This window comes from Sabethes cyaneus, chromosome 1, assembly GCF_943734655.1.
Source record: "Sabethes cyaneus chromosome 1, idSabCyanKW18_F2, whole genome shotgun sequence".
NCBI classification, from domain to species: domain Eukaryota; kingdom Metazoa; phylum Arthropoda; class Insecta; order Diptera; family Culicidae; genus Sabethes; species Sabethes cyaneus.
Window position 1 is genome coordinate 14,646,849 of NC_071353.1, and position 1,033,950 is coordinate 15,680,798.

Genomic DNA, 1,033,950 nt, shown 5'->3' on the forward strand with positions numbered 1-1,033,950 from the left:
TTAGATTTTTTGGACGCACATGCAGCGAAACGGATAAATATGCAACCGAGTAGTGTTTTTGTGCGCCAGATCGGTTTTCGTGTCATAGATTACCAGACGTAAACATAAAACTTTTAATTTTAATTTTTTTTTTGCTTTTTTTTAGCAAAGTGATACGCCGGACCCTCAGGGATGAACTTATGGCATTTAGACCAGAAGCCAAGCTATAATAGGCTAAAGATGTAGCACCTTACCTTACTTTACTCTCTGAAATGAGACGAAACACACCAACCAGCAAAAATATATAGTTTAAATAATATGCGAATAATACTTCAAAATAAAGTCATGTGGTTCAACGGTTTGCCTAAAGAACCAAAACCAGACGATCCCCCGCGTCGTAGCTAGGCTACTTAATTACAAATTTGAGTATTTTCAGATATAGCCACGTGGAGACGCTAGGTAGGAAATGGCCAGTGCAGAGCTATAGTGGGCGCTTCTTCCAAGTTGCCTTCCCCATTTCATAGCCCTGTTATAAAAAAATATATAAAAAAAAGCTACGAAAAACGGAAAAAAGCGCTGTAGAAAATTACCAATTGGATATTTTCTCTTGGAAATTTGGGTAGAAGTAGTTTAGAGTGTATTACTGTATTTTTATCGCTGACAGTTTTTCGAAAATTGGAAAAAATGGTGTTACCCGAAGAGCAACGTCGCGAATTGATTTTACGCAAGCACCTGGACTCTCATCGGGACATCGGAAAACAACTCGGAATCGTGCAGGCAATGGTGAGTCGTGTCATTTAACGTTACTACGAAACTTTGAGCATCGAACGGAAGGAGAAATGGGGTCAGAATGAATGTTCTATGTGAATGTGATCAGGATCAAAACGTTGAATCTGTCCAAGTCTTTCGTTCAGAGAGCCAAGGACTGGGATGTACAAAGTGCAGAAGGCTCCAAATCGTGACAAACGGCAAAATACGGTGGAAAAATTACGGGTCCGCAGATCCAGATGCTAACGAAGCCTCAAGTTTGATGTTCCTGAGGAAGTAAGCAAGCAGAAACTTTCAAAGTTTGCCAAGAAATACATGATTTGGCAAGCGATCTGCTCATGTGACAAACTGCGCACTGTTCGTGACTATCGGGACTGTAAAGGGGCAGATCTACCTCAAGGAGTGTCTACAGAAGCCTCTACTTCCTCTGATGAAGCAACATGAGGGCCCTTAAAGTCATGAAGCCGTGTTGATATTCTCAAATCATGGGTTTAGCCGCGAGTACTTTCTATCGTGAATCTGAAGTTTGAGCGTTTTTGCTAGACAACAGAGAATCGAAATCGGTCGGTAATTTTTAACATCTTGGGCGTTACTTGCTTTGAGAATAGGTGTAACAGCAGATAACTTCCATGCTTCTGGAAAGACACTCTCCGAGAGCGACAGGTTATATTTGCGACAGAGCGGTGTTCCAAACACATCTGTACAACGACTAATGAATCTAGGAGGTAGTCTATCCGGTCCAGGACCTTTTGGACGAGTCAATAGACTTCAACGCGCTCGTAACCTGTGCTACGGTGAAAGTTGGACAGGGCATGTGTACAACGTACAATGGCAAAGAGTTTAGAATCTCCGGAGATAGAATCAGAGAGTGAAAGCTGTAAACCGATTTAAAAAAAAAGTGGCGAAGAATTTGGCAGAACTTTCAGCTTCGTTGCTCGTTATGTCTAGCGAAATCGACTGATTACATTTTCTGCTGTTGAAAAATCGCTAGAAAGAGCCATTTGTTGCATAGCTAAGCACTCGTCTACAGCAATTTGATGATTTTGAACAAATGAAAGCTAATTTTATTGGCAAACCCGCTTACTATGCCGATAAACTAATATAAACTAATACTTCCTTACAGAATTTAGCGCAGGTGACAGTCGAATTCACAGCTCTCAATCTTTATTCGAGTGTGTTGTTTAACCAATTACACCACTAAGCTGTCTTGCAATATTGCCAAGTTGTTTTATTTGTGGACAATGTCACCTATCAGATACATACTTTAGGATTACTTTAGCATTCATTAAGACCTGCAAACCTCGCAACAAACGGTGAAAACGCGACAAATCGAAAACTACGGCTCCCACCGCTTGCGTTGATAAACAAAAAGCAACATCGCAGAGAAGTGAACTGTCAAATGGTCGTTGCAGAAAAACAGGGATTAGGGCAAGAAAAACAGGTGTGCAATAAAATTGGAAGGAGTGTCGTACGTTGTTCCAATTATTGAACTTACGAATTTATCGACAATTTGTGTTAGAAACACCCTATTTAACTCATTTATTGAGTATAGTAAGCATTTTTTTGTATGCCAGAAGGGCACTGGGTTCAAAAGTGCCACTGCGACAGTCACGAAGATTGTCTTTTGTAGCTGGCCCCGATTGTTGGACACAGTTTACGGATTGCTCATACCCATTGATGGAGTTGAGCTGGGTTGTAAGACTGTGCCCCAATTAGGTATTACATGGTTAATAAAACCAACTACTTTCTTGGGATGAAGTTTCCATTCTGAGTATGCAGTTAATAGGTAGCTTCCGAAGAAGCTGAACCTGGAAGACGCAAGAGCTCCACAGGAGCAGAGCAAGTGCGCTGAACTTTCTAGTTCTAAATTGCAAAAGCGGCAAATGTCGGTAAGACGTTGCCAATTCTAGTAGAGAGTGGGACAATGTCCGGTGAGGAGTTCCGTGATTGTGCACAGTTCCCTACGCGTTAAGGTACGTAGTTTGTTAACTACTGCAGGGTCTGGGTAGAAAAACTGTTTAGCTTGTCTACATCCCTGCGCTTTATACCAACTGGATGCTATTTCTAGCTTTCCCCAGGTCAGTAATTCACTTTTGACAGCGGATATGCAGGTGCCCCGAAAACGGTTCGGGGTCAATGAACTGACGAGCAGATCCTTGTCTCGCTAGGCTGTCGGCAAGCTCATTGCCCTCGATTCCGCAGTATCAAGACACCCAGAATAAGGAAACTTTGTTCTGGTGGGAGAGCTACCTCAAGGTTGTGCTGCACTTCCAAACTAATTTGGATGCACATTTCGTAAACTTGAGAGCCAGTAGTGCAGCCTGGATGTCCGTAAAGATTCCGATTTTAGCATGCCTATACTTTCGTTTTAGACCTATCTTGGCGCAGATGTATATTGCATATATTTCCGCTTGGAACACGGTGGACCATTTGCCCAGTGGAAGAGCTTCCTTTATTCCGGGTCCGGGTTATCTGCAAAGAAGCAGATGGCACCGGATGGAAGAACAGGCCCTCCATTGCTCCCTACAGCGCGATCAGTAACAATTACACTATACGGAACATCCATGTTAGACCGTGCCTCCATCTAGTCAGAGATTGTCGTTACTAGGGGTGATAGTTTGAACTCCCTTAGTACGCGAAGGTGACCAATTTGATCCTCCTCAAGTATGTTACGACACCTCTGCAACCTTAGTGCACCGAGTGCGGCTTTCTTCTTCACATGAAGATGTAAAGGTAGCAAGCATAACATTGCCTCCATGGCTGCAGTTGGTGTAGTGCGCATGGCGCTGGTCACTGACAAACATGCCAGGCGTTGAACTTTGTTTAGCTTGGCCTGCGCTGTCACCTCATTCACCATTGGCCACCATACAAGAGCGGTACAAGTTAGCCTAGGCCGTGCAATAGTAGTATATGCTAGAGCAAAGGGCTGGTTGGGGTTTTAGTCCCCAGGTTTTGCCAAACAGTGAACTGCATGCCCAGATGGCTGTAGCTGCTTTCTTGACAACATAGTCTGGGTGAGCGGTCCAATTCAGTTTATGATCCAAAATAATACCCAGATGTTTAACTGCATTGCTGAAGCTTAGTCTGATTCCATTCAGTGTAGGGGGAGTAAGAGTATGTTTCCTCCGCCTAGTAAATGGTATCATGACTGTTTTGGAGGGGTTTATATTAAGCCCCTTTCGTAGACACCATGAAGTAGTGGAGTTTAGAGCTCCTTGCATACGACTAGACAGCACTGCGTCAAATTTACCTCTGACAATAAGTACCACGTCGTCGGCGTACGCAATGACCTCATAGCCATGCTGTGACAGCTTGTGCAAGAGTGCGTCGACCACCAGTGACCAAATCAAAGGTGGAGAGAACTCCTCCTTGAGGACATTCTTTGATCGCTGAGATTGTGATTGACGTATCTCCCAATGAGGCTGTGATTTCCCTACTTGACAGCATTGCTTGAATCCAGCTCATTGTCGGCTGATCAGTTCCTTTATTAAGGAGAGCCGTGTTAATTGAGGCGAATGACGTGTTATCAAAAGCACCTTCAATGTCAAGAAAAGCACAAAGTGCCGTCTCTTGGTATTGAAGCGACTACTCAATCAGCATCACTAGGCAATAAAGTGCGGTTTCAGTAGATTTACCGCATTGGTAAGCATGTTGATTGCCATGTAAAGGAGATTTCTTTAGAAACTCGTTACGGATGTGATTATCCGTGATTTTTTCCATCAACTTGAGGAAGCGTTGATGTCAGACTAATTGGTCTGAAAGCTTTTGGCATAGTTTTACCTTTTTTGCCTGCCTTAGGTATCAGCACCACCCTGACCTTCCGCCAGCTTGCCGGGACATGTCCCAACGTAAAGCTGACACGAAAGAGGTTGATGAGCTCGGATATTATAATCTCGTCCGCTTTTTGTAAGAAGATGGGAAGTATGCCATCCGGACCCGGAGACTTCATTGGTTCAAAGGAGCTGAGTGCCCAATTGATTGAAGCCCCCGTAAACAGTCGGCGCGCAAGTAGAACCGAGTCGGTTGACACATTGCGCGACGACTCAACTTGCTGTTGCGCGCTGATGTCGCTTCCAGTGGACACTTTCGAACCAGGGAAATGCGTGTTCATAAGAATCTCCAACGTTTCCCTAGTAGTAACAATGAGCCTGCCATTTTCTTTTTTCAATTGCCCTAGGCCATTATTATGGTCCTAGGCTAACGCTTTTTGGAGTCGCGCCACCACAGGTAGAGTCTGGATGCTTTCGCAGTATGTTCCTAAAACAGCATCTATTTTCTGGAGTACTTTGAGGGATTTACAGCTATTCTGTTTAAGGTACACCAATTAGCGACATTCAGCTGGTGTTGAAGTGCGAGCAGGAATATGAGAGGTCCGAGATGACTGCCCTGCGGAATAGCTGAGATGGCACAGAATATACTGGATCTACAATCACCGATGGCAACCATCAACTGACGAACAGTTAAATAAGAACTGAACCGGCACGGAGTCTCCAAAATTGATGTTAAATGGTATTCATGCAACGCCATTCGGATAAGATCCGTGTGTATATATCGGTGATGACAACAAGAATACATAGTTCTGCAAATAATAAATTTAATCTCAAGAATTCGTCGAAAGTCTGACCAAACTTTTATGAACTTTTGTACTTGAACTACAGTTTCAATTACTGATTAGTGTATGTTCAAATGTTTTCCAAGTACCTACAAGAGAACGAGAATGTCGTTTTGTCTGTGCACCGACATCGTGTGTGATGGACCGATAATGACGTACGCAACCGACAAAGAATCAAAAAGAACGAACACTTGCGGACAACAAAAGCGAGAATATAAACTCGAAACTATAAACGATCGACATTAAATTTGAGAAGAACCTAAATGCAAACGAAATTCTGCTAAATGAAAAAAAATAAAAATAAAAAATAAAAAGCAAAACAGATTTCTCGAACGATACCAATCAGTAGCCCCCGCGAGAGAGAGAGAGTGTGTGCAAGAGCACAATCGGCAAGGTGAATAGCCCGATTTCTGGGCAGGTACAATGGATTGCATTTGGTTCACTGGTCGTATATATAGTTAGGCTGTGCGAACTTCGCAAATAAGTCATTATAAATTCTAAAATGCAGTTTCGATGTCCGGTGGAATTCGTGTCTCGTTTTGGTTGCGGTTTTACTTTTCCAGCGGAGAAGCAATTGGGCAATCTCTGGAAGAAATGAAGTTTGAAGAAGTGATAGATTTGTTGACGTTACGAAGTTGTGCAAATCTAAATTCATCATTCAGCATCCTAAAGTTTTCAGTGCTTAGTAATAACAATATGGGAAATAAAAACGGCTTATGACTGACGATAAGAAAACCCGATCCATGATAAATAGGTGACTTTTTTCTTTTATCAACAACCGACATTCGGCATTCGTTCATCTAATTTAAATAAAGATATCCGTTGGGACTTATATTTAATCCACAATCACAGAGAAAATTCGCGAATGAACTGCCAACGCTATCGTTCGGATGTCAATTTTCAGACAGTCGCCGATAGGTTATTATCACACTTTCGCCAAAGTCAGTGCAGTGGCTGCTAATGCCATGTGATAACCAACAGGATCATCAGTGATTAAGTGGCTTTCCGTCGGATTTGCGGGGGCACGCGTAAACTCGTAGCGGCCAACGGATTGTCGGTGCTCGTCTCCGTTGACGTTGACATGTTGCTAAACACGCGAAATAAGATGCCATCCGAGAAGAGATAGCAGAGCGTAGCCACTACATCGCAATCGGAATGCATGTGCGGCGTCGTCAGGTACCTACATCTCATGTAAAAGGAGATAATTCTGTACTTAACCCTCAAACGGGTAAGATTCGTCTTCATCCCGTGCCGGTGCATCATTTCCAAGTTTGCTACAGTAGATGACTGATCACTGGTTGTAGATCAAAATCGTTTTGTTGTTCTAAGCCTGACGCGGCGCGGGATTCTCTCACGATAGCCTTGATGACACACTGCACATTGGATTTTTGCAATTTCAGCTGCTTTCTAGCCGCCCGGAGTCAGAGTGCGAGTGGTCGAGTTCAAGGTTAGCTGGCTGGTTCATGCCAAAATTTTGGAGCAGCAGACGATACCGGTATAGAAATAAAATTCCTGCTAATCGGGGTTTATCCATTTTCCTACTTTGTGCTCGGACAACACCAGTTGGTAACAGGCCAAAACTTAGTATTTGATAGAAAATCTTAGTATTCAAGATATGAAACGAGAGTTCTGTACGACAGTAGAGTAGTACTGTCATGACATATTGGCTGACTTATTGCTTTTGCTTTTATGAAATTTTGTAATAAAATATCCGAAGGGTAAAACCGTCATCAAAGGAATGATCTTTCAAGGGTTTGCAATGCAACCCAACCGTTGCTTCGTTGTCACAATCAACTGCACCGCATCTCCAGCAACAGCACTGATTTAAATCATCGACGGGTGAACGAGACCCGTGTTAACGAGCATGATATTGACTCATTTATCAAATTATACCTAATAAATTTAAACCTTTTTCCGCACATTTTTTGCGGTCCCGATACCTCGCACGCTGTTGGCCGCGGCCAGGTTTATTAGGTTTCACCTACCTGGCTGCAGAAGCAGAGTGTGCAGCGAAGAAGCTAAAAGAAATAAAATGCATATGCTTGGGACGTCTTCGGCGGTTATTGTGCATTCGAGTAGGAACCAGTGCGACCGGTAACGGGAACTCTTTTGACACCTAAACCGCACTTGAAGAAGTGACCATATCAAAGTGACGTCCGACAAATATATATTTTTTTTGCGATGCCACAAAAAACCTCAAAGAACACTCGCGACAGCCGCCGAAAGGCTCACACCCGTTTTTCGGAGGTGTAGCTGCTGGTGACAGTAGGCGCCGCCACCGCAGGCTGGCAGCCGGTCAATGGACTCTAGTTGGATGCGAACGTGCGCCCTTCTAAACCGCAGATCTTCGGGGCACTCGAGTTACATCGGTTGCTCTGCAGAGAGAAAACCATTGTCAATCAAGTCAAATATGCAGTCCTAAATCGATGCAATTGGAGCTGGATCACACGACAATCCTTTCGAAATTAAATAAAAATTTGTGTCGATGCGTTATGTTAAAACTGCCCAAATTATAGGTATAGAAGTGGTTTAAGTTTTCTCATTTTTAGTTTTTGACTGTTTTCTTAGTAAGAGCATAAAAATGATACTTAACTAATTAATCTCTCTAGCAGTGATAGGTTAACGACACCAGAAATCGCCACTTTTCCAGACAGCAAACAAGAAGCCCGAGATTCAATGCCATATAGTTCCATATCAATGAGAATTGTTTAGCCTACATTTAGCACTAACATTTTTGCTACGTTTTCAACATAAAACTTAAGCCCAAATATTTGAAAAAGTCGTTGTAAATGCAAAGTTTGTGATGCATGTTGAGGCACCAGTTTTCGACCCAAGACCCAGTTTTCGCCATTTCTATGCTCCAGTTTTCGCCACCACCAGAAGCATCGTTTGTATTTCATTCTAGTCTGAAAACTTATTTATATTTATATTTTTTCCGAAAAATTAAATTAATTTTCAGTTGAATAGTGAATGGGTTTCCGTTGAGAAACAACCGCATCACTGCAACTGGTTCCCTTAAAGTGAAGGTCGTCAGAATCCAGTTGCATTTTGTTGTGATTTCAGTACTTTCACGACGAAAACAGAGTTGCAAGTAGTAGGTAGTAATCTATTATGAACAATTATGAAACGTAGAATCGCTTATCTATTTTTGCTGTTGAACGAGACCCGACAGTAATTCTATCAAATAAAATGCTGTTTACGGTGAATTTTATTATCAGTTAATTGTATAAGTGTATATTCGACACTCTACAACCGTTTATTTAATAGCAAAAATTATCGGTCAATTTCATGCTCAACGTAAATATGGCAGCACTCCACATATATATCCGTTTCCTTGGTAACGTACGACAACGACGGTCGCGGATTCGGAACTGCAATCGAAACGAAATAAAGTTTTTCATATCAATTCAAGTGAACAGTTTAGGCAAAATCATTACAATATCTTACCCAATAACTGTTCGGGTGGTAAATTAAAGTTTTCTGTATCTCAAGTTAAGTTTCGCGAGTAATGTGACGACTGGAACGGCCGAAAAAAATTATTGAAAAATTTGCATAGTGATGAATTTTAATTGGGCAGAAATTTCAGTATTTAGTGTAAGTTATGCCCCAAAAAGTAATAGAACCTATAGAATGCAATGTTTAGTGCTTCGAGTTGCAAGATCTTATTACGGCTAGCAGGTTAGTTGAACTGATTTTATTTTTTTGTGATGGCTTCCCGAGTCTATGGGAGCATGTTGGTACACTGAAGAAGGGAACGGAAGGGTGATATTCTGTGCCAGACTGACTGCCATAAATGTACTCTGACGACCTTGTCGTTAAGGTTACTCCAAAGTTGCTGAGTCTCAATAAGAGAGATCTCAGCACGCTTACCGGTCTTGTGACAGGACATTGTCCGAGTAAATACCATCTTCGGAATCTGGGATTTGGTGCAAGATAATATTTTTCGCCTGTGTAATTAATGTTTTTTGAAGTGGTGGTTCTACAACTGAGGGAGGGACGCTAGGAGAAAATAATGAAAATTTTTTTGAAATGGAAGGGAAAGAGCGGGAATGTGAAGGGGGGGAGGTAATTGGTAGCTACGCTTATCAGGTATCAGCATTTGTGGCTCGAGCGGCGCGTTTCTCACAATTGTCTGGAGAATTGTGTCGCTTAACAAGTAGTCGTGGCTGGTAAACGGCTGAATAATGCGTACCGTCGGTGCCTTGTGCACGTGTAGGCATAAAATAGACCCTACAGTGGTTCATAGCCTCTTATTCAGCAACTCCTATTCCTACCTCCTCGTGGTACTAGCCGGGGTACGAGCAACTTTGGTGGAGATCGGGTAACCAACCCCGGTGAAAGCCAAGGTCGTATGCTGACAGGAAAGGAGGGCTCTTTCGAGCTTCGTTGGGCCTCCTGCGAAACAGGGGGTTGGTGTAGCAGGTTTTGCAAGCCGTCACCACGAAAAATACTAAAGCACGGAACGAACAACAAATAAATTCTTACTGGAACAATCGGAATAGACCCACGCGACGAAAAAGGACTATGGATTGGAAACTCGGGACGTGGAACTGCCGATCTCTCAACTTCCAAGGGAGCACTCGAGTGCTCTACGACGTATTGAAGAGCTGCAAGTTCGACGTCGTAGCGCTGCAGGAGGTGTGCTAGAAGAGCTCGATGGTACGTACGTTCAGAGATGGACATACCATCTACCAGAGCTGCGGCAACACACACGAGCAGGGTACAGCTTTCATAGTGATGGGCGAGATGAGGAAACGGGTAATTGGGTGGTGGCCAATCAATCCTCGAATGTGCAGGTTGAGAATCAAGGGCCGATTCTTCAATATAAGCATAATCAACGTGCACAGTCCTCACCTCAGAAGTACCGATGACGACAAGGATGAATCCTACGCGCAGTTGGAGAGTGAATACGACCGCTGCCCAAAACATGATATCGAGATCATCATCGGGGATTTCAATGCTCAGGTCGGCCAGAAGGAGGAATACAAACCGGTGATTGAAAGGTTCAGTGCACACCAGCGGACCAATGAAATGGGCCTAAGACTTATCGACTTTGCCGCCTCCAAGAATATGGCCGTACGTAGTATCTTTTTCCAGCACAGAATTCATTACAAGTACACCTGGAGGTCACCAAATCAGACAGAATCACAGATCGACCACGTTCTGATCGACAGTCGGCACTTCTCAGACATTATCGACGTCAGATCCTATCGAAGCGCTAACGTTGCCCAAGATCCTCCGTTGTGAACAACATTCGGTACCGATGCCAGCCTCGGCTAGATCTCGCGCGGCTGAAGCAGCCAGACGTCGCCGCAAACCACGCGAATTCACTCGAAGCTGCGCTGCCGGAAGAGGACGAGCTGGACGAAACCCCTCTCGAGGACTGTTGGAACACTATCAAAACAGCCATCAGCAGTGTAGCGGAGAGCTCCATCGGGCATGTGGCCCGGAATCAGCGGAACGATGGGTTTGACGATGAATGTAGGAGCGTGATGGATGAGGAGAACGCTGCGTGGGCGGCCAAGATGCGCAGTGCCACACGTTAGAACGTGGAAAGACACAAACAGAAGAAGATGCAGCAATACCAAATTTTTCGAGAGAAAAAGCGCTACCTTGAAGAGCAGGAATAAACAGAATTGAAGTGGCTGCATCATTCTCAGGAAAAGCGAAAGTTCTAACAAAAACTGAACGGATCCCGCAAAGGGAATGACAGTATTCTGACGATCATCCGTCAGAATTTAAGATACGGATCAGCTACCGGAGAAGTAGAAGGAGGAACAAAACAACCAAGAGCGCTACGAGCAAGATGGTTAGACCAGGTGGAGCGACTAGCGGAGAGTACTCGCTGTCTGAGGGATTGGAGAGCGGTAGCGCACAACCGAGTTATATGGAGAAACCTTATACAGCAGGCTATGTCTTACGACGACAAGTCACTTAAGTGAGAAGTAAGTGAATAAGTAGGATATATGGCTGCAGATTTCTTCGCTTTCTTTTCTTCTTCATTTTACGTCTTGTTTCACACGCGGGTAAGAATGCGGGCCCTTGTGAGCGTTCAGTATCAACTGCGCAGGTTGCAGTGTTGAGCGAGAACGACGATCGTGGCTACTGGCTAAATACACACTCGCAAAAACTCGTCCCAGGGTATGAAAAAAGAAGGAAGGGATTCCGAGTGAGAGATACTCATGTCAGTGTGCGCGCTAGAACGAGAACGCATGTGTGAGAAAATTAGACCACACGAGTGCCGGCTTCGCAACACTGTTTGTTAGTTGTTTAACTGTAAATTTACGATCTATATAGGCCCTCCCAGTTGGCTTCGAGGTATGACGCTGGTCTAATAAGCCAGTCGACGTATGTTCGAATCTCGGCTGGGAGAGGCTGGTAGAGTCAATAGGATCGTAGCAACTGGCCCTGCAATTGTCCTGTATTTTAATAGCTGGCTGCGAAGTCTGTCGTATAAAAAGAGAAGGTCAAGTTTCGATAACGGAATGTAGCACCTAGGCTTTGCTTTGCTTTGCTATAGGTTAGGATGATGAAGTAGATCTGAAGATTAGGTTTCATTTTTAACTGTTGGGCCTCTTGGAGGGCGTCTACTGTTTCGAGGTATTGAAAATTGTGGGTTTATTTCTAATTCCCGTCGTAGTAAGGAAAGCCACTCTAATTTTCATCATTTCTTAAGTAGATTTAATGAATACTCCATAAGTTTTCGTGCTGATTTGACTCAAACATACTTACCTTCCGATTCGTGTACTTTGAATTCACTAAAAGCGATTATTAAAGCATTTTATTGAAATTACGCAACTGACTTTATTTCTTAAATTGGTCGTACCGTTTTAAAATCCGTCCATCAAAATTTTTCATCGTCCGAACTAAAAAGCACAACAATGTTTACGAAGTTAACGCGCATGCATAGGACGGCATGAAAAATGTTATTCTGCAACATTTCTGCAGGTCAGTCAAGTTTTCCTGGCAGTAGAATAACGACAATGCCTTGCGTGAGTTATTTTCATTTATGAATGACGGAAATTAAAACGATTAGTCGACATTGTCTTCTTCGTCGCACAAAAAACGTAGGAAATTTGGCTGGTAGGATTTCTTTAATGATAAAAAGCATTTAAATAGATCTCAACTCACTTTGATTGATCGCGTATGATAGACAACAAACTAAATTATTAGGGAATTAGTAGTTGTGCATTGTGTGTCATAAAAATGCTGATATTTTTAATAATTTGTGTTTGATAGGACGGGAATAGGCAATTACGACGATGTAGCAACATACCCTACCACTCCAAGTGGCCAGCTGCAAGCAGGGTTGCCACATGCACAGATTATTCTGTGTTTAACCCTCTAACGGGCAACACCGTAAAAACGATGCGATCAAGCTAATGACTATTTTATCATGAAAGTACACACAAAAAAACCTTATGTTCTGATTTTCAAGCAAAAATTATTATCTGGAGGAGCACCAGGTAAGAAAAAGTCCAATTTCTCCTTTTCTTTTTACATGTCTAACACTCTGCCCAGTTATTTTTTTAATTCAGATATATTACAAAATTAAAATAATGCATGAGATTCACTCATAGAAAAATTGTTTAGGTCAATCATTTTGTTCTAGATGTTCTTTGCCTTCAAAAGTAAAAAAGGGAATATTCGCGCATTAATTATTTTCGGAATTTTTCGGAATTTTTGTGTTTGAAAAATGATAACTTTTGAATGCATGGTCAGAATGTTATGATATTAGTATCAAAATGTCAAGAAATCTGTTCTGAACACATTTTGCATATTGCCAATTAAAAACAAATTTCGTATGCGGCTCTGGAGCACCAAAAGCGAAGGCCGTCTCTAGACGGTCTTACCCGTTAGAGGGACAGATATTTGAAAGAAATCGCCTGTACAGAATCTGTATGCATAGAATACAGATTTTCGCCAAATTTCACAGATTAAACAGATTTTTGAGCTTTTACATGAGAGTGAAATAGTCGAACACGAAAATAGTCAGCAAAATGACTCTCTATCTCTTTCACTCTCATTGTTTTATATTGGACAGATTTTTGCACAGATATTTTTCCTCGCCGTACAGATTGTCAGATTTTTCCAACAAAAACACAGAATTATATGTGGCATCCCTGGCTGCAAGTGACGTGGGATGATTCTGGTCGTTTTGTTGTCGCTAGCAGCATATTTCCTGCCAATTCCCGAACTTCAGCAGCCAGATATTCCATCACGGCAGCGAAACGAGTGCTCCAGCTCCAACACACGCTCGGCATACTTTCCTTTCCTCAGCAGCTGATGATCAAAACCGACCGGGAACTGCAAACGTGCACGACTGCGTCACCGACTCACCGCTCGTGTTGCCGTAGGTGGTACATCTCAATAAGGAATTTTCAAGCCAATTAGCTATCAACGAGAAAGGGTAGGATTCCATTTAATTCTCTTGTAACTATGTTATAGTAGAATTGCTTTCCTTAAAAGATGGAACTTTCCATCAACTTTCTCGGAGCATCCTGAATTGTACCAAGAATTATTCGATAATAATTGGAAATTATTCCAAGCAATTACAAAGCGACAATCTCTAGTACGACCGAGTTAGAGTTATTTTCTATTTTTCAATGACGCGTATTGAAAATCAATAGTTTTCTATATTTTCAATATTTTCCAAATCGATTTTCCGATCAATTGGTGTAAATATCTTGGAAATCTATTGAAAATTGACTAAATTATAAGTCGAAGCGTGAAAACGCGTTTCTACTTTGATTACGTCATTTCCAACAAACAATCACGAAGCGAGAATTCTGGTGAAACATAGGTTCATTATTTTCAATTTTTCAATAGTTCAACATCAAGAATCCATACTTTTCTTTATTTGGGTCGATTCTTAGAAGATTTTCCGATCGATTGGTGTAAGAATATTGGAAATCGATCGGAAAACCGCTGAGCTATTAGCGCTCAAAACCTTTAATTTTTCCTGACGCTCGCATTTTTCGATTTTTGTGAATGACACTAGTCCTACGTGGTCCTACGTCAAAAGCATTTAAATAGATCTCAGCTCACTTTGATTGATCGCGTATGATAGACAACAAACTAACATATTAGGGAATAACTAGTTTTGCATTGTGTGTCATAAAAATGCTGATATTTTTAATAATTTGTGTTGGATAGGACGGGAATAGGCAATTACGACGAAGCAGCAACATACCCTATTTCTCATTTTGGAACAATTTTCAGCCGCTCGAACACAAAAGTTTCAATGTTTGACAACCTCTGGTCAGTAGCGGTCTCCGTTTCGATGAGAATTACTCAATAGAAAATACTAAAAACGAATACTAAACGCTTCCAAGCATTTATAGTGCACTAGCTGACCCGACAAACTTCGTATTACCACAAATTAAACTGTGTTGTACATAAATCGTGAATCTCGGACGACCTTTCTCACAATCTTGAGTTTTGCAAGTTTCTGGGGAGTTCATGGGTGTTTTCTGTTTTAGTATACAAATTTTCCTCACAGTAAAGTAGAAAACAATTCCCCCCGTTGCTTAGCCTGATAAAATAAAGCGGATAGCATTTAAATATTCGCCATCATTACAAACCATTTTGCGGAACACCAATTCTCGGTTGACCATAACGCGGAATATAGAGTTTCGCAGAATACCATTTCGCGAAAAACCTTACGCGGGATGTACCATTTCACGGAAAATCTTTTCATAGAAAGTACCATTTCGCAGGGGTGACCCAACTGAAAGAAAGTAATAGAGGTCAGTAGATCTAGGAAAATAAATAAACCTAGATAGAGGTGATCTCTACGGGGAGCTGCCCCCGCAGTGACCGTCGCTTCCGACGGCAGGTCACCGGCAACACTCGCGGCCTGTGGCCGTCTCGCGCTGAATTATCTAATGTTACTATTGATAGTTTTTGGTGGTCTTGTTATTGATTAATGTTTTATGAAAGAGTCTAAAATTTCTCGAGTTCGATTAGTTTTTGAGTTACTCAAAAATTTCTGATTTATTTGTATGATAGTCCTTATTCCCCTACCACAGGGGTGAGGGGTTTCAAACAATCATTAAAAAAAATCCTGCTTCCAGGGATGCCACATATAATTCTGTGTTTTTTGTTGGAAAAATCTGACAATCGGTACGGCGAGGATAAATATCTGTGCAAAAATCTGTCCAATGCAAAACAATGAGAGTGAAAGAGATAGAGAGTCATGTTGCTGACTATTTCCGTCTCTTTCACTCTCATGTAAAAGCTCAAAAATCTGTTTAATCTGTGTAATTTGGCGAAAATCTGTATTCTATGCATACAGATTCTGTACAGGCGATTTCTTTCAAATATCTGTTAAACACAGAATAATCTGTGCATGTGGCAACCCTGCCTGCTTCCAAAACCCCCCACATGCCAAATTTTGTTCCATTTGCTTGATTACTTTTCGAGTTATGAGGAAATTTGTATTTCATTTGTATGGGAGCCCGGCCTCCTAAAGTGGAGAAAGGTTTCAATTCACCATAGAAAAAATTCTTGTCTCCAAAAACACCCACATGTCAAATTTTGTTCCATTTGCTTGATTCGTTCTCGAGTTATGAGGAAATTTGTATTTCATGTGTATGGAAGCCCCCCCTCTTAAAAGGGAGAGAGGTCATTATTCCCCTCCTAAAGAGGGGAGGGGTCTCAATTCACCATATAAAAAAATTGCCTACAAAAACACCCACATGCCAAGTTTGGTTTCATTTGCTTGATTAGTTCTGAAGTTATGAAGAAATTTGTATTTCATTTGTATGGGTGCCCCCCCCCCCTCCTAAAAAAGGGAGGGGTCCTAATTCATCATAGAACAAATTCTTGCCTCCTAAAACCGTCACATGCCAAATTTTGTTCCATTTGATTGATTAGTTCTCGAGTAAGGCAGAAATTTGTGTTTCATTTGTATGGGAGCCCCCCCTCTTAGTGGAAGGAGAGGTCTCTAACCATTAGAAGAACCTTCCCTGGCCCCAAAAACCCCTATATGCAAATTTTTCTCGCCGATCGGTTCAGTAGTTTTCAATTCTATAAGGAACATTCGGGCAGACAGACATAAATCCATTTTTATAGGCTTAGATTTGTATGGGAGCCCCCCTTCTTAGTGGGGGGAGGGATCTCTAACCATCCTAAGAACCTTCCCTGGCACCAAAAACCCCTATATGCAAATTTTCACGCCGATCGGTTTAGTAGTTTTCGATTCTATAAGTAACATACGGGCAGACAGACAGAAATCCATTTTTATAGGCATAGATTTGTATGGGAGCCCCCCTCTTAGTGCGGGGTGGGGACTTTTGCCATCGAGAGAACCTTCCGTAACCCCAAAAACCCTTACATGCAAATTTTCACGCCGATCGGTGCAGTAGTTTTCGATTCTAAAAGGAACATAGGGACAGACAGACAGAAATCCTATTTTATAGGTATAGATTTAATGTCATCTGTACGCATGATCGCTCAGAGATCCACTAGCCATTGATGAATGAATGTCGAATAATAGCATGGTAATATGGTAAACTGGCGGCCATAAGCGACATGTTGGTCAAATATATCTCTCTAGGTTGCCGGTAAATGTTAATTACAAAATTGAAGAGCCATGTTTTTAAAACGGGGGAATTGCCTTCTCTGACGATTAACTTTCCAAATACCTACATACATTGTTTTAGCTAGCTCTTGGTATTTTATTTTTGACACATGAGCAGATATTCTCAACAAGTTACTTGGAACATATTTTCAAATTTCTATAATTATAGTAATTACTGCGAATGTTTATTAATTCGAACAGATTTGAGTGGTGTAGCTATAATTGTAAATACCGTCGAGTGGAGTTTCTTTTGTTTAGCGGAGCTGCTTTGTGCAGCCTTCAGCTGCAAGTGGTTGGGCATAACCACACAACATATTTGTGATTTATCAGTTTGATACGAGCTTTGTTATCATTGACTTCTGTTCATGGTACAACACAATGGCGCAACGATCAAATTTCCTATACCACAGTAGCCTCACGCGACGGTAATATTTTTTTTCTTCATTTATAAACGGTCGTTTATAGAGTAAACCTGTAACAGAGTGACTATCATCATTACGTAGCGAAGCAGAGGGTCCACTAGACAACCAGTTTGCTGTATTCCTGATGGGGACATACTGGCTGGAGCGTGTGAAATCGGCGTTTAAGGAATGTTCCAACTAGGCAGCCCAGAAGGGCACCCGCGTATCTTCGATGAAGAGAAGAGCACGGTTAGCCAGTGCACTCTTTTAATCGATTGGACAGGTTTTCTGCGCTTGCATCTTATTGCCTGAACTGAATGCCTATGTAGGATCTTGTCGCACTCGTAATATTGCTAGTTGCTGCAATGGAAAATGTGTTTCGTGATATGATTATCAGCTACTGCAAAAGCGCTAAATTCCATATTAACACGTTTCCGATTGAGTTGAATGGAATCCTCCATATTTTATTCATTTGTTCAAAGGAGAAAACTCAGCCGATCCAAAGGCGGAAATCTGGACCATTACAAAATGTAACGTTGTCGATCAGTACCTACTGAACGAGTGTACAGAAAAACTATACAAAACTTTGTTTTGCAATGTTATAGCACTGGTTACAGTTCTATTTATTTATTTTTTAAATTACTCCCCGTCTATTTTTCGTTTCGAGACCAGAACTATCCTAATCACAGCTACTTTAGCATTTTCTCATTTAACGTAAGCAAAAGTTTAGCGGGTATTTCCGGCGAATCCGGTTTATTTGCTTGCCGCTGGGGTAGCTTTACGACGACCATGGTTGTACCTAGTTTCGGTGTTGATACTTTAACTGCACCGGTTGACCGTTTCTCGTTAGTATTACCTATGCTGACTTCTCCCATCAGACGGGTAATGAAATCCCATGCGATCTGCGAATGGTTAAAGTATTCATAAAAGCACTACTAAATGGTAGGATAAAATGTTTTCTCAATTTTCATCACCTTGAATACAAACTTCAGGTCAAACGTGGCTTCTGTGGGTATAATGAAAGCAATGAGGACAAAAGAAATGACTTTCATGATTAGACAATCCAGTCTTCGGAAAAATTTGTTCTGGTTTGCTTTATAAGCAATTGCATTTAATTGCAAAACCGAGAGAGAACAGCAGCTAGAACTTTACAGTGCAATTTGTTCGAAAGCTAACTATTTCCAACAATTCAGGTTAATATCTGCATAACGAACTTCGAGGTTAGCCACCAAATGGTCATTGAAAAAATGAATTTAAAACACTAGCCCCATTCTATGACATCTTTAGAGCCAGTAATGTATAAATCACATAATATTTCAAATTTTATTTCACGACGGAGTTCATGTGGCAGCTGGTAGTTCCCAATCAGTCACGACTACTGGTCTTTCGGTCATAAATTGTCGACTCAATGACGGAAGCTTACGACATATTACCGTCAACCGCAGAAGCAGTACAAAATGTTTAATAGCTCCAGTACTTACCCACCGCACAGATCGACGGACTACGCATTCGAGCACAAACCGTTGAATAGACCACCGTCACTTGAAATCAATATTTTATCGCTCGAAATAGACTCGGCTATCGTTTACCCACAACGACGACGACGTTCAGCGCTGTAGAACCGGTCTCGCGGTCCCGTGGGTCTCTATCCAGAGCAGTTGCACCGCATCGGAGAGGGTGGTAACCACAAGCTCTGAGGGCACGTATAAAAAGGCGCATAATTAAGTTATCATGTATTGAAATTAAAACTCATTAGTTTAATTTATTGAATCGGTGCAGTTTAGCCAACCGCCCTCGTTGACCAAGAATCGGACTACAGCGGCGGAGAGCAGCGCATGGGCTGAGCTTACGCAGCCGCCTGCCACTCGTAGTTGGTACTGCACTGACTGATGCAGTGAATGGCGTTGATGATGGACGAGTTTATGGGTAATTTACATAATGTACATTACAGCACATGGACGTATCACCTCGGAAAGGACTGGACCATAAACTTTTTAAGCGGTCTGAAGACATCTTTAGGTCTCTAACCATAAAACGTTTTTTATAAGAACGGAGCTACCAGGTTAATCAATACTTGCGTTTTATGTTTTTGCATTTTAAACGGCTGGTGCGCTAAATTTGCACCAGCTGTTGTACCCGAAAACGAATACAGTTCTTTTACTACCTTTCTAAGAATTAATCTCATATTTCAACAAACTTTCCGATCACACTGTAACTCCGCAATAGAATTACGAACGCATCAATCGCAAAAGTGAAATGATCTGGTTGGTGCCATTCAAAATACGTTCATCGAGCTCTCCAACCCCCGATTCAGCACCATGTTGCAGCTTTGGCGGATTTTGCTTCGGCGTTTTCTGCTTTTCAATGCTGTCTCATATTTCTTAGTCAAATCTCGGATAATGGAAGATCTGTTCTTATAAAAATAATTCACGACTTTCTGATCCAGTTTGTGATTGCTAGGGACAAGTTTTCGTTCATTTCTTGGTAAATAATTCCGGAAAAGAACCGGAATTTACCGATTTTTTTAATGGCGCTGTTCAAACTTGTCGAACAAACTTTAGCTACTTTTGCGATTCGACTGTTTGTTAAGCCTTTTTCTTTGCATCACAGAGGTGCTGGATTTTCTTTCTAGCATTCGTTTCGATTCGTGGCATTTCAAGAGCAATTTTGTGAATGCGAACGTGATCAAATAACTTGTGTTTGTAATTTTGACATCTTCGCCAGGAACCCATTTTTTAATCGCTTTATTCAATGGAGTAATATGTATGCATTAATTTCAAAGCGGGGAGCTCATAATAAGGTAACATAGAATTGCAATTGGAGATCAACCATGAATATGCCACGACAACCCCCAATAAGAAGAAAATACTACGCTTTTCGCGATCAATAATTGCCAACGTTCTCAACATCAATTCCAAAACTGAATTTGCATAGTTCGAAGATGGTGCTTCAAATCTGGTGGGACTAGATAGATGTTCTGGGTTATGAGCTGGTAAAACTCGGTAGTATTCCATTGCAGACGATTGATACAGGCTACAATTGAGTCGTTCGAATAGTGCATTCCGAGAAAACCGGCCGGAATACGCAAAAATCATAATAATATTATTTTGCTTCGTGACAATGCTCCGCCTCATGTCGCAAAAATAATAAAAATTGTATTTGGAAGCGCTCAAGTGCGACATTTTACATCACACACAGAGTATTTTCCGGGTATTGCTTCTTTTCGCGCCGTAGCGTGCGGTTGGGCAGACTGGCCCTGGCCAACGGCGCTAGCTCTTGGGGCGCCGAAAAGGGCTTGCGTTTCAGTAAAGCGTTAGAAATAACACATGCATTAAAAACTGGACTGATTTTAGCTGAATCTTTTGAAACGTCTTAGTAGAATAAGAAAACCTGAAATTAAATAAAAAAGAAAACTTTCCAATTAAATTCTACTATTTAAATTTATTCGTGACAGATACGTATTTCACCTACGACTTGCAGTCTCCATCAGTGTTCTATTCGAAAACAGACTTGATTTCAGATTTGATTTTAGCTGTTTTTCACGCCATGTTATCAGTTGATTCGCATGCAGCAGCCATGGCGAAAGCAGTCAAACAACTACGCTCGATGATTTGTTCGTACTACCAGCTCCGCCCCGGAGCGAACAAGTTGGACATGGTTAAATTCTTCGTATCCGCTTAATAGAGCCAATCGGGCATTTACAACATCCTCTCCCGCGAACAAGGCGAAAGTTTTGAACGAAAGGCTGGTTCCGGCCGTCCGACAGTGCTGCACGACCGTAACGTGCATCAGAAGCTGAAGTTGAAGTTCCGCGCCTTGGGCCGGGAGGTCGGAGCCACCGGCTAAACGGCGAAGAAGTACTATATGAATATGAATATATGGTACTACCACCTGCCTTAGCAGAACATCCGTTCATAGCAATGAGCCTATCATGTCAAAAAGAGTTGAACATATTCAACGATTGGTCATGCTTCCCAACTCTTGTATGAAGGGCCAAAAGGGAATTGGTCGATAAGCAACATCACTTACACGTACCAGGGATTTAGAGAATCTCCTTCCAAGGGCTAAGTCACCTGAGTCAATCGTTGAATAAACCGTCTTAATTCAGAATGACTCCAGCAGGTGGGGAGAAGAGCTCGCTCATTATCCACGATGTGTTGTTAATCGGGCCAAGATTAACCCTAGAAAGTTGACTGTTTCACTCTCCCTAGGCCCACCGCTTCAAACAAGTGCTCTGATGGTCCCTCTCTCTTCCCGATTCTAGTTTATTTATGAAATGTGGTATATATGCGTAAAAATAGAACAATCTCACCAGCAGTCCTTCGAATGGAATAGAGTTGCGTCCTTTTAGTTTCCATAAATGCTTCTAATAATTAATTTGATTTTTCTTCTGGTATCCAATATCCATGTGCAGTATTAACACTCGTATTGGCCAAAGTTTTCACTATAAAGCAGTAAATGCTTCATAAGCTAGAACGAAAAAAATAATTAAAATAACTTATATTATGCTTACTAGATCGTGTGGCTCCACCTTTTGCCCAAAACCTCGATTATGAGATCAGGCAGCCGGGAACCACACAGTATCGCACCTCCTAGCTTGGCTACTCAATAGAGCATTACCGGGTATGGCCACGTGGAGGCGCTAGGTAGGGGCTTGGGATAGCTAGAGCTATATTGGACGCTCCTCATTTGCCTTCCCCATTTCATCCCCGGCTAAACGGCGAAGAAGTACTTGGCCAAAATCGACGTCTATCTTTTGATCGGCCATAGCGATGGTTTCGGTGAACCGCTAAAAGCCAACTTGGCAGTGCGTCGAAGCATTTTTATAGCAGGTAAACGTTGGATTTAAAGAAAATTTGTTTCATTGAATTATCTTTTGTATTTTTTTTTCATCGCCATCAGAAATTAGACCACTTTTCCAATACAAACGTTAAAGGCAGTGAAGTATTGGATAAAGAGCGAATACGAAAAAACGATAAATCTGGTTGGAACACTGATAAACCTTTGCACGGTGCCTAACCTCAACTCTGGTTTGACGTTTTTGTGTGTTTTGTTTTGATTCCCTTTGTAACCTAATTTTATTACTAGTGGGTTTATTACTTGTAATTGGTACCACTTGTTTGCGGAAACCGGAAATACCCGACTTTTCCGAAGCAGGAAAATGATAACAGTTCTGTACAACATATATTTTTGCCCTTTTTGCAGTTTTTTGCTTCTGGGTCTTACGAATAAGTAATCAAAACAAACCCCACAACACTGTCAAACCTGGGAGGAAAAAAACGCACTGACATCTGCGTGCAATGCTTTATTTAGAGAACGAGGGGGCGGCAAATTGGGTTTCCGCCAAGGGTGCCACAATGTCACGCTACAGCTCTGACTCCTTTTAAATACTAATTTTTTCAACAGATGCAGCACGACTTAGCAAATCTCCGATTTATTTCCTTCAAATAGATTGAAAATTAGATTAAGGCTGGGATCATCACAACAGATGAAATATTTTTAGGCAGATTTCAGAATATTCTCAAGTAATAATTTCAGGCTGATCAAACGCTTTTAGAGCTGTTGCTTTGTTGACCCTTTGTCTGGAAGCAGGTTTTTACTAAAAACGATATCCTTTATTCAGCTATCAGCTCTTAAAGATCTAAATTTAATGATTTTGTCAAACTTTTTTATTCACTGCTTTCGAAGCCGCAACGAAACTTAACAGAGGTTTTTACGGGGTTTTAAATTGCCGGGTTTCGTAACGCTGACATTATTATTTTATTAATGTTAAATAGGTTTGCAATACTTTTCTAGCCGCTTAGTCAACATGTCTTTAACCTTTATGCAGCCAGTAAATATTCTTAATAAAAAGTTAAAAAAATTGGAACGTATCTTATTTACTTCTTACCTATCTTTAGCAGCAGAGAACCACTGTGCTCGGTGCTGGGCTACTCGTCGCCAATTCGTTGGGCGTCTCGACACACCCAAATCGGCTTTAACGCGGTCAAAGAATCTAGCACGTTGGGCCTCTCTATTTCTGGCGCCGGTGAAGTTCTTGAAGAAACCGAATTTTACTGCACAGTCGTCCGTAGAAAGTCCGTAGAAAGCCGGCTAAAGTCTGTTTAAAGTCCGTAGAAGACTACCGGTCTGATTAACGTTTTGTACATCGTCAGCTTTGTGCGACGGCGTATGCCTCTTGAACGAAGCGTCTTTCGGAGGGAAAAGAAGGTTCGACTTCCAGCTTGAGCCCGTCGGCATCTGCAGGTCAGATAGTGAGAATACCTTTACACCTAAAGCAGTCGATAATTGAAATACATTTTTGCTGCCAGCCGAATTGCGAAAAGTACAAAAAAGTAGTTTAACTTATAAAAGAAGTAAACCCACTTTAAGCAGCGAAAAACAGTAAAACAGTTTGGCGTTTATAGCTGTTTAGAAGCGGATTGTTTGGCTAGTTCCTCAGCTTTTGGGAGAGAGCAGATTTGTAGAACTTAAGGCGGCATAATACCTTTTACACCATATTTTTTGCCTTTTGCGCAGTTGGAGCGTGGAATCTTTTAAGGTATTCCAATTTTTAACGATCTTTTGTCCTGGCCAAAATAATTTATTGGATAATAACCTATGGCCTCGAATACATTGGTCGTATTCCTAATGGTATCTGTGAGCAACCCTGTAGGGGGGATCCCTCCGTCTAATGGACGTGGAGGGTTATCACACTTGCAGAGGAATCTTCCGATTGTATTAGAAAAGTCCTTCCCGAGAGAATTGCCCCTCCGTCCCAGACGTGAAACGCCAGACGTGGAGGGATATAACTCCTTCAGTCGATCGCATCACCATTTTTCTTGCAGATTATTGAGAAAGCTTTCCGCCGTGAGCGACCCGTCCGTCCCGGTCACGATGCGACAGATTTGGAGGGATATCGCTCACCTCGTTGACAACTTTCTTAAACCTGTCTATACCAGAGAGAGCTTTCCCAAGTGAGTGACCCGTCCGTCCATCGCAAAGCGACAGACTTGGAGGGATATACCCACTCAGTAGACAGCTTACTCATGATGTTTTAGATACGACCGAACAAGCTTTCCCGTGTGAGTGACCGCTCCACCCGAAGGTTTGGAGCGCTATCATTCAAACAGTCGACAGCTTGGGAAGGACTGGGAATTATGAGCAGATTGAAATAAAATTTTTAAATTGGCAGAGCTAATTTTCTATAAAATATGTAACCAAAGGTTACAGAACATGGCCATACGTAGTACCTTCTTCCAGCATAACCTCTGCCATCGGTACACCTGGAGATCACCCAACCAGACAGAATCACAAATCGACCACGTTCTGATAGATGGTCGGCAACTTTCAGACATTATCGACGTCAGAACCTCTGCGGGCGCTAACATCGATTCGGATCACTACCTAGTGATGGTAAGGATACGTCAAAAACTATCTGTTGTTCACAACATACGATACCGCCGCCCGCCACGGTATTATCTAGCGCGACTGAAGCAACCGGATGTCGCCGAAAGCTACGCGTTATCTCTTGAAACCGCGCTTCCGGAAGAGGGTGAGCTGGATGAACGTTGCGGAGAACGTTCTAGGCCGTGTGGTACCAAATCGACGTAACGAATGGTTTGACGAGGAATTCCAGCAGATATTGGCTGAGAAGAACGAAGCGCGGATACAAATGCACCCGTCAGAATGTGGAGCGATACAAACAGAAGCGGAAACAGCGAACCCGGCTCTTTAAGGAGAAGGAGCGCCACCAAGAGGAGAAGGAGTGCGAAGAACTCGTACAGCTGTATCACTTTCACGACATACGGAAGTTCTATCAGGGACTCAACGAATCCCGCAAAGGCTTTGTGCCACGGGCCGAAATGTGCAGAGATAAAGATGGAGGTATCTTGACTGACGAAGCAGCACTACGATGAACACCTGAATGGCGTGCAGGCGGAAGACCATCATAGTGGAGGAATTCACCACATTGGTGTAGCAAGCAAGGAGGATGTGCCACCCCCATCGATAAGGAAAGTTAAAGAAGCCATCCAGCGGCTGAAGAACAACAAAGCAGCGGGAAAGGATGGCATTGGAGCGAAACTTATCAAAATGAGCCCGGACAAATTGGCCGGCTGTCTGCATCAACTGATTGTCAAGATTTGGGATACGGACCGACTACCGGAGGAGTGAAAAGACGGGGTTATCTGCCCAATCTACAAGAAAAGGTATCAGCTGGATTGTGAGAACTACAGAGCAATCACTATCCTGAATGCCGCCTACAAAGTGCTGTCCCAAGTCATCTTTCATCGACTATCGCCAATAGCCAATAGATTTGTGGGAAGTTACCAGGCCAGCTTCATGGAGGGTCGGTCTTCAACGGACCAAATCTTCACCCTGCGGCAGATCCTCCAGAAGTGCCGCGAATTCCGTGTCCCCACGCACCACCTGTTCATCGATTTCAAAGCCACATATGATAGCGTAACGAAGAGCTATGGAAAATTTTGGACGAAAACGGTTTTCCGGACAAGCTTACTAGACTTATCATGGCTAGGATGGATGGGATTCAGTGCTGTGTTAGAATTTCGGGTGGATTGTCGGACCCATTCGAAGCTAGCAGGGGACTTCGACAAGGAGATGGTCTTTCTTACCTGGTAGTCAACATTGCGCTTGAAGGAGTGATAAGACGAGCGGCGATCGAAATGCGGGGCACGATTTTTTGAATAAATCCAGTCAATTTATCTGCTTTGCTGACGACGTGGATGCTGTCGGCAGAACATCTGAGGCGGTGGAAGATCAGTACACCAGACTAAAACGCGAAGCAGAGAAGATTGGATTGAAGATAAATACGTCTAAAACGAAGTATATGCTGGCAGGTGGGACTGAGTGCGACAGGGCCCGTTTAGGCAGTATCGTGGTAATCGACGGGAATGAGTTTGAGGTAGTCGACGAGTTCGTATACCTTGGCTCACTGGCAACAGAGGACAACAATACCAGCCGTGAGATTAAAAGACGTATTATCAGCGGAAGTCGGGCCTACTACGGACTCCACAAACACTTGCGGTCGAACAATTTGAGCCCCCGTACAAAGTGCACACTGTACATAACGCTAATTAGACTAATTAGAATAGGTTGTCCTCTACGGGCACGAAACGTGGACACTGCTCGAAGATGACCTATGAGCACTCGGAGTTTTCGAACGGCGGGTGCTAAGAACCATCTTTGGCGGAGTGCAAGAGAACGGTGTATGGAGGCGAAGAATGAACCACGAGCTCGCGCGTCTACGGCGAACCGAGTATTTAGAAAGTGGTTAAAGCTGGACGGATTCGTTGGGCAGGACATGTTGCTAGAATGCCGGACAACTATCCTGCAAAAATGGTTTTCGCATCAAATCCGGTAGGAACAAGACGAAGAGGGGCACAGCGGGCGAGGTGGCAAGACCAGGTGGAGCGAGATCTGGCGAGCATTGGGTGCCCGCGGAACTGGAGATCAGCTGCCATGTACCGAAATAAATGGAGAAATTATACTGCGCAGACCTTGTCGTAAGACGTTAGGCCAATTAAGTAAGTAAGTAAGACCAATACTAACATCCTGTGAAGAGAAATCTGAGGTGCATGAAAGTTAAATTATAAGTGCCTTCGGACATAGCGTGAGTCGTTGATTTTCCTTGCTTTGAGAATTGTTTCCGTGTAAAACAACAGTTCCGAACAAAGTCTTGCAGTACCTATATGGATACAATCTGGCAAAAGGAAAGGGTTACCCAAGGGTAAGTCGCTGAGAACATTCCGTTCACCTCATTCATAGAAATTTTGTTCAGTCTGTCCCTTACTGTGCCGCTAAGGTGCTGATCGTGTGAAACCTGCCAAACTCGCCTGCGCCCAGCCAGACTGTTTTGATCGTTTTGACAATAACAAACATTGGCAGGGCTGCCAATTTCTAACATTTCAAAATTTAAATGTCAAAAAGGTGGGCCACAGTGTGCCATGAACTATGAAATGAATGTTCCGCAATTGTAATCAATGAGGTAAGCTGTTCCTTAAGCGTCGATGACACTGGACGAGTTTGTAAGCTGCTAGTCAGCGATTTCACGAGTGGGCGAGTTAGCGAATGCGCGAGTCATGATGACACACAAATCGGCAAGTAAGCTAGTATGCGAGGGGTTTTGATAAATCTAAAACGTATTAGGCAACGATGCCGGTCATACAAACAAATCGTTGCTAGATAAACGATCAAGTTCAACATACACAATGTACAATTTACATAAGAGTTATCTTATATTATTTAATTCTAACTTCTTCATAGATGTTTAATTGATAAATATAAAGTATTACGAGAAATTACTTCAATTAATTCACATTGCATTTACAATTTCAAAATTTGTAAAAATATTTGGCATTTCTGGTGCTATAAAATTAATAATTTAAAAACCGCCTCGCTGCGTCGCTAGTTACTCGCATTTATGATGCCACACAGCTAGTGTGCTAGCCAACAAGCGCACACGCCATCGAGTAGCGAGTAAAGTTGAGCAGCATTCAACTTTACTCGCTACTAGCAAACAATCTGTTAGTCAGCTAGTGTGAATGATGACACAGGGCGAGTTCACGATCTACTCGCCAACTCGCTTACTAGCAACCTAAAAACTCGCTCAGTGTCATCGACGCTTTAAATTGAGCCTGTAACAATGTTCTAAGCGACTTACTCACTTTTTTATGACATTTCACTTCCAGGACATCAATTTGGGCTAGATTCAATGTTTAAAGATAAACTCGTTTGAAGAAAAAGGCTGGTTTTATAGTTTAATCAAATTGTCATCATGGACATCAAATTGGACTAGGTTAAAATTTAACACATTGTGTTCAAACGATAATATTGGTTGAAGAAGGCGGGTGGTTTCTCCCTCCGGCGTACTTCCCAAGCATAGATATCAAATTGGTATAGGTTTGAACGTCGTAAAGAATTGTCCCGACCTGTTCGGACGGGAAGTTTTTGTCACATTTTTGCAAAAAAAAATACGTTTAAACTTTGATGACGTCTTTTCCAACCAATCAGGATGCGTGGATATCTGGTTGGATAATGCTTCATTATTTTCAATTTTTCAATAGTGTACACTTACGAATTAATAGCATTCTTTATTTGAGCCAACGCGTAGAAGATGTTCCGAGCGATTGGTGCAAAAATATTGAAAATCGATCGGAAAACCGCTAAGCTATTACCGTTCAAAACTTGACCACTTTCCAAGAAAGATTTTTCGGAATGACACCCTATCCAACCAAACCTTGCCGTAAGACGTAGTCCTACGTCAAAAACATGGAACAAACACACCGTAGCTCTGCAAAATGATGTTTTGCTTAAAAGGTGCGTTCTGCACCACTTTACCCATAACTCAGGAACACTGGAACGGTTCTTCATCAAATTTGATATAATTATACCTGGTCCTTGAAATAACCCAAGTAACATTTTTGTTGTATAATTACTTATCAAGCACTTGTTCTACAAGAATTAGCTGTACAATAGTTGAATAAGTTTTTCTTAAACAAAAATGTTTGTTGGGAAAGGAATCGGCACACGGGAATTGACTAAAGAGAGCGTGTCCTAAACGAAATGGGGCGGAAAGGATAAGAATAAGGAAGAAAGGCTTAATTTTATTTTGCATTATGCGAATTTTCGTATCGATAACAGATGCACAAGTGGTTGTGGACAAAAAGAGGGTTTGAAAAGAATGGGGATGAAGTGGACATTCACGTGGAGGGACGCTCAATTAAAAAAAAACACTTTGTTTCTCTTTCAGAATTTTGTCACTTGGTTCGGGCCAACTTAACAATGACCAGTTAGCAGTCACAGAAATAAGATTCACAATGTTTGTACATAGATGACACGGGCTACAAAACTGAAAAATCGCGATGGTTCTATGGTTCTACCCCAACGACATGGCTGTCGTTGCTGGTGACGTTGTTGTCGTTGCCGGAGACATCATTGTCGTAATCGACGACGTCGTTGTTAGTCCCGGGGAGGTTGTCGTTGTCATTGTTGGTGCCGGTGACATTGTCGTTGTTGGTGCCTGTGACGTTGTCGTGGTTGGTGTCATTGTTCCTGTAGTCGTCGCTGCCATCGTTGTTGTCGATGTAGATGCTGGTGGCGGCACCGTTGTTGTCGTAACCGATGTGGGCATTCCCGTTGTAGTTGACATTGGTTCTCCGTTGAATTTAGTACAGTTGATGCACATTATTTCACATTTTTCGTCGCAGATTACCGTTATCGTGGTGTTTCCTTTGATATTGAAAACCTGTTCATCACTTTCGTATTCATAGCTTTCAAACAGTGCATTAAAGATATCGTAGATTATGTCCTAAAGAGCGAAACGAAAAACTATTTAGCGTTTCTCTTAAAGTAATATAATTGTAAAAAAATACAAAAGTTGCTTCTGTCGTGGGTGCTACATTTAGGATAGCAAATGCTATTAGAAGACCAACTGGAAATTTTTGAAACATCTAGATCGATGGTCCAGAAAACTGCAACTCTTGATAAAGAACCTTTCCAAAGAGTACTGCTCTTTACACAGAAACAACTTGTTTTTATAGTGATATTCTAGGCTCAATTTGAAGGACGAAATTTTATTCTACATTAATGTGTCAAAGCATTTCCAACAGCTTCTTAGAAATATGGGACTGCATATACTGGAGCATTTTTTGTATTTGTTTTATTTCAACAGTAGCCATAAAATAAACTGAAAAAGCTATTACCTTGCTAATCTTGCAAGTACTATGTAAAAGATGTAAAACAAAACAATGGTTTATGTGAACTAGAGCTTTTGCAAGGCCCATGCTATCGAAATGGCCTAACTGAGGCACTTGGATATATCATAATGGCCCACAAATGTGTAGTGATTCCTTGAAATGCCCAACGGAACGAAAGCAGAGTTATTGAAAAAAGCTTTCCATCAGATACCGCAACTTGAGTTCATAAAACTCTAATGAATATATACATACTCGCAACTATCGCTGGTTTATCAAGCGAATGGCCTTTTTAAAATATTAAATGCTTGTCACTTACTGCATAATTTTATGCACTTCGGATCGTAAAATGCAGTTGGCACAAGTGGTTTAACGAATGTGCAAACAACGAAATTCAAGCGTGCCCTCGGGCTGTAGGGCTAGGTATAGTAACTGACTGGTTGAAATGGTAACAAAACACTTAAAAATGCATCATTTCGCGAGCTAACTGGTTATGCGTAATTTTTAGCGAAACTTTTGCACCACATTTGCAGTGCGTTTCTCCGTATACTGTTGCTTGTCGCTATTATGATTAATTTGATGTGATTATAAACATTATAATTTACAACGAGGGTAATTAAATTAAAAGCCGATATATGCTTATTGAGTCACGCAGGAAAGTTGCGCTCGTTGTAAAAATTGCATCGAGTTCAAGAACCAAGAGCACAACGGCACTATTTGCGTAAGCCCGCTATGAACCTGCTTTCAGTTATAGGGTTTGCTGGTCAATGACCATTGACGATTAATAACGGTAATGGGCTTATTTTTGCAAACGGAAATATTGAACTCTTATTGTCGTTTTCATAATCGAATGTGGTCACTAAAACAATTGTTAATATGTGTAAATATGAACAGAAATACTGTACGGGAACCAACCTATTTTGGATCCCTACAGTAGTGTTTGACATCGGAACGAAAATTGAAGTCCGGGTTCCGGTCCGGTCCGGTTAAAAATCGGCACGAACATTGTTATTCTGACTTTAATCCGATCCAATTTGGCGCTGTTCCGGTTTCGGAACCTGAACAGAGCCAAATCGGACCGGATTATTAGTCTTTATAGTTGGGATAACAAAAGGACCGATGTCAACATCGGCTCAGAATACATCCAAATGTCAACTAAAGAGCTCGTGTTGAAAAATCCTGTCATTTGATACCCCATTTGCCATGTTTTCGAAAAGAATTCCAAATGACCATTTTAGAGTTCCGGTAGAACCGACAGCGGATGGTCCGTAGTGTGGGGCGTAAACCAGCGCTCTATAGGATAGTGTAAAAGTCATTATTAGTGACTACAAATAAAATGGATAACTTTTGCGCAGTTAATTAAGCAGATTTCTAGTCGTGTTTCTAGTTTTATTTCATCTCCTACTTATGACGTCAAAAAAACCCACCGCGAACTAGCATATCTCCGGGAAAATGGAACCATGATTTACCAGCATATTTTTTCATTAAAGGCCAATCTAATGTGGTTCGTGTGCTAATGTGCTGTGTCTAATGTGCTTAGTGACGTTCATTGAGAAATCGTTCAAATATCAAGAGACAGCACTTTGTGCTTTTCTTGATATTGAAGGCGATTTCGATAACACGTCCTTCGCGTCAATTAATACGGCTCTCTGTCAAAAGAGAATCGACCACACTACAATAAGCAGGATTCAAGCAATGCTCTCGAGCAGAGAAATTATAGCGTCATTGGGAGATACGTCTTTCACGATTTCGGTGATCAAAGGATGTCCACAGGGAGGAGTTCTCTCCCCCCTGCTCTGGTCACTGGTGGCCGACGCACTCCTTCACAAGCTATCACAGCTTGGTTATGACACCATTGCTTACGCCGACGACGTTGTACTTATCGTCAGAGGAAATTTTGACGCAGTATTGTCTAGTCGCTTGCACGGAGCTCTAAACACCACCATGTTATGGTGCTCACAAGAGGGAGTTAATATTAACCCCACCAAAACAGTCGTTATACCATTCACTAGGCGAAGGAAACATACCATTGCTCCCCCTATACAGAATGGTGTCAGACTGGGCTTCAGTAATGAAGTCAAACACCTCGGAATAATTCTCGATAAAAAACAGAACTGGGCTGCCCACCTAGATTATGCTGTTAAGAAAGCAACTTCGGCTATCTGGACATGCAGGTCAGTACAGGCGAAAGTACAGGCTTGCGAAAATCGGTATCTTCACGGACAGCCAAGCAGCACTACTGGCACTCCAGTCCGCCAAATGCGTGTCCAAATTAGTTTGGGAATGCAGCACAGCATTGAGGGAGCTCTCCCGCCAAAACAAAGTTTTATTACTGTGGGTGCCCGGTCACTGCGGAATCGAGGGCAATGAATTTGCTGACAACCTAGCAAGACAAGGATCAGCTCAGCAATTTATTGGTCCTGAACCGTTTCTGGGCACCTCCACATCCGCCGTGAAAGGCGAACTGATGACATGGAAAAAGCTAGAAATAGCATCCCGTTAGAATCAAACACAAGGTTGTAGTCAAGCCAAACAGTTTATCTACCCAAACCATGCAGTAGCTAAAAAACTACTCCATTTAACTCGTAGTGAACTACGCATAATCACGGGACTCCTAACAGGACACAGCCCCGCTCGTTATCATTTAATGAATATCGGCAAGGTATCATCCGATACCTGCCGCTTTTGTAACTCTGAACCTGAAAGTTCAGCGCATCTGCTCTGCTATTGCCAGCGGGGTGTTGTGGCTGTCAAACTACATACATTGTACATGTCCCACTCATTGGTTTTGGTACTTTTGGTTCAGGTGCCTACTTAAAGGTTGATTCATTTTAAAACAAATGAAACTAGTTAGAAAGCAGTTAAACACAGCCTCTTAGCTATAATTTAACTAATATTAGCTGTTATTTTCGGTAAGCTGGCTGGTTCCAAATTGTCCCCATCCATGGATGTTTGTCCGCAAAATTTTCATAATTTCACACCCCTGACTATTGCGGAGCTCTTGCATTATCAAGGCACAACTTCTTAGGAAGTTTCCTTCTTACTCCACATTAGGGTTGCCAAGTGGCCGCTTTTTGGTCGGCCCGACCGGGTTTTCACTTGCAAAACCGGTGACCGGTCAATCCGGCAAAAAGGCCGGTTTTCCGACATGTGAAGCCGGATTTGTACTTTTACCTGATTTGTTAAATTTTCTGATAAATTTATTAGCAATTCTGAGCAGTGGATCATTGAAGATAGTCAGTTTAGCAGTGACAATACCTTGCTTCTGGCTGTAATATACATTAAATTGTCCACTAGCGCCAGAAGCAGAGATGCCATATTTTCTAAAAAAATGTCTGCAACTGCTCGAAAACCGAAAAAATCGAGCAGTTTTCCGGCTACTCGAATTTTCTGGTTTAAAAATAATCTGCGAAAATCTGCACACTTTTTTAGGAAGTCTGTGAAAGTTTAAAGAGCTTCGAATAAAAATCTGCACCAAAACAATAAAAGTCAGAAAAACTGCAAATATCTGCAAATTTATAATGATCTGCAAGACCGTTCCAAAAATCTGGAATTTGCAGACAAATCTGCAAGTCTGGTATCCCTGGCCAGAAGCAAGTAGTTGTCACTATAAAATTAGCTATCTTCAATAATCCATTCATTGTTCGTTGTGGTTGCGACTGTGATGTCCTGCCGTTCGCTATCTCCACAACTGACTGCTCATCCCATTCGCTATGACGGCGCCGCAGTGGAGACACCTACATTAGTTTCGAGTATGCGAGAAGCGCAATAGCGATTTGTTAAAGAGTGCAAAAGACAGAAATATGTCGGAAATAATTTTCACGCATTCCGCTGCGGGCAGTTCTGTAAGTGGAAAAGAGGTCGTGCGGTGCCGTCATTGCGAATTACAACTGTCAATCGACTTGCACTTTCTCTCTGTGCTGGTTACTCCAGGCAAATCCTCTAATATGCTGCCGCAACCCCCCCGCATTTTTGAAGGCTGGACCCAAGGGGTTTCCAACAGCAATGATTACTACGCACCTTCGAAAAAAGTTACTTTTGATTACTTTACTGATTACCTCTGATTACCAGTAATCAATCTCTTGTGATTACTATAAATTAATCATGATTACCAATGATTACTTAAGATTATCATTGATTACTCTACTGATTACCATTGATTACCTAATTAATTCGTAAATGATTACAAAAGTAATCTCTGATTACTACGCACTTATACACCTTACTGGAAACCCCTAGGCTGGACCGACCGGCCGGTTTTTCCAATTTTCAGACTTGGCAACCCTACTCCACATCAGGTAATCATCAAGGGAATGCTCCATTAACGAGAGCAGCGAGTACAACATCGAACAAAGAAACTCGATGTTTTGCTTTTTTCTTTTTTTTCTCGCTATGTTACTGCATTGAAATTTGACACTTTTGGAAGCGTTGACAGTTTTGGAAGCGCGATGTTATCCTCTGACAAATGCATAGCGAGGGATAGCACAGCGCATCCCCTCGGTAATCATTGATATATATCATTGATTCCTCTACTGATTACTATTGATTACCTAATTAATTTGCAAATGATTACAAAAGTAATCTCTGATTACTACGCGCTTATACGCATTACTGGAAACCCCTTGCTTTTGGTTAATTACCTGGTTAATCTGTTCTCTGTGGCTTTACGACTTAATTACGTAACCGAGATAAATCGTTTCGGTATCTTCGGCTTAAAAGCCAAAATATCACCAGCCAGCAATAAAATAATCAAAAGTAATTTTTTTCAAAGGTGCGTTGTAATCACAGCAGTTGGATACCCTTTGACGATATCAGATTTTCTGGCAGCAAAGAAGAAAGACAAATATATTTCGCTTTTGAAGTCCGCGCACAGACAGTCGTTTACGGGTTTTCCTGTTAGTGTGAATAGAGTGCACTTCAACGTGCCGTGTGCGTCAAGCGGGCAATGCTGTCAGAAAAACAAGTCACAAAATCGAAAACAAAAATACTTTCTGGCGGGAAACAAGTAGAGTGTTTGTGTCGTTAACTAGAAGAAAATAATAATTTATTAGTTGCTAATAACTATTTTATTAGTTATTATTCTGCAAAATTTTGAAATTCTTGTTTAGCTCATTGAATGAAGTATTATCCTATAAAGTTTATACAGTGTGTCTAGTGATGGATGAAGATATAACTCATCGTACCGAGAACCACAGTCAGCAGGCTGAACTGAATCGAAACCCAGAAGACACATATGCAAATCCGGATTATAACTCAGATTCAGAACTAAATGCTCATGACACACTGCGAATGGAGGAATCAGAAGATGAGGACGAACATAGTGGCGTTAAAAAAGATGTGGGAGATTTACAAACTTTGCCAACAGAACCTGCATGTATTAATTCAGAAGCAGAGTCAAATGTTCCAGACAAAAGTACTAAAAAGTCTGGAGTCATCGACAGCGAATCGGAAGAAGAAGAAGAATTATCTACTAGACGGATTAAGAAATTGAAAACCACGAAGGTTATCGATAGTGATTCTAGTGATGAAGGTACAACTGAAAGAAATTTGTCTGGGCATGATTCAAAAGAAAATTCGGTTGCAAAACAAAATCAGGAAATTGATGAAATTGGTGCAAAAATTGATCAGTCGATGAACAGACTGAAATCGTTGATTGATTCCGACTCGTCCAGCCCGGACGACGTAAGGCCGCACGTCGTTTCGCCCGATGAAGGGAAAACACGAAAAAAGAAGTTAAAATCGAAGAAAGATCGTGATGCCAGTCGGAAAAAGAAGGACCCAAAAGATTTACTTGCAAGTGTAAGGACTAACAATATTTCAACTGAATCCAATAAAATGTAAAATATAATATTTTTATGTTTTAGCTTAACCTTAACTTCAGCGACGATGAAGACGCTTCCAAATCTGGATCCGGTACCAATGCCAGCAACCAGAGTGATTCCTACAGCAGCGAGGATGGAGAAGCCGTTCCACGACAAAGAAAGGCCAAATTTGATGAAGCTGAATCTCAAAATAAATCACAACGAGTAGATCAAAAGTAGTTATTTCTCCATACCTCAAAATACAGTTTTTTGTTTGTTTTTTTAGATGTCTGCTAAGGCAGCAATGGAGCAAATGAAAGTAATTCAAAGTGAGTCCCAGCGCATGGCCCGCGAAGCAGTGTTATCCATTCCTTACCATCGTCCCAAGCAGCACACTTTGCAAGAATTTTTGAGCAGACGCACTCTTCAGAGAGCTGGCAATAATCCTGCCACGATCCACAAAACAACGGCTGCCGCTATCAAAATGCCTCCCGAAGAGCTCGCAATTTATGCAAAACAGCTTGAGGAACGAGAAAAGGAAGCTATTGAGTTTTTCAAAAATGAAACTGCTGAACAGTCGGATGAAAATGACCAGCAGTCGACTTCCGCACCGGTTTCAGCGTCAGCTTCAGTTCCATCTCCAACAAATGAGACCATTACTGAGATTGAAAACGTAAACAATGATCAAGAAAAACATTCAACTGAGCCAGCATGCCAGAATTCTGGGGATACCGTTTTAAATCCTGGTACCAATATTGATACAGAGATGATTGACACTCTGCGAGTGAGCGACTCCGAAGACGACGCACTGGATGCGCTGGTCAACAAAACATGCGCGAATGCAGAGCAAATGCTGGCATCCAGACAGGCAAAACAAACACCGGAGGTGAACAAATCGAAACAGCCGATTGATTACGAAGTTTTCCCCGACCAAAATGCTTCCAGTTTGGCGCAGCGAAAAGCCAAACTGCTTGCAACCGACACTAGCATTCCACTGTTTCCCACACTGCACGGTAATATGGGTATGGAGATCGATCTAGATTCTGGCGATATTCATCCGAAAACTCCCACCGGCGTCAATATCCTGTTCGAGCGCTTTGCCAGGTGTTCCGGAGGCAAAAAAGAAGCTAAAACGACATCTACTGTTAATATACTAAACACCGATAACGGGATAGTAAAGATGGATACTATTTCGATGCCGCTTAATCTAGACGATCGGGACCCTTACGGAAAGGAACCCGTTCCAGGGGCAGCTTTTCTGAAACTGAAGCAAACTTTACGCGAGAAGATAGAACAAACACGAAGAGAAACGTGGCTCAAACGTGAGCAGGAAATGCAGCAGTGTAAGAAGTTGGATGAGGACAATGAAGAAGCAGAAGACGAAGAGGAGATTCTGGAAGATGTAGACGATGATGAGTTGGACGAAGAGGATGAGGAGGCGGAAACCGATACCGCTGAAAAGGAGGTTCCCTGTGAGCAAGGAAAGAATCCTCTCATTGACGAAGAAGCCGGTGAAGTGGATGGTGCTGATGATGACGCCGACGCTGGTAGCGGAGGGGAAGCGGTAAAAGAATATGACGAATCTAGCGACAGCAGCGAAGAGGAAACTGAAGCTGATTTAGCTGTTGGGCGTGAAAAAAAGAAGTCTAGAATTTTAGCTGCCTTCCAAGACTCGGACGATGAGACGGAAGTAAATGGTGCGGATCGACCAGGCGAGTCTGGAGAATTGAAAAAAACTGACACTGAGGAATTGTTCTCCACTTTGGAAGGTACCCGTAGCAGTGCGTAAAATACCTACATTTCACTTACATTTAAGTTATTTTGTTTTTTTAGATTCAGATAAATTTACTGCCTCTGACCGAAAAAACCAGGAATCGGGTTGCGCTATGGCGTTGTTGTGGAAGGATACTGACGAACCGGTGGTATCGGCTACACAAACCGACGACGATTTGGCGGCACTCTGTTCCGGTCGATTTAATGAAACGCAAGCCGCAACGGGTATAACTCAGAGTACAAAATCCTTTTCTAGCTCGCTGCCATTATGTGATGGACCGCAGTCCGAGGAGGGCAATCTTTCTTTTGCCAGCGAGAGCAATAAACCAGCTCGAGATGTGCTTTTTACGCAACGAAATGAACAAACAGTGGATGAGAGTGAACTGCTGGCTCTTTGTTCCGGAACTTTTGCCACGCAAAATCAGCCCGTTAGCACTGAAGAGCCTTTGCAGCCGGCGGAGCAGCAAAGTGAACCTACGTCGAATGGCATTTCCAGAAGAAAACTGGTTATTGCTTCATCAGATGAAGAACAAAAGGATGATGACTCTTCAAAAAGAAAGAAACGCAGACGAAAGCATCGAAATAATATCTCCGACGATGAGTCGGGTACTTCGGGAGACGATGTATTACAGGAAGATAACGAAGAAGTTGACGATGAAGAAAATGAGGAAGCTGGCGAAGAAGACAACGGAGATGTTAACGAGGAAGAACAGGCTGAACGTTTTGTGGACTATGATTCGGAGGAGAATGAAGTGGAGGTTGTTATGACAAAAAAAGATAAGCAAAAAGTGGCAAATGCTTTCCTAGAAAACGAAGCAGAACTGTCGGAGTCGGAGTGGGGCAGTGCCGATGAGGACGAGAAAGATCTCGATCGGTACGATATAGAACTGGCGGACGAGGAGAAATTTGACCAGGGCCAACTGCACGAAGAATTGGAACGCATTCACGCCCGACGAATGCTGGAACAGGACAAGAAAGAGGTTAAGACCCTACAGGATATGTTCTTTGAAGATGAGGAAAATGATGGGGTTGGCCGCGAGAGGCAGTTCCGGTGGCGTAATATAGAGACTGGCTTTAGTCTGGACTACGATAAGCAGCAGCCGGAGGAGGAGAATGCGGATGACGATGCAGCCGCCAATATTGAGGAGGAAATTCAGTGGCGAAAACTGCGCTATGAGCGTGAATTGCTACTGAAGGAAAAACAACCGAATTCGGAAGAGGTTGATCTCACAACGACTTTGCTGGACAAATCGATTGACGAGGAAGAGAACAACTCGACTCCAGTTAGCACAACCCTACTGCTATCGAAATCAAGAGTAACAATTGTACGAGCGAAAAAAAGCAGCGAACCGAACACCCCAAAGGATTCGCCTTTCCTAATCAGCAAAACGGATCCCGTACAAGTGAGTATTTTTTATGCGAGACAAACAAAAACTGCTGATCAAATTCTAACAGAAAAAAGAAGCTGATTCTAAAGATATGGGATAAATGCTTGCAATCTTCTGAGATTTTACACGTCCAATAATCTGTTACCTGCAATTTTGTTTCAGGGTAACAAAGCATCCTTTCTGCGTCGCGACAGTGCTACATTGAGTAAGCTGGCCAGCATAGTGAAGGTCCCGGAGATCGAGGGAGCTAACACGGTCAGTGCTGGAAAGGGACGAAATTTTGTGTTTGCGTCCGTTAGTCCAGCTGTAGATAAAACGGTACGGCAAATCGGCTTTTGTAGGTTAGGTTGATATAAAACATAATTTCGCTGATATTTCATTGCAGGGAGCGAAACGTTCTCTAGAAATAGAAAATGATGATGTACCTCTGGGTAACAAGAAAATCAAAACTGGCTGTGCTGGTGGTGTGCAGGAAAGCAGTACTACGAAGAAACGATTATTACTCGGTCATCTAATGTAGGCTCTCAGGTGAACAGTAAGTCAATGTACAGATTAATTGATATTTCATTTAACTACGGGCTTAATGGGAGAAAAAACTGCAGTTAATTTTTGCCGATAAAGTATTGAAAATGTAGAAAATTATCCATTTGATGACGCTAAAGCATTCCGATTTCTTTCGCCGTTTTATTAAACGCCATAATTTACGTTGACGGATAATATTTTGGGGGTTTCGAACCGAACTGATCGGAATTAGAACAGAACGGCAGACTCCCGTTCTTAGCTGTTATTGTGATAGTAAAATTTAGAAATTTTGAATTTGAAGTGTATAGGAAACTCACGAATACTAAAAGGGTGATGGTCCATCGAAAGGAATCACTGCCCCCAGTAGAAAAGCGAAACAGATTAAAATGGACTGTATTTTTGAAGTTGCTAGGTTAAATGGCTGTAATAGAAATATCATTCAAGCCATTGCATTGTTAACAAGTAACGAAAGATCCGATATAAGCTCACTCCGATAACAGAAGATCTGAACAGAGTAGCGGTGAAATACAATACGTTATTAGCACACCACCTTCGTCCAAAATTGGTTGAGATATTGTTTCCACCAGTAGAAATAACCAAATCAAAACTAGATTGCAGTTCACTAAAGAAAAATTGAATTGTTAAACAGAGCAGTGTTTTACAAAATTGCTTGTAGCCACTGTAAAGGAGTTTTCATCGGATTAACTAAAAGGAACTTGGGTATTCGTTTTAAAGAACACACACTTGAAGTTACCAAGGCACACAAAGAAGTAGTTAAACGGATATCTTACCATTTTAAGTTTAAAGTAGTGGAACATATATTTGATAAAATCCATCTATCATTTCCCGAAAACATCCGATTAATTTTGTGATCAACAGTTGAGTCATTTAGAAGTGTCTGTAACGAAATTAGATGTTTTTCTTCGCCTGCATTGGAGTCTTTTGGTGCTCTCCAAGTAGCAAGCCAGAAGAAGGCCCGTACGCAGTCCGCTGCAATCGCCGACGCAGCAACAGGCAGGCTCCTAGAGAGCAATCAACTATCGATCCTCCCGGAGCACACTGGTAATGGCGATCCTGTCGCCAAAAAGGTACGCGTGCCCCCACTCTTCACCCCTAATAGGGATCTCATCAAGCTCGAGGCCGAGCTGACTAAAGCGGGCCTGCGACCGCACTTCCAGTTGTGTAGTGTGGGTATAAAAATCAGGTGCTCCAGCCTGCAACAAGTCAAGCAGGTGAAAAAATTTCTTGTTGAAACCCAAACGCCACACTACACGCACGAAATTTCCTCGATGAAACCACTGAAGGTGGTCCTACGTGGTCTGCCGCCAATGGAGGTTACAATCGTACAAAATTAACTGGAGAGGATTGGACTGAAGCCACAATAGGTATAATGATTGGATTCTACGTCTTTAAACAGTCTTTCTTCTGGCAGCTAACGAATGCAGATCAATAAGCTTGCAACGTTTCTCGTAGGCTGGTAGATTTGCGGCATCGTTCCAGGGCAGAAGACGCAGAGCATATCTCAAAAAAATTTAGATGGCCTCTATCCTGTTGATATGCACAGCATAATATGATGCCCACACAACAACTACGTACTCCAGAATACTGCGAACAAGTGCGCGTAATATATCCTGGAATACGCAGGTGTTTTTTTTTTCACGAATCCAAGTATTGCAAAGGTCTTTTTTTTCATGTTGGGTATTTTTATCACAGCGACCATTTGTTTGATGTATTGTGATATATTCCCCGTTTTATTATAGCTATGCTGTCAAGATGACGCACCACTATCAGAAGTGATTATCATTATTTGACTAATAAATAGCATTTGTCCACCCCGGTGATGCATTTCGGATGAAGTGCACTACTGCGCTGGGAGTTGTTCTCCAAATACCAGGGGGTTCTAACAGCCCTCTTTCGAAGAACCTTAATCTTTTATTGAGAATTGCCGGAAATCGGCATAACAGGCGTTCCGAGTCTGGGCTTCAAATGGTGAGTTGACAACCTGGAAGGAGCGTCAAACACAGCTCTGGTCCTCACAAGCTCCCGCCTCACGCCTCCACGAGTCATATGATACCAAATGCGGCGTAGCCTGGATAATGTTGTCAATCTGACAATAGCGAAGTGAGGAGGTGCGACGCGAATACTGGCGCGGTAACCATAGCATGGCGGTAGAGGAAATGCTTCGTCAAACACGAGCGTCTGTTCACCAAGGAGGTACGGCTCAAACAGCGTCTGTTCTCCATGTTAGGGGCGGCTGATTATTATTAGTCGTCCTCGTGCCAGCAGGGACTCTAAACAGTGCTGTGCACGATGGTCCTCCGGCGAGACAGGAGGTTAGGGGCAGGCCCAACAAGCCGCCCTGGAAAACAAAAAGTTACCAACAACGAAGAAGAACATGGACATGGAATTGCAAATCGCTCGGCTTCCCGGGTTGCGATAGGATAATATATGATGAACTGGATCCCCGAAACTTCGAAGTCGTAGACCTGCAGGAACTTTGCTGGACAGGACAGAAGTTATGGAAAACGGGTATCGAGCGGCTACTTTCTACCAGAGCTGTGGCACCACCAACGGGCTGGGAACCGGCTTTATAGTACTGGGAAAGATGCGCCAGCGTGTGATTGGTTGGCAACCGATCAACGCAAGGATGTGCAAGTTGAGGATTAAGGGCCGTTTCTTCAATTACAGTATCATCAATGAGCATTGCCCACACGAAGGGAGACCCGATGACGAGAAGGAGGCGTTCTACACGCAGCTGGAGCAGGTGTATGATGGCTGTCCGCGACGGGACGTGAAAATCGTTAACGGTGACATGAATGCGCAGGTAGGACGGGAAGTTATATATAGACAGGTAATCGGGCCAAACAGCCTGCATGCCGCAACGAACGACAACGGCCAATGATGTGTAAATTTTGCAGCTTTCCGCGGTATGGTAGTCCGAAGTACCTTCTTCCCCCGCAAAGATATCCACTAGGCCACCTGGAGATCACCAGACCAACGAATAGAAAACCAAATTGACCATATTCTAACCGACGGTAAATTCTTCTCTGATGTTATAAACGTTCGCACCTACCGCGGTGCGAATATAGATTCGGATCGTTTCCTAGTTGCAGTCTGCATGCGCTCAAAACTCTCGACGGTGCATAACACGCGTCGAAGTCGTACGCCGTGACCCAACATCGAGCAGCTACAAGTCACCGGAGTTGCCCAGGAATACGCGCGGCAGCTGGAAGCAGCGCTACCAACGGAAGAGCAACTTGGCGCAGCAACTCTTGAAGATGGTTGGAAAAGCATTAAGACCGCTATCGGCAGCACTGCTCTAGCGGCACTAGGTACAATGAATCCGAACCGAAAAAACGATTGGTTCGACGGCGAATGCGAGCAATTAGTGCAGGAGAAGAATGCAGCACGTGCGAGAATGCTGCAACACCGTACGAGGGTGAATGTGGATCGATATAAACAAGCACGGAACAGGCAAAACTGGGTCTTCCGGAGGAAAAAGCGCCAACAGGAAGATCGAGATCGGAGGCGATGGAAGAACTGTACCGTGCTAACGATAAACGGAGGTTTTACGAGAAGTTAAACCGTTCGCGCAAAGGCTATGTGCCGCAGGCCGATATGTGTCGAGACTCAGACGGTAATCTTCTCACGAACGAACGTGAGGTGATCGAGAGGTGGAAGCAGTATTATGACGAGCATCTTAACAGCGATGTAGCTGAACATAGAGGTGACGATATGGCAATAGATCTTGGAGCACGTGCGGAAGACGACAGAATACCAGCCCCTGACCTCCAGAAGGTAGCAGAAGAAATCGGTCGGCTGAAGAACAATAAAGCGGCTGGGGCTGATCAGCTACCCGGCGAGCTGCTGGAATATGGTGGTGACGCACTGGCTAGAGCGCTGCACTGGGTCATTGTCAAGATTTGGGAGGATGAGCTACTACCGGAGGAGTGGACGGAAGGCATCGTCCGATCTACAAAAAGGGCGACTAGTTGGATTGTTGCAATTACCGCGCAATCACACTGTTGAACGCCGCCTACAAGGTACTCTACCAACTTTTATGTCGTCGACTATCACCATTTGCAAACGAGTTCGTGGGGCAATATCAAGCGGGATTCATGGGTGCCCGTGTCACCACGGACCAGATTTTCGCACTTCGGCAAGTGTTGCAGAAATGTCGCGAATACAACGTGCCCACGCATCATTTATTCGTCGACTTCAAATCGGCATACGACACGATCGAACGAGAGCAGCTATGGCAGATTATGCACTACTACGGATTTCCGGATAATCTAACGCGATTGGTCAAGGCGACGATGGATCGAGTAATGTGTGTTGTTCGAGTATCAGGGGCAGTCTCGAGTCCTTTTGGTTCTCGAAGAGGGTTACGGTAAGGTGAGGGGCTTTCATGTTTGCTATTTAACATCGCTTTGGAGGGTGTGATAAGAAGAGCGGGTATAGACACGAGTGGCACTATATTCACGAAGTCCGTCCAGCTTCTTGGTTTCGCTGACGACGTTGACATCATTACACGTACCTCTGAGAGGATGGTGGAAACGTACATCGGACTGAAAGCTGAAGCCAATCGGATTGGACTTGTCATTAATGTATCGAAAATAAAATACATGAAAGGATTCATTTAGACGGTGATGAAATCGAGGTGGTAGAAGAGTTCGTGTATCTGGGCTCACTGGTTACCGCAGACAACGACACCAGCAGAGAAATATAAAGACGCATTATGGCAGGAAATCATGCCTACTTTGGACTCCGTAGGACGCTGCGATCGAACAAAATTCGCAACCGCACGAAGTTAACAATCTACAAGACGCTGATTAGACCGGTAGTCCTTTACGGCCATGAGACATGGACTATGCTCGTGGAGGACCAACGCGCCCTTAGTGTTTTCGAACGGAAGGTGTTGCGCACCATCTACGGCGAAGTGCAGATGGAAGAAGGAACGTGGAGGAGGCGAATGAACCATGAATTGCATCAGCTGCTTAGGGAACCATGCATCGCTCAAACCGCAAAAATCGGTTGCCTGCGATGAGCTGGGCATGTCGTGAGGATGTCGGACGACAACCCGGTTAAAAAAATTCTCAATAACGATCCGACTGGAACGAGACGGCGGGGCGCGCAGCGAGCAAGATGGATCGATCAAGTGGAAGGCGACCTGCGGACCCTACGTAGACTACGTGGATGGCGAATTGCGGCCATGGACCGAGTGGAATGGAGACGACTTCTTCGTACAGCAGAGGAAACAACGGCCTGGAGCTGATTAATGATAATGATGAGGTGTTCTGAGTCTGAGCAGAATCAGAAAAGCAACAGAAGGGCTCAGGTCCTACAAATTGATAAGATGATTCGAGTCTTGCTAGCTCTTTCATTTCCATAAATTCCACAGTGACCTGGGACCCAGTACAAGTTGACTTGGTTACGACAAGACAATTTTCGGAGTGATTGAATACATTCCCAGACAAGTTCTTGCACATCAACATGTCGCCGACTTTAGAGCGTTTAGAGCTGCTTGGCTGTCGGACATGATGTCTATAGTTCCTGCGCAAGCACACAGTCGTACATTCTAGAATTGCTTGTATTTCAGCTTGGAATACAGTTGGCCTTCTGCCCATAGAAATAGACATTGACTTTCGAATCAATAGTAACACCCAAGTAACTCAACTCAATAGTAACTTCCATGGCATTTAGAGTACACCATCGTGAAAGAGAATCAATATCGCTTTGGAGAGTACAACAGTCAAGTCTAGTTTTGATTTCACGGAATATCTAAGTCGTCGGTGTACATCAACTTAGATGGGCTTTAAAGGCTGCCAAGCTCATTGACGAAAAGCACAAATTTCAAAGACCCTAGATGGCTACCTTGGGGTACGCCAGATAGTATCTCGAAACAAGAATTAATGCCCTTGATACTGACAAAAGCGGAGCCCTCGGTAAGATAAGATTGGATGCACATTGTCACCCAGTTTAGTAAGCCCAAACATCTCAGTTTACCAAATGCGAGTGCATGTGGAACTTTATCGAATGCCTTGCCGAAGTCAACGTATATTGCATCAACCTGCCTTCCCCGTTCTATACTCTTGATCGGCGGGTTGACGAGTACCATCAAATTCGTGGTTGTAGACCGTTTTTTAATAAAGCCGTGTTGGTGTTCGGAAATTATTGGGCGCACTGCAAGATCGAACTTTAGGGAGACAGCATAGAATTCAATGTGTATTGGGTAATCGATGCAACCTTCCATATCGTTGGGAAAATGCCACGATCTAGTGACCGATTAAAGATTATTGACACGGGCGAAGCGAGGGACGTAGCAAATTGTTTAATGAACGAGGGTGGCAAATTATCAGGGCCAGGACTTTTTGAGGAATCCACCGACGAAATTGCTTCTTCCGCATCCTCGACACGAAAACGATCAAGTGTGAAAGATACATGTTGCGATGCGCTATGCCGGTCAGCCATTCGCAATGTTCGTCCGACGTATGAGAAGGAGGCAAATTTATGAACACATTTTTAAAGAACTTTAAAGTAAAAAGTTTAGCAGCTGCTTCCGCGGAGTCCGCGCAAGTTTTATTGTAGAAAACGTCTTGCGGAATGGCATCGTTACGCTTTCTCACAAAGGTTCAGAAAGATGGATCTCGCTTTGCGTTCGCTTTGTTGCGCAATATGTACTCACGAAATACTGTGTTCAGCCGACTGGAGTATGGAGCTCTTCCATCTCGCGAAGTAAGGGCTGGCTATTCTCTGTCCGTAGTCTAATAAAGCGATTTCTAGATTTTTGTAATCTGTTTTTAAGATTACGTAGTTCAGGGGTCCACCAAGGTTAGCTAGATTGCGCTTGAAGTCGTCGCTGTCTAATTGGGATACAAACATGGATGATATCGAAGATCACATCACTAAACCTGAGAACGGTGGTTCTAGGCGTGCATGAACTACGGATTCATCACAGGAGTTGTAGTCATAATAGTAGTGAACTGGTACGACGTCCTTCAGTAGTTGGGATGTAGTCATCTTTAATAACAAAGGTCTATGATGAGCGTCAAGTTTTGAAATGCCACAGAACGATTCGAAAAGTTCGTTCTTGTCAGTGTCGCTATCGAAAGCCAGGTCAAGTAGTCTATCATTCACATTACGTACATCCTGTGTCTGCTGTAGCCACACGCAAGAATGGATTGTGCCAGCGTCAGGGAAATTTCTTGTTCAAACGAAGCGTTAATCGGAAAATAAGAATGCATGTCCCCGTCAAATACCCACTGAAGCCTAGGCAGATTGCAGTCACCCAATGCGATGACTGTATCCGTCACTTTAGCGATGTCACATAGTTGCATATAGGAAGTCTGGTCAGGGGTAAGCAAGGGTGTCCGGTTTTGGCCTAATGTAGACACAATATATGTAGACAGCCTCCACTGGCAACGATACGCATACCGCGACTTGTTCTAAACTGCCAGCGTTTACCAAGGAAACCAGCTTATATCGTAGATGCTTTTAAATGCCTATTAGCACGCCACCGTCGCGCAGTAGTTGAGATGTAGAGGGATTACGGTCCAGACGGTAGATTTCGTAGTCCGAGGAGAGCTCAAGGTTTAATACATCACTGCTAAGTCAGGTTTCAGTCAGCGCGATGTCGTCATAGTCGCAAGAGGGGAGTGTCAAACGAAGATCCTTGATTTTCGGTCTTAATCTACAGACCTTCTGGTAGAATATTGTTAAGGAAAGCTTGAGCAATCGGATATGAGAGTGCTTGAGAAGGCCTTGATGGGCTAGAACCTGGTTCACCAGATAGGTTAGTAAAATGGTTAGAAGCGGAGGAACGATTATCGCTTTGATCATTTAAGGTGTGAACATACTTGCCACTCATGGCAGCTTGGAGAACCCCTTCACCACTCCCACACACAGGGCCGGGACGACTGACGAACGCTGGCTGCAGTTGCGTGACTGTAGTGGGAGGTTCCAGGGTTTCCATAGGATCTACCACACCTTCTTGTCTTTGCGACAGAGTTCTTGCAGTGCACGATGCTGAACTTGCGGGGTTCTAACCCTGTTGCTACCTATGAAATTCAGCGATGTACAGTTCCAATCGTCCATTTCATGTCCTTATTTCATCGTCCTTGTACATGTTGAATTTTCTTGATTGTTCGTAGTGTTTTAGATTTAGGTAGGCTGGCTTACTAAGACCACGCTACCAAGTCTCATGATGGGGCTGCCGTCTTAGGTGAGAGCTGAGACTACACATTTCCTAATTTAGTCGCCCGCTTCGTATCAAACGTTGTCGTGAGCCGTTTGGTAAAGGAATTATCAAGCCGCCCCTGACATGGGGACAGACGCTCAAGACTAACAAACTATTCCTCATTGCCATACTCCTTCCCTGTCGGTATACGAACTTAATTTCCACCGGAGTTGGTTACAATGATCTCTGCTAAGGTTAGTCGTATTCGCTGGTACCACGAGAAAGTAGGGACAGTAGTTGCTGGATATAACTTACTGCCAAATTCGTTGCGGACCCTCCAATAATTTCTGCGAAACTTTAGGGGCTTGCCAACCCTCATTTGGAAACCGCTGAGTTAGAGTACGCTTTGCCATAGTAATTCTTACCCAGAGCTACTGAGTTAAAAACAGCAACCAACTAAGACACCGCCATTTTCATGAGATTTACCGGCATTCCTAAAAGTTGTCTCATCGAACAAGATTTTTCCAACGATGATAGTGTCACATATACCATAAAGTCAGAAAGTGATTCTAAGACCCCGTTATAGAGGGGCTCTGTAGCCGCAAGGTTACCGAGTCTGCTTTGACAAGCGAATGGTCATGGGTTCGAATCTTAGTAGAATCAGGCCATTCGATGTCAAAGTGACTTTAGCATGGGTTTATTCTCAGGCCCCTCATCGCCCTTCCTTCATGCTAAGTTCTATATTATCCCGATATGGCCTATTGACAGTGCAAAAATGAGACCCTTATAGTAAAAATGCACTGGTTTTGCTACGCCAGGGATGACTATAATTGGGGACTGTGCGCTGTCATGTGGAACGAGGTGGGTAAAGTAGAGTAAAGTATTGAAAGAAGGGTACCCAATTACACACAAGCACGCATAAAAAAAAAATTCAATAAGCATATCGCTCACTCAATAGCGACTATAGCCAAAATAAATGCAGTGCGGGTTATACAACAAACACCCGGGCGATATCACAATAGATCTAACCATAATGGTCGCAGTGATGAGTCCATATAGGAAAAAAAAAGACCCCGTTATTTATAACCTAAAGCTTGCTTCAGATAGTATTGGAACAAAAACAATTGCATGTATTTCAGTTATTTATTATTGAATTCAAGATCTTTTCTTACACAAATGCAGCATTTCCTTCATACTTTTAAGAAAAAATACGGATAAAATTATTCGTTCGGTTTCGAAGGAATTCTCGAACTTTTCCTGTAATATGGCTCATTAGGTGGCGCACGCTTTCTTCGTCCATCGTCCATCGTCTATCTTATTCCACCAGGTCTTCATCTGATTGATGTCTATAACAACTTTTCCCTTTGCCTTGAGTCTCCTCTCCATGACTGCCCAGTATTTCTCAATAGGGCAGAACTGGGGGCAATTGGCAGGGTTAAGGTTTTTCGGAACAAACTGGATCCCTTTCTCTGCATACCATTCTTGAACGACTTTGCTGTAATGACAGCTTGCCAAATCTAGCCAAAACATCACGGGATGGTGGTGGGATCGAATGAACGGCAAAATTCGTTTTTAGAGACACTCCTTTTGGTACAGTTCCGACATCATTGTCTTATTTGTAACGAAAACTTTCGTTTTTCTGCCACAGCTGCAAATGCCCTGCCAAATCATAAATTTTCATTCAAATTTGTCGGCAAAAACAAATTAAAATTGGAGCATCCCCCGAGCCGTTGCCAAGTAAAATTTGTGACCTGGCATTTGCCCGAAGTCAGCGTTGACATAGGTTTCATCGTCCATCAGAAGACACTCATCGAACTTGGTTAGCACCCGGTCGTATAGCTTTCGAGCACGGGTTTTTGCCACACTATTCTGGTTTATGGTTCGTTTTGGCTGTTTGCTAGCTCGATACGACTTGATTCCTTTCCAAATAACTGAGCACAATTTTTTCCTTCTTTCGGCTTCCATGTTGTTTGTTTACAAAATACAGTTGTTTTGCGGAATGTTGTTAGGTGAAGCTAACAAAATTTCCGACACGTGGATGCCAAGAACTTCCAAATCCGTCCAGCAAGAGCGCCATAATCTGAACAAAAGCTTGTTCCAATTCTAAATGAAGCAAGCTTTACGCTGTTTTCAGAGGTTAAAATTAAGCGCAGGACTGTCATTCATAACAACTTTTGTGATTTGAAGCCCCCACGTCAAGTAAGACAGTAGGTTACGTGTCCACATTTATCAAACTCGTAAAATATTCGTAGGTCTGTGCATTTTGTCCAAAGAAACTAAAACTATTAATGGTTGGCCTGACGACATCGAAATTTTCCTTCGAATTGAAGTTGTACTAAAATATTATACATTTTTGTGACATCGGTGAATTCTACAGTACTTTACCAATTCACTAGAAAATATAATTTGAAATTACCAAATACCTAACATATCTCATTATAGTCACATTCCAAAATCTGAACCAATCTAGTAATGGTTAAAAACATTTCTCTTTTTTACTCCAAATCAAACAAAAGGAGAAACCGGGGTCCGACAGGACGATTGCTCGTACCTGCCGATCCGTGCCGTACTGCACGTTTCTCCCCATTTTTTCGTTTTCCCGGGGAGAGTGAAACGGTGGAAAAGAGAGCCCACAATCTAATCCTGTGTGTAGAGTCAGACGGTTTATTCGTTACACAGCCACGGCGGCAATCGGACGGCTGTCTTTCGGAACACTATTATCAATTGAAGATAAAACCGTCGGAAGTGCCTACTTCGAAAATTTCCAGTTTGTTAAAAAAGAATTATGTTCAAGTGAACTGAAGAAGCAAAACCGGTAAAGTTTGACAAAAAAAGTATGAGTTTCTAACCTTCCGAAAAGGTATCATCACCTGAAAGCTACGCCTTTTCATGTTGGAAACTTCATAACTTGTCGAAGTTAATAAAAACCACTTCCAAGGTACACGCGAGAGACATTCTACCAAGTGAATACAGTTTGCGACGCGGAAAAGGTTTCTGTTTACTCTGAAAAGAAATTAAGTGGGATCAAGAATAAAGCAGGCTAACGAAAAGTGTTTTTCGCTCCTCACTTACCATCGTCTGTCTCGGTGTCGTTTCTTTCTATTAGATTTTTCTTTTACCGCCGTCGAACAACCTTCGGGAAGCAGTAGTAGGCAGTTGGCAGAAAAATGGGGCCACCAGTCGCTCCTTTCTTTCTCTCTTCTGTTCCCCCGCGGTAGTTGGGGTGGGGGTGGTTGTCGAGAGGGAATTCTATGCGCTGCACCTACTATCATTATGCTGCTGTCCCATCACACAGATGAGATTATTTATTTCCTGCAAAATGTGCAAAAAGAGAAAAAACCACCGACGGAGAGTAAAAATGTGTGAACATATTCACCACGGGCGGTGGGTGGCCGTGCAAAGCACTGGTTCACTGTGTGTGACAGTTGCGTGCATGCTGGAAAACCGTGGCCATCTTTGATAAAAGTTCGCTCCCGTTCTCTCACGAAAGCTCTCGCTCCGTCGTCGGTTGTCGTCGTGTGTATGCTTCCTGTTTCTATCTCTGGTGATGAGGTAACAGGAAAAGTCGGGATTCGTCTCTCTGTGCTCGTTGGGGGTGCAGCTCTGGAGTGCTTTTTTCTGTGGACATTCCAAATCAGATGAGCTGATATGCTTCGGGTGTATTGTTGTCAGCAGCAGGAACAGACATTTTCGGAGAAAAGAGCCCAACATCACAGCGAGATCCTGTAGGACAGCAGTCCTGTCCAGTGTGTGGCAGCAGTGTTGTGAGAGATGAACCGAAGATAGATCCCATTTTCAGTGGGTTAAACCGACTTTTGCAAATCAGTTGCTGAAATAGTTTTGGGAGATAATTGTACGATTGTGCTGCAGTAAGAAGATTAGTTCTGTTATATTCGAGATGTAGGCAATATTTCCTAGTGTGATGAGATGAAAAGTGAATAATAACGCCCTTTTTTCTGGAATTGAAGCTTAATATTGTGAACTAGCAGTTGTAGTTGAATTCGGAGAGTTTTCGAAGGAAAAAAATCGGGCTCTATTCTTCCTATGCTGTACTGTAATAAAATGAAAAAGTAGCCAACGAACTGTTTTGAAATGCTGATATTGTGTCGAAGTTATCCTTCACGAGAGGATAGGAAAATCGAACTTTTTTCCAATTTTCACTAACGGGCATAGGAATCGGAAAAGTGATTATCGATCGTTTTCTTCGTTCGTGGGACAGTATCGCAGTGAAAAGCCGAGGTGGGCTCACGAGCGTAGACGAAGTAGAAAAGACATGGCACCACAACAGTCGCAGCAAGAGGTCGATGACGGATGCCTACTACAGTACACATACAGGGCAGCAGTGTGTGACACATACGCATTGAAGAGCAAACCGTGAGGCCACCCCACGATTTGCCTTGAGTGGGAGTAAGCTCGTCCTCAGTGGTGAATTTTCAAAGCCACTTCTCTCACGGCGTCAAACGCACTGCTTCCCTGTGGACAATCTCGCTCTCTCGAACCCTTTCCCTTTTCCGTACTAGTGGATTTTGTAGCGGTGTATACGTGAACACCGGAATATACCAGGACTCTTGATCGCACGCAAATGCAGCGCGTAAAACTGTTCCGTCCCACACCGATACGAATGTCGAAGAGAAGCGATCGGTGTGAAAAGCCCTGATAAGGACCGTAGTCACGTGTATGCGAGCATTCCAGCTGCAATGGTGGCATGTGCAACGAGAGATGGCAGTAGAACCCATAGAGATGCACTAGGTGCTCTCCATCGAACAAAACGAAGCACATTCCTTTGCATCCTTTCGGATTTTGATTTGTACAATATGAAGATGGGCTCTGTCCTATTTCAGGTTTTCTAAAAAATCTTTTTATTTTCAGTATTGGCTTTCTATTTGCAAAATACTTCGATTAATTATTTATTTTTAAAATAATCTTTCCAATGTGAACATATTTTAAACAAACGCTTGAGGGAAATTTTACAGTTTTACTAAAACTGAATACAAATTTTGATCCATTATACCTTCAAAGACGGAACTAAATTGTTATTATGAGATCAATAAAACTCGTTTTAGATTTAAAATCAGCAGACAATCACTATGAAGAATAGACGAAACAAGTGAATCAGAGTAGGCCAATCGGAGCCGATCATAGCAGAAGAAAGTGGTGAATCAAAAAGAAAATGTCTCCAATTAACCCGAATGCGGGAAAGGACAACGGTGTCTTACTTCTGTTGAAAGCAGTTGCAAGAGCGACTGTCAATGAATCTCGTCTGTGCTAATGTGTTGGAGGAGGAGGAGCAGCAGCAGCAGCAGCAACAACAACAACGTCAGCAACCAAAAACACAGTGTTGCCGAACAATACTAGCAGCTGTATCGGGGAGGACGGCAACGAACTTTCTACGGCGGACGGCGGCTACTGGAGGTCACGGTGCGTCATAGCACGGCCGATTCTCTGCTAGCAACAGTCCGAAGCTAGTCGTTACCCGAGCCCGACGTAGACTAATGCAGTGGAGGAAGTTTGCACGGCTGAAAACGACTGCTACTGGACATTCGCGTACGCGGAGAATGCTTTGTTGTGGCCGAAGAAAGGTAAGTTTAACTTCTTTTTTGTGTGTTCCGGATATGCTATTTTTTGATGAACTACTGAATTCAAGGGTTGAGAGGAAGGGAAGAAAGGACGGAAGTAGGCCAAACCATCACGTGTGCTAGTATGCAAAACTTTTGTCAAGGGATCGAAGCAGGTGTGGTGACTGTCACGCGACACAGGCATGGCGTGCTGGGGCAAACAGCACGCATGTCACCCGATTCTACGTCATGTTATTGTTTTGCGCTTAACCCTTCCGGGAATCGATTAGTCAACCTGTTTTAAAATGACTTCTACGAACGGGAGGGGGTTGTTGATTTGAGTTATTAGCGAGACAGAAAAGAAAGCAACGGCTATCTTACTGGGTAATTGTATGGTTTTTGTACCAGTAGTAGTGAGAAAGTAATGTTGGTCTCACATTGGAAAATCGTTATTGTCGGTCAGTCTTCTCTGAGTAATGCAATTTGTCAAATCCAATCAACATTTGATTTTGTTTCTCAAATGTGCTGTTTCTATAGATTCTTTTACACTTGATAACAATGTCAAAATTAATACAATATCATCTATTTTGGCCTACTATGGTCTCGATCTTTATATTCTTTATAATTGGAAGTATTGTGTGGCAAGTTGTGTGAGAAACGTCTTGCACACCAATCGTAACATTTTATTGCCCGAAAAAAACTCCGTTCTGATCGGCAGTCGAGCTAGTTGATCGCAGAACGTCGGGGTCTAAACCGTCTAACAGTGGAATTTTAATTGTGATACGCATTGATTTTTGGTATGAACAAAAGGGTTCGTTTTAGGTAACACGAAATTGATCAAAGATACGATTAAATACCCATCAGGATACACCACACAATCAACCTTTATTCAGCATTTTTAAGTGCCTGGCAACCCTATCTCAGCTCACTACATGCTTGCCAGTAGCAAACATCCACTTCCAATACGGATATTAGTTGCTCTAATCAGACTAAGATTCGAAAATAATAGCCGTCTACCAGCATTTTGGGTAGGTATGTGAGTGAAACGTATAGCGGTGAATGTTGCTTCATCTGTGCCAATGCTTCGGTATATGTTGGCTTTGAAAACATGACTGCGTTGAAGTCCTGTAGATTCTTCATACCTATTGGGTGCAACTTCAACATACCTTATACTCAGACAAGTCCTGGCGCCGGTATCACTGGATTTTTACAGTTTGTTGGGCAAATCACGTCAAACTTGTAGGGGAATGTGGGGCAAGATGGCCACCCCAGTTTTTAGTGTCTATTTGGGTCATAATCACATTTTAGTTACAGGGAGTGAATAACAATAATGCATGAAGCTAAGCGACAAAAAATACATCTCGGAAAAATATGAAAATACCATAAAAATATATGTTGGAACTAAGTTTGCTACATTGCTGATTTTTCTTATAATATCATAGTGACCGAATTTAAGGTTTGGTGATGTAAATAATTTGTGTTACTCCAATATTTTATACATATTTATTGATGAAGTGCACCGATATACTTGCTGAGTTTGCAGCTAGTTTTTAAAAGTAAAACAAATTGAAAAAATTCTTTTAATCGGGGCATGACAGCCACCTGTGATAAGGGTAAGATCGCCACCTAGCATAGGAAAAATCTAACCTCAAAATTCATTTGTAAGTTGTATCAAAAACGTAAACAAAGTATGTGCCTAGTTCTTTCGGAGATGGTTCGCAGTTATAAACGAGTTTCTGGCCGGAAAAGCTGGACAAAAACTAGCTTGGTCGCAGCTATCGAAGCAGTTAACACTGGAACATCTGTAAAACGAACCGCTATTGAGCACGGAATACCTCGAAACACTTTGAAGCGGCATTTCAATTTACACAAAAGGCAAACGGAGCAGCAGGAGCACAGTTTGGGCCGTTACAGAAACATTTTTACGCAGCAGCAAGAGCGTGAACTGGTAAATTACATGCTCGAAATGGAAAAACTGTTCTACGGAGTTACACCGAAAGAGATTCGAAGTATGGCATTCCAACTAGCCAACTTCCAACTAATGGAATAAAGCATCCATTCGACAAAAAATCCGAGCTAGCTGGACACGACTGGCTCTATGGTTTCAGGAAACGCCATCCAGAGCTTTCCTTGCGATCTCCAGAAGCCCAAGGTTTTAATCGAGTAAATGTACGTGATTTTTTTGATACGATGCAGCATGTGCTGGAGGGTACCAAATTCCTGCCGACCCAAATTTACAACGTCGATGAGACTTGCGTTATGACGGTATAAAAACGTCAAGGTTAGGATTGGGTATTATTAATTTGTCTTTCCTTGTAGGTTCAAACAAAACGATCAAAAGTATTGGCTCTAAAAGGAAGGCAACGAGTTGGATGCATAACGTCCGCCGAGCGAGGTACTCTTTCTACGGCATGTATTTGTGTGTCTGCAGCAGGACAATTTTTGCCGCCGATGTTGATATTTCCTCGTGAAAGACTCACGGATAAGTTGAAGCAATATAGTGTTACAGTTGTGAGTCTCCCACCGCACTGCAGTTGCAAGCTACAGCCGTTGGATGTCTCCTTCATGGGGCCACTGAAAACAAACCTCTCCCAAGCGACCGAAAGGTTTCTCAAGAAAACCTCTGGGAAAGTTGCCTTCTGGGAGAGGCATTCATTAAAACTGCCACACCGTCCAATGCCATTAACGGGTTTATAAAAACAGGTATCTATCCTTTCAACAGATTCATTTTTAAGGAAGATGAATTTACTCCATCAGATGTGACCGATGTGTACGGTAGCAACCCGTTCATGAATAATTGTGATATTCAGACTTCTCTCCTTGGCGGCACTATGCTAGATGATGACCTTGACCTTGAACCTTCTTGTTTTGGCTTCAACGATATCGGGGAAGAAATTGTGCAAGACATGACCTCGATTGCAAAAACCCACTTTCAAGGCGCTGGGTCAGATGTTTCGAAGATGGAGACAGTTTGTGTTTCGGTCGATAATTCGACACGGGAAGATCCGGCTTGCTCAGAAAGGCAAAAAACCACGGAAAGCTTCAAAGTTACACCCGCCATGATCCAACCTCTACCGAAGATAACAGGTAGACTCATGTCGCAACGTCGGAGGGAAAAGGCTACGGAGTTGACTAGTGAAACATATCGCCGGGTACTGAAATTGGCAGAAGCAAGCAAGGACATCCCGCGGGTAAACCGAGGTCTTAAACGAGCTCATAAAATGCCTTCCAAGCTTCCCAAAACGAAATACTCGAAGCGACAAGATAAAGAAAATATAGAAGATTCACTATGTGATGTATGTGGTCTCCGCTTCAGTTCCTCTGAACGTGGGGAAGGCTGGTCGAAATGCCTCCGGTGCAATTCTTGATTTCATCAGTGCTCCGGGAAACGATGTCCATCATGCAATAACTGATTCTGTTTTAACATTTCGTAACTAAAAATTTCAATCCAAAGAATGGGTTTTTGTTAGAGGGGCTCTGTAGCCGCAATGTTACCGAGTCTGCTTTGGCAAGCGAATGGTCGTGGGTTCGAATCTTAGTAGAATCAAGCCATTCGATGTTCAAAGTGACTTTTAGCATGGGTTTATTCTCAGGCCCCTCATTTACCCTTCCTTAATGCTGCATTCTATGTTATCCCGATAAGGCCTATTGACAGTGCATAATGAGACCCTTATAGTTAAATGCACTGGTGTGCAGTGCCAGGGATGGCTATAATTGGGGACAGCACTATCATGTGGAACAAGGTGGGTAAAGTAGAGAAAGCATTGAAAGAAGGGTAAAACCCAATTACACACAAGCACGCATGAAATTCAATAAGCATATATCGCTCACTCAATAGCGATTATGGCAAATAAATGCAGTGCAGGTCATACAGCAAACACCCGGGCGATATCACAATAGATCTAACTATACTGGTCGCAGTGATGAGTCCATACAAAAAAAAAAAAAAAAAATGGGTTTTTGTTTTGTTATAGCATTAATGTTGTTTAAGTTAAATAAAAACATTCAAAATTTCTAGAAAAAATGAATTGTTTTAATGCATTTCTATTATGTTTACCCAGGGCCATCTTGCCCCAATGGGGTGTCCATCTTGCCCCACATATGAAAGCACTACCCAACATAGCTATCATTTTTAAAATACACTTTTTTGCTATTTAATGTTTAGATCTCAAGGGTTCTTCGTTATAACTTCATATAAAAGACTTGATATAATAGCAGGGCTTATTCGTTCACTTTGACTCAATTTTGATTCATTTGACACTACCGTCTCTGCCGAGCAAAATTTGACAAAGTTGTATATGGAACATTTGTAGAACTAGTTATCATCTTCAATTTTGCTGAACAGAGTTTTGCTGTATCTGTTGTAGTTACGATGCTACAATGCTAGTACGTCATTAGTAACTAAATGAGCATTCATTTAGTCACTAATAAGGTACTATCATTGTAGCATCGTAAATACAAAAGATACAATAAAACTTTATTCAGCAAAATTGTAGATAATAACTGGTTCTACAAATATTCCGTACATAACTTTGTCAAATTTTGCTCGACAGAGACGGTACTGTCAAATGAATCAACAATAAGTTAAAGTGAATGAACAAGCCCTGTATAATAGACTTACGGATAAATTAACGATATTCTGATGAATTTGGTTGTCCCACAAACCCTATCGCTTAAGGTGGCCATCTTGCCCCACATTCCCCTATTCGTTCGCTTCCGAGTTTTGACTGTAATCGACCAGTAGCTGTTTCGAAAAAAGATGTAACAGCACTAGATGATGATAAGCGACTGGTCTGGGCCGAATCTCCGTGGAATTCGGCAGGTTTTCTGAATCTCTGGACTTCCCGATAATGCGTCAGACGCTGATGCTTGTTGATTGAAAGGGTAAGGAGTGAACAGGGGCGACAGAAAATAAACAGGGAAAAACGGCGCTGAATTTTAACGTAACAGCCTTTTACCATACAGTATATGAACTTCTGTCCCGGCATTGCGCAATCATTTGTAAACGTAAGTTGACAAGCAATTATTCGCATTCGGGTTGACGGTGAAATAATTTCGCTACTCAAAAGCAGAAAAAACTGCATACTAAGTTCAGAAAAAGTAGGTTTCCGATGGTATATGACAAGTTCGAGACACTTTCAAATCCAGGAGCACAATATTGACTTTACATGGACAGGTTGCAAAGGAGCATACAGTTCAATCCGAAGACTTATTGCACTTCGAATTAACGAAGCGCCAGGACACAGGACTGCCGATAAATGTTACGTATAAAGACAAACAAAAAACGGAAATGCTTTCGAAGCAGCTGAGTTGTTCTCTGAGTCCGGCAGAACAAACGGATGAAATCAGAGCTCTTCACTGCTGGCTGTTGGCTACCCGCCATGGCTTTTACCTGTCGCCAGGACAGGTTCTCGTCTACAGCCCGGATGTCGTTGGCTAAACTCCGTCGCCATGAGCCTCTGGGTCTGCCTCTTATACGCTGTCCTTGTGGATTCCAGTCGAGTGCTGCTCTGCAAACCTCGTTCGCTCCTTTCCTCAAGGTGTGTCCGATCCACTTCCAACTACGTTCACGAATTTCTGTGGCTATCGGCCGTTGATGACACCGACGATGGAGTTCCTCATTGGATGACCAGTTGTCAGGCCACCAGGCTAGAATGATATATCGCAGGCACCGGTTAATAAATACCTGCAGTTTTTGCGTTGTCTCCGCTGAGACGCACTATGTTTCGCACGTTTTCGTACGTAGAGTGATCTGGCACCCCTGGCCTTCCTGATCCGTGTGGCTGTACCAAGACTGCTTGGTACCACCATCGAGCGTTGTTTGGCTACCAAGATATTGAAAGGCGTCTACCTGCTCAACTTGTTGTCCCGCTACTGTGAAGTTGGTGGAATTGTCAGTGTTCACTACCATAGACTTAGTTTTCGCTACATTGACTGTTAGACCTGCTGCCTGGGAGCTCTCGGAGAGGTAATCTAACTTGCTCTGCATATCGTTACGGCATTATGCGAGCAAGACAATGTCGTTGGCTAGGTCGAGGTCATTTAGCTGCTCCATCGTTAGAGTAGTTAGAGTTCGTTGATCTGCTCCAATATAATGCGAAGCGTTGAGACATGATCTACATATGATCGGCCAGTACGGAATCCAGCTTGCTGCTGTCGGAGAGTAGCGTCACTCTTCTCCTGGATCCGATTGAGGATTGCCTTACAAAGTACTTTGAGAGTAATATAGAGCAACGTGATCTGCTTTCTTAGGGACTTTGACCAATATGCCCTGCATCCAGTTTACCGGAAAAGTTGTAGTTTCTCATATATTGCTGAAAAGCTGATGCATCATCTGGGCTGACAAAGATGGGTTAGCTTTGAGCATTTCGGCTGAAATACAGTCTATCCCTGGTGCACTAATGGATTTCATACTCTTTATAGCTGCTACAATTTCATCCAGCAATACCGCCTCCGAGTTGACGCGATTAATTCGACGAACTGTACGCGTCAGCGTCATACGCTACTGGTTTTGATGGTCACTGACAATTGAAACTCGGAAGAGTTGTTCAAAATGTTCAGTCCATCGCTTAAGCTGTTCTATACGGTCAGTCAGTAGCAGACCAGCTCTGTCCTTTAGCGGCATCTTTGTATTCATCCTGGTACCACTAAGACGGCGAGATATATCGTACAACAAACGGAATCACCATTAGCGGCGGCGGTTTCTCCTTTGTTCGGCTATCCAAGCCAAGCAGTTTGGTCCAAGCTATCTTGTCCCGCCTACAAGCACGTTTAACAACCCTCTCCAGTTCGGCGTATCGTTGCCGGACAGCTGTCTTGGATGATCTAGTTCGCACTCGCTCAATGCAGGTTGTCGCCTCTCTCCGCTCGTCGATCTTCCTCCATGTTTCATCCGAGATCCACTCCCTACGCCCACTGCGCGCTTTGCCGAGGGTTTCATCACTGGTTGTGATGCCGGTCCATTGCTCTTCGACGAGACCCTTTTCACCTCAGGATTCTTCAATCGACGGACGTCGTTGCGGCATCCAACTGTCTCCTCTCGTTGTTGGACACGTGCGACGCGCATAACATAGCTGATGGTCGGATGGGATATCAACGCTGCGTTTGTTGCGCACATCAACAATGCTGCTTCGCCATTTTCGGTTGATGCAGATGTGGTCGATTTGGTTTTCTGTTCGGCCGTCGCGGGAAATCCACGTGATTTTATGTACTGGTCTATGGGGGAAGAGCGATTCCCCAATGACCATGTTGTTATTACCACAGAATTCTGTAAACAGCTTTCCGTTCTCGCTCATCTCTCCTAGGCCATGGCGTCCCATGACGCGTTCAAGGTCCGCGTTGTTTGAGCCAATCTTCGCGTTGAAGTCGTCCAAGTGGATTTTGATGTTCAGCTAGCTGTAAAAACTCTTTCTTCTGCAGGTCGGCAGCATCTGTGGGCCCATAGCACTGGATTGCTGCAAGGTTTTTAACCCGTGTTCTGAATCTGGCGACGATTATTCGCTCATTTATCGGTTCCCACTTCATCAGGGCCGCATGTGCCCCTGGGCTCAGTAGGAATCCAACTCCTCTTTCTCGAGTAGCATTTTCACCTCGTATGCCAGAGTAGAGCCAGTATCCCTGTGTTTGCCAGTATCGGGCCAGCGGACCTCGCTCAGCCCCAGGATTTCAAGCTTCAGGCGGCCTGCTTCCCTTGCAAGTTGAGCCAGTTTGCCCTGCTGTTCCGATTCGTGTCCGTGTTTTCATGCTAAAGGTCGTTGTCAATAATCCAGATAGATTTCTTCGTTCATTTTCATTAACTTTTTGTGTTCCGGTACAGTAGGCTGTTAGCCTAAGGTCCTTATTTCGCTGACGGGGCTGCCATCTTAATGTGGGCGGGAGCCACTGTGCCCCCTTTCCTGTTAGCGTACGACTACCGAGGCTGCGGCACCCAGCCGGCACCACGTGGAGTTAGGAATAGGAGTTAATGAACAGAGAATATGGAATGCACGAATTTGCCCTTTAACAGGCCATATTATACCAAGTCACAAACAAGGTTCTAAGCAATCGGTTGAGAACTACAGAGGAATTGCCATTCTTCATTGAACCAAAAATTGTAAGTTTTCAACATGTTTTCTTAAAAAAACGTTCAATGGTAACAAATTTGTCTCGAGAACTGCGCAATAGATGATGGATGGTTATCGCATGGATACAGTCTACACAGATATGTCGAAGGATTTTGATGTAATTAATATACATGCCATTATAGCTGTGCTATCAAAACATGGAATAGGCGGAATGAATCTGCGGTGGATAGACGATTATTTAAGAAACTGAGCGCAATATGTCAAGATCGGTAAGAGTAAAGGCCCAGACACAATGCATACGGATTTTACTACGTTGCGGAAATTTGACAGAAAACCCATGGAAAAACTGCCAAATTGCCGCAACGTAGTAAAATCCGTATGCATTGTGTTTGGGGCTTAAATCAGTTTCATTTCCGGTGTACCTTAAGGGAGCCATCTTGGACCTTTTCTTTTCATAACAATCAAGAACGAGCTTCGGAAATTTCTTCCCAACGCTTACATCTATTACTTACTAGATTTATGCCGATGATGTTAGGAATTTTCTTTTAGTAAAATGCATGAAAGATTGACGCATACTTCAAGATAGCGTCGACCAGTTCGTCGATTTTTGCGAAATGATTGGTCTCAAAATGAATACAACAAAGTGCAGCGTGGCTTCGTTCACCCGAAAACCAAACAAATTGTTGTTTGCATATCTAATAGAAGGTAAGTAATCGATTGGTGATAGCCCCATCTTGTGCAGACTTCAGGAAGAGGTCCATTTTACCCTATTATCTCTAAAAATCCCAATAAATGCTAAGTAATTAAACAGCTCAAGTAACACACTGCAGGCCTTTTTAGTTGAAGCAACCCGACTACGACTAAAATTAGTCATATATCAGTCACCACAACAACTTTGCTACAACTGTGTTAGTAGGGAGTATAGAAACTTTTTTGCCGCCTGTGAAATAAACTCAATCTAATAGATGAATTCACGGCCACCCTAATAGTTTAAAAAGATGCGCCATATTGAAAATCATCTCTAAGACACGATTGTTGAAAAATTACGCATTTTTACGCAATGATCGCGGTTTTGCGTATCTAGGAGAGAATCAGGCTAAATAGACCTGTTACGATACCGCATATATGGCAACACTGCCAACATCGCTTATGACGTTTATGTTGGTTAGAGGGTAAAAGAAGAGCGAAGATAAATAAAAACGCCATCGCAAAAGTGTTCTGAAAAACAAATAGAAAGTGTTTCAAAGCTAATTCTGAATAATACCGACTATTTACCATTTTCAACGTGCGAAATAGCACCGGGTTCGCGAAACAGCGCCTGATAAGTGGTAGAAGTTAGTGTTTTGAGTGGTAAGGAAGAAGTTATGCAGTGAAATTAATGTATACCAAAATGTAAACAATACCTGTTTATACTTACCTGCAGATACAGCAACCGTCGAAATACTAGTAGCCTGGGATACTTACCTGTAAAGAATAATCAACGTAACCAACCGTAAATCCGTTGTAAGTAGTCTAAAACAAATAAAACAAAAGTGTAAAAAAGTATACTTACCTGGTTCAATCCGTTCATAGTATCTACAACCGCGAAAGATAAAGTAGGGTAGCACACCCTAAGTTGACCTTAGGCAGAAACGTACTTACCAAACCGTAAGTTGTAATAAATTGTAACGTGAAATAAAATAAAGAAATTAGAATATTAATAGGTATACTGCGATCGGCGTTGTATAGGAAGAAGGTGTAAAGGATAGACAGTAAAACCACTTCTTGTAAGTCGAATGTATATTTTCCATAATTAATCTAACGCAAATATAATATTCTAGTTTGAGCATTACCGAAAAATAATCGGTTGCTACAGAAAATTGGTTCGTATCCGAACAAGACCTTTTGTGAATTCTTCACGATATGAGGCTTTGAGCTAATTTTAATTTTAATCAGGCAAAATGGACTGTTCTTGCGTTTCGCACAGTATGGAGTGGATGGGATTAGATTCTCATGATGGTTTGACAGCATTTGGAAGCTATTTGAGTTCAATGAAATGAACGACAATGGGCGACAAATAAGTTTCTATACTGTTTCAGCATCTTTGGCTCGAGCAGCACGTTCCTCACCATCGTAGCGGCCTCTAACTAATTGGGATTACGAGCTCATTTTTGCCCACTGTGTAACGGATGGTTCGTTGTGAGTAGATTTTATTCGACAGGCTTTGCAGCCAGCTATTAGAGTACAGAATAACTGCACGGGACCCCTGTAGGCCTGTCGAGACTCGAACATGCGACGACTAGCTTATTAGGCCAGTGACGTACCTAGAGGCCAGCTAGGAAGCTGAATAAAATTGAATAACAATTTGAATGTTCAATTTTGAATTTTGTATTTGAATTGAGTTCTGAATAACATACAAAATTTAACTTGGCATAAAATGCCAAATTTGTAAAAATAATGTAGAAAGCTATGAGTTTCACGACATTAAAAAATGTTCTAATTATCTTAATATCTAATTCGGCAATTCAAAGACCTAGACATTTACATTCTGCAACTTGCTTGCTCCAGTGATACGCAATACTACTTACACTAGTAACACAGTTGTTACAAACCAGTTGTGGTAACTGACATGTGACCAATTTTAGTCATAAATGAGTTGCTGTAACCAAAAGATTCCAAATGTGTGCTGCTTGGGTAGTATTTTTCAATTCGTCAAATCCAACCCAAACAATTTCTAACATTCAAACAAGTTTCCGGTAAAAGACTAAAAAGTATCAATAATCCACTATCGACACGAAATACTTCTAACAACATAGAACCTATTCGACAATTTGATTCCATCATCTGTGCTTCGCATGAGCATACGCATAGCCGGAAGAGGTGAAAGGAAACCGAACGGTCCGCTCAAAACTGCCACTCGGCAAAGTCCAGACGGATAAATCAAAAAAACGGTACCATGAATGTAAATACAGGAGGCGTTGCTACCCACGCAGGTACCAATTGACTGCGAATCCCACACGTCTATCGTAATCTAAGTCCGCTTTGAAACGCAAATAGATTCGATGCGATGCGAAAATATGCGTCAAAACTGATACACGCATATTGACACTAACCGACAGGAACTTATTATAGACTATATTACCACAAAAAATATATAATGAAATTCGTATTTTTTATCAAAGTTAACAGAACCTTTCAATACTTTTTCGGTAGTGTCCATCACCGTTCTGCGAGGAACTGACATTGACAGTGTAGCTCAATCCCGACTGATAAATTTAGGCGTAGAGAGAAGAGGGTGGTGCGAGGATTTGCTGTCTCGTCGATGGCTAAATTTTCCGCCCACAAGGAAAAACTGTCGTACCTATATGTTGTATATAGAGTCGTGAATGGCCCGCCGCGGTAGACGATTATGAAAAATGCTAAACCGAAGGATGCGGCACCCCTCAGCGGTAGACACACCGAAGCCATACATGACACGGCCGGGGGCGAGTGGCCTTTTCCGATGTCTCCGACGTCACGTGATTATGTGTTCATTTCCTGGCACTTTTTGCTGGCAGTGGTGTGTGGGAGAGCCGGCGGAGGCGCGCTATATCGCGTGGTAACAAGCGTGGAGATGCTATAAAGCCGTGTTTGAACGGTTTTATAATAACGCCCGTGCTTTGTATACTGCGCGGCATCGGATGTAATCACGTTCAAGTGCATATGGGCGGCTCGACGACGGATTACGATCGGCGAGACAGAGGGGACATTCGCGCCGTGGCCGACCGGAAAACGAGTCAAGTTCAACAGCGTTTGGCCTTTCCGGTGTGACAGAATGCGTGGAACGCAGTTTTGTTGCCGTCTACTACGGTACGATGCCCTTTGGAAATTATCGGAAATCCTCTGGGTGGGCGGTTGAATTTGACTAGATGATGGGGAGTTTTTATTTATATCTCAAATAGAAGTATTCTTTAGACGTTCAAGACATCTCAACGGAACACCAGAAGATATTGCAAATAATCCCTTTCTGATTAAGTGATTCTGTTTCATTAAAATAACAAACAGACTCCGTGTGAACCTTGTGATAACTGAATTCGGGACAGGAGGGAAAGAAATGTACATTAATCTTCTTGTACATATTATTTATGTACTGATTAACGTAATATTTCCAGTGCCTGCAGAAGATAAATAAAAGTCACGAATGCGTGTACTATTTATGTAAACAATTTGAGCCATTGGAGAGCTAGATAAGTCCAAAGTGGTTTCGTTGAAATTTTCGGCTGAAAGCGGATACATCACCGGAACGTGCCCTATCGTGGCTACCCGCTGGATGATGTCCTTCTACCAAAATCATTAACTATCACACCGAATGTACTAGCTTGAGAGCTGCTGAGCATGGCGGGCGGTGGTTTTTGCTTACCGCAACTGTGCTTGACTTAACGCTTGCCGCCGAACTCCGTCACTCGCCATGGCCTAGGTTCGCCTGTTGGTTGCAAATAGAGACGCTCATTGTGGAATCTTCTCGGGAGACTTTCAAAAACCGTGAAATGATACTGCTATGAGTGACACATCAAAGAACACTGCTTCTTTGTTACCCTTGCCTGGATTGTTCTCGCGGTTCAGGAGCGTAGACAGTTTTTGAATGATGCGAGGGAATTCTAGGTTTGTGCTGCCTGCTCTTATCCTCGCCACCGGTTCAGGCTGATAGAGTCGTCTTATCCTTCTCCGTTGATAGTGCTGATTACGATTCGGGATGATATTTTAGTCGACATGCAATCCGTTCAACATTCCGCCAACCATCGGATCTGCAAAGTTGCCACAGCGAAGGCTATCATTTACTATCTAGTGTGCTTTTATCAAACCCTGGTTAATGCAACTTGCTTCTCGAATATGGAGTGAGAATTGTTGCTTTTTGCATTTGCAGTTTGCAGTTGTCATTTGCAGATTATATTATGAGACAGTACTAAGGAAGATATTATATGCATTCCACAATTGCGGATTTGGCTCTCATGTGCCTAAAAAGTGTGTTGAAAATGTTTGTGATCATTAAAGTATTGAATAATCGTTTTACTGGTTTTTTCATAATCGGTTGTGAAACTTCACTGTTTCACAACCGGGGCGAACGACAAGTTTGTAAAAATTTATGTAAATTTTTTTGAGTAAATTTATTTCACTTAAAATTTGTCTGTGCAATGAAATAGAGGTTCAAAACTAAGGTTATATGCATTTTACTGCCTTTTTCTATTTTATTTGATAGACAAAAAAAATCAATCCCAAAATATTCCAAAAAACTTTTTGGGCAGGTTTTTCGAACACATTTCCTACAAAACATTCTAAAAGCAGTATTTTGATTGTTGTTTGCTGCGAGCCGTTGCTTTGGTAGTAATTTGGTAGTGCTAGTTTAATAAAAACGTCAAAAACGATGGGTGTTTCATAACCGGGGCCGTTTCACAACAGGGGACAATCCCCTACAAATATCGTGTGCAAAGCAAAAGTACGAAATAACACTTTCTGGTGCTTCTAAAGCAACTACTTTAAACACTACTTTAAACTATTCTCTTTTCGTGGTGATAATATTTTGAATACTTCCGGTATCCTCCGGGTATCATATAGCCGCTAAATCGGCCACACTTAAAGTTCATTATTCAATTTTTGAACGAATTCCGATTTCCACAACGAGGTTATGTTCGTGATAAATCGGCATTATCGGCAAGGCAGGCGAATAGTGCATGTCCATGAGGGGTGTTCATCTATTCAAATCTTCATTTTTTCGCGAATTATCCAACCACTGATGGTTAGACATACTCCAATTCATTTCAAGATATCACATTCCGCAGATTCTATAGTTCAGTCAAGCCAAATCATGAGCAGGCAGTTCAAGATTTGTATCGCAAGCATGTAGAGTACGGGAGGGTATTCCCAGCACGCTACTAACTTCGACATACATTACCTTTTTTTGCTGCGCTTTCCCAAATAAAAACTTTGCCGCTACATAACAATACAATAATACAATAATTTTCATAAAAATGTAAGTAATTTGCTAAATTTTGTTCAATAAACATCAAAACCACTGTGTTTTTCCACTGGCACGTAATCAGACTGAAAAAAAACTAGCAGCAATCGCTTACGCGTATCCGCTCCTGATGATGGTTTGGAAAACACACAATTATGAACACGTTTACTTATCTAAGCCATACCAACACGTTATCCATCGGTCTCTCTTTTGATCTGTTTTTGAAATGCATTTAATCCCTGTGCTGGCTATTTCGGCCGGTCGGATTTAAAAAACACAGACACCACTATAAAAAATGGGCTCAATTTAGCCGCAGCGACTTCATCATTTCTCGCGACTATAACTCAAATTCAGTACAACTACAAGGTATAAAGCCCTAAGGGTTGCACGAATGGGTGACGTAGGACTCAATTAGTCAATTAGATCAAAGACTAATTGACTAATTGAGACACCTTGGTTTTACTTGAATTTTATAAAGGTTTTATGGCGGTATTAATCATTACCTCTGGGTTTATTGTGGTCTTGCGCAATACCAAGAGGATACGAATCCAAACACACTTATAGCTAGCTAGAAAACCATGATAAAACTGCTAATAAAGTAAATTAATGGTGGTTGCTTATATTACCACGTTAAAACTTGTTGGCTGCACCACGTCTCTTATAAACTTACCATAAGTGTGGCGTGGCAACACAAAATGGCGTTGCTTGTCAAACCGCAATAAATCTGTTAGTTCTATAGAGCTACTAGCTGACCCGACAAACTTCGTATTACCACAAATTAAACTGTGTTGTACATAAATCCTGACTCTCGGAAGACCTTTATCACAATCTCGAGTTTTGCAAGTTCCCGAGGTGTTCATGGGTGTTTTAGTATACAAATTTTCCTCACAGTTTTCGAAAATTGCAAAATGTCAGTGGCGCGCTGATTATATCGACCTATCATACCAATATGCACGATAAAATTAAATGCGCACATGTAGCAAATCAAAGAAATTGCTTAAAATTTAATAAATATTCTATGGGATATATTATTCTGGACGCTATGAACCAAATCGTTCAGAATAATCTGTCAGTAAAATTTAAACTTTTCTGATCACGGATATATTTATAAGTTGACAACTTATTTAGCTTTTGCCAGAAAAGCGAAAAGCCTTTTTAAATTATGGCGATGGCTGTCAAGCAGTGAAAGTTTAACCGGTTTTATTGCTGCTTTCAGCAGAGCGTGATACGACTACTTGAGCTCATAACCTGATTCTTACATTCGGAGGAGTGGGCCACTTGGTCAGCAAGCAGTTTTATAGCGGTCATCAGAAAGTTATGGTGGAGCTCATAGTTTTATTAGCGGTTTTATGAAATTGGTCATGAAAACCACTATAGGAACGTAATAAAACTTGGAATTGTTACTTATGTATCCTCCTACCAGATGGGTGAGGGGTCTCAAACCATCATAAAATAAATTCATGCCTTCATAAACCCCCACATGCCAAATTGGGATCCATTTGCTTGATTAGTTCTCGAGTTATGAGGAAATTTGTATTTCATTTGTATGGGATCCCCTTTCTTAAAGGCAAAGGTCCTAATTCACCATAGAAAAAAGTCCTGCCTCCAAAATCTCCCACTTGCCAAATTTGGTTCCTTTTGATAATTCGAGTAATGAGGAAATTTGTATACTATTTTAATGGGAGCCCCCCCCTCCTAAAGAGAGGAGGGGTCTCAATTCACCATAGAAAAAATTCTTACCTTCTGAAACCCCCACATGCCAAATTTAGTTCCATTTGCTTGATTAGTTCTAGATTTATGAAGAAATTTGTATTTCATTTGTATGGAAGCCCCCCCCCCCCGTTTAGAAGGGGAAGGGGTCTCAGTACACCATCGAAAAGAATTCTACCTTCTAAAACCCCCACATGCCCAATTTGGTTCCATTTGCTCTCTCGGCCCCCCCCCCCCCCCATGAAATTGCTGATCATTTTATCTTCCGAACGACATATAAATTGTTCAGTTTCGTTCAGTAGTTTAGTAGTTATTAGCATTTGAAATCTTTCATTCCAACCTTACACTTCTATTTTCTTTTTCACAAAGTGCTACCCAGTCCCAGATAGTAAATCTTTGTTTACTACTGTTTACGTCTTTGCGTAGTCCTACATCAAAATAAGAATTACACTTTTGATACCTCGAAATAATGAAAACTTCGTGCGCCAAGGAGTCCAACAGGTTAAAAAAAGTTGAAAATCGCCGTTTTCACCCTGAGCCCCCCAACCGATTTTCATTTTAAGACCTCCTTCTTCTTCTTCTTAAGTTCTTCTTCTTTACAGAACCGGGTTGTTTGTTAGTCGTTTCATGGCAAATTTATGAAAAATCACATGATGGAGATCTATCCAGGTTTGCCCAAAATTGAACTTTTTTTTAACCTGATAGGCCCCTTGGCGAACGAGGAGTCCACTATTTCGAGGTATAAAAAGTGTGATTTTTATTTTTTAACCATTTTCAACCAATTAAGCGCAAAAGTTCCAACATTCGAAGACCTCGTGTCAGTAGTGGCCCCGTTCCAGCGAGAATTAGTCATATCGGAAGTTGTTTTTTATTGTTTTGCCACAATTCTTTAATTTACGCTTGACAATTTGGCTTGGCACAATCCGTGTCTAAAAATAACACAAGCCGCCACTTTCGGGGGAGTTGGAAACGCGTCGCACGCTTAATAAACGGGTTGTGGAATCTCCCTTTTGTTCAGTCCGCTGTGGTTCAAAGGTTCATCACTACCTGCGTTCCACAGAAACTGGAATGAGAAGGGGATTCGAATCCGGTTAAAAATTGCTCCAATTCTAGCTTGGTTCGATCTGCGGATCCTCCAGTTTTTATAAAAAGGAGCGTTCCTTCAATGAGCCTCCTTTACCTATTTTTCCGCTCTTTCCCCTTAACGCCTGGTCCCATTCTGTTTGGATCCTATCAACATCTTTGTTTCATTACTTTCTTCTACTTCTACGGTTCCCGTTTATCGTAAAAGCTCCCGTTATAAAAAAAATTGCCCAATATTTTTCGATGGGACGATAATCTGGACAATTGAGCGAATTCATACTTTTTTCAACAAAATTGTTGTTCTGCTCTACCATTCTACGACAACCCGACTGTGATAGCAGCGGGCTAAGTTGGGCCAGAACTTCACGAGACCTTAATGTGATCGAATGAAGGGCAACATTATCTTCTGAAGAGACTTCTTCTTGTAAACTTGCCCATTCAGAGTTGCTCCCACTTAATCCCAGGATTATTTCGGACTGCCTTGATGATCTTCGCTCGTCGCTTCCGGTCACATTATGTTGCTTTGGGCGATTCAATGTCAATGTTTTCCAGTAACGTTTGAGCGCAGTTATGGCCGAAATCTTCCAACCCCTGCACAGTTATCGCAGATCAGTCAGTCAAGTCAGACGTGCTTATCGATCGCTAACAAAAGTTTGTACAAACTCTGTTCATACTTACTGGGAGGGGTTTAAAGCTTGTGATAGTTATCAAGCCCCCTGCCACAGTATGAGCTCGTTGAGGAAACGCACTTTCTTCATCGACGTTCGCGGAATACGAAAATTAAAAGATGAAACCGTATACGCTTTCATTGCAAATCAATTAAAACTCACGCCACAAGATGTAACAACAATACAAATTGATCGAGTAGAAGGCAAAGTGTTTGTGGAGGTAAAGACGCAAGCAGCAGCAGCCGCTATTGTAGAGAAGTTTGATAATAATGTGTTGCTCACCAACGATGGCACCAATCATCGCATTAGATTGTACGTAGAGGACGGAGGTACTGATGTAAAGTTGCACCATTTACCGCCAAGAATGCCAGATTCATGGATAGCTGATTTCTTTGCCGAATATGGAGTAGTAGTTGCCATCAAGCAAGAAACATGCCGTTCTGAATACTTCGCCAATATACCAAGCGGAGTTCGTACCATGCGCATACGTATGCAGAAACCCATTCCATCTTTCACAAGCATCAAAGGTTACAGTACGCACGTTACATACAATAATCAAATCCAAACTTGCCGCCACTGTAACAATATAGTGCATTTTGGATACAGCTGCGCTGAGAACAGAGCATCTCTTACGGCTCAAGGCAAAGACTACTCTGGTGTAGTCGCCGGACGAGGTAGACAAAGACAGAGAAGTCTATCGTGTATGTCAAGTACATCTTCTCGAGACAATTCTAAGTCAACTGAGCAGAGCCAGAGCAGCGGAAGAGAATCCCGCGCCACCGACTCCGAAGACAGCAAAACTCAAGAACCAGCCACCACCAGCAACAATTCCAGCATCAACGGAACCTGAACTATTCTCATCGACAGAACACCAGCAGCAAGCCGAAGCGCTCCCTACAGAGAGTGAGCACGTCTTTTCAACACCCAATAGTGCCAGTAGTAGCAGATCAAATTCCCTTGTTAGAGGCGCAGGAAAAGGGACGATGGAGATCTCTGATGATGACGATCAAACCCAACAGAGACGAAATTTACGCTCCAACAACATCACAGCACAAGCGGCAAGTAAACAATTCATTGATAATGTCAGACACAAATAGAAACAATCTCTTATCGTACACACTCGCAACTATCAATTTAAATGGTATTAGCAATAAAACCAAAATAAACGCTTTTGTTGAACTTATACACACACTACAATTAGACATTATATGCATGCAAGAGGTACACTGTGAGGAAATGCAAATTCCAGGATACGAAATAATTTTCAATGTAAATGAAACGAGATGTGGTACTGCAATCGCTCTTAGAAATGGCATTGCATATTCTAGAGTGTTACGAAGTCTAGACTCGAGGGCGATATGCATCAACTTGGGGAATGAAGCTACAATCATCAATATATATGCACCGTCTGGATCGCAAAACAGAAGTGCACGAGAAGATTTCTTCAACCGCACTCTGTCTTATTATCTTCAAAACCGCTCAAAATATTGTTTAATTGTCGGAGATTTCAATTCGGTTCTCAATCAAAGGGATACCACGGGCGTATCAAATTTGAGTGCAACACTGAAACGTCTCGTCGATGGGTTGAAAAAAAAAAAAAGATAAAAAGATGTTTGGAGGGAATTTAATTCACAGGCTGATTACACATTTGTAAGAGGCCGATCAATGTCCAGAATTGACAGAATATATGCTAGTCCAGAATGTATTCCCAATGTTCGTTATTGCAAACTGCAGGTAAACAGTTTTAGCGATCATAAAGCTGTAGTTTTGAGAATAACGCTACCTGTTACAAACATTCGACAGGATAGACCGTTTTGGAAATTCAATAATAAATTGCTAACAGCAGAAAATCTCCAAGAATTTCACGCGAAGTGGGTATACTGGACAAGGCAGAAACAATATTACCGCACGTGGACCGATTGGTGGATTAGATTTACAAAAAATAAAATCGCTTCGTTTTTCCGATGGAAAAAAGCACTCAGAGTGCAAGCTTTTAATAATACAATGGGGTTTTACTATTCGAGTCTCCAAATTGCCTATGATCGACACAAAGATGAGGATTGCACTGCTGAAATCAATAGGATAAAAGCTGTAATGCTGCAGAAACAGAAAGCCTTCTCCGAATCTCTAAAAATCGCAAAGCCTAGCTACTTGAGTGGAGAAGATATCTCGATATTTCAACTAGAAAATCAATGCAACCAACGAGCCGGCAGAAATATTAAGACTCTGCGCTTTGGTGGTCAATTAATTGAAAACCAGTCCGAAATACATGAACTCGTTTTGCAACATTTCCAAGATCTCTTTTCTGCTGAAGATATCGAGTCAAATGATCGATTTGATCCCACGCAGACGCTGACACAGGACGACGAATCGAACAACCGACTAATGGACGATTTTACTGAAGAAGAGGTTTTCGCTGCAATAAAGGGATCCGCTACAAATAAATCCCCAGGGAAAGACGGACTCTCAAGGGAGTTCTATCTATCTACATGGCCTATCATTAAGAGAGAATTCACTGCAGTTTTAAACGAAATCAAAAATGGGCAAATATGTGAGGAGATACAAGACGGTGTTATTGTGCTAGTACGCAAACGCGGAGGACAGGGAGGAATTGAATCCTTTCGGCCTATAACCCTACTCAACGTGGACTATAAAATACTGAGCCGTATTTTGAAATGCACACTAGAAATAATTGCAACAAAATTGCTGTCAGAACATCAAAAATGCAGCAATGGTAAAAGAAATATTTTTGAGGCGGTATGCACAATTCGAGATCATATAGCATTTTCTAAGCAAGAACGAATAGGCGGAATTGTGACTGCATGTGATCTAAGTAATGCATTTGACAGGGTAAATCACGGCTTTCTTTTCTCAACTCTGAGGAAAATGGGAATTAATAACAGGTTTGTCGATTTCCTGGAGATACTGGCACCTCACGCCAGATCACAAATTATTATCAATGGCCGTACGTCTGAACCCTTTCACATAAAAAGATCAGTTCGTCAAGGTGATCCTCTCAGTATGCTACTGTTCGTGCTTTATCTACAACCACTATTGGACCAACTCGCGACAATATGCAACGGTCAAGAAGAATGTGTAGTTGCCTACGCGGATGACATAACTATAGTCATTCGAAGTATCGAAAAAGTTGAAAATGTACGAATATGCTTCCACGAATTTGGTAAAGTGTCTGGTTCTAAATTAAATTACACCAAAACTGAAGCACTAGAAATTGGACCGGAATTGCCCAACTGGGACGGATTTGCGAAAAAAAGCGCTATAAAGGTGCTTGGAGTAACCTTCAAAAATACTATCAAAGATACTGTGTCTACAAATTGGGATTTAGTATACCGATCTGTCAATGCTCTACTCTGGATAAACCGGCCTAGACTAGTGAATGTAAAGCAAAAAATCACGTTTATTTGCTCCAAGTTATGGTACATGGCATCCATACTTCCCCTATCAAACAAATATGCCGCAATGTTTACAAAGCAAATAGGGTTTTTCCTATGGGCTGGAGTTTCCGCCCAGCGGGTCAAATTTATTGACGTTATCCGACCAAAGCGTGAAGGAGGATTGGGACTACACTCACCGGAGCTCAAAGCAAAATCATTACTAGTGAATCGATACTTAAAAACCAGAAACATCTCATCTCTTGTAAACCGATACATACAGCAAGAACCTATTCCGAATGATCTAAGCTACCTTAGAATAATTAAAATAATGGTGGACAGTCTTCCACAACGACACCTGAACGAGCCCGAAGCCAAAGATATATACCAACTCCAAATACAATCTCTGCCACCAGTAAGCATAACAACACGGGTAGACAAAAACTGGAGGAGAGTTTGGAAGAATGCAAACCACAAATACCTCAACTCCGACGAAAAATCTGCTTTCTTTCTTTTGATCCATGGAAAATACAACCATAATGATCTTCTGTTCCACCAAGAACGTAGGGAAAATCCAGACTGCACCGAATGTGGTGAACGAGAAACCTTAGAGCATAAATTTACAAGCTGCCGAAGTAAGATAGAATTATGGCAAGAAGTTCAAAGATGTTTACTAACAATAACCCAGCAAAATCATGTACAGTTTAAATGTCTTCATTACCCAGAATTATACGGATTATCAAAAGAAATGACAGGAAGATTATTAAAAGTTTTTATAAGGTTTATAATGTATTCTTTAGAAATTCCTGACAATTTGAAAACCATTAGTAGTCTTAAGAGTTATATTGATATGTACACATAGAATCAAATAAATCAGTCTGTTTTAGTAATAAAAAAAAAAAACATCTTTGTTTCATTACTTTCTTCTACTTCTACGGTTCCCGTTTATCGTAAAAGCTCCCGTTATAAAAAAAATTGCCCAATATTTTTCGATGGGACGATAATCTGGACAATTGAGCGAATTCATACTTTTTTCAACAAAATTGTTGTTCTGCTCTACCATTCTACGACAACCCGACTGTGATAGCAGCGGGCTAAGTTGGGCCAGAACTTCACGAGACCTTAATGTGATCGAATGAAGGGCAACATTATCTTCTGAAGAGACTTCTTCTTGTAAACTTGCCCATTCAGAGTTGCTCCCACTTAATCCCAGGATTATTTCGGACTGCCTTGATGATCTTCGCTCGTCGCTTCCGGTCACATTATGTTGCTTTGGGCGATTCAATGTCAATGTTTTCCAGTAACGTTTGAGCGCAGTTATGGCCGAAATCTTCCAACCGATCAGGTGCTGTCGTTCGTTTTTCCGCCCCGTGACTATGAAACATAACAAACGCCTTTTTTCGCTGATTTTTAGTTATTATTTCATATACACTGCTCTGTTTAGAGTACGATATATTTAAAATTTCATAAAATTGACTATGTAAGTCGAACGCATGCTCTGACTATCAATCGACGGATCTGCCTCACCTGTTTTTTTAATGCCTGATTACGCCAACGTTTACTCCTAGCTATATGCCTAGTCATTTTTTCGTAATTTCATTTAATGAGCCCACGGTTTATTGCTAAATATTTTAGGTAGAATTGTTCATGCCAGCAGCGGTCTGTGCCTTCGGTCGCCTTTCCGACTCTCAATAGTTGAACGAATATGTCGTAATCGAATACGTACATACATCGCTCAACACATAATCCAGAGTTTTCTTTCCTTGGAAGAAAAACCTCGATAGAAAAGAAAGTGTAATTTATACGTGTAAACAACAACTTTAACGATGCCCTGGTTTCGCTCATATCTCCAATCATTATTATTCCATTGTACCACTGGAACCGGAGCGTCCAGGAGGAAATTGCAGGACATCGATTTTCCTTCGGTAGCCAGCAGCTGCTGCGCAGCACCTTCTATTATGAGCCTGCCATTGTGGAGCCGATTCGAGCACATGTACGCATTCGGGCTCAGTAGAGCGGAAGTTGTGCTTTTTCTCACCATTCACTGTCCGCAGATCTTTAGAGCATTTCCCATCCCCGGAACGGAGCCCGTGTATAGCGGAAACCATAAAGTATGACAGAAATTGAGGTTAGAATGTGAACGTTTAGCTTGTCTTGCTGCTTGTATGAGAGCGTATGCGTTGATTCAAAGTGAACATACCACTCTCGACTCGGCAGACTTGAGCAGGACTCGGCTGCTTTTGTGCTTTCATTGCAAGAGTAACGAAGGAATTTTTCTTCTTAACAATAACGACGCGAAAAAGTCTGTATTTGCATGCATGCGGCTGTAAAAATTTTTTCCGGTTGACAGTATCTGCTGTTAAGTTAGCTGTTCTAAAGTTCATCTACAGAAAGATGGATGGCAGTCGGAATCTGGGCTGAAGATGCTGCTTTTGAAAAGTTGTCCAACTAAAAAAACTAAAAAAAAATATCTGCTGCAGACTGCTCTTCCGAGGTGCACCGTTATGGAAACTCATAGAAGTAGAAATGTATATTACAAGATGACGACCTTATCCAGTAGGTAGCTTAAAATACGGAAAAGTTTTTTTTCTAGGGCATAGAGTAACACTATTCCATAAGCTTATAACCCGTTAGGAAACGTCCTTTTACTGTTACGGCATTAAAACGGCATGTAGTTTAAACTTCAATATTAAACTCAAACTCAACATGCTCGAATGCTGCTCCGACTATCTTCTGCTACCGGATAATGGTATGCCAAATGAAATCGACCGTAACGATGCCGGTAGAATAAATTAACACCGCACTTGTTCAGACCGAAGAAGAACGTTTCTGCTTCCAGTCGTACAGGAAACTATGCCACCGCACCAAACTGTGACTAATCGATCTGCAGTGAAGCGCTTCTTCATGATTTCCATTATCAAACAATCTCTCATAAACGCCTTGCCAATGGATAGCTGCATTAGAGCTGCAGCTAGTTCGTTCTTTTTTTCTTACCATATCAATTAGGACTGCAAAATCACACTAAAAGCTCGTACCCCCTTTCATCATAAACTGACAGCTGTTTGACTGCTTCTGCTAAGCTGGCAGCTCAGCAAACAGTGTCTCCCACATATCTGAGTAGTCATTAAATCAAGTTTCCCCTGCGCCATTAATAAAACGCGAACAAAACACAAATCATCTTCAATATACGGTGCCGTAAAATGGAATAAAAATGAGATGTACTAGCAGTAGCAAGCACACTCCAGCGGAAAAGGGCCACTTCCGGCGTGAAGTGCGTACGTATGCGCTGTGTACGGCGTCCGGAGTGCCGTTCGCTGCCAGTAAATATCTTATGACGTTTTGCAAACTGCTGCAAAATGCCACTCGTGGCGGACGGGAACCTGCAACATCCCGACAGGACGACTGACTATAAATTGCGCTATCCACAGCAATTTTGCGACCTCTTGATGGACCCCCAACTGGAGCGACCACTCCACCGACCCGGAACGGCGAATGCGTGGAATGCGATTATGAAGTGACGGTGCGACGACGGTCGTCCGGAAGTACTACATGCATATGTACATGTTTGCAAGAATGTAGATATTACCCGCCTCGGCGGCAGCATGGAGACATTCCGGCTACGGTTGCATCATAAAGAGTGGCCGGGGATGTAGGTCACCGGATGAATAATGGATGTTCTAATTGTGTGCCATAAACGGTTCCTTCTGCTTTTCACTTGTTTTTTAAACTAAAGCGAAAGTGTAAAATTGTTCCAAAATGCAAAAGATGGATTCAAAATCTAATAATCAAGCAGGAGAAAAGAGACACTTTGTAAAGATATATTTATGATATTAGTAAAATTGCGGATATTGAAATAATTTGACAAAATGGAAACAGTTTTTATCAAAGGAAGATTGCAAAACGTGTGACCAGATTGCCTGTACCTGAAGTGATCAGGCAAGTTTTCCAGAGTCCTATAATTGAGCCGTTAACTTCTTAAGCGTTGGTTCAATGACCCTCCATTGCTTAATTTTCTGATTTTTCCCCTTCATGCCTTGTCCCGCTCTATTTGGATACTATCAACATCCCTGTTTCATTACTTTTTTCTACCGTCCCACTGCCGATTGTAAAAAACTACCGTTATAAGAAATTAATTATATGCCTGACCTCATTAGAGGTCGAGAAAAAAACACGAGGTTGGTCTACTGGGCTTGAAATGGAACATGAAATTGAAGTTGAAATTGGATTTGAAATTGTGTTCGAAATTGAATTTAGAATTGGATTCAAATTAGACTTGAGATTAGATTATACCTGATACAGGAATTCAAATTGTACTAGAAATTGGACTTGAAATCAGAGTTTAATTGGAATTAAATTAGACTTGAAATTGAATTTGACAATGGTTAGGCCATTACAAATATTTTATAAAGTTTTTGTCCTTCCGGTGTTGGGCCCTTCAGTGGGAGGGATGGTCTGGAAAAAAACAAAGATTTTTTTAATGGAGCAAAAAAATTGGTTTTAGGCATTTTTACTTAAAGTTTAATCCAAATCTATTTTTGCTTTTAATACATACGTTATTATTTTCCATGTTAAAAACTACGAAAAAAAGACAAAAACGAAAGAAAATTTTTTCGGCCGATTTTCGGAAATTCCATTGTTCGAATTTCCATTTCTGTTTGTTTCGCTAGAAGCGTTAACTCAACTCGTACACGCATTTTTTGAGTGTTTCAGGCTGTAGAGCCTACAGACATTTGATTTTATAAAAAAAAATAACTGACATCCTTCAAATTATTTTTTTCACCTCCCCCCCCCCCCCGTTTTTTCAAGCCAATTTCCAAGGGAAGGGGAGGAGTGACAAAAACTTTAAAAATTATTTGCAATGGCCTTATTGACTTAGAAATTAGACACGAAATTAGACACGAAGTTTTACATGAAAATGGGATAGACATTCGCCTTGTTTTACACTCATTTTGTCGTTTTTCCTGTTTTTCGTTTTTTTTTTCGAACTCTCGTCCCTCTTGTTTTTCGTCTTCGTCTGTTCCGTTTTGTCGCTTTTACATGGCCCGGTTTTCCTCTTTTGTGTCACGTTTATTCTGTTTTTGGTTGCCTTTGCTTTTTACTTCCCGTTTTTCATCTTTTTCTCTCCAGTTTTATCTTCTTTTTTATCAGTTTATCTATTTTTCTCTTTTTGGTCCCATTTATCTATTCCATTCCCATTTCTCATTCCCACTTTTATCCCTTCTCTCTCCTTTTGTATCATCTTTGTCTTTTTTCCCCGTTTTCTCTTTTCCTTTATAGGGTTCTTTTTTCTTCCCTTTTTTCGTTAGCTTGAAATTTCGCTTTCCCGTTTGGTTTCTCTTCTCTTTCTTGTCAAGTTTTCCTTCTTTTTGTTTCGGGGTCTTCCACCTTTCCTGCTAAGTTTTTTCTGTCTCGTCTACTCTCTATTTACCGTAAACGCACCTAATTCTGTACATGGTTTCGAATTCTCGCACCGCACATTTTACTTAAAAATCATAGAATTATCAAATGACACTATGTACTTATTTTTTAACCATTTTCAATTAATTAAGCGCAAAAGTTCCAATATTTGAAGACCTCGTGTCAGTAGTGGCCTCGTTTCAGCGAGAATTACTCACATGTAAAAATGGTGGAAAAAATGGCGGCTACGGTTGACAATGTCACTGTGTAGAAAATGGAGAGGTATTCGCATGTCGAAATCTTTGAAAGTGTATCAGAAAAGACGAAAAATAATTTTTCTTGTATTTTTTCCTTAGACCTTCAAAAATATTTTGTACAAATTTTGCAGGTTATTTCCTCTTAGAATGAATTATGTGCGGTGAAACTCTAAATGAAACAGACTTTATTTTTATTAATTAGCTTATTGTTGGTCTGATTTTGAACCACATTCAAACTGTGAAAAGGCCACCAACAAAACATCGTTGAATATAGGTATAGCTCAGTGTCCAGTGGTCCATTTCGACTTACATTTTCCATATAATCAGGTACCCTAAACATTTTCTTTGTTACCGCTCAACCACAAAAAAGCATACGCTGATAGTTCAATTAGGCAGGATCGCCAATGTAATAAAGCTTCGTTTGTATACTTTCGTATACTTCAGAATTCCCTCTATTTTGTTTCGTTTTGAAGATAATTTCTGGACCTTGGTTAATTTAAGGGTCACCCCAAAATAGCTGATGCCAAAAAAGCGATATCATAAATTAATATTTTGTTTGTAATTTAACCAAAGAGGTTAAATTTGAACTCATTCGCCAGCCCAAGCTCCTACCTAGCGCCTTCACGCGACCATACCCGGTAATACTCTACTGACTAGCTAAGCTAGGAGATGCGATGCTGCGTGGTTCACGGCTGCCTGATCTCAAAACTGAGATTTTAGGCAGACGGTTGAGCCACACGGCCTTGTTATCGGGTAAGCTTAATAGGTTATTTTAATTCAATTATTTGTTTCGTTTTAGTTTAACAAGCACCTACCCAGCACACATTTTCATATGCATATCAGAGTACCAAATGAGGTTTATGTACCTATATATACCCTGAAAAATCGTATCTGATGCATAAAACTAGCATATGCGTACTAATTTGGAGGGTACTACAAAATATACGATAATAATTCAACTTCATAGGTCTTTGTATGTGATAAGATCCGACTCAAAGCGATTAGTTTTCTAATGCTATACAATTCTGTACTGGAAATCGCAAGTCAATTACTTGCTATCGTCAAATACGACAGAATAAAAACTTGTGAGTATTTTATTTGGCTATATTTACGATCCTGAATTTATTAAAAGTCAATAACGATAATTTTCGTACATTGATATACGAGTTGGTGTTTGCTGGGTATACAGTAAAAGTTTGGCAGTACTAAGTTTAAATAATGCACATGGAAAGGAAAAATTAATTATTTATTGGCTATTAGATGCACTGATGGAAACTCAAATGACGCAATAAGTAAGAAAATGTTATATTGACTCAGTCAGCAATTTGGTAAAATCCATATGATTCTAGTATTACCTTCTGGCAGGGCTTACTGACTAGAAAATGATTCCGGAATTCGCTGCAAGTACTGGCTATATATTGGATAGTCAGTAGAGCTAACACCATCTATTGCATGGACTAACCATCACTGCAGTTACCTTTTTTTTCATAATATCACTGCCGGACAGTGGGAGACACAGAGGTTAAATTTGAACTCATCTGCAAAAATAATATCTTACTGGGAAGAAATTTAACATCTTTGGCTTAGATGGTCGTCGTTTTGTATGGGAAAAGCCAAACGATGAACTAAATGTAAAAAATCTGAAAGCAACGGTTAAACACGGCGGGGGTGGAGTGATGGTAAGGGGGTAAATTACGGCTACAAGTGTTGGCAATTTAACCTAATTTATTCTAATTTTTTAGTCCAAATTGAATTCCAATTTCATAACTGATTTGAAGTCCAATTTTAAGTGAAACTTCAACTCACCCTACGATAAAACTGGACCTTGAAGGGGTGTAGGGCTCTATAACTAATCACAAAATTACAGCACTTACGCTACTTTTGAATGTGGGTATATGTCAAAATACATTCTCCGAAAAATGTCGGGTTGATTGGGTCGACCAGGGGTTTAGGGTTAGTAAGGGTATGTAAGCAGGATACCAGACCCGGTTTGGATGCCGAAGGAGCATTCAACAATGATTGCGGGTAATAATAGAGGTACTAAGGTAGCAGATGCCGAATTTAAGTCAATTCTTATACTATATTACATTTAATTCATAGTAATACTATTTTCAGTGGTCGGTTTTTAGGGTTTGATGACGGATTACTGTTATAAATACTACGTACTAGCTCTTTGGTCTCGAGGATTGGGATGCGAGTGCGACTCTCTGGTTTAAAGCTTCTGTTGACTACCGCGCATGCTCAGGTCGTGCTGCGCTCAATTTACGTTGTAGACCTATCTTAGTTCCAAGGGTTGAGCCCTGATAATTTGAAAACTACTGATGGCTTGAGATTTATCTTCCTATTAGTTCATTTTTCCTCTCTTCATCTTTAGCATCATCATCATCATCATTATATTTTAAATATGACATTCCGGCTTTTGGCAGAGAGATCTCAGAGCTAGTTCATGGAGTCCGCGCAGGGCCAGAACGCCTCCACCTGCAGACATAGGCGTGTCGGCTGTGCTTGGGGCCCGGCATATATTGGTACACTATGAAGCGACCAGCTTAATAACCCGAAACAAGAACAATTTTATGTCAAATTTCAAGTTTAATTTCAAATCAAATTTTATGTCCAATTTCTAGTCTACTTGGATTCCAATTCATGTCCGATTTAAAACCCAATTTAAGTGTTATTCAATTCCAATTTCAATTCAATTCTAATTTAGTTCGATGTCTAATTTTTCTCTTAATTTTGAGTTTAATTTTAAATAAAATGTCCAATAAGCCGAAGTTCAATACCGAGTTCAAATTAAAATACAAATTAGAATTTATTTCCAAGGCATAAGGCCTTTGATTTTGAAATGGGGCCAGACTGGAGCACATTTCCTGTCTTCTTCATAAAATTTAACGTAAAAAATCTTTACGACGGAACTCAAAAGTCCAGAGTTTTTAACCAAATCGGACAGTATTTTTGCGATGAGTAAGCTAATTCCGTAAAAAAGATTCACCATCCTACGGTTCCTTGATGATTTTTTTGCCAAAACATGGCTTTGAAAGGTCGGTCGACCCCCCATTCCCCTTCTGTTTATGTTTGGACACGCCAGTTGTGGCAACACATCGACGGCAATTCATTGTAAAACTATGCAATTTTATTAAAACTTGAGGATTTTTGCATTTTGCTTTTACATTCACCTATTTAGAAATAGTAAAAATCATACCGAGCAAGTACGTGTACCTTCCGACGACTCAGGAAAGCCCATTCTAAATTGATTTACGATGTCGCGTGGAGTGGCTCGTTTCTACTTCTACTACATGCTACGTAATCACACTTTTCTACAGTTTGGCAGTTGCCTACAGTGTTCAGTCGTCCCGTACCATTCTCTTACGGCCTTCCTGTAATCATTATCACTCGAAATCGGAAGCGACTTCCCACCGAACCGAAACGGCACGAAATCCAACTGGCGAGCTCGGATGTGTCCTTTGCTCTTCCGCCCACTAGCCGTGTCTGCACAGTAGGTATAGAGGTACTATACCTACATGTACCATAGACAGTGCGCCAACGTTAGTTGAGTGCCACATTGTTCTTCATTAGCGTTACATACATAGTCGGATCGGTTCAGCCGTACAACTGTAGCAGGCAGCAGAAATGTACTCTTCTCGGAAATGACAAATTTCCGGTTCCGTGACGCGGTCCCGGAGCGGCCGCTACTGCTTCTACACGTTCTGCTCTGTAGTAAGGCTCTATTTTTAGCATTCACAGTCCGCTTTTACACCCGCCAACGTTCATTGGGTGACTTGCTTGCAGCCAGCGGCCTCTGGTCGTGTTGATTGCAAAGACAAATAAAATCGATACCGGAATGCTGCCGAAAATGTACGACGAGGCAGGACATAAAACTGACCAAACTCAACGTATATGGATTGAATCGATTTGAGCAAGAGTTACTTTCCGCTTTTTTAGGCTAGCGGAAATGTGGAAGCAGCTTTAAGTGTCCCATGTAGTAATGTTAGTTTTATGGCACTCTTATTGTGGTTTGCATGACCTGAAGACTGAGATGTAATATTAGTGTTAAATTAAGAGTCAGTTGTTCCGGCACATTGCTGTGTGAATTGTTCCGAGGATGCACCTATGTAAAGTTGGTGAAATTCCTTTCGTATCCTTTGCAACATCCTCAATGGATTTTCGGTTTGTGGGTGGACAATTACTAACACAAATGTAGTCGAGTAACGACACACCATTCAAGGTGATCAGAAGCAAACTTTCAAGGATTCTATGGGAGTTTGCGAGTTTGTTGGAGTGCTCATTGCCATAAGGCGACGTTCACAGTTTCCCAGTTCAAAGAAACGCAGGACCGAATGGTTTGCGGGGATGATAGCGCTGGGACCATTGTTTCGTTGGTAGCCTTCGCTTTTATTACATTCCGACAAGGAGAAAAATAAAATGGATGATAGCGTGGGAAATGTTATGGAAACAACGACGATGTTTTCCTATACATCTCTAGTTTTTTTTTTTTTTTTTGTAATATTTCTGGTTTCAGTTTCAGATGGCGAAACAAGAGTGTTTCACAAAGAGAAATTTATCCTTATGTCTATTGCTAGACTTTGCCAAATGTAATGCTTAATAGCGAAATACCGATTAAGGTATAACTCTGGGTAGGAAGTCAAGGCAAATTTGAGGATAGATTTAATAGAATTATCCTGAAAAAAGTTATCTTAGCACGAAGATTAGAATTATTGTAACAGTAAGATACAAACAACAATAAAAACAGCAAAATGTATTGTCAGAAAAGATAGCCATACCATCAAACTTATTGTAGTCAATCATAACTTTCTACCATAACCATACGTGTCGTGTCGTGTGTCGAAAATCCAATATTTTCGGTCTGTGTAGTGTGAATCGAACGAATGGGATGAAACGTCAAAATTGTAAAAACCGAGCGCCGCCGTGCGGCCAATTCCGAAAAGTGTTTTTGTAATTCACTCCTCCGTCCATTTATTAAACATCGTATTCGTATCGTATATATTAAAGATCATTTAAATCAAATGAGGTTAACTGCTCCAACCAACATCCTGCAGGATGTTAAAATGAAACCACAAACTAACAACAAAGGTAACCACTTAACTTAACAAGCAAGTTCTAAATCGTACGGAGACGAGACAGGGCAAACAGCTTACAAGTGGTTATTAACAATACTGAACGAAAAAATTCAGCTCACAAACTCATCACTTGAACATCCACATTGGCAGTAAACCACAAATGTTCCATTGTCCTTCGGTACTTTTAAGTTCAGTCCTCGGTTGGGACCGGTTAATTTGTGGTTAGAAAATGATATTGCTCCTTTCTATCGATGGGGGAATCGGGTTGAAAATGTTTCAATCTTTTGCTTTGTCGTGACGAATTTAGCTGGGCTTAAGTGTTTTAAAACCTTACAGATTCGAAGTAAGCAGTGCGTCAATTTAGATAGCATTCACAATGCCGAAGATTGACGAAACATGACGTGGGAATGACATGCCGGAAGATGTACACTTAATCTTGCTTTTTATTTTATTCAACCGTCTATTTCAGTTACAGGACAGGACAGGTCAGTTGACAGGATCGGTGACAACCGGGAGTTTGCAAAACAGGTTTAAACAAGTTTAGGATAGTTAAATCAATTAACAGTTGAAAAGCCTTCAACACTTATTAATAATTATTGCGGAAAGCTGCTTTAAATCTATGAAATTGCATTCGAATAGCACCCCTCATTGTCAACTCTTCAATCAAGTTCGTTATATTTACCGTCGCATTCATGAAGCTCGTAATCAAACTCGATTCTGCCAGAGAGCGAAAGAGAAAGCAGCTCATTTTCAGTTAATAATTCCATCGACAAATTAAATATTTACCCAGCTCTTGGCCAAAGCCGAGGTACTGACTCTCGTTTTCCGAACGGCAAAAAGCGCATTTTTCGCTCGAAGTGCGCCACGCTGCTGACATATTTGCTGCTAGCATTCTTCAATGGTTGAAGCATTTGAAATCGGGGCAATATCGTTTAGTTCGATTTTTTCGTGGAACCGGAGAAAAGCGTACGACAATCAGCTTCCGTTAAAGAAAGGACAATTTTCACTATGATAAGACATTCCATGTCGTACACTTTCACCATTTTCCAACATCCATACGGAGCTTTCAATTGAGAGGGTGCTCCGCGTATTATTTGCTTTGTGCCTTAGCATTGATAAAATATCTTCTCTCATCCTGATTACCATACAATTTCAATCCGGACCATCCCGCATGGTTCTACTGTACGTAACACTCGAGGAGTTAAAAAGCACGAAAAAAAAGTTTTCCAAGCGCCGTGAACTTTTCTTCAAGGAGTGATTAGAACAATGTAATCATAATCAAGATAAGGATTAAAAATGTGTTAATTAGGTATGCTGTGCTTTATGTTAGAACCTTTGGCAATTTACATCCGGTAACGTTGTTGAATAGGGTAAGACAAAATGCTACAAAAGCGCTTGTCCTACAGGTCGGTCTCCTCTCTGATGTCCTATGATTCGCCATCTCTACGACTAACTCCCGACTCCCTTTACGCGAGAAGCTGTCAACCGACTTCCACACATTCTTACTCTGTATTTTACACGCTACCGGCAACTATACAAACTATGTGTAAACATGACACATTACATATTCCAGGCAAATCCCCTAATATGGTATAAATACCAGGTTACTACATCCTCCCCCTGTGTAAAATGAACGATACAATATACGGTATATATACTGATCAATTATAGATTATTTGCATGGTGGATGCTGTCGTCAAACTATTAATAGAAATCGCTCTTTGTTTTGCGATGTATCAAAATGGTACATGTCTGAAAATATTCAATAGAGACTCGGGCATTGTGGCATTGTGGTGCCCTTGACTAGATTTAGCGCTCTCTCGTTTCCTAAATCCGTGTTCTTTCCGATAAGATTTTGAACCACCAACCAGATTCTGAACCTACACGAAATCGTGGACCACATTTTTATCAGATTTTGTCACAAATTTTAGAACAGATATGGACTAGGTTCTGGACTACATTTTTGATAAGATTTTGAGTCAGATTGTGGACCTGAAGCAGATTTTGGACCAGTTTTTTAATCAGTTTTGACACCAGCAACCAGATTTTTGATCAAGTTTTGAGCCAAATTCTGGAACAGGACTAGATTGCGAACCGCATTTTTGATCAACTTTTGTTTCAGATTGTAGAACAGATTTGGACTAGATTCTAGACCAAATTTTGAACCACATTTTTGATCAGATGTTTGACCAGGTTTGGATTAGATTTTGGACCCAGATTATAGACCTGGTCTGGATCATATTCTGGACCTGCGTCAGATTCTGGACCAAATTTTGGGCAATATTTTTATCAGATTTGAGTCAGATTTTGGATGATATTTTGAACTACATTTTTTATAAAACTTTGGATTAGATTCTAGACCAAAAGTAGTTTGCAGACCTTACTTCGAGTATGGACCAGATTTTGCATCAAATTCGTGTCCAGGCTCTGAAACTGGACGGAATTATAAACCTGATTAACTACATTGTTGATCATCAGATTTTGATCCACCACCCAAATTTTGGTGCAAGTTCTGAACCTGGACCGTATTTTGTACCTGGACTAGATTGCAGACCACTTTTTTTTATTAAACTTTGTTCCAGATTTTGTAATAAATTTTGGAACTGGTTTGAACTAAAATCCGAACCAGATTATAGACTAAATTTTTAATTAGATTTTGGCCATATTTTGTATCAGACTCTGGACTTAAACCAGATGATGCACCTCCATCAGATTTTGGGCCAGATTTTGAACCACATTTTTATCAAATTTGGACCAGGTTTTGGATAATATTTTGGACCACATTTTGGATTTCGGATTAGATGTGGGACCCGATTTTGAACCACATACTAGACCAAGACCAGATTCTACAGCACATTTTTATCAGATTGTGGTTCAGATTTTTAATCAAATTTTGGACCAGATTCTCATACTGGGCCAGATTAAAAACTAAATTTTATATTATATGTTTAATCAGATTTTGAACCACATTTTTGATCAGATTTTAAACCTGCAACCAGATTTTGGAACAGATTGCAAACCGCATTTTTATCAACTTTTGTTTCAGATTTTAGAACAGATTTGGACTAGATTCTTGGCTAAATTTTGAACAACATTTTTGCGACCACATTTTTTATCATATTTCGGGCTAGATTCTAGGCCAGCACCAGTTTGTGGATCTTGCCCCGATTGTAGACCACTTTTTTATCGAGTTTGAACTAGTTTTTGCATCAAATTTGGGTCCAGACTCTGAAACTGGAATGGATTACAAACCAGATTTTAGGCCACATTTTTTATCAGATTTTAATCCACCAACCAGATTTTGGATCAGGATTCTGGACCTGGACTACCCAGCTAGCACCAACTCGTATATCAATGTACGAAAACTATCGTAAATATCTCCTAACAAACTCGAAATCTTAACTAAAGCTGGATAAAGTGGGATCAAGTTGATTTTCTGTCGTATATAATGATAATGACTGACATACATACGATTTTCAGCACAAAATCGTAGAGTAGTACGGAGCGACTCGCGCTTAATCGGATATTATCGTATATAAATACTTATATAGTCGTAACGCTCAAAATTATTCGTAATCACGTATATCACCTCCAAAATAGTACGGATAGGCTAGTTTTGCTCATGAAATACGATTTATTTAGCATGTATATCTGTACGTAATGCTGATTTTTACCTTTTTTATACATATAAAAATGCTAGCTGGGTAGATTGCCGGCCACATTTTTCATTAGATTTTGTAACAATTTCGGTACAGGTATGAACTAGCTTCTGGAAAAGATTTTGGGCAATATTTTTAATTAGATTTTGTACCAGATCCAACAGATTCTGGGCCAGATTTTTATCAAATTGAGACCAGGTCTTGGATAATATTTAGGACCACATTGTTAATCAGATTTTGAACCACATACTAGACCAAGACCAGATTTTGAGCCTGGACTAGATTCTGCAGCACATTTTTAATCAGATTTTGGTACAGATTTTGTATCAAATTTTGGACTAGGTTCTCAAACTGGGATATATTTTCTATTCTATAAACTAGATTTTGGACTACATGTTTGATTAGATTTTGGACCACATTTTTGATCAGATTTTAAACCAGGTTTTAGATCAGGTTTTGAACTAGATTCTGGACCCGGACCATATTTCAGCCCTGGACTATATCGTGGACCACATTTTTTTATCAAATTTTGTTTCAGAAACATTGGAACAGATTTGGACTAGAATGTGGACCATGTTTTGGTTTACAATTTTTATCAGGTTTTGGATTTGATTCTAGACCTGGTATCAGTGTATCGTAGCGTGACATTATGGTGGCCTTGGCGAAGATCCGGTTTGGCACACATCAGAGTTCGTTTGGAGTTTATTATTTTTTAGAATTAGATTGTTAAACATAATCCGTTCACCTCCCAGTATCCGGTACTTCGCTACACTCGAGAGTGCCTTACCGCGATTCAGGCCGTTTTTAGCGCCCCCTAGAGCTAGCGCCCTTGGCGGGGCCAGTCTGGCCAACTGCACGCTACGGCGCTGTGTGTGATCTTCTGTGTTTTTATTTGAGACTTTGCTACCAGCTGCTAGAGTACAGGACAATAGCGTGGTTAGTAAAGCTAGCATTCTATCGACTCTTACATCCTCAAGTGTCTGTTAGTGTTGCATGCTATTTATCTCATACTCTTTCGCGTGTGAGTAAGCATGGTTGACTTCTCGCTCGATTCGCAGCATTATTTTTAAACTAAGTCGATTAGACCGCTAACGGCAGTTTGGCGAATGTTCGTTATGCCTACCATACATTATTTCTTCCGTACGTTCATTGCCTATCGTCCATTATGCTTAACATTCATTATGCCTAACGTCCGTAAGCCTAACGCCTGTACGCCTATCGTCCGTATTCCTAATGGGGTACACTCATATTAGACTACCTAATATAATGGGCACTACTGCCATTAATAAAACATTTGGGTACCAACCGAAAGAGCGTGGATGCGAGCCCCACCTGCCATTTCACAACCCGATATATTTTTAGTCTTGTCCAGTTCATCAAATTAATCATTCTATGTATCAGCTACTTCCTCCCTCTCCAAAAAAAATTATTGTCTTCAGTTTTAGCGGTTCGCCCGTAGATATGCTTTATTCTAAGACTCCCCTCTATTCTGTATTTCGAACGAATCTTTGTTTCGCTTGACTTGTTTCGAACGAGTTGTTTTGGCCATTTAGTTTTGCTGACGGAATGAAGAATACCATCCACTTTCGTTCGAAAAACTAATCTGTTCGAAATACAGAATAAGGGTGTTAAAACGATGTATTGTGCCTTGCAGCAATTTTACGAGCCCTACGCAAATGCACATTTTAATAAAAATTATCCTGTATTTACCAAATACATTGAAAATATGCTTGTCAAGCAAGGAGTGGTGCAGTGGGGAGGCAGTAACAAAAAACTGATGGTTAAAATTGCTAAATTGCAAGCATGTGTGGGACACGCAGAAAATAAAAATTTTCGCGTGGGAGTCTAAAAAGGTGGAATCTCCGCAATATTTTAATTTCAAAAAATCATTTTCAAACGCTAGCTAAGAGCAAATGTCAATACTTGGCAGAACCACGATGACATTTCCCTGCTATCATCATTTGACCAACAGCCACAGACAAACAGACGCGATTCTTGCGTTAATTCCTTACGGTAATTTCCGCGTTTTGCCGATTTTACATGTCATCTCGTGTTTTCGACACTTCTACAGTTGGTTTTTTTGTTGTTGTTGGCTGATAGAATAATTGCGGGTGCGGGCCACAAGTACGAATTTTACACCTAAACATCTGAAAAACATTCAAAAGATTTTCTTCAGATTCACAGTGGTAAATTTTGCCGTTTGCCGTGCCGTTTTTGTGTTGGATTAGAGAAGTACATAGATGAACGATGAACACTGGCACTGCCAGTATTCTTTTCGTACATCTAAATCTTCTACAAATGACCCATCTAGTCAAAAACAAAGCTGGTCGCCGTGGTTGTTTGTATTGAATTAGAGATACTTTGATGATAAAATATTGTTTCGAAATGTGCATAAAACAGTGTGTTAATGTGCAACCACGTCTGACTATATTTTTTAAAAGGCCTAACTTATAGAAAGGTCTATTTGTCTGCGAAAATATAATGCTTTAAATACAGTTGCTACTGGAAAAGCCATTACTTTATCGCTTATTAATCGAAATAATCTAATTCGATTAATGTCATTACTGTTGCAACCTTTATGCGACATAAAAAGGTGGATCAGTACTATAGAATATATGGAGATCTGGCAATACATAGTCATAAATTAAACTTAACGAAATGGTAAAATCAAAAACCTGCCGATCCTGATCAACACAAGCAACACAACTTACTTCTAGTTGCGGCGACTTATTTATATCCAGAATTAGTCATATAATCAGTTGCCGTAACAACTTTCTAACAACTGTGCTAGTAGGGAAGAGTGACGCAAATCGGTAGGGATCAATAGAATTAAGAATTATAAAAACTTTAAGTTTTCGCCATTATTCATGATACTCCTACTGCTGTTCAATTAAATTATTATAGACCCTGACAATCCTACTAACACAGTTGTTACAAAGTAGTTATGGCAACCGATATATGACTAATTATGGTTATAAATAGGTTGACGTAACTAGATTTTTTCCGAAGTGCAAATGATATTGTGTTGTGGTAATCGCAAATCCACTGAATGAGAATCAATTGCATAGTAGGGACACCAAGGTTTTTTAGCTTTTATAATTTCAGTTGCATTTTCTGTTCAAATTCAATGGAATATAAATAATCTAAACAACAGGCTCGGCCAAAATAAAAATATAAAATTGAAACAGTTTCGGCAGGTTTTAATAAAATTGAGGCTTTCTAAACCAAAAAAAAAAATCACCAAAAAAACCATCCAAAAAACGTCAAAAAAATCGCTAAAAATAAACCGTGTAAAAAAACTTGAGTTTAACTGAAAATTTAAAAGCTTTTGCTTTTAAAGTATCCAATATTAAAATTTCTTATTTTCTACAATTTGCCACTTGAAGTAACCAGTAGGGGTGGAACCGAACAAACCAAACTACTCTAGAATAAGTTATCGAAATGAAAATCAATACCATTTTCACTGTATAATTTATTGAAATCGCCGTCACATGATTACGCCGTTACGACTGCGACTTCGTCGGATAAGTTTTTTTTTCGCACCCGAATGCATCCGCAGATTTTTCGCCGCTGGCCGTCCCTTCTATTCCCCAAAAGTAGGTATCACAACCTTCAAAGTGTGCAACATTACCTACCTTTTGCGAAAAGTGCTTTTTCGCACAAAAACCACTCTGGGCAGGGAAACTTGCAATCATTCGCTGGTGGTTGTGGTGGTGCTGATTCCACAATGGTAGCGCGGTGGTAGTAGTAGCAGTAGTAATAGTAGTAGTAGGAGTAGTAGTAGTAGCAGTAGTAGTAGTATTAGCGGCAAACAATAGTACTAGCGATAGTAGCAGCGAAAAGAATTCATGAACGAAACTGAACCGAAGATATGAAATGGACAGCAGCGTCCCGCCGGAGTTTGCGCCGTAGTTTGCCATCTCCGCCGGCCGTTCCGTTATCACTAATATTTATAGACCTGCTGAGTGAGGAAGCATCGCACACAAACACAGTCGCGCACGTGGGAAAATTGCTTTTCTCTTTCCAGCAGTGGGATGCCACTGGGAGAGATAGTAGCACGCAGTACTAGAATGCGATATCTCAGTTCTTGCTCACGTATAGTTGTTCTGAGGGGGTTGCAACTCTTTAGCGTGAGTGGGTCGGTAGCACGGTCCGTAGTGAGTCGTGAGTTGGCAGTACCAGAGCATGTACTCCACCACGTGAGAGAGCCATTTCGAATGTAGCTTCCTTCGATTCGTCTTGCAGAGCAGTTCGCTAGAACAGAACATTTTCTCGTCACTCTCGGTTCGTTTTCGGTCCTGCCACGGATTGTGGTTGAGGTGACAAAAAGGAGCGCCATATTTGTGTCCTCGTCCTGTCCCGCTATGGTTTAGTGTTTGGCATGACGAAGGTTTTATCGAAAGCTGGTCCCGTTTCTGCAACGGGGATACAAGTGGTTACACTCAGGAATATATTTTTTTAGTGCTAGATTTAGAGTGCCAAATTGAAGGCCAAACCGAGGGTAGTGAAAATTAGCACTTGCAATGGATAAGCTCGGTTTGCTGTCGTGGGTGAATAGTTGAAAAGAAATCCTTCATTGCAAGGCAAAATGTGTGATTTTCTCTACTGGCACAAGCGATATTAGTGGAACACATCAAGTTTCCAATTTCGTGATAGTTCGAAACATATCAAATGAGCACAATAGTAATTACTACTCAATTTGCAAAAGTTCAGCGTCAATCATTGCTCAAATGTGTGACAGCTCAAATACGGGGTGCTTTTTTCTCCGAAGTAGCAAGGTAAGCTCGAAAGACATTGTGCAGGAATTTTCCAAGTTTCTTCCATTCACATGGCGAAAAAGGAACGAAAATCATTAAAATGATTTTCCCACACACATTCGCCGTTTGCCCACGTTTCCACTGCTGCCAACTCTGCTGCTGCTGCTGCTGCTCTGCTAATATAGGATTCGAATCCGTTTAAGCATCCTAGGGCAGCAGTCTCTCCAGTGAGCCATAAATGAGTTTTTCTTGCTTACGTCCGGCTGTTCCAACATCGCCGCTCCCGATCGGGTCGCTTCCTGCGATGAAGAATACGTGCTCCATTAACCTTCCGCCATACTCCACCCAACAAACGGTGTCCGCTTCCAAAGCTTCGTAAGGAAAGAATCCGATACCCGTTGCCAGTGTTGCCAATGGTTCTGATTTATCTGCATATTGCAACGGGTATGGCGAAATTAGTTGAACAGAAGGTAAATGGGATGTACGAATGACTCATAGTTTACCGCTGACAATTTAGTTGTGGAGAGCAAGAACGGTTTTAGAATGACTCAGAAACTAGTGCGTATATTGTTAACCCTTAAATGCGCACACTGAAAAAAATCATTTACAAAAAAAACTTACTTATCTAAAGGCGGTAAACATAATTTACTTTGGGGATGATTTTCACTATGTTGTTTTAAAGCAACATTGCGCATTTAAAGGTTAAAGCGATGTTTGCTAACGAAAACCGCGACATTGATTCACTCACAACGTATCCTTCGCATAAAAATAAACATTGAACTGAACTCTACTTATACTTGTTCAACCGCAAAACCTTTGTTATAGTTACCTTCGTGCGCTTCTGAAAATTTAAACACATTATCAAGCGTACCTCAGGGCAGCATGCTTGACTTTCTCATCTTTATTAATTATATTAATGACTTGCTTGAGATGCAGTCATCATCGATACTTTCTTTTGCCGACAATCCGAAAAAAATTTGTCTGTCTGTCTGTCTGTCTGTCTGTCTGTCTGTCTGTCTGTCTGTCTGTCTATCTGTCTGTCTGTCTGTCTGTCTCTCTCAATCGCTATCTCTTTCAATCGCTATCTCTCTCAATCGCTATCTCTCTCAATCGCTATCTCTCTCAATCGCTATCTCTCTCAATCGCTATCTCTCTCAATCGCTATCTCTCTCAATCGCTATCTCTCTCAATCGCTATCTCTCTCAATCGCTATCTCTCTCAATCGCTATCTCTCTCAATTGCTATCTCTCTCAATCGCTATCTCTCTCACACGCTATCTCTCTCAATCGCTATCTCTCTTTCACAGTATCTCTTTCTCTATCTCTATTTCTCTCAATCGCTATCTCTCTTTCACAGTATCTCTTTCTCTATCTCTATTTCTCTCAATCGCAAACTCTCTCTCACAATTTCTCTCTCTCTCCCTATCTCGCATGCTATGTCTCTCTACCTTTTTCTTCTCATTCCTCTATCTCGGTCTATTTCCATCTCTATGTACCTAACTCCAGCATTCTCTCTATATTCCGGCACCTATCTGAATCTCTTTCTCTCTATGTCTATCTCTACATCTATCCCTTTTTCTGATCTCTCTATACTCCGCATAACGAAAATGATATGCCCCCAGCATACTAGAAATCATATCAGGATATTTTCTTCTTCTATATAGAGTAAGGAGGGGTAAAAGTGCGATGCAGGTAAAAGTGCGATTCAATTATTTATCGGTGCATATTCCGAGTAAATTGACTACATTGCCATGGATGGGTGACTACTTTGACAGCTTGAAATTAACGTAAACTTTGGTTGCTTACGAAGCATAGTTGCCGAGTTATGTGCAAATGTTATTTTAGGGCGGTTTTGATGTAATTTTTCGTTATACTGCAAACAACAACAGAAGAATATTACTTGTTGAAAATTTGTAGCAGCGTTTTACATCACTCACATATCTGTTTTGAAAATTCGGTGAAAAGAATTTACAAAATATACTTTGCTTTTCCGTAATTTAATCCAGGGATGGTTCGATCACTTTGACTCAATTTTGATTCATTTGACACTACCGTCTCAGCAGAGCAAAATTTGACAAATTGATGTATGGAACATTTGTAGATAATAACTAGATCTATAATTTTGCTAAATAAAGTGTTGCTGTAATTTTTGTAGTTACGGCGCTACAATGCTAGTACCTCTTTAGTAACTAAATGAACGTTCATTTAGTTACTAATGAGGTACTAGCATTGTAGCACCGTAACTATAAAAGATACAGCAACACTTTATTCAGCAAAATTGTAGATTTAGCTATTATCTAGAAATGTCCCATACATCAATTTGTTAAATTTTACTCGGTTAGGACGCTACTGTCAAATGAATCAAAATTGAGTCAAAGTGATCGAACCATCCCTGATTTAATCTAACCCCGTCAAACGCCTAGCGGGGTAAAAGTGCGATTCACGGACGGGGCAAAAGTGCAATTCATGGACGAGGCAAAAATGTATAGATAATTATATACAGCTTTAGGCACTATATTACAGATACTAGAAATGGAAGATCTGCAGAAAACTGTGTGCTCTACACATGTTGGCCGAAGGAAAACAATGTTTTCCGCTGATGGAACAAAAAACAAACTTCTGGAAAAGTTTCGATCTAACGGAAGCTGCAATACACCAGCGTAAAATAGGAATGATGCAAATTGAGAATATTCCTTGCCGAAACATAACGCAGATTGAAGATAATATGGTTTTGTTAGCTGCTGTTGTGCTAATTTCGTGGATTCGAGCTTTGCACTTTTGCCCCGCTTGTGGGGTAAAAGGGCGAATCGGCACTTGATCAGAAGAAAGAAGAATTTATTTTGCAAAACACTATTACCGTAGATGATTTATAGTTGAATGTGAAGACATTGAGTTACTGCATCACTATAAAATATATTATGTTGTTGTCCTTCTTTGTATCTCACGAAAATTGATGACAACTTCAAACATCCCACTTATGCCCCGCCCTACTCTATATAAAAGTGAGCGTGAGTTTGTATGTTCCACCATAACTCCAGAATGCCTTGACCAATCGCCACCAAACTTGGGACACATATTCCTTGAATCAGCACTGGGCGATTGATAAGAGGGGGGAGGCCATAGCTCCTAAATTCCTCGACGGTTCTTCATCAAACTTGCCACACATGTTCCTTGACAAAAGAGAAACACTGGGGGGTTAACAAAAAGGAAGGAGAGAGATTCCCTAATAAGAGTGTAGAGGGGTCCTAATGGTGGGGGGAAGCCATAACTCCGAAACGCCTTGACCGTTCTTTGTCAAACTTGTTCCTTGACATCAGGGAAACGGCACCAGGGGTTGACAAAGACGGAGGGGGGTAATAAGGGGGGAGCTAGTTAATTATAAATCAAATAAATTATCAGATTAAGTTACAGTTACATAATATATCAAATTGGTTGAAATTTTATAAGGTGCAAAACTATGATTCATTTGCAATCTTTTTCATGAAGTCATATATGAATTCATTCGATGTCAGTATACAATCATTTAACGTGTTAGATTTGAATAAACATTGGAAATCATATACGTGACCATGCTGATTCGTATGGTCATGACTGTCATGATAGCACACAAAAATTTTCCGAGTTTTTTAAACTATGCCAGAATGCAGAATATTGAACTTATGCGCCTTTAACAACTACAAATTAAATGGTTATGAGTTAATTGTTTTATATTTTTATATTAGAAAAAGCTATTTGCTCGAATCAATATTGAATTATCTTACTCTGGAAACTTTGTTTATTGAAAATAAAAAAAAATTAAAATAAAATAAAATTAATAAAAATAAAATTAATTTTTATTATAGCACAACTACTGCATCGTATATTACTCAAAGTGGAATTGCAGTGCAGATAAGAAAACTGAAATCTTACAATGTAGCAGATCGAGTTAGAATTAATCACATATTAATGTGCCGCAATGTGACTCGAAATTTGTTGCTCGTAACGCACGTGCTCTTTCCTTTTATGCACATGCTCAAACCTCAATCGTTACAGAGGTATTCAACATTTTTAGTTTTCGATTCTGTTTCTCTTAAATTGGCTCTAGTATGAAAAGTATGCTAGCTAGCTTAATTCTGTTGCCTCTATTCGAAGGCTGAGAAAATTTTACACTCAAAATTGTCGCTAAACTTCCTACTTCCATGAAATTTAGAAACTTTTCAGAAGCAACCGTGTTCGTCGCACGCCGTGTGATCTAGTGTGCTATGCGTGATGTGTAAATTTGTACAGTTTTCAGATACTAATTTAATACTCAACACGTTGCGTTTAAAATTAATTTGCATCGAAACTAAAAACTAAAAGCGTTTCACGTTAAAGAACGAATTGTACAACGGTATCAAAAACTCAAATTGGCAAGAAAAGCAATCAACTTTATCACGCCTTTTAAGGAGAATTTTGGTGACAACGTCTTGAGAAATACTTATTTTAAAGCTTTTTGCTCCTGAAAAGTTTCTAAATGTCATGAGCAGGGGGTTTTAGTGCAATTTTCAGTGTAAAAGCTTTCGAATGGAAGGAACAGAATTGAGCTAGCTAGCATTACTTTTTATACTAGAGCTAATTTAAAGGAAACCGAAAACTAAAAATGAAGTTTGAGCATGTGCGTAGAAGGATTTTTTTCGGCAAATGTGATCCTCTATCATTCCCTAAAATATTTGCACTAAGCTACCTAACACCCTGTATAATCTATTGTTACCGAATTCACATAACGCAGTTACAAGTGAGTTAAGTGAACAAAAAGATTGGCTGGGCCTATGTTTTAAAATGCTTATTTTTGTTTCTGAAAATCTCAGTGGTCCAAAATCAAAAAATTTTGGAAAAGTTTGGAAAAGTTTCTTGAAATTAAAAGTTCTACCGTCCGGTGGAATTCAAATTTTGATGAATTCGCCGAAAAGTGAAATAAAAAATTTATTTTTCTTCAGTTTCAATGAAACACATTGAGGTGTTCTGCAATGTTTTAGAGCATATAATTACAAGAAATTTTGCTGAAGACAGTAACCGTCTATCTCTTCATCGAAGATAGAAAAATCTTATTTCTTATACACGAATCGTCAAAATCAGTTTTTCTATTTTAACTTTTTTTGTAATTGTTGTGTAACTTTTTGATGTTTAACAAAGCTGTACAAATAGTAAAAATACACAATTTTGCTGAATATAGTATACCTCTATCTTTGCTTGTTTAGGAACTGTAGAACTTTTAATAAAAAACACCCTAATTTTGACCTCGAATTACTCGATCATGGGCAGACGGATGCAAATTAAATTACACGAATCAAAAACTAGATGATAAGACTACAAAATCCAGAAGGTTTTATTCGTTTCTCCCAGCTGCCCTGCTTTTTTTGGGCTAGAGTGTTTCTGAAATTCATCATTTTTTTATTCTAAAATGTAATGCAAAGGAGGCGCATGGTGTATTGCTATCAACTAATTCGCTCAAAATCAAAATTAGTCAAATTAGAAAATCACAGCCGGTGGCTGGCAACCATACCTTCAGTTCGCACATGCTCGGCACGCTCCATTCCAGCCAGCAGCCAGTGTGAACCCGTACCGATCGGCTTCGATACGCCGTTCCAGACTTGCTCGCGACAACTGGCACTGCTGACTGCTGACTCACTCGCAGTTTGGCAGCCCCACTGTCGTTCGTCCTTTTGCATTAATAATGTAGGCTTTTTTCCCAGTGACTTTCAACGGTACTGCTGCGATGTGAACTGTGCTGTGAGGACCGTCACTACTCGTAACCGACGTCGTATCGTAATCAACTGACTGGTTGACGGACGCTGTTCCGTTCCACTGAACTGTGTCAGTAGTGTTGCATGATACGGCACGCAAACAGGCGCAGAACATTGATAGCGTAACATGCGGGACGGGAAACATACATTATCGCTGCTGGTTCGAGCAGGCGGGTTGGTGGGGTACACACGCACACACCGACGAGGGGTAGTTTTTCATTCATATACAACGGGGTGGGTGGCACATTAAGGTGGTCTGTGTCAGTGTGCGAGAAATCGTGAAAGGATTTTTATTTGCCAACGAGCTGCGAAGAACTTCAGTTGGTCAAGCAAGTGAAGGGAAACGGGAAAGGGAGTGCAATAACGGGCGGGTCGTTCGGAACTCGGGCTGTCTGATGAGCTGTTCCTTACGTTCCTTCTTGTTCTAGAGTGCTGTCGGCACAGGTCATGGTTCGATGCGATTCGGAGCGAAAATTGACCTAAGCGACCGAAGACAGTAGTAGAAGGAACGGTTGCAAATCAGGAAGGATGTTGGTTGATTCGAACGGTGATTGTGAATTGTTCTGTTAATTTGCTCGAAAAGGATTGTGAGCTGTGACTAAATTTCCGTGCCGACGAACATTGGGATTTTTTTAGTTAATTTTAAACTAAAACGAACTAATTGAGAATGAGATTAAAGTTTTCAATAACCATGCGTCTACATTATATTGAAGAGTTTAATAGATGTGTCTAATAGAATTATATATTGCGACTAGATATCCAATACACATCCAATGCGAATAGAAGACAAAACATAAACGCTGCCGCTTAGCAGCCACTGCTTGATGGCAATTTAATATGATTTTTCTTTCCCTCACACCCGCCGGCAAATTTGAAATGCTAATTCGATCGTTTATGACCGATCCATTCCAAATGCGCTTTGTTGTACGTAATACATACTTCTATTATCCTGCGGCCTGCGGCAAAAGACTCGACTGAAACCGTAAGCGTTCTTTAAATCATTACAGATTTTATATTCCTGTGTCGTTATGCTAGCTTTTATCTAGAGTGTGGGGTAATACGTTGATAATCATGGAGCTTGTAGCTTGAATAATCGTTTACATGTTGTCCAAAGTGAGTCGAAACGTTTCTGCTAGTTTCATTTTTAATTTGTTCGTTTGTGACCTACAACCTTAGAAGTATTTGAATGTATCTGTAAATTCAGATTGAAAAGGGCTATACACGCCTTACACTAGACAATAACGTTGTCCTTAAAAATATAACGTAAGCCGACGTCTAATTATATTGAAACCCATTTCAAAGATTATTATTTCTTGAAGTGCATTAAAAGGGTTCGTGAAGCGGGAACTTGATTCTACCAATCGAGTGTTCCCGCCAGACCGTTAATTATAGTGGTCCCAAGTCACTGCCTTGTGGTGTACTTTTGAGTACGCAGTAAAAAAAACAACATTTGCTGCAACGAATTTTTATAACTTGTATTCTACGCCTAATATACGATTTCAGCCAGTTGTACTGCGGGTGCCAAGGTCTTCACCTAACTCGAAGGAACTATTAATACTAACGACTTCAAATGATGTCCCATGTACCCATGTCTGTGTTCAAGCCTAAAAAGACCTTTAGAAAACAAACTATTCCATCTAGAAGAAAATGAACCAATCCAGAAGTCGATGGAAACAGCATAATGGACGCGAGGTTGATTAAACGGATGGAGAAATGGACACGCGACCAAATGGTCATAAGACCGATAAGACATAATATGAGCAACTTCATCAAGAACCATCCTCTTCGTTAATAAAATGATTGAGATTTTCCGGCATTTAATCGAATATCATTGGAGTTACTCCAATCCAGTATTTTCCTCATGTCCATATTAACTTTATTCACGAGATTGTCAGTTTCTTTACTTTTTCCGGAAAGGTAAAATTGGAAACCGGTCGCATATAGGTGAAATTTACAGTACACGAGTTGCTCAGGAAGATCGTTAATAACCATCGAGAACAAAAGCGGTTCTAAAATTGACCCTTGTGGGACTCCACTTACAGATAATTTTATGCTTTTATGCCATTGAACTCAACATTTTGTGATCGGCCAGACAGATATGAATGAAGTGGATCAATAGCATATTTTTCAAGAATGAACGCTTTAGTTTTTTACAAAGTAAGGCGAATCAAAAGCATAGGAATACTGCATTCTCCAGAATAGGACGAACCAATGAGCAATGCAAAGCTTCAAGGCTGTTAAATTTCTGGCAGTTTTCATTATGAAGCCTAACTTCCGGTTGGCTTTAGCGATGATGGCTGATCGATGGTTCGCAAAGGAAAGTTTCTTATCCATCAGAACTCCTAGGTCACTGATTTCTTCGTATTCGTAACGTCATATAAATTGCCTCGGGCGGGTTTATGCCATTAAGTTAAATTAAGGAGTATCATCACAATACCAAGCTTTTGATCAAACGCACAACGAATATCATTTTTAATTTTTATTATCGCTGTGATTGTGCTGCACTGTTTCCGGTATCGTGACTGAAGAAGACACAATAATCTATTTTGCACTAAATAGTTTTCAATTAGACCCTTCAAACATTTTTCAAAGAGCTGAAAAAATACTGATTGGACGATAATCAACCTCAGTGGAATTTTTCAGTCATGCCGAAAGAACGACGTAGTTAATATACAAATAAATAAATCTGTAATAAAAGGCAGCGTAACACAAGATGCCCATTTTAGAACTTTCAAAAGAATTTGATTAGTTCCGGAAGAATTACATGTGGCCGAGGTTACTTAGGTTAATACTACTTCTTGAGATAAACATCTGGAGTAATAATTTTCTTGAGTTAAACCTCCAAATAAATACAGATACAATTTTTTTATATTAAAAGTACAGTTACCCGCTAATAAATCAATCCAAGATTCTGGGCACTTGGATCGATGGCATGTGGGCAGAGAGGGTTTTTAAAAAGTCGCCGTATCAAGCTGAAGCCTTGTCGCAGATAGTTCAGCAGATTTTAACAAATCAATACTCAAATCACATCAGCAGAGTTCAGCAATTATTTCGAAGTTTTCGTAAAACTCCTCCTCCACGAGTCTTGATACTGCTCAAGCGATCAAATCGTACAATTTTAAAATTGCTTATGGATATTGATCTGTTAGTGTTTCTTGGTTCAAGCCAAGTTTCTATTACTTCAAGAACCGATAACATTTTGAAGGGAATACGGGAACCCCTTTCGGTCTTACGAACTAGGAAATAAAACGCCAAAATTAATCATTCCGTCAGCCATAAGGGTTGACGGTCAAAACCCGAATCATATATTTTACTCTATACCATTAGTTCTTAATCTACCTATCGAAACGGGGATTTTTCCCCACCTGTGCTGTTTCTCTGAGCAAGTTCTCCATGCGAGCGCCACTTACTCCTACTTTGTTGCCAGTAAAATGGCAATCCGCGTGTGAGTGCCTTCCCTACTAAGACAGTTATTAAAAAGTTGTTATGGCAGCTGATTATATGACTAATTCTAGTTATCCCTATGTCGCAGTAACTAGAAGTACCATAATTGTGTAACTTGCGTCATCGCCCCATTCCGCTTGCGCCGTTTATTCTTAAGCTCAAACGCACGTGGTGGGTAAAAAAATATAAACAAAGTTAGTTAAACGGAGAGCGTCTCTCGCCTCTCTTCACTAAACTTACGCGCTCTCGCCGAAGTCGTTTAGAAACCCTTAAATACCTTTAATGCGCGGCTAGAGACAGCAACTGAATCGTTGTTCTTTTTTGTTGTTCTTTTTAACTTCGCCGCGCGAAACTGGGCCGCGTATTCCAAAAATGTTTTTATACTTTTATGCCGATGGCCGTTCTACTTCTTGCCCAACAGGAATACTTTGCCTTGATTTGACCAGGATTTAATCTCCCGGATCTAGGCAAAATTTTTAAATTGGTGTATATAGCGGGTTGGGTCGTTACATCCCCCCCCCCCCATCCCCAACCCCGCGGTTAGGTCGTTCCATCCAGTTGGGATATCACATCGTCTTTAAACTTCGTTGCGGGTTCCGTGGCATACCGCACAATAGGCCAGTGGTTTGTATTTCGTCCAAATGCTTGATTGGATAATCCATTACTTTGATTCGAATGATCTTATTTAGCGTGACTAGATTTGTTATAGACATCAATGACGTTACGTCTTCGATGCTTTTAAATTCTAGCCTCTTCTTTCTGGAATAAGTCAACCTTCGTAGATAAACAGGTAGTTAAGGTCATCCTTGCTTATTTATATATATTTATATTATATGTTGCGTTTCACTTTTGTTGTTTTTTGATCGCGTCTATCTACTGCCTCCTCAGCTATAGTCTGGTCAATCCTCAACACTCGCGACTGCTCACTCACACTTCCTCATCTTGGCTCTTCTAACATTGATCCCGTTAGTGTCTAGCGCGACATCGGCTCATCGCAGACTCGCCCATCGTTGACTCTCGTTGTCGTCATCGATTATCACTTTTATTTTATAAAAATAGCACGTGCTCAATTCTAACCGGCAGTAGCTCAACAAGACTTTTTCGAAATCTTAAGAAAACGCATTCATGTAATTACAGATCCGCCATCTTCTTTTCGAACGCTTTCGCCACCATTCGATCGAACGGCTCTTGCTTTTTCCGAAGCATCTCCTCCTGGAACACCATCTGCTGTTCTTCTTCTTCGGCGCGCATTTTCAACTCCATTTCCATCTTCTTCATTCCATCTCCTTCTTTTCATTCTCTTCATCGGCTCCTAAATATGTGTTATAAATGATTTTTTTTATTATTGATCAATCTCCCCTAAAGTCATAACATACCTTTTTTGCAATTTTTTTATTAATGATTACGATGATGATGATGATGATGATGATGATGATGATGATGATGATGATGATGATGATGATGATGATGATGATCATGGTGATGATGATGATTTTTAAGTAAAAAAATTGATTTTATTATCACAGGATTTGTTTTTGTTTTGTTCGCCGACAAAAGGGATATTAGAAAAGAATTTTGTAGCTTTAGGGAGGTGAATCAATAATTGTCAAGTAAGAATCATCATGTATCATGAAAACTATAACATTTAGGGTTAAAATAAATCGTCGAAAAAACATTTTTTTTTTCACCCGAATAATCGAGTCTAAAACCCCGGATAAGCGAATCTCCGGATAAGCGAATCCCCGGTTAATCGAGTCCCCGGATAATCGAGTCCGGCCTGTATAGCTCTAAGATGTTGTACATAAAAGAGTCATAGCCGGAAACTAAAACAAATAGTTTTTATGGTCGTATTGAATTTTATTTAACTGAATAAAAACTTTAGAGTAAAATGCTGCTAAGAAAATTCTTGATCGTTTGCTATCATTAACTCATTTTTTAAAATCTTGCGACTTGGTCCGGTCTGATTTAACACCGACCATATGATATCGCGACAAGCAATCGAGTTGAGCAGGCGAGTCGAGCAGGCGAGTCGAACAGTCGAGTCGAGTGTTCGGGTCGAGCAGTCAAGTCAAGCAGTCCAGTCGAGCAGTTTAATCGAACAGTTAAGTCGAATAGTCCAGTCGATTAGTTGAATCGAGTAGTCTAGTCAAGCATTTGAATCGAGCAGTCGAATCGAATGGTTTAGTCAAGCAGCCGGGTCAAGCAGCTAAGTCGAACAGTGGAGTCAAGCAGTTCATTCGAGCAGTCGAGTCGAGCAGTTGAGTCGAGTAGTCCAGTCGAATAGTTTATTCAAGCAGTTAAGTCGAGTAGTCCAGTTGAGCAGCTGAGTCGAGTAGTCCAGTCGAGCAGTTGAGTCGAGTAGTTAAAACAAGCTGTTCAGTCAAGCATTCTGCCGAGCAGTTGAGTCGAGTAGTCCAGTTGAGCAGTTCAGTCAAGCTGCCAAATCAAACAGTTGAATCGAGTAGTCTAGTCGAGCACTCGGGTCAAGTGGTTTAGTCGAGCAGGTAAGTCGAACAGTTGAGTCGAGCAGTTCAGTCGAGTAGCCCAGTTGAATCGAGCACTCGAATCAAACAGTTAAGTCAAGCAGTTGAGTCGAGCAGTCTAGTCGAGCTGTTGAATCAAGCTGTCAGTTGAGTCGAGCAATCAAATCGAATAGTCTAGCAATCCAGCGATCGGGTTAAACAGATGAGTCGAGCAGTCGATTCGAATAGTCCAATCGAGTAGTTGAATCAAGCAGTTCATTCGAGCAGTTGCGTCAAGCAGTCTAGTCGAGCAGATGAATCATGCAAGCAGTCCAGTCGAGCAGTCAAATCGAACAGTAAAGTCGAGCAGTTCAATCGTGCAATTAAGTCGAGCAGTCGGGTCGGTTAAGTCAAGTAGTCCACTCGAGCAGTTAAATCGACCTGTTCAATCAAGCAGTCAAGTCGATCTGTCCAATCAAGCAGCTGAGTCGAGCAGTCGAATCGAACAGTTCAGTCGAGCAATTCAGTTAAGCAGTCCAGTCAAGCAATCAAATCGAGCAGTCTAATCGACCAGTCCAGTCAAGCAGTCTAGTCAACTAATTGACCAGTTTTTAGTTACCGATAAGTCTCTTATGACGTCCTGTCAGAGACCTGGTTTTCGGTACAGACATAAGCCTCTTATATAAACAGAAAATATATATTCATATACCTAGTAGAAAGGCAAAACGTGAAAACTACAAAACTCGATTATCTCTAGAACCGCTTGACCAATTTCAATAATTTTATTATCAAATGAAAGGTCGTTTTACTGCCACACTGCAAATTTTCGATAGAAAAGAATAAGTAGTTATGCTTAAAAATATGTTTTGACTAGGTCTCAATTAGTTGAACGTTTCTCAGAAATGACTAAACCGATTAATGCGCTATTAGTCTCATTTTAACTCATTTAACTATAACTATTTAACTATCACTATTGATTTGTTCGTTGATTGGGTGTTTAACTTAAAAGCTATGAGCAATCGTGTACAACATAAAAAAAATTACAATTATTTAAAACGATTTCAACCAGATAATTCATCAGATTTCAATTATTTTAGTATCAAACGAGAGACCTTATGGCTCTGAATATATCTACTAAATTTGATTAGAATTCGCCTTACTGGTCAAAAGTTGTTTAATAAAACATTGATAAAATTTTACTGCTATGAATCAAAAACGCGATCATTTGCTCTAGCGTAAAAAGTGCGTAATTTTCCAGGTGGTTTGTCTTCGGAAAAGTTTATTAAAAAAATATAGTGCAAATTTTTACGCTATTAGAATGACCGAAAAGCCATCTATTGCGGTGATTCAAATTTTTGTTTCTTTAAATGCGTCCAGAAAAGTACAGTATCTTCATAAAAATGGTAGAACGCAGTAAAATAAGCAACTTTGCTATACATAGTAACTATCTATCTCTTACTGTTTGCGAACTGTAACGATTTGTTTAAAAAAGCAGCAAAAATTGAAAAACTGAGATATCGAAATACGGCTATTTACGTCACAATTTAGATAATTTATTTTTACATGTCGAAAAAAATTCAGCCAAATCGGTCCTGCACATACTGAAATACACGCACCGCCGCTGAAAAAACTTGGTTTAAGGAATGCGCATTTATTATTGTACTGCGATCCATATTCAGGCGATCCCACAGTTTTTATTGTAAATTTTCGGCGATACCACCTATTGGAAAATTCTTTGGGATCAACATTTCTGGAGGTAAAAATCTCCAGAAAACAAACGAGTTTCCAGAGTAGTGTCCCCCCTTGCCCTTAGATATCAGTTCTGCTCAAGAACTGTGCACACGATTTTTTAATTGCTTTCAAATATTCTACAAATTTATTCAGTATATTAAATATACATGCATATTGATGATAACCCTAGTCTTATCAAAAAGTCTGTTCTGAAGACGTGTCGAATTCTATCTCAAATGACAAATGAGATGCTATAACAAAGGTTCCTGTCACCAACATTGGATTAAATCGGGTTTTTTCTTTCTATTTTATCTGTAACTGATGGCTTTCTGCCAAATCAAAAATAGTAGTTTTATATTTTAGAAACTTTTCTATAGTAACAAGTTAAATCCCGCAATTAATCATAAAAAAAACAAATGTCGATCCTTCAGAATTAATTCTTATTGTTCCTAACTACCCAGCTGTAACAGTACGGGAAAAGTAAGACAATCCAGTCGATGCTGTTTTGTTTCCTTGTTTGACCGAACAGAGTCAGTCCCCTGGCCGCAAAAGTATTTTCTATTATCTTTTCATCATCATAACACTGTTTTTCTAACGCAGACGGGCTTTTTACTCTACTGCTGCTGTTCCTACTCACAACATAGCTGACAACAATATTTGTCCAAGCAGGACGGAATCTCAAAACTCAATCAAATTGAACAAAATCGAGAAAGCAGCGCACTTCTCGTATCATTCGTTCGGCAATGATAATATTATTGTAGTCAACCAACCAACCTGCATCCCAGAAGTAATCCTAGTTGAAATTGTATTGCTTTTCCGGTATCGTACATTTCTTTCGCCATAATGGTCAAATCGTTGCAAACACTGACAGCTTGTAACGAGCAGTTACATTATATTATTTCTCTCACGGCTTAGATACTGCATTGGAAGAAAACGAAGAAAACAAGTAATGTTCAACTCTTTTTGTCAGTCACGTGGGAAAATGCTCTTGCACGGACGAACTGTGAACTGTGGCAATAGGTTCTAAGCCAAAGTCACTATATTGGGCTATGCCCAATTCGAGCATGAAAAATGGTATGGAACAATTTCAAGTAATTAAGTGCCGATTTAAATTTCAGCGCAAAGTTGTGCTTTCATTACGAACAAATATTTTTAAACTGTTATTGAAACAAGCCTGGCTAAGTGAAGCCGACAAATAAGTTAAGGCAGTCAGCAGAGCGCCAAGCGGTGTCAACCCTGCCCGAATGGATGTGAATGTAGTGTACGTGTGTTTGGAAATGGTAACTGGCAGCATAGTGACAAGTCTGTGTATAGTGTACATTGTCAGCTGCAGCAGACTCGGCAGGAGACAGGAGTTTTTTTGCCGACTTTTCACACTGCAATAGACTACGATGGTTGGTGTCACTCGTGGAAGGTCCCATGAGTCGCACTACGGTGGTACGGGCTTCCGTCGTTTTTTTTCATGACTAGAATTTATTTAATGGATTTTTTATGCTGTGTATTACAAGTGGCTTTGTGGCCAATAATTAGTGTCTATACAATGTAATTACAGAGTTGGTGTAAAATCAGTTTGTAAGTACATACAGCATTGGGGAAAATAAACTATCGAAAAAATCGTTTATGGAATTATGTTTGACAACTGATTTATGAATAATGAAGATGTGGATTATGTGGCATTACAAATCATTATTTACACATTTTGTTAGTAACCATACTTCTACATATCAATCGTTTTTGGCGGAGGCGCATGGTTACTCACATTCTTTGTGCTTTCACCAAACAAAAAACTGTTTTGTTTAAAGACAGTTAATGTTAATGACATTATTGTATTTTGATTCGATCGATTTTGTTGCAAATTAATCTAACTACATGGTTCAAATTTGTCCTGATGCTGTTTGACTTTCATCACAAGTTCATCTTTTGAATTCGATCTTACTCTAATTTCAAGTTTATCCGAAATCTACAAAATATTTGAATGACGAAGGTAAACTGGCACAAATATACCTACATTATAAAGATTCGTTTGCCGACAACTTTCACGTTTGTCTTTAATCTTTTTCTATCTGTCACTCGAGCTCGTGCAGCAGAATGCGATGAGCCACATCAAGGGCAAGCAACATGAAAGAAGCCTAATCCCCTCCCCTCTCCTCCCCTCCCAGTGACAGAGCAACACGCAAATAAAAGTTTCATCCCGAAAGCTGGCACTGAATCCAAAACGTGAGGCTTTGCCAGTAGTGGCTCAAAGCAGTGGTAGTACTTGGTTTGTGATTTTCCAACCAATCCGATGAAAGCAGGCAGGAATGCCGCTGAGAGCAGGGTCAAGCAGCCGCTTGTGGTTGAGTAGGTCTAATCCTAAACCATTCGCAATACGATACTCGACACTTAGGCGGTAGGTATTATCCTCTGGAAACTTGCCTCAGTTGTCAGGCTGGTTCGATATCGATATTTGCTGTTGCCAACAGAAACGGCAATCGCGCGTTTGTCTTGCGGCACCGAAAATTGCGTGACGGTTTTGCCAATTTTTTAATCGAAGTCGGCTTTTTTATGCCGCTCCACTGTTTGCTAGTAAAAATGGTTACCATCATCACGTATTTTGACATCACATCTAGACAAATTATCAAACGAGAAGCACGCTAGCGGCGTCCTGTTCGGAATCAAACGCTGGTTGAAAATAGATTCTTCAAGACTTTATCATTTTAAATTACGTTCAGTTCATAAAACTAATTCGACCTTTTCTTTGTCTTTCCAGGAAAATGGAAGATCAGTGCCTGACCTCACCGCTAGTCCGGGTCGTGCGCCGCCCGGACCCATGCCCTCCCATCAGGGCCAGCAGGGCATGCAACAGCAGCAACAGCACCACCCCCAACAGCAGGGCGGCCATATGCAGCAGGGCCAGCGGGGCATGGGCGGCGGACCGAATAAGGAGCCAGTATTACTACAGGGTGACTTCCGGAAGGTGTCTGGCATTAGCTCGGAAATCTTCCGCCAGATCGAAGCGGTGGAGAATGACCACGATCCGAGCACGGCGGCCGCGCTGGAGGTACGAGAGATTTTTAAAGTTAAACATTTGTGTTTTCGGCCGAAAATACTGCACAATTTGCAGTTCGGAATCAACTTATTTGCTTCAATTCGCCTCTTTCCGAATATGATGGGAAGTGGTTCACCTCTGTCACCGCTCGCTAGCAGGATGCACAACATAAAAGGCAACCATGCAAATTACATATTCCACACTACACGCTCAAAAAGCTGATAAAATTAATTAAATTCTCAGCGATGATTAAAGCTTCTCGAATAAGCAAATTTCGAGTTGCTTTGTTCATGTTTTACTCTGTTGTTGCTGCGAAAATATGCCGGAAATGATTGCAAACTTGTTCGTTATTCTCATCGCATGCAGTCAACTTTCTGCCTACGATTATAATGCCTGTTGCCTGTTACTTTCTTATCTCGTTCTGCTGGGACACTTTGATGACGATGTTAATTTCACTTTAGAAAGCATAAATTGGAGATCGAATTACAATCTTGAGTGTTTAAACTGCTAAAAGGAAACTAGTTTTATTTAGAAACAAAAACTGCCATTCTGGACCGTTATAAAACTGCCTGCCGACCAAGTGGCTGAGACGGTTTTTATAACCTTTAAGAGTCAGGTCATAAGCTGAAGTTATCTTATTACGCTCTGCTGAAAGCATCAAGCCATAATTTAATCAAGATTTTCGCTTTGTTCGACAAAGCTATAAAGCGTAAAGTTTGTTGAGGTAAAAAGCTAACTTAGCCAGCCAGCTCTGTTAACTTGACAATATATAACCGTGAGAAGAAAGATTAAAATTTTACTGTCAGAACATCCTGATTGATTTGATTTATAGCGATCATAACAAAATATACGAAAGAATAATTAATAAATTTTCAGCAGTTTCCGTAATTGATACAGCATATGCGCATTAAATTCTATCATGCATATGAGTCATTCCATGCCAAATCACCGAGAAAAAGTTCAAACGTGTAATCGACCTTCACGGATTCGAACCAAATTTTGTCAGTTTGTTCGTTTTCGGTCAGAAAGTAAAAAGTGCCAAAATTTGGTACAGATCGAACATTCCCTCGATTAATGGGAGCACCTCCAGTTTGAAGGAAAATACCCGATTTTGTCAAATCCTCTTTTTTTTCTTTTACTTATATCTCCGGAAATATTAAGTTTAGAAAGACACTATTTTCACATTTTCAAAGGAAATCATTCAAGGAATTCGAAAAAGATATCATTTCTGAGCACAAGTGCTGCCAAACATTTATAAACTCAATTTGAAAAGTAAATTTACATTTTTCTCTCAATAAAGACAATTTTAGCTCAAAACTTTCAACTTCATCGTGTTGCGCAGATTTTTTTACATAACAATCACTCGTCGCCCCGAGGTATTCTTCACCAATCCCGAGAAACAGCGTTTTAAACCAAGAAATTCCCCATTTAGACAAGTGACCAGCTTTTCCGGTCCCATTTTATTAAGTCTTGCTTCGATACCATTCTTCCCAATCGATTTATTGTCCTTTAGCTGCTTGATAGCCTCCTTAGCTTCGCCTATAGTTGGAGGCACTAGGTGCGGCACCCGACCTTTAGAGAGTTTACATCATGACCGCGTATAGAATCATATGCAGGTAAATTAAAAGAAAAAAAAACTCCGCGATGGGAGACGAAGACTTGCCGGAACGACCGTAGCAACGCACTGCATGTTTCTATCGGACTGATCGAGTAGATAACATTCTATCTTCTCGGCGATCGAAACAAGACTAAATATTAGACTACCTAATATAACGAGCGCAAGTAGTTTAGTAAATAAAACATTCGGGTACCAACTGAAAGAGTGTGGGAGTGAACCCCACCTGCCATTGATACTCAACCCATTATATTTTAGGTCTATAACGAAATTCTTCAGTTCATCCAATTCCATCATTCTTCGCAGCAGGCACTTCCTGTCTTTCCAAAAAAAGGTGTATTAAATAAGACTTGAATTTGGACTAATCTGGGCATGAAGCTTTACTTCAATATGAACTGGAAATTGGAACTAAATTCAGAGCAATTTTACTTGGAATTGGATATGAAAGCAAAGCAAAGCCATGAATATAAACGTCCTTGAAAACTTTATCATTCTGTATCGACAGACTTCGCAGCCGGTTATTAGAGTACAGAACAATTACGGAGCTAGTGCAACAGGAGATTCGAACATACGACGATTGGCTTATTAGGCCAGCATCGTACCCCGAAGCTAATGAGGCGATTAATTAAACGTGAGATTGGACTTAAAACAGAATTTGAAATTTTTATTTGACATTGGACTTGAAATTCAGTGTTTCAATGTGACTTAAAATTAAATCTAAATTTGGAATTAAACCTGATTTGGAATTGGGCTGAAAATCAGACATGCAATTGAACTTGACATTCCACATTAAATTAGACATAAATGGACACAACATTTAACACGAAGTTTTTCTTGAAATTAGAATAGGTATTCTCCGTATAATTCTCACACGTTTTACCACTTTTCTGTCTTATAGTTTTCCGTTCCAGTCCCTTTTTCCTCTTTTTGTTCCATTTTTTTTAATTAAGAAAAGAAAACTTTTTCCAATTAAATTCCACTGTTACTTTTATTTACAACAAATACGCATTTCACCTACGACTTGCAGGCTTCAGCATTGTCTGTTTTCGAATGTTTCGTCTGAAGGAACCTGCAAGTCGTAGATCAAATACGTATCTATTGTTATGAATGAAATTAATAGTGGAAGTAGCTCGTAGAAAGTTTTCTTTAATTTTAGGTTTCGTTTTCCACTAAACGCTCCAAACACTTTCCTTCCGTTTTTCCTTTTTTCTTTTTTCTATGTGTTGTTTTCCGTGTTTCCTGTTTCATTGTTCTGTTTTTTTAGTTTTCTTGTCCCAGCATTTCTTACTTCAATCCTGTTGTATCTCATGTTTTAGTCTAGTTTCTCTACTTTTTTACGTTTCCAGTTTTTGTCTTTTTCCAACTTTTTTATCTCCTCTCATTCTCGTTTATCAAGTTCGTTTTTATGCCCTGTTTTTCCGTCTTTTCTGTCACATTTATTCTATTTTTGGCTCCTTTTTTACTGCATTTTTCTATTTTTCTTTTCCATTATTCCTTTTCTTCTTTTTCTATCCAATTTTCCCGTTTTTTGTTCCATCTTTTTCTTTTTATACCCTGTTTCCTCGTTTCTTTCATCGGTTTTTTTCTCTATTATTTTCTCTTTTGGCTATTGCTTATGTTTTCTGTTTTGTATTCCAATTCTTGTCTCGTTTTCCTTCTGTTCCCCCAGGTTTTCTTCTTTTCCATTTTTTTCTTTTTTTTCTCGTTTTCCTTCCCATTTAGTCACGTTTTTTCTTTCATTTTTATTTTTTTCTGTCCGCTATCTCCTCTTTCTCTGATTCTTTTCATTTCTTTTCCTGTTGCGCCTTTCGCCCTTTTATTGAGCCCAGTTTTTCTTTTGTTCTGTTTATCTTTTTTTCATTTTTTCTTGTTTTCAAACCCTGTCTCGTTTTTTGTCACTTTCTGTCTCGGTTTTCGTTTTTCACTTTTTAACTCCTTTTCTATCCCGTTTTTCGCTGTCGTTTGTTCCGTTCTTCCTCTTATTATGTCCTAATTGTATTCCTTTTCTCTCGCGTTCTATTTTTCTTCTCCGTTTTATCCTCTTTTTTTTCTTCTGTTTTTTTTCTCCATATTCCTACAGTCGTATTTTTTTCTTTCCTTTCTCCTCTTATTATCCCATTTTTTCTTATTATCCTGTCGTGTCTCATTTGCTATGTCCAGGTTATCCTTATCATCTTTACGGATTTTTCTTCTTTTCTCTCATTTTTCTTGTATTTTTCCTTCCAGTCTCTTCCGTTTTTAAGCCTCATTCTCTCTCTTTTTTCTCCCATTTTCTTCTTTTCAACTTATTTCTATTTTTATGTTCCGTTTTCCCTCCCATCCTCTTTCGTCTTTCTTTCATACCAGTTTTAATTCGTTTTCCTCTCGCGTTTTCCCCCGTACAATCTTACTGGTCTACCTAAGCTTTTTCCCTCTCGCGTGCTTCCCCTTTTTCTATCTCGTTTGGTCCAATTTTTGACATATTTTCTTTCACGCCCTTTCCATTTTTGCTTCTACTGTCCCATTTTTTCTTCTTTACTTTTTTTCGGAGAGCAGCAGAAGATGGCCTACCCTAGCTCTATCCGTGAATATGATAAGAAAATTTATTGGCATATTTATAAGAAACTGTTTGATCTGCGTTTTTTAGCCATAACTCAGTAATAGCAAATTGCCACGAAAATTTTAACAATAAAAGATTAGAAATTGATAAACAAGAAAAAAATATCTCAAAAAAATTCTGTGTGACTGAACATTATTTTTACGTTTTTTCTGTGGAGTTTTCCACCATATCTTAACTTATTTATTTATTTACTATTTGATGGGGCTTTCAACCGTTGGTTGGTTCGCCCCAATTCAATATCTTAACTTAAAATTGGACGTAAAAATGGAAATGAATTGACTTTACATTGGACTTGAAAATAGACTTGAAATTGGATTTGAGATCGGACTTGTTTGTAATTATGCTTGAAGTTGGTCTTACAATCAGAGTTGAAATTAGAGTTGGGAATGGACGTGAAATTAAATCTAAAGTAGTAATTGACATTGGATTTGTAACTAGACTCCAAAGTGGACTTGAAATGGGTGTTGAAATTGGGTATGAAATTAGAATTGAGTTTTAACTTGAATAGAGCATATCCGCGTAAATTCCGAAAATCGCGCCAAAAAATTACGTAGATTCTGATGCATGCTAATTTTTTTACCTTCCGTTGCTCGCGCCAACTTTTGTAACACGGATACAAGCCAAACTGGAACTTAGTCGTTGATTTCACATTAATTGCCTTTTAGAGTTGAACAACTTTGCTGAACATTGAACGTTTTCTGCTTTTCCACTTGTTTCTATTTACAAGTCTCATTTGCACCCCCATTACCACCCTCTCCCCCCCACTTGAAAATGGAAATGAATTAGATTTAAATTGGACCTAAAGTAGGAATTGAAATTGGATATAAATTGCACTTGATATTGTATTTGTTCAATATTGTAATGTATCAATAAATCAATCAGTAATTGACGGATTTCACGGCAACTTCACCATGGGATTGGCAGAATCCTCTCAGATTTCAAATAAACTTTTTGAGTGTAAAGAGTTTATGTAAATAAACAACTATGCAACTTAGTTTTACGAAAATTGGTCTGGACTAAATTTTGGAAAGGGCTTAATTTTTTTCTCTTTTTTATTATAAAAAATATAACTCGAAAATTATAACACCTACAAAAAACGATGTATGAGTGACTTATAGAAAATCTTCTGAATTTTCATAAAAAAACTGAAAAAAATAAATATTGATTTCTACACTGAGAAAAAAAGCATTTTAAAAACTAAAAATCGATTTTCCAAAAAAGGCCATCTCAAAAATTAAAGAATTTTTTTTGAAGATAAATTATACGGACTACATTTCTTCCATACTTCACAAAATGGGCATATTTAAGGGAAAAAAGTTTTTCTAACAAAAACTAACAAAAACGGAAAAAAGGTATCTCAGTATTTTCGAAAATTATAGCATCACCTACAAAAAAATGATGTATGAATGACTTTTACAATGTTGTTTGAATTTTCATAAAAAAATACTGAAAAACATTAAAATCATTTCTACACTGAGAAAAAAAAGCATGTTAAGAACTAAAATTCGACTTTCTTAAAAGCACATCTCGGAAATTGATGAAATTTGTTTTGAAGGTAGATATTTATATGGCCTACAAGTCTTTCATATATTGCAAAATGGACATATTTAAGGTATAAAAGTTTTTCTAACAAAAACTTGTTCTAGTCCTTCCTGGGTAAAAGGCATGTATAGGTACACTCGAGTCTTTTTTTACACGGTTTGTTTTTTTCGATTACTCAAAAACGGTGCAATTTAGGGACCATTTACAAAATACGTGACGAATCTCGGGCCTCTCCCAAACGTATTGAGAAATAAATGAATGGTCCCTAAATAACCCCGTTCTCACTATTCGAAAAAACAAACCGTGTAAAAAAAGTACTTGAGTGTATAAGTTTTCGTTAGAAAAACTTTTTTCCCTTAAATATGTCCATTTTGCAATATCTGAGAGATTTGTAGGCCATATGAATATCTACCTTCAAAACAAATTTCGTCAATTTCCGAGATGGGCATTTTTAGAAAATCGAATTTTAGTTTTTAAAATCATGTTTTAAAATGCCTTTTTGTCAGTGTGGAAATGATTTTTATTTTTTTCAGTATTTTTTTATGAAAACTCAGCAAATTTTGTAAAAGTCACGCATACAGCATTTTTTGTAGGTGCTATAATTTTCGAAAATACTGAAATACCTGTTTTCCGGAACAAGTTTTTGTTAGAAGTTAGAGTTTTTGTTTTTTACCTTAAATATGCCCATTTTGTGATGGCCGAGTTCCGAGATGGCCTTTTTGGAAATTCGATTTTTAGTTTTTAAAATGCTTTTTTCTGTGTAGAAATTAATTTTTATTTTTTTTAGTATTTTTTATGAAAATTCAGAAGATTTTCTGTAAGTCACTCATACATCATTTTTTATAGGTGCTATAATTTTCGAAAATACTTGAATACCTTTTTTCCTGAAAGGACTTATAAGAGTTTTTGTTAGAAAAACTTTTTTCCTTTAAATATGCCCATTTTGCGATGTATGGAAGAATTGTAGGCCATATAATTATCTATCTTCAGAAAAAATTTCATCAATATCTGAGATGGCATTTTTTGGAAATGCGCTTTTTAGTTTTTAGAATGCTTTTTTCTCAGTGTAGAAATTAATTTTTATTTTTTTCAGTATTTTTTTATGAAGATTCAGAAGATTTTCTAAAAGTCACCCATAGATAATTTTTTTGTAGGTCTTATAGTTTTAGAGTAATATTTTTTATGTACATGAACTCTTTACACACACAAGTTTTATGAAATTCTGAGAGGGTCATGCCAACCTCTGGTCGAGTTGGCGTGAAATCCGTCAATTGAAAATCAATAAGTTTTCCAATAAAATTTAAAATTATAAATTTTTTGGTCAAATATAACTTCTGTAATAAAAGATCTTCGATAGACACACCTAGTCGTGAAAGAAGTAGAATAATTCATTAAAAAATAAAAAAGTGGACTGTGGTCGAATTGATCTCATCGTACAGATAAAGGGTTTATGCTATTTTTGTGATTAGTATGTGTGTCACATGATATATATTCACTATTACGGTCATTTGAAAGGTGTTATTATCGTGTAGATCACTATTGAATTGTTTTGCGATCCAACTTTTCGTGTAAAAGTTATATGCAAATATATGAAAATTTCGTGACACAATTTTCTCCAGAACACTAAGCGTTCCCAACTTCATCCCAAACTGGAAAATTTTCGGGTCGAAACAAGCTATAATCGGAGCCAATTATAACCGGATTCGTACCTAACTACTTCTCCAGGCCCTGTGGATCGCAGCTATTGGTCCCCAGCTTAGATAAATAGGAACGTTATACAAACTTAATAAGCGTTACCTAAATGACCCTAACTTGCCTCATTTTTTGCTCTTTTCCCTTCAGGGTTTTTCTCAACTGAGATACAATAAACACCTTTGTTTCATGGCTTTCTTCTACCATTCTCTCCTTCGGTTGTAAAAAACTACCGTTATAAAAAATTTATCAAATGCCTGATCTCATTAAAAATGTCTAGACCGAAACATGAGGTTTGTTGAAGTTTATACATTGTCTTTTTAAAGAATCTGTTAATTTCTTCTTCAGAATGGAACGGCTGTTAGTAAATTATTGTTATATCCGGTTATTAACAAATGTAATTTACTGTTTCTCACTTTCTCTACATTCGTGTGCGACATTCATACAATAAACAATTACAGGTCACATAACATCTATGACCGTGTAAGTCGCATTTTAGGCCGATGGAACTGCCACCTATACTGAATTTCTCCATATCAAGTGTCATTACAGTTGGTTGTCGTAAAGAACAGACTTCATCAATCGTCCATGTTCCTTACTTCATTTCATTTTTATTCATTCCATTACAAAAACAATAATCTAATTCTTTTTTTATTGAAATTGTATTTACTAACCTTTTTGGTTTAATAGCCACCCTGACCGTCGCAACGAAGCTTTAGGGTTATTATTTCAGTGCAAACAGCTTCAACATTCTATTAAATTATGCACTCTAAGTAGGTCACTTTCTGCGACCTGCAGAGTGGGCTGCAATTCGAAGAGTGGGTGAAAAGGACCATTCAGAAAATAAACCACTATAAGAAACTACTTCTGGACAAGCATTTCAAAATAACGAGGCGATCTCTGCCAATGCAAGTTATTTTTTCGCGTGAATCCTAACTTCGGATGGAATTTCGTTTACGACCTTTCGAAACGACAGCAGTGAACACTGAAACGGTCCCACTTGTGGCATCCTTCGCAAGCGATTAAACATCATAAAGTACATGCCAAAATGGTGCGGTCTAAAGTATGGTTGCTCGCCTTTTCCGAGGAACACAGCGTCATGCATCTGCAGAAATGGGTAGCGCAAAAAAAACGAGAAGTAACAACATTCACAGTACAACAATCTCGTACATTAGAACGAGTTATATAGAAATATGTTGCATATAAAACGAGAAACAAGGTTGGCCAAAGCAGGATCAAGGCTCATTCACTGGAAGTCAAAGGAAAATATTGTACGGCTGTGCCAGACATGCACAAAGTTTTCGGTAGCAGACTGTACGGATCAGTAAACGAATTAATACAGTCGGGGTACCCACGAAAGGTCGTCGAGGCGGGGAGAATAGAAGTTAAGGTTGTTAAGGTGCACAACATTGTCTTGCAACTGGGTTCGGCTTCGCACGCTGCACGCTGAAGTGGTGCTTTTGTGCTACAATCGAGCTTTTCTCTTCTTGTGCCCGGATAAAGGTCATCACGGTCATGTTTCAAGTTTCAAGCTTAGATTTTAGATTTCAAAACCGTATAACTGTGTAGGAGTTGAATAAATAGCCATGCGTCCTCATATACTGACCTGGCGATTGCAATGCACACATTCATTCGATTCAGTAGAAACGTAAATAATATTTGACAGTTTTGAAACCGTCCAAAGCTACCGTTTATGCCTAATCCTTAAAATTAGAATTCATACAAAATAACTCTTTGAAGCATGATGGGTCATTTTTCGACCTTTTTTCCGCAAGAAAAAAAATCCTAACCAACCTCAAACAGTTAAATGAAAACTAATCGGCCAGCGTCCCACGGTCCGTTGACGTCGGATCACATTTCGATTCAATTGTATGGTTCTGTACTGAAGATTTGTATTTTTTTTCGCTCTCGACAAATAATCCTCTTTTCTTGTTTTCCTTCCATCAAACAGGCGGTGGAGAGGCGTGGTGAAATGATAGTGCGCATTCTGGAGCCCCGCTGCATGGGCAGCCGGCAGGCCGTCGAGGCGGGCCAGAAGTTTCTCAACAAGGCTGATGCCCGGCATACGGTTCAGGTGAGTGAAGTAAAGAGCGGCATCTGGCAGGCTTACTGCAGCAGTGTACTGTGATCCTAGCGCCGAGCAATTGCACTGATAAATTGTTCTTCTCTTCCTGTCGATTTCGCCTGGCAGCTGGTGGAGATCGTGAAACGACCCGGCCAAACACTCGGCTTGTACATCCGCGAGGGAAACGGTGCGGACCGGTCCGATGGGGTTTTCATTTCCCGAATAGCACTCGAGTCGGCCGTCTATAACAGCGGCTGTCTGAGGGTAAGTACAGCAGCGGAACAGAGACACCGGGGGGACGAGGGGGGGGGAAGTACTCACAGATGTCATTTTCTCATTAAAAACTATGCTGAAAAAGAAACGACACAACTCCCCGAGGCGTTAAATTGATTTGTTTTTATTGCGCGCGTCACTGCAATGAAATTTGATTCCAGTCGTCGTGTTTTTTTTTTGCGCACCGACTGACAGAGGCGTGGTTGAGTGGAGTGGACGTCCGACCTGGCCTCGGGGATCGCTATGAAATATCGTTCAGTCTGACGGGTAATTGGTTTTTTTCCAACCTGTTACGCTCGGAGTTGATTAAAACTTTTGCCACTGGAGTTACTGTCGCAAACGAACTAACGGATCATCAAAGGGTAGTTTTGGTTACGGATTCTGTACAGGATTGAGATGCTTCTAGCTGCTGCAGATATTTTCTTTCGAAATATAATTTTTCCTGGATTTCATTGTCCATTCTACGTAACCGCAACATAGTTTAAAATTCTTTTTCGACATTTTTAAAAATCGCTAGTTGGATGGATGTTACTTGCTGAATAAGGCTGAATACGGTGCAAAGTTGCAAAGAATCGTTCTGTTCAAAACAAATTTAAATAATATTTTATCAATTTTCGTGTACATTTTTGTTTGGGGTTGCTTCCATTACCGGGCTACAAACTATGACCAAGAATACCTACATTGTGATTCAGCATTATTGGCCGTGTTTTTTGGTAACAGAACCAAGATGGTGTTAACGGAAGATTCATATTTCATACAATGAAACGATAGAAGAAACCTGTAGGGAACGTACGAAGTTAGAGGAATTAACGTCTGGCAAACGCCTATTTGAGAAAAATTATAAGTCGTTTGTGCTGGTAAAAGTGTAAGGCTTAATGGGTTAATGGAAAAGCAGCTGACACTCGCGAGGACATCTTCAATCTGTTTGCTTACCGTTTTTCTAATGTACATATTTAAAGCTGATTCTGTCAGTGAGCAATTCATAAACTTGGCATTGATATCTGTGCCCAGCGACGCTATTGACGTCAGAGTTAATTAATAGCTTGCTGTTGAAGACAGTTTATTTGCCATTTGGAACCTAAAAAGATGCGCTGATCCTGTTGCAATTCCGTTGACCATAATTTTTAACGCGTCACTAACCCAGGCGAAATTTCCCGAGAAATGGAAACAATCTGTAATCTTTCCCGTACATAAAAAATGAGACAGACATGACAGTGATGTCATGTCATAACTACCATGGGATCATCTCGTTGTGTGCCGGATCGAAAACTTTTAGAAATTTTGGTAGAAGACTTTTTGCCGCAGTCTTATCATACATTTCGCCTGATTAGTATGATTTCTTCCACTTCAAAGAGAGATCAATAGATACAACATCAAAAGATACATGTTGAATTCTCGTCGCACTGCGTCAATACTGAAGATGCATTGAAGATGAATACCAAATAGATATAATTTACACCGACCTTAAAGCAGCTTTCGACCGTGTTGATTATCATTTATTGTTGGATAAAATCAATCGCTTAGGTGCTTCGACACATTTCGTGAGATGGTTGAAATACTGCTTAGTTAATCGCAATTTACTAACAGTTTTGGAGTACCACAAGGAAGTAACCTGGGCCCGTTACTATTCTCAATCTTTTTAAATATCTGCTTGCTGATACCAGATGTTTGTAAATTTGCGAATGCTGATCTCAAAATCTTTATCGTTGTACACATCGTTGTACTTATTGGAGAATGCAGGGAATTACAACGAACGGCTAGTAGAGGTCGGCTTGAGGATTGCTGCGGCTGGAAGTCACTGGGCATTAGTGTACAGAAATGTTGTTGTTATATCCTTCACGCGCAAAAAATCGATTATTGATCAGGCTTGATTTTGCTCATCTTAAGTATAAAAGGTGACAACTAAAATTTTGGAATTTTTTTTCTCAGGCTGTTAAAAAAAGACAAAGATACATAAAGAAGATCTGATTTACCGAAATTAAAGATACATAATCCATTGTTGAAAAAAAATTAGTGTACATTTAAAAACGGTCCGTAATCGGCTGTTCGGCGAAGCTTCCGTTTGATGTCTGAAAAGGAGCGTTGTACGGCCGTCATGTCAACTTGGCGAATGGATCTCTTGATTCTACCAATCAACTGTTTGCAATTCGTGGCTCTCCAGTTAGCCCCCCGGAGAAATCACCGATTGAGCACACTGAGACAAATCTGTCGGGTCATGGTTTTTGGGTACAAATGGGATCGAATAGTGGCGTAATACGATGATGCTCTATCCGGCCAAAACACGTATTTTCCACCTGCATGATGTTTTTGTAGAAACGGGATCGTAATTTACTTCAAATATTCGTCTGGTGCACATCTTAATTGATAGCCAAACTAGAGGGCTTGTTGTTGAAGGCACAACAAAGAGAACCATGTCCTTCTGCGTCCATAATTTTGGCTGGTTTTCCACTACCTTGCTTGCGAATAGTTGTTGGGCATCTTAGGATATGGTAAACAGTCGAAGCCGCAACATATTCGCTTTTTAAATGTTGTACCGTATACTTTTTGCTGAGATTTCTGTGGCAGTTCGTAGAAGTGTACAATGCGCTCCCGACGTGCTTCTTGTTTCGAGGTCATGTTAAACAGAACTGGATTAGCATAAACAAAACAAAAAATATTGACAAAAAGAGGAAAGAGAGAGAGAACTCACACATACATACTCTCATTTCTCTCTGAGCTTTGTTGTTGAGTATAGGCGCGATAAAATTCCAAAATTTCGGTTGCCACCCGTTACAATCACGGCGAATATTTCACATGTTATTCGCTCTATTTTATCTGGCTAAGCAATGAAGGGAGTTGCATTCTACTTTACTGTGAGGAATTGCAAATTTGTATATTAAACTACCCATGTTTTCATAGTTACGTAACTGCCAAAATGAATCATCTAAGGTTGAGCTCCTCAGAAACTTGCAAAACTCAAGATTGTGACAAAGGTTATTCGAGATTCACGATTTATGTACAACACTGGTTAATTTGCGCCAATACGAAGTTCAGCTAGTTAACATATAAAGCTGACTGGCGTATTGTTGGGGCTTATCAAAGGTTTATCACCTGCCAAAAACCGGCTATATCTATTTGAAGAAACCTGAGAAATAACGATGAGCAAACAGCACCACCCAAGGACCTATTCGATGGATTGCTGTACTTCAACAGCAGACCAAGTGCTGCCAACATGCCAGCAATATAATTAATTTTGTATGGATTTTTACTCAATTTGCTAAAAGCGTTCCAGACGCATCTGCCTCGCACAGTTGTACTAGTGTACAGTGTGACACATGTATATTCGAACAAAAATCATTTTATGCTTGCAGCGGCATATACAAATAATTCAATCAAACTAAGACCGTGTGTTTGGGGCATCATGCCTTCAGTCTTACTTGACGTAGTTTCATTTTCGTATTGTGTCTCGTTCGGTGTGAACATACCAGAGTTTGAGTTACGGTCGTTGATAATAAATAAATTGTTAAACGGTGCTACATGCGGTAGTATTTTTCGTGACCTCGAATATCACGGCATAATAAGAGGATTTGTATACCATACACCAGAAACTTTGTCGAGACGGGATCTGTTGAAAACCGTAAAAAACCGGAAGAAAACGCAGTTTTAGAACTGCAGAGGTCAAAAAGGTTGTTTCGAGACTGAATTCGTCGCAGTTGCGACCGATCTGCACAGAAACTGGCAGTTCAGCTAAACATCAAAAGGAAAACTTTCGTCAAATTTTGAAAATGGATCTGCATATGAAACCATTCAAAAAATATAAAATCCATGGATTAACGGAAGCAACAAAACAAAAATGGCAGGAAAGATGCAAACTGCTGCTCTGTCGGTACGGTGTTTCAGAAGTGATCTATTCTGACGAGAAGTTGTTTGTTCTTCAAACCCCGTAACATGCTCAAAATGATCGCTTGTGGGCGGTTTCGATCATCGACGTTCCAAAGCACAAACGGAATTTACCACGAGCACGACACCAAAATTCACCAGCGGTCATGGTATGGGGAGGCATTTCAAAGAAAGGAAAACTTCCTCTTGTATTTACTGACAAGGGTGTTGACTTTAGTCAACGGGAAGGATTTCCGAAATAATATTCGCAACAAATAAAACGCTTTTGTAATCTTCCCAAGTTGTAGGGAAAATGGCGCCAAATGCGTGAGCGAATATAATTTTCCTGTTCAATAAAGTTTACAATAATTAAGATTAAATCTAGCCTTATATTATAAGTTTTGAGTCACACTCACGTTTAGTTTCCTGAGTATTTGGTTTAGATCGTGTCGGCTGTATTTTAGCTTCTTTCTACCGCAAGGAATTTGCTAGTTTTCCTTTTGACAAGAATGTGCTGTAGACGTTATTTATAGGTTAGCTTGATTCAATATAATTAGATCGGTAAATTATTCACCTACCGTATTTTCAAATATATAAGTAACAAAATTTAGTGCAACTTTACTTGATTTTAACTTTAAATACTAATTGGTAGGTTTCGAGAAGCAGATTCTTTTATATGGTAAATGTATAATTGATAACTTGGCTTTTCGCATTAGGTTTATCTCTTTTCTCGTTACAATATGACAACTCAAGCCGTTACGTTGTTGTTACATATGATACAGCTCACACTGTGGGTTAATGTTGGACGAAGGTGTGCTTGCCGACAAATAGGGTCGGCTAACAAAGGGTGTGAAAGTTAATGCAAAATACTATCTGGAAATTGGTCTTAGAACAAAATTTGATGCTTTACGTTCGGGGAATGTATGGTGGAAAAGATTACGTCTTTCAACAGGATGGAACTGCAACCACACTGAAATTCTTGTGAAGGCGTGGTGCAAAGCCTATCCGACGGATTTCATGTCGAAAAAGGAATGGCCTCCAAGTTCTCCCGATTTGAACCCATTGGATTTTTGTAAGCGAGGTACATGCAGCAGAAGCTCAAGGATTATAAATATCGAAATTTTGGATGAATTTAAGTTAGTTATCAACAAGCTATAAGATGATATTCCGATGGAAGTAGTGCGTGCCGCATGTAACGACTTCAAACAGGTTTTGAAGCGTGTTATCCAGGCAAAAGGCGATTCAATCTATTTATATAAGAGGATTATGTCTGTACCGAAAAGCAGGTCTCTGACAGGACGTCATAAGAGGCGTATCGGTAACTAAAAACAGGTCCCTGACAGGACGTCATGCTTTCGTAGCATTGGGTTGTATTCTCAGTCACCTGACAGATCGACTGCTGGACTGCTCGATTGCTTAACTGGTTGACTAGACTGCTCGACTGCACTGGTCGATTAGACTGCTTGACTCAACTGCTTGATTGGACAGATCGACTTGACTGCTTGACTGAACGGCTGGATTCAACTGCTCGAGTGGACTACTCGACTTAACTACTCGATTCGATTGCTTGACACATTTACTTGACTTACTACTTGACCCGACTGCTCGACTTAACTGCTCGACTGGACTTTTTGATTCGACTACTCGAATGGACTGCTTGACTGGACAACATGATTTATCTGCTCAACTAAACTGCTCGACTCAACTGTTCGATTCGACGCTCGACTGAACTGCTCGATTCAACTGCTTGATTCTACTGCTCGACTGGACTACTCGACTCAACTGCTTGAATGAACTGCTTGACTCAACTACTCGATTGGACTATTCGAATCGGCTGCTCGACTCAAGTGCCCGATTGCTCGATTCAACTGCTCGACTAGACTACTCGATTTGATTGCTCGACTTAACTGACAGCTTGATTCGACAGCTCGACTAGACTGCTCAACTCAACTGCTTGACTTAACTGTTTGATTCGATAGCTCGACTTAACTGCTCGACTTAGCTGCTTAACTGAGTCTCGAACTCGAAAAATGAGTTTACGAGTTGAGTTAACGCTTCTAGCACGAAACAGACATGGAAATTCAAACAATGGAATTTCCGAAAATCGTCCAAAAAAATTTTTCTTCGTTTTTGTCTTATTTCGTAGATTTTTGCATAAAAAATAACGTATATATTATAAGCAACAATAGATTCGGTTTTTTTTTGCTCGAATAAAAAATGTTTTTTTCGATCACCCCCCCCCCCCCTTCAGTGGTCGAACACCGGAAGGACAGAAACTTTATAAAATATTTGTAATGGCCTAATTATTTGCTGCGTTCTGTATCTATGGGTAAACAACTTCTAAAAGTAAAATTCGAAATTCAGCCTTTATTTACAAAAATATATGACTTTGTTTTTGTTCGAATACATATGTGTCACACTGTAAATGAAGCACCTCATTTTGTTTAAGCTGAAATTAACAACAAGATGAATTTGCAGCTAGTGATTGAGAATTGATTTATATTTTCATATCAGAAGGGAAATTTTCTGTTCTTCAATCTTTTTTCTTAAACGGAATAGCCTTATAACCAGGGCTGAAAACAGTTGACAGAAAATAATGAGTTTGAAAAAAGGAAAATATCAGTTCATTATATTCCCTCTATTGTAACACCAACATCAAATCATAGCACTCGGATATATTTGATACCTACATATCCAAAGGTTGATTTCGAATTTGCGCGCGTTTTACTTTCCTTACGCGGTCTAGTGAGCTACTTTCAGTTATCAAAAAAATCAGCATTCAACAAATGAAATGATTTTTTCAGTAACGCCTCTAGACACACAGGCAGTTAACATGCATTGCGCCTATGTTCGCAAGAATTTAGTTTTAAGATTTTTTACTTAACACTTTAATTCTAATTACAATAATTGTACAACTAAACAAAAACTTTTGCTGCATATACCTAAAAAATGAAATTCTAATAGCGTCTGAACTAACCATTCATGATTGAACACACAATGTAAATTATTTATAAGCACTTTTATGAACACTCTTGATACGCATAGGCGCTCCCGGAAAAAAAATCATTTAGGGTAGATGATCCATTAGTTGCGCTACTAAGCACAATATAATTTCATTTTGCTTGTTTATTGAGGTATATGTTTCAATTAATGCTAGTGGGATATAAATTTATCAAATACAAGGTATTTGTCACATGGCAAGACAGTTGCTTTCATTGTACGAGAAGCTTTATAAAGAAAAAATGAATTTTCCGATTCAATTATATTGTACCAACAGTTGCGCTAATGTTTCGTTAGTTAAGTTTGGTGTTCCTTTAATTGTGGTATTCCATATACATTGCTAGGTTGCTAAGTGAAAAAACATCGTAGCAAAACTATAGATGAGCGCCTATAGTTGTTCGCTCCAACTGCGCGTTGGATTTTGGAAAATTGGCATTTTAGCAAATAATGCTTTAATTTTAAATGGTGTAGTCTAACTACCAATACTTCTACAAACCTGTTTTATATAATGAATGTAATTGTTTTCAATAAAATGCTACGGTGGCGAAAATATGCATTAATAATGAATAGTAGCGCAACTATTGGTACTACCACAACTATTGGATCAAGTACCCTAGTTGAAATGAAAATGATTTTCTTTAAAGTTCAGACTCAGTGATAGCATGTGTGAGTTGACTGCCGCAATCGCTAAAGGAAAAACAAAGTTCACATACTGGACGGCGGCGTTCACGATAGCGCCCTTAATTCATTTATCAGGTAGCACGAATCATAGGTTGCTGATTTCGTAGCTAACTCATTTTGGCGCATTTTAACAGTATGATTTTGAATTTTTTCAGCTCTGCTTATAACGCTGTGAAAATAAGCCAAAAAAGCAAAGGGTCATGTACCCCCTTCACGGCACATATAGCCCTATATATTTGCAGCTTCCAGACTGTTTCATGTTAAATTGGACATATTTCTGACATACGGAATGTAAATTTGAACTGCGACAATAAGTTTTAGTGCACCTTCACGGTTACAATCAGGGTTTCAGAATATGAAAAGATACGCCAAAAATTTTGGATGGTGACTTCGAAAATCCAAACCCGTTGTTCAAAGACGCTAAAAAGGCATCGTCCAATCAAGCATTTCCAACAATTGACCGATTCAAAGACTGGAATATATCCATCTTTTGTAAAGAATGAAGTTTCTCGTTTGAAACCACATCATTCGAACACACCACATACACACACATACACACACATACCGGAAACAACTAATAGAACATTCTCAATTTGCGGAAGGATAGCTCGACCTCATTCACTGCCATATCCGATGCTCCATTATTGCAAAAAAAACTGGCTCCTGTACGTGATGGCTGAAAAAGATTGTTAGAACGACGACGGTCTGCGGTTTTTCAGCTCTTCTCCACAAGCGTGTTCCTATTTCCGAAAAAAATAGAGCACCGAAAAGTATCGAAAGGAGATGGGAAAGATGCGACACAAGACTATAGGGGATTGCCGGTTATGTATATATGGAAATTTCTTCGACATTTTGCTACGTGAAGCCATTGTTTCCAGACGTTTTGCTATTTTTTCCCTTTATTCGTAGCCTGTTGTAACGACACAAAGGAAACAGTTATTTCTATGCTGTTTTGAAAGTCGTTCTTTAAATTGTAAATCACTATTGCCTTCGCGTTCTGTGCATAAAGTTGCAACAGAACAGGAAAAAAACACCCAACCTACACGGTCGCGACGTGTTCAACTAAATACTAGAAATCTGGACTTGTTTTAGTTTTTTGGTTTTATCTGAGTTTATTTGTTACTAAACAGAACAATAAGCATTGTGTATACTGCCAGCTTTAATCATTTTTTCCTCCAAATTTTATCTAGTAATAAAAATAACAGAGAGTAATGAGTTTAAGAATGCGCAGAGTGCATACAATAGCACGCAAACTTTGGTTTATCCTGACCTGATTGTATAGCATTAGTCGGAAATAATCAGCTTTACTGCTCTCGTATTTATTTATACTTCCTACGTGAAGTAAAACCTTCCAAGAATGCAGCCTCGCTAATGCCACATCATCTTGTTGACGGCCGACGATACTTAGTTACTCCTGTGAACGGCACACCGGAGAAAACTTTCCACATGTCGGTTCCATTTTCGTATCAAATTGGAAGCTCAAACCTGTCGTCAAGATTTAACAGTTGGCCCATTCTTTCCACGACAGCATTCTCTGTGTGTTCCAGCTTGTGTGTACCCCTAGTATCTATAGGTTACTGCATACTAAATAAGATTAATCATCCCCGTTTTGTTTTATTCTGTCGTTAGTCTCGTCCAACGACCTTTTTCACAGGGAGGATTCTTTTTGGTGCCTGGCTGTATGCCAAAATATAAAGCCCAGCAGCTCAAGTCATTGGTATTTTCCGGGGAAAAGTATCATCGGATGTGGTAGGCAAATAGTTGAATTTTGTTAGTGAATGGCTCGGTGATGGTCGTTGCCTTTACACAGTCCTAGCATTTATGAACAATTTGTTCAAAAGGTGAACCCTTTTCAACGTAGTGTAAACCAACCGTTTGGCCAGTCCGTAGGACATTAATAAAACACAGATTACAGCATACGGTAATAATGATCAAAATTACTGCTTCCTTTATGTACATGTGAACCAACCAAGAAGAGCAACTTTCTTTCTAATACCATTGTAAAGTACTTTCGGTAAGTTACTTTTGTTCCGGTTGAGGAGGAAAAGTTGTTGCACTTTTTTTTGTCCTAGCTCTTCGAGCGCTAGCAACGAACAACTACTGCAACTACAGCAACGCAGACGGAGGAAACTTGGCTCACACAGCCCGGAAAGCGACCGGAAACTAGCGCGCGCGAGAATGAGATAAAAGCTGAGCAACACATGCCGACGGAGACGAAGGATAATGCCGGGTTGGAACTGGGTCGAATTGTTAGAAGACGCTGATGATGACGTTGATGATGATAATGATGATGGTGATGATTATGGCCGTGGTTGGGCGTATGAGACGTCTCGACTTTGTGTCAGTGGAGAGAAATAATTCAATTAAAAGTTGCCTCAAGTAATGCTTGCACCATGGATGGTGCAGCTGCTCGGATATGCACTTCTCCCCATGTGCTTCAAAACTTTAACTTTTCAATACTGCGTTCTTTACGAGACTCCTGCCGCTGCTGCCTGGCAACACTGGAAGGCAATAGAAGTTCTGAACCTTTTCATACCTTGAAGTAGTTTCAGTTTGCTAATCCTATTTTATGATCGGTGAAGGATCATTTACGCTGCGTTCGTGAGAAAATAAAGTCCATTGCAGATGGAACATACTTTTATGTAAATTTTTGTCGTAGTGTTCTGGTACTTACAGGGTGACACTGACAGTTATTACTGTCAGTAAAGCAAATGATCTCAAAAATAAAAAGGCTTGCATAAATTTTAATGTTGAGTGTATTCTCTGTAAAGTATAGCCATAATATTTGTCTTTATCGAATTCCAATCTTTCTCCCTTTGCTTTAATCGCAATCGTTATTGAAAAGCGTAACAGCTAGCACGTTCAATTCCTGAGGCATTTCATCCCAAATCTTCTCTAAACGTTACTTGTAAATATCCTCAGTCAATCCTTTGGTGTTCCCCATGCTTAGACAAATCAGCCAAAGAGACAGGCCACTTTTTCGAAGAAATAAAATGCGGAAAATCGTCCTCACACCAAGCCTAATAGCTTTCGCCTGGTGAGACGGTACAGAATCTTGTTGGAAGCAGTATGGGGCATTCTTGTAGTATTGATTTTAACACCAGGTAACCTAGTCGTTTAAACAGCCAGTTTATCCCGAGGAATATTCCTTTTTTCGGGTTTTCCAGCTGGTCGCTAAATAGCGTGTAAAATTCTGTGCCGGGCCCTTTTATGATGTCATCAACAAAGTGTCAAAGAGGCGTCAAATATTAGTTCTACCTGACGGAACAGGCAATGTCGCCTACTAAAACACAGATAGAGCCCCAAGCATAGACAACACGCCTATGCCCGCAGGCGGAGGGCGTTCTGGCCCTGCGCGGACTCCACGAACTGGCTCTGAGATCTCTCTGCCAAAGGCTGGAATGTCTTATTTTATATATGATGATGCTGATGATGATGATGATGGGAAGCAAAATGATAGATCGAATTTGTAAATGTGATTTGCCCTGGACATTTTGTACTACTTGAGTTGTAAAATGTAGTACAATGAAGAAATGGAGGATTCGTCAGCCCCGCCTAGCATCGACCTCGCGCGCCAGGTCTACAAAGTAAATTGGGCACAGCACGACCTGGATGTTCGCGGTAGTCGACAGAAGCTTTAAAATATACAGTCGCCCGCCTCCCAACCCTCGAGACCAAAGAGCTAGTGCGCAGTATCTGTAACGGAAATCCGTCACTAAACCCCAAAAACCGCCCGCTAGAAATATTATTGTGCGTCCGCCCCTCCGCCTTCTCCCCGGCCCCGGGTCGACCCAATCAACCGGCATTTTTCGGAGATATGTGTGACAGCCATGGTAGATAGGGATGAGCCCCAGAAACATTCATCTATTAATTATCAGAGCTCCCCGCACAGGCTTTATTCGTAAACGGAATAAAGTACTTTCTGAACAACGCATCAATCATATTTGGTGAATTTTTACCCCGAGTCCCACTTGAAATCATAAAATCATTTTGACATATCCCCATATTCAGAAGTAAACGTGACCGCTGTTCGTTTACTGATTAGTTAAAAAGCCCTACACCACGTCATGGTTCTGTTGATCTTTTCATTCGTTTCCTATCCCTTTTCTTCTCGTTTTTCATCTGCTTCGTTTTTCTTGTTTGTGATGTCCCGTTTACTGTCTTTTCTGTCACATTTATTCTATGTTTAGTTCCTTTTTCCCAATCCTCTTCGATTTTTCTTTTGCATATTCCTTTTTTCTCCTCAGTTTTACTGTTTTGTTTAGTCGGCTTCCTTTTCTGTTCCATTTTTTCATGTTTTGGCGCATCTTTCTGCTTTAATATCCCATTGGATATTTTTTTAGCCGTTTTCCTAAAAAATAGTGAAAATTCTTTTTTTTTACTGACTATTCTTTTTTTTCTCTTTTGGTTTTTCCTTGCTTTCCGTTCCGTATTTCCTTTCTTGTCCGTTCTCTTTATTTTTCCTCCCGTTTTCTACGTTTCCATTTTTTCTTCTTTTCCTTTTCTTTATACGAGTTTTATTTCATTTTTGTCCGTTCCTTTTCTCTTCTTTTTCTGTCCCATTTTTTGCCCTTTTCTCGAATTCTGATTTTCAACTGTTCCATTCTTCGTCTTTTGTCTTACGTTTCGGTGGTTTTCAAGCTCGTTTTTCCTCTTTTTCTGTGTTATTGTTTGTCAATTTTTGTCTCGGTCTTTTATTCGGTTCCGATTTTCGTTGTCATATGTTCCGTTCTTCCTCTTGTTGTTTTATTATTTTCCTCCTTTTGTGTCGCGTTTTGTTTTTCTTTTATCTTGTTTTATCTATTTTATCTTTTTCTGTTCTCCATTGGAAAATGGAACCATTCATCCATTGGACAATGGAATGTATTTTCTCTTCTTGTCCTCCTTTTCAATCTCAGATTTTCTCCCTGTTTGCCCCGTTGTTTTTCCTTTCCAGTTCATCTTTATTTTCTCTCATTTTTATCGTTTTCTTAACGATATTCCTCCTTTTCTCTTATTTTCTTTGTCTTCCTAGTTTCTATGTTTGTGCCTCATTTTCCCTCTTTCTCTCCCGTTTTCTTTCTTTTGTTTTTCTCTTTTTATGCCCGTTTTTCCTCCCATTCTGTCTCCTGTGTTTACCTTTTTTGAAGCCATTTTTTATTCTTTTCCTCTCTCACGTTTTGCCTTTTTTATCCCGTTTGTCCAATTATTTGTAACGTTTTTCATCGTACTGCTTGTTGTTTTATTATTCCTTTTCTGCTTTTTTCTGAAGAGCTGCAGGCGACGGACTGCCTCTAAGTCCATCGGTAATCCATCTAAAATTTACTGGTATTTTCATGAAAAACTGCTCTACGTTATTTGGTTCACGGGATGTGAGTTTTTAATTGGGTAAACATTCAGAAAAATCGAGATTTTCAGTCATAACTCAGGAACAACAAAAACCAAGTCATGAAAATTTTGTCAATAAACGGCTAGAATTTGTCCATTTCCGGTCCATGTCCAAAAAAAATTTTTCGAAAAGTTTTCCTGTAACAGAACACAATTTTTCGTTTTTTCCGTATAAAATGCGACTTAAAAACGAAAATGAAAAGATTTTAAATTGAAATTTTTAATAGAAAAAAATGGAATTAGAATTGAATTGGGTGTTGAAATTGGGCATGAAATTAGAAATTGAGTTTGAACTTAAAATTGAGCGTAAATTAGGCTGGGAATTAAACTTAACAATCCAATTATAAATCATAAAACCTGCAGTAACTTTTTTTCGCGATCTTCTGGTACCTTTACGGAAATGGTCATAATTTCTTGATTTTTCTCAAATCAAATACAGTCAGCCCACAATCATGGGTCACGCACAATTACGGGTCATTTTAGCTTTATCTCTCTATTGTATACAGGCTTCCATTCTTTCAATATATTTTCTTTTCCTAGGTGCGTAAATGTCTCTAAGCATCAGTGAATTTACTTTATCAACGCCTTATTCATTTTTAAAGATATTACATAAATAATCCGACATACTTGACGAATCGTAGACTCTAAGTAAAACTAGACTCTATGGAATTCGGTAATTTTTGCAATAAATCTAAGGTTCCACAAGAAAGTAACTCAGGACCGTTATTTTTCCTCATATATAAATAACGACGTTTGTTTTGTAATCCCAACTGGATACAAACTATTAGGTATATGCAGATGATTTGACAAGATCCATAGAGGTCTGTAAGTAGCTACAAAATCTTGTTGTCCGAGTTTCTGATTGGTGTCGTATTAACAACTTCTCTCTCTGTATATATATAATTATACATCTAATAGAAAGTCAAACCTCAAAATTGATAACATGCTTCTCTAATCTTTTCAATGTTGTCGGTTGGATTTTTCCAGGTGACTGACCTATAATTTGTTTCAGATATAATTATTTTGGGTTACGTTCAGTCCTGAAAATCTTAGAGTGCAGCACGTTTCCACCAAAGTCATAACATTTCGTTAATATCATAACATCTCATGGACTGTTATGTAAAACCGTTCGTTTTTTTCTGTGTTTTTTTTTATCCCAACAGGTAGGAGATGAAATTCTCGCCGTCAATCTGGTGGACGTCACTCGGATGTCACTGGACGATGTGGTGATTATCATGTCGATTCCACGCCGACTGGTGCTAGCCATTCGACAGCGTCGCGGTGCCCGAGGAGCCAACTCACCCGGACCGCATCAGCTGTCCCGGCCCGAGCAGAAACCACCCCCGGTGGTGGTCATCAAGCGTGACCTGCGGGACGACGATCTAGACGACTCGGATCGTGCACCACGCTCGTCACGATCATCCCGCGAACGGCGGACGGGGGATGGCCGGGAAATGACCGAGTCCCGTTCACGGCTGGGGCTAGGCCTAAACAATTACAGCCCCCAGAGCGAGCAGCTCGACCTGTACTACAGCAGTCGCACAGGACAACCAGTAGAGACTCCCAGCTGGGGCTACAAACCACCGCCACCACCATCCGTAATCACTGAACAGCCAAAGGGTACCCACGGCTTCCAAACATCGCACTCCTACTATCAAAATGCCGGAACACTGGAAAGTCTAGCTGAGAAGGTCCACTCCTTCTATCCCAGCACCAATCGACGGTTGTCGGCCGGTACTGGCGTCAGCATGTCTCAATCCCACCAACGGTTCCCACGCAGTGGTTCGGATCAGCATCTGCCAAGAGTAGAATACGCCGATTATGCATCGCTAGGACGCCACGCTCTGTTACGGTCTAGCCTGAAATCTGACCTCGTACAGGCAGCTCCCATAGCCGGCGGCACTCTCGGCCGTTACGGACGTTACGAACCTCCACCGTCATCACGCACACCGAAATATGGTCCTTCGCCATTGGGCGCAACCGGATCCTTGCAGCGGCGTTCACGCCCAGCACTAGATTACTCAAGCGATACTGAAGCCACGATTGGTCCTAGGCCTAGCTATTACTATTACAACCACCCAGCGATGGCTGCCGCAATGGGTCGGGGCAGTACACAAGCACTCGGTGGTGGCCCCGAGTACGCCAAATTCAATTCTTTACCACGCGAACGGCCCGGCTCTCGAATGGGCCTTCGAAGTCGAATCGGTGAACGTCTGCAAGACGAAGCTGATGGAAATTTATCCGCTCCCGAGTACTCACTGCCCATTCGAAGGGATCCACGCGATTTACGTCAGAGAATAACCGCCAGCCCGTCGATATTCACTTCCGACGAATACCGAGCGTGGCTGCGACGTGCTCCCAGCAGTTCAGCCATATGCGAACAGATGCGGGCATCTCGCGATATTCTGAATCAACAACGGGCGCACCGCTTTTCTTGTTCAGCCGAAAATATACACGATGTTCTGAAGAACACCGAGCATATCTACAGTAGCCGCACCGGTCTGACCGGCGGTACACTGGATCGGCACAATCTAACAGTCGGTGGCCCACGAATGTCCTCACTGCCAGTACGATCCATGTCTTCACAGCACATCGGACCGTCCTCCATTCGATCGCCAAGTGTTCGTCGCATGCGACAGTTACTCGAATTGACTCAGGGCGGCCCAGGTGGAATACCTGGATCGGCAATGGCAGCACTTACCGGCCACCAAAGTCCGGCACCGACACCGAGCACAACACTGCCCAGAACTCATCGACAAATCGACATCAATCCGGCCGAGTACACCAAGTATAAGCTAGATAAGCCCGGTAAGCAGCGTATTTATTTTTTTCTGTGTGCATTTTTCTAGACTTGAAATTCTTTTCTTTACAGTTGTTGACGCCATCGGAATGTCCGGAATGTTGTGGATCCATTTGCTGGCTGGCCGTGGATTGCGGTCAATGTCCGATAACACGCCACAAGTTCAGCAACCACTCATTCGTGATTTGTACTGTGTGCTGGAGTGCGACAGGATTCACAAGGCTCGAACAGTGGTCCGGTCCGGTGATCTCCAGTTCGATTGGGATGAATCGTTCGAGCTGGATTTGGTTTGCAATAAGCAGTTGGATGTGCTGGTTTACTCGTGGGATCCCCAGCACAGACACAAACTGTGCTATCGTGGAGCACTGTCACTTACCACCTTGCTCCGACAATCACCGATTCATCAGTTGGCGTTGAAAGTAGGTTCCAAAGTTGTTGTTTTTTTGTGCTCTGAATTAACGTTGGTTGTTTCGGTGATAGGTGGAACCACGGGGTACGATCTATCTGCGACTGCGACACACCGACCCGTTTCAGCTGTACCGTCGCCGTGGATTGCCCAGTCTACGAGGCAGCGTTCCGGCGCTTTTCGGTGCAGACCTCGAAACCGTAGTGACACGTGAATCAAAGGGCGCCCCCGGAAGCGCTCCAGTTCCTATCATTTTACGCCGCTGCGTAGAAGAAGTTGAACGACGTGGATTGGATATCATCGGCCTGTACCGGCTTTGCGGCTCAGCTACCAAGAAACGATTGCTCAGGTAAGTTCTGGCAGTTGGATTATTCGTTGGATTAGCGTTACGGTATGCATATCTTTTCACAGGGAAGCTTTCGAGCGCAACAGTCGAGCGGTGGAATTAACGCCAGATCATGTACCAGACATTAACGTCATTACCGGTGTCCTAAAAGACTACTTGCGGGAACTGCCCGAGCCGCTGTTCACCAAGTGTTTGTTCCAGATGACGGTTGATGCGCTAGGTAGTTCTGTCTCTTAGAGTAGGAACTGAATAACTAATCACTCGACTTCTTCCTTCGACAGGTGTTTGCTTACCGGATGATCCAGAAGGTAATGCTAAATTAATGCTTAGCATTCTGGACTGTTTGCCCAGAGCAAATCGGGTAAGTTAGAGAGCAACAGAACCATGGTTTGACAGTTGCTCCTGCAATATATCATATACTTTGCAGGCAACACTCGTTTTCCTGTTGGATCATCTATCGCTGGTAGTTTCGGCCTCGGAACGAAACAAAATGTCTGCCCAGGCTCTGGCTACTGTGATGGGACCTCCGCTAATGCTACACTCATCCAGTGCCGGTCCGAACGAGGAGATCGATCACGCACAACCGATCGCAGTGCTCAAATATTTACTGCAAATTTGGCCACAACCGCAGCACACCACCACTAGCCACGTTGGTACTTCAGGTAACGTAATCTCTGACTTCCTGCTAGCAAGCGTCCAACTGCAAGTCTAGTTGTTGTGTGTTGTTTTCTTTTATCGTTTCCCATCTTTCCATCGATTACCATTATATGTTCTGTTTTCTAGCGAACGCAGCTCATTTCGCCAGCCAAACTAGTCTGTCACGCACGCCATTGCGACATTTGTTTGTCATTCCTTCAGTGTCAGCGAAAGAGTCGAGTTCGAACTCAAACCGTTTCGATAACGTTAATACTGATTGAACGTTACTGCCTGCTCTTGTGTTTTTATGTTTTTAAGTTGTTATTTTTATCGTTTTCCATGTTCGCAGGAATCGCCACTCCTCAAACCACCACTTTGCTGTCTTAATTAGTTCTTTTAGTTTGTTGTTTAGCCGACGCCCCACCTTCTCAGATATTGCCGTTCATTTTCAAACTCATTCATCCATCCACACATGAACACACACACACACACGCGTGCAACTAATCCGCCATAGAGCATACCCAACACTGTCTCAGTTCGTTTTAACTTCATGTGCATTTTGCTGAAACTTTTTTACGATATACTCGATATTCTTGAAATTTTCTATTCAGTAGACTATCCAATTGGCGAAGACACCCACCCGAAATTACGTAAAAGTTTTTATCTGCGTGTAAATATTCCTACAATTTGAATTGCTTGAACACTATTACCAAAAGCTAACCAGAATCATTAAACACTATTCAGCTTAACACTAACTCCAAGAAATCCAAAACAAAAATACTACAATCGGTTGGCCCAACTCACTTGTGTTGCGAACTGTTGAACAATCACAGGCAGAGCGAAGCATCCAATGCTACACAGTCAGTCAGTCGGGTTTGTGTACATTACTTAGTTGATATGCGTGTGTGCTTGTGTGGCGCACGCACTACCACTAACGCAATCCAAACCGAACAACCAATAGGAGTGAGCGATTCCTGTTTCTTCCTTCGTCTCGAATCGATCGAAATGACAAAACCCCCCAACAAACAAACACATCCACGAAAGCTTAGCGTCGTACGTTTTCCCAGCCCCCAGCCTACTGCGTGATCACCATCTGTTTCATCCAGTATGACAGTAATAGCTGTATGTGTTTCTATCCATAGTAGATAGATACGTGCGAGAAATTTCTGCGATCGAGTATTTTGTAGCTTAACCTATGTAAGATTAACAACTGTTCTGTGTGAAACAATCGTTGGAAAGTAGTATTTGACGAGTCGCTGTGTAGCTGCAGTTCAGCTTGGCTTGTTAGTTAAAACCTTGTACAGTATACAGAGCTGTGATATACGTGTAGTAATAGAATGAATAACAAAACAGCCTCAGATTGTTTCTACGTTCCACCATGACCGGTGCCTATTTACGTTTCATTCAGCATAATCTGGGTTAAAATTGGTTCGCGTGACGTGGAACAGTACAAATGATGATGCAAATTTGTGTTGATTTTATAAAAAGAGCAGACTTTTACAGAAAATTCAAAGATCTATCCTGATCAATAGTGATATTTGAGATTGGTGAAAATTTAAGAAAGTAATTGAAAAAAAACCAATCGCAAGTCTGAAAAAATCCGCGACTTTACAACGGACTATTTTTCAAATTATTGTCACAGTGGATCTTTCTTTCAATGGATAATTTCTTCTTTTGATTTACACTTTTTGAAGAAATTGGTGAATGCATATCTGGTTCAGTTATTATTTTGCTTCTGTTCAATCAATTCAAACTACAAACCATATTTAGAAGAATTACATAATATGCGTGCCTTCAAACATACTGATTTGCAACTGATGCAACTTTTTAATTACTTTGCTTAAACGAAACTAACACTGAATATTATGTCCTACGTCACCATTTCTTACGTCCTATGTGGATGTGTAGCTAGAAGTTTTTTTCGGAAGACTCTCCGGAAAAACTGTCTGTCGAATGTCGCAAGCGATTTTGACGAAATTTGACAGGTAAATGGTGCCTGCGCAGAGTTGGTATGTTTGTGTTGCGTTGAAAAGATTTGACAGTTTTTCCAGTTACAACCTGATAGATTAAAGGGTGTCCCATATCAAATTGCACCACAGCAGAAACGTTGTAGAAAATTACCTAATTGAACGATCCTTTTTAAACTTTCAGACAACAGAATATAACCGATTAGTAAGCTTTTGGCGTATTTGTCTCATTTAACTTCAATACCATAACCGTATGCTCGCGCCTTAAGCTTAACTCCACTCAAAAAGTTTTGTACAACCTGGCTTCAGCTTCATCTATACGAAAACCCACTTTTTCTTCACGTCTTCCTCAGGTTTGACCTCCTTGGGATGTTTTCGTAATGTCTGCTTGATAATAGCCTAGTATTTTTCGATGGGCCTTAGTTCCGGTGCGTTGGGGAGGAGGGTCATGTCCTTGGGTACGAAAGTGACCCAGTTGGCTTCGTACCAATCCAGAACATCTTTTGAACAGTGGCACGAAGCTAGATCCGGCCAGAAGATCATAGGGCCTTCGTTTTGCATCAACAGAGGAAGAAGACGCTTCTGTAGACACTCCTTGAGGTAGATCTGCCCGTTTACAGTCCCGGCCACATGAGCAGATCGCTTGCCAAATCATGTATTTCTTGGCAAACCTTGAAAGATTCTGCAGTCCCGGTTCCCGGAAGCTGCCGGCAGTCCGCCTTCACGTAAATCTCATCATTCGTGATGAGAGAGTTGAGGATTTTCCGTGTGCTTGCACAAAATAAATTCGCAACGTTGCCTTTCGGGTGACGCCATTTTTCCAATTTTCGAAAAACCGACCACAATAAAAATAGAGTGTAAACAAAACACTTTAAGCTATTTCTACTCAAATTTTCAATAGAAAATACCCAATGGATGATTTTCTACAGCGTTTCTTCCGTGGGGCAATTTGATATGGGACACCCTTTAATCTATCAGGTTGTAACTGGAAAAACTATCAAATCTTTTCAACGCAACACAAACATACCAACTCTGCGCAGGCCGTTACTGCTTTGAAGATTGAAAAGTCAATTAATGCATTTATATAAGAGGCTTATGTCTGTACCAGAGGTTGGAGCATTCGCGAAAAAGTGATCATCTGAATCGATGAACATCCCTCATGAACATACACTATTCGCCTGCCTCGCCGATAATGCACGCATCAGCTATGAATTTTATCACGAACAGAACCTCAATGTGAACATCAGAATTCGTTCAAAAATTGAATATTGAACATTGAGTGTGTTCGATTTATCGGGTATAGAATGCCCGGGGACGCCGGAAAGTATTCAAAATAATATTACCACGAAAAGGAAATAGTTTAAAGTAGTGTTAGTGGCTTTACAAGCAGCAGAAGGCGGTAATTCGCACTTTTGCGATGCTCACGATATTCGTATATTCAGCGAAGCTATGAAGCGTGAGTAAATGTTGCTCATTGTTATAGGCGAAATGAACCACTCGCGTAGCTGTTTTATCATGATAAAAACCGTTTGCCGATGCTGGGCGTATCTATTCATTTTGCGAGTTTTCCAACCTCTGGTCTGTACCAAAAGCCAGGTCTCTGACAGGACGTCATAAGAGGCTTATCGGTAACTAAAAACAGGTCCCTGACAGGACGTCATGCTTTCGTAGCAATGGGTTGTATTCTCAGTCACCTCACTGGTCGACTGCTAGACTGCTCGATTGCTCAACTGGTTGACTAGACTGCTCGACTGGACTGGTCGATTAGACTGCTCGATTTGATTGCTCGACTGGATTGCTTAACTGAACTGTTCGACTGAACTGTTCGATTCGTCTGCTCGACTCAACTACTTGATTGGATAGATCGGCTTGACTACTTGACTGAACAGCTCGATTTAACTGCTCGAGTGGACTACACGACTTAACTACTCGATTCGACTGCTTGGCACATTTGCTTGACTTACTACTCGACTCGACTGCTCGACCCAACTGCTCGATTCAACTGCTTGATTCCACCGCTCGACTGGACTACTCGACTCAACTGTTCGACTCGACTGCCCGAATGAGCTGCTTGACTCAACTACTCGATTGGACTGTTCGAATCGACTGCTCGACACAACTGCTCAACCCGATTGCTCGATTCAACTGCTCGACTAGACTACTCGATTTGATTGCTCGACTCAACTGACAGCTTGATTCAACAGCTCGACTAGACTGCTCGACTTAACCACTCAACCCGACTGCTCGACTCAACTGCTTGACTTAACTGTTTGATTCGACAGCTCAACTTAACTGCTCGACTGAACCGCTTGTCCCGACTGCTCGACTAGACTACTCGATTCAACTGCTCGACTGGACTGCTCGTTTAAACTGCTTAACTCGACTGCTTAGCTGGACTGCTTGACTGAACAGTTTGATTTAACTGCTCGACTTAACTGGTAGACTTCTGGTTCTCGATTCAACTGCTCGACTAGATTACTCGACTTAACTGCTCAATTAAACTGCTCGACTGTACTGCTCGGTTTAACTGCTCGACTAGACTGCTCGATTTGACTGTTCAACTCGACTGCTCGACCCAACTGCTTGACTCGATTGGTTGATTCGACTGCTCGACTCGCCTGCTCAACCCGATTGCTTGTCGCGATTTCATATGTTCGGTGTTAAATCAGACCGGACCAAATCGCAAGATTTTAAAAAATGAGTTAATATTAGTAAACGATCAAGGATTTTCTAAGCAACATTTTACTCTAATCAGACTACATAAATGTTGCAAACAGCCAGGAGTGTTCATTCAGTTAAATAAAATCTAATATGACCATAAAAACTATTTGTTTCAGTTTCCGGCTGACTCTTTTATGTACAACATCTTAAAGCTATATTATGCAATATAAGAACTCAAAGAACTAATACAAAGATTAAACATCTTCGCAAACTTTGGCCAATGCAATGTATCCGCAGTTTTCTGAATGCTGAACAGACAGTTATACTTTCCGGATCGTAAGATTCGGGCTCAACTAGTTAGGTATATTCACTTTGCTTGTGGGATTCAGGCTCAAGACCAATTTGTGGCAAAGTCGATGTTCCATCCGAAGAAATCGGCTTTCTCATATGACGAATACGAAGCGTCTCAGAGTACGAACAGTCGACACAGTCGAGTCACTCGGCAGAATTGTGTCGAGCTCGATTTTCTTAGTATAAAATAGATCTGGGACTGCATAATAGGACCCATAGTGTACTAGAATCACAAAACTTAAGAACAGGCGTCTAGCCTAGAGCAAACGAATCCCAATTTACTGTATAAATTCTCAAATGAAAACCATTGAAATCCCAGTAATCATCTAGGCGGCGCTGTTCGCCAAACTAAAATGTAATGCACGTATGCAAGTGTGCTCTTGATTTCGTTAGCAAATTCCCGTTGAGCTTCTTTGAGCGTTTCTTCACCTCCAGATCTTGCTTCGCGTTACCGTCTAGTACAACTTGTATTACAACTTTTTATCATTTTTGATATTGACTTATACTGGTCAAGTTAATTTGTACTTCTTACTAGGGAGTGAATGTGCTTTTGTGAAGAACGAACATTGGAAGAACTGGGAAAAATGATTGACCGTTAATTATTTTTCACAGTTTGCATATCATTTTTCCTAGTTCTTCCAATGTTCGTTCTTCACAAAAACACATTTACTCGCTAATCCTTTCAACTTCAACTTCCAGTCCGATTTCAAATCCAGTTTCAGGTTCAAAACCAATTTATGTTAATTTTATAATCATTAAGTTAAGGGAGTTAGGGGAAAACTTCAAAGAAAAATCGGAAAATTATGTTCTGTCACATGGAAATTTTTCAAAATTTTCATAATCACGTTTTTGATTCATGGCCGAAAATTCATATTTCATGAACCAAACATCGTAGAGCAGACAGTTTTTTTATGAAAATGTAAACAAATTTCCATAGGCAGTATATTCAGGACTTAAAAAAGAAAAACAGAACAGAGAAAAGGAAAAAAATAGACTAGGAGTTACCGGGACAGAAAATGAAAAACATTACAGGAAAAAAGAGCCTGAAAAGAGCGAGAAACGGGACAGAAAAAGGAGTGAAAGAGGAAACAGGTTGCAGAAAAACGGGAAAGTAAAGCAGAGAAAACGAGACAAATACAGTGACAGAAAAGATGAGAAAACGGGAAAGAAAAATAGATAAACAAAAAACCACAAGTATAGTAAAGCAAAGTATGGTAAAATAAACCAAAAGTAAAGAAAAATAGGGAGAGAAAGAAGAAAACCGATAGAGAAAACGATGAAAATGGGAAAGAGGTCAAACGAGATATAAAAAGAGAAAGATGAGACGAAAACGGAAACGAGAAATGGTAAAACGGGACAGTAATAGACCAAAAAAGTAAAACGGGAGATAAAAAAAGAAAACCGGTGAGCAAAGGGAGCCAAAATTAGAATAAACATGACAGAAAAGATGTTAAACGGGGCATCGAAAAGAGGAAAAACGGATGACGCAAAACAAGAAGGAAAGAAAATCAAAATAAAAGAAAGGAAAAGTTAGAAAAAGACGAACACTGGAAGAAGGGAAGATATAGGGCGAAAAATTAATTATAAAAGTATCAAAAATGTGTGACAAACACGAGAAAAAACAAGAAAATAAGAAAACATGGGACAGTAAACGAAGACTATCCTACGATTACTTCGTTTTTCCAGGCATAAAAAATTCTGAAAGGTCTGGTGCCCCAAAATCGGGTGTGACTGTGGCTTAATTGACAAACTCTGCCAACCACCAAAAATGACATTTAATTTGTAAATGTTACTCGGGTCTTTCCGGGATGAAACGGTATTATCAAAGTAAGCATTTCTGTACTGTTACACTCGAGTCTTTTTTACACGGTTTGTTTTTTGGGCCTCTCCCAAACGTATTGAGAAATAAATGAATCGTCCCGAAATAGCCCCATTCTCAATATTCGAAAAAACAAACCGTGTAAATAAGTACTTGAGTGTATGTCACTAATCAAGCGATTGTTTTTCTCTTAGAAATGGGAATAATTATTTGTCAGTTAACTCTTCAAGAATGGCCCCACACAATTGTGTCTTAGCATTTGTAGTTTGAGTAACACCTTCCCCAAAGTTGTGTGGAAAGAGCCAAACAGAACACTGCGTCAGCTGTCAGAATAACGCTGACGGACGCATCGACGCAGTATTCTGTATTTTGCCCCTAAAGATTTGTGCACAATTGTGTGGGTTAACGATTTTGTTAAAAGAATGAAAATCGGTCACCTGCAAGGCACAAAAGTTGACAGTCAAAAATGGGCTAAACTGGCTAAAGGATTAAGGGCATTATAAAAACTTGCGTTATTTTTGTTCATTCAGTTTACGCCAGTATAAAAAAGATCCTTAAAAAAGGCGGCAATATTCAACTACCTTCCAAAACATGTAATCCTATTTGGTGTCCTATTGTACTCTGATATTTGTAAAAATCGCTTACCAACTTACTTCTAATCCTGTAAAGACATTCTAAACTGTACTGCATCATCCGTTCCTGTCTCTACTCTGGACATGTCCCTGTGCGTAATCTATCAATGTACTAACCGTGCTCAATTATATGCAAATACAAAGCGAACAGTTTCACAATTCACTCTCATTAAGCGTACGCAATATCTCGTGGTTAATTCAGAGTCCTATGTAGACAGGTCGGCGCGGCGAGCCAGTAGAGCCGCGTGGAAACAAAGCCAGTGCGTTGCAAGTGGGCAAACCACCGGCGCCTCTCCCGTCCCTCCCGTCGGCCAGCAACCTGCTGCATCAGCATCATCAGCAACAGCAACATCAGTCACATCTGGGCCCGCCGGTATCAACCTCGCTGGTGGCGGGGACAGTGGGCCCTATATCGCGTTCTGCAACCAGCAGTCCATCAACAGCCTCCTTCCAGCTCGGTCCGCGTCCGCTCTCAGCCACTCCCAGCAATCTACAGTATCAATCAGTAGTGGCTCAGTTAGCTCAATCCCATCGAGTCTTGCAACAAGTGGGCCAACAGGTAATTACACACCAACACCTACACACAAACCACCCCAATCATACACACAACTAACAAACAGATAGTGCTACAACGGTTCAGACGCATGACACCGACACCAACAACACGCGAGCTAAAAACTAGTATCGACCACTTGTACACACACCCGAGCACCATCTGCACCGGCATTAGGATTTCCTTAGACCATTCACAAGCCGATTTCGATATCGTTCTCATTGCTGCTTAATTTCTCTCAAACAGCACCATCTATCGGAGGGCTCAGCGGCCTCGGCGGAGCCCGGCCAATCGCCACATCACGCCACACCCTCCCCAAGCTCTAGTTCTACTTCGTCGGCGTCCGGATCTGGATCCGGTAAGTATTTCATGATACACACAGTTAATCGAAAAGATCACAATCAATAATCCGATCATCCGCAGGCACGGACACCATTAAACGTGGAGCTTCACCCGCCTCGGTTAAATTTAAGGAATCCAGCAGCAGCTACTCGCTTAAATCCGACACCAGTCGCATCCTGAACGGTAGCAACAATCTAGTAAAAAAGTACGCCAGCAGCAATAATAACAACGGATCCGAACCCGTTGCCAATGGAGGCGCCGGGGCGCACTCTTACGATCATCATCCGATAACGTCTTCATCGCTGCTTGGCAACGGAGGCGGCAACGGCATTTTGCGTAAACGGGACGGCAACGGCGTTGGATCCACAATCCCTAGCAGCAGCAACAATAATGGACCAAATATCTCCTCATCATCCGAACTACAGTTTCCATCCAGAAGTGTTCTTTTCACATCGGACAGCCTGTCATCAACGACAACGACATCGCCGCAATCACCCGCTGTGGCCAGCACATCGTACGGCAAGGTTTCCAGCTCAACATCCGCAGTACCGGCGGGCCCAACGTCCTCGCTGGACGTCGTAACGTTCAGTCTGGACGAAAAGAACAACCTCGTCGTGTCCCCGTCGCCCTCGTCTGCGTCGGAATCCTCACATCACTCGTCGAACTCATCGCTACGGGAGCGGTCACCGCAGCCATCACCCTCACCGCTGAAACGGCAGGAACCGATCGAACGAGCCGACAGCACAGGCTCAACCAGTGGCGGTTTCATGTCATCACTGCGAAGCCAAACACTGGGCAGTTATCAGTTTCCATCGAGCAGCCTGAAACTACCGAGCCAACTCAGCACCGATTCAGCAACCGGGGACGACGGAAGCACTTCGTCGTTACTACGCAAACTCACCTCGTCACTGTCAAGAACGATCACGAGTAATACGGGCACTTTACCATTATCATTAGGTAGGCAAGGCGCGAGCAGTTCGCTATATCAGCAAGACTATTCCGGCAGTAGCAGCAGCGGCAGCAGTAGTGGTAAGCCAACGAGTGCTTCTCTCAATTATACAAGCTCAGGTGGTACTGATGCGATCACCACAGCCGCAGCAGTCAGTAGTATGAGTATCTATGGTACACTTCCGAAGAACTCTTCGATTTATTCGTACGGTGGAACGTCCACAAGTCTGCTTACGGGAACTTCCAGCTCGTACGGTATCAGTGATAGGTTACGGGCCCTAACTTCTGCCAGTGGGCAAACTGAACCATCATCTAGTGGGTTGGGATCCAGTATTACGGGAACTTCGACCGGTTCTTCTGGGGTTGATAGTGGAGGCGGCTCCAGTTCGGCCGATCTGGCCAGCACCAGTGGTTACGACTACGAATCATCCGCGTTTTCGACGTCTGGATTAACTTCGTCATACGGTACGACAGCTTCGTCCGTTTCCATGACCACTTCGGCGACTTCTGGGCTTTCTTCGTCTTATTTCAGTACCGGCAGCGGAACTAGTCCGTTCGCCGGCATGGTGGGAAATGGGTCCACTGAGAGTAGTGCTCCTCCGACGTACCGAGTGCAGTATTCGTCGACGAATCCATTCCTACCGAGCTATAATCCTCCGAGCGACAATGGTGGGTCCGTTCACGGTACGGTCACCGGCCGCAATGGTGGACTTAAATCATCCGACGAAGATGATTCATACGACATCAAGTAATTACGGCAATCTTTTGCTATTGAACAGTATTATTAGTAGAAGCTAGTAGTTTTCTTAACCGGTCAGGGTAATCGTAACGAGCGAACAACAACGGACACAATGATCTACACAATCAGTTATTCGTATCCGGCAGCGAATACAAAACAATCAAAAACACGGTATTTCAGCTCTTGTTGTTTTCAAGCCGACAGTTTTTGAGAATGTTTATTGTTTTGACAACTTACCGGACGCGTGTTTTCACGCACAAACCAACTTAACTACCACGGATCATGCTCTTAGTCCATGTACACTTTGCACACGGTTGCACTAATGCATACTCATAGACAAGTATTGATCGATCACAGGCTTAGCAGTGGTTAGACTTGTAAGCATTCCAATCAACATTTGCAGACACAGTTGTTATTTAAAGGCATATTACTCATCGCGCATTTAATACGCTTTACTTGTAATTTGAATAAAAAAAAGTAAAAAATTTTCGACTAGCTTGAATGAAATCATAACCATTTGTGAAAAATTGAAAACAAAAAAAAACAGCATTTTAGCGGATTTAGGAAATAAATCCTGCAGCCAATTCCGCAAATAACATTTTCATAACTCAGCTCACAGTATATACAACCTCAGAAAATCTAGAAAACAACAATTAACTCAGCCGAAAACAGCGGGGCTTAAATCTAGGAAGCAAATTCAAATACAACAAAATACAACCGAATACAATAAGACGAAAGAAACAAGACTTACTTATACAACACTCACACACATGCACACCTCTACAGGGTGTTTAAACCAAAAGTAAAAATAAAACAAAAAAACAGTAAGAATAGGAACAAGTAATGCAGTTACATTTACGCAGATAAACAAGTTTTTTCCAACCAATATCATACTTTTAAGCATTCGAACGATTTGGGTTCAACGATTCGTTCTGAAATCTTCACTGCATCCGATCCTAGCGGAAACGTGTACAGTAGCACCAGTACTAACTCACTAACCACTCACTTAAACCAGACTTTCCCACAACTAAACTGAATTAATGTAACGCAAAGTCTCCTTACTATAGGGGAGGAAAGCTTTAAAAGCTGTTGAGTTTTTTTTCCTTTCGGTAATAATCTCTAGTAAGCAGTACTTCATCTCAGTATCATCTTCATCGTCGTCAATACTCTGAACCGTTCATAATCCGTATTATTCGAAACCACCAAAAACTTAACAGTCAGTCGCCATTTTTTGTATTTCTCTGTCTGGTAGCAACCGAAAAGCGCAGCGTGAAACCCGGGGTGGGGGGTTTCGAGGTTAACTGAATAGTGCGGTATTTATTCTACTCTGTCTCTTTTTCTTATTCGATGATCATCAGTCAGTAGGAGCCAGTTCCAACATTTCGGTGACAATAGGCCGTAAAACAGGTTGCTTTACTTTTCCCGTGTAAATCTTACGGGAGCATTTGCTCTAACTCTTTTATTCATACGGCTTAATATCAGCAGCTTGGCCGGAATTCCTTCCCATCCAGGTCTATTACCAGAACGTTGGTGGTATGAATACGAGTGTTTCTAACTACCTACTTGCTAGTGTGCGCCGACAGTCCGTATGAGATTTTGTGCTGACCGAAATCCGGCTGTGCTGCGAAGCCCACGCTCGTGTGGTTTAATTTTCTCACTATAAGGCTGTGCGTTCGCGAGTGTGTAGGTAGCAGAATGTCTGCACACCGCAACGGCGGCTGTTTGTCTTACATTTGTGACGCGTGAGTAGCGTAAGCGTTGAATGCTATGCTTCTCATAGTCTCGCTCGATTTGCAACATTGGCCACAAATCCACGGGAAGCGGAGTTTTGATTGCAGTCCACCGCCAATTACCAGTTGAAATGTCTACGACTCTCGTTTGCTGACGATCTTGGGCTGTATGCAAAAGTAGACTCTACAAGCGCACCTATCGATTTTTGTGAAAATCCCATGAAGCTGAACTCCGACAAATTCAAATCCTCTCGTTTTCGAATACACGCTAGCAGACGTGCCTTTACGCAGCGTAAACTGCGTCAAGGACTTGGGAGTACTGCTTGACTGCGAGGCTCGATTTTAAACAACGCCTTACATTTATTGTCGACAAGGCCTGCAGGAACCTTGGATTTATTATGCGCATCGCCAAAAACTTCTACGGCATCTATTGTGTCGAAGCTCTCTACTGTGCTACTACTAGCCCATTCCTATCAATCAAAATGGACCAACTCGAATCAATGCCGCACATATTCATTCGATTCCCTATTTGGAGATTGCCTTGGAACGATCCCTTCCGGCTGTCTTCCTATGAACAACGCTGCAGACTCATCGATCCTGACCCCTTGAGTACCCATCATGATGTGACCAGCAGAGCCGGTATTTAGGCCGGCAAACCCGTGCGGTCGCATTGAGAAAAATGTTAAAAAAATTCTAGTGGACAATGCTCGCCTGTATACAACACAATTGGCTTCTCAGAAATGTTTGCATGATTTCCATTTCTCTTTTCTCTAAATGCAGAGTATAAAGTGTTAAGAAAAAATCGGTGAAATTAGGCATCGCTGCTTTGAAATGGGTCGTTACATAGTGTGCCAAACGACTCGGCTCAGCTTGCACGCCGATTGTTTACGGATGAACCAATTAAAAATCCAATTCCGGAGGATATTACCTATTTTTCAATAGAAAGTGGACGACGTTATAATATCCGAGCTCGTCAACCTGTTTCGAGCCAGTTTTGCTTTGGGACATATCCCGGAAAATTGGCGGCAAGTAGAGGTCATGTTCAAACCTAAGGAATATAAAAAAGAGAAAACCATGCATAAGGCTTTCAGATCAATAAGTCTGACATCACCGTTTCTTAAGTTAAAATCACAGATATCAGCAACAAGTTTTTAAAGAGCTCTCTGTTGCATGAAAATCAACATACATACCAAACCGGTCAACCTTCGGAAACCGCGCTGCAATGTGTTGTGACGTTAATTGAGAAATCACTCAAATATCTCGAAACGCGACTATGTGCGTTGGTTGATATTGAAGGAGCTTTCGATTACACGTCCTTGGTTTCAAATATTACGACTATCTTTCAAAACGGAATCGACCTCACTACAATAAGTCAGATTCAAGCGACGATTCAAGCAATGCTTTCGAGCACAGAAATCACAGCATCATTGGGAGAAATGCCGGTCCCGATTTCGGTGATCAAAGGATATTCACAAGGAGTTCTCTCCCCTTGCTTTGGACACTGGTGGACGACGCACTCCTTCACAAGATACCGCAGCAGGTTGATTATGAGACTATTGCTTAGTCAGTCGACGTGGAACTTATCGTCAGAAGAAAGTTTGACGCAGTATTGTCAAGTTGTTTGTTAGGAGCTCTAAACACCACCAAATGATACCAGATGATACCGAAACCTGCCGCTTTTGTAACTCTGAAGAACTTGAAAATTCAGCGCATCTGCTCTGCAATTACGTGACTTATGCTTTATCTGGTCATAACTTCTTCGGAAGTTTCCTTCCTAGGGCCCAAATACCAAAAGGTAATTGATTTTATTAACCACTTACTTTACTTTAGCAGCCGAGAGCTGGAGTGGCTCTTGCCGTATCATAAATTCCTCTCCATTGTACTCGGTCCTAGGCTACTCGTCGCCAATTCGTTGCGCGTCTCGACACACGTAAGTCGGCTTCAATCTGGTCGAGCCATCTAGCAGGCTGGGCCCGTCTATTCCTGGTGCCGGTAGGGTTCTTGACGAGAACGGATTTCACTGCACAGTCGTCCGGCATCCCAGCAGTGCCTGTAGCTCGTGATTCATTCGTCTCCGCCACTCTCCGCTTTCCGTTTGTACTCCGCCAAAAATAGTCCGCAACACCTTTCGTTCAAATACGGCTAGTACATGTACGTTTTCCGTAAGCAAGTTACTGTCTCAAGTCCGTAGAGGTCTACCGGTCTGATTAGCGTTTTGTACATCGTCAGCTTTGTGCGGCGGTGCATGCTCTTAGATCGAAGCATCTTACGGAGAGCAAAGTAGCCTCGATTTTCAGCTTCAATGCTTACTCATATTATTGCCGGCGGTCACCAGAGATCCCAAATATACGAACTCATCAACCACGTACCGTTTATCACCATTCTGTTGGTATGCTTCCAATGCAGAAACTTCCTAAGAAATAAAAATAACATTCAACGAATCTTCTCGAGAAGTTAAAATTTTCCGCCTGCATATTCTACGACCGCCGGTTACCACGCGGATATCTTTTTTTGTATGCCAGAAGAGCACTGGGTTTTGCACGCCACTGCGCGGATTCTTATATTGCAAATTGCATCAAAAACGTGAAATACAAGGAACTTGCAAACAGAATGCAAGTAAAATCCCAGCAGCGAGCTGTCATTGATTCATGTCAAATTTTTGCGAGCCGTCAAATCACTCAAATTACCAAACAGCACTTGCAGAAAAAAAGTAAGAAAACAGATGCGTTTTGGAGTCCTTTGAAGGTTATTTCGGAAAATACAGCTATTTCATGCGGCAGGGCGATTTTCGTACTCTTTCTTTTACCTCTCGCTCGTAGTAAGCCAGTGGTGCCATACCAAATACTAAGATTGTTGCTTTTTCGTCATGTAACGAAGAAATCTAACGGAAGATATGGCAACATTACGTTGGGTAAAGAATACCAGCGAACTTTGTGTTAAGCTTTCGCGTGACTTTAGCTGAAATGTTCATCATATGTTATACAATACTCCCGTTTTCTAATAAGATTGCTCGTCCAACTTCTTGTACACACACAATGCGTATGGTTATTTGTCGCTCACAGTTTCTAAACAATACGAATATAAAATGATGATATCTTAATGATCACTAATTTCACCTTAAATAGATAGAATTTAATTCTTCTGGAGTTTTGCAAGCATTTGGAAGCATTTGTGTTCTGTTCATTTTACGGGCGGCAAAGAAGTTTCTATATTATTTAATTATCTTTTATCATGATTGTTGGTGATAAAAGGGCAAAATGGACCACTTCCCGAAGTCTGTGCAGGATGAAACCACCGCCAATCGATTTCCTGCATTTTTTTACATAGGAATAGGTATCTTGTAAGATTCCAAACCAGCGGCTTCTAATTCTTGGAATTACGAGCTCGTTTTTGCCCCATTGTGCACTGGTGGATCGAAACTCGCGCAAAATGATTTCGCCAGGACTCACCATCGAATTCAAGCGCAATCAACTGTTTCTTAGATACAAACGGATTGCTGCGGTGGAGAGTATCCCAAAAATGTGCTCTGAATACCGCCAATCTTGGACGGACTCCAACTGCGAATGATGATTTCGGGATTTCAGACGGGATTTGCACATTCGACGCGTCTTGTTCCTCTCCTTTTTTGTTCCACCGCTTTCCGGGCTTTTACCTCAACAGTATCGTCCGGGTTTTTCCTTCTTGCAAATCGAGGTTATCTACCGTAATACGACTCGACGCACTCCACAAGCTCGTGCTCTTCCAGTGGGATCGGCACCCGAAAACGCCACGCTGTGAAATTCGAACCGTCGAACACCGACAGGAACCGCAAATCACTAATTAGGTGCTTTTGCCGAAAACTACGAAAACGTTGCTGGGCCTCACAACCTAATATGGGGTTTGGATGACCACAGAAAAACTGGGAAAAACAGATTTTACTAATCGAGAGAAAAACGTTTCAATTAACGCACTTGAAAAAATACATTTGACAGTTAAAGTTGTACATAGTATGAAGGTCACGATATACGTATAGACAGAGTTGCCAGACAGTTGCTATCTCCAACAAAAATCAGATTGTTGTCTTTTGTAAAGAAATACGGATTGATAAGTTTCCATATTCAAAGAAAATAACACAAAACAAACCGCACATTTGGCGTACCTTCAAAACCCCCCGGTCGGTAGTGTAGCGCCGGTTGCGCCGAATAATCCAACTCGCATCTATCCTTGTAAATATTTTAGCAATCCTCACCGCAAAATTGCATTTGATTGGTACTTACCTTACGGGGCTGGGCTGGCAGGTTGCTTTCATAAGAGAACGGCATTTTAATCTATCTTCAATCTAGTCTAGCCAGCCGGTGGCAGGACCAGGATCTAATGACGAAAACAAACCGACCCGACCCGACCCGCTTCCGTTTGTTGTTGATTTGTGTCGGTGTGGGCGCGCCAAGGCAGCAGAAAAAACTGCCTTCCAGAATCAGTCAAGTCAATTTTTCTAGGTCAAGCGCTGCAAATTCTGCAAATGAAAAAGCAAATAAAATTAATTAAAATAAATACCGATTCGTTCATATGCATATTCGGTTGTTTGTTGTAGCGATTTTATCGAGCATATAGTTAAGTTGTTTGGATTATCCGCCTCCCATCGATTTAACTTAATCGAAGCGGACAAACTGTCTAGTAATATCTTATGCCATCCTTTGAAGGAAATTTCAAACTTAAAGTTGAATCAGGGGAAGCATTTTAAAAGCTAGTGCGCGGACATACATTTTTGTAAATAGCTCTCGTTCGTTATTCGTTGATAGTGAAAAGGTTTGTAATGATAAAAAAGAAGAAAAAAACAAACAAGTATTCGTGTTGAATTGAATGCTTTACATTAATTTAGAGAGAATTACTAGGAATAGGCGAAAACAATTAGGAGAAACATGTAGGCTGAACTGATTGCTGTCATATTGTTTGTAATATTTCGCTTATTCTTAAGCTGGAAAATGGATTTGTTGTCACTAGAAGCAGGATAGCTCTAAGCTGTATTCGATACTCAAGTTAGTCATTTTTTGTTCTGATTTACTACGAAACAACCTCGGTTGCACTTTTGTGTGAAACCAGCGTACAGTACGTATGTATGTATATAGATAAAAGTTTCTGTTTTGTGTTGATAACGTCCACCATTAGGCCGTTTGTAACCGTTACCGTCAATCCTTTTTAAAAAGCAAAAACACATATATTCGCATTCTCCTTATATCGATTTCTATCTATCAGAATAGACCTAATTTAAGCCACAAGAGCTTAAACCGCTCTTTTTAGTTAGTGAAAATGGCTTTTCCTCGTCGTCGAATATTACACTCGCACAATATAGTCGAACTCACAGTCACGTAGTCAAAGCAAATATGGATTGAAAGAAAAGTAAAAACGAACTATTAAGCCTCGTCATAAAGCAAAACAAAAACAGGAAACCAAATACATCGACTTTTAAACTGGATCCCGGAAGCCGTCGTCGCAGTGTCTCTCTCGAATTAGATTAAAATTACGGTAAAATGTGGGTTGTTTTCCCTTTCATCGGAGCGAACCTTCTCGTGTGGTTGGGCATTTGGTATTTATTGGTCATCGTCTAACCAAGGTACTCATACTACTGAACATCATCGACCTTTCTCTGGGCTTGTCGTTATATCACTGTTTCATATCGTAGTCATACATGCAACATAGCAAACATACACACATAAAGATTTATAAACTATATTGAAAATGTGAATCAGAAGAAAAAAAAGCAACAAAAATAACTAACTCGGTTCCATAATTTACGGTTTATTTTGTCTATCGAAATCTCACTACTATTCAAGCGTAAATTCGATCGAAGGTAAACGTCTTTTTTGAGAATACCAGAAAATCTGCATATATTTATATCAAAATTTATATTGAACAAGAGAAAGAAAATGATATTAGGAAAAAAAAGAAAATCTGCTATACACATACATATTTAGAGTAATCATCAATATTTGAAAATATTTACACAAACCAAACAATCTATCGAAAACCCACGAAAACCATTCTAAGCAGCCCAGGCCACAATGTTCTGAAAGTTTTGGCAGCCATTTCTATATAGTGACCCGTTTCTCTCCGCCTACTAGAAAACGAAAGCCTACTAGTGTGTAGATTACTAGTGCGAACATTTTCTATGGCTGGCTAGTAGCCGCAGCACCACCAATTACTACTATTTGTGAAGAATAATGGACTGCGTCGGCTCTCTTTCCAAACATACATTACATAGTATCATAGACGAAATTGATGTTAAGCATGACCCACACTGTCCACCGAATTGCACACGCTTCCTTATAAATCTGCGCACTACCGACAGCGTCAATCTCATCAAATAAATTGTAGTTAGGAGAGGAAGGACCATCTCTTCCTAGCATGTACAGCGAGTGTATGTTTTAGGAGATAGGACTGCCATACTCTCAGTACGTAAACAGTAACGATAAACATTTTCCCGGCTAGGAAACAAGAACATGTTTGTGTGTAGTTATCAATAATCTTTGAAACAATCACTAGTTGAGTCGATAGGAATATGATCTAGTTAGTTCGGCGATGTGTCATTGGGAAATACGATAAATTTGCAATTTGGCTACCGACTCCAGCAGAAGGACTAATTTGGTCCTAGATTGGAATCCAATGCACGATACTCGAGTGCAATGTATGTGCCCCCATAGTCAGCTGACAGTCAAAATACTGTTACGTTACCCTGATGTTGAATGGTTGCCATCTACTTTAACTGTCTCAGCGATTGCGACTTGGCGGTCTGATCTGATTAGCATTTTTCTGCTGCCTGAACGCACTGCACAAATCGTAAAAGTATAAATTTTCAAACTACAATTCTTCATCGTTTGATGGTTTTAACATAATTTTGAAAAACAAAGATTATAAATCAATAGGAAGAGCATTTTCTCACTATTTGAACACCGCCAAGTTGTCACCTGCTGGGTAAAGTTGCACTTTAAATATTTCTTCATGATTCGATTTATGTCTGTCCCGTTCCAAGCATCGCTTCATCTAAACTGTAGATTTTTTTATTTAGAATGGAAACGAATAAAGCTTAGACAAGAAAATCATTATCCCAATAATGCTACCAGTATTCCTAAGTACTGTCGAAGAGAGAATGGTAAACTAAAATCGCGATAAAAACATAAGGCATATCATATGATGGACATCACAAATACCAGAGTGATACTAAAGCGCAACTAAACACGAGAGAAAATCGGGGCGGAATAAAAAGGAATCAGAAAACGCCCACACATGCTCACATATACACACAAAACGGTACACGTAGCATACATTCAGACGCCAGCGCCAGTTTTATTGTAAGGGAAACAGAAACAAACTACAATTTACCAAATGAAAAAGAAAAAGTTACAGCAATGTTTTTTGATATGAATTTACAATCTTTAAACCGCTTTAAACCGCAAAAGCGCAGCAACGCGGCCAACCACACTTTCTCCTTACCTTTTATCGACTTTTTAAACAAAGTAGGCACCAGTCGCAGCATTTCCCTCGTTTGTTACGATAGCTTTTTTTTCAAAGCCCCCCGGAAAACGGGGGGCCAACAATGTTTACATTTTTTTCCCTCTATCTCTTTAGGCTGTGAACCATTTCGCGAAATTTTTAACTTTTTAGTTTAAATTTGACAGTTCGATGATTATTTCTCCTCGAGTGGTTAAAATCAGTTCAGAATGCGATGCGAACCATTTCATATTTGACAAATTGATAGTTGTTTTACTCAATGAGAGCATATATAAGGTGAGGATGAAGATATGTTTCCATAACAGCGAATTTATTTATTCAGTCCAGGTTGGAATTGGATGAATTTTTGGTGGTCATTTGCTCCAATTTGATAGATAAAATTTATCTCATATCATTTCGGGTTGAATAACCAAATTTGTTATATGTTAAACATCCATACATTGGTGAAAAAAAATTCAAGGAAAAATCAGTGAAACACATCGAAGCTTTCCTCACCTGTGGCATATCTCATTGGCTCCCAGAAGGGAACCATCGAACTGTCAAAACTAACCATGCTCCCGAGCAGGGTTATTTTCGAAAAACCATCGAACTATCAAATTTTAACTAAAAAGTTAAAAATTTCGCGAAATGGTTCACAGCCTTTATATATACTTTTTCACGCGATCCTAAACCGAAACCAACCGAATCGTTGTTGTTGCAAGCAAAAAAGTCCCATCAGAAAACAATCAAACCAAAGCGTCAGACTTACTCTTTTAAGCTACATAGGTTATTTGAAGCTTTCTGCACCGAATCGCAAGCTTTACACGCGTTTTACAGCTGACTGACTGACTGACCGGCCAGCCGTCACACAACTTGTACAACAACAACACAACTCGTATAAATATTTCTCTGAGAACAAACCAATACCGCCGCAGCAGCAGAGTTTTCTTTTTTATTTTTCGACATTTAATTTTTCGACCGTGTTTAAATTTAAATATCTACAATTAATTAAGTAGCCGAATATTTGACTGATCGAGCAAAACTGGATCAGAAAATTACGATTACGAATGAGAGGCACTGCGTTCGAAATGGTAGTAGCGACAGACGAAACAGTAAAAGCAAACGAGAGATACACATACAAAAGTAAAAAAAGTAAAAAGAAAAACACATAAAACAAGTATTAATTCTAATGATTGAATGGAAAAATTATCCGAGTAGCCGCGTATTTAGGGAAAGTAAGTGGTGAATGAATGAATTTTATATATACCTTGCAGAAAAAAGCAACCGTTCAAGTTGAGATTAGTTAATTTCAGGAAACGAGAAGAAGGTTGAGTTTTTATTCCGACACGAACAAACACACGTTTTAGTGTTACAGGGCCACAAACAACCACGGCTTCCTTTTCCCGAAGTGTATGCAGCAGGACACCGCGGAAAAGTTCTTAGACACAATTAAATCGCAGACTATAGACGAGACATCTCACACGATGCGAAGAAAAACATTAAAAAAGAAGATAATTTACCCGGATGGTTTTGCCCCTAATGCCCCTGATGTCTTGAAGTTGTTGCTATGGTGTTTTTCGTGAGAAACAATAAACATTCGCCCTGTGTCTGTGTAGTCTGCGATTGCAAGTTTTCAATTTTAGTTCAAAGCTAATGATTTCTGTGGTATCATATAGGAGATTCGCTGTCAAAGAATCAAAAGAAAAAAAACTCAAAAAATTAGCGCGAAAATGAAATAATCTTACCAAACCAATTCCCCAGTGTTAATACTTAATACACCAGAAAACAATGGAAAAAACAATAGCTTTTGATAATGTAGCATAAATACGCAACAAAAAAAAGATAAAACAAAAACAAACGTGGGGTAGTTCATGAACTTTTACGCTACAATGGGGAAAGCCCGACGAAGTACCTAAGTTCACTTAACATTTTCTGGCTTGCCGTCAAGTATTGAAAAATCTTCGAGAACTCTACGATTGATTCCGATGATATATCCGTAATCCGCAAAACTAAGAAGCCTGTGAGATTTCGTGATGATAATCCCTATTCCTTGCCAAGTGTGCTGTTCGTATTGCACCTTCCAAAGTAACGTTGGATAGTAGGTTAGAGAGTGTATTCCCTTGCTTCAGTCCATCCAAGGGCTATTGAGAGGCATGATTTTGAACCATCCAGCGTCACACGAATCAGCGTTACTATAGTTTCATCGGAAAACCATGTTCTAGCATTACCTGCTACAGCTCATTTCGTTGGACTGAATCGTACGCATTGGCGGAACTAGGGGGGGCTAAGCCCTCCCTAGAAAAGATTTAGCCCCCCCTAGAAATGTTGACTAAGTTTTTTAATTTTTGAAAAACCAATAGTTAGATAACTATAGGTACGAAAAACTTCAGAGTAAAGTTTATTTGCATGACTGTTATAAGATTCCAGGCATCAATGTGCATTAAATTTTAATATGCTAACGAAATAAAACGGTTGAAAAAAATTCCGGGGGCTATAGCCCCCCCTAGAAATGAGCGCTAGTTCCGCCAATGATCGTACGCCGCCTTAAAGTGCTCCAACAGATGATGCAACAGCGGTAATAACTTTACAAAATCTCGATTGAATAAATTTAAGAACGTGTTGTCACCCTAAGATCGATCCCGATAATAATTGGGGTCATTTCTTACACTGCATAAGCATACACTGACTTTGTTGGAAGTATGTATTATGTTAAGTACTCACCCCTGTTATTTACATCCAAGCGAATCGTGTGGTTGGATGTTTTATTGGCGTCACAACCGGTCAAGAACAACTTCTATCGATAGCCCTACAATACTGGAGAAGTGCAGCAACCTCGAGTAATGACACAGTCTTTTCCGTCAGGCAGTAACAGGCAGTAGTCGTTAGGAAGTTCACTTTGACGACGACGACATCGCGGTGTATAAACTCTGTAATGAGAGAAAAATAATTCTAAATAATATTTATCTGTTTATTTAGGGAAATGTCGGTGGGGAATGTTGGTGAACCCCCTTTCGGCATTTACCCAAAACTCCCCTCCCCTCCCTGAGCATCGTTACGGCTTCAAGTTTAGAAACTACTGGCCTAATAAGGGTTTTGTACGTTGTCAGCTTCGTACGGCGGCGTATGCTTCTTGACCGTAGTGTTTCGTGAAGGGCAAATTAGCCCAATTCCCCGCTTGAACACACCGCTGGAGCTCCTTACTAGTGTTGCTGTCAGCGGTCACCGGGCAATCCCAACTACACGAACTCATCTACCAATTCTAGTTCGTCGCCGTCAACAGTTACCGTGCGTTGGAGGCTCGTGTTTTATTTCCTTGAACCTCTCCCTGTCATGTTTTTGATCTTCTACGCATTTATTTTTTGCCCACTCCTCCTGGACTCCGCTTTCAGTCCGATGTAGTTTGCCTCCGCCGTTGTCGCAAAATCCAGCTCGGGAGTTGGTTACCCTTGGTGAAAAACGTGCCTCTCGTTTCGATGCCCGCTTGTCGGATCACCCCCTCAGGAGCGATGTTGAACAGCATGCAAGATACGCCGTCACCTTGTATCAACCCTCACCGCGTCTCGAAGAGATTCGAGAGTATCCCCAAAGTGCGCACGAAACATATCACTCTATCCGCTGTAGCTCTCTCTGGTCAGCCGCGTCAATTTGTCCGGAAAACCGTGTTCGTGAATTATTTGACATAGCTGGTCTCAATCAACTGTATCGTACACTGCTTTAGAGTCAATAAAGATATGATGCGTGGGCACGTTGTACTCCCGACATTTCTGAAATTTCTCACACCCGACGTAACGGGATCTGGGAGAGTACCTCTTATACGCGACGTTTACCAGCGTTATGACGCGATTGTTGCAACAGTCGCGCCGATCAACCTTTTTGTAGATGGGACAAACCTTCCATCCATTCCTCCGGGAACTTTAGCTTCTCTTAAATCTTGGAAATAACCCAGTGTAGAGCCGTTGCCAGCGTTTCTCGGCCATTTTTTTAAAGCTCTGCCGGTAGACGGTTCTTACCAGTACAGCGGCTTCGCTGGTTTCCAGCAATCCGATTTCTCGTTTAACTTCTTGGAGATCAGCCGCTGGGACATTACTATTTTCCATAGGCACTCCTAGATTAACTTCCGCTCCGCTTCCTTCCAATTTTTCCATTGAGGTATTCATCGAAGAACTGTTTCACGAACAGGGTGGCATGACAAGCTCCAAAACAAACAGACCAATCCGTGATTTTAAAATTGAGGGAAAAAATTATTGAACTTCATATCATACTTGAACAAAAGACCTTTGAACAAATTCCAGTTTACCTACCAAACTAAAAAATCAACTGAAACAGCACTTCATATGTTAGTTTCCAAAATAGAGAAGTCTTTTGACAATAAGTAAATTTCACTTGCAGCTCTTCTTGATATTGAAGGAGCATTTGACAACGCCTTCCACAATTCAATAAAACGAAGCCACGGGAAAACAAGGTTTTGACAGGTGCATTTCCAACTGAATGCTTGATATATGCTAACCAACTAATCGTATAATATCAGAAAAACTGGGAGGAAATATGTTAACGACAAAGCCAACTTGAGGTTGCCCTCAAGGGGAAGTTTTATCTCCTGTGCTGTGGTGTCTTATAGTTACAGAGACTATAGATTGCAGAGGCGACAAGGCACTCAAAAACTGCTAAATTTTGAATCAAAAGACAGCCTTTACTTACCTTTATTTGTGATGGTACTCTCCGCTATGATATAAAATTTAACGGATTTTGAGTGCTTTGTCGCCTCTGTAATCTATAGTCTCTGTACTCTTCTTCTAAATAATTTTTGCTGATAAAGCTTATGAAGTCATAGGATTCATAGAATGATTCAATAGAATGCAATCTGCCCTGAACTACGCACTGTAACTTGGAGGCAGGCTTCATGTTGCTCATCTTCAGCATACAGACACAGAGCAATCTGCTTTTCACAACGACCAATAGCGTTCGTTTTCTGTTCTACCGTTTGCTCTCCCTCCGAATGATGCCTGAATATCGTTTTCTCTTATAATCACTCATCTTGCGCAGAGGGAGCACAACTACAAGCAGAGTTAATCTTTTCTTCGCACACTGGAGACAAAAATTATTTGCCCCGTATCCCAAAGAGAATATCGACATGCAATTATATGGACTGAAACGATATGCTCCGTGACCTTGCGAGCAGGCATTCGGTAGTGCTCCGGCAGAAAAAGAAAGATGAAACAAAACTGACACTCACTCGGGGACAGAGCGAGGCAGAAAAGCATTGCAAAAGCAAAATCTCGTCGCTTATCGGAGAAGGTAACATCCGATAGCGAGAGAGCAATTCGATTTGCCTTCTGCGCTTTGCCAGTAAAACACCGAGTATTGAGAAAAATTTCAGAGCACGGCAGAAGCCTGCTTGGAGGGAGGAAACAATCATAATACCATAAAAGGAAGTAGAGTATCGCAGCTCTACAGCTGAGGGGTCCAACCGGAGCTATCCAAGCATATTAAATAGTTGGCCGTTATGCTTGACGATAAGCTAAATTGGAACGTTCATCAAGATTATGCAACTTTAATAGTAAACAATGCTCTTTGGGCCTGCAGCAATGCTGATGGTAAAAAGTGGGGACTTAAGCCGAGGATAATTGTGAGGTGGCCTAAAACCATACAAATGTCCGCTCAAAAAAGGCTTGGTAAACTACAACGAATTGTATATTTCTCAATAACTGTAGCAATGACCAGCATATATCCTTCAACACCCTAGATGCTCCTGTAGGTCTTTTATCGTTGCACCATTTCATTCAAGCAGAAAAAGGTGCTCTTAGGCTCCGGCGTTCTAAACATTTGCAAGATGGAAATCTCAATGGTCACCTACGATTCCTCTGAGATATTCAGCTGAATGAAGACTGGATATAAATCGAAACCGATCGCAACACATGAGAAGCAAGGTCACTCTTGTTTTACACCGAGAGTTGACAGTTGAGATCGAGACCTCGGAGCACATATTGTGTCAATGCAGCGCATTAATTCAGCGGAAACTGCAGATTCTCGGAAAGACCATCCTTACGCCTAACGAGATATGGTCGTCGATATTTGGTCAAATTCTCCCTAGTGGCAATGCTCAGATAAATTTTTCAAACAATTTCTTTTCTCTCCACCGTCTGTTGGCATTCCCCATTAAACTCCGGGGTTCTTCACCTAGTAGTGGATCTGAGATGGCTGAGCGTTTTCTGCCTTAAGCAACTCCTAGGAAGAAGGCAATGCCTCATCCACTATTTGCGCGTAGTTCTCGCGTTCTAGGTTGCTAGTTATATAACTGCCTGATGTTCAACCATGCTGTTCGGGAGAGATACAGTGTGAGTAATCTTGGATTAACTTTTCCACAGCCATTAGCTCAAATAGTTTAGAGACCCTTTTTAGCACCCCTTTTTATGCAAAAGAATCCTTCCTCCCGTCGTCAATGATATATTGAAAACCTTAGCTAATTTTTGTGCTTAGCTAATTTTAATATTATCTAAAACATGACATGATAACTATTATCACACACACATATAAGCGCCTACCAGCATCATCCTATAGTAACAGGGAACTGTCACTGGAGAGCCCAGCGTCGTACGGAGCGCCCATACAGGTGGTACTCCGACAGAATAGAGTCGTCTCCAACATCTCCCCTCTTAATAGAGGTGGTACGGGTCGAACCACTTCGGCGACCTTCGATTTCTGGAAGATCGCCGAGGAACTCTTTCCACCAGATCTGCCTCAACTGCTGACTCAAATTCGTTTGAAGCTGATGGTGTTGATGGCGACTGGATAGACGACAACGGACTCAACACCGGATTTTGCGGCTGGTCAAGCCACGGACTAGACACTGCTTACTGTGGTGTAGAAGTTTGCAATGTTCTAGATCAGCGTTTCCCAAATGGGGGTTCGCGAACCCCCGGGGGTACGCCAAAAACTTAGTTCGCTGCAGAATAGTATAGAGAATTCCGCCAGGGGGTTCGCGAACCAAAATAGGTTGGGAACCGCTGTTATAGATGATTGTGTAGGAGCTGGCTCGGATACTGGTGCAGCTGGACCAGAAAGTGAAGCTAGCGAGGCCACACCAGGTTTTGACAAATTCCAGGCTTCAAGTAGAACATCCAATGGTAGCTTCTGTTTGCAACTGCTGACTGGGTTCACTGACTGACTGGGTACTGAATCAGTCACGGTTCGGTTTCGTAACTGATTGATGTGTGAACGTAGCATTCGGTGATTCTTAATCCACACATTGTACATGACGTCTTCCAGGCGTTGACATATGGCACCTGGTGCCCATTTTCAACTATTTTCAACTAACTACCTTGGCGTAGATTAGATCGTTTTCACTGAAGTACCTTGACTGTTTGTCCGGAATGGCTTTTAGTTCCAGCTTGCGAACTGGTGGCGGACGAAGCAACTCGAGGCACGTTCGGATTTGGCGCCCAAACATGACTTTAGCTGGCGATTTGCTTTCCGGTAAGGAGCGGTTTGGCGTGCTCCGGTAGGTCAGCAGGAATATGTCCAAAGCTTCTTCGATGTCTCCTCTCCCCTTTTGAATTTTCTTGACGGTGCGTTTGAACGTGTCCACGAAACGTTAGCTTGTACGTTCGACTGTGAATGGAACGGGGCTGTGCGTACGTGTTCGATTCAATTCATCATACAGAAATCGGCGAAATGGGCACTGATGAACTGCGTTCCGTTGCCCGATACTAAAATTTCGGGCATCTCAAGACGAGCAAATAATCCACGCAGGATTCTGATAGTAGCGTGAGCAGTGATACGTCGAGTTTGTACCCCTTCAGGCCACTTGGAGAAGCTATCGACGGCGATGAGATAATATTCGCCTTCGACTGGACCGGCCAAATCGACATGCACTCGTTGCCACGGACCAGATGGCCCTTGAGACAGGATCCATGTGAGGAGAAGATCGCGCGACGGACGCACAATGCGAGCAAGTCTTGACGTAGGCCTGCACTTCTTCGTCGAGCGAGGGCCAGTACACATAGCTTCTGAAGAGTGCGTTCATCCTGTGGATGCCGGGATGTCCGAGGTGTAGTTGTTTCAGGCACTGCATGCGATACTGGCATGGGATAACGAGTCGTTCCCCGAACAGGATGCATTGGAATCGCATGAGTTCCGGCTCGATGAGTTGCGATTGTGGCCAACCATTACGGACGTATCGAAAAACTGCGAAAGAGTGGTTCGGACTGCGTACCCTGTACGACGACGAAGAGTGTTAGCTGAACATGAGGCCACAGACCTGATGTCGTCTTCGAGGCGGATACTGGCGATGACGTAGTCTTCCTCTGTTGGCAGTGTAAACGGGAAGCATCGGAGAGATCAATCTGGCTGAATACCTCACAGTTAGCCAACTTAGCGAAAATATCCTCCAGAAGGGGAAGCGGATATTGATGAGGCTGCAAGGCGGCATTTAGTCCCGTCGAATAGTCTCCGCAGGTCCTAATCGAACCGTTTGCCTTGCGTACTAACACTATCGGAGCGGCCCACTCCGAATAATCCACCGGCAAAATGATATTCAACTGCTCGAGACGGTCGAGCTCTTGATTCACAGCGTCAAGTATTGCATACGCAACAAGACGTTTCGGGCAGAAAACTGGTTTGCACTGTTCTTTCAGTTCCAGGTTTATTTTATTCTTTTGGCACATGCCAAGTTTTTCACTGAACAGCTTCCGGAATGATTTCTTCAGGGAATTAATAGACACTAGGGAACTGGATACTGGACGACAAAATGTATCCATCGGCACTGACCATAGTCCGAAACTGTCCACTAAATGAGATCCGAGAAGTTGCAATTGGTTATCTGTCACACGTATCACTGTCTTGCGGGATTTATTTCCAATAGTAATGTCACAACAAAATTCACCCGCACGAGGCAAAACACTTCCCGAAGCTGTTTTAGCTTTCACTGTTGCTGGAACTGTCATTGGCGGGCAGCCCAGCGTCGTACGGAGCGCACATACAGGTGGTACTCCGACAAAATAGAGTCGTCTCCAGCACTAATGATATTTAGACTGTGATTCAGGACTATGGAAGGGTTACTTGTGGCGGCTACCAGTGTCTTGGTCTTGAGAATTGGCGACCTCATCGGAGAAAACGGCTTTTGAATGGCGTGCGAAACGAGTCGACAATATCTGCGACTGAGTCCTCTACTTTAACGTCATCGGCCAAACTGGAAGACAATCCAGATTCTTTCCGTTGTGCGTTTATAAAGCGCCAGAACTTCTTCGGATTCGCTCTAAGACGGTTCTGCCGATGTGAATTATGGGCAAAGAACCAACTTTTCTACCAACCTGGGCGTTCATATTCGCGATGACGATCTTGCTGTCTCGTGGCGAGCAGTTGTCGCATATTGCCTCCAGCCTCGCGTACAATGCTTTCTTCTCCTCATCGTTGGATCTGCCTTCATGTGGACGACAGTGTACCTTGATGCCAGAAATGGTTTCTTGTTCTCAGGGATTCTTCAGCCAACGCCACCGTTTCTTACACCCGAGCGTATCCGTCTTAGATTGTCTAGTTCGGCGGGAGATGATAGAGTCATTTCCAACGTAGGTGCACGTAGTTCTCGGCAGCAGGCAGGTTGTTCGATTGCCGAATGTTTGGCCGAGAAGAAGGCTATCATTGAGAAAGTAGTTGATTTGGTAATTGTTTATTGGTGAAACAATATCCAGATTGTGGATATCTCTGCGGGGAAAAAGTACTTCATTAGGCCTCGAAAAGCCACAAATTAGGCCAACGTACAGCTGCGTGCCTGTTGAATGCTTCTTTCTACCCAATGATTGGGTCTAGCATTGCGGGAGCAGTGGCAAGATGATGGTGCTGCAGTTGAAGAGACAATTTTTTATCCTCAACTTGATACCTTCTAGGCAAACGGATCCGTTCGAGTTTTTGTCACTGTTCAATAATAATGCGTTCCCGACAGTCGAAACAAATAGTTCTTTTTTTTGTTTTGGAACTAATTTATTCATCGACATGCAAGATAATGCTACTTCATGTTCTGTGGCGGCGCGAAAGTTCATGAATTACGTATGGAATAACCTATAGGTAACCCAATATTGTAACGGCAATATGAAACCAATTAAATAGAAAAATTCTCTGTATCCGAAGCGAGAACCCAAAATCACTAGTATAAAAAATTACAAATACCACACTGAACACGTAAACTCAATAAATTGCCCCGCTAGGAACAGCTATTCGGCACCGTAAATAATGGGAATAATCGAAGCATTTTTATTCGACTGTGTAAAATAGAAACATTCGTGTAGTTGTACTTAACGAATCATAAACACGCAAAAACACACATACATTACATTTACACGCAAACACATACATGGACACACCAAAGAAAAAAACACTGACAAAACAGTAAAACTAATTGTTGATCCTCTCTAATCCTTTAATCAATATTAAAGTAAAAAAAATAAATTCTCTGATTGTTTTTGTTTATTTTTTCTATAAGAAAATGTCAAACTATTTACTACATGAAACGTCATTAATTGTTGATTATTTATTCAAACCAAAAAAACTAACGAAAATCAAACAACCTTCCCGACTTTTATTCCTAGTCCAAGCGTTAAAAAATGCGATCGAAAAAAAATAGTCTATTGTAATCAAGAGAATTAACGGTAATAGAAAAAAACGAAGTTTTTCATCGTATTTATAAATAAATGAAACAGATAGCAAAACTTCACTAGCCCTGTGGGAAATAAAAAAAAACATAAAATCCTTCTAGCATGCTCTTCAAATTGCCTCTTTGTACAATACACTCGTTCAGGACAGATTAGGTCCGGCTAGCCTTCTCGTACGAACTCTGTGTGTAACTTCTTACCTTTCACCGATAAACATCCGCAGAAATACCCACATTCAGCCACACATACACACATGCAAACAACAAAACATTCACACACCAACGATAAAGGATCACACCAAACTCACATTCTAATCATCCAGGTTCATCCGGGAGACAAAATCACCAGGAAGCTAAGTGTTAAAAAAATTGAATACTACCCAAACAGTAAACTCATAATCTAATACAAAACATAGCATACCACAGGCAGTAAACAAACAAACAAAAAAAAAGAACACTCGCAAAACGAACAAAGCAGCTTAGCAGAAACTGTTCCGGGAGTGTGTAAATGTAAAACTATCGCATAAGTTAGAAACAAACAAAAATCGCAGAGAGAGAGAGGAATGACGGGAAAGTAAAGTAAACGCAGAGACGGACAAGCAAGAAAATACTCTGATTGCCACCACTGCCACAATTAAAAGTTAAAAACCAAAAAAAAAAACAAAAGAACAAACGTGTCACGGATATGAGATGGTAGGAAGCACCGGAAGAAAGAGAATGACAAGTTATCACCAAGAGAAAAAAACCATTAATCCCACTCGCGAATACACACAAACGCACTGACATAAGACACACACACACACATACACACACCATTCTCTTATGAGCGAACGCGTGCACACGAATGAATCGATTGAGTGTGTAAAAATTAGTGAATAAATTTGTCATACACAAACAGGGGATTAGAAAAAAGAAAATGCATTTTAGAATTGCACGAAAGCAAAACCAGCACATACACGTGAAAAACTAAGCAAAAAGAAGAAAAACACTCAGACAAACAAATAAGTACACCCATACACACACACAGTCACATCTACCACCACCTTCCGGAGGAAAAGAACGCATAAAAAACACACACAGTTTCCGCGGGATGAAAGAAACCATTTACCTTACAGCAAAAGCGACGTGGGAAAACAGTGCAAATAAAGTACATCAACACACATCAAAACAGACATACACACACACACAAAACACTCAATTTACACGCAAAATCCTACTATAGGATAAAAAAAAACAAAACAAACCGGAACCGGAAGCAAAACAAGAACAACGCTAATAAGATAAATTAACAGAAAAACCAGTCAACCGCGACGACGGAATAAAGGAAATAAAAGAAAGAAGAAAAAAAACAATGGAAGAAAAAAAAAATCTACTAATAATTATTACAAAGAATAATGGATAAAAATATTAAAAGTATGAATAATGATATGTTATGAATATATATATAAATATATACATGATAAATATTAGCCGCGTTTCGGTTGATCTAGGCGAGCAAGATATCACCTCCCAACCCAAAAAAAAAACATTGTAGAGATAAGTAATTAGATCACATACACATCACATACACAGACTGAATATCTGATGACAAATTGACATGTTTCGCTGTATCGAAGCAACCAATATTGTGCAATCTTTGAGTAGGGGGACTAGGGGCAAAAAGACCACCCGGGGCAAAAGTGCCACTCTACAGTTTTCTATGAAAAGAGCGAAGCATTTTCATGTGGTTAATTTTTATGGTTTATACAGTGTCTTACAATATACCATAAAAAAAACTTCATTGATAAAAAAATCTAAACTCAGGCATAAAAATGATTTTCAAATCTGACTTTTTGAAACTACAAAAAGTGATAAGAATGGCCGTGCAGAAAATAAGGATACTGCAATCTTATACGTCTTTATATGTATTATTTTCGATCTGCAGGGTTGGTTTGGCTCAATTCCTATAGAAAGAAGCGTAAAATTCAACTTTTCATCTGATTAGCAATAATAATTCGTGGTTTTAATCGCTGCGTATATGATTGGGGCAAAAAGGACACAGCTTATAAGGGGCAAAACCGCCACCTGTTTTGGTTAACATAACCTCAAAATTTGACTTGTCAAAAATCGTAGTTGTGATTTGAATCAAACATGGTGCGTAAATACAAGCGAGTTTCAACGTGAAAACAATGGTCAACAGCAAATATGACAGCGACATTGCAGGCGGTTACAGATTCCGGAATACCAGTGAAGCGAGCAGCCATCAAATATGGTGTGCCCCGCAGGACATTGCTGAATTACGTGAAGCAACCGAACATTAACGTTTCCTCTCGCCGCTTGGGACATTACGCCACAGTTTTTACGGCACAGCAGGAGGATGAGCTACTGCAGCACATTCTAAATATGGAACAAAGATACTACGGACTAACCATCCGGGATGTAAGAAGCTTGGCTTTCCAGTTGGCGGTTAAAAATGGAATTAAACATCCTTTTAACGTTCAAACGAAACTTGCGGGTGTAGACTGGGTGGAAGGATTTCGCCGTCGTCATCCAGAACTTTCCCTTCGGACTCCTGAAGCAACGTCAGCTGCTCGTGCTGCTGGATTCAATCGTGTGGCAGTTTCACGGTTCTACGATATACTTGAGTCTTGCTATACGTCGGGTCAATTTCCCGCCAGTCGTGTCTATAACGTTGATGAAACCTCCATACTTACAGTAAGTAGGACATGCAAATAATTATTTACATTAATTAACTGCAGCCTTTCTTACATAATACGTTACCAGGTGCAAACGAAGAAATCAAAAATTCTTTCGCTGAAGGGCAGGCGTCAAATTGGTTGTCTGACCTCCGCCGAGAGAGGAGTATTGACGACTGCTTGCTTGTGTGTGTCAGCCACTGGACACTACGTCCCCCCACTGTTGATTTTCCCGCGAGTACGTATGACGGAGAATCTTAAATTGGGAGCACCGCCGGAAAGCTTGTTTAGCTGCAATGGTACTGGGTGGATGACCACCTCAGATTTCAGCCTGTGGTTTGAACATTTTCTCAAACATACTAGGCCATCTGAGACGAACCCGATAATGCTTATTCTTGACGGACATTCGACCCATACCAAAAATATAACATTTTTGGGACAAGCCAAGAAAAATCATACTACTGTTGTTAGCTTGCCACCGCATTGTAGCCGCCGTTAGCAAACCCTTGGATGTAAGCTTCATGGCACCTCTTAAAGCTAATTTCTCCTAAAGTTATAGATGTATATCTGAGAAATAATCCTGGCAAAGTGGTTACTATTAACGATATTGCAGGCCTTTTCGGGAAAGCATACATGGAGACATCAGTCGTCTCCATTGCCATCAATGGTTTCAGGAAAACAGGCATCGCACCCTTCAATAGATTTATATTTACTGAAGCTGATTTCACACCGTCTAACGTGACAGATGTCCCTGTATCAACTCAAATCAGATCGGATGATACCAATGCTTCCTGCAGTCTATCTGATGACGAGGACGTTTTTTATGGCTTTGACGATGCAACGTTACGATTGAAACCAAATCTCCCTGACCTTGATGCTATTCTTAGCACGTTTATGCCGAGTTGCAGTAAGCAGCCAGCTAATCTCTCGCCAGCCGGAAGTGCCTTTGACATTATTCCAGAAGCTATTTTACCTCTTCCACAGGCGAAATGCAAGCGAATCTCTAAGCGCACAAAACGCGAAAAAGCAGCGGAAATTAGTTCGAGTACATACATCGCATCTCTCCATCAAATTCAGGCTTCGACAGAAATCAATCAGATCAGAAAGCAGAAACGGAAGTCCAAAATGATCCCGAAATATTCAAAAAAGCAAAAAAACAATCATTCAGGTACCATGTTGCAGGATGTTTTGTGTGCTTGTTGCGGTGCAATTTTTAGCGAATCGGAAGACGGTACAGGTTGGCGCAAGTGTAACCAATGCGATTTGTGGTTCCACAATTGTGCAAAACATGATTTTGATCATGCCAGGCAATAATCTTTTTGTAAGCCTTGTTATCACTAAACACATTTCTTGTTTATTATAATTCAAAACTTAAAATAAATAGTCAATCCAAATGATAAATATAACTTCTCTACATGCGGTCGTTTTGCCCCGTCATAGTGACACTTTTGCCCCGTACCTATTAATATCAAACGAAAAAACATCTAAAATGAAAATGTTATTTTTTTCTTTCTTAATATTTTTTTGATATTGAACTCACTTAAACTATTTAGATTATACCCTTATACAAGTTTTAGGCTTTTTTAAGCTTAATTTAAACGGTTTTTTTTACCAGTAATTGTTTGAAAACTGTTAAGGTGTCCTTTATGCCCCGGGTCCCCCTACTTGTTTTTTACGATTTTTGAATTAACCCAGTTTTTTTGACGCAGTGCGGTTGTGAATGAAGATATCGAGAAGAAAGATTGGAGTTGTTCTGCGAGTGCGTGGCCTATCGGTCAACTGTCAAATCCCATCGGTAATCGTCACAAATCCTGCACGGGATGGAACGAATTGTTGAACCAAATTGAAAGGCAAACAGGAGCAAGCAAAACAATTCAGCGAATTCCAGAGGAAGGTGGACCCGAAGCAGACAAGGTTGGAAGAACAGGCGTAGCGGGCGTGCCAGATGCTGCTTGAAGCCAAAGATCGTGAGCTACTTTTCGTGATTAAGCGGCAAACGAAGACTGTGTGTAACATTTTCTTTATCTAACCTAATACCTTCATACTTTGCCACTCACCTTGATTGTAGCGTGTCCCCGGTTAACAGAAGTTCATCATCAGCGGTATATCGCACTATCCGACATGACCGGATGACTCTCCGCGTGTTGTACCCAGCCTACTGTATACTGTCGGCTGTTCTTCTTCGGCACTATGGTTGATCACTCTGTGGCAGGTCCTTAGCAATCCTGCTGTGGGGTTATTTCTGTCACGTGACTGCACAAATCTAGATGACTCCGGTATGAACCGAAACGTCACGTCTAGGTACTCTACAGAGACCATAGATTACAGAGGCGACTTGAATTCCTTCAAAAACCGTTAAATTTTGAATCAAAACGGAGAGTACCTTTGTAATGGAATCAAAACGGAGAGTACCTTTGGAAGGTAACTCTCCGTTTCAATTAAAAATTTAGCGGTTTTTGTGTGCCTTGTCGCCTCTATAATCTACAGTCTCCTTAACTGCTGCAGTGACGGCCATGAAAGTCCGTTTGCTTCCGGGCGCAACTAAAGTAAGATCACACGTGCTTGAACCACGCGGAAGCTCTCTTTTACTTTGACGAGCCATACCGATTTTCTGCTACACCTCGCGATTTTTAACCACTCCCGGAAACGGTTTGCGTGTAAATTTTAAAGAATTTGGTTGTGTACCGATGTAAAACCAAAAAAAATCGGATTGTTTAACGATGTCACTTCGAATTCCTAGTTACGAATAATCAACGGATGTTAATGTCAAAAATTTTCCACATTAGTGTGCCTAATATCAGAGTGCAGGGACAGTGTGCCCAGAACAACGGAATATATGGGAAACGTAACAGACCCCGTAACGTAAGGGCATCCGCAACACAATGTTTGTTTAATTCTAAATTTTATAACAGTTTTAAATTTTGAAACATGCCAAAAAGCTTGCCAAAAAGAAACAAAATGCAGGCAACCGCAATCCAGTTTCAATGGCAGTTCTATTTGATATTGCCCCTGCTTTTCTCCCTATTTAGAGATACGAGCTGTGCGGTGATCGAAAGGTGGAAGTAGCACTGCGATGAACACCTGAATGGCGTGCAGGCGACCATGATAGCGGAGGAAGTGACCACTTTGGTGTAGCAAGCAATGAAGATGTGCCAACCCCATCGATAAGGGAAGTTAAAGAAGCCATCCAGCGGCTGAAGAATAACAAAGCAGCGGGAAAGAATGACATTGGAGCGGAACTATATTAAAATTGGCCCGGACAAGTTGACCGGCTGTCTGCATCAACTGATTGTCAAGATTTGGGATACGGAACGACTACCGGAGGAAAGACATGGTTATCTGCCCTATCTACAAGAAAGGCGATAAGCTGGATTGTGAGAACTACCGAGCGATCACTATTCTGAATGCCGCCTGCAAAGTGCTGTCGCAAGTCATCTTTCATCGACTATCGCCAATAGCCAATAGATTTGTGAGAAGTTATCAGGCCGGCTTCATGGAAGGTTCACGCTCTACAACGGACCAAATCTTCACCGTGCGGAAAGATTCTCCAGAAGTGCCGCGTATGACTTGCTCATCGATTTCAAAGCCGCATATGATAGTGTAAACCGACAAGAGCTATGGAAAATTTTGGACTAAAATGGTTTTCCAGGTAAGCTTACTACACTTATCTTGGCTACGATAGATGGGATCAAGTGCTGTGTGAGAATCACGGGTAGAGTGTGGAAGCCATTCACATCTCGCAGGGGACTTCGACAAGGAGATGGTCTTTCCTGCCTGCTATTCAACATTGCGCTCGAAATCATTCTACAATTGCTAACTCGTTTCCACTCACTTTTGCGCTATCGCGAGCATGTCCAATCGCTGGCACGGTAATTGCGAAGAAAAAAGCACGATCGAATCGACTAACGGTAACGCTATTTTCCCGTGATTTTCAACGCGTCCGAATACGTTCCAAGTTCAACTTCGAGAGAGCAAAAAAAAACGTTTTGCATATTGACCTTTTTATCGTGTCATCGCAAGAGCAGTTTTTTTATGTGCAATTAACCGGAGTCCTCTGATGAGAGCGATGGAGATCAAACGAAGCCGGTCCAATCTTTCCGATGCTGACTCCAATGAACTCAACCGAAGTCAGCCTGCAGGGCACGGGGTGCCGAAGGAGCTGCCCTCGTTTACGGGACGTGCCGACGTACGGGAACAGTACACGAATGTCTGTCTTCAGCGATGAGGAAAATCTGCTTCGACTTCAGCATAGTTTGAGGTGGGAGAACTCTCGAGACAGTTCGAAGCCGGTTGTTGCATCCAGTCTAGCGAGACGTAAAGATGCCATCCAGACGTTGCGAACGTTATATGGCTGACCTGAAGTTATTGCTCAATCGCTAGTCTGCAAGATTTGGGAAACTAGGAACTATGATCGACTTCGGTGTTGCAGTCGAGATCACGTTTGTAACGATCATAGCCTGTACGTTGAACGAGCATCTGTGCAACTTGTCGAGAGGCTGCCACCAACTGTGAAGCTCGACTGGGCCAAACATCGTCAGACATTAAAGACGGTTGTACTAGAACACTTCTGCAAATAGTTAGCTGATACACGATGAATTGAGATACCAGTGGACAGAGAACTCCCCAGTGTCGGACTCCGAGTCGCGCTGCAGACCAGGCAAATCCGTCCGAACAACTCTACATCTTGCAGCGACTGAAGGATGAATAACTCTGCCTTCTTAAATTCCTCTTGACTTGCAGGTCAGGTGACGTTTTTCGATCCCCACAGGAAGTCAGGGTCACGGGACAACCGCCTGTCAAATTGGTTATATTTCCGGTGATCGATAGTTAGCCAACAAAGGACGTTGAATGAACCCGTCCAGAAATACCGTCTCCAAAACGTCGTTCGCTAAGTGGGCTCCGATGGGCTACTTGTAGAGGAAACAACCTATTTTGAACCCCTTCTGCAGCTGTACATAATTTGGACAATTTGATTTTGCTGTAAGCACCCAAATTATGTACAGCTGCTGAGAGGGTTCAAAATACGTTAGTTACCCTAGTTCTTGTCTGGGAATGGACACGAATCGCAGCGAAACTACTCTGCTTGGCTTCACGCGGATGAGCATACAGTCCACTTCACCGTCTTCTTCGAACCGCAGATAGGCGACTGCATCAAAACCATTCTCCGACGCATCGATGAACACCTGCAAGTGGATCACATTCCGCTCTCTTATGCTCGTTTTCATCCGGTAACACCTTGGCACACTGACCGATTGCTCTGACGGAAGGACGTGTAACCATGCCATTTCCCGAATTCCTGCCATTTCTCGAATTGTTCGTTTTTGATAGGATCGTCCTAGCTCTGCCAAATTTCCTGCTGCAATATCTTCAGAAACATTAAGGAGTACGCCAGTAGTCCCAGTGGATCGTAGATTGTCATCAGCATGCTTAGAATCAGTCTTTTCGTTGGATTGATGCCACTTTGCTACTTTGTTGATTCTCGAAGATCTTGAAAGTAAAAGTATTTTTTTTTTATTTGTTTAATTAAAATTCAACTAACAAAAATGCCTTATTGAATATTCTAAGTCATGTTCATAAAAATCTTATACTATTTAATTTTTGTACAAACTTATACGACGGTTCGTTGAACTCAAGAAGGCTTTCAACGGCGGAGAAAGTTCGAATGCAGGCCGTTATTGGTTCGTAAGATCCAAAGGTTGTCCGGTGGAATCGCGGCTGCAGTAATCCGGTCGATCGGAGTGAGCGTTGCGACGCACGAAAGTTTAAGACAGACAGGATTGTCGGGAATCGATCTCGCCATTTAATATCTTCGCCACACACACTACTTGCTGAACTTTCCTGCGATGCTCGAGTGTCTGTAGACTCAGGAGACGACATCTATCGGGATACGGCGGTAGATTTGCTGGATCACACTAAGGTACTCTCTCAACGCAAGCCTCACAAAACGTTTTTGAACTCGTTCGATGCGTAGATTCCATGCCAACTGGTAAGGGCACCATACCAAGCAAGCATTTTCAATTAGTGGACGTACTAATGAACAATATAGTGCATTCAGACAGTGAGGATCATTGAAATCACGAGCGACTTTAGCGATGAAACCTAGTTGTCGAGAAGCTCTTGATATTGCAGTGGTACCTGGTACGATGCAAGTTGAAGGTGAGTTTGGCGTCAAGCAGTACCCCCAGGTCGGTAACTTCATCAACTCTAGTGAGAACATGCTCATTTATTTGATAGTTGTAGACGATTGGACTGGCAATGCGGTGGAAAGTCATTACTTGACATTTCGAGATGCTGATCACAAGCCAGTTTTTCCTGCTCCAATCTAGAAACAAATCTAAAATCCTCTGCAGCCGGACACAGTCATCTATAGAACGAAACACCGAATATAATTTCAGATCATCTGCATATATCAGTTTACATCCCACTCCAAGCTGCGTCGCAATATCGTTGAAAAACAACACAAACAGGAGAGGTCCCATGTTGCTGCCTTGAGGGACACCCGAGCAATTGGTGAACTGGAAAGAGAAACAGAAGTCGAGCTGCACACGTAGAATTCTGACGCACAAATAGGAACTGAGCCATTTCGTAAAATTCCGAGATGCACCAAGCCGTGAAATTTTCTGCAGCAGTATTTTATGATCAATACGATCGAACGCGGCTTTCAGATCAGTATAAATCACGTCAAAGGTGGACGTGAAATTCATTAGGTTCGTGCTTACAGATCGACCAGGCATAAATCCGTGTTGGTCGGTAGAGATATAGCATTTTGTTCTAGCGAAGATGGAATTACTCACTACTATTTCAAACAGCTTAGATGCAGCAGACAGGCTAGTAATACCACGATTGTTCCGTACATTCCGACGATCGTCACTTTTGAACACAGGAAACATGAATGACTCCTTCCAGATATCCGGAAATTTTCCATGCTCGAAGGATTTATTGAAGACTAGCTGACCCTACAAACTTCGTATTGCCACAAATTAACCTGTGTTGTACATAAATCATGAATCTCGGATGATCTTTGTCACAATCTCGAGTTTTGCAAGCCCCCCAGTGGGCGGTGCTTCCGACGGCGGGTCACCGGCAACACTTGCGACCGTCTCGTCCTGAATGATCTAGTGTTACTATAGATAGTTTTTGTGGTCTTGTATTGACTAATGTTTTATGGAAGAGTCTCGAATTTCTCGAGTTCGATTAGTTTTTGAGTTTCGCAAAAATTTCTGTTTTATTTGTATGAGAGTCCATATCCCCCTACCACAGGGGTGAGAGGTCTCTAACTATCGTAAAGTAAATTCAAGACTCCAAAATCTCCCACATACCAAATTTGGTTCCATTTACTTGATTAGTTCTCAAGTTATAAGGAAATTTGAATTTCATTTGTATGGGAGCTCCCCTCTTAAAAGGGGAAGGGGTCGTAATTCACCATAGAAAAAATTTCTGCCATCTAAAACTCCCACATGCCAAATTTGGTTCCACTTGATTGATTAGTTCTCGAGATAAGAGGAAATTTGCATTTCATTTGTATGGAAGCTCACCCTCTTAAAGGGGAGATGGGCCATAACTCGCTTTCTAAAGAAGAGAGGGGTCTCAATTCACCATAGAAAAAAATCTTGCGTCCAAAACCACTTACATGTCAAATTTGGTTCCATTTGCTTGATTAGTTCTCGAGTTATGAGGAAATTTGTTTTTCATTTGTATAGGAGCCCCCCCCCCCTCTTAAAGTGGAGAAATCCATAGAAAATATTCTTGCCTACAAAACCACCCACATGATAAATTTGGTTCCATTTGCTTGATTAGTTCTAGAGTTATGAGGAAATTTGTATTTCGTTTGTGTGAGAGCCCCCCCCCCTTCTTAAAAAGGTAAGGGGTCCTAATTCATCATAGAAAAAATGGTTGCCTCCAAAACACCCACATGCCAAATATGGTTCCATTTGCTTGATTAGTTCTCGAATTATGAGGAAATTTGTATTTCATTTGTGTAGAAGCACCCCCTCTTAAAGTTGGGAGGGGTCCTAATTCACCATAGAAAATATTTTTGCCTCCAGAAACCTCCACATGCCAAATTTGGTTCTATTTGCTTGATTAGTTCTCGAGTTATGAGGAAATTTGAATTTCATTTGTATAGGAGCCCCCCCTCCTAAAGTGGGGAGGGGTCCCAATTCATCATAAAAGAATTTTTGTCTCCAAAAACACCCACATGCCAAATTTGGTTCCATTTGCTTGATTAGTTCTCGAATTATGAGGAAATTTGTATTTCGTTTGTATAGGAGCCCCCCTCTTAAAGTTGGGAGGGGTCCTAATTCACCATAGAAAATATTCTTGCCCTCGAAAACTTTCACATGCCAAATTTGGTTTCATTTGCTTGATTAGCTCTCGAGTTATGAGAAAATTTGTATGTCATTTGTATAGGAGCCCCCCCTCTTAAAGTGAGGAGGGGTCCCAGTTCATCATAGAAAAAAATTTTGTCCCCAAAAACACCCACGTGTCAAATTTGGTTCCATTTGCTTGATTATTTCTCGAGTTATGAGGAAATTTGTATGGAAGCCCCCCCTTTTAAAGAGGAGAGGAGTTATAATTCCCCTTATAAAGAGGGGAGGGGTCTCAATTTACCATAGAATAAATTCTTGTCACCGAAAACACCCACATGCCAAATTTTGTTCTATTTGCTTGATTAGTTGTCGAGTTATGCAGAAATTTGTGTTTCATTTGTATGGGAGCCCCCCCTCTTAGTGGGGGGAGGGGTTTCTATCACCGAAACCTTTCCTGGCCCCAAAAAACCTCTACATGCATATTTTCATGCCGATCGGTTCAGTAGTTTTCGATTCTATAAGGAACATACGGACAGACAGACAGAAATCCTTCTTTATAGGTATAGATAAGGCACAAAGGCTCCACTAATGCCACTGCACAACGGACGAAAACTACAGCTGGAATACCATCTGGTCCAGGACAGCACACCAGCAGAAGCGATGACAGCGATTAGATGCGGATTTGTCAGCAAAAACGGAAACGAAAAACTTCGCAAACAGCTCGCATGAATCCATAGTGGTTTTAGCTTCGGTTTCATCAAGATAAACATCAGGTTTAGAAAATGCATACCGTCAATAAGTGCTGCGCTGGCATTACAGAGATTGGTACTGCTGGCTGGTATTGACCACAAAACAATACCATAAGCCGAAAAGTAGCATGCAATTCGAATCCGACAGTTAGTTTCGTATCTCGAGCCACGCTGCCACGTGAACGTGCCAGTTATATCACCTCTTCTTCCGTTTCTACGTTGGAGAGCATTTCGTCGACGTAGTGCTCGTTCACTATTGCTTCAACTGTCTTCGGGAACTATTCCTGGAACTGCTGCGTATTGCGATTCTTTACATACCGTGCACAGCTTGGTGAACACGTGAACAGCTGCAACAGTCGTTACTTTCGTAACATATACATCCGAACTGTGATCTTGCTCTCCGTTCCGCCATTAAAATCTCAAACCCTGTTATCGAGCCGGTTCATCAAGATCTGGAGAAACATTTCTCGAACGTCAACTGTGAATGCAATGCGGAACTCTCGAAAGCGCTGTAGTACGGATACTAAAGAGGTGAGCTGATCCGGTCCCATTAGCAAGAACGAATTCAGCGAATCTCCCAATTTTCCGTGAGCTTCTCGATGTACCCGGATTGTTCATATTCCCGAATCTTCTCCTTTACCGATTCAGTCAGCTCAGGGTACCACTGCATACGCTTCTCCAAGCAGATCAGCAGACGTTTTATACGCTTTCACGATACAGTGAAGATCTGCGTCTCCCCGCTCGCAGCACGGACACACGTCGCTGGTTTACAAGCTTAAGAGCATTCTTCGAACGCTATCGATTCTAAGTGGGTTCTAGTGGCGATCGGTTCGACTGTCCTGCCTTACATACTTACCAACGCATGAACCAAGTGACAGTTGTCCATTCCGACGAGTATCCGCAGTTGGACGTTGCGAATTACGATAGGACTCCGCTGGCACGCCATCCACGTGCTTACAGTCTGATACTATGTTTTCTGTGGTAGAGCAAGACTTTTCACCGTGTGCACTTTCGTGTGTACAGCGATGAAATCTTTATCGCTAGCATCACGGACTTCATCTCCTGTCGCTGATAATCTCCCGTCCAACCTAGACAAGGGATGCGATTCGCCGTCAAGACCCACTTCACTCTACAAACTATACTTTATAGGCGTCGCTGGTGAGCCTTCGTCCAGGAAAGTGAAGCTACCAACGGTAACGGATACTCCGGACGCCCTGCTACAAAAGCCGAAGCCGTTGCCATGGAACGATGTGTTGCCAAAGAGTAGCTCGCTGTAAAAACTTAGTCTATTCATCGATGGAGATGGACAAAAACAAGCAAAGCAAAGTCTGGGTGCTAATTCCGTTATCGAAATTTGACCTTCTGTTTTTTATACGACAGACTTCGCAACCAGCTGTTAGAATACAGGATAGTGCGGGGTCAGTGCTACGATCCTATTGACTCTAACAGCCTTTCCCAACCGGGATTCGAACACACGACGGCTGGCTTATTAGACCAGCGTCTTACCTCGAGGCCAACTGGGAGGCGTATGGAGATGGATAAGTGAACAGCAAATGAACCAGGACAAATGACTGGAATATTTCGTACTCGCCCGCATCACCACGCTTCGGTGGAGTCTGGGAACGCCTCGTTTAATCGGTGAAAAAAGCCCTAAAGCACCTCCAAGTCACCCGCACACCCACTGACAAAATACTGACCAACACACTCACTGAACTTAAACGGTTCTATGTTCCAAGGCCCCGATCGAGGTACGACGGCAGCGCGTAGGTGCTGTGAAGCACACCTGGAAGATGGTTTATGCCCACCGATTTTTGGTGTTGCTGGATAGCTAAGTTTCTGTCCACACTTACACAGTAGTTCAACCGAACCAACCCGATCACCGAAGGAGAGATCGTTGTCATCGTAGACGATACGCTGCCAAAGAACTGTTTGCCCGAAAGGTCGTGTAGTTCGTCAGGCATATAATTAAATGTTTTTTAACGTTATTTTTTACAACTAACGGAGGAAACGGTAGAAGAAAGTAATGAAGCACAGAGTCGATAGGATCTTACAGATTTTCCTTGATTTGTCAGATCAGGTGGGAAGGGGAAAGAGCGAAAGATGGGGAGGTAAGGAAGGGTCATATGAAGCAACGCTTAAGAAGTTGTGTACCGCAATCTTTTATCCAAGCTGGGGGGTTTCATGGATCGAACCATGCTGTAAACAGAGCATTACAACCGGATTTGAACCCACTACTCCTCCCAGTCCCAGGTCTCGTGGTTCGCCGGTAGTGATGATCCTTTGAACAACAGAGAGACTGGACAAAAGAGAGACTCCACAACCCGCTTATTAAGCGTGCGACGTATTGTAAACTATACCAACACTTTGCAGGTTGAGTTATGCTCGGGGGAAGGCTCCGTTCCTATGGAATAGTAATAGATCAACCTCGTGTTTTTTGTCTTGACCTGGAAACGTTGATGTACAGTGCGCTATGGGCCAGAAATTAAAATTTCGGGACAAAAATATTTGCGGTTAAGTAGCATGTCTCAGCTCAATGTGGTCTTCGGCAACTTTTTGAATAAAAAATTGATGCATATTTTGAAGGGGTCGTCCAATATTTAAGCGTTACTTAAACAACAATTCAAGTAATAACTTTTTGAGTAAACTTTTTTTACCTTTTTGGTATCAAAATATTAAAGATAAACCAATTTTCAAGTAATTTTTGTGAAGATATCAAACTTCTACCTTTTACCCAATTTCAGCAATAGACCTTTGTTTATAAACGACCCCTCAAATCACATTTCTTCTTGTAACATGTTTATTTCAACAGACAGCTCAATGTGATGTTCTAGACAACATTTTGTACATTAAAGAGGAATATTTTTGCTGGAGACTGTTTCGCTTTTACTGCATTAATGAATAAGATATAACTGTTTTAGGTTAAAAACCGTCTGATGAAAAATCCCAATATCTTAGCCATCTGCAAGTATCTGCAATTAGTTTGCATACCAATTTGTAGGGAATTATTAAATCTATCTGCCCAAATGTGTATTTCAGAGAATACCTGGGAATACCATGGCTGGGAATGCCTGGGAATCGGGCGGATTTTTTTTCTCATACATTTTATAACTTAATAAATATGCGTCCTTGCGTCAAACATTCTTCACAGAAAATATGTATTTCAACATACTAAATAATTTTGTAGAACATTTGTAAGCAATAAAATAATCGTGTGCAAAGTTATTGAGTGTAGTTGATTTTTAAATGCTCTTTTTTAACACATCATTATATTTCGTAACCGGTAAGAGATAGATAGTTACTTTATTCAGCAAAGTTGCTTATTTTAGTATTTTCTGCAACTTTTGGAGAAAAAGACTTTTTTTTAAATTACTAGCTGACCCGACAAACTTCGTATTGCCACAAATTAACCTGTGTTGTACATAAATCATGAATCTCGGATGATCTTTGTCACAATCTCGAGTTTTGCAAGCCCCCCAGTGGGCGGCGCTTCCGACGGCGGGTCACAGTCAACACTCGCGACCGTCTCGTCCTGAATGATCTAGTGTTACTATAGATAATTTTTGTGGTCTTGTATTGACTAATGTTTTATGGAAGAGTCTCGAATTTCTCGAGTTCGATTAGTTTTTGAGTTTCGCAAAAATTTCTGTTTTATTTGTATGAGAGTTCATATCCCCCTACCACAGGGGTGAGAGGTCTCTAACTATCGTAAAATAAATTCAAGACTCCAAAATCTCCCACCTGCCAAATTTGGTTCCATTTGCTTGATTAGTTCTCAAGTTATAAGGAAATTTGAATTTCATTTGTATGGGAGCTCCCCTCTTAAAAGGGGAAGGGGTCGTAATTCACCATAGAAAAAATTTCTGCCATCTAAAACTCCCACATGCCAAATTTGGTTCCATTTGATTGATTAGTTCTCGATATAAGAGGAAATTTGCATTTCATTTGTATGGAAGCCCACCCTCTTAACGGGGAGATGGGTCATAACTCGCTTTCTAAAGAAGAGAGGGGTCTCAATTCACCATAGAAAAAAATCTTGCGTCCAAAACCACTTACATGTCAAATTTGGTTCCATTTGCTTGATTAGTTCTAGAGTTATGAGGAAATTTGTATTTCGTTTGTATGAGAGCCCCCCCTCTTAAAAAGGTAAGGGGTCCTAATTCATCATAGAAAAAATGGTTGCCTCCAAAAACACCCACATGCCAAATATGGTTCCATTTGCTTGATTAGTTCTCGAGTTATGAGGAAATTTGTATTTCATTTGTATAGGAGCCCCCCCTACTAAAGTGAGGAGAGGTCCTAATTCATCATAGAAAAAATTCTTGCCTCCAAAAACACCTACATGCCAAAGTTTGTTCCATTTGCTTGATTAGTTCTCGAGTTATGAGGAAATTTATATTTCCCTTGTATAGGAGCTTCCCCCTCCTAAAGTAGGGAGGGGTCCCAATTCATCATAAAAAAATTTTGGTCTCCAAAAACACACACATGCCAAATTTGGTTCCATTTGCTTGATTAGTTCTCGAGTTATGAGGAAATTTGTATTTCGCTTGTATAGGAACCCCCCCTCCTAAAGTAGGGAGGGGTCCCAATTCGTCATAGAAAAAATTTTGGTCTCCAAAAACACACACATGCCAAATTTGGTTCCATTTGCTTGATTAGTTCTCGAGTTATGAGAAAATTTGTATTTCATTTGTACAGGAGCCCCCCTCTTAAAGTGGGGAGGGGTCCTAATTCATCATAAAAAATATTCTTGCCTTCGAAAACCTTCACATGCCAAATTTGGTTCCAGTTGCTTGATTAGTTCTCGAGTTATGAGGAAATTTGTATTTCGCTTGTATATGAGCCCCCCCTCCTAAAGTGGGGAGGGGTCCTAATTCATCATAGAAAATATTCTTGCTTCCGAAAACCTTCACATGCCAAATTTGGTTCCATTTGCTTGATTAGTTCTCGAGTTATGAGGAAATTTGTATTTCGCTTGTATATGAGCCCCCCTCTCCTAAAGTGGGGAGGGGTCCCAATTCATCATAGAAAATATTCTTGCCTTCGAAAACCTTCACATGCCAAATTTGGTTCCATTTGCTTGATTAGTTCTCGAGTTATGAGGAAATTTGTATTTCGCTTGTATAGGAGCCCCCCTCCTAAAGTGGGGAGGGGTCCCAATTCATCATAGAAAAAATTTTGGTCTCCAAAAACACACACATACCAAATTTGGTTCCATTTGCTTGATTAGTTCTCGAGTTATGAGGAAATTTGTATGGAAGCCCCCCTCTTAAGGGGAGAGGAGTTATAATTCCCCTTATAAAGAGGGGAGGGGTCTCAAATTACCCTAGAATAAATTCTTGTTACCGAAAACACCCACATGCCAAATTTGATTCTATTTACTTGATTAGTTCTCGAGTTTTGCAGAAATTTGTGTTTCATTTGTATGGGAGCCCCCCCTCTTAGTGGGGGGAGGGGTCTCTAACCATCACTAAAACCTTTCCTGGCCCCAAAAACCTCTACATGCAAATTTTCATGCCGATTGGTTCAGTAGTTTTCGATTCTATAAGGAACATGGGACAGACAGACAGACAGACAGACAGACAGACAGACAGACAGACAGACAGACAGACAGACAGACAGACAGACAGACAGACAGACAGAAATCCTTCTTTATAGGTATAGATTTAAGAAAACAAAAGTTTGTATCACCCTAATAGGTGAATTCATGGTCACCCTAATAGTGCAGGAAGATGCGCTATATTTTATTATTCCTCTTTAATGTGCAAAATGTTGTGTAGAACATCACATTGAGCTGTCTGTTGAAATAAACATGTTACAAGAAGAAATGTGATTTGAGGGGTCGTTTATAAACAAAGGTCTATTGCTGAAAATGGGTAAAATGTAGAAGTTTGATATCTTCAGAAAAAATACTTGAAATTGGTTTATCTTTGATATTCTGAAACCAAAAAGGTGAAAAAAGATTTACTCAAAAAGTTATTACTTAAATTGTTGTTAAAATAACACGTAAATATTGAACGACCCCTTCAAAAGATGTATCATTTTTTTATTCAAAAAGTTGCCGAAGACTATATTGAGCTGAGACACGCCGTTTAACCGCAAATATATTTGTCCCGAAATCTCAATTTCTGGCCCATAGTGCAGTGTACCTTGACGAGTTGTACTATCGTGTACAGACTGAACATGGAGTTTTCGAAAGACCGGTGGTGAGAGCTGCTTGTATCTCCTGGAATGCCAGCCAGTGGATCTGATTCGTTCTCCACGGAATCCATCTGTCTCGTTAGATCGTCCAGCAGCAGTTCTCCTGAATCAAAATCTTCATTCCTAGGCTTCGAAGTAGTACTGACCGCAAGGCTCGCTGTCGTGTCCAATTTCGTGTATTTCTTTCATCTGCGGTATGGGGAATATTTCGGCATTTTTCACATTGTTCTTGCACGTTCTTTTTAAGTTACCCTTTCGGAATGACCAACTCGCGCCGAGGTTTATTTTTTACGATTTTTATTCCTTTTTATGTGTATAATGTACTTGTTTTTTAAATTTTATTTAATGTTTTTTTTATTATAAAACGACAAAATCGTAGCCATACTTTTTTTACTTTTAATCATTAATATATAATATATATTCTCCTTACAATCCATTTTTAATTTTACTTTACTTTCAGTTTCCAGTTTTTTTTTCTTCTGCTTCTGTTTTTAACACCGTTCACTGTCAGTTTTTGATGATTTTCTTTTTTGTTTGTTTTTACTTTCTTCTTTGTCTCTTTACGTTCATTACGCTTCTACCTTGGTTGGTTGCTTGGTTGATTGGTTGTTCCTGTTTTGTTTCGCTTTCTGCACGATGTTGTAGCAATGTGTGTGTTATTGAGTTGTTTGTTTTTTTTTTTTTTTTGTTTGTATGTGTGAGTGTTGGTTGGTCGAATGTCCGTCTAGTAAGTATAAGTACCTCTGTTTGGTTGTGTATGTGTGAGTTCACGTTCGAGTCGATAACATTTTCTTCCATTCTTTGCTCGTCTTTTTTTTTTGCCCCATAAATAAAAACTACAGCATTACTTTTGCCTGTGGCTGTGGTTCTTCGCACCACTCTTCTACTACAATTACAACTATAACAGCTTGTGCTCAATATCTCATCAATACTATTCATCAATCGGGGGGTTTCCCACATTCGCCGGTTGCGTCCTCAGTTTTTCAATGAGTTGGTTGCCTCGTTGTAGAAATAAACGTCCGTAAAAATAAGTGTTTTTTTTTTGTTTAGTGCCTGGTTGCAACTCTTCTTTTGCCCGTATATGTTTTTTTTATTTTTTGTTTTGTTTTTTTTCACACTATGTTTTTGCTTCTCTTCCTGCTCTCGCTGTCGACTACTAATAATTTGGCTAAACATGCATCATTCGCTATTAGGTTTGTTTGCTGTCACATTCAATTTACTATAACGGCTGCTTTTAGTAGACGTGTGTACGTGTGTGTGTATGTATTGTATGTTTTTTTTATCTGCGGTGACGTGTGTTGTTTTGTAACTATAATCCGCCTGCTTTTTTTTGTTTTGTTTTGTTACTCTCTTAATAATAAAAATCTCTCAATTTACCTACTAGCGGGTTTGAATATTTCGCCGTTCTTCTTCGAAGATTCGACGACACTGTCTGTCGGTCGCGGAACTAAACTAGCACTTTCCTTTTATTTTGTCTATTTGTTAGCTCAGTAAACTACTTCCATTTTAACGATATCCTTTTGTCGCTTTTTGCTTTGTTTGAGTTAATGTCTTTTTGTTCATTTCCTTCTTTTCTTCCATTGTTTTTTTTGGTTGCCTTTAAAGCTCTCATGTTTGACTGTTTTTAATTAGTAAACAATTCTTATATCTTCTTTGTTCTTTGTTGATTGGTTGGTTCACCTTTTTTTACTTTTTCAAGCAGCTTCAAGAATAGGCTCAAATTGAAGAGGATGGTTGTTTAGCGAGAAGGAGTCGGCACTGCTCTTGTTGGTTGATGTTGATTCGAAATATCCGTGTATCCACTCTTGGGGATAGAAACATGGATGGCTGTGTGCGTGTATTCTTCGATTAACGAATGATTACTGCTGTTTGTTGTTGGAGTAGCAGCGAGATAGTAGATAGTAGTGATAATTGTTGATAGAATAAGTAGGAAAATTCTGTGTCCCACAAAGCAATCGTTTTTCTTGTTTTGTTTCACAAACGTTGTATACATATTCATAACAAACGTTGTAGGTTTCAATTGGTGGTTTGTTCCACAAATGCTCCGGCTTAGCATGTTTCTATTTTTTCCTAACCTTTATAGTAAAAATCTGCATAAGAAAAACTTTCAATTATGTATAATTTTCGAATGTGCGCAGCTGTGATCCGCTCGCAAACATTCCTTCTTTTTTCTACATGTAAACATTTATCTATGATCTAGCACGAAATTATCCGAAAGAAAGTTCTAGTGTCTCTGTGTATTCCAGTTCAGTGTGAAGCTATGTATAATTGTTTTTCTAATCATATACATGCTGTCAATTGTGTACGGAAGGGTCTTCTAGAATGTCAGCATTTAGCATTTGGCTGAGTAGGCCTTGATAATTCGTTTCACGTGACAAGAGGAGAGAATAAAAAACAAATCCCTCGGTTAAGAAAAGTTTGTTGGTAGGTATGACAACGAAGAAACTGATACGGCCGTTTATTTTTTCAACTTGGACACACGACCATTTAGACATCCAGTGGGTAATTTGTGTTTCTGTGCGAAAATTGTCCAATTATTGATAACTATTATCACTCAGCATCTGCTGAGACTTCCCTCGTAAAAGCTGAACCGAGTTAAAAAGATATTTTTTTAATATTTAAACTAAATTTTCAACAAAGTCCCGCATAATTGACGGTCAACACACACTGTAGGTTTCAAAATATTGCACTAAACCAAAAAAAAGGGTCAAAATCTAACCGAATGGAAGAGTTTTCGTCGACAGCAGATTCGGACACGATGAAATTTTCCGGCAATGCCGGGAAAATCTTCAATCTTTATAATAAAAATCACAAATAACAACAATTCTCCTGTGCCTTGGTTTTGTCCCGCTTTCAATTAAAGTATAGTACCGAAATGTCCAGCCGTTCGTCCCATCCCATAAGCATTGCCGTGCTTTTATGCTTTTTTAGTTCTCTTCAAATTGACTTAAGTGTTGTTTATATGTTTGAAATTTTCGCTTATGAATTTCTATTGTTCTATTTTCTAAACCGTGTGTCTCCACCCGCATAGTAAAAGAAGGTCAGTAGGAGGTTAGGTTGGCTTAAAATCCAAGCCCAGTGTTTTTAAAAAGGTCCAAATGGTTTCAGAACTTCATCCGTAGGTACAGAAATCTGTATTTTGCAAATTAATTCACCGACTACCAAAGAATTTGGTGCGGAAAATTCGGCACGAGATTCAAGCAGTGCGCAAGAACGGGCATGACTCGTTCCCGTGAGATCCGAGCACCAAAAAACAAGTTTTTGTGGGAAGTTTTTGTGCAGCTCAACCGCCTGTGGAAACACACACTCGCGGACTTTGGGTCTCGAACCGAAACAAATCAATAACCATCATGATGGGGCGGGAAGGATACGGCTGTTCGGGGTTCCTCCTAATGTGGAAGTAAGATTGAGCACCGAAAGAAAAAACCGGGTAGCTACTAGAATTTATGGGGTGTCAGATTTTCAGTCTGTGCTGTAAAAGTTGCAGTGTTAGTAATGGTAGTAACAGTAGTAGTGGTAGTAGTAGTAGTAGTAGCAGTAGCAAATAGTAGCAATAACAGTTTAAGAGGTTTAAGGTCAAAAGTACAAAAGTGTGTTTGTGTGTGTGTAAGTGTGTGTACTAGTGTGTAATTGTTTCGTTCAAATCTGTTGGTACGTGTGTCTTCTGTACACATAATAGCGTATTCTAGTTTTACTTGTTTTTATTAAACCGTCTCTGTCTCGTTTCGCTAAAAGGAATAAATTTGACACATATTTCACCACGCTTCCGGGGTACGTTTGATTATCAACTTGTCCTCCCTACAACACCTGTGTTTGTTTGTTTGTTTCTTGGTTTGATCCAATCGTTCGATCGATATCTATTCTCTAGTAGAGTTTTTTCTTCTAACTTTCATCTCTTTCTGCTCTAAATAGTATGTGAATAGTAATAAGCCATAGCAGTAACAAATACGAGAGACAAATGTTCAATACTGTGTGCGAGATTCGCTTCCCCCGTTTCTCTGCCAGGGAACGAAAACTGATTAGACGTTAAATGTATACAAAAAAAAGTAAACAAGCGTAAAGTAAAAAAAAATGCTTACACGATAATAATAGTATAGGGTAAGAATATTGCAATCATAATACACCAATTTCTACGCTTCTTTCTTAGCTAGTTAGTTGCCCCCTTTTTTCTTCAAATATGTTTTGTTTAAAGTTAAAAATTTCTACTAAATTTGATTTTTAAACAATTGTTTTTTTTTGTTACTTGTTTGTTTGTTTTGTTTGTTTGTTTCACAAATGCACAAAAAAGAGCTTTGATTTGATTGTATCGCATTCAAACTCTCTAGATCTCACTTGTTTCGTGCGTGCGTGCGTGCGTGCGTACGTTCTTTCCATCTCTCGCCTCGCGCCGCTTCACCATCGCGCGCGCGCTCTGCCTAGCGTAGATTTGTTTGCTTATGTTTTTTTTTTCTTTTTATAAACGTAGTACGAACAGTTGCTTCCTTATTTGATTAAACTTCAAATACATTGATATATTTTTTTGATATTTAATTACTTTTTCACGTGGTTTGCTTTGTTATACAATAGATAGATTCTAACGTGTGGTTTTTCTTTTGTTGTGTTTGTTTCACTTGCTTATAAGGAAAAGGGATAGAATATTGATATTTTGCATTTGTTTGCACAGCTTAAAGTTAAAATAATATTTTTTTTTTCAAATTATAATAAATATAAAGTAGAGATTTTTGCTCGCAATAGGGTGCTTGGTACAATGCAATAAGAGATTTGTTCTGTGGTTTCGTCTTTTGTGATCTGTCCTATTTCGTTGGGTGTGTGTGTTAGTGTCATTCGTATTCTGTGTGTGTGTATTTGTAAGAATTATCGTTCAAACTACTGTACAATTTTCAATACCATTAGTTCCTTGCACTTAGTTAACACTTATTTGTTTAACGGAAAGAATATAAGCAAAAAAACAGTACAGCTTTCCCACTTGTTTATTTTTCTCTTGTTTCTACTCTCTTTCTATCTTTTTTTTTTTACTTCTCTCAGTAACTAAAATTTCTAACGACTTTTGGCTAGCAGCAATAACGAGCAATAATGTTTGTTGTCTATATGTGTATAAGTCTGTATGCGTGTGTGTGTATGTATGTTATGTATGTATGTGTGTGTGCACATGTGTTGTACACGTGAAAATGTCTGAATGAAATCTCTTTTCCTCTTCTATCCCTTCATCCCTTTCATTCTAATAACTAAGTAGAATTGAATGTGCTTAATTCAGTAGGATTAGTGATAGTGATAGAAATAGTAATAGTTTAGTAGTAGTAGTAATAGTAATAGTATTGGTAGCAGTGGTAGCAGTAGCAACAGTAATAATAATAGTAGTAGTAGTAAGAGCGGTAGTAGTAGTAGTTAGAATAGTAGTAGCAGAAAGGTTAACAGCGATAGTAGAACTGGTGCATTGGTCGGTCGGCCAACCGACCGGGAGATAGAGGTTGCAGCAATCCTAGAGAAAGGTTAAATCTCGAAACAAAAACTAATCGTCTACAAATAACATTAGTAGATACGTTTTTCTCCATCTAAGGAATTAATTACGAGTAAGTGGTTTGTTTGATTTTACTTTAAGAGCTAAGATATAGTTAGTGATATCCATTTACTTTGTTTGCGGTTTTTAGTAGTCGTGTACGGGGCTTCGAAACAACTGCTTGTTCGTCAGCTTATGAGCGTAAGTGTGTGTGTGTGTGTGTGTTTGGATGTAGGTGTGTGTATACATCTATGAGTGTGTATATTGTTCAGTGTGTGTCGATTCATGAATGATGATAAGAAGTTTTGCTTTTGTGGTATCGATTTTCGTTTACAAGTATATAATAAGAGTTTGAAGATTAGAGATTTATCGCTAAAATATAACATCATCTGATTGTCGAGATTTCTCATATTTATATTCGAATATTTCCGGAAGCGACCAGAGCGGTCAGCCTTCCATCCTATTCCGGTCCATGTTCGTTCGCCCATCAGTCACCGATCGTTTTTTTTTCTTCTTCTGAAAATGGCGATATTTCTGCTATGATGCTGGCTTTTTTTCTGGTCTGCTGTGTGTCACACGCTGTGCCTATGTCTTTGTGTAAATATTTTTTTTAATTTTCCTAATTTTGTTTACCCATTGTTTATGATTTCATTTTTTTCACTATCGCCTTTTTCACCCTTTTCATCCTTTTTTATGTAGATTAATATTCTAAATATATAGTTTTAATATACCTTTTTATCATAATAATCATAAAAAACTGTTTAATGATTTAATCACCACTTTTTATAGTTACTTTTCTATGATTTCTCCATTTTTTTTAATATATAATTACTATAGTAAGTGTTCTCTTTCACTTCTGTTGGTTTTCTTCGATAAGCTCAAAAAATGCAACGCCTATTTTTCTCTTATTTTTCCTAGCGTGTCTGTGTGTGTGTTTGTGTGTGGGTGGATGTGTGAATGTTTGTGTCGGTGTTACTGTCGTTACGCGTATTTTGCGCCCAGCGTGGATATTTTTCTTTTTCTTTTTTTTTCAATGAACGTGTGGGAGTTGGATAGTTCTGCAATTTACACATTGATGAATTGTCACGCGTCATGTATATCTCTCTCTCGTGAATGATTGTTTTTAGCAGTATTTCCATTACAAAATGATTGAAGTTTATATTTTTTTCTGAGTTGTTGCCCTCTACTGTACACCTGGTTGATTTGACACATTTTCTTTTCTATCTCAATTGCGGTAGTTACTATTTGTCTGAACAATACGGCGACAGTCACACGCGCTTAAACATATTTTAGCGAAATTAGGTAGGGGAATTGTAGAGAAGAGAAGTGTCAGCGTTTTGAAGAAGTCAACCAATTTACTGGTGGTAGTTTACGGTTTAACCTATTCATACTCATTCCCTTATTTGGCAAATGATCACAAAACAAATCACATTTCCCGGCACGGTGTATCTTCTTGTTTTTTTTTTTTTTTGTTTTTATTCGCTCTCTCGCTCGCTTGTTTACACACTCGACGTTCTACTATTGGTTTTCGCGTCGAAACGACTCGCACGTGGTACCAATTGAAATTGAAACATCACTGAAAGCCATCCTAGCAACCGTTTTTCTTTAACCACAGCAAGTGTACGGGGTGAACAATTCTATACCTGAGATTTCAACCCCACGCGATGCGTGTGATGGCTTCCAGCGGCAGACCGGCAAGCGAGCAGCACTTTCGACGCGAAAGCTATTGCAACTAAGACGAAAAAATCTCCTTTAAATCTTAACGTAAATGTCTCATAAATAACTACAACTTAAACAATTAACAGTGAATATAAGCAAAACGTGTAGTTTCTATTGATTGCATTCGGCACGCTTTCCAGCGCTTTGAGGTTCAGTCCGCTAATCAGCAACCCACCCAGCAGGAAAAAGCCAACTGGAAAGCGTGCCCGAATCCTAACCTAACTTTTTACACCGAAGTAAGTTATCGGTAACCGACCGCCACACTATAAGTGAGCGGAACCGGATGTAAACTTCTCCCCCTTTCTCTTTTTCTGTTTTCTCTCTCTTTCTCTCCCCCACTTGTGTCTGTATTAACAATTAAACATTAAACAATACTGGAAATAATTCGTTTTCTCATTGTTTTCGTTTTCTGGTTTGCCTGCCCATGATCAGCTCGGTATTTATTAGCAAAAATGTAAAAAATAATCCTTAACCTAAGAGCTAACTATCAGTTAATAATACATAAGGTTGTTTTCCTTCGAATTTCCTCGAACTGCCTTGGTCTCCCTTTGTTTACCTTCGCGTATGACTAACACACAATGATGGTTGCCATGGATTTTCTTTTAAAGAAGTTTAGTGTTGTGTAATAAGAGATAATAATTATAATGGTTTAAAAAAACAAACAAAAGGATCGATTGTGTTTCATTAAGTTTTTTTTCGAGGAGGGCGAGAAGGGGAAAAAAGTAATCTAAGTAAGTTCCCATTTAATCCGGCCACCGTTTTTTTTTTCTTCCTTACAATCTAAAAACCGAGTACCGATTTGCGATACGTCAAAAGAGAAAAAAAAAAGCTAAATAAACCGTAGTTGGTTTGAAATATGTAAAAAAACAAAACGAAGCGCAAGAAAAATCGTGTGATTCTGATTCTGATTTTTTTTTTGCTTTAGTTCAGATCTTCTGGTTGATCGCTCGCTCTAGTGAGCAAAAATTCTACTGCTGTCCCCCTTTTTGCTGCCTTCGGCTCCCACGATTCCCACCACTAGTACTGCCGATTGGTTGCTGATCCTAGTTAATAATCTTCTGTTTTTTTTTTAATACATTTAAATACGATTTTCTACAGCTCTCTTAAATAGTATCTGTTTTATCCCATATGTGTTGATTTCTGCTCCTGTTTTTTCGGGGTTTTCTTGCTAGCATTCGCTAAGGGTAATTTTCTCTTGTGATTAGTCTTTTGCTACATGCTTTCATGCCACACAAGCCTGTTTTTTTGCGGTAGTAGTAGTAGTTTTTTTTACTAGATTGTGTAAGACTTTTTTTCTGGTTTTAAAGGTATAGTTTGTTCCCATTTAACGCTTTTTGTTATCTTTCTCTAGTAAAAAGATTCTAATTCAATTTACACATTTGTCTGCGAAATTTGATTATGTGTGTGAGGGGTGTTGTTTGATTTAAAAGGTCGGCTTTGAACGGCATTTTTGGCCAAGCCCCATTTTTCCTATACAGTAGAACCGTTTGTGGTTGATGCAATGGCGCAGCGACGCAGTAGGCGTGGTCAGTTTACCTTCCATCCTGTTTCGTTCTTGTTTCTTTTTTTTTCGTTTGCATTCGTTTGCGGGCAGCCACTAACGAAGATTGAAACTGTTGAGTTCGGATCTCGAGTAATGTAGATTCAAATGGTTACACGAGACGCTTAGTTGAAAGATTAATATTCTAGCTTGCCACTACGGGGACCATTTCAGACCCGTAACGTTGGGGTTTATTCTCGGAGTTCTAGTTCAGCTAGGTGGTTGACTACTTGAGAAGAAGAACAGCTGATTCACACCGTCAATTTCCTTGTGTCGTGGCAGAATAGTGTGTTCCATAAGCAAGTGTAATCCGATTAGCTGCTGGCTTGCTTGCTTAAAATAATAGGCGACAATAATAATAGTACTAACAGCAGTAGTAGTTTTAGTAGTAGCAGTCGAAATAGTGGCGGTTGGTTGGGTTGCTGTAGGTTAATAGATTTTTAGATGTTTGATTTGGAAAAGCTGACACGTAGATGGTTCGATTCCGACAGCTGGTAGTTGTGCATCTTGATCAGTGCACAGACAGCATCCTCAATTGAACTGAGCTGTATCAGAGCCATCTTATGGTCTTTTCTGTAAGCGATTAAAACGAAGGAAAAACATAATTAGTGACTATTTTACAGACTTTGGAAATAGGGTGCTAAGAATTACAATTTTTGTCAAGAATCCTAGAAAAAGTATGATTCGACATTTACGTCAATCAAGCGGTTCGATTGGTAGAAAAATTATATAAAGGCTACTCTCAATCCTCAGAAAAGATACTTACGGGAAAAATTTGAATGCTTTGACCTCGAAACCATTTTTAGTGAAGGCTTCCTTAATCTCTTCCTCGGTGACGGTAGCTCTGAAATTAGGCAAACAAACAAAACAAACCGGTATTATAATACTGAGCGACCGAAAAAAGGATTACCCCTTCGGTGACAAAAAAAAGCACAAAACAATTATAACAACCGAAACGTACACACCGTTTTCCCCCAGGGAGCGATCGTTTTGAGTCCAGCACCGTCCAGCGGCGGACCGGGTACTTAAATTTACGGCCCTAAAATCCCAACACGGTCCCACCAGCGGAAACCACGCGGTCCTCCTCCATATCAAGCTGGTGGTGCTGGTCCGGTCCCCAGGTGGATGCGGTAAAATTTCATCACCAACGTGGTTGCCGTCTACCACCACCGACCGAACGGACACCACCATACCGAAGCGTCGGTTATCAGAAGCAACTTTTGCACCGCGGTGCGCCACCCGGAGCTTTACTCCTTTAATTACATTTACATAATAATTCTACCCAATGAAATAGATCGTTGTGAGAAGGTATCTGGTAACAATTTGATACCTATCATAAAAGCAAGCAGTGCATGCGAACTGAAATTGAAAAATATTGATTGCATCTAACTTGCTTAGTCATATTTAAAGCAATCAAAATTGCAACCATTTTGTAGTTTATAGATTAGTTTTTAACTATACTAGATAGGATCACATCATAATCATCGGCATCATTTGTATAATTTGCCGAGCGGACAATTGTTTTAAAGAACGGAAAACCTGGAGGAACAAACCACATTTTTCATGATGCTTTAAATCCGAACAAATTTAATTATTGTTGAACGTCTTAGTGAAATCTCAAATATGAGTAAAAGAGAAAAGGCTACAAGTTTTTTTAACCTCTTCGTTGAAGCTTAACCAATCTTAACCTAGTTACAAAACATAAACATGAAACATATTTTTTAAAATAATGTGTAATAATGTTACGTGTTAAATAATAAAGACAGTAGTTCTAAAAAGTATAATCTAAGCTTGTTGTCTGATTGTATCTGGGCTCATATCAATGGTGATAATTTCCTGAAGTGCATTGGGAATTTGGTTCATTCATTTTTTGGTCCGCAACGGTGGCCCGAAAGGTTCTCCTTCGCCGTAGCGAGACTGCACTATTGTTCAGTATTAATCGGCTGGCAAGAGTTGATTGACAGTTCGTCCTGCAAGAATAATGGTGAAGAACACGGTGTCTGCTATCTTAAGCCCCGAGTGGACCGTGTCAAGGTTTACCAGACAACGCAGGTCCTGATAAGGTGGTAGCTGTTCTCCGATCCATCCGAGATTTTTGAGAGCAAACCTAACGAATCTCGTCTGGATTCCTTCTACTTGCTGAATGTGAAGTATGTACTGCGGGCGCCATATTGCACTAGCGAAGTCCAGTTTGCTTCTAACAAGAGCTTTGTATATTGCCAATATAGCATGAGGATCACTAAAGTGACGGCCAATCTATCTTTGACTAGGTTATCAATGTGTCTATCGAAAGAGATACCCAGGACACCAAAATATTCTGCATGCGGCACTACTCTACTGCGGTAAACGTAATCGAAGATCACGGGACTAACTTTTCTGGTGAATGTCGTTACTGAGCACTTGTCTGTATTTACTTTTTCCGCGGTTTTCGCAGTACCTTTCAACACAGCCTACGCCGCAATTTGCGAGCTGCAATTTGTGGTAATCATCTGTGGACTTAATAATCAAAAAATATGTTTACATCATCTGTGTAAATTAGAATTCTTGCGTTGGTGATATAATCAGGCAATTTGTTCATTACAGTCACGAACAACAACGGTCCCAAGTAACTACCTTGTGGTACTGCAGAATGTATGGTAAATGAGTAAGATTAGTTGCCACGAATTTTAAAAAATTGTACTCTATACTTCAGATACGATATCAATATCAACCAGGTGTACAATGGACCTCGAATGCCAAACTCTTCAACTGCCTTCAAGATGCTAATAATGCTTGCGGTACTTGTCTTGTACTTCAACAGTCGGCTGCGAAGTCTGTCTAACCACACTTTTTTACATTAAATTAGTTAGTGCAGGCCGGAATTACGTCCATCTAACTCAGTCCAAGGCAACTGACCTCGCTCGCTGTGCCCCTCGTCGTCTTGTTCCGTTGTTCCGAACTCAATGCAAAAACAATCTTTGCCGGATAGTTGTCCGGCATTCTAGCAACATGTCCTGCCCAACGTATCTGTCCAGCTTCATGCACTTTCTGTATATGTACTGGGTTCGCTGTAGAGACTCGCAAGTTAATGGTTCATCCTTTGCCTCCATGCGCCGTTCTCTGGCGCGCCGCCAAAGATGCTTCTTAGCGCCAGCCGTTTGAAATCTGCGAGTGCCGTTAAGTCCTCTTCCAGTCGAGTCTCCACATGCCCGTAGAGGACAACAAGTCTAATTAGAATTTTGTCACTTTGTGCGGAGGTTCAGATTGTTCGTTCGCGAGAATTTATAGTCGGTTACGTCCAGAATTTTCCATAGCTTTTGTCGATTTACACTATCATATGCGGCCTTGAAATCAATGAACACGTAATGCGTGGGAACTCGAAATTCACGGCACTTTAGGGGGATCAGTCGTAGGGTGAAAATTTGGTCCGTTGTAGATCGACCCTCCATGAAGCCGAATCTATTAGCCATTGGCCCCAAACGATGGAAGACAACTTGGGAAAGCACGTTATAAGCGGATTCATTCCAGCGTTACGGGACACAATTGGCACCCATTGTTACCCTGTGAATCGCCTCCGGTTTCACGAAGTTTTTGGCAAATACCTTGTAAAATCGTTGTTTAAAGAGTATTTTATTTTCCACTAGAATGCTAGGGATTTGATGAAACAGGAACCGATCTGCATAGTAGGGATAGTGTCCCGTAACGCTGGAACGTGTCAGCGGCGTTCAGGAAAGTGATTTGCTCGGGAGTTCTCCCTATCCAGCTAATCGTCTTTCTTATAGATAGGGCAAATAACCTCGCACTTCCACGCCTCCGACAGTCCTTCCGTATTCCAAATCTTAATATCAGCCGGTGGATATATTTCTTCGTTGCACTAATGAATTCACCTTCTCCACCCACTCCGCTCCTATTTATTGCGGTCATCCGCCTACACGCCGTTCAGGTGTTCATGGTAGTGTTGCTTCAAACTTCCGATCACCGCACGGTCGTCAATCAAGATTCCTCCATCCCATGTTCCTTACTTCCAATCGTTAGTCCGTTTTCGTCGCCTGGGTCTTTGCCGATAGTTCCGATTAGAGTTATTATTACTTACGTCGTTCATTGCTCAAAGTCATTCCTAGAGAGCATGATTTTTGCAGAAAATCATTCCCCCGAATGTACCATTACCCAGAACGAACCATTCCCTAGAAAATAATGCCCTAGAAAGAACCATTTCATAGAAAATTATGAAGAAAAATATGCTGGCTTACAACTGAAAGCAAAATTAGAAAAAGAAGTATATATTCCACCATGTCCCCAATAGCTCGATCTCCACCTACCCCAATGTAACGCTAGCGATTTAAAGTTTCTGTAACTGTGGCTTCGCGCCGATTATTAATTTTGAATTGTAAATCATTTCGTGAATTTTGCTTCGACGTTCTAATGTATCTAGAGCAGACCAAGCAAACGACAGTTCCAAGTTGTGCCAAGACAAACCGCGCAGGGCCAATCGTATGAACCTTCGCTGCAATCGTTCAATTCAAAGTTTCCAAACAAGTTTAAACTGAGTGAGCAGGTTCAATTAGACAAAGCTTGATATTTTGTAAATGTTTGTCACGCAAATTGTAATCAACGTTCTGAGGGAAACATGCAATCTATTGTATTGTAATGGATTCTTAGAAAAATTTCCAATCAATTGATACCAATATCTCTAGAATCCATTGAGGAATGACTGATTTATAAGTGTGCAAACTATAACCACTTTTCGTAAGGTACATGTTCGCTTTTCGTTTTTCTTAAGTGCACCCCAATATAGAAATCAAAGACGTAGTCCTAAGTCAAAAACTGGCAAGAGAAAAGTACTGGCATGAAAAAGAATGAACGTGACAGAATGAATGGGGCATTAAAAGAGAAAAAAAATGATAAAAGAATAGGAGAGAAAAAGAAGCTGAAATGAAAAAGAGGCACAGCGGGGCCAAAAATGGAAAAACGGGATAGAAATGAAGAAAAACAGGAGACAATATGAGAGCAGAAAAATGGAGAAACGCAAACAGAAAAAGAAAAACAAAAGGTGCGGCAAAGGGACAGAAAAAGAAGAAAATGAAGAGCAAAAAAAAAGAAAACAGAAGACAAAAGGGATAAATAAAATGAACAGGATGTGATAGAAAAGGAGGAACAGAACAGGCCCAAATGAAAAATGGGATAGAGAAGAAAAAGGTAGAGTTAAAAGGAAAAAGACGTAAACCGGGATCGAAAAAAAGAATAAACACAGGACAGAAAGTGACAAAAAATTAGACAGGAAGAGAGAAAAAATACAAACAAAGGTGCAGAAAAGGAAAAACAAGTGAAAATCCAGAGGAGAGAGCAAAAAAAAGCCGTAAAAAATGGGACCGGAATAACGGAACAGTCAAAGAGGAAGCAGTGGCCAGAGAAAACGAGAGCAGAAAAAACGAGAGAGAAAAGGATAGGACACTAGACTGGACCGGACAGGAAAAGAAGAAAAACTGTAAGTGAAAAGGTGGAAAACGTGCCAAGAAAGGGAAGACGGAATGGGTAGTAAGAGAAACCAAAAGGGAAAAGAAAAATAACGACGGAGTAAAAAACCCACAGAGGAAATGAGCAAAATGGGAAAAAAGGTCCAACTAGAAGATCGTGTTTTAGGAAACAGGAAAGAAACAGGAAAATGAGATGGACAAAGTAGAAAAGAAAAATAGGAAAAATGGACCAAAGAAAAAGGTAAAACGGAAAAGAAAAAGACAAAAGCACGCGATAAAAATGGAAAATCGGAAGAAAGAGAAAAGAAGGAGCATCAAAATAAGGGCAACGGTACGCGCCGACGACAAAAAGAGTTAGAAAAATGCAAAAATTGGAAATGAAAAAAAAGGCAAAAGAGAGCAGAAGAAACGAAAGGAAAAGAGAGGAAGGCAAATTAGACACTAGACTAGACCAGATAGAAAACGAAAAACCGTGACAGAGAAGGTGGAAAAACGGTAGAGAATAAGAAAGAAAACGAGCCAAGAAAGGAAAGAAGGAACAGGCAAAACAGAAAAACCAAACGAGAAAAGAAAAATAGCGACAGAGTAAAAAACCAACAGAGGAAATCAGCAAAACGGGAAAAAGCCAAACTAGATATAAAAGCAGAAAGATGGAACACGATTCCTCTTAGAAATGGAGGAAATCAGCGTGGAGAAACATATGAGAACAAGAAGAAAAGAAAAACAGGAAATATAGACCAAAAAAACTGGAGAAAAAAACAAAAACGTGAGATAAAAAAAGGAAAACCAGAGCAAAAAGAGAAAAAAGGGAGCCAAAACAGAATAAAACAACACGAAAGATGGGAATACGGAGCATCAAAATGAGAGCAACGGAACAGATGAAGACGTAAAACGAGAAGGAAAGGAGATAAAAAGAGCTAGAAAAATACGAAAACTGGAACTGGAAATGAAAGAAAAGAGAAGAGAAAAGAATGAAAATGAGAAACAACGTAAAACGAGTGAAAAGCATGAGAAAGGAGAGAACTGACAATAAGAAAATTTGAATAAATACAAAAACATGAATAAAACAGGAAACACGAGACAGAAAAAAAGGAAAACGAGAGAAAAGGTGGAAAAACGGATGGAAAGTGAGACCGAAAACCAAAAATAAGCTACAGAAAAGAAAAAAAACGGAACGAAAAGTGGAAAAACAAGACTGGAAAAGAGAATAGACAGAACAGAAAAGAGGTAAAACGTGTGAGAGAATAAGACGAAAAATGTTTTCATCTATACCTGTAAAAACGGATTTCTGTCTGTCCGTATGTTCCTTATAGACTCGGAAACTACTGAACCGATCGGTGTGAAAATTTTCATGCAGGGGTTTTTGGGGCCTGGGAAGGTTCTAATGATAGTTAGAGTCCCCGCCTCCATACAAATGAAACACAAATTTCTGCATAACTCCAGAACTAATCAATCATATGGAACCAAATTTGGCATGTGGGGGTTTTAGGAGGCAAGAATTTATGATCAATTAGGACCCCTCCCCCTTTTGGGAGGGGAGGCTCCCATACATATGAAATACAAATTTCCTCATAACTCTAGAAATAATCAAGCAACTGGAACCAAATTTGGTAGGTGAGGGTTTTCGTAGGCAAGAATTTTTTCTATGGTGTATTGGGACCCCTCCCCTCTTTAGAAGGGGGCTCCAATACAAATAAAATACACTGAAGTCGCTTTTTACGCGATTATTTTTACGCGAATTTCGGAAATCGGTTTTTTACGCGATTTTCGGAATTTACGCGATTTTCGAAATTGACGCGGTTTTTTTACCTTGTATCTCGAGAACCAATCAAGCAAATGGAACCGAATTTGGTATGGGTGGCAGCCCCCTGCCAAAATCATCTCTGCCTAGGTTTATTCGTTTTCCTAGGTCTACTGACCTCTACCAAGTAAGGAGAGGATTACCCCTGCGAAATGGATTCTTTCCACGAACAGGTTTTCCATGAAATGGTACATTCCGCGGAAGGTTTTTCGAGAAATGGTATTTCGCGTTATGGTCAACCGAGAATTGGTTTTCCGCAAAATGGTATTCGACGAAATGTTATACAATCACGGCGAATATTTAAATGCTATCCGTTTTATTTTATCTGGCTAAGCAATGGGGGGAGTTGTTTTCTACTTTATTGTGAAGAAAAATTACAAATTTGTATATTAAACTACACATGCGTTATCATAGTTACGTAACTGCCAAGATGCATCTAAAGTTGAACTCCTCAGAAACGTACAAATACTCGAGATTCTGACAAAGTTCACCCAAGATTCACAATTTATGTACAACACAGATTAATTTGTGGCAACACGAAGTTTGTCGGGTCAGCTAGTTTCAAATAAAAACTCCAAAATCCTGTTTTCAAATCCAATTTCAAGTCCAATTATTTCCAGTTCAATTTGGGAAATCATCCAAAGTTCAAATTCAAGTCTAATTTTATGTTCTAGGGCAAGTTCCAAATCTAATTCCTAGTCCAATTTTACCTTTGATTATAAATCTAGTTGCAATTTAAAATCCGCAGTTCTAATCGACTGGTAATTTTATGATGAGTAATAGATGGGTTCGCCATCATACTCCGTTTCTCCAGGCCAAAACAGTCTTCTGAAAGGTTGGGTACCCTACGTTTTGCTTATGTCTAGACACGCTAATGTTTAGGTTTACTGACTCCTAGTTACAAACCCTACAAACGACGGCGTAACGATTTACGATTGTAAAGCTAAGAGCCTTTAAACGGCTAGAGTTTCAGTCGAGCTAGCGTTATTAGAACTACTAATATTCTACTGAATAATCTATAACTTTCTAAAAAGTGGCTACTTCTGAGACCAAATTTTCTATGGAATGGTAGGTTCTGGAAATGGTGCTTCCGGCGTAATGACTTTCCGGGGAATGATGCATTCTAAGAAATAGTTTTTTGGGAAATGTATCATTCTGAGGTATGGAATACTGGGGAATGGATTTCGTACAATACGGTTAAATCAGAATACTATAATCCGAATGGCAAATAAATAGAAATACAAGTAAAAAAACTGAAATGATTGGAATTCACTTTAAATACAGAAATACTTTTCATGCATACAAAAACATTGTCGTCAGATATTAGATTGGATGTCACGACGAATTAACCATTTAGAAGATCCAGAAACTCCGGTTTAGGTGAACAGTTCATAAAACCTAAAGTTTCGCAACCTGTATTATTTTTACTCGGATTAGCGTTTTTAGTGTAGATATTCTGCCAGTTTGATTTTCTCCGAACGCAAATAAATGCTAAAAATCTTTTCATCAAACAATTTAAAGTTGATCTTTCCTCTCACTGTCACTGCTGGCTAATCAATAAACAGTTTTAAATAAACTACTGTCTAATTTTCGCATGCTTAAATTACGCTAAAATACAAAGCCACCCTATTTGAATAGACTTGTCTCAGATTTGCAAACTAATCCTCAACATTAGTCCGCTCGGTCTACGGCCGCCGGCCGGGTGGTTTTCCATCGAACACAAATTCTATCTTAAACGTCATCTTCGGTTTACCATAAAAAGCCACGTTTTATCACTATACTAACGTTCCACTTTGGGGTCTACCCGAGCGCAACATTGCTGGCACTAAATCCACTTATTTAATTACAATTATCTTTTATTAGTTCCCAACATACGAGCATCCCTCCTCCATGGCTTTGGCTGTGGCGCAACAAGCGCTTCATCCCCGTAACCAAACTATTAATTTTTACCAACCATCCTCTCTGCCTAGCTCCAGCACTACTCTACTCACTACATTCCCACCCGCAAAAAGTTCCCCAAGCTAGGTTTAACAACGACGGCAGACAAAGACAAAGGATTTAAAAAAAGAGACTGTCGTCCTCCTATGCCTGGCCGGCCGGTAGCATTGAGGATGAAATGAGCCGTACTTTCCCCATCGGAGACACCAGTAGTGAGTACCGACCCGTACCGACCGGCCCCAAAGGACGACCAGACCCAGGGCCCAGGGTGATGATGGAAGATAATTAAAAGTTTACCCTTTCGCCCTCGTCGGTTTCAAACCGGATGGCTGGCTGGCTGGCTGGACGGAACGACCACCGTGGAGTGCATTATGTCGCTACGAGCCGTGGGACCGCAGGCGCTAGCAAAAATTCAAATTGGAAGCACTATATTGAAGAATAATACGCCCGGACTTTGGAATGAGGCAAAAAAACTAAAGCAAGAGAAGACTCGAGAGGTGAGGAGGGGCGTTAGATACTTACGGAATGTTGCTTAAATGCAGTGTGGCAGACGGTGGATAGATGTTCTGGTAGTTTTTGCTGCCCGGTTTCTTGAACCGATGCAGGGGATTCTGTGCGTAGTCCCGGGTCAGACCGGCATCGGGTTGACCCTCCTTCGGCAACTGTACCGTCTGATGCTTGCTGGCCATTACACGGATCGTCTTGTTCCAGATGCGGAGCTTGTCCAAATGGGTCATTGCTGCGTGCGTGGGGCGAAAAAAAATGGTTAGAAAGAATTAGCGAGCGTTGATTACAATTTAGCAATTTTAATAACTAGAGAGATTGCAGGGTTATTTATCTGAACGGAACAACTAAACGGGTTACCAAAATGTATTTTCGATGCATTTTTCATAGGATTTGCTAAAATCCCTGAGATGACCTAGAAAAGTGATTAAATGCTTGATTGTCTGACGTTTCGACCCTTTTTTATTATCACTTCCTCGAAGTAAATGTTGTTGGGGGTATTTCGATCTGCTCTGCTTTTTCCCAATAAAAAATAACAATTTGGTAATTAAAAATTGCACAATACTCGCTAGAAAGCTTGCGAAATAATTCCCGTACAATCATATCCATCGAAGTGTTATTTGCAAAATTTGGTCAATCAGAATCAATAATCCCATTCCTTTCCCTTCGCTTGTCACTGTCCCCCAATCGGACACCGCCGAGCTCGCCAGGCCGATTATTCCGGTGGAACGACGTAATTGATTTGCTTCCAGCAGCGATCGGCGAGTGTAAACAGCCGACATTAAGCTGACGCGCACGACATTTCCGAATTTTCATTTACTACACACACCGTCGCACTACTCGGTACTTCCAGTGCCGAATTCACAGACAGGCGGGTTTTGTTTTTCCTCCGAATTCATTCCAAATGCAGACCGAAATGCCCACGGAGCGGCAGTAGAGGAAAAACGTACCTTCGAATAAAATAAAATAACCGACAGGAAATTGACTGCGTTACAAAATATTTATCATCACACGGATTTCATCATCCCCGCCCTCTGCATGCATCATCCCCGTCCCCTGCCCGAAGGATGGCCCACAAAATCCGCATTGAACTACCAACCGGCACACTCCGAGATTTACGCCCACCGGGCATTGCTGCGGCTGCTGCTGCTGCTGCTGCTGTGACCGTTCGAAAAATGAAAAAGGCGCTTTCATTCATTCACAATTTTCCTCTGTTTATTTATCGGTGTCTCACTCGAAACGTTTCACCGAAGCGGATCAACTGATGGAGGTTGGGCAGGGCAGGGTAGGGCAGGAGGGATGATGTTCACACAAGGTTTCGGTTCAAATGGATTAAATATATTCAGTTTTTTTAATCCCGCTCGAATGACTGTGTTTTCCAGTTTTGTATTCCATTGCCGCCAACCGCGGGCGTTGCTTTCTGGAGCTAGAATTGAATTAAAATATCGCTGTCAGAATGTGCATTTTTTGCTGCTTTCCTGTCAGCTGACGAGAGGGAGAAAAGCCGCGTCTAGCCATTGTACCGGTGAAGCTACTGAAACACTCAACTTTTCCTGTTCAAATTGCATGTTTCGCCATCAACCGCGCGAATCGAGAGCGAATCCAAAAGCCGCACGCCAACTGTAAACATTTTTGCCAATTATTATTTGGTATGTAAGCGAAAGCCTGTTTTCTCCCTCCGCCCGGAGTCGTTGTTGAATTGAACATTTTCCCCAAAACACCAGGAGAAAAATTACAACCAATGATGAAACCCTTCAGGGTGAAGTAAAATTTTTTGAAACCTGCACGGTACCATCTGTATTCTCAGGATATCTATCCGTCGTTCTAAATATGAGTACACCAAACTAGGTTAAATATTCGCAGGTACAAAATAACAAACTATCAAACTACCCCACTTTTGCCAACCGAATCGCACAGCCTTCAGGCGAGTAGAAAAACAGTAACCAATTCCTACCGTGCAGTGGCAAAAAAAATATCCGCTGTATTCACAACCAAGTGATTACTTATTTATTACCAGATTTATTGTGTGTACAAAATGAAATAACAACCCCCGGCGGGAGAGAAGCAGAAAGCGGTGAACAAACAAGTTGGGGCTGGGTTTTTTTTCGACGGTGGTTTCTTCTTTCAGCCAAGGTGGCATCGCACACCCATCCTCGCCAAATTTGCATCGGACGGACGGGAGAATCCTCTGGCGGTAAAACGGTACGGTCTGTATATTGAGACCGGCTCTTCACATTACATTCCCACCATAGTTTTCTTTCTTATCCAATGTGCCGAAAGCAGAGAAAACGTGGCTATTGAATGAATAAAGCCTTTTTTGTGCGCGCTCCTTTCTGGCCCGGTGGCTGCCAGCAGCAGTTTCGTATTGCAAATCTCACCTGGCCCTAGACTTTTCCAGACTGGTTGAGGCGGTCCACCAGTAGATTCGTCTAGCACGCGCACGGGAGACTTCAAACAGCAAAAAAAAACCTTCGAAAAATATCCTTTGTTGGACTTCTGCGGTTTTCAGCACCTCCTTCGAGAGTAGGTTTCATTATACGATTGCAGTTGAGCATAATTTTTGCATGCATCGCAGCAGTAGCGCCCGGAACGGGAAACGGAACTTGCACTAGCAATGTTCAACAACGCATCCGGCGCGGCCACTGGTTAAGGCATGTAACTGCTCTAATATTATGGAACAAAAAGTTCTTACTGCCGATGTTTGTCGAATCGAAACTTTGATAGGTTAGTATTGAAGGTGGTTGTTTTTTTATGTTCTGTCAACCCGTACACGATTTTAAACATATTTTTCAATCTGGATTCTGTTAAACCTTAGCTTGTGTCAGAATCAGAATATCGCAGAGAAAAAACCAATGGATTATTCAGGATGGGAAAAAATATCACGAATTGAAACTTTTACGAGTTAAAGAACTGAAGTGAGAAATATGGTTTGAATTGAATGAACACCTTCGTTGGTATATTACCATGCGCCTCCACCAAAACACAATCAATCTCCAAAAATTTCTTATTTTTCTAACATAAATTGTTGCTTCTTCTTTCCTAAGTAGCAAAACTAAAATAAACGATAGTTGCAGGTGTGAAAAATGACATAATAAGAAATTGTTGGATAAATTTTCCACATTGTCCGATATTCTCTTTGTGAGAATGCAATGGGCACGCATGGTGTATTATTTCTATTTGCAACGAAACGGATATTGCTGACAAAGAAAGGCATATTTCCGGTTCGTTTTAATCCACAATAACCATTTCTACTTTATTTTACTGCTATTGGTGACGGTCCGTTGTCGAACCAGCGCCGAACGATTTACAGTAGGACACAAAATACAGTAAAAATAATAAAATTTATCATCAAAAAAGATAACCAAACTGTCATACTTATTGTTGTCGACCATAACTTTCATGGTTTTCAGAGATTCTGCCATAAAAATGACGGGTTGGTAAGTATCTTAACCATACGAAAATCTAATTTTTCGCGAACAAAAAATTTCGTGTACAGTAAAAGTTATCGTCCTTTTATGGTATTTTTTTAGGCGAAAAAACAAAATATAATTAAAAAAGGCAGTAAATTTATGATGAAATATGGCCAAATCTGTAGCGTAAAATGAGAAACAAAAATATTAATAAAATTTGAATGAGGCACAATGTTCACAATAAAAACTGCTGTAGATGCATTGTTTCTACTACAAAATTTAATGTAAATTTTTTTTCGGGTACATCATCCGTAGAAATCCCGATTCGCGGCAATTTGTCGTTTCACTTCGTGGCTTGTCACAACTTCACAAGTCACGAGCGTACCAAGGTATATGAATCCTTCTAGTACTTCATATCGTTCTCCATCCAGCTTTACCTCGGCACCAACACCAGTTCTGTCAGCAACCATGTACTTCGTTTTGGCGGTGTTAATGGTAACTCCCAATCTCGCTGCTTCCGGTTTAAAAGGCCTAAGGGCCACTTCTATTGCTTTGCGGTTGACTCCTATGATAGAGACGTTATTTGAAATAACAAGCAGCATGGTAGATTTCGTGAGTTTAATCTCGTGCCTTTCCACGTCTGCTCTTCGTGCTGCACCTTCCAATCTAAGACAGTGTTGATTAGCAAGTTGGAAAATGCATTTCCTTGCTTCAGTCCATCCAACTTCACGAAAGCGGGCTATTCGTTATTCTGCATCTCATCCAGCGTCGCACGAATCAGCATAATTAGTTTCGTCGGAAAACCACATTCTAGCATTATCTACCGCAGCTCATTTCGATTGACAGAATCGTACCCAGCCTGAAAGTTCATAAACAGATGATTAGTCTGCGAGTTGTACTTCTGCAACTTGTCTAGTAACTGACGCAGGGTAAACTGGTACACAAATAGTCGTGAAGTGACCCTCATGGAAACCAGCTTAGTACTCGCTAGAGGTCTCAGTCTACAGAACATGATACGGGAAAGCACCTAATAAGCAGTATTGAGCAATGTAATACCTCGATAATTTTTACATTCGAGTCGATGTTTTTTTGACAATAGGTCAAATGAGGCCATCAAACCACTCCTCCGATAATTGTGCTTCCTTCCAGATTCTGACAATGATCCGATGGATTGCCTTGACCTCCTCCTGTGTTGGTGGCTCCACTACTTGGCCATCGCTCACAATTTTTATTCGGTTTCTACTGATCACCGTGTTTACCTCTTCATTCAACAACATACGGAATTGCTCCTTCACCGGGTTGCTACCGCCGTTTTGTCAGTAAGCAATCATTGCACATCACAGACATGGCAAAATTCCTGCACCTCACCCTTTTCTAGAAACTCCGGGTGCCGTTGGTGCCGAATTTCTCCTCTGTGCTGGCGACTATGTGCTCCTCGTAATCGGTTTTTTTAGACAGTGGGTTCTTTTGTCCGCAGCTCTATTCTTCTCATTTGTCACTCTCCGGCATTCGGCATCAAACCAGCTGTTACGCTGAAGGTTCCACTATATATTGCAAATCAAGAGAGTAGTCATTACCGTCTGCTTTGGGTCAACTTCGGCTCGGCGCACGACTGTGGGCAACTCTAATGAGCTACTACATGTTGAATTCGCGCGCAACGTAAAACTCTCACAGTAAGCATAAGTCTCGCTCTACGCTCTCTTTTCTCAACAGTAGGAAGTAGGTAGGAATTCGCAAAGTAGGAATGTTCTAGTACTTCCTACTAATAACAATTAATGATTGTCTAAAAACCAGCGGCTACACCGCGGACAGGAGGTTCATGTTAAGTAAGATAAAGGAGATAGTGCTTTAAGCATAAAGAGTGAGTTCACGTTAAGTATAGGATAAGGGAGTTCAGTTCTTTAATAAAAGTGAGTACGTTAAGTTAGTTGGTGAGTTAATGTAGTTGGAACTACACACGTAGGCGTATAAGAAACAGCCGTTGCTGTGTGCAGACATTTTGCTACTCACATACTCGCGCACGCACATTTTTACATCGTCTTCCTGCATAGCTTATTCGCGCGTCAAAAAATTCATGAGGAATCAACTTCCCGTGAGGCAGGTGGCTGGGATACAAATTTTGCATCCCTTTTTCTTTTCTTCTTCATCGTCGCCCTCGACTCTACTCTCGGGCGGGAGTGCGAGCCATGGCGAGTAATCGGTATCAGCAGCTCGGGCTGCAATGGTGAACGAGAGCGACGTAGCTGTAGCTGTTAGCTAAACACACACTAGCAAAAACTCGTTGCAGTGCATGAATAAACAAGAGCGAGAGTCAGAAAGGCATGCTTACGCGGGTGTGTTCGTTAGAATGAGTACGCGTTTGTGAGAAAATTAGACCACACGAGTGTAGACTTTGCAACACTGGTTCCATTTATATCTTCCTTTTCTTCTTCTTGCTCTGCGATTCATTGATCAACGTTTCTGGCGTATTCCGCTGCCAGGCCATCTGCCGTCAACCGCTGGATGTTAAAACGAGGTGTCCTCTCAGTGCGAGTGCGAATTTTACACGCGACGAGATAGTGACCAGAGTCGATATTTGGTCCTCGGAAAGACCGTACATGACCCAAGTAACAGTTTGGGTTTTATTATACTTTTATGATGGCATTTAAAACCAAAACTGGTCATGAAAACCGCCGCAAGAGTACAATAAAACTTACATTGTTGCTTTTACATTGTTACATTGTCATTGAATGACATCAGAAGAGTGTCGACGGTCAATCAAGATACGATTGAGCTGAGAGCCAGAGTCTCCATTTGGAGGACTCCAGGTGTATTGCCGAATATTCAGACATGGAAAGTAGGTGCTACAGATGACCAATAATCTGGCCGCGGAAAAATTTACGACCCTCAGACCTTTCTCATTAGTCGACAGATCACAGATGAAGGCTATGGAATGGAGGGTCTTCCAATGACAAGACGGAAGAATTCATCCCTCTCGATCTGCGCATTTCCATCTCCGATGATGAATTTCACGTTATGTTTTGGGCACTCTTCATAGGTTCTCTCGAGTCTATCCAAGATCGCGTCCTTAGCATCATCGGATTTATCATTTTTCGGTACGGTTGAAAAAATTTCCCTTAATTCTCAACACACATATACGGTCATCCACGGGCCTTCACCAGATAACTCGTTGCTTTTGCTTTCCTAACACTGCGAAACCAATTTCAAGTTCTGCTTTTCTACCGCCACTGTAGTAGATGTGGTTTGTGCTCGAAAAAATGGACAGCCCTGGTGAATATTAAACGCATTCAGCGCATACAATTTTACCCTTCCAGTAATCTTTTATCTGTCAGTCTATGGACATGACTGCTGAGCTGCTGACAGTGTGTGTTTCTCAGTTTTCCAGCCTTCAAAACAATTCATTCAGCAATTACCGTGCTAAGTGATTACTCGACTAGCCTGTCAGTCTTGCTCTTGAGTGATATTTTAAATCTCAAAGTTTAGTTTTTTAAACTGCCTACTTTTTAAAAACAACCAAAGCCTGGCTGAAGGAAATTAACTAAAACTTCGAAACAATATTTACGTTTATTGTAATTTCGTCGGCAGTTCAAAATGAATGAATGATTCACATTTGATATCATTCGTAAGTGATTCACTCGAATCATTGTTTTCAGGTTGGCAAAGCTGAGTTCATTTCATCTGTAGCAGTATGTTGAGAATGAGGCGTACGTTGCATCAATTTAGGCGTATTGCATAAATTGTATATGAGATTTCTAAGCACTGTATGTGGTACTTAAAAGAAGTGCCTGCAATAGAGTCTACTGCGTGAAGCTCCTTTTCTCCGGAATTTGGCCATCGAGCTTTCTGAATAGTAGCGATGTCCACTCCGAGTCGATGCAGCTCTCGAGCAAGCAAGCAGTTCTAACATTCCCGGTACCAAGTTTCCACTCGTTATCTATTAATCGTTTTCTTGTTCTTTGCCGTATCCTTTACCTATTGATCTGTTCCACATTTCTATTTTCCGTTTTCGTGATAAACAAGAGTTTCGGCAGACTACCTTACCGGAGTCGCGATACCAACATCCCGCTAATGGGTCTACCATCTTAGGTATAGGTTGCGGGATACAGTATTTCATTTTCAGCCGCTCGCTCCGAAACAGACGCTGATTGAGCCGCCCCTGTATTGGGAAACAGGCAGTCAAGCTCGCACCTTCTAACTTAGCTGCTCCAGTTTGTACATGCAGCATTTCCAGGTGAGGCCATTTCCTGAAGTGCAATATTTACATTCCTCCCGACAAAAGCCGATCAGTTGATTTAATAGAAGAGCACACGAGCACCGTCCATGAAATCTACAACAGGGCCTCTCTCAAGGTGACACTGTCCTTGTGTGCGGCGATTAAAAATCAACCCCGCCTTGCATAGCGCAAAGACGAGAGCGGTACTCTTCCTCCTAATAACTTGTCGTATTTAACTTCAGCGAATATAGCATTGGTCCATGGCATGGACTTCTTGACCATGGATCAAGTAAATCTACAACTGAATAACAACGGCCGCTCTCTAGACTTAGTTTTTGTGACTGAGGCCAGCCGTACTGTGGTAACACCTTCCGAAGATCCCCTGCTACCTGTAGATCTTCATCATCCTCCACTAGATATTCGCTTTAAAGTTTGCGACGAATTTTCGGGGTCGCTACCAACGACTGATAACCGCAGGAGAGAAATCAATTTCCGGAAAATCGATTTCGACAGACTTTCTGCTTACCTATCAGCTGCTGCAGATTGGAACTGTATCCACAATTGCGTGGATGTTCATGGTATGGGCTCCCTGTTCCTGAACCGGATGGAAGCCCGGCTGTTGTTTTTTGTCGCTGTGCTAGTTCTTTTGCTGGGCCGTTAGCCGCCATTTTCAAAGCCGATCATTCAAAGGGGGAGAATTTCCTGTGAGCTGGAAGCTGTCATACATGTTTCCCGTGTATAAAAGTGGTGAGCGTCGTGACGTCCGGAAAATTATCGAGGGATTACTAGCCTTTCCGCCGATGTTCGAAGCTGTTCGAGTTTATTGTCAGCGACCGAATTCTACAAGCCACGAAGTCTTATATGTCCTCTGTCCAACATGGTTGCATTCCCGGCAGATCCGTAACTACAAACTTGTTAGACTTCGTTACCACTTGTTCGACGGCTATGCTGTCAGCGCAAGTAGATGTCATCTATGCGGATCTGAAAGCGGCTTTCGACAAAATTGTCCACAAAGTGTTATTCCGTAAATTGTTGCGAATGGGAGCCTCGAGCAGGTTGGTGTCGTGGCAATCATCCCATCTGACTGAAAGAACGGCTCATGTCAAACACGGCCAAAGCATCTCTTCACCGTTTGTTAACAAATGTGGAGTTCCGCAAGGTGGTAATTTAGGATCACTTTTGTTCGTCATTTTCTTCAACGATGTTGCATTCTCGCTTGGTTATGGATGCAAACTGATGTAGGATGTAGTGTTGCGCTCTATCTAGGACTGTCTCCATTTGCAAATGTTGCTGAACGTGTTTGTCAGTTGGTGTTCGAGTTCCAGTACAAAAATGACGACGACAGAAGTCATGAGATATATAATAGGTAACAAACAAATAGAAGCAACATTGTAAATATGATGAAAGTTATCTGAGACTATTCGTTCCGCTCAGAAAAACGGCCCGCAATGCCTATTTTGATTGCCTAAAAGTATATGGTTAACATCTAATTACTTACCCAAATACGCTTGGTGAGGTTCAGCCATCTGGATGAGTGCTGAATCTTTCTTGTTGTAGAGAATCTTTACACGTTGTACATCACCATACACCCCTGTTTGCCATCGTAACCAACATCAGCGGTCGCCATTAATGTTACAGGCGAAAACAAGAGAAGAAGAAAAAGAAATTATTGGTATTATTACTCAGTACATAAGGGTAATGTAAAATGTAGAAAATTCACACAAAACTAAAAAAAAAACAAAATAATGATAAAATTAACCAAAAAAGGATAGATCTCAAGGACCGATAGTGCGATTAATATTGCCTTTTAATTACGGCTATAATTGTGCTACTTCTTATCCACACTTTCACCAAAAAAAAACAAAACAAAAATACATCCACCAATCGTTAAAAATTTTACCTCCCCCCTCAATTCGGTGCACGAAGCAAATTCCTGCAAAGTTATGAACTATCACAGCAGCAGCTCTGTAGTGGTTGCTATTTCGCGGGCGTCCTATAAAAATGGATGACGACACACGGCAACCGTCTTGTTCTTCATGGTCTGCAGCAATATAAGGTACATATTAACAGCCTGCAACTGTAATTTTCTATCTTTTTTCTTTGCGCTTCGAAAATTTTTAAGCTGTGTCACCTAGCCAACCGCCGGCCACCGACCGTGTAACCGCAGTATTGTGCACCCAGCCAGCGTGGAAAACCACTTTTAAAGGATTTTGTTACTTTACTACTGCTGGGGACACATTGGAACTGCAAATAAAGCGCTCGCAACAGTTGGTCGGACAGGTGGTTGGAATGAAAGTGGTTAAAAGGATGAGTAGAGGGTAAAGTAACGGCAAGGGAGGAACAATGAAAATGTGCCTTTCCCCGTGCCACATCAACCAACCAGCATGCAGCAGCCTCTGTAGTTCACCCGGTGTGAGGATGATACGGCGAGATGATAGACCGCAAGGCAACGTCATAACAGTGAAGCACAACAGCAACGGCAGTAACATTTTCGACAGCACCAGAAGAGCTCACATTGTGTGTGCTGCGGTTTGCCTACCTTTTAGGCGTAAATGTGCTGTCTCACGGTTCCGCGAATTTTTCCGGCCCGCTAGCCATGGTACCACCAACCACCAACCACCACCCACCATAGTGTAAATCGCTGTGGTTCTGCATATCCTTCACACGCCTCTAGACCACTCCCTAACCTCAATGTACATTACACACACTAAGGCTACCCCCCACTTACTGCTATTTAAATAAAGTAAATTCTTGCAAACGCTATCGTTGAATAAAAGATACTTGTTAAGAAATGAACAGTTATTGCTTACAAAATGTTTTCTTCTCTCAATAGGAAGAAAACTACTTCCCAACAGTTCACCGTGAAGTAAAACTTACATTCTACGTAAATCATATTCATGCTGCATCTCATCAAAAAGTTTTTCCCAAAGGCGATATCATTTACTCGATAACGAAACATTTCTAAGCAGATTTAAACTTCTGAAACATTGAAAACATTTTAGAATACTACGTCGCCGAATCTAGTTTACTCTAATTAAGAAATTTCCCTTTTTAGATTTCTGCTTTGGAGCAGTTCGAAGCGAAACACTAGAACTAGGATACTGAATGGAACGAACGGTCAGAGACGAACAAAACATAAAACGAAAATATCAAATCTGTTCACCCGAAAGCAAATATGTCGAAGCGGAAATGGTTTGAAAAATTCCTTCCGAATCGTAAATAACTCCCTCATCCCTGGGTGCCGGCACCCATCCGATATGGCATGACGGGGCGGAGTGACTAAATATTGACTCGCAGAGATTGTACCCAACCATCATCATGCGCCCCCGAAAGGATAAGAGCGGAATACTCAACAAAAGACGAACAAAAAAAATATCGCAAAAATGCCCGGATCACAAGGGCCAGGGACTGACTGGCTTGACCACTGCTTTACCTTTCCCGTCGACCCGTTACCGACCATCGTTTTGTGTCAATATTTTCCTGCTACCATCGTTGCCAGGATCTGAAGTAAGCAAGGAAACCAAAACCGACAAGCGGTAAGCGTTGAACGTGAGGTAGGTACCTATCTTCACCGTAAATAAAGGCACCCATAAATCTACTGCCATATTTGTCATCGCGTGTTTCCATCCCGCGTCGCAGCACAGCACCTGGCGGCTTCCTGTCGCGTTTCGAAATCTGTGGATCACTTTCAAGATTGAACCGGCACCACCATCGTCATCGTCGTCGTCGTAATGGCCCACTGTGCAGGAGTATGTGTCGAATCATCATCGTAAATGATGGGCAAGTTAGTGAGGTGCTACCCCAGCGGGACTTTACATCCGCAGCAAACAAGTACCGACCGGGAGTGGCATGACAGTAACCTAATTTCATATTTTGAAAAGCAGAAAAGTGTCAAAGTTTTGCCAGGAAAGTTTCTACGGCGACAGCACAAGCTTTTTCTCCTAGTGACCATAATATTTTTTTAAATTTTTCTTCAATCAGTAATGTGATAGCGGATATTACACATATTACAGGACCATTGAAAGTTTGTTTAGTCACTGATATGGATCATTTAAATTGCATGAGTAAAATAAATGAAGAATTTGCAGCATCAAAATATTTTAAATTTTCCCGAGATCATCAACCGATAAATGTTTTTAGTAGCAAATGGACGCCTATGACTGTCCACAACCCATTGTTTCATGAATATCGAGCTTGAGGTTTCAATAATGTTAATAAAAGTGAATTTAAATGGAGACGCGTGATACACAATCAAACTTGACCCAGCGTTTCCCATTTCGTTTATTGCGCTAGATATGATCTGGGTTTTATTACACACTTACGGTGGTTTTAATGACCGAAATTAGTAATCTAAACCGCAATAAGTGCACAACCTAGCTCAAACTACTAATTAGAACAGAAGCAATAGCTTTAACCAACGCAAATGTTCCTGTGCTATTGCGTTTACAAATTAAAACGGTCGTTTTCAGGACTACCATTTTGAAACAATTTGGTCAAGGTTTATATTCATAAACGGTTATCCTGACAAACGATAAGTACGTCCCATTAATCAATGCTCAATCTGGGTGTTTTTTATTGCAGCTCCCGAAACCCACATTCCTAACCCTACGTCAAGTCTGCATTCGTTCATCTAGGCGAATGCTGTTTTGCAGCAACTCAATTTCAAAAGATATTAGATTATTCCGCTGTCTCGTAAACGCAATACCTGAAATGCGCCCTGAGAGCACCCCGATTTTGTTCGAACATTGTGTTCGGTTATGAAACGGTACCGCGATTGTGAAACACCCGTCGCTCTTGTTCAATTAAACTAGCTCCGTCAATATCTCTGTCGCATTGTTATTAGGGGAAGCGCCAGACAAAGTGACAAATCACTCTCGTCCCAACAGGATTAATATTCTTTACGACGATTAAACCTACACCAAATTGATGTCTCTGCTTGGGAAGTTCACCAGAAAAAGTGACATAAACCCCTCGTCCCAAAAGGTCGAAGATTATTTACGTACGACGGTTAATACCAGACCAATTTGATATCTGTGTTGGGAACGTGCGCTATACACATGCGCACGTTGCCATTTCATTGGAAAAGAAGTGTTGTGACAACGATCCCAAGTTACACCATGTAAGGCCATAATAAAATATCCCATAATGAAATTTTCAGCAATCTTAGCTCGTTCGCACCATATGCGCATTAAATTTTATCGTACATATTAATGCGATAGGTGGTAAAACCAACGCGCCATTGAAATTTTGCAATTTCCGAAAACTGGTTATTTTAACAAAATAAGTATATTCAGCTAGTCAATCTAAATTTCTAGTAAAATCATTTTGGTTGCTACCTGTGAGAGAAAAACCGATTGATAGTTACTTTCTTTCTGCAAAACACTTTACTTTGATGAATTTTTGTTTGCGAGCTAAAACAAAATACTAGAATAAGGCAATATGGCGTCGCATAAAAAATGGTTTTGGTGTTGAACTTTCGTATTCTTCATAATAGCAGCAAAAAAACTGTTTAATCAGAGTGTAACCGCTCTACAAAATTAACAGATTTCTTGCGGTTTGACAAGCAACCGCGATAAGATCAATTTTGATTGGTGCGCCATTTTGTATTGCTACACCACACTTATGGTAAGTTTATAAGAGACGTGGTGCAGCCAACTGGTTTTAACGTGGTAATATAAGCAACCACAATGAATTTACATTAGGGGTCAGTCCCGGCGTAGTGGTTGGCATTCACGCCGAGGACCCAGGTTCAAATCCTAACCCCGCAGAAGTCATGAATGATCCAAAACTGGTTAAAGTTACTATAATCTATACAAAAAAATGAATTTGCTTGATTAACACTTTTATTTTGGTTTTCTAACTAGCTATAAGTGTGTTTTGACTCGTATCTTCTGGGTATTGCGCAATACCACAATTAAACCAGAGATAATGATAAATACCACAATAAAACCTTCATAAAATTCAAGTAAAACCAAGTGGCTTTAGAATTGTTACTTGGGATGCGCTACTAATAAAATAGGATCGAATTGGAAAAATATCTTTAATGTGGGGCACAGAACAGCATTAGTTTTGTTCTTGGTTTTGTTCAATTCTTTTCAAATGCACACTTTGACCAAGGCAACTATGATGTCTTTTTGTGGTTTGGTTTAAATATCTTTGTGCATTAAGAAGCGTGCGATTTAAATTTGCAAATCCAACGCATGCTATTATCTTAATGAGCAATGATTCGAAAATATTAACTGAAGACTGTTTCCTTGATACTACTGGGCTGTAAACAGCGAGTTTGGAAGACTGTGACTGTCAGTGATTGATATCTTTTCTCCTTCGTTGGGTTTCAGATAAAAAGTTTATTTTTTGCTTTGTTGAAAAGCAGAAGAAGAAGTTAGTTCGTTTATGTGTGAATTTTTCATATTTCTTCTAGGTTATAGAATCACAACAATTCGTTGCGTTTTTTTTTTGTGTTAACTTTTCCAACTAGCAACGCGAATATTTTTCGTCAATTAACATCAGTACTGTGTTATTTATTGAATGTTGACTATGCAAAACGTTGGAAGCTTTACAGATTATATCGCTATTTCAAGACTATTCACTGAAACTGCCTGGCGGTTGATTTAAATTTGACGGACAATATATCAAACAAAACAGAGCTTGCAAATCAAAGTTCTATCAAAGTTAGGTAATAATTGGAAAACCACAAGTCTACTAAGACGGTCTACTTTGGCCACGAACCCAGATTTGCCGGAGGGCGATTTGTTTTCCATCATCTATAGATAAAAGAGGCTTATCTGTAGCCAAAACCAGGTCCCTGACAGGACGTCATGAGAGGCTTATCGGTAACTAAAAACAGGCCCCTGACAGAACGTCATGCTTTCGCAGCAATGGGTTCTATTTTCAGTCACCTCACTGGTCGACTGCTGGACTGGCGATTGCTCAACTGGTCGACTATACTGCTCGATTTGATTGCTCGACTGGACTGCTCAACTGAACTGCTCACTCGACTGGACTGTTCGATTCGACTACTCGATTGAACGATTGACTTGACTGCTTGATTTAACTGCTCGATTGGTTTACTCACCTCATTTGCTCGAATCGACTGCTCGACACATTTGATCGACTTACTGCTCGACCCAACTGACAGACTTAACTACTCGATTGAACTGCTTAATTAAACTATTCGATTCAACTGCTCGACTGAACTACTCGACTCAACTTCTCGATTCGACTATTCGAATCGGCTGCTCGACTCAACGAATCGACCCGTCTGCTCGACTAGGTTACTCGATTTAACTGCTCGACTGGACTGGTTGACTGAACAGCTTGATTCAAATGCGCGATTCGACTGCTCGACCCACCTGCAGTTGAGTTATGCTTGATTCGACTGCTCGATTCGATTGCTCGTCGCGATATCGCGATTGTAATCGTAAGATCTTCGCATGCCGTGATGCAAATAAATTTAATCTAAAACTCAAAGAACTAATACAAAGATTAAACATCTTCGCAAACACTGGCAGATTGAATGTATCCGCAGTTTTCGTGACAGACATTTATATTTCCCAGATCGTAAGATTCGGGTTCAACTAGTTTAAAACATTAAAAGAGTGGAAATAATAGATTATTGTAGATATATCGAACTGCAGGTAGCATACACTTCGAACTAATAATGTTTAAATTTGAAATTTAAAAGATCGAAAGTTATACAAGTCTTTTCCTAACGAAACAAAACAAAATTGTGTTCCAGTATGTTGATTAATTTACAAGAAAAAGGTAGGGTATGTTCCTGCTTCGTCGTAATTGCCTATTCCCGTCGTATCCAACACAAATTATTAAAAATATCAGCTATTTTTATAACACACAATGCAAAATTAGTTATTCCCCAATATTTTAGTTTGTTGACTATCATACGCGATCAATCAAAGCGATCTGAGATCTATTTAAATGCTTTTTTCATTAAGGAATTTCTAGTAGCCATATTCCCTACGTTTTTTCGTGCGACGAAGAAGAAAATGTCGACTAATCGTTTCAATTTCCGTCATTCATAAAATAAAAATAACTCACGCAACGCGTTGTCGTTATTCTGCAGAATATTTTTGCAGAATAACATTTGCCATGCCGTCCTAAACAAATACACGCGCGCTAGCTTCGTAACCATTATTGGGATTTGTAGTTCGGACGATGAAAAATTTTGATGGACGTATTTTAAAACGGTACGACGAATTTAAGAAATAAAGTCAGTTGCGTAATTTCAATAAAATACTTCACTAATCTCGTTTTAGTGAATTCAATGTGCACGGATCGAGAGGGTAAGTATGTTTGAGTCAAATCAGCACAAGAACTTTTGGAGTATTCATCAAATCCACCGAAGAAACGATGAAAATTCGAGTGGCTTTCCTTACTACGACGGGAATTAGAAATAAACCCTACATGAAGTTTGAAAATCGTGCTTTTGCAAGAACGGCGTTTTATTCTGTAGTTAGTTCCAGGAGGCACTGGCATAGTTATGTTTATTATTGGTTTTTACCAATCTACTTCCCATGGTCGGATCATTACAAAATTAGTATCAAAATAAGCGGAAAAATTTGTAGAATTAAAATCGAAAAAATTGTAATTTTTCAAAATTTTTTGTCTTTTATATCCCCTTAAACATTTTTATTTCACTTTATCTACGTGCAGTCGAAGCGTACTGCAAGGCGGCCGTCTGTGTCCAATGTTGTTTCCTGTGACAAAATGGACTTCCTGTGACGGGCAAAATGGATCTTTTGTGAATTCGTCACGGTATAAAATCGATGGCATTTAACTCTCCTGATATTTCTCCCAAAAACTGGTGCTGTTTGAATTCATTTATTACATGGCAATTAAATTTTGACTGATTAAATAAGTTCAGTCACATATGTGGGAGAGAATCTGGCAAAATCGACCTTTTGTGAATTCTTCACGGTATGCAATCGATAACGTGCAACTTTCCTGCGAAGCAGCTGCCTTGTCAAAGTCTTATAGTATAACCGTCTTTTAAGACATTATCCTTCTTTATCGGTAAACTTCGTAGCTGGTTATTGGGCCGACCGACCGAAGATTTGTTAGACCAGCATCCTACTCGAAGCTAACTGGGCGTAATACAACTCTCCTGATGTTTTTTCAAATGAATTGGTCCTATTTACGTGCATTCTTCGGACTTTCGGGTTGTTTTAATTGATTTAATTAGGTTTTGCTATACATTTAGGGGTGAATTAGATAAAATGAATTGCCGTAAGATGATTTTTAGCGATAACAGGGCAAATTTAAGATTAAGTATCTTGAAAAACGCCAAGCGTCACTAGGTCCATATAACTGCGATTACAAGCTTATTTTTGTCATTGTGCAGTTGCCGGAAAATTCATTTTCATTTGATTTCATTATGAACGAAGCTGCCATCAAGAATTGAATGTAGAATATATTTTAAGTTTAAATAAGTGTGAGTTGGTTTTGAAGACAAATCACAAATTTAGACGTTTCCGAAATGTAATATACGTATTATTCAGCGATGATATGAAGGGTGAATATATGCGTCACATTCATTTGTAAAGCAGAATTGGACGGTTTTTTCGCCCCAACGATTATGAATGCAACGCTCACTGATGTTCGGTTCAAGTAATCAAATGGCGAATTTTCTAACCACTAATGATAACTCTACCAAGCTTTGTTTGTATAGATCAAAACGATTGGTGTTAATTGGTGCTTAATCTAAATCTAACGGGCCGACAGTAGTTTGGCGAGTAAAACATTCGGGTACCAACCGAAAGAGCGTGCATGTGCAGCCAAACTACTGTCGAGCTCCTCACGAACACTCTCTTATCCGGAACCAGGGTTTGTTGTGGGCCACAATGAGAAGAGGTTCAAAATTGATGCTACAAACATAACAATATTCATAATACAATGATGTGCAGATGTCAGTACCCTGAATAAAACCCCTGCGCCATAGTTGACAGTGGTAAATTAGTATAAAAATGTAAGCAAACTCTCAAACAAATTATGCCAGATTGCAATTAAGACAAGCATCAGTAAGTATAGCTGCATGTCATCGGGTTGCATAGCGTCAGAGGTACATTTATGCGTTTTGGTCATATATAACGGTTATCTCCGTTAGTGAACCTGGATTATCACATCAAAAAAGAGTGTTTTCGATAGACTTATGGGATGGTTGCTTAATTCCCCACAGAAAATGTTCCTTTATTGACCATGCAATGGAGGCACTCTGCACTTATTCTTATTACGTAGTGACAATAATATAGCATCTAAAAAACTCAGATTGCATGACACTTTTCTGGGACATTTTTGTAGTGACTTGAGGAACGGATGAGATGTGCCAACTAGTGTTTTGTACTTCATTTTAAGTAATAGTTTTAGCTATTTTTTCCCTGAATAAACAAGTTTCCCCACACGGGCAACAAAGTTTGCAGCCGGTCGTCCGTTCAAAATCCCCGCAAAGCAAAAACGACCGTTTCCTCAATTATTTACCTACAATATTTTTGAGCTGCTAGGAAGGAAACCTTTCAAAAGGGAATTTTCGGTCCAGAGAAAATCCCCACATTCAGCAGGCGGGGCGCACACAGTCAGCGAGAAAAACAAACTTTTAATCCTATTAAAATAAACCTCGTCGGTTTGCAACACGAAGACAAATTTCTCCGAAGCCGCCTTCCGGTAGGCAGCGGCGCGGACGCTCTGCCGAAGTAAACGACGAAAAAAATATGGAGTTGAGCAGAAAAAACACCGATTCCAACTCTTTTGTGAATTATTGATTCCCAATCCTTTTATCATCGCTTCCTAGCGTTTACGAACAGTAAAGTTCAGCCCGGCAGCGGAAGCACTTTCCCGCGCGCACACTGACACACACACATTCTTTCTCTGATTCATAGAGCACCTCGAATAAAAGGATTTTCCTTCGCTTTCTCCTTTTTCATTCTTCTGGCGAATTGTTGGTATCCCCCGCCAGAACGGTCGATGGAAGGCGGCGAAGGGTCAAAAATAATAAATGTAATATGGCAATATAGCAATAATAATAAAAATCTACGTTCCTCCCGGGTGTGTCTGCTCGGTCGGGATGCTTTCAACCGAAGCACCAGAAGCGCGGAACGACCGGCGAAGGTGGTTCTGTGATTGAGGTTAGGATGCCGCCGCGTGGCGCGGTGCATCGACTACACCGGAGCTCGTACTTGTGCTCGTACATATACCTACTACGTATGCGAAAAGTGCAAACATCACATATGAAGAATGCCCGGGCAAATATCTGGGGTGAATGAAAACGGGCAGGGGCAGCTCGGGTTTCTGAAGTAACGACACAGCACGGCGGAAGAGAATTACCTTGCTCTTACCTTGCGCCAGGATTTACTCCGCTGAACGGTGGTGCTTCAAACGAAGGTGATTTTCCTTTTGTTGAAAAGCCGAGCGAATAGTCAGTACGGACACGTGGGGGCGGGCAGAGGATGATGTAAGAGGGGGGGACAGGTTCGTTACAGGAGGAAACCGGAAGGATTTAAAGTGCTAACAGGTAGCTTCCGGTTTTCGGGTGCGGGGTTGTTGTATGCGGGCTAGAAAGAAAATACACACAGAAATTCCTGCTGTGGATTTGCGCTGCCAGCAGCGGGCGGATGGCGAAAAGCAGAATGCCGAAATGCTCTATTTCGAGTGCGCGACTGGCTGTGCCGCTGCTGCCTGGGTTAGGTTGTTTTCTTCGGTGAGACAGTTTTAATGACAGGATATGTGATTTTGTGGAAGAAAAACGAACGAACGAGCGAACGGCCGGAGTTCAATGGAAATTGCACGCTCACGGGAAAAGGACTTCAGCTTTCACACGTGTATAATTGAAGCAATGAGTAGTGAAATTTTGAGAGCAATAATGAAGCTTTAGGAGACAAACGATTTCCTTTGGGGAGAAAATACGTTTGACGCAAGTGCAGTTAAATATATTAGAACCAGTGCTGGAAAAACCACTTTATCAAAGCATGTTTCAAAAATGTCACAACTGAATGTCATTTTCTCTTCTGTGACAGTGACTGTCTTGAACTGAATTTCTTTTAAAACGGTAGTGTTTACAATTGCCGGAGGGGACAGTACAAGAAAGTAATGAAACAAAGGTGTTGATGGTGTCTAAACAGAATGGTACAAGGCGTGAAGTGGACAGAACGGAAATTAAGGTAAGGGAGGATCATTGAAGCAACGCTTAAGAAGTTGTGTACCGTTGACTCACTCTGACCCTTTCCCTCTGTCCTGTTACAAGCTACCGGCAAATCCTCTAATATGGCGTAAATAGCTGGATACCACATCCTCCCCATACGTAAAATGAACAATTCTGGTCAATTATAGATACTTGACATTGCTGCTGCAGTCGTTGAATTATTCTTATTTATTATTTTGAAACTCGTTAACTGTCATACATAGCCTGTAAAGAAAATCGCTATCCGTTCTGTTATGTGACGACGTAAAATAGAAAATAATTGTCTGAAAGTCTTTGTTAGGACACGCACAACAGTCTCAGTATCCACCATATTTTGTCTTTGATATTGTAGGTCTATCAACCTTATCTTCCTGAAGTCAATGGTCATGATATTCCCCTATCCAGTGTTTTGACAGTTCCAAAATATTGGCTTTAGACTCATCTCGACTCAATCTTCATAGATGTTGGCCATAGCCCTCTCGCCAGCTCAATCTAAATATATATTGGTCATGGCCCTTAGGTCGGCTCAATTTTAATACGAATTGCCCAATTCCATTCCATGAAAACAGAAGAAAAATATGAATAAAATTAAAATTGATGACATTCTTGCAATAAGCAAACCATAAATTTTAATGCCCGTAATAAAAAACTATTGAAGAGGCATTATTTCTACTACAAACTATGTAAATGTAAATTTTTTTCGGGTTGGCCATGGCCCTTCATCAACTGCTCACAAACCTGAATACTACCTGCCGATAATCTATACCTATAAAAATGGATTTCTGTCTGTCTGTCTGTCTATTGGTATGTTCCTAATAGACTCGGAAACTACTGAACCGATCGGCGTGAAAATTTGCCTGCAGGGATTTTTGGGACCAGGAAAGATTCTTATGATAGTTAAGAGGGGGGGCTCCAATACAAATGAAACACAAATTTCTGCATAATTAGAGAACTAATCAAGCAAATTGAACCAAATTTGGCATGTGCGTGTTTTTGGAGGTAAGAATTTTTTCAACGGTGAATTGAGACCCCTCCCCTCCTTAGGAGGGGAATTAAGGCCCCTCCTCCCTTTAAAAGGGAAGGACTTACTTTTCACGAAAAATTTGTCCGTGAAGTGGTACATTCCGCGTAAGGTGTTGCGCGAAATGGTATTCGGCGAAGTGTTTTACAATCACGGCGAATATTTAAGTGCTATCCGCTTTATTTTATCTGGCTAAGGAAATCTGGTAAGGAAAAATTCCAAATTTGTATATTAAAATATCCTTGCTTTCATAGTTACGTAACTGCCAAAATGAATCGTCTAAGGTAGAGCTCCTTAGAAACTTGGAAAACTCGAGATTGTGACAAAAGTCATACGAGATTCATGACTTATGCACAACACAGTTTAATTTGTAGCAATACGAAGATTGTCGGGTCAGCTAGTAAAAGATAAAAATTACTTCTATAGTAAATCAATTTTTAGAAGATGAATTTTATTACTACTTCAGTTGAGTTTCCGGTTGATTTAATCAATCCGTGTTCGAAATTCCTCTTAAATTGTATTTGAAAGTGAAATTGGTATCCAACTCTTGTGCTAACCTGACTTGTGCTGTATTGTACCTTGTATTTCGTTTATACTTTGGAAACAATTTCAATATAATCTGGCGTATTATATCTTTTCTCTTGTGCAATTTTACGCTACAAAACATATTCTATTTTTTAATCCTCATATTTTACCACGAAATTCATCCCGAAAACTCGATTTGGCAATAGATCGCCAATGTGATATTCTGCTTATGCACTATCTCACGACTGATTAACTGACGCCCACATTTAACGCGGAAAGCAGTTAATTCACTCTGACCCTTTCCCTTTGTCCCGTTACACGCTATCAACGACTACCTAAGTAATGTGTAAGCAACACCCATTACAGTACATTACATTACATTCTCTAATATGGTATAAATACCAGGATGCCACAATTGAGTAGCTAAAAAAGCGCTGGTATAGCGTGTTATCAACGAATCCAAATTATTCACTTAGATCTAGATGTATTTATTTAAAATCACAGTCATGTTTAGAACCTGTTTGGCACCGACTGCATTCTAGGTGAACCTAGCTCATGGAATTGTGGGGTTACCCATCACGAGGTTCCCCGACAGCGGGCGCGAAATGCAAACACATTTTCATTATGGCCGAAAATAAGCCCAGAAATGGCAGATGGGTTTCCTCTGTTTGGCGTCTTTCACGAACGAGCAACTTTGTCCTTCGCAGCTAACTCGTCCCTGTAGTGAAACGGGAAGCTCTTGCAAATATAGTTCGAAGGATAAAGCAGAAGCCATAGAGAGGGGTTAAACTGCTCAAAGTTTCGTCCCAACGACCGCACTTAGTAGTGGTAAGTGGCTGCCAACAGCGTTGAACCTTAGACCTTACAATGCACAGTCGATGGCCGGACGGACAGGAAGCAAGCAGGTCTAAAAGCTAATGGCCCAAGGATAATTGGTAGCACATTCTGCATCATTCTCATCGCTATTTTGGAGAAAGATGAACAATAAATCAGTGACATCTAACGTCCAAACAAAAAAACAGTTCGATTTCAAGACAAAATACAACCCAATCTGGACCATTCAGTTAAGTTCCGGTTATTTTAGTCAACATATCCATATCATTTCAGGATAAATCAAATTACTTTATGACGTCCTCCTGTCGGGTCCGTCTTCGACACAGTGAAAGTCGATTGGCTTCCCTTGCCGAGTGAATCCCCACATCGTGGTGGGGGAGAAAATCTACCTTCAATCAATCATACACAGGGATCTGGATCCTTTCGCCGCTCGAACAAGGACAAAGCTTAAGAATTAATCCCAGCTTCCATTAGTTTTTGATTCTCCTTAGCTACAGGTAGTACAGGCACAACCCAACCCAACGCAACACACAACGGGATTGAGCGAAACGGAAATGGCTCAATCAATTAGAGCAGCTGCTAGGCAAGGCCGACCTTCAGCTAAACAACGAGCACAACGAGAAGCGGAAGGAGTAAGTAAATCCTGCCTTTGTTTCAGCTAGTCTTTTAACGTAAACGAAAATAGGGAATCCAAACCTAGAGCCGTCGAACGGTGCTGCCGAAGCTTTCGGCCGGGAAAACTTTTCCGAAGTAAGTAAGACACGGAACGTGTACTTCTGAGAAGATTATTATGAGATGGCTTCTATTCCGGACTAGGGAGCTAATTTTAGCAGAATGATGGGAGCCTTTAAGTAATCCTGCTTTTGTTTCCCATTTACGCGTAATGATTTTTTTTTGTTTTCACTAGAACAGCCTTACGGTAATGGCTGCCGGTGGTTAGTTACACTCACTACAGAGTAGACGGGCTTCAAAGGCCTAGCTAGGCAGGATTTTGGTGCAACAAAAAGAGTCACCGTTAGTATACCTTTTAAAGCTTCGAGAATCACAAATGGCTCTCATAATCCTAATGGTTTTCCCTTGTGGAGCATACAAACCCTTTCATACGACGCGGGAAACTGCTTGTGATCGCCATGTATGAATATAGGTCTGATGTTCAGAAGGATGTCTCGACGAGAAAAGATTTCTTCAGCACTCACCATTACCCCCTCCGACCGAAGCTTCACCCTTTCGAAGCTTCTTCTTCTTCTTGTACACTAAGCTACAGTTACCGCAGCACAGGAAGGAAATGGGCTTATCCATTCAGGTGTGCTTATATGTTTCGCTTTTGTGGGTTGAACTCAACTTAAGTTTATAGCAGGTGCAATTTTTCTTACATGTAGTGAAGCTTTCGTCTTCTTTCCCGTTCGGGCTGCAATGGAGAAAAAAAGATCCTGCATGCAACAGCAATGCCTTCCAGGCAGGATTGTAGCTTCCAAATTGAATTTCCATTGAGTAATCTTTCTTGGAGTAATAGATTGAAAAAGAGTGAGATTATATGTAACCTCCGGCTGCAGGTTCACCATACCTGTTAGGCTAAATCCGTTTGAATAGAATTCGGAACAAAGTTTGAACTGTATTTGCTCCGTAAATCCTCTTCTTTGACAAAGTGTTTCAAATTTTAACCTTTCGTTAGCTTGTAAATAGCTGACAGAATAAAGATCGTTTTGATGAAAACCGATTCATATTTGTACACAATACATAAGTAGACGACTTTGGTTCGATAACCGAAACTACAATATATGATAGATTCCAAACACAGAACAAATAGACCAGACGACATGTTTTTTAGTCTACTGATATCATTGCAGCATATGTTTCATCTCATGTCGATGATGAATCAAAATCCATTTAACAGATGCAAGCTGTTTTTCCTAATTTCATTTAACCCATTCCGACAGTTTGAAGATTTCCCAACCGCTTCTCCATAGAATGAAAAATTTGATCTAATTTCACCGTAAATTATTCATAATCCCGAACTACCGCCGTTTATATGAATACATGGGTGGTAGAAAAAAAAGTGGGCTGTAAAGGTGAACACACCAGAGCAGAGCGAGGAAAAATCCGTTTCACTATGAAATTCAAATTTGTTCTATCGATTCACCACCGAACGAACCCCATTCTGCTGGAAGCACCTCTCATAGTGACATACATAACCGGGATGCTGGATACTACTACAAATTCATACATACATACGTACATAGGATGAGAAAAACGAGCACGCTTCGCTTACTTAAATCCCCACTATTCATTCACATTCAATGAAGCTCCGGTTCCTTGATACCCCGGTTCTCGTGAAATGAAACACTGGATTACGGACTGGTAGGTATGGATGTCTAGGTAGGTGTATGTATGCAGAAGTGAGTGTATGTCAGTTTCAATCCGAACTGGAAAACCGAGATCGGCTATAGTTACAGTACAGTTTAAATTCAAAATATTTAAAGTCTCCCATTTATCAGCTACGGTAAAAAAGCTTTCGTTTGTGGTTGTTTTTATTTACAAACTCTTCAAACACTACATAACGGAGCTCTTTTTTCTTTTCTGAATAGTTTTAAGCAACGATTTTTTCCGTCAGCCACCACCACGAAAAGGGTACTTTCATGATGATGTGTAATCGATGTGCAGCAAAAACGAAATTCTAGGTTGAAAAGTAGGAATATTTTTACTGCGCCGTGCGCCGCGCCGGCCGCCGTGTTCACACAATGTACTCGGTGGTAAGATGCCCACTTTTCCAGGGTAGGTAAAATATTCTACCACACCGTGATAGGGACAACGAATCCCCACCAATCCCCATGTGCTGCGGTAAGATTGTGAAATTTATTGGTTCAATTTACGCTGTGCACCGCACCCGCTCGGGATCGTATCAGCCACTAAAGATATTGTCGACGGCTTGATGTTTCTTTCGCGTGCTTACCAACTTGGAAAATGCATTTTCAGTTTGAAATTGTTTGAAGCGCGTTGAAAGGTAGTTAAAATCCGTGTCTAATTAATATTGTAAAATACGTTTTAGACATCTGATTTTGATCGTCGTAATAACACAGAAATTATTTTTTTCAACCTACACTGAATCACCGAATAACTTGAAAAGTTGTCAGACTATACCTTTTCCTCAAGGGAGACATTTGAGATCGCTTCTATTGTTACCCATCTTCTGTTGCATCGAACCGATTCCGTCTACATATATGTACTGTAATTCCATGAAAAAGTGCTATGTAAAAGTCCCGTTTTGCTCATACTGTACCTTTTCCTTTTCTGAAAATGTCAGATTCTTATTGTTTTTTTTTATTTTTGAAGTTGAGGGTTCCCATTCCCACTCCTGAGTTAAGGTGATCCCAAACAATCAACAATTTTGCCTTCAGTCCATTTTTTAAATTCATAACTTTAGAATTACAGAATCAATGTAGATGACTAGCAGTAGCCAACGTGCATTGCCTCGCGTCTAATTGAGAACGAATCGATGGTACTTAACCTTATTTTCTATAACTTTTACGAAAAAACACATTTTATGGTGTAATAATCGAGATTCATTATAACGGAGATGACCGGAATATATGACCAAAATACCTAAATGTACCTCTAACGCTAGAAACGACTGCGTTACTGATGCTTGTCTTGACTACAATATGGCTTAATTGGCTAGAGCCTTCGCGTACTCCGCGCTGGGGTACTGTAATGTTAATAACACCAACTATTTTTTCGGGCCCACAACAAATCCTGTCCCGGATGACAGAGTACTCATCAGGTACTCGCAACAGCTGTAGTTTAGGTGGTACACGTATTATTTTCAGCTTTGTATTAATCGTGTAGCTGTGATTATAACCACGAAAAAATGGGTTTTGCCAGGGGCCTGGTTTTATTTACAGACGAAATAAGACGCCTATAGCATTAAATGCTGATAACAAATGATAGGCATTTTAATAAGCGTTTCTGGAAACATATTGGATTAAAACTGAAGTTTGTTAATACAGTTTGTTGCTAAAGCATCTTAGCGTCTTACGGCAAGGTTTGGCTAGATAGGGTGTCAATCAAAAAATCGGTCTGTAATCAACATCAAGTCCTTAACATAACGGCATGCTTTCGTGACTAAAATCGGTCGCTCGCTCGCTCGTTACATGCTTTACTCAGAGCTGTTGAATTAAGGGACATAAACGACTAAAAATTTTGAAAAATCATAATTTTTTATTTCAGATTTTGATTCTCCAGTTGTTTTGATACTAATTTCGTAATAATCCGACCACAGCAAGATGCCGAAAAACGATGCTACACACATGCGGGGTAGAACGACCTCGACGGAATAAAACGCCGCTCCTGTAAAAGCACGATTCCAAACTCTATGTACCTTTTTCTCAGAAACTGCACAATGTATTGGAACAAACTTTTTTTTTTTTGTTGGTAGTAGCCTGTCAAAGACTTTTATAACTTTTGAGCTAATTAAACGAAACATTGCCAGAGAAAAAAGGAAATGAAGACAAAATTTTATTTTTTCAGCCATCTTTTCTTCTTCTTTTCCATTTTTTGTTTCAAAATTCAAAATTATTAGTCGTTTATGCCCCCTTAAACTACTAAAACATTCTCTCATCCGAGACCGGATATTTCGTAGGCCCGGAAGAAAAGGTATCTAAAATGTGTACTACAGACAAACATATTGCCAGTACTCTGGCCAAATCTCACCACCGCAATAGCAAATTAATCTATAAATCAACAAACAGATCTGGAGTTCCTCAAGGCAGCAATTTGGGTCCTTTGTTTTTCTTATTATTCTTGCGATTCTGCTAGAACCCAGCAAAAACTGCTTACTATAATAGGTATTAAAGACGACCGTCGTCGCTTGCAAGATTTGCTCAATCTAATTGCTAAATGCTGCACAGAGTTGGCGTATTATAAGCAGTGTTGCAAAATGCACACTCGTGAGGTGTAATTTTCTCACACACGCGTACTTATTCTAACGAACACGCCGGCCGACGTAAGCATCCCTTTAGGACTTTCGCTCATGCACTGCGACGAGTTTTTGCGAGTGTGTGTTTAGCTAACAGTTGCAGTCGTCGCTCTCGTTCGTCGTTGCATTCCGAGCGGCTGAAACCGATTACTCGCGAGGGTTTGCACTTCCGCCCGTGAGTAGAACCGAGTGCGAAGATGCAGAAGAAAAGAAAAAGTAATGCAGATCAGCTGATTGCTCACGAGTTATTTGACTCCCGAATAAGCTATGCAGGAGGAGGGCTCCGTAGCCGCAAGGTTACCGAGTCTGCTTTGACAAGCGAGTGGTCGTGGGTTCGAATCTTAGTAGAATCAAGCCATTTCGATGTCTAGTGACTTTAGCATGGGTTTATTCTCAGGCCCCTCCACTTACCCTTCCTTCATGCTGAATTCTATATTTACCCTCTGAAGCCTCTTGACAGTGCAAATGTCCCTCCTATAGTTTAAGCGTACTGGTCAGAGGTACGAATAAGTCCTCGCCAGAGACGGCTATAATATGGGATAGTACTAGCAGCGAGGAATAAATGGGTAAAGTAGATCAAGCTTTGAAGGAAGGGTAAACCTCAATACACACAAGTACGCATAAAATTTAATAAGCATATCGCTCATTCAATAGCGATTATAGCAAAAAGAAATGCAGTGCAGGTCATACAGCAAACACCCGGGCCATATTACAATAGATCAACTATACTGGTCGCAGTAATGAGTCCACACATGAAAAAAAAGCTATGCAAGAAGACGATGTAATGATGTGCGTGCGCGAGTGTGTAGGTGACAGAATATGTGCACACGGCAACGGCGGCTGTTTCTTTTCCGCCTGCGTGAGCGAAATGCTTTGCTTCTCATACTCTCTCGCGTGAGAGCAGGCAACGTGTAAGGTTATGAGATTTCAACGGGTTAAAACCCCCATTTGCCTCAATTATACTATCGATGGCGTTGAAGCGGATCAATTGAACGTGTGCAGTGAAGATTTATTCGACATCTACCATATGGCGGCATTCTGATAACCTGCCACCTTACCCGAATAAACGTCGTCCACTTGATCTCGGCACACTGGAACACAGGCGCAAAATGCATCAGGCCATATTCGTGAAATCGTGGCAAAAGCGCATCAACGGCGAAATAGATTTTCCAAAATTGCTATCTATGCTTAACTTCGTTAGGTATCGTTGTGTACATTACGCTCAACTAGTTTGCTGCAAATACCGTTTTACCGGACAGCGTTTGGAGCTAACAAAACGGTCACAGAATGTTCTCAAAAGTCGAAGAACAATTTGACTTCTGTGTGTCTTCGCATTTAATCGCGCTAAAGAGAAGAAGATGTAATTTTCTAAAGTCTGTAATCAAATTTTATTCATGTAGACAATTTAAGCCAGAAGAAGTACCCAAATATATAACAAATAGCGTAAGAGGTATATTCAGGCATTATAATCCCGTTTACACACAACATTTAAAGAAAATCGGAAATCCGAAAGAACTTTTTCTTGAAATTGCTGTACTTATAGCACTTAGACGCAATCGATTCACTGTAGCAAAAGATGGAATAGAACAAAAACAGAAGCGCTCCAAAATGGCTACCTTGAGCAAAGCGTACGGTTTGATGGCTTTTCAAACCACTCGATAAAATTCAATATAAAAACTATTCTACAATTGTTGCGAAAATGAATGCTAACTAGAGTTTGGTCGTCCTTTTTTCCGCGGTGAACTTCACTATGTACTTTCAAGTTCATGCTTACAGGTGCATTCAGATTTCCATCGCCATTACAGCGTTATCTTGTGACCAACAAGACGACGTTCAACTACCATTTCACGAATTTCACAACATACTGCAGAACGGAAATCAAAACGATACTGACTTGAAAGCGGCCTTTGATCGTGTGAATCAAACTTTGTGAACTGGCTGTTTAACCGGCGTCTTTCTGTGAGACTAGGCAATGAACAATCGAGAAATTGTTGTAGCTAATCTAGTGTTCCACAAGGGAACAATCTTGAACCATTGCTTTTCTCACTCTTACTGTTCAATGTTCACTCGAGGATGCACATTTCTGCACGCGGACGATTTGATTCACATTCTGATTGTTAAGTCCATCGAGAACTGCCGTGCGCTCCGAAAAAGTTGAAGGTTGCATGTGAGACATTACCGCCGTGTTATTGTGGGATCACGCAAAGTTGTTTTATTTTATAGTTAGGAGCTTGCTTACGCAAATTATACAAGAAAATAAAAAATATGGCAATTTTACTCACGAAAATTATTAAATTTATCTGCATTTCAAGTATGCAAAGCGTTTACATACGTTTCAGTTTTCAATAGTGAGCAACGAGAAAATATTATTAATTTAATAAATTGTTGAAATTTAGTATTTAGCATGTCCTGTTGTCTTACGGAAACCAAAAATTGTTTTTTTCAATCCTTCCTCTACGTTGAAGATATTTTACCAATTCGATTCTTTTTTCTCAATAGCACATCCTTGCCACAACGCAATATGTACATTCTCTCTTACTACTCTTTTACTTTTACTCCAACGAAATGGCAAATATGCATATATATACGAACATAAAGAATCAATATTAACCGAACAGTCCAGCTGTAGCCACAAATATCAAATTGGCCTAGTTTTAAGCGTTGCAACGAATCTTCAAGGATATTTTTTCACTTTTTCTGGCACACTTCTCCAACACAGACATCAAATTGGTGTTGGTTTGCGTAAAATACCTTCGACCTGTTAGGATGAGGAGCTTTTTTCATTTTCCTGGCGTACTTCCGAAGCACAGACAATAAATTGGTCTAGGTTTAATCGTCATCTTTTTCTCAAAGGAGTATAAAGTGTATAAGTGTTTGGTTATTTGCTTTAACCGCAGAAAACCCGTTCATATCTACTACAACATCACTGACGAATCGTTGGGTAGAGTTTGTGTCATCAAAGATCTTGGCGTACATCTTGATTGGTTGCTCTTTTTTCGTGAATATTAAAACAGTTTAAAGCTAATACATTACGGTTCCCAACTGGTATAAACATATTAAATTGGGTTTCCCCAATAGACTGGATAAAACAAAACTTTCCCTCTACTGAGAGTTCAATTCTGTTCAAGTATAAGTTTGTGTAGTTCAACATTCAAAATGTCCCCCCATATTTTAAAGAACAGTATACAACGTCTTCTCTCCTGTAATTAGGAAAAGAAATATTCAAATCATTTTCACTTATTACCCACGCTGCAGAAAGTGCAAATGTCAGGGAAATTACACAAAACCACACCAGTGGAAACCATAACACCGACACAGGTCAATCTCCCCTATTGAATCAGCTGTCCATAAACTGTCAAGGAAGCTGTCACTTCGGCTAGAGCAAGTCAAACGAGCGCAGTTCTTTTACAGCACTTTTTTTCCTGGAAGAAGAAAAAAAGCACCTTCCACTAGGTAACAACACACACCGGAAAAGGCAAGCGTTCCAATTCCCGCAAGAATAACACGCAGAATTCATCGTCGTCAGCATTATCATCATTCAAATGAGGCATATACCGTTCGTTCGGGCGGAACCCGGTGACGGTGTGTCATCTTGATCCCCGTCATCTCCGACCGACCGACCGACATTGCGGCCACAACTGCTCCCCGAAGAAAGCGAAACTTTTCAATTCCATTTTTTTCGACTCTTCTTTTTCTGTTGTAATATGGCACCACGTGCTACCACCGCCAGCCAAATGATGCAGAATCAAAATTTGACATTTGACTGACAGGTCGGCAGCTGGGTGCTGCTGTGTTTTTCGCTTCTCTTCCTACTTTTTTACTTTGTTTGGACAATTTACACATTTACACAATACACGCATCACAATGACCGAGCGCTGCTTTTCCCCCGCTTCCCGACTGCGGTCGGTTATTGCTTGCGGTTTCATTTCGTCGACCATGTCGGCAATGTCAACCTCCTTAGTGGCACACCGATGGTGCCCTCCTTTAAAACACTACCAACTGGTTGCTGTAAAAGTTCATACCCTGCTAGGAGCTATTGCTTAACATTAACATACGATGATGGTAAGAAAAACACTTTTTTCCTATAAACGGATGCACGGTGTTCCACTGACCTGACCGTTATTATAAGAAATTAAGCCGATAAAACGGTAAATGTCAGTTGGTTTGTGTTACCTCTGAGTCAAATTAAACAAAAATCGTTGGACAAATTTTTTGAGTTACGGCCATTTGAAGTTCTAAAGGGCAGTTTACTGACCTACTGACTACCTCGGGCCACGTTGGTCATATTTGGACATATTCCGGGGACCCATGGGGAACCCCAGGTAAGTGACCAGTTTCGCGAATATGAACAAAAATCAATCGTGACCTTAAATCACAATAAAATTCAAAAACTAGACCGAAATTGGTAAATTCATTTATAGTTTTCTCAAATGTTCCACCGTGATCCACCATGACATACATATGAAATGAAACTCACTATATTGTAGTACGTAAAGTGGCTTAGATTGGTTGCGTATATCTGCGCCCTTTTGTAATAAAGCCCCTTAAAAATTGATTAAAAATTAGACAAAGCTGGAATAGCTCGAAAACCAAGAAAGGTAGAGCAGCACTTCTTTCAGCAAAAAGGTGTATTTTCATAGTATGCTAAACTTCGTGGAACATCAAAACTGCGTAGAAGTCGAAATAACCAGAAAAATTAGAAAAATTGGTATTAAGGGGATCCGTTAGTTTGTAGCACTATAACTTCTTTCCCTTAAGAGATAGAAGTTCTTTTTCTTCGATAAAAACTCCTCAAATAACATTTTGTACAACTTTTTCTTGGGATTTGTTTATTTCTGGCTTTAATAAAAAAGTTAAATTGATTATTTATTGACCCACCCCCTTAATGCAAATTTTTTCGATATAACAAAAAAGTACTTCAAAAATCAAGAAACTTTTGTGCAGACATAAACGCAGAAAACTTAGTAGTTTCTACGCAAAAGCTGATGTCCGCCTTTTTTTAAAACCGTCCCACTGTGCGACTGACTGAGTAGAAAACAGTCTATCTTCTCGGCAGTAGAGTCAAACAAATATTGTAATTATCTTTTTTGTTGGGGAAGAATAAATGCTTAATGCGAAAAATATAGATTTAGGCAAACTGAAAAATTCTTAATTAGCCCAAAAATATAGACTTAGCGAAGGTGACAGTCGAACTCGCAGCTCTCAATCTCTAGTCGAGTGTGTTGTTCAATCAATTACACCACTAAGCCGTCTATTGACGGCACACTCAACTAGAGATCGAGAGCTGTGATTTCGACTCTCACCTTCGCTAAGTGCGCTCATTTTTAGCCTAATATTAAGAATTTTTCAGTTTGCCTGAATCTACATTTTTCGCATTAGGCATTTCTCGCGTAACTTTTCAAAGGACATATGTAACATTGAGAGACTCTCTTTGACGCACCTCTCTTCCGACTATTACGGAGACATAGAAGCATTTCAGCGAAAATTTTCTTAACGTTTAGCTAAATAGTAACGCTAGCAACCGATTCAAGCAAAGCTGATGTTTGAAAAGGCATTTGCAACTCCGTGATAAGGGAAAGAGAATGGGTACAAATAGAATCTTTCACTGTTACTTAGGTTCCTTCGAAAGGTTACGCGAAATTTATTCTTCCCCAACAAAAAAGTTAAGCCGACTGCTATCGTGGCCGACGCGATTGTGTGGAATGATATAATTGAAAGGAACAAAACTATGTAGTTATAAGATCCCCTGCTATATGGATGCGGCAGTAGTTTAGTGGGTAAAACATTCGGGTACCAACATTCGTCGAACCATACACTTCCTCGTTCCCCAAAAAAGAAGCAAATTTTTATTTACTTTGTATGGGCTCTAACCTCTAAAACTTCAAATGGGACTGACTCAAAAATTTGTCCAACGATTTTTGTAAAATTTGGCTCAGCGTTGGTGTATAGGATGACAATACAAACTAATTGACATGTACCTTTTTTAATGGCTTATTTTTTTACGTAGCGGTCCGAGAACCACCGTGGGATAAGTTTCGAATGGTTTCTTGAGATTCGGAAACGGAAAATCTTAACAGCTAAATAGAGATTATGAAAAATAATAACGATTACATCAACAACAACAATAAAGTAACAATAAATCATAAGTGAAACGTTGGTTATTTGATTTTTTAGAATAATAATAAATCGAAAATAGGAAAAGCGGCGGCGCTATAGGTAAATTTGCTTGATCGAAGTTTCAACTTGGAAATTGGAAAATAAGAAGAAAAACACAAAACAGAAGCGATCGTTGTTCGAATTTCTCGGTTTTGGTTTTCGCATGGTTGATTGCTTGGATTGGAAGGAAATAAACGAAAGTGATGAACGAACACTCACACAGACGTAAATGATGGTTGTTACTGTAGGGGGGAGGGGGGGGGGTATGTAGAGAAAATAACAACAGATCCGAAGAAATATGGAAAATGAAAAAAACGGAGATCAAACAAAGATGGCACCAGTTTGCTGGTGCAATCATACCGTAACTGGTAGCAGAAGGAAGGAAAATATCAGACTTTGGAAACTAAAAAATCAAACAACACAGTCGATTGTATCGATAAAATAAATTAACAAAAAAATAAATAAACAGGAAAATTATCTATCGAGTTAAATTAGAACTTTAAATACTATTCGAGAAAAATCTCAAACTAAAATATGGAAAATTATAATAACATATGTGTGTGCGGACATACCAAAGAGGGTAAATAGAGCATCAGGCGTGACCATCTACAGAAGAGAAGAAAAATAGAGAAAAATCAGTTAGCAGATGAGAAAATTTTGGTTTCTTTTTTTTTGTTTATTTTTTGATTTTTTTTTGGTTTTCGTTGGGAAGGGATGGTTTCATGTTAGAGATTCTACACGCCTCTGATTTATTACGGTTTCGACTAATTCGCGGTGAACAGCCACAGAGAACATAAACAGTGCGACTAGGTTTTCGATAAATACTAGAGTAAGAGAATGGCAGGATTGTAAAGAGAACAGAAAATAAAAGTGTATATATAGAGAGAGAGAGAGTAAGAAAACAAGTACAGATCAGTGCTGTTCTTCAAAACTTTAGTCGTCCTGATGGATTGCTTGCTGCTTTGTTCTAAGGACAAAAATGAAGTGGTATAATCACATAATCGGCGGACAATCATACATCAACTGGTCGCCGCCCTTCTTTTCTCATTTTTAATACCACTCAAATTAATTATCATCTCCCGCAGTCTTTCCGAAAGACAAACTGCCACTTTTAATTAAGTTTCAGTGTCCGCTTTTTTGTTCACTTTACCATTGCCAGAATTAACAAGCCCGGAGCTCGCGTACGGATAATTAAACGGTGAAGTCATTGCGGAGAGAAGAATTTTCCGCAAGTAGACCCCCGTGCAGCTCCGATCGGAAACGATAGATAGAGTAGTGGGAAAGTGCACAGTGCTTCAGTTTTCAAACGTTTTCTCGTGCTTCAATCCACCAGCCAAGGGAAGAACCAAAGCTGGAACATTTATCACTAATCGTATCACAATAGGGCACAAGCGGGCACGAGGAGTTGCCATAGATAGTCAGCAGCAGTACAGCAAGTAGAACCGATTGCATAGTAGTCCAAAAAGGTGAAAAGTAGAACTTTTTTCCTAATGTCTTTTGTTTACATTTTATCATTTATGATTTTCAGTACTTTTGTTCGTATGAATATCCCCCTTAATCTAAAACTGTCAAAACTTAGTCATCGCTTACTATAATGAAAATAAAACTTTAAAAATAACTTTTTTGTGTTAGGAAATATAGACAAAGTTTCTTTCGCAAAATTGTTTATTTTTCTTAGCTTCACGAGCCAAAAACAATAACTTTGTTAGGAAAGGTCCTAGAGATTTGCATTCTTCTGCAAAAACGTGTATTTTGAGTCCTTCAATAATCGCCTAGAATCATATATTCTTGTAAAATGCAACCAACGTAAATTAGGTATGAAAAACAAATTTTTAAAGAATTTCTAAGGAAAATGCTCTATATCTCTGCACTCCGTAGAGATAGAAAGGTCTTCTCTTTAGCAAAGTTGTTTGCATTTATAATTTCCATAACATTGCCGAAAAAACCATGTGTCTATGCTTGAATATGCGATAACTTAGCAAGTAAAGATCCAAGAGACTTGCGGTCTTCTGCAAAAACATGTATTTTGAGTGCTTCGATAATTGCCTAGAACATTGTATTCTTGTAAAATGCAACTAAGAAAAGCTAAGTATGAAACCAATTTTCAAAGAAGTTTTAAAGAATATGCCCTAGAGTTCAGCACTCGACAGAGATAGAAATTTTATTTCTTCAGCAAAGTTGCTTGTTTTTATATTGTTTACAACTTTGCCAAAGAAACTATGTCTATAATTCCTAACACAAAAAAGTATTTTTTTTGATTTTCATTTTATAGTAAGCGATGACTAACTTTTGACAGTTTTAGATTAAGGGGATATTCATACGAACAAAACTGCTGAAGACCATAAATGATGAAATGAAAGCAAAAGATACTAGGAAAAAAATTCCGCGTTTCGCCCTTTTGGACTACTTAGTGGATTGGAAGTAACGAGTTACGAGTCTTACGAGGAGAAACAAAATAAATCCTTCCTAGGTGTTCATCGCAATTATTCCAACGCACAGGGAGTAGGAAAAGATTTCGAAATAAAATAAATATGTGTATGGTATAAAAAGATTAGTCGCGTGAATTTGGTTCTGGTTGCTTGTTTGCGAGTGTGGGTGCCAGATCGATGATTGACAGGACGTGAATCAAGCTCTTTCAAGGTTTTTCCCAGCATTATTATCCTGTGCATGTCAACACGTTCTGAAGCTTTACGGATGTGTGTCGGATTATACTGAGAGAAAGTTAGCATCAGGTTTATCATCAAAAATGAACGCACAGAGGTGAAACAACGCCCTAACCGAGTTATGCTCAAAAACAGGAAAAAAGCCAACTGGTATAAACTGGTATAACTGGTAGAAACGCTCGGAACGTTACCCCCGAAGTTCGAAAACAATAATTACAATTACCGGAAAATCGCTTCCTCACTAGATCACTCTCGCCAATCAATTCTAATTCAGTTTAGGGTTCGCAGTTCATATCGTTACCAAATTTGGGTAATGAAAATTATCATCCCAGCGCGTGCCGAAAACCGCCTGCGGAGAACCATTAACAAGCAAATAAATGCGCCCGCTCTCTCGCGGGAAAATAATAGCAAAATATGAAAACCTCCCAGGAAGCCAGCCTGCCAGCTGAATAGGAAAACGCAAACCTGGTACAATCAAGATATTTTTCCTCCTTTGATGTCATTTAAATTACTTTTCCTCGGAGCTACTCCATTTGATTCAGTCGTTATCGTCTTTTTTCCTCCTATCGCAAGACACCCCCACGAGAAAATCGCAAGCAGCTACGATAGACGAAATTAGGTGAAAATTTTTCGATCATCGAACACGAGAGCACGAGAGTCTCACTGCTACGGCTGGAGTGTCACGCGTCAACCAGGAATCAATCCAATCAATTTCACGCCATTTTACTTTCCCATTCTAATGTCGTCTCCTAGGCGAGTCTCGCGTTTACCAGGCACGAAAGCTGTTGTTCTCGAACGTCACGCGGAACCGCCCGAAACCGAATTTAAATCACTTTACAAACAAGTTTATCCTTGGCTTCCCACTCCAGCCCAGGAAGCGAAGATGTTCCTAGTGAATGGAGGAGCCAAGGCGAACGAGCCAGACACGCTTCGAAGCTCGATAACGAAGAGCAAATAACGAGTTGTTGCAATCTTCTCGCCCCGTCGACGTTCTTCTTTCTGGCTACAGCAACTACTATTACTACCTACTATCTATCTAGTGGCGGCAGCAGTGGCAGCTTCCTAGCTTTTATTTTCTTCGACGGAATTTCCAGCCAACGGTGCCGAACGAGAATCCGAGAGTAAACTTTCCCTCTGATTGCCACAACTTGTGCCCTACGCGAGCCCGACGACCGAAAATGGTGGGATAAATCACTCGACAAGTGTGTGAATTTTAAACAAGAAGTGCGCCCGACCAGCTCGGCGGAAGGCAAGATGGAAAGGTGGTGTTTTTTACTGAAACTGAATGGATAAGTCGAAAGCAACAGTTTTTTTTGAAGAGGGGTTGCTCGAAGTTGAGGAATTTGGCTTCCCATCGCTCTTAGGGTGATTGATGACAATATCAAAGTAAGTTTTTTCGAGGTAATATTCAGGCAACACTTTCGTGAAATTATTCCAACAGAAGACACACTCCAGCTGGTACATCCGATGAATTTAACAGACCACCCCCTCGCCCAGTTGCACAACATAAAAAGCAACGAACACATCCGAGTACAAAAAAAAAAGAAATCTCAAAGCAAATCCCATCATGCACCAGCAGCCAGTACGACCCACTAAGCGATTATCTCGCCAGTCTGCTGGACCTCTGCGGTGGGCATCATTCCTTCCATTTTTACCAACCTCAGCATCAGCTAGTAGCTGGCAGTTGTCTTACAACTTACTCCGTACGCGGTCTGTTATTGCAGTATAAATTATCTTTTCATATTTTTCCTCCACCCGTGCGCTGCGCTGTTGCCTAGCATATCCCAGAGCAGCGCGAATCGTTCGAGTCGAGTGCTAGAATCGTACGATTTGCATAAACGATTCGCCTTGGTCGGTCGCGGAAACGAAAGTTTTATCCCCTCGGCTGGCTGGCTGGCTGGCTGCTGGTGGCAAGACGTCGGACGGACGAGAAAAATTGTCCACGCAGTAAAGCTGCGGGGCTCGCCAGGATACTGATATTACAAAACTTTCAAGTAAATCAGCGACAAGGAACGGGGCAGAAAATATTAAGAAATAATAAAACGAAAATGGTGAATTGCAACAGTGTCTACCACCAGACCTACTAGACCGGCGAGAACTCTGTGACCGACTAAATGTGGGTTAAACGTGCTGCAGCAGCCCCGTGAAGAAGAGGGGGAACGGGAACGCAATCATTTTGATTATTACTGTGCACAAAGGAATGGCTCGCAATTTTCACTCCGGAGGCGATTTGTTTTTGAAGACAAAAAAAAGTAAAGTTGGAAGGATGCCGCAAGTCGGTTGGCAGCTGGAGGGGAGCCCGTCTCAGCAGTTGTCGTAAAAACAGCGAAACGTTTCGTTCAGCGAGCGAGAAGATAAAGAGGATTGAATTTGTAAGCACTTTAAATAATAATAAAATCAATGACGTTTCTTTTTTTTTTTGGGAAGGGAAAAAACCAACAAACATTTCCATACTGGCCGGAGGCCGGGAAGCAACATCAAGCGTCCGAAGCCTGAACGGAAGACCGATGCGATGCTCAGCCAGTAATTACAGAAAACTGAGCCACGCAGCAGAAAAAACTGCACTCCCAGCTGGAAAATTAAGGGGTAGCAAAGAAAATTGCTAGCTATCATCTGTCCTTGCAAGTTTACGGGACACACAGGTGAAATGGGACACCGAGACCGGAGTGCCAGAGTGACAGAGGCAGTACAAAAAAGAGTATGTAGGACAGATAGAGACAGAGAGTCAGAATAAAAGTCGGATGCAGAGATATAGAGACGGTGTAGAAGGCAAAAAAAGGACGACGGCCCTTTCCAGCCCTGATGCAATGCCCGAATAGCGAGAGGGGGAAGGTGTTACATCAGATCAGAGAGCGAGAGAAAAATGTGGAGTGGAGTATCAACGCAAGCACAAAAAATAAACTGAATAGTGGGTATAGAGACAGAGAGAGAGGAACAAAGCGAAATTCCACTTCAACACACAAGTACGAACAGAAAAAAGGGGGGAGGGCAAGATAATGTAACGAGTCGACGAGGCAGCGGTAGAAAACAAAAGGGATTAATCTAGAATGTGTTATGCTGGACAGAGATAGAGTGACAGAGGCGGCGAGAGAATGTCAACAAGTCAAAAAAACTGAAGATAAACATTTTATGTATGTAAAAAAAATGAAACTGAACGAGCAAGAGTCGAACTGCAGCAAGACTGTACTGCCGCTACTCGCATAGCAGGTCCATTTTCTGTAGAGCTTCCCATAAAAATGACACTGTTATACTAGTAGCGGCAGTGTAGTAGGAGACATAGAGAAAGAGATAGCCGATCAGACGGACAGCTAGAGAGAAAGACACAGTAGATTAGGATTAAAAGGAACATTGTATATTTACCTCCTCGTTGAGATTCGAGACGAGCAGCACGTTGGAAAGTCCGCGCAGAACTGCCGGATTAGGTGTTCCGAGGGCACCGTTAGATGCCAAAGCAAAGGCGCCCAGATTCGGCAGAGCGCCACCATAGGCGCTAGCTAAGGCTGGAGTTCCAAGCCCTAGACCAAACGGTGGAATCACACCAGGAGTTGCTAAGCCGTTCACTAGAAAATAGGGAGATTTGTCTAATTTGACTATTACACGGTAATTGTTCCGGGTTTCGACAACAACGAAACAACATCGAGCCAGCCTGGGTCAGCCTCGCAGACTTACCTAGTCGATCCCTTGCTAACTGCGGCCGCTGGCCGGCGGCCAGCAGTAACAAATCACCGGCAGAAACCAGCCCACCGGCGCTGGCGATTACGTCGCTGCCCGGTTCGCCCGATGGTAGCGTGGGATTCGTATAATCCCGCGACTTGTCATTGTTGTACTTGACATTTAGCGAGGTTAGTTTGCTGTTGTCGATGCGTAGCGTGCAGCACCCGTTGTAGATGTTTTGTCCGTCCAGGGTCTGCTTGGCGTGCTGAGCTGTAGCAGCGTCCGGGTACTGAATTAGAGCCTGCGAAAATATGACACAAATTAAACACAGTCAACAGAAAGTTCATTTTTTTTTTCAACTCACCTGGAACGAGTTGTTCTTGGTGAAGGTGACAATCTTGAGCACCTTGCCAAATCGCTGGAAAATCTGGTACAGAATGTCCAACGAAACTGGATACAGCAACGACTCGACGATCACCCGCAGCACCGTGTTCGGTCCACCCTGGGTGGTTCCCGTCGTTCCGGTGGTGCCGGTTGTCGAGTTAGTGTTGGCATGGTCCAATGCCAACGGCAGTGGCGATCCCGTCGGCGACTGGGTGAGGTCCTGTGTTTGCAGCGTAATGTTCTGAAGTAGAAAGAAATAAGATTCTATGGAACAAGTTCGAGCAGTGACACTTACAGTGGCCGTATGGTTCTGATCGGTTTTTAGCTCCCGATGGTTGCTGAACTGTACGTATACGGTCCGACCTCGGACGACCGGCGGCTGGGCGGTGAACATGGTGACCATACTGGTAGCTGCACTTTCATCGGCCATCTCCAGGAAGGCTTGATTTTTGCCCTTGAGCACCAGCACGTTGGTCACGCGGCCAAATGGAACACCCAGGTGCATTACGTCCACCTCGCTGGACTCGGTTGGGATGTTCCGAATGTGGACCACACGGGACGGTTTTGCTGTAACGGGAAAAGATACAGTGGAGGATATTGATTAAAATGTGTAAATTATTCAAATGGCAAAATTTTTCGTTTCACCGAGATCAACGGAGCGGAAAAATTGCCGAAAAGCCTACTCGAGTGGGAATTGCATCGGTTTTCATGGAGGATGTAATCCAATGATGGACTGAATTCGTGATACACTCGGAGAGACAAAAATCAAACAGCATAATAAATGTGCCTTGCACGGCTGGGAAAAATGCCATCCTCGATTATTCGAATCTGCCACGGTGCGCGATCGGGTTGGCTTCTGCTGGGTTCGGGGCTTGCATTGTGGGAGAAAGAAAAACCCTACCGCCCCCCCCCCCCCCCCCCCCCCCCTCTGCTCTGTTTTCCACTCGAACTGACCCAGCCAGCCCCGCTCCGGCAGCAGCAAAAGCCAGCCAAGCCAAGCCTGCCAGGCCAGAGTGGGTGGATTTATTTTTGTTTTTTCCAGCTCAAATTATAAATGTATACATTTAATTTAATGACCGATCGTAAAAAGTTGCACGAAGGAGATATTATGAATGATCAATTTTTAATAGCCTTTAATTGTAATAATTGGCTGGTTGGGTTTTGCGCCGCTACTGAAAGCCTGCCGCTCGGAATTTCTTTTTTTTTTGCAAATGCAGCATTAAAGCGGTGTGGTTAATGACGGCTCACCAAAACTAATTAGAACGGTGGACAGTTCCGGGTTTATTAGCTATCGTGATATCCTGAATTAAATCAGAGAACTTCGCTGAAGAGTAATTTAGTTAATTTTAAACGTATTTCCACTGAATCTAATCAGAAATTTAAAATAAAATTTTGAGTATTGCAAGAAAACTTGATGTCAAAACATCGCAAACAGTTGTATGATGCACATCTATGAATTAAGCCGGTTTTTACAAAATAATGAAGTTAATTCTTCAATCAATTTCAGTTTAACATTTGAGCCTTTGTTCGTGATGTGCGTTCGATATCTATACCTATAAAAAAGGAATAGTGTCTGTCTGTCCTGTGTTCCTTATAGAATCAAAAACTACTGAACCAATCGGCGTGAAAATTTGCATGTAGAGGTTTTTGGGGCCAGGAAAGGTTTTAGTGATGGTTAGAGACCCCTCCCCCCACTAAGAGGGGGGGCTCCCATACAAATGAAACACAAATTTCTGCATAGCTCGAGAACTAATCAAGCAAATAGAACCAAATTTGGCATGTGGGTGTTTTCGGTGACAAGAATTTATTCTAGGGTAATTTGAGACCCCTCCCCTCTTTATAAGAGGAATTATAACTCCTCTCCCCTTGAAGAGGGGGGTTTCCATACAAATTTCCTCATAACTCGAGAACTAATCAAGCAAATGGAACCAAATTTGGCATGCGAAGGTTTACGAGGGCAAGAAAATTTTCTATGTTGAATTAGGACCCCTCCTCACTTTAAGAGGGGGGGCTCCTGTACAAATGAAATACCAATTTCCTCATAACTCGAGAACTAATCAAGCAAATGGAACCAAATTTGGCATGTGTGTGTTTTTGGAGACAAAATTTTTTTCTATGATGAATTGGGACCCCTCCCCACTTTAAAAGGGGGGGGGGGGCTCCTATACAAACGAAATACAAATTTCCTTATAACTCGAGAGCTAATCCAGCAAATGGAACCAAATTTGGCATGTAGGTGTTTTTGGAGGCAAGAATTTTTTCTACGATGAATAAGAACCTCTCCCCACTTTAGGAGGGGGGGCTCCTATACAAATGAAATACATATTTCCTCATAACTCGAGAAATAATCAAGCAAATAGAACCAAATTTGGCATGTGGGTGTTTTCGGTGACAAGAATTTATTCTATGGTAAATTGAGACCCGTCCCTCTTTATAAGGGGAATTGTAACTCCTCTCCCCTTTAAGAGGGGGGGCTTCCATACAAATTTCCTCATAACTCGAGAACTAATCAAGCAAATGGAACCAAATTTGGCATGTGAAGGTTTTCGAGGGCAAGAAAATTTTCTACGGTGAATTAGGACCCCTCTCCACTCTAAGAGGGGGGGCTCCTGTACAAATGAAATACAAATTTCCTCATAACTCGAGAACTAATCAAGCGAATTGAACCAAATTTGGCATGTATGTGTTTTTGGAGACAATTTTTTTTTCAATGATGAATTGGGACCCCTCCCCACTTTAGGAGGGGGGGTCCTATACAAACGAAATACAAATTTCCTCATAACTCGAGAACTAATCCAGCAAATGGAACCAAATTTGGCGTGTAGGTGTTTTTGGAGGCAAGAATTTTTTCTGTGATGAATTAGGACCTCTTCCCACATTAGGAGGGGGGGCTCCAATACAAATGAAATACAAATTTCCCCATAACTCGGGAACTAATCAAGCAAATAGAACCAAATTCGGCATGTGGAGGTTTTTGGAGGCAAAAATATTTTCTACGGTGAATTAGGATCCTTCCACACTTCAAGAGGGGGGGGGGGCTTCTACACAAATGAAATACAAATTTCCTCATAATTCGAGAACTAATCAAGCAAATGGAACCATATTTGGCATGTGGGTGTTTTTGGAGGCAACCATTTTTCCCATGATGAATTAGGACTTCTTACCTTTTTAGGAGGGGGGGGGGGCTCCCATTCAAACGAAATACAAATTTGCTCATAACTTTAGAACTAATCAAGCAAATGGAACCAAATTTGGCATGTGAGAGTTTTAGATGGTAGAATTTTTTTTTCTGTGGTGTATTACGACCCCTTTCCATTTTAAGAGGGTGGGCTCCCATACAAATGAAATACAAATTTCCTTATAATTTGAGTACTAATCTAGCAAATGGAACCAAATTTAGCATGTAGGAGATTTTTGAGTCTTGAATTTATTTTATGATAGTTAGAGACCTCTCACCCCTGTGGTAGGGGGATATGGACTCTCATACAAATAAAACAGAAATTTTTGCGAAACTCAAAAACTAATCCAACTCGAGAAATTCGAGACTCTTCCATAAAACATTAATCAATAACAAGACCACAAAAACTATCTATAGTAACACTAGATCATTCAGGACGAGCCGGTCGCGAGTGTTGCCGGTGACCCGCCGTCGGAGGCGCCGCCCACTGGGGGGCTTGCAAAACTCGAGATAGTGACAAAGATCATCCGAGATTCATGATTTATGTACAACACAGGTTAATTTGTGGCAATACGAAGTTTGTCGGGTCAGCTAGTTTCCAATAAACAAAACTAATAATTATAGGGTAGTTGATCCAGTAGTTGTGGTAGTACCAATAGTTGCGCTACTATTCATTATTAATGCATATTTTCGTCACCGTAGCATTTTAGATAAAACAATTACATTCATTATATAAAACAGGTTTTTAGAAGTATTGGTAATTAGACTACACCATTTAAAATTAAAGCATTATTTGCTAAAATGCCAATTTTCCAAAATCTAACGCGCAGTTGGAGCGCACAACTATAGGCGCTCATCTATAGTTTTGCTACGATGTTTTTTCACTTAGCAACCTAGCAATGTATATGGAATAACACAATTAAAGGAATATCAAACTTAATTAAGGAAACATTAGCGCAACTGTTGGTACAATATAATAGAATCGGAAAATTCATTTTTTCTTTATAAAGCTTCTCGTACAATGAAAGCAATTGTCTTGCCTTGTGACAAATACCTTGTAATTGATAACTTTATATCCCACAAGCATTAATTTAAGCATATACCTCAATAAACAAGCAAAATGAAGGTATATTGTGCTTAGTGGCGCAACTAATGGATCATCTACCCTAATACTTCTTCTGAGAATGGTAATACTGAAATTCCTCGACCGACTTTGAATGAAAATTTTGAAAAATGTAACATTGTCTATCATTGCTAAGTTACTGCGTTGTCTTCTCTGGATGGGACAGAAAAAATTATTCGAATTTGGTTTTGATAAAATCTCGAACTTTTCTTTGAATACCACTCAACATATTTTGGACACTCTGTTGGGTAATCTGAGCGGCTATTTTGTTCCACCATCTCTTCATCTCTGTGGTGTCCCGAGTTACCTTTCCACTCTTCTTCAACTTCTGCTGTTTGAGAATTGGCTAATATTTCTCAATTGGGAGAAATTGAGAGCAGTTAGTTGAATTTGATGTCCTTTTTGAAGAAATCCATCCACGGAAGAATACGTTTTTTCAGGCATTGCTTCTTGTACATTTTTGAATCCAAGTCTTGTTTGTCACTAAAAGCTGAGTTTTTTGTTCGCAGTTGAAAATACCTCGTCAGGTCATAAACATTCTTGCGAATTAATCGGCAAAGAGGAATTTAAAATTGCTAGAGCCATCACCTCGACCAGTGGCTTTATAGAATTTTTGTGCGCTTCATCGTCTATGAGGATGAATCCTTCGTGCTTCGAAAGAATTTCTTGGGTTTGCCCTAACACCTTCAAATTCAGCTTCCGATCCTTGGTTCCACTACGAAGCTTGCTATAATCCTGACGACCCCGATAGTATGCCGCTCACGGAAATGTTTGAGAACGCCACACACGATCGATTTAGCCAATTTCGACATAGATTCCAGATCCGACCATCAGGAGCGCTGCAGGCTGCAGTAAAATAAACAATGCGTCCAGATAATTAATGACTCAAGCTTTACATCTATGTAAATGGTCTCCGTAGCTATGTGACTGATTCTCACGGCAGTGGCGTCGAGTTCGATTCCCGACCAGGTCGAGAATTCTTTCAGACGAGAAATTTTCTTGGTTGCCAAAGGGGCTATTTTACAATTCGCTTCCTCTTTGCAACTCTTTTTTTACTATTGCGTCCTGACTGGTATGTATTTTCTGATGAGACTTCAGTTTCAAGTGACCTACTGGCATAAATGATTGGGTATACGATTATCAAGCTTACCGAGTATAGGAAACATGACCAGAAAATGATAGTACCAGTTTCGCTCTAGTGCTAGCACAAGTTTTTTTTTGTAATATTAAGCAAAGCCTTGGGTATAAACATCTTTAACACTTGACCCTTCTTTATCGACAGACTACGCAGTCGGTTATTAGGGTACAGGACAATTATTGGGCAAGTGAAACGATCCCACTAACAGTAGCACCGGCCAGACGAGATTCGAACACGCGACGACTGGCTTGAGTGACAAGCATCGTACTTCGAAGATAACTGGGCAATATTGGAGGCACGTAATATTGGAGGTTCTTTTGAACAGAACGGCGCAAGTGGATCATTTCAATATGGAGCCATTTTCTTCCGACTTTCATCTTTTCGCCATCAGATTTTCACTGAAGAAAACGCAAAACAGTTAACAAAATAGAAACACGAAACTAATACATCCCAGATAACACAAGATCGTAATAGAAAGAGCATATAAATCGTTTTCATGTCTATTTTACATTGGAATTGTATATGTCAAAACAAAGTGAACAATAAGTTGTTTTGCAGTCGTGCTTGTCTTCATATACAAATCATGACTGTGAATTATAAAGCAGTACAGATGATTGCAATATTAAGTTATATCTTAATAATATATTCAGGAGTATTTGGTTGCGTGTTATAAAAATCGCTGTATAAAGTGCAAGATAGAATTAAAAATAATCGTTAACATTTTCGCACGTATATTACCTCCACTTTGGTACATAAATGCTCTTATCTGGCGTGAAATATAATTTTTTTCAATCAGATATGATGCCGTATTTTTCAGTTTCAATCGAGATTACAAACCAAATGGTTTACTGGGATATTCTTTGGACCCCACAAGGTAGTGTTTTAGGTTCGCTTCTCCTTTTCTAATGATACGTGGTTGTATAAAGAAATTTGATATATATAGGGGCTAGGTACCCTGATGCTTTAAAATTTCCTTTATTGCTTTTATTGTATCCATTTGAATGTTCCTTGAACCATTTAAATTTCCATGGGTTACTTTGGGCCAGAGACTCAAGGGTTTATCAAGCAAGGTTAGCTTAAACGCCTTGCAGTTCAAATATATTTTTACTAGCTGATTGTCCGATCTTAGTCGGGCCCCTTTATCTCTCATCCCCCAGCCACTTGTAAAACTGTCTACTTCTTGGTAATCCCTAGAAATCGACAAACCCTTTTTTACGTTTTTAAACCTCCCCCCTTTCTATGGTCACCCTATTCCTCCAAATTGTAAATAAAATTATTTAAGTGTTATCGTATTGGTTTCGACTATGGATGGTATTTGGGTTGGGTATTCGGCTTTTGCAGTCTAAAACTACAACACCACCACAGCAAATTCCCAAATTTTCGACCATAGTAGATCAGCCACTTCACACCAGATTGAAAGCTCTGATAACTCAAAGCTCAAATAAAGCCGAACAGTACAGCGAATACTACAGAGCCAAAGTTAGCGGTAAAGTTCGAAGTGAAAAACCACCCAAATTCAAATGCATAATCTATCACAACTTGCAAAACAAATGGTATGAAAACATTATAAATTTAGCACTATTTCTCCCCAAATCTTATATACGCTATTTCAAAAATTAGCTTAAAAGCAAGATACCAAAAAGTCCCTAACGATAGATCGCTAAGCTAGAGCGCATAACGAAAAACGATATTTATGTGAGTAGATTTTATATGTTACATGTTGTCAATAAACCAAATTTTCCGTAGATTTCCTTTAAAAAAAATCAACGACTGAAACGTCGGATTTACACCAAACCATCGTTTTGATATTATTGTGAGACTGCAAAAGCCGAATACCCAACCCAAATTATTTAAGAGTTTATATCAAAAATTTTGAGAGAATTTTCTGTATCAACAAACCAAGGTAATTTGGTGAGTCTCAAATGCAAAAATTATGAAGACTTAGAGGCAAAAATTATGAATGCAACTCAAGTTTTGTTACGTTCCTCTAGTAGTTTTTATGAAGAATTTAATAAAACTGCGAGCTTTACTAGAACCTTCTGATGACCGCTGTAATAAGCCCTTCCGACCATAAGGCCCACTCTTCGTAAGACACTGAAGACACTCTTGAAAAATCCGGCCATAAGCATAAGTAGGTTTACTACGAGCGCTGAAATCAGCAATAAAACCATTTATGCTTTTCGCTGCTTGACGGCAACCGCCATAATCTAACAAAACTTTTTGCTTTGTCCGACAAAGGTTGCTGCGTGAAAAGCTAAATCATCCAGACAGCTTTAATATTAACTTGAAAATATATAGCAGAAAAGGTAACGTTTTACTGTCGAATCATTCAGATCGAATTGATTGACAGTGACCATAATAGAATAGCCGGCCAAATGGAATTAAATAAAATAATTCTATTTATTTTATATATCCGAAAGAATATATAATAAATTTTCAACAGTCTCCGTAGTTGTGCAGCGTATGCGCATTAAATTTTATCGTTCTTATTGGAATAGTAAGTAGCAAAAGTTCACGCGCCATCAAAATTTAGCTTGAAAATCAATAAACAAAATACTAAAAAAAGTGTCTCCCTAAAATAATTAAAGGGTGTCCCACATCAAATTGCATCACGGTTTCTTTCGTGTAGAAAATTACCCATTGAGTAGTTTATCTTGAAAATTTGGGTAGAAGTAGTTTAGAGTGTATTGTTTACACTGTATTTTTATCGCGGTGTTTTTCGAAAATTGGAAAAAATGGCGTCACCCGAAAAGCAATCTGCAGAATTCTTAACTCTCTCATCATGGATGATGAGACTAACGTCAAGACGGGCTTCCGGGGCTACTGTACTTCCCCGCCCAGAACAAGTTTGATGGTTCGGACGAAGTAAGGATGCAGAAACTTTCAAAGTTTGCCAAAAAATACATGCGATTTGGCAAGCGATCAATCTGCTCATGTGGCAAACAGAGCGCACCGTTCGTGATTACCACGACTGTAAATGGGCAGATCTATACTAATAAGGAGTGTCTACAGAAGCAAACACGAGGGCCCTACGATCTTCTGGCCGGATCTAGCTTCGTATCACTATTCAGGATGTCCTGATCCTGGGGTGGTACTAAGCCAACGAGGTTACTTTCGTACCCAAGGACATGAACCCCCCCCCCAACGCGTCGGAATTAAAGCCCAATAAAAAAATACTGGCCTATTGTGAAGGAGGCACTACGGAAGCATCCTAAGGAGGTCAAATCTGAGGAAGACATGAAGAAAAAGTGGGTTTCCGTACAGAAGAAGCTGCAGCCAGATGTTGTACAAAACTTTTTGAGTGGAGTTAAGCGGTTATGGTATTGAAGTTGAATGAAATAAATATGCCATTTTATTGTCTGAATATTTGAAGAGGATCGGTTAATTAGGTAATTTTCTACAGCGTATCTTCCGTGATGCAATTTGATGTGTGACACCCTTTATATTCGATTAGACAGTTTTAATTTCTGGCAAAATCATTTAAGTTGCATTCTGACATGAAAACCGATTAACAATGACCTCCATTCCACAGTTTGCTTTGACGAATTGTTGTTTGGCGACCAAACAAAATGCTAGAAAACGGCAATATGGCGTCGCACAAAAATGATTTCGGTATTGAACTGTAATATTCTTCATAATAGCAACCATAAATCTGTTTGGTCAGGGTGATAACATATTAATAGACCCGTAAAACAGTTTTATCATGGTTTGACAAACAACCGCAATAAGAGCAAGTTTGATTGGTGCGCCATTTTGTATTGCTATGTCCAAGACCCAGTTATACTTTTTCTTTTATCTGAAATAAACTAACTATATCAACACTTTTACTGTTACTTTTACCTGAAGCGAACCAACTATCAATAGTGAAAATTTGCAGTTTGCGGAAGAGGTACTGGAAGATTATTGACATGTCGTATACTTTGAATAGTTTAGAACCTAACGTTGATCCTTGGGGTACCTTTAGGCAACAAAATAATTCTTAGGTCTAAACTTTTCGCGGATTAATGACGCAAAACAATACATTGGTGTAATATTTCGCTTTTAGAACTTTAGCTTCCATTTTTATGAGAAAGATTTTGCAGTCAGCTATTTGAGTACAGGAAAAACAATTACGAAGCTAGTGCTATGATCCTACAGCAGCTACTCCCAACTGAGATTCTAACGTACGACTGACTTGTTAAACCAGCCTCGTACCGTAGGTCGATCAACGTTCGTAAATTACATTTCAAACCCAACTTTTCTCTAATGATCTTATCAAAGTACGACAAGAAAACAGCAATTTCAATCGTCATAAATCCACTCAACGATTCAGATTTCCTAAACAGTTGTCGAGTCGATGACGGCCGCTTTGAATCCAAATCCAGAAAACCAACTGTAATTGATGTACAGGCGGGCAAAACTTTCAGTGCTAGTGAAGTACCATAAATCACGCGTGCGTCCCGGGTCAAACGAGCCAGAGAAATCTGCAATATGTGAAAGGTCGTCCTGTCCGCCGGACACGCAAAATGTGGTTGCCGTGATAATCTTTTTTTTTTCTTCTGCCCGCACGGCTTCAGTACCGGACGAAGCCAGCCGACATCCGATAAATAAATATTAAGACGCCAAACGGACACGGATGCCGATCTTTTCGGTTGCTTTTTCTATCCTCTTTTCACCTCCTGGTGCTAAGAAGCAAACACAAACAAATTCAAACGGTTGCTGGAAGCAGGACCAGCAACGTCCGGAATTAGATTTATAATAATCACAGCGCCCAATTCACCGCCCACCTCCGCCAGGCCTCCAAACAAACCCGTCCGTCGGTCGGTCGGTTGCTTCATTTTATCACCCGAGGGAAAAAAGGGTTTTCACCATTCGGCTTCACCATTCAGGGGAGGAAGCGGAGAAAAGTAACTCAGATTTATGTCTGTCCTATTATGGGATCATACTTAATATTTATGAATTTGAAGATCAAATTTAGGAGGCCTTTTCCACCACTGCCCGCCCGGCCGACGGTAGAGAGACATTTTATTTTTCTCGGTCGAACTGTGCTGGACCGAAACCGTTCCCTTCCCCGTCATCCGTCCGACGAACGACGGCGGGAGGCGATTTTAATGATCTCCCGTGGCTGTGATATACCGGATAGTAAAAGATGACGACCAACATATACCTCTGTGCACAGTTTACCGGCAGGGCAGGTGTGATGGATGCGTACGAGGTCGTATGCTTTTTTATCCTAACTTCATGAGCATGAGGAACAACGGTTTAGTATTTTTGCGTAGAAATGGCTTCCGCTGTGCCCCGGTAGGGTAGAAGGTACGAGAAATGGAGCGAGATTGATTTACACGTGTAAGCTCAGCTCGATTTAGGATAAGAAAGGCAAATGCTCGGTGATGACAACCGCTTTTGTCAGGCATCCGGATGTAAGCCGGGGGCGATGTGCGTATGGATTAATGGGGATTCGTTCGGAAATAGACAGATTTTTTCCTGTAAGGATGATAACGTTCTTTTTTATTCTTAGCGGAAAGACCACGAAGCCGCCTTGCGGCAAACTTAAACGACAGGTTTTTGGATAAGATTACCATGACGAAGGCAGATTGAAAAGGTATTCCGAACAGGAGATGATAGCCGGCTCATCGCGATTTGTTAGATTCCAATGAATTGCATGCATTAAAGCGGAGACTGAAAAGTTGGAAACTTGCCAACAACTTTTCGGTATTCGATTAACTAAACCTGATTTTTCGACAGCTTTCTTCTTGCTGCTAAAACTAGATCAAACCCAGTCTAACCGACCCGCAGGAGGAACAATTAAAAGCACCTGTCAACGCCGAACGAGCGAGCGGACACAAACCAACCTTCCGCAGGCCGGCCCGGCCCAATCCTGGCTTCATTTAACCGGTGGTGACTGAAAGGATGACGGCTTCAATTAACCGAAATCTGATGCCGTCAGAGAATAAACGATAATAATCAATTATTGCAAAAGGCTGTGGGGTGGGCGGGCGGCGATACAGTGGAAAAGCGGTTGAAAAGGCAACGCGGATGGGATAGGAGAGTGGTGTGAATTTTAAGTTGGTAAAATTTGTGAAAAATTGACGACCGCACGGCAGTCGACGGGGCGGTGGCTGACAGAGTTAATTAAAATTAACTCCCTATCGAAGCATGTTTGATAGCGATACGGTGGCGGAGTAATCCAGTGGATCGTCTGAATGGAGTTAACAGATGGCTCGTTAGTGAACATTTTAACTGGTGGAGTGAAAATTTGAACTTCATTCGTTAAACGGGGAAAGATTTTAGAAATCTTAGAACTTCGCACTCAACTTCGACAGAAAGGCAGTTGAACAACCAACTAGTAAATTACCACAAGAAACTTTCCATTCATAATAGTGATAATAGCTGCCCACTTCCAAAGTCATCAGCGTCGCATCGAAACCGATATCAATGACTGATTGATTGCTTTCCTGACTGGCTCACCCTTTAGCCTGCAATTAAAGATAAAGTCAAATTGATTTGTAATTGAATCGTTCACTGAACGTTTCAACACCTTAATCGAACGGAACAGCCATTGTATTTTTTTTCTTCTTTCAAACAACCCCCTCTTTGTCTACTTTTATATTGAGTAATTTAGGGTAACAGAAGTAGCCATGGAACTTACCCTAATGACAGGTTTAACGACAATAATGGTCACTGTTGTACGACCCATTAGATAAAGTGTGTAGCGTTATGCCTTCATTGCTTCACGAAGCATGAATTACCCAACGAGGTGGGTGGGAGGCACAGCAGGTGATGAGGACACTTTGTTTCGAATAGGAAAATGAAATATCATTGTGTGGAAATTGATTTATAAGCTCCCCACTGCCACTGATCGATTAAGTTAGGACTTGATAAGCAAGAATTTTATTACTCAATCTAAAGGCTTACTATTTTACATAATTTAATCGCTTTTTAACTAACCAAGATTATAACGATAAATTACAGCACATTTTACAAGCCCACCGTTAAAATCTTCCGGCAGTTCTGAGTCAACATCAATCGTCACAGCAACGTCGAGCTCCTGTTGAATTAAGTGTTAAATACTTTGTGTGCGATCTAAAATAGCACTCATAAAACAACAAGCGACCACATTTTATCCGGTTGTCAAATTAGCTCGCCGTAAAGTCAGTCAGCACACGCAACTCCACCATCACACCACCTCTCCCCATCCATCTCCAACCTAACCAATGAAAGTTTTTATGAAATTTCCATCGAACCCGAGATCGGTTTTCGTTTCGGGCTAAATCGCCCGCCGCAATCCCAGCCCAGCACCAGCACCAGCAGCAGCCGGACACAGCCGGCCGGAAAGGACAACGGAGAAGGGGGCGGGGCAGGAGAAAAAAAAACAATAAACAACTTTTCCTTTTCGTCTGGGTACGATGAATAAAACATCGATTCCTCCCGACCCGCTTCCACTTATTCTTCTGCTCTACTCTTCGATCTGATCTGATAATTCTTGAGATAGGGCGAAACCGAGCGGAAAGAAAAACTTCTTTAGTTGAGGTAAATCTGGTGACTAGCACATACACACACACAAACACAATCGGACAAAGTTGTTTCGAATTGGAAATTAAATGATAACAGCACTCGATGAGAGTTGACCTCGCCTGCCGGCCAACTTCCCCGCAGGCCCGGTAGCATGTTTTTCACAGGGGTAAGATATAATCTTCCCTGTATTCTGTTGTCAGCCACGTTGATGTCGACAACGACGACGGTGAGCTCCTCTGATTGTTTGCCTTTTTCAACTAAAACCATATTTTCCTCAGAATTTCATTGTTTGCTCTATATCGGAAAGATGAGAGGAAGTAACGGAAGAGGGGGGGGATCCCGACGATTGTTTGTCTTTCATCAGCAGGCAATTTTCCTCGGCAATCAGGCAGCCCAGGATCAAAGGCCAAAGACCTGTACTGAGCGAAGTTTGTCTTGAATGTTAACTCATTTTCCACTCGACTGCGGAAAACAGCTGCTAATCTGTTGCAACCGATCTATCTGATCTGCCAGCGTTGAATTGTGTTTGATCCCAAACAGACCCACGAGCGGTCTCTCACACACCCGCTGCTGTATGGTGTTTATTTTTCCCAGCAAACTCGCCACTCAGTGATTTATATCAACCGAAGAAATTTCGGAAGAAAGTTCTTTCGTAGAAAACCGACGCAAATAACAACCAGCTAAAGCAGGTGAGTTTCAAAACTCGTGCCTCTTTCACATCCTGTTTGTCCTGTTTTATCAAATAAAAAAGAGACTGATAATATTAATACTTACTGATGCCGCCCACACCAATCACGCTATTCGGTTCCAGTTTGGCCTTCTTGGTCGCCAGGTCCTGGTTGTTGTTGTCCGATGCCGGTGCCATAACTGCTGCCTGACTGAGGAGCTCGTCGCTACCGCGCTGGAAAGAAGGAAAACGAAATATTGTCGATTAGCACTGTGATTGTTTCAGAAAAACAACAGCAAAACAAAGTTATTGCAGTGAATTCCGTGGCAACAATTTATGTTATGTTACATTAATTTGATAAATGTAATTAATGAAAAAAAGTGGATATAGAAATTGACAAACTGAAGCAAAACTAAGCAAATTACTTTAAAAACTCCACAAAATTGTTGATAGCACCATTCATTTTGATAGATTGATTGTAAGTATAATTGTCTTACAACTAACATGTGGAGCCAGTTAAAATATCAATTATCTAACGTCCTCTGTATCTTACCAGTTCCTTTCGACACTCTACTTTATAGCTATTTGCATACTTGTCAAAAATAGAATTGAAACTATGTAAAGAATTGTAAGCAACTAACTGACGCAAAGCAGCAAATGAAACGCTCAAAAGCAATTCTCGGATAAAACAGACGCTAATTTTTCACCGTTTGAGAATTGCTGCGTCACGTCACATGCACAAATATCCTGTTCAGTTCTGTTTCCGTGCCAGACAACAGTTCCGAACAAATTCTTGCCGTAAATGGATGCAATCTGGCAAAAGGTAAAGATTACCGCTCACTTTTCTATGACGTCTTACTTTCAGAACATCAAATTGGACTGGGTTTAATGTTTAAATGATAAAATCGGTTGAAGCAAAGGGGTGGTTTTATGCTTTACCAAAATTGTTTTCTTTCAGGACATCAAATTGGACTAGGTTTAATGTTTAAATGATAAAATCGACTGAAGAAGAGGTGTGGTTTTGCACTCTAGTGTACTTTTCAAGCACAGATATCAACGATTAGACGTCGTAAAGAATCTTCGACCTGTTGGGACGGGGAGGTTTTGTTATCTTTTTTGTAAAAGGATTACATCGCATTACCCAAATGGTGTGTTTAACTGTCATCCCTGCCTGTGAAGCAAAGTAATCACAAAGAAAATGTATGGAGAAGTTTGACCTTGAAAGTTTTCGTTAATTTTCACTGTGCTAGTGATTGAAATTGTAGTGAAACAACACAATTGCTACATCTATAATGAATCGATTGGTATTCAATCCATCAAAATCCGTACATTTTTGGCAGAGCTATTAGCGTTCAAAATCTTTCATTTTTTCGTGACGCTCGCATTTTTTGATTTTTTGGAGCTTTACTAGCTAGCTTCCAGAGAGAAAAAAGTTGATACTTCGAAATAACAAAAAAAAACCCGATTTAATCCACTTAGTGGTGAAAGGAACCTTTGTTATACCATTTTATATGTCATTTGACATAGGCATTTTCAGTTAAAATATTATATTTGATTTGTATTTGAATTTGTAATTTTCATAAAACTGACAGAGTCAAATTATATACGCATCACTTTGAACTAAATTCTTATATAAACTGTTTCTTAGGCCCAGCCGTTCTCAAGTTATTCAGATGTGAAATCTCAAAATTATCTATTGGAGTCAACACATGCAAAGTATCCGATAACCGTGTAATCGACTTTCACGGATTTGAACCAAATTTTGTCAGATTGTTCATTTTAGGTCAGAAAGCAAAAATCTTAAATTTGGTGCCGATTGATACCTCCATTAGTGGTACGATTAGTGGTAGTACCTCCTTTTTAAAAAAAGACCCGTTTTGTCAAACCTTTTTATTTTGTTACTTACAAATAAATCTGGAAATCTCGACCAACATGTCAAAAGGTCCAATGTGCAAATGAGAGATTCTCTTATGCTTATTACGGCGGCATAAATACATTTCAACCCAATTATTCTAAAGGATAAGCTTTCCAATAACACCAGTAACCGTTTCATGCAAAATAGATGCATTCAAGTGCATTTATGCCGCCGTAATAACCGTAAGAGACGAGTCGCAAAGAGAATCTCTCATTTGCACATTGGACCTTTTGGAATGCTGCTCGTCAAATATTAGGTTTAGAAAGAAACTATTTTCACATTCAAATTCCAATTCCTATCGAAAATAGTCGAGTAAAAACTGGCTTTTTTTAGCGTTTTGAGCTGGAAATGACCATAAAGAAATCGACACGTCTTCGGAATTTAATTCAACTGTTTGTTAACGCTGTGCTAGTTATCATCCATATCCATCCTAGTGATAAACAATTTTCAGAGTGTATTTTAACCTACTAAATACTTTATAGAATATAGGAAAGCAATGAAAACATCGTGTACAGAATTTTCGAGCAGAACTGATTTTAAAGTGGCTGTTAGCTTCGGGGTACAATGCTAGCCTAACAAGCCAGTCATTGTATGTTCGAATCTCGACTGATCGGTGTCGCTACAGAGTTAATAGGATCTTTGCTCTAGCCCCGTAATTTTCCTGTACTCTAATAACCGGCTGCGAAGTCTGTCTATAAAGAAGGGTGGCTTTTCGAGATTGATTTGAAATGATGATTTGAAAGATGGTGGACCTATGAGAAAATTTTTTGATGACATAGGAATCCCTCAGTTTAGTCGTAATGCTTCGTGCATGTTGTGAATCTGAATGCTTTCCGGTTAAAGTTCTGAAGGACGTTTACACCCATGGCTTTGCTTTGCTTGATTTTAAAATGGTTTCTTCAAACAAATCATTAAATTTCGCAACCAGTAAGAGATAGATAGTTACTATATGCAGCAAAGTTGATTATTTTAGTGTTCTAGAATTTTTGTGAAGACGCTATTTTTTTGGACGCATGTAAAAAACAAAAATTTGTGTCACCCTATTAGGTGGATTCACGGTCACCCTAAAAGTGTCAGGAAATGTGCTATATTTTATTAATTAACTGCTGCAAAGAAACACCCGTTGAAAAATTACACATTTTTACTATATTATTCTGTTTTTGAGGTTTAGTTCCATTAAAGGATTGGTCATTAAGGTTTTCTTGAATAAATTTCATCAATCATTTTTAAATATCTTTTGACCAGTAGAACCAATCCTTATGAAATTTGGTAAATACATTTGCAGTGTTAAGACCTCTCGTTTAATACTAAAACAATTGAAACTAGATAAATTATCTTGGTTAAAATCGCTATAAAGTATTGTAAATTTTAACGTGTAACTTCAATTGCTCATAACTTTCAAACTAAAAGTCCAATCAAAAAACCATTCAATAGTGATCTATCCGGCTATATTACCTTTCAAATGAGACTAATAGCGCATAAATCGGCTTGGCCATCTCTGAGAAACAGGCGATAATTATTACCTTGTCAAAACACGTTTTTAAGCATAACTTTTCCATCCAATATTTTTTTATTCATTTACATCATCGGACAACAGGGTCTACATGATAATACTAAAACATTACATACGATCAGTCAAAATAATAAAATTATAGATACGATTTCTAAAACAGTTACACGTGATACAAAAATCAAACAAATGATACACATTATTGAATATAGCACACATTGCTCGAATTGGTTCATTTTGACCATAAGCCGTCCGATGAAAAGTCAGGCGTATAAAGTTACTGGATCGTAGAGGTCTCGCAGCTGCATTTATATCCACTTGCGCCAAAATGTTGGGTGCGTCTATTTCACCATAAAGCAATTTAGCGATAAATATAGCACGCGTGCAATTTCTTCTATTAGCCAAGGTTTCCATGCTTAATAATCTACAACGACTTTCGTATGGAGGGAGCTCAAACGGGTTAGTCCATGGAAGGAATCGCAATGCTAATCTTATGAACCTTCTTTGTACAGCCTCAATCCTTGTAGACCACGTTGTAGCATAAGGACTCCAAACTACTGCAGCTGTCTCGAGGGTAGACCGAACTAACGAGTAGTAAAGTGATCTCAAACAATAGGGGTCTCGGAAATCCTTCCCAATTCTCATGATGAATCCCAAGTTTTTGTTTGCTTTCGCGACAATGTAGCTATAGTGGCACTGGAAAGTCAATTCGGTATCCAACAACACCCCAAGGTCCTTCACCACTGTTTCACGCTGAATTGGCAGGCTATTAATAGTGTAGCAGTAGGCTAAAGGCGATTTTTTCCTCGTAAACGACTTATTTGTTTTCAATCAAACTTCCCGAAAATTTTTATAATTTAGGAAGAGCTTTCATTTGGTACTAAGATCATTGAAATCCGTTGTGTGGTTCCTGAGAAAACCGTGTCACGTAGTTTTCACATTTTTGCTTATAACTTTTAAACGAAACACCGGACCACGAAGCAATTCAATAGTGATATACTAGGCAATAATACCTTTCAAATGAGACTAATAACGCATAAATCGGTTCAGCCATATCCGAGAAACAGGCGATAGAAAATGAGCTGCACACACGCACATACACACACACACACACACACATACACACACACATACACACACACATACACACACACAGACATTGCTCAGTTCGTCGAGCTCTATCGATTGGTATATGTGATGCAGCCCTCCGGGCCTCGGATCAGTTTCGTGTTTTTCGACCAATTTCTAAACCTTTGTTATATACTATAACAAAGGTAAAAACTAGAATATTGAAAGAATATACATGGTGTTAGGTTGCTTAGTGCAGATATTTCAGGGGGTGATAGAGGATCATATTTGACGAAAAAAATCCTTCTACGCATATGCTCAAATTTCTATTGTAAAAGAGTTAATGAACATTTTTAGATTCCGGTTCTGTTTGTCTTAAATTAACTCTGGTACGAAAACTATGCTAGCTAGCTCAATTCTGTTACCTTCATTTAAAAGTAGAAAAAAAATTGTACTGAAAATTGTTCTTAAACCTCCTACTTCATGAGATTTAATAACTTTTCAGAAGCAAAAAGCTTTGAAATAAGTAAAGAGTTTCTCAAGGCATTTCTATCGCATTTCTCCTAAAAATATGCGATAAAACTGATTGCTGTTATTCACCAATTTAAAGCTCTAGTACCATTCTACAATTCGTTCTTTGACGTTAAACGTCTATCTTTTTTAGTTTCGTTACAAATTCATTTTAAACGCGTATGGTTTTGGGTGTTTAATAAGTATCTGAAAACTGCTCGAATTCATACATCACGCATAGCACCCTAGATTACCGCGTGCGATGAACACATTCTGACACGTATGAAAAACAACAACAATGTTTTTCATAAATTGAGGGTTCTCCGCCACTTACGCTTGCATAATGTTGCAAAACTTAAGCCGCTTAGGTTTATTCGCTGGCAGTAGCTCTTGAACCTGTAGTGTAGAAAGGATGCATTTTTACCCGGTTCAGCACGTTCCACGCCTCCTTGGTGACAAGAGACTGTGCCGCAATTTGCTTTATGCTTGTCTTGAAATCGTTTACCACAATCCGCAAAATTTTATGGTCAATCGCTGACGCCACTTGCTGATGAGGCTGAGGCTTCCCTCGAAGCCTCGTTGAAAAGAATGTTCCTTTTCGGAAGCGAAGCACGGTGCGTTGTCATAGACGTCCCTGAACTAAAATTATTGTGCAACAAAATGAACACTTCTGGATTTGTCTTCACTTACTTGCATTAGGTAGCCGACGATCAGAAAATCTAAAACCATACTCCAGAAAGTACAACGAAACTACAAGAGATTGTCATTTTACGACAAAAAACGAATTGTAGAAGGGTACTAGAGCTTTCAATTGGTAAATAGCTTTTATCAGTTTTCACACATATTTAGGAGAAATTCGATAAAAACGTCTTGAGAAACACTCAATGCCAATGCTTTTTGCTTCTAAAAACTTATTAAATATCATGAAGTAAGAGGTTTAAAAGCAATTTGTAGTACAAAAATTTCTCAGCTTTCGAATGAATGCGACAGAATTGAGCGAGCTAGCATAAATTAGGGGGGGGGGGGGGGCGGTGAGCAAAAAAAAATTGTTAGACATAAGAACATTTTTGTATAAAATTAATTGTCGGTGGTATCCTCTACAGGATGAGTAGTAATAACTTTCAGTCTTTTTCAGACGTGTTTAATTAAAAATAGGTTAATCACAGATATATCTGTATATTTTTCGTTTAGAGTGTACTAAAATGTCAACACAGCATGCAAGTTTGTTTTGAATTTTCCTTCGTTTAAGAGCCGTGGTAATCATGGACGCAAAAAGGGACCTTGTAATAAGTTGGTTTTTTCAAATTTTTCGGCCATGTTATATGTTAAACCAGCTGAAGCTACTCGAAATAAATGAAATGGTCATCTTTGGTACCATCAAGTGATACAAGGAAACTGGTTCATGGAAAATGCTCCCCAAAACCTGGTAGTAGTGCACTGTAAGGACACCGGAAGTAAGTCAAACAAGTAAGAGAGCGAATTCGACGGGAACCAGATCAGTCTGAACGTAAGGAAGGAACTGTCAAGGAATTGGGAATTTCGCAGTTAACCATGAAGAATATTTTGAAAGATGATCTTCGATTGATTAAATACGAAAAAATTACGGGTGTACGGTTTGACCGACAAGTAGAAGGTTGCAAGAGTCGAAAAACATCGGCAGCTACTTAAGCGACACGGTGATTGTGAAGTTCGGTTTTCGGACGAAAAAATGTTCCTGCTACAGGATCACCACAACCACAAGCAAAATCATCGGATATATGCAGCACATCTCTCTTATATTCCTCAGAATAAACTGGCTGTTCAAAAGTTCCAGAATGTTTCCAGGGTGATGTTTCTTCTAAAAATGAAGGTTCCATTGCTGTTCATTAAATCTGGTGTTAATATCAACACAAAATATTCCACCGATAATGTTTTGAAAAACCAATTGCTTCCCGTCGTCGAAAAACACTACAAGAATGCGTCATACTGCTTCCAACAACATTCTGCACCGTCTCACCAGGCGAAAGTTATACAGGTTTTATGATGAGGACAATGTTCCGGATTTTATTTCTTCGCCTGATTTGAATCCTTTCGACTTCTATGCATAGAGTTACATGCTAGGCAAACTAGGGACCATCAAAAGATGGACTGTGGATACTTTCCAGAAACGTTTGGAGTAGATATATCTGGGATGAAATTATTCAGGATATCGTGTGTGTCAACTGCACAGCTTTTCAGCAACGATAGTTATGTGAAGAAATCCGTTGCTAGTTTTTGGGTGCAATTCTCCAATCTGAAAATTTTTTAATTACGTCGCATGTTCGAATATTTCGTTTACCAAGTTTGCATACAAGACTTCAGTTTCGAATAATTATTTACAGTATAAGGAAAGGAAAGGTTGGTTGCGCTCTTTTCCTTGACGGTTTACTTTCAGGACATCGAGTTCGTGTAAGTTCAATGTTCCAAAGATAAAATCAATCGAAGAGAACAGAAGGTTTTACACTGTTACAAAATTGTTTACTTTCGGGACATCAACTTAGTCTAGGCTTTATTGAAATAAACAATTCCTAACCTGTTGGAACGCGAAACCCTTAATCGAAATAAACGAAATCGCATATGCATAAGATTGTCGTTCCGGGCCTAGCAATCAAAATTCTGCTTTCGTGTGATCGGCTGATTGGTTCCTTTTCGACAGTGCCTGATGTTTAAGCTTATTTTAATACTGACTCGATAAATTTTTATTACATTCTCTATATCAATCAATGCGTAGAAAATTTAGACCTTTGGCACCATAATCATTTGAAATGAATAATTACGCATCATTTGAAAAAAAAACACTATCAATTAACAAAGTAAAAAACAACCAGGCATATAATGCTGCGGTTTTTTTAAAATCCCATTTTTATCGAAACAAAATGCGAACGATGTTGAAACGTTTATTCACAAATTAATAATTCACACCCATCAGTCGCAAATCCACATTAAACAAGTTAATTTGTGACGGTTCGATGCAAAAAATACCGTTTTGTTTCGGATTAAAAAAGATTGAATGTCAATCGACACTCTTTGTTTCGATTGAAAATATACTATTATACACAATATAATAAAACAATGACCAAACATAAATATAAAGGACATTCGTATTGAACCGTTACATTTTTCAGTGGAAACGCATAGTGGTTTGTTTCGCTGATAAAGTTCCCTCCAGCCACACAGCTGAAATATTTTTATCAAAAATATCGTTCTCCCCCTGCCAACACCACACCACACAATCAAAAGCTTCCTGTTGTTTTTTTTTTTTCGCCGCGAGTTCGGATTCGACTCTTTTTGCTTTGGTACTGTTAAACGTTTTTCGGTTCTTCGTTTGTTCGAACTGTCGCATGATACAAACAAAACTACGGTCGGTGGAGGCGTCCCTTCTTTTGAAGCGCAACAGGCTTCCAAAATTCGTTCCCCTCTTTTTTGGTTTTCGTTTTTTTTCCGGGGGGTGGATTTCGAACGTTTACGTGTTGTTCAGTTGTTAGAAGAAAAAAAATTAAAGCAGCATGAAGGGAGAAAAAAAAAACAAAATTTCCGCCTTAACGATTATCCCAAAACCAAGACCGTCTTTACGCTTGTTTTAACGACCGAAGGAAATTGCGGTACCGGTTCGAGAGAGTGAGAGATGACGATATCCCTTGCCTTCGCATTGGCTGCCTTAAAGGTGTCACCGGTGGTGGCCGACCTTAATAAATGACTTTTGCACATTCCGCGCCGGATTGCCAAATGTTGTTCCGCTTGGTACTCATAATGACGAGGGTTAATTTGTGAATTTCTGCGTTTCCGCGGCAGCTTGTCATTTTCATGCTCATTGTTTGGCCTTTTTTTTCTTTCGTTTTTGCCCCTTCCTCCGTCGCCTCTCTGCACGTGCTGCATTTGTGGCTAGACCACCAGCACCATCGCCGTGTCCCGTGTCGTCCGGTTTCGTTTCGGTCTAATTCGAATGGTCTTTGTTCGTGGTTAAACGCTAATGGTGATTTAATGTGACTAAGTAACGATGTTTGTGTTTTTTGACATCTCACGGACTGCACGGTAGAGTTGGGTGGAAATATAGTTCTTTACGATGGGATAAGAGTGAGTTCATTATGGTTTTCGAAGAGAAAATTTTCACAAAAATGTTACGTTGAAATAGGCAAAATCAGAAACATTGCAAATGAACTTTAATCGCATACGATGGTGATTAAATTCCGAATGACTCGACCCTGTGAAACTGATTATGATCCCTCCCTTCCATTAGGAAATGTAACAAATGAACTTGGAAGTATATTGAACGCATAGAACATGTGCTGCGATCTTTATGCTAATGCGAACACACCTTCCATACCAGTTCAGTTCCAGTTCAGTCAGCATCAGCGACAAAAGGGGGGCACGTGTAGCAACACATGTTTCCATAATCCAACAGGATGGGATTCTATTTCTTCGACTACAGCGACGATTGTCTGTTTGAACTTATTCTTTTGCTTTTTCTGTTCTTCCCTCGCATCATCCGGGGGGTGGAAGCCGCGACAAGCGTTATCGCCGTGCACTTCCGAGTACTAGTACAATCGATAGTTATAGGTTTTGTGCCAGCTGCTGTCACCAGCCATGCTTTGTGTTTGAGTTATGGAAGAGTGGAATATATATAGATGGTGAAATCAATCGTTTCAATCTGTCAGCCAGTCAGTCAGTCAGTCAGTGAGTCAGTCAACCGATGTGTCGATGCATAAAGGGTTGTCAGGAGATCTGGACAGATAAAGTGTTGACATACGCCAACGTGCACTCCGGAATGATGGAAAATCGATAGACTCCTTCTGGAGAAGGGTGGAGTTCAGAAAAACTGTAACGTTTAGGACGCTTTGCTGGTGAATGCTTCTCAAACGCACCTGGTTTCTACCCTGGCTCCTTAAAAACCCAGTACAATTTCTATTTTTGCGTTTTGCACAATCCATGTTTTACTCGTGGCATGAAACAGCACACCAGAGGCTTCTCCATTGTCGTTGCCACAGCCTTATTGGATAGTTTCGCTGCTCCGTTAATGAATAGTATGAACAGATCTCTTTCGAAAGAGGGCTACAGGAGCAACAGAACTAGTAGAACATGCCACAATTGTGTGGCAGTAGCTGCGTAACAACGGCAGGAGGGCATTATTACGGGAAACCATCGCCACCCCATCAGGTTACATCGGGGAATTCCACCGTGCTGCCGCTACTGCTGCTCTGGCTCTGTCCTTTTCATGGTTTTCGCCATGACAGGGAGACCACATTCACGGCACGATGTCAAGAAGCTTTTTGCCGAGGTTCCGCACGGGGAGTTTACATTGTTTTACTTAAAGTAGATCTCTGACACCGCAACGTATTGTGCGCGTTACCTCGTAGTGGATAGTGCCAATTAACGGTAAAGTTAATGTCGTTTCCAGCTTTTTAATGCTATATAGGTATTTTTGGTTCTACTGTAATTAGACATTTCGCCGAAAGGGCCCCGATCGCTGATTGAAGTTGGTACGCTCTACAAAACATTGTACCAGCACAGACATCAGTTTTGATCATTGTGAGTGCAGCAGCAGACAAAAGATGCGCTTGATGAAGGGATTTTTTTATAGATTATAGTCACTTTAACCAGCTTTGGGTCATTCGTGACTTCTGCGGGGTTGAGATTTGAACCCGGGTTCTCGGCGTAAGGCGTGAATGCTAACCACTACGCCGGGACTGACCCCATGAAGGGAAAATTAGTTTTTTCACCCTTTTGAAGATTAAGTTAAAATTTTCTTTTGATTATTTTTTCTAAGGCTCCTCAACTTTCCAAGCACAGACGAGAAATTTGTAAACTGTCAGATTACTATGTATCAATTGACGGGTCAAGCTCAAAAAATAGGACAAAACACGTTCAGACGGAGCGGAACAACCTTGGAGATAATTGAAATGTTAATTGGAAACTTCGACCCAATTCGTGCGTAACTTTTGAAAAATTTAAATTTTGATGTGAAAAAAATCTCAAAATAGAAATCAAGCAAAACAAACGTGATAGAACATTAGTCGAAAAACGTTCCACTACATCGCAGTAAGGAGCATCAGGTTACGTCAACCCAACCAACCTTTCTAACCTACAGACGGACGACGACCGACGGCCACTGATACCGTATTGATGCTTTCCATGGAAAAGTGACACCGCAAAATCAGCCGTCCACCCACTTGACCTGGCCAAATTGAATTCTTCAATCAAATTAGATGGCACCCTCTCTCGTGTCCTTTTCAACCGGTTCCGGGACTACATTGCCCCTGTAGGCGGCAAAAGTGAACTCCGCTGAAAGCTAGAATCGAGTGAAATACGACGAAAAGTACTCCACCTGACGAGTTTCAGACTGTAGTGAAATTATTACTGTCGACAAGCAAGTAGTGATGTCCGATTACTTCTCGATTAATCTAACTAATCGATTACCTACCTAAATAATCGATTAATTTTTAATCGATTGCCTGGCGCCGCGATTATCGGATAATCGATTAATTGACCTCGATTATCGCCCGATTAGTTTAAATTTCATTAAATATTTCATGACCATAGCCAAATAAGTAATCTACAGAATTGTATTTGGCATCCCTGCTCATACTTGTGGCATACTCCCCGTACCCGTATACCTCACAAGAAATTCGCGACAACGAATCTAAGGGTACCGCCAGAGTGCAAGCGACATGCGACGCGACGCGACATTTCTTGCTGTAGTTATACGCGCAGCCCTTTTTCGCCCGAAGCAGGACTGTGCATTTAGCAACATGAGAGCGAAGTCGTGTCGCGTCGCTGTCGCGTTTACTCTGTACGGGGCCTAAAACAGATTCTTATGCCTGTTGCCTGTTCGCACCTACACAAAATCCCATGCCGAATTATCAAAACTCGCGCGAAAACAAAAGCAAAAATACTTCCTTCTCTTTTTTTTCTTACACAAACAAATGTCAGCAACTTCGTAGTCGCGAACTGATTTGGAACTGTATAATGTATCATTGGTTTAGAAGTGACAACAACTTTCTTTTGGCGCTAGTATATTAAGACGGTTTAATGTACACTAGCGCCAGAAGCAAGTAGTTGTCACTCCAAAACTAGCTACATTCATTGATCCATTGGCGATGCCAGCAGTGAAAGAGATTTCGTAGACTGCTCGCACTTACAGGAATCTCATGCCAAACTGTCAACGTGTGAGTGTTGACAAAAGCAAAAATACTGCCCTCTTCTTTTTCCTCACATAAAAACCAAACAAATATCAGCAACCTCGTAGTCACGAAGGTCGCGAATAGATTTAGCAGATTTAGAGCTTGGCGCTTTACACTTGAGTGATTCGCATTCGCATCGCATTGCTGTTGATGTTAGTGAGGTTGTGTAGTGTACGAAAAAGAGACAGGTTAGTATGTTTGCATTTATTTATGACTCAGGTTCCTCAGGTTTGGGAAAAAGAATTCTTCATCTCTTTCCTTCCATTAGTAACGCTAGAGAATCAAAGCGATGATGAGTTCCTTTGGTGTGTCGAACCGTCGAACCTGAACATAGACTGTGAATCAATTTTGAAAGTCTGTTATTACATATTTCTCTTTTCGTTTTTTCACAAACGCAGATTCTGCTCAATCAGAAATTTATTAATTTAGTTTGTGATTGTGATTACTTCTAAAAATGGCACATTCACAAAAGGTTAGAGTGAGCCCAGTTTGGGCGTATTTCACAAAAGGCGATAAAAATGTTAAATGTAATATCTGCGAAACTGTTATTACTTTTTGTGGTAATACCACTAATTTGCTAAACCATCTCAAATCAAAACATAAGAATATCTCGTTGAACACCCGTGAGAAAATAAGTGAGTCATCAACTGATAAAGAGGTAAGTAATTTTTAAATTGAAAATTATCTGTACCTAATATTTCAAATCTATTTTTTGTCGGAATCACAAAAAGGAAGCAACCGAGCCTGAACCAAAAAAACCGAAACAACAGTCGCTTGCAGATGCCTTCTCAAGACCCACAACGTTTGCAGGTAAGAATAAATCGGAGTAAGACCATAAACAAACCTTTAACAAGTAAATGCATTTAGTAAGTTTTATGTCCAAACTTACCAGCTTTTATTTAAAAGACTAAGCACTGTGGCACACTTCAAACATGAATAGATAAATCGATTTTTCAAGAGAGAAAATAGGAAAACAAATTTGAAAGGGATATTATGAATTTAAAATAGAAATATCGAAAGCTATGTTATAACAAAAGAATAATTTTTTAAAATATTTGTCTCGTCCCAGCACAAGGTGAAAAAGGAAAGGCAATAACCAACGCTATAATGTTCATGGTGACAAAAGATAATTTACCGTTGAATACCGTTGAAAAAACAGGATTCAAACATCTAATGAAAACAGTTTGCCCGTTATACAAGATACCTGCTGAAACACAGTTTACGGACTTAATCAAAGAGAAATTCACTGCAATGAAGCAGATTGTAAAAAATAAGTTGAACTGTGTTTCGTCAGTTTGCCTTACGACAGATGTGTGGACAGAAATGATGCACGTTAAAAGTTATCTTGGAGTAACGTGTCATTTCATATCTGGTAAGTGAATAATATGAATGTTCTATAATACTCCGAAAACACAATTTTTTGTAATATTTTCTTTGAATTTGTGTGTACTTCCTGGGTTGTAGCGTTTGATGTTTGATCTATACTGAATTATTCAAAATACAAATATTTGTGTAGAAATGATAAACATTGTTGTGATGATAAATGATAAACATGTGAGTTTTTTTCACGACCGGATACTTTTTAAATATTGATCATTATTGAAATTTTTCTATTCTTTTATATAACCTAATTTAAAACTAAATAAGTTTGGTCCTATTGAGTAAATGTATAAAATTTATCCCGTTTAAAACCAGTCTGATGTAACAAATTCGCTATTAGTGTCGATGATACAAATTTCTTAAATTTTTTCAAGATTTTAAGCTACAAACTTGTTTTTCATAAACCCAGTTTCATATAATTCATAGAGTTTTCGGTCAAACTAGTTCAGTATTTATAAAAATCTTTGTATTTCTTGTTAGTTAGTTTTAGTGTTTTTAATGTTTGCGTAATAGTTTGGGTGAGAAAGCACCAACGATATTGAAATCTTTATAACAACAAAATAGGCCTACAGTTTGTCAATATAATGCAAATGCAACGATAACCACATAATTATTTAAATGTTCGGCATTTTAGATAATCATTTAATGAAATCAAAAAAGTACAAAATGGCAAATATATGTGAAAACTGAAATGTGAAATATATGTGTATTGAAACTAGTGTATGTAATTTATTAGTTAAATGCAAATTATTGTGTATGTAAATTATTAACGAAGAGTACATATCTCAAGACTAGGCATACTGTTAAATGTCAAAAGATAGGGTGCCATACCACACTTACATCATTATGATACTGTTCACCTTAGGATAACAGAGGGTGTAGTGTCGTTTTTTGCTGCATTGCTGTATGTATTTAACCCTTATGCTCAATCTTGAGTTCTGTAAACTGCGTTATTAGTCAAATGCATTTTATTTCTTTTTATGTTACAATTAGTTGTATGTAACAAAATGAACTATCAAACTTCTTTAATTAGATTCACGTATGGCGACCGCTCTGCTTGGTGTTGTGCCGATTGACGAATCTAAAACAGCAGTCAATCTTGCGAAACATTTGCGATCTGTTTGCATAGACTGGGGCTTAACTGATGAACAAATTAGTTGCGTTATTACGGATCATGGAGCAAACATTGTTGCGGCAGTGAAGTCAGAATTTGGGGACGAAAAGAATTTACCCTGTTTTGCTCACACCATGAACTTAGTGGCTAGTAAAGCTGTTCCGCTTTATAGTGCAATATATACGGCGAGAGATGAACCGGTGATAGATGATGATGACGAAACCGAATCAATTCAGGATGGTGATGATCTTAATTGCGGAAGTCTTGTATCCTCAGAACACCGGATAATACTAATCATTAAAAAAATGAAAAAAATTATTGTATTTTTTAAATGCAGTGAAACGGGATCGAGAAAACTACGAGAAATGCCAATCAAAGATGGAATTAAAGAGGGTCAATGCCTTTCCCTAGTTTTAGACGTTCGTACAAGGTGGAACTCCATCATGTACATGATCGATCGCTTTTTAGTAATTGCGCAATACGTATCGGTCGTCTTACTAGGCATTCCCAAGAGTCCAGTAATGCTGTCTGGAGATGAATTGAATATTTTGAAGGAAGTCTGCCGGGTTTTGAAACCACTGGAGACGGTAACCGCTGAAATGTCAGGAGAAAAATATGTGACGTCAAGCAAAGTCATCCCTCTCGTACGCCTACTTAAATTAGTTAGTATAACATTATTCAATGTTTTTAAATTAGTAATAGATTATTATGTTTTACTCTTGCAATGTAATTTAGAATTACGCATCCATGGACGTGGAAACAGAAGTAGCTATTTCCTTAAAAAACACTGTGTTGGAGAATATTAACAAACGCTTTCAGAACGTGGAAAAGGTGAGCCTACTAGCGATTTCTACCATCCTCGATCCACGATTCAAAAAGCTCCACTTTGAGAGTGCTCTAAGCTGTTCGAGAGCGCTGTCGTGGATTGGTAAGTGTTAATAACTGATATCTAACAGTGCATTTCTCGTAATACATTTTTACCATATAGCCGACATGATGAAACATACAGCCCGACAATCTCGTGAAGACATAGTAGACACAGATAACATTGAGATAGCAAAAGATGATTTGTGGGCTGTTCATGACAGCTTAGTACGGAAAGCTTCGACAAGTAAGGACTTGGACTCCGTGGGTGGATTGCCTGGCGAATTGCGGCAATATCTGCATGCAGAATTGTCGTCAAGACTCGCTGACCCTGTTTTAATGTGGAAGCAGCTACAACCACAGTTTCCAACGCTAAGTAAAATAGCTGTAAAATATCTCCCGATACTAGCAACATCCGTTCCTTCAGAACGATTGTTTTCCAAGGCTGGACAAACTGTTACCAAACTACGCAATCGCCTCTCGGGTCCACACCTTAACATGTTACTATTTCTACAGTCAATTGACGAAATGGTATGGTTCAATTGAGTTTGTTTAGCTTTTAGTTTGTTTTATTGTTTAGCTACATGGCATTAAAGTGTAGTCTACTTTACAACTAACAAAAACTTATTAACCTTTTAGTTTTTTTTTTACGAACGAACCATCGAACTCCAAAATACGCTTGTTTCTCTCATTCAATTTGGTTGGGTTTGAAATCACCACAAGCCTGCTCTTAGAGCTAGTGTGACAATCCAATCTCTATCACCAAAATGAGTTGGGATTACAAAACGAGCTGCTAATTTAAGGGCACGGGAGGGTATTTTCAGCCCATTATGCGATTGCATATTGGCCTAGTTTCGACGATCTTTTAATAAAAAACAGTAGATTACTTACAGTATTGAGAAAATAGTTATAACACATTAAAATTGTATTTCGGCAAAGTATTTTTATTGGCGAAAGAAAAGGCAAATAGGCTGAATTTAGGAGCATGCTGAAAATACCCTCCCGTACCCTATTTTAGATTCAGGTAAACTCAGGGCTATAAACACGAATTCATTGTAAGTGGGATCTCTACTCGACCCAAAATGCTTACCTGCCGTTAAAAGCATAGAAAATAAGAGAATAGAAAATTGTTGAACGCATCGCTTTTCTTTCATCTCCGGCTGGTATTAAAACTAATCGATTATTTCGATTAATCGATTACCAAAGGCCGGATAATCGATGCCGATTATCGTTTGCGAAAAAAGTAATCGATTAGTAAATAATCGATTAGTTGAAAAAATCGGACATCACTACAAGCAAGTGTAGAACGGAAGGTAGAGCTCGCTTCGCCAATTGATCGTTTTACGTTTGTCTGGTGAGGAGAAAAATCTTTTCCCTGGTTTGCCTGCCAATTCAGCAGCAGCGTTGACTGATGGGATAGAAGCAGGAAGAAACACCATTGAAGATTAAAATTTTCGCTGCCGTATACAAATTGAGAAGAATCCTCGGCTTGAGCGGAAGGGCCGTTGCGGTAGCTGGAAAGGAGTAACGTGCGGATGCTTCTGCATGATAATGGTAATAATGTAAAGGTAAATAGATTGCGCACTAGTGCTGAAAGAGTGGAGCTCTACGAGGCAAAACTAACGGAGGGCTGATAGTGTGGGCTGTGTAAGAAAGCCACAGGCTTGAGGTGGCACGCGAGGGTGTGGTATTCAGCGCCGTCGGCAGGCTTAAAATAGAATGCTATCCTGTGATGCGACATGTAGGCAAAGCCGTCGGCATTCGAAACCGACACAACACCGGAGTGGCGGGAGCGCGCGGTGAAGCAATGATGAGGCTCAAACATACAAAGGACTTACATATACACAAAAGTGCCTGCAAGCGGAACAGTGAAGCGCCACACAAATGGAAGCAGGTTATCACTAAGTATAGCAAGTGAGGAAACAAAGGCAAGGGGAGATGATTTTAAAGACGAGTAGTTGGAGCTGTGGGCCTTCTATTGTGCTTATTTTTTGCAAAACTTTCCGTAGACTAGCTGGAAGCGGTGGTTGACAGTTGAAGAATTTCGTGTTTCATTCACTCGAATTAATGATATGAAACGTTGATGCTGAAGAAAGCATCGCGAGCAGTCTCTTCGAAATAATTTGACGGTTTCCTCTGCAACTGTTGTGGTGTCCTTTTTTGTCAAAAAAAAGTTGTGATATTTTCACTACGAAATATTTTATTTATACTTACCCAAAATCCTCGAGTTGTACATTCATAGAGCTTCACACAGTTCACATTGAAAAATAACTACTTTCAACCTAACGAACCCACAATGGTACTTAAAGTTTGATGTCTCTCAAGAGAAGTCATTTATCTCAGTAACGAGCAGCGCCGTTTTCGAGCGCATCTCATCAGTCACAGTTTCCGTCAAATTTAAATCGCCCTCTTATATGCGCCGGCTGGCATCACACGCAGCCCGATTTTACCGTGATGTTCTTTATTATCTGCACCTGAGGTGGGAATTCCTAGAAATTGAATCCCCCTTTCCGCGGTTTCTTCATACGAGCAACCCACAAGAAATGGTGTCTTTTACGGAGCCCATGCTGGGCTTCGGGGCACGTCCCAGTTTTGTGGGAAACACAGTCGACAAAAAATTACAGATAAAATCCTCGCCCTTCTCTCGCTTGCCTCTTTTGTTTATGGCACCACAAATTTTACGCTAAACTACCTCCCAAAGGTGAAAGTGAAAAACCACCACCCGATGCTTTCAACCGAATGCTGCCGTGTTGTCGGTCGGCCGGTTTTATCACGTAGGTACCTCGTTTCACCAGAACGAACCGGTTCCTCCCGGTAATAGCATACATTTAGGCGAGAAAAATTGAAAATCCTTATCTCCATCCGCAGTGCACCCTTTTGTTCTTAGTAATAGCCACTTTCTTCCGTTCCCACTCTTGTCTTCATGCGTTAGGATGCCGAAATGTGGCGCGTCAGACCGTATGCGATGCGTGTGTACCTACCAAACGTGAGTGTGAAAGATTGATGTTTGGTCAATTCCTATCGACAACATCATACATATTTGGCGGACCATCAAAAGAGAAAAGGTAAATGAGGGAAAAAAGGATTTGCTTACTTAAGCCGAAATTCATCAAAATGCTCTACCCAGCTACCCTCCGAAAAAAAAGAGGCAACGCATATCGGCAGGTGTCTGTCTAGTTTGGGACCTTTTCCGTGTCGGACTGGAACACGGGTAGCTGGCTGCCGTGTTGCTTCTGTCTCTATCTATATGGTTTATTTGAGCAGGCCCCTAGAGCTAGGCTAGATCGTTTACTCGAAATATTGGTTTGTGTGAATTTTGCTTCTGTTGGCAAAATGCAAAGCTTGTTTTCGGAAACATCCAATGATGTTTGCGAACGGACCGTTGATCAAAGTATGTAGATTGTGAATTTTGCATAGCATTGATTGGTCGAACGTTTGCGTTGTAGGTAAATGCTGAAATATTTAATTTTAAATTTTTGTCCGAATTATCAAGACAGCCTCAGATAGATGCTCAAGTGCATAAACATAGGTTTTTTATGCTTCCAGAGTTATTATTTTTGCAATAATGATATTGAATGAATAGTGCACTTGCCAATAACACGTGTGAACAAGTATCTATACCTATAAAAATGGATTTCTATCTGTCCGTCTGTCTGTCTATCCGAATGTTCCTTATAGACTCGGAAACTACTGAACCGATCGGCGAGAAAATTTTCCTGCAGGGGTTTTTGGGGCCAAAAAAGGTTCTTACGATAGTTAGAGACCCCTTCCCCCAAAGAGGGGGGGGGTTACATACCAATGAAACACAAATTTCTACATAACTAGAGAACTAATCAAGCAGATTGAACCAAATTTGGCATGTGGGTGTTTTTGGAGGCAATATTTTTTCTATGGAGAGTTAAGGAGGAGGGGGGCTCCCATACAAATGAAATACAAGTTTCTGCATAACTCGAGAACTAACCAAGCCAATGGAACAAAACATGGCATGTGGTTGTTTTAGGAGACAAGATTTTTTTCTTTGGTGAATTGAGAACCCTCCACTCTTTCTTTGGGAGGGCAATTATGACCCCTCCCCTTTTTAGGAGGGGGGGGGGGCTCCCATACAAATGAACTACAAGTTTCCTCTCATCTCGAGAACTAATCAAGCAAATGAAGCCAAATTTGGCATGTGGGAGTTTTTGGAGGAAAGAATTTTTTTTTGATGAATTAGGACTCCGCCCCTGTTTAGGAGGGGGGGGGGTTCCCATACAAATAAAATACAAATTTTCATATAACTTGAGAACTAATCGAGCAAATGAAACCAAATTTGGCATGTGGGGTTTTTAGGAGGTAGAATTTGTTCCTATGATGAATTATGACCCCTCCCCCTTTTAAAGGGGGGGCTCCCATACAAATGATATACAAATTTCCATATAACTCGAGAATTTATCAAGCAACTGGAACCAAATTTGGCATGTGGGGGTTTTAGGCGGCTAGAATTTTTTCTCTAATTAATTAGGACACCTCCCCTATTAAGGAGGGGGGTACCCTCACAAATGAAACATAAATCTCCTCATATCTTGAAAACTAATTAAGCAAATGGAGCCAAATTTGGCACGTGGGTGTTTTTGGAGGCAAGAATTTTTTCTACAGTGTACTGAGAATACCCCCCCCCCTCTATTACTTTCCTTCAGTTGGGTTCGAAAGAGCGACAACGATTAATGAGAGGATCACCCCTGCGAAATGATACTTTCTACGAAAAAGTTTTCCGTGAAATGGTACTTTCAGCTTAAGGTTTTTCGCGAAATGGTATTCGCCGAAATGTTATATAATCACGGCGAATTACGCATAGTTACATAACTGCCAAAATAAATCATCTAAGGTTAAACCCACAGAAACTTGCAAAACTCGAAATAGTGAAGATCATCCGATATTCATGATTTATGTACAACACAGTTTAATTTGTGGCAATACAAGGTTTGTCGGGTCACCTAGTAACAATATAAAACGAAAAAATATTAAAGATCCCAAATCACTTCCTTGAGGTACACTTCTAGTTGGTGACGGTGAAATAGTTGGTAAAGCTTGAAATAAAAATCGTTGCTCGTGACGAAAAAGGTGATTTTCAGATCAAATCTGAGGACGGCCGCGAAAAATATGAAACTATAATTTTTTTTTGTTTCAACCATTTTCAACCAATCCAAGTATAGAAGATACAATATTTGAAGACCTCGTGTCAGCAGTGGCCTCGTTTCAAGAAGATTTACTCAGTAGTATAAGTAAATGAATTTTCTCAAAATGTTTCTTGTTTAAGAATCTGAAACAATTACATTATTTTTCTAGTAATCGATGTGTATTCGAGGGTATTTTTCCAGTTCAAATTTTCCAACTGAACAACTTCGTTACACAGCAATCAAAACACTCACTTTACATAAATATTCATCATCGAAAACCCGCCCCTTGACAGGCGAAAGGGTACTCCCGATACTCGTACTAATAAATACCAACCAATTGTCGGAGTGACGTACTTCTGCTAAATCTTATTACCTCCTCAACGCATCACCGACGGACGACGAGTCGAGAAGACGAACGGACGGACGCTTCACCGGAAAGGATAATGTTTTCATTGGCACCCTCCTTTGGTTCGGAACGGAACGAAGACAGTAGCAGCAGCAGCAGCAGTAGTAGCAAACCGGACGATAGAAGGTGACTGCTGGCTGCTGGCATTGTTCCGCTAGCACGTGGATTCCGCCACAAATCACAGCCAACCGAGCCACCGAGACTTCATCTCTCATCAGCATAATTCCACATCATCATTCCCTATTCCCCCTTCTATTATGTTGACAACCGTGCAAACGCCGGCTTCCTACTGCGAGGCAGTGCCATGCCTTGGCAGAATATGAACTTACTGGGTGACGACGGAGGCAACAGGAGCCGTGCCACCGCGCGCAGGCAGGAAGAAGGGATTAAATAATATTTATTATTATTGTTCGTCATTCTATGCGTAACTTCGACTTCGGTAAAGAGGAACGGCGGACGCGTGCTGATCCTGTATTCAGAATTGTTGATCTGCTGTCGCGGCACGTGGAGAAGCCTCCCGAGGTCTGGCAGCTTCCTACACCGAAGACGGATGACAGCGCGTAACAATGTAGAGCAGGGGGGATGGACTATGATTGATGTGTCGAATTCCGGTGGAGCTTACTCCACCCTTTCATTCAGCCAGCCAACCAGAGGAACGGATGACAGCTTAGAAGTTCTCCGTCTCCGTAAGATATCACCGCCAATGGTAACGGATTGCTTTCGATTGAGTGCGGAAGTACTCGGAATTGGAGGCTATTAATTTCCATTTGTACTGTTTGTTCGATTGTCGGGATTCGTTGCGCGCTGTGAAGGTGTGCTCTTTAAGGCGCTGGAGCTTTCCGGTTGTTCACCCGGAACGAAGGAAGTCTTAGGTGAAAACGGCCCTGAATATTCTAACATTTTTCATAGGCTTCGGGGGGCGGCAGGTCAGAATCGTCTGTTCATTGTTTCATCGAATCGTGAAATTGCCATCATATTTCTACCAGACGAAGTCGATGCTAAGAATGCGCCGCCGTCGAAATCGGGCATCCTCGCTGTAGGGCAAATTTTTCGAAGGACCGAACCGAACTTCCCCATTTGCAGCGGATTCCGACCCCATTCCGTCCCAAACAAAAACGCCATAATGAAACAAGAAAATATTTTATCTGAATAATTGAAATATTTATGATTGTGTCTCACCCTAGCCTGACCTGTGAAGTCTCATATTTCAAATCCGATTGCTATTTGCGATTCGGCGGTAGTTTTGAACCGAATCTGAGCCGAAGTCGGGCGGGAGGGATGGAAAAGGCGTCGATACGTTCGGCTGTGTTTCGCATATGCAGAGCCGGGTATTGTGCCGAACGTTAACTTCCATGTATTGATTACATGCTACATTATTAATAACGTTATCTTATCTACATAGTTTCAGCAAGCGCCTCCCTTCTCTGCTCTGTCGGATAAATTTCCAGCGAACATGCTTTGTTTTCAGCTTAGGCATGCTACGCCTTCCCCCCCCCCCCCGCCACTTCTTACGAACGACATTGACCGGGTTGTCATCGAGCAGGCAAAATTTTCACTGAACAAGCACTTTTATTAGTCTCCTAGGGTTGTGTCGCCGGTTTTCATCGAAAACTGTTCACACCAGCTGCTCAGCAAACTGAGCACACCACAGTGAAACCGAATGTGTACCGTTCACCAAGCGTTCCCATCTGCCACCGGCGGAAGGGTGGAAAAGTACTTTCTCTTTAATGTGTCATTGGTGTGGTTGCAAGCTTCCGGACGGTGCATGTAGGTAGCACATATCGCATCTAAACCAGACCGAAAAAAGGAGTAGCAGGAGGAGGAGGACGAGAGGATGTTTTGTGGTCTTGCTTTTGGTGTATCTATACTTACTCAGAGTGTACACAGCGGCTAGTGTAAATATTGAATGAGTGATAAGAGGTTTTTGGGGCGAGCTTTCCATTGCTTTACGGATTTTATGGCATTTACCTTTACCACTGATCCAATTGCGTCCGTTCCCTCCCGTATGGTAGGTTCGGAAGCAGTGCTGACTTTGCTTGAAAACAAAATGGAGTTAAGCTCCGTGTTTTACTCGTAAAAAGTTTGCTGTTCTGATCCGGACTCCGGGAGTTTTATTAACACAGCAGCTCGTTTAGAAAGCGTTTTATTGCGGAATAAAACAGCTCCAGACTGTTTGCTGTTTATCAATCACGTACAAACAAACCGATATTGATAGTTTAAGTAGTAGAGCAAACCAAAACTCGCAGTGCAAGTTGACCCTGAGCAAAAGTACAAACCAAAATTTTTGTTATGGTGAAAAAACCCGGGAAAATGCACCGGCTCGATTCCATTTTTTTTAATGTAGCATTAAAACACACAATGATCTGCCATAAGGACAAACGAACGCGTACCCGCACGCATAGGCATACCAGGCTCGGATGGCTTTCTCCCCCAAGGGATGCATAGTTTCTAATTATGACTTGCCCCGTCGTTTCTCGCTATCGATATCCTCCCCTCCGCAACAGGACTCGAAAACAGGCCGGACAAGCTGTCCGACCGGTCCCGGTCCCGGTGGTCCAGGTGTATCACGTGTCCTATCGCACTAACTCACGGGAGCGTCTAGTTAGTTGGCACAGCAACTACACAGGGCAAGTGATTTATTGACGAACAGACGGATGAACGGGACACGGACGCCTGACGGACGAATCGTTTCGGCTTGTAGAGCCTAACCTGGCAGGCGAAGCGCTTCTGTGCCATTGTTTGGTTTCGGCTACCATTATGAGGGGTTTTTGTTTACAAAGCCAAAAACCGGCATTGTTTTGTCCGCCGGCCATTTTTTGCGCTTGTTCCTGTTAAGCCACCGACCGACCGACCGGACAATGTTTGTCGATTATTGCTGGTCGACGCCGCGCCGTCCTGTGGTATGCTTTTAATTGTGTGAATTCCTGTCCCTTGTAGAGTGGATGTAATTTCACACACCGAGCCACTGGCATAGCAGTTCGGATCAAACACAGGTGCCTACTACTGGTGAGAGGTTGGTTGATTCTCAATAAATTATTGATTCAATGGAGCCGGTGGTCCGCCGAACGTGATACTAGGACGAGGAATATTCTCAACAAAAAATTCTTTTTTTTTTGTGCACAATAAAATTCACGATGACGTAATGTGCGATTCCCACGAAACAAAAACGCAATCAATAGACCGAACGGAACGAAACGGGTAGGACAAAAAATATGCAAGCTGTCAAATGAAAAATTTAAAACGTATTAATATTAAACGAAAATGTCCTCCTCTGCTGCGCGTCGTTCCCGTTGTTGTGGTCGAGCGGAAAAAATCCCACCACGGGGTATTTTTGTTTCCCGTCCATTACCTGCCCATTGCGTGCGAGCTTGTGCCTATGTGCTTGTGCATGCGTGCGTGTGAGTGCTCGTGATAACCAATGTCGAACTAGATATACAAAAAAGGGGGGGGGGAGAGTGCGAGTGGCATACCGTGGCATACTGACGACGGGTGAGGAAATCCTCCGTTCTCCCTGATAGAATTAATAATCAATTTGTGTGTTGAAAACAATGTGGTTAGTGAAAAAAATATATAACAATAAAAATCGGACAAAGCTATTGAAGTTCAATCAATAGGTTAAAAGGGTTGCAACCCTTGTTGTCCTATGGAATTTTTTGATTCAAAAAAGGTAGGTGGGAAACGTGCGGGAAAGCGTGAATATCAGTCCAAACTTGATTGACTTAATTAAGATGAACGTTTAATATCGATAAAAAAACAATAATATCGGTTAATTAGGGTAGGCTCAAATAAACATGACACACGCAAGCACTGTTTTTTTTGTTAGGCACAATGGACTGAAAGGGCTTTTTTATGGGGCTTAACTACAAAAAGCAATCAGCAATTTCCGGTAATAAATACAGATATAAGCAGGGCTGTAAAGGTGGGCTACCTGTGGAATTATTCAGGCAATAACATACGCATTCCTGTAAAGCATAGGAATGTGCTCCAGGTATGATTAAGCAAATGATGGATGCATTCCATAAAACCGTGGTATGCCATCGAACGCGAAACAGGGTTGCCGGATGGTTAGTGGCATGCATCGCGCTAGAACAGCAATAGTTCTATTGATTGATTTCGAACTAAACCTCTCGAAAAAAAACAATCGATAAAGTTTTTGTTAGGATATTATTTGTTATATCTCAATTGGTTCTTACTGCTAAGAAAAGAAGCTTTCCAACTTGAGGACTTGCGAAGCACGTGATAGCTTTCATTAACGAGCCATTGATTCCGTGAAAATAACCAAATGTTCCAATTTATCTCACGGTTGAAGGTCGTGCAGAGATTCTGCACTTAAAATTATTACGGAAACAATCACCTTCCACAAAAATAAAGTGATAAATCTGTAATAATCTATGAATAAAATGATGAAACAGTAACCGTCGTGATTGCCATGCTTTTGGTACTTTTGGATCGAGATAGAATGGCCAAATAATGAAGTTTGTCTGAGGCATCCAAGCGCCCAGAGACATGGATTTAGCGACAGCAAGTTTTGGCAGTCAATTTCGTCATTTTAGCAGTTTTGCAACAAACAAAGCCTGTTGTACATTACGTCGATATTCTGAAATATCTAGGCCAAGTAGATCGTTCTAATACGTACTAAGGTACGTAGGTATATTTTTCTGTAGGTGTATTTTGCTGGATTTCGCACTTCGTTCTTTTTGCAGTAGCAGTCCATTGCGAGATTGAGCGAACTACTTATTATCCGTGGTTGAGTATCAGTGTTTTTTGCCCCTTTTACTCCTTCATGTTTACTACTACATGTTCAATACTACCTTTCAACCAATAGAGCATATTCGAGCAAGGAAGTGCGGAAACTAATTGCAATTTGCCTATGGACAAGAGGCTTCATTGCGCTCCTCGAGTCAGTACCATTCTTGTAACTAGCCCTGGCTTGAGGTTTTATCGTCGTCAGGCTTGAATGCTCTTTTCGCTTCGATTTTGCTCTTTTGATTACGGCACCTCAGGCAAGCAGAATTTGAAAAAGTGGTGTATTGGGCATTTGTAGAGCTAGTAATTATCTGTAAGCAATTACTGAAGAAAAGTTTTATTTTTAATATTAACTCCTCTGTAGGTCTGTAATGCCGTTGGTAACAACAGAAAGAGCGCCCTTTTTGCTACCAACGGGATACCAACGGGAACCTTATAGTGCTATAAATACAAAAGCCATAGCAATGCGTGGCTCGGAAATAATGTAGATAAAAACTAATTCTACAAATACTACATACATTCCCTTTTTCAAATTCTGCTTGGCTGAGTTTGCTCAGTTAAGACTTAGGCTTCAAGCCCGTTTGCCAATAAAAAAATGAGTGTTGCAGTAATCAAAAGAGAGTAAAATCGAAGCGAAAAGAGCTTGCCTAGCCTGGTCGTTGGTAAAGCTAAATTCAGTACAAAAGGAGGGAGAGTTTCTTTTGTTTACTACTTTGCATCACCAATCTCGTTCCTAGCATCAGGTAGCGGAACAAGTTGTAATTTGCTCATAGACAAGGGGCTTCAAGACGCACCTCGCGCCAGTACCACTCTTATAAACTTACGCTAGTAAGAGGGTTCAACAAAATACAGTCTGAAAGAAGGATGGGGGTGTGCTTAAAGCGGCTAATACGACTTTCCGGCACGTCGCCTTTTCTGTGACTGAATCTAAAACGTCAAAAACACGGGTCGGCTATTGTTGTTTCGGGGTCAGTATCGAAGAGTTCATCTTAATGGAGGTACTGTCAAACACAGTGGAGCAAGATAGTGATGTCGAGGAGATGGGCTCTAATAGTAACGCTAACAGTCAAGCAGTGCGATTTACGCAAACTTACAAATGAGTCCAAAGGTATCTGAACGACAACGACAATACTCGATGCAATGAACCGTCAAGTAAATTTTAAGATCGCTAGCATACTTAGCACCTGCAACCAGTTTCAAGAGCGAAAGCAGCGTCGTATCGTTAAGGTTGAAGAATAACATAAACAAAGGTGGTCCCGAGTGGCTACCTTGAAGTACAACGGATTTATTTGTGAACGTCGCCCGTGACTTAGACCCAAGTATATAAGAGCTCTGTCTACACTAATTTTTAATCGATTTTCAAGCAACTTAAAAGAATTATATTAGATGGACCTTAAATCAAAAATATGATGGTAAGTTATGGTTCCATTTTCCTGGAGATATTCCTAATCGCAGTGGGATTTTTTTGACGGCATAAGTATCAAATAAAATAAAACTAAAGAACTGCTTGTCGAACTGCGTAATAGTTATCCATTTTATTTGTCATCAATAAAAATGAATCTCACATTATGCTGTTCACTATGCTGTGTGTCGGTGTTTTTACCTTTGTTTTCTTTTATGCTGCTTTTATTACTTTTCTACAAATTCCGCTCTCTAAAGCCAGGAATCTCAGCCTATACCGTCGCTTCATATTGTTTCTGCAACGCCTATCTCAGCTCAGAGCCTATCTCTTGATGCGTTGAAACTAGCTCGAATACGTACACTCAAGTCTTTTTTTACACGGTTTGTTTTTTTCGATTACTCGAAAGCGGTGCAGCTAAGGAACTATTTACCATCTACGTGAGGAATGTCGAGCTACTCCCAAATGTATTGAGAAATAAATTAATGGTCTCTAAGTTACCCCGTTCTTAATACTCAAAAAACTAAACCGTGTAAAAAAAGTACTTGAGTGTAAATGATAATAAGCAAACATTCTTATTTGCACTGTGACCAGTCGCAGAAAATGTCACAGTATAGAAATGACAGGCATTCGCCGCTTTTTGCTTACAGTGCTAGCGAGAATAGTATGGACAAGCGATAGAGAATAAGGTGTATTTATTGGTGCGTTTTTCACCTGAACTTCATGTACAGAAAATTGTTGCATTATGGTACGGTTTTGTGGCTGATCACTACTTTAACGATCTTGTAAGAATAGATGCAGTAGAGTTCGTAGTTCGTTTCCAATTTTGGAAACGTTCTTCTTTGAATCCGAATTATTTGTACACCTTTTGTCATGCATGGTGCTAGAATATTGAAGCGTGTCTTTGCAGCTCCGAAGTGTGCACGACACGACGAGTAAGTGATGTTATCGTTATTCTGGTATTTCTTCTCAGTGCGTGTGTACTAGAAATCTGCCGAATGACTAGTCGCAAGTAATAATGGCAAATGTCTTCAAATTTTGATCACCAACCAGTGCATTTTTACGTCCCTGGTGCGGAGACTACTTATAATTTACCCTTGGACAGGAAGCTTAATTCGCCCCTTGAGTAAATATCATTCTTATAACTAGCCCCGGGTAGAGGCTTCATGGTCGGCAAAGGAAAGATCTGCACAAAGTTGGGGCGTGTATGTGCGTGTGTGCTTTCCTGATACTTTCTGATCTCGTTCCTAGACCCAGATAGTGAAACAAGTCATAATTTGCCCTTTGACAAGAGGTTTCAGATCCCCTGCTCTACGCACATTACAAAGATCACGCTGGCAAACCACCAAGCGGTAATCTAATCGTGCCTGTAGCAATCTACGAGCGCACATCCGTCCTCTGTATAAACAGTATACTTTACGAATGCAAGTATACCTTCGCAGAAATCCGAAAAAGTTGCCAACTCTAAAAACAATGAAGACGACCTGTCTGTAGATCTGTTTCTGAACGATTGTGAAGCCAACGTTGCTCGCGATAATCGCGATTGTTACACACTTCAAAGCAGGCTTTTAATCGTTTTCTGTTTTTTTTGGAACCAATTACCTCTGCTGTTAGAAACACATCTTACGAACTGATCAATCTAAACGTTTTTCGTCTAAACGGAGAAGATTGTCGAAACTGCAAAATTGTTCTGCTGTTCTCGTTAAACCTCTTTCACTATTGTTTAATACTTCAATCCAACAATGAAAGTTTCCTACTCTATGAAAAGAATCAGAAATGTTTCCTGTATATAAGAAGGGTTATAAACCCAACGTTCAAAACTATCAAAAGATTACATCACTGCGATCCAGCTCTAAAGTGGTCGAGATAATCGTGAACGACGCTTTGTTTACTATCTGTCAATACTCAACACTACATTTCTTCAGAACAGCATGGTATTTTTTCCAAAACGTTCAGTTCCTACATCAACGAGATTAGATTTTGTCTTATTCAACCTGCGCAACATGAATGAAGGACTTCAAATTCACGCAGTGTACACGGCCCTGAAGGCAGCGTTTGATCGGGTGAATCACGGCATCCTCCTTGCTAGGCTGGAGAAGCTGGAAGTTTCTGCACCGTTCTGCAAGTTGCTACACTCACATCTAACAAACCATAGGCTGAGTATGAAGATCGGGTCCGAGTTTTGTAGCTCGTTCTGCAGCATCTCTGGCGTACCACAGGGGAGCAACCTTGGACCACTGCTCTTTTCACTTTACATAAATAAAATGGCAGCTCTCCTGCCCCCTAGCTGTCGGTCTTTTTATGCTGACGATGCGAAAATCTTTGAGGTAATCAAAATGGATTCCGGCTTAATTGTAACAGCTTGTAGACAAATTTGAATGTTAGTGCTCGAGTGATATGCTTACCGTCAGCATCTCAAAGTATTTCGCTGTAAAAATAATCCAATAGTTTTTAGCTACAATATGGCAAACAATGTCTATCACATTGGTACTAACGCTCAAGCCACGTTACTGACTATATTGCTTTTAGGACATATTGACTGCCCCGCCCTTCTGAGTCAACTGAATTCACTGAGTCAACAACTCAGAACTAGATATTTCCTGCAGGGACGGACTGCAAACTATCGCACGGGCCGTACGACCCTATAGATTGGTTCGACTTCGACTTAAAGGCTAATAACTTTCAATAGCGACTCTCTTGTAGATGATGATAAATTTGTAATTGTACTATTGTATGTATTTACTGTCGTATGTGTTTATATCACTAAGACCACCAAGAGTTCAATGTTTTTTTACAAATAAACAAAATTACGGACCTCACTCAGCCAAGCAAGGATGATTCGATCACTTCAACTCAATTTTAATTCATTTGACAGTACTAAAGTGATATATTGGACATTTTTAGCACTAGTTATTCTACAATTTTTCTGAATAAAGTTTTGCTGTATTTTTTGTAGTTACGGTTCTACAATGTTAGTACCTCTTTAGTAACTAAATTCACTAAAGAGTCACTAGCATTCGAACTTTATTCAGCAAAATTGTAGATAATAACCAGTTTTATAAATGTCTTATATATCACTTTGTCAAATTTTGCTCGGCTGAAGCGGTACTGTCAAATGAATTAAAATTCAGGCAAAGTGATCGAACCATCCCTGCAGCCAAGTACTATTCTTATAGCTTGCCCTGGCAATAAGGCTGTGCGAAATTTTGTGTTTACTGAAATCATACGAAATTTACCTTAGATCTCATGGTAGATCACCATTAAACTACAGTTGAATCTAAGGTAAATTTCATATGATTTCGGTAAATTTCGGTAAACACGAAATTTCGTTGATCCTCACAGCCTTATCTGGCAAGAGACTTCATTGTTAGTAAATTAAGAATTCAGTGGGAAGGAAATATGGCGAGCGGCCTGAGAATAAACCCATGCTAAAGTCACTTAACATCGAATGGTCGGTTCTTTTAAGATTCAAACCCCATCATTCGCTTGTTAAGGCAGATTCGGTGACCTTATGGCTTCAAGGCCTTCCCTTATCTTTCGCTCCATAACTTTCTTCTACCAACGAATGGAATATCTGTTGGAAAGACTGCCATTACAAAAAAATTATAATGCCTAACTTCATTACAAGCCAGGACAAAAAGCGTGAGGTTGAATCTATAACAATTTGAGTTTTATAGCAGTCTTATTACGGCTATTTACTGCCAATTTTGACCATGAGTACTACTGCCCGACAAAGTTCTAATTGGTACTTGCTTTTCTGTTTCTTTCACCAAATTGTGCTTGTTTACTTTGAAAACAATGGTACCATTCGGTTCTGAAACGGAAGGAAAACCAGTATATCTGTGTTCAGCGGCGATGCTCATTTTCTCAAGATATCACTAGACCAAATAGAATTATAACAGCTCTAATTGGTTTATTTCGGCTGTACACGGTTCGTGGCAGAAATTCGTAGACTTTTAACTTTATTTCCGGCAGTCAGTTTTGCGACATGTTTATGCTTAAAAAAAATGTCACGACAGCGATGACATTTTATGTTTTTTGAGTCGTTCACACTTCGCGGTAAGGTACAGACCTTTTCTCTCTAGTCCAGTGACACGCATTGCAAAAAGAGTAGTATTCTTGGTTGACCACGATCAGTTTTGCTGTGTAATATCCACACATGCGTTTTTGATATTTTCTTTTATCCTTTGCCTACGTACGTTAAATGTCATGACAGGAAGAAGAATGTCATACATTTTATGTAACCGATCACCGACTTGGCTTGATCTTGATGCACGCAAAACATAGGCAGTCTCAATCCAAAAAAATGCGAAAGTGTTGACTGAAAAACTGACATGACGGCGTATGCAAAGCAAAACCTTGGGCTTAAACGATCCTTCTTTATCGACAGACTTCGCAGCCGGGTGTTAACGTATAGGAAAATTACGGTACCGGTACAGTGATCCTACTGATTCTATCTAGAAAGCACCGCTCAACCGAAATTCGAACATACGACGACTGGCTTGTTAGACTAGCATCATATCTCGAGGCTAACCCGGGCGGTTATGCATATGTATATAATGCATATATGCAATGTATGGAAAAAAATATCAAACTTTTCGGTTCCAGGTCGGAAGTCCGAGCTATGCTTCGCAAAATACGAGGAGCGACATCAATAATTCTTTGAGCGAGGATGTTTAGAGAAACTTTTCTGATAAACAGCATCCCTTCAATTGTGCTCCTTTTGTAGAGTTTCAATAATACTGTGAAAGTTGCGGCGGTCTTTATATGGCGGAAGCATAATGAATTTTACCAAGGAACATAGGAACATATCAATATTTCCGTAACGTTAATCAATGTTGCAAAGCCAGCGAGAAGCAAACCATACCTACTCTCACGCAAGCGAGTATGAGAAGCATAGCACCTAACTTTTTTTCTCCTTTATCTTACGCCCTCGATTCTATGCGCGGGTGTGTGTGCGAGTCCTCACGACTGATTGGTATCAGATGCTCGGGCTGCAATAACAAGTGAGAGCGACGACCGTCGTGGCTGTTAGCTCACAAAAACTCACAAAAACTTGTAGCAGTGGATGAAAAAATAAGAACGAGTGTCCGAAAGGGATGCTTGTGTCGGTATGTTCGTTAGAAGGAGTACGCGTATGTTAAAAATTCCCAACACTGTCGTTAATGAATAAGAAATAACATAGTGGTTCGAGATTGCTTCCTTGTAGAACGCCAGATTGGTGTCAAAAATCACAGTACCTCCAGAAAAAAGCACAGCGTGGATGACATATCCGTTTGAAAATTACGAATTTTGTACATTTGCATAAACATAAAAATAATCAATTTTTATGCTTTTACGATTTAAGGATCAAAGACCTTGTTTTCATTTTTTCCAAATAAAAATACAAGCATGCAATGGAGACGCACGGTGGTTTGTTTTATTTACAAGGAAATCAACGTTTTCGGCAAAACGGAACCAGAAATCTCCGTTTCTTTGCCAATAATACCGCATATAGCAATATTTTTTCAGCGGAAACCATCCCCCAGTTAAAATTATTTCCGGGTTGTTTCCCGCCACACCCTCCCCACTTTCAACGAACTTTGACAACTCTATATTCACATCTTGTATCTCGATCCACCTTCCCGCTGCCGACGCACCCTAGCGGTAGTGGTGTAGAACCTGACCCATTCGGCAAAATTCTATGCGAAATCCCAACAACTGTTGCAGTGCTGACACCCTCTCTCGAGAACGACCTACTTCCACCTTCAATTTTCCTAATTCCTACATCCCCCACTCGTCGTTGGGAAGCTAGCTTTGGCCCAAGACTTACACGCGGTGCCGTCCCATTATTTTCGGCAACATTTAATTCGACATCATTATCGCTGATCCAGATCGGCAACGGGGCGCGCCGGGACCCTTCCGTGCGCTCCGGTGTCACATCTCAGTTTCACTCGCGAAGGACGAAAAATAAGCTCAATGACATTGTCATTATTTAAAGACTGCCAGGCCCTGATTTGTGTGCCGTGCTTCGCGGGAGGGTGAGCAAGGGGGACTCGCCAGATTGGGAATCATCATTCATAGCTTGTCTCTTGTTCTTTCTCTCTCTCGCCCGATTCTTCTGGGTGGGTTAGCAGTGGTGTTGAAGGTGGCCAAAGGCGGGCTCCCTCACCGGATTCAATTACCTTAATGTCTGTTTAATTTCTGGGACCAGGTTTTTTGCTTTTGCGGAGATTCTTTGATAGATGAGCGCGATGGCGTTGGCGACGACGACGACGACGACAGCGAAGAAGGTAAAAGCGCGCCTTGAATTCATGCCGTTTTTTTGCTTGGACTTTTACGAACCTTGGATGGAGGATGTCTTCGTCAGATAATGGAGCCACCCTGGCGGTAAAGCTGCTGCCAGACACCGACTCAGCATTCAGGCGCAGTCACTCGCTGATATTTAATGATGAAAGTACGACTTTCGGCATATGTCGCATTCCCCGCAGTAACTAATGGGACGCAGGAGGACTTTGACAAATCGATGTTCCGCGAGAGGGGTGAGGGACGTTTTGCTTTAATCATGAATTGCCACCCGCACCTTCCTGGGCTGGAGAGAGCCAGGCGGGATTCGCCGCCGTCGCCGCCGCCGCGAGATCATTATGTCGGTTGATGAGCCTGCTTTTAATGATTACTGGAGATGCGTAAATTACGCGCGCGACATCAAATGAGGTTGGCTCGAGGTTGTAAAACCTCGGGATTGCGCTGTTTTCCTTCTGAGAAGCTGCTATAATCACAAATTGTACTGAGAATAGCTATACTTAAAGTGTAATCGTCTATTTTCTCCATCAATAGACTAGCAAAATAGCTGGTTCGAACTCAGGCTCAGTTTATGTAAAAAATAAAGTACTGTTTGTTGTTGAACAGGCTAACATTATTTTGCGTTATGATTCAAGGATGCTTTCCATTGCTAAATAAATATTCCAACAGAGTCAATATGAAGTGCAATCGAATCGAATGAAATGTAGCAGTAAAGTAGCTTAAAGCAACAAACCTGAACACCTAACTCGATATTAGAATATACATCGTCCATGCTTCGGTCCTCTTACCGAGAGAAGAAGAGTTTAGTTTATCTCCAGCTAAAACAGGAGAAAACACCTGACGAAACCGCAAATATTTGCCCCAACTTGGCCACAATCAAACAAAAACCCATCAAATTGAGTCTTCTGTCACTCCTTCTCCCCCTGTCAGTCGAGTCGCACGTTGCAGCGTAGTTGACTTGTTGCGACCGCACAACCGTCTTAATTAGTATCTCCCTTTTTCCCTGGACCAGCCAGAGCAGGCAGGACGCGAAACTTTTCGCCCCGGACGCCGGTGGAGGTGGTGAAGTTTAGTGCAAAACTTTCCAATCACACCGCGAAACTACGGTACAGGACATAGCAGGTAGGGCATCGTTGTTTGTGAACCTGAAGGGTGCCATGCAACAAGAAACAACAACCTTTCACGTTAATTTCATCGCCGCTGAGAACGGCGGCGGCGGGGGAACGGACGGTGGTCGTAGATGGGACCAAGCAGCGCTTGGTCCTGGCGAACTAAGTTACAGCTAAAGTAATCGGCTAGAGAAAAGTCATTCGAAGAAATGGGTTGGAGGCGATGGGATGATGGGAGGAAAAGTTTCGCATTCATCGTCATCGCCGCCGATGATGATGGAAATGACGCACCGTATCGCCGTTCTAGACGCTGTGAACTAAAATTGCGAATTTTTGTTATCTTTTTCTTTTGCGGACGAAGAAGAGAAGGGGGTGGCGTTGGAAGGACGGCAAAACTCGTTTAACTTTTTGCTGCGAAGATTCGCTATTTTGATTCTGTTTACCTGCCTCCTGCTTTCGGAACGGAAGTGAAATGCGGGGTTGACGCCGGTAAACGGCGACGATACTGGAGCAATAATTTTTACTTGCACTCTTACTTTTCCTTCCACTAACGTCGGTGGAAGGAAAACTTCGCCGATTGGGATTGCGGCGGAGAAGATGCTGGATTTCCCCTGCCACAAGGCGATGATGGAACCTCATTTAGCGAGTCCAATTTGGAGTTGTACGGTGCTCTCGAGCGATACTTTCGACGGCGATAATAGACTTCTGCTGCAGCTGTTTCGAATGTAAATATGGAGGAGTTCACGATTTTGAGAAGTTTTTCCCTGGTAGATAACATGGAATTTTGATATAAAATTTCTTTTTTCCTATAATTGTTAAGCATAACTTGATAATGCACTCTTAGCTGATACTGCGATTCGATAGTGAATGTGTCCTGCTCCTGTTCCGTACGCCGTACGTAAAGCCAGCATAGCCACCTCCCTGTATTGGTCGTTCTCGGTCTAAGTTTTCCCACTACCGCTGTCATCCTTTAACCGAGTACAGGTTCCATAAATTTCACTTGAATTTTAATTGCACTTAATCACTGCTGTTGGGAACAGTTTGCGCTGCAGTTTGCCGCCCAGTTTGCCACTAAAGCAGAACCTCATCGCATCGGGAAGAAGTTTGGAAAAGGTTATGATTTCATTTCACTTTCGCACGATTGCAGCGACTAGGACGACGACGACGACGATGATGACGACGACGACAACGGCAATTATGCGTCGTCCTGGTTTTCCCTTGGGGAGTATGTCTAGTTCTTCTCGACTCGGCACACCACAGTCTCGACAAACAAACAAGGCGAAATAAATCCATCAACAATCGTATTAATAATTAAAACCAATTATAAACTTTGTTCGTTATAGTGCCACTTGCTGTCCAGACAACCGTCGTCGGAGACCAGGACCTTCTAGCGCACGAAGCCGTTCTCGCACTCCCATTCGATTGTGACCTTTGCTATAGTGAAGAGTCCTCCGTCGGCGCACCGTAACAATATCCGATCATTATGCCAAACCAATTTATATCAAACGCGACAAAGCCTCTTTTCCCCTTCTTTACCTTCATCTCGTTTCTTTAGCAAGGCTAAAGTTTTGCGAATAGCTGTTAAAACATCGCGTAATGACACTCTGTTGCGCTCAATCGCGATAATGACAAGACAACACATCGAGAAAAGCCGTTTTACTGTTGCTGCATCATCCCGTGAGCACAGGCACAAGGGTGAAAGACATAAAATCTCAGTCTCAAGGATTTGCGTTCCGTACGGGCAGACCTGGGCCTGGCCCTGGCCCGGCCGTCGTGTACTTTCTGCTCTGATAGTGTCAATTTTTGTCGGCTTAGGCAGCGAGAAATGTTGGCTGGCTGATTGATCTCCAACGAAGCGACAGTAGTCTGGGCAAGAGGAGCAAGGGCGCGCTCATCGTCGACAGCTACCGGAGAAATTGGGCGATTTATTCAATGGATGCAAATTGGAAGTCGTTCGGAGGCTTGTTCTTGGATTTTCGTTATTTACCAGGATTACCCGATGCGTTGTTAGGAGAGAAGTGTGATTGACGATTGACTGTGGCAGTGCTTTTTATTCGCCCTATTAGCTTTGGATCAACGGCAGAAATATAATGTTGAGCTCATGGAATGAAAATCCGAAGATGGCTCTTCCTGAAGAAACTGGCACAGAGTTTGCAGCGAAAGGTTAATCCCTGTAGCTGCTCGCCCAAAAGGTACAATAGTTTGGCGAAATTACCAGCACTTACATTGTTCAAATCCTTAGCAATTTCGAAATTTGTTTTACATCGACACCATTAAGAACACAGTTCACTGGTAGGTGTCCCTGGCGAAAAATACTTGCATTTCATGCAATAATGATCGCACCGAATCATTTAACTAATAAATGGTCGTACCGAGCCATTTAATTCAACTATGGTTGCATCGAACCATATTCATCATTCAACAATGATCGTACCGAGTCATTTTACTTATTGATGGTCGTACAGAACCGTTTAAATAATCTATAGTTGTACTGAACCATATACTTAATTGAGCAATGGTCGTGCTAAACAATTTAATACATCTATGGTCGTACCGAACCATATATTTCATTAACTATTGCTCGCACCGAATCATTTTACTTATAAATGGCCGTATCAAACCATTTAATTCATCTATGGTAGTACCAAATCATATACACTGAAGTTGCTTTTTACGCGACTATTTTTACGCAAATTTCGGAACTTACGCGGATTTTTTACACGAATTTCGGAATTTAAGCGATTTTCGGAATTTACACGAATGTGCTCAATTAGTCTATTTTTTCGCCTTGTGTCGAAAACCACAAAGTTTTTTTTACGCGAATTTTGAAATTTACTCGTTATTTTCACGCGAATTTCGGAATTTAAGCCGCTTTTTACGCGAATTTCGCAATTTACGCGGTTTTTTACGCGAATTTCGTTTACACGGGATGTATCCTTCGCGTAAAAAGCGACTTGAGTGTACTTCATTTGACAATTATTCTACCGAATCATTTATTTCAGCCATGGTCGTACCGAACTATATACAAGATTCCAAAATCTATACAGTTGCCAAAACCAAACAGCTCGTAAACGGTGTTAAAATGAGCTTTCATTGACCTTATCGAACTAAACTAACCATAGTTAACCCTCCGAGCGTCGAGATGGAGGAAGTTCCTTGTTCGAAGAGCCCGTTCCGGAGCGTACAGATTTCGCTGATCAAGAGCATAGCAAGAAACACAACTTGAGCTGTCGTACACACCTCTTTTCGAGAGTTTCGAGTCCCAAATATTTGCGACGAGCATTTGGAGGTAAGTCCAACGAGTTGCTACATGGCAACATCCGAAGTGCACAACGTACGAATCTCAAACCATATCTTAACATCGTTCGCGTAAAACAGACGACATCCAACTGGTAGCAATAGACAGCATATTGATGAATAGAGTGAAAAGCTAGCCAGCCAAAGTGGCTGCCTTAAGGAGCTCCTAATAGCTTGCAAAACAGTTCCGCTTCTTCCAGACTGATCTTGACACGTAAACTGCAGCCAGTAAGGTACGACTTCATCCATCCGCATCTAGCGAAGGCGACAGAAGTTCTAAGTTTATCCATCCGATTTAACAATATTTCGTGGTCGACACGATCGAAGGTGCCTTTTAAGTATGTATATATCACGTCTAATTGTGAATTCTCCTCCATGTTATTTAAGTAGAACAAAACAAACTGCGTTAGATTGGTGACGACTGATCTTCTAGGGAAAAATCCATGCTAATCAATGGATAACTATTGCGAACCACACATAAAAAGTGCGTCTTGGATTATAATTTTCAACACCTTTGAGCAGGCACAAAGTGACGTGATACAAACAATAATTTTCAACGTTTCTCTTATCTCCTTTCTTGTGCACTCGAAACATGATGGGTTTTTCCATGATGTAAGAAATACGTTGTGCCGAAGAAAAGTTTCGAACAACATTGACAGCAGGCAGAACACATGAAGGAGTTCCGTCTGATAAAGCAGTGAGAAAATATTTGAACCTTTTGATTGTGGTCGTTTATGTGGGATACATTCAAGTATCTCGCATCAGATGGAGTATCTCTGATTGCAGAGGCAACCTGCGCTTCCGAAGCAACAAAAGTGTTAAAGGAATTCTTGAAATGCACGGCGAAAAGTACGCATTTTTCCTCTGCTGTATTCGCACTACGGGCACCCAGAAACACGCTTACGGGTAGTCCTAGAGTCCTAGAGAACGACTAGCGTAGTTTTGGATTTCAACGCAAACTGGTCGTACCGCACTGTATACTTCACTCATTAATGATCGCACCGAATCATTTTACTTATAAATGGTCGTACCAAACCATTTAATTCATCTATGATCCTACCGAACCATTTAACAATGATTGTACCGAATTATTTAATTCATCTATGGTCGTACCGAACCATGTATTTGATTCACCAATAAACGTACCGAATTTTCTTACTTATCAAAGGTCGTACCGAACTATTTAGTTCATATATGGTCTTACCGAACCACATGATTCATTGAACAATGAACGTATCGGATCATTTTACTTATAAATGGTCGTACCGAATCATATAATTCTTTTGCCACGGTCCTAAGGGTATTCCAGCTGTGGTCTAGAATCGCTGTGCCGACTCCGCTGTTAATTTTATCGCCACACAAAATGCCACACAAAATGACGAAGTTGACACATATGAAAATAAAAGAATTATCAAATGTTTGCGGGTAGAAATACTGAATGTTACAATTGATCGATTTAAATCGATCACTGCTTGTAAAACAACCATAACAACAAAAGAGGCAATAAGATTATTTTACAACATGACAGTTCTCTATCACACATGACAAAACCGGTTCGCGACCCGGTCGGCCTCTGACTCCGCAGTGTTTCCGATCCCGCTCATATCCAAGCAAGTGATCGTGAGTTGAAGTTTAAGTAGAGTTAAACCATTCGATGTCACGTGACTCGAATGTATCTCAATGTATCTGTTCTTTAGTTACTATACCTCTGCATATTTTTACTTCACGATTAAGATACATAAAATAGACTGAGTATATTCAACAGCACTCAAACTTTCTGTTTGAGTTTTGCCAATTTTCTTTTACGGTTTTACGAACCACAGAAAATCACATTTACGCTTAAATTTGCATTCTTGATCCTGTGCTGAAACAATAGTAAAAACCTTTCGGAAATTGTTTGGATAGACTGTGTATTTTCTCTCAACAAAGCATAATTTGGTCAAAAATATAATCAACAGTAGCTTAGAATCACGACTGGGAGAGGATTTAAGAGCCGATGGAATCTTAGCCGTACTAGCCACGCTATTGTCCTGTACTCTAGCAGCTGGCAGCGAAGGTTAAAAAACACAGAAGGTCACACATTCCGAAAGCGGAATGTAGTCGCGCTTTTTTGTGTCGAGGTACGATGCTGATCTAACAAACCAGTCGTCGTATGTTCGAATCTCTGCTGGGCTCGGTTTGGTGCTGCCAGAATCATTAGTATCGTTCCACTAGCCTGGTAATTGTCCTGTACTGTAATAACTGGCTATGAAATCTGTCGATGAAGAAGGTCAAATTTGCATATGAAAAAAGTAGTGGGCTTATATTACTTCCTTGCGGAACTCTCGAGTATTTTTAATAAATATGCGAATCACAGTCCAACATTTTAATTTATTTACGAACCTCGTGGGCTTCGGAACCAGCAAACAAATTCTGATTGATCAAAACCTAAGTTGCATTTTATTTCAAAAATATTTGATAACCAACATCTCCTTGTCAGAAGTTATTTTGTTCCAACATTTCACTGTCATGTAATTTTGTTTAAACAAACATGTATTTTCGTAAAATTTACATAGTAAAAGCCAGTTTCAGATTTCCAGGAAACAAAAATGAGGTGAAATGTATATTTGGAAAGGTTATTTAATCCAAATGCGTTCCATCGTGTCACAAACGGCTGAAGACGTCACTTTTAATATTCGGATTTCGCCATCCTCAAGTGTGCAGCACGTGTGCAAATCGATCGCCCAGCACAGCTCAGCTGAGTTCTGTCGCATTCTAGAACTCCAATAAGCTTCCAAAGCTCCCCGGATTGACATAGATCCATCTTTCGAAAAGTTCTGCTCCCATTCAGAGTTCGCCCTTCCACCGGATCACATTCCGCTGCGCGCAGTCAAAAGCCCGTACAATTGCCGGTGACTCTGTCGGCGGGTCCTCGATGGAGTAGTACAACACAGTTTCAACACCTCAAGTGGGGACTGACTGACTGCATACACGTATTCCGCCGATCCCTCACCGGAGTGGTTCCGCTGCCAGCGCAGCAGCAACGGAACTGCCATTATAAGCAGAAAAGAACGACAGAATCGGTGCGCGCTCATTAACCTCCTATGCGGGCGTCAGTCGCAGCAAAGTAGTCAACACTGTACGTATGACCCCGTTAATGCTCAAACACAAATGCTCAAGATTCCCCCCTTCTAGTGGTAACCCTCGCCATCGCAGTGGCTGTGCATAGGTTGTGCATGAGTGTGTGTGAGTAACGGGAACGAGTGTGAAAGGGTTCCTGCACTCATTTTCTTTGCATTCTCAACGGGGCTAAATGAGGCACTGTATAGCGAGAACGAGTGAATCAAATGGGGTCACAGTCCGACTGCCGAGATGATGGTTGCATTCATTCAGGCGACACAATGATCCGAGTTGTATGCAAGTTTCAAGTGGATCCAACCAAGAATGGACTACTTTGAAGTCTAACAACAAGAGGGTTTTTCAATAGGGGAAGATGCAGCAGCTTTGTTCTATCACAATATAGGATAACGAGTCGACATCCTTCGCAAGATGTTCAATTGCCTGATAAATGACCGAATTGAAAAAAGTCTAATCAAATTTTTTCCATGCGGTTCTAGGCTTTTCGTCACCGAAACGTCACTCGCGCTGGAGTACCGTAGTAAAATAAACGATTGTTCAAATTCACCAGAAAGTCATCAGCTTTACGTTATCACCACCTATCGGTTGAGTTGGGAAACTCAACCAGATGGCTAAATCAATTGCCCTTCAGTAGGTTCTCGACGCGAACTGTCCGAACGTCCTTTTATCTCTTCCGTCTCGACACATTGGCCGGCTCGGCTACCTACAGCGGTGTTCGGAAAAGTAAACATTTGTCCATCAGCAGCAACAGCAACAGCCACCAGCCGTCGACGTCGATTCGCCATCTTTTCAAAACGACCGATTCTCACCTACACGACGACGACGGGCTGTGCATCGGAGAGGGAGATTACATCACAGAGGTTACCTCCACTAGGTGCTGGTTGTTGAAACAGAAGAGGCGTCGGTTTCTAGTCGGTTCGGGGCTTACCTGTAACGATAGATGGAGAAAGAGAAAAAGGGGTGTGAGTAAAAACAGACCGTATGTAAATATTATGTTTGAATTTGAATTTAATTTCGAGCAGTAGCCGGAGACGACCGAAGTGTATCCCTACACGGAAGCTCTAAAAGCTAATTGAAATTGGTCACTATCGAGCCGAGGTCAACCGAGCGAGGGTTGGGTTTTGTGTTTACTTCCGTGGACAGGGGAGAAAAAAAAACATGGGAACGATTGATAAAAGAAGTATGAAAATTTAAAAAAAGAGATTATCTGGAAAGGATCAGGTTCTGGTGATAAATTAATCTTGAATGTCTTTAACATTAACATTAGCAATAGTTTTAGAGTGACGTAGAACTAAGTCTTACGGTAGGTAGAGTGAAAAGCTGTTAAGTTTTGAGCGCTGATTCCTCGGCAATTTCCTAAACGATTTTTAATGTTTTTGCAGTCGATCAGAAAATTCTCTGTGCTTCAACACTAACAAAGACTATAGAACTATAGTGCACACTGCTAAAAAATGTTTTACTAGCACAGACATCAGTTTGATCATTGTCAATGCAGCTGCAGACAAATATGCGCTTGATGAAGAGTTTAATTTTCATATCTCTTGTCTTTCTAAATTTAGTTAAGATATCGGAAATCATTTTGTCCACAATTTTTCAACTTCCTAAGCACAGTGCTTCTAAAGCGCAATATCAAGAGGATACGAGTCCAAACACACTTATAGCTAGCTATAAAACCTTAATAAAACTGTTGATAAAGCAAATTAATTGTTGTTGCTTATATTACCACGTTAAAACTTGTTGGCTGCACCACGTCTCTTATAAATATACCATAAGCGTGCGTAGCAATGCAAAATGACGCACCAATCAAAATTGATCTTATCGCGGTTGCTTGTCAAAGCCCAAGAAATCTGTTTATAGAGCTATTAAAACGGTAACACACTTACCAAACAGATTTATAGCTGGTATTATGAAGAATACTAAAATTCAACACCAAAACCATTTTTTATGCGAGGCCATATTGCCATATTCCCGGATTTTGTTTTAGCTCGCAAACGAAATTTAATCAAAGCAAAGTATTTTGCAGATAAATCGGTTTTTCTGTCACAGGAAGCTTTTAGTTGCTTGTTTGCTTGAGTTTGCTAGAAATTGAGATTGACTAACTGAATATATTTATTTTGTTAAGACAACCAGTTTTCGAAAATTGCAAAATATTAGTGGCGCGTTGATTTTATCTACCTATCATATAAATATGCACGATAAAATTTAATGCGCACATGCTGCAAACGAACTAAGATTGCTCAAAATTTAAAACTAGCTTTTCTGTTCATGGATGTATTAACAAGTTGACAAAGCTGGCAAACTGATTTAGATTTTACCAGAGCGAAAAGCTTTACTAAATCATGGCGGTGGCTGTCAAGCAGCGAAAGCTTAATCGGTTTTATTTCTGCTTTTAGCAGAGCGTGAAACGACTACTTGAGCTTATAACCTGATGCCTATAGAGGTTAGGAAAACATTCTGAGGAGTGGACCACTTGGTCAGAATGCAGTTTTATAGCGGTCATCAGAAAGTTCTGGTGGAGCACATAGTTTTATTAGCGGTTTTATGAAATTGATCATGAAAACCACTACACGAACGTATAAAAAACTTGGAATTGTTACTTGGGCGGTCTGACTACATTATTATTGCCATTAATTATATTTTATTTTGAATATTTAAATTTCCTAGAAATTTTGGAGGAGAGCTCATTGCACAAATTGCATAATTGCAGTCCACCGCATACATAATGGAATGGAACAACAGCCCTTCTGAATTGATCCTAAAAATGGTTTTGTACAAAACGTAACAAAATATTGAAATGTAAAGCCAGTTATTATTATAAGACTAAAACTTTACAAACAGAACTCCGCTTTTGGGCCTAAAACTGCTTCCGAAATTCGGCTCTCCAACAAAAAGTTAATGACTGCTAATTTCCCGTTAAAACTACTGAAAATCGCAATTCCGAATAGCAAAAAATTCGTTTATCGGATGATATGACACCAAGAGTTAGAGCTAGAGCTACTTTCATGTCTATAGATTTTCAAATTGAATAAATCAAATCAGACGCATCCGCTATTACCGGCTTTTGCAGCACAACAGGTTGTATGAATAAGCTTTATAATACAGGATCACAAGTATTATGGCTTTTAGTAATTTATGACTGCTGCTGTGCTCACTAATTGATGGTATTAATTGCTGCTTGCAGCAGAATGCGATTGATTTTGAGTACTGCGCATTGTTTCGACATATTTTTCAGGTAGCTATTCAAGACCTAAACTGTTAAAAATAATCAACAAATAAAATTATATATTTTAATGAAATGAAATGTGTTTCTTCTATAATACGAAGAAACAAGTAAGGTGTTCCGCAAGGAAGTAATATGGGAACGTTACCTTTTGCGCGGTTCTTTGGAAAAGTCGTGTTTTTCAGGTGTTGGTTATGGGCTTTTCATTGAGAAGTGCTAAAAATGGAATTAAAAAGTGCGTGCATGCCCCGTTACAGATTCATCGAAAGATCAGCATATAGTGAGCACTATAAAGAGTAAAATCATGACTTTTTACTGCACCAACATAAGTTTAGTTAAGATTATTGCATGGACTTTTAGTGCAGTTTTGCGAAAACTAGATTTCACTGCTGAATAAACATCATTTTACCGTGCGAACTTTACTTTTAGCAAGCATTCAAAATATGATGCTGTGTAATGTTGTAAAGTTTCATTTATGTAACCATAAAGTAAGGAGAATTATGTTAAAAAAATCAACAAAAAATAGGAAAAAAATCATTCATTCATAAGTTCTGAAAAAAACAAATAAAATTTTCAATCTTAGCTTTGTTACTTTTGTTAGAATCGAAGAATTTTGCGAGACATGAAAAAAAATTAAAATCTAGGCAAAATATATCTATACTTATAAAAATGGATTCCTGTCTGTCTGTCCCTATGTTCCTTATAGAATCGAAAACTACTGAACCGATCGGCGTGGAAATTTGCATGTAGGGGTTTTTGGGGCCAGGGAAGGTTCTCTCGATGGCAAAAGACCCCTCCTACCACTAGGAGGGGGGGCTCCCATACAAATCTATGCCTATTAAAATGGATTTCTGTCTGTCCCTATGTTCCTTATAGAATCGAAAACTACTGAACCGATCGGAGTGAAAATTTGCATGTAGGGGTTTTTGGGGCCAGGGAAGGTTCTCTCGATGGCAAAAGACCCCTCCTACCACTAGGAGGGGGGGCTCCCATACAAATCTATGCCTATTAAAATGGATTTCTGTCTGTCCGTATGTTCCTTATAGAATCGAAAACTACTGAACCGATCGGAGTGAAAATTGCATATGGGGGTTTTTGGGGCCAGGCAAAGTTCTTATGATGGTTAGAAACTCCTCTTCCTACTAAGAGGGGGGGCTCCCATACAAATGAAACACAAATTTCTGCATAACTCGAGAACTAATCAATCAAATGGAACCATATTTGTCATGTGGGTGTTTTTGGAGGTAAGAATTTTTTCTATGATGCACTAGGACCCCTTACCTTTTTTGGGGGGAGGCTTCCATACAAATGAAATACAAATTTCCTCATAACTCCAGAACTAATCAAGCAAATAGAACCAAATTTAGCATGTGGGTGGTTTTGTAGGCAATTTTTTATGGTGAATTGAGACCCCTCCGCTCTTTAGGAGGGGAATTATGACCCCTCTCCCCTTTAAGAGGGGGGGCTTCCATACAAATGAAATATAAATTTCCTCATAACTCGAGAGCTAATCAAACAAAAGGAACCAAATTAAGCATGTGAAGGTTTTTGGACGCAAGAATCTTTTCTATGGTGAATTGTGACCCTCCCCACTTCAGGAGGGGGGGGGGCTCCCATGCAAATGAAATACAAATTTCCTCATAACTCGAGAACTAATCAAGCAAATGGAACCAAATTCGGCATGTGGAGATTCTCGGATGCAAGAATTTTTTTCATGATGAATTATGACCCCTTCCCCCTTTAAGAGGAGGGGCTCCCATACAAATGAAATACAAATTTCATCATATCTCCAGAACTAATCAAGCAAATGAAACCAAATTTGGCATGTGGGGGTTTTAGGAGGCAGAAATTTTTCCTATGGTGTACTGAGATCCCTCCTCCTTCTAAAAGGGGGGGGGGGGTTCCCATAAAAATTTCAAATGAAATAAAAATTTCAAATGAAATACAAATTTCCTCATAACTCAAGAACTAATCAAGTAAATGGAACCAAATACAAAATAAAATAGGAATATTTTTCCTGAAACTACAACATTTAGCAAAGCCTAAGTCCAACTTTTCATTTTCAAACTTGACCTTTTATTTTTAGTTGATGGATTTCGCAGGCAGTTGTTAAAGTACAGCACAATTGCAGAACTAGTGGTACGGTCCTATTGAGACAAACAGCCTCTTCCAACTGAGGTTCGAACGGACATACGACGACCGACTTATTAGACCAACGTCGCACCTCGGAGCCATCTGGGAGGCTTCGAAACTGCGATATATTTATAATTAAAAGAAAAACTTCAGCATTAACATCCAACACTGTTCAATTTCGCACGGGTACTTTCCAAAAAGCTGGTCAGAACAATCGTATACGAAATAAACTAAATTGTTCTAAAAAGTAACTCGCAGTGGCATTTGCGAGGGAATTTCATGAGATTTTTTCTGATTGAATGTAAACAACAACCAGATGTCCTTCAAGGAAGTAATATCGGACCGTTACTCATTTAATATTTTCTCATAACCATCGATTTTTTGGGAAACTAATGCAAACTGATTCACCTGAATATCTTCAAATTGCACTGTGAGAAGGAATGTATTGTTAACACTATTTCGCTAAGCTGTTTTTCAATATAGTGCATCATTTTTAAAGCATGAGAGCTAAAAAATCTGGTCAGATATTTCAGATATACAGTTATGTTCCGATTTTGTCAGCCCCATGTTGAATTTTGGACTGACGAAATTGGGAAACTGACAAAATCGGGAATTTTTTTTCGAAAATTTTGTCAAAATTCAAGACTTAAGACCTTGCAATATCGAAGACTTCTACTAAAAATTAAATTTAACCCTCAATTGGTCAACCGAAAGCTCAATGAACCAGGCACAGCACACCTTTTTTGGTGCGCATTAGCTTTGAGCGGGTAAACTTGATTTTAGGTTTATGGAACCTTTGGAAGAGTTCCCTAAAATTAAAAGCTCTATCGTCCAGTGGTATTCAATTTTTAATCAATCCTTCTAAAAGTGAAATAAACAATTTATTTTTCTTCAGTTTCAATATAACACATTAGGCTTATACAAATTTGAAAAAAAGTTTATGTCCTGGTCTCAAAATAATGTTGAAGGGGGGGGGGGCAAGAAAAAAATAAGAACATTAAACCTTCAATAACCAAACAAAAGAGAAGAAACCAGCGTTTATTTTTCCATATTATTCAAATTTAAATACAGATATTTTGTACAGTACTTAAATTTTAGTTCAAGTCTTTCAAACTTCGAAATTTTTCGACCCAAGCACATAAAGTAAGCATCCTGGTAGAGATGAACCAGTTTGATAATAGTGGAGTGCCACAGGATTACCTTGGAGAGCCACAAACGTATAACTTGACCTTCATTTGAATTTTGTTTTGAACCTCCGTGCCACTCGGTTAGTTACCTTGCTTTTTTAATAATCGAAATCCGTGTCAATTACTAGTTCAGAACTCGGTAACCACGACATAGTATCGTAATCTAACAATAGTGTGAAAATAGCAGTTTAGGTCCCTGCCACTTTATTACTTGGAACGCTTATGCTGTGCTATCGACATGTTTTAAGAAAACAAATCTCTGAAGCTATTCACGTTTCTTGGTCAACCTTTTAGTCATGAATATCAGGCCTCTCCCTAGCTGATGCTTCTTCTCCAACAATAACGTGTTTACCTTTGTATATTGAGGATGCACACCGTTTCGAAAATTTCAAGTTTCGAACAGCTCAGTGACATCCTGCATGCTGCATGCATCCAATGAGTGGTAAAAACTGTATCGTTGAGTTTTACGTCCCCTACTTCCAAAATTAGGGTAGTTACTTGGACATTACGCAGTAAAACGATCAATTTTGAGCCCCGAAAAATTGTGTTTCTATTTTCATCTTATCTAGTACCTTTGACGGAAAAAAATAATCCCACTGCAATTCAAAAATCGGAATATCTCAGTCAAAAGCGGGACCAAATTTCACTAATATATTGCTTAATTGATTGTTGCCTCCATCTAATTCGGTTCTCTTAAAACAAGGTAAATTAAAATGGAATCAAGCCGAAAGTCTGATTGCAGGCACCCCAATTTTCGACGTCGGGAACTTAAAGATTAAGCACAATAGCTGCCTGTGACTTACAGCAGAATCAGAAAGCTTAGTTCGTGAAAGAAAGTTGATCGAGACTAACGAGATAACTATAACTTTGCACATATTGGATAATTTAGAGATGTAAACTCATTGAACTGTGAAAAAATCTGCTTGTCACTAAAAAATGCAACAGACTAATATGACACTTTATTTTTTGCCCCTTCACGTTTCGAAAATTTTCAAAGGGGGGGGTGACATAAACTTTTTTTCAAATTTGTATAAGCCTTAATGTGTTCTGCAAAGTTTTACAGCATATTATTACAAGAAATTTTGCTGAAGACAGTAACCCTCTATCTCTTCAGCAAAGATAGAAAAATCCTATTTCTCATAAATGAAAAATCGTTAAAATAAGTTTTTCTATTTTAGCTGTTTTTGTAGTTGTTGTATAACTTTTGCTTGTTTTACAAAGTTGTACAAATAGTAAAAATACACAACATTGTTGGATATAGTAAATCTCTATCTTTGCTAGTTTAGGAACTATAGAACTTTTACTATAAAAATACCCTAATTATGACCCCGAATAACTCGCAAGAAGGCATCATTTTATTCAAAAACTCTCCCCAGAGAATCAGAATAGTTTCAAGCAGGTTGAAAAGTATTATAATCAAATTTATAGGCTGCCAAAATTGGGATAAAAAGCTGATAAAATCGGGGATAGACAAAATCGGGAGCTGACAAAATCGGTACATTACTGTATTTAAATAATTTAAAAATAATTATGAAAAATTTCTCGAAACATTAAACACTGCATTTTAAATGGCAAGCAAATCAAAATTTTGGTTCAAAAATTTATAACCCGCATTCGAACAGTAAACCAAAATCCTTGTACGTACTATTCATCGATATACGAAATACCAACAACAACAACACTTTATTCGAAGTGCTACGAAATGGCCCAACAAGCATCCTCTCGTTATGCCCAAATGGGTTCACTCCATACCACTTCCTAATAACCTGAAATAAATTCCACTTACAATGCAGCTCTACATTCTCCATTCAGAAGCAGAATTATGCACCATATTGATTCCTGCTGACCAAATTGGTATTCATTCGGATTCAATAGCCTCTAAAGAGGTAAAAATTGTACCGGTCCTGACTTCACTACATGTTACTACTACCGGGGGAGAGACCAGTAGCAGTCGCTACATTTACAACCGCTCTCTAACACGACCGAGCATAAACCATCGGCATTTGCAAGGTAAGGAAATTGGAATTCCTGTCGGACCGAGTACGCAACTCTGCATCGTCGCCCCCAACACCGACCGACGGATCAAAACCGATAGATAACGGACGAAATCGAACACGGTTCGATTCGGTAAACGGAAGAGTATCGTACGAGGCGCAGCACACCTGGTTCGAGTCTATCATAAGCGATGAATTTTCTATTAGCATACTTCGAAAGAGACTTCCGAACACACTAATCCAGCATGCTTTGCAAGAACACAGCACAGCGGGGTTGAGAATGAAAGGTATTTTGCTGTGTGCAACAATGTTACATGAACCCGGTAGAGAATGCGAATCTATTTTACTATTGTTCTTCGAGCAATCGTTGCACCCGCTGCATCATTCTCGGAAGAGAAACGAACGCCTAATAAATATAATATCTAAGCGATGAAAATCCCCATCGTCCATCGTATTCAATTCATAAAAGTCACCCGCTTGGTCATTTGCAAAGCTTAATCGGAAGTCTATTAACGCTGCCAAGACAAATTCCAACCTTTGAACATGCTACACCTTCCCCCAATTGCATTGGCAGTTTGTATGTTCCACACAGCTAGAAGCGAGCAATGAAAAGAAATGAAAAATTACCCTCTAAAAACTCCCGCAACAAAACCCTGTGAAGCGGGAGCATTATGTAAACATTATAATCTCCATGACACAGACAGTGCTAGTAGTGACGATGGCACCGAACTTAAGCTGCCCTGACTGCAATCCTTCGCTTTGGTGGCTGGCTGTTGGCTGCTGGTTGGTCAGACTTGTTGAAAAACGATTACCCAACCAACCCTACCAGCAACCGCCACGTACCTGGTGCTTCCACCCACACTCACACAACTGAAACGCGTGTCACGTTTACCGTTTCGGGCGCAGCTTGAAAATGATTATGGCCTTTGAACAGCTGAACTGGAGAGTGAGCCCAGCGGGCACTACGAATGCTACCCGGATGACACCGAGCGAGCGGCCGAGCGAGCCGTGTGGAAAGATGTGAAATGTGAGAATATGTTTCAAAGTGAGATAAACATGTGCCCACCCGCCCCGGTAATGGGTTTTCCAAAGGGTTCCGAGAGCTGCGCGGCACGCGCGGGTGCTGTGCATAATTACTACAACGACAAAAAAAACCTTCGCCCGTTCAGTGTCCTTTGTTGACACTTTCACACGCGTCACACATACACAGACACAGACACAGGCGCGCACTGACTGTGAACTTCCGAGCAGTGAAGTGTTGATGACGGTTTGTCACACCGTACACCCACCCACACTCACGCCCAGTGTCACCGCCTGAATCGCTCCAGGCACTGCTAGCTAGCAGGGATTGCGATGAAAGGGAGTTTTATGAGGTTTTTTTTCAGCTAGCATAACTGATGGTGCTTCTTGATTCCGGTAGAAGGCAGACACTTCGATTTGTTTCATTTACTCGGGGATTAATTTAGTGGTTATCGCAATTGCGATTTATTTACTAATGCGTGATTACACTGATTGATAAACTTAGTTTCTTTCTGCCTCAATAGAATCAAATGTAGAGAAATGAAAGATTATACGTTTCTCGAAGTTTCGCACTTTCCTCTTTCGCAAATACTTGACAAAACATGGTATGTAGAAACCAAAACACCAGTTACAAGGACAAAATACGTGATTCGAAAGGACTCGAGAGTGTCCTTGCAACACGCACGTAGCACATCGCTTGCTCCAGGCGGAGTAGCTTTGATCAGCCGCGTCAGTTTGTTCGGAAAACTGTTCGGATGCATTGCCTGCCACAACAGCTCGTCGCATTTGACTGTATCGTATGCTGCGTTGAAATCCACGAAAATATGATGCGTCGGCGCGTTGGCTTCTCGACATTTTATTAGGAGAATTTGGCGGAGTGTGAAAATTTGATACACACTTGCAAGAGCCCATGACAAAAGTTGTCTTATTCTTTGAAGCGAAGTCTTGAGTATGAACTATCTTTAAGACACAAAACTGACAACTCTGCTTGTTTAGTGCTACTGAGTTACTATTTACTTAATTTTAATTTCTGAATATATTTGTGTTTTTGTATTTAATTTAGCCAGATTGTACATCAAGGAGTTTACCAAGTGAATTAAACCATCCTGAACGTTTAGTGCAATCGAAAACGACATTGTATTCAGTATAGTGAAGAGTGAATGCGTCGTTTTCAAAATGTTTACAAAAACGACCAAATTTATTTTGGCTATGCGACGAGTGCATTAAACTCATGGAAATGGTACGTTTCCAGGACACAATGTCATCGATAAGCTCAGCCATCTCATCGATTCATGATAAGCATGCTGAGAGGTTGAGTGAGCTGAAACAAGCGATTAAGGCGAATGGCGAACATGCGAATGGCGAATTGGTGAAGCTTTCCACCGTCGCTGCATCTACGCCAATAACCCCTCGAGCCGCTATCAGTGAACCCCGTTCGTAGTAACGATCCTTGCGACGATGGTCTACCGTGCACTCCACACCCGCAACCGAACAAAATACTCTTGTTCATCTCCGGGACGCGCATCAGATTGCATTTTGGAAGCTCCTGGTTCCTCTAGCCCAGTCCTGCCGTTTCCCACGAGTATTCAGCTAAGTCGTCCCGGAACTGTGGCTAGATGTGGATCAGAAATTTTCTAACTTGCTTCCTCTGGCAAGTATACTCGAGAATCAGTTCATTCGCTGTCTGATGTCGGTCCAATTCACAGCACTGCGGATAACGTTAATCTCAGCGTAGACAGCTCCGTCTCGGCCAGACCCTCTACTGACGCGAGGATAACGCAGCTTAACGACGACAGCGGGATAATTACGGACACATCCGTAGTTATTGAGGAAAAAGGTAGTCCGACCGCAAGTCGCAAGCAAGATGTCTTAGTCTTCTATCGAAACGTCGGTGGAATGAACTCCGATATTGATGACTACCGACTAGTCGCATCGGATGGTTGCTATGATATCATTGACATTTGCGAAACATAGCTTAACTCTCAGACGATTTCCAGGCAAGTCTTTGGATCCGATTACAAAGTTTTCCGTTGCGATCGGAACTCTAACAACGGCCGCAAATCTACAGGCGGTGGTGTTCTGATAGCTGTCCCTCGTGGATTGGAAGCGAGAGCCATTGAGAAGGACTCATAGAACCGCGTGGAACAAGTTTGGACGGCCATCAAACTGTGTGATAGCTTCCACTTTTTATGTGCCTTATACATCCCACCCGAACGTGTCCGCGACAACGATCTAATTGACGCTCACTGTCAGTCAGTTTACTCAGTTATGAGGGACGCTTCGCCGCTCGATGAGATAGTTATAATGGGCGATTTCAATTTGCCAGATATCTTGTGGAAATCCGCCCATAGCGGTTTCCTCTATCCTGATTCTGAAAACTATACGATCCATGCCGGTGCAATGAATCTTCTTGATAACTATAGTGCTGCAATGCTTCATCAAGTTAATCATGTCGTCAACGAGAACAACCCTTCCTTAGACCTCTGCTTCGTGAGCTCACCGGACAAGGCCCCATTCGTCTCAGCGACTCCATGTCTTTTAATCAAGAGAGTTCCACACTATCCTCCTCTGATCGTCTGCATAGAAGATAAACGCCTTCAGGACTGCGATGAATGTCCAGCTGCTATCTCATATAACTTCCATAAAGCTGATCAACAACGCATCAATGATTTGTTGTCCAGTCCACTGTTGTCCACTAGACAAACACACTAGACCTGACGACGTTGAAGCCGCTGCGCAGACCTTCACTCATGTCTTGATATATGCTATTGATCGACATGTACCGAACGGTAGTCTCCGCAGTACTTCTCATCCCTCTTGGCACACGAATAAGCTACGCAGGCTTAAGTCACACAAAAGAGCAGCGTTAAGACGATTCACGAAATTTCGTACGCTTTCACTAAAATTCCACTATACGAGGACAAAAAATTTATACAGGCAAGTCAGTCGTCAATGTTTTTCGCGGTATCAACGCCGTATTCAACGAAGATTGAAGCCACACCCGAAGTCTTCCAGGAATTACGTAAACGAGCAACGCAAAGAGTCCGGTCTCCCATCATCAATGGAATACCACGGAGAAGTTGCTGCCACTCTTCAATGTCCTCAATGGGAATGTCGTCGTGGTTGGGCCACGTTTTGGAATTCGCCCATAACTTTCGTTTCAAAAGGAATTTTTTAAACCTAAATAAGTCGTTGCAAAGGTCTAAGAATAAGGTATATTTCCGGAAAGTTTTGAAGTGATTGCTTGAAAAATAAAAAAGTTATAGGTATTTACGTGAAGACAAAAAATGTTGTCATAGTCGGGTCATGTTGTACAGGTTGGGCCACCGCAGAAAATCTAAGACATATGTATTAAAATTCTATGTAGACATGAAAAGAATGAATTCCGTGAACTACGGCTCATATATGTAGGTACAAATACCATATTTTTAATTGCATTTTTGCGAAATTTTGGCGATCTTGTAAAATATTGCTACAATCGCCTTTTCCGAAGTGTACAACTACAATGAAAAAAAAAAACAACAAACATCTAGGTTTTTGTTGTATTAATTTTGCTTTATTTCATCACATTTTACGTGACTGACATTCTCTAGCGATTATTGCGCTTCTGCGCTTAAAATTATGGTGGCCAAACCATAACTAATCAAGTGGCCCGACCTTTACAAATAGCGCTTTTCTAGTATTTCACCTTAGCCTTTCCAAACACCTTACTGGAGGGGATTTTTCTATAGTCTTCGTGTGCAGCACAACACACTTCATACAATTTCAAAATTTATCTCGATAATTGCATTTCATGAATCACTTCTTGAAGAAAACTTTATTGCGCCCGGGAAACTTTTTTGTAAGATTTAGTCACTGAATTCAGTACGGGTGTTTTGAATACACGATTGAAACTTACAATATTATGAAAAGTTAGCTATCGCAGTAAGAAGTTTTACAATGGTTGTATCATAGATATCATGAGTTACTGTAAAATCGTGATGGTCCGACCATAACAGTGGCCCCACGATAACGACAATAACCTATTCATCAGGTATACCTCAAGGAAGCCACCTAGGTCCTCTGATTTTTCTGCTTTATTTCAACGATCTTAATTTGATCATTAAGGGCCCCGGACTCTCGTATGCAGATGATCTTAAAATGTATTCCGAATCCGCTCAACTGACGACTGTCACTTTCTTCAAAATCAATTCAAGGCTTTTGCCACTTGGTGCGACGCGAACTGTATGATAGTGAACCCGGAGAAGTGTTCAGCAATCACATTTTCCCCTAAGAAAGATCCGATCCTGTTTCGTTAAGAGCTCAAGGCCACAGTAATTGAACCTGTTTCGCTAAAGCCTCCAGGTCCTTAGGCTTTATCTTTAGGACCGCTAAAAATTTCTCTGACATATACTGCCTCAAATCGCTATACTGTTCACTGGTGCGGTCAGTTCTGGAATACTGTTCGTCTGTTTGGAATCCTAACTACTACAACAGCGCTGAAAGAATCGAATCCGTTCAGCGCCGTTTTCTTAGATTCGCTTTGCGAAAACTGCCATAGAGAAACCCGTTTCGTCTTCCCAACTATGAAAGCCGCTGCTGGGGTTCCAGAGCACTCGTCGCACTAACTACAGCATGAACGGCGCTATGGGCGGTCGGTCTGCAGCGGGCCTTTAATCAAGTATCGTCGTTATTCGACTTTCATCTGCCACGACGGATACTACAGGGAAGTTTCGGTTGTTTTTTTCGGGAGAGGTAAACCTCGAAGAAGATATAGTTATTTTAAGATCTGTTTGTATACGTTTGATAGCATTTTACTCACTTAATTCGACTTGACTATTTATATGTTAACCTGACAATCATTGGGACCCGATCGAGTCCGTTGATTAATAATAATAAATACCCTTTTGTATAGGCATATTTCGTAGCCGGCTATGAGTGTACAGAACAATTACAGGGCTAGTGAAACGATCCTATTGCCCAAGGCTTTGCTTTTCTTAGGGCAAAAAGGCCACCAATTTTTGAGCCGCTTTAACTTGAAATAATAATTTTTATTATAATCACTTTAACAGCTTAGGTCATTCGTGACTTCTGCGGGTATGAAAAGAGGAAAGCAACTAGGAAAAAGCGCCCAACATAGCTCTAGCCATCCCAAGCCCCTACCTAGCGCCTCCACGTGGCCATATCTGGAAATACTTCAATTTGTATAATTGAGTAGCCAAGCTAGGAGGTGTGGGGTCGTGCGGTTTTCAGTTCCTAACCTTACAAATGTACTTTTAGGCAACCATTAAACCACACGACTTTCAAGTATTATTTAATTTAAACCAATATTTTTGGCAAACTAATCTATTTTCAGAGAGCGAAATAGGGCGCTATATCCTTGGCTCATTGTAGCCTGGCTTCTGGTCTAAATGCCATCATTTCATCCTCGAGGGTCCGGAATATCACTAAACCTTTATTAGCAAAGATACTTCCAACGTCTGTAAATAAATCATTATCTATGTATATGGGAAGCGTTTGATACGGGAGGTCCACGCTTTCTTCCTTCCCCTTGACTTCAAGGAGTTTAATGGAATTAGGTATTTTCTCTCGTTCCACTTGATTCCTTGGAATTCTCTCTGCGGAACTTGCGGCAGCGCAGTTGGCCTGGCCGTTGACAAGAAAAATGATGGATTCAAGTAATCATCATTTTCCAGGATGCCTTCAAGAATTGGCTGCGGTTGTGTGAGATTAGATTAGATTAGGTTATTCGTGACTTCTGCGGGTCCTCGGCGTCCTCCTTACTTGAAATATTTGAATTAAATTGAATAGTAGAAAAAATGAGACTAAAATTATGTAAGAAATTTGGTTTATTTTTAATTCTAAAAAAAAGTCTCTGAAAAGTATTGCATTACATGGCGCAATACATGTTTTGCAGTTTCGATAAATCTGATGTTCCTCAAGGAAGCAGCCTTGAACCTTTGCTTTCCTTCTTGTATTCCAAAGTGCAACTTCGAAAATTTTCCGTATTAAAATTGTACAAAAATTGTGGATTTCCGAAAAACTGATACATAATTTGGCTATTGCAAATATTTTTAAATATTTTGTCACGCCCTAAAACGGAAAAAGTGACTGGAATGTGATCGATAACTTGCTTCATCATATTTGAGTAAATCAAAAAATCAATGAAATAATGAAACCCAGTTAATAGAAATAGGATTGCCGCAGAATAAGTTGCGAGTTTTTTACTCTTAAGCTGGTGCGTTTTAGAACTATATTTATCTGTTGTTGCTTCATAAGTCGTTTGAATTGCTTTGCAAGTCGTTTGGCCCGACAAAGTAGGTTTATGACGTAACATAACGCGTAAAAGCGTTACATTACAAAGATCCCAAATTACACCCCTGCGGCACATATCTACTGTACCACTTGATAATAAGTTTTGTATGGAACACTTGACAATGACATAGATACTGTTGCAAAAGTAATCGCTCATTTAAAGGATAATGAACAATAATCTAGCCGTAAATCAGTAATGTTACAGATTATAATCGTCGACCCACTAAACACTTTTTGATTTTCCTTACTCAAAGTTGTACAATTTAATAATATGAATCAAATCGAAACAAGCTAGTCAAGATGGTTTCAACAAGCAGTTTCATGCAAAGTATGTTAGAAACGCAACGGCGATTGTTGATTTTCTCACAGAATTTGTGAGGTAAAACCAAAATAACGTAATTTCGTCATGCCCAAATTGAAATAGAATGGCTGTTACCTTCCCTGATGAATACAGTATTTGCCGAGACAAAGAAAAAACAAGCACTATTAATTTCCCGATTGTTATTTCGGAGAAAAAAAGTTCTTTCGCGTACGATACGTTTGACCTCCTGCAACATTTTCCTTGTGCGGTTCGGGAAAATCATAATACGTGCACATCGATAATCAAAGCAACCAAACCACACGCTTGATAGTAGCCTTCGAACGCAAATGGAAGGCGCCCCTCCCCTCCTCCTCTCCACACAGAAGTCGGTTTCTATCGGCTTTCCAACAATTTCGAATAGAAGATTATTTTTATCATATTCTTCCTATACGAGCACCGACCGGTCGGAGGTGGGGTTGGGGAGCGAACGCGTATCCGTTACGGCATCGGCAACTCAAGAATTCGGATTTGCGGGATAAAAGCAAAATGCTGGGAAACGAGCCGGATGAATCCATTGTCTGACTACACACGAGTGTTTCGTGGCAACATTCTCGTGGCAAGAGCAAAAAGGATGACGAACAGAGTGAGAATAAAAAAAATAAACCTGAACGGTAGGTAGTAGTAGGTGGCGTCGACGGGAAATGGAATCTTCACGGGGGTGGATCAATGAGCGCGGGTGTGGTTGGGCGGCGACGGCGAGCACGGTAAGTGGTGGTGACGAAGATGCGATTACCGGGATCGGCACCACATCCATGGATACCTTACCTTCGTGCGCGCTGGGTTACGATACGAGGGAAGCGGATTTGGAGCGCATCCAGTTAAGGAGGGATTTTCATGTGTCACCGGGGAGTGCTTCCAAAAGTGGCGAGCGCTTTAAGATCTCTAACGGTTAACTTTAACGGTTCCGAGTGTGGACACTCCATCAAAGAATATTTCCGTAGACAAAAACGGTTTGAGTACGTCCTTTGGGTTGACTGAATTGTCAATTTGTAGTTTATTTTCAGTTTATTTGAATTTTCGCTTATAACTTTTCCTTTCCGACGTTTCGGATTTGGGAGTGACACCATCTAAAGGATAAACTGTGATATTTTAAAATAGTTTTTATAAATAAATTTTATTTTGTAATTGATTCCCAGCTACAAAGTACAGTTAACAGTTTTGGAGGAATCAAGCGCTAGTATGAAACCGAACAAGATGGATTCCATTGTTTATCCTTCTGACTTCAAACGTACTGTGCGAAACATGAAATGCACACTGATACGATCTGTGCGATATTAGCAAACAACGTTTCCTTTGCCCGGATATATTTCATTTTCCCTCAATCGGTAACGGTGTGCAAGGAAAAGACAGACAGAGCGGCAAACAGAGCAAAATCAATTCAATTTTCCTAATGAACTAGATGCAATAAAATTCTCGCTCTCGTTTCGTTCTGTCTGCTGCGCTTTCCTTCCGTCGTCCTGAGTTGTGTAGCAAAGCGGAAGCCGGGGGCGGCGGGAGACGAGCAGCCACAATCATTTTCTAATAAATATCAATTTAACGTCTCTGTTCTCACTCGTTTGTCTATGAGGCAACGATATGGTTTCACTCTCTCCACAATGTCTTTCGAATCAGGATAAAGGAGAAAACCTATTTTACTCGTCAATAGACTTCGATGGATGCTCTGTTTTGGTTTTCGACGAGCAGACTTGAAGTTTCAACAATCCCCTTAGAAGATTGATGGCTATCTGATATATCCTTTTTGCGATAGTTCCCCACTTCTGTTTGGGTTGTTCTGCAGTTCGATAAATTGTCTAAATAACCCCGAAGGTTAGAAATCGATTACGGAATGGAAATACCATCAGTGCGGAAAAAGGCCTTCAGTGTTTTGAATAGGCCTTTTCAGAATGAAAGCATTTTTAAGAGCCAAGTATCAGGTAAGATGTCTCAACCGAAACGAGTACGTAAATATGTGATGAGTCTGTCAAAAATCGCATTTCCTGCAGTCACCGGAGAGAAGGCTAACTCTAGTTACTGAAAGTCAGTTTCTGCTCGACAGACAGACCTCGGCGAAGCCCACACATTACTTCACCCTCGATATGAGACGTACGAAATACCGTCAGTCGTACATCAATCCGGTGAAGCCAGAAAATATTTCCACACTCTTCAGCTCCAACCCATCGTTGTGATCATCATCATCATCGTATGTGGTTGAACCACTTCATCCTTAACCAGAACGTCAGTTTTACCTGATGTACATTTTAATAAAGCTGTTGCTTCTCGAGTCACAATCACCGGCACGCATCGCAGCCTCCGTACGATGAGCCTTCGGTGTATCTTTTTCATCAATCGATGTTCTGTGATCGCCTCCCAGGGCCTTCCACATTCGAATCCGGCTGGCAACGACATAGACACCGGAGCAACTGGAGGGAGAAACTTTGCGCAATATGTAGCAAATCGCTATAGATGCCACCGAGCAAAGGTAACATACCGACTCAACATGCCACCCCATCCCGGCACGTTTGCGGTGAAAAGTGATTCTTAGTCAACGGAGCCGTAGGACCGGGGTTCCGCCTGAAATGCAGTGTTTTCGGAAGCACGTCGAAGGGAGCGATGGATTTAATGTATCATCGCATGATTGGATGTGATCCGATTCAGAAATTATCGCAGCTATGTGGAAGAATTTCCAATACGGGAGCCATGAACATTTTCCATTTTCAAAAACACTCATCCAGCAAACTTCATCCGGCAACATTCTCACGCTTGCCACATCATGCGGTAAAATACGGCATAACCAAGTCGTGCTCCCGTAATTTTAATCAATTTCAACCTTAGCTTGCCTTCGGAAGCAACATAAAAACGCACCTGAACGCATTCACCCTCGGCTGGGTTTCCCATTATTCGTGACCCAAAACCATATCCCGTCCGTCCCCCGGCCCGGGTTCCCCGCGCGCATCTCATTATCTTACCGGAAAAACTCAAAACGCTCGCTCGCTCCCTTCCTCCACTGCCAGGCACGCCCGCACGTCCTGTGCCTGTTGCTCCTCCTGTTCACTTGCTCGCGTGGAAAGCAGAAAGCGAAAAGCGCAACAAGAAACCGGCCGCCTTTGTGTCCTTGGGTGAAAGCCGGAAAGCATTGCCCCCGCCGCCGCTAACCGTCGAACCGTTCCCCATCTGGAGGAAACCTTTCGTAAGCTTTCACTCCAACTTCTGGGTGACAAGCAGGTAGGCGACAGCTCAACAACCGTTTTCAGCGAGAAACATTTTAATGTATTTACTTAAAATTGTGTTATTCGATAATTGCGTTTTTGTTTCGGCTCCCGTGCCTTTTCGAGTGACGTCGTGCCACACAGCGCACAGAGGAAGTTAGCGGATTTGTTCCCGAATGGAGGAGTCGTTGTGGGCTGAACTGTGCAGAAGAAATTTAGGGAAAAGTTTAAAGTGACAATTTTAAACCGAGTACATTAGCAGTTGAATTGAGCTAATTATTGTTCATGACTTTAACGAAGCAAACAAAAATTTTACCCGACCAGTCTACTTGGCCATTGACTCGCAAAGCTGTTGAAGAACCAACCAAGAAATGGGAGTTGGAAGAAACAATGTTGCGCGCGTATCAACTCACAGCAGCGTGGAAAGTGGAAACGGGCGGCCACCAGTCAGTGGTACCAGCGGAAGTACCCACAGTCAAGGTGCATTCCGAGAAGGGATCTCAGTGTGCACAGAACGACAACCGGAACAAGTAACCAACCGTAGGTTCGCGAATGTCCGGGTGACACACCGTGACGGAAGAAGAATGCACGGGGACGGGGGGCGGTGCAATCAGCCGAGTCGAGAGTCATACACCCACACAACACAGGAGCAGCGGGCATAGGTGGGATCCGGTTGCAGTAAATAACTCTATTCACAAGCGACCGGAAAGCTGAGAAGCAGACTGAATGGAACAGATGCTGATGTGTTAAGGGTGGGCGGGCGTTTTTGTGTTTGTGTGTGTGTTCGCTAGAAATGCTTCTTGGTCGTCGTCGTTGTCGTTTCGCTGTCAACTATGCGGGGACGAAAAACCGAAGAATAGAATGAAGTTCTTTTCTAGCCTAGAATTCCACTTTCTCTGCGATGATGGCTTCGGGGCGAATGGGTGGTGCTGCTGCAGCAAACCTGGCTGGCACGGAATCACTTGTGCATGTGATTTGGCAGTCCTCGCGCGCGTGGTGATGGCGTCTGCTCTGACAAGGAAAAACAACAAAGAAGAGATGGGGAGAAGCGAACGGGGTTGCGAGAAAGCAAGAGAAATGTGAAAAATTGTTCGTGTGCACAAACCCGTCGGATCGGATCGGGTTGATGAATGCAACTACATTATTGATGATGGACGGAGACGTTCTGTGAGGAAGATGGATTCTGTGCCAGGTTTTGTTCTGCTGACGGGTGCTACCGGGCGGCGGGGTGCACCGGGTAGGAGGATCCATTACTTGCAGTTGAATGACGTAAATATGCTCTAGCGAATGGTGTACAAAGATTGGATCCCAAGAGGTAAAAAGGTATGGAGCAGATAAAAAGGTTATTTCCGAATGGCAAATAACCTCTGTTTTGCAATGCTCTTGACCGGCAGTGGTCAATAGGAACCAGCAGCTTTTTCTTCGATTTCGAAAACAAATATATTAGGAAAAATTGATACTAAATCTCATCAGACTGAATCATTTTTAAGAACACACCCCAAGGTACCGTCAAAAAAAGAAATGAAACCTACAACGGATGCTCAGGAAGAACGCAAAACAGAACGAAACGTTGATTGAAAATTTTTATATTTGCTGTGCCCGTAAATCTTAAGTTAGTAAAAACGAGAAATTGTTACGAAAAAATTTAGTACATTACGTAATTCTGTGGAGGAATAAACACCAAACGAACAGTCTCGCAGGGCTCGGCCGCCGTGAAATATTTCTACTTACAGCAAATTCCATGAACAAGTACTATCGAAATTTAAAAGAAAAAACTGTCTTTAACATTCTCCACAAAAAAATAACTTGCTTTCAAGTAAGCGTCAACGACTTACTATAATTTGCAAAAAATGCTAAAAATAGCACAAAGAGAATAAATCCTAAATCGATTCCATGCGGTACGTAGATTACTCCCGAACGGCACACCAAATGTCGGACCAACATGGAACTATTTTTTTCATCACTGCGACCAGTATCGTTGATCTATTGCGATATCGCCCGGGTGTTTGCAGTATAACCCGCACTGCATTTATTTTTGCTATAATCGCTATTGAGTGAGAGATATGCTTATTGAGTTTTTTATGCGTAAAAAAAAGCAAAGCCTGGGTGCTAATTCCGTTATCGAAATTTGACCTTCTGTTTTTATACGACAGACTTCGCAACCAGCTGTTAGAATACAGGACATTGCGGGGTCAGTGCTAAGATCCTATTGATTCTAACAGCCTCTCCCAGCCGAGATTCGAAGATACGACGTTTTTTATGCGTGCTTGTGTGTAATTGAGTACCCCTCCTTCAATGCTTTCTCTACTTTATCCACCTCGTGCCGCATGACAGTGCTGTCCCCAATTATAGCCATCCCTGGCGCAGTTAACCAGTGCATTTTACTATAAGGGTCATTTTTGCACTGTCTATAGGCCTTATCGGGATAATATAGAATTCAGCATGAAGGAAGGGTTATAAGGGGCCTGAGAATAAACTCATGCTAAAGTCACTTTGACATCGAATGGCCTGATTCTACTAAGATTTGAACCCATGACCATTCGTTTGTCAAAGCAGACTCGGCAACCTTGGGGCTACGGAGGCCCCTATGGAACTATTTCATTGAGCTCTATTTCACATACCGTTGACAACTTAGCGAAACAAAGCCAGACCTAGGTACCACTGGCGTGCCCAGACATAGGCAGAAGGTAAAGCGCTAACTTTGATTGGTTGGTTGTTAGGGGATGGTTTCATTTGCTCTATTTTTAAAAAAGGACATCGACTCGAGTGTAAAAACTATCGAGGCATTCGCATTACATTGCTTAATTCAGCCTATGAGACGTTCTCCCGTATCCTGTTCTATACTGATTGGGACCGTTAGCGGAGTCCTTCGTCGGTGAAGTACCAAGCTAATTTTTGAGAGTGTGGCTGCACGACGGGTCAGCAGTTTACCCTGCGTCAGTTACTAGACAAGTTTCGGGAGTATAACTTGCAGACTTATCATCATGTTTGTGAACTTTAAGGCGGTGTACGATTCAGTCAAATGAAATGAGCTATGGCAGTTACACTGATTCTTGTGAGTCTAGATCGGTCAAAATCATTCGTCAGGATAGTGGGTGAATCCTCAGCCGCTTTCGTAACTTTGGATGGACTGAAGCAAGGGCTTGCTCTCTCTAACCTGCTATTCAACTCTACATTAGATGGTGTAATACAAAGAGCAAACGAACATGGCCAGAATGCCCCATGAAAAAGTAGCCATAACCATTTTCAGCAGAACACCAGGAAGAGGCCGTAGACTTCGGGCAGACCCCGTACCCGAAGGATGTTCAGCTGGTGTTCGAGAGGATTGGAGAACGGTAGCTCAGCACCGACAGTGTTGGAGGACCATAATTCGTTCGGCACAGGATCTATAACGAACCGTCGCCACTAAAGTAATAGGCATTTGTCTTTTAAAAGCGTTTAAATTATCAAGTAATCGAAATATGTAGTTTAGTTTATTCAGCCGAGAGTCGGGGTGACTTCATCTCCATTGTATTCGGTCCTGGGCTATCTCGTCACCAATTCGTTGCGTGTCTCGACACATGCAAGTCGGCTTCAACCTGGTCGAGCCATCTAGCACGTAGGGCCCCTCTATTCCTGGTGCCGGTGGGGCTCTTGAAGAGAACGGATTTCACTGCACAGTCGTCCGGCATCCTTGTGACGAGCCCGGCCCACCGTAGTCTTCCAACATTCGCCAGCTGTACGATGGGAATCTCTTCATGTAGTGCCTGTAGCTCGTGATCGAAATATGATTGATTTTTTGGTTGGTTTACTTACTTAAAATGTATTCTATCTACTGGTGTCTTTTTGATGTTAATTTTCACTTTTTGTTCGGCTATTCAGTCATTTGTAGAAATCAGAACAGATTTTTCAACTCTTTCCGACGTTTCGGCTTTGTATTTGAGCTTATATACAAAGCCGAAACGTCGGAAAGAATTTAAAAACCTGTTCTGATTTATTTGCTTATCACAAAAATACCGGCAGAATAGGTGAAAAAAAGCGTCTTCCGAGTTTTACCAGAAAGACTCTTTTATAATATATTTTATAGAGAAGGCGGAAAAAGTAATGAGCTTAATTTGAAATTTGGATTTGACCGTAGAATGCAAGCTGAGAATTGTTATCTTATTTCCAATTAGACTTACAATTGCACCTTGAAATTGAACTTAATATTAGAACTTAAGGAATTAGAGTCAGTATCGGACACAAACTGGAATTAAATTGAACTTCAAATAAGACATGAAGCTGCCCAAGCAACAATGTGAGTTTTATTGTATTCTTATTGCGGGTTTGAAGACCAATTTCACTCTTAAATGCCATCATAAGAATGTAATAAAACCCAAATTGTTACTTGGGTGGAGTTCACATTGTCTTTCAAATTAGACTTGAAACTGGGCCTCAAATCAGACTCGAAATCGGAGATGAAAAAGAAATTGCATTTGGCTTGAAACTAGACTGAAAATTAAGCATGAAATTGGACTCTAATTTGAACCCAAAATTGAATTTGAAATTTTACTTAAAGTTCGACATGAAATTGGACTTCACATTACACATAGTTTAAATCTGAGTTTAAATTGAACTTAAACTTAACTTGAAATTGGATGTCACATCGGAGTTAAAATAGAAATCGGTGTTTGACTTGTATTTGTCCTTAAAATGGGACATCAAATTGGACTTGATGTTGGAGTAGAATGTGCCGCCTGAGCCACCCTTACTGATACCTGCTGTTGAGATTCGACTCAAAATGAGACATTTAATTGAACTTGGAATTGGACTTTAAAATCCAGTTCGGAGTAGTAGTTGGAATTAAATTTGGGACTTAAAATTGGACCACAAATTGAGCCCAAAATTTCATTGAAAAGCAGACTTGAAATTGGACTTCACATCGCAGTTAAAATAGAGAGTAAGTTAGACTTGTATTTGTCTTTAAAATGGGACATTAAATTGGACTTGCTGTTGCACTTGAGACATGAGATAGGAGGTGGTATTAGATTCGAAATTTGACTCAAAATAGGACACTTAATTGAACTCCCTAATCCAGTTGTTCGGAGTTGCAGTTAGAATTAAATTTGAATATGACCATAAAATGGGACATAAATTGGGCTTGAAATCGAAGGTGCAATTGGAATTAAACTAGATATGAAGTTGGACTTCACATCGGAGTTAAAACGGGAACTGTTAGATTTGAGTTTGTTCTTAAATTGGACATTACGTTGAACTTGACATTGGACCTCAATAAGACTCGCTATTGCGCTTGAAATTCAAAATTTCCTTGAAATTGTGTATGAGATTGCGTTTGAAATCAAACTTGAATTGAGCTTTGAGTCGGAGTATAATTTTGAAGCAAATTTGATTTAAATTCAAATGTGAAAAGGGATGTTAATTTGGACTTGAAATCGAAGGTGCAATGGAATTAAATTTGACTTGAAATTGGACTACCAATTGGGCTCGAAATCGTATTGAAAGTCAGAGTCGAAATTGAACTTCACATCGGAGTCAAAATAGAAATTAAGTTAGACTTGAATTTGTCTTTAAATTAGGCTTGCTGTTGAAATTGGAAGTGAGATCTGAGGTAAAATAAGAAATTTCACTCAAAATGGGACATTAAATTAGTTTTGAAATTTGAACATAAAATGGGACACTAAATTCAATTGGACTTGAAAATGAACTTGAAATAGAAGGTGCCGTTGGAATTAAACTAGACATGAAATTGGACTTCACATCGGAGTTAAAACAGGAACTGTCACACATGAATTTGTCCTTAAATGGGACGTTCTGTTGGACTTGACATTGGACCTCAATTAGATTCACTATTGCACTTGAAATTGAATTTGAAATTTTGTTTGAGATTGTGCTTGAAAACAGACTTGAATTGAACTTCAAATCGGAGTTTAATTTGGAACTTGGAAGCAAATTTGAATTGAATTTCCACGTAAAATAGGATGTTAAATTGGATTTAAAATCGAAGACACAGTTGGAATTAAATTAGACAAGAAATTAGGTTACAAATTACATTGGAAATCAGGCTTGGAATTGAACTTCACATCGAAGTTAAAATAGGAATTAAGTTAGGCTTGAATGTCCTTAAAATGGGACATTACTATGGGCTTGCCGTTGCATTTGAAATTGAACTAGAAACATTTGACTCAAAATGTGACATTAACCTAAACTTGAAATTGGACTTAAAAATCCAGCCCAGAGTAGCAATTGGAATTAATATTTTTTTTTTTGAAACGATGGTTCTACAATTGATGAAGGGACGGTAGGGGAAAGAAATGAAAATTTTTTGGTGAAGGAGGGGGAAGAGCAGAAAGGAAGGGGGGGGGGGTATTGGTAGCTATGCTTGACAAGTAGTCATTTTGACTCCTACCTTTTGTCCAATGCTGGAAGGTGCATGAGTCGGGTGTTGTGGGTTCTAATCCGGTTATAATCTCAGATTATAGCTTGGTTCGACTCATGCACCTTCCAGCATTGGACAAAAGGTAGGAGTCAAAATGACTACTTGTCAAGCATAGCTACCAATACCCCCCCCCCCCCTTCCTTTCCGCTCTTCCCCCTCCTTCACCAAAAAATTTTCATTTCTTTCCCCTACCGTCCCTTCATCAATTGTAGAACCATCGTTTCAAAAAAAAAAAAAATATTAATATATGTATGACCTCATTCCAAGGTCAAGACTAAAATCTTGAGATTAGTCAATTGGAATTAAATTAATTTTGAATTTGAACTTAAAATGGGACACTAAATTAGACTTAAAACTGAACTTGAAATCGAAGGCGCAAATGGAATTAAATTAGACATGCAATGGGACTTCACATCGGAGTTAAAACAAAAACAAGTTTAGACTTGAATTTGTTCTTAAATGGGACATTACGTTCGACTTGTCAATGGACCTTAATTAGACTGACACTTGAAAATAAAATTTTACTTGAAATTGTGTTTGAGATTGCGCTTGAAATCAAACTTGAATTGAGCTTAAAATGGGAGCGCAATTTTGAGGCAAATTTGATTTGAATTTGAACGTGAAAAGGGATATTTAATTGGACTTGAAATCGAAGGTGCAGTTGGAATTAAATTAGACATGAAATTGGACTTCAAATTGGGCCTGAAATTGCTTTTTTAGATCAGACTTGCTATTGAGCTTCACATTGGAGTTAAAACAGGATTTAAGTTAGACTTGAATTTGTCCTGAAAATGGGACATAAACCTGGGCTTGTTGTTTCACTTTAAATTGGACATGGAGGTTTGACTCAAAATGGGATATCAAATTAGGCTTGAAATTGTACTTCAAAATCTAGACCGAAGTTGCAATTGGAATTAAATTAACTTTGAATTCGAACATAAAATGGGACACTAACTTGGACTTGAAATTGAACTTAAAAGCGAAGATGCCATTGAAATTAAACTAGACATGGGACTTGACATCGGAGTTAAAACGAGAACTGTTAAATTTGAGTTTGCCCCTAAATGGGACATTACGTTGGACTTGACATTGGATCTCAATAACTCACTATTGCACTTGTAATTGAAATCAGATTGGAATTGAGCTTCAAATAGGAGTTTAATTTGGAAGTAAATTTGCTTTGAATGTAAAATGGCATATTTAATTGGACTTGAAATCATAAACGGGACATTACGTTGGACTTGACATTGGACCCCAATTAGACTTGGTATTTCACTTGAAATTGGAATTAAATTAGACTCGAAATTGGATTTGAAATTCAATTTATTGGACTTGAAAGCAGATTTAAAGTTTCATTTCAAATTGGACTAGAAATTGTACTTCAATTTGGACTTGAAAAGAAAGCAGAGCCTTGAGCTTAAACGTCTTCATAAGACTTCTTGGACTTGAAATCCGACTTGAAGACGGACTTAAATTGGACGAACCTAAAGTTAAAGTTGGACTTGAGACTAGATCTATTTTTACACAAATAATTTACTTGTCGCAAAATACCGAGTTCTTGAATAGACAACTCCGGAGTTCCCGCTTACACCTTGAGGCATTATTTCGTTATACTTTAAATTTTTTAGAGAAGATTGTGCACGTGTCCCAGTGTACTTCAGCATGGGAACGTCAGTGCTACATTCCGTTTTCGAAATAGGACCATTTATTTTTTAATCGATAGATTTCGCAGCCCCAACTGTTATAGTACAAGATAATTGCGGAACTCTTGTTACGATTCTTTTGGTTCTATCTGTCACTCTCAGCCGAAAATGGCTTCTTAGGCCAGTGGCATACCTCGAGCTCACCAGGGATACTTCTATAAAACAAATCCATCAATTGGTACTCGTACATTTAACCGTTAAAATGCCGTTGTAGTTGAATGCATCTGCCGTAAAACGTACAACAAGGTAAAGCTTGAGATCATTAGCATAGATAAGAAATTGACCTGTTGAAATTGTTGATAGCACAACAGATATCATTAAAATAGGAAAGACCCCAGGTTACTCCCTTGTGGTACTCCCGAGCAGTTTGTGACAGTCAGTGACTTTCTGTTTTTACGAACTGGGCTAGGCCAATATGGTATGATTTGAACCATTCTGCTATATTGAGCAAAGTGCCAGCCAAACCGAATAAAGTCATCAACGTGACCAAATGTTACATTTATATTTGTGTACACGATATGTATTACGGGACTTCCTTCCATTCACCTAATGCAGTGCGAAGCAAACTATTCTAAATTTGTTGTGATGCTGGAGACTGAATAAATTTACCATACTTATATAAAGTTTATAGAGATTGCTTTTTGCCAGTCTTCTGAGATTCGAGGGTTAGAAATTGGCTAGAATTACCATCATGAACTTGTTAAATAATAATCTAAATAATCAAGAGTGGAAACCTTGTAGTGATTTTTATGACTAGTTCTTTTTACTTGACACAAAAACCTCAACATAATACGACTAAAACGTGTAAATCTGACATTAACCTCTAATTGCATTTATTTCCATCCAGAGCCAGCAATATGCTAAATCTAACTTCCACCTGTCAAATCTGTCAAACCTTTTCCTTTCCTCGTCCCAACCGCAGCTTCCATGCCACAGCATAAAACTGACGTCTCTATCGAATTCCTCCCTCAAACGTCAGTAGCGACCTCTCGCGATGTGTTCGGAGGGCGCATCGTAGCAAAACCAGTTGGAAAATCATTTACATTCGATTGAAAAGCACCACTACTGCCTTCGCATATGGAAAGTTTTAGTGAACCGATGGAAACGTCTCACGGGGATCGCGACCGGGCGGTCTGGGCGGTCGGCCGGGTGCCGGCTTTGGCCGGTAACGATAGCGGAAGCCCCCGCGCACACATATTGTATCGGATTTGGCAGTGCTCTGGCACTGCTTCGTCGATACCTGCTGCTGCTCCGTAAGGCAACGCGGCGCCGCAACGTGTGTCCAATAAGCGGATATCGCCGTATAGACATCGTAATAAACGAATGTTGGCGTGTATTGTGCGGTCGTGCTGGGAATATGCGGGCGCTTTGGTTCTGATATTTTTCGATGAAACACGACGATGAGGGTAGTGGAAGACAGGAGATAAATCTCTTTTCCATTGGTTCGAGTTTTCGGTTCGTAACCACCATTTGTCTACCGGTAAGCTCTAGAACGTCGTACTGCGGCACGATGAACGAACGGAACGGATCGAAACGAGGTCTGTATGGACTCGAACCGAGCTCATGAATCATTACTGGCTGGGAAAAGTTTATTATCTGAGCTAGGTTCGACGGTATATACTGCGTTGAGCTTCCGGGAGTCCCCCGGCGACCATTTTGGCCGATTCCGGTTCCGGCATCTCGGACGGCAGCGCGAAATTGCCTATAATAATTAATGAATTATGTTCGTAAACAGTGCGTCTTGTCGATTCCAGCTGCACTGGAATTAATTCTTTTTAATTAATGTCATAACTTTCCCAGTGCCAAATTGGAAAATACCGGGAAATCTCACGCTGCCAACATCAAAGTCGTTCGAATCTGAAAAGCTTTTGCGGCTGTTTTGTCCCGAACCGGAACCAAGTTCCCATTGAAATTAAAGTAAACACAAATCAGCTCCACAAATTTATTCCGTTTTAGCAGTACTACTTGAAAGCGGACCTTTCCAAACGATAGCACTTTAATAAAATTTTGAATAATCATCAAAGTAATTAGAATCGTAATTATTTCTGCACCCGGAACCCCAGACCGGGTTCAGTTGATAAAAGGATTCCGAAAAACCGGCCTTTGAAAAGAGCTGCCATACCATTCAACGAATGCCAACGTATGTTGCAGGTACCACCCTTAGGCAAAAAGCTGTCTACACACACACACGCTCCGATTTACAGCAATTCAACCGTTCCGCAGCCCATCCCATCCATCAGCTTACTGTCGGTTTTTGCCAGTGTCGTATGTAAAACTTTTCGATATTATGAATTTTGATTTATATATTCATCGTCGTTCACTCGAACTCATCGTGCAGCAGTCCGTAACCGAAATGTGCTGGGGGTTGCGAACCAATCCGGTTCGTCTATTGCTGGCTTTTTTGGGATAACAGCCCCACTTATCCTGGGCTAATAGCTCCGTCTCTCGTGTGTAGAGACGGCGGTGGCGACGGCGGCGGGCGAGAGTGTTGCCGCACGATGGGAAAATCTCACCCACAAACGCCGCTTCGGAATCACATGTGGCGACGAATCGACATCATGGAAGACCCGGCGTGGATGTTCGAATCAGCCGAGGAAAACTTTTGCGCCTTGTCTGGGCAGGGTGGGATGCGGTAGTCCGGAGAGCAGCGGGTGAGAAACTAATTAGCATTAATGGTTGCAGTCATGGTTAGTCACACACGTGTTTGCATACACAGGCACACATACACACGCACACGCGCGTGCAGACATTTGCAGTCAAACGGAGTAGAGAGTCCTTTCGCGAAATGGTCAAATTTTATCACATTGATGGCTAGCTAAGTTAGCTAGCGCGGTAGGGTAGAGTGGAGCAGATTTGCCAACCAAATTTAAATAATTTGCAACTAATCCCGAGGACGAAAAAACGAGAGCTTTGTTTGAGGGTTTTATTTGATAGTTGAATTCATTACCGGGGTGGCATGTTGGTTTTTAATCCACTTATTTTAGCTAATTTGATCGGGTACTATTGGGTGAAAAGCTAACGTTTCATCCTACTTTAATCTGCATTTAGTGTTTGCTCTACAATGAAACCGACACCAATCAGGATGTTTTTGTCACTTTGTTGTAATCACGTGGAGAAGCTAAAATTATTTCCCTTGACACCTATCTTTTCATGCAGGACATCAAAATTTTATACTGTTACTAAGGACAACCTGTGTTGCGAAGCCCACACTCGTGTAGTCTGATTTTTTCACACACGCGTACACATTCTATCGATCATGCCGGCATATAAGCATACCTTTAAAACTCCCGTACTTACTTCTTCATGCACTGTAACGAATTTTTGCGAGCGTGTGTTTAGCTGGCAGCTACAGTCGTCGCTCGTCGTTCGTCGTTCGTCGTTGCCCGATCTGCTGATTGCGATTACTAGCGACGGCTCGTACTCCCGTCCGTGAGTAGAAACGAGGACGATGATGAAGAAGAAAAAGCAATGCAAACTTTGCATCCCAATGCGCCACCAGCCTCACGGGCAGCCACGTGTTCCCCATGTGGTTTTTGGCTCGGGAATAAGCAATGCAGGAAGACGATGTGAGGATGTGCGTGCGCGAGTGTGTGGGTGGCAGAATGTCTGCACACAGCCCCGACGGCTGTTTCTTTTACGGCTGCGTGTGAGACATAAGCGTTGAATGATATGTTTCTTTCGCATACTCTTTCGCGTGTGAGTAGGCAATTAACGTCGACTTTTCGCTCGATTCGCAACATTGAGGACAACCCTGTCCAACGACCTCGAGCCACACATCAATGGGATTCCATATTTCTCGTTTTCTTATGCTTACTGCTCTCTTGTTCTCTTTTCGTTTTTCTGTGTCGTTTTCTTTACCTCATTTTCAATTTCCTTTTTCCTCTCCCCGTCTCTATTTCTTGTTTTCTGATACGTTTTCTGTTGCTTTGTTTTATTCTGACGTTTATTTTCTGTTTTATCTTCTGATCCCAATTTCTTGCGCTATTTTGTTTTTCAGCCTTCAATTCTCAGGTTTAAGTTTCCAGTTTTCAATGTTCCATTAAGTTTTCGTTTGGGTTGTTCACAAATTTCAGCTTTGTGCCTGCCAGATTTGAAGCCTTCCAGTTGGCTTCGAGGTATGACGCGGGCCTAATAAGTCAGTCGTCATATGTTCGAATCTCGGCTGGGAGAGGCTGTTAGAGTCATTGGGATCGTAGCAACTGGCCCTGCAATTGTCCTGTAGTCTAACAGCTGGCTGCGAAGTCTGCTACCTAAGCTTTGCTTTGCTTTACCTGCCAGTCATGTGTTCTTTGATTTTCGTTATTCGTCTTCCTTCTGTCGTCTTGCGGTCTCCGTCCTTCGATCCCCGTCTTGTGTCTTTCGTTTTTCATCTCTCGTCCTCCGTATTCTGTTTTTTTGTTTTTTTTTGTGGTTTTCTGTTTGGTTCTTTCTTTCGATTTTGTGTTTTTAGTTTCCAGTTTTAAATTTCTTTTGTTTGCAGCTTTCAATTTCAAGTTTTTTTTTTGTTTTCAGTTTTCCGAGTCTGATTTTTCTTGTTTTCTACGGACCTGTTTTTTGTTTCGATTCCTTTTTTCTTGTTTCCAATTTTTTGTTTGTTTCTGAGTTGTTTGCTGTTTCATGCTTTTTCTATTTTTTTTTCTTTTTTTCGATTTTTCTTGTATTTTCAGTCCTCTGCCCTATATTCTCTGTCAACTGTCTTTTGTCTGGCTGTTTTCTGTCTTTCTGTTTGTCGTCACTGTTTATCTGCTGCCTATCGGTCGTCTGTTTGGCTCTTTTCTGTGCTGTGGGAATTAGAAAATTTACCGCCGTGGGCCGAACAGCTCTTGCCGGGCTTTTTAAATATAAAATAGCTGCGATAGTGGCGCTCGCTGCTTGCTGTGAATCAATCAATTTTTGTTACATTTATACAGTAATGTTCTGATTTTGTCAGATCCCAATTTTGTCTACCCCCGATTTTATCATTTTTATCCCGATTTTGTCAGCCTATAAATTTTGTTTAACTTTTGTGTTTTTAAACATAATTTATAAAACTTTTCAGCCTGCTTGAAACTATTTTGATTCTCTGGGGAGAGTTTTTGAATAAAATGATGCCTACTTGCGAGTAATTCGGGGTCAAAATTAGGGTATTTTTATAGTAAAAGTTCTATAGTTCCTAAACTAGCAAAGATAGAGATATACTATATCCAACAATGTTGTGTATTTTTACTATTTGTAAATCTTTGTAAAACAAGCAAAAGTTATACAACAACTACAAAAACAGCTAAAATAGAAAAACTGATTTTAACGATTTTTCATTTTTGAGAAATGGGATTTTTCTATCTTTGCTGAAGAGATAGAGGATTACTGTCTTCAGCAAAATTTCTTGTAATAATATGCTGTAAAACTTTGCAAAACACATCAATGTGTTATATTGAAACTGAAGAAAAATAAATTGTTTATTTCACTTTTAGGGAGATCAATCAAAATTTGAATTCCGCTGGGCGATAGAACTTTATATTTTAAGAAACTCTTCCTAAGGTTCCATCAACCTAAAACCACATTTTCCCGCTCAAAGCTAATGCGCACCAAAAAAGGTTCTGGACCAGTGTGCTGTGCCCGATTCATTGAGCTTTCGGTTGATCAATTGAGGGTTAAAATTTAATTTTTAGTAGAAGTCTTCGATATTGCAAGGTCTTAAGTCTTGAATTTTGAAAAATATTCCGAAAAAAAATTTTCCCAATTTTGTCAGTTTCCCCATTTTGTCAACCCAAAATTCAACATGGGGCTGACAAAATCGCAACATTACTGTAGTATATTTTCATATCAAAACAGAAACTTTATTTTGGCATGGATTCGTTTTGACAACAAAAGTGACAAGTATTTGTTGCCAAATTCGAAATCCTACTGTACAGGAGGAACGCTGATCTACTTAAGGTCACTTGTCTGGAAGCAAAGCAACATCGACCCCAATAGACTCCCTAGAGGAACACCAAATGCAGTTTTACGTCGTGTCAAATGTGTGTATCGTTTAGATTGACACCAAAAACATGGTAATACTATTCAAATATGATCGGAGATCGACGATTTTTAGTGAGCTTTTGATTTGCTTTTCTCCATCAGGAAGCAGTGTTTTATCAAAACACGAAATTGGTTTTTGTTTTATGGTAAAAAATAATAACGAACATAGTATCGCTCCTAGAACAATAAAACTCAATAACTAGTACATGAAATGCCATAAATGTTTGAGAATGTTCTACTAAAACCAGTGGAACTTTTTGTCGATCATATGGAATTTGAATTTCTGACGCCATCTATACACACACAGTGTTGTGAAACCCGCTCGCGTGTGGTTTAATTTTCTCACATGATCTCGATCTCGTTCTAACGAACAGACTGGAATGAGCGTCTCCATCTTTCTTATTTTTTCATGCACTGCCACGAGTTTTTATGAGTGTATATTTAGCTATCATCTACAACTGTCGCTGGCGATACCCCGCGTGCATAAGCGAGGGCGTGAGACGAAGAAGAAAAGAAGAAGTAAAACAAAATATATAGCCATACTAGGCGCTTGTGGGTTGTTGGCAACTCATGAGTTGTGGGCTTCATGAGCGGGTTGTGCAGAAAGACACTATGTAGAATGTATGCTCACAGCTCCAGCGGTTGTTTCTCGAACGCTTGCATCAGTGGAGTAAGCGTTCGATGCTATACTTCTCATACTCTCGCGTGTGAGAGTTCAGTTTTTTTATTTACGCTAAAAGTTGCAGGAAATTACCGACGACGAGTACAAGTTTAAGAGAAACCGTTTTATAATTCATGATTGTCAGGAAGCCACAATTGATTTACTTTACAATTTATGAGACTGATGTGTAGAACTACTAATGACTAAAGTAGAGAGCATAAACTCAGAGATTTTGTTCGTTATATAAATCATTGAAAGTAACTGCACTTCTGTAATTTTATCACTGGTTACAACGTTTGTGATGCATTCTTACGGCTTAAAAAAGATCGACGAATAAAACTGCGATTACCACGTTTTAGCAGACACTTGCAGCGCAACATTTTATGCTATCTGCCATCGCAGCAGCTTTAAAAGTGAAGTACTTCAGGTTGGGTTTGTTTGAACTTTGATACCGGCAGGGGTCACGGACTACAATCTATTTTCAGACTCGCTTCCCTTTGTTTTCCCTCGTTCCCTTGACAAACAGCAAACGTACCAACCTGTAACATCATCTTCTGAACCGACCACCGACCGCGGACCGACCGACCGGGCCAGGTCCAAGGAGCAAACAAAGTGAGAATCCTCTCCAAACGAGACCCGGAGATAGAGGAACATAATTTGAATAAACTTCCACCTAGTTCACCTTCGCAGTCTGCTTACCGCTGATCACCGTCGCTTCGCGGCAGGACAAACCTTCCCGTCGTCATCGTCATCGTCGTCGTCGTCGAAAACAGTTTCCACGATGTCATGGTGCAAAATGAAGAGGCATAGGCAAAACGGTGAAGCTCGACCGGAATCGTCATCATCTGATCTAACGCTGTGGACCATATCCAACTGCTGAACTGGGCCGGCAGTTATTCTTGCTACAATTTGCGCTCCAAAAAAAATCGTAAAACCCACACCACCAAGTCCTCACCAACATGCCTTCTTCGGTCGCTATTTGTTTATGCAAATGTTAAAATTCTCTCGGCGACAGAGGAGCAAATATGCTGGCCCGGGGGATGCCGGAACGGGTTGAAAAAGCATCCTTTTTCACACCGTGACCGACAACCGACCCGGTACAGACGGACGGAGCAACAACCAGGAGCTTCGAAGAGCATGGGAAGGGTAGAAAGTGGGTCATCATATTTCTGTCCAGTCATCCCCCGACCGTCGATGACCGGAAGGAAGCGATTCTCAGCATATTTCCGGCTGACGGTTGATAAACGTTCCCAGAGCACCCGCTCAGTAAAATGATGTCAACTGCCACGGCCCGGATCATTAAGATTTGCAGTTACGGTTTTCGTTGTTCTTGTCATCAGCTTAGCTAACCCACTGGAGGAGAGTGCTGCATCAGATACAGTGCCTGAGTGCCAAAAAACCTTCCGGTGGTAAAATCTCCACAGTTCAACGCGCCCAGAAGAAGAAACTAAATTGAATATAAATATTTACACAACACAGTCTCGGCACACAGCACGTAACACTATGTTGCTAGCTTTTGAAGGGGCCCGCCACCAACCGAGCACGTAGAACACACGCCGCTATAAGAGGACTCTTTTGTCTGCAACACCTTCCCCCGGTTCGGTTCAGCAACACAGCCAAGCTAAAAAACATACGATTATTATCTTGTACGGTACTCCATTCTGCCTCGACGAACAACCCCCAGCGGAGATATCTGCTATACTCTACCGCTACTCAAACCATGTCGTCGTGTCCTTGTGTGTACACTGGCAGAAAGGATATTAGTTTAATATCCTTTTTGCAAAGACTACGGTAGCGAGCGACGAACGAGAAAAAAAAAGTAGAAACGACACCTCTTCCTCCCGCCCAATATTTCGTATTTCGGTATGGCAAAAGTAGTCCTCCACGAGTGAAACGACGACTTCAATAAATTTGCAAAATGGCCCTTACTCCGAGATGTTCCGAAACGCACCAAAGGATCATCAGGATTTATAATCGAAATTGAGGCTTTCCATGGCGACCGACATGGCAAGCGTTGGCGGCGGCCATTAGGGTTAATATTTAAAGATTTGCTCGAGCCAGCTGGTAGAGAAAAAAGAACGAAAAAAAACTGAAGGATAGTATACATTTTAATACTCTTTCGGTGCTGCTGCTACTGCTGGTGGTGGTGGTGGTGAGGCAGCACTCCCGCAGCGCAGCAACCGACCTAGGCCGATTTACGGTGATTGCGATGGCAGTCACGCGCAGCTAATGGGTGGTACTACTACGGTGTGTTTGGATTACCATGGAGGACGGGGTGTGGTGGTGGTGGTGGTGGTGATGGGTGAGCGGAAGGAAGAAAGCCGGCGCTCAATTACTTCCGTCACTTATGGAGGCGCGGAACTTTACTTTTGAAGAGTTTCGCTGAACTGATGCGCGCTGCACTGTGCACAGTTTGACGACGGACGGGTGAACGAGTGAACTGGGTGAACTCCGGAGGAGGAGGAGGAGGAGGAGCGAGTGATGTAGGTCGCTCTTCCACTGCTGGGATGGTGACCGTGGTGAGCAGGAGGCTTTCCGTTGCCGCGCTGGCGTTGTACACAGTTTGGTTGAAAAATATCTGGTAGTTAAACTTCCGCCGTTAAGAACGTGCAATTTGTGCTGAATCATGAGAGTTTTAAGAGTCAATCATTGTATTACATTAAATTTCTAAACGATTTTCGTCATGAAAAGTTGTTATAAAACATTGATAAACGATAAGTATTTTAGTTCGGACCAACATCGCCCCCTGCAAAATTCATTAATTCAAATTTCATATGATAATCAACAAGATGACACTTTGATTACACTTTTCGACTACATTTACAACCAAAGCATCAACGCAAACAAATTTGGAGAGAAGTAAATATAGAAACTTTGCAAATGGGCTTAAAGTGGCGAAAAAGCAACACAATGTTGTCGGTAACTATTTGATTTTGATGTCTGTGCTCGGAGAATTGAGGGAATTTTTTGAACATTTTTGAAGTTTTGCTTTTGAAACCGATTCTACTGAATCCGGACTCAACTTTAAAAATTCTAATGTTTTTCAGTTTTCAAAAAATCAGAAAGCATTGCTGCTTTAACAATTTAAGAAATTCAGTATTTAGTATTTTGACGTGGGACTACGTTTTTCAGGAAGGTAGCTAGTATAGGGGGTCATTCCAAAAAATCGAAAAATGCGAGCGTCCGAACAATGGAAAAGATTTTGAGCACTAATAGCTTAGCGGTTTTCTGATCGAATTTAAATATTTTTGCACCAATCGATCGGAAAATCTTCGCACTATCGAAAAATTGGATATAATGGAGCATTGTCCACCTAGAAATCTTCGCTTCGTAATTGATTGTTGGCTATGACGTCGTCAAAGTGGCAACACGTTTTCACGCTTCGGCTTATAATTCAGTCAATTTTCAATAAATTTCCAACATATTTACACCATTCGATCGGAAAATCGAATTGGATAATATAGAAAACTATTAATTTTCAATGCACGTCATTGAAAAATAGAAAATAACTGTATAACTTGGTCAAAGTAGAAATTGTCGTTTCGTGATTGGTTGAAATAATTTCCAATTATTTTCGAACAAGCCTTGGTTCAATTCAGGAATCAACGAGAAAGTCGATGAAAAATTCCATTTAATTCTACTATAACAAAGTTACAAGAGAACTTAATGGAATTCTACCCTTTCTCGTTGATTGCCAATTGGCTTGATAATTCCTTATTTTGATGTACCACCAACGGCAACACGAGCGGTGCCGCAGCAGTTTTAATTTCAATAATCGTCACATTGAAAACTTGGATGCCGTGAACAAGTGATAGCAATTAACACTAAGTTAACGCCAAATTAAATACCATTGACCGTAACAAATGCGCTGCAAAACGCATAAAACTAAACCCAATGTTCTGTTTTAATATTTATTGCTGGCCCAAAAAACTTTATTGTGATTAGCGAAAAACAACAATCTTATATCTTCATATAAGCAGTATTAGTATTAGCAGTTTTAGTGACATCTTTTGCATCTTCATTTAAGAATTTGTTCATTCTTAAAAGAACGGTTATCGATAATTGATGAAACTTTGGAAACTTGGAACTTAGGGCTTTCCTCCCGATTTTCTTTAGCAACACAAATCTATCCATCACCAATGCTACAGTAATACGCAGCGTAATTTTTCTTTGGCAGCAAAAGGTGAACGGTTCACTGGCAGCTTTGCTCTTTTGTTCAGACTGAAATTGAAATGCTCCATTTTCTTCAACGTAGATGATGGAATGACGGACCATGAAAAATAGGCGAAACCGATTCTTGTGGCTTGCTCTGGTACATAACACGAGGTAAGCCAGCGAAGAGCATTATTCAAACGCTAGCTGAGCTACTGCCAACAGGTTACTGGCATGTCTGGACGCGACAAAGAAGAAAGCATCAAGGGCAAGCGAAAGTCACGCTCGAGTCGTGCACATCTGCAGTTCCCGCTTCCCGGTCGGTCGTATTCATCGGCTGCTGAGGAAAGGAAAGTATGCTGAGCGTCTGTTGGAGCTGGAGCACTCGTTTCGCTGCCGTGATGGAATATCTGGCTGCTGAAGTTCTGGAATTGACAGGAAATATGCTGCTCACGACAACAAAACGACCGGAATTATCGTCAGCAGCTGGCCATCCGCAACGACGAAGAGTTGAACAAATTGCTGTCCGGTGTCACCTCACCACTGCTCAGAGAAGTGTCTTTCCGAAGATTCAAGCTGTTTGTTGCTGCCCAAGAAGACGGAAAAGAAGGCTTAAATTTCCAACATATCACATCAAAAAATCGTTCTTTGAGGAACGAAACATATGTTCATGAAGATTTAAGGAATTTTTGCACACTGATATTCAATTTAACTCGATTGATTCTAATTGTTGCTTCATATTAAATCATTTTTAACCGATCATTTCTCGCGCTTTTGTTCGTTTATTGCTGCCGGTTGAGTTGGCCGTCTCCGAAAGTACCAAAGCAGTCAATAAATATACCAGCTGCAAGTGAATGTGTTCGGTCAAGCGTCAAAATGCATTGAAACCTATGGATTGAAATTGTTTTAGTGACATCTTTTGCATCTTCATATAAGAATTCGTTCGTTCTTAAAAGAACAGTTTTCAGTAATTGGTGAAAAGGAAACTTGGAACTTAGAACTTGCCTCTCGATTGTCTTTAGCAACACAAATCTATCCATCACTAATGCTACAGTAATACGCAGCGTAATTTTTCTTTGGCAGCAAAAGTTGAACGGCTCATTGATAACTTTGCTCTTTTGTTCAGACTGGAATTGAAATGCTCCATTTTCTTCAACGCAGATGATGGAATGACGGACCATGAAATATGGGCGGAACCGATTCTTGTCGCTAGCTCTGGCACATAATGCGAGGTAAGCCAGCGAAGAGCATTATTCAAACGCTGGCTGAGCTACTGCCTATTGAAACTATTGAAGCTGGAGCTGGCTGCCGTGATGAAATAATTAACTACGGAAGCGCTGCTCCCACGTCGCTTGCAGCTGTGACTCATGACTATACATGAACGGCTTCGTCGATCGCTTAGCTGCTGAGGCTTTCCGGCTGGTTCGTTGCAACAAGCCGTACCTGGTTTGAGGTTATCCAATTTATCGAAAAGAAAATTAGGTTAAGTGCGATAGTGCAAGTTTATTGCAAGCTGGAGTTATGATAATCAAATAATTGGTTCTTTTAAGGACCACACAACAATTGAAGAGTTTATTATATTTTCTTGTCCAGCTAATACGATAATAACACAGACAACGAGGGAAAAGTTGAATTTTTCGCCGTTGCGGACGACCAACAAAAATGGCGGAAATAAGTTTTCTGGTCACGGACAAAAGTGCTGAAGACCATAAATGATCAAATGAAAGCAAAAGACGCTAGGAAAAAAGTTCAGCTTTTCATCCTTTTGAACCACTGTGCGGTGCTACAATGCTAGTACCTCATTAGTAACTAAGTGAACGTCCACACACTCGTCAAATGAACAATATGAATGTCTTCAGATTTATCCAGAATTGATTTATGAAAATTCTCAGCCCTAGCTAGCTTCACGGTACCATGCTGGTCTAACAAGCAAGCCGTCGTATGTTCGAATCTTGGCTGGGTGGTGTTGTTAGAGTTAGAAGGATCGTAAATAGTGGGAAAGTTAGTTTTCTCCACACATTCTCTTCATGATCGCCGAGCTTTGTTATAGTAGAATTAAATGGGATTTTCCATCGACTTTCTCGTTGATTCCTGAATTGAACCAAGACTTGTTCGAAAATAATTGGAAATTATTTCAAACAATCACGAAGCGACAATGTCTACTTAGACCAAGTTAGAGTTATTTTCTATTTTTCAGTTACCTTCCTGAAAAACGTAGTCCTACGTCAAAATACTAAATACTGAATTTCTCAAATTGTTAAAGCAACAATGCTTTCTGATTGTTTGCAAACTGAGAAATCTCTTTGAATGTTTGAAATGTAGATAAATTTATTAATTTTTCTGAGTAAAATTGCCATATTTTTTATTTTCCTACAAATAATTTGAATAAGCAGGCTCCTAACATTTTCTGCCACTTCCAAAACGTCTGCAGCTTGTAAATCAGTGTTCTTATTTTGTAAGCCGCAGAAAAGTTTTGCGTAAAATTTTCAGCTTTTTGAAAACTAGCGCGTACCGTTTGCCAGAAGAAAAGCACTATTCAACGTAGAAACAGATTAATTTTCATGATTTTCCTAACACAGATATTAAATTGGCATAGGTTCAATCGTCGTAAAGAATCTTCAACCTGTCGAGACAAGAATATTTTGTCACTTTTTCTGGTATACTTCCCTAACAGAGACATCAAATTGGTCTAGATTTAATCGCCGTCCGGAAAAAAATCCAATTCGTTAGGACGAGAAGACTTTATCACTTTTTCTGGCGTACTTCCCAAGCACAGATATCAAATTGGTGTAGGTTTAATCGTCGTAAAGAATCTTCGACATGTTGGGATGAAGAGACTGTCACTTTTGTTCTCTAAAAGGAAAATAATCCGTAAATTACAAAAAACGATGGTGTATTTAACTATCGTCCCTGTCTGTAAAGCTCGACAATCATGAAGAGAATGTGTGGAGAAAACTAACTTTCCCACTATTTACGATCCTTCTAACTCTAACAACCCAGCCAAGATTCGAACATACGACGGCTTGCTTGTTAGACCAGCATGGTACCGTGAAGCTAGCCAGGGCTGAGAATTTTCATAAATCAATTCTGGATAAATCTGAACACATTCATATTGTTCATTTGAAGAGTGTGTGAACGTTCACGTAGTTACTAATGATGTATTAGCATTGTAGCACCGCACAGTGGTCCAAAAGGACGAAAAGCGGAACTTTTTTCCTAGCGTCTTTTGCTTTCATTTGATCATTTATAGTCTTCAGCACTTTTGTTCGTATGAATATCCCCTTTAATCTAAAAGTCTCAAAAGGTAGTCATCGTTTACTATAAAAAAAAACTTTTTTGTGTTAGGAAATATAGACATAATTTCTTCGCAAAAGTTGTAAATATTATAAAAACAAGAAACCTTGCTGAAGAAATAAAATTTCTATCTTTATCGAGTGTTGAACTATAAGGCATGTTCTCTAAACTTCTTCAAAAATTGGCCAGGAAAGGTCCTAGAGATTTGCAACCTTCTGCAAAAACATGTGTTCTGAGTCTTTCAATAATCACCTAGCACCATACACTCTTGTAAAATGCAACCAACATACGCTAAATATGAAAAACTTATTTTTAAAGAATTTCCAAAGAAAATGCTCTCCAATTCTGCACTCGATAGAGATAGAAATGTCATTTCTTTAGTAAAATTGTTTATCTTTATATTTTCTATAACTTTGCCGAAGAAATCATGCGTCTATCTACGAACACAAAAAAATGGACGTGTATCGAGCCTTTCGCGAACGCGAAACACATAAAACGTATGCTTGCCGTACTCTCATTCGGGTGGTTGGGGACAAGCGGAACCCGTACAAGTGTATAGTACTCGACTTAAGCTTTAAGATGAAGCGCTGATTTCATAAATCCGCTTGCCCCATTTTACCCCATGGGCTCGTGAAGCTTTGGAAATTTGAAGCTTGAATATGCGCTAACTCAGCAAGTAAAGGTCCAAGAGATTTGCGGTCTTCTGCAAAAACGTGTATTTTGAGAGCTTCGATAATTGCTTAGAACATTGTATTCTTGTAAAAGGCAACTAACAAAAACTAAGAAGTATGAAAAACCAGTTTTTAAAGAAGTTTTAAAGAATATGCCTTATAGTTCAGCACTCGATAAAGATAGAAATTTTATTTCTTCGGCAAAGTTGCTTGTTTTTACAATATTTACAACTTTGCCGAAGAAACTATGTCTATATTTCCTAACACAAAAAAGTTATTTTCTTTATTTTCATAAGGTAAGGTAAGCTAAGGTAAGCGATGACTAACCTTTGACAGTTTTAGATTAAGGGGGATATTCATACGAACAAAAGTGCTGAAGATCATAAATGATAAAATGAAAACAAGACACTAGGAAAAAAGTTCCACTTTTCGCCCTTTTGGACTACTGTGCACCGTAACTACAAGAGATACAGCAAAATTGTAGGTAATAACTAGTTCTACAAATGTGCCCTACAACATTTTGTCAAATTTTGCTCGGCTGAGACGGTACTGTCAAATGAATTAAAATTGAGTCAAAATGATCGAAGAACCATGCCTGGCATAGGATTATAGAGCATAGCAAAAGTGCAGATAACTGCTATCAACATATCGAGAGTTAAATCACATCAAAAATTCCAAACAAATGTTACCAAAATGAAACGCTTAAAAATCATCGGGACGGAACCATATGCCTATACCGATCATCAGAACTGGTATCAAATGCAAGTGCATTTAATGCCTTTTGGTTCTGCAACCCATCAAAGGGTTCCGCAAGGCAGTAATGTGGGAGTACCCCTATTCCTCAGTATCAACAATTTTGGAACAAATGTTTCGTTGACTTAATTAGTACGTACTTTATGTGACAAATCGGTTTCAAAATTGTGTATTCGAAAATTATAAATCCACTTTGCCATGTCAACTGCTAAGGATTGACCGACGAACGTGTTTCAATTGCAATAAGGCACATTTCGCAAAACTTCTGAAGTTTACCAGCAAACTGCCACCTGTATCGGTTTAAAATTCTACAACTGCATCGGTGCATAAACTGGAGAAGTTGCATTACATTAAACCTCGAAAGCAAACCCCCCGTGGAACGGGAAGCACCTCAAAGAACCTGTCAAACCGAGCTTCCATTACAACTCTAATCAGAGCACCCGTACTGCCTGCTTGCCTGCCATACGAATATCACACTTCCGGCAGAGGCAGGGAGCAAACTTTTCCTTGTTGTGTTGGCCAATAAAATCGGACTAATGGATACCTTTGGGCGCTTTACAGGCCAGGCCAGCCAGCCAGTGCCGGGTCCAAAATGCTTTAGCAGCTGGCGGCGCACTCGCTGGAAGAGGTTGCTTCGCAACATTATTTGCTACAACTTTCGGGATCGGGGAGAGCAGCTTCGAGCATTTATCAAAACAAAACACATTCGTTACGGAGCGGAAGGTAAGTGATAGCGCCGAGGATGGATGATGCCGGAGGAGGAAGAAGATCGGCCGCGCAGTGGCTTTCATTTTGGCTGTATGTAATGTATATTGAAATTAAAGTAAAATCCATTAACAGATTAGCATAAAATGTAAATGCACTTTGTTCCTTGTTGTTTGGATGCAAGGTGGTAGCGGGCGTTCTGTGGTTGGATATTCATTTGGCGGAAGGTAACAACAGCGGTGGGAGGGCTTCGTGGTTTGCAAATCAACTTCAGCAGCAGCAGTGTGAAGCAGTGATAATCATGCCTGAGAGAAAGTGTAACGAGAACAAAAGTAGACAAAGTCAGGGGATGAGGAGATGAGCAGAATCAAAAACGGTTAACTGACAAGGACCTGTCCGTCTGCTAGAAGTGGATGCTAGCGGGAATTCGAGGGAACGTGAGGAAGCGTGGTCATTGTGGCATTTGTAAGTGACAATAGCGCTCCGATTCAACGATCACAGAGGTCTTCGAAGTTTGCACAGTACGAAAACTCGACTGAGCAGTCGATGTGTAGGTAAAGTGGAAATTCTATCAAGTGTTTCATCTGTGTAACAACCGACCGAGTCGAAGCTCGCGTCTGACATAATCTGAATTTGAGTCCGGGTTGTGCCTTGCGGCGATAGGGATTTGTGGGTTTGTGGAAAGCTAACCCAGACACCCACACGTCCGTCTTCTTTCTTGTCCGACTAATGTAGCGGATGGAAGAACCATATTGCGTTCAGTAGCCGGAATGGAAGGAACGAAGTCAGAGATTAAGCCGATGACACTAATTAGATCGAAACCTAGAAATCGACGGACGACCGACCGAACAAACTGTCCGATAACATCGATGGGATAGATACGACGACACGAAACGGACCGAAGCAGTCAGACATCGTTCGAAATCAAACAATTCAATTGGTTTTACGGGATGCGTCAGGCGGGTAACGAGACTGCTAAAGTTGTTACAGAGTGTCAATCGAGGCGTCAAGCTAAAGCCTAAACGTTGACTTTCGATTTGTTTTCTGTCCTCCCCCTTAGGCCTCCCGGTATCCTTCATCGTTCGTTCGAATCAATTGCTCACATTGCTTGGACAGGGAAAGAAAACCAAACAAACCGCAGCTCGGCCGCAAAATGCTTGCCGAGCTTCGTTCGTTATTGCATTGTCTTTTGGGGACGTTTAGGGTTCCAAGTACGGTACGACCCAGGGCTACCTAGGGAGGTTCCACGGAGCAGCATTTATTGTCGTAATTTTTGAAAAACTTGGATTGTTCAATTATGTTGTTGCAAAACTAACTTCACAAGTTTTAATTATTTAATCAATCTAGACCAATATGAACTACCAACATTAGTTAAAAAATTTCAACGAACCACCCAAACCACTTCCCATCCATTGTCCTGTTCCTTTACAGTTGTTCCCCCACGCTTCGAACAAGCAAATCCACAGCGAATCAGTCTCTTCTCGGCAGATTGATACCGAGTTGAGGTTGATTTGCTCCCTCATCGCCTCACCCTCGTTCAGCCTGACGCCGCCTCGGCGGAATCAATCGGTCGAAGCGAAAGGTGTAAAATCGAAGATTTAGAGCCGCTCTTCGCTTCGTCCACGCCGTGGCCCGTGTTGCCCCATACCACGACCGGCGTCGTCTGCATGTGGCGGGGACGACAATGTTGTCGCAGATCCACAGACCGTCGTTCGTCGTGTGCCCGAACGAACCGAATGAACGCGGAAGGACGATTCAAGAGTGATTCAATTTTCCTACAGCAAGCGAGCAAGAAAGAATAAATACATTGCTGGTGGTGGGCGCAGCCAGCAATGACGGACGGACGGACGGACTGATGGAACTAATTTGACATTCGATTGAACCTAGCCCGGCCGAAGAGGGCGAATCATAAATTTGGAAATTCAAAAATTGGTACACGTCGTTCGTTTTGGCACTACTGGGCAGGAGGAGATGGTACTTTCGTAGATGTTCGTAGAGGGAAAAAGCGCAAATTATCCAGTGCATTGGATTTTAGCGACATTTGTGTCAGCATAGATCGCAACATATTTCTTTAGAAAAAATGATTTGAAGTGATTTTGAATCATTCTTGCGCTTTATTCTATTTTATTTTTATTTTTATTTTATTTACTGTCACGAACTGTTTTAGTCCGTAGCTTCTGGCTTACTTCCTCCTTAACAAGACAAGCTCTGAGACGATTTATGGAAAAAGGAAGCCGGTATTGATATTTTTCTGGAAAATAGTTTTAAAGAGTCATCACGATACCGTATTCAGTGCGCCTCATTTTGGGGGCCTTTGGGAGGCAGCAGTCCGTCCGGCTAAAAATCATGGTGGTGGTCGTGGTATGGGAAATTTTACTATCTCTAAAAAACTTCAAACCATTACTAGTACAGATAAGAGTCTACAGTCACCGACCACAATCGTGGATAGTAAAATCAGTTTCTCAATATTTCGGGGGAGAAAGGGAGGCGAGAGTATTTCTGCCAGTTGCAAACCTGAACAAAACGTTCCGAACGTTTGAAAATCACGAATTTTTGATCTGTCAAGGAAAAATCAATGTAGAGTTTAATTGGAAAACTCTCACAACCCAGCACTTACGAGACCTCCTAAAACAAGCCTCAGAGACGGCAAACGTTCGCAACTTATTGTTTCCTTTTTTTCCTTTTTTTTTTTTTTTTTTTTTTTTTTTTTTCGGGTTATCCAACTGGTCGCTTAATAGCGTATAAAACTCTGCGCTGGGCCCTTTTGTGTTGTCAACAAAGTGTCAGGGAGACCTCAAACATCAATTCTACCTGACGAGACAGGCACTGGCGCCCACTAAAACACAGGTAGAGCCCCAAGCATAGCTGTCACGCCTATACCCGCAGGCGGAGGCGTTTCGGCCCTGCGCGGACTCCACGAACTGACTCTAAGATCTCTCTGCCAAAGGCCGGAATGTCATATTTTAAATATAATGATGATGATGACGATGATGATGATAATGATGATGATGACGATGATGATGATAATGATAATGATGAGAAGAAAAATAATAGATCGAATTTGTAAATGTGCTTTGGACTTTTTGTACCACTCGAGTTGCAATATGTGGTATAGTGAAGAAGTGGAGAATTCGTCAGCCCCGCCTGACACTGGTCTTCAACCGCGCGCCCGCTTTTAGTTTTCCAACACAAACAACCACAAATGAACCAATAGATAAGACAAATTTCGGAGCAACTCGGATCAACTTATCAGGGCAAATTTAATCTTTCATCCCCTTAGCATTCACAATGCATTCCCACGATACAAAGTAAATTGAGCGCAGCACAAGCTGGACTCGACCCCTTCCCATAGACAGAGCCCGCGGGCAGCCATCAGAGCTCAGGACAGCCACGGGGCCAGTGCAAAAATCCTACTCTATCTAGCAGCACCGCCTAGCCGAAACTTGAACACGCGACACGAATTGACCTAATTTTCCCATCTGCTACCTAAGAAGTGCTATTACCCGTAATCATTACAGAGTGGTCCTTCGGCATCCAATCGGATCTGGTATCCCGCTTACATCCCCTTACTAACCCTAAGCCCCCGACCAACTCAATCAATCCGACATTTTTCGGAGATATTTGTGACAGTTGTTATAAACAGGGATGAATCCCAGAAAACTTCATCTATTGTCAGAGATCCCCATACTGGCCTTATTCTTGAACGGAATAAAAGCACTTTCTGAACAACGCAACAATCACATTTGGTAAATTTTTACCCCGAGTCCCACTTGAAATCACAAAAGTATTTTGATATATACCCACATTCAGAAGTAAACGTGACCGCTGTTCATTTACTGATTAGTTAAAAAGCCCTACACCACGACAAGGTTCAGTTTTATCGTAGGGGGCAAACGTTCGCAACTTATTGTCGAGAAAATACCTGTAAAAGTTCTGCTTAAACTATTCCCTTTATTCGCGAATTTCCCTCGGGTAACTCTCACCTTCCGGGGACCAAAAATCGACTCGGACTATTATCTCGTAGTAAGCAAGATCCGCGTCCGGTTGTCCAACGTTTTCCAATCGAAACCAACGAGGAAGATACGACTGAACAGTCGGCGGTTATCAACGGAAGGAGTTGCTGCAGAACACTCTCGGAAGACTGATGAGCGGATCGGTGAACATCTTGGAGAGAACCTGAACGAACAGTGAAGACACTGCCACGACTCGATCAGTACTACAGCGTGGGAAGTGTTGGATACTATTGGTGCAGCCACTTCCACTGAGTGCTTTGACGGAGAGTGCCAGTGCGTGACTGATGAGAAGAATCGAGCCAGAAGTCAAATATTGGCTGCAACTGTGACACGCCAGAGCAGAGAGAAAGAGATACCGAGACGCTAGAGTTGCCGAAAAGAGACTTCACCGTCGTAAGAAAAGTCAGCAGGCGTTCTTGCGGAGGCGAAGAATTGCTTCGAGGGGCACGGTACGAGAAGCTTCTTTAATACGATCAACGTAATCAGGAACTGGACCATGCCAGCTCCTGTTATGTGCAACGACAAGGAGGGGAACCTGAACACCAAAAGATCGGAGGTGGCTAGGCGTTGGAAACAACATTTCGATGCATTGCTGAATGGTGAACAATATGGAACGGTCAACAGAAACAGAATAACGATTGAGGATGATGGACAAGCTGTGGATCCACCAACTTTGGAGCTCCACGATGGACCAAATGTTCACCTTGCGACAGATCCTCCATAAATGCCGGGAATTCAACTTTCAGACTCACAATTTGTTTATAGACTTCAAGTCGTCGTACGATTCAGTTAAACGAATCGAGCTGTGACAGATTATGCTTGAACATGGTTTTCCATCAAAACTGATTAGGCTGATATGTGCTACCCTTGATGGTTCAAAAGCAAGCGTCAGAATAGTGGGTGAGACATCGGACACGTTTGTGACGTTAGATGGTTTGAAGCAAGGTAACGGACTATGGGATTTGCTGTTCAACATTGCATTGGAAGGTGCCAGGAGAAGCGGTACCATCATCACGAAATCTCATAAGCTCCTAGGGTTCACGGACGACATCGATATCATCGGTGTTAACCGTAGTGTTGTGGAAGAAGCGTACACGCATCTTAAGGACAAAGCTGCGAGGATGGGGCTTACCATAAATTCTACCAAAACGAAGTATTCGGTGGCTGGTAGAGAGCGTGGTATCTCTTCGGGTGTTGAAACTGCGGTGGTGATAGATGGAGATACTTTTGAAGTGGTCGACGATTTTTTTTTATCTTGATATGTTAGTGACAAGTGACAACGATGCGAGCCGTGGAGTAAAAAGGCGGATGGCGGCTGCCAACAAGACCTTCTACGGATTACGTAGCCAGCTGCGGTCCCGTAGCCTACTACTCCGTACAAAAATCGCGCGTACAAAAATGAAATATACCAAGGTGCGGATATTGTGAAGCGATTAAAATACGGCAGGCTACAATGGGCTGGCCACGTAGCAAGGATGCCGGGTGGGAGACCAGCGAAAACAATATTTAGCAGAGAACCAGGCAGAGACGACGACTTCGAAGCAGACCCCGTACCCGTTGGATGAGCGCTGCTGACGAGGTTGCTAGAACAGCGGGTGTTAGGACTGGATAACTGGAACTGGACTGGAGAGCAGCAGCCCAAGACCGAGTAATCTGGAGACGGCTCCTGAATTCGACATGGATTCGATAAGCGGATTGTAAAGTGCCGAAAAGGTAAAGCAAAGTAAGTAACTCCTACCTTATGATATCGGGGGTTCGTTGTGGTCAAGCCGGTGATTATTGGCATAGGATTTGATGGTCTATTCCCGGCGTTTCGGCTTCGGGCGAACTTAGCGTTCTGGTTAAGCGCGATAGCTTTGGGCCAAACGTAGGTAAACGTCGGGTAAACACAGGAAACTCAGGGGTTTTAGAAGCGAGAGGGTTTTTACCATTGTGCTCATAGCGGATATGGTCGGGAATGTGGTCGAAGAATTTCTAAATAGCCATACCTTTTGTTTGCTTTACTATACACGCCTTTTCTTTCCTCCTTCAAGCTCTCAGTATTTCAGTCTTTCACTCCTGTCTTGCTTCTAATTTGTGTATTTTAACAAACTCAAACTTCTGGTCTAATTTCGTATTTCTGTTTTAAGTTATGCACTACTATAAGTTCGATTATCTTTTGTCCAACGATTTATGACCTTTCTTCGTGCCACGAACCCAGCATTCATTAATTATTTTACATGCGCGACAGTCTACTAAATCTTGGGCAGAGGCAAGGCCGACAGTTACACGCTCAAAAATTACTTTCAATTTTTTGATTTGAAAAATATCATTGAAATGCCTTTAATTTGATATCAAGATCGATGAAATCGGTTTATTACTTCAAAACGCATTTTAAAAAGGCTCTTAGAGCAAAAATTGGCAAAAACGATAACTGCTTTAACACAAAAGCGAGCTCGGCCCTCGTTTTTTTCCAAAATAAAATAAATGAATCAATACCTACACAAGTTTTTAAACAATACTTTTAGCACTTTTTTATTTGGGTCTACCGTGATTTTAAAGAAGTGCTGATATGTTGTTGTAAACAGGGTACATCACATTGATGTCTGTGCTTGAGCAGCTTAGCAATCAACAGAAAATGATGTGACGAATGAATTTTGAATATTTCAACCAATTTCCATTATTTAGACATTAAAATACAATATTTCGATTGGTAAGCATCTCCTAAATCGATTGAAATAAAAACTATTTCTTTGCACGAATGTTTGCTAAGACTTTGGCCCCACATCATGCTTAGTGTTGCGGTAAAACGTAGCCTTACGTCAGAAAAGAATGAATAGATTGTTGGAGATTCATCGTCTCGGCTAGGCTAGTTTCACGTCCAGTTGCCTTGAACATACATACCTGGAAGAAAATAGAGAAAAGGAAAAAAATCAATTAGTATAATGCAGATTTGACAAAAAACAAACAATCTCATGACGTAGGAATACGTCGTACTGGAAGGTAGAGTGTTAAAGTCTAAAAATGCTGACGTCGCAAAAAGTGGTTAGATTTCATTGCGGAAAATCCCCCTTCTTGGACTTCTACGCGAACATTATTAGCGTGATTTTTCCTGCGTCTCACACACACACACACACACACACACACACACACACACACACACACACACACGCGCACGCACACACACACATTTGCAATTTATCAATTTGATACCTCTGTTCATCTCCAAACTGACATTCCTGTACACCTCTTTGTTTGCAAGCATATCTTCAATGTAATGGTCAGCAGAGGATAATTTACGTAGAACTCGTAAAATTACTGCAAAGCACAATAAGAGCGCTAATAACCCAAGCGGTTTCATCCATCGATCGGAACATCTTATATAATGCATATATGGTCGGTGATAAATCATACCGGACCAAGTCGTAAAATTTAAAAAAAATGAGTTAATGACACGAAACAATCAAGAATTTTCTAAGCTACATTTTACTCTAATCAGATTACATAAATGTTGCAAACAACAAAAGTTATGAATGATTTCGAACAATTGATAGCTATAAAGCATACAGAGTAGAAAACCTTCAACGCACTTGGTTCGGTCTGGCTTAACACCGACCATATATGATATTAGCTGTAACCTGTAACCCGCGCGCCTCGCCTCGCATCTAGTTGAGCGCAAATCGGAGGTACGCTATGTAACACTAACTCTAGGTAACTATTTGAGGTGCAACTACGTTACTTTTACTCGTCTTGAATGCAATCTGGTGTGATTGGTTCGAGTCTTTGCTTAATGTGGACGATGTGGGCAATTATTACCACGAAATTACATATCGCGCCCCTCGTTTTGGCTACAGGCAAGGCTCTTATATATACAGATAGATGATGCATAGACTTCGATAAAGAATATTATTTGAACGACCTCTTGTGTTGACTTGTTTAAGGCGTATTTAAATAATTTTTTATGACGACAGTCTTATCAACAGACGAGAAAGTAATACCGGTCGGCTTACCGTTCTCACACACTAATCGAATAGCTAACCAAACTATCAGCCAGTGTCGAATCAAATAGCACTCTTGTTGGGTAAATGTGTGGGGAATGACAAAATTCGATGAGCGCACCAAAATTTGATGTTAGACTATGGAATATCAGACGGCTTAGTGGCGTAATAAGTTAAACTAATTCACACAACTAGCGATAGAGAGCGGTGAGTTCGACTCTCACCTTCGGTAAGTCAATATTTTTAGTCTAAGATAAAGATTTTTCAGTTCATCTAATTTTTCATTTATCACATGAAGCATTTACTTTTCCCAAAAAAGGAAACTAGTATAATTTAGGCGTTTTATGGTATCCCCAGGGCGGAACGAAATGTGAAGGCGTGTCAGCGGAAAATTAGATAAGGGAAGAGTCGTTGCAGCAGCATTAGGTTCGTAGTGATTCGCCTACTAGGCTCCCGTGTTTCGTCGATATTACGTAACCCTTGAATCACAGAAAACTGGTATAATCGAATCATTATAACCTTTATATAAACGTGCGACACTTGTTTAGACTTGTTTAGAAGCAGGAAGTAATACTTTTTCGCATAAATAGTTCTGGAGTTTTAGGGAATTCGAAACAAATTCTGTGAAATTTCATATACTTAGAACGAAAAAAATATTTTTAAAAAAAATTGAGATCACCAATTTTCATTTGGGGCCTTTCAGTCCAAACTTCTCTCTCTCTCTTCGCAGAAGTTGATAAGAAAAAAACTATTTTTGACTTTGTTCGAATGATACCGATAGATGTTAATACCTGATTGATCGAAATTCGGAATGTTTTTACTTTCGCGACATCAAATTCGTATGAGTTCGAAGAAGTAGTAATGATTTAATGGGGCAAGGAAATTCTTTTTTTTTGTGAAATAGAAATCAAATATAAGAAATCACAGCGCAGAGTTAAGAAAAAATGGATGGCACTATCTACGTCGGCAATACAGGTTCGAATCCTGTTTTGCTCCTGGTAAAAATATAGAGAAATACTCACACTTCTGAGATTTCAATCATTCAAAAATTCGAGAAGGATAGAAGGTGGTAGGCTTCCAAGTTTGCATTTGACAATAAAACCGGTTAAGAATTATTAGTGAATTTAGCCAAACCACATACAGAACAAATATAAACAAAAAAATTGCTCCAAAAATTATGAATAAAACCGATATTGAAATAAATGGATCGCATAAAGCACATTTATCTACCTAAACCAAAAAAATCATTTCCCAATATTTGTTATTCTGATCTACTTCTCACCGCAGGTAAACCCAACCGAAAAAAAGCAACAACTTCAATGCTGCAGTAATCCCGTCGTCCCTCAAGCGTGCGGCGGATGGACTCGGCAGTGCAGTTCATCTTTCGAAAAAAAAAATTAAGGATTAATCCGTCTATCGCAAACTCATACTCATGAATGGGCGCGCCCGGCGGATCAACCGTTGGTTGGTTGGTAAGGTACAGTGGCGAAGCACCACCGCCGCACCACACTTGAACTTCCCAGTAGTCGTCGCTCGGTGGATTAAATCGGTTCGCGGTGGAACTGTCGATCTCACCACTGGCGCTGCTGCATGTACCTAGGCTGCAGTCTGTGCATAACCATAGCCTGCAACCCGCATAGAAAAGCGCATGGTTTCGCGCAAAATTTCGCCCGTAGCCCGAAGGATCAAAGTACTGTTTCTGCTCCAGTTCCGTCTCGCTATACAAACGCACACATACACATACACAAACTCGTATATTCGGTGAGTTTTTAGTTGGTGACTTTTTTCCCTCTTCGATCAAACCCCAAAAAACTGGTCGCCATCCTTCGCTATGATGTGGTGCTGCAACTGGGTTTTCGGTTTCATGTCCTGGGTGTGTGTGTGTGTGTGCTTGACTGTGATGGTTGCACCTGGATGCTCACCGTTGTACTTGCTACCTGTCCCGGCAGCGCATCAGGATACCAGGCGTACGAAATTTAATTAAAATTTAGCTCCAGCAGGGAAAAGGATTCCCGGTGCAACCGACTGCTTGAAGATGTAACGAAATAATTGCTGAGCACGGGTTGAGCGGCACCAATCACGGGTGATGCAGGATCTAATGCGTTCAGTGTGTTGATTAAATTTGACTTTTGACACAGAAGAATATTCATATACAAGGAAATTCGTTACGTAGATCAATTTCGATGATAGCTTACGAGTATCGATTAACGGAATATTCAACTGGTCGGTCGCTAATTTGTTTCAAACATTCTTGAAACTTGATCATCACAGTTTGATACCGATTTGAAAATGGCGGCAGTACTTGATTGAATTACACCATTTTCCGAATCATTGCATCGAGAATATTACACAGCCCGCAAACCGACAACATTAATTAAACAACACGCTTCCACAGGATTCTCCAGGTTCATCCAACAGGTGCGTAACTGAATCCGTTTCCCTTATCAAAGCGCAGCATAAAGCACTGGCATTTAACGCTAGGAATTCATGCATTGTTAGGCAATAAGCGTGTGCCCCCCTTTCTGTCGGTACGATACCAACTTCCGGCTGACGTAAACCATCAAGAAATAATTTATTTACAACCTGTCTGCTCACCCCTATCACACTTTTGTAGAAAAAAAAAGAAACCACGACCCTCAACACACGGAACCACCCTAAAGCCAGTTTAGTCGGCAATAATTATCGGATAATTTGAACCGATCCGAATGCTACAAACTAATTGAGGGGGTTAATTTCAGATTTGCAGGTTTCCGACCGGTATCCATTCCACCCACCCCTCATAATGCTGTTCGAAACCCGGATTCCAATCGAAAGATTTGTATTTATGGTCCCCGCAAAACCGGATTGACCGGACCGGACCGGGACGGCACGAAGGACGGACGGAAGAAGGGAAGCTCTACATGCACGTTCCGTTCCGAACAACCCAAACACACTCCTGCCTGGCTGCCAGCAGTGGTGAGGGAAAAAGTCCCAATTGAATGTAATTACGGGTTAGTTCGACTGAAAACATTCCGACAGAACGAAGGATGTACATTTTGTGGTTTGCTACTCTGGAGGAATGCAAAAGCAGCAAACGAGCTTAACTGCCGCCTTCAAGTGGCGTTCTAATGGAATGTGATTTAAGAACATATCGCTGTGGAGGGAGAGGGGGAGGGGTTGGCTGGTAGATGGAAGACGGTAAACCTTCATTTTTGGTACTGAATAAGTTAGCTAGTTTCCACTTATGTTACAACATGAAAGATACGGTTTGAAGAAAGCAACTGACCCAGTCGACTGTTAGAAAATTGCCTGAGAATCGACAGTACTGGCAAGTGCATCTTTTATTTCAAACAATAAAGTGAAAGAGAATATATTATGATGCAATTTACATAGTCACACAAGACGTCTCCTTTCAATCCAATCGTTTCTAGAAATAATTCATCTATCAATTTCGCGGATTGAATCGTTTGCTTGTAGGAAGCCAGTTGCTGTCTTAAACTTTTCTTTCTGACCTGGCATTTTCCGTAGTATTGATATCCAACACCCAACTTGGGAGCACACTGTTTCGCAAGGCAATGCATTAGGTCCGATGTTGTTTCACTTGTACATTTTTAATTTGCAGTCTCAATAAAATCTTGAGGTTCTACTTAATTTCTACAGGTTCTGATGCATCTGCACGTATTTTGTTTGGTTATCAAAGCCACCGACTAGGCTAAGCAGGTTTTGAACCATAACAAAGCTGAGGTAGATAAGAATTTATTTTACCAAAAATCATTTTTCTGTTATTGGGTACTAAAGTTGTAGCTCAGTTTGGTTCTTTATTATTTCGAAGCGCTTTATCTGTTTTAAATCATGTCGAGTTGAGGAATTTTCTAATACCAACCATTGCAACTATCTTAGTGAAAATAAAAATAAACAAAAATTAAGTTCCCCGAGGCAGTAGATTAGGACTGCGATTTTGTTCAAATTCTTGTACTTATTTTTGTTTAAAAAATTTTCAACCCACGTAGGACTACTTCTTCTGGCAAGGTATGGGATAGGGTATCCGTATCATTACAAAAAATCGAAAAATGCGAGCGTCACGAAAAAATGGAAAATTTTGAGGGCTAATAGCTTAGCGGTTTTAAATATCTTTACGCCAATCGATTGGAAAATCTTCTATGCATTCACACCAATAGAGAAGCCCATTGATTTAAAAGTGCGTACTATTGAGAAATTGAAAATAATGAAGCATTTTCCAACTGCAAATCCTCGCTTCGTGATGAGTCGGAAAAGACGCCATTAAGTTTTAACGTGATCTTAGGAAAAAAATGAAAAATCTCCCCGTCCCAATAGGTCGAATATTTATTATTTTTTGAAACGATGGTTCTACAATTGATGAAGGGACGGTAGGGGAAAGAAATGAAAATTTTTGGTGAAGGAGGGGAAGAGCGGAAAGGAAAGGAGGGGGTGGATATTGGTAGCTACGTTTGACAAGTAGACATTTTGACTCCTACCTTTTGTCCAATGCTGGAAGGTGCATGAGTCGAACCAAGCTATAATCTGAGATTATAACCGGATTAGAACCCACAACACCCGCCAGGGCATATGGTTCGCTGGTACTTGTACCTTTGCACCATAGAGGCGCTGGACAAAAGGAGACTGCAAAATCCACTTATCAAGATAGCGACGCGTTTGGTTGGGTTATCGACACATATTGTGCCTCTTCCTACATCTATTGCAGATTACCACCGAGCGGGAAGTTTAAATCTAACTGGTTTTACTGGCAGGACGACGACACTATGCCGGCCCTTACGACTTGCAAGGTACTGCACGTGACGTTGTTCGTCTGTCAGCGTGTGTTAGCCGCGTTTCTCGGCACGGGTTTTCGAGGGAAGACCCCGTTCCTAACTTCCTATGAAATAGACAGTCTCTTTTATCCCTCTCCTCTTTTCCTTTCCGCTCTTCACCAAAAATTTTCATTTCTTTCCCATACCGTCCCTTCATCAATTGTAGAACCATGGTTTCAAAAAATATTGATATATGTGTATGACCGCATTTCAAGGTCAAGACTAAAAACTTGAGATTAGTCGAATATTTAAGACGATCTAAACCTATACCAATTTGATATCTGTGCTTGGAAAGTGAACCAGAACAAACGACAAAGTCTCTCCGTCTCAACAAGATTAACGCCGCGATTAAATCTAGACCATTTTAATGTCCTTGCTTCCCGAATAAAAATGTATAGCAAAAAAACATTAAATTTCACTGTTACAAACATTGAAAAACTTCGAAAAACCACATTGAAACAGTGAAAATCTTTGTAAAAGTTACACTGAAGTTACCATGAATATCACTGTTTTCACAGTAAATTTTAATGGAAACCGCCAATTTTACAGCGAATAAGGGGGTGATTAAGTGATGTAACACTAAATTTTTCGACTTTTTCCCATACAAATAAAAACCAAAAACAGTAAAATTTGTGGTACATTCACTATAAGTTTTACACTGTTTTACAACGAAGTTACAATGAAATTTAAGGTGAGTTCTGCAAAAAAAATTGTAGGCTTTCGGATTATTAGGACAAAATAAAACCGGCTGATTAATTACGGTATTTTATGTTTTTGAAAAGGTATGATGACAATGAATTTGATAGGTTTCGAACTATTATGATTTTCGAGCCGCATTCATCGCTCATATTAGGAAAGTATTAGAGGTCAGTACACCTACTTAAACAAATTCCGCTTTTTCCCATTTACGCCTTATCTCTATCTGTTAGATCCTATCGACTCTTTATTTCATTACTGTCTTCTATCGTTCCCTCTGTCAATTGTAAACACCCTTATTCTTTTTTTCGTTCGAATGACATTCATTCGAAAGTTAAACCGATTCGTATTCTTGTTTTCGTTCGAATCAATTCGAACGTTCGAACGCCCCCTTCCTTTTGCTCATACGAATATGAGAATAGTGCTTCCCGATTCGTTCGAAGCAAACTATTCGTACGAATGCAGGATCCGGCCGTAAACAAGAATAAAGGTGAACATCTACCGTTATAAAAACTTAATTATATGCCTGACACCTCATTCGATGTCAAGACGTACACAACGAGGTTGGTCTATTCCATAGGAACGGAGCCTTTCCCCGAACACCCGCTTTAAGAATCGCGGCTAATATGTTGACAGACGAACAAGTAAGTCGTAAGCGCCTGCATAGTGTCGTCGTCCCGTCAGTAAAACGAATTAGATTAAACTTCTGGCTCGTCGGTTTCTACAGTAGACGGAGGAAGAGACACAATTTGTGTGTACAAATAACTCAACCTGCCAAGGATTGGACCTTAGATAGATTATTTCCTGCTTCGAAACAATTTGCATTGTTGCCGAATTATATGAAAAAATTTCCAAGAACGGTACAGTGAAGTTACAGCATAAAGTGTTGTAAACAGTAAAATTCATTGTAATCGTAAAGTTTTTACATTAATATGAAAAATTTTCTAAGAACGGTACAGTGAAGTTACAGCATAATGTGTTGTAAACAGTAAAATTCATAGTAACCGTAATGTTTTTAAATTAATATTCGTTATGCATTTCTACCCGGGTGGGAAAAAGCCGAAAAATTTAGTGTTACATCACTTAATCACCCCCTTATTCGCTGTAAAATTGGCGGTTTCCATTAAAATTTACTGTGAAAACAGCGGTATTCACGGTAACTTCAGTGTAACTTTTACAAAGTTTTTCACTGTTTCAATGTGGTTTTTCGAAGTTTTTCAATGTTTGTAACAGTGAACTTTAATGTTTTTTCGCTATACATTTTTATTCGGGAGATTACATTCAAGACGAGCAAAAGTAGCGTAGTTGCAGCTCATAGAGTTACATAGCGTTAGCGTTACACAGCGTACCTCCAATTTGCTCTCAATCAGACGCGAGGCGACGCGCGGGGGTTACAGCTAGTGTATTTATATTAATGTAAAAACATTACGATTACTATGAATTTTACTGTTTACAACACTTTATGCTGTAACTTCACTGTACCGTTCTTGGAAAAAAATTTCATATAATAGGCAACAATGCAAATTGTTTCGAAGCAAATGGCCGCCGGAAATCATCTCTATCTAAGGTCCAATCTTTGGCAGGTTGCGCTATTTGTAGACAGAAATTGTGTCTCTTCCTAAGTATGCTGTAGAAACCAAAGATTCAGAAATTTAATCTAATTCGTTTTACTGACGGGACGACGACACTATGCAGGCGCTTGCGATTTACGCTGTACGTCTGTCAGCGTGTCAGCCGCGATTCTGAACGCGGGTGTACGGGGAAAGGCTCCGTTCCTATGGAACAGACCAACCTCGTTGTTTTTATGTATTTTATGTAAGTTTTTAGAACGACAGGTTTTACAATTGACGGAGGAGACGATAGAGGACAGTAATGATACAAAGAGTTGATAGGATATCCTAGATTAGTTAGATATCTAACAGATTGAGACCAGGCGTGAAGGGGAAAGAGCGGAATTGGTTTATCTAGGTGTACTGACCTCTAGTACTCTCCTAATACGAGCGTAGAATGCTGAAAAGCCGCAAACATGAAGTACCGGAATTATTCAGCCGGTTTTATTTTGTCCTAATAATCCGAAAGCCTACTTTTTTTTGCAAAAATTCACCGTAAATTTCATTGTAACTAGGGTTGGGAGTACCGACACTATTTTTGAGAACCGGTATTTCGGTACTGGGAGCATCAGTACCGGTAGTACCGGTTCCAGTACCGGTACCCATATGTATGTGTTGAAGAATTATAAACTTTATTTATAGCAAGAACCGAAAATACTCATTTATTTATTTCAACAATAGGAGTAGCAGTAGAGTCGTTGCACTAACCCCGTAATTGTCCTGTACTCTAACAACCGGCTGTGAAGAATGTCGATAAAGAAGGGCCAAGTTTTAAAAAGACGTTTGAGCCCAAAGCTTTGATTTTTTCCGTCTTCGAGATTCGACTTTAAGATGCACAGAATCCATTACAAATTTGAGAGTGTACCTTTGCTTATGGAAGATATACGAGCACTTGCCTCATCTGAATGAAAGGTATTACGGACTATTATAACCGGAAAACAGAAAGTGGCGTAGGCTCAAGCAAGTACTGCAGACATTACTTAGAGAGCTTTCCATCGTACACCTGGGCGAATACCAGAAAGCTACGGAATTTCCCTGGCATGAGGAATAGAGGGGCCCAACGCGCTAGACCCAATGGTCAAATGGCTCGACTAGGTTGAAACCGATTTGAGAATTTGTCGATACGCTCAACGAATTTGCGACAAATAGCTCAGGTACCCAGGACCGAGTGCAATGGAGACAAATTCTTGCTACACAATGAGCCACCGTGGATAGAGGAGAATCCGCTAGATGAGAAGGAGAAGGATGCATAGGACAATGCATTGTCTTCCATGCCAACACGAATCTTAGTATTATAATTGCCAGGCCCTCTTAGAATCTACCAACTTAACGTAAAAGGTATTGAAGGCATCAAAAACATAACCAAAGGTTTGCCTGTCAAGGGCAAATTGAAGGAAACCGATTTATTTGTTATCATGGCGTAATCGAATTCGTTGAAGCTCGAACTGCCTTGAAGTACTGAATTTAATCTATCTTTATCACTCTTCGTCTCTTTACTAATGAATGGTTTCTGTTTATGATAATCAAGGTTAATAATGATGAACATTATGGAATGGAATTTCCTTGACAAACCAAACTACTGGGCTGATTCTTTTGTTGTGTAGTCGGTCAGTAAACTTCAAAAAAGGCTATCTAGGTGTAGCGGTTAGCATTTCCGCCGAGGACCTGGGTTCAAATCCCAACCCTGTAGAAGTCAAGAGTGACTATTATCGAAACAAAAAACGTCGTTGTATATTACAAAGTTATCAGGGATGATTATCAGTTTTATTTCTGCTGCAACTAGGGCTGTCTAACCGGTAGTACCGGTAGTACCGAAACCGGTAATACCGACCAATTTTTGGATACCGAAATACCGGTTTTAAAAAGGCAAAAAACCGGTATTTCCGGTATTTTCTAATTTTTCAGTTTTTTCGAACTCCTTATTGGAAGAAAAACTAAGTTTGAAAGAAGATTGTAAAACTAATAGAAAAATAACATTTGCTGTTAATGCTGACGACTTTCCTCGATTACTAGCAATGAAAATGGTGAAACTATGGCTCAAATGATTATAGCTCTTGAACCCGTTTAAAGCACAGTAAAGCATCTTTGCCAGACGTCGCGTTTCGATTTATTTTTTAATAACCTGATATTTAAAACGTACCAAATTATTCGAAGCACTCAAATAATGAATTTAGGAAACAAGATCAAAACCCAGCAACGCCACTTACAATAGTAAATCGTCACTCAACAATGAAGTAAAGAAGCTTGAGCTTCAACTGAAGCAGTGCCGCTACTTTTCAAAACTGGCTTCAATCAGCGTCAATTAAACGATTTTCACTTCATCATGACGACCGGCTTTTTAATTTCATTTGTATTTTTCTATCAAATATTCATAAGAAGGCCAGCCACTTAGAATGCAAATGAATTGGATTTGAGTAACATTTCCTTCAATTCAACGCCTATTATAATTAATCTATTATAATTAATCTAATCAATGGAGTTTCTTTCAGCTTTTAAGACTGCAAAGCCGAAAGAAACTCCATTGAGTGAATTACCAATCAACAAATCGTGCCTGACTGTCGGTCGTTGTCATTTGAAACAGTCACTAACTTCAGCTGAAGCTTTCTTGAAACGTTCTGTTCAACAAATGAAACAAGTCATTTCATGTAAGCGAAAGTCAGCTTCATTTATTTGTTTCGACGATACCTGGCCCTGATCAGCTCCTTGCGGCTTGCGCATTCTTGCCTTTGAAGGATCTGCCAGAAAATAATTTAGGATATTTTTCAAGTCTTTCGAGTGATACTTTAATTAAACAAGCAGATGAAATCTTCAAACTGCTATCCTCGAATAGTGTGAATGATAACTGAGAACATAAAGTATCTGTAAACGATGATGAAGAAGATCACGCTGTGAAAGAAAAATTCGCGAAGAGACTGTAAAAGACCGAGCATTTATTATGCTGGAAGTTACAATACGGAGATTTTTGAAAACAGTCAAAAGTTAAATTTAAAAAAATCTTATGCGCTTAGAGCCGTTCATCAGACTTCGATGAAAGCGGTAGTTTTTTCAATTGTTGGAAACATTGGCAACAAAATCCGTTCTACCAAGGGAAATAAATCGCTAAACGCATTATATCTGCTTAAATTCTACTTTGCAATGCAACAATACTGAAGCTAAAGTTTGAAAATAAACATATTTGCTGAAAAACATCAACATTCCTATTGATTCCCAATAATCTGCCAATACCGGTATTTTACCGGTACTACCGGTATTTTCTACGCTAATACCGAAATACCGGTTTTCACCAAAAGCGCCCAATACCGACAGCCCTAGCTGCAACGTATATGAATTTCAGCATCAGCCCCTGGAACCGAAAATACCGGTATTTTCGCATGCCAGTACCGGTATTTCAGTACCGGAAAATCGGTCGGTAGTACCGGTATTACCGGTTCCGGTACTCCCGGTATCCCAACCCTAATTGTAACTACATTGTAAAATAGAGTAAAACTTGCATTGAATGTACCACAAAGTTCACTGTTTTTAGTTTTTATTTGTATGGGAAAAAGCCGAAAAAATTAGTGTAACAGCACTTAATCCCCCCTTATTCGCTGTAAAATTGGCGGTTTCCATTAAAATTTACTGTGAAAACAGCGGTATTTATGGTAACTTCAGTGTAACTTTTACAAAGATTTTTGCTGTTTCAATGTGGTTTTTCGAAGTTTTTCGATGTTTTGTAACAGTGAAATTCAATGTTTTGGCGTAGGACTACGTCTTTGTTTACTATACTGGGACAGGGTAGCACTTTGCGAAAACGAAAATAGAAGTGTAACGTTTGAATGAAAGATTTCATATGCTAATAACTACTGAACGAAACTGAACAATTTATATGTCGTTGGATAGATAAAATGACCAGCAATTTTATAGGTGGGTAAGCGAGTAATTTTAAGGAAGGCGTAAGAGGGGGGGGCTCCTATACAAATGAAATACAAATTTCCTCATAAATCTAAAACTAATCAAGCAAATAGAAACAAATTTGGCATGTGGGCGTTTTTGGAGGAATGAATTTATTTTGAATTTATTTGTTTTATGATGGTTTGAGACCCCTCACCCCTATGGCTGATTTAACTCGATCAGTAGATCTGTCTGTCGCATAGCAGCGACCGATCGATCGTCATCGGTGATAACGATAAGATAGGCTTGCCCGTTCAACGATTGATGCGTGTTAAGATGAGAGTGCCGATTAGATCGCTTTCACGGGAACCCTTTCGTGACTGGGGAACGAACACTCTCTTTTCTTTTAAACATTCACTTAAACAATGGCACTCACAGATTCTTATAAACATATATATGCCAGAAATGCAGTTTACATGAGTCTTTGATCTGATTATCTGATATAGTCCTACGTCACCCTTTCGTACAACCCCTTAGGGCTGTATACCTTGTAGTTTTTTCGCTATACATTTTTATTCGGGTTGTTTTATGCTATAGAATTGGCCATATTTCATCATAAATTTGCTGTCTTTTTTAATTATATTTTGTTTTTTTTTCGCCTAAGAAAATTAGCATAAAAGCACGATAACTTTAACTGTAAATGAAAATTTTTTGTTCGCGAAAAACTAATTTTTTTTATTGTTAAGATACAACCCGTCATTTTTATGGTAGAATATCTGAAAACTATGAAACTTATGGTGGACAACAATAACTTTGATGGTTTGGTTATCTTTTTTGACGATAAATTTTATTGTTTTTAGTGTATTTTGTATCCTACTGTTACAACAATTTTTATCTTCGTGTTATGGTTATTTTTTTCCGGGTAATCAATCAAATGGAATTAAAGGCAAATGTGGGTTTTTTGAGGGAGACTTTTTTCTATGGTAGCTCAAAACCCCTACCCGCTCTAGAAGGGGGGGGGGGCTCCCATACAAATGCAAGACAAATTTCTGCATATCTCGAGAACTAACCAAGCAAATGGGACCATATTTGGCATATGGGGGTTTTTCGCGGCAGGATTTTCTTCTATAGTGGTTCGAGACCCCTCCCCCCTCTGGAACGTGAGGTCTCCCATACGAAATATACCAAAATTTCAGCATAACTCGAGAACTAATCAAGCAAGGAACTAAATCTGGCATGTGGGGGGGTTTTGGCGGCAGGATTTTTTTCTATGGTGGTTAGAGACCCCTCTCCCGTCTGAAAGGGAGAGCTCCTATACAAATGGAACATAAATTCCTGCATAAGTCAAGAACTAATGAAGCAAATTGAATCAAATTTGCTACGTGGAGGTATAAACGTCCGCGGATAATTTATAAACTGTGTACAGTCAGAACGACCGTGGACTGTAAACACAAAAACTAATAATCTTTTGTGCGCCCAACTTTGAAAACCGTGCTGTGCTGGAAGTATTTCATTGATTTCAAGTCCTCAAGTGAGAATACATCGCAGTCTGCTGGGTGCTTGGCGCAGACTATTGAATTTTTCAATATCCACATGCCGAACTCCTAAACGACCCAATAGCAATCAACGTTTCTGTATTCACTTCTTTGAGTAAATTTAAAAATCATTCTTATGTACGTGCCTTCGCCTTGTACGGAACCCGTTATAGCGAAACCATCTCCAAATTCACCTGTATAATTCAGATCCCACGCCGAAAAATGACGATGAAGGCAACACGAGTCGAGCGGAATTTTGCAGGATGCAAATTTTCACTTCGAAAAATTATTGCCCACCATCGTTCGGTGGCTTTGCAAGCAAGCAGGGGGAATATCTTCCATATTGCTCTTCTACCGAAAGTTTCCTCTAAACTTTGGGTGTGTATATACTTTCTCCCCGACGCCAGAGAGTCCTTGGAGGCTAGAATTTATACTCGCTATATATACTATACACTTATAAAAGCATGCTACGAACTTTCTTCTGCTGGCTAGTTCGCACAGCATCCTTTCGCTTTTCGAAAAACCCGCAGGCACACCGTAAACATAATGCATATGTTTAGTGTTACCTATACGTTTCTCCTTGCGACCGTCTGTTCTAACACTTTCCTAACCGAAGCAAACCGATACGCCCCGTACGGAACGGCAGATCGATGACTTCAAAAACAGCCACCGACTGCTTCTCGTTTGTTGGCGGTGCGCGGTGGTCGGTCCGATGGGAAACTCTGTTTCGGTTCTTTCCGAACGTTGCCAGATGGATATTGATTTCGCTTGCTCGCTAGCTAGATGGCTGACTGGCTGGACCGCCAATTCACGCCACCGTGAATCGATTTGCCTGTCTGTCGTGAAAACGATGGCAGCAAGGGGGCGGAAGGATTTTCGACCTCAGTATGTGCGGGGCAAAAAGGTATTCTACAGGTTTACTGGAGCGAGCAAGGATAATGTAAGCTTTTTCCGGATCAGAGGCATTTTTTCCAGGGTTGTTGTTCAAGTGAGGCATCGATTTCCTTTCGTTCCGAGTAAAATCTGTTTACAAAAGAAAATAGAATTCATTCAAGCGAGACCTTATGCCATTTAGTCAACTATTCATAACAAGTTTCATCTTCCATTCATATATGTGCTCATAAAACTTTCCAATTTCCTTTTCAAGAAAAACTTTGCATCGATTCGATTAGAGTACCTCTGCTGTGCTTCAGTTTCTGACAGATCGATAATGACACAACAGCAAAAGTTACTTTATCGCTGAAATGTGCCCCCTCGGTACGTTCCCCCCGTTTCCCCTGAGTTGGATGGGAGCAAAATTGTAAAACAAAAGGAAAAATTTTGCACACCATTTTCGCTGCCAAGGGACAGACACATTCTTCGCGACTGACTTGCAGAAAAGTCCCATTAAAAATGCAACGGCACTTGCTGAAACACATGGCAAACTTTTCCCGTCACTACCTGCTGCATTTCATCCACGCTTCCCTATCAGTCCCTGGCCCAGCTCAAGAAATAGAGTCGCGACCCCCGATAATCGCCGTCTACTCTTTGTTGTAAATGACGATTTGTTTCATTTACCACAAGTTCTTGGCTTGAAATCAGTGCAGTTATTCCTTTTTCGCATAACCTGTCAACATTTAACAACAGGTTATAAGTATCCCTTTTCCAGCAATCGTTTCAGATCAAAAAGTATCCTGCTTTTCATCAAACTATTTAATTGTCGAGAAAACTAGCTTTCATTCAATATTTATTTGAGAAGGTTCAAAATTCCCGGTCAGAATCGACCCCTTCAACTCATTCACAGCGTTTACTCACTCAATCACTCAAAAGCTTTTCCGATCACGCAACTATCGTGAGTGAGCAAGACAATAGCGCAAAGAAGGAACAAAATAGCTTAAGCTACTGACTGCAGAAGGAAAAGTTTTCCTTTCCTCTTGCCACAGATTTTCGTACCGCTTCTTGAGCTTGCTTGCTGCCAGCTAGGTGGCGGCACTGACTGAATCGGTGCATATGTGTGGTTTCGTTTTCTACGCTTAGTGCGCTGCATTTTTCCTGCTGCATTTGTCCCCTTTTCCACCCACACTACCTACACACCGCAGCACCATAATGGTGGTGGTGGTGATGATGATGATGACGACCGACCGACCGACCGACGGTTGGCTGCTCTCCGGTGGGACTTGTTGCCGCCTTACTTCTAGGACGAGCGCGGGCATGAGACGAAAAATATATTTCGTTTAGTTTGGTGTAAAGTCGTTTAAGGGTTCAGAAAGAATGCAGTACAATCGACTGTATATCGATTGTCGAACTTTGGTTTGATCGTATTCAGTTTAAAGTTTTCCGCGCAGTGGGGGGATAACCGATGGATGGAGTTTTTGACATGGATGAAACTGTCAGTAAATTATAGTTTAAAACATAGTGAAAAACTCTGATGTGGTGTTGGTGATGTGTTGGTTTAAATGCAACATAAATAAAGAGAATTCTAACCCGACGTGGTGCATTCCAAGTAACAACTTGAGTTTTATTGCGACTTTTATTTGACCAAATTTAGTAACTAGAACCGTTATAAGATTGCAATAAAACCAAATTTGTTATCTATACCTATAAAAAAGGTTTTCTGTCTGTCTGTCTGTCCGTATGTTCCTTATAGAATCGAAAACTACTGAACCGATCGGCGTGAAAATTTGCATGTAGAGGTTTTTGGGGTTAGGGAAGGTTCTCTCGATGGCAAAAGACCCCTCCCCCCACTAAGAGGGGGGCTCCCATACAAATCTATACCTATAAAAATGGATTTCTGTATGTCTGCCCGAATGTCCTTATAGAATCGAAAACTACAAAACCTATCGGCGTGAAAATATGCATTGAGGGGTTTTTGGGGCCAGGGAAGGTACTTATGATGGTTAGAGACCCCTCCTCCCACTAAGAGGGGGGGCTCCCATACAAATGAAACACAAATTTCTGCATAACTCCAGAACTTATCAAGCAAATGGAACCAAATTTAGCATGTGGGTGTTTTTGTAGCCAATTTTTTTTTCTATGGTGAATTGAGACCCCTCCCCTCTTTAGGAGGGGAATAATGACCTCTCTCCCTTTTAAGAGGGGGGGCTTCCATACAAATGAAATACAAATTTCCTCATAACTCGAAAACTAATCAAGCAAATGGAACCAAATTTGACGTGTGGGTGTTTTTGGAGACAAGAATTTTTTCTATGGTGAATTGAAACCTCTCCCACCTTAGGAGGGGGGGGGGCTCCAATACAAATGAAATACAAATTTCCTCATAACTCGAGAACTAATTAATCAAATGGAACCAGTTTTGGCATGTGGGTGTTTTCGGGGGCATGAATTTTTTCTATGATGAATTAGGACCCCTTACATTTTTAGGACTGGGGGCTCCCATACAAATGAAATACAAATTTCCTTATAACTCGAGAACTAATCAAGCAAATGGAACCAAATCTGGCGTGTGGGTGTTTCAAAAGGCAAGAATTTTTTCTATGGTGTTTTGAGACCCCTACTCTCTTTAGGAGGGGGGGGGGCATACAAATAATATACAAATTTCCTCATAGCTCGAAAATCAATCAAGCAAAAGGAACCAAATTTGGCAAGTGGGGGTTTATGTAGGTAAGAATTTTTTTCAAGGATGTACTGAGACCTCTCCCTCTTCTGAAAGGGGGAACTCCCATACAAATGAAATACAAATTTCCTCATAACTCTAGAATTAATCAAGCAAATGAAACCAAATCTGGCATGTGGGGGTTTCAGTAGGCAAGCATTTTTTCTATGGTGAATTGAGACACCACCCCTCTTTAGGAGGGAGGGCTCTCATACAAATAATATATAAATTACCTCAGAACTCCAGAACCAATCAGGCAAAAGGAACCAGAGGTTAAATTTTTTTATGGTATACTGAGACCACTTCCCCTTTTAAAAGGGGGGAGGGCTCCCTCATAACACTAGAACTAATCAAACAATTGGAACCAAATTTGGCATGTAGTGGTTTTTGGAGCCATGAACTTTTTCTATGGTGAATTGAGACCCCGCCCGTCTTTAGGAGGGGGGCCAAATTTGGCATGCGGGAGTTTTAGAAGGCAGGAGTTTTTTCTATGGTATACAGAGACCCATCCCCTTCTAAGAGGGGGTTCCTATACAAATGAAATACACAAATTTCCTCATAACTCGAGAAATAATCAAGCAAATGGAACCAAATTTGGCATGTGGGGGTTTTTGGAGGCATGAATTTATTTTATGATGGTTTGAGACCCCTCACCCCTGTGGTAGGGGAATAAGGATTCTCATACAAATGAAACAAAACCGCATAGTTAGCTTCGAGGTACGATGCTGGTCTAACAAGCCAGTCGTCGTATGTTCGGCTAGGAGATGCTTGTTCACGGCTTTGCTTTCGGCTTGGCTTTTTACAAATGAAACTGAAATTTTTGCGTATGTGCCATATTTTCTGCTATGTAACAAGCGGTAAGCTGTGAAAGTAAAACCTTCTCGGAGCAAAAGACAGTGAATCGACGGCGTTAACTTACGTGCATGCTGCCATTTATGTCAAAAGAGGAAAACATTCGAATGGCACGACATATTTGCGAAGAACGTGCTTTGGATTTAATGTCATTTGTAACCAATGGACCTTTTAAAGGCCACACGCGAGTTAAAGTAAGATTATTGAAACATGTCAAGCTAGGGATAATCATATTTAATACAATAATCTGTGGGCTGGTCATTCATTACTATTTCAACGTTTATGATGCACACAAGTGATTTTTAAAAGAAATCTCCGTGTATCAATGGTTGCAGGCGTTGTACGTCCACGTATTTGCAAAGCCACCATTGCATTCAATGAAGAATTGAATCTGAATATTTCGCTCTTCTCTTTTAAACATTCACTTAAACAATGGCACTCACAGATTGTTATAAACATACATATGCCAGAAATGCAGTTTACATTAATCTTTGATCTAATGATCTGACATAGTCCTACGTCACCCTTTCGTAGTTTTTTTTTTATTAAAGTGAAGAAGCGTTTGGTGAGAAGAATGGTAGATTGGGTGAAATTGCGAAAGTAGGACTCTAATCCACACTCTCTTGGTTGGCGCCCGAGTGTTTTGACAATTAAACTATCACCACCCGACACCCTATATTAGATAGTCTCATGACAAAAAAAGATGCAAGCGATGAAAAAAATCAGTTTTTGACATACCCCTGGACAACCCGGAATATCTGCGGTGTCCACTGGCTACTGCAAATTTTGACATATTGTAGAAAAACTAGAAACATTTCCCCGTCGAATGTAATTGGTTTCATCTAAAAATGTCCTATTTTATATGGCTATTTGAATTAAGCATAAGCATAAGCATAGGATACCGCCCGTGTGCTGCTACTCCGTTATTGACCAGGACCGATGAAAATTGCAAAATGATGGCTGGAAAAAGCATACTTGGTACAGCACGCCATTTTTCATTGTGCAACCTTATCAGGTCCCTGCATGCTGATCAATACCGACGCCTGCCACGTCCGAATGCGGGTCCTGGTGGGATGGAAAGGAATGTTAGTCCAATACTTGTTGCTACTAAAGACCAGAGAATCCTCTGCATCTTCACAAGTATTTTGGGAAAGGAATTGTTGTTAGTAGATGGGCGGAGCTAGATGGATAATGTAAGTATGTAAGCATCAGTCATATGAGACTAACCTGGATATTCGAAAATTTTCTTGTAAAGTCAGTAACTACAAAAATTAAGATATAAAAAATACCTCTTTAACAAATTTAATACAATACCAATGGTGCTTATATACAACCATAATTTAATTTATATCGGAAAATACTATGCACATGCGAGATTTACGGTTCAAAAACCACGTAACAACTTGAACTTATCCGCGATCAGGGAAATCAGGGATAATGAAACGAGCCAATATAGTCCCTAAGTTGATAAGCATTTCCTCTTACCAACGCTAATATGCAGAGATATAGCGCCCTACACGCTGGAGGATCCCTGGATCTAACCATTCGAACGCACACATATACGTTCCACCGACTATTATTCCTTTATTTACTGCATTGCGGTAGGAGCCAGCAGTCCGGTGCCGACCGTCGATCAACACGCTGGTGCTTTTCTGTTTTACTTGTCTCTGGCTCCGTCGTGGTCCACGGTAAACTATTTTATTAAAGTGATGGAGCGTTTGGTGGGAAAAATGCTTTAATAAAACTTTAATAAAATAAAATTACATAGTTCAATCGGTAAGTGGGGCTCTAACCCACACTCTCTCAGTTGACGCCCGACCGTTGAGTTGTTTTGACCTTTAATAAAGAGTGTCGTCTTGTGATAGTTCAATTGTCAAAACACTCGGGCGCCAACCGAGAGAGGTCGATTAGAGTCCCACTTACCAATTGAACTTCGCAATATATTTTTGGCCTCATATCAAAGTTTAGCAGTTTCATCCAGCCTACCATTCTTCTCACCAAACGCCCCTCCACTAAAATAGTTTACGTTGGACCACGACAGAGTCCGAGGCAAGTAAAACATATAGTTGATGATGTTTATGTATTTATGAATGAAACCAATACCACTTTCGACTCCCAGTCACTTGTGGCAACTGTTTTCGTTCTGAAAATTCCCATAATGCATCGTTTTTCGAACCGGAAATTCCCATATTGCAAGAAAGAAGCCACTTTTTCCTCATTTGTACACCCTTCCCCTTTATCAGCCCCCCACTTTTGTCACACAACTACTTCTACATATTGTAGAATAAGATTTTCGCGAAATATCTGCTCAGAGAACTTTCCAAAATGGCGCGAAAGACAGAAGACTAGAACGTTCGGATTATCGCGCAGCTTGTCTCTATCTGAGATTAATTTCGACTGACTGTTTTTATTGGATTTTACCTTTTTATATGAACTGCAATTATATGTGTTGGTAAATTGATCAACACGCTCGTCTCTCAAGTAGGACCGGTAGCACCACCTTGTTATCGGTTTACAATATGTTTCCTTTCCGCCACCCCATTGTCAATTACCAACGCCTCCTCCCCCTGCCCCTATCAATCCATCCTTCTTGTCATCCAGAAACTTGTGCATTTGTTATTGGTCAGAAAATTCGATTTTGTCCAGCCTATAAATTTTGTTGAACTTTTGAGCTTTAAAACATGATTTATAATACTTTTCAGCCTGCTTGAAAGTATTCTGATTCTCTGAGGAGTTTTTGAATGAAATGATACCTTGCAAGTAATTCGGGGTCAAAATTACGGTATTTTTACAGTAAAAGTTCTATACTTTCCTAAACAAGCAAAGATAGAGGTATACTACATTCAGCAATGTTGTCTATTTTTACTATTTGTACAACTTTGTAAAACATGAAAAAGTCATACAACTACAAAAATAGTTAAAATAGAAAAACAGATTTTAACGATTTTTAATTGATGAGAAATAGGATTTTTCTATCTTTGCTGAAGAGATAGAAGGGTACTGTCTTCAGCAAAATTTCTTGTAATAATATGCTGTAAAACTTTGCAGAACACATTAATGTGTTAGATTGAAACTGAAGAAAAATAAATTGTTCATTGCACTTTTATGGGGATTAATCAAAATTTGAATTCCGCTGGACGATAGAACTTTTAATATTAAGAAACTCTTCCAAAGGTTCGATAAACCTAAAACCTAGTTTTCGCGTTCAAAGCTAATGCGCACCAAGATAGGTTCTGGACCAGTGTGCTGTGCCCGGTTCATTGAGCTTACGGTTGACCAATTGAGGGTTAATATTTAATTTTTAGTAGAAGTCTTCGATATTGCAGGTCTTAGGTCTTGAACTTTGAAAAAAATTTCGAAAAATTTTTTTCCCGATTTTGTCAGTTTTCTCATTTTGACAGCCCAAAATTCAACATGTGGCTGACAAAATCGGAACATTACTGTAATGCAAGAGATATACGATGACAAAGCAAGAAAACACCTTTTTCTTATTTGAACCTCCTCCTCCTCCCTTGTCAGGGTCTATCCTCCCTCTGGCCGATCTCCCTTATGTTAAAGGCGTTCAGGCGTTCCGTAGTTAAGACGGTGCATACAACCATACATTGACTTTTATTTATTAGACAACTGAAGACAACTTGAAATGCAGGTAAGTTTGCACGGTTGCGGATGCTGCCTAAAAAGACGCAATCGATCGAGAACATTTCATTTTACATGCTGTCATGGCAATGGCAACACATGCTAACAAACACGGAGTGTTGGAAGTAATAAACCGGTGTCGTTGATTTTGTATTATTTTAAGTAACGGTTTTCAATATTTTTGGTTCAAAAATCATCAACCGAGTGCAACTGGCTTCGGCATTCACCGTACATGAGTATCTTGAGTTTTGCACAAATACACCTAAACCGTGTGGGCAACCGAAATGGGAAGAGAAATACGAAAAGGACTTTTTTCTTGGAAAGTGAGGAAGTGTGAGGTGTGAAGAATGGATTGGATTAACTGTGAAATTTCGATATATACCAGAAATATATCTGTGCGATGACAGATAGGGTTCGCACTAACGCTCTTTCGGTTGGTACCCGAATGTTTTACTAACTAAACTACTGCCGCCCGTTGTATTAGGTAGTCTAATACAATATGGGTGGCAGTAGTTTAGTTAGTAAAACTTTCGGGGGTGCCAATCGAAAGCGCGTGGTTGCGAACCCCACCTACCATCGCCTCGATATATTTATTTTTTGGTCTATATCGAAATTTTCCACGACACGCAGTGTGGTTCGGTTTTCAAACATGCGTGTTAAAATGTCATCGTAGTCGAAGCTTTTAACCATTCCATTTTTAACCATTTAATTCATTGAGTAAACACATTTTTATCCATTTCTCTAAAAGCATTAAGCGGTCATCGAAAAAGTTCACGCCGTAACCGGTTTATTTAATACCTCAAAAGCTTTCCGGCTCGCAGCTGATAATATTCTATTTGTGGACTGGCGTTCTTTTTTCCCGTCAACTTTTCACGCCCGTTACTGCTGAATGCATAAACTTTTGCATAGCTGTGTCTGTGTATTTGTTTACTTATGTGTGATCGAGAGGAAGAGTGGTACCCTTTTAAATTGATTTATGAATAATACATACACTCCACACTCCGGCAAAACATGAATCGCGCGCGATGCTTTGTGTGGAGGAACAGTACTACCTATACCCATTTCTTCGCGAGCACACACCCACCCCCTTCCGTCCGTCATATGCAACGACAGAGACGAATGCAAATTCGTGCTACACCTTCCCCCTCCGCCCTGTGACTCTGTCGATTGAAGTGAATCTCGGCTCAACGAGCCGAACAGAGCAGAGGCGCACACACCGCAATGCTTTATTTGACGTTAGGAAATATTTACACATTCAAATCAAGTTCCGCAGCGGTGCTTCAGTTACTTTGGTGCACCCATCCACAGCCAAGCGAACACTACAGGAAGGAAGAGCACGAGGGGCGAGAAAATCAGAAAGCTGCGAAAATCATGAATGTGTAATGCGAAATGTTTACGTCGTTGCTTCCGTGTGTTAAGACGTGTGACGATGTGTGGCAGGAGGTTGTGTTTGGAAATATGCACGGTTGAGGTTTTGTCAAATTTTCAATTTATCCTATCATTAGCGCGCACCATTGGCTGGGTGGATTTAAGCAAACAAGTCAAGGGCTGAGCGGAAAGAAGGCGAACGAAGAGTTGTTAGGAGAAGTTTAACTCCAACGAGAGGAGATCAATCCGGGACGAGTTTGCGACAGTCAGACGGCCCGAGCCGGAGGAGTAGAAAGGGGGGAGGTGTCGCAGTCTTTGCGTGAAGTGCTAATCTGAGTGAAATTTAATTGCAATTTACATTTTGACAAAGTGCTTCATACTTCGTTCGCCCTCGGTTTTCCGACGACGAAGCAGAAAGTTACAGGAATTTGCAATTTAAGTAGCTCACTAGCCGATTTGTGGCATGGAAAAAGCGATAATGGAAGCGATGATGGTTGATTGGCAATTAGTGCTAATTTGACGAGTAAACGTACTTTGATTGCAATTGAATTGAAATAAGTTTGAACGGACATGGAACAAGGGATGATTTAAAATCTTTAAGCTTGGAGCAGAATCCATTGTTGGATTCATTTATAAGATAAAATAATGTGAAAGTATTTATCGACTCGGCTACTGTTTTTCGACTTATTTAATACCGTTTTCGAAACTGGGTGAGTTCGAGAGAAGCGAAAGGATACGACACTGGCGGATAACCAGTCTACTTGTTTGTTTGCACAATTCACGAATACTCCGCATAGCATTTTATCGCTATTTTTCCAGTCGACTCACGTTTCGAAACATGACTCGGTGACGTGTGTACACGGACACAGAGTTTGTTTAGAAATACGAGCGTGCCAGCGGAAGGTCAGATACGCAAATAAATGTGCTCTGTATGTGTGTGCGTGTGAGTTTGTAAAATCGCGGTTTGACTTTTGGCCACGTAGTGCGGCAGGCATGGCAAATTGTGATGGTTTTAAATTACAGCCTAAATGCTGAACGGAACAAGCTTGCCTTTCATCGCAGTTTAGAATTCACTTATCGTATCAGAGCTTTTTTTATGTTGGTTAGTTTAACATTTGTTTATAGCCAATATTGGTATCCACGTTTGATAATATTCGATGTACTCGGGCATGTGTCAGTATTCAAAACGGTGTTGCATGACATGGATGAAATAAATAACAGAGTTTAGAAATTTTAATATACAGTGCTGATTTCTACTGACTTCTACGCTAAAAGTAACAAACTTGTATTTCCCACATGAAACAATTAATCGTAATCTGATTAGAATCAGCGTTTCCTCTGGAAACATAGTTTATAATGGCCGTCAGAAATAACAGCACGAAGCACAACGAGCGGGAAATAAAAGCTCTCGACCGACATTAAAATTTAAACTCGCTCGCTGATAAACACTCCTTGAAAACTGCAACAACTCATGTGAAGGTGGTTTTCAGCGCTCTTTATACTAAGTCCTTGCTGCTATTAATATAATACTTCGCTGCATAGTACACATCCTATCGCCATAAGCTCGAGCAATCATGAAATTTAATCGCTCAAAAACAAGACCCCTCCACTTCCTCCTTCGCCAGTGACTGCTACACGTTCCCCCTTCTACATCCCCCCCACACACACACACTCAACTACCGGGTTAGCCACACGATCGGGTGCATTCGTCTGGCGAAAATTCGTCTAGTGCTTGGGTGGGCCAAAAGTACTCCTGGCGATCTTTACGATAATAGAGTGCAACCATAGCGTTCAACTTTGAAGCACCATGTTCGTAAACATGCGCTTTCTTTTATTGTGCCAGAAAGAAGGCAAAGTTGCACTTTTCCGCAAGACTGTTTTCATGACGGGCACAGAGCAGTAAAAATTGTTTATTGGCACTCGTCGTAGGACGTGCTGTCGTCTGATGCATGTTTTCGGTGTACGGCCAGCTTTCCGGGAAGTGGCTTTCGATGTGACGGGAAAAGTTTCCATCTGGGAAAAAGTTGCTCACAGAAAGGTGAAAATTAAAGTACAGTTTTCTAACATTAATATTAGCAAACCAGAATTTACTGCAAAATCCGATACGATGCGATTAACGAACAACGGTAACAGTGACGTCGCAATATTTAATTAAAGCGCAGCCATTAGTTGCTGAACCCTCCAAACCTCTGGTGAATTTACGAGGACGGGACACCTGCGAACTCTACACCAGCGGGCGATGGCAGAGCCAGTGGTAATTGAATTAAAAACATGACGAGTCGAAATTGCAATAATTAAGGGGGGAATTTGTTTTAGTAAGCTGCAACTGTTCAGTGTTTTCCGTTTTTTTTCGTAGTCATCATCTCAGGATTGCAACTCATCCTGGGTGCAGCTACCAGCAGCAGGACCAGGATTTCAAGTCTTGGAGTAGATGTTCCTGTAAAAAGTTTTTGTGCTTTTAGTTTTCATTTAAAGTCGAGAGACCAGACAAAATCATGCAATCTTTGTTAACCACAATACTGGATTTTCATAAAAAAAGGATCTAAACTGAATATTCAGTATTTTATCTTTTAGCTTTTAAAGTTAAACAAAAGCCAAAAGAAGAGCTCAAGGATTGAAAAAATAAAACGAATGGAAACAAACTACTGAATATTTTACGATAGAAAAATACTTGGAAGTGTGAGAACTTCCTTCCTAACACTCGCAGCTTTCGTTTTTATTCGCTTTCCACCAACGCAACGGCTCCGGTAGAACTGAAAATAAAAATCCTTAACCCAGGTGTGTGTGTGTGCGTGCGTATGCTGCGGTGATGCTGTATCTCAATTCCAAAGAAGACGTATCAATTTTCTTCCGGTTCACCCTCCTCCTGCGCACTCTAAGCAAGCCGGTAGAAGAAGACTAAATAAATTCGTTTCCCATTCCGGTCACATTCCGTTCGGGATATCAATCGGGTCGAAGAAAAAATGGAAATTCTTGCAAGCAAAAAAAAGGGGACACCGGTCGAGCGGATTCCAGCGGCGGCGGAGGGGTGGCGACGGCGATGAAGTTGTGTGATGATTTCGAAAGAAAACATCTTTCTTACCCTACACACATGGACACAGTCATCAGGCGGACGGAGTGGATATCAAAAGGCCTGCGGCGGCGGCGGCCTGCTATATCCTGTTGACCCCGACCCAGTCTATTCGAGAGTAATCTGCTCTCGAGATTGACTACTATGAAGGGGTTTCGTTGAGGGGAATCGCTCTGCTGGAAAGAGCAATTACGTTAGAAGCTCCTAATCGATCAATTGTTTACTGTATCGAAAAACTACTAGACTCCTTCGGCTCGGGTGGGTAAATTGATATTGACCCTATGTTTAATATGTTTATTGAAACTTTTATTCAATTGATGTCACATGCAATCTTAGAGGGCAAACTCGACAATTTAGTTCCAGCAAAATAGAACTGATTTGAAATTGTCGCAATTTGGTTTAATTGTACAATTACAATGGTTCTGGCAACCGAAATTGGTTGTAAAAATCGACAGTAGAGCACAGTAAAACTCAAATTGCTACTTGTCAAAATCAGTCCAATCTACGTTCCAAACAAATTTTTGTATAATTAACTCATCAGCACTTCGTTCTTATTTCATTTTGATTTTATAACTTTATCATTTTGGCAACGATCTCTTCTCATTTTCATCTCATTGTTGTATAATTATTATCTCCTTTATTATTCTCCTCTTACTCTCATTTCATTCTCATTCTATTATTATTGCATTTTATTTAGTTAATTTCTTGCATTGACCAAACTCGTGACTTTAGTCATGACCTTGAAATGCGGTCAGGCATATATTAATATTTTTTTGAAACGATGATTCTACAATTGATGAAGGGACGGTAAGGGAAAGTAATGAAGGAATTTTTTTTGGAATGAGGAGGAAGGGTGGAAAGGAAGGGGAGGTAATAGGTAGCTATGCTTAACAAGTTGTCGTTGTGACTCCTATCTTTTGTCCAATGCTGGAAGGTGCATGGGTCGAACCAAGCTGTAATCAGAGATTATAACCGGATTTGAACCCACAACACCTGCCAGGATGTGTCGCTCACTGGTACCCGTTCTTCACTGGTTCAAAGGTACACGGGTACCAGTGTGCGACACGCCCTGGCAGGTGTTGTGGGTTCAAATCCGGTTATAATCTCTGATTACAGCTTGGTTCGATCCATGCACCTTCCAGCATTGGACAAAAGATAGGAGTCACAACGACAACTTGTTAAGCATAGCTACCTATTACTCCCCCCCCCCCTTCCTTTTCACCCTTCCCCTTCATTCCAAAAAAAATCCTTCTTCATTACTTTCCCTTACCGTCCCTTCATCAATTGTAGAATCATCGTTTCAAAAAAATATTAATTTCTTGCAAAAAAGTGAATTTTTCTGATTTATATTTACCAGTTATATTCATTTCTTTGCAGATATGGAAAAACACCACGCGCCTCCATTGCATTAACGAAAACTGGTTTCATTAAAAAATTGTTTCTCAAAACCAAAAAATACACTATCAAGAGACTTTGATAAGTTGACATAAAAATATGTTTTTATGCTCGACCAACCTCGTATTTTTGCCATGACCTTTAATGATGTCGGACATATAATTCTAGAGCAACATGTGAAAAGGGCCTAAGTGCAAATGAGAGCTTCTCTTCGCATCTCCTCTCTTCCGCTTATCACGGCGATGCAAATGCACTTGAAATAAATGTAATTGGCATGAAACGGTTGCTGGCGTTATTAACTAGCTATTGGTTAATTGGTTAAAAGTGCCTTAGAATGCATTTATGTAACCGTGATAAACGTAAGTGAGGAGATACGTTACGATACGTAAGAGAATTTCTCAACTGCACATAGGCCCTTTTCACATGTTGAGCGAGAATTATTTTTTTTAACGATAGTTTTTGACAATCGAAGGAGGGGACGGTAGATGAAAGTGATGAAACAAAGATGTTGATAGTATCCAAACAGAACAGGACAAGGCGTGAAAAGGAAATAGCGGCAAATTGATGAAACAACGCTAAAGAAGTTGTGTACTGTTTCATAGATTGAGACGTGAAACAGGGAAACCTTTGTCGGCGAATACCTGTACGGCTTTCGAGAGGGATGCTCCACAATGAAGCCCATGTTCATCTTGCGACACAGACCCTCGAAAAATTTCGCGAATTCAACTTGCAGACTCACTATTTGTTTGTAGACTTCAAGACGGCGTACGATTCAGTTAAATGAAATGAGCTGTGATAGATTATGCTTCAACGTGGTTCTCTAGCAAAACTGATTAGACTGATACGTGCTACCCTTGATGATTCTAAATCACGCGTTAGAATAACGTTAGACGGTTTGAAGCATAGTTTTAACTATAGAACTGTGGAAGAGGCGTACACGCATCTTAAGGAGAAACCCGCGACGGCAGGGTTTAGTATAAACTCTGCCGTAATGAAGTATACGGTGGCTGGTAGAGCGCGCGGAAGCCCTTTGGGTGTTGGAGCCAGGTGATAGCCTTTCGACGGATAACGTATCTAGCTGAGGTTCCGTAGCCTACAATTCCATACGAAAATCGCGCTCTACAAGATGCTTATTCCACCGGTGACCCTCTACGGCGAGGAAGCGTGGAAGCTGGAAAACTGCGATCGACAAGCTCTTGACGTTTTTGCGCGTAAGAGGATGCGATTCTAGGCGGCATTTTAGAAGAAGGAATCTGACGTTGGCGCATAAATCACGAAATTATATACCAACAATGTTGATTTCAGAGCAGCATACGATAGAGTTGAACGCGAACAGCTTTGGCAGATAATGCACGAGTACGGTTTTCCGGACAAACTGACGCGGCTGGTCAAAGAAAGCTACTCTGGAGCGAGTGATGCGCTACGTGCGCGTTTCGGGGACACTCTCGAGTCGTTTCGAATCGCGAAGAGGGTTGCGGCAAGGGGATGGTTCGTCCTGTATGTTATTCAATATCGGTATTGAAGGTGTGATCCGGCGAGCGGATATCGAAACGAGAGGAACGATCTCCAGCAAGAGTAGCCAACTCCTAGCCTTTGCAGACGACCTCGACATCATTACTAGAAACCTTAGGACGGCGGAGGCAATCTACGCCAGACTAAAAACGGAGGCTAGGAGGATAGGGTTACAAATCAAAGCGTCAAAAACCAAATATATAGTGGGAAGAGGCTCCAGAGAAGGCAAAGTTTGCCTCCCATTGATGGCGATAAACTGGAGTGGTTGATGAATTCGTATGTTTGGGATCTCTGGTCACCGGCGACAATATCAAGAGAAAGGAGATTCAATGACCCATTCAAGCTGAAAATCGAGCCTACTTTTCCCACCGCAAGACGCTTCGATGAAGGAGCATACGCCGCCGCACAAAGCTGTGGATGTACAAAGCGCTAATCAGACCGATAGTCTTCTACGGACTTGAGACAGCAACTTTTTCTTACGGAAGACACACGTGCACTTGCCGTATTTGAACGAAATGTGTTGCGGACTGTTTTTGGCGGAGTACAAACCACGAGTTGCAGGTACTACGTGGAGAGATTCCCATCGTACACCTGGCGAAAGTTGAGAGACTACGGTGATTCGGCCACGTCGCAAGGATGCCGGACGACTGTGCAGTGGAATTCGTTCTCTTCAAGAATCCCACCGGGACCAGGAATAAAGGAGTCCAACGTGCTAGATGGTTCGACCAGGTTGAAGCCGACTTGCATATGTCGAGATCGAGACGCGCAATGAATTGGCGACGAGTATAGCCTAGGACCACATACCGAGTACAGAGTGGAGCGGAATTCTTGATACAGCAAGAGCCACCTCTCTCGGCTCTCGGCTGGTAGAAGAAAAATGTGTGCTCAAAACTTTCAACGATTTTTTGGTGTGACGTGACGTGATCTGTAACATAGTGCCTAAAACTGTATATAATTGGCTACACATTTTTGCCTAGTCCATGAATCGCACTTTTGCCCCGTCCGCGGATCGCACTTTTACCCCGCTGGGCGCTTGACGGGGTTTGATTAAATTATGGAAAAGCAAAATATATTTTGTAAATTCTTTTCACCGCATTTTCAAAACAGATATGTGAGTGATGTAAAATGCTGCTACAAATTTTCAACAAGTAATATTCTCCTGTTGACATCGTATTTGCCGTATAACGAAAAATTTCATCAAAACCTCCCTAAAATAACATTTGCACATAACTCAGCAATTATACTTCGTAAGCAACCAAAGCTAACGTTAGATTCAAACTATCAAAGTAGTCACCCATCCATGCCAATGTAGTCAAAGTACTCGAAATCTGCACCGTTAAATCATTGAATCGCACTTTTACCCCTATCGCACTTTTACCCCTCCTTACTCTATTCGTGGGTGGTATATGGGTGACCCAAGTAACAAGTTCAGGCTGATCAAACGCTTTTATAGCTGATTTTATTCAACCTGTGGCTGAATTATGATTTAGGTTTAGAAATAAAAACCTTTTTTCAGCTCTTAAACATCTAAACCTGGTGATTTTGTCAAGCTTCAGACTTGTTAATAGCTGCTTTCGAAGCTGCGATGAAGTTTAATAGCTTACTTAAGCCTTTTGCCCGCTTTCAAATAGCCAATTTGAGCAATACTGTCAATTCTATTCTTAGAACGAGAAATAGTTTTGCAATATGCTCTTCCAGTCGCTTAATCAACATTTCATCAAACTTTATGCAGCCAAAAAAATCTGGCTTTTTTTATTCATTTTTATTTTACCGTGAATATTGTCGAGCGCGATATTTTTAATTTCGAATAACCTAAATTCGTATAAGTAAGCTAATCGAAAATGCATGTCTTTTTTCGGGAATTAAACCCGCCATCTTCTGGTCCATAAGCACTCACCGTATGATCCGCCCCATCTGCATCTGCAAAACAGACAGTGGCAATATCTTTACACCTGAAGCGGTCGATAATGTAGATAACTGACATATATTTCTACTGCCAGCCGAATTGCGAAATTCAATAATCTAACAGTATGCTGTGAGCCGAATGAAAACTTGGTAGTAGTTTGTAAAGCTACCTTAACACCCTTAAGCAGCCTTAAAGTAGTGCTGTGGCCTAATGAAAGCTTCTACTCTACAATTTAACACCTTTAAGCAGCCGTAAAACGGCTTGATGTTTATAGCTGTTTAGAGGCGGATTGTTTACCAGAAATATCCTCTATTAAGCTTGTTTATCAGTTTTTGAGAGAGAGCTGGTTTGAAGAACTTAAAGTAGTTTAAACATCGCTTGTTCAAACACCATTTAAGTGCTTACTTTATACAGCTTTGACCGCCTTAAATCAACTCGTAAGCAGCAATTGCTCTTGCAATTCAGCTACCGTTGTTACTTGGGGAACTTGCTTTCACGCGTAATTTCGTGGTATAATGCTAGTCTTCGTAAAAATCAATTTCAAATTTGAATAAAGTTTCACATAGTTCTCAATCAAGCGCGTGAGAACAAGTTCATGGAATCCCAATACACAAACGTAACTGTTCTCTAAAGTTCCCTTTTACAGCATGCAAACGGTATTGCTCACAGCTGCTTTATCTTAATATACTACCAAAATGTAAGAGGTTTGCACATCACCGCAACTTAGTTACTATTGTTCTTCTCGTGAAAACATGTAGCATCACTTGACAGCTAAATTTCTGAGTTGCTAATTTTATTCTGCGATACTATTCTCATTTTTACTGTAATTGTCAAAGAAATGTGAACGAGTCATTATCATATCCCGTATTATGGAAGATTGCGATTTTTTTACTCCAGTATTACAATAGACATGACCCTTTTTTACGATTCTGAAATGATTTGATCTAACAACACTAATTGGTGCGTCACAATCTCAAATCATTTTTCCTCTTCCCCGAGCAGGTCGCATCACAGCCACAATACCACAAAATTTGTCTATTCTACTATCGATGCCAGCGAACGAAAAAGTAAAGACGACAAACAACTGTTCCCCCGAACCTGAGTTTCTTATTTAACGTTCCACTTATGAGTTTTATTGCCGCCATTTTACAGACAAACTATACCCGCAGCAAATACCCGACCAACATTGTACCTCCATCCACAGAGTCCAGAGACAGCCCAGCACTGCACAACCGTAACAGAACCAGTTGCAATCGCCGTATCGCGCCCGTCGTTGCCGGCTTCCGCAAAGATTACGATGTTTACCTTTCCTTTATGACGTGTGCCCGGTGTAAATAATTAAATTTAAAATTATAACCGTGATTATCGCGCGCTTGCTAGCTCGGCATCTACTTCTCGCCGGTTCAACGTAAACATGGACACTCCGAACAGCAGCTGAGGTCACACCGAAAAGCGACCCCCCACTAGGCAAAGCAACGCTGTTCCGTTGTTTGGTGTGTCCTGTTCAGGAGCAAGGAAATCGCGACCAAAACTGTATGCAAGAACCGTCTTTTCTCTGTTAGGTAAGATTTTATTCACTTTTAAATGTCGATTTCCATGAAATAAACCGACTGCAAAGTATGTATCTACCATTTTATTTTTCTTCCGACGAGGACCTATTTCAAGCGGAGGTTTGATGACTTCAATAAAATTCTAGAGAACTTACCTCTTCGCACACCGAGGAACATCGGAGCAACCGGATTCAATAATTCATTTCATGTTCAAGCATTTAGCAGCGAATATCGCGTATCGCCATAAAAAAACACAACTCCGTCGTCAACGGTGAGTGAAAATTCACCTTTTTGCGGTAACGGTCGTATAGTAAAAAACTTTTTTACAGCCTACCGACGACTTTTCAGAAGCGATGGAGCGGTTAAAAATTAAGCAACAGACCGCATCCGTGTTGTTGTATTTCCACTACCACCTTTATCACCAGCCAGGACCACCCACCGTCATCAAAACGGAAACGATTTTTTCTACCCCGATCGTCCTTTCACTTCCAGTAGGTACCTCCGCGGAACCTACACTGCGCGCAGCTCATATCGTCAGCGACAAGAACGACAAAATTGCAATTAAAAGATGAATTAAAAGTACGTCATTCAAAACGTATGTTTCATCGTCCTTCCCCTTCCCCGGATTCGGAAATACTCATTCAGAGCGTGAAAAAGGGTTCGGTGTTTGATCCAATTAGGGGCGCGCGGTTGCCCTTTTGAATTAGCAATATCCCGGGTTTAAACGATTTGCGGTTAACGACGAGCGAGTTTAGGAGAGTGCGATTGCAATACTTAACGAAGTTTTAAATTTTAATATTTATCGTTCGCCGTCGACCCCTACGCCGCCTGTTGGTTGGGTTTATTTCAACCTACCTACAGCGAAAATTGATGTTTGCGTTTCGAATGAATGAGGGAGGGGGGAGGGGGGATGGATGATGTTGGAAGAATCAGAAAACTTTTGCAATCATTGCGATGAAATAGTTACAGTAAGGTCTTATCTAATTGTTGTGTAAAAAATTTCACAAAAGGCGAAAAAAGTGTCATCAAGGTACAACCCCCGGGCAGCTCTCAGGATTAAGCAGACTAAGCGGATCACTGATTGTTTTACTTTACTATAAGTGATGGGTTGACTAAGTTGATTTGAAATGTAATTGCCTTTTAACAAACATGCAAACAACGAGTTTTAATTATGACAGTTAAAATATCATCAATTAGCTAACGTCCTCTGCACATTAATTATTCTTTTTGACACACTGTTTATCAGTTATTCTACACTGGAAGTATGTAAAATTGGAAAACCCAAAACCTATTCTCGGATCAGACAGTCGCTAATTCTTCCTTCCTTTGAAAATTACTGCATCACGTCACATGCATGAGTATTCCGTCAACCCCTTTTTTATATAAGACATCAGTTTTAAATAAATTCTTGCAGTATGCGCGTACAATCGGGTAAAAGATAGGGTTGATTGCTCACTTTTTCCTAACTGTTCACTTTCAGGACATCAAATTGGACTAGGTTAATCACGGTCCTAAGAAATCTAGTTGGGATGAGTAGACTTTTCACTTTTTCTGGTGCAGTTCCCTAACACAGACATTAAATTGGTCAGGTTTATAGTGGTCCTAAGAAATTTTATTAGAACGAGAGAACTTTATAACTTTTTCCGGCGTGCTTCCCAAGCACAGATATCAAATTAGTATCAGTCTGAACGTCGTAAAAAATTTTCAACCTGTTGGGACGAGGGGGCTTTGTCCATTTTTTCTAGAAATCAAATAATCGAAATAACAGATGGTGTGTTTAACTGTCGTCCCTGCCTGTGAAGCAAGGAAAGAAAATTCTAATAGAAACCATATAACTGCTACATCTATTATGAGCCGATCGGTATCCAAACCATGAAAATCCATTCATAATTGACAGGTTATTAGCCTTCAAAATCTTTTATTTTTTCGTTACGCTCGCATTTTTCGCATTTAATTTTTTGGAATGACACCCTATCTCAAACCTTGCCGTAAGCCTTAGTCCTCAGACTTAGAATATCAAAAAATAGGATAAAAAACTGACAAAAATAAAAAGTGTCAATGACATCAATGTCAAAAAATAATCTAAAAATGGCATAAAAACACTACAAATGTGATTCAAAAATATTACCCAAAAATGACTCAACACTGCTATCAAATACAAATAGAACAAACACAAATAAAACGTATAACAATAATTCAAAAATATGAATAAGAATAGGATACAAACATTACACGAAAAATACGTAAAACTAATACATAAGTATACAAAAATCACGCGAAAATAATGCAAAATAAGCAATAAAAAAGAATAAAAACCACCAAACTTTATGTATCAGGTATCAGCATCTTTGGCTTGAGCAGCACGTTCCTCACAATCGAGTCTTATGTAATCTCGAGTCAACTTTATGTAAATATGACACGGAAATGATACAAAAATGACCCAAAAATAACTAAAAAATGATACAATAGAATCATATTTTCGCGTCCCCAAAATTACATAAAAGTGATATAAAAATAAACTGCAAAATAAAACATGAAAATGAGAAAATGATGAAAGAAACGTGATTTAAAAATAACATAAAAATGATACAAATATAGGATGCAAAAATGGCATTCAAATGATACAATTATCAAACAAAAATGACCCAAAAATAACACAACAGTGTTACAAAAATTTACAGAAGTGACACAAAAAGCAATGTTGCAAATCGAGCGAGAAGGCAACCCAACGATGCCTACTCTCAGCAGTGTAGCGAAGCCCACACTCGTGTGGTCTAATTTTCTCACACACGCGTAGGGTATTGTAGTTATCGTCGGGCCACTGTTATGGTCGGGCCATCCCGATTTTACAGTTTTAGTAACTCATGATATCTATGATACAACCATTGTAAAACTTCTTACTGTGATAACTAACTTTTCACAATATTGTGGGTTTCAATCGTGTATTCAAAACATCCGTACTGAATTCAGTGACTAAATCTTACAAAAAAAGTTTTCCAGGCGCAATGAACTTTTCTTCAAAAAATGATTCAGGAAATGCAATTATCGAGATAAATTTTGAAAATGTATGAAGTGTATTGTACTACACACGAAGACTATGGAAAAACCTCCTCCAGTAAGGTGTTTGGGAAGGTTAAGGTGAAATACTAGAAAAGCACTATTTGTAAAGGTCGGGCCACTTAAGTAGTCATGGCTGGGCCACCATAATTTTAAGCGCAGAAGCGCAATAATCGCTAGAGAATGTCAGTCATGTAAAATGTGTTGAAATAAAGCAAAATTAATACGATAAAAACCTAGATTTTTGTTGCTTTTTTTATTGTAGTTGTACACTTCGGAAAAGGCGATTGTAGCAATATTGATTTTATAACATCGCCAAAATTTCGCAAAAATGCAATTAAAACTACGGTATTTGTACCTATATGAGTCGTTGTTTACTGAATTTATTCTTTTCATGTCTTTATATAGAATTTCAATACGTATGTCTTAGATTTTCTGCGGTGGCCCAACCTGCACAACATGGTCCGACTATGACAACATATTTTGTCTTCACGTAAATGCCTATAACTTTTTTATTTTTCAGGCAATTACCGTGAAAGCACCTAATTCCGATCACCTAAGGTATGATTCATCTTTGAGTTCCTACTGAAAAATATAGCTTTGATATTTATTAACACAGTATGTGTCTTTAGCAAGTATTTTCAAGTATGTTTCATGGAAAAATACTAAAATGCCTAAATTATTTACCGAAAGTTAAAAAAATGCATCATAGTATGATGCATCAGTGCACCAAATTCCGATCATCAGTTATAAGGGGTGATTCTAATTCCGATCACAGGTGTATCTAATTCCGATCACGTCATGATGAGCTGTTAAAGCAAAAAACTTTTGTCAACTCGTACCATATGGATCTGAAATGTGTTGCTTTTATGTAGTTTGACGACAATCCCCCTACCAGTCATCTTCTGCTTGCGTTAATGATCATTATTATCATTAGCTTAATATTCATAAAATTTGTGTACTCAAAAGATCGACAAGCGGATTATAAAACTTTCCTCTTCTTTTATCTTTGTTCAACTGTTACAATTACAATAAAATTGGGTCACTTCGACATTTTCATAAAGCTTTGATCATAAATAATAGTAAAAATCAAATCAGAAAGGTTGTGTTCCAGACATGACCGCGTAGTTGGCGTAGAACTACGTGAGGTTGGTTTTCACGAAGAAACCTCGAATGTTAAAGAAATCTTTTTACACTATATTGGTATATGTGTAGCGTAAAATAGCGTAAAGTGAGAAAAAACAAACAATATAGTAATAATATTATCTTGCTGTACCGTATTTATGGTAGGTGAGCTATTTTGTGATATCAAAAACGAATATTTTTACCAGTGCCAAAGTGGGAGTATTTCAGTATAGAAATTTGCCTCGCGCATCCAGCTATTAACAAAGTTCTAGGAGAAAACTTAAGTCCTCAAAATAATATGTTATTGTTATATTAAAACAACAAGCTGTATTAAAACGCTGTCGCTTGTTTGCAGCGTTAGAAAAGCAAAACGTCTGAGCCTTTCAGTTGGCTTGGAGGTACGGCACTGGTTTAATAACACGATCAAATGAATATGTCAAATTTATAACAGGATGAGTTCTAGATAATAAGTATTTTATAACAAAGTCTCCTTTGCGTTTTGTTATAAACTTGGTCTTGTTAGCAGTTGAAATAAAACTAAAATTGTAACAAAATTTGCTCAAGGCATATCACAAATATATCAAATTATGATATAATTTTATCTGGTTTATATCCATATGAGTAACAAAAATCAGTATTCTGTCTTGCTGTATAATCAAATTGTGACAAAGCGATTTATAAGTAACAGAACGAGATAGAATCTTGGTACAAACATTTATAACAAAGTTTGATAAAAATATCAACTTGAGCAACAATTCAGTAAGATTTTTGCTAGAATTATCTGATCAGGAAGCTAGACGTCACATGTTCGAATCTCGACTGAAAGAGTCAAAGGATTTGTAGCACAATTGTCCCGTATGCTTATAGGCTACGAAGTCTGTCGTATAAAAACAGAAGGTCAAAATTCCATCAAATCGGAATGTAGCACCTAGGCTATACTGTGCTCTGTAGTAAACAAAAAACACGCAAGTTTATTTTGCTTCTTTGTCTTGAATCAGCAGCAGCCACAAGCTTGATGCTTGTGAAGATGCAGAGGATTCCCTGGTCTTTATTAGCAACAAGTATTGGACTAACATTCCTTCCCATCCCACCAGGACCCGCATTCGGACGTGGCCGGCGTCTGTATCGATCAGCACGCAGGGACCTGATAAGGTTGCACAAAAAGGAACAGAGCGCTTTTTCCAGCCATCATTTTGCAATTTTCATCGGTCCTGGTCAATAACGGAGTAGCAGCACACGGGCGGAATCCTATGCTTGTGCCGATGCTTATGCTAATCAGTACCAGCCACAAGCTTGGTGTGTGTAATGGTCGTCCGGGCCAGGGAAGCAAGACTATCATACGGAAAATGTATGGAGAATTTTTAGCTTGAAAGCTTTCATTAATTTTCACTATTTAGCGATTGGCAAACAATCTTTTCAAGAAACCCATACAATTGCTGCATCGTTTATGATCAAAATCCGTTTTAAATTGGAAGAGCTATTAGCGTTTAAAATCTTTCATTCTTTCGTGACGGTGGCTTAACGCCAAATTTTGGTTGACACTCTGCCGTAAGACGTAGTCCTACGTCAAAAAATTTCGATAATCCTACCATGTTATCATGTTGCAATCAATCCTAAAATCCAAATAGTAACTTCGTTCGCTTGCATTTTGCCAGTTTATAACTTTGATATAGTGATCGGAATTAGAAGCAGAAAAAAAAATTATGTTCATAATTCCGATCAATTACTTTAATGGAATAAATTCCGCAAATTCAGCATTTTTTCAGCCAAATTTGATACAGAACGGTTACATATGCTTGTATCTATTAGTTATCATAGAATACCGAAGAAGGTAATATGTTTTCACGCTGCTATGATCTTAGCAAATCGTGCGCTTAGCACTTCGGCTAAGAAAATACATTTTGATGGCGTTTTTTGCTTCTGCCTGTCGAATTTAATTTATTTTGAAGTGCATGGTGCCCCAAATGCAGTCATTTTTCAACAACTGACACATAAGTACATAGCACAATAACTAAGCGTACTCATTTACTACAGATTTTGGCACAATTTTCTAAAAATTGACCATTTAGGTTGTGTGATCGGAATTAGGAGCTGATCGCAATTATGTGCGGTCACGGTAGTTCCAAACTTTCCGGAAATATACCTTATTCTTAGACCTTTGCAATGATGTATTTAGATTTCCAAAAGTCCTTTTGAAACGAAAGTTATAAGCGAATTCCAAAACGTGGCCCAACCACGACGACACTCCCCTACTCATTCTAACGAACACGCCAACATAAGCGACCCTTTCGAACTCTCGCTCTTATTTATTCATGCACTACAACGAGTTTTTACGAGTGTGTGTTGAACTAACAGCTACAGTCGTCGCTCTCGTTCGTCATTGCAGTCCGAGCTGCTGATACTGATTACTCGCCACGGCTCGTAGTCCCGCTCGTGAGTAGAATCCAGGGCGAAGGCGCCACCAGCCTCACGAACAACTGATTCTCAGGAGTTTTTTGACCCGCGTATAAGCTATGCAGGAAGACGATGTGAGGATCTGCGTGCGTAAGTGTGTGGGTAGCAAAATGTCGACACACAGCAATGGCGGCTGTTTTCTTTTACGCCTGCGCGTGTGCGGTGTAAGCATTCAAAGCTGTTTTTTCATACTCTTTCGCGTGTGAGTAGTCATCGTTGACTTCTCGCTCGATTCGCAACATTGACTCTCACGCGAGAGAGTATAAGAAGCGTAGCATTCAGCGCTTACGTCGGTCACGCAAGCGTAAACCAACAGCCACCGCTGCTGTGTGCAGACATTCTGCAACCTACACACTCGCGAAAGCACAGCCTTATATCGTCTTTCTACATCTCTTACTCGCGAGTCAAATAACTCGTGAGAAATTAGCTGCCCGTGAGTGCTAGTGGCGCACTGGGGTACAGGTTTTGCGTTACTTTTTTTTTCTTCTTTATCTTCGCGTTCGATTCTACCCACGGGCGGGAGTGCGAACCCTCGGGAGTAATTGGTATCAGTGCTGCAATAATGAACGAGAGCGGCGACCGTAGCTGTTAGCTAAATACACACTAGCTAAAACTTGTCGCAGTGCATGAATAAATAAGAGCGAGTGTTCGAAAGGGATTCTTATGCCGGCGTGTTCGTTCGAATGAGTACGCGACTGCAGTGACAATAAAAATTCAAAATCTTAAAACTCCAAAAATCAAAATCAACTGTGAATCTTGTCAACTTCATCCTATGCAGAAAAACTCACGCGTGATTCATTCCTTCTTTTCTTTCCAAACCGGGTTACTTTCCTTCCAAACCGGGTTACTTTTCAGGACATCATCTCAGTTTAGCTTCAAGCGGAAAAAAATCTCCGACCTGTTGGAACGGGAAGACTGTCCCTTTTCTCGTTATTAGAAATTGGAAATAAACGACATTCCAGTAGCTAATATGTCTGTCCATCGCATCTGTGCTTGGGAAGTAAGGTAATCATACTGAAAATGTATGGGGAAATTTGACTATTCACTATTTATCAATTGAAAAACAATATTATTATTATTATTATTTTCCAATTATTACATCTTTTATGAATCGATTGCTACACAACCCATTGAAAACTGTCGCCACATTCACCAGCCACCGCCATCTAAACAACAACTGCATCTTCATCTCATGGCCTACATTTTCAAATGATCCCCCAAACCCAGCAAAAACACGGCTCTGTTATGTGGCATAATTTCAGGCCTTCCACCCAGCATGACGGGAAACTTTTAAAATGTCCTGTTCAATCAGATTTACCCAGCAGCAAGCAGTGCGCTCTCTCTTGCTGGCCCACCACGATCAGCAGTGCTGCAGCAACTGCTTCGCTCGATTCTACTTTGAGTCGACGACCGCGCTCTCACTAATTATGTTTACACCTTCCATGGTTTTAATTTTCCTCGCAGCTTCCATGTTACAAATTAATTGAATTCCTAGCAGCCGGTAGCAGTAGTACTAGCACTAGAACTCACAACAGAAAAGCAAAAAAAAAAAAAAGACCGAACCCGGCACCGAGAACAGGACGTTGGAGCACTGGTGCCATCTCCTGGTATGTAGTTCGTATGTTTCAAACTAGTAGCAGACTCTGGTGCAGAAGAGGGGGTGGTGAATGTGTCGTGATTAAATGTAATTAGCAACAAACAACCAACCGCTTCCTCCGCCAACTATGCTATGCTGGTCGGGTTGGGTTGCAGCAAAAGGCTTATGGCGTTTGAAGTTTACAAAGACCGCCTACCTCTGCCATGCTGGTTGCATGCCGGTAGGCGCATAAACCGCCCGTCGCGGTCCGGATAACCAGGTTTAATTTAGACTGTCAACCCGCATTTCGAACGTCGGGTGGAGCCTTGTTAATAGAGATTGCCGCGCTGCGGGTGGCGTCAATCGATTGAGTAAATTCAGTTCAAATTCAGTTATTTGGCAGAATTTGTTTTGTTGAAACCTCCTTGTCAGCGTTAAAAAGGTTTCACAAAATTAAAAAGGCACAAAATAAATCTCTTATCATTGTTAACGAGCGCAGCTCGAACGAACAACGTCAGGTTCTTGTTCAGCATATCAAAATCCGCGATCAGCGTAAGCAGCTTCTTAACTTGACATCCAGTCAGCAGCATAATCCGACAAGCTCAAAAAAAGACGGAGATTAAACCACTGCCTCACTCACTCTATCTCCCATATCATCGTCAGCTACCGCAGGATTACACATCTCAATTCCCATTAACAAAAGCCGAAACCGAATGGAACAAAATGGAGCATCCCCCCCGAACCCGAGCAAAAAAAAGAAAAAAGAAAAACAGGAGGCCACCGAAAAAAACCCTTATTTACCAGGTACTTACAATTCGCGCATAATAACACCCTAAATTTCGAATCCTCCATCCCGTCCCAAGCGACCTAAAACTCCGCGGGTCTGCCAGAGCGACGTTCCCGTCGGTCGTCAGCTTGGGGAAACCTTGCAGCAGGCAGTGGGCTGCCTCTGCATGGGCTGGGCTGTCTTTTGATAAAGTTACGCGCGAATTCCTGTTTTGTTTTCTTAAAGAATTTTCTCCCGCATGGTCTCCCTCTTCCTCACCGCGCGCGCGGTCGGTGGGGTAGAGAAAACGATGCAGCTGCTGAGTAAAATACGACAGATCGTAGGGAGGGTTGTTGGGGGGTGTTGTATGGTTGGTACCAGGATGAACTGCGCTGTTTGCGCCCATTTGAAGGCTCGCTTACCTGAAAGAAAGAAGAGAAACGGAGAAAAAGAAACGCGTTAATAATAATTTACAAGAGCAGTTTCTTTTTTCGGTCGGTTATGAAGGTGTGCGCGCGATTTAAGATATTGACTTCATTTTTTTTTCTTGCTGCTGCTTTCGTTTGCTGACTGTTTTCCACAAAAGAAAAATACGGTCTCGTGGAGCAGTGATTTCAGATTAGCTTCCAACGAGATGAAGAGCAAAAAAAAAATACTTTAAGTGAAAAATGGGATCGGGGGGCTTGGACGGGCAGCAGCGGCAGCAGCATCGTCAGTGCGGTTGGGAAAATTGTTTTCCATAATCTTCATCGCGCGCGCATTGCTACGGGAAAAAGTTTTCCCCCTTCGTGTCCGCTCGTTAATCTTCCGTGTGTCTCTATCTATCCGGATGGGGGTACCGGAGAAAAATTCGTGTGAATTGTAAGGATGCCTTTTCCCCGCTCCCGCTCTGACAACAGTGCAGTGGTACGGTTTAGGAAAAATTTAATTTAGAACCATTTTTTCTACTTCTTGACGATATTAAAATACTTTTTGGTTGAGAAAATGAGTAGCAAGAATCACACTAGTAAACAAGCGTAGCTTGTGTGTGGGTCCATATGGTTTACGCAATGGAAAGGGTTGTAAAAGTTGAGGATTCGGCAATGTACACAGGAGAAAATGAAAAATTGAAATACTTTAGAGCAAACACAATGTAGCAACTTTTCTAATAGATAAAACATTTACCAGAAAATTCTAAACTATGGTAGAAAGAGTATGAGACTTCAATATCAAGCAAGCCTTACCTCTTGAAATAGGCACATACGGGCTGAGAAAGCTTTTTTGTGGACCTTTAGATGCTCTATGCAAAATTAAAATATTTTAGGACAAAACATGTCAATAAAACCGCTGTTTTAACACTGATTTGCTGGTACTTTTTAGCATTTATAGAGAAAAATCAGAAAAAATGGTCCCACAATGCTTCCTTGCAGCACAGCAAGTAAACTAGAAATTCGAATCAGACATACTTATAGTGGTCATCTTCTGGATTTTGTAACAGAAATGTTTTGTCATGTCCTTGCACGTTATTTCTGTGGTTATTCCGAGGTAAGGCTTCGTACCTATGCCATTTGTGTCAAAAAATAACTCAACCCGCCAGAGCTGGTAAAGTTTGAAGTACGTCACACGTTTAATGAGAGGGTTGTGGATTCTGCATTTTTCCATCCAACCCGTAGTGGTTCAAAGACCTGCGATTCACAAATGCCTGGGAGAAGAAATGGGCTCGAATCCGGCGGGCGGCTATAATTGGCTCCGATTATAGCCTGCTTGGATCCGCAGATCCCTCAGCTTCGGTAAAAAATCCGGTACAAACGTCTTAGGCGTTGCTTCTATGACCCTCCCTGACCTAATTTTTCGCTCTTTCCCCTTCACGACTTGCCCTGTTCTGCTTGGGTAGTATCAACACCTTTGTTTCATTACTTTCTTCTATCGTCCTTCCGTCACAATTGTAAAATTTAGAGGGGTTGTGTATAAGACACGACCGCAGGGTGACGCAGAGCCACGTAAGTCTCTATGTAGCGATACAGTAATGTTCCGATTATATCAGCCCCATGTTGAATTTTGGGCTGACAAAATGGGGAAACTGACAAAATCGGGAAATTTTATTTTCGATTTTTTTTTCAAAATTCAAGACGTAAGACCTTGCAATATCGGACACCTTTTCTAAAAATTAAATTCTAACCCTCAATTGGTCAACCGAAAGCTCAATCAACCGGGCACAGCACACTGGTCCAGAACCTTTTTTGGTGCGCATTAGCTTTGAGCGGGAAAACTTGGTTTTAGGTTTATGGAACCTTTGGAAGAGTTTCTTAAAATTAAAACTGCTATCGTTCAGTTTCAATATAACACATTGATGTGTTCTGCAAAGTTTGACAGCAAATTATTACAAGAAATTTTGCTGAAGACAGTAACCTTCTATCTCTTCACCATAGATAGAAAAATCCTATTTCTCATAAATGAAAAATCGTTAAAATCAGTTTTTCTATTTTAGCTGTTTTTCTAGTTGTTGTATGACTTTTTCTTGTTTTACAAAATTGTACAAATAGTAAAAATACACAATATTGCTGAATATAGTATACCTCTATCTTTGCTTGTTTAGGAACTATAGAACTTTTACTACAAAAATATCCTAATTTTGACCCCGAATTACTCGCAAGAAGGCATCATTTTATTCAAAAACTCTCCCCAGAGAATCAAAATAGTTTCAAGCAGGCTGAAAAGCTTTATAAATCACGTTTAAAAGCACAAAATTTACAGGTTGACAAAATCAGGATAAAATGCTGATAAAACCGGGGGTAGACAAAGTCGGGAGCTGACAAAATCGGAACATTACTGTATTTTAAAAATTAGTTTTATGAAACTTACTTTGAAATTGTTAATATTTGGCAGAGCAGTCTTCAGAGAAATTTCTCAAGACTGAGGTTTGACGTTTTCCCGACGTTTCGACGCCTTTTTGGAGTCTTTTTCAAGGAATAATTGGTCATGTCATTTATTTAAAAATTTATTGAACACAGTGTGGTCCTAATGAATACTAATAATAATGCTAATAATAATAATAATAATAATAATGGTAGCACAAAAACTTAAATACAATTACTCTACACAAAAAAAACACATAACTATTGTCTTTGGAAGAGTTGTCTTCTAAAAGTATCGATGGAGATGTCGAAGTCAAATAATTCGTAGATAGTGTTGAACTGGGCTGCCATGTACCTTGTTGCGCCAAATAGACCGTAGTTGACTCTCCTTGCTTCGAAGTGGAGAAAGTTCCTTGTTCGAAGAGCTCCAATAGCTGTTCCAATAGAGCAGGGCACATCGAGCTTTACGTCTAAGTTACGAACCTGGTCAACTCGTTGCAGTGCATGACGCAAAATGGGGAGCCCTGTAGCCGCAAGGTTACCGAGTCTGCCTTGACAAGCGAGTGGTCGTGGGTTCGAATCTTAGTAGAATCAGGCCATTCGATGTTAAGTGACTTTAGCATGGGTTTATTCTCAGGCCCCTCCACATCCTTCCTACTGCATTCCGCATTTACTAACAAAGAAAGCCTCTTACCAGGGCAAGTTATAAGAGTGGTACTTGCTTGAGGTGCGAATGAAGCCTCTTGTTCAAGGGCAAATTAAAGCCTGTTCCGCTTCCTGGTTCTAGGAACGAGCTTGGTAATGCATAAGTAGTAAGGAACACATACATACACACATACACACACTCACTCTGTGCTGAACTCTGCTTTACCGACCATGAAGCCTGTAGCCGGGGCTGGTTATAAGAATGATACTTGCTCGAGGTGCGAATGAAGCCTCTTGTCCAAGGACAAATTATAACTGGTCTCCGCTCTTCCTGGCTCTAGTAGAGCTAGATTGGTTGAAAAGTAGTAAGAAGCGTGGAGGGAAAAAGGGGTAGAAACAAACCGACACTTTAAGCACGGATAATAAACAGTTCGCTCACTCTATAGCGATACTGCAATAACAACGAAGTGCAGAACAACACCTGGATAAGATCACAATAGATCAAAATGCTGGTCGTAGTGATAATATCCACACACATAAAAAAATGACCCAAAATGCAGTAATTGAAAATAATCGGGCTCTGATTGCGGTGGAACGTGATTACCTTGCATTTGAGGATACTAATTGTCATCAAATTTTTCGTGCACCAACCTGCAAATGACTCGATCATCTGTTGTAGTCTCGACCTCGAAGAGTCAGGTACGGTTTTTATATATAGGTATATCTTGACGTCGTCAGCATGAAACAAGCGGCAGCATTCAGTTGGTAAGACTATAGAGAGCTCGTCACTGAATAAAGTAAAAAGGCTTAAATTGCTTCCTTGAGGAACTCCCGATAGATTGCAAAACAATTCCGACTCTTCTTGACCGATTTTGACGCATAACCTACGACCGGTAAAGGCCTCATTTATCTTGTGAATGCAGCAGATATTCTAAGCTTCTCCATCCGATTCAGTAATATTTCGTGGTCGACACGATCGAATGCAGCTTTTAAATCAGTAAAAAAGCAAAGCAAAGCCTGGGTGCTAATTCCGTTATCGAAATTTGACCTTCTTCTACTTCGCAACCAGCTGTTAGAATACAGGACAGTGCGGGGTCAGTGCTACGATCCTATTGACTCTAACAGGCTCTCCCAGCCAAGATTCGAACATACGACGACTGGTTTATTAGACCAGCGTCTTACCTCGAGGCCAACTGGGAGGCTTTAAATCTGCTTTTAACTTTTAAATCTGTGTATATCGCGTTTTTATGAAATTATTCTATATTCAAGTATTAGGTGTGATGCTTATCTAGCAAATATTTTTTGAAAGTGTATATGAAATTTCCTTGGTACACAGGAAATTTTTAAATTTGCTGAATTGTTTGTTAGATCAAAATGGAAATATTTTCAGTCTACTTCTGAAAGTCCCGAAATTGAACATTGTAGTTAATCGTTTGGATACACATTGTCGATTGTAAAATCGATTATTTTACTAGCTGTAGCTCGCGTGCGTCGCCTCGCGACAGAGATATCAGTCTTCGCTTAATTTGTTCGCTTAATTTGGCGAAGGGGTTTTTGCCAGGCTGACATTCATACATCGCTGTATCAAGATTTTTTAAGTTTTTAGCACCTATTTTGGACCCTACTTTTTCGAGGTCACAAACAAATTCTGACCCGGATACGAGTGTTCGTGAGTCAGTTCTTACTACGAAAGCATTACATCCTGTCAGTGTCAGGAGTCTGGTTTTGCTTACAGACGGAATAAGGCTTTTATATAGTAGATTTTTAACGACTGTCTTTTAAAATACAGTAAACCTATACTTTCTCTGACGTTTCGGCTACATTTTTGTAGTCTTCATCAAGAATCTAAAATAGTCAAAACGTCAAAGAGAATGCCAAATCTGTTCTGCTTTAATTAGACTGACAGCTGGTGAAAATAAGTTAATTTTCTACCCACTATTTAAAAAATTGTCTTTGTTCACTTGTTCACTTCTCGATAAATTAACATGCCATAAAGAAGAATGAAATTTTTTGTTTTATTCGCTGGTTTAATTTTTATGTTCTTACTTGTCGAATGGAAGCACACTCGATTTTTGCATCGTAAAGTACTTAATTCTGTAACCCATATTTTCACGGGTCATACACTTGGAAAAATATTTATCCCAATCCGGAATTTTCAGCAAACTAGGCACGATCATCGCGTTTCGTTACCTTCTATGGCAAAAGCGATTTTCCATGCAAATGAATAAAGAGCGAATAAGCCTCAAGGCCACCTCCTTCAGCAACCTTCGTGCTTCCTCATAATACCCATTCCTTCTGCTCCCTTATGAATCTCAATACCCGTAACGAACGAGTAATGTTGTGCCATTCTGGGGAGGAAAAAATCTCGACTTCCGCGTTGGCAATTCATTCGCTCGCTGTACGTTGTCCTTCTGTCCATCGCGCTTTTCATCGGCACGGATGTAGACGAAACAGTCAAGCGCCGCCCCTGGGCGCCGCGCCGCACCATTCCGAGGGTCGCTGCCCATCTCTCATTGCCGCTTGTTTAATTGAATAATCCTTTCCCGTAGATTCATGAACCTCTGCGCTGTTTTCGTGCTCAGGTTATCTAACGCTTTTGGTTCGCGTTTTTTTCACCACCACTCTTATCGTGCCTGTCCGCAGGAGGACAGGGGGATCATTATAAACACATTTTTTGTATTCCTTTGTTTTGTTAGTCACCCCTTCCTTCTACTCCCCCCGGTTGTACATCCCGACATTCCGTCTCATAATTGCTCCGGCGTCAGCACCTTTTTCACTGGTCTTGTTGTAGCACCGAGCGTTTCTACCGAAGAAAAGCACAGGATTGCTGATTACAGGTATTCACGGTGATTCAACGCCCTGTCGACCGACAGCCGTCGCGACGTCCGGCGTTGTTCAATTTTTAATTTCATTTTGTGCTCATTCATGACGAAGCCTGACCACCACCGGCACGCACGGCAGGCCACCCCCATCTATCCGTAACTATCCTCATCGACAGGACCACGGCGACGTTGTTTGTGATGGTATGGATCCACCAGACCTTTGTGATTTTTCACGGCGTGGTTCGATAGTGTCCGATTTTGGAGGAAAAATATTTACCCACCGGGATTAACTCATCATCCCCATATTTGTCGGTGGAACCCCCATTTCAATACCAGCTTAAACTACTTATGTTCAAGTTTTAGCCCCATTTACATACTCAAAGTAACGATCTCAATACAACTCGCTAAGCTCGCTGTGGTTTACTCCGCTAAATAAAGCTCTTGTTTGTCCATTTAACTTCAACACATAATAATGTCTTCAACCTTTTCACCGACAGCAGCACGTCCCCCGCCCGCGGCCCGCCTATCCGTCCCACTAACCAGTAATTACAGTTTAATTGATTTCGCGTCACCTTTCATTCCCATTCCAGCGCCATTGCCATATCGCCATCGGTGCGCGCGGTGTTTCGGGTCTCTTCCACGAAATTCTCCTCGAAGGATAATATGGACGTACCTATTCCGAAACAACCCGGTGATGATGCTAAGCGCTAAGCGAATCTATCCTTGAATTATCGCCGATCCGCCTGCCGCCGCCCGTTCCAGAGAACGGTGGCATCATTTTCGATGGTAGAATAACCCCTTTTAGCGGAGCAGAAACATCGTAAGCGAGCGAGGGGAGAGGGGACAGGTGCCCATTATATTGAAATCATGCTACCTAACCTTCCTTACCTAAGACCGAGAGGGAAGCGTGCGTGGCCCGCCGTCCGAACTGTCGCAACAGGACGAACACCTTGCGGCAACATTACGGCACAGTAAATTATCCGTTCGTCAATACGACGATGTGCACTTGCGGTAGATTGGAATGGTTTCGTAGAAGGAGGGGTAAGTGTAGCAGCAGTAATAGCGTTCAATTTACTAGAAAGCTAAAATCAATTATTTAGACACGACGTTGCAACACATTACTGTTTGAATCAACAGTTTGCTGATGTTGTTGTTGATGGGACGGGTGCAGAGCCAGTCAGTGCTGAAAAGTTTCCTAGTTTTTCCCCCCCACTCACTGGCCTGTGTATTGTGTGAAAAGTGGAGAAACAGACAAATAAATAGTCACACTCCATTAAGGTATTGAAATTTTTCGCTATTCCTGTTCGGTGCCAATTGTACGTATCCGCGCGCGGACCGGGTCTGTCATCGGTTGTGTTTAGCAGAGCGAACGTCAACAGTTCGGATCCCACCGGAGGCGACCGATAAGATTGAGTGAGCTTTCATTGAAATAGCGCAGTGTACCATCCATCCGTGTCTGTGGAACAGATGGGGGGAGGTGTAGGAGTTAGTGATAGCCTACGGCACGTTGTGGGAATTTGGATAGCTGTCAAAGCTGTTGATGATTTTGGATTTGGTGGATTTGGTTGAGCTCGGTTGGTTATGATTGCTAGGAAATGAAGTCAATCTAGCGTTGGAGTTTGTGGCCCTAAAAGCACAGAACTGATCGCTCTTCTAGAAGAGCTCTGTCAATTCGTTAGCACAAACTAGATTACAGATTGAAAAAATCCGAACGGTTCAGCAAACATTTAGCGAAAAGTACACACCAACATATGCAGTACTCGTAGGTACGCAGGATTGAAATATCAATCTTGTTTTATAGTGCTGTCTCCCTCCTGCTCCTCGTGGTTGATCGGTACCACCATCACATCGGTTCAGCGTGTCAACTGTGTGTCATCATAAATTTCAACCCATAAATATGTAAATTAGTCCGTTCGTCGTTGATGAATAAATAATGATTGATTTATTGATTGGAAATAGACGGGTGTGTTCTGCAATCCATCCATGACAACAGGCTGGAGGAGGGTGGATATCGAAGGAAAACTGCACCAAGCGGTGTGTGTCAACGGACAATGTCGCAACCCGTCAACTATTAACACGCACCTAGAAGCAGAGCATGGCAGACGGGACAGACCGGCGAATGGAGAGGAATATGTTATCGGCAGAATTACATGGTGCAATACGGTTTTTTTTTTTCATTTTTTTTAGCTCCGTGAAACAAGCGATTAGATACGTTTTAAGTAACTGAGCTCCATCTGTCAAGGGGAAAGCAACATGAATTGTTTTTATTTTTTATACCAGAATAGTTGCGGAAATCGATATGATGGGTACATAGATAAATGTGATTTTAAAGCTTGCAATATATGAATTTATTTGCACGGTTCTCCAAGGCAGAAAGTTGAGAATATACCTTTTCGTTTCACCACCAAGCAAATGTAAAACTATTGACCAAAGGTTCAGTTCTTAACCATACATATAACCACACTTCACTACACTTTTTATGTAGGAGTTTTCTGAGAAACTTTTTGCCTTTCTACTATATAAATATATAGTATAAAGGTATAGAAATCACTTGAAAAACCGGAAATGGAAAGAAGGTCCTGCGGGCCGAATGTCATATACCATTCGACTCAGTTTCGAAAACTGAGCATTTTCTGTGTGTGTGTATGTATGTGTGTGTGTGTGTGTGTGTGTGTATGTAACGCTTTCAATCTCACTCACTTTTCTCGGAGATGGCTGGACCGATTTTAATGTTCTTAGTGTCAAATGAAAGGTCTAGGTGTCCCATAGGTTGCTATTGAATTTCATACTGATCGGACTTTTAGTTCAAAAGTTATGTATAAAAATACGAAAAATATGGGACTTCATTATCTCACAGGTCCCTTAACCGATTTGAACAAAATTGATTGCATATGAAAGAGGAGTCTTGCAAACCCTTAACTTCCAAATTTCATGACGATTGGACTTGTAGTTTGAAAGTTACATAAAGAAATGTGAAAAAATAGTATTTAAAACATATTTTTGAAACATATAAACATTAATTCAATGAAAAACATCACACATTTTATTATTATTTGAAAATTACTGCTGAAATCTATCAAACGAAACCGAGTTATTTAAAATCGGACGGTTCATTCAAAAGTTATTCAAACTTTAACACTTAAGCACCGTATATTAAACCGTTAAAACGTGTGAAATCAAAACATATCAATCAAATGTTGATTGTATTCAATGTATGAGATGTGTTTGATGTATGTGTGTGTGTATGTATGTATGTATGTATGTATGTATGTATGTATGTATGTATGTATGTATGTATGTATGTATGTATGTATGTATGTATGTATGTATGTATGTATGTATGTATGTATGTATGTATGTATGTATGTATGTAGGTATGTATGTATGTATGTATGTATGTATGTATGTATGTATATATGTATGTATGTATGTATGTATGTATGTATGTATGTATGTATGTATGTATGTATGTATGTATGTATGTATGTATGTATGTATGTATGTATGTATGTATGTATGTATGTATGTATGTATGTATGTATGTATGTATGTATGTATGTATGTATGTATGTATGTATGTATGTATGTATATATGTATGTATGTATGTATGTATGTACGTGTGTGTGTGATGACAGTTTGCAATTTTTAAATTTGCATTGAAATTCAAGAAAAGTGAGAAATATGTCAATTGTCTGAAGTTTTTGAAGCCTCTTAGTGGAATACGAACTCTGTAATTAAAGAAAAGAAAAAACTTTTACCGACTACATTCCACTATTTAATATTCATTCGCGACAGATACGTACACGCTTTGAAATAAGACACTGATGAAGCTTGCACGTCGTAGGCGAACTACGTATCTGTTCCAAATAAATATTAAATAGTGGGATTCAATCGGAAAGTTTTTTCTTTCTTTGCAAAGAAAAGCAGGTAATTTAAGCATGTAGGTATAGTGGTGTATAGGATTAAAGTGTGTTGATTTTACCAAATAAATTTATACAAATTTCAAACAAATTTTGTGCATCAATAGATGCTCTTTTCAATCATTAGATATTAGAGCTTAGAAATGTTATATGAAAAATAGGAAGTAAACGGTGCACGGTAGTAATTTTGTAAGATTTGTTTTCGTTAGTGACATTTTAAAGGACAGATGTCTTATGTCATGTATCATGTTTTAATAAATAAATCCAAAATGACAAGCGCTGGAAATCATGTCGATCATACTTTTCATTCTCAAGCATGTTTATGGCGCAGCTTTTGCACTATTTTTCGACCTCATCTAGTTTTCCTAACTAGTTTCCCTCTAACATTGTAAAAACGATGCGATCAAGCTAATGACTATCTTTTTATGAAATCAAAACTTGAGCTTCTTTTGAATGTACAAAAGAAGCTCAAGTTTTGATTTTTATGCAAAAATAATTATCTGAAGGAGCACCAGCTAAGAAATTTCTCTTTTTCATATCTAATGCTCTATTCAGTTATTTTTTCTAATTCAGATATGTTGCAAAATTGAAGCCAAGCAAACTAATAGTAAAATTTTCAGATTAATCATTTTGTTGTAGATATCCTTTTTCTTCAAAAGCGAGGTATAATAATAATTTTTCTGAACTCTTGTTTTTCAAAGATGCTAACTTTTGAACGCATGGTATTAATATCAAAATATCAAAACATCTGCTATGAACACATATTTCATATTGTCAATTCAAAACAAAACAGTCTAAGTTAGTTAGATACTGATGAAGGTCACACGTCGAGACCGAAATACGTATTTATCAATAAAACACAGTAGTAGAAATAAAGGATATAAATAACTTTTTATTTTACTTCTTTTTTATCAATTCAAAACAAGTTTCGTATGTTGCTCTGAAACCCGAAAGTTAAGGCCGCCTGTAGACCCGTTAGAGGGTTAATTTCTAATTTTCTATATATATTCATTCAAGTCTGCAAAAATTATCTTTTGTGTTAACATTATTTTTCTATAAATCACGTAAATATTATAAAACTAAATAAGATGTTCATCAAATAACGCTTACAAGTATTTACGCACCGAACGAAAGAAAATATAATTATTCTACGCAATACGTTGTGAATTTTACTGGCAAATAAGGATTTCGAGGAATACGGAACGGATATTTAAGAAAATAGTCAAGTTAATTATAGATGTTTCTGAGAAATTAAATAATGATTATTGTGGCAGTAGAAAGGCTAGGTCACGCCGCTAGGTGGATTAATTCGGGTTTTTAAGATAGCTTAACATGAAATTACAGTGGACCCCCGTTCGTTTGAACGATTTCTCATGCAAACTAACGGGGTTACTTTTTAATTTGAACAACTGGTAACCCGAAATATGCTGAGACCTGTGTGAACTGGCCGCCCTGCTCTTTGTTATTGTTTTGGTGGCTTGTTTTAGTTGGCAGTTGCAAGTGCGAATATTGCATTTTCCGATCGGATTTCTATCTTAATCGTTAGGAAAACGAAATATGAAACCGATTAAACACGCTAGGTCAGTACAAACAAATCGTGTTTATGTGCATTGTCTGCATACACAAATGATGTTATGTTGAGAATGACGTTTGAACCATTTTTAATTTGCACGTCGTGCAAACCAACGGGGTTCAAATTAAAAAGTGTTCAGATTAAAAATGGTCAAATGAACGGGGGTCCACGGTAGTATGCATATGTGGATCAATGAGGACGCGTGGTACATGGATTCTGATTTGATTACACAATAAGCGTTCAATAAACCCCAATTTTCTCCACCTAGAAGGGTTATTTTGTAAAACACACTAGTACTGTCAGTCTTGGACTGCCGTTCTCAAATTCTCACTAGGCTACTCTTTCGTTTGGCATTCTGGTCACGTGCCCAGCCCATTGCAACCTGCCATACTCTACTGTCTTCACGCGTCTGCGCCACACACTCCATTTTTCATTTTTTCGCCAAGTGAAAAAGGCAAAGCCTTGGTGCTACATTTCGCATTCAGAACTTGACCTTCTGTTTTTTTTATTCGACAGTCTTCGCAGCCTGCTATTAGAGCACAGGGCAAGGGCGGGGCTAGTACTTCGATCCTTTTGACTCTTACAGCCTCTACCAGATTAGAACCTATGACAACTGGCTTGTTAGGTCAGTTTCGTATCTCGGAGCCACTGTTCCGTTTTGTTCCTTCCCTCGTTTGCCCTTCATGTTGCACATTCCAAGGCAACGTTGAATAGCAGGTCAGAAAGTGCATGGCCTTGCTTCAATCCACCAAAACGTCACGCCGGCAACTGAGCCGCTATTTTAGCGCATGATTTTCATCCAGCGTCGTACGAATAAAGCTAACTAGTTTAAACGGAAAATCATGTTCTAGCATTATTTGCCATAGCTCATTTCGTTCGACTGAATCGTACGCCGCCTTAAAGTTGACTAACAGATGATGAGGCTGTTAGTTGTAACTACTCTCGGGACTTGTCTAAGTTGTCCTTCTGTGTTGGTGGCTCCACAGATTGACCATCACTCATGATTTTTACCCTGTTACTGTTGTTCTCCATGTTTACTACTCCATTCAACAGCGTCTGAAAGTGTTTTTTTTTCACCTGACCACTATTGCCGTTTGGTCAGCAAGCAGTTACCAGCATTATTGTTGTCTCACATCCATCTGGAAGCAGAATTCCGGCTTCCTATCGTTTTACAGGAACTTCATACGTCGTTCCAGGCCAATTGCTCATCTATGCCCGCGAGCACGTGCTTCTCCAACTTGCGCTTTTTTACTCGGTGAGTTCTTTTGACGTAGGACTATCTCTTACCGGTGGGTGTCACTCCACAATTGAGATTCTTGATATCGTCACGAAAATATGAAATTTTTTGGAAGCTAATAGCTCTTTCAATTTGGTTGGATTTTGATGGTTAGGTTTGGATACCGATCGATTCAGATGTAGCAATTAAACGGTTTTTACTAAAAAATTCTTCGACCACTAAATACTAGAAATTAACGAAAAGTTTCAAGGTCAAATTTCTCCATACATTTTCTTCGTAATCGTTTTGATTCACAGATAGGGACGACAGTTAAATAACCCATGTGTTCATTGTGATTTCGATTACTTTCCTTTTTGAAAAAAAGTGACTGTCTCCCTGTCCCAACAAGTCAAAGGTTCTTTTCGATGATTAAACCCAGACCAATTTGAAGTCTGTGCTTGGGAAGCACGTCAGCAAAATGACAAAGTTTCCTCATTCCAATAGGCCCAAGATTTTTTACGTACAAGAATTAAACTTGGAACTTTTTCCTGCAGTTTTAGCCTCTTTTTACTGTTACACAGTCAATAGCCAATAGTTCAATGATAATAGCTCAATATCCAAAGTTGATTCAATAGTACGAAGAATACACCTCTGGCTGCGGGTAAAGTTAATGACGGAACTTCCTCCAACCAACTCCAAAATTTGGTAACAGAATTTTCTGGCTCCTACACCCAGTCCGTGCACAGTGATCCAAAAAGGCGAAAAGTGGAACTTTTTTTTCCTAGTGTTGCTAGAGTGCTTTTGCTTTCATTTTATCATTTATGGTCCTCAGCACTTTTGTTTGTATGTATATCCTCCTTAATCTAAAAGTGTCAAAAGTTAGTCATCATTTACTATGATAAAAATAAAGAGATAACTTTTTTGTGTTAGGAAATATAGACATAGTTACTTAGGAAAAGTTGTAAATAATATAAAAACAAGCAGCATTGCTGAAGAAATAAATTTCTATCTCTATCGAGTGCTGAACTATAGAGCATATACTTTGGAACTTCTTTAAAAATTAGTTTTTTTTATATTTAACATATGTTGGTTGCATTTTACAAGAATGCATGGTTCTAGCGATTGTTGAAGGATTCAAAACACATGTTTTTGCAGAAGGTTACAAATCTCTAGGACCTTTCCTTACAGAGTTATCGTTTATTTAAGCTTTATTTTTCCTTAACTTCACGAGCCAAAAGCGATACCTTTGTAGGGAAAGGTCCTAGAGATTTGCAACCTTCAGCAAAACCGAGTGTTTTGAGTACCACAATAATCGCCTAGAAGCATATATTCTTGTAAAATGGAAATAACGTGAGCTAAATATGAAAAACTAATTTTTAAAGAATTTCCAAGGAAAATGTTAATTATAGCTTTGCACTCGATAGAGATAGAAATGTCATTTCTTTGGATAACTTGTTTGCCTTTATATTTTCTACAACTTTGCCGAAGAAACCATATGTCTATCTACTAATACAAAAATGTGGACGTGTATCGAGCCAACTGCAAAGGCGAAACACATAAAACGTAAGCTTGCCGTACACTCATTTGTGTGGATGGGAATAAGCAGTACTTATACAAGTTTTATAGTACTCGACCTAAGGTAAAACACTGATTTCATAAATCCACTTGCCCCATTTTACCTCATAGTCTCGTGAAGGTATGGAGATTTAAAGCATGAATATGCGATAACTTCGCAAGTAAATTTCCAAGAAATTTGCGGTCTTCTGCAAAAACGTATGTTTTGAGTGTTTCGATAATTGCCTAGAACAATGTATTCTTGTACAATGCAATTAACAAAAGCTAAGTATGAAAAACTAATTTTTAAAGAAGTTCCAAAGAATATGCTCTATAGTTCAGCACTCGATAAAGATAGCAATTTTATTTCTTCAGCAAAGTTACTTGTTTTTATATCATTTACAACTTTGCCGAAGAAGCTATGTCTATATTTCGTAACACAAAAAAAAATTATTTTGGTCATAGTAAGCGATGACTAACTCTTGACACTTTTGGGTTAAGGGGGATATTTATACGAACAAACGTGCTGAATACCATAAATGATAAAATGAAAGCAAAAGACACTAGGAAAAAAGCTCCACTTTTTGCTCTTTTGGACCACTGTGCGGTGTAGCTCTCGAGTATGGAACCCAGCTCGTGCCAGTTCAGGAAGGATTCGACATTGTTGGTGCAAAAATTTCCAATCGATATCGATTAATAGTTTCCGTGGTAGCACCTGAAATCCTCGAATTTCCTTTTGCTTAAAAACTTAATTTATTTAATAGAAAAATATTTTAAAAAATACAATTTTATCTTAAAACTTCCTACACCAACGGGATTTTTTACACATATAAATGTGGTAGAGAGTTATTCAATGGTATCGCTGAACCAGCAAAAGAAAAGGCTTGTTGGAGTGCTTGTTCAATGAGATCGCTGAACCAACGCTCTCGTCATGTTGAACGTTTCACTCATCAGCTTCGTAGCTAAATGAAATGGCATCAAAGCGCATACCATAAAAATACATGTTTAGAAACCTAGTATGTTGTTCAGTGAAATCCCTGAACCAGCTAATGAGAAATTCCATCCCGTGTTTGCAACAATGAAATAATGAGCATTCTAATAAGAAAGCATGCTGTCTAACTTTTCGGCCCCTTTTTGCAGTTTACTCCTCAGTCATCACAAAAATCTGAAAAGAAACTCACAGATGTTGTCCTTTTTTCCCGGATTACCCACAGCTGGTCGCTTAATAGCTTATAAAACTACATGTCGGGTCCTTTTGTGTTGTCATTATGAGAGTATCAGGGAGACCTCAAACACCAATTCTACCTGACGAGACAGGGGCAAATGCCGCCCACTAATACGTAGTGGGCCCCAAGCTCAGCCGATACGCCTATGCCCATAGGCGGAGCCGTTTCGGCCCAGCACGGACTCCACGAACTGAGTCTGAGATCTCTCTGCCAAAGGATGGAATGTCATATTTTAAATATGATGATGATGTGAGGAAAACTGATAGTTGAAAATGTGCTTTGCCCTGAATATGTTGTACTACTTGAGTTGTAAAATGTAGTATAGTGGTGAAGTGGAGATTTCGTTAGCTCGGCCTAACACCGGTTGTCATCAACCGCGCACCCACCATCCATTTTCCAACACAAACAACCACAAAAGAACCAATAGGAAGACCAATTTCCGACCATCAGTGGTTATCAACTTATCAGGGTTCGATCGATGGAACAATTTCCATCTGTCATCCCCCTGGCATTTATGCACTGTTCCAAGATAGGTCTACAAAGCAAGTTGAGCGCATCATGACCTGACCTGGGCGTTCGCGGTAGTCACCAGAAGCTTTAAACCATAGAATCGCACCCACTTCCTAAACCCTTCGGACCAAAGAGCTAGAGCGCAGTATTTATAACGGGAATCCGTCACTAAACCCCAAAAACCGACCACAAGAAGTATTATTATAATGAGTTAAATGTAATGTAGTATATGATTTGACTCAATTTTCGCATCTGCTACCTTAGTATAACATTTACGACATTTTTCAAATTTCAATGATGATTGGTTCTGGAGTAAACTACGAAAGATAAAATTTACAGTGTCCGCCATTACTGAATCAAAATGCCGTCTAATAATCTGAAAATTTGCCGAAATGCTCTACAGGGTAAGTAATTTATTTCAATCATTCCACAAAATAATTAAGCTTGGGGGCATTTTTTGTATGGAAACTCGGCAAATCCATTTTAAATTCTCCAATTCCAATGCCTCGATGTACGACACTGGTCTAACAAAGCAGTCGTGGAATGCTCTAATGTTATCTGGAACTAACAGATAGATTCAACAGGCGCGTAGCACTAACCCCGCAATTGTGCTGCACTTTTAACAGCCGGTAGCGAAAGCAAAGCCCTGGGTATAAACGTCTTCAAGGTTTTACTCTTCTTTATCGACAGACTTCGCACCCGTTTATTACAGTACGGAACAATCACTAGGCTAGTGCTACGAAGCTACTGACTCTAGCAGTACCTCCTAGCCGAATTTTGAACCAATGACGACTGACTTGGCTTCTTGAAAGTCAAATTTCATGAACGAAATCTAGCATTTTGGTTTTGACGTAGGACTACGTCTTTGTTTACTATACTGGGTAGCACTTTGTGAAAACGAAAATAGAAGTGTAACGTTTGAATGAAAGATTTCAAATGGTAATAACTACTAAACTAGTGAACGAAACTGAACAATTTATATCTAGGTTATTATCTAGATATATAAAAATAAATTTCTGTCTATCAGTCTATCTGCATGTTCCTTATAGACTTCTAGAACCTTATAGAAACTACTGAACTGATCAGCGTAAAAATTTGCATGCAGGCTTTTTTGGAGCCGGGGAGGTTCTTATGATAGTTAGAGACCCCTCCCCCTGTAAGAGGGGGGAGGGGGGTTCCCATACAAATGAAACACAAATTTCTGCATAACTCGAGAACTAATCAAGCAAATGGAACTAAATTTGGCATGTGAGGGTTTTTGAAGGCAAGAATTTTTTCTACGGTGAATTGAGACCCCATCCCTCTTTAGCAGGGGGGGGGGCTCCCATCAAATGAAATACAAATTTCCTCATATCTCGAGAACTAATCAAGCAAATTTAAACAAATTTGGCATCGTGGGGGTTTTTGGAGACAAGAATTTTTTTATAGTGTAATGAGACCCCTTCCCCTTCTAAGAAGGGGGGTCCCATACAAATAAAATACTAATTTCTTCATAACTCGGGAAGTAATCAAGCAAACGGAACCAAATTTGGCATGTGAAAGTTTTTAGAGGCAGTGATTTTTTCTATGGTGTATTGAGACCCCTCTCCTCTCAAAGAGGGGGGTCTCCCATACAAATGAAATACAAATTTCCTCATAACTCGAGAACTAATCAACCACATTTGGCATGTGGGGATTCTAGGAGGCAGGAACTTTTTCTATGGTGAATTAGGACCCCTGCCTTTTTTACGAAGGGGGGATACAAATATGCAGCCTACATTAGTCTTTGATCTAATGATCTGATATAGTCCTACGTCACTCTTTCGTACAACCCTTCGTATACTTTGTAGTTTTTATAATGACCAAGTGCTTCCGCATCAACTCTAGAGGTACCGCAAAGCTAAATTTTAGGATCTCTACTTTTTTCGTTATTGATATTTGACCGGAACCAAACCATTCTTTTTGAATTTTGAACGAATTTCTTCCTCTCGTTGTACGATATGTATTCTTATCTACGTGGAAAGCGTTTTATGAAATTTTATGAATTGATCAACGGTTATAAAATTTCCTGACTAATGGTATTCTTAGTTGTGTTATAAAATGGCAGCTGGTTCAGATTGATTTGATGTGATAATTAAAACACAATTTTTATTATCCAAAACAGGATCATGTTATGAACATAACACACAAAACGATCATATTTCACAACCATACACATCACAATCTCTGTCTGATACCATTTCATAAAATAGTTTACTGCCACATCAATAGCTCATCAACAGATTGCTTACACGTTCTACCGCCAGGACGCAACACAGGAAGGAAACCACTACCACTAGTGAGTGACCCCACAGTGGCCCAGTTTGGCCATGAATTTATATCTTATCGAGCCAAATGACCTGCCAGAGCAAAATGCCAATAAACTGTCAAGTATTATGATTGTCCACCATGTGTTGTTCCGCTCCCTCGGTCCGGTCGCCAACAAGAATTTCCCTACTACTGAGACTGACGTGCCGGGGCCAGCTTTCACTTTTTTTTTGGCTTCCGCCGGCGAGCAGCAGCTATCGATAACTATTCCCCCGAGGAGAGCCCCGCAAGGATGAGTGGACGACGACGTGGAAAATCGTCGAGCGTCTCCACGCTTTTGCTTGCCAGCAACAAGTCCCACCGAGGGCTGCTGCCCGATCGAAAACAGCACAGCAAAAGGCAAACCTATTTTCGCATTCACGTCAGAGCTGCCCGTCTGCTAAACAGGCGCGCGCGAGCGAGAGAGCTTGAGAGCGTAAGATTTTTCCCCCGCTGGGAGAAAAACACATCGTTGTGTGATTTGAAATCGAATTGATATGGCATTGATAAGCTTCGGAAAGCAATTCCTTTGGTGGGGGAGAATGGGCACAAATCGGTAGCTTGATTTGCTGCTCGATTTCGTCCGGAAGTCGTTCTTCCGACGAGTGGGAAAGGAAGATTTAGTTCGAATTCCAGAAGAAGAAAAAAAAATACACATCGATGGAAGGACCTTGTCCCATCACACCCGTCGTTCACAGACAGAAGTGAGGGAGCCATAAATCATATTTCTTGATTACGGTTTGGTGTGAGGTTTCTGTATCAAGAAACGTATCAGCGAAAGGTAATAAAATGTAATAAATTATTGACGAAAAGGCTTTCTGACCGATCCGGTACGGGTTTATCATAAATACTAGGAAAACAAACTGGAGCAAAGATCCAGAACCGCAGAAAATCCAATTGATTTTGAGCTGACTATTCAACGCACACACGCACACGTACTCAGCCAGTCGGTTCAACATCGGCTGCGTGACGGCCGTGATTGATGACTGACGGAAGAGGTTTTTCCGACACAGACGTCCACGTCGAAGGAGGAGGCAGGTTCGGCAAATCTGAAGACAGTCGGTCAGTCCTTCGGTTAGTATTCAACTCACTGTCAGACTCTGTCAGCATCGATAAACATTTGTCAAACGTGTGGCACCACGGTCTCGGTCCGTGTGGAGACCCCTCCCCGTCATCGCGCGAACGGCAGGTCACACAAAATTGATAGTAATTGATCTAGCTTTTGCGCCCAGCCGGCCGGCTGGCCGACAGCGGCAGCCAGCTGCTCCTACATCCGTCCCGTCCAGACGACGAGGAGTCGATGTGGATCACGCCAAGTGACACTTTTATCGAGTGCACGTCAGCTTGGAGAAAATGTCTTTCTCTGCCGCACTCACCGACCGACTCGAATGTTCCTCTGACTGTACAGGCACACAACACACTATTCAAAAGTGGCCTGCCGGGTCGTGTGACTTTTTTTTCGGTGTGTATCCATTGAAACTCAAACCGAGAGTCTGATGAAGTGACGAATGGGGGGGATGTGGGACTTTCGGCGGATGGAACAAAATGAAAATGCTTTCAAAGCGACACGTCGACGGATGGTGGATTGCCGATAGTGGGCTGTCCTGGCCAGGTTGGTTGGTTGGAGGGTAAAGAAGATTATGGATGCGTGCGTACGTGCGGTTTGTGAGAACATTTTAATACGATTGCTTTCGTTTATTCGCGTGGAAAAAAAATTCTTTGCATTTTTGTGGATCCGGTAGATTTCATCCAGTGATGGAGAGCTTCTGTGTGTTTTGATAAATAGATTTGCTGCAACTATGGAATGAAATACCGCGCGAACAGCGGGAACAGTTGATGGCATTTGATGAGAGAAAAAAGTTAAACCATAAAAAATCATTGCAACTAAGCGCGGTTTATCGATTGATGCAAACGTTATTGTTCTACAGTCCAATACAACTTGGGTGCTTCGTTTAGACACATTAAATAATATTTGTTTAAATCAAAAATCGTCACAACAATGGAATTTTTAACGAAATTTCTAGCAAAAATTTATGTTATGCCAGATAGCATTTCTTGCGAGCTCAACGGAAGATTGTGGGACACCAGAAACCTGCAATCCATAGATGTCCAGGTTGTACCACACGACGAAAGTCCAGAGTGCATACAGAGCTTTTAATGAACAGTCTTTTGCGCTGTCAATGGAGCTCCGTGCAGGAGGGTTTTGTTTTGTTTTTTTTTTTTTTTCTTATTTGTCTCCACCGACAAGGTTCATTTCGTAGAGATGCTTTAGCTCTCCGGGACACAGGGGGCGCACGAGTGAATGATAAGGACCCAAACAGCGTACACTACAGTCGGTAGTCGGTGCAGCAGCAGTAGCAGCACAGTACCAGAATAGCGAGACAATCGAAACAATGCGGTTTTTCTGGTTGAGCTCCTGCACAGCGACAGAATAACTCACCGGGAAAAGCGGAGTTACAGAAGACGGAGGCAAGACGGGACACTGGACCAGTTTTGGTTCAACTTATCCCCCTCCTTCCCCGGCGATGGCTTGTCTACCTTCTGATGGCGAAGTGTTCCTTTTTAACGACGCTGTTGGAAAAGGAAGGATACTGGCACAGCTTACGAGTGTGGGAATTCTGTAATAATGCGCTACCTTCTTTACTAAACGGCCGAGAAACAGCGGATGGAGCCAGCAGCAGCAAGAGGAAAAAATGTAAATGAAAATTGAAACAAACCGTCCGACTTGGGAAGTGTTTACAGAGACGGAAGGTGACTGTGTGTTGGTGAGCAGAATTCACGTCCTCGGATAGAGCTACGTCTGCGATGCACACGAGGTTTCGCTACGGTTCGAAAACAGAGTTGCATAACAGCCTTGATGCAGAATGTCTGGATGCTACAGGCTTCCCAATTTATTTGTAAACAAAACGGTATATACGTATAGCAGCGCATTTCAGTAAAAACCTGCTGGGAATATTTCAAGTTCATAGTAAAAATAACACAAAATCTTGCTGTAGGTTAGGCACAGTTGAACGTTTTTCAACCATTCCCATCTCCAATTACCCAAGAGGGACAATCTCCGAACAAGTTCCAATAACAACAACTTACGTAAAGTGCAGCCTCTTTTCCTCTGGCAAAAATCGACACAAGTTCAGAAGCCGCTTGTTGAAGCAAATCTTCCTGCCCCTGCCCAGCGTGCCACCCACCCACACACAACGCAATCCCTAACTGTCACTCTGGTTCAATTTTCATTTTCACCTGGGCAGAGAAAATACCCCCGCCCTGTGCCCTGTGTGTGCCCGACGACTCAATTCTCCTCCGTTCATCATCCCGTTTTATTTTTATTTTTCCCTTCTGTCGCCCTCGCCCGGGCTTTCCAAGTTAAAAGTCAGCAAGTGTACATGAATCTACTTAAAATCGTACTAATTGCAAGCATTGTGTGTGACGCTCTCTCCGGTCGGGTGGTGTGCGCTGCAGTCAACCGTGCCGCCAACAACGTCCTGCTGCTGCTGCTGCTGTCCCCTATCCCCTTGCACAGCTCAGCGCGTCCCTTCTGGCCGGCCAGGAGTGGTCCTTGTTCGTTCCATTCTTTCGCACGACCTCCTCTTCTACCTTCGAGTCCTCTTGTTTCCGTTTCGCTTCTCGCCACACACCATTCACTCTACGGTTCAGAAGCTCAATGGTGTGTCGGTTTGTTGGCAAGGATTTTTTCTGCTCCCTCCACAGTCCACACACACACACACCCGACCGACCGACCGAGCAGCTCCGCACATTCACTAGACTTGTTTCCATTTCCAAGTGCCAAGGATTATACACCCCTCCTCTCGGAACTCGTCGTCGTTCACCGTACCTTCGACAGAATTCGCCTGGCCGGGGTCTACTAGCCATTCTGTTGTGCAAAAAAAAACACGAACATTGTGTACTGTTTGTATGGAGGTGTGTGGAGCATTGTTGCCCCCTCCCCACCCCCTTGGCTAAAGTAGATCCTCTTCTGTCGAGTGACGGATCGCCGCATATTGTACGAGAGAAACGTAAAGAACGGGCCAAGCATCAGACACATTCTCCGTACGTCTTTTGTCGAGATACAACACAGACGAAGATTAAAGCTGCCATTCCAGAACAGCTTGAGGCTTTGGCGGTTTCTTGCAGCCAACCTTGGCAAAGGTACACGCTGCCGCTGCTGCCGCCGCCGACAACGATGACGACGACGACGTCGTTCGTTTCACCACAGCTGACGAATGGATGGACCGCCCCCAAGAACTCCGACCTCAGCAAGCCAGTGCGGTGCGTTGGTTGCTGGAACACAGCTCCCTAGGATTGCGTACGGTTTTTTAACGCGTTTCAGAAAGTTTTCGACGCGGTTTAAAACTTATTTTCAGTAATGTAAATTTCATACTTGAGTACCATCCAAAATTACGACGACGTTTCGACCAGTTTGAATGGACATTTTCAAGGTTGAAATGTCCAACGCTTTGGAAAGGCTATAATTTATAGTGAAATAGATTGACATAGCTGTTGTATTAAAACAATCCAACTTAGCATTCCACCCAGGTTGACAAGATTAACGATGAAAATTGATTCTATGATTTTTTTAGCTCGTTTGTTGACACTGGTTTCATTACATATCAGTTTTACACAGCACGTAGTTTTGAAATCTGTCCTTTTTTTCTCCTCCATATGGATATCATCACAGCGACGTGTATTTCGATTGATTGTGACATCATCCAAGTGTTTTTTCTGTATTCCGCACTTCGTTCTTTGCTGTATCTCATTGAATACTAGTTGAGCCCGAATCTTACGATCCGAAAAATATAACTGTCTGTCACGAAAACTACAGATACATTCCATTTGCCAGTGTTTGCGAAGATGTTAAAATTTTGTATTAATTCTTTGAGCCTTATATTAAAACTAGCTGTAACCCGCGCGGGTCGCCTCGCGTCTAATTGAGAGCAAATTGGAGGTACGCTATGTAACTCTATGAGGTGTAACTACGTTACTTTTGCTCGTCTTGAATACAATCTAGTATGATTGGTTTGAGTCTGCTTAATGTGCGCGATTATTACCACGAAAATACATATCGCGCCCCTCGTTTTGGTTTATATACATAGATTATTTGCATTACGGCATACGAAGATCTTACGATTACCATAATATAGCTCAAAGATGCTGTACATAAAAGAGTCTTAGCCTGAAACTGAAACAAATAGCTTTTATGCTCGCATTGGGTTTTATTTAACAGAATAGAAAAACATTTTCTCCTCTCTGTGCTGATTCTATAAGTGGGCAAAATGGCTCTTTTGTGTGAGTGGCCCTGAACCGTGGCCGATTCAAATAAGCGGCACGTTGATATCGCGACGAGCGGCCGAATCAAGCAGTCGAGTCAAGCAGTTGAGTCGGGCAGTCAAATCGAGCAGTCTAGTCGAGCGGTTGAATCAAGCTGTTCAGTCAAGCAGTCCAGTCGAGCTGTCAAGTCGAGCTGTCAAGTCGAGCAGTTAAATCGAGTAGCCTAGCCGAGCAGTCGAGTTGAGTAGCCGATTCGAATAGTTGAATTGAGCGGTTTAGTCGAGTAGTCCAGTCGAGCAATTGAATCATGTAGTCCAGTCGAGCAGTTGAATCGATTAGTTGAACCGAGCAGTCCAATCGAGCAGTCGAACCGATCAGCTTAGTCAAGCAGTCTAGTCGACCAGTTGAGCAATCGAGCAGTCCAGCAGACGACCAGTGTGCGTGAGATGACTGAGAATAAAACCCATTATTACGAAGGCATGATGTCCAGTCAGGGGCCTGTTTTTAGTTACCGATAGACCTCTTATGACGTCCTGTCAGAGACTTGGTTTTAGCTACAGACAAGCCTCTTAAGTGCTAGTGTAAAAGAGTTTTTGGTGCATGCATGTTTTCATGAAATTTCTCTTTATGTGTACAAGGTTTTCTAATCGATTGATGCAAAAATATAGGGCCCTATTCTGTAAGTCACGTCGAGCAACTCGACTCGACTCAGTCACTGTCGAGTGTCGAGTGCAAGAGGAACGGGCAGCATAGCGGCTCAATGCAGGCCAAAACAAAGCTAGCTCAAGCGTCACTTGCTAACCGTTTAGACACTAGCTTTTTGGCAGTGGAGTTACTCGACAAAATCGGGTCGCATGTGACTTACATAATACCAAAAGTCGACTAGTCGAGTAAAGTGACACTCGACGTGACTTACAGAATAGGGCCCATATATTGAAAATCGCTCTAGAAGTCGCTACATTCCCGTGTGACGTAACCCTACGACAAAAACATATGAAGCATTTTAAACGTTTTTAACATTCCTGATAAGTACCAAGCTGATATTCGTGAGGGTCGCTCCGCGACAGATCCGATGTTTACCTTGCGTTAGTTTCTATACAAATTCCGGGAGCACAACTTGCAGAATCATCAACTGTTTGCGGACTTTATGGCGGCGCACAAAACATTCAGACTTATTTTCGCTATTTTAATCCATTCTGTTAACGTAAAAATTGTGATTTTGGTAAGTAAAACGTTAATTTTTCCTTCATTATTCAATTTGCTGCTTTTGAGCAGTTTTTACGTTAGACATTTGAAAGAATTTGTAGAAAAAATATCTATAGCTACAGAACCGAAGGAGATAGCGACTTGATTTCTTCAAACAAAATGCGTTTTCATTGGATGTGAAAGTGCTCAGAAGACAGAATTTGTGAGAAATAAACACGGCAGGAAATATTAAGAAAAAACGAATAGGTCCACCCCGTCCAAAGAATTTTAAATAACGATGTCAGTCCCGGCGTAGTGGTTAGCATTCACGCCTCTCACGCCGAGGACCCGGGTTCAAATCCCAACCCCGCAGTTGGCACGAATGACCCAAGCTGGTTAAAGTGACTATAATCAAAAAAAAACTTTAAATTGCTCCATCCTATCAACCATAAGAGATAGGATTTTCATTTCTTTAGCAAAGTTATACCTAGGACTAACAGTTTTAGCGTAATTACTTTTGTCCACCTAGATTTGGGTTTCATCCCACAGCGCGGTGTACGATTCAGTCAAACGAAATGAGTTGTGACAGATAAGGCTAGAACAAGGTTTTTCGACGAAACTGATTACGCTGATTCGTGCGACAATGCCCAGTTAGCGTCGTACGTTGCTGGTCCAACAAACCAGTCATCGTATGTTCGAATCTCGGCGAGGCGGTGCTTGCTAGATAGAGTCAGTAAGATCGTTACACTGGCCCCGTAATTTTCCTGTACTCTAACAGCCGGCTGCGAAGTCTGTCGATAAAGAAGGGTAATGTCTAAAGACAGTTCAAGCCCAAGGCTTTGCTTTTGATTCGTGTGACTCTGGATGGGACAAAATCATGCGTCAGAAAACCGGGGGTGATCGCTTTCGTAACGTTGGATGGGCTCCCTAAACCTAACCTATTCAACATTGCCTTGGACGGTGCAATTCGAAGAGCAAATGTAGAAAGGAACGCGACTATCATCGCGAAATCTATCATCACTTTAAACTTTTTAGACAAGGCCCGTGACAGGACGTCATCCGGGGCAGGAATAAGAGGTCCAAAATCGGTGTTAAAAATTCGTGATATATGTTAACGCTTAAAGTTACATTCGATGTTTATATGCAAGCGCTCTTTATGGACTATTATTGTATGTAAGGTTTATCTGCGAGATCTGCATATATAACTGCATGCTCTTTTTATATTTCACTATAATTTTAAATCGCAGTGATTATTATTATTATTGTGGTTTGTTGATCCATCGGACAATTTTTGTCTACATGAATAAAAATTACATTTACATCACACGTATAAGTTAAAATTCTTCAAGGGTTTTTTAAAACTTAACGCACAGAAAAATCAAGCAGGTGGAACACATTATTTAATTTCAAAAAATAGCATAAACAGGATAATTTCTACCATAGTCCGCCCGTCTGAAATTCAATCTCAAGAACTCTTTGGATCTCAGGAACACAGTTGACACGCTCAGACAGAATTTGCTCTAGAAGTTGCGGTGAATTGATGTTTCCGAGTAATAGTTTAGCCGCAAACAAAGCTCTGGCTGAGTTGCGACGACGCTGTAAGGTCTCCATTCCGAGTAAACGATCCTCATACGGTGGCAGCCGTGTTGGCCCATCCCACGGAAGCAATCTTAAAGCAAATCTTTCGAACCGAGATTTGGATAGCCTTAATTCTATTTATTCAGCAGCTTGCATAAGGTTTCCATACTACTGATGCTGTTGAACCAAAATTGAACCAACGAGTGCGTAATATAGTGATTGTAGGCAGTGGGGATCGCGGAAACCGCTTAAATTTGATGAAACCTAAGTTCCTGTTGGCTTTGTTTTAATAGTTGATTCCAGCAATGCAAGTCCTCAAAAAGTTTCACTAACCGCTGCAATTCCTGACGGTCTTCTGCTGATTTAACGATGATAAAGATCTTCAGATCATCAGCATACACAAGTTTGCAGGCATGAAGTACAAGCAAGCTAACATCATTGAAAAATATTGAGAATAGTAGGGGTCCCAGGTTGCTTCCCTGAGGTACTCCGGAATTGTTAGTAAAGCTGTAGGAGCGATGAGAATTTAACCATTTTTCATATTTCGACTACTTTTCAATACCAATCTCGCTCCTAGAACCTCGGATTCCGGAAACTAGTAAAAAGTAATTTGCTATAAGGCTGTTCAATCATTTTCGGAAATGGAGGAAGTGTCTGATGTGAAGAATGATTAATGGGATAAAATCGAAAATCAATCGAACACATGAGAGATAAATATATCGAGATTGGCTTACCGCAAAAATGTTCTAAACTGAAAAGCGCGACAGCAGAAAAAAGCGATTGCTAAACCATAATACAGGCAGAAAGATTTTCTTTACCACGAATCAACAGCATATTAAAGTTTGTTTCACAAAACAAACATTTGCTTCTTCGTTACACTGCATTGCCACGTGAGCTTTAATTAGGTTTCCCACCAGGAGCACACGAGCAAGCCTGTGAAGCTTTCCACTTTTTGACAGTCGTTACTTTGCTTGTGAGCCCACGCGTGTCGTACCACCGCAGTTTACACACTCCCTAGAGATGGCTAAAATTTGAGATTTCATTCATTTTTCCCAATCACCATCGTAACGCTGATGGGTTGCTCGCTTCGTTCTAGACGACCGACGTCGTGCCAATACTTCCGAGCCTCCACTAAACCACCAACGCAACGTCGTTACGTAAACGGCGCTGTGTGTGCTATTATGGTAAGCAGTAATTTCTGATTCCTGAACGTCTGTCTAATCGTAATATTTCCGCTTTTTGTTTGGCATTTTCCTGCTACTGTTTCGGCGGTGATAATTTTTACCAAATCACCCTTGAATGAGTTTCAAATTTCAGGCTGACTATGAAAATGCTGTGCTACGTTTCGAAGCAGGGTAGGAACACCATGGTCTAGAATCAATAACCGTAAATGTTGTTTAACCATTTCACCCTAAACGGTTTGTGTTGCAGGTTCAGAACGAAAAGAGGAAAAGTGGACCGGCCTTAAAATTCAATATTCCACGAACGCCGTCAGGACGAATGAAAAATGATGCAACTGCGGTGGAGGTTTGCAGCCAGTGCGGTCACCCGGGGGAGAAGGGCGGGGGACAGGGGGCACGAGTCAGCGACGAAAGTAAAAGTAAACTCTTGTTTAGGGAACTTTTTTAATAAAAATTTACCCTGCTAGCGGGGCCAGGTTCGTTGGTTTTAGCATACTGGTGGTGCAGCAACCATCAAAAGTCTGGACTCACCGACACAGAAAATCTCCGATGGCGGCAGTCTGCCTATGCAGTCAATCAGAAATAGTGCCCGATGTTGTGGAAATCATGGATGGAAAAGTATGGTCCAAGTACCGCTTCATCCGTCCGTCCGTCCTTCTGTCGGTGGAGTTTTATTCAGTTGATTTAAGCGAGTGCAGTTCGAGCTTCAAACTGTTGACTGATAACGGTATGAAGTTCTTCTATGTTTTGCAAAGCAAAACCTTTTTGGTAAATTGATTTCGCTCAACAAAATTATCAAATATTGTTTCAGCATTGCTGAAGTTAGACTCTAGGCACCTAAATTATCGTGCTCGTGCCATTGGCATAAAAATTGGCACATTGCGTTCCCTGTGGAAATCATGTTTTTAATCAGTCATCTCATAGATGAAAACAGTAAAATAGGTCTTCACCAGGCAGTCAGTGAGTCAGTCAAAATTCGACAGGTTCCCGGACGAAGGCAAAGCGAAAGCGAGGCTCATCAGCCCGCAAACTACCAATAAATTCCGGTGCTTTTCTACCTCGCAATTCGCTCTGTTTCTCGCTCTATTTGTTGCCCCCGGTGAGAGCAATTCGCATTCAAATATTTCTAGGTTCACTAAGGCAATCCGCACTGGCAAATATATGGATACCGACTCACACATACAGACCCGTTTCAATCGGGCACCGTGCGTCATCGTAGTCATTGTCGTCGTCGTCGTCGCTGTCCCCGATTCGGATGCTAGAGCCACCGCAACCCGATGGAGACGCAAATATTTCTCGGAACTCCACCCGCCACTACCCACTAATAGTAGAACAATAATACTAGCAATGCAAGAATGTGGCACTGCATAAAAATGACAACATTGCGCCAGTTTATTGTAGTTTCATAGACCGCCGCCGCGTCCTCTTTTCCTCCCACTAGCTCCCCCCACATCATCATCATCGTTGTTGCTGGTGCTGCTCGTCCTCCTCATGCGGTTCTCGCTGGGCGATGTATGACAATGGATGACAGCGACACATCCGCCACATGACACCCGCTGGCTGCTGACATGAGACGGTGGGAATGTCAATGAACGCTGCACTTTGGTTGTGCCGCCGATCCGTTCGTTCTTTTTGTTGGGGCTAGGCTAGGCTCCTCCGGTTGGCAATAGAAACGGTGTTGGGTAGGCCGTAGCAGTCAGTGGTAAAGGTTTCGAATGAAAAAAGAAATCTCTTTATACAAAGGTATTGCTTTTTTGCTGCCGAAGTTTATTGTCTAAGGCCGAACTTTAAAATCAAATCTGAGTTTATAAATTTTATACCAAAATGGTAGTGGAAAGTTAGTAATAATGACGCTTGGAGATCGTTTTGAACTAATGTCATGCCGACCATTTTTTTAACTTCCAGCACAAGTTATTATTACCGTTAATTCTTTAAATTTTACCAATCTCTTTAATTTTATCATTTCTGTGAGTCTTGTCATTAAACAAAATTAACTTTTTTATTATTTTTTTTATTTCTATAAAATTACTATTCATAATTTGAAATATTTCTTTAATTTATAGTATCTATCTTCATCCTTCTTCTCCAATTCAATACTACAATCATTCCTATTTTTCCTGCCATCTAAAACAAGTACTAGAACATCTATTAATTCCATCGCTTCAACAATTTCTGTCAAGTCTACCAAATTTATCTTTTCTATTATTTCTACTATTTCCACTACAGATTTATTTTTTTAAAGTTTTTATCATTCTTTCTATCATACATTAGTAATTATTATTGTTTACTACTGTCATTCGTATTAATAATATCATCATAATTATTGAATCATTTCAATCACATTTGATCTTTTACATCTTTCGCTGTATCATTCCTGCTTTTTCTTTCTTTTTGAGCTTGAACTATATCTTATGGGAAGTCTTGCAAGGAAACTCGCAAAAACTTTCATGAAGAGTCGTTAGGTTTTGAGCGCCAATAACTCTGCAATTTCCTGATCGATTTTCAATATTTTTGCTTAAAACGATCGGAAAACCTTCTATGCGTCGAATTCAATAAAGAAAATTATTGATTTTCAAATGAGCAATGTTTTCCAAAACATCATGCCATATCTTATCCTTGCCCTTTCCAGGACTTTAGCACAATGTAGCAAAACACGCAAGTAGCAAACTATGCTTACTCTCACAAAAGCGAGTATGAGAAGCATAACGCATACGCCACTGACGCAAGCGTACGACAAACCAATGCTGTGTGCCTATAACAGCAATGTTCCGATTTTGTCAGCACCATGTTAAATTTTAGGCTAACAAAATGGAACAACTGATAAAATCGGGATTTTTTTCGAAATTTTTTTCAAAATTCATGACCTAAGACCATGCATTTTCGAAGACTTCTACTAAAAATGAAATTGATCCACCGAAAGCTCAACGCAATCTAATCAACCGGGCACAGCACACTGGACCAGAACCTTTTTTGATGTGCGTTTTTGAAGTTTTGAGCGGGAAAACTTGGTTTTAGGTTTATGGAACCTGGAAGAATTTCCTAAAATTAAAAGTTCTATCGTATTGCGGAGTTTAAATTTTAATTAATCCCCCTAAAAGTGCAATGAAAAATTTATTTTTCTTCAGTTTCAATATAACAAAATGATGTGTTCTGTAAAGTTTTATAGCATATTATTACAAGAAATTTTGCTGAAGACAGTAACCTTCTATCTCTTCAGCAAAGATAGAAAAATCCTATTTCTCATAGATGAAAAGTCGTTAAAATCACTTTTTCATTTCAGCTGTTTTTGTAGTTTTTGTATGATTTTTTTTTCTGTTTTACAAAGTTGTACAAATAGTAAAAATATACAACATTGCTGAATTTAGTATGCCTCTATCTTTATTTTCTTTTAATATAAAAATACCCTAATTTTGACCACGAATTACTCGCAAAAAAGGCATCATTTTATTCAAAAACTCTCCCCAGGAAGTCAGAATAGTTTTATGCAGACTGAAAATTTTAATAAATCATGCTTAAAATCACAAAAGTTAAACAAAATTTATAGTTGACCAAACTCGTGTTTTAGTCTTTGACCTTGAAATGCGGTCAGGCATTATTATTATTATTTTTTTGAAACGATGGTTTTTACAATTGATGGAGGGACGGTACTCCCCCTTCCTTTCAACTCTTTCCCCTTCTTTCCCGAAAAATTTTTCATTACTTTCCCCTACCGTCCCTCCATCAATTGTAAAAACAATCGTTTCAAAAAAATATTAAAATTTACAGGCTGACAAAATCGAGATAAAAAACTGATAAAATCGGGGATAGACAAAATCGAGAGCTGACAAAATCGGAACATTACTGTATTCTGCTACCTACACACTCGCGAGTGTACAGCCTCGTAGCGTCTTTCTGCACAGCCCGCTCGTGAGGCCAACAACTCGTAAGTAGCCAACAGCCCGTCAGGGCCAGTGGCACATTAAGTTGTATCGACACAGATTTTACATTACTCTTTTTTTTCTACTTCATCTTACGCCCCCGCTTATTCACGCTAGTAAGAATGCCAGCTCTTGCCAGCGATCAGTATCAGTAGCTCGAGTTGCAATGACGAGCGAGAGCGGCGACCGATCGTTACCGATAGCTAAATACATACTCGCAAAAACTCGTCGCAGCGCATGAACAAATAAAAGCGAGAGTCCGAAAGAGATGCGCATGCCGGTGTATTCGTTAGAACAAGAACGCGTGTGTGAGAAAATGCGCAATACTGCTTTTGCTAAGAAAACGAGATGTTTTACTAACACAGACATCAGTTTGATAACTTTCGGTGCAGCTGCAGACAAACGTGCGATTGGTTTTTCTAACTTTTGAAAATTTAGCCGCATTCTTCTTTGGAGGCACTCTTTCTGCGATGTCGCCACTTTCCAAGCACAGACGATACACCTACCGATACCAGATTTTCAATGCCGATTTTCAGATTATTCAGATTTCGCTCAGCAAACAAAAGCCTTAAGTTTAGTGCCAATCGGACCTCTCTTCGATTAATGGGAGCGCCTCCTTTTTTAAAGAAAAGACCCGTTTTTATCAAAATCTCTTATATTTTCTTTTGCTTATAGAGTAGATGCACCAGTAGTAGTGGTAGTACCAGTAGTGGTGGAAACTTGAATTATTCCATTATTTTTGCAAATTTTGGTACAAGCTTGATAAGTTTCGAACTGCCAGTAACAGTATTATTTGATAAGTATCAAACTTGTACCAAAATCTGCAAAAATAATGGAATAATTCGAGTTTTTACCACTACTGGTACTACCACCACTAATGGTGCGTCTACCCTATAGTGGGACTTCGATTTTCGAATGCCTTAATTTTGGCATTTTGGCGATTTTGGTAACACGAAGTATTTTGCTTCCAATAATATGCTTAAACATCAATCAAATTTCCGCATACATGTTCAAACTGACCCAAAATGATGACGTCAGTATGAAAAAAACTTAAAATTGTAGAAACTTTCGAAAACTAATACCATGGACCCCCGTTCGTTTGACCGTTTTTGATCTGAACACTTTTTAAATTGAACCCCGTTGGTTTGCACGACGTGCAAATTAAAAATGGTTCAAATGTCATTCTCAACACATCATTTGCTTATGCAGACAATGCACATAAACACGATTTGTTTGTACTAACCTAGCGTATTTATTTTGTTTCACATTCCGTTTTTCCAACTACGATCATGACAGAAACCCGATCGAAGAATCAAATATTCACTGCTTGCAAGTGCGAACTAAATCAAACCACCAAAACAATAACAAAGAGCAGGGCGGCCAATTCATACAAGTTTCAACATATTTAGGGTTGCCAGTTGTTCAAATTAAAAACTAACCCCGTTAGTTTGCATGAGCAATCGTTCAAACGAACGGGGGTACACTGTATTTGTATTGACGTAGGACTACGTTTTTTCGCAGGATGTCAAAAACTTGCATGCGACAACCTGATAGCTCTCGTAGGGCTTTTTGAGTATAAAATCATTGATTATATTTCGCCTATTTTGGATTCATTTTTATTAAATTTTCTTATATCACTAAAATCTGTTTTACCACGTCCATCCATTTTACGTGATTTCGTTTTACGTCACCTTTTTTACGTCCAAAATTTGAATTACCGTCCCCTCGTTTTACGTCCAAAATTAGAATTAACGTCCTCTCGTTTTACGTTCAAAATTTGAATTAAAGACCTCTCTTTTACATCAGAATTTGAATTGACGTCTTCTCGTTTTACGTCCAAAATTTCTCTTGCATTTATCACGGCGACATGAATGCATTCCAATGCAATTTTTCGTTACCAATAGCTAGCATATAACACCAGCAACTCTTTCATGCAGGATTAATCCATTCAAGTGCCTTTGCATCGCCATGATAAGCGGAAGAGAGGAGACATGATGAGAATCTCTCATTTGCACATAGGCCCTTTTAACATATTGCTCTTGATTTGAATTAACGTCGTCGTAAAAAATCTTTAGGTAAATTCGAAATAACGTCTTTCCTTTTTACGTCCAAAATTCGAATTACCGTCCACTTTTTTTCCAAAATTTGAATTGACGTCCTTTCGTTTTACATCCAAAATTTGAATTAACATCCTCTCGTTTTACGGCCAAAATTTCAATTAACGTTTTCTTACGACCTAATAGTGGACGTAAAATGAGATTTGACTGTATTTAAAAAGGGACTAGTTTAGAAGAAAATATTTTTACATTTTCGTAGCAATTTGCCCAAGGAATCCTAAAAGAATATTAGTTATCAGCGGCAGTGCTCCCAAATTTTTCTAATACGGTTTGAACACTGAATTTTTATTTTTCTCTCAATGAGCAACATTTGACCTCCAAAATTCCAACTTCATCGTATTTCACAGATTATTTTTTACAAAAGAACCACCAACAGACCAACCGCCCCAACGATTTCCACGTATCCAATGCCGCCCCAATGAAGACACATTAATTTTGTCCCGTACCCACGCACGAAGTAACTGGTACGCTAAACAGCATTTTATCTACTGGAGTAGTAGAAAACAACAACGAGCTTTGAAACCTTGAGCCTATCCCTCCTTGTCCTCTCAGCTTTGAAATATAAGTAATAAAGCCATACTAACCTCAGTAAATCGGGTTTTGTTTCATTCTCCCAATTCTATCAGTCCACCCACTCCTCAGCGACGATATTGTTTTTGTATGACTGCTCTTTGTTTCTGCCACAGAGAAGACAGACTGTTGCCTACTCGGTCAGTGCGATAAAAACAGGCAGTTCGTTGCCGTCAGCCACTCTGGCATGTTAGGTAGCCTAATAGTTAAGGGTGTGGTCTTATGCGGTCTTTGGTCTATATATCGATGTTTTCCAGTACATTCAATAAATCATTCTTTGCATTAGCGTTCGGACGTAAATCCTCCACTAATTTGCCAAGGATTTTTCAACTGCTCAAACACAGACGACAGATGCATATAAACAAATTAGCTACTGGGAAACAATATTTGTACGTGGATTGATGCACGAAAGATCAAACATATAACGCGTCATTTTTACTAGGACACTTAAATTCAATTCTTGAAATATACTACGTGAGGGGAATAGAACTATGGGAGCAGCAAGCTCATGCACCACGTTCGTTCTCGTTCATGGTGGCAGGTTCGGGATCATTTTTAAGCATTTGTTCTATATGCGCTGAAGCATCAGCCTGTGTGATCGAGAGCATAGCCCGACCCGACCGGGACCGCGTAGTCTATCGCAGGGTAGCTGACTTGTCTGTAGACAGCCAGCTGATTCGGCAAGCTCAGTTTGGACGTTCTGCATATCATCGGGTGCAACGACCGGATGAGTATGTGACATTTGTTCTGTTAGTGTGAGACCTGAAGATCGGCGGCCTGTCAAGCGTGAGTCCGAGGTTATCAACCTCATCGAACCACTGGATGATAGAGTGTGGCCGAACTGGACTTCTACGTTCGCAGCTGGAACCCGTTTTGGAAACTTCGAGTGTGGGAAGAGGATGTGAAAGAATACACCACCCTCGGATGTCGTATTATACAGAATAGACCCCAAGATACTTCCTTGAGGTACACTTGCAGAGATGTTCAATTGTTCTAGTCCGTTGTACTACAAGATTGTACAACATCGAAATAACAATGAGCATTGTTGGCTACGAGGTACGGGAATGAAAAAAAGCAAAAACAAACATTGCATAAGCAACATTTATTTTTCTTCTTTTGTTATGGTGCCGAGGTAATCGCTCGCAGTTGCTGCGCCGAAAATATGTAAATAAACGAGACAGAGCACGCAACAGAGTCATCACATGTTCGAATCTCGGCTGGGCGGTGCTGCTAGATAGAGTCAGAAGGACCGTTGCACTAACCTCGTAATTGGCCTGTACTCTAACAGCCGGCTGTGAAGTATGTCGATAACGAAGGGTTTAGTCTTAGAAAGACGTTTAAGTCCAAGGCTTTGCTATTTTATGACTGACGGCTAACGACGGGACATGGACATCGGTCTGGTTTTTGGCCAAAACTCTGTTTCACGTCTCTGTTTCAATTGTTAGGTAGGGCATAGGAGTTTAATTCTTAATCTCCATATATTGTACATTCACATATGTACCACATTTTCATTATATTGCCATATACCATCGTTATAGTAAAGGGGAGGGAGCATCAGGGTATCGAACGAAACGAAGACTGGATGAGGGATGTGGTAACCAGCCCAAGTCATATAAGGTCGGAGAGGATTTTAACGTGCCCTTCTAGCACACAAATCATTACGCAAGATAAATTTGCACGGCGAAGTTAGGTATCTACAAACCGGAGGTCTATGCTGGAAGGAGTTTCTTATATTCCCGTGGAATCATATAAGCGACATTGCTTATAGATCCACCCAACCCCTTTGGGCCTTCACGAACAGCATTGATATGAAAGTTGCTGGGTAGATAAATTCGATTCTGCAGTAATTCTTGCTTTGCAATTTTATGACACTTCATTCGATAGAGTGTGATCGGAAAAGGATTTCTGATCAGAAAGGTTTTTCACCAGAGTGTAGAATTGAGGCAAATGGGCGGAAGTTTTAAATTTTTTGTAAAACAATCTGTTTTTCAGAATTGATTAGGGCGCAATTTTCATCACGATCGTAACGATAAATTGAATATCAGTTTCGATTTATTTTTAGTGGCGAATTTGCTTGATAAACGCTCACGAAATCATACAATTGCTACGTTATCGCTGATAAACAGGGCGCCTCCATCGAATTCAAAAAAGTACAGCCGCATGGTTCTTTTTCTACTTGCAGTATCAGACGATCCAGAACTCCTGAAAAAACCGATATTTACTCTGAATAAATGCCAAAAATGTATAAAAATAATAGTTCAATTTTTCCTGTGCTCTTGTAATTCAGTCATAAAACATACAAAACATGAATAAGCATATTTTTTACACGGCACCAGGAAAGAGAGACAGCAAGATGCTCCCTGTTAGGAACTTTAAATTACATTACCTAGTTTGCCCTAGAACTGCAAACTACAATTCAGTGCATCATATCATCAGCTAGCCGCAAACTTCCATCAAAATTACACACAATTCTCGAGGAGATGTCAGTCACCCTCACTACCAGAGGGTAGGATGGTAACCTTCCCTCCGGCAATCCTCGGAATAACAAAAATTAAATGTAAATAAACATCGGCAGGCAAACTTTTAAACTAGTGAAAACAGATGCCACGCGCTAAGGTTCTCTAAGTGAATATGTGTACGTGGGTCTATGGGAGTCAGTATGCTGGCATCTGGGCGAAAGCAAGTTTACCAGCTTGAGCCGGTCTCAGACGCGACGATCTGATGCAAGGCAAAAACTTGATCCTTTAACGGTGATTTTCTGGGTTGGTCGGAAAAGCACACTACTGCTCAAAGAAGAGACGACATCAAGATAACTGAGTTTAAAACTTGATATTTTCGTTCACTTCATTCCTTGGGTTGGGTGGTTTGCTTCGCGCTACGAACGCACGCCGTGCAGGAACCTTTTGTGTCCTTGGTGCCCATTTCTTCCCGGAGTGTGACTTCATTCGCGGCTCGGTACAGTGCGAGAACTTTGCACTTGGCAAGAAGCGAACAAACGAACGTCGTCGGCAGAATCAAATGGAAAATAGCAGAAAAACAACGCAAACCCTGCCACAACTCTCGGTTTTTACTGTTCACACACGACGAACACAGAAAACACGCACGCACACATAGGTACAACTATGAAGTTGTGCAGTAGCAGACTAGCGCAAGCAAGAGGTTGCACTTTTATTATTAATCACAGCATGAGTAAACGCCTGCAGCAACAGGCACGGCAACGGAAGTGAAAAGTGACATCCGGTTTTCCTATCTGTTGCGTTTTCTCCTGCTCTCTACCGGCAGACATAGCAGCCAAGCCACGAAGACAAACACTATGGTTGTGGCTGTTCAGCTCCGCCGTCAACCACCCCAGGGGGCGAAGAAAGGATCGTCGTCGTCGTAGTCGGGGAGCAGGCAAATTAAATGATACTCGTTCTTGTTGGCAGCTAACATTGCTTTTGCGCTTAATTTCAGCTGAAATTGGCTCGTTTGATGTCGGAAAGGCGTGACAGGTGAAACTGAGGCTGACAAATTTCGGATCAGCTGCAATAACCAACACAGAATAATAGCCTGGGTTTAGAAGAGAGTAGAGTGAGGTGCGAGGAGGCTGGCAGAAAATAATAAAATTTGCATCAAGCACAAACTGTTTAACCGGAGTTGAGCTTTGCAATAAAATAAAAAAATGAACTTCGAGTGGGAAAATTCCGGTGTGCATCAATCGGGACTAGCTAAATTAACTTCCAGGATTGATGGCATTCGCTTTTTGCGCACCTGTGGCCGTTTCCAAGGACGACAAGGCGGCAGAAGAAGAAATGCAATTTCTCTCGCCGCCGTCCAAATCCTCTTCCGCCCGTTTGCCCCCGACCGGAGAAGCAACAGATACACATCTGAATCGTCCGTCCGGCATTCGGCATGAAATGTTTGAAAAGTTTAACGAGAATAAGAAATAAAATGAGCGACCATTAATATACACACAGCGTGACGAGCAACAAACTGACTAAGTTGCGATGGAGCCAAAGCTGAAGCTGGAAAAGTTTACTGTTTACTTTAATATCTACCGAAGCCGAAGCGAGAACGTGTTGCAATTCCGGTTCACTTCTGTAGGAGAGTACATGAAACACGAAAATAAATTCTAAATGAGTGCTTTGAATAATTTAAAAGCTTTCGCTAGGCGAAACCATGCGAAGGGACGACACGGCTGAGTCAGAAGCGGAAAATTGCGAAGCTGAAGTGAACTCTCGAGGCAGCAGCAGCAGCAGTTGTTTATCACGTGCCTCCATTGCATTGGCGAGGACGAACTTTGGGTGATTCTGCTTCTCGTTCGCTGGTGTCCTTCTCATCGTCGTCGTCGTCTTATTGGGTGTCACTCATTAATCGAAGAAATTGATTATTGCAGCAGTCCTACGAGCACAGCACAACATTGTCGCCGTCAACGTGGAAAAGACGCCGAAAAAAAAACGCAATTAATGAGCGCTGATACTTTAAAGCCGATTGCTGCAGTCGCGATATCAAGTGTCCTTCCTCTTGATGCGCCCTTGGAGGGCTTTGCAAGGGAAAATCACCAATCAGACTCGCTGCTCTGCAGGAGGATATGCTCATTATCGTTAATCTTACCGGGTTTCGTTTTTTTATTTTGTTGTTGATCAATGACACTCACCTGAAATGGAAAAGGAAAAATGAAAAAAATAATTAATTTTTGAATTAAAGTTTGTTTAGTCAGCAAAATTGCATCCTTGAAGTGATAGAAAATAGTTAATATTGTTGACTGGAATAAATTGTCATGAAAATTGGTTTTTGGAAATATATCAGAAGAAATTCGTGTGAACAAGAGAACAAAAAAATAAATAAGATAATATTATTAAGGAACGAAAATCAAAAAGAAAATTGTTATTAGCCTAATAAATGAGCAAATACAAGTAAAAACAAAAAAGGAAAAATCCGGTTTTTTCACTAAACCTGCCGTATCGACGTCCGGCAACAGACTGCCCGTTTCTATCGCATCGACCGAGTAGATAACAGTCTATCTTCTCAGCGGTAGAAACAAAGAGCAATCATACCAAAAACAATTTTCGCCGTCGAGACGGGTCTGTTGTCACAGTGATAGAACTGGGAAAATAAAACAAAATTGGATATTAGACTGCCCAATATAAGGGTGCGGTAGTAGTTTAGTTAGTAAAACATTCGGGTACCAATCGAAAGAACGGTGGATGGGCCGGTGGAGCCTCATCTGCCATTGAACGACCTAATTCTAATTCAATTCAGTTTATCATTCTTCGCACCAGACACTTTCTCACTCCCAAAAGAGAAGGGTCTACGTTTAGTAACACGCACGCGGATTTGGACTAGGCACTAGGAACAGTTCGTCTTGTTAGGAATTTCGTCTAAACTAGGGAATTTCATATGGATTTCTGATAGAGATACCCAGTTCGCTCGAGCATCGAGTTCCGGTTCTCTGTACGAGCGGGGGAAGGGATTTTTCGATCTGTTAGAATGCGTATGCTGCTGACAGCTGTAACCCATTATATTCGCAATTGTTGAACCTGTACTACCAGAATGTTCGTGGAGATCAGGTCAAAAATGTGCTACGTTTTCCAATAGCAATTGACTGTGCAGCCATTGTATTGTTTGAAAAACAGTGTGGCATTCAAGTACACTCTATACGACTATTCAGTGACCGATTGGTTACCCAGATTTCACAAACACAGACTACACATGAACATAAGAACTAAATAGCCATCATTCTGAATCGACTGCCTCGAGCAGTTCCTTACAATCGTGTGGAAAATTTGTGTCTTAGGACGCTGACAGTTGCAACTCAGGGATAAGGAAGCGACCTGGACGAAATACCCACGATGCACCAGGATTGGACAACAGCGAAATAAAAACGTCGTCATAATACGGTGCCTTGGCGAGTGCAGTTGCAGCGGGAAGGGGAATAAGGAAGCAGTCAGAAAAGAGCATTTTCGGACATGATGGAACAACATTGGTGAGCAATAAAACGACAAGCTTAGTTTATAAGTTCGTTCGTTGTTATGATATTGGAATTTCCTTGAAAATTTCTCAAAGTTTACTTGAAACTTTCCGAAGGTTTACGTGAAATTCTTGTAGCATTTTTCTCAGCTTTTCAATGGTGAGCTACAATCTAAAATCGGTTGGTGCACTCATTGCAGAAAAGGCGATTTTATAATAAAATCCAATATGGCGGCTAAATCAAACAAGCATTTTTTACCTCCATTTGAAAGCCCTATCCTTTCTTTACAAAACCGTGTCGTATGTAATTTGTTTCATACCAAATTTTGGAAATGTCACAATCTATACCAATAAAAATGGATTTCTCTCTGTCTGTCTGTCGCTATGTTCATTATAGAATCGAAAACTACTGAACCGACCGGCGTAAAAATTTGCATGTAGGGGTTTTTGGGGCCGGGGAAGATTCTTATGATAGTTAAAGACCTCTTCGTTTCTTAAGAGGGGGGACTCCCATACAAATGAAACATAAATTTCTGCATAACTAGAGAACTAATCAAGCAATTGGAACCAAATTTGGCATGTGGGCGTTTTTGGCGGTAATAATTTTTTCTATAGTGAATTGAGACCCCTCCTTTCTTTAGAAAGGGAATTATGACCATTCTACCCTTTGAAAGGGGCGGGGGAGGGGGGGTTCCATACAAATGAAATACAAATTTCCTCATAACTCGAGAACTAATCAAGCAAATGGAACCAAATTTGGCATGTGGGGGTTTTAATAGGCAGAATTTTTTTCTTCGGTGAATTACGACCCCTCCTCCTTTTAAATGACGGGGTGGGCTCCCATATAAATTAAGTACAAATTTCCTCATAACTTGAGAACAAATCAAGCAAATAGAATCAAATTCGATATGTGGGGATTTTAGGAGGCAAGAATTTTTTCTATGATTAATTAGGCCAAATTTGGCATGTGGGGAATTTTGGAGTCTTGAATTTATTTTATGATGGTTAGAGACCTCTCACCCCTGTGGTAGGGGGATATGGACTCTCATCAAATAAAACAGAATTTTTTGCGTAAGTAATGGGGGAGTTATTTTCTACTTTACTGTGCAGGAAAATTGCAATTTTGTATATTAAACTACCCATGCTTTCATAGTTACGTAAGTGCCAAAATGAATCATCCAAGGTTGAACTCCTCGGAAACTGGTAAAATTCGAGATTGTGACAAAGGTCATCCGAGATTCACGATTTATTTACAACACAGTATAATTTGCGGCAATACGAAGTTTGTCGGGTCAGGTAGTAATTATATAAAAATTGTGAATCTCGCTGCAGATAATTGGTTGTTTCATTTAGTTAATGCCAATGCACTCCACTTGCCACTTATTTGATGAATGTATTTCGTTGCATTTTTTCTCAGCTTTCCAATGGTGTGTTGATAACATGAAAATCGGTTGAGAGCTCATAGCGAAAACGGCGATTTTTCGATAAAATTTAATATGACGACCAAATTCAAGATGGCCACCAAAAATCACATGCTACAGATCACAAGGTTAGCAAAAATATAACTTTTTTTAAACTGTCGAGAGCCTGGGCGAACGAGGGTTCCGCTGTTTCGAAGTACTAAAAGTGTAATTCTCATTTTTCAACCATTTTCAACTAATGGTTCAAAAGATCTAATATCTTATATAAGTACTAGTAAAAGTTGTAGTAGTGGCCCCACGTTTCAACGACAATTACTCACCACTATCTTCAAGCAAAGCTTAAGTTGTATACCGCTCCATTTGACGTAGGACTGCGTCTTACGGAAAGAGTAGGTTGGGATAGGGTGTTATTCTAAAAAATCAAAAAATATGAAAGATTTTTAACGCGAATACCTCTGCCAATTATCAAAGGATTTTGATAATCTAAATACCAATCGATTCGTAATAGATGTAGCAATTATGTGGTTTTTATTACAATTTTTATTTTCAATCACTAAATAGTGAAAATTAACGAAAAGTTTAAAAAAATTCTTTGTGATTGCCTTGCTTCACAGGCAGGGACGACAGTTAAACACACCATCTGTTTAGTGTGGTTTCGTTTAACAAAAAAAAGTTACAAAACCCCCTATTCCAACAGGTCGACGGATACTTCACGACGTTTAAACCTATAGCAATTTAATCTGTGCTTGGGAAGTACGCCAGAGTACAAAACCACCTCTTTTCTTCAACCGATTTTAACGTTTGAACATTTAATCTAGTCCAATTTGATGTCTTGAAAGTAAACAATTTTGTTTAAAGTGTAAACCTAACCCTTTTCTTCAACCGATTCTATCTTTAAACATTGAATCTGGTCCAATTTGATGTCCCGAAAGTGAAACGTCATAGAAAAAAGAGCGATCATCCTTTCCTTTTGCCAGATTGCATCCATATGCTGCAAGAATTTGTTCGGATCTGCTGTCTGGCACGGAAACAGGGCTGAAGGGATATTGTGCATGCGACGTGACGCAGCAATTCTCAAAGCGAGAAAAATCAGCGTCTGTCTTATTCGAGAATAGTTTTTGAGCGTTTCATTTGCTGCTTTGCGTCAATTATTTGCTTGCAATTCTTTACATGCAAAAATTATCTCGCTCGTTCCCCTAGGCACGTACCTCCATACTTTTTATCCAACCTGGAGGATCTAACCAAGCTATAATTGGAGCCAATTATAACCGGATTCGAACCCAAATCTCTGCCACGGTACAAAACTTCTCAAGCGTTGGTTCAATGACCCTTTGCGTACCTAATTTTTTCACTATTTCCCCAACATCTTTGTTACATCACTTTTTTCCACCGCGCCTTCCGTCGATTGTACAAAACTACCGGTTGTAAAATTTAAATTAACCAAAATCAAATCATAAAAACTTTCAGGGAAAAACAAAAGAACAGTAAGGGTGTGATCTGACAGAAAACTTCCATTTTCGTGTCCGTTGCAGCTTGGGAAAAAAAAACGGAGATAGAACAACGGAACACGTACGGACGGGACGGAACAGGATTAGATAGCATCAACATAACGAGGTTGGTTTCTAAGATCGTTGTCAGTGCAGGTTATCGAATGCTCTATGAAGTTATTTGAATTTATTTATATGATTTCTAACATACAAATACACTCAAGTCGCTTTTTATGCGAAGGATATATTCCGCGTAAATTCCGAAATTCGCATAAAGAAAAACCTCGTGAATTTCAAAATTCGCGTAAAAACCTCGTGAATTCCAAACTTCGCGTAAAAGAAAACTTCGTGGATTTCAACAGTACGCGAAAAAATAGGCTAATTGAGTACATCCGCGTAAATTCCAAAAATCGCGTAAAAATAATCACGTAACAAACAAACCGCATTTCAATTTCAATTCAATCTGATGAATTAAATTCACTGCGTTCCGATATGAAAGAAAGCAATTTTCAAAACTGGTTTCAAATGACATTGTAGTTCCACAGGGTAGTAATTTGGGAACACTTTTTATATGCTAATTATCGACGATATGACGCTGTTACTACCAGATTGTTGCAGTAAGTTATTCGATATCAACATACTTTTTTCTTTTGATCATTAGAATAACTGATTTAGAATTAGAGTGAATGATTTAGATCGTTTAAAGAGTAAAGCTACAAACAATTATTTCAAGTTTTTCATACTTTACGAATTACATAAATTGGCAGCCGTTGTGCGCCATTGGCGGAGCCAAAAAATTACAGTATGTAACCAGCTAAACAAGCGAAAAACACTAATTTAAACAGGAACCATTTGCTTCCGACAGCAGCGTCATGCATAGAAAATGAAAGTCATCAACTTCTGCACAACTTGCCCCCAAAACAGGGCACACAGCCAGCAGTCGAAGAAGTCCGATGCAACAATGTTCCGCTCCTGTCTCATAGAGTAGTGGTATGATGACCGCAGCAACAAGCAGTTTTCGGAATGGTTGAAAGGAAAACCTTCGCCGAAACGCCTCTAGACTGCCGTCGTCCGTCGGTTGAGAACACCGATCCTAACGATCCGAGTAGTGCTAATTAAATTTAGAAACTTTTCCTTTTCCTGTATCACTTTCCTGTTGCTGCTGCTGCTGCTCTGTCTTTTCCATACCCACACACGGAAGCTCACTTAACCTGAGCGGGAAAACCAGTTGCATGTCGCTCGTTTGCTGGCCCGACTGGCGCTCGTTTGTCGGCGGAAAGCGGAATGAAATAGACCACAAAACCTTTTCATTTGTTTTGACCCTTCCCCGACGGCAGCTTTTCCGTCGTGTCGTGCGGTGCATTCCGTTCTTCTTTCAACTGCGGTAGTCCGACTGGGAAGAAACACGACCCCGTCGTCATCGGCTGGTGACGGCGGACGACTACGGACAACCGGCTAAGATTGTTTGTAAAGTACGGATAATAGGATTATTTCCCCGGGCAAAACTGCCAGTAGGAATCGACACACGGACGAGCGAACAGCGGAAAACAAAGCCCGATTGAAGCTGCGGAAAATTTTGCGGATAATGAAGATTTTACTGAGCTTTATTGCACCTTGTTTCTCTGCGGAAGAAAAATCGAGCGCCAGTCGATGGGCAACCAGCACCAGACCAACTATTTCGTCGTCATCGTTTCCGCATTGGGAGAAACCTACGAGCTTTGGGATTTTGTAATTAAGCACAAAAGCACTCGGGATTAGAACTTGAGTCTGTTTTCCGGCTGCACAAGCACTGCAGCACGTCTTTTATTTACCCTTCCGAGCAGAAAACCGGAGCACGACAAGATATTAAATGGACCATTTCCTCTTTTCGAACTCGGACTGGATGAAGAAGTAATTTCTGGTCTTTTGTCATAAATCCGTTACCGGTGACATTATTCATAACCGAGATTGCGACTGGAGACAGGAAAAGTTCGGACTCATTTCCCCCCTCGAAAGTTTGAGAGGACAGTTACGATGATAAAATGAATAAATAACCAGGTAAATAAACCAGCTCACAGCCAAAGTTATGATTCCCTTTCATAGAGCTGGCAAATGTTAATGAAAGACACACTTGGAGAAGAGCATGATGAGGGCAAAGCTGGTCAGTTCAAGGACGAGGATCGGAAAATAGCCTAACCCCGGAGCATGACGGCACAGGTATTGTAGATCCTCTTTTAATCCGGCTTGTCGCCAGATCTAAGGGTGTGCAACGTAAAGAGACCACCCACCTCATCGTCCGACAAAGCCCCGATAATGAACGACCAGTTGAACAAACACAAAAGCTGACATAATCAGAATTCAATCAAATTGTTACTTTATGATATCGAAGCCACAGCCACAGATGTGTCTTGGATGCAACTATATAGGGATAATTTGTAAGCGAAGTGGATTTAAATTGTATTCGCTTCGGTGGATTTCAGTTATTACCGGTTTAAAGCCTGTGTAAGGAAATAATGTTTGCTTGTTGAATCTTATTGGCACACCATTAGGTTTAGTTTAATTGAACGTTACACATAAAAGCGGTTCTGGGAATCTAAGGATAACGTAGATGAGGTGAATTTTTTCGTTACATATTAAAAACAAACAAACTAAGTTGGCTACCTTGCGGAACATTTTTGTTTTGTACTAATTTTTCGTGAAAAGCGATTTTACTCTGTTCTTGATGCGCAGTTTAGATTTAAAATTTAAGGGACAATTGTTTTTACAATTTGTGGTTTCAAATTATTATGTTATGTCAAAACTCTCGTGTCCTGTGCAAGCAACAGAGTTTATCAATCCACAGCGTGAAGAGTATGGAGACCGAAATCCCAAGTTCGTGCTTTGTTTTTAATTTATCTTTCCTTCACAGTTCAACATATCAAAAAAAAAATAACAAATGTATATTAGAAAATGGGACACTGAGACCATTCCCATCTTTTTCCCATTCAACCGTTTGAATCAAAACATTCGATAAGCTGAACAGAAGCAATGGAAAGACAAAACTTTTCTTTCCGCTTCAACTGTTTTCCTGCAGGAGCAACATTTGCTAAACAATAGTGCAAACTATATACCGAGCAGCCTGGTGCAGCCGGACTGGAGCTGAACTCAGTGGTGCCACACATCGGAAACAGTGATGACGCATCCAGGTCATGACAAACCAATCAGAGCAGAATTCATCTTGAATCCATATTTCGCAGCAGTAGGTGATGGAAGGTGTTGTCGTATCAATAAGATTCACACAATCTGGGTAGGAAACGGAATGTCCTTGTCGTTGTCGCTGTCGTCGTTCGTTCTCCACCAGCAGGTAGAACACATCCGGCTATCAAAGGCATTGTCCTCCTTACATGAGCTTCGGTTCCTGCTGTGATGATTCCATTGTTTTGCTATCATTTCTGCTTTCATATTTGGTGCCCCCCCGGGCAGATGGATGGAATTTCAGACTTTCGGAATAGCACAAACATATATGTATGTACACAACCAAACCGGATGACAGAAGCAGTAATCTTATACTTCTTATTACCGGACAATAGAGTTATATGCAGCAATGGAATGGAATTTGAAACCTGCTTTGAAGCCGATTCCAAATGAGGCGCATGAATATTGTGCCAACTAAATCAACCGGCTTTTGATGGGGATCAAAGCGATCCTCCCGGCTGGACACTTACCTCGGTGTTTTGACAATTATTTCAAATGCCCAACATGCTGAGAGAATGAATGTGGCGGGGCTAGGAAAGGGGAAGGGCAAAAGCCTTTATCCGGAAGAGAGATGTAATCGAAATATTTCCTCTGCAATATTATTAAAAGGAATTACGACAGTGCTCAATCGAGCGAAATTCTTTCGCTATTTTACTATGAAAATTCAACTTTCAAAATATTCTGACCATAAATCAGTAGCAGCAGCACTGAAATTATGATGCAGACATGCAATGTAAATTTTTACAGTTGGCCTTCTATCGGAACTTTATTTTCAAAGCAACTCAATTTTCTATCGGGACATCAAAGCTTAAACATTAAACCGCGTTATGCTTATCAAATCAACTGCTTATTTTCATATGATGAAAAAGATAGAAATAAAAGTTAAAAAGAAATGGAATGATGGAAAAACAAACCGTAAAAGTAATATCCCCAAACAATCCTAATTATGATTTTCTGACCGTTTTACTTTTCAACCGAAAATCTTTTGATTAATCAATTTCTGTCTAAAACTTGGCGGAAGAAAAAAGTTCATCCAAAATTAGACCCCCGCCGCCCCGCAAACCGAACGGTGTATTTTTCTTCAATTTCTCTTCTACAAACTCAACGACGATCTGCCAAATCTAATTCCCTGGCCTGTTCCGCCAAACCCAGCACCATTTGAGCAAAGAAAATACTGCTCGGCTCCGGACGCTTTCCCTTTCGCTGGAACTTTTATCCACCGAAGCAATTCCGACCGTGTGGTTACGGGCAATGTGGAAAAACAACACATTCCAGCATCGGCGGAGCAAACCCGGTGGTGAGAAAGATAACACTGTGAAGTTCTGATGTGTTCTTCTGGCGGGGGAAAAAACGAAGAACGAACGAAACTTCCATCATACCGGGGTCCACCAAATGAGTAGCTCCCTGTGTCGAGGAAAAACAGCCAAACGAATTAGTTTCAGATAATGTACTGAAATATTCATACCTCCTCCCATCATACCGCAGCGCAGGGCTCGCTCCACTATGACGAGTACGACCACTGCCAGAGCTCACCACCGAACGGTAGTGAGGTGTTAAAATGTGTAAACACGAGGGCAAACGAAATTCGGACACATGTTTTATTCATTCCTCTCCATGGTCGGGTCGGACGACGGAAGAACGGAACGGACCAGATAAAACCGACCGAACAGACAGACCGCCATACCGACAAAGAGTCAGGCATTCCAGGGAGTACTAAAACAGCACATATGCATTAACTATCGGTTGCTCGGTTCTGCTGGTGATGTCGGTTCCGTTTCGTGCTCGGTGAGGTTTTTCCCTAGCGCTGCAGGGGTGAAACACAATTTTCCACGCAAAAATCTTAGGAGTTCTACCGCCTTCGGCGGTACAACACACTCTACCTCCGATGGACCAAATTACTTTTCCGCTGGAATATTTGTCTTTTTTTTCAGTAGAATGAAACGAATTCAAACACTGGATACGGGTGGTTGTGGTCTGAGTGTGGGTTTAGAGTCAGAGGGTTAAGCCAAAGATCTAAATTCAACTTTCGGTCGCTTTTTGTTATTGTTGTTGCTGAAATACAGTACAGGCAATGTTTCATGAGTCTAAATTGCACATACTACAGCCTTCTTCTTGGGAAGTTGAGCGGTAAAAATAGAAACCTAACGCAAAGTCCAACAATGTTTCGGTCAAGTGTTGTGGTTTGGCACGCAGCTCAATGGAAGAAGTTTGCATTTTGGGGAAAAGCCGGTTAGTGACGACCATAAAAGCCGACTCCTGAATCTTAAGTATTTTTTCATGGAACTTTGGAAAGTCATCCATGGGCGCTCCCCATCATCGTCAGAGCCACTTGAGCGGATGAAATTTGCCACGCAAAAAAAATCACCCCGTAAGTTTTGGTTCACATAGCCAGACCAGTACTGGGAGGGAGAATGTGGCACGGGCTCTCGGCTAGGAGGACGAACGAGGAAATGGCAAATTAAAAAGTGCATTACTTCGAAGCGACTGGTTCATCGAGTGGATTCAGAATGTATAGGAGAAAATCTTGCTTGCTATTGTGCGAGAGTATGTGTACGTGTGTGTGTATGTGTGCTACACTGTACATAGTTAGCACAATTTGGTTCTGCCGGGAACAGGTGGCTGGATAAGATTTCAAAACCATTCCGGAGCTTGATTGTGGATTTGAAATTGGAATTTTCGAGAGGAAGTTATAAAGTAGAGAAGTCTATGATAGGGCAGCCATTCTATTTCAAGTGAACTGGGGTGATAACAAGATGAGTGTCGATGAGGATGAGCTTTACACCTGTTTTCTAACACGAAAACAAATTCGCTGAGGTTGCGGCTTTCAATTCCCCAAAATAAAAAAAACCATCAGTTGAAACAAACTTCATCGTGTTCCACCTTAACTGGCTGACTTTCAGAAACAATTTTCGATTTATCGATGTAACTTTGACGCTCCGGGCGGCGAACCAGCTGCGAACAGCAAGAAGTAGCCGAAAAATTCCCGCAATTATGAGCTTATCGGTTCAGTAAACATTTTTCGGTTAATTTTCGGTGAACCAAACTTTTCGCTGCCAAACAAAAACAAAACCGGGAAGGTAAACTGTTTACATTTTTGCGCGAGAAGCCCTTTTTCGGGTAAATTTCGTTCGGCAAACCGGCGAACTTTGGTAAATGATGTTTTTCTTTCGAGTCGAGCTGCCCGACAGCAGTGAATGATTTATGCGTCGATCAAGCTAAAATTGGACTGAAACAAGATTTTTTTCTATCGAAAAACGTTCAAGTTGGGGAAAATACCTGGCGAAAAAAGTGTCATCCGTAAAGGGTAGAACAGGATTCAGCCCGTTAGGCACACGAGTACGCCCGGATGCGGGCGAAACTACTACCCTTTTGAGGTTAAACAAATCAGAAAATTTTAATGATTGCACACTACACTCGGATACTTTTTACAGGTAAACGTGGGTCAGGTCAAGTGGTTGAGTAGCGATGATCTGCTGTGCTGTCGCATCTTATTTTTTTCTTTCCAGCATGTTTAATCATTCACCATCAAAGGTAGGTAGCACTTGAATATCTGAACTTTGTGACCGTAAACCGAACCGAAAGAGTGAGAGGACAGGACAAGTTGACCTATTTGCAGTCGGGAGGGAAATAAAAAGGAATACTCGGTGGAAGGAATGTGATAAGCTGGAGCGAACCGAAAGGTCAAACTTTGCTTCGTTTTGCATTTCCTTGAATGCATGTATAAGGACTTTGCGTGAAATTGTGATTTTTTAAAACTTGCTTGATATATTTAAAACGAACGCTGAGATTCTGGGCCCTTGAAGGGACATGAAGAGTAAAATATTTCGTGTCATTTTACAATAAAAACACATTCTTGGTAATTTTAACCTCTCTGGCCAATTGACCATTTTGGTTTTAAAACCAAAATTTGCCAGAAATAACTTCGACCGCACCTTTAGCATGTGTAAACTGTACACGAGCCATTAGCGGAATAAAATATCGGAGAATGGAATGAGTTAGTTGTCAGGCAGAATTAATGTCACTAGCATGTGGAATAAATGAGTACTATTGCAGGTCAAATAAAATGAATGGAAAATGGAAGAGGATAATATGAGTGTAGAGCAAAATCAAAACAGAACCAGAAATAACAGAATTAAATGTTGGTAAGCCAAACCACTCCTATATTTAATCATACGTATAATATTTTTGACCAAAATCCTCAAAATAAAATAATAAAACCTGTCACTGGATGATGGTTTACAGATATGTAATTTACTTTCAATTAGCGCCGTACTGACAGAGATCACCTTTTTGATGCTGTCCAATCCTGTTCCGTTGCTAGCTGGTGAACAGTTGTATAATGCGTAACATAGTCCCCCTAGTGGACCTTAGCCTCTTATCCAGCAACTCCTATCCCTACGTACTCGTGGTACCAGCCGGAACACGAGCAACCTTTCCGGAGATCTGGTGGAAACTAAGGTTGTATATCGACAGGGTCTGTCAGGGGTGGCTCTTGGTTGACGATTCCTCAACAAAGTTTGCGCGCGGTTGTACTCCAGGTTACGAGCGGCTCATGACAGCGTCTGATTTGGAGCAAGCGGCTGAATTAAGAATTGTATTGTCTCGGAACTATACCCTCAAGATGGCAGTCTAGTGATGGGACTCGGTAGCATGACCCAAGCAAGGTAACCTATTTATTATTGTAGATAATATCAATTGTCAGATGATACGACAAATATACAATCTTATATATAAAAATGGATTTCTGTCTGTCTGTCTGTCGGTCCGGATGTTCCTTATAGAATCAAAAACTACTGAACCAATTGGCGAGAAAATTTGCATGTAGAGGTTTTTGGGCCAGGAAAGGTTTTAGTGATGGTTAGAGACCCCTCCCCCCACTAAGAGGGGGGGCTCCCATACAAATTAAACACAAATTCTGCATAACTCGAGAACTAATCAAGCAAATAGAACAAAATTTGGCATGTGGGTGTTTTGGGTGACAAAATTTTTTTCTATGATGAATTGAGACCCCTCCCCGCTTTAGGAGGAGGGGCTCCTATACAAATGAAATACAAATTTCCTCATAACTCGAGAACTAATCAAGCAAATGGAATAAAATTTGGCATGTGAAAGTTTTCGAGGGCAAGAATATTTTCTATGGTGAATTAGGACCCCTCCCCACTTTAAGAGGGGGGGGGGCTCCCATACAAACGAAATACAAATTTCCTCATAACTCGAGAACTAATCAAGCAAATGGAACCAAATTTGGCATGTGAAAGTTTTCGAGGGCAAGAATATTTTCTATGGTGAATTAGGAGCCCTCCAAACTTTAAGAGGGGGGGGCTCTTGTACCAATGAAATACAAATTTCCTCATAACTCGAGAACTAATCAAGCAAATGGAACCAAATTTGGCATGTGAAGGTTTTCGAGGGCAAGAATATTTTCTAAGGAGAATTAGAACCCCTCCCCACTTTAAGAGGGGGGCTCCTATACAAACGAAATACTAATTTTCTCATAACTCGTGAACTAATCAAGCAAATGGAACCAAATTTGGCACGTAGGTGTTTTTGGAGGCAAGAATTTTTCTATGATGAATTAGGACCCTTCCCTACTTTGGGGGGGGGGGGCTCCTATACAAATGAAATACAAATTTCCTCATAACTCGAGAACTAATCAAGCAAATAGAATCAAATTTGGCATGTGGAGGTTTTTGGAGGCAAAAATATTTTCTATGGTGCATTAGGACACTTCCCCACTTTAAGAGGGGGGCTGCTTTTGCACAAATGAAATACAAATTTCCTCATAATTCGAGAACTGATCAAGCAAATGGAACCATATTTGGCATGTGGGTGTTTTTGGAGGCAACCATTTTTTCTATGATGAACTAGGACCCCTTACCTTTTTAGGAGGGGGCTCCCATACAAACGAAATACAAATTTCCTCATAGCTCTAGAACTAATCAAGCAAATGGAACCAAATTTAGCATGTGGGTGTTTTTGTAGGCAAGAATATTTTCTATGGTGAATTAGGATCCCTTCCCACTTTAGGAGGAGGGGCCCCTATACAAATGAAAAACAAATTTCCTCATAACTCGAGAACTAATCAAGCAAATACTCTTTTTTGATTAAAGCAGAGGAGCGTTTGGTGCGAAAAATGTTAGACTGAATACTGGGCAAGTTTCGATCTGCGGCTAAAAATATTGGGCTTAGCGTGGCACCGGGACTCCAACCCGGAATTTCTCGATTAGTACTCGAGTGCTTTACGCATTTAAACTATACCACACCCATATATTAATTAGTCTCAGATCTAGTTTTTGTCCTACCAGTCCAAGCGTTCCATCTTTCGCACACATACGCTCCCCCGGTGACGGTTATTATTTGTAATACGACTGCCCTTTGTTTCTACACGAGAAGATAGACTGTTATCGACTGCATTGTGAAGAAGCTAACAGTCTGGTGCCTACCTTATAATTCGAGAACTGATCAAGCAAATGGAACCATATTTGGCATGTGGGTGTTTTTGGAGGCAACCATTTTTTCTATGATGAACTAGGACCCCTTACCTTTTTAGGAGGGGGGCTCCCATACAAACGAAATACAAATTTCCTCATAGCTCTAGAACTAATCAAGCAAATGGAACCAAATTTAGCATGTGGGTGTTTTTGTAGGCAAGAATATTTTCTATGGTGAATTAGGATCCCTTCCCACTTTAGGAGGAGGGGCCCCTATACAAATGAAAAACAAATTTCCTCATAACTCGAGAACTTATCAAGCCAATGGAATCAAATTTGACACGTAAGTGGTTTTGGAGGCAAGATTTTTTTCTATGGTGAATTGAGACCCCTCTCCTCTTTAGAAAGCGAGTTATGACCTATTTCCCCTTTGAGAGGGTGGGCTTCCATACAAATGAAATGCAAATTTCCTCTTATCTCGAGAACTAATCAAGCAAATGAAACCAAATTTGGCATGTGGGAGTTTTAGATGGCAGAAATTTTTTCTATGGTGAATTACGACCCCTTCCCCTTTGAAGAGGGGGGCTCTCATGCAAATGAAATACAAATTTCCTCATAACTTGACAATTCATTAATCAACTGGAAACATATTTGGCATGTGGGTGTTTTTCGAGGCATGAAATTTTTCTATGATGAATTAGGACCCCTTACCTTTTTAGGAGGGGGGCTCCCATACAAATGAAATACAAATTTCCTCATAACTCGAGAACTAAACAAGCAAATGGAACAAAATTTGGCATTTTGGTGGCAGGATTTTTTTTAATGATGGTTTGAGACCCTCCATTCCTGTGGTGGGGGGATAAGGACTCTCATACCAATAAAACAGGGGCAAATTGAATTTGTTGTGAATTTTTTGTAAGAACCATAAGTGTTGTGTTGTGTCTAGTATTCGCGTTACATAGAAGAAAAGTAAGAATTTTTTGAGGCAGAGGAAAAATCTTCATATGAAAAATTAAAATATACATTAACTGAAAAATCTTGATGTTAGATTAATACCGTTTTTGTTTTTTAACCTGTGTTAGTTCCAATTCGACCACTGAATAAACAAACATTTTCGGGAGAATAAACAAACGTTTTCGCGTTGTTAGTTTATTGCTAATAGCGGGGGGTTGAAACTGTAGAAAAACCCAGAGCTAGTGATGTCCGATTTTTCCAATTAATCGATTACTTTTTGGGCGGCCAATAATCGACATAGATTAATCGGCGCTATATAATCGATTAGTCGAAATAATCGATTGGTTATAACCTTTACGTCCCGGTACCAGAAATAAGGATACTTGCAGTTACACTTTCGGCTCTATCTCCATTGTTGTTCAATCGATTTCTATGCAACTGACGTTAAAAGAACTACATTAGATTGGTCGGAAAATAGCAGGTTTTTTTCTTGAATTGTTTTCTTTTCAGCTGGATACCAGGCTTACGACTTGACACCTCTTCATCGACAGACTACACATCCGTATTATTAGAGGGCTATTAGAGTAGAATGGGACAGTTACGAAGCTAGTGCAACAACTCTACTGATTATATCTAGCAGCATCACCTGGCCGAGATTTGAACATACGAATACGACGTCCGGTTTGTTAGATCAGCATCGTACCTCGAAACCAACTAAACGAAACCAACTAACTGGCCAATCGCATGTGGCTAATTTAGTAGCTAAGCGCCACCCAGTGTAATAAATTAAATTTGCTAAAAATTGTTGAATAATAAAATTTCAAAAAATCCGGCATAATCGATCGGCCAGGTAATCGATTATCTAATAATCGGAACATAAAGCAATCGATTATTTTGACAGATAATCGATTACTTCGATTAATCGAGAAGTAATCGGACATCACTAGTCTTTGCTTGAAAAGTATGCTAGAAAAAGGGACAAAGTCCTCTCGTTCCAACAAGATACTTTGACACCGCGATTAAACCTAGACCAATTTGATGTCTTTGCTTGGGAAGTATACCAGAAATAGTTACAGTCTCCTCGTATCATGATTTTGTCAGCGCCATGTTGAATTTTGGGCTGACAAAATGGGGAAACTGACAAAATCGGGAAAAAAAATTTTCGAATCAAAATTCAGGACTTAAGACCTTGTAATAGACTTCTACTAAAAATTAAATTTTAACCCTCAATTGGTCAACCGAAAGCTCAATAAACCGGGCACAGCACACTGACCCAGAACCTATTTTGGTGCGCATTAGCTTTGGGCGGGAAAACTTGGTTTTAGGTTTACGGAACCTTTGGAAGAGTTCCTTAAAATTAAAAGTTTTATCGTCCAACGGAATTCAAATTTTGATTGATCCCCCTAAAAGTGCAATAAAAAATTTATTTTTCTTCAGTTTCAATATAACACATTGACGGGTTTTGCGAAGTTTTACAGCATATTATTACAAGAAATTTTGCTGAAGACAGTAACCTTCTATCTCTTCAGCAAAGATAGAAAAATCCTATTTCTCATAAATGAAAAATCGTTAAAATTAGTTTTTCTATTTTGGCTGTTTTTGTAGTTGTTGTATGACTTTTTGCTGTTTTATAAAGTTGTACGAATAGTAAAAATACACAACATTGCTGAACATAGTATACCTCTATCTTTGCTTGTTTAGGAACTATAGAACTTTTATTATGAAAATACCCTAATTTTGACCCCGAATTACTCGCAAGAAGGCATCATTTTATTCAAAAACTCTCCCCAGAGAATCAGAATAGTTTCAAGCAGGCTGAAAAGTTTTATAAATCATGATTAAAAACACAAAAGTTAAACAATATTTATACGCTGACAAAATCGGGATGAAAAGCTGATAAAATCGGAGGTGTAGACAAAATCGGGAGCTGACAAAATCGGAACATTACTGTAGTGAAAATTAACGAAAAGTTTCAAAGTTAAATTTTCCCATACATTTTCTTCTTGATTGCCTTGCTTCACTGGCAGGAATGACAGTTAAATATACTATCTGATAGCTATAATTTCGATTACTTTTCTTTAGAAAAAAAAGTTATAGTAACCCCGTCCCAGCAGGTCGAAAATTCTTTACGACGATTACCCTAACTAAATTAATTTGACGTCTTTGCTTGAAAAGTATGCTAGAAAAAGTGACGAAGTCCTCTCGTTCCAACAAGATACTTTAACACCGCGATTAAACCTAGACCGATTTGATATCTGTGCTTGGGAAGTACTCCAGAAATAGTGACAGTCTCCTCGTACCATGATTTCTTACAACCACGATCAAACCTAGACCAATTAGATGTATGTGTTAGGGAAGTGTGCCCTAAAAAATGACAACAGATCGCAAATTCTTTAGGAAGAGACAATTAAACCTAGGCGAATTTGATATGTGTTGGAAAGGTGCGCTACAGCTGTAGTGTTCGGTTATGATAAGATTCTACGCACGTTTGCCATTTTATTGGAAGAGTTGTGCTGCTGATAAAAAGGGATCGAAGTGGTACAATATCTGCAATGTGGAGGACGGTTTGGTAATAAAAACAATATTTGATTTCCGTAAGGTAACTGGCCAGCAGTAGTTTCGTTCTTGATTTTGTTGAATTGTTTCCAAATGAACATTTTCGCCAGTGCAACTAAAATGTTTTCTCGTGGTTTGATTTGAATATCTTTAACGAGGCTCAAAACAGCGTGAAATAAATTTTCAAATCTACAACTGAAGACTGTTTCCCTCAGTGTTGCGAAGCGAGTATGGACTCGTGTGGTCTAATTTTCTCATTCTAACGAACACGTCGGCATAAGCATCCCTTTCGAACTCTCGCTTTTATTTATTCATGCACTGCGACGAGTTTTTGCGAGTGTGTATTTATCTATAGTAACAGATACGGTCGTTGCTCTCGTTCGTCATTGCAGCCCGAGTTGCTGACACCGATTACTCGCGAGGGCTCGTGCTCCCGTAAAGTAAAATCGAGGGCGAAGATGAAGAAGAAAAGAAAAAGTAATGAAAAATCTGTATCCCAGTGCGCCACTAGCCCTCACGGGCAGCCGATTTCTCACGAGTTATTTAACTCGCGAGTAAGGTATGTAGAAAGACGATATGAGGCTGTGCTTTCGCGAGTGTGTAGGCAGCAGAATGTAGAAAATAATGTAGTAAACCAAGTGTTGAGAAATCCTTTCGGTTAATAAGAGTTAATAATTTTTGATCAATTTATTTTTAAAAGAGTGACCATCGATAGTGCATATTATTTAAACCCAGACCTATTATTTAACCAGACCTCAACAGAATGAAAAAAACTCCAACAGGTACCGGAGCGAAACAAAGTCACAGCCGAAAACTCTACTTGCTGCTTTTACTATCTCTCTCTTTCCTCCCAAGAATCAAACCATGGCTTTTGCTCCTACCCCCGCCTGGCCGTAACTCGAAACGCAATCCGATCGTAAACGTCTTAATTACACTGCAAACTGCTGCGTGCCGTTGAAACGATTCCTCGCCTCGCATTCGCAGCCAGCAGCGGCGGCGATTCCTGCAAATCACTCCGGATGTTAATTTGCAAGGCACGCAACTTTCGTGGTGGTGGTGGTTCACGGTTCACGGGCGAGAGGAAAAACAAAGTTAAGCTGAAAAATCCACCCGGCAATGGGCAAAAGCTACTTCTCGCGTCTAACGAGGAATAAGCAGGAAAAAAATGCCTTGGATAATTGACTGCTCTCTGGCCAGCAGTGTTGCGCTGAACAGAACAGCATCAATTCCATCAACCAAACTCCCATTAGGTTTCATTACAGTGGAGATTTTCGCTGGTCACTCCGCCCATCTTTGAGCCTTCCTGCCTTCTCTTTGCGATCGGTCCCAAGCAGTGGTCGTCAGACGGAGCTCATTTACTTCCGCTACGTACGTACGATGGCAGCCGAAAGAAAGCAGTGTGCAGTTCCCGAACTAAGGACTCCTGTTCCTGTAGCAGGCAAGCACCGCTTCACACTCCCATAATGGCTTCAATAATAACAATGGAATCTCAGCGGTTCTGCTGAATGGCGTCGGTCGTGTCGACTATGGTCTGCGGTAGAGAGAGAGAGACCCATTCGCCGCAAACCATTAATATTGTTATCACCGTCAGTTTCCGTCGACCCAGATTCGTTCCGGACTTTGTCGCAACCGGACAGGACAATGGACAAAGTTGTACCGAGTTAAAGTCAATGATTTGTGCTATCGGTTTGTGATGGAAGTCAACGAACTCTTTACGAAAAAGCATCGGGCTTCCAATCAAAACGGCATCCGGTACCGAGTTGATAACCAAGGGAAAATAAGCTTCTCTCATCCGGAAACCGGATCTAATTATCAATTCAATTAAACATTCTACCCTAAAGAACCATCGTCCGGAAGCTCAACGAATCCATAAAAACGGAAGCAAACCATCGTTCGGTGCTCAATCATTAAGCTAGCCAGTGAATCCGACCATTTTCGCTGTCTATCTTGCCTGGATTCGTGTAAAAGCGGGCATTTATCACGAGATCCTCGCATGCAGCAGTCCTAGAGATGGTAGATTGGCGACCTGTGTATGTGTGTGTGAGTGGGCAAAGTATATTGCGGTGTTTCAGACTTTCTGCCGCTCTCTGCCCATTCCCAATAACCATGAATAAATAAACGTGCAAGCATAAATTATGATTTTAATAAATTTCTATAATTTCTGCTTGCAGCAGCTAGCTTTAGCCTTGAATGAAGAAAAAAAAAGCTTCCCCTGATGCCCATCGTCATTCCCCCCCACCAACCAGACCGAATATTGCATGCTTCGCTTTCGTTCATCCCTTGGGCAGCTACTTTGGCCGCCAGTATTCACATTAACTGCATCCAGTTTGCCTTGTGAGCTGAGGTCGCTCTAAAAAAGGGCTCTGTCTGCCTTGCCTCCTGCCTGGCGAGCTACCATCCCCCCCCCTCCCTCGTGCAACACTTCCACTACTTGCTACTGTTCGTTTTACCTGTGGTAAACTGTGCACTACAACTACAAGTGCGCCAGTTATCAGTGACCGAGTTTAGCTCTTGTTGGTTGGTTTTCCGGCTTGATTTTTTTTCCATTCATTCATTTTCGCCTGCCGTTAAGGCTCCAGCAGCATATGTGAGTGCACAAAAGCTAGGGAAAAGGTACGAGAAAAAGATGAGGAGCAAAGCGTGGTTGTTGGTGTGGGGAACGGCCCTGGACCTACCGGATCGTGAATTGTTGATGAGGCTTGTGCGCACTGTGGCGTTTTTGCAGTGCGGATCAAAATTGTACGATAGGGAAACAAGGCAAATGGGAAGGGAAGGGGATGAGCAGAAGAAGGAAATACACACGGGCAGTCGGTGCGGTGTAACAACCGGGAAGAACGGTACGGAACCAAGGGTGACGATAGCGGATTTAACTAGTCAGCCAGTCAGTCAGTCAGTTGGCTGGATGGATGGAGAAAATCCCCAAAAGGAAACGAGCGCAGGAAGGATTTTCTATGACTGCTGACTGCTATGGTGCTTTTCTGGTGCGCCTATTTGAGTCGCTAATTAAATCGTTTGCAAAATGTATGGGCTAAGAATTGACAGCTAACGTTATTGTGGGTACCGTAAAAAGAGGGACAGGTCGTCGAAGATGTATCCTGGATAGTCGGTATGCTGATTAATCTGTAGGTATAGTGACTGCAGCCTGCTTTGGAGGCTAAGGGTTGTCTTTACAAGCTGGATTTTTGATTTCACAACTGAAATGTCTTCGACACGGTAGAGGAATGTCACTTGGACAGCCTCCCTGAGCACCGAAACGTCACGAATAATACTTTGTGCTGAAATCACGGAAAGAAAGACATTATTGTCTTGTCAAACGTTTATGTCTAGTTATCGTTACTGTCGAGACATCAGCTTAAGGTGGCATGCATAGGGGTTTCATTAACACGAATGTCGATGCGTAAGACTTCAATAATGAAAACAGTTTGTTTTTAAGTGCGCGCAATGGAACCTTCGCTACCTATCATGCCATGTCTTATTTGCGTCATTTTCAGTAATTTGCTACGAAAACGAATGTTTTACTAGCACAGACATCAGTTTGATTTCGGTCAGAGGATCTTCAGACAAACGAGCGCTGGATGAAAAGTAATTAATTTTGTTCTTGCTTTTGAAAATTTAGACGCAATTTTTTTAGGATAATTTTCTCTACAATTTCTCAACTTATCAAGGAAGGAAGCATGTAAGTATGTCACACATAACTTTCATGGTAGAACTACTTTTTTATTGCCACTAAGGTTTTATTTTCAAGACTCCAGATTATTCAAAAAAAAAAATTCGATGAATTTTAAGTCTGCAACGGAACGAAACAAATAGAATGGAGGCGAGATTTCGAATGAGCATTTCATGAATTTGGAATTTGCTGTTTCAAAAATTTGTAGCTTATTTACTAACGTTGAAGACCAATTATTTTTACACAAAAATGTCTGATCGGAAGGGGTCTCTCATCCGTATGCAGAAGCAGTATAAATTTTGGTTCAATTGAACCTGAACCAAGAATAAGGTCAGTACGGAGTTCTCTGACAACTAATAGTTCTCAATTAATCAGACTCTTGAATATTCCCAATTCTCATAAAAATCTATAAATAATAACTTTTATATAGAGAGCGTTCTTAGCCGCTGTTACTGTTACTAATGTTACTATGGATAACGAGCATAATCACCAGATTCGGTTGGATGTCGAAAAAAAATGAAAATATTGGGCCGTATGAATAAACCAGTTTACTTTGCTTTACCCGGGAAAAGTAAAGCAAACTGTTTTATTCATACGGGCTATTCATGGGGCTTGGCGACGGATTCCTGTTTGGTTTCGAGAGCCGGGAGGCAGGTGCGACTCTAAGGTTTAAAGCTTCTGTCGACTACCGCGAACACCCACATCGTGCTGCATCGATTCAGTTTACTTTTTAGACCTATCTACTTGGGACAGTGCATAAATGCCATGGGAATGGAAGTTAAAATTTGTTCCAAGGGTCAAGCCCTGATCAGTTGATAACCACTGAAGGGCCAATATTTGTCTTCGAATTGGTTCATTTATAGTTGTTTGTGATAAAAAAAAAATTGATAGCGGAAGCACGGTTGAAGACAACCTATGTTAAGCGGGGCTGACGAGATCTCCACTTCTTCACTATACTATATTTTACAATGTTATCTACATTTTACAAGATGTCCAGGGCAAAGCACATTTATTAGTTCGACCTGTCTATCATTTTTCATCATATTTAAAATATGATCATATTAATCATATTTAAAATATGACATCCCGGCCTTTGGCAAAGAGAGAGAGAGAGAGAGAGAGAGAGAGAGAGACCACGAGTCACCCAAGAGCTGTGAGTACTGTCATGAAAAATTCCAGTGCCTCCCACAGATGGGAACGATAAACACCTCGAAATTCATTATTCGACGGCGTTCCGGACGGTGAAGTCAATCAAGGAGCCACAGACGACCCAGCGGCAGTTAGGTAGCGTCAGAAAACCGAAAGCAACTGGCCTGGTGAAGGCCGAAAGGTGATGAGTATTATTCAAGCGCCGGTAAATACTTTCAATTCCATGCCATGCGATGAAGAAAAACGATTAAAGTGCCGAACTCTACGCCTTCAACACCCGGAAGGCCCCGAATCGGAACGACAAACAATACACGGTGGTCAAAATCCGCGCCAGAAAGCTGTGCTGCAAGTGACTGACGAAACTGAGGTGTTTTGTGATGAACGGCGAGGCTCATATGAAGGTGAACACAAACTATAGGGTGTCCCACATCAAATTACATCACGGAAAAACGCTGTAGAAAATTACTCACTGGGTATTTCCTCCTGAAAATTTTGGTAGAAGTAGTTTAGAGTGTATTGATTACACTGTTTTTTATCGCGGTCAGTTTTGTCGAAAATTGGAAAAAATGGCGTCACCCGAAAAGCAACAACGCGTATTTCTTTTGCACAAGCACCTGGAAAATCCTCAACACTCTCATCATGAATGATGAGACTTATGTCAAGGCGGACTTCTGGCAGTTTCCGGGGCTACTGTACTTACGGAATGCGCCGTTCGTGACTACCGGGACTGTAAACGGGCAGATCTACCTTAAGGAACGTTTACAGAAGCGTCTGCTTCATCTGTGGCAGTCTGACAGTTTGAGGAGAGAAAACAATGTTGTTTTCGTACCAAACTACGTCATTCCACCGAACTCCGCAGAATTTTATTCCCTGAATGTTTTAGGAAAATCCGATTTTTTGACTTTTCACCGACCAATTTTGACTATTTACTAATTTAACAATAGAGCAAACAAAATCGATGTGTTATGCAAAAACACTCGGTGTTTAGCGAGATGAATCAATCATGGTCTTAGCCGTCTTCGAGAAAAGAATAGGAAAAGAAATGGCATTGAAGGTGGCAAAAGAAACTAAAAATGAGCCGAGAGCGCAGAGGCGATACAGTCAAAAGAGCAAAATCGAATCAAACTGTGCGTGTGAACCCTGGTCGTGATTGCAGTACAAAAATAAGTGTACGTGTACAGGATAAAACAGGTTCGGATGGGATGGAACAGCATTGGACAGCATCAAAACGGCGAGGTTGAACGTACACAGGCGCACTTGTAAAAAAAATTGGTCGTAAAAAAAGAGGACGTTAATTTAAATTTTGGACGTAAAACAAGAGGATATTAATTCAAATTTTTGACGTAAAACGAGAGGACGACGTTGATTAAAATTTTAAACGTAAAACGAGAGGACGTTAATTGAAATTTTGGATGTAAAACGACAGGACGTCAATTCAAATTTTGGACGTAAAAAAAGAGGACGTCAATTCAAATTTTGGACATAAAAAGAGGACACTAATTGAAATTTTGGACGTAAAAAAAGAGGACGTTAATTCGAATTTTGGACGTAAAAAGCAAAGACGTTATTTCGAACTTTCCTAATGATTTTTGACGACGACGTTAATTCAAATTTTGGACGTAAAGCGACATGACGTTAATTCATATTTTGGACGTAAAAAAAGAGGACGTTAATTCAAATTTTGGACGTAAAAAAGAGGACGTTAATTCAAATTTTGGACGTAAAAAAGAGGACGGGAATTCAAATTTTGGACGTAAAAAGCAAAGACGTTATTTCGAACTTTTTAAAACCACCTCATGATTTTTGACGACGACGTTAATTCAAATTTTGGACGTAAAACGACATGACGTTAATTCATATTTTGGACGTAAAATAAGAGAACGTTAATTCAAATTTTGAACGTAAAAAAGGGGACGTTAATTCAAATTTTGGACGTAAAACGACAGGACGTTAATTCAAATTTCGGACGTAAAAAGTGGACGTAAAAAGAGAACATAAAACGAAATCACGTGAAAGGAGTGAACGTAGAGATTCTAGTGTATAATAAAACCGCAGATATGAAGCAGAAAGATACTACAAATTTAGAATTACACTATAATACATTACGAAACTAGATACATTAATCTGATTTCTGGTATCTGTTGGACTACCAGCTTAGCCGGAGTTGCCGGAGTGACGTCGGCAACAGACTGCCTGTTTCTACCACACTAACCGAGCAGTAACAAATAGCCGTCATATAATACCATAATGTCGTCGCCGGAAAATGTGTGGTGCGTATGTGGAATGATAGAATTGGGGGAGTAGAACAAAACTAGGTATTAGACTACTTAATAAAAGGGTGTGGCAGTAGTTTAGTCAGTAAAACATTCGGCCGGCAACTGAAAGAGGAGTGGGTGCGAGTTCCACCTGCCATTGAGAAACTCAATCAATTTTTGGTCTATACAATCGAAAATTTTCTGTTCACCAAATCGATCATTCTTTTTCCTCTCTTACTGAAAAATTTGAAGATTTGAACTTATACTTTTTTGTAGAGTTCGATTAGGTAATTTAAGCTTAGTTTAGGATTAGTTTTCATACTGGTCATTTTTGGCCTGTCTTTTGGTCTTGTTGAGATTGATATGTGAATTTTTTATATTGGCAGTTTCTAGCCTCAAATAGCTTTTCTCGGCCATGCAAAGCTAAACTTAGAACCACCTTTTCTGTGAGGGAGTGTCTGGTGCGAATATTGGATATGAAATGGAGAAGGCCACTAGGAAAAATCGTCCAACATAGCTCTAGTCATCCCAAGCCCCTACCTAGCGCCTCCACGTGGCCATACCCGGAAATACTTCAATTTGTATAATTGAGTTGCCAAGCTAGGAGGTGCGGAGTCGTGTGGTTTTCAGTTCCTAACCTTACAAATGTAGTTTTAGGCTACGATTGATCCATACGATTTTATTTTCACGTGTTATATTATTTAAACTAATATTTTTGGTAGACTAATCTATGTCAGAGAGCGAAATAAGGCGCTGTATCCTTGGCCAATTGCAGCCTGGCTTCTGGTCTAAATGCCATTAGTTCATCCCCGAGGGTCCGGAGTATCACTCAACCTTTATTACCAAAGATACTCACAACGACTGTAAATAAACCATTTGGAAAGCGTTTGGTACGGGTGGTCCACGCTTTTTTCTTTCCCCTTGATTCCCTCTGCGGTACATCACATGTTGCGCAATTGGCCTGGCCGTTGACAAGAAAAGTGATTGATTCAAGTAATCGTCATTTTCCAGGATGCTTTCGCTAGTATGAGATTAGTTTAGAGGGAGTGTTTCGTGCGAAGAATGATAATCTGGATAAACTGGAAAAAATTGGATATGTAGCCAAAAATATATTGGGTCGTTTAACGACCGGTAGGTTTGGAACCCACACTCTTTTGGTTGGTACCCAAAGGTTGTTATGCAATAGAACTACTGCCACACTCTTATATTAGATAGTCTCATATCCAGTTTTGTTCCCCCAGTATTTTTATCATTCTTTATATGCACCATCCGCCCTCCCGCCGACGGTAATTATTTTTGTATGATTGCCCTTTGCTTCTACTACCGCACCGAGAAGATAGACGGTTATCAAGTGTAGCGCGGTAGAAGCAAGCAGTCAGTTGCCGACCATCGAAGCGGCAAGTTCAGTGTGTCCACAGTAGTTAGAGCACCTTTTTGTTTTGACAATTTTAGGCTCAATTCTAATCCACTTTTGTGTTTGCCATTTCTGGCCCATGGTAGGGGTTGGATAGTGTTTTCGGCATGCCTCTAATTATTAAGACTTCTCTGTTTTCGTGTTATCCGAACCTGGAGAACCAGTTTATCACCACGAAGGGAATGTGCAATCATAGTAGTGTATGTTGGTAAGAATTAGTGATAGTTTTCCCCCCTAGAATGACCCGGAACAGAAGTAGGCTGTACAAATTAAGCTCCTTTTTAATGGGTTTTGGTGAAAGCGAAGTCAACAATCAAATACTTGCTTTTAGTAATTTCATAGAAACTAATGAATTGAAATACATTTGATGGTAACTCACGAAAGAGGAAAAACTCGTCATACCTGGAAAGAGAAGAAAATAAAACATTAATTACATTTATATTTAAGTTCCAAATTTTTCGGTATCATTTGTTAGCTACAGTCTGGTGGAAATTGTAAGTTAAAAATAAAAAAATCACTATTAACTACTGAAAATACAACCTGTAAAATTTACTTTATTTTACTCAGATCATTGGCAGATATTTTGAAAGAGGAATAGTCACAACGTAACGCTTATGTTCAGCTTAAAATACTCCCCAAAGTGCAACCGACTGCATCCAACTCGGGGCTGAGCGCATCGCAGCAACACCCGATGGAATTGATTCATCTTCCTCGTCCGTCCCGCCGCAGCCGTTCACCGCACCGCACCAACTACTTGGAAGGACACGGACAAAAACTGTGATGAAGTCGGTAAACAGAACCGACACGAAAGCATACATAAATTAATAGCTAAACGTCATCCTCCCACCCACCCTTCCGATTCCGACCATTCGAAGTTTTTTTTTCTCTCCGTACGAAACCAACAACAGGAGATTAACATTAACAAGCGAACAACTACTTAGCTGGCAAATCCGGAGCAATTGGTGCGAGCGAATGTGTTTTTTAGAAACGTGTAAGGCACTAAACTAAGAAGAGATGAACTTATGTATCGAAGAAAAAGTAAACAGGAAAGTTTCTCCCGAGAAGCGTGTCCAACTAACTTGCTCTTACGCGGAAAACATGACTTTTTTCCCGATCCGAATGACTGATCATGCGACTATACAGACCGACGCGAGACGGAGTGAAATTAGGAAAACTTAGTGCTAAACGTTTGGAGTGAGGAGAGAGGCGGCCGATTGGAAAACTGCCAGACAAGCGTACCATCATCAATAAATTGGACTGCTTTAGGAACCAGCAGCGCGCGCGGTGGGACGGAAGTGAGCCAAACTGGCAATGAAAACGTCAAAGATCGAGCGTCTCCATTTCAACATTCGGAATATTGCACGGTTTGGAGCTAATTTGTCGGCATCAATCACACTTATCTGTAATTTTTGTGGGGTTTAATACATCCATTACATGTGTCAAATATGACCAGGCACTGTAGCAAGCAGGCTGGAATTGCGGGTGCGAATCGAGTTTTTATTGCGGCTAATTACCCTTCTTGAGAAGGAGGACGAGTGTGTGTGTGAGGAAAACGGGAGGTTACCTCAAAGGCAGGCACGAACCATAATATTGTGGCCTCCATTAGAGAAACCACGATTAAACTAATTACTCTGGGCTTGAAATGGGAGTTATTTTTTGCACATAGAATAGACGTGAGTGCAGAGATCGCAGAAAATGAGAATTTCCTCCTCCTCCCAACTAACCGACCCCGAACTAACCGAACCTCGTTGATGTATTTGTAAGCGCACACCTTTTCTGCAAAAAAAAAATCACTTCTGAGTGCTCATTCCTCTGTTGGTTCGGTATAAAATTTCAATTAATCTTGTCCGCCTTTCTCCTTCCTCTCCTACTCTGAGTGAGGTGGTTGGCCGAAGCCTAGAAACAGGAAATGGCAAGGCGACCGAGCTTTGGTTCGGGACTGGACAAGATTTACTCTTCTTTCTGTGTTTATTCAGGCAGAGAAAGGACGACGACGACGACGACTAAACGCGTAAATTAGTGGCCACAGTATGATTACACGATTATGAAAGCAGAGTCGCGGTTGAAAGAAAAATGAGCTAGAAAATGGCAGCAAATTAGTGCCCCTCTTAGCAGGGACCTCCCCCCACAAATGATGGTGCTCACTCATTCGTTGATTTCTTCTGCTAGTAATTGTTTAAAATTAAAAATTAAAATTCTCCAGTTAAAAATGATTGCTCTAAACCATCCACTAAGCATATAAAAGAATTAGCTTTTCCAACATTCTTACGACTGAACTCGAGAGGTTCGTAAGCATCGTGTTTACTCAATAAACCTAGTATGCTTCCTCGCATCATCCACGATTTACGACTATCTTACCACAAGTTTAACTTCCCTCCGGTGAACTACTGAGGTTTATGTCCTGAACGCGACTTTTCACTACTCTGCACAAACATAAGCGGACAGCATTCCGGTAGCCATGGGTGCAATAATTAAACCAACCGCCCTCAAACCTGCCCACCTTTCCGTTCGGGTAAGTCCACCAACGTCCGTAGAGTTCGTAGAGTTCTCTAACACACGTCATAAATTTTCTCCTTCCGTAACAACGGTAGGTTAACCCTCCCTCCTCCTGGATCTGGCCGGTGGTGGAAACCGCAAAAGTACTCCACTATAATCTTCCTTTCTTCTTCGTTTCTCGATTAGCTTTTCCGAGCTCGAGCGCCACAGATGGGAAGTCGAAGCAAACTCGGCTTAAAGCACACAAACATAACGACGGGACAAATTATCTTCGCCGCCCGCCGCTGTCGGACTGTCACTTGGCCACCGGAGAGCAGCAGCAAAGCAAACCACTTGCCACGTCGCGAAGGGAGCGAGGAAAAAAAAGATAATTAGGGCCTCTGATTCTTTTCCCCCGAGTCCCTCATCACAGGACAGGGGGTAGCCACCGAACGAAGCCGCAGATGGCCGCCGGTTTACGTGATTGTGACACTTTTTCATTTGCCCGACCAAAGTACGGCTGACGGAGATGAGAGCGATTAGACGCGTTTCTCCCCGAGTTGGGTGTTTAAATGAGACTATATTTTCCGCTAATTCGTGGACCGTCGGTAGCGGGGAGGTAGACAAGCACAAGCATGGCAGGCAGACGGTGAAGCAACGGAGAACCAACGGAGCAGCGGAAACTTAAATACCGCAAGTTGTGTCCTTGCCATGACTCCTGGTGCCGCCGCCGGCGGAGATGCCAAAGTCGACAAAAGCTTTTAAGGAAATGTGTGTGATCCTGCGTGAACAGTAGGTATAGACAATGGTTATTCTTTTCGGAGGTAAAAACTCGGAATAGCAAAAACTAGGTGCTTTTGATACGTGCAATCAATATGTGGTCAAAAACGTAAAAAGTTTGGTTGAAACCAGTGAACATACTGATAGATTAGTTTTAAAATTAATGAAAAAACTTAAAAAACATGGCAGTGAAAATTTGAACATTTCGCTTGAAGGCTCTCTGTGGTGGTGATTGGACACAAACTGTGTAAACAAATCACAGAAAAACATTGAAATTTTTGAAATTTATTACTACTTTGCTTGAGAGTACGTATAAACCTGGCCAGGCATCACATCTTTATTGACTTCAAAGCAGCATACGATACAGTCGACCGAGGTCAGCTATAGCAAATAATGCACGAACACGGTTTTTTCTAGCAAACTGACGTAACTGACTAGAGCTACACTGAATCGAGTGATGTGTTTTGTGTGCATCTTGGGGACACTCTCGAGTCCTTTCGAGACGTGGCGAGGGTTGACTTGACTGAAGACAAGGTTACGGCTTATCCTGCATGCTTTTCAAAATCGCTCTCGAGAGGTGATTAAACCGACCGGTTTAATTCTTTATGAACTTGAAGCTGCGACGCTGCTCACGAAGGACAAGCGCACTCTTGTATTCCAGCGGAAGATGCTGCGGAAGATATTTGGCGAAGTACAAATTGAAAGTGGAGAGTGGCGGAGGCGCATCAATCACGATTACCATCAAAAATTGAAACTACCATCGTACATCTGACGGAAAACGGCAGGCTACGGTGGGCTGGACTATCACAAGGATGCCGCACAACAGCGTGATAAAAACGGTTTTTTCTAGAACCACGCCGGCGACAGCAACAGAAAGGCCCAACGTGCGAGAGATGGGTCGGTCAGATCGAAAGCAAGCTAAGATCAAGTTGAATGGAGACGCCTGTCTGAAATAGCACGAGCCATCCAATACTGAGGACAACTGCGCATAACGGTATCCGATATCGTAATGCAAATTTCCATAATGGAAGAATTGATTTGGACTGGAATTTTTTTTTTTGGATTAGACAGGAAATCGGACTGTAAAACAGAATTTGAAATATTTATTTGTAACTAGCTGACCCGACAAACTTCGTATTGCCACAAATTAAACTGTGTTGTACATAAATCGTGAATCTCGGATGACCTTTGTCACAATCTCGAGTTTTGCAAGTTTCTGAGGTGTTCATGGGTGGTTTATTATAGAAATTTTCCTTACAGTAAAGTAGAAAACAACTTCGCCCATGGCTTAGCGTGATAAAATAAAGCGAATAGCATTAAAATATTCGCCATGATTATATAACATTTCGCCGAATACCATTTTGCGGAACACCACCTCTCGGTTGACCATACCGCGGAATATAGAGTTTCGCGGAATACCATTTCGCGAAAAATCTTACGCGAGATGTATCATTTCAAAGAAAATGTTTTCGTGGAAAGTACCATTTCGCAGGGGCTATCCTGGGGGGTCTCAATTCACCATAGAAAAATTCTTGTCTGCTAAAACACCCACATGCCAAATTTTGTGCCATTTGCTTGATTAGTTCTCGAGTTATGTAGAAATTTGTGTTTCATATGTATCGGAATCCCCCCTCTAAGTGGGAGAGAGATCTCAAACCATCACAAGAACCTTCCTCGGCCCCAAAAACCCTGACATGCGAGTTTTCACGCCGATTGGTTCAGTAGTTTTCGACTCTATTAGGAACATACGGACAGACAGACAGAAATTTGTGTTTCATTTGTATGGCAGCCCCCCTCTTAGTGGGGGGAATGCTCTAACCATCATACGAACCTTCTCCGACCCCAAAAACAACTACATGCAAATTTTCACCCCGATCGGTTCAGTAGTTTTCGATTCTATAAGGAACATACGAACAGACAGAAATCCATTTTTATAGATATAGAAGATTGTATTTGACCTGGAATTGGATTTGAAATTAACGTCAAAATTTGACTTAAGCTGTGCTTTTGATTTCTCTGCTTTAGCGTCTACCACTTGACATTAAGCTGTATTACTATTGATATTGATATTATAGTTTCTCTTTTCGAATAAACGTTAACCTTTACGAACGTACTTTCCATCACTGGGCGTGTTTCTCTGCTCTTTCAGGTTATGGGCCCAGGGTTGGGAACTCCTTTTTCTTCGTAAAAACGTGATTTTCTTTCGGTTCGCTAGTGATAAAATGCACAGAGGTGAAAACTCTTCATCAGTAGGATGAACCAGCGCGATAGTCCACAACATTTTTCGGTCTTCCGGTGATTGAAAGGCTCACACATGTCCCGACAACTGGTCCACGTGGAAGTTAGCGGTGCTCGAATTTGAACTTAAAATTGAATTTGAAATTGGACAAAAATTAGATTCATATTGGACTTCAGACTAGGCTTGTACGTACATTTGACATAAGATTCGAATATAGATATGACATCAGAGTTGAAATTTGTCTTAAAATTAAATCGAAAATTGCAATTAAATTAGACTTGATTCTGGGCGCAAAATCAGACATACAAATGAACTTGGAATTGGACATTAAATTAAACTTTAATTCAGTTTTATAAGTTTGAGGTTAAGCGTTGTGGACTACCGCACTGACAAACCACACATAGACATGAAATTAAACACGTTTTACTTGAAATTAGAACTGATACCTTTTGTCTTATTCTCTCACTCTTAGTTTCTCTCTTCCGTTTTCCCAGTTTTTGTTCGATTTTCCTCCATTCCTTAATTCCTTAAACCGTTTTCTTAATTTTTGTTCTCACTTTTCTTCCATTTTTCTTTCCCATGTTTGATTTTTAATCGTTCCGTTTTTCTTAGTTTCCTGTTCCATTTTTCCTGCTTTTCTTTATATTTTTAATCAGTTTTTTTATTTTCTTTTCCATTTTCCTGTTTTTTCTTCTGTTTTCCTTTTCCGTTTTACTTCTTTTAGTTCGTTTTTCCTGTTTTTCTTTTTTTCTGGCTCTTTTTCTATCCTATGGAAAGACTATTAGATTTCGTTTAACCTACTTTCCCGTTTTCTTCGTTTCATTTATCAATTTTCTAGTATCTCTCTGTCGCACTCTCGCCCTTTTCCTGATTTTCCTCTGCTTCGTTTTTCGTCTTTTATTGCGTCTTCCTCGTTTCCGGGCCATTTTTTTTATTTTTAGTCCCGTTTTCCTTTTTTTCGGTCCCGGTTTTCGTTTTTATCTCACTTTTTGACACCTTTTCTATCTCGTATTTCGTTTTCGTCTGATCCGTTCTTCCTTTTATGAAGTCCTGCTTTTGCCTCCTTTTCGGTCACTGTCTATTTTTCGTTTTATCCGTTTACATTTCTCTCCATTTTTTTCTGTCCTGTTCCGGTCTCTTTTTCTCTATCCCATTTGTCCAATTTTGTCGCATTTTGGTAGCTCCATTCCCGTGCTCCCGTATTTCCTCCTTTTTTGCTCATTTTCTATCCCATTTTTTTAACCTTTTTTGTCCAATTTATTCTCATTTCGTTATTCGTTATTTTCTTCCCTTTTTCATATTTCCTTCTTTTCTTTCACTTTTCTCCTTTTGTCTTCCATTCTTCAACATTTTCTGACCAGTCCTCGCGTTTTCTCTCCCATTTCCTTCTTTTCCACTTTTTTTCTTTATTAATGTTCTGTTTTCCCTCCTATTCTGTAAAGTATTTTCTTTTTTTCATCCCGGTTTTTTTTCTCTATCGCGTTTCGTCTTTTTTCTAACCCGTTTGTACAGTTTTTGTTGCGTTCTCCTTCGTGCTCTTTTCCATTTTTTGTCTTCTCGTAGTCTCTGTCTCATTTTTTCTTTTTTTGCTGGAGAACAGCAAGGGACGGACTACGTCTAGATCCATCAGTTATTTATTTGTGAATTGGCTGAGAAAATTTACTGATTGCTCTACGTAGTTTAGTTTATGAAATATGAACTTTAGAGTTAAGTAAACATTCAGGAAAACTGGGTTTTCTGACCATATCTGTGAGGAACAACAAGCAATGTAATCATGCAAATTTTATCATTAAAAGATTAGAAATTGACTCAAAAAATATTTCAAAAAAATTCTATGTGACAGAACACAATGCTCCGACTTTTCTTTGGAGCTTTCCACCATCACTTAAGTTAAAAATGAGAATGAATTCCAATTGATGGTGTTAAATTTGACTTGAAATTAGACATGAAATTGGATTTGAAATGGGACTTGAAATTATACTTGAAGTTGGACATAAAACTAAAGTTGAAATTAGAATTGAAACTGGACTTGGCAATAGACATGAAAATAGACTTAAGATTAAACCCAAAATAGGAAGTTATATTTGAATACTGGACTTGAAATTGGGCATTAAATTTGAATTGTCTAGCAACTTGAAATTGAGCATAACTAATTGAATTTGAAACTAAAATTTGAAACTAAACTTAAAATTATTACTGAACATTAGAATTTAGAAATTTTAAATTTAAAACTGGAATCATTTTTACGCAAATAATTTGCACATCGCAAAAATAATGACCGATTAAGTTATAAGCTGCAGGCGTTTTTGGGTTACAAAAATTGTTTTGTTTTATATTAAATTTTCCACAGAGTGGCATCCAGCCTGGACAGTATTTATATGTCCAAATGCAAGAGAATTGCAGCCTTTTTTTTTTACTAATTTGGACCTCTCCCCTGCGCTGATAACAAACCATCCCCCTTTTGTCAACCTCCCAGAACTACGTCAAGGAACATGAATGACAAATTTAGTGGAGAATGATTCAGGCGTTCCAGAGTTATGGCGGAACATACATACTCTCGTAATTTTATATGTATTTAGATTGTGAAATAAACGGTAAAAACCGGCGTCGGTAGCAACCGACTGCGACCATTTTCCAACCAAATTATAAAAAAAGGAATTACGGCCCCAAATTAGAAAGATTTATTTCCATTTTTCCAAAAAATCAAATCAAGCTTAGGCGAAAATACACTTTCATTTGTAGTAAAATCCATTTCTAGTAGTTTCGTTGTAGATAAACAAACCACTACATGTGGAACTTCCACGTCACTGTTTACTGGTCTCGCTCCAATATTTCGCTCCCGATTATTTCCCCAACAAGCTTTAACTTAATTAAATAAATCAACAACCAGTAAAACCGGCGGCTCGTCATAGTACATTTCCGAGAGTGGGCGACAGCCGACCGTACATTGCTTTATTATTTAAATAGTTGAAATAATTATGCACATCAGCTTCTCCGCTTACCGTTCCGTTCATCACCATTACCGCCGGAAAACTGGGAACTATGATGGTGCAAAGCTATGTGTCGAAGTGGTATTTTCAACCCCCTCCCCCCGCCACAGCACATCACACTTCCGCCAACCCTTCCGGTGGCACACTGCACACGACTTCGGCCGGGTTTCTGTGTTTACGAGCAAACCTAACGTACAACAAATAATTAATTAAACAAAATTATAATCTTTCATACGGAGTTAATTAAATTCATTTGCCCAAGCAACTTCGGTCCAACTGCGGCAGCAGCGACCGGAATACGTGTGAAGATTGGCGGTACTAAAATAATACTAAATTTCATTATGTTATAACTGACCCTCCCCCGCGTCTAACCGGTGTACAACCCTACCAACTGCTCTGATCGCATTTAGGAAGGGATTAAATTTTCACAACTTTAAAACCCGTCCCGAATGTTGTGACGGGATCCAGCGTCGGGCGGTGGCCGGCAGTGAAGCCTGGAAATTGGGATATTAATTTTTCAATCCCTGACCGGAATTCGGTGTACGGTGTGTGAAATGCTGACGCAAACAGGTGTAACTGTGTGTCCGCCATCACCGCACCGGGTGAAGTAAAACAGTGACAACAAGCAGCAAACAGAAACAGGCACAGACTGAGAGAGCATGTGTGAAATTGCAACAATTTCCTGCGGGTAATTTGAAGGTGTATTCGGGTACTAAAAACTCGTTCATCGTTGGGCTCGATGAAAATGATGGGTTTGATGACGTGCAGCAACGTCAGTATTGGATACTTCAGACAATTATATTCTGGGTTTCGGGCAGCACGAAGCACAGATAGCCAGATAGCCAACCGACTTCGATTAATTATTCACCAATCATGGTGTAATTTATGTGCATTCTGGTATTTGATATGTCGAAATGTCCTTTACATTAATGTAACTTGGGCCGAGCCTATCCAGTCAACGCTAGCAAGTGCAGCTTCGTTGGTAGTGAACCGCTTCGGCTTCCCGTCTTAATTAATGATAATTGTTCAAGCTGTTGCTGAAGACTAAAGGCAACAACCGCACAATTCATCTATCGGTGGTGAGTTGAAAGGAAAAACCCACAACATTTTTGCGGTTTGGTCTTGAGATTTCCCAACCAGATAGATTCTAATCGATCAAGATGCACTTTGAATCAGACGCAACAAACTAATTAATTGTATGTGGCTACTACACGCTCCCCCCCACCGCGTCGGTAATGCTACACCTTCCCTGCTGCCCGATATCGCTAACCATCGTACAACGGCCAATGCAGTGAAGGAAAGGAAAAATAACCTCACAAAGCAGCGCACGGATCATATTCTAATTGGCAGCAAGTTCCAAGAGTGTTCGCCCGGCAGAAAAGGAATCGGAGAAAACAATGAAACTATCAAAGATGAACATGGAAAGCGCACTAATTGGGTCGATGTTTCTCCAATAGCTGGCGGTCAGAGCTTCGGTTAGTACATATGCCGAGGGTTTCATGCGCACCGAAGTGGTTACAGATACAGGCTCTCGAATTAGGTATATGTTTCTAACCAGCTTTTCCGATTAAGTTAGAAATATAATGTGGGGGTTCAACTACAGACATTTCCAACAGCGAGATTATTCCCTGTTAAGGTGGTTTATCGTAAATTTCCAGTAATCTATTTTATTGACTTATTGTCGCATTCGAAATATTTCAATTTTAAAATTGTTTTCAATTTTTTTTAACTTTATGGTTATGACAGCAGATGGAATACATTCCAATCGACGTTAGGAAAAATTGTGCTCAGGTTCATACCTAGTTACATCTCACCCCCCTCTGTAGGGCTCTCTAGGTGGTAAAAGCGTATGGGATTGCAAATATTACCAAGAGCAAAAGTTTTTTTTCCTTTCCTTTTCCAACCAATTCACTGAAGACTTCTCTTCATTCTGAATGCAGGATGCACACGGATGGATATCGACGGAGCTCGGCAATCGGTGCAATTCACGGGAATACAAAAGCCTTCACTGCCGAAGAGCCTCCACCACGTTGGCGGGTTGCTCACTGGTGCAGTCGATGGCATCATTCAGAGTAATGAGCGAATAGCACTAGAATAGCACACACTAAGTTGTCAGTAACGGAAACGATATGGAAACCTCGACTGCACAAACGAAGGACTCATTAAGAAATGGTAGGTTTGCTGCACACAAAAAAAAAACCGTCGTCATCGAAAAAGCAGATGATTATCCAAAATGAAAAAGCTTACGGTAACAAGAAGAGTGCGCGAATTTGTAAGGTAATTGAATATTGTACACTGAAATTACAAAATACATACGAGATTCATAATCATGATAAAAATGCTCAGCGATTTTTTTAAAGCAAAAACAGGATCTTGTTAAATGTGTGTTGCTCAAGGAAGTCACATTAGCTTTCTTCCAATTATCACTGTACAGAATTTAATTCCACTTAGATAGTTCAAAATTCAACTAGCAAAAGCGACTACCGAAAACCTAGAAACACAAAGCGTTTAACTGATAACTGCAAAAAAAATCACAAAACAACGTCACTGTCACCCGCCTGAGCGGATGGATCAGCGGTGAAAATCATTCGCATATTGGGCTACTTTTAGCTTCGATGTAAATTAGTCTGATTAATTCGATATCACAGAATGCGGTTTGGTGGCAGCGGTGGTAATGTTCAAACTGTGCCGTGCTGGTGGTTCCGCTCGGGACATAATTATTGGCCCGTCGTCGGAACGTATCAGCGATAAATATTGTTCGAATGTTGTCACACGCGCACTGACAGTATGTGTGTGTGACTGTGTTCACACGGCGCTCACACCCAAAGGGCGATGATTTAATTAAAATAGAATGCGGCGATGAAGTTCAATAAAACAAGCCGGAATTTCGCATTTTTCATTGGAAGATAATTTGTTCCGGCCGGTGACCGATGTTGATCCTCGAAAACAATTACGCGACGCGATTTCTCGTCCGGTTCGGTCCCGTCCCGGTTGTCGGTCGTTATTGTTGGTTCAGTTGATCGAATGATGCTAATCGCCCTGGTGCAGTTATTGGCTAGCCTTAATGCCCGTTATCACCATCATCCCGGAGCGCAAGGGTACAACATCCGGTAGCCATGAATGAGATGTAAAATCTAGCCAATTTATCGAATTTGTGACTTGTGATAAACTTTGTGGTCAATAGTATTGATCAGGAAATTCAACTGAATGGCCGACTGAAAGTAAAATTGTGCAAGCCTGGAAAAAAAGCATAACAAAATTCAGAAGTAACATTTTCGACCCGCAGATCAAGCCAGCTCAGGGTAAACATAAATAAGCTTAAACCTAAAATTTCTGTAAAAATATAAGTTTTTGTTATTTAGTAGTTGTTGATGATATAATGAAAGTAATGAATTGAAGAAAAAATCACGAAAGATTTTAAACAAAAAGAGAATGTAACGAGAACAAATCAAATTCGCGTTCCTCATGGAAGTCACGCCGGTTTCCTTTTGTTTTCACTATACACATTATTTTATTCACATTTTACCTTCTACATTATTATTTTATCTTCTACATAGACAAGTACACGAGTTATTACAGGTAGCATGCCTAGTGGGGCACTGGCACAGTTGGAAATTTTTTTCGAAAAAAAAAGACTTTTATCTCTATATCTCAAAATGCGGCTGAACTAGGAGCAATCTTTTGATGTTAAAAGAAAGATATTTTTATAAGGATCCCACAGAATGGTGTAGTAAACAAGACGCATCTGCTTCTAGCAATTTTTGCCAAAAGAAGGGTTTTTACCCTACTTTTCTGGACACGAAGACATGTAAAAGTCTAAAAGTCCGGTTTCCGCTGGGATAAAATTGATCTTTTTCCATCATAAATAAGCTATCTTTAAGATAAATCTGACCCGATGGTGTTTTACTGTAATTTTATTACATGTAACATCTAAACTTTGATCAAAAACAGATCGATTAAATTTTTTCACAATTTGTTTTTTCAATGTAGGACTCCGTCTTACCGCAAGGTGTCATTGAACAATTTAGATTCTCGTTATCGTCACGAGCAGAGCTTGAAAAGGGATCGCAAGTTGAATGTGACTTGCGTGAATGCGTACGCTTTCCGCATTCAACCTGCGCTTTTCAAACGATCATCATTTGACTGTTTTTTTGAATCCAGTCAATCTGCCGCTTGCGCTGCTACCGTCTTAGAATTCATGCGGCCTCTCAAGAAAAGCCAATAGTCGTTCGTTGAGATCGAAGAAATCAAACTGCAAACTGACTGGAAGTATAAGATGACGTATTTTTTCGTTTCTCTTTTTGTCTCCAAATCGGTTGCTCACTCTAATAGTTTGTCACCCGGACGTCGGTCCGACGCAAGCAAAATGTTCGTTTATATTGGATGGAGTCCGACCGACTTTTTCCATGCACATGTAGTGGTTTTTTTTTGTAGTATTGAATCATAGAATTGCGCGGTTGCTTTTCGTTAGCGTGGTGACTGCCAGTCATTTGACTGTTTTGCAGTCATTCGCTGCTCCAAACAGTAAATACCACTTGATCGAAACGAAAATGTTAAAAAGGTTTAGAACGCATTCGTTCTACTGCGTTCAATCGGCGTTATGACTGAGCAAACTGCCAGTTGTGTTATGCATAGCGTTCGTATTCCACCACTAAACGGACGGTGTGAATTTCAATGCGCGGTGGTGTGACTGTTGTAGAAAAAAAGGATCGGTTGAAGCCCTTGACAAATATGAAAGATTTTGAACGCATATAGCTCTGTCAATCATGAATGGACTTTGATGGTTTGGATACCAATCGATTCATAACAGATTTAGCAATTATGTGATTTTCTTGTTCAAGCTCTAAATAGTAAAAATTACCTCTTATTAATGCGCACGCTGAAAATTCATGTAAAAAAATTTGCTTATCTAAAGGCAGTAAAAATAATTTACTTTGGGCATGATTTTCACTATGTTGTTTTAAAGCAACATTGCGCAAGGGTTAACGAAAAGTTTCCAGCTCGAATTTCCCAATACATTTTCTTCGCGATCACTTTGCTTCTCAGGCAGGGAAGACAATTGGAAACGAATGAAAAAAAGTGACAAAGTCTCCTCGCTCCAACAGGTCGAAGATTCTTTACGCACGATATGAAATCTAAACAAACTTGATGTCTGTGCTTGCGAAATACGGCAGAAAAGGTGACAATCTTCTCGTTGTTCCAACAGGATAAGGATTTTTCAAGAACAACGATTAAACCCAGACCAATTTGATGTCTGTGCTATGCTGGTGTGCCAGAAAAAGCAACGAAATCTTATCCCAACAGGTCGAAAATTTTTTACCGCGGCTAAACCTAGGCCAACTGGATATCTGTGTTGGGGAAGTGTGCTACAGCTACTGTGTTCAATTGAATACGGTTATATACGTTCATATCTCTATATGCGCATGTTTGCCATGTAAATGGAATAGTAGTGATAAAAGGGAATGGATTGTGTTGTGGCAAACGCACGCACCCCATTTGCCTATTTGCACCTTTCTACCCCCTTGTAAGAGATCACCTCCCTTTTTGTCAATGCCCCTGTGCTGATTCTGTTATGTCAAAAGTATGTGTACCAAGTTTGATGAAGATCCAGACGTTCCTGAGTTATGGTGGAACATGTATTCATAGTCACGTTCCTGATGCCCCCGCCCCTTTGTAAACTTCCACCCAGTCAGCTCGCCTTGTGTCACGTAGCCAATAATGCATCTGTTTGCTCTCTGAAAATCCCAATAAACGGAAGAGAAACAAAGCTTTTTTCATATATTTCTCCTCGGAGGCCTCCCTTTTCCCATTACTACCACACCTTCTGGACTCCCAGCCACACACACTTGCGTAACTGCAATTGGTCTAAAAGCAAGCGAAACGCAACCCCGTTTACTTATTTGGACTTTCCGCCTCTTGATAGGGACCACCCTCCATTTTGTCAACCCCTCAGTGCAGATTTGCTTATGTCAAGAAGCACGTGTACCAAATTTGGTGCAGAACGGTGAAGGCGTTCGGGAGCTATGGCGGAACATATAAACATGCATTCACATTCACTTTAAAAGTTTCGGAAGCAGTTTTTGGGCTCAAAAGTGGAATTCTTTTTATAAAAATATAAATACTGCATTCTTCTTGCCAATCTGAACACAGCGAATATATTTTCATGAACAGAACTTTTGTTTCAAACAAAAAAACTGCTTTTGAAATTGGCAGAATCGATGACGACTAATTTTACCTTAACTTTGCGGAGAGTTTGAATTTATTGGTTGTCCAAGCGTTCATTCATTCACGTATGTTTTCCATTTCCTTTCCACCGTTTTATACAAAGTTTCATCACCTATATTTCGGTACAAGCACATAGTTAGTTCAGGATTTTCGATAACATGCTGGAAAAGCTTGAACTCAGATTGAATTTCAAAGCAAAAGAAAGGACAGAATATATGCGCAAACATGATCAAAATGTAGACCATGAACAAACAAAGCAAACTAGTATAACAGATTATTTTAAACTTGTTGGAAGGAACTAGTATTATTTTATAAAGATCTTGCTACGTATTTCCTTCCATTGCAAGTTACACATACATAATAATGTGTAGCTAACATCCACGAATCTGGTTTCGCGTTTGTCTCTATCATTTTTTAACAATTTTTAGGACTACTCAGAAAAATTAAATGACCCAATCACCAATCAATTAACTTTTCCGAGAGTCCACTGTATAGATTTTCAAGTGTCTTAGTAGAACTCAAGAATAAACGAGAAAAATTCAAATAAATTCCTTTCAATTCTGCTGCTTTTTGCGATCTTAACAGATACGCGTAGCTTGGTTACGATTTCTAACCTTCGTAAGTGTAAAAAAGCAAGCTATGGGTATAAACGTCCTGTTGAGAACTTGACTCTTCTTTATCGACAGACTTCGCAGGCGGCTATTAGAGAACAGGACAATTACGGGGCTAGTGCAACGATCCTACTGACTCTATAGTCTTCATAAGCGTGGTAAGTTAAAAACTCCGGCTAATTTGCATTTAATTTTGATATTTTGGCGATCGAAATAATTGCCGGGGGCAACGAATTAGAAGTAAGAGCCGAGATCAAGAAATAATTGGTTGTTTTTTGGAAACTTACAGCAAAATCAAACAGAAGTGTCCAAGCTGCAATACACCAGCGCAAAATAGAAAAGGTGCAAATTGAGAATATTCCTTACCAAAACATAACGCAGATTGAAGATAATATGGTTTTGTTAGCTACTGCTGTGCTAATTTCATGGAATCGAGCTTCGCACTTTTGCCCCGCGGTATTCGCACTGTTACCCCGCTAGTGGAGTAAAAGTGCGAATCGGCACTTGATCAGAAGTGAAGACATTAAGTTACTGCATCTCTATAAAATATGTTATGTTGTAGTCCTTCTTTATATCTCACGAAAATTGATGACAACTTCAAACATCGCACTTATACCCCGCCCTTCTCTAAGGGACATTTGTGGAACCAGTTATTATCTACAATTTTGCTAAATAAGGTTTTACTGTATCTTTTGTATTTACGGTGCTACAATGCTAGTACCTTATTAGTGACTAAATGAATGCTCATTTAGTTACTAATGACGTACTAGCATTGTAGCATCGTAACTACAACAGATACAGCGAAACTTTATTCAGCAAAATTGAAGATGATAACTAGTTCTACAAATGTTTCATATTCAACTTTGTCAAATTTTGCTCGACTGAGACGGTACTGTCAAATGAATCAAAATGCAAAGTGAACGAGCAAGCCCTGGTACGACGCTAGGCCAAAAATGGGTACAAACCGTAACATTATTAAAATCTGAAGCCATTATTAAGCGATTGTAAACGCTTGGGTCTTAATGACGCAAATATATTGAATCCAATGTTATTCTACTAACTTCGCTGAATCGATTGAAGGTATCTGGAAGTGATAATAATTTATATGGCAGATGATAGTGATATGAAGATTTGACGTATATCCCCTAACACTATTTTTACATTTGTATCAATTTGTGATGCTTTTTAGCAGATGTCCAGCGTTCTTTACTGTACAATTAACTATATTTTACTTGGCTCTTTTTAGTCGGACAAACAAACACAATTCGCATAGAATTTCTGGGATTCCTGGCAAAAGCATCGTGTGGAGAAATTCTGCAGAAGATTCGTACAAAATGCCTTGTTTATAGAACCAAGAAACTTGTATGAGGTTCCATCATTGAAATCCTCGGGATACCTATAATTTAGTAAAGGAAGTATGAAATAGGAATCCTCGGGATTCTGAAAAACAGAGGGTTATATGTGAATGCCTCAAAAAAAAATTCTTCTAAAAAAGTGCACGTCTTTTAGGATGATCTTAAAAGACTCTTCATGATTTTTCTAATTGCTTAAATGATTTCCTCAACTGAATATATTAAAAGTTTCATTCAAATCGGTTTGAGTTAAGCAAGAATTTTCTCCAAAGACTATCACCGCTCAAGTACATTTTCGAAAAGGCTAAAAGACATTTCGTGCCAACGTAGCATAAACGGAATACACTTTTCTCTCGATTCAAAGGATAACTAGGTCAAAAGTAACGAATTGAGCCTTGAAAAATAAAAGTATGAAGGTCTGTGTCTGTAGATGCGATTCGTTAACGCGGAACATTTTTCAAATGTTTCACAGTTTGTTACGCAAAGTTACAACTTTGTTAGATGAGGTGGAGATTATACTTTCCAAATGCCTGCATCTTGTGCAGTTTCGTCTAATTTGCAGTTCTATAAAAAATTAAACCACCAAGTCACAATCACACATCCTTTGCTGAAAGGCGGTGATACCACACTTTGTAGATTTTTGAGCGGCTTGTAGCACCAGGTAACTTTAAATAACTGTAAACTACACTCGAGTTGACAAGCGATATACGTAGCGTAAAATATTTGTCATTAAACGCAAAACTTTTGGCTAAACAGTATTTACTAATCAATTGATCTGCGTTATCATTCACAAAACTAATTCATTCTTATCAATTTATTCGAAAATAGTCGAAAACGCCATTTATTATATCGGCATATCGCCGATAACTTTCAACTGTAAAATGCTAGTTAAAGTAACGCAGGTTGTAAGATTTTCAATTAATATTATCGTTCTAAGTACGTTGGAGATTACCTTTGCACTCTGCTTTTCAATTCTAGTCTTTAAATAGTCTTTCATGGCTAGTCTTTAAATAAACACTGAAAATTTGTGCCTAATGTCACATGCTAGAATATTCCATCTACCACGTTTTTATTCAAGACTTTAATTTAGAATAAATAAATGACAGCAAATAAAAATATACGGTTTACTTTCAGGACATCAACTTTATCTAGATTCAATGTTTAAATGATAAGATCGATCGAAGGGTAGGGCTCATCGGAAGGATAGTTCCACACTTTTACACACTTGCTTACTTTCAGGACATTAAATTCATCTAAGTTCAATGTTTAAATAATAACATCGATCAAAGAGCGAGGGTAGTTTTGAATTTTTACAAAAATTGTTTACCTTCAGGACTTCAATTTTGTCCAAGTTTGCTGGTAATAAATACCTTCTGTCCTGTTGGAAAGCAAGGGCAAGGGATGCTTTTTTCGATAGTGATTTGACAAATTATTTTTATATTTGTTACATTAATCAATTTTTAGAAAAATTGCTGATCGATTGATGCAAATATCTTTAAAATCCATTGAAAAGTGGCTGAGTTATAAGCGTGCAAATCAAAATCACTTTTCGTTACATGCTCGTTTCTCGAACTAGCATCCCAATATAGAAAACAAAAACGTAATTCTACGTTAAAAAAAGTTTGTGAGGAAAATCTAATTGACGTGTTTTTCTCAAATTTCCGATGGCACATACAGCAAAATTACACCCGTTCAAAAATAATTGCCTTGCCTAGAATCGAACAAAAAATGCGTTACGATTTAGATGGAAAAAATGAGTAAACATAATTACATATCGATCCTAGAACGTAGAAACTAGTTTTTTTATATCCAAATCATTGGTTCAAATGGTACGAAATTTCAAAGGAAGAAAGTTTGACCATAATAATAATTTTTGAGACCACCACAACTCCGAAAGAAGCACTCGAAGTGCCAAATAAAAAACATGACTCTAAAATTTCTCGTAGTCGGAAAAGTACAGGAAATCTGAGCACTTTTAAATTGCGATAGTACTTTTTCCTTGGAATCACCGATAAGTGCCACAGGTTTGATTTGCACTTTTTGCTTTATTTTCGCTGTTTTGAATTTATTTGACTCTTTTGGCGTCTCAGCCAAACAGAATTCGAAAAAGAGCTGTATAGGGCAATTGTAGAGTTGACTATTATCTATAATATTGTCGAATAAAGTATAGTTTTATCTTTTATGTTTATGGTGCTCTGAGGCAGCTACCCCGCTGGTAGACACTCTTTTTGCTACCAACGTCATTGCAGCTCTGTAGTACCCCAAATACAAAAGATAAAACTACTTTCGTCAACGATATTGTAAACAATAATTAACTCTACAATTGTTCTGTACCACCACTTTTTCGAATTCTATGTGGCTGAGGCGCTGTAGTCAAATCGAAAGAGCAAATACGAAGCAAAAACAGTAAATCAACTCTATAGGGCCCCTGTTGCGTATGTCATATCGATTGTCACTTTTATTGAATGTTGCATTTTGGTATTATAGAAGTCGAGGTTTACACGATTCTGTCGAGTAACTCGACTTAGTTGACCGCTCAGCTTATAAAAATTGCTCAATGGTGACCATTTCGACTCGACTCGACAGTGACTGACTGACTGAGCCCAGCCGACTTACTCGATTCGACATACATAATAGGGCTCACGATAGTTTAAAATTAAGTTCGGGAACTTAACCAAAATTGAATGAACCCGGGGGGAAACAACAAAGCTGCAAATAAGAACAATTCACACACAAAAAATAGTCACAACAAACACACGCAGTTCTGAGAGCTAGAAATTTGCGGTAGTACCTTGTTCTTACAAGAGGTGCTAGTGGTAGTGGTAGTAGTAACAGTACTAGTAGTGGTAGAAGTAGTAGCAGTAGTAGTGGTAGTAGAAGAAGTGGTAGTATAAGCGTAGGGTGGAGATTGAATGCTGGGACTGCTGCCGCCAGCGGCGGTAGCGAAGGCAGCCGCGAAGCCACCGTTCAGCGACGAGTTCGGCGAGGTGACGGTGCTGCTGTTGCCGCTGCTGGTGTCCGCCGAGCAGCCGTACAGCTGCTGTGAGCTGGAGCTGATCAGTGCGTCCTGCAGGTGGAAGTATCCGTACGACGACGGATGATAGGCGGCTCCGTACGCGATCGGAGGCGGCGGAGTTGGGTAAAGCGGAGTCTGCGAAGGAACTCCGACGGCCGTAGCGTACGGATGCGTTGCAGTGGCAGCCGTCAGCAGTGTTGACGGTGGCAGCGGCGGCGGCGACAGAAACGAGGAATGTTGGTGGTGGTGGTGTTGGTGGTGATGGTGTAACGAGGATGGTAGAATGTCGCTTGTGAATCTTACCATTATCTCTTTGCCGGTGGGAATGCTGCTGGACGCTAGGCTCGGGTCGCTTCCGCTCAGCGAGTTGCTACCGGTGCCGAGATTGATCTCGGTAAAGCGGCTCAGAATGAGGGTCGGTGGAATGATGGTAGCCGTCGTAGCCTGTGGTGGCTGCTGGAGAAGCAGCTGCTGGTGGTGCTGATAGTTACAGTGACCACAGTAGCACAGCTGGGTGGCCGCGTTACAACCGGTACCGTTGTTGTAGACGACAGCGGTGGCCGACGACGACGAACAGGTGGTGGACGAGGATGGGGTCGACGGATGGGAACCCGCGATGGGATAGAACGGAAACTGCGCCGGATAGGCAGACGGCGGACTCGAACCGATCGGTTGGCCGACTACGGTGGCGGGTGACGTTTGCTGCAGCTGCACGGGCTGCGTCAGTGGCGGCGGCGGTATAAAGGGGGGACAAAAGATTGGACCCGGTCGGAAATACGTGGTGACGTGAATTTTCAGCTTCTGGGCGAGCGTTGAGATTGGCTTTTGTCGCTGCTGTGCCTAAAAGTGTCTGTGACTCACCTTCTACACCCGTTTACTGTAGTCTTCTTCGGTTAAATATCTATTGGTTGCATTAACACGAGCTCTAAACAACGACGCAGTATGCTAATATTAATTTGCTTTAACTAGTGATTTGTTTCTGTAGATAATTGAACTTTGTTTTTTTTTCTTCTTCTTTTACTCTAAACTGCTAAATTCCTTATCGATTGGAGATTATTACACTTAGAATATTCGATAATGTGTGCCTTTACGTGGCGGAAATGTATAGAACAGATTGTCACAGATTCAGAACGATTGTCGGATTTTAATTGGCGGTTCCTACAGTGAATTCGCCCGGTCTACGGTCTAGACAGATATGTGTGTAAATCTTAGAAATTGAGAGATTGTCAGAGTTTGAAAACACGACTCGATTTGGGTCACGCTTGCACGTGCACCGGATTGGTCTGTACAGCGATTGAATTGATTGTCAAAACGCTTTCTCCTTATCTCGGTAAACCTTACCAGCTAGTTATGTGATGTGATTCGGATCGCGGTCGGATTCGGTTGATTGAAACTCCGACCGGAAAACCGGGGATTGTTTATAGCGCAAAAAATCCTAGTAAACTTTAACCCTAGCGCAAAAAACACTTAACTATAATAATTTCCTCTTTCGATCACGCTAACTATCAAGTTCTCTGTCTCTTTCGCACCGTTCGCTCATTCACCGATCTCGGCTGGATTGTTTGGAAATTCAGCTTCTAAAAATACACCTTTGCTTTCGCCTTTTCTGCGATTGTATATATATATATATGAATGTAATATTGACTGTTGGTTTTCTTGGTTTTCTGCTTGGCTTCTTCCTCTTAGGAATAGAAGTAAAATCAATTGCCTGAACGTACCTCTCCCTCGCTCTTACTGCGGGCGCAAAGAAAATCTCTCGGTTGGTCTATAATAAGCGATCGCGCGAGTTCTTCCAGTGATTCTACGACACACCGCACAAGTTCTTCTGCCAGCCTTACGACCACGAGAATCGAAACACCAGAGAAATGTATTTATTGTAATTATTTTTGATTATATATATAACCGGTTTTCGTTTCTCGCTGTGTCTGACTTCTTCCTCCGTAGCCTACACCTTTGCCGAACGCGCGGCGATCGAGCGCACAGACGAAGCAAAAAAAGCTAAGAACAACAATAACAACTACAACAGCAGCAGCAGAAAAACCTGAAAATCTCGCGTGAACTCTTCAGGCTCAGTTTGCTGCGCGCTCGCTCGACGTCGTCGTTGTGTTCGTCCTCGTCTTTTCGTGGTGTAAACAATTGCCTTTTCTTCTTTACCGGTTGGTTGGTTGGTATTTTCTACAACTTCACTTCTACTTCGGACTTCGGTGTTCCGATTCCCGATCTTACTCAACTCTTGCTCGGTTGTTATTGTTGATATTTTTTCCCCTCTTCTTGATCAATGCTCAGTTTTGGCGTTTCACGACCGCCGAGGCAACAAGATTCTTTCGGTTCGCGGTCACAAACAACTTGGATGAAAGCACGCGCGGGGCGGAGGGCCAGAAGAAATCAGAACTTGTTTTCTTTCCCTCGTGTGTTCGTGCACGGGCACAGGAAGGATGAACCGGCGCGGGATGCGGGGAATTTATCAAAGTTCGAACGCAACAGACCAGCAGATTGCGGTACACACAGTTGATATGACCAAACCAAACCGTTCCGTTTGATATGTTGATTGTCTCTCGCTTAAGCACTACTTAAGAATTAGTTAGGTATTGTTTAAAGTCTAGTTGTGTGATGCTAGAAATTTTATCTTGCTGTCGCTATTGCACAAAAAACACCGAAAAATGTCACGACACCAACTTGTTTTTCCTCTTTCTTATTTGTTTTTTTTTTTCTGTTCAAGTGATGATCAAGTTAACGTCAATAGAGGGACAAAATCTTTGGTTAAAATGCTCGGAAAATATTCACTTGATCGTTTTTTATCTTCTTTACTATTTGAGTACGAATCGTAACTATTGAGCAATGTCTGCGTGTGATCCTAAGCTTACGTAAATCTCAAGTTTTCGAAAAAATGTTCGTTTTAAACTTCTTTTTTTCTCTCGTATTATTAAAAGGTATAACTCTTCCGTTCTCTGTCTTAATACAACAACTTAGAACAAAAACAAATCTCAACAAAATTTCCTCAGGTATACTTCTTTTCGACCGCCTGTTTGGAACTTACGGCTGTAAAAATTGCACACAGTTGCCTGGTCACTGTCACCGCGAGTCTCCGCGAATCGTTACAGAGCAAAAGCACTATCTGCTTGGGAGTAGCCTCTAATGTTAGCGTGTAGTACTGGACGCGACGCCTTACACTGCTGTCGTAATCGTCAACGTTTCGGTCCGGCCGCTGCCGTTTTTCTCGGGGTTGCGTTTCTTCGACCGGAAGGTTTTGTGTTTTGTTGAACGGGAAGGAAGGGAATCAGCTGGAGGGAATCTCTAGTCACAAAGTGCGAAAGTGGGAAGGACACTGGTGGAACACTTCTCTTCCTCTACTACTGCTTGTTTTGCTGTGCGTGTTGTGCGATTACGCTGATAGTTGGGGTTGATGGTCTTCACTAGGGTACCACTTGGAACAATTTTCTTCTTTTTTTTTTGCTATGCTCGCGTGTCGGTGAAACTTCTGAGCGATTTTTTTTTTCTTCCGCGCACTTGTTCTGCTTATTTCTCTCTCTTCTGGAGCCAACTTTGGCCAACCGGGCAGGTTCGATCAGGTTCCCGAAAAGAGTCACACACCGATCGTTTGTTTCTCTATTCTTCTGAGGAACTCGTCAAAGTGTCCACAATAAGAGAAGGGTCGACGCGCGGAAATTACGGATCGGAAAAAATACGCTAGTACGGGCGCGCGATGACTGTAACGACAATAAATGGGGGGAAAATCGAAGTTGGTTGATGGACTGACAACCGGGATTCGGCTTTTAAAATCTGCGTGTGGATCGTGGCTTGGAGAAAACGATTGATGATGAATATTGAATTGATTGGATACAATCGGCAGCGCAGACGGTACAGAGAGAACGTTTTGCGGGAAAATCGCGTTATCGACTGAACCGGACGAATCGACGGCGGCGATGACGACGTCCTGTAGATTCTGACTCTGCGGAACCAACCGTCGCCGCCATCGTCGCCGCCGCCGCCGTCGTCGTCATCATCGTCGTCGCCGTGGTCGTAATCATCCTCGGGTGGCGTAACTTCGTGTACCGCACTATCACTCTCTTTCTCACTCACTCGCTCGCGCGCTCGCAAGCAATCGGAATTTCGGCCAGGTAAGCTCGTTTGCGTATGCCGTTCTCTACTGGGTGTGTGTGTGTGTAAGTGCGTACGTGTGCCAATATCTTCGTTTTTCACCAGTAATTAAGAAAAATCCACCTTGCTAGAGGTTTTATCGATAAGAAACACCGAACAAATGCTGGAATTAATTACAACGTTGATATTACCAGTGAGTTACAGGTGAATTTTCGACTATGAAAAACACTGAGAGAGCGCGGCGGATAGATCGGAACGGGCTAAAGCGAAGACTGCGAGAAGACTGAACCGAAAGCTACTGGAGGTTCTTCAACGGTAACAACAGAACTGTCTCACACTCTCACAGATCCGCTGGCGGCCCATCCGACCGAGGCCAGAAACATAATACATAATCGAAGACAGCCTATGTATAAAAAAAGAGGAACCTCCAGAATCGTTCGTTCCCTTTTCATCTGCAACAGCCTGCCACGGACGGACGAGCGAGCGAGAAAGTGAGAGAGTTCCCGGCAAGCAAAAGCAACAACAACAATGGAGAAGAACCAAGATAAACCATCTCACGTCGCATAAAATCGACCAACAAAAAGTCCCCTGTGGCACGCAGTGCGCCGAAGCGCAAGTTCTCGCTTGCTCTTCCCCAGTATCCGCGAGCCCACCAGCATTCATTCAACCATCGGCATAGCGTTCCGAAGTATCACTCATCAACCATCTTCCATTCACAGAGCAGCACGTTCAGGTGCGGATCACCTCCTCCAGGCACTCACCAATGTTCATTCATATCGTCGCCTACTGAGACGGATCTCCCGGGAGCTCACACACAGGTGCGCGCACCACATTACATGACGGGGCGTATGTGAAGCGGAAATGAAAGGTAATTATAAACTTGCTACATACACGTCGGTAGAACTTTTCCTGCCCCTGCCTGACTGACTGACTGGGTGGAATGGCCGATACGAAGAGCGGAAAAGTGTGCTGGCTGCGCTGTGTTCGTGTGTGCTTTCGAGAAGAGATGAACTGCGAACCGGTGAGAATGAGAGCATCCATCGCGCGAAACAGCAATGCAGGCGAGCCAGCGAGCGAACGAACGAACGAACGAGTTCTCATTCGCGAACATTTCTCGTTTCGTTTCTTTTGTGCGGTCGTTCGTGATCGGTCGGTCGTCACAACAGGTATTTCTGCTGGTGTTTTGATTCTGAAGCGTGACGCGAATTGTGCAACAAGAGGGCTGTATGCATGCAGCAGCAGCTAATTGATCGCTGTAACGGGCATTGTCCTACGGAATAATGCAATAGTTTTGCTGTTCGGATGGTGTTTTTGCGGAGTTTTCACGGATGATCGGAGTTGACCGATTGCGGCGTCGGGAACTGGAACGAATCGTTTTATTACCCATGAGAGAAGGTTCTGCTACTTATGAGTATAGCTTTTGTTACTTTTGCGGATGATGTTCATTTTCGGTTTTCGGGTTATGGTAAATTAAAATAAATTTAGTATTCCGCACATGTTTTCATTTTCAAAAACGGAAATTAAGCTGGTTTACTTTATCTTATCCAAGTTTTCGAAGTCACATTATCACGGTATTTAACGCAGGTATGAATCTCCGGTCTAGAAGGATAAAGAAACTCCCACTTGATGGTTGTTCCTAATGGAGCATGCAATTCTTGGCACATAATTTATCCGTGTTGCGTCGTTTTCGAACTACAGAAGCGCTTACGATGAGTACCACGCACGCACCCAACGGTGGTCTGTTTATCTTTTTTCCTGGTGTCACTCTACTATCTACAATGTGGCAGGTTGCTGTTTGTCCGTACACCACTAACACGGGTTAATTTATGCAGAACCTGCTTCTTGGTGGCGATTGTCAACGTCGTCTACTTTTCCAACTCTATTTCGACCAGGCAAAGTGACTCTATCAATAGGTTGTTGACCAACCATTTCATGTATGAGTGTTCCCCACGTACATCCCCCCCTCTCCTCTACCCTTAAAAACATGCATGACAGAAAGAGACCACAAAAATTACCTTCCCTCTACCGCCGAATGGGGCTGTCGCAGCTAAGCGTTGAATTTCGCATTTCGGCTAATGGGAATTCTTTCGCCGGCGGGGGAAATGATTTATTGCGATGGTCGCCGGTAGAATTTGGCACATCATCATCAATTTGACTCGTTAGCATTCCACTACACATAGGCTAGTCGGTGGCATTGCTGTGGCTGGCTGCCTGCCATTGGCTAAGAAAGCTTGTTTACGTGGAAGCGTAAGAGCATAAACAGTAGAAAATCATCGATCGCTTTGCTTTATCGCCAAATTGGATGTTGGTATGTGCTCCGCTATCGCAAATTTCTCAAATTATTGTAGTTTTCTAAAGACTAATCTTTACTACATGATATTATCCTAATAAACAAGTAAAAGATTAAACAGTGATTCATTTACGGATACAACTCACATCAAGAGGAATTTCAAACCATTCATTGCTTTTTCCAATTTCAAGACAAAACTTGTTTGTAAACGATGTTCTCAGTTTCACCATCAGGAGCAATATTGCACTAATTATTAGCTGAGCCTACCCTGGAGCATGCCACATAAAGTTGACCGATGGAAAAACCAAGTGTTCTGAAATCTACTCCACATTGTTTGAAAGATTGGCACCCTGTGACTTGTTGATTGTTACCGAAAACGCAAACCCCACCGAGAGGAGCCGTAGCCTTTTGAAACAGAACGGAAGATCCGATGGCACGAGTGGTATTCGTGGGAGAAATACCGTTTTACCTTCTCCTTTCCCTGTTAGGGATAATTACTTCCATGACTTTGTCAAGCATTCTTTTCACACTCACACCGTGTGCATTGCAAAGTTTCGGTGGATACAGGTTCCGTAGTGAAATAACGGCACTTTCTTCCTTGATCCAGTCGGATCCACTGCACTGCAATGTAATAAATATGCGATGTAATAATGAATGCAATGTAATAAAATATGTGTTATATCCGAAGTGATTCGCGATAAGGGCGCAACAAGCAAAGTGCAAGCAATGAGGAATATCACTGTGATAATTTTGCAGTTCATTTTCAAGTCTTAATTTAAATAAAAGTTACAAAAATCAAGTTTAAAGACATAAATTGGTGTAGAGTAAATCAATCTTATAATTTCACAACAATACTGCATAAAATTTGTGCATTCAAGCTCAAAATCTAAGTTTTATAGTTGAACCCCTTGGAATGAGCCTCAAAGCATTTTGACAATGAGATTCGCCCAGCCCTGTTTCGCCTTGTTTTGATTTTTTTATTCAGTTTCGCCTGTTTACAATGCGCCTGTGTTTTGAAAACAACGCAGTTTCGCTCTTTACTATCGCCTGTTTACAAAACGATTTGCAAATAAGCCTGTTACTTCATAACAATGAAAGGGGCTAAACTGCAAATTGTCTTTTGTTTTGATTAAACACTTCTATCGCCCATCACTAAAAACTTGTTTTAAGTGATTCTAACGATTAAAACAGAAGAAAGGATTCTTGCCAAGTATATTATCAGTCTTTTTAAGGCTGATGGTGTAATAAAACGATTTGTTTACAATTTGTTAGTTGAGCCCCAATCGCGAATCACTCCGGATATGAATACAGTAATGACCCGATTTTGTCACCCCCATGATGAATTTAGGGGTGACAAAAACGGGGCAGTGACTAAATCGGGTATTTTTTCAATTTTTTATTTTTTTGCAGATAACTTAGAACGAACTACATATACTTCATTCTGATCACTTTTAGGACATGTCGCACTTCCTTCTACCTCTCTGTGGACATTTGTCCCCTTTTCACAGTACTCCCAAAGGTATGAAAACACGCGTTTTTTAATTGCGCCGAAATGGTTAATTATACTGGTTAACTATGTTCAGAGGAATTTCACAGCGTAAGAAGCTCTTTCTTATGGTATCAACGATTCTTTGATTAACCCCCCTAAAAGTAAGATAGACAGTTTATTTTTCAAGCAGTAAAAGATAGAGCAAAACAATGTTCTACAAAACTTTTGAGAAGATTATTATAAAGAACTTTGCCAAAGAAAGTAACCTTCTAGCTATTATAGTTGTGGAGATAAGAAACAACTTTTGTGGAAACTCCATAATCAACTTGTTGAACACAATTCTTTTCACAGTGTTTTAACACATTTGACATACTAAGCTTTTGATAAATCAAAAGCGTGACAAAATCGGGTAAAAAACGTGACAAAATCGGGTTACCACTGTATAGGGGCAAAAATAGAACAACCTCACCAGCAGTCCTTCGAATGGAATAGAATTGTATCATTTCAGTCTCCATAAGTGCTTCCATTATTAGTTTAATTTTTTCTTCTGGTATCCATGAGCAAACTTTGGACGCTTCCTTATTTATCTTCCCCATTTGATACCCCGTTCAAGGTGTCGATTAATAATAGATAAAAATTAGCTAATAATAGTTACGATGTTCAGAGATATCAAAGTCTTCCGAACGCATGTTTTCAGGTATTTTATGCCGTGAATCAACAACTGTGTGCGCCCATTAAAATTTCTGCTGTACGCTCCGTTGACACGCTTGTGAACATTATCATCAATAAGAAATGATACGGAACTTAGGGAACTCTTAAGAACATCTTTTCACGTAGGACTACGTCTTTGTTTCCTATACTGGGACTGGGTAGCACTTTGTGAAAACGAAAATAAAAGTGTAACGTTTGAATGAAAGATTTCAAATGCAAATAACTACTAAACTACTGAACGAAACTGAACAATTTATATGTCGATAGATAAAATGACCAGCAATTTTATGGGGTAGTTAGCGACCAAGTTTGAGGAGGGCGTAAGAGGGGGGGGGGGCGCTCCCATACAAATGAAAGACAAATTTTCTCAAAACTCTAGAACTAATCAAGCAAATGGAAACAAATTTGGCCTGTGGTGGTTTCAGAAGGCAAGATTATTTTCTATGGTGAATTAAGAACCCTCCCCTCTTTAAGAGGGGGGCTCCCATACAAATAATATACAAATTTCCTCGTAACTCAAAAACTAATCAAGCATTTGGTATGTGGGAGTTATTGGAGGCATGAATTTATTTTATGATGGTTTGAGGATAAGGACTCTCATTCAAATAAAACAGAAACTTTTGCGTATGAGCCATATTTTCTGCTACGTAACAAGCGGTAAGCTGTGAAAGTAAACTAGTAAAATCTTCTCGGAGCAAAAGACAGTGAATCGACGCCGCTAACTTACGTGCCTGTTGCCATTCATGTCAAAAGAGAAGGATATTCGAATGACACGCCATATTAGCAATGAGTGTGCTTTGGCTTTAATGTTATTTGTAACCATTGACCCTTTTAAGGGCCACAAGCGAGTTAAAGTAAGATTATTGAAACATGTCAAACTACGCATAATCATATTCAATACAATAATCTGTGAGCTGCTCATTTATTACCATTTCAACCTTTATGATGCACACAAGTGATTTTTAAAAAAAATCTCTATGTCTCATTGGTTGCAGGCCTTGTACTTATGAACCCCCGTCCACGTATTTTCAAAGCGACCTTTGCATTCAATGAAGAATTGAATTTGAATACAGTAGACTCACGGAAAAGTTAATCGATTGGGGAATGGGTCGATTAACTTTTCCGACCTATTAACTTTTCTAAGCAGTCCTAGAAGTCATTGAAAATGATAAATACAAAAGCGAAAAATACATTCTCGGATATAGGAAAAACATTTTTATGCATCTGGAAGTTGTAATGGAAAGAAATATGTAGCAAGGTCTTTATGAAATAATACTTAGTTTGTTTCAGTAAGTTTGAAATAGTCGGTTATACTAGCTTACTTTTATTTTTTCGTAGTCTATGACTACGTTTTGATTGTATTCGTGCTTATTTTTTTGTTCTCTGCTGTTCCTTCTTTTGCATTTAAAAATCAATCTGAGTTTGCGCTTTTCCAGTATGTTATCAAAAATCATGAGGTAACTATGTGTCCGTATTGAACTATTTTTGCAACTGTCAGGTACATGAGTTTAATTTAATTCAAGTTATGATGCGACTCTCTAAACTGTGAAAAGGCGATAATCAAGCGTAAAATGAGAAATAAAGATAGAAGGTAAACACATGTGTGTGGATGAACGTTTGGACAACCAATAAATTCAAACTCTCAGAAAAGTTAAGACAAAAAATAACTTTTTAGAGTGTTGTCTGAGAGCTAAAATTCGCTTAACTTTTCTGAACAATTAACTTTCCAGAGAGTTAACTTTTCCGAGAGTCCACTGTATTTTGCTCTTCTCTTTTAAAAATTCAATTAAATGGCACTAATAGATTCTCATAAACATACATATTCCAAAAATGCAGTTTACATTAGTCCTTGATCTTATGATCTGATATAGTCCTATGTCATCCTTTCGTACAATCGCTAGGGCTGTATACCTAGTTTTTTTTGCTTTTTGTATTTTAAAAGCAGGTTTTCCTTTATTTCTTCTCACTTATTAAATTATTCTTATTAAATGTTAATCTCAAGTTTCTCTTTACAGAAAGTTAGTATAGATCAAAACAATGAACTTAACGAAGGATTTAAAATATGTTACCATGAATTTTTAAGAAAAGCTCTTTCTCAAATGTCATATAGGGGTCATCCCCTCTCAAGTAATCATACCCGTTGATATCGACTATCTCTCCGAATTAAAACAAATTTTGAAATGCAAAAAAAAAATTTAAGATTTCTGAAAACGACATGTTTGAATAAATAAAATATTGATATCTCGGTAACCATAAGTCCTATAATTTTAGTGTCTTCAGTAACTTTACGTATCTAAATAAAATGAACAACTTTTCTAAAGAAAGTAAATGTCTAAAGTTAAAAATTAAAAAGTTAGATTGACCAAACTCGTCACTTTAGTCATGACCTTGAAATGCGATCAGGCATATATTAATATTTTTTTGAAACGATGATTCTACAATTGATGAAGGGCGTGTCGCTCACTGGTACCCGTGTACCTTTGAACCACAGAGGCGCTGGACCGCTGGCAGGTGTTGTGGGTTCAAATCCGGTTATAATCTCTGATTACAGCTTGGTTCGACTCATGCACCTTCCAGCATTGGACAAAAGATAGTAGTCACAACGACAACTTGTTAAGCATAGCTACCTATTACCCCCCCCCCCCTCCTTTCCACCCTTCCCCTTCATTCCCGGAAAAAAATCCTTCATTACTTTCCCTTACCGTCCCTTCATCAATTGTAGAATCATCGTTTCAAAAAAAATATTAAAAAGTTAGATGTCAACGCCACAGCCACGAATTAAAATAAAACTGCTCAAAATACACCAAAAGAAGTGGCATCTTATTAGAAATAATATAGCTGAAGACAGTAAAGCTATGAAAGCAACACTCGAGAAGTTATGAGGTTTTATCCGAGCTCCGGGTCGATCTGCCCCATTGCACCACAGTGGTCCAAACAGCGAAATACGTGATCGTGTGATATTGCACCGAAACGTGAAGTTTTTCGCATGTAGTGTCTTTAGGAACATTTCATGGTATAACAAGCCCCTTCTTGTGAGAGAAGTCTTTGGGTGATTAATTCCGCAAAAAGTGAGATACGAAATTTATTTTCTCGTATATTCGAGATACAGGTCTGGTGCTTTTGGCAAAGTTGTAGTAAATATTAATACAAACAACTTTGTCAAAGACACCATACTTGTATCTCTTCATGGAAATTATCTATGAAGCGTGGAATTCGTGGACAAGCCCTTTAAAACAGTTTTTAAACCCTGACTTATTCTGGTTAATTTTTACGTGTTCATAGTGTTCTAGAAAGTTGTTTATCTTGCTAAAATCAACGTTTCTGTAGAACATTACTATACAGTCAGTCCACAATCATGGGTCATTTTGGCTTTTGCTGCTGATTAATGCGTGAATATTATACGAAGTAATTCCTAAAATTGTTACTCATAAGTAGCACTAATCATTTGATCAATAATTAGGTGATATTTAAACGTTCATCAGCAGCTAAAGCTAAAATGACCCACAATTGTGTGTGACCCATGATTGTGGACTGACTGTATGTTATTTTCTAAAGTATCGGAGATTTTGAACTTTTTTGGTGAAACATAGTACTTTTTTGAGCTTAACTATGTCCTAAGGTGGCATATGGTGCTCGGATAAAACCTCATAACTTCTCGTCACTATAATATACTGACACGAGGTATTCAAATATTGAAACTTTTGAACTTGATTGGTTGAAAATGGTTAGAATACGAGAATTACACTTGTTCGTGTAAAACGAAGGGAACATACATTTATTTATTTATTTTATTTTATTCAGCTTCCGGGTATAGGGGAGAGACGTCTACATTGAGACACTGTTGGACTTTCCATTGCCAGTTTGAAAAAAAGTTGATTTTTAACAAACCTTAGATAGGTTTATGATAAAAATCTATATTAATCCCTGAATTTGCATGGAAACAATTAAGAAATGACATGGTTCTGTGAAGAACAGGGCTTTAAAATAAAATAAAATATTTTTCGACAATTATCGGGGATATGGTCGCCATATTGGATTTTATCAGAAAATTTTCGCCACGAGGGACCAACCCCAAAAAGTGAGACACATTAATTAATTCATAACTTTAAAAAAAAATAGTGAGTGAAACTGGCTAGGATTGTACTGATTGCGTTGGCAGAGTTTCATCACAATCTGATGAACGGTTATCGACATGACTCGCAGAATTATCGCCAGAAAAGCCTGATGAACCCAGATTCAGGAGTTTAGTCAGACGTTGCGATTCGCGATGCGAAGAAGGTATAGGTGATGAGCTGAAGAAGGTAAAAGTATCCATCTGGTTTGTCGAAAACTACTGGCTACGAAAACGTGCAGGCTTCCACGACAGTTCGAGCATTGGAAGGTACCGAACCGGAATGACAAACAAAACACGATGGTCAAAACCCGCGCCAAGAAGCTGTATCTAGTGTGGCTGACGAAACCTAGGAGCGCCGTGATGAACGACTACATTTACATCAATGCGGACACAAAACTGTTGCCGGGCAAAAGTTTTACGTTGCCACACTGAACAGGTAATATGACAGAAGAAGATGACCCAATTCGCCAAACAGTTCAAGGTTTGGCAGACCACCTTTGGCGGGTAGGAGAAGAGCCAGCCAGCCGTACATCACGACCAAGTCCAACCGACTGAGTACTAACAACGGGTAAATCTACACGGACGAATGCCTTTACAAGCGCCTGCTGCCCTTCCTATGGTCTCACATAGAGGCGTATTATTTAGGCCGGATTGGACATCCTGCCACTATGTGCGGCCGAGATTACAATGTTGGTTTTGTGCCAAAAGATACGCCAATCGAACTCGCCGAAGCTTCATCCGTTTGAGAAGTTTTGGGCCATCGCGAAGGCCCAAACTTCGTAAAATACCTAAGGTGTTGGACAGTAAGCTAGTTTTGAACAATCAGTAAAAATATCAAAAGACGTCGGTACCACCATTCCAGAAAACCTTATGCTATCAAGGAGAATGATGCGGGTGTTCGATTGTGGAGAGAAAATCCACGAATGTAATGAAGTACGAACCTAGCAATAATATTGTGCCTAGTTTATTTCCTGAAGTTTGAAGAAAATCTTTGAAGAAAGAAAAAATGAATTTTTGGAGATCATTTCCTGTACAAGGAAATTTTTTTCCAGGACAGTTTTTAGAAAATTAAAATGATGGAAGTTAATAATTAAGTCTGCTAAAATAAAGGTTTTAAACCATAACCGTGGAATGACTTTACATGAGAGGCACGAGTTGATGGGGTTATCAACCTCTAGCAAACCAAACCGCGTATTTTTAGTCTTGACGTCGTGAAGCATTGAACAAAAGGTAGGAGTCACAACGGCTACTTGTTAAGCGTAGCTACCAAAACCCCCCGTTCCTCCCTCACCTTTCCTCTCTTTCCCCTCCATTCCAAACAATTTTCATTACTTTTCCCTACCGTCCCTTAATCAATTGTAGAACCACCGTTTCAAAAAATATTAACCTCTAGCAGATTGTTCCGGAGAAAGTGAGAACTAGTAGTCGCGGATGTTGTATCGGGTAAAGTCTTCTTTCACGGATTTTACCAATCCCTCCCAACTTCCACCCAAATGGGGATGGATCGTACCGAGGTAAAAATCATCCTAGTACTGAGCGTTACGATCTGTTTCGTTGGCGTCAGATCTATGAAGCGTAAAGCACTTGTTGTGTCATATTTTCAGCTTTTGAGCATCATAAAAAGCTTTTTCAAACATTAACAATGATTCATCTTCATAAAATCGGAAAACTCCTTTCTTATGAATTAGTTCGCAGTGGATAATTGAATCCTGTAAATAATCGAGCCAATGTTATTTTATAAAATGTACTATCCAGCGTTCGAGTATCTTCAAGTATGCTAAAATTTTGTTTCATCCCCCTACAGCCTGGAAAGTCATTTCAAAATATATCTAATGTTATTATATGTCATATTTACTCGCAAAGTCCAGTTTGGATCGAACTAAGCCAGTAAATATAGCGAGCAGTGCATGCGGATCGTTAAGTTCGCGGCCAAATTAGCGCACTAGTTCGAACATCTGTAAACATTCCTTGACTAAATTATTGATATGGCAGTTGAGCGAGAGTTTGCCATCGAACACAACTCGTAAGTCACTCGCGGGATATTTGTTTCTTCGTAGCTACACTTGAATATAATTGGTGCTGATCTCCTAGTAAACAATCATTATGAGAAAATCATCATGATTTAAAGTACTAAATACAAGTTTTGGCTACTTACACTTGAACCGAAACGGTACACTTTACCAAGGCAGAGTTCAAGTGTTGCGAGTAGCGAACTCCCGGATGGCGGTACGAATAATTGAATTCTGCTTATTATCGAAGTATGTATATATAGAAAATTATTGCACTAATGTCATATTCTTAGGCTTGTGAGGCGTAAATACAAATAAAAAATGAGATTCATCAATTTCTAAAGTTGTAATGAACTGTAACTCATTAATTTAAATTAATTAAATTTAAATCCCGCAAAAGTCAAACTTCCAAACCTCATCGATGCAATAAATGACTTACCATCGGTTCGGTCCGCCAACAATAACATTTTAAGCATTCGAATCGAGTTCAATAAAATTTAATGAAATCGCCAACAATTGATGTCTCCGACCATAAAGCATATATCGTCGTCGGTGCAATATAAGACCTCCCACCGACTACCCAGCAGCAAACTCACATGGTTGTCTCCTCCTGTTGTGCTTCAACCGCGCGGCCGGCGAGTGAATCCTTTCCCACCACTACTGGCACTGTCTCACTAGAACGGGAGTAACTCCCCACCACGAGTCCTCCCCCTCATTCCGAGGCAAGCTTTTTGTCTCCCACTCTTCTGGCAAAAAAAAAATTCAACCGAACCGAAGTTTTCGCATCCTTCCCTTGCCACCCATCACCGTGAAAAGCTTCTTGCATAAATCTTCAAACTTGCGGAAAGCTTCACCGCTTCTGCACTAGAACATCGGTATCCTGTGCAAGCCGAACTCAAGCTCGGAAGAAAAACCGAACGTGAGCAGGACAACAGCAGTACGCAAAACGGAAACAACGCGTACATAACTTTCCTCCCCTAGTTTAGAAAATGGGGGGAAAACGGTTTGTTCGTCCGATGCGAACCGACGACGACAACGACAACGACGACTGTGACGTTGTTGCTCAGCTCGGCTCGAGTCGAGTAACAGGTTGACGGCGTACGTACGACATGGTCGCGGTCGTTACGCGCAACAAGCGACCAGCACTTGTTGTTGAGACTCCCCCCGGTGCGGTGCAGTGCGGGGCAGAGGCAGAGGGAAGCAAGCAAACAAGCCTGTTGCGAGCGGATGCATTCCGCGAGACACAAACCACCACCACCACCACCACCAGTGCGCGGGAGTGCGACGGAAAACTGTTGCTCGTGCCTTTCTGTGCGCCGCATCGTGGCCAGGCTGTTGCTGCTGCCGGTTGTTCGTCGTCGTCGTCGACGATGGAAGACGCCAGTTTTCGTGGAGACGCACGGTATTTCATGCGGTTTTCGTTCGATCGTTTACGAATTTTAGATTTTATTTAAGTCATAAATTACCAATTTTACACATAAGTAATGCGTATAGATCATTGACGAAGAACATGAACAAAAATCATCTAAACTCAAATCAGCTATTATTATATTTCAATCAGACCATTTATAACATTAGGTGAGAGATTAACATTGATGGAGACGCCTAGTATTTCACGAGTGTTTTTGATTTGTATCTAATTGCATGAAACCATTCATTCTAGTTGATCTTGTAGTAACTCAATGTAAGATGTAGTACATATTACTATTATCTATAATGAACAAATACAGTAGATTATTGGTTTGTTTGCTTGTTTGATTGATTATTTGCTAATAAACATAAAAGTCTTATCAAACTGCGTCAATATTATGTAATGAAATCTTATCACACTAAACAGTTAAATATTTTATGTTTTCCCATACTAATTTAAGTGTTGCTGAACACTTTTTAAAATTACCGAAATTATTTCTTTGTATTCAAGATAAAATCATTGGTTCACTTATTACAACCGCCAGATAATTTCATGAAAACAAATTCCACTCTTAAACTCAAAATTTGTGGATTTTCTAGGAGTACCTACACCTAGCTAGGAAGGGATTTGAAATTTGTTTCTTATGGTTACCATAGAACACTCACATATAAATGGTAACAAGGAAGTGGTTTCCCATGGGCGCTCCTATGGTTTGCTTATGTAAATAACATAAGTTTTAACCATGCAGAGAATTCAGTAAGTGTCAGTGCATACTAACTAATTTCACGGAAAACCTACGTAATCAAGCCGTCACGTCTAAAGAAATCAAGTAAAATTCTCGAAGATTTTAAAAGTACTTCTCTGATCGATTCTATTGAATTTTTTTCCCATTTGCACTGAAGGGTATTATGAAGTCCGTCGGATATGGCGTCCAAAACGTTTCCGTTAAATTGCAGTACATGCTTTACAAAAGTCGTGCGTTAAAACCTACGACTGCAAAGCCGAAAGAAACTCCTTCGAGTGACCAATCGATAAAAAGTTCAGTAAAAAAACCCAAGTAGCAATTGTAACTAATCATAAAAATAAAAAAATACAAAAAGGTTGCACAGCAGTTACATTTAGGATACTTGTAACGAGTTAGGTTACATAAAATTAAAAATAGTTACTTTTTAGTTTTCTAGTGACAAAAATCTCACAAAGTTACCAGGTAGTTACCAAATGACCAAATTGAAACCTTTTTTCGAACTGTCAACAACTTGGTCGTCACAAAACAGTCACATTTCAGTTACGAGTTACCAATTAGTTATCAAGTGACACAAATGAAACCTTTTTCCAAACTGTCATCAACTTGCTGGTCGCAAAACAGTTAATTTTCCGTTACGAGTAGTTACGAAGTCAAAAATAATCGGCTAGTAACATTTTCGCAACAACTTGTTCACTGTTCCTTGTAAACATATCGGATTAAGCAAAAACTAGATCTCAAGAATTTTACTTATGGTAAAGATAAACAATTGGTACACGGGTTGTAAAATGCTCTTGTAAATGCGTTTATTTACTTAATTGGTGGTACTTGGAATCTTCTCCGCACAGACAATGATATTAAATAAACAAATTTTGTTTATTCTCAAACGTCAAAACGATCAAGTTACATCGAAACGCAATCGGCAATGAAAATAGGTTACAGTGTAACTTAGAAATGACGACAAAAGAAATAAGTGACCACAACAGATTTAATATTGGTTACCGTAACCGATAGCGTAACCAGGTCGAAGGCTAAGATTACGTGCAACTAGAATGTAACTGAATTGTAACCTTCTATGATTAACACTGCTGGTAAACTGTTTTATTCAAAGTGAAACTATTCTTTGATATTAAATTAACACTTTCTTTTCACAAGAATCACTAAAAAACACCTTTTCCCGATATCTATGAACAGTGTCTGCTTAAAATCATTTCATGCAATATGCCGAAAACGATACAAAACTTCAAGGACGATGGTGTAGTAATTAAAACCAAAGGCAAAATGGCTATGAATTTTACTAAGTGATAGCGAAAACAATTTGTTTTTAATGATTTCTAGGTAAATGCTCCACTAATTCATTATTGCTAAGAATAAATTTAAAAATCAGAAAATTTAAAATAAAATTTTTATATTTGTACATATTTGTTTTACAAAAAATCAATTTTTCAAAGAAGTAAGTAACGAAAAGCTAGATTAAATCAGAGCGCGTAATTTTTTCAAAGCTAGAATCATGCATTTCACCATAAATTTGAAACTGCATTAAAATTTGTGTTGAAATAACAAGCGAAATTTATACACTCTTCTATATTCAACGGTTAAATTTACTGCTTGACGTTGACAGCCATAGATTGAAATAATAAACCTGCTGCATTGTTTTCGCTATGCAATAAAAGTTTCAAGACAACTAATTTGCCATCAATTGAAAGTCAATTTACAGTTTATGTGTAACTTCAATAGTAACCATTTTGTAACTATACATGTTACATATTGGTTATTGAGTAACTGTTAATGTAACCATATTTAGTTACATAAGTTGCGCTATTTCGGTTACACAACTGTTATATTTTAGGTTACTGTAACCGAAGTTTTACATTTAAATTTGTCGCATATCAGCCGCTGCGACTCAATTGTGACAACGTGTGCTACTTGGGAACTATTGCGATAAACAGGAGACCCTTGGGCTTTTAAACGTCTTTCAAAGACTTGACACTTCTTTATCGACAGACTTAGCAGTGCTTAGGGTGCTAGAAAGAGTACAGAACTATTACGGGGCTGGTTTTTAAACAGAGATTGTGCCGTTCCCCGTCTACACGAGACGAACATTGTTTATTATAACACAAATAAAATCATAGAGCATATTTCAAAGTAACATTTATCATTTAAACTACGTTGGATCTCAATATTCATTCAATAGAAGTAGAAATTATTTTAAATAATCAAAAGTAATTTTTGAGCGTCGTAATAGAATCTCAAATATGACAAACAATTTCTTTCCATTTAATTCTACCGTTATCACAAATGGCTCAAATCACGAAGCCATTTGTGAATATTTTTTGAATTTGTGATAATAATATATTTTAGTGGAAAAACATTCTTTGACAACATTGATTTGAAAGCTCTAATATGTGATCAGTGAACAACACAGTGATTGATTATCTATAACTGTGGGTTATTTGCTTCGTTTAGCGTATTATCGAAATGTACGTACTACGTACTATCGAATCACACTTTTGGGCTTTGAAGCATGGTTGTATTATGCTTAATATTGCATGAAATTTGCAAATCTGCATACACTATTGAATAAATATATATTTTAGTGATGTTGATTTAGTATAGCCGTTAACTTTTATTTTTTTAAATCCGTGATTTTGCCCTTTGTGAAGATTGGAATAAAACAAGTAAAGTGTTGCTGCAAAATGTACGTACTATCGAGCTGCAAAATGTACGAGGGTACGTACTAGCGAAGGTACGTATTATCGAGGTCTATCTGTATATCTACCCAGGTAACCAATAAGCAACACCAATGCCGTTCAAATTCCATCCAATAAGCATTTGAGTCACTTTAAATGTTATTTAAAAACTACCTTGACAAAATATACGGCTACTTTACTGCTAATTCTCATATAGTGCTAACAATGCTTATTAATGCTAATCAGCTGCAAGATTACTGACAAGAAGAATTTGAATGGAATTTTGGATGCCAATTAAATGCAGTCAGGCAGCTAATAAACCGCAACGTGTAGTATAAAATGCCAAATATGCCAATAAACGGCTGATTTACTGCTTATGTTAGTGCATATTGGTTACCTGGGTAGTTGTGTTTAAATATTTCCTTAATTTGATCATAAGGGGAGCCAAATATGAACGGATTTAAACCCAACTACTTCAACGAAGCCCACGATTCGCCAGTATTGCGTAACGCTCAAAGGCTTGACTCTTCTTTATCGACAGATTTAGCAGCCAGATATTGGAGTACAGCATGGGCGTAGCCAGAAATGTTTCCTGGGGGGGGGGGGGGTTTACAAAAAAAATCTGACATAGCCTAACCGTAAAGAGTTTATTCAGGAAATGGGGAATTTTTTTCACTTAAAAGCTATTTTGGTTGAAATTGAGTGTTCTTTTGACTAAAAAGATAATATTGAAATAATAGAAACCAAATAGACTAATCTCAAGTTTTTTAGTCTTGACCTGGAAATGCGGTCATACATATATATTAATATTTTTTTGAAACGATGGTTCTACAATTGATGAAGGGACGGTAGGGGAAAGAAATGAAAATTTTTTGGTGAAGGTGGAGAAGAGCGGAAAGGAAGGGGGGGGGGTATTGGTAGCTATGCTTGACAAGTAGTCATTTTGACTCCTACCTTTTGTCCAATGCTGGAGGGTGCATGAGTCGAACCAAGCTGTAATCTAAGATTATAACCGGATTCGATTCTTAGATTACAGCTTGGTTCGACTCATGCACCCTCCAGCATTGGACAAAAGGTAGGAGTCAAAATGACTACTTGTCAAGCATAGCTACCAATACCCCCCCTTCCTTTCCGCTCTTCCCCACCTTCACCAAAAAATTTTCATTTCTTTCCCCTACCGTCCCTTCATCAATTGTAGAACCATCGTTTCAAAAAAATATTAAGAAACCAAATGTTAAAATTTTGCCTCCCAGTTGGCATTGAGATACGTCGTATGTTCGAATCTCGGCTGGAAGAGGCTGTTAGAGTCCATCGGATCGAGTCTCTTCGAGACGCAGTGAAGATGCTACTAACTTATCTTGCAAGATTTTAAACTTCGCTCTTGAAGTGATCCGACGAGCAGATTTCGAAACCTGTGGTTTGATTTTCAGAAAACGCAGCAAACTTCTTGGCTACTCAGGTGACTGATATTAAAACCAGAAACTTTGCCACTGCAGAGGCCATTTACGCTAAACTGAAAGCGGTGGCTAGGAGGATTCGGCCTAAAATAAACGCGTCGAAGATTAAATACATAAATGACAGAAGCTCAAACGAAGCGAACGCGCTTTTCACGCGGACGGTAATCGTTGACGGCGACGAACCAAAAGTGGTAGATGAATTCGCGTATGTGGGATGGCTGATAGCCGTGGTCAACACAAATAAGAAGATCCAGCGATGTTGCTGCTCACCAATTACGGACAGCACAAATCCGTAGACGAAAGTACGATACCCACTATCTTTGAACTTATCCTGTGGGCCATAAGACGAATAGTATCAGCTTTCAATGGACAGCGAAACAGGACAAATTTTCGGCAGAATAAAACACCGCATGATCGTAGTTGACCATCTATATTACGCAACTAAACTATCTCGGACAACAGTATTTAATTTATACGGACGTTACATTGTTCTAATCTTCTTACATTCAACAAAGCTATTTGTCTCGCAGAGAATCCAGTAATAGATTCCGTCGCACTCAATCTCAGATAAAACAAGCGGCGTATTCAAACAGGACATCGAAACTGCTTTGCCCTTCGCAAAACGCTACGATCTAAAGGCAAAAGCCGCCGTACGAATCCCCTACTAGACCGATAGTTTTTATAGATTTGACAATACTGATGCAGGGCATACGCGCCTTTGAGGACGACATGTGGAGGAGTACAAGCTGAAAGCTAAGAGCAGCGGAGGTGCATGAATCAAGGGTAATAGATACTGCCTTTGGGGCGAACCAACCACTGGTTGAAAGCCTCATTGAACAAAGTTAATAAATAAATAGATACTGCTTGGGGAGACGTGCATTTGGCGAAAATCGGTAAGCCACGGTGTACCGGACAGGTCGTAAGGAAAACAGTTTTTCACAACAACCCCACCGGCACCCAGAACAGAGGGACTGAACGTGCGAGATGGCTCGTTCAATTCTAAAGTGACATTTTTTATTTTTTAAATAAAATAAACTGCGACTTCAGAGACGCCTGGGAAATGAGCGACGAGTAACCCAAGACCGAGTTGAATAGAGCTTAAACAGTAAGAACTAATCCGGCTCTAAGCTGCTGCTGACGACGGCGAGGATCGTACAACATGGCCCGTAAATATTCCTGTGCTCTAAACAGCTGGCTTTGAAATTTCAAGCTAAAAAGTATAGAACAAATTTTCGTCTGGATGGGGTTTGAACCCCCAAAACCCCTCCCGTCGCTACGCCCATGGAGTACAGGACTATTGCGGGGCTAGTGCAACGATCCTACTGACTTAAGCAGCAGCGACCAAACCGAGATGTTCGAATCTACAGACGACTGGCTTGTTAGACCAGCATCGTACCTCGAAGCTTATGAGGTAGCGGTTGAACCAGGGCTGGTAAAAAGCAATCTCTACAACCTTTATTCAAGCCTGCGACACATGTTCAGTTTTCGCCATCACTGATGCAGCTGATTTTTTTTTGAACAACTATTGTGGCGTCCCCAGTCTACTGTAGCCAACTACCGAACGAGGAGTTGAACCAACTAATTGGACAATAACTTTTGTATAGCAAATAAATGCAATAGCGGGCAGGAAAAAGCAAAGCCATGGGTATAAACGTCCTTCAGAACTTGACCCTTCTTTATCGGCAGATTTCGCAAACGGGTATTAAAGTACAGGAAAATTACGGGGTTAATGCAAAAATTCTATTAACTCTGTAGCGGCACCGCCCAATCGATTTTCGAACATACGACGACAGACTTGTTAGCCCAGTATCGTACCTCGAAACCAACTGGGCGGGCAGGAATTAAAGAGTAAATTACAGACCATGTACTTGTGGTCAAATTGAACAATTTTGCGTTCTATTATCGAACCGTGGGGCGGATTAAAAAAAGCAGACGAAATACGCTAGGCACAAATGGCAAAAAATTATCAAAAGCAAAAATGCTTGGATGTGAGTGTCTCAAATAAGTACCGCAAGCCATGCACCTGACTGTTGGTTATTTTTGGCAATATTTTTTCTTGCATATTTTGGTCGAAAAAAGCCGTGATAGTGCGGAAGATTTTCAAATATCGGCATATAATAGTTTTTCCGGCTCCAGGCTATCACAGAGGTCGTTTTTCAAAAAGTAGAAAAAATAATGGTCCTGATATGCTGCCTTGAGGAACCCAGAGGGTATGTCAAAACAGTGAAATTAGGTTCCGTGCTGTTCGCAAAAGCAGTGCGGCCTGTTAAATACGATAACAGCCATTCAGGTACGCCATTTTTTCGATAGCTAACAGGTACAGGAACCTAAAACCAACATTTTTGTTTTATAGGCCGTCGTACCATTATCTGGAGGCAGCTGTAGGAAATAACGCTTAAATATTTGCACTAGTGCTGTCCTAAAATTACGACAGCCAAGCAATTCCGTTTTTGAAACTTGACCTTCTGTTGTTATTCGCCGGACCTCGCTGCCAGCTGTTAGAATACAGAACAAATGCAGACCTATGTGCTACGATCCTGTTGACTTTAACAGTTGCTCCCAATTGAGATTCGAACATGCGACGTTAGACCAGTGCAGTGTCGTATCTCGTGCCCTGCCGGAATCTCTATGCCTTACTGCTCAATAGCGGCGGTGTCGCTAGATTTTATGCCATACGCATAGCATAACCGACGGTAAATCGTTGCTGGCAGGGGGCTTTATTTAGGGTTTCTAACTTGTCAGGTCAAATCATAAAGTTCAGTACGACACGTTCTGAGAGGCATGTCACGTATGTCGGTAACAATCGTCTGTGGAAGACTGAACACTCGTGTGATAATCGTCGTAAATATTCAACTTTTCATTAGTTTAAAGCCAACAAAATGCAACTAATTTTTAGATGACTCTCTTCATGACTTTATATAACCAGCTATTGAAAGGCATATAACATTTATTAGACTGTGATTTGAGAATGTACACCTGATTAAAACAGGCAGAGTAATGCCACTGATGTGATGGTAAACAATCCTATTTTAATCCATTCTGATCGGCTCAAGGCAGCGTGTATTAACCTTTGATTGTTTGTATATAGTCCTGCCATAATCCTCGATTGAGCACAGCGTACTTAGTTACTTTTAACTTCAACTACTAATTTCCGTTTAAATATTACTTATTGATTGCAAGCTGTAGCTCGCAGGCTTCGCCTCATATCAAACTAAGAGCAAATCAGAGATACTTAATCAAATTTGCTAATTTCGGCGAAGGTACAAATCTTCCACATGATTGTGAGGAACGTGCTGCTCGAGCCCAAGATGCTGAATCAAGATGCTAGATTTGGTAATGAAATAGACGGATTTCATGCCAACTCGTCTATGGAGTTGGCAGCACCCTCTCGGAATTCATTGAAACTTAGTGTGTGTAAAGACTTCATGTAAATAAGCAACTTTGCATACTTAGTTTTTCCGAAATTGCTCTAGACTTACTTTTGGAAAGGGAGCAATTTTTTTTCTCTTTTTTTTATTACAAAATATAACTCGAAAACTATAGGACCTACAAAAAAATGATCTATGGGTGACTTTTGGAAACTATTCTGAATTTTCATAAAAAAAAATACTGAAACATTTAAAAATTAATTTCTAAAATTAATTAAAATCGATTTCCCAAAAAACACCATCTCAGAAAATGATGAATTTTTTTTGAAGATAAATAATTATGTGGCATACAAATCTTCCATATATCGCGAGATGGTCAAATTGAAGAGAAAAAAGTTTTCCTAACAAAAACTCTTTTAAGTGCTTACCGGGACAAAGAAATATTTCAGTATTTTCAAAATTATAGCACCTACAAAAAACAATGTATAAGTAACGTTTAGAAAATTTTCTGAATTTTCATAAAAAAAATACTGAAAAAAAATTAAAATTATTTCCTACACTGAAAAAAAAAGCATTTCAAAAACTAAAAATCGATTTCCCAAAAAACTTCATCTCAGAAATTGACGAAATTTTTTTTACATTGCAATACATTGCAAAATGGTCAAATTGAACACCAAAAACGCCATCTCAGAAATTCATGAAACTTTTTCTGGAGATAGATAATTATGTAGCCTACAATATCTGGAAGAATTGTAGGGCACATAATTTCTATCTTAAAAAAAATTTACCAATTTCTGAGACGGCGTTTCGTGGGAAATCGATTTTTAATTTTTAAAATGCTTTTATTTTCAGTGTAGAAATTAATTTTTAAATGTGTCAGTATTTTTTCATGAAAATCCAGTACAATTTTCTAAAAGTCACCCATAGATCATTTTTGTGTATGTCCTATAGTTTACGAGTTAAATTTTTTAATGAAAAAAAGTGAAAAAAGCGCCCTTCCCAAAAGTTAATCTAGAGCAATTTTGCAAAACCTAAGTATGCAAAGTTGCTTATTTACATGAACTCTTCACGCACACAAAGTTTCATTGAATTCTGAGAGGGTCGTGCCAACCTTTGGTCAAGTTGGTGTGAAATCCGTCAATATTGACACTACATTCCGACGGACTTTGGTTTTTTACTTTTGCTCGACAGACTTCGACGCAACCGGCATACAGGTACAGGACAATGTCGCAGCTGGCGCTACGACCCTATTGGCTACGACGACTGTTATTTTTCTTCTTTCTTGTTTATACGCGGTCATGACGTAAACTATTTTGGAAAGTGAGAAAGCGTCTGATGCGAAGAATGATAAATTGGATGAACTAACCAGAAAATTTTGATATAGACCAAAAATATATCGGGGTGATGGCAGGTGGGGTTCGCACCACGAAATTTCGGTGGTACCCAACTGTTTTCCTAACTAAACTACCGCCGCCCGCTATATTAAACAGTCTAATACATAATTTTGTTTTATTCTCCCAATTCTATCAGTTCTTCCTCCGCGTATACGCGTCACACACTTCGCCATGCGACGATATTGTTTGTAGAACTGCCCTTTGTTTTTACCACCTAGAGTGTTATATACTCGGTCAGTATGGTAGAAGTAAAGAAGTAAGTTGTCGACGTTCGCACGGCAAATCTCAAGCAACTTGGTTCGATCCATGAATCTACCACTTGGACAAAATGTACACAACTTCTTGTCTTCTTGTCTTGCTTTTTTTGTCTAAATTCTTTGTAAAAATGAAATCCTATATTATTCTAAGCTTTGAGTACTTAGCATTATGAGGCCTTTAATTATTTTTTTAGTGTTGTAAAGGCAAAAAAATCGTGTTTGATTGTAATACCTAAACCGGACTCTACTTTTATATCATTCAATGCCGAATATGTGATCTATTAATAAGTCGCAGAAAGACGCTGAACGGATCGGGTAGAGGAAGTAAAAAGGTGTTTTGACTGTGAATCACAAAGTTGAAAGGCAAAATACACACTCTTCACCCGGTTCTTTTTGCCAGTCCTGCTACTCACGTAGTAATATCGTTCAAAACTGATCAAATATTTGAAGGGTTTCTCCCTTTGTCAAGCTGGCAGCAAGTATAACAAAAAATCCATTATTTCTAAACCCTGCCCAACATGTTCATCGAAGCGTTACTAACCGATCCGGTCGTTCCGGATTGGATCGTTCGACCCATGAACCAACGACTGGAAGTTCTACCATCACCCGGTGAGCAGTCAGCAGTCATCACGTTTTTCGCCAGGGAGGGCGCGGGTGGCTCCTCATCAATCTGCCAGTACGGTCAAATTTTAATGTCTAATCCTGTAGCACTTCAATCTGTTCCGCTGTGATGGATTAATTCACACAGCCTTTATCTGCTATACGGGTCGAGCCGCTCCACAGTTAGGTCCATCATCATCAAGGTAGCAAGAAAAACACTAACCGTTTGCAAAGATGTTCTTCTGCGTCGAAAGTGGTACCCTTTTCACAACCCGAAAAGGATTCACTTACAGCACCAACCGAAGCAGCAGTGGCTCAGCACAGCATCCATTAGTGCAGGAGCTACGGTCGATGAAGCAAAAATTCGAACCAGTCATCATCACCAATGTCGACGGTGACGACGACCTGGAACGAATAGAGCCCCCATCAGAGAGCTCGAAGTGCATATGTTCTCGATATGAAATAATAATCGTTTAAACGGAAAGGAAAATGTAGAACTTCAAAATCATCTTCTCTGACTGAGCCGTTGTCGGACGGATAGGGCTTTCAGTCTCGTTTTTTCCCTTCGTTCTCCGAAAGTACTTTTCGACGGTGGATCCAAAAACACCAAGCAACAACGATGAAGGACGGAGCGAGCTAGATCGACTCGCATCAGGTTGTTTCCCCGGTCGGTCTGCCACAGTCTTCAGGGAGATAGCTTCGAACGAAGCGGATTTCGTTCCTTTCCACAAAGGAAAGTGACCGAGAAACAAAGTTTCGAGTCAGCTAGAGGGAAAGGTTTTTCTTTTTTGTTGAACCGAGGGTCCACCGATAATCATAACCTGCCGTTCCGTGGTCACATTTCCAATTATCGAATTAGAAGTTACAAGTAAAAGAAGGAAATTAAGTTCACAGATAAATTTGTTCAACAAATAATATTAAAAAACACCCCTCGATATCATATATCAGCAACGCTAGAATCACGCGAGCATCCTCTGGATGCGGGATAAAGTCCGAATTAGTCCCTTTGTTGTTCCGGCATTAACATTTTATCATCACTAAGTTGAATTCTGCTTCGCTTTTTTCGGTTTCGGCCTTCCGCCTTTGTTCCTACTTTTCCTGTCATACAACGCTGCCTAGCCGGAGGCCCTGCATCTTTGCAGAATACGAGCACAACGACGTGGATCGGCGGGAGAGGTCTGTGGGTGGGTGAGAGGCATGGTGTGTGGCGTTATTTTCTCATGCTTCCTGCGTCCTGCCTGGAGTCCGCAACTTTCGCCGCCGCACATGTTCTTGTTCAAACATCAAGGTGACGAGTCACCATCATGAACGAAAAAGAGACTTTGTGCCGGGTCGTGCTTTTGAGTTCTTTTTGTTTCTAGCGCGCCAGGATGTGCGAACCTGTTATGGGTGAGGGAGAGACAGAGACAAAAAATATTCCACTGGAAAATAAGCCATCGTCACTATCCGCCCATCGACTTGTGAAGCTGGCAAACGGGTTCCCCACTTCGTTTTTCTTCCAGTGCATCATCCGCTCTGCCCAGCAAGGGCTTTGAGGGATTCGGACGTACAAATTCGAAATGACACATTAAATCCTCAACTCTTTTGTAGTGCCCCGGGAAAATGGTCCGGTAGTCAACACGTGCCTCAGTTTGTTTGTATGTGTATTCCACCAGTTTGCCCAGGGTTTCCCAAATAGCAAATTTTTATGATCCTTCTCTGCGGCAGCAACTATGATATAGGATAACGCTTTAGGTCTGTCTCTCTCTCTCCCTCGCTCGCTCGCTAGCGTTGGCTGTATGTGCGAGACACATAATTTTCTTTCAGCTTTTATTTGCCTTCCAATTTTACAGCGCTTCGGTCCAGTTTGGATCACACATGAATACCCACCCAAGCCCCGGTTGGTCATAGCTCCTTGTGGGACTCGAACGAACAAACGGGATCCGGTTTCCCAGAAAAGGGGGGGAAGCGTAGCAGACAGAGAGGCTAAAGCAACAACAGGGAAAGGGTTTTTTTCTCCCTGCTTTTCCTGCCTTCACTAGTGTTGAGGTGAGAGTGAAAAAATATTTTCACTTCATATGCAGCGTACGACGAAAAGCCGTTGGGTCAGAGAATGGGGATTGGGGTACGGGCAGAACTTTTCAGTTTTTCTAGAATTCTAGAGCGTGGTCAGGCCAGCGGAAGGGGAAGAACAACAATAAAACGGTAACCATAAACCTCGTCGAATGTGGGTTCACTATACTGAATTGTGGCTTGTGTTTGCTTGGCGAAATTACATAGTTGATTAAATTTTAATACCCGGCGAGAGAAAGTTAATTTTCGGTCCGTTTGGTCCGTTCGGACGATGGGCGATGGCGAGGGTGAGGGTGAGAAGAAAAGTTCTGTAACCGTTTGCCCACCGTAGCGGTTTGAATGAATGCGAAAAACAAATGGGAAAAGTGAAAACATCCCTTTCCCGGAAATTTACGCACACCGGCATTGTTCCTATATCGGAAACCTTTGTGTGATGATCTTTGGTGAAAGGTGCAGAATGGCAAATAATAATTTAGCACAAATGCCTGCCTAATTAGTTTTCAATATCAAACCGTGGAAATGCCCGTTTTGTAGTTTCGGATTTCGGCTTTTATCAATGGGAGATTTCAATTATTAACGAATTATTTGCAATGATTTTCTGGAAATTACCGAGAATTCGACAGCAAGTCCAGCCTCAAAGGAACGGCCCTCTCTATTTTCGATAAAATATAAAATACACGATGCTACCGTTTAGAGCCGTAGGAAATTCGTTAGAATTCAGTACGGCAGAATTTATTGAAAAATGATCGGGTGACGGAGATAAGTGTATGCTGTTTGAGCTTTAGTAAGTGAAAAGGTTGCTGGCTTACGGGTGGCCTCTAATTCTCCACACTGAAAATATCTGCATCACGTCACTCGCTTGTAAATTCTGTCTAACACGTTTTCGTACAAGACTTCAGTTTCGAATAAATTCCTGCAGTATATCGATAAAAACGATTGAATAAAAGGGCTTTGATCGTTTCCTTCTTTGAAGATTTACTTTCAGGACATCAATTTCGTCTAGGTTCTATGTTCAAATGATAATTTCGATCGATGAAAAGAGACAGTATTACACTTTTACAAAGTGCTTTACTTTCAGGACATCAACTTGGTCTAGGTTTTATCTAAATAAATGACTCCTGACCTCTTGGGACGGTTCGGTCACTTTTTTCTAGAATCAAAGTAAATAAAATCGCAGTTGTATAAGATTATCGTATCTGGGAAGCAAAAGTGCGCTTGTAGGTATATGATTGGCTGATCCATTCGTTCTTGATAATGCCCGAGTTTTATGCTTATTTCAATAGTGACTCGATAAATATTTATTATGTTTTGTATATCAATCAATGCATAGAAAATTTTCCGAACGATTGATGCAAATATCACTAAAATCCATTGAAAAATGACTGAATTATAAGCGTACAAAACGTAACCACTTTTCGTTACAGGCTCATTTTTTCACACTTCTAAAGTACAGCCCAATATAGAAAACAAAAAAATAGTTCTACGTCAAAACTAAGCTCATCGTTTTGATGCTATCTAAGCCTGTTCCGTCCCATCCAAACGTGTTCTGTCTTGCCTGCTATCGCATTCCCGAGCTGTCACTGCGAACTCGGCGAGGCACCGTTACTTAAGAGGACCGGTGAGTTGTTCCTATTATGTTCCCTTTCGAATATTTCCACGTGCGATAGCACTATTTCGATGTAGTCGAATGGTGTTGTACCATGTGCCATTTTGATGACTTACTTATCCCTGAGGAGACAATCGCCCAAGGCAGTACAGTATGTCGAAGGAGCAAGGATGTGTCCCCTAGATGCCATTTTACGTAAGAAAATTATTCCACAATAGCTGGTTCGTACACACATGTATCGTCTGTGTTTGGGAAGTTTAGAAATTTCGAAGACATGTGGACAAATTACACCTTCTCACTTATCAATTTTACTATTTGGCGATTGAAATACGATCTTTTCTGTACATGGTGAGTGGCACTTTTGGATGTCTGCATATTTTTCGTTTAGAGTATATTCAACTGTCCATACCGCTTGCAAGTTTGTTTTGAATTTTTATTCGATCAAGAGTCGTGGTAATCACGGACGCAAAAAGGGAACTTATGATAAGTCTGTTTTTGGAAATTTTTCGTCAGTGTGATATTTTAGAGAAACTGAAGCCAATCGAAATTACAGGAAGATTCATCTTTCGTACCATAGAGCAATACACAGGAAACCAGTTCTTGGAAAATAGTTCGCAATAAACGAAACTGGTCATAAACGCACTGCAAAGACACTGAAAGCCATCAAACAAGTAAGATAGCAAATTCGACGGAAATCAGGAATTTCGCTAACTAGGAACTAGGAATTTCACAGTCAAAAAATATTTGGAAACATAATCGTCGATTGAATCCATACAAAAAGTAACGTGTGTACGGTTTGACTGAAAAACAGAAGGCTGCAAGAATGTCGGCAGCTGCTCAAGTGGGATCGTGATTGTAAAATTCTATTTTCGGAAGAAAAAATATTCCTGCATATATATGCAGCACACCTTTCCTCGGGATGTTAACGGAAGTTAACCTCGGACTGCCTACAAACTACAACAGCGTGCCGGTTCCCAATCTCGAAGAGATCCGGCGAGAAATTCGTCAGCTAAAGAATAATAGAGCAGCCGGAAAGGACCGACTCCCGGCAGAACTCTACAAAAATACTCTACAAAAATGGCCAAAAACCGCTAGCAACGGCACTTCATTGAATAATTTCTAGGATTTGGGAGGAGGAGAAACTTCCGGAAGAGTGGATGGAAGGTGTAGTCAGTCCCATCTACAAAAAGGGCGACCGGCTAGATTACTATAATTATCCATCCACGCTGGCCAACGCTGCCTACAAGGTACTCTCCCAGATGTTGTTGCGTCGTCTATCCCCAGTAGCAAGAGAATTCGTTGAGCAGCGGGCTTTACGGCGACCCGTGCTACAACGGATTAAATTTTTACTCTCCGACAAATCCTTCAGAAATGTCAAGACGTGCCCACGCGTCATATTTTTGTGGATTTCAGAGCAGCATATGATACAATTGAACGAGAACAGCTAAGACAGATAATGCACGAGTACGGATTTCCGGACAAACAGACGCGGCAGATCAAAGCTACTCTGGAACGAGTGATGTGCCACGTTCGCGTTTCGAGGACACTCTCGAGTCTTTTCGAATCGAGGGTTGCGGCAAGGGTAATCTTGTATGTTAATCAATATCGCTATAGAATGTGATATCCGGCGAGCGGGTATCGAAACGAGAGGAACGATCTTCGCAGACGACCTCGACATCATTACTAGAAACCGTGGGCTAGGAGGATAGGACTACAAATCAATGCGTCGAAAACAAATATATGGTAGGAAGAGGCTCCAAAGAAAGCAACGTGTGCCTCCCACGGATAGTGACTATTGACGGCGATGAACTAGAAATGGTTCGTAGTTCGTATATTTGGGATCTCTGGCCACCGCCGACAATAATGCGAGTAACGAGATCCAACGACACATTCAAGCTGGAAATCGAGCCTACTTTTTCCTCCACAAGACGCTTCGATCAAGGAACATACGCCGCCGCACAAAGCTGACGATGTACAAAACGCTAATCAGACCGGTAGCCTTCTACGGACTTGAGACAGCAACTTTGCTTACGGAAGACATTCGTGCACTAGCAGTATTTGAACGAAAGGTGCTGCCCAAGCAACAATGTGAGTTTTATTGTACTCTTATGGTGGTTTTCATGACCAATTTTGGTCTAATGCCATCATAAAAGTGTAATAAAACCCAAATTGTTACTTGGGTGCGGACTAATTTTAACGGAGTACAAACGGAAAGTGGAGAGTGGCGGAGGCGCATGAATCACGAGCTACAGGAACTGCATGGAGAGATTCCTATCGTACACCTGGCGAAAGTTGGCAGACTACGGTGGGCCGCAGTGAAATCCGTTCTCCTCCAGAACCCCACCGGCACCAGGAATAGATGGGTCCACCGTGCTAGATGGCTCGACCTGGTTGAAGCTGACATACGCGCAACGAATTGGCGACGAGTAGCCGAGGACCGGGTACAATGGAGAGTAATTCTTGATACGCCAAGAGCCACCCTGGCTCTCGGCTGCTATAAAGTAAGTAAGTAACCTCTCCCGAGACAAACTAGCTGTTCGAAGATTCCAGAAGGTTTCCGGGGTGATGGCGTGTGGATATTTCTCTTTAAAACATCAGATTTGTATGAATCGGTTAATAGCTTCCCTATTCAGCTAAACGATAAGAAAATTTTCGTTGAAATACATTTATGTCGGAAGAGAGAAATGCCAAAGAGAGTCTCTCAATATTATTTAGGTCTTTTTGAAAAATTACGAGATTTTTCCAAAAATTTGAAGGTTCTATTGCTGTTCATAGAACCGGGTGTTAAAATCAAGACTAAATATTATATCGATAATATTTTGAAGAACAAACAAGATTCTGCACCGGCTCACCAGGCGAAAGCTCACAGGCTTGTCGGGAGAATTTGCCGAATTTTATTCCTTATACTTTACACGAAATATTCTCAAAATTAAAATTCATGCAAGCGTCTTATTTTTGTGACCATTTACTTTACTGACAGTTGTTACTATTACAGTTATTATTACTTGTAGAAAAAATTTAATTTAAATTATTGCACACTAATGAACATGAAACATTGACTTATTTATCGCCATTTCCTCTGTCTGGACAGGTGTTTTCTGTATTCATTGTATGTATTGTTGAAGTATTGCCGTTTTCATTGCCTTCTTTTCCATTCTGATTTAGTACCTTTCAGTACTAGTCTTGTTGTTCCAAGAGTCACGACATTTCCTTGGCATTGGACAAGAGCTTTAAATATACACGTCGAACCGGCACCACTCCTATAACTGCTATAATTAGCCCCGTCAAGAGCCTTCATCGTGGATAATAATTGAATTCAGTACCAGGAAAGCATGTGTGACGGGACCTGAGAATAAATCCATCCTCCTAACGTCACTTAGCGTTGAGATGATTCTACTAATATTAGAACTCACGACCGCTTGCTTGCCAAGCAGAGTTGGTAACACTACAGAGGCCTAATCGCAAAATCGTAAAAGTCACAAATGAATTCCTTGAGAAACATTAGGGCGTTGACTGAAGTTTTTGGAGCGTCTTAGTAGAATACGAAACCTAAAAATAAAAAATAAGAAAACTTATCCAATTTAATTCTACTATGTGTATTTTATTCTCGACAGATACGTATTTCGCCTACGACTTGCAGGCTTCCTCAGTGTCTGTTTTCGAACTAAATTAGCCAAAGCAATTTTACAGTTTTTTACCTATCGCCTTTTGTATACCAGCATCAAGGAACCTTAAGCTCCTATAAAAAACTGTAAAATTGCTTTGGCTAATTTAGTTCGAAAACAGATACTGAGGAAGCCTGCAAGTCGTAGGCGAAATACGTATCTGTCGTGAATAAAATACACATAGTAGAATTAAATTGGATAAGTTTTCTTATTTTTTATTTTTAGTTTAGGGCGTTTGTTAAAATCACTGTACATAGGCAGAAATCATGGACTTGGGAACGAAAACAATGCAATTCAAAAAATGTCAACCAAACCCAACACTCTTTTGACGTAGGACTACGTCTTTGTTTACTATAGCGGGTAGCACTATGTGTAAACGAAAATAGAGGTGTAACATTTAAATGAAAGATTTCAAATGCTAATCTATCTATCTATCTATCCATCTATTATCTATATCATTATATATAAAAGTGAACGTGAGTATGTTTGTATGTATGTTAAACCATAACTCCAGAACGCCTTGACCGATCTCCACCAAACTTGGCACACATATTCCTTGATAAGAGTGGGGGGAGGCCTTAACTTCAAAATAGCTGGACGGTTCATCACCAAACTTGGCATACATGTTCCTTAACATAAGGCAATCAGCACTAACAAGAGGGGGGAGTGGTTCATAACATGAAGGGAGGCCGTAACTCTGAAACACCTGGATGATTCTTCATCAAACTTGGCACACATGTTCCTTGGCATAAGGGAATCAGAGCTCAGTGGGTCGACAGAAGGGGGAGGGGGTTTATAACAGGGGGAGGCCATAGCTCCGAAATGCCTGGATAATTCTTCATCAAACTTGGCACACATGTTCCTTGGCATTAGGGAACCAGCACTGGGAAGTTGACAAAAGGGGGAAATTCCTAACAACGGGGGGAGAGATCTAAATAAGCAAAAGGGGTTCCGTTTCTTTTGCCCACTTAGCCCACTTAGCTTCGAGGTACGATGCAGGTCTAACAAGCCAGTCGTCGCATGTTCGAACCTCGGCTAGGTGGTGCTTGCTTGATAGAGTCAGTAGGATCGTTACACTGGCCCCGTAATTTTCCTGTACTCTAAACAGCCGGCTGCGAAGTCTGTCGATAAAGAAGGGTAATGTCTAATGACGGTTTAAGCCCACGACTTTGCTTTTTTCTCTTGCATCTCGAACGATAGCAGTTGTACAAGTTGTTTTATTTCTATAAGGGGGAGGTTCAAAAACATAAAAGAGGCTTTGTGTCGATTTACAGGGATAGCCGAGAAGAAGACAGATTTACAAGTGGTGGGGACAACGTGAGAGGAACTGAGAAAGGAAGTAGACATATTCAAATGAAAAAAAAGGGTTTTTTAGCATTATGAGAATTTTAATTACAAAAACAAATGTACAAGTGACTGAGTGACAAAGAGGCCCTGAGTGACATCGTGCAATCAACTAGTAGCTACTATACTATTGAACGAAACATAACTGTTAATATAGATAAAAAAGACTAGAAATTTTATAGTAATATATTTATGCAACCTTTTATACGCCTAATAGTGAAAATGTGTACCACGCTTCACAGGTATGGACGACAGTTAAATACACCATATTTTTATTGTGGTTTGCTGTCACAAAAAAGTAACAAAACCAACCCGTCCCAACAGGTTGCAGATTCTTACCGACGTTTAAATCAATACTCAATTTGATATCTGTGCTTGGGAAGAACGGCAGAGTCCAAAACCACCCCTTTTCTTCAACGGATTTTATTGTTTGAACATTTAACCTAGTCCAATTTGATGTCCTGAGAGTAAACAATGTTGTTAAAGTGTAAAACCACCCCTTTTCTTCATCCGCTTTTATCTTAAACATTGAATCTAGTCCAATTGGATGTCCTGAAAGTGGAACGTCATAGAAAAGAGAGAGATCATTCTCTTCTATTGCCAGATTCCATCCATATACTGCAAAAATTTGTTCGGATCTTTTGTTTTGCTCGGAAACAAAGCTGAAGAACGGGATATTTGTGCATGTGACGTGACGCAGCAAGTCTCAAAGTGAGGAAAATCAGTGACTGTCTTATCCGAGAATAGAATATTATGTGCCTTCTGGGACGACATTTTGGCCAATTCCCTCAGCAACAAGAAACAAACGAAGGGTTGAACTTTACGCGCGGTGTACTTAGCGCACTTGCTCACTGTTGTAGTGTGTCAAGCGGGAGGCGAAGATACTCACAGATACTCGTAAACATACACAAGCCCGAAATGCTGTTTGCATTAGTCTTCTGATCTGATTAGTGATCTGACATAAAGTAATACTTGATCGAGTATAATGTGTTATCAATGAAACGAGTATTATACGGCATAATACTACGCTACCGTTTCGTGCAGCCCGTAGGGCTGTGTAACTTGCAGTTTTTCTGTTCAACAAATTGTTTTTGTGAAATTACCAATCGAGTAAAAATATAATCTGAAGAAAGTTTTCCACCGAACGAGCAGTTTAAACTTTACGCTCCAAACGTTAAAATTTGGGCTAAGTTTAATTGCACTTTTAGTTATATTTTCATTGATTTTTGTTCGATTTACATACAAAATTTTTCGCGAAAATTTGAAACGATAGAACCAATAAGGGAATTCCGGAATGACAAGCTAACAATACATCTAAATGGCCGTCCATGAACTTGTCTTGATAAATCCTGTTGACTTGGGCAGGGGAACGAAATTTAGCCTATATATTTTAAAGATCAATCTAATGGGGTGTTTTAGGACTAATTGCACAAAAGTCGAACAAAAATCAATGAAGATAGAGCTATAAGTGTAATTGCAAGTACCCTAATTTTTGATGTCGCGGGCGTGAAGGTTAATTGGTTTTCTAACCAGGACGCCGTAAACGTAAAGGTACTTGCTACTTACAGCGCACGCGCACTGCATTTCACGTTGTACTTATTGTTTTTACTTATCTACAAGGAAATGCATATTTCTAACGATATTTTTTCTGATTTTTCTACACAAGTTTAGAAAACTGTTTCAGACTTTTGGGCATTTTTCAAAATTATCGTACAAAATGAGTCGAAAGTTCACAAAATTTCATGAAATTCTACAAACTCAGGAACAAAAAATAACGCTATGGTGAAGCTTTTCTCATGTCAAAAAAAAAAACCCGAATTAATCCACCTAGCGGCGTGACCTAGCCTTTCTACTGCCACAATAATCATTATTTAATTTCTCAGGAACATCTATTTATAATTAACTTGACTATATTTTTAAATATCCGTTCCGTATTCCTCAAAATCCTTATTTGCCAGTAAAATTCCCAACGTATTGCGTAGAATAATTAAATTTTCTTTCCTTGGATGCGTAAATACTTGTAACACCTTATTTAGTTTTATAATCGGTCGGCGTTAACTTTCGGGCTTCAGAGCCACATATGAAACTTGTTTTGAATTGACTATATAAAATATGTGTTCACAGCAGATTTTTTGATATTTTGATATTAATACCATGCGTTCAAAAGCTAGCATCTTTGAAAAACAAGAGTTCAGAAAAATTATTATTATACTTCGCTTTTGAAGAAAAAGGATATCGACAACAAAATGATTAATCTAAAAATTTTACTATTAGTTTGCTTCGCTTCAATTTTGCAATATATCTGAATTAGAAAAAATAACTGAATAGATATGCATTAGATTAGAAATGCATTAGATATGAAAAAGAGAAATTGAACTTTTTCTTAGCTGGCGCTCATTCAGATAATTATTTTTGCATGAAAATCAAAACTTAAGCTTCTTTTGAATGTACTTTCATGCAAAGATAATCATTAGCTTGATCGCGTCGTTTTTACAATGTTAGAGGGTTGGGAAAACAAGATGAGGTCGAAAAATAGTGCAAAAGTTGCGTCACAAACATGCTTGAGAATGGGAAATATGATCGATATGATTTCCAGTGCTTGTCATTTTTGATTTATTTAAACATGATAAAACATGATACATGACATAAGACATCTGTCCTTTAAAATGTCACTAACGGAAACAAATCTTACAAAATTACTACCGTGCAACGTTTACTTCCTATTTTTCATATAACATTTCTAAGCTCTAGTATCTATGGATTGAAAAGAGCATCTATTAATGCGCAAAGTTTGTTTGAAATTTGTATAAATTTATTTGGACAAATCAACTCACTAGTATTTTTAATCCTATATACCACTATACCTACATGCTTAATTTAACTTCTTTTCTTCGCTTTTTGCTTTTCTTGTACTATTGTGTGTAACAGCAAGTGAACAAAATGTCAATTGAAATCTGAAATCAAAGAAAAGAAAAAACTTTTCGATTGAATCCCACTATTTAATATTTATTTGCAACAGATACGTAGTTCGCCTACGACGTGCAGGCTTCATCAGTGTCTTATTTCAAAGCGTATACGTATCTGTCGCGAATAAATATTAAATAGTGGAATTTAGTCGGTAAAAGTTTTTTCTTTTCTTTAATATCAAAGTTCGTATTCCACTAAGAGGCTTCAAAAACTTCAGACAATTGACATGTTTCTTACTTTTCTTGAATTTAAATGCAAATTTAAAAATTGCGAATTGTCACCACATACACACACACATACATACATACAGACATACATACATACATACATGCATACATACACACATACATACATACATACATACATACATACATACATACACACATACATACATACACTCATATATCACACACATTGAATACTATCAACATTTGTTTTGATTTCACACGTTTTAACGTTTTTTCACCGTATATTAAGGTGCTTAAATGTTAAAGTTTAAATAACTTTTGAATGAACCGTCCGATTTTCAATAACTCGGTTTTGTTTGATAGATCTCAGCAGTAATTTTCAAATAATAATAAAATGTGTGATGTTTTTCATTGAATTATTGCTTATATGTTACAAAAATATGTTTTAAATACTATTTTTTCACATTTCTTTATGTAACTTTCAAACTACAAGTCTAATCATCATGAAATTTGGAAGTTAAGGGTTTGCAAGGCTCCTCTTTCATATGCAATCAACTTTGTTCAAATCGGTTAAGGGACCTATGAGATAATGAAGTCCCATATTTTTCGTATTTTTATACATAACTTTTGAACTAAAAGTCCGATCAGTATGAAATTCAATAGCGACCAATGGGACACCTAGACCTTTCATTTGACACTAAGAACATTAAAATCGGTCCAGCCATCTCCGAGAAAAGTGAGTGAGATTAAAAGCGTTACATACACACACACACACACACACACACACACACACACACACACACACACACACACATACATACACACACACAGAAAATGCTCAGTTTTCAAAACTGAGTCGAATGGTATATGACATTCGGCCCGCAGGACCTTCTTTCCATTTTCGGTTTTCCAAGTGATTTCTATACCTTTATCTATACCTATAAAGAAGGATTTCTGTCTGTCTGTCTGTCTGTCTGTCTGTCCTGTGTTCTTTATAGAATCAAAAACTACTGAACCAATCGGCGTGAAAATTTGCATGTAGAGGTTTTTGGGGCCAGGAAAGGTTTTAGTGATGGTTAGAGACCCCTCCCCCCACTAAGAGGGGGGGCTCCCATACAAATGAAACACAAATTTCTGCATAACTCGAGAACTAATCAAGCAAATAGAACCAAATTTGGCATGTGGGTGTTTTCGGTGACAAGAATTTATTCTAGGGTAATTTGAGACCCCTCCCCTCTTTATAAGGGGACTTATAACTCCTCTCTCCTTTAAGAGGGGGGGTTTCCATACAAATTTTCTCATAACTCGAGAACTAATCAAGCAAATGGAACCAAATTTGGCATGTGAAGGTTTTCGAGGGCAAGAAAATTTTCTATGTTGAATTAGGACCCCTCCTCACTTTAAGAGGGGGGGCTCCTGTACAAATGAAATACCAATTTCCTCATAACTCGAGAACTAATCAAGCAAATGGAACCAAATTTGGCATGTGTGTGTTTTTGAAGACAAAATTTTTTTCTATGATGAATTGGGACCCCTCCCCACTTTAAGAGGGGGGGGCGGCTCCTATACAAACGAAATACAAATTTCCTTATAACTCGAGAGCTAATCCAGCAAATGGAACCAAATTTGGCATGTAGGTGTTTTTGGAGGCAAGAATGTTTTCTATGATGAATAAGAACCTCTCCCCACTTTAGGAGGGGGGGGGCTCCTATACAAATGAAATACAAATTTCCTCATAACTCGAGAACTAATCAAGCAATTAGAACCAAATTTGGCATGTGGGTGTTTTCGGTGACAAGAATTTATTCTATGGTAAATTGAGACCCCTCCCTCTTTATAAGGGGAATTGTAACTCCTCTCCCCTTTAAGAGGGGGGGGCTTCCATACAAATTTCCTCATAACTCGAGAACTAATCAAGCAAATGGAACCAACTTTGGCATGTGAAGGTTTTCGAGGGCAAGAAAATTTTCTATGGTGAATTAGGACCCCTCCCCACTCTAAGAGGGGGGGGCTCCTGTACAAATGAAATACAAATTTCCTCCTAACTCGAGAACTAATCAAGCAAATAGAACAACATTTGGCATGTGGGTGTTTTTTTTGGTGACAAGAATTTATTCTATGGTGAATTGAGACCCCTCCCCTCTTTATAAGAGGAATTATAACTCCTCTCCCCTTTAAGAGGGGGGACTTCCATACAAATTTCCTCATAACTCGAGAACTAATCAAGCAAATGCAACCAAATTTGGCATGTGAAGGTTTTCGAGAGCAAGAAAATTTTCTATGGTGAATTAGGACCCCTCCCCACTTTAAGAGGAGGGGCTCCTGTACAAATGAAATACAAATTTCCTCATAACTCGAGAACTAATCAAGCGAATTGAACCAAATTTGGCATGTGTGTGTTTTTGGAGACAATTTTTTTTTCAATGCTGAATTGGGACCCCTCCCCACTTTAGGAGGGGGGGTCCTATACAAACGAAATACAAATTTCCTCATAACGCGAGAACTAATCCAGCAAATGGAACCAAATTTGGCGTGTAGGTGTTTTTGGAGGCAAGAATTTTTTCTGTGATGAATTAGGACCTCTTCCCACATTAGGAGGGGGGGGCTCCAATACAAATGAAATACAAATTTCCCCATAACTCGAGAACTAATCAAGCAAATAGAACCAAATTCGGCATGTGGAGGTTTTTGGAGGCAAAAATATTTTCTACGGTGAATTAGGATCCTTCCACACTTCAAGAGGGGGGGCTTCTACACAAATGAAATACAAATTTCCTCATAATTCGAGAACTAATCAAGCAAATGGAACCATATTTGGCATGTGGGTGTTTTTGGAGGCAACCATTTTTCCCATGATGAATTAGGACTTCTTACCTTTTTAGGAGAGGGGGGGGGCTCCCATTCAAACGAAATACAAATTTGCTCATAACTTTAGAACTAATCAAGCAAATGGAACCAAATTTGGCATGTGAGAGTTTTAGATGGCAGAATTTTTTTTCTGTGGTGTATTACGACCCCTTTCCCTTTTAAGAGGGTGGGCTCCCATACAAATGAAATACAAATTTCCTTATAATTTGAGTACTAATCAAGCAAATGGAACCAAATTTAGCATGTAGGAGATTTTTGAGTCTTGAATTTATTTTATGATAGTTAGAGACCTCTCACCCCTGTGGTAGGGGGATATGGACTCTCATACAAATAAAACAGAAATTTTTGCGAAACTCAAAAACTAATCCAACTCGAGAAATTCGAGACTCTTCCATAAAACATTAATCAATAACAAGACCACAAAAACTATCTATAGTAACACTAGATGATTCAGGACGAGCCGGTCGCGAGTGTTGCCGGTGACCCGCCGTCGGAAGCGCCGCCCACTGGGGGGCTTGCAAAACTCGAGAAGTGACAAAGATCATCCGAGATTCATGATTTATGTACAACACAGGTTAATTTGTGGCAATACGAAGTTTGTCGGGTCAGCTAGTACTATATATTTATATAGTAGAAAGGCAAAACGCCAATCGGCATGGAACATTTTCCAACTCAAGTTGAAATTACAAGCCTATTGCCTTATTCATGACATTTAAAGCTGCCATTTCATAACACGTCTTAGCCTTTTCCACATTCATTCGATTATCTCGCAATGCAAATAAAAAATGCATGCATTGTATAAAACCAAGCGAGCGAAAAATACTTTTTAAGTACATCGGATTTGCATTAAATCAAAATATAATCTTCATTATTGAACATGGCAAGTAGCTCACGCTAGCAATCACAACTGGAGTACATATTATTTCTTTTTTTTTTGTTCTGTATTCAGCGAAATATTTCACACAAGAATGACACACAGATCCGGTAATGGCATATGTTAAATATTAAACAACCGAAGCCTTCCCACATGTAGGAACCACATATCAAGTGGAATCTTCTAGACGAAAAATTGCTCGACTTCCATCGGAAACTAATTCACACTCGCATTTAATTGGCAACGACGACAGGACTACGATTATGCAACAGGCAGAAAACATTACCTGGCTTTCTCCCTCCCCCACACACATTCACATTTCGTTGCAAACAAAACACCGAACCGAAACGGGCGCTGATACCCACCACTTGTGTGTCGTCAAATTTGCTCGGAAATGGGACCGACCTTGTCAAGTATCTCGGAATCCTAAACGAACGAACAACAAATCCTTTCCCACATTTCCATGGACGACACATTACGCAGCAAATGGCAGCGGCGACGGCAGCAATAGACACAGTACAGGGCTCGGCTGGGCTGGGGGGGAGCGTAAAAGCATTTCAACTTGGCTGCCACGCGCGAATACTTATTGAATATTCTCGCTTGCGCCAGCGAGCAATAAATAGGGGCCCCGATTGGGAGGGAAGATGGATCGAGATGATTTGGAGCAGAAGAAGTGTTCGGTACACAATTTACGCATATTCATATGTGTACCTTGGGAAAAATGTCTTTGCTGTAGACGGCTTCGGTTGATGTGCACATTTTGTCCTCTAAAGGGGGAGAGGGGGAAGGTGTAACAGTTATTGTTTCACTGGTTAAAATACAGGCAATAAAATAAAAATAACACTTTGCAGAGGAAATATTTGCTAGGGGTTGAATAAAATGGAGCACTAGTAGAAGGGGTCTGCAGGGTTTGATCCCATTATTTCGTGATGCTTCGGAATGAAACGGGAAAAAATGTCAAAGGAATCCTCGAGTGAAAGTAAGGGATTTACACGGTAGAAAGGGAACCGGGTGTTTCTTTGATGAGGATCATATCAATAATATTTGCAAAAATTGATTTCGTTTATCTGAAATACCTCTTCACGAGTGACGGTGTTGTGATCGATCCTTCTAGCAGGAACAGTGCAGCTCGCGTGTTCCATTTTCCAACCGAATACCCTATTGTGTGCTGTGCATTACTGGCAGCTTCTGTCAAGTAGAATTTCCGTCGCTTCTCGCTTTTCCGGTGTCGTAGCAAAAAGGCATCGTCTCCGTTGTCTTGTAACCCGCAGCATGTCAAACTGAATATGAGACACGGGACAGGGGAGGGGGGCTTCTTTCTTTTGAGGCAAATGATATCTTCTTTCGTCGAAGCCGGCTTCGGGTTTCAAATCTCATGGTATCACATAGGTGCACGATGATAGCGATTCGGAAGCTACTCAGACATGACAGGTGAGGTAGGAATGTGTGTGTGTGTGTGTGTGTGTGTGTGTGTGTGTGTGTGTACCGGAGAGCATGGTGCGGGCCGGGCTCGAAAGGAAAGGTAAGGCACACAACTTTTCCATCAAACAAATGTTTGAATTGTGATATTGCTTTTTCGTTCTGGTTTTATACAAGCGAGCGGGTTTTCTGGCAGCATCGATGTCAATGTTTTGCATACTTTTAGGGGGACCTAGACGGTGACGAAACGGAAATCGAAATGGAGCGGAGCGGAGCAGAGGGGTAAGCGCACATATCGGTGCCTAATTTTTTTTTCGGTACCGAGTAAGCCTCTGCTTTGATACACTTGAAGGGGGTGAGAAACGTTCCGGAGAAACTGAGTAGTTGTGGCAAATGTGATCCTATGGAAAGGATTTTATAATAACTAAACGAAAATGGAATGGCACCAGAAGCAGCACACCACAAAGCAAGATACCTCAACATTTATTTACTGATTAAGAATATTTCGAAAGTCTGCATGAAATCGAAAACCTTTTCCGGACCCGATAGTCTAATATAAGGTAAGAACCATTACTGTGCAAACAACACATTCATATCTCTGTTGGACTTATGCTTCAATTATTCTAACATATATTTACGTTTGATGTATCCTTCTATATTTGTTGGATAGGCATTCCCAGTGCTTTCCGTTGCAAGCTATTTCGGTAACGTACAAATGTACTGAACTAGGATATGGTTGTCTTACTGTTATCAGGATACTTTAAAAAACCCTAACCGGGTAAGCTTTGAAATGAAGATACTGGGAATCCCATATCGAGAAGGCAACATGAGAAAAATTTTGAATTGTTAAGTTGATCTGCTCTGGTTGTTTCGTCCTTTGAATATTCGCATTCCGTCAACCCTTGCAAAATTTGCGAAAGTTTTATGCATCGCTGAGCATACTTCTATTCTAGTATATCAAATTTATAAGCTTTTTCCAAGAGAAATAATGCGAAATCGAAAACCTACACTTGCATCGCTGTTATCTTCCAAAACTGTCCCTAAAAGTTGGCTCACCGTTGGACACTGTGCACTAGATGCGAACATGTTCTGCATCATTTCCGATCTATCGCCTGCAACGCCTGCAGTACGCCACTGCTGCAGGGACTGGAGTTTGATTTGACAGGCCAGCCAACCCAGTCCCACTATAATTTTTCATCTTAATTGATATGGAAAATGGTAACCCTGCAAGCAAGCACGCAAACCAGCGCAGCGGGAGCGCACTCCACTTGCCAGCGCTACCGTTCGGAATGGAACAATAGAACAACGGCGGCCAGTCACCGTGCGCCGTCTCCGGCGGTGACAGATGGCGAGAGAAATGACTCCCTTAATGGGTTGAATCGTAGTAGCTTTTCCTTTTGAGGCAACCGGAGCCGCGGCCACGGACTACACCACACCACACGACCAACACGGGGACGGGGTGGTTTCTTGCATACTTTTCCGAATGATGGTGTTGCAATGAGAAAGATAGAGGGAGGAAGAAAAAAAAAAATACGAAAACTGTGGATACAAATGATGTCCATTAGGAATGGAATGGATCCGCTGGCTAGCGCGTAGGTTTCAATGTCGACACCGCGGAAGTTACGCTCTGTTGCCAAGAAAGCGCTCAGTTGGTGAGAATATTTAATACCACTTTTCAGAAATAGTTCATTTCCGGTGTGGGCGGTTTTAAAATTCGAAATCGACCATGACTGAATGATTGGAACTTTTGTACAAAATAAACAGAAAAGGTCCCAAAATAATTCCTTGTTGTAAATGTACAAATGCTTGGCAACCATGCGCGGGATTGTCTTCTATGTTTTGATTGTCATCCAGTGCTCGAAAACATTAACAGCTCTGCATGGAGGCGAATATAAAACGCATGACATGACTACTGAACTGCTGACAGTATTTGTCTTTCTCAGTTTTTTACCCTTCAAAACAATTTATTCGTGCATTGCAGTGCTGAATGATTACTTGACTAACCTGTCAGTTAATTTTCTTGCTTTTGAAGGATATTTTACATCTCAAAGTTTGATTTTTTAAACTGCTTGCTTTTTGAAATCAACCAAAACCTGGCTGAAGGAAATTAACTAACACTTCGGAGCAATGTTTACGTTTATTGTAAATTCGCTTGTCGTTGTGGGCAGTTCAAAATAAATGAATGAATCACATTTGATTTCATTCACTATTGTCGAGAATGAATGAATGTGATGAACAACACGGACATGAACGTAAATGATTCGCTCGAATCGCTGGTATCAGCAATGTTGCGAATCGAGCGACCATGTCTACTCACACGCGAAAAGGTATGAGAAACATAGCATTCAAGGCTTACTTCGAATACGCAAGCGTAAAAGAAACAGCCGCCGGTGCTGTGTGCAGATATTCTGCTACCCACACACTCGCACATGCGCATCCTCACATCGTCTTTCTGCATAGCTTATTCCCGATTCAAAAAACTCACGAGAAATCAGCTGTCCGCGAGGCTGGTTGCGCACTGGGATTCAAAGCTTCCATTAATTTCTCTTCTTCCTCTTCATCTTCGTCCTCGATTCTGCTCACGGACGGGAGTACGAGCCGTCGTGAGTAATCGATATCAGCAGATCGGGCTGCAACGACGAACGACGAGCGACGACTGTAGCTGTTAGCTAAACACACACTCGCAAGAATTCGTTGCAGTGCATGAAGAAATAAGAGCGGGAGTTTTAAATGGATGCTTATGCCGGCGTGTTCGTTAGACACCTGTACAGTAGGATTTCGAATTTGGCAACAAATGCGTGTCGCCTATGTTGCCAAAATCGAAACCGTGCCAAATTCGAGACCCTTTTTTGATATGAAAAAATTGAATGTAAGTGCGTTAGAAATTGATTAAATGTTGTTAGTCAACCATTGCAACCTTATTATGTTTACAAAATCCGCCAAGAGCTATCCGTGCGGTGCAAGTAAGTTTTTGGCAACCTGCGGTAAGACGTAGTCCTACGCCAATAAAATATTATTGTTCGAAACCGCAAACTTTTTTTCATGAAACACTTAGTGCAATATTGTTTCGTCATTTGAAGTATGTATGCGGAAACTGACTGATATTTAAGCATATTTTTGGAAGTAAAATATTTTGTGTTGCCAAAAACGGATACTTTTGCTGCCAAAATCGAGGCATGCCAAAATCGAAATGCACTAGAAACAGCGAAGAATGAGCAGTATATTGCATCAATTGAATATGAGATTTCTAAGCGCTGATGTCATTACGTTATTAAACAAAAAAAAATGTCACAGTGCTACTTTGTAAAGTCACCACTAGAATGTCGTAACGTTTGCCAAATAATGCTAAGCATTCGTAATGAAAGTGGTTCCCCAACTAAACTAAATCCCCAACTAAATTTTTCGTTTTACTGTTACTGATTTTGTCGCGGTCAAACGAAAACTCTATTTTGATTAATTGGGTATGATTTGGTGCGAAAAATGTTAGACTGAATACTGAGAAAATTTCGATCTGCGGCTAAAAATACCAACCGAGAAATTGTGGGTTGGAGTCCCACTACCACAAACTACCGAATTATTTTAGCCGCAGATCGAAATTTTCCCAGTATTCAGTCTAACATTTTTCGCACCAAACGCTCCTCTGCTTTAATCATAAATCTGATATGGCGGATTTCGCGCCAACAGAACCAGAGGTAGAATCAGATAAAATTTGTTGGGTGTAAAGCCCACGTCTAATCTGGAAATTAAAAAAAAAGGAGTTATCGGTGACTTAGAGAAAATATCCTGAATTTTTACTTAAAAAAAACCCGAAAAAAACAAAACCAAAATTCTACACCAAAACGTTTGGATTTTAAAAGCTAAAAGCCGATTTGCCAAATTTACCATCTGTGAAATTGATAAATTGTTTTCAAGTCACATTTTACCACGTTAAGGGATGTAGGAGTTAAGGGGATAGACAAAATTATCGCGACAGGCAAAATTTTGACAAAAATCAAACGGCCATAACTATCTAACGAGCAACACCCTAAAAATCGATGCGATCGAACTGATAACTATTTTTTTATGTCGGTTTAAGTTTTTTTTACTATCGACGGAGATGACGGTGAAACAAAGAAATGAAACAAAGGTGTTGATAGTGTCCAAACGGAACGGGATAAGACGTGAAGTGGAAAGAGCGAAAAATTAGGTAAGGGAAGATCACTAAAGTAACGCCTAAGAAGTTGTGTATCGTTCCTCTTTACCCAGGATGGGGGATCCGCGGAGCGAAATAAGCTATAATCGGAACCAATTACAACCGAATTCGAACCTATTTCTTCTTCGTAGGATGGTTATTCTTTTACTCCCTTTTCTCTACCGTAGAACAACGTTTTACGGAAAGGTAGGATGTCATTCCAAAAGACCTGCGAGAGACGCGAAAAATGCGAGAGACGCGATAGGTGACTAGTGACAATTTTCTCTCAACATTTTTTCTCAGCTTTCCGATGGTGGTCGTAAAATTAAAATCGGTTGCGGGGGTCATGGCGAAAACGATGATTTTTTGATAAAATCCAACATGACTGCCAAATACAAGATGGCCGTCGATTTTTTTCACTTCGTTTATAAACCCTATCTCCCCTCTTTATAAAACCGTGTTGTTTGTAGTTTGTTTCATAGCAAATCTTGGAAATATAATAATTATATGAAAATTGTGAACCTTGCTACAAATAACTGGTTTGTTTTATTCAGTTAATGCCATTGCACGCCTTATTTTATGAATGTTTCTTCTACCATTTTTTTCTCAGTTTTCCAATTGTTGTCTTAAAATGAAAATCGGTTGGGGTTGGAGCTCATGGTGAAAACGGCGATTTTTTGATGAAATCCAATATAGCGACCAAATCTAAGATGGCCGCCAAAAATTTTTTCACTTCATTTGAAAGTCCTGTTCTTTTTCTATACAGAACCGGACCATTTGTTAGTTGTTTTATGGCAAGGATTGCTCAAAATTCAAATTTTTTTGAACCTGTTAGACCCCTTGGCGAACGAGGGGTCCACTATTTCGAGGTATCAAAAGTGTAATTCTTATTTTTTAACCATTTTCAACCAATTAAGCGCAAAAGTTCCAATATTTGAAGACCTCGTGTCAGTAGTGGCCCCGTATCAGCGAGAATTACTCATAGACTGTACGTGAGCCAAAGTTAGTAAGAAATTATTGAATTTTCATTGAAGGTTGTCTTACCATGCGGTTTTTTCTAGGCAAGTTTTTACGAACCTTCTTACATACTGATATTCTGAACCTGTCTTTTGATTGTCATATTTTGAAGGCAACCTCCCGGGAGCGGCGAAAGGCAGAATAATATCAAACTGTATTATGGAAATCGAATAACTTTACTCTTTACATCAAAATTTGGTTTAGTTTCGGGCTCGAGCGATTGGATGTTCATGGTTCTGAACTTTTTTTGAAGTTTTCAAAACATGAAAATCGACCACAGTGGATGCCAACCTATGCTTAATATATTACAATCGAAATGGTACTAAAAATAAATAAATGTAGAATTCCATTAACTCAATCTACCAAAGAAGGAAGTCCGGAAGTTTATCGGTTATTTAGCGAATTGAAAAGTGATCGGCTCAACATCACAACTTCAACGCTAATCAGGCAGATAAATTATGACACAATTTCCGGTAGCCGCTTTCCGGATGATTAGACGCTATATTCGTTTCGCTTGAATTGACGACGACGACAGAAATTTCGTTGATCCGGTAAACAGGTAGCAAGCACTGAACCGGATGTTACTTTTTTTTTGCTCGAAAGAAACAAGTACGATGAAGGTCTGTGCCCTGGGGGCACGAACGAGGGGCTCACGTAGGACTACGAATGCAGGTTGAATTCGAGTCAGCTTGACTTTTTGCAACTGTTTGTCACGCAAATTTTTAACTCATTGTATTGTATTAAATGCTCTGAAACATTCCTATAAATTTGATACAAGAAAACAAGTTTGCCCGAGCTCTCTACATGACTTTTAGCTGTTTCGTAGAGTTTGTAATTTCACTAAAAGAGTTTCAGCAGGCCACAATTACATTGATTGGCGACGATATCGCATTTTGAAAATTTTTGTGTTCAACTGTAACTTCAGGTAACTGGCTTGAAACACATGTTAACTGATTTAAGGGTCTTGCTCAAAACATAATATATTTGTCATTTGACGCACAACTTACGGTTGAAAGGAAAAAATAAATAAAGAATCTGGGTTATCATTTACCACTGTTTCACATTCGTCAATTTCCTTCAAATAGTTGATATATAGCACCATTTATTGCGACATGTTGATATGATATATAGTTGTCTTTCAACTAACATACAAAAAACGAGTTAAAATGTCATCAATTAGCTAACGTCCTCTGCATATTAATAGTTCTTTTAGATGCTCTGTTTATCAGTTATTTCGCACTAGACAGCAATACAATCGAAAGCATTTAAACAATTGCCTGCAACTAATTGTAAAGTAACAAATTAAACGCCCAAAACATATTTTCGGATCAGACAATCGCTAATTCCTCATCACTTTGAAAATTGCTTCATCACGTCACAGGCATGAAAATTCCGTCAATCCCTTTTTCATATGAGACATCAATTCTGAATAAATTATTGCGATAATGTGGAACCAATCGCGCGAAAGATAATGTTGGTCACACACTTTTTTGTTCCTGTTCACTTTAAGGACATCAAATTGGACTAGGTTTATCGCGGTCCTAAGAAATCTTATTGGCATGAGGACTTCTGGCGTACTTCCCTAACACAGACGTCAACTCGGTCTGGGTTTATAGCAATCCAAAGACATTTTGTTAGGACGAAAGGACTTTAACACTTTTTCTGATGTATTTCCCAAGCACAGATATCAAATTAGTATAAGTTCGAAAATCGTAAAGAATCTTCGACCTGTTGGGACGAGAGGACTTTGTCACTTTTTTTCTGAAAATAAAGTAATCGAAATCGCAGTAAACAGATGGTGTGCTTAACTGTTGTCCCTACCTGTGAAGCAAAATGATCACAAAGAAAATGGAAGGAAATATTTGACCTTGAAATTATTCGTTAATTTTCACTCATTCTAGATTGAAAAAGAAGATTACGATAGAAACCACATAATTGCTACATCTGTTATGATCTGTTATCTGTTATCAATTGGAATCTAAACCATGAAAATCCACTCATAATTGGCAGAGCTTTTAGCGTTCAAAATCTTTCATATTTTCGTGACGGTAACTAGAATCTAAATTGTGAAGTTAGCAATGCAGGTGACGGAAATTTAAAAACGTTGTTATACCAGTCGATAGAAATTTATCATTTCTTTCGTAATAACCGTGATTGGAGATTAGCATAAGCATCTTATTTCACCTGTAACTAAAACCAGGTCCCTGGCGGGACGCCATATTTTCGTGGCAAGAATCGCATTAATCGAAGACTCAAACCAATTATGCCAGAATGCAGCCAACACAAGCACCAGCAACGTATTTGAATCTCATTGCGTTACAAAGCGTTAGAGGTACATTTAGGCGTTTTGGTCAAACATTCCGGTTATCTCCAAATAGTGAAGCCGAAGTTATGGAGGAGTCGAAACTTTATAATTTTTTACTTCATTATTTATATTTGAATTGTTATTTTCGGTTATATTTCTCTCAAAATGGCCAATATAAACTGCGAACACCGCTCGGACTGAATAGACCGAACTGAATGTTTAAGAAAAATACGATCCAGTGAGCTTCAAATTAAATCCACAGCAACAACGGTAAAAATATCATCTTTCCTTTCGATCCCCAGACGAGTCTTTACTGATTTTTCCAATATCGATTCACCGGAAGAATCCCCCGTCACTGCCTTGTTCCTTATAATTGACCAACAAGGATCGTCTGACAGAAATTGCAATAGAAAAAAGCTACACTGTCAACTGATAGCTTCCGCGGTGGAGAGACGTCCTTCATCCCCTCTCCCTCTTGCCCATTATTTCCGGGTTTCAGCTGCTGTTTCAAATTAATTGCCGCACACTGCTCATTGTGTAATCGGTCGGTCGAGTTCGCAATTACAGTGAGATAAAATTATACACCGATAGAGAACGGACAATACTAATTGGGTTCATCTTTTTAGAGAAAGCCGGAACCCCGGAAGAGTGGCGAAAAAAGCAATTTTTGTTGAAAATAAAATAAATCACAGTTAAAAGCAGATTTGCTTTATTCAATAGAATTTTAATACGAACTTTCCTATCGGTTGATTTACCATGCACCGATGCAAAAAAAAGCGTATCAAAAAAATACGAAACACACAAATAATACTACTGATGAAAAAAATTACGCACGACTCACATATATTACAGCGTCGAAAGCAAATCAAATTTGATGAATAAATAATCCTTAATCCACTTCACCTTCTTCTGTCTTTCCGATTTTCGGAAAACGCAAAGCTCAACGGAAGGGCGTCGGCGTCGTCGTCGTCGCCGCCGTGAAGTAAGTTCTAAATGTTCTTTTTTTCACCTAACACGAGCGGAAAGGCGCGCACAAGGCGTCCAGGGGAAGGGTAAAATTATCTGAGCCGTATGTTTCCAACGGCTTGATGTCGGCAGTCAGCCAGCCAGCCAGTCAGGCAGTCAGTCATTCAACCAACCAACCAACCAACTGGCTAGAAGGCATCCCTGGGGGGTTGGGTGGGTAGCGTGGAAATGAGTATACGCTATTGAGCCAGATGAAATATATTAGCAATCTGATTTGAATATTTGGTTTTCCTTTCGCTGGCAGTCTTTCCGATAAGGTGAAGATGCAGGATAAACGCAAAGAGTGATGCAGCAAGGGTGGCGGAATTTATTGGCTGCCGTCGTCTTCCAGGTTTCCGAACAAATTTGCGCGATGGGAAAGTTTGGTTGTTATGAACTAACAGAAGGTGCAAGTTCAGTACAAATATCGACTGAATTAGTATCAAGAGGGGGAACGTGTAGCAGGTATTGAACGCTTCGGAACAGTTGATGTCTTTACAAGCGACGATAACTAGCTAGATAGGATCCAACTAATGTTTCTTACCGTATGGTTCACGTAAAAAAACGTCTATAGTGAACGTCAAACAATATGGAAGTTTCTGGCTTACCTCGAATAAACTGAATCCTCGCTAGAAAGAGAAGAAAAGGGGTTTTGTTCATTTCATGTGAAGCTCTTCTTTCTCAACTTGGTCCACTCAGAATGATAGGCAAAAAAGACGAAAGATGAAAGAGCTGGTTAGAAGTAGTTTTCAGAGACAGACTTTAAAAAATGTTAGGAAAAGTCTATACTACAAGTTTAGGAACCAACGCAAAATAATAGAATTCTACTGAAATCAAACTATAACTTCGGAATGGTTAACGTACAGTGGCAAGAACGAAGCCCCAGTTGTGTCACCGTGACCGTTCTCACCATAAATCACTCATTTCAGCCACTTTCGGTACAATGCAAACAACATCAATTGTTGACAAAGCTTGCCTCGGCAGCTAGGGATCGGAGCTAGAGCTGTCGTCGTTCCACAGGCTCAGCACAGCTCCAATCCGGTGTGTACAGCAGGAGGCCGATTTAATGATGGTTGGGGACAATTGCACACCTTTTATCGTGTGTCCCTTTCCCCCTGGCTTTGTGTCGATCATAGACTTGTGTCGCAATAGTAGCATACATTCGGGCGCCCGAATGGCAACAACAATATTAGCAACAACAGCAGCAGCAGCAATAGCGGCAGGTGATTCTGCAAAATAGGCAGCTATTTGGTGTAATCTGATGCTAAAATTACAGCCAACCCGGGCGTAAAACTGCTACCTCGACGGGTGAAGTCTATAATGGAAATACTGCACGGAGGGAAATCATTACGTTGTGTTATTTGTTGTATAGTTTCTAATGGGAAATGCATTTTGTACCCACGATCACATTTACTAAAAGCGCAGAAATTATTTGTATCAAGTTACACAGGATAGAAATTACTATTAATAGGAAAGAAATATTATTACACAACTATTATCACGTTATTCAAATCAAACATGAGATAATAATTCACCATCCGAAAAAATAATGTGAGTTCTAAAACACTCGTATTGCAGTTTTCATGACTAATTTTGGCCAAAAAAAATCATCATAAGAGTCTAATAAAACCCAAACTGTTACTTAGAATAGTACGGGTAAGACCGTCTCTTGGCAGTTTTCGGCCTTAGGGTCTTAGAGACACACATGTATGTTTTTCTTCACTCTTTTAGGATGTGATGATGATAATGGTTTTATTAAGGACCTTTCTTTTAGGATGTAAAAAATGTTTTCAAAGTTATTTTCTCGATATTTTGGCATCAACATAGCAACATGCTGGAAGCCTTCAATCACTAAACAGTGTTGTTGATAAGAAAAACATTTATGGAACCTTTGCTATGGTTTTAGACCTATAAAATGTTCTTCAAGGCAGCAACAGTGGACCTTTTCTGTTATCATTAGAAAAAAATATAATTTAAGTTGAAACGGTACTGAATCCAAACATGGCCGGATAGATGGCGCCCTTTTGAGCATATTGCCTCACATGGGAGCCATTTTTACAGCCATGTTTAGATTCAGTGTTGTTTCACCTTAGCGGAACGTTAAGATACATTACATAATAAGCGAAACATCTTCAGACGTAAACAACAAAGTTTTTCGTGTTAAGCTTGATTAAAAAAATTGAAAAAAAATCTAATGCAAGCTTTAAAAGTTGTTGCTATTAAAGCTTGCATTAGAAAACATTTTTAATTGCATGGAAATAATATTGTATTCTTCCTCAACAAACAAAAATATTATATATAGGTTAGCAGTTTACCATATTTTTGGTAGGCGAGCTACCATACGTTAATTTCACTCTCGCTCACTTTGTTTCGTTCCAGCGTTCAGTTCACTGCTTAAAAATCTCATATTCAATTTATGCGATAGGCCTGAATTAATGTAATATACTTCTCAATGCTAGCTGTTTCTAATACAGATGAAATAAACTCAGCATTACCAACCTGAAACCAACAATTCGAGCGAATCACTTGCGTTCATGTTCGTGTTGTTCTCTCCAATTATTCATTCTCGACAATAGTGAATGAAATCTAATATGAATCATTCATTCATTGGTGACAACGGTAAATGAAATTACAATAAACGTAAAGTTTTAGTTAATTTCCTTCACCCAGGTTTTGGTTGATTTCAAAAGCAAGCAGTTTAAAAAACTTAACTTTGAGATCTAAAATATCAGTCAAGAGCAATAAAAATGACTGACAGGTTAGTCGAGCCATCATTTGACACCGCAATTCATGAATAAATTGTTTTGAAGATTAGAAAACTGAGCAAAGATAAACACTGTCAGTAGCTCAGTAGTCATGTCCATGGGTTGACAGATAAAATAATACTACCAGGCGTTAATCTGTATGCGCCGAATGCGTTTTATATTCGCCTTCATGCAAGGCTGTAAATTTTTTCAATCACTGCCACTACTCTACCAAACAGTATCAAGCTCTCTGCACAGGGGCACGTACGCTGGGTTGACGTGAAACTACGAATGTAAATACAATACGATAATGCTGAATATTTTCCAAATATTTAACACTTTGTTACGCAAATGTCTAGTGTTTGTTGGACGAGGTCAAGATTAAATGCTTGTGCCCTGTGTATCATTTTCATCAGTTTCCTAAAATTTTTAGTTCCACAAAGAGTTAGACCGCCATGTTACAATCACACATTCTTTGATGATTGGCAGTGATATCGCATTTCGAAGATGTTTGCATTTAGTTTATTGGCTTAATTTCGCTTTGATCAATTCATTTGAAAACTGTTAACTTGTCAACTAACATATGGAATGCCAGTTAAAAATTATGTTGCTTAAAAGATTATCAATTAGTATTATCGTTCTCTGTACCTAGCTAATTTTCTTGACAGTCTTTTTATATAAGAGGCTTGTCTGTAGTCAAAACCAGGTCTCTGACAGGACATCATATGAGGCTTATTGTTGAGTTTATTATAGAGTGGTTTAACCGACGGGTCATTCACCATCATCGGTTATTAAAAACAGACCCCTGACAGAACGTCACGTTTTCGTAGCAATGAGTTCTAGTCTCAGTCACCTCACTGGTCGACTGCTGGACTGCTCGATTACTCAACTCGTTGACTAGACTGGTCGATTAGACTGTTCGATTTAATTGCTTGACTGAACTGCTAAACTGAATTGTTCGATTCAACTGCTCGATTCGACAGATCGACTTGACTGCTGGACTGAACACCTCGATTTAACTGCTCGACTGAACTGCTCGATTCTGCTGCGAAACTTAACTGCTCGACTGAACCACTTGACCCGACTGCTCGACCAGACTACTTGACTAAACTGTTTGATTCGACTGCTCGATTCAACTGCTCGAATAGACTAGTCTGCGATCCAACTGCTCGACTGGACTAATCGACTCAACTGCTCGATTAAACTGTTCGACTGGACTACTGGATTGAGCTGCCCGACTTGACCGCTCTATTCAACTGCTTGACTGAACAGCTTGATTCAACTGCTCGATTTGAATGCTCGACTCGACTGCTCGACGCAACTGCTTGACCCGACTCGCCTGCTCAACCTGCGACTGCTTTTTGCGATATCATATGGTCGGTGTTAAATCAGACCGGACCAAGTCGCAAAATTTAAAAAAAAAAGAGTTAATGAGAGCAAACGATCAAGAATTTTCTAAGCAACATTTTACTCTAATCAGACTACCTAAATGTTGCAACAGCCAGAGTTATAACATGATTTCGAACGATTGATAGCTATAAACCATACAGGGCAGCAAACTGAATGTTTTTCTCGAAGTCAGAATGTTGTCACTTGGTTCTGCTTGACCTAACACCGACCATATGAATCGGTTCGTGGCAGAAAATGGACGGTTCAACGCAATTCACACAAAAGAGCCATTTTACCCACCTATAGAATCAGCAGATAATGTTTTTATTCAGTTAAATCAAATCCAATGCGAGCATAAAAACTATGTGTTTCAATTTCCGGGTAAGACTCTTGTATGTACATCATCGTAGAGCTATATTATGCAATATAAGAAGTCAAAGAACGAATACAAAGATTGAACATCTTCGCAAACACTGACCAAAAAAATGTGTCCGCAGTTTTCTGAACAGACATTTATATTTTCTGGATCGTAAGATTCGGGCTCACCTCGTTATTTTTATACTTTACAGCATTGCAACCTAAAATATGTAAAGAATTCCGTCGCTAGTCTTTGAATGCAGTTCTTCATTCTGAAAATTTCTGCATCACGTCATATTCCGTCAACCACTTTTTCTTACACGACTTCAGTTATGAATAAATTCTTACAGTATATCGATATAATCGGTTGACGGAAAGAGATGGTAGGCCTCATCTCTTCAACGGTTTACTTTCAGGACTTCAAGTTCATCTAGGTTCAATGTTCGACAAAATCTATGACAGGGAAGAGATGGTTTTACACTTTTGCATAATTGTTTACTTTCAGGGCGTCTAGGTTTTATCGAAACAAATAATGCCTGATTTGCTGGGATCAAAAGATTTTGTCGCTTTTTTCTAGAATGGAAGCAAACGAGACCGCAGATGGATACGATTGTCGTACTGGGCCTGGGAAGCAAAACGCGTACTTACATATGATTGGTTGATTCAATCATTCTTGACAGTGCCGCATTCAGTTTCCGCATTGTAAAGTGCACCCCAATGTAAAGGGTATGAAATGGGGAAGGCAAATGAGGAGCGTCCAATATAGCTCTAGCTATCCCGAGCCCCTACCTAGCGCCTCCACGTGGCCATACCCGGTAATGCTCTATTGAGTAGCCAAGCTAGGAGGTGCGATACTGTGTGGTTCCCGGCTGCCTGATCTCATAATCGAGGTTTTGGGCAGACGGTGGAGCCACACGATCTGGTAAGCATAATATAAGTTATTTTAATTATTTTTTTCGTCTTAGCTTATGAAGCATTTACTGCTTTATAGTGAAAACTTTGGCCAATACGAGTGTTAATACTGCACATGTATACCAGAAGAAAAATTAAATTAATTATTAGAAGCATTTATGGAAACTAAAAGGACGCAACTCTATTCCATTCGAAGGACTGCTGGTGAGATTGTTCTATTTTTACCCATATATACCACATTTCATAAATAAACTAGAATCGGGAAGAGGGAGGAACCATCAGAGCACTTGTTTGAAGCGGTGGGCCTAGAGAGAGTGAAACAGTCAACTTTCTAGGGTTAATCTTGGCCCGATTAACAACACATCGTGGATAATGAGCAGGCTCTTCTCCCCACCTTCTGGAGTCATTCTGCATTAAGACGGTTTATTCAACGATTGACTCAGGTGACTTAGCCCTTGGAAGGAGATTATCTAAATCCCTGGTACGTGTAAGTGATGTTGCTTATCGACCAATTCCCTTTTGGCCTTTCATACAAGAGTTGGGAAGCATGACCAATCGTTGAATATGTTCAACTCTTTTTGACATGATAGGCTCATTGCTATGAACGGATGTTCTGCTAAGGCAGGTGGTAGTACCATATATTCATCATCATTGTAAAGTGCACCCCAATGTAAACCTTGCGACTACAGAGCCCCCCAGTGCCCGGGCTTGGGAAGCTTAGAAATTGCCGAGAAAATGATTCCAAAGATGTGAACTAAATTTTCAAACGCGAGCGTACGTTTGTCTGCATCAAACTGATGTCTGTGCAAGTAAAACATCTCGTTTTCTCAGCAAGTGTAGATTAATCTGGCAAGCAGACAAGTATTTTCCTTATATCAAAGTGACGTGGGTACGAAGGTATGTGTGTGAATGATCTGCCTTAACTTCAGAACGTCAAAACCGTACTCTACAAAAATCAAAGGGGTTGCGTACAAACCGAACGCATAGGTGACGCAGGACTACGCAAGTCTTTGAAGCGATAGTAGCATGTATCCATACGTGTAATAAAATACGATTATTCATGTATACATGCTACATGCAGCATATATAGGGTTTGCTGAGACTACGTGCAGGTTGAGAAAATTCGATTGATTTTAAATGAATGTTAATTTTTGAGAGAAATTAATCTTAATCTAATGCTTGACTATTGAAACTATGTAAAGCATTGTAGGCAAGTAACTGACGCAAAGCAGCAAATGAAACGTTCAAAATTATTTTCGGATAAGAAAGTTGCTAATTTTCCTCGTTTTGAGAATTGCTACGGTACGTCACATTCAAAAATATCCCTTCAGTCCTGTTTCCGTGTAAGACAACAGTTACGAACAAATTCTTGTAGTAACTTTACGGATACAATTTGGTAAAAGGAAAGGATTATCTCTTACTTTTCTATGACGTTTCACTTTCAGGACATCAATTTGAACTAGCTTCAATTTTGAACTCGGTTGAAAAAAGGGTTTATACTTGAACAAAATTGTTTACTTTCAGAACATCAAATTGGACTAGGTTAAACGTTCAAACGATAACATCGATTGAAGAAGAGGGGTAGATTTTCCCCCTGGCGCAATTCCCAAGCACGGATATCAAATTGGTATAGGCTTAAGTGTCGTAAAGAATCTCGGCACTGTTGGGACGGGGAGTTTGTCACTTTTTGTAAAATACAATACTTCATTATTTTCAATTTTTCAATAGTGTACACTTACGAATTAATAGCATTCTTCATTTGAGCCAACCTAAAGAAGATGTTCCGATCGATTGGTGCAGATATTGAAAATCGATCGGAAAACCGCTAGCTATTGGCGTGCAAAACCTGACCACTTTTCGAGGGATTTTTTGAAATGACACCTTATGCAGTTAAACCTTGCCGTAAGACATAGTCTTACGTAAAATGTCGCGATGTCTGTGGAGGCTGGAGGGAAGGAAGTCCAAATAAGTAAAAGCAGCTGCATTTCACTTGCGTTCGGACCGATATCAGTCGGACAAGTGGCTGAGAAAAAATAGTGAGGTATCTGGACATCCACCACCATAACTCTGGAACACCTGGACGATTCTTCATCAAACTTGGAATACGTGTTTCTTGGCATAAGACAATTAGAACAAGAGAGCTAACAAAAAGGGAAGCGGTCCCTAACAAGGCCGGGGGAGGACCAAATAAGGATAAAAAATTTCAATTTCCTTTCCGTCTCTGAGTGAATGAGTAAAATAACTAAGTCTCAACAGAACAGTCACTCTTTGGAATACAGAAACCTGGTATCTGAGGAATGATGTCTTGGTGGTAAAGCTTGCTGTTAATTGTCATACATCTTAGAATTTTGGTTAGTAACTGAATGTAACCAAAAGCGGTAATTTTGCCTGACGTTTCCAAAAAGAATACTTATTATATTTCAAACCAGCGACTTCAACTCCATCGAAAAAATGTCAAAGCGCCATGTTGTGACCTATCAAATTTGCTCCAGCTTAACACATTCCGGACAAACAATTTTCCCACCGTGCTCCTCTCTGCGGGATAGCTTCTGTAACGAGAGCTGGACCTATCCGCCGTTTGCTCGTCAGGTTTGAAAAGAAGAAGCCACCTCACGCTCACCTCGAACCGATGCGCAACGGTTCACGATGGCGGTGGTGGCGGTGATGATGATGATGATGATGATGATGATGACAAAACTGATTTTGATTTGATGCATTACACACATTTCACTCTTTGACGTCCTGCCCTCGGTCCGTCACGTCCAGCCTTCGTGCATGATGTGCCAGCCAAGCTGATCCAATCAAATCGAACAAATCCCGGTTGCATTGTACGTCACCGCTAGGTTTCCTATTCACAATGGGAAGAAAATGGGAGGAAGGACGAATCGCATCCTGTCATTGTCATATGCTGCTTTCGATATCTCTATCGCTGGGGCTACATAAATATGCTGTCCCGAACCATACGCGCGCTACTATCGGATTAAATGGTGGGTTCGACTGTCTATCCTTCCAGCCCTCCCGGAGACTCCTTGTTGCAATTTCCCGTGCGACACGATCCGAATCCACGCTTTTAGGCCCGGTGCTTTCACGCTTAAATCATTATCATTTAGTTTTGTAACGCATCATTTGCTACTCTGTGAGCAGTGAGCACTAATTGTGAAAAGGCATTGCTTTTTCTCCTCTACTGAACGTCCACTCCCGCCTTGCCGGTCCTCGAAGCGCCAAACGGGGGTGGCTTCTGTTTATTTGTCAGCGGTAAATATTGAAAGCGTTTGAGTAAATATTGCCCCCTGATTGTTGCATGCTCTATTAGATATCGCTCTATCGGCCTTTTATCTACGCTGCGGGATAAATGGCTTTACATGTTGCTGTTCGCTGCACTGCACTGAGAGCTCCATTAAGAAGACAGAGGTAGCTACGCGGCGCAAGCAACCCGCGCGTGTGTGTGGGTGCTTTAGGAGCCAATTTTCCAACCATTTGAAAACAATTATTTGGCGATTAGAATCGATACGTGGGGCGCTTCGAGCGGGTCGGAAAGAGCGGTACAGGGAAGGTGTGGATGGTGTGGTGGTGAAAATTGGTTTCAGTTTGTGCTGCGAGATCTAAGTGATATCAACGACGAATGGTTTTTTGCCGACTTGGAGAATGGAACGGAAGAAATTAGACACACTGTTAGCTGGAGATGACGAGTGGAGATTTGAAACTGCTTGTTTAACCTGCGATTCGCCAGATGTTGTTTCTTCACTTTATCCTATTTACCGAAAATACAGTACAAAATTCCCATCACTGCTACTTTAACTAACTTTAATTTGGCTGTACCGCAAGGATCGATACTGGGACCAATTTTTTACAAACATACTTTTAGTTTTTCAGCGGAGAAAAACCACTTTTATTAAATGTTAAGAAAGGGACGTTCTGAGAAGAGTTTTTCTCTATCTGCTTGCAAAAAAATCTATATGAACTGGATTTTAATGGTATCATATGAATAACCAAGACAGTTTGGCTGATTTGATAAATTTGGTGCCAATCTAGGTTAGGGTAAAGTTTCACCGCAAAAATTGATTCCGAATCGAAATCTCCGTTAAAATCACAAGATCTGACAGCTCCGGTTGGTGTGTATGTTTCAAGCAGAATGCCACTAGGTCATATGTTTTTCAACTGAAACAAAAAAAACCTTTCGGAGCAAAACCAGCAGCTAGAAACGAGCGGCGAACGTCAGATTCGATTCGTTCGTTCGTTCGTTCGAATTTCAGTCTAAAAGAAACGTTCACAGCTATTGGAAAGTACAATCAAACCAGTCAGTAGAGGGAAAAAAAGAGTAGCAATAGAGTGTAGGTGAAGCGCGTAGAACCAGAAAGCGACCACAGAATTGAGATTTTAGATTGATAAATGAATACTGATGCTAGGAACTTTGCAATCCATGCTGTCGTCCGGTTGTTGCAGCAGCGGGTAAGAGGTCTTGCTGAGTAGTTCTCGGTGAGAGGTACGTACCTGTAAAAAAAGGAAAAAAAAAGAAAAGATAAATGGAAAGTTGATGGCGGTGAAATTTACTGCGATATAGTTAATTCTTTAAAAAATGGACAGATTCAGTACGAAAGTGAAGTGAATGATAAATTTTAAATTAACTTGATTACCATCTCGAAGTCTCCTGACAGCAAAAATGCTGTCGTTTAGACGGTGAAAGCAATGGATTCCGCCAAAGAATGTGATTTGAATTGTGCATGACAGCACACGCTGTGCCCCACATATTGCAAGCAATCTCGTTAATTTCCCGATTTAATTTGAATTAGTTACATCCATAGCGCGGTGGATAGTGCGCTTTCGATTCGTATCGGAGAAAAAACCCAAACAAGAAAAAAAAACTAGAACAAAAACAGCAAACCACCTGCAAAATTTCCGACCCCTCCGGGAAGGTGGTTCGACGTGGGACTCGCTCGCACTATGTTGTGTAGTTGCGCATCCGGTTAATAAAACGGTTTTTGCGGAAATGGAAATTTTATTGCTTCTCCCGATGAAACGCAACAAACGGTAGGCGACGGTCATGGCATTCGCTAACCTACCTGGTCGTCCGTCCGTCCGTCCGCGGCTGGCTTTGACAGCTGTGCCAGGTTCTCAGCGTTTCGGAAGAACTAACATTTGAATATTGATGACGTACATTTAGTCGGTTTGATTGGCAACAAGCAAGCTGGAGTACGAAACCTTCCACAATAATCGGGAGAAGCGAGCGATGGTGAAATGTTGCTTTGGGCACACACCTTCGACTGTTTTGGAGTAATACAGATCACAGCGGAAAAAGTGGTGGTGGCCGTCAAAAGCTGGGAACACAAGGAATGCAGTGTTTCAACGCAGGCCAAAAGTTCGAACTAACTATCAAATCACAGCAAATAACTGCATTCGTACCCAAGCAGCACAGTTTTCGCACTTATGGTTGCAGAAACTTATTTATGACTAGAATTAGTCTTAAATAGGTTGCCACAACTGGTTTGTAACAACTGTGCTACTAGGGTAATTTTTATGAAGGCAGTTTTTACAATCAACGGAGAGAGTAGTAGAAGAAAATAATGAAACAAAGGTGTTGATATAGTGTCCTTGGCTTAGTTCGATCAGCTTGGGTAAAGAGGAACGATACACAATTTCTTAAGCGTTGCTTCAATTACCTTCTCTTACTCGCGTATTATCCCATTCTTTTGGACATTATTTACACCTTTGTTTCATTTAGCTGAAAATTAATCTTATTAAGATGAAATTGATCGTCATCAATTTTGCCAACTGATTTCCCGTTAATTTCAACCTAAACAAACATTTACACTACTACAAATGTGCGGCTTATAGCATATTGAGTAAAAATCGATACTAAAGTAATGGATCATTGAAAATAGCTAGTTTTTAAGGGACAACCACCTGCTTCTGGCGCTAGTGTCTATGGACGATTTAGTGTACACCAGCGCCAGAAGCAAGCTGTTGTCACTGCGAAACTAGTTATCTTTATTGATCTATTATATTGCCGGTATGTAGGCAGCACTTGAAAAACACCGACACAAAGACCATCTGACTCGCTTTTGGTCTGCTGTACAGCAATCCACCGAATAGGACCTTGGGTGCTGCTGTTTGCTCATCGCAATTTCTGAGGTTTCCCCAAACATATATTGCTACTCTTTGGTAGTCGATAAGCCCCAACAATAAGCCAAAAATCAGCTTTATTGTTAATTGCACAACTTAGAAATTACAGTGGGCACACGTGCAGTACCACCCATTATTCGGAGGATTGCTTCATAGCTGTTGTTCGGCCTGCTGAAAATTAAAACTCAGACACCACAATAAAAAATAAAATACACTGAAGTCGTTTTTTACGGGAGCATTTTAACGCTAATTTCGGAATTTACGCGGTTTTTTACGCGAATTTCGGAATGTATGCGGTTTTTTACACGATTTATGGAATTTACGCGGATGTGCTTAATTAGTCTATTTTTTCACGAAACATTGAAATCCAGTTTTTTTACGTGAATTTTTGGTTTTTTTACGCGAATTTTGGAATCTGCGCGGTTTTTTACGCGAATTTCGGAATTTACAAGGTTTTTTTCACGCGAATTTCGGTATTTATTTTTACGTGATTTTGAATTACGCGGAACGTATCCTTCGCGTAAAAAGCGACTTGACTGTAGTCGCAGCAACCTTATTTATTTCTCGCTACTATAACTCAAATTCAATGACGTTTTATTACGACCAAAATGCGCTCAGATATTCCGTATATGTTATGCAATCAATTGATATAAAAATCTTGAGTCGAATAAATATGGGTTTAACGTAATTTATGAATATTGTTCAGGCTACCGCTTCATAGGCTGAAAATACTCACACGAACCCTACATGCCTGAACTCATTAAAAGTCAAGAAAAATCACGAGGCTGGTCTAACTGAAATCTTGCGTACGTAATCGAAAAGAAAAAGTGTAAACCAAAAAAAACATAACTAGATTCCTGTAAAAGTATGCAATTTGAGTAAATGAGAGTTTATCCATTTATTCTTTAATTTACTACCGTCAGCGCGCCTAATTTTGCAAAACTCCTAAATTTCTGGAAATTGTTTATTTAATTAACGCATTTAGCATAATAATTTTGAACAAAAATATGCAGTGCACAGAATTAGGAACCATGCTCAGAATTTGGCGCACTTATGGTACTATGAAATGAACAAAATACTCACTTCACATCCCAAGTAACAATTTGGATTTTATTACACTCTTATGATGGCATTGGCAGAGGCCAAAATTGGTCATGAAAACCGCCACAAGAGTACAATAAAACTCACATTGTTGCTTGGGATAAAATATAATGTAACAGAAATCATTCAAACTAGCTCTTGTATTTATTGTCTGCAAGTTTCTTCGGCCGCTGTCACTAGGAATTTTTGTTGTTGTAAAGACACTTTACACCATAGTAGTGCATTTTGTATCGAAGACACTAGAAATCGTGAAATCATCGCTACCGTGAGAAGAACAATAATACGTTGGCCTGCTTGGTTTTGGAAAATTGGTCAATGTGAAAATATGCGTAATTCTGGTACGTAAAAATTTCGAGAACAAATGCGGACCTAAAGTTGATCCCTGTGGAACCACACATAGTACGCTAGATAAGTCTGATGTAATTGAACTATTGAACTCAACCTATTGAAATCGATAAGAAAAACATGTATGTTTTTAAACGATGATTAAATTTCTTCACAGCAAGGTTTGGTTGATGGTGTCAAAAACTTGCCTAAAACAGAGGCGAGGAGTACATACCATAATCGTAGCAGTTTTTCGATCGCATGCATAAGGTGCAGTGCAAGTGCAGTGCTACAGAAACTCCTGCTTACTGATTGGAGAAGAGAAGAGATGAGAGGCGAGATATGACAGAGAAAGAGAAAAGAAAGAAGAAAGAAGGAGAGAGAGACGAATGAGAAGGAAGAGATGTATCTGTGTGTGTGTGTGTGTGTGTGTGTGTGTGTGTGTGTGTGTGTGTGTGTGTGTGTGTGTGTGTGTGTGTGTGTGTGTGTGTGTGTGTGTGTGTGTGTGTGTGTGTGTGTGTGTGTGTGTGTGTGTGTGTGTGTGTGTGTGTGTGTGTGTGTGTGTGTGTGTGTGTGTGTGTGTGTGTGTGTGTGTGTGTGTGTGTGTGTGTGTGTGTGTGTGTGTGTGTGTGTGTGTGTGTGTGTGTGTGTGTGTGTGTGTGTGTGTGTGTGTGTGTGTGTGTGTGTGTGTGTGTGTGTGTGTGTGTGTGTGTGTGTGTGTGTGTGTGTGTGTGTGTGTGTGTGTGTGTGTGTGTGTGTGTGTGTGTGTGTGTGTGTGTGTGTGTGTGTGTGTGTGTGTGTGTGTGTGTGTGTGTGTGTGTGTGTGTGTGTGTGTGTGTGTGTGTGTGTGTGTGTGTGTGTGTGTGTGTGTGTGTGTGTGTGTGTGTGTGTGTGTGTGTGTGTGTGTGTGTGTGTGTGTGTGTGTGTGTGTGTGTGTGTGTGTGTGTGTGTGTGTGTGTGTGTGTGTGTGTGTGTGTGTGTGTGTGTGTGTGTGTGTGTGTGTGTGTGTGTGTGTGTGTGTGTGTGTGTGTGTGTGTGTGTGTGTGTGTGTGTGTGTGTGTGTGTGTGTGTGTGTGTGTGTGTGTGTGTGTGTGTGTGTGTGTGTGTGTGTGTGTGTGTGTGTGTGTGTGTGTGTGTGTGTGTGTGTGTGTGAAAGAGAGAGAGGAGGGAGAGAGATGAGAAGAATAGAGAAAACTGAAATGAGAGAATGGTCAAAGTAACTCAGTAGTTCGCGAGTACTCGTCATCATTAAGGAGAAATAAGTCGTCATTAATTCTGAATTTCCAAAGCAGTTTTTTGATTGACTAGAATCAAAAATATATTCCCTGTGTTCAGATTGGCAAGAATTTCTAAAACCAGAGACCCTGTTTGGGGTACAACTTGTTGCTTCCAATGTTTATTCAACAGACTTTGCATCCCGCTGCACAATGGGCTCGTAATACCACAACGAGCTCGTAATCCCAATATTTAGAAGCTGCTAGTTTAGAATCTTACAAGATACCTATTCCTGTATAAAAATGCAAGGAATCGGTTGGTGATGGTGAAATTCGATTTTCTCAAAAAGCCCATCTCGGAAATTGATGAAATTTGTTTTGAAGGGAGATATTTATATGGCCTACAAGTCTCTCATATATTGCAAAATAGGCATAATTAAGGGATTAAATGTTTTTCTAACAAAAAATCCTTCCCGGCAAAAACGGTATAAATAGGCACATATAAGTTTCTGTTAGAAATTTTTTTTCCTTAAATATGTCTTTTTTTGCAATATTTGAGAGACTAGTAGGCCATTTAAATATGTACCTACAAAACAAATTTTATCAATTACCGAGATGGGCTTTTTAAGAAAAGCGAATTTTAGTTTTTAAAATGCTTTTTTCTCAGTGTACAAATTATTTTTATTTTTTTTCAGTATTTTTTTAAGAAAATTCAGAAAATTTTGTAAAAGTTACTCGTAGATCATTTTTTGTATGTGCTATAATTATCGAAAATACTGGAATATCTTTTTTCCGGAAAAAGTCTTTGTTAGAAAAACTTTTTTCCCTTAAATATGCCCATTTTGCGACGTATGGAAGAATTGTAGGCCATATAATTATCTATCTTCCAAAAAAAATTTCATCAATTTTTTGGACAATCGATTTTTAGTTTTTAAAATGCTTTTTTTCCAATGTAGAAATGATATTTTTTTCAGTATTTTTTTATGAAAATTCAGAAGATTTTCTAAAAGTCAATCATAGATCATTTTTTGTAGGTGCTATAATTTTCGAAAATATTTAAATACCTTTTTTCCCGGAAAGGACTTTGTTAGAAAAATTTTTTTCCCTTAAATTTGCCAATTTTGCAATGTACGGAAAAATTGTAGGCCATATAAATATCTATCTTCAAAAAAAATCATCAAATTCTGAGATGGCCTTTTTTTGGGAAAATCGATTTTTAGTGTTTAAAATGCTTGTTTCTGAGTGTAGAAATTAATTTTTATTTTTTCAGTATTTTTTATGAACATTCAGAAAATTTTGTAAAAGTTACTCGTAGATCATTTTTTTGTAGATCCTATAATTTTCGAGTTATATTTTTACCTTTGTTATACTATAACAAAGGTTTAGGAATTGGTCGAAAAACACGAAATTGATCCGAGGCCCGGAGGGCCGAGCCACATATACCAATCGACAGGGTTCGACGAACTGAGCAATGTCTGTGTGTGTGTGTGTGTGTATGTGTGTATGTATGTGCGGGGCGCAACTTTTCTATCGCCTATTTCTCGGAGATGGCAGAACCGATTTGTTCGCTATTACTTTTGTTTGAAAGATATTATTGCCTAGTATATCACTATTGAATTGTTTCGAGGTCCGACATTTCGTTTAAAAGTTATAAGTAAAAAAGTAAAAATTACGTGACACGATTTTCTCCGGACCCAAATGACCGATTTCAACGATCTTGGTATCGAATGAAAGCTCTTGTTAACACTAAATTTTTCGGATAAATTTTTTTGAAAACAAACAATCAGTTTAAAAGTTATGCTTAAAAAACCTGTTTTGACAAGGTAATAATTATCGCCTGTTTCTTAGAAATGACTAAACCGTTTTAGACGCTATTAGTCTCATTTGACAGCTAACATAACCTAATAGATCACTATTGATTTGTTTTTTGATTGGACGTTTAATTTGAAAGTTATGATCAATTGAATACAACACATTAAAATTTACTATAATTTATAACGATTTCATCTAAGATGATTTATCTAGTTTGAATTATTTTGGCATCAAATTAGAGATTTTAATGCTACAAATATATCTGCAAAATTTCAGAAGAATCGGTTTTGCCGATCAAAAGATATTAACCCTCCAACACTCGCGCCGACTTTTGTAATTCGGTTACTCGCGCGCACAATGGCCCAAAGCCAAAAAGACATGCGCATTATAATTTTGACTGGGAAAACTTGGTTTTAAGTTTATGGAACCTTCGGAAGAATTTCTTAAAATTGAAAGTTCTATCGTCTGGTGCAATTTAAATTTTGATTAATCCCCCTAAAAGTGAAATAAAAAAATTATTTTTCTTCAGTTTCAATATAACACATTGATGTGTTCTGCAAAGTTTTAGAACATATTATTACAAGAAATTTTGTTGAATACAGTAACCTTCTATCTATTAAGCGAAGAGAGAAAAATGTTATTTATTGTATATGAATTTGTAAGATCAGTTTTTTTCTATTTTAGCTCTTTTTGTAATTGTTGTATTCCTTTTTCATGTATTACAAAATTGTATAAATAGTAAAAATACACAACTCTGATGAATATAGTATACCTCTATGTTTGTTTGTTTAGATACTGTAGAACTTTGATTAAAAAAAATGCCTTAATTTTGACCCCGAATGACTCGACTACCAACAGATACATTTTAAACATTTTATATTTGCTGATTGTGTTGCTGCACACAGACACCATTTTTACATAGAAGAAACGAGAGAAACTTCCAGGGCCAATCGTGGTACAACTCACATGCTGCTTGCTTCGTTTCTGTGATGTCAGTTTATGCTGATCTATTTGCCCAACAATTTAAAGTATTAATGCATTGAATAATTATGACATTTTGCTCATAACAAGGTAATTGAAGAATATACGTTAGTTAAACAGAGATTTGTAACTTTATAACAATATGGCATTCAAAAACCTACACGTGTTGTACAAAATGCGTGTTGTACAGCGTGAGTAATCGAAGGTTAACAAAAATTGATGAAATTTATTCAAGAAAACTTTATTGATGTCAATCAAAAATAATGGCGTTACAGACATTTATGCGTAGTTCAAAAACCTATAAACTAGACTTTTACTACGCAATGTATATGTTAAAGAATAATATTTCCTCTTATAACTTGCTTTTACTTGCACTTACTCAAATTAGTAACAACCAGCTTACCCTTACTCAGTAATTTCATGAAAAAGGATCTATCAAAATTTATAGGTGCTGCTATTTTGTTTAAATTTTGTAAACTTATTCAATTTCCAAAAATTTTATGAAAACCAACGCACCACGCAACGTTAACCAATAGATGAATTATGTTCCGAAGACGTGTCGATTTCTATCTCAAATAGCACGTAAGACCGTATAACAAAGGTTCCTTTCACCACTAGGTGGATTAAATCGGGTTTTATAATAAAGAGAAAAAAATTAAGCCCTTTCCAAAAGTTAGTCTAGACCAATTTTTGAAAAACTAAGTAGGGTAAAAGCACCAGTTTTGGCCATAGTTTGTCCAACATTCCCCGTTATCGATCATGTTCCATCAAAACCGACTAAAGTAAATATGTTTAATATCATCAATAGGTAATTTCCGCTATAATCTTCATACTGTATAAGTTGATGTGAGGAAAATATACTTTTTTGCTTTAATTTTTATCGAATGAAAAATCTCTGGTGGGTTCCTATTTTGGCCATATTGTTCTAGCATTCGCCACTCTGTGTTCCTTTTTTGGCCACCCTACAGAAAAAGTGTCGCAAAACATGATAAATGTACCGGGTAATCTATTTTACTGAATTAGTTATCTTTTTAATACAAAATTGCATCGTACCAGTATTGCAACCGGATATTTAACCCTTTCTTTAACGCCCTCATTACTTTCGCAAGACTTACAAATTGGTTTTCTAGATAAAAGATCAAAACAACAGTTATTTTTCTCTTGTCAGTAAAGCTTAGTAGAAATTATATTTAATTGTTTAACCCACAATTCTGTAAAACGCATGTAAAAATTTAACTTTATTATCTCGGTATATCCCTGGATTCTGGAATGGATAAAATATTTTTCTGATATACTCGCTAAAATTATGAGTGGTCATCCAGCCGCGTTCGCTTTGACCAAGTTCCCATGTAGAGGGAAAGGCTTGAGCAACTTCTTTCCTAATACGCTGTCCTGGGAGTATAATCAACGGGTCTACGATTTGGCCGGAAGCACTAAATGAAAACATAACGGTTATGTTCTGTTTACCACTCGCTTGCTCTACCTCGTAAACGTTACGGAAACCTTCTTACGCAATGACTTCGCGACTCTTTGGGTGAAGATAAAACGACGTTTCGTCGCCGTTAAATACACGCGTCGGACATTATATTTGTGGTACCTTCTAGGTCCATCCACCTGGAAACTTCCTCGAACCATTTTCTTATGTCAGCCTCGCTAAATCGGGCACTAGCTGATGTCACAGCTTCAGGAGTCCGAATTGACAGTTGTGAATGACGGTTCATGAAACATGAGAACCATTTCCTGCCTAACGTATACGAATGTTAACAAAAAATGTGAATATTTTACACAATGTGGAATTTACCAGGACAATTGTTTTTGAATGAACTATCACGGGGGTTTTCATTTAGAAAATCCTTCACTTTGTACAACAAAGTACGGCGCTGTACTGGAAAACCGCGTCGTTTCATTTCAATGAGCCAGCCATCAATATTTTTCTCTTCCGTTTGGGAAAGTACCGTTCCGGGACCCTGGGTTGTGTATTTCTGCCATTTTCCACTCATGCGGTATCGAATTGTAGACCTCGGAATACCGTATTTTTTGCATGCCGCGTATACCGAAGTTGTTGATGTATCCTGTATACAGGACTGAACTGTACTTTCATTATATGCCTGACAGGCAATGTTTTTGGGTGACGCTATCGAATCGTATGAAATCTTCAACAAAAATATCCAATGATCAGTCACCTTATTCATAAATCAATCAATATAGTACTTACTATCTTCCAGAGGTAAAAACAGAAAAATCAAAATCAATCACAATCAATCAATCACAATCAAAATTTCAGAACTAAATAACGTATGGCGAAAACGAGCACGTGAAACTTGAAATCGGTTTGACATATGGCCAAAAGCGGAACAGTGAATGCTTTTGGCCTCCTATGATTAAACATCTATTTTTAAGAAAAAAGACTATTTTACGTTTATTAAATGATCGATATGATTTGAGAAATAACCCATTATACCAGATGTGAAAACCAATGAAAAATAAATAATTTTGGATAAAAGTTATTATGTATTGAAAATTGCCTTTATACTATGCTGACAATAGCTTATGTGGGAGTTTAGTAGAGGACAATTTTTTTCTGCTTTCCAGATAGTATATTAATTCTCATGCAGTAGTTTTTAGGCAAATTATGTGGAGAAATATAAAAAATTTGATTTAGTTTAGTTTAAAGTTGTGCTATTGACCATATAATTTCACAATTAACAGTTAAATTCAAGTATGGCCAAAACGGGTACTATGGCTAAAACTGGTGTTTCTGCCCTATGTAAAGTTGTTTATTTACTCTTTACCAGAGCTTGAAAAGGGATCGTAAGTTGAATGTGACTGCCGTGAATGCGAATTTTCCGCATTCCGCAACTCCGCTTTTTGAACGATCATTTGACTGTTTTTTGAATCCAGTCAATCTGCCGCTTGCGCTGCTGCCGTCTTACAATTCATGCGGCATCTCAACAAAAACAAACAGTCGATCTCCCGTTTTGCTTTGCGCTTTGAGAATATAAACTGCAAACTGATTGGAAGCATACGGTGACGTATTTTTTCGTTTCTCTTTTTTCTCCAAATCGGCTGCTCACAGTAATAGTTTGTCACCCGGACGTCGGTCCGACGCAAGCAAAATATTCGTTTGTATTGGACGGAGTCCGACCAACTTCTTCCATGCACATGTAGTGGTTGTTTTTTTGTAGTATTGAATCATACGATTGTGCGGTTGCTTTTCGTTAGCGTGGTGATTGCCAGTCATTTGACTGTTTCGCGGTCATTCGCTGCTCCAAACGGTAAAGGCAACTTGATCGAAACGAAAATGTCAAAAAGTTTTAGAACGCGTTCGTTCTGCTGCTTGCAATCGGCGTTTGACTGAGCAAACTGCCAGTTGTGTTATGCATAGCGTTCGTATTCCACCTCTAAACGGAGGGTGTGAACTTGAATGCGCGTTGGTGTGACTGCGGCAGAAAAAAAGGATCGGTCGAAAACCTGCTCTTTACATACAAAAAGTTTCATTAAAATCTGAGAGGGTGCTGCCAACCCCATAGACGAGTTGGCGTGAAATTCGTCAATATTTAGTATAAGGGCAGAGAGCGAATGTTGGAATTTAGGCGGTTTTTAACGCGCGTTTCGGAATTTATGCGAATTTCGGTATTTACGTGTTTATTGTGCAAAATTTAAAATTTACGCATGTTTCGAAATTTACGTTTTTTATCCGAATTTCGGAATTCACTTGTTTTTTCACGTGGAATACGTTCTTGACTGTATTGAAAAATCAATGCTACCATCTTTCTTTTAGCAAATTCCCTAAATTCAGTCCCTAATTTTGGAAAGGGCTGACGCTTCCTTCTGATGCGAAGAGTGATTAATTGGATGAACTGGAACATTTCGATATAGAGCAAAAATATATTGGGTTGCGCAATGGCAGGTGGGGTTCGTACTCACACTCTTTCGATTGGTACCCGAACGTTTTACTCACTAAACTACTGCCGCTCGTTATATTAGGACTCAGTGGTGCCCAGGCATAAGCATGGTGCGGGCCAAATCAGATGCCCCATGAATGCCGCGGGCCGCAATGACCTCTGGCTATTCTTGCGCATTACAAAATGTGAAATTCTAGGAAATACCACAAGATTTAAACTGGAAAGTATTCAGATCCACAACATGCACGAGGCATTACGATTTAACTGCGTGAGCCCTGTGTCTTCAAAAAATTACTCATAAGTCCAACATCCTACAGAACAGTCCGCGGGCCGCACGAATCATTTTGAAGGGCCCGCGGGCCGCTTTTTGGCCATCACTGTATTAGGTAGTCTAATACCTAGTTTTGTATGATTCCCTTAAGTCTATCATTCCTTATACATATCACACACTCGTATGCTATATTATTTTTTGTATGACTTTTTTTTGTTTCTACCACCGGGAAGACTGTTATCTACTCGTTCAGTGCGATAGAAACAAGCATTGCGTTACCGACAGTCACTCCGGCAAGTCTTTGAATTGAACACCAGCCGGTGTGCTTTTTCTTTTAATTTACTCCAATATGACTCTACACGCGGTCATGGCGCAAACTATTTTGAAAAGGGAGGAAGTGGCTGATTCGAAGGATGATTAACTGAGTAAACTGGAAAGTTTCGATATAGATCAAAAATATATTAGGTTGTGCAAATTTCGAAATTCTCCAGTGCTATCTTCCAAAGCAAAGCAAAGCCTAGGTGTTACATTCCGTTATCGAAACTTGACCTTCTGGTTTTATACGATAGACTTCGAAGCCAGCAGTTAGCATATAGGACAATTGCAGGGCCAGCTGCTACGATCCTATTGACTCTAGCCACCTCTCCCAGCCGAGATTCGAACATACGACGACTGGTTTATTGGGCCAGCATTCTATCTGCCAGGAAGGGTAATAATGCTAGACAAATACTTGGCCAAATTACCAAAAATTAAACGATCTCTAAATTTGGCCACTTTTTATAATGTCCAGTATTCGATTTTTTTTATTCTTATTTATATTTGAAATTCAAAAATGTGACATTGTTTCCTTTCTCCAATAACAAAAGTAATTTTTGAAGCAAAATCATAATCACTAATGTAACTAATGTCTATAGAAAGAACAGTTACCGGATTCGTAATAAGTTTAAAAAGCGGTGGAACAAGTGCACAATACACAACTCGCCCGCTCTCAAATCGGAAGAAAATGTGACGGTAAGAAATTGTGGACAGCACACATCTTGACGCTCGAGCTCCTTCGCTCCCCATAAGCTTTAAGCCTTGTGCCAAACCCAGATGGCACACAAGAAGGTACTACCGATAACTATTTCAGAAGGCTTTGAAGAACGCGCGGCAAAAACAAACTTGAAAGTTTTCTTCAAGAACCTCTGTCTCTCTCTCTCTCTCTCTCTCGCTGTTTCTGATGGAAAACGCAACAAACGGACGCTATCTAGCGTCGGGGTCGGTCAGTCGTGGTCTGGTGGGGTTCCACAGGTGGACGACGGTAACTGAGTGGTTTGTAAGTTATAACAAATAAATATACGGGCAACATTTGTTTAAGAGGAACCGATGCCGAACCAATGTGTGTGTCTATGTGGCAGTGCAGATGGTTGCTCGAAATCTATTAAGCATATTTGCTGTCCTTCTTCGGGAGAGGCCCCTGAGATCAGGCGATGGACGGAAAACTTTTGTTTCACTACAGATTGGCTCTGATAGGAAACTTCGGTCAATATTGAATGTGTATCGAGAGCACTATGGACGAAGCATCAACAAATTGGACTATCGGATATGATAGGTTTAAAGTTTTCGAAGGGAAAGTGCGATAGCAACTTGTTTGAACTTAGTCCTGCAGTCCAACCCCTTTTGGTAGAAGTTATATGAGTCATACAACGAGAAGACAAACAATGATATAAGTCTTTACATTCAATTTGAACCATTAGGAACATGGAAAATCGGTTGCACGACAATCCAGCCTTTCATGACTCGAAGATTTCCACTGTAGAATTCAAACAAAAACTCTTCATTTTGCGACCAAATCGGAGCGGGTTAGGGATTAAAACTTATTCTTATTTCTATCCCAGTTCCTTTTATCAGACCACCCCAGTTTCACCCGTTTTGAGTAAATCTGTTTCTTGTGGGAAAACATAAGTTTTGCGGTAGAACTACGCCACGATAGGAATACATGATTAGGAAAAAGTGTTTCTTTCAAGTTCTATTTAGAAAACTGAGTAACCCTTTCCTCTCGAAAAGAACCGGGTCTTTTTCCAGTTCGACCATCTTGTATAGCAAGTTAGGCCTTCGATTTCATAGGCCAGGAGGTAATTACCGATTTTTTTGCGCCATCAAAACAAAGCAAAAGCGGCTCGTGTAGGTACTTCGTACTTCTCCATTGGCATGCAAGCTAACTTAACAGAACGTAACAGCCTCACATTTCAAAGAAACATCTCCACCTTTCGCTCGTTTTTTCCCTAAAACAAACCAACTGTAACCATAGATTCAGTGGCAGTGAAGCAGCGAAAAATCTAGCTCCAATTGCACGTGCTTCGTGTTCCTCGTGTGCTGCTGCTCCATTACTGCAAATATCTAGCAGCTTGTTGTTTACTGGCTCTGTTTCGCATCACTTCAGAGATGCGTGTTTTCTAAAAGCCTGTGCTTCCTTGTCTTTCCTCCTGACCACCCACCACCCCCCGCCAGTCAGTCGGCCGGCAACTAACTTTCAAGTATGATAATCTGACTCCGACTGACTGCACACCGGCAGCTACGTACGGCTAATTATTGCGGCCTCGTTTTTTTTCGGTTCCGATGTGCAACACGAAGAAAACATCACTGAAGAAAAATGCACCGCCTAATGCAAAACACAACCGAACAACACCCGAAGGGAAAAGGGTTAATTAGACACGTGAGTAGTTGCTTGTTTTTCCGTACCGAGAAAATGGAAATGAAAACAGGTGCGTCCCAAGTGGTTAGGATTGTTGCCAAGGAAGCACCAACAGATGCCACGTGTATCGGGTGGTACATTTTAATACATTTGTTTAAGAGATTTTCTCCGAAAATCTCCAGTTTCTCTCACTCTGGATGTTAAAGCTTGAATTTTGAACTGTTTTTCTTACTAAAAATATATGGACCAAAAAACCTTTCTGTTTTCACTTCCTGTGATTGATTCTAACCAAGTTTTCAGCCTAACAATTCCATTGTTAAAAACTCCGCTATAACAATTGGGCCAATCAATTCCGGATCAAACTCTAACCCCGAGGTTCGCGTTCGAACAATTCCAATAATCCTGCCATTTTTCCTTAACCCCCATTAGGTTTGGCTAGTCTTCGCAGCAAACAATGTGTGCCACCTTTCGTTCCCTTCATCAGGACGAAATCCCTTACTTGTTGAACGAAACAAAACCGCAACCAGAGATGCACCACCTGCTTATCTTGGCTTCTTGTTGGCGGCGGAGGGAGAATAAGTTTTCTGATGATCCTTTACAACACCCCTTTCGCGCTCGCTCGCTAGGCGGTTTTTATTGGCACGGAAGCAGCTTGTTTTGCAAAGCCTCTTCCGACATCAATATTGCAGAAACGTAAACCCGGGCAGGGGCTTCCGTTCTTCCACCGATTGGTACAGATCAAAGACGTTAAAAAGACGAGTGTCGTTCAGACCGGCTTCCTATGCAAATCTAGCGGCAATAAAACATTGTCAACTCAGCGCTCAAACGCTCAACGATTCTCCCTCCTTCTGATCCTCCGCAGCACCAGTCTGTTGTTGACCTTTGCACCGCAAGGAGCAGCACGTCAGTTGGAATCCCGTTTAATGGTGTTGGGAGGGTTGTAAAAATTGTATATGCACAATCTATGGGTTTTAAAACCCGGTCGGTTGTACGAGGAGGATTTTATTACTGGTTGCTGATTCGAGAAGTGCGACGAATAACACAGCGCACAGGTGGTTTTACGACTAAGACGACAAGCAGCATTTAATCAGCATAGTGTAAATAAAATCGGACCGCAGTTGGATGCCAATCAAATATTCATGTGTGCGTTATAATGGAGTTATAGGGTTTATTGAAACATTTGAATGCATTTCATTTCATATTGTTTTATTTATTAGCTTTCATTTGTCCTATTATGTTGTTTAGCGAACTTCACATGCGCGTAATACCCTCGTTAGGTTTTAACAGCTACCACCCACAGAGACATAACAAATTCTAATTAACAACGCGATGCATTAGAATGGGCACACAAACGAAACATAAAATTTGAAACAATTGCCATTTCCGCACAGTTGACCGATAAAATCACAATCATTTTTTTTTACCATGAAAGTAACTACACTAAAAGAGTCCATTAGACGATAGCAATCGTGGATGTTTTGCACCGTTTAAACTACTTCGAAATTGAAATCCACAGAAATAGTCTCTTTCCCATCCAAAGAGTGCAAGTTGAGTAAAACAGTTAAAAATAGGGGACTCAAATTACTCCCCTGCGGTACACAACCAATTCGTTCGTAAATTAAAATGACATGTCAAATTAAGCTTGACCTGTGAAAGTCTACTGTATTTGTACAGAAATGATTTCGGTTACGAATCACCTCACATCACATTTTTATCAGTAGTGACTCGTCCACGTGTTCAACCTGTTCATAGGACACAATTTGGTTTAGACAGTATACTTGCTTATTAGAAAGCTCGTTAGTACGTTTTTACAAATTATGGAATTTTTAATTAGCTGGTTCAGGGATTTCACTGAACAACCTACCACTACACATTTCTACGGTCTGCGCGCCTCGATTCCCTTTTGTTTAGCTACGAAACTGATGAACAAAACGATCAACATGACGAGAGCGTTGGTTCAGTGATCTCATTGAACGAGCATACCAATACATTGTTCCTGGTGCCAATTCAGTAGCAACGAAGGAGGTAACTAGAGAATGTGAAACCACTTTTACTGGATACGAAATTAGAACGCGGTTGCAATCATCATTCGCAAAATTTTCTCATTTGCTGGTGTCCTGCAACTCCAGCAGATCTTCTCAGAGGATCTAGAGATTATTAAACGGATATTAACCTTGCCAAATACAACAGCTATGGTAGCTTTTCCTCCGTCTTGTGGCTACTGAAAAAATTACAAAAAGAAGACAATAATGGGGGAAACCAATTTTAAGGTTTCCTGCTGATGACAGTTGGCTAGTTGGCTTCGGGGTAAGACGCTGGCCTAATAAGCCAGTCGTCTTATGTTCGAATCTCGGCTGGGAGAGGCTGTTAGACTCAATAGGATCGTAGCAGCTGGCCCTGCAATTGTCCTGTACTCTAACAGCTGGCTGCGAAGTCTGTCGTATAAAAACAGAAGGTCAAGTTTCGATAACGGAATGTAGCACCTAGGCTTTGCTTTGCTGATGACAGTAGAGGGTGATTTCCCTAAGGAAAGACGCGAATTTTATGAGAAAATGATAGACGAATTAGCTTGTAAAGTAAACCGTCCTATTCCGTGGTTATTTAAATGTGCAAATGTTTGGAATACGTTTGTTAAATACTTATACATTTAAAAAAAATTCTGTAAATGGAGCACTATTATGACTAACATTTGAATAGGTTTTTGCTCCTTTTTCTCAGGTTATCTAACTGGTCGCTTAATAGCGTATAAAACTCTCCGTTGAGCCCTTTTATGATGTTAACAAAGTGTCAAGGAGACCTCAAACATCAGTTCTACCTGACGAGACAAAGTCGCCCACAAAAAAAAGGTAGAGCCCCAAGCATACTCGTCACGCCTATGCCCGCAGGCGGAAGCGTTCCGCCCCTGCGCGGACTCCACGAATTGACTCTAAGATCTCTCTGCCAAAGACCGGAATGTCATATTTTAAATATAATGATGATGACTGTTAATATTCGGCAGGGCAGTCTTCGGAGAAATTTATCAAGACTGAAGTTTGATGTTTTCCCGACGTTTCGACACTTTGTTGGTGACTTTAGCGTTTAGTGCTCCGCAGTACAGGTCAAAGCAAGAAAAATTATTTGAATTTTTAAATATTCCAATTCCAGCTCATGTACCAACTACTACCCTCCATGACCGTAATATGTACAAACCAAAAAACAGAACAAAAGACTAAATGATATTACCCCTTGAAAAAGTCACCAACAAAGTGTCGAAACGTCGGGAAAACATCAAACTTCAGTCTTGATAAATTTCTCCGAAGACTGCCCTGCCGAATATTAACAGTTACAATTGAATCCAGTCGATAAAAAAAAAAAAAAAAAAAAACACAATATAATGATGATGATAATGATGACAATGACGATGACGAGAAGAAAAATGTTAGCTCGAATTTGTAAATGTGCTTTGCCCTGAACTTTTTGTACTACTTGAGCTGTAAAATGTAGTGTAGCGAGGAAGTGGAGGATTCGTCTGCCTCGCCTAACACCGGTTCTCAACCGCGCGCCCGCTATCAATTTTCCAACACAAACAACCACAAATGAACTAATGGAAAAGACCAATTTCGAAGCATTATTGCTTATCAACTTATCAGAACAAATTTAATCTTTCATCCCCCCAGCATTTATGCACAATTCCAAGATACAAAGTAAATTGAGCGCAGCACAACCTGGACGTTCGCGGTAGTCGGCAGAAGCTTTACAATATAGAGTCGTACCCGCATCCCAACCCTCGAGACCAAAGACCTGGTGCAGTATTTATAACGAAAATCCGTCGCCAAACCCCGAAAAACGATAGCTAGAAACATTGCTATTGTGAATTAAATGGAATATAGTACAAGAATTGATCTAATTTTCTCATTTGCTACCTAAGCACCTCTATTATTACCCGTAATCATTGCAGGTTGCTCCTTCGGCATCCAAACCGGATCTGGTATCCCGGTTACATCCCCTTACTAACCCTAAGCCCCTATCCGACCCAAACAAACCGGCATTTTTTGTGACCGGAGATATTTGTGACAGCTGTGATAGATAGGGTTGAGCCATTCAAACAAAACATTCATCTATTAATTATCGGAGATCCACAACTGGCTTTATTGTTAAATGGAATAAAAGCACTTTCTGAACAACGCAACAATCACATTTGGTAAATTTTTACTCCGGGTCCCACTTGAAAGCAGAAATGTATTTTGATATTACCCACATTCAGAAGTAAACTTGACCGCTGTTCATTTACTGATTAGTTAAAAAGCCCTACACCCCGACAAGGTTCAGTTTTATCGTAGGGGACTAACATTTGAATAGGTTTTATATAAAAAAATAAAATCTATTAAAAATTAACTTTCAAAATATCACGGAAAACAGTTAATTCTAGGAAGCTTATTACAAAGAGTATTTATTTGGTTTACAATCACTAAAAAATGGTTTAATAATATTAATTACACTCAAGTCTTTTTTTACACGGTTTGTTTTTTTTCGATTACTCGAAAACGGTGCAGCTAAGGAACTATTTACAATCTACGTGAGGAATGTCGAGCTACTCCCAAATGTATTGAGAAATAAATGAATGGTCTCTAAGTTACCCCGTTCTTAATACTCAAAAAACTAAACCGTGTAAAAAGGGTACTTGAGTGTATGCTAAATAATGCTGAATTTATACAAATAAACGAAATTGGAAAAATAAACTAACAGTTCTTTCTCTAAAACCCTTAAAGATTTGATTTTTTTTTTGATTTTTAAAGCATTTTAGAAACATAAAAAAAATCGATCAAATCTAAAATTTTAAGCTAAATTTTTCATTTTCACTTGTTGAAAAAATACAAGTTTTAAAGTTACGAATTTTTGACGTAGGACTACGTCTTACGGCGAGGTTTGAAATAGGGTGTCATTTCAAAAAATCGAAAAATGCGAGTGTCACAAAAAAATGAAAGATTATGAGCGCTAATAGCTTAAAGGTTTCCTAATTGATTTTAAATATTTTAGCGCCAATCGATCGGAAAATCTTCTACGCATTCACACCAATAAAGAAACTTATTGATTTCAAAGTATGTACTATTGACTATGTACTATTGAAATGAAAATAATGAATCATTATTATTTTTTGAAACGATGGTTCTACAAATGATGAAGGGACGCTAGGGAAAGAAATGAAAATTTTTTTTTTGGTGAAGGAGGGGAAGAGCGGAAAGGAAGGGGGGGGTATTGGTAGCTATGCTTGACAAGTAGTCATTTTGACTCCTACCTTTTGTCCAATGCTGGAAGGTGCATGGGTCGAACCAAGCTATAATCTGAGATTATAACCGGATTCGAACCCGCAACACCCGCCAGGGCATGTGGTTCGCTGGTACTTGTACCTTTGAACCATAGAGGCGCTGGACAAAAGGAGACCGCAAAATCCACTTCTCAAGAATAGCGACGCGTTTTTGGTTGGGTTATCGACACATATTGTGCCGCTTCCTACATCAATTGCAGATTACCACCGAGCGACCAGTATGACCACATTTCAAGGTCAAGACTAAAAACTTGAGATTAGTCTAATGATAATGAATCATTGTTCAACTGGCAATCCTCGCTTCGTGATTGGTTGGAAAAGACGCCATTATAGTTTTAACGTGATTTTAGAAAAAAGTGACAAAATCTCTCCGTTCTTGATGACGATCGAAACCTATATCAATTTGATATCTGTGCTTGGGAAGTAAAGCAGAATAAACAACAGTCCCCTCGTCACAACAAAATTTCTTAACACCGCGATTAAACCTAGACCATTTTGCCGTCCTTGCTTAGGAATTACGCCAGAAAGAGTAACAAAACCCCCTTGTTTTAACAAATTTCTTCTACGAACACCATTAAATCTAGTCCAATTTGATGTCTGTGTTAGGAAAGTGTGCCAGAAAAAATGGAAAAAGGTGCTTGTCCCAACAGAACGCAAATTCCTTACGGCGAGACGATTAAACCTAGGTGAATTTGATATCTGTGGTGGAAAAGTGCGCTACAGCTGTAGTGTTCTGTTATAATATGATTCTGTTTGGATACGCATGTTTGCCGTTTCATTGGAAGTGTAGTAAAAAGATGCTGTTGATGAAAACACATACGCCCGTTGTTAAATTGGCCTTGAGTCGTAATGGTCAATTTTACTTCCGAAAAAAGAATGATTTACCCCTTCACTGAGGCTATGTTGGAAGTGTCACGCAAATCGAAGATGGTTCAGTTGAACCTTCGACTCATTTCTCTTGAAATTGCTCGAAAATAAAATACAAATTACTCACACAATTAGTACGAAAATAACACAGAAATAGCACAAAATGCAGCAGCAACAATTCAATAACGAAGCAAGAGTAATACAATAATAAAACAATAACCAAAAAGACACAAACAATTTAAAAAATATAATACGAAAGTCAAACAGAAATGTCACAAAAATAAGGTCAGTTTTTTTTTTGCTAAAAACACCTAATGTTTTAAACTAAAAGTTCGTTATTTTGAATGGAATTTCGTTTAAAAATAAAACAACAAAAACGTCATGATTTAGAAAAGACACATTGATAATTCAAAAACGACGCGAATAACACAAAACCGATATCATTGATGCAAAAATGAAAAAAATATACAAAAATAATAAAATCGAAAATGATGCAAAAATATAAAACAGAATACAAAATAGCACAAAAGATACCAGAAGAGAAATACAAAAATGACACAAACAATGTAAAAATATACGTTGAAGTTGCTTTTACGCAGTTTGCTTTTTACGCAACTATTTTTACGAGAAGGTCGGAATTTACGCGGAACGTATCCTTTGCGTGAGAAGCAATTTGAGTGTATACAATTATTATCCAAAAATGACAAAACCAATACTAACCCGAAGATACTATACAAGTTGGTTAAAATGAGTAAAAAATATACAAAAATGATACCAAAATGGCAAAACAAATACAAAAATAACACAAGACATGCAAAAACCAAACCAATGCAATGATGCGAAAGACACAAAAATGATGTAAAAACCACACATGTTGTAAAAATCGTACGAAATTATCGCAAAAATTACAAAAAATGATACCAAAACGACACAATAATTTGTACCTATAAACAATGTTGTTTTTTATTAACGACATTTTACACTTGTTAGTACATTCGTGTCGGAACCTATAAAAATGAATTTCTGTCTGTCCTTATGTTCCTTATTGATTCGGAAACCACTGAACCGATCGGCATGAAAATTTGCATGCAGGGGTTTTTGGGGCCGGGAAAGGTTCTTACGATAGTTAGAGACATCTCCCTCCTCTAAGAGGGGGAGCTCCCACACAAACGAAACACAAATTTCTGCATAACTCAAGAACTAATCAAGCAAATAGAATCAAATTTGGCACGAGAAACAAATTTGGCATGTGGGGGTTTTAAGAGGCAGCAATTTTTTCTATGGCGAATTATGACCCCTCCCCCTTTAAGATAGGGGACTCCCATTCAAATGAAATACATATTTCCTTATATCTCGAGAACCAATCCAGCAAATAGAACCAAATTTGGCATGTGGTGGTTTTCGGAGGCAAATTTTTTTCTATGATGAACTAGACCCCTCCCCTCTTTAGGAAGGAGGGCTTTCATCATCTAAGGTTGAACTCCTCAGAAACTTGCAAAACTAGAGATTGTGACAAAGGTCATCCGAGATTCACGGATTATGTACCACACAGGTTAATTTGTGGCAATACGAAGTTTGTCGGGTCAGCTAGTGAAGCTATCAATAGACACAAAGCAGGGCCTAGGTGCTACATTTCGTATTCGAAACTTGACCTTCTGTTTTTTTTTCAACAGACTTCGCAGCCAGCAGGACAATTGGGGGGGTAGTGCTACGATCCTAAAAGTTTTTTGTCCGGTATATACAAAGCGTGATCGGCTCGACTACTGTTATTACCGCGGCATAACGCTAGTGGTGAACGCCGGTTGTCACCACGTTGCACCGGTAGTACAAGGTTTCGAAACGAGTTATCTGGCGGGCGGGCTCACATCTTTATTTATTTCAAAGCAACGTACGATACAATCGACCGAGACCAGCTATGGTAGATAATGCACAAACACGGTTAAACCCGGGTAAACTGATACGACTGCTCAAAGCTACAATGGGTCGACTCATGTACGTCAAAAACGACATAAAAGGATACTAAACCGCTCACGGATGATACAAAAATTACTCCAAAATTGCAACAATGTACCACAAAAATGACAAGCAAAAAGCAAACTATTGGGCTTAAACGTATTTCTAGGACCTAAACCAAAGCCATGAGTATAAACTTCCTTCAGAACTTGACCCTTCTTTATCGACAGACTTCGCAGCCGGTTATTAGAGTACAGGAAAATTACGGGGCTAGTGCAAAAATTCTATTAACTCTGTAGCGGCACCGCCCAGTCGAGATTCGAACATACGGCGACTGGCTTGTTATGCCAGCATAATACCCCGAAGCTAACCGTAGGGGGGGATAAGACTTACCCCTTCTTTATCGACAGACTTCGCAGCTTTCTCTTATATTTATATGCTAATTTGTCACTGTCAACTGTAGCGCAGGGGTTTTAAACAGAGTACTGACATCTGTGCAGCATTAGTTTAAGCTTTGTACAAAGCGTGTAGGGAACCCGATCAGATGATTCTAACAAAACTATTTTAGAATTGTAGCTCCAGTTGATACGTCAATCAAAGTTTGTGATAGAATGTGATAGAAAAATTTGGGATACGCAAAATGTTTTACAAAAATTACGTTACTTATTACTTATTTCGTACCACGAATATATGGTGTTCTGTTAGGGGTCTGGTTATCGTTACAAACAAGGCTCTTATATATTAGATTCCATTTTGTTTCAATTGCCCAACTTCATTGTGAGTTTTCTCTAAACTTGGCTACCTAATTATCGTCGCAGTGAACATTTATGTAGTCGCACTACTTAAGTTCTCAACTGTTCACTATTCTTATCACTAATGACTATTGGGTATTAGCTATCTATTGCTTATAGCAAAAATTTGGTGTCTCATACCAACGCAAGCCAATCATCAGCGGATTAATGGCACCAAAGGTGGTTACTATTGACTATGGTGAAATGATATTTTTTGAAACCGTGGTTCTACAATTGATGAAGGGACGGTAGAGGAAAGTAATGATTTTTTTTTGGAAAATGGAGGGGAAAGAGTGGAAAGGTAAGAGGGGAGGTAATTGGTAGCTAGGCTTAACAAGTTGTCGTTGTGATTCCTACCTTTTGTCCAATGCTGGAAGGTGCATGGGTCGAACCAAGCTATTATCCGAAATTATAACCGTATTCGAATCCACCACCAAATTCCAATCCCCCAGGGTGTGTGGCTCGGTGGTACTTGTATTTGAATCATAGAGGCGCTGGACCAAAGGAGACTGCGCAACCCCCCTTATTAATGTAGGGACGTATCTGGCTTTGGGTTATTTTTAGACACACAAATTGTGCCTCTTCCTCCGTCTACTGTAGAAACCACCGACCGAGAAGTTTTAATCTAACTTGTTTTTACTTTCAGGACGACGACCCTTACGATTTTCAAGGTACTGCAAGGTACGTTGTTCGTCTGTCAGCGTATTAGCCGCGATTCTCAGCGCAGGTTTTCGGAGAAAGGCTCCGTTCCTGTGAAAATAGACCAATCTCAACAAAACTCGAGGCTGATCTACGGTGAAGTGGTAAATTGCAGACCTGCAACCTTAATTTATTACATAGATTTCATGATGAACTGGGAGAATTTCATCGTCACTCATATGATACGATGATTTTCCCGGGTCCAACGGATGCTTACAACGGCTACGTTTACGTCTGAAAAACATGTCGTAGATTAAATATTTGTGAATGTGTTTGGAATTTATGTCCATCTCCAGATATGAATTAAATTTTCAGCAATCGCGTGTGTACCTTTCGACCACCCGTGCAGATTGCTTAACGACAATGGAAAACGAGCAGAGCAGTATTGCTGATCCAATTTCACGCCTTCTTAGGAAGTGTTGGCCCGGCACGTCTTCGCAGCGACACAAGACATCATTCAACACATATGTAGTTATGTAACGTTACGTGTGAAAGTGTCCTCTCATGCTGTCCTCATGATAGAGATCGCTCCACGACGAGAAGGGGGCGACGAGGACGCTTGTAGCAGCAGTCGGGAGATGAAAAGTGAAAAATGTTCCCATTTTGGTCCATTCCATTGTGCTCTCTGCCGCCGTTTTGGCTTGGAAAATAAAAGGACACGCGCTTTTCCTTTCTGTAAATAGATATACGAAATGCGTTTGATGGTTTGTTAGTCTTCTGCTGGTGTTGTTTCGAGTTTGCCGATGGTAATCTCATAAATTTTTCACCCGTAAAACATCTTTCTGTCGGCTACTACAGGGATGGTTGCGATTTATGAACTGAAAAGTGAAGAATTATTGACACACTCGGCGTACTGTTGCGAAGGTTAAAACGATTGGGCAGAACTGGGGTCCTTGGGGTAGTGCGTGACCCACGACAGGTTCGGAATGAAAATGATTCACAGTAAGCAATGATTTTGAGATAAGATAACTTTTTTAAGTTCATTTCGTGTGACAAAAAATACGTTTGCCGGATTCATTGATTGTAGAAGTTGTTAGCAAGTTTGGCTCGAAACAAATGCTCACTCTAACGTGAATGTCATTATTCTATGCGCTGCACGAAGCGATTAGGCCGAGCCATCAGTAGCTATTATATCGACTGTTTGTAAATTGCCATCAATTTCAATCAATTCTTTTTTGGCTGCTTCTGCTCAGTATTCATAGAAAAATGGAAAATAGAATATCATCATTCATCTAGTTTCAATTTCTGTTAGTTACCCATCCTCTGGGCTAGCCTGGCTTCCACTTCCACGCTGATTGGAACCACCCAATTCATTGCACTCGGTCAGCATTCCAATACTCGCACATAGTACGAGCAGAATCCTGCTTTACCGTATTTAAAGACGATGAAAATTTCCGCGTTGAACAGGCTATGAAAACGAAAAAATAGCATGAAAATTGAATATGCAGATCCCGACCTAACGTGGTGGGGACCCATCAGTATCGATTACCACCTCTGGAAAATGAATATAAACAGTTAGTCCGGAGAGTCCCTGTTAATGGAGCGACTCGAACCTGGCTAATGCCAGTTCAATCACGATCCATCGTCTCCTGTTTCGCAATTGCCTGCTGCTGCTACTTCCGGTACGGCTAGTGGCAAAAATCGATACAAACCATCAACGGGTAACCCAAGGATCACAACACGCCAGAGATGCTAATCTCTACCGTCATCATCGCGTGTCCTCAGGCCCCGGCCGAAGCACCACATACGTCGAAGCTTATCAACGACGGCCAACGGTCTCGTCTTGGATTTCCGATGGGTGCACACCGGTAAAACAGCGCCACTATTGCTGCCGGTAATAACGATAATACTGCTAATACGAAGTAAACTCTTTTTATGGCCTATCTACTCCTTCCCAGGTCCCAAAATGGCGAGCGACCAATGCGATAGGGAAAACATAATGGGAGAGAGAAATGGCGAGCGATGATGATGATGCAATGCAAGCGGAAGCGAAGCTCACTTTTTCAGAACCATGTATAGCTTCCGGTGGTACACAAACCCTATCGTCGGTGCTGGCTGCTCTCGCCTTCTCTATCTCCGGCGCCGGTGGTTTTCAACGAAACGGAGCATTGCGAAACCCCTCTTGGCCTGGCAGGTGGCTTCCGATTAAGGGGGATTATACTTCTGCTTGTGAGAACCCATTTTCGACGGGTTTTACAGAGGTTTTCCAACGCACAGTGGTCCGGAAATCAAAAAACCTGGCAGAAACCCCATTTTTCAAGTATTTTAAAATGACTTAACAACTTCACAATTTTTATCTACAGACTCACATGAGCTGTAATTCCAACTTTGGTTACTCTAAGACAAGCTTTTCCAGAGATTTGGTCATTTGAACGAAGCAATCAACGTAAAAGCTGAAAAATCACTTAAAAAAACAGTTATGGTAAACTTGACTGATGCGCGATTGTTACTGAAAAAATATCATAAAACTCGACATGTTTAGTTGAAAGAAGATTGCTATAAGTCATTCGGGAGGTTTACTCGATCTTAGACAATAATGGTCTTGAAAGCCAGGCTTAATTGTGTAAAAATATGAAAAAATACCTGAAGATCGTTGGATTGATAGCTATAACTTCTGGAACCCGTCGAGTTCCGCTTTGTAACTAGATTCAGCATATTGATATAGATGTATAGAAACGATTGAACCCAAATTTAGCTGCTACTTTCTGCAATTAAGAAAGTACAGACAGAAAAACGTGGATATATACGAATGCAAATGCGCAAATTTGATATATTACACGTGACCCATACAAAGTATTGAATTTCTATATAGCAGGCGTTGATAATTTAGCCAGTTTCCGGTATTATTGGTTTATACGAGAAGCAAAAATATTAATCGAGATTTTCCTAGTTAAATTGTTAGTTGATTTTGGAGTAGTTTTGGTATATGCACCTACTATCAAAAGTAAGTTTTTAAAACGTGTTCTTAGAATTCCGTTATTTTACGTATGAGAAATCAGTTACAGGGCAATATGAAAAATTACTATATATCAAGAAAACAGCTGTTCGAAGCCATTCATCATCCCGTAGAATGCAACAAACAGGATCAGAAAGTGCATTTATTCAATTACGTTGTCGATCTTATGAAAAAAGAAAATATGTTTGAGAGCGAGAATATGAATTTTGACCTCATTAAAAAACAAGTTTTTCTTCTGGCCAACAAGTTTTTTTCCCGGTGGGATAGCTGTCATCGATCTTTAAATTATTTTTATTCAAAAAATGCATTGTGGCTTGCCAAAGAGGAGTGTTTTGGTGAAGAAAAACAAGGAAACGTATACGTAGCTCACAGTTCTGGACGACCATCCTTATCTTTTGAGGAATCATCTAGCAGAACAAAACGTTTAAAAACCGAGTGTTTGAGAGAAAAGTATTCAGCAAGGGAGCTCCTGTATGCTGCATTCATGAATCTTCGAGCTGAAGGCTACGAAAAAGCTGCTAAAATGGTAAACAACATATACAAAAATCTACCAAATTTCGATGAAAAGTTTGAGCAAACAGATTTGGTTAAGCCGCCAGTGAAGCTTAGTGCTGAGGAAGGAGTTTCGCTTATAATAGAAGCTGACATGAGCAAAGCTCAATACCTTCTACTAAGGTTTTATTAAAAGTGTGTAGTTCATTGAAATTTTAAGTTTATTTTTATTTTTGTTTTTATTTAGATCCTTGTCGAAAAGTCATAATGCGGATATTTTTCCATCTTATCACGACATCCTAGACGCGAAAAAAAAATGTTATCCTTCTCAGGATGCTTTACGAGTAACCGAGATGAGCGCGGAGATCAGGCTCCAAAGTCTTTTAGATCTTGACGCCAATCGGCTATTGGAACTACTGAAAGATAACAAACGACTATTAGAAGATGCACAAGTGGGTGATTTGGTATTGTCACACAAATGGGGATGCGATGGTAGTAGTGGTCATGCTCTCTATAAACAATACAGCGAATCGTTAAATTCTGATGGATCTATATTGCTCACGGCAATAGTTCCGTTGCAGTTGCGGATACTTGAATCGATTGACCCAGCTGATGTGTTCTGGACGAATCCTGCACCATCGTCAGTTCGTTTCTGCAAACCACTGCGTATTCAACACATTAAGGAAACAAAACAAACCCTGCTAAACGAAGAAAGGCATTTTAATGAACAAATCGCTGCCCTTCAGCCATCAAAAGTTACTTTGTCGAATGGTAAAGTAATCAAAATCCATCATAGTTTGAGCATGACAATGATAGATGGAAAAACGAGGACTATACTCACCGGCACAGCTTCAATGGCCACATGTAGCGCATGTGGTGCCACACCATCAAAAATGAATGTAAAAACCGTTATTAATCGGCCGGTTGATACAAGCACCTATAAGTATGGGCTCTCCGTGCTACATTGCAGGATCAGATTTCTAGAATGCATCCTTCATATTGGGTATAAATTGGAGATAAAGAAATGGAGCGCCAATGAGAGTTTGTATGGAAAACGAAAGGTACGTATTCAGAATGAACTAAGGAAGGAACTGGGAATTCTAGTGGATATGGTAGTACAAAAATCGGGAAACACAAACGATGGTAATACTGCCCGTAAGTTTTTTGAAAATGCTTCTACGGCTTCCACTATAACAGGAGTGGATGAGGTATTGATACTACGTTTCGGTGCTATATTAAATGCACTTGCGTGTGGATATGCGGTAGATGTCGAGAAATTTCGACAATATTGCCTTGAGACGGCTTATTTATTTGAAGAGAAATATGGCTGGTATTATATGCCTACATCCATTCACTACGTTTTAATTCATGGAGCAGACATAATTTCCGCACTGGAATTGCCAATTGGAGTATACTCTGAAGAAGCACTTGAAGCGCGGAATAAAAATGTAAGATCTTTCAGAGAACACCGCACCAGAAAGATATCTCGTAAAGCAACTATGACGGACTTGATGCAGAGGCTTATTTTAACTGGGGACATACTGTTTTCTTCGAAACGTGTATTTAAATCTAAGGATGAAGAACATATTGAAGACCCAGTGCAGAAATTATTGAAATAAAACGATTAGTGCAAATTATATAAAACTTTGAAAATATTTCAAATAAATTGAAAATTATTAGTAAATATGTCATTTGTTTCGTTTAATTTATCACCCTTAATTTAACTAAAAATATGGAAAAATTTATTTTTATTTTTATTTATATGTTTTATTCAAAACATGTTGAATGAGTATTTTTTAATTATTATTCATCACACTTTCATATATATTACGTTTCTTTTAAACTTTCTTCAGCTTTATAATAATTAGTTCAAACGCGTCAAAATTAGGCATTTTAGGCTTAAATTGAATTATTTGCGTAACAGGTTCGAAAATTCGAAACAAACTGATCCTATTAAAATGACATTCAATTCGATAGCTAATGCAACATCGAAATAAAATATTAATCATTTCGACCTTTGATTTACATTTTATACACTGATAGTAAAGAAATAATTAATATATGTAAAGAAAATAGATAATATGAGCAAACCTCTCACACTTCTAGGTGAATTATTATGAGGCTTAATAGTATAGAAAATCTTATCAAACTAGCGTGACTGCTGATTGTATAAACTAAACGAGATGACACAGTGTCATTTCAAATTATGCTCTTACCGTTAAAATAAATGGCATGAGAAAGGTGCAATAACCATTCTAGGTGAACTCAAATTAACAAATTGCAATAAAAAATATTGTATGGTAATCAAATAGCTTTCTAATGAAACTTAAAGCACTCAAATCTTCCAAACAGTTCCGATAAACAATAATTAAACGTAGGTATGATATTGTTGATCATATGTTTAAGGGTTAAATTTAAATGAAAGGGTTAATAACCTATTGGATTATCTTAAATACATCCCCTTTGTATTTGAACCAATGTTTTAGAATATACCCAACGTCTAGGAGGTTGATTTGACATTTCTGCCAGCTTTTTTTGATTTTGGACCACTGTGCAACGGTAGAATCATTAAATGTCTTTTTCGGAAAATCAACATTTTTTGTAATTATACTATTATACTAATATAGTGCATAAATTGGATAAATTTTCCGATGAAGCTACTTTTTTCGAATTCACAGACGTCAAATCGAAAAATGTTATGGATTTACAGCTTTTAGAAACAGTTCCATAATTATTTGAATTCCGACAAGTCGATTTACGGGTAGATCTAAATATTTTCATACCATAGAATTAATTAAAACACGCATTTCTTTTGAATTCCCTTAAGAACGGGGCAGGATATGCCAAAGTGCGTAGTATTGTGCAGATAAGTTGAATATGCGTTTTTTATTTTCCAGTTATATTGTTTGGGAAACATGTTGAAAAATTGTGGCGTAGCGGTAGCATGAAACGTAGGATCAACTGGAAAATGATTTAAAACAGCGAAGAAGTGGATCCTTAGGGTGAAGATTGCAAGGCTTCTGTCTGGTTTAAAATCGGATCTTTTGTTTTGGTTATAAAATGGGGAAGGCAAAATGAGGAGCGTCCAATATAGCCCTAGCCATGCCAAGCTCCTACCTAGCGCCTCCACGTGGCCATACCTGGTAATGCTCTATTAAGTAACCAGCCATACCAGACGAAAAAATTAAATTAATTATTAGAAACACTTATGGAACCTCAAAGGACGCCACTCTATTCCATTCGAAGGATTGCTGGTGAGATTGTTCTATTTTTGCCCATACATACCACATTTCATCTTAATATTATATTATTAATAGTATTATTATTGATATATATGTGGATGTGGCTGGATGATGGAGTAGATTGCCAACCTGAATCCTTAAGGTCTGAAGCAAATATGGCAGTTCTCAATTCTCAATCCTAATGCTAGAAGGCGGCTCTTATAATCCCGGAATGCGCACAAGAGCCTCTGCTTGTGGGTCCGCCCAATCCCTTTTGGCCCTTCTGCATTAGTGTGATATTTATTTGATAATCAAATTTGGATCTACTGTAATTCTACCTACATACACTGGCAGGTTCTTTAAAATCGGGTCTTTTGTTTTTATTTGTTGTTATTTTTACTACCTTTAATAGACGCTACAAGCTATTATTGATGATGAGTTGTAATGTGCACACAATAGTTTGCTGTTAAGGTGCAAGCACGGGTCATTGATTTCTGGGACTTCAGAAACAGTTTTTATGCTCAAAATAATAATAAAGCTCATGAAACTGTTTACACTTGATTCTTTGCATCAGTCAGAACACAATCACAAAGCTTTGTGGTCATATTTTTTTTCTTTTGCGAATAAAATCTGTTGCTGAAATGCAAACAATCAATGACGCGTGTTAGAACCTTAAGTTGCAAAATTAATCTGGTTGATGTATCATCCACGATTCCCAAGAATCCGTTTACATAGGGATTTCGAGTCATCACCACCACCATCATCATCACCGTCGCCATCATTATCACATCATCATCATCATCATCATCATTATCATCATTATCATTATCATTATAATATCATCATCATATCATTATCACATTGTCATATCATTTTATCATCCTATCATCTTATCATATCATCATCAACATCATCATCATATCATTATATCGTCATCACGTTATTATCACATCAGCAACTGATCATGATCTTCATCATCATCATATCGTCATATCATAATATCATCATTATATTATCATCATATTATCATATCATTACATCATATTACAGTATTCCCCCCAATAAGGACGCTTATAGGGTCCGCGTTAATCGAAACCGTGTTAATGGAGTCTACGTAGCACATGGGAATTGACTTAATTGGTTCTAACATGTAATAACTCGTGATCTTGACCGTATAGAACGTTGCTGTCTTCGACAAAGTTGTTCAGCAGATCGAGGGCTTTTCGTTTGATTATAGTATTTCGGAATTGCCTCACTGCGTGGCACTAGCGTATATGTAATATTTTTGTATATGCTGTATCTTGCGCTGCTGATTATCTAGAAAGCTGCGGTCTTCGGAAAGGTTGCTCAAATGACTACCACCTTCAAGATGGCATAAGAAATATCGCAGAATTGACTCACTACGTAGTGCTAGTGTATATGTAAGATGCTTAGACAGGCTGTATTTTGCGCTGCTGACTATCTAGAAAGTTGTGGTCTTCGGGAAGGCTGCTCAAATGACTAATGAAAAATAGCGCAGAACTGACTCATTACGTGGCACTAGTGTCTATGTAATATGCTTAGACAGGCTGTATCTTGCGGTGGTGACTATCTAGAAAGTTGCGGTCTTCGGGAAAGTTGCTTAAATGACTGCCACCTTCAAGATGGCATGGAAAATAGCGCATAACTGACTCACTATGTGGTGCTAGTGTATATGTGATATGCTTAGAGATACAGTCTTCTTGCGCTGCTGACTATCTAGAAAGTTGCAGTCTTCGAAAAGGTTACTTAAATGACCTTCAAGATGGTATGGAAAATAATGCAGACTTGACACAACGGACGGCGCTAGTGTATTTGTGATTTTTTTGTGTTTGCCATAAAACTCATGATTTTGGTAATGTACAAGAAGTTGCTTTCTTCGGAAAGGTTGTTTAAGTGACAGCGGTTATTTAACTAGTAACTAGGCTAGTAACTAGCCGCCCAGTCAGCCTCGAGGTACGATGCTGGTCTAACAAGCTAGTCGTCGTATGTTCGAATCTCGGCTAGGCGGTGCTTGCTAGTTAGAGTCAATAGGATCGTTGCACTGGCCCCGTAACTTTCCTGTACTCTAACAGCCGGCTGCGAAGTCTGTCGATAAAGAAGGGTAATGTCTAAAGACGGTATAAACCCATGGCTTTGCTTACTAGGCGAAAAAAAACAAATTTTTTATCCCGCAAAAAAAATTGAGATTTTCAGGAATTTTTACTTGAAGTTTTATCGTGAAACCCGAATCTAGTTTTGCTTTTCATGTATACGTTATTATTTTCCATGCAAGACCTTCCGAAATAGGGTCAAAATCGGAAGAATTTTTTTTGCCGATTTTCGGAAATTATATTATTTGTACTTCCACTTTTGTTTCGTGCTAGAAGCGTCAACACTCCGTACACTCTTTTTTCGAGTTCTTTAGGCAGCAAAACCCAGAGATCATTGATTTTATACAAAACAAAATTTACTCAAGTTTAACAAAAATTTGTTTGCCTCCCGATTTTTAAAGCCAATTTTAAAGGACGGGGGGACAAAAACTTTAAAAATAATTTGCAATGGCCTAAATGTTGCTAGAGAATAAAATTGAGCGTTGAACGTTCAGCATTGCAAGGTACAGCCTGTATAAGAATACTACATATACGCGCCGCGAATGAGATCTGCGCTATTTTGCATACTACCTTGAAGGTGTCAGTCATTTGAATAACCGTCTCGAAGACCGCAACTTTCTAAATAGTCAGCAGCGCAAGATATAGCTTGATAAGAGTATTACATATACACTAGCGCCACGTAGTGCGTGAGTTCTGCGCTAGTTACCATACCACCTTGAAGATGTCAGTCATTTGAGTAACCTTCCCGAAGACCGCAACTTTCTAGATAGTCAGCAGCGCAAGATATAGCCTGTAGAAAAGTATTACATATACGCTAGCGCTACGTAGTGTGACAATTCCGCAATAATATAATCCAATGAAAACCCGTTGATGTACTGGACAAATCTGTCGAAGACACCAATCTTCTATACAGTCAGGATCACGAGTTATTCCATGTTGGAACCAATTAAGTCAATTCCCATATGTTATGTAGACTCCAATAAGGACGTTCGACCGCGTTAATGGAATCACTCGAGGCCGTCCTTATTGGAAACGTTCTTATTCGAAACCGCGTTATTCGGGGGACTGCTGTATATCATTGGCGGGCCCGTAAGCACAAACCTATTGGATTTCACGTCTACTTGTATATGCCACAGGGAACAAAAGGCATAAATTGATATGATCCACACGGATTTCAAGGCTGCGTTCGATCGTATATAGAGCATAAAATACTGCTGCAGAAAATCTCGTAAATTAGCGCATCTCAGAATTTTACAAAATGGCTCAGTTCCTACCTAAAGCTTGCTTCAGATAGTATCGGAACCAAAACAATTGCGTGTATTTCAGTTATTTATTTTTGAATTCAAGATCCTTTCTCACACGACTGTAGCATTTTCTTTAAACTTTTAAGAAAAAATACGGTTAAAATTATTCGTCTCAGTTTCGAAGGAATTCTCGAACTTTTCCTGTGATATGGCTCATTGGGTGGCGCACACTTTCTTCGTCTATCGTTTTGTTTGGGATCTTATTCCAACAGGTCTTCATCTGATTGATGTCTTCGACAGATTTTCGCTTTGCCTTGAGTCTCCTCTTCATGATTGACCAGTATTTCTCAATAGGGCGCAACTGAGGGCAATTGGGTGGGTTAAGGTCTTTCGGAACAAACTCGACCCCTCTCTCTGCATACCATTCTCGAACGACTTTGCTGACAGCTTGCCAACTCTGGCCAAAACATCACGGGATGGTGGTGGGATCGAATGAACGGCCAAATTCGTTATTGGAGACACTCCTTTCGGTACAGTTCCGAAGTCATAGTCTTATTTGTAACGAAAGCTTTCGTTTTTCTGCCACAGCTGCAAAAGTCCTGCCAAATTATAAATTTTCGTGCAAATTTGTCGACAAAAACAAATTTGAATTTGCTTGGAACATTCTCTCGAGCCGTTGCCAAGTAAAATTTTTGACCTGGCATTTGCCCGAAGTCAGCCTTGACATAGGTTTCATCGTCCATCAGAAGACACCCGTCGAACTTGGTTAGCACACGGTCGTATAGCTTTCAAGCACGGATTTTTGCTACACTATTCTGTTTTATGGTTCGGTTTGGCTGTTTGCTAGCTAAGTATGACTTGATTCCTTCCCGGTGTCGAATTCTCGTCACGGCACTATGGGCAGCACCGAATTTTCTGGCCAAATCACGTTCCGACAGATTGGGATTCCTCATGAGGGTGTTCATAATCTTACCACGCAGTTTCCGGTCGACAGTTCCACTCCGATGATTAGCTTGAGGCTTCCAAATCGTCGTCAATGTTTCCTTATACGGTATTTCTGGGCAATTTCGGCTGTTTCGCTAGCCTAGATGCAGACCACAATGGATTTTCCAAACAACTGTGCACAATTTTTTCCCTTCTTTCGGTTTCCATGTTGTTTGTTTACAAAATACAGTCGTTTTGCGGAATGTCAAAAATACATAGGGAAAGCTAACAAAATTTCCGATATGTAGGTGCAAAGAACTTCCTAATCCAAATCCACCAAGAGCGTCACAATATGAGCAAAAGTTAGTTCTAATTCTAAATGAAGCAAACTTTATGTGGCAGAGTTCTGCGTGTGCAGCATGACTCCTGCTTCTCTTCCCAGTTTACCAACCTCTCGGGTGTACCACAAAGCAGTAGCATGGGACCGCTTTTGTTTTTGCTGTTTGTGAACGATATTGTTTCGCTGCTTGAAGTTGGATGCGCGCTGATTTATGCTGATGATTTGACATTACTTTAAGCAGTTCATTCTAAAGACGATTGTATTCGGTTTCAAAGGCTCTTGGATGTGTTTGTTAACTGGTACGAGAAAAATTGGCTTGTTATCAGCATCACAAAATGTCAAGTGAAGCACATGAAGTAAAGTCAAGGAGTGCCCATGGAAGATAGTAATGTCCCACCATATGATGTCCAAGAAGTCAACCCGAGAAATCGGGTTGCAGAAGACCAACAAAGTCGCTGGTAAGGATCGCCTACCGGCATAGCTTTATAAAACTGGCCAAGAAACGCTGGTAATGGCTGTACACTGGATTATTTTCAGAACGCTACCGGTTACCGGAGGAATAGATAGAAGGAACGATTCGTCGCATTTACAAAAAGGGTGATCGGCTACCTATAAGGTACACTACTAGATCCTGCTACGCCGGCTGTCACCGATAGCATAGGTTTTCGTAGCGAATTACCAGGCGGATTCCATGGGGCCTCGCGCAATTACGTACCAAATTTTTATCATCCCACAAATCTTGCAGGAATTTCGGGAGTACAAGGTATCCTTGCATCACATCTTTATTAATTTCAAAGCAGCATACGATACAGTCGATCGAAACCAGCTACGGCAGATAATGCACGAACACGGTTTTCCGGATAAACTGACGCGACTGATCAGAGTTATATTGAATCGAGTGATCTGCTTCGTGCGTGTCTCAAGACACTCTCGAGTCCCTTTGAGAAGGCTTATCCTGCATGTTGTTCAACATCGTTCTTGAGGGGATGATCCGACGAGCGGGCATCGAATAGAGAGATACGATTTTTACCAAGGGTAGCCAACTCCTAGGCTTTGCAGATGTCTACGAGGATTAGGCCAAAAAATGTAAGATAGCTCGACCAGTTCGAAAGTGATTTGCGGCTTCTGAGACGATTGGGAAATGTTCATAGTTTTCCATTTTAGCTACCTTTTAAATTATAAGCAAAACCAGTAACACAATATCATTTTTTATAGATAATTTTTCTTCCAGGACTTCAGTTTCGAATGGGACCAATTGCATATCAGACCACTAAGCGGAGTGAAAAAGCAACAACCTTGACAAGCTATATCTATGAAAATAAATTTAGTCTTTATCCACCAGTTTTAACGATGTCCAAATTTAATGTCTTCTCCAGAAACCTACTAGCCAACCGGAACCGGAGAGTTCTAGAATAAAGAAACGAAATCAATCGTCCTTCATGCCTATCGAACCGAAAAACCACACCACATCATCGGTCACCGACACTTATCGGCGGCTGGTATCCCACGCCGTCGAAACAACACTACCGGACTGCAACACACATCTCTTCATCCTTTTTTTTCTCGCAAGGCAGGCCCAAGACCCAGTGAAGCGTTAAAAGTACACATCACACAATTATGATCCAACGAGAAGCGTAAAATTACCGACTCCCTCCCCTGTGCATCATCCTGGGTATAATTTTCCACATCCACTATGGCACTGTGGACTGGTTAAAAGGGGAGCCACACGCGTGGTGCAGAAAGTTTCCGCTTTTCAATGAGCTGAAACGGCCGATCCAAAGATCCGGCCATAATTGAAACTATTGAGCGATAGTACATTGCAACACCTTACAAGTTAAGCAAGTGGCAGGTAGTGCACTACTCATTAGCAGCTAGTTGTGCACCATCTGACCAGCGTCATCAAGGAAGGAGAAGAGAAAAAAAAAACCGGCCCTAATTAGACAGATGGAAAGGATTTCTTTCGGTAGTGGGCGAGTCACACAACTCTCGCAGGAGTCGGCACACTAGTTGAATATAAAACCACTCATTACGACGATTATGACTTCTGCTGTTCCAGGGCCCTGGAACCGAGGAGCTGAAGAAATCAGCCGGGAAAAGGGAGAACCATTAAATGAATTTAATTCATTCTGGCTGGGTTGGCCACTTCCAGCAGTTCAGAGAAGAGCGAAAAAAAAAGGTTCAGTCGAGTACACAGTACAGTACACCCCGTTATCTTTGCGGTAATTAGTACCAGTAGCGAAATCACAGTTTAATTGCCCCCGGGCTGCCTGGATCATGTGGCAGCTGGCTGTGGATGGCGGTTATCGCGGTTTAGCAAGTAGCTATAGTAAGTAGCATATGTGAATGGAGAATCTTTTATGAAAACTAGCAACTACGACTGATTCTAAGTTATGAATATAATAGTACAGCACGTTGGTCACGTATTTCTTAGAAATTTCAAACTTGTTGATTGTCGAGATTACTGCGTAATCTATCAAAAACTATGCTCCAGCGTAATCCACATTAGCTACGCTGAACCAGAAAACGGATTATTTTACGAGCAATAAAATCACAACTTCTACATTCCACCTGCCGCTTTTTCATGCCTGCATCAAAAATCAATAACAGAAAAATTATCGACAAAAATACATCGAAGGAACCACACAGACACTTACACAACACACAACCGAAATAGAATTTATCGCCACGCCACTGACTGTCGTTTGCTATTGGTGGTGGTTCCCCACTGTCACCGGTGCATGAGCGATAAGACGATTTCTCGGCAACCTGCCAGTCCAACAACAACAACCATCACCCCCACCCACCGGCTTTAAACGATTTTCGCATCGATCCACCTATCCACCGCCGCGGTGAGATTGTCAATCCAATTCATATTTAATTGATTGGAAGTAATCTCTGATGTATGGATTAAATGGATTACTTTTCATTCACCGCAGCAGCCAGCCAGGCTTCCGTACAGGATTCGATTTGGTTGGAGGGACTACTATTGACTTTGACTTTTCCACCGGAAGAAGATGTGCATTTGTTCTCGACCGGTGCAGCGTGAATTTCTCCCTCGTATTGCCAGAAACAACAACGACAGCAGCAGCACAGGTTGGTTGCTGCCGCGTCGATCGAGACTAAGTGAGTGAAAATCGCTATCTTCTTCAAAGGATCCAGCCGGTTGAGTGAGTTATATGGTTAATGTACGCCCCCCCCTCCCCCTTCAAAAGGAATACTATTTCACAGGCTGATTCCGTATTTGGAAATTAAAGCCTAGCCTTCGATGGGTAGCGGAATGTAGCATGGGAACGAGGCGGTTTGAGTTAATTTGAACTAATTAATCTATTTTTTTAAAACAAATTTCAACATTGACTGAAGTTTCTGGAGCGTCTTAGTGGAATGGGAAACCTTCTTTAATTTCAAATTTTAACATGCTCTGATGAAACAATAAAAATCTTCATATATTGGTTCTGATTTAAAGGAAATAGAAAAGCGACAAATTATAAGATCACGATTTTTCAGCCGTCAGACGGGAGAACCTATCATATTTATAATGTGGAATACAGTAAAGCCAGCTTGAAAGGTATCACCAAAATCAGTCTAGAATCTACTCAGCAACAAAACGTTTCGCAAGAAAGTAAGTTAGAGTTGCTGTTGTTTGTAATTGTACTGATTGAACAACCGGCCAAGTTCCGAAAACAAAATGTATCATCTAGATTTTGCTTTTTATACAATTCTAGAATCCTTAGAAAAGGTGAAATAAATCGCCGAAACGTCGGGTAACTTAAACCAAAACAATCGTTTGCTACATCCACTTTACTGATAAGCCGAAAACCGTCATACAAGAATGATTTACAGTCGATAAAATTTCTGCCTACTTATTTTTATATGATTTTAATACCTATTCGTCGTTCAATCTACTGCAGTACAGCAAGGGTGCGGCGATCATTTACGCTCATTGGACTGTACTGCCTCGTAGTAGCAAAATCTGTAAAAGTCATGCCCTCCCAAAATGTCTGGTAGAAGTATCGAATTGGCATTTTGACTATAGCATAAAATTTCTGAGTAAAAGGGGCAAATCAGACCCCTAGAAAATATTGTATGGAAATAAAATTTTTCATACTCCTTTTTCCTAACATTCTTATACTTTCCTTATCATAGAATATCAAATTATAGAAAGTTTGTGCATGATCCTTTTAAAACAATTAGAGAGTAGGGGTTAATGGTGCAAAATGGGCTACTTCTCGTCGAGACCATCACCAATCGATTTCTCGAGACTTGTTACACACCACAAGAATTACTTTTTACCTCTTGAAAACAGCGCACAATCGGCAAAAACGAGCTCGTAATCCCAAGAATGAGAAGGCGCTATCTTGGAATCTTACAAGCGAGGGATTCCACGCCAAGTGACGAAAAAATAATATATTTTTTAATTTATCATTTTTGATTTAGCTCTTTGCATAGCTGTTCTCCTTAAAAATGGTGTCATTTTATCATATCAGGTATTTTTTAAAGGTATTCATTAAATCCATCCAGCAAATGATGAAAATTAGAATGGCTTTCCTTATTACGACCGGAATTAGAAAAAGACCCTAGCGCATTTTTTAAAAATTTTATTTTTTGACATGTTAAAGGTAACAATATACATTACTTTTTCTGAAAGTTTCATTGCTGGCGAATGAAGGGCAAATAAGTAATAATATTTTGAAAATTTCATGTTTTTTCTATTTTCACCAAAAATATTTTTTTACAGTGTTACACTTTTTCTAAAGATGAAAATTATAATAAGTATATGAGTAAATAAGTAATAAGTAATAAGTAAATTTTAGGACTCCTTCGTTCCTCTGACCAGTACATTTAACTATAGGAGAGACTTTTGCACTGTCAAGAGGCTTCAGTGGGTAAATATATAGAATTCAGCAAGAAGGGAAGGGGACAGCATGAGGGGACTGAGAATAAACCCATGCTAAAGCCACTTGACTTCGAATGGCTTGATTCTACTAAGATTCGAACCCACGACCACTCGCTTGTCAAAGCAGACTTGGTAACCTTGCGGCTACGGAGCCCCTCTAGCTACAACTTTGCTGAAGACACTATTTCGATCAAATAAACCATTTTTCCAATATAAAATACTAGCTGACCCGACAAACTTCGTATTGCCACAAATTAACCTGTGTTGTACATAAATCATGAATCTCGGATAATCTTTGTCACAATCTCGAGTTTTGCAAGCCCCCCAGGGGGCGGGTCACCGGCAACACTCGCGACCGTCTCGTCCTGAATGATCTAGTGTTACTATAGATAGTTTTTGTGGTCTTGTATTGACTAATGTTTTATGGAAGAGTCTCGAATTTCTCGAGTTCGATTAGTTTTTGAGTTTCGCGGTGATACGCGGTGGTATTGTAGATCTTGGAGAGAATCAGGCAAAACGGATGACATTAATTATACTGTTTAATTAGCTTTTATCATGATTTTTGGGGATAATAGGGCAAAATGGACCACTTCCCGAAGTCTGCGCAGGATGAAACCATCACCAATCGATTTCCTGCATTTTTTTACATAGGAATAGGTATCTTGTAAGATTCTAAACCAGCGGCTTCTAAAAAAAGTTATGTGGTTTCGAACAATAATATTTTTATTGCCGTAGGACTACGTCTTACCGCAGGGTGTCAATAACTTATTTGCACCGGACGGATAGCTCTTAGCGGACTTTTTAAACATAAAATGGTTGCAATCGTTGATTAATGATATTTAGTCAATTTCTAAAGCATTTACATTAAATTTTTTCATATCGAAAAAAGGTCTCGATTTTGGCACGGTTTCGATTTTGGCAACATAGGCGACACGCATTTGTTGACAAATTCAAAATCCTACTGTACTGCAGTTCAGGATCTGGAAGGAAGAACAAATGCCGAAGCAGAGGTTGGATAGCCTTATTGGTCCTATTTTTAAAAAAGGACATCGACTCTATTGTAAAAACTATCGAGTCATTACATTGCTTTATTCTGCCTGTAAGGTGCTTATAAGCTGCTTTCTCGTGTCCTGTTCTGTAGACTGAGACCGTTAGCGGAGTTGGTCGGCGAGTACTAAGCTGGTTTTCGTGAGGGTCGCTTTATGACGGATCAGATGTTTACCCTGCGTTAGTTACTACACAAGTTCCGGGAGTACAACTTGCAGAATCAGCATCTGTTTGTGGAATTTAAGGCGGCGTACAATTCAGTCAATCGAAATGAGTTGTGGTAGATAATGCTAGAACATGGCTTTCCGACGAAACCAATTACGCTGATTCGTGCGACGCAGGATGCATAAAAATCATGCGTCAGAATAGTGGGTGAGACCTCAGCTGCTTTCGTGAACGTTGGATAAAGCAAGAGGTACACTCTCTAACCTGCTATTCAACGTTGCCTTGGAAGGTGCAATATGAAGAGCAAATGTGGAAAGGAATCAAGCTATCATCACGAAATTTCACATGCTTCTTGATTTTGTGGATGACGTCGCTATCATCAGAATCAACCGTAGAGCAGTGTTTAAACGGGAAGCAGTGAGATTGGGATTTACCATTCACACCGCCAAAAGGATGTACATGTTGTTGGCAGGGAACGTGGGAGTCCAAATCTTCCTCTTCTTTAGCAGCATAGACTCGAGCTGGCTCGTGTTGTTTCAAGCACTCGTCTCCATTCAACTCGGTCTTGGGCCACTCGTCGCCAATTTCCTAGTCGTCTCAGAAGTCGCAAATCGCTTTCGACCTGGTCGAGTCATCGTGCACGTTGGGCCCCCCTGTTCCTGGTGCCGGTGGGGTTGTTGAAGACGACTATTTTCGTCGCACTGTCGTCCGGCATCCTTACGACATGTCCGGCCGACCGTAGCCTGCTAACTTTCGCTAGATGTACGATGGGAGTCTCCCCAAGCAGTGCCTGTAGCTCGTGATTCATACGCCTCCGCCACTCTCCGCTTTCAATTTGTACTCTGCCAAATATCGTCCGCAGCACTTTCCGCTCGAACACGGCAAGGGCGTGTATGTCCTCCGTGAGCAGCATCACGGCTTCAAGTTCATAAAAAACTACCAGTCTAATAAGGGTTTTGTATATTGTGAGCTTCGTGCGGTGGCGTATGCTTCCTGATCGTAGCGTTTTACGAAAGGCAAAGTAGGCCCGAATTCCCGCTTGGATGCGCCGCTGGATCTCCTTAGTAGTGTTGTTGCCCGCGGTTACCAGCGACCCGAAAAACACGAACTCCTCTACCACATCTAGTTCGTCGCCATCAACGGTTACCGTCCGTGGGAGACGCGCGTTTGTTTCCTTTGAGCCTCTTCCTTTCATGTATTTGGTCTTCAACGCATTTATTTTTACCCTAATTCTCCTAGACTCCGCTTTCAGTCAGGCGTAGATTGCCTCCGCCGTCGCAAAGTTCCTGCCTATGATATCGAAGTCATCTGCAAAGCCTAGAAGATGTCTACCCTTGGTAAAAATCGTGCCTCTCGTTTCGATGCCCGCTCGTCGAATCAACCCCTCAAGAGCGATGTCGAACAGCATGCAGGACAAACCGTCACCTTGTCCCAACCCCCGCCGCGTCTCGAAGGGACTCGAGAGTGTCCCAGAGATGCGTACGAAACACGTCACTCGATCCAATGTAGCTCTGATCAGTCGCGTCAGTTTGTCCGGAAAACCGTGTTCGTGCATTATCTGCCATAGCTTGTCTCGATCGACTGTATCGTATGCTGCTTTGAAATCAATAAAGATGTGAGCGTGGGTACGTTGTACTCCCGACATTTGGTTAAAATTAAGTTCGTAGTTGCGCGAGCCCCCATGAAACCCGCCTGATTGATTCCCTACGAAACCTTGTGCTATCGGTGACAACCGGCGTGACAGGATCTGGGAAAGTACCTTGTAGGCGGCGTTTACCAGCGTAATACCGCGATAGTTACAGCAGTCTAGCCGATCACCCTTTTTGTAGATGGGACAAACCACTCCTTCCATCCATTCCTCCGGTAGCTTTTCCTCCTCTCAAATTCTCGAAATAACCCAGTGTAAAGTCTTTGCTAGCGTTTCTCCGCCATATTTATAAAACTCTGCCGGTAGGCGGGCCTTCCCAGCGACTTTATTGGTCTTCAGCAGCCCGATTTCTCGGTTGACTTCTTGGAGATCAGGTGCTAGGACATTACTAGGGAATCCAAATGGTGTTCGTGTAGCCGAGGTGCAGCTGGATGGGGAACGATATGAAGTAGTTGAGGAATTCATATTCCTTGGTACGCTCGTGACATGAGATAACGATGTAAAGCGCGAAGTGAAACGACGAATTGCAGCAAAGGAATCGGGCTTAGATTGCGTAGCCAGCTGAAGTTTTGTCGTTTGCAAAATCGTACAAAACTGGCGTTCTACAGAAAACTAATCCTTCCGGCGACTTCCCTATGAATCATGGACGTTAAAGGAAGCTGATCAACGAGTGCTTGGGGTTTTTGAGCGTAGAATTAATCGATCAATACTTGGTGGCAAAATGGAAAATGAAGTGTGCCACAGACACATGAACCATGAGCAGTATCATGTATACAAATATGCTGATGTAGTGAAGGCAGTTTAATGTGCCAGGCTGTGGTGGGCTGGGCACGTGGCCTGGACGAAAAAGTGTATCCAAAACTATTTTCAGGAGAGAACCAGGAAGAGACACTGTAGACTTCGGGACATGGGCGCTGTTGAGGACGATACATATTCGGCTGGTTCTCGGAGGAATTGGAGAACGGTAGCCCAGGACTGGCAATACTGGAGGACAATAATTCGTTTGGCGCAGGATCGATGACGGACCGACGCCAAAAAAGTAAGTAAGTACCCTAGCAGTAAAAAAGCAAAGCCTTGGGCTTAAATTTCTTATTAAGACTTGACCCTTCTTTATCGACAGAATTCACAGCCGGCTATTAAAGTATATGACAGTTACGGGGTTAGTGCAACAATCCTACTGACTCTATCTAGCAGCACCGCCTTGCCGACATTCGAACATACGACGACTGGCTTGTTAGACCAGCATCGTACCTCGAAACCAACTAAGCGGTTATTTTTGAAAGCTGTTAACAGCGTTCATAGTACTTTTAGCTCGATCGATATTGGAGTTCCGCAAAGAAGTAACACAGGGCCTCTACTGTTTTTTACATTCCTCAATGATATTGTAAATTTGAAAAGCTTCAAGGTGTATAAAACTTTTCGTGGATGCTACGGTTTCCGTATGCCCTCCCACTAATGTTTAGTCTATTGTAAATGACATTGAACCAGATTTATTAATAATCAGTCCAAAAAATCTTAGAAGGTGAATGTCACGAAAAGTGGTATGTATATTATATTTTCAAAATCTGAATCTTCTAGAAATTTTCTGAGAGATCATTTGTGCAGTACAACAAGTAGAATGGAGATGAGGAGATTTCGAATTGGGGACTCCCCGATATTGCCTCTAACAAAAGTACCTTCGTGTTATGGTCATTTTTTGCTAACTAGCATCCGTTTTCTAATAGTTCTTAAAAAGCTACTTTTTGGGGGTTTTTAATATCTACATTAAAACTTTTTAAGCAGGAGGCACCTAATCCCCAGAAGCTGAATCTAATCCCCACTAACATTAAACTAACCAACTGATCTCTGATCTCAGAATTGAAACGTTGCCATGGACGACTGTCGACCGACTTACGATATGGTACGGTGCGGAACGGAACCGTACACCAAAAGCCAATCTTCCGGTTGAGCCTATTATACGGCTGGCTCGAAGCCAGCTAGAGCCAGCACTTTCTCCACCACGTCAACTCACCAGCCAGCAGGGAGAGAGGGCATTAACAATTCAAATCACCTTTCAATTTACTATCGGATCGGGGGCGGGAGAGCAAAATCAATCCGACCGACGGCGGCGAAGATGACGACGACGGCTGTGAGACCAGGGGACCTCTATTATCGTATCCATTCGAATCCTTTAACCCATTTGCCGGAGTTCATTTTCGGTTGTCAAATTTTATTATACGAAATACCCCGAACCCGAACGTAGGGGGGCCGGCCAACGGCAATAATCGGAAGCTAACTGGTCCTTCGGGGTGGACTGACGAACGCTAGCTAGCTAGCTAGAGGCAAGTACATTATAGTGAGGAGCATAAAATGCACCTGAACATCCGAGGACCACTACAACCGGCTAACCGAGGAAAGGATACGACGGTAATTGACTGCTCTGAGGGCGTAAGTCCCGTCTTTGGCTAGCTAGCGGAGAGTGAAGATGTAATGTTTTTATTTAATTTCGCTTTTACGAGGAACTAAAAGTGAGTGAAAATGAGGACAGCAGATGCGCGGTGGATCGAATGGGAGTGTGAAAAGTGTCAACATTCTTTCCGGGCATCTACGAGCGGATGGGATGGAGGGGGGTGGGGAGTCTGGGAACACATATGGATGGATCCGGTTGGTGTATAGTCCAGGAACCTAAGAGAGAGCTTGTTTCTGAAATATCATATGAAATTTATATCGTATTTTGGGTGATTTTACGGTCGAATGAGTTTGAATTTGCGGACGAAATTGTGAGGATGTGGCCCGAAGGGGGTGAAAGAAGTCATAGATGTTCTGGTTTGGGTCGTAAACGCTATATTTAGGAGAAAAATGATAACTGAGAGTAAATCGGACAGTGTTGCCACACCAAAATGGGATAATTGCAGAGGTGCTTTATTAGGGAATTTGAACTCTTAGCGGTTCGTATTCTCCGGTTAATCGAAGATTAATTTAGAATGGTAACATTCTGTCACTATCCCTTATCTGCTGGACAGAAATGCCCGTGGCACAAATAGCTCACACGAAATACACTCTACAGACTTTTCACAGTAGGTATATGCTAGAAGCCAGGGAGGCGAAAAGTACAGGCCCTAAATAAAATCAGAGAAAAAATGCACCACAGAAAACAAACGACCGAGAGCAAATCCTGCCACCGACGGCGACGCAAGGGAGACGGGGACGAATGGGGCTTAAGAGAACGAACATACTAAATATGTTATGAGGACACACATCGCATCTATCGGCAACGACCATGGCACAATGCTCGTTACGAGGACCGCTTCTTCTGTCCAGGCGTGTGTTGTGTAATGGAATGTTACAACTTCAGAATCAGAAACGACACACAGAGCTGGAGAGAGAGAGATAGAGAGACACCGACAGAACCAAGGTACACACCGGAATTTAAATCTTTTATTGGCTTGGCATGTGTGTGACGTGTGCAAAGCAGCGACCGGACAGACCAGGTATTTACATCGTTCGACTTGTTCAGCTTGCTGGGGGCAGAGGGCACCGGCGAGAGGGGCGCGGGTGGTGGACACTTTTCAGCACATTTTATCTCCTGCTTCAAACGCCCCCAGAGAATCCGGAACGGCAGAATGGGCTGCTTCCTGCTGGCCGACAACTTCACAGCGGAATATATCGTCTGTGTCATCTGCCATAATGCAACCCTTCCTTCCCTCCATCCAACCCCATTATGCGGCGGGCAATATAGTTTGTGAAGCTCTAATGATTTTATTTCCGGTCCAATTGCGCCAGTTCGGCCGGTTGTTCGGCGGGAACGATGACAACCGGCGGGAGGTTGGTGGTCTTTGGGATAATTGGTGGTTCTGGTTTAACATTGGCAATAGATTCTTGCGGTTTTCGGAGGGATCATATGGAAAAGTTCACCTTGTTTAGGATACCGAAAAGTGGTTAATTACGGTATGGAACGTAAGAGTCAAAAATTGTTTGTGAAAGTCTACTGTTTTCGAAAATTGCAAACTCAAAAATGCCTTATTCTAGAAAGTTAAAGTTTCATAACCGACATCCGTCCATCTATATATACGTAAAGAGGGTTCCAATACTTACCTTAACTCCGATGTGGACCGGAGGAAAATCTGCGTGCAATGCTGGTGGAAGTAGTGGTAATGGTAATGGAAGGGGGCAGGACATCATGGCCGCTACCTGTGGAGAAGCACAAGACAAGAGAAAACAAAGCACGTGGTTAGGCAAATATTAGACAGGCCGCGGTCGGGCAGTAATTAGAGTGGGTCGATGCATTGGGAGCACATCGAACATATACTGTGCACACGCGCTCGCAGTCGGTCGGTTGGAAAATAATCCAAACAGGAGCATCTTATGTTACGGTTTACCTGTTGCAAACCTCATCATGCCGAACGGATTGGCTGCAGCGAGCGCGCGGCATGTGCACATGAATGATGTTTCCTTCGGGATTCCGGCCGGACGAGGGCAGCAGCAGCAGCAGACGGGTGGGATAAATATAATGAACAACAATTATCTGGAAGTTATTAACATATCGCACTTGCTCTGCTTGCGGTGCTCGCGCTCGTGCGCGCAAAAGGAACACTGCCCTCGTCAGGCTTGGTTTCAGCTAGCCCTGCAAAATGAGTGAAGCAACAGCATGCTGTGTTGTACATGCATAATTGGATAGTCTGCTACCCGGTTCCGCAGTTCCGCAGCGAACGGCAACGAAAAACCGAACGCTTATCTGCTCCAGTCAAGATTAAACCGGTACGAAGGAACCAACCAGATCCCGACCGGTGCGCAGTTCGCTGGCTGGTCTAAATCTTGTGCTAAATAGGTGATGACAAAATACTTTTATTTTTTATAATTTTAGCTTACTCGGAGCTTTCATGATGTCTAGTGTGCTTGTAGCAACAAGTAATTGAGTACTGATATGCCCGTACGACATGCATTCACTCACACACCCACACACAAACACACTGCATCACAAGTAACAATTAATTAACATGTCATCTAAAGGATCCCTCCGCCGATCATCGTGTCTAAAGCAAGAGGCTATCGTTTGAAGTTTTCAGAAAGGAAATCCCTGCTAGAAGGGACGCCCGCAAAATAAGCACAACGACAAAGCGTGCTTTGTGCTTTCCCGAGACGCCAGGGGGTTGACACCGCCCGAGACGAGCCGAAAGCGGGATCGTGCCAAAATGATTAATAGGCTATTGATTAACGTGTGAAGTGAAACCAGTATCCTCGAACAGCTCAAACAGCGAACGTTTTGAGTGCAATCGGTGCTTGAGGGACTCTGTGCATATTAGAAGTCTCACCGCACCGCGCCGCCACCGCAGGGTGGAACCGGGAAAGGCGCTTTGGTGTGATTAGTCTTAATTTTCAGCGAATATGATAGGCTGTCTTGAGACTTCTTAGCGCGTTTTCAGCACGAGTGGAAAATTGCAGATTCCGGCAACCCGATTGTGCCAGTTGATGATTAACACCAATGGCGGGGTTTGTTGGGTGGATTTTGCAATTTTGCATAAGTCGAGATGCATACTAAAATAATCGGAAAACAATAGCTATTAGTACTGCAAAGTCTAGTTATAGAAAAAAATTATGTGAATGTATGTGATGAATTTTTTTCAAACTACTTGAACTTCAAATCGAAAACATATTTTTGAATCAAATTAAATACATTAAAAATATCGTTTATAGCAAAATCAATATTAAATATTTAAAACGAGCGGCAGTAGTTGAGTGAGTAAAACAATCGGATATCAACCGAAAAAGCGTGGGTGCGAGCTTCACCTGCCATTGCATCTATATCGAAATTGATTGGATAATCATTCTTCGCATCAGTCACTCCCTTCCTTTTTTAGAATAGTTTACGTCATGACCGCGTTTGAAGTTATATACGAGTAAATAAACAATAAAAAAATTAAAATAATTTTTCATGAAACAAAATTTTGGCTCTCACGTTTTTTAAGAAAAACCCGACTGAGGACAGTTCATTTTATAATCATTTTATAAAGTAGACAACTATTTTTAGTAGGAAACTGTTTATTTTCAAACAAGTTCATAAGATTGGATTGTATACTTATTTGAAAATAGATTAATGTATGGGTATGAAATGAGGAAGGCAACTAGGAAAAAAGTACAATGGCTTATGCCTAGTGGCACGGGCGCGGGCTTGACGTAGGATTACGAATGTAAAGCAATTCGTCTCCCAATGCTAAAGCCGGTGATTTTTGTACGAATTTCATATATAGATGCCCAAGTTGCGCATTAAAGGATTGTGTTCTTACATGTGAGAAATTCATAATTCCAACTAATCAGCTAATTTAAATGGTGGACCTGAAAAGGTCCGTTTGTTAATCTCGAATTCTCAAATTTCTGACTCGTGGTGTCCATTGTCTACTTTCGTCCATCAGATAAGTTATTGGTGTGTGGATTATGGTGGGAATACTGTTTACCGGACAAACGCTACTACTGATAGGATCTGTAATCAAGATAGACTTTTATGTTTATGATGTTATTCTAGCTAGTTGCCGATGTGTTGCCAACGAAAGCCACTGACCGAATGACGATGCGCACCGTAAGGCAAGCAATGTTTCAAATACAACCTTTAAAATTATGCCACGGATGTGACCCGAAAGCTGTCTGCCCGATGTGTCACTAACCAAAACCGCTGACCGAATGATGATGAGCAGCAAAAGGCAAGCAGAAGCAATGTTTCAAATACAACTTTTCCTGTCGATGTGATATGTTGCGACCGAATGACGATGCGCAGCAAAAGACATAGCAGCCAAAACCATATCGTTCGCTGGCGGAAAAGTCGATGGATTTCTCGGTTGGTTGGTGTCTCGCTTGGTGAATTTGGATGTCTTCGTAACCTTATCCGGAGAAGCAGCAACAGCTAGGGCGTAAATTAAATACAATCATAAGGGAGCTTAACTCATAGCTCATCTCGTATATATTTCTGTCATCTGTGCTAGGGAAGCATTGACGTGGGAAGACAGAAAAATGAAAATAATGAATAGTCGTCTAATATTTTCTTAATTATTAAACGTCTGTTGTAATGGATTTTTGAAAAGTTTCCAATCGATTGATACCAATATCTCTAGATTTTCTCTATTGACGGATGGGGATGACTGAGTTCTAAGCGTGCAAACTAAAACCACTTTTCGTTACATGTTCCCTTTTCGTTTTTCTAAAGTGCACCCCCATATAGGTAGAATAGAAATGAAAGACGAAGTCCCACGTCAAAAGCGCCCAACATAGCTCTAGCCATCCCAAGCCCCTACCTAGCGCATCCGTGGCCATATATGGAAATACTTCAACTTGTATCATTATCTATGTATATGGGAAGCGTTTGGTACGGGAGGTCCACGCTCTCTTCTTTCCCCTTGATTTCAAGGAGTTTAATGGAATTAGATATTTTTTCTAGTTCCACTTGATTTCTTGGAATTCTCTCTGCGGTACATGCTTCAAGTAATCGTCATTTTCCAGGATCCAAGCGTTAGTGCGAGATTAGATTAGATTAGATATTTGAAAATAAATTAATGTATGTTGATAGAATCAAGTGAAATGTAAGATTTACTGCTTATTTCAGAAGAATGCTCCAACATTTCTGACGATGCAGAGGTTTTACACAACGTTCACAGAAACTCTTCCTACTACTGCAGAGCATATTTTCTTGATAGTTTCAATGGAGTTAGCTTCTCTACTACCATTCTCGAGATGCCTTTTTTAGTTGTACGCCCAGGATCTTTCAACAGGCCGTAGTTTTGAGCAGTTTGGTGGATTTCGACATCTATACCTATAAAAATGGATTTCTGTCTGTCTGCCCGTATGATCCTTATGGAACCGAAAACTACTAAACCGATCGGCGTGAAAATTTGCATGTAGGGATTTTTGGGGCCGAGGAAGCTTCTTATGATGGTAAGAGACCCCTCCCCCACTAAGAGGGGGGGCTGCCATACAAATGAAACACAAATTTCTGCATAACTAGAGAACTAATCAAGCAAATGGAATCAAATTTGGCATGTAAGTGGTGTTTGTGGAGGCAGAATTTTTTGTCTATAGTGAATTGAGACCCCTCCCCTGTTTAGGAGAGTAATTATGACCCCTCCCCTCTTCAAGAAGGGAGGGGGGGGAGCTCCTAGACAAGTGAAATACAAATTTCCTCTCAACTCGAGAACTAATCAAGCAAATGGAACTAAATTTGGCATGTGAAGGTTTTTGGAGTCAAAAATTGCTTTTTGAAGAATTCTTTTAGATATTGGGTGACTTTAGAAAAAATTCGGAATGTTTATGACTTACTTAATTGGCCCAACGTATTGTGACAAGGCCTGCGTTACATAATTTCTATCTCTATTTTAGTCTATGGCAGCTGATTTCCAGTTCCGCGGGCACCCAGTGCTCGCTAGATTCCACTCCACTGGAGCCCATCCATCGTAGCCATGATAAGTCTAGTAAGCCTACCCGGGTGCCCTGTAGTCGCAAGGTTACCAAGTCTGCCTTGACAAGCGAGTGGTCGTGGGTTCGAATCTTAGTAGAATCAGGCCATTTGAGTTAAGTGACTTTAGCACGGGTTTATTCTCATGCCCCTCTACATCCTTCCTACTGCATTCTGCATTTACGAACAATGAAAACCTCTTGCCAGGGCAAGTTATACGAGTGGTACTTGCTTGAGGCGCGAATGAAGCCTCTTGTTGAAGGACAAATTATAACTTGTTCCACTACCTGGGATCTAGGAACGAGTTTGGTAATGCAAAAAGTAGTAAGGAACACATACACACACCCTCACTTTGGGCTGAACTCTGCTTTAACGACCATGAAGCCTGTAGCCGGGGCTGGTTACAAGAATGATACTTGCTGGAGGTGCGAATGAAGCCTCTTGTCCAAGGACAAATTATAACTAGTCTCCGCACTTTCTGGCTCTAGAGCGAGATCGGTTGAAAGGTAGGACGAAGCATAGAAGGAAAAACAGGGGGTGAAAACACCGATACTTTAAGCACGGATAATAAGCAGTTCGCTCACTCTATAGCGATACTGCAAAAATAACAAAGTACGGAACAACAGCTGGATGATATCGCAACAGATCAAAATGCTGGTTCTAGTGATAATATCCATACCAAAAACAGGCGGCCCGGAAAGCCGTTTTCGTCCAACATTTTCCACAGTTCTTGTCGGTTTACATTATCATATGCGGCTTTGAAATCGATAAACAGGTGATGCGTGGAGACTCGGATTTCGCGGCACTTCTGGAGGATCTTACGCGGGGTGAAGATTTGGTCTGTTGTAGACTTGATAACTTCCCGCAAATCTTTTGGCTATTGGCGAAAATCGATGGAAGATGACTTGGGACAGCACTTTGTAGGCGGCATTCAGGATAGTGATCGATCGGTGGTTCTCACAATCCAGCTTATCGCCTTTCTTGTAGATAGGGTAAATAACCCCGTCTTTCCACTGCTTCCTTAGTCGCTCCAATGCCATTCTTTCCCGCTGCTTTGTTGTTCTTCAGCCGCTGGGTGGTTTCTTTAACTTCCCTTATCGATGGGGGCGCATCTTCGTTCCTTGCTACACCAATGTGGTCACTTCCTCCGCTATGATGGTCTTCCGCCTTTACGCCATTCAGGTGTTCATCGTAGTGCTGCTTCGTCAGTCAAGATACCTCCATCTTTATCTCTGCACATTTCGGCCCACGGCACGAAGCCTTTGCGAGATCCGTTGAGTCTCTGATAGAACTTCCGCGTGTCGGGAAAGCGGTACAGCTGTTCGAGTTGTTCGCACTCCTTCTCCTTGAACAGTCGTGTTTGCTGCCTCCGCTTCTGTTTGTATCGCTCCACATTCTGACGGGTGGCTCTATGCAGCATTGGTACCCGCGCTGCGTTCTTCTCAGCCAATATCTGCTGGCATTCCTCGTCAAACCATTCGTTACGTCGATTCGGTGCCACACGGCCCAGGATGCTTCTCCGCTACGCTGTTAATGGCTGTTTTCATGGCATTCCAACAGTCCTCACGAGGGGCTTCATCCAGCTCACCCTCTTGCGGCAGCGCAGTTTCGCAGATAACGCGTAGTTTTCGGCGACCTCCGGTTGCTTCAGTCGCGCTAGATTTTACCGTGGCGGGCGCCGGTATCGTATGTTGTTCACAACAGATAGTTTTTGACGTAGCCTTACCATCACTAGGTAGTGATCCGAATCAATATTGGCGCCCGGATAGGATCGATAATGTCTGAAAAGTGCCGATCATCTATCAGAACGTGGTCGATTTGTGATTCCGTCTGGTTGGCTGATCTCCAGGTATACCGATGGTAGAGGTTATGCAGGAAGAAGGTACTACGTATGGTCATGTTCATGGAGACGGCAAAGTCGACAAGTCTTAGAGCGTTTCCGTTGATTTGCAAGTGTGCGCTGGACCGTTCAACCACCGGTTTGAATTCCTGCTCCTAATCAACCTGAGCATTACAGTCCCCGATGATGACCTAGGTAGAGGCGAAGACGATCGAAGATCGATACTTCCGCGGTGAGAGCTGTGCACGTTAATTACGCTAATATTAAAGAATCGGCCCTTGATTCTTAATCTGCACATTCGGTGGTTGATCGTCCACCACCCGCTCCCCTATCACTATAAAAGCTGTGCCCAACTCGTGTGTATTGCTGCAGCTCTAGTAAATGGTGTGACCATCCCTATACGTATCGTTCCTTTCCAGCATACTTCCTGTAGGGTTGACGTCGAACTTGCGGCTGCTTTAGAAACCACGTGGGTACTTCCGAGGAAATTTGGAGACCGAAAGTTCCATCTTCCTAATTTTTAATCGTTAGTCCGTTTTCGTCGCCAGGGTCTTTGCCGATTGTTCCGATTAGAGTTATTATTACTTACGGAGTTCATTGCATTGCTTCGGTTTTTTTAGTGGTTCAGGCTTGCAAAGTTCGCCACCAACCCCACAGTATCGCCGGAGGGTCAAGATAGCTCGAAGGAGCCTTCCTTCCCTCCTTGGTTTTCACCGGGGTAAGTTACCCGATCTCCACCGAGGTTGCTCGTATCCCGGGTGGTACCACGAGGAGGTAGGGATAGAAGGTGCTGGGCTCTAACCCTATGACACTCTGAACTACTTCTATCCAAATTTTTAAGGGAAAATACGTTATGGATAATTTTCTGCAGCGTTTTTTCCGTGATGCAATTTGATGTGGAACACCCTTTAGCACACCAAGGCTTTGGTTTGCTGTTAAATTTGTTATTTTAAAGCAGAGACAATACAGCAATAGTAGGATACTGAAGTAATTTGGCTTTTTCGCCACACATTTACTGTTTTAGAGACGTTCCAACCGGATTCGCCAGTTCGCAATGAAAACACTGATACCATTTTACATAGAATAGTAGATTTGTATTAACCTGAGGAAGCGGGCAAAACAAATAGAATCAAAGTACATTTCTAGCGATTTTGTGAACAAAAATTTCGATTCACTGCTATATGAATCATCCATATTAGAAGAAAATAAATTAAAGCCGGTATGTAGGGTAACTAACATATTTTGGACCTCATCAGCTGCTGTACATAGTTTGGACACTTACAGCAAAATCAAATGGATGTGTCCAAATTATGTACAGCAGCTAATGGAGTTCAAAATAGGTTGGTTATCCTACTTTATGCTTTTCCTAGACTGTCACCATCACAGAAGATTTATAGTTTTGGTGGAGTTTGATTCGTTCACAAACGAAAACGTGACCGGAATACGATATCAGTACCACTATTCCATTTCTAGCTTTGATTTGATATGACATGACAAGAATTCCAATAATTTTAATGACTACCAATACTAACGAGTGACACCGAACATAAACCAAACCAAACCAAACTTGCTCATTGGTGTAGGTCAACTATTGTAGATTAACGACTAGTTCCGTCTATTCCCAGTCAGTGCTGCAATTTTTCGACTGAAAATTCAAACGCCGAAAATTTTTTAGGCTCAATGTAAAGGATTACGTTTGACAGAAAGCTTTTTCGCACTCATATATATTTTTTTCCTCTCGACTGCTTGCATCTGCTTCACTTACACACAAAGCCGTATGAGCATAGCTGTCATTGCTATATATTGAGCAGTGATTGACCTACAATATCAATATCATTAAGATTCTGTTGATATTGAAATAGCAATATCATTGAGATGCTGTCAATATCATGAATGTTTAATATTAAATGCTGAAAAGTTATTGTATAATTCAATAATTGAGTTAGATAATATCAATGAAAATGATAATATTTGACTATTCAATTTCAGGCATTCAATATCATCAGCGTCTTAGTGATACTGATATTGACAACACCATTCAATACGTGATAGAACCTAGTCAATGAACTCGTCACTGCCAAAATAATTTTGACGGATTGAACTGAAATAAAACTTCACTCGGGTTCAGCGCGTTGTTTTCTTTTTCGATTAGTGTGCTATGATGCTGATTTTGACTAATAGTTGCATTCATTTTCATCGGAATTTTGATATTGAAATTGAAAATTCGCAGCCCTGTTCCCAGTTGCCGTATTACTTTGACTTCTCGCAAAGTGCCATCTTTTCCAATTCGTAAATTGCATAACCTCCAAACCGTTCCTGTTTTACTGATTTTCACCGGGTGGCGTCGTAGCTTGGGGCGTTGCGTTGATGAGGTGCCAAAAAATAAAACTTCAAACTGAGCATTCGTCCCGTTCGGTGTACTTCCTTCCTAATGGGGTATCGAAAATAAAAACTTCATTAAGATTCACTCGTCAGCATGGCATTCCAATAATAAATGGATGGATGGAAATGGGAAGAGTCAGCCGCAGTATTAGCAAGTGCAGTGCGCAAGCTTTTGCGAAGCTTTCTCCAAAGTGCGACTCTTTACATCAGATATGACACATACGTACGTACACACGACGAAGGAAGGGGGGGGGGGTGTATAGGCTATCAGGGGGGAGAAAGAAGTAGCTAAAATTATTTAACGTTGCACAAACCGGTTTGCAGACCTTGTTGCCCTTCTGGCTTTTTCGTTCGCATTTTTTTCTCCGATTTTCTCATCCACATTGCTACTTCTTCTGACGTGGAACAAACCTATGTGTTATCTGTTGTTCGATCATTCTTTGTTTTTCTTTATTTTCTGTGCCTACCCCCCTCTCCCTGCCTCTTCCGGGGGGCTCGCGTTTTGTCTTCGCCCCTATTTCATATCTTGTCCGGCGAAGTACTGATGAAAGGAAAGAATTTGCTGATTCCAAATCTTTATGGATGGACGCGCTGCTTTCAGCTCAATCCGATGGGGACAACGGTCTATTTGTGTATGTGTGAATGTGAGCTGTCCGTACATGCGAACTTTCGTCGAGCAGAACGCGATTGATGCTGAGGTAGGAGAGGGCTTCTTCTTGCGGTTACGGTTATACGTTGTTTTCGGTTGTGACTTACCTTGATTCATACACATTGGCAAAAGTACTCGGACGTAAATAGATTTTTGATGAAAATTCGATTAGATGAGACAAAATGAGATTTTTAAATGAAGAAGTGGGGAAATTTCCAAAGCTTTTAATAAGCTGCTTTTGTGGACAACAATATTTGCACAACTTTGAATTCTAAACGAATTTTTGTTTTGCAAAAATTGGCTATAGTTTATCAAAAATACATAACATTTTGAACCGTATTTTTATTCTTCTCTAAAGAAAAAGTCGCAGCCCTCGTACTTCCATGACACAAAATAGAATTCGATCGATCGGGAGTTTTTTGGGCATCCTACCATCATGAGGACCTAGATTTTTGGCTACTCTATAGTTAATTAGAATTAATTAGCGATGGTAATTCGTTGCATAGAGTCAAACCAGTCAAATCGAAGCTTCCTTAGCGTTGATTTAGCCAGACTCATCACATTTTGTCGTTGGTAAAACCAAAAACTAAGCGCTTATTGAGAGCCTCTCGATGCTTCTAGGAAGAATTTGCAACTCCTAACATCCTCCACTAAAACTGGATGTTCCGGCAAATAGCCGGTACCACTTATGCGGGTTCAAGCGTCCTTTGGCTACTCACGGACAGCAATTGTGCTAATAAATACACCGACGTGTATCATCCTGTAGACCGGTGGAAAAAAGTTATCTCATCTAAATATCCGCCCATTCGTTGTCGCACCCGCCCAGCAGTGGTAGCACAAGAAAAACCCTCGTGCTTGTTCAACACTTTTCCAGATACACTTCCGAATGCGCTCTCCTAAGGGAAGTGGCGAAGAAAAATCTTTTCAGCATACTTTTATCTCGTTTTACCGGCGGTGCACTCCCACCTCCATACCCGATACTGGGTGGAAATTTATTTCTAGTTAAAGATTTTTCGAGATGACCACCTCTTCTCGGTGCGAAGGATCTCCTACCTAGAGCGTCAAGGATAAGCAAACTGAACGGTGATGATGGCGTTTTCGTGTGGACAGAAAGTTAAGTGAAACCATAACTCTTAGCTGTTGTAGATGTCAGGAGTGGGAGGCATGGAATCATTTTCCGAAGCTAGATTCCGAAAGGTGTTGGCAAGGATGGTCGAAAGCAAAGTGTACCTACCGAGAATAGAAGATATGATTATAGGGGTCAATTATTATGCAATGGTAATGGGATCATATCTTATAAATTGTCAGTACACGTTGGTTTGAGCGGAAAGAATTGTTTAGTTTTTCATGTTTCTGGGGATTGCGAATTCAACGACATCTTGCCTTGAGCTCGAAATCCATCAAACATTCCCCGTAAAAAAACATTCACCTTGACTGGAGAATCATCTATTTCTTATTTTTACTGCAGCTTCTTCTCAAAATCAAGCCAAACCTTCGTCCAATGCTACACATAGCGTACTCAACTCTTTTGCCATTGACCGGAATATTATCCAACACCAAGACATACGCGTGCAGGCCGGACCAGGCAAGCCACGTAAGAAACTGACTGACCATAGTGTAGTGTAGTTGCGCTTGTTTACTACACACATAAGGTGGTGGAAACATGCCGACGAGAATAGAGACGGTGAGGCGCAGCAGCAGCAACAGCACTTAAGGATTTCCGCGTCCCTCATTCTCGCACATTCGTCGTGGCAATCATCGGCGACGAAGACCATCATTGCTGCGCAACCACCAAACCGGCTTAGCTCATCCATCACTGTGGACTGTGCAGCCGGGCCACGCTTCGATGACTTAACACGCACACATCGCTAAACCGCGCGAAATGAACCGATCTCTGTTCGTTGATACTCTCGGCTTTTTTTTTTGATTTCGCACATTTTCTCTCAAATGTGGTTTTGCGAGAGTGAGCGCTGTCCATTTTTTTTTCAAGGTTAACTCGCCGATTAGCCGAAGAGCGACTGCTGAAAACATTTGTAGGGTTTACTTCTCTCTCTCTCTCTCTTTTAACTAATACAAACAACTTGTTCCGCGGGGTTTTGCATGAGCGCAGCTACTTATCGGTCCCCTATCAGTGAATTTGATTGATCAATTAGCTAAGCTAACGGAGTTACGACGGCTCAGTGCAAAGCCGCGCGTCAGTGTACAATGCTAGGGAGAACGAACGAACGCTTTACGTATATCAATCGCTCGAATCAAAGGAGTCAACGTCCGAATCGTGCAGGAAGAATCGGTCGATCTAGCTAGACAGAAGAACGTGGCAACGGGCAAATTAACACTTAGAACAACCGGACTGTTTGGAATGATTTGACGTCGTTCAGCGTAGTGAGTGTTATGCATAAAAGGTTGAGAACGATATCCAAAGCACGTGGAATAATTTACGACCTTTTTAGATTTGCTACTGAACTAGCACATCATTATGTGTAAAATATAAGGTAATTATGTATAATAATTACTAAAGTATCTTCACAATGAAAACTTCGTCTTTATTTTTTTTATTAGTTTTAGAGACTTTACTTCAATGATACATTCGTGAGCGTACCAAGGGAAAAAATATCGAACAAAAAGGAACAAATGATCATAGAATTTCCTGAAATATTTACGGATGAAAATAGTATCTATTGAAAAACTTCGTGGTCTTCTACTTACTAACTATAACTATAATCGGTCATTAATTTTTCGGCTGTAACTCGAGTACGACGCTTGAAATGTGTTAATAGTTTAGCGGTTTTCCGGTGGATTTTGAATAATTTTACGACAATCTATAGGAAAACCTTCTACGCATCCACATCAACAAAGAAAACTACGTACTATTTAAAAATTGAATGAAGCATTGTCCAACTGCAAATCTTCGCTTCATGATTGGTTGGAAAAGACGTTGTTACATTTTTTAACGTCACACGCTATGTCTGAAGGGTGCGATTATGCAACTTTGATGTACATAAAATTTTCTTTTACAGCGTATTAGTATAGGTCTTCACGATTCAGAAAATGCTAATTTTAAAAAAATTCATCGGGAAAAAATTGAAAAAAGTTAATTTGAATATTTTAGCTGTAATCAACCGGATACAGGTAACGCACTTAGTAATTCCATCATCAAAAGTGCTCCGATTTTGTTCAAACTTTGTGAATTGGTTCTTTTTATGGAAATTTCAGACCCGAATTTTTAATGTGGCGCCTAGGGCGCTCCCTCTTAATTTGGGGTGGTCCAAAAAATCAGCATCCCAGTCATGACACCTTCCTTTGAATACTGAACTTTTAAATGCCACTATTGACACGAGATCTTTAAATATTTAAATTTTTGTGCTTGATTGAATGAAAAAGGTTAAATATAGAGAATTTCATTTTAAATAACTCGAAATAGTGGACCCCTCGTTCGCCAAGTGGCCAGGCAGTATTAAAAAGAGTTGATTTTTGGTGAACTTCAACATTTTTATCGTGTGATATTCCCTAAATTTGCTATATAAATAAATAACAAATGAAACGGTTTTGTAAGAAGAAATTCAAATTATGTGAGACATTTTTAGTGGTCCTCTTCGATTTGTCGCCATATTAGATTAGTTCAAGAAATTGACTTGTTTTTGGCACATCAATCGATTTTATCAAAGATCTAAGACGGCCGCTAACATTATATCCACTTAATTTGAAAACACTATCTTTCTTCTTTACGAAACTATGCTGTTTGTTAATTATTTCATAGCAAATTTAGGTAATATTATATGACAAAGATGGATTGGCTACAAATCAACTTTTAGAAAATTGGTGAGCGAGGGATCCACAGTGTCAAGTTGTTAAAAATGTAATTCTTAGCATTTAGTTATTTTCAATTAACCAAGCATAAAAACTTCAATATTGAAAGACCCCTTGTTTTAACCCCTAATTGATACTCATTCTATATTTCATTGTCTAATTTCGGTATGTTCCGCTTGATATAATGTCAAAAGGCTCCAAATTCTCGTTATTTAGATGAATTTGAGCAAATTCAATCGTTTGAATAGAAACATGGGAGAAGAAATTTGAGTTTTGCGCAGTAAAAATCTAATACCCCGATCGGGTACAGGCGTATCCACAAACTGTATCTCCAAAATAAACAAAAAGATAAACGTGTCTAGATTTTTGATAAATTTTGTACAAAATTTTAAGCTTTCAAAATATATAAAAGCTGGGAGCTTATTTGTTGTCATTGCATGGAAACATGTTCAATGTTTATGGTAATTATGTCATGGTTTGGGTTTCAAACCAATATTATATTATTCATAAAAGGTAATATAGGCACAGAGAACAGACTACCAGGTAATTGACAAAAAGTGTGTAAAAGGTTTTTATGTAATCTACGAGTAACCTTTCAATAGAGCACCCCTCGAGCAGTAAGTGGCAAACTAAATCTTGATGTCGCTGCCATCGCTGCTATGTAACTCCAGCACAAAGAAATATTGATAAGGGTACATGGATATTTTTTATGCGTTTGGCAAACTATTTCTGGAGGGCGCTACCGACAGATTTTACACACAAAAAATCGATTACTTCCTTCGAGCCTGTTAATCTGTTCTCTGTGATATAGGTTACATTGCAACGTTTATTAAATGCTCATTGATGTAACTTTCGACTGCTATCAATATTGTTGTAATCGTTTGAGCGATTCAAAAGTTAAATATTTAAAAGAAAGTGTCATGACACAGATGATGATTTTTTGGACCACTCTAAGTGGTCGACACGCCCTATCCCAAGAGTGTGTACCCTAAGCGGCAAATAAAAACTACAGGTCTCAACTTATCAGAAAAAGAACAGCAAATTCACAAAGTTTGAACCAAATCGGAGTACTTTTGATCATAGAATTACCGAGTTCGTGAAGGTGTACGCATGTGGTAATTCCATGATCAAAAGTACTCTGTATGATCCCGGTTGAATACAGCTAAAATATTCAAATTAACTTTTTTCAATTTTTTCCCGATGGATTATTTTAAAATTAGTATTTTCTGAATCGTGAAGGCCTGTACTAATACGTTGTGAAAGAAAATTTTATGTACATCAAAGTTGCATAATCGCACCCTTCAGACATAGCGTGCGTCATCATAGACAAAAAAGTGACAAAAACTCTCCGTCCTAACGCTTCGAAGATTCTTCACGACGATCTAAACCTATACCAATTTGATATCTGTGCTTGGGAAGTAAACCAGAACAAACGACAATGTCTCCTCGACAAAACTGCTCAACAAAATTACTTAACACCGCGATTAAACCTAGACTATTTTGATGTCCCTGTCCCTGACGCCCGAAAGAGTGACAACCGCCCTCGTGCCAACAAATCTCTTACGAACGGGATTAAACCTAGTCCAATTTGATGTCTGTGTTAGAGAAGTGTACCAGAAAAAATTACTAGTTCGTTGTCCCAACAGGTCGCAAATTCTTCACGGCGAGACGATTAAACCTAGGCAAATTTGATATCTGTGCTGGAGAAACGTGCTACAGCTGTAGTGTTCGGTTGTAATATAATTCTGTTTGAATGCGCCTATTTGCCGTTTCATTGGAAGTCTAGCGAAAAGATGTGCTGTTGATAAAATAAGATTGAATTAGTAAAATCCTTTCAGCGTGGAGAAACCATTGGTAATAAAAACAAGCTTTAATTTATCTAAAGTAGCAGGAAAGCAAAGATTGGTTTTCTTGTTTTTGTTAAATTGTTTCCAAATGCACGCACATAGAAATAACTCTGAAGCGTAGCTTTGATAAATGTTATATACAACGCATGTACCATGTAAATATACATGAAGAATCGTAATGTTACATGCTACTCTCGTTACAAAAAACTGACGTAGTCGTACGTCACCTATGCGGTCGTGTCTTGTACACAACCCCTCCGATTTTTGGTTCTTGTTTTGGCGTCTTTTCATCATTATATTGTCACTTTTTCTTCATTTTTTATCATCTTTCCTTCTGTTTGTTATCAGGATAACAAAAAATTATCTTTTTCTTGTATTTTCATCGTTCTTTTGTAATTTTTCTGACGTATTCGCCAGCTCTTTGTCATCTTTTATTGCATGTTTTATTGTCCGTTTGATACTTTTCAAACGTCTCTAAGCCGTTTTTTCGTGTTTTGTTGTTCCAGTTTTGGTGTCCTTTCGTTGTGTTTTCATGGTACCGAAGGATTTCGACTTCGGCATGGTTTGATTTTGCCACGGACCGATTTTGGCAACAAAAATATTCGTTTTTAGCAACACGAAGAATTTCGCTTCCATTTCGCGCAAATGTACTTAAACATCAACCAATTTCCGCATACATGTTCAAAATGACCCAAAGTGATGACATCGGCATGTGCATAAGAGAAATTTGTAGCTGTAGAATGTTTCGTGAGGTAATATTTTTATTGGCGTAGGACTACGTCTTACCGCAAGGTGTCAAAAACTTGCTTGCGTCTGCCTGATAGCTCTCGTCAAGCTTTTTCCGTACAAAATGGTTGCAATCGAAGAGAAATCATTGATTACTTATATTTAACTCATTTTTGACCCATTTCGAATTAAATTTATCCATATCAAAAAAGAGTATCGATTTTGGCACGGTTTCGATTTGATCACATAGGATAGACGCCTCGCAGTGTCTTGAATTAAAATCCACATTGGAGTATGTAATATTTAATTTATATCTATCTCTCAAGTATGGAAAAATCGTTCCAGGAACGAAACATAAAGAACGGCGTAGCAAAACTAGCATATCTCATATCAAAAGGCGGGATGCGGACGTGAATGGCTTTCGTAATCAAGTGAGACAGTGAACACTGTCAACAAGTAGATAACGCATTTCATTTCTCCTAAACAGTCACAGTGCGCTGAAAAGAAAAATACCGATCTCATTTCTCGCCATGAGCCATTTTCATCGGACCTGTCATTACCAACCACGCCAGCATGACGGCTACTACTATCGATATTGTCGACAGTTTTTTTTTCTCCGACGATTCCCGTGACATAGTTATTCATGAGTCCACTTCCGTTTATCTGCAGGTGTAGATGTGCATGAGCACGCGAAAGTATGCAACGGGAACGGAACTATCAATTTATAACTTGGTATCATATTATCGCTTTGGTAGACATTTGAATGGAAGAAAGAAAATTCTTTTGGCAGCAGAGCAGCAGCACCAGCAGCGGCAGAAACAGCATCAGCCGAAGAGCAGAAAAAAGACTCACCAAACAAACGGCACGATTTCATACAGTCCCCCGGAGGCCCTATCAAATAAAAACCATACCGGAACGTCAGCGCGCATTGCTACAGCTGCAGCTTGCTTGAAAGCAATCTGCTCGGCACAAAATTATTGCTGCCATTGCTCGAAATCGGTATCGTTCTCCAAAAGAGATTTGTATTTTTTTTAATGGATAACCATTATCGCACCGACGGGAAATAGGCGTCTCAATTTGTGTTGCAGGTGAGGAAAAGTTGGTGGAAATCGAACGATAAATTGTATCCTTTCCCGGAGAAAATTGATATCATTCGGAGCTGTCCAGTTAGTATCATTTGTGTTATTCTACAATCATTTCATTGTAAATTAAAAGTAAATACACTAAAAGGCACCGATTGTGGTCGGAATCATAAGGGGGCGATCATTTGATTGGCTTTGTATTTATTGCAGTTATCTGCCAGTCTGTCGCTAGACGGTATAAAACGAATACATAAACCGGTTTAACTCAGCACACAAGCCCGTCGCGCTATGCTAACTTGATCTTGAACTTGCCAACCGGAGAGATCGTCGTGATATTTTGCCACCAGTCGCGCAAGAGCGGAACTGAGCGCGGCGGAGCAAGTCCAGCGATCGTTTTTCTCCCTCTCAGCAAATCAAAAGCACACTGCTCAAACTCAGTCGTGTGACACTGACAACAATGGTTGACAGTTGATTTACAACCACCATCAGCACACTACTAGCCGGCTGCCGTCGGGTCGCGCTATACGATGACATCATTTTGACATGGTTTGCTTTTACGGTCGTTGTGTTGTTGTGCTGCGATAAATGATCAGTGCTGGTGGCAGGTCTAGGGATGACACTTTTCTGGGGTTGTTAGTGATCAAATCTGAACTGCTTTTATCGTTGCTTGAAGTTGCTTTTTTCCTTAAAAAACAGTTGTTGATTGTTGCATTACATTACAACAAAAAGATGCTGAAATGTGGCGAATTAAAATTTCTGCTGTCAGCAAATATCATGAGGTTGAATCTACAAATCTACAAGATTTGTGGAAAAATCCAAAAACAAGCCGTAAAAACTGTCTTAATGCAGGGAAAATTTTATTTTTTTTGTTCGCCGATTTTTCTTGAGATATGACCTGTAAATTGACGGCTAACGACGGGACGTGGACATCGGTCTGGTTTTTGGCCAAAGCTCTGTTTCACGGAATTGTTAGGTAGGGCATAGGGGTTTAATTCTTAATCTCCATATATTGTACATTCATATACATACCACATTTTCATTACACCGGAGGTCTATGCTGTAGGGAGTGTCTTATATTCCCGTGGAATCATGCAAGCGCCATTGTTTATAGATCCACCCAACACCTTTTGCTCCTTCACGAACAGCATTGGCATGAAAGTTGCTGGATAGATAAATTCGATTCTGCAGTAATTCTACTTGCATACAATGGGAAACCCATGAGGTGATGGTGGCTAACCCCTTACATACATACATACAAAACTCTATTTCAGGGAATTGTGAGATCATACGGACCAAACCTGTACGATTGCATCGAAAAATGTCTAGATACATAGACATTTCTAAATTTGCTTCTAATTGTCAACCAATTGGGTAACGCTCTATATTCTATAATCTTACCCAAATCATTAAATAGTCAAACGCACAAATTTTAACAAGCCTTTCACAATATTTTTGCCATTTGTTATCACAAATTTGAAATTTTATCACTAATTCAAAACATAAATTTAAAGACTAACACTTAGAAAAGTCCGCTTTTAGAGTACAGAACAATTGCTGGGCTTGTGCTACGATCTTCTTGACTCGAACAGCCTCTCCTAGCTGAGAATCGAACATACAGCTTCTGACTTGTTGGGCCATCGTCCTTCCTCGTAGCCAACTAGAAGGTTAACACCGACACTTAACCAGCTCTTTTCTGCATAAAAGAAAACAATCCAGCTAACGCTCCTTTTTCACGAGCTCAGCTAAGACTCGAATCGTGCGAAATTGATTTAAATTCTAAAAATTTATTATTCTAATTATTGAATTTTCTTTTCAGGGGTAAGGGCATCCTTCCCGGCTCGCAGTCTCGCAGATAGATCGCATCGGGCATTCTCGGAGCCGGACAAGGCAAGCGGCAAACTCTGTGTTACTTTACGGTAACTTTTCTCGCTTCGAAAGGGACAAACTTGTTTCGTTCAAGCAACAGCAGACTGGGTGGCTCGATGCGCGCCCGCCGACGGCGGCGGCGGCTATTTGTTATTTAATTTCTTCTTAAGAATAAATTTTCGCCCGAATTTTGGGGACTCTTACAAAAAATTATTCTCTTCGAAACTGCTGTGTGTACTGTTGTTTGTGCTCAAAAATAGCCTAAAATGAAAGGCATGCTAGGGGACACGGACAGAGCTGGAAAAAGCCCGCCGAAGCTTCCTATTAATTTCCCTATTTGCGTTCGCACCTATTTTTTTCTCGATTTAGCCTCGCACTTGGCTGGGGCCTAGAGAAGGCCAACGAAAAGTAAATTTGCACAAGATAAGTCATACTTTGGGTTTAGGTGACCGCCGGTGTTGCTGGAGGAGGCGCCTGGTCTATTGTAATAAATTCGGTCGCGACGTGGTCGGAGCGGTGGTGGTGCTGCTGCTGCTGAAATTCTATTTGCATAATTTAATAACCCTCGTAACGCGTGTCGGCGACGGTGCAGGGCTAGTGATACCGGAGCTTGTGTCCTACGACATAGATAGCGGAGGCTGGACTTTTGCTCTATGTCTTCGCCCCTGTTCTGGGGTTGACAGAGAAAATACAATGTTTTTACTCAAGAGGTGGATGATGGTGAAAGGACCTTTTTCGTGGCTTTTTTGCTTTTTTCTTCGGACACCGCTCTGTAGAGTTATTGTGACAGGATAAATTTTCATTAAGTCCCTGCTCAAATATTTGGATGATTTTTATGACATTGTTACGCGAACAATAAAACAGCTTCTTTTTTGCTGCTCGTTGCCTTTGCATTCGGGGGTATGAAAACGGGGCCCAGCACAGTGTTTGTGGGCACGGTAAACGGTTTCGGGCAGTTGTTTGTCTAAAGGTACGATAGTGACTTAGCCACCGTTTACTTTTTCGTTTTTTTTTCATAGAAGTCACGGCTTTTCGAGCCCGGTACACAAAGAATTTCGGTCTCATTCTTCGACGAAGAAATGCAATCCTCCCGAAGTCTTCAAAGCGAATGCACCAGCCTCTGAGGAATGTTTCAAACTTCTAAAAAATAAAATTATAACATCAACCATCCATGGATCCATCCGCCCCGGGTATGACCTTCTGGGAGACACAATCCAAACAGCAAGAAGCGATCCACCCAAATCAACCTGAAGACAACACAAGCAGCTGCAACGGACAGGAGATGAGATACTTTCGCATGGAATTTACAATTGCGTGCAATTTTCTTTCCTTGCCCACCGGTTGGTTGCTTGCTTGTTTGTGTGTATGTGCGCGCGTTCTCTATCTGTCTGTCTCTCGCTTTTTCCAGAATTGACGTAGTCGCTCGGGGCGTTCCAGTGTGCGGAATGACAGTTGGATAATTTTTCTGCTGTATTTGGAAGATACACTGCGGTTTCAATGAGAAATGGAAAGAAAAGCATTCCTGCCGGCGAACGGAGCCGTTGGCAGGGAGTGGATAATGGGGTGATGATTTTTTTTTTTTTTTTTTTTTTTTTTTTTCAAATTTTAAAACGCAAATAAACATAATGAGAACAGATTTGCAAGTCATCGCCAAGCGTATGCATTTTAGAATATTTTGGAGCTCCTAGGAAATTGTTCGTGTACGTCGCAAAAAGGTGTGGACCTAAAATGGATCCTTGTGGAACGCCAGAAGAATCTAGATGAAAATATATGAGGTTTAGACTGTAAGAGTTGATTCAATTGAAATTACATTATATTTTTACACCATAATTAATCAAAAGAAACACTGAAAAAACTTAGTTTTCGGTAAAAATCTGATTGTTCAAACCTTTAAGCTACTACGACAGACTTTGACTCGCGCTAGTGGCTCGTTCTGGACCAATATTTAATTTTCATGCATACCGCTTCATCAGCGAGACTATAAAAGTATGACGGTCTGTGCCTAAGGGCAAGTACGCTGCGCTAGCGTAGAACTACGAATGTATATGCAATTCGGTAACACTGGAAATTCTTCAATTTAACCACCAAGTTACAATCACACATCCTTTGGTGATTGGCGGTGATATCACATTTTGTAGATTTTTGAGTGGCTTATAGCAGTAGGAAACTTTAGATTTCAGGTTAGAATACATTTTTATAGTACATCGATATAATCGATTGAAGATCAGAGGTAAGTGCGTTCTTTTCTTCAACGGTTTACTTTCAGGACATCAACTTTGTCTAGATTTAATATTCTTCTTCGTTTTAAGTGTTCCCTGCAAGGTTGCCAATCGAGCGAGAAGTCAACGTTGCCTGCTCACACACGCAACCATGAAATAAACAGTCATCGTTACTGTGTGCAGACATTCTGCTACCTACACACCCGCGCACGCACATCCCCACATCGTCTTCCTGCATAGCTTATTCCCGAGTCAATTAACTCCTGGGCAATCAGCTGCCCGTGAGGCATAGTGGCGCACTGGGATACAGGTTTTACATTACTTTATCTTTTCTTCTTCTTCGCCCCCGATTTTACTCACGGGCGGGAGTACGAGCGCCCGCGAGTAATCTGCATCAACAGCTCTGGCTGCAACGAAGAACAAGAGCGATGACCGTAGCTGTTAGCTAAACACACACTCGCAAAAACTCGTCGCAATGCACGAGTAAGTACGAGCGAGAGTCCGAGAGGGATGCTGACGTCGGCGCGTTCGTTAGGGTGAGTACGCGTGTGTGAGAAAATTAGACCACACGAGTGTGGGCTTCGCAACACTGGTTCCCTGTCGCAGACTTGACAGTTGGGACCGGTGACTTGACCATAGGCCAAGCAAATTTTTTTAACGGTGGGATGAGCTATACTATAAATCGACTTTTGTTTCTTTCAGGAAACTGATTGCTTATATATTTTAATGTTTTGTGTTTTAAATAGTGCAACCAAATTATCGAACTGTCTGAGCAATACATACTGTGATCTTTCTGCTGCGTTTCGTCTGCAGTGGAGGATGGAGTGTTCAGCCGTGTCGAGTTCGTTGCATGTTTCGCAGTTTTGGTTATCAATTATTTTCATATTCTCTAACCAGTATTTTGCATGATTATGTCCTGCCATCAAGCGATCTAGTTGTCTCACTTCTCGACCAGTAAATGGTTTATTTTTGTACCAAGGTGTTTTTTAATAAATTTGGTTGAATAGTAAAAAAAATGTTTTCCTTTCTGTTCTGTATTCTTTTTGTACCAATTGTCAGTATTACAGTGTTTCAGGGTTTCAAACTCTTTGAGCGCATCACTAATAAAAAGACCATAGATTTAATGCTCAAATGATGCAATCGATCGAAAGGTAGGGATCATTGAAAGGATAGTTTTACACTCTTACAAACTTGTTTACTTTCAGGACATCGAATTCGTCTAGGTCAGAGGATCAAAGAGCAAGGGCAGCTTGGACTTTTTTGCGTGTTGTGTTCAAGTACCGTAGTGTTCGTTTTGCTTCATTCCAAATCCGCAGCTGTTGAACAACTTACTTTTCTTCCAAGAATTGAAGCGGAAATAGCTATGTCCGGCCGGGTATGGAATGCGACATACAGAAGACTTCCGATTAAACTTTGGTTTTTGTTCTTGGATGGTAGTTCATCACTCTCCTCCTTCTGCTGGGTAAAACCTGGCTTCATCGGCACTTTTGAAGGTTTCGTATCATCCAAACCGCATGTACTAGTTAACTTCTTGATGTAGGTTTCCTGGCTTAACGCAAATCTTTTCTCAGTGCGCTCAATTTGGATTCCCAGAAATAGCTTCACATCTCCAAGAATCGTTAGAGTAAAATGTTTCTCCAGGTATGATATCAAGTTACTGTACTCCTCCTGGTTCGGTGTAATCAGCGACATGTCGGGCACATACAGAAGAATGTAACAGAATTTATCTTCTTTTTCTCGTAGCGTTTGAAGGTTTGAATCCAACGTGGCGAAAAACCTAGTCGATTTTCTTGTTCCACATTCTTGCTGATTGCTTGAGACCATATAAACTTTTCTTGAGGCAGCACACTTTGCCTGTATTTGATTCATTTCCAGGAAGTTCTTTCATAAAAATGGTTTCATCTCCAGTAAGTTCCGCTTTCCTGAAACAGTCATCCGCACTCTTAGGGTAACTTGCTTTGCGACTGGTGCAAACACTTCGTCATAGTCGTAGCCACACTTCTGTGTGAAACCCTGCGCTACTAGACGCGCTTTGTAACGAACTACTTCGCCTTGATCACTTTCTTTACGTTTGAAAATCTATTTGCATCCTACTGCTCGTTTGCTAGCTGGCAGGTTCGTTATGACCCACGTATCGCTGCTTTTCAAAGAATTGATTTCTTCCTCCATCGCGGCTTTCCGCTCATTCCAGTGTGGACCGTTTCTTTGCTTCCGTGACTGTACGTGGATCTAGCGACTTCGCAGCTAACGCCGAGTCACCATAACGTAGAGCTGGAACTCCCTTGTTGTTCCTCGATGAACACCTGAAATCGGTTTTTACTTTCACAGCCGTTTCATTCAGCTCCTCTAGAATCTCTTTCCGAATCGTAGAAAGGTCTTGCGCAATAGTTTTGTCGTCCGTAATTGTGTTATTTCGAGGTCGCAAAACTCATCATCAGGATCCGAAATAACGCTCTGTGTATCTTCTTCGAGATCTCTGTCTGGGACATGTTCTCGTCCTATAGAATGTGGGATTTCGCCTAGCTGATATTCAACAACCGGTTCGTTTTCCTTAATGCACGGTGTATCATCTGGTACAAATCGCACATCATGGCTTACCGTCAGCTTGTGTATTCTCGCATCGATCAACCTGTAGCCCTAGTGGCAATCAGAATATCCAACCATGATCATCTTTACAGCTTTGGGATCCAGCTTCGACCTTTTCTCCTTGGGAATATGGACAAATGCGGTTCTTCAAAAAACTTCTAGATTCACCAAATCCGGTTTCTCATCGTGCCATAGTTCAAACGGTGTCTGCTTTACGGCAGCTGTTCGAAGAAGGTCCTGCAAAAATTAGCCGTATGTACAGTTTCTGCCCAGAACTTGTAGGGTAGCTTCGCGTCCGGGATCATGCATCGTGCCATCCCAACCAACGATTGATTCTTGCGTTCCGCAACACCATTCTGTTGAGGTGTGTACGCTGTCGTGAATTGCTGCTTTATTCCCTCTGCTTTGCAGAACGACTCTATCTCGGTGTTTTTGAATTCTTCTCCTTGGTCCGACCTATAAATTTTTGGTTACCTTAGATCTGCCCTTTGACTTCCTGGGAAATGGTAACCGTGTCCTCTTCCCTTCAATGCAGCATTCAAACGTATCGTTTCGAAAACCACAGTCGCGGATTTTGATTCCGGTTGCAAGCTCCAACTTCTCTAGTTTCAGTATATAGCTTCGTTGACGCGGTGTCCCAACTTTCGATGCCAACGAAGTAGATAGTCTAATTCCTGGCATATTTTCATAGCGTGTACCGTCGTTTCAATGTTGTTCACGTAATACAGTCCACCTCACGCGGTTGCCGTTGCAGCAATGCGTCCTCCTTTTTCGATTATACACTCGTTATCTTGGAAAATAACGTTACCGCCTTTACTAGTAAGCTTCAAAACAGACATCAAATTGATTTCTAATTCCGGCATGACAGTGTTTCGCTTAGATTCAACGATTTCTTTGTTCCATTCTGATCACAAATCTCCAATGAACATGTTCCAACGCCTTTAGAGGAAATTTACTTTCGGTCTGCTAAAGCGATTTCCATGGAGACGCTTGAATCGATATTCAGGAACTTGCCTGAAGCGCCAGGAAGCGCCTGAATCTATGATCCACGGGGAAATAACTTCCTTTACGACGTCTGCGGCATCTGTCCTTGAAAAAAATGCGAACAGTTCTCTATTTTCTGCCGCTACCTTTGCTTTCTGGCAACTTCTAGGCTTTAACTTCTCTGAATCTTCCATTTTCTGCATCTGCATCCACTGTCGACAATCCTTCCGTTTGTGACCAGAAGCCTGGACCAAATAGGCACAGAACTGGCTTTTTCTTGAATTCTGTTCTCAACGCTGATTCGACTCCGGTTGAGTTTTTCTGCCGAGCAACTTCATCCACCAGCTTACCTCGTACCAATTTCATTGTCCGGTTTGTTTCCGGACGTCCTTCCGAAGCGGTGATCAAAGTAGAAAACGAATCTGGTAGACTGCTGAGCACAATGTTCTCCTTCAAATCTTTGTCGAGCTTTCGATTAGCGATCGCGAGTTTTTCGAATAGATTCTCCATTTGGCTAACGCGAGCTCCAACATCTTCACCATCAACGTACTCCATCCGCATTATTTTCCTGAGGATTGTAGTTTTGCTGGTACGTTCCTGCTTCTAATGAGCACCACACGGATGGATTCCCAAGCTTCTTTTGCGGTCTTCGTCTTTTTGATGAGGTTGTACTGGGTAGACTCGCGGCTCATGCCCGATTGTCTCCATCTTCCCATTCAAAAAGTTCCGCTCCATTGCCTTGAATCGCTTCTGTTCCGGGTCGCTCCATAGGTCGCTGACCAGGCTCCAGGAACTTCCCCAGCTTCTCGCGTTCTAGTAAAAGTTCCATTTTAAACTTCCAGTTGGAAAAATTCACATCGTTAAGCTTTTTGATTCCTATTTTTTCCATTTAAGCTGCAGTTGTCAAAAATCAGCTCTTCAAGGCAGACCTGATATATCTTGGGTTTTCAGCAATGGACCATAACCTCTTGAGAAAGCAAGAAAAACACGTCTGCTTGAACTGAATGCGTAACTAATAATGAGTTTATTATTTTTAAGAAAAATTAACTATAGTCAATAACATAATGGCTTCTTACTTTGGTTGCGGAGGAAATACGCCAAAAATTCGTATCCATGCGTGTAGAGTTGACAATCCAAATTTGGTCGCATCTTCGTTTACGGTTCGCTGTAACCTCCCCCAGCCAACAACTGCCAGCACCGCCACCGGAGAAAAAATTCTAACATTTCTCAACAGCAGCGCGACCGTTCTTTTTCAGCTGTTTCTGAGCCGCGGCGCCGCCGCCGCCGGTGGCTGTTCAGCGGAGCAGGGTTTTCTCTAGCAGCGTAACCGCTGCTGGGCCGACGAGGCTAAAGAGCTATTTTTCTTTCATCAGCCTCTGGAGTGGTTTTTGATATTTTTTAATTAGGTTTGATGCTGAGGCTGAGAAATATGAAGGAAAAAAAAGTGGCAGCAGTATCTCAGATAGCACAACAACCGCTCGCTCTGCTGCGAGGATATATAAGAAGTGCGCATGTGATGCCATCGTTCAACTAAAAGATGATTGGTACAGTCGTGGAAGATCCTTGAAATACTTGGCTTGCTGAATGTGAGATTTACACTGCGAATAGTTATATGATGAAACTTCTTTTGAAAAGGATATTCCAAGTCTTGTAAATTATGGCCGGTGGGCAGTTGAATGACTGCTCTGAAAATCAAATTGATCAGCAGTTCTGAAACACCCTTAGTTTAGTGAACTTCCCGGCATTGAATCATGATGTTTCGTTGAACATAACTAAATTAGCATTTTAGCCTTAATCGATAAGTATAGAAGACAAGCACATTCACTTTTAGACGGGCAACCCATTACCACTCCAACGTTTTCACTGGAAAGCTGTTCCATTTCAGCGGAACCCATCGATAACTAACGGAACCATCGGTTCGAACCATTTGCCAAATCAGCTCAACCGAAAGTCACTAAAAGTCAATTAGACTTTTCGAATCGTTTCGTTTGCTCCGACCGCCGGCCGTCGCGTCGACGTCCAAAACCGCCGGGCCCCACAATCGATTGCGATGCGTCGGTTGGTCGGTTGGCTTGCTGCTACCAACAAAACTCGCGCGACCGACTGGAATCACTTTTAATCAAATTATGCATAATTACAAACAATCAAAATCCGCAGCCGGTCGAAAAGAGCGACACCAACAGGGACGGGGACGACGGACCACGTGACGGCATCGCCGGTCGGTCGGTTGCAAAAACCCCTTTTGTTTCAGATGATTCCCATTCACCACCGCACCGCCCTCGCCGTCGTCGCCATCCGGTTTCGGTACCTCGTCTGCTCTCGATGAAGATTGTTAAATTTAATTGAGACACGTTTTCCTTGTCAAAGCGTGCGGAGAACGAGTGATTCCTAAGTGAAAATCAATTTTTAATTAAAATCAAGTCTTCACTTTCGTTTTCCATATTTTGCAAAAGGGGTAAAATTAAATCCTATTTAAAGTCTTGCCATAATTGCCAACCATCGCACCGCCACCATTCAAGATCATCGTTCTAAAAATACGTCTCTGATTCGTCTTCCTGCCGAGCAGCATCGATGATAGCGCGCGGACCAGCACCTATGATCGTGACTGACATTCAAAGGAAGCTGCTGCTCATACTGACTGCAAGCAAGCAAGGTCCACTCGACCTCATATAGCAGCGTCCGTCTGCTACTACTGACTGGCATTATGGAAATCAAACAGGTGGCTCAACCGGTGACTGGACGGTCGTAAAAGTTCCGGCTGGGATGTGAGTTATAAATATTTTTTCACATAATATTAATAGATGCTGCTTGACACATGCTGAACAATCAATCGAAGTATTCGATCATGTAAATTGCTTTTGCTTAATATTAAAATACGATGCATCTCCTTGAGTAGCCAGTCCTCCTTTGCCAGTCAGTCGCAATTTTCACTAGTGTTGGCTATAACACCTAATACCTGACCTTTCCGAATGATTCGCTCTATGTAACTAAGAGATTGATCCTTACCTGCAACGAAATAGAGAGAAGGTAAAAACTGTATCAGTATTAATGGCAAAGAAGAATATGAGCGCAATAGTGAGACCGCGCGTCGGGATTAGAAACCATACAAATGTCGTTCAATTTCGCTATCATGTGAAAATAAATCAGATCCCCGCGTTCGCTTTCCACTGGCATCATTTTTCAATCCGAGACAGAGCGAACAAAACGGGAAGAGGGCGGGGAAGAACTGGGCTGCACGAGCGGTGCACTACAAATGGAGCACAAAAGTGCAGTTTATTGGACTCGAGGGAAATCCGCACACTTCCGCGGAATCCTTGGTGCGATCAAATATGCAAACATACATCATGTTATGCAAACGGTATAAATTATGGATAATAAATGTAGAAGGCTCCGGCTGCAGCCCGAATATATGCAAAGCGTGCGTTCGAGAGTGTATCTGTTCGGGTGCCGGGCGTCGTCGGATATGAGATCCTTCCGGTCCAGCAAGAAATTGTCGGAGACCGGGTTGAAGATTTTAAAATATTCAAATCAGTACAGAACGTTACATTTATACTATTTCCCCCCCACCCGCAACCCCTCAACTGACTGAGTGGAGTGGAGAACGAAAAATAGAAAGGTTCTTAGAAGGTGCAGCAGCAGATTGGTGTACCCCTCTTCCTATTTCAGCTTGCATTTACTTTTTCACCTGGGATGAGTGATGCAAGGGAAGCCAAGTGGAAAAAGCAGCTTGAACCGGATCAGCTTCGTTGAGTAGCTGCTGTTGGTGCTGCTGCTGCTGCCGCTGCTGCTACTGCATCAAGAGCCAAGGTGCAAATCAGGAAAGTAATGCCAAACTCGGGGAAAACGGCAATGCAAGTGCTTGTTGCTTTTCGCAGACCAATGCACGGAAGATGTATTCGCTTCGATGGTTACATAACAGTTCAATAGTTTAGTCGGTTGTAATTTTTAGAATGTTTCCTTCTTCGGTTTCCTTGCGCTGACTTACTGACGAAGGAGCCATCGAGAAACCGCAAGCAAGCGGAAGGGGGATGTTGTTAAACGTAAAAGATAATCCTACCAGGAAGTGGACTTTGGTTTGACTGATTTGGTGTAAAGGATTAGTTTAATTGAAATGTATAGGTATTTATTGTCCAAGGAAATGTGGAAGATACTGTAATGAAGTAATAAGAGAAAAGAACTCCAGAAAATTTTCTTAGAGTGATGGGATGATTTATGAGTGATCTTTTTTATCGAGGTATGCTGCTTTGACAGAGTAAAAAGTATATTTAAATTCTTCATCTGGGTAGGATCAACGTCTCACAAACAGACAAATTTCATCGTCCATTTAAAAAACCACTCATTTTTCGAAAAAGTATGTTTCGCAATATGACCACACCACGGCGCACGAGTGTTGCTTCGAGTTTTCAGTTCAAAACCATACAAATGTAAGAACCCTACAAATAAAAACTACCCCACAACATGCTTAATAGAGGGTGCTAGTGTGCAAGCAAAATGTGTTGGACGATGGTTTTTAAATGATTTAGTTTTGTGTATCATGTCAATTCGTCAGTGGTATTATTTCAATCACTAAATAATAAGAATGCATGATCAGTGAGAAGATGTTGATTCACCATGCATTTTCTCCGTGACTTCTCTATTTCCCAAACACAGATGACAAATGCATATACGAACTGGGGCTACTGTGGACTAATTTCCGTTAATCCATTGGCGATAAGAATGCAAACAAATGTAACACGTCATTACTTCATTTTTTGTTATGATACAGCAAAACAAAGCAAAACGACAAACTTAGCAACCAGCTGTATGAGTACAGGACAAATGTGGCGCTAGTGCTGCGATCCTATTGACTCTGGCAATCTCTTCCAATCGAGATTCGAACAAGCGATGTCTGGCTTGCTAAATCAATTGCGTGCCTCGAAGGCAGCAGGAAGGTTTTACTTGTTATGGTACGTGGAATGATATAAAGGAGAGAACAAAGATGCTCAGCAGTGCTGAGTCAGCGTGGCATTATTCTTTTGACAGAGTGGAATACTTTCGGACGGGAAGGAACAGGATTGGATAGTAACAAAATGACGAGCTTTTGATCATTGTCAGTGCGAAAGCAGATAAACGTAAACTTTCATAAAAAGTAAATCAGGAGTATCTGTTTGTTTGTTTACATAAAAATCCCTTTAAAAGTTTTTTTAACAACAATTTGAGGTTTTCTTTGGTGTGGTACACAAATTACGTAACGCAAAAATGCCGGTTTTTTGACCCCTTCCCTCCCTTATGTAACATTAAGTAACGCTTGGCATAACCCCCCCCCCCCCCCCCATTAAATTACGTAACGTTAAGCAAACCTACCCCACCACTTCATATTAGAAACAAAAATCTCGGGTACTTTTTCATTTCGACGTATCTGACAATGAGAGATTCTCTTCATGTTTCTTTTTACGGCGTCATTTCGCAACCGGCTGTTAAAGTACAGGGCGGTCACTGGGTTGGTGCAACGACTACGCAATAACTCCATTGTATGAACCTCAGTATGGCATGTTGCACCATCTTGTTGGAAAAAATGTCACCGCCAGCAATTGCATCACCTTTCGACCACTCACTTGTTAAAGCAGATTCGGAAACCAGGCGGCTCTGGAGCCTCCCTGGATCGAAAGTTGAATACAGCCTCTAGAGGATTGGATTTGTACTTTCTTACTATCTAATACTTTGCAACCATTAATAAGGCATTTGGAATAACAGCTTTTTGTAGCAGAGAATTTTCAATTGCTCGTAAAATTGAGTATAAGTTTTGACGTAGGACTACGTCTTCGTTTACAATACTGGGACTGGGTAGCACTTTGTGAAAACGAAAATAGAAGTGTAACGTTTGAATGAAAGATTTCAAATGGTAATAACTACTAAACTACAGAACAATTTATATATCGTAGGGTAGATAAAACGACCGGCAATTTTATGGAGGGGGTAAGAGAGCAATTTTACGGAGAGCGTAAGAGGGGGGGAGCTCCAATTTCCCCAAAACTCGAGAACTAATCAAGCAAATGGAACCAAATTTAGCTGGTGGGGGCTTCAGAAGGTAGGACTTTTGTGTTTGGTACACTGAGACCCCTTCCCCTTCTAGGAGGGGGAGCTCCCATACAAATGAAATACAAATTTCCTCATAACTGTAGAACTAATCAAGCAAAAGGAACCAAATTTGGCATGTGGGGGTTTCAGAAGGCAAAAGTTTAATCTATAGTGCATTGAGACCCCTTCCCCTTCTAAGGGGGGGGGGGGTTGGTTCCCATACAAATTAAACACGAATTTCCTCATTACTCAAGAACTAACTAAGCAAATGGAACCAAAATTTGGCATGAGGGTTTTGGGGGCAGGAATTTTTTCTATGGTGACCTTTGCCTTCTTTAAGAAGGGGGGATCCTGTACTTGTACTTGTACTTATAAACCCCCGTTCACGTATTTTCAAAGCCACCATTGCATTCAATGAAGAATTGAATATAAATATTCCGCTGTTCTCTTTTAAACATACACTTAATTAATGGCACTCACAGAGTCTTACAAACATACATATGACAGAAATGAAGTTTACATTAGCCTTTGATATAATGAACTGATATAGTCCTACGTCACCCCTTCGTACAACCCTTAGGGCTATATACCTTGTAGTTTTATTGATAACCATTACTTTTTTAATATTACTTTTTTTTAATGATAGTTTCGAGGTAGGTTTTACAAATTCTGATTCCTATGCCGTCACTAACAATATTGTATTGCTATTATTGTATTTTCTGCGAAAATATTTCTCGCGAAACTTTTCAAAAGGATCGAGATTCTCTTCGGGTCTCTTCTCTTTCACTTATCACGACGATGCAAAGGCACTTTAATACATCAGCTTTGCATGAATCGGTTGCTGGCGTCATAAGCTAACTATTCGTTAAGAATACTTTGATTACTTTGTTAAAATGAATTTATGTCGTCGCAATAATCAGAAGAGAGGGACACCAAAGAGAGTCTCTCAATGTTATTTAGGTCCTTTTGAAAAGTTTCGCGAGATTTCTTCTATGTTTACCCGGAATTTGAACCCTCGGCATTTGTCCTCGGCGTGAGAGGCGTGAATGCTAACCACTACACCGGGACTGACTTCTACAACATCCCTTCGTACAGTTTGATAATAGTTCTAATGCACCACAGCGGAGTAATCTAGGATCCCTGCTATTCTGACTGTATCTATGTCAACTTCGATCATTAAGCTTCTGGAACCAGCTGGTGGGAAAATTGAGGCTCTATTGCAACTAAAGAAATCATACTAGCAGCCTTTCTTGATATTGAAATAGCATTTGACAATACTTCACATTATTCAAGTGAAAAGCCAATGGGAAAAAAAGAGGTTGATCACAAAATAATCAACTAGATTGAGCCCAGTCGTTAATGATCTGCTCAACAATCTGACTGACAAAGGCTTTGAGTTGACTGGGTTCGCGGATGCTTTAGTAATTCTCATTAGAGGGAAATTTGACAGTGTAACAGCCGATAGAATGCAGTCTGCATAAAATTTCACCTTTGAATGATGCAGACAGGAAGACCTAAATATAAGTCTCTCGAAAACAACAATTATTCCTTTTACACGCAAGAGAAAACATATCATTTCGGAATTACAACTCGGTGGAACAGAGATACAAATGTTCACAGTCCTTAGTCAAGCAGTACTCAAGGCTCTAAACGACGCAATGTGCTATTCCAAACTGCTATGGAAATGTATTCCTTGGGACTTCATTGAAACTACAAACTGACGATGCAAAAGATTACCTTGAATGGATGCAGATAAGGTTTTAACCGCAAAATACATCAGGCTATAATTGTGGACAGTCCAAACTCGTGATAATGGCGTGCAACGGAAACATTATCGTTTTCTTCGATACTAACCGATACAGCAGCAATATTCTCTTCACTATAACATATACGCAAGTTTTGTAAATGTCTTAATTCCGTGTAAAAAAAATTCACAGTCCAACTTATCAGTTATTTGACATAACGTAAAAGCAAAGCAAAGCCTAGGTGCTACATTCCGTTATCGAAACTTAACCTTCTGTTTTTATACGACAGACTTCGCAGCCAGCTGCTAGAGTACAGAACAATTGCAGGGCCAGTTGCTACGATCCTATTAACTCTAGCAGCCTCTCCCAGTCGAGATTCCAACATACAACGGCTGGCTTATCTGGCCAGCATCATACTCCGAGACCAACTGGGAGGTCGTTCGACATAACAAGTATAGCTCAATTCCTGTATATCCACCCCATTTCAAATAATTCGGGCGTACCCCAAGGTAGCAATGTGAGACCACTGCTTTTCTCGCAGCACTTCAATGACATCGCTTTGCTTCTGGGCGACATTTGTAAGTATGTGTACGCAGACGATCTGCGAATGTACCTAGTTGTTCGACCAATTGAAGTTTGTCGTAATCTGCAAAAGCTGCTGGATATTTTCGTGAATTGGTGTCGTGCTCTATTAGACGCTAATTCTCCCGGTGGTACACTACGGTCACGAAGCGTGGACGTTGAAAGAGAGCGACCGACGAAGTCTTGGCGTTTTCGAGCGTAAGATCCTGCGATCAATTTTTGGCGGCATATTAGACAAAGGAATGTGGCGCAGGTGCATGAATCATGGAATACACCAAGTACACAAAGATGCGGATATTATGAAGCGATTAAAATACGGCAGTCTACAATGGGCTGGCCATGTAACAAGGATGCCGGATAAAACAACAGCGAAAACAACATTTAGCAGAGACCCCGACAGAGGCCGACGACTTCGAGGCAGACCCCGTACCCGTTGGATGAACGCTGTTGACGAGGTTGCTAGAACAGCGGGTGTTAGGGGCGACTGGAGGGCGGCAGCCCAAGACCGAGTAATGTGGAGACGGCTCGTGAATTCGGCATTGATTCGATAAGCGGATTGTTGCCGGCAAAGTAAACTAAAATAAGTGAGCTAACCCTGTTGTTTTCGAATACAACATTGATGGTCAAGCACTTGAAGGCTTTGTACTGGTGAGACCACTACACGGAAAGAAATCTGAATCCGATACGATGAATAAAATCATGAAGTTTGAATTTCTGTCAAATCATGACCAGGGACCGAAACGGTTACACTTTTTCTATTACATTTACCAGCATGCAATGCCATGTCAGACTCTTAACTAATACCATCGCTCTGTACTGTTTCTGTACCGGCAGTGCCTATCTTATAAGTGTCGAGACTAACCAGAATATGTACATGATAATAAGCAAACATTTTCATACGTTAGCCGACCATTCACACAAAATGTCGTGTAGAAATGACATGCATTAGCCGCTTTTTGCTTACAGTTATAGTTGAAATAGTATGGAGAAGTGATAGAGAATAAGTTGTATTGGGAACCTTCTTATTTAAAACCGTGTTGTTTGGGGGAAAGCTGTATGTTTGGCTTACGGACGCAAAGCAGCAAAAGAGAATACAAAAAAAGTGTCTTCAAGACTGGTGACACTCTTTCCCCCATATCGAAGAGTGTCTGACATGTAGAACAAAAGATGTTTTCGTTATTCTTGCATTTCTTTTCGGTGCTTGTGTACTAGTAACATGTCGCAAGATTGGTAGCAAGATAAAATGGTAAAAGTCTTCAAATTTTTGTCACCAACCAGTACATTTGACGTCCCTGATCATGACTGAACTACGGTATGAGGCAACCCAAATCATGAATAATAGTTCATGATATTGCGTTGTGTTGTACTGCAAGAAGTTCGTGATATCATGATTATTATTCATGGTGTATTTTCATAAAACATAACCTAGAAACCTGAAATCGTGAGTCATTTTGGAGATTAGATTTCTACCCGTATATTAGAAAACGCATGTTCTATCTGGACTCCATATCAACTAACCTGTAATTTACGAACTGAATGAATGCAGAAGAGGTTTATGGCGAGAACTCATTTGACAATTAATGTTTATTTATTATGTGATATGTGCTGTAAATGTGAGGATGGCTTTTCTCCATCCAATCATTTCTCCATAGAGACCGATCAGGTCGGATGGACAGAAACTTAATAATAATTGCCACGAGAGAGAGTTTGGCCAAGTATTGACGAACGCATAATAAGTTGACCATGATCCTGAGGAGGATAAAGCGCCAGGAAGACAAAGATCGTGATCAGCTCAAACAATTATTCTGGGCTGAAGAGACGCAAGTTCTATGAGAAGGTGAACCAACCTCGTAAAGGAAACACACCGCAGCCAGATATGAGTGGGGAAGAGGAGGAAAACCTGGTCATATTAGAGCCGCCGAAAAGGGCCGACTTTCGGCAGAACTCTAGAAAAATGACCAAGAATCGCTAGCAACGGCACTTCACTGGATAATTTCAAGAATGTGGGATTAGAAGAAACCACTGGAGAAGTGGATGGAAGGCGTGGTTTGCCCCATCTACAAAAAGAGTAATCGGATGGATTGCTGTTATTACAGCAGCATTACGATGGTTAACGCCGCTTACAAGGTGCTCTTCCAGATTTTGTTACGTCGTCTACTCCAATACAATAGCACGAAAATTCGTAGGACTGTACCATGCGGGTTTTATGAGGGTCCGCGCTACTACGGATCAAATTTTTACCCCCGATAAATACTCCAAAAATTTCGGGAGTAGAACGTGCCCATGGATCATATTTTTGTGGATTTCAGGGTAGCATACGATACAGTCGAACGTGAACAGCTATGGCAGATAATGCACGAGTACGGTTTTCCGGAGGAAATGACGCTACCCAGGAGCGAATCATCTGTTACGTGCGAGTTTCGGGAGCATTCTTGAGCCCTTTTGAATCGTGCAGAAGATTGCAGCAATGGGATGGACTGTTCCTTATGTTATTCAATATCGCTATTGTAGGTATGATCCGGCGAGCGGGCATTTAAACGAAAGGAACGATCTTCAGCAATAGTAGCCAACTCCTAGCCTTCGCAGAGGACCTCGACGCTCGACATCATTACTAGAAACCTTGGGAAGGCGGAGGCAATCTACGCCAGACTAAAAATGGAGGCTAGGAGGATAGGGTTACCAATCAATGCGTCGAAAACAAATATATGGTAGAAAGAGATTCCAGAGAAGACAACCTTTGCCTCCCACAGACAGTGACTATTGACGGCGATGAAATGGAAGTGGTTTTTTGTGGGACTTAAACTACTTTGTCCATTGAACTGAACGTTTGTAGTGAGTAGAAGTGCTTGATGAGTTCGTATATTTGGGATCTCTGGACAACGCCGACAATATTACGAGTAAGGAGAATCAACGACGCATGCAAAATGGCTTACGCCGCCACACAAATCTGACGATGTACAAAACGTTAGTCAGAGCGTTGAATCCTCGAGGGACTTAAGACAGCAACTTTGCTTACGGAAGAGATACGTGCACTTGCCGTATTTGAACGAAAGGAGCGCGGACATTTTTTGGCGAAGTACAAACGGATAGCGCGGAGTGGCGTAGGCGTATGAACCACGACTTACTGGTACTATTTGGAGAGATTCTCATCGCACATCTGGCGAAAATTGGGAGACTAGTTGGGCCGGCTACGTTGCCAGGATGTCGGACGACTGTGTAATGAAATCCGTTCTCTGCAAGAATCCCACCGGCACTAGGAATAGAGGGGCCCAACGTGCAAGGTTGAAGCCAACTTGCGTGTGTCGAGACGCTCAACGAAATGGCGTTGAGTAGCTCAACACTGAGAACATTTGGACGTAAACCGAAAGAGTGTGGGTTAGAGTCCCACATAGTAATTTAACTACGCAATATATTTTTACCCTCACATCGAAGTTTCGCAATATCATCCAGTCTACCATTTTTCCTCACCAAACGCTCCTCCACCTTTAATGAAAAAAGGTAGGAGTAAGCCAGTACCCAGGGGGGCTCCGTAGCCGCAAGGTTATCGAGTCTGCATTGACAAGCGAGTGGTCGTGGGTTCGAATCTTAGTAGAATCAGGCCATTCGGTGTCAAGTGACTATAGCATGGGTTTATTCTCAGGCCCCTCATTTACCCTTCCTTCATGCTGAATTCTATATTTACCTACTGAAGCCTCTTGACAGTGCAAATGTCCCTCCTATAGTTAAGTGTACTGGTCAGAGGAACGAATGAGTCCTCGTCAGGGACGGCTATAACATGGGATAGTTCTGGCAGCGAGGAATAAGTGGGTAAAGTAGACCAAGCGTTGAAAGAAGGGTAAACCCCAATACACACAAGCACGCATAAAATTTAATAAGCATATCGCTCATTCAATAGCGATTATAGCAAAAAGAAATGCAGTGCAGGTCATACAGCAAACACCCGGGCGATATCACAATAGATCAGCTATACTGGTCGCAGTGATGAGTCCACACATGAAAAAAAAGCCAGTACCCATGCAAATTTCATGCAAAAATTTTTCATATTTGTTCTTAGACATATAGAAGCAAAGCCTAGGTGCTTCATTCCGTTTTGAAAACTTGACCTTCTGTTATTTATACGACATATTTCACAGCCGTCAGTTAGTCGTCACTCTAATGAAAAAGAGAAGTGCTCGTCAGTTCGAACAACTAGTTTAGTTTCGCTTCCGTCGACTTCAATAAATAAAGAATTCTGCTTCACTCGACAGTGATTGAATCGAATCAAGTTACTCGACTTGACTTACTTAAATAACTCTTTAGAGTTCAAGATAGCGTTTGTCTACCTTGGCTCACTGGTAACGGCGGACAATGATACCAGCCGTGAGATTCGGAGGCGTATTATCAGCGGAAGTCGTGCTTACTATGGGCTCCACAAGCAATTGCGGTCGAGCAGACTAAGTCCCCGTACAAAGTGCACCCTGTACAAGACGCTTATTAGACCGGTTGTTCTCTACGGGCATGAAACATGGATAATGCTCGAGGAGGACCTGCGAGTGCTCGGAGTTTTCGAACGACGAGTGCTAAGAACGATCTTCGGCGGCGTACAGGAGAACGGAGTATGGAGGCGGAGGATGGACCATGAACTCGCACAGCTCTATGGTGAACCCAGTATCCAGAAGGTAGCTAAAGCTGGACGGATACGATGGACAGGACATGTTGTAAGAATGCCGGACAACTACCCTGCAAAGATGGTGTTCGCCTCAAATCCGGTAGGAACAAGACGACCAGGAGCGCAGCGAGCAAGATGGTTAGACAAGGTGGAGCGAGATCTGGCGGAGAGTACTCGGTGTCCGAGGAATTAGAGAGCGGTAGCCCTCAACCGAGTTACATGGAGAAATTTTGTTCAACAGGCTTTGTCTTAGGACGGCAAGCCACCTAAGTAAGTAAGTAAGTAAGTAAGATAGCGTTGCTTCCAGCAACGTTTAAAAATTTTTCAACTATTTAAGTTTTTTAAACGCAACGCGTTAATTAAGAAAATTAATAATAATCTGTGTAATCGGCAGTTATGAATTCATTCCGTGTGTTTGTGCCTTTATTGTTGTTGTAAAGAGCGTTGGTAAAGTATCTAGTAAAAAATTTTCCTTTATGGAGTTTTATGGAAGCCATCATCTACAGATTAATCCGATATTAATTAGCCAATAAAATTATAACTTTAATAATTAAGTATAGAAGTTTTCCAGTTTTTTTCCAGACGAAATTGGCACTTTAATTACTCGGAATATGGTTAAATCGTTAGAAAATGGCACACTCACACGCTGCTTTGGTTTTCCCTATGTTTGCTTTTGTCTTTTGTGCGATATGCCAATGTTTTCCATAATTGAAACAGATAATGAGAAAACCATTCGCCAGCCATTACGCCATCAATGGTAAAACATAATCGAACCTCATTAGCTTTTGAATTGATCCCGCGGGAAGCTCTAGATTTGAACCAACCGTACCAATCAGAGACTAGCTGAATCTGATATCAGATCCGGGACGAACCTCCTAACTAAAATAAACCGTTAGCAGTATTGTAAATGTTAACTGGTTTTGTCATGGATAGAGAGAATATTACATGAATCGAAGTTTTCAAGCGGCAAAAAAATCTGGCATTGAAGTTTTATTTAAATTGAAACAAAAACAAAAAATCAACTTATGCAAAATTCAAACTCTGCTGCCACTTCAGTTTTAATTAGTCCAATACAAAGAACCGTGCGTTTTGCATATATTGCAAACAAAGTCGTCATAGTAAGGATATTTAATAATTAAACAACCCACTAGTATGTGTATGCTAGTAGTGAGCTAGTATGGAGGAAAACAAAACAAAACCAGCTGATTATTGTTTCCGCGGGCAGTGCCCGGTTCAAGCACTTGATTTGTAGTGGAAAACACGCAAAGTAACCTGCCGACCCTTGTTTCTCACACTAGAGCGAGGGGGGACCACGGCTCGCGGTCCGTCGTAGTACAGCAAGCAACAACCGAGAGAATAAATTAATTAGCTAAGTGAATTTACGCTTTCCGCTCGATTAATCGTTGGGATAATTAATGTGAATTTATTAGCATAATTTTACTTCTCAATGGGGTGGGGGTGGGGGTTAAATGTTTGTGGAAAATCGGGAGCCCAGTGGCAAAACTTTACGGTTGCGCTACTGGTTTTCGGTGGCAAGTCTTTCCGGTTAAAAGATACTCCACGCCGAATAACACGGAAAAGGGAAATCGGGTTTTTGAATTGATGCTCGTTGATTGTGATAAAACTTGTACAGATGGATCACTTTATTTTAGGAATGTTTATGCGACTGTTGCTCTGACGTTACGCCACGTCAAAGCAATTTTAATGGATTCTTGATCATCAGAGTAAAGATCTGAGGTTAAAAGTTTGATCAGCTAATCAAGCAGTTCTGATAAATTAAAGAATACTTCCGCCGGTCCTCAAGGGAGTAATCTAGGTCTTCTACTCTTTCTATTCATGTATGGAATTATATTTATTTTTATCCTAAAAAGATTATCAATTGGTATTTGTTTCCAAGACGCAATACAATAACCTGAAAAAAAAAATCACAAATCATTTCAGTAATGAAAAAACGTTCCCTACATTTTGATGTAATTCAAGACATATGATTCTATCTAGGGAACTGCGCAATCCTGTTACCGTCGTTGAATTCCTAAAGCAACCCACCTGTTAATCGGTCCGAACCAAGCAGCACAGACATCGTGCAAGCAAAGGAGAAGGAACAAAACAAAACGATGTTGTTTGCTTTGTTTCCCTCGCAATCGAGACACTTTTAATCGCTCCTTAAATCTAATTCAGCCGTTATTTGTGCCCGCGTCCGACCAACCGACCGACCGACCGATGGCATTCTGCCACCGGGGAACTCCGACCCCAGCAGCCGAGCCGGGAAAAACCAGAAGCAAATTCCAATCACGTACAGCCATCTCACACGTACTCTAAACTATCAAAACGCAGAAGAAAAGAACCCACTGCCTGTCCGGAGGGTGGCGGAAAGAAAACTCTCTAGAGGAAAACTTTGGCTATACTTTAGCGCAATGGCACATTTATCTCTGATTACACCTTGGCCACCGTCGGTATGTGAGTAGGGCCTCTGGAATCGGGATTGCACAGTTGAAACATTGATATCCGTTTGTTATCTGTTGTAGCTTTTTACTTCTTTCAAAATCCACTATGTTTAATATGGCAGTTCGACTTTATTTGAATGGAAAATATTCCATTTTAGTACTGTAGACTAAACCTTAAAAGTACAGTAAACACCCAAAACGAATTTCTTATTGTGCACCCGCAAAAGTACGTGATCAAATTGCGATGGTCATCGAGCACAGTTTGCTGAGAAATGTGGAAATACTGGCACGTCCCGGCTCCTTAATCGAATACCCATTTCATCGCGTTTAATCTACCCTTGCTCCGATCCGCAACACGAGGAGGAGTACAGTTGCGTGAAATACAGAGGCAACAGCAGGCGTAGGAAGATATTAAATTCAAGAACCTCATTCACTGACTTTGAAGGAGGAGCGCTGAGAGCGGGGCTGGCGTTGCGGTAACTAGGATTTCGTTGGCAGCCAGTCAAAAATCTCAGCTTCCCAAACAAACCCACCACCGCAACCGGCAGATTAATCACAACAACCGTCCATGTTCACGCGTCGATCGGTGTCTTCGACGGTGACGATGATTCATTTGCTATACGACAATCGTGTGTCTGGTCATCGTCAGCTGCTGCTACCGCTGACCAACAGGTTGAAAATTCACTTTCGATTTGTTTCGCCTCCCACCAGTAAACCGCCCACCATCGGCGACCCCCACAGTCCCACAACAGCAACGGCATGCGGTGGAAACGTTAAAATTAACGATGATCGATTTTCAGTCCCGAATATTTTCTTTAGAACTTTGTTTCTTCTCTGTAGGGACATCACATTCAATTAGGGCTTACATGACTTTTGGGCCAACCTCGATGTAAAATGTATCACACTGAAGCAGCTGATCAGAGCAAAGTGTTACAAACCAGAATTTTGGCAGTGTTTCACTAAATTATTATTTTTCCTAATTAATCAAATCTTCACATGGAATTATCCGAGATTATGAAAACACAAAACCAATTATTCTCCTGCTACCAATTAAAAGCCAGTTTCCTCCCAACCGCCGAGCAGTGTTTAGCTGCCAAATGCGACGATCAATCGTCGTCCTCCTCCTGCCAGAGGTCGCGGTCGAAGAACGGTGGTGAGTGAACTGAATAACCCTTCCTCCTCGATGACTCAAGTACTAGAGTCAGCAGCACAGCGGCGTCGATGGTGATGGTGGCGTCTACGTCGTCGTCACCTGAGCGATTGGATCTAATTTCGAACATTTCGGTGATGATTGACAACACAATCGCGCCGGGGCTCGGTCGGACAACCTGCAACGGCAATGGTGATGGTGACAGATAGCCAAAGCACAGCACGCGACCGACTCCACCGCCGGAGAAACCGCGGAGCCAACGCGGTTTCGTTTGGCTAACCTTGCAATGACCGTCAAGGCGGTAAACTTCCGGTAGTCGATTTTGGACCAAGACTGTTTGCAAACGAATTTGTCACTTTATGGTATAACTACAAGGCAGGAATTGGGAATAAATATTCATTACATTACATTACATATGAACGGTTGCTTATGGCGCATATTTAATACTGAGGAAACTCAAAATAAAACAAAACCTTCACAATTTTTTTCGCCAAAGCTTTTGACAAGGTTCCACATATTCTGGCGGTTGAGAAGTTCAAAAGAATAGGGTTACCCGAATGGATAACACAATGGATCCTGTCTTATCTTACGGATCGGAGCTCAGCAGTGAAGGTTTGCGGTGTCTGCTCTACCCCATTCCAAATTCAGTCCGGTGTACCTCAGGGCAGCGTCCTGGGGCCATTGCTATTTGTTTTATTTATTAACGATTTATGTTGGAAATTAAAGTCGCTAAAATTATTATACGCTGACGACCCCAAATGCTACCGAGTAATCACGACGCTGACAGATTGTTGCGCACTTCAATCGGATATCAACAGGCTCATGGATTGGTGCAGTCTGAACGCAATGGAAGCAAACGTGAACAAATGCTGCATAATATCATTCACCAGGTTACGTGCACCAATTGTGTTTGACTACCTCATGGCAGCAACTAGCTTGGAACGCACCGTGGGATGAAACCCAAATCTAGGTGGACAAAAGTAATTACGCTTAAACCGTTAGTCCTAGGTATAAAGTATCTTCGTAGAAAATTTGTTATTTCAACTTCCGCATTTTTTGCTGTATATGGCATTAGGGTGACCATCATAGTAGGCGTGTGCAAAATATAAACTTTTTTATGGTTGAAGTTACCTAAATAAAATGTTCAGCAAAGTTAAAGAACATTAAATTTTGAGTAACTTTGCTAAAGAAATGAAAGCCCTAGCTTTTATGGTTGATGGACTGGAGCAATTTAAAGTTTTTTGGTCGGGTGTACCTAAAAAATCCGTTTTTCCTTAATATCTCCTTTCGTGTTCATTTCTCACAAATCATGCCTTCTGAGCACTTTCACGTCCATTGAAAACGCACATTTTGTTTGAAGTAATCAGGTCGCTATCTCCTTCGGTTCTGAAGCTACAGACAGTTTTTCTAAAAAAATATGCTTTTTGCAAATGTCAATAACGTAAAAACTGCTCAAAAGCAGCACATGAAATTTTGTATGGATGTTTAATAATATATTGGCCACTGAAATTAATTGAGATCGCATCGGTCCAGGTCGGCCCTTTTTTGCTAGACCGTATTGAATATGAAGTAAAAATTACCGTTTTACTTACCAAAATCACAATTTCTACGGTAATAAGATGGATTAAAAAACAAAAATAAATCTAAATGTTTGTATTTAACTTAATCATGCATAATCAACTAGTGAAGGTAGCTCCTGCTTTGTTTTTCGAGCTGAAAACCTTTTGAACAGGGTCTAAGTGCTGTAACATTACAAAACTCTGCTCGCTGTAAATATAAAAACAACAAGTATTTAATGTAATGTACCTTAAAACTCATTCCAAAGTAGAAAAAGAATGCGTTGCTTTTAATACAGATCTTTGTTTTTCATTGTTTTACCACTGTTGATTGTTTATATACACTATTTCCTATCTAACGTCAATGGATAGTTCAAATTAAACAGGAAAACGTTATTGTTCTGGTAAGCGCAACTGCATTCTTATTAACTTAATAATTGCATAAGGCAAATCAGCATTTCTTTTACTTTTTTTGTTTACTGCTATAGAAACGCGTGTTCATGATTTTTGCGTATCAGCCTGAAAAAAAGGATAGAGTTGTACAAGGAAAAGGAACCTCTAATACAGGCAATGTTAGCCGAAAAAATTTTGAAAATTATAAAATCGCAGCCGCAATCACGGGTACAAATATTTAGAATTATTTTTGTTTTTTAATCCGTCTTATTACCGTAAAAATTGTGATTTTGGTAAGTAAAACGGTAATTTTTACTTCATATTCAACACCGTCTAGCAAAAAAGGGCCGACCTGGACCGATACGATCTCAATTAATTTCGGTGGCCAATATATTATTAAACATCCATACAAAATTTCATGTGCTGCTTTTGAGCAGTTTTTACGTTATTGACATTTGCAAAAAGCATATTTTTTTAGAAAAACTGTCTGTAGCTTCAGAACCGAAGGAGATAGCGACCTGATTACTTCAAACAAAATGTGCGTTTTCAATGGATGTGAAAGTGCTCAGAAGGCATGATTTGTGAGAAATGAACACGAAAGGAGATATTAAGGAAAAACGGATTTTTTAGGTCCACCCGACCAAAAAACTTTAAATTACCCCAGTCTATCAACCATAAAAGATAGGGCTTTCATTTCTTTAGCAAAGTTACTCAAAATTTAATGTTCTTTAACTTTGCAGAACATTTAATTTAGCTAACTTCAACCATAAAAAAGTTTATATTTTGCACACGCCTACTATGATGGTCACCCTAATGCCATATACAGCAAAAAATGCGGAAGTTGAAATAACAAATTTTCTACGAAGATACTTTATACCTAGGACTAACGGTTTAAGCGTAATTACTTTTGTCCACCTAGATTTGGGTTTCATCCCACGGTGGAACGTAAGACGACTGTGAAGGATTTGGGAATTCTGATTGACAGCAAACTAAGGTTCGTAGAACACATTTCCGCTGTCACGGCTAAGGCATACGCTATGTTGGGGTTCCTGAAAAGAAATACAGTTTTTTGCTGATATCTACAGTTTGAAGATCCTGTATTGCTCGCTCGTGCGCAGTGTTCTAGAGTACGGAGTGCAAGTGTGGGCACCATACCATACCATGTAGTCCACATCAACCGAATCGAACGTGTGCAAAGGCAATTTATTCGATACGATCTTCGGAATATTGGCTGGAGGGATAGGATAAACCTACCACAGTATGAAAGTCGCTGCATGCTGATCGGCCTACAAACGTTGTCAAGTAGGCGAGTATTCCTACAACGAATGTTAATCTTCGACGTCCTAGCAGGCAACATCGACTGTGCGGATATACTGAGCAAACTACGCTTCAATATGCCTTCCCGAGTGATGCGCCAAAGTGAGTTTTTTCGACAGTTGCATCATCGGACTAATTATGGAATGAATATCCCGCTGGAAGTTTGCTGTAGTCGTTTTAATGATATTTATTACTTGTTCGATTTTGGATTGTCAAAAAATGTATTTAGGCTAAGAATCTGTAATATTTAATTAGTTAGATAAGTTTTATGTCTGTGCGATGTTCTTTATGCCGAAGATTTATAAATCAAAAAAAATTAAAATTTAAAGTTTCTGGGAAATACATCGACATAGACAATCAAATCCTCAATCGAAATTGCAGAAAATTTAGCAATTTCGAATATTTATTTATCAAGGTATTGAACATGTTTAGGATTCGCTATAGTAACTTCCTTCAGAAGCAATTCAAAACTGGACTGAGGTTCCACAAGGGCTTATTTTAGACCCTATTCTTTTTTGTATATCTTCTTTTTTGCTTCAAACAAATGATATATGATCAGAAATGCGAACATGTTTTATAAAAATGCAGAAGAAAAACACGATGAAGATAACAAATTGAAAATTTAAGGTAATAAGCCTATTACAAATCAATGCGCGGCTACATCAAAGCAACAATTAGCCAGAGAATAAAACACATGAAGATTTTCAAGTTGAGTATATGATATGATTCATCGAAATAATACCAGTAAAACAGCGACTGGTTAATTTTGTTTACTTAATAAGCTACCATCCGGCCACTGCGGAATGCATTGAAATCAAAAAATTTCAATTTGAATGACCTGAGCTGTTAAAGTGATTATAATCAAATTTTGTTTGATTATAATCACTTTAACAGCTCAGGTCATTCGCGACTTCAAAATCCAAATTTAAAATTAAAATTTTAATTGAGAGTGCATTCCAAGGTAAACGGCAAAAAATAGGGTTTTTATTTTCTTCACATTTCGCTACAATATCAATTTCATAGTCGGTCATTTGCCTACTGTTAAAATCACTTTTTTCTGTATTATTGTTCCAAACAGCTTTACTGGATTAGTAAAGGCTGTAGCAGATAAACCCCAGGATCCTCTGCGTCCATTCATCTAAATTACAACAACCCCTAATATCCTCGTGGTACCAAATGGGATACGAGCAGGAATGGCGATTCCGTTGCAATACGGATCACTGTTCCCTCAACCCAGTGAACGTCTGCACTGCATGTTAGGAGCGGTTCACGATAACGTCGAGCCCACAGTGACTGGTTGCGTTAAGAAACAGGATTTCGGTCGCGTAAGTCAAGGTGACTATCACATCTTGAGACTTGGCAGTGTGGTTCTAGTAAAGGACCTACCTAATCAAAATACTACAAACATCTAAGTAACTTCTTCTCCTTCTTCTAACAGTATAGAGCCGGAGTGGGTCTTGCCGTATCAAGAATTCCGCTCCGTTGTACTCGGTCCAGGGCTACTAATCATCAACTTGTTAAACGTCTCGATACATGCAAAGTGACTTCAAACTCGTTGAGCGTTCTGGCTCATTGGGCCAATCTATTCCTGTTACCGATGGGGTTCTTGAATAGAACAAATTTAACTGCACAGTCGTCCGGCATCTTTGCAATGTGGCCGGCCCATCGTAGTCTCAAAACTTTCGCCAGGAATGGGAACCTTTACACTTCTTAATCGTAACGGCTTGCACAGAGAAAAACAGCCACGACTCGAAGTCTTGAATGCGTTGTTCAACCGGACGGTTACCAGAGAGGTTCATCGCAGTTAATCCGACACCGCCACCGCCTCTAGTTTCTGATAATAAATAACAGAAGTTGGCGCAAGTGTTTCATCCTGCGCCATGCGTGAGAGTATGCTTGAAACTATCAATGTTTCCCTATTGAAAACAACAGATGTCGTTACTTCGTAACGCATATTGAGCATTTCTGTAACAGCTGAATTTTGCGTGACAATAAATTTACTAAACACAACAACCTTACTCTCTCATGCATCTCAGTTTCTTTTGTGTTTATCGCTAATCGCAATATAACGTTTGACACCTGAACCAATAAATAGTTGGTAAACATTGTTTTTATTTATTGCGTTCAAGTTGCGAAATTTAAATTTTTCGAATTGAAATGTCGCAAACATATCAGCTGCTGGCTCTCGGCCAGGCTTTTCATAAAGCCTTTTCATAAATGTATTTTTATAGGACTTTAGCTTTTCAGGGCTCTCGGATGACTGGTAGTAAGATGCTATGGAGAGGTATAGGAAATGTTTGTTTTTTATCAAAATTAGGCAGAAGTCATGAAAATTAAGTATAACAGAGTAACTGTACCACAAATAAAATATGATTAGTGATTGTTCAGGTAGGTAAACATAAATAAGTGAGAAATTTTGATTTTACTACCACTAGAAAACCACCATCTCTTGAAAAGCAACGGTTCGCATGGTGTCCTATTGTTATCGTCCGTGGGAGGCGTACGCTATTTTCTCTGAAGTCTCTTCCTACCATACATTTTGTTTTCGACATTGATTTGATTTGTAACCCAACCCTCCTAGCCACCATTTTTAGACTGGCTCAGATTGTCTCCGCCATCCCAGGGTTTCTAGTAATGATGTAGAGGTCATCTGCGAAGGCAAGAAGTTGGCGTCTTTTGCTGAAGATCGTTTCTCTCGTTTCGATGCCCGGTCACCAGATCACACCTTCAATTGCGATGTTGAATGACATACAGGACAGTTCGTCTACGAAGGGACTGGGGCGAGTGCCCCCGAAACACGAACGTAGCACGTCACTTGCTCCAGGGTAGCTTTGATAATTGACCAAACTCGTGACTTTAGTCATGACCTTGAAATGCGGTCAGGCATATATTAATATTTATTTTGAAACGATGATTCTACAATTGATGAAGGGACGGTAAGGGAAAGTAATGAAGAAGGATTTTTTCGGGAATGAAGGGGAAGGGTGGAAAGGAAAGGGAGGGGGGGGGGTAATAGGTAGCTATGGTTAACAAGTTGTCGTTGTGACTCCTATCTTTTGTCCAATGCTGGAAGGTGCATGGGTCGAACCAAGTTGTAATCAGAGATTATAACCGGATTTGAACCCACAACACCTGCCAGGGCGTGTCGCTCACTGGTACCCGTGTACCTTTGAACCACAGAGGCGCTGGACAAAAGAAGTCTGCACAACCCCCCTTATTAACCATAGCGCGACATGGGTTGTTCTATTTTTAGACACACAATGTGCCTCTTCCTACACCTACTGTAGAAACCACCAGTGCTGTGTTCGGATTTCGGGTGGATTGTCAAGTTCATTCGAATCACACAGAGGGCTTCGTCAAGGTGATGGTCTTTCATGCCTGCTGTTCAACATAGCGCTACAAGGTGTTATGAACCGAGCGGATATCAACACGCGGGGAACGATATTCAACAAATCTAGTCAATTCGTCTGCTTTGCCGATGACATGGATATTATCGGCAGAACATCTGTGGCGGTGGCTGAACAGTACACCAGACTAAAGCGCGAAGCAGAAAAGATTGGGTTAAAGGTAAATACGTCTAAAACAAAGTACATGCTGGCCAGCGGAACCGAGGCCGAACGACACCGCTTGGGCAGTAGTATATTGATCGACGGCGATGAGTTTGAGGTAGTCGATGAATTTGTCTACCTTGGCTCACTGGTAACGGCGGACAATGATACCAGCCGTGAGATTCGGAGGCGTATTATCAGCGGAAGTCGTGCTTACTATGGGCTCCACAAGCAATTGCGGTCGAGCAGACTAAGTCCCCGTACAAAGTGCACCCTGTACAAGACGCTTATTAGACCGGTTGTTCTCTACGGGCATGAAACATGGACAATGCTCGAGGAGGACCTGCGAGTGCTCGGAGTTTTCGAACGACGAGTGCTAAGAACGATCTTCGGCGGCGTACAGGAGAACGGAGTATGGAGGCGGAGGATGAACCATGAACTCGCACAGCTCTATGGCGAACCCAGTATCCAGAAGGTGGCTAAAGCTGGACGGATGCGATGGGCAGGGCATGTTGCAAGAATGCCGGACAACTACCCTGCAAAGATGGTGTTCGCCTCAAATCCGGTAGGAACAAGACGACCAGGAGCGCAGCGAGCAAGATGGTTAGACCAGGTGGAGCGAGATCTGGCGGAGAGTACTCGGTGTCCGAGGAATTGGAGAGCGGTAGCCCTCAACCGAGTTACATGGAGAAATTTTGTTCAACAGGCTTTGTCTTAGGACGGCAAGCCACCTAAGTAAGTAAGTAACCAACGAAACAAGGATAGATCGCTCAATTTCGTGGATCGGAAACTGCTCGAACAGCTTGAACGCCGCAAAACCGGCATCGCAGCACTACAGGTAAAGAAGAGAAGGTATCTTAGAGACGTGGCGAAAAGGCCCATTTCTATCAGAACAGCGGCACCTCCAACGAGTTGGGAACGGCAGCTGAAGGCAATGTTTGAGAGCTGTTCGTCATGAGATATCAAGATTGTCTTCTCAGATATAAACGCCCTTCTTCTTCTTCAGCATAGAGCCGGGGTGGCTCGTGCTGTTTCAAGCACTCGTCTCCTTTCACTCGGTCTTGGGCCACTCGTCGCCAATTTCCTAGTCGTCTCAGAAATCGCAAATCGCTTTCGACCTGGTCGAGCCATCGTGCACGTTGGGCCCCCCTGTTCCTGGTGCCGGTGGGGTTGTTGAAGAGGACTATTTTCGTCGCACTGTCGTCCGGCATCCTTACGACGTGTCCGGCCCACCGAAGCCTGCTAATTTTCGCTAGATGTACGATGGGAGTCTCTCCAAGCAGGGTCTGTAGCTCGTGATTCATACGCCTCGGCCACTCTCCGCTTTCAGTTTGTACTTCCCCAAATCTCGTCCGCAGCACTTTCCGCTCGAACACGGCAAGGACGCGTATGTCCTCCGTGAGCAGCGTCACGGCTTCAAGTCCATAAAGAACTACCGGTCTAATAAGAGTTTTGTACATTGTTAGCTTCGTGCGGCTGCGTTCGTATCCTGATCGTAGCGTTTTACGAAGGGCAAAGTAGGCCCGATTTCCCGCTTGGATGCGCCACTGGATCTCCTTACTAGTGTTGTTGTCGCGGTCACCAGTGATCCCAAATCTCCTCTACCACTTCTAGTTCATCGCCGTCAACGGTTACCGCGGTCACCAGCGATCCAAATCTCCTCTACCACTTCTAGTTCATCGCCGTCAACGGTTACCGTCCGTGGAAGACGCGCGTTTGTTTCCTTTGACCCTCTTCCTTTCATGTATTTGGTCTTCGACGCATTTTTTTTAGCCCAATTCTCCTAGACTCCGCTTTCAGTCTGGTCGCCGCAAAGTTCCTGATATAAACGCCCTGGTCGATAGACCAGGTTGAGCCATAGGCCATCACACTTAGGCCTATGCCTGACTAGACAACCCGCAAGCTGCCGAGGGAGAGTTATATACCTCTGTGAAGCGAAGTGCTTCAACCTTCGAAGACATATGGGGAAAAGGAGAAAAAAGCTTGGAAGACTTATCAAACTAGTCCTAAGTAACATTGAAAGTTTTATGGCACTCTTATGAAGGTTTCTATTACTAAAATTGGTCATAAATACAATTACAAAAGTGCAATAAAACTCCGATCGTTATTTGGAGTGTGACGAGGGAGCATTTGGCTGACAGTCGACGATCGTGGAATCAGTTGACCACGATCTCGAAGAGAATAGAGCGCCAGAAGGAACACAGAGGTCGCAAAGAACTATAACAACTATTTCGGACTAATTGCGCGTGCAAGTTCTACGAGAAGGTGATCCGCAAGAGCCGAAGTTTATGTAGGGATGCGTATTTGACCACATATAAGCGGGAGGCGATCGGCAGGTGGAAACAGTTCTTCACTTAATGTCTCAATGGTGAAGTAGCAGAGGCATAGCCCATGCAAGATAGTGTTACAGAATCTGATCTCCAGGAGGTCAAACGAGAAAACAGGTTACGGCTGATATGGAGAGCTGCTTAAGGACGGCCTTAAGGAGAAACGATGGCAGCGGCTCTACCTACACTGGGCTAATTTCAAGATATGGGAAGAGGAGAAACTACCGAAGAAGTGAATGGAACGAATTGTGTCCCATCTATGAAAAGGGCGATCGGCTCGTCTGCTGTAACTATCGCAACTATCGGTATAACACTGATAAACACCACCTATAAAATACTCTCGCTGATCTTGGTACGCCGGCTGTCACCGATAGCACAAGGTTTCTTAGGGAATCTTCCTTGATTTTAAAGCAACGTACGATACAATTGATCGAATCCAGCTCTGGCAGGTGCACGAATGCGCGAACATGGTTTCCGGGAAAACTGCTGCAGCTGAACAGAACTCGGGAACTCTCGAGCCGCTTCGAGACGCAGCGAGGATTGAGGCAATATAATGGTGCGTACTTTTTGACATTGTTCTTAACCCCCTTAATCGACGAGCAAGCATCGGAACGAACGGCGTGATTTTCATCCAAGGTAGTCAACTCTAAAACTGAGCAGATGACTTTGATGTCATAGCAAAAAACTTTGATTTAAGTTAAAGGAGACGATGGTATGCTTCCCACGGATGGTAATCGTTGCGCCGAGCTAGAAATACGTTCGTGTCTTTCGATAGGGTGATCACGGGTAACAACACAAGCAAGATCCACATCCAACTGTGCATCTAAGCAAAAAAGCGGGTCTAATTTGCCCTTTGCAAAACGCTACGTTCAACAAGCAAAACCCTTATTAAACCGGTAGTTCCTGATAAACTTGAAGTTGTGACGCTGCTAGCACAATAGATATGAGGTCCTTGCCATGTTCGAGCGGGAGGTGCTGCAATGCTTTGAGATTCCCATTATACATATGTCGAAATTTGGTTACGGTGGACTGGACATGTCGAAAGAATGCATGATGCAAATCAAAGCAAAGCCATGGGTATGAACGTCCTTCGGAACTTGACCCTTCTTTATCGACAGACTTCGTAGCCGGGCATTAGAGTACAGCAAAATTACGGGGCTAGTGCAAAGTTCCTATTATATTTGAATTTTTGAGTCACCGGTCAATTATGTGTGCAATTTAAAATTGATATTTTTCGGTGAATACGATAAAAAACCTTTCCCTTTTCTTTACGTTTCGGCTTACTGATTTCCTATTCAGCTATCTTCAGAATATCAGCCTAATTATTTCATTTTAACGATTATCGGCTATCCGTGCGCCAACCGCAAACGAGCTGCGTCGTCAAAAGTGTTTGTCTCTTTCAGATATTTTGGTATACGTGACAGAATATTTTTAACGTTTGCTTACCTGAAAAGATAAGAAATGAAAACAAAATTAGTAAAAGATAACAAATTTGGCATGCATGCGAATATAAACTTAAAATTGAGGTCTCAAATTACTGATCCACAGTCGTGCTCAGAGGCACCCAAGATATATTTTTGGAGAAATTGGTCAAAGTTGTACTATTTTTATACTAAGAAAGCAAGTTAGGAGTTTAACTGGACATTTTAAGACGCGTAATGTTCTTGAAAATTCCATTTCTGATCCCTCTTTTTTATTTGACCGATTTCGCAAAAGTTTTTACTGTACTTTCTGTGAATGACCAGGAATAAGAATTTTGAATAATTTTTGGAGTAATTATTACAAGGCTTTTCTACTGTCTAGTCTGTCGAAATTGGTACATATTTTAATGGATGTATCATGTCGATTTATGTCGTCCAATAATCTCGTTGGTCCTACTCTTCTAAGAATTATCGCAGTTGGGCGGATAAGAGTTAAAATAACCGAATTTCGATGAATCTAAATTTTTCCCCAAACAAAAATAACTTCATTATTTTCGTCCGAGTATACTACACTGGCTTCCACCAATTCTTCGAACGGTTCTTGAACCGAACCGAAGAAAAACAACGTCGAAAAGTGCGTCCACCGTTGAAAAAAAAGCGGTAGATATAGATAATTGTCTCACTCGGTATCGTTCCTCACTTTTGTCACCCTTCTGTGCGGTGGGTGTTGATGGATCGCAAGAAACAACAAATAAAAACGCGGTATGAATGGCGTCGCGCCTTTCGATCACGGCTGCAGCAGTTCGGTTGAATGGATGTGTCAAAAAACAGAACCAACAGAATGGCGTGGGCGGCGTAGAGGTGCCGGCTTGTTTACATTTTTTCATCGCCTCTTCCGACCCGTACGATTACGATTTTCCGTCTTGCGGTGGAAAGTTGATAGGGCGAAAAAATGACAGTCTAATACATGTGTGACATGTTTCGTGCTCACCGATTGGAGATGCATTTGGGGAGCGCAACGTGTCCGTTGGAAAGATGAGACGTTCTTCATCAAGCAGCTCGTTGGAACCGAAAGACAGAAAAAATAGTATTTTAAATTACGTTCGGTCGAGTGGAATTTTCTTGTGTAATATAATGAGTTTAGTTGAAAAAATAATATCTTGCGTAATAAAAACGACGTTCTTAGTCACAGGACGGACACCTGGGATTGAACGAAAACAGTAAGGTAAAAACCGAAGTAAGAGAATTAACTACCATGGCCATCCTCGTGCTGTGAATGTAAGAAAATCACATCTGGATGAAGCGTAGAAAAAACGTCCAGCGTAAAATTACCCGGCAATGGGAAAAATGAAAAGGAAAAAAGCAAACAAAAATAATAACTACAATAATAATGGCAAAAAAATAAATTGTACCTCATTTTCTAAGATAAATTCATAGCAGTTCCTCTCCTTGTCCTCTTTTCTGACCGTAGAACAAAGCACCACAAGCGCCGGTGGAAACTCATTTCGAAACTGTTGAACGTGCGATTTTATGCTCGCTCGTATTGCCTGGCCCCCCATCTCCCACGGGGTGGAAGGCGAAAATCGCCTCACGCGCACCCTGCTATGGCACAAATGTAATAAGTATAGTGAAAAATAAAATAACAAAAACAAGCGACAGCCGCCAAGGCGAAAAACGGAGACATTATGATTGCAATTTCTCGCTCGCTCGCTCACTCGTTCTAACCAGATCCCTTTTCTCCTCCTCCCACGCTAAACTAGTTTACGGTTTTGCTGCTTTCCCGTGGTGGAAGAAATTCTCCATTTGGATACTATGACTGGGTTTTTTTCGACTGAAACGGATGAACCGCACTTACATGAACGCACACATACACTTACATACACACAAACACATCCACACATACATGAACCATAGATACAACAGTTTAGCGCACTGATTATATACCACTTGTGAGAGCCTACCGACCCAAAACGTGCCATGATGTGACCGTAGGGTGGAGTGAACTTGAGAAGTCGTTGACATTTTATTTTTGATTGTACTGTTTATACTTTTACGTTCCTTTTTTAGATGGTAACTTACCCGTGTATCACAAAAATGTTAACGTGAGAGTTAAAAATTCCACATCGTCCAAACACAGACATCACAACGAGATATCAAATGGATGCTCTGTTCAGAGGAAAAAAGGCTCCTCAGTAAGCCGTCACTTAGTTCTAATACGGACCAACCCAAGTAACAATTCCAAAGTCGCTTGGTTTTATTTTTAATTTAATAATTAATGAAGGTTTTATTGCGGTAGTAATCATTACCTCTGGTTTTATTACGGTGCACTCATATCTCGGTTTAAGTCCACTATTGGGGAGACGTAAACAAAATCGATCGTAAAAAAAGAGGACGTTAATTCAAATTTTGGACGTAAAACGAGAGGACGTTAAAATTTTGGACGTAAAAAAGAGTACGTTCTAAAACCGCCTAATGTTTTTTGACGACGACGTTAGTTCAAATTTCGGGCGTACAACGAGAGGACGTTAATTCAAATTTCGGACGTAAATGAGGGGACGTAATTCAAATTTTGGACGTAAAAAAGAGGACGCCAATTCCAACTTTAGACGTAAAACGAGAGGACTTTAATTCAAATTTCGAACGTAAAACGAAATCACGTAAAATAAATGGACGTAGAAAGAGATTCTAGTGTATTATGCAATGCCAAGATGATACGAGTTCATATATACTTGTAGTTAACTATAAACCATGATAGTACAGTTAATTTATTAATTTACTAGTTGAGCCCGAATCTTACGATCCGGAAAATATAAATGTCTGTTCAGAATTCCGAAAACTGCGGATACATTCCATTGGCCAGTGTTTGCGAAGATGTTTAATCTTTGTATTAATTCTTTAAATTCTTATACAGTGGACTCTCGGAAAAGTTAACTCTCTAAAAAGTTAATTATTCAGAAAAGTTAAGCGAATATTAGCTCTCATGCAACACTCTAAAAAGTTAATTTTTGTCTTAACTTTTCTGAGAGTTTGAATTTATTGGTTGTCCAAACGTTCGTTCCCACACGTGTGTTTACCTTCTATCGTTATTTCTCATTTTTCGGTTGATTGTCGCCTTTCCGCAATTTCATACAGAGTCGCATCATAACTTGGATTAAATTGAACTCATGTACCATACAGTTGCAACAATAGTTCAACACGGACACATAGTTACTTCATGATTTTTGATAACATACTGAAAAAGCGCAAACTCAGATTGATTTTTAAATGTAAAAGAAGAAACAGCAGAGAACAAAACATAAGCACGAATATTATCAAAACGTATTCGTGGACTACGAAAAAACAAAAGCAAGCTAATATAACCGACTATTTTAAACTTACTGAAACGAACTAAGTATTATTTCATAAAGATCTTGCTGCATATTTGTTTCCGTTACAACTTCCAGATGCATAAAAATGTATTTCCTATATCCGGGAATGTTTTTTTCACTTTTGTATTTATCATTTTCAATGACTGCTAGGGCTACTCAGAAAAGTTAATAGTTCGGAAAAGTTAATCGACCCATTCCCCAATCGATTAACTTTTCTGAGAGTCTACTGTATTGCATAATATAGCTCTAAGATGGTGTACATAAAAGAGTCATAGCCGGAAACTGAAACAAATAGTTTTTATGGTCGATTTTATTTAACTGACCAAAAACTTCTGGCTGTTTGCAACATTGATGTAGTCTGATAAGAGTAAAATGTTGCTTAGAAAATTCTGAATCGTTTGCTATCATTAACTCATTTTTTTTTAAATTTTGCGACTTGGTCCGCTATGATTTAACACCGACCATATGATATCGCAACAACCAATCGAGTTGAGCAGGCGAGTTAAGCAGTCGAATCAAGCAATCGAGTCAAGTAGGTTGGTCGAGCAGTCGAGTCGAACAGTCAAGTCGAGCAAACAAATCGAGCAGTCTAGTCGAGCAGTTAAATCAAGCTGTTCAGTCAAGCAATCAAATCAAGCAGGGTATTAGACCAGTCCAGTCGAGCAGTCTAGTCAACCAGTTGAGCAATCGAGCAATCCAGCAGTCGACCAGTGAGGTGACTGAGAATACAACCCATTGCTACGAAAGCATGACGTTCTGCCAGGGACCTGTTTTTAGTTACCGATAAGCCTCTTATGACGTTCTGTCAGAGACAGTACAGACATAAGCCTCTTATATAAATAGCTTGTGGTTGCTTACATTGGTACGACAAAACTTGTTGGCTGTACCACTAAAATTTTAAAATAAATTAGGGAGAAAATCTGAATGATTTGTAGAATTTAATGAATTATGTAAATCCGAGACCTGAGAACGAAGAAAGAAGGAAGTTTTACTTAGTAGTTTTATTGTGGTTTCGTGAGCGTGTGCCTGTGTGTTTTGGCAGATATTTAAAAAGCCAAGAGTAACCGTTTCCAGGGTCTTGGTTTAGTCCTCCATTTAGGAGCAAATCTCGAAACTTTCCGCCACATCCATCTTCCACGCTGAACAGTTTATTATTTCTGTGTTGTTGATGATTAGCGGATGGTCGTCATTGAAGATAGACTCCGCCACTTTTGATCCAAAATGATACGACAGTCCCTTCTCGATACCCCTACGGATGCTTTCACTACCTCTGGCAAGTGTTCCTTAGTATGTGTTTCCGGATTTCCTCTCGTTCGACCAATGTAAACCTTTTGCCAATGTGGGCAATTGATTTCATACATTCCTGATTTTTTACGTTCTTCAATTAGGTCTTTAGTAAAGAATCGAGATACATTTATTTATTTATTTATTTATTTAGTAAGTTAACTTACTTTTGAGCTAAAGCATTGGAACAAACAAAATTGCGTGCATTTCAGTTATTTACTATTGATTTCAAGATCTTTCCTTACACAAATGTAGCATTTTCTTCATACTTTTAAGAAAAAATACGGATATAATTATTCGTCACGGTTTCGAAGGAATTCTCGAACTTTTCCTCTAACATGGCTTATTAGGCGGTGCACACTTTCTTCGTCCATCGTTTTGGCTGTCTTCTTCCACCAGATTTCTGATCTGATGATGTCTTTGACAACTTTTCCCTTTGCTTTGAGTTTCCTCTTCATGATTACCGAGTATTTCTCAAAAGGACGGAACTGAGGACAATTGTTTGAGTTAGGGTCGTTCGGAACACACTGGACCGCTTTTCCTGCATACCATTCTTGAACGACTTTGCTGTAATGACAGCTTGCCAAATCTGGCCAAAACATCATGGGATAGTGGTGAGATCGAATGAACGGCAAAATTCTTTTTTGGAGACACTCCTTTTGGTACAGTTCCGACGTAGTTGTCTTATTTGTAATGAAAACTTTCGTTTTTCTTCCACAGCTTTAAATGCCCTGCTAAAACATAAATGTTCGTGCAAATTTGTCGGTGAAAACAAATTTGAATTTGCCCCGAGCCGTTCCCAAGTAAAATTTTTGACCTAGCATTTGCCCGAAGTCAGCCTTGACAGAAACCTATGTCGTCCATCAGAAGACAGCCGTCGAACTTGGTTAGCACCTGGTCGTTTAGCTTTCGGGAACGGATTTTGGCCACACTATTCTGTTTTATGGTTCAGTTTAGCTGTTTGCTAGCTCGATACGACTTGATTCCTTCCCTGAGTCGAGTTCTCCTTACGGTACTATGGGTAGCACCAAATTTTCTGACCAAATCACGGTCCGACAGATTGGGATTCCTCTTGATGGTCTTCAAAATCTTACCCCTCAGTTTCCGGTCGACAGTTCCATTCGGAGAATAGCTTGAGGCTTCCGAATCGACGTCGATGTTTCCTAATGCCGTCTGATAACGCGCCATACGATATTTTTAGACAATTTCAGTTTTACGGAATGTCAAAAATACATAGGTGAAGCCAACAAAATTTCCGACACGTGGGCGCTAAGAACTTCCAAATCCGTCCACCAAGAGCGCCAGTATATGAGCAAAAGTTTGTTCCAATTCTAAATGAAGCAAGCTTAAGGTGAAATTAGTGATCATTAAGATATCATCATTTTATATTTGTATTGTTTTGCGAATAGAATAGAAACTGTAAGCGACAAATAACCAAACGCATTGTGTGTGTACATGCAGTTTGACGAGAAATGTTATTAAAAATCGGGAGTATTGTATAACATATGATGAACATTTCAGCTAAAGTCACGCGAGAGCTTAACACAAAATTCGCCTGTATTCTTTACCCAACGTAATGTTGCCATATCTTCCGTTAGATTTCTTTACTACATGTCGAAAAAGCCACAATCTTAGTATTTTGTATGGCACCACTGTGTTACTACGAGCAAGAGACAAAAGAAAGAATACAAGAATTCCCCTGCCGCATGAAATAGATGCACGCTGAAAAATCGATACGCTCATTTACCGGAATGATTTTGGAATCATCTGGTTTGCAGTCGGCATGCATTTCGTCTTATGTTTAAGAATAAAGTAAATAAAACCTGCCAGATTTTTATATGGAATGGCTTATATGAGTAAAAGTCGTTAAAATGCAAATTTTTGGTGAAAAGTTCGGTGGATGAAAACTGCGCAAATTTTTACGCCAGTTGTACATACATATTTTTCATAGTGCATGCAGAGTGTCTTTTGCATGCGCAAATGTAGATTAGCTGCTCGTGTGCTTTTATATTTTGTAAATTTTTGCCAGCTGCGGAGATATATTGACAGAAGGTGAGCCAGATATTGATGTGCTACAATTAAATGTTTCCAACTACTCCTTTTCAAGTGAAGTGAAGGGCCGGTTTTGTTTAAAATATGCAAGGAAAATGCGATACGCGATGAGGCTAGTGTTGTGTGTGTGTTTTATGCTTTATGTTTTATGCTGAGATGATGTTGAAGGGCATGTGCTCATAAGCAGTTTTTTCATCAGAAAAGCATTTTTGTCGATGGAACTGAGTTGCATATTAAAGATTATCGATAATGTGAGACAAATAAACATTTATCCTAGCGAATCTACTGTACTACATTTAAAAAATTGCAACTAAAGAGCCATTAAGACCTATTTACCAACACACTCAAAGCAATCAGGGTAGTCATGAATACATGATGAGGGCTAATTTCTCGTTAAGTTATCTCGGCTGGTGTAGTCGAGGTCGATTCCGAATTTCTTCACTTTTCGATGGAGAGGACGTGTTATGTTTTCGTCGTAGTCTACTGCTACTCTCTTTAGTTCTGGTGTTGTTGGTGTTAGTATTGTATTCTTCTCTCCTTTTCTTGGACATAATGGCAGTTTCTAATATCTATTTCATTTCTTTTCGTTTCCCTAGCTCGTTTAACGGTAATGTTTCTATCCTATGTATCGATCCTACGATGGAAAGCCGCCATTTTGTACTGGTATAAGTGGTTGGATAAGCTAAATAAAACACGTTTTGTACTAGCGAATTTTCTGCGCTTTGCGTTTGCCTGATTACCAAAATGACCAAGAAAGTATGTTTTCCTTTTTTTATTTCGTAGATGAAGTTTATGTGCTTGTGCGTGCTGTTTATGGCTGCAAGAATGGTTTCCAGTTCTTATTTTTCGATTATGCTGAAAACGGCCACCAACGGCGACGCAATGCCACCAACTTAGGGGTAGTAACTGGTTTTGTTCCTGCTTGCTGTCCAGGTTAGCCATAAACAGTTCGCATGGGGACGATGATAGTGGATAGCCCATTGGTTCACCTATCAACTGTCTGTAGTAGTTTCATCTGAATGTAAGGTAGTTCTCCTTCATACATAATCGCGTCAGCTTCAAGTATCCTTCTGCCGTTTTCCTCCATGCGTTGTTCCCATATTGTTTTAATAGTCAATCTTCAAAGATGTTTATCGATTCTTTCACAGAGTCGCACGGGAATAAGGCCGTAACATCGTACCATTATGTCGTCTTCTGTTAGATGTCCCGATGTTTTAGGTACTCGACGAATTCTCGTGTGCTGCTGACGGATCGACTCGGGACTTCTATGGGCATTTTTTGGAACTCGGATAAAATTTTTCCGCATCAATAAAGCGTGTCGATTTTGGGTCAGTTTTAATACCAATTGGCAAATATGTTTTTGCATTCGGCCGCCTTTGATTCCATGCTTAGTTCTCGCAGTCTGTCGTCACGATCAGCGAGCGTTTATTTTGCACTAACCAGCTTCTCATATGTTCAAGAGAGTAAATTTCAAAGAATTTTTTTTTTTAGATTTTCGAAAGGTAATCAAATTTTGAGTTCTTAAGCGTTCGGTTGTGACTTTTTATTGAATTAATGAAAAGTTTTAATACTACTCGACAGCATAATGTACGCCATATCACCCTTACCGAACGGTAACCACACCGATCGATGTTCGCGCCACTTAATCCCAGCACGGTTCCATTCGAGCACCTTCCCGAGCTGGTCCCAGCTGGCACATATGCTACACCATTCGGCAAGAGGACCGACCAACGGCGGCGGCGGCATCGGAAACCGGCACACAAGAAGAACAGCAAAACTGCAACCGATGATAAACGTTTCATTTTCTTGCTCTTTTTTTTTGTGTGCTACACTGCCATCGTCTTCCCTCCCTCGTCGGGCCCCGATGACGCTTTCCATCTGCCATTTTTTCCCTTCGAATCACCACCATTGTGCAGCATGCAACCAGCAACAGGCACTAGTTGCTTCAACTTTTGCGCTAATATAATAGATGCCAGGTCTACCCGACCGAGTAGAAGATAGGCTCGTTTCTCCTTCAACCTGCTCCCGGCTGTAACGTTTTCCTTAGAATAGAAACATCCTTCACAGCAAAGAACCACAACCCGGAAAACTCCGGAAAGTAGCCTACCAGCAGCGCAACAGTGTGCTAGTGAGGAAGTGTGCACATTTGTGCCATCACGGCACGGGCTTCTTTTGTGTTTCCTGCAGGTCTGCCACATAGAAAGAAGATAGGATTAGACCCGAGGGGTCTCCAGAAGGTCGAAACTAATCGAAACTTTCATGAAAGGATAATCCACAGGAGATCCCATGAACGCTTTCTTAGAAGAGGGCGTCGTCGGAACAATGACGACTTACCCTGTCGGACCACTACTCTCGCCTCAGTCGCCCGTCGGCGGGTGACCTGTTGAAAGTTCTTCCGGTTCTAGTCCAAGTCCACAAAAAGCCAAGAAGTTTCAATTCCAGGAGCGTAATTTATCTTGAACCCTTGCCTCGGTCCTCCAATCCCTGCTGCAGCAAAGTCAATTCTTCCTCGGTCAATTGTGTGCCGCGCTAAAAAGGAAATTTATTTAAACACCCATGAGGAATTGTGAGCTACGGTGAAAAACGAACAACGACGAGGGTAACCCAACCGACCGACCTGCTGTTCAATTTCCTATTCCCTTGTGAAACCGACCGGGCACCGGCAGTAGAGGATAACGGGCCAGTTAGCAGTCCCACAGGATGATTGGTCAGCTTCTGTTAGATTGGGTGGTCCTGGGCGAAGCTACTTGTTGAAACGAAGAATTATTGCATGCAGTTTAGATCTCGATGGATGCACCAACAACGGAAGGGAGGAACTGGCAACGGGGGACCAAAGTAAAGCGCGGCCCACCACTATACTGACATGACAAACGTTTCCTTCTGGTTCTGCTGCTTATTGCAATGTGGGAGGATTTGTTTAAGTTGCGAATGCAGCTTGATTTATGACCTGCAAAAACACCATTAGGTAATTAGGTTGGTGGCAGTTTTTGCGTCCTCACACACTGCAGGTGGTTTATGTTCGTGTGTTTTAAATATGGTTTCTCTAACGGTTTCGCGGAATTGATTGAAGCGGTCAAAATTTGAACGAGAATCCTCTTTATGCTGGTACAATAGGCCAGATAGATCAAAGGGATAGAAAATAGAATCATTCCGGGGAACGGTTTTGTTAGATCTGCGCCTGTTATACACAAGTTGTTCACTGTTGTCTGCCGAAAACCTACGCATGCACGCACTTTCATGTAGGTTTTTTTTTCGGTTGCGGTAGCAATAACAGGGTGAAAAGCTAAAACACAGTGTGTAATAAATTATTTTGGGAATTTACATTGCATGCTGGTAAGCTTTAAGATATTCTTTGATGCAGGACTATCTCCTAAGGGAAGACAGGGTGTTATTCAAAAAAAATCTAAATATGATCGATTTTCAATATTTCGATATAAATTGTTCGGAATGTCTTTTACGCGTCGACTCCAATAACGAAAACTATGATTTTTGAGTGCGCACTATTAAACAAATACCAAATATCATGTTATTTTGAGGCACAATTACTAAAAAACAAAATGTATTCCTAGCACAGACATCAATTTAACGATTGTCAGCGCAGCTGCAGACAAGCGTTTGCATGATGAAGATTAAAATGATCTTGAATTTTAGCTCTTGAAAATGTAGTTGATATTTTCCTTGAAATCATTTTCTCTACGTATTTAGAGTCAGAGTGTTAACTAAAATTGAGTATTGAGCAACCATTTGCCAACGTCATGCTACCGAGAGCAACGCAATGGTTCGAAAAACCTATCGATCGAGTGCCGTTTGTCAAAAGTAAACTCACAAAATCTAACAAAAATTACTCTTTGTTGAATTTTATTTTGATTTCGGTGGATTAAGCGAAAATATAGACCCGTTTTCAATCATTAGATGGATCAGCATAATAAATTTTCGCATTCAACTCGCTTCAAGTTGAGATTTTGATAGAAAAAAGTTTGAGAAGCAGTGTCTACCGAAGCAATCACTAAGATTTTATTTCCATGTTGGTAAAATAAATGAAAAACGCTATCCGTTTTAATGAACCTGACATGGCACGCGATTATTCGCTTTAACCTACTCGAAGTTGAAGTCTTGAGAGTAAATTTTTCATATGAATAAAATTTGACTGGTTGGTTTTTCAATGTGCAGTTTGAGCGATCGTGCAATTTTACCACTTTTATTGCAACATTTTTTAATTAGATAGCAATATACAGCAATGTTCCGATTTTGTCGCCCCATGGTGAATTTTGGACCGACAAAATGGGGAAACAAAATCGGGAATTTTTTTTCAAAATTCAAGACTTAAGGAGCCTGCAATATCGAAGGCTTGTACTAAAAATTAAATTTGAATCCTCAATTGATAAACCGAAAGCTCAACGCAATCTAATCAACCGGGCAAAGCACACTGGTCCAGAACCTTTTTTGGCGCGCTTAGAGTTTTGAGCGGGAAAACTTGGTTTTTGGAACCTTCGGAAGAGTTTCCTAAAATTAAAAGTTTATCGTCCAGCGGAATTCAAATTTTGATTAATCCCCCTAAAAGTGCAATAAAAAATTTATTTTTCTTCATTTCAATATAACACATTGCTGTGTAGTGTAGTTTACTAGCTGACCCGACAAACTTCGTATTGCCACAAATTAAACTGTGTTGTACTTAAATCATGAATTTCGGATGTTTGTCACAATCAAGTTTTGCAAGTTTCTGAGGAGTTCAACCGATGAATCATTTTGGCAGTTACGTAACTATGAAAGCATCCCAGGTAACATCACCAATGCTATTCAAATGTAGGCCAATAAGCATTTAAGTCGCCTTAAATGCTACTTAAATGCTATTTTGGCAAAATATACAGCTACTTTACTGCTAAACTTCTTATAGTGCTGACAATGCTAATTTGCAACTAATTATCGACACGAAGAATTTGAATAGAATTTTGGATGCCAATTTATAACACCTGTGCAGTCAAAAAGCTAATATACAACAACGTGCAGTAAAAAATGCCAGATGTGCTGATTTGCTGCTTATGTTAATGCTTATTGGTTACCTGGGACTGGGATGAGTAGTTTAATATACAAATTTGCAATTTTTCCTCACAGCAAAGTAGAAAACAACTCTCCTCATTGCTTAGCCAGAAAGCGGATAGCAATATACGCCTTGATTGTACAACATTTCGCCGAATATCATTACGCGAAAAACTATAAGCGGAATGTACATTTCACGTAAAAATTTTTCGTAGAAGGTACTATTTCGCAGGGGTGATCCTCTGCTTACTCGCTATCGCTCGTTTGGACCCAACAATTGAAGGAAAGTAATAGAGGTCAGTAGACCCAGGAAAACAAATAAACCTAGACAGTGGTGATTTCTGCGGGGGGAAGGGGGGGGGGGGTTGTTCACCCCCCACCATCAGTGGCCGGCGCTTCCGACGGCGGGGCGCTAGCAACACTCGCGGCCGTCTCGCCCTGAATGAACTAGTGTTACTATATTTTTTGTGGTCTTGTTACTGACTAATGTTTTATGGAAGAGTCTCGAATTTCTCGAGTTCGATTAGTCTTTGAGTTACGCAAAAATTTCTGGTTTATTTGTATGAGAGTCCTTATCCCCCTACCACAGAAGTGAGAGGTCTATAACCAGCATAAAATAAATTCATGTCTTAATTCACCATAGAAACAATTTCTGCCTCCTAAAACCCCCACATACTAAATTTGCTTCCATTTGCTTAATTACTTTTCGAGTTATGAGGAAATTTGACTTTCATTTGTATGGGAGCCCCCCCTCCTAAAAAGGTAAGGGGTCCTTATTCATCATAGAAAAATTTCATGCCTCCACAAACACCCACATGACAAATATGGTTCCATTTGCTTGATTAGTTCTCGAGTTATAAGGAAATTTGTATTTCATTTGTGTGGAAGCCCTCCCTCTTAGTGGGGGGAGGGGTCTCTAACCATTATAAGAACCTTCCCTGGCCCCGAAAACACCTATATGCAAATTTTCACGCCTATCGGTTAAGTAGTTTTCGATTCTGTAAGGAACATTCGGGCAGACAGACAGAAATCCATTTTTATAGGCATAGATTTGTATAGGAGCCCCCCCCCCTTAGTGGGGGGAGGGATCTCTAACCATCATAAGAACCTTTCCTGGCACCAAAAACCTCTACATGCAAATTTTCACTCCGACCGGTTCCGTAGTTTTCGATTCTATAAGGAACATAGAGACAGATTGACAGACAGACAGACAGAAATCCTTTTTTACAGGTATAGATTATTACAAGAAATTTTGCTGAAGACAGTAACCTTCTATCTCTTCAGCAAAGATACAAAAATGCGGTTTTTCTGAAAAAAAAAATCAGTTAAAATCAGTTTTTCTATTTTAGCTGTTTTAGTAGCTGTTGTATTATTTTTTCCTGTTTTACAAAGTTGTACAAATAGTAAAAATACACAACATTGATGAATATAGTATACCTCTATCTTGGCTAATTTAAAACTTTTAATATAAAAACATCCTAATTTTGACCCCGAATTACTCGCAAAAAAGGCATCATTTTATTCAAAAACTCTCCCCAGGGAATCAGAATAATTTCATGCAATCTGAAAAGTTTTATAAATCATGTTTAAAAGCACAAAAGTTGTCAAAAATTTCTAAAGGCAGATCAACATTTATAGGCTGACAAAAACGGGATAAAAAGCTGATAAAATCGGGGGTAGACAAAATCGGGAGCTGACAAAATCGGAACATTACTGTAGTTCTTTCCGATTTTTATTAAGTTTTTCAAATTTTGTGGAAAACTTATCCCTGATAATATTTTTATTGGACCGCTAAAGAAATTTGCCTGTATTTTTATGAAAAAATTTTTGTCTGTATTTTTTTAGAAAGTGAGGAGGTTTCTGGTGTGAAGAATAATAAATTGGATAAACAGAAAAATTTCGATATATAGGCCAAAAATATATTGGGTTGTTTATTGGCAGAAGGGACTTGTACCCTCTTTCGGTTGCCTGCCGAATATTTTACTGACTAAACTATTGCCGCACCCTTATACTAAGTAGTGAAATACCTAAAATCATGTCGACTTTGGTAAGTAACAGCCATATGCCAGACTGGTTCATGCAGACCATAATTGGTACACCGAGTTCCTACTCGCAGAAGCTCTTGATATCGTTGAGGTCGGGAAGGGCAATGCAACTGAAGCGAAGAAAGAATAGCTGGAGAGTCATACACTCCAGCTAGAATTTTATGTGCCGTCGTGGCTATGATGTCTTTCCGTCTTTGTTCCAGGGAAATGATATCGATCAACAAGCAAAGGTCCTCATAAGGTGGAAGATTGTTCGGATTTCTCCAGCACGGTAATGTGCGGACATACACTCCGGACGAAGCGTTTTTGGATGCTTTCGATAAAGTGTACGCAATGTACCTGGATCCCGAGACTCTTTTCCAATTCTTATGATAAGTCCCACTTGATGATTAGCTTTGTTAATTATCATGTTATAATGCGGTCGAAAAGTTCACTGATCATCTAGCATGACGCTCAGATTAGTTACAACATTACTACGAAACAGAAGCTGTTCCAGCGTGATGGTATGGGGATGTTTCTCCAAAAATAAGAAGGATCCATTGCTGTTCATTGAACCTGGTGTTAAAATCAACGTTAAATGTTACATCGATAATGTTTTGTAGAACCATTTGCTTCCCATCGTCAAGAAACACTACAAGAATGCACCATACCATACTGCTTCCAACAAGATTCTGCACCGTCTCACCAGGCGAAAGGATATCGTGCGTGTCAACTGTAACACTTTTCAAAAACGATTGCGACTGGCAATTAAAGTAAAAGGAGAAAGATTTGAACTGGACTAATTCAAGACAAACATTATGAATATACTTTACACGCAATTCAATTAAAATTTATGCATACGTCTTATTTTTGTTCCCATGTGCTCACCATTTCAATTACTGCATACTATTCATAAGAGAAAAATACATTTAAAAATGGAAAAGCTCGCTACAAATTAGTGCTGGACAAATGCTAAACAACTAATGGCAGCTGGAAGAGAAAATTAATAATGTGAAAAGTGGTTTTTATGTTTTCCCAAACCCAGCGCTAAAAAAATCTTCCCTGCTTCAAACAATATGTGCGAAACTGCTACCCTGAGCTCCACTCCGCTCCCCGCGACCGTTCAAACCCGTCTCGATTTGATTTATTAGCATCAAACTAACCTCTAGCAGCCGTTTTCATCCAAATTATGTTCCTGCGGCACGCTCTCGGGAACATCACCACATCAGCGCCGCCACCGCCCACACATGGACCCGGCCGAACGACCGACCCCGTGCTTTTTTGTACATATTTTTGGCAAACCGCGCGCGAAACTAGTCGACAAAATTTAGCACTTGTTGAACGACAACCTCCGGCCCGCCCGGTTTCGGTTCAACAGAGGAAAAGTGAAAAAAATGGCAAATAAAACCCCATGCGAAACAAAACGCGATTCCACATTCGGTTCCGCGCGCTAGTCGCGCTACACACATATAGAATATGCACGGAAAAGTCCCACATTTCCGAGCCGATCCCCTCCAGGGCAACGGCAAAGGTACGGTTCGGTTGTTGTTTTCCGAGATTATTTGTTTGTTGGGTTGTTCAAAAATAGACCATTACATCGAGGTGCTAGCTATATAGCAGTAGATTGAATCCCGTATGGAACGAATCCGCCAGAAATTTACGTCTGCCCCGTCGTACACACAGAGACATGACGGCGCGCGACTGTCAACATCGGAACGGGACGGCAATGGTGGGGCGAGTGATCCTCTCGAAGGAAAGGCGCGAAGAGCAAAGATGGCGATGGGTAGCCAAAAATGAACACTTGCGTCGCGAGCTAGTGTCGACAACAAGTGCAACAAGTGTGCACAAAATCACGGAGTTGAAAATTTAGTCGCGATGAAGTGGATTTATTGTGAACTTTTGTTTACTTTAAAAAAAAATTGGTCACTTGGTAGGAAAACTTGAAACATATGTTAGTGAGTTCCTCAAGGAAGTCACCTACGACCATCAGCAAAGATTACATTGTGTGATAAAAGCAAACGTATTGTTTACATACACTGTGTCGAGATTGCATTAGCTTCTCGCATTCATTTGCCAAACTAGCATATGAAAAATTTTGCCTCACAGGCAGTCAATCATTCTAGTTGGAAAGCATTCAACCAGCGGACGAAAAATCAGCCAACCACAGCTAGCCAGCCAGCCAGCCTGTCAGCCAACCAAGCGGGCCGCGATAAATTCGTTATAAATGGACTCGCGGAGTCGCTAAAATCGGCATCGTCCAAAAAAACAAAATTAAGCGACGCCACATAAAACCTGACGCAAACAACCAACCAGTCATCATTTGATTGCTGCTGCAAAATTGAACGACGGTCGGGGACGCCGCAGTGAATCGAAATCGTTGCATCACTGCCAGTAATGGGAGCAAATTGTGTTAAATTGAATTATTCTTCCGTCGGTGGTGGTAGTGCGCGGGACCGTAGACAGCAGCTTTGTTTAAGAAAATTTATTTTCTATCTAGTGGTAATAGTTCTGGTTCTGGTGGTTGTAGGGTGAATAATATTTGGTGTGAATTACGGTCGACAAATTCTCATGAATTGCACGTAAATTGAACCCGTAGAAGGCCTCCTTAGTTTATCATTTAAACAAATGATATAACAAGATGAAGTGTTAATCGACCCGACAACTATTTAAACTTTCTAACATCTTGTAAGGCTACAAATTTGCTATTGTTAAAACTTTAAAACTGCAGTTAATAAAGTATTATCAGATCAGATTCTGAACTTTGTTTTATGTCAACTCAGACACTCCGACGGGTGATGGAAAAAAAATTACTCAAACCACCCTGACCTATCAAGTGATGTCTGTGTTCGAGATATGCAAAAAAAAACGCCGTTTCGACTTCCTTTTATTTGAACGCATATTTGTAGATATTTCAGCTACTAGCTAAAAGCCGCATATTTGTAGATATTTCAGCTACAAGCTAAAATCTTTTTTTTTTTGAGTGGTTTTAACCCAAAGGGTCATTCACCACAGCCCAATCTTTAATTCTATTATTTTTTATAAATTTTTATAACGGTAGTTTTTTACAGTCAACGTAGGGGTCGGTAGAAGAAAGTAATGAAATTTTAGAGTGATGGAGAAAGAATGGAAAGGTGAGAGGCGGGGGTAATAGCAGCTACGCTTTACAAGTAGTCGTTGCGACTCCTACTTTTTGTCCAATACTGGAAGGTGCATGGGTCGAACCAAGCTATAATCTGAGATTATAACCGGATTTGAGCCCACAACACCTGCCAGGGCATGTGGCTCGCTGGTAGCAATGTAGCTTAGAACCATAGAGGCGCTGGACAAAAGGAGTCTGCACAACCCTCTTATTAAGCGCGCGACGTATCTTCAAACTCCACCATCTGGAGGGTTGGGTTATTTATAGACATAAATTGTGCTTCTTCCTCGATCTATTGTAATCGAACCACCGAATTGAGAAGTTTTAATCTAACTCGATTTACTCACGGGACGACGAAACTGTACAGGCATTTGCGACTTACAAGGCACTGCACGTGACGTTGTTCGTCCGTTAGCGTGTTAGCCACGATTTTCAACGCGGAACTTCTGGTTGAAGGCTCTGTTCCTATGGGATAGACTAACCTCGTATTTTAGTCTTGACCTTGAAATGCACCATGCACCTTCCAGCATTAGACAAAAGGCAGGAGTCACAACGACTTCTTGTGTTAAGCGTAGCTACTAATAACCCTCCCTCCTCTCACCTTTTTCTTTCACTCTAAAATTTCATTACTTTCTTCTACCGTCCCTTCGACCATTGTAAAAGAACTACCGTTTCAAAAAATATTAATTTATATGCCTCAGTATCAAGGTCAAGACTAAAACATGAGGTTGGTCTACACTCTTAAATGATTCTACCTGTAAATAGGTCGGATTTAGTTAAAGCTAGGTTGAAACTACTCAAAATGCCCTTAAAGTGTACAAACTCAAACTTTGGGTAAAAATTTCTACCAATTTTGGCTACTTGCTACCGATAATTGGATTATTCTCTATGACAAATAACGCAATTTTAAGTTCCTATTACCAATTTTTTGGTTGAAAAACTACTCAAAATCTGAGTTTGTACACTTTAAGGGCATTTTGAGTAGTTTCAACCTAACTTTAACTAAATCCGACCAATTTACAGGTAGAATCATTTAAGAGTGTAGAATCCTACAACACGGGACCAGGCGTGAAAAGGAAAAAGCGAAAGATTAGGTAAGGGAGGGTCACTGAAGCCACACTTAAAAAATTGTGTTCGAAAACAATAATCGAAGTTTTCTCCTAAAAACTCCGAGAGCTAAAGATGCTGATACCTTATTAGAATAAATCATTCTTACCCAAAAGGGGAAGGTATGTTGTGTGTAGTAACAACTACTAAAATGAAGAAACCCGTTCGGAAGCGGTAGAATAAATTAAAATCCATTGATTACCTAGCAACGCCCATTTATATTGGAAACTTTAAAGGCTCCCCTGATAATCTAACTATAGTAAGTAGGGACGACTTCCACAATTTTCTAAAAAACAAATACCACAAAGCATTTAAAACAAGATTTTTGATTTAATTATCCTCTTTTCCACTATTTCGTTAAAGGTTTTTTGGTCGGATTATTTTTCCTAATAAATTAGAGTAAAATATTTTTTACTAGTTAGTGTGTCAAGTTTTATAATAAAATTTACCATTTCTCAGGCACGGGACATTTCAAATTTCAACAGACTCCGCATTTGACCATCCGTATTAAAACGATTGGAAATGGCTTTTAGCGAAATATGACCCCGGTTGGGTGGCTACTAGACTAGCTAGTGTGTGCGCAGAGCAGATACATTCTCTACTGCTACCGCATAAATCTTCAGTGTTGCTAATTCGTCCGTGCTCTCGTGCACCGATCATAATTGACGTTTCGTCACGAGTACGTGTGATCCTCTTCTGCAGATTCACCCTGCCTGCCCGTGAAGTGCCGCACTTTGGGAGAACAAGTGCGCCGCATTTTAACCATGAGACCAACCATGTATATGCCCAGACAAGCGATGGATATTTCGGCACTGGCAGTTGGCCAATAACACCGAAACAGCCAGCATTCATTAAATCCTCATCGAAATTGTATAGTCAATACCAACCACCTATCGGGGTGTATCTGAATTTCGGAATATTTCGTGTGTTGATTAAAAATTTGGTGCCTAAACGTACAATTTTCCGATAAGAAAACAAAACTTTTTGATTCTAAAAATTAATATACACATTCATCTGTAGCCGAACTTTCTAACCACCTGCTGGATGCAGTGCAGCATCAAATGACGAATTAGTTCCGCTGGCGTACGTTAATGGTCTGTAACGTTTCAATTTTAGAAGTGAACGGTATTGGTAACGCATTGGACCATGGGTCCGGTACACCCGAGCAAGAATGTGCTTCATTAACTGTGTCATGCTTTCTTGCATGTTAAAAATTCTAAGAGTTGAAATCCTTTATCATCCCATCTCTTCTAATAATTTCATTCAATATTAATATCTTCATAAAACCCACTTTCTAACATAGATTTAACAAGCCATTCAGTCGGCGATCAGTTAGTTCCTTGCTAAGCATGGTCATGTTTTTACTAAAATTTTCCATCAAATTGACTGAAGTATCCAGAATCATCTAACAAATAAACGCTTGTTCAACAAACATCACTCATAATCTAATCCTTATATAATATAGCTTTTATTTTCGCATCACTAACAACACTTACTGTTGTAACGACGATGAATCCAGAGCCAGTCAATACTTTCACTTCAACAATTACATACAGCCTTACGCTAACAACCCGAATCCAATAATCACCAGCAGCAGAAAGCAGTAAAATTTAGGTGATAATAAACTATCCAAATCAGCCAAACACTGAAACTCTGCTCGAATCAATCTGTCAGAAAGATACACATAAAAAGACAGAGACCGAGAGAGAGGGTCCACAAAGTAACGCACCGATTGAATCCCCTTTGAACTTGCCCTAACGACTGTGTTGTCGTTGCGTTGCTGATGATCCACATCCAACACAACACAACACAACTGTCAGAAGTGACGGAGAAAAAGTGATGTCATTTGAATCACAACACGTCTGGCCGGCCGGCCGGGCGGGACGAACGTCTCTGTCTCTGTCTGGTTAGGCTCGGCTCAGTGCAAACATTATTTGCAAGCGAAATACATACAAGATACAACCAATACGCGCGTTTGTGACTTCTGCTCGTCGTTTCGAGCGTCGAAAATTGGACAAATTTTAGCGAACGTGCATGCCTGCCAACATCAACCCCTCCCCTCCCCTCCCCTCCCGCTACTAAGCGGTAAACAAAGATCAAAGAAAAAAGGTCGATTGCAATTGACTTGCGCTCGGTGTTGGGTACAGACAATTGTTGAATGTCGAATGCTTCTCGAAACGACGTTGATTTTGAGTTTCTTTTTTTGGAATAATATCTTTATTTCATTCACAATCTGATCAATCAAAAACGCAATCTGAACATGATCGGCTTCAGATGAATGTATCAGAAAGGATAGCTTTTCTGTTCAAAAATGATACGCTTGTAACGCTATTTTGAAAGAAGAAACAAAAATTAGAGAAAAACTTGTCCAAATCCGTACAACCAGTGCTGATAAAATCATAGCACCAAAAAAAACTCATTGAGATCTCATGCGCACGGAATTTTAACCATGATTATAAACGCCAAACTCACATATGAATTTCTCTGGCTATCAAACGCGATGCGTTCATTTCAGCTACGAGCATTTTGCTTTCTTCTTCCACAACTAGCATTTCGGTAACGAACTAGAGAGCACAAAAAACTAACTACAGTAATGTTCCGATTTTGTCAGCCCCATGTTGAATTTTGGGCTGACAAAATGGGGAAACTGACAAAATCGGGAACATTTTTATTTCGAAGTTTTTTTTTTCAAAATTCAAGACTTAAGGCCTTACAATATCGCAGATTTCTGCTAAAAATTAAATTTTAACCCTCAATTGGTCAGCCGAAAGCTCAATGAACCAGGCACAGCACAATGGCCCTGAAGCTTTTTTGGTGCACTTAGCTTTGAGCGAGAATACTTGGTTTTAGATTAAGGGAACCTTTCGAAGAGTTTCTTAAAATTAAAAGTTCCATCGTCCAGCGGAATTCAAATTTTGATTAATCACCCTGAAAGTGCAATAAAACAAATTTTTTCTCCAGTTTTAGTATACAACATTGATGTGTTTTGCTGAATTTGGCTGAAGACAGTAAACTTCTATCTCTTCAGCAAAGATAGAAAAATCCTGTTTCTCATAAATGAAAAATCGTTAAAATCAGTTTTTTTATTTTAGTTATTTTTGTAGCTGTTGTATGATTTTTTCCTGTTTTACAAAGTTGTACCAATAGTAAAAATACACAACATTGCTGAATATAGTATACCTCTATCTTTGCTTGTTTAACCTTCCTAGTGCATTGGGGTCGTTTTCGACCCATCGGCATACTTACAAAGCTTGATACTCAGTAACGGTACGAGCTAGAGACTTGAAATTTTCTGACTTTTCCTAACTTTGGAAAATTAGCATTGTGGGGGAGTTTCAGCTTTCAGCGACATCTAGAAGAGCCACAGCAAAAAAAGTTACATATTATGCATTAAGGGTCGAAAACGACCCAAGTTTTGAAATTGCTCTCATTCATCCATTTTCAATCCGAATTTCGTTTTCTTTACCTCGTTTGAAAGATATGGCCAAAAACTAGCACCCAAGGTATGTTGGGGAATATTTGTTGACTGATGGCCACTTCTGCGTCGGTTCCGGAACACCCACTACCAGGTCCCGGGGAACATTTTTATATTTTGAGATAATTCATTTTGCGGCACATCAAATCACATTGGCTCGATAAAATAAGACTAGTGGAAGTACAATGGGGACATTTTGGACCCGAATGGCCACTTCCCCATCGGTTACGGAACATCCGGTACCTGGTTTTTGAGGCCATTTTTGAATTTTAGGATGATTTCTATCGCGGCACGTCAAATTTCATCTCATTGATAACATAAGACTATTGAAAGTATAATAAACACATGTTGAAGGCAAATGGCCACATCAGCATCGGTCCTGGAACATCCGGTACCCGGTTTTTGGGGACATTTTTGTATTTTAGGATAACTCATAATGCGACATATCAAATCACATCGACTTGATAAAATAAGACTGATGGAAGTAAAACAATGTCATTTAGAAGCCAAATGGCCACTTCATCGGTACTGGGTCATCCGGTACCAGTTTCGGGGGACATTTTTGGCTTTTGAGATAATTCACCATGCGGCACCTCAAATCAGATCGCGTTGATAAAATAACAACAATGGAAGTATAATGTCTATAAGTATATAATATATAATGTATAATGGAAGTATATAATGTATAATGGCGTCAGTCGCACCCGGTATTTATAATGAACCGTAAAACGGGGTAACTCGGGGCAGATGAATTACCCTGTAATCCAAAAATGTCCCCAAAACCCGGATACCGGATAGTCCGGAACCGATGGTGAAATGGTAATTTTGGCTCCAAAATTTTTCCATTGTACTTCCATTAGTGTTATTTCATCAAGCCAATGTGATTTGATGTGGCGCATGATGAATTATCCTATCCAAAAATGTTCTCATAAACCGTGCACCCGATGTTCCGGAACCAATGATGAAATGGCCATTTGTCTTCAAATGGTCCCCATAGCTCTTGTAACTGTTTTATTTGATCAAGGCGTTGTGATTTGATGAGCCGCAAGATGAATTATTTCATAATCCAAAAATATCCCGCGGAACCAGGTACCGGATGTTGCGGAACCGATGGTAAAATGACCATGTGGCTTCTAAATGACCTTATTTTATTTTCATCAGTCTTATTTAATCAAGCCGATGTGATTTGATGTGTCGCAAGATGGGTTATCCTAAATATAAAAATGGCCCCAAAACCCGGGTACCGGATGTTCCGGGACCAATGCTGATGTAGCCATTTGCCTTCAAAATGTCTTTATTATACTTTCAATAGTCTTACGTTATCAAGCTGATGTAATTTGACGTGTCGCAAGATAAATCATCCTAAAATTTAAAATTGTCCTCAAAAACCGGGTACCGGATGTTCCAGAACCAATGAGGAAATGGCCGCTTGGGTCCAAAATGTTCCCATTGTACTTCCATTAATCTTATTTTATCAAGCCAATGTGATTTGATGTGCCGCAAAATGAATTATCTCAAAATATAAAAATGTTCCCCGGGACCTGGTAGAGGGTGTTCCGGAACCGACGCAGAAGTGGCCATCAGTCAACAAATATTCCCCAGCATACTTTGGGTGCTAGTTTTTGGCCATAGCTTTCAAACGAGGTAAAGAAAACGAAATTCGGATTGAAAATGGATGAATGAGAGCAATTTCAAAACTTGGGTCGTTTTCGACCCTTAATGCATAATATGTAACTTTTTTCTAATGCATTAGGAAGGTTAAGAACAATAGAACTTTTACTATAAAAATACCCTAATTTTGACCCCGAGTTACGCGCAAGAAGGCATCATTTTATTCAAAAACTCTCCCCAGAGAATCAAAATAGTTTCAAGCAGGCTGAAAAGTTTTATAAATCATATTTAAAAGCACAAAAGTTAAACAAAACTCATAGACTGACAAAATCGGGATAAAAAAACTGATAAAATCGGGGGCAGACAAAATCGGGAGTTGACAAAATCGGAACAGTACTGTATCAGAAAAAACAGCAGCGATAAATTTCCGCACGATTTGTTTTCATCATTAAAGATAGCAGACATGTTGGTGGCATTTATGTTTTTTTCTCGCCAGAATCGTCATTTTCTTCACTAGAAGCTTGAACTTGTATGGACATTATCACTGCGACCGAGTATTTCGATCTATTGTGAAATCGACCGGGTGTTTTTCTTTTGTATTCCGCACTTCACTTTTGTTGCAGTATCGCTATAGAGTGAGTGCACTGCTTATTATCCGTGCCTAAGTATCGGTGTTTTCCCCCGTGTCCCATTTTTCCTGTTTTAGTTTTTTACTACTCTTCAACCAATCTAGTTCTCTAGAGCCAGGAAGTGCGGAGACTAGTTATAATTTGCCCTTGGACAAGGGGCTTCACACGCAACTCGAGCCAGCAGCATTCTTGTAATTAGCCCCGCCTAGAAGCTTCATGGTTGATAAAGCAGAGTTCAGCACTGAGGCGTGGGAAGATGTATTTTCTTTGCCATTTTGCCCTACCAATCTCGAGGTATGAAATGGGGCAACTAGGAAAAAGCGCCCAACATAGCTCTAGCCATCCCTAGCCGCTACCTAGCGCCTCTACATGGCCATACCTGGAAATACTTCAATTTACATAATTGAGTAACCAAGCTAGGACGTCGAGCGGGGTCGAATGATTTTCAGTTCCCACCGTTGCAACTGTAGCTTTCGGCATCCATTGAACCCCTCGACTTTATTTGTGTTATATTATTTAAACTAATGTTTTTGGTAGACTAATCTATTTTCAGAGAGCGAAATAAGACACTATATCCTTGGCCAATTGCAGCCTGGCTTCTGATCCAAATGCTATTAGTTCATCCCCGAAAACCCGGAGTGTCACTTAACCTTTATTAGCTAACATACCTTCAACGACTGTAAATAAATCATTATCTTTATGGAAAGTGTTTGGTACGGGAGGTCCACGCTTGCTTCCTGCCCGTTGATTTCAAGGAGTTTAATGGAATTAGGTATTTTTACTGGTTCCACTTGATTCCTTGGAATCAGGTGGAAGCAGTAAATTGAATTAAAGTTCATTCGCACCTTAACAACGAGCATTTAAATTAGAGAATTATACCCTATCAAACTCGCTCCGGTTAACATTAGTTTTCTCCGCAGTCTGCCTAGTCACATTGACGCAAGCAGGGCTCGTCTAGCTATATATTTGTACCGCGGATTGTGAACTATCTTGATTGAAAGCAATCTAGTGCGACTAAAGCAGCCTGGAATCGCCATAAATTACATAATTTACTCAAAGCTGCACTGCCGTTGAAGGACGACCTGGACGAAGTTCCTTAATCCCCCGGTTAGCATCGAGGAACGATACTGGTCTAACAAGTCATTCGTTTTATGTTTGAATCTCGGCTGGGCGGTGCTAGAATTTGTAGGATCGTTGCATTAACCCCGTAATTGTTCTGTACTCTAATTGACCGGCTGCGAAGTCTGTCGATAAAGAAGGGTCAAGTATTGAAGACGTATATAACCCAATGCTTTGCTTTGCTAAACGAAACCTCGCTCTCGAAGGAATACCATCAAAACAGCCATTAACAGTGTTGTAGAAGAGAGCCTCATTGGGCATGTGGCATGGAATCAGCAGAATTAAAGCAACTACATCCCGCAAAGGCTTTTAGCCGCGAACCGAAATGTATCGGTATAGGAATGGCTATATCTTAATGCTTAATGGATGATCGTGAGGTGACTGAAAGGCGGACATAGCACTTCGATGAACACCTCAACGGAGCCCAGGCGGAGAATCATGGTGACGGGGATAGCCGGTACGACGAAATCGTGAAAGAGGTGCCAACCCCAAGAATAGGCGAAGTTATGGAGGCCGTCAGTTGATGAACAATAAATCGGCTGGAAAGAATGACATCGCAAAGGAGCTTACAAAAATGAGGCCGAAAACTGGGTGATTGCAAGAAATCGGAAAACTGAACAGAGGCTGATACCGAAAGGCCGAAACACAAATGGCCGAATAACAAATAACTAAAATCTAAATGACCGAATATCAAAAACTGTCACAGAAGACCGAAAAAATGTGTTTGGCCGAATCATGAAAGGTCGAATCCTTATTCGGTCGAACTACGAAAGGCCCAAGCCCTGTTTGGCCTCGAAAGACTCAACATGAAAAGACGAATTTTCTCGGAATAAATATTCAATGAGAAAACATGAATTGGGAAGCAGTTAACAAATAACTTTAAACGAACAAAAAACAAAATAAGCAACTATTCACTACAGAACAAAAAAACACGCTTCAAGAACGCCTTTGTTTAGCGCTCAAAGCAACAGCGTCAGAAACAAAACGTTTGTTGCTCATTTTGTGAGCATTCACACATTTTTTCATCTATTTCTCTCCGCGAATCTGGATCGTTCCCCCGAAGAATCCTTATAAGGTGCGAGACCTATTTAGAGTGACACTAGCAAATGTTTCCTAGATGATTCAGAGCGAGATGGTCGCAATCCGCGAGTGTTCGCTGGTGTCCCTCCGTCGGAAATGCAGGCCACTACGGGAGAGTAACCCTCTCCCCCCCGCAAAAACTTGAAGGCCGTGAATATTTTCGGCTGACTATGACATTCAGTTGTTAGTGATTCCGCCATTATGTCTATTATGCCATTTGTTATTTCGGCTACCTCGCGTAACACGTGGAAAGGGCTTATGTGCAAAAGAGAGATTCCCTTCGTGTCTCCTCTCTTACGTTCATCACCGCGACATAAATACATTTCAATGCAAGTTTTCATAACCAATCCGTCATAAGCGGAAGAGAGCAGACGCGAAGATAATCTCTCATTTCACATAGACCCTTTTCACATATTGCTCTAGATTTGTGTTTGAATGATAGGTGGCAAAGCGCTCTCCTAAATCATTGTCTGCCGACTATCACCAATCGCGAACAGGAAATTAAACAGACTGGCCTAGTTAAAGGGCAGTCAACGATGGATAAAATATTTACACTGCGGTAGATCCTTCAAAAAGACCGTGAATGAAGAGTTCACACGCACCAATTTATTTGTTCTTTGACTTCAAAGCTGCACATGATACCATTGATCGTAAAGAACTATGGAAAATCGTGAGCGAAAAGGGTTTTCCCGGGAAGCTGGTCAACCTGATTAAATCTACGATGGACGATATAGTCACGGAGTTGTCACCAGGTGGAACCGTCGAAGAGCAGTGCGCCGGCATCAAGAACACGTTCATCTCGACCAGTGTAGAAACCCTCGGCAAAGACATCGGGCGGATGGAGTGGATTTTAGATGAAACTTGGAGGATGATCGATGGGCGGATAGAGGCCAAAGCCAGCATTGAGGGCTAAAGGACAGAGCTGGACAGTTACTGTCTGACCATGCAGCACAGCTTAAGCGATGGACTGAGCATTTTGAACAACTTTTTCGAGTCTCAGATGTCAGCGACCAACAAGACCAGCGGCGCATGACGCCAACCCAAGGAATATTTTGGGTTTTATTAGACGTTTATGGTGTCTTTTATGACCAAAATTGGCCACGAAATCCTCAATAAGGGTACAATAGGCGCCATCACTGGATGAAATTGAAGCAGCCATTAAAAACATGAAATTCAGTAGAGCGCAAATGATCGACTACATTTCAGCCGAGATGCTCGAAAATGACTCATCTTTGTCACAATCCAGGGGTGACATTGCGATTCTCGTTTCGAGTGATTTTGGTTCGTTTCGCCCATTCGTTTAACGTGGTCGAAACGAACCAAAATCACTCGAAACGAGAATCGCAATGTCACCGCAGATGATCCATATATGGGAAACCGACAAGTTTCCGGGATTGAATACAGCGCATGCTGATCAAAGCCCCTAAAAGAGAAGTCTTAACTGAATGCGGTGACTGACGAGGTATCACGTTGCTCTGCATTACTGTTAGTATTCTCTAAGGTAATCCTCAACCGGATTCAGGGGAAGATCGACGCTACCCTCCGGCAAGCTTGATTCCGTGCTAGCCGATCATGGTCTATAGACCATCCCACAACGCTCCGTATTATATTGGAGCAGATCAATGCATTCCAGAACTCTGGAATTTCTTCTGGTATTCGTTAACTTTGAAAAACCATTTGAACGACTCGACCATGAAAACATTTGGGGTGCACTTAGACGTAGCGAAGTTCCACACAAACAAGTCCGTCTCATCGAGGCTCAGTGGGAGGCGTTCTCGTGCAAGGTGTTGCACAATGGTTTCTTGTCCGACCCGATAAGGACTGCTGGTGAGAGACAGGGCTGCATTTTTTCACCGCTGCGATTTCTCATCGTTATGAATCAGATATTAGTTGGATTGATTGACAGACTAAATCGAGGAGTGCCTTCGAATCCTCACCCATCGTTAGAAGTAGCTAAATGACGATATTGTCTTGCTCGCACAACGCCGAAACGATATGCAGGGCAAGTTAGACAACCTCTCCGAGAACATGAAATAGTCTATGGTAGTGAATCGGTAGCTCATAGTAGTAGTCTATTGGTAGTTCATAGTAGCGGAACAACAGGATGAGCCGGTGGAAGACTTTCAATATCTTGGTAGTCAAACAACACCCGCTAGTGTCACCAACACTAGCCCACCAACATAGACCAATAAGTAAGTAAGTAAGCAAGTAAGTAAGTAAGTAAGTAAGTAAGTAAGTAAGTAAGTAAGTAAGTAAGTAAGTAAGTAAGTAAGTAAGTAAGTAAGTAAGTAAGTAAGTAAGTAAGTAAGTAAGTAAGTAAGTAAGTAAGTAAGTAAGTAAGTAAGTAAGTAAGTAAGTAAGTAAGTAAACGATGGTACACAGTGCTGTGTGCGAATTTCTGGTAGAGTTTATTGAAATCTCACAGAGGGCATCGTCAAAGCGAAGATCTCCCATGACTGGAAGACTAAGACCCCCCGTACAAATTATATGCTTGTGCAAGACGCTCATTAGACCGGTTATTCTCTATGATTATGAAATGTAGACATTGTTCAAGGAGCACCTGCAAGTACTTAGAGTTTTCTAGATACGGAACTAAGAACGGTCTTCGGTGACGTACAGAAGAACGAAGTATGGAGGAGGAGGATGAACCATGAACTTGCGCAGCTCTATAGCGAATCCAGTATTCAAAATGTGGCTAAACCTGGTCGAATTCGACCGGCAGGGCATGTTACAAGAATGCTGGACAGTTACCCTGCGAAAATGGTCTTCGCGCAGCGCAGCAGAGCATGATGGTTAGATCAGTTAGTTAGTCTAATGTCTATGGATTTACTGTTCTGCCTAATTCTAAACCGCAAAGTAGCCAATCAGGATATCGCGTTATAATTTGAGGTTGATGACCGTAAAAACACTTCAGAAAAGTGACATTATAATCAAAATAGTGACAGAAGTGTAGTCAATCAAATAATGAAAATAGTATCCAAAAAAAGACCGTATGTTCGAATCTCGGCTAGCCTGAGCTACTAGATAGAGTTAGTAGGATTTGTTGTACTAGCTCCGCAACTGTCCTGTACTCTGTACGGCTGTAAAGTCTGTCGATAAAGAAGGGTCAAGTCTTAGAAAGGTGTTCAAGCCCAAAGCCTTGCTTTTAGTAACCGAAAAAGACGACAAATTCGAATTTTTAACAACACCAATGCCATAAAAACAAACCTTAGGAGCTAAATTTGAAGAACACACCTCACTTGTTGGCTGGGAAAAACCATTAGACACAGTAGGATCACAACAGCGCCGCTAGGTCTCAAAATTGGCCTCAGTCCGTCGATTGTCTGCTGCGGAGTGTCTGAGCCTGAGTCTTCGTGCAACTATAACACAGACGGTTCAGAATGCGGAATGAATGCTGAAATTTACCTTGAATGTTAGGGTGGGTTTTGAAAACAGAAAGAGGAAAAAAACAGACTCCACCAAACGGCTACAATGACGTCCGTAACCGGTTACGCCGCACTGTGGTGCCTCAAAACGTTGAGAAATTAAAGCAAAAGAGCACCAAAATACTAGAACACGACTTAAGTTTACTAGTCAAAGTAAATCATCATAACAGTGTGGCAGAGATTTCGTGTTTACATACAAATCAGTTCGTATTTATCTCTATCTCGCTTCCATAGTGTTACTCTAGGCCTAAGTCAGTCATCTTGAGGTTTGAAGGTTATCTGTTTAGAAGACAATCGGGCTGTAGTTTGATTTTTGCAGGTTGTGATTCAACAGGTGATTATTTTACGCACTATTCGGCTGTCAGTGATTGGCTAAATTGACATAACTGCTGTATGTATGCACCAGCTCTCGTAAAACATCGATCCTAATGATCATTTACGTACAAAACAAATCATCAGAATTTCCAGAACCAAGATGGCTTCCTAAGGCAGCAAACAAAAAACTTGAGCTGCAGCTTATCCAATCCACTTATTTGTGGACTCAACTGTCCGAAACCCCAAAACTAAAGAGAGAAAACCCTAACGCAAAGCTGATGTAAATTTTAAGGAATGTGCATCTCGGTTCCAGGTTTCGTACTTCGTTTCGTGTTCACAAAAGGTGGCTGCTGCTAAACCAGTTCCAGCGTTCCGAGCTCTCGGACGGATATTTCTTGCAACGGCAATAAAACTTTAACCTTGAAAAAAGCCAACCACTTTTCGCGTGTGAGTATGCGAGCGCTCGATCACTTGGCGCAGAACAACCTCCGTTTTTCCACTGTTAACGAGCTGAACGAGCCCAGTCAGCACGGCACGGCACTATACAGTACAGGTGAGAGTCAAGTTCAAGGGTGCACCAGCAGCAGCGCAAGCAGGCAGCAGCGGTTTGACCGTCAGTTGACTCACGGTAGGAACATTTCTTCCCGATGTGGTAATCTCTATTTGAAGTAATGATCGGATCGAGCCTCATCATGGCTGCCTTCAAGACGATGTCACCGATGAAGCATGAAGTTAACACACCAGTGCAAAAAGAGTGGCTCTGCTTTGCTCACGGGACAGGCAAGCAAACAGCAGCAAAGCCCCAGACACGTTACCCCATCATCGGCCACAAACGGCAGCAAAAGTAAACGAAGAAGACTCATTCAAGGCCAACCACTTCTTCGTCGCCACCTTGACCAAGCAAGCAGCAAAGCTAGTGCGCCCGAGTTGATCGCGTAATACTGCTAAACTGGGCTGGCTGGTGAGCGTGATCATGATCACTCACAAACACCGGCTTGAGCACTCACACGAAATTGGGCGATGCAAGCAAGTCCTTGGCTTTTTTCGTTGTCCGTGGAGCCCTGCTTATTTGTATTGTGCCCCGCCATGTCGATGTGTACGGTACGACAATGCCGCACCACCGCACCGCCGTCGAGTAGTGCTGTGCCGGCTGCTGTCTCGTCGTCGAGAAGCGCGACTGCTGCCCTGGGGGATTCCGTTCGACAGTGGCCTCAATATATGTAGTTATGTACAACAGCAGCGTCTCGTGCCACAAGAAGCGCGCTGGCTGAAACCTTCGGTGCGTTTTCCATGATGCAATACGGTTAATTGGGCGCGTGAATTGCCATGGAATTTTGCCATTATAACCCGCAATTACCACTGAGCTGAGTTGGGTGTCGATGTAAAAATGGCATTCGGAATTCTATGGTTGCTTAAAGGTTGTAGATATTTGAGAGCAATTGGAGACATTTGCACATAAAGGAATTTTCATAAAAATCATAATATGACACTCTAATGAATTAAAAAAAACACGTTTCAAAATAAAAAAAATTGTTTAAAATTTCAGGTCTTTTACTCGTACATTTTTTTTTGTTTCTGAAAATACTAAAGGTAAGAAAAATAATGCAAAATATACAAACAAACATTTTCAGGGATTTTTAAAATTTATATTTTGGTCAGGTTTTGTTCCTTAATAACTCAGCTATTTCCTGGTCGATTTCCAATATTTTTACACCGATCGATCCTATCCTACTTAGCTACTTCCTTCTTACTTCTATTAAAAGATCCTATTTAGCAAGTTACTATTAGAATAAGTGTAAATATATAACCAATCAATCAACCATATGCAAGCAAGCACGCTTTTACTTCTCAGGACCGTGACGACAGATTGTAGAAAAAGTGGCATTTTCCGCGCCAACATAGATTTTTTTTTGTTAGATTAGCTTTAGTGATGGTTAGAGACCCCACCCCCCACTAAGAGGGGGGCTCCCATACAAATGAAACACAAATTTCTGCATAATTCGAGAACTAATCAAGCGAATAGAACAAAATTTGGCATGTGGGTGTTTTTGGTGACAAGAATTTATTCTATGGTAAATTGAGACCCCTCCCTTCTTTATAAGGGGAATTTTAACTCCTTTCCCCTTTAAGAGTGGGGGGGGGCTTCCATTCAAATTTCCTCATAACTCGAGAACTAATCAAGCAAATGGAGCCAAATTTGGCATGTGAAGGTTTTCGAGGGCAAGTAAATTTTCTATGGTGAATTAGGACCCCTCCCCACTTTAAGAGAGGGGGGGGGGGCTCAAGTACAAATGAAATAAAAATTTCCTCATAACTCGAGAACTAATCAAGCAAATAGAGCAAAATTTGGCATGTGGGTGTTTTCGGTGACAAGAATTTATTCTATGGTAAATTGAGACCCCTCCCCTCTTTATAAGGAGAATTATAACTCCTTTCCCCTTTAAGAGGGGGGGCTTCCATACGATCCCCTCCCCGTTCTAGGTTTATTCATTTTCCTAGGTCTACCTGGGTTTCCTGGAACGAGCGACAGCGAGTAAGGAGAGGATCGCGAAATGGTACTTTCCACAAAAAAGTTTTCCGTGAAATGGTACATTCCGCTTAAGGTTTTTCGCAAAATGATATTCGACGTAATGTTGTACAATCATGGCGAATATTACTATCCGGAATCTACTTTCTGGCTATGCAATGAGGGGACAGGGGAGTTGTTTTCTACTTTACTGTGAGGAAAAATTGCAAATTTGTATATTAAACTACCCATTCCTGGTAACTAATAAGCCTTAACGTAAGCAGCAAATCAGCGTATCTGGCATTTTATACTGCACGTTATTGTATGTTAGCTTTTTGACTGCATAGGTGTTGTAAATTAGCATCCAAAATTGTATTCAAATTCTTCGTGTCGGTAATTAGCTGTAAATTAGCATTGTCAGCACTATAAGAAGATTATCGGTAGAGTAGCTGTATATTTTGCCAAAATAGCATTTAAGTAGCATTTAAGGCGACTTAAATGCTTATTGGCCTATATTTAAATAGCATTGGTGATGCTTATTGGTTACCTGGGATGCTTTCATAGTTACGTAACTGCCAAAATGAATCATCTAAGGTTGAACTCCTCAGAAACTTGCAAAACTCGAGATTGTGACAAAGATCATCCGAGATTCATGATTTATGTACAACACAAGTTAATTTGTGGCAATACTAAGTTTGCCGGGTCAGCTAGCCTATAACTATAAAAAAGGATTTCTGTCTGTCTGTCCGTATGTTCCTTATAGAATCGACAACTACTGGACCGATCGGCGTGAAAATTTGCATGTAGAGGTTTTTGGGGCTAGGGAAGGTTCTCTCGATGGCAAAAGACCCCTCCCCCCACTAAGAGGGGGGGCTCCCATACAAATCTATGCCTATAAGAATGGATTTCTGTCTGCTCTTTGTTTCTTATAGAATCGAAAACTACTGAACCGATCGGAGTGAAAATTTGCATGTAAGGGTTTTTGGTGCCAGGGAAGGTTCTTATGATGATTAGATATGCCTCCCCCCACTAAGAGGGGGGGCTCCCATACAAATCTATTCCCATTAAAGAGATTTCTGTCTGTCTGCCCGAATGTTCCATATAGAATCGAAAACTACTGAACCGATCGGCGTGAAAATTTGCGTGAAAATTTCTTGGGGCCAGGGAAGGTTCTTATGATTGGTTAGAGACCCCTTCCCCCACTAAGAGGAGCGGCTCCCATACAAATGAAACACAAATTTCTGCATAACGCGAGAACTAATCAAGCAAATGGAACAAAATTTTACAGGTGGGTGTTTTTGGAGACAAGAATTTTTTCTATGATGAATTAAGACCCCTCCCCACTTCACGAGGGGGGGGATCCCATACAAATGAAATACAAATTTCCTCATAACTTCAGAACTAATCAAGCAAATGGAACCAAATTTAGCTTTCTATGGTGAATTGAGACCCCTCCCCTCTTTAGGAGGGGAGTAATGACCTCTATCCCTTTTAAGAGGGGGGGCTCCCGTACAAATGAAATACAAATTTCCTCATAACTCGAGAACTAATCAAGCAAATGGAACAAAATTTGACATGTGGGTGTTTTTGGAAACAAGAATTTTTTCTATGGTAATTTGAAACCTCTCCCCACTCTAGGAGGGGGGGCCTCCTATACAAATGAAATACAAATTTCCTCATAACTCTAGAAGTAATCAAGCAAATGGTACCAGATTTGGCATGTGGGGGGTTTTGGAGGCAGGAATTTTTTTAATGATGGTTTGAGACCCCTCACCCCGTGGTAGGGGGATAAGGACTCTCATACAAATAAAACAGAAATTTTTGCGTAACTCAAAAACTAATCAAACTCGAGAAATTTTAGACTCATAAAACATTAATCAATAACAAGACCACCAAAAACTATCAATAGTAACATTAGATAATTAAGCCGCGAGCGTTGCCGGCGACCTGCCGTCGGAAGCGCCGGCCGCTGCGGGGGGCAGCCCCCCGTAGAGATCACCTCTATCTAGGTTTATACCTAGATCTACTGACCTCTATTACTTTCCTTCTGTTGGGTCACCCCTGCGAAATGGTACTTTCTACGAAAAGATTTTCCGTGAAATGGTACATCCCGCGTAAGGTTTTTCGCGAAATGGTATTCTGTGAAACTCTATATTCCGCGTTATGGTCAACCGAGAATTGATGTTCCGTAAAATGGTATTCGGCGAAATGGTTCGTAATGATGGCGAATATTTAAATGCTATCCGCTTTATTTTATCAGGCTGAGCGATGGGGGGAGTTGTTTTCTACTTTACTGTGAGGAAAATTTGTATATTAAAACACCCATGAACTCCTCAGAAACTTGCAAAATTCGAGATTGTGACAAGGGTCATCCGAGATTCACGATTTATGTACAACATAATTTAACTTGTGGCAATACGAAGTTTGTCGGGTCGGCTAGTGTCATATACACCAAAAAATGCGAAATTGATATAACAAATTTTCTCCGAAGATACTATATACCTAGGACTAACGGTTTTAGCGTAATTACTTTTGTCCACCTAGATTCGGGTTTCATCCCACGGTGCGGCGCTAGACTACAAAAGATACAGCAAAACTTTATTAAGGGGGCATAGTACTTTTTACACCATATTTTTTGCCTTATTTCAAATATTTTTACCTTTGTTATACTATATAACAAAGGTTTAGAAATTGGTCGAAAAACACGAAATTGATCCAAGGCCCGGAGGGCCGAGTCTCATGTACCAATCGATAGGGTTCGACGAACTGAGCAATGTCTGTGTGTGTGTGTGTGTATGTATGTGTGTATGTGTGTTCGCTCCGAATTTTCTATTGCGTGCTACTCGACGATGGCTGAACCGATTCGACCGCTATTACTTTTGTTTGAAAGGTATTATTGCCTAGTATATCACTATTAAATGGTTTCGTAGTCTGACTTTTCGTTTGAAAGTTATAAGCAAACATGTGAAAACTACGTGATACGGTTTTCTCCGGAACCACGCAACCATTTTTAACGATATTAGTACCAAACGAAAGCTCTTACTATTACTAAACATTTTGCTAAGTTTTATTGAAAACGGACAAGCAATTTAAAAGTTAGCCTTGAAAAACTTGTTTTGACTAGGTACAAATGAACGCCTGTTTCTCAGAGATGGCCAAACCGATTTACACGCTGTTAGTTTCGTTTGGCAGGTAATATAGCCGGATAGATCACTATTGAATGGTTTTCTGATTGGACGTTTAATTTGAAAGTTATGAGCAATCGAATGCACCACACCAAAATTGACAATAATTTATAATGATTTTAACCAAGATAATTTATCTAATTTCAATTATTTTAATATCAAACGAGAGGTTTTCACAATACGAATACATATGCAAAATTACATAAGAATTGGTTTAACCGGTCAAAAGATATTAACCCTCGAACACTCGCGCCAACTTTTATAACACGGTTACTTGCGCGCACAATAGCCCAAAACCAAAGAAAACGTGCGCACTGGAGTTTTGAGTAGGAAAACTTGGTTTTAAGTTTATCGCACCTTTGGAAGAGTTTCTTAAAATTGAAAGCTCTATCGTCTGGTGGAATTTGAATTTTGATTAATCCCCCTAAAAGTGAAATAAAAAAATTATTTTCCTTCAGTTTCAATACAACACATTGATGTGTTCTGCAAACTTTTAGAGCATATTATTACAAGAAATTTTGCTGAAAACAGTAACCTTCTATCTCTTCAGTGAAGGTAGAAAAATCTTATTTATTGTATATGAATTTGTAAAATCAGTTTTTCTATTCTAACTCTTCTTGTAATTGTTGTATGACTTTTCCATGTATTACAAAGTTGTACAAATAATAAAAATACGCAACTTTGTTGAATTTAGTATACCTCTATGTTTGCTTGTTTAGGAACTGTAGAACTTTAATTGTAAAAAATAACCTGATTTTGAGCCCGAATTACTCGATTGCCAACAGACGGATACATCTTAAACATTTTACGTTTGCTGGTAGTTTTGCTGCATACAAACACCATTTTTCCATATAAAGAAACGAGAGAAAATTCCAGTTGGGGTCAATTGCGGTACACTTCACATGCTACTTGCTTCGTTTCTGTGATGTTGGTTTATGCTAATCTTGTTTCCTAACAATTTAAAGTATTAATGCATTGAATAATTCTGACATTTTGCTCATAACAAGTTTACTGAAGAATATACGTTAGTATATACGTAATATACGATTTGTAACTTTATAACAATATGGCATTCAAAAATCTACACATGTTGTACAAAATACAACAGCGTGAGTAACCGAAAGTTAATAAAAATTGATGAAATTTATTCAAGAAAACTTTATTGTTGTGAACCAAATAGAATGGCATTACAGGAAATTATGCATAGTTCAAAAACTTATAAACTAGACCTTTACTACGCAATGCATATGATAAAGAATAATATTTCATCTTACAACTTACTTTTACTTGGACTTGCCCTCATTAGTAGCAACTTACTCAGCAATTTCATGAGAAAAGGAACTATCAAAATTTATAAGTGTTTCTATTTGGTTCAAATTTTGTAAACTTATTCAATTTCCAAAAATTTCATGTCAACCACACGTGTCGATTTCTATCTCAAATAGCAAGTAAGATCGTATAACAAAGGTTCCTTTCACCACTAGGTGGATTAAATCAGGTTTTTTCTCGATAACGCGAAAAGCGAATCGATTCGGGTTTTTTGCATTCTAAACATTGCACTTTTTACTAATATTGACAATTTTGTTTACATATGTGATCCTCTTCCCCTCTCCCCTACGGCTCCTTGAACATGATCATTCGAAAAAAACATGATTTGCGGTACCATGGATTGGCGCTGCGGGGCTTATCTGAATTGAACATTTTTAAAACGACATGAAAGTATATCAAATTGTCTCGTGTTTGACCCATCATTTTTTTTAAATTCGAACGCATAACAAAATGGCGGACATTTAAACATAAAAATAAGGTTTTTAGTCGAAAAAATTGACTTTAAACATGTCTAAAAAATACAAAAATTGTAATATCGAAAAAAGGATGGGTCAAACACTAGATAATTTTATTGGTTTTGAAACAAAAAAAGAGTCATGAGAGTTGCTTGAGCCGTTCTTGAGATATTTATGGTACCGACTTTCAAAACCTGGTTTCGAGAAAAACGACGTTGAAGTTTTTATTCGCTGTGTAATCGCTCCATACATGCGCGGTACAAATAGCTGTAACTTTGTAAATTTTTGGAATTCATCGAAATGACTTGAAACACATATGGTCAAAATGTTAATCTTTCGAAATAATCAATAAAAAAAATTTCGATTTTTTTAAATTGAAAAAGTACTATGCCCCCTTAAGCAAAATTGAAGATAATAACTAATTCTACAAATCTATACCTATAAAAAAGGATTTCTGTCTGTCTGTCCTGTGTTCCTTATAGAATCAAAAACTACTGAACCAATCGGCGTGACAAGAATTTATTCTAGGGTAATTTGAGACCCCTCCCCTCTTTATAAGGGGAATTATAACTCCTCTCCCCTTTAAGAGGGGGGTTTCCATACAAATTTCCTCATAACTCGAGAACTAATCAAGCAAATGGAACCAAATTTGGCATGTGAAGGTTTTCGAGGGCAAGAAAATTTTCTATGTTGAATTAGGACCCCTCCTCACTTTAAGAGGGGGGGCTCCTGTACAAATGAAATACCAATTTCCTCATAACTCGAGAACTAATCAAGCAAATAGAACAACATTTGGCATGTGTGTGTTTTTGAAGACAAAATTTTTTTCTATGATGAATTGGGATCCCTCCCCACTTTAAGAGGGGGGGGGGGCTCCTATACAAACGAAATACAAATTTCCTTATAACTCGAGAGCTAATCAAGCAAATGGAACCAAATTTGGCATGTAGGTGTTTTTGGAGGCAAGAATTTTTTCTACGATGAATAAGAACCTCTCCCCACTTTAGGAGGGGGGCTCCTATACAAATGAAATACATATTTCCTCATAACTCGAGAAATAATCAAGCAAATAGAACCAAATTTGGCATGTGGGTGTTTTCGGTGACAAGAATTTATTCTATGGTAAATTGAGACCCCTCCCTCTTTATAAGGGGAATTGTAACTCCTCTCTTCTTTAAGAGGGGGGGCTTCCATTCAAATTTCCTCATAACTCGAGAACTAATCAAGCAAATGGAACCAAATTTGGCATGTGAAGGTTTTCGAGGGCAAGAAAATTTTCTACGGTGAATTAGGACCCCTCCCCACTCTAAGAGGGGGGGCTCCTGTACAAATGAAATACAAATTTCCTCCTAACTCGAGAACTAATCAAGCAAATAGAACAACATTTGGCATGTGGGTGTTTTTTTTGGTGACAAGAATTTATTCTATGGTGAATTGAGACCCCTCCCCTCTTTATAAGAGGAATTATAACTCCTCTCCCCTTTAAGAGGGGGGGCTTCCATACAAATTTCCTCATAACTCGAGAACTAATCAAGCAAATGGAACCAAATTTAGCATGTGAAGGTTTTCGAGAGCAAGAAAATTTTCTATGGTGAATTAGGGAGGGGTCCTAATTTAAGAGGAGGGGCTCCTGTACAAATGAAATACAAATTTCCTCATAACTCGAGAACTAATCAAGCGAATTGAACCAAATTTGGCATGTATGTGTTTTTGGAGACAATTTTTTTTTCAATGATGAATTGGGACCTCTCCCCACTTTAGGAGGGGGGGTCCTATACAAACGAAATACAAATTTCCTCATAACTCGAGAACTAATCCAGCAAATGGAACCAAATTTGGCGTGTAGGTGTTTTTGGAGGCAAGAATTTTTTCTGTGATGAATTAGGACCTCTTCCCACATTAGGAGGGGGGGGGCTCCAATACAAATGAAATACAAATTTCCCCATAACTCGAGAACTAATCAAGCAAATAGAACCAAATTCGGCATGTGGAGGTTTTTGGAGGCAAAAATATTTTCTACGGTGAATTAGGATCCTTCCACACTTCAAGAGGGGGGGCTTCTACACAAATGAAATACAAATTTCCTCATAATTCGAGAACTAATCAAGCAAATGGAACCATATTTGGCATGTGGGTGTTTTTGGAGGCAACCATTTTTCCCATGATGAATTAGGACTTCTTACCTTTTTAGTAGGGGGGGGGGGCTCCCATTCAAACGAAATACAAATTTCCTCATAACTTTAGAACTAATCAAGCAAATGGAACCAAATTTGGCATGTGAGAGTTTTAGATGGTAGAATTTTTTTTTCTGTGGTGTATTACGACCCCTTTCCCTTTTAAGAGGGTGGGCTCCCATACAAATGAAATACAAATTTCCTTATAATTTGAGTACTAATCTAGCAAATGGAACCAAATTTAGCTTGTAGGAGATTTTTGAGTCTTGAATTTATTTTATGATAGTTAGAGACCTCTCACCCCTGTGGTAGGGGGATATGGACTTTCATACAAATAAAACAGAAATTTTTGCGAAACTCAAAAACTAATCCAACTCGAGAAATTCGAGACTCTTCCATAAAACATTAATCAATAACAAGACCACAAAAACTATCTATAGTAACAGTAGATCATTCAGGACGAGCCGGTCGCGAGTGTTGCCGGTGACCCGCCGTCGGAGGCGCCGCCCACTGGGGGGCTTGCAAAACTCGAGATAGTGACAAAGATCATCCGAGATTCATGATTTATGTACAACACAGGTTAATTTGTGGCAATACGAAGTTTGTCGGGTCAGCTAGTGTCCTATATAAAATTTTGTCAAATTTTGCTTGACTGAGACGGTACTGTCAAATGAATGTGAATTGAGCCAAAGTGATCGTGCCATCCCTGGTAAAGAGTGTTCAACTTGGTGGGACGAGAAAGTTTTGTCATTTTTTCTGGCACACTTCCCTAACACAGACATCAAATTGGTGTAGGTTTAATCGTCGTGCGTAAAAACTTTTCAACCTGTTGGGACGAGGATATTCGGCCATTGTTTTTTTTTTCTAAAAACAGTCATAACGTTAACGACGTCTTTTCCAACTAACCGTGAAGCTTGAAGGATTTCCAGTTGGACAATGATTCATTATTTACAATTTTGCAATAGTGCAACCTCAAGAATAAATTATTTTCTTCATTTGGATCGACGCGTAGATTTTCCTATCGCTTGGTGCAAAAATATGCAAAAATTGGTCAAGAAACCGGTAAGCTATTAGCGTTCAAAACCTGAGCACTTTTCGAGATAGATTTTTTGCAATAACCCCTGAAGCCTTACGTCAAAAAAGTGTCCAAGTTATTATGAACAATTTCTTCTTAGACATTATTAAGTAACAATCAATAGTTTATTGTAGTATTGTATCAAGAGTTATGATTTTTAAAAAAATTTATACATGAAAGCACATGCTTTTATAATTAGTCTGGAGTCGTGACGGTGTTTTTAGTAAAACGTCGGTTACTTAAAAAAGGGAGTTATTAGTTCAGTTATTATTTGAAATAAATAAGAAAATAATTTCCTTCACTAGATATGTTAAAAGTGCCATTCAAATCGGAGAGTGTCATGCAAGCTTTTTCATTTTATCGGTAAATTTTACCTGGAAATGTTCAATACATATTAAAGAAGTATAATACGGAATTTCTGGCACAGAGAAAGAAGTTAACTGAGAAAAAAATACTAGTTTTGAACAATATTCATTTTAAAAAATCCACAAACACAAACATCAAACGGCATTTTTCTCATACGCTCCCCATCTTTGTCTAAACAGAAATGCGCAATGTAGAGGCATTGAATTTGCATTCGCATACGTGTAGCAGAACCAACAACAAATAGCTGGAACGTTTCTACGGAATTCTTGGTAGAACGAAGCGAACATCGTTTTGAAAAGTCATAAAACTCATCCCACCGGAGCGATCTGATTGAACGTAGTATTTCACATTGCAGAGGTCTACTGCTGTTCGACATTCGATGCTAAAAAGCCCCGCTAGGTATTATAGTTCGTAGCATGATTCACTTATAATTCCCATAAAACGGACTGCAAACTTCATACCCAATGCATACTCAACTCATCGAACTACACGTTCTTCTCCGCGTGCCATTCGCAACTGCAATTGGTCAAACAATTCCGCAGTGCAGCACAGTTAGCAGCCGGTTGAGGTTCGAATTGAACCCTAACCAAAGAACCATGAATCTATAGAGTGGATAGAACGATTTGCCCGCATCTTAGGCGTCTCAAAAACAGAAGATGCGATTTCACCTTCCGTTCTATCCCACATTCTGTACAAGTCTAATTAATCATTTACAGTGAGCTATTTTCTTACGAGAATGCACCAGAGTCCGCAATTCACTCAACCGAAGTAAACCGAACACACCAGCAACTCAAGTAGTCCGCTTCATTTATCGATATCTCTTAATAATTATTCCAACGGAACATCTATCTTTACGGTGAGCATCCTGGTTGGTCGTAGGTGGCACAATCAACTTCTACTTCAACGCCGCCCGTCGTCTGCTGTCTAGGTAAATTCCAAGTAAAATCGGCAGTAGCCGTCAAGTCGTAACAAACACTCTAATCAAACGAAAGGAGTCATCGAACGAAGACGCATCTCGTACTTTGGACGATCACCATGGCAGACCAGGAACCGTAGTAGCAATATTTACCTTTGGGTTATGTTCGACCTCCTAGCTTGCCAGCAGCCTTTGGAACAATTTTCCACCGGTTCTAGTTCCCACTGGATTACTGATGATAAGTAAATCGAAACTTTGTTTAATGAATGGACTTTCACTTGCAGTCGCTTGGCAGATAGACATAGAATTAAATTGATTGAGAAGTTTTAACGTTATTTGCATAAATGTTCAATAAAAACCAACAACTTAAAGAAAATGTCATTGGCAAGAAAAAATTGAGGACTACATACAAAATTGAATTTGACGCTCGTAATTGTCAGCGCTAATCAAGTAAAAAATTTGCGAAAAAAAATTTCGTTTGGTGGTGAACTTTTCGAATATTCGAAGAAACTGTAGGAAACAATCCAGCAAATGCCAAATGAAAAAATCTTTCTAAAATCAATTGGTCATTGGCGCTCGCTAAGTAAAAGTCGTTTCCATCTGAGAATTTTTCAAAATTAACATACAGATTTAAGACGAAGGGTGCTCCCTTCCGATGTACCGTTGTCTACAAAAATCATAATTTTTGCTTAAATTCGACTTGCGACCTTCTGTAGAGATTCATTACTTTTGACCCACTGAACCGATTTTGATATTTTAGTATCAAATGGAAGGTATATCAATGTGTTTTCCACAAAAAAAAACCCGATTTAATCCACCTAGTGGTGAAAGAACCTTTGTTATACGGTCTGCATCTACGTTAACGTTGTGTAGTGCGTTTGTTTACATAATTTTTTTTTGGCAATTGAAAAAGTTTACAAAATTTGAACAAAATAGGAGCACTTATAAATTTTGATAGATCCTTTTTTCATGAAATTGCTGAGAAAGTATAAGTAAGTTGTTACTAATTTGAGTAAATGCAAGTAAAAGTAAGTTGTAAGAAGAAATATTATTATTTAACATATACATTGCGTAGTAAAGGTCTAGTTTAAAGGTTTTGAACTATGCATAATTTACTGTAATGCCATTCTAATTGATTCAATAAAGTTTTCATCAATTTTTATTAACCTTCGGTTACTCACGCTGTTGTATTTTGTACAATACGTGTAGATTTTAGAATGCCATATTATTATAAAGTTACAAATTGATGTTTAACTAACGTATATTTTTCAATAAACTTGTTATGAGCAAAATACCATAATTATTCAATGCATTAATACTTTAAACTGTTGGCAAAATAGATCAGCAAAAACTGACATCACAGAAACGAAGCAATCAGTATGTGAGGTGTACCGCAATAGGCCCCAGCTGGAACTTTCTCTCGTTTCTCCATATGGAAAAATAGTGTCTGTATGCAACAAAACTATCAGCAAAAGTAAAATGTTTTAAATGTATCCGTCTGTCGGTAGTCGAGTAATTTGGGGTCAAAACTAGGATATTTTTATAATCAAAGTTCTACAGTTCCTAATCAAGCAATTATAGAGGTATACTATGTTCAGCAAAGTTGTGTATTTTTACTATTTGTACAACATGAAAAAGTCATACAACAATTACAAAACGAGCTAAAATGGAAAAACTGATTTGACAAATAAATAAGATTTTTCTCTCTTCGCTGAAGAGATAGAAGGTTACTGTCTTCAGCAAAGTTTCTTGTAATAATATACTCTTCAACTTTACAGAACACATCAATGTGTTATATTGAAAAGAAAAATATTTTTTTTATTTCACTTTTAGGGGGATTAATCAAAATTTAAATTCTACCAGACGATAGAGCTTGCAATTTTAAGAAACTCTTCCAAAGGTGCGATAAACCTAAAACCAGGTTTTCCTAGTCAAAACTCTAATGCGCACATTTTTTTTGGTTTTGGGCTATTGTCTCCCGCGAGCAACCGTGTTACAAAAGTTGGCGCGAGTGTTCAAGGGTTAATATCTTTTGACCGGCAAAACCAATTCTTCTGAAATTTTGCAGATATATTTGCAGCAATTAAACCTCTAATTTGATGCCAAAAAAATTTAAACTAGATAAATTATCTAAGATGAAATAGTCGAAAATAATTGTAAATTTTAATGTGTTGTATACAATTGCTCATAACTTTTGAATTAAACGTCCAATCAAAAAACAAATCAATAGTGATCTATTAGGCTATATTACCTTTCAAATGAGAATAATAGCGCATAAATCGGTTCAGCCAACTCTGAGAAACAGGCGATCATTTGTACCTAGTCAAAAAAGGTTTTTTAAGGCTAACTTTTAAACTGCTTGTCCGTTTTCAATAAAACTTGGTAAAAAGTTTAGTAATAGCAAGAGCTTTCGTTTGGTACTAAGATCGTTCAAATTGGTTGCGTAGTTCCGGAGAAACGCGTATCACGTAGTTTTCACATTTTTGCTTATAACTTTTAAACGAAACGTCAGACAGCAATGCAATTCGATAGTGATATACTAGGCAATAATACCTTTCAAACAAAAGTAAAAGCGGTCAAATCGGTTCAGCCACCTTTGAGAAACAGGCGATAGAAAATGAGCTGCACATACACACATACACACATACACACATACACACACACACACAGACATTGCTCAGTTCGTCGAGCTCTATCGATTGGTATATGTAATTCGGCCCTCCGGGCCTCGGATCAATTTCGTGTTTTTCGACCAATTTCTAAACCTTTGTTATATAGTATAACAAAGGTAAAAATGGTGCATTGAAGCTTTATTTCTAGATAATTGCAAATAACATATTCGCAATACACAGTATCCTCCTTGCAAGGCTTAAAAAACTGGAAGTTTCCGCACCGTTCTGCAAGTGGTTACAATCGTACTTAACACACCGCAGGCTGAGTTTGAAATTCGGGTCCAAGTTTTTCGACTCGTTCTGCAGCATTTCTGGCGTACCACAGGGAAGTAGCCTTGGGCCGCTGCTCTTTTCTGTTTTCATAAATGAACAATTAGCTCTCCAGCTACTTGGATGTTAATCTTTTCATGCCGACGATGTAAAAATCTTTCAAGTAATTAAAATTGATTCCGATCTGACTGCATTGATTTGTAACGTCTAGTGGAACTGAACAAATTTAAAGATTACTGCTCGAATAGCATGCTTACTGTTAGTATTTCAAAGTACTCTTTTCACCGTAAAATTAAGCCAATAGCTTTTAGCAACAACATGGCAGGACTTTGGTTACACGTCTATAATATTCGTGATCTTGGGGTCGTCCTAATTAACGTGCTAACTTCCCGTATACATTATATATAAATTATCTACAGAACTAACAAGCAACTTGGATTTATTTTTAAAATTCTGTGCTAGCTAGGGGAGTTACTGACCCAGGAATAGATATGTCAATCTCTAAGGGCAGATGGCCAACTGTATTTCAAGCTAAAATACAAGCAATTTTAGAATGTACGACTGTGCACTTGCGCAGGAACTATAGACATTCAAATATATGCATCATGTCCGACAGCCAAGCAGCTCTAAACGCTCCAAAGTCGGCGACATGCACATCAAAACTTGTCTGGGAATGTATTCAACCACTCCAAAAATTGTGTTGTCGTAACCAAGTAAACTTGTACTGGATGCCAGGTCACTGTGGAATCGATGGAAATGAAAGAGCTGATGCGCTATCAATACTCGGAACATCTTATCAATTTGTAGGACCTGAGCCTTTCTGTGGCTTATCTGCTTTTGCTTTAAAAATGGAGCTAAAAGCATGGGAATAATCGAAAGTGGACTCAAATTGGAATAACACTTTCGATGCTAGGCAGTCGAAACGGTTTATCTCTCCAAACGTTTCAATGACTCGCAAAATCCTGGAGCTTTCAAAGAAAGATTTAAGCATTTATATTGGAACAGGACATTGTCCGAGCCGATATCATCTGAAGCTAATGGGAAAACTTCAAGATGATATGTGTCGCTTCTGTGGCATAGAAAAAGAAGACTCGGAACACCTGTTATGCCGATGCACTGTGGGGGATTTCCATACAAGCAGGCGGACAAAAATACTTTCGAATTTTTTCTAGGATTTTTGACGTTTTTCTAGTTGATATGATTAAAATATGTTGTTAGAGTACATTTGCAAACATTTCACGAACATATTTTGAAAAGGGTTTAACTGTTTACCTTTGTCATATGTGAAAAACTAATATGGGTTATTCCATCTCAAACGTTTGGATTCGACCATCAGCGATATCAACCAAAGTTGGCATAATTGTTCATTCCGACCCCACAACCGATTTCCCGAAGTTATACGCCGATTGATCAATTCCCCTAGCAGTGGCGCTGCTTACTTTTTTACAGATTTTCAAAAAAAGTCATTTTTCGGGCTTAAATATCTGCAACAGTTTGATGTGAAAACATGCCAATATACTTTTTCTATAGGTTTTTGACCGCGCAATCGAATGATGTTATCAGTTTTTATCTAATTTGTCAAGATCATACATATTTTTGCAATTTAATATGCGAATATCTCAAAGCACCCCCAATTTTATTTTCAAATAAATATGCTCAAAATGTTCCCCAGACAAATTCTACATAGTTAAGTGATTCTTAACTAGAAAAGACAATATTGGTAGTTCGGGAGATGTGGTGTTTTGAATATCCGGAACATGCGTTATTCTCTCTGAATTATTAGTAAAAGTATGTTTAAATACGTTTACCTGAAGCTTCCAGACATTTGTATGACTAAAATGTATTTTAATCAGAGGTGGGCACCGCTAATCAGCTAACCGCTAACCTTTTAGCCAGCGAGTAGTGCGTTCGCTAGGTTTGAAATCTGTTAGCGCTTTCATTAGCTTTCGATAAGTTAAAGTGCCACTAAATAAACTACTAGCCGCTAATTTTTGAAAATAATAACAAAAATAAGTGTGCGGTTTCTTACAAATTGATAAAATTGCTCGCTGCTGTTCGCGACGCGAGCAAATATAGTTCATTCATGGCTAGTTGAACTATTTCCAAAAATTATTTTCAAAAATTAGTGGCTGGTAGTTTATTCAGTAGTACTTATGTTTATCGGAAGGTAATAGAAGCGCTAACACATTTAAAACCTAGCGAACGTGCTACTCGCTAGCTAAAATGTTAGCGGTTAGCTGATTAGCGGTGCCCACCTCTGATTTTAATGAAAAAGATGCATTTTCAACATAGAATCAACATAATAAATTTTGATGTTCTGGATACTTTTGTATGAATTTAAATAAAAGTAATCATTTCGTACAAATTTTTATAGTTCTATTATATAATTGTGCTATTTATTTGTGCAATATAATGCATTTCACTGGTAAAATTATTATGGTATTTCACTTCTGAAATTATTCGAAACTTCGAAGTAATTTTGAAAATGGCTTTATTAGCACTACGGGAAAACCTAGCCTTAACGAACGAAATTCAGAAACTGCCTGGCAATTGATCAAATATAACTGACCTTATGTAAAATTTTCCTGCAAATCTCATGGTGCCCACCCCTTCCTTAATTGTTATCGGAATGTATTAAGTTTTGCTGATTTTCCCCTATTCTTAACAACATTTTAACTTAATGAAGTTTATCAGGCCAGTTAAGTAATTCATTCGTCCCATATAAGATTGTAGATTGTAGCTTTGTAAGATTTATCGAAATTGGTCCATAAGTTCAGCAGATCTAGAACATATCTTGAAATAGGCCATAGGTTTAAAAATTCAGCCCACTCAACATGGATTGCAATTTAAAATTTTCGAAGACATTTCTTCGATGAACTTAACAGGAGGGGCACATGTTTTCTTCATAGTTACATTAACGTTGTATGGAGGAAATCTCGATGGTGACTCCCTATGAATTACTTCATATTGAAAACTGTTTAACCCAGTTTCTAAATATGATTATACTAAATGCTTCTTCTGTTGACATAATTTCACGTTGATCAGTTAGCTGCGCGCACGTTTGTGTGTGTGTGTGTGTGTGTGTGTGTGTGTGTGTGTGTGTGTGTGTGTGTGTGTGTGTGTGTGTGCTGGAAATATATTTAATCTTGAAATCTCCCATGATGACTAGAAATTTTCAAAACACTTTATTTCGTAGAGTGGCGCATGGTGGTACGTAATTCTTTCATAGGTTGATAGTACATTCAAGTACTTTTTTTACACGGTTTGTTTTTTCGAATATTGAGAACGAGGCTATTTAGGGACCATTCATTTATTTCTAAATACGTTTGGGAGAGGCCCGACATTGGTGACGTATTTTGTAAATGGTCCCTAAATTGCACCGTTCTTGAGTAATCGAAAAAAACAAACCGTGTAAAAAAAGACTCGAGTGTATATACCTGAGATTTAACCCAGAAGGAGGAATTAACCTGGAGATATCTGGAGAAAAAAAGTTCTCGACTAAGAAAGCAGAAAATTCTCTTATTTTTTTATATTTTCCTTCTTCCCATGCTTTTTATTATTATAATTTCTCCTCTAGCCGTCTAAATCATTTACTTTTCGGAAAGCTCATTTCATTACCTTTCTAATGATATATAATACATAAGATTTAATTTTGGAAATAGTGTTCAAAAATTGATTTGAAAGTAAACGTGTTTGAATGGCAAAAAGCGTATATGTCATATCGTTTTTCAACTTTGATAGCCTCTATCTCAGAAACAACATCGACTAGAGACTTCCTATTTTGGATTTTTCTCAATTGAAGTGTTTGCTATCAATAGAAAATTTCATTAGGCGGATTAGTGAAAGTCAGTTTTCTGATTTTTGTCCGCCTGATATCTCATAGTGCGATGTCCGGCAATTCTCAATAAAAGATTAAGGTTCTTCGAAAGAAGGCTTTTAGAACCCTCTGATATTTGGAGAACAACTTCCAGCGCAGTAGTGCACTTCATCTGAAGTGCATCACCGGGCTGGACAAATGCTATTAACAGGTGACAACTAAAATTTTGGATTTTTTAGGCCCCTATACTCAACAACAAACGAGCTCAGAGAGAAATGAGAGTATGCATGTGTTCGGTCTCTCTCTCCTCTTTTTGTCAATATTTTTTTTTTGTTCATGCTTGCCTTGTTTTGCTCAAAATGACGTCGAAACAAGAAGCTTTTCGGGAGCGCGTTGTACACTTTGTACGAACTTCCACAGAAATCTCGGCAAAAAGTATACGGTACAACATTTAAAAAGCAAATATGTTGCGGCTTCGACTGTTTACCATATCCTAAGATGCCCAACAACTATTCACAAGCAAGGTAATGGAAGACCAGCCAACATTACGGACTCAGAAGAACATCCTTCTTTTTCTCGTTTCTTCAACAACAAGCCCTCTGGTTTGGCTATCGATTAAGATGCACCAGACGAATGTTTGAAGAAAATTTTGATCCCGTTTCTACAAAAACATCATACGACAATACGTGTTTTAGCCCGATGGAGCATCATCGCATTACGCCAAAAAAACACAATCGTTCCTGAATACCCATTCGATCCCATTTTTACCCAAAAACCACGACCCGAAAAATCTGTCTCAGTGCGCTAAATAGAAGATTTCTTCGGGACTTTGAGTTCCTTGGTGTACAAAAATAACTGGAGAACCACGAATTGCAAAAAGTTGATTGGTAGAAACAAGAGATGCATTCGCAAAGTTGACATGGCGACCGTACAACGCTCCTGTTTCGACGTCAAACGAAAGCATCGCCGAACAGCCGATTACGGACCGTTGTCAAAGTACACTTTTTTTTCAACAATGGATAATGTATCTTTAATTTCGGTAAATCAAATCTTCTCCATGTATGTTGTCTTTTTTTGACAGTTCAAGAAAAAAATTCCAAAATTTTAGTTGTCACCCGTTGTTCCTCCCATTGATATGTTCATCTAGCCCGGGTAAATAACTTCCTTGGTTTCACCAAGGTACATCTTTATTCGTAGAGCGTTCCTTTGCAGGACAGTTTTCGTAATAAGCTTGTTGGGATCATGTTTGAAAGTTGTTTTCAGTTGTCTTCAAGTTCTTTATATTTTCTTGAGCAACCTTTCTGGCTCCTGATTCTAACGTTTAGTTTCATATCATACTGATTCCAGCTTGTTTCCCCGGGATCTCTTATAGTTTCCTGAAGTGGTTGATAGGCTCCTTAATCAAATGTGATCCATTTTTTTATTGTATCAGTCACAGGGTGGCAACTGGATACGAAAAACCAAATTCCCTGATTTTTCAAGGTTTTTCCCGGTGTTTAATAAAATCAATCTACGGGTATTGAGAGAAATTTCCCCACCTACTCTATTTCCCTAGACGAATTCTTCAGTCACTTTCTCTTATACTGCCGACCAGCAAATTACACTCCTCCCGTGAGTTCCTTATCTGTTCTTTTTCCCGCGCAAGTTTATTCGCAAACTCAGGCGCAAGCGGAGTTTTAGTGCCCTTTGCGGCTAGCTCTCGAACCCGCCGTGGTGCTTTTCCGGCCAGCTACGCGGAAATGTTCGTACATATGTTTAATTTTCGTTCTTCGAGCCATAAGCCATGCAAAAAAGCAGTTTAATTGGGCTAATTTTTAATTTCCAACACGGCTTATTTCACTTTGTACGGATTGATCGGGAGTTACTCTTCCGGGTCCAAGATAGAACCAAAAATTCGTAACGTGGAAGGTATGGTCGCTACACCCGCATTTCGGTTACAATTTGTTACAACAGTATGGCAAGTTTATGTACTGCCGAATTTCGCTGCGGTGCCACTGGCATTTACTACTTCGATGTTCTGCGAATTGAGTCACATGCCGCAAAATGTCCGTCCTAAAACTTCAATGTCATTCGATTCGACTTGACTAACGCCAAACGAAACGCGCAAAGTGAGTGCAAACTAAATTTGTTATATCACTTCACTTGCCTCGCAGAATAAGACCTTTTGCAAAACACTGTGCTAATTATCGATAACCCAATCTATCGCTTGTGTGCCGTACTTCTTTATCCATTTCAAAGTGTTCCTGACTACTTGAATCGATCATTGGGGTTGTTTGAAAGACTCCCTGATATTGTTAAAAATTCCCTGATTATTCCAAGTTTTTTCAGGTAATTTCAAATTCCCTGACAATTCCAGATTTTTTCAGGTAGTTGCCACCCTGTTTAAGCCATGAGAGTGGTTTTTGCACGGTTGAGAGATTCCATCGGAAGAATAGAGAATTCAGCATGAAGGAAGGGTAATGAAGGATCTGAAAATAAACCCATGCTAAAAACACTTAACATGGAATGAATGGCCTTACTCTACTAAGATTCGATCCAACGACCACTCGCTTGTCAAACCAGACTCGGTAACCTTGGGGCGACGAAGTCCTTCCACTGCGATGAATAAAAACTTTTGGACGTACCTCAAATGGAGGATCTCGTGCAATAATTTCGTGGTCAAACGAAGAAGCAGTAAGGCCGCCTGGTCGCGCGTCGAAGTATTTTTGTAAAAGGTAATAGACGTAGAATTAAAGGAAGTTTCCCTCTTACTCCATGTCAAGTAGGGATCTTAAATCCCGTAAAGGTCATTGGTATTGTTAACCATATAGTACCGAATTGGGGCACAGGATTATAATTATCTAGCTCAACTCCATCTACGGGCAAAGCTTGCTTCAGATTATATAGGAACAAAAACAATTGCGTGTATTTCAGTAATTTATTATTGAACTCAAAATCTTTTCTTACACAAATGTAGGATTTTCTCCATACTTTTAAGAAAAGATACGGATAAAATTATTCGTCACGGTTTCGAAGGAATTTTCGAACATTTCCTGTAATATGGCTCATTGGGCGGCGCACACTTTCTTCATCCATCGTTTTGGCTATCTTGTTCCACCAGGTCTTTATCTGATTGATGTCTTTGACAACTTTTCCCTTTGCCTTGAGTCCCCTCTTCATGATTGCTCAATATTTCTCAATAGGGCGGAACTGGGGGCAATTGGGTGGGTTAAAATCTTTCGGAACAAACTGGACCCCTTTCTCTGCATACCATTCCTGAACGACTTTGCTGCAATGACAGTTTGCCAAGTCTGGCCAAAACATCACGGGATGGTGGTGGGATCGAAGGAACAGCAAAATTCGGTGCAGTTCCGACGTCATTATCTTATTTGTAACGAAAACTTTCGGTTTTCTGCTTCAGCTGGAAATGCCCTGACAAATTTAAATTTGCTTGGAACATCCCCCGAGCCGTTGTCAAGAATAATTTTTGACCTGGCATTTGCCCGAAGTCTGCCTTGATATAAGGTTTCATCATCCATCAGAAGACACCCGTCGAACTTGGTTAGCAGCAACCGGTCGTACAGCTTTCGAGCACGGATTTTGGCCACACTATTCTGTTTTATGTTTCGGTTTGGTTGCTAGGTTTGCTAGCTCGATATGACTTGATTCCTTCCCAGAGTCGAATTTTCCTCACGCTACTATGGGCAGCACCGAATTTTCTGGTCAAATCACGGTCCGACAGATTAGGATTCCTCTCGATGGTCTTCAAAATCTTGCCACGTAGTTTCCGGTCGACCACTCCGATGACTTAGCTTGAGGCTTCCGAATCGTCGTCAATGTTTCCTTATACCGTTTGATAACGTGCCATACGGTATTTCTGGGCAATATCAGCTGTTTAGCTAGCCTAGATGCAGACCACAATGGATTTTCCAAATAACTGTGCACAATTTTTTCCCTTCTTTCGGTTCCTGTGTCGTTTGTTTACAAAATACAGTCGTTTGGCAAAATGCCAAAAATGTATAGGTGAAGCTAACAAAATTTCCGACACGTGGGCGCCAACAACTCCAAATCCGTCCACCAAGAGTGCCACAATATGAGCAAAAGTTTGTTCCTAGTCTAAATGAAACAAGCTTTATGAGTAGTCCATAAACTGAAGAACACTTTATGCTGTAACTTCACTGTATCGTTCTTGAAAAATTTTTCATTTAATTCGGCAACAATGCAAATTGTTTCGAAGCAAATGGCCGCCGGAAATCATCTCTATCTAAAGTTCAATCCTTGGCAGGTTGAGTTATTTTTAGACACAAAATGTGCCTCTTCCTCCGTCTTCTGTAGAAACCACCGATCGAGAAGTTTAATCTAATACGTTTTACTGACGGGACGACGACACCATGCAGGCGCTAGCGACATACGCTGATCGTCTGTCAGCGTGTCAGCCGCGATTCTCAACGCGGCTGTTCGGGGAAAGGCTCCGTTTCTATGGAATTGACCAATCTCGTTGTTTTTATGTCTTGACCTTGAATGAGGTCAGGCATATAATTAAGTTTTTATAACGGTAGATTTTACAATTGATACAATTTATGATAGAAGACAGTAATGAAACAAAGAGTCGATAGGATCTAACAGATAGAGACCACACGGGTACAAATTTAATCTCCATAATGCGAAAAATGACTCATGATTTCGAGAATTTAGTGTATTTTCATGTTATGAATATACACCATGAATAATGTTCATGATTTCATACTTTTCTTTATCGTAACGCAGCCTAAGCGTTACTATTTTGTAGGCGAAATACTGAAACCATGAATCTTTCAACTTAGAACCATGAATTAGATTCCTGATTTTTCGACTAAAATCATGAAATCATGATCTGTAAACCATTATATGGGAGCTCTTTTGACAGCAATTGGTAGTTTGTTTACATGGTGTTAGATTTTGAATTGACATTTCTCCCGACAGATAAAGATCAAATTGTTTGTTTTAATTGAGGGAAAAGTGATTTACGTACGTTTTAAAGTAATTGATACAGTCATCTTCCACGAAAATTTATAACGAAACCGCGAGATTTGACAAACTGTTGGTGGTGCGAGTTGCAGTAGCAGCAGTGGAACTCCAGTGGTAACAACATCACCACTAGCAGGAGCAGCAATAGCATGACCAGGGGTGCTTGGTACGCGCGGAGTAGGATTAGGTGACGCTGGCAGTAGAAGTGCTCACAGTTCCGGGCGAGAAAATGCTACAGAAGCTAGCTAAACTTTTTACTTAGGTAAGTAAGTGATATTTGCTACCAGTTCCAATACATCACTGCAAATTCCACTTTTCAGATGCTGATTGTAGGCAATTTGTCCCATCCAAGTGCATCAGCACGTGACCAATGTTATCCAGTGTTCAGGAGGGTTGGTAGTAATGTAAAATATTTTGATAGTTAATGTAAGATTTAATAACTGCTTTTATTTCTCTTTTAGAAAATCAAACTAAGGTATACCGATGGACACCATCAATATACGTGGAAGGTGGATACGAACAAATGTTCAATACCTACTATTCAGTAAACGAAGGCATGTCCGAGTGTGTAGGTGGAATTTATCCCTCTTTGAACGAGTCACTGGAGACATTCAACTCTTGGGATGGTTCTGTGGTTGCCGCAGATGATTTACGAAAAACCATTTACAACTTTAAACGAGGTGAATGCAACGATAAAATTAATCACGCGTTGAACGGCTGCGTCGACATTCCGGTGGTCCTGCAGATAACACACATCCGGCTAATTATACAATATACAAAAAACTGGCCATTTTATCTTTTATTACTTTGAAAACAGGAAATTGCTACGAAACATAGCTCAAGATCAGGGATGGGAAATAAGCGATTTTGATCAAAGCTGTGAGTTATCGCTACACGCACAGATCACGATCCTTATAGTACAGGATAAACAGTAAATCTTTAGCATTGATCATAAAATTTTGTTCTCTAAACAAACTCATCTTACCTAGCTGCGGGAAAAAAGGTTACTCAAGTTGTTTTTATTGCGAATCATACGCTGCACAAAGTTGGCCTCGAGGTATTATGCTGGCCTAATAAGCCAGTCGTCGTAGGTTCGAATCTCGGCTGGGGGAGGCTGTTGGAATAAATAGGATCGTAGCAACTGGCCCAGCAATTGTCCTGTGGCTGCGAAGTCTGTCGTATAAAAACAGAATGTCAAGTTTCGATAACGAAATGTAGCACCAGGCTTTGCTTTGCTTTTACGCTGCACACAACCAATCATCGGAATCTGTTATAGGTATTTCGCAACGCAATCATGCAATGAGCATAAATTAACATGAGGTTTATCAATAGTCAGTACAGATCGCGACAAAGTTTTTGTCGTTTACGAGCAGTGATGTCAATGAATTTGAATCTGATCGGTAGAAGCGATTTTTTTCCATCCCTGGTCGAGAATTGCATGACCCAGCCCAGCCCAAATATCGTCAATCGCAGCTCAACAGCAACGGAAACAATGAGTCCAACAGCTTCAGCAATTGCATGCCCAGGTAATTTAATAAAATGTCAGCTGAATTTTATTATTTTAGTTTTTTCAATTAATAAAACTAGTAGTACTGTCAAGAAAATAATTCAACCATTTCGTTAAATTATAGCTAGTATGGTATTGTAATGATTGGACGTTACGAATAAAATTAAAATAATGGAACCTAACATAGTTATAATGGCATGATAATATTCAAACAGTATGCGGATCAACCATCGCCATTATATTGAACATATCCTACGCTTCAAAAATATGTATGGAAAATAACTTGTTTTTGCATGGTGAACGTTTTTAACGACTCATTGATTTTATCATTGCTTGACGAAAAATCATGATTGATATAGTTGATATTATTGGCCCTATTTTGTAAGTCCCGCCGGGCAGCTCGACTCGACTGCAGAGTGTCGAGTGTGGCAAGAACGGCCGGCATAGCAGTTGAATGCACCGCCAAAATAGAACAAACTCTGTCGTCATTTGCTCACGGTCACTAACTTTTTAGCGGTCGACTCAGTCGAGTTACGCGACAAAATCGTGTCGCATGTTACTTAGAGGGAAGTCCTGTATGACCGGACAGCCTCTATGCCCGAACACTAGCCATTTCTCAACATAAAAGAGTAGTAAAAATATTTGGTGCTTTAATGGTACTATTGTTCTAATCTTTCCAAATAATTTTATCATTCTTTGTTTCGCTAGTGTCCGTGTATGAAGTCTGTACGGCCATACAGGACTTCCCCCTCCTAATACCATAAGTAGACCAGTCGAGCAAAGTGACACTCGATGTGACTTATAAAATAGGGCCCTATACCAGGAAACAGTTTGGATACGGTAGCCAGAACCATTTCAAAAGCGGTTCTAGATAAGAGGACAGGTGATAATATTTACAGTTAGAGTATGGTTCAAATTAATGCGGAATGTTACCAGAGTTGCCTGGATCGATCGACGGATGGATTGGCAATTACTTGAAAGGTGCTCGGAGTCGGATCAATCCTCGTAGGCTCGGTAGGAGTCGGAATACTATCTACTGCACAGATGTGGTTATTTCACTATAAGCTATTGCTACGCCAATGAAGGCGTATCGGTTTCTGCCTTCTCGGCTGCGTCGGTGATGTATGACGCAGGTTCTTCTTTCGGCACAATACTTGTTGGGTCGAGTAAAACGGCCATCATTGCCTCAACGGAACTGCCGTCATTAAAACGGATCGATGGTTTGATGTCCATATCCAGAATATAGGATATCATAACTTTTCGACTTTTATCGTCTTCCCCCACTTTCACGGTAGCGGATTTTTCTATTTCGCTATTTTTCATTATAATAACACTTTTAACACACAACTCACGTCAACGAAACTGAAAATTGCTAATCTATCTACTTTTTTGCTTATCAGTGACGGAAACCATCACAAAAACTGTACTTCTTCATTTAATAGAATCATCACATGCTACTAAATCACTAACATTGGTTGCTGTGATTTCAAAGACGCGATTTGACAGTTCGTGTAACGCTTGAAGCAATTATGAAGAATATTCACAAAAATGCTTGTTATAGTTCATGATATTGGTCGGTACAGTCATGAAATCATGGGTCATGGTAATGATTTCATGAAATTTCAAGCTTTTTGTTTTCATGATTTTTTATTCATGGAAACAGAAACAGATTTCTTTCCGTGCAGGCGTGAAAAGGAAAGAGTGGAATTTGTTTATGTAGGTGTACTGACCTCCACTACTTCCCTAATATGAGCGCATGAAATTCATTTATTCATCTTTCATTACTTCTAGAGTTGTTCCGTTCTTTAAGTTTCTCAGCATGCTTTTCGCTAAGATAAATATAAATTTCCAGTAATTCTTTTTTCTTAATTTTACACATCTTTCTTTCTATTAAGATTCCTCGAATCAGTATTTGGCATAAATTATCTTTGTTCTAACACGTTAATAAAACAAGTTTTAGATAGTCTGATTTTATATAGCACAACTTTTAATGTTTTTTGTTGATTACTTCTGCATTAAAACTTTAATTCATAATTGCAGCAACCTAAGGTAATGAATTTTTCATTTTCATCAACAATTTACACGGCACCTATTATTGCTATTATTAGCACTCGTTGCTAAAAGCTGAGCCCTTTACATTCCACCAAGCTGGTACACAAAAGACCTTTTGTATAATCATAAAAATCCTCATTCTAGATAACAAAACAAACTCATTCACCTCACACAATCTTCTTCACCCGTTCTGAAAAGCTAAATGCATCATTATAAAAGTACTTTAGTTGGCATGATTATTAACAACCATACAACATACATATGATCAAAATGAAAACTTATCTCGTCACATTGCTCATATACAAAAGCTCAGACGATGCGTATCATTATTATGCGATCCAGAGCCAACTCCACAAAAGTAAGTAAATTTAGCAGAATTTATTTGCTCAAACCCTTGCTGGAGTACAGATGCTGTTCCCGTAATGTCATCGGTAGATCCTGAGTCGAGTTGGTTCGGTGGACGAGTGAAAAAGGGCAACCTTCGACGGATGACGACTTCCCCCCGGTACTCGGGGAGCTTGCACAAGGGTGACATTGTTATTGTTAAGCTTGTCGTTGTGCTGAGTTGCAGTAGTGAGTGAGTCGCTGCTGGACGACCGCCGACGGACGGAACGGATCGTTCAGTGTTCAGTTTAGACTTCGCCTCGTACGGTGGGTAACTTATTTATTGTTCAATTGACTTTAATAAACTATGACGAGAGAGTACGGCCGTCTGTCAACTGGCATCGGCACATCAGCATAGGCAGCGCACAGGCCAAAGGCAAAGGCAAATATTCGAACGGAGGGAGAGAAACGTCATCGGGTCGCTTTTGTGTCCCGCATTGTCAAGCGCCGAATGGAACGCCGGATTGTGTTGTGAGTGTATGTTAATTAAGGCAATTGATTGTGATCGCTTTCCTGCGAGCCTATGCTCGCATTCATCCCCCCACTCGGTCGGGCCGGGATGTTGACGAACACAGACGGGATCGGTCCTATGCGCATATATAGAAACAATTGTCCGGTCCGGACCGGAGATAAAGGTGCTAGTTATGAATATTGCAAACGATGGTAATTTTTTTACTCCAGATCGACCGAGCACGTCGGTAAGTTTTGGTTGCATATGCAATTTATGTAGATGTATGATCAAGAGATCAAGGACAGCAACATAACGGCAAAGATTTCCTATTCATCTTGCCTGTGTTGCAGGAATTTGCAGTAGCAATTGTCAGTGATATTATCATGCACTCATGGTCAGTAAAAGTCCAAATTAAATGTCATCCAACTGTCATCAAGAAGGCTGAAACCCATATACGGAATGAAGGGTCACCTTAACTTAACTAGCGCTTACCCAAATTTAGGAAAATTTGCACATATATGTGCCGACGCGTTGGGACAAATCAGAAGTTTGTGTATGTGTGGTGGTGAACAGCAGAAAAACTAACACTACAGCAGCTGCTGGGGTTTGCTGCGGTTGCTGTGCTGACTGAGGTGGTTGTTGTTGTTTCCGTGTCTATAACCGACTAAAGAACTCAACCGCAGTTTGCACCTTTATTCCGCACAAAGAGTTCGACGAACTGTGTGTTCTAGCGAGATTGCACTTGTTTCCGTTTTTCTTTCTTCTCGATCGGATCTCTCTCTCTCTTTCTCTCCCTCTCTATTTTTGCGCTTTACTTTATCACATGAACTATAGCATAAAAACTATCACGCGCTTAAGAACCAGCTAACGTTCGATAAATATTCTCTGAAACATGAACTCAATGATGGTGGCGTTTCTATGTTCTACCGGTAAAACCGAATCAACCTAGCACGCAACTTTTTTTTCTCTAGTTTAACCACAACCCCGCACTTTCAACAAATCCTATGCTCTCTGCCTTTTTTTTAATTTCTTCTTTTCTCTCTTTTTCCACGCTATCAGAACTTTCTCTCTTTCTTCACTGATGGTCTGAAAAGAAGCACACCGAAGGAAACACTTTTGCTTTCGCCTGATAATTTCCTTTTCCCTTGAACCTTGGGGGTAGTACAGGACTTGAAGTCTACGAGGAAAAAGCTTCACTTTCAACACACTTGCTTGCTCTTCCTCTTTCTACTAAAACTCTTTTTTCTCTTTTTCTCTGCTTTGTCCTGCTATGAGAGCGCGCGGTCAACGGCGCACTGCGGAGAAAGGATTAAATTTATTTTTTTGGGCACGCACGCAACTCTGCGGGAAGTGGACTCTCGCTTCCGAAGGCACACTTAGAACTGCTGGAAGTAGAAGAAAAAATTGGACAACATTGGAGCATCGGCGGAACAGAACCTAACACGGACGGGAGATGATGATGATGATGATGATGATGATGATGGTGATGGTGATGATGAGGTTGATGATAATCATGACGATGCTACTGCTGCCGCCAAGAAAATGGGCATAGAAGAAGAGGGAGGAAGCATAAAAACGCTTGCATGACAGCGGTTTTTTTTTCGGAGGGATTCAAAATCGAAGAACCTGTGTGCCACAACAAGCTGCAACAGCGCAAGAGGGTAAGCGAGAGAAAGGAGATTGCAAGCGGTGGAGTTTTAAAAAAATGCATTACTCATACGTACATGGAGATATATAAATTTATATACACAGACAAAACGACACACGCTAAAGAAAGGTACATGTGTTTAGAACAGTGAAATGGACAGAACAGAAGGTAGGAGAGACAACGGATTTCGCACAGGTGGTTTGACGTATGTGGAGAGAGGTCAGCTGCGTGAGTATGGGTGTGAATGGTTGGTAATGCTTTTTTTGTTTTGCTTTATGCAAACTGACTCCCTTGAGCTGAAAAGGTATGCCCGTGAAGAAGATGCAGAATTGAAAGATGAAACTTGAGATAAATAACACAAAAACAGACGCGAGATAAGTCAAGGTTAAGAAAGCGGTTCTCTGTGCTGGCATAGGCGCACGCAATCACTGATAGAGAGAGGAAGAGAGTCCTCAGCAAAAAACAGACAGGTTGAAAGGACGAAGATACATACAAAGGAAGAGAAAAATTGTTATTTAATATGAGAAGAAAGAGAGAGAGAAAGAGAGAGTCGTGGAATGAAGAATAGAAGTTGCTAACACATATTAAGTAATTAGGTAAATACAGCATGTAGATGTTTTGTTCTTGACGTGAGGATTTAATTAGTTCACATTACCTGTTTCCATTATTTTAGCAAAGGAAAGAACGTAATATGGTACAATCAGGAAAACTATTTCTTACAGCATGTATTATACACCAACATTTAAATTAAAGATGGTTGACTACTGTCAGTGAAAATATACTAACAAAAAAATTTATCTATTGTGTTGTAGATTATAGTTGTGAAAAGTTATATAAAGAGATACAAGCATTTTAGAGTACCTATTAGGATCATATTATCATACTTAGAATAATAATAGTGAGGTAAAAAACATTTAATTTACAAGTTGAAGCCGTTCACGCTAAAAAATTATACACTGAATGATAAAAAGAATTTGTTATATTTACAAACTATTCCATACAATAAGAATGCAGTTTCGGTGGACTACGTGGGCAATACTTAAAATGACACACTTTATAATGTTTGTTTTTCGGTGCGAATAATATATATGTTAGTATTATACAAATAGGATCAGTACAATGGGTGCAGTGTTTATTTCGTTTGATATTTCGCATATTTTGATTTTTTTTTCTAGAAACATAGCTTTTCCGACTGTTCATTTTCAAAAGATATTTTTCAAAACTTTTTCTCAAATGATATTTTTGCTGAATTACAGAGGAAAATGAAATATTGTCATAAAATGCCCAAACCATACACGGATATATATATAAAATATTTACATAAATACCTATTTTGGTCTCCGAATATAGCATCCGCAGAGTAAATGTGAAGAGATCTGCCTTGGAATACTGACACGAGGTCTTCAAATATTGGAACTTTTGCATTTGATTGTTTGAAAATGGTTAAAAAATCCGAGGGGTTGTGTACAAGACACGACCGCATATATAGGTTACGCAGAACTACGTAAGTCTCTTTGTAGTGATAGTAGCATGTATTCATGCTTGTAATCATTCGATTCTTCATGTATACATGCTATTTGCAACATATATACATGCTACATGCGTTGTTTGTAACATTTATCAAAGTAGTAACATTGCATACGTTCAATTCTCAAAAGATTGTGCATTTGAAAACAATCAAGAACACAAACTATTGCTTTACTGCTACCTTATTGAAATTAAAGATTGTTTTTATTACCCATGGTTCCCCATGTTGAAGGGATTTTACCAATTCAATCCTATTTTATCAACAGCACATCTTTTCAATACATTTCTAATGAAACGGTAAGCATGCGTATTCACGGGAAACTAGCAGTCATTGACTTTTCGTCGGAAAGCCCAATTTCGGAAGCAGCTTTTCGGCCGAAAAGCGGGATTGTGTTTATAAAAATGTATATACTGCATTCTTCTTGCCAATCTGAACACAGCGAATATATTTTCATAAACCACATTTTTGTTTCAAACAAAAAAAACTGCTTTTGAAATTGGCAGAATCGATGATGACTAATCTCACCTTCTACAGAGTCGTATTATAACCGAACACTACAGCTGTAGCACATTTTTCCAACACAGTTATCAAATTCGCCGAGGTTTATTCGTCTCACAGTAAAGAATTTGCGACAATGAGCTTGTGTCATTTTTTCTGGCACACTTCCCTAACACAGACATCAAATTGGACTAGGTTTAATCGCGTTCGTAAGAAATCTGTTGGCACGAGGCGGCTTTGTCACTCTTTCTGGCGTACTTCCCAAGCAAGGACATCAAAATGGTCTAGGTTTAACTGCGGTGTTAAGAACTCTTGTTAAAATGAGGCAAATTCGTCACTTGTTTTGGCTTACTTCCCAAGCACAGATATCAAATTGGTATAGGTTAAGATCATCGCAAAGAATCTTCCAACCAATCACGAAGCGAGAATTCTGGTAAAACATAGGTTCATTATTTTCAATTTTTCAATAGTTCAACATCAAGAATCCATACTTTTCTTCATTTGGGTCAATTCTTGGATTTTCCGATCGATTGGTGTAAGAATATTGAAAATCGATCGGAAAACCGCTGAGCTATTAGCGCTCAAAACCTTTCATTTTTCGTGACGCTCGCATTTTTCGATTTTTTGGAATGACACCCTATCTCAAAACTTGCCGTAAGACGTAGTCCTACGTCAAAAATGAGAATTACATTTTTAATACCTCGAAACAGTGCACCCCTCGGTGGCCAAGGGACCCGAAAAGTTGAATTTTTAACTAACCCTGAGATTTATATCATATAATGTGTCCTAAATTTGAAGTGAAAAAACCAAGAACGCCACGAGTCCCGCCCAACCGATTTCCATTTCAAGCCACAATTGGAAAGAAAAAAGAACAAACGCAATATGAAACATTCATAAAATTGGGGATGCATTGGCATTAAATAAATGAAACAACCAATTATCTGTAGGAAGGTTCACAATTTCCATATAATTATTGTGATATTTTCAAAATTTGCAAGGAAATTAACTACAAACGACACGATTTTGTAAAGAGGAATGATAGGGCTTTCAAATAAAGTGAAAAAAATGGCGGTCATCTTATCACAGAATCGAGTTTTTTTTATCATGAGCGCGTGCACGAACCGATTTATATTTTAAGCTTACCAATGGAAAGCTAAAACAAAATACTACAAGAAACATTCCTCAAATTAGGTTCCACTAGCATTAGCGCAATAAAACAAATAATTATCTGTAGCAATAGTAATTCAGGGAGTTTTCTTTCCACTGTCGCCATCGGTATAAAGTGCTTGCTGGAGGCTGCTAGAATTCACTTCCACAGGTTGTTAAATCCTGCTACAGAAAATAATTCTACTGCACATTAATGCTTAATGTTTGCACAGAATATACAGAACAGGGGAGGTCCCAGATTACTTCCTAGGATAACATCAGACAAAATTTATGAACATTTTGAACAATCAAATTAATTAGATGAGAACAGCAATAAGAAATCTAAAGCCTGAAGAATAGCAATTTTTGGATCAGTCGTGTGGATCGTACGGAACGTTTTCCACGTAAACGTACGACTATTTTACTAAAATGTTCGAGCATTATCAGTTTAGCTGGTAGAAGGGTTTGTGTCTCAGGACACAAACATCTGCTTGACGTAGGAATGTATATTGATAATACGAACCTTTCTATAAATTTCGAATGAAGATATTTTCCAATCATTACCTAATTTTGATAGATTCAGTGCTAGCTCTGTTTTTCATATATTTTCCGTCAAATTTCCAGCGCTTTGCATAAGTAATCAATATTCAAAAATTAATACAGAGCTACATGTTAATTAACGAACAACATTCGCACTACTAGTTAAAAAAGTTAACACAAAAAACCTTCCCAACTAATTGTTGTTATTCTATAACTTGAACAAAATTTGTGGGTATTTAGAGCACATTAACGAACTAACTTGTTTTTCTGCCTTTCAACAAAGCACAGATTTCTGTAATTGTATTTATTACGATCCCTTCATTTTATCAATGCGACTCCTTTTAATCAATACCCAATAAACAATACATTCTCTTTTCCCTACTTTTCCAATGAAATGGCAAACGTGCGCATCATATAGAATCTTATTACAACCGCCTACTGTAGTGGACTTTTCCAACACAAAGCAAAGCCAAGGTGCTACATTCCATTATCGAAACTTGACCTTCTGTTTTTATACGACAGACTTCGCAGCCAGCTGTTAGAGTGCAGGACAATTGCAGGGCCAGTTGCTACGGTCCTATTGGCTCTAACAGCCTCTTCTTACAGTCGGGATTCGAACATACGACCTCCTGCTTATCAGGCCAGCGTCATATCTCGGAGCCAACTGGGAGATTTGTCCAACACAGATATTATTTTCGTCTTGGTTTAATCGTCTCGCCGTAAAGAATTTGCGATCTGTTGGGACAAGGAACTGTTGTCATTTTTTTCTGATACACTTCCGTAACACAGACATCAAATTGGAGGAGGTTTAAATGCGTTCGTAAGAAATTTTGTTGTGACGTGGAGCATTTGTCACTCTTTCTGGCGTACTTTTAAAGCAAAGACATCAAATTGGTGTAGGGTTCAATCGTCGCAAAGGATCTTCGACCTGTTGGGACGAGGAGATTTTGTTACTTTTTTCTATTGACTCGTTAAAACAATGATGGCGTCTTTTGCAACCAATCACGAAGCGAGGATTTCCAGCTGGATAATGCTTCATTATTTTCAATTTTTCAATAGTGTATACGTTGAAATCAATAAATTTCATTGTTGGAGTTGATGCGTAGATTTTCCGATCGGTCGACGCAAATATTGAAAATTGATCTGGAGAAAGCTATGTTATTAGTGCTCAAAAGCTATCATTTTTTCGGAACGCTCGCATTTTTTGATTTTCTAATGACCCCCCCCCCCCCCCCTACACCAGCTACCTCTCTGAAAGACGTAGTCCTACGTAAAAAAAACACACCTAAGTATTCTCGTGACTCATCGACCATAATCGATGCAGAAAAACCGTAGCTACTTTAAAATTGTGTTTTTTTCAAATTCATATTTTTAAGTTATTGCATCTGCCTGTTCAAAGGACAGGTGGCAAAATTCAGCCGAATGAAAATATTTTTGTCGTTCTTTCACGATTGCGCTTGCACACGCACACGCTTCACGAATTTTATTTAGACAACTCTTACTAGAATACTCGTTATTTCACTATTGCAAACACGGTATGGAATCTCTCATTAGCTGTTTCAAAGATTTTACTGAACAACTTACTACTTCATATTCCTATAGCCAGCGCTTCGATTCCATTTAATTTAACTGATGAGTAAAACAATACAGTAGGGGGGCTCTGTAGCCGCAAGGTTACCGAGTCTGCTTTGACAAGCGAATGGTCGTGGGTTCGAATCTTAGTAAAACCAGGCAATTCGATGTCAAAGTGACTTTAGCATGGGTTTATTCTCTGGCCCCTCATCACCCTTTCTTCATGCTGAGTTCTACATTATCCCGAAGACGCTTCTTATGGTTAGTATACTGGTATGCGGACCTAATGAGGTAATGGTTTTGAACCTCAGGAGGACTCACCAGTGCTAACTATAATGAGGCGAAACAGGTTTGGTATAGTAGGATATGCATCGAAGCATGGGTAAAACCCTCAACACATAAGCACGCATAAAAAAAATATAAACTTATCGTTTACTCAATAACGATAAAGCACAGAAATGCAGTGCAGAATACAGCATACACCCGGGCAACATTACAATAGATCAATAATGTTGTGGTCAAAGTGATAAGCCCATACAATAAAAGCAATACAGTAAATCGAGCAGAAAGTAAACGATGGCTAGTCTCACGCGAGCGAGTATGAGAAGCATAGCACTAAACGCTTACGCCACTGACGCAAGCGTACGACAGACGCCATTGCTGTGTGCAGACATTCTGCTACCTACACATTCGCGAACGCACAGCCTCGTAACGTCTTTCTGCATAGCCCACACACGTGGCAAACAACTCTTGAGCAGCCAGGATATTCGAAAATACCGGTTTTTTGCCTTTCCAAAACCGGTATTTCGGTATCCAAAAATTGATCGGTATTACCGGTTTCGGTACTATCGGTAATACCGGTTAGATAGGCCTAGTTGGGACGAGGTGGTCTTGTTTTTTTTCTAAAACTAAAGTATTCGAAATCACAGAAAACAGATGGTATATTTAACCGTCGTCCCTGCCTGTATGGGGATACTTGACCTTGGAACTTTTCGGTAATTTCCGTTTAGCTTAGCAAAGCAAAACCTAGATGCTACATTCTGTTATCGAAACTTGACCTTCTGTTTTTGATACGACAGATTTCGCAGCCAGCTGTTAGAATACAGGACAATTGCAGGACCAGTTGCTACGATCCTATTGAATCGAACAGCCTCTCCCAGCCGAGATTCGAACGTACGACGACTAGCTTATTAGGCCAGCATCATACCTCGAGGCCAACTGGGATTTTCATTAATTAGTGATTGAAAAAGAAAGTTATAATAGAAATCACATAATTGCTACATCTTTTATGAATCGATTGGTATCTAAATCAGGGAAATCCATTCATAATTGGCAGAGCTATTAGCGTTCAAAATCTTTCATACTTTCGTGACGCGCGCCTTTTTAGATTTCTTGGAATGATACCCCATCCCAATCCTTGCCGTAAAACATGGTTTTGTAGCTGGCCGCTCTGTGACGATGAACCTACTTGACTTTACTTCCAATTGCATTACTAAAATGGAGCGCAAAGTTCAAGTAGACGTGATATTTACTGATTTAAAAGCTGCCTTCGATCGCATCAAACATCGCATGTTGCTAGATAAAATATTACGACTAGGTGTTTCGCAACAGCTTGTTACATGGTTACGCTCGTACTTGTGCGACAGAGTTTTACAAGTAAAACTTGGCTCAAAGGTATCGTCCCCGTTTCCGAATCAATCTGGTGTCCCACAAGGCAGTAACTTAGGACCACATTTATTCATTCTATTCTTTAACGACGCTACCTCTACTCTTGAAAAAGGATGCAGACTGGTTTATGCTGATGATTTTAAAATCTACTTGACGATTCGTTGCATCGAGGGTTGTTATCGCCTTCAACTTCTCTTGGACACATTAGTAAATTGGTGCAAAGTGAATAACATGACTATCGGCGTTTCTAAATGTGAGATTATGATCGCCTATAGTTTTCGACTACAAAATTGACGACCAGATACTAAAAAGGGTTGAGCATGTGAATGACCTTGGTGTGATTCTCGATCCGAAACTAACTTTCGATCGCCACCGTACAACGATGATCTCAAACGCGACTCGCCAGTTGGGATTTATTGCAAAAATTTGACGAGATTTTAAAGACCCGCATTGCCTTAAAGCCCTGTATTGCACCTTAGTTCGTCCCCTTCTCGAAAATGCGTGCCTAATTTGGACTTCGCATCGACTCTATTGGAACCTTCGAATTGAACGAGTGCAGAGGAGGTTCATAAGATTGGCGCTGCGTAGCTTGCCTTGGCGTGACCCGGAAAATCTACCTCCGTATCCGGACTTAGAACGTCGTCGGAACATCCAAGCTTTGTTTGTGGCAAAACTGTTACACGGCGAGATTGACTCGCCGCAATTACGATTGCTGGTGAATTTTCGCGCAGTACAAAGGACTCTGCGAACATCCTCACTGCTGACCAACCGCTTTCACCGCACTGAATTTGGCCGCAAAGAACCGATTGCATCGTGTACTAGAACGGTTAGTCGCGTTGAACAATATTACGAATTTGGTGAACTTTTGAATAAATTTAAGCGAATGATTACAAGCTCTAGCTTATTATAGCGTAGTTCATTAAGACTGACAAGTCAGATGAAGTGTAAAATAATGAAAAATAAAGAAAAAATAAAGACGTAGTCCTACGTCAAACCCGTGCCATAGTTCTGAGTAAATTATTATGGAAGAAAAACTGATTTTGGTAAAAAATGCAAAATATTTTTACTTTTCCCAGGTTGTATCGATCAAGAACCACTTAAACAACCGCAATGCGTTATTGCTGGTTTATGGCCTTTCCATGAACTATCATGGATCCCATAATTGATGCTAATGATATCAAAATCAACAAACAATTATTAGCACTTGGCAAAACTGAGTGCACAATCGAGTGGGCAGTGGGTGTATTATTTTGCATTTCCAAGAAACATTTACGCTGACTTCCGAGTAGCCGGGCCCTGGACGGAAGAAATAGTGATCTATCTCTGTTGGACTGAAATGCATGAAAGTGAAAATCCTATGTCTATGAATAGTAATATTTTTTTACAGATAGTTAACATGTTATATGATTAAAGAAACTGTGGTTTATGTACTTTTCAAATAATCAATTTTTTATAGATATTAAGGCCATTGCAAATAATTTCAAAAGTTTTTGTCATCACTGCCCCCCCCCCCCTCCCCTTGATAATTGGCTTGAAAAATCGAGGGGCAAAACAATAATTTGTAGGATATGAGTTAATTTTTTTTCATAAAATCTATTGTCTGTGGGTTCTACAGCCTGAAAAACTCGAAAAATGAGTGCAAGGGTTGAGTTAATGCCTCTAGCACGACACAGAATTGAAAATTCAAACAACGGAATTTCCGAAAATCGGCTGAAAATTTCTTCTTTCGTTTGTCTTTTTTCGTAGATTTTTGCATGGAAAATAATAACGTATATATTAACAGCAAGAATAGATTTGGTTTTCACGTTTAAACTTTAAGTAAAAATGCCTCAAATCAATTTTTTTTGCTCGATTAAAAAAATCTTTGTTTTTTTCGTCCCCCCCCCCCCCCCCTTCAGTGGCCCAACACTGGAAGGACAAAAATATAAAATATTTGTAATGGCCTAATTTGCGAGAATGCAATGGGATCCCATGGTGTTTTGTTTTCACTTGCAACGCAATGGATATTGATTGAGCATTGTTGTTTTCAAACAGGACTTCAGTTTTGATTAGATACCAATAGTAAATCATTCGCAGAGAAGGTGTAGCTTTACAGATTTACAAGATAGTTTACTTTCAGGACATCAACTTGGTGAAGAGCCAATCGTAACAAACAATACTTGACCTATTGGATAGGTAGACTCTTACTTTTTTTATTAAGGGGGCATAGTACTTTTTACATCATATTTTTTGCCTTATTTCAAATATTTTTTTCTTGATAACGCGAAAAGCGAATCGATTCGGGTTTTTTGCATTTTAAACATTGCACTTTATACTAATATTTACAATTTTTTTGCATATGTGAATCTCTTCCCCTCTCCCCTATGTCTCCTTGAACATGATCATTCGAACATGATTTGCGGTACCATGGATTGGCGCTGGGGGGCTATCCGAATTGAAAAATTCCAAAACGACATGAAAGTATTTTAAATTATCTCGTGTTTGACCCATGATTTTTTTAAAATTTGAACGCATAACAAAATGGCGGACATTTAAACATAAAAGTAAGGTTTTTAGTCAAAAAAATTGACTTTAAACATTTCTAAAAAATACAAAATTGCAATATCGAAAGAAGGATGGGTCAAACACTAGATAATTTTGTTGGCTTTCAAACAAAAAAAGAATCAACAGAATTGCCTGAGCCGTTCTTGAGATATTTATGGTACCGACTTTGAAAACCTGGTTTCGAGAAAAACGGCGTTGAAGTTTTTATTCGCCGTGTAATCGCTCCAGACATGCGCGGTACAAATAGCTGTAACTTTGTCAATTTTTAGATTTCATCCAAACGACTTCAAACACATATGGTCAACATGTTAATCTTTCGAAATAATCAATAAAAAAAATTCAATTTTATTAAATAGAAAAAGTACTATGCCCCCTTTAAATACGCAATATTGCAGGTGTCTTGCCGTCACGGGCCTGGGAAGCAAAAGTCTCCTGGCATGTGATTGTGTGATACATTTATTCCAAGCAGGGCTTGATACTTATGCTTATTTCAATATAATGACTTTTAAAAAATCTTATACATTCTCTTTTATTAATCAATGTAGGGGGAAGTTCCCCAGCACGGGACAGCTGCCAATACCGGACACTTCTGATTTTCATAGTTCAAATGGTGCTATAATCAATAAAAACGACAAAAAATCAGCACGTGTGTTTTTATGGGTCATGGTCATTCATGAAGACAGAAATTTGTTTGTTTTTATCTACCGCCGATCGAATTATTACGTTTCGGCCAATTTTCGGATCAGCATTACAGTCAGTGTTGCCACATGTACAGATTTATCTAGAAAAGTACAGATTTTTTCGAATTTTTTGGTACAGATTCTGTACGGTACAGATTACAGATTTTTGCCAAAAAGTACAGATGGGTGCAGATTTTTCTGAGTGTCAAAAAATCATGCTTTTTTCTCAGTGCTGTTTCTTAAAATCAATAGAGCAGCAATTCTTAGTATGAATTAACACAAAACAAAGCGTATTTATGCCTTAGTTTGGCAGAGCATGTATTTGTCAGAACTATATGCCCTGAATTGGATTATTTTATGATTTCTTTCAAGTGTCCGGTACTGAGAGACACAATTTTTAAGTAATGATTTTTATCGATTTCTCATTTGGTTTTTAAAATGGATCATTAATGATGCAAGTACGTACGTCTTCTAAATTACTCTTCCAGTTAATAAAAACTGAAATAATGTCAAGTGTTGATTTTATATATGTCAAAATCCTTAGGTGTCCCGTACTGGGGGACTTTCCCCCATAGAAAAATTTCTGATTGGTGCAAATAACTTCAAAATTCATAAAAAATGGCTAAGTTATAAGTGTATAAAACGAAACCACTTTTCATTATATATGTACTTCTCGTACTTCTAAAGCGCATCCCACGGAGTTCTAACTACAAAAAAAAACTTTGAGTCACATGTTTGTGTAGTGTTTATTCGAAATTATTGGCTCAAGAGTGCTGCCTCCTACCTTTTGTCCAATGCTGGAAGGTGCATGGGTCGAACCAAGCTATAATCTGAGATTATAACCGGATTCGAACCTACAACACCCGTCAGGCCATGTGGCTCGCTGATTCTTGTACCTTTGAACAAAGAGGCGCTGGACAAAAGGAGACTGCGCAACCCCCCTTATTAAGCTAGCGACATGGGTTGGGTTATTAGACACAAATTGTGCCTCTTCCTCCGTCTACTGTAGAAACCACCGACCGAGAAGTTTAATCTAACCTTGTTTTTACTGGCGGGACGACGACACTATGCAGGCCCTTGTGACTTACAAGGTACTGCATGTGCGCTGTTCGTCTGTCAGCGTGTTAGCCGCGATTCTCAGCGTGGATTTTCGGAGAAAGTTTTGTTCCTATGAAATAGACCAAACTTCGTGTTTTTAATTTTCACCTTGAAATGCGGTCGGGCATATACTATTTTTTTTGAAACGGTGGTTCTACAATTGATGAAGGGACGGTAGGGGAAAGTTATGAAGAATTTTGGAATGGAGGGGAAAGAGTTCAAAAAAATAACCTAACGTATGAATGAACCAGAATCCGAAGACTCAGGCTTATATCTATGTAATACATAACAACTAGTTGAACGAAAAAAAAAACATTCACATGCCGTGTTGCGAATATTTTTGTGAATCAATTAACGTAACTGAATTCGTACATATTTTTTTAATCTCAAAAATTGCAAAAAATTGTTATGCCACAACAGCATGAATGGGAATCGCTTCAATCCGTCTCATTGGCCTCAGCAGAAGCATACGTGCTGCTGTCGAAATCGTCCACTAAGCGAGCGTGACGAATGAGCCGTCGAAAAGCATTAAGTCCGAAAATATGTCCCAATTGAAGCAATTATAGCTCACCCCGCAAGCGGGGGTACCGATAAAAACTTAAAATGAACAGCATTGTTTGTCGTTATGATGTGACGAATTAATGGACGCTTCGGCGACGTTGATGGCCGTTCTCCTTCGTTCCCGTGTGCGGCGGCCGGAAACACCCCGAGGACAGCTTTAAACAAACGGGTATGTGTACGGGGGCTAATTGTTTATTTAGCTAGTAAATTAGACAGTTTTGCGCGCTGCTTTGGCGCCGAGAGATTTGGATACGTTAATGAGTGTTTCTTTTGCGGGTAGGACTCTCTTGATACCTAGAATAACAATCAGCTGTCAAATGTCTTCGACTTCAAAGTTCGTCCCGCACGCGAATGCCGTGTAGATTAGACATCAATCATCACACGAACTGGTGATGGATGTGAAAATCTCCAGAAAACCCATTTGATTAATTAGCCTTCCGAAAAGTTCGACTCACAGAGCGGCGGCGAGTGAGTTAATTCTCCAGAGAAATCGACTCCACCACTCCACCAGAACTCGACTGCAGTGCCAATGAACTTGACTTCGAAGCGTTTAAACGAGGAAAACTACTCCGAAAAGAAGCTTCCGTGTAGAGTTTTGCTTTGTTCTGCCATTCTATGTAGCCACAAGTGTGCAGATATTTTTCGCTCGCCGTTTGCAGGCAGTGCTATCGGTTTGGGTGGTTTCTTCGACTGAGGAACCGCAACCATCGACATCGACCGCTCATCGACTTAGTCCGCCAACACTGCTGGAGTGTGTGCTTGTACGGCCGCCGGACTCGAAGGGTAAATTTTAGCGGCTTATCGGAGAAACGAACAAAGAGCACAGCGCACACATGGACAGATGTACCACCCCGACCGGAGCGCTCAACTCGAGCAGATCCAGCGCAACCAGTGAGAGACTGTTTTATCCACTGGACAAATTCGAGTTTACAAAAAAAAACTCACAGAACTTTTTCAATTACAAAATGTATTCAAATTGATCCTAAAAAATATAACAAAACAAATTTACAATTATACCCCAACGCCTGTCACAACCGGTCCCACTGTGCAGCGAAGCGGCGGTGCGATATTGTTGAATAAATATTGAACATATTTTGATATGTATATAAACCAAACTCGGTAACTTTCGACGAACGAGTACACCACCAGGTTGATTTTTGCTCACAAACCGCTGGGCTTTCCGCGTGTTGGTTTTCCACCGCCGTCGCCGCCATCGCCTGGCGTGGCCCTGGATGGGGAAATTCATCATCTGTTGAGCTCCACCGTTCAACAAGCAAGCCTATTGGCAAAGCCGAGAAAGGGCAGCTTGCGGAAGGGTACCGCGACTCAGCCGAAGCAGAATTGTTAATCATTTTCGGCATTGTTCCGCGAGTTCAAACTGAACACAGACCGGTGGTGCACACACCATTACACGTATCGACACACCGGCACACAACTACAATGTGTCGTTGGGTTATTAGCTCGTGGCTTGGTAACAGCTGCTGGGACGATAACTGAACAAACATTACCACCTTCCCGTTTTTCTCGCACCTCCCCCGGGTTGGCAGTCCGCACCACCATTTGCACCGTGCCCGTGCCCCTGCCGCCGTCATTTTCGTGAGTTGAAAATTTGAGGCTAACCCGAGCGTGTTCCGTACAATCGACAGCAGCAGCAGCAGCAAGCAGTAGTGTGTCAGCGAATTTTTCGCTATCCACTTTCTGACTGTCGGAAAACCAAACTCCGCCGCTTCACGGGAATAATAATAATTCGCTGAAGTAGTCAAAATAGCGACCGTGGAAAATAAAGGACGAAACCGTCGGCATGAATTATTCACTGGATAATGGTATGGTAGTCGTGCTATTATTTAAATACATTTCACGGTATTAAAATCCGTGAGAACCGTTACTGTCACAACTGCCTGCTATCAGCGCAGAAAGCAAGCAAGCAGTGTTTTTTAAACCAATATCATGTTAAGAGAACACAAGTGAAATGGATTTTAATAAGGTGTAACCTAAATGAAGCCTCGCTTTCCTCTAACATACCCGAAGTAAACCATAACAGATGGAGCTTAATCGTTGTCAGTACTGCTGGAGACGAACGTGGGCTTGATGAAGTGTAAATTAATTACAAGCTTGCTAGTAACGCAAAAGTTCCACAAGTGACCATTTTGGGGTTGTCTTTGTTTGCATTCTACCGAAACGTTTTGACTTTGATAATTGTTGTTGGTCTATATTTTATCATAGATGAGGATGGTCATCACGTCACTGCGGTCGATGATTACGAACTTATTTGCCTTAAATGTGCATTGGATGTGATTTCAACAAGACGGCGCTACATGCCAAGCAGTACGTGAAGCAATGAACTAATTGAGGGGTGAATTTGGTGAGCAATTAATCATTCAATTCAACCAACAACGATTAAAGCCTTGGAAGATAATATTTCACGGGTCATATTACAATTATCTTCAAAAAGTAAACGGTCGGCACCAATGGATTAATTCCAACGCTTCAATGCGTCAAGATTTTCGTTACTCATTTTGTAAGCATTTACACATTTTGTACATATTTTTTATCTTTTTACCATCTTCTTCCTCTTCAGCATAGAGCCGGGGTGGCTCGTGCTGTTTCAGGCACTCGTCTCAACTCGGTTTTGAGCCACTTGTCGCCAATTCCCTAGTCGTCTCAGAAGTCGCATATCGTTTTCGACCTGCACGTTGCCCCCCCCCCCTGTTCCTGGTGCCGGTGGGGTTGTTGAAGAGGACTATTTTCGGGATTATGGGAGTCTCCCCAAGCAGTGCCTGTAGCTCGTGATTCATACGCCTCCGCCACTCTCCACTTTCAGTTTGTACTCCGCTAAATATTGTCCGCAGCACTTTCCGCTCAAACACGGCAAGGGCGCGTATGTCCTCCGTGAGCAGCGTTACGGCTTCAAGTCCATAAACAACTACCGGTCTAATAAGGGTTTTGTACATTGCTAGCTTTGTGCGGCGGCGTATGCTTCCTGATCGTAGCGTTTTATGAAGGGCAAAGTAGGCCCGATTTCCCGCTTGAATGCGTCGCTGGATCTCGTTAGTAGTGTTGTTGTCCGCGGTCACCAGCGATCTCAAATACACGAACTCCTCTACCACTTCTAGTTCGTCGCCGTCAACGGTTACCGTCCGTGGAAGAGGCGCGTTTGTTTCCTTTGAGCCTCTTCCTTTCATGTATTTGGTCTTCAACGCATTTATTTTTAGCCCAATTCTCTTTGACTCCACTTTGAGTCTGGCATAGAATGCCTCCGCCGTCGCAAAGTTCCTGGCTATGATATCGAAGTCATCTGCAAACCCTAGAAGTTGGCTACCCTTGGTATAAATCGTGCCTCTCGTTTCGATGCCCGCTCTTCGGATCACCCCCTCAAGAGCGATGTTGAATAGCATGCAGGATAAACCGCTGCCTTGTCTCAACCCTCGCCGCGACTCGAAGGAACTCGAGAGTGTCCCAGAGATGCGTACGAAACACATCACTCGATCCAATGTAGCTCTGATCAATCGCGTCAGTTTGACCGGAAAACCGTGTTCGTGCATTATCTGCCATAGCTTGTCTCGATCGACTGTATCGTGTGCTGCTTTGAAATCAATAAAGATGTGTCGCGTGGCACGTTGTCCTCCCGACATTTTTGCAAAGTCTGTCGGACCTTGTAGCCGGCGTTTATCAGCGTAATATCGCGATAGTTGCAGCAGTCTAGCCGATCACCCTCTTTGTTGATGGGACAAACCACTCCTTCCATCCATTCCTCCGGTAGCTTTTCCTCTTCCCAAATCCTCGAAATACCCCAGTGTAGAGCCTTTGCTAGCTTTTCTCCGCCATGTTTAAAAAGCTCTGCCGGTAGGCGGTCCTTCCCAGCGGCTTTATTGGTCTTCAGTAGCCCAATTTCTCGTTTGACTTCTTGGAGATCAGGTGCTAGAACATTACTATCTTCCATGGGCGCTCTTAGGTTAGCTTCCGTTCCGCCTCCTTCTTCGACTTCGCCATTGAGGTTTTCATCGAAGAACTGCTTCCATCTGTCGACCAACTCGCGCTCGTTTGTGATTAGATTTCCTCCCTCGTCCCTACACATGTCAGGTTTTGGCGTGTAGCCCTTCCGAGTTTGGTTGGGAATTAGTTTTAATCGCACTAACTAGGTTTGTTTTACTATGTATTTAGGGGTGAACTGGGCAAAATGGACAATACCTGCATTTCGCACAGTATGGAATGGATGGGATTTGATTCTTCTGATGTTTTCACAAAATTTGGAAGCTATTTGAGTTCGTTTTACGAGCGGCAAATAAGTTTTTATACTATTTAATTAGCTTTTAACATGGTTTTTGGGTAAAATATGGCAAAATGGACCACTTCCCGAAGTCTGCGCAGGATGAAACCATCACCAATCGATTTCCTGCATTCTTTTACATAAGAATAGGTATCTTGTAAGATTCCAAACTAACGGCTTCTAATTCTTGGGATTACGATTATAGCGCCGAGACTCACTATACCTCCTTCCCGGTTAGTATACGACCTTAGTTTCCACCGGGGTTGGTTACCCGATCTCCGCAAAGGTTGCTCGTATTCCGGCTGGTACCACGAGGAGGTCGGGATCGGAATTGCTGGATAAGAGGCTAACGACCACTATGGGGTCTATATTCCGCATTATCCAGCCACTTATCTTTTTACCATGTCAGTAGCAAATAATGTTTCCTGGATAATTCAGGGTGAGACGGCCGCTGGTCATGAGCCGGTGATCTCCCAGCTAGCACCAATTCGAATATCAATGTACGAAAACTATCGTAAATATCTCCTAACAAACTCGAAATCGTAACTAAAGCTGGATAAAGTGGGATCAAGTTGATTTTCTGTCGTATATAATGATAATGACTGACATACATACGATTTTCAGCACAAAATCGTAGAGCAGTACGGGGCGACTCGCGCTTAATCGGATACTATGGTATATAAATACTTATATAGTCGTAACGCTCAAAATTATTCGTAATCACGTATATCGCCTCCAAAATGGTACGGATATGCCAATTTCGCACATGAAATACGATTTATTTAGCATGTATATCTATACGTAATGCTGATTTTTACTTTTTTTATACATATGAAAATGCTAGCTGGGCTGCCATCGGAAGCGCCGGCCACTCCGGGGGTGAGGCAAACCCCCTGCAGAAACCACTTCTACTTAGGATGCAGTTTGCTAGGTTGACTGATTAGTAGGGGTTATCTCTTAATTGACTCCGAACGACCGGCAGCGTGTAAGGACAGCATACACCCAACATTTGTGCAGGTAAACCCTCTAACGGGTAACATCGTAAAAACGATACGATCAAGCAAATGACTACTTTATCATGAAAGAACACTCAAAACAACCTCAACTGTTGATTTTCATGGAAAATTATTTATCATTTCGATTGTTGACTTTTGACCTCTTAGTCTTTTACTTTCACGAATTTTGGACTTTTATTTCCTGACCTTTTAACTCTCTATCTATTTGACTTCATGACTTTTCCATCTTCGAGTTCTCTATGTTTTGACTTTTTAGATTTGTGGCTTTATAGCATTTTCAACCTTTTTGACGTAGGACGATATTTCACCGGAGGGTGTCACTCCAAAAAATCGAGAAATGCGAACGTTACGAAAAGTTGTAAGGTTTGTAGCACCAATAGCTCATCTATTTACTGATCGATTTTCAATATTGTTGCACCGAATCGACTGGAAAATATTCTGCGCAAGGGCTCACATTTAGAAGTGTTGAGTTTTAATTGCGCGCCATCGAAGAATTGGTAAATATAATGACATGTCTTGATGATGATCATGTCATGATAGTGCAGGCAACCTGCCTACTGACAAAACGGCGGTAGCAGCCAGGTGGAAGGAGCACTTCCAGACACTGTTGAATTGAGTAAGAATGGTAAACGCGGAGATCACCAGGGACAGGCTAGGAATTGTAACCGATGGCCAAGCTGTGGAGCCACCAACGCGGGAACAGGTTAAGAAGGCAATCAGTGAGCTGAAAAAGGGTAAGGCTGCTGGGAAGGACGGAATCCCGGCAGAACCGTTAAAAGCTGGGAGCGAGCGGCTGTACGAAGCAATCCACCGGATCATTGTTAGGATGTGGAAGGAAGAACAAATGCCAGAGTAGTGGTTGGATGGTCTCACTTGCAAAATTTTTAAAAAGGGGCATCGGCTCGAGTGTAAAAATTATCAAGGAATTACATTGTTCAATTCTGCCTATAAGGTGCTCTCCCGTATCCTTTTCTGCAGACTGAGACCGTTAGCGGAGTCCTTCGTCGGCGAGTACCAAGCTGGTTTTCGTGAGGGTCGCTGCACGACGGATCACTAGACCCTGCATCAGTTACTAGACAAATTCCGGCAGTACAACTTGCAGTCACATAATCTGTTTGTGAACTTTAAGGCGGCGTACGATTCAGTCAAACAAAATGAGCTGTGGCAGATAATGCTAGAACATGGTTTTCCGACGAAACTAGTTACGAACACTGATTCGTGTGATGCTGTATGGATCCAAATCAAGCATTAGAATAGCGGTTTGAGACCTCAGCCGCATTCGTGACGTTGGATGAACTAAAGCAAGGGGCTGCACTCTCTAACTTGCTATTCAACATCGCTTTGGAAGGTGCAAACGTGGAAATGAATGGAACTATCATCACGAAATCTCACATGCTTCTTGGCTTTGCGGATGACATCGATATCATCGGAAACATCCGTAGAGCAGTGGCAGAGGCCTTCAGGCCTTTTAAAAGGAAAGCGGCGAGATTGAGGCTTACCATTAACATCGCCAAAACGAAGTACATGATTGCTGGTAGGGAACGTGGGAGACCAAGTGGTGTTGGTGCCGAGGTGGAATTAGATGGGGAACGATATGAATTAGTGGAGGAATTTATATACCTTGGTACACGCGTGACATGTGACAACGATGTAAGCCACGAAGTGAAACGACGAATTGCAGCCGCGAATCGGGCTACGGATTACGTAGCCAGCTGAAGTCCCGTGGTTTACAAATTCGCACAAAACTGGCGCTCTACAAAACAATAATCCTTCCGGTGGTCTTCTTTCGGACATGAATCATGGACGCTAGAGGAAGCTGATCGTCGAGTGCTTGGGGGTTTTGAGCGTAAAATTCTGCGATTAATACCTGGTGGCAAAATGGAGAATGGAGTGTGGTGCAGACGCATGAATTACGGGCTGTACCAAGTATACAAATATGCTGATAAAGTAAGGTAGTACAATGTGGCAGGCTGCGGTGGGCTGAGCACGTAGCCAGAATGCCCAATGTCGCTGTCGAAGACGATGCACGTTCAGCTGGTGTTCGTGGGGATTGCAGAACAGCAGCCCAGGACCGACAGTACTGGAGGACCATAATTCGTTCGGCGCAGGATCGGGAACGGACCGTTGTCACTAAAGTAAAGTAAGTTATGACATGTCTTAGGTTTGTCATTTTCAGTATATTTGCTAAGAAATTGCAAAACCGCAGTGGTTAACTCCGCTTCTGAACAGAAAGAAAACACCAACTTTTACTTTCCTGCCAATCTCATCCTAACCTCGGTCGTCAAATCCAGAATCATTTTCATTGAATTCAAGACCTGTAACGTAACCTACCTTAACCGAGGAGAATAATCCCCATCTACTCTAGGTCCCTAACCAACTTCCCGTATCAGGCATCAGGTTTCGGCATTTTTGGCTCAAGCAGCACATTCCTCACAATTGTGTGGAGGATTTGTGCCTCGTCCATCTTGCCCGTTTACATCATTTACCTGATGAGGACGGGAAGGGAAACAGAGGGACTAGGAAGAGGTGGATAAGGGAATTTGACAAACACAAGCACATATAAACCAAGTGATTACTGTACCCCCAAGTAGGCACTGTAATCTTTGGTTGTTAACTTATCAATAGTGCACCTCCTAGGAGTTGCACACATGATAAATCAGAGCATATAGCTCTGAACCTCTCAATGAGGTGTTGATCTATGGATACAGCCTCCAAAGAGACTGTATCCCTAGGTACGGCGCTGTTTGCGTCGCTGGTTTGTCCGAACAGGAACTTTTTTAAGGCTGTAATTAAGCTTCAGGTTTTGCTTTTTGAGAAGGTTCAGAGAGCCGTCGTCAATGCTGCAGTAGAGCATTCGCAGTAGAGGACATCCATATCCCCCAATTTATCTGCATCTTCCCAAGGTATAATAAAAGATACCTTGTTTTGATGCAGATTGAAAGATTCTATAACGAATCTATGCAACGCAGCTCTCTCGTTTATCATCTTCAGCTTATCTTGGAGCCATATACGGCTGTCTGCATTTTACGGGGAAAACCAGACAATGCCGTATCGGAGCCCCGAGTTACTAAAGCTGGGGACGAAATGAGAGGACGAAGCGGCGTACAAGAGACTATTGAGGTCTCTTAACAGCGTATTCTTTAGTTCTTCGGTGAAAACGCCATTCACGAACCGCACTTGAATACGCTGTTCAGCTTCTGGAGGCACCGGTTTCGGAGTGACATTGACAGACGAAGCCAACATCACTCTTACCCGGCTACCTCCAGGAGTTGCTCCCTTTGGCATGCTGCCACTAGGGGGACCCAACAGAAGGGTCGGTGGTCATTTTTAAGGGAGTTTTCGGCTTACCGTCAACAAAATGCGAATTTCCTGTGTCACAGAATGGTTTCTTGTGACACAAATACCTATTCGGTCATTTGTAGACGGTGAGCCAGAGAGAACAACCTTACCGGTATCCTTTCTTGTACTTCTGCGGCGAGAGAATAGAAAAGAACTTCCCCTAGCGGAAATAGTTGTGTCCTGTTTTGCCTAGATGCTGCTTTATATTGCTGTCGCCTTTGCACTGTTGACTTATTGACCAGCGTGGCTATTTTTCAACTCGCCATAGGGTAACCTGTCTTTAATCTTTCCGGATCCAGCTTCTACTAAAAAGAATGAAGAGAGCCGTTAGAAAAGCGAGACGCTTTACAAGCACAGACATCAGCTTGATCGTTGTCAGTACAGTTGCAAACAAACGTGCGCCTGATGAAAGGTAAGAGAAAGTCTTCTTTGTTATTTTTTTACTATTTCTCAACTTCTCAAGTACAGGTGGGGCGACATAACTGTACACGGTATGTGTACTATTTTAATTTTCTAGGTAGAACTCATTCAAGTAAAGAAATTGATTTGATAGTATAACCTTGCAGAAGTCGTTGAAAAATAATAAAAATATCAATTGTTCCACATTACTCCCTTGTGGTACGCTCAAGAAGTTTGTGGAGCATTGTGATTGAAAGACCGCCTATTTTTATAGATAAGGTGTGACCAACAAGTACGACTTCAGCCATTTAATCATGTTTGGGAGCGACCCCAAGGCGCTTGATTTTTGAGGTGTTCAACACGATCAAATGTTGCTTTTATATCAGAATACTGCATGCAGTGCGAAGTAAACTGTGCCAAATTTGTGCTAGTTGGACTGGAAAAAATACAATCTCGGAATAGAACTCTATCAAACCAATTAATATTTGAAACAGCTTTGAGCGCGCTCAAAAGGGTATAAGTTCTTGATAATTTGTCGGAAAAATAATCGATTTTTCCAACGGGTGTGCCAGTAACTGAATAAAAATTGTTTTTAATAGACCGCAAAGGGCGTTTGCTCATTTTATTAGCATAATCGATGGTATCCCATCAGATCCTGCTCATGTTGAAGACTTCAATTTTCTTAGTGCAGCGATATTCAATCAGAGTCAGATTAGCTAAACAGTTGAAAATCCAGTCGAAAAGTGCTTAGCAAAAAGATTGCAGATGTCACTCAGTATCCTGGAAGTTTTGTCTGCTGGAATCTCTTCAACCGGATACGTTGGACTTTTGTAAAACTTTTTTTCAATTTCCTAAGAGTCGCAATACAATTACGACAGCGAATTACCAAGTCATTCATAGTGATCGTCATCAAGTCATACCCAGTGATCGTTTGATCTTAGGGACTAACTGTGTTCAGTAATCACGAACACAATAAATGTTATTAGAAAATTTTATTGGAACGGATTTGATTATATTTTCTACAAGCCCAATTCAATGGCTCCAAAAATTATATTGAAGCCTGTAACTCCAAAAAATATATCAAATTAAAAAGAACCACCGTGTCCCCTTTTACGACACCTTGAAAACACATTGGAAGCGAACCTGTGCTGAAAAATTGCAATTCATTATACCGATTGGAATAATAAGGTTTTTTTAGTCCACCAACAAGCAAACCGTTTGATGGTCAGACTAATAATAACCCAAACAACAAAATCTCTAATAGGCGCATGATGACAATGAGTTCGACGCAACTCTAAGCACCAAATTACAAATACCAATTTGAGCACTGAACCGAACCGATCTAACGCAGCGGGAACGTAATTCACATCCAAAAGCATGGTGATGATGATGATGATGATGATGATGATGACGATGAAGGTCAAATATAGAGCTACTATTTACCCACCAGGCAGTGGCGACTCGTTCTATCACTAAGCCACAGAAAGCTAGCTGAACGTCAATTTGATAATGTAAACAAGGGTGTTTTAGCATCTGCTACCACCAGCCGGGCCTTCGTGTCATTTCTCGATAAAACATGCTTCTAGAAACAATAAACTATGTGCCATTGAAACGGTTGGTCGGCAGGTAATTATTTCCTCGATACGTACGGTCAAACGGTGGTGTTGCCAGGGTGAGAGGGGCAAACTCCCGGCTAATTTTTTACCTCCTGGCGCTGCTGCTGTATTGGTATCTCTAAACGAAAAATAGATACGGAATTTCTGCATGAAACCTGTCTGTTAGTGTAAACACCTACCGCGCGATATCCATCGATAGTTGGTCGTTGATTTACGGCCCCGAGAACAGCACGTAGGTTACGGTGGAAAGAAACATGTGTCACAAGCAGCGCACCGATCTCTGGTTCTAATGAAAGTAGCATCCCACCAGCAGGTACCACAGGATTCGACAGGCCTCCCGCGCGTGTTATTGCCCGGGAAGGTACCGGCGATTGCAGCAAAAAAATGGTAATAAACGTAGCATTATCGTTTGCCATTTCGTTACCGATCATACAGCCACAGGACGACGACACAAGCGTCGACATTTTTTTTAATGTGCCTTCTCTAAATATTTACTTTAATCAGCGATATTTTTATTTACAGCAGTAACAACAGACCCAGCAGTTAGTATATGCATCAACTGCCATTCCGTTCCATTCCGTTCGTGACTAGCGAGACGGCCGCTGACTGAGTCGCGCACAGTTCGTCACACACAATTATTGTAAACTTCACCAGCCAGCATCGTCCGCCGGTACCGGTTCATGCTGAGCTCATCGCAAAATTGCAGCCTGTTGAATATATCGGCAGTCGACGAGGAAGCACGGAAGGGACAAACGGAGGTGACGTATCGGCGGCGGTACGGTGGTGGAATCGATTTCTGAGAATTTTTTTAGTCCGTTTAACCAATTATGTGAATCGTTCCTAAATTTATTCGCTTCGGGCTTACAAAGTTGCGAAGCTAAAATGAGTTTTTACGAAGTGTTTCTCAATTATGAATTCTATGGAAAACATTTAAAAATAATTTATATGATATAGGTAATTAGTTTTATTGTTGACGTAAACATACGTAATTGTACAGTTAATCGACAATCATTGGTCACACACAATTATGAGTCATTTTAGTTTTTTCTGCCAATTAATGCGCGAATACTAATTGATCGATAAAATTGTTACTTATAAGTAGCACTAACAATTTGATCAATCAATAGGTGATATTTAAACGGAAATTAGCAGCTAAAGCTAAAATGATCCACAATTGTGTGTGATCCATGATTGTGGACTGACTGTATATTCCATCATAATTTTTTTTCAGAATACCGTAAAAAACGTAATAAAATTTAAACATTTTTAACCGATTATTTTTCTCGGTTGACAATGGAACGCGGGGTCACTAAAAGTATGAACTTTGCCAAAGAACGTGTAATGACGGATTTGACGGAGGGCTTGCACTATTCAACAACATACAATTACGTCACCCGCTGCAACTCGTAAGAGAGCTTCTTCACTGTAGCGATAATATGTCAGTCAAAATATTGGATATATTTACAATTCACACACAATAAACAAATCGATAGCGGAATTTTCAAGGAAATCGAGTTACGTTGGAGTAAACATTCTAATGTTTAACTTTAACTTACAACTTCAGAGAATTATTATACCCCTTCATTGCCACGATTGTAGTAATGAAATAAAAAGCCATTTCAAACTGCCGTAGTCTTTTATAGATGTTTAGTTTGTCTTTTTTTTTGCATTTGTTCCATTTAAGAGTTGAGCTCGACAAACAAATTTATAGGACACAACTACTGCTAACAAACTACTGCTTGATTCAGTATTTCCCAAGTTCAAAAACTCTGTATCCCGCGTATGTTTATCCGTATTGGTACTTCGTTTGTCTGTAAAAACTGGTAATCGACTGGAGTGTAAAAACAATCGAGGAATTACATTGCACAATTCTGCCTACAAGGTGCTTTCCCGTATCCTGTTCTGCAGACTGAGGCGGCGTCCTACGTCGGCGAGTACCAAGCTGACGGATCAGATGTTTACCCTGCGTCAGTTGCTAGACAAGTTCCGGGAGTACAACTTGCAAACACACCATCTGTTCGTGGACTTAGAAGCGGCGTACGATTCAGTCAAACGAAATGAGCTGTGGCAGATAATGCTAGAACATGGTTATCCAACGAAACTAGTTACGCGGATTCGTGCGACGCTGGATGGGTCCAAATCAAGCGTTAGAATAGCGGGTGAGACCTCAGCCGTATTCGTGGCGTTGGATGAACTGAAGCAAGGGGCTGCACTCTTTAACCTGCTATTCAATAACGCCTTGGAAGGAATGGAACTATCATCACGAAATCTCACATGCGTCTTGGTTTTGCGGATGACATCGATATCATCGGAATCAACCGTAGAGCAGTGGAAGAGGCCTTCAGCCCCTTTAAAAGGGAAGCGGCGAGATTGGGACTCCATTAACACCGCCAAAACGAAGTACCGTGACCGCTCCAAATTCTGCGCAGCTCCTAATTCTGCGCATTTTGCTTTATATAAGTATTTTTTAACATTGTGCATAACTATGATCGTTGCGTTATTTTTTTTATAAATGTCTGTTGAATATTACGCCATTATTCACAAACAGGCCATAATATTTGAGTGCCAAATAATTTAACGTGAAGCTGAAAGTATTTTATATAGCAGAAAACATCGTCGTTAGCACCAACGCTAAAAGATGGTCCTACTAGAAAATTACCAAATTTATGATCGAAATTCTTTGCAATGATCAAATTACCCAGCATAATTAGAAAGAATAATTAGTTTTAGTCATGTTTTAGATAAAAAGAGTGATTGCATGCATTGCTTTCCTTAGAAAAATGCGATACAATAATACGCAGATTATGGCACAGATTTTTATTCATGTTCCAAATTCTGCGCAGTAATATATCCTACGAAGAAATCGTGAAAGAATACGCAACTTCACCCAAATGAATGAGGTATAGAGGCATGAAAATTCAAGTAGAATCTTTAACTTGCATTGATTGAAATCCTGTGCTGTGCCTCGGGGTCCGAACCTATGAGCGCCAATTCATGAAACCATGTCTTCTATTATTTTTTAATGTCCAACCTCATGAAGCTATCAGAGAGTGGGGAAGTGGTTTCTAAATGAAAACACAAGTTTTAGTATTGGTCTAAAGTGTAATGTTCAATATGCATAAAACCCGAATCAATTCGCTCTTCACGTAATCTATCTATACCTATAAAGAAGGATTTCTGTCTGTCTGTCTGTCTGTCTGTCCTGTGTTCCTTATAGAATCAAAAACTACTGAATCAATCGGCGTGAAAATTTGCATGTAGAGGTTTTTGGGGCCAGGAAAGGTTTTAGTGATGGTTAGAGACCCCTCCCCCCACTAAGAGGGGGGGCTCCCATACAAATGAAACACAAATTTCTGCATAACTCGAGAACTAATCAAGCAAATGGAACCAAATTTGGCATGTGTGTGTTTTTGGAGACAAAATTTTTTTCTATGATGAATTGGGACCCCTCCCCACTTTAAGTGGGGGGGGGGGGCTCCTATACAAACGAAATACAAATTTCCTTATAACTCGAGAGCTAATCCAGCAAATGGAACCAAATTTGGCATGTAGGTGTTTTTGGAGGCAAGAATTTTTTCTATGATGAATAAGAACCTCTCCCCACTTTAGGAGGGGGGGCTCCTATACAAATGAAATACAAATTTCCTCATAACTCGAGAACTAATCAAGCAAATAGAACCAAATTTGGCATGTGGGTGTTTTCGGTGACAAGAATTTATTCTATGGTAAATTGAGACCCCTCCCTCTTTATAAGGGGAATTGTAACTCCTCTCCCCTTTAAGAGGGGGGCTTCCATACAAATTTTCTCATAACTCGAGAACTAATCAAGCAAATGGAACCAAATTTGGCATGTGAAGGTTTTCGAGGGCAGGAAAATTTTCTACGGTGAATTAGGACCCCTCCCCACTCTAAGAGGGGGGGTTCCTGTACAAATGAAATACAAATTTCCTCCTAACTCGAGAACTAATCAAGCAAATAGAACAACATTTGGCAGGTGGGTGTTTTTTTTGGTGACAAGAATTTATTCTATGGTGAATTGAGGCCCCTCCCCTCTTTATAAGAGGAATTATAACTCCTCTCCCCTTTAAGAGGGGGGGCTTCCATACAAATTTCCTCATAACTCGAAAACTAATCAAGCAAATGCAACCAAATTTGGCATGTGAAGGTTTTCGAGAGCAAGAAAATTTTCTATGGTGAATTAGGACCCCTCCCCACTTTAAGAGGAGGGGCTCCTGTACAAATGAAATACAAATTTCCTCATAACTCGAGAACTAATCAAGCGAATTGAACCAAATTTGGCATATGTGTGTTTTTGGAGACAATTTTTTTTACAATGATGAATTGGGACCCCTCCCCACTTTAGGAGGGGGGGTCCTATACAAACGAAATACAAATTTCCTCATAACTCGAGAACTAATCCAGCAAATGGAACCAAATTTGGCGTGTAGGTGTTTTTGGAGGCAAGAATTTTTTCTGTGATGAATTAGGACCTCTTCCCACGTTAGGAGGGGGGGCTCCAATACAAATGAAATACAAATTTCCCCATAACTCGAGAACTAATCAAGCAAATAGAACCAAATTCGGCATGTGGAGGTTTTTGGAGGCAAAAATATTTTCTACGGTGAATTAGGATCCTTCCACACTTCAAGAGGGGGGGCTTCTACACAAATGAAATACAAATTTCCTCATAATTCGAGAACTAATCAAGCAAATGGAACCATATTTGGCATGTGGGTGTTTTTGGAGGCAACCATTTTTCCCATTATGAATTAGGACTTCTTACCTTTTTAGGAGGGGGGGGGGCTCCCATTCAAACGAAATACAAATTTCCTCATAACTTTAGAACTAATCAGGCAAATGGAACCAAATTTGGCATGTGAGAGTTTTAGATGGCAGAATTTTTTTTCTATGGTGTATTACGACCCCTTTCCCTTTTAAGAGGGTGGGCTCCCATACAAATGAAATACAAATTTCCTTATAATTTGAGTACTAATCAAGCAAATGGAACCAAATTTAGCATGTAGGAGATTTTTGAGTCTTGAATTTATTTTATGATAGTTAGAGACCTCTCACCCCTCTGGTAGGGGGATATGGACTCTCATACAAATAAAACAGAAATTTTTGCGAAACTCAAAAACTAATCCAACTCGAGAAATTCGAGACTCTTCCATAAAACATTAATCAATAACAAGACCACAAAAACTATCTATAGTAACACTAGATCATTCAGGACGAGCCGGTCGCGAGTGTTGCCGGTGACCCGCCGTCGGAAGCGCCGCCCACTGGGGGGCTTGCAAAACTCGAGATAGTGACAGAGATCATCCGAGATTCATGATTTATGTACAACACAGGTTAATTTGTGGCAATACGAAGTTTGTCGGGTCAGCTAGTCTAGAATAAAATATTTAAAATGAGACTGTGCTTGGGAGGTAAATAAAATTGCAGAAAACTGTATGGGGAATTAACATTTTCTCTCTTAATAGTTGTCACTGCTGTTTCATTAAAATCGCAGAAAAAAATTTGAACGATTAATTCGAAAATCTGGGTAATCCGTCAAGAAACAAATGCACAGTCGCCAGTCTTGAAGAGCTAAAATATATCAAAATTTAGAATGATATTTTTTTTTGTTTTTGAGAGACAATTAGTTGTATCACCTAATATTTTAGTTAGCTTCCGAAAAACAAATACATTAAATTTTGTGGTAGAAACAATCCATCTATAACAATTTTAATTGTGGACGTTGAAACTAATGGTAAATTTATTGTAAAAACGCCCTAAATTCAAATTTTATTCATATTTTTGTTTCTTATTTTATGCAATAGAATTGTCAAAATTTCATCACAAATTTACTCCCTTTTTAATTTATATTTTGGTTTTTTTCGCCTCAAAAAATTACCATAAAAGGACGATCACTTTTACTATAAAGGGAATTTTTGTTCGCGATAAAATTGATTTTTTTATTGTTAAGATACTTAACAACCTGTCATTTTTATGGTAGAGTACAAACTGAAAGCGGAGTGTGGCGGAGGCGTTTGAATCATGAGCACTGCTTGGAGAGATTCTCATCGTACATCTGGCGAAAGTCGATAGGGTACGGTGGGCTGGGCACATCGTAAGGACAATCGTCGCGATAGCAACACTCTTCAACAACCCCTCCGGCACCGGGAACAGGGCGACTCAACGTGCAAGATGGCTCGACCAAGTCGAAATTGATTCGCGGCTTCTGAAATGACTGGGAAATTGGCGACGAATGGCTCAAGATCGAGTTGATCAAGGAGACGACTGCTTGAAACAGTACGAGCCACCCCGGCTCTAGGCTACTGATGGAAACGGCGACATATTCTGTCATCCTCGTCTATCGTACACAACTACCGACCAACAAGTTTAATCTAACTGATTTTTCGGACGAGACGACGTAACTGTATCTTTAAACATCAATAACAGTGAAACCTTACTGATAAAGTGATAACTATCAGTATTTAATCATAGTTTACCCATCCATAATGAAATCCGGAGCCGTCCATTTAACATGAATTCATTTGGCATAATGATGCTTGCCATTACGTCGTTTCCTTTAAAAACATCGTCATAAACATAAGGGACAGTTTGGCAGAAAAATATTTGGCACAACGACTTTGGGCCATTCTTAGGTAATCCGCTTATAGGATGATGCAATGCTTTTTTACACTGAGTCGATCGAACCTTTTGCAAACTAACGGCAGATTGTCCATTATAGCTAATGTCCGTATGGTTAAATGAGGTATATTCGTAATCATCGTCCGAAATGTAGAAAATATTCAAAACCGTTATCGCTTTAGCAGGGACTTTAAGGTGAAATCCTGTAATGCTAAAGATTCAAGATCTTTTCTTACACAAATGTAGCATTTTCTTCATACATAAGAAAAAATACAGATAAAATTATTCGTCACGGTTTCGAAGGAATTCTCGAACTTTTCAAGTAATATGGCTTATTAGGCGGCGCACACTTTCTTCATCCATCGTTTTGGCTATCTTATTCCACCAGGTCTTCATCTGATTGATGTCTTTGACAACTTTTCGCTTTGCCTTGAGTTTCCTCTTTGTGATTGCCCAGTATTTCTCAATAGGGCGGAGCTGGGGGGTTAAGGTCTTTCGGAACAAACTAGACCCCTTTCTCTGCATACCATTCTTGGACGACTTTGCCATAATGACAGCTTGCCAAAACATCACGGGATGGTGGTGGAATCGAATGAACGGCAAAATTCGTTTTTGGAGACACTCCTTTTGGTACAGTTCCGACGTCATAGTCTTATTTGTAACGAAAACTTTAGTTTTTCTGCCACAGCTGCAAATGCCCTGCCAAATCATAAATTTTCGTGCAAATTTGTCGGCAAACACAAATTTAAATTTGTTTGGAGCATTCCCCCCGAGCCGTTGCCAAGTAAAATTTTTGACCTAGAATTTTCCCGAAGTCAGCCTTGACATGGGTTTCATCGTTCATCAGAAGTCACCCATCGAACTTGGTTAGCACCCGGTTGTATAGCTTTCGAGCACGAACTTTGGCCTCACTATTCTGTTTTATGGTTCGGTTTGGCTGTTTGCTAGCTCGATAGGACTTGATTCCTTCCCGGAGTCGAATTTTCCTCCCGGTACTATGAGCAGCATCGAATTTTCTGGCCAAATCACGGTCCGACAAATTGGGATTTCTCTTGATGGTCTTCAAAATCTTACCACGCAGTTTCCGGTCGACAGTTTTACTCCGATGACTTAGCTTGAGGCTTCCGAATCGTCGTCAATGTTTCCTTATACCGTTCCTTATACCGATAATGCGCCATACGGTATTTCGGGCAATTCCAGCTGTTTAGCTAGCCTAGATGCAGACCACAATGGATTTTCCAAATAAATGTGCACAATTTTTGCCCTTCTTTCTGCTTCCATGTTGTTTGTTTACAAAATACAGTCGTTTTGCGGAATGTTAAAAAATATATAGATGAAGCTAACAAAATTTCCGACACGTGGGCGCCAAGAACTTTCAAATCCGTCCACCAAGAGCGCCTGAAAGTTTGTTCTGTATATACCAGTACTGTTGAGTGATTAAGTATAAAGGAAATGTAATTTACATGTAAAATGGAAATAAGTGGACCTATGTGGGAACCTTGGGGAACCCCAAAGTTGACTCGAATAGGGTCAGAAAGGCCATCTTGGAAGCGAGCAATTTGTTTGCGTTCCGCTCTTCCGCTATTCAACGGTAGTAGCGGATGTCTGATTTTGTTCCTGATTTGGAGATAGCGACTAGATAGTTTCTCCACATCGCATATTTTCATTCTAACATTCTCAAAACAATAACTATATGTATATATAGTTTCCTAGATTAAAGTAAAAAATTTGAAATTTGGAAGTTCTCGTTGATATGTAGAAAGCGCAGAACTAGGCTTGCGATATTTTGCATGTTGTATTAATTGTACATATTTAAGAAGAGAACGAAAAAATCTTATCATAATCTTAGTATCACTAAAAAATTTAAAAACACCACGATTTTTTAATGGAAATTTTTTTATAAGGCAGATAATTGTTTGTTCTTTCTTCTTCATGGGTTTTTCTCTCCTAAGACAAACCAAAGCAATATTTCATCGCAAAAAATTAAGCCTAGCTAACGAAAACGACCGTATTAAATCCACTAAACTTCAGACAGTTTGCCGCGGCGACACATCATAATCACAAAAAATGTCTCAAAACCTCCAAATCACTGCTACACATCTACCGCCCCAAGAAACCACCTTCTGCCAAGCTGATATCGTCAATTAATTAGCAATTAAAGCTGCTCGATTAGAAGCGGACCAAAATCTGCTTAGAAACCAGCGCGACAGGACAGAACAGAGTTACCTACCAGATTCCTACCGAATCTCCGAATTCACGGCACCATGGGATTGCTCGCGTTCGCGGTTGCAACCAGAGAAAGTTCTAAATTTAAAACGTGGCCAGCCAGCCGCACCAGTAGCAGCAGCAGCAGTAGTAGTCGTTTCGAACAATTAATAAATTTTCCCATCCAACGAAATCACCTAGCCGCCACAGCAGCACCGGCACCATGGGCATCGCCATCGCCATACCACCGTACCACCGCCCACGACGGTATCCACACACAAAGACGCGGCGACGTGTCTGTGGATGGTTCCGGGGCATCGTCAACAGTAGCAGCAGCACGTGAAAATTGTCACCGACAGTATGTCTATGTGTGTTACTTTGTTCAGCTCCGTCGAACCGTCTTGGGTGGGTCGGTCCGGTTCGACACCCCAATTGTGCGTGATTCGATGCGCCTAATTTCACTGACGTTCAGTAAAATGCCACCATTTTTTAGGCTGACGCTCCAGAGATTGTTTTGGAACCACCCTAGGAAGGCTGGTTGGTACCGATGCCGGCAGCAACTGAACTCTCTAGCGTTCAAATTCTGATTTTCATTCTTGAAAACTAGCAAAGTTGTCTGGATACGTTATTAATAGAAAACCTGTGGACGGGCATGGTATAGGTACGGGAAGTTCTACGTGGGAGTAGCAGCAATCGGAGCATCAAAAGTCGGGAAAACAGAGCTGTGTACCAATGATACATCACCTTTCTCCTGGGATGTCTTCAATTGAAGAAAAAAGCACGAACCCAAACACAGCTATCTAGTAGGTACTCGTAAAATATTTATTACTCAATTCATATTGACTTGAATTGGGCAATAACCAACACTCGGGACCGTAAGCAATCACCACAAAGCTCCTTCAACAGTAAGATGGTCATTTGCAGAAGTTACGAACGCTGAAGCCGTCGAGCAAATGCACGAGACCACAAATATGCTGCGTTTCGAAATCAAACAACAATAACATTATGTGTGCCACCACCGTTTGGCTGGGCAGTCAATCCCCGGTGGTAGGTATTTGACTCTTGCTCGAAAAACATACGCCGCAGACATGGCAAACATTGACTTTGGAGGAGGAAGTGGACCCTCCAATCGTGGTTGCGAGACGCAACAGTTGCGATTTTATTCTTAGGTCCAATCGAGCCACAACCTGTGTGTGTGTAATCGTCAGCGAAACAACGATCCGGATTGAAGAGGAGCGTTAAATTTCCACTCGGCTACAATCCCTTCTGGTGCGCTTCAGAATCCTCGGGATCCAATCCAGTGGACAACCCACGACTTGCGGAAAAAACCACCGATTGCAGCGCACATCAGTATTTCGCAACCCATGGAACGGCAGAACAAACAAAACTGTCAGCAGTTTTGTAAATAATGTCGCGAAACCGGTGACCGCGTGCGACGGGTCTGCTCAAAATAAAAGCAGGAGACAAATAGAGGAGCGACGATGCCGGATAATAAAAATTCCTCCTGGCATTGCACCGAATTTTATGAACCCGGCAGTGCTACGGCGCGCGGCATGGCAGGGCAGCAGTCAGCCGACTGGCCGAAATATGGTGCCGGGGCCGTACTTACTTAAAATCTTAAACGACCGGTCGAAGGTGGGTTCGGCCGATGCGCTTTTGTTGGTGGACCACACAAAACATATTATACCTACAGCACATACGTCGATGCGGTGCGGTTCGGCGCAGTGCGGTGCGGCGGTTCGTTCGCTCAGGCACGAAGGACACCCGACGCAAGCGTAAGTACACGGGTTGAGCAGGATGTTTGACTCAGAGTTTTGGATTACAAACTGTTCGAGCTACCTTGTGGTACTTGGCTACGAATAGTCATTAAAATATTGAAATTACTGCCATATATTTTGTTAAAATGACACTGACCAACGCGTACAAAATTGTGCTGTGTGTCTAGATGGAACTGTGTGCTTATGGAACAGGCCCTCTGTTTCTGTTCTCGGTGGGTTTTGGAGAACTAAGTACTTGTTTTCATTGCACTGCCGTCCGGCATTCTCGTGACGTCTCCAGCGTACCATGGCCTTCCAATTACCACGACGTAACGTTTGAGATAATTGATCTGACCTTGAATTTGTCTACATGAATAAAACTTAAAGTTAAATAAAATCAAAAGTACGTAACTTGTGCGCAAACCAGTGCGTTGGTTCACCGAAATTGAACAGTTCCTCCACCTTCGAAAAAGTTCTAATGCATTCAGTAATTGGCTCGTTGTAACCGAATGCAGTCCGGTGAAACTGCGTTTGCAATACTCCGATTGAGCGCAATGGTCGTTGTGATGCCCGGAAATTAAGCATGGTTAATAGCGTTGGAGAGCCAACTTCGCCGTTGATAATTTTGGCTACAAATAATGCTTGTTGCATTTTGCGTCTACGTTCTAGTGTGCTAAGTTCCAGTAAACGGCATCTATCTGCATAAGGGGCCAAGTTATCTGGATGCCATTAGCCATGTAAGATGTTGTAAAGCAAGTCGGATGAATCTTCTGTGCACGCGTTCAATCCGTATGTTCTATTTTAGCTGTATAGGGAACCACACCAAACTACAATTCTCCAACCGCGGACAAACTGGGGCGCAATACAGTGATTTTAGACAATGCGGATCCTCAAAATTTCGTCCAATCTTAAAAATGAATCCAAGCTGCCGAGATGCTTCAGAGATAATTAGCTCGCAATGTAAGTTAAACGTCAACTTTGGGCCCAGTAAGACGCCAAGATCACTAACTTGGTTCACTTTGCGCAACTTTGCAATCATTCACCAAATCAATCGAGCTACCCGGGTAGAAATGCATAACGAATATTAATGTAAAAACCCGAATTAATCCACCTAGCGGCGTGACCTAGCCTTTCTACTGCCACAATAATCATTATTTAATTTCTCAGGAACTTAATTGTAGATGTATAGATGTTATATTAGACTATATTTTTAAATATCCGTTCCGTATTCCTCAAAATCCTTATTTGCCAGTAAAATTCACAACGTATTGTGTAGAATTATATTTTCTTTCCTTGGGTGCGTAAATACATGTAAGCGTCATTTATGTTACTTGATGAACACCCTATTTAGTTTTATAATATTTATAGAAAAATAATGTAAACACAAAAGATAATTTTTACAGACTTGAATGAATATGTATAGAAAATTAGAAATTAACCCTGTAGACCCGTTATACAGACGGCCTTAACTATCGGGCGTCAGAGTCACATACGAAACTTGTTTTGAATTGACAATATGAAGTATTTGTTCATAGCAGATTTTTTGATATTTTGATATTAATACCATGCATTCAAAAGTTAGCATCTTTGAAAAACAAGAGTTCAGAAAAATTATCATTATATTTCGCTTTTGAAGAAAAAGGATATCTACAACAAAATGATTGATCTCAAAATTTTACTATTGGTTTGCTTGGCTTCAATTTTGCAATATATCTGAATTAAAAAAAATTACTGAATAGAGCATTAGATATGAAAACGAGAAATGGTACTATTTCTTAGCTAGCGCTCCTTCAGATAATTATTTTTGCATGAAAATCAAAACTTAAGCTTCTTTTGAATGTACTTTCATGAAAAGATAGTCATTAGCTTGATCGCATCGTTTTTACAATGTTAGAGGGTTAGGAAAACAAGATGAGGTCGAAAAATAGTGCCAAAGCTGCGCCATAAACATGCTTGATAATGGGAAATACGATCGATATGATTCCCAGTGCTTGTCTTTTTTTGATTTATTTATTAAAACATGACATCTGTCCTTTAAAATATCACTAACGAAAACAAATCTTACAAAATGTCTACCGTGCAACGTTTACTTCCTATTTTTCATATAACATTTCTAAGCTCTAGTATCTATTGATTGAAAAGAGCATCTATTGATGCGCAGAATTTGTTTGAAATTTGTACAAATTTATTTGGAAAAATCAACTCACTAGTATTTTTGATTCTATACACCCTTATACCTACATGCTTAAATAAACTGCTTTTCTTCGCTTTTTGCTTTTCTTGTACAATTGTGAGTAACAGCAAGTGAAGAAAATGACAATTGAAATCTGAAATCAAAGAAAAGAAAAAACTTTTCGATTAAATCCCACTATTTAATATTTATTTGCGACAGATACGTAGTTCGCCTACGACGTGCAGGCTTCATCAGTGTCTTATTTCAAAGCGTATACGTATCTGTCGCGAATAAATATTAAATAGTGGAATTTAGTCGGTAAAAGTTTTTTCTTTTCTTTAATTTCAGAGTTCGTATTCCACTAAGAGGCTTCAAAAACTTCAGACAATTGACATGTTTCTAACTTTTCTTGAATTTCAATGCAAATTTAAAAATTGCAAATTGTCATCACATACATACATACATACATACACACATACATACATACATACATGCATACATACATACATACATACATACATACATACATATATACATACATACATCACACACATCTCATACATTGAATACAATCAACATTTGATTGATATGTTTTGATTTCACACGTTTTAACGGTTTAATATACGGTGCTTAAGTGTTAAAGTTTGAATAACTTTTGAATGAACTGTCCGATTTTAAATAACTTGGTTTCGTTTAAATAATAATCATAAAATGTGTGATGTTTTTCATTAAATTAATGCTTATATGTTACATAAATATGTTTTAAATACTATTTTTTCACATTTCTTTATGTAACTTTCAAACTACAAGTCCAATCGTCATGAAATTTGGAAGTTAAGGGTTTGCAAGGCTCCTCTTTCATATGCAATCAATTTTGTTCAAATCGGTTAAGGGACCTATGAGATAATGAAGTCCCATATTTTTCGTATTTTTATACATAACTTTTGAACTAAAAGTCCGATCAGTATGAAATTCAATAGCGACCAATGGGACACCTAGAGCTTTCATTTGACACTAAGAACATTAAAATCGGTCCAGCCATCTCCGAGAAAAGTGAGTGAGATTAAAAGCGTCACATACACACACACACACATACACACACACACACATACATACACACACACAGAAAATGCTCAGTTTTCGAAACTGAGTCGAATGGTATATAACATTCGGCCCGCAGGACCTTCTTTCCATTTCCGGTTTTCCAAGTGATTTCTATACCTTTATACTATATATTTATATAGTAGAAAGGCAAAACATTACGGTTACTATGAATTTTACTGTTTACAACACATTATGCTGTAAATTCACTGTACCGTTCTTAGAAAATTTTTCATATTAATGTAAAAACTTTACGATTACAATGAATTTTACTGTTTACAACACTTTATGCTGTAACTTCACTGTACCGTTCTTGGAAATTTTTTCATATAATTCGGCAACAATGCAAATTGTTTCGAAGCAGGAAATAATCTATCTAAGGTCCAATCCTTGGCAGGTTGAGTTATTTGTACACACAAATTGTGTCTCTTCCTCCGTCTACTGTAGAAACCGACGAGCCAGAAGTTTAATCTAATTCGTTTTACTGACGGGACGACGACACTATGCAGGCGCTTGCGACTTACTTGTTCGTCTGTCAACATATTAGCCGCGATTCTTAACGCGGGTGTTCGGGGAAAGACTCCGTTCCTATGGAATAGACCAACCTCGTTGTGTACGTCTTGACATCGAATGAGGTGTCAGGCATATAATTAAGTTTTTACAACGGTAGATGTTCACCTTTATTCTTGTTTACAGCCGGATCCTGCATTCGTACGAATAGTTTGCTTCGAACGAATCGGGAAGCACTATTCTCATATTCGTATGAGCAAAAGGAAGGGGGCGTTCGAACGTTCGAATTGATTCGAACGAAAACAAGAATACGAATCGGTTTAACTTTCGAATGAATGTTCGAACGAAAAAAAGAATAAGGGTGTTTACAATTGACAGAGGGAACGATAGAAGACAGTAATGAAATAAAGAGTCGATAGGATCTAACAGATAGAGATAAGGCGTAAATGGGAAAAAGCGGAATTTGTTTAAGTAGGTGTACTGACCTCTAATACTTTCCTAATATGAGCGATGAATGCGGCTCGAAAATCATAATAGTTCGAAGCCTATCAAATTCATTGTCATCATACCTTTTCAAAAACATGAAATACCGTAATTAATCAGCCGGTTTTATTTTGTCCTAATAATCCGAAAGCCTACATTTTTTTATGCAGAACTTATCTTAAATTTCATTGTAACTTCGTTGTAAAACAGTGTAAAACTTATAGTGAATGTACCACAAATTTTACTGTTTTTGGTTTTTATTTGTATGGGAAAAAGCCGAAAAATTTAGTGTTACATCACTTAATCACCCCCTTATTCGCTGTAAAATTGGCGGTTTCCATTAAAATTTACTGTGAAAACAGCGATATTCATGGTAACTTCAGTGTAACTTTTACCAAGATTTTCACTGTTGCAATGTGGTTTTTCAAAGTTTTTCAATGTTTGTAACAGTGAAATTTAATGTTTTTTCGCTATACATTTTTATTCGGGTACTCTTGCATTCGGTGGCAATCGTCAATGTTTTGTATGAGAGCAAACAATTTCAGGTTGTCAGCGTACATTAATTTGCAGCCAATATCAAGCGATAAAGTGACGTCGTAGAACAACAAGAAAAGCAAAGATCCCATGCTGCTACCTTGGGGAACTCCGGACTTATTAGTGAACACCGATGAAATACTGGAGCCGAGTTTTACGCGCAATACTCTATCACTGAGATATGAGCACAGCCATTTGACCATTTGTTGAGAAACACCAAGCCGAGATAGTTTTCGTAATAGTATTGTATGGTCAATTCGATCAAATGCCGCTTTTAAATCTGTATAAATAACATCGACTTGTTTCTTGTCTTCCATTTGCGAAATACACATTGATGTAAATTCTAACAGATTAGTACAGACAGACCGACATGAAGCCGGCATGAAACCGTGCTGAGCCGTAGAAATATAGTTGTTAGTGCAGGACAGTATCACTCCACTTAAAATTATTTCAAATAATTTAGATGCCGCAGAGACCGGTGATTCCACGGTAATTCCTCACATTATGACGATCGCCAGATTTAAATACCCGGAACACAAATGACTTTTTCCAAATATTAGGAAATATGCCTTGCTCGAGTGAATTATTAAAAACTAAACATAACGGATAAGCCAACACTGTTATGCAACGACTCAAAACTACGGCTGGAAGACAGTTGAAGACAGAAGTTGTAAGACAAATGGAACCAAAACGTCATTCAAAAGTTCGCGGATAGCTTATATGCGCCACTTCCGAAAGAGTCCATTCGCTTTGTCTTGTTTACCCAAACCACTCCTATAGGCGGGTTTAGTTTGTTTCTTCTGTTCGGTTAGAAGACGGTTCTACTGTACCAGAAACTACTTCTACAAGCCACCAAAAACTCTAAAACTCCAAGTAAACCTTACTTGCCAATTATCATCACAGGGCCTGTTCCCTATCCACTTACTCATCGAACACTTTACGAAACGACAATGCAGACTAAAAACACCAAGTCAACCCAACTGGCAGCAAAATTCATTTGGATTCATTCATTTCATTTGGCTCATTTGGAACACCAGTTATTAGCGAGTCTTCCTGCCCAGCGCTTATCCACCAGGTGCCGGTGCCGAACCGGGAAGTCGACGACCATTTTTGGTTCACAACTGAAGATAGTTTTGGTGGGTCTTTTGTCAGGCATTCTGGCTATGTGTTCACTGCAGCATGCCAAGTAGTATTATTAGTAGTATCAATCATGTATCTGCGCCACTCGCCATCTTCCAGTTTACCATCAAGTATTGAATGCAGCACTTAACACTTACCAACGTGTAATAACAAAATAAAACTGTTCAGAGTTTCAATCTCCGTCCCTATGGTCCATTCTCCTGTAAGCCGAAGAAAATCGTTCTTGGTACTCATTTCTCGAAAACTTCTAACAATCTAATGAGCAACTTGTACGGGATACACTGCACGAGGGGTTAGTCTGTGCGTAACACGCTGTCGTATATTGGATAGACGGAAGCATAAGTGTCGCTTCGACAATTCTTACTTTCTTCGTCTTCTATGTTAAACCGCGACACACTCAGCGAGCCACCCGAATTCACCCAAAATGTGCCCCAACCATCGTACTCTTTAATCGAATCAAAGCCGTTCTCGTCCATGATTTTCTATAGCTCTTTGCAGTCATCAGTATCATACGCAGCTTTGAAGTCAACGAACAAATGGTGCACGGGAGTTTGTATTCAGGGCCTTTTTTGTAATCTGTCACAGCATAAAAATTTTGCTCGTCGTTGATCATCCTTTAATGAACCCGGTCTAATAACTTTTCACAAATCTGTTTGCAATGGGTGGGAGTAGGCAGATGATTTGGTTACGCACTTTGTAAGTAACATGGAGAATGGTGATCGTACGATGGTTTTCTCAATCTAGTTTGAAAGCTTTTTTGTAGATCAGACTGATAATCCTATCATTCTACACCTCCGTTAGCTGTCCTGTATCCCAAATTCTCACAATCAACCGGAGCAGACAAGGTGCAATTTTCCCATCTTAATAAGCTCCGCTCTTCTGCCATACTTCGCAGCCGATTTTTTGTCCATTAGCTGATTGATGGCATTCTTAACAGGGCATATCGCTGGGTTGAAGAAATTCCAAGCGTAAACACTCTACTATTCAACCGAACGTTTGCCTCGATGGCACCGAAGCGACATCTACTTTGGATTCATGCGAATAGTTTGCTAAATTTTTTGAATTAGTCTTCGCCAACAGCGTCACTTCTGAATCAGACCCCGATATAGCTTCTGAATCTGTACCGCTTGATTTGATTGATTCGAGTACGTTTGAAATCACTACGGACATGATAATATACGCCGAAAAAAAAATTGAAAACTTCTTTTTCCCCTGGACCGGATCAGATTCCTGCGGTTGTTTACAATTGCTGGGCAAGCGTTTTAGCAAAGCTTTTATGTTGTATATTCAACTGGTCATTTGAGCAAAGAAAATTTCCAGCAATCTGGAAAGAGTCTTATGTCGAATTTGTTTATTCGATCCGGGTTGAAACTGGATGAATTTTATCTGTTAGATAGGAGCAAATGAACACAAAAAGTTCATCCAGTTCCAATCCGGATTGAATAAACAAATTCGACATTACATGTTTCCGGTTTTCAAAAGCGGCGACCGACAAAGTATTAGGAATTATCGCGGCATGACCAGCCTCTCAGCGACGTGCAAACGTTTCGAAATAATAGTAAGCTCTGTGATTGTTTCGCATACGAAGAGCTATATATCTGTTGACCAACACGGATTCATGCCACTAATCGGAACCATCTGCACTAATCTTCTGGCTTTCATATCGACTTGCATCTCGCACATTGAGCAGAAGGCTCAAATCGATGTAGTGTATACCGATTTGAAGGCAGCGTTTGACCGTATAGACCATCGAACTTTCCCGGCTTGGCGCTTCACAACATTTTGCTGAGTGATTGAGCTCTTACTTATGCGGTCGAACATTACGCGTATAACTCAATGCCTGTTTTTTCCTCACCAATCACAAACAAATCGGGCGTACCACAAGGGAGCAATGTGGGACTTTCACTATTCTCGTATTTTAATGACATAGCATTACTTCTGGGTGACGGATGCAAGTTAGTGTACGCAGACGATCTAAAATTTTACTTAGCTGTCCGGTCAATTGAAGACTGTCATAATCTTCAAAAGCTGTTGGATATTTTCGGAAACTGGTGCCGCAAGAATTGGTTGATCGTTAGTACAGCAAAGTGTCAGATCATGACATTCCATCGCATTGTTAACCCAATTATATTCGAATACAAACTTGATGATCAAGCCTCCCAGTTGGCTTCGAGGTATGACGCTGGCGTCATCGTATGTTCGAATCTCGGCTGGGAGAGGCTGTTAGAGTCAATAGGATCGTAGTAACTGGCCCTGCAATTGTCCTGTACTCTAACAGCTAACTGCGAAGACTGTCGTATAAAAACAGAAGGTCAAGTTTCAATAACGGAATGTAGCACCTAGGCTTTGCTTTGATCAAGTGCTCAAAAGGGTTGAACATGTCAACGATCTTGGAATTATTCTCGATGCCAAGCTTAATTTCAATTTGAATCGTATGAAAATCATCTCTAAACTCGGCAGCTCGGTTTTATCTAGAAAATTGGATATCTGGAAAAACGAGATTTTAAAGATCCATACTGTTCAAAGGCTATATTACTCATTAGTACGACCTTTATTGGAAAATTATTGGACCTTTATTGGACTCCCTATCAACTAGCCTGGAATTTGAGAACGAGTGCATAAGAGGTTCATTCGTCTAGCGTTACGTGACCTACCCTGGCGTGATCTTTTGAACCTGCCTCCGTATCCTGAACGGTGTCGCCTAATTGGTCTTGACACCTTAGAACGTCGTAGGAAAATTCAACAAGCTGTATTTATTGCTAAGGTGCTGAATGGAGAAAATGATTCACCGTACATTCTATCTCTGCTAAACTTTCGTGCTCCTCAATGTTCTCTCCGTTCTGCTTGATTACTATATACGGAATTGCACCGTACTACGTTTGGATGGACGAACCGATTGCAGCTTGTATTCGCACGTTTTCTCTGGTGGAGCACCTATTTGAATTCGGGGAACCAACGCAGAAGTTTCATTAAAAAATTTTAAATGGAAGAATTCTGTAAGTGACGATAATATTTTTTATGTAGTTTAATGTTGTTTATTTATTTGACAATGTTAATGTTTATTTGTAATGCACTATGTTAAGTTTAATTGTATTTTTTGTTAAAAGATGATGGGGTTTTACGCCCATATGAGGATGGCCCCTATCGGGCCCTATGGACCCATGGATCCATGTATACCCAAGAGACTCATAAGAACAGATGGACAGAAACAAAATAAATAAATAAAAAATAAATAAACTACTTTTTCTGCCTGGGCGCTATTTAGATGTTCATCTAAGTGCTGCTTCTACCTTTCGATCAATTGATGCTACATAACATTTCATAATCTTCTATGTTTATTCGACAGACTTCACAGCCAGCTGTTCGATTCCACAGCCAATTGCAAGGCTAGTACTACGATCCTGTTGACTCTCATAACCTCTCCCAGTCGAGATTCGAACAGATGACGACTGTATTGTCATACAGGATGTCCCACATCAAATTACATCTCGGAAGAAACGCTGTAGAAAATTTTTCAAACTTTTCAAACTTTCAGCCAATAAAATATAACCCATTAGTTAGCTTTTGGCATGTTTATTTTACTCAACGTCAATACCATAACTGTATACTTTGCTTAACTCCACTCAAAAAGTTTTGTGCAACATCTCGCTGCAGCTTCTTCTGTACGAAAACCCACTTTCTCTTCATGTTTTCTTCAGATTTGACCTCCTTGGGATGCTTCCGTAGTGCCTGCTTCATAATAGGTCAGTATTTTTCATTGGGCCTTAGTTCCAGTGCGTTGGCGGGGTTCATGCCTTTGGGTACGAAAGTAACTCCATTGGCTTCGTACCACAACCACACAAGGAAATCCTTTGAATAGTAGCACGAAGCTAGATCCGGCCAGAAGATTGTGTGGCCCTCGTGATACTTCAACAAAGGAAGTCGACGCCTCTGTAGACACTCCATGAGGGAGATCTGCCCGTTTAGAGCCCCGGTAGTCACACACGGCACACTCTCTTTGCCACATGAGAAGATCCCTTGCCAAATCATGTATTTTTTGGCAAACATTGAAAGTTTCTGCCTCCTTACTACCTCCGGAACAAACTTGTGCTGGGCGGTAAAGTACAGTTGCCCCGGAAGCTGTCGGTAGTCCGACTGGACGTTAATCTCATCATCTATGATGAGACAGTTGAGAATTTCCCAGGTGCTTGCACAAAATAAATTCACGGCGTTGCTTTTCGGGTGACGACATTTTTTCCAATTTTCGAAAAACTGACCGCGATAAAAATACAGTGTAAACAATACACTCTAAGCTACTTCTACCCCAAATTTCCAAGAGAAAATACCCAATGGGTAATTTTCTACAGCGTTTCTACCGTGATGCAATTTGATGTGGGACATCCTTTACAGGTGGCCAACTGCTCCAAATCTGTCTATACTCCTGCTGCTTCTCCATTTCCCGGAAGATTTTGGCCTGCTGGGTCTTTTCCTTAGTCTTTTCACATCATGAACCCGCGTGGCTGTGTGCATATTTGCCGTTATTGCTCAGCGTTGTCCTCATCCATCACTCCTCATATCAGTTGTTCCATTCCAGTTGATTCCGTTTAACGTTCTTCGCTACGCTGCGGTCGGTAGTTGTTTTGATGATGTCCCATCAATCCTCTAGAGGGGATTTGTCCAGCACGTGCTCTACCGAGCCGACTCAGCTTTGAGCGAATGTGTGTAACTTATTGGCGACGTCCGACAGGTCCGATCCGACTTCGGTACCGAACAGCGAAGAGTTTTGGACACCTCTTAACCATCGTTAACGCTTTGTTAGGATCTGGCGCCAACGAAGTAGTACCGGCAAATGATCGATGTTTCTGATTTGGTGATTAGACCATCCTCCTATACGAGTTGGTGCTGGAAGAAGTAGGTTCTACGTATGCCATGAAATGGGGAAGGCAACTAGGAAAAACTACCCAACATAGTTCTCCTAGAGCCGTTGCCAAGTAAAATTTTTGACCAGGCATTTGCCCGAAGTCAGCCTTGACATAGGTTTCATCGTCCATCAGAAGACACCCGTCGAACTTGGTTAGCATCCGTAGGTCGTATAGCTTTCGAGCACGGATTTTGGCCACATTATTCTGTTTTATGATTCAGTTTAGCTGTTTGCTAGCTCGATACGACTTGATTCCTTCCCGGAGTCGAATTCTCGTCACGGTACTATTGGCAGCACCGAATTTTCTAGCCAAATCACGGTCCGACAGATTGGGATTCCTCCTGATGGTCTTCAAAATCTTACCACACAGTTTCCGGTCGACAGTTCCATTCCGATGATTAGCTTGATGCTTCCGAATTGTCTTCAATGTTTCCTGATACCGTTTGATAATACGCCATACGGTATTGTTGGCCAATTTCAGCTGTTTAGCTAACCTAGATGTAGACCACAATGAATTTTCGAAATAACCGTGCGCAATTTTTTTCCTCCTTTCGGCTTCGTTGTTTGTTTACAAAATACAGTTGTCAAAATACATGAGTAAAGAAAACAAAATTTCCGACACGTGGGCGCCAAGAACTTCCAAATCCGTCCACCAAAAGCGCCACAATATGAGCAAAAGTTTGTTCCAATTCTAAATGAAGCAAGCTTTAGAACGCACTAGCGGATATTAAAGAGCTTTAAAGCAATAGGGAAGAAAACTCACAAGATAATTTGAAAATAATCCCAAGTTGACCGCTGTCTTGCGCGATAGTTGTTGAGATGTGAGGCCTAAATGGTAGTTTTTCATTTGTTATCAAATCGGATTACATTCTTCGTACGATGGTAAGTGATCAGACATTTTTCCACACTCAATAACGATTGGTTTCTATTACACTTTCTACTTGTCGGTAAATTAATTTAACAGATTCTGCAGCTCCATACAGTCCCCAATTTGCCGAATTGCAAGGTATATTTTTAAACCGTCAGCACAGAACTATCCACCTTGGTCAAGGATCCGTGCTGCATCGTTCACAAATACTGAGAATAACAGGTGACCCAGGTTACTACCCTGCGGTACACCAGACGGATTCGTAAGAAGGGTTGCCACATGCACAGATTATTCTGTGTTTAACAGACATTTGAAAGAAATCGCCTGTACAAAATCTGTATGCATAAAATGCAGATTTTCGCCAAATTACACAGAATAAACGGATTTTTGAGCTTTTACATGAGAGTGAAAGAGACGGAAATAGTCAGCAAAATGACTCTCTATCTCTTTCACTCTCATTGTTTTGCATTGGACAGATTTTTGCACATATTTTTCCTCGCCGTAAAGATTGTCAGATTTTCCAGATTTCCAACAAAAAAACACAGAATTATATGTGGCATCCCTGTTCGTAAGTGGTAGCAGATAGACAATTTCCAATCCGTACGTTGAGTTGTCTATCAACAAAATGTGACTCCAGCCACTAGTAAATCCTTACAGTACAACTGAGCCTCTTCAGCTTACACGGAAGTATTTTATGGTTGACTTATAAATTAGTATAAATATTAAAAAGTATAATTAACACGATGCTATAACTAGCTTCAAAGCAAAACCTTGGTGTTACATTCCGTTTCGGAACTTTATCTTCTGGTGCTATTTGACATATCCCGGAGCCAGCTGTTAGAGTACAGTACAATATAAGGGTTAGTGCCACGATCCTATTGACTCTAGCAACTCTCCGAACTGAGACAAACTTCAATCCAGTTAAAATTGTGTAAATCAGTCACAAGGAGCCTTCTACCATGATATATTTTTCAGGTGGAGTGAAGTTAGCATTCGTGGTAACGTTTCCAGTAGCGCCAACCCATGCGCAACTCCCAAAGTTTAAATGATTTTTTTCCCTCAACTAGTTTGATTGGAGCCTAGAGCCTACCCAACCGTGCAACCAGCAATTCGGAAAATTTGTTACCAAGCGGGTAATTTCCCCGCGCTGAATCATTCGTGTTTTGTGTGCTTGCCGCTTGTGTTTGATTGACTAGTTCAGTGAGTGAGTGGGGAGGTGGCGACTGCCACCTGTTGGAACACCCGAAACCCGAAAAAACTGACTCTTGATTTTCTTGCATATGTTAATATTTTACGAGATGAAAAACACGACAAAAAGGCTCCATCGAATAACGAGAGCGGTAATCGATGACTCGTTACACATGTGGCTTAACGTCATGGCAGTAATAATTGACCCTTTCAGTGGCAGTTCGCTCGGATTTGTAAGCAGATGAGATGGGATGAGAAAATTGGCTGCTGCCTTTCTGTTCTGAACGCGGATGGCTGCTCGCTGCTGTCAGCAGTCAGTATTCGCGCTGACAGAAGGTACTCCCGGAGGTGCGTGTGGATGGTTGGGTTGCATATGTGTGCGTGAGAGTGTTAATATAAGCGTCTGCAGTATTCTTTTTTTTTGTTAATCAAGCCGAAGAAGTATGTGTGCGCGATTATGATGTTTATATTCGCCTACTTGCAGAGTTTGGATATACCTATATATATTGTTCTTGTGCAACCAAAGAACCGAAGGGAACAGCATTCTGACTGACTGAAGGAAGAAATAAAAGATGCTGAGCATTCACTCAGTGTGGGTTTAGGGGTAAGGGATTTAATGATGTTTTGAAGAGGATGACTTTTTACTCGTTCTTTTACTGAAAACAGGTAATTTTTATCCCCTTCATAATTTGCGAGTGAAGCTGGCAAACAATAATAAATTTCCGCGTTTGTTGGTAAAAGTTTTCAACTTTGTAGATTTTTTTTCGTTTGTTAGATATGCAAGAAACCCACTACATTCTAAAGGAAGCGATTCAAAGCAGACGATAGAAGAATGAAATGATGTTTAAATTGAATTTAAAAAAGCGAAATAATTACTGGAAGTGGCGGAGCAAGTAAAAATAGGGAAAGTTTTCCGACTAAAGTTTGCTATGATAAATGAGCAAAAATAACTAGTTTTTTTTACATTCTTTCAAACAGGCCGACAATGCAACTTACAGAACTGTTATCCGCTGCTTGGAGAAATAAGGAACCCTGGAACTGCTGGAGACACTAATTAATTATCCTTTTTTAATTCCTGGTTACACCGATGTGAAGAAAATTTCACCTGGCACCACCGCTGTTTAACAGAACCCAAACAAAAGCCACAACGTGGTTTGTATTCAGCACTTTTTCCCTCTATTCCAGACTCGTGCTCACTTGGCAACTTTAAGCCTTATAATCACTACCGCAAGGGCTACAACAATCGTAAAATCTAATTTCCGGACACCTCGAGCCGTAAGCACACCTCAATCCACCGAAAAACTTCACTCTCACCGCAAAACACTGCTAAAACTGAAATAAGATTCCAACTGCGCGAATGGATTCTTGGAAACAACTCTTTCGATTCTCGACGCAAAACAACCTGTGATCGCGGTTGGCGAGATTTTGACGACGTGCAAAAATTGGTTTTGGTCACTAAGCCGAATAGAAGAAACGTCGGAACCGCAGCAGTAAGCAAATCAATTCACAAAATCCATAAAGCGCACAACCTAAACCGAGCTCGCCCGTCAACGTGTATCTTAACTGAGAAAAGTTTTTTCCGAAACTAAACAGTGTAAATTGCCATTTGCCAATGCGCGACGGCGACGAACGACGGCTTGTGCTCTGCTCAACTCCCGAAAAAATAACAACTCTCGCTCTCATCGGCACGATATAATATCGACGACGACGACACTATATCGACGGACGACCCACACCAGAATTCGTCATCGCATCGTAACAGCCAGCGGCGTGCTCGCTAGCTACATGTGTATTGCATAGTAGACGCGCCGCATCCTACTACAGCGCGGACAAGGTACGCATACAAATGCACACGTGGTAGCTCACACCCCTCACCATCTGCCACACAGCACAGCAACCAACAACCATACGGCAATCAACATCAACACACTATCGAACAAAAGAAAACAAAACGAAGACGCACCGCTGCGCTGATCGCAGCTCGCAGCAGGCTTTGAACTCGGCATCGGCATATCCAGACTAAACCAATATAACGCTACCTGAATCATATGGATCGAGAGAGAAGGAAAGACTACACCACTACTACTGGCTTCGATAGGCCGTTCATCATCTCGGTACATTGGTTCAATTCCAATTCCAACAAGCAACAAACCAACCGAACCGACTTGGACCTGGCTGGCTGGGCTGGTCGCTGGTGTAGTTGATATTTCAATTCAATGCGAATGCGATGCGCTGGACTGGTCATCGAATTTTAGGGTCCCGTTGCAGCAGTTGATGCACGTTTCAATTCGTAAGTATAGCTGGCTGGCAACTGTTTCGTCCGACGTCCCATTAGTACATATCGGGGAAAGCGCACTGGCGAGTCCCGAGTGTTAGATTGAAAAAACATGCTGACTTTTGCCGTACTATACTGGGTTCTGGGTAGCACTTTGTGAAAACGAAAGTGTAACGTTGGAATTCCAGCAATTTTGTTATGTAATAGTTATAAACATTATGCAGTTTTTTAACAGTCCAAATTGTAAGCATGCTTTTTGCTTCCCTTGACAACTTTTTACAATAACAATTTCGTTTATTTTGATTTCAGAGATAAAGTAACAAAGTCTTCCCGTCCCAACGGGTCAGCGATTATTTGTTTCGATTGAACCTCATCTAAATTGATGTCCTGAAAGTAAACAGTCCTGAACCGCTTTTCGACAACTCTCCTTGACCGGTTTTATCGATAGGTCACTAAAATACGCTAGCGTGACTAGAAACAAACAAAACGTGGGGCATCTGGACCTTCCCAGAAGAATGTTTTGGCCTGAAAAAAACATAGTAATCGTAGGATGGGGAATCTATCTAATACCGGTCGATTAGGTTGAAAACTCTGAACTTTTGGGTGCAACTGGATCGTAAATCAAACTTGAAATTGGACTTGGACCTTGATCGGAAATTAGTGTTGAAATTGGACTTGAAATCATACTCCAGAAATTGGAGATTTATTTGGACTTGAATTTGGACAATTTTGGGCATAAAGCTTTTCTTAAAATTGAACTGGAAAAGTGGGCTTAAAATTGAATTTGGTTATATACATAGAGTAAAAGTAATTTGGACGTAAAATCGGACTTAATAGAACAAAATTTAAAGTTTTAATTTGAAACTAGCTGACCCGACAAACTTGTATTGCTACAACTTAAACTGTGTTGTACATAAATCCTGAATCTCGGATGACCTTTGTCACAATCTCGAGTTTTGCAAGTTTCTGGGGAGTTCATGGATGTTTTAATATACAAATTTTCGTCACAGTAAAGTAGAAAACAACTCTCCCTATTGCTTAGCCTGATAAAATAAAGCGGATAGCATTTAAATATTCGCCATCATTATAAACCATTTCGCCGAATACCATTTTACGGAACTTCAATTCTCGGTTGACCATAACGCGGAATATGGAGTTTCGCAGAATACCATTTCGCGAAAAACCTTACGCGGGATGTTACGCGGAAAACCATTTCGCAGGGGTGATCCAACTGAAGGAAATTAATAGAGGTCGGTAGATCTAGGAAAATAAATAAACTCAGATAGAGGTGATCTCTATGGGGGGCTGCATTCCCCCCGGCCACGCAGTGGCCGGCGCTTCCGACGGCAGGTTAGGTTGATAGTTTTTGGTGGTCCTGTCATTGACTAATGTTTTATGAAAGAGTCTAAAATTTCTCGAGTTCGCTTTTCAGTTACGCAAAAATTTGTTTTATTTGTATGAGAGTCATTATACCCCTAAAACAGGAGTGAGGAGTCTCAAACCATCATAAAAAAAATCCTGCCTCCAAAACCTCCCACATGCCAAATTTGGTTCCATTTGCTTGATTAGTTATGAGGATATTTGTATTTGTATTTCATTTGTATAGGAGCCCCTCAACTGTTGAAATGGGAGGGGTCATAATTCCCCTGCTAAAGAGGGGAGGGGTCTCAATTCACCATAGAAAAAAAATTGCCTATAAAACACCCACATGCTAAATTTGGTTCTATTTGCTTAATTAGTTCTGGAGTTATGAGGAAATTTGTATTTCATTTGTATGGGAGCCTCCCCTCTCAAAAAGATAATGGGTCCAAATTCATCATACAAAAAATTCATGCCTTCAAAAACACCCACATGCCAAATATGGTTCCATTTGATAAATTAGTTCTCGAGTTATGAGGAAATTTGTATTTGATTTGTTGTCCCCACTTTTGGAGGGGGGGCTCCTAATCCACCAAAGAAATAATTCTTGTCTCCAAAAACCTTCACATGTCAAATTTTGTTCCATTTGCTTGATTAGTTCTCTAGGTATGCTGAAATTTGTGTTTAATTTGTGTGGGAGCCCCCCTTCTTAGTGGGGGAGGGGTCTCTAACCATCATAAGAACCTTCCCTGGCACCAAACACCCCTACATGCAAATTTTCACGCCGATCGGTTCAGTAGTTTTCGATTCTATAAGAAACATACGGGCAGACAGACAGAAATCCATGTTTATAGGCATAGATTTGTATGGGAGCCCCCCCTCTTAGTGGAGGGAGGGGTCTCTAACCATCATAAGAACCTTTCCTGGCCCCAAAAACCTCTACATGCAAATTTTCACGCCGATGGGTTCAATAGTTTTCGATTCTATAAGGAACATCCCGACAGACAGACAGACTGAAATCCATTTTTATATATAAGAGATGACATTTGATTCGAAATTTGAATTGAATTAGACTTGAAATTAAAGTTGAAATTTGACTTGAAACTGGACTTCAGAGTTTAAATTTGAGTTGCAATTGAACTTAGAATTGGAGTTACAATAGACTTAAAATTTGTGGCTAAAACCAAATCTATTGAAAATTGAACTTGACATTGGACATTAAAGAAGACTTGAAATTAAGGTGAGATGGACTAGCCGTCCTCGAGACAAAAAAAGACTTGAATTCGGACTAATTTGAATTTGAAATTTTACTTCACACCGAACATGGACACGAAATGAGACACAAAGTGTTACTTGAAGTCTAAATTGACATTTTTCGTCTTGTATTCTCAAATGTTCACCTCCTTTCTGTTCCACTTTTTGGGCCGTGTTTTTGTATGTCATTTTCTTCGATTTTACTCACACTTTCCATCCGTTCTTCCTCATCTATCCTATTGTCTATCCCATGTTTCGTGTTTTCTGGTGCTTTTCACTCCTTTTTTGTTACTTTGTTTCCCGTTTTCAATCTTTTCTCTTCTATTTTTAGTATTTTCCGAACACTTTTTAACTCCTTTCCTTTTCGTTTTTCGTCTGTACCGTTTTCCTCTTTATGATACCCCTTTTTTTGTCTTTTCTGTCTTATTGTTTTTGGCTCTCTTTGTCCCCTTTTCCTCTGGTTATCCTTTTTTATCTCCCATGTTTTGCATTTTTCTCTTAAGTTTTAACTTTAATCCGTTTTTCGGGTTTTTCTTTACTGTTTTTTTTCTGGCCTATTTTTCAATACCATGTCCCATGTTGAATTTTGAAATTTGCTGAAGACAGTAAACCTTCTAACGCTTCAGCAAAGATAGAAAAATCCTATTTCTCATAAATGAAAAATCATTAAAATCAGTTTTTCTATTTTAGCTGTTTTTGTAGTTGTATGACTTTTTCCTGTTTCACAAAGTTGTACAAATAGTAAAAATACACAACATTGCTGAATATAGTATACCTCTATCATTGCTTGCTTAGGAACTATAGAACTTTTACTTTAAAAATACCCTAACTTTGACCCCGAATTACTCGCAAGAAGGCATCATTTATTGAAAAACTCTCTTCCGAGAATCAGAATACTTTCAAGTAGGCTGAAAAGTATTATAAATCATGTTTAAAAGCACAAAAGTTGAACAAAATTTATAGGATGACAAAATCGGGATAAAAAGCTGATAAACTCGGGAGTAGACAAAATCGGGAGCTGACAAAATCGGAACATTACTGTATTTCTCTTTGCGGATTTTCTCATTTCCTCTCTTTCTCTCTCTCCTCGCATTATTATTGATTTCTCGCGTCACTTTTCATTTCGTCCAATATAACAAATGTAAACCAATCCGGTTTATATTCTTTGTGATTTTCTCATTTGTTTCGACTTATTTCCGTCCTGGTTTTCGTCTTTATTCGCCTTTTAACTGCTTTTTTTCTATCCGTTTTTCATTTGTTCGTCGTTCGTCTGTTCCGTTCTACCTCTTATTATGTTTATCTCTCCAGTTTTATCTCTTTTGTCTCCCGTTTTCATTTTTTATCCTCGCTTTATTTTATTTTCTGCCCCGTTTTTCTGTCCTCGTTTCTGCATTCTCCTGCTTACGTATTTTCCCCCGTTCCCGTTTATCCCGTTTGTTTCCTTTTTTTGTACCATTTTTTCTGTCCAGTTTACTCTCATTTTCTTGGTTTTGTTTGGAGATTTTCCCTTTTTCTCTTCCGTAGATCTATCATCCTTTGCTGTCTAGACTCCTCGTTTCTTGTCTCGTTTTCTCTCTTTTTCACTTCCGTTTTTTTCTTTTTCACTGTTTTTCTCTTTTTTTGTCATAATTTCTCTCCCATTCGGTCACGATATTCGTATTATTCTTCTTTTCTTCAGTTTGTTGTTGCGTTTTTCTTCGTTCCCTTTTCTGTTTTTCTTTCTCGTTTTTCCTTTTTTGCTTGTTTTTCTGGAGAGTAGAAGGAGACTTGGCGTAGCTAAAGGGGGTGCCTAGGGAACCAGGCCCCCTCTAGAAACTTTCAACTTTGTAGTTTGAAAAACGGAAAAAAATCAATGTATATGTTCTCAAAAATAATTCCCTCCTAATGACGAAGTTGCAAAAGAAGGCGGAACGGAAGTTAACCTGGGAGTGACCATGGAAAATACTAATGTCCCAGTACCTGATCTCCAGTTAAGTCAAACGAGAAATCTGGATACTGAAGACTAGTAAAGCCGCTAGTAAGGACCGTTTAGCGGCAGAGCTTTATAAATATGGCCGAGAAACGCTGGGAACGGCTCTACACCGGGTTATTTCCAAGATTTGGGAGGAGGAGAAAGTACCGGAGGAATTGATAGAAGGAGAGGCATAACGATGGTAAAGCCTACAAAGTAATCTCCCATATCTTGTTTCACCGGCTGTTCTGATAGTATCGATACAAGTTTCGTAGGGAACTACCAGGCAAGCTTCATGGTGGCTCGGGCACATACGGACCATATTTTTACCGTTCGACAGACCTTGCAGAAATGTCGGAAGTACAACGTGTCAACTAACCACATCTTTATTGGTTTTAAAGCAGCATATGATACAGTCGATCGAGACCACCTATATGGCAGATAATACAAGAATACGGTTTTCCACATAAACTGACGGGACTGATCAGAGTTACATTGGATCGAGTTTGTGTTTCGTGCGCATCTCGGAGACACTTTCGAGCCTTTTCGAGAAGCAGAGGGTGTTGAAACAAGGTGACGGCTTATCCTACATGCTATTCAACATCACTCTTGAGCGGGTGATTCGATGAGCGGGTATTGAAGAAAGGCACAATTTTTAACAAGAGTAGCCTACTCCTAGTCAGGAACTATGCGACGCAAAACGCTACGATAAATAAGCTGCGATCGCCGCCGTACGAAGCTGACAATGTACAAAACCATTATAGAGTCGGTAGTTCTTTACGAAGTTGAGGCCGGGACGCTGCTCACGTAGAACATACGCGCCATTGTCGTGTTCGAGCTCGAGAAAGAGTTCGAGAAAGTGCTGCTTGCTGCAGACGATATTTGACAGAGTGTAAACTAAAAGCGGAGAGTAGTGGAGGCGTATGAATCACGAGCTACAGCATAGCTCTGGCCGTCTCATGTTCCTACCTAGCACCTCCATGTGGTCCTACCCGGTAATACTGCACGAAGTAAGGTGTAGTGTGGCTTCCGGTTGCCTACTGACAGTCCCTCCGCTTCGTTGAAGTTGTTTGGTTTACAATTGCCCAAAATTTTTCAATGGGTCGAAACTCCGGATAATATGGAGGGCTCCATCCCCTTTGGCTCGAATCAATATTATTAGCTGCATACCATTACTCTGACACCACTTTAGAGTAGGGACAGTTAGCAAAAATCAGGCCAGAATTCAAAGTTAGCTTTATGAATGAATGAATGAATGAATGAATGACCAAATCCGTTTTTTCAAGTATCCTTCCATGCATTCGCTTGATGTCATTGTGAGGGGAAGTGATGAAAGGCTCGGTCTCCAGTCTACAGCTACATATTTCTTGTCGGATCACGGTCTTCTTTGTGAATTTATCAGCATCCACGAACTTATACATGCCTGGTTTTAATTTAACTGAGAATTGCTTGCTTTCACGTAGATTTTGTCGTAGGTCTTTTAGTTTTCTGCGGGCTCCGCTTGACGATGGCTCAATATTTCTCAATTTTGTGGAGCTCTGGCGTGTTGAGAGGGTTCCTGTTCTTGGACACCAGTAGCACGTTGTTGGCGGAAAACCACTCTATAGCGTTTGTTTCGCAATACATAGCAGAATAACAAATCCGACCAAAACAGCACGGAACAACCATATTGCTCCAGAAAAGGCAGCATACGTTTTTCCACAATCGCTAACGTAAACGACGATTGCAGCGATAATTTCATTTTTCAAGCCATAGGATACTCTATCAAAGTAGATGTGTCTTTGACGTACTTTGACAGTTGCATTTGCTTGAAAATGTCTGCCATCCCTTTCCTGTTTCGATTATCGTGTAAAATTTCTACCCAGGAAGTTCTTGAAATCTACCTTGACGTAAGTTTTATCTTTTATCATCACGTAGCTCAATGTACAGTTATATTGTAGATGACTTTTACAGGTTATCTGCGGCATCCCGGATGGAAAGGTTGGGGTTGCGAGGTTAAAAGCAATTGCTGCTCTTTTCGTCGTTACTGCGGATTGTTGAACTTTACTGAAAATGCATTGCTCAAACTGTCAAAAGAAAAACAGCTGTGCGTACAAGTTGTACAAGGGTGTTCAAGTTTTTTTAACGCGAATAAAAGAAATGCGTCAAATTTAGTAAAGTTACACATTTTCCATCAAATCTTAACATTTTAGCAAATCATTTGTACTTGAAATTCGTGAAATTGAAAAGTTTTAAAAATTGCTACTGTTCACTACTCGGGTACCATTGTCAAACTATGACATCAACCCTTATTAACCTGCTCACTAACCTTACAGAATAGCCATATTATCCACAACAGTTCAAATGAAATACACCTGAATTGTCCACACACCAAATCGATGTCGCAAATTTCGGAGCTAATATCGCACAAAGCTGTACTAGCAAATCGAGTCCCGGTTGGAAGAACGGACGGGTCAGCTCGGGTCGAATGTGTTGTGCACACTCGAGTTTAAAAGTGCGCATTTTTATAGCTTCTTCCATATTTGTAAAATTGACAAACACCAGCAAGCAACCAGCAACAAACATGCCGGTTCACACCTGTAGAATAACTCCGTTGTACGGGGTTCTCCAATCCACTCATATGAAGTAGGTACAGAGACGGGCTACAGAGACAAAGGTGCAAATCGGTCGGACGGAAACACTCGTCAAGCGTGACTTCCTCGATTACTAACTAATGCATATGCATCGATGAGCGTGCTATCCGCTATCATCATGCGGCAGTCAGTGTTGCCAGCCACTGTGGTGGTGTTAGGCTACCGGAAGATACCATGCGCGCGATTGTTCTCCAATTTTCAAGTTCAAACGTTTACTTACTATTTTTGATGATCGTGAATAATGGAAGAAGCAAAAAGGTGGAACGTCGACCGACGATGTGACTTGTTCCCGTCCCCCCTTGGTTTGAAATACGGTTTCGTAAATTGACTTACACACATGCCTAGATATTCAGCAGCTGACTCCTACACAGCGACGATCACACCACGTATGGATGATCGGAAATAAAGCCGGTAAACTTTGCTTCTCTCATTCTCACTCGACGATTTGAATTTAGTTCTCATTCTCATCATAAAGCTCTCGCGTAAGAGCCGCGCTCGCGCGTGCTCCGCTCTAATCGTCGTTCGCAAGGTGATTAGATGAGAATAACGCATGCGACTAGAGCCAAATGTCACCTATCAAATGAGTCAAATCAAATAAGAATATTCTTCATTTCATAGTGAAATAGACAATTGGACAACTTCGTTGCATCAAAACAAAAAAAAAAGTTGAAACCACTGCCACTAGTTCTAAGGTGAAAATGAAACTAGCTCAGAGTAGTACTAAGTAATTTTCACCTTCGATTCGATCCGATTGTCTGTGCGTCAAGCTAGCGTTTGATGAAAACAGAGGGAACCAGAATGGAAAGTGGACCGATGTGCGGTGGATAAGTTCCGTCAGTTGTTAGTGGAAACAAACGGAAACAAAAAAAAAGCCGCATATAATGCACGTTTCATCCAGAGTTTAGGTTTTAATGAGGATGACGAGATATCGCGTTTTTTTCGGTGTGTCTTTTGGCTGTTGATTTGTTATTTTTGTCGGCTGCCCGGTTTCCTTGGATATAAATCATCATTATTCGGACGAGTTTCACCAGTTTGTGTACCCGTCGCTACTCATTAGTGCAGTTCGGAAATTGAACACTATTTGTATTGTATTTGGTTGATATATGTATGGACTTCTCACTAGAGGTGCCTGACAAGCGTTCCATTGTATTGAATTATATGGAAATGATGATAGAGTCGCGTTTATAAGGAATTCTTTACAATTAGCACCTAGATTACTGAATTAATTAATTAACATTATTCTAGAAACCGTTCGTATTACTTTTAGCGAATATTCTATAGGGTTCCGAAAATTTGGTCATTTTGGTGTATAACCGGAATCAATTAGACCATAAATTACAGCCACGCACAGTAGCCGTCACAATAGTTCATTATATGTTGTCTAAAATGAAATATAATTCACTACGCTCATCAGCACGCACTGTTTTTCCTCGGTTTCCTGACGGGTCAAATGAAGCAAGATTCAAGCCGCAGGTTTTAATCGTCCTACCGGTTGCGACTTGCGAGCGATGCCATTGTTGATTTTATTTTTCTTCGCCCCGAGCGAGCCGAGCCGTCAACGAAATGGCATTTTAAGTGGTCGGCATAAAAGCGCAAAGCGTATGATCGGTCGCTCTGTGTTCCTGATGGAGACGCGTGGTATGCGTGCGATTGGGAGTATGTAATTCCCGTTTACAGGGTAGGGTTTGTACCAGGGAGCTGCGCTACGAGATTAATATTTCAAATGCTTGCCGCTCTGCAGGGTATTTGCCACGTTTTAACGCACTGAGCAATTTTAGAATTTTAGAGGTAGAATTTTAGCAAGCTAGGTTGTCCTTTTTCGATTAAAGTAAATATAACATTGTCTTTTTGATTATCACCACCATCGAAAAGAGAAGTTAAAGAAGCCTTCAAGCATCCACAGCAATAAAGCACCTACAGGAAAGGATGGCATTGGAGTGGAACTTATCAAAATGGATCCGGACAAGTTGGCCAGCTGTTTGCATCAATTGGTTGTCAAGATCTGGGACGCGGAACGACTAACGGAGGAGTGGAAAGACGGGGTTATTTACGCTAGTTACAAGAAAGGCGATAAGCTGAATTGTGAGAATTGAACTCCGCCTATAAAGTGCTTTGCCAAGTCATCTTCCATCGGCTGTTGCCAATAACCAATAGACTCGTGGGAAGTTATCAGACCGGCTTCATGGAAGGTCAAGTCTACGACGAACTAAATCTTCAACCTGCAGTAGATCCTCCAGAAGTGTTGCGAATTCTGAGGTTCCACCTGTTCATTGATTTCAAAGCCGCATATGATAGTGGAAACCGGCAAGAGCTATGAAAAATTCTGGACGAAAACGGGTTTCCGGTTAAGCTAAGGGAAATCCGAACTATTCACGCATACTTGCCTGAAAATGCAGACTAAGAGACCTCTGCTGCGACTCCGACTACGGGACCGGAATGAGAATGATGAGATGAATGGCACGACATAGTACGGGTGTTGCGTGCGACTCGTCCTGAGGGTCACGATTAGGTCAGAGCCGATGCAGAGTAATGCCTTGCAGTGTGCGTCCCAGCTGAGCTCCGACAGCTGACCCATAGCCATGGGCTACTGTTCTCACGACACCGATCACAAGACTGGGATGATCTTGATGGTAGGAGCTACAGTGGTTCATTTTTAGGGTCTCGACGAGATCAGAGCTAACAGAGCTGCGGGCAAAAACATTTCAGAGGCAGAACGATCCGGCATATTGACGCGTACTTGCCTGGAAGTACAGGCTGAGAGACCTCTGCCTCGACTCCGACCACAAGACCGGGACAACTTTGATGACAGGATACAGTAGGGCTGTGGCGATTTGTTCTGAGTCACGACTGGGTCGGAGCCAAACAGGGGCTCTCATAGTGCCTTGTTGCGTGCGTGCCGGTTCACATCCGTGCAACTGATGAGATGGTTCGACAAATGGCAGTTTTAAATTAAGAATCAACGAATCCGCGTTCGTATCAACGATTTTACGGCCTGCTTATATTTTTTTGCGTTCTGTTCCGACTTTAATGCTCTAGGTAAGGAATTGAAACACTTTCTGCTAAAATATGAAACCGATCTCTTCGCCATTTCTGTATGTGTTAGTGCCATAAGTAGAACTGCAGGATTCCGTAGTAAATATCTATATGATGGGCGCGAGGTGGTTGACAGATGGAAGCAGTTCTTCGATGAACACCTCAATGGCGGAGTCGCAGAAGGAGGCGGAACGGAAATTAACCTAGGAGCGCCCATGAAGATAGTAATGTCCTAGCAACTGATCTCCAAGAAGTCAAACGAGAAATCGGGCTGCTGACGACCAATAAAGCCGCTGGGAAGGACCGCCTACCGGCAGAGCTTTTTAAACATGGAGAAACGCTAGCAAAGGCTCTACACTGGGTTATTTCGACGATTTGGGAGGAGGAAAAGCTACCGGAGGAATGGATGGAAGAAGTGGTTTGTCCCATCTACAAAAAGGGTGATCGGCTAGATTGCTGCTACTATCGCGGAATTACGTTGGTAAACGCCGGCTACAAGGTACTCTCCCAGATCCTGTTACGCCGGTTGTCACCGATAGCACAAGGTTTCGTAGGGAATTATCAGGCGGGCTTCATGGGGACTCGCGCAACTACGGACCAAATTTTTACTATCCGACAGATCTTGCAGAAATGTCGGGAGTACAACGTGCCCACGCATCACATCTTTATTGATTTCAAAGCAGCATACGATACAGTCGATCGAGACAACCTATGGCAGATAATGCACGAACACGGTGTTCCGGACAAACTGACGCGACTGATCAGAGCTGCATTGGATCGAGTAATGTGTTTCGTACGCATTTCTGGGACACTCTCGAGTCCCTTTGAGACGCGGCGAGGGTTGAGAAAAGGTGACGGTTTATCCTGCATGCTATTCAACATCGCTCTTGAGGGGGTAATCCAACGAGCGGGCATCGAAACGAGAGCTACGGTTTTACCAAGGGTAGCACTTCTAGGCTTTGCAGATGACTTCGATATCATAACCAGGAACTTTGCGACGGCGGAGGCGACGAAAATAGTCCTCTTCAACAACCTCACCGGAACCAGAAATAGGGCGGCCCAACGTGCACGATGGCTCGACCAGGTCGAAGACGATTTGCGACTTCTGGGACGACTAGGAAATTCCTACGCCGCTCGAGTGTTTGAAGACCCAGAAGACGACAACTTTCGGGATACGGTGGTAGATTTGCGGGATCACGACAAGGTAAGTCTCGTAGCGCAAGGCAGACAAAACGTTTTTGCACCCGTTCCATACGCAAATTCCCTACCAGCTGATAAGGACACCAAACTATGTACGCATTTTTGATCAGTGGACGTACCAGGGAACAGTATAGCGCCTTCAGACAGTGCGGATCACTGAAATCACGAGCAATCTTAGCGATGAAGCCAAGCTGTCGGGAAGCCTTCGACATTGCAGTGGTGCGATGTGGTGCAATTTAGCGCAAAAGTTCAAATATTTGAAGACCTCGTGTCAGTAGTGGTCCCGTTTCAGCGAGAACTACTCAGGAGCTAAGCTGTACACGCAGAACTCTGCCGCATTATTAGGAGCTGAGCCATTCTGTGAAATTCCCAGATGCGCCAAGTCACGAGATTTTCTGTAGTGGTATTTTATGGTCAATACGATCGAACGCTGCTTTTAGATCAGTGTAGATTACGTCGATTTGCGCTTTTTGCTACATGTGGGAAATACAGGTAGACGTAAAATCCATAAGGTTCGTGCTTACGGATCGACCAAATCCGTGTTGGACTAGTTTGTTCTAGCAACGATAAAATTACTCACTACTATTTCAAATAATTTCGATGAAGCAGAAAGATTCGTAATGCCTCGATAATAGCGAACATTCCGGCGGTCGCCACTTTTAAAAAACAGTAAACATGAGTGACTGCTTCCAGATCGTCGGAAATTTTCCATCCTCGAACGATTTGCTGAATTTAAGACACAAAGGCTCTACTAATGCCATAGCACAACGGGCGAAAACAACACTGAGTGCAGACTACTGTTGTACAAATCGGCAGTTGAGTACAATCTCGGTTTTTTAAGTACAGCTTTCAGACAGCAGGTTTGGACGGTTTGCAATGGTTTCAGGTGAGACTTTGTGGCAGCTCCCCAGATGGAGACTAGCTATTGTAATCTAGACTGTATAAACGCGTGATACATAATTATTAATGCTTTGGATGGTAGACACTTGGAGATCTTCCATAGTAAGCCCAAAACATTGAGGTGATGTTCCGTTACAACGAGTTTAGATGATCACCTCATGTCAGTTTTGAATCTATTACCAAACCGAGATGTTTAAAACTTTCAACTTTTTCTATCGTTTTCGATTGCACTACCAGATCACCATGTGGAGTAATAGTACTGCGAGGCGACTGCACTATCATATATTTCGTCTTAGATAAGTTCAGTGATAGCAAATTTTCGTTAAAAAAAATCTTGGAGCTTAACCAGATCTTCCTCCATTCGACGTATTATGCTATCCGGGCTTAGACCATCGTACGAGAACGAAGTATCGTCAGCAAATAATCGAGGTTTACCGTGTAAGTTGAGTCTGGGTAGATCATTTACGTAGAGAAAGAATAACAGCGGTCCAAGATTGCTACCTTGTGGAACGCCAACCGTCAATGGAGTCATTTGGAATTCCTTTGACTCCATAATACTCTAGCTTCTGTAGCAAAATCACATGGTAGATAGTGTCACATGCTTCCTTTACATCACGATAGAGTACTTTTACCAGTTTCTTAGGATCTATTGCCCTATAAATCTCATCAACTAGCACACTGGCTGCTGTTAATGTACTGGAACCTGTCCCGAATCCATATTGGTGACTGAACAGGATTTTGTGATCGTTTAGAAAATTCGGCAGTCTAGTCACGAGCAATTTTTCTAATATCTTACTCAAAACTGATAGTATAGATATTGGCCTGTAGTTGTTGACGTCAGTTTTGGATCCACCTTAATGAATAAGGTCTATTTTAAAAACAGTCCTGGAGAGTTTCCGCACTTATTAATTGGTTGAAAACATCTCTCAATAATGTTGAGAAAGTCTGATGATGATTTTTGATGGGTTTTACTGATATATATTCCATCTGGTCCACAGCACTTGTTTGCGCCCAGGTTTTTTATTTCGATTACAACCTCTCGCTTCGTTGAGGGTCTCAGGAAAATCGAAGCATTGAGTGGTGTGAGGAACAAGACGAAGAGGGGCAGAGACCGAGCAAGGTGCCAAGACCACCCAACAAACACCGAAGCTGAAATAAAATGCTTCTGATTTGGTTACAGCTGATTTAACTCTGAATACAGGTGGTAGACGCTAAATAACTTTGAGCAAAGGCCTCTGTATTCTATAAGTGTTTAAGCAGCCAACGAATGCGCTGTAAATCAGCTGCTTCACCTAAGTGTCACAAGCAAATTAGGCGCATTTTTACCCTCTCCACAAGCTATCAATATTCTCAATAATTGTGCTATACTAGCTGAATAAACGATTTGTCAACTTAGTAAAAAGTCCTCCCAAGAACCATTTATGCGCTGATTAAACATTTTAATAATGCCATAGCTGAATATGCATCGAATAAAATTTATGTAAACAATTCCACAAAACTTATTCAGCCGAAAATGGAGAACTTATACAACCTATTTCGATTGAGGCAGAAAAAACACTTATTAAGCAATTATATCGCTCTTTATATAACCTCTGTGCGCCTTGTTTCCAGCTTTGCGCAAATTGGTTATTTGAAAATACGCAAAGGCCTCTATTAAGCTCCATTTCAGCTTCGAAAGCAGCTATTAGCAAGCCCGAAGCTTGATAAAATCACCAGATTTAGATGTTTAAGAGCTGAAAAAATGTTTTTATTTCTAGAACTAAACCATAGTTCAGCCACAAGTTGAATAAATTCAGCTATAAAAGCGTTTGAACAGCCAGAAGTTGTTACTTGGGTAGCTGCTTTCAAAGCTGCGATGGAGCTTAATAGAGGCTTTTGCGTGTTTTTAAATAACGAACACGCAAAATAATCCACACGTCCTTTCCACGTGAAAAATCACGTAAATTTCTCTACAGGGAGTTACGTGACTTTCAGTTAAGCATTATTGGAAAATACAATAACAACTATCTGATTTACACGTAACTGCACGCTTACTAATGCAAACTACGTTAAATTCACATAAATAGTACGGGAGAAGTTGGATGGAAAATATTCACATAACTTTTCCCGTAATTACGAAGTGAAAATTATTTTGAGTGAACGAGAACGAGAAATAGTTTTGCAATGCTTTTTCAGTCGCTTAATCAACGTCTCATCAACCTTTACCTATTTTTAATTTAAAAAAAAATAGAAAGCGTCTTATTTATTTTTGCTATGGCGTCGTATGATATACTAGCCGTAACCCGCGCGCGTCGCCTCGTGTCTAATTGAGAGCAAATTGGAGGACGCTATGTAACGCTAACGCTATGTAACTCTGTGAGGTGCAACTACGTTATTTTTGTTCGTCTTGAATGCAATCTGATATGATTGGTTTGAGTCTTTGCTTAATGTAGGCGATTGTCACCACGAAAATACATATTGCACCCCTCGTTTTGGCTACAAACAAGGCTCTTAAATATATAGATTTTTAACTTCGAATAACTTGAACTCGTATATGCCAGCTAATTAAAAATCATGTCGTCATCTTTCGAAAATTGAACCGCTATCTTCTGAAATTAAAAACTTTCCAAACATTTAAAATATAAATTCTATTATTTATATTTATTCGTGACAGATACGTATTTCACCTACGATTTGCAGGCTTCAACAGTGTCTGTTTTCGAAAAATCTTGCACATTGATCGCCTTAAACCAAGCGATCTAAGCTGCTTAAAGTAAGCATTCAAATAGTGTTTGACCAAGCGATGTTTAAGCTACTTTAAGTTTTTTCAAACCAGCTTTTATCGAAAGCTGATAAACAAGCTTACTAGCGGATTTTTCTGCTAAACAATCCGCTTCTAAACAGCCATAAACATCAAACCGTTTTACGGTTGCTTAAAGGTGTTAAAGTGGCTTTATAAACCAGTAGAGGCTTTCACTAGACTCACAGCTTTAAAACTACTTTAAAGCTGCTTAAGGGTGTTAAAGTGGCTTTACAAACTAATACCAAACTTTCATTCGGTTCACAGCACACATACTGTCAGATCATAGAATTTCGCAATTCGATTGACAGCAAAAATATATGTCAGTTATCGACATTATCGACTGCTGCAAGTGTAAAGACATTTTCACTGTATGTTCTGCAGATGCAGATGGGGCGGATCATACTGTGAGAGCTTATGGATCAGAAGATGGCGGTTTAATTCCCGAAAGATGACGGCATGCATTTTTAATTAGCTTGTATACGAACTCAAGTTATTCGAAATTTAACATACAGCATACGACGCCATAGCAAAATAAATATGACCCTTTCTATTTTTTTTAAATTTAAAAATAGATTATTTTTTGGCTGCATAAAGTTTGATGAGACGTTGATTAAGCAGCTGAATAAGCATTGCAAAAATTTTTCTCGTTCTAAAAATAGAATTGACAGCATTGCGCAAATTGGTTAGTTAAAAACACGCAAAAGCCTCTATAAAGCTCCATTGCAGCTTTGAAAGCAGCTACGCAAGTAACAATTTCAGGCTGATCAAACGTTTTTAGCTGAATTTTTCAGATCTTAAACATCTAAGTCAAGCTTCGGGCTTGCTAATAGCTGCTTTGAAGCTGTAATGTAGCTTAATAGAGGCTTTTGTGCGTATTTCAATAACCAATTTGCGCAAAGCGGGAAACAAGGCGCACAGAGGCGATATAACTGCTTAACAAGTGTTTTTTGTGCCTCAAATGAAACAGGTTGTATAAGTTCTCTAATTTCGGCTGAATATGTATTGTAGAATTGTTTACATAAATTTTATTTGATGCATATTCAGCTATGGCTGAATAATCATGGCTGCTAAAATGTTTAATCAGCACAAAAATGTTTTTTGGGCAGCTGGTGCGAGATCTGGGGAGCACCGGGTGCACGGGGAACTAGATACCAGCTGCCGTGGAGCGAATTAGCTGAAGCAATTATGCTACGCAGGCATTGTCATAAGACGTAAGGCCAACTAAGTAAGTAAGAAGAACTAGTTTTTTGTTGTCTTGACAACCGAAAAATAAGCGATATTACAGTATTTGTATCTAGAAATGATGTTTCCATGTGTTGTATATAACTAAATTTATCTTATTAGGTTAATTGACTTCAAAACATCTTCTATAATCAACCAAAGTTTCGATTCATGCATAATCTGTTTTCAGAAAGGTAAATTTAAAGTTTAATGTAATTTAAAACTGTGTGACGGTAATGGTTTTAAATGACCAGCGATTTTAGCGGATAATTCTGGACATCACAGACTCCACCACTGAAGCAGATGTGAAGCAGCGAAGGAATTAAATTCTTGTCAGCTGTCAGCGCATTAATAAAATGTTACTGAAATCGCAGAGGATCAGGGCCAGGATAAGCGAATCTGGAGGTAATTACTCGAGGCAGAACAGTTGTGTTGCTCTCTACAATGGCACAGCAAAAACGACTAAGAATTTTATTGCCTATCGCCATCGTAATGTGAAATATTTTCACTAATGAATACTTAAGGCGCACTACCGCAGGACCACAGCAAAGGGAGAGACACCACCGCTGGCCGGCGGCCAACGAGCATCGGGCAGGGTAATATCTTCTTTTACGATCACTTGATCTAATTTAATTTTCGAACGGGGACCGGATTACTGCTCCAAGTATGAAACTGTCAAGCGCGACCGGTGCAGGACCTCCAACATCACAACGAATGGCACAAAGTTCACTAAAGTAGTGAGGCCCAGCATGAGTGTGCAACTTAATTAAAATCGCACACCTCACTGTGAACTGCCGGTTTGTCTGTCTGTCGGGGTTCAGCCGGATTTGATTTTATGCATAAATTACCATATACTGCCATGCTCTGGAAGTTCGAAACCAACCAGAGCGTCGTCGTTCCTGTTCATCCGGGATTCGTTCAGCGCCGACGGAAGCGTACAGTAATTTACTGGGGGGAAAACGCTATTGGCCACTAAGTTTTATATGTCGATTAATTTTTATGACCGATATACGCTTCATCGCACGGATACAGTTGTATCGTTCACGAATTAAGGAACATATGGACTGACTGCCACCGGTCAGGGTTTACATTTATGTGTATTCAAAACGACGCATCGTCGGTGGACCTAACCGACGCTTGTGGAAGATTCACCCGTGTGGCACGACGCTCTGCAATCGTATCAATCGATGAATATATGACGATAAATCCTTGTTCCCAGGATACCAGATTGGACTGAATAGGATGTGTTGGAACGGAAGAGCGTGCAATTACGATGCCGTTCAGATGTCACAACGGGGAACCTTCAGAAAGATTCCTTATTATATTTCATTCATAAGTAGTCTTGCATTTACACAACAAGAAACAACACATTCTCACTTCTTTTGTCAATGCAAATCAACGTGGGATATGTTGCTGCCTCGTCGTAATTGCCTATTCCCGTCCTATCTAACACAAATTATTAAAAATATTAGCATTTTTATGACACACAATGCAAAACTAGTTATTCTCTAATATTTTAGTTTATTGTCTATCATACGCGATCGATTAAAGTGAGCTGAGATCTATTTAAATGCTTTTTATAATTAAAGAAGTCTTACCAGCCAAATTTCCTACGTTTTTTCGTGCGACGAAGAAAATGTCGACTAATCGTTTTAATTTTCGTCATTCATAAATGAAAATAACTCATGCCAGGCATTGTCGTTATTCTACGGCCAGGAAAACTTGCCTGACCTGCAGAAATTTTGCAGAATAACATTTGTCATGCCGCCCTATACAAATACATGCGCGTTAGCTTCGTAAACATTGTTGTGATTTTTAGTTCGGACGAAGAAAAATTTTGATGGACGGATTTTAAAACGGTACGACGAATTTAAGAAATAAAGTCAGTTGCGTAATTTCGATAACATGCTTTAATAATCGCTTTTCAGTGATTTCAAAAAGTTCACGGATCGGAAGGTAAGTGTGTTTTAGTCAAATGAGCAAAAGAACTTTTGGAGTATTCATTAAATCTATCCAACAAATGATGAAAATTAGAATGGCTTCACTTACTACGACGGGAATTAGAAATAAACCTTATGTATGGTACGTACACAGACCCGTATTACACTAAGAACATAATTCTGAATGATTTTAGAAAAAATATTCGTAAAATTACATTCCTAGCTGATAAAAAAACTTCATTCCATTTAAAATCATTCGTAGGTTTATTTTCTACCGCACATGCTGTAGCTGTTATAACGAATGGTTCGTATTTGGTACGAGAACATATTCGTAGCACATTTTGCATAAGAATGCACCGTGCATCAACGGTTATTGTCGATGAGATCAGGCTGCGAAGATTGTAGGTAGGAAAAAATATGTATTCACTACTGCATTATTCATTAAATCTAAAGTGAAACTAGCAAGTTCTGGCAGATTTTGTCAATCTTCGAGCAACGAATACCCGTTATTTGTCGAGGCATTATGTTCAACTATCATAGGTTTACCAAAAGTGCTTTCATTTTACGAATTTCTTGTTCTAGAAAAGTGAAATGATCTTAATGGTTGGCACCGTGCTAATGTACCATCATTAAAAATAAATTTATAACACCAACAAACATTCTACTAAACTGGAGAATTGCTTCAATCTCCCCAGAGATTGTCAATTTAGTGCCACGGAGTGACCATTATAGCATAAATCCTCTGCTCGCATCCCAGCAGTAAGCTGCATAGTAAATTATGAGCACAGTTTCGCTTGGCACCGTCGGTGATGTGTAAACAATTTTTCCCATTTGGTTTGCTCGGTATTACGGGAGCACAGTTACTACAAAGCGGTCGAAATTACGAAAACTGCCTGGCAATGAATGCCCCAGGAAGCAACGTGCGTAAATCAAAGTTGCGCGAGAGAATGTTTACATTTTCCAGCGTTTCGAATAAACCATCTACCCACACTGCTTGGGCAGACAATAATAAGTAGGTGGCGGCGCGTGTTAATCGAAGAACCGGGGAGAAGAAATCGGGCGGTGAAAGGGCATTATAAACTATTTTTCTGACCTCGCGCCGTCGTGGAATGAAGGGAAAACCCGGTCGGAAACGTTTGACGGTAAAATGATGCAAGAAATCTCTTACCAGCCATAACTATTGACTGGGGATGTAAACAATGGGAGGTTTCGAAGATCTATTCCCGTTAGCTCGATAGTTTTGCCAATGATCAAGAAAACTATATTACAAATGCAAGTGTTTCATCACTTTGTCTGTGAACATACACATATCCACGATATCAAACGATTCAAATAGGTATTGGCAGCAAGAAACAGAAGTAGATAGCACCCATTAAAAGTATTATTCTAATTTGAAACTCATCTTAAGTCCTGAATAACAATAATAACCAACACCGTGATTTTCTCAAATCCACTAGAACAGTCTATTTCTCTAAATTTGCACCGGATGAAGAACGTTGCTAACCATTGACATTCAAAACCATTTAACCTAAATAACGATCATAAAACAAATTTTTCGAATACCCTTTAAACCGGTAATGAATGAAGCAACCGTCATTAGGTTAATTTTGAAGCACAATTAAGCGCAATAATTCCCAAAAATATTTCTTCGTATAACCGTTCCTTGACGCCGCCCACACACGCACTGCGCGGGCACGGGCGGCAGCTACTCAATTACAACAGTATAGCCGACTCTTCTACCGGCGGCTAGACAATCTCATCGTCGTTGTCATCCGAAAATAGACCATTCATCTATTTTATTTCAAATTTTTGACAGACAGGAAAAGTGAACTACCAGAAGAACAATACCAGAAGTAGGAAGAGAAAGCAAACCATATTAACAAAAAAAAAAAAAAAATAGCGCGACAAAACTCGAACGATTATTTCGCCCGAAAATTTCTAGGCGGAGTTTGGAAGTGGGGAAGAGTGGAGCAAAATGGGCAGCTGCTAGTGCAGCAGCAGCAGCAGCATCACTGACCAACTGACCATCATAGCCGTAAGATACAATTCAAGTACTGTCCGTCTTAACTGTTCCCTGTTTCATCAACCGCGAAAAAAACACTTATCATGGCGCATTTCATTCGTCAAAAAATTTATGACATTGAAAATTAACCCCACTTGTGTCCTTGTGGCAATCTCTCAGTTTTGCTGCAGCAAAACAGTGTTCTGCTTGATGGTCTATGCTCGTGTTGCTAGTCAGTGAGACAACAAACGAAGGGGGGTCCGCCACGATTGACCCCACGAGTACAGGAAACAATAACTGACGGTTCACAATCAAAAAGTTTAGCATCGTGTTACAAATTAGTTCGCTTTTCGGCCTGGTGTCGTCGGTCAGGGTGAAGCCCTTTTCAATAGTAGGTACAGTAGTAGCATGAGTGCGCCATCTATCATGATGCTGTCGCACCGTGAACCGCCGTCGCCGCGCCGCTGCAAGCCGTCCGGCAATCGTAGGACGTTAGATGGATGTCTCTTTTCGGCATTTCGGCTGCCGAAACGCGAGCTGGGAAAAATGGTCATGTGTGAAGTGTGGCGGTTGCTTCTTTATGACAAGTTTCATTTGTTCTGAAACCTACACAAATACACACCACTGGCTGGCGCTGATGCTGATATCATTTGATCAGCGATCGTGCTGTTAGCTGTGAAAGCAATACTGTCAAGCCGCAATCCGATGTCATTTGCACGTATTAAGGAGGAGTGTGCGTTGTTTTTAGGCAACGGTATTAGAACATCCGAGTGTTACAGTTTCATGTTTTGTTTTTGCATTTCTATTTCTATTTCTATATTATATTATTTGACGTAATTTGTAATAAGCATGTTCCAGGCAGACACCAGAATTCTAACTGTTTTAAAACTTTTTTATCGAAACCTATTTTTATAAGTAACACTTGAACCACAAGAAAATCAGCAAAATGCTTCAGGTCACGGTTGGGTAATTCGCAATACAGCGGTCCTTAGCCTCTTATCCAACAACTCCTATCTCTACGATCTCGTGGTACCAGCCGAAATACGAGCAACCCTAGCGGAACCCAATTTTACCAGTGCGGTGGAGCGACCAACGAACTGGGAACAGGCTTCGTAGCGATGGATAGAACGTAGTGAAGCGATCAACTAGAGGACCGTTTCTTCAACTATACCACCATAAACGTGCATTGTCCACATGAAGGTAGATCCGACGACTAGAACGAAAAAACGTTTTATGCCATGCGCAGCTGGAGGTAACGTATCGAGAGGGAAGCAATGTATAGACCGGTGATCAAACCCCAAAGCCTACCCTCCGACACGCACGATAATGGCCGGCGATCCATTAACTATGCAGCTACCGGAGGGCTGGCCATCAGAAGCACTTCCACGCAAAGATATCTTCAAAGCTTCTTGGAGATTGCCTGACCAACGAAGCTTTGACGCCCTGCCAAATGGCTTTCCAATGGTTCACCGGAACCATCGCTATGACCGATCAAAAGATAGACGAAGGCATATTATTCAACTCTTTCGTGGCCTTGGCGATCTGCTAATATATTGCGAAAATATTGGAGTAAGTTTTCCGAACAAAAATTTATTTATTGGTTGCAGTTGGGGGACGTTGGGAGAGTTGGTGATCATCGGTACAATGTTTATCTTCAGTCGGTTCAACTACTTCAGTAATTTCTTGGGTTAATGGACCGAGGCCAGGTTCGACCAAAAGACCAATTTCCGGTAGGTACTTCGTACTATATGTTCATATCTTCTCGTTCACCGTAAAGCTCAAACGAAAGAACAAGGGCTTGAACATTCTCTTCTTGCTGATCGCCAGTCACAGAACGATCTTCTTCGGCAACTTGGGGCGAAGGATATATTTGACATCATCACTTGTCTTCTTGTTGGGAGACGTAAAGTACTCGGTACTCTGCCAGTCATTGCCATCCAGCATCAAGTAGTTTGCGCCGTACATTATGACATTATGACCATGACATCGTGCTTCGACGGAAAGATGCTTTTCATCAGCACTTTCAGTCGGTCTCTTGGCGATTGCCTGCTCAGACACAGACAGCCTCGACTGACGCATCCGCATAAAAATGTCCATTTGACACATTTCAGCGTTACGGGACACAATTTGCAACTATTTTACCGTTACGCTTGCGTGGTGAGTATGGTGTCCCGTAACGCTGGAATGTGTCATTTTGGCCAAGTACTTCACCATTTAGTCAGTTGCTCCGATCTCGCGGCTCAAATCGCGGAACGACGAGACCATCTTTCTTTCAGCAGGGAAAGAACCTAAAAAAATTAGGTGAGGTCTGAGGTGACTGTGAGAATAGGGCCCGTGAGTTTGGCGCTTGTGATCAAGCCTGAAATTTCATGTGTTTGAAATCTCATTGAGTTTTTTCGCTGCTATGGATTTTTCCACAATGGCTTTCAGTCTTCATATTCAGCTTCTGCTACGGTCGCGCAGTACTGTCGGGTGTCCGGAATCAGGCTTCCGTTCAACGCTTTCGACTTACTCGCGGGAGAGCATGTTGTAAATGCCAGATTGGCTCTATTCAGCGGATACGAAGTGCTTCGCTATGTCCAACTTTTTCACTACGGGGTGGGGCTGGCAGTTCGAACAAAGCATCAAGCGTAGTTGTTTAACTGTTTTCGCCTTGGCTGTCGCATACAAATTACCGCTAAAATCAGTCCGGTTTTATTGGCATTTGTTATTGCTAATATGCTTTACTGAATACAGGCCCTTTTTAGCACCCGAAAGAGATAGCGTCTTTGCCGGGGCCCAGTTTGGCCAACCGCACGCTACGGCACTGGCTACTACGGAGTAAATGTTTACTCTCCGGCAAATCGTTCAGAAATGTCGGGAGTACAACGTGCCCTCGCATTATATTTTCGTGGATTTCAGAGCAGCATACGATACAGTTGAACGCAAACAGCTATGGCAGATAATCTACGCTAAGCTAAGATGATAGGGTTACAAATCAATACAAAGCAAAGCAAAGCCTGGGTGCTAATTCCGTTATCGAAATTTGACCTTTTTATACGACAGACTTCGCAACCAGCTGTTAGAATACAGGATACTGCGGGGTCAGTGCTACGATCCTATTGGCTCTAACAGCATCTCCCAGCCGAGATTCGAATATACGACGACTGGCTTATTAGACCAGCGTCTTACCTCGAGGCCAACTGGGAGGTCAATCAATGCAACGACTACCAAATATATGGTAGGAAGAGGCTCCAGAGAATTAATAATGTGCGCCTTCCACGAACAGTAGCTATTGACGGCGATGAACAGAAACTGGTTGATAAGCTCGTATACCTGGGATATCTGGTCGCTACCGACAATAATACGTCTAAGAAGATTCAACGACGCATTTAAGCTGGATGTCGAGCCTACTTTTCCCGTCGCAAGAGGCCTCAATCAAGGAGCATACGCCGCCACACAAAGCTGGCGATGTACAAAACGCTTATCAGACCGGCAGCACTCTACGGACTTTAGACAGTAACTTTGCTTCCGAAAGACACACGTGCACTTGCTGAATTTGAATGAAAGGTGTTGCGGACTATTTTTGGTAAAGTACAAACGGAAAGTGGAGAGTGGCGGAGGCGTATGAATCACGAACTACAGACACTACGTAATCTCTCCATACCATCGTAAACGTGCGAAAGCTGGGAGACTACGGTGATACCGAACAATAAAGGGTGACCCACATCAAATTGATCACGGAAAAAACTCTGTAGAAAATTAGCTAGTTGACCGATTCTTTTCAAACTTTCAGACATCAAAACATAACCCATTAGTAAGCTTCAGGCATATTTATTTCATTCAACTTCAATACCATAACCGTTGCCCACACCTTACGCTTAACTCCACTTATAAGGTTCTGTACAACGTCTGAACCTTTTTCTTCATGTCTTCCTCAGATTGGACCTCCTTGGGATGTTTCCGTAGTGCCTGCTTCATAATAGCCAAGTATTTTTCGAAGGGCCTTAGTTCCGGTGTGGTGGGAGGGGGGGGGTTTCTTGTTCTTGGATACGAATGTGACCCCGTTGGCTTCGTCACAATTTGGAGCCTTCTGCATTTTGTACGTCTGCAGTCCCTGCCGATCCGTGGCTCTCTGAACGAAAGACTTGAACAGATTCAACTTTTTGGCCACATCCCTGACCGAAGCATTGGGATTGTGCTTGAACGCCTTCACGACACGCTTGTGATCCAGATCACTAATAGACATCCATTCTGACCGCATTTCTCTTTCCGTTCGATGTGCAGAGTTTCGTTGTAACGTTTAACTACACGACTCACCGTTGACTGCACGATTCCGAGTTGTTTTTTGATGTCCCGATGAGAGAGTTGAGGATTTTCCAGGTACTTGCGCAAAATCAATTCGCGACATTTCTTTTCGGGTGACGCCATTTGTTCCAGTTTTCGAAAAAACTGACAGCGATAAAAATAGAGTGTTAACAATACACTCTAAACTACTTCTACCCGGCGTTTTTCCGTGATGCAATTTGATGTGGGACACCTTTTAATACATCCTTTATCATTGTCATCATTATCTAAAAGGCTTGTCTGTAGCCAAAATCAGGTCTCTGACAGGACGTCATTAGAGGCTTATCGGTAACTAAAAGCAGGCCCCTGACAGGATGTCATGCTTTCGTAGCAATGGGTTCTATTCTTAGTTAGTTCACTGGTCGACTGGTGGACTGCTCGATAGCTCAACTGCTCGACTGAACTGCTCGATTTGATTGCTCGACTGGACTGCTCGATTGGATAGATCGACTTGACTGAACAGCTTGATTTCATTGCTGGACTGGACTACTCGGTTCAACTGCTCGATTCGACTGCTTGCCTAAACTGTTGGATTCGACTGCTCGACTCAATTGCTCGATTCAACTGCTTGACTAGACTACTCGATTCAATTGCTTGACTGCACTACTCGAGTCAACTGCTCGATTCGACTATTCGAGTCGGCCACTTGTCTCAACTGCTTGACTTACCCGACTCGACCCGACTGCTCGATTCAACTGCTCGACTAGACTACCTGATTTTACTGCTCGATTCAACTGCTTGACTGGACAGCTCGACTGGACTGTTTGACTGAACAGCTTGATTTTGCCCACCTATTGAATCAACACAGTGGAGATATTTTTATTCAGTTAAATAAAATCGAAGACTCCAGAACTCAAGACTGGGCACAGACGGAAGTTCGCATATACACAGCAAAGGATGATACTACTAACGCCATCTCTTACGTCAGTAACGCCGAGGGAGTTACTACTGCTTATAAGTGTTAGTGATCGCTACCATACTGTCTGTTTGTTGGGATGTTCCTTATAGAATCGAAAACTACTGAACCAATCCCAGGCCAGGGAAGGTTCTTATGATGGTTAGAGACCCCTCCCCCAACTAAGAGGGGGGGCTCCCATACAAATGAAACACAAATTTCTGCATAACTCGAGAACTAATCAAGCAAATGGAACAAAATTTTGCATGTGGGTATTTTTGGAGACAACAATTTTTTCTATGGTCTATGGTTTTCTATTCTTCTTTAGAAGGGGAATGACTCCTCTCCCCTTTAAGAGGTGGGGGGGGGAGGGGGCTTCCATACAAATGAAATACATATTTCCTCATAATTCGAGAACTAATCAAGCAAATGGAACCAAATTTAGCATGTGGGTGTTTTTGTAGGCAAGAATATTTTCTATGGTGAATTGAGACCCCGTCCCTTTTAAGGAGGGGAATTATGACCCCTCTCCCTTCAATAGTGGTGGGGGGCTCCTATACAAATGAAATACAAATATCCTCATAACTAGAGAACTAATCAAGCAAATGGAACCAAATTTGGCAGGCGGGGGGTTTTGGAGGTAGGATTTTTTTTATAATGGTTTGAGACTCCTCATCCCTGTGGTAGGGGGATAAGGACTCTCCTACAAATAAAACAGAAATTTTTGCGTAACTCAAAAACTAATCGAACTCGAGAAATTTTAGACTCTTTCATAAAACATTAGTCAATAACAAGACCACCAGAAATTATCAACAGTAAAATTAGATGATTCATGGCGAGACGTACACAGGCCGGGAGTGTTGCCGGCGACCTGCCGTCGGAAGCGCCGGCCACTGCGGTGGGGGGGGCGGGGGGGCAGCCTCCCGTAGAGATCACCTCTATCTAGGTTTATTTATTCTCCTAGATCTACTGACCTGTATTACTTTTCTTCAGTGGGGTCACCCCTGCGAAATGGTACTTTCTACGAAAAGATCTTCCGTGAAATGGTACATCCCACGTAAGGTTTTTCGCGAAATGGTATTCTGCGAAACTCTATATTCCGCGTTATGGTCAACCGAGAATTGGTATTCCGCAAAATGGTATTCCGATTCGACGAAATGGGTTGTAATGATGGCGAATGTTTAAATGCTACCCGCTTTATTATATCAGGCTAAGCAATGGGGGGAGTTGTTTTCTATTTAACTATGAGGAAAATTTGTATATTAAAACACACATGAACTCCTCAGAAACTTGCAAAACTCGAGATGGTGATAAAGGTCATCCGAGATTCATGATTTATGTACAACACAATTTAATTTGTGGCAATACGAAGGTTGTCGGATCAGCTAGTTTATTATAAAGCACAAAGAACTAACACAAAGATTAAACATCTTCGCAAACACTGGAACGCATCCGCAGTTTTCTTGACACACATTTATATTTTCCGGATCGTAAGATTCGGGCTCAACTAGTAGATAAATAAGCAGCATGGCCTTTAAACGGTTTAGTTACTATTCTTTATAAGCGAAAAAATTTCATTGCTTTTTCTTCTGTCGTTCCCTCGGAAAGAAATTGGAAAGATTATCGTTACAAAACAAAATCCACATTCAAAATGTTCAAAAACGACATCTAAAAGTAAAAATGAATATTCCTGTTCTAAATAATCTATCATTCGCATGATTCCACATTCAGTTGTATCGCAGAATTTGATTATTTGTAGTTTCATTTAAGAACTTTTAATAAATCTAACACTCTCCTGATTTTTGAACAGGTCCTACCTGCTAATGCGAAATTGATTTCGTGTCTCCTCTCGTATACTTATTATTGTGGCATAAAGAGAGCATATCGATGCTATCTTTCTCAACTATATTAGCTAGCTTATGGTATCAGCAACCAATTCTTGTGAAAAAGATGTGTTCAGGTAGCGTTTGCATTGCATTGTCGTTATAAACATAACAGAGGAGACACGAGACAATCTCGCATTTGCAAGTAGGACCTATTCAAAAATTAGCCCAGAATCGTTTTATTTATGGTCTGCTGTAACTGATAAACTTAAAAAAAACATTCGTCAAATTTGACCCCGACGTGATTTGAACACGCAACCTTCTGATCTGGAGTCAGACGCGCTACCGTTGCGCCACGGAGTCACTTGCTTCGGCCAGTTGCTCATTCTCGATCGTATTTCACTCGTCCACTGTTCGCACATGCTGCTGCGCTATTTTCTAATCGCAAGTGAGACAAACAAGTGCTTCGCCCGTACTGTGTGGAGAATCAAAACAAAAATAAATTGGCCACGAACGCGCTCCTCACTGCCATGCCGTATTAGTAGCAAACGGGGAAAAAAGGGTGCAATGGTCAGGGAAAGAACAACTAATTTAATAATAAATTGTTGACCACTTCGATAACGTCGCGAGAACACAACACGCGGTGCACACACACACAATCAGTCAGAAGCGGTATTGAGTGCCGTCAGTGTTTACCAATGCAAAAATTGACAATTAACCACTCTGACTTTGTGTTCGGAAGCACGCAATAGTGCAAACATTCATCGGTTACCCCTACGATGCCCACAAAATTCGCACATGGGGAGAACAATGACAAAAATGAACTTACACACTGATGTATAGGCAAACGTCAGTAGCAAGCTCATCACATACTGAGCCAGCACGTGGAAGGGTAGCACTCACCACCGCAACTTAACTGTCGGTGGGGGCACGACGGGTTTTTCGTGCATGTTTCGCACCGCACCGACCATCAACTATAATAAAATCAACCTCGGCTCAGTCGTGCTTCAATGTTTGCTCGCTACTCGAATGCGGTTGTTACTGTTTTTGCTGGCGAACGCCAAACGCTGCTTTGTTGGTAAAAAGCCATAGGTATGCAGAACCAAAAATGAGCAACCAAAGTAACAAAGTTTACAGAACCAACTGGCCCCTCCCTACGCTACGCTGCCCGTGAAACACCCCTCGGTGGTTCTGGCTAGACGGGTGTTCGATTGGTTCCGAAAAACTCAAAGTCGATTTGGGACTGTTGGTTGCATTCAAGGGATCGTTTACAGTTTATCAGCCGGGGTTGAACTTCAGCTATAACGATCGAGTTGAATGAATGAGAGTAAATCAAACAAAAAAATAAACAATGAGAGCCACAACATACAGTACTACATACATACCGGCGGTATAAAGCTAATAAAAATATACCCTCACTTATGGTGGCTCCACGACCAGACCCTGACCGACTGGCCAGTAGGGTGATAGAGCGTCAGTTTTTTAGGGTAAATGGATGCAGAGTAATTGTATTTCTAAAAATTTTAGATGCTGTTCACTCAAAAATTAATTATTTGGAGCGGATTTGGATTAATTAACTGTACCAAGCCGGTTTACAATGAATATAGGTAATTCGAAATTCCAAATCCCTTACAGTTTCTCGATTACATGTTATAAAATGACACGTAACTGTGTTAGGAATTAGGACTTGCAATTAAATGGATTGAAAAGCTGACCCGGAATTAGCACCTTTCACACGAACCGTATAATTTTGGAGCTGCTTTAGCAGGGGTTTCCGTCACCACCACCGCCGGCGACCGATAAATTCAAACATTAAAAAGTGAGTAATTGAAAATGGTGCTCGTATGATTATCCACCGTCGTCCGACGCACACATACGCCAGTCAGCCTGCGTGCCGCTCCGTTCGCTGCTGATGAGGCACAGGAAGTCGATTGGAAGCACAGCACACGTTGGTACCTATCTGCGCGTAATTTGATATTGTTTATTTTCAATCACCGGCACACCTCTAGACTCGGGGGCAATTCGCGTGAATTCTGCGCTGCGAAGGATATGTTTATCATCGAAAGCAATACCAAGTAACAGCTGGCATAGCGGTGGCGCTTCCAGGAAATTCTTCGATGCACCGCAATTTCCCGAATCAAAAAGTCTCTTTTTGACGAAAATTAAAGTTAAACATAGGAACTATATTATTAGCATTTCCATGAAAAAAGGTACAGAAGAGGTCCGATTTTATTAAAATTTTGTGTTCTTATTCTTTTTTCGGCAAATTTTAGACCCGTATTGTTTTATTTGTCACTTGGGATCCTTTCAGAGTTATGGTGATTTCAAAAATGGTCGTTTTTGCCAATCTTCCTTCTTTTAAATTTCAGAACTATTGATCCAATGAACTGATTTTAATCATTTTGATACCAAACAATAGTATTAAACAATAAGTTTTAACCATTTGCTATAAACTAGGTAAGTTTTCAACCATTTTCTGGCGAAACTGGCTTGTAATAGTTTAACACTAATCAAGTGTAGTTTTGGCTTTCTCCGTTCAAGGCAGCACACAATCAATCTACCTGAGAATAAAACTGCTGCAGATAAAATTTCGTCTTGAATCGTTCCTTACATTATCAAACAATACAACCACCATACACGCTCATACAGACCTCAAGAAGGAAGCAACGAAATCAATGAATAATCGTGTACACACGAAAGGGGCGCGCCATGCTGCTGCACACCAAGTAAACACACGATCCTCTTGTTGCTTATCCCCTCGTCCGTTGCGCACATTTTGATGTGGTTATAGTCGATTCTCGATTCTCGACCAGTTTCAGGTCCCGTGTAAAAGCAAGCCCGTGTAAAAGCAGTACCACTCTGAGCACCCCGATAAGCAGGAAGCCCGGGTAGCTCAGTCGGTAGAGCGTTGGACTTTTAATCCAACGGTCTAGGGTTCAAGTCCCTATTCGGGCGAGTGATAATTTTTTTGTTGTCACTTTTGCTAGTCGAATTAAAAATAACTAATTTTCCAATATCGAACAAAAAATCTTTGTCAGAAGTGGGATTCGAACCCACGCCCTCAGAGAGGACCAGAACGCTCATGCAACCACCAACCATCGGGAACACACGTGTGTGCTTAGGGAGAGAGAATTGATCATCAGAATTTTCTGAATCAAATTCACCGTCAGCGTCACACACATGGGGGAATAATGGCAAGATTTTACTCTTGAGTCTGGCGCCTTAGACCGCTCGGCCATCCTGACATCTGATCGACACTCGACGAGAAACGATTCCTGCTCACCGCCTGCCACAGGCCGATCGGTTCTATCGTACGCTGTAAAGCAATGAAGGTGGTGTGGAACGCATGCGCTGTGACTAACGTGCGAATGTCTGGCAGAGTGAGTCACTCTCGCACTCAGTCGGACAGGGTAGGCATATTCGACGATGAGTGCTGTTCTAAAATAAGCGGTGATGACATGCGCAGTAAAAGGCAGATGCGCTTACCTGTTTTTGTACGGACGGAAAACGTGACCAGCAGGCAATATGGTTACCTTGACCGGTTTAGCAGTTTAAAACGGGGATTACGAGATGACCGTGATATTATGCTATGGTAGCGTCGGCATTATTAATATTATATTATTGCTACCATTAAATATTATAATCATGAGACAAACACGTGGAAGAAAATTATTTGCTAGTGTTGGCTGCCTTTGAAACCCGGTGTCATGTGGCTCCATAGCTCAGTTGGTTAGAGCGTCGTGCTAATAACGCGAAGGTCGTGAGTTCGATCCTCTCTGGAGCCAATTTCTTTTATTGTTGCAATGGCTACTGTTATATAAAAATTCGAGTTTTAGTGAAACTTTTAAATTCATTGAACACATCAGCAGCTTTGCTTAATTTCTCTTTTTTCTTATCAGATTTAAATTGACTCTTTTCGGTGAATAATTTCCTTTTTTTTTTTTTTTTTTTTTTCCTTTTTTTCGGGTTATCCAACTGGTCGCTTAATAGCGTATAAAACTCTGCGCTGGGCCCTTTTGTGTTGTCAACAAAGTGTCAGGGAGACCTCAAACATCAGTTCTACCTGACGAGACAGGCACTGGCGCCCACTAAAACACAGGTAGAGCCCCAAGCATAGCCGTCACGCCTATACCCGCAGGCGGAGGCGTTTCGGCCCTGCGCGGACTCCACGAACTGACTCTAAGATCTCTCTGCCAAAGGCCGGAATGTCATATTTTAAATATAATGATGATGATGACGATGATGATGATAATTATGATGATGAGAAGAAAAATAATAGATCGAATTTGTAAATGTGCTTTGGGCTTTTTGTACCACTCGAGTTGCAATATGTGGTATAGTGAAGAAGTGGAGAATTCGTCAGCCCCGCCTGACACCGGTCTTCAACCGCGCGCCCGCTTTCAGTTTTCCAACACAAACAACCACAAATGAACCAATAGGTAAGACAAATTTCGGAGCATTAGTGGTTATCAACTTATCAGGGCAAATTTAATCTTTCATCCCCTTAGTATTCACAGTGCATTCCCACGATACAAAGTAAATTGAGCGCAGCACAAGCTGGACGTTCGCGGTAGTCGACAGAAGCTTCAAAATATAGAGACTCGCCCGCCTTCCAACCCTCGAGACCAAAGTGCTGTAATGCTCTGGGCTTAAACGTCTCTTTAAGACTCGACCCCTTCCCATCGACAGAGCCCGCGGGCGGCCATCAGAGCTCAGGACAGCCACGGGGCCAGTGCAAAAATCCTACTCTATCTAGCAGCACCGCCTAGCCGAAACTCGAACACGCGACACGAATTGACCTAATTTTCCCATCTGCTACCTAAGAAGTGCTATTACCCGTAATCATTACAGAGTGGTCCTTCGGCATCCAATCGGATCTGGTATCCCGCTTACATCCCCTTACTAACCCTAAGCCCCCGACCAACTCAATCAATCCGACATTTTTCGGAGATATTTGTGACAGTTGTGATAAATAGGGATGAATCCCAGAAAACTTCATCTATTGTCAGAGATCCCCATATTGGCCTTATTCTTAAACGGAATAAAAGCACTTTCTGAACAACGCAACAATCACATTTGGTAAATTTTTACCCCGAGTCCCACTTGAAATCACAAAAGTATTTTGATATATACCCACATTCAGAAGTAAACGTGACCGCTGTTCATTTACTGATTAGTTAAAAAGCCCTACACCACGACAAGGTTCAGTTTTATCGTAGGGAAATTGACTCTTTTCGGTGAATAATTAACTTAAAATCGCTTACGTTTTTTGCTTACTTTATTCAGCCATACTCAGAAATTTATGACAAGCAATTTATAATTATAATAATTTAAATTTAAACTTGAACATTTGTCGCCGTTATCGTTTTACTGTTTCCTTGTCTGTAGTGATTTACAGATCTACAACTTAAACACACATATTTTAAAGGTTTTTTGATTCTGTTTTCTAAACCGTTCCGATGTCGCAATATTTTACTAAATATCTCGATCGATTCGATTTGAGATTAATGAAACTAATATTTTCTCGAAGTTGTGTGAGTTACTTCTATTGAGTTTAATTTCAATTAAAGCTTATACTAATTTAGTACACCTATTGAACATATTACTATGTCAGAGTTAAACCTTATCGTATTTATTTATATATTAAGTTTTATCCTAATTTGGCTTAAGTGTTACTCAATTTTGTTCGAGTTCTTGCGGTCTGGTGGTGCTTTAAAAATTAAAAACTTTTTGTCAAAGCTTTTGGTATTTCTCAATTTCATTTAACGGGTGACAACTAAAATTTTGGTATTTCTCAATTTCATTTAACGGGTGACAACTAGAATTTTGGAATTTTGGAAATCATGTCAACTATACGAATCCCAACATCTCTTGATTCTACCAACCAACTGTTTGCAATTCGTGACTCTCCAGTTATTTTTGTACACCAAGGAATTCAAAATCCCAAAGAAATCTTCGATTGGAACAACTGAGACAGATTTTTCGGGTCGTGGTTTTTGGATAAAAGAGGGATAGAATGGGTATTCGGGAACGATTGTGTTTTTTTTGGCGTAATGCGGTGTTGCTCTATCCAGCCAAAATACGTATTGTCCATCTGCATGATGTTTTTGTAGAAGCGGAATCAAAATTTTCTTCAAACATTCGTCTGGCACAACTTAATTGATAGCCAAACCAGAGGGCTTGTTTATGAAGAAACACGAGAAAGAGAACAATGTCCTTCTGCGTCCATAATTTTGGCTGGTCTTCCACTACCTTGCTTGCGAATAGTTATTGGGTATCTTGGGATATAGTAAATAGTCAAAGCCGCAACATACCCGCTTTTTAAAAGTGGTACCGTACACTTTTTGTCGAGATTTCTGTGGCAATTCGTAGAAGTGTACAACGCGCTCCCGAAATGTTTCGACGTCATTGTAAGCAAAACAAGGCTAGCATAAACAAAACAAAAAATATTAACAAAAAGAGGAGAGAGAGCTAACACATACATACTCTCATTTCACTCAGAGCTCGTTTGTTGTTGAGTACAGGGGCTTAAAAAAAATTCCAAAATTTTAGTTGTCACCCGTTATATTGTAATCAAACATGAAGTAATTTGCGGTTTCATCACTAACGAGAATGACATTAGCTGAGGCTCGATTATGTAGGAGTGAGAGGGGAGCAAAGAGTGGAGGAGAGAATCCGGGAGCTTGGAATTTGATGTTCTTGATATTATTCCTACTACAAACAGCCTCAGCGAGGGCCAATGAGGTTCAAAAAGGCGTGGCAGATGAAGACATTTGGTGGTATTAGTAGCGAAAAATCAGAAAACGACGTCAAACTACAAAAACAAACCGCGTCGGACAATGGGGTTTGTTTTTGGACTTTGACGTCACGCTTCATCGTGATTGGTCGATTTACGATTCCACCCACACCATGATGAAATTTTTTCATTGCACTAACACCACTTAACTAACATTGCCACGCCTGTATATATCACATTGAGCGAGGGACACAGCTAGTGTCAAAAAATCTTTATATGTGTGCGGTAGAAATGGTCGGGTATGAAAATTTGAATACCCGGACCCGACCCGTACCCGATCAAGAAAAAAATTAAAAACCCGTACCCGACCCGAACCCGCAAATTTATTATTTTTGATACGGGCCCGGGTACCCGACCATCTATAGTGTTAAATGTGGTCAATGGAGATACCCGACCCGACCCGTACCCGGTTTCAAAAACAAAAATTAAGGACCCGTACCCGACCCGAACCCGCAAATTATTATTTTTCAATACCCGAACCTGACCCGAACTCGGCGGGTACGGGTACGGGTGCGGGTTTCGGGCAAATTTTCCGCTACCCGACCATCTCTAGTGTGCGGGGTGGAATACTTCAATGCATATGGGGAATTTCCGACGTAGGACTACGTCTTTGTTTACTATACTGGGTAGCACTTTGTGAAAACGAAAATAGAAGTGGTATGGTGGTAATAACTACTAAACTACTGAACGAAACTGAACAACTTATATCTATACCTATAAAGAAGGATTTCTGTCTGTCTGTCTGTATGTTCCTTATATAATCGAAAACTACTGAGCCAATCGGCATAAAAATATGCATGTAGAGGTTTTTTGGGGCCAGGAAAGGTTTTAGTGATGGTTAGAAACCTTTCCCCTCACTAAGAGGGGGGGCTCCCATACAAATGAAACACAAATTTCTGCATAACTCGACAACTAATCAAGCAAATACAACAAAATTTGGCATGTGGGTGTTTCCGGTGACAAGAATTTATTCTATGGTAAATTGAGACCCCTCCCCTCTTTATAAGGGGAATTATAACTCCTCTCCTCTTTAAAAGGGGGGGCTTCCATTCAAATTTCCTCATAACTCGAGAACTAATCAAGCAAATGGAACCAAATTTGGCATGTGAAGGTTTTCGAGGGCAAGAATATTTTCTATAGTAAATTAGGACCCATCACCACTTTAAGAGGGGGGGCTCCTGTACCAAAGAAACACAATTTTCCTCATAACTCGAGAACTAATCAAGCAAATGGAACCAAATTTGACACGTGGGTGTTTTTGGAGACAAAATTTTTTTCTATGATGAACTGGGACCCCTCCTCACTTTAGTAGGGGGGGCTCCTATACAAATGAAATACAAATTTCCTCATAACTCGAGAGCTAATCAAGCAAATGAAACCAAATTTGGCATGTGAAAGTTTTCGAGGGCAAGAACATTTTCTATGGTGAATTAGGACCCCTCCCAACTTTAAGAGGGGGGGCTCCTATACAAACGAAATACAAATTTCCTCATAACTCGAGAGCTAATCAAGCAAATAGAACCAAATTTGGCACGTTGGTGTTTTTGGAGACAAAATTTTTTTCTATGATGAATTGGGACCCCTACGCACTTTAGGAGGGGGGGCTCACATACAAACGAAATTCAAATTTCCTCATAACTCGAGAACTAATCAAGCAAATAGAACCAAATTTGGCATGTGGAGGTTTCTGGAGGCAAAAATATTTTCTATGGTGAATTAGGACCCCTCCCAACTTTAAGAGGGGGTACTTCTACACAAATAAAATACAAATTTCCTCATAATTCGAGAACTAATCAAGCAAATGGAACCATATTTGGCATGTGGGTGTTTTTGGATGCAACCATTTTTTCTATGATGAATTAGGACCCCTTACCTTTTTAAGAGGGGGGGGGGGGCTCTCATACAAACGAAATACAAATTTTCTCATAACTCTAGAACTAATCAAGCAAATGGAACCAAATTTATCATGTGGGTGTTTTTGTAGGCAAGAATATTTTCGATGGTATATTTTCTATGGATTTCCCCACTTTAAGAGGGGGTGGGCTCCTATACAAATGAAAAACAAATTTCCTCATAACTCGAGAACTAATCAACCAAATGGAATCAAATTTGACATGTAAGTGGTTTTGGACGCAAGATTTTTTTCTATGGTGAATTGAGACCCCTCTCTTCTTTAGAAAGCGAGTTATGGCCCATCTCCCCTTTAAGAGGGTGGGATTCCATACAAATGAAATGCAAATTTCCTCTTATCTCGAGAATTAATCAATCAAATGGAACCAAATTTGGCATGTGGGAGTTTTAGATGGTAGAAATTTTTTCTATTGTGAATTACGACCCCTTCCCCTTTTAAGAGGGGAGCTCCCATACAAATGAAATTCAAATTTCCTTATAACTTGAGAACTAATCAAGCAAATGGAACCAAATTTGGCATGTGTGATTTTGGAGTCTTGAATTCATTTTACGATAGTTAGAGACCTCACACCCCTGTGGTAGGGGGATATGGACTCTCATACAAATAAAACAGAAATTTTTGCGAAACTCATAAACTAATCGAACTCGAGAAATTCGACTCTTCCATAAAACATTAGTCAATACAAGACCACAAAAACTATCTATAGTAACACTAAATCATTCAGGACGAGACGGTCGCGAGTGTTGCCGGTGACCCGCCGTCGGAAGCGCCGCCCACTGGGGGGCTTGCAAAATTCGAGATTGTGACAAAGATCATCCGAGATTCATGATTTATGTACAACACAGGTTAATTTGTGGCAATACGAAGTTTGTCGGGTCAGCTAGTCTATATATATAAAAATGAATTTCTGTCTGTATGTTCCTTTAAAAATTGGAAACTACTGAACCGATCGGCGTGAACATTTCCATGCAGGGGTTTTTGGGACCGGGGAAGGTTTTTATGACAGTTAGAGACCCCTCTCCCCCGTAAGATGGGGGGGGGTCTCCCATACAAATGACAAGAATTTCTGTCTGAAGTTTTTTTAGAGCGTCTTAGTCGAAATGAAGAAATTTCTGCATAACTCAAGAAATAATTAAGTAAATGAAACCAATTTTGGCATGTAAGGGTTTTTGGAGGCAAGAATTTTTTCTATGGTGAATTGTTCGGTGTTGAGTCAGACCGAACCAAGTGACAAAACTATGATTTCGAGAAAAACGCGTTCGAAATTGGCTGCTTATAGCTATTATAGCTGTTTGCAAACATTTATGTAGTCTGGTTAGAGCTTAGAAATTTCTTGATCGTTTTCTGTCATTAACTCAATTTTTAAATTTTGCGTCTTGGTCCGGTCTGATTCAACACCGACCAATTGAGACTCCTCCTCCCCTCTTTAGCAGGAAGAGGCTCCCATACAAATGAAATACAAATTTCCTCATAACTCGAGAACTAATCAAGCAATCAGTACTAATCAGTATACCTGAAGGTTCCGAAGGAGATTGCTGCTGGCCGTCATTTCATCTTCCAACAACACGGAGCAACTGCTCATAATGTCAACAAAACACAAAATGGCTTGCTAAAAATTTTCCGGAGTTTTGGGAGAAGGAAATTTGACCTCCTAGCAGTCCCGATATCAATAGTTTGGATTATTTTGTGTGGGGCGTCGTCGAGCGGGATACCAATAGGACGCCTCACACCATGCTTAAGTCGCTCAAAGCTAAGATCATCGAGGTGATGACGTCTATGGATCGAAACATGGTAAAACGTGCATGCGACAGTCTCCGGAAGCGTCTATCAACAGTAATTGAAAAGGAAGGTGATTTTTTTTTAATGAAATAATTTACAATTCCGATATGCTACGAAAGAAAATAAACCATAAAACGTTACTCGCATATCTGACTAACTGTTTTTCTAACTTATTTTCTAAAATATGTTATTTATGGCTAAAATTCGTCACGCACCCTGTATCTCTATATATCAACAATGCCGCTGAGGTAGGTTCAATCTTTTGTTGTCAAAAGAAAGATATTTTTATAAGAATTCCAATGATGTGGTACTTGTTCACGCCACGCCTCTATTTCTAGTAGTTTTTGCCAAAAGAAGGGTATTTTACCCTAGTTTACTCGAAATGAAGAAATATAACCACATCTCCGGATTCTGATGAATGCCCCAAAAGGGCGAAGAGCGGAACTTTTTTCCTAGTGTCTTTTGCTTTCATTTTATCATTTATGGTCTTCGGCACTTTTGTTCGTATGAATATCCCCCTTAATCTAAAATTGTTAAAAGTTAGTCATTGCTTACTATAATGAAAATAACTTTCCTTGAAAATTCTTTAGAAATTAGTTTTTCATACATAGCTTATGTTGGTTGCATTTTACAAGAATATATGGTTCTAGGCGATTATTGAAGAACTCAAAATACACGTTTTTGCGGAAGATTGCGAATCTCTAGCACCTTTCCTTACAAAGTTATCGCTTTTGGCTCGTGCAGTTAGGAAAAAATAAAGCTTAAATAAGCGGTAACTTTGCAAGGAAAGCTCCTACAAAAAACATGGGTTTTGAGTCTTTCAATAATCGCCTAGAACCATATACTCTTGTAAAACGGTACCAACATACGCTAAATATAAAAAACTTATTTTCTATGAATTTCCAAAGAAAATGCTCCATAACTCTGCACTCGATAGAGATAGAAATGTCATTATTTTAGCAACATTGTTAACCTTTACAGTTTCTCTAACTTTGCCGAAGAAAAAATGTGTCTATCACAAAAACACACACAAAAAAATGGACGTGTATCGAGCCTCTAGCGAACGCAAAACACATAAAATGTATGATTGTCGTACTCTCATTTGGGTGGTTAGGGACAAGCGGAACACATACAAGTTTATAGTACTCGACTTAAGCTTTAAGATGAAGCGCTGATTTCATAAATCCGCTTGCCCCATTTTACCTCATGGGTTCGTGAAGCTATGGAAATTTAAAGCTTGAATATGCGATAACTCAGCAAGTGAAGGTCCACGAGATTTGCGGTCTTCTGCAAAAACGTGTATTTTGAGAGCTTCGATAAAATTGCCTAGAACATTGTATTCTTGTAAAATGCAACTAAGAAAAGCTAAGTATGAAAAACCAATTTTTAAAGAAGTTTTAAAAAATATGCCCTATAGTTCAATACTCGTTTAAAAAAATTTTATTTCTTCAGCAAAGTTGCTTGTTTTTACGACATTCACAACTTTGCCGAAGAAACTATGTCTATATTTCCTAACACAAAAAAGTTATTTTTTAATTTTCATGATAGTAAGCGATGACTAACTTTTGACAGTTTAAGATTAAGGGGGATATTCATACACACAAAAATGCTGAAGACCATAAATGATAAAATGAAAACATGACACTAGAAAAAATTCAATTTTTTCCCTTTTGGACTACTGTGCGATGGAATAAGAGATTTCTTTTCGCCATAAATAAACTATTTTCATGAGGAATCCGACGAAATGGTATTCGTTTATGGCACATGGCTTCCTCCCCTGTTGCCCCGAGCCACCTAAAAATCTGTCTACTTTTTGGCAAACTATAAAGCGAGACAAAGCCGTTTGTTTTTACGTTTTTAAACCTTCCCCTTGTTAATGGCTACCCTATTCCTTTCGTTCATAAATCCACTCTTGTCGTCCAGCGACTTATACAAATGCTATCTTTCCAAATGCAAGAGAAACGTAACGTACCCTTTACCCTTTTGAACTTTCCACCCTAGATGTAAGTGGTCGCCGCTCCCTTTTGTTAATCTCCCTGCGTTGATTCTTTTATGTCAAGTTTGATTAAGAACCGTCCAGGTGTTTCGGAGTTACAGTAGAACATATCTTCATACCCACGTTACTCAACCAGCTCCGCCGCGTTCTCGTCTTCCAGCCACTTGCGCAACTGCAATTATTTTAAAGGCAAGAGAAACACAACTCATTTTACCTACTGTGTGGGCCAAGTCATGTGAACATGTGTGCCAAATTTGGTGGAGAACGGTCAAGGCGTTCTGGAGTTATGTCGGAACATACAAACATACATTCACTTTTATATATACAAAGTGTTAGGTTGCTTAGTGCAGATATTTCAGGGAGTGATAAAGGACCACATTTGACGAAAAAAATCTTTCTACGCATATGATCAAATCTCAATCATTACAGAGTTATTAAACATTTTTAGTTTTCGGTTCTGTTTGCCTTAAAGCAGCTCTGGTATAAAAACTATGTTAGCGAGCCCATTATGTTACTTTAAATCGAAAGTTTGTACTGAAAATTAATCTTAAACCTCCTGCTTCATAAAATTCAGTAACTTTTCAAAAGCAAAAAGCTTTGAAATAAGTGTTTCTTAAGACGTTTTTCTCCTAATTTCTCCTAAAAAGGTGTGATAAAACTGATTGCTTTTATTTACTGGTACCGTATTACAATTTTTTCTTTGGCGTGAAACGCCTATCTCTTTTAGTTTCGTTGCAATTCTGTTTTGAACATATGGCTTTGGGTGTTGAATTAGCAGCTGAAAACTGTACAAACTCATACATTACGCATAGCACACTAGACCACCGCGTGCGACGGACACAGTCTGACGCATATGGAAAACAATAACGAAACCGACTGCTCGAGTCTCTCTGGGACGTTTTTGAAAACGATTGCAGTATTAAAATGTATTCTCCGGAAGAACTCGCGGACATTCACTTTTGTTATGGCTTCGCTATGGTCGTTATGGTAACGACAGAACAGCAGGAGTGTGGTTGTAGATTTTCTGATCGTCAGCTACCTAATGCAGGTAAATGAACACAAATCCAGAAGTGTTCGTTTTGTAACACCATGACTTTAATTCAGGGACGTCGGCGACAACGCACCGTCGCTTCCGCGAAGGAACGGGCATCATCAGCAAATTGCGCCACCGTGGAGATGTGGAGCGTGCTGAACCGGGTGAAAATGCTTCCTTTCGACACTACAGGTTCAAGAGCTGCTGTATGCTAATAAACCTATGCGGCTTGAGTTGGTGGCGAATCCCAAATTTATGAAAAACATTGTTGTTGCCGTTGTTGTTTTTCATACGTGTCAGACTGTGTTCGTCGCACGCGGTGATCTAGTGTGCTATGCGTGATGTATAAATTCGTGCAGTTTTCAGATACTAATTGCCGTTTAATATTAAAAGAATTGAAATCTCGTGAATTATATGGATATGATAAAAACCCCACAAACGCTTAACAGAGACAGCCATGGTAATAAGATTAGGTTAAGTATAACGACGGCGAGCATGAAAAAGTGACTTATACCTTTTATATGGATCTATTCTGAATCAACAGAACGCCTAGGAATATAGCTATCAAATTATTTGACAGAGTAAGCAGCGATATCGGCATGGAATTTGGGCTTGGCAAATACCTATCAGTACAGCTTCAAACAGGGCTGCGAGGTTTAGGACATGAGGAGATATGGTTTGTGGCAAAGCAAAGCAAAGCCAGGTGCTACATTCCGTTCTCAAAACTTGACCTTCTGTTTTTTATACGACAGACTTCGTAGCCAGCTATTGGAATACAGGACAATTGCAGGGCCAGTTGCTACCTCCTATTGATTCCAACAGCCTCTCTCCCAGTCGAGGTTTTTGGCAAATTGTACAAATAGCTTGGTTTCAGGCAGCACACCAGTATTCACCACTCTAATATCAAGATAGTTCTGCGGGACTCATTTTTATGTCAAGTGAACTGGTTCCTAAAGTCTTGCCTTAACGCGGGGAATAAGGTACGAGCACTGAATGCATTTGCCATTTCCCAGTGACCTGCAATTTTGGAGTTGTGAAGTGTAGCAAAACTGGCCTAGAAGATCTTGAGAGGAGGGTGCAGTGAGAAATCCAGCAAGTTGGTATGTGACACCTTCAATCGACACTGAAGATTTACTTTGCCACGAGTAGAAGGGGGTGTAGGAATAGTCGACGTTCAAGCACTATCCGTTGCTCAGGTGTGTCAGATGCGTGGATATTTGGTAGAATGAGTAATTCGACAGGGAACTTACAGAACTGTTTGGGCCGTTGAGAGGGGCTAAAGCACTTTACATATGGCACATCCAAACTACGACCTCAGATGTAGTCTATTGTGGAGAAAGATATTGCACCAGAAGTTGGCGCTGCGATGTAGTTTGTTGGAGGAAGATGTGCCAAATTACCGCTACAAACCAGACCCGTCTTAGAACTAACAACTAACAACAACTAACCGGACATTATAATTTACAACAAGGATAGACATATAATAACCATTATTGACGTCGCCATATCTTATTTACTTTACTTTTTCGGCGACAATCCGCTTATCGAATTCAGGTTCAGGAGCCGTCTCTACGTTTCTTGATCTTAGACTGCCGCTCAATAGTCTCACCTAACACCCGCTACTCTAGCATCCACGTCAACATCGCTCATCCAATGGGTACGGGGTCTGCCTTGAAGCAGTTGGCTTCTGTCAGGTTCTCTGCTAAGTATTGTTTTCGCTGGTCTCTCATTCGGCATCTTTGCTACGTGGCCAGCCCGTTATAGCCTGCCGTGCTTTGGTTGCTTCACAATTCTTTATTTATTTTAATATGCCGCCAAGAATTGATCGCAGGATCTTACGCTCAAAAAGGTCAAGAACTCGTCGGTCGCTCTCCTTAAACGTCCACGTTTCGTGGCCGTAGAGTACCACCGGGAGAATGAGCGTGTCATAGAGCGCGAGTTTTATACGAAGTTGCACGCTACGGGACCCAAGCTGGCTACGTAATCCGTAGAAGGCCCCGTTGGCAGCCGCTATCCGCTTTTTACTTCGTGGCTCATGTCATTAACGTGCCTAGATAAACAAACTCGTCGATCATTTCAAAGGTATCTCCATCTATCACCACTGCAATTTCAACACCCGAAGGGCTACCGCGCTCTCTACCAACCACCATATACTTGGTTTTGGCAGTATTAATGATAAGGCTTATCCTCACAGCTTCCTTCTTGAGATGCGTGTACATTTCTTCCACAGCTTTACGGTTAATGGTCGTCCGCGAACCCTAGGAGCATATGAGATTTCGTGATGATGGTAACCACTTCTTTACACGCCTGCCCTTCGAATAGCACCTTCCAATGCAATGTTGAACAGCAAGTTCCGTCACCTTGCTTCAAACCATCTAACGTCACAAACGAGTCCGATGTCTCACCCGCTATCCTGACGCTTGATTTTGAATCATCAAGGGTAGCATGCATCAGCCTAATCAGTTTTGTTAGAAAACCATAATCTACCACAGCTCATTTCGTTTAACTGAATCGCACGCCGCCTTGAAGTCTACGAACAAATGGTGAGTTTGCAAGTTTAATTTCTGAAATTTATCGGGGATCTGTTGCAAGGTGAAGATTGGGCCCGTCACGGAGCGTTCCTCTCGAAAACCGCACTGGTATTTGTCAACATCGCCATGCCACTGAGCTGTAATTTAGAGGTCACAACACACGGTCATAAAATTGTAAAATATCGTCCGCCGGCAGTGGAGTTGAAAGAGTTCTGGAGATTAGAAGAGGTCCCAAGAATAGTTCTGATAGTGCTATGCGCAATCGGAGTGGTTCCAGCCAGCCTGAGCCTAATCCCCCTTTAGTAACCGCGCAGGCTAGGTGAAATTTCGCGACTTTGTCGCGAGCGCGAAAAATCAGTTAAATCAATCGTTATAAATTATCGTAAATTAGTTGTGTGCCCGATCCTACTCGAAATCCCTTTGCCTCTCAGCCACGGGAACACAGGTTTCATTTGCTGTTTTTACTCAGTTGACTGCAGCGCGTCAGCGAAACAGAATTCGAGAAAGTGGTGTATGAAGCAATTGCAGCTCATTAAAAAAATCATGTTTCGAACTATGGCCGCATGGTGGCGCTCGAATGTTGCAGTTTTCAGTACCAGTTGCAAAAAAATGATTCGAAATCATCGATTTGACGATGTTTTTGGAAACATTTTGAAAGATATGTCAGTTTGATGCATTGACGATCTAAAAGTGATAGTTTGAAAACATGGGAGAGAACTTTGAAATGAGAATTTTAAAGAACTTGATTGGAAATACTTCCAAGCGGATTTTCCACGTTATCGAGCGTGTTCACAAACAAAAACAAAATGCTAGAAGCATTAGAATCTGCCAAAAAAGTCGAACTATACTATTTCATATCACCCCGGATCTCAATTATTTATATTACCTACGAGGGCATCCCTCGTACTGATCTAAAATCCGGGCATAAATCAAAGCCAAAACATTTTACAGTAAAACCAAACTCGACGGAGAACCAACCAATAGATTATTTGCTACCGAGTGGCTACACTAATTCGATTTTCTGCAGAACCACACAACCACGCGGTGCGCGTGGAAGCCATTCCATTGTATTGAGGTTAGATCAAACAATTCAATTTTGTTTCAGCGTGTTCCATTACCGGCTTTGTACTGAAGAGTAGTAGAAAAAAACACACACATTTTGAACATTTTGCACGCTAACTGATAGCAGCTCCAGTTAAATATTGGTTCCGCATTGTGTTACAGTATGCAGCATCCGCATTTGGCAAAGTGCGGTAGAACAATGTGAAGATGATATCATTACCGCTTTTCTAGTGGGGTGGAAAAAGAAAACATTAGGGACAGTTCAGGAAAATTAATTGGAAAATGTCAAGGCTAAAATTACGAAGCTGTAATGGAACTAATAGTGAAATGATATTACATTCAGCGGTGACTGTGCACAGTCTAGTTTGAATTTTGTTTATATTTTAACCATTTCAATCACATCGCAATCGTTATCTTAGTTAAATAAACAACAACGCACAACTTCCATCATGTTTAATTTCAATTACTACCGACTGGGGGAAGGAAAAGCGTTCGTTTGGGGAAGCAGAAAAAATTCGCGAAATCAAACCACAACAAGCACTGCCCATGGTTCGACCGACCATCAAGATTCGGAGGCTCCATCGAAAGTAAATATAACATGTGCTGTTTGAGTTCGTTTTGCTCCAGTTTTCTTTTTTCTTTTTTCATCTGCATTCCTACCATCGCCAACAACATTCAATCTAATTTCAAAGGTTTAGAATAAACACACGTTCGTCGTAGCGAAAAGTTGCCGGAGAAAGAAAGCTCAGAGGCGGGGTAAAAACAGCCCTATTGTGAGTGAAAGGGGATGAAAAGGATTTTGAATTCAATTCTACCTGTTCGCAAAACATATCAGCTGCAGAGACAGGCGAAATAACAATGTGTTCCTGCTGAGGAAAGGGTGGTACCGGGCTTATTTGTCTTGGATATATTTCTGTCAGAAAAATGAAATATAAAACAAGCAGAAGTCGAGTAATTGATTCCAAACATGGCAAGCTTCGGTTGTACGTCATCGCCAAAAGCATGGCGGGAGGGGAGGGGCGGGTGGTAGTAAACATTAGACGGTGCTTCGTATCAGTCCGTGATTGATAACGTGTCACAGCGATAACGTAACAACAACACAGCAGCATTAGGTTTATCGTCGTCGCCTAAACCGGACCGGAAAATGTCGGCCTGCGGTCAGCTGGAGGCGACACTTGCATCGCGATGGAATCCACAGGCGTCGGTGGTGTAATGGTCAGCATAGTTGCCTTCCAAGCAGTTGATCCGGGTTCGATTCCCGGCCGACGCAGGACGTTTATTTTGCGCTGGGTGAATCTCTTGCACTGAGAAGGTAATTTTTTACAGTTTAAATTACTTTTTATTAGCGTGAAATGAATATTGGTTTTATATTACTATTTTTAATTAGTAGTAGATATCAATTTATTTTCCTAAAAAAAATTATTCTTACACAATCTCTGTAAGATACCATGGCGGAACTTGGGATAAGCTTTGCCAAACAAACCCGCCAACTGAAACAGGTAATGGATCTAATGCACAATCTGTTTCCGATCGACGAGCTGATTAAATTTTCATTCTTCGTTTCAGGTAAAAAATCTGCAATATTCAGTCCGGTACATCAAACGAATTTACACGTGCATTTTGCCATCAGCCGTTGGCTAAAAATAACTAGAAATGAACAAAAAAAAGCCAACGTCGTTTAATTAAGTTAGTAACTTGGAAGGAAAGATGCATCGCGCTTAGGAGAATGAACACAAAACCCATCCCAATGTGCGCCATTCCATGATGGACAGCTAGGAAAACTGAAGAATAAAGCGTGATTACCACGCCTAGTTTCCATCGCCGGCGGTGTCAGAGCAGCCAGTTGCTTTCCACATGGAAAGCACAACAAAGGGGAATCTTGTTCATCGTTCATTGTTTCCCGGTTTTCTCCAGTAAAGTTCCATGATCTGCCGAGCGGTATGAAGTAACAACAAAGCAGAATTTGTGAGATCGACCACAATCACAGAAGATCTTCACTGTTTCCCCTTTTTCCCGAAGGCCAAGAGCTTTGCACAGTGGAATTGATGTACTTGCAAATTATAATCAACTATTATTAATGTGTTGTTAAAACATATAGTTTTTACCTTTGTTATACTATAACAAAGGTTTAAAAATTGGTCGAAAAACACGAAATTGATCCGAGGCCCGGAGGGCCAAGTCACATATACCAATCGATAGGGTTCGACGATTTGAGCAATGTCTGTGTGTGTGTGTGTGTGTGTGTGTGTATGTATGTAATGATTTTTTCTATCGCCTGTTTCTCAAAGATGGCTGAACCGAATCGTTCGCTATTACTTTTGTTTGAAAGGTATTATTGTCTAGTAGATCACTATTGAGTTGCTTCGTGACACGACGTTTCGTTTAAAAGTTATAAGCAAAAATGTGAAAAATACGTGACACGGGTTTCTCTAGAACTACATGACCGATTTCAACGATCTTAGTATCAAATGAAAGCCCTTATTAAAGCTAAATTATTCAGAAATTTTTAATTGAAAACAAACAAGTAGTTTAAAAGTTATGCTTAAAAAACCTGTTTTGACAAGGAAATAATTATCGCCTGTTTCTTAGAGATGGCCAAACCGATTTATGCGCTATTAGTCTCATTTGAAAGATAATATATGCTAATAGATCACTATTGAATGGTTTTTTGATTGGACGTTTAATTTGAAAGTTATGAGCAACCGTATACACCACACCAAAATTAACAATAATTTATAATGATTTTAACCAAGATAATTTACCTAATTTGAAATATTTTAATATCAAACGAGAGGTTTTGACAATACGAATATATATGCAAAATTTCATAAGAATTGGTTGTACCGGTCAAAAGATATTACCCCTCGAACACTCGCGCCAACTTTTGCAACACAGTTACTCGCGCGCACTATAATCCCAAACCAAAGAAAACGTGCGCACTAGAGGTTTGACTGGGAAAACTTGGTTTTAGGTTTATCGAACCTTTAGAAAAGTTTCTTGAAATTAAAAGCTCTATCGTCTGGTGGAATCTAAATTTTGATTAATCCCCCTAAAAGTGAAATAAAAAAAATTATTTTTCTTCAGTGTCAATAACACATTGATGTGCTCTGCAAAGTTATAGAGCATATTATTACAAGAAATTTTGCTAGAGACAGTAACCTTCCATCTCTGCAGCTAAGATAGAAAAATCTTATTTATTGTATATGAATTTGTAAACTCAGTTTTTATAAATTTTGCTCTTTTTGTAATTGTTGTATGACTTTTTCTTGTATTACAAAATTGTACAAATGATAAAAATACACAACTTTGCTGAATATAGTATACCTCTATGTTTGCTTGTTTAGGAACTGTAGAACTTTGATTATAAAAAAATACCTTAATTTTGATTACGAATTACTCGACTACCAGCAGACGGATACATTCCACTTGGGGTCAATTGCGGTACACCTCGCTTGCTGATTGCTTCGTTTCTGTGATGGCGGTTTATGCTGATCTATTTTCCCAACAATTTAAATTATTAATGCATTGAATATCAGAATAAGTTTATTGAAGAATATACGTTAGTTAAACAACGATTTGTAACTTTATAACAATATGGCGTTGAAAAACCTACACGTGTTGTACGAAATACAACAGCGTGAGTAACCGAAGGTTAATAAAAATTGATGAAAATTATTCAAGAAAACTCTATTGATGTGAATCAAATAGAATGGCATTACAGGAAATTATGCATAGTTCAAAAACCTATAAACTAGACCTTTAATAGGCAATGTATATGTTAAAGAATAAGATTTCCTCTTACAACTTACTTTTATTTGCACTTACTCAAATTAATAACAACTTACTTATCCTTACTCAGCAATTACATGAAAATAGGATCTATCAAAATTTAAAAGTGTCCCTATTTTGTTCAAAATTTGTAAACTTATTCAATTTTCAAAAATTTTATGTAAACCAACGTATTACGCAACGTTAACCAATAGATGAATTATGTCCCGAAAACGTATCGATTTCTATCTCAAATACCAAGTAAGACCGTATAACAAAGGTTCCTTTCACCACTAGGTGGATTAAATCGGGTTTTTAATCTTAGTTACTGGACCGCCTTCCCGTAGTCTTCGATGCAACGGAATTAGCGAGCTTCTAATTGATAGTTCATTGCGCATATTACGGTGAAAATTTCGCTTTATAGTAGTACAATGTCGAATGCAGAGTGCGTCAATTATCCTGCAGTCTTTCGGCATAGACTAGACTTTATCATAAAAGCCGTAAAAACACCAAAAAATAGTTTAAGGAGGTTAAATCGCTCGATCTTGGATGCCAATCACGGAGCTTCATTACACGACTCATTCAGTTTCGGAAAAAAAAATTATTTCAATAAATTAATTGCGGCACACGCAGTGTGGCATGTTGCGTCGTCTTGTTGAAACTACAACTCCTTCATAAGAAAAAAAGCTAGTTTGTGGGGTTCGCATATGATTCTGTATTTAGTTGACAAATTAAGGGTTAACGGCAAGGTCTAATGTATCTCTGGCTGCTCCTCCCGGGAGTAACTTACATACGGTGCATGAGGATCTTAAGTCATGCGTTTGGACGAAGCAGGCAAAAGCATCAGTACTTCGAGGACCAGCCGACCAAATTATTATGCTCTATAACAATGGCAGACCCCGAGCTGCCAAAATCGTGAAGAAACTGTAAGCGTCGGTGGTGTAATGGTCAGCATAGTTGCCTTCCAAGCAGTTGATCCGGGTTCGATTCCCGGCCGACGCAGGATGTTTATTTTGTGCTGGTTGAATCTCTTTAACTGTGATGGCGATTCGCGTTACAGCTTAAATCAATTTTTATTAGTGTGTAATAAACCTTGATTTGATATTACTATTTTGAATTGGAATTTAATTTCTTAAAATTAAATTATGCTTATACAACGTCTGTAACATGATACAATTACGAAGCTTAGGATAAACTTAAGAGCTTTACACAGTGAAACTGATGTACTGACAAACTGTGAACAACTATTATTACTGTTTCCTACTAGCACATATCTTTTTCAATCTTAGTTACTGGGACCGCCTTTCCTTGGTTTTCGATGAAACGGAACAAGTGAGTGACGCTTCTAACTGTAATTCAATGTGCATAGTACATACGGTTAAAATCTCGCTTCACGGCAGTACAATGCCGAATGCAGAGTGCATCAACTATCTGCAGCCTTTCGGCGTAGATCAGACTACATCACAAAAGCCATAAAAACACCAAAATAGATTAAATTAAATCGCTCAATCTGGGACACCAATCACGAAGCTTCATTGTGCGAAATTATTCAATTCCGGAATGTTTTCTTTATTTCAATAAACCAATTCTGGCACACGCAATGTGGCATGTTGCGTCGTCCTGTTGAAACTACAGCTCCTTCATTGCAAGAAAACTCATTTGTTGGATTAGCACCTGATAAAAAGCGATGCGGAATTCACAGTATTTTAGTAGATATTTATGGATCGAAGTGAAATTGATTTGCGCGGTTCAGCAATGGAAATCGAAGAACGTCCCGGTTTAAATAAGGAACGTGTGTTCCACATGATCGTTTGTATTTAGCTGACAAATCAAGGGTGGACGTAGATCATGCTTTGCGCATGGCGAAATCAGCTATGCCTAATGTATAATTGGCTGCTCCTCCCTGGATTAACTTACATACATCTTGAGTTGTCAAGTAATGCATTCGAACTAAATAGTTAAGCAAAAGCATCCGTAATTTGAGTACAAATCGACCAAACTATTATGCTGCATAACAATGGGCGGGGTTTGCCAAAATCATAAGGAAACTGCGGGCGTCGGTGGTGTAATGGTCAGCATAGTTGCCTTCCAAGCAGTTGATCCGGGTTCGATTCCCGGCCGACGCAGGATATTCATTTTGGTTTTGTTCTGGTAGGATCTCTTTAACTGTGAAAACATCGAGCTTTGGTATTTTTACAGTTTCAAATTCTTTTTATTACCGTTAAACAAATAGTAGTTTTATATTACCGTGATGAAACTATTTTCATAATATGAAATTATTGTTACAATTGTGAAAATAACCTTTGCAAAGCAAACCCAAACGACGCCAATTCAATCAGATAATGGATCTAAAGTAAGCACAATCAGTTCGACGAGCTGAATACATTTGCATTCTTAGCTGCGGGTCAAAATGCTGGAATATGGAGTCCGGCACATCAAACAAATGTATACACACAGGGTTATTTTGCATTTAGCCGTAGGTTAGAAAACTAATAAAAAAGCAAGCATCGTTTAATTCAATTATCTAGCTTGGCAGATACTGCCACGTGCCAATTTTATCGGGAATGCACGCAAGGCTCATTCTAATGTGCTCTGTTCCGCGATGGACACAGCTAGTAAAACTGAATAACAAAGCGTATGGTTACCACGACACCGATAGTTTCCATCGCCGACGGTGTCAGAGCAGCCACACGAACGAAGGTTGTTGGTTTTACTTTTTTTTCCAGAGCCCAATCCTACCCCACGCCAGGGAAGGCGTAGGAGAATCTATACGTTCCTAGTTTTTTTCAGTAAAGTTCTATAGTTCAAAACTTTACGGAATTGTACAAAGCAGAACTTGTTAGATTGTCCACAATTATGGAATATCTTAACTGTTTCTTTTCTTTCTTGCAGATCAAGAGTTTTGCACAGTGGTTTTTTGGTACATGACAAATAATAACCAACCAAAAACCAATTTGTACTGTTTTCTATAGGCACATATATTTATCCAATCGCCTGCTGGTCTGCAGCTTTTCGGCATAGACCAGACTTCACAATACTCCACAAAAAATAGTTCAACGGGGCACGCATACCAGGAATACCAATATTATGTGACTAGAATGAACCCAAAATGTTTCTTCACAGGGATTTAGTATATGATATACCCTTTCAGAAAAACATAATCCCAAAATATTCTATCGGTGAAAACTTGAAAATATCATGTTTAAAGTTTTTTGCCGTGACATAAGCAAAACTCGTACGTTGTTCGGGCGACCAAATAGTTTAAATTTACCTCCAGTGTCTCTCAGCCTCTGAATTCGTCGAAATGGTGTAAGAAAGACTTGTAGATAATAAAATTACCTATAATTAGTCCAAACATGGTATTGTTCTATCTCCAATATACACGTCACCAGGGAAGAGAGACCTCCAGCGCATATAATATGGAAACCAGTTTCTTAACCTTCATCTATTCCTTCATTCCTTCCTGTGCTTCAAAAAAGCACAAATTAAACATTTTCTACGAGACGTTCTAAAGCATGCTCAATAAACTTGTCGGTTTGTAGTTTTTTCGCTATTTTGAACAATATTTACCCTATTGAAACTAAAAAAAATTTAAAATTTCTTCTTTAGGGTGATTCAAAAATCGTCACCTTTTTTTTGTACAAACTTATAACTCTGAAAGTTTTGGTACAATGTAGCAAATTATTAAGTTTTCAAAAGCTTTCTAAAAAATATAAATACTAAGTGCACAAAATTGAGACAAAGTTACAAATATTACGTCAAGTCGTTGTATAGGCAGAGTTATTTAGACTAATCTCAAGTTTTTAGTCTTGACCTTGAAATGCGGTCTTACATATATATATTAATATTTTTTGAAACGATGGTTCTACAATTGATGAAGGGACGGTAGGGAAAGAAATGAAATTTTTTTTTTTTTTTGGAGAAGGTGGGGAAGAGCGGAAAGGAAAGGAAGTATTGGACAAAAGGTAGGAGTCAAAATGACTACTTGTCAAGCATAGCTACCAATACCCCCCCCCCTTCCTTTCCGCTCTTCCCCACCTTCACCAAAAAAAAAAAATTTTCATTTCTTTCCCTACCGTCCCTTCATCAATTGTAGAACCATCGTTTCAAAAAATATTAAAAGTTATTTATTTTAATCGATATTTTTTTCCTGAAAGTTCAAACTACAGCAAACCAACATTCAGCAAACATGAATCTCAAAAGATTTGAATCTCACACTGCAAGAAATTGAATTTTAATTAATATTAAATTAAATGAAATTAAATATTCTATCTGATTGTCTATCTGACCGGCAATGATCGTACTATCAAATGATCCTACTCAAACAATTCCTCTCAGGTAAGAGTCGAACATGAAGGCTGGTTTGTTAATCCGAAATCACATTAACATCGAAAGGCTAATCAAAAGCATGTTTAAGCCCTCTCGCGTGACAAAAAAGACAAAATTTCATCCTTGGGTCTAATAATATACTCATATAATTTGCTGATTGAGAATTTTAGTGTAAGAAAGCGAGAGAGCGCTATATTTACGTTTTTGCCATTACAAACACGTAACCACTTTCTTACGGGTTTCGTCAGAAATTTTTCTGCCCATGAACGAAAATTTTAATTTTTTGATTTTCTTCACAGTTTTAACATATCGTTTAATGGTTTCATAGCTATTCGAAATCCCAAATGAAGTTATCAAGTAGGATCATTCGCCTTGTAATCATTCTGCATAAAATCACTCAGAATTTCAAGTTCCAGTTTTCTGAAGGATTACGTTACATCTACGGATTTGGTTTCATTTGTAATTGAAAAATGGCTAAATATTCACCATCAAAAATCAATCTAAAATCCATGATTTGTTTTGCAGAACGTTCTGACCATTTAGGGAAAAATAACAAATTCCATATGGCCACTAAATATTTCAACATGAAAATAACAAAATAAATGAGTTGTTAATGGGACTGTTGCTGTTGGCAGCCATGAAAATCATCAAAATCGACCTGGAAACTAAAAAACTGTTTTTGTTTAAATAACATACATGACTTCGCGAATAACCGCGAGTGGTTAAAACGTCTCTAACAAAAAACACGTGACGGCTTTTCGAAACGCCCTAATACCAAAAGGTTCACCCTAATGACTAACTTCTCAAATTTGAAACAATTTTGAAACATTCTGCAAAAGATTGCAGCAGTTTTGTTACGTGAAGTTACCAGCGAATTGTATTGAAAGTGCATGTGCATAGAAATCTATAAGATTTTGAATCCCAATATTCCCATACCTACGCAAAATATGTTTTTCATCGAAGATTTTTATATTAAAAAAATTACGAAAAACTAAGGGTCAAGAAGTCTTGTAAGCTTCAGGAAGAAATTCATCAAAAGTTAGATTTGTGCTTTTTTCAATATAAGGAAAAGATGAAGGTTTAGAAATTAGTTTCCATGTTACATGCGCTAGAGGTCTCTCTTCCCTGGTGACGTGTATATTGGAGATAGAACAATATCATGTTTGGAAAAGTTATAGGTAATTTTTTTATCGACAAATCTTTCTTATACCATTTTCACGAATTCAGAGGCTGAGAGACACTGGAGGTAAATTTAAACTATTTGGTCGTCCGAACAATGTACGAGTTTTGCTTATTTCATGAAAAAAACCTTTAAACATGATTTTTTCAACATTTCACCGATAGAATATTTTGGGATTGTGTTTTTCTGAAAAGGTTTATTATATACTAAAACCCTGTGAAGAAACATTTTAGGTTCATTCTAGTAAAATAATGTTGTTATTCCTGGTACGCGTGCGGGGTTAAATCGCTTGATGTTGGAGACCAATCACGAAGGTTCATTATGCGAAATTATTCAATCACGGAATATTTTTCCAATACATCAATTATGGCATGTTGCGTCGTCTTGTTGAAACCACAATTCCCTCATATTAACAACACTAATTTGTGGGACTTCTATATGTTGAAAAGTAGTGCGAAAAGTCACTGTACATTCGGAGGTTTAGCTGCACGAACTGCAGCGATACTATCTATAGCGTTCGAATTGCAGCACAAAACGGACTGTGTGAAATCGAATAAATGGTGGTATTGACTACTGTAGGAAAAGAAGTCGGCAGAAATCCTGGTTTAAGGTGAAATTAGTCGTCATCGATTCAAAAGCAGTTTTTTTGACGTAGGACTACGTCTTTGTTTACTATACTGGAACTGGGTAGCACTTTGTGAAAACGAAAATAGAGGGGGGGGGGGCTCCCGTATAAATGAAATACAAATTTCCTCAAAAGTATAGAATTAATCAAGCAAATGGAACCAAATTTGGAATGTGGGGGCTTTTGGAGGCATAAATTTATTTATTTTATGATGGTTTGAAGGTAAGGACTCTCATACAAATAAAACAGAAATTGGTCATTCATTACCATTTCAACATTTATGATGCACACAAGTGATTTTTAAAAGAAATTTCTATGTCTGTTGCAGGCGTTGCACTTATGAACCCCCGTCCACGTATTTTTAAAGCCATCATTGCATTAAATGAAGAATTGAATCTGAATATTTCGCTCTTCTCTTTTAAACATTCACTTAAACAATGGCACTCACAGATTCTTATAAACATACATATGCCAGAAATGCAGTTTACATTAGTCTTTGATCTAACGATCTGATATAGTCCTACGTCACCCTTTCGTACAACCCTTAGGGCTGTATACCTTGTAGGTTTTGCTTAAAACTAAAATTTTGTTCATAAAAATATATTCACTGTGTTCAAATTGGCAACAAGAATGCAGTGAATATATTTATATAAACAGAACCTCGCTTTTGGGTCCAAAAACTGCTTCCGAAATTGGGCTATCAGACGAAAAGTTAATGACTGCTAATTTCCCGTAAAGAACATGATGTGCGCATGGTGGAATCAGCTGGGTTTAATGTATTAGTGGCTGCTCAAAATTGAGATTAACTCACACTGGGAATCTCTTCAGATGTCAATTGATGCGCTTGAACCAAGTAGTGAGGCAGCAATGTGAGGATCAATCTGGCCAAATTATTATGCTCAATAATCATGGCAATAATAATAATAATAATGGCGAGGCGCGTGTCATAAAAATTTACTAGTAAACGCTGGAATGGTAAGTTCTGCCGCACCCGCCATATTCACTAGAAATCGCTCTATCTGATCTCTATATATAAAAGTGAGTGTTAGTATGTTTGTATGTATGTTCCACCATAACTCCAGAACGCCTTGACCGATATCCACCAAAATTGGCACACATTCCTTGATATAAGGGAATCAGCACCGATGGGTTAACAAGAAGAGGGATGGGGGTGGCAATTCATAACAGAGGCCATAACTCCGAGATGCCTGGACGGTTCTTCATCAAATTTGGCACACATGTTCCTTGATTCCTTGACAGAAGAGAAACAGCACTGGGGGGTTAACAAAAAGGAGGGGGGATGCTCCCTAATAGGAAGGGGAAGGGCCCCTAATAGGGGGGAAGCCATAACTACGAAACGCCTTGCCCGTTCTTTATCAAACTTGGCACATATGTTCCTTGACATCAGGGGATCTGCGCCTTGGTTGACAAAGTGGGGCGAATGAGAGGGGGAGACCATAACTCCGAAATGCCTTGAACGTTCTTTATAAAACTTGGCATACATGTTCCTTAACATAAGGGAATCAGCACTGAAGGGGTTGACAAAAGGGGTTCATAACAGGGTGAGGCTCCAAAATGTTTGTACGATTCTCCCATAAGTGACGGTGGGACAGGAAGGGGGAAGTAGCGCCCACATGACTGTAACAATTTATCCGTACTACTGAAAAAATCAGAATACGAAACACGAAAGTACAGTAACAAAACCATTCATTTCTTATGGGTGGGGTGGCCATTGTTAAAAGCGGAAGGTGCAAATAGGAAAAATGTCTTTGTTTCTCTTTCTTTATACAGTAGACTCTCGGAAAAGTTAACTCTCTGAAAAGTTAATTGTTCAGAAAAGTTAAGCGAATATCAGCTTTCATGCAACGCTCTAAAAAGTTAATTTTTGCCTTAACTTTTCTGAGAGTTTGAATTCTTGGTTGTCCAAACGTTAGTCCACACACGTGAGTTTACCTTCTATCTTTATTTCTCATTTTTCAGTTTATTGCCGTTCCACAGTTTCATACAGAGTCGCATCATAACTGGGATTAAATTAAACTTTTGTACCGGACAGTCGCAACAATAGTTCAATAAGAGCACATAGTTACTTCAGGATTATTGATAACATACTGGAAAAGCGCAAACTCAGATAAATTTTAAGTGCAAAAAAGGAACTAAAAATGCGCGAACAATATCAAAACGTAGTCGCAGAAAAAACAAAAGTATACTAGTGTAACCGATTATTTTAAACTTACTGAAAGGAACTAAGTATTATTTCATTAAGATCTAGCTACATATTTCTTTCCATTACAACTTCCAAATATATGAAAATGTGTATCCTATATCCCGGAATGCATTTTTCGCTTTTTATCATTTTTAATGATTTTTAGGACTACTCGGAAAAGTTAATAGTTCGGAAAAGTTAATCGACCCATTCCCCAATCCATTAACTTTTCCGAGAGTTCACTGTAGTAGGGTTTTATAGGGATTTCCGTAAAGAAAACAGATGTGCAAGTGGCCGGGTAGACAAAATAGGGAAAGCTGACAAATGGGGAGGAACGTCCAAAAGAGGAACAAGCGTTATATTTTTACATTATAAGCAATTCGGTTACAATTACTGATGCACAAGGGGCTGTAACACAATGGCGCCCCGAGTAAGATCGGGCAGTCAGCTAGTTTATGTATATTTGTTCTGGTCCTAGCTGCATTGGTCAGAGCAGCGACAGCTACAAACATATCAATATCGGAGTGTATTTTGGTCTCAATAAAACGTTATTAAATTTGAGTTATAGTCACGAGAAATGATGAGGTTGCTGCAAATATTTTAGGCCTATTTTTATAGTGGTGTCTGTGTGGTTTGAATTTCCAGCAGGCCGAACGGGCCTGTATGGTACAAACCATAACAGTTATAAATCAATCCTCCGAATAACTGAATGGGTGGTACTGCGCTTGCGCCCACGGTAATTTCTTAGCTGCGCAATTAATAATAAAGCTGATTTTTGGCATATTGTTGGGGCTTATCAAAGGCTTGTCGCCTACCAAAAATAAGCTGTATCTATTTGAAGAAGCCTGAGAAATTGCGATGAGCAAACAGTATCACCCAAGGGCCTATTCGGTGGATTTCTGTACTTCAACAGCTGACCAAAAGGAAGTCAGATGGTTTATGGTATTTGGCATTTTTCAAGTGCTGCCAACATACCGGCAATATAATGGATCACAAAAGATGACTAGTTTTGAAGTGATAACAGCTTGCTTCTGGCGCTAGTGTTAATCGTCCATATACACTAGCGCCAGAAGTAAGTGATTGTCACTCAAAAACGAATTATCTTCAATGATCCATTAGTTTAGTATGGATTGTTTGTTTAGGATGTAATTAACAAAATGAATTTGCAGCTGGTGAATGAAAATTGATTTATATTTTCATAACAGAGGCGAATTTTTGTGTTCCTCCTTGATAACAAGAAGCGGAATTGTTGTGTAATACAGTATTGACAGCTGTTTAATTTCTAGAATAAGTAAACGTGATCATACTTGTGTGGTTTCCAAACCATCTTCGACATCGGATACACGTGAGCGATTGTTTCTAGTTTTTCGGCCTGATTACGTGCTGGTGGAGAAATAGTGGTTTTGATGTTTATTGAATAAAAATCACCAAATTGCTTACATTTTTATGAAAATAGTTATAACACATTAAAGCCTATGATTGCTACATTCCGTTTCAGTATTCTTATATAGTGGCAAGGTTTTAAATTGGGAAGGTGCAGCAGCAGAAGAAAAGGAATGTAGGCTGAATTTAGCGGCAAGCTGAAAATACCCTCCGGTACCCTTGATCAATTCATTCGTTAAATAGAAGAGACGAAAAGACGATTTTAAAGTCTTCAAGTCAAACAATATGACAACCATTGTCTATAGCATGTGCTGCATCTTTGAAAAATAAGTGGGCCAAGAATGCTACTCTGCAGTACACCTGATTTATTTAAAAAAGCCGAAAATAAATCCGATCCAAGCTTAACTCGTAAAATTCTGTTCCATAGGAAAGATTTCAGCCACGTGACGAACCGTTGAAAAAGACTCCAAGCGTAAAATTGTGGTAAACAGTATACGGTGATTAATTCGATCAAATGCCGCTTTCAGCTCTGTATCTATTACGTTAACTTGCGCTTGAGGGGCGTAGAAAATCGGGCGTAAGAGAGGACCAAAGAGAGGACAGTAATTGAAATTCTGGAGATAAAAAGGCGAAAATTCATGTTTTGGACGTAAAAAAGAGGAACTTAATTCAAATTTGGAACGTAAAAAGTGTTTGGCACGTATTGCAGAAATGTCGCGAATACAACGTGCCCACGCATCATTTATTCATTGATTTCAAATCGGCGTATGACACGATCGATCGAGATCAGCTATGGCAGATTATGCACTACTACGGATTTTCGGATAAACTAACGCGATTGGTCAAGGCGACGATGGATCAAGTCATGTGTGTTGTTCGAGTATCAGGGGCGGTCTCGAGTCCCTTTGAATCTCGTAGAGGGTTACGGCAAGGTGATGGGCTTTCATGTTTGCTGTTCAACATTGCTTTGGAGGGTGTGATAAGAAGAGCGGGGATAGACACGAGTGGCACGATATTCACGAAGTCCATGCAGCTTCTTGGTTTCGCTGACGATGTTGACATCATTACACGTACCTTTGAGACGATGGCGGAAACGTACATCGGACTGAGCGTTGAAGCCAAACGGATTGGACTTGTCATTAATGTATCGAAAACAAAATACATGAAAGGAAGAGGTTCGAGAGAAGTGAATGCTGACCTCCCTCCCCGGATTCATTTAGACGGTGATGAAATCGAGGTGGTAGAAGAGTTTGTGTATCAGGGCTTACTGGTTACCGCAGACAACGACACCAGTAGAGAAATACAAAGACGCATTATGGCAGGAAATCGTGCCTACTTTGGACTCCGTAGGACGCTGCGATCGAACAAAGTTCGCCACCGCATGAAGTTAACAATCTACAAGACGCTGATTAGACCGGTAGTCCTTTACGGCCATGAGGCATGGACTATGCTCGTGGAGGACCAACGCGCCCTTAGTGTTTTCGAACGGAAGGTGTTGCGCACCATCTACGGCGGAGTGCAGATGAAAGACGGAACGTGGAGAAGGCGAACGAACCATGAGCTGAAGCACCCATCGCTCACTCTGCAAAAATCGGTCACCCGCGATGGGCTGAGCACGTCGTGAGGATGTCGGACGACAGCCCGGTTAAAAAAGTTCTCAATAACGATCCGACTGGAACGAGACGACGGGGCGCGCAGCGAGCAAGATGGATCGATCAAGTGGAAGGCGACCTGCGGGCCCTACGCAGACTTCGTGGCCGGCGCATTGCGGCCATGAACCGAGTGGAATGGGGACGACTTCTCCGTACAGCAGAGGAAACCACGGCCTGGAGCTGATTAATAATAATAATAAACGTAAAAAGAATACTTTATTCCTAATTTCCTTAAATTAGGGTATGTTGCTACATCGTCGTAATTGCCTATTCCCGTCCTATCCAACACAAATTATTAAAAATATCAGCATTTTTATGGCATACATTGCAAAACTAGTTATTCCCTAATATTTTAGTTTGTTGTCTATTATACGCGATCAATCAAAGTGAGCTGAAATCTATTTAAATGCTTTTTATCAGTAAAGAAGTCCTACCAGCCAAATTTCCTACATTTTTTCGTGCGACGAAGAAGACAATGTCGACTAATCGTTTTAATTTCCGTCACACATAAATGAAAATAACTTACACAAGGCATTGTCGTTATTCTACAGCCAGGAAAACTTGCCTAACCTGCAAAAATTTTGTAGAATAACATTTGTCATGCCCGTCCTACACAAATACATGTGCGTTAGCTTCGTAAACTTTGTTGTGATTTTTAGTTTGGACGATGAAAAATTTTGATGGACGGATTTTAAAACGGTACGACGAATTTTGGAAATAAAGTCAGTTGCGTAATTTCAATAATATGCTGAAATGTCGCTTTTCAGTGATTTCAAAGTTCACGGATCGGAAGGTAAGTGTGTTTTAGTCAAATCAGCACAAGGACTTTTGGAATATTCATTAAATCCATCCAACAAATGATGAAAATTAGAATGGCTTTACATATTATGACGGAAATTAGAAAAAAACCCTACCTCATGATATTTGACGAGGATGCTAATTCAAATCTTGCACGCAAAAATGGAGGACGTTATTCAATATTCCTACGGGACGGGACGTTAATTCGAAGTACGAGGCTAAACAATAAATTTCGAACGTAAAAAAAGAGGACGTCAATTCAAATTTCAAGCGTAAACAAGTGGACGTAATAAAAAAGAAATCACATAAAACGAATGGACGTAACAAGAGATTCTGGTGCAACACTATTTTCTCTAGTGTAACACTATGTTCATGCTACTTGTTGTTTCTAGCTTTGCTCTTTGGTTAAAGTCGTGATTTTTTAACATATGTACAAGTAATTAAAAGTTATTATGTTGAGCGTCTTAGCAGAATCTCGAATACGAGTCAAGTTAGGAAGGTTTTCCGTTTTATTCTACTAAAAATTTTTAGTAGAATAAAACGGAAAACCTTCCTAACTTAAAAAATAAAAAATAAGAAAACTTATCCAATTTAATTCTACTATGTGTATTTTATTCAATGACAGATACGTATTTCGCCTACGACTTGCAGGCTTCCTCAGTGTCTGTTTTCGAACTGAGGAAGCCTGCAAGTCGTAGGCGAAATACGTATCTGTCATTGAATAAAATACACATAGTAGAATTAAATTGGATAAGTTTTCTTATTTTTTCTTTTTAGGTTTCGTCTTCTACTAAGACGCTCCAAAAACTTCAGTCTGCAAAAATAATTATCTTCAATGAGCCCGGAATGTAGGCAATAGCGACACGTTATCCATCGGTTCTCTTTTGATCTGATTTTATAAAGCATCTAATCCCTGTGCAGGCTATTTCGACCCGTCGGATTTAAAAAACACAGACACCACTAAAGAAAATGGGCTCAATTTAGCCACAGCGACTTCATCATTTCTCGCCACTATAACTCAAATTCAGTAGCGTTTCATTAAAACCAAAATATACGCCGATATTCAGTAAATAATATTCTATCAACTGGTATAAAGATCTTGTTTCGAATAAATATAGTTTCAACGTAATTCCTGAATATTGTTCAGTCTACCGCCTAATGGGTTGGAAATAGCCCCCTGTACCCTACCTAATGATATTTGACGAGGATGTCAATTCAAATTTTGAATGCCAAAAGAGAGGACATCAATTCAAATTTCGGGTGTAAAACTGGAGGACGTTAATTCAAACTACGGGGTTAAACGAGAGGACGATAATGCAAATTTGGGACGTAAAAGAAGAGGATTATCAATTCAAATTTTGGGCGTAAAAAATGGACCTGAACAAAAAGAAATCACGTATAATGAATGGACGTAAAAAGAGATTTCATAACACTATTTTCATGCTACTTATTGTTTCTAGTCTTGTTCTTTGGTTTAAGTCGTGATTTTTAACATATGTATAAGATTTTAACGTAAAACTCCGCATTATATGCTTCTGTGTCAACAATGCGGGAAGTCTAAAACACAACTCTCCTGATTTTTTTGAGTCAACCAGCTGAAATTTATGGGGGTTGTCCTTGAGATTGAAAAATCTCTGTAATGTGCTTAAGATTTCTTTGATCGTGACGGCCTAATTTCTTAACAATCTGACGGAGGAATTATGAATTATTATTACAGTAGGATTTCGAATTTGGCATGGTTCGCATTTGTTGCCAAATTCGAAATCCAACTGTATAAAACAGACATATTCCACAATAAAATTCTTAATTTCTTGGCAATGAGCTAGAAAAAACAGCCGAAACGTGGACAAATAAAATTTTTGTTTTTTGTCAATTTTTTTGAATCGATAACAAAATTTAATGCGTTTTCCGAACCATTCAACCCACAGTGCAAACGAACAACGGAGCACACATTGTTTCCGGACGATACGGTACGTCCGGAAACAATGTGCTCCATTCGAGTACCTGCCGGCGGTCGATCGTAGGAGCCGGGCGCAAGGTAGACCGACGTCGTCGTTGGCATATGACCACTGACCGTTATATTAGGTTGGATGAAAATGTGTTCATGGCATGCAAAAGAAAACAGAAAGGATTCGGAATAGATTTGCTAATAAAGCAGCCAGTTCTTTCGTCGGGTCTTACTCTATCTGTGCCTCTATTGTACCGGTGTTGTTTGAAATCTACACGCTGTTTGCACTACACTTATCATGACGATGAAGAACTCTTAATTATGGAATCTATTCCTTTTCTGTTTGTTGTCGCTTGGAAATTTTGTTCACAAACGTCGACAATATGCGAAGCTTTTCATCATTTTTTTGTGAGAAATAATTTCAGAACTTCGAAATAATATATTAATACAATTATTATTTGAAAACCACAACACTTTTAAGAAATATTTCCACAAATTAACCTAAAGGTGTGAATAGCGCGTCTACTAGTGTCTTTGCAAATGTATGGCCATCGGAAAGGGTGTACGATGAAGCTTTCAGGAAAATTAAAAATTTGAGTTGGTTTGAAGCGGCTGCTGCCGAGCTACCGGGCTACCGTGGTTCTGCTAAACTCGGTGAATTATTCGATATATTTACACATATACAAACGCACACGCTGTATGCTCTTATGCACTGCATATATTTGGCTTGCCGAATATATTGAGAATCGAAATTTTTTAACCCGGTAAAGGCAGTAGCCACCTATAAGTATCGTCTCGAGAAGTTTGAACCATACCGATATACCGTTGTCGATAAGCTGAGCTCTAGGAGGAAAAGCGGAAATGTGTTAGTTACAGACGCTTGAAATGATAAATAACGTGCGATGCATAGATCAAGCTTAGAAACTAATCTGCTAGAGTGGGTGCTTAGATCATCCGCATAGATATTGATAGAGCAAAGTGGGTGGAAGGAGCAGAGCAGCGCTAACTGGAGTCAAAGAGACGTTGGCTTGGTAAAAGGATATTTTTTGTTGCTGGGTACTTACCTCAGTTCGATCGGTGACCTCGTAAAAGTTACTGGAACGAAAGAAAAAATGCATTGCAACGATTAGTAAGAAATTTGCTTTTATAAGGGAATAGAATCTGGAAAAAGTAAATATGATTTTTACTCCTAGTGTTAGTCGTCAAGTCAAGTTTGATCTGATTTTATTAGGCATAAAATTCAGCATAGTTCTATTTTTAAGATCAGCAATAATAATAATCTCTTATTACCGTAGCCTACGTATGTATATCAAAATGTACCATCTTTACTGTCAAGACTTCAATAAAAAGCGACCAATTTCTAATTTTTGTAATTTAATTGGATTCACAATCAATTGTTTTGTGTCAAAAACGTTCATAATGTCAAAATTCAACTATGCAAGCATCTTTGATGATATTTCTATGCATCCCAAAATACTTGTTGTTTCCGAGAACATCATACTAGACCATACACCGGAAATCCCCCGATTGCACAACACGGAATCGTTTTCATCCTAAGCTCTACCTCAATAGAATAAACATTATCCGAACGCCGCAGCGCTCAACGATTCAAGGACACTCCGAATTCCTCTTCCAGTCTAGTCAGGTCTTGCAGTGCAGTCTCCTTCCCACTGAAAGGGGGTCGGGATTTGCATTCTGCTATTGTACAGAAGGCTCAACCTTGAGGTCGGATTTTTATCATCGCTTTCTGAGTCGGAATTCCGGTGGCAATCTTTGAGATATACTGGACACATCTGGATCATCGCATACCGGAACGGAATGAAAACGACAATGAATTGAATTTCCATTTTTACATTCCGCATGCATCGTACCTGTTTGGCTAAGCAACCCCACCTCACTGTGTTCCTTCCGATTTCCTCACACAAACAACTCGCAAATAGAGCAAAAATATTGAAAATAGATGAAATATTTATGAAATGTTCTTTTCACTCCCGGCACGAGCAATCCCGGCGTATGTAAATATGCACATATAGATATCACCATATGTGAGCACGTTTGTATGAGTGTCCGTGCAAAAACAAATACAAAGCACTCGGACGGAAGAATATCTTTTTTACGGTTGGCATTTTTTATTCCTTCCTCTGAATGGTGCTGCTCTTACTTTTATTCATTTATTTATGAAGAATATATTTATGATTACCTTCGTCAACAATAGCTTGTTCTACGGACTTGTTAGGCTATTATTTTTCCCGACACAATGATATAATTTACAAGATGAATGAACCCCGTCGGTTACTGCCCAACCGTGCCATTATTTCTGTGTTTGAAAAAGGACAGAATGACCGTTCCCTTTCATGAAGTTTTGGTGCAAATTTTGCTTTTTACATACTCACATTGATCTCATATTTAATGCAGAGGAGTTAAACAAGCACCTTTCAGTAAGCTTTGAGCATTTGATATGAATGAGATCAAATCCAAGGGCCCTAAAAGGCCTATTCCTATTTTTTGCGGAACGTTCAACAGTCGTTTCGAGTGGTGCATTTTATATTGATATTTCCTAATTTTAGTTTGTCAAATGCGAGAAATTATTTTTCTCTAAAATCAAACATTGGATACTCATCTTTCTGCCTGGCTATAGAAAAATACCGTAATCGATGTCCCCAAGAACCACCCACAAAAAAATTACACATCAGGTTCCACCGAGATTTGAACTCGGATCGTTGGATTCAGAGTCCAAAGTGCTAACCATTACACCATGGAACCGGTTGGTTTCTGCCAAGCAAAAATGAAATTTTCCTCACCGAGTGTTGAAACAAAAAAAAGCAAACAAACAAAGATGTTAACCAACCCATTTTCCAACACGTGCTTTCTCTCCCTGCATTTGACAAACCACACGCGCACGCACGTTTGCACGTTACTCCTTCCCTGCGTTCCCCGGGCATCAATTACGGTCTCATTAATCTTCTGACTTGTCGCGGCTCAGTAGATGACCTCTTCGTTGACTATGAGCAGCACCACGATACTACTACTGCCCGATGGCATGGCATGGCAACTTTGTAGGGCACAATCGACAGATGAGAAGAACATTCCATCTCTTTCTTATCATCAATAATTCCACATGTCCGATCCTGGCCGACGGTCGCTGCTTTCATGGGGGGTTATAAATTTTAATGCCAAGTTCTACCGCAAGCTTCTCTATTATCCGTATCGACATGGCACAAACAGAAACAGTGGTAAAACAAGAAATGGGGAATATAGCGGGAGGATGTTGTGAACGGTAGTTGATAAAGATCTACGATTTTCTGACTTTGTGTGCTTGTTGCCGTGCCAGTTGCGGTGAAGCTGCACGATAAGCGAGGAATTGTTCAGTGGCACACTATAGACTAACCTGTTGATTCCGTAATGGAAGGGAAAACCGTTCAGCCAACCGGATGATGGTCAATTCTACTACATGTTGCGTATACCGCTTGCAATCGATAAGAACAGGCAGAGGGTCCTGGGATAATTATTTGTCAATTAATTCGATTAGTTACCTATCCAATAACGGACGGTTTCCGGCAACCATACAAAGCAAGTTGTTTCCCTTTCACTACGGGGCCTTTGTTTGTTTTCCGTCCGGTTTTTTTTTCTCGTCCCATATTTGAGGAGGATTGTGCGTCCCGCTGCAGGTCAATTTTATTTCGATTTATATTTATCCTACCCAATCGTTATCGATGGGCAGCTTTACCGAGTTTGTCTGCAACCGGAATGCTGCTGCTGTGCTGTGGGTCATCGAAGCGTGCCGAACTAGGCTGGTCGTTTCGGATTACAAATTATCCCGTCGGTGTAATTGCTGTTAATTTGCGGTTTTTGTGTGCATCGATCCTCGCCGTCCAGGTCTAAGAGCCGCCGCAGTTTAATATATGCATGTGAAATATGGAAATGGTCTACTTTGTAACCGAAAGAGAAGTAACGGAATTTTCATGCGAATTTTATCCATGAGTTAATTAAAAATAAACCAACTTAAACGATTGTGCTTGTTTAGTTTCTGTGCATTATGAAGCCTGGCTAAAAGTTTATCTGGGCACATAGAATAACAATACAATAATGACTGGATTGCAATATTTTTATTTAGTTTAAAGTCGCACAGTATTACATCATTGCATTTCTCTGGTTCTGATAAAATCTTGAACTTTTTTCTTAACTAAATTTATCATACCCTGCACAGTTGAGGTTCTTCCACTTTAAATGCTTTTCTTTAGCACTGTTGGGTGTCCCCCTGCTTCGTCGAGGTCGTTGTTTGACAATTGCCCAAAACCTTTCAATGGGTCGAAACTTTGGACAATTTGGAGGGTTCATCGCTTTTGACATGAAATCGACATTATTAGCTGCATACCACTCTCGCACCACTTTAGAGTAGTGAGTGATAGCTAGCTAAATCAGGCCCATATATAACATTACCATTATGTTTACGAATGAATGGAAAAATCCGTTTCTTCAAGCATTCTGCCGTGTATACACTTGATTGCTATAATCGGAGCCAATTAAGCTATAAACTGGATTCCTACCCACTCCTCCTCCCAAGCTCCTTGGATCGGAGATATTAATGAACGTTTTGAAGCACCGTTGACATGTATTTTAAAATCACTGGCGGGTTGAGTTATTTTTAAACACAAATCGTATCCGGTTATAACTCGTTTCGATCCGCGAATCCTCAATTTGGGTAAAAAGCACCGATCCACAACTTTTGAAGTGTTGCTTCAGAGACCCTTTTCACACACACTTATTCAGCCGAGCGCCGGGGTGACTCTTGCCGTATCAGGAATTCCTCTCCATTGTACTCGGTCCTGGGCTACTCGTCGCCAATTCGTTGCGCGTCTCGACACACGCAAGTCAGCTTCAACCTGTTCGAGCCATTGTGCACGTTGAGCCCCTCTATTCCTGGTGCCGGTGGGGTTCTTGAAGAGAACGGATTTCACTACACAGTCGTCCGGCATCCTTGCGACGTGGCTGGTCCACCGTAGTCTCCCAATCTTAGCCAGATGTACGATGGAAATCTCTCCAAGTAGTGCCTGTAGTTCCTGATTCATACGTGCCCGCCACTCTCCGCTTTCCGTCTGTACTCCGCCAAAAATAGTCCGCAACACCTTTCGTTCAAAAACGGCAAGTGCACGTATGTCTTCCGTAAGCAAAGTTACTGTTTCAAGTCCGTAGAGGACTACCGGTCTTATTAGCGTTTTGTAAATCGTCAGCTTTGTGCGGCGGCGCGCGTATGTTCCTAGATCGAAGCGTCTTGCGGAGGGAAAAGTAGGCTCGATTTCCAGCTTGAATGCATCGTTGGATCTCCTTACTCGTATTATTGTCGGCGGTAACCAGAGATCCCAAATATACGAACTCATCAACCACTTCCAGTCCATCGCCGTCAATAGTCACTGTCCGTGGGAGGCAAATGTTACTTTTTCGGGAGTCTCTTCCTACCATATATTTGGTTTTCGACGCATTAATTTGTAACCCTATCCTCCTAGCCTCCGTTTTTAGTCTGGCGTAGATTGCCTCCGCCGTCCCTCGGTTTCTAGTAATGATGTCGAGGTCGTCTGCACGCTGTACTCTTGCTGAAGATCGTTCCTCTCCTTCAATAGCGATATTGGATAACATACAGGACCGTCTATCCCCTTGCCGTTACCCTCTGCGCGATTCGAAAGGACTTGAGAGTGTCCCCGAAACGCGCACGTAGCACATCACTCGTTCCAGACTAGCTTTGATCAGCCGCGTCAGTTTTCCCGGACAACCGTACTCATGCATTATCTGCCATAGCTGTTCGCGTTAAACGGTATCATATGCTGTTCTGAAATCCACGAAGATATGATGCGTGGGCTGAAGGATTTGTCGGAGAGTAAAAATTTGATTCGTAGTAGCACGGGCCCCCATAAAGCCCGCCTGATACTGCCCTACGAAATCTCTTGCTATTGGGGATAGACGACGCAACAAAATCTGGGAGAGCACCTTGTAGGCAGCGTTGACCAGCGTAATGCCGTGGTAGTTACAGCAGTCTAGCCGGTCGCCCTTTTTGAAGATGGGACAGACTACGCCTTCCATCCACTTCTCCGGTAGTTTCTCTTCTTCCCAAATACTTGATATCAACCAGTAAAGTGCCGTTCCTAGCGGTTCTTGGCCATTTGTTAAGAGTTCAGCCGGGAGTCGGTCCTTTCCGGCGGCTCTATTATTCTTCAGCAGACCGGTTTCTCGCCGGACCTCTTCGAGATCAGGAGCTGGTACGCTGTTGTCGTTTGTAGGTACTCCGAGGTTAACTTCCATTGCGTCTCCTACTGCTATATCGCCGTTGAGGTGCTCATCGAAGAACTGCTTCCACCTGTCGACCACCTCGCGCTCGTTTGTGATTAGATTCCCTCCCTCGTCCCTACACATGTCAGGTTTAGGTGTGTGGGCCTTGCGAGTTTGGTTCACCTTCTCGTAAAACTTGCGGGTGTCATTAGCCCAGAATAGTTGTTCTAGCTCCTCACGAGATCTGTCCCCCTTCTGGCGCTTTTTCCTCCTCAGGATCGAGGTCATCCCATTCCTCGCTCGTCGATACTTGGCCAAAATCTCTCGTGGATATGCTCAGATAGTTTTCCCAAGCTCTTTTTTTCCTCTCTATCGCTTCTTTGCATTCCCCGTCAAACCAATCATTTCGTGCACTTGAGGTTTCCACGCCTAGCACCGCAGTTTATTTATTTAATTGCTTAGTCAACAGGTAAAAAATCACCCCAATGACAGATTGTGCTATATAACTATAGATGCATAAAGGTACACACGCGTAGACAACATAAATTAACATAATACACGCTTAAAACTACACTTATTAGTTTGTCGAGATACATTAAAATTAAACACGTTATAACATTTGTTGAATACACGAGACATGCTACGCATTGGTTCATTAAGTCCATAATTTGTTCTCGCAGGACCAATGCTGAGGAACGAATGGGACCGAAAATTGCGGCGACGTATGCTGATATCCAAGGTACTGAGCAGCGCAGAACAATCGATGTGTCCTTGCAAGAGATCACCAATAAAGGACGCTTTTGCTACATTTCGCCTCTCCTCTAGTAGTTCCAAATTAATAAGCATGCATCTGCTTTTATAGCTAGGCAGATTTAATGGAGCCGTCCACCTGAGATGACGTAGAGCGAAGCGGATGAATTTTCGCTGAATAGCCTCAATGCGTTGAGTTTCGTTCTGGTAATAAGGAGACCAGACGATGGACGCATATTCTAGGACAGGTCGCACAATCGAGCAATATAGAGTTTTCAGGCAGTAAACATCCTTAAACTTCTTCGCAAAGCGAAATAAAAAGCCCAGCTGCGAAGAGGCTTTTGACACGATGTAAGCGACGTGATCCTTAAAGGTTAGTTTAGTGTCGATTAGGATTCCCAAATCCTTGACTGTTGATTCGCGCTTTAACTGCACACCCTCTAAGGCATAGTTAAAGTGGAATAGTGATTGTCTTCGACCAAAAGAGATTATCGAGCATTTGGATACGTTAAGTGACATGCGGTTCATTTGGCACCATTCTGCGAAAACTTCCAGCTGTTTTTGTAGGAAAAGTGCATCTTGTGGTTGTTTTATAGTGTAGTATAGCTTTAAATCGTCGGCGTACGAGAGTTTCATGCAATTCAAAATGAAATTGACATCGTTCATATATAACAGTTGTGGCCTCGTTGTCGGCCGAGCGTATCCTACTCCATCCGTTTTCGAGGTTCGAAGCATCTAGCTCCACAGAGGAAGGCAGAGCTTCATCCAGTACGCGCGCATAGTTTTCGGCAGTTCGCGGGTTGTCTAGTTGCCGAATGTTTAGCCGAGGAGGGCGACTGTCGCGAGGTATAAATCGTCGATAGTTTTGAGCGTACATGTGCTGCTACTAGGTAGTTGTCCGAGGCAATATCCGCACTCCGTAGGGAGCGTACGTTGGTGATGTTCGAGAAAAACCGACCCTCGATGAGAATATGGTCGATTTGGTTCGAGGTTCGTTGGTCAGGTGATCTCCTGGTGGCCTTGTGGATATCTTTGTGGCAAAAGAACGTGATTTTGATCACCAAGCTTCGGGAAGCCGCAAAGTTGATGCAACGCTGGCCGTTATCGTTCGTGTCGGTGTGCAGGCTATGGGACCCGATCACCGGTCTATACATTGCTTCCCGGCCGACCTGGGCGTTCATATCCCCGATGACGATCTTGATGTCTCGTCGTGAGCAGCTGTCGTACGTTGCCTTTAGCTACGCATAGAACGCTTCCTACTGGTCGTCGGGTCTACCTTCGTGTGGACAAAGCACGATTTATAATGGTGTAGTTGAAGAAACGGCCTTTTATCCTCAACACGCACATCCTCTCGATGATCGCTTTCTAGTTCATTACGCGATCCTGTATTTTGCCCAACACTACGAAGCCCGTTCCCAGCTCGTTGGTCGCTCCACCACTCTGAAAAAATTAGGCTTTACGCTACGGATCCTTCACACCTTCTTGCCTTTGCGACAGATCTCCTGCAGTGTCACGATGCCAAACTTTCGGGGTTCTAGCTGATCGAGCAGCACCCTGTCGCCACCAACGAAGTTTAGCGATCTGCAGTTCCAGGTACCAAGTTTCCATTCCATGTCCTTATTTCGTCGCCTTGGTCCATGTCGAATATTCCGAGAAGATATTTCTTGACTCTTGTTGTTAGTTGTTTGGGTTTAGATAGGCAGCCGTACCAGGGCCTACGCTACCGAGTCTCGGGATAGGGCTGCCATCTTTCAGTGTCGAGACAACACTGTGCCTCGTCCCCTGTTAGTATACGACTTTTGTTTCCACCGGGGTTGGTTACCCGATCTCCGCTAAGGTTGCTCGTATTCCGGCTGGTACCACGTGGAGGTAGGGTAGGAGTTGCTAGATAAGAGGCTAGGGACCGGACCACAAAGGGACCCTTCAGAGACCCTCTCTTACCTAATTTTCCTTTACGCCTCGACCCGTTCTGTTTGGATACTATTAGCATATTTGTTTCATTACTTTTTTCCACCGCCTCTCCGGCGGTTGTAAAAACTACCATTATAAAACATATATATCAAGTATATAAATACTTGACTTCATTAAAGGTTAACGGGAAAATAACAGCAATTAATTTTTCGTCGGAGAGCCCAATTTCGGAAGCAGTTTTTGAGCCCAAAAGCGGGCATCTGTTTATAGAAATGTATTCACTGCATTCTGTTTGCCAATCTGAACACAGCGAATATATTTTCGTGAACAAAATTATTGTTTCAAACAAAAAAAAACTTATAACTGCTTATGAAATTTGCAGAATCGATGACGACTAATTTCACCAGACAAATCCACGGGACTTACTCTATTCCACAGGGGTGCACTATGGGCCACAAATTAAAATTTCGGGACAAATATATTTGTGGTTAAATGGCATAGCTCAGCTCAATGTGGTCTTCGGCAACTTTTTGAATGAAAAAAAGATGCATCTTTTGAAGGGGTCGTCCAATATTTAGGTGTTACTTTACCAACAATTTTAGTAATAACTTTTTGAGTAAATATTTTTTCACCTTTTTAGTTGAAAAATATTAAAGATAAACCAATTTTAAGTATTTTTTCTGAAGATATCAAACTTCTACCTTTTACCCATTTTCAGTAATAGACTTTTGTTTATAAACGACCCTTCAAATCACATTTCTTCTTGTAACATGTTTATTTCAACAGACAGCTCAATATGATGTTCTACACAACATTTTGCACATAAAAGAGGAATATTTTTGTGTATTTTTTCAAGGGTGGTCTCTTCGGAGAAGTAAAATAATAAAATATAGCGCCTCTTCCTGCACTATTAGGGTGACCATAAATTCACCTATTAGGGTGATACAAACTTTTGTTTTCTTAAATAATTAAAAAAAAAAGTTTTTTTCTCCAAAAGTTGCAGAACATACTAAAATAAGCAACTTTGCTGAATAAAGTAACTATCTATCTCTTACCGGTTGCGAAATATAATGATGTGTTAAAAAAGAGCACCCCAAAATCAATTACACTCAATAACTTTGCACACGATTATTTTATTGCTTTCAAATGTTCTACAAAGTTATTTAGTATGCTGAAATGCATATTTTCTGTGAAAACTGTTTGACGCTAGGACGCATATTTATTAAGTTATAAAATGTATGAAAAAAATCCGCACTATTCCCAGGTATTCTCTGAAATACACATTTGGGCAGATAACTTTAATAATTCCCTACAAATTGGTATGCAAACTAATTGCAGATACTTGCAGTTGGCTAAGATATTCGGATTTTTCATCAAACGGTTTTTAACCTAAAATCAGTTATATCTTATTAATTAATGCATATAAAGCAAAACAGTCTTTAGCAAAAATATTCCTCTTTTATGTGCAAAATATTTTCTAGAACATCACATTGAGCTGTCTGTTAAAATAAACATGTTACAAGAAGAAATGTGATTTGAGGGGTCGTTTATAAACAAAGGTCTATTGCTGAATATGGGTAAAAGGTAGAAGTTTCATATCTTCAGAAAAATTACTTGAAATTGGTTTATCTTTAATATTTTGAAAACAAAAAGGTGAAAAAAAGTTTACTCAAAAAATTATTACTTAAATGGTTGTTTAAGTAACGCTTAAATATTGGACGACCCCTTCAAAATATGCATCAATTTTTTATTCCAAAATTTGCCGAAGACCACATTGAGCTGAGACATGCTGTTTAACCGCAAATATTTTTGTCCCGAAATTTTAATTTCTGGCCCATAGTGGGGTGTTTTACTTCCTCGCGCAATAATACTTTATTGCAGTTATGGTAAGATTCACTAAAGAAAAATATAGCGTTTGACAAGGTCACTGTTCTTTTAGGAAATTTTTTTAGCATCACCAGAAAATCTTGTGGATTATTTCAGATTGCTGTGTGTTTCGGTAACAGAAACTTAGCTGTCCTCATGACGAACCGAAAATATGCGTTATTTTATCAGAAATATGCTGACATACATTTCATTGAGATAAAGACACAACATCATGCGTCTACATTGTATTCTTGCAACTTTGTTTGTTTATAACATTCATTATCCCCCAAAACATAATTAAGTCGAGAGAGATCCAATCATCCAGGCATCATCGTCAGTTGTGGTGTCAGTCTTGAATGTCAAGAATTTTGTTGTCACACCAGCTCCATCATCTAATCGTGAATGTAGTTTACGATCTCCCTAGATTCATTAGGTACCAATTGGGAGTTGTAAAATTCAACATATTTCGTATGTCGCATCGATGTCATCAGATAATACAGCACCAGCCCTCAAAAAAGTATTCATGCATCTAAATACGCATCATTACGCGACAAACATAAAATCAATGGTACGAAGCCCACACTCGTGTGGTCTATTTTTCTCACACACGCGTCTTCATTCGAACGAGCACGCCGGCACAAGTAGCTCTTTCGGGCTCTCGCTCTTATTGATTCATGCACTGCGACGAGTTTTTGCGAGTGTGTATTTAGCGAACAACTACGGTCGCTGCTCTCGTTCGTCATTGCAGCCATAGATGCCAGAAGCACAGATTTTTGTGCATGCTTAAATTTGGGACTCACCAATTATTTTAGTTCCTGTAAGTTCTGGTTCTACCAAAGTGTCTGATGATTAAAGAACTTCATAAACTATGTACATTCAGAAAAAATTATACTGGCAAAATTAAATATTGCGGATAGAACATCCCATAATGCATAAAAATCTGTGCATTTGAATTTCAATCGCTCGGATCACACGTCGTTACAAGTGTATGTGTAACTTTGTAAATATTTGAAGGATTGGCATGAAATTTTCTGTGTGTATACTTAAATATATGTCATGATTTTTCGGAAATTCTATTTGTATATAACTCCTTAAAATTCTGTGCAAAACAAATTTGGCAAGCTATTTGTTATGATTTAACTGTGCCAATATTTAAAGATGAATTTGATTCAGGTGCATTGCAATATTGGGTATTGTGCTTCATAGTAGACCAATTGAATTGAAGGGAACTTCTGCTTGAAGAAGACATTGCCGAACAAATCAAGACATTAACAATATAAACACAACGTTTGAGGAACAAAAGTGTAAATAGGGCATGAGATGGAATTTTCAGCAGGCTTCTAATCATTGGGCCTTCTCCGTTTCTGTGTTACATGGCCCTGAAGTACCAATTTGTCACACCGAATATGCAACGATTTGTAACGAATGTGCAAGAATAGTACTGCATATTGGAAAGAATTAATGATTGTTTTCCCCTCAGAAGGATAAGCTCAAAAAAAGTAGTACCCTACCTAGTGATTCATCCACGGTACATGATTTCAACATATGGTTGCTGTGTGGCTGATTCGGTTCAACAGTACCAAAACCTCCCCCTAGTGATAACGGGCTCACTCAACTGTTGATTATTTTTCTCTAAATAAATTACGCATGGGTTTGAACTCGAGCGGATTTTCCAGCCGGCGGTCAACCCGTTTCCCGAAGGGCAACAGCAAAACGATTGGCTTAGCATCAGTTGCGGACGGTACCCGAGCTGAATCTGAAAGTTTAATTAATTTAGCCTAGGGTTGTACACCTCCGCCATTTCGCACGGTACCGGTTGTGGTTATGTTGGACATGATTCGCAAAGAATAACTTTTGTTGGGACTTGTTAATTCCAATGAAAAGCAACAGTACGATCTACCTGTTCTTTGCCAGCAATTTTCGGTATCAAATCAAACATTTGGTTGGGGTAAAAAGAGAAAATATATCTACAAAGCAGCAGTAAAAGGGGTTGTTGTGTACTGAAAAAATAGAACCTGAAAAGTTTTTCTCTCAGTTTTCATCTTTCTTGGAACGAAATTTGGAAGGGGCACAGAGGAGTGTGCCTCAAAATAAGCAGCAAAATGAAAAATAACAATGGGAAACTGGAGAACTTGTTGCTTGTTGGTGTGTTCTTTTGGTGAGCCAGAAAAAATAAAGGATAACAAAAATTAAATACATGCAAGCCGGTCGGAAAGTTTCTGCTCTCGACTGTCGAACAAGAGTGACGACTTTGTGTTCAAAATTAGACAGTAGGTCGGGCAGAAGAACCCGAGCACAGTTGTAATAAATATGTATAAAATTTAGTTTCGATGAAACTGGTTTTTCACTGTAATCTAATGGCCTTATCGTGTGTTGAGACAGACTTTCACGAGCCAATTATAATGAACAATTTTGCATTATTGGAAATTCAGTTGTCATGCAGCTGAAAATAAATAGTACTGCTGATTAAAAAAGTATATTCTCAGGTTCCACCGAGATTTGAACTCGGATCGTTGGATTCAGAGTCCAAAGTGCTAACCATTACACCATGGAACCACTTGGTGGGCAACTGAGGAGGATTTGCACCGGTGAACGATTTCGCAAAGATCTAATCTAATCTAATCTTAAAATCACATATAAACCAAACAATCGCAAGGAGATTTAAAGCAACATGCGAAGAGTTTGCGGCAGTTTATGAGTTTTGACTTGCCTCTGCGCACGCTTTCAACATATTTTCTAGCCATCGGAAAAACTTATTATCTCGGAATGACAATATATTTAAAAAAAAACATCATTCAAGCATCACATATTATGCAAAAGCGCAATTCATTAGAGATTAGTATAGCTGCTACTGGCATAAACCGTCCCCACCGTAAAACCCTAATGTTCTCATTTTAATGCACCGTAAAATCAAACCAAGGCCAGTACAAATCCAAACAAACAATTGCCTATCCTGCGTCACCTCTCTACCCGCACAAAGGAGATGAATAATTGAAAGTACTAATTATAATTAATTAATTACACTGTCGAACAAGCGTAATAGCATGGCAACGATGATGACACCGTTAAGCAACGTATATGCTCATCCGACCTTTGTTTACCGTAACCACCGAATGAAAACCCAAACCATCACTGCATAAAGCAACAATGGTTTGAGTTCGAACAGCAAGCGGATAGTGCTGAATCACATATTGTTACTCCTCTTATCGGCAACTCTCGATGGCACCGGATCTCGACAATAGGACCTGTCACGCGGCGTTGACAATGCAAATAAGCAAGGACCTCTGCCGGTTTGGGTCTAAAATTTCGGCAGCACTTGCAACCATTCCCGACTGTACAACTGCGATGTTACCATTGAATGCTGACTCACAAGGGGTGGACAGGGCACGGCGAGTTCGAGTGTCGCATCGCATGCCGGGCAACAACAGCAATCAGCGCGGAAGCATCCTAGCGGAGACGAGCGGAGATAATGGCATCAGAACGGACCGAAAAACACATGTTTAGAGGCCGGCCCTCCGTGGGCCTCCCGAAGTCGTTTGTCGTACGCATTATCGCGGGAATGCTCATCGTGACGCCTTTGTGGAGGTTGATTTTCGATGGATTTAGCAGAGGTTGTGAGGTTATGGTTTGGTAATTGTCGTTCGTAGAAGATTTGGGTTCTAAAACAGTGTATAAAATTGTTTTTACACTTTAACGTTAGGAAGTAGTGATGTTCGTGAGTATAACATGGTTTATATAGAGTTTGTTCTTTTTATTGTCAAGCTTTGCATTTCATACCACTCCAAACTTTATACTACCTGTTGTATTATCAAAAAGTATGAGGATCAGGGGTGTAAGACAGCAGTCAATCGTAGTGTTACACTCTTACCTAGCTGCGAAAAAAAACTGTTCCCGAATTGAACTTAAAATCGCTGAAAACGGTTTCTACGGGCTAGCTTGTAGAAAGGCCAAAAAAAGACAATGGTCCCGAATCAGGCCAGAACATGATTTTCTAATAAAGCCTAAAATCGCCTCTAATAATTATTAAAGGCCAAAGCCTCTAATGATTATTAAAGGCCAAACAACAATCCCGAATTAGGCCTGAAATAGCAGAAAACTGCATCCAAAGGCCAAAATATACTTTCTCTTTCAGGTTCCACCGAGATTTGAACTCGGATCGTTGGATTCAGAGTCCAAAGTGCTAACCATTACACCATGGAACCACTTGATAGAAACGGAATCATTTGATGTGGATTTGCACCGGTGTACCATTTCGCGAAGACCGATCTAATCTTGAAAGCGGATCCAAACCAAACAACACAAATTAATTTGTGATAGTTTAAACTTGCGCATGCTTTATGCTTTAGACAAATCTACTAACTTGGAGTGTCTATAGATTTAAAAACATTCATTGAGTTGTCATCTATTATGCAAAAACACAACTATAGATTAGTGTGGATGCCATTAACCTAAACCGTCCTGACGAAAACTCAGAACGCTTCTAAGGACCAGAAGCCAAAAAGAAGAAAATGAATCCCATTCCCACTTAGTTGTATAAATCTGGTAGGGTATGTTGCTGCTTCGTCGTAATTGCCTATTCCCGTCATATCCACCACAAATTATTAAAAATATCAGCATTTTTACAACACACAATGCAAAGCTAGTTATTCTCTAATATTTTAGTTTGTTGTCTATCATACGCGATCAATCAAAGTGAGCTGAGATCTATTTAAATGCTTTTTATCAGTAAAGAAGTTCTACCAGTCAAATTTCCTACGTTTTTTCGTGCGACGAAGAAGAAAATGTCGACTAATCGTTTTAATTTCCGTCATTCATAAATGAAAATAACTCACGCAAGGCATTGTCGTTATTCTACAGCCAGGAAAACTTGCCTGACCTGCAGAAATTTTGCAGAATAACATTTGTCATGCCGTCCTACACACATACATGCGCGTTAGCTTCGTAAACATTGTTGTGATTTTTAGTTCGGACGATGAAAAATTTTGATGGATGGATTTTAAACGGTACGACGAATTTAGGAAATAAAATCAGTTGCGTAATTTCAATAATATGCCTTAATAATCGCTTTTCAGTGATTTCAAAGTTCACGGATCGGAAGGTAAGTGTGTTTTAGTCAAATCAGGACAAGAACTGTTGGAGTATTCATTAAATCCATCCAACAAATGATGAAAATTAGAATGGTTTTACTTACTACGAGGGGAATTAGAAATAAACCCTAGTATAAATCATAAGCACCGTTCATTTAATTAAATTGACAGTTTATCTGGATGATATCTTCATAATTCCAAAATAATTTGTACACAAAATGAACGTTTTTTTCTTTTTATTCGGGTTATCCAGCTGATCGCTTAATCTTCTTCTATGCCTATAAAAATGGGTTTCTGTCTGTCTGCCCGTATGTTCCTTATAGAATCGAAAACTACTGAACCGATCGGCGTGAAAATTTGCATGCAGGAGTTTTTAGAGCCGGAGAAGGTTCTTATGATGGTTAGAGACCCCTCCCCCCACTAAGAGGGGAGGGCTCCCATAAAGATGAAACACAAATTTCTGCATAACTCGAGAACTAATCAAGCAAATGGAACAAAATTTGGCATGTGAGTGTTTTAGGAGACAAGACTTTTTTCTATGGTGCATTGATACTCCTCCCCTTTTTAGGAGAGGAATTATAACCCCTCCCCACTTTAGGTTTAGGAGGGGGGTTCCCATACAAATTAAATACAAATTTCCTCATAACTTGAGAACTAATCAAGCAAATGGAACCAAATTCGGCATGTGAAGGTTTTTGGAGGCAAAAATTTTTCTATGGTGTATTAGGACCCCTCCCCACTTTAAGAGGGGGGGCTCCTATACAAATGAAATACAAATTTTGTCAAAACTCGAGAACTAATCAGTCAAATGGAACCAAATTTGGCATGTGAAGGTTTTTGGAGGCAAGAATTTTTTTATGATGAATTAGGACCCCTCCCCTTTTTAGAAAGGGGGCTCCCGTACAAATGAAACACAAATTTCCTCATAACTCTAGAACTAATCAAGCAAATGGAACCAAATTTGGCATGTGGGTGTTTTGGGAGGCAATTTTTTTGCTATGGTGCATTGAGACCCCTCCCCTCTTCAGGAGGGGAATTATGACCCCTCCTCCCTATAAGAGGGGACGCTCTCATACAAATGAGATATGTACAAATTTCATCATAACTAGAGAACTAATAAACCAAGTGGAACCAAATTTAGCATGCGGGGGGTTTTGGAGGCAGGATTTTTTTATGATGGTTTTGGCCCTCTCACCCCTGTGGTAGGGGAAAAAGGACTCTCATTCAAATAAAACAGACATGTTTGCGTAACTTAAAAACTAATCGAACTCGAGAAATTTTAGACTCTTCCATAAAACATTAGTGAATAAGAAGACCACCAAAAACTGTCAATAGTAACACTAGATGATGCAGGGCGAGACGGTCGCAACCCCTGCGAAATGGTACTTTTCACGAAAACGTTTTCCGTGAAATGGTACATCTCGCGTAAAGTTTTTCGCGAAATGGTATTCCGCGAAATTCTATATTCCGCGAAATAGTCAACCGAAAAGTGGTGTTCCGCAAAATGATATTCGGCGAAATGTTATATAATCATGGCGAACATTTCAACGGAAAATTTGTATATTAAACCACCCATGATCTCCTCAGAAACTTTCAAAACTCGAGATTGCGCAAAGGTCATCCGAGATTCACGATTTATGTACAACACAGTTTAATTTGTGGCAATACGAAGTTTGTCGGGTCAGCCAGTAAATAAATAAAAGCTGTGTTCTGTGAACAATGAACAATAACAAAACTATTCATTTCCTACGTGAGTTGTTAAAAGCGTAAGGTACAAATAGAAAAAATTTTTTTGTTTGGCTTTCTTTGTAGGGTTTCATAGGGATTTCCGCAAAGCAAACAGATGTGCAAGTGACCGGATAGACAAAAGAGGGAGAGCTGACAAATGGGGAGGAACGTCCAAAAGAGGAACAGAGGCGCCTTCAAAAATCAAAATCATCATCAAAAAAGTGTCAGGGAAACCTCAAACACCAATTCTACCTGACGAGACAGGCAATATCGCCCACAAAAACACAGGTAGAGTCCCAAGCATAGCTGCCCGCGGGCAGAGGCGTTCCGACCCTGCACGGACTCCACGAACTGACTCTGAGATTTTACTGCCAAAGACCGGGATGCCATATTTTAATTATAATAATGATGATGATGAGAGGAAAAATGTTGGATGTAAATGAGGTTTGCCCTGGATATTTAGTAATACTTGAGTTGTAAAATGTAGTATATAGAAGTGGAGGTCTCGTCAGCCCTGCCTAACACCTTAACCGCGCACCCACCATCAATCCTCCAACACAAACAATCGCAAATGAACCAATAGGAAGAGAAGAACCATCTCGGACCATAGAACAAATTTCATCTTTTATCCCCCGGCATTTATGTAGTGTCCTAAGACAGGTCTACAGAGTAAATTGAGCGCAGAACGACCTGGGCATACGCGGTAGTCAACAGAAGCTATAAAACATAGAGTCACACCCGCCTTCCAGCCCTCGAGACCAAACAGCTAGTGCGCAGTATTTATAACGGGAAACCGTCTCCAAACCCCAAAAACCAACCAGTAGAAATATTAGTATTGTTGGACCCCTTGGAATACCAGCAGTGGGTACAACCTACATCTAATATAGCGCTGTTGTCTGTCAGTTGCTAACCGGAACCCGTCGACTAGACATACCTTTTATCTGTTATCTTCTGTTAGAATTAGTAGTCTGTGAATAAATGTATTAGAAGTATTGGCGTCTTTATTGGATCGGTCTGCAACATTTTGGCGACGAGGAGTGTGGATTAAGCTCATCATCTTATAAAAGAGCCACCCGCACGTAAATTCATCATTCAGCAACCGCATCATGGACGAGGACTTCAAAAAAATGTTCATTAGTTTGATGGAGGGGCAGCAGAAACTCCTCACTCAATTGTCGATGTCGCAGACAGCTACTACAGCCGCAGCAAGAACGGTACCGACGGATGCTCGGATGGAATCGTTAGCCAACTCAATTACAGAGTTCCACTATGATCCAGAGGCTAACCTCACTTTCGATCATTGGTTTAGTCGTCACGAGGATGCTTTTCGGGTAGATGCAGCTAGCTTAGATGATCCGGCGAAGGTTCGGCTACTCCTACGTAAGCTCAGTGACAAAACTCACGCAGAATATACAAATCACATTCTGCCGAAACAACCTAGGCAATGTAATTTCGATGAGACGGTTGAAAAACTGAAGGAGTTGTTTGGCGCGCATGTATCAACTTTTTGCAAGCGATACCGTTGTTTAACACTCAGCAAAAATGCTTCAGACGATTTTCAATCCTATGCCGGACGAGTTAACCGTCTCTGTGAAGATTTCAATGTGGCATCTTGTTCCATTGATGATTTCAAGTGCCTTATCTTTGTATGTGGATTACACGCAAAACAAGATGCCGAGATACGAACATCGCTACTATCGAAATTGGAGGGGAATAAAAAGCTAACAATGAACGATCTCACTGCCGAATGTCATCGAATTTTGAACCTGAAAAAAGATGCATCAATACTCGAGAATCCTGCGATGTTAGCTGAAAGTGATATTGTCTCAGTGAATGCTGTCAGTGATAATCAAGACAACTCATCTCACAAATCTAAGTTCAACTCAGCTCACAAACCTCACTCTTCTGATCAGCATACACAATATAAAAACAACGCTGATTGTAGTGAAGGAAATGGTACGAATAAGCCTAGAACGCCTTGTTGGAAGTGCGGACAAATGCATTTTGTTCGTGTCTGCCCGTATCAAGATCATCGCTGCCAAGAATGCCAACGCATCGGTCACAAAGAGGGTTACTGTCAGTGCGCGTCATCAAATGCTGGCAGAAAACGAAAGTGGAAACAACCGCCTGCTCACACCAAGGGCATTTATACCGTCAAACAAGTGGCAGTTCATCACCTGAGGAAATTTGTGCCTGTTAGCATCAACAACGTTACGTTAGAACTTCAACTAGACTGCGCTTCGGATATCACCGTCATTTCGGAAGAAAATTGGATTCGTATAGGCCGCCCTCAAACGAGATCACCATCGCAGAAAGCCTGCACTGCTTCGGGACAACCGCTAGAATTACTGGCTGAAACTGATTGTAGTGTTTCATTGAGAGGAATCACCCGCTCAGGTAAAATATTTGTAACCACTATACCTGGTCTCAACCTTTTAGGCCTCGATTTTATTGAGCGCTTCAATTTGTGGGACATTCCTCTAAGCACAATCTGCTGCAGTGTGACATCAACTACGGACGATATACAGTGGTTACGATCATCATATCCAAAAGTGTTTACCGATACACTGGGCTGCTGCAACAAAACGGAAGCCAAGCTGTATCTTATGCCAGATGTTCAGCCAGTTTTCAGAGCGAAAAGGCCAGTGCCATTTGCCGCGCTACAGCCAATTGAAGCTGAACTGAAACGGTTGGAGACATTGGGGATTATTTCACCGGTCGAATTTTCTGATTGGGCTGCGCCTATAGTTGCTGTAAAAAAAAAATCAAACAACAACGAGCCGTGCAAAGTGCGAGTATGTGCCGATTATTCCACTGGGTTAAATAAGGTCATTCAACCCAATCATCATCCTTTGCCTTTACCAGAGGAGATTTTTGCTAAACTCTCAGGGAGCAAAATTTTTTCTCACATTGATTTGTCGGATGCATACTTACAAGTGCCAATCGAACGAGAGTCTAGACGTTTTCTCACCATTAACACACATCGTGGACTGTTTGAATTCAATCGTCTGCCACCAGGTGTAAAATCGGCTCCCGGTACCTTTCAAACAATTATCGACGCAATGGTAGCAGGATTAGAGGGCACCGAAACATATCTTGATGACGTACTAGTGCATGGCAGGACACCAGAGGAACACAGATCTCGTCTCATCAAACTCCTGGAACGTATTCAAGAGTGGGGGTTCACATTACGCATTCAGAAGTGTTCATTCTTCATGTCAGAGATACACTATCTTGGTGTTATTATCAATGAGCGTGGTATTAAACCAGATCCTGCCAAAACGGAAGCAATCTGCAATATGCCACCTCCACATGATGTAACCAGTCTCCGCTCATTTCTTGGAGCCATAAACTTCTATGGGAAATTTATACAGAACATGCACGATCTTCGTCCCCCACTTGATGCCCTTCGGCGAAAAGACACAAAGTGGGATTGGAATGAAAATTGTCAAAATTCGTTTCAACAGTTTAAGAATCTGCTACGTTCTGATATGCTACTAGCTCATTACGATCCTGCAGTCGAAATGATAGTTGCAGCTGATGCATCTAACTATGGTGTAGGAGCTTGTCTAATGCACAGATATCAAGATGGTTCCATCAAGGTCATATGTCACGCATCTCGTTCTCTCACCAAGGCTGAACAAGGATATGGACAGGTAGAAAAAGAAGCGTTGGCATTAATATTTGGAGTAACAAAATTTCACAGATTTATCTACGGTAGACGCTTCATTTTGCAAACCGATCATAAGCCTTTGATCGCCGTATTTGGTTCTAAAAAGGGTATACCTGTCCATACCACTAATCGTCTACAACGCTGGGCACTTATTCTCCTATCATACGACTTTGAAATCGAGCATATTTCTACAGAAAGTTTTGGATACGCTGATGTTTTGTCAAGATTGATAGACTGTCGGCTGAAACCAGAAGAGGATTTTGTCATCGCGTCGATTCAACTAGAAAGCGATATTTCTGCTACAATTGATGCTGTACTTGATAATCTACCGATATCATTTAAGCATCTTCAGGCGGCAACAAACAAAGATAAAACTTTGCAAGCGGTCATTCAGTACGTTAATTCAAGTTGGCCTAAGGCAATGAAAAACGTGGATGGCGCTCTTCGTGCGTTTTATGCGCGCAAAGATGCGCTCTCTGTGGTCCAAGGCTGTCTCATGTTAGCCGATCGTGTCGTGGTACCCCAAGAATATCAAAAACAAGTGCTAAAATCGCTTCACCATGGTCATCCAGGTCAAGATAGGATGAAATCAATTATGCGCAGTTACGTGTATTGGCCAGGTGTGGATAAGGACGTCGAAAATTTTGTACAATCCTGCCATGCTTGTGCTGCAGTGGCCAAAGCTCCTACAAAAACACTATTGTCCTCATGGCCACAAGCAAGTCGTGCATGGGAACGAATTCATATAGATTTCGCTGGCCCAATCAATGGTCAATATTTTCTCGTAATCGTTGACTCATATAGCAAGTGGCCAGAAATCTTGAGAACATCGATGATTACTTCGAGGGTGACTGTCGATTTGCTTGATGAAACTTTCGCACGATATGGTCTACCAGAAACTATCGTCAGTGATAATGGGACCCAATTCTCCAGTGCCCTCTTCAAAGAATTCTGTGATGCACGTGGCATTATACACATCAGAACTGCTCCGTATCATCCCCAATCAAACGGACAGGCAGAGCGGTTCGTTGACACCCTAAAACGAAGTCTCAGAAAAATTATGCCTGGAACTCAGAATTGTGTCGCCCATTCCTTGCAAATATTTTTAGCTACATACCGTACTACACCCAATAAATCAGCACCAAATGGCTTGTCTCCTGCCGAAAATTTGATGGGAAGAAAAATCCGAATTAAATTAGATTTGCTCAAACCTTGAGGTGGTTTGATATACTAATATTTCACCACAAAAGAATCGGAAACAAGAAGAACATTTTAACAAAAGGCATGGGGCGAGAAAACGTGAATTCCAGAGAGGTGACCTGGTATACGCTAGTACAATGAAGCAGGGGAAGTTGATCTGGCTCACTGGAATTGTAATTGAACGTGTCGGTGCAGTAAACTACAATATCTGGCTGGAAAACAACAAGCGTCTCATAAAGTCACATACAAACCAACTTCGTGCTCGGGGTGATTCAACAGTCGAGGCCTGTCCGGAAGAAGCAGTACCCGAGTTCGAAATACCACTGCACATATTACTCCAAGATTTCCAGCTTTGCGAGGAGCAAATAGACCAGCAAGACGCTACTCAAGCTACGCCGCCCCGACTAGAGAGGACACGACCACCATGCTTACTTCGACGATCAACCCGTATTCGCCGGTTGCCGGAAAGATATAACCCGTATTTCTACAATTAGGAGGGGAGGTGTTGGACCCCTTGGAATACCAGCAGTGGGTACAACCTACATCTAATATAGCGCTGTTGTCTGTCAGTTGCTAACAGTGGCGACTCGTCCGCATGTTCAACCTGTTCATAGGACAGGCAACAAAATTCAACCCGACAAAATTTTTTTTCATCACTAGTTCATGATTTCGTTTGAACCGACGCACATGCAATACGAATAATTCGGTAAGCTATTAGTTTAGTTTACGAAGCTGCTGAGCAAACCGTTCAACACGACGTTTGAACGTTGCTTTGATCTCAATGCACAAGCATATACCAACACATTATTCCTGGTGTTGATTCTGGGCACGAAGGAGATAAAAAGAGAATGTGAAACAGCTTTTACTCGAAGGCGCGGGCGCATTATTGTCTGTTGTCTCATTACTCGTTCATCTTCAGCATTGAACCAGGGGGGATCTATTGCTGTCAAATTCCATACATGTGTGCGTTACCGCAGATGGTGTTTGGTCCATGACGTTTGTACTGTCATGGACCAAACGGCGTGTGATTGATTTCGAGCCAAGGGACTCGCAACTCTATTTTTGTCTGCTGCAGTTGACAGAAACTCAAACCCTAACACGCAGCGCAATTGTCGTTTGTATTGTTTTGATCCCGATAATGGATTTATCTGCTTTTTAGCGTAAATAAAACAAACTAATAAACTTTTCAGAAGCTACATATACAGGTAAGAGCAGTAAATCGGTAAGAAAAAAAGTAGCAAGAGCGGCATTGAAAATTATGGTCACCTGCCTGCCCCTTCACATGTGAGTTTCACAATTCCTTACCGATAGATCCCCCCTGCATTGAACGACTTACTACCCCATTTTCCTATGGCCTGCGCTTTGATTCCATTTTATCGAGTTACGAAGCTAATGAGCAAAACGTTCAATATGACGCTTGAACGTTGCTTTAGAGCAGTGGTGCCCAGGCATAGGCAAGGTGCGGGCCAAATCAGATCGCCCATGAATGCCGCGGGCCGCAATAATCTTTGGCCATTCCTGTGCATAACAAAATGTAAAATATGCGACAACAAAAACCATTTTCTAGGAATCGACACAAGTTTTAAACCTGAAAGCATTCAGATTCATAACATGCACGAGGCATTACAACTAAACTGAAGGACTCCTATGTCATCAAAAATATTTCTCATAAGTCCACCATCTTTCAAATCAGTCCGCGGGCCGCACGAATCATCCCGAAGGGCCACATGCGGCCCGCGGGCCGCAGTTTGGCCATCACTGCTTTAGAGATTAGCACCAGGACAATGTATTGGTACGAAGGGGATGGCATGCATTATTCGCAAAATTTTCTCATTAACTCGTTCATCTTTAGCATTGAACAACTTACGCATATTGCTTGTGGTGCGTGTGGTGGTTATTCTTGAATTTGGTTCAATAGGTAAATTGAACGGAAAGTCTTAGGTTCGTAGTTAAAATTCAGAGACGGGTTTGCTGGTAAAGTAAACCGCCGTATTCCGTTGTTATTTAAATAATAGGGGTATTCCCGTAGCGCTTGTTATGTTGCGTATACGGAGTATTGCGTATTTATACTGCCGCTACTCTGCCGCTTCCATAGAAACCGGAACTGCTATGCAAATTGCGGCAGCATATACACGAAATACACCGTTTACGCAACATAGCAAGCGCTACGTGCATACACCTAATGTTTGTTTTATGAATAAAATATAGAATTTCGATAATAAAAAAAGCTGCGTATTAATTTGTATTTTTCGCTGGTTGAACAGGTAAGCTAAACCACCACGAGTCGCCACTGGACCCGGAACCCGTCGACTAGACATACCTTTTATCTGTTATCTTCTGTTAGAATTAGTAGTCTGTGAATAAATGTATTAGAAGTATTGGCGTCTTTATTGGATCGGTCTGCAACAAGTATTATGAATAAAATGTAATATAGTATAAGAATTGACTTAATTTTCCCATCTGCTGCCTTAGTACCTCTATCATTACCCGTAATAATTGTAGAATGCTCCTTCGGTATCCAAACCGGGTCTGGTATACCGCATACATCCCCTTACTAACCCTAAGCTCCCGGCCGACCCAATCAATCCGACATTTTTCGGAGATATTTTTGACAGCTGTGATCAATAGGGATAAGGTCTAGAAACATTCATGTATTAATTATCAGATCAGACGGAATAAACGGAATAAAAGCACTGAACAACGCAGACATTCACATTTGGTAAATTTTTACCCCGAGTCCCACTTGAAATCACAAAAGTATTTTGACATATACCCACATTCAGAAGTAAACGTGACCGCCGTTCATTTACTGATTAGTTAAAAAGCCCTACACCACGTCAAGGTTCAGTTTTATCGTAGGGAATTGGATTTGGAAAATGAAAACCTGACCAAATTTCAGTTTCTCTACAGTTTCCGGCTTGACCACGTTTTCCTTAACCCATCAATAGACTGAGCTTCTCTACTTTCCTTTCGAACTATACCTTCCGCGCTCAGCCGGCTTAAGGTCCTGAACAATTTGGTGGTCCATTGACTTTATCAACGAATCTGATATCGTACTTCTTCAATAGTTTGATGGTGGCAGCAGCCAGCGTAGTGGGCGGAACCAAAGCCTGGTGCTTTAATTTCCTTGAATTTTTCAAGACAGTCTACTTTCCCAAAAAGTTGCGTTAGGACGAACTTCTGGACAATTCGGTGGGTTCATGACTTTCGGTATCACTCTAGCGCATCTTGAGAGTAATGGCATGAAGTGAGATCAGGCCAAAAGATTGCTGGATTGTTATGCTGTTTGCTCAAGGGTTGCAAACTTTTTTCAGATTCACATTCGCATATGATTGCCATACCACAACCTTCTTGCCGAGTTTGTCGATGTAAACAACCTTCGCTGATCCTGAAACATACTTTTCCTTTGGTGAGGTATAAAACTACTGCGGTTCCGGCAGAGTTTTGTGGAGATTTCTGGGTCAGCAGTTTGTCGTACAGCTTCCGAGCTATCGGCTTTCACGGATTCAGGCAGTTGGGGGCTTCGTTTTGGCTGCTTCTGTTTCCGACGGGTTTCTAGTCCGTACTGACGCCGAAGGATGATGCCGCTTGATAGTAATCCCTTATCTTTCTGTCCATGGTAGACCAGCTTTCCATCATGTATTCATGTCTCGGGGAACCGCCAAAAGTGTCCTGTTCTCCACACTTCCTCAATGCGCTTTGAACCGTTCACACGCTTACATCTTCGTCCAATCCCTGATTTTCTATGTTCCTCAATCGGGTCTCAATTCCAACTTACTTTTGAGCTGGTAGTTTCGGCTGGTGTAGACGAGGTCGATTCCGAATTTCTCCGAATTCCGATTTCCGAATAGGAGATGCGATGAAAGTTGCGCTGTAGTAACGCCGTTGACCTAATCGGTCTCTGCTGTGCTCGAAAATTCAATGACGATAGCACCCAAGTAGCACATTTTTAGTTGAAGCAACCGGATTACGACTGAAGTAAGTCATATTTCGGTTACCACAACAACTTTGTAACAACCGTGCTAGTAGGGCAGCCATGGGGCATCAAGTTCTCCATTATGCAATTTTGCTACGAAGGTTGCTTGTTGAATCTTGTGTCGTGTTTCAAGCGTACGGCGTCATTCCATGGCAGGTTCCTGAGAGCGAGACGAATAAACCGTTTTTGGATACGTTCTAACCGCAGTAAGGCAGTAAGGTTCCGTAAAGTCTCTAGAGAGATATAAATCCTAGTTGCCGATTGGCTTTGGCAACTATTGCAGATCGAATGACAATTTTTGATCCAAAACCGCGCCAAGATCGCTCACTTGGTCTGCCCTTTGTAGTACAGCACCATCGATTCTATAGTCGAATATAATAGGGAAATGATTGCGGTTGTAGGTCATGACGACACATTTTGGAATGCTAATCGTAAGTCGATTTCGTTTGCACCAGTTAACGAAGCTATCCAGAAGTTCTTGTAGGTGAACTTCATAAAACATCTTCAAATCATCCGCACATGCTAGCTTGCGACCTGAATCAAGTATGAGTACAATGTCATTGATATAAAGAATAAATAGTAGCGGGCCCAAATTGCTACTCTGTGGCACACCGGATGCATTGACGAATGGTTCCGATGTATGTATATATTTAATGGTGGTTGATTTTTCATCACATCTTTCAACAAACATCATAACTTTTACTTAAATTATTCTTTTCGTATTCTTCGTTCAAATAAATGATTAATAGAAGAACGAAATCAGTAGAGCACACTGTGCAAATTCAAATTTTACAACCCTATCGATACAATGCTTGCGAACGATTTCCGACTGCGAATCCCCTTGGCCGATTTTCCAGGCAGTTGGACTGCTTAGGTAGATGATAAACACTGCTCAGCAAACCATCTGAGGTAACCGGGAAACAAGTTGGTGTCTAACTCGGTCTCTTCTGCTGTAAAGGAGATAATGAGCATAACAGTAGTAGGAGTAATTATATTATCTCTTTCTACGCCGCCGTTCAGGGTACGACCGTTCGTACGACTCGACTATAGTTCTATGCCACTCCATCCATATGTGTGCACAAGAAAATCTGAAACTTTCTGCTGGCAGCGAGAGTCAATGGATCCATATTACACAACAGATTGCTGCGTCGTGAAACGGCCCGACCCGCATGTGGGCGGCGAAATCGACGTTCGGCAGGTGGAGGATAAAACGTGGTTCATCATTTGGCAATTTTCCAACCGAGTGTCTAACTACCCGTGAGGCTGATGATGATGTGATGAAACATGCGGATCCAGCCGTAGTACGTTTCACAGCATTTACAAGCATGTCCTAGACTTTCGGCAGCAGTCAGTCCCACAAGCGTGCGGCTGTAAAATTTTACGAACGTTGCCATTTCCAGGAGCATAGTGGCGGCGGCCACCGCTCGCTCCGCACTACATATCTAAGCAAATAGGAAAAGTGGGTTTTATTGTAAGGTGGAACATTCTTTTGCCTCACTCACGTGCACCGCCGTTGTTCGTCTCCAACTCCCGGGCGGGTGACACCAGATACTTTACCTCAAATTAGCTGTCATAAAGCTAATTTTTGCCGTTTCGAACTGGTATAGTACGCACAGTCCGAAAAAGATTTTACACCTAGAGCGGGTTTGATCTTTTCTTTCCGGACGAGCAGCGTACGGACGATGGGTTTTGTCGTTAGCACATTGTAAACCGGGCAGTTAACATTCCGAACTTTGATGATGTAAGTGAATGTGTGGGTGTAGCATTATTTTCAAATTTATTTGGAAAAGAAATATTGGCACAAGAGACCGGCGGCAAAAGCACCGTTTATATTTCAATCGAACTGCCCCAAGCTGTTCTACCCAACAAACACCGAAGCTGAATTAACATGCTACTGATTTGGTCACAGCTGATTTAACTCTGAATACAGGTGGTAGACGCTGAATAAATTTAAGCAAAGACCTCTGTATTGTATAAGTGATTAAGCAGCCAACGAATGCGCTGTAAATCAGCTGCTTCACATAATAGTGTCACGAACAGATTAGGCGCATCTTCAACCTCTCCACAACCCGTCAATATTCTCAATAATTGTGCTATAAACGATTTGTCATCTTAATAAACAGCCCTCCCACGACACATTTATGCGCTGATTAAGTATTTTAACATCCATTATTATTCAGCCATAGCTGAATCGAATAAAATTTATGTAAACAATTCTACTATACTTATTCAGCCGAAATTGGAGAACTTATACAACCTATTTCGCTTGAGGTAGAAAAAACACTTGTTAAGCAATTATATCGCTCTTTATATAACCTCTGTGCGGGTGCGCCTTGTTTCCAGCTTTGCGTAAATTGGTTATTTAAAACGCGCAAAAGCCTCTATTAAGCTCTATTGCAGATTCGAAAGCAGCTATTAGCAAGCCCGAAGCTTGATAAAATCCCCAAATTTACATGTTTAAGAGCTGAAAAAAGTTTTTAATTTCTAAAACTGAACCATAGTTCTGCCTCAGGTAGAATAAATTCAGCTATAAAAGCGTTTGATCAGCCTGAAATTGTTACTTGGGTAGCTGCAATGGAGCTTAATAGAGGCTTTTGCGTGTTTTTAAATAACCAATTTGCGCAATTCTGTCAATTCTATTTTTAGAACGAGCAATAGTTTTGCAATGCTCTTTCAGTCGCTTAATCAACGCCTCATCAACCTTTAGGCAGCCAAAAATAATCTATTTTTAAATTTCAAAAATGGAACGCGTCATATTTATTTTGCTTTGGCGTCATAAGCAGCTATATTTTAAATTTCGAATAACTTGAATTCGTATTTGCAAGCTAATTAAAAATGCATGTCGTCATTTTTCGGGAACAGCATGAGCAATTGCTGTTTACGAGTTGGTTTCAGGCGATCGAAGCTGCATAAAGTAGGTACTCAAATGGTGTTTGACCAAGCGAAGTTTAAGCTACTTTAAGTTTTTCCAAACCAGCTTTCCTCCAAAGCTGATAAACAAGCTTAATAGCGAATTTTTCTGCTAAACAATCTGATTCTAAACAGTCTTAAACATAGAGCCGTTTTACGGTTGCTTAACCCATTTCCTCCCAGCGTTGCGAAAACGCAACGCACTTTCATTCGTTCCTAGAGAAGGCCCGGTTAAAGATATCATCTTGGACCCTGAGAAACAAAGAAAGGTTGGAAAAAAATCTAATCGACCTGTTTTTGCTCAAAGGTCAGATGTTACATGTAGCATAATTACAGCTGTGACAAAACAACAGGTTTTGCTATTTTTCCGACAGTTAAGGAAAAATGCTCATAAAACTCGATTTTACCTCTATTAACGTCTGACCTATCAATCAGTGTTAGTAAGCATCGGTTGCTTGCCAAAAAAAACTTTGTTTCATAATTTTGATTATTTTTGTAATTTTAAGATAGGTTTGAAGCTTTGCGTTGCGAAAACGCAACGCTAGGAAGTAACGATATTCAAAATTTGCAACGGCAACGTTTGTTTTCGTTCGTTCGCTGCGGTGTTTCATTTGATGTCGTTGCTTTTTAGTAAACAAATGAATGTAAATCTTATCTTTCGCTTATTTAAAATATCCCAAAAATATTATAAAAGTTTACATAACATAGAATTCGCTGCTTCAAACACTGATGGCAGATGGAAAAGCCGTTGTGATAAGAGCGTAATAAAATTGTTCAAGTACCTTTGCCTCCGGAATATCTAGAGGAATTGAGTGATGGCAACGACAGTTTCATGGACCCAAATTTAATGTTACAACCTTTCCGGAACGTGTTGGTAGGCATTCAATCATCTGCGATGACATGCATTTAGCATTCAAACTGCATACTATGCGTCTAGTGCAAAGATGGTCTCCAACCCAAATGTTTCGATATCTATCATAAAACATAACATGTAATACTCTAAGTCGTTCATTTAATCTTTATTAATACTCAAATTCACAAAAAAAAATTCCAAATTTGATTTAACGGTAAAAAAGTATGAAGCATTTATTTGCATAATAATGAAGGTATGCAAAAACGGTATACCCTTAATGCCCAGCGTTGCGTTTTCGCAACGTAGCGTTGCGGGACACAGGATCAAAATTAAAAATACATGTCAGCGGTTTTTTCTTAGTTGACCTAAAAGAGAATTTTCCTGAAAGTTTCAACTTTTTATCCCTGCTAGGAAAAGTGTGGGGCTTAATGGGTTAAAGTGGCTTTATAAACCAGTAGACGCTTTCATTAGGCTCACAGCTTTCAAACTGCTTTAAAGCTGCTTAAGGGTGTTAAAGTGGCTTTACAAACTAATACTAAGCTTTCATTCGGTTCACAGCACACAGATTGTCAGATCATAGAGTTTCGCAATTCGACTGGCAGCAAAAATATTTGTCAGTGTTATCGACATTATCGACTGCTTCAGTGTAAAGATATTTTCACTGTCTGTTCTGCAGATGCAGATAGGGCGGATCATACGATGAGTGCTTATGGATCAGAAGATGGCGGTTCAATTCCCGAAAGATGACGACATGCAATTTTAATTAGCTTGCATATACGAATTCAAGTTATTCCAAATTTAAAACATAGCATACGACGCCAAAGCGAAATAAATATGACGCGTTCTATTCTTTTTTAAATTTAAAAATAGATTATTTGTTGACTGCATAAAGGTTGATAAGACGTTGATTAAGCGACTGAAAAACCATTGCAAAACTATTTCTCGTTCTAAAAATAGAATTGACAGAATTGCGCAAGTTGATTATTTAAACAAAAACGCAAAAGCCTCTATTAAGCTCCATTGCAGCTTTAAAAGCAGCTACCCAAGTAACAATTCCAGGCTGATCAAACGTTTTTTAGCTGAATTTATTCAACTTGTGGCTGAACTATGGTTTAGTATTAGAAATAAAAACCTTTTTTCAGCTCTTAAACATCTAAGTCAAGCTTCGGGCTTGCTAATTGCTGCTCTGAAGCTGTAATGTAGCTTAATAGAGGCTTTTACGCGTTTTTAAATAACCAATTTGCGCAAAGCTGGAAACAAAGCTCACAAAGGCGATATAACTGCTTAACAAGGGTTTTACCGAGTCGAATAAAATAGGTTGTATAAGTTCTCCAATTTCAGCTGAATAAGTATTGTACAGTTGTTTATATAAATTTTATTCGTTGGATATTCAGCTATGGCTGAATAATTGTGGCTGCTAAAATGTTTATTCAGCGGATAAATGTTTCTTGGGTAATCTGCAATGGAAATAGAAGCTAATGTACAAGGTGCAAATGCGGATGAAAGGATAAAGCCCCATTTCTCTCTCTCTTTTGGAATAGACTCTGAATAAGTCATACAGTGGTAACCCGATTTTGTCACTCCCCGATTTTATCACTCCCCGATTTTGTCACCCCCGATTTTGTCACGTTTTTGACCCGATTTTATCACCCCCGATTTTGTCACGTTTTTTACCCGATTTTGTCACGTTTTTGATTTATCAAAAGCTTAGTTGAAAATCATTTTGAAACATGTCAAATGTGTTAAAACACTGTGAAAAGAACTGTGTTGATTATCATGGAGTTTTCACAAAAGTAGTTTCTTATCTCCACAACTATAATAGCTAGAAGGTCACTTTCTTTGACAAAGTTCTTTATTATCATCTTCTCAAAAATTTTGTAGAACATTGTTTTGCTCTATCTCTTACTGCTTGAAAAATAAATTTTCTATCTTACTTTTAGGGGGGTTAATCAAAGAATCGTTCATACCAAAAGAAAGAGCTTTTTACGCTAGGAAATTTCTATGAACATAGTTAACCACTATAATGAACCATTTCGGCGCAAATAAAAAACGTGTTTTCATACCTGAGGGACTGCTGTGAACAGGTGACAAATGTCCACAGAGAGGTAGAGGGAAGTGCGAAATGTCCTTAAAGTGATCAGAATGAAATATATGTAGTTCGTTCTAAGTTATCTGCAAAAACATAGAAAACAAAAAATACCTGATTTTGTCACTGTCCCGTTTTTGTCACCCCTAAATTCATCATGGGGGTGACAAAATCGGGTCATTACTGTACTATCGAAAAGTAGATCTTTGAATAATTTTCCCAGATGCTTTACTTTCAAGACTTCAAATTGATATAGATTAGATAGAAGTATACTTTTTTATATTTGTTGGTTCACTGTTACGAATCGAAATAAAGCTAAATTTTTTATTTATTTAACTATAAATGTTAAATTGTAATGCCAACAATTTTTTAACACTCCACAGGACAAAGCCACTGAAATTTGGATCCGCTATTCTACATACTTTGTATAAATGGCCTTCAAACTATTCGTCGGTTTTCGAATTGTTGATGAAAAAACCCTTACTGTCGGGTACGATTTCAAATCAATCGATGACTCCATATATTTGCCCTCGTCGCACCGTGCCCAGCGGGCACAGTAGGTTAAATTCTCACATACCCTACTATCTGGCCCTGCCAGCAAGCAATGCTCTCAACTTAATTGAAATTCATTACTTCATCGAAATGAAATCGGACCAGAAAGGGGGCGCGCCGATTGCTGCTAGTAACCAATATCGATCACATTCGGACGCTCCTTGTTGGTCCCGTCCCTTCTTGGCCCCACAGTCCAGCTCCTCGACCAATTGGAGGCGGCCCCAGCACGAAATTCCTCACAGCCCGCGATAGAAAATGGTCGCGTCAGGAATTATAACGGCACCTCACTAAACGTACCGGTTCAAGTCCGGATTATAGGACTCATTCCTCCTGTGAGCTTCCGTTGGTGATGTGAGATGTAAAATATTTCGCTGATTGATTTTCTGGCATTTCCAACGGCATTCCATTCCACAGTCGCCCAGCGTGTGGAGCCTAAATTGACCATCGATCAGGGAGCAAAACTGACACATAGGTACCGAGTCACGTAGCAAAGCGGTTCGACGGAAGAACGGACGTAGAATTATTTCACCCGATGCTTCTTTGACACATGGGTGCCTACCTCCTGTACCGTGACCTAACGAAACTATACTATATCAGAGACATCCATAAACACGGGATGCAGAATGGATCCTTTTCGTGTTCAAAAATAGCGCAATTTTCGCCACGGGGTTTCGTGACGGAGAAAATAACGGTAATTTTCCATAAAATATCACCTTCATCAGGTGGTTCTTTTCTCTCCTGCCAGGGCGAAAGCCTAGCACGCTCAGGCGGCTGCACAACCAATCTGAGTGCTAGTTTTTCCGTGCCCTAGCAAACAACGACTAGTTTTTTTTTCGCTTCGGCGCGTGCTTTTCGTAGTAGTAATAAAACGAGGAAAAATGATATTCAAGATGAGACTAAGGAAGATTAATCTGGAGCAATTTTCTTCCGGGACCTTGTGCTTGATGCTACACTTGTGCACGATTGCTGAATAGTTCCAAACTCCGACTTGAATGGCTGCGGTATTCTCTAGTGGCTCTTTCATTGAATAAGAGAATACAAGTGAAAATAGCATAATCGTTCATAGAGTCGCGTCTGTACCATTGCATTGGGACGGTTAGCAGAATGGTGTTCAATGAAGTTATTAATGGAGAGGCTATTTGTTTCCGGAAGAAGTCACTAAATAACAAACAATTCATAATTCAAGCAGGATTTATTTTCAGTTCCAATACCAGTTTTCACATGCAGGTTAGAAATTCAGTTTTCAAAACAGGGATGGTTCGATCACTTTGATTCATTTGACAGTACCGGCTCTACCGAGCAAAATTAAACAAAGACATGTATGGGACATTTGTAGAACTAGTAGTTATGATCTACAATTTCGCTGAACAAAGTTTTGCCGCTTCTTTTGAATTTACGATGCTATAATACTGGTAGCTCATTAATAGCTCAGTGAATGTCCACTGGTCTGAAAATCTTGGACACCGCGTGAGTTCGTAGTGTGGTTAGTACTTTGTTTTCAAGAAAACCGTCGAAGGTCATTCTAGATTTGTAAATTTGACGTGACGCAGTGCCATAGCAAGATAAGACCTTCCCGCAAGTCATCTAGAAGAGCAACGAAGAAACGTTTACAGAGGATGTAGAATGGATCGATGCGATGAGGTGGATGCAAGTGGAGCAAGTGGCCAAGTTGTGGCGTCACCACAACAGGAGGAGGTAAAGAAGACAATGAGTGAGCTGAAAAATGGCGAGGCTGCTGGCAAGAACCGTATTCTGAGTGAACTTCTAAAAGTGGGATGTGAGCGGTTGTACAAAGCAATCCACCGGATCATTGTCACAACCTGGGAGGTAGAACATATGCCGGGGGAGTGAGTGGTTGGGTGACCTTATGTTTAAAAAAGTCGTCGCTCGTCGTTGCAGCCCGATCTGCTGATACCGACTACTCGCGACGGCTCGTATTCCCGCCCATGAGTAGAATCGAGGGCGAAGATGAAGAAGAAAAAGTAATGCAAAATTTGTATCCCAGTGCGCCACCAGCCACACGGATAACTGATTCCACACGAGTTTTTTTCCTCGGGAATAAGCTATGCAGGAAGACGATGTGAGGATGTGCGTGCGCGAGTGTGTGGGTAGCAGCATGTCTGCACACAGCACCGGCGGTTGTTTCTTTTACGCCTGCGTGTGCGGCGTAAGCGTTGAATGCTATGTTTCTCATACTTTTTTGCGTGTGAGTAGACATGGTTGACTTCTCGCTCGATTCGCAACATTGATTCTGCCTATAGAGTTCCCTCCCGTATCCTGTTCGGTAAACTGAGACCGATAGCAATAGCTTCACGACGTTACTAGACAAGTTCTGAGAGTACTGCTTGCAGACTCATCATCTTTTTGTGCTCTTTAAGGCGGCGTACGATTCAGTGTAATAAGCTATGACAGATAATGCTAAAACATGGTTTTTCGACGAAACTAGTTAACCTGATTCGAACGATGTTGGACGGGTCAAAATCATACATCAAAATAGAGGTGAGCCGCTTTCGTGGCGTTGGATAAACTAAAGCAAGAGGATGACCTTTTTTTCCTGTATGAACTCATCACTGCGACCATCGCTACTCTATTATGATATCGCCCGGATGTTTGCTGTGTGACCTGCACTGCATTTCTTTGCTATAATCGCTATTGAGTGAGCGACATGCTTATTGAATTTTATGCGTGCTTGTGTGTAATTGGGTTTTACCCTTCCTTCAATGCTTTCTCTACTTTACCCACGTTCCAAATGCTAGCGCTGTCCCCAATTATAGCCATCCCTGGCACAGCTAACCAGTGCATTTAACTGTAACGGGTCTCGTTTTTGCACTGTCAATAGGCCTTATCAGGATAATATGTATAGAATTTAGCATGAAGGAAGGATGATGAGGGGCCTGAGAATAAACCCATGCTAAAGTCACTTTGGCATCGATTGGCCTGATCTACTAAGATTCGAACCCACGACCATTCGCTTGTCAAAGCAGACTCGGTAACCTTGTGGCTACAGAGCCCCCGTGATGACCTTTCTAACCTATTCAATAATACGAAGGGCAATCAATAAATCTCACATACTACCTAGTTTTGCGGATGACGTCGATATCATTGGAATCAACCGTAGAGCAATGGAAGAGGCCTTTAAGCCACTTAAATTGAAAGTTCCATTGATTGATAATTTTAATTAAATTGGAAGTAGCGAAATTGAAACTTACCATTAACACCGCTAAAAACGAAGTACATGGTCGCTGGCGGGAATCATGGGAGTCACTATTGTGTTGGTACTGAGATGATGGAGAACGATATGAAGTAGTGGAGGAATTTATATACCTTGGCACGCTCGTGACATGTGATAACGATGTAAGCCGCGAACTAAAACGACGAAATGCAGCTGCGAATCGGGCTTTCTACGGATTCAGTAGCCAGCTGAAGTCACGTAGGTTGCAAATTCGTACAAAACTAACCCTTTACAGGACATTAATCCCTCCATTGCAGAAAGCGATTTTAGACTGACAAAAATGAGTGCGGCTAAACGGGATATCCTAGTTCAATGACGTCTTCAGCAACTTTTCGACTGATGTAATGATGCATCTTTTGAAGAGGTAGTCCATTATCCAAGTATCACTATGACATCAATTCAAGTAATAACTTTTTTAATGAAACTTTTTTCGTTTTTCTCGTTTCAAAACATTAAAGATAAGTTAGTTTCAAGCAAGTTTGCTGAATAAATCAAATTTCTATCTCTTACATATTTTTGGCAGTGAAGTTTTGTTTATGGACAACCCATCAAATCAATTTTTTTCTGACGGTACCTCAATATAATGTTTTAGAAATTTGTTCATACATAGAAGAGGAATATTTTTTTCGAAGACTGTTTTGTTTTATCTGTAAAATGCTATTTTTACTAGTACATGACTCAGAAAGATGAAAACGAATCTCAATGAAACTTTGACAATTTAATAAAAATGGGTAATTGGATACATATGGGTAAAGTTTTCTGCAAAAAATGGAAAAGGTGTTATTTACAAAAAAAAAATTATTTGAATTTTATGATTTATTATTGACAAAATCATTGTTTTCTCATCATCGTTCATATCCCAACTGCACAGGACCACCCAAACACGGTTGTATCTTCACTAATACACGCATGCACATACTCACACACATATACTGATATAGAGAACGATGCGAACGTGCTGGTGTGGAGGAGAATGGCAGCTCAGCAGCAAATCGTACATTAATTTTATCGTAAATATCTCTTAACAAATTCGGAATCGTAACTAATGCCTAATAAAGTGCCCGCAAGTTGATTTTCAATCGTATATAACGATAATGACACACATACTGACACATACTGACTGACGACATTTTCAGCACAGAACTGTATAGCAGTATGAAGCGAGTCGCGCTTAATAATAATGGGATTTTGTCGTATATACATACTTATATAGATGAAATGCCTATGAATATTCCTCTTCAAGTAAATCGCCTCCGAAATAATACGGATATGCCAATTTTGCGCATCAAATACGACTTATTGGCATGCATATCTGTACGTAATGCAGATTTTATACTTTTATCTATACTTATAAGAATGGATTTCTGTTTGTCTGTCGGTATGTTCCTTATAAAATCGAAAACTACTGAACCGATCGACGTGAAAATTTGCATGTCGGAGTTTTTGGGGTTGGGGCCGGGGTAGGTTCTTTTGATGGTTGGAGACCCCTCCCCTCACTAAGAGGGGGGCACCCATACAAATAAAACAAATTTCTGCATAACTAAAGAACTAAACAAGCAAATGGGACCAAATTTGGCATGTGGGTTTTGGGAGGCAAGAATTTTTTTCTATGGTGAATTGAGACCCCTCCCCTCTTTAGAAAGGGAATTATGACCCCTCTCCACTTCAAGAGGAGGGCTCTCATACAAATGAAATACAAATTTCCTCATAACTCGAGGACTAATCAAGCAAATGGAACCAAAATTAGCATGTGGGGGATTTCGGAGTCTTGAATTTATTTTATGATGGTTAGAGACCTCTCACCCCTGTGGTAGGGGGATAAAGACTCTCATATAAACAAAACAGAAATTTTTGCGTAACTCAAAAACTAATCGAACTCGAAAAATGCGAAACTCTTCCATAAAACATTAGTCAATAACGAATGATTGGGATTTTGGCCGTTCAGTCCTTAAATTTTAGTAGACGTTATATTTGCCTTTTTACGCCAACGTTTCGACCCGGATTTGGATCTTCATCAGGGCTTCTACGAACGGGTACTTTTATTAACTGTTGTTATTTGGGTTATAATTTGTTTGTTACTTACAAAGTGTTGATCGTCTTTGTCTAAATTCTTTTAACCTACAGTGTTGTCTGGTCTTGGATTTTGGTACAATTTGTTTTACTACATAATGTTTAAGTTAATCAGAATTTAGTAAAGATTTCTAATAGTAACAAACAAATCATAACCCAGATAACAACAGTTAATAAAAGTACCCGTTCGTAGAAGCCCTGATGAAGATCCAAATCCGGGTCGAAACGTTGGCGTAAAAAGGCAAATATAACGTCTACTAAAATTTAATGACTGAACGGCCAAAATCCCAATCATTCGATAATTACATCTCAGTCGAAAAATACTAGTGATTTAGTCAATAACAAGACCACAAAAACTAGCTAAGACTAGATCATTCAGGGCGAGACGGCCGCGAGTGTTGCCGGCGACCGGCCGTCGGAAGCGCCGACCACTAGGGGGAGGGAACCCCCCCCCCACAGAAATCCCCACTGTCTAGGTTTATTTGTTTTCTTAGGTCTACTGATCCCTATTACTTTCCTTCAGTTGGGTCTTAACGAGCGATAGCAAGTAAGGAGAAGATCGCCCCTGCGAAATGGAACTTTTCACGAAAAAGTTTTCCGTGAAATGGTACATTCCGCCTAAGGTTTTTCGCGAAATGGTTTTCGGCGAAATGTTGTACAATCACAACGAATATTGCTATCCGCTTTCTGACTAAGCAATGAGGGGAGTTGTTTTCTACTTTATTGTGAGGAAAAATTGCAAATTTGTATATTAAACTACCCATAACCATTAACATAAGCAGTAAATCACCATATGTGGCATTTTATACTGTACATTGTTGTATATTAGCTTTTTGACAGCATAGGTGTTATAATTTGTAAATTGGCATCCCAAATTCTATTCAAATTCTTCGTGTCGGTAATTAGCTGCAAATTAGCATTGTCAGCACTATAACAAGGTGAGCAGTAAAGTAGCTGTATATTTTGCCAAAATAGCATTTAAGGCGACTTAAATGCTTATTGGCTTGCATTTGAATAGCATTGGTGATGCTTATCGGTTACCTGGGATGCTTTCATAGTTACGTAACTGCCAAAATGAATCATCTAAGGTTGAACTCCTCAGAAACTTGCAAAGCTCGAGATTGTGACGAAGATCATCCGAGATTCATGATTTATTTACACCACAGTTTAATTTGTGGCATCACGAAGTTTGTCGGGTCAGCTAGTATACGTATAAAAATGCTAGCAGGGTAATTCGTTCGGCGCGTTAGTTTTGAGTTATGAGAAAGACATAATTTGAAAGTGGCATGATGACGCTGGCTGTACCTTTTTCAATAAAAATAGGTAGTTTACTAAGCTGCAGTCACACCTAGTTTAGTAAACACAATTAAAAGATGTAAAAATGATACTCTGCATTCGGCATTGTGCTATATCGAGTATTGGAAACCGACCTGGCAATTCTCAATCTCTCCGGATGGCGAAGGACGGCCGCAAAAAAACGTTGACACAGAGGCACTGGCTCTGTTTTTCGAACATCAGTAGGCGACCCGGCAGCGCTGATCGAAAACTACAAATTTTATATTGTCCTGTACTCTAAGGTTGGCCAACGAAGCATTGCTAGTTACTAAGTAAGATTTTCTACAGAAGCACTCATAGACCTAGACAGACTCCAATCTATCGGCATCCATCGAAACCGTACCGATGGTATCGACTTAGTCTAACGCTGAGTTAGAAAGTTAATCAAATTAGATTGAAAAACATGCATCGTCCCAAGCTCGTCAGGTTACGAAGATTCCGGCGCCCGTCATTGCGTTGTACGATTTTTGTTCCCTCCTCACGACTAAGCAATATGCCAATTTTCGTGCCTAATAAATCTCGCTTCAGTGCAATTTACGAAACGGCGGGAGTAGCTGTACGGTACCGTTCCGACGGGTTGCGTAAACTTTACTTCTGATTGTTCTTGGTCGGAAAGGGGACAGAAGGATACCTACGCTCGAGCATCGGTCGGAAAGATTCCGCTCGGTGTGCTGCCGTTATACTACAAGATTACATTAATTATTCACATGCGCCGGAAAGTTTGCAACGGCAGCAGTACATATTGCATCAGTTCAGTTAGGAACGGAACCGACAACCGTTCCGGAAAATCCTGGCTTCGACGTTGGGGTTTCGTAGCGGAGAAAAATTTGCGAACGCACATTCGCTTGGATTCGCTTGGTTAGCATACGGCAAGGAAGCGTAAGGAGCAAGCAGAAAAAAATGTAATAATCGGGTTCGATGTTTATATTGGGGAGTTGGTAGAAGGAGTTGGCAGTCAACGTAGTCAGATTCACAGTTTAGGAATTTACATGGAGGTCAGTTTTGAAGAGTTCTTAACACGATAGAGCTTTTTTGAAACATTCAGTTTTTCCCCATGCTCCATGAGCACTGTTTTTTAATTTCATTATTATGGCATCGCCTTATTGAAAATTCATCATATCGATACACTTGACTAATTTTTTCCGTTTTATGCACGAAATTTTCACTTTCTCTAGTAAATTCCACCGTGAAAGGAGGTTCCCAATTGTAGCACAAATTTATAAATTAAGTGTAGCAACACTATCAACTCACCGGACGGTTCTATTAGTCAGATCGTTCATACAACCATTGTTCCGAGGACCTAAAGGTGATTTTCAGATCCAACAATAGGAGCCAGCAACCTTTCGAAATGGCAGCAAAGAGTGTAACTTTCTGCTGCAAAATTAGTCAAGTGTGCTGACCTTTTACCTGTTCATTCGTCTGACGGTAGCAAATTGAAACTTAATCCGACCCTCTTCAGTGTGGAGCATTAACATAATTGCTTTCGGCAAACCGTACGCAAGATTTGTAACAAAGAGCAGGCAAGTGTAACAACACTTGGAAAATTCATTTCAACCAAAGGATGAAGGGGCTTTCCAGTGACTAAACTGGACTGACTTACTGACTGGCAAACTGACCGGTCCGGTTGGTGCCACTCGTTTGAACGAAAAATGGCGGAGAAAACTGCAGAATGAACCAGGGAAACTTGAAAATTCCATTTCAAGAATGTAAGGATCAGGATTATATTTTGCACTGCGGTTAGGGGCCATTTTCTCACCTCTTGGCTCACTGCCGCTCGTCGTAATTCGAAAATCCCTCAAGAATACTTTTCTCTGCTGGCCATCGTCGGTGCCGTGAGAACAAAACTCCCTCTAAAAAGCCTGAACTGTGATCACCGGAGAAAGGCTAATGCGGCTCTGCTCTGACTCAGGTACCTAGTAGTAAAGGATTAAAAGTGCCCGCACCGTACCGTGGGTACACTTCAAAAGGATCTCCCGTAACCTCATTCGAATGAGGGTTTTTGGTCCAGTCAAAGATTTACTTTCGCGCAGTGAAACTGCGAACCGAATCTTGCTGTTCCCTGCTGCTGCTCATCTGACAGTGGCAAATCGGGTTTTGGTCCTTTTTGCATTTTTTATCTGCGTAATGAAAGCCATTACATGAAATGGTTACTGGAGTGTCCAGCTTCTCGAACCACAGCTAAGTTGAGACAGAAACCGCAAGCAATGTTCTTAGACCGATGATGGTAGCAGACGGCTAACGTGCGAGGCCAAAGAAAATGCTCCTTGGCAGCTTGACCGGTGTGTTTGCTGCAACGAAGAGGATCTCCGCTAGCAAGGGGATGGGGTTTGAGAAATGAACTGGTTAATAATTTATCGCTTTTAGGGAATATCCGCAAAACACGATTAGAAATTCATGGGAATATAAATGTTTTACTCGATGCATTACGAGATCGAAGGGATGCAGGGCAGGTGTGGGAGAAGTTATTCGCATTGGCCTGGCCGCAAAAGGTGGTGGAATAGAATAAAAAGTACTTCTGCCAGCGCAGCCCATCTCGGTGCAGACTTATGGCTGTCGACAGTGGCAACCGCAGAAGCTATTTGCAACGGCCAGGGATAGTTAGTATTGAGTTGAGTGCTTGTCGTTTCTGCTTTTTGCTACAATGTATATTGCGATCATGGAAGAAAACTACGTGCAATCTAGCAAACGGTTATCGGTTGGGAAATTGTGTTGTTGTTGTTCCGATTTACGCCAAGTACCGTGACCCCAGGGGAACTTGGTCGTTGTTAGAAAAACGAAAAGGTAGGAAGACATACGTTCTAGGGCCGTCTATTTAGAAGTACTATTTATGCATACAATAATGTACAAAGATATATTATTTGTAATGACCAACTGGTGAATACTCAATCATAACAAGATTAACAGTAGAGCAACCAAAAATTATTGCGAACGTAATTTGGTCGTTTTTTTTTTTAAAAAAAATACGTAAAACTATATTCGTAGCTGTTAAAACACATTTCATGACATTCACAAAAAAGGTTGCTTCGCTTTGCGCAGGTGGGAAGCTTTTTGAGCTTATAGTTCTCGAGTTCCTATCGTTCGATTTTTCCGACTACATGGATAATATTCAACACGGTTTTATGCCCAAGCGATCAACCTGTACCAATTTGGTGTCTTACACATCCTTTATAGTCCACTCGTTGCAGAAACATTTTCAAGTTGACGCAGTTTACACCGATTTTTCAGCAGCTTTTGATAAAATAAACCATCAGATTGCAGTCGCCAAACTTCAACAACTGGGAGTAAGCGGTAATATGCTCTGTTGGTTTAAGTCTTACCTCACTGAACGCTTCATGTCTGTCAAAGTAGGTGACATTATCTTTTCGCCATTCCCCGTCACGTCTGGTGTGCCCCAAGGCAGTCATCTAGGCCCGTATATATTCCTCCTCTACTTGAACAATATTAATGTTGCTTTAAAATGAATGAAATCATCGTATGCTGATGATTTTAAACTCTTTGCCGTTATCAGAAATAACACAGACACTGATTTTCTGCAAACGCAGCTGGATAATTTCGCCAACTGGTGTACAACGAATAGAATGGTACTGAATGCCTCCAAGTGCTCGTGCATTTCTTTTACACCCAAGAAATCAATTGTGTGCTATGATTTGTAATTTGTCTCTGGAACATCCTTGAAAAGGGAAGCATGTGTAAAAGACTTGGGAATTCTGCTCGATTCAAAATTATCTTTTAAGGAACATGTGGCCTATATTTCTGCCAAACCCTCGAAAAATCTAGGCTTTTTATTTAGATTTACTAAGAGCTTTAACAATATCCAATGTTTAAAAACACTATATTGTTCTTTAACCCTCTAGTGCCCAAATTTTTGATTTGCTTGAAAAAAATTTAAAATGCTTATTTCGTGGCCAGAATAATGGAAAAAATATTCTCTAATTACTAAGTTCAGGAATAGTTTGATTATTTATAAAAATTCGTAACCCGCCAATTGGCGGGGTTGGGCACCTGGGCGCAAAAAAGTTGCGAAATCAAATTTTTCGACTTAATTCGGCACATTCATTTCAGAACATCTATAACAGTGCTAGTATTTATGGAACTAGTTATAATGAGCTTCAACTGAAATTTTTGGCCATATGGCCGATTCCAGGTCCCGGATAAGTTCCTTCGAAATCCGTTCCGTGCTTGAATCAGAAAAGAAACTCCCCGGGCCCGGAACCGGTCATACGGCCTCTGAGAGACATGAGATGATCGCCAATCGCTATTTTGTCGAGTGCTGATGTTTTTTGACATGCGACACGACATACTTTACTGATGGTGAAATGTCCCTTTATGGGAACCGGTTCCGGATTTATAGTGTCCCCCCGGATTCGGATGGCGCGCCCCATGGCTCATAACTGCGGCAAAGTAACTGATATGTCTACAGTCGATGATATGTTTACAAAAATCAACAGATTTCAAACAAATTTTAAATATTTGGCAACTTTATCTAAAAACGCCATGTCACGGTCTCCCAAGGAACTCCGGAATAACTCCGGGACCATATGACATATGGCTATTATCTATAGATATTATGAAAATAGAAAATATTTTCGGAAAAATTCCCAAATTTGGTGAAAAAATATTGAAAGATAAAAAAGTTACGGCCATTTTAGTGAATTTTGCAGTGCTAAAAATTAAGTAGACCTTAGAGGGGTTAATCGAAGCTTCTTGCGGAGGAAAACTAGACTTGACTTCCAACTTGAATGCATCATTGAATCTCCTTATCCGGAATAGTGTCGGCGGTGACCAGAGATCCCAAATATAAACTCATCGACCGCTTCTAGTTCATCGTTGTCTATAGTCATTGTCCGTGTAAAGATCCGGTAAAATTTTAGAAAGGCGAACAACAACATTAGCAGCTGCTCCCAAGTAAGGATTGCCTATACCATAATATGCTTTGAAACTGTAACCATTGAAAACCCATTAGAGTCTGATAGAACATGAAACTTAAATCCTCATCTATGTGATTTGTTTGATAAATTGGGTTTTTCATTTTTGTTGTACACATTTAGACTAATCTCAAGTTTTTAGTCTTGACCTTGAAATGCGGTCATACATATATATTAATATTTTTTGAAACGATGGTTCTACAATTGATGAAGGGACGGTAGGGAAAGAAATGAAAATTTTTTGGTGAAGGTGGGGAAGAGCGGAAAGGAAGGGGGGGGTATTGGTAGCTAAGCTTGACAAGCTTGTGGGTTCGAATCCGGTTGTAATCTCAGATTACAGCTTGGTTCGACTCATGCACCTTCCAGTATTGGACAAAAGGTAGGAGTCAAAATGACTACTTGTCAAGCTTAGCTACCTTCCTTAGCTACCTTAGCTACATCGTTTCAAAAAATATTAATGTACACATTTGTTCGCTACAATCTTTTATCGACTGATAATTCACTCAATTGGTTCATTAACATTTATTAAGCGGAATAGATTAAAATTTGCAATTAAAATGGTCTATGACAGATCCCATTTTGAATAATTGTCTTGCTTATCAAGATTTTATCGTTAAGCAGCAAAATTCGCCGGGTTTCAATGACTCTGTTTCTTGGTTATAGGGTTATGGTTTTCAAATACCATAAAATGCAAAAATGTTTTGTGATATTCCGTGAACGCCCCTAATTCTGCGCAGCTCCTAATTCTGCGCATTTTTCTTAATATGAGTATTTTTCAACATTGTGCATAACTATGATCATTGCGTTATTTTTTTATAAATGTCTGTTGAATATTACGCCATTATTCACTAACGGGCCATAATATTTGAGAGCAAAATAATTTAACGTGAAACTGAAAGTATTTTATATGGCAGAAAACATCGTCGTTAGCACCAAAGCTAAGATTGTCCTTCTTGAAAATTAACAAATTTATGATCGAAATTCTTTGCAATGATCAAATTACCCAGCATAATTAGAAAGAATAATTAGTTTTAGTCATGTTTTAGACAAAAAGAGTGATTGCATGCATTGCTTTCCTTAGAAAAATGCGATGCAATAATGCGCAGATTTAGGCACAGATTTTTTATTCATGTTCCAAATTCTGCGCAGTAATGCATCCTACGAAGAAATCGCGAAAGAATACGCAACCTCGCCCAAATGGCTGTGGTATAGAGGCATGAAAATTCAAGTAGAATCTTTAATTTGCATTGATTGGATCGGATTAGTCTGTGCTGTGTCTCGGGATCCGAACCTACGAGCGCCAATTCATGATACCATGTGTTCTATTTTTTTGTTAATGTCCAATCTCATGGGGCTGTCAGAGAGTGGGGAAGTGGGTTCTATATGAAAACACAATTTTTAGTATTAGTCTACAGTGTAATGTTCAGTATGCAGAAAACCTGAATCAATTCGCCCTTCACGTTATCGAGAATAAAACATTAAAATGAGGCAATCAAAATGATAACAATATTCCTTTGCCACCCGGACAGCACAAGAAGGCTGGATCATGGATTTAATTATGGTAATGGTTAATGCCGGATTTTTTTGTGTGCTTTCGGCGTATAAAGACATAAAAAGCATGGCAAGAGTATTTATTTTCACTTTTTGGGTGCGCAGAATTAGGAGCAAATATGCGCAGAATTAGGAACATGGGCAAGAAAGTGCGCAGAATTAGGCACCGTGGATAAGTTTACAAAACGAAAAAAATACTCAATTGTTGGTCGACTTATAATTCCCATATTTTTTACCAGATATTATAGACCGTAGCACAACACGTTGCTGCTATCCACGTTGTTGATTTAAATCTAGGATACCGTGAAAGCACCTATTTCCGATCACCTAAGGCATGATTCATCTTTGAGGCCCTACTGAAAAATATAGCGTTGATATTTATTAACACAGTATGTGTCTTTAGCAAGTATTTTTAATTATGTTTCATGGAAAAATACTAAAATGCCTAAATTATTTACCGAAAGTTAAAAAAATGCATCATAGTATGATGCATCAGTGCACCTAATTCCGATCATCAATTATCAGGGGTGATTCTAATTCCGATCACAGGTGTATCTAATTCCGATCACGTCATGATGAGCTGTTAAAGCAAAGAAACTTTTGTCAACTCGTACCATATGGATCTGAAATGTGTTGTTTTTATGTAGTTTGACGACAATCCCCCTACCAGTCATCTTCTGCTTGCGTTAATGATCATTATTATCATTAGCTTAATATTCATAAAATTTGTGTACTCAAAAGATCGACAAGCGGATTATAAAACTTTCCTCTTCTTTGATCTTTGTTCAACTGTTACAATTACAATAAAATTGGGTCACTTCGACATTTTCATAAAGCTTTGATCATAAATAATAGTAAAAATCATATCAGAAAGGTTGTGTTTCAGACATGACCGCGTAGTTGGCGTAAAACTACGTGAGGCTGGTTTTCACAAAGAAACCTCGAATATTAAAGAAAACTTTTTACACCATATTGGTATATGTGTAGCGTAAAATAGCGTAAAGTGAGAAAAAAACAAACAATATAATAATAATATTATCTTGCTGTACCGTATTTATGGTAAGTGAACTATTTTGTGATATCAAAAACGAATATTTTTACCAGTGCCAATGTCGGAGTATTTCAGTATAGAAATTTGCCACACGCATCCAGCTATTAACAAAGTTCTAGGAGAAAACTTAAGTCCTCAAAATAATATGTTATTGTTATATTAAAAGAACACGCATTAATAAGATAGTTCATAACTGCGCTGTCGCTGTCGCTTGTTTGCAGCGTTAGAAAAGCAAAACGTCTGAGCCTTTCAGTTGGCTTGGAGGTACGGCACTGGTTTAATAACCCGATCAAATGAATATATCAAATTTATAACAGGATGAGTTCTAGATAATAAGTATTTTATAACAAATTCTCCTTTGCGTTTTGTTATAAACTTGGTCTCGTTAGCAGTTGAAATAACTAAAATTGTAACAAAATTTGCTCAAGGCATATATATCACAAATATATCAAATTATGATATAATTTTATCTAGTTTATATCCACATGAGTAACAAAAATCAGTATTCTGTCTTGCTGTATATTCAAATTGTGACAAAGCGATTTATAAGTAACAGAACGAGATAGAATCTTGGTAGAAACATTTATAACAAAGTTTGATAGAAATATCAACTTGAGCAACAATTCTGTAAGATTTTTTCTAGAATCATCTGATCAGGAAGCTAGACGTCACATGTTCGAATCTCGACTGAAAGAGTTAAAGGATTTGTGGCACAATTGTCCCGTATTCTTACAGGCTACGAAGTCTGTCGTATAAAAACAGAAGGTCAAAATTCCATCAATCCGGAATGTAGCACCTAGGCTATACTGTGCTCTGTAGTAAACAAAAAACACGCAACTTTATTTTGCTTCTTTGCCTTGAATCAGCAGCAGCCACAAGTTTGATGCTTGTGAAAATGCAGAGGATTCCCTGGTCTTTATTAGCAACAAGTATTGGACTAACATGCCTTTCCATCCCACCAGGACCCGCAATCGGACGTAGCCGGCGTCTGTATTGATCAGCACGCAGGGACCTGATAAGGTTGCACAAAAAGGAATAGTGCGCTGTCCTAAGCATGCTTTTTCCAGCTATCATTTTGCAATTTTCATCGGTCCTGGTCAATAACGGAGTAGCAGCACTCGGGCGGAATCCTATGCTTGTGCCTATGCTTATGCTTGCTCATGCTAATCAACACCAGCCACAAGCTTGGTGTGTGTAATGGTCGTCCGTGCCTGGGAAGCAAGACTATCATACGGAAAATGTATGGAGAATTTTTAGCTTGAAAGCTTTCGTTAATTTTCACTATTTCGCTATTGGCAAACAAACTTCTCAAGAAAGCCATACAATTACTGCATCGTTTATGATCAAAATCCGTTTTAAATTGGAAGAGCTATTAGCGTTCAAAATCTTTCATTCTTTCGTGACGGTGGCTTAACGCCAAATTTTGGTTGACACCCTGCCGTAAGACGTAGTCCTACGTCAAAAAATTTCGATAATCCTACCATGTTATCATGTTGCAATCAATCCTTAAATACAAATAGTGACTTCGTTAGCTTGCATTTTGCCAGTTTATAACTTTGATATAGTGATCGGAATTAGAAGCAGAAAAAAAAATTATGTTCATAATTCCGATCAATTACTTTAATGGAATAAATTCCGCAAAGACAGCATTTTTTCAGCCAAATTTGATACAGAACGGTTATATATGCTTGTATCTATTAGTTATCATAGAATACCGAAGAAGGTAATATGTTTTCACGCTGTTATGATCTTAGCAAATTTGATCGTGCGCTTAGCACTTCGGCTAAGAAAATACATTTTGATGGCGTTTTTTGCTTCTGCCTGTCGAATTTAATTTATTTTGAAGTGCATGATGCGCTAAAGGCAGTCATTTTTTAACAACTGACACATAAACACATAGCACAATAACTAAGCGTGCTCATTTACTACAGATTTTGGCTCAATTTTCTAAAAATTGACCATTTAGGTTGAGTGATCGGAATTAGGAGCTGATCGCAATTATGTGCGGTCACGGTACTTAGAATAGCGGAAGAATCATAAAAATGTCTTAACTGCGCAGAATATGGTACGTTCACGGTAGCTATAAAGCGCTAAATTGCAACTCGTCAAAAAGGCGCACTGAAAATTAGGTGATAAGTCCTATAAATTCCCCTTCCGTTTTAATGCCACTGCATGTTTGTGTATTTTTCAAGGCATATAAAAGAAGCTAACAAGGCCCAAAACAATAATTTTTAGCTTAAACTCGAAAAAATAAAAAAATACAACGGAAATAACACGTTGTCAAATTACCAAAAAAAAGTTGACGTTAATGCCCAACCCCGCCAATTGGCGGGGTCAGTTCCTGGATAAAAATCGACCAGTTCCTAAACTTTTCATCGCAAATTTCCTTTTTTACCATGAAGACTCATCAGCTACTCACCAATATTTTTTTTGTTCATTTATTCCAAGAAATAAGCAATTTACAACAATTTGAATTTCACTCTGCAGAGCAAAATAATTTTTTTCTCAGTTTTCTCGCATTTTTCAAGTTTCGCACAAAATATCTGTTTCAAATTAACGTAATAAAACAAACAAACTACTCGAATAGTTAGATTAGACTATAATGAGAAGGTATCAGTAAATACCAACGTAAAACGAATAAGCATAGTAGATTTATAACGATTTTCCTGAAGCCCGCCAATAGTAGAATAGTAGAATAGTAGAATACGCTGCAGTTGTATGGGCATCGTACTACCATAACAGCATCCAACGAAAATTTGTTCGATACGCCTTACGCTTTCTCCCTTGGAACGACCCTTCAAATCTTTCTAGTTATGAACATCGCTGTAATCTGATAGGGCTTGACTTTTTAGCTATACGACGAGATGTTGCTAGGGCATTGTTCATATCTGATATTTTAAATTCTCAAATTGACAGCCCAGATATACATACTTCAACAACTAAACATCAATATCCGCCGGCGATCCCTCCGATCTCACCCCTTTCTCAATCTTTCTGCTTCACGCACCAATTATGGCCAAAACGAGCCTCTCTCGAGCGAGTCTCGCGTCTTCAACCGTTGTTTTAATGTGTTTGATTTCCATTTGTCCCGTTCTGTCCTTAAAAAAGTTTTTTTGCGTGCTTTGAAGTAAATCACGTGTAAAATGTATAGTGTTAGTCATCAGCTTATAGATAATAAGGAATTTTGTGTAATAATTTAAGTCCTCATTATTTAACTACTTCAATTGTATCATTTGGCGTAAACTGTTGGTGCAAAAATAAAGGTTTTGTGCCTACGGAAGAAGGAGCGTCGAACACTGCTCCACTTCCGCGGGCTTTTCCCTACTCGAAAAGAAGAAATAAAAAAATTAAGAAGAAACTAGACCATTATACATCCAAACTCAAAGACATACAACACTATAGGCTAAATGTTACTAGACAAAGACGGTTTAAACTTTGTAAGTCATATCACAAATTACAAGATAGATCACAAATAACTAATAAAAGACATATTGTAGAAGCCCTGAAAAAGTTCTAAACCAAAGATCGAAACGTTGGCGTAAATAAAACAAATCGTCCACTGAATTTAAAGACTGAACAGCCAATTCTCCAACCTATTAAGAAGAAACATTCGTAGGTTTATTTTCTACCATACATGTAGTTATTACGGATGGTTCGTATCTGGTACGAGAACATATTCGTAGGACATTTTGCATCAGAACGTAATTGATGCACGGTTATTGTCTGGCTTCGTTAGATCAGGCTGCGAAAATTGTAGGTCAGAGAAAATATTGTTGTGCAATTCTGATCTGCTTATTATGGTTGTCATGGTTCTGTGGTTTGCGGCGTCATCGGCTGTTCTTAAGGAAATATAACAAACGTGAACTCAACTTCGAATTCCAATCATGTCAGAGAAAAAAGTACGAAAAATTTTAAGCAATTAGTGTATGAGCCAATATAATCAATTAATTCTTTATCTTTGCTGTACCACCAACAAAGGACACAAAACTAGTCGGAAAATGCGAAATTGAACCGGATCGTCTACCATACGATCAACAAAGTTCAACGAATTGACAAGGTTCGTCTATATATGTGTGTAAAATTAATTTTGGTCGTCTATTGCTCAGAGATGGATGAACCGATTCGCGCGCTATGGCTCATGTTTGAAAGTTGCCATTACCTAGTAGAGCACTGTAAAATTATTTTCGGAATGGACGTTTCATTTGAATGTTATAGACAAACATATGAATTTGAAGAATGCCAAGTTTCAGCCAAAATAAATAAGTCACTAAAAAGTTACGCTCAAAATCCCATCAGAGGATGGTATAATGGGGTGTCTTCCGCGAACACAGCATGGTACATCTCTTTTCGAGTCTTCAAATTGAGTAAGCCACACCGTTCCTCATTCGTTTCGGGGATGAAGCCACGGAATATTGCGCAAAATACAGCGTGAGAATTTTTCCTACCCTAATTCGCTGCTTGAAAACCAATTCCGTTGATAAGAACACCAGATCTACAACAGAAATTTCAATGTAGATTGTATCAGGGAAAGTAGTATGGAGCTCCTTGGCGATTTTCAAACTTAATTTAAGCTGTCTATTCAAAAAGTCGCTGTCCAAAACGATACCAAGATCACGAGTGTGATAGATAGGTTGCAACTGGCATCCCGTGATTGGTTTTATGAAGTAGGGTAAAGAACCGGTTTTAAGCAGTCTAAGCGGGTCACTGATTGTTTTACCTTATTACAAGCGTTGGGTTGACTAAGTGGGGGATATCAGCATACCAATCTCCTTGCTACCTTTAGTTCTTCAAGCTGTTACCACTGGAAGACACTATTATTGAGCTAAACTTTTGATTTTTCGCTCTAAAAGTTGGAGTGGTGGAACTAATTTTGATCAGACCGAACATATTTTCACCCTCTAGGTGCTTTTTTAAGCAGTTCGAGATCTGAATTTTTATACGCCCCCACAAAAAATCCCTTGAACTTTTCCCCCTATTCAATAAGTTCGCGTTCCTATCCGCGACCTACTAATCGGCATCTGCAACTGCATTAATAGATTTGATATTTTTGGTCGGTAGATGCGTAAAATGCTATCTGTCCGAATTGTTTATCGGGGCATACACTCACCGCACCGTTCGGCAAACGGTATTCGTCGTCTCTTTTATTCTCTAGTGTTCTTATGGGAAACTGCGAGTTTGACGTCTCACTCGCTGTTCTTAAGGATGGTGGGAGAACAAAAGAGGCAAACATAGCAGTGCACACGGTTCGCTTACAGAACAGTGTTGTCAAAGCAAATAACATTGAAACACATCGTTGCTTCATTAAATCACTGAGAAAATCGTCGAAATTTATTGAAAAAGCTGTCTTTTCTGTTGTTTTCAATAAAGAAAAACTAATTATGAACATACATTTCTCTTGAAAGTATTGAACCACGTTTTCACCATTAGAGGTTTCAGTTAATTTCAAACCTATAATTCTTATTTCAAGAATCGAATCAGTCTTTTGGCAACACGATAGTTTACGCATTTCACTGCCGTTACTGCTACTGCTGAACAGGTCCCATCGATTCAGAATTTATTTTCAGTTTTGTTATAAAATAATAAGATTTTCGGCTAGTAACAAAACTTGTTAAGTGCTTGACTTTTAGAATCACTGAAATCAGTGTTGAAAAATGGGATGAATTGCATAGTAGCGAGGCGACGATTGTTTTCAACAGCTAAAAAATGTATGGTTTTGGACAACAATTTTTAATTCATCATATTTCCTGTCGGAAACACAGTAAATTGTGTTTGTAAAAATTAAAACCTTGGGTAAGTGATTCATGATGATGTCCTCATCAAAAGATTTTGAAAATATGAATAAAAAAAGTGCATTTTGGCTCATTTATTTTCAACTGATTTAAACAGGTTGATTGTTCTTCTTCGATAATGTCACTGGTCTCTGTCTCTTTTTATAATAAACGAAGGCTTTAACAATATTAAATACAGGTGACACTGCTTAACTCGTTTCTTACCCTACATCGAAACATTGACGGTAAGTTATTATTCGAACACCGACTCTGTCTACCAGGCTTAGGAATTCAATATGCAGTAAGAGTTCGTTCTGACCATTTTGAACATTTTAATTGAAAGCGAGAAAAGCGGTGGTTCAACATTGCTTCCCTACGGTACGCCACCGGAGCAGTTGCAGACTATGTCTGAATACTCGGATGCGATCCTTACGCTTAACTTTTACTGTGTTATAAGAGAAGTGTAGCTACTTGCAAAGCAGATAACATAGACTCTAGTTAAACCAATCAAAAACGGCTTTCAGATCCGTGTATACAACTTGCTTTCATCTTGCACTCCTTTGTCCGTGCAATGAATGCAAGGCAAAACTAAACAGAATCAAACAGGTTTGTAGAGATTGAACGTTTGAAAAAACTCCATACTGGACTGTAAAGATGTAGTGACAACAGACCAACATATAAAGCATCGTTCACGATTATCTCGATCACTTTTGAACAGGGCCATAACGCGAGGTGCTGTACGACGGCCCACTGTAGTTGAATCCATTGATAGTAAACCAAACCGAAGATTACCTTAGAAAACCCTTTGACAATGAAGCAATTCAATGACTTGACCTGGCCTACGATATTCCTTACTGTCCCAACGGCTATTTGATATACTGAACAAGCCGTTAAGGCAGCAGGTGTGATAGTTAACGTCAGTAGGAGTGAATATCAACAATCCCTCTAATTTACCAGTAGTAACGAGACAACAGGTTAAGGAGGTGGATTTCGGTAACCAGATAACCCTAGATGGTGATACCAAGACACTGAGCACTTTATCGATCTTAACACAAATTTAAATGCACTCGTGAGGTTTCATTTTCTCACACGCGCGGTCTCATTCTGAAGAACACACTTGCATGGACATTTCTTTCGGACTTCTGCTCTTATTTTGCCATGCACTGCACTCGCGAGGGCCCGCACTCTTACCCGCGTGTGCAAGCGAGGGCGCGTAGGAATGGGTTTCGTTTGCTTCTCACTTGATTTGCAATTATGATCGATATCACCAGCGCCAGATAGAAACAATGATTCGGGAGCTTAAGTAGAGGTGGATCGAATGCATTTTGAGGAGACGGGCGAAAACTGCAGGAAGACACTCAACTGAATTAGCAGGAACGACGCAGAAGGGGCAGACCTAGGAACTAATAGCGGCGTAGACTAGCCAACTATATTCAAAATATTGATGCGAACTTAGCGGCAGATAAAAACCATGACAAATGACCGTCGATAGTTGAGAAAACTGACTTCATCCCATTGTTCTGCCGAAACGGCGAACATGTACACATGAATTTTTGCACTAAATTTCCCCGATTTGCTGGTTTTTCTGGTTCAGCTGCTGAGTTCCAGCTGAGCCGACATTACATCATCCTTAAGATTGGGCGATAATAAATGAAACCAATTCGATGTTTCAAGAGATCTTTTGATGACCTTAACCGATAGTTGCTGCAGTGCATTTGAAATTGGAGATAAGGGTCGATAAGGCAACCAAACTTAGTAGAGATGCCATGACAGTAAAAATTCGTCACTTTGGCTTGTAGTCCACACACGTTCTGATAGTATGCCAGGAGTTCTAATGTGGATCAGACACGGATGTACTGGAAGAATGGCGCTCGCCTGTACTGTGATTTTGGAAGTTCTGTTCCATACACCGACTTACAGAACTGGGCCTACCGTGGTCGCTGTTGCGTATTCAGAAGCGGCCTATACCCTATTTACTTTGGTAGCTGATGTGGAATCAGCAGAGTGAGTAAAGAGTAGGCACTGGTAAAAAAAAGTCGTGATGGGGGAAAGCATTTTTTTCGCTTGTCACCACTCATACAATGAGAATGATGATTTTTTCTAAACTCGCAATGTCTATCGGCAAATTTTCCTTCAAGTTCTCTGAAAAAATCGAACATACCCAAGTACAAAATTACAAGGAATTCTGGGAGTTTTCGGTTCAAATCTGTACGATAATTTTAAAAAATGTCCCAATAGTGTTCTATATTAAAACCGTGTAAAGAAACTTTATACATTCGTCTAGTGACAAGTGTCCTCAATGTGTTTCATAAAAAGCTGTGTAAAGTTTTATTTTTTCAACAACTGAGAATCTTCTTCTAGCCGGTGCTCCTAGGTGGTATTTCTAGATAGGTGCCAAATATTCCTCTGGTAGGTAACCTACAGAAACCTTGCACTAGCGCAGACATATTGTATGAAAAACAAAACAAAACGGAATAGTCACGTTCGCCACGCGCAGATGAGACGCAACAAAACACTAAATCTTTGAGAGCTACATATGTAAAAGCATCGTAAACCGAGAGTGAAGCGAATCGCTAACAGATGTAGTAATGATGTTTTTTTTTATTTTGGTAATGGAGACATAAACAAGAAATTTGCATTCTACAAGTGTAGTTCGAAGGTTGGCACCGTGCCGAGTTGCACTTTCAGCAAACCGATTCTGACAGCTGTCTGTAAGTGGATCTCATCTAGACTAGGAAAGTGGTGAAGTGTTTTCTAACCATTAATAATTATTCAGAACTGACGAACCCATCCCGGTCAAGCGAAGACAAGCAAGCAAGTAAATGCTCTCGAGTAGCCACTAGCAGTATCAACCTGCAGCTGTACAATTACAAATTACAATTGAATTACTTCATTCATTGCATGGTAAATTACAACGGGGTGTTTACCAAAAACAATGACTTAATTGTAAGAAATAATAATATTAAAAAACTCCGGAGGTTATTATATAAAAAAATAAAACGTTCTGCGATTTTCTCGTCTAACGTAACCTACCTTCTTTGACTAGCATACTAATCTAATGTCATTCTTGTCCAGTCCAATCCAGTCGGTAAAAATAGAAATTATTCAACAGGAAAGATCACACGGTTATGTAGATTGAGACTGTAGTTTTTTTCCATTACCATCTGTCTTGTTTTTCAATTACATCCAACGGATATGCAACGGCTAACGTCCGAGCCCAACGGGACCATGAATCGTACCATTGTCACATAAACCCATTGGATCGTCTATCACCGGTTAAATATGTATGATATCGCTTTTCTAACCCTTCAACCCTTTTCTGCCACCATAAAAGAATGTAATGCTCGTTAAAAATGGAAAACAAAAAACGGGCACTTTTATCAGTTCAATTGATCTGATGCACCGCTCACGGTCGATGCGAGGTCAGTTCGAGTCAATCGATGCCGCACTCATCCCATTCATACCTGTTTACTAAGTCATAGCCTCCGGGTTTCATCATGTTATATAAATTCTGCGTGCCCCACCGGCTGGCCTTCCCCGCCATCATGTACACCGAGCCGAGAGATCAAACGATGGCATTAGCTCTAGTTTTCGTTCAGCTCTGAAGCTTAGCCATGACTGCAGTACTATATTATGTCGATGATGGGCTGATGAAGGAAACCGATTCGATTAACAGTGCTGCTGATAGATTTTACGACGCGTTCGTCTTTTACGTTCACTTCCGGTATTTGCAGGAAAGTAGAAAACACATGGGGTTTTACAAATTCAACTTTCGTTGCGTCATGACTTAAATATTATCCAGTAGTCATTACCCCATATCATCGAATTTCAAATTTTTGTGTAATTCATATGAGGGTAAGGAGCCGATTAATCAGGGGTCGCCTATTTAAATCAGTTGAGAATAATTGAGCTTAAAACGCTGTATTTCGTTCATATTTTCATAATCTTTTGCATCAGCTCGAATCACTTAATCATACATGTAATTTATTCAAACGCAGTTTACTGTGAGTAGACATGTGAACGCTTATAACAGTGATAATTTGGGACTAGTTTGCAATATATCAGTAAAATTCAAGACTGCTTAAGAAAGCACCTTAGCGATTAAAATGCGTTCCGGTTGATTAAAATGAGTTATCTATATCTATATCTATACCGATATCTATATGTATAAAAATTAGCGTGAGCATGTTTGTATGTTCCACCATAACTCCAGAACGCCTTAACCGTTCTCCACCAAACTTGACACACATTTTACTTGATATAAGAGAATCAGCACGGAGGGTTGACAAAAAAGGGGGAAGACTGTAACTCCGAAATGCCTGGACGGTTCTTCATCAAACTTCGCACACATGTTCCTCGACATAAGGGAATCAGAATTGAAGGGGTTGACCAAAGGGGGGGGGCGCTCATAACAGGGGGAAGGCCCTTTGAAAAAAGAGGAGGGGTTTCACAGAAGAGGAATATATGGTAAAAAAGACCTTTGTTTCGTTTTCATTTTAGTGACTTTCATAGAGCAAACCAATACATCATTAGGAACGTGATAGGAGAGGGAGCTGACTGGGAAAGAACCGACAAGTAGGGGGACGAGTTACGTGAGTATGAATGTATGTTTTGCCATAGTTCCGAAACTTCTAGACTGTTCTTTATTAAACGTCGTTTGTCAAGCACATGTATTTTGGTATAAAAGAATCAGCGAAGGGGGGGTTGACAAAAGAGGAAGATGGTTTCTTACAAGAGGAGAGAAATGTTCAAATGGGTGAAGGGGCGTGTTCCTCTTGCATTTAGAACGATAGCAGTTGTACAACTTGCTGGATTTCTGACAGGGAGAATAGGGGGCCATTAACAAAGGTGAGGTTCAAAAACGGCTTTTTGTCGATTTATAGGGATTACCGGGAAGAAGTCAGATTTACAAGTGGCTGTGGGGCAACATGAGGGAAACTGACAAAGAGAGTACACATTAAAATGAAAAAAAGGGTTTTGTTTCTTGCATTATGAGAATTTTCCTTACAATAACAGATGTACAAGTTACTGAGGGGGATTTGACTACTTTGTCCATTAACTGAACTTTTGTAGTATATCCCTGTTTTATTTGTATGATAGTCCTTATCCCCCTACCACAGGGGTGAGGGGTCTCAAACCATCATTAAAAAAAATCCTGCCTCCAAAACCCCCCACTTGCCAAATTTTGTTCTATTTGATTAGTTCTCGAGTTATGAGGAAATTTGTGTTTCATTTGTATGGGAGCCCCCCCTCCTAAAAAGGTAAGGGGTCCTAATTCATCATAGAAAAAATTCATGCCTCCAAAAACACGCCAAATATGGTTCCATTTGATTAATTAATTCTCGAGTTATGAGGAAATTTGTATTTCATTTGTATAGGAGCCCCCCTCCTAAAGTGGGGAGAGGTTTCAATTCACCATAGAAAAAATTTTTGTCTCCAAAAACACTCACATGTCAAATTTTGTTCCATTTGCTTGATTAGTTCTCGAATTATGAGGAAATTTGTATTTCATGTGCATGGAAGCCCCCCGTCTTAAAAGGGAGAGAGGTGATTGTTCCCCTCCTAAAGAGTTGAGGGGTCTCAATTCACCATAGAAAAAAATTGCCTACAAAAACACCCACATGCTAAATTTGGTTCCATTTGCTTGATTAGTTCTCGAGTTATAAGGAAATTTGTATTTCATTTGTATGGGAACCCCCCCCCCCTAAAAAGGTAAGGGGTCTCAATTCATCATAGAAAAAAATCTTTTTTTTTTTCGGGTTATCCAACTGGTCGCTTAATAGCGTATAAAACTCTGCGCTGGGCCCTTTTGTGATGTCAACAAAGTGTCAGGGAGACCTCAAACATCAGTTCTACCTGACGAGACAGGCACTGGCGCCCACTAAAACACAGGTAGAGCCCCAAGCATAGCCGTCACGCCTATACCCGCAGGCGGAGGCGTTTCGGCCCTGCGCGGACTCCACGAACTGACTCTAAGATCTCTCTGCCAAAGGCCGGAATGTCATATTTTAAATATAATGATGATGATGATAATGATGATGATAAGAAAAATAATAGATCGAATTTGTAAATGTGCTTTGGACTTTTTGTACCACTCGAGTTGCAATATGTGGTATAGTGAAGAAGTGGAGGATTCGTCAGCCCCGCCTGACACCGGTCTTCAACCGCGCGCCCGCTTTCAGTTTTCTAACACAAACAACCACAAATGAACCAATAGGTAAGACAAATTTCGGAGCATTAGTGGTTATCAACTTATCAGGGCAAATTTAATCTTTCATCCCCTTAGCATTCACAGTGCATTCCCACGATACAAAGCAAATTGAGCGCAGCACAAGCTGGGCGTTCGCGGTAGTCGACAGAAGCTTCAAAATATAGAGACTCGCCTGCCTTCCAACCCTCGAGACCAAAGTGCTGTAAAGCTCTGGGCTTAAACAGAGCCCGCGGGCGGCCATCAGAGCTCAGGACAGCCACGAGGCCAGTGCAAAAATCCTACTCTATCTAGCAGCACAGCCTAGCCGAAACTCGAACACGCGACACGAATTGACTTAATTTTCCCATCTGCTACCTAAGAAGTGCTATTACCCGTAATCATTACAGAGTGGTCCTTCGGCATCCAATCGGATCTGGTATCCCGCTTACATACCCTTGCTAACCCTAAGCCCCCGACCAACTCAATCAATCCGACATTTTTCGGAGATATTTGTGACAGTTGTGATAAATAGGGATGAATCCCAGAAAACTTCATCTATTGTCAGGGATCCCCATACTGGCCTTATTCTTAAACGGAATAAAAGCACTTTCTGAACAACGCAACAATCACATTTGGTAAATTTTTACCCCGAGTCCCACTTGAAATCACAAAAGTATTTTGATATATACCCACATTCAGAAGTAAACGTGACCGCTGTTCATTTACTGATTAGTTAAAAAGCCCTACACCACGACAAGGTTCAGTAGGGCAATTCATCATAGAAAAAAATCTTGTCTCCAAAAACACCCACATGTAAAATTTTGTTCCATTTGCTTGATTAATTCGAGTTATGCAGAAATTTGTGTTTCATTTGTATGGGAGCCCCCCCCTCTTAGTGGGAGGAGGGGTCTCTAACCATCATAAAAGCCTTCCTTGGCCCCAAAAACCCTTATATGCAAATTTTCACGCCGATCGGTTCAGTAGTTTTCGATTCTATAAGGAACATTCGGGTAGACAGGCAGAAATCCATTTTTATAGGTATAGATTTGTATGGGAGCCCCCCCCCCTCTTGGTGGTGGGAGGGATCTCTAACCATCATAAGAACCTTCCCTGGCACCAAAAACCTCTACATGCAATTTTTCACTCCGATCGGTTCAATAGTTTTCGATTCTATAAGGAGCAGACAGAAATCCATTTTTTTAGGCATAGATTTGTATGGGAGCCCCCCCTCTTAGTGGGGGGAGGGGACTTTTGCCATCGAGAGAACCTTCCGTAGCCCCAAAAACCCCTACATGAAAATTTTCACGCTGATCGGCTCAGTACTTTTCGATTCTAAAAGGAACATAGGGACAGACAGACAGAAATCCTTTTTTATAAGTATAGGGGAGTGTCGTCGTGGTTGGGCCACGTTTTGGAATTCGCCCATAACTTTCGGTTCAAAAAGAATTATGGAAATCCAAATACATCGTTGCAAAGGTCTAAGAATAAGGTATATTTCCAGAAAGTTTCGAACTGATGGCTTGAAAAATAAAAAAGTTATAGGCATTTACGGGAAGACAAAAAATGTTGTCATAGTCGGGCCATGTTGTGCAGGTTGGGCCACCGCAGAAAATCTAAGACATACGTATTGAAATTCTATATAGAGACATGAAAAGAATGAATTCCGAGAACAACGACTCATATAGGTACAAATACCCTATTTCTAATTGCATTTTTGCGAAATTTTGGCGATCTTGTAAAATCCATATTGCTACAATCGCCTTTTCCAAAGTGTACAACTCCAATGAAAAAAACAACAAAAAACTAGGTTTTTATCGTATTAATTTTGCTTTATTTCATCACATTTTATGTGACTGACATTCTCTAGCGATTATTGCGCTTTTGCGCTTAAAAATAATGGTGGCCCAATCATGACTACTCAAGTGGCCCGACCTTTACAAATAGCGCTTTTCTAGTATTTCACCTTAGCCTTCCCAAACACCTTACTGAAGGGGAATTTTCTATAGTCTTCGTGTGCAACACAACACACTTCATACATTTTCAAAATTTATCTCGATAATTGCATTTCATGAATCATTTCTTGAAGTAAAGTTCATTGCGCCTGGAAAACTTTTTTTGTAGGATTTAGTCACTGAATTCAGTACGGGTGTTTTGAATACACGATTGAAACTCACAATATTGTGAAAAGTTAGCTATCACAGTAAGAAGTTTTACAATGGTTGTATCATAGATATCATGAGTAACTAAAACTGTAAAATCGTGATGGCCCGACCATAACAGTGGCCCGACGATAACGACAATACCCTACTAGCTGACCCGACAAACTTCGTATTGCCACAAATTAACCTGTGTTGTACATAAATCATGAATCTCGGATGATCTTTGTCACAATCTCGAGTTTTGCAAGCCCCCCAGTGGGCGGCGCTTCCGACGGCGGGTCACCGGCAACACTCGCGACCGTCTCGTCCTGAATGATCTAGTGTTACTATAGATAGTTTTTGTGGTCTTATATTGACTAATGTTTTATGGAAGAGTCTCGAATTTCTCGAGTTCGATTAATTTTTGAGTTTCGCAAAAATTTCTGTTTTATTTGTATGAGAGTCCATATCCCCCTACCACAGGGGTGAGAGGTCTCTGACTATCGCAAAATAAATTCAAGACTCCAAAATCTCCCACATGCCAAATTTGGTTCCATTTGCTTGATTAGTTCTCGAGATAAGAGGAAATTTGCATTTCATTTGTATAGGAGCCCCCCCTCCTAAAGTGGGTAGGGGTCCCAATTCATCATAGAAAAAATTTTTGTCTCCAAAAACACCCACGTGCCAAATTTGGTTCCATTTGCTTGATTAGTTCTCGAGTTATGAGGAAATTTGTATTTCGTTTGTATAGGAGCCCCCCCTCTTAAAGTTGAGAGGGGTCCTAATTCACCATAGAAAATATTCTTGCCCTCGAAAACTTTCACATGCCAAATTTGGTTTCATTTGCTTGATTAGCTCTCGAGGTATGAGGAAATTTGTATTTCATTTGTATAGGAGCCCCCCCCCCCCTCCTCCTAAAGTGAGGGGGGGTCCCAGTTCATCAGAGAAAAAATTTTTGTCTCCAAAAACACCCACATGTCAAATTTGGTTCTATTTGCTTGATTAGTTCTCGAGTTATGAGGAAATTTGTATTTCGTTTGTATAGGAGCCCCCCCCTCTTAAAGTGGGGAGGGGTTCTAATTCACCATAGAAAATATTCATGCCCTAAAAAACTTTCACATGCCAAATTTTGTTCCATTTGCTTGATTAATTCTCGAGTTATGAGGAAATTTGCATTTCATTTGTATAGGAGCCCCCCTTCCTAAAGTGGGGAGGGGTCCCAATTCATCATACAAAAAAATTTTGTCTCCAAAAACACCCACATGTCAAATTTGGTTCTATTTGCTTGATTAGTTCTCGAGTTATGAGGAAATTTGTATTTCGTTTGTATAGGAGCCCACCCTCTTAAAGTGGAGAGGGGTTCTAATTCACCATAGAAAATATTCATGCCCTCGAAAACTTTCACATGCCAAATTTTGTTCCATTTGCTTGATTAGTTCTTCAGTTATGAGGAAATTTGTATTTCATGTGAATAGGATCCCCCCTCCTAAAATGGAGAGGGGTCCCAATTCATCATAGAAAAAATTTTTGTCTCCAAAAACACCCACATGCCAAATTTGGTTCCATTTGCTTAATTACTTCTCGAGTTATGAGGAAAATTGTGTTTCTTTGGTACAGGAGCCCCCCCTCTTAAAGTGAGGAGGGGTCCTAATTTACTATAGAAAATATTCTTGCCCTCGAAAACCATCACATGCCAAATTTGGTTCCATTTGCTTGATTAGTTCTCGAGTTATGAGGAAATTTGTATGGAAGCCCCCCCTTTTAAAGAGGAGAGGAGTTATAATTCCCCTTATAAAGAGGGGAGGGGTCTCAATTTACCATAGAATAAATTATTGTCACCGAAAACACCCACATGCCAAATTTTGTTCTATTTGCTTGATTAGTTGTCGAGGTATGCAGAAATTTGAGTTTCATTTGTATGGTAGCCCCACCTCTTAGTGGGGGGAGGGGTTTCTAACCAGCACTAAAACCTTTCCTGGCCCCAAAAAACCTCTACATGCATATTTTCATGCCGATAGGCTCAGTAGTTTTCGATTCTATAAGGAACATACGGACAGACAGACAGACAGAAATCCTTCTTTATAGGTATAGATATTGAGTATAGTTAGTTTCTATCAGTGCCACAAATCCCACAGAACATGTGTATTAGATGCAAACATTCGGTGAAAGCTTATTTTGTAAATGAACTTTCTTAATAATTGTGACAAAAAAATCTTCTGGTGAAGCGAAACTGAGACCCATGTAAGAAAACTTATTATTACGCTCAAAAATCACGTTGATTTACAGGAAAAATAGTAACATTCTGATGGATAATGAAATTATTTAGCCGATATTGTAGTCAAATTACATTTAACATAACAAACCACCGAGAAACTACGAAGTGTGCCGTAATCGGGTGATGTGTAACAATTAGCAAATTACCCTGATGATACATAACAAAGAAAAGGTAAACAAGAATGCTTTTTTCTGTTTTCTAGTAGTAAAAGACATCGCTGACAGTTTGCACCAATTATGCCACCGTATGTAGTAGGGCCATTACAAATATTTTATAAAGTTTTTGTCCTTCCGGTGTTGGGCCACTGAAAGGGGGGGGGGGGCGAAAAAAAACAAAGAGATTTTTTAATCGACCAAAAAAAGTTGAATTTAAGCATTTTTACTTAAAGTTTGAACGTGAAAACCAAATCTATTCTTGCTTTTAATATATACGTTATTATTTTCCATGCAACAATCTACGAAAAAAGACAAAAACGAAAGAAAAAATTTTCGGCCGATTTTCGGAAATTCCGTTGTTCGAATTTCCATTTCTGTTAGAAGCATTAACTCAACTCGTACACGCATTTTTCGAGTTTTTGAGGCTGTAGAACCAACAGACAATTGATTTTATGAAAATAAAATTATCTTATATCCTACAAATTATTTTTTTGTCCCCCGATTTTTCAAGCCAAGATTTTCCAAAGGGGGGGCGGGTGGTGGTAGATGTGACGAAAACTTTTGAAATTGTTTGCAACGGCCTAAAAAAATAAAAAGAAAATTCTGTATCGTAAACGAAAAACTTGTACCGCAATTAACGAATTCTCGGTAGGAAAAAAATTTAAAAACATTTTCAGGTGGACAAAACAAAAGAATTGAAAAACGCTTGTTGAATAATCTACCAATCATTTTTCATTTACCATTTGTCATTTTCTTTTTGATCTGTTACTCAAGTGTTCTGGATATTTACAATGTACCTTGAACCTCCAATGAATCACATCCCCATACAAATTTCAAGTTAAGTTTTCTCAAAAATGTTCCATAGGCTACACCTATACGAGCAATGCAGATTAAAAATGTCTGATTTTTTTTATTTCTGGGATTAAATTTTGAAAAAATAACGTTGCGATAATGCAATGGAGGCGCATGATGTTGTGTTTTATCTGAAAAACAAACCAGAATTTTTCTGCTACTTCTTTGCTGAAAATATCCTCTTTTTACTAAAACTCGGAACGAGTGCGAAAATAGGAATAACATTGGTCTATTTATAGAACAAAATTATTAACAAAATGTTGCTTTACAGTTGCTGGTTACAGTTCGTAAATGACTTAATAATAGACACTGTCACGAAAGAACAGATTTATAATTTCCGGTCTGCGATTAAAGCATTTGATGGGTTATTTGAATACATAGGGTAACTAAACGCGGTCTTTTTTGTCCGAATGACACATTTCTTTTAATTTCAAACGTAATGGTAATTTGTAATGGTTCAAACGATTGGTGTGATAGTGACGTTTGTATTTCCATAGACAGTAGACCACCAGTTATTAGAGTACAATTACGAGGCTATTGCAACGATCCTACTGACTAGCAGCACCGCCTAGCTGAGATTTAAACATACAGCGACGGACTTGTTAGACCAGTATTGTACCTTGAAGTTAACCCATTTTGTATCCATTTTAAAACAATTACATTGCTATTACGGGTCTCCTACGAAAGGTTGAAAGCTACAAAGGGCTGAAAATCAGAAGGCTGAATATCACACAAGGCTGATCAGAAGATTATTTGTTGCCAAATATTACAGCTTCGTTAAAATAAATTAAACTTTAATCGAGTCAAAATGGATATATACAATGGAATAGTTCGAGTCATTGGATTTAACAGTTGGAGTTAAAAATTTCGACAACACGAACTTTTGGACGTTCGGACTCAACTAAGGGATAACTCTCTCTCTCTATCTCTCTCTCGTTTTATCTTATCTATCTCATTCTATCTTCTCTATCTCATTCTATCTTCTCTCTCTCATTCTATCTTCTCTCTTTCTCATTCTATTTTCTCTCTCATTCTATCTTCTCTCTCATTCTATGTTCTCTCTCTCATTCTATGTTCTCTCTCTCTCATTATATCTTCTCTCTCTCATTCCATGTACTCTCTCATTCTATGTTCTCTCTCATTCTATCTTCTCTCTCTCATTCTATCTCCTCTCTCTCATTCTATCTTCTCTCTCTCATTCCATGTACTCTCTCTCATTCTATCTTCTCTCTCTCTCATTCTATCTTTTCTCTCTCTCATTCTATCTTTTCTCTCTCTCATTCTATCTTCTCTCTCTGTGTCCCTCTCCTCTTCTTTCACTTTCTCTCTCGAACGATTTCTCTCTTTCTCGGTTTCCTGCACGATTTCTCTTTCTGTCTCTTCTCTATTTTACCTTATCCGTTATCTTTGTCTCTGGTTCTCATTCTATTTGTCTTCCGCGCACTCTCCCTTACTCTCTCATCAAAACCACCCCTTCCTTCCCCAAATCGCCACCTCACCTACTTACTTGTACCGTAAAGGTGATGAATGATCATTAATAAATTTCATAACGCAGATTTTTATGATTTTTAACATTCCTGACTCCGAACATACCGCTGTTTTGCACAGTGGGTTGCCGTCAAGTGCATTACGTAATTTATGAATAATCCTTTTCTATTATTAGCATTCTGGCTGTGAAACAAATTGGTTAGAGAATGATCTTTCATTAATACCAATCTACAGACAACATTCAAATTCAATGTGACTTCTTTTAAAAACACGCAAGAAGCAATGACCCTCAATTACTTCTTTGCGGGACACCTGTTTTGCTAGTGTATGGTAAAGGGACACACGAGCCAAGCTTCACGCGTAGTATGAGCTTAGCAATTTTATTAATTGAGTGCGTTCTTTAATTATAGTATTGAACACATAAGAGCGTTTAAAATTGCGTTGAGTTAACGTTTCTGATTTCTGATAGAATCCCTATCAATATGAAACAATTATTGTTTTTTATAAAGCTTTCCATTTGGTGGTAAACTCCAAAAAATAATCAGAATGCTTCGTTCTACCCCATGGATTTTTTCAAAATGTATTTTTCGCCAATTCTTGATCTTTCACGGAAATTTTCAGCCCGAAATTGCCTCGACCTGATGAGGAATCGAAACCGAAGAATCGAACTGTCGTAAGAGCTTAACTGACCGACATCGTTGACCACAGTGCCAAGGGGCTCTGTACATTGCTAATCTTCTAGTTGTAAAATTTTTACGAATGTTATTTTTCGTTCCTGAGTTATGGCGGGTAACCTAACGGAAAGATGGTGCAATGATTGGTTATTTTCGAGAGAAAATAGGTAAAAATTCATATTTGTCTGACGGTGGTCGTACAACAGTCGTGAGTAATTTTTAGCGAAATCAGACCCTATCTATTCTCCCTCTTCCTAATTTTTAAATTCATATTTAATAGTTGTCGGCTGGATTCGGCGCAAACCAGAATCATGCAAAAAGTTAGCTTGCAGAACTGGAAAATCAATTATTAAAATACCTATATATTGAAAAACTGAAAGCTTTGGTTTGGTGCACACCAGAAAAAATAGATTTTTACAAAACGACCTTTTTACGCAAAAACCAGTCCTGCTGCAAGCTGCCAACCCTATCCCGGCCGTGAAAGCTCTAATGGGAAAACACGGTCGTTCGGAAATCGTGACAAATGCAAAATCGAGGAAAAGTGTGTGTCTTATTCAACGAGACAAAAAAAACTAACAAAAGCACACAGCAATTGGGCAAACATTCACACCAACACCAATACTGTGTCTGCTGCTGCGAGTATAAAAATGGCTTTACTTTATCTAGGCTCCGGGTTTTATCAATTATTGACAACGGTGAAGCAGAACCGCAGCACAGCAGTCCGTAGGTCTCATTAATTATGCGTACAAATATGCGACATCAATATTTGAATACTGGGAGACACTGGATGGAACTGGAAGGAACGAGCTGAACCATAACCATACAGAACTGGGAAAACTGACTCACCAATACAATGATGCTGTGCCTTGGCAAAAACTTGCTGATTACTGTTGTTTCCTTTTGCTATCCTCCAGATAGTTCACTGGCTGGCTGTTGCTTCTTTTGGCGAAAGCTTTAGCGTCTTGTTGCTGGCACGCACACACGAACACAGTTTTATAGCGCAAAAAATAGCAGTTCACTCAACTATTATTGTAAACGATTTAAAAGCAAGCAAAGATAAGGATTTTCCCAAAAAAGGTTTTCGTCTTCTGTGGTTTTCACTGGGAAAAAATGTTTTTATGTTGACAGCCGAGTATCGTAGTTCAAATCCACGCGCGAAGGCTACTGTGATGCTAAATTCAAGCCGCAGACACGGAGCAATTCCAACTTCATAGGTACTATTTTCCACTCTTTAGTTCAATTGATAAGCCAAACCGAGGGGAAATTTCCGCAGGGGTTGTTGGGTTTCTAGGAAAATGTCGCCGCTTGTTGCTTGTGTCAAAATTTTCTTATTTCTACACCACTACCACCAGAACTACATAGTCACACGGTACACTGCAGGAAGCTCAAGCAACCGAAAGCCTACACTCTCTCATGCGAACACCGAAGAGTGACAGAAGAGGAGGATGTCAGTGTTTTTTCTCTGCTTTCGGAAAATCCTTCAACCATCGGTTTGGGGTGGAATGGGCAACAATGCGAAAATGGTATGTCCGAAAAACACAACAAGTGGCTGATTTGTTTTACGCGTTTGATGTTTTACTGTCTAACAGTGATGGGCTAGTCTTTCCTCGTAACCGAGGGTAAACTTACGATTTGTTATTGTGAACAAATAAACGCACAATATGGCGATAGCCTGAAATATTGTCTAGAGAAATGGAAAAACTCGTTTCACAGCAATTCTCGAATATGATTGACAGTTTCCAGCAGGCATCAGTACACTCATACACTAACACCCAACTTCAATTTCCTAGCCTAGAACATCAGCTAACAAAGCGTCACCAATACACTAGCACAACCGCGTAAAGGGATTGGGGTGGTTTTTCCACCCTCTTGAGCTGCTGCTGTTTTTGGTATATTAACAAAATATCGTCTTCACACTTTGACGAGTGATTTGGCAAATTATTTTGCGGACAAGCTATTTTTACCAGCTACCGCACACTATCGCTTCGAAGAGAACCCGGAAGTAGGCTGCTATACTCGGGCAATATTACCGGAGCCGTCCGGATTGTCGCGGAATGTCCAAACAAAATTTGCTTCGCGTTCCGCTGCTGCAAACACTACACACAACCTGTCCGTCTGTTTGGTTCACTACGTAAATCAATTCCCGGGAAAAACTATACACTTTCCGGCTACTGAAACACTTTTCGACGCAAGGTAAAAAGGCGCTCACTAAGGCGGAAAGAAAACCTGGAAGAAACGCGGCGAAACTAGACTTTCAGCGGATTTCGTGCACAGGTATCGTCGTTCGTAGTGGTTTGACAGGAGCAAAGCGTTTTCACATTTTTTTCCCTACACCCCCGATACGAGAATCTGCCAACCCTCGCGTCGCGTCGCCTCACCCACACGTCAATCCACCCCCTCGTATAGCTAGCTAGTTAGCTGCTGCTGCTAGCTAGCAAACCGACAGTTTAGTGCGAAAAACATCTATTTGCCTAGGCGCACTCTCCTGGCCTGTGCCTGCACTCACACAAGCGCACGTGCCTGACGGAAAAGCGTTTCCAATGGATTGAGGGGTGTGCCTGCGATTGGAAAGGTGGCTTTTTTTCGAGTAACAAACGCTTGTATAGCAGATGTTTTTTTATTGCGCAGGATGCTAGTGCGTACACAACACATGACGATTGTTTGTTGTGATAATCTTAATCACAACATTAATAAATCGATTAACAAACTTAGATAGGGCAAACAAAGCTGTCAAACAGTGTAGGGTATGTTGCTGTTTCGTCGTAATTGCCTATTCCCGTCATATTCAACACAAATTAGAAAGAAGAAAATGTCGACTAATCGTTTTAACTTCCGTCATTCATAAATGAAAATAACTAAGGCAAGGCATTGTCGTTATCCTACAGCCAAGCCAGGAAAACTTGCCTGACCTGCAGAAATTTTGCAGAATAAGATTTGTCATGCCGTCCTACACAAATAGATGCGCGTTAGCTTCGTAAACATTGTTGTGATTTTTAGTTCGGACGATGAAAAATTTTGATGGACGAATTTTAAAGCAGTACGACGAATTTAAGAAATAAAGTCAGTTGTGTAATTTCAATACTATGCTTTAATAGTCGCTTTTCAGTGATTTCAAAGTTCACGGATCGGAAGGTAATTGTGTTTTAGTCAAACCAGCACAAGAACTTTTGGAATATTCATTAACTCCATCCAACAAATGATGACAATTAGAATGGCTTTACTTACAACGACGGGAATTAGAAATAAACCCTACATAAAATTAATGTTTTTTAACGGCGTGAACTGAGTTGGGTGAAGCAAAACAATTGATTATTCTCAACTAGAATGGTTGTTACAAAGCGTATGTGGCAACCGATAGATGCCAAATTTTAGTCGTAAATAAGTTTCTGCAACTAGAAGTGCCAACAGTGTGCCGCTTGGGTTCTTCGCATATTCGAACTGAGCAGCAATGCAATGGAAGCAAACAGTTGCCATACGCAGACCGGCGTAATTTTACGAGTGCGTTTTTCCTTTATCTAAAAAAAATTCTACTGTACTAAAGAGTTCGAAAATGGTCGAAAAACAGGTTGATCCGAGGCCCGAGTCGCATATACTACTCGGTAGAGTTCGGCGAGCCTATCTGTGTGTATGTGTGTGTGCAGCTTCTTTTTAGTCGTCTGTTTCTCGGAGACGGCCGAACCGATTCGTCCGCTATTACTTCTGTTTGGAAGGTATCACAGTAGTATTTTCGGCCTGTTGCTAAATCCAGCCTATTTTCCTTTTCTTTCGGTAAATAAGTACGTCGCCGATAATATAAGTTTTTATAAACTTACTTTTTTCAGCTGTACCAGCACAATGTTATCAGATCATGGTCAAAATTACAAATTAACAATTGGCGTCCCGAGTGTCTTGTTGGTATTTCTAATGACTAATTACATGCAAAATTACAAGCATTCCTTAGTGATAAAGGACAAAACTAAATAGCACACAATATGTCTTCGATTGAGACCACCCAAAAACATCTGCACCCTGGATAAGACAATTCGCAAAAAAATCATTCAGTTCTCGTTTCAAGTACCCCCTTGTGTAACCGTCTTCAGCTACAAGAAACACTATGAAGCAGAAAATTGTTAAAAGCAGCTATCATGTGTTCTGTCCGAGTATATCACTAAAGCAAACACCCAATTTGCAACCATTCGAGCAGTTTCATACAGTCACAATCCCACCCCGCTACCGAGCAGCAACATTCGAGTTGAGCAGCTTGGCTACAGGCAGCAACAGCAGAGAGCGTTGGATGACAAGAAAGTTCTCGCTTTCACTTTCCCACTTGTGCAACGTTTCTCTTACTGAAGCTGAAAATAGCGCTTAATACCTGCAATACAGCAATTGGAGGCCTGGTGCCAAGTAGGGGTACTACGCTGTTCCGTTAATGAAACATTCTTTGGCGCACGTGCTAATAACGTCAAATAATGTATTTGTTTGTATTGGACTGTTAACGTTAAGTAATTATAATTATGATGCCTCGCATTTGACCAATTCAATGTTTTCTATGAAATGGTGTTGGCAATCTACAGATTGTGATCTAAATACTAAATCTGTCACAATAAATATGATTTTACGTCATCGAAATTTCGTATGAAAATTTAAAGTAACAAAATTTTTCGTTGTATTAATCCATAAATATGTTCAAAAGCCAGATTTAATTACGCGTCTCCGAGTTGGTTTCGATAAGTGTGTCTATAAAATCAAACCGATGTTCGCTTCAAGCATAACAGTTTGTCCAAAATAACATAATGATAAACGTTATTTACGTGTATTCCTTTGCGCAAAATGTTTTGACATTAAATGCACACACCAACACATAACAAGCACCGGTTACTCTTAAGATATTTTAACATAAAGCAATGCTGGTTATCGTTTCTTAGAATCCCTAATTCGAAATTCAAACATATCATTTATAACATATTACATTGGAAAGCTGTTGATTAATTAATTGTTTAAATACGACGCAAAGCTAAATATATAAAAGTGATCGTATGTTCCACCATAACTCCGGAACGCCTGGACCGTTCTTCGCCAAAGTGATGCCAGGTTTTGCTGAAGAAAAATCCGTAGTTTTACTATTTGTTTTTATCACAGAAGAAAGCGTTATAATTTTACATTAAACTAAGAGGCAAAATTTAATCAAATTTTTAGTTTAAATGAAAATTTAACCGAAATTTGTGCTTCATTTCAAGATTGGTTTGATTGAAGTGCTTATTATTTTTGCTTAAAAGTGTAAACAAATTTCGTTATGTATAGTTTTTGATATACTAGAGTTCCTTTTAACACGGATAAACCAACTTTCATTCCACCTAGATATATCTTGCACAAAATGTGAAAATGTTTTATCGTACAGGTATTCTTGATTGATATTTTAGAGTCAGTGTGTTATGAACGTATTTTGATTAAACCTATTTGAAGCAAATTAATACTTTTTTGAATCAAATCAGTTTATGACACATTTCAAATTTTCCCTTATTGAAGGACGCATACTCTCGACTTTCGTCATTCGCTTTTTGTCTATGTTTTCCGTATTTCATTTTCATTTTGAGTTGTTTGGTTTTTATCTTCTGTCTTTAATTTTTCGTCCTCCTATTGTTATTGTGTACTTCGTCGCCTTTTGCTGACGGTTTCATGTCAATCTTTGCTTATTTATTAAATTTGATTATAGTCACTTTAACAGCTTAGGTCTTTCGCGACTTCTGCAGGATTGAGATTTGAACCCGCGTTCACCACACCGAGATTGACCGCTCGTTGTTTAGTTTTGTTGTCTCTCATTCTTTCAATGTTTGTTAGTCGGATTTTTAGCATTTTTGCATCGTCTTTTTGTCTCTTTTCAGCCATTTGTTGCCATTTTTATCGTATTTTGTAGCGTTTTCGGTTTGATGGCGAAGTCATTTGTAGTCATCGTTGACATTTCTAGTTGCGGTTTTGCGGTCTTTTTATTGTTTCTTCATTGCGTTTTCTGCATCCGTTTATAGTCTCTTCGTCGTTTTGTATTGTTCTTTTTTCTTACATTTTTTATTGCCTTTATGGCGTTTTTCGATATTTTTCTGATGTATATTCGCCATTTTTTTCGCCTTTTGTATTTTTACCGTCTTTTCGTCTACTGGTCTTCACTTCTTCGTCATTAGTCCGTTGTCATCTTTTTGTTGCGTTTTCTCGTCTTCGCCTCTTTGTCATTTCTATGTCATACTTTTATTGGCTTTTCATGGCCACCTTTCTCTTATATTATGGTCGCTTGTTTTCGAGAGCTTCTTGTTGTTTTTTATTGCTAAAATAGCGTCTTTTCATTGACGTTTTGCCGTCTTATCTTCGTTTTTTGTCATCCTTTCATCATCTTTCGTCGTTGTTTGTGGTCAAGATAACAAAAATATAGTATATTATTTGTCTTTTCGTAGCTGTTTTTTCGTCTTTATGACGTATATTCACCATCTATTTGTGTGTCCTTTTTGCATCTTTTATCGTTTGTATGACACGTTTTAAACGTAACACTGCGGTTTTTGTCACTGTTTTGGCGTCTTTTCATCGTATTTTTACGTTAATTTCATTAGATTTGTGTCGTCTTTTCACCAACCTTTCATCGCATTTTGGCATTTCATCGCATTTTGGCAATCTTTTTATGACTATTCCGTCATCGTATCATCATATTATTGTCATCTTACCGCTGTCTTCTCGTCGTCTCTTTGTTCTCTTTTATACGTATTTTAGTCATCTTTCCATCGCCTTTTGAAGGCTTAGGAAGAGAAAAATAATTTGAAAATGCAAAAGGATTTTGTATCAATTTAACAAAAAATATTGTAGACTCAAGGCTAACCTAAATATTTTTTTGATTCTAACTGGTTGACCTTTTAGTTCAACAATAAGCTTTGTTATTTCTAAAAATACCAGTTTCTATAAAAAAAATTGTAGAATCAAAAATAAGTATTTTTGGGTTTATAGTAGAAGCAAAAGGAATATTAATTCAGTCTGAAAAATATTTTTTTGACTGAACAATATGATGTAAGTTGAACTTAACAACAGATATTGTTGTTTCTAACTATCATCATTTTTCTGCTGGATTAATTCTGTAAATTTCAAAAGCAGTTTCTTTGGTTGAAACAAAAATTAAATCTGTGTTCCGATTACCAAGAAGAATACAGTGAATACATTTTTAAAAACCGACCGCCTGTTTTGGGTCCAGAAACTGCTTCCAAAATTGGGCTTAAAGTTAATGACTGCTCATTTCCCGTTGAATATAACAAGATCATAGAGTACGTTAATACATAAAGAATAAAACTATGTTTGGGATATTTTTCATTGCATGTAACGTACTCGTGATCTTTGCAACTAAATCAAACTTTTAACCTTTTTCATAAAATTTATAAAAATCCGTAAATATGAGCACTTGATCCGTAGGTCCGTAGAAAGTTCATAAATCCGTAGAACTACGGATAAATCCGTAGATCTGGCATCACTACAAACCTGGCATACATGTTCATTGACATAACGGAATTAGCACTGCCTTTCTTTTGCATTTGAACCGAGAGCTAGGTATGGGCAAATGATGGGCAAATGATCCGGTTTACAAGAAAGAGCGTTCTTCAAACGTAGCCGGAGGTGTCATGAAGTTTGGTTCGTGAATCGTAATTTACCGAACTGTCGGACTGTCAACCGAGCCGTGAACCATGAGCCGCTCATTTGAATCTGTTCACGACAACAAGTGAACCGTTCAAAACCGCTCACACAGGTTACAAGTAGCTGGGTAACGAGGGTGGGGGTCTGCAAGGAGGAAGGAGGCTTCACAGAGCGGGGAGGTCAAATTAAGAAAAAAAGTGTTTTTCTTCTATTATGGATTTTGGATTAAGAAAAACGGGCGCATGATTGGCTACCGGACAACAGGGACCGAGTTGATCAAGGGGAACTGAGTGCACGATGTATAAGTATGTTCCGCCATAACTCTTGAAGGCATGGACGGTTCTCCATCAAACTTGGCATACACGTTCCCTGGCATCGAAGAATCAGCAGGGTTGAAAAAAGTGCTTTATTTGTGTTGCATTATACGAATTTCTGAACTGATAACAGATGTCCATGTGGGTAGGAGACAAAAAAGGTGTCTGAAAAGCTGTGACCATTGATAAAGAGGAAGGTTAAATAAGGAAAAAAGCTTTGTTTCTCTTTCTTTATAGGGGCAAAAAGAGGAACCTGATAAGCGAGGAGGAGCTTTAAATGAGGAAAGACAGATGCACAGATAACAGATGCCAAGTAACTGGGAAATAAAGGTACCCCATGGAAGATGGGGCACTCAGCTAGTTCGCTATAAAAGTGTATCAGTTATTATTGTACTAAATATTGCAAAAATATTACTACTTCAACACTTAATTTTTTCCGAGAAACTCTATGAAGATGTCAGTGTTGCGAAGCCCAACAACGATTGTTCAACGGAAAATTACAACGATACTGGGCGGATGGCAAAGAATGTCTTTTGAAGCATTGCTGCGGCCCTCGCTTCTGAACATACCAACTACCAAACGAAATAAAATATTAAAAATCTTTATTTTATACATTGCATATGTCTGTAGAGCTAGTGGTACAATTAACATTGATGAATTATCTTTCTATTTAAGTTGCGAATATGAAAATTAAAATTTGTACATATTTTTTTATGTAAATAAACACAAAAAAAAAGCCCACACTCGTGTGGTCTAATGTTCTTACACACGCCTACTCATTCTAACGAACACGCCGGCCCAAGGATCCCTTTCGGACTCTCGCTCTTATTTATTTATGCACTGCAACGAGTTTTTGCTAGTGTGTGTGTTTAGCTAACAGCTACAGACGTCGCTCTCGTTCGTCGTTGCAGCCTGAGCTGCTGATATCAGCTGTTCGCGACGGCTCGCACTCCCGTCCGTGAATAGAATCGAGGGCGAAAATGAAGAAGAAAAGAAAAAGTTATGCAAAATTTGCATCCCAGTGCTCCACCAGCCCTACGGGCAGCTGATTCCTCATGAGTTTTTTGACTCACGAATAAGCTATGCAGGAAGTGTGTGGGTAGCAGAATGTCTGCACACAGCAACGGCGACTGTATCTTTTACGCCTGCGTATGCGCGCGTAAAACGTTTCGACTAACTATTCAAGTTATAACGGTAGTCTTTACAATAATAAACGGACGAAACTGTAGAAGAAAGTAATGAAACAAAAGGTATTGATAATGTCTCCAATGTGAGACAAGACGTGAAGGAGAAAGAACGGAAAACTAGATAAAAGGGATCAACGCTTACTACGTTTGTATAACGATTATTCTGCTTACCCCAACTGGAAGATCCACAGATCGCACCAAGCTATAATGGGAGTCAACTGTAACCGGACTCGAACCCAACTTTCCCCCAGGTCTTGTAGATTTAATAGCATTGAGATCCAGAGCTGGTCATTCTAACCTCAATTTTTGTCTCCATGTGGTTGGACTCGGCCCCGTAGATGGGTAACTACTTACCCGAAACCGGTCGGCAAAAAGGTAATTTTTATACTTTGTAAGAACAAAAAGTAAAGTGTCCAAGGCATTTAAGAGATAAATAACGGGTTTTAACAAAGGTTCCTTTCACCAATAGGTGGAAAAAATCGGAGTTTTCTTTGCTGTGGGTATGAAATGGGGAAGGCAACTAGGAAAGAGGATATCTCTAACCATCCCAAGCCTCCACCTAGCGCCTTCACGTGGCCATACCGGGAAATACTCCAATTTGTATAATTGAGTAGTGAAGCTAGAAGGCGCCGGGTCGTGTGGTTTTCAATTCCTGATCTGTACTATACTACAAACATTGAACCACACAACTTTATTTTTAAGTGTTATATTATTTAACCTAATATATTTAGTAGTTGACGTCTTTAATATATTTTCATAGAGCGAAATAAGGCTCTATATCCTTGGCCAGGCTCTGGCCCCGATGGTCCGGAGTGTCACTTAACATTTAAATGAAGATACGCACAATGTTGTACATTGTATTGTAAATATAATATACGTACGGTACGTGGACGCGTGGACCTCCCATGCTTTCTTGCTTCCCCTTGATTGAAAGGAGTTTAATGGAATTAGATATTATTTTTGGTACCAGTTGATTCCTTGGAATTCTTTCTGCAGTACATGCTGCGCAGTTGGCCTGGGAGGAAAATTTCAAGATGCTTTCAAGAATTGGCTGCTTTAGTATAAGATTAGAAACACTTCCGATAGTTACTTTAGGGCTATAACTGTCGGCACCGATGCTAGATAGACATTTAAAAAATGCGCCTAATATTACACAAATAAAAAACAGTCTATATGAAGCAAACGGTTTCAATGGCACGACATGAAATATTTTATGATCCACTTGAAAGCAAGTCGACTTTTGGCTAGAGAAGAATGCTGCATTGTTATTTACTGCCATACGGAACAATTTAATCTCAACCACAATGGCAGTTGGCCGACCCCGGCAGGACTTAAGTGAATTTTAATTAAAACTACAACAAAATTTCATTAAATAGTACCTGTTCTGATGATGCAGCCACAAGACGAGCCGATCAAAACAGGAATATAGGGCGCTGTAGAGATACATGGATCGAAAGATTGACTGGCTGTCCGCAGGGGAAAGAAACTTTTAATTGAATTTTCTTCATTCATTGAGTTTTTTTTCTGCCCCAGCTTTTGCTTAGCCTGTAGTGATTATTAAACCAGTTAAATTTCGTATCCCACTAATTAAACATTGACGAATATCCGCCTGATGGATGCTTTTCAGATTTCGAGTTTTAGTACCGAGCGATAAAGAAAACAATCTTTCCAAAAAGCAACAATTTTCGACGGTTAGCTGATAAATTATGCAAGGGCTTTCGCTTTTCATTCGTGCGGAGGATTTAACTTCTACAATGTAGGTAGGAACGACGATGATTATGTAGCACATCCTTACATCCATATTCTATCACTGGAAAATTCGACTTTGGGCAAACATTATTCGTGCCTATTTGCACACTAATCGCTTACACGTACGCTGGTAGTTATAGAGCCATAGGAGCAAGCAGCCACTGACGCACACAAGCGGCAGCAATTAATAATTCAGAATCATAATTTCCGCTTCACCGTTTCGGATAATGTGTACTCCAGTTTTCTGACTGAGCTACAACGGGGTGGGTGAATCTGTAGCCCACCCACTCAAAGGATGAGAGCATTTTCGGATTTTGAAGTTCCGAAATCCTCCCTCCACTTCTGCCGAATGGATGGATAATGGCTTACAGCGAATCTGGTTCGAAAAAGGAGTTACTAATCCTTCTCTACCCATCACCGTCACACAATCAACCAAGCCAGATCAGTACATCAATTGCAGCGGAAAGATGAAATTGCAGCAATTTGGGCGTAATAATCCCTTTTCTTTGGGCCCGGAGATGTAGCTCTGGGGAATCAATTTGGAAATTGCACACGTTCATTGCATTCATACATATCGGTCGAAAGGAACCCATTGAATTTCATCTTGCTCCACCCGAACTAAACCGATCAACCCCACATCTAATTGCCTGGTGAAAATTTCGAAGTTGTGGAAATCCTCCTACGGCTACTAAAATCCATACGAAGCAGCAGCAGCAGTACATACATTAGTGATTCTTTTCACCCATTTCGAGTCGCGCATTGCCTACGGCATGTAAACTATACGGTGTGACCGGACCCAGATGTGCCACGGAAGAAAGGTTCCGGTCGTCAAAATTCATGTTTTTGCCTGCAAGCTGGGTGTTATTCATCAGACGTCGTCAGTCAGAGTTTCGCTTCGTGAATTGTCGATAGCAGCACACAAACATATTCTCGATACGATCTGCAGAAAATTTTGACAAAGAAAATTTTGGTTCAAGTTCATTTCATCTGGGAAAATATGTGCCTTCGAAGCTAGTAAAAATCTTCAAACATAAAAAAGCCGCTGGCTCCAGAGAGGATCGAACTCACGACCTTCGCGTTATTAGCACGACGCTCTAACCAACTGAGCTATGGAGCCGGATTGGGCATATATTGTTTTGTTTCCAGTTGCAATTTTTATGTAATGTTTTACGAAAGTCAACCAAAATGTCAAAATGAATTGATGAATGAATTTGATGAAACCCTTTGCAAGCCGTAGGACTCCGTGGCGCAACGGTAGCGCGTCTGACTCCAGATCAGAAGGTTGCGTGTTCAAATCACGTCGGGGTCATGGAAAGCAAACGCTTGACTCAGCAACTTTTTTATCTAGTGGTCGTAAAAACTGCTTACCTGCTGCTTGCTGCTTACCAACTAACAAGTTAGAGCAGTTTTAAAATTTATTTTATTTTTACTTCGTTATTTTATAGGCCTAATAGTTCACTTGAGCAGAATCCGAAAATATCATCAAAATATATGAATATTTATCTTTTACATTCTTTTCCAGTATTTCAAGTATTATTTTTTGTTGAAGAAATAAAAGCACTCTTGACTTTTCTAACTGTTACGAAGAGAATCTGCTGATCAATCAGAGTAGTAACTTGATATTTTGAGCTGTGTTTCAAACTACTTCTATCTTTTCTGTGGTAGTTAAATACACCGAATACATTAGAGCATGGGAAGGTATTTTAAGCATGCTTCTAATTATTGGGCCTTCTCCGTTTCCGTGTTGTTTGAGCTTGAGGAGAACCAATTTGTCACCACGAAACGAAAGTGCAAGAATAGTAGAATTGGTAAGAATTAGTGACTGTTTTCCTCCCAGGGTTATGGAGAACAGAGGGTAGGCCCAAAATAGAACTAGGCTGAAGAACCAGTGCCGTACCCTACATAGATTCTTGTAAACGGTTGCTGTCTATTCATTATAGACAAAAGAAATCTTACATACGACGAAGTGAAGTTTTCGTATGACTAATTCCCGTTGGAAGATGAAAATTTGTTTTACTAAGAAATGAAGTTTCCAATAATAAAATTTATGAAGCAGTTGCAGATATAATTCTTACGACGAAGAGGGTCTGCCACCCTAGATTAGATGAACTTCGAAAATAAATTGATGCTTCGTTATTTTCATATTCATAATCATATGAGCATTTTTATTGAATGTGACATTACACGGCACAAAATGAATTGCATTCTAGAGTGTGTGTGTGCGTATTGTAGTATTGTGTATTGTACTAATTGTATTCACTCTTGTGCCATGGAAATTTTGAACATAAAAAAGCTGGCTCCAGAGAGGATCGAACTCACGACCTTCGCGTTATTAGCACGACGCTCTAACCAACTGAGCTATGGAGCCATGTTGAAATATTGTTTTTATCTGCCCACTAGAGTAAGTTATAGGTAATGCCTTCATTACCTTGGCACATAAGCCAAGGCTATTATGAAAGCTCTCAGCACGCCGTAGGACTCCGTGGCGCAACGGTAGCGCGTCTGACTCCAGATCAGAAGGTTGCGTGTTCAAATCACGTCGGGGTCAGGAAAAAAACTTTTCTCAGCAACTTTTTTACGACTGTTAGAATACTTTGAAATATAACGAAACAATAGTGCTAAGTTGCTTACAAACCAACTAGTTTTAAATTTAAATTTATTTTTTTTAACTTCTGTGCCTTTTAAAAATATATAGGGTACTAGCTGACCCGACAAACTTCCTGTAATAATTAACCTGTGTTGTACATAAATCATGAATCTCGGATGATCTTTGTCACAATCTCGAGTTTTGCAAGCCCCCCAGTGGGCGGCGCTTCCAACGGCGGGTCACCGGCAACACTCGCGACCGTCTCGTCCTGAATGATCTATGTGTTACTATAGATAGTTTTTGTGGTCTTGTATTGACTAATGTTTTATGGAAGAGTCTCGAATTTCTCGAGTTCGATTAGTTTTTGAGTTTCGCAAAAATTTCTGTTTTATTTGTATGAGAGTCCATATCCCCCTACCACAGGGGTGAGAGGTCTCTAACTATCGTAAAATAAATTCAAGACTCCAAAATCTCCCACATGCCAAGTTTGGTTCCATTTGATTGATTAGTTCTCGAGATAAGAGGAAATTTGCATTTCATTTGTATGGAAGCTCACCCTCTTAAAGGGGAGATGGGCCATAACTCGCTTTCTAAAGAAGAGAGGGGTCTCAATTCACCATAGAAAAAAATCTTGCGTCCAAAACCACTTACATGTCAAATTTGGTTCCATTTGCTTGATTAGTTCTCGAGTTATGAGGAAATTTGTTTTTCATTTGTATAGGAGCCCCCCCTCTTAAAGTGGGGAAATCCATAGAAAACATACCATAGAAAATATTCTTGCCTACAAAAACACCCACATGATAAATTTGGTTCCATTTGCTTGATTAGTTCTAGAGTTATGAGGAAATTTGTATTTCGTTTGTATGAGAGCCCCCCCTCTTAAAAAGGTAAGGGGTCCTAATTCATCATAGAAAAAATGGTTGCCTCCAAAAACACTCACATGCCAGATATGGTTCCATTTGCTTGATTAGTTCTCGAATTATGAGGAAATTTGTATTTCATTTGTGTAGAAGCACCCCCTCTTAAAGTTGGGAGGGGTCCTAATTCACCATAGAAAATATTTTTGCCTCCAGAAACCTCCACATGCCAAATTTGATTCTATTTGCTTGATTAGTTCTCGAGTTATGAGGAAATTTGAATTTCATTTGTATAGGAGCCCCCCTCCTAAAGTGGGTAGGGGTCCCAATTCATCATAGAAAAAATTTTTGTCTTCAAAAACATCCACATGCCAAATTTGGTTCCATTTGCTTAATTACTTCTCGAGTTATGAGGAAAATTGTGTTTCTTTGGTACAGGAGCCCCCCCTCCTAAAGTGGGGAGGGGTCCTAATTTACTATAGAAAATATTCTTGCCCTCGAAAACCTTCACATGCCAAATTTGGTTCCATTTGTTTGATTAGTTCTCGAGTTATGAGGAAATTTGTATGGAAGCCCCCCCTTTTAAAGAGGAGAGGAGTTATAATTCCCCTTAAAAAGAGGGGAGGGGTCTCAATTTACCATAGAATAAATTCTTGTCACCGAAAACACCCACATGCCAAATTTTGTTGTATTTGCTTGATTAGTTGTCGAGTTATGCAGAAATTTGTTTCATTTGTATGGGAGCCCCCCCCCCTCTTAGTGGGGGGAGAGGTTTCTAACCATCACTAAAACCTTTCCTGGCCCCAAAAAACCTCTACATGCATATTTTCATGCCGATTGGTTCAGTAGTTTTCGATTCTATAAGGAACATACGGACAGACAGACAGACAGACAGACAGAAATCCTTCTTTATAGGTATAGATGTTGCCACATCGTCGTAATTGCCTATTCCCGTCCTATCCAACACAAATTATTAAAAATATCAGAATTTTTATGACACACAATGCAAAACTAGTTATTCCCTAATATTTTAGTTAGTTGTCTATCATACGCGATCAATCAAAGTGAGCTGAGATCCATTTAAATGCTTTTTATCATTAAAGAAGTCCTACCAGCCAAATTTCCTATGTTTTTTGTGCGACAAAGAAGACAATGTCGACTAATCGTTTTAATTTCCGTCATTCATAAATGAAAATAACTCACGCAAGGCATTGTCGTTATTTTACAGCCAGGAAAACTTGCCTGACCTGCAGAAATTTTGCAGAATAACCTTTTGTCATGCCGTCCTACACAAATACTTGCGCGTTAGCTTCGTAAACGTTATTGTGATTTTTAGTTCGGACGATGAAAAATTTTGATGGACGGATTTTAAAACGGTACGACGAATTTAAGAAATAAAGTCAGTTGCGTAATTTCAATAATATGCTTTAATAATCGCTTTTCAGTGATTTCAAAGTTCACGGATCGGAAGGTAAGTGTGTTTTAGTCAAATCAGCACAAGAACTTTTGGAGTATTCATTAAATCCATCCAACGAATGAAAATTAGAATGGCTTTACTTAGTACGACGAGAATTAGAAAAAAACCCTATATAGAAGTGAACGATGTTTGTATATTCCGGCGTAACTCCAGAATGCCTTGACCGTTCTTCACCAAACTTGGCACACATATTCCCTGACATAAAGGAATCAGTACTGAGGGATTGACAAAAGGGGAGAGTAGGTTTCTTATAAGGGGGAGTGGTTCCTAACAAGGGGGCGAGCGGCATAACTCCAGAACGCCTTAACCGTTCTCCATCGTCAAGATTGGTTTGGTTTGACCACATAATTCCTTGTAATAGGGGAATCAACAAGGTGGAATTCACAAAAAGGGCGGTGTGCTTCCCAAGGAAGGGGGGAGCGGGTTAGCTCCACAACGTTTCGACCATTCACCACCTCCTAACTTGGCACATATATTCCTTGATATAAGGAAATCAACAATATGGAGCTGAAAAAAGGGGCGGGGAGATTCCTAAGGAAGGAGGAACGTGTTAGCACCAGAACGTTTTGCAGCGGGGTGGTGTTGCTGCTAAATTACATACATTGTCCATGTCCCACTCATCAGTTTTGGTACCTTTGGTACTGGGACCTACTTAAAGGTTGATTCGTTTTAAAAGAACTGAAACTAATTAAAAAGCAATTAAACACAGCCTTTTAGTTACAAATTAAAATATTATTATTTAAATGGTTTAAAGGGTTTAGCATCCATAGATGCTTAGTTCGCAAAATTTTGACAATTACACACCCCTGACGTTTTGACGGGGGAGGCTATGGAGAGCCTCTATTTTCATAGACTAGTGGCGATTTTGAATTGAGTCACGGTAATCGGTATTCGAACGAGTACTAAAATCTCTTCACCTTTCTAGCATAAAAAAGCTGGCTCCAGAGAGGATCGAACTCACGACCTTCGCGTTATTAGCACGACGCTCTAACCAACTGAGCTATGGAGCCTTGTTAAAACAATGTGCTTTTCTTCCCACCAGCCATTAATGGGAGACCCCATAATTACTCGAAAGCCAATGCAAATGCCAAGGTTATGCTCAAAGCCTTTAGCAAACCGTAGGACTCCGTGGCGCAACGGTAGCGCGTCTGACTCCAGATCAGAAGGTTGCGTGTTCAAATCACGTCGGGGTCAGGGAAACCGCTTGACTCTTAGTACAGCATTTTTTTACGACTAACAGAAAAGCATAATACCTGTGTCATATTGTTGCACAATTATGAAAAAGTTTTTTTGTCAGTGCAAGTGACGAGCATTTCGAAAACATTTTCGCGAGATCGAATATAGATAAATATTAATTTCAATTCTGTTACTTTTGAGGAACAATTTATTACTTTTTTGTAATATGAACGTGTCTTGGAGCACAGTTTGGAAGCTTGAGCTTGACCGATGATTGGCTTAATTATGTACATTACTTAAGTTTCTAGTATCAAATATTAGAATCATTTAGAGCCAAAACAGGGGGTTATCAGAACCCGTAATTAGCAGCATAGCATAAGCATAGGATACCGCCCGTGTGCGTTATTGACCAGGACCGATGAAAATTGCAAAATGATGGCTGGAAAAAGCTTACTTGGGACAGCACGCTATTTTTCATTGTGCAACCTTATCAGGTCCCAGCATGCTGATCAATACCGACGCCGGCCACGTCCGAATGCGGGTCCTGGTGGGATGGAAAGGAATGTTAGTCCAATACTTGTTGCTACTAAAGACCAGGGAATCCTCTGCATCTTCACAAGTATTTCGGGAAAGGAATTGTTGTTAGTAGATGGGGGGAGCTAGATGGATAAGGTAAGTATGTAAGCACCAGTCATATGAGACTAACCTGGATATTCGAAAATTTTCTTGTAAAATCAGTAACTACAAAAATTAAGATATAAAAAATACCTCTTTAACAAATTTAATACAATACCAATGGTGCTTATATACAACCATAATTTAATTTATATCGAAAAATACTATGCACATGCGAGATTTACGGTTCAAAAACCACGTAACAACTTGAACTTATCCGCGATCAGGGAAATCAGGGATAATGAAACGAGCCAATATAGTCCCTAAGTTGATAAGCATTTCCTCTTACCAACGCTAAGATGCAGAGATATAGCGCCCTACACGCTTGGGGTTATCAGAACCCGTAATTGACAAAAAACTGAATACAATTTTGCTTGTTATCTGTGCTATAGAGCTTTCTAACAGCTCAAGCACCCACACTAGCAAACACGAAATACGCGTAGGGGTAAAAGTGCGATTCAATAATTTATCAGTGCAAATTCCGAATAAACTGACTACTTACATTGGCATGGATGGGTGCCCAACTAACAATGGTAGCTGAATTGCAAGAGCAATGGCTGTTTATGAGTTGGTTTAAGGCGATCAAAGCTGCATAAAGTAAGCACTCAAATGGTGTTTAAACAAGCGATGTTTATAAGTAGTTTATTTAAGTTTTTCAAACCAGTTCTCTCCCAAAAGCTGATAAACAAGCTTAATAGCGGATTTTTCTGCTAAACACTCTGCTTCTAAACAGCCATAAACATCATACCGTACCGTAGGCAGGGATGCCACATATAATTCTGTGTTTTTTGTTGGAAAAATCTGACAATCTGAACGGCGAGGAAAAATATCTGTGCAAAAATCTGTCCAATGCAAAACAATGAGAGTGAAAGAGATAGAGAGTCATTTTGCTGACTATTTCCGTCTCTTTCACTCTCTTGTAAAAGCTCAAAAATCTGTTTAATCTGTGTAATTTGGCGAAAATCTATATTCTATGTATACAGATTCTGTACAGGCGATTTCTTTCAAATATCTGTTAAACACAGAATAATCTGTGCATGTGGCAACCTCCGTAGGTGTTAAAGTGTAGAGTGGAAGCTTTCATTAGACTCACAGCTTTCAAATTACTTACTTGAAGGCTGCTTAAGGGTGTTAAAGTGGCTTTACAAACTTCTACCAAGTTTTCTTTCGGCTCACAGCATACATAGTGTCAGATCATAGAATTTCGCAATTCGGCTGACAGCAAAAGTTTGTCAGTTATCGACATTATCGACTGCTTCACGCCAGGCGGGCTAGGCTTCAGGTGTAAAGATATTCTCACTGTCTGTTCTGCAGATGCAAATGGGGTGGATCATACGGTGAGTGCTAATGGATCAAAAGATGGCGGGTTCTCAATTCCCGGAAAAAAGACATGCATTTTTAATTAGTTAGTTTACTTATACGAATTAAAATTATTCGAAATTTGAAAAATCGCGCTCGACAATGCTCACACACAATGCTCAAAATAAAAGTGACGCGTTCCGTTTTTTTAAATTTAAAAACAGATTTTTTTTGGCTGCATAAAGGTTGATGAATCGTTGATTAAGCGGCTGGAAAAGCATATTGCAAAACTATTTCTCGTTCTAAAAATAGAATTGACAGCATTGCGCAAACTGGCTATTTAAAAGCGCGCAAAAACCTCTATTAAGCTTCATCGCAGCTTCGAAAGCAGCTTTTAACAAGTCTGAAGCTTGATAAAATCACCAGATTTAGATGTTTAAGAGCTGAAAAAAGGTTTTTATTTCTAAACCTAAACCATAGTTCAGCCACAGGTTGAATAAAATCAGCAATAAAAGCGTTTGAACAGCCTGAAATTGTTACTTGGGTGACTACTTTGACAACTTGAATCTATCGTAAACATTTGTTGTTTACGAAGCACAGTTGCTGAGTTACGGGTAAATGTTATTTTAGAGCGGTTTTCAGGTAATATTTCCTCGACTAGAGTACTCGACTCAACTGCTCGAATGAACCGCATGGCCCGACTGCTCGACTAGACTGCTTGATAACAGGAGGATATTACTTGTCGAAAAATTGTAGCAGCGGTTTACATCATTCACATATTTCTTTTAAAAATGCGTTGAGAACAATTTACTAAATATTTTTCGTTTTTCCATAATTTGCTCAAACCCTGTTTAGTTTAGTTTAGTTCGCACTTCGCACTTTTGCCCCGCGATATTCGCAGTTTTATCCCGCTAATGGGGCTTGATCATAGCTTAGAATCGTGACAAGATAAAGTGATGTTGTCTTTGGCAAAGTTGATGTTTAAACAAACGAAACGGATACGAAAGGGAATAAATTGTGACATAAATGGGCAACAATTACTCGAATAAAACTGCACAGCGAAAAAACATTGAATTTCACTGTTACAATACATCGAAAAACCTCATAGAAACAGTGAAAAGTCCTGTAAGTTACACTGAGGTTACCATGAATATTGATATTTTTACAATTGACTTTTATGTAAACTGCTGATTTTACAACGCATAAGGTGGTGAGTAGGTGCTATTACAGTAAATTTTTCGACTTTTCCCATACATACAAAAACCAAAAACAGTTAACTTTGTGGTACATTCACTGGAATATAGAAAAATCAAAAACTTTTAAAGTGAAGTTACAGCTTAAAGTGTTGTAAACAGTAAAATTCATAGAAATCGTAATGTTTTACCTTTGTTATACTATAACAAAGGTTTAAAAATTGGTCGAAAAACACGAAATTTATCCCAGGCCCGGAGGGCCAAGTCACATATACCAATCGATAGGGTTCGACGATTTGAGCAATGTCTGTGTGTGTGTGTGTGTGTGTGTATGTATGTAATGATTTTTTCTATCGCCTGTTTCTCAGAGATGGCTGAACCGAATCGTTCGCTATTACTTTTGTTTGAAAGGTATTATTGTCTAGTAGATCACTATTGAGTTGTTTCGTGATACGACGTTTCGTTTAAAAGTTATAAGCAAAAATGTGAAAAATACGTGACACGGGTTTCTCCGGAACTACATGACCGATTTCAACGATCTTAGTATCAAATGAAAGCCCTTATTAAAGCTAAATTGTTCAGGATTTTTTATTGAAAACAAACAAGTAGTTTAAAAGTTAGCCTTAAAAAACCTGTTTTGACAAGGTAATAATTATCGCCTGTTTCTTAGAGATGGCCAAACCGATTTATGCGCTATTAGTCTCATTTGAAAGATAATATATCCTAATAGATCACTATTGAATGATTTTTTGATTGGACGTTTAATTTGAAAGTTATGAGCAACCGTATACACCACACCAAAATTAACAATAATTTAGAATGATTTTAACGAAGAAAATTTACCTAATTTCAATTATTTTAATACCAAACGAGAGGTTTTCACACTACGAATATATATGCAAAATTTCATAAGAATTGGTTTTACCGATCAAAAGATATTAACCCTCGAACACTCGCGTCAACTTTTGTAATACAGTTACTCGCGCGCAAAATAGTCCCAAACCAAAGAAAACGTGTGCAAGGGAGTTTTGACTGGGAAAACTTGGTTTTAAGTTTATTAAACCATTGTAAGAGTTTCTTGAAATTGAAAGCTCTATGGTCTGGTAGAATTTAAATTTTGATTAATCCCCCTAAAAGTGAAATAAAAAATTTATTTTTCTTCAGTGTCAATATAACACATTGATGTGTTCTACAAAGTTATAGAACATATTATTACAAGAAATTTTGTTGAAGACTGTAACCTTCTATCTCTGCAGCGAAGATAGAAAAATCTTATTTATTGTATATGAATTTGTAAAATCAGTTTTTCTATTTTTGCTCTTTTTGTAATTGTTGTATAACTTTTATATGTACTACAAAATTGTACAAATAATAAAAATACACAACTTTGCTGAAAATAGTATACCTGTATGTTTGCTTGTTTAGGAACTGTAGAACTTTGATTATAAAGAATGCCCCAATTTTGACTCCGAATTACTCGACTATCAGCAGACGGATACATTTTAAACATTTTACATTTGCTGATAGTTTTGCTGCATACATTTTCCCAACAGTTTAAATTATTAATGCATTGAATAATTATGACATTTTGCGCACAATAAGTTTGTTGAAGAATATACGTTAGTTAAACAACGTTTTGTAACTTTATAACAATATGGCGTTGGAAAACCTACACGTGTTGTATCAAATACAACAGCGTGAGTAACCGAAGGTTAATAAAAATTGATGAAAATTATACAAGAAAACTCTACTGATGTGATTCAAATAGAATAGCCACAGAGAACAGACATCCAAGCAAAAGGTCCCCACTTGGATAAAACTTATGTCAAATTAGTTGGGAAACTATAGTGATGATGTCGCTGAAGGCGCATAAAATTCTACACTAAACTCACAACAGCTAGCTTCTGGCGCTAGCATAACGCTTATATTCCATATAAACTAGCGCCAGAGGAGCCAAAGGTTGTCAGTGTGCAAATCAAAAGAATCATTTAGTTGGGAAACTATAGTGGTGGTGACGCTAGCATATTAGGTGATTTTAATTTAAACTAGACCTTTACTAAACAATGTATATGTTAAAGAATAAGATTTCCTCTTGCAACTTACTTTTATTTGCACTTACTCAGATTAATAACAACAGATTAATAATAACTTACTTATCCTTACCAATTTCATGAAAAAAGGATCTATCAAAATTTAAAAGTGTTCTTATTTTGATCAAATTTTGTAAACATATTCCATTTTCAAAAATTGTATGGAAACCAACGCACTGCGTAACGATAACCAATAGATGAATTATGTTCTGAAGCCGTGTCGATTTCTATCTCAAATAGCAAGTAAGACCGTATAACAAAGGTTCCTTTCACCACTAGGTGGATTAAATCGGGTTTTTAAATTAATATTCGTTATGCATTTCTATCCGAGTAGTCATAATTCAGTTCAGTCATACAAAGTATTACACTAAAGTGAAGTTCACAGACTGCAAAAAAGATGCTCTCTCAGACGCCCTCAAATCAACACCTAAATTATATATAGTGCAGCACAGTTCAGGTAAAGAATAAAGGGGGGTTAATAGACATACAAGGGATAAGTGGTGTAATTCGAAATCAGATAAGATAATTCTGTGTACATTTAGTTAAATATGGCTGCCGCAACGGACTCGGATTCATTCCAAATGGGAAGCGCAATTTCAATCACTTTTGCCAGCAGTGGAGACCGTATATCAGTGCTAACGTGTGGTGGCATGTTGCACCATCTCATTGAAACCACATAAAGACCACTCAATGAAAACGGGCCAAGAAAATTGGTGACATGGCCCTGCAGTGATCAACATTAACTATTATGTTCCGACCGCCTTCATTGTTGAAGAAAAGTTTTTTCCGCGAGGCACAGGAAGACTACGGTATATGATTTTTTTTATCAAAATAAGCAGAACAACTGAAATCTGAAATAGCAAAATACTGGTATTTTTAAAAATTTTCGTTGGCTATAAAATGTTTGATTTAATAATGAAAAAGTAAAACATGGTTCCAATTGTTGTAAGTAAAAAAATACACAAAATTTCTCGCAAAAAATTCATTACTATGAGTTCAAATTGTATGAGAAATGTGCTCGTCGAAACAAATCCGCAAAATGGCGGGGTAGCCGCCATCTAGAGAAAGCCAAAATAAACCCCGATTCGTTGCATACAGCGAATCGGGTCACCCGAAGGGAAAATGGAAAATGTGAAGGAAGATATAATCCGCTTCGCGGCGGACACAGCCACAGCCCGTAGTTGTAATTGCAACACTAGAGGAGAACGTGCATACGGTAGTGGACATAGTTGCAATTTTCGTTCGGTAGAAAACTTCAGATTATAACTTTCCAAAAAATTTATCACCTCTGACAGTGCAGCATAATTGTCGATGCAGTTTAAAATATTTAAACAATTTTTATTTTTATTGACCGCATTTCAATTGTATTTCAAATTGTTCAAACATGCTCGACAGCATTTCTAGAGGGGAGTTCCCTTTTTTAATCAGCTGCCAATGTTATTATGTTGCATGTAACAAAATACAACAAAAAAAATTACACGGAAAAAGCGAAGAACACAATTGGCTTGCGAATTTAGTCCAATGTATTCATTATTTTTGTTTTACGCAAACACGACAGAGAATACTTCTGCGAGTACCTACGCACATGTAATGTGCACAGAGGTGAAGGAATATGAAGCATAAAAATTGGCCGGTAATTATTTTTAATCAGCTTACCATTGGAAAACGCCACCGGAACGAAGCTCGCCGGGGCTGACCAAGCGGCAGTATTCAATCTATTGAAGCACGAGGACGATATGATGGTAATAATGATTGGAAAGGAAGGTAACAAGCGGTCCGGGTATTTAAAATGTTAAGCGTTTAATTATTTAAATGACAAGGTTATTATGAACGGCACCATTTAATTACGGGATACAAATATTTCGAGGCCAGGGCTCTGTTTTCACTGCAACAACAACAAAATAGAACACCCTTTTCCGGCAATGTTCTCTGATATTTTTGCGCGTTTGCATTCGTGATATGGAATGGCATGATGCACTGGAAATTTGAAGGAGCTACTGTTGAAAATTTGAAATTCACTTGAACAGTAATGATGAAATGTATTTATTCATTGCTAAGCAGATTTTCCGAGAAATACCCAATTGAATTTAATCAACATTCTCAATGCAATCAAAGGAGGTTAAAATAACATTGTTGTAAATATCTCTATATGTTGTTATGTTGTTATAAATAGCTCTGTTGGTCGGATGTTTTTGACGGTGTTTTATTGTTTGTAAACAGTTTCAAACTAACGTAGTGTCAAGATATTCATCATGCAGGAAGAGAATAGGAAAAAAATTGGGCGCAGTCCCCTTCAAAATCTATCAACGTCAAATCGGGAAAGGAAAAAACTGCTGGATTATCCTAAAATTACTGCGTCACTCGCGGATTGAGAAATACAAGGAAACTGGTAAGACTGTCCGCAAAGTACAAAACAGGCATCCGAGTGGAACAGTTGATCGTCAACTGCCGTTGAAGTTCATTTGCAAGTCAGGGCTGATCCTAACATCCTGGATTATGATTTAGTAAAAAAACTGAATGCTGACTGCTCTGCCGAGTCCAAAAAAGCTGCGAGTGTTACCTAGCACCTAGCAGTAGGCAACCACTTCTAAAGTCCAACAAACAACAACAAACAGTAGCTTGGTTCGATCTGCGGATCCGCCAGCTTAGGTAAGGAGGGACGTTATACAAACTTACTAAGCGTTGCTTCAATGACCCTCCATTAAATAATTTTCCGCTCTTTCCCCTACACGCCTCCCATGAGATGCTCCTTTGTTTCAGTTCTTTTTTCTACCGTCGATTGTAAAAAAGAACCATTTTTTTAAATTACGGTAACCAGCGGTTAAATTCTACATTCTACGATCATGTGGCAAGAAAATCAGCGTTTTATTGACGGAATAAGACCATGAAACAGGACAGTATATCATAAGGGAGTGCCTCAACAAACGTACTTTAAATCCCATGATGGTCCAGTTACGTTTTAGCCAGAATTAACTAGCTGCTGTTACACAAGCACGTACAACAACGTTTATGGTTTGTCGTCAATGGAGTCCAGTTCATCTCGAAAGAGCTGAAGAATCCACTAAATTACGTCAGGTGAGGAACCAAGCAAACTCAAGCTAAATTATGTCAGGTGAGGAACCAAACAAACTCAAGCAAAACTATAAATGTCAGTTTCCATTGCTCGCTTTGAAGTTCAAGTTCAAGTTCTCAAGTTCAAGTTCTGAGTATGTATTTTGATTTTGTATGAGAGTTCAGCATCGCTTGCTTTTGTGCTTCGTTCGTTGCAATTGGATTGGTTATTAAACATATTTTGAAGAATTTAAATTAATCGGGTAGGATCAATGCACTATGGGGGATTTCCATACAAGCAGGCGGACAAAAATATTTTCGAATTTTTTCTAGGATTTTTGATGTTTTTCTAGTTGATATGATTAAAATATGTTGTTAGAGTACATTTGCAAACATTTCACGAACATATTTTGAAAAGGGTTTAACTGTTTGCCTTTGTCATATGTGAAAAACTAATCCTTCCTTCTCAAACGTACAAGGTTTGGATTCGACCATTAGCGATTTCAACCAAAGTTGGCATAATTGTTCATTCCGACCCCACAACCAATTTCCCTAAGTTTTACACCGATTGATCAATCCCCCTAGCGGTGGCGCTGCTTCCTTTTTTTACAGATTTTCAAAAAAGTAATTTTTCGGGTTTAAATATCTATGCAATAGTTTGATGTGAAGACATGCCAATATACTTTTTCTATGGGATTTTGGTCGCGCAATCGAATGATGTTATCAGTTTTTATCTAATTTGTCAACATCATACATTTTTCTACATAAGAATCACTTAACTAGAAAAAACAATATTGGTACCGTGGACCCCCGTTCGTTTGACCATTTTTAATCTGAACACTTTTTAATTTGAACCCCGTTGGTTTGCACGACGTGCAAATTAAAAATGGTTCAAATGTCATTCTCAACATGACATCATTTGTTTATGCAGACAATGCACATAAACACGTATCTTTTGTACTGACCTAGCGTGTTTAGACGGTTTCACATTTCGTTTTCCTAACGATTAAGAGAGAAATCCGATCGGAAAATGCAATATTCGCACTTGCAACTGCCAACTAAAACAAACCACCAAAACAATAACAAAGAGCAGGGCGGCCAGTTTACACAGGTTTCAGCATATTTCGGGTTACCAGTTGTTCAAATTAAAAAGTAACCTCGTAAGTTTGCATGAGGAATCGTTCAAACGAACGGGGGTCCACTGTAGTTTGAATATCTGTGGCATCCGTAATTCTATCTGAATTGTTAGTAAAAGTATGTTTAAACACGTTTACCTGAAGCTTCCGGACATTTTCATGACCAAATAATGTATTTTAATGAAAAAGATGCATTTTCAACATTTTTTTTTTGTATGCCAGAAGGGCATTGGGTTAAAAGGCCACTGCGACAGTCTTTCAACATATTTTCAACATAGAATCAACATAATAAATTTTGATGTTCTGGTGTTTTGATGTATATATTTAAATAAAAGTAATAATTTCGTACAAATTTTTATAGTTTCATTATATAATTGTGCTAGTTATTTGTGCAATATAATGCATTGTTATGTCGACTAATGTGATATTTCATTTCTGAGATTATATGAAACTTCGAAGTAATTTAGACTCTTGAAAATGACTTTATTAACACTTCATTGCACTACGGGAAAAACTAACCTGAAAACGAACGAAATTCAGAAACTGCCTGCCAATTGATAAAATACAAGTGATCTTCTGTAAAAAATTTCCGGCGAATCTCATGGTGCCCACCCCTGCTTGACATCGGAAAGTATCAAGTTTTGCTGATTTTCCCCTATTTTTAACAATATTTTAACTTAATGGAGTTTATCAGGTCAGTTAAGTTATTCATTCGTCCCATATAAGCTTTGTAAGATTTACCGAAACTGGTCCATAAGTTCAGCAGAACATATCTTGAAATAAGCCATAGGTCTAAAATTTAGACCACTCAATATAGGTACATCGCAATTTAAAATTTTCGAAGACGTTTTTTCGATGAACTTAGCAGGAGGGGCGCATGTTTTCTTCATAGTGCCAATAACGTCATAAGGAGGAAATCTCGATGGTGACTCCCTATGAAATACTTCATATTGAAATCTGTTTAACCTAGTTTCTAAATATGATTATACTAAATGCTTCTTCTGTTGACATTTCACGTTGATCAGTTAGCTGAGCGCGCGCGTTTGTGTGTGTGTGTGTGTGTGTGTGTGTGTGTGTGTATGTGTGTGTGCGTGTGTGTGTGTGTGTGTGTGTATGTGTGTGTGTGTGTGTGTGTGTGTGTGTTTTTTTTTTTTTTTAACGAGTAGGGAAATGTGCTATCAGACACCTGAGAAGACAGCTCAGGGAGTGGGGTTTGGTATCCCGTGAAGATCGTGAAGATCCAGACCCACTAAAACCCTACTCGAGTCTCCAGCCTCAATCCCCCCTGGAACCACCTTATCGGTATTACTTCAGGGAGGGGCTATTGTGCTTAACGCACGCTCTTAGATAACTACTGGACTATGGTAGTTAGGCTGTTTATTCGCCGTTGATCGGCTTTCCAGCGGTTTTGTATCTCAAGTACGATCTGGGTAGCAGCCGCATTGACCGCACCCCAGACGTCCGAGCTAGAACACATCCTTTGGACTAAGTTATCCGGAGTAGTGTCCTGTCCGCTAACTGCCATCATGTTGCTTCTCACGCCCTCGAAACGAGGGCATATGAAGAAAGCATGTTCTGCAGTTTCCTCAACGTCCGCGCATTCGGGACACTCGGGGGACTCCGCATGCTCAAATTTGTGCAGATACTGTCTAAAACAACCATGCCCTGACAGAATCTGTGTCAGGTGGAAGTTGACTTCGCCATGACGCCTGTTGACCCATCCGGATAGTTCCGGGATAAGTCTATGTGTCCACCGGCCTTTTGTGGAATCAGACCATGCCCGCTGCCATGTGATCATCGAGGCCGATCTTGTGGTACTCCGTATGCCTCTAGTTCCACGTTGGTTGAAGCGCTCTACGTCCTCGCTGATGATGATACCAATAGGCATCATACCCGCTAAGACGCAGATTGCGTCATGTGAAACTGTGCGGTACGCACTCGCCACTCTTAAGCACATGAGACGATAGGTGCTTTCCAGCTTGGCTAGATAGCTTTTGGTACCTAACGCCGATGACCACACCGGCCCGCCATACCTGAGTATGGACTGGACCACGTTGGCTAAAAGCCTTCGCTTGCTGCCATATACCGCAGAGCTATTAGACATCATACGAGACAATGCCGAAATAGCTGTGGAAGCCTTCTTGCAGGCATAGTCGACGTGGCTCCCGAACTTGAGCTTGTCGTCGACCATGACTCCAAGGAGTTTTAAGGACCGCGTTGACGAAATAGTGCAGTCCCCGACGCTGATATTTGCTTGCTGCACCGACTTGCGGTTATTTACCTCAATAACCTCCGTTTTATATGCGCTAGGTCCAGTTTCCTGGATCGCATCCAATCTTCAACAATGCTTATAGAGTGGGCAGCCGTCAACTCAACCTCTCTGATAGATTCGCCGTAGACTTCCAAGGTGATATCGTCCGCAAAGCCGACAATCACCACCCCTACCGGGAGCTTTAGCCTCAACACCTCGTCATACATGACGTTCCACAACACCGGGCCCAGTATGGAACCTTGCGGAACCCCTGAGGTGATTGGAACGCATTTCTGACCCTCCTCCGTGTTGTAGCATAGCACACGATTCTGGAAATAATTTTCCAGAATTCTGTACAGCGACACCGGCACTTGGACGCTCCGAAGCGAGCTGGCTATGGAGTCCCAGCTAGCGCTATTAAACGCATTTCTCACGTCGAGCGTGACAACTGCGCAATAACGAATACCTGTCCTCTTGGGCTGGATCGCCACTTCGGCTGTCTTAGTGACAGACAAGATGGCATCCACCGTAGATTTGCCTTTTCGGAAGCCGGATTGGTTCCTTGACAGCCCGTTTGTACCCTCCGTGTACTGTACGAGTCTGTTAAGGATAACCCTCTCCAGCACCTTGCCGGCAGTATCGAGTAGACAGATCGGCCTATATGACGAGGGGACAACCGGAGGTTTTCCCGGCTTCGGCAATAGGACCAGGTTCTGTCGCTTCCATCTGTCCGGGAAGTGGCCAGCTTCCAGGCATCTATTCATTACTGCCCCGAATAATTCGGGAGCCTCCAGAATAGCCGCTTTAATGGCCATATTCGGGATACCGTCTGGCCCCGGTGCCTTGCTCACCTGTGTGCGTGTGTGTGTGTGTGTGTGTGTGTGTGTGTGTGTGTGTGTGTGTGTGTGTGTGTGTGTGTGTGTGTGCGTGTGTGTGTGCGTGTGTGTGTGCGTGTGTGTGTGCGTGTGTGTGTGCGTGTGTGTGTGCGTGTGTGTGTGCGTGTGTGTGTTCGTGTGTGTGTTTGTTATTCGCTGGAAATATATTTAGTCTTGAAATCTCCCATGGTGACTAGAAATTTTCAAAACACTATATTTCGCAGAGTGGCGCATGGTGGCACGTAATTCTTTCATAAGTTGATAGTATATACCTGAGATTTAACCCAGAAGGAGGAATTAACCTGGAGATATCTGGAGAAAAAAAGTTCTCGACTAACAAAGCAGAAAATTCTCTAATTTTACCATATTTTTCTTCTTCTCATGCTTTTTATCACTATTATTTTTACTCTAGCCATCTAAACCATTTATTTTTCGGAAAGCTCATTTCATTACCTTTCTAATGATATATGATACATGAGATTTAATTTTGGAAATATTGCTCAAAAATTGATTTGAAACTAAACGTGTTTTAATGGCAAAAAGTGTATATATCATATCGTTTTTCAACTTTGACAGCCTCTATCTCAGAAACAACATCGACTAGAGACTTGCTATTTTGGATTTTTCTTAATTGAAGTGTTTGCTATCAATAGAAAATGTCATTAGGCAGATTAGTGAAAGTCAGTTTTCTGATTTTTGTCCGCCTGATATCTCATAGTGCAATGCGCAATGATTCTCCAGGCAATGGCCATATATTTGAATCACAATGGCCGTCCATGTAACAATTTTGGTTTTATTACACTCTTATGATTGCCTTTAAGACCGAAATTGGTCATGAAAACCACCATAAAAGTACAATAAAACTTACATTGTTGCTTGGGCGGGCACGTCGCACATATTACAGGGTAAGTAGTAATAACTGTGTGTTTTTTGGACGTGTTCAATTAAAAACATAGGTATCTGCATATTTTAAGTCTGTTTTGAATTTTCATTCGTTTAAGAGTCACGGTAATCATGAACGCAAAAAGGAAACTTGTAATAAGTCTGGTTTAGAATATTTTTCGATGGTGATATTTTAAGGAAGCAGCAGCCACTTGGAATAAACGAAAGATTCATCTTCCGTATACAATACAAGGAAATCAGTTCTCAGAAATAACCCCTAAACCTAACCGTGAACGTACTCTACGGACAACGGAAGCCATCAAACGACTAAGAGAGCGAATTTGACAAAAACCAGATCACGTAAGACGTAAGATGTCCAAGGAACTGAGAATCCATGTCAAGATTTTGAAAGATTATCTTCGATTGATTCCATGCAAAAATAACCGGGGCACGGTTTCAAAGTAGAAAGTTGTAAAAGTCGAAAGATGTCGGCAGCTGCACAAGCGACACGGTGATTGTGAAATTCTGTTTTCGGACGACGAAATGCTCCTGCTACAGGGTCACCTCAACCATCGAATTGATCGGATATATACAGTCACAGTACATCTTTTTGATATTGCTCGGGACATACTGCACACTTAATTTTTTTTACCGAACTCTGAGCAGCCGAACGTTCGGTAAAATTCGATGGTGCCAATCGACGTTTACGGATCATTAGTAATGTTTGGCATCATAAAATTTTTTTACCGAACGTTCTGCTGCTCAGAGTTCGGTAAAATTTACGATAATTTACCGAACTCGGTACTTTTTTTTAAGTGTGTGACTGTTCAAAGGTTCCAGAATGTTTCCAGGGTGACGATATGGGGATGATTCTCCAAAAATTTGAAGGTTCCATTGCAGTTTATTGAACCTGGCGCTAAAATCAACAGTAAATATTACATCGATAATACTTTAAAGAACCATTTGCTTGCCATCGTCAAAAAAACACTACAAGAATACACTATGTTGCTTGTAGCAAGATTCTACACCGTCTCACCAGGCGAAAGCTACACAGGCTTGTTGTGAGGACAATTTTCCGGTTTTATTGCTTTGAAAGAGTGGCCTTCCTTTTCGCCTGATTTGAATCCTTTCGACTACTATGCATGTAGTTACATGCTAGGCAAACTGGGGAGCACCAAATGATTGACATCATCCTCAATGAAAAACTGACTACACAGTTAAAAGCTAAATGTACAAATCCTTCTACGCATATGGTCAAATCTCAATCATTACAGTTATTAAACGTTTTTCGTTTTCGGTTCTGTTTGCCCTAAATTAGCTCTAGTACAAAAAGTACACTCTTAAATGATTCTACCTGTAAATAGGTCAGATTTAGTTAAAGCTGGGTTAAAACTACTCAAAATGCCCTTAAAGTGTACAAACTCAGACTTTAAGTAGTTTTTCAACCAAAAAATTGGTAGTAGGAACTTAAAAGTGCGTTATTTGTCATAGAGAATAATTTAATTATCGGTAGCAAGTAGCCAAAATTGGTTGAAATTTTTACTCAAAGTTTGAGTTTGTCCACTTCAAGAGCATTTTGAGTAGTTTCAACCTAGCTTTAACTAAATCCGACCTACTTACAGGTGGAATCATTTAAGAGTGTATGCCAAGCTAACTCAATTCTGTTACTTTCGAAAACTGACAAAATTTTATACTACTTGCTCCAACAAATTCAGTCAGTTTTCAGAAGCAAAGAGCTTTGAAATAAGTGTTTCTTAAGGCGTTGTCATAAAATTTCTCCAAAGAAGCATGATTAAGTTGATTGCTTTCATCTACCAATTTAAAGTATCGTTCTACAATTCGTAAAATCGAGGGTAGAAAAAATTGGGTTACCACTGTATTCGTGAGTTTTACAGGCGTTTCGTATATTTGCAGGATGTTACCACGAGAACAAATAGGCAGCAATTATAAAGAATTTATAACCGCACGCGTTACTTTAAGCGACCACATCATCCGCCAAAATAAATCCTGATCAGCATTCTCCCCCTCATTCGATCCGCGAGTCACTGGAACACTTAGATGTATGATTTCATCATCTGTTTTCCCGAGTTGCATCGTCATTATATCAGTATTGAAAAAGCGAGATTTGAGATAAGAAAGTGTTGATTTTCTAAAGGTTTTCAACAGTTATATTCCCTTAACAACCAAAAATATGTTGGTTAGCTGTATGTATTTTCTTGTCAGCATTCTAACAAATCTCAGCCGTCTAAGGCAGAAAAACATTAAATCATGATGTTCCCGAAGCTTCTAGACTAATTTCACTTCAGTGGTGATCACAAATTAGCGATATTAAACGATAGTGGAACTCATTAAAACTTCGCTAAAACTAGTTTTGCACACTACGCTGATAATATAATACCCCGCCACCAAAACATGCTTCCCCAGACCGGGCAGCAGTGCACAATAATAATTGCAATTCCCCTCCCATCTCCTGTATGTCGCTGGAAAGTGTACACAAAGCCTCACACAAAACTGCAATGATTTAATTCATTAAAAATAATTGAACAATTCTATGTGGCCCTCCTGTGCGAGCAGATGCACTCACTACCACCGCACCGCACCATCTCTGATGGTAACGATTATCCACCCGCACCGCACTTGCCTTGGTGGTGAACGAGCAACAATCCCATCTGCCGCATCGGAAGTCCAAATCCGATTCCACTTTCGGTTCGTGCGGCAGCGTGGTAGCAGCCTTCGGAAAGTGCCCTGATGGAATAATATTGTTAAGCTTAAATGAATTTATGCTTATCACCACCATCACCGTCGTCGTCATCGGGCGCCATCATCGGCCACTAGAAGCCAAACCAAGGATTGCAAAGTTACCTACTTCGCTTGGATTTACTCTAGGCTTGCTAGTGTGAAAAGTGGTATTCGCACATTAGCTTGTGCTTGACGACCGAAGACTGCAAACGATGAAAAGTGTCACAAATTATTCTACAGGTAGGTTATTCTATTCACGTTTATGAGTCATTAGGCCTCCGAGGGCCATCCCTTTGGCGAAGCTCTAACCTGTACGTATTCGATTAGAAGATCCCGTTTTGTACTGAGAGAGATGAAACCTTGCCAAGCAATAAACTCACCCGTGCAGTCGTCTGCATACTCATCTCATAGTAGATATTTTGTTCTATCAGCACTGCTTCTAACACCTTTCATGATTCCCGTGTTGATATAACGAATTAATTTAATTCATTTCATGAATTCGTTGGATTGGTACTCTTGTGCACTATGGACCAGGCAGGCGCTGTGCCATATTTGCAATTGCAATGCCGCCGAGTGAGAATTGAGTCAACTGTGACAGTCGCCAAAGTAAACCGATAAAAGTCCACACGGCAAAAAAGTGCTCCAACAGGCATTACCCAAGTATTAGCAGAAACTACGAGGTCGTTCTAGCAGCAACACACGCCAATCGTGGAACGAGGATGCAACCAGGTGCAAGCATGTGACTAAAAACCCTGTTACAATACAAAACAAGCTGCATAAATGAATAAACACACAAGCGAATTAGGTTGTGCGGCCTCCACAGCTGGTCGAACATATTTTCCGGTTCCGAAATCCGCTTAGTTAAACCGACACCAATAACAGCAAAAGCGGTCCCAGTTAGCAGGCGAACACGGCGGCAACGACTGCAACCACCGGGTTTCCCAGCGGTACGAAACCTACCGCCCGGGCGGTCTCATGAATTAGACAATTGGGAGCGAATGCTGAATTTCCAAAACCTGTGCAGATCCCGTGTGTGTGTAAATTAATTCCGATTAGCATCCACACCTTACATTTATGTCAGTGCAATATTCGAATGCCAGCCAGCAGAGTTCGCCAACTGTCCTGCTCATCACGCACGGTCCTGCTAATCTGTTGAATTTTAATTGCCACATTTTCCGAACTTCTCAACGAGCAACCTCCAGCACCAGTGAGCGGTTTGACATCTGTTTGTTGAGCATCTCCAACAACAGTCGGTTCCTGTCCTCTTCGTGAGACATCGGTTCAGAATTTACCACTTAATAGGAAAAGTTTGCGCGTTCAATCCGCCTACCGCACGCGATACCTTGCGTTCAGCAAGAAGAAAAAAAAACTATTGTTCCTCAATATTTACCAATTAAAATGATCCCCTAAGCTTACCTCTAGAACGAGGCATTTTCCTTGTGCGGGTAAACTACGTCTTAATGCTTCCTACTTTCCAGGCAATTCGTGCTACTTAGTTAGTTGCTGGACGCCTGAAAACAGCCAGTTCGTAAATATTTAGCGGGTGATTTCGCAAGAACAAATTAATTAAAATCAGACTAGGGACAAACTATGGAAGAAGTTCCTCTGACATCAATTAGGGTTGCCAGCAGATGGTGTTCTCGGAATGCACAGCAAGTAAAACCGGAATCTAAAAATTCGTGGAAAAAATTATTAGTATTTTCTATGAACGAAGAAGTTCAAATCGTGACCGTAAAATTTGTCGAAAAAAAGTGCAGTAAGTTTATATTTTGATTGATATACCAATAGGTTACTTTAAACTGATGTCTTGCCAGAAAAGTCAATGATGTTTATTATTAATTCAGAACGAATCCGGTTTTCGAAATTATTTTCATATTTTCGTCAAAAATATGATTACAGACCCGCGATTTCTTTCATGAAATCACTCTTTATCATTCAGGACACATTAGTGCTTTGAACGAATATGTCATGAATTCGTAGCATGGATTTTATTACTGTGCTAAAACGATGTTTTCATAATACCAGAGACTGACAGTAAAACGAGTATCAAAGTCAAGGAGGAACGTAATTGTACGACTGAGAAAATTCGTTGTTTTTTTTCAATCGCTCTTACTGAACAAAAATCTTTTACTCGTTTTCATCGAATATCCCTCGACAACATCATACCTAACAAGTGCAAAATCAACAAACCAATCACCGGACTGCTATTTACTGGCGACAAACCAGCTATTTATCGGCGTTGCTACACCTTTCCGACTAACGGACTAACGTCGCTAAATTCATCACTTTCGAAAAAGTTTACACAAAAGCCACCACTTGAAAGTTCGGTCCAATGCGGTGCTAACAGCATCACAAAAACAATCGTTTATCCACAAACGCTATATTTCCTCTATTTAAGCAACTGCTTACAGATGATACGATTGAGCTCGCCAAGTAAGGCGACGGTCGAGCACTTTTGAATACAAGTTTTCCCCGCAAAACAGGAATCGCCGACCTCTGCTGGCTGAACATCGCCGTTTAAAAGCGATCCCTTAAATTAAACAACAACAAACAGAAATTCTGCTGTTCGGCTGATAACGGCCGCAGACGGCGAATAAAACGGCACAGCACTCAAATCGATGGTTAATAATAAACGCTTGAAAACAGCGTGGTGTGGCAATTTTTATTAATATTATCTAATGCTTTCATTCGCTTATGATAGCGTCTTTTAGCGGAGTACAGTTCATTGGGAAGCCGTTCGCATAGGTTTTCAGCATCTACCATTCTCAAGACCTTCGATAGCTCAGTTGGTAGAGCGGTGGACTGTAGAGATGAAAAGGTGGGCCACATTGCGTGCAGCTCCACCAGTAACGACAGTAATCCATAGGTCGCTGGTTCAAATCCGGCTCGAAGGAGAACGCTTTTTTGCAGCAAACGTATTATATTTTTAGTATGAGAATGTCTGATATGATTACTCTATAGCAAATAGTGTCTTAATTTTCTCACGGTTAAAACAGGCTAGGCTAGCTTAACCCCTTTCTATGCTAGAAAAGGTGACAATTTAAATCTAATAATTGAAAAACTTTTATTTTCGCAGGTATTAAAACAGCAGCTTAATTAATGTTAACGGCATAGGGCAACCTTATCAACAATTTCAATGTCTGTCTAATTATTTGCCTTATGCCTATATTAGAAAGGTATCGAAATTACTGTGAAAGCCAACTTATAAAACGAGACCAAACGAGCTCCCAATACTGAATCCAGCAGGCGCCATCAGAAAATTCTATCGTGGGCTGCATCCTCATCGATAGCACAAATGCCCGGTCTATCACGAAGTGGACGCACAGTGGTCCTAGTGTCTTTTGCTTTCATTTTATCATTCATGGTCTTCAGCACTTTTGTTCGTATGAATATCCCCCTTAATCTAAAACTGTCAAAAGTTCCTCATTGCTCACTATAATGAAAATAAAAAAATAACTTTTTGTGTTAGGAAATATAGACATAGTTTCTTCGGCAAAGTTGTAAATATTGTGAAAACAAGCAACTTTGCTGAAGAAATAAAATCTATCTAAGAATGAAGAAATTCTTTCTATGTCGAGTGCTGAACTATAGGGCATATTCTTTAAAACTTCTTTAAAAATTGGTTTTTTATACTTAGCTTTTGTTAGTTGCCTTGTACAAGAATACAATGTTCTAGACAATTATCGAAGCTCTCAAAATACACGTTTTTGCAGAAAACCGCAAATCTCTTGGACCTTTACTTGCTGAGTTATCGCATATTCAAGCTTTAAATTTCCATAGCTTCACGAGCTTATGGGGTAAAATGGAGTAAGCAAATTTATGAAATCAGTGCTTCTTCTTGAAGCTTAAGTCGACTTGTATGGGTTCCGCTTGTCCCCAACCACCCAAATGAGAGTACGGCAAGCATTCGTCTTATGTGTTAATAAATAAATCTATACCTATAAAGAAGGATTTCTGTCTGTCTGTCCGTATGTTCCTTATAGAATCGAAAACTACTGAACCAATCGGCATGAAAATATGCATGTAGAGGTTTTTTGGGGCCAGGAAAGGTTTTAGTGATGGTTAGAAACCCCTCCCCCCACTAAGAGGGGCGGCTCCCATACAAATGCAACACAAATTTCTGCATAACTCGACAACTAATCAAGCAAATAGAACAAAGTTTAGCATGTGGGTGTTTTCGGTGACAAGAATTTATTGTATGGTAAATTGAGACCCCTCCCCTCTTTATAAGGGGAATTATAACTCCTCTCCTCTTCAAAAGGGGGGGCTTCCATACAAATTTCCTCTAACTCGAGAACTAATCAAGCAAATGGAACCAAATTTGGCATGTGAAGGTTTTCGAGGGCAAGAATATTTTCTATAGTAAATTAGGACCCCTCCCCACTTTAAGAGGGGGGGGGGGGGCTCCTGTACCAAAGAAACACAATTTTCCTCATAACTCGAGAAGTAATTAAGCAAATGGAACCAAATTTGGCATGTGGGTGTTTTTGGAGACAAAATTTTTTTCTATGATGAATTGGGACCCCTCCCCGTTTTAGGAGGGGGGATCCTATACATATGAAATACAAATTTCCTCATAACTGAAGAACTAATCAAGCAAATGGAACAAAATTTGGCATGTGAAAGTTTTCGAGGGCAAGAATATTTTCTATGGTAAATAAGGACCCCTCCCCACTTTAAGAGGGGGGCTCCTATACAAACGAAATACAAATTTCCTCATAACTCGAGAACTAATCAAGCAAATGGAACAAAATTTGGCACGTGGGTGTTTTTGGAGACAAAATTTTTTTCTATGATGAATTGGGACCCCTCCCCACCAGGGATGGTTCGATCACTGTGACTCAATTTTGATTCATTTGACACTTCTGTCTCAGCCGAGCAAAATTTGACAAAGTTATGTATGAGACATTTGTAGAACTCGTTATTATTTACAATTTTGCAGAATAAAGTGTTGCTGTAACTTTTGTAGTTACGGCGCTACAATGCTAGTACCTCTTTAGTAACTAAATGAACGTTCATTTAGTTACTAATGAAGTACTAGTATTGTAGCACCATAACTACAAAAGATACAGCAATACTTTATTCAGCAAAATTATATATCCAGTTATTATCTACAAATATCCCATACATCAATTTGTCAAATTTTGCTCGGTTAGGACGCTACTGTTAAATGAATCAAAACTGAGTGAAAGTGATCGAACCATCCCTGCTCCCCACTTTAGGAAGGGGGGCTCCTATACAAATGAAATGCAAATTTCCTCATAACTCGAGAATTAATCAAGCAAATGGAACCAAATTTGGCATGTGAAAGTTTTCTAAGGCATGAATATTTTCTATGGTGAATTAGAACCCCTCCCCACTTTAAGAGGGGAGGCTCCTATACAAACGAAATACAAATTTCCTCATAACTCGAGAGCTAATCAAGCAAATGAAACCAAATTTGGCATGTGAAAGTTTTCGAGGGCAAGAATATTTTCTATGGTGAATTAGGACCCCTCCCAACTTTAAGAGGGGGGCTCCTATACAAACGAAATACAAATTGCCTCATAACTCGAGAACTAATCAAGCAAATGTAACCAAATTTGGCACGTGGGTGTTTTTGGAGACAAAAATTTTTTCTATGATGAATTGGGACCCCTACCCACTTTAAGAGGGGGGGCTCCTATACAAATGAAATTCAAATTTCCTCATAACTCGAGAATTAATCAAGCAAATAGAACCAAATTTGGCATGTGGAGGTTTCTGGAGGCAAAAATATTTTCTAAAGTGAATTAGAACCCCTCCCAACTTTAAGAGGGGGTGCTTCTACACAAATGAAATACAAATTTCCTCATAATTCGAGAACTCATCAAGCAAATGGAATCATATTTGGCATGTGGATGTTTTTTGGAGGCAACCATTTTTTCTATGATGAATTAGGACCCCTTACCTTTTTAAGAGGGGGGGCTCTCTCATACAAACGAAATACAAATTTCCTCATAACTCTAGAACTAATCAAGCAAATGGAACTAAATTTATCATGTGGGTGTTTTTGTAGGCAAGAATATTTTCTATGGTATATTTTCTATGGATTTCCCCACTTTAAGAGGGGGAGGGCTCCTATACAAATGAAAAACAAATTTCCTCATAACTCGAGAACTAATCAAGCAAATGGAACCAAATTTGACATGTAAGTGGTTTTGGACGCAAGATTTTTTTCTATAGTGAATTGAGACCCCTCTCTTCTTTAGAAAGCGAGTTATGGCCCATCTCCCCTTTAAGAGGGTGGGCTTCCATACAAATGAAATGCAAATTTCCTCTTATCTCGAGAACTAATCAATCAAATGGAACCAAATTTGGCATGTGGGAGTTTTAGATGGCAGAAATTTTTTCTATGGTGAATTACGACCCCTTCCCCTTTTAAGAGGGGAGCTCCCATACAAATGAAATTCAAATTTCCTTATAACTTGAGAACTAATCAAGCAAATGGAACCAAATTTGGCATGAGGGAGATTTTGGAGTCTTGAATTTATTTTACGATAGTTAGAGACCTCTCACTCCTGTGGTAGGGGGATATGGACTCTCATACAAATAAAACAGAAATTTTTGCGAAACTCAAAAACTAATCGAACTCGAGAAATTGGAGACTCTTCCATAAAACATAAATTAGTCAATACAAGACCACAAAAACTATCTATAGTAACACTAGATCATTCAGGACGAGACGGTCGCGAGTGTTGCCGGTGACCCACCGTCGGAAGCGCCGCCCACTGGGGGGCTTGCAAAACTCGAGATTGTGACAAAGATCATCCGAGATTCATGATTTATGTACAACACACGTTAATTTGTGGCAATACGAAGTTTATCGGGACAGCTAGTAAATAAATAAATGAACAACTTTACTAAAGAAATGACATTTCTATTCTTATCGAATGCAGAGCTATGGAGCATTTTCCTTGGAAATTCTTTAAAAATTAGTTTTTCATGCTATACTTAGCTTATGTTGGTTGCATTTTACGAGAATATATGGCTCTAGGCGATTATTGAAGGACTCAAAATACATGTTTTTGCAGAAGATTGCAAATCTCTAGGACCTTTCTTCACAAAGTTATCGCTTTTGGCTCGTAAAGTTAAAGAAAAATATAGCTTAAATAAGCGATAACTTTGTAAGGAAAGGTCCTAGAGTTTTGCAACATTCTGCAAAAACATGTGTTTTGAGTCTTTCAATAATCGCCTAGAACCATATACTCTTGTAAAATGCAACCAACATACGCTAAATATGTGAAACTAATTTTTAATGAACTTCTAAAGAAAATGCTCTGCACTCGAAAGAGATAGAAATGTCATTTCTTTAGCAAAATTGTTTATCTTTATATTTTCTATAGCTTTGCCGAAGAAACCATGTGTCTATCTACGAACACAAAAAAATGGACGTGTTTCGAGCCTTTCGCGAACGCGAAACGCATAAAACGTATGCTTGGTTGCCATACTCTTATTTGGGTTGTTGGGAACAAGCGGAACCCGTACAAGTTTATAGTCTTAAGCTTTAAGATGAAGCGTTGATTTCATAAATACGCTTGCCCCATTTTACCCCATAAGGTCGTGAAGTTATGGAAATTTAAAGCTTGAATATGCGATAACTCAGCAAGTAAAGGTCCAAGAAATGTGCGGTCTTCTGCAAAAGCGTGTATTTTGAGAGCTTCGATAAGTACCTAGAACATTATATTCTTGTAAAATGCAACTAACAAAAGCTAACTATGAAAAACCAATGTTTAAAGAAGTTTTAAAGAATATGCCCTATAGTTCAGCACTTGATGAAGATATAAATTTTATTTCTTCAGCAAAGTTGCTTGTTTTTACAATATTTACAACTTTGCCGACGAAACTATGTCTATATTTCCTGACACAAAAAAGTTATTTTTTTTATTTTCATTATAGTAAGCGATGACTAACTTTTGACAGTTTTATATTAAGATTAAAAAAAGAAGATGATGCCCGTATGAATAAAACATTTAGCTTTGCTTTCCCATGTAAACCTTATGAGCGAAGTAAAGTAAAGTAAACTGTTTTATAAACGGTCACATAAACAGCTTAAGCTTCACCAGGCTAACATCTGTCCTACTACTTCTGTCAGCGTATTTTACTGAATGGGAATGTTGATTCAAATCATAGATACCAGATATACAGATGTTTGTGCATGCATAAATTTGGGACTCATTATTTTCTCCGCAGTATTTAATTTTTGCTGTAATGTACGTAGGTTATGAAGTACTTTAATCTTTAGTTTCATTCATTTCCATTCACTTGAAAAATCGGACGCTTGTAACGACGCGATTGTCAAAATTGTATGACCGCATCAGCCTTTTGAAAAATCAAACGTAAATTTCTACCAATCAGAGCCGTGGTCTAAACTGCACTAGAAAACAGATGAGTAATTCTCGCTGAATGTTGGAACTTTTGCGCTTAATTGGTTGAAAATGGTTAAAAAATAAGAACTACACCTTTGATACCTCGAAATAGTGGACCCTCGTTCGCCAAAGTGCCTAACAGTTTAAAAAAAAGTTGAATTTTGAACAAACTTTGAGATCTATATCATGTGATATTTCATAAATTTGCCATGAAACAACTAACAAATGGCCCGGTTCTGTAAAGAAGAACAGGGCTTTCAAATGGAGTAAAAAATTTTTTGGCAGCTATCTTGGATTTGGTCGCTATATTGGATTTTATCGCAAAACCGCCGTTTTCACCATGAGCCCCCCAGCCGATTTTAATTTTAAGACCACCATTGGAAAGCTGAAAAAAATGCTAGAAGGATCATGCATAAAATTAGGTGTGCAATGGCATTAACTAAATAAAACAACCAGTTATTTGTAACAAGGTAAACAATTTTCATATAATTATTCAACTTTTTTTGAACCTGTTAGGCCCCTTGGCGAACGAGGGGCCCACTATCAAAAGTATAATTCTTATTTTTTAACATTTTGAACCAATTAAGCGTAAAAGTTCCAATATTTGAAGACCTCGTGTCAGTAGTGGCCCCGTTTCAGCGAGAACTACTCATCTAATGATTGCAAATGAATCGTTTGTTTGAGAAGCTCCACATGTGCTTTTGGCACCATTGTAGAAAAACAATAAAAAACCGATTTTCTCGAAATATTTTCAACCCCAACTAAAATGGTTTGTGGAACCAACCTTTTTCCAGAATTTGAGAGAAGATGTAGGAATCCCCAAGGATTCAAAACTGTCAAAACTCCTGAAATGTCAAATGTCATATGGTTCTTGTGGGGTTTCTCAAACAAACGATTCAAATGTCTACTCTTTTCCAGCTAATGGTAAACTTGTCAATTTCAGCCTAAAGTGACGGTGAACAATTCTCAGCAGTGCTTAAAATTATCAGTTGATACTCATAAAATTGAATATCAACTCGCTCCCTATGTAGCTGACATTTATCAGTATGAAAATCAATTTCAATATCCAGTCACGATATTATTGGGACAGATAATCATTATTCCATCTCTAAAACTGAATATCAAATATCAGTATCAACGAATTCGAAAAGAAAAATGATACTCAGTATCAAAAATGTCAGTTACATCTCGAGGTGTTGATATTTTCACTAAGCGTTGTTTTCACCATAAACGTTTGATATCAACGCACACCGCACAATCAGTTATCTCAACTTTAAAGTAAATTGTCATCACAAAGCCTACTGCAATCTGTTGCGTCCCAATCCACTAGAATATAAATATTCAGTGCAAGGCGCTGAAACTGATATTCATATTCACTGCCATGGAACTGAAAATGATATTCAGCTCTGACTTTTTTGTGACGCATTATGGATTTTTCGAAACGAATATACAGCAACATCGAAACTCAGCGGCTTGGTTTATCAATGAATTTTTATTCCAATGATATTCATATTCCTTCTGGAAAAAAGAGTTTTGATATTGTATTGACTCAAAATCAATCATTTTGAGTTTCGATAAAGTTTTTTCCAGCACTGATTCTCAGTCCTGTCTTGAGGTAGAAATAAATAGCAAACGTCAAAGGATTGTTGTAGCAAGCAAAGTCGAACAGTTTGACGCACGACTAACAGACATAACACTCACTTTCTCATTCGTCGCACGCTGTCATTTCAAATCTATTGTTGGTTGGGAATGTCTCCGTATTCGCCAAAGTGGCGCTTTTTAACGAAAGGAGGGGAATGCCCCATAAAAAACTGTCTTTTTCGAGGGATACTTCTGGTGCAAGTTAATATTTGGGAATGTCGATCTGATCATAAATGGTACTAGTGTTCAGGCAAAATGTGAGTGACGATAATTTTTGTTGATTTTTCTTCCAAGAGTTACGCCTGATTGTCTGTGGTTTAACTGAAGCTTTCACGGATGGAAGCTAAAGAATATAACATGGCAAAATTAATGACAATTATCACCAGCAGAAGCTGTAACCTGTAACGGATTGAAAAAACCTTAGTTTTATCCACCCATTCGCTTAGTGACCAAACATATTATCTAATTTTCTGACATATTTATCTGTGATCTGGTACTCTGGACTAGATTTACAGGTCACAGGTTAATATTCGGATTATATAACATAAATATCATAAAACTGTTGACATTTTTTTGAGACATGTATTTTAGATATGTGCTAATCCATGATTTTTTTCCTTGAAAACAATGTGAAACATACAATTTTCCAAAGGGTCGTAAATGCCAGTCCGAACGTTTCCGGATGAGCTTTTTGTACGGATTTGTTCATAATACCAATAAGATTCATTCCTCCATAGAATATATGACCACGATCTGCGAGATTTGATAATTTTTTTACCATCGAAAAAACATAAAATTGCAAAAAAATGATTGTCAAGTCAAACAAACAAGTTAAATTTTCAAAATTCTAAATTTTCTTCCTACAAGCCAGCTAGAATTAGATACGATGAACCTATGTTTTAATAAATATCGTTTTGTTTACTTCTGGTGGAATCTGATCTGATTAATGTTTGACGATTTTCAAAAAAATGTAGGAGTCACGGGCCCGCAAACTGTACATCCAGGTGCTGACGAAAACTTATTGTCTCACCATGGATGATGAAATTCATGTCATGGCGGATTTCCGGCAGCTTCCGGGGCTATTGTTCTTCACCGCCCAGCACATGTTTGATGTTCCGGAGGAAGTAAGGAAGCAGAAATTTTCAAAGTTTGCCAAGAAATACATGATTTAGCAAGCGATCTGCTCATGTGGTAAACGAAGTGTGCCGTTCGTGACTACCAGAACTGTAAACGGGCAGATCTACTTCAAGGAGTGTCTACAGAAGCATCTGCTTCCACTGTAGAAGCAACACGAGAGCCCTACGGTCTACGGATCTGACCGGATCTAGCTGCGTGCCACTATCCAGGATGTCGGAAGGACGTTGGAAGCCAACGGGGTCACTTTCGTATCCAAGGACACGAATCCTCCCAACGCATCGAAACTAAGGCTACGAACAGACACTACGGAAGCATTCCAAGGATTTTGACCCAACCAGTGTCGCATGAATCAACGTAATTAGTTTCGTCGGAAAACCATGTTCAAGCATTATCTGCTACAGCTCATTTTGTTTGATTGAATCGTACGCTGCCTTAAAGTCCACAAATAGATCTTGCGCGAAAAGAGGCCACCTGCAAATGAGAGATTCCCTTCCCACGCCCATCACGGCAATAAAAATGCATTTCAATTCCCTTTTTTCTCAACATATATCTAGCTAATAACGCCAGCAACAGTTTCTTTTAAAATTAGTAGTTCGTTCTATTGCATTTGCATCGCCGTGATAAGCGAAGGAGATTAGATACGAAGAGAACCTCTAAAGATGATGAGTATGCAAGTTGTACTCCCGGAATTAGTCAGGTCTAAGGATGAAAAATCAGTGATCTTGATCATTATCTGTGAGTTATCGCCATACGCACAGCTCATGATCTATACAGTTTATGACAAACAGTGAATCTATAACTTTAATCACAAGATTTTCTTTAATCAATACTCAGAAGTCGATCACATTGTTATAGTTTACCTAACTACGAGAAAAAAGGTTGCTCACGTTGTTTGTATAGAGATTCACACACTGTACACAACCGATCGTCTGTATCTGTTACATTTCTCAATACAATCAAGCAATGAACATGATCTAATGTGAGGTTAATCATAATTTGTTCAGTTCGTGTCAAAATATTTGTCGCTTTCAACTAAGCAAAGCAAAGCCATAGGTATAAACGTGCTGTTGAGAACTTGAACCATCTTTATCGACAGACTTCGCAGCCGGCTATTAGAGTACAGGACAATTACGGGACTAGTGCAACGATCCTACTGACTCTATAGCAGCACCTCCCAGCCGAGATTCGGACGTGTTGTCGAGTCTATCACTTTTTATGTGAATTGGAAAGATATAAGAAACTTCCCATCGATCCGAAAATTTACGCTGCTGTATCGACATGGTCAAAAGCTTAGTTCGCTACGGTAGGCGATGCATAGACTTCAAAACAGCATACGACACAGTCGATCGAGATCAGCTGTGTCAGATAGTGCATTCTCGAGTGCTTTGGAGACGCGGCGAGCGTTGAGACCAGTGCTGGAAAAAATCACTTTATCGAAACTCAAAATGATTGATTTTGAGTCAATACAATATCAAAACTCTTTTTTCCAGAAGGAATATGAATATCATTGGAATAAAAATTCATTGATAAACCAAGCCGCTGAGTTTCGATGTTGCTGTATATTCGTTTCGAAAAATCCATAATGCGTCACAAAAAAGTCCGAGCTGAATATCATTTTCAGTTCCATGGCAGTGAATATGAATATCAGTTTCAGCGCCTTGCACTGAATATTTATATTCTAGTGGATTGGGACGCAACAGATTGCAGTAGGCTTTGTGATGACAATTTACTTTAAAGTTGAGATAACTGATTGTGCGGTGTGCGTTGATATCAAACGTTTATGGTGAAAACAACGCTTAGTGAAAATATCAACACCTCGAGATGTAACTGACATTTTTGATACTGAGTATCATTTTTCTTTTCGAATTCGTTGATACTGATATTTGATATTCAGTTTTAGAGATGGAATAATGATTATCTGTCCCAATAATATCGTGACTGGATATTGAAATTGATTTTCATGCTGATAAATGTCAGCTACATAGGGAACGAGTTGATATTCAATTTTATGAGTATCAACTGATAATTTTAAGCACTGGTTGAGACTAACTGAAGGGTTATCCTGCATGCTATTCGCTCTTGAGGGAGTGGTCCGTCGAGAGGGGATCGAAACAAGACATGATTTTCAGGTAGCGTACTCCTAGGTTTCGCAGATGACTTTAATATCATAACCAGGGACTTTGCGACGGTGGAGGCAAACTATACCAGACTGAAAGTGGAGCCTAGGAGCCCCTACTAGCACAGTTGTTATAAACTGGTTGTGGCAACCGATTAATGACTAATTTCAGTCATAAATAGGTTGCAGCAACCAGATATGACAAAAGTTTGCTACTTGGGGCATTGGGCTAAACATAAATGCATCGAAGACCAAATCCAAACGAAAGGAAGAGGTTAAAAGGAGACGAACGCGCACCTTCCACGGACGATAACCGTTGACAGTGTCGAGTGGTAGATAGAGTTCGTGTATTTTGGATATCAGGTGACCGCGCACAACACTTAGTAAGGAGATCAAGCGGAGCATTCAAGCGGAAAACGGGCGTACTTTAACCTTCGCAAAACACTACGATCTACGAAGCGTACGTCGCCGTGATTCGTGATGTGAATCTAGATTGTGGAGAACAAAGATGTAGTCAGGTCTAGATGATTCAATTTAAGCCTCTTAATTTCAGATTTGCGGAAAGTTATCCTAACGTAGTTACCACCATTGCCACTTGTTTAACGACAAACTCTGGTACGTCTATCTGGTTGCTGCAAAATTACAGCTGAATTTCATACCTAATTACCCTTCTAATGAAGGATTTCCCACAGGAACCGCCAGACGGCATCGCTGATGTAAGGGGCGGATAGTGCCACTCAGGTTATTTCCTCATCAGCATACCGATGGTGATAGAAAGCTTTTCCCCCGACGGTGCTGTGTTAGTGCTTGGGTGTGGTACACGGACGGACTACATGCGTCGAGGATGAAAGTGAATTTCTAATCATCGAAAAAGTGTACTCACCTTCACCGAACAAAATAACAAAAATTGAAAGTGACAAACAGCGGGTAGCGGAGCAGTAGAAAAGAGTGTTGCAGATTTACATAATGTTACAATATTCGCACCTCTACACCTTATCTCGTTCGCTGGTGGCGGCGCGGCGGGCGGAAAAGAGCAACGGAAGCCGGGTGCTAATTACATTCCAAATAAATCGACCCATTCCCCCGTTCAAGAAGGTAAGTTTACTCTGCTCAGAAGCGATGAAAAGGACTGTTTTCCTCCCAACCGACTAAAGTGTCTTTCGTTGGCAGAGTGGCAAATTAATTATTTATAGATTAGGTGCTTCTTCTGGTCCCTTTGAAGATGCAGAGATACCGGAATATTGTATAGGTAGGGTGGTTTGGTTGGAGAGAAGGATGGATTGCTTTTGTTTGACTGATAATGCTCCGGCAGTTGACTCAACCCGTCAGGAATGTTTTAGATATGCTGTCTTTTTTAGCAACGGATTGTTGTCGTTATCTTTACTGATAGGATGATATCAGAAAAGCAGTCAAAAACAGACAATGCGCGAACGGCATGACCCGGGGCTTACATTAACATATACACGAAACAGAATATTCTGTCATCGTTACCAGGTAGCCTTCGGCTGCCAAAGGAAGTCCTGTTTTGTTGAGAAAAAAGTACGAGTTGAACCAGCATGCTTGAAGACAACGAAAATGATTATTCATGTAGCTTAATTATTGAGACATTCGCCTCTTTTTCGATTGGATTGTTTTTTCTCAAAGCAGAATTTTGTCATTGTTTATGTATTAGTTTGCTGTTTCGAATTGTATCTTATTTGTTAAAACTTAAGCGCTGTTTGACTTCTGTATTAACAACACAATCTTTCCACGCCTAACTAGCATCTTTTATCAATTTGGGTATATAGTACAATAACAAAAAAAACAGAACGAACTCCCTCTGAATTTAATGTTCAAGTAGTTGTCACTGACTTTTTGAATTTCAAAGGTGGTTTTTATGTTCAAAATAATATGGGCAGAATCACAATCAAGCTACACAATGATTACATTTTTTGTATAAATAATTCTTTCTTAATCTTAGAGATATAGAAAGCGTACCTTCAGGAAGCAATTTGGAACCATTTCTATTCGAGTATTTTTCGAAATTTCATAGTAAAGCGGTTGGTGACATATACATATTCATAAGAGAGTTTCTCCATCTGCAAATTCAACTGAATATGTTCGTTTACTGAAATTACATGAATAAGCATTGCATTTTAGTATACGAAAATGTACTGCGGCTAAGGGATGCCGTATATTATTTAACATCCCTCTTGAAGCTGTGATCCGGCAAGCGGGAATCAAAACGAGAGGAGCGAACTGCAGCAAAAGTAGTCAACTCCTAGCCCTCGCAGACGACCTTGACATCAATACTAGAAACCTTGGACGCAATGGACGCATTAAAGCTGGAAATTGAGCCTGCTTTTCCCTCTGCAGGACGCCTCGATCAAGGAGCATACGCCTCCGCACAAAGCTGACGATGTAAAAAACCTAATCAAACAGGTAATCCTCTGCGGACTTGAGGCAGTAACTTTGCTTACGGAAGACATACGTGAACTTACCATATTTAAACGAAAGGAGTGCTCGTAACTCAGCAATCGGAACGGTTAAATCGACTATCCCATTTTGGCATCCCATACGGATGCCAGACAATGGAACCGTATTCGAGAGTCGAACGGATGAGTGAACAGTATAATGCCTTTGGACAACACAATGTAGGAAATGTGTCGTTTAAACGATAACTGACTGTCTAATATAACGCCGAGATTCTTCAGCTGGTCAACATGTTGGATTTCAGTACCATCGAGCTTGTAATTAAAAATTACAGGTTGACGGATTCGGGCGAAAGAAATAATGAGGCATTTCTCAGGATCCACGAGTATGTTACACCAATCCATAAAGGTGTCAAGTTCTTGTTGTAGTCGAATTTCATCGACCTTGGAACGAATTCTCAGGTAAATCTGTAGATCATCGGCGTAGGATAATCGAGGGCCTTTAAGAACGTGGTTGACGTTATTGAAGTACAGTAGGAATATTAACGGTTCCAAATGACTGCCTTGTGGGATCCCAGACGAGGTCGCAAACGCATTAGACTGAAAACCTTTGATCGTCACAATCAGTTGAATTGCAGCCCGGACAGAACACGTTTCAATGGGACGAAGTAAGATTGGATAGCATGAAAATCAAGATTGTGGTTTTTTTGTTATTATAGCTTTGGCACTTCTCAGCAAAAATGCTCGAAACTTTCACCTATATTCGGGCTTCTTTATGCCAAGCGGGGTTAGGCTCTGTGGTCCTCATTCACATTTTTTTTTTGTTAACGTCTGCTCCAGTTGTGTTTAATTGTGATGATTCAGGAACCTCCTCATTATATTACAGGTTCCAAGAACAACCGCTTTTGGAATATTTTCCAAATTGCTTTGCAGTTACAGCTTTTCCAGAGAACGTTGTAGATTACAGGGCACTACTCCGGTGGCTAAGATGACCACCAGAACCACGCGTACGCCCTCAAGGTGCCACATCTGCTTTAACTCTTCGGCCAAGTCGTGGTACTACTTCGTTATTATTATTATGTCAGCGTCACCGCTTTCTGGATTACTTGTAGTTCGACGCGCAGCTCCAACTCTTCTAAGAAGCGCAGTAGAGTACAGGGCACTAGTCCATAAGCAGAGATTAGTACTGGAACTATACGTACTTACTCAAGGTGTCACGTTTGCCGTATACTCCTCGGCCAAATCATGGTATATCGTGATTTTTGTCGAGAAAGTTGACTGCACATTGTGGTCTAGCGGTACTGCGATATCGATGAGGCTTACTCGCTTCATCCTTTTGTTGTAGACCACAATGTCAGGGTGGTTGGCACGTACGAGGACATCCGTGATGATCTCGCGATCCCAGTACAGTTATTATTATAGAGTTTTGTCACTTCTCAGCAAAAATGCTGGAAACTTTCACCTACCTCGGGCTTCTTTATGCCAAGAGGGGTTAGACTCTGTGGTTCTCATTCACATTTTTGTTGTTGTTGTTACGTCTGCTCCAGTTGTGTTTAATTGTGGTGATTCAGGAACCTCCTCGTTATATTACAGGTTCCAAGAACCACCGCTTTTTGGATACTGTCCAAATTTCTTTGCAGTTCCAGCTCTTCCAGGGAACGTTGTAGACTACAGGGGACTACTCCGGTGGCTGAGATGACCACCGGATTATTATTATTATTATTATTTATTTAATACATCTATCTGACAAAGTCTTAATGAATTTAGCCACATGTAAGGTCCACAAAAAAAAATTATATTAAACCAGTCCTCCACAGTCGTTGCGTGAATTTTCCTGTTGGCTCTCCAAACTCGAAGTAAGAGTTCTTCAACCCGAGTGAATGTCCGGACACATGCAGTCATTGGTTCGTAAAATCCAAATGTGGTAGGGTACGATGAAAAACGGCATGCAACAACGCTCTGTAGTGCGTAAAGATCTTTGCGAAGCACGAAAATTGACTTTTGTAAGTAACGTTGGTGAATCGAAATTTGTCTTTGTTTAAAATTTTTACCACTAGCGTTGGTTGCCCGCTGAACTTTGCGGCGACGTTCCAGAGTGTCCCAGGCCCAGTAAACGCAGACAACGTGCTGGATGCGGTGGAAGATTGTCAGGATCTCGCCAAGGCAAATCCCTCAGAGCCATACGGACGTGCCTTCTTTGGATGCGTTCGTTTCTTAAGGTCCACGTGAGCTGATGAGGTAAGCAAATTACACTTGAATTTTCAAGTGTTGGACGAACTAACGCGCAATACAAGGATTTTAGGCAATGAGCAGCCGGGATGCTTTGGAAATGATATTAGAACGGTGAGCATTGAACGTAAGTTTAGAGTCGACGAGTAAGATGCCGAGGTCATTAGCCTGATCAACCCTCCGGAGGACACTTCCGTCAATGTGGTAGTCGAACACAATCGGGCTGTGAATGTGATGGAACGTGATTATCTCACATTTGGCTATACTCACAATCAAGTAGTTTAACTTGCACCAGTTCACAAAAGCATCTAGCAAATCTTGCAACCGATGATAATCGGCGACAGAGCGCACATTAAGATTCAGTTCGTCAGCTCGTCAGCGTAAACAAGTATGCATCCGGCTTCAAGTAATAACGCGACGTCGTTGAAGAATAAGGTACAAAGTAAAGGCCCCATACTGCTTCCTTGAAGAACACCAGGCTCCTAAAGACTGCAGTTTTCGCAAGAGGATGCGGTGGCCAATCCGGTCGAATGCAGCCTTCAAGTCCGTGTATACTGCGCGTTCACTTGTGCTTTTTCCTCGAGTTGCGCGATGCAAGAGGAAGTGAAATCGAGTAAATTAGTTGAAACCGACCGGCCAGGTATGAATCCGTGCTGGTAGATGGATGTGTAGTTCTTAGCGCGATTGAGGATTGCGGTGCTGACGATAATTTCAAAAAGCTTAGAGGCATCAGATAGGCTTGTAATACCACTGTAGTTCTTAACATTTCGGCGATCACCACACTTATGGACGGACAACATGTAAGGTTGTTTTCAGATATCAGGAAATTTGCCTTGCGTAAAGGACTTGATAAAAATGTGACAGAGAGGCACAGATAATTCTGATATCGATATCGAGGTCGACTAGTTTTTCGGGAACGTTCAACGCAGCATTAGATAGAAATAGCAGCAGCATTAGATTTTTTAGAATAAATTTTTCACTGCTTTTGTTTGTTTGACCCTCGAATTCGAAATGTTGCTTGTCAAGTCATTTACTGCAACTTTCCCAAAGTTTCATTTTTTCCCTGGTCAATCTTTGTGGTGATGTGAATAATTTGTGTGAATGTGAAATTACTTAAAAACAATGGATTAATTGTATACAATACTGTTAAAAAATTAGACCTCTATATGCGACTGAATGCGAGAAAAGTAAAAACGTTAAAACAATTAGCATTCTTTGTTGTTCAATATACTTTTATCGTCAATTTAATTTCAGTTCATCAAAAATTACATAAATATTAGAGCTTATTTATACTTTGCTGCTTCGCAGTAACTAAATTATACATGTCTATGATACCGCATACGGTACATAGTATTCTAATTTTTCATCATTCATTTTCTTCGCTAACAAGCCCACCCCACCCGCGAACGCGTTCAAATGACAATTCTCTAGAAAAATTGGCTTCACGGGTAATGACGGCAATACACCATTACATCGTGCCACCGCAGAACAAACATTCAAAAAATGAGTAAATTGATTTCATTTTAATTTAATTGCTAAAACTTCGACGTTCCTTCCTTCCTTCGGTAACGTAACGTACGTAAGCAGGGAAATGTATTCATTTCCCATCCTCATCCTGCCGCAAGCTTCGGCCGGAAACACAAGCTCAAGCTCATATGCGTAGCATGACTCGGTGTATAGCCCAAGTTTCCCAGCGGAACACCGTATGGGAAAAGTTTTCACGCTCGGCGCTAGTGCCGTAACCGTCATATCCCTTAACCGAGAGAAGCTGCGATACACATGTGCGATAGTTGCTCAGCGTTTCTGGCCCGGAGCTGTTTGACTGATGTATGTTGCTTGCTTTCTGTTGTGGCAGCAAGTACGCAGTTCAGTATGACGATTGTACGATTGTTGAGAGTTAATTTAAATTCTTAGTTATCCTATCCCGAATGCGACTCCATCCAGCTACTTTATCTAACTGTTGTAATAGTGGCAGAACTGTTTGAATTGTTGAAATGTGCTGTTATTATTTCGCCTTGACGGTCGATGGAGTTGGCATCTTGATGTGTATTTCACCTAACTCTCGGGATAACACGTGGAATAACAGTCAATTCTATCTAGGCCCTTGTTTAAATACCCCAAGAAGATTCTATTGAAAAGTTTCTTTCCTTTTTGGGCAAATGTTTCCTGAGCCGGCATTGTTTTGCATTGGAAGCAACCCGAAACGTAACCATATCAATTTTCCACATCATATTAATTTCATGAGGAAACTTTCACAGACCCATATCTTGCTTCAAAACTCTCACGCCACGGCATGCACGAACAATTTAACTCCAAATAAAACAATTCATTTGACTTTCCCCGCCGCGCACTTCGTTCGGTCTCCTCCTTCAGCCAAGTTCGTTCAGGTTTCGAGGTTTTAATCAGACACGATTGCCTTAATTCAACACAATCTGTTTTGTATGGAATACGAGTCGTTCGAAATCAAATTTAAAGCTGAACTGGCCAGATAGTGACTAAAAAGTTTTAGTAGCATCAGCGTCGGTGGTGTAATGGTCAGCATAGTTGCCTTCCAAGCAGTTGATCCGGGTTCGATTCCCGGCCGACGCAGGATCTTTTTTGGAGATTTTAACAGATGCACATCCTGTGTGGTACAACATCAACTTTCCAACATAATCGTCTTCGCAGCTTGTTACCAACAACTGTGAAGAAATAGAGTTACAGAAATTATTAATCGCATGCTTGACACCGCTTTTCCAGAAGCAAAAAAACTCGATTGTAATAAACAAAAAATTAGCAAGCAACATTTCCTATCAATGTGAAATAACACATCCACGCCCAACGGCCCTTCGGCAACTAATTTGTACGATGTTACTTTGTTGCTCAGTCTCTTCAACCAAACTTTAGCAAGCAAGCATACCGCCGCTAGCAAGCGATTCCGCGAGGAAGATAATTCGCAGATTAATTTGGCCTTGCTATGAAGTCCACCGCGTCATACGCGAGGCTGACAGTTGTTTATTGCTTTTCTTTGATACCCACACATAAACACGCGGTTTCAATCTGCCCCACTGGACGGGCCGGTCAAACAGGGCACCATAGCGGGAGATGATATTCGAGAAGAAGAAGCAGCAGCAGCAGCATCACCCTCCCCACGGATTGGTAATTTAGGTAATGAAAGATTGTCGTATTTTACAATTAGGCTTCTCCACAGGCGCTTCGGTTCCCATCCAGCAGAGATTTTAAAACTCGGATTAATTCATGTCTATAAGTGAAAATAAAAAGCATCCATCGCTCAGGGGCCCGGCTCATGCTAATAAATTATTAGTCCTCAAATGAAAACGCACATTTTGTATTTCTTCGGAGTCGTGTCGGAAAAAAAAATCCACGAAACGGTAGCAGTAGACGGGGCATAACGGTGATGGTGGCAGAATGGTTATGTGTAATTAATTTTACTTCTCGTTACGTGGGACCATGATATCTTCATGCCATCCCGCAGCACGAGGCAGTAAGAAGCTGGGTTTAAATGTGGGCACCGCGCCAGAGACAGAGATTTTCCATTACAATTTTCGCCAAAGTCATAGATAAGTTGAAGAGATTATCAAGCTATTGTTCAGAAGGCGAAAAAGAAACAAGAACCCAATTGCTATATGATTTCCGTTTTTCTACCGCTTATCTAACTAAAGGCCAGCATATAACTTAATAGACTATTGAATTGATGTCATTTACTTCGATAGAGTTTCGAAGATAATTTGAGATTGCATGCTATTTAATCCACTCCAGATATTATGGGAAATCACCAGATACAACAATCAATCAATCAATCAATCAAGAACAATCTGCTCAAGTGACTGCTTCAAACAGCTCAAGCTTTTATTCACTTTGGTATTGTATCTTTTTACGGAAAAATGACATAATTTGCACGCATTTGTTGAGAATAGTATGCAAAACCATTAAAAATGGCTCAAAATTTAAATTACAGGCAATGGACCTAAGTGACTACCTTGTGGCACTCTTGAGACTGCAAACAGGATTTATTTGTTTATCCTTTATTTATTTGTACATCAAAAATCAACAAGGCTTGAGACCCGAATGATAGACTTAACCTTAAAATTACGTGCCTACGTTAAAAAAAAGATTTTTAAGCACGTTATGGCTGACGTCCTAGTCGAAACTGAAACAAAAACGGTTAAAACGGCGTTGTAGACCGGTAATCGTGCTGAAGTTGCTGTAGTTAGTCCGTCGATTCGGCACGTGTAGAAAGAAGCCACTGCGCAAGGTACGACTCCAGACGTATATGTCAAGGCTTTCCCACATAAATGGACAATCCGCTCGTGAGATCAATAACTCGGTGACAATTATCGCTTTGCTCACGACACGACGAATATGACTGTTCATGGCTTGGCAGTTGGAAAGGGTTATCCTACGGAAGACTCCGAAGAGCAAAACGAATGAATCTCCGCTGCACTGATTCGATTAGGAATCAGGAAAGATTGGTATAAATAACATCTGTTTGCGACTGACCGTCGTAGCTATTTAAAGCTTGCTTCAGATAGTATTGGAAAAAAACAGTCGCGTGTATTTCAGTTATTTATTATTGAATTTAAGATCTTTTCTAACACAAATGTAGCATTTTCTTCATACCTTTAAGAAAAAAAACATGGATAAAATGATTCGTCACGATTTCGAAAGAATTCTCGAACTTTTCCTGTAATTTGGCTCATTAGGCGGCGCACACTTTCTTCGTCCATCGTTTTGGCTATTTTAATCTACCAGGCCTTCATCTGATTGATGTCTTTGACAACTTTTCCCTTAGCCTTGAGTCTCCTCTTCATGATTACCCAGTATTTCTCAATAGGGCGGAACTGGGGGCAATTGGGTGGGTTAAGGTCTTTCGGAACAAACTGGACCCCTTTCTCTGCATACCATTCATGAACGACTTTGCGAACCATTCATGAACGAATTTGTCGACAAAAACAAATTTCAATTTGCTTGGAACATCGCCCCGAGCCGTTGCCAAGTAAAATTTTTGACCTGGCATTTGCCCGAAGTCAGCTTTGACATAGGTTTCATCGTCCATCAGAAGACACCCGTCGAACTTGGTTAGCACCCGGTCGTATGGCTTTCGAGCACGGATTTTGACCACACTGTTCTGTTTTACGGTTCGGTTTGGCTGTTTGCTAGCTCGATACGACTTGATTCCTTCTCGGAGTCGAATTCTCCGCACGGACTATGGGCAGCACCGAATTTTCTAGCCAAATCACGGTCCGACAGATTGGATTTCCTCCTGAATGTTTTAAAAATCGTACCACGCAGTTTCCGATCGACTGTTCCACTCCGATGATTAGTTTGAGGCTTCCGAATCGTCGTCAATGTTTGATAACGCGCCATACGGTATTTCTGCGCAATTTCAGCTGTTTAGCTAGCCTAGATGCAGACCACAATCGATTTTTCAAATAACTGTGCACAATTTTTTCCCTTCTTTCGGCTTTCATGTTGTTTGTATTCAGAATACAGTCGTTTTGCGGAATGTCAAAAATACATAGGTGAAGCTAACAAAATTTCCGACACGTGGGCGCCAAGAACTTCCAAATCCGTTTACCAAGAGCGCCACAATATGAGCAAAAGTTTGCTCCATTTCTAAATGAAGCAAGCTTTATCGCGTAGGATGTAAGAGTAAAGAGGTTGGTAGTCGTGGAGCGCTTGGGTATAAATCCATGTTGGTTATCAGAGATTTACTGTTTGAGTAATGCAAATACTGGTTCAAACACGGCAAGCTTCAACGGTTTCGAAATCCAGTTCAGAGCCGAGATTCCTCGATAGTTATCTACGTTTTTGCTGTTTGCCTTGTTATGCACAGGAAACATGTATGCCGATTTCCATGCTGGAGGAAAGACACTTGAGTTGACGGATAAGCTGAAAAGATGGCTCCTGAAGTGACGATGAATGTTGTTGAGGTTTCATGGTCAACCTGTACAAAAGTTTTTCGTCCGGTGAGTTATGATTCCAGCCACTCAACTATCATACTCGGGAAACCAAAATGGGCAGTTTGTTGATTACAAATGTGTGCAGAACAAGGTCGAAAGCTTTCGAAAAATCTACGTAAATTGAATCTACTTGGCGACGGGATTCAACTGCAGAGAACAACGTGTTGGTATAAGCCATAAGGTTTGCAGTTGTAGAACGACGTTCGACGAAACCATGCTGAAACTCGCTGTTCAAAGATTTTGCAGCATTGCTCAGGAAACGATGGACGACTGTTTCGAAGACTTTAGCAAGGCAACAAAGTATCGATATTCCACGATAGTTGTCAACGAGTTGAATGCTTCCTGATTTGTGAATTGGGACCATTTTAGCAGTCTTCCAAATAGACGGGAACGTACGGTCAAGGGAACGATTGAAAATCAGAGATATCGGGGCAGCCAGTTTTTGCGCACAGTTCTTGATGATAAATGGAATCAATCCATCTACTCCAGGACCTTTTGATACATCTAAATCGTTCAGCACTTCAAGTACATCCCTATCCGAGAAACGAAAGCTCGTTATGTCCATATCGTATGATGATATCAGACGAAATTTTTCCGGCTTAGTTGCGGGTAAACTGGTGCGGAACACGCTTTTAAAGAAGTTAGCAAACAGGTTGGCTGAACTGGAAACACGTCCTTTGTCCTCCACGTCGGCCCACAATGACGGATTCGAATTCAGGTTCGATTGCACCCTGTCCACGTGCGCTGCATAGGACACTGTAAGTAGATCATTGTAGTCACTTTCGATGATTCGTAGACGATTACTGTTTTCTACAGATCTGGTGCTAAAGAATCGGTTTCGGGCTTTTCGAACCTTATTGCGTAAATTTCGGAGCTGTGGAGTCCACCAAGCCTTGCGGCTAACGGAGGACGTGCTAATTCTGCGGTGTGGTACAACCCCATCGAATATGTCATACAATGCATCGTAGAAGGCATTTACGGTCTCATCTACAGAAGAACAACTTAATCGTTGCGTCCAGTCGATTGTCGAAATTTTATTGCTTAACAAGCTGAGATCGCATCTTCTGAAGTTGAGGACAACGTCATCTATCTTGGCGTTATTGCTATAATTTGGCAACGTGAACTGTGCGTCGAGTCGTAGAACAAAAGTGTGTTTGTGATACTCGTCGATCTTTACCAGTGGCAGAGGTGGGCCGAAAAGTTCGACGTAATCCGGAACGTTAGCATACGCTAAATCGAGAATTCTGCCGTTGACGTTACTCAGCGCATTGATCTGCACAAGACCTGTTGCAGAAACTGATTCTATCAGCACTAGTTCTTGTTCTGTTGACACATTCGTGGGTAAGTATCCGTTGATATCGTCGTCAAAGTGCCAAGGTGCGAAGGTTAGGGAAGTTGTAGTCACCTAATGCTACAAGAATATCACAGGCCGACAGTTTGTCACATACTTCTTGGATGGCTCTAGCATGAGCGTTGTAAATTGCAGAACTAGATAGCGCTCTGAGGTAAATGCCAACGACATGGATTGAACGGTGCGCTAGTTCAATACGAATGATAGCTTGTTCTAGCTGATTGCAATCGTCCACTGAAATTGGACTGCAATGATGACCTTGTTTGACAGCTGTTAATCACCAGGTAGTGGTTGTGAAGGGGTAGAGTCATGTATCTCGATAATTTCTTTAGAGCAGTTTTCCTTTCGAATTTGAGACGATGAAGCAGAATGCTTAGCCAGGGTATTTGGTTGTGATTCTTTTGGGAACGTGGCGATCGATAACGTAGTTTAAAATACTAGATCGGTGATGGTAAAAACTCAAAATCTCAAAACTCATCAAAAATCAAAATCAACTGTGAATCATGTCAGCTTGATCCTATGCAGAAAAAAATCACGCAAGTTTTTCTGTTTTAATAGCAAGAAGCACAAAACTCACACATATTTCTTCCCGCTTAATTACATTCTCCTGTGCTTCAACTGCTACCCGGAGCTATGCACATATACATACAAATTCCTTGTTGAACAGTATAGGCATTCTCTCGTGCGATACGTAGCTGTGAGTGAGTGTGAGGGAATGAATCTCTAAGTAAATCGTAAAGTTAAATTAAAACGCACATTTCAATTGCATGTTTATCTAATTCTCATTAGGCTTGCTACTTTCTAGTTAAAAAATGTCGATTCCCGCGAAGAAAAAATGTAAATTCCGCCAATATGTTTGCCATCTTAATTCATGAATGTGGGCTGCGTTTTTCGCTGCCGTTGTTTTCTCTCACGGTAGATTATCTTTTGCTCTCTGGTTCGTTTTGTGAAATGCCAGCAGTCTAAGAATTAAGCAAAATGATCACAGCTGAATTTGGTGGTTCACATCGCATAACAACAGAGACATCGCGTATAATAGCGTAAGAAATTCATATCTGAGTTTCGCGCTTGTGATCAAGGTTGAAATTTCATGTGCTTGAAATCTCATTGAATTTTTTTCTGCTATGAATTTTTCAACACTGTACTAGAGAAGGCCGTAGTGTTTTTATCATCATTATCTAAAACTGTGTCCCAATTGGTGCTATGTAAAACATTCAGAATATCCCCGAAATCAGCATGGGCGAAATTGTAGAAGACGGCCGGAGGCGCAATATTTAAGTCACGGAGTATTTGTTGACTAGTAGTAACTAGCAGGGTTGGATGAGGCTGAACATGCTTGTATCCATGGAGTATCTATGATCCAGTGCGTCAGTGCGGCTGGTGGGAACTCGGTGCAATCTAATATTGTCGGTGTTACGGAAACTATGGTCCATCTACTGCAGGGGCCTGGGATAGAACTGCAGACGGAGGGAGTTCTGAAGGGATTGGAGTTAGCGCCATTGGAGTGACAGATGATGAACTAGCACCGGAGTTATTATGGGGTCCGACTAATGGAGTAGCGGGGGCTAACCACAAGCTTTTCAGGGTTCTCAACGAGTCTGGTGCCAGTAGTCGGTTTATTCTAGGTTTCCAAGTCACTGCGACGATGTTTAGCGGGACGATCCCGAGTTGATATTCGCATTGGGGTTGCCGCATTTACCTTATCGGCGAGTTTGGTTACCTCGTTGTTATTCCGCACGATTCCGTCTTGTCACTCCGAAATTGGAAACATTGCTGCAGAACCTGTACTAGCTTATTCTTGCAGAAGAGCATAGATCCTTTGCATAAGCGTTCCGGAGCTTCTTGAAAGGCTCCACGCCATCCCTACGACGTCTATTCCTCTCCTGCATCGCGTCGAAGACCACATACTTGAAAGGGAGAGGCTTGAAGGAAACAAATGCGTGCCTTCCACGGACGGTAACCATTAACGGCGATGAACTAAAAATGGGTTCGTGTATTTGGGATTGCTGATGACCTGCGGCGCATTCAACCGAGAAAGTGGGCCTACTTTGCGCTTCGCAAAACACCACGATCAAGAAGCATACGTCGTCATACGAAGCTGACAATGTACAAAACCGTGTTCGAGTGGAAAGTACTGTGGACGATATAAAACGGAGAGTGCCGGAAGCGCGTGAATCATGAGCTACAGGCACTGTTGGGAAGATTTCCATTGTACATCTGGCGAAAATCGGTAGGCTTCGGTGTGCCGAACACGTCGCAAGAATGCCGGACGATAGTGCGACAAAAACAGTTCTCTTCAATAACCCCACCGGCACCAGGAACAGGGGGGCTCAATGTGCAAGACGGCTCGAAAGTAATTTGCGACTTCTGAGACGGCTGGAGTAGATCGGGACGAGTTGCCCAAGATCGAGTTGAATGGAGACGACCGCTTGAATCAATACGAGCCACCCGGCTCTTTGCTATGCTAAATTGCACGTTCCATTTAGAAGTTATAACTAAAAATGTGAATAGTATTCACAGGACACTTTTTTCTCCGGATCTGCTCAACCGATTTCATCAATTTTAGTAACAAATTAAAGGTCTCATTACAACACAGTTGTCTTTAAAAACGGACAAAGGGCTCAAAAGTTATGCAAAAAATGTGTTTTGACAAGGCGTCTGTTTCTCATACATACAAGCGTACGATTAGCTGTTTATTTTTTATTTAGAAAAAAGATCTAGATCCATTATCGTTAAAATAGCCAGATCAATTGTTGCACAGATGTCTTCTAGTTCAATTTTTACGAAATCCAGCGAGGAATTAGATTTTGTTACATGTTTATAATTGAACTTCGGACGTAATCTTTACAATTAAATGCCAGTACGATTTCAATCCGAAAGAAGGCTTCGAATCTCAGGCTCATAGTAAAAATGTGACACACATCAAGCCGTGTCTAATCAACCGAACTAAACTACCTTTCGCACTTTTATATGCAACTGCCGTGCAGAGTGTGTAGGTTCGAACAAAAGCCAATTTACCGTTTCGGGCTAATGGATTTTCCATCACCACTGATGACAGTGATGGTAGTGCTACAGCTACTTTTGCAAACGTCATATCATTTGCGGTTACCCCCGGTATGACACAATTCCTTCTGGGTATGCGAAAGAGAGCTAGACAGCCAAACCACATCGCCATTCGCGAATTGAACCGTATCCCGAAATACAAACTCTTGGTGGTTTCCGGTTAACCCTTACGCTTCCCCGCCTCAAAGGCGGTGGTAGTGGTGCTCCATTGTGCCCGCTTGTTACGCATAACACTCGTGAAGCTCAACCGAAGCACCGAGGGCGTTTTTGTAGCTCGAAGGGGCATCACATTTTGCTCCCACATTGGTTGAATACGGCAGGACGTACGACTTTTGAGCTAGCTAATTAATTATTGACGCTGGATTTCATCGGTGGTTATTGCTCGGGGGTACGGGCGTACTTTGTTGCTGCCCAGTTTTGGACTAAACTCCTCTTCCTACTGCATTAGATGCTTTACTTTGTCGCTATTCGTACAGGACTGTGTTTCACGACTGTGTAATTACGCCTGGCGAAAACACAAAGATGCTCAAGTGAGATAATCCTGATTTGGCCCGACAGGCAAACCACCCGAATGCAGTGGACATAATATTAGTTAGACTATAAATTCGTGTACTGTGACGACAGTTACGAAATATTAAACTATGCGAAACATCTTTCGGTGTGCAGATTTTTCAGTTGATCGATGACCGATTGTTAGATACTTGCCACTGTATAAAGGTTATATGAAGGGATGTCGTTTATTATACATCAGCTTCGTCATCATCATTATTCATAACAATTGCTTTCATACAAACATATTAGACCATACACACATAGAAGCGCCAGCATCATGACAAAAGTGCATACTCACAGTGCTACGTAGACGGCCCGTGCAGAAAGTGGCTCTGTTGTTTGCTTTGCCATTCATCAATCCCGCCAGGTTGGGAGGCAAACTCTCAAGGCAGTCCATTATAAATAAACAAGCAGTCGGATGTTACGGCTCAACCCTCGGGAAGTCGAAGCGTTAAAAATTACAATACTCTGCTCTGCACCGGAGCGACATTTTCCCACTTAACCTATGCAAATTTAATAAAATCACGTCTTCATCATAATCACCATCACCATCGTCATCATCGTCATCATCATCATCATCACCAGCATCGATGGATGTAGTCGGGTGCAACAGTCCGTATAATGTGCCATTTGTTATTATCCTTTTTGTTGCCTAACATACCAACAGATTACCGCCCGGAGCGGAAAATTGCAACCAATGACAAATGACCCTATTTTCATAAATTTCAATCCTAAGCAATATTTTCTTCCCTCGATCCACCAACAGAGTATAAACTTTTTGCCCAGGTGGTAAATAAAATGCAAATTGTGGAGTTGTAGTTCATTTGAAGTTACACCGCATACAGCAGAACAGAGTTGCAACTGTGGCTTCCGTTTCCGTGGACGCCGCATTTGTTTATTGGTAGGCACAATTTCACTGCAAGGAAGCCCAAACTAGGCGTTGTGCTTCGGTAATGGATGCACTAAGGCGTCAAAGGTGTTCTCTATAACGAGCAACATTTGTTGTTATTTGTTTATTCAGCCATAAGACCTTACTTTTTGGACACAGACCCAAATCTCGGTGTACTGTAATAGACGCAGCAGGCAATTAACTGTGGCAGCACCGTGGTGCGTTTAGTATGTTAATCATGTGGTATTTTGAAAGTTAGTCCTTACTGTCGGGACTGACATTTTCGGCAGAGAAAGTTTGCTGCGCAAGCCGTAAACAATAGCAAACAGTGTGGCATCTGTCCTTGTGTTTGCAGCTTAGTTCGTTAAGCTTGACCGACTGTGCCAGGTGGGTTATGTTTTTGGCGTTTGTGTTGGGTTCTAGAGGATGCGTTTACCAGTAGGTAACAAAGCAAATGTAAATAAAATATGAAATGCAGGCTACCTTGAATACAGCATTGAGACCACAGTAACAAGCTTGACTACCGTTGGCTGATTTAAATATTTATTTATACATTTTATCCTTAATATCTCCCCCCGCTTCCACCAAATGAAGGTTTCTACCTCCTTTTTAATTTGAGCACCCCTCTTATTGACAGCCTCCCGCCTCTCTCATCACATCATCAAAAACATTTTTAAATCGGAGAAACAAAGCCGTTTATCCTTATTTGGATATCCCCTATCCACTAAGACACAGGTAAATCCCCAGCATAGCCGACACGCCTATGTCCGCAGGTGGAGACGTTCTGCGCGGAATCCACGAAATGATTCTGAGATCTCTCTGCTAAAAGCCTGAATGTTAAATTTTATGACGATGATGATGATGATGATGAGAGGAACAATGATAGATCGATTTTGTAAATGTGCTTTGCCCTGGACATTTTGTACTACTTGAGTGGAAAATGTCGTATAGCGAAGAAGCGGAGCTCTCGTCAACCCCGGTTAACACTAGTTGTCCTCAACCACGATAAAGGCGTTCGCGGTAGTCGATAGAAGCTTTAAATCATAGAATCGCATCCGCCTCCCAACCCTCGAGACCAAACAACTAGTGCGCAGTATTTATAACGGGAATACTTCACCAAACCCCAAAATTTGACGGCTACCAAGCCATCCTCTGTCCTCGAAGCCTGCATAGATATATGTTTGCAACTGCGTAATACGGTCGAATGAACAATCATGTCTATAAACTATTTTGCTCCTACCTTTCTTTAACGGTTGATTTCACCTCTTCTCGTCCTCTCCCTGGTTAGCTTTACCTGAATATATTTGTTTATCGAGATGACTTTATACGTGTTAGAACACTTCGATCAACATTAGCAGAAATCTTACTTGACTGTTGATAAAAATCAACATAAATTTTTGCATCTCTTGATTTTTCTTCGATATCCAACCGGAACTGGAGTCTGCTCGTTATCTCTTAGTAAAATTAAACAGTAACATCCTAGCCGTCCCCTACATATAAGGATTTTTAGGACATTTTCAAGATTCAAGTGTCCGAATAATTTAGAACTATTAGTTATCAGAGATCGCCGTACTGTCATTATTCTTATTTAGAATGAAGGCACCTTCTGAACAACGCTACGATCACATTTCTTCACGAGCAACGTTTTAAAAGGTCCTATGTGCAAATGATATTCTCCTTGCGTCTCCTCTCATACGCTTCTCAGGGTGACATAAACGCATTTCAACCCCCTTTTTCTAAAAGATTAGCTAGCCAATAACGCCAGCAACCGTTTCATACTAAACAGATGCATTCAAGTGCATTTGCATCAGCGGAATAAGCGTAAGAGAGGAGACTTGAAGAGAATATCTCATTTGCACATTGGATCTTTTAACATGTTTAGTATGTTTTACACCGACTCCCACTGAAATTCCCAAAAGTATTCTAATGTATACCCACATCCGGAATTAGACGTGACCGCTGTTCATTCAATGATTAGTTAGTTAAAAAACCCTAAACCACGTCAAGGTTCAGTTTTATTATTAGGAGATTGATTGGCCGAAAATATGACGAAATTCGATCAGCCGAAGCAGCACTTGGGATGACATTGCGATTCTCGTTTCGAGATATTCGTTTAACGTGGCCGAAACGAACCAAAATCACTCGAAACGAGAATCGCAATGTCCCCCCTGGTTATGAATATAAAAGATCTACACGCTTAAAAAATTTTACTTACGAATGAATAAGATTTATTAACTCAGAAATGAGTGAGTGAGTAAAATGTGATTCACTTTTACAAAAAGTGGAACAGCCCAAAAATTTAAGTAATTCGGCAATTTCTCAATTCTGAGTAGTTTAGGCCGACCTCATAACTGAATTATATTTAATCAAATTTGCTTAAGAACTGCTCAGTTTTGGGTGAAATGGCACTCATTTTTGTGTAAATATTGCCCTTTGATGAGCTTCTTTGAACTCATCAAAGGAGTAATAGTTACTCAAAATAGTATGTAAAAAATACGCATGTTTTGAGTTGTTCCGCTTTTTGTGAAAGTGGGTCAAATTGTTTAAGCGTGTATACAAACTTTTAAAAAAAAAAATGAATGCATAAAATTGTAGAAATACCGAGGACCTGAAGACTTTTGACGATTTTTTAAAAGAACAGTCCAAAACTAGAGCTCGCAGACTCTGTATGGACTGATAGGCGTTTTTGACAAGCTATCGCCCGCTTGGAGGCGCTGCATAAAAAAAGTGATGAAAAGTAAAATCGCTGTCAAGCTCCACACACTTAAATTTTTTTTACCGAACTCTGAGCAGCCGAACGTTCGGTAAAATTCGATGGTGCCAATCGACGTTTACGGATCATTAGTAATGTTTGGCATCATAAAAAAATTTTACCGAACGTTCTGCTGCTCAGAGTTCGGTAAAATTTACGATATTTTACCGAACTCGGTACTTTTTTTTAAGTGTGCATACATTTTTGAAAAAAGCTGAAATAAAATGCAATTTTTGATTAACCCTTTCAATTGTCAGGAATTTAGATAGCGAAATATTGGAAGAAATTGGAAGAAATATACGAATTAATTAACTTTATGGCAGAAAAATGTTAATGTTTAATTTTGTACCGCATGAAACAAAAGTATATGGAGTCAGCTGTAAAGTTTACATATCCTGGATAGAGAATCACCAATTTTTTTCAGTCTTCAGTGTTTTCCAATGTGTTTTCAAATGCTAACGGATTTATTTTCGTGATAAGCATCATCTGCGCAAAGAACCAAACATATAACCTATCAGTTCGTAAACATAAATACACTTGCGAAGCACTAATAATCTCCCGAAACAGAAACAATATATATCAAATGAAAGGTAATGCTTGTTCTTACCTTTATTATCCATTTTCATCATTCCCACTGTTGTTAATTCAATAAAATATTACATTTAAAGTCGAGTTCCATATAGGTGCCAGCAAGCATTTTGGGAATTGCACTTTTTTTGTAGTTCCAATAATCACAACCAGGTAGCGAACGGTAGCTCTTAGTTTTGCTCGAATTCGCCTATTGGTACCTGCTTGGTCAATTGAGGGTTAAGAAAATGCATATTTTGCGAGAGATACATATGCCTAATACATGCTATTCAATTTTGCCAACAGGGTTGATAGCCACAAAGACACGCGAGAAAAGTGATTAACCTAAATGAATAAAAACAATAACTAAAAAGTAACTAAGCCGATGCAAATAATAGCCACCCAATATCTGAATTTTAAGGTGAAATTAGTCGTCATTGATTCTGTTAATCTCAAAAGCAGTTTTTTTGTTTGAAACATAAAATCTGTACATGAAAATATAATCTCTGTATAATTCAGATTGGCAAGAATTCAGAATGCAGTGAATATATTTGAAGTGAAGATAATGACTGCTAGTTTCCCGTTAATGGATTCATAAATTAGTGCAACAATAACCAAAAACGAGCCAAAAAAACGGCCGGACAATTGATAATACATAAATGATCTCATGTAAAAAATTTTCTGGGGAATCGAGTGGTACCCAACCCTTTCCTGTTTGTCACCGCGAGGTATCGTATTCTGCTGGCTCATTTTCCGCTTCATTTTATTTTTCCATTTTTTTTTTTTTTTTTTTAATTTTTTTATTTTATTTATTTATTTATTTATATATGTATAAAAGGGGAAAAGCCAAGTTGGAAAGGTATTTTGTGCAACATTTACGATCCCATCTCAGGCGTAAAAACCCCTTAAAAATCATAGCATACAATATTTCTTAAATTAAGATGTACAATTTTTCATTTTAATTTTATAAACTTATTATTATTCCCTTTCTAATGCATCCATCTTCTTTTAATAGACCTCAGGCAGTCACTAAAGACTGATAACGAGGTCTTTCTTTTACGTTTTTAGTGCATATTCAAGTGACAATGCATATTATTGTTTTAGATATTATTAATTACATAGCTTTTTAATGCTTTTTTGAATCGATATATGGGAAGGATATTTTTTATTCGTGATGGCAAATTATTAAAATTCGTCGCAGCCGTATACATACACCCTAATCTCATATAATTTGTTCTCGGAACACCTAAGCGTAGGTTATTTGATGATCGTGTGGGGTATCTGTGCAGTTCATCCCCAGTGTGTAATTGAAAATTATGCTTTATCAAGTTGTTTTTCATTTTATAAACAAAAAGGACAGCTTCATAGAATTTGATTTGGTTGAAGTTCAATATATAGTTTTTTTTGTAAAGGTCTACCGTTCTTACATTGAGATGAGTATATTGCTCCCAAAAAATAGTTCTCATGAATTTGTTCAGAGTTACTGTTATTTTACTAATAACATAACAAGGGGCATTCTGCCAAATTATGTTTAGATAAGTGATCTGGGAGTTAACATGTGCGTAAAACAAATTTTTTCTTTCTTGCAAGGGTATCATGTAGCTGGAACGTCTTAATAGTCCTAAGAATTTACTTAATTTTTTGTGGATATTATCGATATGCTTGTTCCACTTCAAATTCTGCTGAATTGTCAGACCCAAATAGACAGTTGATGAAACTCTTTCCAATTTTTCATTGTTTAGCCAAAGCTCATTATTTGTATCTTTGAACCTATCCGTACTGGAGAAAATGATGTACTTAGTTTTCTTGGCATTCACTGTCAAACCATTATTGAAAAACCAACTGTTGATGATATTCAAATCGTGTTGCATATCATAATTTAAGTCTTCGACATTATCTGCATCATATACAGCGACTGCATCATCTGCATACAACTGAAGCTTGCCCTTCAATGGAAGATCAAACATATCATTTATGTAAATAATGAAAAGCAGTGGTCCTAATATTGACCCCTGTGGGACACCATAGCTAATAGATCTTTCCAAGCTGATATTTTTATCGATCATTACCACTTGTTTTCTGTTTGATAAGTATGATTGGAGTAAACTATTAGCACTGCCCCGAACACCATATTTTTGTAATTTACTGAGAAGAATTTCGTGTGATACACAATCAAACGCTTTCGAAATATCTATAAAAATTGCAGAACATATTTGACGATGGTCGATGTGTTGCTGAATCATATTGATGAGATTTACGCTTGCACTGGTTGTGTTGGAGTACGGTTGAAAACCATATTGGTTTTTATTAATGACCTTATGTCTTGAAAGAAAATTTGAAAGCCGGTTATGCACAAGTTTTTCAAATGGTTTAGACAACACAGGGAGAACCGAAATTGGCCTATAATTACCAACTTCACTTTTTGAACCTTTTTTGAACACAGGCGTTACTTTTGCAATTTTTAGACTTTCCGGGAAATATCCATTATGGAGCGAACAGTTTAGTAACTCAGTTAATTTTGGAATTATAATATTCGCATTCTGTATGAGTAATCTCGTTGGAATGTTGTCGATACCAGCTGCACTTGAGTATTTAAGTTCACTAATGTAGTTCTTGATTTCATTACTCGTTACCGGAAACAAAATTATAGAATTTGGTAAACTATTTGATAATGTGGAGACCCTCGTTTGATTTTGGAAGTTTCTTGATAGATTTTCAGAAAGCACATGCGGTATTTCGACAAAATATTGATTGAAAATATTGCAAATATCTGTTTTGTCTCTAAAAGTGGCATCGTCCATAACAATTTCTGCGATACTTTTTCGTAACTCACGCGGTCTTTTATGGAACACTATATCATTCAATATATCCCAAACCTTTCTGATATTGGTACGGTTTCTAGCGATCAGGTTATGATAGAAGTCTGTTTGCTTTCGTTTAGTTAGCTTAGTCACATAATTTTTCTGTTTTTTGTAATTTAAAATTATTCGACGGTTATCTGGCCATTGATTGGTTCTTCGATACAGTTGCTCTCTTAACCGGATTTCTCTTAAAAGTTCTTCGTCGACCCAAGGTAGTTGATTTCTTTTTCTTTGGCTAACATTGCAATGAGTCGAGTGCTTTGACATTAAGTTACAAATAAATCCGCTAAGTGCCCCCAAATCTCTAACATTATTTATAACTCTAGCTAACTCATCATTTATACGTTCGTATCTGTATCTAACGATTTGCAGTTTTTCCCGAGATTGGTTAGTTTGAAAATTGCCATCAATGCTAATCAACAGTATTTTATGATCAGTAAAGCTAACATCTTCCAAGCCTACCAAATATTTAAAGCCATATAGATCCGTCAATGCATGATCAATTATTGAACCAGACACCCTATCACCGTGCGTATTATTATCTTCATCTATTTTGTTCAAAAATGTAAATCCATTTGAGGTTACCATCGATTTGTAGCGTTGCGAAGTTACGTTTAGTAAATTAATATTAAAGTCTCCCACGCAGATCATTTTCTCATTTCGCTCTAAAAAAGCATCTATAAAGTCAATACTTTCACCCAAATTGGCATGAGGTGGCCTGTAAATCACTGCAATTTTGATTTTCGGACGATCAAGTTGTATTGCAATCGCGCTACCTTCTAAAAACTCTTCAACAGATCTAACGGAATAGCCAACAGAATTATGAATAAATATGCAAGCTCCTCCTCCAGTTCTATTTGAACGTGGGCAACACACAACGCTGTATTCAGGCAAGTTACATATTTGGAGCTCATCTTCCGTTAATCTTATTTCAGTTACGCATATAATTTGAACAAATGTGGGAAAATTCGATAAATACAGAGTGAGTTCTTCGATCTTATTTTTTATGGAATTTATATTTATATGAATTATGTTCAATCTCTCGCTTGCGAAAATTCTATCTGAACATGGGTATTGTATATTCAAATCATCACCCAATTCAATATTATTTAAAAAATCATTAGCTATATCTGTATCCACTATAGTGTGATGTAATTAACGATAAACAACAGCAGCAACAACCAGCCTCAACAGCAGCAGCAACATTACGGTTTTCTGGGAGACGAACGAAGCTTGTTGACATCCTCAATAGTATCAATAATATGAACTTCAGCAGATTCATGTCGCTTACAAAATATAATACCGTTAGCGCACCAGACGAACTTGTATCCATGCGAGGATCGAAGAGATTTAGCTTCTCTGAGAATAGCTCGAGTTTCTCTGGTAAGATTTTCATTTATAAAGATTTTTGCATGATTCCGCTTGTTAGTCGGAGATGCAGCAGTGGGACCAGATGAAGCTCCAGTCAGAGAACTATCACAGAAATCAATTTCATCAAGGTAGATAGATTTCCCCTTACGAGCACGAAGTATGTCATTACGAACTTTGAAGTTATTAAATTCAATGTGTATCATTCCATTACGGGCTCGATGTGTTTTTTCGATATCCGGTGAATACAATTTGACCCCAACGGCATCAGCAATTTTAGCTATAATCGTGGTCTCGTTGAGCTTAAGAGACATGGGAACACCGTTTATGATTAGCTCATTATACAACTTATTCCTGTGAATTGGCTATTTGCAGAAAAAAGTGGTTTTGGAGTGACCAGCACAAAAAAAAACTGACGATATCATTGAAAAATTACTCGCTAGGTAGGGGTGGTAGGGGCAATATGGGCCACCTAAGCAAAACGCGTCATAAAACATGTAGCGCGTAATCAAAATTCTGGTAATTGCCATAAACTTACGATTTGATATGTCTTTGATAAATTAACAATGTTAGAATATTGATTAACTATAAACAGCCATCAAATTTGAATGTTTAAAAAATGATACTTTTTGCTTCGTTCAAAAACCATACGGGGCATAATGGGTCACTATACGGGGCAATATGGGCACTTTAGTTGAAGTTACCATTTTAGCCAGTTTTTAATAGAAAATAACATAAAAGATTATATCAATACAAAGAAAAGAGAAATGGTGACTATTTTCATTTCATTTAGCTGTTGTTTTATGATTGTTTTTATTTACCGATTTTTTTCAGTTGAACAACATAGGTAACATGGCGGTTTAAGTAGCAGGTAGATGAAAGACACCACATTTGTTCTGTAACCGCTATTTTCGGGCTGATTGTTGCGTGCAATCACGCAGCATTATACTTGACTGTGTCATTTTAATGTTTATATTACTTTCCAGCGTTTATTGGTTATGTACAAATACATTGCCAGGTGTGCTCATTATGCCCCTTACAGCTATGCTAATCAAAAATAATTATAATAATGCGATAAAACAAAAAAATATCTCAATTATACAAAGCGATTGTTCATATATGGTAATAGTAACCATATATGGAGTGGAGAAGTCCAGAGCACGCAACAAATAGCTATAGAGCTTATTTTGTGGGTTGCAATTCTTATAGTATTGTTACAATCCTGAGTCGGCTCGAGTTTTTTCTCAATATCTCAGACATGTCAACGAATTTGGATGCAGTTTTTGTTGAGATGCTTATTAAGAACATTATCAACAAGTTCATTAATCAAATTAGCGAAATTGATTGTCCAATATGCCCAAACGAACGGTGGTCCATTTTGCCCCGTATGCTCTCATTATGCCCCTATTACCCCTATCAGCTTTAATAAAATGCAGACTTTAATGAACGAATATTTTCATACATCTTTTTCAGATTTTATGCATTTTTCAACATTTTGAGGAGGTTGCTAACATTGCTTAAAAAAATCTAGCTAGCATCTCTGTTTTTCACATTTTTTAGCTATACCTATTTATTGTAAAGGTTTGGAAAATTACCAGGAACTGGACACTGGAGAATAACTCGCTTCTTGCTACCTACGATCAGTAGGTACAGGAGCAGCACGATAATATATTTAAAAAGTAGGTATGTTAACTCACCATGATCCATCGTTCATGAGTAATGGATTTACCCATCTTCTTTTCGCCATTTTTCAATAATTAAACACTTTGTCAGCCACTTGCACAATATCTGTTCACTTGTCTAGGGCACACGCAACACAAATTTCACTTTTTTAGGGGTTTTCGCCTAGAATATTTTCACCTCAAAAATCACTACGCTTTCATTTATTCACGATAGGCAACCAATTGCGTTACAAAGATGTACGTAAAATCAGTTTTACTAACAGAATCTGATTATGAAATTTTTAGAAAATTAACTTTTTCTTTCGTCAAAAATGCAACCGCAACGAAACGCACGCGAAATTTGCACTGAAGAAAGCAAATCAAGTAAAATAAAATGGCCGCGCGTTACGATTCAAAAAAAAAGCATGAAGAAGGGCTGCCATCGTGCTACTTCATCGACTTCATCGATTTCCTTTCGAATCAACGAACATACAGAATAGGTAACTTGCTCATATAATATTTGAATAATAGAGTTTGCTATCATGATTTACTTTTCACTTGGCTTTTCGCACGCTTTGCTACCTATACAGCCTGAATTCATTAATTAAGTCACCGTTGCACTCCACGTTGCAATCCAACTATAGGCGAATTCGAGCAAAACTAAGAGCAACCGTTCGCTACCTGGTTGTGATTATTGGAACTACAAAAAAAGTGCAATTCCCAAAATGTTTGCTGGCACCTGTATGGAGCTCAACTTTAAAAGTAATATTTTACTGAATTAACAACAGTGGGAATGATAAAAATGGATAATAAAGGTAAGAAAATGCATTTCCTTTCATTTGATATATATTGTTTCTGATTCGGGAGATTATTAGAGCTTCGCAAGTGTATTTATGTTTACGAACTGATAGGTTATAATGGCGCAAGTGATGCTAATCACGAAAATAAATCCGTTAGCATTTGAAAACACATTGGAATGCACTGAAGACTGAAAATAATTGGTGATTCTCTATCCAGGATATGTAAACTTTACAGCTGACTCTATGTACTTTTGCTTCATGCGGTACAAAATCAAACATTAACATTTTTCTGCCATAAAGTTAATTAATTCGAATATTTTCACTTACTTTAACGTAGATAAACAAATTTCTTCCAATATTACGCTATCTAAAATCCTGACAATTGAAAAGGTTAATCAAAACCTGCATTTTATTTCAGCTTTTTTTTTTAAATGTATGGAGTTTGACAGCGATTTTACTATTCATCACTTTTTTTATGCAGCGCCTCCAAGCGGGTGATAGCTTGTCAAAAACGCCTATCGAATCGTGCTTGCTAATTGGGCCGACTGACGATTAATAGAAATTTTTGAAACGACATTCAAGTGCTTTTTAGTTGGTACATGGCCTAACTAGCGAACCCTTTTTACCCTAAGTTAGTTCTAACCCGAACACTAAATAAAAACAACATTTTCGGGAGAATGTTCAAACGTTTTCGGGTTGCCAGGGTATTTCTGAAAGCGGGGTTGAAACTGTAAAAATACCCAGAGCGAACCCATCGTCTAAAAAGTTCAACCCAGGGCAAAACTAAGTTCAACCTGAGTAAAAAAACGTTTTTACAGCCATTCGATTAGAACAAGGACGAACTCAGGTGGGATCTAAGCAAAAATAAAAACTTTAAGTTATAGGGAACAGCCAAATTACGAGCTCTCAACGAGCAAATCATTGCTGAATAAGTAATGCATGCAAAATCAGCTGGTAACAAGAATTGTCAGCACTTAAGTAGCAATTAAGGTGACTTAAATGCTTATTGGCTTGCATGTAAATAGCATTGGTTATGCTTATTGGTTACCTGGGTAGTTTTACATATACAGGACATCATTGTGGTTATCCCACTCAGTAATATTCATATCCGAACATCCAATTGAGGACAAAGTAAATCATACAAATCAATAAATATGCCATAACTATTGTTTTCCAAATTATAGAGTCAGAGCATCCTCCATTCCTCAACTAAATTTGTACGAAAGTCGCATAACAGCATTATTCACATTGTGAACAAGTTTATCGTCACTAAGGGACAACCTGCATGGGAAAGGTTGGAAAACATAATGAAATAAAGATAACTTCTTTAGAGTACAGTTTTCCGGTTGAATATGGCTCCTCTCCGCTGGGCCCGCCACGCCAGTGCCTTTCACTAATTGTTTAGCAAAGGGACCCTGATGAATTTAGAATGACAATCTGGCATGCAGCAAGAAAACACAACACATCCATACGTTACGTTCCTACTAGCGTGTACGTAGGTATAACTTTGCCACAAAAAGAACCATCCAATGAGCGAGCGATGAATGAGTACACCAAGAGCCTGATGGCACTGCTCTGCTGAGGATTGCACATTAATCTGAATTTAATTTGATGTATGAATTGAATAGTGCTGACTGCTTTGCACTGACTAAAGTGCTGCAGATGCATACAGTCTCTGATGGGACTAGTGCTCGAATTTCAATTCTAATATAAAGCCCAGCTTGAAGATTGATCTTAAGGAAAATCGTAAGGTATGCAAAATGTAAATGGATAGAATTATTTATTCTCCTAATAATCGAGAATTGTTTTACATTATCAGTATTCTGACATTTACAGTAAGCTCTTTTACGTGCATAAATATATTATTGAATATATTTCAAATATTTCGTGATGCATCAGCTGGTGAGCCGTTATGGGTTTGTCTATTTTAAAGGTTCTTGAACTACGTTTGGACTATTGTATTGTCAGTCTGAATTCAAATAATTTATATAATAATATTTCACAAATAGCCTAATTTTTAAAATTCGTCTAACTTATCAATTATCGTAAACGTTTTTCTTTCAAATCTATAAACAGTTATAACAAGCCTTTTTAGCTGCCGAGTCGTCAGGTGAGTTCTAAGCGAAGTTGCGGTGGACGTAGTGAAGCTCGTTCCAGCAATCGCACGTCATCAAACCAGCTCTATAGTCTATACCTCTACAACACGCTCTCGAAAGCAACGTCATTGCTTTGCGTCGTATAAACAAAGGGAATCCCCGCACGCTGTCTGATGCTTAATCGCGTTTGGGGACCAGTTTCAGTCTTTCTTCGATCGTCGAAGTTGTGTGTAACTGTTCTTTTCAGTGAGAAAGATATTCTCTTGAAACAGGTCACGATCGCACGGGATTATCGCAAAAATGACCCCCAATTGGGTTGGTCTACTAGTCACACTTAGCGTTTTGTTGTCGGCAGTAGTTCAAGGCGGGTTCCCCACGGATTGTGGCCAGCGAAAGCGCAAAATCACTCAGCTGATCGTTGGAGGAAAGCAGGCTCGCATTGGGAACTGGCCATGGCATACGGCCATTTTTCACCGCGAGGGCATCACCTTCGAGTACAAGTGCGGTGGAACCATCCTGGACAAAAATACAATCCTGACAGGTGAGTCCCAGAAGAAATAGCTATTCGCGAAAGCAGCTGAGATCAAATGGGAAGAGCCAATTTGCTGTTTCGATTGTTATTCTCATTTCTTCTCTGCTTTATCACGTAATTGATGATGCGAACATTTATAACAGAAATTTATATGTATGTATGACTCAACATTGATTTACTGATGTGATGTGATGTGATGTTATATGTTTGTGTTGTTGACCTTGCTATAATACTTATTATGCCTATACGTAACCAGCGATCACATCGCAAACCAAGAAAGCCAAGATTAATGCGTGTAGCTCGTGTTTAATCAAATGACCAAAAGTTAAGAAAATAGTTGTCACTGGTCAAGCGTGTCTCTCTTAACAAATGCCATTGATTGATGGAATGTTTTTGCCGATAGGCAACCACAGTACATCTACTGACCGTCAGAGGACTCATGCGTGACAACGGGCGGCTGAAGAAAAGTGATGCAAACGGCAGAAAATGAGGAGGAATTAATGGATGCGCTGTTGGAGAGTGCATTACCCGCCATCCTGAATGATCCAATGCGAATACCGCATAACCTGAAAGCGAAAGGTCGCTAAAGTAAAATATTGCAAACCTCGCTGCAAACAAACGTAAAATACAGCAGTAGAGCCACAAAGCTTGGCCAAGTAAAAGTTGAACCACAGACAAACAGACGAGACACTCGCAATAATTCCATCGTCCAATCAAAAACCACTCATTTTTCAAAAAAGCGTGTTTCGCAACATGGCCACACCGCGGCGTGCAAGTGTTGCTTTGAGTTTTCAGTATAAAACCATTCAAATGTACTAAACCCAACAGCATAAAACCCTGCAAATGCAAGCTACTCCGCAACATGCATAACAGAGGGTGCTAGTGTGCAAGCAAAATGTGCCGGACGATGGTTTTTAAAGGATTTTCTTCTAAGTGTCATGTCAGTTCGTCAGTGGTTGAACGAAAGAAAACGTAAAGCTGAAAAGTTAAACCTGAGAGGTGTAAGTGTAACAGTGGAGAAGAGGATCGTGTCGAATATACTGATCGTTCAGGTAAAATCAAAAGCGGGATTTGAGCGAAAAAAAGCCTTGTACTCACAGCTAGATTGAATGGAAGAACTGTCAAATTTGGGCAACGCTAACGAGAGCTTTGCTATCACCACAAGACGAACTGTAGGACACGCTTTTTTGTAAAACATATCCAGGGACCAAGAGGTCCTGTTAGTAAGCAAGTTTGCCCAGTATCATCATGGTCACTAGCAAGCTAGTTAGCGATTACTCATGATAACACTAGGCGAGTTTTAAAGCGACTCGCAAACTCGCATGCTAGCAATCAGCTAACTCGCTTGATGTAATTGAGGCTTAAGAGAGACCAAACGCTCATACCGACTGAACTGGTTCGAATACTTACTTTACTTTAGTGGCAACGGCCCGTTACCGATCCTGCGCCGAACGAATTATGGTCCTCCAGTACCGTCGGTCCTGGGCTGCCGTTCTCCAATCAGCACGAACACCAGCTGAACGTGCATCGTCTTCGACAGCACACACCCACCGGGTGCGGGGTCTGCCTCGGAGTCTACGGCCTCTTCCTGGTTCTCTGCTGAAAATAGTTTTGGCTACTCTTTTATCAGGCATTCTGGCCACGTGTCCAGCCGACCGCAGCCTGCAACATTGCACTACCTTCACTATATCAGCATATTTGTATACTTGGTACAGCTCGTGATTCATGCGTCTGCGCCACACTCCATTTTCCATTTTGCCACCAAGTGTAGATCGAAGTGTAGAATTTTACGCTCAAAAACACCAAGCCGATCAGCTTCCTTTACCGTCCATGATTCGTGGGTCACCGGGAGGATTAGTGTTCTGTAGAGCGCCAGTTTTGTGCGAATTTGCAAACTACGGGACTTCAGCTGGCTACGTAATCCGTAGAAAGCCCGATTCGCGGCCGCAACTCATCGTTTTACTTCGCGGCTTATATCGTTGTCATATGTTACGAGTGTACCAAGGTATACAAATTCCTCCACAGCTTCTTATCGTTCCCCATCTAACTCCACCTCGGCACCAACACCACTTGGGCTCCCACGTTCCCTACCAGCAACCATGTACTTCGTTTTGGCGGTGTTAATAGTGAGTCCCAAATTCACCGCTTCCCTTTTAGAAGGCCTGAAGGCCTCTTCCACTCTTCTACGGTTGATTCCGATGATATCGATGTCATCCGCAAAACCAAGAAGCATGTGAGATTTTGTGATGATAGTTCCATTCCTTTCACGTTCGCCCTTCGTAATGCACCTTCCAAGGCAATGTTGAATAGCAGGTTATAAAGTGCTGAGGTCTTACCCGCTATTTTAACGCATGATTTGGATCCATCCAGCGTCGCACAAATCAGCGTAACTAGTTTCGTCGGAAAACCATATTCTAGCATTATCTGCCACAGCTCATTTCATTTAACTGAATCGTACACCGCTTTAAAGTCCACAGACAGATAGTGTGTCTGCAAGTTGTACTCCTGGAACTTGTCTAGCAACTAACGCAGGATAAACATCTGATTCGTCGTGGAGCGACCCTCACGAAAACTCGCCGACGAAGGACTCCGCTAATTGTCTCAGTCTGCAGAACAGGATACGGGACAGCACCTTGTAGGCAAAATGTAATTCCTCGATAGTTTTTACACCCCAGTCGATGTCCCTTTTTGAAAATAGGGCAAATGAGGGCGTTCAACCACTCCGGCATTTGTTCTTCCTCCCAGATCCTGACAATGATCCGGTAGATTGCTTCGTACAGCCGCTCGCTCCCCGCTTTTAGAAGTTCAGCCCGGATACCGTCCTTCTCAGCAGCATTACCGTTTTCCTGCTCACTGATTGCCTTTTTAACTTCCTCCTCTGTTGGTGGCTCCACAGCTTGACCATCACCTATCTCCCAGCTGTTTCGATGGCACCATGAATGTTTCTCCACAGCCCATTTATATCTTGTCCTTCTACCTGCTGTTCTGTGATTCGTAGGTCAAGCTTCCTGGCGTACTCCGCTGCTACGCCGTCTGTCGTTAACCGCTGGATGTTGAAACGCAGCGTCCTCCCAGTGCGAGCTTTCGCTGTGTTCGACAGCCTCGCGCGAATCTTACTCACTACGAGATTGTGGTCAGAGTCGATATTTGGTCCCCGAAAAGACCGTACATCGATAACATCCGAAAAGTGTCGACCGTCAATCAAGACATGATCGATCTGAGAGCTAGAGTCTCCATTTGGATGCCTCCAGGTGTGTTTCTGACAGTTCAAACGTGGAAAGTAGGTGCTACAGATGGCCATTCCTCTGACCGCGGCAAAATTTATGAACCTCAGACCGTTATCATTGGTCGACAGATGAAGGTTATGTCTTCCAATGACTGGACGGAAGAATTCCTCCCTCCCGATCTGCGCATTTGCATCTCCGATGATGATGTTCACGTCGTGTTTTGGGCACACTCCATAGGTCCACTCAAGCCTGTCGTAAAACTCGTCCTTAGCATCGTCGGATTTATCATATGTCGGTGCGTATAAGTTGATTAGGCTGTAGTTGAAGAATTTGCCCTTAATCCTCAATACGCATATACGGTCATCTACGGGCCTCCACCGGATAACTCGTTGCTTTTGTTTTCCCAACACTACGAGACCGACTCCATGTTCCGCTTTTTTGCCGCCACTGTAGTAGATGTTGTTCTTGAAGTTCTCTGTGCTTAAAAGAAGTGCCTGCAATAGGGTCTATTGCACGGAACTCCCTTTCTCCGGAATTTGGCCACCGAACTGCCTGAATAGCAACGATCTCCACTGCGACTTGATGCAGCTCTCCAGCAAGCAAGCCAGCCCGTGCCGGTTCATGGAGAGTTCGGACATTCCAGGTACCAAGTTTCCAATCATTATCCCTTAATCGTTTCCTTGTCTCTTGCCGTGTCCTATACCGATTGTTCCGTCCTGAATTTCTTAGATCTGCGTGGAGGCGCTAGGTTTTCTTCAGTTTACGAGTTGCTAGATAACGTTACCCAACGAATACTAATTCACACCTTTTCTTTCCAGCCGGTCATTGTGTACGCCTACCGACCGGAGTCATTGACAGCCAGCATCTTTCGGTCCAGGTTGGTCGCAATCGGTTGCACGTGGCCGACGATCGGGCCCAAGAACACGAGGCGGATCGCATTCTCGTGCATCGGGGCTTCAATACCGGAGCAGTCGAGCATGACATAGCGCTGATCAAGCTAGCCACTGACATCAAGTTTACGGATTATGTGCAACCGGTCTGTTTGTGGGACAAAGGAGACGATCGGTTGCTGATTCGTGATCAGGAGGGTACGGTGGTTGGATTCGGTGCAACCGGAAAGGCTAGTTTCTCTGAAGTTCTAAATGAAGCGCGGCTGCCCGTGGTAGATAATCAAGTTTGCATCGACAGCAATGGCGATGTTTTCAGGCAAACGCTCACCAGCAATATGTATTGTGCCGGTAGACGAGACGGAGTTAACGCTTGTAATGGGGACAGCGGAGGAGGAATGTTCTTCCTGTTTGGCGATCGGTGGTATGTCCGGGGTATAGTATCTTTTTCGCCAACCATTGGAAACACCGGCCGTTGCGACCCGCTGGAATACGTAGCCTTTACGGATGTTGCACGCTATGTGGATTGGATAGTTCAGCAGTTGAATTCTTCATTTGTCGAAGCTCCTGCCCGGTCCGACGTACATCCAAAGCTGAAACTGCTTAGTCAGGATATTTGCGGTCTAAACCCATACCCATTCGACAAAGAAAGTGATAAACCAATATTTCTCACTTATCCTTGGGTTGGACTATTAGAATATACTCAACAGGGAGTTCGAGAACGGAAAACCCTGTGTCATGCTATACTAATTAGTGAACGCTACTTGGTGACGGCAGCACAGTGCGTGTATAACACAAAAAATTATAAGCCCACGGCCATTCGACTTGGTGAGTTCGATACTTCCAGCAGTCAGGACTGCGATGAACTGGACGGTCACTCAATTTGTGCACCTCCGACACAAACTCTCAACATTGAAACCGTTACCGTCCATCATCAGTACAATAAACCACGTTTCGCTAACGATGTAGCCCTGATTCGCCTTCGCCAAGCGGCGGACATTTCCCAGGAGAACGTCAAACCAATCTGCCTGCCGCTGTCGAAAACACTGCGCAGTTTCAAACCACCTACCTTTACCCGTGTCGGTTGGAAGGGTAGCACTACACAACCACGCGTCCAGCGGGCGGAGGTAACCGTCGTTGAGTCCGTCACCTGTCAGCGACTGTACAATGAAAATCGAGTTCCGCTGGAGAAAACATTCCGGCAGATTTGCGTCGAACGCGATGCAGCCGCCGCTGGTTGTGTGTTTGACGTGTCCGCCGCTCCCCTGCAGGCCGTGCAGACAGTGGACGGCAGTCCGCGTTACGTTCTACACGGATTACTTTCGTTCGGTCCGAGTAAATGCCATCTCCAGTTCCCGGATGTATACACCAACATCGGCACCTATCTGTCATGGATTTTGGATAATATTCAGGAATAGATTCGCGCTGCTTTTAAGGACTATATATTTTGTCGATACGAGATTACACTGGTTTGCAGAAAACTTAATACTGATTAGAAATAGAAATAAATACACCTTGTTTTTTGAATAGTAGTTTTTCCTTTTCGCAAAATGAAAAATATCTTTTCCGAGGAATGCGCTAGGGACTGCACCGGCAAGGAGCGAGCTGACAGTGAGTGAAACTGGTGATTAATGATCTTAAAAATATGTATTTATACTAATGAGAAGTCTGTGTGAAATCTTTGAAGAATTAAAAATGGATTTGTTTAGCCAACACACAAAAAGGAACGAAAGCAATATTTCAGTGCTGTGGCACACATTTTGTATTTGGGACTAGAATTATAAACAGTACGAAAACTGAGTTAAACTCAGTCGAGCGATATATTTGACTACCTAAATGATGTGGTTGAAAGAACCGGCGTAAACCTGGAAGATTTTTTAAAACTTTTTGTTCTTACAGATTACGCCATTGGGGTCTATTCTACAAGGCGAGTTTCTACAGAGCGAATTTTATTGTGTTGCCATTGGCAATTACGTAGGAGTTGTGTGAACTGAATCAAATGCCGCAGAGTTCGTCTTGAAACTCTCGCGCCTTTAGTTTCGACGCAACTCATACCGAACGAAGCACTCGCCTCGCAGAATAAGCCGCGATATGCCTTTTTAATGCGAAATGAAACTTTTGTTGTGTGTTGCTATCGTTACTGTTACTAATAGCGTTATTGTAGTATACAAAAAACTACACATACCCAAGGTCTTTATTCACCTTGCACATACCAACTTTCGAATAGAATTCGTCGTACCAATGCAAACCCGTTAGTTTATGATATGTGCTCTGTGAGGCACATGCAATGCCGTACCATTTTAAAAACTATTGCCCTATAATCAATTCGCATCATGAAATCGCTGCATTATCACAGCAGGCCTTGATTCATGAAACTAGAAAGGTCAATCAAAAGTAGCAGCATTGGGATTTTGTGGTGTAGTGACGCGATTATCTGCCCGCAAGTAAAGTGGCCTGAAGAAAGTGATGGAGTTGATCCGGCGATCATCAAGGTAAGACAACAGTACAAATATTAAATATGCTAGAATTGGCCGAACAGATAAGTGAGTGCAAAATGCACATGTTCCATGAAAAATCTAAATCTAGATGTGTGGCTTTAACCTCATTTACCAGACCTGTCTCCCTGACAACGCAAACCGGCCAGCGGCCCCCAGCGCGCATCAGTTATCCTACTCTAATGTCTTTTTGCATTTACACCCAAATATGGCCACTGGTACGACGACAGTCTTGCGGCTGACAGGCCCGCAACGTCTTTTCTCTCCTTACGAACTAGGTAGTCGTGCTTACTTACTTTTGATCACCATCAACTTTTTCGCTTTTCGCTTGCTGTGCATTTTGGCAACGTGTCGATTGAGGGTATAACCGCGCAAAAACCGCAACCCGCAGTACTCGCACGCGGTAACCGTTAGTCCGGGGGCCAGCTCACCGTGAACCTCGTACATGTGCCGCTTCAGATTGTACGATTTAGTGAACCGCATTTGGCACGGATCGCAGGCCAACGAGCAGCGCGTTCCGCGATCCCACGCGTGTACATTGTCCATGTGTTGCTCGTAGTCGTAATGGGTTCCAAAACTCTCCTGACATAGCTCGCAGTCTGGCGGTGGTTTGTTTGGGTCGAGTTTTCCCTTTCGGAAGACGGCTCGCTGAGGACGTAATTCTGCACCGGTTGATTCCGATGCTTCCGCTTGCTCTGAACTGGCGCTTCCGTTCAGTGAAATCTGATTGACGTGAACCGAGATGGAAAGATTACTCGTCTGTGAATAAAGTGAAATCTCAGCCGGTGATTGGAAAGTACTATTTGCTACGAGACTAGATTGATGCACGGTTTCTGTTGATTGTAGCTCTGAGTCTTCTTCGTCTTCATCCTCTTCCTTACAGTCATCTATCACAATGGTCGGTGGCTCAGTAGTTTCTTCCTCTTTAATTTGAACAACAGCCTCCGTAGCAACGCCATGTTGCTGTGCTAGCAGCTGAGCAGCCAATCGCCGCTCTTCCTCAAGCCGTTCCTTATCCAAAACACGTCGTGTTCGTATCATCACATCCTGGCGAAGGCATTCCTCTCGAAATCTACAAAACAAATCCAACATCTGCAGACATTTATCGCAGATCACCGCGCAGGAGTCCTGCGTTCGCGTCAACGTAACCGAAGTTAGTACGTCGATCATCCTAACCAGTTCATCCTTCGGGTCATCGTCCCCCGGAGGAAACAAAGGGTGTATCACCACCCCCTCCGCTGCGCACAGTCTGCAAAAGTACTCCAGGCTGCTGTTTATAGAAACAAAACGATTAGGCTGTTTTTCACCACCAAAATAGTCACACTCACAATTCATCATGTTCCATAGTTTGGGCACAGAATTGCCAGCTGGTTTGTGCGGATCAGTAAAATGTTTCCAGTAAATTTTAAATCACTTTTAAATCGGCTCGCTTTTACTATGGACGGCGAGACATCTACGCGAGAGCAGTCTTTGTTTACAAGCGAACCGATTTGTTGACTTGACAGCTGATTGGAAAACTTTTGGTTTGACAGGGCAGCACGAATTCACCACCGACAGATACACTGAGAACTATATTGAAAGAACTCAACTCCCACGTTCGTCTGTATCCACCTTTTCGCGCTTAATGGCGGCTAGTGGGTACTACAGAGACCGTAGATTACAGCGGCGCCGCTAAATTTTGAACGAAAGCGGAGAGTTACCTTTATTCATGAGGGTACTTTCCGTTTTGTTCCAAAATTTAGCGGATTTTGAGTGTCTCGGCGCCTCTGTAATTTACAGTCTCTGTAGTGGGTACAGTTTTCGACAATATTTATTTGCTTTTGGGAATTCCGCTCACGTATACTTGAAAGTTTCACAACGACAATTAATGCTGGAAATATCAACTTGACGTGAATAAACCCAGGTAACCAATAAGCATTACCATAAGCAGTAAATCAGTCGCTTTGGCATTTTATACAGCACGTTGCTGTATATTAGCTTTTTGAGTGCTTAGGAGTTGTAAATTGGTATGCAAAATTCTACTTTAAATCTTGTCGGTAATCAGCTGGTAATAAGCATTGTCTGCATTATAAGAGGGTTAGTAATAAAGTAGCCGCATATGTTGCCAAGGTAGCATTTAAGTAGCAATTAAGGTGACTTAAATGCTTATTGACTTGCATGTAAATAGCATTGGTAATGCTTATTGGTTACCTGGGAAGTTGCCAAAGACATGCTAATGTTCTCCGAAAGTTGTACCCACAAGTCGCCTTTACGCACGTGAAAAAGTCGATAGAAATTGTTGTATTTAAAAGTGGGGTTTTCAAGAACCAAAAGCAAGAATGTATTATAGATTTCCACTCTCACTTTTTTAACCTTTACGTCCCCGACATCAAAAATGAAGGTACTTTCAGTTACACTTTTGGCTCTATCTCCACTAATTTTCAATCGATTTTTATGAAACTAGTCTTAAAAGAACCACATTAGATTGGCCTTTAATGAAAAAACATGCAGGTAAATTATGGTTCCATTTTCCCGGAGATATTCCAGATAACGGTGGGATTTTTTTTTGACGTCATAAGTAACAGATGAAATAAAATTAGAAATCTGTTTAATTGATAGCGCAAAAGTTATCCATTTTATTTGTAGTCACTAATAATGACTTGTACACTATCCTGTAGAGCGCTGGCTTACGCCTCACTCTCCGGAACATCCGTTGTCGGTTCTACCGGAACTCAAAAGTGGTCATTCAGTATTCTCTTCGAAAATATGGCAAATGGGGTATCAAATCACAGGATTTTTCAACACGTGCTCGTTAGTGGACATTTGGATGTATTTTGAGTCGATCTGGACATTCCGGAACATTCGGCATTGGTTCTACCGGGCCTCAAAAGTGGCTATTTGGAATTCTCTTCGTAAACATAGCAAATGGGGTATCAAATCATAGGATTTTTCAACGCGAGCTCTTTAGTGGACATTTGAATGTTTTTTGAGTAGATCTGGACATTTCGAACATCCGGCATCGGTTCTACCGGACCTCAAAAGTGGCCATTTGGAATTCTCTTCGAAAATATGGCAAATGGGGTATCAGATAACAGAATTTTTCAACACGAGCTCTTTATTGCTAATTTTGATGTATTTTGAGTCGATCTGGACATTCCGGAATATCCAGCATCGGTTCTACCGGAACTCAAAAGTGGTCATTTGGAATTTTTGTTGAAAATATGGCAAAATGGCCATATGGGTAGCACCAATGCCGAATGTTCCGGAATGTCCAGATCGACTCAAAATACATCCAAATGTCCACTAACGAGCTCGTGATGAAAAGTCCTGTGATTTGATACCCCATTTGCCATATTTTCGAAGAGCATACTGAATGACCACTTTTGAGTTCCGGTAGAACCGACAACGGATGTTCCGGAGAGTGAGGCATAAGCCAGCGCTCTACAGGATAGTGTACAAGTCATTATTAGTGACTACAAATAAAATGGATAACTTTTGCGCTGTCAATTAAACAGATTTCTAATTTTATTTCATCTGTTACTTATGACGTCAAAAAAAATCCCACCGCGATCTGGAATATCTCCGGAAAAATGGAACCATAATTTACCTGCATATATTTTTTTATTAAAGGCCAATCTAATGTGGTTCTTTTAAGACTAGTTTCATAAAAATCGATTGAAAATTAGTGGAGATAGAGCCAAAAGTGTAACTGAAAGTACCTTCATTTTTGATGTCGGGGACGTAAAGGTTAATGTGTCTAATTTTAGCTAATTGCAGTAAAAGCAGTAAAACTGTAAAGGTCCATCTGGGTAAGATTTTCGGGTATTCTAAGTGCATAAATTGAATATGCATGTTGAATTTACTGCTCGGTGATAAAAATAGCAAAAATAGAAAAAAATGGTTAATTCTTGCAGCCTGCAAGAAAAATCCTCAAATCGCGATTATCTTAATACCGTGGACTTCCGTTCGTTTGGCCATTTTTAATCTGAAAACTTTTTAATTTGAATTCCGCTGGTTTGGACGACATGCAAATTAAAAATGGTTCAAAATGGTGTCATTCTCAACATGACATCATTTGTTTATGCAGACAATGTACATAAACACGATTTGTTTGTACTGACCTAGCGCGTTTAATCGGTTTCGTTTTTCAAACGATTACGATAGAAATCCGATCGGAAAATGCAATATTCGCACTTGCAACTGCCAACTAAAACAAACCCCCAAAACAATAACAAAGAGCAGGGTGGCCAGTTCACACAGGTTTCAGCATATTTCGGGTTACCAGTTGTTCAAATGAAAAAGTAACCCCGTTAGTTTGCATGAGGAATCGTTCAAACGAACGGGGGTCCACTGTAGTTGAACCAAGAATTGAATTCGTTGAATCGTTGAATACCAAGAGATAAGCGCATGACTGATAAGTCGAGCCACAACAACAATGTCATATAGTCACATTCGGTGGCAGTCAAAAACAAATCCGAAGTCCAAGAACGTTCTGGTAATATATACGAAGTTCAGCAGTCGGTGTACCGGCAGCAAGGTTTCGCTCGATAAACACTAACGAAAAATCAACGAGTAGCGTAGTACACGACAAGTACATATTTGCTAATTTTTATTCATCCGCTAACCCGTTCCATGCTTCTAGAACGGGTTAGTGGATGAATAAGAATTAGCAAATATGTACTTGTCGTGGAGTGTTTTGGAAGCAATGTTCCCCACACCCGCACGTAAGATTTATATCGCAATCCTACAGAATCTGAGTTGCATTGTTTTCTCAAAACCTAACGCAACTCGCCACGAAAAGGACATCGATGAGCAACGTGTTTCCAAAAGGACTCGCACTCTGAAATTTTTGCGAGCCTTGTTATAATGTAAAGTGATGAAGTCAGTGACAAAGCTGAGGTACTCTAATTGGATAGAGATACTGTTGAAAAAGATGAATCGTAGAGCGAAGGTCATGCTGAAACGGGCTTGGGCTAGATAACATGCCTATACAATGCGGACGTTGAGAATCTGAGCGTATTTGATACGTTTTCAAGACGTTTATTTTCGTCAAATTAAAACAACATATTCATAGGGCGCGCGCCTTGCACCTATGCTTCTTATCTTAATTACCAAATATTCAGATTGAAAATGAGATAATCTGAACAAGGTGTCATTCACACCAGCGGGGGTTCATGGTAGTTTAGGGGTGAGTAAACCATGGTAAACATAGAGTGACTATATACAGAGTGGCGACAAGTCATCCCAAATGTATCCCAAGTAACAATTTCAGTCTGATCAAACGCTTTTATAGCTGATTTTATTCAACCAGTGGCTGATCTATGGTTTAGGTTTAGAAATGAAAACCTTTTTTCAGCTCTTAAACATCTAAATCTGGTGATTTTATCAAGCTTCAGGCTAATTATTAGCTGCATTCGAAGCCGCAATCCCAAGTAACAACGGTAGCTGAATCGCAAGAGCAATGGCTGTTTACGGGTTGATTTAAGGCGATCAAAGCTGCATAAAGTAAGCGCTCAAATGGTGTTTAAATAAGCGATGTGTAAGCTACTTTAAGTTTTTCAAACCAGTTCTCTCCCAAAAGCTGATAAAAAAGCTTAATAGTGGATTTTTTTGCTAAACAATCTGCTTCTAAACAGCCATAAACATCAAACCGTTTTACGGCTGCTTAAAGGTGTTAAAATGTAGAGTGGAAGCTTTCATTATGCTCACAGCTTTCAAACTACTTTAAGTCTGCTTAAGGGTGTTAAAGTGGCTTTACAAACTTCTACCAAGTTTTCATTCGGCTCACAGCACACATACTGTCAGATCATAGAATTTCGCAATTCGGCTGACAGCAAAAGTTTGTCAGTTATCGACATTATCGACTGCTACACGCTAGACGGGCTAGGCTCCAGATGTAAAGATATTCTCACTGTCTGTTCTGCAGATGCAAATGGGGCGGATCATACGGTGAGTGCTTATGAATCAAAAGATGGCGGGTTCAATTCCCGGAAAAAAGACATGCATTTTTAATTAGCTAGCTTACTTGTACGAATTAAAGTTATTCGAAACTAAAAATAATCGCGTTCACGGCGAAATAAAAATTGACGCGTTCCATTTTTTTAAATTTAAAAATAGATTTTTTTGGCTGCATAAAGGTTGATGAAGCGTTGATTAAAAGATTGGAAAAGTAGATTGCAAAACTATTTCTCGTTCTAAAAATAGAATTGACAGCATTGCGCAAATTGGCTATTTAAAAGTGCAAAAAAATTTCTTTTAAGCTTCATTGCGGCTTCGAATGCAGCTAATAATTAGCCTGAAGCTTGATAAAATCACCAGATTTAGATGTTTAAGAGCTGAAAAAAGGTTTTCATTTCTAAACCTAAACCATAGATCAGCCACTGGTTGAATAAAATCAGCTATAAAAGCGTTTGATCAGACTGAAATTGTTACTTGGGATGAAGCTTAAAAGAAATTTTTTTGCACTTTTAAATAGCCAATTTGCGCAATGCTGTCAATTCTATTTTTAGAACGAGAAATAGTTTTGCAATCTACTTTTCCAATCTTTTAATCAACGCTTCATCAACCTTTATGCAGCCAAAAAAATCTATTTTTAAATTTAAAAAAATGGAACGCGTCAATTTTTATTTCGCCGTGAACGCGATTATTTTTAGTTTCGAATAACTTTAATTCGTACAAGTAAGCTAGCTAATTAAAAATGCATGTCTTTTTTCCGGGAATTGAACCCGCCATCTTTTGATTCATAAGCACTCACCGTATGATCCGCCCCATTTGCATCTGCAGAACAGACAGTGAGAATATCTTTACATCTGGAGCCTAGCCCGTCTAGCGTGTAGCAGTCGATAATGTCGATAACTGACAAACTTTTGCTGTCAGCCGAATTGCGAAATTCTATGATCTGACAGTATGTGTGCTGTGAGCCGAATGAAAACTTGGTAGAAGTTTGTAAAGCCACTTTAACACCCTTAAGCAGACTTAAAGTAGTTTGAAAGCTGTGAGCATAATGAAAGCTTCCACTCTACATTTTAACACCTTTAAGCAGCCGTAAAACGGTTTGATGTTTATGGCTGTTTAGAAGCAGATTGTTTAGCAAAAAAATCCACTATTAAGCTTTTTTATCAGCTTTTGGGAGAGAACTGGTTTGAAAAACTTAAAGTAGCTTACACATCGCTTATTTAAACACCATTTGAGCGCTTACTTTATGCAGCTTTGATCGCCTTAAATCAACCCGTAAACAGCCATTGCTCTTGCGATTCAGCTACCGTTGTTACTTGGGATGCAATGCGGTTTTTTCATGGCTTTTCTTTCTCTTTCCTGCATACGCGTTGGATAGGTCGTCTGCTCGATTGGAATGACACTGACAGATAATTATCATTCCAATTTTGACATTGTCGCCACTCTGTATATAGTCACTCTAGGTAAACAGGGGAGAGAGTTGGAATTGAGCCAATGTGCGCGTTTGCCCCGGAGGGAGAGCAGGAGTTGAAAATTGATAATGGTCCAAATAGCGCGATGCGCGCTTCTACAAGTCTGGTGATATGAGAGATACTGGGTACTACTGCGACACGAATTACGACAACTGCTCCTAACTTACTTTACTTACTTAGGTGGCTTGCCGTCCTAAGACAAACACCCATATTCTGTATTTCGAACGAGTTGAAATATTTCGATCGACTTGGCAAATATTTCGTTCGAGTTGTTTTTTCATATGAAGATCTTTCGTTCGAACCGCGGTTTTTTCGAACGAAATGTCAGTTTCGAACGAAACATAAACTCGTTCGAAATACAGAATAGGGGTGAAAGCCTGTTGAACAAAGTTTCTCCATGTAATTCGGTTGAGGGCTACCGCTCTCCAACTCTTCGGACACCAAGTACTATCCGCCAGATCTCGCTCCACCTGGTCAAACCGTCTTGCTCGCTGCGCTCCATGTCGTCTTGTTCCTACCGGAGTTGAGTCGAACACCGTCTTTGCAGGGTAGTTGGACGACATTCATGCAACATGCCCTGCTCATCGTATTCGTCCAGCTTTAGCCACCTTTCGGATACTAGGATCGCCATAGAGCCGTGCGAGTTCATGGTTCATCCTCCGCCTCCATACTCCGTTCTCCTGTATACCGCCGAAGTCCGTTCTTAGCACTCGTCGTTCGAAAAACTCCGAGCACTCGCAGGTCCTCCTCGAGCGTTGTCCATGTTTCATGCTTGTAGAAAACAACCGGCCTAATAAGCGTCTTATACAGGGTGCACTTTATGGTCCGCCGTTACCAGTGAACCAAGGTAGACAAATTCGTCGACTACCGCAAACTCATCGCCGTCAATCAATATACTACTGCCCAAGCGGCGTCGTTCGGCCTCGGTTCCGCTGGCCAGCATGTACTTTGTCTTGGACTTAACTTACATACGCACCATCTTTTCGTAAACTTTAAGGCAGTGTATGATTCAGTAAGACGAATTCAGTTGTAACAGATTGATTATAATTGAACCAAGTTTTCTTGCCTCGTTTGTAAGACCAATGACCTCCGTATGTTCTTCGGGCCAAATTAGTGGTGTCACTCGTTGAACGTACGCTGTCAATGACGATACTCGGACAGCCGGTGATGCTACTTAGGGTTTGCATCAGATGCAAAACATACATTTTGGGGAACCCGATGATCGTTAAATTTTCTCGGAATGATGTCACCAATATTATAAAAATATTCGAAAATATAATAATCCATCAATATGGATGTAGCCGATGCCGTTCAGTATAAAATTGTATGCTATAATTTTCAACAGATAATAAAAGGTATAATTTCGTATGTTATAAATGTATCAAAAAATAAAATAAGAAAAATTAAAACGAAAGGTTTGTTAACAATCTAAGGCTCCTAAGCAGGAGCATTTCCTGTGTCATCGTTAGATCAGCCTGTCTATTTGCAACCAAGTCTGCATGCACTGTTTTACAACAGTGCTACTTCTTTACAAACTTTGCCTTGGACTCGTCCGCCACCCAAGACTGCTTATGGACGTTGTACAGATGGCCTAGCAGCTGAAAGCGCCTCGGGAATCGCTTATCACACTGATCGCACGGGAACGGCCGCTCACCAGTGTGTGTCCTCAGGTGTTCTCCGTAAGCGAACTGACTCCGAAACTGCCGGGTGCAGAAATTACAGCTGATGAGCGGTTTCGGTCTTTCCTTGGCACGGCCTCGACTGCGGATTCGATCTTGGTGGGCGAGTAGTAGGTGTTCCTTGAGCTGTTGCAGGTTGTTTTGATCGGCGCCGCATATGTAGCACGCATAGGAACGCCTCTCAAGCAACTCGATTTGACGACTTTCTTCGTCGTTTTCGGCATTAGCACCGGGTGCGGCGGCGGAAGCAGCTGCTACAGCAGCGGCTGCTGCCACCGCGGCGGCCGCCGCTGATGCCGCAGTGCCACCACCGGAAGATCGTGTAGCAGTCGCAGCAGCTGTCGTAGTCGTCGAGTTGTGCTGCGTCGCTGGAGGTGGTGCCGGATCAGGCGGCCCTATGTGCGTTCGCATGTGAAGCACCAGTTTCGAACGGTTCAGGAACGGTCGGCCGCACAGCAAACAGGTGAAGTCTAGCCGACGTCGCTTGCGAGAATCCGTAGTCGACTCGGAACTGCGTCGCCGCACACTCGGGATCCTATAGTCAAAGGCACGGTCCTCGGAGTCATCCGAGTCGCCAGAGTGTGGCTGGAAGGAAGAGATTTTTTAAAAAAATTTAATCAATCATGAACATTTTGTTTATTGCGTCTCGGTTATGTTAAGATATTTAATCCGTATTTGGGAATATTTTCTATTTTACTTTATCACAAGTATACTTTTAAGTTTAAGCCATCTCAACGAAAGCCATTATGTTTATTGTTTGTTGTATGGATAAAATCATCAGACAATTCAAAATCTTAAATAAAAGAAAGGGTTAAAAATAACACTAAAGAGACCAACAAAATAACGATAGTCTTTCGATTAAAACGTGCAGTGGAAAGTATCGAAAAGCTATACGTAAAGTAGGGGAGATTGGCCACAACACACCGTGGCAGTCGGAGAGGCGCGTAGCAAAGAAACCTTTTTTGTAACCTTTCGCTTCTAACAATCTAGCACGCTTGGTACGGACATCCTACAACATGTTTAGTAATGAAATATTCGATTAACTAAGCGTTTGCAAACACTGTGGTTCACGGAAGTTCTCAGCCTGTTTGAAGGCTAATATATTCCAAATACTGTGGTCCTCTTTACTTTACTTAGTTTTCATCATTATTTCAAGTACATCGTCACACTTGTTACTAGTATTTTCTGAAGTTCAAGCCTTTTTTGGTACCCTTTTTTGTGACCTTGGACCAAATAGAGCAGTTGATGGGGCTGCGATAATGGATCCAGCCAATTGCGTCGACTTTGACATCGTCGAGAAAACTCCTGACATGATTAAATCTCTGACTGGACCTGATGAAATCTCTGCTTTGTTTTTTGCGAGTGCGCCGAAGCATTAATTGTACCACTTTGTTGTATCTTTGTTTGTTGTTGCTTTGTTGTAACTTTCGGACATTTCGAAAGCATTCGTTCATGTTCACGTCAGAAACTGCCGTGGTGTTACTAGTTTGTGAGCCGCCTCCAAATTGTTTGAGATAACCGTAAGCGTTGCTTTAATTTGTTGCATTACATTTCTTCTAACCAACATGGATTCGTGGCTGGCCGCTCCGCTGCGACGAACCTACTTGACTTCACTACTAATTGGTCGGTGTTAAATCAAACTGGACCAAGTCACAAAATTTTAAAACATGAGTTAATGATTGCAAACGATCAAGAATTTTCTAAGCTACATTTTGCTCTAATCAAACTACAGAAATGTTGCAAACAGCCGAAGTTATGAGATGATTTCGAACGATTGATAGCTATAAACCATACAGAGCGGCAAACTTTGAACGCGTTTTTCTCGAAATCAGAATTTTGTCACTTGGTTCGGTCTGACTTAACACCGACCAATTGCATTACTAACATAGATCGCAAGATGCAAGCAGACGTGATACATACTGATTTGAAAGCTGTCTTCGATCGCATCGGCCTGTACATTCCATAACATCTGTTCACCAACTCCTATTCCTGCCTCCACGTGGTGGCGGCTGAAATACGTAACCTCGGTTGTTGTACGTTAACAGAAAAGGGGGCACAGTGGCTCCCACCCACCTTAAGATGACAGCCCCGTCAATGGGATAATGACCTTAGGTTAACTAGGTTAACACCCTACTGTACCGGAATATAAAAAGTTAATGAAAATGAAAGAAATCATTCTGGATTATTGCCAACGACCTTTAGCATGAAAACCTGGACACGAATCGAAATATGGAATATACTGACCCTTGGCTAGCAAGAAAAGCTGGTCAGCATTGAGAGGGCGCTAGCCAGAGTGGCTAAAATAGCAGCCCGTCAACGATGTGGAACTGGAGAAAGAGTTTACGCTCTGAGGCGTCATCGTTAGCTAAAATTGAAGCAGAAATAATATTGCGACATTTGCCCCTATTTAGACTACCCCGATTTACACGATTATCACAGTCAAATCTCGCACACGATTTCGCTCAAAAAAAAAAAGAAAAGTGAAAAAGAAGGGGAAGAAGGAAAAAGAAGTCAAACTCATTAGTAGATCAAACTAAAATCCACTCTAGTGTCAGATTAACAGTGAAAAATGCGGTACGTTGCATTAAATGATTATCACAGTAGTCTAAATAGTCATAAAAGGGGCAATAAGTATGAAGTCCAGTATGAAGCATGATGGTATTATCGGTACAAATGTGCACCAGCTGATCAGAGTGTAAGCAGGGCATCTTACTGATACAGCAGCATGTTGCTTTGTACCACTTTCAAAATAATCTGCAAGGTCTTAATTGGACTTAGAAGAAAATTTACGCTACTCTCTGGTGGCAGCTAGTTAGATTCCGTGCTGACCGATCATGAGTGGATCATATCACGACGCTCCGTATTATTTTGGAGAAAATCAAAGGATTCAAGGACTTCCATGGCCTGGTTATGGATATCAAAAAGTAAATCTTGGAAGCACCTGGGGCACATTTTTAATTGTAGATTACCCTGAAACCCTTTGATAATGCAACAATGATAGGACTCTGATTTGGCCGACGACATATTGTTCCAACTGCGATCTGATATGAAGAACCAGCTTAACTGCTCCGATAGCTCCACATATCTCATAGTCAACTTTGCTAAATCGACACTAATAATCCCTCCAAGTCCGCAGTAGCTGGAGAACCAGTTGAGGGAGGGAAGTTTATCAAGACTATAAACACATGGACCAGTGATGCCTTTGTGAGTCTTCGAAATGTTTGGCGCTCAAATCAAAGCCTCCATCACTGATGCCACTAGCGCCAAATACAAACAGGAATTCGGGAGCATAGATGAAAGTAGATCGGGCATACCTTAAAAAGAGGAGTGAGCGAAATTGATTGAGTGCTTTTGTGACAGCTCACTTGATGAAGAAATTGTATAAGATGTCAGCAGTTGTATCAGATGTAAGCAGTTGCTTACATTTTGAGTAAATGTTTTTCGTGCATCTCGGGGGCGTTCTCGAGTCCCTCCGAGATGCGCCGAAGGTTGAGTGAGATAAGATGACGGCTTATCCTGTGTGCTTTTCAACATCACTCTTAATGGTCTTGTTGCAACACGGCACTCCCCTGTTAATGAAAGTTGGCTGACAGACCCCTGACCTGACGTTTGCAAAGCGAGCCGGCTGTCAGACCCTTGGTCTGACGTAATATCATCAGTAACATGTACCGAGGAAGGCAAAAAATGTAAACAAAGTGATCGGGGAATTAAAGCATCATTGTACAAATGAAAGATCGATCAGAATTAAAGATTTAGTTTAATAGAAAAGAATAGTTTAAAGAGAACAGATTATAAAGATACGGTTTCAGATTTAGCAGATTAGACCTGTAAGTAAAGTGATAAAAATAATGGTGAAACAATAATTGTAAAGTTATATTTACCTGCAGAAAGCGATACCTGTAAAAGAGAGGTTAGTTAGACGGAGATTACTTACCTGTTGAATCAATCTGAAACTCGACCGGGAAAGTTCCTGTAAAAGAAGTATGCTGAAAAAAACCTAGAAAAATACTTACTCTAATACTTACCGTGTTTCTTCGCAGAAAGATAAAATATAGCGTAAAGCAGCAGTGAAAAGTGTAGGAAGATTAGAGGAACAATAGAACCACTTCTTGTAAGTACATAGAAGGATAAAATAAGTTGTAAAACTAATATCGACAAATAATTGCAGTTTGAGCGACACAAAATAAAGGTCTGCTACAAAAAGGGTTTCTTTCGAAACATTCTCAAAAAGAAGGTGTCACATATAGGACACAGAGATGTCGATCCAACCTCGAAATACGTCTTCCGATGCTGAATCTACAGTTGAGCGAACTGAAGAATGTGTCACCGAAGATCACGCGGAAACAGACCGAAGTGGAAAAGCTGAAGCAACCTGAAGAAGGAAATGCCGGAGAGGATTCCGAAGATGAGTTCGACGATTGCGAGCGTGACAGCGATCAGTCTAAATTATCGGCTAGGGCGCACAATGTCGCCATGATAGAGCAGAAGCAGATTGGGCCTACGAAAGCACAGTTGGCAGCAAGGAGGGGCTTAGCGTACAAACTTCCTACGTTCTCTGGTAAGCCATCCGAATGGCCACTGTTTTATGCGGCTTACAAGGCTTCGAACGAAATCTGCGGTTATATGGACCATGAAAACCTGGTTCGATTGCAAGAGTTTCTGACGGGCGATGCTCTAGACTTGGTCAGTGGGCAGCTGCTTCTTCCGCAGTCTGTCCCAAGAGTGATCGAAAAGCTTCGTATGCACTATGGTCCGGAGCAACTGCTTAGAAGTCTGCTTGATAAAGTCCGCAGACTAGAGTCACCAAAATCGGACAAGCTAGCTAGTTTCATTCCCTTCGGAAACGCGGTAGAGCAGCTGTGTGAGCACTTGGAAGCTTCGGGACTTCAGCAACATCTGGTTAATCCGCTGTTGATCCAGGACTTGGTCGACAAACTACCCGACCCCGATAAGCGAGAATGGGTTCGGTATAAGAGGCACGAAAGGGAAGTTACCTTGCGTACCCTGACGAACTTTCTTATGGATATAGTGGCGGATGCATGTGAAGCTAATGTCAGCTTCGACAATGAGTCAGAGTTCAGATCTAAAGGAAATGGGCAGTCTGCTAAAGTGAAGCTGATGGAGAATAGAACATTTTTTAGTGACAACGAATCCGATACGTTGAGTATTGAAGCGAACGAGCGTAAGATCCTGAAACCTTGCAAGGTATGCCAGAACACGAACCATCGTCTGAGGAACTATCCAGAATTCAAAAGGCTTTCGTATTCTGATCGGTTAAGGCTGGTGACACGCGAAAAATTGTGTTATGTGTGCCTAAATGAACACGGTGGACAATGCCGACTTAAAATCTGCTGCAATGTGGGAGATTGCAACGAACAGCATAATGCATTGCTGCACCCGATCGGAAACGTGTCGGGATTTAGTGCGCACATTCAGTCAAGCGAGTCGGTTATGTTCCGAATGATACCGGTGCAGTTGTACTGCGGTAACAATAAGTCAATTAAAGTGCTAGCGTTCCTAGACGAGGGTGCTTCAGTGACATTGGTGGAGAATAACTTGGCGAATCGGTTGGGCATCACCGGTGAGCAGGAGGGTTTGACAATCAGGTGGACAGCAGATGTCACGCGAGAAGAAACAGAGTCTCGGCGGATGAATATATGGGCGTCAGGCGTTGGAGTGGGTGCGAATAACAAATTGCTGTTGCACAGTGTTCGGACTGTACAGAAACTGATGCTGCCGTGTCAAAAATTGGATACGAGTGAGCTAGCTACACGTTACGAACACATGCGAAATCTGCCGATTGAGTCGTATGACGAACAACCGAAACTGCTGATCGGACTCAACAACATTCACTCCTTCGCTCCCTTAGAAATGAAGGCTGGTGAAGCTGACGAGCCAATCGCAGTGCGATGCAAGCTAGGGTGGACGGTGTACGGACCAAAATGCTCCACGTTAGCTGATACAGACTGCTATATTAGTTTCCACCAGGAGGAATCAAGGATAGCAGTCCACCAAGCATCTATCGAGGATAGACAAATGGACAAGAAACGTCCGTATAAGCGCGTAAAATCAGAGACGCGGCCGGGCAGTTGTTTAGGCTTCGACAACCTAGGACCCTCCGAAGTGGTAGTAGGCCGCCGAAAGGAGAAGTGTAGCAAACGGCGGAAGAGAAGCATAGCAGAGACAGTGATCAAACGAACCGAGGAACGAATCCAGCAAAGGAACATGAGGGCTGCGGATAGATCAGAAGGCAGTGTACAGAGGCGTGCTTGGCAGTGTTGGAGATTCAGTAAATCCAGAACGACCAGGAGTACACTGGATGTTACGGGCGGGGGTGTTGCAACACGGCACTCCCCTGTTAATGAAAGTTGGCAGGTCTGAAGAGCGGACTTCGAAACGAGAGGCATGATTTTTAGCAAAGGTAGTCCACTTCTAGGCTTCGCAGATGACTTTGATGTCATAGCCAGGAATGATGCCGAACGACAGTACGAAGAAAAAAAATTCTCTTTAACAACCCCACCGGCACCAGCAACAGAGGGACCCAACGTGCAAGATGGCTTGACTAAATCGAAAGCGACTTTCGACCAGAACCAGAGTGAGACTCATAGGAAATTAGTGACCCAGAATCGAGTCGAATGAAGACGATTGTTTCAAATATCACGAGTCACCTCGGCTCTACGCGGACGATGACGATTTGTTTATGGTTTTCAAAGAAGGAATTCCTGATGACCTATTTTGGGTAATGTGTTGCAATAAAATGTTACACATTAAGTTATACGAATAGATTTTTTTTTTTGCAGGGGTTCATTTTTTTGTGAAATATCGTCAGAGGATTCGCGGACAAAAAAACGTTGGGAACCGCTGGCCTAGAAGAATGGAGCGAAAACGGGTTGCTATTTACAGAATTCTTTGGTAATAACAACATGGTCATTAGTGGATCGCTCTTTCCCCATGGACCAGAACAAAAAGTCACGTGGGTTTCACGCTCCGTCCGAACAGAAAACCAAATCGACCACATCTGCATCAGCCCAAAATGGCGAAGGAAGGAGCGTTTTTGATGTACGCAGCAAACGCAGCGCTGATATTGCATCTGACCAACATCTTGATATCGCTAAGATAAGTTTGCGCGTCACATGTGTTCAACGACGGGAGAAGAAAGTGGGTGCCGTGACGACGTCCGCCGATTGGAGAATCATGAGATGAAAAAGGCTTTTTTTGTCGAACAACTTGAATCTCTAGCCGCGAAGCTGCCATCTGGTAGAACCGTCGAAGAGCAATAGACCGGCATCAAGAACGTCTTCATCACGATCAGTGACGAAACGCACAGCAAAGCGCGCATCGGGCGGAGGCAGTGGATTCCAGATGAAATTTGGAGGAAGATCCACTAGCGGAGAGAGGCGAAAACCGGCATTGAACGATCGCGAACTAGAACGACTAAGACAGCTGCCCGTTGACGATACGCCGAACTGGAGATGGGTTAATATTTTTTGAGATGGCTGTTAAACGAGCTTGTAGGCAGGACAAGCGATGGACTGAACATTTTGAACAACTCTTCCGAGTTTCTAATATTAAAAACCAACCAAATCAGCAGCATATGACGCCAACAGTTCGTCGAATTAATCGTGTCAATTCGGAAGCGTCATCGCTGGATGAAATTGAAGCAGCCATTAAGAGTATGAAATCCAACAGAGCGCCAAGGATAGACTATTTCATCCAAGATGCCCAAAGCTGACCCATCTTTGTCAGCTCAGATAGTGCATTAGCTTTTCAGAAATATAAGGGAAACCGCAACGTAATCCTCAACCGGATCTAGGAGAAGATCGACGATACTCTCCGCCGGCAGCAAGCTGGATTACGTGCAAACCGATCATGTGTAGACCATATCACAACCCTCCGCATTATGTCGCAGCAGCAGCAGATCAACAAACTCCATGGTTCTCTTCTGCTGGTGTTCGTTGACTTCGAAAAGGCGTTCGACCGATTCAACCACGAAAACATCTGGGGCTCAACCGCGAAAACACATATCACTTAGGCGTCGAAATTCCAGATAAGCTACTAGTCCATCTCATCGAGGCTCAAAGTGCAAGGTTTCGCACTACGGCGTCTTGTCCGAGTTTATAAGAATTACTGCTGAGACAGGTGAGACAGGACTGCATTTTATGTGATTTTATCACCGCTTGTGTTTCTCATCGTTATGGATGGATTATTTTGGTGACAGGGGTTGGTGACAGCACTCAATTCGACTCGCCGCGGTGAGTGACGATTGTCGTATTGAGTCATGTGACTCGCAGAATAAGGGTGTAGAGTGTAGCCACACGAATCCGGAAGGCCAGGGGTGCTTTGCAGCTCTGCGAAACATTTGGCGCTCAAACCAGATTACTCTACATACGAAAACCTGTGTTTTCAATTCAAACGTTAAATCCGTACTATATGCCTGTGAAACGTGGTGCGTCTCAACAGAGACAACGCAAAAACTGCAGCTATTTATTAATCGGTGCCTGCGATCTGTCATTCGTGCCTGCTGGCCTGACAACTGGATATCCAATGAGAAACTCCATCGTCGATGCCATTAACGGCCAATAGCAAGACATTCGTGAACGTAGGTGGAAGTGGATCGGACGCATCTTCCAGAAAGTAGCGAACGAGATCTGCAGAGAAGCACTCGACTGGACACAGTGGCTCATGACGACGCCGCTTAGCCAACGACATTCGGGCTGTTCGGACCGTCAACAGTGGAGATCTCTGATTTCATCCCTTTGTTCTGCCGAACCGGCGTACATTGGCATATTAAGTAACCAAAAGTGTTTGCGAATACGAAACTAAACGAGATTTTTACAACACTGTACAATATTTGAATAACAAGGTGTCGACTCAAATCCAAAAATTAAATTCCCTGACTTGCCCTGATTTCCCCTGATGCATCAAATATTTTTCCCTGACCCTCAAAGCTCGAATACAGTGCTTCTTTGGGAGATTTCTGACTTAAGTTTTTAGTCCTTTAACATGGCTTTGGGACCTTTTCAAAACTAAAGCTAGATTTCTTCATATTTTATGGACACATATCAAAGATTCTTAACCTATTTCCTACTACCGTTTCAAAAACGCAACACACTCTTCTGTTGATTTTAGGGACAGTTAAGTTTAATGGTATCAACTTGAATCCAAAGAAACAAAGATTGAGAAAAAATCTAATCGACCTGTTTTTGTACAAAGCTTAGAGGTTACATATAACAAAATTACAGCCGTGTAAATATAACAAGTCTTGCTAACTTTCAGTCAGCTCAAACTAGTAACTTTGCCCCTGTAAGGTGGACACATATCTGCGGTTTTTAGTTGAATTAAAACAAAACTTTCCTGAAAGTTTCAACTTGTTATCTCTGCTGGAGAAAGTGTGGGGTTAAGGAAATGATTGCTTCAAGATTTTTGGTACAAAAATGTGCGTTTTGCTGGCTTGGAGGTACGGCAAAGGTTCAACTAGATATATTGTTAGAAATTGTACACATTGCAAATATTTTAATCCTCAATGATGGACAGTATGCGAAGTTAAGACTAAAGCTGGGTGTCATGACTTCGGATTGCAACTATCAAGGCTCGAGAGCTACACCGACTCGAAGTCCTCTGAAACTTCGGTGGCTGTTTCCAGAGAAACGGAGTTCCGTGCAGCAGACCCTGCAGTAGAACCTACTTCTTTCAAGTACCTGTCACATCTACTACAGAGTGGCAGTAGAAAGGCGCAAGGTGGAGTCGATTTTTAGTGTTGAGAAAACATAAGCAGAATTTGCCGGTGGAAGCCCGTAGATGACCGTATATGAATGAATGTTGAGAATTAAGGGCAAAATCTTCAACTACAGCTTAATCAAGGTATACTCACCGACAAATCATAAATCCGATGATACTAGGGACGAATTTTATGACGTGTTCGAAAGGTTTATGAAGTGCGCACGACTTGACGGTCGACACTTTATGGAAGCCATCCATGTACGGTCGTTTCTTATTGACTTAGACCACTAGCTCGTCGTAAGATCCGCGCAAGGTCATCGAAATCGGCGAAGGCTCGCACTGAGAGGTCGTTGCCATTCAACATCCAGCGGTTGACGTCAGATGACGTTGCAGGAAGCAGGAAGAAAGGGAATAAAATGTAAATGGGCTGTGGAGGATCCTCCATGGCGCCAACAACTACGAGGGAAATGATAGGCACGACGTGTGAAAGACAGTGTAACAGCTAGTTTGATGTCGAATGCCGGAAAATGGCAGATGAGAAGAACCCGGAGTTGCATGCTCACTGCGGATCACGTCAGAACAGAGAAAAATGTAAAGAGACTAGCGCTGTGTGGAAAAGAATTCATTGTCTAAACCAATGTGAGTACGAGGACCACGTGCTCAACGACGCACAAGAGATTCGTCAGCAACGACACACGGAATATCTACAAAACGGTGAGGAATTGCCATGCCTGTGATATACAATGATGGTGCTGGCAACCTGCGTATTGAAAAAATAGCAAGGTGAGTGATGGTAAACCTATGCTAACACTAAGAAGGCAATTAGCGAGGTAAAGAAAGGTAAAGCTGCTAGAAAGGACGGTACCGGCGAAACTTCTAAACGCGGGGAGCAAGCTGCTGAGCGAACAAAAAAGCAAAGCCTTGGGCTTAAACGTCTTTCTAAGACTTGGCCCTTCTTTATCGACAGACTCCACGGCTGGCTGTTAGAGTACAGGACAATTACGGAGCATACGACGACTGACGTACCTCGAAGCTAACTGTGCCGTGTGTACCACGAAGCTGTGCGAAGCAATATACCGGATCATTGTCGGAATCTAGGCAAAAGAACAAATGCCGGAAGAGTGGTTGGCTGGCCTGATGTGCGCTATTTTTGAAAGAGGACATCGTCTCGAGTGTAAAAACTATCGAGGCATTACACTGCTCAATTCAGCTTTTATGTGTAAGATATATAGTAGGCATAGCGTGGAGGATTAGTATATATAAGAGTGACATTAACTGTAAAATAGATCAATAATATTCGAACACTTCACGAATAAACGTTGTATTGAATAAATGGCTACAATAATCAGAAGTGGGATAATACTCAGTAAACGCCCGAACGATCGTGGATGCAGAATTTTTTTTCAAGAAACATTGCTGGCCAATGGAAATCCGTCGAAACATTCAACTAGGACTGTTGGTGCGATTGCTGGTAGGACGAGTAAAAGAAGCGATGGGATTGGACAGATGTAAACTTTTAAGCGAAGCCCACAACGTCATCATGATTAGTGGACTTGAGTGGACTTCGGATCAACATTATCAGTTGAAATATATAAGCCATAGATTTTATGAAACAATCAGAGTCGTTGGTGCGACTCTTGCAGCTATCAAGATCAAGACTAGTGCTGTTGGAGCAGCAACTATTGAAATCGCCGCAACTGTTGAAGCAGTTATCCGTCGTTATGTCAATTAAAACTACCGAGCCTTTTTTGTGATGAACCCAGAGTCGTTGGTGCGACTACTGGTATCACTGTTGGAGAAGTCAGAAGCATAGCGTCTAGTGGAATTAACATAACTGTTGAAGCAGTTGGATGTGATTCAACAAATAAGATTGCGAATTGTGGAGCTTCTAGTATGGCAGGACGGTTGTTAAACTTCCGCAGAAAATGTACATCGAGGACGATGTAATTTGTAAGGATGCCCGAACTGTAGGATATATAGTAGGCATAGCGTAGAGGATTAGTATATATAAGAGTGACATTAACTGTAAAATAGATCATTAATATTCGAACACTTCACGAATAAACGTTGTCTTGAATAAATGGCTACACATGATGTTGGATAGACTGAAGCAATTCTTGCTATTCAATCTGGTCTATCAAATCTTCAATGTTTGAATGATAAAATTGATTGAAGAGGATGGGTAATTTTACATTTTCGCAAAATTGTTTACTTTCAGGACATCAGCTTGATCTAGGTTTAATCGAAACGAATAATTCTTTTTTACCTATTAGGCGGTAGGACCTGGTCACTTTTTTTCCAATGTCAAGGTACTTAGTTGAATTTGCAAGTGTATAAATTAAAATCATGCTTACATGTGATTGGTTAAATCGTTAATTCTTGACACTGTGATTGATATCTATATTTATTTCAATAGTGAATCGACAAATTTCTATTATATTTACTAAATCAATCGATACGTAGTAAAATTTCTGACCGATTGATGCAAATATCTCTAAAACCTGTTGAAAAATGGCTGATTTATAAGTGTGCAAAACGTAACCGCTTTTCGTTACATGTTCATTTCTCGTACTTCTAATATTCTACCCCAATATAGAAAACGAAAACGTAGTTCTACGTTGAAAACGTAAGGTCAAGGCCTGAAATCGAAATGTGGCACTAAGGTTTGGCTTAACTTTTAAATTTAAAAGTTGGCATATATTGACTGACAAATTCTAACAGCGGACACCCATTGCCAAACAATCGGGGCAATTATTCCCAATAGTACGCTAGGATATTAAGCGCAAAGCGGGTAGACCGTTACACTTACCTCATTCCTCGCCCGTAGCTCCTGGAACATGTTGAACAGCATCTCTCCCGTCGGTCTGTCTGTTGTATCGCTATCGCTGTCCTCGTTGGCATCGGAATCATTGCGTAGGAACAGACTTCTTAGATAGGAAACTTCTGGTTTCTCTAGAGCTGCAGCTGCTGCTGCTGCCATTGTCCCCGATGCTGCCGCATCAACCGTTGCAGCCGAGCCACTGCCACTCCCGGCAGGAGGGGCCGAAACTGCTGCTACGGCAGCAGCGGCAGCCGCCGCACGATGCTGCATCAAAATTGCTCGCAGTTGCGATGCAAGCGGTGTCTCGGAATGTTCTTCATTGTGATTCTCGTCATGCTGGTGCTGCTGCGGCTGGGGGTGATTGGTCGGTGGAGGGGACGGTTCCTCTTGTTTGTGATTCATTGTGCTAGGACCTTCCAGCGGTGAAGGACAGTCATGGTTGCCGCCTCCACCCTCCAAAAGCATGCGTTTCAGGAGTGACGACGACGCATCCGAACTGCTGCTAGATCCAGGATGAACCACCGCAGCAGCTGCTGCTGCCGATGCTGGCGATTGAATGTCCCGTGGGGAAAACCCCTGCTGAAGAAGCATCTGTTGCAGCAGGGAAGCCGGTGGGACTTCTGGTGGATTCTCTGCTGGTGGTTCATTTTGTTCGGCTTTCTGCAGGTGTACAAGATTGTCTTGCTCGAACTCTTGTTCCGTTGAAGCAGTCGATTCAGCCCGACCCGGTTCACGGCTTTGTAAAAGTATGCTTCTGAGAATGGAAGAACCTCCAGGATCTTCCTGTTTAACCGATTGAGCTTGTTGTTCCGGTGGCGCAGGAGTCTGACAAGCTGGACTACTAGGAGTTTCCTGCTCCTCAATTTGTTCTTGCTTGACTTGAACCAATTTACCTCGGTTGCTGCAAGATGAATTTCGCTGAGATTTCAATATTTTATCATTCTGAAGACATCGTTGTCGGTAGTGGTAAAACTTGTCTAACGTCTCCAAGCACTTTTCGCACACTTTCGAGGGGTAGTCTTCCTCCAAGGTTATCTTCCGAGAGCAAAACAAAAACAACACACAAAAAGTTAATGCGCCATAAGTTTGCAGCCGTTGAAGGCCGTTTAGTAATTCTTACCCTTATGGAGGTGCATTCCAGTATCATTTCGATCAAATCCCGACTAGGTTCACCCTCCGGTAGGAAGAGGGAGCATGTAAGGTCTTCCACCGAAAAACACAGACGACAACGGCTTTCGACGTTTGCTTGTTCCATTTTTTTTGTCTGTGCTTTGCAGCTTCTCCACCCGGACGATCGTTCAATTTGCACTCAATTATGCATTCCACAAAAACGCTATCTGCAGGGTTTCCCCGCTGGCACTTTCCGTAGGCACTAGTTTTACTAAATTATGCTAAAATTTGGCCAATTTGTGACCAGAAGTACACTTTTTAGTCTGGCAATATAATTTTTCGCTCCCAACTCGAGTCCACTCAAAATTGCTTCCACGAAGACAGATACCTATCTTGCATTCTCGCTCGCTCATAAACCTGCCGTCTTTGTCACTTACTCACATAATATGCATAATATCTACACGACGGTGGCTCATGGTTCTGTTACTTCTACTGATGCGGGCCTTCAGTTTGCTTCGACGAAACACACATACTGGTATCATATTTTCAATACGACCCTCACACAGCTAAGGATTCTCGGCGAGGTCAATAACAAATAAATGTCAAATTTATTCACCACGTCCATAATCGGCGAGTGGTTTGTCCCCCACACGGGTGCTTGTGGATAAGACGTGAATGGGTAGGCGGGCGGTAATGTCCCTGAGAGGCTCGGGGACATCACGTTGAAGGCGATAGTGCACGAGCTTTTAGTAAAAGGCTAAAAAGAGACGATAATCAGCCGCGGCCCGCATGCATGTGTGCTACACTCTCAGTAAGTAGACTATAGGTGTACTGTGCTCCATGCGCGTGAGTGAGAGAAGAAAAACTTGTATGAATGGTGCGAAGCGAGATAGCTGGGATGAGACCGAAACGACGGTCGACGATTGCCTTCACTGAACCCAGCGTGTAGTGGTGTGTAGATCAACCAGGTCGACGACCTCTCGCACCGCATGAGGTTATGCTTTCTCTTCGCGCCATACAGCCACGATAATCTCGAGCGTTTGCTATGAAGCGGAGAGTGTATAGAGTGGAATGGGTACACAAGAGAGCGCAATGGGAATTTGCTGCTGCAATGCATCCAACCTAAAATTCGCACAAAATGACGTCACTGCTGCTTTACGCTTATACGCATCGCACCGGGATGTTTACAGAACTGGGTCACCGCCGTTCGCTATAGCATGGTTTTTCTTTATCTATCACCTAGACTAGACGAAACTGCAAAGATCCTTCTGTCACCAGGCTGCGAACGACCGAACGGCCATGAGGTGCTTCATTCTGCGAAGGTCTTTTGTGAATGGTTTATGCACAAGAGCACAAGCAGCGGCATACTAATTCAATTCGCTTTACCGAACCGCATGTGTACATGAGTATAGGTCTGAGAGTGTAGTATAGATATATGGTACTTGGTACCTTCCTCTATGTGCAGTAGTGTATTCAATTATGCATACGATCAATCAACTTATAACAAGTTGAAACCGTTGAAACCCTTCATTGATTCATTTTCGTAAAAACTTTTTAATTAATCTTGTTTTCTTCCAAAAAATCCTCAAAATACAAATCTCGTCGACTATATTTTAAAATTAAACTTATCACATAATATGCACATGGCATATGGCATTCAGTGGAACCAGCTGATCAATTTTAATCAATTATAAAATGTTTGCTGAAATTTTTGACGCATTTAATATCTCAATAAGATGTAATCCATACCACTTGTTATTAAAATGACCAGAAACTAACATAACTAGGTACTTGAATGTTCATATATACATAATCAATCAAAAAAGTATTGACAGCCTTCTATCGGTTGCAAGTTTCCTAATGGTGGCGAATTTTTTTACGACCAAACTTTGGGCTAGGCTCGTGATCGTCGATCAGTCCTCGTTTCGAATACTGTTTCCTGAGGTTCATAGACTTTTGACAAATTGTCAGCCGAACTACTCTTTCGTGCGACCGGTTGAGTACCGCCTCTTGGTTCACAGGTCCTACCTCGAGCTGAACGCGCTCAAAGAGTTTTACTGCGAATTTAAAGACACAAACCATTAGAAACACACAGTACATCATACCGCATCGATGAAACTGTAAATACTTACCTCCAATAGCGGCCATTTTTTGCGGACAGAGCGGCGGTTTCGGAGGCAAATGATTGTGAGCGTTGGACGGTCGTCCGGTTACGCTCGAATTAGCCAGCGTGTCCTCGCCGAACACGGCCACGGCTAATTTGCTGACAAAGTTGCGATCACCCTTCTCGCCTGGGCCAGATTTAAAGTTAACGTTTTGTAAAAACTCAACCGAAATGTTTGGAATAGCTGAATGGACTGTAAAGCCCCTTTGAAGCTGCTGCAAATGACCGATGAGAGCTGTTGTTGAACCCACATCGTTTTGAACTGAACTGATTGAGGATTTTAACAAATCTCCTTTTTTCAGCATTTGTTCCGTGACTTTAATTTTATCCTTTTGGTCTTGAAACGCTTTCTGCAGCAGCTCATTATTTTTTTGAAGAGTTAAATATTTCTTTTTCCAATCGATATTGCTTTCTTTGCTACAGGAGGGTTGCTTAAAATCGGTCTCTTGGTATTGTTCGCTCTTAAAGTCTTGTTTTGTCAATGCATCAGCCTCCACATCGTGCTGTTCACAATCCTGGTTTACTTCACGATTCAACAATTCATAATCCAATTTAGCCAATACAGTTTGTTCGATCTTCTTAGTTTGTTTCTCCAAAAAGCTCCGAATCTGGCTCTTCATTCGATCATAGAACCGGTCTCGAGTTTCATGTCCTGCTTCTGGTTGAAACATACCGTTCGACAAAGGATCACCCTCCTCAAAATCGTCGGTCTCTCCGCGTGTTCGCCTCAGTTCACGATCATTGATCAGCCAGTCCTGCCGGAATGCATGGAACTGTCTCACAGCACGTACGCAGTTGGTGCAGATAGGACTTGCATAGTCTTTTTCTATGGTGATTCGAATTGAGGTACATGATTGTATTATGTTAATCAGCTCCTCATTGGGGTGATCACCTCCCGGAAAAAGTTCATCCGTTAAGTCGTCCTGCGAAAAACACAGCCGACAGCAGCTAAAAAAATCAAATTCGATATGCTGCGCGCAGTTCTGCCGGTATTTCAAACTGTACTTACTCTAATTCACCCAGATCAGACATAGATTTGGAAACGAAAAATACCGGCTTTCAAAAATCGTATCACATTTACCGGAAAAGTCGAAAATTAACTGTTTTTGTCGGCAATTTACGTTCGTTAGCTTGCAGTTTGTGTTTGTAGTAGCGTATCTGAGACTGAGTATAAAAAAACACAAAACAAATCCCGAAAGATGAGCGATAACTTGATTAGACATTTATACTCACCATTTCACCACAAAAAGTAATTAATCAATGAGTATAAAGAGGTGTGGTAGGAAAAATACACAAAAATAAATAACGAACGTCAAATTACAAAATACACCGCACCGGACAATACATACGAGTTGATTTTGAAGTTTGATGTCATGATTCTTGAGCCTGATTGGTCGATTTTCGATTCTACCCACACTGTAATGATATTTCTTAATTGCAACTAAACGCCACTTTAGACTTTACCAGCATCGCCACACCTATATTTATTTCATTGATTATGAATTATGATGGTTGAAAAACAGGAATAACATGCAATAAAATTTAATAGGTGAACAAAAGCTTCATTCGACAAGTAGTTGGCGCCGCGGTAAAAATGATGATATTTTTATTTCGAGCTGTCAAAACACATAGGAAACTAAAATCATAAGAAGCGAATTTGAATTTTTTTAAAAATGCGCGCTTTGGAATCAATCAAATGTTATGGTTGGGTTAGAAAATAACATATATACTTACTATAATTTTTATTTGCCTGCATTTTATTTAAAACCATTTATAATTTTATTACATAATAAATACTAAACAATAAGGACATTGATTCAACATGCCTTGTATGAAATATTGTTATTATTTTGCTTAAAATCATTGAAATTACCTTAAACAATATATAGAACACTTTCATGAATATATCTGGATCTAAATTTTTCGGTCCGGAACCTATAAACATAACCACACACACCTAAACTAAATCCGGATCTCAATTTACTTGTCCTAAGTACACATTTCATTTGCAACCACCAGTGCGCTAGCTGGTAAATAAGATTTCTAACCCGCTGCAGAAAATTCAATGTTCGCAATATTCATTTTACTGAGATTTAAATGAAAAATGTTTTGATTTGTATATCCGTCCAGCGAAAATTTGTAACTGATCATCATTTTCCTAGTTCGGACAGCCAAATGTAGGAGTCGCATGGGCTTCATTAGTTTTGCGTTTATTCGCCTATTAAATGAATCTGGCTTTAGTTTTCAGAAGGTCGCATATTGCATGCAAAAGGGTTGGCTATGCGACCTTTTGAAAACTAAAGCCAGAAATATTTAAAATTTTGATAGTTGACATGGACAATATAACAAATAAAAAATCATCTAACAAAAATATTGACATCTCATCTAGCCCACAACAAACTTCACCTCGGATAAGGATGTGTTTGTGAATTGGCTGCTCTTACTTTAGTAAATGTGCATTGGAGTTATAGCGCTCGAATAAAGCTGGCGTTTTGCTTTTTTTTGTGTCGAACATCACCAGCACCACCCTTGAATGAGTTTGCCTGTAGGCTAGATTTACCTAAAACATTAGGAATAGGGCCCTTGAAAGTATAGTTACTATATATATAGTTCGGCGGATAGAAAATCGGGAGCCAAATAAACGTCAAAAGCGGAGCCAAAAGCTTTTCAAAATCCAAAATGCAGGAGTAATGTTAAAAAACACACTTTATTTTCATAGAACTAGTCATTTTCAACACCCGCCAGTGATTATTTTTCGTAAAAACCTGCACATTTCACCATAATTTCAAATTTAATTTCATAAATCAGGGATGCCAATTCGCCTGGTTTTCTATCCGCCGAACTATATATATAGTAACTATACTTGAAAGTAGCGAGGCGCGAGGTGAGCCCATCTTATCTTATTAATACCATCATAGCCACAATTAAGGATTCCTGGAAATAATTTTAACTATTTCTAATCATAGAAATACTTCCAATTATTTTCTTGTCAGTATTCATTAACATTTGCAAAATATCAAAGATATATCGTAAATGTTTAATCGGCCAGGTCAACCGTGAAGTATTGCCGCAAAGACGATAATATGAATTGAATCTTGTGTGAATAAGCTATTCATACATAGATGCATTTCTAAGCCAACAGGGGATGAAGAAACGGGGACGTTTCGTACCAACCGTCTCTGAGTAATTATAACTTTATTTTCGTTGGGAGTATCTTTGCTAATAATGGTTAAGTGATATTCGGGGCTTGGGGATGAACTTATGGCATTTACTCCTAAAGCCCGGCTGCTATTAGCCAAGGTTATAGCGCCTTATTTCGCTGTCTAAAATAGATCAAATATTGTCAATTGCATGGAAAATTGTACTATCCAAAGAGCGATATCGCTCATAAAAGTGCTATTTTGCATTAAGGTGAAATTAGTCGTCATCGTTTCTGTAAATTTCAAAAGCAGTTTTTTTGTTTGGAAAAAAATTGTGTTCATGAAAATATACTTCTCTGTGTTCAGATTGGCAAGAAGAATACAGTGAATACATTTCTATAAACAGAACCCCGCTTTTGGGCCCAAAAACTGCTTCCGAAATTGGGCTCTCCGACGAAAAGTCAATGACTGCTAGTTTCCCGTTAAATCGTTTCGGTATCTTCGGCGCACTTTTTCGTTATCTTCCCAGCAATAAGTGCGCCGAAGAGACCAAAACGATTTAAGCTAAAATAGCACTTTTATGAGCGATTGCGCATTTATTGATTGGACAATTTTCCTTGCAATTGGGTCCTAAAATTTGTGATAAAAAGATGATTTTTTTAGAAGGAACGATAAAGCTTCCCATTATGACTACCAGAGTATAGTTTTTTCTTTTTTAAAAAGATGCAGAGCATTAAAAAATTAAAAAACAAAAATATTGTAATTTATTCTCCCTTGACATTAGAGATCTTCCTTGACATAAGGAAAATAACACGTTTCTGGCAACAATGATAACATTTTGTCACTGGCAACTCTGGTTTGACATTAGAGCAGTTGATAGGTGAACAAAAGCTTCATTCGACAAGTAGTTGGCGCCGCGGTAAAAATGATGATATTTTTATTTCGAGCTGTCAAAACACATAGAAAACTAAAATCATTAGAAGCGAATTTGAATTTTTTTTAAAACTGCGCGCTTTGGAATCAATCAAATGTTATGGTTGGGTTAGAAAATAACATATATACTTACTATAATTTTTATTTGCCTGCATTTTATTTAAAACCATTTATAATTTTATTACATAATAAATACTAAACAATAAGGACATTGATTCAACATGCCTTGTATGAAATATTGTTATAATTTTGCTTAAAATCATTTAAATTACCTTAAACAATATATAGAACACTTTCATGAATATATCTGGATCTAAATTTTTCGGTCTGGAACCTATAAACATAACCACACACACCTAAACTAAATCCGGATCTCAATTTACTTGTCCTAAGTACACATTTCATTTGCAACCACCAGTGCGCTAGCTGGTTAATAAGATTTCTAACCCGCTGCAGAAAATTCAATGTTCGCAATATTCATTTTACTGAGATTTAATTGAAAAATGTTTTGATTTGTATATCCGTCCAGCGAAAATTTGTAACTGATCATCATTTTCCTAGTTCAGACAGCCAAATGTAGGAGTCGCATGGGCTTCATTAGTTTTGCGTTTATTCGCCTATCGTTTTGACAGTTACAGCTTCGCAGTTGTCTCTTGTGCTTGTCTGCGTTTTGCTGGTCGTGAGGAAGTGGAACATCAAATTTGTACTAGTTATCGGATAAAAGTTTTGATTCGGGCAATGTATTCCAATCCATCGATTCACGGTGCTAGACTTTGTCCAAATCTAGTTTGCGCTAAGAACGACTAAACGATGTCAAACTGATGGCCAACAGTATAATCTCGGTACAATCGACCCCGCAGTATGAAAAAAAAACGCCAGTCGAAACTGACACCGTATAACCAATCAGATTGGTATGTTCTGCTACTCCGACGTGAATCAGCAGTAGGGCGAACGGCTGACCAAAAATTTCTGTGCGTTTCTAATCAAACACGGTCGCATCTCGATGGCGGGTGTTGCATCCGAAAACTGACTTTTTGCAACTTTTGACTTTTTGATACACTATCACATGAACATGAAGGTAAACAAAAAGTTTTCCGTGACATTTCAAGACATACTATGGTTTCTTTTTATAATTCGTGTTGTCTAGACATCGCTTGACACAACCATGCACAACTATAGTTTGTCTATATAAGGTTGCCCAAATGTTTATTTTTTGTTAAAAATTTTACAAAATTAAAAAAAAAGGTTTTTAACGGCAATAGCCTAAAAATATAAAATTGAATATCAAAATATGTGTTCCTAACCCTAACCTCATCGATTCAAGCTAAAAACGACATAGGGCTTTAGGACCCAATTGACAATATACCAGCCACAACGCTACCAAAGACATGATAGAATATACCAATTAATTTGTTAAACAACAAAATGAAGCAATAATAAAGTAAATAAATTTACTTATTGCGTCTATGTAGTTGCATAAAACAACTTGAAAATAATGTAGTTTTAAAACGATCTCACCAGTACTTTCATTTTTCTTTCTGGTCTGCTAGAACCGTTAGAACGATAGATTCAAGTCGAATGATTCAACTGGACCTAAAATCCGGCATACTGTTAGCTAAGTTTGGTGGTCCCGTCTATCGGCGTAGTAGGTGGTGCTGCTAACTTGGTTGATGTTCAGAAACGGAAAACGGTGGTAATCTGAAAGAAGCGAGGTGAACCCATATGAGCAAAAACATTCCATCAAGAAGACTGGCATCTCTTCCTCGCGCCCATACTCTGAAACAAAAACCATGGTATTTCGCACAATTTTGCAGAAAACGCATGCTTTTTGTAAGTGCCATGAAAAAGCTATTCAATTTTACCATGATTCTTGTAAAAGTAATATGTTCTCAGATAATTTTACCGCATAGTAATTTTGACCAGAACACTGCTTAAGCTAAACAGAAATCTTTTCTGCAAGAATTCACTGGTGTGTCCTCTTAATTTTACCCTCTAATATGGTAACAATTACCATGATTCTTGTTTCAGTGTACAAATTACAATAGACCAAATCAAGGTGACGTCATCTGGCAGATACTGGCGCCCTTGTTTACAAACAGACCGCAGAGTCCAAAAAAGTTTCAGCTGTTTAGTCGGCAAGTTTGTTGTTTAACCCGAGTTTAAACAGCATTAGGACTAAATTTAAAAAGCCATTATGCCTGTAAAATGGTAAAACACACGCTACATTCGCTATAAACGAAAAGGAAAATTTTCCAAAATGTAAACAAGGGCGCCAGTATCTGTCAGTTGACGGTATGATGATTTGGTCTATAGACCAAATCAAGGTGACGTCATCTGGCAGATACTGGAGCCCTTGTTTACAAACAGACCACAGAATCCAAAAAAGTTTCAGCTGTTTACACGGCAAGTTTGTTGTTTAAACCAAGTTTAAACAGCATTAGGACTAAATTTAAAAGCCATTATGCCTGTAAAATGTTAAAAAACACGCTACATTCGCTATAAACGGAAAGGAAAGTTTTCTAAAATGTAAACAAGGGCGCCAGTATCTGTCAATTGACGGTATGATGATTTGGTCTATAGACCAAATCATCATACCGTCAATAGGACACTGCCTCTAACTTCTGATGATAAATAACAGAAGTTGGCGCAAGTGTTTCATCATGCGCCATGCGTGAGAGTATGCTTGAAACTATCTATGTTTCCCTGTTGAATACAACAGATGTCGTTACTTCGTAGCGCATAGTGTGCATTTCATTAACAGCTGAATTTTGCGCGACAATAAGTTTACTGAACACAACACCCTTACTCTCTCATGCATCTCAGTTTCTTTTGTGTTTATCGCTACTGTGTTACCTGACTCACTGCGCATAGCGTTGTATTCGCAGTATCGTGTTGGTTCGAAAGGTTTCGAAAAATATCGCCCTTGTATCGAAAATATCGTTGATTTTGATCACTAAAAATAACGTACTTAAACGTTATATTGCAAGTGCTAGTAGTACGCAATAATTGTATTGTGAAACTGAATTGTTATTTATGCAACTTTTTGCAAGTTAAATGCAATAACAAAAGCACAACTTATAAAAAATCGGTTGTTATCGATATTAGCTGCATATGCGTTATAAACGAATAAAACACATGATGACGTTTTATTTCAATAACACGCATATTCGCAGTGAGTCAGGTAAAACAGTAATCGCAATATAACGTTTGACACCTGAACCAATAAATAGTTGGTAAACATTGTTTTTATTTATTGCGTTCATGTTGCGAAATTTAATTTTTTCGAATTGAAATGTCGCAACCAGGGCTTTTCATAAAGCCCTATAAATGTACCTTTATAGGGCTTTAGCTTTTTAGGGCTCTCGGATGACTGGTATACAGCAAAGTTTCGTTAATTGGTGGTTCGTTAATTGGGCGGTTCGTTAATTGGGTGTTCGCTAATTGGGCTATGTGACAACTTGAATGTCAAAATTGTATGGAATTTTCGAGTTTAGAAATTTCTAACAACTGTCAGTCGGCCCAATTAGCGAATCAGCTGGAGTGCAGTCATGGCCCAATTAACGAATTCAGGCTGTATAGTAAGATGCTATGGAGAGGTATAGGAAATGTTTGTTTTTTATCAAAATTAGGCAGAAATCATGAAAATTAAGTATAACAGAGTAACTGTACTTCAAATAAAATATGATTAGTGATTGTTTTTCAGGTAGGTAAACATAAATAAGTGAGAAATTTTGATTTTACTACCACTAGAAAAGCGCCATCTCTTAAAAAGCAACGGTTCGTATGGTGTCCTATTGACAGATACTGGCGCCCTTGTTTACATTTTGAAAAACTTTCCTTTCCGTTTATAGCGAATGTAGCGTGTTTTTAAACATTTTACAGGCATAATGGCTTTTAAATTTAGTGCTAATTCTGTTTAAACTCGGTTTAAACAACAAACTTGCCGTTTAAACAGCTGAAACGTTTTTGGACTCTGCGGTCTGTTTGTAAACAAGGGCGCCAGTATCTGCCAGATGACGTCACCTTGATTTGGTCTATAGACCAAATCATCATACCGTCAATTGACAGATACTGGCGCCCTTGTTTACATTTTGGAAAACTTTCCTTTCCGTTTATAGCGAATGTAGCGTGTGTTTTAACATTTTACAGGCATAATGGCTTTTAAATTTAGTCCTAATCTTGGTCCTAATGCTGTTTAAACTCGGTTCAAATAACAAACTTGCCGTCTAAACGGCTGAAACTTTTTTGGACTCTACGGTCTGTTTGTAAACAAGGGCGCCAGTATCTGCCAGATAACGTCATCTTGATTTGGTCTATTGAAGATAGAACCAACAAAAGGGCGAATGTCGCAAGCGTAAACAAACCGAGTGAGAGTTGATTTTCCTATGCTGCTCCAGCAAAATATAACTCTCACTCGTTTTGTTTACATCTGCGACCCAGATAACACAAAATCGTAATAGAAAGTTCACATTAAATCGTTTTCATGTCAATTTCACATTGGAATTGCATAATGATTAGAGTATGTCGAATCGAAGTGAACAATAAGTTGTTTTGCAGTCGTGCGTGCCTTCATATACAATTCATGACTGTGAATTATAAAGCAGTATAGACGATTGCAATATTTGATTATATCTTAATCATATATTCAGCAGTATTTAGTTGCGTGTTATAAAAACTACGCAAAATAGAATTACAAATAATTGTCAAAGCTTTCGCACGTATATCGCCTCCACTTTGGTACATATATGTTCTTATATGGCGTGAAATATAACTTTTTCGTTCAGATATGATTTCGTATATCTCAGTTGCAATCGAGATATACAAACCAAATGGTTTACTGGGGACATTCGCCCTTTTGTTAATTCTATCTAGAATTAACCCAATTAGCAGAAGCAACAACGCACCACTTCCGACGAAATTTGAAGCTGTGTGTACATGTAGCACTGAGAAAAGATGTGTGCATGCGTGGCAACCCAACAAACATTTTTCTTGAATAATAGCTTATTCAACCGTTGTATAGCTAATTACCGGGTAATAAGCGCTTGATTAGCTGTTATTCAACAGAAATGGTTGTTGGGAATGCATTGCATACGTGTTTGTATACATCCATATTCTACACACTTAAAAAAAAGCGCCGAAGTCGGCTAAATTTTGCCGAGATTTGGACAGCCGAGTATTCGGTAAAATTTTTTATGATGCCAAACGTTAGTAAAGATCCGTAAACGTCGATTTGCAAAACCAAAATTTTTACCGAACGCTCGGCTGTCCAAATCTCGGCAAAATTTAGCCGACTTCGGCACTTTTTTTTTTAAGTGTGTAATATACAGTGATAGTTCAACTTTACCTCGGCGGATAGCATGCTAATTTGCGGTTGTGTTGGTGGTTTGTTTTCCCCCAGTTTGAAAAACGTCATGGAAAAACCAACAGCAGCAGCAACAAATCGCGTGTACGTGTGCGTATGGTGTGCGTACGGTAGCTGTCAGCAATCTCAATTGCTGTTTATACTGTCGCTCGACTTTTGGTAGAGTTGCCAGTCTTCTTGATGGGGTGTGTTTGCCATGAGCTTGTCAACTACATCAAATATGTACCAGGAAAATGTTTAAAGTTTTCCTTCGCAAACACAGCATTGCAAAGTGGAGTCTAATCGTAACAGTGAAACACAATATTTTTTGTCGTACATTTTTATTTGGAAAGTTTATAAATATTTAAATGCTTAAATTGTACGCGAGAATGCTTAATAACCTTATAGCGAATTCATAAATTAACCTGCCTCAGGTCGATTGGCACTCAGTTTTAATCGAAGTGCTGTCAAAGCGTTCATAAATTAACCGAGATTGCATTTCGGTTAAACTGACAGCATTCAGTTTGAAGCGCAGGTTAAAACTGTCTAGCATTACGGTTTACGGGTCGATCTGTCAAACTGCCCGTATCGTTAATAAATTTCGGGTTCGAGTTAGCACGAACCCAGGTTAATTTATGAATTTGCTATTAATAACACATAGGGAGAGCGCCCACTAGTGGTAGATATACCCTACACTCAAAAAAATAATCACTTACGTTTCAGGTGCAAAACCATATAAATATTTTCCATAATACTTTTCACCTAAATACCATATGTTTTTCACGTAAATAATTACATTAATATGATCTATGGGTGCACATACAAGTTACGTGAAATGCAGATACCTTGTGTCAGAACTTCATTTAACTTTTAGTTGAACGTCACATACATCTTATCTGCTTCATGCGAAACGGACAATTCCATAAATAATGATATTAAAAGTTGTTTTTTGCGCATATTAAAAAAACGAATTTTTTATGACGATATAAAGTTTATTTAAAATTGTATATATAAGCACTATATACCTACATTCCATGTTTACATTGTGATTATTTTATTCCTAATTTTTGCCTCAGCATTAGTCTGAAACCACTTGTTCTACAGATGAATAGTTTGTATCTGGATTCGATCTGGATGCTGCAAGCGTTGGTGGTAATACGGTGCTTAGGAGAAGCAGGAGAAGTAACGCGATACAAAGTTTCGTATCTGGAAAATACAAAATAATATGTAACATAATATCTTTAAATTGTTGATGAATTTATACCTTGGCTTGTATTCCTTGTGTTCAAACTTTTCAACAAATCAGCAGCTCCAATCGCTTTTTAGCTGCAAACGTCGCAACTTAGAAATTCATTATCAGGGCCAAGAAAGCAGAAATGGATATCCTTTTACGGAGCGGATTTCCGCCTTGTAATAATATATTGTTTTTTCCTAAAAAGATAACTATTTTATAAATTGATTACTGAAATATGAGAACAGTTACCTTTTTCCTAAAGCCTAAAGAGTGTCGGGACTGTGATCGCAAGGACCTGCAGAAATTCGCAGTCTACCTTCTTTCCTGGCTCCAAATAATATTGTGCGACAACTCCAATAAGAAAAACGAAATCCTGAAATCATTGATATAAATGTATTTTATTGCTTATTTAAATAATAATTTATATTTACCTTTGAAAAAGTGCAGTAAGTTGCCTGCGAAACACCAATTTAAAGACAATTTGCCTCACTGTCACTTGACGCGATCTTGAATGTTTTTTTTCGTCGCTGTTTATTTTGCATACATGACAATCACGTGATAACTATGTGAACGGCACATGGAAAATACGTTAATCATCTATTTATTTTGCATACCTGACAGTCATGTGACAGTTATATGAATGGCACATGAAAATCAAGTTACATAATCTGTATTGCATACCTGACTATCACATGACATCAATGTGCACGGCATATGAAAAATATGTTACATCATCTATTTATTTTGCATACCTGAAGGTCACGTGACAACTATGTGAACGGCACATGAAAATTACTTTATATCAACTATTTATTTTGCACACCTGACAATCACGTGACAGTTATGTGAAAGGCATATGACAATGAAGTATATGTATATAAAATGTATATGTTGTCTACTTGAATATTAATATTTTACTATTTGAATATTAGATGGTCGTGATAAAACTCATATGAATGCTGATATTTTAAAAGTATGTGCATTTACACGTAAAATGTATGTGGTCTTTTGGTTGAGTGTATAGTATGTGCCCGGCGCATACATTGACAGTTCTAGGAGTGATTATCGTGCGGAATCTATATTCACCACTGCATGACTTATGTGTGTATAGGACAAAATCATAAATACAAATAAAATGTTAGCTTCAATTTATTTATATTAAAAACGTCATAAATGTAGCCAGAGAACTTGGTCTGATTATAGCTGTGGTAGCATTCTGATTACTCCTTGATAAATAGCAAACCAGATAATTATGTCTTCATTGTCAATGTAAAAAAGCTTTCGTGGTATTGCTATTCGCAAGTCGCAACTACGACATTGCTGATATTTGTTTGGTTTTTGTGCGAGGAAAAAACAGAACAAGTATTTACTTTTGCTTTTGTTTTCCCGCAAGTTTCGACATTCGTCAATGTAGAACTGATTTCAGAAGGAAAAATTTTCTTTGTTCTCATAAATACGAAAACCACACTGCCAACGCCAATAGAGCTCCACGCCGGCCCAAACCAGATTTAATTGAACATAGCACAACCTCTGGAATACACATCTATTTACTATTATAAATATACGCCAAATGCACATATTCTTAGAATTGGTTTGGTGGTATGCTTACGTAAACAAAACAATAGATTTAAAAAATATCTAAAGGGCCAAAAAGAATGCCGCGCCAACGCGTCCGCTAGCGTTATTCTGACAGTTTTCCCATGGGTTAACTGTCAAATTGACGCTGACGGATGCGTAGACGCAGCATTCTGTTTGGGCCTTAGGTGTTTGCCACCTTGTGTATCAGCATCTTTGGCTCGAGCTGCACACGTTCCTCACAATCATGTGGAACATTTATGCCTTGCCCATCTAGCCTGTGTCATTATTTACCTGCTGAGGACGGGAAGGTAAACATGAGGAAGTAAGGAGTAGTGTGTATAGTAAGTATTTTATAGATTACGGAAGATTCAAGCTTACAATTTATTTAACGAAAGGTTGGAATGCTCTAATCAAATTACTGATATTAATCTTTTTGCGAACCACAAAAATTTGCATTTTTTTCACCTGGGTTCGTGCTAACTGGAACCCGAAATTTATGAATGATACACGCAGCTTGACAGATCGACCCGTAATTCGTGGACACAAGATTAGATAATTTTAATCTGCACTTTAAACTGAATGCTATCAGTTTAACCGGTTGAATTTACTACTAGTGAATTAACAAATTAACTTTGGGTTCGTGCTAACTTGAACCTCTCGAATTTATGAACGATACGCGCAGTTTGACAGATCGACCCGTAGACCGTAATGCTACATGCTAGACACAAGACTAGATAATTTTAATATGCACTTTAAACTAAATGCTGTCAGTTTAATCGGGATGAATGTACTAATTCCCCCACCTAATTATGACCGATACGAATGCACTATCAAGTTAGCGTAAAGTGTCGCTAATAAAGACAACAACAACCTAATTATGAATTCCTTAACAATTAAATCGGATAGTGTAAACTAGTTATCGATCAGTAAATTCAACAGTTTAGTACTTCCATGCATTAGCTAGACGCATAGGGGAAATAATCCAGATTTAGTTGCCAGGCACAATATTATGACAAAACCTTGGATAAAACACCAATCAAATGTTATTGCTAGTCAAAAGACAAGCTCATTTAAAAGGGTAGTTATTTTCGCTAAAGCACGAAGGTTGTTTTTAAATCGTTTCGACTTTACACGGTAGAAACAATTTTAAATTTTCTGATACTGCGACATTTGCACCGACACCGATTTAGACTAGAAACACAGAACAGAAGTGAAAGTAGAAATCCAAACACGTACATGCTACTTTCTACAGATACTAGCGAACCTGGCGGAAGCGAGTCACTTTTTTCCAAGAAAACACACAAACGCATACGAATGCACATGAAAACATGTGAAAGATGCTATGCGATTGGCAGCGAGCGTTCTGCTTATATCGCTGTTATTCGCTTCTATGCGAAAACCTTCCCAAAGAAAAATGAAAACAAAAAAGACTGTTACCTATCAGTTTTGATCGTCGAATCGTTCGGACTTCCACTTCTGTTCTGTGCTGACAGCATTCAATTTTGGTAAAAACGGTTAAAACCGAGCTTATACAGTAGTTGTCTACTTATTAGCATTACGGTTTACGGATTGATCTGCAAACTGTCTGTATCGTTAATAAATTTCGAGTTAGTACGAACCCAGGTTAAATAATTGATTTTTTTATAAATTCGCTATTACAAAGAACTTTAGGAATTGGTTAAGGCTGGTTGGCAATCTAATCTAATCATGTCCATCATGCCATTGTGGAGCGATTTGTGGGTTTAAAAGAATTAATAATAATCTAAAGAGCCCTACTTTTTTAGTTACAGAGGTCTGCAAGCGTAAAAAACCGAAAGTTTTACTTCGCAGGACTTAAAATGGTATTTATAATAAACATTAAATTTTACTTAATTTGTTAACGTTGGCACATACGTCTTTAATGAAAAAGTAGAAAACATTTTTTGTCCCAAGCGCACAGAAATCAGCAAATACACATACATTAATCTGCTGTACATGACATTTATATCGACATTATTTAGCAGTAACGAATTCACCACCGTGAGTGATTGTCAACTCAACTCACCACTCGTATCCAAGCTGTCAAGCAAGAAAATTTTTCCACATCTGCCAGTTTGTGGTGTGCATTTTTTCCGTTCGGATGTGTCAGATCCCGCAGAGCGTCCTTCGAGAAGTGTATAAATATAAATTTGAGAAATGAACCCCTCTCCAGTTGCAGCTGCAATTTCTGCTGCTGCTGTTACTGGTTCGGGCGCAGCCCCTGCTACGACGGGCGGGCGCGTTCGAGCCAAATTATGTGATGTGAAGGGATGTGGGGCAGATAGTATACGCAATCCCGAGTTGCTCTTTGTGACTGTACCAAGCCATAATTACCCTGAGCGTCGATTTGTATGGCTTACACTAATGCAAGCAGCGAGGGACAAGAAAAGAAGCTACTGCTGTTCGCGACATTTTACGGTACTTTTACCCCATATTTTCAAGATGGCGCTGAGTTGTGCGTAAAATATTGACGTATTTTATTTGGCAGGTACCCGATGATTTTAAAGATTTTCAAGAATTTATATCAGCCCCTCCCGGTTATAAGCGTCAGTTAATGGTGAATAGAGGTGTTGTTCCGCATATTAACATGCCCCCGCTTGGGATTTCCGGATTGCCCCCTCTAAACGATCGCTGGCAGTTAACGTTGCCCGACAGTATTCGACAGAATCAGCCACAACGGCAGTCCGAAGTAGCACCGCCAGCGATAAATAATGCAACGAGCGGACCGTCCCCCCAGCGGCGACCACAGGTTGCACGATACAGCAAAGCAGTGCAAACCGAAGCGAAACCGACGATTTTTAGCGGATTGCGCAAAGTTGCGCCCAGCCTGCAGTACTGTCGGTTGTGCTTCCAGCGCCAGGATTTGGAACCGATTTTTACCGGCGATCAAACACTGATTGAGCCGGACCTTATCGATAAGATTTACGGATGTACCGAAGTTATGGTAAGTTTTGATAGTTTAGTTTTGGCGGTTGCTTTTTGCTGGAAGCTTTTTAGAATTTATTTACCTAAAAGCCAAGCTTGCATTTTTTCTCCGAACCGTTAATACGCAACTGCATTACGAATTGCAATGGTTATTCAATGTTGTGACTGAAAACTCTAAAATGTATTTTATTTTGCAATTTCTTCTATGTATTTGAAGATTGTGTAGCCAAAAATTCCGTTCGAGAGATCAGTGCTGGTTTAATTGGAACCATTATACCATTGGATATTTATTATTGTTGCAGAATGCATTATTTTACATTTGTTCGTCTAATATAGGGTTACCATTTTTCAGATAAATGTCCAATATGATTTTCCTGCATCTATTTGCACGGTCTGCTATGGGAACGTACAGAGCTTCATTAATTTTCGCAAAATGGTTCAACGCAATGATGAATCTCTCAGAACGGCTGGACCTCAGGCACCAGGGGAGCATACAATACGGAAACCTCCATTTCAACCTCCGCTTCGATTTGAAGCGCCTCGCACGGTACCGAACCGTTCGTCGTTCGACCGATCGAGTGCATTACAAAACCAACAACCATATCCGATGCGGATTATGAACAAGAATCAACCTGGAAATCGGAGCGAGGTGGTGCCACAACCGAGACCAAAATTTAAACTGACTCCGTCTCGTCCAAGGTACTCGTATCCGCTGAGTAACGTTTCCAGGCCTGTAAATCAACAAAACTTGCCGGAAGATGACCTTCTTGAGGTTACACATGTTGAAGACGTACAGACTTACGAAAAGCGTGGCAGAACACTCGAAAAAAATTCAATGCGCGCTCCTCGTCCACAAGTTCTGCGATTACCGGTAACTCCAAGGAGCAACACCATAGATTTGGATCCATTACATAGCACTAATACAACTCAACCCACAAATACTGAAAGTAATGAAACACCTAGCGGTGTTCAAATGAAGGATCGCGTTGTTCCGGTTACATTGATTCGAGTTGTGCCAGAAGCAGAAGATCCACCACAAGCAGAAGAGCCACCTATCGATGTAGAATTAGAGATTCCACAAAATAGTGATTCAGATAAGCAGGATAAAGCAAATGAAAACAATATATCCTCTACGAACAACAATGAACCACGTAGACAAGGTTTTCTCCAACCGAAACCTATAGAAAAGTTAACCGCAAATGTAAACAAAAAATTAGACGCTCCGAACGTTTTGCAAGCTGTGAAACTTATTCCAGCTTCTGCTGTAAAAGCTATCACAAAGGCTCGTCCGAAAGGCGTGTTTCTGAGACCCGCTTCTTCTAAGGGAGTTAATTTGTACAGAGGATTAAAGCATGTTGGTCTCGGACAAAACCCAGCAGCTCCCAGTAAATCTACTAATCTTGCAGCAACAGCTGTGTCCAGGGCAATCAAATTTCCTGGAACATTAACAACGTTATTTTCGCGGAATAAAAAGGTATTTAAGCCGCCGAAAGAAATTCCAGACGTTCCCCAGATAGTTGCCAGTAAACAACGCGTTCCGCAGCCAATAGTTGCTGTGGAACGATTAAAAGTTTCACTGCCAGAAGTTATCCCCAAGCACTCAGAGAGTCCACAGGTACTCAAGGAAGTGCCACTATCGCGAGAAGCTACAGTAGAATCACCCAAACCCAAACCTAAACCACCGCCTGCAAGTAAAGAAGTATCGAAGCAGAAAGAAAATGACGCCCCAGAACGTCCTAAAGTGACGCAAAAAATTGTTGACAAGACACCGCCTGTTGCTGATGTGCCCCCATCGCCCAGATCGGCGCGCGCTCGCAAAATCCCGCTCAGACTGCAAGATACAATAGGCTTTCCAATGCCAAAAATCATCACTATCAAAACTGAACCGTCTGACGAACCGGAGCAAGAGTCACCCCAAGAAACGGAAAAGTCTCAAAGAAAGTCTACACCTGTCCAAAAACCTACCGTTCAACAAACTCAGAAAAAACCAGCAGAAGTAAAAATTAACACTGAAGAAAAGCCCAGAAAGTCGCAGAAGGAGCCAGAACCGGAGATCAGAAGTCGCGTGACTACACGACGATCAGATCCCGAGCAACCAGTCTCTAGAGCAGAAAGCAAACAGAAATCCACTCCCGCGCGGTCTCCAGTCAAGGAAGTGAAAATCGTACCACCTGTCCTACGTAGCCACGGTCTTCCGTTAAAACGGAAATCCCTTCCGGATGGCGCTAAGTCGGGACCGACCATTCCAAACAAATCGCCGAAAATTGAAGCAAAGACAAACAAAGTAAACGTTGAACCAGCAACGAAATCCAAGCAGCAGCAGCATCAGAAGGCTCCGGAAAGATCGAACGGTTCACGGAAAAGCGCTCCCGCGGTTATAGCGCCGCCAACGAAGAAAGCACCAGTCGCGAAATCCGCATTGACAGCGCCGGTAGTCTCTCAAGCAAAGAAAGCGCCAGCAGCGAAATCCGCACCGACTGCGGCTGCAGTCCCTCCAGCGAAGAAAGCGCCACCAGCGAAATCCGCACCGACTGCGGCGGTAGCCCCTCAAGCGAAGAAAGCGCCAGCTGCGAAGCCCATACCGGCTGCGGATGATCACTCACAGGAATGGAAGTGTCCTTTCTGTCCCGATCGAATATACGACCAGAAGAAAGGTTTGGTTAAACATCTGCGCAAGCGTCATGGTATGGATTACGCCCTCGTGAGGCAACGACTGGCTATTTATGGCGGCAATTGGCGGTAGGGTGATAACCTGTAGGCTAATTTTGATTATACGAAATAAAAATGTAAATATAATTTTGCGCTCATGTATGCCATTATTTAATTCGGTAGTTTACGCGTGTTGGTTTTTGCTGTGATTTTAAAATCTTTTTTTATTTTCAAACAATTCCGAACCAAGTCTATGCTCCGAAGATCAAAGTAAGCCGGTCTTGTGAATGGTTGTCATGTTTCCGCGAGTCTTTTTTCCGATTGATAAATTAACATTAATAAGAGAAATTAAAAGTTTCTGTAGGTAGGGTAGATGCTCCAGTAATGGAGGGATTATGTCGGGGGATAGTGTGTAAAGACAATTTGAACGCTCAATTTATCAGTTTCCAATTGAACTACATGATAATATGGTGCACCATAGTGTTGGCTTTAAATACATACCAAAATTATACCATTCTGCTGGTGAATAGGGTAGATGCTCCAGTAATGGAGGGATTATGTCGGGGGATAGTGTGTAAAGACAATTTGAACGCTCAATTTATCAGTTTCCAATTGAACTACTTGATAATATGGTGCACCATAGTGTTGGCTTTAAATACATACCAAAATTATACCATTCTGCTGGTTAATATATCAAAAATATTGCTTTTCCTGACATTAGTATGTGCTCCTAAAGTAGTGGTAATGTTCCTATAATAGTGGAAAATTTGCCTATAATAGTGGAATGTTGTTTACCGCCTTAGCAACGCTTGCAATTAGCATGGCAGCAGGTGGATAACAACGTAGTCTTGTTAAAATGCTATGGATTGTTAGGAATTTTTAAGGAATTGCACTCTATTGGACTGCTGAAAAGGAATTTGTAATTTTTGCACCAACATCTTGAATTTTAACTGTGTATCTTAGGTAAAACTGTTAACAAATATATATTTAACAATAGAAAACGGAAATTATTTCGAAATCCGCCAAAATTATGATATATTTCGAGTTTCCACCACTACTGGTACTACCACAACTACTGGAGCATCTACCCTATATCTAAAATATTGCTTTTCCTGACATTAGTATGTGCTCCTAAAGTAGTGGTAATGTTCCTATAATAGTGGAAAATTTGCCTATTATAGTGGAATGTTGTTTACCGCCTTAGCAACGCTTGTAATGAGCATGGCAGCAGGTGGATAACAACGTAGGCTTGTTAAAATGCTATGGATTGTTACGAATTTCTTAAGCAATTGCACTCTATTGGACTGCTGAAAAGGAATTTGTAATTTTTGCACCAACATCTTGAATTTTAACTGTGTATCTTAGATAAAACTGTTAACAAATCTATATTTAACAATAGAAAACGGAAATTATCTCGAAATCCGCCAAAATTATGATATATTTCGAGTTTCCACCACTACTGGTACTACCACAACTACTGGAGCATCTACCCTACTAAGGTCGATTGTGATACGATACATTTTGCATAAGTATGTTTTGTCTAAGATTTGCAGTGATTTGTTTTTTTTTTCTAGATCAAGATCTTTAACATTCAGAGACTTGGCGCGCGGAACTTAAATTGAATCTTCATGTGGCTGGTGTTGCCGTGGATAATAGGCTGATTTTTTGAGTGCGATGCAGATTTGTTCGATTATGTAGGTAACAGAGCGGAAAAATTTTCCGGGAAAATTAATAGTACAAAAGTGAAATATCGAAGTGTAGTGCGTTCGGTAACGACAAGAAGAGCTAGTGGTACAAGAGGGAAGAATTTGCGGAGGATGTACAACCTTTTTGGATAAGAAATGCTCCAGCGTAAGCTCCATTATATATTTTAGTATTTTGAAATAATGTATGATTGGGTACCTAGTTGGTATGTTTTATCTATTTTCGGATAGCGAAATAAGGCCCTATAACCTTAGTTTATTGTAATCTGACTTGAGGGTCCGGAGTATCACACTTAGCAAAGATAGATATGGGAACGGATGGTACCGTGGTTCTCGTTTCTTCTTCCCCTTTAGATTCGAAAATGTATCATTGATTAAATTATGTTTGATCTTGATACATTTAAAAAAATCATCTCTGCTGCAATTGTTCATGAGTAGGCTTGGTCGATTTGGGATGGTAAATGGTTGAATAATGCGCTCCAGAACTACCACGAAGTTTCACAACCTCTTATTCAGCAACTTCTATCTCTACCTCCTCGTGGTACCATCCGGGATACGTTCCTTACCGGAAATCGGACAACCGGCCAAGCGCCTGATAGCAGATGGTCGTAAGCCAACCGAAGAACCCGCTGAGAGTAACAAGACGCTGTTAGCGTCCGACAACCAATGGGAGTTGGTCAAAGAGAAGAAGGCCAGGAAGGAAGAGGAGGATCGAGCCCCGCCGAAAGTGGCCTGGAAAAAGAGCAGTAAAGGCGATGCCCTTATCCTCAAAACTGAGGGGCCGAAATATTCGGAAGTTATAAAGGCCATGAGAGGGCATGGTCAGTTGACAGGTCTTGGTAAGGATGTGCGGAGTATCCGTCGCTCTCGCACAGGCGACATGATCCTTGAACTCAAAAAGAATGCCACTGAAAAGGGTTCTACTTACAAAGTGCTACCATATAGCGATGGACTGTACTGCGCCATCCAAGTGCCTGATATGTACCGGCCAACGGGACGCTAAGTACACAACAGGAGGCCCAAAGTGCCCGGCAGGGGCGCCGGCGACTAAAACACGGGCGTAGTGCAGGTAAGGGTACCGCCAAAGCGCAAGCGACATTTCTTGCTGTAGTTATACGCGCACCCCTTTTTCGCCCGAAGCAGGACTGTGCATTTAGCAGCATGAGAGCGAAGTCGTGTCGTGTTTACTCTGTACGAGGCCTAATGCAACTAACCTTGAATCACTGCTACACGGCCCGACAGCTGTTGTACAAAGCAGTTACTGAGTCGTTGACGGACATTGCCATCATCTCGGACCCATACCGCATCCCTGCCGGAAATGGTAACTGGGTGTCGGATAGGTCTGGGACGGCGGCTATATGGACAACAAGCAGGTTCCCGGTTCAAGAGGTTATGTCAAGTGCAGACGACTGATTTGCGGCTGCCAAAGTGGGTGGAGTGTTATGCTGCAGCTGTTATGCTCCGCCGAGTTGGTCTATCTAGCAGTTTATTTTCAGATAGCGAAATAAGGCCCTATAACCTTAGTTTATTGTAATCTGACTTGAGGGTCCGGAGTATCACACTTAGCAAAGATAAATATGGGAACGGATGGTACCGTGGTTCTCGTTATTTCTTCCCCTTTAGATTCGGAAATGTATCATTGATTAAATTATGTTTGATCTTGATACATTTAAAAAAATTATCTCTGCTGCAATTGTTGCTGAGTAGGCTTGGTCGATTTGGGATGGTAAATGGTTGAATAATGCGCTCCAGAACTACCATGAAGTTTCACAGCCTCTTATTCAGCAATTGATATCTCTACCTTCTCGTGGTACCATCCGGGATACGTTCCTTAGTGGAAATCGGACAACCGGCGGAAACTAGGATCGTATGCGGACAGAGAAGGGGGCACTCATGCGAAGGCTGAGTGTAAACTCTCCGCCTGCAAATGACGGATCTCGGTAGAAGTATGTTCGATGAACCTGAAAATACTGAAAACCTGAGCAGAGAGTCCAAGGCCGCAAAGGAGGATAGTTTTAATAGCTGCTATACTCAGCCTCAAACGGAGCTTGTGCACTACCAGAGCGCTCTCCACAGTAATCAGTCCTTACCGCATCATGAGGGGCTCTGACGCGGCGGACTCTTCTTTCCCCTCAACTCGTGGGATTCTATATGAATAATCAAAATAAAACATTAACTTCAAGTGAGCGCGAACGGATTAGCATTAGATAATCCGTTCGATAGAGGTGGTATCCAGAGATCTCCGCCGATGGAAACCAGTAGAAGCGCCAGCGTAAGCGGAAAGGCATCTACGCCGGACGCAGCAATGAACGGCCCGTCGCTAATAACAGCAGTGGCAGGAAAAAGAGACATGCTACCAAGAGTGGTAGCGGCGTCTCATCAGCTCGATGCCATTATCGAGTTCAAGGCAGGTCGCACAGCAAGGAGCACAGCGAACTCGCAGCGCGAGTAAAAGTGGCAGAGAAAGAGACCGAGAAGGCGTTTGTGTCGAGGTCTGCTCAAACTAATGCCTGCCCGTCAATGACTGACCACACCGTGGCCCTCGCGACTACGGAGCAGTCCAACGACAAGGCATCCACTAAACGCGCAAGGCAGTCTCCAGGAAAAGAAACCCCTACGGGCCCGAAGAAGCGCCTGATAGCAGATGGTCGCAAGCCCGAAGAACCCACTGAGAGTAAGGAGACGCTGTTAGCGTCCGACAACCAGTGGGAGTTGGTCAAAAAGAAGAAGGCCAGGAAGGAAGAGGAGGATCGAACCCCACCGAAAGTGGCCAGGAAAAAGAGGAGCAAAGGCGATGCCCTTATCCTCAAAACTGAGCGGCCGAAATATTCGGAAGTTTTAAAGGCCATGAGAGGGCATGATCAGTTAAAGGGTCGTGGCGCGGATGTGCGGAGTATCCGCCGCTCTCGCACAGGCGACATGATCCTTGAGCTCAAAAAGAATGCCACTGAAAAGGGTTCTGCTTACAAAGTGCTGGCATATAGCGAGGGACTGTACTGCGCCATCCAAGTGCCTGATATGTACCGGCCAACGGGACGCTAAGTACACAACAGGAGGCCCAAAGTGCCCGGCAGGGTGCAAGCGACATGCGACATTTCTTGCTGTAGTTATACGCGCTTTTTCACCCGAAGCAGGACTGTGCATTTAGCAGCATGAGAGCGAAGTCGTGTCGCGTCGCTGTCGTGTTTACTCTGTACGGGGCCTAACGCAACTAACCTTGAATCACTGCTACACGGCCCAACAGCTGTTATACCAGCTGTTATAGCCAACGTGGTCCAGTCCATACTCAGGTATGGCGGACCGGTGTGGTCATCAGCGTTAGGTACCAAAAGCTATCGCTATCTAGCCAAGCTGGAAAGCACCTATCGTCTCATGTGCTTGAGAGTGACGAGTGCGTATCGCACAGTTTCACATGACGCAATCAGCGTCTTAGCGGGTATGATGCCTATTGGTATCATCATCAGCAAGGACGTAGAGTGCTTCAACCAACGTGGAACTAGAGGCATACGGAGTACCGCAAGATCGGTCTCGATGACCACATGGCAGCGGGCATAGTCTAATTTCACAAAAGGCCGGTGGACACAACGACTTGTCCCGGAACTATCCGGGTGGGTCAACAGGTGCCACGGCGAAGTCAACTTCCATCTGACACAGATTCTGTCAGGGCATGGTTGTTTTAGACAGTATCTGCACAAGTTTGGGCATGCGAAGTCCCTCGCGTGTCCCGAATGCGTGGACGTTGAGGAAACTGAAAAACATGCTTTGTTCATATGCCCTCGTTTCGCGGGCGTGAGAAGCAACATGATGCAGTGAGCGGACAGGACACTACTCCGGATTACTTATTCCAAAGGATGTGTTCCAGCTCGGACGTCTGGGGAGCGGTCAATGTGGCAGCTACCCAGATTGTACTTGAGCTACAAAACCGCTGGAGAGCCGATCAACGGCGAATAAACAGCCTAACTACCATAGTCCAGTAGTTAGCTAAAATGACCCACAATTGTGTGTGACCCTTGATTGTGGACTAACTTTATATGACCCATATGCAATGCCAGTGTGCGTAGAAAATAGCACACATTTGAGGCAGCAGTCCCATAGCGCCATAAATACAAAACATAAAACGATACTTTCTTCAACAATGTTGTAGGTAAAATTAGTTCTACAACTGCCCTTTACACTATATATTTTCGAATTCTGCTTCGCTGAGGCGCTGTAGAAAAATAAGAATGTACTGAGCATAACACCACAAATGAAGCCTGCAAACATCATGCACAGATAATGATTTCCGGCTGTTTAAACGTTCTTTCACTCAATTTTCAAGAAGGCGGGAACAAATAAATAGAAAACGTGTTTTTATAAGTAGTTTTATAAGTTTTAATTCACTCGTAAATCACCATTATCAACCATTAAATACTGTTCACTCATCATCTCGAGCATGTGGACATTGAGTTCATCCAGTTTAAGCAGATTATTGATAACTTCCACTTTCTCCCGGTGTTTTTGCAGCAGATGTTTAGCACATTCGAATTTAAAGACGAACATTTCACTGCAATGTTGGCAGATCCAGCTTTCCTCTTCTGGCAGGCCTTCGGCAAAATGGTCTACTTGGACGATTGGACTCTCGACTTTTACTTCTCTGTCACATTCCACGGTCATATTCAGCTGAACATGATCTGCATCGAGGAAGGTAACGTCCGTCATATCATCTAGCTCTAGCTTGATTTCTGGCTCACAATCAAGCGGATTTGGTATCAGTTCCGGAGGGGGCCTCGGCACAGAATCTTCCTCAAGAAACTCAACCTCAAGAGCTTCAGAATGTCCGATTTTTGATGGTATTTCTGTTGGAATGGTATTGTTGTTCCGACGTTTTCGCGCATGCCTGTAGATTTTAAAAGAGGACTTTTTGGGGACCCCACTATCCGCCGCTATTCTCTCAAGGTACGAGGAATTATTACTACTCACTTGCTGTCGGTAGTTAAAAAATGTGTCAATCGTTTCTGCACAACGTGTACAAATGTAAGCCGATTCTTTCGGTTTCGGTACGATAAGAATGCCGGTGCACAGGTAAATTCGGTCAAGCATTTCGTCGCGTACCACGATCAAACCGGAGTAAAGCGGTTCAAGATCCTCGCTGGTAAAACAAAGCCGGCAAGCGTCATAATACTTCAACGGCAGAGGCGTAGGTGGAGGCATGAAATTGCCGTCTTCCGTCTGTTGTGAATGCGACTTGCGAGGAACCCACAGGGGTGGTTTGCTATTTACCAAACTCCGTGTATTCTGTCTAGCATTCAAAACGGATGGAGGATACTGTTTCTCGAGTGGCTGAAAATAATATGAGAAAGACCTTTTTTAAACGATCTAAATCTAAAAAAATTAACGCTGCAAAACACTAACCTTGGCCAGAGCGTTGCTGTGTGCCAAACATTGACCCATTGCCATTGGACATATCCTACTAAGCGGAGGGGCTAAGCTCGGTACAGCACCCGGTTTTAAGGTGTACGAATTGCCATTACTTTTGAACTTAATCCAGTGGCCTTCAAAATGTCGAGAGCACATGCGCCACTTCCGAACACCAGCCGGACCGAACATGGCAAACTGCTTGTTTGCGTGTCTGTTATTAGTAAATTGTACCCATGCTTTACAACTGTGAAACCAGAAGGGTACAAACATTGTGGCTGTGAGTATTATTCAAAACGATAGAATATAGTAAATACCTACTCTTCCACCTCCAACGGGAACATATGCGACGTAACGTTACGTGAATATGTGTCATTCTGATTCTCACATCCTTGTACGGCACAGTGAAGCAACTGTTTTGGAGGCAGTCCATCGTTTTCCTCAGTAACTTTGGCAAACGGGATAGCATCTAGCTAACGAATAGAAATGAATGAAACAAAATAGCAACCGTTTATTAGAACCAACAACCGTGAATACAATATAACATTTAAAGGGTATTAAAATAACAAAATTTAGTAAAATCTAATGGGTGGAAAATTTACATTTTTTTAATGCAATTTAAAAATGATGATTAGAAACTTACAAGCAGGTTCCTTAATAAGATAAATACCTTAACTTCGAATCCATTCCCGTAGCTGTCGTAGAAGATAGTTGGAACTGCCGTGTTCTGCAATCTGGCTTTAACTCCGTACGGGGAGAAACAATCCGGATTGAAATGTTTTGAACAAATGCGCCCCAGTTCGAAATTAGGATAGATTTCGGACAGATCATATCCCAAAGCCTTATTTATGGAATACACCCAGCGATCACGTAAAATCGACTTAGTAGGAAATCTATGTATGGTACTTGATTCATCGCGCTCACAATCCGGTATGATGCACTTCTTCATGTTTTCTTTAATATTTAAATCACTGATATTTATTATAATTACGAGATTACGAGCACTTCACAGTTGCAGCTGCAGGAAACGTTAAAATAAATAAAGATCCCTAATAAGACAGAATCAACAAAAGGGCAAAAGTCGCAAACGTCTATCTGCACTCTTAAATAATTCTACCTGTAAATAGGTCGGATTTAGTTAAAGCTATAGGTGGAAACTACTCAAAATGCCCTTAAAGCAGGGGCTTGCGATGGGTGCCATGTTTTTGTTGCCAACATCTCAGCACATCTCGACAAAGGTTGGCAGCAAATCTAGCTGTCAGACGGGCGCTATTTCTTGCATTTTTTGAAATAGCGCCCTTCGTTAAGTGGACTGTCAAACACCGTTCGTTAAGATACGGATAGCACCCCGCTGCCTTAAAGTGTACAAACTCAAATTTTGAGTATAGACCAAATCAAGGTGACGTCATCTGGCAGATACTGGCGCCCTTGTTTACAAACAGACCGCAGAGTCCAAAAAAGTTTCACCTGTTTAAACGGCAAGTTTGTTGTTTAAACCGAGTTTAACCAGCATTAGGACTAAATTTAAAAGCCAACATGCCTGTAAACTGTTAAAACACTCGCTACATTCGCTATAAACGAAAAGGAAAATTTTCCAAAACGTAAACAAGGGCGTCAGTATCTGTCAATTGACGGTATAATGATTTGGTCTATAGTTTCTTAAGCAAAAAATTGGTATTGCGGTTATTTACATAAATTTTCATCCTGTTGCGGCGGTAGTCCGCATCGTCAATCACCGCAACGAGAACAAGAAAAGGTGGCCAAATATTTTTTGGTTTATATGTACATATACAGTAACAATTGCACTGATGCTTTAGCAACTAAAACAACCATGAAAAACTTCTTTTAGCCTCTTACATTCAAAAATCGGTTTTATATAAATTCATTGAATATCATAAGTATAAAAATTGGTGTAAATAGTAACAAAATTTAAGAAGTGATGCAAATATCTAAACAATAGAAATTAATCTATTTGCATGGCAGCTCTGGACAAAAGCACATCCTTCAATATTTGGCGAGCTCAGCATTGGGCGATAATGTATCGATATAACTGGTATCGATATTCGTGGACGAAATCTTGATAGAGATTTTTTGGAAATAGTTAATTTCGGCATGCATAAATAAATACAACCGCTCTGTAAATGTTAACACGTTATACGGAGTGTTATAAAATAAATGTAAAATGCAGATCGTCACGTGATGCGAGCAATTTTGCTGATTATGCTTTCAGCTGAGTATACGTATCGATATGTGAAAAATATCGATATTCAATTAACGATAATTCGTCAGCTTCGCTCAATACAGAATTATTTTGACAGCTTGCTATGAACTTTCCGAGAATGAAAAGATTTCTTGCAAAGCACAATAGTAGGAACTGAAAAGTGCGTTATTTGTCATAAAGAATAATACGGTGCTGCCACCTTCCCAAGTTTGTTCTATTTGTGAAGTCTGTGCACAGGTTTGTTAAAGGGTGAAAAGGATAAACAAAACTTTGCACCAAATCTTCACAAACTTTCCATATGGCAGTTCCATGAGAGTACAAGAGATCGATTTGTGCTTACATAGCGAATTATCGGCATTTTGAGTAGTTTCAACCTAGCTTTAACTAAATCCGACCTATTTACAGGAAGAATCATTAATTTAAGAGTGTGCTGTGCACAGAAAAATAATTAAACCCAAATGACCCAAATATGCTTACTTTTGATTCAAATCGGACTTCCGTGCGGGAAGTTAATTTTAGGTAAAAGCGAATTACCTTACTTTTGAGTACATACCATTAAAGTCATTACAGCAAAGTTTCGTTAATTGGTGGTTCGTTAATTGGGCGGTTCGTTAATTGGGTGTTCGCTAATTGGGCTATGTGACAACTTGAATGTCAAAATTGTATGGAATTTTCGAGTTTAGAAATTTCTAACAACTGTCAGTCGGCCCAATTAGCGAATCAGCTGGAGTGCAGTCGTGGCCCAATTACTTAACAAAAAGAATATGAATGGGTTCTACCGAATATTATGTTTCGCACTTTCGAACATTATGTTTCGCTAAAGTTTGTGCTAATTCCTGCATAGTTGCCACGGCCTTATAAAGGGTTAATGGGAAAGTTGATAAAATTTACCAGGATCGCATGTAAACTGGTTAGTATGCGTGCGAGTTACCAATAATTCACGTGAAAATTACACGAATAGTGTGATCAAGAGTGTGATGGACGAGAACTACGTAGATTGAACCAAGCAAAAACAAAAACGGTAAGAGAAACAGTAAAATTAATTTCACTTAGTTTGTTATAGAGCTTGCTATAAGCCTATAACAAACGCTGCAGCGCAAAAGGCTACAAAAACTTATCGTTTATCACTCAAACGTATGTTTTTTTACCGGGGTATAACTGGGGGAAAACAAAAACAAACGTGTAAAATCAATGTAAAATCTAACAACAGCAACAACAAATCGCGCGTCGATGTGTGCGTATACGATAAACGTCAGCAAGCTCAATTCAAAACTACTCATTTTTTGACGTTTTGGATTAAAAATACGATACTGAGTAAACTGTACTCTATTTAGAGTTAAACCAAACGAGCGTGATAATTTGGTTATACCTTTGGACGTCGCCGTGATTAAAAGGTTTAATCTGGCAGCTCTGCTTGCACTGAAATGAAATGCAAAAGAGGCAAAAAGAGCAAAAAGTAAACAATAAACAAAATTAGCTGCCGAGACCGACAGCCGACACTCCGACAACGCTTTGGAAAAGTTCAAAAAAGTGTATTTTGTGCTAATTTTCAGGCAACTATGAAATGTTTTTTACCAATTTGTGAACGCGATGACTCCGTGTCATTGCACAGATTTCCCACCGATCCGGCTGTACGTCAACAGTGGATAATTTCCATAAACGAAGCACTGCGTGGTGAAGTATCGGAAATGTGTCCCAATTATGAAAATGGGCGAGTTTGTTCCAAGCATTTCAAGCCGGAATGTTTCTCCCTATTCGGAACTAGGACCAGATTGCAGCATACGGCTGTTCCAACCTTATTCCAGGACCACGATGGAAATTTTCTCGATACTGAGGTGCTTAGTGACAGTTTTGCCTTTTTCACTCATGGAAATTGGAAATTTTGCTTCAAAATATAACCGGTATCCGGTTTGATATCCCAATCATTTTTTTTTCTTTTTCAGCCAATCAAGAATAAGAAATACACCGCATCTCTTTTAGATTCCAGGAAACCCGCTCGCAATTCCGCTAATGCTAGTCAACCATCTAAGGTTTCTTACAAATCGCATTCACAGCAAACGAGGGACAGTCTTTTAGTTCCTACTCCTGTGCCAGTACCGGAGAATTTGCGCGCAGCCTGCCGGTTATGTTTCGCCCCCGGTTCTTTTGAACCGCTTTATTCCGGAATGATTGTTGTACGTGAAGAAATGCTTGACCGGATTTACCTGTGCACAGGCGTTCTCATCGTGCCGAAGTCAAAGGAATCAGCTTTCATTTGTGCAGACTGTGAACGAACGATTAAAACATTTTTTAGCTTTCGGCAGCAAGTGTATAGCAATAATTTGGCCTACCTTGAGAAAAAAGGGTTGGATGAATTAAATGCCAAGAAGGTCACATTTAAAGCAAATAGATTTGCTCAAAAACGTCACGTCGATAATACTTCAGAAGAGGTTCGTTTTAAAATCAAGACTAAGGTCAATAATCTTGAACCATTTCGGATTGAGCTTTTTGAGAAGGATTCCGTACCGAGGCCAGCTCCCGAATTGATACCAAACCCGCTCGATTTGGAGCTGGAAATCAAATCGGATCCAGAGGATATAGTCGAAGCCGATCCGATACAGCTAAATATGACAGTTGAATGTGATAAAGAATCGTCGGTGATTTCCGAGGAACTGCCGGAAGAACTGCCCGAGCAGGAAAACTGGATCTGCAAACGCTGTGGTCAAACATTTCCATTCAAGTTCGAATGCGCTAAACATTTGCTGCAAAAACATCTGGAAAAAGTCGAATCCATCAAGGTTCAGCTGGACCTAGATGAACTAAACACCAACATGCTGGAGATGATGAGTGTTCGGCTATGACAGTGTTAAACGGTTTAATGAACGAAACGACCCAGTCGATAAAAAGGCCCATTTCGGTGTGTAATATTTATCGAAAGAAAAGTCATGTCCACAATCTGCTAATAATTCCTATTAGTAAACACCTAAATAAAATTAGTAGTTATTAACTGTACACCATTTGTGGCCATTGCGCTTTTTACGTGGTTCAAACAAAAGCAGCTTTTTTCAGTATAGATAGTTTAATCTACTATCTATAGATTTCATTTGCAGTTTGCGAATTTAAAAATTCTTTCATTTTTTAAAACCAATCTGGCAGCACTGCCTAAATAATAAAGTAAATAGTAAAAAACAAAATAAACACAATAAATTTAGCGCTTGTCCAAAGTTGTAAGGCCTGAAAACATTGTTTTGTAGATTTAGTAGACCAGTATGAAGTGTTTCTTACCGATTTGCAAACGCGATAAATCTGTATCGTTGCACAGATTTCCCAAAAAACCAGCTTTACGCCAAAAGTGGATAAACTCCTTAAGCAAAGCATTGGGCGATGAACTGTCCGTAATATGTCCCAATTTTGAAAGAGGGCTAACTTGTTCCAAGCATTTCAAGCCGGAATGTTTTTCTCTGTTCGGTACCAGGAGAAGGTTGCAAAAGACGGCTGTTCCAACTTTATTCCAAAAGAGCAATGGAACTGTAATCGATACTGAGGTACGGTAACTTCTTCATTAATAAAAACCAATAGAAAATAATTTTTCATTCCATATTTTCAGCCAATTAAGAAACAAAGCACGGAGCTTGCTTTAGTTTCTCGGCAGCCTACTCGCTGTTCCGTCGATAATAGTAAACCTTCGCAGGTTTTTTATAGGACGCACAGGGCACAGCAGACGAGTGATAGTCTTCTAGTTCCTCCTTCTGTACGAGTACCGCAAAATTGGCGCAAAACATGCCGGCTATGTTTTGCCACCGATTCTCTTGAACCGCTTTATTCCGGACTGATTGTTGTGCGTGAAGAAATGCTTGACCGGATCTATCTTTGCACAGGCATTCTTATCGTACCGCAGTCGAGGGAATCAGCTTACATTTGTGCAGACTGTGAACGAACGATTAAAACATTTTTTAGTTTTCGGCAGCAAGTGTATAGCAATAACATAGCGTATCTTGAGAAAAAAGTGACAGATAAAGCAATGGCTAAGAAGGCCATGCTAAAAGCATATAAACGCGCACAAAAACTTAAAATCGTTAATCCTTCAGAAGGGGTGCCCCCTAAGGCCGTAGATCCCGAGCCTGAACCGTTGCAGATTGAGCTTATTGAGAATTGTGTACCAGAACCTCCTTTAGAAATGATACCAAACCCGCTCGATTGTAAACAGGAAATTAAACCGGAGCCATCCGATGCTACGGTTATTGAAGCGGATCCAATACAGCTAAATATGACGGTCGAGTGGGATAAAGAGCCGGTTCGAGAAAGTTCATCGGTGTTTTCACTGCCCGAACCGGAACCCTGGACCTGTCAGCGCTGCGGTCAGAGGTTTCCCTTCAAGTTCGAATGCGCTAAACATATGCTGCAAAACCACCTGGAAACAGTCGAAACCATCAAGGTTCAGCTGGACTTGAATAAACTAAACACCAAACTACTGGAGATGATTAGTGCGTCTTTAACAGTTTAATAAACGAAAGGGTCCAATTAAAAAAAGGGGCACATTTTGGTGAGTATCTTTTAACAAAAACGAAAGTCATGTCTGCAATTAGAAATCAGTAGGTAGCTTTGGAAAATGCTCAGGAACAGTAGAAGATAAATCACATGATTTTGATTAAACGATTGATTTCATGTTTATTCGATATTAAGCCATTAAAATTGATGGTAGAATATTTAGCGCTGATGCATCGTTTGCAGCGTAACCAGCTGGTGTTCGGCCAAACTGTCCAGATTCAGGTTTTCCGCATTGTGGCTGGGCGCATGCCGTCGATAGTCCTGCAGCCTGGAAAATACTCGCGGACAGAATTCGCACTTGATGGACGAGTCTTCCGTAATAATTCCACCCGTGCCGCTGCCACCGCCAGCCGATTGCATCAATGCAATCTGGTCCGGTTGCCGCTGGTGCTTCGCTTGATGTCGTTTCCATTGGATGTGCTGCGAAAAACTGTCGTTGCACAGTTCACAAACGTACGGACGCTCGCCCGTGTGTGTACGAATGTGGTATCTTAAATGGTGGCTATACTTGAATGATTTCGGGCAATATGGACACTTACGGTCACGGATTTCTTCATGCACTGCCTTCATATGTCGGGCTAATGATCGTTTTTCACGAAATTGTGCCAAGCACTCGAGACACTGATAGGGACGCTCCTCTACGTGATCTCCCAAGTGTATCATCCAAGATTCCCGGTCAGGAAAAGTTTGACCACACACCATACAGCGATGCTCTTTGTTAGCGTTTGCCGCTATGGAAGGTTCCATTTTCGGGAAAACCTGCTGATCCAATCCACCTTGAAATGTTCCCATCAATTCTCCTATCCCATTTAGGCTTGTTATGGCATCCGCTATAATACTGCTTTCCGAAAGGCAATCTCCTCCCGTAAACTCCTCTCGATCATCCTGAGGAGCGGATGACTCCGCTGCGGTAAAACGAGAAGCTCCAGCCACACTGTCGTCCTCTCTCAGTTCTACCTTGACTTGAATTTCTTCCAGTAAGTTTCGCTTTGCTCGTAAAATTTCATCGCAATGTTTGCTTCGCTTCTGAAATTGACAGATCTCATCCATGAATGCCACGCAAGCGGTACAGATTCCTGAGGGGAAGTCATCGCGAACTGTAATTTGTACACCGGCGCAATAGTGAATTTTCTCGATCAATTCACGGACGTAATTGCCATCCGAGGTGAACAAAGCAACGACGTTCTGTTCCGAGAAGCACAGTCGGCAGTAGCCTTCTGGATTGTCGCTTGGTCTAGGTGGAAAATCAAAACATTTTTGGAGGGAGAACTTACTAACTTTACTTTAAACAAAACTTACACGTCATCTTGCAATTCCCTAGCGGAATTGGGTTCCGCCAGTGGTCTTTTCGTTTCCATAATTTCTACAAACTGTAAAGCTAAATGTAACACAACACAAAATTAAATTACAGACGCACCACAGAAAATGCAGAAAATTGATCAGACGAAACGTTGTTTACTTACACTTTTACCTTTTTTTTAATTGGTGATAATATTCACCTCGCTTGTCATTACGCGCATGGCCCCGGTGGTGAAAACATGTGTCATTTTTGTCTTCAGGTTCAGGATGCACTTGCATATAGGGTCACTTAACCATTATATAACCTTTTTCCTATGGTGGGCAAGGTAAAATATGGTCTAGAAAATGAGAACCGTTTGTCTGATACAATAAATTTTACTATGTGGATTATTCAGATTACTTTAGAAAGCGGAATATCAAACGTTTTTATCCGAATTCGTTAAATAACTAACGAATACCAAAAAGCCGGAGCTCAATAATTACTTTCTTCAGGATACGTCCCATGCCGAAAAGCTCAGGAAATTTCTACTAATGTTATATTACAAAAAGTTGCAAAATTTCAATAATTATATTGGATGACTGACCTATTGACGAATAAAAACATCAAACGGGTTGAGCTTCGGCACAGAAGAAAACCTTGGTTGCGTTTAACTAGGCATTACTTTAAATCATACTTTAATAAAATGTTCAAACACTGTTATCTTGAAAATTACAGTTTCAAGTAGATGCGCAATAATATATGAGGTAATCGTGCTTAATCATCATTGTAATATCCTAAGAACAGAAGCGAATAATTGCACCTCTGTTCTCTGCAATTGTTGCTCGATGATAGGTACTTGTTACATAATATATAATCAATTATTTTTTGCCGGCCTGTCTATGCATCTTTCTTGTGACTTTCTTTCCAAGATCGTATCACTTCCGCTAGCTCTGCATCATTTGCTAGCGTTCTTACAAAACCCTGGTCCAGCCTGACCAGTGCACCCGCAGCACTGCGGCTCCAGTTCCAAAGCGCGAAACCCACATCTCTCGTGCGCATGTCCTGCTCGACGCTGGCTAGATTTTTCGTAACGGTTGTGTCGATAAAGTTCACCCCGGTACCGTCCAGCACTAGCAGTTCCACCGGTGCTTCGTAGGCTTCCATTACAGCTCGAATAATTCGTTCCCGTATATATTCGGCTGACGAGAATGCTAAATCTTGCATGGGTTTTACCACTAGCACACTGACTCCATCAATCATAAGTGGCTGCATAGTAATCTTTGGTACCGCCATCAGATACAGCAAAAAGCAACAATTTATCGCAATCCCCACTAATATTCCGTAGTCTAAACCGAGGAAAATGCTGGCTATTACGGTTCCTAAAAAGGGAATCATGTCTAGTTTTTTGACGCGCCAAATATCGGCAATCCCTCGGTAATCTACCATGAATAACATAGCCGAGATTATCACAGAAGCGAGTGTCGCCTTAGGAATGTAGTAGAAAGCATCGGCTAACAGAGCAAGTGACGCCAGCAGTAGAACCGAAGTTACGGCACATCCTAGAGAAGTTTTTACCCCACTGCTGTTGTTGATTGCAGTACGGGTAAATGATCCTGCCACTGGGAGAGGCGAAACAAACGATACCGCTATATTGCAACATCCAAGTGCAATCATTTCTTGTGTGGCATCTACAATCTTATCTCTGGAAAATGCCTTTCCAATAGAAATAATCTCTAACGTTGACACCAACGGAATCGCAATAATAGATGTTCCCATGGTTGAAATCATGTCCGAAAAGGAGTAATATGTACCGTTGTTAGTGATTGAAAAAGGCGGTATGTGGAATGGCGGTACGCCCGAGTCTACGTGACCGGTCAGTTTGAAAGGTTGCACACCGTTAACATAAAATGCGTATGCCAAGCTGGCACCAATGACCACAATCAAAGCGTTACGAAGTAACGACAAGTATTTGAAGACCGTCCGAATATTACCTTGGCCACAGTTGCTTGTTAACTGAAAAGTACAATTATATCATTTACGTTTTGACCATTAAAAGTATTTGAACTCACCTTAAAAACAACCAGAAATCCTATCGAGCAAAACCCGAGCAACGTATCCCAAAGCCTGGTTTCACCGATGTTGGTGATGACGTTCTCCCATGCATCAATGAAATCGCTGCTTTTCCCAGGACTACTGATGCCGAACAATGATTTCAACTGTGAGCTTCCAATGGTCAGACAAGCTGCCGTAGTAAAGCCGGTAATGACCGGCATCGATATAAACCGTACCAAAATACCTAAATTTAGGACACCGAACAGTAGGGTGATCGCTCCGGCCAGCAGCGTCAGCAGTGCTGTGCCGTAGCCCAGCTGAAGCACCACCCCCTGAATCATAATGGCCATAATGGAGGTTGGAGCAATGGTTACATCCTTAACGCTGCCGAACAGAAAATACACCAAACATCCAACAAGATTAGAGTATATTCCGTCTTGAGGTTGCAGGTTCGCTAAAATGCCGTAGGCAATACTTTGAGGAATTGCCGTCAGGGTGACTGTCACTCCTGCGATAATATCCGATGGTAGATGATTGAGCTGGTATTTGGGCAGCCAATGCAGCACGTGAATGCGTCTTCGAACTGTTGCTAAGCTGCAGAGTGTGCGCAGTCGCGGTCGAATGCGCAAGTTCGGCAAGCGTTCTCGGTAATCTTGGATACTTAGTTCTGCAAAAGATTGTGTGTGTGTTTTAAGGCTTATTTTGTTCCAATGAAACGCAAAAATTACTCACCGTCCACTGGCTGCTGGTGGTACATGCCGTTCTGAATTGCCATCGTTCTTTAATGGTTGTTATCAGTTGTAAGAGCCGTGCAACAAATTGTATTGAGAAATAGTAAACAGAACTGCTACCCAGACTCGTCGCTGCGACCGACAATTGTGCTGATTTTGTTTTTGTCGAGAACGTTGAACTGCAGCTGCGGTTGGTACCGTATTACAACCAGCAGCCACGAAGGGTTTACTGTAACTGAATGCCGTGTCTGCCTATGAATGCAGCTTCGCTTGGTAGCCATCCGTAATTGGTTCATAATTGATAAGTAACTAATAAACGAGTAGGAAAAATCATATGATGAATGGGAGCTGGGAGACGAAATTTTGTCTGTCATTTATTACCTGTTCATTGATAACAACGATGCCAGATAGACGGACGTTAGCGCGTGCTAAAAATTGGAACGAGAGTTACAGTGGACCATTTTGTTATATCAGTTTCTTTTAATATCATAATATCAGACTTTATTGTTTTTTAATTTTTAATATGCGGATTTTTTTTTGGTGATAATTCGCGTCAGGGACGATTGTCAAACTAGACAGTGTCTGAAAAAAAATGTAATTTTGTTGATCCCACCCAATATTGTTTTATGGGTTGCAAATCAACGAGTGTATTGTGTATTGCTTTCATCTGTGTAGGATGATAATTTAGGTTTACCGGGTGATAACGACAAAAGCTACAGATAAAAATACTTACCGTAATCCGGGGACCAATTGATCACGTTTATAACAAAATGTTTTGCAAATCTATGTTGAATTTTTTTTTAAATATGCAACATTTTGAATATTTTGCACCAGAAAACTTCAACACCACTTTGAGGCGAAATTGCTCAATCTATTCGTCCACTCCTTCTAAGCTAAGCCTTCTAATGCCGCTAAGAATTGATCGCAGAATATTATGCTTAAAAACATCAAGAGCTCGTCAGTCGCTCTCTTTCAACGTCAACGCTTTGTGGCCGTTGAGTACCAACGGAAGAATTGGCATCTAGGAGATACAGAGACTGTAGATTGCAGAGACGCCGAGACACTCAAAATCCGCTAAATTTTGAAACAAAACGGAGAGTACCATCATAAATGAAGGTAACTCTCCGTTTTCGCTCAAAATTTTTGAGTGTCTCGGCGCCTCTGTAATCTACAGTCTCTGTACTTGGAGAGCGCGAGTTTCGTACGCCATTGTAAGTTACGGGACCTCTACAGAGACTATAGATTACATAGGCGACGAGGCACTCAAAACCGCTCAATTTTGAATCATAACGGAGAGTACCATCACAAATAAAGGTAACTCTCCGTTTTGATTCAAAATTTAGCGCATTTTGAGTGCCTTGTCGCCTCTATAATCTATAGTCTCTGCAGAAGGCCCTATTGGCGGCCGCTATTCGCATTTTTTTTTACTTCACGGCATCGTTGTAACATGTCACTAACGTATCAGGGTAAAAAAATTCGTCGACCACTTCAAAAGTACCTCGCTCCATCTATCATTATCACTGCAATTCCAATCCAACATCCTTAGGACTACCACGCTCTACTATATGTTTCATTTTGGCAGAGTTTATGACACTATATAGGAGCGTATGAGCTTTCGTGAAGAAGGTACCGTTTCTTTGCACGCCTGCCCTGCCGTCTTCAACTTTCCAATGCAAAGTTGAATAGCAAATTCAATAGCCCGTCACCTTGCTTCAAACCATCTAACGTCTCAAACGAGTCCGATGTTTCACTCGCTATTCTGACGGTTGATTTTGAACCATCAAGGATAACACTATCAGCCTAGTAAGCGTCCTGTTGGAAAACCATGTTCAATCATAATACGCTACGGCTCATTTCGTTTAACTGGATCGTACGCCGCCTTGAAGTCTATAAACAAATGGTGGGTCTACAAATTGGATTCTCGGAATTTATCGAGGATTTGTCGCAAAGTGAACATTTAGTCCGTCGGGGAGTGTCCCTCTCGAAAACCGCACTGGTATTCGCCACCAAGGGTTTGCCGCAACGGTCTCAGTTTATGAAACAGAATGTGGGAGAGAATTTTGTATGCAGAATTTACAAGAGTAATGCCCCAATAATTACTGCATTCGATTCGGGGCCCTTTTTGTGAATAGGCCATATGATCCCTTCCAACTAGTTCGTAGGTAGTTTCTCCTCAGTCCATACCTTTAGTGTAACCTGATGGATTGCACAATACAGCCGTTCACTCCCGGCTTTCAAAAATTCTCCTTTCCAGCTGTTTTGTCGTTTTTCAGCTCTCTAGCTGGTTTTTAACTTCGTCCAAAGCTGGTGGATCCAATGTGTGTCAGATGTCCGTGATGTCCGCAGTCCGCAAACCTTGCAATACCTAGAATTAAAGGACAACCCAAAATACACAAACCAGGAACATAAATGAGGAAAATAATCACGGCAAACGGATCACTCACGGAAAAGATTGCCAAGTGGTTGGTAACCGAGTTCCAAAGAATGCTAGTAAAATTCCTGACAACGCACGGAGAAAAAAGATGGGAGGTAACTTAAAGCTGACACGTTTGTGTATGGAGCAGAACTACTTCACGTTCAGAAATAGCTACTACAAACAATTGAAAGGTGCAGCGATGGGCAATCCATGATCACCGTTCCAGTGTGAACTTGTAACCGTTGGTTACAATTTATATTTTAGCTCCGCCAAAATCCAAAATGTTGTCGCTAGTTGCTCAGTTTATTCCTATATCCTAAGTCCACCTGTGAGCAAACTTTGACAGAAGGAGTGGTAGCTCTCTAAGTCCTTGGATGCAGAGGCCACTCACGGAGGAAAGTTTACTCAAAAGTAGATGTTTTGTAAAAGCATCCCTCTCCGGGAGAGCTGTCAACGATGTGGGTGATAATCTTCCAAGTCTGCGGACGGATGGATGATTCACGTTGGAAAGCTTTACCGAGAGGTAGAATGCAGATGGCTGTTTGAGTGATAGCACGCCAAGCCTGGCGCGGTTTGCGTCCTGGGTGGAGTGGTCATTCTAACTAGTACGCTTTTACTGAATTCACCACTGCCACTCACAGCAATATAGCTGATATCACTCCAAGCCTGGCGCGGTTTGATGCGTCTTTTCGGAGTGGTCACCAATATTTGTAAGCTCACAGATACAAAGGGAAAGACGAATCTGGCATTCAAAGCCACGGTGCAAAATCACAGGAAGGGTTGCCATTACAATAGGGCATTGTTGACGTTCGGGAAAAATTCGTTCCCAAACCTCAACTGACAGATCTTTTAAAAGGCTCAGCTGTTATGCTGAAAGAATTTTATTCTGTCGCAACAGCGAACGACAGTAAGTCGCGTAAAAAGTTTTCATTTTACTTAAAAATAATAGTGGTGCAAAGTGATTACTCTCTACAAGAATAGAGAACAAAAGTATTGTCAATTGCTAGGAAAATTGTACCATCCAAAGTGCGATATCGCTCATAAAAGTGCTATTTTGCATTAAATCGTTTCGGTCTCTTCGGCGCACTTATTGCATGGAATATAACGAAAAAGTGTGCCGAAGATACCGAAACGATTTAATGCAAAATAGCACTTTTATGAGCGATATCGCACTTTGGATAGTACAATTTTCCTTGCAATCAGCAATATTTCTCAGTAAAAAGTAGTGTTCTGAAAGGTAAAGAAAGAAGAATTATTATACAATTGTGTCAGTCGTGTAAAAGAAGAAAAGTCAATTATTTAAAACCTATTGTTATGATAAAATGTGTATAAAACTTACGGCTAATTAACAGGTTTGTATTATAGTGCTAAGAAAAGTAAAAAGCGACGACACAACAAAAACTACAGTTAAAAGTTATAAAAAGATAAACGAAAAGGTAAATTACATGTACAATGTAAAACTATGTATAAACTATGTATTGCTGGTGTGCTGGTGTTGTGTATGCTTAAAATTAATACGGAAAGTGGCAAATATCCCTCGGCAGGTCCTCGAAAGACCTTTTTATCTTGGTTCCAGATACATTCCACCGAAGGCGACGTTTGAACCGGAAGGTTATTTCGGAGTGCTTGTTCCGGCGAACAATACGTCATCCGGTACTTCTGTTGAGGACAGTTCTGTTCCGGCCAACAATACGTCAGCCATTGCCTCTGTAGAGGACACCGTTTGTTCCAGTAATCAATACGTCCACCATTGTGGCGATAGACCATCGATGCCATTGCTACGCGAGGCCAGCGTAGGCGGTGGTAGGCCGATCAGGGATCGGCATTTGTTGAAAAGAACCGTACGTGAAACCAGAGCTACGCCGGCGAGCGTAGGCGATGATACGCCTATCAGGGATTGGCATTTGCTGAAAATTCAACGCTTCCCGGTCGTGAAACGATCTGTACAAAAATAGTCATCCGTAACACCAGCATGATAAGTAGATAGATTTAAGCCAAAACTTAGTAATTAAGAGGAAACTGACGAGTGTATAGGAGGGAAATAAACAGAAAAATTCTAATTCAATCTGTATTCCTCAAGAGACAGAGATAGCTCCATTTTGCACCATTTCGTGATTTCGTGAATCCGCTTAGTTCAACTCGAAAGGAGTTAGTTGTTTGTCGTTTTGCTTGTGGATTCCAGTCGAGTGCTTCTCTGCAAACCTCGTTCGCTCCTTTCCTCAAGGTGTGTCCGATCCACTTGATGACACCGACGATGGAGTTCCTCATTGGTTATCCAGTTATCAGGCCACCAGGCACGAATGATGTATCGCAGGCACCGGTTAATCAATACCTGCAGTTTTTCCGTTGTCTCCGCTGAGACACACCACGTTTCGCAAGCGTACAGCAGTACGGATTTAACGTTTGAATTTAAGATTCGAGTTTTCGTACGTAGAGTGATCTGGTTTGAGCGCCGAATGTTTCACAGGCCTGCAAAGGCACCCCTGGCCTTCCTGATCTGTGTGGCTATATCAGTCTTGGTACCACAATCGGGCGTTGTCTGGCTACCAAGATATTGAAAAGTCTCTATCTGCTCAACTTGTCCCGCTTACAATCAATTGCTGCAACTAATATCTCATCCATAACGATGAGAAACAGTAGCTCTGTCTCAGGCCAGCAGTAACCCTTATAGGGTCGGACAAGACCCCGTTGTGTAAAACCTTGCACGAGAAGGTCTCGTTCTGAGCATCGATGAGATGGACTAGCTTATCTGGAACTCCTTTACGTCTAAGTGCGTCCCAAATGTTTCCGTGGTTGAGGCGGTCGAACGTCTTTTCGAAGTCAACGAACACCAGCAGAAGAGAGTCCTGGAATTCGTTGATCTGCTCCAATATAATGCGGAGCGCTGAGACATGGTTTATTACACATGATCGGCCAACACGGAATCCAGCTTGCTGCCACCGGAGAGTAGCGTCAATCTTCTCCTGCATCCGGTTGAGGATTACCTTACGGAGTACTTTGAGTAATGCTGATGCATCTGAGCTGACAAAGATGGGTCAGCTTTAAGCATCTCGGCTGAAATACAGTCTATCCCTGGCGCTTTATTGGATTTCATACTTGTGATGGCTGCTTCGATGCTGTTGGCATCATACGCTGCTGGTTGGCTTTGTTGGTCTCTGACATTTGAAACTCGGCAGAGTTGTTCAAAATGTTCAGTCATTTATCAGGCTGTAGTTAAAGATTTTGCCCTTAATCCTCAACACGCATAGAAGGTCATCAATGGTCCTCCACCAAATCACACGCTTCATACACTGCTTTATTGCTGTCCCTGTGGGTGGTGAATGTCGTGCCCGCAATAGGATCTACTGCTCAGAATTCGCGTTCTCCCGTCTTCTTCCATTTCGTTTTACGTCACCATCACCATGCCAAAATCTTCTTCCATTTCGTTTTACGTCACCATCAACATGCCCAAACCAAGTCGTCGTGAAAAATTATCAGGTGGTTTTAGAAAATTCGAAATAACGTCTTTTCTTTTTACGTCCACTTTTTTACGTCCAAAATTTGAATTACCGTCCTCTCGTTTTACGTCCAAAATTTGAATTAATGTCTTCTTTTTTTACGTCCCTCTAATAGTGGACGTAAAACGAGATATGAGTGTACTTAAGCATGCCGCTTTACTAGGGTAATGAAGCCTAGTCACGCAGACCGTGTCTCCCGTCTTAGGTATAGCTGGCGGGACACAGCGTTTCATAAGTCAGTCACCCGCACCGGATCAGTCACTGTTGTACGCCGCCCCTAACCTAGAGACAGGCGTTCACGGCTGGCAAGGCTATACCTTTTGTCAACACTCAGCGGAAGCTTGAGTGCCTCCTTCCCTGTCGGTATATGACCTTAGTTTCTACTGGGATTGGTTTCTCGATCGCCGCTAAGGTTGCTCGTATTCCGACTGGTACCACGAGGAGGTAGGAATAGGAGCTGCTGGATAAGAGGCTGAGGACCGAATACCGTAACAACAAAAGACTTCGTCTTTTGAGGCTATCCTCGGATTTAGCCATTTTTGATATCTTTTACATGAGCGGAGTTCCGTGTAGTGTAGGAATTCACAACTGTAGATGAGGTTCAAGCAAAGTACGGCTGAGAATTCCGTATGTTGAAGGTCAGATGCAGCAGCTAGTGTAGTGATATTAGGTCGAAAATAAATGAGTGGAGACTGATCTACTTAGGAGCAAATCCAATAGAATAGTTTGATGCAGATTGGAACGGTGACAACTGGTTTTGTTTTCTACTGTGCTGGCACAGCGGATCTGTGTTGTACACTTTTGGGTGCTTATTTATGTACATCCTGTAAAACAGTAATTTAGTAATCAAAATTTGAGAAAGCTGACATTAACTTGGTCTTTTTACACTATTCATAGTACTGTTGCGTTTTTATTTAAGCTAAACTGTTTCGTACATAGATTAAAGCCTCGATTAAAGCACTCCTTGGGCCCAACCGTAACTCACCTATCATTAAGCCAACTGTTTATCAGTCTCTCTTCGTTTTCATCGGATTTAAAAAGTGGCATGAACTGCTCCTTACGGTACATATACAGTGAATACTGTACCTCACGATTCCATTGCCACAGCAGAACGTGTCGACCTTGCAGTTTCAAATCCGTGACCGTGCTCGAAAGGTTTTTCACTACCGTAGAGTCAATGGACTTAATTAGCTCCCCGTTGATCACGACCAGGTTGGCTTCGTGCTTGGTAGCCATTTTGATGATCTTCCCTCGAAGGTATTCGGCCGACGAATAAGCCAGATCGTTCGTGGGTCTTAAAATCAGAGCTGTCGTTGTATTTGTCTACGAATATTAATGTTTTGAAATTATAAGCTTCTATCGAATGTTACGGCCGTACCTTCACTACATGATGATCGACTCTTGGTCGAGATATTAGATATAGGAGAAAGCACAGATTTACAGTGATCCCAACGACAATGCCAATCTCCACACCGAAGATCAAACTTACCACAACCGTCACCAGAAAGGGTATGATATCGAGCCGTTTGATGCGCCACATCTCAGCCACCGCACGGTACTCGATCATAAATACCATTGCAGCGATGATTACCGCTGCCAGTGTGGCCTTCGGGATATAGTAAAAATACTCGGTTAGAAGGCCCAGCGCCAGAAGTACCAGCATTCCGGTAAACACGCCGCCGAATGGAGTCTGAACACCACTGCTGCTGTTTATGGCAGTTCGTGCAAATGAAGCCGTCGTTGGGAAGGACGATGTAAACGAACCGGCAACATTACATAAACCAAGTGCAATCATTTCCTGTGTAGCATCAATCGGTTTTCCTTTAGAGAATGCTTTTCCTATCGAAACAATCTCCAAAATTGAAATTAAGGGTATAGTAATGACAGAAGAACCTAGCAGCCGCATCATTTGGGAAAAATCGTAGAATTCTCCGTTGAACTCGGTAGAGAAGGGAGGAACTTGCAATGAAGGAAGCCCGGGAATGATCGGACCAGTTAATCGAAAAGGATGATGATCGCGGTTTGCTAAAATATAGGCTAATGTTCCTCCACTGATCACTACCAGTGCGTTCCGTAGAAGACATAGGTACTTGTTAAACATTCTCCAACGTCCTGATCCGCGGTCTTTTATAAGCTACAAAGAAACGGTAACCGATCAAAAAATATATTATTTTACTATAAACTGTTGGCAACTAACCGTCAGGCAGACGAGAATCACGAGCGAGCCAAATCCGAGCAACGAATCCCACAGTCTCGCTTGTCCTGCATTCTCAAAAATGTTACTCCACGAATCAATAAAACCACTCGACTTTCCTGAGCTGGAAATACCCAGCAGCGATTTGACCTGACTTGTGATAATGGTAATGGCGGCAGCCGTAATAAAACCGGTTGTGACCGGCATTGATATGAACTGCACCACGAAGCCAAAATTCAGCATGCCCAGTAGCAGCATAATGCATCCGGAGAGGAAACTTGACAGGATGGCTCCGGCAGGTCCCAACTCCAGCACCTTTTGCTGGACCATCAGTGCCGTGATAGCCGTCGGAGTGATTGCGATTTCTTTGACGCTACCGAAAATGACGTACACGAATGGTCCTACAAAGCTCGAGTAGAGCCCATACTGTGGCTCTAGGTTGGCCACAACCGCGTAGGCAATGCTCTGTGGAATCGACGTCAAACCAACGGTAATGCCAGCGATTGCATCCGAGACCAGCTGATTGTAGCTATACTGGGAGCTCCACCGTAGAAACGGGAATCTACGGATCGCATTCTCGCGGGACCAGCAGTTGCGGAGCTGGCGCTTCAGAAGGGGCCCCGGATCTATGCATTGCTTCCGGTAGGGTGGATGGAAATCTGTAAAGCGAAAAAGTCCGGTTCTAGTTTAATGCGGTTTGTCAGCGCAGAGTGCGATAACCGTATGTGATGGAGGCTATAAATCTTATCTTTTACGATCTACAAATGGCTGGGTTTATTACGAGTCAATGATGAATTGAAGATGTTAAACGAAACTGGATCATTTTGTCGCCGGCAGACGGATAGATGTTCAAAAACAAAGGAATTTGGGTTTATTACTTTTGAAGAAGGATCATATCTTTCACATCGGAGAAGCGTGGCAATGATGTGCGAATTTTTGGTATTTATTTGTTGTCTGATAAACTAGACTTGCTAAAACTCGAACAGTAATTTGGATCATATCCTGTTAGTGGAAAAATCTTCAAAACATAAAATATTTGACAAAAAACACATAAATTTTGGTTATACAGAAATACTAATCAATTAATCTATCATTGCCAGGCATGCCAGTCAAAAATTATACCGGTTAAAAGGTTATCAATTATTGTCAGCGTTCTCTGACATTGCAAGTTTTTCTTGGCACTCTGTGTTTCAGTTTTTTGGGACGGAAAGATTCTATAAAATTTGTTTCTAGAATCGAAGTAAACGAAATCGTAGGTGTATAAGATTGTCGTACCGGGCCTGGGAAGCAACGCAACAAATATTTTTGTTTGAGAGTAGCTTGTAGTAGCTTATTCAACTTTTCTATAGCTAAAACCAATGGAACAAGCGCTTGTTAAGCTGCTATACAACAAAAATGTTCCTTGGGAAAAGCGTGCTAACATGTGATTTGTTGATTCGTTCATTCTCAACCGTGACTGATATTTATGCTCGTTTCATTAGTGACTCGCTAGTTTTATTATGTACATTGTCTATATTAATCAACACTCACAACCGTAGCATGATATTGTGGCTGCCACGAGGCGCCCTTGGCGACGGCCCACCTTGGCGCCCCTTCGTTTCCTAAATCAGTGTTCCTTCCAAGTTTAACACTTTTTCGTATTCGTCCCTTATCCAATACTTCGCTATACTTGACGCATGCATTGAAAAAATGGACTAATTTTGGATCGCGATAAAAAAATACACAGGCTAATTCATTGAAACAAATTTTGCTTAAATCCTACGTTTTTAAGTGTTCTGCAAAACGGCTTCGCGGCCCTGCTGGGCGACCTTACAGCAATTAACAGGAACCTTCACCATGGTCGATGAAAAGCTGGACGTCGCAGTAGTCACCTTGGCGATCAGCTGCTTCTCCGTTTTGGCCACATTTTTTAATTTATTGGATTTTATTTTAAGTCCTCTGTTTGAACTTAAAAAAATTCAATCGGTCGAAGTTAAGGGAGGTTGGGATAGTTGGCGATTTTTGGTACGTTTATCTTCAACCTGTTTATCTTCTCCAGTGATTTCTTGACAGTATGGGCCGAGGCCTGGTCCAGCCGAAAAAAAAACAACACCCTCCTTCACGTGATACTTCTTGATGAAACCGGCAACTTACGGCAGGCACTTAGTGCAGCATGTATCCCTGTTGATCGCAAACCCCGAAGGAAAAAACTGCGGCTTGGACATTCCCTTCTCGCTGATCGTCAACTATAAAAGGACCTTCTTCGGAAACTTCTTGATGGGGGATGTGATATACTCGGTCCCCTGCAAATCGTTGTCGTCTAGCGTCAAGAAGTTCTCGTCACTCATTATGACCACGACGTTGTCCTTCACTAGAAAGCTGTTCTTCACAAACACCTTCTTCTGGGTGATTGCCTGCTGTTCAGACACCGCCAGCCTCGACTGATGTTTCCACATTGTCCATTTTACCCAACTTCACCGTTTTCTCCGATCTCCAGGTCCAAGGCGCGGAAAGATACGGCCACCTTCCACTAGATATTCAATCTAGTCGTCTCAGAAGTCGCAAATCGCTTTCGACCTGGTCGAGCCATCGTGCACGTTGGGCCCCCCTGTTCCTGGTACCGGTGGGGTTGTTGAAGAGGACTATTTTCGTCGCACTGTCGTCCGGCATCCTTACGACGTGTCCGGCCCACCGTAGCCTGCTGAGTTTCGCTAGATGTACGATGGGAGTCTCCCCAAGCAGTGCCTGTAGCTCGTGATTCATACGCCTCCGCCACTCTCCGCTTTCAGTTTGTACTCCGCCAAATATCGTCCGCAGAACTTTCCGCTCGAACACGGCAAGGGCGCGTATGTCCTCCGCGAGCAGCGTCACGGCTTCAAGTCCATAAAGAACTACCGATCTAATAAAGGTTTTGTACGTTGTTAGCTTCGTGCGGCGGCGTATGCTTCCTGATCGCAGCGTTTTACGAAGGGCAAAGTAGGCCCGATTTCCCGCTTGGATGCGCCACTGGATCTCCTTACTAGTGTTGTTGTCCGCGGTCACCAGCAATCCCAAATACACTCCTCTACCACTTCTAGTTCGTCGCCGTCAACGGTTACCGTCCGTGGGAGGCGCGCGTTTGTTTCCTTTGAGCCCCTTCCTTTCATGTATTTGGTCTTTGACGCATTTATTTTTAGCCCAATTCTCCTAGACTCCACTTTCAGTCTGGCGTAGATTGCCCCCGCCGTCGCAAAGTTTCTGGAAATGATATCGAAGTCATCTGCGAAGCCTAGAAGTTGGCTACCCTTGGTAAAAATCGTGCCTCTCGTTTCGATGCCCGCTCGTCGGATCACCCCCTCAAGAGCGATGTTGAACAGCATGCAGGATAGACCGTCACCTTGTCTCAACCCTCGTCGCGTCTCGAAGGGACTCGAGGGTGTACCAGAGATGCGTACGAAACACATCACTCGATCCAATGTAGCTCTGATCAGTCGCGTCAGTTTGTCCGGAAAACCGTATTCGTGCATTATCTGCCATAGCTTGTCTCGATCGACTGTATCGTATGCTGCTTTGAAATCAATAAAGATATGATGCGTGGGCACGTAGTACTCCCAACAGTTCTGCAAGATCTGTCGGATAGTAAAAATTTGGTCCGTAGTTGCGCGAGCCCCCATGAAACCCGCCTGATAATTCCCTACGAAACCTTGTGCTATCGGTGACAGCCGGCGTAACAGGATCTGGCAGAGTACTTTGTAGGCGGCTTTTACCAGCGTAATACCACGATAGTTGCAGCAGTCTAGCCGATCACCCTTTTTGTAGATGGGACAACCCACTCCTTCCATCCATTCCTCCGGTAGCTTTTCCTCCTCCCATATCCTCGAAATAACCCAGTGTAGAGCCTTTGCTAGCGTTTCTCCGCCATGTTCATAAAGCTCTGCCCGTAGGCGGTCCTTCCCAGCGGCTTTATTGGTCTTCAGCAGCCTGATTGCTCGTTTGACTTCTTGGAGATCAGGTGCTAGGACATTACTATCTTCCATGGGCGCTCCTAGGTTAATTTTCGTTCCGCCTCCTTCTGCGACTTCGCCATTGAGGTGTTCATCGAATAATTGCTTCCATCAGTCGACCACCTCGCGCTAGTTTGTAATTAGATTCCCTTCCTCGTCCCTACACATGCCAGGTTTCGGTGGGTAGCCCTTCCGAGTTTGGTTCACCTTCTCATAAAACTTTAGCGTGTCCTTTAGCTCGGAATAGTTGCTCTAATTCTTCACGATCTCTGTCCTCCTTTTGGCGCTTTTTTCTCCTCAGGATCGTGGTCAACTGGTTCCTAGCTCGTCGGTATTTGGCCAGGCTCTCTCGAGTGGCAATACTTAGATAATTTTTCCAAGCATTTGGTTGGACCTTAACGCTCTAAGTTTTCTTCTGCACATAACAGGGTTGCTACGATTGGCGATGTATAGGTGCATTCATGACCACGTGGCAGGATTATTGTATTAAAATGGCTTAAACCAGTTCATTTTTAATGCATACGTCATTACTGATGCATTACTGAAAATTAGGCCTCTGTTGGCGCCGCCAAGAGTTAGCGCTTAGTGCCCTTGGCGGGGGCCAGTCTGGCTAACACTGTCAACACAGGTCAAGACCGAAAAAACCCGTTTATCTCAACGTTTTCAAATACCGCTCAAAAACAAGTACAAATATATTTTCAAATGATTTTGTTATAATATTTCAAGGCATAAGGGCTTAAGTTATAATTCTTGAATACCATTTACAAAAATGCAACTATATTTTTTGGCAGCTAATGCTAACAAACTTTTACACGATTATCAAAAAACACTCTTAATTCTATATTGCGAGCATTAGGTAGTACGAAAGTGGCGGGAATATTTCGAAACGCCGAAATAAAGAACAGTTGGCCTTTCATTTTCATATCCATAAAGTCTACCCGCGGGATAATATATCTTTAAATTCTGACGTAGGGTACGGGTGGGTATTTCCAGCCCATTAAGCGGTAGCCTGAACAATATTCAGGAACTACGTTGAAACTATATTTATTCGAGACAAGATTTTTATACCAGTTGATAGAATAATATTTACTGAATATCGGCGTGTATTTTGGTCTTAATAAAACGCTACTGAATTTGAGTTATAGTCGCGAGAAATGATGAAGTCGCTGCGGCTAAATTGAGCTCATTTTCTATAGTGGTGTCTGTGTTTTTTAAATCCGACAGGCCGAAATATCTAGCACAGCAATTAAATGCTTTTCAAAAACAGATCGAAAGAGACAAGAAAAGAGAGACCGATAGATAACTTCTCGCTATTGCCCAAAGTAAATTGATATATACCAGGTATATGACAATGCGAGCTGTCATATACACTTTGCACTAACACATCTACACTAGTTCTGAGATTTCGAGCATTTTGTATGGAAAATTAGTTAATTTTTTAAAAAAATCGTTGGATACGCAAGATTTGTCTTTTTTTTCTTAAAGCTTTTATGTTTATGCTTAGAACATTATTTCTAGTATGTATTTTCATGAATACAATGAAGTGCAACATTCCAAATTGCAAGCGGAAATTTTTTCGTCAGAGCGGTATCAAGATGTCTCAAAGAAATGTCGTTATATCGCTTTCCTACAAGTAGTAAAACAAAAAAGATTTTTTTTAAAATGCTCGGACATGATTGTTCAATAAGCAGCATGAGCAACATTGTTATCCGCCCGCGATATTTTTCGTTTGATTTCTGGTAAGCTTTTAAAGTGTTAATTATCTTCTAAGACCGTTTTGTAGCAATCTAAGATTACTTTTTATGGTTTTCTACGTAGTGTTGAGACGGGTAAATTTATGATAAAAAGGTATCATCTTGGAACAGTGACTTTTCAAGCAATAGCACAAGCATCTATTCGAATAAAACTATTTTTTAAAAGAAGACATCAAAGGCAGATATTCAAGAGCATCATGCAAGCAAAATGTTGGATGGAACGTGTTTTAATTCAAGCAACCGTATACCGTATTGATCGTGAAGTATTACATTAACATTAATTCATTTTTCAATTGCACATCGAAATAGTTAGTCACCCATGTTCTCAATTTTTTTACGCATAATAAAGAAGGCTACAAGTGCAAATGACTTTAAAATATATTCCTTACATTTCATTGTAAATGTTCAAATATTTGTCTGGAATAATATAGCTGCATTCATTAATTACAATTAATTTAGTTTTAATTTTCATGCAAGTTCCATCATATTTCAGAACTATTTCTTCTTCTTTCTACACACACTAATGCAACCCTCGATGGTCACATACCTGGTATATATCAATTTACTTTGGCTATTGCCTACATTCCGGGCTCATTGAAGATCATATTTCAGAACTATTTCTTCTTCTTTCTACACACACTAATGCAACCCTCGATGGTCACATACCTGGTATATATCAATTTACTTTGGCTATTGCCTACATTCCGGGCTCATTGAAGATAATTGCAGTGACAACAGCTTGCTGCTGGCGCTAGTGTATCACTGAATCGTTCATATACACTAGCGCCAGTTGTCACTCAAATACCAAATATGTCAGCACATATATTGGTAGTAGTGTAAATAACGCACCATACGCTGGAATTAAAAGCAAAATGCTGCTAATGGCTAGTGAATGAAAATTGATTTATATTTTCATGTCAGAGGGGAATTTTTGTGTTCTTCCGTGATAAAAAGAAGTAGAATTGTTCTGTGATAGCATATTCACAGCTGTTTAGTTTCTAGAATAAGTGAACGTGATCATAATTGTATGTTTTCCAAACCATCATCAAGAGCGGATACGCGTAAGCGATTGCTGCTAGTTTTTTCAGCCTGGTTACGTGCTAGTGGAAAAACAGTGGTTTTGATGTTTATTGAATGAAATTAAGCAAACTACTTACATTTTTATGAAAATAGTTATAACACATTAAAGCCTATGAGTGCTACATTCGTTTCAGTATTGTTATATAGCGGTAAAGTTTTTATTTAGGAAAGTGTAGCCAAAAAAGGTAATGTATACCGAAATTAGTAGCGTGATGGGAATACCCTCCCGTACCCTATTTTGATCTAAACCTGATGAAGACGATAGAAAAATCCCCACTAATTGCTGGCATTGAGCGCGATATTTCAGCTCCAACAGCTGCCGATAAATCTCGTCGTTTTTGCGACTTCACGAATGTTTCATTTAAACTATTGCAATTTGTTTGACAGAAACAAATGGCTGGGGATAAAAAAGGAATATTGAGTTTTGTCAAAATGAATATTGAAATTGCCAAGACTGACAAAAATATTTATCCACGTATCGTAAGCTTACGTTGCCGTTTGATTAATCGTAGTTTTACGACAAAATTTACATATTTGCATGGAACGACAAACTGGCTCGGGGATTTTTTCCACTCACCTGGAACGAAACATGGCACAGCCTCAAGCTAAAAGCTTTGCTTTAAACTATAAAAAAATTGCAGTTATTTTTTTTATAGAAATAGAAATAATTTTCCAAATTGATGTTTAACTAAAACAGTAGATGGTCGGCATGGTGCGATTCTTTGCTGAGTTTTTGCAAATTTTCTGCCTAATTATGCTTTAAGGTTTTATTACAGATTAAGAAGAAATTAAAAAGCTGTTTATCATCTACCACTCGAGCACTTACCATCAGGAATCTGATGATTGGGATAGAGATCTTTCTCTGCTATGATAATCTCGTTCGTCATGAACTTAAAATTTGTTGATTACTATGCAACACAAAACAATGCACTTTTCTATCACGAAACACTATTTAAATGCTTAAAAAACAATTGCTTGAATTTTTTTAAATACACTTCTGACGTCTGACAGCTGCTGCTCTGTCTAAATTTCAACTGCGCCGTCTCCGTAAAGCAAACAATAATGCTAAGGGGACATAACCGACTAAAATTTTTAACAAATCTTATTTTTGATGCAAGATCTAGATTCTATAGACTTTTCCGCTTATTTTGATATTAATTTTGTAACTATCCGACCAAGGGAAATGGCTAAAAAATAATCATACACCTATGTAAGTCATGTCCCGCGGAACAAACTCAATGCAATAAAATGTTGCTTTTGTCAAAACGCGGTTTTCTCGGAAACTGAACAACGTGTTGGAACAAAGTTTTCTTTGTTTTATTGATAGATGTTTGGGAAAGATTTTCATAACTTTTTCAAGTCTTTTTGGTCCTCCAAACCAACAAACCAAAAAAAAAAGTTTATTTGCAATATTTTTGTGTTTGATTGTTTTTGACTTCTTTCCCTAATCAGTTCGCAACCAAATTAATATCAAAATAAGCTGAAAAGTCTGTAGCATCTAGAATCTGAAGTAAAAAAATAGTGATTTTTGCAAAAATTTTAGTGGGCCATGGCCATGTCCCCTTAACAGCGTACTATAACCACACTACAGCCAATCGATGCCTTGAAACGACTAATGAAACTTGTTGCATTACAGCGAGAATGCCCTTCCGTAACACTGACGACTGGGATAGAGATCTTTCTCTGCTATATGATAATCTCGTTCGTCATAAGCGTCCACTTGGTTGGTTATTATACATTACAAAACAATGCACTTTTCTACCGTCAATCAAGAATTAATCCCTAAAAATCAATTGTCTAAGTTTTTCTAAATACACTTTTGACGTCTGACAGAATCTCAGCTGCGCCGTCTCCGTAGAAGCAGACAATAATACTGCCTGTGTTCTATGACCGCAACCGATCGATGCCTAGAATCGACTAATGAAACCTGTTGCATCACGGCAAGTGCGACCTTCCGAAGCGCGGGTGTTGAGGCTACGCTATAGCATAACGGCACGCGTACGAGATGAATCTTCAAGCATCAAATTGCCGTCGTCACACGTAGATACGGTTATCATTGTTCCGGACAGACATGCTGTTTAGAGTATTACGTTTTATGCAAAAAATGTGGCACTACCTTACTGTTTTATGGGATGTCGATTGACACATTTTTCCGTTACGCTCAATGATTGTCACATGTGAGATAATTTGAGTGCAAAAGAGTCGGCTGTTGTTGTTTTATTTCCGCTGTTTAAGCAGTGTTCTATTCATTAGCGGAACTAGTGTTCACCTCTAGGGAGGCTACCGACACCCAAAATAAATCGATCGTTTTAAAATTAAAAGTATATTATTTAATGCATGAATTAGATATAATAGTTCAGTCGCTTTTTTAGAGCGGCATTAATTTATGGGTCATTCCACGCGAAGTGTCTGAATCATCTGTAATCAACCTTCACGGATTGTTAATTTTAGATCAAAAAGCAAAAATCCCAAGTTTGGTGCCACTTGGACTTTCCCTTGATTCATGGGAGTCCCCCTTTTATAAGAAAAAGCCTTGTCTTTTTCTAATTCTCTTATATCTCCGAAAATATTCGATTTAACACCATCGTGTTCTTCAGACTCATCGCTCATCACCAAGAGACATTCCGTCCTATATACACTGGCGTGCCCAGACATGAACAAAAGGTGGGACATCCGACCTTTTAGAAGAATGTTTTGGCCTGGAAAAACAGAGTAATCGGCGAATCTTTTATTACTTATCATAAAAATACCGGCCGATTAGGTTCGAAACTGCAGACTTTCGAGTGCCATTGGATTTAAAGTCTAAAAGTTGACTAACAATTGAACCTAGAACTAACAATTGAACCTAGAACTATAAAATTGAACTTGAAAATGGGACATAATTAGGCTTGAATTTGAATTAATTTGAACTTGAAGTTTTATTTCAAATCGCATTTGGACACGCACTAGAAATGACATTTTTTATATTCTCTCACAGGTTTCATCTCCTTTCTGTTTCGTCTTTCCTCTTTTCCAGTATGGTTTCTTTAGTTTTTATTCCGTTTTTTCTTTTTTTGTACTTTTTTCTTGGTTTTTGCTATTACTTTCCTTTCCTTTTTCCTCTTTTTACTCTTTTTCCCTCGTTTTTATTTTTTCTGCCCTGTATGTTTTTCGCATCCCATGTCCCGTTAGTTCTTATTTGCAAACCTGTTCTATCTCATGTTTTTCACTCGTTTTTAGTTATTTTCCTTCTCGTTTTCCGTCTTTCCTCTTCTCTATTTACCTCTTTTTTGTTGCCAGTTTTCGAGTCAAAATTTCAATCTCTTTTCTTTCTCACTGTTCGTCTTCGTCGGTTCCGTTTTTCTTCTTGATGCCCCATTTTTCCGTCTTTTTCTAGCGTTTATTCTGTTATCCTTTTTCCTTGCCTTTTGTTTTTCCTTTTTTTCTCTTGTTTTTCTTTTTTTGCGCCATTTTCCCGTTGTTTGTTTCTTCTTGCTCCCTTTATAGACCACCCTTTGATCTTTTTCTCCCATGTTTTAAGTTTCTTCTATCGTTTTTCTCTCTCTCACTATTCTTTTTTCATTTGGTTTCTCTGGTTTTCTGTTCTATATTACCTTTCTTGTCTCGTACTCCTTTTTTTCTTTCGCTTTTTTTTTCTTTTTTCTGCCAGCTGTTACCACTTTTGCTGTTCCTTTTCTTTTCCTGTCCCATTTCCTGAATGCTGATTATTGTTTGGTCCGTATTTTGTCTTATTTTGTTTTGTTTTGCTTTTTAAATCCTTCTTTATTTCGTTTTTGGTTTTCATCTGTTCCGTTTTTCATCTTATTATCTTCCGTTTTTTTCCTCCCTTTTTTTATTTTTTATCCCATTTTTTTCGTTTTCTGTTCTCATTTCTCGCTTTTTCTGCTCCGATGTTTTCTTCTTTTTTTTCCTCCTTTTCTATCTTGCTTTTGCTCCTTTGTTGTCTAGCTTGTTCTCATTTTATTTCTCGTTTTCCTGTTTTCTAATGATTTTTCTTTCTTTTCTCTCATTTTTCGTTCTCCACCTTTTTTGTCCAGCCACCTCAGTTTCTCTCTTTTTCTTCGTTTTCATCTTTTCTGTTCTTTGTGTCTTTTTTCTGTTTTCCCTCCTATTCTGTCACGTTTTTTTCTTTCGTTTTTTTCATGCCAATTGTTCCTCGCGTTTTTCTTCCTTTTCTATCCCGTTTGTCTAGTTTTCGTCAGGTTTTCCTTCGTGCTCTTTTCCGTCCCCTGATGACTCATTTTTCCATTTTTGCTTCTTTTTCTGAAGAGAAGCAGAATATGGACTACTTTTAGATTCAGCGGAAATTCATCTGTGATTTTGCTGAGCAAATTTACGAACATTTTCATTCATGAGATATGAGATATTAATTTTTTTTATTAGGTAGGGTACGGGAAGGTATTTTCAGCCCATTAAGCGATGGTATCTATTTTTTCGGCCTATGGCCTAGTTCTAGTGGAAGAACAGGTAGTTTTGACGTTCTTTGAATAAAAATAGTAGATTACTTACAGTCTTGAGAAAATAGTTATAACAAATCAAAATTATATGTCGGCAGGGGCTAATTGTAATTAACATCATCTTAGATAACTACTAGACTATGATAGTTAAGCTGTTTACTCGCCTTTGATCGGCTCTCCAGCGGTTTTGAAGCTCAAGTACAATCTGGGTAGCAGCCGCATTGACCGCTCCCCAGACATCCGAGCTAGAACACATCCATTGGACTAAGTTATCCGGAGTAGTGTCCTGTCCGCTCACTGCCATCATGTTGCTTCTAGCGCCCACGAAACGAGGGGATATGAAGACAGCAGGTTCTGCAGTTTGCTCTACATCCACGCATTCAGGACACGCGGGGACTCCGCATGTCCGATCTTGTGCAGATACTGTCTAAAACAACAGGTGGAAGTTGACTTCGCCGTGGCGCCTGTTGACCCACCCGGATAGTTCCGGGATAAGTCGATGTGTCCACCGGCCTTTTGTGGAATTAGACCATGCCCGCTGCTATGTGATCATCGAGGCCGACCCAAGTAGCACACTTTTGTCACTTCTAGTTGCTGCAACCTATTTATGACTGAAATCAGTCATTAATCAGTTACAACTAGTTTATAACAACTGTGCTAGTAGAGGATCTTGTGGTACTCCGTATGCCTCTAGTTCCCCGTTGGTTGAAGCACTCTACGTCCTCGCTGATGCTGATGCCAATAGGCGATAATTATTATAATTGCTTTCTGCACCGACTTGCGGTTGTTCACCACGATAACCTTTGCTTTATGATGCGCTAGCTCCAGTTC

General features: G+C 40.4%; 14 protein-coding genes and 18 non-coding genes across 36 annotated transcripts; 16 read left to right on the top strand and 16 right to left on the bottom strand.

The window, feature by feature from the left end:
• Positions 1 to 35,141: 35,141 nt before the first annotated feature.
• Positions 35,142 to 39,572, top strand: LOC128741275 (claspin). Its single transcript, XM_053836970.1, has 6 exons — positions 35,142 to 35,835; positions 35,901 to 36,062; positions 36,124 to 37,606; positions 37,671 to 39,013; positions 39,161 to 39,316; positions 39,384 to 39,572. Exons 1-6 carry the CDS (start codon positions 35,194 to 35,196, stop codon positions 39,516 to 39,518), a joined length of 3,921 nt encoding a protein of 1,306 aa, XP_053692945.1. The 5' UTR covers positions 35,142 to 35,193; the 3' UTR covers positions 39,519 to 39,572.
• A 13,616-nt stretch (positions 39,573 to 53,188) lies between these two features.
• LOC128741705 (rho GTPase-activating protein 100F) lies at positions 53,189 to 146,614 on the top strand. The gene is made up of 13 exons (XM_053837691.1): positions 53,189 to 53,275; positions 109,431 to 109,721; positions 119,109 to 119,231; positions 119,349 to 119,486; positions 133,565 to 135,209; positions 135,274 to 135,620; positions 135,682 to 135,956; positions 136,019 to 136,176; positions 136,235 to 136,314; positions 136,381 to 136,615; positions 144,238 to 144,578; positions 144,819 to 144,930; positions 144,996 to 146,614. The coding sequence occupies exons 1-13, from the start codon at positions 53,189 to 53,191 to the stop codon at positions 146,612 to 146,614; spliced, it is 5,451 nt and encodes a 1,816-aa protein (XP_053693666.1).
• A 38,063-nt stretch (positions 146,615 to 184,677) lies between these two features.
• Positions 184,678 to 741,543, bottom strand: LOC128745571 (polypyrimidine tract-binding protein 2). Of its 5 annotated transcripts, none has more exons than XM_053842646.1 (13): positions 740,824 to 741,543; positions 692,705 to 693,594; positions 582,885 to 582,980; positions 256,547 to 256,673; positions 243,135 to 243,406; positions 242,820 to 243,080; positions 242,471 to 242,756; positions 242,162 to 242,382; positions 236,711 to 236,744; positions 211,942 to 212,034; positions 202,839 to 203,055; positions 193,891 to 193,968; positions 184,678 to 193,697 (listed from the first exon to the last, which is right to left on the bottom strand). In XM_053842646.1, the coding sequence occupies exons 3-13, from the start codon at positions 582,969 to 582,971 to the stop codon at positions 193,565 to 193,567; spliced, it is 1,809 nt and encodes a 602-aa protein (XP_053698621.1). In that variant the 5' UTR covers positions 582,972 to 582,980; positions 692,705 to 693,594; positions 740,824 to 741,543; the 3' UTR covers positions 184,678 to 193,564. The 5 variants fall into 5 exon arrangements, with proteins under 5 accessions (XP_053698621.1, XP_053698624.1, XP_053698620.1 ...); XM_053842649.1 differs by having other exon boundaries at positions 242,820 to 243,059; positions 692,705 to 693,597; XM_053842645.1 differs by having other exon boundaries at positions 692,705 to 693,597.
• A 28,169-nt stretch (positions 741,544 to 769,712) lies between these two features.
• Trnaw-cca (transfer RNA tryptophan (anticodon CCA)) lies at positions 769,713 to 769,784 on the bottom strand. Its single transcript has one exon. It is a non-coding gene; the product is annotated as a tRNA-Trp (tRNA).
• Positions 769,785 to 772,303: 2,519 nt separating this feature from the next.
• On the top strand, positions 772,304 to 772,376 carry Trnak-uuu (transfer RNA lysine (anticodon UUU)). Its single transcript has one exon. It is a non-coding gene; the product is annotated as a tRNA-Lys (tRNA).
• Positions 772,377 to 772,453: 77 nt separating this feature from the next.
• On the bottom strand, positions 772,454 to 772,666 carry Trnal-caa (transfer RNA leucine (anticodon CAA)). The gene is made up of 2 exons: positions 772,629 to 772,666; positions 772,454 to 772,498 (listed from the first exon to the last, which is right to left on the bottom strand). It is a non-coding gene; the product is annotated as a tRNA-Leu (tRNA).
• A 466-nt stretch (positions 772,667 to 773,132) lies between these two features.
• Positions 773,133 to 773,206, top strand: Trnai-aau (transfer RNA isoleucine (anticodon AAU)). Its single transcript has one exon. It is a non-coding gene; the product is annotated as a tRNA-Ile (tRNA).
• Positions 773,207 to 787,728: 14,522 nt separating this feature from the next.
• Trnag-ucc (transfer RNA glycine (anticodon UCC)) lies at positions 787,729 to 787,800 on the top strand. The gene has a single exon. It is a non-coding gene; the product is annotated as a tRNA-Gly (tRNA).
• Positions 787,801 to 791,228: 3,428 nt separating this feature from the next.
• Trnag-ucc (transfer RNA glycine (anticodon UCC)) lies at positions 791,229 to 791,300 on the top strand. Its single transcript has one exon. It is a non-coding gene; the product is annotated as a tRNA-Gly (tRNA).
• Positions 791,301 to 792,352: 1,052 nt separating this feature from the next.
• Trnag-ucc (transfer RNA glycine (anticodon UCC)) lies at positions 792,353 to 792,424 on the top strand. The gene has a single exon. It is a non-coding gene; the product is annotated as a tRNA-Gly (tRNA).
• A 14,683-nt stretch (positions 792,425 to 807,107) lies between these two features.
• On the bottom strand, positions 807,108 to 807,179 carry Trnaq-cug (transfer RNA glutamine (anticodon CUG)). Its single transcript has one exon. It is a non-coding gene; the product is annotated as a tRNA-Gln (tRNA).
• A 10,509-nt stretch (positions 807,180 to 817,688) lies between these two features.
• Trnaq-cug (transfer RNA glutamine (anticodon CUG)) lies at positions 817,689 to 817,760 on the bottom strand. Its single transcript has one exon. It is a non-coding gene; the product is annotated as a tRNA-Gln (tRNA).
• Positions 817,761 to 819,334: 1,574 nt separating this feature from the next.
• On the bottom strand, positions 819,335 to 819,406 carry Trnaq-cug (transfer RNA glutamine (anticodon CUG)). The gene has a single exon. It is a non-coding gene; the product is annotated as a tRNA-Gln (tRNA).
• A 3,719-nt stretch (positions 819,407 to 823,125) lies between these two features.
• Positions 823,126 to 832,129, top strand: LOC128745427 (uncharacterized protein K02A2.6-like). The gene is made up of 3 exons (XM_053842503.1): positions 823,126 to 824,416; positions 824,459 to 825,675; positions 831,977 to 832,129. The coding sequence occupies exons 1-3, from the start codon at positions 823,126 to 823,128 to the stop codon at positions 832,127 to 832,129; spliced, it is 2,661 nt and encodes an 886-aa protein (XP_053698478.1).
• A 50,775-nt stretch (positions 832,130 to 882,904) lies between these two features.
• On the bottom strand, positions 882,905 to 882,978 carry Trnai-aau (transfer RNA isoleucine (anticodon AAU)). Its single transcript has one exon. It is a non-coding gene; the product is annotated as a tRNA-Ile (tRNA).
• Positions 882,979 to 883,098: 120 nt separating this feature from the next.
• On the top strand, positions 883,099 to 883,170 carry Trnaw-cca (transfer RNA tryptophan (anticodon CCA)). Its single transcript has one exon. It is a non-coding gene; the product is annotated as a tRNA-Trp (tRNA).
• Positions 883,171 to 884,155: 985 nt separating this feature from the next.
• Trnai-aau (transfer RNA isoleucine (anticodon AAU)) lies at positions 884,156 to 884,229 on the bottom strand. The gene has a single exon. It is a non-coding gene; the product is annotated as a tRNA-Ile (tRNA).
• Positions 884,230 to 884,337: 108 nt separating this feature from the next.
• Trnaw-cca (transfer RNA tryptophan (anticodon CCA)) lies at positions 884,338 to 884,409 on the top strand. Its single transcript has one exon. It is a non-coding gene; the product is annotated as a tRNA-Trp (tRNA).
• A 3,309-nt stretch (positions 884,410 to 887,718) lies between these two features.
• Positions 887,719 to 887,792, bottom strand: Trnai-aau (transfer RNA isoleucine (anticodon AAU)). Its single transcript has one exon. It is a non-coding gene; the product is annotated as a tRNA-Ile (tRNA).
• A 112-nt stretch (positions 887,793 to 887,904) lies between these two features.
• Positions 887,905 to 887,976, top strand: Trnaw-cca (transfer RNA tryptophan (anticodon CCA)). The gene has a single exon. It is a non-coding gene; the product is annotated as a tRNA-Trp (tRNA).
• Positions 887,977 to 906,920: 18,944 nt separating this feature from the next.
• Positions 906,921 to 907,043, top strand: Trnay-gua (transfer RNA tyrosine (anticodon GUA)). Its single transcript has 2 exons — positions 906,921 to 906,957; positions 907,008 to 907,043. It is a non-coding gene; the product is annotated as a tRNA-Tyr (tRNA).
• A 17,544-nt stretch (positions 907,044 to 924,587) lies between these two features.
• Positions 924,588 to 924,659, top strand: Trnag-ucc (transfer RNA glycine (anticodon UCC)). Its single transcript has one exon. It is a non-coding gene; the product is annotated as a tRNA-Gly (tRNA).
• Positions 924,660 to 946,261: 21,602 nt separating this feature from the next.
• LOC128743125 (CLIP domain-containing serine protease B15-like) lies at positions 946,262 to 952,203 on the top strand. The gene is made up of 2 exons (XM_053839651.1): positions 946,262 to 946,534; positions 950,571 to 952,203. Exons 1-2 carry the CDS (start codon positions 946,294 to 946,296, stop codon positions 952,055 to 952,057), a joined length of 1,728 nt encoding a protein of 575 aa, XP_053695626.1. The 5' UTR covers positions 946,262 to 946,293; the 3' UTR covers positions 952,058 to 952,203.
• Positions 952,204 to 952,537: 334 nt separating this feature from the next.
• Positions 952,538 to 954,557, bottom strand: LOC128745405 (zinc finger protein 148-like). The gene is made up of 2 exons (XM_053842479.1): positions 954,463 to 954,557; positions 952,538 to 954,404 (listed from the first exon to the last, which is right to left on the bottom strand). The coding sequence occupies exons 1-2, from the start codon at positions 954,477 to 954,479 to the stop codon at positions 953,423 to 953,425; spliced, it is 999 nt and encodes a 332-aa protein (XP_053698454.1). The 5' UTR covers positions 954,480 to 954,557; the 3' UTR covers positions 952,538 to 953,422.
• Positions 954,558 to 961,877: 7,320 nt separating this feature from the next.
• Positions 961,878 to 976,211, bottom strand: LOC128744805 (protein sister of odd and bowel-like). The gene is made up of 3 exons (XM_053842022.1): positions 975,881 to 976,211; positions 974,749 to 975,795; positions 961,878 to 962,804 (listed from the first exon to the last, which is right to left on the bottom strand). Exons 1-3 carry the CDS (start codon positions 976,013 to 976,015, stop codon positions 962,061 to 962,063), a joined length of 1,926 nt encoding a protein of 641 aa, XP_053697997.1. The 5' UTR covers positions 976,016 to 976,211; the 3' UTR covers positions 961,878 to 962,060.
• A 1,430-nt stretch (positions 976,212 to 977,641) lies between these two features.
• On the bottom strand, positions 977,642 to 979,127 carry LOC128732498 (uncharacterized). Its single transcript, XM_053825762.1, has 3 exons — positions 979,044 to 979,127; positions 978,003 to 978,982; positions 977,642 to 977,927 (listed from the first exon to the last, which is right to left on the bottom strand). Exons 1-3 carry the CDS (start codon positions 979,064 to 979,066, stop codon positions 977,728 to 977,730), a joined length of 1,203 nt encoding a protein of 400 aa, XP_053681737.1. The 5' UTR covers positions 979,067 to 979,127; the 3' UTR covers positions 977,642 to 977,727.
• Positions 979,128 to 992,435: 13,308 nt separating this feature from the next.
• On the top strand, positions 992,436 to 995,983 carry LOC128745428 (titin-like). The gene is made up of 3 exons (XM_053842504.1): positions 992,436 to 992,696; positions 992,767 to 993,222; positions 993,556 to 995,983. Exons 1-3 carry the CDS (start codon positions 992,436 to 992,438, stop codon positions 995,944 to 995,946), a joined length of 3,108 nt encoding a protein of 1,035 aa, XP_053698479.1. The 3' UTR covers positions 995,947 to 995,983.
• Positions 995,984 to 1,001,926: 5,943 nt separating this feature from the next.
• LOC128745429 (uncharacterized) lies at positions 1,001,927 to 1,003,945 on the bottom strand. Its single transcript, XM_053842505.1, has 4 exons — positions 1,003,620 to 1,003,945; positions 1,003,271 to 1,003,422; positions 1,002,947 to 1,003,196; positions 1,001,927 to 1,002,874 (listed from the first exon to the last, which is right to left on the bottom strand). Exons 1-4 carry the CDS (start codon positions 1,003,896 to 1,003,898, stop codon positions 1,001,927 to 1,001,929), a joined length of 1,629 nt encoding a protein of 542 aa, XP_053698480.1. The 5' UTR covers positions 1,003,899 to 1,003,945.
• A 2,735-nt stretch (positions 1,003,946 to 1,006,680) lies between these two features.
• Positions 1,006,681 to 1,008,187, top strand: LOC128732541 (uncharacterized). The gene is made up of 2 exons (XM_053825816.1): positions 1,006,681 to 1,007,005; positions 1,007,114 to 1,008,187. Exons 1-2 carry the CDS (start codon positions 1,006,730 to 1,006,732, stop codon positions 1,008,008 to 1,008,010), a joined length of 1,173 nt encoding a protein of 390 aa, XP_053681791.1. The 5' UTR covers positions 1,006,681 to 1,006,729; the 3' UTR covers positions 1,008,011 to 1,008,187.
• A 1,618-nt stretch (positions 1,008,188 to 1,009,805) lies between these two features.
• LOC128745327 (transcription factor Ouib-like) lies at positions 1,009,806 to 1,011,122 on the bottom strand. The gene is made up of 2 exons (XM_053842371.1): positions 1,010,997 to 1,011,122; positions 1,009,806 to 1,010,931 (listed from the first exon to the last, which is right to left on the bottom strand). The coding sequence occupies exons 1-2, from the start codon at positions 1,011,053 to 1,011,055 to the stop codon at positions 1,009,857 to 1,009,859; spliced, it is 1,134 nt and encodes a 377-aa protein (XP_053698346.1). The 5' UTR covers positions 1,011,056 to 1,011,122; the 3' UTR covers positions 1,009,806 to 1,009,856.
• A 576-nt stretch (positions 1,011,123 to 1,011,698) lies between these two features.
• LOC128745152 (sodium-independent sulfate anion transporter-like) lies at positions 1,011,699 to 1,014,003 on the bottom strand. The gene is made up of 3 exons (XM_053842153.1): positions 1,013,761 to 1,014,003; positions 1,013,046 to 1,013,695; positions 1,011,699 to 1,012,989 (listed from the first exon to the last, which is right to left on the bottom strand). Exons 1-3 carry the CDS (start codon positions 1,013,801 to 1,013,803, stop codon positions 1,011,874 to 1,011,876), a joined length of 1,809 nt encoding a protein of 602 aa, XP_053698128.1. The 5' UTR covers positions 1,013,804 to 1,014,003; the 3' UTR covers positions 1,011,699 to 1,011,873.
• Positions 1,014,004 to 1,020,369: 6,366 nt separating this feature from the next.
• Positions 1,020,370 to 1,029,665, bottom strand: LOC128745430 (sodium-independent sulfate anion transporter-like). Its single transcript, XM_053842506.1, has 5 exons — positions 1,029,489 to 1,029,665; positions 1,021,870 to 1,022,525; positions 1,021,051 to 1,021,806; positions 1,020,658 to 1,020,995; positions 1,020,370 to 1,020,496 (listed from the first exon to the last, which is right to left on the bottom strand). The coding sequence occupies exons 1-5, from the start codon at positions 1,029,547 to 1,029,549 to the stop codon at positions 1,020,370 to 1,020,372; spliced, it is 1,938 nt and encodes a 645-aa protein (XP_053698481.1). The 5' UTR covers positions 1,029,550 to 1,029,665.
• Positions 1,029,666 to 1,033,950: the final 4,285 nt, after the last annotated feature.

Bases quoted from the DNA above. Each gene is read 5' to 3' on its own strand.
- LOC128741705 (XM_053837691.1), top strand. From the start codon at position 53,189: ATGCAGTGGAGGAAGTTTGCACGGCTGAAAACGACTGCTACTGGACAT. The intron at 119,232-119,348 runs GTGAGTGAAGTA...TTCGCCTGGCAG, and splicing joins ATGCCCGGCATACGGTTCAG to CTGGTGGAGATCGTGAAACG. The intron at 136,177-136,234 runs GTTCTGTCTCTT...TTCCTTCGACAG, and splicing joins GACGGTTGATGCGCTAGGTA to GTGTTTGCTTACCGGATGAT.
- LOC128745427 (XM_053842503.1), top strand. From the start codon at position 823,126: ATGGACGAGGACTTCAAAAAAATGTTCATTAGTTTGATGGAGGGGCAG. The intron at 824,417-824,458 runs GTAAAATATTTG...TCAACCTTTTAG, and splicing joins GAGAGGAATCACCCGCTCAG to GCCTCGATTTTATTGAGCGC. The intron at 825,676-831,976 runs GTAGAAAAAGAA...TTCTGCTGGCAG, and splicing joins CTGAACAAGGATATGGACAG to CGAGAGTCAATGGATCCATA.
- LOC128743125 (XM_053839651.1), top strand. From the start codon at position 946,294: ATGACCCCCAATTGGGTTGGTCTACTAGTCACACTTAGCGTTTTGTTG. The intron at 946,535-950,570 runs GTGAGTCCCAGA...TTTTCTTTCCAG, and splicing joins CAAAAATACAATCCTGACAG to CCGGTCATTGTGTACGCCTA.
- LOC128745571 (XM_053842646.1), bottom strand. From the start codon at position 582,971: ATGATGTCCTGCCCCCTTCCATTACCATTACCACTACTTCCACCAGCA. The intron at 212,035-236,710 runs GTATGTCCGCAC...GATGGCAAACAG, and splicing joins TGCTCTATTTACCCTCTTTG to GGGTGTATGGTGATGTACAA. The intron at 193,698-193,890 runs GTAAGTATCTTT...AATCGCTTACAG, and splicing joins AAAGCATTCAAATTTTTCCC to AAAAGACCATAAGATGGCTC.
- LOC128745430 (XM_053842506.1), bottom strand. From the start codon at position 1,029,549: ATGACGAACGAGATTATCATAGCAGAGAAAGATCTCTATCCCAATCAT. The intron at 1,021,807-1,021,869 runs GTTAGTTGCCAA...GTTTCTTTGTAG, and splicing joins TGATTCTCGTCTGCCTGACG to CTTATAAAAGACCGCGGATC. The intron at 1,020,996-1,021,050 runs GTACGGCCGTAA...TAATATTCGTAG, and splicing joins TCGATCATCATGTAGTGAAG to ACAAATACAACGACAGCTCT.
- LOC128745327 (XM_053842371.1), bottom strand. From the start codon at position 1,011,055: ATGGAAACGAAAAGACCACTGGCGGAACCCAATTCCGCTAGGGAATTG. The intron at 1,010,932-1,010,996 runs GTAAGTTTTGTT...TTTTCCACCTAG, and splicing joins AGGGAATTGCAAGATGACGT to ACCAAGCGACAATCCAGAAG.
- LOC128745429 (XM_053842505.1), bottom strand. From the start codon at position 1,003,898: ATGAAGAAGTGCATCATACCGGATTGTGAGCGCGATGAATCAAGTACC. The intron at 1,003,197-1,003,270 runs GTAGGTATTTAC...CTGGTTTCACAG, and splicing joins TTCCCGTTGGAGGTGGAAGA to TTGTAAAGCATGGGTACAAT. The intron at 1,002,875-1,002,946 runs GTTAGTGTTTTG...TATTATTTTCAG, and splicing joins ACAGCAACGCTCTGGCCAAG to CCACTCGAGAAACAGTATCC.
- LOC128732541 (XM_053825816.1), top strand. From the start codon at position 1,006,730: ATGAAATGTTTTTTACCAATTTGTGAACGCGATGACTCCGTGTCATTG. The intron at 1,007,006-1,007,113 runs GTGCTTAGTGAC...TTTCTTTTTCAG, and splicing joins GAAATTTTCTCGATACTGAG to CCAATCAAGAATAAGAAATA.
- LOC128745152 (XM_053842153.1), bottom strand. From the start codon at position 1,013,803: ATGGCAATTCAGAACGGCATGTACCACCAGCAGCCAGTGGACG. The intron at 1,013,696-1,013,760 runs GTGAGTAATTTT...AATCTTTTGCAG, and splicing joins CCACCAGCAGCCAGTGGACG to AACTAAGTATCCAAGATTAC. The intron at 1,012,990-1,013,045 runs GTGAGTTCAAAT...TGTACTTTTCAG, and splicing joins GATTTCTGGTTGTTTTTAAG to TTAACAAGCAACTGTGGCCA.
- LOC128732498 (XM_053825762.1), bottom strand. From the start codon at position 979,066: ATGTCTGATCTGGGTGAATTAGA. The intron at 978,983-979,043 runs GTAAGTACAGTT...TGATTTTTTTAG, and splicing joins TCTGATCTGGGTGAATTAGA to CTGCTGTCGGCTGTGTTTTT. The intron at 977,928-978,002 runs GTAAGTATTTAC...TTAAATTCGCAG, and splicing joins AAAAATGGCCGCTATTGGAG to TAAAACTCTTTGAGCGCGTT.
- LOC128744805 (XM_053842022.1), bottom strand. From the start codon at position 976,015: ATGGAACAAGCAAACGTCGAAAGCCGTTGTCGTCTGTGTTTTTCGGTG. The intron at 975,796-975,880 runs GTAAGAATTACT...TGCTCTCGGAAG, and splicing joins TGGAATGCACCTCCATAAGG to ATAACCTTGGAGGAAGACTA. The intron at 962,805-974,748 runs GTAAGTGTAACG...TCTTCCTTCCAG, and splicing joins AGCTACGGGCGAGGAATGAG to CCACACTCTGGCGACTCGGA.
- LOC128745428 (XM_053842504.1), top strand. From the start codon at position 992,436: ATGAACCCCTCTCCAGTTGCAGCTGCAATTTCTGCTGCTGCTGTTACT. The intron at 992,697-992,766 runs GTACTTTTACCC...TTTATTTGGCAG, and splicing joins GCTGTTCGCGACATTTTACG to GTACCCGATGATTTTAAAGA. The intron at 993,223-993,555 runs GTAAGTTTTGAT...ACCATTTTTCAG, and splicing joins ACGGATGTACCGAAGTTATG to ATAAATGTCCAATATGATTT.
- LOC128741275 (XM_053836970.1), top strand. From the start codon at position 35,194: ATGGATGAAGATATAACTCATCGTACCGAGAACCACAGTCAGCAGGCT. The intron at 35,836-35,900 runs GTAAGGACTAAC...TTTATGTTTTAG, and splicing joins CAAAAGATTTACTTGCAAGT to CTTAACCTTAACTTCAGCGA. The intron at 39,014-39,160 runs GTGAGTATTTTT...ATTTTGTTTCAG, and splicing joins GCAAAACGGATCCCGTACAA to GGTAACAAAGCATCCTTTCT.